Raw genomic sequence first — 1,153,433 nt, 5'->3', positions numbered from 1 at the left:
GAGGGGGGTGAGTTGGGTTACTTTATTTTTGTTAGGGGAAATATATTCATTTATTTTACATACTTAAACCTAGTAAACACGTTCATATTATTTTGTGTGGTGGTGGGTGGGGGTTGCTGTACGTTTGCTTCCTTCAAACTTACCAGTATGAATTATCTAAGCGTCCAAACATGTACAAAAGTGCCACTAACAGAGTTAGTGAATTCAATTGCCCTACTAGTACTTTACTAGTGCTGCTGTCAGTCTCTCCTCTCCTCCGAGTCCTAGCCCATTATTCTACCTCCCCAAAATGCTTATCTTACCTGTGATTCGTGTTTGAGAATAGGGCTAGGCACATGCCTGGCTGCAAGGCAAATGGCGATTAAGTTAGGGTTTTGACTTGAATCCTGGATTGTTGAAATATCATTGTTGTGCTGGTAGTAGTAGTGGTACACACTGGCAGTAGCAGCATATGAAAAAAAAGGAAATGAAACATTGAATGGCCTGAGCGTAGCATTGGAAACAGTACTATAGATAGCACGGTTAGAGAACAGTGCCATAAATTGTAGCCTAAGCAGTGCTAAAGTATTCAAAAGATAACTAAGTACTAGTTGCATGGAGTATGGAAACTATAAGAAATAGTATTAAGGCAAAGGACAAAGCAACGTAAGCATTAAGCATTTGATTCTTCACGTGGAGGAGGAGGATGTTGTTGATGATCAATCCACAATGGCGCACATGAAATTCTGATTAGAATGATTTTTCTGTTGCTTTGACCTTATCCTCCCCAGCAAGTGTGTGGAATTTATTGTTGTTATTTAGTCACACCTCTATGAAAAAACACACAGCCCGGGGGAAGAGGGTTAGGGTTTGAAAATTGGATGGGAATGGGGGTTTTGGGGAAAGTTTTGTGGAGAGAGGAAAAACAACAAATGAAGAAAAACAAATCTTTGGATTCGAAGATATCCATAAGTCTTTTAAGGGACATAAAGGAAGTGCACTACTGCATGCATGAAGTTGTTTGCTAAATGGATGGTTAGGTTACTGAAATGTAGTACTTACTACAACTTACTAGTAACTATGAAGAAAAAATTTGAAAGTACAGGGCTGCAGTAATAATTACAATTACGCAATTTCACTTGCCTCTCTGCCCTCAGAGAGAATAAACACTTATTAGTACATTAAATTAGTTTTAGAAATAGCAAAGACACTTATCAAATAGCTGGAGGGATGAATTTGAAGCAGAGAGCAAACAAACGCACAGTCACACTCGTAGAAGTTCAAGTTCACAACAATAACATTTAAAAGATAAGGAGAAGTTAAGAGGATACTGTAACTGTATGTTGTAGTTGTCCTGTTAAATTTATGAAGTTGCATGCATCCAGCCATTCCTCCTATTCACAGTACTACTCCATTCCATCTGATGCTCCGTCGATCAATCTTGGTGACCAGAAACACTGTCCACTGCCTGCTTGATGTAGAATTGCGGATCGCTAATGGTAAGACTGATTTAATCGTTTTTTCCATGGCACAGGGTAAAGCCGGCCTGTAATTGTTGATGAAAAAACAGGAAGTGACATTAAAACACCACGGAGAAAAAATATAAGGTACGCCGTGTAGTGCAAAAATAACACTTTCAGTTTCAGAGGTGACAGTATTACATATATTTATCATTTCGAAAGTGCGTACTCTGAGTCTCCTTTTCAAGGATAGTAATTCGTAACTATGGGCGATTTTTGCGGATCGTGCCAAAATGCTCTCTCCAACTAGGCCCAAAACCCCCACTTTTCCACCATGGATTTTCTTCAAACCACTTGCAATCAAAAATAGACCTTCCCAGCAGTGCTCCCTGACCCCTCAACCCACCCCAAAAATCTAGAACACCCCCAAACAGCCCCCAAAAACATGCAATACTGCTAAAAAAAAACTTTTTCCACCATGGATTTTCTTCAAACCACTTGCAATCCAAATTTGACCTTCCCAGCAGTGCCCCCAGACCCCTCAACCCACCACCAAAGATCTAGAACCCCCCCCAAGCAGCCCCCCAAAAATATGCAATATTCTAGGCCTGAGTTTCAATTGTGCCAAAATGCTCTCTGCAACTAGGCCCAAACCCCCCATTTATACCATGGATTTTCTTCAAACCACTTGCAATCAAAATTAAATCGTCCCAGCTGTGCCCCCAGACCCCTCAACCTACCCCCAAAGATCTAGAACCCCCCCCCCAAGCAGCCCCCCAAATACATGCAATACTGCTAGGCCTAAGTTTAAATTGTGCCAATGCGCTCTCTGTAACTAGGCCCAAACTCCCCTTTTCCACCATGGATTTTCTTCACACCACTTGCAATCAAAATTATACCTTCCCAGCAGTGCTCCCAGACCCCTCAACCCACCCCCAAAAATGTAGAACACCCCCAAACAGCCCCCCAAAAACATGCAATACTGCTAAAAAAAAAACTTTTCCACCATGGATTTTTCTCAAACCCCTTGCAATCAAAATTAGACCTTCCCAGCAGTGCCCCAGACCCCTCAACCACCCCAAAGATCTAGACCCCCCCAAGCAGCCCCCCAAAAACATGCAATACTGCTAGGCCTAAGTTTCAATTGTGCCAAAATGCGATCTGCAACTAGGCCCAAACCCCCTTTTCCACCATGGATTTTCTTTAAACCACTTGCAATCAAAATTAGACTATCCCAGCAGTGCCCGCAGAACCCTCAATCCACCCCCAAAAATCTAGAACCCCCCCAAGTAGCCCCCCAAATACATGCAATACTGCTATCCCCAAAACATGGCAAATCGCGCATTGACAAAATATTGCTGTTTTCAGCACTTCCACTACTTCGATCCTCTTGAAACTTACCAGGACACTTTTTCCAGTGATTCCCAAGAATCTCAATTAGGCAGAACAAAATCGATCCACTGGAAGGTGTACGACTAGTTCACCCAACCACACGAGCCCGCAAAACACCAAAAAAGGCTAAAACTCGGCCAATTTTGAAAAAAACTAAAACCTTGCCAACATCATTTTGAACGAGCCTGCATCGGGCCCTGAGCCCTAGACTCCGGGAACCCTACCTAATTATTAATTAAACCCAAAAACCCTAGTAAACCGCACTGAACCCTAAACCCTAGATATGCTTTGTCTGTCTGTGTCAAAGAGCCTAGGTATGCTACACCAGGTTGCCTCACTCAGTGGTGCCTGGTTGACCGTATGCATGGCCCTGCTGCAAGCATGGGCCAAAAATCTGTTCCGCTCGCGAAATTTGCTGTTTTCGGCGGCAAATGCGCAATCCGCGAATCTCGCGAAATTGCTGAAATTTCGCAAATTCTTGAGCGGAGCAGATTTTTGGCCCATGCTTGCGGCAGGGCCATGCAGACGGTCAAGGCAAGCACCACTGATTGAAGCAACCTGATGTAGCATATCTAGGCTCTTTGACACCGACAGACAAAGCATATCTAATTTTATGGAGCAAGCCACATAGCCCCAATTTTACATAAGCTGCTGTACTCTGTACTCTGCCTGGCATAACAACACTACAGTGCCTCGACCACTCCATACCACGACCAGACAGACATGTAGTTCTGATGTAGTAGTTGTTGTAGACTGGTTTACCTGTTTGCCACTCACAAAGTGGCCATAGTTCTTCCGTAAACTGACGCTGATGATCCATAATCCCAGTGAGTGACTGTAAAGAAAAAAGATATATTATTTAATCAATCATCATGGTATATTGGCAAACAGTAAGTCCAAGAACATTTTGCATATTGGAAAATGCAACGTAGTGGCCCCTGCAGTTGAAGTACAATTTGAATTAAACAAGGTAAAAAAAGCAGGGTAGACTTGATTTACATTTAGTCTGTAAAAGATTAAATAATAAATGAAGACATATGATTCATTTCATGCGCAACAAACAGCAATTGTTTTCATCAGAGCCAGCCAGACAGCCATTGCTGTCCACTGCATTCCATCTTCTTTTCATTATTCATTACCTGTTCCACTTTTTGTCTGCATCTTATTCTGAAAGTGAGAGACCACAGGGCAACCTCACCTGTCAATTCAGAAGTAACTGTCAGCAATCAGCAAGCATGTAGTCAGTAATTCCAGTCCCACTTGAGGGGACTCGTCTACGAAGACAAAGTTTCTTTATTCTGCGTAATCCAGCCATCTGCCTTGAGGGAAATGGAAAGGGGGAGTCTGGAGGAGGAGGATAGAGGAGCATGATTGAGTTGTGAACTTGTGAACCTCAGGAATGCAGACTGCGGCACCTTCAAATCAATAAGGAAATAAGATGAAGACAGTGCTGCTGATGGACTTGTTGTGATTAGGTGATTAGAGTTTTGTTGTGATGAAAGTTGCAAAACAAAGAAAGACACACAGGAATAAAAGTAAATAAGGACGAAAAAAAAGGAAGTCTTTTTCAGGCCTCGTTGTCAGGGAAGTATAGCTCGTCCTCAAACTCTATGAATTGAGACGGGAGTAGGTCTGCTAACATAAAAGAACTTCTGTCACCTAAGTCGGTGTCCTCTTCTTCCTGCATGCATTCACAAATGTTGTAGTCTGGTGGTATGAAGTGCTGATTCATCTTGATCAGTGTTAACCTCTCCACATTTTTGGGTGAAAGGCGTGCCCTTTTTGAAGGTACAATGGCAACAGCAGCACTGAAAACACGTTCAGAAGACACGCTTGCGAGTGGGCATGAAAAATAATTTAGAGCCAGGTTGGTGACCAGTGGCCATAGAGGCCTTTTCCTATACCAATACAGCAATGGGTTCTGATTAACGAAGACCTCTGTTGTGTCATCCAGATAGGCCTGCACTATCAACTGAAGGTTCTCCACGGTTGCTCCACTTTCCGTACCATTGGTGGCCTTTGCATCACTGGAACGTGCAAACCCTTGATGAGTTAGCCAATCCGCTTCCGACAATATTATGGCTGGGCCTGGTGCAGGTGAGGATGATGATACGGTTGCTGGTGTCGTTAACGGCTGTGAGGGAAAGTGACTCCCTTGAGGCCACAGATTCAGAAGTGGAACTTGAGGCCGGATGGCCTGCTGATTCAGTTGTACTTCTGCCGGATCCTTTAATTTTCTGCCACTCTTTTTCGAACCGAGTAGCTGACACAGCTAGCCAATGCTTGTACTTTGAAACATCTGCTTCATCAAAAGGACTGAATGCTTTTCTGGCCACGGCCTTTTTGTACTGTGGATCCAGAATAGTGGCACAAATGTAATCTTGTTCTGTATGTATTTTTTTAAGCTTTTCATTGTCAACTAGGCGGCTCAATAACCTCTCTGCCAAACTGATATGTGTCTTGCTTTTCAGCATCATCTCGATACGTTGAAGACACCGCCTTCAGTTGGTGCTCTAGCATACTCAACAATGGGATAGCTTTGCCCAAAGAACAGTCCTCCCTGCTGACTTCACTAGTGAAGACCTCAAAAGAACGAAGCATGTCTGTCAGGCTTGCAACTAGCTTCAATTCCTCCAACTCTAGCCTCATGTCTTTCATAGTAGAATTCAGTTTATAGACATACTCATTGATTACCCCCCTGCCTGCTCAGACAGATGCTCAAGCATGTAAAAGGTTGAGTTCCAACGTGTTGCACCTCCTGGATGAGTCCTTTGACTGGCAGTCTATGTTCATGTTGAATGCTCCTCAGCTTCTTCAGGGCCTTAAAAGAATGGCTGAAATGTGTGCAGATTCTTCTGTGGTGGTCAGTAAATGTTGACTGTGGTTTATTTTTTCAAGAAATATTGCACAACAATGTTAATACTGTGCGCCAAACACAACACTCTGAAATAGTCACCTAGCTGCATGGCCTTAACTATATTACTGCCATTATCCGTGGAAACATAACCAATCATGCGATTTCTTGGATGCAGCCAATTATAGACCTTCCTATCAAACTCATACAAAAGGTTAGGTGTAGTATGAGATTTCTCCATGGCAAACATGGCTACTGTTGCATGTTTCCGAGTAGCTTTAAAAACTGTGTCTGTGTCAACACCTTCTTTTAACTTGTCTTTAACCCCTGCAAAAGAGTCCCAGTGTGCAGTGATGCACATGTAATCAAGGGCTTGGCAACTGGTCCACATGTCTGTTGTCAGGTGGATAGTGTGAACAGCACTCTTCTGAATAGCTGCGCCAATCACCTCCAGCACATCTTAATGTAGTGCTGGAACAGCAACTCTGTCAAAATAGGACCGGCTAGGAACCTTCCGTTTAGGGTAGACTGTTGCCACAAATTCTAGAAAACCCACCCCTTCCATGAAAGAAAAAGGGAGAAGGTTCAGCGCTAGCATTTTAGCCAGCTTTGGTTGAGTTTAAATGGTGCATCCGACCAAAACATTCAACTAATGGTGGTCTGGACCGTTTTACGTGATGATGATGATGCAGACTTCTTCAAACCAGTTAGGCTCATTGAAGTACTTTTTCGCATTGGTGTCTCTCCCAGACTCTTAGTGTGCCTCATACATGTTGCAGGGATAGAGGGTGTGGGCGCTACCACTGCAGTGCTACTGCCAGGGGTACTGGGTGTACCAGAAAAAATGTCTGTCGCTTCTTCACTTCCCCCCCTTGCATGATAAGCCCCTCGCCATCATCATCAGATGCAATATCAATGGATACATTTGGATTTGTTGAACTTTTGGCTCCCTGGATCATCTTTAGGTGCTCATCTCCGGTGCCATAGTTTGTACCAAGCTCACCCCGACAAACTACTTGTCTACAAATCGAACAACTGACCATGTTTTCCGCCTTTTGGCTAACACTAAAGAAGTCCCAAACTGGAGATGTCTGCTGGTGGTGGAGGTGCTACTTTCAGTTTCAATGCTAGATGAAGTGGAGGATGGGCTTGGCTGAATTCAACTCTGTTGTTCACATACAAGAACCACTACTTGAGGTAATGGAGGTTGAGCTGGATGGAGGTCCCTGCCGGCCCTTCGGACGAGAGAATATGGAAGCTGTAGGTCGTGTTGGTGTTGTAGTTAACTGCGTTGGTGGTGGTACCAATGCCACGCCGCCCACATCCCGCTCAGCAGCCATTTGGGAATAGGGTCAAAATGTCTGTCTGCTGCATGCCCGCTGGAGTGACGACTGTGATGACTGGGTTGTCGTCAGACTGTTTACCAGCAGCAGAATACACCACTTGTCATTCATCGTCATCACCCATAACTGAAAGCCTTGCGGGAACCTTCCTTTTAGGCTTAGCTACCTTTGTAAGGCCCATGGAGTGCCTCACTCTCAGACTGCATTGGTGGGTTCCAATCAATATCAAGATCATCAGAAGGAAGGGGGCATGACCTTTTTCTTGCTGGGGATCTGGAAGACAATGGATCATCCTCAGGAGTAGTGGCTTCCTCGGATGATACCTCCGCTTGAATCTTGATTTCCTGATGTGCCCCTACTTCTGGAGGAACAAGCATTGTGGGCAGTTGTGCCGCTCCATTTGCCTCTAGTTGCGCCTCTCCATGCGCCTCCCCTTGCGCCTCTCCTTGCGCCTCTACTTGTGCCTCTACTTGCACATGTACTTGCGCCTCTCCTTGCGCATGTACTGGCGCCTCTCCTTGCGCATGTACTTCCACCTTTCCTTGCCCATGTACTTGCGCTTGTACTAGTTGCACCTGTGGTTGTCGTTGCGGCTGTGGTTGTTGAACACTCGTCAGCTGAGTTACACCCTGCGTTGATTGTATGCTACTTTCTTGCAATGAGCAAACATCACTGGTCGATGGTGATTGAACAATTAAAGTGGCTGCCTCTGCAGCACTCATGACCTAGGACCTAACTTGGTGTGGTGGCACTGAGCCCAAAGAAGCGGAGGTGCTGCTCCCAGCTTGGTCCCCGGCGGACACCCCTGCTGCAGGCATTGTTTTTTTCCACGAAAAAAGTGTCTGTGGGCACACCAGTCTCCTTGGTAAGTGGCACAACTTGCTTCTTCAGCTCCTTCTTATTGGCAGTGGCACTGGTAACTTTCTTTATAGAGTAGCTACGGCCACCTTTCTTTGGGCACATCTTCTTCAGATGTCAGAACAGCAGGCCACAATTGCACGAGTTGCAGAGTTGTCCGTGGCCACACGTGACGTCACGTGACATTGTGTTGCACACACCGCTGCAGGACTTCTTCCTGGCACTGGTGGTTCTCTTGTGCACCTAAAAGCAAAGGAAGCCAGAGGAACATCAGTTAAACACCCCAAAAAGTCGAAAAACACACAAAAATCACAACAATCCAATGCCATCCATCAATCCAATGCCATCCATGCCCTCAATGATGTTTAAATTCAAGAGGCCCCACACAAAGCCTTGGTCCATTCACCACTCACTACCCCTGGACATAATGGGTGAAAGCAGGGCAGGCTTTGTGCAGGCCTATGGCTCAAAGCACACTGTCTGGCTTCAAAATGTCCCCTTGTCCCCCAGCCACATGGCCAAGCCCTGCCTGGACCAGGCCTCAAAGTGGCCCCCACCCACATGGCCAGGCCCCAACAACATCCCAAAAAGTTGAAAAACACACAAAAATCACCACAATCCAATGCCATCCATGCCCTCAATGATGTTTAAATTCAAGAGGCCCCACACAAAGCCTTGGTCCATGGACCACTCACTACCCCTGAGCATAATGGGTGAAAGCAGGGCAGGCTGGTTGCAGGCCTATGGCTCAAAGCACACTGCCTGGCTTCAAAATGATGGCCCCTTTGACTCCCAGCCACATGGCCAGGCCTTGCCTGGACCAGGCCTCGAAATTGCCCCACCCACATGGCCAGGCCCCAACAACACCCCAAAAAGTCAAAAAACACACAAAAATCACCAAAATCCAATGCCATCCATGCCCTCAATGATGTTTAAATTCAAGAGGCCCCACACAAAACCTTGGTCCATGCACCACTCACTACCAATGGGCCTAATGGCTAGTGAGGCTTTACAGGCACCCCACAATTTAAAAAAAATTCCACATTTAACAGTGAGCTAAAATTCCATGAAATAAATGAGATTTACGTTTAAAAAAACTAATAGAAACAGTTGTATCATGCAGCCATGACTAACCCTGGGCCTACTGGTTACTGTGGCTACCCACAATATATTTTTTTTAAAGTTGTGAAAAAGTTTTTCAATTTTAGTTGCAGCAACTGCAATGATCCAAACTCCAAAGTCCAAAAAGTCCTCAAATACCAATATCCAGCAGCAGCCACAAACAGTAATCCTTCCAGCTCCAGATCTAAATCAAAAGTGACCAGGACATGGACAAAGCACTTGGAGGAGCCTGCTGGACAGGAACAGGAAGTTGGAGACTCTGGGGCACTTCCTTCCTCCCACCCCCCCCCAGAAAATGGACTCCTTGCACAAAAAAGTGCAGCCAAATGTCAGTCTGAGGAGTTATTCTGATCAAAATCATGATTTTCAGAAGGTGTATGCTGCCTGCAGTGGATTTCGTGTGCAGAATTGCAATTTTTGCAAGTTCGGGAATGCGGGCAGTTCAAATCTCCCACTGGAAGTCAACTGCGCGCCGCATCTATGGCGATGCGTGATCGCGGGCCCTTATGACGTACTCGCATTGTCTAACTGTCGCTGTGCAAGATGGCGGGCCGCGATAACGTAATCGCGGTTGAAAAACTCTTGCGTGATCACGTAGCAAGATCCAAAATGGCGCAGCACACGCAAACCGGGAGAAAAACAACTTGGCGAACACAGAATCACGGTAAGTCAACGCCGCATGTGCTATATTGTATTTTTCAGGTGCGACCAAGCAAAAAAATCCGCCAGCGTGCGAATGTGCAGATTCTGGGGCAAATTTGTGCGATTCGTGGACCGCAAATTTGCCACAAATGCGCTTATTCAGCGAACAGAATAGATTTTGCGCCCACGCTTAGTTTCCAGGGCTTGAGGGGCGTTGTTGAGACCCACACACTTCTAATTTTGTAGGGGGGGCCTTGGAAGCGAAAGTGGTACAAGGGGGTTGCAAATCTGATACACAGTCTTTTGTTTTACTTTGCTTTCCTTTTTGGTCTTGTAGAAGATCCAGGGTTAATATAACGGTTTTTGTACAGCCAGTACCTTTCAACTCTACCTCCAAACGCCCTTCTGCCTGTTACCATAGTAACAGCTCATGGAACACTTAAATGAGCACAGAGGTTAGAAGTTCACCACACTATGTTGGTAAAAGAAAAAAGTTACTGTGCTGGAGTTTTTTAACTTTTCCATAGGAACCATTAGTCGTAGGTATAGACTCTGGTAAAGATCTGGTAAAGAGTTGCCTCAGAATTATACTTCAAATTATAAATATCATTTCTATTGGGGACCCCTTACTCCCCCCCCAAAAAAAGACGTATACACTGTTTTTTTTATTAACTTTCATTAAAACAATAGAGAACTGGAAACATAACTTAAAGATAACAATACAATAAATAACTAGAAACATAACTTTAACAAAACAATATAATAAAGAAAATGTGATTTGGAGTCCAGTTGATAATCTGCAAAACAAAAAAGAAAATTAGAGTTTAAAATAAGTTTGGTGTGACTAAATGAGGTCAAACATTACAAGTCAAATTAACAGTTGAAGATATTTCCTTCTTTTAATGTGTGCAGTGTGCCTGATACATATCACTTGTCTTATAGGCTTGCGTTCAAGCGGTGTCTGTATGGAAGAGCCTACTGCGTCAGATTTACATTACCGATCAACAGGTCTTTAAAATGATTCAGAGCTGAGACAGAATTAGATGAGAGATCAAGTGATTATGCAGGACAATAATCTTTAGGGCTTATTTACAAGACTTTGCGCCAGTTTTGTGTTACTTTTCCCATGTTGAAAGTGACGTAAAAGTGGCGCAAGGGGCTTGTAAATAAGGTCTTTCATTTCTAATGCATTTAATCGGAGGCATTGCATATCTTGGTCGCTCTTCTTACCTTGTGTAAACACTGTGGCCAACAGAATTCACGAATTGAACTCAGCCTTGGTTGGTCGTGGCAGAGTGGACAGCAGCATCCATAACTTTAAAAGAGAAAGAGAAATTAGGTGAGAGGGAGAGAGAGAAAGAGAAAGAGAAAGAGAGAGAAAATGACATTAAAACTGTGTGAGAGTGAAACAGTGGAGAAAATACCTCACCTTTTGCCTTGGTTGTGTGTCCAAGTATTTGCTGGTTCCTAGTGCACCCTCCAGTTTAGTGATCTGAAATATAGTATATAGAGTAGTCCTAGCATAATACATACACAGAGTGGCGTGAGGGGCTTGTAGATTTGCCTCTCAGATGGTTGTAATCTATCTATTGTCATTGCTCAGAGGTAATTGTACATTCCTACGCAGTGAAGCTGCTGCACACTACCCACTCTCTCCTTTCACAGATGACATGTCGTTGTTTCGGAAAGAAGCTTTTTTGCTCACCTTGTGCCATTGGTGTGATTCAAAGAGGGTGCACCACGTGTCGTAGCAGCTTTCTCAAACGTTGTTACGATGGCCATGCATCATCGCAGAATCCTCAAACGTTGAGTTTTAGAGGTGTTGTGGGGGGACACCAATTTGTGAAACACAATCTGTAAGATAAAAAGGAAGTTAACATTGTGTGTAATTTTTTTTATCAAAGTAGAGAGGAAGTGAGAAAGTGACTGCAAAGAATATTCGCAGCTCAACTTTCTGTCACCAGTGTGTTTTTTCACCACGTGCTGGGACATAATGCACCCTGAAGCTCTACATCTAAAAGATAGTTAAAGAAAGATGTTATGTTTGGTAATTTTTACTATCTTAATGTGGAGTTGAATAACATCGGCCTTTCACACACGTTCCCTCTCACATTTAAAATAACTATTTTTATAGTTTATATTCCGGACGCTTGAGCAATTATAAAAACGTCCCTACTATTGGAAAAAAAATGTACATATAATTTGATACACTATATAGGACTGCGTTTGTCTAAATCGCTGCGTCACTTTTTTGTATCTAGTCTGATACAGCCCTTCGACTCCCTTCGATGCGCACCCAGGCCACAGTGCTCACCTTTTCATGGACAAGACACCTTCTGCATAATGTAGTCCCGATCTGCCACTAAGAAGTCTCATATATGGTGCTGAGTCTTTGATATCGGTATGGCTAACGACATACTTGTACTCCCATCTTCATTGCAGGTTCCTCACCCCCTCAGTGCTTCTGATACTACTAACTCAGTGAACAAAGAGGCCACACACGTAGTGGTGGGCCCCCCTACTCGGTGGTTCAGGCCTACATAGGCGTTTGAATCACTAGGACAGGCCATCACAGCATTTGGGATGTGAGCAACTCTAAAATGGCATAGAGCACTTGCGCTCCATCTTTTTTATTGGTACGCTCACGTGTGTAGTAACGGATGCTCTAGATGGATGTGGTGTAGGTGTTTACCAGCCATGAGGGAGTGTGTGTGTGCCATTCTGAAAACTCGACCTGAAACTAAGAAACCACTACAATTAAATCTGGGCAATGTTTTGTTGTTGTATTTTCCTGGAAGCGTAAGTGGAGTGGGCTGGCCTGACGTATGCCAGTGCTGCACGAGGCTCTGAACCATGATTCCGTCATGAGCTATAATAGAAATCAAGTGATTCGGGTGTCCGTTTTGTAGTGCTGATGTTACCTGTGTCTTAAATAGAAATATGTCAATATATCTGTAATGTCCCACACCTTGGTCAACATGGAAGGTACAGGGTGTTACTGACTCTATTTTCGTTCATAGTTGCAAAGATAAAAGATGGTGGACATGACGCATTTCTGCGATTATGAATGTTTGTTGTACATTCAGCGGAGTGTTGTAGCTGTAGTAATACAGGGCTGTGAAAGGTTTAAGTTGCAGTTTTTGGCACAAGAAGGGCAGCTAATATATGTATATACGTATGTGGTTATTCAGGAACACTGTAGAACTTGGTGCTAGAAATCAGTGTTCGAGCCTCGGAGTTGCGTCCACATCCTGTTATTGTAGAGTAATGACGTAATGTATGCGTGCCTGAAAATCTATTCGTTTTGGGTTGATGTTGCGCTATATAAATATGCAACAAAAAAAAAGGAGGAATAGCCCACACTTACTGTCACAGGTAAGATGGTGGCATATGCTATTTATAGCACAATATAGTGTGGTAGGGCAGAGGAGCAGCATTTTACAAACACAATAAATACACAGACACAGATCGATAGTTGAAGTGGGTATGGGCACGTGTGCTCGACTCCATTTTATTACGTTGTTGGTAAGAAGCAGAATAGTAATCATGATATCATATACAGATATTTAATCATAAACAGTTTATGACTTCTGCTGTACAAAGGTAGGAGCATTGTATGTCAAATCAAATAATACACAGAAGATTCTTTCATGAAGAGTTCATGAGTTGCGGTTGACTAAGGTAGGGTCGGTTTGTGTGGAGCCTGCTATGATGCGTGGTCCAGGCAGACCGCACTGGTAAAAATGTGTTTTGACTATTGAATTTTGCCTTAACAAGGGCATGTGGCGATTATTTACGCTGTACTGAGTTAGTGGTACATCTGGTGTTTATCGTGTGCTCACCCTGCGATGATGTGTGGTCTGAATGGGCTGCACTGAAATCATTCACTTTTGCATACTGTGAAAACTAGGTGTACTGATTGCTCCTCATAACAAATAAAACAATTCCTCTTCAAGCAGTGCATTGTAACTTTCACAAATTGGGGACTAATGTCTGGTGGCGATGTTGAAGGTGATACGCCAGAGGTACCTGGTATTCCTGGTGGTGGAGGTACATTTTGGTACAATCTTGTACATTGTTTGTTATCATAGTTCACATGTTGCAGCTATTGAAGGTGCTTGTACATACTAGCAGTGCAACAGCACTATTTTTTCTCTGCTTTAAATGAATGGAGGCTTTAATTAATGCTGTCTGTAGTGTAGATATAAAGGTAAATTCAAGTTGAGAACCCTACTGTACACAGTGTACATAGAAGCTAGTAGTCAGTACAGTTATAGAACAGTTTTTTCTCTCACTTATTTTAACAAAATTTGAATGCATACAGTATAATTGTCTCTGCATTAAATAAATCAAGGTTGAATTTCCTACTGTCTATAGTATAGATGCAAAGGTGAATTCAAGTTGTATACCCTGCTGTCCACAGTCTAGATCTTAGGGTGGAGTGCATAATCTGCAATAATGATTGAAGTGGAAGATATATGCAGCGTGCATTTTAATATTCAACTGAATGTATAAGTGATATAAAATAAGTTTTTCAAGGAAGCATAATAAAGGGACACTGTGTAGGGTTTGATAGGTGTTATACTTATTTTGGTTTCTACTGAGTTAGTGGTATCTAAAACAAGAAGGTTCTGTGTAGCCTGCGATGATGCATGGTCCGAGCAGGCTGTACTGATAGTTATGTTCCACGGTGGAAATTCCGATTCCAACGGACCTGCACTGAGGCTGCCGCTCTCGCCGAGATTCACTCTCATCGCTCCGATCACTGACTGGATCAGTAACAAGGATTTCTTTACTTCCCAGACCCCCCTTGAAAGATGTAATTCCTTCCTGTCCTGATGCCCTAATCTTCACGGATCCCACCCCCCCTCATCAGCGGCTCTTACACGGCCCTACCCGAACGAGAGCCACTTGTGACACATGCCTTGACGCCATTCGACTACCGAGTCGATCCGATCGCCCCCTCCTCAGCACTGCCCTCGACCCAGTCCTGATGAAGATCCTGAATTAACCGGATCGAAACACTGTCGACCATCCAGCGCAATCACAGTCGCAACACACAAAGCGGCTTACGACATTGAACCTACTAAATATGAACTTTTAAAGCCACCTGGAACCGCCGTGAATCAAATGTTTCACTGTATATTTATGCACCAGTCACCTTACGCCGACCACGCTGCTCACATTGTCACATGCGTCGCTACCTTGGTTTTCACTGACACACCTAGAGCACCATGTACAATTTGGGTTGTTCTCCATTTTTGTTAGTTGTATACTGCAGTGCTGCAATAACTGCAAATTACTTCCTATATTTTGCTTTTTCCCTTGAACATTCATATAAATGGTCCCTTGAGCACATGCCATAATCATACAGTCTCCTTGCTTCCTTTTAGATAATGTTGCACTCATATCCCTGCTTACTGCCTTTAAATAATACCAGTTGGGATACCATATGTCTTTCTCTTAAATAAAGCAAGGCTGGATTCAAAGGGGGGGGGGGGGTGAACACAGCTACATGACCGAAATATTCCCCTTTGTCTGAGATAATATGGTTACATCCACTATTCAGTACACCACACGTATCAATGGTATATCTACATACTGAAAAGATTTTGATTTCTATAGTGAATTGTGTATAGGATTTTACCGATAGTCTTAGCATTGTGTACATTATTGTTGATGTTTGAGTTCTTTTCCTTATACATACTTGGTTGCCACCTCTCTTTAGATTAAGCTAGTGTGCTGTTGAAGGGACATATTATTTTGGAAAGGTTCGCTGTCCTGTTTTGCGCTGCCTTTGAGGTAGTAGGAAGGAGAGGTCCGTAAAGGTGGTTGTAGTGGTAGTGGCGTTGAGTATTGTGATTTTGTTGGGTGTCATAAGTGTATAATTACAATCTCTAACACATATTGCTCTTTAAACATGGGTGTGAGTTGGACGTAATTCACGAAGTACATGTTCAATGTTCTTACAGTAGTTAAATGTTGATGTTAATTTGTTAGTGGTAAGTGGAACTATTGCCTGATTTTTTACGTAGCATTGCAGATTTGTTTTCTGGTTAAAAATATGGGGAAGTGGACAACATAATAAGTAGAAATTGTCATTTAGAAAACCTTTGAAATTCACTGAAAAAACCATAGGTTTCAAGCAAGTTATAGTTAGGAATTATCATTTAAAAAAACCTTTGAAATTCACTGAAAAAACCATAGGTTTCAGGCAGGTTATAGTTAGGAATTAGCATTTAAAAAACCTTAGAAATTCACTGAAAAAAACATTGAAATTCCTCCGTTATAGTTAGTTCTACTAACTGTAACTCTCGCACCCGCAAACCACTGGTGATGATGCCACATATTACATCATTCATGACATGGGCAGTGACCTCACTGATGACATCACTGATGACATCTCAAATTACATCACTGATGACATCATCCATGTGGCAATCAGATACACCTCATCATACACTAGAATAATCTTTCATCACTCACTGCAAAATATAGAGTACCATATTTGAATCCATTGACACACCAATACAAGTATCAAAAACCCCACTCAGTCAGTCTTAGATCTACACAAACAAGTAATCAATTCTCTATAGATTTACTCATACATGCTGTCAATGATCGATAGAACACTGTGAAATATACTTATACACCTATTTTAACATTACACATCAGCACACATCCTATTTACTTATGCTGTCATCCTGCTCACTTATGCAAACAATGGATCATACTTATATTTACTGAGCTACACACTGATACAAACACCACTTCATTTTATCATGTCATCAGTTATGTAATTTGAGATGCCATCAGTGATGTCATCAGTGATGTCACTGACCATGTCATGAATGATGCAATATATGACATCATCAGCAGTGCATTGTGGGTGCGCGAGTTATAGTTAGCAGAACTAACTATAACACAGGAATATCTATGGTTTTGTACAAGTGAAATGGCCAGCTAACTATAATACCCCTGAAACCTATGATTTTTCTTTGAATTTCTAGGGTTTTTTAAATGCTAATTTGTAACTATAACGTCTCTGAAACGTATGGTTTTTTCAGTGAATTACAAAGCGTTTTTAAATGCTAATTTCTAACTATAACGTCTCTGAAACCAATGGTTTTTTTCAGTGAATTTCAAAGGTTTATTAAATGCTCATTTTTAAGTGTGATAGTAGTTATACCTTTTTTTGTACTGATTTTCTACAGTTTTTTTAACTGTTTGCTTATAAAAGTCAAAGCGTATACATCATGGTTGGTGCACGAATTCTAGCCGCCATTTTAGAAAAGTCGTGAAGAATCCACGTATGGTGGGCGACGGCTGTGTGCTTTTGAGTTGCATCATATACATTCAATATTATGTGATGTGCGTGATTGGTATGTGACCAGTCCGCGACTCCGGCTCCCGCGTATTTGCGACACATGCGCATTAAAGTACGAGACGCTTGCTTGATGGAGGGTCCCGCGTGACATCATATACGTGCTGGGGTGCGCTAGGTACGTAACTCCTGCAAAAAAACATGTATGTTCCAAAATGATATGTATGTGTCTTTAATATACATTTAGGGCAAGAGATTATCTAAGATATTCATAAAAATATTACATTTGTACTCATAATAAACTTAGATTATTTTCAAACATAATCTTGCGAAGTCGGTTGCATGCTTTGTGAGCGCAGAAAACTAGGTCAGCAGAGCTGTTGTAGAGCCAGAGAAACCAGGACAGCAGAGCGATTGTAGAGACAGGGAACCAGGGCAGCAGAGCTGCTCTATAGCCTAAAAAGCAGGTCAGCAGAGCTGCTCTAGAACTAGAGACCCAGGTCAGCAGAGCTGTAGAGCCAGAGAAACCAGGTCAGTAGAGCTGCTTTAGAGGGGGAGAACCAGGTCAGTAGAACTGCTTTAGAGCCAGAGAACCAGGTCAGCAGAGCTGCTCCAGAGTTAGAGAATCAGGTCAGCAGAGCTGCTTTAGAGCCATAGAACCAGGTTAGCAGAGTTCTTTAGAGCCAGAGAACCAGGTCAGCAGAGCTGCTCTAGAGCCAGAGAACCAGGTCAGCAGAGCTGCTATAGACCCAGAGAACCAGTTCAGCAGAGCTGCTTTAGAGCCATAGCACCAGGTCAGCAGAGCTGCTCTAGAGGCAGAGAACCAGGTCAGCAGAGCTGATTTAGAGGAAGAGAACCAGGTCGGCAGAGCTGCTTTAGAGCCAGAGAACCAGGTCAGCAGAACTGCTCTAGAGCCTGAGAACAAGGTCAGGAGATCAGCATTAGAGGGAGAGAACCAGGTCAGCAGAGCTGCTTTAGAGCCAGAGAACCAGGTCAGCAGAGCTGCTCTAGAGTCAGAGAAATCAGGTCAGTAGAGCTGCTTTAGAGGGAGAGAACCAGGTCTGCAGAGCTGCTTTGTAGCCAGGGAACCAGGTCAGCAGAGCTGCTCTCGAGCCAGAGAATCAGATCAGCAGATCAGCTTTAGAGCCATCGAACCAGGTCAGCAGAGCTGCTTTAGAGTCAGAGAACTGGGTCAGCAGAGCTGTAGAGACTAAGAACCATGTCAGAGGAGCCACTTTAGAGCCAGAGAACCGGGTGAGCAGAGCTGCTGTAGAGTCAGAGAAGCAAGGTCAATAGAGCTGCTTTAGAGCAAGAGAACCAAGTCAGTAGAGCCACTTTAGAGGTAGAGAACCAGGTCAGAAGAGCTGCTTTAGAGCCAAGGGACCAGGTCATCAGAGCTGCTCTAGAGCTAGAGAATCAGGTCAGTTGAACTGCTTTAGAGTCATAGAACCTGGTCAGCAGAGGTGCTTTAGAGCCAGAGTACCAGGTCAGCAGAGCTGTTGTAGAGCCAGAGAACCAGGTCTGCAGAGCTGCTCTAGAACATAAGTACCAGGTCAGCAGAGCAGCTCTAGAGCCAGAGAACCAGGCAAGCAGAGCTGCTGTTGAGCCAGAGAAACCAGGTCAGTAGAGCTACTTAGAGCGAGAGAACCAGGTCAGCAGAGTTCTTTAGAGCCAGAGAACCAGGTCAGCAGAGCTGCTCTGGAGCCAGAGAACCAGGTCGGCAGAGCTGCTATAGAGCCAGAGAACCAGGTCAGCAGAGCTGCTCTCGAGCCAGAGAATCAGATCAGCAGATCAGCTTTAGAGCCATCGAACCAGGTCAGCAGAGCTGCTTTAGAGTCAGAGAACTGGGTCAGCAGAGCTGTAGAGACTAAGAACCATGTCAGAGGAGCCACTTTAGAGCCAGAGAACCGGGTGAGCAGAGCTGCTGTAGAGTCAGAGAAGCAAGGTCAATAGAGCTGCTTTAGAGCAAGAGAACCAAGTCAGTAGAGCCACTTTAGAGGTAGAGAACCAGGTCAGAAGAGCTGCTTTAGAGCCAAGGGACCAGGTCATCAGAGCTGCTCTAGAGCTAGAGAATCAGGTCAGTTGAACTGCTTTAGAGTCATAGAACCTGGTCAGCAGAGGTGCTTTAGAGCCAGAGTACCAGGTCAGCAGAGCTGTTGTAGAGCCAGAGAACCAGGTCAGCAGAGCTGCTCTAGAACATAAGAACCAGGTCAGCAGAGCAGCTCTAGAGCCAGAGAACCAGGCAAGCAGAGCTGCTGTTGAGCCAGAGAAACCAGGTCAGTAGAGCTACTTAGAGCGAGAGAACCAGGTCAGCAGAGTTCTTTAGAGCCAGAGAACCAGGTCAGCAGAGCTGCTCTGGAGCCAGAGAACCAGGTCAGCAGAGCTGCTATAGAGCCAGAGAACCAGGTCAGCAGAGTTGCTCTAGAGCCAGAGAACAAGGTCAGCAGATTGGCATTAGAGGTAGAGAACCAGGTCAGCAGAGCTGCTTCAGAGCCAGATAACCAGGTCAGCAGAGCTGCTCTAGAGTCAGAAAAACCCGGTCAGTAGAGCTGCTCTAAAACCAGAGAACAAGGTCAGCAGATCGGCATTAGAGGGAGAGAACCAGGTCAGCAGAGCTGCTTTAGAGCCAGAGAACCAGGCAAGCAGAGCTGCTGTTGAGCTAGAGAAACCAGGTCAATAGAGCTACTTTAGAGCCAGAGAACCAGGTCAGCAGAGCTGCTCTGGAGCCAGAGAATCAGGTCAGCAGAGCTGCTATAGAGCCAGAGAACCAGGTCAGCAGAGCTGCTCTAGAGCCAGAGAACAAGGTCAGCAGATTGGCATTAGAGGGAAAGAACCAGGTCAGCAGAGCTGCTTCAGAGCCAGATATTAGTGCCTCATTTTAGTGCCTCTATTGAAGAAACCTGGTGCGGACCCTGCCAATCTCACCAACTATCGTCCTATAGCCCTCCTCCCCTACTTGTCCAAGCTTCTCGAGGCCCACGTCACTCGGTGCCTCTCAAACTTTGTCGATAGCTCCTGCTATCTTGAGCCTAATCTGGCCGGCTTTAGGCCGGCCCACTCCACCGAGGCCGTCATCTTGGCAGTATTGGATGCCCTGAGGGGGAACGCTGACGTAGGGACCCCCAGGCCCTCGTGCTCCTGGATCTGTCAGCCGCGTTCGACATGGTGGACCATGACATCCTTCTCCACCGTGTCGGACAGGCCGGCATCCAGGGCCCTGCCCTCAAGTGGATTGAGTCCTTCCTCGTCGGCAGAACACAAGCGTCTGGGCCCTTTTACGGCTGCCAAGACTCCCACGACTTGTGGAGTCCCTCAGGGCTCATCCCTCTCTCCCCTCTTGTTCAACTTATACCTTCAGCCACTGATTCATTTGCTCAAGAGGTGGGATATCACAGTGTTTAATTACGCCGATGATTTGCAGATCATCTTCCCTCTTGACTCTCCTGATGCTGTCAACAGCTTCCATTCAGTCATGATCCACATCCAGCAGTGGATGAACCACAATCAACTGAAATTAAATCCTGGAAAAACTGAGCTTCTCCTCCCGGGGAATAGTTTAGTACACTGGGGTCCCCAGTTCTGGCCCATCGAGTTGGGCACCCCTCCCGCCCCTGTCAGCTCGGTGAAGAGTCTAGGGGTGGTCATTGACGCTGAGCTTTCTCTTAAGGCTCAAGTAGGGGCTGTGATTTCTGCATGCATGTTCCAGCTTCATAAAATTCGTAAAATAGCCCATCTACTGCCGCATACGGCACTGGTCCAGGTTGTCATCTCCCTGGTACTATCTCGCCTCGACTTTTCAAACTCTTTATACCATGGACTCCCACAATCATTGCTCCGCCGTCTTCAAGCCGTGCAGAACCAGGTGGCCAGACTTATTCACAAAATGCCAAAGTGGCAGTCTGCGAAACCCCTGCAGCGCAAATTTCATTGGCTGCCAGTTGAACAAAGGGCGGCCTTCAAGATTGGCTGCCTGACTTTCAAGTCTTTTCAATGTACCAGCCCTGTTTTCCTGAAAACACTGATTAAGCAGCACCGACCAGCGCGCAATCTCCGGTCGGCTCACCTCCACCTGCTGGTCGCCCCCAAAATCAAAACAAACAAGTTTGGCGGCCGCAGATTTGTCCACCTGGCCTCCAAACTATGGAATCCTCTTCCCCTGTCCACTAAGTCTAGCTGTTCTCTACTTAATATTAGGAAGCTCCTTAAAACCCGTCTCTTCGCCCAAACCGGTTAGTCTGCCTCTTCACACTCCACGCACTCTGTACTCTAGAGCCAGAAAACTTAAGGTGTCAGTGCGCTCTATAAATGTCACTTAAGATAAGATAAGATAAGATAAGATAAGATAAGGTAACCAGGTCAGCAGAGCTGCTCTAGAGCCAGAGAACCAGGTCGGCAGAGCTGCTGTAGAGTCAGACAAGCCAGGTCAGTAGAGCTGCTTTAGAGAGAGACAACCAAGTTAGCAGAGCTGCTCTAGAGCCAGAGAAGAAGGTCAGCAAATAGGCTTTAGAGCCATACAACCATATCAGCAGAGCTGCTTTAGAGCCAGAGAGCCAGGTCAGCAGATCTGTAAAACCTAAGAACCAGATCAGCGGACCCACTTTAGAGTCAGAGAACCGGGTGAGCAGAGCTGCTGTAGAGTCAGAGAAGCCAGGTCAATAGAGCAGCTTTAGAGAGAGAGAACCAAGTCAGTAGAGACGCTTTAGAGGTAGAGAACCAGGTCAGCAGAGCTGCTTTAGAGTCAAGGGACCAGGCCAGCAGAGCTGCTCGAGAGCTAGTGAACCAGGTCAGCAGAACTGCTTTAGAGCCTTAGAACCGGGTCAGCAGAGGTGCTTGGGAGCCAGAGTACCAGGTCAGCAGAGCTGTTGCAGAGCCAGAGAACCAGGTCAGCAGAGCTGCTCTAGAACATGAGAACCAGGTCAGAAGAGAAGCTCTAGAGCCAGAGAACCAGGCAAGCAGAGCATCTGTTGAGCCAGAGAAACCAGGTCATTAGAGCTGCTCTAGAGGCAGAGAACCAGTTCAGCAATGCTGCTATTGAGCCAGAGAACCAGGTCAGCGGAGCTGCTTTAGAGCGATAGCACCGGGTCAGCAGAGCTGATTTAGAGGGAGAGAACCAGGTCAGCAGAGCTGATTTAGAGCCAGAGAACCAGGTCAGCAGAGCTGCTCTAGAGCCTGAGAACCAGGTCAGCAGAGCTGCTTTAGAACCAAGGGACCAGGTCAGCAGAGCTGCTCTAGAGCCAGAGAACCAGGTCAGCAGATCTAATTTAGAGCCATAGAACCGGGTCAGCAGAGCTGCTCTAGAACCAGAGAAACCAGGTCAGTAGAGCTGTTTTAGAGGGAGAGAACCAGGTCCGCAGAGCTGCTTTATTGCCCGAAAGCCAGGCCAGCAGAGCTGCTTCAGAGCCAGAGATCCATGTCAGCAGCGCTGCTTTAGAGCCAGAGTACTAGGTCAGCAGAGCAGCTCTAGAGCATGAGAACCAAGTCAGCAGAGCTGCTTTAAAGCCAGAGAACCAGGTCAGCAGAGCTGCTCTAGATCATAAGAACCAGGTCAGCAGAGCTGCTTTAGAGCCAGAGAACCAGGTCAGCAGAGCTGCTGTAGAGTCGGAGAATCCAGGTCAGTTGGGCTGCTTTAGAGGGCGAGAACCAGGTCAGCAGAGCTGCTCTAGAGGGAGAGAACCAGGTCAGCAGAGCTGCTCTAGAGCCAGAGAACTATGTCAGCAGAACTGCTTTAGAGTCAAAGACCTGGGTCAGCAGAGCTGCTTTAGAGCCAGAGATCCAGGTCAGCAGAGCTGCTGTAGAGCCAGAGAAACCAGGTCAGCAGAGCTGCTTTAGAGGGAGAGAACCAGGTCAGCAGAGGTGCTTTAGAGCCAGAGAACCCGGTCAGCAGAGCTGATCTAGCTGAATCTGACTGACTGACACTGACTGACTGAAACTGACTGATTGACACTGACTGACTGACACTGACACTGACTGAGACTGACACTGATTGACTAACACTGACTGACTGACCCTGACTGACACTGATTGACTGACACTGACTGACTGACTGACACTGACTGACACTGATTGACTGACACTGACTGACTGACACTGTTTGACTGACACAGACTGACACTGATTGACTGACACTGACTGACTGACACTGACTGACTGACACTGAAACTGACTGACTGACACTGACTGACACTGACTGGCGCTGACTGACTACTCTCTACTACTCTACTACTCACTCTCTACTACTCTCTCTCTGCTACTCAATCTCTACTAACCACTCTCTACTACTCTACTACTCTCTACTACTCTACTCACTCACTAATGCTCTCTACTACTCACTCTCTACTTCTCTCTCTACTACTCACTCTCTGCTTCTCATCTCTACTACTCTCTACTACTCAGTCTCTACTACTCTCTGTCTACTACTCTACTACTCTATATTACTCACTCTACTACTCACTCTACTACTTACTCTATACTACTCGCTATCTACTACTCTCTACTACTCACTCTACTGCTCACTCACTACTACTCTCTACTACTCTTGCTCTGCTACTCACTCTTTACTACTCACTCTCTACTACTCTACTACTCACTACTACTCTCTCTACTACTCACTCTACTACTCACTCTCTACTACTCTCTACTACTCTCCCTCTGCTATTAACTCTCTATTACTCACTCTCTACTACTCACTCTCTACTACTCCCTCTCTACTACTCACTGTGAGAAGTTGGCCTGATATATGATGTTTCCAATTCTGGAACCACCTTGTAGCAGTCCAAACAACCCTTATGATGATTGGTTGTAAGTCAACCTTATAGACCAGTTATCCTAGTGGTAACGTGGACAAAGCAGTCTTAGGCTAAACTCTGAAAGGCATGTGAAGCCAGCTGTATTACCATACACAACCCCCTTGAATACCAAATAAAAGAACACCACACAGATATATATTGAAAATATATATAGATTTATTAACTACAAATATCCCCTGTACTCTTTATGAGCACAGAAGCACAAGCGTTAAACACAAGACAGTTTAAAATACACAAAAGTTGCACAATATGGATGAGCCCTAGGGGCCACCTAAACCATATACTAAGAAAGTGGTATAAGAGATACCAATCTGAAAGGAAACAGGCCTAGGGCCTTGGGAATCGCTGGAGCTGTTCGGGACTAGCAGTGACTAAGTCGGGAAAGGCCCGCGGGACTCGGGTGCAGTGTTTAAAGTGCACGCACTCACCAATGTAAAGTCTATGTTGCGTAAAAAGTACAAAGTTAGTTAGTTCGGAACCTTCCGAGTGACCTAGAAAGCTGAAACTTGAGACACAGGCCCTAGAGATGTGTACCAGTGTAGGAACACCAGAGGAGCTGAGTTACCTCACCCACAGGAAGCGGGTCCATAGGGTCGAAGTAGTGTCGGGTTTCGTCACGCTGGTCGATGGTGCTTGGAGCTGAAGATGCTGCAGGCGGCTCGATGTGAAGAGTTCCGGTGGATCCAAGGGTGGATCTGAAGATGTGAAGACCTGAAAGCAGAGGGGACAATGTTCAAAGTCACTAGCCAGTGACTACCGTGGAGCCAGATTGGAACCAGGCGATGTCGGGTGCAACAGGCGTTGAGAGTAGCTTCTCTCTGCAGCCACGTGGACACCGGGGGTTGAGGACGTCCAGGAGTCAGTCAAAAGCTGTCCCACGCAGGCTTCTCGCTGTTGGCGGTGTCGGCAACTTGATTAAAACAAACAGGCCTTGGCTAATGCAAGTCACGCCGGAATCAAAAAAGGCTTGTTACTCGGACCAGCAAGGTCAGAGCGGGTGCTCCTTATCACAGAAGCTTGGGCAAGTCTAGAGCAACCAGACCCCCAGTGTAGTTTGTCGGTTTTGTTGCCAAGATGGCCGCTGACCACGTGGCTAGTGGCCGGGATGGCGCGTCAAGTGGCACAATGCAAAAGGGCCCCACACAGATCGTGGAGATGCTGGGGGGCTGATCTTCGGTGCAAGGGCTGCTCGGTGGTGGCGGTTCTCAGTCCCCAAAGCACAACATCGAGGATGCCTCTGATGCTGTGCAGTCAGCTCTTCAGGGGTCTTCCAAGATGTCCAGTCCCATGTCTCTCAGTGCCTCCACGGGTCCCATCTTTGCAGGGACTGTGGATCGGGCCGTGAGAAGTCTGGGAGTCTGGGTCTTGTCAGGCTCTCGGCTCGGGCTCCGGCGAGAGGCGGCGGCAAAGCAGACATCGATTCGCTGGTTGGTACCTGCTCTCACAGGGTGGCCACTCCTAGGCCACAAGGGAGATTCTCTTCAGTCTTCTGTGCAGCAGAATGTTGAAGTCCAGTCTTCTTCTTTGTTTAAAGTTGATTTCAGGATGATCTGCTGTGCAATGGCACTGCTCCCACTCTTATTCCCAATCTGAGGGGTGGATCACCTACTAGGTCCCTCCTCTGGGTGGAACCAGGAAGGGGGGCGGTTACACCCACTTTCCTTTGTCCAGCTCCTCGCCAGGCCTGGGCCTGGAAAGTCCCAGGACTGGTTTGGACTGGCTTATGCATGGGGACACCTTGTGTGCCCCGGGTATGTCTCAATCTATTCAGCCCTGTCCTACCCAATACACAAAACCCTGTCTGGGGTGGTGCTCGCACCTCCCAAGGCAGGAAACCCTTTGTCCAAGCCTCCCTCGCTGGAAGTACTCCCAGAAGCAGGAGGTCAGACTTGTGTCTGTGGTGGCAGCATCCATTTTGTGATGCTGAGGCTCTGGTTAACTTTAACCGGGGTTAAGGCTACACACATGTCGTGTCCCTCTAGAAGGGTGGAATGCTATCCCCGTTCAACAGAACTGTCGAGGGGATAGTATTCCAATTCGTATGACACCTTACTCGACATGTTTTGATAAAGCCAAACCAAAGATAGCAAATAACCGCGAGGATTATAATGCACTTAAGAGTATATGGTATGGCAATATCCCGGAACAGCTAAGGGAGTGGTTCCCGACAGCTGCAGACAGGCTCAGCTCATGCTAGAGCATCATCTCACATATTTCCAAGCACTCTGCCTCCAGGCTTGATGAGGCCTTCCATAGGAGTGGCTGATAGGAAGATGTGTGTCCAGTTTAAGGTTAGATATAGGGATACTATATCTAAGTAAGAGGTGATTACACCAACTTACCCCAGCTGAGTGATCAGCCAGTTGTGTCAAATATGGAGGCCAGGCCAGGGGTGGCACAATACATGCTGCAGCCCCTGGTAGGCCTTGGAAACACCTATGCCCTGGGTACCTAGGGTACACTGTTACAGGGGCCAATAAGGTGAACCAGTTCCAATTTGTAATGCACCTAGGGTGCATTGGCTGTAATTTAGAGAGAGAACAGCAGGCTGTGGGTCTGATTAGCAGGCCCACAGCCACATTAAGTCATAAACCAGTGAAGCAAAAAGCAAAAAAATTGGGGTGACCATAGGATAGCAGACCCTACTCTCCTACATATATATATAACCTACTGGCGGTCGCCAGTAGGTATATATAGTTAGGATTTTTTCTCTATGGGATTTTTGAAAATTCTATGTCTAATAACTTTGGCGTTTGTGGACGGAATTGGCTGAAATTTTCAGGAAAATGGAACATTTTGTTTCTGAGCAGCTCCTGACAATTTGGGGGGGTTTCATCAAGGGGGGGCCGAGAAAAAAGGGGGGTCCCAAAACACGTTTTTCCCATGTTAATTTCCATTAGGCGGTTGGCCTCACTTTTAGCTCGAACGACTGAATGGATTTGCACGAAACTTGACAAAATTGTAGGGACTGTTAGCCCGATGTGCCTTTGCTAGGTCTCAATATATGTGCTCCAGTGGATTTTGAGTAATTTAGGTTCAAAAAAAGATATGTATCTGGGCGGAGCCTAACCACACATCTGATCTGATTGGCTGTCAGCACTTCATCCAAGAAGTGTTGGCAGCCATCTTGGGACCAATATACATGATAGCACCTCATTAAAAAGCATTGTAGTTAATAGAGGGTTTTAGGACTTTAGTTACATTATAAATCATTTGTGGATGGTACCATACTCGTTTTAGGAATTGTGGTGGGTTCTAAGGTGATTTTACCATGTGAAAAAACCTTCTGCTGTGATATCATGAATATTGTTTGAAAGAAAACTAATATCTGATGATTTTCCCACAGTGGTTTGGAAGGGGATCTATAAGCTAAACTGAAAGCATATTTTCTGTAAATTCACATTATCTTTCTCAGTCATGTGAAAATGAAGTCTGACATTCTCAGTAAAACATGTACATCCAACAAGGACAGAGACTGTCAGTTGATTCCTTTGTGTTCTACTGCAGCCTCCTAGAGTGTTCTAAAGAACAACTAGAGCGCTAACAGTCCTACTTATTACAAAGGTATGGCACACCTGAAGCCATCTTGATTGGAATAAAGTGGTAACTCTTAAAACATTTAATTTAAAAAGAAACAACATGAGGGGGTATATTTTGCCATAGAAAGTATGATTAGTGCTGCAGAATGAAAAATTAGGGCACATTTTGAGTGACTTCTCAAATCCTTTTCTATTTCATTAAAACATTCTGACATGCAGTCTCCCAAAATGGCCACCAGAGACAAAAGAGCCCAAATGTAGCCCAAATATCACCCAGATGTAGCCCAAGTATAGCCCAATGACAGAATGTCCCAGAGTGTTCTAAAGAACAACTAGAGCGCTAACAGTCCTACTTATTACAAAGGTATGGCACACCTGAAGCCATCTTGATTGGAATAAAGTGGTAACTCTTAAAACATTTAATTTAAAAAGAAACAACATGAGGGGGTATATTTTGCCATAGAAAGTATGATTAGTGCTGCAGAATGAAAAATTAGGGCACATTTTGAGTGACTTCTCAAATCCTTCTCTGTTTCATTAAAACATTCTGACATGCAGTCTCCCAAAATGGCCACCAGAGACAAAAGAGCCCAAATGTAGCCCAAATATCACCCAGATGTAGCCCAAGTATAGCCCAATGACAGAATGTCCCAGAGTGTTCTAAAGAACAACTAGAGCGCTAACAGTCCTACTTATTACAAAGGTATAGCACACCTGGAGCCATCGTGATGGGAATAAAGTGGTAACTCTTAAAACATTTAATTTAAAAAGGAACAAAATGAGGGGGTATATTATGCAATAGAAGGTATTATTAGTGCTGCAGAAAGAAAAATTAGGGCACATTTTGAGTGACTTTTCAAATCCTCTTCTATTTCATTAAAAAATTCTGACATGCAGTCTCCCAAAATGGCCACCAGAGACAAAAGAGCCCAAATGTAGCCCAAATATCACCCAGATGTAGCCCAAGTATAGCCCAATGACAGAATGTCCCAGAGTGTTCTAAAGAACAACTAGAGCGCTAACAGTCCTACTTATTACAAAGGTATGGCACACCTGAAGCCATCTTGATTGGAATAAAGTGGTAACTTTTAAAACATTTAATTTAAAAAGGAACAAAATGAGGGGGTATATTTTGCCATATGAATTATGATTAGTGCTGCAGAAAGAAAAATTAGGGCACATTTTGAGTGACTTCTCAAACCCTCTTCAATTTCATTAAAAAATTCTGACATACAGTCTCCCAAGATGGCCACCAGAGACAAAAGAGCCTAAATGTAGCCCAAATATCACCCAGATGTACCCCAAGTATAGCCCAATGACAGAATGTCCCAGAGTGTTCTAAAGAACAACTAGAGCGCTAACAGTCTTACTTATGACAAAAGTATGGCACACCAGAAGCCATCTTGATTGGAATGAAGTGGTAAGTCTGAAAACACTCAATTTAAAAAGGAACAACATGAGGGGGTTAATTTTGCCATAGAAAGTATGATTAGTGCTTCAGAAAGAAAAATTAGGGATCATTTTGAGTGACTTCTCAAATCCTCTTCTATTTCATTAAAAAAATTCTGACATGCAGACTGAAACATGCACTTTGAATACCAGCAGCAGACGTCCCTGGTGAGCAGTAGCTTTACTACAGTGATCTAATGTGCAACTAGAGTGCTAACATTCAGAATTTATGGCAAATGTGTGACACATCTGAATGCCTTCTTGATGGAACCAAAGTAAACAAGCATTGAAAATGCAATAGATCTCGCCCTCGTTTAAGTTAAAGCCATTCTGTTTGTAATGAGGTGGCTTTTTAGCTTTGCTTTTATTAGTGTTTTTTCAACTTTCATGTAAATAACATGCATCTGTATGCATATAAGTATATGTATGCATGCATTTATGTTTGTATTTATATAGATATACAGATGATATATGTTTATATATGTATGTATATATATATATTCACTGAAAAAACCATAGGTTATAGACCATATATAGTTAGGAATTAGCATTTACAAAACCTTGAAAATTCACTGAAAAAACCATAGGTTATAGACCATATATAGTTAGGAATTAGCATTTACAAAACCTTGAAAATTCACTGAAAAAACCATAGGTTATAGACCATATATAGTTAGGAATTCGCATTTACAAAACCTTATTTTACTCACACAAAACCATTGAAATTCCATATATAGTTAGTTGCACTAACTATATATCGCGCACCCGCAATCCACTGCTGATGATGTCACATATTACATCATTCATGACATGGTCAGTGACATCACTGATGACATCACTGATGACATCTCAAATGACATCACTGATGACATCACTGATGACAACATCCAGTGACTGTATGTTTCTGTAAAGTTAAAATATGTCTTACATATTGAAGAATGAGTGGATGTATAAGTGTCTGGATGAAAGATTTAGTAGGTGCATGACTGACTGTATGAGTGAGTGATTAAATGTGTCTCACTGAGTGCATGGGTTAGTGACTAAACTGTCTTAATTTGTGCATCATTGTGTCTGTTGTTCTGTAAACTGTTGCATGTGTTGATAAGTAGCTATATGAGTAACTATATGGGTTATTGATTTGTTGCCCAAGTATTTGTATGGGAGACTGAGTGTGTGTGTGGGTGGCTGGTTTCAAAAGTGCATGTGGAAGCAGCTGTATGGGCGGTTGACTGTGTGCATGAGTGTATTGGTGAGTGAATGGATATCTCAGTGCTACATGTCAAAGTAAGTACATATGTAAAACACAGTACATGTGAGAGTTGACATATATAAATAACTGTGCATAAGAGCCAGTGAATGTGTGAGTGGCTGTATGGATCATTGTGAACTTGTATCAGGGATTGTATAAGAGAGTAAATATGTGTTAGTATATGTTTGAATAAGTAAAGTTTGTATAACTGTATAGTTGAGGAAATGGAGGTGTGATTGATTCTTTGCATGACTGACTAGGTGTGTGAGTAACTCCATGGATGAGTGACAGTCTGTGAGTGTCTGTTTACACTGATTGTATCTAAGGTTATATTAGAGTCTGAAGAGGTTCATCGTATTATCACATGAATGATATCATCAGTGATGTGATCAGTAATGTCAAATGAGATGTCATCAGTGATGTCATCAGTGATGTCATTTGAGATGTCATCAGTGATGTCATTTGAGATGTCATCAGTGATGTCATCAGTGATGTCACTGACCATGTCATGAATGATGTAATATGTGACATCATCAGCAGTGGATTGCGGGTGCGCGATATATAGTTAGTGCAACTAACTATATATGGAATTTCAATGGTTTTGTGTGAGTAAAATAAGGTTTTGTAAATGCGAATTCCTAACTATATATGGTCTATAACCTATGGTTTTTTTCAGTGAATTTTCAAGGTTTTGTAAATGCTAATTCCTAACTATATATGGTCTATAACCTATGGTTTTTTCAGTGAATTATATGTATATATACATATATATATGCATATGCATTTATATATGTATGTGTATTACCTACTGGTGATATCCAGTAGGTATATATAGTTAGGACCTAGCTACCATAGGAAATCTGCAGCATTCTATTCGGAATACCTTTGGCGCCGGTTGAGGAATTTGCGTGTAATTTTCCAAAATGTAGGCCAGCTCCGCTCCGCTCCGCTCCTTCCCTGGAAGTTTCGAGGGGATTCGTCAAGCGGGGGCCGAGAAAAAAGGGGGGTCCCAAAACGTGTTTTCCCCATGTTAATTTCCATAGGACGAATAGACAAGGCTACAGCCCGAACCGCTGTACGGAATTACACCAAACTTTGTAAAATTGTAGGGACTGGTACGCAGAAGTGCCTTTTCTATATTTGGTGGAAATTGCTCCAGTGGTTTTTACGAAAATTAGGTTAAAAAACACATATATATTTATATGCGCGCTTCGAGCACTTACAGGTACGCGAACCGGGGCGCACACCTTTTACTCAACTGTTTACAGGAGATATCCCAGGACTGAATCTAGGATCCAGTCCTGTGGTTAGGAAAGTAATCCAAAAAGTAACTTATTGCATTTAACTAGAAATTCACATTGACCTCAATGTTGTCTTGGGTCTGAAATTGCGTTGCGCATTACAACAACTGTAACTACTGTACTTAAAAGTCTATTGCCTATTTGCAAAGTATTTAAACTAAAGTAATTCATTTTGAGTATATTTTGTAATGTAATGTGTAATGTAATTATAAAGTAATCTAAAAAATAAAATATCTAAAAATAATTTGTTTAAAAAAATATAGAAAAGCAGTATAAAAAAATATAAATAACAATTAATACATTTAAAAATTGTCATTTACAAAACCTTTGAAAATTCTTTTGTTTTTTTAAAACTTTTTTATTAAGCAGTTTATGTTTTTATACAGGCAAGTATAGGAAGCAGAGCAGTACATTATACCCTAGTATATGACAAAAAGAACAGAGAAATATAAACAAGTGGAATATTGTCGAAAAAGTACTGCATACAGTTTATAATTTACAGTATCCAGATGCTGCAAACAGCCTCAAGAGAAAGCAAATATATTTTTAACCTTTAATCTAAGTCTTCAACGGTTTTCATATAAGGCCCATGTCCTTCTTTTTCCTCCCCTTAGTCTTATATGTAGCCATCTCAAGATTGTATTTAGCAAATAATCCCGCCCACCAGGTCTCAAAGGAAGGGGGGGTGCTGCTAATCCATTCTCGAGTAATGCAGGACCGAGCAACCGTCATACAAATAAATAGAAATTGTTTTCTTTCTATAGGCATAACATCAGATGTTACCCAGATCAAAACTAATTCCCCCGTAATGAAAACTGCCGACTGCAGCACTATAGTCAGAAATTTTTCAATAGAAATAAACAAATCCCTCAGTTTTGGGCATAAGAAAAACATATGTATTTCGTCTGCAGAAAACTCCCTGCATCTGCTACAAAATGTTCCCACTACAGTCTGCCATTTCGCGATTTTGCTGGGAGTATAATAAAGATCGAATATTGCCATTTAATGTTTTGATCTAGAGTGTCCTGTAATTAAAATGTCATTGGCTAATTTAATTGATACCTCTAAATTAACTCATTCTACTTCCAACTTAGCTGCCCATTTTCTTTGAGTCAGCTCCAGATCATCAGGACAAGCTTCCAGCAGCAATTTATAGTACAGACCAATTGGCGTTATTTTATACAAACAGTCAATAATAGGGATTCTATCTAAAGATGATTTCAATTTATTGATATGGCTATGAATTTGCAAATACTTAAAGTAATCAGAGTCGGACAGCTTGAATTTATCCTGTAAATCCTTAAAAGGCAAAAGAGAACCATGGGAGATTATATCGCCAAACCAGCAAATACCCTTCATCCGCCATCTAAACATCACGTTGTCTTGCCATATTACTGGTAAGATCTGTGAGGCATCAAAAGGTGTATATAATGTGACATTCGGGATTCCGATTTGAAGTTTAATTAATCTCCATACCGTGTATGCTCTTTTTAGAACCTTGAATCTCGTCTTTTTAAAATAGCTAGGTTCAATTATTTTTGTTAGACAGGCTCTACATTCCTTTCCCATGGCAAATTCATAGATAGAAGGAGAGTGGCACAGAGCTAGTCTTGCTTTATCACCAATCACTAATGGCCCCATAAACTGTAAGACAGCAGCAAAATAATAATACAAAAAATAGGGAATACACCACCCTCCTCTTTCTTTCTGTAAGATCATTTTTTTATATGCTCGTCTGTGTCGTTTAAAGCTCCATAAGAACCCAGCAGACAATTTATCTAGCTCTTTAAAACAACTAGTAGGAAATTCTAAAGGTATGGCTCGGAACTTATATAAAAACATGGGGAGGACCACCATTTTTAATATATTAGCCTGGCCAGTTATTGAAAAATTAAGGTGGTCTATTCTTTCCAGCATTGAGTTGTTTTTTTTTAGAACTGAGTTAAAATTTGTGCACGGAATAGCAGACAATGGAGTACCAATCTTAATTCCTAAATATGTAGACTTCGTCACCGTTTTAAATTGTGTAGGAGGCAATATGTCTTCTGCTAGATATAATATTTGGGTTTTAGAAATGTTCGATTTATAACCAGAAAAAAACCTTTGAAAATTCACTGAAAAAACCATAGGTATCAGACATGTTGTAGTTAAGAATTAGCATTTCAAACCAAAAGTCCTTTATTCTGTATTTCAAATTTAGGAAAACCATAAAAGTACATTTTCTTTAAAAAATTTGCCTTAAAAAAACAGTAGCTAAAAATAAAAATAATATCCCCTAGGGATATCAATAGCTAAAACATTGGCAACTAATCCAGGGAATAAAATGCAACAATACAAGCTAAATATTTAAAAAGCATAAAAGTACATTTTCTTTAAAAAAATTGCCTTAAAAAAACAGTAGTTAAAAATAAAAATAATATCCCCTAGGGATATCAATAGCTAAAACATTGGCAACTAATCCAGAGAATAAAATGCAACAATACAAGCTGAATATTTAAAAAGCATTCTATGGATAATTATGAGCACGAGAGGATAGCGAATATCCTAATTCTTGTTAATTCTGTACAATTCATATACTACCCTAGGTTTGGCCTAAGTTTAACACAAAACTTCAAGAATTGAGCAATGTTTTTTGCAAAGAGTGGAACCTCCATAAATTGTAAAAACAAGATAAGCTGGACGGCATCTCCTTAAACCCAGATGTTTTAGTAACGGAATCAACCAACGGGTTCTGGGCTCTTTATAAAATTTGCAAAATAGGACCACGTACATCGTGGTTCGGTTGAGATTTTGTCACAGGGGCAGCTTGTTAGGTTAATGGGCCAATCATTTATTTTTGGGAAGGACATCAGGCGATGGAAAATATTCCACCTAAACGAATCAGCAAAAATCTTTCATAACCACTTAGGTCAAAGGTTAAATATGGTTGTATGGCCAAAGTGATTTGTTTTGTTAACATATGTTGAACGGAAGATTTGCTTGCCTCGGTTGCTCTAGATGGATCAAACATGTTTTTTTTAAATCCCTTTCTTAATATTTCGGAAATTGTTTTGGGGGAATGGTAATACTTTGCCAATCCTAGATCGTACAAGAAATTTTTAATATACCTAAGGCAACCAATCTTATGCCCGTTTTCGAGCGAAAGACAGTCCTCTAAAAGCCCTTAGCTAAAAGTAGCATTAGTGGATGACCAAAGGCAGTGCCATAAAAGAATAGGATAAAGCTTGACTATGTCAGTAATATACGAAAGGCCAAGTTCCAAATTGCAGTTATAAGTGGAAGAGATTCGAGGCACAGCAAGTAGGAATCTCAAAAAACTGTTCTCTACTTTTTATTAGGCTTCAACTTTTCCATAACTCCACACCCCCGCGTCATAGGTTGCTACACTTATACACTTTGCCCGGTAAATTTATATCAATTCAGCCAGTGGCCTTTTTCCTAGTCTTTGTACGAAACTAACCAATGCAGCTGTAGCCCGCATAAAAAGCAATTTCCTTGCCTCGATTGCCTGTCTCCGTGAACATTTATCGTCCATTAGAATACCTAGGTAAGGATAGGTCTTTGTATTCTCAACTTTAATATTTTCAATGGAAATATCCTTAGTTTTCTTACACCTATTTCCAATGGACATTATAAATGTTTCTTTGATGTTTATTCTAAGGTCAAGGTCGGCCATATAGCTATGATATCTCTTCAGTGCGCGTTGAAGTTCTAGGGAGGTTCGGGCTAGTATCACGGCGGCGTCTGCATAGAGTAGGGCCGGTATTGGACGTTTTTCAATGAGGGGTAGGTACTGGCATCCCTCTAACATGCACGTTCCAACCCATGTGTATAAAGGGTGAAAAGAAAGGGTAAAACACACAAGATGATGGATGGAATGTTGCACAATGGCAAAACATTCACCCCCAGTCACAGATCTGGGTTTAATCCATCGTTATTTCGGTCACCAAGCCACCCCAGCTCAGACATGGCCATATGCAAATCAGTCTTGACCCTGTGCCGCATGGGAACAGTCCAGACCGAATTGCCAAGCCAAGTCTTCCCTGGACTGGAATCAAGCATCCTAGGACAGGTTTCTGAAAAGAAATGGTGCCAGGACACACCCCTGCCTGACCCCCCTCTCCACACTGAAAGAGGCCGTGAGTTACCCCTTATTTCCAAACTTCACCCTAGCCAAGGCGTTAGAATACAGTTCCCGTAGGAAATTTACCAACGGGAGCTCTACACCCATGTCCAATAAAATGGACCATAATTTGGAATGACTTACGCAATCAAAAGCTGCAGTTAAATCAACGTTCGCCATATAGAGGTTCTTGCCTTTTGCGCTAACATATTTGCCAATAAGGATGGTCAAATTGAGCTCTTGCACCGTGGTGCCCAGTCCTTCTCTGAACCCAAATTGAAGATCCAAGACTTTATTATTGTCTTCTTCCCATAACTGAAGACGATTAAGGATAATATGTCCCGCTACTTTCCCTAAAGAATCTAACAGGGATATGGGACTATAGCAAGATGGGCAGTGACGATCCCCCTTTTTAAAAATCGGGACCAAGATTGAATCTGACCATAAATCTATGAGGCACACAGCACAAGATGCCTCGAGGACTCTGGTCAGTCTTGGGGTCCACAGTTCCAAGTTGAACTTAGAAAGGTCTACTGGGACCCCATTTGGAGTAGGCGCCTTTCCGCTTATACTGGCTAGCAGGGCGTGCTCTACTTCCAAATGGGTTATTTCTAGAGCGATAGGAAAAACAGATTTTGTGGGAGATAGGCTTATCTTTTCCTTATTTATTTGAGCAGAATGTTCCAGAGATAAAAGGTCAAAAATCCCCATGAAATGCTGAACCCACGCTGCTTCATCAATAGCTATATCTATATTGTCAGTATTGCAAGCTTCCAAAAGGAAAGGGGACTTGATAGTTTTCCAAAAAGCAATATTATCTTTCATGGTACAGCTCCTGTGTAATTGAACCCATATGACAAGCGTGGAGAATCACGACGCGTGCACTTAGGACCCGGCCTCTCCGGACCCCGCCCGCTCCTAGTCTCTGGTGGTTGGTTGGGCGGACGGCCCAATCGTCGTCCGGCTGACCCATTTCCGCTCCGGCGATATCGCGTGACCCGAGGGTCAGGGGGTGGAGACTCTGGGCCTATTTAGATTCAACTCCCTGTGACTGGGGTCTCTGTTCCCGCTATCGCTCCTGGATACCTGACTGTTCACGCCGGCACCTGGCCATTCTCGTGATCCGTGCCGGCTTTCCAAAACTCTAGAAGCAGAAGGATCGAGCATCATTCGTGTAGCCAGGTAAGGGGTCGAGTACCTCGGGGGGCCTCATTGGCAGCCGTGACTCACAGTGGGTGCTGGGAAGGGATTGGAGTGTTGCTGCCTTAAGGGGCTTACGGCTGTGTGCGAGGGTCCTCAGGGTGCCACCGAAGGCCGCTTGTTCGCCATTAAAGAAGAAGGCCAAGATGCAGCCTAGAAGGAAAGGGGAGAGGGGTAGGCCTAGCCCTGCCAGGGGGAAACAGGACGAGGGATCAGTAGGTCCGGTCCCCACTCCCCCGTTAGATGCAGAGCGGGTTGTCCCTTTGGCTCCCATTCCAGATGTGTCCACACCAGTAGACCCAGTGGGTTCAGTTTTGTCTGAGATTAGGGAGGCGCTGAAGGCGTTGGCCCCGGAAGGCACGGTACCATTAGTCACGGTCCCTCCGGCCCCACTCCCACCGCAGCCGGTGGCCGAAGTGGCAGCCGTGGGCGATCCGTTGGATAGCTTGCTGGCGTCAGTTTCCACACTAGTGGGCCAATTATCAGCCCCGGAAAAAGTAGTAGAGAGAGTGAGCGCTGGGGCGGCGGCATCGTGGGTGCCCCCGCAGGCCACAGAACAGGGCGCGTTGCAGGATATTCGGAGGCAGTTGGCGCTCTTAGTCGAGTCGCTCAAAGCGTTGCCCAGTGTAGCGATTGGAGCTCAGCCCTCCGCGACAGTGATAGCGGTGCCACCTACAGGAGGTAAGCCTGGTGACGCTACACTGAGGAACAGCGGGGTGGGAACTAGTCAAGGGAACGTGTTGTCTCAGTCAGGGATGTTAGCTACGCATGTGAGTATGGAAATGCGAGAGAAGATTTGGAAAGGGGCCTACGTAGATATATTCTCCCTTATCAGGCCGAAGAGACGAGAGGAGGATTACAAGGACAGGGATGGGAAAGAACACTCCTTCCGAGATCGGAGACCTAGGATAGAGGAGACAATAACCAATTGGTTGTTCGGCTTCCACGTCTATGTCACAGTGTTGTTGGAAAAAAGGCCAGAGTTGGCGGTTCCGCTGGTGTTTTATACTAATAAGATTGTAAAGGCTCACGCCACTCATGGCGGTTCAGCTTGGCTGACATACGATAGGGAGTTTCGCTGGACGAAGGAAGAAAAGCCCTTCATTAGTTGGGATCAGGTTGAGGTCAATGCCTGGTTGGAGAGCGTGAGCACTAGGGAGCACCCGGCTAGGCAGCCCTTTCGGACTTCCCAGGGAGGGCCAGGCGAGAAGAAAGGTACATGCTGGGCATTCAATGGTAAAGGATGCACATGGACCCCCGGGCAGTTCAAGTTCAAGCACGCATGCGCCTACTGCGGTCACCAGTCCCATCCTGAATCAAAGTGCAATAAGAAAACCAAAGAACGGGGGGTAATGCCCCTAAGGATATCAAGCCTCCCCAAGTCTAATCTGCCTACTCCTGTTGACATTGAGAAACTGATCTTTTGGTTGGACAGGTATCCAGATAGGGTAGCGGCTAGGATGTTGTTTGAAGGTTTTTCCAGTGGTTTCCGTATCCCAGCATCGCATGTACCCCCTATTACTCAGTGTAGGAACCAAGTTTCAGCAAGAACCCATCTCTCAGTAGTGGCCACGAAAGTGGAGAAAGAGCGGGCCTTAGTCCGAGTAGCAGGCCCGTTCCCGGCTCCTCCCTGGGAGAACTTTGTTTGCTCCCCTTTGTGAGTGGTGCCCAAGAAGGAGCCGGGACAGTTCAGAATGATCCATAACTTATCCGCACCGAAGGGTGCATCGGTAAACGATGCCATCGACCCGGCAGTGTGCTCAGTGACGTACTCGCCCTTTGATGCCGCGGTTCAGAAAGTGAGGGAGCTAGGCCGAGGGGCGTTGCTAGCAAAAACCGACATTGAGTCAGCATTCCGCTTGTTACCAGTACACCCCGAGGATTACCATTTGTTAGGCTTTCAGGTCCAACAACAATTTTATTACGACAGATGTATGCCTATGGGTTGTGCGGTCTCCTGCAAGTATTTTGAGACCTTTAGCTCCATGCTGCAATGGGTGTTTTCGCAAAAGTCAGGATGTACGGATGTGGTGCATTACTTAGATGATTTCATGGTGATGGGCCCCACATCGTCGGATGCCTGCGCGTTGGCCCTAAGCCAGCTGGTGGCGATGCTGAAGGAATTTGGGGTGCCGCTGGCACCGAGCAAGACAGTCGGCCCTGACACGTGCATATCCTTCCTGGGCATTGAAATTGACACAGTAGCGGGGGAATGTAGATTGCCAATGGCTAAAGTAAAGGCCTTTTCCCTAGCCATTGAAGTAGCGTTGGCGTGTCCAAAGGTGACATTGCATCAGTTACAAGTGCTCATGGGGCAGCTAAAATTTGCTTTATGTATCATTCCCATGGGACGCCCTTTCTCGAGGTCTATAGCCAGAGCGATGATGGGTCTTACCCAGAAACATCACCGGGTGAGGTTAAAAGCAGGGGTGAAGGAGGACCTCAAGGTGTGGCGTGACTTCCTGGCAGATTTCAACAGGCGGGTAGTGTGGCCCGCGCCGCTGGTATCCAGTGAGGATCTAGGATTATACACCGATTCAGCTGGTAGTGTTGGTTTTGGGGCAATCTTGGGTCCTGCCTGGTGTGGGGCGGTCTGGCCAGTGGAGTGGCACTTAGCAGGTTTGACTAAGAATTTAGCCTTTCTAGAGCTCTTTCCCATCTGGGTTGCAGTTACGGTTTGGGCGGAGCGCTTCAGGGACATGGTCGTGACCTTCTGGTCGGATAACATGGCAGTGGTTCAGGTTATCAATCGGCAAGGGGCGACTTGCCATGTGCTGAGGTTGCTGAAATTGTTGGTGTTGGCATGCTTGAAATTGAATTTGACCTTTAAAGCTGCGCATATACCTGGAGTTGATAACCATGCTGCTGACGCTTTGCCTCGTTCCAAGTTGCAGGACTTCCGGAGGTTCCACCTGAGGTTCCGTGATGATTTGAACCCGTGTTTTCAACATTGTCGTAAATACATAATTTTGGTATCAGCGAACCGCAAATGATCCATTTAGCATATCCTGGTGTTTTCGCTATGCTACGAGCAAGAGTACTCCTGTTACAAACACATTTCCGATCTACCCATGGCATCCATCTTAGATCATGGCAGCCATTTTGTGTTTCTTGCCCTCACATACGCAATGATCTCTGATTACTTCATTTCGATTAAGGACACGTAGGCTTAGCCGGAGATTCACCTCTCTAGTGACACGTGCACCTTAGATCAGAACATGCCGTGGCTGCATGACTCGACAAAGGCTGCCTCCTCTGCCTGAGGCCAGTCCTGCTATACTGGTTCTTGTGTTCGTTGGCCTGACCGTGATTAGGCGGCCGAAGCTGGTAGCCTTGCCCATTTACGACCCACAAACATCTCTTATCCTGTTTTTCTATCTTCTGCACCTGGCTCTGCTCCTTTCCTTCTGGGCCTTTATTAGGGGGAGGTAACGAAATTTACGATGAGGCGGTCCGGGTCTTGAATGAAAAGTTGACATGAAATTATGATGGAAAAGTGGGAACCCCTCGTTCGTAATGTTTTGACATCAGATATTGTCGACGATTCCTGTGCAACGCCAAATATTTATTGTTTAGGACACAAAGGTTTGGGAATGTACTAACATGTAAAGAATTTGCCTCAAGCCCAATTTTTAGTATATAAGGAGCAACCCTTTTTGTACAAATCGAACAGGCTCCTAGATTCTGCCCGTGTGTAGTTTCTGTGACTTCTGTGTCCCTGCAGTAATAAACCTTTGGTCTTTGACGCCACCATCGAGAAGCCCGTGTTTCTGTTTATTTGTGCACCGAGACAGGTGAAACTCCGGGGTCTTCGGGTGTTATCCCTGACACCTCTGGACGGAACCAAAAAGTCCAGAACTCCAATTGGCGCCCATCGTGGGGCGACGTCATTCGGTACCGGTCCAAAAGCCTGAAGAGTTCGAGAAGCTTCGTGTGAAGATTCCTGAGGGAGGCGCCCCACTTCATCGATCCCGGCATATCGCAAAAGTGGCCCGACGTTCTCTTCCACGAGGGTTCCCGTTCAGGACGGCTGCAGTGGTCCGTTGCCTTGACCGTCGCCCTGTCTTGGACCCGAGGTGCAGTCCTTAGTACGGCGAAACGTGACGGGTTTCTCCTTGGTGACGTCTTCAGTGCCTCAGTTAAGTATTTAGTGGTTGCTAGTTGGTTACTTCGTGAGGGTTGTTAAAATCCTTTTAGTTCTTGGTTTGGTTTGGTTTCGTAAGATTATCACTGGTTGTTCTGGTTACGATAATCTATTGGTTTAGTTTGGGTATCGATACATTTGTTCGCTTTTGGTAGGCCTAAGTTCTTGGTTCGAGTGCACATTTCTGTTTGTGTTTTTGTTCGTTCTGTGTTCCGGATTATAAAATGGTAAGTCGGAAAAATTGTATGTTGTCGTGCTTTGGTTGCAACAGTGATTCCCGGTTGGAGGACTCATGTCTGGTTCCTCCGATCGGAACTCCCTTATATGACCTTTATTGTAAGTTTGGAGTGGGTCCTATATCTTATAATGAGGTGTGGGTCCGATACACTGAAAAAGACGGTGTCCTTAGTTGGCCACTGCATGGTAGTTTTGAACCTGAAGTTCTAGATAATTTGGAAGTAAAATTGTTTAAGAAGAAAGCCCGGCCGGCAATGTTTGATTCTTTCCGTTACTGGCGAAAAGAATCTAAACAGAGAGAAATTAAAAGGTTGAAGAAAGAACAGAAAGAGCAAGAGTTGACTTTAGAACAGGCGGCTAAACAGCTGCAAGTCAACGAGTCTGAGAAGGCAATAGAGATAGCTGCTAGGGAGCGTAACTTAGCGATAGATAAGTGCTATCCTGCCTTGCCATTGAGTACAACTAAGATAGTAGAGGACCCTGAAAACGATCCTCTGTTGTCTTATTTGTTACGGTCACCCCCACCGTATGCACAGGGTGCTACGGCTCCGCCTGTACCGAATGTTCAATTGCCGGTTGCTGGACAACCTGGTATTCCTGCTCTTGCCCCTCAGAATCAAGCTCCTGTACCTCCTGTGGTGAATGTGAATGTTCCTTCGGCACCCCCTCTTCCTGGGTTGCCGACTTCTTTGCCTATACCTGTATTGCTTACACCTACTGTTTCACAAGCTACCTTGCCTGATACTCCTACTGTTTCTGGTCTATCTGTTCCAACTGCTACTGTGTTCTCTACATCTGCTAGTATTATGACTCCGCTTTCCGTTCGTCGAAGAATCACTGATTCTGTCTCTAACATTCTGTCTCCTTTCTATAAATCTTTAATTAAGACTCCTACTTTTGAGTCTGTGCAGAGACGTAGTCAGCTCCCAAGTACTGAGGAACGGGGAGTATTAGATTCCACGGCTCTCCGATGGATTTCGAAGAGTAGGAGATATAGTATGAAAGATGTACTAGATACATTTATGCAGTGGAATGAACCTACACAAAGATATGTATTCGACGAGATGTGCTCTATTTTACGTGAGGAACTAGAAGAAGATGACTCTGACTCGAATTTAGAAGAATTGATTAAGGTACAAAAAGAGTTTGCTGCAGGTACAATAGTAGGTCAAAATATAAAAGAAGCGATGGAACTGATTTTAAGTTATAGGAATGATCCATCACTTTGTTCACCAAGGGACTTAGAGAAAAGTAGTACGAAGCAGAATCGCCAATATCCAATGAGAGAGGTTCCTCCAATTTGGCGCGAAGCTGTACAGGCTGATGCTATCAATGGTATTGCAGCCGCTCCGGCGCAATTCCAGAGAGTGTGGATACACATTCCGTGGAAGCGAGCTGAAGTGTTAGCAGTGAAACAGGCCTTGCCAGATCCGCGTAAGAATCCTGCCGGATATTATAAGGAGTTAGCGCAAACAGTTGAGGCTTGTGTAATGAATCTAGCGGACATTGACATGTTATTTGGGAATGTAGTTCCGCAACCAATTTGGGCTAAAATTCGTAAAGAGAATCATCCAGTTGCCCTAGGTGGTGATTGGGCAGCTATCATTGCAGCAGATGGTCAGCAAATAGGTGGTTCCAAACCCGAACCTCTAATTGCTAATCTTCCAGGTAGGATAATTGACTTAATGAAGACTCTGATGCCAGCATTGCGTGTTAACCAAGTTGTCCGCATGCAGGCAAAAGAAAGACGAAAGTGTCTCCGACTTTTTCACGAGGTTCGAAGAGACTTTTGTAGACCACAGTGGTCAAGATATGAGTACAGAAGGAGGACAGAGACTATTCGTTGATAAATTTGTACACAATCTGCTACCAGAGCTCTGCAATAAGTTGAAAGATTCAGAGAGTGCGTGGGCTGTCTCTACAACTGCGCAAATACTTGCAACTGCACAGTATTATGAAAACAGGGATAAAGAGGAGAAAGAGAAATCAGATAAGAAAATGAAAGATTTAAAGACTAAAGTTCTTTTGCAACAGGCATATCCGCCTCGTATGAATCAGACAAATACACAGCAAGGGTCGTATCAAAGGACAGATTATGGTTCTCAGAGACCGCAATACCAGTGGAATCAGTGTGCGTATTGTAAGAAAGAGGGTCATTATAAGAATGAGTGTCCAGTCTTAGCGCAGAATAACGCTGCATCAGCTCAGAGAGGTCGTGGTGGTTTTGTACAAAATTCTAGAGGTCGAGGACGAGGTGCTATGCCTCCACAAACAAACGATCGCCCCTCCAATCACTTTGATCAGCGAAATGGACAGTCTGCTCAACAGAATAGGTCGCAACAGTATCATGTTGAAGACTATTGTGAAAACGATGAGGGATTTCAACAAAATGAGTACTAGGACAGCCATGGACAGAGAGAGGGAGTAGTATCAGTTCCAGTGGATCAGAGTGGGCCTTATGTCGCAGTAGCAACATCAGGTGTAGTCGAACCGTTTCTGTTGGATACTGGTGCCGCAAAAAGTTCTATCATTCATGCGAAACTCCCTGGCGCACCTTTGTCCGGCTTAACAAATGTTTCTGTAGGTTTTTCAGGCGCCCCTGTTTATAATCCTGTATCTGGTCCTTTGTCTATTTCTGTTGGACCGTGTCAATTGAAAGCACCCCTGATTTTGACGACAGGTTGTAATGAAAATCTGCTTGGTTTAGACTTGTTAAAACGCCTATATGCGACATTATACTGCTCTCCGGAAGGAGTACAGCTTACGTTGGGTAAACAAATCACCTCTCCGATGTACTTGTCAACGGATGCACTTCTGCCAGAGCTGCGTTCACTCCCTGATACTCTTTGGGCGACTGGTCCTAACGATGTAGGCCTTTTAGAAATACCACCATATGTAGTCACTTTGAAAGCAAATGTCAAATGTCCACGAACCCCTCAATACAGAATATCTAGTGAAGGCGAACGTGCACTTTTATTGATTGTGCAAGATTTGATTAAGAAAGGGGTGGTTGAAGAAACTAGAGGAAATGTCTGTAATAGTCCTGTATTGCCAATTTTGAAACGTACTGATCCTTCAAAGCCTCCAATATATAGATTTGTTATCGATCTCAGAGAGGTTAATAAAATTGTGGTTCCACAGTTTCCTGTAGTTCCAGACATTACTGCATTGTTAACATTGATTCCTGCAACAGCTACATGGTTTTCAGTCATCGACTTGAAGAATGCCTTTTTCAGCATTCCGATAGCCGAGGAAAGCAGAGATATTTTCGGCTTCTGTCTAGGAGGTCGAAGCTTCAGGTTTAAACGCGCTCCACAAGGCTATTGTGAGAGCCCATCCATTTACAGTCAGGCATTAAAAAGTCAGTTAGATTCTTTTGTACTTCCTCCAGGTTCTGCTCTAGTGCAGTATGTAGATGACCTTCTAGTGGCTGCCGATGACAAGGAAACTTGCAAAGCAGCTACGATGTCGTTATTGCATCATTTGTCCCGTTTGAATCACAAGGTGTCACCTTCGAAAATGCAATACTGCTGCCAAGAAGTGACCTACCTAAGTCATCTCTTGTCAAAGGAGGGGAGGAAGTTGACCCCAGAGAGAATAAAAGCAATTACGCAGATGAGTGTTCCTCGCACACAGAGAGAAGTACGTGCCTTTCTAGGTATTACCTCTTACTGTAGGCAGTGGATCCCAAATTTTTCTCTTTTAGCGAAACCATTGGTAGCTTTGACTGGGAAAAATGTTCCGAGTCCGGTGCCATGGTCTGCTGAATGTCAAGAGAGTTTTTCTGAGTTACGAAATGCACTATGTTCAGCTCCTGTATTGGGTACACCCGATTACAGTAAACCATTTACACTCTATGTTCACGAGAGAGAAGGTTGCGCGTTAAGTGTTCTGACACAGAGATTTGGTGATAAACAACGCCCTTGTGCGTACTTTTCATCAACATTAGATCCGGTAGCTAGAGCGTTGCCTAGTTGTTTGAGAGCTACAGCGGCAGCTGCGGCTTCCATTCGACAATCTGCTGGTTTGGTGATGAATAACATGCTAGTGGTCATGGTTCCTCATGCTGTGGATACACTCATGAACAGAACCAAGACGCAACACCTTACTAGTGCTAGATTATCAGGCTATGAGCTGACATTGCTAGCGAGTCATATTCAGATCAAAAGATGCAATGTATTGAATCCAGCAACACTGTTGCCGGCTAACCAAGAGTCGAGTGATTCCGAACCCCATGATTGCTGTTTCAGAACCGAAGAGGAGACAAAAGGACGAATTGATTTAAAAGACACTCCGTTGTCAGATCCAGATGGCACGTTGTATGTTGATGGGTCATGTTTTAAATTGGAGAATGGTGATGTGACTGCTGCCTATGCAGTAACGACTTTGAGAACAATTGTGGAGACTGCAAGAGTGAGTCAGAATTCTGCCCAAGCTGCAGAATTAATCGCTCTAACGAGAGCGTGTGTTTTAGCAAAGGGAAAGAGAGTGAATGTTTTCACAGATAGTCAGTACGCGTTCGGAGTGGCCCATAATTTTGGCCGTTTGTGGATTGAAAGAGGTTTCATTACGTCCCATGGGACTAAGATTCAACATGGTCAGCTAGTTAACGACTTGTTGGAATCTCTAACCTTGCCGACTGAAGTTGCGATTGTGAAATGCAGTGCGCATAAAGCAATCACGGATGATGTTGGTCGTGGGAATGCTTTTGCTGACGAGACCGCTAAACAGACAGCTCGAAATATGATGAGTGGAATGTATGTGGCTATGTCTGCAAGATGGATTTCTGAGTCTGGAATGTGTGAAGACACAGTGGAAAGTGTGAAAGAGATTCAGAAAGAGGCGACTGAGGAGGAAAGCGTGCATGGAAAGAGAGTACGGGTAAATTGGACTCGAGTGGGTGTTGGATTGATTTGTCGGAACAACAGCGTTGGATGTTGCCTGATGCGTATGTGCTTGCAGTGGTGACAATGGCACATGGAGTAGCGCATATTAGTTCTAAAGGAATCTGTAAGATGTTGGCTCCAGTCTGGAAGAATGATGGGATTAGTAAATGTGCAGAGAGAGTGGTGAAAAATTGTATGGTATGCCTGATGCATAATCCTGGCAAGGGAATCCCCACACCTGCAGGTCACTTCGCTCCTCCTTCTTGCCCCTTTGAAGTGATTCAGTTAGACTTCATTCACATGGATCGCTGCAACAACCTAAAGTACGTCCTGGTGGTAGTTTGTGCTTTCTCCAGATGGATCGAAGCATATCCACTAAAGGACAACACTGCCCTATCAACTGCCAAAATTCTTCTCAAGGAATATTTCCCTAGGTACGGGATGCCACGGATTGTATGGTCAGATAACGGAAGTGAGTTTGTAGGGAAAGTTATGCAGAGTGTGTGTGCCGGTTTAGGAATAAAGCAAAAGTTTCACAGTGCAAATCATCCCCAGTCTGCTGGTTTAGTTGAGGGTTACAATGGCACCCTCAAACTAAAACTTGCTAAAATACAGGCATCCACGGGTTTATCTTGGCCAGACGCACTACCCTTGGCTTTATTATCCACGAGAGCGACTGTACATTCTAGAGTAGGGCTTAGTCCGTATGAGATTGTCTTTGGCCGTCCCGCTAATATTTGGGGAGTGCCAAGGCCGAAGGAATTTTGTTCTCTGGAATATCCAATGTTGATTGATTACCTTTACGACTTGACTGCTAAATTGAGTCTTATTCACCAACAGGTTTTCGATGCATTGCCAAAGCCACCGGAAAGTCCAGGTCATCAGCTGAAACCAGGTGACCACGTTGTGGTGCGCAACTTTGCGAGGACGAAGAACCTTCAACCCAGATTTGTTGGCCCCTATCAAGTACTGCTAGCAACGAGAACTGCTATTCGTGTGGCCGGACGCAAACACTGGATACATACGACGCACGTCAAATGTGTGCCCCTGCCACTTCCTTATGACAACTGGATTAAGAAGGGAATTGGTGCCTCTGAGTTCGAGCGAGCACCCAAGTTTGTCCCTTTCAGCGATGCCGAACTGATAACTGACACTTTGAACTCTGACTCTCCTCCCGAAACTACTTCTTTGACTCCTGAACACTTGCCCTCTGCATCAGAAGAAACTTTGCCATCTGCGAACTTGAACATTGCAACCTCTGTTGATAACACACTGTTTCCAGATCAAACAGTTCCTGCAAAACTGAGATACAATTTACGATCTCGCAATATGGACAAATAAAGCAGGAAACTGCCTATTTTACACATTTGAAATTTTAACACTTTGCCTCCAGCCAGGAAGTTTGCTATTGTTTTATTGTTTTTAAAATTGCCTTGCCGTCTGGGTAGCCGTAGGGTCGTGGCTGTGTACCTAGTTGAATCTGCGGGGGTCAGACACAAGGTCGATCTTTTTGTTGGTCCTGGGAACTCCCAGGGCTGATAGAGGCATTTTCATCTACGTACACATCATCAGTGGTCGCGAGCGGATTGTAGAAGATGGAGCTTCCTGCGCTGCAACAAGAAAATGTGATTTGTGTTCGCAGAAACAAACTTTACAGAATTCTTCATAGCAAATGTTTTCTGATGCAATGTGCTATTACATTTTTAATTATTTTGATAACGTTGGTGGGTGGAATCGTTTTTGGTATAAATTTAATTTTTATGCCAGTAACTACAGTACCTCCCCTTGATCCTGCTATCTCTACTGTTTCTTCTATGCACTCTTTTCACTCGTTTCCTGAACATGAGCAAGCTCGACGCTCAGAGTTTATCAATAACACTTTCGTACAGCTCTTGCACCAACACCAACTGGTAGTCAACACTACAGACTGCTGGGTGTGTGGCTTGATACCCCACACTATGGATAAAGGCATTCCCTATCTGGTTTTGCCTTTTAGCTATAATGCATCATTTCAGGCCTTTCAGACCATTTTTGCCTATGCCCTTGAAACCTATCCTCCGCGTCCACCACGTTCCACTAAATATAACTCTGTCAACAAAGCTTTAGTCCAGGGAATTATTGACATGATCAAGGACGTCAATAATACTCCATCTTACCCTAGAGACGAATTACGAGTATATTTGAGTTGGAACTCTACAGAGTATCGCCTTAGTTTGGGAGAAAGCAAGCGTAAAAGCTCAACTCCAGTCTGGGTCGTGCCTCACTGAGGTCAAGTATGTTTGCAAGGAAATGGGAGAAATCCGAGAGCTCAGCTAGGGAAGAGCAAGTGCGTTGAGACTTACGTGTTTCTGTCTAACTCTTCCCCTGCCTTCCTTACTGCTAGGGGTACCTACTTCATCTGTCAAGACAGAGCGTATACATGGTTGCCTGCTGACTTTTCAGGTTCATGTTATATTGCTCGATAGTTGCCTCCAACATACACTGCTTCTTCAGACTATCACAAGACCAGAGTAGCAAGAGGTGTTTTCAGCAAGGAAGATACCGCTGGTCAGGAAGCTGGAGACTTCTTCAAAGGTTTCCTTCCGTTCTGGGGGCCTATGGCCAATAGTAGAAACATACGTCAGCTAACACGGGTAGTTGAATCTACTATTACCGAAACTGCTGGTGCCCTTAGCAACTTGACAGCTGAGCTTCAGGCGGATAGACTCATGACGTTGCAGAACCGTATGGTTCTAGACGTAAAACTTGCAGATCGAGGTGGGGTATGCAGAATGATCCAATCGAGCTGCTGTGTCTTTATTCCCAATAACGCTCCAACAGTCTACGAGGCGATCTCTAAGCTACACAAGATTTCCGACTCTATACACGTAGACCAGGGAAACTGGTCCGTTATGGAATGGTTTTGGACTCTGATATCAGCGTGGGGATGGAAGGTTCTGATGGTCATTGGTGTCATCTTAGTATTCCTATTCTCATGCTGCCTGATTATCCAGTGTGGTCCCGCTTTGTGTAGTCTCTGTGCTGCAACCTGTTTCAGAAAACCACCTGCGTTTGGAGAAAAGGCACGAGAAAGGATGATGATACAACAGCATGTCACTGACCTGATGAGCATAGAATTAGACTCTGACATAGACTGAGTAATTGCCTATGTAAGGGCAAAAGGAGGGTCTGAGGTTCCGTGACGATTTGAACCCGTGTTTTCAACATTGTCGTAAATACATAATTTTGGTATCAGCGAACCGCAAATGATCCATTTAGCATATCCTGGTGTTTTCGCTATGCTACGAGCAAGAGTACTCCTGCTACAAACACATTTCCGATCTACCCATGGCATCCATCTTAGATCATGGCAGCCATTTTGTGTTTCTTGCCCTCACATACGCAATGATCTCTGATTACTTCATTTCGATTAAGGACACGTAGGCTTAGCCGGAGATTCACCTCTCTAGTGACACGTGCACCTTAGATCAGAACATGCCGTGGCTGCATGACTCGACAAAGGCTGCCTCCTCTGCCTGAGGCCAGTCCTGCTATACTGGTTCTTGTGTTCGTTGGCCTGACCGTGATTAGGCGGCCGAAGCTGGTAGCCTTGCCCATTTACGACCCACAAACATCTCTTATCCTGTTTTTCTATCTTCTGCACCTGGCTCTGCTCCTTTCCTTCTGGGCCTTTATTAGGGGGAGGTAACGAAATTTACGATGAGGCGGTCCGGGTCTTGAATGAAAAGTTGACATGAAATTATGATGGAAAAGTGGGAACCCCTCGTTCGTAATGTTTTGACATCAGATATTGTCGACGATTCCTGTGCAACGCCAAATATTTATTGTTTAGGACACAAAGGTTTGGGAATGTACTAACATGTAAAGAATTTGCCTCAAGCCCAATTTTTAGTATATAAGGAGCAACCCTTTTTGTACAAATCGAACAGGCTCCTAGATTCTGCCCGTGTGTAGTTTCTGTGACTTCTGTGTCCCTGCAGTAATAAACCTTTGGTCTTTGACGCCACCATCGAGAAGCCCGTGTTTCTGTTTATTTGTGCACCGAGACAGGTGGAACTCCGGGGTCTTCGGGTGTTATCCCTGACACCTCTGGACGGAACCAAAAAGTCCAGAACTCCACACCCGCAGGCGGAAGAGCGCATGACGACGTTCCCTACGTCACTGTGGAAAATTGGAGCCCCGCTTTAGCGGGGCTGGTAGGTGCCGCTCTGTGTGACCGGACCAAACGTGCTTATCAGTCACAGTTTAATGTTTACAGATCATTTGTGGAACAAGCCGGAGGGGTTAGGATCTTCTCACCTGAAACAATGTATGCCTTCTTACAGGTTCTGCGGGATCAGGGCAAATCAGTGTCTTATGCTAGGGCCGCCTTGGCAGCGATAGGCTTCTTCGCTAAACTGGCAGGGGAGCGGGACCCTGGGGCTTCATTCTTGATCAGGAAGGCCTTAGCGGGTTGGGCCCGATTGGACGGGCCACGGCGGGACTGTCGTAGGCCTATGGATCTCCCGACCTTGATCGATATTCTGGGGGTACTGCCTGTCATTTGCCAGTCACCGTTCGAGGGAATCATGCTGGGGGCGGCATTTTGCCAAGCTTTTTACGGGGCCTTTCGCCTGGGTGAGATAGTTGGAGCTTCCAAGGTAGACCTTGGGGGAGGGTTGCAGTTCAAAGATATCTCCCTGTCCTCGGGGGGCTTAGTACTGCGGTTGGGACGTTCCAAGACAGACCAGACAGGAAAGGGGGTCACCATCTGTTTGCTGCCAGCTCCTGGGATAGCAGCCTGCCCCGTATTCCGTATGCAGGCGTACTTGGCCCGACTCCCAGCAGGAGGGGAGTCGGCTCTCTTCGTCCATGAAAACGGGGATTGCCTGTCTCAGTATCAATTTAAAGCAGTATTTGGGTTGGCCTTGGGGAACCTGGGTCTGGGAGCAGCGGGCTATTCATCTCATTCCTTTAGGATTGGCGCTGCTACTCTGGCGGCAGGGGCCGGTCTCGCCCCCAACGTGGTAAAAGGTGTGGGTCGATGGACCTCGGACTGCTATAAGCGATATGTGAGGCCTGAATTATTGTGAAAACATGTGTGTGCACTGTCTAACGGCCTCATCTCTCTCCTTTCTGATTAGTATGCCCGATTCCGTGGTATGGGTACTCGGGCACTCTTTTGTGCGTCGCGCGGCTGTGCACTTGCAGCGAAGAGAGGTGGTGAAACCAGCCGCATTGGGCGAGACCGAATTCGTATGGCACGGCGTTGGAGGAATGCGTATCCGACACTTGAGGCGGATCGTTGAGGAACTCAAGGCACGAGAGCACAAATCGCCGGATTGGATTATTTTACATTTGGGTGGCAACGACATGGTCGACAGAGGGCGCTTGGCTGTCAAGGAAGCCCTACTAGCAGAGTTTGCCTGGCTGGGGCATGAGTTCCCCTCGACAAAAATAGTCTGGTCTGGCATGATATCACGCAGGGCATGGGGCCCAGGAGTGCGTCCTAGATCTTTGAACGTCTCGGTGAGGTTTTGAACGGCGAACTAGCAAGGTTGTGCTCAGTGAAGGGCCGCTTGCGCTACCTTCAGCACCAGATGATTTCCGGAGAAGCAATGTACCACCAGGATGGGGTGCATTTGTCGGACTATGGAACTGATACTTTTATCCGAGAACTTTGGTCATTTATTCTGAACGCAGGTGGGGAGGGTGGCAGACCTGTGGGCCTTAGCCACCCTTGTGGTGGAGAAGAGACCTGCGATCAGTAAATAGTGGCTAAACAAGATGGATGGGAGCCTGCTTGCCGGGCTCCATAGGCCAGCTCTGAGGGGGGATATGGCAAGCTCTCCACTGGGAGGAAGTGACCACCGGCTGGGGAGGCTAGGGCGACAGATTTCGAGCCTCCCGGGCGACCCGGGGCAGCCTGGTGGTCGAGAGGTGGGCCCCGGTAATGGCGGACAAGGATAGAAGGGCGGGACCCACCCCTCTAAGGGGCAGGTGCACGGCACTTGGCGCAGGAGACCCAGTTGCGAGATGCGAACCAGATGGTGTTCCTCCCTTAGGGTTGGGAAGGTGATGGAGCTGATATGCTCATAAATGTAGTTATGTTATAACTTGTGAATTTAGATATGCATGTTATTGCTTGTCATGTTTATACAATGTGGTGAATAAACATGGCCTTTTTAACCCCACCTGAATCTCTGGTGATTTCAAATGTGGGGATCTTGCATGTCAAGGGTAGCTGGGCGGCGGGGGCATATCTGGAGGGTACGGGTCCTATGACAAGCGTGGAGAATCACGACGCGCGCACTTAGGACCCGGCATCTCCGGACCCCGCCCGCTCCTGATCTCTGGTGGTTGGTCGGGCGGACGGCCCAATCGGCGTCCGGCCGACCCATTTCCGCTCCGGCGATATCGCGTGACCCGAGGGTCAGGGGGTGGAGACTCTGGGCCTATTTAGGGTCAACTCCCTGTGACTGGGGTCTCTTTTCCCGCTATCACTCCTGGATACCTGACTGCTCACGCCGGCACCTGGCCATTCTCGTGATCCGTGCCGGCTTTCCGAAACTCCCACCCATCCGTCCCTTAGATTAATGGTTTGGGGGGCGTTCTGCGGAGAAGAGACCTGCGATCAGTAAATAGTGGCTAAACAAGATGGATGGGAGCCCACTTGCCGGGCTCAATAGGCCAGCTCTGAGGGGGGATATGGCAAGCTCTCCACTGGGAGGAAGTGACCACCGGCTGGGGAGGCTAGGGCGACAGATTTCGAGCCTCCCGGGCGACCCGGGGCAGCCTGGTGGTCGAGAGGTGGGCCCCGGTAATGGCGGACAAGGATAGAAGGGCGGGACCCACCCCTCTAAGGGGCAGATGCACAGCACTTGGCGTAGGAGACCCAGTTGCGAAATGCGAACCAGATGGTGTTCCTCCCTTAGGGTTGGGAAGGTGATGGAGCTGATATGCTCATAAATGTAGTTATGTTATAACTTGTGAATTTTGATATGCATGTTATTGCTCGTCATGTTTATACAATGTGGTGAATAAACATGGCCTTTTTAACCCCACCTGAATCTCTGGATATTTCAAATGTGGGGATCTTGCATGTCTAGGGTAGCTGGGCGGCAGGGGCATATCTGGAGGGTACGGGTCCTAAGTCATCTTTCAATTTGGCTTTCCTTACTTTAATAGCCTTATTATACTTCCTTCTACAATGGGCAATTTCTTGTTTGACTCTTTGTGTTTTATGAAGGGCAGCTTTTAGGTTGGAATATGCTTTTGTGCAACTTTTGTTAAACCAGCCCTTGGTTTTACCTTTTCTGTCCATTAATTTTCTATGCAGGCTGCCTTTACTGCTCTTGTTATATTAGAGAAACTATTCAGGATCTCTTCATTAGAGGTATTAAAATCTAAGCATTTGTTAACCGATTCTAATGAATTTTTACCTACTTCTGTAGTAATTACAATCGGATCGATCTTTTCCCACTTAAGCGAGTACCCATTTAATCTATTCAATGATAGGATTCCTTGCCCACATATTCTCGCATAATTTTGCTTATCTAATTTATTAGGATACGATACTGTAATGCTACTTGGGAAATGTTCACTGGTAGAGTTGTGCTTGGTTTTAAAATTTACAATGCGGGACGCTGCATTGATTGAAACGAAAATAAAACATGATGCTGAATACTCCTTCCGTTAAAAGTTTTAGTGAGCGGGACCGAGGGGACCACTAGTTCGTTTGCCAACCCTAATTCTAGAACATATAGCCATAGATGCATCAAGGTAAAATCTGCTCGCAAAGGGGCAGATTCTCAGAATCTTCCCCTTTGCGACCGGTATTTTTGCAATGCAAAAATCGCAAATTAAGAAATCGCAAAATTGCGATTACTTACATTTAAGGAATCTCAAATTGAGATTCCTTAAATGCAATGCATTAAAGTTTAAAAAATAGTGATTTCGCTAATAGGGCTCGCAAATTACCATGAAGTTGAACTTCATGGTAATTTGCAAAAGGGCATGTGTGTGTGCAACATATGTGCACAGATCAATTTCAGGGGTGCAACAGGGTGTCCTTCGTGATTCGCAAATTGAGAATGTCTTCCCATTCATTCCTATGGGCCTCTAGGCCCTTAAGGATTAATGGGGAGGTATTCCTTAATTGCGACTCGCAATTTGCGAGTCGCAATTAAGGAATTTTAAGAAATCGCTATTTTTTTAGTGATTTCTTCATGCATTGTATTTTGCTATTGCTTAATAGCAAATCGTTATGTTTCGCTATTAAGGAATAGCAAAATAGGTTCTTTATGCAGCTGGGGGATAGTTCTTCGTCCATATACTCTCCACTTGTTGTGTGGGAAAAGAGGATTAGGGTATGTTTTTTTCTCATCCTGAAGGCCACAATTATGATTATTATTTTTGGCACATAAAATAAGATTAAAGTCGCCACCCTAAATAATTATGACATTTTTATTGGAGTTATTTTTTAAATCCTGTAGGTTGAAGGAAATATTTCTTAGGGTCACTATCAAGTCAGCCTGGTGTCGCTTGTTATAAAAATTCACCAGGACATAGATGTCGTATTTATTGATGTCTAAGATTATTATTTGAAAGTTTGGTTCTGCTTTAAGTAGAACTATTTTCTTAATCACTAAGAGATTGGAGATACATATTATCAAACCCCCTTTGGCTCTTCCAGAGGTAGAGAGAATAACTGTAGAGAAATATGTTCTATAGCCCGCAAGATGTAAAGCTTAGGTGACCCATGCCTCCTGAAGGCAAAGCACGTTAAAATGTCCCTCGAAGCGAAGCCAAATATCATTGGCTATTTTGGAGCGCAGGCCAGCTACGTTCCAAAAGGCTATTATAAGGCCGGACTCATTCGGGGGTTCGGGGGAATCAGGGCCTTGATTGGTGGGCCCTCCATTTAAATCTGGATTCTCTATGGTTCTGGTCCCTATTTGATTTGTGCTATTATTCCCAGATGGAACTGGGCCTGTATTCTCCACTATAGGCAGATAAGTTAAGGTCTGTATGTTAAGTTTGCTGCTATTAACCTCACTGTGGGTGGAGCAGATGGAAGTGGGGGAACTGTTTATTTGATTTTTAGGCATCTCATTCAAGGCTTCCCATGACCTAAGGTAGGAAGAATTATGATTGGCCAGTCAATCAATTCCTTCCAAACCAGATAACAAGCTAAATCTGTTGAAGGTTGGAACACCAGAGTAATTGCTTGGAGTGTGGGGCGATATATCTACTCTTAAAATCGCCTAGACCCATCCTCCTACCTAGCCAATGAAGGGCTTTATTTCTGAGTGATTCACAGGATTCTACTTCTCTGGAACCCTTTTTTTGTGCATTTGCCAAAACGATTACATAGTGGGTTGCACACGGAGGAAGGTCGAGAACTTGGTCTGTCCCTGAAATTTCCCAATTTTGGCCTACGGGGGTAGATGGTAGATGTTGGCGAGTCTGTAAAGAGCATGGGGAGGGAGCAAAACCTGTGGGCTTTAGTTGGCCTGTTAAACCCCCAAGCCTTTCATCTGCAGTTGAGGTGTATGGAGGGTTGTTTTTCTTAATCTGGGAGAGGGGGACCCCTATTGAATAAAATGAAATGAAAATGAAATTAAAATGAGATTTGTAAAGCGCTACAGCTGCCCTCAGGTGTCCAGGCGCTACGACTAAAAGAGGTGCTCTCAGACAGAAACAAGGGGTTCTAAATTACTGAAACAGAAAAGTTTTAAGCTGTTTACGGAAGCTAAATAGATTGGAATTGATTCTCAAATGCAAATGGAGGGTGTTCCAAAGCTTTGATACATTATAAGAAAAGGAACGGCCTCCTGCTCTGGCTCTATAAATTCTGGGAATCTTGGCCAGAGATGCAGACCTGTTTAAAAAACATCCATTTACACACTTATTTAACCATTTATTCTTCCATCGACCTTTACAAATATATATATAAAACAAATTTATTTTTCAGAAAGACACACATTCACTGGATGGTGTCATCAGTGATGTCATGAGTGATGTCACTGACCATGTCATGAGTGATGTAATATGTGACATCATCAGTAGTGCATTGCAGGCGCGCAAGTTATAGTGAGTCCAACTAACTATAACGTGGGAATTTCAATGGTTTTATGTCAGTAAAATTTCCAGGTAACTATAACTGGTGTGAAACCTATGTTTTTTTCAGTGAATTTAATAGGTTTTTTAAATGCTAATTCCTAACTATACCTGGTGTGAAACCTATGGTTTTTTCAGTGAATTTCATAAGTTTTTTAAATGCTAATTCCTTTCTATATTGAGTTTGTAACCTACAAATTTTTTTTTAATTTGCTAATTTGTGTGAGTATTAATTAGTATTATTTTTTTTGATAATAATATTTAAAACAAATTTTCTTTTCATCATTTGTTTTGGGGTCGCTCTGGGTCCGCACACCGGTAAGCTCTCCGGAAAGCACACCCAGAGCGCTACTTGCGTTTGTGTAAAAAAATATGCATGAAAAGTAAATAATAACGCAAGACATTTAGTACCATACATATAAAAGCCGTTTTTTTGAATAAGGAAATGAAAATAATTTTGCATTTCCGTGAAACTATCAAAACGTCACTTCGGCACGCCGCGTAAGCGCCCCCGGAAGCGCCTAAGTTCGCGCCGCGTATGCGCCTCGGAAGCGTCTACGTTCACGCCCCGGAAGCGCCTACGTTCGCGCCGCGTATGTGCCCCAGAAGCGCCTACGTTCATGCCGCGTATGCGCCTGCGTTCGCTCCGCGTATGCGCCCCCGGAAGCACTCCGGTGCGCGCAGCGTTAGCGCGTCAAGTCAAGTGACCTTAAAATAACACTTTTCATTGGTTGCTAACAGTTTTTTTTACAAAGAATGAAATCCCCACCCATTTCCTTCACTTCTTCTTTTACTTTTGTGACTCAAAGACCTGCTTTTGTGCTCTTGCATCTTTCTTGGTTAATCATGGCTGCCAGACCATACAGCAGTGAAGATGAGCCTGAATTCATCGATGAAGAGCGTCCTCAGCCAAAGGTGAAAGAGCATTTCATCTGGAAAAAAATTTCCATACCAGAAGGACTGAAAAAGGTGAATGCTCCAAAAGTGGAGTGCAGGATCTGCAAAAAAGTCCTGTCACGGGGTGACCCCAAAAAGGAATATTCTTTTGGGAACTTCACAATGATACGCCATGTGGAGAGGAGGCACCCCCAGAATTTTGCCCGGGAAAGTGTCAGGGCTCTGGCACAAGAGGTTCCCAGTGATGGGGTCTCAACATCCACCGGAGGAGCAACTACTTCTGTGAGGGGGCGATCGCAGGAGCTGGTTCCAAATATTCAACCTGCATTCAACAAAGGTGTCCTGAAATGCAGATACTGCGATCAACTCCTTACCTTTGGGGAGCAAAGTGTCTTGCTCATGGTTCGAGCATTGGAGAACCATCGCTGCCGTTCCCAGCCCTAATTTTTTTTTGTTTTTTTTGCTCCTGTTGAGCAGTTTCCATTCCCTGTTTTTGTTTCTGTTCTTAAAAAAGAAAAAATTATTTTCAGAACCACCTCCAATTCTCATCAAAGAGCTATATTCTTTAAAAAAATGAAAAAGAGTAAGTGAAGTGGAGTGCATTGATAATGGAAAGGAAAATGAGTAAGAAAGAACAGAAAGGTATGAGAGGAGAAAGGAAGTGAAGTAGGGGGACTGAAAGAAGGTGAGTGTTGGGAAGGAAAGTAAGGAGAAGGAGAGTGAATATGGGGAATATGGATATTCAAAGAAAATGTTGAAAAGGAACGGGGTGTGGAAGGGTAAGAAAATATGCATTGCTGGAGTTGCATCATTTTTGTGACACACTCCAGCAATGCATCACTTTTGCGCTTACAGATACATCTGAAATACTGACGTATCTGTAAGTACTTCCGACATAATGTGTCATATATTTAATATGACAAATGAGTAGAAGACTGAAGGCCTCATTTATGAGGCCATGCGTCACTTTAACGCCACAGATGCATCACTTTTTGTGACGCACCAATGCTTACAAAAGTGACGCATCTAGGTAGAAGCGTCACTTTGTAACCCCCTGCGCCACATTATACCTACGTCAGGTGTAATGTATGCAAAAGGGACATATTGACACAAGAAAGGGTTGTAGAGGTGACACAGTGAATAAACTGGGTTTTCCCCATGGTACGCTGCCCGGTCCGCTCCCTGGAGCGCGTACCGGGCGCTCCCCACGCGCAAATCGATTTTATTTTTTTTATTTTTTTCCTTGCGGGACACTAATATAGCCCCCACATCAAACCTAGGGGATCAGGGGGGGATCTACCCTGCCCCCTTATGGTCATTTCCCCCTTTTTTTTGCCACCTCTTGTGTCTCGATCCTACCGAGACACAAGATGGCGGCCACTCCGGACTGTTTCGAATGTTTACAGACACCCGTGAGCCAATCAGCTTTCCGCGCGCAAGTCGCGTAGCACGCCCGGTGCGCTCCCCGGTGCGCGTACCGGGGCACGCCTATAGATATATATATTTGTTTTAACCTAAATTACTCAAAATCCACTGCAGCACATATCTCGAGACATAGCAAAAGCACATCGGGCTACAAGTCCCTACAATTTTGCCAAGTTTGGTGGAAAACCATTCAGCCGTTTGGTCTAAAAGTGAGTTTGACTGCCCTATGGAAATTAACATGGGGAAAACACGTTTTGGGTCTTCAAGCAAGCCGGGCTGAAGACGGCTGTAATGCCAGAAACCGGTCCCCGGAAGCTTGTTTCCTTTCCAGTAAAAGAATTGGCTTGGTAGTTTGGTCTGCCCTGTTCCCATGATGCACTGGGCCAGGGACAGACTAATTTGCATGTAGCCAGGTTCTGAGCTAGGATGGTGCAGTGAGCTAAAAAACGGTGATGGATCATGCCCTGATCTGTTGACTGGGTACGAGTGTTCTGCGTAATTCAGATACTCTGTCCATCACCACCCCCTTTTCTGAATCGTTTTGTCCACCATAAGCGTGGAAGGGTATGCTCAGACATGAGTCCCTTCCTCACTGAACCATCAGGATTCAAGCAAGCCGGGCCGAAGACGGCTGTAATGCCAGAAACCGTTCTCCGGAAGCTTGTTTCCTTTCCAGTAAAAGAATTGGCTTGGTAGTTTGGTCTGCCCTGTTCCCATGATGCACTGGGCCAGGGACAGACTAATTTGCATGTAGCCAGGTTCTGAGCTGGGATGGTGCAGTGAGCTAAAAAACGGTGATGGATCAAGCCCTGATCTGTTGACTGGGTACGAGTGTTCTGCTTAGTTCAGATACTCTGTCCATCCCCACCCCCTTTTCTGAATCATTTTGTCCACCACAAGCGTGGAAGGGTATGCTCAGACATGAGTCCCTTGCTCACTGCACCATCAGGATTCAAGCAAGCCGGGCCTAAGACGGCTGTAATGCCAAAAACCGGTCCCGGAAGCTTGTTTCCTTTCCAGTAAAAGAATTGGCCTGGTATTTTGGTCTGCCCTGTTCCCATGATGCACTGGGCCAGGGACAGACTAATTTGCATGTAGCCAGGTTCTGAGCTGGGATGGTGCAGTGAGCTAAAAAACGGTGATGGATCAAGCCCTGATCTGTTGACTGGGTATGAGTGTTCTGCTTAATTCAGATACTCTGTCCATCACCACCCCCTTTTCTGAATCGTTTTGTCCACCACAAGCGTGGAAGGGTATGCTCAGACATGAGTCCCTTGCCCACTGCACCATCAGGTTTCAAGCAAGCCGGGCCAAAGACGGCTGTAATGCCAGAAACCGGTCCCCGGAAGCTTGTTTCCTTTCCAGTAAAAGAATAGGCTTGGTAGTTTGGTCTGCCCTGTTCCCATGATGCACTGGGTCAGGGACAGACTAATTTGCATGTAGCCAGGTTCTGAGCTGGGATGGTGCAGTGAGCTAAAAAACAGTGATGGATCAAGCCCTGATCTGTTGACTGGATACGAGTGTTCTGCTTAATTCAGATACTCTGTCCATCACCACCCCCTTTTCTGAATCGTTTTGTCCACCACAAGCGTGGAAGGGTATGCTAAGACATGAGTCCCTTGCTCACTGCACCATCAGGATTCAAGCAAGCCGGTCCGAATACGGCTGTAATGCCAGAAACCGGTCCCCTGAAGCTTGTTTCCTTTCCAGTAAAAGAATTGGCTTGGTAGTTTGGTCTGCCCTGTTCCCATGATGCACTGGGCCAGGGACAGACTAATTTGCATGTAGCAAGGTTCTGAGCTGGGATGGTGCAGTGAGCTAAAAAACGGTGATGGATCAAGCCCTGATCTGTTGACTGGGTACTAGTGTTCTGCTTAATTCAGATACTCTGTCCATCACCACCCCCTTTTCTGAATTGTTTTGTCCACCACAAGCGTGTAAGGGTATGCTCAGACATGAGTCCCTTGCTCACTGCACCATCAGGATTCAAGCAAGCCGGGCCAAAGACGGCTGTAATGCCAGAAACCGGTCCCCGGAAGCTTGTTTCCTTTCCAGTAAAAGAATTGGCTTGGTAGTTTGGTCTGCCCTGTTCCCATGATGCACTGGGCCAGGGACAGACTAATTTGCATGTAGCCAGGTTCTGAGCTGGGATGGTGCAGTGAGCTAAAAAACGGTGATGGATCAAGCCCTGATCTGTTGACTGGGTACGAGTGTTCTGCTTGATTCAGATACTCTGTCCATCACCACCCCCTTTTCTGAATCGTGAAATATAAACAAGCATTGTTATGAGCAAAAGCCAACAAAGAATTTAGGCATCACTAGGGTGCAGGAATTTGTTTCTTGTTTTTTTTTTATTATTTATTATCGTTACAGACCAGACTCCCAAATCCAGCTTTAAATTACAACAATTCAGGTATGTCAAGTTGATGACACAAGTTTGAAGTTATTACTAATAATACTAATTTTAGTGATAAGTATATCATTCAAAGGAATTGTATTTCATGAATACTTGTTCTTATTTAAGGCTTTTCAAGAAGGAAGAGTTTAGTGATTGTTATAGAAGTGTAAGCCAGGGCTGAAAAATCAAAAGGTATGTTGCAATAGATAATAACAAATAATTGATAAAAGTTCATTGACAAACAATTGTATTGATATTGTGTAACACTTGCACAGCAGTAAACGTTTAGAAGGCCCGGCACACTTATCTGAGAAACATCATCGGATATGAAGAGCTCCTGTGTTTAATTTTTGTTTCTCATTCCACTTCCCCTTTTCCCTTGCGGATAAATTAGAGTGTTCAAGAGTTATCATCCTTGACACTTTGGTTTGTTCAAAAGGGAGTTGGGGGTTTGCGGCAAAGAAAAATAAACAAAACCAGTAGTGTTGTGGTGTAAGCTCAACAATAACAAGTTAACCACCAACTGAATCAATTTGTAAACTCCCACAATATCCTGCATCCATCCCAATCCAGTTTTAGAACAGGTTTTTCTACCGAGTCGACACTCTTGGGAGTTACGGAAACCATCCATCAGCGACTGGACAAGGGTGACACAGTGGCACTCATCTTGTTAGATTTGAGTGCTGCTTTTGACACCGTATCATGAGACCCTTATTCAAACTTTACATTCCAAGGGAATTGGTGGCACTGCTCTGAAATGGCTTGCAAGCTTTCTAACTAATTGTTTTATTTATTTTCATCAGCGGCTAACTCCAGATCTAACGTCTCACGTTTCTATGGAGTTCCCCAGAGCTCCAGTTGGATCCCTCTACTTTTCAACATTTATATCAGCCCTCTGGCATCCTTAGCAGAAGAAGCTGGGCTCACGATTTATTCTCATGCAGATGACACTCAGCTTATCTTTTCCTTATCTAGAAATGACACATCTAAGGTGTCCTCTCTCCAACCAGGCTTGCAAAACATTGCTGGATGGATGCACTCTAATAAATCGAAACTGAATGGAGCAAAAACGGGACTCCTTATTCTTGGTGGTAATAAAGATCTCTGGGTCCCACAACATTGGCTGCACCAAATGGGTCCCTTTCCCCAACCTTCACAATCTGTTCTCAACCTGGGCATTATTACAGACGACCAACTGTCTATGCGACAAAAAGCGATCAAGGGTGCCTCAATGTGCTTTATTGTTTTGAAATGGTTAAAAAAGATCCTATGGTTGCTGCCTCCTATGGCGCAAAAGACTGTGGTCCAAGCCCTGATTGTGTCAAGATTGGATTACGGAAATGTCCTATATCTAGGGGCCAACAAGGATGTCATCCACAGGCTGCAAGTGGTTCAAAACTCAGCAGCCAGACTCCTATATCAGCTTCCTCGAATGGCCTCCATCACAAAGACAATTCGGGACTTACACTGGCTAAAGATTGAAAATCAATCCAAATTTAAAGCACTCTGCTATATGCACTGAATTAATGCTGGGACGGCTCCTCGTTATCTTAGCACCTTAGTTCACCAATATATTCCCACTCGTCTTCTCCGATCTTCCAAGCAGGCTATATTTGTAACCCCTAGGTTCAAACTGGCTCATATGGGTGGTCAATCTTTTGCCCAATTGGCCCCTGTTCTATGGAACTCATTGCCACTCTCACTTCGTCTTGAGCATAACTATGTCAAATTTCAAAAAGGCATCAAAATATTGTTATTTAATTACTAAGTTCTACTTGCTGCTCTTTTCTCTTAACCTGTGTCTGTAGTCGCCGGGAAACCTCTGGGTAGCTGTTGCGCCATACACATTTAAATGTAATAATAATAATAAAAATAATAATGGGGCCTCAGCACTCTGCACCCGGTCACCATAGTGCCACTGAGGGTGTGCTGAGAGTTCATCCTTAACCCTGGGGGACCCTGGTTCTAAGCCCAGAATACCAACTCCCACAGATAAGTACTAACCTGCAAACGGTTAACTTAATTTCCTTCCATAGGATTGCATTGACTGCTTTTTCTTGAAAATTCTTCTAAGTGTGGAGCTGGTTAGTACAAAACATTGAAAAACTGCAAATGTACTAAAAGTGAATTACTCACTTTATGGCTAAGAAATGTCTCTATGCGATATCTAGGTACATCACACTGATTAGTAAAAGTAATCTAAAAATGAATCTAAAAAGTAATGCGCACAGTAATCTGTAAAGTAACTAATAGGTAATTTCAAACTGTTGACTTTCCTTTAATTCAATCAAATGTATTTGAACCTGCATTCAACGGTAAATCACTGCATACGTTTTTGCATAGTATTATTTCACTGACCTGCATCAGGCTTGGTTTGGTTTTTGAAAAAATATTAACTAAATATTAGTTTTGAAACAAACAAGCTGGTCTGAGTTCAGTCTTTGAGTGTGTGACATCATTTCGTGCCTGATTGTGTAGAACAAATGGTTAACACTACCCTATGACAAAGACTTACTTCTCTCCCACACTACCACAAACAGAGAGTAATGTCCTATCTACATTTGCCTCTGCCTACCTTTGGGGTCCCACTGGACTCTGTGCACATGATACCTCATTTTGGTATAGTATATACTGAGCCAGCTGCCTACAAAGAAGCCATAACTAGTCAACTCCTGATGTATTTGCTAAAGTGGGGTGTTCAACAGTCAACAACCTTGCACTGAGTTTACTACTAATTGTCAATAAGCAAGCACTGTGACTTACCACTGCCTATCCCTGCCGCCGCTGGGACTCCCCTTCATTGACGGCTGTCATGTCACCTCTGTTGGAGCTCTCACTCCCCTACTATGTTCTTAAAGCAAAATACAAACACAAAACAACACTAAAGTTTGGTTACAGTGTCAAAATATCACGTCAGGCATTTTGTTGGTTGGCAATGTTTGAAAAGCAAGATAGTAAAGCCAGCCAAAATGTTTTGTAATGGAGGGGAAGAGCTTTGATGATTCTGAGTTATTGAAGGGCAACAAAGGGGGTAATAATTGATCAATGAAGGAAATATGGTCTTGGTTGGCAAATGCAACAAGGCAGTCCTCCTCACACTTCCAGCCATGCTGCACTGGTATCATCTGTTGGTATACTATGATAATAATAATAATACATACACAAAATTGGGGAGTCCACAAAAACCATGGGCACTCTCTCGTTTTATTGTTCAAGCAAGTGAAAGAAAACCTTTACACCAAACATTCATAGAATACCTTACTAGGGCATGCAATCTTCACAGTAGAGTACTTGACCTGGAATGTCTTATCTGAGTCCTAGAGTACCACCTGTCCACAAGATATATAAAAGGGGGATGGAAAGCCTAATGACAAAGCAGAAGAAAGGAAGCCATATACAGACTAGTACGGACAGTTTGAAGTACAGAAAACTTGAAATTATAAAATTAATAGATTTCATAATACAGGGATGAAGAGAATTTGGTAAACAGATAGAATGAAGTGGAGTTGGAACAGAAACAGGAGACAGGAACAGTAAAAGGAAAAATATTTCTAAAAATGGAGCGGTAAAAGCTAGGGAAATAATTATAATATTGACATCCGGAGGACTTATTGGGGCCATCAGAGTTATCTACAGATGCACTTGTGAATTGCACCTCCAGCTCCCTCACCTGCCTCAGTGGTATCCCTCATGCCCCTGCATAGTAATGTAAGAAATAAACAAAATAAAATTGAAAAAGATTAGTGGTACAGTTAATAATATCTCCAAAAATATTTTGAAAGGGAAAGGCAAATACTGTAACATGGAACTTTTCTAAATCAGATCTCCTAGTTTTGTGTACCTATTTCTAATTTCCTAAACCTAACCCAATTCCAAATTTCCTAAACTACATTTTGTAACTACTAATAAATTGTAGTGAATGATCTTTGTTTCTCATCTTCCATTCATAATTTCTCAGTCTCAACCTCCTTTCAAGGGCCAACTCTGTCTGGATTTTTTAACGCATAGATGCTGTACGAGCTACAAAAAAGAAAGGCACAAAGAAGTGAGAGAATGCTAAATCAATCACACTAATAACTGCCACTATATTAGTAACGGGAAAGTGGAGTCTCTGCGTCACTTCTTAAATAATCGGCCAAAGTGAGTGCAAATGAGTACGACTAGGTAGCACCGCCAAGCACCTGATCACATAATATTTTTAACTTACCTTAGTGTAAGCACACAGCATGCTTGCTATCTGTGAAAAAATATTAGCATAGACCACAACAAATAAATAATTATTAATCACGAGCCCCTCAACCCAGCAGTTCGAGCAGGACCTGGTCCCTATTAAAGATTCTATCCTACAGGTGCTTAGACTGCTGTAGGGTGTGCCAGAACCCAGAGCAACGGCGCACAGCCTGCCGCACCCTCTCCCTGTCAGGCGCTAAGCCTAGGGGTCTATGAGAACTAATCAGAGACATGGACTACATCTCCCAGAATCCCCGTTCTTGGAAGGGGCGGGGCCTAAGTGTTATCTCCCCACATCGCGAGCACGGCGGAGTGCGTCATTCTAGTTGGTTGTTGGAGTTGTGTGAATACGCGTCTCCATGGGAACAGTCCAGTCTGAACTGCAAGGGCAGTTCCTCTCCGAAATGAAACCCAAGCAAACCTCGGACTGGTTTAACAACAGTTAGGGCTCTTCAGCCAGATATAGCTTGGATCAGTGGCACAATGAACACAGGACCCATGTCTGGGCATACCTGGTGCACTTAGGGTGTCAAATGCAAAAAAACAACAAGGTGAAGGATGGAATGCTAGAATTAAGTACAGCCATTGGCAATCACTTAGACTGCATCCCAATTCATCATTGTTTGCCCACCATGCCACCTCCTTTAGGACCCAGCCACATGAAAATCAGCCTTGAACCTATTCCTCATGTGAACAGTCCATCCTGAATTGTGAGGCCATGTCCTCCCGCACCAAAACACAAGCAACCTAGGACTGGTTTCACTCTAGTTAGGGCTATTTAGCCACCTATAGCTTGGTTCAGTGGCAAAGTGAGCCCGGAAAACATGTCTGTGTATACCCAGTGCACGTAAGGTTTCAAATGCAAAACAGCAAGGTGATAGATGGAATGCTTGAATCAATAACAGCCAGTGACAAGTACTTAGGCCACATCCCAATCTATCATTTTATGTCCACAATCTCACCTCAATTTGGACCCATACTTATGCAAATCACACTCGACTCTGATCCTCATGGTAACAGTCCAGCCTGAACTGCAAGGCCAGATCATCCCTGAACCAAATCACAAGCAAACCTAGGACCGGTTTCACCATAGTTAGGGCGCTTCAGCCAGCTATATAGCTTGGTTCAATGGCACAGTGAACCCTGTACTCATATCTGGGCATACCCAGTGCAATAAGGGCATCAAATGCAAAGACAACAAGGAGATGGATGGAATGCTTGACGCAATCACAGCCACTGGCAATCGTATGGGCTGCATCCCAATCCATCATATTTTGTCCACAACGCCCCCTCAGTTTGGACCCAGCCATATTCAAATCAGCCTTGACCCTGCTCCTCATGAGAAGAGTTTAGCCTGAAGTAAGAGGTCAGGTCCTCCCTGAAAAGAAACACAAGCAACCTAGAACTGGTGTCACCCTAGTCAGGGCTCTTCCACCAGGTATAGCTCGAATCAGTGGAACAGTGAGTCCTGAACCTACGTCTTCTGGGCATACATGGTGCACTTAAGGCATCAAATGTAAAAACAGGATGTACCATGTTACAACGCATACCATTACAACTACCTACCATTACAACGCGACCATTACAACGCATACCATTACAACGCATAGCGCTTTGAGGTGCTGGATAGTGGTAAGTATAATTTACTATTCTAACTCCAGTCCCCGTGGACCCTAGGGAAAGTGTTGGATAGTAAATTATACTTATTCCCTATCCTAGAGCGCCCCCCAGCGCAATGCGTTGTAATGGTATGCGTTGTAAAAGTCGCGTTGTAATGGTAGTGCGGAGTAACGAATGCGTTGTAACAGGTGTATACCGTAAAAACAGCAAGGTGATGGAAAGAATGCCTGATTTAATGATAGCCACTAGCAATTGTTTGGGCCGCATCCCAATCCATCGTATTTTGCTAACCATGCCCCCTCAGTTTTGACTCAGCCATATGAAAATCAGCATTGACCCAGCTCGAATGTGAGCCCAGGTCCTCCCTGAACCAAAACACAACCTAGAACTGGTTTCACCCTAAGTAGGGTTTTTCAGCCAGGATTAGCTTGGTTCAGTAGAACAGTGAGCCAAGGATCCAAGTCTGGATATACCCAAAACACTTAGGGGGTCAAATGTAAAAACAGCAGAATGATGTATGAATAGGCATTCGCTTGGGCTGCCTCCCAAACCATTGTTTTTTTGCCCAACGTGCCACCTCAGTTTGGACTCAGCCATATGCAAATTAGCTTTGATCCTGCTTCTCATTGGAACAGTATTCTCTGAAAAAAAACAAGCAACCTAGGACCAGTTTTGCCCTAGTCAGGCTCTCAAGCCAGCTATACCTTGTTTCAGTAGCACAATGAGCCTGGCACCCATGACTGGGTACACCTGGCGCACTGTTGGTGTCAAATGCAAAAACAGCAAGGTCATGGATGGAATACTTGAATTTATCCCATCTGCAATGGGTCACACTGAAATGGTTCTAAAGTTGATGCATTCATTCTGAAAGCGAAGCACTGGTTCTCTTCGCAGCTGAGGAAACATTGGTTCCACTGGAGCAAAACCTTGAACCCACTTTCAAGAGTCCAGGACTGGGGGTATCACAACTTGTCTTTTATGTCCATGAGACTTCCCATCAGGAGGCTACCCGGTTTGCCCTTGCAGTCACAGTAAGGCAGGAGTCTAGCAATAAAGCAGTCCAGCAGAGTGGCAGCCTCTCAGCAACAAAGCACATCTTCTTCCTGAGAGAGTCTTCAGAAGTCCAGAAGTGTCTTGAAGTGGTAGTGTCTGAAATTCGGTACTTACACCCAGTTGTGCCTTTGAAGTGGAGGAGATCTCAAAGACCAGTATTTGAAGTGCAAAGAGGTCCTCCTTTTCTATCCTGGCTTCAGACTCACTTCTGGGGGGTATACAGCCCTTTTTCCGGGGACAGGACAGGAGTCAGCCTATTCAGCTGTATGTGAAGCTCAGTCCAGCTCTTCCTCATATCCTGCCAGGATGACCTTTCAAGTCACACCTATGTTCCCTTTGTCTTTGGCGGTCTCGGGGGAATAAACAAAGCCAATCTGTTACTATCCCCAGACATGTATCAGAGACAAACTGCAAGCTCCAAAAGTCTATGGTAAGAAAATGCCAACTTTCTAAAAGTGGCAATTTGAGAACTGCAATTTAAAAACCAACTTGACCACGAGTTGTGATTTTAAATTGTGATTCTAGAGGCACCAACCTCTAAACGTCCATCTTTTCACAATTGTGATTTACACTTAAATCATGTGATAAGGTAATCCCAATGTTTGTCTACATAAGAGATGGGTCTTGTAGTAATGAAAAATGAATTCGAGAGTTTTTCACTACCAGGAAATGTAATCTTAAAAGTACTGACCTGCCTCTTAAATACATTGCAACCTGCTGTGTGGGTTGTCCAGGGCCTACTTTAGGGGTGACTTATATGCACATGAAATTGAAGGTTTGGACCTGGCAAGAGGTTTATCATCCCATGTCGAAAAGTGTGTGTACACTGCACACACAGGCTCTGCAGTGACAGGCCTGTGCTATGTTCAGAGGACTACTTAAGTGGGTAGCACAATAAGTGCTGCAGGTCCACTAGTAGTACTTAATGTACAGGGCCTGGGCACATGTAGTACACTTTAATAGGGTATTATAAGTAAATTAAATGTGCGAATTGGGAATGAGTCAATGTTACCATGCTTAGGAGAGAGTCAGAAAAGTGGAGGAAGTAGGCATAAAGTTGGGGGGAAGTCCACCCTAATCCTGCCAGGTCAAACAATCCATCTTTCCCATCTTCCTTTTACAGCTAAAGATTTTTTCATTTCCTGCAAAGTGGTATTATATTGCACTATTTTCAAATTCAGCCTACTGAATTGCTGATCACTTCAGGATCATGATGTTTTACATTAATTACACTATTTATAGCAAATATTAAAAACTAACTTATTAAGCAAAAACAGTATACCTTTTCTACTTTTTTTAATACCAGTTTGAAAGAAGAGGGCCAATCTTTTCACCCCGTGTTTATGCTGAGCGTGTTTGGGGTGAACTGAAACATTTAAACATATGCTGTTTTCTTGCCCAAAGCTATTTTAATGATTGAAAAATAGGGGTGATAATTGCGAACACGTTAAATATTAATGTAACTTTAACCTAGCCCACTGTTATTGCAGGCATGGGCTCCACTATTCAGTCAACAAATATTCAAAACACATCTGTAAACTATTTGATATAAAGGTTATGGCTGCTCAACTAAACATCACTCATATCGCAGAATGATAAAGATATTCTGTGTTAAGTGTAATGTATCTATTTGTGTATTAGTCACAGATTAGAGCAGGTTGCAATTAACTGCCCTTGATATAGAGTCAGATATGAACAGATTGAGTGCATCTTATCATAAAACTTATATTTATGAAATACCGAGGAGTGACTTTGAAAACGAATCTGTGAATTGTTCTTTTTAATGTTTTCTAAATAAGTTGAGTCTAATGAATTATTTATTTATGGATTTATGCATTTCATTACCAAATGACAGCTGAAATATGCCAAAGCTCTGCTTTTGCTGCCCATAGTGTGAATTGTACCATATGCTTTAAGACTCCTGTATTTCTATGCTTTGCAGGTTGTGCTTCTCTTCAGGTCTGGCCAGAAGTAGATTTAGTCCATACCTCAGCTCACGTATTTGCAACATAAGATATACAAGAAGCTGAAAACAGAGAGGAAATATGGCTTTGCCTTTTATTGATATTCCTTTCGCGCATTTGATTGGGGAACTGTTGAATCATTAGTTCAATTGCTCATAGCGGAAAGAGATATTTTTAATAAGGACAGCTACTCAGACAAGTACAGATGTTGGGGTTTACATTATAAACATTGACATAAATGATAGCGAGGGGCTTTACACTGTTTGACCCTGTAAACCCATCTTACACAAATCTCAAGGCCATGGAGGAGCTACAGAGGTTTGGCTTAAGTCTTGAACTGCTCTTCCTCTTTACTCAAGTGCTGAAGCAGTGTACATGATACTCAGTTCTTTGATGACAGCGGTGTCTGTGTGTGTGCAGGAGGTGTGTTTTAATGCTGAACTGTTCTGGTTTAATCAGAGTGTGAGAGTAACACTCTTTGGTTCATTTGCATGTAATTTCTCCTGCAAAAGTGCAGTATAGTGATCCTGTCTGGCAAGGATCCAACTTCTGCTGTCACACTAACTGTAATATCCAATTGGCCTGCAAATATGTCAGATGCTGTGATCCTAAATGGGGCCTGCTGCTTCTAAGAGATTGCTGTGAATCCAACTCTAGTTTTTAACTGGAGACAGTTCAGTTTTAGAAAAGCAAAATGGGTACTCCAGGCACATAAAAACAAAAATAAGAACAGAATTAAAAAGGCCCTGATAGCAGGGCAAGCAGGATATGAGGATGAGTAGAAAATAACTGATCAGATTGGTTTAGAGTGAGCAACAACGTTATACTGTTGCTCCAGTGTTAGAAATGGGGTTTCTGGTTGGCTTGGGTGTATACCTAAGCCGGGCAGAACTCACCACTCCAGTCAGAGAAAGGGAGTTAAACACCCAAGACAACCCCTGCTCACCCCCTTGGTAGCTTGGCAGAGCAGTCAGGCTTATCCCAGAGGCATTGTGTAAAGTGTTTTTGCAACACACACACCGGTGGCAAACTAGGCACACCACAAAAGAGACTCCACACAAGGTTATATAAAAACTATCCAAACTGCATATCAACACGTAGATCATGAATAATTTGGCCAATTAGGCCTTTTCCATAATACTAGCAGTGCACTGAAGTCAATACTCATAATCTGCCCATGTCATACGTCACCATGTATTGCACATGAACACATACTTGTTACAAATGTTACCATGACTTCCCTCATAACCTTAGTGCATGTAAATGCAGCAGTTTGATTAGGGAGTGAAACACAGATCACCAGACTTGACTATAATTCATTGTCAAACCCAACTGCCCATGTGCCATTATCAACTTCCAGCCACAGTGCCTCGGCACACCTAATACAGTCAATACTATGCCTGGGCAGAGTTCCCGGAGTTACGCTATGAGGAACTCCGTGAAGTGGCACATCCAGAGCTCTCCTGTGCTCATCTAGGTATTCCCGCCCCACTCGCTCTGTACCTTGATGTTCTGGTTTCCCCACCACACATCAGATTTCAGGTCTGCCCCCACCATGCTGCCCTTTTTCCTGCTGCCTCCTCGAGACCCTCCCACCCTCACCAGTACCTACTCAATGGAGGTCGCAGCACGGCTGTGAAGTGGACGCCTGCATTGGTCTTACTGCTGGTGTGCTAAAGGCGCACCCAAGGCCAGCCCATCTTCGACCGTCCATGCCTGGAATGTGCCCAATGCCGGGAACTCTGGTCCCTCTACCAGTAAACTGCTGATAAGCGTGGTCCCTCATCCCTGGGAGAGACTCCAATTGTTGCAGCGTCTCACAAAGAACCACAGAAGTATCTTTCACCTGCCAGCACTGTCAATTCACTTGCAACTTCAAGACACCCATTCACAGGTCAATGCTCCACTGCATGATGTTTTACCTATGGTCCCTCTGCAAGAATGCCACTGGAATCAGGAACACCATCAACACCCTCATCCTCAATACGACTTTCATCACAGAAACATGGATCACCTGCTCATTGGTGCCTGGCATTGCCACTGCAATGCCCACCAGCTACAAGATGCTTCACAGCAACCAGGCCACCCAGGCAAATGCGGAGAGGCATCGGCATCATCCTAAAGACCACCATCGAGGATCATAGAATGCCGATCATGGAGCACCTCAAATTTAAGATCAGAATAGAAGCTAAAACAACTATCAGAGGAACCCTCACCTACAGATCCCTGGGCCCCTGTCTAAGTTTCTGCAATAGTATCCAGGACTTCATCACCCCACTAGGTGATCGACTCCAAACACTGCATCTTCCTGGGAGACCTGATCTTCTACATCAAAGACCCATACAACATCCTAGAGAATATGAGCAACATCGGCCTCTCGCAGCTGGTCATGACCCACACACACATCCTGGGACACACGCTGGACCCGCTCTTCTCCCCCTGTGACAGGATCATGGCCTCCCATGCAACTGAGCTAACCTGGAACTACTTCACCATTGCAGGCTCTCCATAATCTCTGCCCAAACCACCTGCCCAGCCTCACCAGAACTGGAGCAGAGTCATGGAACCCATCTGGAGCTCCGACCTCAAAGAAACCAAGCTGATCCTCGCCAACACCCTCAAACACAATGTTCATCATATATAGGTGATACATGGTATTGTATGGGAAGGTGAGAGGATATGTATGATTTAATGCTTCATATATTTGTGACAAACTGTATGGCTGGTATGTTTTAGAAGACGTATAAAGCATATTATGAATATAAAGTGATAAAAAATATATATATTTTTTGGGGGGGATATAATAAATGAACTATATTTGAATATATTTTAGGTCATTGGCCATTGGCTAGGATGCCCGAGAATAACAGAGTAACATGTAACCATTGTTGAATTTATAGTTGTCTAAGAATGTTTTGTACAAATAATACTTTAAACTGCCATTATATCCTATTAGCTGCAGTTTTTATGCTAGGGAAAAGCAGTTCTTAATAATGGCGATAGCATACCTGGATAAAAGTATAACAGATGCAAATTACTTTGGAAAGCTCTACTACATCATGGAACTCATGCTATTGCTTCTAGGAGCACCTAGGAGACCCCCACCATGACAGAGACAGTGCAGGAGAAGGAAGCGGAGATACCACCAGCGGATTACCCTCACTGACCTTGGGGAGAAGGAGGTCATTGGCCATTGAAGGCTCAAGAGGGAGTCTATTGTCCGCCTTCTGCACCAGATTGCACCATGGCTACTGGCAACATCCCAATGCTGCACCAACAAATCTCCGCAGGCCAAATTACTTGCTGGCCAGGGCAATGCTAGTGTCAGGAAGTTTCCAACCCACCATAGCCAGAGTGGCAGGTTTATCCCAGCCATCCTTCTCCAGGTTTCTCCCCACTGTCCTGGATGCCATTATAAGCCTAAGGCCCTAGTACCTCTACATCCCCAACATAGCAGAGCAACAACCGGACAACAAGCAAGGCTTTTATGCCATTTCTAGATTCCAACATGTCTTGGAGGCAATGGACTGCACACATGTCCAACTTTTGCCTCCTGTGGATACATCACACTGTCGTAATTTGACAATGGCCGGGTTAGCGCTTAGCTTTGCTACACGTTATTTCCCTTAACTTGGCCTTATTCGAAAACGCCATTTTGTATGCTATGGCGGCCATTTTAGGGAATGAGCGGCCTTGTGGTCAGCATGCCCTTTAGTCCTTTGTCCGTGCGGCTGACCACTCGAGTTTGCCCAGCAACAGGCTATTTTTAGTAACGGTCAAGCCTGTACATGCACAGTTCCAACTGACCAGTCACCCCTCAGGAATGTTCCGCCAAAACTGACCGGTGGAGTTGTAACCCCTCCTACGAGTTGGCCGTGCACCAAAAATGACCATATATGTACCTAAACTCTGTAACCTTGTACCGCCTACCTTTTTATTACCTGTAAATTGTATAAAAGAAGGACTCACACCAACGTTCGGTGTGATACTTCTTGCATTGCCGAAGGGTGCTGTAGGAATGTACCACCACCCCATGGGGTCTTAATAAACTTGTCTTTTGTACTTTTCAGTTTCCGTGCCAACAGTTCTTTTGGTATAAGTGGGTATTTCTGCAGAGCATGTTGGCCTTGGGAACCCAACACCACAAATTGGCGACCACGAAGGGACTCATCGGCGACTCGGATGCCCGAAGGAGAGGTCGTGACGAAGGATTGGAAACTCGCCATGGACGCGTACGCTGCCACTGAGTGACCCAAGTCTTGGCACCCACGGTGTTTTCTTCCCTTCCTTTTGATCTGACCTTCCAGGTGGCGCCGGTCCCCGACTGAGATCCTGATCGTCTGCGTTGCTGTGCAGTGCCCGTTTGGCTGATTCGATTAAAGACCTTGGCAGTTGGAATCTGGATATTTGAGATTGGGTAAGATTTGTGATCGGTAAGGTAGTCTACGGACGCTTACTGAAGTTCTATGATTGTGACTATGATTTGAGTTAGCTAACATTTTGACTTTGTGAACTTTGAATATATATGTGTAGTGTACTCCACATAGGCAGGCATGTAGAGATGTTTCTCTAATTTTGTTTGTACTCTGAGCGGCACATTTGTGTGAAGTACTGTAAGTGCCATTTTTATGGTATCACGCTTTCGTGGTACTTTTTGAACATGCCTGTTTTAAGCACACTCCGAGGGATGTGCTGTCTTGGAAATGGTACCACAATTAGGTTAGCGGAATCCCAGCCGGCTCCCTCAGAGGGAACACCTAATCGTGAGATGTATGTGAAATTTGGCCTTCCCCCTATACTGTACAGTAAATTATGGCATAAATACACTAGAACCGATCCTGAGTTGCAATGGCCACTACATGGGTCGTTTGATTTGCGAAAGGTTCAGTTTGTGGAGCAATGTTTGTTTCAGCGCAGGTCTAGACAGGACATGTTCGATTGTGTGCGAATGTGGGAGAAAGCGGTGCGTGAACGAATGAAACGTGAAGTTGCCTTGGCGGACAAAGAGCAGCGCAAGGCTGCTCGAGAAAAAGCTTTACAGCTTGAGGAAAAGGAGGCGCAGGAAAAGAAAGAGAGGGAGGCACGGGAACGTAATCTGCAAACGACCGGTCAATTTCCTATTCGACGACCGCTTTATCCTGTCCTTAATAATGAAATTGATGATTTTTCGTTATTAGATCGATCTCCGCCTCCGTACGTTCCTCCTACGGCTCCGACTGAAGATTCTGGTGACGAAGAACGGGATAAGTCGGATGGGAAGGATAAATCAAGTGTCAGGTTATCTGCGGAGAGAGCCGCGGATTTGCGTAGTTATGCTAGAAAATTTAATTTGAATCATATAACTGTGTCAGATGTTGTAACCGAAAGGAGTAAATGGACAGAACGAGAATTGATGTGTTTTTTGAATACTTTTGCAGATGAAGTTGTTACTCGATTTCGTAAATATTCAGAGACGTTAGAACCTAAGGTAGTGTCAGTCCATCGTGAGAATTTGGAGAAAGGTTTATTTGTCCTTGCAGATGTCGATGCCCTTTTCAAACAACTGCTCCAGCTACGGGATGAGGCATCCAGGTTGCAGGAAGAAGGGAAAAAAGATAAGGAGTCCGTGCCGGGGTCGACGGAGCAGTCCAAACAGTGTTCTATCCTGGGTTCAGATAAGAATTCTAAAGTGCATGTTATGCCTATGCGTGAAGCTGCACCTTTGTATGTTCCGCCTAAAGGGGCCGGTACGGATGAAGATAAAACATCGGCAAATGCAAATGGGTATTTTATATATAATTGGGTGTATACGCCCTGGAATAGAGCAGATGTTATGGCACTAAAAAACGCTTTACCTGATCTTCGTAAAAATCCAGCCGCATTCTATGAAGGGGTGGAAGGGGCCCTTTCCTCTTGTGTTATGACTCTTGTTGATATAGATCTCTTCTTTGGGTTAATTCTTCCGCCTGATATGTGGAGGTCGATTCGTAAAACTAATGATCAAACGACGTTTGGGGCAACTTGGAAGGAGATAAGCCAGGCTGACTTAGACAGGGAACCTGCATGCAAACCGTGTGATTTAATTTTAGACCTCCCAGCAGCTATTTTGAACAAACTAAAAACGCTTGTTCCTCCTAAAAAGATCGATTGGACTATGTTAGCTTCGTGCAAACAAAAACCAGATGAATCGGTATCAGATTTCTTTACACGTTTCGAGGAAGCGTTTCATGATTACAGTGGTCAAGATGATACGGGTAGGCATCTGTTTGTTGATAAGTATGTGGCCAATCTCTTACCGGAGATTGCGAAGCGGTTAAAAACGAGTGAAAGTTCCTGGACCACGGCGACCCCTGCGTCTTTGTTAACAATGGCTCAGTATTACGAGCGGCAGGAGTTAGAGGCTAAAGAAAGTGTAGATAAGAAAACGAAGGAATTGAAAACGAAGGTGATGTTGGCGCAGGTTCGCGGTGCGCAATCTAGAGGAAATGACAGAGGCAGGCGAGGAGGGGGTAATGCGTCGTACGGTCGTACTGACATTGCTGAGGACCAATGTGCATATTGTAAAGAGTTTGGGCATTGGGCTGAAGATTGTCCGGTACTTCGTGAGCAACGTAGTCAGCGTGGTCGAGGAGGTGGAAGGTTGAGGAATAATTATTCAGGAGCGAGAGGTGGCGGAAGTGATCGTGGTATGTTTGAAACGAGGGGCCGTGGTCAGGATGAACGAAATACTTTTGATAGACGAAATCAATATCAGATATCGGAGGGTGAGAATGTGGAGCATCAGGATTATGTGCATGCATAGGACTGCGTAGGATGGGGTACGGAATCAGTTGAAGTGCCAGTAGATCAAAGAGGTCCATATGTATCAGCGGGCATTTTGGGTTCTACTGATCAGTTTTTAGTTGACACAGGAGCTACTCGTAGTGCTTTGTCCAAAAACTTGGTTCCAAGGGCTCCCCTGTCTGGCGAAACGATAACATGTATAGGGTTTGATGGCACACCCTCTCCTAGCCCATTATCACAACCTCTTGCACTTTGCATTGACACATTTTTCAGCTTTTGTCCATTTTTGTTGTCACCTCACACTCCAGATAACATTATGGGCATTGATTTGCTCAAATACTTTCGAGCAACGATACGCTGCGCTCCTGAACGAGTGCGGGTTATTTTGAATGACAATTACCCAGATTCAGACAAATTTTGTACAATGCAGGAAATTGAAGCATTAGCCTCTCTCCCGCACACGTTGTGGGCGACCTCAGATACGGATGTGGGACAGATGCTTATTCCACCTATTAGAATTACTGTCAAGGAGGGAGTACTTTTGCCACGTGTACCACAGTATAAGATCTCTAGGGAAGGTGAAATTGCCCTGACGCACATTGTTCAGGATTTGATCGTTGCAGGAGTAGTGGAGGAAGTTCCTTACAATGTCTGTAATAGCCCTATTCTTCTGATCCTTAAGAAAGACACTGACGACAAAGTCTATCGATTTATTATTGATTTGAGAGAAATTAACAAAATTGTCATCCCTCAATACCCGGTGGTGTCTGATATCACGACATTGCTTACATTGGTCCCTCCAACAGCGACGACCTTTTCTGTCATTGATCTTAAAAACGCATTCTTTTCCATTCCCATCCATCCCGACAGCAGATACTTATTTGGCTTCACGTTAAATAATAAATCGTATAGATTTTGTCGTGTTCCCCAAGGTTACACTGAAAGTCCTAGCATCTATAGCCAGGCTTTGAAAAGACAGCTTGACTCTTTTGAATTGCAATCCGGAGTAGCCCTTATACAGTATGTTGATGACCTCCTGTTGGCTGCAGACACTTATGCACAATGTGAGGAGAGTACGCTTGCTTTGCTTTCCTTTTTGGCTCAGAACAATCATAAAGTCTCTAAAAAAAAGCTACAATATTGTAGACCCAAGGTGACGTACCTCGGTTATCTTTTGTCTAAGGAGGGGCGTGCATTAACATCAGATCGAATTCAGGCGATTTTAGACACACCAGTCCCCCGCACTCAGAGAGATGTACGCGCCTTCATAGGACTAACGTCCTTTTGTAGACAGTGGATTATGGGTTTTTTGCACATTATCAAACCTTTGTTAGCGTTACTGTCCAAAACTACACCAATGCCCCTTGAATGGACAGATGAATGTCAGAATGCTTTTGAACAATTGAGACAGGCCCTTTGCTCTGCACCCGTGTTAGGTACACCAGATTACACAAAGATTTTCACATTGTACGTGCATGAGAAAGATGGGTGTGCGTTATCAGTGTTAGTGCAGGCACACGGGGACAAGCAGAGGCCATGCGCGTACTTCTCAGCCATTCTTGATCCTGTAGCACGAGGGTTACCTGAGTGCTTCCGAGCAGTTGCAGCAACAGCAGTAGCTATACGGCAGAGTGAGGGAATAGTTTTATCGCACAAATTGTTGGTGCTAGTTCCCCATGCAGTAGATGCCCTGTTAAATCAAACAAAAATACAGCATCTCACGAGCGCACGTTTAACAGGATATGAGCTCACACTTCTGGCGCCACATATTACACTGAAAAGATGCGCTACCCTGAACCCTGACACTTTATTGCCTTATCCGGTCGAAGAGGGCCAGGAGGAAAAACATCATGATTGTGTCTTCCTGACTGAGGAACAAACAAAGGGTCGTGTCGACTTACAGGATATGCCACTTCCAGATGTGGATGGGGAACTGTGGGTTGATGGATCATGTTTGAGGCTGCCAGATGGCACGACTTCTGCAGCATATGCGATCACGACACTTAAGACGGTGGTAGAAACAGCACGAATACCTCAGAAATCGGCTCAAGCAGCGGAGCTGATAGCCTTGACAAGAGCCTGCGAACTGAGTGCTGGCCTATGTGTGAACATCTACACAGACAGCCGGTACGCCTTCGGAGTAGCGCATGATTTCGGCTTACTCTGGAGAGAGCGTGGGTTTTTGACCTCTCATGGAGTACACATTATGAACGGAGAACTAGTGCGTGATATCCTAAACGCGTTGCTTTGCCCAAAGAAAGTAGCGATAATTAAATGCAGTGCACATAAAAAGGTCACTGACAAAGTGGGACAAGGCAATGCCTTTGCAGACAGTTTAGCAAGACAAACAGCTATGTCTCGAAATGACTCCCCCATGTATGTAGCGAAGTCGCAGGCCAAGCGATGGCATGATGCTAGAGCAGAGATACTAGACATCCAAAAATCAGCGACTGAAGCGGAACTTGCAGCATGGGCAGCAGAAGGGGTACTGGATGACGAGGGTTGTTGGAGGAGTAAGGACATGGAGAGATGGAAATTGCCTGCAGCTTACTTGCAAGCGATGGTCCAGATGACACATGGGTTGGCGCATGTTGGAGCTCTTGCAATCACTCGATTGTTAACACGAGTTTGGGAGCATCCTGAGATTGCCAATACTGCTAAGAGAGTAGTGCAGACTTGTTTGATATGTTTACAGCACAATCCTGCAAAAGGGATGCATACTCCGAAAGGAGGGTTCGTTCCACCTTCTGCACCATTCGAGGTACTTCAAATGGATTACATCCAGCTCGAGCGTTGCAATAACCTTAAGTATGTCTTAGTGGTGGTGTGTGCTTTTAGCAAATGGGTTGAGGCCTTCCCCACGAAAGATAATACAGCTTTGACAACAGCTAAGGTTCTGCTCAAAGAGTACTTCCCTCGATTTGGAGTTTGCAAATTTTTGTGGAGCGATAATGGTCCTCATTTTGTTGGGAAAATTGTGGAGTATGTGCTAAAGGGACTCGGGATCCAGCAGAAGTTTCATGCTGTGTTCCACCCTCAGTCAGCAGGTCTTGTCGAGCGGTACAATGCCACGTTGAAATTGAAACTGGCCAAGATTGTGGCGTCCACGTCATTGAAGTGGCCGGATGCCTTGCCGCTAGCATTACTCTCTCTTAGATCAGTGCCCCACTCTCGAACTGGCCTCACACCGTATGAAGTGGTGTTTGGAAGGCCTATGAACATATGGGGAGTTCCTAAGCTGCGATTGTTACATGATGTGCCTTGTATAATGATGAACGATTATTTGGCACGATTAACAAATGATTTGCTTTCTATTCACCAACAGGTTCGAGAAGCGCTGCCTGGCAATTCTATTGGAGAGGCTCATAATCTCCGTCCTGGAGATTACGTGATGATAAAGTCGTTTGAGAGAGCGAACAGCTTGGAACCGAGGTGGCGTGGCCCCGAGCAAGTCCTCTTGGCGACTCGAACGGCTGTGCGAGTGACCAACAGAAAGCGGTGGGTGCATACAACTCACTGCCGTCGCGTCTCTCCGGACCTGGTGAATCCTACTGTGTTGTCCAACTACAAAGAGATCTTGGACAAAGAAAAGAGCCTGGCTGTAACGTCGGCCGAATCTGAGGGAGCCTTCCCGGACCACACTGTTTCTGGACGACAGCGCTACGACCTGCGGCCAAGATAGGAAGAAGATTTTTTTTTTTGTGCGAGACTGGTTGGTTACCGCTCTGGGGTTTGTTAAACGGAAGCCGGGAATCTCAAGGGGGGGGATCAGTTCTGCCAAGAGTAGCGACACCCGTCTTGACCCCGGAGAAGAAAACAACGGCTACCTCGGAGCTCAGCACTAACGTTTTTATTTTTTGTAGTTGTGTATTTGAGACATTGTGAACTTTTGAACTATGGCGTCTTCTGCATCACGAGACAAGAGAATTCTTGGTGCCATCTTGTTCGTACTGACAATTGTGGTGATAGCAGTGATAGCCTGGGTAGTAGAACTTGTGGTGCCTGTACGAGAACATTTGCTGCCGACTACCCCGGCTCCATCTGAACATTTTCACTTCACCTTACCCTATCATGAAGAACGACACCGACAGACTTACTTGAACAATAGCTTCATTCAAATCTTGCATCATACTCACAATATGACGAACACTTCTAACTGTTGGGTGTGTGGGATGTTGCCTGGGCATCAGAAAAAAGGGGGCACACCGCTCATCCCACTCCCGTTTTCCCATAATGGTTCCTGCAATGCTTGGTATACTCTTTTATTCACTCTACGATGGCCAACAAAAGGGGGGGTGCTTTTCCGTTTAAACAAGATATGTTATCATGATCGGGACGGCTATCCACAAGCTGGGGGTACTCGATTTGAATGGGAAGAGTACCGCCCTGACAACGTGTCTGCACCCCGAATTTACAGTAATCAACGAAATATTAATATGTCCAGCTCCCATGTCATTAATGTTATAGATACTAAGGCTGATCTCTGTATACGTAATAAAGGTACAATCCCGGTTGGAAAAAGTGAATGTAACACCACACTTACATTTGACAGTCCGAATGGCATATCATTTGTGGCATCACGGAATAGATACTTCATTTGTGGTAATAAAGGCTATCATCAGCTCCCGTTAGGATGGCTAGGTACATGCTATATCTCTTTTGTATTGCCCCCTGTATTCATTGCCCCACCAATGTACCATAATGATTATGTCTTATACCATGATTTTGTGTTAAATAGAGTTAGACGTGCTGTGGTCTTGGATGATATTGACCAGACCGATACTGCCTTACAACAATATGTAGATTTTAATTTGGGATTGTTTTCCTTTGTGGGGGCTGCTTTGAATAGTTGGAAAATACGACGACTGACCCGTGTTGTTGAGGCTGTAGCTAATGACACTGCTTTCGCATTGGGGAATATAACGGAAGAACTTCAAATATCCAGAATTGTTACGCTTCAGAACCGAATGGTTCTTGATGTGGTTCTAGCCGATCGAGGGGGGGCATGTAGAATTATCGGAAGTAGTTGTTGTGTTTACGTGCCTGATAACTCGCCATCTGTATATGATGCCATTTCCAAACTCCACAAAATCGCTGCTGAAATACACCCGGACAATGGTACATGGACCCTTTCAGGGTGGTTCTGGTCAATGCTTAGTACTTGGGACTGGAAGCTACTGACGATTTTATGTATCATAGTTGGGATACTTTTCTTTGTGTGTTTATGTATACAATGTGGCCCTGCCTTATGTTCTATGTGTCTATCAGCGTGTATTCCATCTAGACGAGCTCTTGCCCAAAAGGAATTGATGCTTCATAAAGAAGTAGCTCAAATAATGTCAATTGATATCGAAGATGAGTATCCCGACTACGTCCACTATGAGGTAGCTTCAGCTAAACGCTAAAAGGGTCGTCTGTCGTAATTTGACAATGGCCGGGTTAGCGCTTAGCTTTGCTACACGTTATTTCCCTTAACTTGGCCTTATTCGAAAACGCCATTTTGTATGCTATGGCGGCCATTTTAGGGAATGAGCGGCCTCGTGGTCAGCATGCCCTTTAGTCCTTTGTCCGTGCGGCTGACCACTCGAGTTTGCCCAGCAACAGGCTATTTTTAGTAACTGTCAAGCCTGTACATGCGCAGTTCCAACTGACCAGTCACCCCTCAGGAATGTTCCGCCAAAACTGACCAGTGGAGTTGTAACCCCTCCTACGAGTTGGCCGTGCTCCAAAAATGACCATATATGTACCTAAACTCTGTAACCTTGTACCGCCTACCTTTTTATTACCTGTAAATTGTATAAAAGAAGGACTCACACCAACGTTCGGTGTGATACTTCTTGCATTGCCGAAGGGTGCTGTAGGAATGTACCACCACCCCATGGGGTCTTAATAAACTTGTCTTTTGTACTTTTCAGTTTCCGTGCCAACAGTTCTTTTGGTGTAAGTGGGTATTTCTGCGGAGCATGTAGGCCTTGGGAACCCAACACCACAACACATTTGCCGCAACAGGAAGCACACCTATTTAAGGAATGTGCAGGCAATGATGGACAATCTGGGAATTTTCTATCAATGTCCTTGCCAAGTATACAGGCAGTGGACATCACTCATTAATCTTCCAGCAAACTTTCATCAATCATCATTTGCAGAAAGGGACCTATGGGAATGGCATGCTTGTTGGTAAGTACATCACAACCACACGACAGACCTCTAAGCACTCAATCATGTAGGAACCCATTGACACATTAGTTTTGGGTTCAATTAGACTGTACATATGTTGTTGGTGTAACCCCATATACTTTTCCCATACTATATGGCAATTTTGCAAAATATAATCTACACTTCACATATGTCGACTCTGACTATGCCAGTGCAACATGTACAAGTATAATAGGTGGAGGGAATATAATCTATCTTGATGCTATGGTGGAGAACACACCCAAATCATGTCAATTTGGCAATAGGAAATATTTCTGCATTACTTTGTAAGGCCTCCTAGGTATGCAGTATGGCAGGCCACAACAAAGTTCACCTCTAATTCATCCAATTTTAAGATTGTATACCATGGACAACTTTGTAGACTTTCCCATCCAAAACCAATGTAGATCACATAATTCTAACACACATCCTACTTACAGGGACCCTGTGACAGTGTGCAAGTGGTGTGCCACCCATGTGGAGCAGAAAAGAGGATACATAAGCACAGATCTAAATCTAATTTCCAATCTAAATGTGTCCAGCATTCTGCATTACACATTGAAAGAGGGAATTGCACTGATAGTATGACATTGGTTCTGGAAGCTGTTCCTTAAACATAATGTAATGTCAGGGCTACAAGCTGACACGTGCACCATGGTGCGGGGGGGGGGGGGGGGGTTCCATTACACAGCATTATGTGATTAGATGAACGTAGAAAAACAATGGATGTCTTATATGTGTGTGGTATGTAAAAAGAAATGTTTATTCCACCACTTCACTGTGGATGTTGGTTAGATCAGCCTTTTCCACAGTTTTCAATGTCCAGTGGTAGAAGAACAACATAAGACCCAATGTCCCCATCCAATTATGGCAAAGCCTCTCAAATAAGAAGAAATATTTATAAAGAGGCACCAATAAACACTGCTGAAGCTAGCAAATCACTGCGTGAAGTCAATCCCATGGGCAAGAGGAAAGAAGATACGTTACACATCTGTGAGACTGAGAAACCTGCCCATACATAAACACCACACTGGTTGCTCTCAAGAAAGCATCATCACAGCCAATATGCACAACATACAAAAAGGTGTGTTGGAAAAATCAAAACAGCTGTCATCGAAGATCCCAGACTGAGCAGCAAGGTACCCTCTCATGCACAAATGATATCCTCCATGACAGCTAACAACAACATTTCCAGAGAAATATCATGCATGTCATGGAGTAAAACTGCACAGCTTCTGCCTGCGCTGACACACAACTAATGGATACTGATTCATGTGAAAGCTATGGCCTACACTGTCCCCAAGATGTGTTGCACTGTAGTGTACACAATCTACTAGTTCAACTGTACTATTCAAGATTACAACTGATCTACTAACTTCTGTATACGGTCACCACAGTGCACTCTGTGCACTACCATGTGCAGACTAACATGTCACATATTCACATACATCCACTATCCTTTCCATGCCTAACACATAGAAAAATATAGATTTAACCAATAAGTACAAAATATGTGTGTCTGAAATAAAACACTTTAACAACTACTGCCAATTGCCATCCAATCAGAAAGTTAATGGGTTAGGAATTGACATGGTACCCATACATTTGCAAAATCAATGCCTGTGAGATATTTGCCTACTCAGAGTCCGATTCCGATTTGGGAAACAAATCCGTACGACGATTCGTATTCGGAGCTGTTTCCGTACGAATTGTACAAATCCGTCTGAATCGCGTAGCACGATCCGTAGGATAGAAATACATCCGAATCAGTGCGAACCATACAAAAAACAAGGCTAAATCCGTACAAATTAGACTCTCATAGTGAGCTGTATGATTCGTAAACATGCCGTACGACCCGCCAAGTATGATCCGGACCGGGTAATGAATACGTGATTCGTACAGAACACGTCGCATATAGGCAGATCGTACGGAGAGCCACACATTCACATACGCACCGTACCCCTAAACGCAAGGGGTATATGCACGGGGTGTACGCACTGTACACCTACGGCCTTGGGGGGCACAAACCGCACCCCTACGCGCCGTATGCCAATATTCATGGTGTGCATGCATGGGGACATATGCACCGTACCCCTGAAATCCAGGGGTGTATGCACCGTACTGCGACGCACCATACCCCTGCTATCATGGGGTATACACACCGTACCCGGGGGGTTCGTTTCGTACACATTTCGAGGCGAAATCTGCATTTACAGATGTTTTAAGCTCCCATAGAAAAAGAGTCGTACAGAGTGTTGTCAATACGATTCGTACTTGCTGGGTCGGAAAATACAGCTTCGATCCGTACGGACATCGCGTACTGCGCGTTCCGAATGTGATTCGTGATGATCAGTGAGTAGTACGGTCTTCGGTACGATTCATACGGAGAACTGCTTTGGGTACACATCGTACTAGGTCGTACGTACGGATACGGTTCTCCATACGAATTGTACGGGAAAAAAGCTCCGTACGGCTATTCGGAGGGCATTTTCCCAAATCGGAATCAGCCCCTAAATGTCAAATAACGTATCCTCATTGGTTACTAATCATCACCTGCAAGGCATTGCCACTCAGCTGTCAGAGCTCACAGAGGTCAGCATACTTGTTTGTGTTGCTCAGTGTCTTCCATTACCAATACTAAATTTTTTTGTAAGCCACACATTGTCATTTCATGTAAATGACGGTTTGCATGGTGAATGTATAAAGCTGGACACAGGCCACAATGGAGATAAATGTTGGATTCACCCTCATCATGAGTTTTGACTAGTATAACATCTTCTTTCGTTGTAGCTGACCAAGGGTATGCACAGAAGCCTTGGGTCATGACACCAGTGAAGATCCTGCAAAACCAAGCCCAGGTGACATATAAACAAGCCCTATACCACACCAGGTCAATTGCTGAGTGGACGTTTGAAGTCCTTGCCTTGATGCATCTGGGTGTATATTACTCTACTCCCCACCCATGGTCCGTAAGATCATTTTGGTATGCTGTATCTTGCACAACATAAGCATCAGGATTATTGTGCCGAGGCCAGAGGACAATGTGGAACAGGAAATGCCGGATGATGGAGAAGAAGGAGATGAGGAGCCTCTACAACCTGCTGCATCAGTAGCAGCATCAACGCAGAGGTACAATATTTTTAACCATTTATTCACAGAATAATCATTGACATGATTCAACATAAAAATATTGTAAAGTAACACTGTACACATCTGTCTATGAATAAGCATTCAGAGCACAAACATTTTGCAAGCTTTTGTATTCTATATTCACATTACACTACTGACATACTACATTTGTTCCACTGATTTTTGTCACCCAGACTAGTGATCTAGCAGAGTCTATGAAACACTCTAGAACATCATCTGGTACAAGTGAAATATTGTGCATGCCAACTACCTGTAGCAGATGGTTCACCATTGCTAGCCACTAGGATCTTTGTGTGGTAACTTAGATGGTTGCTAACAACTGTGTGTGCGTCTCTCCTGATGCTAGCCATGTGTTAAGCCTCCTACTTGTGGTTAACATTAGAGGCCCCCTTTTAGATGAGTTCTTTGCAGTATTCCACATAGGATGTGCATGGAAACACACTCTCACCACTACAGTCCACATATGCCATAAATGAAAACATACCGACATGTCACATTCAGAAAATGTCCTCCATTAACACAGACTAAACTACATATCACATGTTGCCAGTGCCACTGTGTTTCATCTATACACCCACTGCAATGCACAAGCTACATTATCTTGTTGCATACTGTTGATATGAAGTGCTGTACATAGATGTACTCTCAGCAAAATGTTGGAGAACACACCAAGGCATGCATGTTGATCTACCATACCACATTCGCCATGAATATTGGTCATGGTGGTCACAAATGTCGAGTTGTCTAAGGTGCTCAAGGGTGGGCCACCAGGTAATGTTACCAAAGGGAGGAGCAAGGCAGTTCCAGAGTCTAAACAAGCCCTGCTCTCCCGTCTGCCTGTAAGCCACGGCTGATTACTAGGGACGGCCGCCCCGCTCTGTTGCCAATTGCTATCACAGGGGTCCGGGTGCCTATTCATACCCATGATGGGTTAAGTAACTTCAGAGATGAAAGGCTGCTGATACTGGGGCGTTTTGTTAGAATTACTTCAAAAAGGTTCTAAGGAATCTAGCTTGTTGGTTACTAACACCAGGTTGTTTGAGTGATTAGATCTGGGGCCTGTAGTTAAATTACTTTTATGTCCTTGTTTCGCAGCCAGCAGTGACTTTTTCTTAGATGCCATTTGTCTGCGCACTGAACACCGTGATGAACTAATCGCATTGATCACTAACTCTGGGGGTGAAGAAGTACCATTAGTTGTGTTTTTCAGGTGTTTAGTTGAAAGCTGTGAGTCGTTGTCCAGATCACTAATGGATATATGATCCGAGAAATTTGCAGCACAGCCATTGGTGATAACACAAGCCCCTAAATTATTTATGTTACTTAAATTATTTGTAGTAATATTAGGGATACCTAACTCCTCAATACCCGAAAGGGGGGCTGGAGTCAAGCTAGATCTGTCTGTGTTTATGGCTTCCTCTAATGATGTAATCTGTTGGTCTACAGCCCTCATGTCCCCAGTAAGATACATTAAAAGAGAGTGATTCCCCCCTTTTTTAACAGGTTTTTAGGGCCACATGTGGTTTTCCTTTTACCCATTAAAAGTTAGGACTACAAATACCAAATAACAATGAAACTAGCAGGGTCAAGGAGGCAGACAAAATTATAAAAGAGGGACGACGCTACAATATAACGGGCTCACCAAGAACATATGAGTAGTATAGGCAGAAGAGTCCAAATACGAGAAATTAGCACACCTTCCTTGAAGCGGCATAGGGTCATGGCCCAGCCTGGTCTCTATTGGCCTAAGATGGGCCCGCCCTTGGCCCGGGCTTGGCCTGTGCACGAACCGCGCATGTGCCGTGCAGCAGGGGTCGAGGCAGCACTTTGTAGCGAGTTCACCACGCCTCCCCCAGCGGCAGCTGCAACCAATGCGGGCGAAGTGAGGCACCCAGGGACAGCGAGTCCCACCAGGGCATGGCATCCGTGTCCTTAGGGCAGCAGGAGTGTTTGCAGTGGCCCGGCACCCAGAAGAAGCAAGTAAGTGGTGGCAGTGTAGAAAAAAGGAGGCTAGAGTCCTCAGAACAGTAGTCAAAATGTAGGTGGACCTAGCTCTGGGACAGGGCAAGCATTAAGATACACCATGTCACTTCAAGCTATTTCAGCCTGCTTGAGAGTCAACAATTGCATTAGTGTAGTTAATAGGATAGGCAAGTTAGAGTAGTATTAGTATAGTGTTATGTTAGTATCATAGTTATGACAGTATAAACAGGGGTTTCTTAAGTGTGGGTTTGATTGTTGTTGTATAGAATTTCTTTGGGTTGGTCAAGGCATGGAGGGTTGCTTGACTGAAATTGAAGAAAATGTTTTAAGAAAGGGTCTGTCTTTTGTCGCACTTAAGGTTCAAGATCCAGTAGAGACCAAAGTAGAAATCTTACAATTCTTACGGAAAGTTAGATTAAAGGCATTATTTAATAAAAACAAAGAAGAAGAGTCCTCTGAAACTAATAACAGTGGCTGAAAGTGTAAATCCACATTTTGTCCTGCGAAAGAGAATTTGCCAGCAGAAGTACAAATCTTTGAGGATAGTGTACGTAGAGAAATAGATAACATCCATAACCCCAAAAATATATTACATTCAGAATTGTCGGAGAAATTAGACTAGAGACGTTAAAATTCTGTCTGAAAACCCCAACATTGTATTTAAGCCTGCAGATAAGGGTGGCGGAAAAGTGATTATGAATACTGCGAAGTATGATCAAGAAGGCCTGAGACAACTTAGCAACCCCACTTATTACCCCCGCCTGCAAGAAGATCCAACTGTTGCATTATCCAAGAACATTAAGGGGAATTGACTACATAGTCAGTGAGGGAAAGTTGGATCTGTTAAAAAGAATTCAAATTCCTAAACAAGGTCAAAAGCAAGATCCCCTCCATATATATTCTGCCTAAAATTCTTAAAGACCCCACTAATCCACCCGTTTGACTGATCATCTCGGCCTGTGGGTCTATATTATAGCCATTAGCCCAAAGACTTGAGCCTATGTAAGAGATACAATGGACATCACTAATAAGGTAGAAAGAGCATGGTTCGATGAAATTACAGATGTCTTTGTAACATTTGACATTGAGGCAATTTTTTCTCGAAGTTTTATATTGCACAAACTTGACCCGAAATCAGGTATCAGAGCGGTTTACATGACCACCAGTTGCGTGACACGAGGACCCATTCATTTTTGTTAGGCACGGAGAGATTAAGTGAGTTGCCCAAAATCACGGGATGTTGAGCGTTGTTGCTGAGACTCAAACCCGGTTCTCCAGATTTGAAGTCCACCACCCTAACCATTATATACTAACATCCCTCAGGATGAGGCATTAGAGGTGATTAGAAACATCTTAGATACTAGACCACAGCCGCTCACAGTTCCAACTGAATTCTTGGTCTCTCTGGTGTCTCTTAGTCTTAAAAACAACTTTTTTCAATTTAAGGATGAGCTGTTCCTGCAGGTCAAGGGCATGTCCATGGGTTGTAGCTTCGCCCCAGAAACTGCCAATCTGGTGATGTCCTACTTCGAAGACAAATGGATATACAGTATCAATACCCAGTACCGGTCTCACATAGTGCAATGGTATGGTTACATTGATGAGATCTTTGCACTGTTAGATGGATACCTTCATAATCTGGAGTAATTTCATGAGTGACTCACCAATAGAACACCAGATCTAAGGTTTACTATGACTATGAAAAGAAATAAGATACATTTTCTTGATCTTTGGATTCATAACAACTCTGGGAGCATACATGTGAGTTTATTTGTTAAGCCGACTGAATGTAACACTTTATACATTTCACCATTGGACACCCTAGGGATCTGAAGGAGAATCTGTCATATGGGCAGTTCCTCTGGATCTGGAGAAATTGTTGTAATAAAGATGATTATTTTACTAATGCAGATATCCTGGTAAACAAGCTTAAGATCCATGTTTACCCTAAAACATTGGTGAAAGCTGCAGCCAAGAGAGCTTGGTTTACTTGGTGAGAAACCCTTTTGACACCTGAAAGAAAGCCTGATTACAATCCCTTGATGTGTGTTATGACATTCAACCCTAAATCCAACAAAATAAGACATATAATTCTAAAGAATTGGAAGATTTAGCCCCACTTGCTATCCCCAAACCTCTGTTTTCATTCAGGAAAGACAACATTCTTCCAAACTACCTAGTTAGATCTAAACGTCCAGCAATAGATATGAAAGAGCTTCGGGAGATGCTTAATCTACCACACACGGTTGGGCACTATGTGTGCCACAACTGTATTGCAATTAACTATACATAAGACACTAAGATAGTTGTGTTAAATGGCAAAATGTAAAAACAACTACGGTTTTCCAACTGCAACAGTAAGAATACAGTGTACTGTATAACATGTCCCTGTAATTTGGCTTATTTTGGACAGAAAACGCAAACTGTAAAAAACAGAGTTATACAGCATATATCATGCATCAGATGTAATGTAAGGTGAGCCCCCTTGGTTGACCACTACAGAGATCAAAATCATACAGCAGAGGAACTGCAATGGTCTGTGTTATATGTAGTACCCAGGACACAAGGTTGGAAAACTATGACCTTTAAAGAATAGATGCAAAAACAAGGAAAAACAAGGATTCAAGCTAACATGGCTGATGATGGCTGATTAGCCAGAAGCCGGTCCCAGTATGCTTGCTTCCGGTCAAAGGAAGACATGGCTTGGCAGTTTGGGCTGGACTATTCCCATGAGGCACAGGGTCAGACTGATTTGCATAAGGTCATGTCTGAACTGGGGTGGCGGAGTTAGCTAAAGAATGATGATGGATGAAACCCAGATCAGTTGACTGGGGGTGAGTGTTTGATTTGCTCAAACACTCAGTCCATCATACCCTTTGGTATTGCTTTGTTCGCCCTAAGTTGGCAGGGCTTGCCCAGACGTGGGTCCCTTGCTCACTTTGCCACTGGATTCAATCTTGCCTGACTGATGACGGCTGATTAGCCAGAAACCGGTCTCAGTATGCTTGTTTCCGGTCCAGGGAAGACATGGCTTGGCAGTTCAGGCTGGACTGTTCCCATGAGGTACAGGGTCAGACTGATTTGCATATGGCCATGTCTGAACTGTGGTGCTCGCAGGACACTCCAGCGCCGCACGACCACCAGCTGTGCCGGTGCCCTCCCCCTTCGCTGCTGCTCAGCCTCGCTCAGACCTCTGCCCAGCTGACCCGCCTCCCCCTGCGGCGTGCTCTGCTGCAAGGCAACGCTCGCACTCTGTGAGCGCTCTCCCCCTCTATCTCGGCTCCGCCGGATCAGGTAGCACCCTGCTGCCCGGTTTCTCTTTCAGCGCTATTGTCTAGTTTAGTATCTGTTTATTGTGACTAGTGACTGCTGCTTTTTTGCACGTTTCTCTTGTGCTTGTTCCCCCTGTGCCCTCCCCGCTTCCCAACGCCCTTCTCGCGGCCATGCCCTCTTGCCTTCTGTGCCCTCCCCGCTCCCGCCTCCCAGCTGCCCCTCCCTCGCTCCGCCCCCCCCACTCTCCACTTATGGCAGAGAGGATAACGCGCAGCGGTCACGCGCAGCGGGCGTGCCGATTGTGCGCCGAAGGCGTGCAAAAGGTAAGCCCGTCTGCGCCCGTCCACGCCTGGACCGCGCCCAGTGCCAGGACCCCTGGCCCTCGCAGACCCCAGCCCACCCGCCGGACGTACGACACCACCACCCTCAACGCACTCAACGCCGGCAGACTCCCGGGCTGCTACCGAGCCACCCCGAGACGCACCCACGGACCCTTCTGCTGCAAATCCTGCAAGTTCACCTGCATCCGGACCTGCACTACTCCAGCATCAGCCAAGACCAAGACGAGCAACAGCAGCAGCCATCTGAAATGCATCCTGCTCAACACCCGCTCCGTCCACAGGCACGCCATCGAGCTCTGGAACCGGCTCGACACCACAGCCCCAGACGTCGCCTTCCTCGCGGAAACCTGGATGAACGCCTCTTCAGCACCCGACATCGCCATCGCCATCCCAGACGACTACAAGATCATCCGAAGGGACCGCATCAACCACACCGGAGGAGGCATCTCCATCATCCACAGGAACACCATCCGCATCACGACCAACACCGACGACAACCTCGCACCCGCCGAGCACCTGCCCTTCCAGGTCCACATCAACCCCAAGACCACCCTCAGAGGCACCCTCATCTACAGACCCCCGTGACCACGCACACAATTCAGCGAAGACATCGCCGACTTCATCAGCCCGCACGCCCTCTGCTCCGCTGACTACATCCTCCTCGAGTATCTCAACTTCCACCTGGAGAACAACAACGACCGCAACACCACCACCCTGCTGGACAACCTCGCCAACCTCGGTCTCCAGCAGCTGGTGACCACCCCCACCCACTAGGCCGGACACACACTCGACCCCGTCTTCTCATCCAGCAAGGACATCGCCTTCAGCCACGCCACCGGACTCCACTGGACGGACCACAGCTGCGTCCACTTCAGCTTCAGAAGGACCACGATCCACCACCACCAGCAACAGGTTGCACGCAGAAGCTGGAACAAGATCACAGCCGACCAGCTCGCGTCCTCCCTGAGCATGAACCCCCCCCACCAGCACAACGGACCCAAGCCAGGCAGCCACCAACCTCACGAAGTGGATCAGCGACTGCGCAGACGACCTCGCCCCCCTGAGGACCCCGCCTAGCAGACCCGGCAGCAAGAAGTCCCCATGGTTCACCGACGAACTCAAGTCCTCCAAGAAGAACTGCCGAGCCCTCGAGAGAACCTGGCGCAGAGACCCAACTCCAGACAACATGGCTGCCCTCAAGCTCGCCACCCGAAAGCACCACCAACTCATCCACGCCACCAAGAAAACCACATTCAAGGAACGACTGGACAACAACGCACACAACAGCAAGGAACTCTTCAACATCGTCAAAGAGCTCTCCAATCCCAACGCCGGAAACAACGACATCACCCCTTCGCTAGACCTCTGCAACGCCCTCGCCTCCTACTTCCACAACAAGATCGCAGACATACACAACAGCTTCAGCACCCAACCGACGCACGCCACGACCAAACCACCGCCCCCCACCACAACCCTCCGCGCCTGGACCCCGATCAGCACCGAAGACACCATCTGCACGATGAACTCCATCCACTCCGGATCTCCGACTGACCCCTGCGCTCACCACGTCTTCAACAAGGCCGACGCTGTCTTCGCACCCCACCTGCGTGACATCATCAACACCTCCTTCGACACCGCTACCTTCCCGGAGAGCTGGAAGCACGCCGAACTCAGCGCCCTACTCAAGAAGCCATCAGCCGACCCCACTGACCTCAAGAACTAATGCCCCATCTCGCTGCTCCCGTTTCCTGCAAAAGTCATTGAGAAGACCGCCAACAAGGAGCTGGCCACCTTCCTCGAGACGAACGGATCCCTCGACCTGTCGCAGTCTGGCTTCTGGGCCAACCACAGCACCAAGACCACCCTGATCACAGCCACCGATGACATCCCAGCGCTGCTCGACAACGGAGAAACTGCGTCCCTCATCCTCCTAGACCTCTCCGCGGCCTTAGACACTGTCTGCCACCGTACCCTAGTACAGCGCCTCAGCAACGTCGGAGTCCAGGAGAAGGCACTGGAGTGGATCATCTCCTTCCTTGCCGGAAGGACACAGAGAGTACGCCTCCCTCCGTTCAGATCTGAAGCCACCGAAGTCATCTGCGGCGTTCCTCAAGGCTCCTCGCTCAGCCCAACCCTCTTCAACGTCTACATGAGCCCCCTCGCAGACATCGCACGCCAGCACAACCTCAACATCATCTCCTACGCCGACGACACCCAGCTGACCCTCTCCCTCACCAACGACCCCGCCACCGCCAGAGCCAACCTTCACGAAGGGATGAAAGGATTCAAGCTAGCCTGGCTGATGATGGCTGATTAGCCAGAAACCGGTCCCAGGATGCTTGCTTCCGGTCAAAGGAAGACATGGCTTGGCAGTTTGGGCTGGACTATTCCCATGAGGCACAGGGTCAGACTGATTTGCATATGGGCATGTCTGAACTGGGGTGGTGGAGTGAGCTAAAGAATGATGATGGATGAAACCCAGATCAGTTGACTCGGGGTGAGTGTTTGATTTGTTCAAACGCTCAGTCCATCATACCCTTTGGTATTGCTTTGTTCGCCCTAAGTTGGCAGGGCTTGCCCAGACGTGGGTTTCCTTGCTCACTTTGCCACTGGATTCAATCTTGCCAGACTGATGACAGCGTTCCTCAAGCTTCCTCGCTCAGCCCAGCCCTCTTCAACGTCTACATGAGCCCCCTCGCAGACATCGCACGCCAGCACAACCTCAACATCATCTACTACGCCGACGACACCCAGCTGACCCTCTCCCTCACCAACGACCCTGCCACCGCCAGAGCCAACCTTCATGAAGGGATGAAAGGATTCAAGCTAGCCTGGCTGATGATGAAAGAGGTAGCCGAATGGATGAAGAACAGCTGCCTGAAACTGAACTCGGACAAGACGGAAGTCCTCATCCTGGGATCCTCACCCTCCGCCTGGGATGACTTCTGGTGGCCCCCCGCCCTAGGCAGCGCACCCAAACCAACAGACCACGCACGCAACCTGGGCTTCATCCTGGACTCCTCCCTCACCATGACCAGACAAGTCAACGCCGTCTCCTCGTCGTGCTTCAACATCCTGCGCATGCTACGTAAGATCTTCCTGTGGATCCCCACCGAGACCAGGAAGACGGTCACCCAGGCCATCGTCACCAGCCGTCTGGACTACGGCAACTCCCTCTACGCCGGTACCACCGCCAAACTCCAGAAGAGACTCCAGCGGATCCAGAACACCTCAGCACGACTCATCCTGGACATCCCCCGTCACAGCCACATCTCCGGACACCTGAGAGACCTGCATTGGCTCCCGGTCAACAACAGAATCACCTTCCGACTCCTCACCCACGCACACAAAGCCCTACACACCCAAGGCCCAGGATACCTCAACAGCCGCCTCAACTTCTAGGCTCCCAAACGCCAGCTTCGATCGACCGGCCACGCCCTTGCCGCCGTCCCCCGCATCCGAAGAGCCACCACAGGGGGACGGTCCTTCTCCCACCTCGTCGCCAAGACATGGAACTCCCTCCCGACCCACCTCCGCCTGACCCAGGACCACGTCGCCTTCAGGAAGCAACTCAAGACCTGGCTGTTCGAGCAGTAGCAGACCCCCCTCCCCTAGCGCCTTGAGACCCTCCGGGTGAGTAGCGAGCTATATAAATGCTTTGATTGATTGATTGGTTGATTGGTGGAGTGAGCTAAAGAATGATGATGGATTAAACCCAGATCAGTTGACTGGGGGTGAGTGTTTGATTTGTTCAAACGCTCCGTCCATCATCCGCTTTGGTATCGCTTTGCTCGCCCTAAGTTGGCAGGGTGGTATGCCCAGACGTTGGTCCCTTGCTCACTTTGCCACTGGATTCAAGCTAGCCTGGCTGATAACAGCTGGTTAGCCAGAAACCGGTCCCAGGATGCTTGGTTCCAGTCCAGGGAAGACATGGCATGGCAGTTCAGGCTGGAATGTTCCCATGAGGCACAGGGTCAGACTGATTTGCATATGGTCATGTCTGAACTGGGGTGGTGGAGTGAGCTAAATAATGATGATGGATTAAACCCAGATCAGTTGACTGGGGGTGAGTGTTTGAAGTGCTCAAACCCGCCGCCCATCATCCCCTTTGGTATCGCATTGTTCGCCCTACGTTGGCAGGGTATGCCCAGACATGGGTTCCTTGCTCACTTTGCCACTGGATTCAAGCTAGCCTGGCTGATGACGGCTGATTAGCCAGAAACTGGTCCTAGGATGCTTCTTTCCAGTCCAGGGTAGACATGGCTGGCCGTTCGGGCTGGACTGTTTCCATGAGGCACAGGGTCAGACTGATTTGCATATGGCCATGTCTGAACTGGGGTGGTGGAATGAGCTAAAGAATGATGATGGATTAAACCCAGTCAGTTGACTGGGGGTGAGTGTTTGATTTGCTCAAACGCTCCACCCATCATCCCGTTTGGTATCGCTTTGTTTGCCCTAAGTTGGCAGGGTATACCCAGACGTGGGTCCCTTGCTCACGTTGCCACTGGATTCAAGCTAGCCTGGCTGATGATGGCTGATTAGCCAGAAACCAGTTCCAGGACGCTTGTTTCTGGTCCAGGGAAGATATGGTTTGGCAGTTCGGGCTGGACTGTTCCGATGAGGCACAGGGTCAGACTGATTTGCATATGGCCATGTCTGAACTGGGGTGGTTGAGTGAACTAAAGAAGGATGATGGATTAAATCCAGATCAGTTGACTGGGGGTGAGTGTTTGATTTGCTCAAATGCTCCATCCATCATCCCCTTTGGTATCGCTTTGTTCGCCCTAAGTTGGCAGGGCATGCCCAGACTTGGGTCCCTTGCTCACTTTGCCACTGGATTCAACTAGCCTGGCTGATGATGGTATAATTAGCCAGAAGCCGGTCCCAGGATGCTTGTTTCCGGTCCAGGGAAGATATGGCTTGTTAGTTTGGGCTGGACTGTTCCCATGAGGCACAGGGTCAGACTGATTTGCATATGGCCATGTCTGAACTGGGGTGGTGGAATGACTTGAAGAATGATGGTGGATTAAACCCAGATCAGTTGACTGGGGGTGAGTGTTTGATTTGCTCAAACGCTCCATCCATCATCCCCTTTGGTATCTGTTTGTTTGCCCTAAGTTGGCAGGGTATGCCCAGACGTGGGTCCCTTGCTCACGTTGCCACTGGATTCAAGCTAGCCTGGCTGATGATGACTGATTAGCCAGAAACCAGTTCCAGGATGCTTGTTTCTGGTCCAGGGAAGATATGGCTTGGCAGTTCGGGCTGGACTTTTCCGATGAGGCACAGGGTCAGACTGATTTGCATATGGCCATGTCTGAACTGGGGTGGTGGAGAGAGCTAAAGAAGGATGATGGATTAAACCCAGATCAGTTGACTGGGGGTGAGTGTTTGATTTGCTCAAATGCTCCATCCATCATCCCCTTTGGTATCGCTTTGTTCGCCCTAAGTTGGCAGGGTATGCCCAGACTTGGGTCCCTTGCTCACTTTGCCACTGGATTCAACTAGCCTGGCTGATGATGGTATAATTAGCCAGAAACCGGTCCCACGATGCTTGTTTCCGGTCCAGGGAAGATATGGCTTGTCAGTTTGGGCTGGACTGTTCACATGAGGCACAGGGTCAGACTGATTTGCGTATGGCCATGTCTGAACTGGGGTGGTGGAGTGAGCTAAAGAATGTTGATGGATCAAACCCAGATCAGTTGACTGGGGGTGAGTGTTTGATTTGCTCAAACACTCCGTCCATCATCCCCTTTGGTATTGCTTTGAAAAGAATAGAGGCACAGCAAATTGAACGCTTTGGAACTGCTAGAACAGGTCTAAATGACCTAGATGAAATGTGGGCCTTGATAGATTAAGACACGCCGGAGGGTGGTATTTTGCCTTTTTGAATGTGGACATCTCTGATAATAATTTATATGCTGGTGACTGGTGGTTCGTATAACTTTGTTTCTGCATAAAATCGTGTAATGTGAAAATTATTTTGCCAGTTCACTCTTCTCCTTTCAATTGCACAAGCTGCTTCTGTGTCTGTAAAATATGATGCAGTGTGAAATGGTATTTTAACTGTTCTCCATTTTCCATTCAACTGTATGAGTGTTTTCAAAGATTAATTGACTTGGGAGATGTTGTGACTTTTGCGATATGTCCTGCCAATTGCATCTGTCTTATGCAGATATCTTCCAGGTCCTATATATTTTTTTGTCTATACTATTAAAGTCTTCATATTACTCACAGGACAGTGCGCTTAGGTTATCTCTATCTTTGATTATCGAGGTGCTTGACTCGACATACTGCGGAGTAGTATCATAATTTGCATGTTGGCTCTTATGAACCATGTTAAGATGGCAATCATGATTTTATTTGTGCTCCCTGGGGAAGAACTGACCCGGGCTCTTTTTCCTTCTGAGCCACTGTAGGATGGCGATATGTTTTTCTAGGCTAACCCCGCCTTCTTAACCCGGAACCTTTTAATGCAACCTTAGCACCGTAGACTCGACTTTGCCATGGCGTGAGCAGCAAGAAAACGCAAAGGCGATCCCCTGCCCCTCCCCCGCTGTTGTGGACCTCAATGCCCCCAGCATTTCTAAAGAGAGAAGCAAGAGATTGTTTTAGAGGCATGCCCGCGCTCCACCTTTGACAGCAGTCCCAGGAACCCGGTTCACCAGTAAGCCACATACTTCCTGCCCCTAGGTTTCCCCTTGTGTAACAGGTGCGTTCTACCCACATTGAGTTAACCAGCATTTGGTTCCCCCCTTATGTAGAGGGAGAGAGTTGCATGATTGATCGATATGCGGCTTTGGTGTAATTAATGAAGCTATAATTATGTTGCAGGTACTGAGTGTTTCTTTGCTATTCCACCTGGCTCTAATAGAGGTTGAGGATTCCCCCATTTTTCGGTTGGTCTGACTTGAATTTGAGAATTTTTTGTAACTGAATAATTTCCGTTTTTTAGCAGCCCTGAGTTTTGGCGATAAACGAAATACATCTTTGGGTGCACTAGATTCAGATGCATTAGTAATACCACTTCTTTTAGGTTGATGTGTATCCCTGCAAGGAGCCTTATATCTTCATTTATTTGTCTCTCATATTTTCTGGCTACCCGTTCCTGCATAGTATTAACTTTGTAAAAACATCTACTTAAGAGCACTGGTTGGATTTGGTTAAGTAACCTTGATACATTGAGTTGGTCACTTGGCAGTGTGGTGTGACACACGAGAGAGCTTTGTTCTTTATATGTGCCCAAGTGTGGTTCATTCTGTAAATTATGTACATATCCTTGTATATATTTTTCTGTATAGGTGCTCCTTCTTTCATTATATCCTGAAGAGGCCTGCAAGCCATATGCAGGAACGCGTCAACACTTTATTCATGAATTCTCTGGAAGGCTTGGGTTACAGAATGTATTAAATACACCGTGTGTTTCTTCAAGATTTGTTTAAAAACAATGCTGTTTATAGACACATGGGCCCCAAGATTATCGCCTGGAAAGATTGTGCAGCAATCTGATGCACAGCCTCCTACTAGTAGATATGTGGAAGATATGAGAACTTTTTAAAGGGACCGAATTTAGCCTTGTATGATTTCTTGTAATGTTTTGTACTATATTGTTTTGTTGAATTATTGTATATAGTAGAATTTGAACGTTTTATGTCCTACAATTTATTGTAACCATGCTTGAATTTTGATAAAATGTGAATACTTGGAGAGATCCAATAAAAGAAAGATCTCGTAATATTCAAGTTGTATCTGTGATTAATTAATGTAATTATTAGAGCTAATAATAGTTGTATTGTTGTCTGCTTCTCAGTTTTTCTTTTCTCAGGACATGTTTAGTCTGTGCATGCATGGCATGACAGCTGTGTGCCATCTAGTTTGCTCCAAGTGAGTTTGAAAGTGACAATGTCCATATCCCTATGTGTAGGTACTAGCCATGGCCCATCGATCCTCCATCCCTTGGGTGTGTAGTTGATCCTGTGATATACTATTTGCATGCTACATATGGTCAGCCTTGATTGATATGCATTAGCCCAGATGTGATGGAGGGCCATCATTCATAGACATGTGTTGCAGCACAATACAGCACAAGATAGCATTTTGATGACCCAACTTTGTGAATATGGATGTGCTGTGTGTAGGATAGTACAACTCATCCTTGTGCTTTCCTTTCTACTGGTGCACAATCAGCTGTGTTGGACTTATGCAGGTGCCTATTGACCTATGGTGCAGGGATTCCTGCATTGGTGTACGTCTGCTTTATGTGCCCCGGATCACTGACACAATATCGATGTCAAATTTATCGATATACAAAAATATCGAGTTAAAAATACAGAATGCCAAAATATCGACTTACTATTTATCAAACAGGTAAGTACAAAAATATCGAATCAAAAATATCGTTGTAAAAAATATAGATAGTCAAAATATCGACTTTTTTAAATACTTAAAAGTAATTTAAAATTAATAAAATAATAAATATAACTAACTTAAAAATACTTAAAACACTTAAATAACATTAAAACGAATACATATTTAATATATTTAAAAACATATATATAATAAATACATATATATAAACATAGTATTAATATTAAAACATACAATATATTTACCATAGGATAGCAAGAGGGTTACATTTACTATTACCACTCCAGTGAGTGCAACAGTAGAAAAAACATTGGATAGCGTAGCAGTAAATATTACTATTCCCACTCCAGTGAGTGCAACAGTAGGGAAAGCGTTGGATAGCGGGAGGGTAAGAATTACAATTCCCACTCCAGAGAGTGCAACAGTAGGGAAAGCGTTGGATAGCGTAGGGGTAAAAATTACTATTCCCACTCCAGACTGTGCAACAGTATGGAAAGCATTGGACAGCGTCGGGGTAAATATTACTATTCCCACTCCAGAGAGTGCAACAGTAGGGAAAGCGTTGGATAGCGGAAGGGTAAAAATTAATATTCCCACTCCAGTGAGTGCAACAGTAGGGAAAGCGTTGGATAGCGTAGAGGTTAAAATTACTATTCCCACTCCAGAGAGTGCAACAGTAGGGAAAGGGTTGGATAGCGTAGGGATAAAAATTACTATTCCCACTCCAGAGAGTGCAACAGTAGGGAAAGCACTGGATAGTGTAGGGATAACAATTACTATTCCCACTCCACAGAGTGCAACAGTAGGGAAAACGTTGGATATCGGGAGGGTAAAAATTACTATTCCCACTCCAGAGAGTGCAACAGTAGGGAAAGCATTGGATAGCGGGAGGGTAAAAATTACTATTCCAACTCCAGTGAGCGCAACAGTAGGGAAAGCGTTGGATAGCGTAGAAGTTAAAATTACTATTCCCACTCCAGAGAGTGCAACAGTAGGGAAAGGGTTGGATAGCGTAGGGGTAAAAATTACTATTCCCACTCCAGTGAGTGCAACAGTAGGGAAAGCGCTGGATAGCGTAGGGGTTAAAATTACTATTCCCACTCCAGAGAGTGCAACAGTAGGGAAAGCATTGGATAGCTTAGGGGTAAAAATTATTATTCCCACTCCAATGAGTTTAACAGTAGAGAAAAACGTAGGGGTAAAAATTACTATTCCCACTCCTGAGAATGCAACAGTAGGGAACATAAATACTTCATAAATGAATGAAAATGTATTAAATATGAATACCAATTAAAAAAATTAAAATAATTATTAGGTATTTATAATAAACTAATTTGTTTTAACAAAAATAAGCAATAAATAAATTAAAAATGTAATTATTTATAATTAAATTACTTCCCACCCTATTCCCCTAAAAACCCACAACCCACTACTGAAAAGAAATTAATACAATTATCATGATTAACATGTATTCAATTCATTAAAATTAATTACCAATTATTTTTTAATTACTTACCAATTATTAATTAATTAACAATGAATTACCAATTACATTTTAAATAATTACAAATTAATAATTATTTAAAAATTAAATCAAAATAAATACCAATAAATAAATTAACATATTTAATAATTTTATTTAAATTACTTCCCACCCTATTCCCTTATAAACTCACAACCCGCAACAGAAAATAAATTAATATAATTAACATAATTATCAATTAACTAATTAAATAAAATTAATTACCAATTTAATTTTTATTATTTACCAATTATTAATTAATCAACAATTAATTAAAAACTAATACCAATAAATTTAACATATTTAATTAATTATAATTAAATTACTTCCCACCCTATTCCCCTATAAACCCACAACCCGCTACAGAAAATAAATTAATATAATTAACATATTTATCATTTAATTAATTAATTGAAATATATTACCAATTAAATGTTAATTAATGACCAATTAATAAATAGGTAACAATTAATTCAAAATAAATACCAATAAATAAATTAACTTGTTTAATAATTATAATTAAATTACTTCCCAACCTATTCCCCTATAAACCCACAACCCGCTATGGATTAATATTACACAAAAATAAAATACCATAAAATTAATTATTTAAAATAAATTATAAATTAAATATACACTTTTCACACATATAGTAACATAAAAAACACTTAAAAAAATTAATATTAACTTACTTACCTCTAATTCGATATTTTTGTTGTCTATATTCTGTCCATTCGATATTTTGTCCATTCTATATTTTGGAATCAATATTATTGCTATTCTAGTCGTTATTTTTGTAGTCTATATTCTGTCCAGTCGATATTGTGTCCATTCTATATTTTTGAATCGATATTAATGTAAATCAATATAAAAAACTCGATATTTTGACTGTACACCGTGTTAGGATAGCCCAGTTGTGACACTTGCCAGGCTGCCCCTTACAAAAATTTGATCAAAACGCATATGAGACTTCAATTAATGTAAATGTAAGCATAGAGTAGCAAGGTGGCTACCGTTTGACCTGCTGACAGTGCAGCAGAGCACTGAGGCATAGGTGCATGAATTGCACAACATTACGTATTTCCCCCATTGAACCTTGTTCGGTACTTACCATGTTGCTGATGTAGCACTGTCCTGTTCCACCCCTCCAATCACTGACTCCTCACAGATAACTGTGGACACCTGTTACTTCAAGGGATCAAGCTCCTCCTGTGTAGCTGGACTACCACCTCAGGTCTGCAATGCTGCCTGTAGATTGGTTGCCAGTTTCTGTTGAATTTTGCGCTTGACATCATGCGAGCACTTCTTGCAGTCCATCACTGTCCTTTTGACTTCAGCTATGCACTTCTTGATCATTGGAGACCTAAACATACACTTCAACGACACATCCTGCCCCACCAGCACCAATCTTTTGCTGGACCTGGCAGCGTTGCATATCACCCTACACAACTCAGACCCAACCCATAAGGCAGGGAACCTACTGGATTCTATCTTCTCTAATTTAGATACTATAACATGTAGGCCTCCCCTACCCATCCCCTGGTCTGACCATTATATGGTAGATTTTTCCATTACAATCGATCGATCCTCTAAAACCCCAGCAATCCCCACTGAACCAAGGGTAACCAGAAACTGGAAGAATCTGGATTCCAATCAATTTAACTCCTCTCTCGATAACACTAGGCCCCTCACCAAGGTTACCCGTATCGAGGAGGAGGCTGTCATCCACAGCTGGCTCGCCTCTGCCGTTAACATGTGTCTACCTCAGCGTAAGCATAAGTACAATCTGCACCACCCTCCTGCCCTTGGTTTAGAGACCTGTTGAAAAGGGAAAAAACCATCTGTAAAAACCTTGAGCGTAAGTGGCGCATCCACTATGACCTATGCTCCAAGCAGCTGTAAAAAACGGCCTTAGCCAAGTATCACTCTGCAATACAGCAAAAGCAGAAAATGTCAACCTGACCATACTAAATGCACTAAATCGCCCTAAGGCGCTTGTCAAGGTTGTACAGGAACTTTTAGGTGCCTCCTGCCAGCCCAAAGCCCCATGTCTTGATGCAATACAATGCAATACTTTGGCAGAATTTTTCATCTCCAAAATTGACACTATCTATTTCGACTTTGGAGTCCCAACCCCCATCCACCCATCTTCTGTGCAGCCTACGCCAGCCATCTCTTGCAAACCTGTGGCTCCTGAGCATATACACCCCTCTCCCTCACAGCGGATCTGTGCCTGGGACCCTCTCAACATCACTACACTCCTTGATATCATCGGCAATATTAAATCTGGCTCTCCAATGGACCCTATCCCTCCACAAATACTACAAACCCTAGATTCTCCTTCCCTTAATCTAATTCTGGAACTGCCTAACACCTCCCTCAGAGAAGCCAAGGTCCCCAATGAATGGAAACACGCCATGATAGTGCCCCTACTGAAAAAGGCTAATGCTGTCCCCAACAACCCATCCAATATCTGTCCCATCTCACTCCTTCCAGTTTGCTCTAAGATTCTGGAAAAACACATCAATACTCAACTGACCAAACATGTTGAATCTAGGAATATTTTACATCAATCCTAATCGGTCTTTAGGTCAGGTTTTTCGACAGAATCAACACTACTGGGGGTTTCTGAGACCATTCGTTGCCGGGTGGACAATGGGGAAACCGTGGCACTTATATTGCTTGATTTAAGTGTCGCATTCAATACGGTTTCCCATTCCATCCTTCTTGACGCTCTTAAGTCATCCGGCATCACTGGCTCAGCCCTCAAGTGGCTCGCCAGCTTCCTCTCTGATCGTACCTTCCAAGTTTTTTCCTATTCATCTTCCTCCAAAATCTATAAATCTGCATACGTCGTACCCCAGGGCTCCATCCTGAGCCTCATACTTTTTAATCTATATGTTAGACCGCTAGCCACCATCACTGAGCAAGCTGGCTCACCATTTACTCATATGCTGATGACACTCAGATCATCTACTCACTTTCCATGGGCCATTACTCCACTCCATCATCCCTTTGCGCAGGACTTAACAACATTGCCACCTGGATGCATGTCAATAAACTAAAACTGAACGGGGGAAAAACAGAACTCCTTCTGTTTGGCCACAATACCACCTTATGGGGGCCCCATCCCTGGCCGCTACAAATGGGTACCCTCCCTGTCCCCTCCAAAACAGCACGCAACCTTGGCGTCATCTTTGATGACCAGTTGTCCATGAAGCAACATGTGGTCAAAATCTCCTCCAGTTGTATCACTATCATTAAGTGGCTTAGAAAGATCATCTGGATGCTACCTCAGGAAACACAGAAAACCGTGGTCCAAGCTTTAATTACATCTGGACTGGACTATGGCAACGTTCTTTTCATGGGGGCTTGCAAGGAGGTTACTCGGAAACTACAGACTGTGCAGAACATGGCGGTCCGCCTACTCTGCAAATTGCCTAATGAGTCCTCCACATCCACTTCTCTACAAAGCCTTAATTGGTTCCATATTGAAAGTCGTACTAAGTTCAAGGCCCTCTGCTTTATGCATAGAATCAGCGCAGGTAGGGCCCCACATTATCTTAGAACCTTAGTTCATCAATACTGCCCCTCTCGCATCCTCCGATCGTCCAACCAGCACAGGTTTCAGGTCCCTAGGATCTAGAGAGCCAGAATGGGTGGCCGCTTTTTTGCTTTTTTGGCCCTCTCCCTTTGGAATTCTCTTCCTCTTTCCCTGCGCACTGAACCTAGTTAACTTAAGTTCCGCAGAGATGAGAAAAAATGAATATTTATATAGGAAGTCGAGAGGTACCCCTTGAGGAGACCAAGGGAAATGGGGTTATACATCAAAAAAAAGGGAATCTTCCTTTTTTTAACATGGTTATTTAACCAATAGGCATCCCTTATCCTGAGTTACTATTCTGCTGGTAAATTCCCCTCTTCCGGTTCCTAGCGCCGGGAAACCTCCGGGTAGCTGTGCGCTCTATAAACTTAAATATAATAATAATAATAATAATAATGCAGTTCACCTTGTTCACTATGGACTGCTATATGGTCTTTTTGGTCCCCTATGAAACTTTCAAGCTGACGAAGAGCTAGCATTGATGCTCCATCACCTCCATAATCAGGATCTCATTTTCCTGACTGAACCCGCATTTCCTCTTACTCTTCTCCATGGACTCTGTCTAGTCATCTTGGCTATTAGTGGGATTGTTGTCCTGTGCTGTGCTGATTCCTGGCTGCTCCAGTCTGCATCAAATAACAAACAGTGAAAAAGGGGCCTGAGGGGAGTACTGTTTAAAGACCTGTTGGTATCTTGTCCCCCAACTTAGCAATGAATAACACGAGAGATACCAGAAGTCTGTATACAGGAACCTAAATAGTGTTCAATCTGTAAGACAAAACCACAAGGTTAATGTACAGAATATGACAAACCTAGATGATACGGATGTAAAGAAGCGGAGAAGAAATATTTGCAAAGACACCCTACTCAGTGCTCTGAAAAATACCCATCAGCCCGCTCATTAGCGGAACATCGTCATCTGGGTGGTTGGTTGAAAATTGTGGTATCCAGTATGCCCTTCCTCAGGAGCACCTGAGGCTAGCAGAACTTGGACCACTATGTTGACCCTCAACCAATAGAGATAACCCAGTGCAGGTTGAAAAAGAGGGGTATTAAGTTGCAGTGCTCAGAACATTGTGTTAGAAATGAGAAAAAGGATGAAATGTAATCCAAGTGTGCTAAAAATACCTAACTTGATGTCATATAGAGAACTTTATTGGGTCTGACCATCAAGGTGGTATGATTAAAATGCAGTGTGAGAAAATAGCATGCAAGGAATTGCTATTTACCATGATAGTGAACTGGTCGACATGTTTCAGCCTATATAGGCTTTCTTCAGGACCTATGATACTCTACTGCAACATTGTACTCACTGTGAAAAATACAGAACCACTCCACTTCCTGTTAGTAAGGAAGATGGTATTTCTTCTCCTGTATGTGAAAAAAATGATACAAATGAAAAAAACTCACAACCCTTGTTGTAAGTTACTGGGACTCTCGCATACTTCTGATGCTTTGATTAGTCCTGTATTATTCAACTCACCCAAATTGTTGGGAGGAACAACCTCACCTCACCTGGCACTGGCTCAGAGTGAAGGAGGCCACGCACTAAAAAAGAAAAAGTAAGCAAAACATGCGTTTCAGAATCGTTAATACACCTACAACCACACAAGATATAGCAATTCAGGAGGCTACAGATTCTATATGGCAAAAAACACTGGTGTGTAGAATGTAATATATCAATTCCAAAGACCTGACCCTTATATTAGGATCAGCGTCATGAGTTAGTTTTGTATGTCCCAGAACAAATGAGGAAGGAACCCCATTGCTAAAGCCCCACCAAGTGAAATCTAAAGGGGGGCATTAGCGCTTATGCTCCAGTCAATGTTCTGAAGTATAGCAAGATCGCATTGGTAGAGAAAAGGCTGTCTCATTATCAGACAGTAGGTATAAAAGCGAAATTGCTCGTCTCAAGTCCTCTTCAGCTTCCATAATTCCTAGGAAAAAAGCACCCATAGAAAAGGAACACGAGAGAATGTGCGCTCTCACCTCTCCGTCGTTGCCTCGCTCCTTATCGTGAGCCGAGGGGGAGGTGAAGCTGCTTAGTCTGCCGTCGTAAGATAAATGGCGGCCGCGGACCTCATAGAGAGCAACCACCTCGCTCGATGGTGATACGTTCTGTTTAGCAACCATTCGTGTCGCTGCATTTTAAGGAAAAACGGTGTCGATTATGCATACTTCCACTTTGCGCAAAACGGGCCCTGATTGGCCAACAAGTATGTTTCGAAGATCATGATTGGTCCGAGATTAACCAATGGATATCGGACTCAGCTTTGTTTACCTTGCTGCGTGCGGTAGGACACACTCACTGTGTAGTATATAAATGGCCTCTGCACATATTGTCTAAAAACGGTCAGTATCTATGAGACCGGGAAATTATGCTCGCTAATATGTGTGTTACGTTCTGTTTAGCAACCATTCGTGTCGCTGCATTTTAAGGAAAAACGGTGTCGATCATGCATACTGCCACTTTGCGCAAAACGGGCCCTGATTGGCCAAAAAGTGTGTTTCGAAGATCATGATTGGTCCGATATTAACCAATGGATAACGGACTCAGCTTTGTTTACCTTGCTGCGTGCGGTAGGACACACTCACTATGTAATATATAAATGGCCTCTGCACATATTGTCTAAATACAAAACGGTCAGTATCTATGAGACCGGGCAATTTTGCTCGCTTATATGTGTGTCTCTGTTATGCAGATTGCCCGCGATCTCAAAGGAGAAGACGAGCCTTAGTTTAAAGTGTAACCACCCCAGTACAGGAGACCGTGATTGGTCCGGTGTAGACCAATAAACTACGGACCCAGCTATTGTTTACCTACTGTGTGATGGTACAAATACACTTTGTGGCATATAGATGGCACGATTACACCATCTCCGCACATATTGTCTACATATAGAAACGGTCAGTTTCCAGAGATACGCATATATGTGTTTCTCCGTTCTAAAGCTTTCCCGCGATCTCGAAAAAAGGGGGGATGTCGAGCCTTAGTTCAAAATGTAACCCCCCAGTGCCAGGAGCGGAAAAACCGGTCTAACAGTGCCTTACGGAGTACATGCCTGCTGAAGTGAACATATGTCACCTAAATGTAAAAGGGAAACTAGAGTTTACTCATTATCCTGATAGACCCTGTGATTGTCATGCTTAGTCATCACAAGATATCGCAAAAGCGCTATATCGCTTGAAAATCGTCCCACAATATATAGTCAAGGGGAAAGAAAGTGAATGTTGTAAAGACAAAGAATCGTCTTTTAAACATAAGTGTGGCCGCTGAGGCTAGCTGAGAAAGTTGGTCCGACAATATCAAAACAACACCAAATACCTTGCTGCACCTTGCCGGATGTATGTACTTGAAAAGGTGTTATATAACTCCGTGTGCATCTACTCTATCACCTTCTCTTGTCTGAAGGAAAAGGATATCGGAGTATGCTAGCACTCTGGTCAATTATAGCTGAGATCCCTAGAATCTATATGAGGGTATGACTGGAGAGGTGTTCATTAAAGGTGAAGCCATGGGATTTCATCATTCAAGCCCTCTGTGTCACATTTCAGTTTATACACCCATTTTTGTTCTTTTCTCAATAGAAAAAGGGATATGTCTGTGACATGCTTGGGTATGTATGGTTGTTCTAAAATGACCCACTTCATGTCTTCTGCCTGGTGTTTCTCCTCAAGGAAATGAGACGTGAGCCGAGTAGCTTGTTTACTGCGTCGGATCGTACTCTTGTGTTCTTGGATGCGCAGTTTTATTTTCCTTGTTGTCATCCCTATGTATCTTAAACCACAAGGGCATGTGATTAGATACACAACTTTATCACTGTTGCAGTTTGTGTGGCGTTTGAGTAGCCAGGGTCGAGTTGTGCCTATGTCCACCGATAGGGTTTTTTTGGTTTGAGGACACACTGAGCAGTTCCCGCAAGGGTAATGGCCCTGTACAGGAGGTAGGTTCCACAAAGTGGATGTGGAGCCTTCTAGAGTCTCTCGAGGTCTGGTGTGGACTAACTCATCTTTCAGATTCGTTCCTCTTTTAAATGAAAAAAGTGGAAGAGGGATCTTATCACCAGAACAGTTCAAGATCTTCCATTTTTGTCTGATAATCTTTTGAAGTTTAGACAAGGAAGTATTGAACGTAGTGACACATACCAGTTTGTTCAATGGTGGTTTTTCAACCGGTACCTCTAAAAGAGCCTCCCGATGGTTATTTGATGCTCGTCTCAAAGACTTTTTTATAAGATGCCCAGGGTAGCAGCGCATCTTAAGTTTCTTAGAAAGATCTTGGGCCTGTACACGGAAATCTGATATGTCTGAGCAGTTCCTTCTTACCCGTAAAAACTGTCCGAAGGGGAGATTTTCCCTTAACGAACGCGGGTGGTAGCTATCGAATCTCAACAGTTAATTACGCGCCATCGGTTTTCTGTACAGGGAACTAGCTAGATGACCAGCGTCTGGGAAGATCTCCAAATCCAAAAAAGGCAGTTTGTCTTTGCTATGTTCTAAGGTGAACCTTAGGAACCGATTTTGGTCATTGAGCCAGATGTGAAAGGCCAGCAAAGATTGTTCGTCCCCACGCCACACCACCAAGATGTCATCTATGTACCTCTTCCACACCTTCAAATGTTGAAGGTGTGGATTGGTGGTGTTGAGTATATGTTGGGATTCAAAACTGTGAACATACAAATTCACCAGACTCGGCGCGAATTTACTGCCCATTGAGGTCCCAGATATGTGCAGATATAGGGAATCCTCAAACGAAAAAAAGTTTTCCGTCATTGCAATCCTTGCAAGTTCTGTGATAAAGTGGACGGGCGTTATACTGTCTGGAGGAGACTCTTCCAGAAGTTCTTGGATCGTTTGTAATGTCTCCCTCTGCGGTATACAAGTATATAATGATTCAACATCAAAGCTAGCTAGGATGTCATAGTCTGTATTGAACTCAACTTCGGGAAGTAAGCAAAGGACATCTTTAGTATCTTGAAGAAATGATGGCATCTTTTTGACCAGTGGGTTCAGAAAGGCATCTACAAAAGATGATAAAGGTTCTAAAAGAGAACCAATCCCAGAAATGATGGGCCGACCCGGCGGTGGTCTAGTCGGTTTATGAACTTTAGGTAGTGTATAGAAGTAGGGGATGGTTGGAAATTTAGCCACCAAATAGGTAGCCTCTTGTGGTGTGATCCATCCTTCCGTACTAGCTTCTTCTACCAGGTTCTTAATTTCATTTGTGAGTCTCACTGTGGGATCCTCCTCGAGCAGAATGTAGAATTGATTATTCCCTAGTTGTCTAAGGCATTCTGCGCGATAAGCCGTGGAATCTTGTATTACAATAGCCCCACCCTTATCTGCTGATTTAATTGTGATTTTAGTGTCTCCTGATAGGGTCTCAAGTGCAGTTCTCTCTTTTTTCGACATGTTTTGATAACCGTCATGGCTAGAGAAATCCAAAGATTTCATGTCGTGTAGAACTGCGGCTTCAAAGGTACTGACTTTGGAAGGTACCTGTTGGAGCAGAGGCATGAAAGTGGATTTCCCTCTTAGTCCTGTGTTGGAGTCTGTGGGGGTTTCATGTACCTTATCTTTGAAAAAGTAGTGTAATCTCACAGTCCTAAAAAACCGTTCCATTTCTTGACGGATTTGGAATGGTTCCCCAGTGTTTGTGGGAACAAAACCTAGCCCTTTGTTTAGTACTGCTTTCTCCAAAGGGGTTAACACCCGTGTGCTCAGGTTGACTACAAAATTTTCAGTAGAACCAGACATAATGTTAGTATGTTCCATGTCCGGTGGGTCAGTCGGAGTTATAGGTTCTCTGCCCTTGTACGTGGCCTTGACTTTGGCCTCTCCGCCTCCCTCGATTCCCTCCCCGGCCTTGGCCTAAAAAAGGCTGGTTGTAAGGGTGATGTGGTTGCATAGGGTAGTTGGACATTGGCATTGGGAACTGGGGATAACCCCATGGGGCTGGTGGCCACCAAGGTCCCGGCTGGTACATATTGCCACGTGTATTAAATCTCCGATTGGGGCGACCACCTCGACCTTTGCCTCTGACCTGACCTGTACCACTATTATCTGAATCAGAGGAATCTGCATCTGAAGAAGTGGCATATGTGGAACCATAAGTCTGTTTCTGTTTATTCACGTCAGAGGGAGTGTAGTTGTCGCTGGTATAAGGGTACACTTTTTCGTGTGAAAACTTTGCCAAATCCTTTTTAAATTTTTCTATCTTTGCAAAGAAAATGGGGTCTTTGTACTCCTTATTAGCTTTATTCGAATCTTACTGTTGTTTTTCGAATTTTTTGGTAGTTAGTGTTGTCTTGATCTGTCCTTCAAGGACCTGAATCTCAACTAGGATAGCATCTGCAATCTTTTTTGCAGTGGCGATAATCAGGATCAACCAGTCCCTAGTACAGCGCCAGGCTATTAGAGACCAATCTTTTATGAAAGTTTTATCCGTCAAAAAAAAGTCTTGGGGCATTGGTGACTATGAGGCCCGTGGGTGCACATTTCCCATGTAAGTATTCAGCCATTATCTGACCATGTATTGTGGTCCGAGAGTGGCTTTTCTTCAGGTTGAGTACTGTATCCCAATCTCCAACAGTTGGTGGAGTGGGAGTGGGAATTTGGTCTAGCATACTGGGATTGTCAGTTAGAATTGATGCCAGAGTGTCATCATCGAACCCGAGACCTCCAAAATCAGCCATAGTGTGGTTGCAGAAGTGAAAAGAATACGCATGAATTGAAAAAGTTCTTTTTGTGCTCACAAGAAAGGCCCGCAGCCTAAGCTGCACAGTAGCATCAAATAACAAACCGTGAAAAAGGGGCCTGAGGGGAGTACTGTTTAAAGACCTGTTGGTATCTTGTCCCCCAACTTAGCAATGAATAACACGAGAGATACCAGAAGTCTGTATACAGGAACCTAAATAGTGTTCAATCTGTAAGACAAAACCACAAGGTTAATGTACAGAATATGACAAACCTAGATGATACGGATGTAAAGAAGCGGAGAAGAAATATTTGCAAAGACACCCTACTCAGTGCTCAGAAAAATACCCATCAGCCCGCTCATTAGCGGAACATCGTCATCTGGGTGGTTGGTTGAAAATTGTGGTATCCAGTATGCCCTTCCTCAGGAGCACCTGAGGCTAGCAGAACTTGGACCACTATGTTGACCCTCAACCAATAGAGATAACCCAGTGCAGGTTGAAAAAGAGGGGTATTAAGTTGCAGTGCTCAGAACATTGTGTTAGAAATGAGAAAAAGGATGAAATGTAATCCAAGTGTGCTAAAAATACCTAACTTGATGTCATATAGAGAACTTTATTGGGTCTGACCATCAAGGTGGTATGATTAAAATGCAGTGTGAGAAAATAGCATGCAAGGAATTGCTATTTGCCATGATAGTGAACTGGTCGACATGTTTCAGCCTATATAGGCTTTCTTCAGGACCTATGATACTCTACTGCAACATTGTACTCACTGTGAAAAATACAGAACCACTCCACTTCCTGTTAGTAAGGAAGATGGTATTTCTTCTCCTGTATGTGAAAAAAATGATACAAATGAAAAAAACTCACAACCCTTGTTGTAAGTTACAGGGACTCTCGCATACTTCTGATGCTTTGATTAGTCCTGTATTATTCAACTCACCCAAATTGTTGGGAGGAACAACCTCACCTCACCTGGCACTGGCTCAGAGTGAAGGAGGCCACGCACTAAAAAAGAAAAAGTAAGCAAAACATGCGTTTCAGAATCGTTAATACACCTACAACCACACAAGATATAGCAATTCAGGAGGCTACAGATTCTAGATGGCAAAAAACACTGGTGTGTAGAATGTAATATATCAATTCCAAAGACCTGACCCTTATATTAGGATCAGCGTCATGAGTTAGTTTTGTATGTCCCAGAACAAATGAGGAAGGAACCCCATTGCTAAAGCCCCACCAAGTGATATCTAAAGGGGGGCATTAGCGCTTATGCTCCAGTCAATGTTCTGAAGTATAGCAAGATCGCATTGGTAGAGAAAAGGCTGTCTCATTATCAGACAGTAGGTATAAAAGCGAAATTGCTCGTCTCAAGTCCTCTTCAGCTTCCATAATTCCTAGGAAAAAAGCACCCATAGAAAAGGAACACGAGAGAATGTGCGCTCTCACCTCTCCGTCGTTGCCTCGCTCCTTATCGTGAGCCGAGGGGGAGGTGAAGCTGCTTAGTCTGCCGTCGTAAGATAAATGGCGGCCGCGGACCTCATAGAGAGCAACCACCTCGCTCGATGGTGATACGTTCTGTTTAGCAACCATTCGTGTCGCTGCATTTTAAGGAAAAACGGTGTCGATTATGCATACTTCCACTTTGCGCAAAACGGGCCCTGATTGGCCAACAAGTATGTTTCGAAGATCATGATTGGTCCGAGATTAACCAATGGATATCGGACTCAGCTTTGTTTACCTTGCTGCGTGCGGTAGGACACACTCACTGTGTAGTATATAAATGGCCTCTGCACATATTGTCTAAAAACGGTCAGTATCTATGAGACCGGGAAATTATGCTCGCTAATATGTGTGTTACGTTCTGTTTAGCAACCATTCGTGTCGCTGCATTTTAAGGAAAAACGGTGTCGATCATGCATACTGCCACTTTGCGCAAAACGGGCCCTGATTGGCCAAAAAGTGTGTTTCGAAGATCATGATTGGTCCGATATTAACCAATGGATAACGGACTCAGCTTTGTTTACCTTGCTGCGTGCGGTAGGACACACTCACTATGTAGTATATAAATGGCCTCTGCACATATTGTCTAAATACAAAACGGTCAGTATCTATGAGACCGGGCAATTTTGCTCGCTTATATGTGTGTCTCTGTTATGCAGATTGCCCGCGATCTCAAAGGAGAAGACGAGCCTTAGTTTAAAGTGTAACCACCCCAGTACAGGAGACCGTGATTGGTCCGGTGTAGACCAATAAACTACGGACCCAGCTATTGTTTACCTACTGTGTGATGGTACAAATACACTTTGTGGCATATAGATGGCACGATTACACCATCTCCGCACATATTGTCTACATATAGAAACGGTCAGTTTCCAGAGATACGCATATATGTGTTTCTCCGTTCTAAAGCTTTCCCGCGATCTCGAAAAAAGGGGGGATGTCGAGCCTTAGTTCAAAATGTAACCCCCCAGTGCCAGGAGCGGAAAAACCGGTCTAACAGTGCCTTACGGAGTACATGCCTGCTGAAGTGAACGTATGTCACCTAAATGTAAAAGGGAAACTAGAGTTTACTCATTATCCTGATAGACCCTGTGATTGTCATGCTTAGTCATCACAAGATATCGCAAAAGTGCTATATCGCTTGAAAATCGTCCCACAATATATAGTCAAGGGGAAAGAAAGTGAATGTTGTAAAGACAAAGAATCGTCTTTTAAACATATGTGTGGCCGCTGAGGCTAGCTGAGAAAGTTGGTCCGACAATATCAAAACAACACCAAATACCTTGCTGCACCTTGCCGGATGTATGTACTTGAAAAGGTGTTATATAACTCCGTGTGCATCTACTCTATCACCTTCTCTTGTCTGAAGGAAAAGGATATCGGAGTATGCTAGTACTCTGGTCAATTATAGCTGAGATCCCTAGAATCTATATGAGGGTATGACTGGAGAGGTGTTCATTAAAGGTGAAGCCATGGGATTTCATCATTCAAGCCCTCTGTGTCACATTTCAGTTTATACACCCATTTTTGTTCTTTTCTCAATAGAAAAAGGGATATGTCTGTGACATGCTTGGGTATGTATGGTTGTTCTAAAATGACCCACTTCATGTCTTCTGCCTGGTGTTTCTCCTCAAGGAAATGAGACGTGAGCCGAGTAGCTTGTTTACTGCGTCGGATCGTACTCTTGTGTTCTTGGATGCGCAGTTTTATTTTCCTTGTTGTCATCCCTATGTATCTTAAACCACAAGGGCATGTGATTAGATACACAACTTTATCACTGTTGCAGTTTGTGTGGCGTTTGAGTAGCCAGGGTCGAGTTGTGCCTATGTCCACCGATAGGGGTTTTTTGGTTTGAGGACACACTGAGCAGTTCCCGCAAGGGTAATGGCCCTGTACAGGAGGTAGGTTCCACAAAGTGGATGTGGAGCCTTCTAGAGTCTCTCGAGGTCTGGTGTGGACTAACTCATTTTTCTGATTCGTTCCTCTTTTAAATGAAAAAAGTGGAAGAGGGATCTTATCACCAGAACTGTTCAAGATCTTCCATTTTTGTCTGATAATCTTTTGAAGTTTAGACGAGGAAGTATTGAACGTAGTGACACATACCAGTTTGTTCAATGGTGGTTTTTCAACCGGTACCTCTAAAAGAGCCTCCTGATGGTTATTTGATGCTCGTCTCAAAGACTTTTTTATAAGATGCCCAGGGTAGCAGCGCATCTTAAGTTTCTTAGAAAGATCTTGGGCCTGTACACGGAAATCTGATATGTCTGAGCAGTTCCTTCTTACCCGTAAAAACTGTCCGAAGGGGAGATTTTCCCTTAACGAACGCGGGTGGTAGCTATCGAATCTCAACAGTGAGTTACGCGCCATCGGTTTTCTGTACAGGGAACTAGCTAGATGACCAGCGTCTGGGAAGATCTCCAAATCCAAAAAAGGCAGTTTGTCTTTGCTATGTTCTAAGGTGAACCTTAGGAACCGATTTTGGTCATTGAGCCAGATGTGAAAGGCCAGCAAAGATTGTTCGTCCCCACGCCACACCACCAAGATGTCATCTATGTACCTCTTCCACACCTTCAAATGTTGAAGGTGTGGATTGGTGGTGTTGAGTATATGTTGGGATTCAAAACTGTGAACATACAAATTCGCCAGACTCGGCGCGAATTTACTGCCCATTGAGGTCCCAGATATCTGCAGATATAGGGAATCCTCAAACGAAAAAAAGTTTTCCGTCATTGCAATCCTTGCAAGTTCTGTGATAAAGTGGACGGGCGTTATTCTGTCTGGAGGAGACTCTTCCAGAAGTTCTTGGATCGTTTGTAATGTCTCCCTCTGCGGTATACAAGTATATAATGATTCAACATCAAAGCTAGCTAGGATGTCATAGTCTGTATTGAACTCAACTTCGGGAAGTAAGCGAAGGACATCTTTAGTATCTTGAAGAAATGATGGCATCTTTTTGACCAGTGGGTTCAGAAAGGCATCTACAAAAGATGATAAAGGTTCTAAAAGAGAACCAATCCCAGAAATGATGGGCCGACCCGGCGGTGGTCTAGTCGGTTTATGAACTTTAGGTAGTGTATAGAAGTAGGGGATGGTTGGAAATTTAGCCACCAAATAGGTAGCCTCTTGTGGTGTGATCCATCCTTCCGTACTAGCTTCTTCTACCAGGTTCTTAATTTCATTTGTGAGTCTCACTGTGGGATCCTCCTCGAGCAGAATGTAGAATTGATTATTCCCTAGTTGTCTAAGGCATTCTGCGCGTTAAGCCGTGGAATCTTGTATTACAATAGCCCCACCCTTATCTGCTGATTTAATTGTGATTTTAGTGTCTCCTGATAGGGTCTCAAGTGCAGTTCTCTCTTTTTTCGACATGTTTTGATAACCGTCATGGCTAGAGAAATCCAAATATTTCATGTCGTGTAGAACTGCGGCTTCAAAGGTACTGACTTTGGAAGGTACCTGTTGGAGCAGAGGCATGAAAGTGGATTTCCCTCTTAGTCCTGTTTTGGAGTCTGTGGGGGTTTCATGTACCTTATCTTTGAAAAAGTAGTGTAATCTCACAGTCCTAAAAATCCGTTCCATTTCTTCCGTATCATCTAGGTTTGTCATATTCTGTACATTAACCTTGTGGTTTTGTCTTACAGATTGAACACTATTTAGGTTCCTGTATACAGACTTCTGGTATCTCTCGTGTTATTCATTGCTCCAGTCTGCATTCAGGATTTTCTTTTTCCTTAGTGGCGTTTTTGTGTATGATGTGTGATGCTCGGCCACTAATTATTCGAGAGTCACTTTTTTCATGATAGCATGCAGTTTTTAACAACTTGACACTCGAGTTAGAATCATTTTTTTCAGCTGATAGATTTTCCTAATGCCATGTAGCACTCAATTGTAAATATGGCGCTATCATGGCATTAGGAATTGGCATATGGCAGAGGTAAAAAATGTGACGCTCCACTGTATGAACACAGCAGAGCACCATTTCGTGTAAATATACCCCTGTGTGTGCAATGAAAATATTAGCGAATAATAAATCTACTATTAAGTATATGTACAGAACTCAATGGTTGTCATTCAAGATGAAATCCCTTCCCTTTTAACCAATATACTTGAGGATAGCAAAGTTAACATATTAATATAATTATAAAAATTATGCAATTATACCAAAACATGCTATGCTTGTGTATATTAAAACCAATAAAGCGCTGATGTTAAAACAGTCCAATAATCTTATAACCATTGTATCAGCCCTTTTGTGAGATATTATGGATCATACCATAAATCACTGCCCCAAAGGTACACCCTGTAACTATTAGGTCCACAGAGTGCCCATTTCCCATGATGCATTTCACTGCCTCTTAAAGTTGTTAAACTCATAAATGCCTCTGGTACAATTGAGGGAGATTCATTGTGCCACCACCCGGTTTGTGTGCTTGACTTGGGAAGGCAATTTGTTTAAGTAACTGGCCTCACTCTGAAATATCTCCAGTGAATCAAGTCCGTTGGTACAGTTGGGTAGACATAATACTTTGACAGTTTACTAGTTATTTGGCACTATAATCATAATGAATTCATTAGTGTATGCCCTCAATCACATTCATTAGTGTATGCCCTCCAATCCCACCATAGGTCCTCACAAATGTGCAACGTGCATGACCCCTACCCCCCTAATATCTCTACTCACCAGACCCTAGCAGCACTTATTAATGTGCGCTCTGTCCCCAAACATAAAATTCAAATCTCAGAATTCATAGATTCACATAACCTAGATTTACTATTCATCACTGAAACCTGGGGTGATGACTCCTCTGGCCCAGATTTCAAAGTAGCAACTCCGCCTAACTACTGCGTTTGCAGACTGGACAGAATAAAGAGAAAGGGAGGAGGGTTAGCCATCATATATAAGGACCATCTCAAAGTCAGTCAAGAATTCTTTATTCGATAAAATTAATATCATAAAAGAGATGGTACAATCATATTTATATAACACATTTCAATTTGATTTAACAGGATAAAATGCAATACATTCATTATCATTATTAAAAATTACTCTACATATTTAAAAGAATTTCTAGCATATAAAAAATGTGTGCCTTTTAAAAACTGTTAGTACTGCAGCATTACTACGTTAGTATAATACTTTTCTTTTTACAGAAAAGCATTACTCAAAACAACTTTGGATCCGCGGTAAGCTGTTAATATTTTTTCTTATACGGATGGCTGCCGTCAGAAAACTAGCCACACAAAACATAATATAAGGGCTACCCAGTTGCATTAAGTAAATTAGGGCGGGCCTAACCTGAATAAAGCCCGCCTTCTTCAGGAGTGGTAACAGATATTTCCGTCTACATGGGTCATAATGAGTGCAAAACATGACAAAATGAAGCGTATCCTGTAGTGAAAAACAATCACAAGAACAAGGATCCACCTTGTCAGGTGCGCTCCAAGTATGGAAGACTCCCAAAGAATAGTGGATCAAATTTAGGCGGAATCTTGTCAGGAGGAATCTATGATGTCGGTTATTCACCACTGTTAGGTATGGTTCCGGGCCTGTGCAACTGACCAGCTCATAGTTTATTCTTACAAGAGGCTTTCTCAGCTCCGTCTCCTCCCGATCCAATGTAAAACGGCCCATTAGGGCCTTTTTTGTTGGGAGAATATCCTTTTTTGTTATTAATTCGGTAGAGTGAAACATGGATAAGCGACCTATTTTTTGCAGACCCTTTTTAATATAGTTCAGCCATTCAATTTTATCGGCCCTCTCTAAATGCAAGCAGTCCTTAATAATAGAGTGGTTTAAAGTTATTTCTTTGTTGAGCCAGATTTTTAGCCAATACAGGAGGGGTGCTATTTGGATATGGTGTGAAATATAGCCAATCCCCACTTCAGTGTGTGTTGTAAAAGTGGGGGTAGACTGAGGAACTGAAAGGAGACCCCTCAGGAATTTGTTTTCTACCAATTGGATTTTTTTAGGTGTGGTATAACCCCATATCTGGCATCCATAAGAGGCCACTGCCAAACATTTTGCTTTGTAGACCTTAATGATAGCTTCAACCGGTCTACCTCCCAGTTTTTTGGCAAAGCCCATGAGGCCCGAAACACTTCTACTAAAAACCACGCTACGACTTGTGTGTTGTGGACCCCAGGTACCCTTTTCATCAAACAGAACCCCTAAATAGGGAAAGGAGGGGACCCTACATACCACTTCATTATTGCAATAAAAGCTTTTTTGTATCCCCTTATTTCTGCCCTTCCCTGCTATTAGAACCTGGGATTTTTTGGCATTGACCTTGAGATCAAGGTTACTCATAAAAGTGCCAAAGGCATTCAGCAGTTTTTGAAGACTCACCCCGGTACGAGCCATAAGTACGGCATCATCCGCGTATAGGAGAACAGGTATTACCTGTTCCCCTATACGCGGAATGTCCTGTGAGACCTCCCCCAGCTCAGTCTCAAAGTCAAAATTATGGACTCCAAATACAGTGACTGTGAGGCTTCTCCTTTACCATCAGCCTCTCTGGTAATCAATCAGTTACAGGCATGCTACTCTATCGCCCCCCCAGGTCCAGATTGAAATTCCTTAACAACCTTAACAATCTAATCGAGGTATCCGCAGGAACGCCATATTTCACCATACTAGGAGACTTCAATTTCCATCTTGAAGCTACTCACGATCCCGATACCTCGGCGCTTACAAACGACCTAGCAGCTGACGGTCTCCAGCAAATTGTCAAACAGCCTAACCACAAAGCGGGATACACATTAGATGAGATATTTACCAGCAATCCTCACATCTCGGTTACGACTGTAATCCCTCTTATCTGGACTGATCACTCAGCCGTTTGTTTCTCAATAAATCGTAACCCCCTTCCACTCTCCTCCACATTATCCTCTCCTATCTCCTTCAGAGACTGGAAAAATATCAATCCCCCTCAATTAGCAGCTAAGCTGCTCGACAGCTTGACCACTACCGAAAGGATCCTTCTTTATCGTCCACTAACTACCTCAACTGCTTAAACAGAGCGTGTCACAACTTAGCTCCCCTTAAAATCTCCCATCGTACCAGAAAACTTCCCGCGGCCCCGTGGTTCACAGAATCCTTACGACTGCAGAGACAACACTGCAGGAATTTGGAGAGGCACTGGCGCCGCTACTACAATCCCACAGACAAAATCGCTTATAAAAGTGCCCTCTCTAAGTATAAAACGCTCATCACCTTGGAAAAGACACGTTACTACACCGCCCAAATCAATCAGGCAAAGAATTCCGCAAGAGAACTGTTTCAGGTGGTTACCCATCTTTCTAACCCTCCCATCCCTCGCTCTGACGGATCACAGGACCTCTGCAACTCTCTTGCCAAGTTCTTTGAAGACAAAGTTACCACTATTTTCTCAGCCTTCACCCACTCTCACTCTGCTGCCACCACTATTTCACCGCCTCTTAATAATGCACCTAGTTTTTCAGCCTTTGAAATTGCCACGGAGGAACAAGTCCAACGACTTGTCTCCAGCACAAAATCAGGATCACCTTTAGACCCCTGTCTTCCCGCCATCCTTAACCTCATCCCAGAAGCTATTTCCCCTGCTCTCACTACCATCTGTAATGCTATGTTCACAACGGGCATATACCCATCAGTTTGGAAGGAAGCTATCATTAAACCCCTTCTAAAAAAACCTACTCTCGATCCCCTTCTCCCGCCAGTTATCGACCCATTGCATTTCTTCCGTTTCCAGCAAAAATTTTCAAAAAAATAATGAACATACAGCTATCTAAATTTATAGACAATAACAACCTACTGGATGACACCCAATTTGGGTTCAGACAGGGTCACGGGACAGAGACTGCGTTACTAAAAGCAGCGGACGAAATAAGGATGACATTGGACAAGGGAGGAGCGGCAGTATTAATACTGCTAGATCTCTCTGCAGCTTACGACACGGTTGATCATGTCACCTTGATCGACCGTGTCTCATCAATAGGAATCCAGAATAAGGCTAAAGAACTTCTCGCTTTATTCCTGGCTGACCGCCCACAGACAGTAAAAATGGATCAGTACACCTCCCACACCTTTACCCTTCCCTGCGGAGTTCCACAGGGCTCCTCGCTAAGTCCGACGTTGTTTAACATTTATGTTTCGGACTTAGCGAGGCTAATAAAATCTTAAGGAATTGCCCTTACAACATACGCTGATGACACTCAACTGGTGTTATCTGTACACAACAATGGTACATCAGTTGCGGCAAATTTCCAAGAGGGAATGCGGGCAATCAGTTCCTGGATGTCATCAAACTGTCTCAAATTAAACTCTGACAAAACAGAGGTGATGACATTCGGGAAACTGGAACCTATCTGGTCCCCCCTATGGCGGCCACCCGAGATGGGAGCCCCACCTCAACCTCTCGCCAAGTTTCGTAACCTTGGAGTCATATTTGACAATAAAATGACTTTCCAACAACATGTCAATTCCGTGGTTCCCTCATCCTTCTACATCTTGAGAAAAATAAAGAAACTGATGCCATACCTCCCCTCGTCGGCCGGCAAAACCCTAATCAGCACTTTGGTTTTCTCAAAAACAGATTACTGCAATGCCCTTCTTCTGAGTGCCCAGGAAAAAGTCCTCAACAGATTGCAGCTAGTCCAGAATGCCTCAGCCAGAATCTTACTGAGCATTCCTAAGTTCACCTCCATCTCCCCTTACATTCGACAGCTGCACTGGCTCCCAATCAGGAGCCGGACAAAATTTAAGGCATTGTGCATTGCATATAAAGCCATTAACAACTCAGGCCCACAGTTTTTTAAAAATGCACTCTGCCCGCTTGAACATTCAAGAACACTACGCTCATCTTCAGCTCATCTGCTGAAGGTCCCGCGTACTAAAAGGGCCACTTGGGGTGACTATTTCCACAGCCAAACTTTGGAACTCTTTACCCCTACACATCAAAACTGCCCCCACCCTCATCAGCTTCAGAAAAAAAACTAAAAACTTGTTTTTTTTCAGTATAATTTTCTGCCACAGGGATGGATCTGTATTCTGAGCGCCGAGACACCCCCGGGTAGTTGCGCGTTATAAAAATCGCATAAACATAAACATAAACATAAACATTTGGTAGCCATGAACTGTTTATGGGTTACTTTTATCCCATTGTCACTGTACCAAACTGTACCTTACATAAAAATACACTAATATTTCCCAAAGAAGGCATTGAATGTTTAACAGAGCTCCCCTTAAAGAATCAACTGTATAAAGTGAGTGACTTGTTAGTTGAAATGCAATAGGACATGTGATCCAATGACTTTAATGGTAAATGACAACCTCCAGCTCAGATACTGCCCAGACTTAAGACCCACATAAACCCCACCTGGAAAGCTTCTTCCATCAATCTCCCGAACAAGAACACCTCCTTTCTTTCTATGCCCAGATTTACAGAGGAAACACAAACAAAGATGTATACTCGGTTACAAATGACTTTAATTCGTAATTGATTGCAGCCTTGGCAGCTTCCACTTCGTTTTGTAGGAACATTACATTTTTCCAAAGTGATCCTCCACTGCCACATAATTCCATTCCAATTCCAATTTGAGGCATAATTTTCAAGGGTTTTGTGTCACCCTTGTGCTATGCATGGGGGCTCTGGGTGACATTAAACCTATAATGGAGATTTGCAAGGTCACCATGTGTTGCTTGGTAAATCTGGATTAATGCAAGGCTGCGCAAGTCACTGCCTTTCATTAGTGTGCCCCGGGAAAGCAAGCCATGGAGGAGCGTCGGTATCCCCATACATCCGTCCATGGATTTTGAAGCATTCCCAGATTTACAAATGCTGATAGACCTGGGATTGTGTCTACTTCCAAGAGGAGTTGCAAAAAGAAGAAATATCTTTATTTCTCCTTGCAGTTTCCATTTTCTATGTGGGCTGCATTCTGCAGCACGCATAGAAAGAGGCAAAAGCCTCATAGGTTTGTTTCACAATTAAAAACAATTTACACAAATAAAATAATGCATTTATAAAAAACAACAACACCCAAGTGGATAATTGAGATTCCTCATTTATCCACTTGGGTGCTGTTGTTTTTTATAAATGCATTATTTTATTTGTGTAAATTGTTTTTAATTGTGATATATATGTTGAAATCCCATGTATTAGCTCTTGCATTGATTGATTATGTATATGCTTTTTGTAAAACTTTTTTAAAATCAATATAAATCCCTTGATGATATCGGTTAAATAAATTAGATATATATGACATTGTTTTATCATTTGTTTTGTCATGTACACTGCCCCACTGCACAACAAATTTGTGTTTCTATTATCAATGTGTATATGTACCTGATAACCTAGCAGGACCCCTAAGTTGCCTAGGTATTACTATTTTGATGAATATTGTGCCCTGACCTAGGAACTTGTTACTAGTCGCAGGGGGTCCCTTTCTTATTTGTTTACCCGGCTGGACTGTTCCCATTGGGCACAGGATCAAGACTGATGTGCATATGGCTGGGTTCAAACTGGCATGGCATGGAGAACAAATAAAATGATGGATTTAGGCCCAGATCTTTACTGGGGTGAATGTATGACATTGTTTTGCATTCTGTCTATTAATTGTTGTTTTTACACTTCACAGAAGGCAACCATGGAGCAGGGAGATGAGACCAGCAGCTAGAAAAAAAACTGCAGCACCAGCCAGGACATCCAGATAGATTCCCTGGGAAGGGGAAGTGCAACTTCAGTGAGTAGGAGAATGAGATCCTGATCGCTGAGGTGACATACCCACAACAATAGCTATTTGTCACCCCAAAATTGCCATTCGGAATGAAAAAGGCCATTTGGCAGTCCATATTGGCTAAGGTCAATAGCGTGGGACAAATTTAGAGGACAGTAACCAACTTGAAGTCCCTCTTCTAACAGATCAACCAATGGAGATAGTTCTACCTCCAATGAAACTATGGGTAGAGCGAGACCAAGTAAAATCTACCCTACCAAAGACACTCACAAACACACGGAAACTGACACGACTCCAACAACCAACACATCTTCCAACCAGCCTTTTTTAGAGGTAGGCCAACAGCCCAACGTAGACCCAGGAGGGGTAAATGCTAAGTCAAAGGATCTCCCAGTGGTGAAGTCAACCAGGAGCCATTGTTGATTATTAACATTTCCAGCACCAACTTGTCTAAACATCAAATAAACACACTTCAAAAGAGGTCATCATTTATACCTACCTATCACTCCAATGAACTGGAAACTGAAGTTGCGGTATTTAAGTTTATGAGAACTTTATGCCTTAAACACTATTTACCTTTGTCGTTCCTTACAAACCCGCATCCACCCAGGATACCACCACGGGTTTGAAGCAACATAGCACGTTTCCTGGCTCCCACCAGCCATAAAATTATTGATTCATATGAAACAATAGTTCTGAAGGAACTCAAAAATTAGCATTTGAAACCTAACCAAAGAACATCTAATTTAACCATCAAAGAAAGACAAACCATAACAACATTAGCTAACAATCCAGACATAATGTTTTGTAAAGCGGATAAAGGGGGAGCCCTTGTCGTCTTGGACACGTCTTTCTATTACCAGATGGTCACTGAACATGTATCAGACAAGTCTATATACATGAAACTACCACAGGAGGATCCTACCTGTGCTTTCCAAGAAGTTCTCACAGTCATTGTCGGAAAAGCAAGAGATCAAGGAATCATCACTGTCAAAGATTCTAAATACCTCTTGGTACAATATCCCAGTAGCCCAATACTGTATATGCTATCCAAAGTGCATAAAGACTTAAAAAATCCTCCTTTCAGACAAGCACTTACAACCTCTTGTCCAAAGTATGACCATTGGCAGCATGGGTTTGTGCCAGGCCGTGGCACCACGGATCATATAAGGCGAGCAATAGCATTGTTCGATGCCCATGCTGCCACGGGAGGAGACATGGCCATGATCCTCCTCGACGCGGAGAAAGCTTTCGACCGTGTGACTTGGGACTGTTTGTGGGGAATCTTGGCTGGAAGAGGTTTTGGGAATAAGAGTATAAGGGCAATTAAGGCGATGTATAGTGATCCGGTGGCTAGGGTAATGGTTATGGGCCAAAGCTCAGAAAAAATAATAATTAAAAGAGGGACGCGTCAAGGATGCCCCTGCTCCCCGATTCTTTTTTCGCTGTATATTGATCCCCTTATCCAAAATTTTTTATTGTCTGAACAGATTACTCCAGTGACACTGAATGGCTACACGACTAAAATTCTGGCTTACGCTGACGACCTGGCAATTATAACAACGGCCCCTCAACAAGCTATGGTTGAGATATGCCAGCTGGCTAAAGATTTTGGTATACGGTCAGGGTATCGTCTGAATGAGGAAAAGACACAAATCATATGTACAAGTAATATTAATAAGCTAGATCAAAGATATGTGGAATCAGCGGTGTATCTGGGGGTAAGAGTGAATGCCAATGTAAATATGATAATTGCGGATAACTACATCCCACTGATAGATTCAATCACAAAGGAGCTTAAGAGGATAGATATTTTGCACCTCTCACTGATTGGCAGGGTAAATGTAATAAAAATGACCATGTTCCCTAAACTCCTGTATTTATTCCGGGCCATCCCTTTGCTGTTGGAAGAATTGATGATCAGGAAAATTGAAGCAATGTTTATCCGTTTTATATGGCAATATGGGAAAATTAGGAGATCAACTGCTCACATGTCCCTACCAATTGAGAGGGGTGGTTTGGAAAAGCCTAATATCAGGTTGTATCATTGGACATGTCTTTTGGTTCAAATGAATGTATTGTTTCAATATGATCTGGAAACAGTTGAATCCCAGTCAGGGAACCTGGTGCTTCCCTCCATCTTCGAGCTCTTAGTGGGTAGCAAAGCAACAGGGTTATTGTTCTGTGAAATTGACAGGAAGTATTATAAGAGGGCCAAATACAAGATACTAATGGGGGCATGGGGAACTTGGAAATCGGTAAGAAAATTTTTGAAAATCCCAAAAATTCATGTTAACATCGATCTCTGGAAATCAAGTATCTTTGCCCACCTAGGCCAAAATAGAAATAGCCGTCTTTGGTGGGAGTTGGGAGTTAGGTCTCTAGGGGATGTTATGCTAGGCAGTGAGATTCTTAGCTTTAATGTTCTCCAGCAAACATTTGGGCTCCCAGCTAGCCAGTGGTTTCTATATGGGCAGATTATACAAACTATCCGCTCATTTAGGCCGAGGGTATCCCTTATGCCGAGCAACCCAATAGTAGAATATTTGAAAAGGGGAGGGAGTAAAATCGGAAGCGGGTATAAAAATCTCCAACAAGAGCTGGAGGATGATATGGAAAAAACAGAAACTACCCTAGCTCAGAAACTTGGTGATCCAGATGTGGATTTAGACCTAGCCCTAGTTTTGAATAGGAAGATCTTTAGGTCCTCAAATTTGAGGGCCCAGCATTATAAGACCCTTTTTAATCTATATCATACACCAGCAAAATTATTGGCCTGGGGGGTTAGAGATAATGATATGTGCCCCAGATGTAATATGGGTCCAGCTGATCTCCTCCATATGTTTTTTAAATGTCCGAATCTAACACCGATTATTAGTGAGATACAGCTATTTTTGGAGGGGCTGCTAGAACAAAACATCGTTCTATCCCCTACTGTTGTTTTAATAGGTATGGATGGCAAAATGAGAGCAGAAGCCGGAGTCGAAGCCTTGGTTTTTATTTCAGTGGCTATATTGCGTCTATTAATCTCCGCTGGATGGAAAGATCCTATAGCACCTACATTTCAGCAGTGGTTAACTAGGCTATTAGGAATGCACAATATCGAGGAATGCCTGTATGATTTTAAGGGTAAGAAAACAAGAGAACTGGGCAGAAATATATGGGCTCCTGTTAAGAAATGGAGGGTGTCCAGACAATGAAAAATATAAGGCGTAATAGGAACTGCCTATGGTTTATGATTAGCCTATCTATGCCTACTGTAGTATGTTTCTCTGTAACCTTGTTTATATAATTTATGGTATTTATCATCTATTGCTGTATTTGTATTTATTGTATGTATTTATATTGTCCATTGTATTTATTCTGATTGTGTAATGAAATGATATCTGTAATGTTTTTTTATACCTCTTTTTATCCGAAACATCTCAATAATAAAAAATTAAAATAAAAAAAACAAAGTATGACCATTTACATATATGACAACACTGATTTTCTCAAAAAAATCAGCACTGTAGAACTGGAAGAAAATGATTCAATCACGTTATGCATCATTGACGTGTGTGGAGTGTACACCTCCATCCCACATCTTGAAGGAATAGAGGACATTGAGTCTTTCTTGATTAACCAGCTGATTCAGATAACCTAAAGGTGTTTTTACTTGAACCACTGCAGTTCACCTTACATCATAGTTACTTCCGATGGAACAACAAATCTTTTCAACAACTATCGGGTACTTCAATGGGTAATTGTGCAGCACCTCTTTATGCTAATCTCTATATGCACAGACTTTGAATGCGACCATATTCTATCCAATTCTGACTGGTGTAGCTACATCATTCAATACTGGAGATATATAGATGATATCTTTTTGATATGGCGGGAGGAACAGCGAATCTTTTATGATCCCTCAAGTTTCTGAATACCATCAATGACAGAATTCAGTTTACACACAACATCAACTCTCACCAGTTATTATTTTTGGATGTACTCATTACTAAACAAGGAAACATGTTGATAATAAGCGTGGGTATAAAATCCGTATCGCGGACGATTTCGTGATCCGCAAATCGCGCAAATGTACCCAATATTCCGCAAATTCGCAAGCTCCGAATTATTTTGCTTGGTTGCGCTTGAAAAGGTAGAATATCTCGCACGCGGAGTTGTCTTACCGTGATTCTGAGTCCGCCGAGTTTTTCTTCAGGTTTTGCATGTGCTGCGCCATATTTGATCTTGCTGCGTGATCGCGCGAGAGTTTTTCAAACGCAATTACGTTATCGCGGCTTGCCATCTTGCACGGCGAGAGTTTGACAACGCGAGTAAGTCATAAAAGCCCGCGACGGCGCGCAGCTGACTTCCGGCGGGAGATTTGAACAGCTCAGCGGGAGATTTGAACAGCTTGTGTTCCAGAAATTGCAATTCTGCACAAGAAATCCACTGCAGGAAGCATACATCTTGTGATGATGATTTTGATCAGAATAACTCCTCAGATTGACATTTGACTGCACTTTTTGGTGCAGGAGTCCATTTTGTGGGATGGGGTGGGAGGAAGGAAGTGCCTCAGAGTCTCCAACTTTCTGTTCCTGTCCAGCAGGCTCCTCCCAGTGCTTTGTGCATGTACTGGTCACTTTTCATTTGGCTCTTGAGCTGGAAGGATTACTTTCTGTGACTGCTGCTGGATTTGTATTTGAGGACTTTTTGGACTTTGGGGTTTGGATCACTTTTGGACTTGAGATTTTACAAGTAAGTTCTTGTTGTTTGTTTGGGGCATTGCAGTCGAGGCAACTACAGTTTCACAACTTTAACAAAATATATATTGTGGTGGGTAGCCACAGTATCCAGAAGGCCCAGGGTTAGTCATGGGTCCATGATACAACTGTTTCTGTGATTTGTTTTTTTCCTTAATTCTCATTTATGTCATGGAATGTTAGCTCACTGTTATATGTTGATTTTTTTAAATTTTGGGGTGCCTGTAAAGCCTCACTAGCCAGTAGGCCCAGGTGTAGTGAGTGGTGCATGGGCCTAGTCTTTCTGTGGGGTGTCTTGAATTTAAACATCATTGAGGGCATGGATGGCATTGGATTGTGTTGATTTTTGAGTGTTTTTTTCGAATTTTGGGGTGATGTTGGGGACTGGCCATGTGGGTGGAGGCCATTTTGAGGCCTGGTACAGTCAGGGCCTGGCCATGTGGTGGGTGTCAAGGGGCCATTTTTAAGCAGGGCAGTGTCCTCAGGCCTGCACCCAGTTTGCCTTGCTTTCAACCATTATGCCCAAGGGGTACTCAGTGGTGCATGGGCCTAGTCTTTCTCTGGGGTGTCTTGAATTTAAACATCATTGAGGGCATGGATGGCATGGGATTGTGGTGATTTTTGTGTGTTTTTCGACTTTTTGGGGTGGTGTTGGGGCCTGGCCATGTAGATGGAGGCCATCTTGAGGCCTGGTATAGGCTGGGCCTGGCCATGTGGTGGGGGTCAAGGGGCCATTTTTAAGCGAGGCAGTGTGCTCAGGCCTGCACCCAGTTTGCCTTGCTTTCAACCATTATGCCCAGGGGTACTCAGTGGTGCATGGGCCTAGTCTTTCTGTGGGGTGTCTTGAAATTAAACATCATTGAGGGCATTGATGGCATGGGATTGTGGTGATTTTTGAGTGTTTTTCGACTTTTTGGGTGGTGTTGGGGCCTGGCCAGGTGGGTGGGGGCCATCTTGAGGCCTGGCACAGGCAGGGCCTGGCCATGTGGTGGGGGTCAAGGGGCCATTTTTAAGCCTGGCAGTGTGCTCAGGCCTGCACCCAGTTTGCCTTGCTTTCAACCATTATGCCCAGGGGTACTCAGTGGTACATGGGCCTAGTCTTTCTGTGGGGTGTCTTGAATTTAAACATCATTGAGGGCATGGATGACATGGGAGTGTGGTGATTTTTGAGTGTTTTTAGACTTTTTGGTGTGGTGTTGGGCCCTGGCCATGTGGGTGGGGGCCATTTTGAGGCCTGGTACAGGCAGGGCCTGGTCATGTGGTGGGGTTAAGGGGCCATTTTTAAGCCAGGCACTGTGCTCAGACCTGCACCCAGTTTGCCTTGCTTTCAACCATTATGCCCAGGGGTAGTCAGTGGTGTATGGGCCTAGTCTTTCTCTGGGGTGTCTTGAATTTAAACATCATTGATGGCATGGATGGCATGGGATTGTGGTGATTTTTGAGTGGGGCATAGCTTGGAAGGTCTAATATCAGAATCAAGTGTTTTGGACCAAATCCTTGGTGAAAACGTTTTTGCGATTTTGCTCACTTGCCTGTCTTTGGGGTGCTGTTTGGGGGGCTTCCAGGTTTTTGTGGGTGGGTTTTGGGGTCTGTGAGCACTGCTGGCACAGTCTAATGTTGATTGCATTTGTTTTTTAGGAAATCCATGGTGGAAAAGGGGAGTTAGGGCCTAGCTGCACAGCCCATTTGGACAGAATTGAAGGTAGGCCCATTTTTGCTTTTTGCCTGTTTGGGGGTGTTCTGCTTTTTTGCAGGTGGCTGCAGGGGTCTGGGGGAATAGCTCGGTAGGTCTAATATCAGAATCAAGTGTTTTGGACCAAATCCATGGTGAAAAAGTTTTTGCGTTTTTGCTCACTTGCCTGTCTTTAGGGTGCTGTTTGGGGGGCTTCCAGGTTTTTGTTGGTGGGATTTGGGGTCTGTGAGCACTGCTGGCACAGTCTAATGTTGATTGCATTTGTTTTTCAGGAAATCCATGGTGGAAAAGGGGAGTTAGGGCCTAGCTGCCCAGCGCATTTGGACAGAATTCCAAGTAGGCCCGAAATTTGCTAAGTCTCACTTTTTGCGTTTTTGCTTTTTGCCTCTTTGGCGGCGTTAAACGTGTTTCCACCTGGGTTGATGGGCCTAGGGGCATTGCTGTGTAGGTCTAATATCGAATAAAAAAGTGGTTTGGAGAAAATCGGAGGTAAAAACGTTTTCCCATTTGTAGGCATTTTGCTCACTTTAGTGTTTTTGGGGGGCTGTTTGGGGGGGTTCCTGGTGTTTGTGGGTGGGTTTTGGGGTCTTGGAGCAACGTTGGTTATGGATACTTTTGATTGCAAGAGGTTTGACGGAAATCCATGGTTGCAAAGGGGAGTTAGGGCCTAGCTGCAGAGCGCGCACGGAGTGATTTTGGAACTAGTCCCCGTCTTTGTATTTTTGCTTTTTGCCTGTTTGGGGGTGTTACACTTGTTTCTGCCTGAGTTGACGGGTCTGGGGGCATTGCTGTGAAGGTCTAATACCGGATAAAAGTGGTTTGGAGAAAATCGGAGGTGAAAACGTTTTTCCATTTTCAGGAATTTCGCTCACTTTAGCGCTTTCTGGGGGCTGTTTGGGGGGGTTCCTGGTGTTTGTAGGTAGGTTTCGGGGTCTTGGAGCAACGCTGGGTATGGATACTTTTGATTGCAAGAGGTTTGACGGAAATCCATGGTGGCAAAGGGGAGTTAGGGTCTAGTTGAAGAAAGCGTTTGACACTATTTTTAATTTAGGGCTCGTTAGGGTTAACAGTATTGCATGTGTTTGGGGGTGTTCGAGATTTTGGCGACTGGGTTCTGGGGTCTACTCTTGGAGCACTTGTCGAGAAATGTCTAATTTTGGTTGCAAGTGGTTTGAAGAAAATCCATGATGGGAAAAGGAGGATTTGGGCTTTTTGTGGTCTGATTGGGGGGATTCTACATTTTAGCGTCTGTGTTTAAGGGTCTGGGAGCACTGCTGGGAAGGTTTATTTTGTTCTAAAATCGTAGTTTACACTACACCTAGCTTGAGGGAAAAGATCCGCAAAGTTCGCCCATACATATTTATCCTTCAAAAACTATTGTACTGTCGATTCTGAAACTGAAAGTGTGACTTTTTGCTCTACACAGCGTATGTACCTAAAAGAAATTCTCAGTGGTGTTTTAATATCACTTCCTGTTTTTGCATCAACATTTACAGGGCAGCTTTCACCCTGTGCAATGGAAAAAAGGATGAAGTCAGGCTTTACATTAGCGACCCGCAATTCAGCGCAGCCCCCTGGTATGTTTGCGCTGGGTACGCTACTCGTAGCAGCGCTGGATGCGCGACTCACAGCAAAAAAAATTAAGATTTTTTTATTATACATCTAGGTTATATGTTTGGATCTAAAAAGAGCCCTTGTGTTTATTGGGAGATTTTGGTATCTACATGTAAGTGCCTATGCAGAGTCTAAAGTTGTCGAGAAAGACTCTGTTTCCCTCATCTGTGAAATGTACACCATCTCTCCTGTAGATGCCATCCATATTAAAACGCAGACTGTTGTTGTATATGGACCCCATACTATAATTTCTGAGATAAGCAGAAACAGATGTATTGACATGTTTCCTATCTTTCTCAATCTGTGGACAAAACTGATTGGGCCAGTTCAATTTCTGTCTTTGTCATATGTTAGAGTAGACAAAGGCAGTGTGGGGGAAAAGTAACATCAATTCTGCAAAGGTGTCCTTCATTAGCATTTCCAGACCTACCCCAGTCAATATGCCTAGGTCATTGCCATCACAGTGCACAATTATGAGGTCAGGGTGTTGGAGATGCAAAAAGGATTTAAGCAATGGCATCAATTGGTGCCATTTCAATCCTCTCTGTGCAAACCATTTAATGCCCTCATTTTGTAAACCTAAGTCTAAGTCAATACTTCTCACACTCACCCAGCACTATCAACATATCCTACCACTCCACAATACCTAAGCAATTATAAATTCAACATATACTTTCTTTGCAGCACTGAAATTATTGTACTTACTAGTCATGCACCTAAGAAATGGCCTAGCCAGTAAAACTAGTACAACTACAATATTCTGTGCACTATGCATACAGACCGCTAATCAGCTACATAACACTGATACAGTCTTTTAAATAGTTAGTACCTATGGTGTCTAGGAATCCTTCTGTCTGTCCCATGCACTTCTCCATTCAACCATCCAGCACTATCTATGTATCCTATCACCCTGCCAATACCTAAGCACTAATACATTTAGCATGCACTCTCTTTGCAGCACTGCCATTACTCCAGTTATTAGTCATATACTTAAGGAATGGCCTAGCCACTAACACAAGTGCAGGTACAATGTTTTGTACACTATGCATGTCGACCTCTAACTAGCTACATACTATTAATACACTCTTCTAAATACCCATTTAGTACCTATGCAGTCTAGGAATCATTCTGTCTGTTCCATGCACTTCTCCATTTACCCATCCAGCACTATCTACTTGTCCTATTACTCCACCAATAACTAAGCACTTATAAATTCTCTATACACTCTGTTTGTAATACTGTAATTATTCTAGTTACTAGTCATGAACTTAAGAAATGGCCTAGCTACTAACACACGTGCAGCTACAATATTGTGTGCACTATTCAAGCAGACCTCTAACTAGCTACATATTATTGATACACTCTTCTAAATACCCAGTTAGTACTCATGCAGTGTAGGAATCGTCCATCTGTCCCATGCACTTCTTTAATCACTTATCTACTGCTCTCTACTTATCCTATTACTCCACCAATACGTAAGCACTTATAAATTAAGTGTTCACTCTGTTTGCAGCTCTGTCATCATTCCAGTTACTAGTAGTATTCTTATAAAATGACCTAAGCACCAACACAAGTGCACATACAATATTCTGTGCATAATTCCTACAAATCTCTATGCAGGTACAAACTATTGGTCCACTCCATTAAATACTGAAGTAGTACTCATGTAGCGTAGGATAACTCCTGTCAGTCTCATGCAATTCTTCAATCACCCACCCGGCACTAGCTTCTTATTGTATCAGTCTGCCAATACCTAAGCACTTATGGGGCAGATATACAAGCACCCTGCACCACCATTATGTCACTTTTTGTAACGTGGTGATGGTGCCAGGCAGTCCTTCATATTTACAAGGAGAGAAAAAGCCACCCTGCATGGCTTTTCCTCTCCTTGTAAATACGACCCCTTCATACACACCACTTTGCAGTGAAGGTGTGTTCCATAGGTGTTACTGTGAGTGTTTCCATGCAACACCTATAGAACAAGACAGATCTCCTGATTCATGAGAAATCGTAAATCTGGAGATGTGTGTGAATGCTGCACCATTCCCAGAGTTGGTGTGGAAAGGCGCAACAAGGAGAATTGTTTTCATTTCTACTCATTTTTTCCTCTTTCAATGCATGCTGCATTTCACAGCATACATTGAAAGAGGAAAACAATCTCCCCACAACACAGACATCCTTGCACCATGGTGCAAGGGTGCTTATTTCACTGCGTGGCTGCAGTTTTTTCAACAGTGCAGAGAGAAGCACAGAGTTGCATTATATTCATGTACATATGTCACATCCCTGTGCTTCGAAAGTGCCATAGCGCAGTGCAGCTAACGAGCTTGCAGTGTCACCTTGCAGTGCTTCCTCATAAATCTATAGCTATAATTTCACCATACACTACTAACGCATTCTTTCAGTCAATCATGCTCTATACATATATTAAACCAAACTTTCACACATTACCATGCAATTATAGTTCTTTCTTTAACCAGATATGGTAGTTCTGTTAAGAACTTTTTTTTTCTTTGTTTCTTTTGTATTTTTTTATTATTGTTTTGACCAATTTTGTAATTTTTTGGTGTTTTTTAAAAAAATGAACAAAAAAATGAACGAATAAAACTTTCGGAATGACATCATTCAAAAAACAAAAAAAATAAAAAATTAACAATGATTGTTGCGTTGCGCAGCACTAACTGCATCCACCGAAGCATATTAGTAAGTATGGGCGGAAAATTCGTTCCGCACGCAAATTTGCGAATCGCGCTAAATTGCGGCAAAATCTGCAAATTCGCGAGCGGGATGAATTTTGCTCACAAAGCACTTACAGGGTTACAGCAGGTGCCCAAGTTGAAGCTAATTTCTTTGTAACCATTTACAAAATGGTTACAAAGAAATTAACTTCAACTTGGGGACCTGCTGTAACCCTGTAAGTGCTTCCTGAGCGGCGCCTCCTTGCCTACTTGCAACTATTCTCTGACCCTGTTCTGACCCTCGAAGCAGGGTCAGAGAATAGTTACAAGTAGACAATGAGGCTCCTGCAGAAAGCACTTACAGATATAGATAAAGCAGGTGCCTGAATGAAGGTCAAATTCAGTAACTCTTTAATCAGCCCCAAAAAAAATTGCGTTTTGTCGAGGCTGGGCAGGTGTGTGTTTTCCCCATATCTTATCTACCGTCGAAAATTAGCTATGATGCTTGATGGAAGCCTTTGCATCCTTGACTTTCATGAGCTCTATCCCCGTACAGTTCCTGTGACCACGAGCTTCTTTTTCCCCATCTGCTGCTCTGATCGGTGCCTGTCCTTTTATACACACAAGAGGCATGTGAACTCGCATAGAAGCACCCCCCCGTCCCCCCCCCCACACACTAGCTGTGTGCACCGTCTTCCCGCCCTTTAGCCACTATGATGGACAGCTAACTCGAGGGACCCCGGCGCCCTTCAGCGCGATGGAAAAGTTAACCAGCCCCCAAAAAATGTGCGCTTTGTCGAGGGTGGGCAGGTGTGTGTTCTTCGCATATCTACCATCGAAAATTAGCTATGATGCTTGATGGAGGCCTTTGCATCCTTGACTTTCACGAGCTCTATCCCCGTGCAGTTCCTGTGTCCACAAGCTTATTTCTCCCCATCTGCTGCTCTGATCGGGGCCTGTCCTTTTATACACAGAAGAGGCATGTGAACTCGCATAGAAACCCGCCTGTTTTCCCCCCCCACACACACTAGTGGTGTGCACCGTCTTCCCGCCCTTTAGCCACTATGGAGCACAGCTCACTCGAGGGACCCCGGCGCCCTTCAGCGTGATGGCAAAGTTAATCAGCCCCAAAAAAATGTGCGCTTTGTCGAGGCTGGGCAGGTGTGTGTTCTTCCCATATCTACCGTCGAAATTTAGCTATGATGCTTGATGCAGGCCTTTGCATCCTTGACTTTCACAAGCTATATCCCTGTGCAGTTCCTATGACCACAAGTTTCTTTCTCCCCATCTGCTGCTCTGATCGGTGCCTGTCCTTTTATACACAGAAGAGGCATGTGAACTCGCATAGAAACCCGCCCGTTTGCCCCCCCCACACACACTAGTGGTGTGCACCGTCTTCCCGCCCTTTAGCCACTATGATGGACAGCTCACTCGAGGGACCCCGGCGCCCTTCAGCGCGATGGCAATGTTAATCAGCCCAAAAACAATGTGCGCTTTGTCGAGGCTGGGCAGGTGGGTGTTCTCCCCATATCTACCGTCGAAAATTGGCTATGATGCTTGATGGAGGCCTTTGCATCCTTGACTTTCACAAGCTCTATCCCCGTTCAGTTCCTGTGACCACAAGCTTCTTTCTCCTCATCTGCTGCTCTGATCGGTGCCTGTCCTTTTATACACAGAGGAGGCATGTGAACTCGCATAGAAGCCCCCCCGTTGCCCCCCACACACTAGCGGCGTGTACCGTCTTCCTGCCCTTTAGCCACTATGATGGACAGTTCACTCGAGGGACCCCGGCGCCCTTCAGCACGATGGCAAAGTTAATCAGCCCCCAAAAAATGTGCGCTTTATCGAGGCTAGGCAGGTGTGTGTTCTCCCCATATCTACAGTCGAAAATTAGCTATGATGCTTGATGGAGGCCTTTGCATCCTTGACTTTCACGAGCTCTTTCCCCGTGCAGTTCCTGTGGCCACAAGCTTCTTTCTCCTCATCTGCTGCTCTGATCGGTGCGTGTCCTTTTATACACACAAGAGGCACGTGAACTCGCATTGAAGCTCCTCCGTTTGCCCCCCCGACACAGACTACGGTGGTGCAAAATCACAAAAAAATCCACGATTTTGCTGGGAAATCCGTGAATTCGCAGATTTTTTTGAGAATTCGCGAACCGCTGATTCGCAAAATTCACCCATACTTACATATTAGTTTCTTGCACTTCACGCAGTGCTGTTTATGAAAGGCGGATTCCGGCCTACTGTCCGATGCAAGTGTTTGTGAGGATGTTCCAGATGTACTTGCCACGGCAGGTGAGGGGTTCAAAGCAGCTCTCCTCCATTCCTCCTAAGCAAGATTGAGAGGATGTATGGTCAGGAGATGTTTGTACATAGAAGCAGGGCCACAAGAGTATTTTTTTCACCGCCTCTTGACAGGACTTCGTCACGAATTTTGCACGTCACCTCTTTCATGTTTGCTTTCTTCTCTCCAAGTGGAAAAGTTAAGAATTTCCACACAACAGATTCCGGCTTCTGTGGACACGGTGCCTTTTGCAAAAATTCTTCTTCAGAAGATACTTCCTCCTGCTGTTGCTGCTGTCCAGAAGCCATTTTTAGGTTTCGGCCTGGCCGTAGCACTGCGAAGCAGTGCTCCGCACAGGGCGAAATCTAATGTTAGAGACAGTATGCGGCTTCGTCCCGCCTCTGTCTTCCATTGGCTAGCTCCATAAATGGAGGCTAGCCATTAGAAGAGAGTGGCTGTCAATCATTCTTTCCCCGTCGGAACGTGATTCGGGGGAGTTTCCGTGTCTTTTTTTAAGTCCCACCCTCTCCTCTTCCCATTGGCTGGAATTTTACCTTCCAGCTAGTGGGAAGGGGAGAGCACGCAAACACGCCCACGAATCTCAAAATGACATTGTTTCTGTCATTCTTTCTTGCTCCTTCCCTCCCACTTCATTTCGCTCCTCCCCGTCTAGTCTATCTCACCCACTGTATATGTAGCGAACAACAGAGACATGTGGACTGCTAGAACGAAACTTTCTCATTGCGGGTCAACAATGCAGTATGAAAAGGGATGACCGGACACGCGTCACCGAGGAAGAGGAGGAAAGCGAGCGGAGGTGACACAGGGGACCTAACAGTGGAACTCTTTCCTGTGGCAACCGACTGACTGTTGTGTGGTGGCGGGGCCTTCTCTGTGTAACTGTGCACATTCCACAGTGAGGCTGGGCCAATGTAGTCACCAATACAGACGCACGGATGTGAGCGGGGTGTAGTGAGGGCGTCTGCAGTATCTAGATGTTGAAGCACGGAGGCTGCACTCTTGAAAGTGAAACTACCCGAGTCAGCGCCGGGACTACAGCTGTGAGCTCGGGTGTCAGGAAGGCGGGACCCGCTGAGTGTGCGTGGCGCGCATTTGTTGTTGTGCGGTGTGTGCATTGGGGGTAGGTTAATTTGTTTTCACAGGAAGCCAGACTTATTATTATGTACACCCCGGACTGGGGCAATAAGGACCGCAAATTCAGGGTGGCTGTTGGTGGGACAGCCCACCCTCTGCCTCCTTCCACGGCACTCGTGTCATCATAACCCCCATCAGCAAGACGTGCTCTGTGACTGCTCCTTCTTTTAACAAAGGCCGTTTCATTGCCGCGAGGGCATCAGCCTTGAGACTGCATCCGCGACGGCCAATCAATGGTATCACATACAGTATTGATCTGCTCCCGGCCGCTGCTGGTGCCTGTTCCACAGTTTGGGGGTCCGGCACTCGTGCGCGCCCGTGTACACGCCCTTGCACATTGAAGGCCACAATATCGGTTGTGTGTGTGTGTGTCTGTGACGTCAGGGATCTGCACACAATCTTTGTGATCGAATGTCATCGCAGTTGCTCTGAGTGTATTAATTGCAGAGCGTACTTCTCGACAGACCTTGCATTTAGCTGCAGGCGTAGTACAGGTGCGCATGTGTGGTTGTGTGCATGTGTATCTGTATGTGTGTGTGTGTGTGTGTGAGAGAGAGATAGAGAGATAGATTTCAGTGTCTTGCCATCGTCTGCGTGTATAGGTTTATTGTGTTATGGACCTGTATATAGTTTGTGTGTATGTTTGTGGGTTCGGCTGTAGTGTACCACTTTCAGCATTATCTCCGATACATACATTGTGCATCTAACTATAGAGTTCTACCCCTACAAAGATGCCGTCTGATATGGTATATATATTTCACGCATTTCATATACGTCCGGTACATTTGTCGAAGTCTGCATTTTGTGTTTTCGTAACTGTAAAAGTTCTTAAACTGCACGCGTTATTTTAAGCAGCTCTAAAAATTGTGTTTAACCTCCGACCTCTCTGTTACCCATTGTGTGTGTATGTCTACGTGAGTTCCACACTTTTCTGGTGATTTTAAAAATAGCTATACTGTGCTTGAGCGCGCTCTCATGTGTAGTTTCAGGAAACTTTAACATGCAATTGCAGAAAGGATGCAAGGTCAAAGGTCAGTAAATTGCTGCGCGTGTCTGTTATCTCATCTGCTAAAGGTCTGAACTATCTTCAGTTTCTCAAACATTTGTGTGCCTTCTGTGTGGTGTGATAGAGTGAAAGACGACAGCCAGACGAGATTACGGTGTATCCTACTTTTGAATACCTTTGAAGACCGAACGCCACAGAAATCTCGGACGGAGGGGGAGCGAAGACTACAGCTCTCATCGTTGTGTCTCATTCGCCGACCTACAGGAGAAGCGGAGGTTTCACCATGATCGGCTGCGTCCTTTAGCAGAGGTTTGAGCATTTCCTGCATGAGAAGAACATCGTGACGTCCCTGCTGAAAAAGATGGAGAAGCTGTGTCATAGAGCAAAGTGTCCTGATTGTTCATTGTCCCGGGCCATAGATTCCTGGCATTCCATCCCGGGCTGCGTAGACGCACCAAGACCGGAAGTGAACAGCACCTTGTGACAGGACTCCCTTTCCTTCTGTTTATTGTGGGGCAGCAGCCTTATTCGCTAAAGGCAATTTAGGCGTGCAGGTCACAAGTTCCACTGGTACGTTGTAAAATGTTGTCACTTTAGCTGCGGTGTTACTGACCCTGATTTGTGCGTGTTTGTAAGCCGCACACACGCCGGCCTGTTGTGATCTGGTTTTCCTGTGTGTGATCCTGTTTTTGTGTGTGCCTCTGTTGCCTGCTTGTGACCCCCTCCCCCCCTCATTGTTTGTTCGTGGGTGCGTTCCTCACCCCCCTTCCCTCCTCGTTGCATGTGCGTGCGTGGCAGTGTGGTAAAGCATTCAGCCCCTTACACATAGGTAGTGTGCAGAGGATTGCTCTAGTCTAGTCTATACCCACAAGACCTTGTGCTGAAACAGAACTATCCAGATTGATATGACTTATCGGTATTGAGAGCTAACCGGGACCTGGTCGCAGTATGTGATATCAGTCGTGCTTCATCTGAAATCCTAGCTCACACAACTGCGATCCTGACTCACTGGCCTAACCAAAATAATGATGATTATTATTCAGACAGGCATGTTTGAGAGTGGAGTCTAAATTTATCCAGATGCAATATATGTATTTGTCCGGGCTGCTTTTATTGAGACTCTGCTAGAATGATTCTTCCCAGAGTGATTGACAAGTCAGTCTATTTCAAGAATCAGCATATAAGGAAGGGTGCCAGTTAAACAAGGCTACGCGTTTTAACGACTGAGTGATTCATATTTAAAAGGCACGCACGGTTTTAGCAGTCATAGGAGTAATTTGTATCGTATAGTTACATTTGTGCAGTCTAAATCATATAGATGTTATTTTTTACCTCTTGTCCCTTGGACTTCTAAATAGAAGTGTTGGCTTGCACCCGGCTTGCTTTAATGATATTGCCTGTATTATTTATAAATGCTCTGTCCTCCTAAATTTATTTATTCATTTTGCATTTTAAAGGTGTATGAGGAATCGATATTGTATTCTGCCAAACCAGTCTTCCTAAGAAGTGGCTTTTATGATCTGAAACCTAAACATCTTTCACACTCTAAGCCTAAGGCGAATATCTTTTTAATGAATGTAAAATGTAGACCTTTAATGTTCTGATATAAATCTTTCTTTAGAATATGGTGCAAAGGTAGGTCTGGTCTTAACACTCCTGGAATTCATTAATGCCATATTCAATAGGGTCCACAATTCATCAGAAATGTTGTTTCCGGCGACCATTACTTCCGTGGCAAATGTCTGCCCTGAATATGTATGTAAATCAGCAGTGGATGTTCACCATTATCATCACACTGCCTAATCATTTCCAAAAAGCTTTGTGTAAAAATCAATCCTTCCAGTTTAGTGGGTTAAGACCAGCTATATTTGTGAATGCGCCGCTGTTGCAAAGTCACCGTGTGTTAACCTCTCCAGAGCTGCTCCAATTGTACACATTTAGAACACCACCTTCAGAGGACCTGCAGTGGTAAAATGTCTTGGCGTGATATTCCATGCCATGAGCCAAAATGCGTGCGTGAGCTCCTCACCCCCTTCCCCCCCCCATGTTGGTGTGTGAGCTCCTCAACCCCCTCCCCCCTCGTTGCTTGTTGTTATCTTTCCTACTCCTGCCTGGTGTTACTCTTTCATAACAATGCATTTACAGCTCTGTGCGCGGAAAATATTGTGTCCTCTTAGATTTTCTTGAAAGAACTCTCATGGGAAAGAAATAACTACTTGTGATTGCTAAACACAGTGTTAATGTTTACATTTTGGGGTTTGACTAGGAATCCAATTACTTGGCTCGCTCTTTCATTAGTATTTGGCAGGGAAATGCAGCTGTCAATGTGTTCGCCCTACCAAGGCTTTTAGTGTTTTTTTAAAGTACTTATTTCTTCGTTTTTTTCTCACATCACCTCAATATTTAAGTACACTTTATCCTATGGTATTCCCCTATTCTCATTCCAGAGCTGTTTGGGCATAAACTACAATACCCCTACCAGGATAAAAATCTGGTGCTGGGCATGCCCGGCTGTGCTCTCTCTCTGCTTCATGTGTTACGCGCTGGCTTTGCTCGCTTAGTCGCTGAGACTCCGACTCATGTGTTTGGTTCTTCCTCTGCTCTCACAGTAGTACCCTTAATGCATGGACCCTCTCTTGTGTCTCCCTTCCGCGGTCTTGAACCAGCGGACCTGGCCGCTCCTGGATTCCGGTTTGAAACTTTCGAGTTTGTATATTCCTCCTGTAAGGTACCTTTTGCTACCTCGTGTATTTTGTTTGCTCACAATTGTCACTTTTGCCTCATGTAACTTAACGTCTGCTTTTGTAATTTGTTCACTCGTAATCTTCTCATGTATCATTTCTGTTTCTATTGTGAAGCGCTGGATTTAGCAGTGTCACTGTTGTGTTATAGAACTTGTCTGCAAGTAATTGCTGTCTCCTGAGCTCGTCCAGTAGGGTACAATAGGTCTCACATTTGCGAGAGATTAAGCTATTGCCAATGTAAATGACAATGCCATTTATTTATCTGTTTTCAAAACCAACACATAAATAAAAATGTTGTAATTTACAATGCCAATAGCTCTAACTTTTGCAAAGGCGAAACCGTTGCATTGTAAATGCTTGTTTTGATATTTTTTGAAAAACACCAAAAAAAACAAGCAAAAAGGGATCTTGTAGGAAAAGAGGTCTCTCTTACACATCTCCCAAAAAAAGAAAATGATATGAATATATTAAAATACAAAAAGGAAAATATTAAAAAAATATATATATCTATTTAAAAATGATTTTCATTTTTTGTGCAATTTTCCCAAAAAATATATAACGTTGTTTAATACATAAAATATTTGTAAATAAATAGTTAAAATAATATAGAAATTCAGAACCAAAACTAGGTATAACTACTGTTACACTTAAAAATTAGCATTTAAAAAACCTTTGAAATTCACTTAAAAAAACCATAAGTTTCAGAGACGTTATAGTTAGAAATTAACACTTAAAAAACCTTTGAAATTCACTTAAAAAAAACCTAGGTTGCAGAGACGTTATAGTTAGGAATTAGCATGTACAAAATCTTACAAATTCACTGAAAAAACCATAGGTTTCAGGGGTGTTATACTTAGTTGGACATTTCACTCGAGCAAAATCATAAAAATTCCTCTGTTATAGTTCTGCTAACTATAACGCGCGCATCCGCAATGCACTGCTGATAATGTCACATATTACATCATTCATGACATGGTCACTGATGAAATCACTGATGACATCTCAAATGACATCACTGATGACATCATCCTCGTGACAATCTGATACTCCCCATCATACATTAGTATAACCTTTCATCACTCACTGTAAAATACAGAGTTCCATATTTGAAACCATTGATACACCAATACCAGTTACTACATACCCACTCACTGATTCCTAAGTCTACACACACAACTACCCATTCACCCACAGAGTCACTTATACATTATACATGCAGTCACTGCTCAATACAACACTATCAAATGCACTTATGCACCTACATAGACATTGACACATCAGTAGTCATCCTGGCCGGTTCTGCAGTCATCCTACTCACTCTTGAAAAAAATCAATCACACTTACATTTACTTACCTATGCAGTTATACACACATCACCTCATTTATTCATACACATAGTAACTCATAGTTTCTATGTTAAAAAATCCCCATTACAATTATACACTCTTTCATACAGTTAATCTAACAATCAATGATTCTTAAATATACTGATTTATATACACCAACTATCAAATACCATGCCTTTTATCTTTGTACTTTGTTGGAGATGTACAACTAAAACATATATTCGCTCACCAACACACAAATAAACTGATTCCACATGTACTCTTTAACCCATACAACTAGTCAATCAACCACTCACACATCTCACACACCCTCAACCCAACCATACACACACTCAGTCTCCCATACAAATACTCAGCCAACTAATGAATAACTAATATAGACACTCATGAAGTTAGTGACCAACTGACGCAGGAAGTTATACAACAACAGAGACAGTGATGCACATAGTTTAGTTACTAACCCATGTATTTAGTGAGATACCTGTAATTACTCACTTGAACAGACAGTTAGACAGCTACTAAATCCTCCATCCAGACAGTTCTATATCTACTCAAACTTCAATATATATTGGTATATGTATAATACATATTTAAATTTCAAACTAAACCACATTCACTGGATGATGTCATCAGTGATGTAATTTGAGATGTCATCAGTGACGTCACTGACCATGTCATGAATGATATACACACATCACCTCATTTATTCATACACATAGTAACTCATAGTTACTATGTAAAAAAATCACCATTACAATTATACACTCTTTCATACAGTTACTCTAACAATCACTGACTCTTAAACATACTGATTTATATACCCCAACTATCAAATAACATGCCTTTAATTTTTGTACTTTGTTGGAGATGTACAACTAAAACATATATTCGCTCACCAACACACAAATAAAGACACTCAGTCACCCAACAACTGATTCCACATGTACTCTTAAACCCATACAACTAGTCCATCAACCACTCACACATCTCACACACCCTCAACCCAACCATACACACACTCAGTCTCCCATACAAATACTCAGCCAACTAATGAATAACTAACATAGACACTCATGTAGTTAGTGACCAACTGACGCAGGAGGTTATACAACAACAGAGACAGTGATGCACACAGTCACATAGTTCAGTTACTAACCCATGTATTTAGTGAGATACCTTTAATTACTCACTTGAACAGACAGTGAGACAGCTACTAAATCCTACAACCAGACAGTTCTCTATCTACTCAAACTTCAATATAGATATGTATATGTATAATACATATTTAAATTTCAAACTAAACCACATTCACTGGATGATGTCATCAGTGATGTAATTTGAGATGTCATCAGTGGTGTCATCACTGACGTCACTGGCCATGTCATGAATGATGTAATATGTGACATCATTAGCAGTGCATTTTGGGCGTGTGAGTTATAGTTACCAGAACTAACTATATCGGAGGAAATTCTATGGTTTTGTATGAGTGAAATGTCCAGCTAAGTATAACACCCATGAAACCTATAGTTTTTTTCAGTGAATTTCAGTTTTTTTAACTGATAATTCCTAACTATAACGTCTCCGCAACCTATATTTTTTTAGTGAATATATATATATATATATCTGCAGTTCTCCCTCTGACTATGAACATTGCCTTAAAGAGTTGTTGGCGCGTTTAAAAGTCAGGGGTTATTCAGATATTATTTTGAACAGGGCAGTTGAAAAATCCAAACTTAGATCCAGACAAAGCCTTTTTCCTGAACCTCAATTAGAACCAGATCAGGGAAAAATCTCTGGAATCCAAAAAGACGGTCCACGTATGATCACTGCCTTTAGTAGTGAGGACAGAAAACAAAAAAGCCATACTAAAAAAGAATTGGCCTATTGTTCTAAGTGATCACATTTTGAACACTAGGCTGCCGGCCAACCCTACTATCACCTTTAGACGGGCCAGAAGTATGGGCTCTGCTTTGGACAAAGCAGCCCCCGAATTAAAATCTAAAACTCCCTGGTTGAAACCCTCTAAAGGTTTTTATAAATGTTCCAGCTGCCGTGCGTGCAGGTTCGGTATCAACACTCTACATTATTCAACTCCATTTGATACAGAACCCAAAACCATCACCGGCAATTTCAATTGCAAGATTGACTTTGCTGTGTATGTCCTGACGTGTACCTGTGGGTTAGGATATGTTGGTAGTACCAAGCTCCAGGTACACGTCAGGATTTTACAGCATTTACGCGCTATACTTCATAATGACCCGGCTTATCCCGTAGCTCGTCACTTCAAAAAAATCCACAATAATGATCTTTCTTGTTTAAAATATTTCGTGATTGGAGCCATACCCCCTCTCAAAAGACGAGCGGACCGGGAGTCATTATTAAGGCAGTTGGAAACCAAAATGATTTTAGAATTAGATACCCGTTGGCCCAATGGATTGAATACTATTGATGAAATGCATAATTTTTTGTGATGCCTCTTTCTTACTCAGCAATCCTTTCTTCAGTATTATTCTAGTGCCCGGCAGACTATATTCACTCCCTCTTAGTTAGGTACCCTATTTTGAGGTTGAGGCCGGGCCCAGTTTCTGTCCTACACTTAATTGTCTTTCTCAATATATCTGAGACCAGTAGTATTTGTTGATTGATTTTTTGACTTGTTGGTGTGCAATATATTTATTCTAGCTTGTATGGTGTGTGATCTGCTTGTAAATTAGTCCTTGATGTATATGTATTTGTATATAGATATTTATATTTATTATATATTTATCTATATATACTTCTATTTATTTTTCTATTTTTCTATTTTTCTACTTTGACTGGGCCTGGTTTGATAGCATGAAATATTATATTGGTCATAGATTTTATTCTTACTTGTATATATGCGTGTATATATTATATATATCCAAGAAATCCACGCTTAATCTCCGCAGGTTGAGGCGTCTCCCCACTCCTCAGAAAGACGCAGACACGGTCCAAGTATGTGCAAATCAGTTTATTTCGTGCAAGCACATCGCATGACGTTTCGGCTCCGAGGAGCCTTGTTCACATGACAGTGTCAAACATCATGAGCCGTTCTTTTAAAGAGACAGCCACTTGTTGAAAAAAAGTTATTGGTCACATGCTTGGTTTAAAAATAGACATGGAAGAAACAATTTCCGCTTCGACTTGCTTTCAGAGATATCACAATTATATTTTGGATGGCAAATCAAAAGCACAATTGATTTATGTTGTATACAAAAATAAAATACTCTTTAGTTTACAATGGGTAGATATTTTTGAGCTTAGTCAATATGGGTCAAATACAAAAATATATATCACTCTATAATAGAAAATTGCCTTATGACAATTTGTATACAAAAATAGAATAAATACTGCTATTATACATTCGTATATTTACATATTTACATTATTTACATTAAAGTGCTTTTGCTGCAGTGTTTGAATGCCTGATTGAAATTTTTGCAGTAATGCACAAATAACACCCCTGTGATAACCATCTATTGATTAATTATAACATTGGTTGTGCAAATTAAAGCAAGTTTGTAATGTAAATGTAAACATATTTCTATCCTGAGACAATTCATTCACTGTGCTCTTCTCAACCCACATGAAAATCTTTTTGGGCTATATAGTCCTTATTCTGCTGTTCTACATTTATTTACTTCCATGTCCATAATAAAGTGATAATAGTGCAAAAACATATCAAAAAACAAGTTAATATGGATCAAATCAGCTTCTCAGGAATAAGGACCTGTTAGCTGGACCATTAACATTCATATAAATATAATAAGTATTTTATTTATCTATTTCCTTATTTGCTTTTTTTGTACTTGTTTTTTTGTTTTTTTGTTTTCTTTGTTAACTCAAATTTATAGCAGCTACAGTTTAATTCTACAGTCCCATGAATGGTCGGTAAGGGAAGCCAGTTGTTGTCCTATAGATACAAATATGGTTGACCTCCGTCCCAGCCCAGATTTTCCCATGTTGCTACAGGAGATTAGTGTAGTACTCCAGGTCTCTATATTCTTAATCATTTACAGTAAACATGTATACATGTATTATATATATGTATATATATTATTGGATAAGGATTTAGGTGTATTTATTGGGTTTTAACACAATTTTTTGATACTGTTTTATACTATTTATTGCAAAGTGATAAATCATGCTCATGAACTTCGTATAGTCAAATGTTTCCAGGGACCTGAGAAACTTTTTTATGTCATGATATTTTTGTCCCTTGTATAATGAATGGTATTGCACTTATCTTTCTCTCCTTTCTCGCTCTCTGTTTTGCACTTTATTTTCACTCTCACATAGCACTTTATTGTCTGCCACTGTTTTACAATCATATAGGTACACTATATACTATACTGTATATGTTTATAATAGTACGTCCTATGAGAACTCTGTATTTATACAGTTAGATTTTGTTCCACTGTTTGACGTATAAATGTGGTTAGTTTATTTATTTACTTACTGCAGTATACACACATTAATCCTGGATTTATCCGGTAATCTTAGTTTGTGCTTATTCAATGTTAAGGAACTACTAGTGGCAGTATGTTTTCACTTTTCATTTGTCACATGACACATTACGTCACTGTGAGGGGGTGTTCCCTTCAAACACTGCATTTAAAAGTAGCATTCTGTCTTCTATGCATGTTGCAGCGTGATCAAGGGCATAATTTGCCAGAAACGCGTAGCTGCTCTCTGTGCATCGAATAAAAACTTGCTGATGCTGATTCATCGTGGTCCGTCTCCCTTTGTTTGCTGGCGTGCGAGGCTGTGCTGTGTCTGAGACACCGAGAGATTCGAGGAGGAGTCACGTGGTATATATATATATATATATATATATATATATATATATATATATATATATATATATATATATGAGGCTCAAAACTCTGCTCTGCAAGCAAGTGAAGAGACCGCAATCATTTTGAAGTGGAAATACAGTATTTATTTCTGCATACAGGCAAATAGGACGCGTTTCGGCTTTGCGCCTTTTTCATACTGTGTAACATCCATGGAGGAAATCACCATTTTTAAATTAATTTAACAAGGAAGTGTTTCCGGGTAGAATTATGTCATTGCTGACAAACATAGAAATAAACAAAGGAATCAATATGAAACAGAACGAGGGGCACATATCGGAGTTCATAGTGGCCATCTTCAATTGATTGCATAAAATATGTGAGTCCTTAGTTGGCATCGTCATTTTACGCTTACGTTTTACATCACATTAGCATTTCATGTAATAACTCCATTAACAATCATTTCAAATTTTCATCCTTGTCACTGTTTATTAGAACACTTTCTACTGCCACTAAGCCCGAATTATGGGGAATTGAAGTATATAGTGATCTGACCTCGATGGTGCTCATGATCATGTCCACGGTAAACAGTGATTTGTGTTCCTCCAGAATGTTCAAAAAGTGGGTGGTATCTTTAATACACGTTGGTATGTTCTGAACCAAGAGTTGGAGGTGTCTGTCAATGAATTTGCCAATGGGTTTATGGTGGAAACTATTGGTCGAAACGGTGCTATGGGGGCATGCTTTTGGATTTTGGGGATCATGTAGATATAGGGAATGGCTGCGTTTGTTTTGATCAGAAATTCTTTTTCTTTTGTGCTTATGATTCCTGTGTTTATGGCAGTGTCAATGATTTTGGTTAGGATGTTAACAAATTCTTTGGTAGGGTCACTGTCCATTTTCATGTAGATTTCAGTGTCGTTTACATGTTCATTAACATTCTTCTCCTAGGATTCTGTGTCCATAATTATTAGGGCGGCGCCCTTGTCTGCTTGACGTATGGTGAGATAATAATGGCAATAAACTGAGAAAAATCCTAACTGTAAGACTTTCAGAAGGCATTTAGGAGTCCTAAAGTTAGGACTCCTAACTTCTGTGAATAACAAAATGAGTAAGTGCCTGCTGTGAATACCAAAATGAGTAAGTGCCTTCTGTGAATACCAAAATGCTAGTAAGTTTAGGATTTTGTCTTAAGTTAGTTCTGTGAATCGGGCCCATAGTAATCAGAGAGGCTGATAAGGGTGGAAACGTGGTGGCCATGAATCGATTAGATAACGTGAATGAGATTGACCGCCAGTTGAACAACGGATCATGTTATAGATTGATTTAGGGAAACTTCATCAAGGATCTGACCACACTGAATAATATCAAATTGAGTGATTGGAGAGACATATGCCTATAAACAAAGGATGAATTTCGCTATCTATGGGTGGGACATCCTAAATTCCATTGCATATACATTCTGTTGAAAATCCATAAGGGTGGGATGTTTCAAACAGGCTGACCAATCATTTCAGGGGTAGATTCACCCACAGAAAGGATGTCCGAATTTGTGGAATTAAGGCTTCAGAAACATGTCCAAAATCTACCTTCCGATATTAAAGATAGTAAGGACATACGGGTGAAGTTTAAGGACCTTAGTAGGTCTGAGGATTTTTGCTTTCTGACGTTTGACGTGGAAATTATATATACCTGCATCCACAAATATTTTTGGCTTGTGGCGGCCCAGTCTTATCAGGATAAGGAGGAGGCAGACTGCTATGAGCACAATGACATGATAAAGAGATGATGGACGTCATCCTGACTAACAACTTATTTCTCCACAATGACCAGTTATTCCCGCAAACACAGGGGGCCGCTATGGGTTAAATCACAAATGATCTCTGAGGACAGAGATCAGGAGCCTAGCTGTTGTCTATATCCCTATTCACAACACTCACTGGGGTTTGAATAGTGTCTATAGTGACAGAAAAAGAGAAATACTATTTTTCTTGGTGTCCCCTCACTCACCAGGGTCGCCCCACGGTGACATGCTTCATCATAGGGGCCATCCCAGTGCTCTACGGCCTGGGGCGTGCTGCGACTTGCAAATTACGTAGGAGCACTAACAAAAGACTATGTGTGGTGCGAGAGTTGTGATGTGATGGAGTGGGGTGTATGTGAATTGTTAAAAATACCTGCCTAGTGAGTTTTAAATACTTTATTCTTGCTCACAGCTGCTAGAATTACAACCGGGGTTAGAGATGGTAGGGTGCCTAAATGACAATGAGTTTAGGTGTACCTAACAACTTCTGTCTGTCAACATGTTTCGTACGTCCACCAAGCACTTCCTCAGGACTACACAGGGACCAGCCCTGTGTTCGCCACTCCTAACAAAAGCCCAAATAAGCTAATAAATGGAAAAATATTCCAAAATGCTGCAAAATATTAAAGCATGCATCCGGTACCTACGTAACCAAAATTAATCACGTGGTTCATGTGATCAGGCCTAACTGTGCCCCATGGACTCGGAGGGGTTCAGTATCCAGGCAAAAATTGCTGGTTGGATACCTCACTCAGTTTCACCGATGCTTCTCCCTCTAGTCCGAATGTTCACCGCTATGGGTTCCCAGTTTGCTCAGTCTTATGCCTGCCATTTTATGGGGTGGTAAGAGAGGGAGCATGCATGGAGCAGACTACCGCCCCCTGGACAGAATTAATCATTTTTGGGAGAGGAACATAGTTGATGTCATCTGCCTCTGGTCATGCCCAGATGATACACTACACCAATACTTTGCCTTCACAGATGATAATCAATACAATGTCAAATTTACAATGACATACCACAAAAAGAGAAAAAACTTTTTAGATCTACATTTCTATGTAAAGAATGGGGAAGTGCAGAGAACCCTATATCGAAATAAAACAGCTTGCAATGGGGTGTTACATGCTTGCAGTGCCTACTCACAAGCAGTAATCAGCAATATCTCCTATGGAGAAATGATCCGCTTCGGAAGAAATTGTAGTGAGGAGGAGACATATTGAGTTAATATTCTAGAGCCTAAAAGAAGATTTCTCAAAAGGGGGTATGGAATTTGAGTACTAAATAAAGCCCACCCTAAGATACGGCAGACAGATAGGGAGACTATGTTAATGGATAGACAAAACAAGACATATGGTGTGTCCCAGAAATGTAGATTGAGATTTGTGACCCAATACACCGCCCACAGTATTAACATTTTTAATGCTCTGAAAACAAACTGGAATCTACTTGCTGATGTTCTTGGTCTTAAGGATTCTCAAACTAGTACTCTGGCAATAACCTACAGAAGAGGCGTATCCTTGAGGAACACTCTCTGCCCCAGCTACATTGTATCTCCCCAGAGGAAATGAACATGGCTCCCTCCAAAACCAGCCCGGTTTCTTCACATGCAATATGTGTAATGTTTGTCCATATGGTAAAAATAAGATCAAAACATTCATGTTTAATACAACCAGGCAATTTAAAATCAGCACTTTATTAATTGTAACAGCACTTATGCTGTGTATATATTTGGCTGTAAATGTGGACTGATTTACGTGGGTAGCACTATACTGTGTCTCAAATATCGAATACAAAAACATCGTAGGGCAATACTGAGTAGTGATGCTAGATATCCCATGGCGTAACATTACAGAAGTTTACACCCAGATGAATCGGAATTCTGTTTTCATGGTATTGATCATGCCACTGCTGGAAAAAGGGGTGGAGACAGGGAATTGGTATTAAGACATGTGGAAGCAAAATGGATTTTCCATTTGATAACTGCTATAGAGGGCCATAATACGGATAAGGAGCTTCACTACTGTTTGAAAAAAAATGATTTCCGTTCTATGTCATCAGAGAATTTACTGGGACCAGTAACATTCACCATTTATGATTGACTGAGGTCTCCAGGTCTGCAGATATAATGATGTAAGACTTATTTCCTGTGGGGTTTTGTGCCTATGAGCCCTTTTGTACCTATCTTGTTGAGCTGAGCTTAAAGGTTCTACGTGTTTGAGTCTCTCTTGTGTAACTTGATTTCCTCTGCACGATTAGGTTACGTTTATTCACTATGGACCTCTTCAGGTCAAAATAAACGTTTTTTCTTTTTAACTTGTTTTTGTTTTCTACTTTGCTGTTACTCATTACACAAACAGGTGTCATCGCTAAGGATGTACTAAAAATCGAGCTTGCGATCCAGCAGTGGTTGAAATATGTGTTGTACTTTTCTATAGTGTGGCCTTATCGGGTCCACTTATTTTCCATATCTTAACACTATTGAGTCTATAACACTCATGCTCCTGCTTAGACCACGTCTGTCTCTCATCGCCATCAATTTGAAAATTCAGCCCACATTGGTCTGACTTTTATATCCCTGGGTTGAATTGCAGCCTGATGAGGAATGCATTTGTCATTCTTCTGGGTACACATTGGGTTTTATTAACGTCTATGTTAATCAAGAGCGTATTAAACTTAATTGGTTACTTCTTTAACCTAGAATAGCTGTGCCCTCCCCATATTTGTCTTGTCTTGACTACTAGGATGAGGTATGAATCAGAGCGTCTCAACAATTGTATACCTTCAGTTTTGAATATGAGTGGTTCGAGTCCCATTTCTCTATTTGTACTTTGAATACATATATTGAAACATGTCAATCTATGTAACAATATGAATGTCCTGTGTTGATGCTATACTTTTATGACATGGAATGATAGAGGTTTGGATTCCCGTCATAAATTAGTACGTTTAACACACATATAGTGGAATACATTTACTTATTTACTTATACGTGTATTTTTTGGGAGAGACCTATTACACTTGTGGTCCCTCTCATGGATTGAATTACCTAGGGCGGAATGAGGGGTCATACTTCAATATGGCAGCTTGAGAATCCTGGCAGCCGCTTTTTGCCACAGTGCTTGCTATTTGATAGCCGTTATGAGATACACTGTTTATAACGCAAACCAGGTTTCCATACAATTTGCTGTAATATATATTTCTCCTTGTTTGATAAATAAGGATGTATATGTAACAGTATACGATACAGATATTTGATTGTGCATTTTCGTATTGTATACAATATGAATTTGGAGTACGACTGCCACTCTGACATGGCGTTCTTGTTTGTGTTCCTTATTACATGACTGTCATCACATGTCTGGTTCACATAGGAGTACAATACCACGTCCGCTTGGTATTTAAAACAGGTGATTATGGCGTGTCTTTTTGAACACAGACTGCAGGCTGCACTTGGCTGTTTATAGGACTTGGGTAAGCTTGCATGCAATGGAAGTTTATTGGTGTAATGGGGGTTTATTAGAAGGTGTCAAGACTGTATGGACATCGGGCCGTTTTGGCACATTACATGTGATATTATGACCTATATCTACAGGTCTCGGCGTAATTAAGGACAAATATTTGGATATGTAATTACATGCTGGTTCGATGTCTTCATTTTATTTTATTTTTATTTATTTTATTTTTTTAAGTTTTCTATAGCGCGAACCAGACACAAGGTAGGGTAACAGAGCTCTTTGCATGGTGAGCAAGGTATGAATAGCACTTTTGGTACCAGAGCATACAAAACAATTCATACAAGTAACAACAAAACATAATGGAGTTCGGGGGATAAAGGCTGAGTAGAGAACTGGTCTGATCAAAAGGAGTCAATTCGAGATTGTGCAAGTCTCAGCTTCGAAATATCAAAGGACGAAGAGTATAGATGAGTTTGAAGTTGAAGCTGGCGTGGTGTTTGTGGGGATTTTAAGGGAGGAATTTGCTCATCAAGAATGATTTTGCTTCCTTTTTGAAGAGGGGCGTCGAGTTGATTTTTCTGATGAATGGCGAAAGCGAGTTCCAAATTCTTGGTGCCGCTCCAAAAAATGCTCTGTTGGAGGTTTTACTCTTGTTGAACCATGAGAGTTTCAGGAGTAGATTATCTACACTCCTAGAATGTCTGTTTCCTCCAGATAGTGTACGTTTTTGGGCTAGGAACTGCGGGGTGTTGTGGTGTAGCGCCTTGTGAGTAATGCAAGCAATCTTTAGGTGAATACGAGCTTCATAGGGTGGCCAGTCCGTATCATGGAACATGGCGAGCCGGGAACCACAGGAGGAGGGATACTAAATACAAAGGGGCAGATTTATGAGTTCTGGCGCATCTCTGCAAATCAGCAGGGATGCGCCAGAACTGATGCGTCACGCAATTCCCTCCTTGCGGCACCACAGATGCGCCGCATTTACAATGCGGCGCACCATGGTGCAAGGAAGAGCAGATGCGTGGCGCATCTTGTGGTGTACGGGTGGCGCATTGCTGGAGTAGCGTCGCAAGTGCGCCGCAACTCCTGCAATGTACAGAGGCCACCCATACATAACGTGGTGCGTCACTCCTTACGCCTGCTTCAAGCAGGCTTTATAGATTTGACGCAGCAGCGTCGTAAAACTGACTCAGTGAAATCTTGTAGATTTCACTACGTCAGTTTTATGGGGCTTTCCTACGAGGGAACGCCCACCCTGCAACAGAACGCCCACATGAAACCTGACGCAGGTTCCTGTTGGCGCAGGGCTTTACAACGTGACGCATCTGCCTAGATGCGTCACGTTGTAAATAGGTCGCAGGGATGCGCCACGTTTCCGCGCCGTTGCGTGACACAACGGCGGCGTAAACGTGGCGCATGCCCGACATAAATCTGCCCCAAAATACTTTTGGAGAATCGCGCCACACACGCGTTAAACAGTCTTGAAGATTTAATCCCCTCCCGGCTACAGCCTCCACTGAATACTCCTAAAGCACCACATCGCTTGCTCTGAGAGAACCCATATCCAAGAATCTGACACTTGGATCGAGAACATGTTTTCTGGAACCTTACAGTACGAGTCAACATACTGGACGCAACTAACCGGATCTTTTGCTAACAAGAGCTTCCTTTTACCACAACACGTACCCGGATGGGACGTATAGGATCACCTGTGAAAAGTTGACCGTGAACTTTCTCAATATCCAGACCTATAGACTATTAGGTCATCAAAACAGCCCTGAGGAGTCGCAGGGATTTTGTTCCCACGCGATGAAACACGTGTCGGCTGGTTGTGGAACCAATAAACCTACAACGATTTCTGTTACACCTTTATTGAATCCGATTGTCTTACTTACTGGCTCTTTCCACAAACTGTTTTGACTACTGAAAATACTGTCTAATTACTGTATGTGTTGTGTGCAAAGGCATTGCTGTTATCAGGGTAACCAGTTGATTGCCTTCAGGTGTGGCGACATGTGGACAAATTTCCCCTATCCTGTTATGAGTCTTGCTGCAGCATTAAGACAAGATTTTAGAGGTGCGGTAGAGATTTTGGGAAGCCCTGAAAGGGTGGAGCATCTGTACTCCAGTCTTGAAATGACTAAGGACTGAACTGCAATTTTGAGGTCAGGGATCTCGATAAATGACTTCATTTTTCTGAGATAGCTGAGGTGAAAGCGGGCATTTTCAGCCATCGAGTTATTGTGGGCTTGCATGTTAAGGTTCTTATCCATTGTGCTTCCAAGTGATATTGTGGAGTCCATCAACGTTGGCGTGCAATTCAGAGCAGTGATCATTTTGGTCAATCCTTTATTTCCTGTGAGTTATTAAAAGAAATTCAGTTTTGTGCGCGTTTAGCTTGAGGAAGTTGATCGTTAACCATTGGACTTTTTTTTCGATAGCTAGATTCTTTAACTTTATCTCTTCAATGGAGGTGATTTTAATGTAAAGTTGGGTGTCATCCGCGCACATGTGATAGTAGATGTTCGCCTGCTTTAGTAGATCAGTGAGTGGTTTGACATATATGTTGAATAGTGTGGGCGATAGGGTAGAGCCTTGTGGTACTCCTAGTAAGTTAGGTGAGGATAGAGAAAGAATCTTGTCAGTCATGAATGATTGCGTTCTATTTTCCAGAAAGGATTTGAACCATAGAAGGACTGTGCCAGAAAAGCCCTTCCTGTCTTCTAGTCTTCTTAGAAGTTTGTCGTGGTTGACCGTATCGAAGGCTGATGAAAGGTCGAGCAGGACTATCAGGCATGTTTCATTGCGGTCAAGAGCTAAGAGGGCATTGTCTACTATATCTAGGATGGCTGTTTCTGTGCTATGGCCAGGTCTGAAACCTGATTGGTGGATGTCCAATAGATTGAAGTTTGTGATGTGTAGATTCAGTTGTTGCTCAACACATTTTTCCAAGAACTTTGCTAGCAAGGGAATGTTGGTTATTGGTCGGAATTTGTTGGGGTCAGAGGTGCTAGCTGTCGTTTTTTTAGGATAGGGGTGACTTGACAGGTTTTTAGGCAGTCCGGGTGTGACCTTGTGATAGCGAGGCATTAATAATTTTGGACCAGAGAGGGGAGATGATATGATAGATGTGGGGTAGGCACTTTGCTGGGACGTGGTTATTGAAGTGGTTGTTGAGTTTGGTAGTTGATACGTAACGTTTGAGGTAGACCATTGAGAGTTATTTTTGGGCAGAGTTCACTTATGTTGTACCAGGTTAGTGGCTTGACTGATCTTTGGGGTGGCTAAGTTGATTGCTGTCATACTGGGTTCAAGTTGGAGGGCATTTGTTTTTGCTGTGAAGAATGTGGAAAATTCATCACTACTTAGCTGTGAGGTTGATGTTAAGAGTGAAGATTCGGCCAATTTGTTTGATTATTGATTCAGAATTTAAAAGAGTTCTTTTGGTCTATTTTTGGAATTCTCTAGTTCTGATTTGAAGAAGTCTTTTTTTAATTTTGGAATACTTTTATTGTATGATTTTCTGGCTTTCCAGAGTGGTTTCAGCTGGAGGGGGGAGGGATGTTGCCTCCATTTCCATTCAGTTGATCTGAGTTTGTGTCTCTCATCATTCAGGGCTTTGCTGAACCATGGGTTTTTATCCTTGTCCGAAATTCTTTTGAGTTTTAGCGGAGCAGCTTGGTTGAATATTTTGGTCATCGTGGAGTTATAGTGAGCAGTGAGGGCAGTGACGTCTGCTATGTTATTGGCGGGGTAAGAGCCTTCTCACATTGGGAGGAAAGATGTTTCCAGTTGATGTTATTTGTGTCTCTTATCCATTGTTTAGGTTTAAATAGTTGTGGGAGGATTTTCTTGTTACAGGATGGGATTTGCAAGTTGATAATGTGATGGTTTGACCAGTCAGAGGGGGTAATCGAGATTGATTCAATAGTATTTTGTTTAGAAATTAGCCAGTCGAGAGTAGCACCCTTTGTGTGAGTAGGCTTTGAGACAGCTTGGATTAGGGAGTGGTCAGCAAGCAAGGTTTTTAGGGCGTTGACCTGCTTGTCCAGTGTGTTCTCCCAATGGAGATTGAAATTGCCAAGGAATATTTCATTAGAGTGAGTGGAAGAGTTAGCAGTGATTATTTCCAAAGGCTGTTCTGTGAAAATTGTGTGTTGAACTGGAGGATGGTAGAATATATGTAGTTTGAGGGAGTGGTTGCTTGATGAATTCACAGAGATCCCAAGGTATTCACAGGAGTCCAGGCGTTCCGAGTGAAATTTTGAGATTTCTGATGTCAGATCGATGTATGCAGGCTAAGCCTCCGCCTATTTTGTGTGGTCTTTCTAATCTAATGATGTTGTAGTCTCGATGGACCAAAAGGTCTAGGCATGGTGAAGATAATCCCTTGAGCCATGTTTCAGTGAGGATGATTATATCCATGTTTATGCTAAGGACGAGGTTGGCAATGTCAGAGAAGTGTTTAGGGGCTGAGCTGCAGTTTAGTAGAAGGCAAGAGATCTGTTTTGAGGAATTCTTTAGAATAGGCCTCTGGATATCTTGGTTTGGGGTTATAGAGTGAAGATTATTCTGGTTTATCCCTCTATGGAGTGGATGAGATGTTTTGCATGGGTTGATGGAGACTAGGCGGATAGCGTATTCTTATTTGTCCATGACATGGTCGGATGGAGTTTTGTATAGCAGTAGCAGTGTTTGTATTTCCTGGTCCGTAATGCAGTTGGAGAGTTTGCGCATGCGCAAGTGTCGATTGTTTAGAGGCAGGGGGATAGTTTTTGTCACGTTGTCGACTGTCTTTAGAGAGTGTTGAAGATGCTTAAGTTTAGTAAGAGATTTTTCAGCAAGTTGTAAAATGGTTCTGATTTCTAGGATAACGTTTTGTAGGTTCCTAGAGGTGAGGTATGAGGTCTTGAGTAAGTCTTGTTCAATCTGCTGATGTGGCAGGGCAGACAGGATATTGGGTGTTGAGGGATTTACATTGAAGTTGGTTCTCATGGTAGTTCTAGTTGAAGGTGATAGTGCAAAGTGTGCTAAGGAAGATCGCAAGATCGCTGACATCCACTACAGCTTCAACACCACGACCGCCCCGACTACACCAGACTCCACCTCCCCTGTGAACACCACCAGCGCCAACCGCCTGACCTCCTGGTCCAACGTCAACGACGACGAGACACGCAAGGTCTTGAACTCCATCCACTCAGGCTCTCCGTCTGACCCATGCCGTCACCACGTATTCAACAAAGCAGACGCAGCCATGACGGGGGGAAACATGGCGGCAGTAGGCTGACTGCCGTAGTGCTCCGCTCCAACCCTGCCTGAGTGCCGTAGTGCTCACCTCGTCCTGTTTCGCTCAGGAAACAAGCATGTCGCTTAGATTGCAGTGCTTACTTTTGTGACATCTTCTTGAATGGTTCATGGATTACTCTCAGCAGGGATTTCAGACTGTTCACCCGTCCGGCGTGCTTCATAGAAATGCGGCTCGGGTTTCGGCTCCACCCCGATGTGTTTCGGTCTCAGCGAGAGAGTGGAGGCGGAGGACACCGAGACCAAGGTCCGGAAACGCCCAGCGAGCAGCAAACCCAGCGCCCAGCGAGCCCAGCGAGCCCAGCGAGAACGAGAGTGGGAGAGCAGCGGGAGCCATTGCTGCTTCACTGGGGTCAGGCCGCCCTGGAGCTCCGCAGGGCCAGACACGTACGGAGTCTCCGTAGGGACTCCCACACAGGTGCATTCAGCAAGAAGGAGCCTGTTTCCAGTACCAGCGTTGGCTCTGCATCGGGTCCCTTGGATACGGGGGCAGATGCAGAATATCCCACAAGCGGGCAGCTGGGGGAAGAAACGTTCGAGTCAGAGGTAAAGGGGAAGCATGGTGAGAAGAAAGGTGGGTGCAAACAGAAATCTTTTGAGGTCTCCTTTAAATTAATGAAAGCTGTCAGTGCTTCCAAGGGAAGGTCAAGCCAGGGCAAGGATTTAACTAAAGGACCGGGGAAGGCAAAGTGTCCTCGTAAGAATAAAGGCAAGAGAGCGGAGGCACCTTCACCGGAGAAGCTATCAAGCAGAGCATTAATAGCATTAGATTCTTCAGAGGTACTGAGTTCTGTTTCTGGGGGGGCCTCCCAAGTTTCTACTCGTTTACCCACTAGCTTGAATCCAGAAAAAGCTTCTTCGTACCTCTCAGTCGAGGTAAAGCCTAAGAGGGGGAGAAAGTGTAATAAGGCAGTCAAACCACCTCCTGTCTCTTCATCAAAAATTACCCCCTCCCTACGTTCATACTTTAAGGTGGTCCCTCAGGTGCTGGAAATAGGTCAAGAGCGTTCACTGAAGGAAATTTGTTCCACAGAACCACAGATTGTGAATAGCGTAATGGCGTCAACGGAGCAAGGCCAAGAGCTAGATCGGGTGCAGGAAATTCCCAATGGATCAGTGGGGGGGTCACATGATCCGGATTCTGACGCTCTTCTACACCTAAATGTGGGGGCTGTAGAGAGACAAATAGCTTTACCAGTCCTAGGACTAGTCCACGAAATTAATGCTATGGCTGTTACATCGGCTCAACTTTCAGCTCTATCCCTTCCATCCCCATCTACATTTTCTCTAGGTGAAATTTTGGGTGAAGATCACTTAACAATAACAACTGATACAGACAATATCAGTAGGAAGAACAATGCGGTAGCAGATAGGGCTTTACATCCCAGGTCTCTTTTAGCCCTCAGTTCAACTGATGACGGAATGTTTCTAAACCCCGAGGAAAGCGGGGCCTCAGATCCCAGCTCCACTCCTATCTCTGTAGCTGCTATACAGCTCATGTTTGCAGCACTATCAGCTGAGATTAAGCGAGGATTCGAGGAGTCCGCTTCTAATCATAGAGATATAAGATCCTTTTGTGAGTCCCTGGATGAAAAGATTGTTGGCCTCTCTGTAAGAACACAGGGGCATATTATCAAGGGGGTTTATCTTCGCTTTTTTGGCTTTAAAAGCCAAGAAAGCGGAGATAAAATTATCTCCCTATTACCTAGCTGCCGCTAACACCAGTTAGCGACAGCTAGTAGGAGATAGCGACCATCTTGGGCCCCACTTTGCATGTCAGTGATATTTATCACTAATGAGATGCAAAGTGGGCGTGCCAAGATGTTAGAGACTGAAAACAGTCGCTAACATCGCTATCTCCTATTACCAACTTTTGGAGATATTCGCGCTAAGCGGGAATATCTCCAAAAGCTAACACCTGCCCTGAGCAGTTCTTAGCCATGTTATCCAATGGGAGGTAGATAACATGGCTAAGAGCATTAGCTCGCTAATGCATGAATATCGCTGACTTTTCAGCGATATTCATGCTTTGCGGCGATTTTTACCGCATTTGCGTTAAACCTTGGTAATACCAAGGTTTATTTGCGGTAAAAATTGCCGCAGCGCTGCGGTAAATTTTTGTCTCTAACCAAGCAATAGCGATAATTATCGCTATTGCTTGGTAATATGCCCCACAATCCCTAGAAGAGACGGTGGGGCAGATATCTATGCGCGCCGAGAGCGTCCAGGACGATATATTGGAATTGAGAAGAGAGGATACCGCACTATCAGAGAGATTGGAGATTGTGGAAAACAATGCCAGACGTTGTAATATCCGAATCTTAAATGTACCGGAGGGAAGTGAAGGAACAGATATCAAAGGCTACACCATTTCATTGTTAAAAGAGTCTCTCAACCTTCAGCTTTCAAACGAGGATCTTGCTATGGATATACAGCGTATCCATAGGGTCCCATTTCGGCGCAACCCGCAGAGGACTAAGCCAAGGAAAATCCTGGTGAATTTTCATACATATACCTTGAAAGAACAAATCTTGAACCTAGCATTAAAACAAAAATCAATACCAGGCAAAGGGTTCAACTACCAGATACGCTCTGATCTGTCCAGATTCACTCTTGACAAACAATGGGAACCGGGTAAATGAATGGATGCTTTTCGCGGGCTGGGTGCCACAGTGCAGATGGGCTTTCCTGCCTCCCTTAAAATAATGCATGATAATAGAATGTATAACATACGATCAGTTCAGGCTGCAGACGAGCTGCTATTGTCCCTGGGAAGCAGAAAGTAGAAGCAGTAGGGTTAATAGGGTACTATAAGGACCTATAAGCTCCCTCTCTTATGTCTTCTACTACAACAGGGGAGATGAAAGGAAAAAAAAATAATTCTAAAATAGATTAACCTCCAATTATGTTCTGGTATAGTACAAAATTTCTGAGGTTGAAACAGTGCTTATATACACAAAAAACATTTTAAAAAAAAGGAAAAAATATAAAAAAAAAAAAGGGTACAGAGCAGGAATATCGTCGTAAAAATATCGACTAACCTAAATATCGCTGCAAAAATATCTACAGGAAGAAATATCGATGACAAAAATATCGTCTGACCAGAATATCGACAGACAGGTAAGTAATATCGTTAACATTAATATAGTTGTAATAAATATCGTTTACAAAAACATAGTTTACAATAATATCGTTTTTTAAATAATTATAAGTAATGTAGTGTTTTTAATGAATATTTGTAGTCAAAGTAGTATTTTTAGTAGTATATTATTATTTAATAATGTATTTTCAGTTGAATTTAGTATTAATAGTTCCGTAGCGGGTTGTGGGTTTATAGGGGAGTAGGGTGGGAAGTAATTTAAATATAATGAAATAATACATTAATTGAAGTTTTAAATGAATATAAATAGTGTAATAAATAATAGTTAATTAATTTCAATTAGTTAATTGAATAATAATTATGTAATTAATTATGTTAATTTTTTAATTAATTTTAGGTGTGTGTACAGGATTTTTTTAGTGAAAATGTTTTTGGGTAAAGGGGTATTTTTAGGGTTCAGGGTCAGTTTTCAGTTTTTGGGTAAAGGGGTATTTTTAGGGTTCAGGGTCAGTTTTCAGTTTTTGGGTAAAGGGGTATTTTTAGGGTTCAGGGTCAGTTTTTAGTTTTTGGGTAAAGGGGTATTTTTAGGGTTCAGGGTCAGTTTTCAGTTTTTGGGTAAAGGGGTATTTTTAGGGTTCAGGGTCAGTTTTCAGTTTTTGGGTAAAGGGGTATTTTTAGGGTTCAGGGTCAGTTTTCAGTTTTTGGGTAAAGGGGTATTTTTAGGGTTCAGGGTCAGTTTTGGGTTTTTGGGTAAAGGGGTATTTTAATTATATGTATGTATTATTGTTGTTATATAAAGTAATGTGTAAAATCAATTTATATGTCCACATTTATTAAGTTTCTAATTAAAAAGTGTAGTAAATTTTTTTGAAATAGTTAAAAAATAAAAGTAATGTAATGTATTTTGTTAATAGTACATATATATATTATTTAATGTAATTTTAATTATTTTAAAAAGTCGATATTTTTTACATCTATATTAATTACAACGATATTTTGGAGTCGATATTTATGTACTTACCTGTTTAAGTATAGGGTGTCGATATTTTTGTAAACGATATTTTTACAACGATATTTATGTCAGCTATATTTTTGTAATCGATATTTTAACACCCTACCAAAAAAAAGAGGGGTTGTAAGAAAAAACAGATAACAAAAAGAGAGCGAAAAAGGAACACAATAAAATAAAATTTGAGGCACTCACAGGGGGTTTGGGAGGAGTTGGGGCACTTACTTCCGGTATTCCGGATAGTGAGTACAAGGGTTTCCCATGGGAGGGAGGGTGGTTTGGGGGGGCACAGAGGGGTCGAAGGGTGGGGTGAGAAAGCAAAAATATATTTATTCTTAATAGAGCTCCAATCATCACTATTTACTAGGAAATCCAATTCCAAGCAGCAGATAAACAGGGGTCTGTATAATTTGGCGGTATCTTCAATGATCACCTATTCCCAGGATTATGATGAGGCTTAACATTTTTTCTTGGAATGTTAATGGTCTCCGTACCAAACTGCGTGCAAATAAAATTCTTCAGTATTTGCCGGATGTCGATGCGGGCATTATTATATTGCAGGAGACACACTTAGTGGAGGGAGAAATACTTGAGCTTGTTAAGAAGAATAGATGGTTGGACACTTCTGTTTCTACCTCCCAATCGCTGAACATAAGGGGGGTGTCTATCTTGTTCAAAAAATCCATGAGTATAAAAATTATCCAGCAAAAGGTTGATACTGGAGGAAGATGGGTCATTGTGGCGGTCGAGATAGGAGGTGCAGTGCTAACACTAGTTGGATACTATGGGCCGAATCGAGATGACCCTTCGGCGTTAAAATCTTTATTTTTTCCATCTTTTGCTATTCCCTGAGCCAGTCATAATTACCGGCGACTTTAATATTGTTCTGAATCCCAAACTGGATAAGTCTCCAACAAGTAGACAATAGCCCCTCTCAAAATCTAGAAACTGTTTACTTGGGTGCATGAATCAATATGGCTATGTTGATATCGGGAGGGTAAGAGAGGGACAGAGGCAGGAATTTTCTTTCAGGAATCTTAAATACAGACATCGGTCGAGGATAGACTTCATTCTAATTAGCCGAGAGTTGGCTAACTCAGTCAAAAACGTACACTATCTTCCGTCGCATCTCTCCGACCATTCAGCCATGAAGTTGGTACTTGAGTGGGGAGACGAACCCCCTACAAGGACGTGGTCTTTTGATCGATCTCTCCTTACTTCATTGGAAGATATAGAGCATATACAATTAGAAGCACTGGCTTTTTTTTAAATTAACTCATGCTCAGCATCTTTGGGTGTTATTTGGGATGCCTTTAAGTGTACATTAAGAGGGATCATTAAGAATAAAACCGTATACCGAAGAAGGCAGTATTTGGAAGAGGTGTCTTCTATCGAAGAGAATATTACAGCTACCCAGGCAGACATCGAAAACCGTAGCGATGACAGCAATCATGATTTATCCCAGAAATACACTAAAATGGTGGAATTAAAGAATGCATTGACATCAGTATTAGATCATGCAGAGATGGGAGGCGAGCAAACTAGCTCATTTCCAATACGGGGAGGGGGCTGGTAGGCTCCTGGCCTGGAAAGTAAAATTGGATCGAGTGCGAAATCATATTGATTCAGTGACAACTGACTGTGGCACCTTTACAAAAGATGCTGACATTAGGGAAGTCTTTAAAGATTTCCTCCAAGCAATATATCAGGAAGACCTAAATGTCACCTCTGAAGATGCTGTTAATTGGTTAAAGGATCTCTCTTTACCATCTTTGACGGATGAACAGAGTACATTGTTAGACAAGGAAATAACTAAAGATGAGGTAGAGCAGGCTATACAGGGTGCCAAGGGAGGTAAGGCTGCAGGAACAGACAACTTACCATCAGAAATCTATAAAAACCTGCTATTGGAGGTGTCTCCTATTCTGGTCGAATTGTTCAATAAGATCTTGAGGGAGGGAGAGGTCCCCCCGGCATCTTGGGACAACGCCTCTATAACACTAATTCTGAAGCCAGGAAAGCCCCCATCTGACTGTGGTTCGTATCGGCCAATATCAATCTTAAATGCCGATTACAAGATCTTTGCGGCAATATTGGCTAAAAGGCTCAGTCAGGTAGCTCCTGAAATACTGACTCCTAATCAAAAAGGTTTCGTAAAGGAGAGGCTGCTGTTTGAGCTCACATATGAACTGGTGGGAGCTATAGATTTGGCGACTAAGGAGACTCTGCTCCTCTCGGTCCTCACCTTGGACGCCACCAAGGCCTTCGACAGGGTAAATTGGCAATACCTGTCGGAGGCCTTGTTGAGGTTCAATGTGGGAGACAAATTCCGCAGAGTAATAAAACTGCTGTATGGAAGCCCTTCGTCCTCTATCCTGATCAATGGTGGTTTGTCTGAGTCATTCAAGGTAACGAGGGGCACGAGACAGGGTTGTCCCCTGTCCCCCCTAATATTCGATTTATATATAGAGCCGTTCGCACAGAAACTGAGAGAAAACCCACAAATCAAATCATTTGTTTACTGTGATTGGATCAAAAAAGTTGCCCTTTACGCAGATGATATCATGATTTTTACACCAAATAGCGTTTCCAGTGGTTATAGATCTCGCCCTGGAGTTTGGAAAGGTGTCAGGATATGAGGTGAATGCCTTAAAAACAGAATCGATGTCATGGAACGTTAACCTAACTACACATAGTGCGACATCGAGGGTTAACTTGAGATATCTGGGCATAGTCATAGACAAAAATATAAATACGATAGCCTCTCTAAACTTGCAAAAGTTGCAGCCCAGTGCCGAAAACTGATGAGAGCATGGGCACATCTCCCTCTCACCATCTTGGGGAAGGTAAATCTAGTTAAAATGTCCATACTGCCAAAGATTTCATTTTTATTTAATTCAATACCGCTGTTTTTTGACCCAAAATTAATTATAAAACTGCAGAGCGAGATATCCTCTTTCATCTGGAATAATAAGAATCCAAGAATTGCTTGGAAAAAGATAAGGCGTCGGAGGGAGAAGGGCGGGCTGGCGGGCCCAGACCTTCAGGCTTATGCATGGGCATTCCAGCTAACGCATGCACGCACGCTCTTTAAAACACCAACTGATACAGGCCTAGGCCCTATGTTTTCCACTTTGCTGAGATGTGAGGGTGTTGGGCAGGCCAGTTTCCTATTTAAGTTTGGTGATCCCAAATTTAAAAAAAAAATAAAGCTGAAGATACTACAGGGGATGGCCAATACATGGTATAAAGTGAGATACTCGATTAATCTAGGATATTTTTCAAGCAGAGCTCCAATATGGGATTTACCTGCGCCCCCTGCCTGGGCGGAAGACGCATTAGCCCTACCACTTAAAGAGGCAGGAATTACATCATGGGGAGACTTATTTTTTGATGGATCTCTGCTTCCATGAAACTACTTGACTAACAAAGTCGGGCCGAGATTTTCAAGATTTAAATATCTACAAATTTCAAGTTGGACTCAGGCACAAAATACACAGCCTTCACGTAACAGCAGGTTTCCTATAGGAGGAGTGAGTGAACTAGAGGCGTGCCTGCTTGACAAACCCCCTATAAAAAAAGAGATCTCGCTTTGGTACAACATGATCATAGAGGAATCAGATGGTAAATTCTGTCTTCCAACGCAATTGTGGGAGGAGTCTATGCCAGGAGAAGATGTGGAAGAACTTTGGTTAACCTCATGCAGAGTATTGTGGGATTTGGTTAAGCCTGCTTGGCTACAAAGGAACCACGTATTCACTATACATAGAGCTTACTACTCCCCTCAGAGACTGTCAAAATTTTCCCAGACAGGGCCTGTCTCTTGCCCAAGATGTGGCTTGGTGGCAGCGTCTGACATCCACATGTTTTTTGAATGCCCACAAATTATCCCATTTTGGGCTTCCATAAGTAGCGAATTATCTTTGATTCTGGATTCTCAGGTTACCATCGATTTGAGCCTAGTTATTTTTGGCCTGAGTGGAAAAACTCGTAACGCTGCCTCCAACCTAGTGTTCTATTCCATTCTGGCGGCTCGCAGGGAAATTTGTAGACACTGGAAAGACGCTTTGCCACCCACCTTTTATGAATGGCGTTCTTCAATCTTTCAGATCTCAAAACTTGACTTGGCAAGGGGAGGAAATCAGGTGAAAAGAGCCTTTTGGAAGCAGCTGGAGAGGTCATGTTGACGCCTGGGTTTTTTTTTCTTCTTTTTTTTCCCCCAGGTCCGATGATTAATGCTGACATGGCTCACCTTCTCGCTCCGCCACAGTAGTGGCATTGCTTAAAGGGCCCTGGTATCCCGGGCATAATTGTCCAACAGAACAGCCCACATGCTAGAGTCTCACGGCCTGCCAGCTGATACTGAAGGGATTTTGTTAACTATCCCTCCTACGCTATCCCTGCCAGCTGATGCTGAGTCAGTACAGAGGCACTGCCTGATTTTCTGCTCTGCGGTAGTTTTCTGTCTTGACAGATTGGAGCCAAGTACGCAAATGAGGATAAAAAAAAAGAAAAAAGAAAAGCAGACACAGCCATCGCACCCCAACTACAGAAGGTCATCAACATCTCCTTTGAGACAGTGACATTCGCGGAAATCTGGAAGCATGCCAAAATCAACGTCCTCCTCAAGAAATCCAAAGCGGACCCCAAGGACCTCAAGAATCTCAAGAACTTCTGGCCCATCTTCCTGCTCCCGTTCCCAGAAAAGGTCATTGAGAAAATCGTCAACATGCAACTGGCCTGCCACCTGGAAGACAACAACATATTGGACCCGTCCCAGTCCGGATTCAGACAAAACCACAACACCGAGACACCCCTCAGCCCCGCCACAGGCGACATCAGGCGCCAACTAGACAATGGCGAAACATCAGCCCTCATCCTCCTGGAACTGTCAGCCACCTTAGACACGGTCTGCCATTGCACTCTAAAGACACGCCTCCTAGAAGCCGGAATCCAAGAGAAGGCTCTTGACTGGACCACGTCCTTCATCCCACCCTTCTGATCCGAAGACACTGAGATCATCTCTGGCATCACCAGGGCTTATCCTTCAGCCCAACGCTGTTCAATTTCTACATGGCCCCCCTTGAACAAGTGGCCCACCATCACAACCTCAACATCATCTCCTATGCCGACGACACCCAGCTCATCCTCTCCTTCACCAAGGACCCACACACCACCAAAACCAACCTCCACGAGGGAATGAAGGACATCGCCGACTGGATGAGGAGCAGCCATCTGAAGCTGAACTCGGACAAGATGGAGGTCCTCATCCTCGGACCCACTCCATCAGCCTGGGATGACTCCTGGTGGCCGCCCACACTGGGAACAGCACCAACACCCACCGACTATGCATGCAATCTAGGATTCATCCTCGACTCCTCCCTCTCCATGTCTAAGCAGGTCAACGCCGTCTCCTCCTCCTGCTACAACACCCTCCGCATGCTCCGCAGGATCTACAATTGGATCCTGACAAAGCAGCAGACTGGACTACGGCAACACTCTCTACGCAGGAATCCCAGCCAAACACCTACGATGACTACAACGCATCCAAGACGCCTCCGCAGACTGATCATCAACGTCTCCCCCGCAGCCACATCACCCCCCACCTGAGAGACCTATACTGGCTCCCTCTCGACAAGAGGATCACCTTCAAGCTCCTCACCCACGCACACAAAGCACTCCACAATGCCGGACCAGCCTACCTGAACAGCAGACTCAGCTTCGACACCCCCACCCGCCAGCTCTGCTCCGCCAGCCTCGCCCTCGCTGCTGTCCCCCGCATCCAAAGAACGACCTCCGGTGGCAGATCCTTCTCCTACCTCGCCGCCAATACCTGGAACACCCCCCCTACACACATACGGCAGACCCAAGACCACTCGCCTTTAGAAGACTCCTCAAGACCTGGCTCTTCTAGCAGTAGCAGCACCCCCCTCCCCTCAGCACCTTGGGACCACGTCCTTCCTCCCACCCTTCTGATCCGAAGACACTGAGATCATCTGTGGCGTCACCAGGGCTCATCCTTCAGCCCAACGCTGTTCAATTTCTACATGGCCCCCTTGAACAAGTGGCCCACCATCACAACCTCAACATCATCTCCTATGCCGACGACACCCAGCTCATCCTCTCCTTCACCAAGGACCCACACACCACCAAAACCAACCTCCACGAGGGAATGAAGGCCATCGCCAACTGGATGAGGAGCAGCCATCTGAAGCTGAACTCGGACAAGATGGAGGTCCTCATCCTCGGACCCACCCCATCAGCCTGGGATGACTCCTGGTGGCCGCCCACACTGGGAACAGCACCAACACCCACCGACTATGCACGCAATCTAGGATTCATCCTCGACTCCTCCCTCTCCATGTCTAAGCAGGTCAACGCCGTCTCCTCCTCCTGCTACAACACCCTCCGCATGCTCCGCAGGATCTACAATTGGATCCCAACCAAAGCAGCAGACTGGACTACGGCAACACACTCTATGCAGGAATCCCAGCCAAACACCTACGACGACTACAACGCATCCAAGACGCCTCCGCAGACTGATCATCAACGTCTCCCCCGCAGCCACATCACCCCCCACCTGAGAGACCTATACTGGCTCCCTCTCTACAAGAGGATCACCTTCAAGCTCCTCACCCACGCACACAAAGCACTCCACAATGCCGGACCAGCCTACCTGAACAGCAGACTCAGCTTCCACACCCCCAACCGCCAGCTCCGCTCCGCCAGCCTCGCCCTCGCTGCTGTCCCCCGCATCCAACGAACGACCTCTGGTGGCAGATCCTTCTCCTACCTCGCCGCCAATACCTGGAACACCCCCCCTACACACATACGGCAGACCCAAGACCTACTCGCCTTTAGAAGACTCCTCAAGACCTGGCTCTTCTAGCAGTAGAAGCACCCCCCCTCCCCTCAGCGCCTTGGGACCACGTCCTTCCTCCCACCCTTCTGATCCGAAGACACTGAGATCATCTGTGGCGTCACCAGGGCTCATCCTTCAGCCCAACGCTTTTCAATTTCTACATGGCCCCCCTTGAACAAGTGGCCCACCATCACAACCTCAACATCATCTCCTATGCCGACGACACCCAGATCATCCTCTCCTTCACCAAGGACCCACACACCACCAAAACCAACCTCCACGAGGGAATGAAGGCCATCGCCGACTGGATGAGGAGCAGCCATCTGAAGCTGATCTCGGACAAGATGGAGGTCCTCATCCTCGGACCCACCCCATCAGCCCACCGACTATGCACGCAATCTAGGATTCATCCTCGACTCCTCCCTCTCCATGTCTAAGTAGGTCAACGCCGTCTCCTCCTCCTGCTACAACACCCTCCGCATGCTCCGCAGGATCTACAATTGGATCCCGACCGAAGCAGCAGACTGGACTACGGCAACACACTCTACACAGGAATCCCAGCCAAACACCTACGACGACTACAACGCATCCAAGACGCCTCCGCAGACTGATCATCAACGTCTCCCCCGCAGCCACATCACCCCCCACCTGAGAGACCTATACTGGCTCTCTCTCGACAAGAGGAGCGGTTTACAAGTACTCTGATTGATTGATTGATTGATTGATTGATTGATTGATTGATTGATTGATTGAAGGAAGGAGAGTTGTTGATATTTCTTTCATAGGGTCTGGGTGCGCGAGGGGGTCGATTTGATGTAGATAAGTGTATTGTTGGGTCCATTCATGTCTGTTTTACTATTTATCGGACTCGGATAATGCAAAATATGATGGAAGCCTGATAGGGGAAGGGAGAACGTATTAAGACACGCCAATGTGATATGTACATTGGGCCGTTATTGCCGTATTCCAATATACATCGGGATTTCTATTTACTATTTGTGGTGTGGCACTTGTGGATTCCCATTACATATTGGATTGATGAACCTTTATTATGCAGAATATACTCACTGTTTTAGCAGGCAATGCCTGTTCAACTGTTTGGTCACTTTTGAGTAACCTCATTTTTAAGGAGTTATCCCTGGTTTTTTTTGGGATACAAGTTTGATAATATTGGTAGAATGCCAATGAGCTCAATACCTTATTCGACAACACCCGCGTGGTAGGTTGGCCAGTTTGGTTGACCAATAATTTAGGTCATCCACGATAGCGGTGTTGCGTGCTTATCTAGGATCCTGATCGATACTGTGACCTTATGCCCCTATTCGGCTATAAATCCATTTTGTTCCCTATATTGGCATAACCGTTCAAGTGCAATATTCAGAAACTCATCTCTGGCCTCACACGAACAGAGCCACATTCCAGACTAGCTTTCTCTGCCACTTCCTTTGCAACCAATTAGTGCAATGACAGAGCAGAAGTCACTATCTGAGATTCCTAGATTAACACTCCGAGTTCTTCAACAAGATAAAAACTCAGCAAACCTGGAAATCCCCGCTTGCTGTGTTTTGATTAGTAATAGAACTCTAATGAGCACTGATAGACGATCACTTCCTAAGTGACATTTTTATTGACGTCTTATGTCCAGCAAACTTACGTCAAACATGGCACCTTTCAGGTATAAATACTACCAACGTGGCCTTAAGCAAGTCCCCTGTTGCCCGTCGCCTGAAGCTGCTGTTATGCTGAAGATATCATAGCTGCTATCGCTAATGCTATCGCTGCTAACTAGCGAACGATGGTGTGGTGAACCTAGGAGCTGAACAGCCGTCCCCCTGCAAGAGCCCAGCAGATGCAAGCTGCCCGCGGACGCTGTCCCCCCTCCTCCTCCTCCTCGACGCGCTGAAGAAGAGACGCTGCCTTTCTCCTGCCGAGAAATCCAGCTCCAGCGTTTCTGGTCTACCCTTGCGGGTGACTGGGATATCGAGCCCTGAGGGAGATACCAGACCTCCATCATTCTATTCCAGAGGTATGGTGTTGACTAAACCCTTGAGAGAGAATTCTTGAAGCAAACCTTGGCAAAACCAACTTAACTTAAAGCTACTTACTTACTCCCCTCCCACGTATTAGGCTTAGGTCAGGTACACTGGGGTAGGCGTAGTTAGAAGCACCAGTTGAGTATTTTAGCCTAATGTATATATGAATGTATATATGTTCTATTACTTTTAAACCATTGTATGGCTAAGAAACCATATCAATGCTTTTACAGTATTATTTCGCAATACTTATCTTACTGTACGTACTTTTTATAATAACAAGTCTTGCAAGTGTGGCAATTCATTTCTCTTGTACGAGAAGAAAGACTGTTCAATAAATGTTAACCTTTTATTGACAAACGCCCGTCTCTCTATTCTCTACATATTGTGAAAGTAAACTGCACCAACCTGACTGAGTAAAATAACTGTCTATTGTTTCACACGACCCTAGAGATCGACTCTTGATCTGAGGAGCAAAGTTGTCATTTTGCACGGTTGTTGGAAAACTGAATCCCTTCTTGTCTGTGCCAGGGAAGCTGATCACTTCCTATTCAGTCAAGAAAGTTTCCAGTGACCTCTGAGCTAGTTGATAACAAACCCAATTAAGTTTAGCATAGTCAGTAGAGGCCTGGAAGATCCGCACTTCTACGTCGATACTACTGTTTATGTTATTCCAATGCGCAGGGCCTATTGGGAAAATAGGAACTACACTACATGGCGCCCAAACGTTTGGTAAGGCGATAAACTAACGCAAGACGTTAGAGTAACTCAGTCGTGCATATTTCACAGACCCCTTTCTCCCGTAAATACTCCAATAGACGTCAGGAGTGGGTGAAAGGTTAAAATCCGCCCGAACTCAGTAGGAAGAGATTCCTATGTAAAGCTCTGGTTTATTCAACGTTGAAGGATACAGTGTTCTAAAATATTGTGCACCTAATCTTTGTCTCCTTGGAGACCTACTCTGCAAACCTTGCATTTATACAATGCCAGGAGAAAACGGAACCACTGGGGCCGCAGCAGATGCGACTCAGCAGGGTCCCGACGACACGGTACCAGGTGCAATATTCATCCCGGCACATTTAAGAAAGTCTATAACTTTAAAACTTATAGAAAACGGACTGACACCACAAGGTGGTACAGTAATTTTCGTGATAGAGGCACACGAATATCGGCAGACAGAGGTATTCTATTCATGGATAAATTTTCCAGCGGCAAACGCTAGAACAAAAGAGTTTCACTATTACAAAATAGAGAAACCTCCGGATGAGTACGCTCCTTTCGAGGAGACTGAAATCCCACTAAAATTCCAAGAGCACCTGCTCTGGTTTAATGGCGCCCTAAAACATTGAGGAAATATAAATTTTATGGTCAAGATTGTGTTCCCTAGCGTGTACCCCACCGACTCCATGTACCAGCTTAAAGTGCATGTAACTTCCCTCCTGTGCCAGCTACGAAGACGCAAATACATTTGCGTCCAACGTTAACATGTCCTCTTTCAGACCCACCCGGAATGGGTTGAATAGCCCGTTCCTAAGTATGCTATGCCAACGTCTTTTTGTAGTGTACCTTACACGTTTTTCAGCTCTGGCAAAGTAGGCCCTGAATTTCTGCCATCGAGCCATTTTCCTGGCTTCTGATTCTGAAAACCTCAGCCCAGGCTGCCTCTGTACCCGTGAACTCTGACTTACTTCCAGCGCGGCCCACCGTGCTCAGCTCAGCCTGCTGCCTGCCAAGACTGACTATAACCTTCGAGTTATCTGTTCCGCTCCTCGAAAATACATTCCTGCCTACTAGCTTCAGTAAACATGCCCCTCATCTGCAGAGCAAAGGGCCAACCTGTCTCCGTGCAAGTAATTCATAGCCTCTGTTACCATGCTCCCATGGAAGACCCATGCCCCCACGCTTCTCATGCAGACACTCAGGCGCTTATACACGCACTCACAGTCAGTATAGAATAGCTTCTGCCCTAGAGACCTTTCCCTCCAGATAGTATGGTTCCCAAACATCAGATATCAGATATGATAGAAGTACAAGTTGATCTGACATGCCAGACTTCTGTCTCTTTCCGTCAGTGTAAATGTCAAGTCCCCTGCACCCTCCAGTTTCACGTCAAATCACACGTCATGCAGCTGCGCGCGCATCCAAGCTTCCGATTTTCTGCTGACATTACAACATTTCTGTTAGTGCCACCCCTTCTGTGACACCTACCTGGTGACGTTTCTAGCACACACCTCTAATTCACGCCTAGTTCACGCCTTCTGATTACGTATTGCTAACACGTGGATGCTGTTATCTTGTTTTCTCTCAGCTGTTACGCCTACCATATGTTTTTCATGACAATGAATTAAGTATATAAGCTATGTACTGTCAATAAAATGTGGTGCGCACTCTTCTATCCCTTCCTGAACCCTGTGTGGTTGCGGGAACATGATAGCCAAGTCATGACCATTCCTTTTTAAGGAATAAAACCCCTAAGAACTCTAACACCACGGACTCTGCCTCCTTCTTTCCGATTGAGTTATTATTGATTAAGTACTTACCTGCATAGAAATTATGATAGTAAATTAAATATTTACGACATTTTGGCGCCCGAACAGGGACCCCTCCCCCACCTCACGCGCCGGTTGGTGCATTGCAAGCTCTGTACCCTGCCATCAGCTAGACGGAAACTACGCGTACCGGCAGGATTTCCTGCATCTCCCTCTGGCCCACGGAGGTGATGAAGACTGCGATCAGTACCCAGACGAGGCGGTGAGGAGTGCGGAGGATCCCGACCAGAGCCTAGCCGAAGGAAGCAAGGTCCGAGGTGTCAAGAGGCCCACCAGTTTTCCGAAGTTTTCCGAAATTTCCGAAGTTTTCCGAAGTTTTCCGAAGTTGAGCTGAGTCCAGTCCAGTCGAGTTTTCCGAGGCCTTCCGATTTCCGTGCTTCCCGGTGAGTACCATTGCTGGGTCGTATCAAGACGGGTTTGGGTACACAAGTCCGGTCTGCACTGTTTTTAGACAGTGTATCTGTGCTGTTTAGCAGTACATCCGTTATTTCAAGTTTCTGCACTGTTTTTAGACAGTGTATCTGTGCTGTTTAGCAGTACATCAGTATAAAGGGGTAGTGATATATGTTTTAAATGTTTTTTCATGTGATTAATGTCGTGGTATGAGTGTGACTGTTTTTTTATGTGCATTATTGTGCGTTCTTGTATAAAGAGCTGAATTCAGTATTAAGTAGGTAAAATCGAGCTTTCAGTACTAAGTAGAAACAAGATGCCGTTTTTCAACAAGTTAAAGCAGATAGGAACTAGGAAAGGGATACTGGAGGAAGAAATCCCTATTCCCCCTAGGGACACTCCAGGAAATTTCATGTACCACAAGCATGGCTTAGATGCCATATTGTATCTAGATTTATGGGCCGATTATACAAAACATCTAGACGAGAGACACAGATGGCCAGTTACTGGAACATGGGATGCTGAGTGCATCATGAAGGTAGAGGAAGCGCTATGGAAGAAGAAAGCCAGACAATCTCAGAAAGACGCCATAGAGTTTTGGCGTAAGGAATCACATAAGCGGGCTGAAAAAGCACTACGTAGAGAAGACAGACTTAGAGAATCAGATAAAGCCCAAGAAAACGAATTAGTTACTGAAGGGATCCGAGTAAAAACAGAGCAAGTAGACCGTGCACGAAATAACCTCGTAAACGGTATGTATCTCGCGGCCGAGGGTTCGCCTGAGGCCATTTCAGAAATACCAAAAAATCTGCCGCCACCATTAGTACCAACTAAAGTAAATCACAGGACCACTAAAGACATATTCCTGAATTCCTATCTAGAGGATGTAGCACCCGCTTACACCAATCTGCCTATCCGCACCCTGCCTAACGACAGGGATGGGGGTGGTAACCCGCCCCAAGATCATATTCCGCCAGTACCACAACAGATTCCTCCACCTCCACCACTTCCCGCAGTTAAAATAGATCTACCGAAACCACGTCTACCTGACGCTACCAATGGACAAATTCAAGTTCAGATACAGACTCCTCAGAGAGATAATGCCCAAGCTTCCGTTTCAGGAGGTGCGACGGGGGGTTTTCACACCCCACCATTGACACACAGAGTAAACCTTAGGGATATGCAGAGTCCTCTCACGTTCAAGTCACCCCGTCTTGACATACTCAAAGAAAAACTTTCAGTTTGCAGATATGATCCAGTACCCGGCAAAAACGACAGAATGATGATGGCCTCACTACGGTTAAGATCTGCTACTGATTTCCTGCTGTTATTTGCAGGGATGAAGGAACGCCTAGATAGAATATATCAGTTCATTCAGACTGGTAAAGACCCTGACAGTGTTAAGGATGCCATGGAGCATCAGAAAGTTGACATTCAAGCACAGATACTACGTTTTTTCATAAATTGCCTAATAAGAGAACGAGACAGGCCTGGGACAGATCAGAGCGAGTTAGATGCACTAAACAAGTGGGGACAAAATATATCTGAAGGAAAACATGATAAGGGGGCTTGCATAGCCAGTATGTACAAGAAAATAGGAAAAGCAGTGATAGAAATGCACAAAAAAGAGAATGAAAGGGCCTCCTCCGAGGAGGAGGAAGAACTCGAAGAATCAGAAAAGACTACAGATACTATAGCATATGTAGGTAAGGGAACTTACCTTAGGAAAGGTATCCGTCCGGAAAACAAGAAAGTTTTTCTCTCTGCCTTAACCAACCCGAATTCTTCTGAACACCAGTTCCAGGAGACTGATAAAAGACTCCGAGACCGAGTGGGGTACCACATACTGAATTCAATGGATGAACAGGAATTAGCCCGGTCAGCTATATTATGGGCTGAAAATGCGGATATGTATAATGATGACACCGTAGCACAGACATTCCTGAACCTCTCCCCAGACGAGCAGAAATTAGCAGGTGTATACATGATGCAGCACCTCCTCACGAAATACAGAAATAAACATTCCGATCCAGGTCCCTTACACGAAACTCTAGAAGCACTACTCATGGATAGATGGAGAGGTCTAAGTACCAAGTTAATACAGATAATTCTAGAACAACGACATAGATATGACACTTTTGTAAGCTCTGAATATGGTCCCGCTCCACCCCCAGAAAGAAAAATGTATCGTATGGAATGCCTGGGTGGCATTGAAAGTCAGAACCCCTTACGAGAAGTACACCCAGTTATGGGTGCGGATCATCTCTTGAAACGCGTGTATGTACACACGCCACTGACTAAGTTAGAACTGTTAGAAATGAAGAAACTAGTACCGAGCCATGATAAAGACCCTGCAGGTTTCCACAGAGAGCTTAAAGACATGTTACTGATGGGGGATTACACATATGAAGATATCATGAAAACGTTAAAGGTACTGCTGCCTACGGGCATATACGAGAAACTCAAGGAAAAGGAATGGGAGGTGGGAGACAAAAAGATTGTATGGGCAGAAATAGAAGACGAAGAGAGCAAACGTGTCCCAGGGGTAGGCCTCGGGGACAAAACTAAAGCATTACCAGGTTTAATAGTACAGGTTCTGCCAAGATTACTAGCAACTAGAAAAGAAGACTGGGATGCCATCTCAGCATGTAAACAGAAACCCGATGAAGATACTAGTGATTTTTATTCAAGATTCGAGAAATGTTTTATTATTAATAGTGGTCTTAAACCAAGTAGCGAATCGTACCCGCATCTTTTTGTATCAAAGCTAGTCGAGAATTCCCTGTTAGCAGTTAAAAACCGTGTATACAAAGTCGAGAGTACATGGCAAGCAAATACGCCATCACAGATGTTACAAATGTTACAATACCATCAGAATAGAATTAGAGAAGAACAAGATCAGGAACAGAAACGTATGAAAGACACAAAAATGAAAATGTTAGTAGCCCAGTCGGTACATACCGACGGAAATAGGAAAGGTACGAATCAGACAAATCACGCCGCAGGTCCTGTTAAAGGGACGTGCAATTATTGCAAGCAGCCAGGTCACTACGTACATGAATGCCCAGTTCTGAAACACAATATAGCAACAGGTAAAACTAAAGAGAGACCGCATCCACCAAGACAAGATCAGGTCCAGCAACAGACTCCACAGAATGTACAGAGCTCACAGAACACACAGCCTATGCATGCTTCATCCCATACAGCACAGACAGTAGCGGTATCTCAGCCACAGCCTCTTGCCGCGACTCAGCAAGTTTCCCAACAAATGTACCAGTATGCCCAATCTGCTTACCCCGATTACCAGCGATACACATGAAACAGCCTAGAGAGGGAATTGGGCTTGCCTCTTATTGAAATTCCTGTAGATCAAGAAGGTCCTTATGTGCACAGTCAAGTATTGGGAAAAGATAGAAAGTTTTTAATTGACACAGGGGCAAGCCGTACCACAATCAGCCATGACGAAGTCCCAGGGGCACCCCTCTCAGGCTCACAGAATGTTTCCCTTGGTTTTTCAGGACAGCCCATTATAAATGAAGTATCAGAACCAGTTCCCCTGGCTGTGAGTCCATTATCACGTGTTACAGACTTGTTACTTACGAAATCATGTCCAGAAAATCTGTTAGGAATTAAAACATTGAAGGCTCTAGGAGCTATAATATGCTGTTCCCCGGAGGGAGTTAGACTTTTTCTGCGGGATTTCAAGGGTCATTATGTTTTGCGAGAATTCGATGTCAGATTGAAAAATGTACCAGATCACTTGTGGGCAACAGGCCCAACTGATGTAGGTTGTATGCATATCACACCATACCGTGTTACACTCAAGACAGGAGTAGTTCTACCACGAATCAGACAATACAAGTTACCACCCGATGCTGTAGTGGCTTTACTGAAAATCATTGAAGAGCTCATTGCCCAAGGAGTGGTCGTAGAGACCGACTCCAATATCTGTAATTCACCCATCATTCCAATTCTTAAACGTACTGATCCCAATGCACCGCCAGTATATCGGCTGGTGATTGATCTTCGAGAACTGAATAAATGTATTATACCACAGTACCCTGTGGTCCCCGATATCTCTTCTCTATTGACTGTTTTGATTCAGAGGCAACGTTCTTTACTGTAATTGACCTCAAGAACGCCTTCTTTAGTGTACCTATAGATCCAGAGAGCCAATATCTCTTCGGATTCAGTTTAAATGGACGAAGTTTCAAATTTTCCCGCGCACCTCAAGGATTCACAGAAAGCCCCAGCATCTATAGTCAAGCACTGAAAAGACAACTAGATTGTATTCAAATGCCAGTTAACACTGCTTTACTGCAATACGTCGATGATCTGCTGATCACCGCACGAAGTGAGCCCGAATGTGAACAAGCATCACTGACAGTTTTACATTTCCTGGCAGACAAGGGACACAAGGTGTCTCCTTCGAAGCTGCAATTCTGTGGTCAGCAAGTTGTGTACTTGGGTCACTTGCTGTCCAAAGTGGGGAGACAGCTCACTCCCGATCGCATTCAGTTAATTGTAAATATGCCACGACCCCAGACACAAAAGGAAGTGCGGGCCTTCATAGGCCTCACCTCGTACTGCAGACAATGGATTCCTCAATACGCATTTCTAGCTAAACCACTCATCCAGTTAACAACACAGGAGGCAGCGACTTCGATTGTCCTCCCTTGGACTCAGGAACATACACAAGCCTTTGAGGAACTAAAGAAAGCATTATGTCAAGCACCAGTTTTAGCAACACCATGTTACAGCAAGCCGTTTACACTTTTTGTTACAGAACGTGATGGTACAGCATTGTCTGTCCTCACCCAAGATCAAGCAGGTTCATATAAGCCTTGCGCTTATTTTTCAAGTACATTGGATTCAGTAGCCCAGGCACTCCCTGCGTGCTTAAAGTCTGTAGCAGCAACAGCATTAGCAATCAGACAGAGTGATTCAATTGTCCTAGGGCATCAGTTAACAGTACAAGTTCCACATTCTGTAGAGGTTCTTTTAAACAGAACCCAGACTCAACACTTGACTATAGCACGACTGACAGGTTATGAATTGACGCTATTCCAGCCTCACATAGAAATCAGACGTTGCAGCATTCTGAACCCCGCAACACTGTTACCTACAATTATGACAGATCCAGCCCCGCATGATTGTATAGAAATCATTAATGCAGTAACAAAGCCCCGACGAGACTTAGCAGATGTTCCACTGACAAATCCAGACCTGACACTTTATGTGGATGGTTCATGTATGAGAACAAGTACAGGAGAATTAGTGGCCGCCTATGCAGTGACCACTGAAACCGAAGTAAAAGAAACACATCGTATTGACACATTGTCCGCTCAAGCAGCAGAGCTTATTGCTCTGACCCGAGCCTGTATTCTAGCCAAAAACAGAAATGTTAACATATACACTGATTCCCGTTATGCGTTCGGAGTTGTACACGACTTCGGCATGTTATGGCAAGAACGAGGTTTTCTGACCTCTCATGGTGCCAAGATCCAACATGGTCCCCTCATTCAAGCGCTGTTAGAAGCAATACATCTGCCTTCAGGTATATCCGTCATGAAGTGTAAAGCACATACTAAAGTTACAGATTCTGTTTCCCAGGGTAACGACCTGGCAGACCAGACAGCAAAACATACAGCATTGACTCACACTCAGACAACTGACATGACAAAGACAATAGGACCGACAAATTGTATGACAGTCAGGGATCCCACACTAGATGTAATAGATATTCAGGCACATGCTACTCCAGATGAAATAAAGAAATGGACCGAACTAGGAGGGATTCAAACAGAACAAGGTTGGATGACGAAGGGAAAATCTACATGGTTTCTCCCTGACTCTATGGTTCAAGTCATGGTTAATACAGCACATAGTCCAGCACACCTAGGAGAAAAAGCAATGCTAGACAGTTTACAAAATCTTTGGAGCAATAAACACTTACGAGCAGCAGCAAAACAGAAAGTGCGTACTTGCATGATCTGTTGTCAGTTCAATCCAGGTAAAAGCGTCCCTGTAGAGCAAGGTGGATTTCATCCTCCCGATCACCCTTTTGAAGTCCTCCAGATGGATTATATCCAGATGGACCGTTGTCGAGGATTCAAATATGTCCTCGTAATTGTTTGTGCACTGTCCCGTTGGACCGAAGCATACCCAGTCCCAGATTATACTGCTCCGACCACTGCCAGGCAGCTGGTTCGTGAATTCTTCCCACGGTACGGCTTGCCTCGTGTCGTGTACTCAGATAACGGTCAGCCATTCTCATCTGAATTAATGAAGCAGGTTTCCCTATTGCTAGGATACCAGTGGAGATTCCATTGTGTCCGACATCCCGAAGCCGCAGGCCTTGTAGAGAGGCATAACCAGACATTAAAGACACGCCTTGCAAAAATATGTAAAGAGAAATGGGTCGACTGGATAGTCGCCCTGCCCGTGGCACTGTTCTACATGAGGATGGTTGCCCATTCGAGATCAGGACTATCCCCGTACGAAGTGGTCTTTGGTAGACCACCGAATATGTGGGGGACGCCCATTCCGAAGAAGATCACTGATGTTGATTGTAATATGTTGACAGATTACCTTGCCTCCTTGATGTCTGCACTCCAATCATGTCGTTCACAGGTTGCCGCAGCTTTCCCCGACAACACTGATGTAAAGCCGCATGATGTCCGTCCTGGTGATACAGTTTTAGTACGGAACTTCGACAGAAAGAGTCCGCTGGAGCCCCGCTGGAAGGAGCCAAAGACCGTCCTTCTTACAACGAGGACCGCAGTGAAATTGGAAGGCAGAAAGGGGTGGGTCCACACGAGCCATATCAAAAAATATAATGAACTGAAACCAGATCCAGGCTCGTCCACCCCCACCAAAGACTGTATCAAAACTAGTGACTTTAATACATCCGAACGAGAGAAAACTCCCCAAGAGGAGTACAGACTTAAGCTCCGATCTAGCAAGTCAGACAGTTTAATTGTTTAAGTCCTCCCCTAGGTGAATCGGTTAAATAGTTTCTGACATGTATCCCCCAGATCGAGATAGAGAGAGAGAATTAAAGAAACGTACATATTGTAAATCACTACGTAGTCACTGTATGGTGACATTATTAATTATGTTTTTTCTAAGTGTTCTGATAATCATTGCGAGCATACTGCTCCCCATCTATTACCCTATTTTCAAGCGTGAACAATCTGCTTATAATGTTTCTTTTAGTAAGCTACCTCCACATGAACTTTCTTACAGACTTGCGCTGCGCAACAACACATTCATTAGTATGTTACATCATTCCCATCAGACTAACAATGCTACAAACTGCTGGATATGTGGCCGACTCCCTCCCTACCAGAAATACAAGGGAGCTCTGCCCCTCTTTCCGTACCCGTTCACTCACAATGGCTCCTGCGGAGCCTGGTTTAGAATAATAAATTCCGTAGATCCTGATATTGCTGTTTTCAAAGGGAGCTGGGTTTGGGGAAACTTGAACTTAGTTCTGCTTAATGCCTGTCATCCTGACAAGAAGGGACTCCCCATTAGAATAGGAACTGATCTAGAAAACGAAGTTTATGGATTAGGTAATTACACAATTAACCTTATGATCCTTACAGTTGAATCCGAAGCTGCTCCAGTTCTGCCCGCTATGTCAGTACTACCAGTCACTGGTGAATTATGTGTCAGCAAGAAAGGTTCAGTACACTTAGGCCATAGTAAATGTACTATTGTGGTCGAATTCAGTGATCAAGGCAAGTCTTCTTTAAGAGCTACCCGTCATTCCTATTTTGTTTGTGGTCATACCACATACATACGCTTACCTCCAGATTGGGATGGTACCTGTTACATTGCATTCCTTCTGCCACCTGTTTTTCTAGCTCCTCCTGACTATCACAGAAATACAAATCTAGCAAAGAATAGACTCAGAAGAGATATCTCACTTGTCGACTATACAGAAACAGCATGGGAACAATACACCGATTTTAATAAAGGATTCTTTTTCTTTTTAGGTCCCGTCCAAAATAGTAAACTAATCCGCAGATTAACTAGAACCCTTGAAGCAGTAGTGAATGAAACTGCCTCCGCCTTGGGTAACTTAACAGAAGAGCAGTCCGCCATGCGGGTTGTTGTTCTTCAGAATCGTCTTGTTATTGACGTCATCTTGGCAGATAGAGGTGGAGCCTGTAAGGTCATCGGGTCAAGTTGCTGTATTTTCATTCCCCAAAACGCACCATCTGTATATCAAGCTATTACACGTCTTCATAAAATTGCAAATCTGATACATCAGAATCCAGGCACCTGGACTTGGTCCGGTTGGTTCTGGACAACGTTAACCGCTTGGGGATGGAAGATCCTGTCCTTCCTAGGCATTGGCCTAGTCCTAGTATTCAGTTGCTGCCTGTGCCTACAGTGTGGGCCAGCGATTTGTGGACTGTGTGCCACATCATGCATTGAACATTCCAGTTTACTCTCAAAACGTGAAAGAAAGAAAGAAGAGCAAATGATGTTACAAGAACAAACTGATCGATTCATGAGGATCGATATATCATGAAGGGTCCGTAGGGAACAAGGAGGGAATGAGGAAATATAAATTTTATGGTCAAGATTGTGTTCCCTAGCGTGTACCCCACCGACTCCATGTACCAGCTTAAAGTGCATGTAACTTCCCTCCTGTGCCAGCTACGAAGACGCAAATACATTTGCGTCCAACGTTAACATGTCCTCTTTCAGACCCACCCGGAATGGGTTGAATAGCCCGTTCCTAAGTATGCTATGCCAACGTCTTTTTGTAGTGTACCTTACACGTTTTTCAGCTCTGGCAAAGTAGGCCCTGAATTTCTGCCATCGAGCCATTTTCCTGGCTTCTGATTCTGAAAACCTCAGCCCAGGCTGCCTCTGTACCCGTGAACTCTGACTTACTTCCAGCGCGGCCCACCGTGCTCAGCTCAGCCTGCTGCCTGCCAAGACTGACTATAACCTTCGAGTTATCTGTTCCGCTCCTCGAAAATACATTCCTGCCTACTAGCTTCAGTAAACATGCCCCTCATCTGCAGAGCAAAGGGCCAACCTGTCTCCGTGCAAGTAATTCATAGCCTCTGTTACCATGCTCCCATGGAAGACCCATGCCCCCACGCTTCTCATGCAGACACTCAGGCGCTTATACACGCACTCACAGTCAGTATAGAATAGCTTCTGCCCTAGAGACCTTTCCCTCCAGATAGTATGGTTCCCAAACATCAGATATCAGATATGATAGAAGTACAAGTTGATCTGACATGCCAGACTTCTGTCTCTTTCCGTCAGTGTAAATGTCAAGTCCCCTGCACCCTCCAGTTTCACGTCAAATCACACGTCATGCAGCTGCGCGCGCATCCAAGCTTCCGATTTTCTGCTGACATTACAACATTTCTGTTAGTGCCACCCCTTCTGTGACACCTACCTGGTGACGTTTCTAGCACACACCTCTAATTCACGCCTAGTTCACGCCTTCTGATTACGTATTGCTAACACGTGGATGCTGTTATCTTGTTTTCTCTCAGCTGTTACGCCTACCATATGTTTTTCATGACAATGAATTAAGTATATAAGCTATGTACTGTCAATAAAATGTGGTGCGCACTCTTCTATCCCTTCCTGAACCCTGTGTGGTTGCGGGAACATGATAGCCAAGTCATGACCATTCCTTTTTAAGGAATAAAACCCCTAAGAACTCTAACACCACGGACTCTGCCTCCTTCTTTCCGATTGAGTTATTATTGATTAAGTACTTACCTGCATAGAAATTATGATAGTAAATTAAATATTTACGACAACATAATGATCATATTACCAGGCTCGGTCCACTAGGTAGACCAGGAGCAAGGTGGCCGGTTCTATCCAGCTACACACCACATCCGGACATTGCAAAAAATGTCTAAAGAAGAGCTGTTAGTACAGCTAAAAACACTTATAAAAATACATAGGCAATTAGTCCAATATGTAATGCGGACTGCAACAGTCCAACCAGCTGTTAATGTACCACTGCTGACCCCTCATCAGGGGAACACTAATAAAATTACACCACAGAACAAACAGTCATGTCTTGGTAAAACACCCATAAAACGGGAACAAATTCCTTTCTGGTTAGCACAGAAAATCACTCAAATAGAGGCAGTATTTCCTGATACTACCCCTATAGAGAAACACAGAATCTTGACCATCTGCCTTCCTATGGGAATCGCACCACACGTGGAGGACTGTGACACTTGGGGTACAGTCTTTGCTTCCATTTACACAAAAACACACGGTGTTCCGTCTATGGCGGTAATACCAGAAGTGCTAAAACAGATTCAGAATGAATACGGTCCAGAGCCCGCTTTAAATCTTGGTATGAAATTACTGAAAGACTTCAAGCAGGTCTCAGCTATATTATTAGCCAACATAAAGGGAGAAGCAGCATCTGTGGCGATCCGCCAGAAGTTGAAGGAATCAGATATCACAGATCAGCCAGTTGAGTTTGCCAGAATCATAGAAAAATGCTATGAAGAATTAGGTAGAGACAGCTTGGGTGGGAAACCAGTAAAGCCCCAACTGCTCGAAAATCCTGAAAAATTATTTATTAAAAATAATTCAAACACTCCTAAAAAGAGCTGGGATGGAAATAAACAATCCACTCCCAAGGAAAAAGTTTTCCAGTCCAGAGGAAGGTCTCCTCGACGGAGGGAAAGAACTCCGACTCGAGAACACCAGTCTCCCCAGAGGGAGCCCTCTGAGAAAAGATACAACCTTATAAATAGGGATAATTTGAAAAAACCTGATAGATATCAAAGTATTGATACACGTCCCTCTCAATCTTTTTCGCAGAAATCGGAAATATGAGGACGGTCAGACCCAGGAGAGCACACCAAGTCCAAAGACAAGGAACCTGCTCAGATTAAAAAATCTCAATTTCCAAAAAAGAAGGTAGCCAGTATTAGAGTAATCAACCATGCCGAGAATACTGAGGACACAGTTGAAAAACGGGGAGTGGGCATTGACAATGTTTGACAGTGCAGCAGAAATCAGTATAGCCCGCAAGCTCCTGATGAGTCATCTGGAGACAGTGGACACAAATGAATTCATTCAGGTTGAAACTGCCGACACCAGACTTAGCGAGCCCCATAAAATATACGAAATAACATTGCGTATAGAGGGTGATAAGACTAGGAAAATAAGAGGTCTATTTTGGGATAAACTCTCAAAAGGCTATGATATTCTGTTAGCTGAAAAAGATTGGCCCCCAGAGTTTGTCAGGGAGTGCCCTCGTGGCGAAGAAGTGATTATGCCTACCTTCTCGAATCACATTAGGATTCACAAAAAATATACTTATGCAAGGAAATGGGCAGTAGCCCAGGCACCGGCATTATATAAAAATCATGTAGGATGGGATGAGGACTCTCCTCCTCACAAAATCCAGTTAAAAAGTGAACCAACTGCCCAACGGCAGCATCCCATTAAGCAAGAAGCTAAAAAACAAGTCAGGGAGATCTTAGATCAACTTGAATACCAGGGGGTGACTGAAACATGCACCTCTCAAATGAACAATCCTTTGTTTCCTGTCTCCAAGCCAGACAATTCATATCGTCTAGTTTTGGATTACGGACATCTTAATGCATGTTGCAAAACTTTTGCAGTACAAAACTCGCATAGTGCAGCCCTAATGAATAACATAGTTAGGAAAAAATATAAAACGACATTAGACATATCTAATGGTTTCTTTTGTCAAAACATTGCACCAGAAAGCAGATACTTGACCGCTTTCTCAGCATTTGGGTCGCAGAAAAAATTCTGTCGACTCCCACAGGGGTTCAAGAACAGCCCAGGACTATTCTCAGCTAGAGTAACAGAGTTACTACAGATATATGATGATGAGGCATTATCTTACGTAGATGATATCTATCTCACAGATGACGACTTGGATACTCACTTGAAAAGAGTGAACACCATTATACTTGGGTTCGCAGCAGAGGGTTGCAAATTCTACTTTAAAAAGTCTCGAATTGCCCATCTGACAGTACTATTCTTAGGGTACGAGTTATCAAGTGAAGGAAAAAGCCTAGCGGACAACTTTTTAGAAAAGTGCGCTGTACTCCAAGCTCCAAAAACGCTGAAGAATTTACAATCTATACTAGGTTTTCTGAATTTCGGAAGAACATACATTCTAAATTACGCAGAAAGGATTAAACCTCTCTACGAACTAATTAAACCTGATTTTAAACAAATTAATTGGACTCAAAAACACACAGAAATTTTGAGATCACTGCAAACAGACATGTTAGGTAAAACAAAATTAGATACACGTGACAACACACGCGATCTTGTAATCCGAGTCATCCCAGGAAGATGCGGATTCACGTACCTGACCTCTAATGAGGGAGAAAAGGTACCAATTTCAATGAAATCTCACTTGTACACACAAGCAGAAAAAACATTCAGTCTCACAGAAAGAACTGTGAAAGCAGTGCAAATTGCATTAGCAAATGAACGAGAACTAGCACACGGCAAACGGATTAATATCCTCACAGCGGAATCCGCCTTCGAGGCGCTATTCAGCCCAGTAAACCTGCCTACAGTGTCACTGGATCCGAAATGGATACAGCGTGTAGATTCTCTAGGAGCGGAAGATGTGAAATACTATTTCGCCCCGCAATTCGAAGAACTGAATGATTTAGAATATGACGAAGAATATCCTCTGCCAATCGAACTTCTGCCTCTCCCACAATACGCCTGTATAATCTATACAGATAGATTTGTACAGCATTTCAACGTAGAGAGCAAATCCTATGATGCAGCCTGTGCGATTGTTAAAGGTCGTTGGCTGTGCGGTAAATTCAGACCGAAAGTAACAAAAACTGAATCATTGAGAAACTGTTCGGCTCGGAGAGCTGAAATCAGATCTTTAAAGATGGCGCTCAAAAATGCAGAACGTGAATTCCCGACACTTATCGTGTGCGATTCTCATTTTTGCGTCAACTCTTACAAAAATAAACTGCAGAGGTGGATTGAAAACGATTACAAAGATGACACAGGTGCCACAATAAAGCATACATTGCTCTGGAAACAGGTAGCTCTTTTACAGAAAGAACTACAAAAGACTCACATGATACACGCACAGAGTCTTTAACGTGATGGCGTTCACGTTGCAGGGAATTCATTGGCTAATACAGCCACAACGGAAGCAACTAAACCGGCTTCCATAGCCACAAAAAAGCGTACAGAAAAATACATAGTCGGGGAAACCATGCTGGCAGTAAAAACGACCGTAAAAGGCGACTGTGCAGCACTGCCCGTGAACTATCCACTCAATTATGCATACGTAATTGATGCAAACTCCGTTCTTTTTGCTCGAATCCCTGGAGTGGGGGATAGTGTAATTCCAAACACGAACAGGAGAATATTTTTAATAGCAGACGCACACATGGGTGAAGGTCCAAGGCACATTCAGATGAGGGAATCTCTGACTGAATTGCAATCAGTATACTGGTGGCCGGGGATGAGCGTGCAACATCAGATATATGTAAAGAACTGTCCGGACTGTGATAGGGATCGCAGTAATGAACCGGTCCTGCCTGTTGCACAGTTACCATTTATAGAAAGGGTAATGCTGTCTACACCCCATCCTGCGTCCTATTAATTATTAAGGCTAAAATCACTTAAAAAATGTGGCCCCCAGCGCTCGGCTGACGCTAGAACGGTTATAAAAGATCTGCGAGTCTTTATCGGCACATACGCAATTACCACGTTCCATTCTGACCAGGGTCCTGCTTTTAGCTCTCGAGCTTATGAGGAGGCCATGGCCAGCATGGGAATTGGGTTGCGGTATTCTTGTCCGTCGCACCCCGAAGGGAATAGTGTGGTAGAAAGAAAAAACCGGGACATAAAGCGATCTATAACAGGGAAGGTATTAGGTTCAGGCGCTGGGTGGGTCAAACATTTAATAAGCGTCCAGACCAGTCTTAACAATTTGCCAAGAAAATCTCTAAAAGGTTTCAGCCCATACGAACTATTGTTCGGAATTAGAATGAGAATTCAGGACTTAGATAGTCAGGTGTCAGTGGTACTAGATAAGAAAACAGACTTTGACATCAAAGATCGTTTGGCTGTTTTACAGGAACTGAATGAAACAAGAAAATCCTTAAGCAACATAAAGTTAAAGCAACAGCCAGATACCACTGACGAGGCACCACAAGCAACAGCCCCAGCAAGGCCTGTCTGGATTCTAAAGATTGAGGATCTAGTCAGAGAAAAAATCGCGGTGAAGAAGGAATTTGGGCCTTCTTACAGAAAAGCAGTACCTGTCTTGGCAGTCACCGGAACAAGATCAGTAGTACTACCGCCCCTTGCTGGTAAAAAGGAGAACAGAGTCGTGTCTATCGACCTGGTAAAACCAGAAGCATGTGGCCTATAATCAACAGTAGGCCCAGTGGACTCCCAAGAAACAACAGAATACCCAAACTTGCAACAATCCAAGAGGTTCAAACTGAAAGACTAATCACATTCGATCAGCCTGCAGTGCACAGAGAAGGACTATGCAATAATGCCATGGAACTCGTGCCTCTTGAGACACAGATTGAAACAGTTCGTCAAGAAACACCAGTCTACAATAATGTGGCATCAGAAAATGCTACCGATAGACAGATTGAAAGAACAATCCCAACAATTGACAGAACTGCCTCTGGTTATTTCATCAACTTTGACAACTTCTCTTAAGATCAAAACGACTCCGAAGTGATGCCAGAAACAAAAAAGTATTCTAAAGAAAATACAACAGGACTCCTTCAACAAATCAAAGAATTATATCTGGATTCACCGTTGATTGAGCATTAGATTATTTCAGGGGTATTCATACTCCTACTATGCCTAATTTTGATTTTAATTTTAGGAAAGTTTATTACAATTGAATGGACACAGCAAGTCAGAACATCAACCTAGTCCTCAAACCACACAGATCATTCCACGTGAAGAAAAGAGAACTGTCAACAGTAAATGTCACAGCAATTCCAATACCTGGTGGGGTAGTATGGGAGAAAACTGACTATGAGATCTATGGTCCGGTCGAGATCCTGAAGTATCCTCATCAACTGAAGGTTTCCTTAAGTGACTTTGTAAAACCTAATACATTCTCTGATGATTGGGACTCTAACAGTAATAATGACATGATGTCTGATTTAGTAATGTCAGCTAGATTCACATAACATGATTATTTACAAGGTTCATCTAGTTATGAGCAATTATTCTGCTACACACAATATGGCGATCATTACTTGCATAAATCTGCACAGCCTAGAAATGTTTTTAAGTATAATCAATGGGAACATTGTGCTACACCACCTAAAAGCTGTTCTAAAACATTCTTTGAGAAATTCAAGTACTTCTCAGGGTTTAACACCAGTGATGCAGAAACTTTTTATTACAAACTGTTAGATAAAACAGGAATGAAAACAATGCTGACAAATTCTAAATTAATATATTCAAAAGCATTTTATGACAAAATGATGACATTTGGTTTTGATTATTGGAAAAATAACATTGAAACAAAAACCATTTGGGGTACAAAAGATTGGCAGGTACAAGGCCTAGAAGCACTATTCAGAACCTGCATGATACCTGAACAAATGATGTTTTTAAATGACACAATTCACCAAACATCCTGTCTTGGCCTAGCTAAGATCAAAGACCTTAACAAACCGTCTATTCCAAAGCCAATACCTGACAATACAACTACAGATATTGAGTTAGACGTATCTAAAATTTTACATTTTAACAGAACACATCCTGATTGGAAAAAGTAGTTAATCTGGTCTACTGACACAAACAACTGTCAAGATAGATTCCTGAACAAAACACAGGGGTTAAAAATGACCAGACAAGACCCTAGATACTCCCAGAGACAACATCCAGGGATAGTAACAACATACAGTGTAGGGAAACTCTGCCTTGAATGGCTAGGATCATCCACACTGGCTGAAATTAAACAACACTTGTCTTTACTAAAAGATGGTGCTGATTTGCGTGATTTTATTATGGGACCACGCAAACAGCGTCAAAAGCGTTTCATAGTGACCAGTATCTATGCTGCGTACAACGAGGCTTGGAAAGTCACACAAATTGAAACAGCAGAAAAAATACGAGAAATTGATCGTATTAATTTGGAGAAATCACTTTCTGTAGTGGACAATGGGTTAATGACTCTGACTCCAGAATATATTTGTTGGACAATATTGTATCTTCTGCCTTTGACATAATAGACAGAGACTTGCTAATGTTACAGCATGGCCAATCTCAATTACGTTCTATTGTACAATTGGGCTGGACGCAGCAAAATCTTCGTTCAGGCTATGTGCCTTGGCGTTTAATCAACACAACGTCATTATTTTCCATTTTTAACCTTACTGATAAACAAATCAGTTTGGCACAGAAAGGAGCAGACTATACAATCCTGAGCATCGAAAAACTTGAGAGATTACCATTGACAATGTCAGAGAGTCCTGTCATTGAATGGATAATACACGGAATTATCACTATTCCGATAACAACTTTCCAATTTAAAAAGTGCCTTGAATATATACCTACTGGCCAGTATGAACGATTGGGTAAAGGATATGTAAAATCAAAAGGGAAATTACCATACACACATTCATGCTATAGTGACAGCGACAAAAATTTATTTCTTAGTGGTGAAAATTGTAAACATTCACTAAGCGGTATACTTTTGTGCCAGGGTATTAATTTACACGGAGCCTGTGAAGGTAATTCTAACAACCTTTCATGCCACCAGCTAGTCACACCTGCAACTCAGATAGAGCCCTTCTTTATGCAACTTGCTAACGGGAGTTACATTCTTAGAACGGATCACAGATGTTGTGGCCTTGTTCCAGGGAAAAGTTATCTAGTAAGCGCAACATCCATGGTCAAATGCTGTATGCAGGCATTGTTCCCTAGCGGGCCTGCAGATACAGAGACTCCCATCTGGCCTCGTCTGAATCTCTATTCTATACGAATTGATACTTTAAGCAAAATGAAGTCTGTGCTTTTGCAGACAACAGTGCCTATAACGTCATCAAAAGAGACGTATGATCTTCTAGTTGCAAGGACAGCTACGGAGGTTCATGACCTTTTATCAACAAATTGCCCCGTGCATTTCGTAGAAATGTTGAGCCAACTCCTTAACATGTCTAGTGCCACAGGCATCCCAGGCATATTTAAGACGATTTTTACGGGACTGCTAACACCATTTCAAGCAATTCTGGGAATCGTTCCTAATTTTGTCCACTCTGTTTTTGGCGGCATACCCTTATTTTTGGGACTTGTAGCAGGGATTTTATTTTTGACCCTCCTGCTTCGTTATGGCAAGCCACAGCTCAGACATAGCTCCTATGGGAATGGAAGAGACAATCCTAGCAATCCGCTACCGGGACAGAATAACTAGAATCCTTGGATTGGCCAGGCTGAGAGATCTAAACATGACCTGGTTCCTTTCATTTAGACCTATATGGCAGAACTGTATCTTACTGGTACTTCGATGTATGCTATGCGGAGATGAGTGCGTGTTGGACATCTGTCTTTCACTTCCATCAGCAGTACAAATGGACGTCGATACTTTGCTAAGTCCGATAACGGCTCACGCATTGTGTTGTCCCCAGCGGCTACCAATCCTGATGACGGCATTTGTTGAGACTCCTGTGCTACGACTAGGTGGTAACAGTGGAGCGAGTGACAAAAGCAACATCACCCAGGTACGACCTTCTGTGAGCATTGCTGATTCCGACTATAATGACAGCAATCATTCTCACACCTGCCAAGTTACAGCACTATCGAATTTGGTTGAACTGTCACCTGATTTTGTAAACCAATTCTTTGAGAGCCTGTCTGATATGATGTTCTCACCCGAACAGAAACAATAACTTTGGAGAAGCTTTCCGACACACAGCGTTCCCATGAACTCTGAATTGGGCCTTCAGTTTTGAGCAACAAAAACTGCTAAAAGCGTTGGAACTCTATTTCCCCGTTCAAGCAATATTTCTTTTGAATTGAACACTTTTTAATATTCACCCCTTTTTGGCACGAAAAATTCTTTGCTTAAAGTAAAAACTATTCATAGAGAACAGAAGCTTCAAACTTCTATTTCTAAATACATCTAGAGACATAATAACTTTACACCAGCCTCTAGCACATTTTATTGCAATGCATTTATATGTGATGATTTATCTCAACCTTCTTCTTTTTCAGAGATATTTCATGTGTAATTCTTTTTGCATAATCGTTCATGGATTTAATATGCTATAATTTTTTAATGATTTCTATGCTTCATAAAACGTACAGTACCTATAATTTTAACGTATTACAAATACGCCTATTTCAAATGCATATATGTATTTTGGGGTGGGCAATGTTACACATGCATCTTATTGCTCTAGTTTTAGTAATTTGATGGACATGAATTCGTGGAGTGGGTGTTGCGTGCTTATCTAGGATCCTAATCGATACTGTGAACTTATGCCCCTATTCGGCTATAAATCCATTTTGTTCCCTATATTGGCATAACCGTTCAAGTGCAATATTCAGAAACTCATCTCTGGCCTCACACGAACAGAGCCACATTCCAGAATAGCTTTCTCTGCCACTTCCTTTGCAACCAATTAGTGCAATGACAGAGCAGAAGCCACTATCTGAGATTCCTAGATTAACACTCCGAGTTCTTCAACAAGATAAAAACTCAGCAAACCTGGAAATCCCCGCTTGCTGTGTTTTGATTAGTAATAGAACTCTAATGAGCACTGATAGACGATCACTTCCTAAGTGACATCTTTATTGACGTCTTATGTCCAGCAAACTTACGTCAAACATGGCACCTTTCAGGTATAAATACTACCAACGTGGCCTTAAGCAAGTCCCCTGTTGCCCGTCGCCTGAAGCTGCTGTTATGCTGAAGATATCATAGCTGCTATCGCTACTGCTATCGCTGCTAATTAGCGAACGATGGTGTGGTGAACCTAGGAGCTGAACAGCCGTCCCCCTGCAAGAGCCCAGCAGATGCAAGCTGCCCGCGGACGCTGTCCCCCCTCCTCCTCCTCCTCGACGCGCTGAAGAAGAGACGCTGCCTTTCTCCTGCCGAGAAATCCAGCTCCAGTGTTTCTGGTCTACCCTTGCGGGTGACTGGGATATCGAGCCCTGAGGGAGATACCAGACCTCCATCATTCTATTCCAGAGGTATGGTGTTGACTAAACCCTTGAGAGAGAATTCTTGAAGCAAACCTTGGCAAAACCAACTTAACTTAAAGCTACTTACTTACTCCCCTCCCACGTATTAGGCTTAGGTCAGGTACACTGGGGTAGGCGTAGTTAGAAGCACCAGTTGAGTATTTTAGCCTAATGTATATATGAATGTATATATGTTTTATTACTTTTAAACCATTGTATGGCTAAGAAACCATATCAATGCTTTTACAGTATTATTTCGCAATACTTATCTTACTGTACGTACTTTTTATAATAACAAGTCTTGCAATTGTGGCAATTCATTTCTCTTGTACGAGAAGAAAGACTGTTCAATAAATGTTAACCTTTTATTGACAAACGCCCATCTCTCTATTCTCTACATATTGTGAAAGTAAACTGCACCAACCTGACTGAGTAAAATAACTGTCTATTGTTTCACACGACCCTAGAGATCGACTCTTGATCTGAGGAGCAAAGTTGTCATGTTGCACGGTTGTTGGAAAACTGAATCCCTTCTTGTCTGTGCCAGGGAAGCTGATCACTTCCTATTCAGCCAAGAAAGTTTCCAGTGACCTCTGAGCTAGTTGGTAACAAACCCAATTAAGTTTAGCATAGTCAGTAGAGGCCTGGAAGATCCGCACTTCTACGTCGATACTACTGTTTATGTTATTCCAATGCGCAGGGCCTATTGGGAAAATAGGAACTACACTACAGCGGTGACATGATAGAGGATAGAGAGTACACAAGTCTTTGCATGATTTGCTTAAAGGTGTTTCTCCAATATGGGTCTAGAGCTGGAAAAAGTTCTGGTCCCTGTTTACCATTAATGGATGGGATGAATTTAACTCTGTGATATGATGATTGCCCTAGGATGGTACATCATCCAATATTCTAAAGTATTGTGAATACAACGTACTATACTTTAAGGTGAACTCCGTCAGCAAATATCAACACATTTGAGAGATAGAGTGCTTGAAATGTTATGCTAGTAGTCGAGCATTGTTCTCATATGGACAATACGTATTGCATAATTGTCTTTACAATACATGCACACAGTTCAATCAGTTTTCCTTTGTGTTCCCCCTTTTTTTTTAATATGCTGCTGACCCATTTAAATTCAAGTTCCTAATACACATTCATGTGAGGTGGGATAGGATGATGTATATATTTTTATTTGTAATCAATATTTATACATCGGTGGGTGTATTAGGTATGAGCTTTTATACTGTTGGGGTCTATATGAAATTCATGATGACTTTAAATGTATGTACATTTGGGTTGTTTAGTGGTATACTACTTTGAGTTTGTCTTTTTTGTGGTGTGTTATGTGCCTAAGACCTGTATTTTACGTTGTGATCGTTATGCAATGTTTATTCATTTTCGATTTCCAGACATGTGTATTAACTAAAGAAATATTGCACAATGGGTTTGCTTTTGGTGATTGCCTGCAGCTGTGTTTTAGATGTCTCCGCCATCGGCATCCTCGTCTTCCTCCTCCTCCTCCTCCTCTGTCCGGGCCTGCAGTTATAGCTCCCTGTCCCAGCGGATATTAGAACGCAGTCAAATATCACCAAGATGATTTTGCAGACCACTGGGGGGATGTAGTCCACTCTACTAAATGGCCAGGCAGTGGAACCGGCCTTGAGCAGTCCAAAGGTTTTCCCAACAATGTGGATAGTCTTGATGAGAGCCTGGTTGTAGGCCCTCTCTGGCTTTGTATGTGGGTGTGCACAGGCTGTCATGACCCATTGCTGGATCCCATATCCCAAGTCAGCTGAAAGTGAAGAGAAATAATCAGTGTCAATACTTTTGAAAACTGTTACTGATACAATGCAGGCCATGTGTGTTATGTGTAATTACATTATCATACAGCTTTCTAACATTGTTTTCACAATATGTGTTAGTCATACCATTTTGATATGTTGACACTTTTCTCTTCCATTACTCTGTGTCATAGCAAATGCGGAGCATATGCTGCTACATTGTACACCTCTACATCCTGACTGTCATGTAGATCCTGCAGCATTCTCTGATGTCAATTTGGAGACAATCATGACCACTAAATGGGGAGTATTTACAATACCCCGGTGGCTCTTTCATGCCACTGAAGTGTCGCTAATGTGACTCCCAGAAGGCAGAGTGCGCTGGCCCAAATTTACAAGGCCAGCCAAAGCCAACCTTTGTGACTTTTCATGGCCTTGTAACTATGGAGTAAGGCAATGCTTACTCTGTGTGGAAGGGGCATCCATGGTGGTTGGTTAAGGTGTTTTTACAGAATCCCCAACGTTTTTGATACTGCCCCAGAAATACAATATAGCGTAAATCTGGGGCAGCACCAAAACTAACGCCTTCCCAAAGCAGGCGAAACGAGGAGAAATGTTACATTTCTCTTAATTGTTTCCTCTTTCCACATGTGATGCATTTTGCCGCACACATAGAATGAGGAAAACACCTCCTTCCTGATCAACCACAGGAGTGGCATGTAGACACTTCCACAACCCCCATTTAACCCCTCTCCTGCACACATTGATGCTACATAGCATTTGACTCAGCAATACATTGCTCTGTACTCTTCCACCATTAAACAGAAGCCGTAGTTGCTTAGCATGTCTTGACATTAGTAACTTGTGGGTTTGCATGACCCATGTACCATGATGCATGGTGCATGTATGAGCCATATCCTGCTTCCTTATATTCCAGTCTGCATCAATAGACACAGTTATAGGTATTATGTCATCCATTTCTAACTCTTCGTAGATGTGTTAGGTATTCGAGTTTCTTCTTACTTACAAGTAGGCCATTCCCATATTGTCCATTCTGGGAAGTGGTCATTAATGATAGAGTGCCAGAATATGTATGCATCATGCACACTGTCAGAGTATTTAGCCAGCACGTTTTTGAAGGGGCCCGATGGTCCAAGACAGCCTGGATATTTATGTAATGTGCGTGCTTCCAGTTCCTGTACAGATGGGATGTGGCTGTACCAGTTGTGCATGCTTACAGTCCATGGCACCAAGCACATATGGGAATCCAATGATGGCATAGAATCCAGTTGCTCTTCCTTCTTGTTGCGGAAGAGAAGGTAGTGGTTTTGCCAGACAGATATTGCCATCCAGGACAGAGGGAAGAAATGAGGGGAAAGATGCCTGGGAGATTCTGTGCACTTTGGCAGCTGTTATCTGGAAGGACCACAATGCCATAATTTGTAGTATAACCATGAGCTTAACCTGTGGAGGGATGTTGGTAGATCTGTCAGCTGTTGGCTGTAGCTTTGGGCCAAACAGGTGCAGCAGCACTACAATGGACTCCCTCCTCAGCTGGCACTAGGTGATTACCTCATCCTCCCTGAGTCCTATTCGAGTGGTCCACTGGCAATAAACAAGCTCACTTCTTTTATTTTGCCTTTGTGGTGGTGAGGGGGGCCGGGTGGGTGGTGGATGGTGGTGGTTGTCTCCTCGTGACATTCATCTGCAAAATTTCTACCTCCATGGTGTAGTTTTGGCTGCAAAACTGTTCTGTCCTGCTTCTCTTTATACAGTAAAGCGAATGCGTAATTTCCTATGTGTGGTTTCACAGGCGCAGAATTTTTGTCATTACCAGACCTCTATGCCACTAAAGACGTCTCGATGTCGCTTTTCTAAAATGTTGTAAATATCCAATGCATCCATTTTATTTTGGAAATTACAACATAATGCCTACCTTGCATATATTAGTACTTACATTACGCAGGTGGTTCAGAAGCAGGTTACTTTTGGCGCAGGATTCCAAAAAGTGACGCATCATAAAAAATACATTGCGTTGTAAATATGGATTAGTGGCTGTGCCGTGAATGCATCAAAAAGTTTGATGCATTAGCAGTGCAGGCTCGTTGTAAATAAGACCAATGCTCCTTTTTTGTGTAATGTGCTAATTTGTCAACGGGAGACATTCCTAAAATCTCCACATATTGCTTTTTTTGTCTTTTGGCAAATCAATGACCCATCAACTTTTCTATCTCAGCCATCTTCAGAAGAGCTTGTCTACTTGTTTTAGGACTTGCGTAGCATACACAGTGCTAAAACAGCTTAATTATGGAATTCATACATATCAATGTAAACTCGATCGTAAAGAAACAAAGAGAGGTGAAACAAATTGCAAGATCAGCTAAAACTACAATTAACTTGCGATTCCGAGAGAGACTTGTGTGTGGGTTCGTGCGTGTGTGTGAGTGTGAGTGGGGGTGGGGTTTCGCAAGCGGAGATATATTTTAGACTGAGAATCTGCGTAAAAAAAACATTTTCCATAGGTTAAAGTACATATTTTACATAAAAACATATTAGCACCTACATTGAAATAAGGGAACAATAATTATCGTGTTTGATACCTAAGATTGCACACCACTATAAACCAGGGTCATACATAACTATGGAGCATTTTATCAACAAAGTGGCGAAGAGAGGTGTTAGCCACCTTGGCTTAACGCCTCTGTTCGTCACTTTGGAAACGCTAGGCTGCACCATATTACCAAGGATATGGTGCAGCCTAGCATTTCCCCCTGCGATGGCGATAAGTTTTACAACTTAACGCCAGCGCAGGCAGGGGAGGTTTGTTTATGTACAGGAAGGTGTTCCTTCCTGCACATAAACAAAGCTTAAATGCCATTTTGTAACTTACATGTGTGCTGCTTCATATAGCAAACATGTAAGTTACAAATTGGCATTTTTAAAAAGAGGTTTGTTTATGTACAGGAAGGGACACCTTCCTGTACATAAACAAACCTTGGCATTTTGCTTTTTCCATGTGTGCTGCACAAGGCAGCACATATGGAAAAGCAAAAACGAGGAGAAATGAAGCATTTCTACTCTTTTCGCCACCTTAAGAACTGGTCTTTCTTGTTCTTAAATTCGGCACAGCCACCTATTATCGCCTCACTTGATAATAGGTGGCATCGTCGAAGTGAATGGGTGTTGCGGTGGAACGCCCACTGCAGCACCTACTGCACGTCCCCTTTCACAATGAGTTTATCGTGAAAGGGTCCCTATTACAAGGCAGCGTTAAGTCAATTAACGTGGCTTTAAGCCACGTTAATTGATTTAACGCTGCCTTAATAATAGGGCGATGCAAATATCGCCGCATTATCGGCAGAAAAGTGCAGATGACGCGGCGATAAGGGGCTTGATAATATGCCCCCATATTTCTATCTAAGCGACCTTATTCCCTGTTATTTTCTCGAAAGTACTTCAAAGTTAAAGGAAACACTGAATTGTCTCTCCGGTGCATTTTTATCTTTCGCACATGCATATTTAGTTTTTTTTATTTGGGGTGAACGTAATATAAACCATACGTGCTTTCCATCACTAGAATTAGTTTTCTGGGATTAGCATAATGGGATTCAGTGAATGCTCCTTCTGTTTTACTCTTTCTGTGTTGTTGTTTGTTTACAGTAAAAGCAATCAATCAGTCGGGTTCATTAAAGTAATGCTTAAACAGCAATGCTCTTGAATAATTTTCAGTCACCGGTTTTAAAAGTGGGTGTTGAAATGCGGAGGCGCTGTCAGTTACTATTCTGTTGAACGTTCCCGGGGGAGGGGTCGAAAAGACCCCCAGATCCGCACTAGTGCTGAGTAGTCCAAGTTGACGTGATGACGACAATAAGCGAGTTTTAGAAGTCAAACACGATTCTGAAAAAAGTATAGGGGTTGCACAAAGGAGAAATGTACAAACAAAGTAGAAATTATTTTTAGTTCGTATCAGGGTCTAGCGAAACAGAAACTAAGCATTGGTTAAAATATGACATTTCAGAAAATATTGTAGGGTAATTTATCATAATCGACCCTGTGCTTACAGATGGTAACGCGAGTATTCATGACTTCAAAAGCATGATGTGCTCTGACTAATTGGGACTAATTGAAATGAGCAAGACCTTGTTATAAATATGGATTACTGCGCATTCCTAAATTGTCTGCTGTGCTCCACGGTAGTACGGGTCTTGGACTCATCTCAGCTTAAACCCGTGGCACTTGGAAGCTCTTTCAATCATATTCCATTTTGCTTAAACCCGAGTTTACTCAAATATATCAAAGTGTGTGGGCACGTCTTTATTTGCTGTATTAGAGCCAGATGACCAGATAACTTGCTGACCCACAGCATCCTGTTGAGCAAGATGTGATGAAATTCTAAATCATATTTATGAGCGACATCTGGGACTCACCAGGAGCCAAAGAGGACATTGGACAGGAATCACTGAAGCCATTTGCTTTTAAGTGTCCTTTAATGCACCCTATTAAAATCAAGGCATCGCTGACACAACCTTTGATGAAAATGCTATCGCCAGATGGGCTCTGCGTGAGGTTTCTCATAGTTTAGTAGCTGTTAATTACTTTTATTGCCACTGAAAGATTCTATATGTATGGCACCATTACAGCATCCCGCATTCTCTGCCATATCCTTATGTTCAGTTCCCTGGACAGCCAGGCAATGTACTGGACAAAGGTGCATTTTGAGAACAAACTGACTGAGCGAGAATCAAATTAATTGTTTTTCATCTAACGGATGGGGCTCAAGCAGGAATAACTTCAAAAACAATAAAATAAACATCAACAACTTCTAAACAGTTTTCAGGATGCATATTTTTTAGGAGGGGAAGTGTAATGTGGAATATTATGTAACAAAATTTGTTAGAGATTAAGCGCCAGATGTACAACCATTCACTTTAGCAAGTCGACAATTGCGTCGAATTGCGACTCACAATTTGCGACTCCCTAAAGTGAATGTACAGCCAGCCACGGCCTGTGTAGGGCGTGCCACTGGGTGGTGACGTGGGGCGGGGGAGGCGCAGGATGAGGGGGGGGGTTGTAAAATGCAGGAAACAGACGACAGCACCGGGACACTGTTCGGAGTAGCCGTGCACTATAGAAGCACCCCTATAACATAACATAACATAAGGACCGAAAAAAAGTAAATAAAACACATTTTGTTGCGCACGCTGCATCGGCAAATGTGATGCAGCGCGTGCAACAAAATTAGTTATTTTTTTCGGTACTTACCTGAAATCGTCCGTTTCCAGCATTTTAAAACCCCCCACCCTGACCCTCCCCCGTCCCACGTCACCGCCCGGTGGCATCCCCTACACAGGCCGTGGCTGTGTACAGCAGTGTCTCAGACACTGTATGCGATTTCCAATGAGGTCTCAAATTGCATGCCTTATCAATATTCATGAGGCAAGCACAATTTGTGACCCCATTAGGAATGGCTAGCACCCACAGGTATGGTGGCCTGCTGGAGTCAGCAGACCACCATGTCTGTGACTGCTTTTTAAATATTTTTTTAAAATGCAGTCCGTTTTCCTTAATGGAAAACAGGATGCATTTAAAAAAGGAAAAATTAACTTTTCAGTTTCATTTTTTAAGGGCAGGCAGTGGTCCCTGGGACCACTGTCTGCTCTTAAAAAATATTTTCTCACACACTCACAAAGGAGAAGCGGTCCCCTAGGCGCCCCTTCCCGTTTGCGAGTGGTTTACCAGCTACTTGAAGTAGGTGGTAAACTGTGAGTTTTTTTGCGACCGTAAACGGTCGCAAAACAATAGTAAATGACATTAAGACTCGCTGTTAGGAAGGGACGCCCCTTCCTAATAGTGAGAGTCAGTAATGCTATTTTGCGAGTCAGTGACTCGCAAAATAGCGTTTGTACATGCCTAGACCTTTTTTTGTGGTCGCAAATGGGCCGATCTCCCGGTGGTGACCCCAAAAAAGGGTTGTACATCTGGCCCCAAGTATTGGTGTATTCAAAAGTCCTTAGAAAATAGATAGTATGTGTACCCCATGAGTTCCACTTCTAATCCTCCTCCCTGGAACATTTTTAGGAGAAACCTGATCTTTCAATATTTTAATTTCACCTGCATTATTTACTGTTCATTTCAATATGTACATGTATTTAATGTTTTTTTGGATATCTTACATCAGTTGATCCTTGATAGATATTAATATTTAGTTAGGCTTTTTACATGTTTTCTTTTTTTCATACAATGATTATATAAAGAAAAAACCAAAAAGTTACTACGCATCTCCGAGGCAAAAGATTGAGAGGATTCACTGTTGTGTGCATTTGCATTTGTTTATTTCTTTTTAGGGTTTTGTCAAACAAATATATGGTCCTAAATGAACATAATGGCACTCTGCATGAGGATACCAAAGGTTTATATTGGCAGTTTATAATGACGGTTTAAAACTGCACTGAAGGCTGCAGTGGCATTGAGAGTGCTGCATAGCAAAGGTAATGGGTACAAAGGTGAGACGTAGACGATTTGACAATGCTTGATTCATACTTGAAGCCACTCTTAAGCACTTTATTAAGAGCGTGGAAACCTTAGATTAGTCAAGGCACATTTGGCAGTAGCTACAAATGTGATTAACAATGTTTTAAGAACGTGGAGATCTATACTGAAATTATCCAACTGTACCTATTGTATCTCGCTCTCTAAAAAAGTACACTTCTTTGCTCACCAAAGGACAAACATGCATTTTTCAACAATCTCTGGTCTCAATCACAATAAGACATGTTCACTAGGTAACTAGTATTGAATTTACAAAAGAAATAAACGGTACACCAGACGGAATTTTACAGAAGCGTTAATTTAATGTATCTTTCTCTTTAGGTGAGTGAACATCCCTGTCCAAAAGATTGATTTGAGATCAGTTTTCCATCTTGTCATTCTTTAAATAAAACTTGATGCCACATAGAACACCATTTAGCCAGTCCTGGAATTTTGTTTAGCAAACTAACACAGTTTAGGAGTATTGGTTCCCTTTAATTGAAGCAACTGTTTTTATGTGCAACTGGACTAAACCTTGAATGCAATACAATGTGTAAGGAAAACTCTTTGATTAATACTTGTAGCCTAGATTACAAAGCTAAGTGCTCACACATGATTTGCTTAGGTTAACTTTTGGGTATACAATAACCAAATATTCAATGGGCAATCAGAGGAGATGCTTCCACACTGACACAAGACTCTGAAGGCCCTGCATGCAGAAACTCCAGCACACAGTGGTCTGACATCTCTTGCAGGGTAAATGTAAATGTAAATGTAAATGTATAGGCATTTATATAGCGCACTACTCACCCGTAGGGTCCCAAGGCGCTTCGACCGCTGCGAAACCCTTCCTGGCTTCCCTGAGAGATGGTCCCTTGATGGGTATCTCCAGGGTGAGACCAGGCATCCCCGGCGGTCTGGTGGGGCCGTTAGTGAAGATGAGGCAAGCTAATGCCCAGAGTTGCCCAGTGTGATCGCTGATCAGAGTGGGCACCGAGGCGAGAGAATTATCGAGTCCGCTGACCCTGGTCCGGAAACCTGCCGCGCCGGGAATCGAACCCTGGTCCCGGGCCGTCCTCTGCTCTCGGGTCTGCCGCCTCTAACCAGTGAGCCACACTACTTCCAAGATGGGGTCTTTCGTTCTCACCCTCCCCTTTCCTGAATAACCGCCCTGCAAAACCCAACCACCGCACCCGCCCACCCCAGCCCAGGACCCAAACAGGCATCCCAGCTCAATCAGACATCCTTAATGACCACAAAACCGAACACAACCACAACATCGCCGTAAAACAACTCCCCCCCCCCCCCGCAGGAGGTCCCTCTCGACCGCCTCACCCGCGTCGAAAACCAAATAAACACTATAATTCACGGTATGAACCTTATCCTCACCAACCTCGCAACTACCCGCAACCCCCACCCTATGCCCCAACCAGCCCCTCCAGTCACGCACAACCGCAGCCTATTCCCCTCCCCCCTTGCAAACCCCATCACACCCATCCCACGCCAGGCACAACAGCCCAGCATGATGCTCAACCAACCCTCACCACCCCCCGTGCATCCCTTACCCCTCCCAAAGGCCCAAAAGAACACAGACACAGTCCTGTCTAACAGCACAACCCACTCTCCACTCTCCACTAAGTCCCATCCAGCCCCCCCAGTCACACACAACCCCGCAGGAACAATGAACTCTACAGCCCACTCCAACACAATCCCCCTCCCTCCGGCCCAGGCCTGGAGACCTAGCAGAACGGCGAAAGCCATGACCTGGAGAGAGGCGCTAGAACTGGCCGCCGCTTACACAACACCCTCCACCCCCCCACCCAGTCCGCTATACAGGTGGTCACCAGTCTCAGAAACGAACATCACATACGCAAACCTCCTAGACCCCCGATCGCCCTCATCACCATTCCCACCGAACCCACGAAAAAAGAAGCTCCCCGGACCAACTGCTTGCTCATAAATTGTAGATCCGCCACTAAACACTCGACTGAACTAGCTGAGACCATCCTCAACCACAGCATAGACCTAGCATTCATCACTGAGACCTGGCTAGACGACTCCTCCCCACCTATCCTAGATATGCTGGTCCCTCCAGGCTATTCCATCATCAACAAAGATAGGAAGGACCAAAAAAAAGGTGGAGGTGTGGCAATTATCCACAACAACAACCTTTCAGTCATCGAATGCAACGCCTTCAACTACAACGCCTTCGAATGCCTTACAGCCAACATCAGAACCACGGACAACAACCTACTGCAATGCCACCTAATATACCATCCCCCAGGCAACAACACTATATTCACAGAACAACTCTCAAACCTAATCGCCAACTGCTCCCTCAAAGAGTCCAACACCATCATTTTAGGGGATCTTAATCTGCATTGGAACAACGAGAACAATGCCATTATAAAATCACTAAACAAACTTCTACACGCAAACAACCTCTCCCAACACTGCTCAAAAGAGACCCACAACAAAGGGGCAACACTGGACGCCATCATCGCCAGGAACGATACAATCTCTATTGAACACATCCTCCCGGTAGACTGGTCTGACCACCACCTAATCCTATTCCACCTCAATCAACCGGTCCAGTCCCACCCCACAAGCACAGCCCCCAGCACATGGTCCAGGAGTCTTTCACAAATCAACCCAAAAGAACTAGAAGAAAAAATAGCCGCCTCCCTGCTGAGCCACACAGAAGGTCTCTCAACTACCGAACTCATCTCTCACTACAACTCCACCACTACCGCCATCCTAGACCAACTGGCACCTCTAAAACAAAAAAGACCCAGGAACATTCCATTGAGAACCTGGTTCAACAAAGACATCAACGAGGAAAGGAGACTTTTCAGAGCCACAGAACGACAGTGGAGAAAATACCCGTCCTGCAGCCGGCGCGAGGAACTCAGAGCAGTAAGAAGAAGGTACAAAAACCACATCAACAATGAAAAAACAAACTTCTTCTGCAACGCGCTAGAAAAGGCAAAAAATAGACCTAGAGAACTCTTTGAGATCATCAAAAAACAAACCTCCAAGCCATCCACCGTCCATGCTCAACCCTCTAAAACGCTATGTGACAACTTCGTCTCCTTCTTCAATGAAAAAATCGCCAAGATCGAACTATCCCTAGACATCAGCCCTACCCCGACCATCAACATCAACCTAACTACAACATCCACCACCGCTGGAGACACAACCTCTACTGCCTGGTCCTCTTTCGACCTCGTCCAAGAAGCAGAGATCCTCAACCTAATCTCATCCTCCAAACCCTCCTCCCATAACTCTGATCCCATCCCCGCCCAAATGGCCAAAGACCTCAAACTCACCCTTGCCCCTCTCTGGTGTAAAATCATCAACAGCTCCCTAAAATCTGGCACCATCCCGGACTGCCTTAAAGTTGGCCAGGTCACTCCCCTCCTGAAGAAACCAGGCCTGGATTCCAACGACCTCAACAATTTCAGACCAGTCTCAAATCTACCCTTCCTAGCCAAAATCCTAGAAAAATGCGTACTACGCCAACTCAACAACCAGCTCGACAGCATCAACTTGCTTGATCAAAACCAATCTGGCTTCAGAAAAGGCTACAGCACCGAAACCGCAATCCTGAACATAGTAGATGACATCCGCAACTCCCTTGACTCGGATCAATGCTGCCTACTCATCCTTCTTGACCTGTCAGCGGCGTTTGACACGGTTGACCACAAGCTCCTCATCAAAGCCCTCAAAGAACGAGTAGGTGCGGAGGACATGGTCCTGAAATGGTTCGACTCCTTCTTTAAGAACCGCTTTCAAAGAGTAAAAATAAAATCCTTCACATCAGACCCTCTACCCGTGACCAGAGGGGTCCCCCAAGGATCCGTCCTTTCCCCTCAACTGTTCAACATATACATGGTTCCCCTCACCATCATACTGAAGAAAGCTAATATCCCTTTCCATCTATACGCGGACGACACTCAGATCTACATAGAAGCCACTTCCTATAACGACATTCTAAGACTCAACAACACTCTAAATGAAATCCAAGAATGGCTAGGGACGAATCACCTCAAATTAAACCAAGGGAAAACCGAGATCCTCCTCATCTCCAACAAAGATGACAACCCCAAATTGACTGAATGGGTGAAAGCCATTGACGCTCTCAAAGGAAATCTCACCCCGACCAACACAGTAAAATCACTGGGAATCACCCTGGATAACAAACTAACTATGTCAAACCACATCAAGAACTCCGCGAAAAGCGCCTTCCTCAATCTGAAGCTCTTCAATAAAATCAAACCACACATCCCACAAAAAGATCTCCAACAAGCCACCCAAGCATTGGTCCTATCCAGACTGGACTATGGGATCGCAACACTATCCGGCACAGCCATATCCCACCTAGCGCCACTGAAAACCACCCTTAATGCAGCAGCCAGAATGGTCTCAGGTGCAAGGAAATTTGACCACATATCCCCCGCACTCAAAGATCTTAAATGGCTTCCAGTGGAAATGCGCGCAAACTTCAGAACGGCTTGCCTCACACACAAAGCCCTACACACAGGAAAACCGGAATATCTAGCCTCCAAGCTCAAGAAAGCGGGTCAATCCAGAAACCTCAGAAGTACAAACTCTCTACTACTCATCCCCCTGAAAACCCGGAAACAAAAAACCGCCAGCCGCTCCTTTGCCGGCAACGCACCAAAAATCTGGAACTGCATCCCAGTGGACATCAGAACCACTCCTTCCTTTCCCGAATTCAAGAGACAACTAAAAATCCTCTACCTCAACCGCGCATTCCCAAACTCTACCTCAATAGCGCATCCTGGAACTCGGACTACCTCAACAACTCTACCTCAAAACCGCCACCCAGGCGGAAGACCACTGAGCTAATTTCTGACCTTGTATGTACCCTGTTTACAGTATGCTGCACTATTTTTCGCACCTGTTTCTTCCTGACTGAATGTAAAGCGCTCCGATACCCTGGGGTCTGGCCAGCGCTATAGAAAACTCCAAAAATAAATAAAATAAAATAAAACAAAATGGGGTTGGCTCTTTCCTAGGGGGTTCCTAGCTTTACACCAACATACTTTCTAGGTACACTTAGGTACATTTAGATAGGGTTTATATCGTAGGAGTAAGCTTGATTTCGGCCATGTATCAATATGCCTGCATTTTGTACTGTGGTAGAATCCTAACTTTTATTTACTCTATTGGTGCTTGTAATGTTATATATCTGTTTCTGTCTAATGATTGTCGCAACAAACATGTTTTATTCTAGAATGACGCTGGTCAATAAACACGTATGGAAAATGTCCCCATTGTTTATTCTGTATATATCTCTGAAACAAAATGAGCATGATTTACTGAGCGAGAGGTACTGCACTGTTTCCAAGATCTCTGAAGAATCAAGTGATGTCATGTTCAATAGTTGCCAGAAACTCTTCTCTCCTTGGTAAGGTTAAGGGGCTTATAGTGGCACTGTGAGCTAGCTGGTCTAAAGGCTAACATATCCTGTGGGGGTGTCTGGAATAACTCTGGACACCAATTCCTTAGTTTATGTTGTCTAAACCTGCAGATCCTATTTATTAATAGGAACTACACAACATATTGAAAGCTTTTCCACTGTATACTCTCCTGCATACATTCACAGGTTTAATGCTATCAGAATCAGTCGAAAATCTCCATCTAAAATTATAATTAGGTGAAAACACCCTCAATATTCCCTGTATGATGAAATCCTTATAATATGTAGTGTATATGCTCTGCACCCCATTGGTCAGTGCTTCGTATATAGTATGATACAGTTAGGGGGAGATCTCCCTAGAGGCCTGTCAGTGATTGGGGGTGACTGTAATCATGTCATGGACACACAAATGGAAAGATGGTGCACACAGGGCGGGGTGCAGGATTCCAATAGAACCAAGCTGGCCACCATGATGGCCACCTTGGGGTTGGCGGATGTGTGATGATCTCTTTATCCAACGGATTCTGGATATACTTATTTTTCCATGACACATAAGTCCTTCTCTAGACTGGATTACTTTTATATTTCTACAGCCATACATAGAGTGTCAGAAGTAAACATTTTAGCTAAAGGACTATCAGTTAATTTCTCCGATAGAGGCTCTGATTAGGACCAGAAAGACCGCCTCTCTGCTGCAGACTATTGCAGTGAAATCTACAACTTCCCACATATAGATTGCACATTACATGATTTATCAAGGAATCCAGTGCTCTCAATATAAGCTCAATGATGCTTTGAGAGTCCTTTAAGCCTGCACTCCATGCTGTTGACATTAGCTACTGTGCTGGGCAATGCTGCCATGAAATGCAAGAGTTAGTGACCTTGAGACACATATACAAGTCATAGAGAAAAGTGGGCATTGTGTGGGTGGAGAGGCGGCACAAAAACAACAAATTCTGACGTAGCAGTAGTACAGTTAATTATTGGATGAGGCCAAACTTACCTGGCGGTCGTCTATATCAATGGGGTGACAAATCATGTTATATCCTTCATAGACTTCATAGACTGTACCGGGCCGCATGCTGGCAGATTGCCCTTTCACTTATTCGAGAGAGACAAGGTACACCCCGCGAGAGATAGCCCACAGTTTTCAGGTGTACTTTAGAACCATATACACCCGGCAGGACACACTGCCACTCATGCAGGTGGTCTTCTTTGTAGACGCCTTGTCCTTTAGAACCTTATCAGATGCAGCACATGCTCAACTCAATGAGGCAGTCTCGGAATCTGAGATTACGTTTCCATTATCAGGGCTCCGACCGGACAAAGTCCCTGACCCTATTGGGCTCCAAGCCAAGTTTTTGCAAGTATTCATGTCTCAACTAGGGAACTAGACCGCATTTGGCAAACGGCATCTCCACCGACGGAGTTCCTGGCTGGCACAAGAGGTGCATCAGCGGATCCTGAGATCACGCCAAAGTGCACTTTTGTCTCGGATCCCCGCCAGAGACTCATGGAGTTTGTCCCTTTAACCTAGGAAGTACAAACTTAGAGGAAACCCTCCTCTTACAGCTACAGCACCTTAGTGAGTGCTTTACATAGGACGCTTATATATTTAAGTTCCTTGTTTAACGCCTCACACGTAGGTCCTGAAGAAAGACAGTTTTTAATCCAAGGCCTGACTGAAACTAGTTGACCACACCGAACGTGGGGGACCATAAGACCGGAAAAGCACAGAGTCCGAGCAACCTGTCATCAGAGCCATGTCCAAAAGCCTTGTTTTTAACTCTGCCTAGGGCCCATCAATAAAGTAATTCACTGGGACCCTTAGGACAGTATTTAAACTTCAGCCTGACTTCTCTTGTGGCAGTGGGCTCTGCCCACAACCAGGCATAGACCGGGCCTGATTTCCGGCGACCTTTCTTTAGCAGCAGGCCTTGCCCTGAAGGACGTCAGTGACAACCAGATGGATGAAACCCGTGGGACTCTCCACTTCTTCATGGGAGCCCCGTCCATGGTCAAGCGTCCTGCGCCTGACTTCCGGTTTGCGTCATGGCTTCTCTCGCCACATTTAAAGTAGGATCTCACTTCTCATGCCTCAGTCAATGGAAAAAAGGTGCCCACACACCCTCCTGGTGGGCAGTCACAGCGTGGAAGGGCGCAGTGCAGCAGAAGCACTCCACATGCTTGACTGCATGGTGAGAACACACCGTGTTCCCAGGCCAGTAACTTCAGCATGCCCCGAGCCCAATTCCAGGGTCAAGGACCCAGTAGAAATAAAAAGCCCTGGGAGACGCGCAAGCGCGTAATCCAACATGGCCACCGCCCTCTGAGCTCTGTCGCGTATACAGCCCCTTTTTTCATTAAAACGACGATTTTTGTGTCAGCATTTCGGCGCAAATTAGGCCGCTTCTATATTAAAGAGGACACCTACATTGTGAGGAGTGTTGGAGGTCCGCTGGAAGCCAGAAGTGCAGTTTCAAGCCTCCTTGCTCCTGCTCCCAGACTTACAGCAAGGTACTGCCTGATCTGTCTGTCAGGGGGGCAGAGTTTTCATCAGGAAAGGGCCTGGCTTGGGCCTACCCAAACCCACAGTCTTGTTTAGCTGCTGCACCAGTACTTTTGAGGATTGCTTAACTTTTCTTTTATTTTCTCTGATATTGCTCATTTCCCTTAAAATTCAGTTAATTTTAGATTTTTTTTCCTTAAAAATGGAAAATAAAAATCCTGTTAACAATAAAAGGAGACAGCAAGTTTCGCCTCCTCCAATAAAATCAAAAGTGGTGGAGCCATCCGAACCTTCACTTTCTTTAATTTTAGAAGAAATTCAAGCACTTCGTGCTAATACAGAGACTATTGCGACAGAAGTTAAAAATGTGCGAAAAGATATGGCATGTTTGTCGATGAAAATCTCTGATAATTCCATCAAGATTCAAGACATTAAAGCTAAAGTGGATGCTTTTACCCCATTAGTGGCGAAAATACCTCTTATGTGTTCACATCTTTTGGATATGGAAAATTTTAATAGGCAGTACAACCTTTGCATATTTAATTTGCCAGAAGAAGTTGAGGGATCTAATTGTCGATTATATTTGGAAAATCTGGTTCCTGGTCTTTCAAATATCAAATTTCCAGAAAAATTTGAAGTAGACAAAGCTCTTAGAATCCCTTCTCATCGCAACCCTCAACATACCAAACTTAGACAAATGATATTTAACGTTTTTCGTCATCATCATTTGGTTCTGATTAGAAAAGCAGCAAGAGAAATTCCCTTACTGATGGCCAATGGCAATTAAATCTTCATTCATCAAGATTTTGCTAAAGAAACTGTGGCAATACGTAAGGAATTTACTGACCTTCACTCACAGTTAAGAAGTCTTGAATTCAAATACGGCCTTTTTGATCCATCAACAATGCGCATATGGAAAGTTAACTTCTCCAAATCCTTTCACCGACCAGAAGATTTGAGAAATTTTCTTGATCAACAAGTGCAACATTCAATGGACACTCATGACTCTACTACTTGACTCTTCTCCAGTATGATTTTTGCTGGCAAATTTATAAGTATTTAATCAATTTTTGGGCTCCAACGGTTCCGGCCATGCTTGTAGAACGTGTGTGCATTTCACGGTTCTTATTTATGTATTTTGATTGTCTTTTTTTCTATGTTTTACTTTCCCCTCTGCCTTTTATATGTTCTGGAGCTACTCACTTCTTATCATATGTGCTTATTCTTGCTATCCTTGTCTTACCTTTTTCCCTCTTCTTCTTCCATTATGGCTAATATTAAAGTAATTTCATTATATGTAAAACGTTTGCGCCATCCAGTTAAGTAAAATTTTTAGATTATTTAGGTAGTTCCGAAGCCGATTTTAGTTTTTTGCAAGAAACTCGTGTTGATGTTAAAATCTTAGATTATATGAAAAGAAAATGGGTTGACAATATTGTTTCTTCTCCTGCTAATGGTAAGATAAATGTTGTAGCTATACTATTTGCAAAGAAATATCATTGTCAAATTTTGAGTAAATTTACTGATACAGATGGGAGATTTTTATTGTGGAAGTTAAAGTTTATGACTCAATTATATTTTTATTAAATGTTTATGGGCCCACTGCAGATGATCTTGTTTTTTGGAATAATCTTGCAACAGAGGTGTTAAACATTGGGAAGGTCCCATTAATTGTTGCTGGTGATTTTAATGTTATCTCTGATCCTCTATTAGATAGATTATCAAGTATGAAATTCCATCCCCCTAAGGTTTATTTTGCTTTTAAAAAATTTCTTCAAACAACTAAGTTAGCCAATATTTGGCATCTCCATTACCCTACAGAATTTTTTTAACTTTCTTTTCAAATCCACACAATTTACATTCTAGAATTGATTACGTCCTCGCTCTCCGACCAATGGCGTAGGTGCAAGAAAGTGGAACGCACCTGGCGTCGGCATTATGAGGCAGCGGATAAAACTGCATATAGGGAAGCCATCAAACTCTACCATACTAACATCATGCTAGAGAAAAAAAGCCTATTATGCCAGAAGAATCGAGGCCGCCATAGATACTAGTAAAGAAATGTTTCTTATAGTCAAAGAGTTCACTTCACCTAGCTCTGTTCTGCCTACACACTCTCACTCTGAATCATGGGTGTCGCATCTCGCTAATTTCTTTATCACTAAAATCAAAACTATTCAAGACTCTTTTCCCTCCACTAACCTGATTTCTCCCCCAGACACTAATCTTTCTCACTACACGTCTTTTTCCGGCGAGGGTCCCTCCCTGTCGGAATTTCCCTCCTTATCTCTCTCTTCTTCCTTGGAGCTTCTTTCTAGACTCAAATCTGGATCACCTCATGACCCTTGCCCTGCAAAATATCTTGGGAAAATGGCCTCATCGATCAATCCTTTGATCAACCTGTTGCTCAATCTCTCCTTGAGCACGGGCGAGGTCCCTCAGGCCTGGAAGCACGCCCTGATTCTGCCGCTGTTAAAAAAGCCTAATCTCGATCCTCTGGCCTATGCCAATTACAGGCCTATCTCCCTTCTCCCGTCACTGGCTAAAGTGGTGGAGAAGCATGTCCACATCTCTCTCTCCACCTTCTTGGAATGTAGCAACATCCTTCATGACCCTCAGTCTGGTTTCCGTGCCAACATGAGTACGGAGACCGCTCTCCTTGAAGTCACGATGCCATCCGTGAGGTGTTAGATGAAGGTGGAAAGGCCATGCTGGTGATGCTGGACTTGTCAGCGGCCTTTGACAATGTTCCCCATAGCGGTCTTCTTTCAAGACTCTGGGAAGTCGGGCTACGGGGAGCGGTGTTCAGCTGGTTTAAGTCCTTTCTAGCAGGCCGCCGCCAAACGGTCTGGGGCCCTCCTTTCTCTGCTGAAATGCCGCCATTGGAGGTCGGGGTGCCTCAGGGCTCTGTCTTGAGCCCCACCCTCTTTAATATCTATTTGGCACCCTTGGCAGCCTTGGCGGAGTCCTTCGGTGCCCAGATCGTTTCTTACACTGATGACACCCAGCTTCTCTTCACCTGCAAAAAGGGCTCGGTTTTCGACAGCGGGCAGATCAGAGGCTGCCTGGGGGCAGTGTTTGAGTGGTTTGAACATCATAGCCTCAAATGCAACTCCGATAAATCGGAGTTGCTGTTTTTCGGCTGTCCCGCTGATCCCAGATAGCAGTCTTGGTGGCCTCCGGCCATGTTTCCTCCATCGACTGTCTCCACCAGGGCTAAGAATCTGGGAGTGCAGATCGATGACGGTCTCACTCTGAAACCTCAGATCCTAGTTCTTGTTGGAAAGTGTTTCGGCATTTTGAAAATGCTTAGGAAATTTCTTCCTATGCTTTCTCTGGCGCATCAAAATGTCACTGTACAGGCCTTGATAGGCTCCCTCCTGGACTATTCCAACGTCCTCTACCTGGGCATGCCTGACTACCTGCTATCACGCATACAGGTAGTGCAGAATTCGGCTGCTAGAGCCATCTACGGCCTCCATCGTAGAACCAATGCAAAAGAGTTCTTGGAAAAATTGCATTGGCTCCCTATTAAGAAACGGGTTGCTTTCAAGGCACTTACACTCGCTTTCAAGGCACTGCACGACTCTGGAGCAAAATATATTAGAAAGCGATTGGCCTTCTTCAAGCCGGCCAGAACGCTGAGGTCAGCCTCTCTGGCCTTTGCATCTGTTCCATCTATATGTCGGGCCTGGATCGGGGGTCGTTTCTTCCACTGTCTGGCACCCAGGCTATGGAACTCCTTGCCAGCTCACTTGAGAAATGCCTCGAATTTGCTGACTTTTAGGAAAGAGTTAAAGTCCTGGCTCTTTGTTCAATAGTTTCCTGTCCCTCCTCTGCTTCCAACAGCTGCATCTGTTTTTTTAAAAAGCGCTGGGACACTCCTCGGAGTAGCTGAAGCGCTATATAAATCCATTAATAACATAACATAACATTATACATTAGTCACAAGACAATTTATTAATTCTATCAAAACACCTATGATTGGAAATATTGATGTCTCTGATCACACTATGATTTCTTGTATTTTAAACCAAAGTTCAACCTTTACTAAACAATCTTGATGGAGAATGAGTTCCGGCATAGCTCCGCTATTAATGATTATTTCCAACTGAATCCTGAAGGTTCTACTTATATGGTTAATAGATGGGATGCTTTCAAAGCATATATTAGAGCAGCTACTATTTCTATTATGGCCCAGGAAAATAAGACTTTTAATGCAAAGATTAAACGCTTCGAAAATCAAATGGCGAAATATGAACAACTCTTTATTACATATGATGATCCACAATACATGGATAAGTTACAAAAGTTCTGTTATGAATTTCATACAATTTTTAGTAAAAGAGTTGGCATTCAGATTCCTAAGGGTAACGCTAAATTTAGTTTCTATGCAAACAAATCTGGGAAACTCTTAGCAAATTATCTCTGTATTAAAAAAGATAAAACTTAAGTCACTTTCATTCATGGCCCCAATGGCAAAACTGCTTTATCTCATACGGATATTGTTAATGAATTTTTGGATTTTTACTCTAAATTATATAATAAACCTGATGTTAATGATGAGTCTTTGGTAGATTCTTTCCTATCTTCTTGTAATCTACCTAAGATTTCTCAATCAGACAAACTTGGACTAGAATTACCCCTTACTAAGGATGAAAGTTTGTCTGCTATAAAATCTCTCAAACTAAATACATCTATGGGTCCAGATGGTTTACCTGCGGAGTTTTATAAAGAATTTCAATCCCAACTTTCATCTTTATTACTTCAACTTTTTACATTGTTTGGCTCATCAGGAACTAAGTCTGGTTCTTTTACTGAAGCTTTAATTATTGTTCTTCCTAAACCAGAAAAAAGACCCCACTCTTATTTCTAATTATCGCCCTATTTTTTTAATAAATCAAGATTGTAAATTATATGCTAAAATATTGGCCACACGTTTATCCCCTGTATTAGTTCTATCATACATCCAGATCAATCTGGGTTTATGAAAAATAGATATTCAGCTAATAGTACCAGAACTTTGTTACATGTCATTGAAAAAGGTCATACGTTGATTAGTCCTTCACGTGTTATGGCTTTGGATGCTGAAAAAGCCTTTGAAAAACTTAATTGGCAATTTGTATTTCATACTTTGTCGTCTTTTAATTTTGGTGATACTTTTATCCACATGATTCCAGCTTTATATTTTGCTCCTACTGCTCTTTTTTTTATTAATGGCCAAGTTTCAAATCAATTCTCCCTTTTTAGAGGTACACGTCAGGGGTTTCCCCTGTCCCCACTATTGTTTTTAATTGGTATTGAGCCCTTTCTTGCCTCTATAAGAAAATGTGATACTATTAAAGGAATCAATGTTAAGGATGTTAGTATTAAAACCTTAGTTTATGCCGATGATGTACTTTTATTCATCAGTGACCCATTATCCTCATTTCCTTAATTAATAGAAATAATAACAAAATATTCCATGATGTCTGGATACAAATTAAATACTAACAAAAGTGAATTTTTTCCTTTAAATGTCTACTGTACTTTTGATATGATTCCCATTAATGAAATATTTGGCAAAATAATAAATTAAAACATCTGGGTATTCTATTCTCTTCTTCTATAAAATCAACATTAACTTTAAACTGTAATTTTATTTTAAATTATATTAAAGATAAAACGTCTAAATGGTCTTCATTGCATCTTTCATGGTGGGGTAGAATGGAATCTATTAAAATGAATGTTGCTCCTAAAATCTGTTACACCCTTGACATGATTCCCATTCAATTTCCATTAACATTTTTAAAAGATGTTGATAAACTTATTTCCAAATTTCTTTTGAATAACAAAGCATACCGCATTGGTTATAATAAATTAATAATGTCTAAATGTAATGCTGGTTTTGGTATCCCAGATTTTCTTCTTTACCATACAGCATTCATTTTAAAACAAAGTGCCAGATGGTTTAATCAATCCTTTTTACATAATCCACCTACTTGGCTCGAAATTGAAAAATCCATTGTGAAACCTTTTCCACTACCCACTCTGTTAACAATGTCTAACAAATCTTAATTTTTCCATAAATCTATTATCCTCAAATCTACTAAAATGATCTTCAATGATATAGATTCAATTTTTCAATCTCCCATGTGTAGTACTGATGGATTATCTTTATGGTATAGCAATGTTATTAAATTGAATAGAAATATTAGTTTTTCGTTTTCATGGATTAAAGCTGGTATTTTTTATCTTAAAGATGTTTATTCTAATAACAATTTTATACCATTTCAGAATTTACAAACAAATTTTGGTTTAGTTAATTCTGAATATGAATATTTAAGTAATTCGATTTTAGATTTTTTTTCACAAGCTATTCCATCTCATATTCAAGCTGATTTATCCATTTATATCCAAACTATATCAACGAGTGCTCATGGTATTTCAATTTTATATAAAAAATTATCCAATACTTTAGGTAGTAACATAAATATGATTTCAACGTTCTGGAATAATGAATAATTGCTTTCCTTGTATATGTGAAAATATATGGCTTAGTAATATATCTGGATGGCTACCTGTTTCACTTTTTCAAACTTATTCTTATATTTTACTTAACTGTTTATGGACTCCAAAATGTTTATTTCAAGTTAAACTTCTTCTGATACATGTTGGCATTGTAATTTACACCCTGGCTCACTACAACATCTTTACTTGTCCTTTATTCTACAAATTTTGGACAGAAGTTTGGGATATTATTAAAAAGATTCTAAATATTCATGAAGCCATATCATATAAAATGTTAATATGCAAATCTGCTACTTTATCAAAGGATTTAAATGATCTTGAATGTAAACTATTTAATTTCTTAATCTCAGCTGCAATAAAATCCATTCCCTTCTGTTGGAAAGATGTTTCAAAGGTATCCGTTCATGCCTGGTGGTCATGGGTTATTTTTACAAGAAGAGGTGCGCAGTTATCTTTGTCTGGGGTTTCTCATCAAATGAATGGTATATTTATTGCTTGCTCCCCTTGTACTGTTCTTTTATTGTATTAATTTATAATGCATAGTAGCTCTGTTTATAAATTAATACTACTTTGCTATTGAATGGTTCCCTCCCCTTCCTCCACCCTTTTTTAGTTCATCTTTGAATTTGTCTAACCTCATAGGTACTGAATTGAATAAGAAAATATTGTGTTATACATATTGTTCTAGATTTTTCGAATTATTATTCTTTTTTTTTTGTATGTCTTTGCGTATTGTTTATTATGAAAATGTGTCAATAAAATATTTTGAACTAAAAATAAAAGCCCTCAGTGCTGGGAACACACCAGCAGGGCGCAACCAGGCAGGCCAGTACAAGGGGGGCATCACAAACAGGGGCAGGCCTTCCCTCAGCCCCCACTGGAGTAATCCAGTCCTAGGTGGTTCCTCCTGGCAGTCCAGCAGCCTGCCTGGCACGAGTTCCAAGTAAGCACCAGTCCAACAGACATGGGGTCACAGCCCCAATATTTATACTAACAAGTGTCATTGTTCTTCCCCCTGGCACAGGGCTCTGTGCTCAGTCAAAACCAGTCCTGGGGGGCACTTACAAACATCTTTTGACATGCACAACCACCTCTGTTGTCATTGTAGACCCTGGCCCCAGACACACCACAGGGGAGGCTGAGCCATTATTGTGGAAGGCAGGCATAGCCCTATTCAGGTTTAGGTGCTACCCCTCCCACTACTCCAAATGGCGATCAGGCCTATTTAACCTGGCGCTGACTCACCCAGACACTCTGGAGCCACTGCACCTCCCCAGCCCTTGTCCAAGGCCAGACAGTCAATACACAACAGGCAGGCACAAAGACACATAGCACACAGAAATGCCTACTTCCAAAAGTATTGTGTTTTCTCCTTTTTTCCTTTTCATTTTAGGATTGAAAGACCACAGTGAAAAGTTCATTTTATTCATTCATTGATGATTAAGTAATGTAAAGGACCACCTTGTTTTCTTTACCTATTGTTACCCAGGTCAATTGACTTTTGTTGGGTTACCCCATTGATTAAATACTTTCAAAAGTGGCATTTCTAAAATAGGGATACTAAATCTGCAAACCTCAGTACGCAGCATTATTGGTACTATTCCAAACATACCAAACTTGATCATGCTACCCTTCTCATGTCAGGAATTTCCACTGAAGCACATATAAGGGAATCCCCAATACATCCCTATGAGAGGGCAGCCTCACAGCAGTGAGAAACCAAATGGGATGTTCTTCACCACCGGGACATGCCACAGAGTTAAGGCACATTTCCTACCTTTTGCCTACACCACACCCTGCCCATAGGGCTAGCTAGGGCCTACCTTAAAGGTGACTGATATGTAGTAAAAGGGGAGTCACAGACTTAGCAACCACTTTATGTGCCACGTCACAGCGGCAGTACTCTGTGCACACTGGCCCTGCTATTGCAGAGGCCTGAGATAGGTTTGAAAGGCTACTTTGGTGGGTGGTGCAAGCAGTACCCACCAGTAGCATTTAATTTACTGGCCCTGGGTATATGAGATACCACTGTAAAAAGGGACTGATAGGTAAATTGAATACACCAAACAGGTGGGTTATCTCAGGACTTTTTGCCTTCCTCTGGTATTTTTTCTGACCTGTTGTTGGTGGTTTTAGGACTCTGGGCACTTTACCACCAACAACAGGTCAGGAAAAATACCAGAGGAAGGCAAAAAGTCCTGAGATAACCCTGCAGAAAGGGTCAAGTCCAACACATCGAAGCCAATTTCATTGTGACTTCCAGTTTCGATACATCATTTGACCCTACATCAAAATTCAATCTACAAGAGGGCATATTTCTTTTAGTTGATCTTTGGTCTCATAAGATCACCAAGATGTATCACGCCTTGGTCTCGCGCAGCACATACACAGTCTCTGCCCTTAAAAGTTCATCGGAAGTGTACTTCAACACTCTAGATGACAATGACTGGTCAAATGCTCTGCGGGCACCTGTTAGGCAGCCATTATGGCTCGTCTGCATTTTAACTGACTTGGATACCTTCATTGGGCTTATTACCTGAGATTCCGCCTATGGCACATGGGGCTGATAGGCCCTCCCTCATGTCTCCGCTGTCACATGGAAGATGGCACATTCTTCCTATCAGTCTGGGGCTGTATAGTCTTGACACTTTTGGCGGGTGTGACCTCCTGTCTTGGAGAGGTTCTCTTTTGGACCATTTCACTGGACCCAAGACCGATTCTGTTACACAATACAGATGGACTCAGTGGTAACAGATACAAACACACACTTCTATTCCTGGGATTAACATTAGCAAAGAGGGATATAGCCAAATCATGGAAGGCAGAACACAGCTTTTGGCTAACAGTGTGAAAGCAGGGTTTAGATTATTGCATGAGGCTTGAGGTAGCGGTTTACTAGGCAAGGGAATGCCCCTCAAAACACACAAAAATGTGGCAGAGGTGGGCTGACAATAGTGGTATCAACTGGAGACTTTTCTTTCCCATAACTCGAATATTGAAGCACCTATGGGAATGTTGGAAGTAGGCAAAGGGGAGAAAATTTGAACTCATGGACAACTCTGGATTTGGCTTGTGGGAGGTGGGGTGGGTAATGTGGAACTTTCTGTGCAAGTTTTATGGTATTGTTTATGATCAGTTTGCCATCTTTATTCTTCTTATGTACATCGGCCCATGAGCAGGGATATTTCGACAAAACCTAATACAATTTGTTATAAAAAAAAGCAGCCTTAATATAAGTGTTGGCCTAGGAATACATTTCATAATGTTTTGAGGGGTGTGGAACAATGTGTCTCCCAAAGTATTAGCCAAATGTTGCTGCAAATGAGGCATTGTTAAGAGCATGAACCAAGAGACATTGGCTAAAACTGGGCATGATGTTAAAAAATTCATTGTCATGAGTGAGTTTAATGTTTTGTTAAAATTATGCATTTTTATAAGCATTTGATCAGTAGCATTGGCAACAGCTTGTTATACTTTTGAGTACACATTTTTAAGCATACTATGCTAGTATGATTGATCACAAGTTGACATGATTTAAAAAGCCATGAAAGAATGCTTTGGATTTTAGTAAGAGATCGTTTAGAAATGCAGTTGCAAGCAGGCTTTTTTAAGAACTTGAGTTCAGTTGCACTGGTCATAATTTGATATGGTTAAAAAAAATCTTTTCAGGTTGGGGGCGGTTATTTTCATGTCAAAGTAGACTGCATTCATATACTTTTGTTGTAGTGAGAGTTGTCAACATCTAGATGTGCTTCCGTCCATCATACCTTCACAGCAAGCTGGCAATAGCATCTATCCAGAAAACTACAATGTGTATTGACAGATTTTCACCAATATAGAAATCATTCATTACAGATATGGCTTCTAGCCAGATCACTCTTATTAAAAGTTTACTGTTTCCTAATGACACTGTATGAGGCAGTAACTGTGCTGCAGAAGCCGACTGTTGGATACCCTGTTGAAACTGCTGCTGCAGCCCCAGCGCTGTGCCTAGATTTTAACAATTGAAGAAAACGCTCGCACTGCTTGCACTTTAAAAAAACTGCTAATTGTTATTTGTCACCTGCACTGATCCTGTGAGGACAACAGTGAGTCAGGCTGTTCCTCGTCATTTTGTAAACTGTCTAATTTGCACTGCAAGGGCGGCAGCGAGTTAGGCTGCTCCTCGTTATTTTGAATATTTCTATTCCGCTTTGTGAGGACAACAGCGAGTTAGGCTGCTCCTTGTTATTTTTAAAATTGTTTATTGCACTGTGAGGACAACAGCGAGTCAGGCTGCTCCTCTCACCCCAGCATTTTCGGCTGCCAAATCCCGGGCTCCGTTCCACCACGGCTGAGTGCCGATTACGTGGAGAGCCTAAGGGGAGGTAGGCAGACCAATCGGGGGCCATCCACCGCGAGCCAGAGGGCGGAGCCACGAGCCCGCGCTTCCCCCTATTTAACTTACTGTTCTGACAGTCGCGCAGCATACCCTGTTCAAACTGCTGCTGCAGCCCCAGCGCTGTGCCTAGATTTTAACAATTGAAGAAAATGCTTGCACTGCTTGCACTTTAAAAAAACTGCTAATTGTTATTTGTCACCTGCACTGATCCTGTGAGGACAACAGCGAGTCAGGCTGTTCCTCGTCATTTTATAAACTGCCTATTTTGCTCTGCGAGTGCGGCAGCGAGTTAGGCTGCTCCTGGTTATTTTTAATATTTCTATTTCGCATTGTGAGGACAACAGCGAGTTAGGCTGCTCCTCGTTATTTTTAAAATTGTTAATTGCACTGTGAGGACAACAGCGAGTCAGGCTGCTCCTCTCACCCCAGCATTTTTGGCTGCCAATCCCGAGCTCCGTTCCACCACGGCCGAGTGCCGATTGCGTGGAGAGCCTAAGGGGCGGTAGGCAGACCAATCGGGGGCCATCCACCGCGAGCCAGAGGGCGGAGCCACGAGCCCGCGCTTCCCCTATTTAACTTACTGTTCTGAGGGCGGCAGCAAGTTATGCTGCTCCTCGTTATTTTTTATATTTCTATTCCGCATTGTGAGGACAACAGCGAGTTAGGCTGCTCCTTGTTATTTTAAAAATTGTTTATTGCACTGTGAGGACAACAGCGAGTCAGGCAGCTACTCTCACCCCAGCATTTTGGCTGCCAAATCCCGGGCTCAGTTCCACCACGGCTGAGTGGCGATTGCGTGGAGAGCCTAAGGGGAGGTAGGCAACCAATCGGGGCCATCCACCGCGAGCCAGAGGGCGGAGCCACGAGCCCGTGCTTCGCCCTCCCCATTTACCTCCATGTGTTGGCCGAGGCGCAGCGGATGGGCGCAGCGGGCGCGACAATGGCGTGCCGAAGGTGTGCCTAAGGTAAGCCCGTCTGCGCCCGTCCGTGACCAACCGGGTCCAGGGACCATACCCCCTGCTGGTTTTATTCGAAACCTGCCCACGCCCATCCGCTACTCCCGTAGCGAGTTGCTAGCCTATGGTGATAAAAAGGGCAAAAATGAAAGGCTATGTATTCAAACGAGCCCAGGCTGATCTTATGGACCTATTTCCTGCCTCACTTGTCGTTGGTCTAGCATGGGTCAATCTCCATCAGGCCATCACACAATCCATGTTAACAATTACATGAACCTTAACTGTTTATACTTCAACGCCAGATCCCTACCTCGACATGCTCTGGATATTTGGGACTTACTTACGTCCAAAACCCCGGACCTGGTTTTCATTACTGAAACTTGTTTATCTGATACTAATGCCCCGGATCTAGCAAACGCCCTCCCCTTTAACTATAAAATTATTACGCAAGATAGATCTGGTAAAAGAGGAGGGGGGTCGCTGTGATATTCAGGGAACATTTAGCATGCCTTGTGGACCAATAACTGCCCACAACGAACATCAGACCTTACCTTTCAGAGTACTTCATGAGGGTCTTACCATCTTAGCTGGAGCAGTAATATACAACCCCCCTGGACAACAAGCCAATCTTGGCGCCAAATTAGTCCATCAACTCCTGCCACTCTATTTAAAACACAAAAATTACCTAATTTTTGGTGATAGTAATATTCACTATGAGAAAATGGATGCGCTGGGATCTTCCCAACTGGAATATGACATGGAGATCCTTAACCTTAAGCAGTGGGTAGTGGGCCCCACTCACATAGCTGGCCACACGCTGGACTTACTTTTTACCAACATTGAATCCACCAACATACGTGAGGTCCAGCCCCTATCCTGGTCGGACCATTCCCTTATATCTTTCTCACTCGACCTTCCCTGCAAGCCTCTGAAATCCAAAGCAGTTCCCCAGATCTCCAAACAAGCCTGGAGGTCAGTTAATGATTTTGATTTTGATAAATATTTTCAAGAGGCCAATCCCAAATTCCTGGATGATTCCTCTGTCTGTACAGGTGTCACCTTACTAGACGCTGGAATACTGCAAATATTAGACAAATTAGCCCTGATGCGGCAATCTAGGAAAAAAGCTATAACGGAAAAATGGTACACCCCCCATTTAAAAAGTCTTAAAAGGGAATGTCAAAAACTTGAACATCTTTGGAGACAGTCCAAGGACAGTGTAGCCAGACTAAATTATGTCCTTAATCGGAAACAGTATACCGCTGCTATAAAAAAAGCAAAGAAAGATTATTTTACCCAGCGCATCCAAGAAAACAGTAACTCAGCTAAGGAACTGTTCAAAATAGTGAAGGAGCTTAGCAAACCATCTAGCATCTCTCAAACACTCACCCCCTTGATTGAGGTCTGTGACCGTATTAGCACCTTCTTTGCCGAGAAAATTAAGAAAATGTATTCTACCTTTACCCCCCAGTATGCTTACAGTAACACAGATAAACCCCCCAATACTGTGACCACAACAGAAGCATCAACAGTCCCGCCAGACTCGGGAATTACACCCCTTTTAACTGGCTTTGAACCACTCTCAGTGGACGAGGTCTTAGCAACTATGAACACAGTCAAATCCGGTTCCCCCTCGGACCCTTGCCCCCATTTTGTGTTCTCAAAGATTGCGTCCACGCTTTGCCCCTTAATCACACAACTTTTTAATAAATCACTAAGAACCGCCACTTTCCCTGATGCTTGGAAGCATGCTTCGGTGATCCCCCTCTTGAAGAAAGCTGGATCTGACATTCTCAACCCAGAGAACTATAGACCTATCTCCCAGCTTCCCTATCTCTCCAAAGTCTTGGAGAAATTGGTCAATGTACAATTGACAAGGTACCTGGAAACCAACCTCCTCCTGGATCCCTCCCAGACAGGCTTCAGAGCTAACAACAGCACTGAGGCAACGTTGCTGGAAGTGTCGGACAGTATCAGATCCTCCACCGATCAAGGTGGGGCAGTGGCACTGATACTGCTTGACTTGTCAGCGGCGTTTGACACAGTATCCCACAATTGCCTGCTGAATATACTTCGGAGCAAAGGAGTTCAATCCACTGCATTGAGCTGGCTGCACTCTTTTTTGAGCAGCCGCACTCAGGCAGTACATATGGGTCAGTTCCATTCCAGGCCCAACTCCATGGGCTGCGGGGTCCCCCGGGGTGCCTCGCTGAGCCCCACTCTTTTCAATGTCTATATGTCTTATCTTGCCGACATTGGAAGTAAGTGGGGCATTGGCATCTGCTCTTATGCGGATGACACGCAGCTGATGGTGACCTTGGATGAGAAGCCTGATATCACTAAAACCAAATTACACGACTGCCTCTCAGAAATGGCCCAGTGGATGCATTCACACTGCCTAAAGTTGAATGCAGGAAAATCTGAAATTCTTCTGTTTGGTGGTGCCAAACGTGTGTGGGATGCATCGTGGTGGCCAAACTCATTAGGGTTGGCCCCCACTCCAAAACAACATGCCATGAACCTGGGAATTATCATGGATGACGCCTTGTCCATGAAGGATTATGTGCGATCCCTCTGTGGCAAGGGTTTCGCCATCCTAAAACTTCTTGTTAGGCTATTTCCCTGGATACCCCTGGACTGTAGACGTTCCGTCACACAAGCCCTATTGGTCAGTCGTTTAGACTATGGCAATGTGCTGTTTGTAGGGATGAATGAACATCTGTTCTCTCGCCTACAGGTACTGCAGAACTCGGCAGCCAAACTTATTTGCAATAAAGGCAAGTTAGACTCGGCATCGGATTGTTTGAAAAAACGTCATTGGCTCCTGATGTGCCAGAAGGCTGCCTTTAAACTGCTTTGCCATGCCCATAGGGCTCTGCATAAGACTGGTCCCACTATTCTTCAAGGAAGATCGAATTTTATGTCCCTACTAGGAACCTACAATCACTCCAATCAGCATTGGTTAGGACTAAACGGATTTATAAAGTTAGAACAGGTGGCCGTTCCTTTTCCTATTTGGAAGCTAAGAGGTGGAATGAGCTTCCCTTCGACTTAAGACACACCACAAATTATCTCTTGTTCCGAAAAAAGCTGAAAACCCACCTCTTCCCCAATCTCTAAATTCTCTTTAGTATGAGTCATCTGTAGTTTCTACTTGGTATAAGCGCCGTGATATCCCTCGGGATGAGTGTTGCGCTCTACAAAAACCACAAATAGATAATAATAAATAAATAAATGTTTGCTTGGGAGCAACAGCGGTCGCTTTTGAGTTTACATTTATAGTGCGTTGCGTCATTGCTGCAGCAGGGAGGTCTGCGGCGGAATGCCTATATGTGAAGGCGGCCACGGTGTTCCAGACCACTAAGGCAAGTCTGCGGTCAAACAGCAGGATACTCCAGGTGCCATCTTGAAAGCACTCAAGAGACGACTTAGTCCTGTATCATGGGCCAAAAGGATGTAACTACAGTAAGAAAAGAAAAGGGGCGAGCCATAACTGTGCTAGGCAACTGCGGTTCACGGAGATAGTCCTGCAGAAAGTTGCTCGGTGGGACAGGTCAAAACAAACTTAATAAAACTCATACTAGTCAAAGACAGCCAATAAATAAAGGGCATTGTCTTATATAAAAGGCTGCCATTTTGGAATGGGGCTAGTGAAGCCACCACATAGATGGTATGAGGACTATGAAGGGGCTAATGAAGGACAAGCCTTATCACAGAGGGGCTACCTAAAACGTGGAGTATGTCACATAGGATTAGGTGGTATTTGGCCACAAAAATGAGGGGCTGAAAGTAATAGCCTATCCAGGTGCATAGGGAAATGGCTAAAATAAATAAATAAAAAATTAACATCAATTCACTGCAGTGTAGGGTGTCAAACAAGGAAAATAGAGCATCTAGTATTTGTACTCTGGTACGGGGCCCTAAAGAGTAAGGGCAGAGTGGATATGATGGTGCCATGGTAAAAGAACATGTAGGTAACTAATTCAGTAGGCCAGGGCACCACGAGACAGCAGTGAGGGTGGAGTGGGTTAGTTGTCCATTTCACTCAATGGAATGTCATTATTCAAACCATCAATGTGAGTAGACAGGCGGAATATCCAGTGCTGTTCTCTTCTGAATAAACTGTTTTTGTTCATATGTTGCTGTGCCCCAAGCACCGTCCAACATATATAATTTAGTGAATGACCTGCAGTCAAGTAATATGTGCTCATTTTTGTGCTAGTTTGTTTGCTACGTACGCTGCTATGGTGTTTAATAATTCTCACTTTTACTGGTCAGGTGGTCATACCTATGTATCTTTTGTTGCAAGGGCATGCAACCAGTTTTTGGAATTGCAGTTAGTGTGTGTTTCTGTAGCCAGGATTTTGTGGTGTCCAGTCTAATCTCTTTAATTGTGTCAGTAAAGGCACAGACTGCACTCGAACCACATAGGAAATGACCTCCCACGTGAGTAAGTCCCAAAGCAGCCCTTGTGCTGACCACATGAGTTTAACTGGTCTTGTGTGTACACACATGTCTTTCTGATTGGTAGTATGTTTAAAGGCAAACCAAGGTAGTTGGAATGAAAGGTTGTCTGTCTGTAAGATAGCCCCATGTTTCCTGGCTATTTTCAGTAGTGTGTTGGAGTCAGGTGTGAAGGTAGTGACACATGTCAATAAATCAATGTTGGGTCTGGTGCATGGTTCTTATACGGCTGCCCTGTTGTTGTTCCTGATATGTTTGCATTCTGTTCTCACCTAGTGTAGTGGGTATTGCTGTACCCCTAAATTAGCTGTCAGTTGATGTGTATTTGTTTCAAACTCTTGTGTTGTGCTGATGTTGCGGCACAACCATAAAACTGCCCATATCAGAGTTTATCCTTGGGTGATTTTGGGTGTTGGCTACCATACAGTAAAAGTCTGTTACTATCTTTAGGTTTCTTGTAGGTGGTTTTGTGTAGTTTGCCATCAGTGTGGTGGATCATTAAATCCAAAAAAGGAAGGCCTTATCTGAAAGGTTTTGGTGAATCATAAGTATGGATTCAGGGTATTCACCCAGTCACAAAAGACATTACAAGTCATCTTTTCTCCTTTACAAAAAAATAAGAATATCATCGTTATATCGGTACCAAAGGAGGTTGTTGGTGCTATAATTGTTTGAGGAGCAGAAAATCTCTACCTTTTAAAAATGTGCCCTACATAGGCATTCTAAGCTCGTGGGCAAAGGTACTGCCCATGGAGGTCCCCTTGGGTCTGACGATGTAGTTGGCTGCCCTATTGAAAAGAGGTCTCTGAAAGGGCTAGGGATGTGCACACCATGATGAAACTGACTACGGTAGTTGATGGCAACTCTTCCAACAGTAGGGTCCTCTCTATCACCTCCAGGGTGGCATCCCGAGGGTCTCCTGGCATCCAGTGGGGCTCTCATCAAGCAGGATCAGACCCTGCTGTCTGATTCCTCAGTTCATAACTGTACCTATTTTCCCAAACGACATTTTTTCTTAAAAAAAAGAACTGCATACCCTTGTTGTGACATCTTGTATTGTTAGGGGCACATATTATGGACCTGTAAGCGCTCCTGGTGCCCTCTTTTTGGATATAGTTTCAAACAGCAGTGCTTATGTCCATATTCACCTGCTAGAACTGCTTCTAATTCTGCCTGTTCTTCTGTCTCCATACTGGGTATGCGGGGCTACCCAAATCCACTTGTTACTGAGATGAGCTGGACAATCTGGCCTCCTTACCTGAAATCATACTGCAACTCTGTTGTAGGTGAACACCCTTTCGATACTGGACCCCCCGGTGGGTTTGTCCCCACACTATTTGTTGCTGTCCTTGTTCTCTGGCTACTGGTGGGAAGCCTGGTAGATGATGAATTGGGTTCTGGCGAGAATTCAAACTACAGTGCACCAGCCATTGAATGAAGCTACCAATCTATGTACCTGAATCACTCCTATGCAGGTTGCTAGAGAAATATAAACAAACTATAAATCTTACTTTTTGTTGCATTTAAATTTACTTGCCCACCAAGATTTGGGCGTGAGTGCCTACCAGCAAAAATTAAACTTGCACTGTTGTGTTTTACCTAGACACCACCTGAGATATGGATGACTTGTAACACTCCAAAAGTTAAATCCTGCCAGACAATATTCATACTCCTTCCTAAGAGTGTGGCCAGTTTTGTGAACATCGAGACCCAAAATACTAGAGTATCTTTTTGGGCCAAAACGTGTGTAACATTGTTCTGGAAACTATACTTAATACCTACTTTGAACACCACTGTCCTGCTGGCATGTTGTTTCACCATTTTCAAAAGTAAAAGACTCATTTAATTTGTAGCAAGTATGCTTATTTTTGGTTTTCTCTGCACTGAACTGGAGTTTGATATGCAGCATGTGTGACTCCAGCTCTCAGATACTCTGTAGAGCATCCACTTCAGTTCCAGGGAAGCTGTGAAGCGTCTCTAATGAACACATTCTTCTATTTGTTGTGTCCCAATTATGGTGTAGGTCCGGCTACTACATTGAATGCTAAAATACCAAGGGAAGTCACCAACGTCACAGCCATTTCTTCTGGCCTGATAACTGATGAGCTAAACATTCGAAATAATATGCTCATGTAAAATAGTATAGCCCGTGATGTCATCCACTGTCAAAGGAGGGGTTTGTGCCACAGTGGGTCTGAAAGTACTACATACACATGTAACACCTCTCTTGGCATCCATGGACAAATAGATCACATCAACAGTAGTGTTCAGGAACTATACAACATGAAAAGTGGAAATGAAGATGTTTAAAATGATACTAGCAATTTTCCTCATCATGTTAACCACATATGTTTTGCTTAACCCGTTCTATGCTCATGACGGAGCCGCTCCGTCATGAGCCTCGATTGAGCTGTGCTCATGACGGAGCGGTTCCGTCATGGCCCGCTCGGCGCGCTTGCGCAGCGCGAATTTCGCGCCTGCGCTGGACGTTCCATTGAGCGGGGCGGGCCATGACGGAACCGCTCCGTCACGAGCACAGCTCAACCGCGGCTAGTGACGGAGCGGCTCCGTCACGAGCATGCGAGCGCCGCTCTTCCGACCCGCCCCCTTAGCGCTGCGGCGAAATTCCCGCCGCAGTGAAGGGGTTAAATTAAGCTTATCCATCATTCAAACTTGCTCGCAGAAATGATATTACTCCTGCTTATCTGCTTGATATTTCTCATGATGCTAATAGTTAAGTCGAAAGAAGAAAATGAAATGATGGTGAATTTCAAGCGGAAATTGTCGAATTAAACGCTTAACAAAGAGGAGGAAATGAAAAATCATTTGTGTGCATTCCTAAAGCACCACCAACGCGTTTGCAGTATTGCATGTTGACACTGATTTTAAATGCACTGCCGTCTTATACGGTGTTACACAATGTGCATTTAGCCGAACTACTTGAGTAAGTGAAGCCTCATTTTGAAGTTGACCAAAAAAGAGAGGAACTGCAGATTTGGTGAAGTCAGCTATCTTCAGTACACTGGTCATTAATGGTTACCTTGGGTGTCGGTTTAGGCCATATGTTCTATTCTCCACATGCTGCACTATAGAATGTGTATAGAAGAAGGTCATACAGTGTGATTCCTTGTAGGTTGCCATTGGAAATTGTAATATGGTATGTTTCTTATAACTGTTGACTATGCTTGATTAATTTATTGGTCTTGCTATTTGATATGTGAACTGACATATAAACTATTTACTTTACCAATTTTTCCTGTTCTAATGAAAATGTATTTAATAAAAAGAAGTACATACATGAAGTGAATATAGCATTGTGTGTACCAACAGCTTAGATGGTGAAGCACTGCTCCTTTATAGTTGCAAATTCTTAGAATTTCTGATGCTTGCCATATTTTTGCATTACACATGTATTAAACTTCAGTGGGATTTTGTGATTGTTTATTTTCTTCCACAATTGTAACATAAAAAGTAATTTTAGAATTCGGACAAACACCTATGAGCCGAAGTAGTGACAAAAGCTTTCTGTTACACATATGCTGCAGTGGGCACTGGTGCCTCACATGACTTTATGCTCGCTCACTCATGCGGAAAGCAGCCATCATAAGCAACAACTTACAAACTTCCAGTCCTCAAGCACAACAAGTAACTGCCAGCGAAGTGCTTCTGAACTGAACCCTAAAAGCACATCAGAAATTAAACAATACCAGCCAGCAAACATTTGCTTGTATTCTAGTACGAACTTTTAGCTGAAAAGCGCTTCGGAGTAATATAAAATGGTAACAATGTGCAATCCTTGTATTCTGCATCAAAAGCCATAGCAATATTTTATTTTGAAGTTATAACTTTATTTTAGTTTGAAGTTATAACTTTAAACATACATTCTCAAGACTAACTTGCAGTGTTACATTAAGAAAATGATGTGACCTACTCCCAGTTGAACAAGCGTGAACTAAGAAGGAAACGTACAGTCATACAAATAACAGGTAGTGTCATTGACACCTGTTCTGGACTGCAGTGAATAGAATACAGTTTTGATTGCGAATACCTAGCACCATTGATGGGGCATCGACACAAGATCAACGCATTAACCTGTCTTAATAGGGCATGATTTCCTGTTATTCCAAGTCCCCGAAGTAAGGTCGGAATGGGAAATGAAATATGACTGGGCACTAGCATAAAATTGTCTCCCATTACTGAATAAGAAAACAAAAAAAGTGGCCATTTTCTCAAAAGTGGGGCAGTTTCGAACTGGCTGTGTAAAGGTTTGAATAGTGATGGACGACAGCATGGATTTGACTTTGCTGCATGCAAAGTTTGTTTTAATATTGGGGAAATGAACAGTAATAACCAGTCCAGCAGACCATAAAACAGGCCCGCAAAGGGCAAGAAACGGGCCCACACACTGACCTCTCAGATCAGCCCATCATCCACCGTGTGATGCCAGACCGACCCGTCGTGCAGAGACACCGTGTGAAGAAATGAACTGAGTGTGTGAATCAGCAATGAGAGAATTATATATGATAAACATACTGCTGGTTGTTTTGTTTCATCTGCATCATATTTTTTACTAGTATTTATTTGTTTGTGTTTCATTAGAGGAGGAAAGAGAAAGCGTGATTTAAAGTGGTTTCTGTGAAGCAAGGCTGGCTGGGGCATTACCATGGATCGAAATTTAAGAAAAACATACTTTGTTGACACAATTTCAGTGATATTTACGTTGAGACAAATGACTATCATGGGATTATAATATATCATTATTCATTTGCAACAAGTAAATCAATTACGCCTTTGAAACCATCAGTCACAACTGAATTGCCTCTTGGGGTTCTGAGTACAGCACAGTGTAACATAATTCAAATACCCCAACCCTACAATTTGCCAAATCTCCTTTCAAGCTTTACATCCCAGTAGGAGAGAAACACTTTGAAGGAGAACGTGTTGAAAATGTAAGGTCGGAACTTCTCTTCTGGACATTTTACAAAAAGTCCCCAAAGTAATAAGGAGGCGGGCATAGAAAAACAGTCCCCTAGAGGTCGTGGATACCACCTATTCCTTGATGGAGCTTCTCTTCAGTGTTATTTTCCATTACTTCATTTCACAACAACCCAACTACGGTGCACGTGGCTTTATTTGTACATCCACAAGAGAAAACACCAGGCTGTCCTCTCCTAGTTCCAGGGGAGTATTCGCTCCTCCCGTGTAGTCTGTGGGTTGCATAGCTCTAAACTCACTCTCCTGCTGGGGTTATCTCTTCCCCTTGATCTCAACATCACTCTAAACCAGCAAAATGCCTACAGTAGATGTCTGAGGGAACACCTGCCCTGTAAACTGTTCTCACAGTCATACCCCAATATTTTTCACCTCAATCAATTTCAATGGGCTAAATCTCCATGGAACTTAAAAAGTTGATAGGTATTGTGTGGTCACTCGCTGCTGCGTGCACTAGGGAATTTCTGAAGGCTCCAATTTTAACCTGGGATAAAGCCAATTTAGCTTTTCATCCTTCTTAGAGAGATACAATAAAATGTGCAGGTAATGGCAACACCTGTCATTTTCAGCAGTTTGAAGCTGCAAAATTACACACTGTGGACTATTTAAAAAGTGATAGTTATTTAAGCCCGCCTGCTCCTCTCCCTCTAACCGCAGTTGTGGGTTTTGAGGCAGAAAAAGACATTTGTGACATCCTGGTTTTGTCTCTACTAAGAGAAGTAACTCTCTTTTTTTTTTAAGATTTGAACCTGAAAAAACAATCAAGTGTAGGTGTGCAAAAATACAATGATCACAATGTGCTTCCAACTAGCATTTGGGGAGTAAAATACAGCTATAATCAAGATTCAGAAAACGGAATCAGAATACTGTCCTTCAGCTTATGTTTAACACATTCATACTTCCATGCAGAAGTCATAGTAAAAGGGAAGTGAGACCTCGAAAAAATTGGACATTTTGACAAAAGTGTAATAGGGACACTCCCACAGCACCTTGGGATCGCATTAGGTCAGCAGTTGTGGAATCACAGTGGCACAGTCGCTGGTTGTGCAGCCCACCATTTTTGTTAACATTGCACAAAAGCAAAGCTATTATCCACGAAATACCAACTGAGCATAACATTTAGGTCTCGCCTAATCAGCGCGCATGCGCTACATAGGAAAAAGACCTTTAGCCATTGCTACACTTTTGCAGGCAAAAACGTGCACGCGTTGCATTGCTTCCAATGGCAACGCATGCACGTTTGGTGATTCCCTTGAGGGAGCGAGCAGCTGCACCATATGTTAGCAAGTATCATGCCTTGCTGCTCTCTCCCGCAAGGGAATCTTGCGCAGGCCCTCTCCTCTCTCCCCTCCCTGTGCTGCCGCGCGAGGCACGTGTGCACTTGTTTACTTTCATTGAACTTGTTAATATTTTCAGCTGGCACACACACACCACTTTGGGGGTGCTGCTTTATCAGAGGCGGACGTGCTTCCTTTTTGTTCTTAGCACCCACTCACCACTCATTTTTCATGGCATTGTTTTATTTATCTTTCAATAACTCTTTGCCTCACAAGCTTATCGCCTACAAGGACGGATGGCACACAGAGCAGACCCCAGTCGTGTCAACTGACATTTCCACGTGTACAAAGGAACTCAGTCTCCATCGCCCCTGTAAACCTCTGTCCCCGCGCTCACAGTTAACAATGGCTGAAGTCACCTTACTGTGCTCCAGATATGCTGCCGTCTTCCATAGCCGCTTTTTAGTATTGCTTTAGGAAACAGCTGGATGTGTGCTCCCATGGAACATCAGCAGGCTCTGTGGCAAAGGGCAAGAACATAAACCACACTGATCAGCGAGGCACGTCAAGCATAGCCTTGCCCAGTGATCCATGGACCGAATGCAGTGGCCTGCAGAGGGGCGAGCGTCCTGGTCTCTGAGCTGCAGCGGAGTATATTCTGTGGCCAGCGGGCCGTTCTGGTGCTTAGAGCAAGTGTAGTTTATGAGTGTACAGCAAAAAAAAACAACAGTGCAGCTAGCCGACTATGTGGTGCTTGGAGCACACTCAGTGCATGCTAGTGAAACCAACCCCCTCCCCTAGCACCATTGTGTGCTTCAAGCACCCCAGGCAGGGTTGCCTCAACATATGCTGCACCTATGAAAGTTGAGCCACTAGTGATGACTCCTGAGAAGTAGGGTAGAAGGCAACTGGTGATTATACATGATGCCTCGTCTGGAGTAGTGAGCGCTATCTAAAAATAAATTCACATACCAGTACCTCTATGTATGTAGCAATAACTGGGTCTGAGGTTTGGGTGAGACAAGACTGCACAGAAACCAGTCAAACGCACGCGACTTCCTATTTCCTGTCCCACTCCTCCTCGTCTGTGATTGCAGCTCCAGTCGCACTCTGCCTGACTTCTCAGCAGTGTGCTCCCACCACAACGTGTGTCTGCTCAACACACTGGATCTTTGTTGTTTCTCTGCTACCATGGGGGATAATTTTGTGCAGAAATCTTTTTTTTTTTACATTTTAAGATGGAGTTTGACTAGTTCCTGAGCCGGTAAGAAGAGTGATTTTTTTTAGTCTTTCTTCTGTTTCATGAGTACAATTATATTCTGCTTGTAACATAACTGTCTATTCATTGTGTCAAGTTACTATTAAAGGGTCATGTGGATCTTGTCTACTAACAAAGAAATAGATAAAAATAGAGATTAATAGCTGGAAGTATTTGGGTACTTTCAATTTTATCACCATATTTCAAACGAAGGAAACCACATGTACAAATACCCATCAGAAATTTAAATGCACTGTAGTACTTGTTTAATAGGGTTGTTCAGTTCTACATAACATCTTCTTGATTATATATAAATTAACAAAAATGCTTACAATGCTTTTTTATTATAACTTTTCAGCATGCTGCACAGCATCCACACTGCTCTACACTGCAGTATAAAGACATTGGCAAAGCTAATAACTCTAGCTAAAACCATATAAGGTCTCAAAGGCGAGACCTATTGGATATGCCAATGTTTGTTTTTCTTAGGATTACAGCACTAGGCAAGCGAGGAAATTCTTTCTAAATTTGTGCATTTCTCAAATGATTGAATCATGAGCTTCAAAAGGCCCCAGATAATGCACTAAATGTGGCACCATTTTATGTCACCCACCTGATTGTCTTTCGAAACACTTTCTCACAAGGTGGTGCACTAATACACTGCACTCCCAGGGAGGCGTCACTGACCCCTTCTAAAGGTAGGCTACAGGTGGTACTATAAAGTATCCGAGGGTGTGATGGCGGTGTAATGCATCTGTGTAGAAGAACCCTACATCATTGTCCCTTGTGTGCATCGTAATAAACCATAGTCATGGGGAAATACCTCCTTGAAGGTACATCAAAATGTTGCAGTCCCAAAGGGGTAGGAATTGATGTATTTATGATTTTATCTTAGGGAGGTACAGTGATGATCCTAGGGCCCATTAATTTACAACAAAATTACAGTGATTCTTACTCCATACCCTCTCCTCCTAAGCGGAAGCGGATTCCTATCTTCTTTAAATGACAGAGTAGCCATGTTATGTTATGTTATGTTATGATACGTTATGTTATGTTATGCTATGGTATGTCAATTTGCATCCATCACCCGTGAGGGTATCCAGGCTAAGCATAACTCAGAATGTGAATTAGGAGCTGTTGGCATCCTTGCCCCTGAGAGGGCACTGATAATCAAACAAGAGAAAGTTCTGTTCATTGCTGTGACCTGATTATCAGCCCAAGATTCTTACTAGAAAAGACTTTCTCCAATCACCCCTATGGTATAATCGTCTTATCACTCTCAAAAATAGGCCCCTCTATTGGAAGACTTGGAGACTCAAGGCCATAATATGGGTTAAAGATTTGTTCGATGGTAAGATTCCCTGTTCTTTTCCTCAATTTCAGGCTACTTTCTGTTGTCATCGTTCCGTTTGGTATAAATGGTCAATTATTCTGGAGGTAATTCTAGATGTTTTTATTTGCTTCTGATATCTGATGATACCCCTCCGGATGATGATCTTTTTAGGATTCTTTCACTTTTCCCAAAAGCTGCTCTGATTTACAATTTTTGAACAGCCCCAAATTTTGAATGCAATAAAACCAAACTGAAACTTACTTGGGAGACTGACTTGGGATGAGCTTGGAGCATTGATAAATGGGACAAAATTTGGGCTAAGACATTGAAAATCTCCAGATCTGCATCCACTACTCAAACTATGTTTTTTGTATATCATAGATTATATCACACTCTGGTTTCTATTGCTTCATTTTCTCATTCAAATCACTCGTTGTGCTGGTCTTGTGGTCACCCTTTTGCAGATTTATTACATCTTCATTTGGTCTCGTAGTTTACTTAATTTGAATTTACATTCTCCCTTTTTCTTGGAAGTCTTTCTGACACTTTGGGTTTACCTTCTTGCCAACATGGTTCATTTTACCTTATGTTAGCTTTGGCCTTTCAACAGATTATATTAAATTGGAAATCCTCCTCAAAACATTCAATTGCAGCATGGTGGAATAATGTTTATCATCATAGGTTAGATTTTGCATTTGCCTCTTCTAGTATACCGCACATAATCAGAGACTTATTTTGGTTACCACTAACTTCATATTTGAAAAAGGTTGCAAAGCAACAAATATTTCACAATTGTTCTGAACTTTTAAGCCTCCATGAAATGTCTCTCTGTTCTTTTTCCAGTACCCTTAACCACTATATTCACCTATTAATTATCTTAATTAAATAGGTAACTCTATATTATTGCACAATATTACTCGACCCTCAGTTGTACGACATATATTTTACTTTATTCCTTCTCTTTCCCTTCCTTCCCCTTCCTTCCCATAGTGTTAGTTTAAAAATTGTAAACAGCTTTCCCTTCTGCTGTAATGTTATTTGTCTCACTAATTGTTATTTCACAGCTAATGATTGTATTTATTCTTTGCAATCTTGTTTCTAATAAATCTTACTGAACACAAACAACATAAAAGTAAGTTCTTCCCTTGACTATATCCACCATGTCAGGAGCCTTAAGGGTCATCAACACAGAGCTGATGGACAATTGCTTTAACAAGTTTCGTGGGGCACTTTTTGCAGCAGTTGTGCCAATTTCCTGACTTTAAAATGCACCAGAAGTAATGTTTCTATTTCCTAATGATATACAAAGCCACCACAGGTACATGCAGTATATAGGAGCAACTTGAAGCTGTGTAGTACTTTGTTGATCTTGGCTGCAGTAGACAGTTGACATAGATAATTATTTGTTGTGGGAGCCCTGAGACTAGTAATGAAGCTGTAGGCAGAACGCAAAGTTTGTTTGTGTTTGTTTGTTTATTTCATTTATAAAGTGCACTTGGGTGCCAGGACTTAACCAAGTTTTCGTTGAACCTGGTATCCATGTGCAGCAGTCACCAGTGCAAACAGTTAGAATTTTATACAAATGCACATTTGGTTCTGCAACAATATCCATAGCTGAGGGCCGGTGTAGGTATGTGATTAGCCTGTGTACAGTTATGTGATCTATGAAATGACAAGCATGCTAGGGAGTAGCCAATTTCAAGAAGAATGGCAAACCTGAAGCTCGAAGTACTGTGTTGCCCAGGTAGTTGGCATAATACACAAAATGGCAGCTTCTGTATTTGTTCCATTAACTAAAATATATACATAATGATCAGGTAATTTAACAGAGTAAAAGTGGTTTTAATGCAAAATCCTGGGATTGGGGCGACCTTCAAGGAGCAGAAATTAATAAAAAAAATTAAAATCCTTGTATCTCTGAAATGCAGGCATTTTTTCTTTCAAAAAATTATTCCAAATATCTTGAAAACAGATCATGTCGAAATGTTTATTTTACGTAATACATACTCGATCTGTTTAATCAAACCTCTGACAGTGTCTTTAGTTCTCCATGTCGTAAAGAGATGTGACTTAATAAAAGGATTATTTATATACCTTAATTAAAAGTTAATCTATTTTCCCAAAGAAAATAAATATTACTCGAGGAAGAAACTCAATATAAAATGTCCCATAAATTCCCTCAATGTCGATATGTTTTTCTTTAAAACGTGGCTAAATGCAGTCCACCTTTTCCATGAAATGCGACCCCTATTTCAGTTTTTATGCTGTAAACTCGTTCCTGCTTAAGAATTCATGATGCATTGTCTGTGAAACTAAAAAGAGTAACTGGGACTAGCAAAGCCTCTTTCCTCCGTATATTGATTTTAAGCACAGATCAAATGAGTAACAGGCTTCTAAAATCTTTATTGCTGACTATAATTTGCCAGCACAATAAACCATAAATACTGCAATCATGGAAAAATACTGAACATGAGTTAAGGTCTATTGAGCGCAAAAGGGGATAAAGTGCAACAGCCAGTGCATATATAATTGAAAAGAGCCCCGCCTTCACAATGAAGCTAAAGCGTCATGCGTGAGAGCTGAGTCTTACTAGGCGATGTCACTGATCTTCCAAAATAAACAATAATGGTGCTTTTCATGTCATTAAATTCCGTTTGGGCTCATCTCATTGTGTGATATATGGAGCAGAAAATGAATGCCATTAAAATGCATCTTATCACCTTCGTCTTTTGCAAAGTAAATGATTTTATGATTATAGAAACAGATGAAGAGTTTCTATTTTTTGTTGGCTTATTCTTTTTGAAAGTAAAGGTATTTGTCAAAACATGAAGTGCTGTTTTTAACAGAAAGTCCTTCAGGCCAGATATTTTGTTAGTACGTTTTGAAATAAGTAAGACTTAATATTATGGATCAGCCTTAAAATAATATGGTTGTTATTTATAGTTGGGGGGGGAGGCCCCTCCGTGTTTTTTCAGAGGGACCCCCCACCCTTAAGTTTTGTTACCCACTGAGAGAGCAGAGTTGCAGTGTGCAGTAAGATGACCTTGTGAACTGGCCTCAAAGGACAGTGAATGTTATTGCATAGTGGTATGTTGATGCTGGTTAAAACTGGGGGCATATTAGCAAGCACCTCGTTAAAATTATTGCCGTTTTAGCAGCAGGAAACTGCTGCTAAAAAGGTGATAATGGGCTTGCTAATATGCGTTATAGAATTCCAATAGAAGCCCGGGTTAGATGTGCAGGACATACAATATCAATATAAAATGTATTACAGCTTAGTAGAAATATCGAGTATCAGTTCTGTAAAGAGATTGGAAAATACAGTGCCCCAACGGGTATATGATACATGTCGTGTGCCCAAGACACGATAGTGACCATAACTCTTTGGAATTGACTTATTTGCTTCCTGGTAGTAAGGACACTTCGCAGGGATTCGGGATTGATAAGTCGGGTCTCCTACTTGAAACTAACCGTAGGAAAGTGAAGTGGGAGAAGCTGGCTAGCAGCACAGACAAACTACCCCGCCTCTATGAAAGATTAATTCCCTTACTAGAGAGTGCATTCGACCTGGGCACTAAGAACCCGGACGATGACACCAGAAAGGAACTAGCAATAATTCACCAAAACATCACAGATTCCCTTGAACAAGACCTGTTCACTACTTCTATGAAAAGGAGTGGCAATAAGCCAAAGATATCCTGGTATAATGCCTCATGTAGGAAGGCTAAAGCCCTCTTGATATCGGCTATAAAGGGACGCCTCAGTAGGGAGGTAATTCGTGAAAGAAGAACCAAGTATAAGGCCCTCCTGGTGAATGCTAGGATAGAATGGGACTACGATTATTGGGAGAACCTCGTGAAGGCATTATCCTCCAGAGACTCACGTAAATTTTGGCGTGTAGTGGCGAATGGCACGGGTGAGTTATCATCAGCAATAGAACCCAACATAGCCGCCACGGTATGGCAGGCTCACTTTGAAGCACTATATGCTGAGAGAGGGCAGGATTCTTGTATCGGGAGCAATCTGCCCGCACCCAGCCCTTCGGGGGCTGCATTTACTGAAAAAGAAGTAAGGGAGGCGATTAAAGGCTTAGCTGCTGGAAAAGCCCCGGGGTTGGACGGGGTCCCGGGGGACCTGTTCAAACAGGAACCAGGGATCTGGGCTCCATACCTCACGCTAATATTTAATGCCATACTGGAGGGAATGACTGTGCCCGATACTTGGACGGGAGCAGAGGTAGTCCCAATTTATAAAAAGGGATCTCCCCTGCTCCCGTCCAACTATCGACCTATCAGTCTGATAGATATTTCTCAAAAACTCTTTGGCAGACTGATTTTAAATCGTTTGCAAGCATGGATCCAAGAAATGGATATCCTATCCCCATATCAGGCAGGATTCCGGGAGGGTGTTTCTACCACAGACCAAATATTTAGGTTACAATTGCTCTACTGGAGAACAGCAACAATCGAAGGCGGCAGTCTCTATACCATCTTTGTAGACCTACGTGCCGCCTTCGATTTGGTGCCCAGAGCGAGGCTGTGGAATGTTATGAAAGATCTTGGGGTCCCCGCAGATATCCTGGCAATTCTGGTAAGACTCCACACTAACAACTATGCCCGCGTTAGATGTGGCAAAGGTGGTAAACTAACTGAGCGGTTCCCCGTTCGCAGAGGTGTAAGACAGGGTTGTGTACTTGCACCTACCCTGTTTTGCATCTTTGTGAACGGGGTAATTGCCCACCTCAACGGGATTGTCAACACGGACGCCCCCAAGTTGACAGGCAACAGGGTGCCCGCAATTATGTTTGCAGACGACACCCTGTTGCTGTCTAAATCCCCTATGGGGATTCAGCGCATTTTGGACGCCTTCCTTAACTTCTGCTCTGATCGGGGACTGGAAGTCAATCCCCAAAAAACAAAATTTATGATTTTAAATCCTACCTCCCGAAATAGAAACCCCCCCAAGCTCGGCACGGTTCAATTAGAACGGGTGCATAATATTGAATACCTGGGAATCACTATAAATGAACGTCTAACTTGGTCAACTCACCAGGCCAAAGTGACCATCAAACTAGCACAGTTGGCGGGTGGCACTTTGCGTCTGGCAAATAAATCTAGTTATCGACCATTCACCCCAGTCATTCACATATACAAAACACAAGCTAGGGCAGGGGTCACCTACGGGGGAGAGTTGTGGGGACACATGCCGAACTCCAAGTTACAGACTACGGAGAATAAGTTCTTGAGACAGGTGGCTGCCCTCCCCCAGAGTACCCCTTTACTACCATTAAGGTTGGATTTGGGAATTAGACCCATTACAGAGGAGTTAGGACTAAAACCCCTAAAATTCTGGAGGCGTTTGTGGACCAGTCCTGACCTCGTAAGCTATAGAGAAGAATTACAAGAATTCCTGGAACTACGGAGCACCAAGAAGATTCCCTGGTTGACTTACGTCAGAGGAACGTGCGAGGAATTGGGATTTCCGGAATTATGGATTGATCCGCTCAATTCTTGCACTAAGATCTCAAAAAAGGCACTCGCGAACACTTACTATGCCATGATGCTCACTAGAGCCTCAAATGACACTCGCGAGGGGTCCTTGACAAACCTTTTCTTGAATATAAAAGATACCTATTTTCTTGAAAAAACCCTAGATGAGATCTCTCCTGCATTAACCAGGAAACTGTTTTTACAATGGCGCTATGGATGCCTTCCTTTAGCTGCATTTACAGCATCCTGGTCACTTTGCTCCACTACATCAATCTGCCCAATGTGTGCACATCCGAAGGAGGACGACATGCATGCGGTCCTCTTTTGCAAGGGTTACGAGCGGAGCAGGAAATATTGGCTTGTTCCGATGCTCAGGAACCTGGGGTTCAGATCTCATCAAACTGCTTACAGAGTTCTAAAATCTGATCTCTCCCCTCCTACCGTTTTTGCATTGGCAAAATTTTTAACTTCACTGTGGTTTACCCGTAGCCGAATGATGAGAAGTCTGGTATAAAGGGACATGTCCAGGGCGCTCCGCAAATGTTTTATCCTTATCTTAATCAATTGGATCACTTCTTGTTTAATAACTTTTTAAATGTATGTATTGTTCCTTATCTTTTATGATCTGTGATCGAAATAAAGATTAAATGATGATGATAACATATGAAGTTAACTTCAAGATAAATATTACTGCCTGGCTAATTGTCTTCGCTTGTTTTAGATAGCAGTGCTCCTCCTGTACAATTATGTTGATGTGTGCAACCAGGCAGTGCAATGATATCCAAATTTACTAACCCCCTCCACCAGGCTTGCATAGATTAAACCTACACAGTCATTACATTGAATATTTGTGAGCTACATAAAGGTATTGTTTCATAGTTTTGGGGGGAATTACAGGGCACAAAAATGCCTTGCACTTTGACGTGTTGGGCATTTTTAATGCATTGTAGATGGACTTCTGTAAAATCCATAAATAGTTCTTGCAAAATGAACTACTATCATAAATCTTAGGAACTCAAAATAATGCACATGTTTGTGCACAGATAAATAAAACAAGCTCAGAGTAGGCACCAAAATGAGAGCTAAGATTACCAGTATATAATTGAGCATAATACAACTCTCCACAAATTGGACATTAACTATGGAGATTGTTATCCTTGGACACGGTCCTTAATTTCATCAACTTGCCAGAAAAAGAAGACAAGGGAAACTATTTTCAGGAAGAGGGTCACTGTAGGAAATTGGGTTTTTGGTTTAGGGGAGTGAAACCCTACTCAAGCAGCAACCACAATCCATGTCAGGGTGTCACAAGTAAAAGTCAAATTACCTGTGCTTAACCCTGTCACGTGGTCGCTAGGGGCATTGTCGGCAGTGTTGAGTTAGCATGAGCCCGGTAGCCATGATGCTGCTTTTGAGCACTACATGTCTTTATTTTTGCAAGATCCTGTTTATGCCTTACACATGAGAACTCTCTGCTGTGCTCATTATCTGCCTGTTCCTGGACTTCAGTCTGAACATTGTGAGCAAGGTTGATAAACACTGCTTCTTGTTATTCTATTCTGGTCAGGTCCTAGCACCTAGAAAACACATACCAATGCAGCTGTTTTTGCTGGAGACTCTTATTTTGATATTATGGGGATGCATGCTTAGTAAACACGCTTGGAGAGGGACCTTTCCAGGGAGAAGAGCAACACGCACATGTGATGTAGAAATACGATCTATTGCCTGAGGTATGGGGTCTGCTGGCAAAGCCCAGAGATCTTTTATTATATAATAATACTTATTCTTACCAAGGGGAGGGAGCATAGGCACTGTAGTCCTTTCTCCATAGTCTTTGTATAATGACATCTCCCTTTATGATATATGGCCTTACTGCAATGCTGACAATAATGGTGTTATTCATTTTTATGCTTGTTGTGGCACGTATACTGAATTTTATGTCTTCAAATATTTTTATTAATTTAGATGCAAAGCTTAACATTATCCGCCACCCACATCCTTTGGCCAGTGGGGATCGTTACGTGAAAATCGCTCAACATAGGTAACAAGCGGAAAGAAAGAAATAAGGGAGAAAAATAGGAAATAGAGAAAATGGCAGCTAGAGTGGGCAGCTGGAAAGTCCCTGTCTTCCTAGGGGCCACAGAAGGGATAAGGACTTTAGCTGGGGTTGGTCACCAGTCTGGGTCTGTGTTGGTAGAGAGGCGGAGGACTCGCAGATATCTTGGGCAGGTAAGTTCCACAAATTAGGAGAAGAGGAAGTCTATAGTGGTGCCCCACATTTTATCGAACCTGGTGAGAATGCGGGACAAGCCAGCCGTAATCTTTTTCATGCTCACTATCTCCCATACCCAATACAGCCAATCTAATTTAGTCAGGAACTTGTCAATTCCCCACCTAGTCAGTAACACCTGTATGGTGGATCACAGGGTTAAAGTGATAGCTCTTCCTCTGCATGACTTAAGAGGATAGTTCAGTGGGTTAGGCAATCCCAGGAGGGTGTAACTGGGGAATCTGGATATATCGGTGTGATGTATGCAATCTACCTCCTGAAGGATTGTGTTCCAGAAGGGCTATATTTTCAGGCATTGCCAGAGGATGTGAGTTAACATACCTGGCTGATCACAGTTGCACCAGCATAAATCACTGGCAGCAGGTTTCCATTTAGCAAGTCTAACTGGGGTGTAAAACCAATGGTGGGCTATCTATAAAAACTTCCCTTTCTCTGCCAAACTACAAGAGGAAGCTCTGGCCCTATAGATTATCTCTTGCCATTCTTTGGGGGAGAATTCCCACTCCAACTATGCTTCCCATTTAAGCTGTGCTGAGGTTTTTCCACCGTGTTTAGGTTTATTGAGGAAGGAGTAGATGTCAGAGAGCAGGCGCTTGTCTGAAGTGGGTGCGATGTACCATAGTTCAAATTTTGTAGGAGGACAGCTGGCATGAGGTTGAACCCGAAAGCCCCGTCCACCTACGTGAGAAAGGATTGATGTTGCGCCATACGGGCTCCTTGCCCCTCCCAAATAAAATTCTCTATTAGGTAATGTAGTTGCGCCAGCACTTGGGGTGGTGGGCTTAGAGGCAGCGTCTGCATCACATAAAGGATGTGGGCAGGAGGTAATTTTAACGGGTGCCATCCTTCCCAGCCAGGACATGGCTTTTTTCCTCCCACTCAGGAGCTCACACAGGATTTCGTCCAACAAGGTGGAGTAGTTGGCCTTGGCTGTGCTTTCAGTCATGGGGAAAATGTGCAACCCCAAGTAGGGGATGCCCCCTTTGGACCATACAAAAGGGAATTCCTGCCTCAGCTGTTCCTGCCTCGTGCATGGGAGGGTAAGGCTAAGAGCTTGTGTTTTTTTCAAGATTAATTTTAAACCCCAAGATGCCATTAAATGCTGTGTACTCCTCCAGCAGATGGGGAGTAACAAAATGGGATGTGTGAGGAACAACATCATGTCATCCACATAAAGGAATATTTTGTGCTCCCTGTCCCCCATGCGAATACCTGTAACCTTTTGGAATTGACGGACCCTCTCAGTGATTGGTTCCATATGCAGCGCAAAAAGCAAGGGGGACAGAGGGCCCTTTACGAGTTCCTCGCCCTATTCGCACCAGCCTGGAGGTTATCCCATTCATTTTAACATGCGCTTCCAGTGCCCGATATATGCACTGCACCTGTCTTTGAAAGCGAACCTCTACCCCAAATATGTCCAAGACTCGTCTCAGGTATGGCCAGTGTACTCAGTCAAATGCCTTTTTGGTTTCAAGCGATAAAAGAACCGTAGGTTGTTGTGTGCGCTGGGTTTTGTCCAGTAAGTGGCAGAGGCGCCTCATTCAGTCACTCCAGCTGCGCTCATGGATGAAGTCTGATTGATCTGGGTCAACCAGACCTTGCATATGCGGATCCAGCTGTGCCCGCCAAAATGCTAGTGAATATCTTTAGATCCACATTCAATAAAGAAATTGGATGGTATGAGGCGCACTTCGCAGGGTCTTTAGCAGACTTCAGTTTCACAACCACCTCTGCCATAGTCATTGTAGAAGTTATTAAGCCCATGTCACTGAAGCCATTAAAAAGTTGGACCAAGATGGGGATAAGCTCCGGGAAAAAGCCATGTAAAAATCTACCAGGAATCCATCTACCCCTATCGCCTTGCCTGCCGGGAGTCTCTGTATAGCACGCATGACCTCCTCAGGACGAATGTCCAAGTCCATTTCCTCAGCATCCGTCTGGGGAAGGGTTGTCACCGGCGCCTATTGGACATAATCTATGGCTGCATTCTCATCCAAGTGTTCCACCATATATAATGAGGTGTAAAAGGTCTCAAATTCGGCTGCAATGTCTGCATCCCCCTGGAGAAGCTCTCCCCATGGGTCCTTTATGCCGGCAATGCAACATGCATTTGTTTGCGATTGCAAGAGGTGTGCAAGTAACCTCCCAGCCATGTTTCCTCCTTCATAATATCACTGCTTAGTACATAGGAGTGCATACTCCGCCCAATCGTAATCCAGTGCCTTTGATTGCTTCCGCCAAGTATTAAGTTGCCTTCTTGCCTAAATGTCTCCTGTGTGGCGGTGAACCTCTTCCAACTCCCTGACCTGCACCTCAGGTAGCTCTCTCTTATGTCTCCTTTCCTTGTTGAGCCCTGCAGGAATAGACAAGAACCGACCTCTAGTTACCACTTAAGGGCATCCCAGACCTGGGGAAGCGGGACCAACCTGCCATCGTTAGTTGCAATATAATCTCGGACCGCAATCCATGTGTCAGCAATTTTAGAGTCGTATGTGAGAAATTTATGATTGAGCCTCCACAAGCGTTGTCTGAGTTTACCCCCCAAAAGGCACATGATCAGACCGTTCCCCATTGTCACATCCTGGATGTAGCCCAATACTCGTAGGGAGAACCAAAATAAGTCAATCCTCTCATAGATTTGGTGCGACACCGAGAAAAAGGTATAATCACGGCAGTGGGATTGCCAGGTTGCCAGGCATTCATCAGCCCCATCTTCCCAAGTCTCTGGAGCATAGACTCCGAGAGAGATCCCGAATGTCCCACCCGTGACACAGATCTGTCCAGCGGTGAGTCTGGCACAATGTTAAAATCCACCCAGTACCAAGTCCTCATCTGGCGAGTCCACAACTATGTTTAATGTGTCCCGAAAGAAAGATTCCTGCTGAACGTTAGGGCTGTGGATGGGGGCCATAATGTATGTGTGGGAGGCCACCAGTATACGCAGTGCTAACATCCTGCTGAAATTTCTACGAGAATCTCCCTAACCGTGCCAGGGAAGCAGGAAACTACTAGTAAGGCCACCTCGCCTTCTTACCATCAGTTGAGTAAAAATATTGTCTGTCAACCCATTAGGGATGGAAGGCTTCCAGTCTGCACGCATTACATGGGTCTCTTGCAATAAACAAATGTCGCACCACTCCTCTTTAAGCAATGCAAGTAAAGCACGCCGCTTAACCGGGGCATTGAGTCCCCAAACATTAAAGCTCGTTATCTTAACCCTAATGATAGACATATTAGTCTCCTGGCCAGCATGCAGGGATCCATGTCAGAGGTTATGCCAAAGTAAGGGCCTCATCCCACTCTTCCAAAGCCACCCATAACCTTCTGTGGCACCTTGATTCATGGGCAGAAGTGACCCATCCCATCTCCCACCAGACCCCACCATTCTAAGATAGTTGTGCTTCAAGCTGAGTGTCCCCCCATGCCCCACCCATTGTATCACGTAAGTTGTAGAACCCCAAATGCAGGCTTAGAACACCACAAGAGATGGGAGCAGCCCCCGGATCTGAAGCCGACCCCCCTCCAGTGTGCGAACCATGAATCTCCCCTCGAATCGGTGTGACCCAAGAACATTCCCTCATTGCCCCACCCCCTCCATGACTGCAGTGTAGCAAAGGAAAGAGAAGTAGAGAAAAAAGGTATAGAGAAAACAAGAATGTAAGTAGAAATTGAGAGAGTGCCAAAAACCTAGCATGAATTGCATCGTTGGGCAAGGGTCCATGTGTCTAAATGGTGGTCATCACGTCGCTGGACATGTGCTCCCTCAACAAAAACTGGGTTTCTTCATCTCTGGGTTTAACACAGCATTTCTGTGACACAGAGGTACAAGCAAGTCTCAGGACACACAATCAGACACTCAGGTTGTCCCCGGTTTCATCTCGCCTCTGAATTTGGCAGATCAGCGCCTCGCGTTCCTTCTGGCTCTCCGTAGCTGTGGGTTTGGTGGGTTTCTCATGCCTGCCCCTCCTTGGACCAGTATTTTTCAGCTCGCGTGCAGCACTGTCTCATGCAGACCATCCAGTGGAATCCCCTTCCTACAAATTGAGCCCAAGCACCTCCTTCGCCTCCTTCAGTTCCCGCACAGAGTGTAAATTTTTATCCCACACAAAGGAGAGACAAAATAGATGGCCCCACTGGTACCTGACTCCCTTATCATACAGGTAGGCTGTGGCTGGATTTAGAGTGTTGTGTCATTGGAGAGTCAGGGTGATAAGTCCTGATAAATGCCTACCTGGTGCCCCTCAAACTCCAGTGGCGCCTTGTCCCTGGTGGCGGCCATGATGATCTCTTTTTGTTCGAATGAGTGAAGGCATGTGAGAATATCCAGTTGTTTCGGATCCGTCACCGGGCGGGCCGCACAGTTAGTGCAGTCTTGAATGATGTCCTTGTCGCCAACTGCAGGAGCCACATGGCGGAAGAAGCAGTTCACCCATTCTTCCAATTTCCCCCATCAGCCAGGGGAGGTACACCTTTGATGTGTATGTTGGACCTCCAAGAGCAATTCTCCAGGTCTTCGAGGCAGAGGTATAGATCCTTATTTCGGTCCCTGAACTCCTGCAACTCTCGAATCTGTGGGTAATCTCCTCTTCACTCCGGTCACCACTTCTTTCCAGAGAGACAACTCATTGCTGATTTTCTGCTCTTCTGCTGTAATCTGTTTGATATCCGAGGCAAAGTCCTGTCTCAGGCTTGCAAAATCCTCTCTCAGGGAGCTGAATAGCTGCTCCAGGAATCTCCGAGTGATAGGTTCCTCTTGGCGCTCACCTGGAGAGTCTACCTCCTTTCCCTGTTGTTGGCAATCAACTGCTCCCCCTTCTTACAGCCTGGATTCTGCATGAAGTCCTTAATTGTGGGATCTTTTTTTGTACGATGCGTGGACATCTCTGCATTGCCCAGACAGAGGCTCGCAATCAGTCTGGCTTCCGGAGTCAAGTCGGGCTAGATCTCAAGTCTATTCAGGGGTCCCTGTGGGAAGTGAGGTGATAGGGCCACTCCGTCCTCACCCGGTCTCCCGCTTACTGTTGTGCGCAGAACTGATGCTGCAGGATTTGGGCTCTGCCAGCCACTCTCCAGGGGGTCCAAAAAGCATAGGGTCTATTTAAACCTCGAGGCCAACGGTAGGGTCCAGTCAGTGGAGGTGATGCTGCAGTAGGCCTGTCAGGTGTCTTCTTGCACGGCCTCAAGTTCACAAGGTTGTATTAAGGCCCTGGCTTGTGGTGTCAAGACTCCTGGTCGCTGCATTCTGTGACTCTCACCTCGGTCACTGGATTTTCCTGGGGTCTAACCCACTTTCATCCCTCCCCAGGTGTATCTGTAAAGGTATGGCAGGGCCTTGATGCCTAGGGGGGAAAGGCCCACTCCTGAAACGCGGACCAGGGCAGATCTGGCCTTTTTTTCTCCTGACTCTACAGCTTTGTCGTGCACCAGCGCTCCAGTGGACACCAATAATGGGGTTCACCCCGGGGCCCACTACTCACCACTGCCTAAACCAGCCACAGGGGGAGGTAGGACCGCTACTCCTAGGGTGGCGTCTGATTTTTAGCTGGGCCCAGCAACATGTGATCCCATCTGTGCGGGCCCCATGTGTTCAGGCCTCCTCTGCCAGACCGGCCCCAGTGAGTGATTTATTTGTGCAGCAGGCATTCTCTCAGCAGCTTCAGCTACTGTCTACGTGCTTCTTTCAGCCCCCGGCATCTGGCCCCGCAATCTTCTCGCCTTTTATCATAAGCACCATGCAGGGGCTCATCAGCTCCAGGGTCGGATCTGAAACAGCCGGGGGCCCCCCAGGCTTCTCCAGTGCACCTAGGCCACATGGCAAGAGGGCATCAGCAGGGCTTATCCCCGCTGTAACTTCAGTTGTCTCCCTCGAGTATGGGGGACGCCCAGAGGCAGCTCCACATCTGAGGCCAGGCACTCGGTTAGCATCCTGTGTAGGCCCCACCGCACACCATGCTACTTCAACTGGGGCACTGACGGCCGCACCACTGCCCCAGGCACCGAATGGCCCGGTCCTGTATATAATCCCCTGTAAAATTATGATCTGGTGCCAGTTGACATAGTGTACATGTGTGATTATGATTCTAATGTGTTTGCGATAATATAATGGCTATTGTTATATATAACCTTGTGCAGAGTTTTTTTTGTGGTGTGCCTAGTGTGTTGCTGCTGAGTGTGTGTTGCAAAAACACTTTACACATTGCCTCTGGGATAAGCCTGACTGGTCGTGCCAAGCTACCAAGGGGTTGAGCAGGGGTTATCTTCAGCATCTAACTCCCTTGCCCTGACTAGAGTGGTGGTTTCTGCCTGGCTTTGGAGAAAGCCCTAGCCAACCAGTAACCCATTTCTAAAAGTAGACAAGCGAGATCACGCAACAATGTTATCCGCCATGCCAGATTGACATAAAAGCCAAACCGGAGGGACAACTGCTGTATCGTGCCCTGTTTCAAAAGATATATGTTGCACCTTGAACATCGCTCAGCCATAAAAACTAAAAAATCTGCATGCCCCAGTTAAGCACTTTATAGATAAAGGACACAGTGCTGATGACTTTAAATGGAGAATCCTAGAAAAAATCCATGTCCCGGATTCCAAAGGAGGTATGGCCATTCGGAAAAAGAGAGAAGTCTTCTGGATTTTTGTTTTTAACACTTTCCGCCAAGGCTTAAACAGCGAAATTCCGTGGGAACATGCAATCTGCTAAAAGACTAAATTTACCACAAATGAAATATTAATAATTCCAACATTAATTAGACTTTGATCCCCGAATTTTATGTATCTCACTGTAGTCTTCTATAGATGAGTATGATCTCCATAAACAATCGGGTTTAAACTGAAAATTGGCAAATTAAAGTAGTAAATTATGGTCTGAACCACCAAAAAAAGGAAACATCCCTTTCCCTATTCTTTCCTTCATTTATTTATTATTTATTTATTATTTATTCTTTACCTTTGGTTCACTCATCATTTATACAATATACACTAGTAATTTATTTTGCTTCCCAATGTTGTGATACAATAGACAGGAAGTCTTTCTTCTGTCCCATAAAAAAGCATCTTTCGTATAGGGTATTTAATTTTTAATTTTTTCTGATCTATTATTTATAACATATATACGAGTAATCGTCCTTTCTCTTAGTTTTCTGAAGTGACGGACGTAAAGTCTTTCTTCTGCTATTAACAGGAATCTAACAAATATGAGAGCTCCAACCATGAGATCTACGCTAAGATCCGTGAGCCTTAAGTCACCAATCGTGGAATACCTTGTTAGTTTCTATACACCCTGAAACCACAACTGTCAGAACGGATTCCACGAATCCCCAATCACCGAAACGTACACTAAACTCCGCATCAGTCAACCGCCAATCACTGAAGCTTATAGAAAACTACGCATATACCAACTGCCAATCATTGAAAGCCAATGCGTAAACAGGCTACTACGCACGGTAAATGAGGCAAGCAAGAAACAATAGACAGGTGCTAATGATGTATTCCAATTAACCTCAGTACAAATACAAACCTAGCGACACAGCCAACTAGCTATCATTCTCCCGCGTTAGCTGCTGCCGTTAGACGTACCTACCCGCCGCCGGACATTGGGAGCCCTGCCGTATATCCTCGGGTAAGAGTCCCTGCTAGAATCGGCAAGATTAGACTATTTGGGATAATATACAACATCCCCTTCTGCTTACATACTCTTTTTTATTAACAGGCAGGGAGATCTTTTAATCCTGCGCAAGAATCAAGTAACCCTGCTACCCTTGTGACCTGGGAAGTACGATAAGTACGATAATCAAATCCCCTTGGTAAGACAGATCACGTAGCTATGTCGACCCATAAAGGATTTAGAGATTCAAACATCAGACAATAATAAATAAATAAGCAAACTTACTCCAATTTTTTACATATTTTTTAGGCAAATAGGGGGCTATCGAAACCTATAATCCATCAATAGAACGCCGTCTAAAAATAAAGGCTACATCCCAAGATTTGAAAAAAGACTGACAAACCTTTTAGGTAAGACAAATGCCAGTCACTGATATATTGTAAATAACTTCAATTAGCGAACTAACCGTAATCATTCCTGACAATATGCTCCTTTAATATCAGAAACCGAAAATACTTGTGGAAGAACCTATCATGAAGTCTATTCCAAACATATTCATGTAAAGGGATCCGGTTGGCGGGCAGCAATTATTTGACTACCAAGTTAATCAGGTAAATACAACGTAACATGCCAACCTTTTATAAACGATGCTAATCTGACTATCTTTAAATATTATTAGTCTGCTTATATTCGCTTTTATCCCCTTTTTAAGTTTTATCCTCATTGGATGTTGAAAGAACTTTAATAAGAAACTGAACATTTATCCTGAACTACTGGTTAGAAAATACCTTTCTACCAAGTGAGTATCCCACTCCAACAAAAAAACTAGAATAAATGAATTTCTTCATGTTAGATTACTCTGAATTAAATACATGAAACTCTTCATACTATAACTAACTACTAACTGGTTGACGTATCACCCACGCAACCTTGGAACGCTCACAAAAGTCTAAGAATGCGTCCCGTGTACAATCATCCTTGAGCCAAAAGACGGTGCCATAAGTTCCCCATGCCCTTACCCATCCATGGTAAACTCCCCCCTTGATTTCATTTAAATTCCTTTGTTGCTTGGACAGAATACCGCAAAGAAATGACAACTGCAAATAAATGTAAACTAAATTGCTTTTATAGAACTATAGCTGCTAAAAATTAGATCTTTTGCACTGTTAGAACATGTTTTTATTACTATGTAACCGTGAAACGATATAATTTTGTATTTTATATGTACTTTAATCTATAGATATTACGTGGCTACTCCAGGAAGAAGGCGCTGGCCGCCGAAACGCGCGTAGAGACCCATTTTTTAGGCCACTCACCCTCCTTTATTGTGTATTAACTTTTATGTTTTGATGTCCATGTCATATATGTGTTATGAATTTTTAATCTTGACTCTGTGTTATATGAATGATCTTTTTTATTGTGTCAATTGATAAATAAAATTATGTTTTTTTAGCAAGCTGTAGTCAACCCCTTATTAAATTTTTGCCATCACGGTATTTTAATCCTTAAATTGCCTAGGTTGTTATTTTTCAAATGTACTGTTTTCCCTGACCTAGGAATTTCTTGATTCATTTATTCAGGGGGTCCTTAATAAATACACATATTGTTTCCCACAGCTTGTCTGTGCAGGGCTGTTCTCTAGATAGAGTTCGTTGTATCAAATTCTCCTTGTCATTTCCTTGCAATCTTCTATCACCAACAACTGTCTATATATCCCGAAGTGTAATCCAGTACTATAATGGCCCTCCAATAAACTTTTGGCTTCACAGACGAAGAATTTGAAACACTTGTAGGAACATCATCCACTTTTGGCGCCACCAGCTCAAGTTCCAACTTACACAACGATGACACTAAAAAATTACTAGAACTTAAAAAGAAATTAAAAAGAATTGAGGCACATGGGGAATTCATGTTGGCCTACTTAAGGCTAGGCATTATCCCCATGGGTCTCCGAGTGAGAAACATCCCCGGGCTCTTTGTTCACTACAAAGCCTTTCTGGACAAATGGAGCAGAATCGCTAGTAGGTGTTCAAGGGACCTGATGATGCTCATTGTCGAGACCGCTAAAGAATTAGCTGCAGAAGTTAGGTCAGAAGTGGAAGAATTAGAAAGTAAAATTAAGAAAATGGGTAATATAGAAGAAGCTATAAAGAAAATAGAGGAATGCAATAAAGAACTAGAATCATTTACCAGCTATTTAGAAAAAAGAAAAAATTACAAATTATTGAAAGACAAAAGATTTGCCACCATCGAAAATACTTACCCTTATTTGAGACCAGATTTCTATCAACAGAATCACTACACTACCGAAACTAGGGAACAACATCAACAAAAACAACGTGTAAATACCTTTTCAGAAACCTCTGATTCCGATAATGAAATCAATGAAGGCTACTATGATTCAGATCTAATCTATAACCAAACACCTAATAGGGGAAACCGTAGACAGCCTTTTTTAGGGAATCGCGGAGGGGGACGGGGACGCCCCAGAGTCCATTTCCAGGGTCAACCGAGAGGGAACTACCAACCACAGCACCATCACCAACAGGAAGAGCCGCAATTTGTGCGAGAAACCAGAAGCAGACAGTACTGGAAACAGGGCATATAATTCCAATCTTCAACTTGACTAATCTAGAGCTAGATAAACATAGTATTAACCTACTGTCTAAAGGACTATCATATGTCCCACATTCCAACGTTAACTTATTCGAGCTATACTGCGATATTATCTCTTTTTTTCGCAAAATTCGTCTAAAAAAGTTTTTTGCAACAAATACCATCATAGATGAAGAACTCCCCACTATAAAACCTCTTGGTCTCCCATCAACTTTCTACCCGGGTCTTGAACAATTAGGACCCGAGGTAGATATCTTTGAACTAGTAGTCCTCAAAAAACTGGACCAAACTCTAAGATACATCCCCAAACCTATTTACAATCTAGAAAAGGAAGAACACCAGGCCTTAATATCACTCTCTAGAAATAAAGACCTCACCTTTAAAGGGTGCGATAAAGGAGGTGGTATAGTGATCATTGATACATCGGATTATGAAACCAATATGCTCAATATGTTAAATGACCCGACCTTTTATGTCCCATTAAGATCTCACTCTTTGATAAACTTGTCTAAAAATATTATGTCCTTAACCAAATCTGCCCTAGATGATGGTTTTATCAACATCAAAGAATTTGACTTTCTAAACCACCACCAAGGAAAAATTGCATGTATTTATGGTCTACCCAAAATCCATAAACATACTAGTAATCCCCCATACAGACCAATAGTCTCTACAATAGGGACAGCAACTGAACCACTTTCAAAATACGTAGATAATTATTTGCGTCCTTTTATCCCCAAAATAGAGTCTTACATACGCGACACAGGCCATATGATACAAAGGATTGAAGGAATTTCCTTCAACTCAAATAATGAACTACTAGTTACAATGGACGTCGAGTCCTTATACAGTAATATTCCTTTGACCGATGCAATGCAAACCACTAGTTGGTTCATCGATTTACACCAGATTCCTTGCCCCAAAGAATTTCTATTGGCCTGCCTAGAAATTGTATTGACTGATAATGTGTTCGAATTTGGCACCCATATATACCGCCAGATCAAAGGTGTCAGTATGGGGGCATCGGTAGCTCCCTCCATAGCTAACATCTTCATGGCAGCATTTGAGAAGGAATTTATCCACAACGAAGTAGCCCCTTTTTATGAGTCGATCTCCCATTGGTCCAGATATATTGATGACATCTTCTTTATCTGGACTGATGGGAGAGAAACTCTACATGAATTCATCCAATGGATAAATGGAGCAAACCCCAACCTACATTTCACTTCTCACGTTAGCAATGAGAAAGTGGAATTTCTAGACATTGAGATCATAAATAATGCAGGAAATTTAAAAGTAGACCTCCATACAAAGCCTACTGCAAGGAATACGCTACTCCACTACCGCAGTTTCCACCCGCGAACCCAAAAAAATAGCATTCCCTTTTCACAATTCCTACGCGTCAGACGCAATTGTACAAATCTAAATGACTTTGATAAGCAGGCTGCAATAATGAGAACCAAATTCATTGACAGGGGTTACCCCCACCGTTTAGTAAGAGATTCTTACAAACGCGCCCGGTATTATGACCGAGATTGTCTTTTAAAAACAAAAACTCCTAAGCCCAACGATCAAATAGTATGTATAACAAGGCACTCAACTATAAATGAAAAAATAAAACACGTCATGAATTCGAATTGGCACATTTTAAATAGCAACTGTACCCTTGACCAAAAACTGATGAAGCCAATTTTTGCACACAAAAGAAATAAAAATATAAAAGAATTCATTGTTCACTCTCGTTTTAATAAAAATACCAACGAAGAAGTCTTAAGTCAATGATCAATTCTAACCAATAATCCACTGAAAGGAACCTTCCCTTGTTCATCATGTAAGTCCTGTGGAAATATTCTAGCAGGCGATGAATTTGAACATAACGGGCATAAAACAAAAGCCAGGGAAATGTGGAACTGCAAATCGAATAATGTGATCTACTTTATACAGTGTCCTTGTCCCCAAGGATACATAGGAGAAACATCAAGAATGATTCAGACACGCCTAAATGAACATCGCTCAGCCATAAAAACTAAAAAATCTGCATGTCCCACGGTTAAGCACTTTATAGATAAAGGACACAGTGCTGATGACTTTAAATGGAGAATCCTAGAAAAAATCCATGTCCCGGATTCCAAAGGAGGTATGGCCATTCGGAAAAAGAGAGAAGTCTTCTGAATTTTTGTTTTTAACACTTTCCGCCAAGGCTTAAACAGCGAAATTCCGTGGGAATATGCAATCTGCTAAAAGACTAAATTTACCACAAATGAAATAATAATAATTCCAACATTAATTAGACTTTGATCCCCTAATTTTATGTATCTCACTATAGTCTTCTATAGATGAGTATGATCTCCATAAACAATCGGGTTTAAACTGAAAATTGGCAAATTAAAGTAGTAAATTATGGTCTGAACCACCAAAAAAAAGGAAACATCCCTTTCCCTATTCTTTCCTTCATTTATTTATTATTTATTTATTATTTATTCTTTACCTTTGGTTCACTCATCATTTATACAATATACACTAGTAATTTATTTTGCTTCCCAATGTTGTGATACAATAGACAGGAAGTCTTTCTTCTGTCCCATAAAAAAGCATCTTTCGTATAGGGTATTTAATTTTTAATTTTTTCTGATCTATTATTTATAACATATATACGAGTAATCGTCCTTTCTCTTAGTTTTCTGAAGTGACGGACGTAAAGTCTTTCTTCTGCTATTAACAGGAATCTAACAAATATGAGAGCTCCAACCATGAGATCTACGCTAAGATCCGTGAGCCTTAAGTCACCAATCGTGGAAGACCTTGTTAGTTTCTATACACCCTGAAACCACAACTGTCAGAACGGATTCCACGAATCCCCAATCACCGAAACGTACACTAAACTCAGCATCAGTCAACCGTCAATCACTGAAGCTTATAGAAAACTACGCATATACCAACTGCCAATCATTGAAAGCCAACGCGTAAACAGGCTACTACGCACGGTAAATGAGGCAAGCAAGAAACAATAGACAGGTGCTAATGATGTATTCCAATTAACCTCAGTACAAATACAAACCTAGCGACACAGCCAACTAGCTATCATTCTCCCGCGTTAGCTGCTGCCGTTAGACGTACCTACCCGCCGCCGGACATTGGGAGCCCTGCTGTATATCCTCGGGTAAGAGTCCCTGCTAGAATCGGCAAGATTAGACTATTTGGGATAATATACAACATCCCCTTCTGTTTACATACTCTTTTTTATTAACAGGCAGGGAGATCTTTTAATCCTGTGCAAGAATCAAGTAACCCTGCTACCCTTGTGACCTGGGAAGTACGATAAGTACGATAATCAAATCCCCTTGGTAAGACAGATCACGTAGCTATGTCGACCCATAAAGGATTTAGAGATTCAAACATCAGACAATAATAAATAAATAAGCAAACTTACTCCAATTTTTTACATATTTTTTAGGCAAATAGGGGGCTATCGAAACCTATAATCCATCAATAGAACACCGTCTAAAAATAAAGGCTACATCCCAAGATTTGAAAAAAGATTGACAAACCTTTTAGGTAAGACAAATGCCAGTCACTGATATATTGTAAATAACTTCAATTAGCGAACTAACCGTAATCATTCCTGACAATATGCTCCTTTAGTATCAGAAGCCGAAAATACTTGTGGAAGAACCTATCATGAAGTCTATTCCAAACATATTCATGTAAAGGGATCCGGTTGGCGGGCAGCAATTATTTGACTACCAAGTTAATCAGGTAAATACAACGTAACATGCCAACCTTTTATAAACGATGCTAATCTGACTATCTTTAAATATTATTAGTCTGCTTATATTCGCTTTTATCCCCTTTTAAGTTTTATCCTCATTGGATGTTGAAAGAACTTTAATAAGAAACTGAAAATTTATCCTGAACTACTGGTTAGAAAATACCTTTCTACCAAGTGAGTATCCCACTCCAACAAAAAAACTAGAATAAATGAATTTCTTCATGTTAGATTACTCTGAATTAAATACATGAAACTCTTCATACTATAACTAACTACTAACTGGTTGACGTATCACCCACGCAACCTTGGAACGCTCACAAAAGTCTAAGAATGCGTCCCGTGTACAATCATCCTTGAGCCAAAAGACGGTGCCATAAGTTCCCCATGCCCTTACCCATCCATGGTAAACTCCCCCCTTGATTTCATTTAAATTCCTTTGTTGCTTGGACAGAATACCGCAAAGAAATGACAACTACAAATAAATGTAAACTAAATTGCTTTTATAGAACTATAGCTGCTAAAAATTAGATCTTTTGCACTGTTAGAACATGTTTTTATTACTATGTAACCGTGAAACGATATAATTTTGTATTTTATATGTACTTTTATTCTATAGATATTACGTGGCTACTCCAGGAAGAAGGCGCTGGCCGCCGAAACGCGCGTAGAGACCCATTTTTTAGGCCACTCACCCTCCTTTATTGTGTATTAACTTTTATGTTTTGATGTCCATGTCATATATGTGTTATGAATTTTTAATCTTGACTCTGTGTTATATGAATGATCTTTTTTATTGTGTCAATTGATAAATAAAATTATGTTTTTTTAGCAAGCTGTAGTCAACCCCTTATTAAATTTTTGCCATCACGGTATTTTAATCCTTAAATTGCCTAGGTTGTTATTTTTCAAATGTATATGTTGCACCTTTGACAGCGAAGTATGCCTCTAACGGTGAGAACACTGCTCCTCTATTGGAGATGGGCTGTGCCACTTATAGGCAGCGTGGCGGAAGTTACCATAGTATTGGAGGTACTCTGTCCTTGTCTCGAGGTGAAAGCAACTGACACATTAATTACTGTGGAAACAACTGATGAAAGAGTTGCACCCCTGATAGACTATATGAGATAGTCCTCCGAATTGAAGTTGATATACAACGTACAATTAAAGATTATCTTTTTGGATAATCTTACCTCATCATACAAAATTTTGGTGGAAGAGGTCGATTGGCCACCTCCATTTGTTTTGGACTCTTCCCGAGGGGAGGATGTTATACTTCTGAGTTTTTGCATTACGCCTCTAAAGAGGCTAAACAGGCTTATGCATTGGAATGGGCTTTAGCTCTTGCGCCAGCAATGTACTGTAATCAACTGGTTTGGGATAGATATTCCCCGGTACATGAGATCTCCTTCCAATCAATGCCACAGGCACACTATCCAATCAAATGGGAGGTGAAAGCATCCGTTAATGACATTTTAACACAGTTGATGTAATTAAACCCTGTGTTTCATCCATGAATAATCCTCCTTTTCCCATATCGAAACCGGACGGTTCGTATCGCATTGTTTGGATTACAGAAATTTGAACAGTCATGTCCGTTCATTTTCTGTACAGAACACCCACAGCTCTGCGTTAATAAATAAAATAGTCTGAAAAAAGTATAAAACCACTTAGGATTTTTCCAATGGATTTTACAGTCACAATTTGGCTCCTGAGAGCCGTGACTGGAATGCATTTACTGCGGTCAGCAATCATAAAAGATTTCCATGGTTGTCCATGGGCTATAAGAACACCCCTGGTGCGTTTACTGTGCATGTTCGGTCACTTTTACAGGACATAGATCCTGATGCTTTATCTTACGTCAATGACATTTATTTGACGGATGGTGGGCTTGCAGCCCTGATTGCGCCACCCACCAAAGTAGTCTTGCAAACCTGCCTCAGGCCTCTGCCATTGCATAGCCTGTGTGCACAGTGTTACTGCTGCTGTGGTGTGGCACCTAAAGTGTGTGCCATGTCTGTGACCCCCTTTTTACTACATGTCAGTCACCCCTAATTAGGCCCCAGCTAGCCCTATGGGCAGAGGGCATTGTAGGTAAATGATAGGACATGTAACTTAAGTGTGTGACATGTTCTGGTAGTGACAAACAGCCATTTTGGTTTCACAATACTGTGAGGCTGCCCTCCCATAGGAATGCATTGGGAATTCCCTGATAAGTTTTTCAGTGGTAATCCCTGATATGAGAGGAGCAGCGTGGTCAAGTTTGGTATGTTTGAAATAGTAATAATAAATGCTATGAACATTGCTGGTGCCTGAATCCGTGTCGGTGCTCCCTGGGGGCCTCGTACTGCCAGTGCTTGTTTTGTTCCCTCAGCCGCGCTGCGGTAGCTGGCATCTGCAACATGGGGCACAGTTATTTATAGAGCCCCAGAGTGGGGCTCACCAGGCCCAGTAGTGCCACGGCCATTTTCCGTTGGGGGCCATTAATGTTGAGGTCATTATTGTACCAGTAGTTACTGGTTTCTTTACATTTTGCTACTTGTGCTTTTCTAATGGTTCTGACCGTGGCCCGATTGCCTGGTCCTGTATATAATCCCTTGTAAAATTATGACCTGGTGCCAGTTGGCACTGGGTAGATGTGTGATAATGATTCTAATGTGTTTACGATAACCCTGGGCGGAGAACTCCGCTCCGCTCGCGGAGTTTGCGAAATTTCTGCAACTTCGCACTTCGCGGCGAGCGCGAAGCTGTCGACTACTTCGCAATCTACAGTGTAGCATAGTAGTTTTTCTTCCTCGCGTGCTCAATAGCTTTCTCGCGTGCGCGGTAATGACTTACTGTGGTTCTGCGTTTGCTTTCTCGCTTTTCTCTCCCGGTTGCGTTCGCTACGATGTTTGGAATCCGGCCGCACAATCCCACGCGACTGTGAGAATGCAATAACGTCATTCGGAGGCGCGAACACTTCATTAGGACGCGCGATCTTCCTTGCAGCGCCATGCAGGTAAGATCGCATTTCCGAACATGCAGAAACTGCAATCTGGCACAGAATATCTCTCAAGCATGTTAAAACCTTCTAAGAAATGATCAGGAAAACCCCTCATATTCTGATTTGGCTGTATTTTTTGGGCAAGGAGTCCTCTTTTTGTTTCTACTTTTTTTTTCAAGAGAAAGGAATTGCCCCTGAGTCTCCAACTTCCTCTTCCTGTCCACCAGGCTCCTCCCAGTGCTTTGTCCATGTGGTGTTCACTTTCATTTGGATTTGGAGCTGGAAGGATCACTCTTTGTGTATGTCTGCTGCATCATAGCATTTCATTGGATTTATTGAGGAATTTTGGATTTGAACTAAGCCTGGGCGTAGTGGGCGTAGTGGGGCTTCGCGAAGCTACGTGAAGTGGGCAAAACACTACGCCCACCCACGCACTTCCCGTAGCCCCACTACGCGCCACCCGCCTCCCTCCCGCCCTCCCTAAATACTTACATTAATATATATAAGATTTATAAAAACCACTTACCTTGTCCTGCCGCATCCCCGGGGCTCCCGCTCGTCATTGTGCCGCAGGCACGCGTGTCTTGGAAGGTAATGCGCATGCACGGCCGCCCGCGCATGCGCATTTCTCATGAGAAATGCGCATGCGTGGGCGTAGCGAAGTTGCCCGCCCACCCTTAATTTGAACTTTTCTTTTACAAGTAAGTTTGAGAATTGGTGTACTGTAAATGTTTGTTTGATTTGGGGTTTTTTTTAACTACAGTTTTCTGTGCTTCTCAATCTTTCTTAAAAATTATTATTGAGGGAGGCCTGTACTTTCATGAGGGGCCAAGTTGTATGTTTTTGAAATTTCATCCAGTAGGCCTAGAGGTACCCCCGGGTCCAACCATGTTTCTGTGGTGTCTGTAAAACATCATGGATGGCATTGGATTCAATTGCAAACTCTGTCGTAGTGGAATTTCATTTTTTTTTTGTAAAATTAGGTAACCCTAGTAGTTCATGTAGTTAGTGTAGGCCTGCTTGAGTTCATTTACTTTCTGTGGGTGGCTTGGCCAGGTGGTGGCGGCCATTTTGTGTTTTAAGCCACTGTGTTTTTGCCATAGGCCTCCAAGCTTGCAAGGGTACTACTAGAGTCATCATCTTGGATGCATGAAAGTTGTTCAACTGTTATTGTGGTGTTTAAGTTGTAAATGTAACATCATGTAGGTCATGGATGGCTTTGGATTGATTAGCAAAATGTGTGTTTGGTGTTGAATTGCAGGTTAGGGTGTGTGTTGAATAATATGGCTTTAACTGCGCACTAGGTAACCCTAGAATTCAGCTCGCGTAGTTTTGGTAACTTTGCACAGTGTGACAAAGCGACAAACAGTTTTTGTCTTCTTCGCGCGCTCAATGTGCGTGCTCCTGCACGCGATAACGACGTTTTGTACAATTCGCGCTGCCGAACACGCCGATTTGCAATATGTCTCGAGTTGCATAAAACCTTCTCGAAAATGTTGATGCTGTTCATTTTGCTAAAGAAACTCCTCAGGTTGTCATTTGGTTGTAGTTTTTGGAGCATGGACCACTTACTGTTTCTGTCCTCTATGTACTTTGTTGTTTGAGGGTGGCCTGACCATGTGGGTGGCGGGGTGGCCATTTTGTGAAGCCAAGCATTGTCCTTTTGCCGTAGGCATGTATTGTCTGTCTTCCCTTTCTTTTCATGTTGTTGGGGATGGCCAGGCCATGTGGGGGCGGTCATTTTGTGTGACCTTCCATCGTGCTTTAGTTTTGTCACAGGCCTACAAACTTGTGATTTCTTCTGCCAGTAGGCCTAGAGTCCCAGAGGTAGTCAGCGCAGTGGGGTGCTTGATGTAGTGGTTTCCATTTTGTCTGTTGAATTTAACATCATTTAGGGCGTGAATGGCAATACATTGAATTCCCAAATGTGGTGTTTGGTTAACTGTTTGGGTATTTGTAAAAAACTGTAAATGCCTTTGTTGTTTGTGTTGTTGTTGTGTAACTTTCAAACCTTTTAGCCATGGGTATTTTCTTTTTTGTGCATTAAGATGTGATGTGTAACAGGCATCCTCCTTTTTCTGGCCATATAGGGATAGACCTGCTTGAGTTTATTTAAATGTTATGTACTTTCTTGTTGGTGGGCTGACAATGGGGCTGGTGCCCATTTCCATTTGATGTAGCCATGCATTTTGCTTTCCCCATAGGCCTGCTTTGTCTGTTTCATATTCCTCCCTTATTTTTTTGATTCCTTTTCTTTTTGTGACCGCCTGTCCATGTCCTGGTGGTCATTTTCTGGTGCAAGTAGCCACTGTGTTTTTTCTATAGGCCTCCAAGCTTGTGGCCTACTCTGCCAGTAGGCCCAAGGGTACTACTAGAGTCATCATCATGGGTGCATGAAAGTTGTTCAACTGTTATTGTGGTGTTTAAGTTGTGAGTGTAACATCATGTAGGTCATGGATGGCTTTGGATTTATTAGCAAAATGTGTGTTTGGTGTTGAATTGCAGGTTTTGGGCGTGTGTTGAATAATATGGCTTTTTCTGCGCACTAGGTATCCCTAGAAGTCAGCTCGCGTAGTTTTGGTAACTTTGCACAGTGTGACAACGCGACCGAACAGTTTTTGTCTTCTTCGCGCGCTCAATGTGCGTGCTCGGGCATGCGATAACGACGTTTTGTACAATTCGCGCTGCCAAACATGCCGATTTTGCAATCTCGCGAGCAATATGTCTCGGGTTGCATAAAACGTTCTCAAAAATGTTGATGTTGTTCATTTTGCTAAAGAAACTCCTCAGGTTGTCATTTGGTTGTAGTTTTTGGAGCATGGACCACTTACTGTTTCTGTCCTCTATGTACTTTGTTGTTTGAGGGTGGCCTGAACATGTGGGTGGCGGGGCAGCCATTTTGTGAAGCCAAGCATAGTCCTTTTGCCGTAGGCCTACAAACTTGTGATTTCTTCTGCCAGTAGGCCTAGAGTCCCAGAGGTAGTCAGTGCAGCAGGGGTGCTTGATGTAGTGGTTTCCATTTTGTCCGTTGAATTTAACATCATTTAGGGCGTGGATGGCAATTCATTGAATTCCCAAATGTGGTGTTTGGGGTGTAGTTAACTGTTTGGGTATGTGTAAAAAACTGTAAATGCCTTTGTTGTTTGTGTTGTTGTTGTGTAACTTTCAAACCTTTTAGCCATGGGGATTTTCTTTTTTGTGCATTAAGCTGTGATGTGTAACAGGCCACCTCCTTTTTCTGGCCATATAGGTATATAGGCCTGCTTGAGTTTATTGTTTTCTGGCCTTTTTCCAGGTACCTGTGATATGTGCCCATGTGGCTGGGAGCTGTGGTGGCAGTGTGCTGTTTTGTTTTTGACAAATTGGCCTCTGTCTTGCCATTGTTCCTGTTGGCTTACTACTGTTCACATCCCCATTGCTATCTGCTGCAGGTCACTGATCCTAAATGATGCACAAAATAAGGATAAACAAGTTCCACTTCCACTACATTTGCTTTTTAGTTATTTGCTATTCTTACTCTTACTGAGTGTACTAATACTTCTAGTAGTAATTAAAATTAAAGCTAAAAAAATTCCACATTCGACTGATGTAATTCTGCCTTCTTTGCTTGTAGGTGCACAAAAGACTGGAGACTGAGAGGAGGTGTCCGTCATCATTCATCGCCTGTTCTACTGCCAGACGGACGTCCTTCTGTACTACGTCACGTGTGGTGTGACTCACCTGACCAGACATCATTCTCAGCAACTTGTGCAACTGAGTGCTGCTGCTGACATCTGAAGAAGATGGGCCCAAAGAAAGCAGGTACCAGGTCCTCCAAGACCAAGAAAGTTGCTGAGAAGAAGGAAGAACTGAAGAAGGAAGTGACATTTAAGTCTGGTGTTGACCCGAAAACCTTTTTTGAGCCAGAGGGGCCCAAGAATTATATTCAGTCACAGTATCCATGGAAGGGAGGACAAAAATGAATGACGAGATACAACTACACATTTGGACCTGGATAATACATTAACTTTAGTATCATTTCCGTAAATTTTTTTGCTACCTTTTTACTCTTCATTTATTTTACGCTTGTGTTTGGTATTTGATTGTTCACTTAAACTATTTCTTAATTTTCTTTGCTAGCTTTCAGCCCGCTACAGCAGGTATTACGGTTTTTTCAGAGGGCATACAGCCTAGGCAAAATTCATATTCATATCATATTCATATTTCATGTATAAGAAATGCTTCCTTTGAATTGTGTAGTAGTAGTTAAGTACCACTCAATAAATATTATTAACCATCAAGTTATAACTTATATTCATCATGCATGCATTTCGTTTTTCTTACTTTACTTTAGATTTGTTGGGTAGTAGTGGATCATCAATCATTGCCTTCATTGTTTTTCTTTTGTTGTCTCCGTGCGTAATGTATTTCTTTGTCAAACCTTTTCCCAAACCCCTGTTCCCATCCATTCATCAAACCCTAACCCTCTTCCCACGGGCTGTATGGTTTTATATTGAGGTGTGATGTTACTACATTAAATCTACATCAACAATTGATCACACGCTTACTGGGGCAGATGTGGTGAAAGCAACACTAATGAAATCAAATGTCAACGAGGCAGGGCGAGGGTGTTCTTCTGCTTGCCCACCCAAGCTCACTGTATGTACTAGTGTTCAAGGCAATTAATTTCCCAAAGTGACCCAACGAATAAATCTAAATAATTGGTGGCATTGTTTGAATTTAATTTTACAGCATTTAAGTTTACGAATTGGATTGTGTTTTACTGACTCCTTCACCACGACTACAGTTATCTTCTTGTACTTGGCAGTCCCCCACACCATTGATTTATTTGAGTTTAGCAGTTGCAATATTGTTTTTATTTATTTGTCAATCTTATGTACTGTATTTTTCTACTTCTCCCACATTCTCTCTCGGGCAAATGACTGTCTCTTTGTTTTTGTTTGCCAATGCTACTGCCAGTGTCTAGTCTGCTACTACCATCACACAACCACAGCATATTCTCCATTTTCTTGGGAAACCATGCAGCCCTTGCGGTGCCAAACTTAATCATCATCAATCACAGGTAAGAAGAGAAGTTTGCTGGGAGGTATAATGGAGGAGAGACTGGTAGTACTAATAGGACAAATATAACTCAGTGAGGGGTACCGCATCTATCTATTTGCATGTTACACATATGGTCAATTAATAAATTATTTAAATCAAACACTGGCCGCTGCCCTGCATCTAGACTAAACCTTGTGACGTACAACAGTAACCCCACCACAAAACAACATCATATGTGTACATTGAAAATAAATAACATTTATTCATGTACATAAAAAAATATCCTCCTAGTCCTTTCCCACCCCTATCCCCACCCTAACCCCAACCAATGTCCAAGTCCAAAGAATGTCCCACAAAAATAACTCCAACACCCAATTCCCACCCACCAACAAAAGTATTAAAAAAGGGGCAAATGAACAGGGTCCATTATAATCGGCGGGCTTTGAGGTGTTTGTCCACTATTATTTTGACGCGCTCCTCTAATTGGTCCTCCAGCTTTGCCACCCGGAGGAGAAGTTGTTGCCGAAATGCACGGCACCTACATTTGCATCCATGATGTGGGGGGGCGGCAGATGTTGTGAAATGCCGGCGGTGAGCGGCTGCCTGACCACAGCGCCGTACTTATGCAGGTGGGGCCTGGCTGGGGCCTGGGGCATTGGAAGAGGCAGCAGCTGCTGCCGCCGCCTCTTCCTCCTCGGCCTCAGCCACCAGCCGGCGGTACTCATCTACAATGGCCTGCAGTTTCCTTTTGCCGGGCCCTGGCTGCCAACTCCTTCCGTGATGGTTTTTGGGAAGGAGTATGAGTAGCTATAAAAAAAGAAACAGAAATGTAACTGAAACTCTTCAAAATTAATTCAACACATAATGGCATAGTAGCACTACCAAGTGCAGTACATACAATTGGTGGCAACTTTTAGTATCTATCTAATCTATCCTCCTACTTCCCCTGCCTGTAACATTTGTTGAGGTTTTTTCCGGCATTATACTTGCCCTAGTACTATGGGTGGACTTCAGTACACAGAAGAACACCAGTCTTTTTTGTATCTCCTTTTATATTTTCAAAGTAAGACTCTGCTTCCAGTGACAGTCTCCACCTATGATCAATACAATACATCCAGGGGGCATCCATCCATTAAAAGTAAATGTCTATCATTCTTTATTATCGCCTTAGCTGGTTTCACTTTCACCATCAACCACCCATGCGTCCACTCCTTCCTTGCCTTGGGTTTCATTGACACAAACTCCGCTCATGATTCTTGCTAACCACTATATCCATGCACCCATATTGTTTTGCCCAATCAGGAATGCATCTTCTTTCACCTTCCAGTTCTACCCATCCTTCAACAACCCATGCATCGGATTAATATCAGCCACGTGCATGAACCTTTCAAAGTATCCTTCTATGGTAGTCTTATTACATCTCTTTCGTCCTTCCTCCTTCCACCCTAGTTCACTTTTTTACCTCAAGTCAAGTCAAGTCAAAAAGTACTTTATTCGGTTAAAAATTAATAACCATAAAAGTTCACAACATGATTTACAATTTACAGAGGGAAATTTTAAAAATACCATTCCATTACATTTCATTATAACCTATTGTTTTCCGCAGTTTAAAAACAAGTTTAAAAAAGTCTAAAACTACAGCAACAGTTAAAACAGTGTCCATTCTCTGAAGTTCTAAAAATACATGGCGGCACCTATTTAAATTCATTTCTTTGAGAATCGGGATAAGGAATTTTCTACGAGGTAAAAAATGAAATTTACAGAAAAATAAAATATGGATATCAGATTGGGACGACACACTCAAACCTACCCACATTTGCCAAATTTAACATATCCAGGAGCATAGCCCGATTCATAACACACTCATTCGTTGTCCACGCCCTATGCCACAGAAGGATGGGTTGTGTTCTAATTATGTCTGATATATAAGGTTGTCCTAGCTCAGTGTGGCAAATATAAGTCGCCACACTTTGTGGTACTGCTAGCACATCCCTCAGAAACTTGTTTTCGGCTATTTGAATTGAGTTTATGTTCGAATATCCCTATAGACCCGAGCCATACAAAGCTACCGATCTGCACGTGGCATTTTACCCAGCTGTTTTATAAAATTCTTTAAGGCAATTATTGTTTTTAGGAATAAAAGAGTTCTGGCCTTGACTGCACTTGTCCATCCCCCCGATTCATGGAACAGTATGCCAAGATAAGGGAAAGAAGAGGTGTTTTCCAAGGGAACATTATTTATGTACATTCTTCATATTTGCTTTCCAGATCTTTTGCCACAGTTCATAGAGAAGGTTTTACTACAGTTAATTTTCAGATCCAAACTCATCAACACATCCCTCAAGGTCATCTGATCTGACTTTTAGTCTTCTCCATAACTTTCACAGCTGAGTTGGAGTCTGATAGAAGAGGCCTTGTTTACTCAACTCACACTGGTAATGCTGCAAAGGGTGTCTACTTCAACCATTGTATATTGTCCAGTACAACTTCAAATTCATACTTTCTTGATAAGTCTCATAGCACAGTGAGGGAAATGTTCCCCTTCCACCTAGTAATGCAAATAAGTAATGAATATAACTTCCCACCGCTGAAGTTTCCTCCCCCACTGGTGCTCCTGAAGGTCCCGGAGCCACTGTCCCCTCCTGGATGACATTAGCATCGCCGCTGGCCCAGTCGGCACTGGTGGTTGGTAGTGATTGTTCACCTATAAAAGCAAGTACACCTTTTTAGATGCCTGGACACCTCCCCCTATTTTACTAGTAGTACTTTTTTCACCCGGAAGGAAGATTGAAAAAACTGTTACGTACAACATTAATCGCTGTAACTAGTCCAAATTGCATACTACTGTACAGCAGTCATAAGACAGAGTTTAGTTTTAATGTATTAGATGGTCCCTAGGGTCATCTAATCTCTACTCCTACTCTAGTCTTTGGAAAATTAGCCTGAGCCATGTATTTTGTATTTGTATTTGTATTGTGTATTTGTAAAGCGCAACTATCGCTCCGGAAGGAGCATCCTGGCGCTGGTTAGATAGTATGCATACATTTACAGAAGCAGAATTAGATGGCGGCCATGACATATTCGTCTGGGAGATTGAAAATCCATGTTTTTAGTTGTTTCCTAAACTGGGTTTCTTGAGTTTGGGACCTGAGATTTTTGGGCATGGAATTCCAGGCTCTAGAGGACAGATAGGTCAGGGTTTTACCACCTTTGGTTTTGAGGTTGAATTTAGCTAGTTTTATCAGGTTGTCATTAGAGGATCGTAGCGTCCTGGAAGGGTTGTAATGGGGGTAACGCCTGGTAAGATACTTAGGGCCTGTGCAATTGAATGCCCGGAAGGCGATTATTAGAATCTTAAAGAGTATCCTTTTATGCAGTGGTAGCCAATGAAGAGTTTTCAAGGCAGCTGATACTGAGGATTACCTGGGTAGTTTTAGTACTAATCTGGCTACTGAGTGTTGAACACTTTGAAGTTTTTTCAGTGTAGATTTTTTCACTCCTGCCATCAGACCATTGCAATAGTCTAGGCGGGCAAGGATTAGAGCCACTGCTACCGCCTTTCTTGAGTCAGTGGATAAGAAGTCATAGAACTTTTTAAGAGATTTTATGATACCAAAGCAGCTTCCTGCCACATTCCTGACATGTCTGTCAAAGGATAACTCGGTGTCAAACAGGACTCCGAGATTTCTTGCTGTCGTTACGGTCTGGGGGGGAGCGGTGGAGTCCTCTGGCCACCATAGGCTGGGACAGAAATTTAAATGTTTTCCCATTGGGAGGATTTCTGTCTTGCTGGCGTTACATTTAAGGTGTTTTTTTTCCATCCAGTGGAAAACGTCCTTCAAGCAGTTTTTAAGATTTTGTGCAGCATTAGTGGAATTTTCATCTAGTGGCACAATGAGTTGAGTGTCATCGGCATACGATGTCATGAGTATGCCGAATGATTCAATCAGGGAGATAAGTGGTATCAGGTAAACATTAAAAAGTAGAGGGCTCACAATGGAACCCTGAGGGACTCCAGACCGAACCTTTTTTTCTCTTTAGAGAGGAAAGGGCCTAGTGCGATGGTTTTGGATCTATCTGTTAGAAAGGATGTTATCCACGCTCGAACAACGTCTGAGATACCAATATCTTTTAATCTGCCCAACAGTATAGAGTGCGAGATGGTATCGAACGCCGCTGTGAGGTCCAATAGGATCAGCACGGCGTTCTTCCTTTGATCCTGCAGCAGCTTTATGGAGTCTGTCAGTTCAATCAATGCTGTTTCCGTAGAATGATGAGGACGGAACCCTGACTGTTGGGGATGGAGGACGTTGTATGTTTCTATATGGTTTTTTAGTTCTTTGTAGACCATCTGTTCAGTGATTTTTCCCAAGACTGGAAGGAGTGAGATTGGGCGTAGATTAGTGAGGTCTGGGGAGGATTTATTAAGCTTTTTCATCAAGGGTTTTACAATTCCCTGTTTCCATTCCCGTGGGACTATACCTGTGTTGAGGGAGGAATTTACAATCTTATTTATGATGGGATTCACCACATCAATTAGCTGATGGAGAATTCTTGGGGGGCAGGAGTCAGAGGGTGCTCCTGATTTACAGGCTAGGATTACTTCACGTGTTTGGGATAGACTGACCGGTGTAAACATTTTAAGACTTCCAATTGCGTTTTCTCCCTGATCAGAGAGGGTAGAAGTCTGAGAGACTTGGTGTATAGGAAAGTCTTTCGGTAATAAATCAATTTTCTCCTCGAAGAAGTCAGCTATTTGATTGCAGAATTCTTGGGATGGAGGTATTTCGGGATGTAGCGCTCTGGGGTGAGTAAAAGTCTTAACTATCGAAAACAGAGTTTTTTGTTTTTGTTTAGCTTCCTTGATGGCATTGATATAACATTCTTTCTTGGCAATTTTTATACTGGAATTATATACCTTCCTCAGCTGGATATATGAGTTTCTGTCTGCAGGGTCGTAAGTTTTACGTCAATTGCGTTCGCCTTTTTTACATAGTAGATGGGCTTTGGCTAAATCTGTGGTGAACCAGGGGGCATTTGTCTTGCCTCTTTTCTCCGTTCTTCGGGAACGTTTGGGTGGGGCACGTTTTAATCTCATGCTGCATCCAGCTATGGAAGCATTTTGAATCATGTTCTACGTCACCAGTCAGACTAGGGATCTGTGTCTGAATGATGGGCTTGAGCTTGAAACTTTCCTCCAGCTAACGTAGTTCTATGAATGTAAACTGGATTTAATTAAATTCTTGGGACGTGGGGTTTTAATGCAAAAAGGGATCAGACTGTGATCTGTCCAGATTTGTGGGACAGGCGATTGGGTTTCTAGAAGGGTAAAGTTCGTACAGACCCCATCTAATATGTGTCCAGCTTGATGTGTGGGCTGCTTGACCCTTTGTTGAAGGTTAAAAATTTCCAAGGTCTGATGAAAGTTAAGTGCCTGTAAGTCAGCTTTAGATTCGTGGTGCAAATTAAAATCACCCAGGAGAGTAAAGTGCGGGTATCGGATGAGGAGCTGACCTAGAGAGTCACTAAGAGATTCTAAGAATCTAATTGCACTGCCCGGGGGGCGGTAGATTAGTCCTCCTGAGAAGGAGAAGGTCTCGTTTAATTTGATGGAAAAACCGAGGCCTTCTATTCCTTTGAGGGGGTCTAAATTGAATGTGTGGCATTTGAAGTGGTTTCTTAACACCAAGGCTACTCCTCCACCTCTCCGCTTCAGTCTGTCCTGCCTAAAGATGGTATAGCCTTGTGGGAGGGCGATGGCTAGGTCTGGGTTACTATTATCAGTGAGCCAGGTTTCGGTTATGAAGAGGCAATCCAGGTCTAACTCAAGGATGAGATCTTTTATATCTTGGCTATGGTTACACATGGAGCGAGCGTTAATCATCCCTCCTTTAAAGTATGAAATATTATCGACCAAGTCGATTAGAGGAGCTTTTGTCTTGGACGGGGACCAGGAGGAGGTCCACCTGCAAAGCTTACAGCTATACGACCCTTTGATGTTATTCATCTCAATCTTACAAGTACAACTGTTTCCTATGTGTAAACTCGGAAGAAAGTTGGCCTGGTACCTTACGATGGAGGGTTCCTGTCCAGGGTTTCCTGCGCCTGTCGTGTTCTTGGCGCGGACGGGCGCAGACGGGCTTGCCTTAGGCGCACCTTCGGCGCGCAAACGGCGCTCCCGCTGCGCTCGTCCGCTGCGCTTCCGGTGAATGCACATTTTAGTATGCTGGCAAAAAGGGAGGGCAGAAGGGCGTGGCCTGTCTCTTTGCCGGGAATGGCGTTTGTCTTTGGCGGCGCATCAGCGCTAGGATCCGCTGTACGTGCCTTAGACTAGAGAAGAAGTGCTCTCACTAGCTGGTGAGTAAGGTTAAAAAACACAATAATAATTCGTGACAATCACAAGTATTTTAAAAAGAGTGATGCGCGAGTGCGCCTTCCGGCTTCCTCCTCATAAGGATGTTTGCAGTCTATCTGGGTTAGTCGCTTGTATTCAGCGGCTTTTAAGGCGACAGTGGGTGTAGCCTAAAAGGGGCGTGGCCTGTCTCTTTGCCGGGAATGGCGTGTGTCTTTGGCGGCGCGTCAGCGCTAGGATCCGCTGTGCGTGCCTTAGACTAGAGAAGAAGTGCTCTCACTAGCTGGTGAGTAAGGTTAAAAAACACAATAATAATTTGTGACAATCACAAGTACTTTAAAAAGAGTGATGCGCGAGTGCGCCTTCCGGCTTCCGCCTCAGAAGGATGTTTGCAGTCTATCTGGGTTAGTTGCTTGTATTCAGTGGCTTTTAAGGCGACAGTGGGCGTGGCCTAAAAGGGGCGTGGCCTGGCTCTTTGCTGGGAATGGCGTGTGTCTTTGGCGGCGCGTCAGCGCTAGGATCCGCTATGCGTGCCTTAGACTGGAGAAGAAGTGCTCTCACTAGCTGGTGAGTAAGGTTAAAAAACACAATAATAATTTGTGACAATCACAAGTATTTTAAAAAGAGTGATGCGCGAGTGCGCCTTCCGGCTTCCACCTCAGAAGGATGTTTGCAGTCTATCTGGGTTAGTCGCTTGTATTCAGCGGCTTTTAAGGTGACAGTGGGCGTGGCCTAAAAGGGGCGTGGCCTGTCTCTTTGCCGGGAATGGCGTGTGTCTTTGACGGCGCGTCAGCGCTAGGATCCGCTGTGCGTGCCTTAGACTAGAGAAGAAGTGCTCTGACTAGCTGGTGAGTAAGGTTAAAAAACACAATAATACTTTGTGACAATCACAAGTATTTTAAAAAGAGTGATGCGCGAGTGCGCCTTCCCGCTTCCGCCTCAGAAGGATGTTTGCAGTCTATCGGGGTTAGTCGCTTGTATTCAGCGGCTTTTAAGGCGACAGTGGGCGTGGCCTAAAAGGGACGTGGCCTGTCTCTTTGCCGGGAATGCCGTGTGTCTTTGGCAGCGTGTCAGCGCTAGGATCCGCTGTGCGTGCCTTAGACTAGAGAAGAAGTGCTCTCACCAGCTGGTGAGTAAGGTTAAAAAACACAATAATAATTCGTGACAATCACAAGTATTTTAAAAAGAGTGATGCGCGAGTGCGCCTTCCGGCTTCCGCCTCAGAAGGATGTTTGCAGTCTATCTATCTGTAACTATTTTAGATCCGGGTCTTCTGTTTTGCCCATGTTACCTTGCAGCTTGTTGCACAGTAAGAAAGACACCTTTGAGGCCACATGAGTGTTGCATACAACTAAAGAGGTTGACAAATAAGTATTGTTAGTCCCTTTTGCTTATCCATAATGTTACACTTTTTGGCATGACTGCTAAAAACTTGCATAGTTGTATTCACTGTCTAACGTGCAACATTTTTCTTATAGACAGATGAGAAGATTGCCTTCTACGAACCAAAGATTTGTAGAGCTTTCGAAAGATGCATGTGTAACCAGTATACGTTCAACGGTGATGGGTCTCCCACAATTCCCACAGTTCTCTATTGTGCACTAGTTGTACACAATGTATAGTATTTAATCTTCTTTATTTTGCATGGAGGAGCTGGATGTTCTTCATGGAACAACTTACAAGTTACAACAATACAAAGCTTGTTATTAAAAAAACAAAGTTTTTGAACTTGAACATAGACTCTGTGGTATATTTTGAGTGTCTGGGGTGTTGTGGACTTAAACGAGTGAGTGAGCGAAAGGGTGTTCTTCTGTTCTTGGTTGTGTAATAAAATCATTGGGTATATCTAACTATCTTTGTGTGGGGGGTCGGGAGTGGGACAAATGACTATGACTGAGACACTTAGGTACGTAGACGGTCAGTGAATTGTGGGTTCTTCTGACTGAGTTCTGTGACTAGGGTGTAAGTAAGGTCCAACCTCCCTATCACTAACATCCTATTTTCTTGTGCATAGTTCTGTATGTGGCTGTGCAGAGAATAACCACAACAGTAGTAGTAGTATACTAACCTAAAAATAATTAGTAGGCAAACATCTGGTTGCGCATTTTTTTGGTGGGAATTGACAAAGACTAGAGATTACAGAGGACAACGCAAAAGACAGGAGTGGACCCAGTGGCTACAGCTATTCTATCACAGTTTGATTCAAAAGAATACCTTAACTAAAGAGTGGCCAACAGGGCAAGCTTAGCTACAGACAGTCTAATAGTAGTAGCACAGAGAGTCATAGGGCAGAGGCAGTTTGAAGGAACTGAAAGTCAGGGATGGCATTGGATACCCAAAATTTGGAAAACAAATTGAAGACCAAAGAAGGTTTTGCTAACATTGAATTAGGAAGGAGGCTTAATAGTTTGGAAAAAATAAGGTGCGTTAAAAAGTTAGGGAAATATGATTGTTAATAAAATAAGCACTGTAGGACTTACTGGGGCCAGCAGCAGGATCCTCGGTAGAGGAGCGCTCCTCTGGTGGTTGTCCCGCCGACTCGGACCCGGTCTTCTTGCCCCTGGGTGGTGCTGATCAGGTAAGAAATAATAAAGAAAAACATTGAGTGCTGTGAAACAAATACATCATTCAAAAATCCTCTCAAACATTTTAGGAAACAACAATTCCAATAAAATTGACTTCGAAGTCTAAATGACTACTGGCTTGCTGGATTCACAGACCGTCTACTTATAAAACACTAATCAAATCTTCCATAAACAATCTGATCGCAGAATATACTAACGAAGCCAGTACCACCTGACCTACACCACCTATTCCAGAATCTAGACGGGCCAATTGTTCAGTAAGTCGGCATTTCCATTTTATTTTTGCCCACAAACATGCATAGATGAGATGGAGGACACATGCATAAATTTGTGCATACACGGAATTGTTGGTTGCTTGCGTCATTTGAACTGCTACTGACTGACGTGACAATGCTATTGCTGCTAAGCCTACCACTCAGTAAACAAACTTCAAATCGGTTCTATGGAGGGGTGGGATAAATAAGAACTAACTAAGCATTCAGTGACAAAGGAGGCGTCACACAAAATATGAACTAATACTATCCATCCACCACTATTTCACTAAAGGACAATGTGACTAGACTCTAGCAATAGCATTACCTAACTTCAGTTCTCTAAAGTAAACTCTAACATCAATAATCACCAGCCCAAGCTAGCGCAAAGTTACAAACCAGTAAGAGAACTGGCACCTGTGTCGTACAATAACAGAAGATTTTGAGACGGAATTGATCTGCAATGTAACTAAGCGCACCAGTAATCGTGTTTCTTATTCGTCCAAGAATTATACACAATACTTATACTACTATATATATTAATATTACTAGCTACTCACCAAGCCCCATGACCTTGACACCTAGCAGGTCCAACAGGTCCTGTTCCCTGTCCAGAACGTCTTCCCACCGGTGGGCCAGCTGCTGGTGGGTGCGCCGGATACACGAGCGGCTGAAGACTGCCCGGCGCACCTTCGCCCACCGGCGGTGGCGCTCCTCTGGAAGGTAACCGGAGCCTGGCCTGCCGCCTGCTGCCAAGGTCAAGGGGAGGTGGCGCTGAATGAAAAAAAGCAGGGCGGCCACCTCCCCGAAAAGGTTCCGGGCCTGCACCCCTGCAGGTCGCATTCTGCCGCAAGGCAGCCGGCTCTTGGGCGCAGGCACCTTGCCCTTCGAGCCGGTTCGCTGCTGCCCTTTGCCATGGTTCTGGTGTGGAGGTGGAGGTGGAAAAGAAAAGTTAGAACAAAAGGAAAAAAGTTAGGGGGAAGAAGTAGGAGCTTAAATAAAGAAGTAAAATAAAACAGTAGAAAACTAAAAAAAATGGTGGAAAAGTAGAAATAAAATGCAAAATATAAACTTAGGGACAGAGAGAGATAGATGATAAGTAAAAAAAGTCCGGAAAACTGTGAAAATAAGTAAAGATTGCAAAGATAAAAGGTGGATTGAAAACTAGGCCCAGAACCATAGCATAGAGTGTGAAAAACAAGATGGCCACGCCCATCGCGACCACTTGGGTATGTTCGCGCGCGATTTCACGCGAACACGCACTTTGACAGCGTGAACAAGTAGTTGTGTTCCCGAACATGACTTGCACAACGCGAACACGTTAAGCGCGACCCAGAAGAGGAAATAGTAAACGCGAACAGGCGGGACAATTGAAAAAACAAGATGGCCGCGCCCATAGCCCACCGCATGGGTAAGGTTGCACGCTACGATCCCCCCGAGCACACGGACAGCGCCCCGAAAATGCACAATGTGCTCCCGAGCAAGAAAAACGGCTCGCGAACGGGTCCAGCAAGCTACTACGCACGCCCGAGATGCTCGGGTAGTGCGAGAACGTCTTCGCGTAGCTTCGCGTAGTGCGACTACGCGTATTACGACCATCTCTCAAAGTATCCTGCTGAGCAGGCACAGAGAGATTGGTGTCAGAGGTCTGGCATTTTACTGCATTCAGAGTTACTTGTCAGATAGAACACAATGTGTTCAGCTGGACTCATATGTGTCACCTACAACTGCAGAGGACAAGGGGGTCCCACAGGGCTCTATATTGAGCCCCGCATTGTTCAATCTGTATGTCGCTCCCCTGGCCTCCATCATCAGACAGCATGGGTTTGAAACCATCTCATATGCCGATGACAAGCAGTTAATAGTACACATTTAGAAAAACCCTGCAGAAACCAAGGCCAAGTTTATCAATTGTATGATGACCATTGCTAAGTGGACGAGGGAACATTTTCTGCAGCTAAACTCCTCTAAAACGGAGATATTGCTGTTTGGCAAGGCAGATAAATTGTGGAGTGCAGATTTGTGGCCGATAGAATTAGGAGAAGCTCCGGTTCCTAGGGGCTAGGCTAAGAACCTAGGGGTCAAAATAGATAACAAACTTTCAATAGAAGATCAGATAAAAAATCTTGCAGGCACCTGCTATGGGACCATGCAGTCACTCAGAAAGATCTTCCCCTGGATTCCTTTGAGTGCTAGAAAGACCCTGATTCAGGCGCTCCTTATGAGTAACCTTGATTAGGGCAACTGTTTACTGGTAGGTACCAGGGAAGATTTGCTATCTAAGTTGCAGGTGGTGCAGAACACAGCAGCTCACCTGGCTCTTGATTAACCAGTACGAACCCCCTCACTCCCCCTCTTGCGCTTTCTACATTGTTTCCCCGTAAAGAAGCGTGCTATCTTTAAGTTGCTTTGCATGGTCTTTAAGTCTCTTCACAGGCTGGGTCCGGCATATCTGACTAATAAGATTGAGCATTACCAACCGGGGAGACAGCTTAGATCTAGTAATCACAACTTGCTATGTGGGAGGAGAATAAGGAAAGTTAAAATGGGAGGACGTGCCTTCTCTTATCTGGCCCCCACACATTTGAATGAGATTCCTGAAGCTATTCGTGCCAGCACTAACTTTGTACAATTTAAAAAGCTGCTTAAGACCTGGCTGTTCTAAAGAGTGAAGTCCTTACTCCTCTTCCAGTTGCTTCTCTACTCGGGCGCCGAGAGATCCCCTTGGGGGTGATTTTTGCATCTTATAAATGAGTTAATAATAATAATAATAATAATAATAATAGTAAACGTTTAAGTGACTCTGTTTTATCTGAAAAATTTGGTACAAATTTGGCATGATATTCAATGAGGCCCAAGAAGAACCTCAACCAATCTTTATCTACAGGTGAAGGTGCCAGCCTTATGGCATCCAACATATTTTCTATTAGCTTTAATCCTTCAACGGTGATGTTATACCCCAGATATTCCCCCTGATCTACCAGGAATTTGCACTAGTCACATATCAGGGATAACCTAGCTTCTTTTACCCTATGGAGTGCTTCCCTAAGTACCAAGTTATGTTGTTCAATAGTGTCACCAAATATCAAGATGTCTTCCTGAAAATATAAGATGTTTGCCATACCTCTGAACACCTCACTCATCATGTGCTAAAAAACATCCTTGCCGCCAAACACAATCCGAACGGCATCCTGGTAATTTGAAATGAACCTTCCATAGTAATAAATACTATAAGGTTTGAGTCATCATGTAGTCTGTAATCTGGTGATAAGCATTCCTCAAATCAAATTTGGACAAATATTTCCCGTCCCCCAGGGCCAGAATCAACTCATTCATATTTGGCAATGGAAAGGTATCCACCATCACATTCTGATTAAGGGATCTAAGTTCCATACAAAATCTATATTTCCAATCTGACCTCTCTGTAATTAACATTGGAGATATCAATCTAGATGTCACTATTGGTACGATAACCCCTGCTGAAATCATCTCCTCTAACATCCATTTCACTGCTGCCTCTAAGGGAACTCTACTTACTTTGTTCTGGATCAGAACTGCATCAGGTTTCATAATAATCAAATAAACATGAACTTTTAGAAGGACTTTCGGGCGCCCTCTGTGATAAATTGATGTTATTAACTACCATCACTTGGTTTGGCGCCTTTCAGTTCACCACAATGTTGAGATCGTACTGGTGCATCCAACCCAGAATCAGTGTTCTATCCTCCACTACATAAATCTTTACCTTAATCAGTATAAACCCACAAATTTGACAGTAGAGTCCATGTCCCCCATTAAATCAATACTGGCACCCTGACACCTCACTGGGTTAATGTCCTTATGTAGGAATTGTGCAACTGCCCACTGCTCCATGAACATAGCCTTAGGAGTAATGGTGAACATAGAGCCCTAATTTGTCATTAGGTATACTGCCTTTGCATTGATTACGAACACAGCTTTAGGTCTACAACTATTTCCTTGCATCGTATTCACCTCACCCATGCAGATAATACTTCCCTGTTGCTCAATCATAATATTGTCTTCATCTATGCTAGCCACTCTTTGTTTGTTGTCCTGCTTACCATCTGTCGTGAAATGCCCTCTGCGGCTACATTTCCTGCAATCCTTATTTAAGGCAAAACATTTGCAGTATTCGTCAGTACGAAAGCTACCCCCATCTATAACAAACCCTAGAGGGATGCCTAGTTTTGGAAATAACATAACCATATTAAAAGAAGGTGCCCACTTCAGGAACTTCCTTACTTTAATGATCGTAGAGAATGCAGAACTAGCACTGTCTTTCTTCTGCATCTCCCGCATGCACAGTTGGGATTGTTTTACCAACATGGCAATGCCTGGCAGCCTACAAACATTCCTGAGTTCCTTGCACTTACAATGCACAATTAAATGATTGTTGACCAACTCATCAGACATTGCACTAAATTAGCATTTTATAGAACGCTCCCCCAACTTTGTAACAAACTTGTCTATAGTCTCAGACTCTCCTTGAGGGTAGGTGTAATATTTGTATCTATTTATTACCAGATTAACTTCTTTCACAAATCTAATTCCCAGACATTTCTTCGTTTCTTCACAGACATCTTCAATAGAGTTATCATTGAGCTGCTGGCAATGGGCAAGTACTGAAAAATATGCTGACCTCCTTGCCTACATTGTTCAATAGTAGAACCTTTCTGTGCGATACACTGAATTTTGCCCCATCTAAGGCTTCAATATGGGTTTCAAAGGTGCTCAACCAATGCTCCCATTCATAGATAATGGACCTGAGACTGGTACAAATATTGGTGGTGAAACTGTAGAACTCTGAGGCTGCATATTGAGAAGATACAGTCCAATACTTAAATATTATCCAAAGGAACTCTCAAGTGTTAATGTGGTGTGCAAATCGCTGATAAGCCTGGCACCGTGTCACACACAAAACAACTTGCAATAAATAAATAGTGAAGCAGGATGATAATAATCCTGAGGTTCACAAGGATGTGCACATTACCAATACACTGCTGAGGTGTGTGCATCACCATGAAGCCCACAGTAGAACAATACAAAGAATCCAAGTAACGGTGTGTGAATCGCTGATTGGTTATGGCCTGATGAGTACAAGCAGTTATCTCTGCAGTAATTGAAGTGCGTTGGCAGCTTTGTGAAAGGCGACACACAATTGGAGCAAAGGATAATGGTGTGCATGTCACAGTATGCGTATGAGGCCTAGTACACATTTGAGGTAATATCACGCCATTGCTCGCGTGGGAGGCTGAACGCACCTCAAGCCTTAAGCAATGCTTGCGTCTCGTATTCCAGTATTTGTTAAGCCACACGCCTTGCTCTCATCATGGACACTTTCCTAAATTCTCCCCGCGCATATCCAAAGCATCCCCTGCCAACTGTTCAACACTCCATCTTTCTTCTCCTTTGGTTTTGCTTTGTTCGCCCTAAGTTGGCAGGGTATGCCCAGTCGTGGGTCCCTTGCTCACTTTGCCACTGGATTCAAGCTAGCCTGGCTGATGACGGCAGATTAGCCAGAAACCGGTCTGAGGATGCTTGTTTCCGGTTCAGGGAAGACATGGCTTGGCAGTTCAGGCTGCACTCTTCCAATGAGGCCCAGGGTCAGACTGATTTGCACATGTCTGGACAGGGGTGGCAGAGTGAGCTAAAGAATGATGATGGATTAAACCAGATCATTTGAAGGGGGGTGAGTGCTTGCATTGTTTAACACTCCGTCCATCATCCCCTTTGGTTTTGCTATGTTCGCCCTTTATTTTTCAGGGTATGCCCAGACAAGGGTCCCTTGCTCACTTTGCCACTGGATTCAAGCTAGCCTGGCTGATGACGGCTGATTAGCCAGAAACTGGTCCCAAGATGCTTGTTTCTGTTCCAGGGAAGACATGGCTTGGCAGTTCGGGCTGGACTGTTCCCATGAGGCACAGGGTCAGACTGATTTGCATATGGCCTGAACTGGGGTGGCAGAGTGAGCTAAAGAATGATGATGGATTAAAACCAGATCATTTGACTGGAGGTGAGTGCTTGCATTGTTCAACACTCCGTCCATCATCCCCTTTAGTTTTGCTTCATGCAGGACATAGTCCTATCTTTTCATAGCTTATTGATATGACTTAAAGCATGTATTGTAACATTTTTTTTGCAACCCAAATATGTTCCTGCTACTTCTGTTTCTGTCTCTTTCTTAGAGTAATCAGTTGGGTGTTTTGAAACAATGTGCTATGGTTGATGTATAAAAGAACACAAGTCTCTTGTCCAAGCGTGAATGATCATCACTAAAATATACAGGACACATTTCACATATTCAATTTAATATTTTTCCCAAATCAGAGAACATTTCCAAATATTACATTCTGGACAAAATATGGATAAAGATGCATTAATTGTCCTCACAAATGTTTCTTTCTTCTATATCAAGTTCTACTGGTTGTTCAGGAAATGACTCAGAATCTTCGATAAAGAGATATTCAGTGAACCGTATCTGCAGATGATTTTGCTGATATCTCTAGGGCTGCTTTGCAAAGATTTTAAAAAAGGATTTGTTTAAACTGCTAGATACACTTTACAAAAACTGGATTATTTCTAAAGCTTACCTTATCCATTATAACTTATTTTATTCGTAAATGTAATAGTGTTTGGACAGCTACAAATCTTGCACATGCTTAAAAACAAGCTGTCTGGGTTTGTGACACACATATGGCCTGATTCCGAGTCTGACTGTCGGAGGAGTGCTAGAATGTTGGTGGTTTCCCAACCGTCCAATTATGAATCAGGTGGTGGTACTGCCACCAGGGAACCGCTGATTCCTGGAGGTGGCTCAGCAGTCCAGAAGCCACAATATGCTTGACAGACCGTCGTAGTCCCACCAACAAAATTACAAGGGTCCGCTCCACCAGGGTTTTTAAGACTGGACAACATGTGCCCCCTTCTGTGAATGCACAACAGTTCCAGGAATTGTTTTTGTTGTTCCCAATGCAGTGGCTATTTTTAAAGGCGTTGCATCAGCGATGCGTCAAAATCACTTACAAATCGCTTTGTCAGTTTTGAACGCCATGGATGCTCCATATTTACGGTCTGGCACACCATGCCATAAGGATCAGGCAGCATAAAAAAATTACGCTGCCGCTCGCATCTTGGCACAGCGAAAACTGATGTATTGGGAGGAAAACTGACGTAAGGCTGTTTTGGTGCACGTAAATTGACACTGAACACCCGAGCACCACTTTTCATTGCGTGAAATAAAATGATGCTGTGTGAAAAAAAACATTCACAGACTTTACAAGAGGGAGTCATGCAGTGGGGAGAAAAGAGCGGCAACCAGGACAACAACCCTAACAAACCCAGCACCAATCAGGATATCCAGACAGACTCCCAACGCAACAGGAGGAGGAAGTCCAGCTTCAGTGAGGAGGAGAATGAAATCTTGATCACTGAGGTGACAAACCACCCACATCAGCTCGTTGTCACCTCAAAAATGCCATTAGGGAAGAAAGAGGCAATTCGGCAGTCAAAAGTGGACAAGATCAACAGCGTGGGGCAAGCCAGGAGGACAGCCACTGTCTGCAAAAAATGCTGGTATTGCTGTAAGCACAGGACGAAGGAGAAACTGTCCAAGAACCTGAAGGTAGCCATACCGACCGGAGGTGGTAGTCCACTGCCACTGGAGGAGCTAGATTCCTTGGAGGAGCGGGTGGCAGCTGTCATCCAAGAGGATCTGGAGGCAGGCATTCCATTACAAGACAGTGCAGTCCATAAGGAACAACAAGAACTACATGGTAAGTCGCTACAAGGGGCAATGTGGCCAAAAAGGACATGTTGTGCAGCACAGCAACCTAAGTATCACCACTCCACTGTTCTGTGTGCAGGCCAAAGGACTGCAATCTGTGTCACGCACCATTAAACATCACATAAGGGCAAGTCACACTTCCCAGTAATATGTGGCACAGTTCAGTCCAGCTCCCTCACATTTGTCCCTGCCATATGTGAAGTGCAACACCAGTCCAGGTTCGACTTTGTATCAAGGCACTTGTAGTGGTATGTATAACTTGAGTCTCCCGAACTACAAGTTCCAGAATACAAAGCAAAAAACATGGGGCCTCATTTACACATTTTTAACTTTGGGCCGTGCCACAAGGCTTCTTACTGCGCTGCCCTGTATCAAAATGAAAAGGTAGGAATGCGACAATTCAATTAAATACAGTGCAATACTGTCCTCTTTTTCCTCTGCCAGCACACAAATTGGCACCTAGCTCCAAGGCAGGCACCCTTGCACCATAGTGCAAGGGTATCTGCATTTCTGGTATGATTGTTTTTGAGCAGGAAGGGACACCTTCCGGCACAAATACAATTAATTGGGGCATTTTCCTCTTTCTATGTGTTATGCTGAGTGCATCACAAATAGAAAGAGAAAAAAGCAATGAGAAATAAAAATATTTATATTTCTTACATCTCCCCTGGGAAGGCACATAATTTTGTCACATTCCCAGTTTTCCTGATCCTTGTAAATCTGAGAATGTGTCAAAACCCATGGGTGTTGTGTGTTGCATTGGGCAGTCCTGCCTTACTCCATATTTATGTTGCCATGCAAAGCCATGCAGGGTTGCTTTGCTTTGCCTCATAGACATGATTGAGATGCCTGTTCCACCAGATCTTCATGAAAAGTGATGCTACCTTGGTGCAGGCCTTTTGTAAATGAGGGAAACTGTGTCTACTTGGCCCCAAGCACACAAGTCTGAAGAAATGGAATGAAATGGGCTTGTCAGAGGCAAAACTGCTCACCTGTGAGAGGTGTAAGGTGTGAGACATATGACAGATTAACACATAGGAAAATACCAAGAGTCATGTGTATAGTAATCTGCATGAAACTTTGTTGCACTCAGCTTGTCCTGACGTGCAGGGTGAGAGCACACACCTGTGTTAGATCCCAAGTTAGGGACCTGCCAATCTCCTGTCATGATCTAAATCAGACAAGTCAGTATTGTCACACAGTGGTTGTGTCAATAACGCAGAAAGGCAACTACACTGCAACAGATGTCCAATGCATCAATGTTTATCTGACAGTGAATTAGTAGGACACCTGAATGTCACATGATTACTCATGTCACCATCTAACAAAGATTAACAACATGTTTCTTTTTCAATGCAGAGGATGCAACAACAACTCATGAGAAGCTGCAGGTCCTAGATGACGATTTTGCTGGTGATGACAGCCTGCAAATCCTCAAAAAAATGATATCCTTGAAGAAATCCTGTAGTCCATTTGGACACCATCTCCAATGGCAAGAAGGGCTGACAGCATTGCAATGTCTTCAGAAGATCCGCATATCACCCATGAAATACCACCAGCCAGCCCACCCCAAGAGCTGGACTCCGAGGACCCCTGAGTTGAATTCCAATGTTGTGCAGTAGGAGTCCAACTGGAGCTTGTAGATGTGGTGCAGGAGGGGATGGGGACCGTGAGACCTAGAGGGAGTACTTACGTGCCTTTGCCCCAATAGGGACACATCGGGAGCCATAAGAGGCACCTACCCTCAGTCCAAGATTTCGAGCAGTCCCTGGCTGACATCTCTGGTGACATGAGGCAGAGGCAGAGGCAAGAACAACTGCCTTGCCAAAGTGGCACCAGTGAGATTGCCAACAAGCTGCAGGCAATCCAGATCATCCTGGAGTCAATGGAGCGGAAAAAGGACTCCTACATAAGAGCAGTGGGTGCCATACACCATGACATTGTTGCTGTGCTGGCAAATATGCAGATCCTTCTTCATACTGCCTTACTTGTTAGTGCAGAGAAATGCTGCTGGGGACAGGGGATACACATCTTCAGCTCCTGCAGTGTGTGTGCCCCGTCGCCTCCAGCACCAACAACACCCCCTCACTGGTGGCACCACACACATCAGAGGACAATTATGTGAGCTGCCCCTCTTTCTAAACAAAAACTGTCCGGTGTCTGGTAGCATTTCTCTTTGCCACATGGCCAGTTTCCCTATTTACCTGTGCCTATGGCCATCACAGTGTATATCTCAACTGCCACTGTCGTCCATTCACACTTATTGATCCCACCCATTTGTGGACTGTCAATGTAACCTTTCTTCCCTAATTTCAATTAGGGCCCCTCCTCACTGGAACACTCCTATACTCCACATGTCCCATGACATGTATTCCCCATGGGCTGTCTTGACATCCAATTGTTCAAAATATGTTGGGGTTGTTGCCCCAAGGACTGCCACTAGCTCCTTGATTCATATGCCACTAAATTCCCTAACCAGAAACAGCATGTTGTATGCCTGTTCATGATTTAACTATGGACCATGGTGGAAGTGCTGACCCTAAAGACACTACCTACTATCTAAAGTAAAATGTGTATGCTAAACCAAGGGGTGAAACTGCACCAGCCAGGCAAAATAGTATGTGTAATCCCTATGTGCATCTAATCTAGGAAGTAGTTACCCAATGTCACATGCATGCAGTGCTACAATAAGCAATCAGTCAATGTTTTGACTGAATGATGTTTCATCCCAGGTGGGGGATAACTCTATGCATACTGGTCAGAAGACAACAGTGATGGGACTACCAAATGGTGTTAGGAGAGCGTGTAAGTGGCTGCCATCAATTTGGCACATCAGTGTGACACACAACACATCACAGTTTAGTCACAATGGTTTGACTCATTCATCCATACAAAACATGTAGCATCACATAGACACATAATACAACATTGAGTTAACGCCTGTTTTGGTCTGTATGTCCATTCACTTACAGTGTTGAATATGGTTTGAGTATCCCTTAAGTAACTCCATTGCTAACTTTAAATGATGTACTCCTTAGGTGCTCCTTCTAGTAACACACACATATACACACACTGGCAGGAAATCCTATTGCATGTGTAGATGTCACAAATGCCACTCAGGAAATAAGTAAGCAATTGTGAAAGTGAAAAACAGATTTAATTTAACACAAGCTACTAATGTTAAAATCTAAAAAGCTAAAATCTACACTAAGTACTCCTATCGAAACTATGATTAAACTAACCTATTCTAACTTACCTACACTATCCTAAAAACTAACCTAACCTACCTAACCTAACGTATCCTACTCTACCCATATACCACAACAGAATGGTTAAATATCAACTCTTCAGACCCATAAAACACATTTGCAGATGAGACTAACATAAACACACCTATACCAAAGGACCTAAACATTAAAACCTAAACAAATACATATATATATATATTTTACATTGTTTTTTTATTTTTGGGATTTTTAAAATCTATTTATGAACATAATAAACATTAACCCACACCCATTTAACACTAAAACTAACCTAACCTATCACTATACTAAGACATATCCAAACCTATGCTAAAAGTCCAAACTATATGAACAAGAAGAACTGGGGAAGGCCAGAAAGTTGGAGGGAGGGCCTAGATTTGATTGTCTGTAGGGTCCGCAGTCTGCCATAAACTCTGCATTATTTACATGAGGGTTGAAAACTGCAATTAAAGTCCTGCCATCTTAACATTATTGTCTTGCTGTGCCTTCAGCAACTGTCACTAAGTATGGGTGGAAAATCCGTTCCGCTCGCGGATTTTGCGGATTTTCGGTAAATTCGCAATCCGCGAGATTCGCAAATTTCCCGCAAAATCCGCAAATCCGCGAGCAGCGGATTTTATGGCTTGCTCGCACTGTTCGCGTGAGTTCGCGGCTTCCCAGTTCAACTTCGCGCCCCGCGAATAAGCGCTAAATTGCAGAAATACGATCTTAGCAAAACTGAAACTACTTACCAGGTTCAAAAGTTCAAGCTCATCATTAGTAGCCATTTCCTGTAGTGCTTCCTGAGGGGCCCCTCCAGAGTTCAGTTGCCTACTTGCAACTATTATGTGACCCTGCTCTGACCCTCAGAATAGTTACACATATGCCACAAAGGTCCTGAATTACAGCTAAGGGAGACAAGCAGGAGCCAGGCTGGAAGTTCAAATCCAGTGACACATTAATCAGCCCCTAATTCATTATTGTCAGTTGGGGCAGGGCAGGTGTTGTAACTAATTTTGCAACAATGAAAGCACTTAGCAAGTGCAAAAGATCACTAATCAGGAAGCACTAAGGAAGCAGGTGCCAGCTAAAAAAATATTCTGTGACACATTAATCAGCCCCAAATTAATTCAGGTCACTTGAGGCAGGGAAGGTGTGCTTTGCTTTGCCACAATAATGTACACTGGACAACCAGAGGGTGCTGTGATGAAACAGAGGGTGGCATGGGTGAGCCAGAGGGTGGCATGGGAAAACCAGAGAGTGGCAGTGGTGACAGAGGGTGGCAGTGATGAAGAAGAGTGTCCCAAACAGGCTGGACACATAGAAACAACAAGTTCGCAAAACTTGCGACCCGACAGGTAAGTACGCGTTTGCGAAATTGTACAAAAACCCTCGCGACCTGGCAGAAACCCGCGCGAACACACAAAAAAAATCCGCAAATTTGCGAGAATTCGCGGATTTGGCGGATTGCGAGTTCGCAAATCCGCAAAATTCGCGAACGCGAGATTCGGAAAATTTGCCCATGCTTAACTGTCACTCAAACTTAGTTGGCTGCTTAGAGGTACTGATGGCTGGCATTGGTGCCACTGATGATGGGGCTGTCCCTGGTCCTGGAACTGGACCACAAACAACACCATGGGTATCTCCCACTTCTGGTCTAATGCTTGGCCTGTCCATTGCTATCTGTCCCTGGGGTGGTGTTGTCCAGGTCCCTGCTGCCCTTCGTCTTTCAGAGTCATGCCCCATGCTTCTAAATGCCTTGGAAATATGCTGTAGGCGTTGGTACCATTCCAGGCGGATCCAAAAGGCCATTTCCTGAGCAGGGGTTATGTTGTCTGTTGAAGAGGAAGAACACATGTTTCATAACAAGCTGAATTATCCACATTGTTACCAATTACACACATTAATTACTATTAGCAGCACAAGTGGCATGTCCTGCCAAAAATGACATCTATGCTACTGTCATGAGAAGAATGTACTTCCCCTGAAATTATAATTTTAGATGTCTCAGATCTTGGCATCATAGGTAAAGGGAATGGCAGTCTCTGGCCTTATAAACAAGTAACACTGTTCATGAGAAAACAGATTCAGAACAATGATATTGTGTACACAAGGAAGGGTACACATGGCCATTCTAGGTACTCCCTGGGGAATTTCATGCATTGCCCCAGAGGGTAAAATCATTGGGCAATAAACTATGTGAAATAAGTAATATGTAGTAAGTGCACATATTGTGCCTCACAAATGTTTCACTGTTATTTAATATATAAAAGGCCACACACATTGCAACATAAAGTGTCAGGTAGTAGAAATATAAACAGAGTGTGGCTAGCTACCTGTCCTCGAACAGACCTGATGGATACTTCTTTAAGAATTACACATGGACACACCTGCAACACTTTACCATAGTAAATCTCCCCCCCCCCCCCCGGGCCTTGAGACCCTCACGGGTGAATAGCGAGCTTCAAAAATCACTTAATGATCGATAGAGCACCTACTGAAAATAAGTCATGTGCTCCTTTACATACCCACTATTCTGCTGCTACTAGCAACCACACCAGCAGTTTTTGCATAACCACTTTGTGACACTAAAATGTTAGTCTAGTCTATTGTAATGTTTCCATCTGCGAACACCTTTGTATTTGCTTTGATATTTGAAAAACAGCCAGACTTGAGAATTTTAGTGTGGTTTTCCAATTCGTACTAGTGACGCCAGTGTCAGGCATCAAGTGTTGCTGGTTCCCTTAGGTGAATTAGTTGCAACTTTTATTAACTGCACAAGAACTTTTATTTTGGATACATTTGGCTCTTGCACTATCACATCTAAATGTCAATCTATTTCACTGCAAAGTATCTATTTGTGAATGTATTTTAAACTGATTGAGATTTTATTCTTTAAACAATTTGTGCCTCCTCTGTGCAACAGCTTTTAGTGTTATGAAACATGGTTGAAGAGCATTTTTATACATAACTACTTGCACAAGCACTTTGTTGCACCACAATGTTAGTCCAGTCTTTTATAATGTTACCATTCATGAAGATTCGCACATTAAATTTGAGAATAGACACACAGTGAGACTTTAAAACTTTTAATTGTTTCTCAAAATGTGTCAGTGACTTCAGTGTTAGGCAATTTGGGTGGATGGTTCTCTAAAGAGACTTTCATGTAGCCATATGCTATTGCACACATACTTTTACTCACATAAATTTGGCTCTCACACTGACCACACAGTGCCTGCCACATGGTGCTGGGAAATGTAGGGGTCCACTCCTCATAGGTGCCCCCAAATGCAAAACAAAAGTGCCCCTGCACAGGGGGACCCGCAATGGGCGCCCAAAGTCAATCCCCACCAGCCTTTCCATGGCGCAGGAACTGCCATGAAAAGGATGGCACTGATGCAGCATCCTAATGAGGCGGCCGGTGCCTGATCGGCACCGCCACCAACCTAGGGATTCGGGGGGTCGTAATGATTGCCTCTGTCGGACCCATGGCGGACGAGCTTTCCGTCTGTCAGGCACACCGCCTGCCATCCTGATCTGGCAGGTGGAAAAAGACCTTATGATGGAGGTGAACCCTCTACCGGCATCCTGATGGTGGCAGGGTCACCGCAATTGCAATCACCCCCTTTGGAACTTCTAAATGTCAGTCCAGTTAACTGTGACATATCTATTTGACAGCGCATTTTGAATTGATTTGAGATTTTGTCATTCACAAACCTTTGAAAGCAGTGTGTGTTCTTTGTGTGTGACTGCTCTTTAAGCGTAAGGCAGCATGTAGAGACGGTATTTTCAGACATAATTCTGGCTGCTATTATTCCCCTCAGCACAAGGACTTCATTGTAATTAATTAAAGTTTTGCACCTGTAAATTGTTATAATAATATGCTTGTTTTGGATACTCAACATGTTTATTAAAGAAAGTATTTTGTTTCAATTCGAGATTTTACATTTTTATATCTTTTAAACAATTGCAAAGCTTTTAACAAATTATATTTATTCAAATACATAAAATAAATAAATATAAAAATATACATATCAGATAGTCTGATCCTACATTTCTGTTCCGATTGTTACTTAGAGGCGCGTCAACTCGTACATACTCCTTGTGATGAGTGTGTGCATGCACACTGTAGATCTCAGATATTTGAGTATATTGAGCTGTATCTTTCAGGTAATTGCCCAACAACTATTCAATGATGAGAAATCCTGGAGATACAATATGGGTAATGACATTAGTTTATGGGACGTGGAAGTGCCTGTATATTGACAACACAGTGCATACATGCCTGAGGTAATTGAAACATTAGCCTTATTCCTCACAAAACACTGCAAAGGAATGGGAATTCGTCTATTATAGGGCACTGGGCATAAGAGGGGATGAGCCAGACATATGACAGCATTGACATGTGTGGAATGGTGACATGCCCTGATTTGAATCAGACCTATTCAGTCTGCACTAAGGTAGGAATCATTACGGCTTGTGCTGGCCAGCCACACAAAACGTAGCATATATTGCCATATGTCGCATACACTAGCAATGTGCATCAGTCAGCCAGATTGAAGTTCATACCTCCAAATCTATGTGCACATCCAGTTTAGTGACAACATCCTTTATCCCATCATACCATTTTGACAATTTTTCCTTGGACACCCTATCTAACATATCATCGAGATGCAGTACTCTAAGATATGCACGGGTACCTATGATGCTGGGTAATAGCTCCCACACATCATGAAAATGTGGGCCAAGGGGTGAACCCAAGTGAGTCATTCAACTGGATAATGGACTGACACACTTACTGCAACAATTGGGGATATGTCACTTGCCACTGCTTTTGTTAGCATAAATATTACATTTCAGCTATGGAACATTACAAATACATATGCAGTATTTACACTAGTTAGGCATCATTTTTTGGTATCTCAAGCCTACTCACATGGTCACCCAGGTCTATTTGAGTACAAACTTTGGCTAGACGCTGAATAGCAGCTACATGGATGGATCTCTTAACAAATTGTTGTTTGAGTGGCATTGATGTCTGACATGGCTGAAAACATTTATATGTTACAAGGGTGGGGAACGTTCTATGCAGGTCTGTGCATGGTATGATGTGAACACACAATAGGAGGCCAAATATATTTGAAAAGCTGTTTGACATGCACATGCCAATGTTAGATGTGCTGTTGACAATTGGTAGTATTGTTTTGGATATGTGTTACACCCCAACCACACCTGTGTCCTGTGCAAATTTGGATTGGGGAAAACATACTGGCCCCCATTTCAAAGAGGCATGCACCAACGGAGCTTCATTTGTTATGACGATGCAGTGGCACAGGCCTCTCAATCATATCTGTGAGGTGAAGGAAAGTGACCCTATGTGGCTTTGCACAGCCTCATGGACATGGAGTAAGGCAAGGTAGAATAAAGAGCTGTATTGTCTTGCTCTACGTCAAGGAGGAGTTATATGGGTGTTGTTGTGGGTGTTCCCACTCAACACCCAATGAAATTTATATACTGCCCCACCTTTACAACATCATGTAAACTTGAGCCAGGGCCAACAATTATGCCTTCCCAGAGCAGGCATAATGAGGGGAAATGTTTACATTTCTCCTTGCTTTTCCTCTTTCCAGGTGTTCTGCAGTCTGCGACAGACATAGAACAAAGAAAACACCTCTCGTGATTGTGTTTTCTGAAGGTAGATGTCCATTCCTGCACAAAAACAATGATACCAACAACACAGACACCCTTGCACCATGGGGCAAGGATGCCTGCGTGGGTTCTCGGCTGCTAATTGTGCGCAGGGCTAAAAGGACAGGAGTGCATCATGTCTACAGTCGTTTTTTGCCCTTTTGAATTGGCGTATTGGTGCCCTGCAAAATGATTTGCGTTTCTGCTCTACACCAATTCTTAGAAAATGAGGCACAATGTGTCCGGAAAATCACAGTCTATCCTACACAGCATCTGTGTCATATATTATGGGTACCATGTTGTCACTTTGTGCTCATATTACTTGTGAGAAATATACATGTGAGGTATTGATCATAATTTGTATTTTGGGCATTGGATGGGACATGTGCCATGAGAATCCAGTCCTTTGCCTGCCCTAACTTAGCAGAACAGATTCCGATGCATTCATCATGTGGCCCTGCATACTCTGGGATTCATTTCACATAACAATTTCACCCTGACATTTGCTTAGTCAATCCTAGCTTCCTACATAGTGCAAGTGTGCCAGGCTTTTAATTGCTAGGTGAACAGATTAATTTGATTGACCACACTCTGTATAGTATGACAATGCTGGGGCATTCTCAAGTAAATACATGTTCTTTGCACTGCTACACACATCAGGCAGTACCCATGCTTCTTTGTGTTCCTTACATGTGACTAGTACACTGTACATGAACAATGATCAGTCAAGCCCCATACAAGCTCATGAAGGAAACATCTCTGCTCAAGTAGTTTAAAGAGTTGGACACCTAGAGGACATTACAAGCCAAGACAGGTAACATTTTACCTCAAAGATCTAGAGTTCTCTAAGCATTGATTTATCTGGGGTTCAAAATGTCACCCCCTTTATGATCCGCATTGATTTTCCTGTAAACCCTGCAATGGCTGTATGCTGTGGTGATTTAGCAATGTATACTTTGTGCTTTGCCCTTAGACACTATTCATAATGTAATATTGAGAAATAGCTATTTTCATTCTAGAGTATGTGTCATTTCTATCTCTTTTACTTTATTTCTTGCCTTATATATTCCCATATGCATCTATTTTCGCAGATTGCCCTGATCAATTACAAACTCACTTCCACTTCGTGGCAAGACTCTCATCAAGATCAGACGTAGATTGTAAGTTTTTCTCCGTATTTGTCTCTGCCTTTTCCTCCTTGGTTATTAGTACTGTTCTCAGAAGGCTTCACGCCCTCAGGCATTACTGATAGTGTCACTAAATTAGCCTTCCTGTTTTTCTTTTCTTTGTTCTGGATTCCTACAGAGTCGTATTAGAGCATTCAGTCCATGCCCTCATCACTTATGAGTTAGCATTTTGGTGAAAGGAGCCGTATGGAACTTTTCCTTTGAGGATTTACTTGGAAGCATTCTTTTCCAATTTACATGGTACTTAATTTGATTTTTTGTGGCTTTTTCTTTCACTGTTTCCTTAGCTCCAGTTTTTCCTTTTTTCCATTTCTGTGGGTCTCAGACATCTAAGGTGGTATAGAAAGGAGACCTAAGTCCTCTCCCACGAGTTTTGTGTGTTTTCTCGGTCTTTGGTCCCTAATTCATCCCAATAAATTGAAAGTATAATCCGTGTGATTCACATTAGGACTTTACATGTGAACCTTAGTGTTGGAGATAATAGGTGACAGTGTGGACCATAAAGCCCCTCTGTTTTGCTGTCTGTTGAGCATTATTTTTACTTAATGTGTATTAGGCCTTCTTTGTCTATGCAAACCCTTTTTCCTTTGTTTGTATTGGTTGCTTCTTATATGTAGGCCTAATTTTAACGATGTCTAAGTAGTACACTTTTTTTGTTTAAGTATTCAGTATATGTATGTAATGTAAATTGTCTTCCGAGACATCTTTTAACAAAATCTCATTGTATATATGTTTATATTAACAGACCTGAAGAAGTCCCATTCGGACGAAACGCATCGGCTGTATGGTGTTAATTATTGAAAATAAAGAACTTTGAAAGACAAGAAAACATCATCTTTCGCGATTCATTATATTTATAATATTGTTGTTTGTAGAACTTTGTGGTGCACCTTTGCGGTTGTTCATTTGAATCTAGATCCCTACGGAATAGGCACAGTTACGTTGGTTGCCAGTCAGTGTGAACACAAACCTCAATTGTAATTTGAGGGGAAGACAAATATTTTGGGAGATAGGAGGTCAGGTGCTGCTAGCAAGAAGGGTTCATCGTTAGGCTTTAGTTTTTAAGCTCATGAAGGAATGTTTAACATTTTTGGTAACTTAGATGCGTGTATGACCATTTGGGAGGGAACCAAACCTCTGCCCATCCTGTGACCTGATGACATGTGAGTGCGCTCCCCTGCAACATACATGGAGGGTGGCTCCCACAGTTCTGAGTAAGTAATGACCTAGCAAGCCGGGTGACAATATTCCCTGCACAGTGACAGATGGGTCCCACATCACCTATGGGCCTCACTTACACTACATGGTATATTCTGGCTACTGTGGCATGTTCAGTGTATGTAGCAGAGTTATCCCCTATCATGCATAGTAACCTACATACCTATCTGGCCCTTCCAGAATGTAAACCATTTAAAGTGTTGTGTGAAAACCACTAGCTCATGGTATTTATGGTCTTATCGCTGTAGCCCCACCAACTTCGATCCCCAGGAGGTCCAGCAGAGATTTAGCTCCTGGCTGATGTGATCTGCCCATTGGTGCTTGAATTGGTGGGCAGTCCATTAAACTCCAAATACTTGACTCATTTGGAACCACACATTCTCCCACCGGTGCTGCCTTTCACGGGTTGGGCAGCCTCGGCTAACCCTTCCTACACATCTGATCATGTTGGGTAGGTACTTCAGTAACTGCCACAGCAGGCACCCAAACTCCTAAACTGTCAGGCTCTTGGCACTGCCCCTGCCCGACTTCTCACTACCCCCACTAACTACCCTAAACCCAAAAACAGATACACTATCCTTTCCCCCAATCCTACAACTATGAATCCCTTTTTAAACAAACACCCCCAATACAATACACAAAACAACAGAAAATACAATTAGAAGACAACAATGACAGTTTTGGGACACAACAGGGACAGCACAGATACCAACAAGACCATGAAACAGCACCAAACTCTCCAGCAACCAAAAAGCACATCCACCAGCCAGTGCAGACAAAAAGACTGCAAGTGAAAGGAACTTCACCATTCCTGGTTTTCAGCATGGCTGAGCCAGTGCATAATTTCCTGGGTGGACATGTCACGTTTCCGACGTATGCATCACGTTTTCTACTAAAGCGTCCTTTTGTTTCTGATGTTTCACTAGCGAAATAGCCAAGTTGTGTGTCACACAGTGGCCAATGCCTTATTTTTGACCATTTGGCATTGATGTGTGACTTCTGACTGATGCTGTTTCCACTAAATAGTCACGTTCTGTGCTACAACATCACCTTTCCTACTAAAGCGTCATGTTTTGGGCTACAGAGTCACCTTGCCAACTAAAGCATCAGTTTTACTACTAAAATGTCACCTATCCTGGAAAAGCGTCAGCTTTCCTACTAGCGTGTCACATTTCCTACTGCAGCGTGGTTTTCTACTTACACATCGCTAGGGAAATGGGCAAGGTGCAGGTTACACACAACACATAACATTGCACACTGCATTCTTCTTGACGCTTTGACGATGACTGCATCCTGACCTGTTTGTAAACTTTTTAGGGCTACTTCTAGTTGTCATGTTGGACCTTTATGACATGTATATAGAACATTTATGACATGTGTGTTAATGGTCAGTTCCCGAAAATGTGACTCAAGAAAAGAGTTGCACTATGTTGTCATTTTGAACATTTATGACATGTATGTTGAACCTTTATGACATGTTGGTTGATGATCCATTACTGAACACGTGGATCAAGTGCAGACCTGTTGCACTATGTGTGTGTGTCTGCGTTTGTCAGCAGTAGTGCTTTGGATGTCTTCAACATTGGTCTACTCTTCCATCAGGTCCTGAAGCTGATGGTCCCGATCCTAGGGGACATTAGTCTGCACACATATATTGTGCAGTATGGCAAACACTAGTATTATTTTGCAGACCATTGGGAGGGAGTAGGCCAATCTACCCCCTGAAATGCCCAGACAGCGGAACCTGGTCTTGAACAGGCCGAATGTCCACTCAACAATATTTCATGTTTTGCTGAGTGCTTGATTGTATGCCTTCTCCAGCTCAGTCTGGGGGTGTCTATATGGGGTCAGCTGAAAGTGAAAAGAAAGGACAACTGTCAATACTTTTGCTAACTGTTACGGATATGTGCCAGGCCAAGTGTGTTATGTGTAGTTACATTGTAATACAAATTTCTAATGTTGCTTTCACAATATGTGTTAGTCACACAGTTGTTCATAGATTAACTCATATCTCCGCCATTACTCTGGGTAATAGCAAATGCTGTGCATGGTCTGATAAATTGTACACTGTCTTTTTCTGTGATATCTGTTTGGAGATGTTCTTGACCACTGTATGCCATATGCTCCCACTGCATGTGTGATATGGCTGATTTGGGATCAATCATTTGGGTAGTCATTTCTCCCTAGGTAAGTAGTAGCATTGCAGACATGCCATACACTGAAACATGCATATGTTCATGGTAAACCACAGTAGTCCATGGTGGGATACATGACATGCCTGATGAACCATGGGAGTGGCATGTAAACCCCATGGAACACCTCTCTTGTACACAGTGACGGTACACACCATTAGGCACAGCAACAGTTTGCTCTGTACCATTCCACTATTCAATGATATCCATAGTGGCTTTGTGTGTCTTTGACATGTGTAACTTGGGGGTGTGCATAACACATGTAACATTATGCAAGGGTGCATATGTGATGGCAACGTGTGGGACATATTGGGGAAAAACATGGCGGCCGGCTAGGTAGCGGGTCGCGGGTGTCAGGGAAGTGGCGGTGTTGCTGATAGTGCTGGGCGTCTGAAGCTCTCACCTGGGTGCTACTGGGCGGCTTCTCTGATCCGTCCTGTCGGTTGAGGCTCGGCGGCGGCTGCGGCTGCAGCTGCGGCTCCGACATATTGTTTGTTTCGTCTGGTCTGCCGTATACTGCTCCTGCAGCGGGAAAGAGGAGCGGAACGGTGAGCTGCTTTTGGACATTGGGCTGACCGCGTCAGGATCGCGGACAGCCGCGTCGAGCGCCAAGCAGCAGTGATTTTCTCTGGGGCTGTGTTCTGGCTGAGTTCTGGCTCGGTTGCCGTGCTATCATGCTCGCTTGTTGGTTGCTGAGCGGAGGTCTCAAGGAGAGGAGAGGAGGTGCAATGAACGGCCGTGACGCGGTCCGACACTCTGCAGGCTGTGTGACTGGCGGATGGCGTCCGTGAGCTGGTAAAAAAAAACAGCCTTAGTAAATTTGCCTCTATAACGGGGGCTTGAAAAGATAGTAGAAGCTATTCGTAGTGGCTTGGTTATTTTCAGCAGAGGCGGAGGACTCGCTTGGTGGTATTAGAGGTACAGGAGGAGGTACAGGAGGCACTGGGAGGAGCTCATTGTTAGTCTGGTATAGGTCGTATTGTTTTCCCTTTTTTTTTTTTGTGTTATTGCCATTGTGAACCAGTACTTTAGTGGTTTAGACTCTCCTCCCAGTGTCGCATGGCGGAGGCTGAGGGATCTGTACATCTTTGGGAGGGGCTGAATGAAGATGAAAGCGTGCAGCGCCCTGTAATATCTACACGGACTGCCACTTGGAGAAGAGCAGCATTAGAGCTGAATAGAGGTCGCCGAGCTGTGGCCAGGTCTTCTCCGAGAGGAGTTGGTGGGAGAGGGAAAGGTGTGGAATCCTTGGAAGGACTGTCGCTTAAGATAGCTGACACTAGGGAGTTGGCAGGCAAGACGGCAGCGGCTGAGAAGGAGCTTGAGGTGGAACAGAAAGTAGGAAGAGGGAAGAATAAGGTAATAAACAGTGTAGAGCCTACCCGTTAAGAAGCATTAAGAAAGTAGAGTTGGGGGTTTCCTCAGATAAGCTGAAGAATTCGCAGAAGGTGGTTGACAGGGGAGAGGAGAGTTGGGTGGAACCAGTTAAAAAAAGGAGCTGGAAAAAGAGGCTTAATCATCAGTTAGTAACGACACCTTCCCTCACTACTTTCTTTAAACCTATTCCAAAAATGTTGCTTCTAAAACCGCAAGACATTCAAAATAATCAACTAAAGTCCCAACTAGATCCAGAAGAGGATTTTAGTATAGTAAATAATTTAGAGAATATCGCAGCTCAAGACTGGTCACAACACTCCCAATAGATTTCAGGTCTTCACTATGGCGGATGAAGGAGGGCTGGTGCAAGTAGACGGCACGGACAATCAAGATAAGTTGATACAGTCAAGCGCTGTTTTAGCAGCGGATAGAATTGATATCTCACCGCAGTTAAGTGTGGGATTAACTGTTGGAGTAAGCACACTGGGTGAGATAGCAGGAGGAGGTGGTGACTTAATTTACACAGATTCAGAGAAGAGGCATGCGGACACTGAACTTGATACCTCGGATCTCTCGGTAGTGGCGCTTCTTAGGAAGCTGGAGAAGGATATTCACGAGGGGTTTGAGGCGTCGAATAGAAGCTTTGAGGACTCAAAGAAAAATCAGGAGAGTATAAGAGCCTCTTGTAGCCAGCTTGAGACTAAGTTTGATATTCTGAGTGCCCGCACAGAAATCCTGGAGTCAGAAGTAAAAGTGATGCGGGAGAGGGTCTTTGATAATCACAAGGAGATTGTCACAATTAAGTCTAGAGAATGTGAGTTAGAAGAAAGGGTCGAAAGGCTAGAAAATATGCAGAGGAGAAATAATTTGAAAATCTTAAAATTACCCGAAGGAAAGGAGGGGACGGATATCAAGACATATATAGTACACCTGTTAAAAACAGAGTTAGAGCTGGAAGAGTCAGAAGAAATTCTACTTAAAGATATTCAGAGGATTCACCGAGATCCCTTCCGGTTGAACTCGAACCGCTCCAAACCTAGGAAGATCTTGGTTAATTTTTTGACCTACAATTTGAAGGAAAATATCCTAGCATTGGCTCTAAAAAAGAAAAGTATAACAATAGATGGACTCTCTGTAGATATTAGATCAGACCTTTCTCCTGCTACAGCAAATAGACAATGGGAGCTAGGAAAGCGTATGGAACCGCTCAGAGCAGTAGGGGCCACAGTTCAATTGAAGTTTCCAGCTTTTTTGAAAGTTATGTGGCAGAATAAAATGTTTACATTTCGGAGTACTGAGGAGGTTGTTGATTTTTTGGAACAGTGCCAAGGAGAATAGTAACCTCAGCACTAAGGTCATACTAAAATATAGTTGGTGATGATGCACCGCCACTCGAGGGCATCCAATGGGCCTATTGGCCACGGATGTCTTGGTTGGGTTTTTCCAGGGGAGGGGTTAGGCTTTGGTTGAGGGAGGGAGGGGGGGTTGGGGGTTGGGGTTTGGGGTTGGGAGGTGGGGGAGGAGGGGGGGAGAAAAACGAAAAAATATCCTCAGGAGCACTTTGGCCACCAGCTTAAGGAAAAGATGGGATAGCGGGGATGAATGGGGTTAAGCCTGTGGAGCTAAGGTTCCTTACATGGAACGTTAATGGTTTGCGAGTGAAGTCTAGGAGGCAGCTGATTTTGAAATATCTTGAAGATTCCCCAGCACATGTGATAATTTTACAGGAGACGCACCTATCTGCAAGTGAGAGTAAGGATATCTTTTCTTCTCAGCGGTGGATTGCCAATGCTTTCTATACCCCTCAAGAGATAGTGACAAAAGGTGTTGCAATATTGGTTAGAAAGGGGGTTAATATTTCTATGAAAGATAAGGTGGCGGATAAGAGTGGAAGATGGGCAATTGTGAAATTGAGGGTGGCCGGGGAACAGCTAGTAGTGGTTGGTTACTATGGGCCAAATGTAGATGATGAAACCCCCCTGGATGAGTTAGCTGCAGAACTGCTGGATTTCTCTGGTAAAGTAATTATGGCGGGAGACTTCAATGTTGTGTTAGATCATAAATTAGACAGGTCAAATAATAGCAGGGCAGTAGTAAATAGCAAGATGGCAGCTAGGATAAAACTCCTTCCTGCTCAGCAGGGTCTGTGTGATATTTGGAGAATAAAAGCAGGGCAGAAGGTAGGGTACACTTTCCACAACAAGAAATATAACCATAAGTCCCGTATAGACTATTTTTTGGTTGATGTAAGATTGAAGGATGAGGTTGCGGAAGTGGAGCATCTGGGGGCGCACCTCTCTGATCATTCAGCTGTGGCCTTGAAGTTAATACTAGGAGCGGAGGGTTCGACTTCAACTCGGAGGATGGATCGAACAGTCCTCTTAGATATGGAATATGTAGTTGTTTTGAGGAATGAGATACAAGCATTTCTTGAGATCAATGAAGGTTCGGCTAAAGCGGAAGTCATTTGGGACACCTGTAAGGCTTTTCTGAGAGGGAGGTTGGGAGCACAGGGCGCCAAGAAGAGAAGATTATATCTGAGGAAAGTTTGGGATTTGGAGATGGAAATTCGCACGTGGGAGGAGGCAAGTGTAGGTTCAGGGGGGGGACACTGGGTGAGGAGGAGGTAAAGAACATGTTGTATGAGTTAAAGTTGGAACTAACAACTATTTTGTCACAAAGAGTTAAGGAAAAATGGGAGGCGAGTCAGCTAGCGCATTTTTCTTATGGTGAAGGGTGCGGCAAACTGCTAGCCTGGAAAGCCAAAAAGGACTTGCTTCGGAATCAAATTAAGGGGGTTAAGACTTCAGTTACGGGGTCTCTGATAACTGAGAGTAAAGGGATAGTAGAAGCCTTCCACGCTTTTTTTGAAGATACATATAGGGAGGATTTACATCCAAGGCTAGAGGAGATAGAGGGATGGCTGATGGAGGTGGAGCCCCTCGCTGAGGATCTGAAAGTGGTGCTAAATAACGTCATAACGGTAGAAGAGGTGGTCAAGGTCATTAAGGAGAGTAAAAGGAGGAAGGCATCAGGACCAGATGGCCTCCCTTCTGAAGTCTATAAGACTCTAGTAGATGAATTGGCTCCGGTATTATGTAACGTATTTAATCAAATCTTTATGGGTGGAGCAGCTATACCGTGTACATGGAATGAGGCCATCATTACTTTGCTACTTAAACCTGGCAAATCCCCTAGATCGTTAGACTCGTATAGACCTATATCACTCCTTAACTGTGATTATAAGTTCTTCACAAAGATTCTCGCTGATAGGTTAAGCCTAGTGATTCCTAAGTTGATAGATCAAGATCAAAAAGGCTTCATTAGGGGTCGTTACTTAAAAGAACTAACTTTTGCTCTTATTGGTACTATAGACATGGCAGTCACAAACGATCTTCCCTTGGCGGTAATCGCTTTAGATGCCGCCAAGGCTTTTGATCGAGTTAATTTTGTTTTCTTAAAAACTCTTTTACAATATCTTAATTTGGGAAAGAGATTTACTGACTCTATTTTTTCTCTCTATGATTCTCCGACATCCAGGGTTCTGGTTTATTAACTCCACCTGTGCAAATTATGCGCGGTACGAGACAAGGGTGTCCTCTGTCACCACTGTTTAACTTATATATAGAACCACTGTCTTGTAGAATAAGGAGCTCAAACAGGATTCTGCCTTTTGGGGTGGCAAATTGGTCAAAAAAAATAGGCCTCTATGCAGATGACATTGTTATTTTCTCCACAAATTTGCAAGGCTCTTTGGATGCCCTGACAGATATTACTAAGGACTTTGGAGCTGTCTCTGGTTATAAGATCAACCAAGAAAAAACTGAGATTATGGCTTGGAATTTACCCACAGAGGGGTTAGTCACTAAGGCGGATATGAGATACCTGGGGGTAAGGGTTACTCATAATATTGCGGATTTGGCGAAAACAAATTTCTTTAGAGTTAAACAAGAAGTTTCTGCCATGCTTAAAGGATGGATGAATCTACCTTTGTCGTTATATGGCAGAACCAATTTAGTAAAGATGATGATCCTACCAAAGGTAACTTTTTTGTTTGAGGTTATCCCGCTTGGATTTCGAAAAGAGTGGCTAGCCAAGCTACAGAGCGAGATAGCTTCTTTTATTTGGGCATCAAAGGGGTCACGACTTTCGTGGAAAAAAATAAGAAGGAGGCTTTGTAAAGGAGGATTGGCTGCCCCGGACTTGCAAATTTATGCATGGGCTTTTGGGTTGAAAAATTGTAGGATGCTATTGGGTACCCGCTTTCAGTCACCAATAGGGGATCTATTTGGTGTGATGTTAAAGAATGGTGGTTACACAGATTTTGTTTTTTTGTATAAGTTCTCAGATCCTAAGTTTTTAAAAAAGATTAGGCTGAAAGTTCTATATGATTTGGCGGAGATGTGGTACAACATTAGGAAATTCTTAAAGATACCATATTTGAGTTGTATGGCTCCAATATGGGACTCACCAGGTTCTCCGCCTTGGACAAAAGACTTATTGGCAATTTCATTGAAGAGAGAGGGTTCAGTCCGGAGATGGAATGACTTGTTTCAGGAAGGCAATTTGTTGGCATGGAGTGAATGCCAACAAAGGTGGGGGCAAGTCCTCTCAAGGTATACATACCTACAGATTCAGAGCTGGGCGAAGGGCGCCGAAATTCGAATAGGGATACAAAATGATTTTGAAGCCAAACTGGCGATGGAGGGGTCTTTTAAGAAGGAGGTGGCCTTGTGGTATTGGTCTATGTGGAGATGGAAGATGGCCCTTTTCTACTTCCGGAGGTCCTGTGGAAGCAAAGCTTGCCAAAGATTGCAACAGAGAACCAATGGCAAGTATCTATGGCTATATTATACAGAGTGGTTAAACCTGCAAATTTAAGAAGAAACCTTCTGTTCACGATCCACAGGGCCTACTGGACTCCGCGCAGATTGACGAAACTTAAATCAAGTGGAGTGGTGGAGTGCGCAAAATGTAAGACCCCCAACGCCGATGACCTCCATATGTTTGTCTTCTGCTCGGAAATAAGAGGCTTTTGGCAAGATGTGAGTAACTGTCTATCGCAAGCTCTGAACCTTCAAATAGAGGTAATCCCCAAACTTATAATTACTGGGAGGAATGACCTAGAGGAAGATAGAATTAATGACAATGTGAAACTGATTTTTATGCTATATTACTGGCACGTAGAGAACTTTGTAAGTTGTGGGTCTCTCCCCTCTCTCCAAATGTTTTGGACTGGATAAAGTCAATGAGATATACAGCTAAATTAGATATGTTGAATCACACCAGCAAAAAACTAGCATTTTGGGTACCGTTTCTTCTACATTTTGGGTGATTGGTATGTGGTAAATTTTTGAATTGTTTAATGAACAAAGCAACTTCAATCCTATGATTAAGCCCCACGCCTATCTCGCTAGTATTTGGGTTGATACTCAGGCTCCAGGAATGAGGATCAGATGGGCTCACCGGACGGATCAAATGGTATTAAGGGCTTGAATAATATGCTGGCCGGACTCTGTGGAGGTGAGCCCGATGTCTCTTCCTCGATATACTAGCATATGAGATACAAAAACCCAGCAGGTGGAACAGTTAGTAAACTGGGTGGCGAGTTGGCAAATGAGGATTAAAAAAAAAAAAAAAAAAGGGTGCATATGTGAGGCACACCCCTCATGATTATGCCCATATCTGCGTCACAGCGATGGGTGTTATATCAATCGTATTCTAATTGTTAATGGTTGTGTTAGGTGTTTGAGTTCTGCTTACCTGCAAGTAGGCAATTCCCATATTTTCCATTCTGGAAGCGGCCATTAATGATGGAGTGCCTGAATATGTATACATCATGCATTCTGTCAGAGTATTTTGCCAGCATGTTGGTGAAGGGGCCCGGTTGTCCACGATGGCCTGGATATTTATGTAGTGTGTGTGATTCCAGTTCAGTCCATAGCACCCAGGATGTGTGGGAACACAGCAATGGCATAAAACACTTGTTTTGTCTCCAGCTGCAGTTCATGGGTGCAGGGGAAGAGGAGGTAGCCGGGTGTTAGAAGGATGATGGCACCCAAGACAGAGGAAAGGAATGAGGACAAAGATGTCTGGGAGATTCTGGACATTCTGGTGGCTGTTACCTGGAGGGAGCCTGATGTCAGCATGAGTAGTACTGCCATAGCTTCACCTGTGAAGGGATGTTGGTAGACCTGGTAGCTGTTACCTGGAGCCTTCACACAGTCAGTTGTAGCAGCTCCACAATGAACTCCCTCCTCAACTGGTTATAGATCATGACCTCATCCTCCTGGAGTCCAATTAGGGTAGTCTCTTGTGATAAACGTGCTCCCTTCTCCTGCTTTGCCTTTTTTGTGATGAGGAGGGTGGGGTTCTGTTGGTCAACTCCTAGCTGCAATATGAGCGTCTCCATGGTGTAGTTGTGGTTGCCACACTGTCATGTCTAGCTTCTCTTTATGTACCAATGTCAATGCATCGTTTTCTACATGTGGGTTTAACAGGCGCATGAGTTTTGAGGCTATCCGACCTGTGCACGATGTAAGCCAGAGATATGTCACTTTGGTGAAATCTCCTAAATATCGGTACTTCTGTTTTACCGTGGAATTTGCAATGAAACGCCTACCTTGCATATTTTAATACTTATGTGATGCACGTGATTTTGATGCAGGTTCCTTTTGAAGCAGTACTTCAAAAAGTGATGCATCCTCCAAGATACGTCAGCTTGTAAATATGGAGTACTGACTGCACTGTCAATGCAAAATTTTGGATGGATTGGCGGTGCAATCTCCTTGTAAATAAGCCTGTGAGTGATTATTTTTAATGCTATGGGTGGCACTTCCTATCTTAAGGAGTACAACCACCAGTTTTGTTTCAAGTTTTCAAAACTTAATCCGGGCCTTGATATGTGTGGTTATATATCTAGCCCTTCACATCCTATTTCAAAGGTGCATAACCCACAAACATTTGCATTTCCAATATAAAAAACAAATTTGTCCTAAAAATGATACCCTGACACTCTGATAAAGTTTTATGTATTCTATGGATAAGACAGGTATCTTATAATCATTACAGTGACTAGTGACAGAGCATGGACTGTACGTGGCAGTTCCTGTCAGTACTCAAAGTGTTTTATAATGTTATTGAGGATAAGGACCATACTGAAGATTCACCTGGAAAAAAACGTGGAAATATAAATGAAGTTTCTCAATTTGTTCAATGGGATTCAGAACTACATTTAATAGAAAAGAAAGAGGAGGTCTTGAAAGGCCCAACCACATCAGATATGTGGGGTGTTTCACCATCCCTTTTGCAGAAAAGAAACTGAATTCATGTTTTAGACCAGTAAATAGTTCTCGCAATAATTGAGATGAATCAAATCGGGGCTTCTTTTCTCTAGTATCAGCATCACGTGGAGGCACCTCATTAGTAAACATAATTAAACATGTAGAAGATATTTCTGAATACTGAAGAAGCTTCTTTATTCTGGTGCACTTCAAATCCTCACCTTCCTGCAATGGTATCACATTAAGCACTTTTTATTGATAAATCTATTGTTCCTCAATGCTAGGAGAGAGCCGCCATGTGCTTCATTGAATGCACTGAACTCATTTCCAGGAGGCAACAAAGTGAAGAAGTGAGCGCCATACTTCTTGATCTTCATTTGGAAAAGTGCAAACCCTAATTTGTTTTTTGGGAAGGTCAGTTTCTCGGCAGACACGTTAACAGGTTTGTTTGAGGGGGGCGTGGCATGAGGCGTCAAAATGGCAGTCGCACTTTTGAGAGTGCTCCGGACCCCCTCCGTCATCCGCCTTCCATTCTTAGCTGCAATCGGACCCTCACGGTGTCTGCGGGGGCTCCCCATCCTTGTGGCTGCCTTTTGACCGTGTTCTTACCCGAATCTGAGCTGTGCCGTCTCGAGTCGGCATTCCACCTCCCCGGGGCCGCGCTCTGCAACATGGCGGCGCCATCTCTAACCCTGGCCATGGCGATTCATCCCCCGAGTCCCCCTGCTAGCCATTTCGGGGGGCAGCTGAGCTTACCTGCCATCCAGTGCTGCCTGGGACCGAGACTCACCTTGGACTCAGGTGAGCAGCCGCGCTGTGTGCCTGCCTGCCTGGTCAGGGGAGACTGTTTGTGAAGTGTGAGGGAGGGCGCGCTCTGCGCTTGTTGGAGCTTCGGCATGCTGGTCAACACTCTGCCTGGTGTCCCCGGAGTGGTGCAGCAGGCCGCTGGGGTTGGCTGTGTGGTGTCCTGCACGGTGGGAGAGCCCTGTGCTTGCTGTGTATCATCCGGGGCCTTGCTGATCTGCCTGCCTGCCCGCCTTCCCTGGGATTGGATGCCTCTGTCGGGGGCGGCGGCGGGGTATGCCAGAATCATCCTGCCTCAGGAGACTCGGGCCCTCCCGGCCCTTACACGCGACAGAGCTGAGAACTTGGCTGGCCTCCCGGTACTCGGTTGCTGACGCCTCACCCCCCTCTGCCGCACCATTCGGCATCTGGGTCGGGCCACGGGGAGGTCGAGGTTGTGGTTGGGGAGGCTGCAGCCATGTGCGCGGCGGCGTGGGGAGGGCTGATTGAGCGGGTCCTGAGGTCCAGCCCCGCCCTGCTGCCTGGTGGGCCCCATTACACCTCCGTGTGCGTTCCCCGCTGGGCGCCCCCCCTTATGAACAGCTAGGACTGATGCACCTTCCACCGGCTGGGGTTGCAGATGGGTGGAAGCACTCGAGGGACCCGCAATAGTAACAGGGGGGGCTGCCAGACTCACTGTGAACTATCGCCTGGTGTGGAGGAGGCAGGTGGCTGCAGATGGCGGGACCTGCTGAGAGGTGGGTTCCCCCCCTTGCTCATCTGGATACTGTGGGAGTGGGTGCCTGACTCTGGGGGCCCGTTGAGTCCCCTGGCATGCTCTGAACTGTGGCCTGGGGGTCCCTCTCTCCCCCCAATTGGCTACGGGCTGTGAGTGATACTGAATCTTGGTGTGGGGCAGATCGGCTGCCGGTCGGGTGGCACAAGTGTGTGTCTGCCCCCCTCTTCCTGTCTGAGGGACCTGGATCTTGGGGCTGGGGTCTGTGGAGGGGCCCTGGGGTCTTGGGCCCATTAAGGTCGCCTCAGGGGCCGCCATTGACTTGTGTGGAGTGCTGCACTAATGAACGGCCACCTCCCTCCGCCGTGGGGATTGGGAGGGGGATCGGCCGCCATATCGGGTGGCGGGCGATGGCATAAGCACTGCAGCATGCCCCCTTTCCCCCCACCAGTCGAGCACCTTCACCTACCTCCTCGAACATGGGCAAGAACTGCGCTTATCAGGCTGCTGCCCCCTCAACTCAAATGAAAATTGACCAATTTTCTAAGCCTGATCGTGATCCAACGGCAGGATCGGTGGCGGCTCCGGGGGCAGCTGGAGGGGACCTCTCCACTATCCTGCAGGCAATCAGTGCGCCGCAGGCCTCGGTGAAAACCAAGATTGGCGAGGTGCGGGTTGATGTGGCACTGTTCCGTAATGCCACGGCCCGTATTACAGAGGCGGAGTCCCTTCTTTCCCTGGTGGAGGACGACGTGGGCACTCTTAAACCACAGATCACCCGCCTGCAGGCACAGACTGCGGAGTTACATCGTAGGGTGGAGGACGCGGAAAATGGGGCCCGAGGAAACAACCTATGCCTACTGGGTTTCCAGGAAGAAGTGGAGAAGGGACGCACTGCCACCTTCATCGAGGCATGGGTCCGGTCCTGGATCCCCAAGGACAAGCTCTCCCCCTGGTTTGCGGTGGAGTGCTCTCACCGCTCCCTTGCTCCTAAACCCCCTCCTGGAGCTCCTGCTCGCCCCATCATCCTTGGAGTCTTTAATTTCGGGTACCGGGACGTGATCCTGGAGGCTGCCAGGGTGCAAGGTCCAGTGCACTACCAAAATTTCAAGATCATGATCTTCCTAAACTACTCTAGGGCGGTGCAGACACAACGCCGGTCTTACGACGAGGTCAAGCAGAAACTCAGGGCTGGGCTTCTCTTCCCGGCCTGCCTTAAGGTGTTTTTTCAAGACAAACCTTTTTCTTTGACACTCCACAGGTGACATGGACCTGGCTTACGGAGGAGCGCCCCTTTTATCTGGCGCGGCCCCCCCTTCCACGAAAGCGACGGACCGAACCGGCACGGGGGTGCCCAGGGCACAGCATCGCCATACTGGGTCCAGGTGGCTCGGTAACCGCCGGGGAGTGGGCTTGCGGTCGCTGGCGTTGCAGTCCTGGTGCTCCAGAGGTTCAGGCCTTGGGCCTGAGGGCCTCCTCCCCCACCCTGGTGTCCTCCCTCATCAACATGGGTAGCGCCCCACGGTCAGACGTTGCCTAGCGGAGGGATATGTCGGACTCAGACCTGTCGGGCAGTCCCGTGATCCGTTGCTCTGGCAGGGATGAGAGGGTGTGATCCGGGTTACAAGTTGTGTGACTGCACTCTACCCTTCAGGACTTGAACTGATGCACCTATCTCTGGCCTCATGACAGGGGCTCTCCGTTGGCTCCGCTGAAAGATCCGGCCAAGGTTTACCTTCTTACTGCCATCCTGACTTCGAACCGTCTTGTGACTTTTGGGTTATCCACTCCATGATTATTCATTTTGGGCATGCATCCGCATATATGGAGGGGGGTCCTTAAGATGACTTACAACCTCGCTAGACCTATCCACCTCCTCTCATGGAACGTTAATGGCCTTTTGGACCGAATTAAGCGCACAGCTGTCCTCCGTGCTGCTCACTGCCACGGACATTCTCTTTGTCCAAGAGACGGTGCGTACAATGGGTACACAATGCAACTTCCTAGCTCGCTATGGCTTTGACAGGGTCTGGCACTCTGGTTTTACACAGGGGTCCTGAGGGGTGGCTACTCTACTTAGGAAAAGGCTTCCCTTTACCCTGGCAAAAGCCGAGACTGATGCGCAGGGCCGCTATGTGGCTGTCTCAGGAACCATCGAAGGGCGCCCCTTGAGCCTCCTATGTCTTTACATTCCCCCCACTCCTGCCTCCCCCACTTCGCCACCTAACACAAGTGATTTCCTCCCTCCCGCAGGGTCTTATGGTGGTAGGGGGAGACTTTAACGCCATTCTGGAGCCCTTGCGCGATATGACGGGTACCCCGTCCGGAGCCCGTGCCGCCTCGGCGAAGCTCCTTTCCAGCTGGTCCTCAGCCCTTGGTCTCTGTGACATCTTACTGGTTTGGAACCCCCCGTGGGGAACAATACACCCATACGTCGGCAGCCCATCATACATTCCCGATTCAACCTTCTCCTGATGCTGGCCACCAAATGCCATCTAGTTTCTGGGGGCTGTGATACTACCCAGGGGGATCTCGGACCACTCTCCCCTCTCCCTCCATCTTGGATTCCCTCCGTCGGGCCCCTGAGCGACTTGGCAGCTGAATGCCTGGTTCTTACAGGATTCTGCGATGGTGGAGTCACTTGGTCAGGAGCTGCGTTCCTTTTTCTCCACCAATGCAGGCTAGGTTCCCTTGCCGAGGACGCTGTGGGAGGTGAGCAAGGCCGCCATCCGGGGGGTGGCCAAGGGACTGGTCCATGCGAAATGGTCAGAGCAGTCGGCCCAGCTTGTTCAGCCGGAATGCCGGGTGGCACAGCTCGAAGCAGCTCAACTCACTAGCGACGCGAGGGATTCCTCCCGCCAACTAGCGGTGGTAGGCAAGGAGATCCGTCGGACCTCGTTGGAATCTGCTAAGATGCTTTGGCGTACCTATGTTGCCCGTATTTATGGGTGGGGTGACAAGAATGGCAAGCTCCTCCACAACCTGGTGTCTTACCCCAAAGTTAACCGTATTATTCCGGAGGTCCGCTCGAACATTGGGACCCTCCAAGTGACGTCCTCAGCCATCGCACAAACCTTTGCTGCCTACTACGCTACCCTCTACACCGCTCATTCCCGGGAGCTTCGCTGGCTGACTGGCTGTACGGGACTGGTACCCAACTGCTGTGTCTCTCTCTGGAGACTACGGAGGCCTTGGACCGCCCCTTCACTCTGGAGGAAGTCCAGGATGCCATTGCGCTCTTACACCCTGGTAAAACGCCAGGTCCCGATGGGTACCCCCAGGAGTACTACACAGATTTTGGCCCCCCATTTGGTGGATCTTTTCCGCCATGTAGCAGAGACAGGATCATTCCCGCCCGAGTCGGATGTCGCCATGATTGTGGTTATTCTGAGGACGCAGCCGCCCTCCCTGAACTGTGCGGATTACCACTTGATTTCGCTGATCAACACAGAGATCAAGATCTTCGCCACAGTCTTGGCTCAGAGACTTCGGCCCCTCCTGCAGGACCTTGTCCACCCTGAACAATGTGGGTTCATGCCTGCCAGGGGCACTCGCCACTGTATTCATCGTCTCCACTTGGCGCTGGCCCACCGGGGCGCCTAACCCCGTACTTGGCATTGCTATTCTTTGACTTTGAGAAGGCTTTTGATACAGTGAATTGGGAGTATTTGCAGGATGTGCTGGACAGGATGGGTGTCGGTCCCTCATTCCGCCATCTGATCAGAATTTTATACAATAACCTCAGAGGCCGAGTACTCATTAATGGGGAACTCTCTGAAGCATTCCCGATCCGGCGAGGTACGCATCAGGGGTGTTCACTCTTGCCACTCTTTTTTGTGCTGGGGATGGAACCCCCGGCGGCCCTTATCCGACAAGATCACTTATTCGAGGCTGGGCCAGGGACTCGAGCCAGGTAGATAAGATAGCCTTCTATGCAGACGATGTTCTGCTTTACTTAGCAGACCCGGATAGCTCTGTCCCAGATGCCTGGCGGTGCTGGCCACTTTTGAGCGGGTCTCCGGACTCCGCCTTAATCCGGCGAAGTCAACTTTGATCTCCCTACATCCCTCCAGAGACTGCTATGACTGGCAGTCGACCTCCCCCTCAGAAGACACTCTGTCAAATACCTTGGCGTCTGGATAGCTCTCCTACCGGAACTTGAATGGGCTTTAAATCTCACGCTTTTGGTCATCCGGATGAAGGTGTATCTTAAGAGGTGGCAAAACCTTCCCCTTAACCCCCTGGGCAGGAGTTCCCTCTTCAAAATGATGACCCTCCCGTTTTTTTTTATGTACTGCAAAACACTACTATCCACCTCCCTGGTAGTTGGTTCCACGAGCTGGACGGTGTCCTCACCCAGTTTCTCGGGGGGGGGGGGCGAAACCATGTCTATCCTTGGTGCACTGTCGTATTCCCCCCTTGATGAAGGTCACCAATCTCCACCTCTGTTACCTGGCCACGAAACTCATTGTCATTCAGGATTGGTATGCGGGCAGCAGATCAAGGTGTTTCTGTATGGCAGCCCAGTGCCACAGGCCCTGCGCTCGGTCACCAGGATGGTGTTTCTGGCCTGGCGTACGACTCTCCGCCATGTGTGGTGGGACTGGAAACTCACTCTGCAGACGCCACTTTGTCACGGGTCCTGGATACAAGAGGCTTCGTCTCTGCAGGGGTTCTGAAGATTGGACCTCATTGGAGTTTCAGTGCTCGGAGATGTCTGGGTGGGGGATCACATTCGCTCCTTTGCGGACCTGCAGCAGCGCCATGCTCTTCCACACTCCCAACACTATAAATACCTACAACTTAGACATGCCCTTCTTACACATGTCTCGCCACCTATTTCCCCCCCAGAGTTCAGCCCACTGGAGGCCTAGGTGATGATGGGAAATTTACCTCCATGCAGCATATCTTACCCCGACTCATCTATTCCCGGCCCGGTTGAAATCCTCTTCGGCATGTACACGTTGTGCCTCCACCCCAGCCGATTTTCACCACATGGTATGGTGCTGTCCAGCACTGGTGCCGTTTTGGGGGGGTGGAGTGTGAGCTCATGCAGGCCCTAGGATGGGAGAGCCCCCATGATCTGCTGCGTATGTTGCTGGGGGTGTTTGATGGCTTGGATGGTTCTAGGGCGGACAAGCGCCTGTTGGGGACAGCTGTGGCGGTGGCCAAGAGAGATATAGCGGCGCACTGGTCCCAGGCTACAGCGCCTTCCGTAAAAGGTTGGAGGAGAGGAGTGGACTGAAGTGGGATCCTATTTGAGGCCCGGGGGTGCCCAGACCTATTCAGTAAAGTGTGGGGTAAATGGTTCAATATGCTTTCACCCTGATGATATGCCTTTTCATTGGTTTATTTCATGTACAACTGTACCCACTGTATGGTCTGCCGGATGTGCTCTGTTGGATCGCCTTCTCTTTGTCAACTGTATGTACTGTCATGTTTATCCTGATTATTGAACTACAACCAATGAATTTATATGTTGTGAGGAAAAATGTCAATAAAATTGATTATAAAAAAAAATTACGTTTGTTTGAAATAGTTTGAGCTGGAAATTTCAATGCAATTTTACAAAGACAATACTGAAAATAAAAGACAAGAAAAGGAAGGCAAGAAAATAATTTAAAGAAACAAAACAACGCTGTTTTAGCATTGAATTCGCAATTTGATAAGAAATACAAGTGTTCTTAACTCTCCCAAATGTGGGTTCCAAAATTAGGTATCATGCCAATATTTGAAATGTGCTTATCTCTGAAGATACAGATTGGGTTTGCTCTCTTGGCTAGGAGTAGTCACTTGCCTTTTCTTAATGACTCTTTTATTAACTGGAAGCCCTCTTCCTGTGTTCAATCATCAATGTTCCTAGTGTCTAGTATTTCCATGTTGGTCGGCTGCCTTGTTCTATTTTGGACCTTATCTGGGCGTGAACATTTTTATAAGAAGGGTTGAGCTAACTAGGGTGACTCTTTATTCTTTAGTGCTTCTTTAGGTGATCATGAGGTAATTTGTGGGACATTAGAGATGACACATATGTTGTTGTCTATTGTTAAGGCTGTGGGTTCCCCTTTCTGTTTTCTGGCATTCTGTCTTCCTAATTAGAGTGCTTCTCTTTCCTTTTCCCTACCTAAGCCCCTGCATGCAGAACCATTAAATGTTATAAAACATATCACCAGCTCTGCTCCCCTCTTTGCTGTGGATGAATGGTGTATAGATGCGTGTACTACTGCTGCACAAAATCACCAGAGATAATAACAAAACCTGTAGTTAGGCCCAACGCTAATAACATCCTTTTTTAATGACAACTGGAACATTTGATAAATGTGATAAAGTTTAGTGGAAGATAGTAGACACATAGCATGCTGTAAACCTGAGCGTAAAATCACTGTCATAAAATCAAAGAAACGTTAGAGAAAACTCTCCTTTCATCTTGCCACTCTTACCTCCTCACTGGCAGCTACCCCACTACCTACTTATATCTAGTGGATTTCATATTACAGATACTAGAACCAGTGTTGCACGTTTATCTTAGTATTGTATACAGATGGTGAGTTATGTGCTCCTTCTAATAAAACTTATGGAAATATGGCTTACATCTAAAAGCATAACATATAATTTCTTTCTAACAGTGTTCTTCATTTACTCTACAAGAATATCAACGTTTTACATGTTTATGAAATAAAACAAAATTATATTGTTTATATAAATCAATCGTAAATATGCTGTAAATATTTATTTTATTTAAAAAGATTATACGGTTCCATAAACAAATATATATGATTGTATTTGGCCTCACATTACACATTTGGACCCTTAAAGATAATTTTATTGTATATTTTTAAAACATAATCTTTGGGGTGGAGGCAATAGTTTCATTGGCGTTTTAAGCGCATCTAAGTTTACTATTTCTGTTGCTTGTTGTTAATTTTATCTAGAAGTGAACTCCTCTTGTGGACTTAAAAAATAGCATTAGTTCCAGTCAAAATTGTATACCATTTTTAAATACGCCATTAATGTAGTTCTACTTCGCTACAAAGTTTTCGCATCACCCAAAAGTAAGATTGCTCTTTTCATACTTTCTAATACTGAGGAAATTTGCAAAGAGTTGTACCATTTCTGTTTCTAACGTTTCTCTGTCCTTTAATATGTTAATATGTGAAGAGTGAATTAAACTTGAGTTCCTCTGACTTTCTTTGACATAAGTATTCTCAAAATCGTTGCTTAGAAGTTTTACGAAGCATTATTCTTGAAACAAACCAATATTTAAAAGTTTTTCCTGCATACAATTTACCTCAGAGATGCATCTTTCTGAAAAATGAAATGCCATTGTCATTTATGCTTTTCCAATGAAAGAAAATTGTGATAATATCCATAATCATTTTGCCAGGTGTAAACTAGTTTGGTGCAGAGGTAGTAAAGTGTGGGTTAACATTGATGTGGAACATGGAAATGTTTTAGAAAAATATTTCTTCGCGACGACTAATATTGATTAATAGTGACAAGAACCGACAACATTTGTCAAAAAAGAGATATGATCATTGCATGGTCCCAAGTTTTCTATATAACTATTTAATTTAAGCAGTTCTGTGAGATATAAACCCCAAAATGGAATATGGAGAAATTAATGTTACGGCTGCAATGCCTTTAATCCTTATAGAAAATATATTATTCTGAGTTAAATATGAAAAATGTTTTATCAGGGTGCATGCAAGAATTAGTTGAAACTCTATACAGTAATTTAGAAATGTGTTTATCTTAAATATGTAATTCCAAATGAGATCCCTGCAAATCATTGATTTGATGTAATGTTGATACATCTAATTTCTATCGCTTCCTACATTTCAGGGCTTGTCACTAAGATATTGGTGACATCTAATAGTTTAAAAAATGTATTGTTATGATGGAATGAAAATAATTTTTATAATCCATTTGGCTAAATGTCGTACAATGAATGGTCTTTGGGTCCCAATATCACATCTAGAGTTGTGAATTTCTTATTGGGATGTTGCCTGTCTCCTACATGAAATCAAAGGAAGAAGAGTGTGAGATTACACATTTTAAAATCTGTTTGGGAGGTCTGCAGAACAGATTTATGCACTGAGGTTGCAACATATTCCAATCAATGTGTTCAAAATTAACAGTTATTCAAAGAAAATGATAAAAATAACACAAAATAGTCGGCATGCCATCCAAAAGAGAAAACAAAGATTATTATAACCGATAATTATATGATCAAATTATAATTCACAATACATAATGACACCCCTGTCACACATGCATGGGCCAGAATCTTAAATAAAAGTTACCACAGTTTGCCCAGTCTCCCTTTGAAAGCATAGTTTAGGCCAATTAAAGAAACCAATTTTTTCACTGCCTCAAAATCAACAAGGGTCTGAAAAACTTTGCCATTTAGTAAAGCACATTTATTAAACCATAACTCACAGTCATGTTTGTACAGCAGGTTTTCAAACAGTATAAATAACACAACTAAAATGTACCATTATTTATAAACATCAAAGGCTCTAGGGTACGTGCACTTTCTGGTGCTGACACAATGAAGCCAGCCTTACCGCCACCAGCATTGCAGTTGCACAACCCACAGAGACAAGTAGAAGAGGAAACACAAAGGGAAATGAAATTGCATGGGCACAGAAGTGGCACCCATGAATGACGACAAACAGGGAAGCATGCTGCAAAATGAAGGCAATCTGTGGAAGGTGATAAGATGTCATTTCTGGGTCAAGCCCCACTCCCAATTCAGCGATGTCACCATGCCACATTTCCACAGAAAACCTCTGGAAACCTGAGGGAGGATTATAAGGTAGCACATACCACCAAGACTAATAATATGCCTTTCATCGTAAAGATAACACCATACCTGGCTTTTCAGATAAATGTGTGCTACCCGGTATGTAGATTAATTTAATCTAACTATGACACTTACAAAGCGAACAATGTATGTCATCGTGTTAATAATACTACAGCGGAACGTAAGCACCGGTAACTACGGTGAATATCGTCACTAAAATGTATACTTTTCATTAGATCTTCAATCACCACGAAGGTCTTTATTTAAACTTACTGGTTAAGGCACCTGAATTTAGAGGACAATTAAAACCTCAGCAAAAGTCACAATGAAACACAGAAAGTCCATAGCATTTGGATATGGCGTGCTAATGTTGCTTTTAATGTAAATGCAAAACACCCTCAAGATCCCCCGCATCCACTTTTAGCTTTGAACATCACCATGGCAACGATAGACCTGACGTCTTCTGATGCTGTCATATCCAATCAGGAGATGAGCATGCAGCAGGGTTAATTATATGTAACAATGTTTTTGTTCATTAATGAAGAAGAAACATATCAGATGACACACATAATCCCTTGCCTTATTTTACTTTGGGGATCACAAAGTTATGTGATTATTTGACTCGTGGCACAATCAGTGTACATCTTTTAAGATTTAGAAAATTCAACAGCACTCGTAGGTTGACGACCAAAGAAACGATGATGAGGCGTTTTCTCTGTTGATTTTTTTTTTCAGATTGATGTTATAGGGGGTACACCTAGACACATTGTATGTATTGATCCCAACCCCTTAGGTCCTAACCCGGATCACTCGCCAATAAGATAAACACACTTCACAGAAAGCCAGTAGGAGGATATTTCACAGTACAACAGCATGTTGAAAGCACCGCTGGAATTACCACTGGGAACAGTCCTATAACGTTACTGCAGTTAGTTAGAAGGTGGAAACATCCCTTAATGTGAGTATTACAACACAAAGATAGAAGACAAATAGAAAAACAAAAAGGTGATGAGTGAAATGCTTGGATTACCATCAGTCACTAGCAATTATACTAGGTTGCATTCCAGTCCATCACTTGTTTCTCACTGTGTGACTCCGAACAAGGACATACTTTCTCACATCAGACTTAATGTTGGCACACTAGGTAAAGTCTACTTCAGGTTGCCAGGCCACATCCACTCTGAAAGGGAGCACAACCAATATTGGACCAAGCCGTGTTCCAATTAATCATAGAGGTCCAGTTTGAGTCATGTAGCACAGTGGACACAGAATTCATATCTGGGAATACCCTTTGGTCTTCAGGTGTTTTACTGCGGGAATCTAAATAGAGATGGGCAGAATGCTTGAATTGTTGGAAGTCACTAGTAAGTTTCTGGCCTATTCTGGTCAATTAAATGTAAGGCTATTCAAGTTGTGGAGATTATTTCAATCTTCCTACCCATACATTTTCAATGTAGCCGCTAGTTAATAGTTTTAAGGGACTTATAACTGATAGAATACAACACATGTATAGAGAAAGGTGCCAAAGAAAATATCATCCTAACAGCTTTTGAGGGGAAAGACAGCAGAAGGATATACATTCCTGAAAACACCACCGCTGCTGAAGCTTCTCACAATTCTAGTGCAGCTAGAACGAGAAATAGGACAACAGCAGGGCTGAGCGAAGGGGAAGAAGTACAAGATCCAGGGAAGATATGAAGGACAGGAAAGAAACTAAAAAGGGACACCTTCGATGAGCAAGAAAAGGAGGTGCTGAAACCGGAAGACGAAGGAGAGATGGGAGACAAGTGAGAATATGGACAGGAGAGAGAAGCAGGGGCGCCAAGGGTCAAATCAATTGCGGAAGGCCTACAATCCTGGCAAAAGAAGAAGATGACCTACAAGAAGACGAAAAAGAACTTAAAGTGTGGTCCGAGAAGTGGTGGACTTCAATAGCAGCAACCAATATTCAACAGCCCACCACAGTTGGGGATGATTGTGGCATCACAAGGTCCTAGGGCAAGAGGGAAGTGGAATTTATAAAGAGCCCCAGGGTTAACTGTAGCAACCAACTGCCTTTCAGTAGTAAAAATGGGAAATTTGAAAATGAGTTTGGATTCCTAGCACTAACATCCATAGTTACCTCCCTCCCGACAGTGTTACTAATTGTAGAAGGCCAAACAATGAAGGTAGTAGTCCCCTCCAGTGCCATTTAACCTTCCACCCTCAACATCCCATATTCACAATAAAGATGAAAGAGATAGCTGTTTTTACAAAAAAGGTCATCCTGTTTTATCCCACTGTTGGGATATAAATATAAATGTTTTTTTCTAATATTGAATGGAGGGGTATTCTCCTGTCTAAACTCCTTGAAGGGGGTAGTTAGCCCTAAAACACAGACATAACCAACAAACATACATAAGAAGTACAACTAGAAGAAAATATTATTTTATGAAAACGTCTGTTTTTCCCACCATTTACCTGATGCCTTGTTCTGTTCCTTTACAGCGGCGCCGGTAAGGAGAACAAGTTTGCTGTTGTGACCTGGAAAACTATATACAAAACGTCATCAGTGAAGTCTGATAACTTAGTTGTTGTAGTGTCAAAGACCATGAATGTGGAATACAAATATATTTCGCTAATATGCTGAGTCATCCCAAGACACATAAGAACGTTGTGTAATTTGTCAAAAACCTCCCTTCCACAGTGCAAGAAAGGATCAGAGTAGTGATCCAGTTCATCAAACTAATGTCCCGAGAGATCAGGTGAACCTATTCAATCATGACAGTAATGGTCATTATTTTTGTAAATAATGCCTGAGTTGGTAGGAGGTTACCAGATGGAGAAATACTAATTTGGGTCTCAAAAGATACAGTATGTGCAAAGCTAAGACTATGTAATTGTATACCATAATTGAGAAAAAATATATAAACATTTAGGACTCACCGCATATAAGAATGAACTTCATAAGAAACAACTGGTGGATAGAAGACCACACATTTTCAGATCAAAGAAGGGGGCATCTGTAGTGTCCACACTAAAAAATAATATAATTTGGGAACAAATATTCAAGCAGCAGAAAATGATGGTCTATCGCAGACCTCCATAAAAGATAGAACCTATTAAAAGGGAAATTTACAAGACAATAAACCTTGTCCTATCCTAAAATGCTGCAAATATGAAATGTGTACCCTTCCCTCAAGTGCAAGTTCACTAAAAGACACCGCTTGACAGGTGATTATACATAATCCTGCAAACACTCATTTCCTAACATGGAACTTTATCACTCATAGGTGTGTGTGATTACTAATTACTGAAGCATTAAACCTATGTGTTAGAAGGAGCTAATTATCGCTTGATGTCTCATGCAACCTTGTTAAAGATGTATCATGCTATTCAAGGAAATTTGTTAATTTATATTTGAGGTCTCTGTATGTCAATGATAGATCATAAGTTTCTGTGAATGATGTAATACATTAGAGACTTGAATTTAGGCACCAAAACGTGTAGTAATATGATATGTGTGTAATGCGAGAAACAATGGGCACTATTCAGAAAGGTAAGCATGCATGTGTATATCTACTTATTATGAGTATGGCAGTGCAGGAGTGGGACCGCCCCGTGCCCGCACTATCAAACCCATGTTTGAACCGCCCACCAGATCAGGAGTTTTCTCATATCTGGTGGGCTATTTTTGGCACTCCCACTGCAGTGCCTATAAAATAGGGAGCACAATGGGAATGTCAAAATCAGTACCTGCACGGAAAGGAATGCGGCAGTCCATGCTGTGCACATACTTGTGTGCATGCGCACAGGGGGAACATGTTGTGCGTCCCTGTGTGCATCCACATGGTGTGAGGAACCAAGGGGTTTGTTTCTTCACTGCTACACTTTTTCATGGCTGTCACACTGCCATAAAAAGTGTGACGGTGAGAAAACTCGTAATATGCTTGGCGGGGCTGCAGCAGTCCTGCCTAGCATATTGCAGCCTCTGGACCACCACTTAACCACCAGGGAATGCAGGTTCCCTGGTGACTGCGGCATTTGCAGTGATCCCATGGCGGCTGACTGCCCTAGTCATAGTAGGGCGGTCAGGACAAAGCCACCGTGAGTCTGGCAGTCGGTTGACTGCCAAACTTATAACAAGCCCCTAAGTCACTATTAGTTATTTTCCACCTGTGTGTGGCGATCTCTTACAGTGGAATGGAGAGCACCCTGTAGAAAGTAATAAGGATTTTTAAGAAAATTAACATTAAACAAATAAAGAATATTTTTATAAAAGTTAATTAAAACACATTTCCCTAACTCCTATTCATCTAGGACAACCACAGAAGTGAGATACAACATATTTGAAATAAAACTTAAAATAATACATTTTAAAGTATTTCAAATTGTTAATGATTCTTTAAATATTTTTTTTAACAAATAATATTAAGTAAATTGTTAATTTTCAAACAACTACCCTTGGGGTATAATTTGTGTTGAATGAGTTAACTAAATTTTGTTTCATTTAAAACAAATTCTTAATTGCAATAAATTGGAATAAAATGTTTTTAGGTGTATACAAAGATTAACCTTCAAAACATTTGAATTTAAAAATATGTAATCCCAAAATCAATTAATTAATTTAAAATGTTATTTATTTTAATTTATTTTATATGCATCCCGTAGTAGATATACATTTTTCTTTTATTAATTGTGATTTTAATGTGGCTCTGTATTTTAAATTAGCATGTCCCTCCTAAATTCCTCCTTGAATTTTTCTGAACCCCACCTATTTTGCAGTAGATGTGTCCCATTTTTCCACGACTCCCATTGCCCCTCCAACATTTACTACAAAATCGATGACAATCCCTCCCACTGGGCAGTAGAACTCCATGCAGAAAAGAGAAGAGAATTTGAGATTGTTAAATGTAATGTAGTACAACTTTAGGTGCGCAAAAAGGGCTTATGTGAATAAGGCCCAATGTTTTTAGTTGTTTTTTCACACTTGAGTCATTGTTATCTTTACACTGGAATTGATATTGTTGTGCCTTGATAATCCATTTCGGCAATAAAAGTATTAATAATACTATCTAATATCTATTAAATGTTTTACTACGTGCATAGATAAAGCCTGCAACATTTGTACAGAGACAATAGAACGCGAGCAGCTGTATGAGTTCATTGTTATTTACACTGCTTATGTGCAAAATGCATCCTTGTGTAAAGAAATTGACGCCAGAATGCATTTTGTTCAAAGATTTTACATGTCACCAAATGATGGATTCACATTTCAAATAGTTATGAGCAATTTTGCTTAATTTTTCCAAAATATCACATAATTACGTGAAAGGAAATTTTGCACACCTGAAGTTATTGGAATGATGAGCACAATGAAGCAGATACCACCATAGTGTTCCTTCTCCCTGACGTATATATGTCGATACAAGCAAACCAGTAATTCGCAAGCTTTAACAATGATGTTTTTACTACGCAAATAACATTACAACGCAGGTTTTTAGTTTGCAAACAGTTCGTTCACAACTGTATATAAATATATTTAATATGCTTTTACAATGGTATCAAATACATTGCATACTTTTATTACGTATTTTTAAATGCAATAAACATCTACATTTTTAAAAAAGTAACCTAACCCCTGTTATGGGATCCTGTGAAAATAGGGGTTTTGAGTGGGCGAGTAGCGATACCTCTACTAATTTTTATAATATACTTTTTAAACGCCTTACCTGTACAACACTCTTCCATGCTTCTTCTCCTTTGCGCAATTTACCCCAATGAATATATGTCGATACAATGCAAAACACATTTATTTCATGCTATTTCAACGCCCTCATCATGCTTTCAAACTGGCTTTACTTTACATTTCTCTTTAATAAATACTTTCCTTTTATATTCCACACAAATACATCATACCACCCTCCTCAGGGGCGTAACACAGGCCCATGCAGCCCCCACTGTGCGGGGGGCCCTCACCCTCCAGGGGGTCCTGTCAGCACCGCACTTCTGCTGGGGAGCTCTAGATTGAGTCCAGAGGGGGCCCCTTCACGTACCCTGCAGGGGTGACCCAAGGTTTGTTACACCACTGACCCTCCTCTCACTTTACATTTACCCGTACCTCAATTAACTTTTAAAATAAACTTTTTTAATCTCTTACTTTTACAATGCTTTTCTGTGCTTCTTCTCCCTCGCGCAATGATCCTCCTTATGACGTTTTTACATATGTGCATTTACATACTGCATTTTCCCAACAAGAGAAAAAGGACAATTCCCTACAAAGCAAGCTATGAAAAACCGTGAGTATATTTTTTTTATTATACACATTTTTTATGTTTGGCTAAATATTCATCCCTGCAGTCGTGAAGGGTGTGCTTGGATCAGGCTCAATCTCCTTCTTAATCACTTTCATTTTCATTCATTGTTCCGCTTCATAGGACTTCCCACTTGCCTGCTACATGTTACCATAAATTGTTTTAAAATATGACCAGATGACCTCAAACAAATTATTTCCTTTTACATTACATTCTTTGTGTGGTTGTCCTTTTTCCTAAAAAAACTGTGTGCAGACAAAACGATCATCCTTTTGACAAAACATTCATTCTTTCGCATGAGAGTTCAATGAGACATTCCGAAAAGAGCCAGGTGGAATTCTTAAAAAGTGATTGTAATCAGAATGATCAGCCTGAGAGTTCAATTGTGGCGTACTTACCCGATAATTGCGAAGTAGCAGTAATTCTGTTGTATCAGCATGCGTAAAAAAGTTCGTTGTAACGGCAATTGTAGTAATATTCGCGTAGTAATTGTAGTTTACCTCTCTGACAGACAGGGGTGTTGGCAGTGCCAACTTTATGCCATGGTGCGCATGAGATGGAACATATTGACCCACTTGTGGATTCTTTAGCTTTGTATCAATGATTTGCTAAGATACTTAAATATGTGATCCAACCAGAAATCGTTTGCCCTGAAGATTGCTTCAGGAGCCTATTTAGGCCATGTAGACTGGAAGAACATGTTCTCCTCAATTTACCGGTAGAATAATTCCCTTTCTTTTAAATCCTGCTCACTGGAGACACCAACAAAATTAGCTCAGTCTTCCAGTAAAAAGCTTTAGGTGGTTTTTCCTGTCTGCATTCCACAAAGGGTTTATCCCCGCATTAGAAGACTCAAGCCCCTCTAAATCACAAATCACTCAGTTGCTGATATTTCTGCACCGAGACCTCCCTTGTTCTCCAGGATTATATGCTACATTATCAGAATTTCACTGCCAGTGTGAGAAGGGGCCAAATGATGAGCCATGCCACCCCCTGGTTGGATGAGGGCTTTTGTCATTTAAACATAGGATGCCACTATCATATATGGTATTTGTATGAAGTTTCTCCGCCATTTGTTTAGACCCAGTGTACTTCTTGTTTTTCTCAAGTATATTTTTGAGAAGGTATACCCAAATCCTTATTTAGCCCCCCTCTCTCCCTAGGTCATAGAAAACATGTCTTTGTGACAGTTTTTTACCAGTAATATGACTGAGAAATAAGGGGGTGTGAATATCATTAGGAAGGTAGCTGCACGCCGATGGTGTGGGCCAGTCAAATAAAAATGTGCTAAGATCACCAAAGATATCAGAGCAGCATTTCAGTTTTAGATGCACTAAGAGAGCACTTTTCTGGGGCACCTCTTTTTGACACATGACTTGTATTCTGGGTCACTCTTTGTCATTCCTGTATGTCTATCCCCACCCTCACTGGAACTGGTGACTTGCTGACATTTGCTATCTATGCAGTCATCAGCTCTGCTCTATCACTTGGCCTTGAAAAGTCAGACAGAAAAGCCCTTTGGCTCTGCTTAACCAGTAACTCATCACACTTACTGCCCTACTGCGCCTAAACCACTATGACTGAGCTGAGCTACAGCGTGAGAGCCAGTCCAGTAGTGATCCTGTAATGATCACTGATTGGGTTTCATAGGCATTAAAAGCAATCAATTGTCAAAAAACAAATGCCTGTAGAGAGAACCGTCAACAACCAGTAAAAAGTAACCATTGCCTTTTCTGTCACCTCAAGCGAAGAGAACTCGCAGAAATGCCTTTGCTGAAGATCGCCTATGTGTTTGGATTTCATTACTGGTGGGCAACTTAAAATGTGTAACACTAGGAATCCCCACTAGCTATGGCTTCAAAGTACCTAAAACAAATATCTGGCACCAATGGCGGAACTTTAGTTTATGTTCTTGTGTGATTTGCTTTACTTTCCTTGCTTATCACTTCTTCCTTATACTGTGGCTTAGAGCTTCATTACCATGTGACTATCCATGCTGTATCATGAATAATGCTGTTGTACTATGAATTCTTATTGGTAAGTCCTTAACCCCTTCGATGCGGATGACAAAGCCAGCTCGTCATGGGCGTTACCTGCGCTGCGCGCATGACGAGCTGGCTTTGTCACGTAACCCGCGAATTTCGAATCTTCAGCGCGCAGCGAGAAAAAACCGCTAGCGCGCATGCGGTTAAGCTATAAATATTTTATTTAAAGTTTCTTGTTTTGTTTCATTTTATATACTGACAAGGAGCATGTCAGCAGCACAACCCTCAACCAGCAAGAACAATCATTGATAATCAACCTGTCAAAAATTGAACTCTCAGAAGATCATATTAAGGTCCTTAACAGAGGTTTAGGATATGTACCAACTCCACCACTTGATACTTTTAAACTCAAGTGTGAATTAGCTGAATTCTGCAGAGCACTAAAATTGAAGGCCTTCTTCACCAATACCACCACTTCACCACAAGAAGGAGATACTTCTTGCAGAAGAAAGTCGACGTTTAACCCCCCAACAGGCAGTGTCCCTCCAGAACTACAAAATTTTGAACAAGCACTCTTAAACGGAGTAGATACCATGGAAACCAATGAGAAAAAAACCTTTCAAAACCTAAATAAAAAAGAACGCCTGGCATTAGAAGACCTACAATCAAATGACAAAATAGTAATCAAACCAGCGGACAAGGGGGGGGATTGTAATTCTAAGCAAGGAAGGTTACAATCAACAATGTCTCGCCCTCTTGTCAGATACAACATTTTATGAGAAGATCACAACAGATCCCACAGAGAGACTTCTGAACACCATAGCCATAATGGTCTATGAAGCGGAAACAAATATGTGGATTTCAAAAAAAGAAGCAGATTTCTTACAAGCAAGAGAACCTAAGATCCCTTATTTTTACTCACTTCTGAAAACCCACAAAAACAGGTCCCCCCGCCTGGACGACCAATAGTTTCAGGCATCGGGTCGATTTTAGAACCCCTGTCCAAATTTTCAGACGAATACCTTAAACCTCTGGTACAAAAGACACCAACGTATCTTAAAGATACACGTGATCTATTGACACAGATCTCAAACAAGAATTTTGACCCTACCTCTATGCTCCTTGTTGGCTTAGACGTAGAATCGCTGCATACCAGCCTACCCCAAGACGAAACTATTCAGATGCTTGAAGACGTTCTATACATGGAGGACTGGCAATACAATACCCCAAGACATTTCATCCTTGAGTGCTGTAAATTAGCACTCAAAGAAAATTTCTTTGAATACAATGGAGACCTGTACCTTCAAATCCATGGTACTTCCATGGGGAGTGCATTCGCACCGTCGGTAGCAGGTCTATATGTAAGTCAATTTGAAAGCCAGCACGTCCTGAACGATACAAATCCTTTCTCTTCCAGTATTTTATACTGGAAGAGATACATTGACGATATTCTTTTAATTTGCAATACAGAACAAGATCTTTCAATCTTTATGAACTGGCTCAATAGACTGAACCCTTGGCTAAAATTTACCTATACTGCCAACAACACACAACTGGATTTTCTGGATCTCACAATCTTCTCAGAAAATAACACCTTGCAAACCAAAACTTACACTAAGCCCACTGCTAAAAATAGCCTATTATCCTATACGAGCTACCACCCTAAACCATTAAGAGATAACCTCCCATACAGCCAATTTTTACGGTTGAAAAGAAACTGCAGTAAGAATGAGGATTATAAAATACAGGCCCAGGAACTGAGTGAAAAACTGAGAAACAGAGATTACACTCAGAAAACCATCTCTAAATGGAAAAAAAGAGCAAACAACCAACCGAGAGATTGCTTACTACAGATCCACCCAAAAGAACAAACACCAAACCTAACCACCTGTGTGACTACATTTTGCCCTTCGACCTATGGAGTGCAAAAATTGGTAAATAAAAATTGGCATATACTCAATACTGGGAGATTTGACTGGCCTAAACCAAGGTTTGCCAATAGGAGAACAAAAAATCTAAAAGATGTGTTGGTACATACACGGCCTACAAAAAAGAAACCATCAGCAGAAACAAGAGATGTATTTATGACACCCATAACAGGACATTATCCTTGTGGAAACTGTGTAGCATGTAAAACAACAAGAGCTTCTAAAACATTACAACTAACAGAAACCCTACTATGGACACAAAGACAGCATAACAATTGTAATTCAACCCATGTTATTTACATGGTAAGCTGTCCGTGCATGTAGAAGTGCATAGGGATGACTTGTCGAAAAGTCAAAACAAGAATTGGGGAACACAGAAGCAACATAAGATTGAAAAAGAACACCACGAAATTATGTGCTCACTTCATTGAAATGAACCATTCCTGTGACGATCTAAACTGGACAGTGATAGAAATGTTAACTGATAAATCACAGAACTCTGAGAAAATACTCTATGAGAAGGAACAGAGGTGGGTGAATCGACTCAAAACCTACCAACAAGGCCTCAATGATAATGTCCCTTGGCATCAATTCGCTAAATAAATACCTCACTAACAACGGTTTAAACAGGTTCAACTGTATAAAAAGTCACAGAAAAGGACAACATCTATGGCACCGTATATAGGAACAACCGACGATCCATAACCCCATGCCTACATTGAGCAACAATCTCGGATTCCATATGAGACTTGTGTCCCCCAAAAAACCGATTCCATGAGACTTAAAGGTGGATCGACCAACAGTGTACCTCAACCTTTTTTTCCCTATGCCAATATTGATTATGAAAGGAACAATTTCGTATTCTTTATAAACCGGCTCCATAAGACATAAAGCTGGATCGTAAAACTATAGACTTCAAATTTTCTCTTAATAGAAATCCGATAATTTTCTGTCTATTACAGATTAACAATGCAGAAGTTTTATAACATCACATAAGTCCATTGTGCACATGAGTCAAAACTACGACAAATAAAGTTTTTTGAAATACACTCGTAACGTTACAGCTCCTTTAAATAGAAGTTCAACACAGAAGCTTCTACTTCCGGGGGCAGAGTCAGCACAAGTCGGCGGAGGACGCACCACACGGGTAATGGCGGGCTCAATCTCTTCTCTCTAAATCGGTAAGAAACGATAGAAATATTTCTAACAACCCACCCCTTCCCTCCAGCTCTGTGCTCTAAGAAGCGATATCCCCCGCTGGAGACCGATACTCCGACAACACAGGTAAGATTTAATACCTTTATCTTACCATCGTATTACATGTACTCCAAGCAGCATTTAGCCCTCTATAAACAATTGACTATGAGGCAGTCCGTTTTCTGATAGACAACAACCCCCCTCCGCAAGGCGAAATCAGAATATAAATATAACGATAAGAATTGGGATCTACCGATTGTCACGTCGTTCTCCCACAGAGAATTAATGTGTTAAGACCTTATGTAAAATGAAACTGACAAACACGAGACTGCATTAAGAGGGCTAGCACTATATAGCCAACCAAAATAGCCATAGCTAATATAATGGCATAATACAATCTGTAACGACATTCAGTGTGGTATTACCTACTTAGAACCACACAAGAATCTATAACATACTGTTGAAATCAGAGGGCCAATGATAAATAATAATTTACATAGCATTAATAATCACCCATGAGAAGATACCTTTTACACAAACTCAACCCACAAGTTTATCCCATGCCTAATCATTTCCCTTTTCCTTTAAAAAATTAACACACCAGCACTAAACCGTAGCTGTAGTTGTGAGAAGAGGTTATTTTACCTCCTTGACAATATCCCGCACCAGAAACACTACATAAGTTGAATAATTCTTTGTATTGTTGTGTGCCTCTCTCAATTATTTTTCAGATTGTGGAGAGCGATTTTCCATTACTTAGGACCAAAGAAAAAAAAGGTACACTCAAAGTTGACTGCACGAATTGTGTAAGTGAAATACCTATATGTATGTAAGTCCTGACGAAAGCTCTATAGACCCTGTAGGGCCGAAAAGAGCTGAAACCGACAAATCCATTAAAATACTAGAAAGATCCAGTAACTCGATATTGCCAGTAGTATCAACTCATTTTAAGCCAATTGAATCTCACCTCACAATAAAACACAAGGGTGACCTTCTCTTTTTTAATATTTTTTCATGAACTCTTGTAACGTTTTTTCATCATTTGGTATGGGTAACCCATATGTCTCTGGGAACTGCACTCTATACCAGAGGGCCTCTGGATGAGGCTGGCACCAAGCACGTATTGGAACGCCAATGATAACTGCCACAACATCAATGTGGGGCGGATGAAACATATATACCGCTTTTTCCAATTAAACATTGAGTTTTTGAGGACGTTTCAATTTCTAACCACTGGTTTAGAACTGTTATAAGTGTCCTTTTTTCTTTTGATTAATTTGATACTTATCGTGGGGAAATAAATTGGACACAATCACTTTCCTCCTCCCTACCAGTTGATTAATTATCATTTTATATATATGCAGTATCTGAGACACCATGGTCCAAATTCAGACAGTGCATTTTGTGGTACATAGAATAGTACAACAGTAGTACTGCTTGCTTACCACAAAATGCAAGTCACAAACCTACAAGTGTAAATCTCTAGCTCCACCTCTTCTATTTTTTCTCTGGGGGAACACTCACACAAGTACGTCTACTACTAAGGGGCCAATTCCGATTTCGTCCGGAAGGGCTCTGAACCATGTTCGGAGCCCTTCTGACCGAAATCGGTCAGTCCCGGCCTGATTCCTTCCCGACCGAGCCATTCCGATGGGCTCGTCGGGAAGGAATCCGACTCGGATTTCCGGGCGGGGAAGATAAGCTCAGAGAGATCATCCGCCGTCCGGAAATCCTCCAGTACTCCCCCGATGGCAGCTTTTCACTGCCTTTTTGTGCCGGTCTGTCCGGCAAGGAAAGGCAGTCAGAAGCTATCTCAGGGGGCCCCCAGCATGGCCCCCATGGGTGTAAGGCCACCGGATGGCAGCATGCGGGGCACCTATTGGTGCCCCTCCGTGGATCCCCGCACCCGGTGGCAGGCACCTTGGGGTACCGGCCACAGGGTGCAGGGATTAACTGCACCCCTACTTTCAGCAATGCAACCATGCTTTCGGGTCAGAAAGCATGCTTGCTTGTATGGTATATGAATGCGACCAAACGCTGTTCGGTCGCATGGTACTACCAGGGCTGTAACCAACGACAGCAGGTCGGTCGGTTACAGATCCTGCCCAATGTCGGACGGACTTAGGTCCGTCCGACATCGGAATAGGCCCCTTATTAGTAAGTGAGGGAGGGACAATCGCTGTGAAATAGAGGAATACTCACTACTAACTTTTACAAAGAGCTATGCAGGGGAGAGAAAACCACATAAAAGACAGTTAAGGCCATATTATCATGAACAGTGATAACATTATTGCCATTTTAGTGGCAGGAAACTGCTGCTAAAACGGCGATAATGGGCTTGATACTATGCCCTTGTGAATTTCCATAGAAGCCAGGTTCACACCAGAAGCTGGGCTTCTATAGGAATTCTCAAGGGCATATTATCAAGCACATTATAGCTGCTTTAGCGGCAGTTTCCTGACGCTAAAACGGCGATAATGTAATTGCCTTTCTTGATAATGTGGCCCTAAGTCCATTGATATTCACATATTTTGCTTCTAAAGTTATTACAGCTATAATGTACCCAAAATAATAGCATATGAACTTCAACTAAAAAATAAATGCATCAAAAATAAATATTATTTTATGGCAAGATATATTTACTTTTTACATTTAAAAATAAATTTAACTTTGTTTTTAATAATGAGATTTTTAAAATTGTATACATATAATTTTGTAATTTTAATACATAATAAATAAACATTTTACTTCAGGTAGGATTTTTGAAAGGTAATGTTTAAAAATAATCTTTTATTTAATTTACAATGTGCTAAATATGGCATAAACAAAGGGCCACAATAAGTATGATCTATATAAATATGTACCTAGAGAATAATATTATAAGATTTATTTTTCATGAAAAACTCTGTTTTATGTGTTAGACAGAAGGTAGATGTAAAATATGAAACATGATTTTATTGAAAAGTAACATGTCACAAACATTGTACTGCATTTTCTATTTCAATAGTATCTGCCCTGGGTAAAAAATGCCACAAGACACTTTTTTGTTTATAGCAAGCCGCTGCCACCTCTAAACAAAAAATTTCTAACACAGTTTAGATTGTTTGCTGTGCATGCAGAGAACTGTTAAAAGCAAATACAGCACAGTAATCTTGCCTTTCAAACAAGACATCTACTCCCCTAATGATCACCATGAGTTTTCAAGGGACATGTCTGGTATTTCCAGCCAGCCCTCTACCTATCTGTATTGGTAAGACCTATTCCAAACTAAGGGGTCGATTAGGATGGCGGACGGAAGGATGACCACCGGCCTGGAGTAGGCGGAAAATGCCTTTATTCAGTCCGCCAGCCGCGGCCAGTCTGTTTGCCATATTAGGATGGGAAGCACTGTCAAATTTCCGTACGCCGCAGAAGAACAAGCACCGCCACGTAAATACACCCGACCCCGCGGCGGACTCAACTAACCAGAGACACTGCCGTACGGAATGACGTCTCCGACCGTCCACGTAATCACGATGGCGGAAAAGACACAGCAAATCGCAGCGGAAAAACCACCAATCTGAACACGGCGGATTCACCACAGCGGAGAGGCAAAACATTGCAGAGAGATTCCCACCATAGGCAGATCGCCGTCATGGACCCACCTCTGCACGCATTTCTGCTCCTCTTCGTGCTCCACCACCAGCAAGTCATGGACCGTCACCGACGACGACGCAGGTACGCAAACACACCAATTGCTGTCGGAAGGGAAGTACCTGCCGGGGCTGTGACGTCGGGAGGGGGAGGGGCATGTTGTGGACACAGCATTTACGATAGCATCAATATATCAACAATGCAAGGAGACAACCAGGAATGACACAGCAAAACCAGTACACAGGAATAACTTTATGCAGATAATAGGGGTTCACTCCCAGAGTAGCCAGGAGCATGGGCACTGGATAGAACAGAACAGGTACATCTGAAGCAGCACATGAGAGGGGCAACGAGCATCAACAGGCCATGGTACAGAACAGAGCAAGTACATCTGAGGCAGCACATGAGAGGGCACAACGCAGCATCCTAACAGCAAAAGGGCAGTGTTCACAACAGAGCAGCTACATCTGAGGCAGCACATGAGAGGGGCACAGAGCATCAACAGGCTGTGGTACAGAACAGAGCAGGTACATCTGAGGCAGAACATGAGAGGGGCACAGAGCATCAACAGGCCATGGCAAAGAACAGATACATCTGAGGCAGCACATGAGAGGGCACAGAGCATCAACAGACCATGGTACAGAACAGAGCAGGTACATCTGAGGCAGCACATGGGAGGGCACAATGCAGCATCCTAACAGCAACAGTGCAGTGTTCACAACAGAGCAGGTACATCTGAGGCAGCACATGAGAGGGGCACAGAGCATCAACAGGCCATGGCAAAGAACAGGTCCATCTGAGGCAGCACATGAGAGGGGATAAGTGCATCAACAGTTCATGGCAAAGAACAGTTCCATCTGAGGCAGCACATGAGAGGGGATAAGTGCATCAACAGTCCATGGCAAGTGTGGTTCTGAAAATTCTGGGCCCTGCTATAATGTGGTACCGAAGCCCAGCACCTGTGTCAGAAAATATCATCAAACCATGACGAATTTGGTATCGGCAGACCGGTAATGACTAGGACATTACACCTATGCATTTGCGTTGTGATCGAGCAATGCAATCACCTTAAAACAGTAGTTTCCGTCTCGAACCCTCAGGTTCCATTTTGTGAGCGGCATCCATCTTGTGGTTGCCCTTACATAGTCATTGATCAAAGCCGAATTCGATCTAAAAAGGACACGTTCACCTTAGCTGACTTCCCCATGACCTGGCCGAGCTGCCTCCACTGCCTCCAGCCAAACCTGTTCGGGCGGTTCCTTGGCCAGTGGCTGAGTAAGATAGCATCAATGCACAACATGTCATAAACCATTTACCGCATACAAACCACGCTTTATCACACACACACCTGTCCCTGTTTCTGGTTTATGGCTAGTTTTACAAGGAGGAGGTGCCCGATTTTATTGGGGTTTCATCGATATCTGATGGAAGTTCTGGGCCTGGCTGGGTAATCCATCACAAACTGGACATACAAAAATGTGGGTTTGCCATCATGACTTTGCTTTTTCATTATTGTGGAAATATGTATATGACCGTACTGTAAACTAAAGAATTCTTGCCAGAGGGTGATATTTCTGTATAAAAGGAGAAGGCTGGCTCTGTAAAAACGAACAGTCTCCTGAGAATATACACACCGTGCTGTTGTACTTCTAGGACGCTTGTTACTTGGTTGCAGCCAATAAAACTCGATCTTTGACATCACCTAGAAGACTCTGTGTTTCTGTGGTACAGAACAGGAAGAACTCAAGAGGTCTCTGGGTGTTCCCCCTGGCACCGCCGGGTCCCTAAAAACCCAGTACCTCAGTTGGCGCCCAACTCGGGCGGTATCACGCGGTGTCGGTCCAAGCCAGATGTTCGTGAGGAGCTTCGTGTGAAATTTCCAGAGGACGGCCAGCCACTTCAGCGACCCCTGTATGTCGACGTGGTTCCGAAGGTCTTTGCTGCGAGGTTCCCTGCGTCTACGGCTACGAAGGACTGCTGCCCTGACTATCGCCCTCTTTTGGACCCATCGATACTTGGTAGAGCGAAACGATACACGAGTCTTCTAGTGACGTCATCGATCATCGATACTTCAGTTAAGTATAAGTGGAGCGTCTCCCAGTCCTTAGTTTGATTCTTAGTTTTGGTATCCTTGAGATACGTTTTGTTTGGAACTTGCAAGCGCCAAAACCAAGGGACTCATGTATTCACGAGAATATCGTATTCGATAATCCTTTGAAGTTTGAAGCTAGACTAGTGAGCGAAGATGCCTGGTCTTAGCAGACTTGGAAACTTGTTTTGTCTTGGTTGTAGTAAGGACTCCCGATTAGAGGATTCGTGTCCGGTTCCTCCGATTGGAACTCCAACATATGAGCTCTATGTGAAGCACGGAGTAGGCCCCATCACATATAATGAAGTGTGGATAAAATACACCAGAAAAGATGGTGTTTTAAAATGGCCCCAATATGGTAGCTTTGATACAGAAGTCCTAGATAACCTCGAGATTAAACTCTTCAAGAAGAAAGCCCGGCCGGCGATGTTTGACTCTTTTCGCCTATGGCGCAAGGAAGCCAAACAGAAAGAAATAAAAATAGCGAAGAAAAATAAAAGAGGTATGTCAATGGTACAAGCTGCCGTTGCATACAGGGATAATGAGGAAGAGCAAGAGAGCGAACAAATGCTTAGAAGCAAGAAATTAGCAGTAGATAAATGCTACCCAGTGTTGCCACGTGGAGGACAAGGATCAAAAGAGACACCTGAGAAGGACCCTTTAATGTCCCATTTACTGAGTTCTCCACCTCCCTATGCACAAAATGCTACTGCACCCCCGCAGCGCTTTGTTATACCGCGCCCCGCCGCGCAAACTCCAGTTCTTCAACAAGCACCAGCTCCTCTTCAGCTGGTTTCTACTCCTCCGGCGCAGCCCTCTCAAGGGCCGCCGCCTTTGCTACATACTCCATCTGCTTTTTTCTACGACTTCGCCTACTGCTCCAACTATCTATTCTAATACTCCTTCTGCTACTGCCTCGACTTCCACTTTACATCAGCCTATCTTTTCCGGTGATTCTGCCTTTCCACCAGCTTCTCCTTCTGTTCGACAGAGGGTGGCAAATACTGTCACTGGTCTTTTCTCGCCTTTCTTTGGGTCGCCTAATACGACCCCTAATACAGAACGTAGACAGCTGCAGAGTCAACTGCCTGACTATCAGGAAAGGGAAGTGCTGAATGAGTTAGCATGTAAATGGATTACAGATACTGTAAGGTATGATGTTCAGTCCGTTATGGAAGTCTTCTGTCAGTGGGAAGCATCTACACAGAGATACGTTTTTGAACAAATGTGTGTATTTCTTTCTGAGGATTTGAAGGGAAATGATCCAGAACGCAATATGCAAGAATTATTCCGTGTGCGATTCAAGTACTCAGAAGGCATGATTGTAGGTGCCAATGTTGAACAAGCAATTGATATGTTATTGTCATATAGAAGTAAGGGAAGCAATTCCAGATCACTCTATGAGCATGACATGCCAGGTAGGAAAAAGGCGCGACAGTATCCCATGAGAGATGTTCCTCCGGTTTGGAGGGAAGGTGATGCAAATGCAAATCCACCAATTCCGCCGCATTTCCAGCGTGTATGGGTACATATTCCCTGAAAAAGATCTGAAGTTTTGGCTCTAAAACAGACATTGCCTGATCCTCGCAAAAATCCTTATAAAGAGTTATCACAGACTGCCAACTCATGTATAATGAATCTAGCAGATGTAGACATGTTGTTCCACAGCCTTTATGGGGAAAGATTCGTCATGCAGATCATGACCAAGAGTTAGGTAATTCATGGGTTAATATTGTTGCTGCTGATGCTAGACAAGTTGGTGGCTCTAAGCCCGAGCCTTTAGTAGCAGAACTCCCTGGTAGAATTATCACGTATATGAAGACTTTAATGCCTGAATTGCGTGTAAATTGGGACAAGTTGTCTGCGTGCAAGCAGAAGAAAGATGAAAATGTGTCTGACTTTTTCACGAGGTTTGAAGAGACTTTCGTCGATCATAGTGGTCAGGATATGGCTACTGAGGGTGGCCAAAGATTGTTTGTAGACAAGTTTGTGCATAATCTGCTTCCTGAATTATGTAATAAGTTGAAAGATTCAGAGAGTGCTTGGGCTGTTTCCACTTCAGCGCAGATTTTAGCCACAGCCCAGTACTATGAGAATAGACGCAAAGACGAGCTAGAGAAGGCAGACAAAAAGACTAAAGAATTGAAAACTAAAGTCCTTCTACAGCAAGCCTATCCACCTCGTACTGCTAGTCAGCCCGATTATCAGCAGCCTCAGCAGTATTCGAGAAAGTCGCAAAGAAACGAGTCTTCTCAACAGCGTTTACCATATGGTCTGAATCAGTGTGCGTATTGCAAGGAAGATGGTAATTTCAAGAATAGTTGTCCGGCTTTATTGCGACGTTTGAATGGTGTTTCTGGTGCAAGAGGTAGAGGTGTTCAACAGGCTCCTAGAGGTAGGGGCCGTGGAAATTTCCCCCAGAATGCTACTTCTTTTCCGCCACCGAAATCCATGAACAGCTTTGATCAACAGAATAATGCGTTCTCTAGGACAGCTCAGTACTATGCTGATGACTACTATGCAGAAAACGAGAATGAGGGTAATGATTGCTAGGAAAGCCATGGACAAAGAGAGGGAGTTGTTTCAGTTCCAGTAGATCAGAATGGACCTTATGTTGAGGTGATTACATCAGGTGTGTCAGAACCTTTTCTGCTGGATACTGGTGCTACAAAGAGTTCTATTATGCACTCAAAACTTCCTGGCGCACCTTTGTCTGGCAAAATGAATGTTTCAGTAGGTTTTTCTGGCGCCCCTGTTAAAAACCCGATCTCTAGTCCTATGTCCCTTTCTGTTGGACCATGTGAATTAGAAGCACCCCTCATTCTTACAACAGGTTGTGGTGAAAACTTGTTGGGATTAGATCTGTTAAAGAGATTATATGCGACTTTGTACTGTTCTCCCTCGGGAGTGCAACTTACACTAGGTAAGAAAGTGGTTTCCCCAATATATTTGTCAAGAGAGAAACTTCCAACAGAATTGTCATCTCTTCCACATATACTTTGGGCTACTGGCTCTAATGATGTGGGTCTTTTGGAAATAGCGCCATATGTTATAACATTGAAAGCCAATGTTAGGTTGCCACGTATTCCCCAATACAAGATCTCTAGCGAAGGTGAAAAAGCGTTGTTAGCAATCATTTACGATCTGATTGAGAAAGATGTCATTGAAGAGACAACAGGCAACATTTGTAACAGTCCTGTTCTTCCAGTTTTAAAGCGTACTGATCCTTCCCAACCCCCTGTGTACAGATTCGTGATTGATCTTAGAGAGGTGAACAAGATTGTTGTGCCACAGTTTCCAGTTGTTCCCGACATAACTGCCTTATTGACTATGGTTCCAGCTTCAGCCACTTGGTTCTCGGTGATTGACTTGAAGAATGCTTTCTTCAGCATCCCGATTGCTGAGGAGAGCAGAGATATCTTTGGCTTCAATTTAGGAGGACGAAGCTTCCGCTTCAAATGCGCTCCTCAGGGCTACTGTGAAAGTCCATCTATATTCAGTCAGGCTCTGAAAGCACAACTTGACACGATTGTTTTACCTGATGGTGCGACTCTTATTCAGTACGTAGATGACTTACTGGTCGCTGCGGATACTGAAGAGATTTGCAAGCAAGCCACATTGTCATTGTTGCGTCATTTATGTGAAATGAAGCACAAAGTCTCTCTTTCGAAATTGCAATTTTGTCGACAAGAAGTGACCTACTTAGGTCACATCTTATCGAAGGAGGGAAGGAAGCTGACCCCAGAGAGAATACAGGCAATTGCAAAATTGGGTGTCCCAAGGACACAGAGAGAAGTGCGTGCTTTCTTGGGCATTACATCATATTGCAGACAATGGATACCACATTTCTCATTAATGGCTAAACCTTTGGTGGCATTAACTTGCAAGGATACACAGAAACCCATTCCGTGGTCTGAAGATTGTCAGAAAAGCTTTCACGAATTGCGTGATGCGTTGTGTTCGGCTCCTGTGTTGGGTAACCCCGACTACAGTAAGCCTTTTACATTATTATATCCACGAGAAGGAAGGTTGTGGATTATCAGTCCTGACACAGTCCTTTGGGGACAAACAGCATCCATGCGCGTACTTTTCAGCAACTCTAGATCCCGTAGCTAAGGCATTGCCAAGTTGCTTGAGGGCCACTGCGGCAGCAGCTGTCTGTATTCAACAGTCTGCTGGGTTAGTAATGAATAACACTCTAATAGTTATGGTCTCACTTGCAGTAGACATTTTGTTAAACAGAACAAGGACACAGCACTTAACTAGTGCTCGACTGTCAAGTTATGAGCTGACACTGTTAGCGAGTCACATACACATAAAGAGGTGTGATACATTGAACCCAGTGACGTTATTGCCCGTTCCAGTAGACAGATGAGGTCGAAAAACATGACTGCTGCTTTAGGACAGAAGAAGAGACAAAAGGGAGAGTAGACTGGCAGGACACTCCTCTTCCTGAATGTAATGATACCTTATGGGTTGATGGTTCGTGTTTCAAGTTGCCGAATGGTGATACGACTGCAGCATATGCTGTGACAATGTTGCATACGATTGTTGAAACTGCACGTATCCCACACAATTCTGCACAAGCAGCTGAGTTAATTGCACTTACAAGAGCGTGTGTGTTGGCAAAAGGAAAACAAGTGAACGTGTATACAGATAGCCAGTAGGCCTTTGGCGTAGCTCACAGTTTTGGACGATTGTGGCGTGAACGTGGGTTCTTGACATCGCATGGTACGAAAATCCAACATGGTCAGCTAGTAAATGAGCTTCTCGAGTCACTGACCTTGCCACTACAAGTTGCGATTGTGAAATGCAGTGCACACAAAAAGAATCAAGATGATGTTGGTCTTGGGAATGCATTTGCAGATGAAGTTGCAAAAGAGACTGCAAGGAACGTGATGAGTCGAATGTATGTTGCAGGTCCCGCAAGATGGATTGGTGATGTGGGTATGTGTGAAGACACGATTGAGAGTGTGAAGTCTATACAATCCGAAGCCACTGAGAAAGAGGTGAATGAATGGAGAGAAAGCAAGGGTAAATTGGATGCGAATGGTTGTTGGGTCGAATTGTCAGAGCATCAGAGATGGTTGTTACCCGATGCGTATGTGCCTGCAGTGGTGACAATGGCTCATGGAATGGCTCACATCAGTGTGAAAGGAATCTGTAAGTTGCTAGCCCCAGTATGGCAGAATAGTGGAATCCCCAAATGTGCAGAGAATGTGGTCAAGAACTGTATGGTGTGTCTGAAGTACAATCCTGGTAGGGGAACCCCAACTCCAGCTGGTCATTTTGTGCCTCCAACGTACCCGTTCGAGGTTTTGCAGCTAGACTTCATCCACATGGAAAGGTGCAACAATCTGAAATACGTACTCGTTGTTGTTTGTGCCTTTTCCAGATGGGTGGAAGCGTATCCCCTTAAGGACAATACTGCCTTGTCCACAGCCAAAGCCCTTGTCAAAGAATTCTTTCCCAGGTTTGGAATGCCTCGAATGATATGGAGTGATAACGGGAGTGAATTTGTGGGACGAGTGATGAAGAGAGTGTGCGAGAGTCTAGGCATACACCAAAAGTTCCACGCTGCAAATCACCCCCAATCAGCTGGATTAGTAGAATGCTACAACGGCACCCTAAAGTTAAAGCTAGCCAAGATTCAAGCGAGCACAGACCTTAAATGGCCTGATGCGCTGCCTTTGGCACTCCTATCTACCAGAATGACTGTCCATTCTAGAGTGGGGCTTAGTCCCCACGAAATAGTGTTCGGTCGCCCAGCAAACATATGGGGAGTGCCAAGGCCCAAAAAGCTCAGTGAGATTGAGCACCCTGTACTGCTTGACTACTTGCACGAATTGACAACTAAATTGCGTGTTTTACACCAACAGGTCCACAGTTCCTCTCCGCCAGCGTCTGATGATCCAGGGCACGCAATCGATCCTGGATCCTGGGTGTTGGTGAAAAACTTTCAACGGACAAAGAACGAACAGCCCAGATGGACCGGCCCACACCTCGTCCTTCTTTCCACGAGATCAGCCGTTCGTGTGGAAGGAAAGAAGAACTGGGTGCACGGCGCCCATTGCAAATGGGTCCCACTGCCCCTTCCATATGACCGGTGGGTCCAGGAGGCAATTGCTGACTCTGAGACCGAGACTGTGCCTCGCTTCTTACCCTTCAGTGATGCACGTTTGAAAGGGACTGCTACAGAAAAAGAGAGCGATAACGTTCTGCAAGGATTTGTGCCACCGTCAATGCAGTTGGACACTACAGAACCTGAAATTTTGTTTCAAGACCATACCATACCGGAAAAACAACGGTATAATCTGAGGCCAAGAAAAACGAACTAATAAAAATGAACTAATAAAGATTTTTCTCCCCCCCCCCCCAGAACTATTTTTGATTGTGCAGCTCTCTCATCCAGGAAACTTGCTCATTTTTGATTTTCGAACCGCCATCCGGTTCTGCTGCTAGGGTCGCGGTTGCCACAGTCTTTGGAGTGCAGCTGGAGACGGTTAGGTCGACAGTTCTGGTTGGTCTAAGGGAGTTACCCTGGACTGAACAGAAGCACTCCTTAGCAGAATCAATCTCCGACCGCGGGCAGCAACTTAGAGGATGGAGTTTCCAAGGGTGGAGGGACCTGCCAGATCCACAAACTTTGAAAAGAAAATATGCACTGTGATGGCAAGAAAACAATTTTTAATAATATGCATTTTAATGTTGTGCAGTATAGTGATGTTTTTTGTGGGCTATGCTCTGTTCACTTTTTGAGTTACATTCATACACAACACTCAGCCCACACCTCCTCCTACTGTTTCCCCTCATTCTTTTCACTCTCTACCTGAACACGAGTCTGCCAGAAGATTAGAATTTGTAAATAACTCATTTGTTCAGCTCCTACACCAGCACCAGTCTGTAGTGAACACCACGAATTGTTGGGTATGTGGACTTATGCCACACATGACAGATAAGGGTATCCCATACTTTGTCCTGCCATTTAGTTACCATGGTTCTCTGTGGGCTTTCCAGACAATGTTCCTGTTTGCTATAGAACCGTATCCCCCGCGTCCCACAGGAAGAAATTCAAGCAACAAGGCACTAGTGGCAGGAATCAGAAATATGAGCAGGGATATTGGCACATACAGAACAATTCCCAAAGATGAGTTTACCCCATACAGTAGATGGAACATCACTAAGTATGGAATTTCCTTGAGTTTGAGTCAGCAAGCAAAGAAATCCTCCCCAATCTGGATAGTGCCCCATCAAGGTCACCTATGTCTGCAAGGAAATGGCAACAACCCTAGAGCTCAGTTAGGGAAGAGTGTCTGTACTGAGACTTACGTTTTCTCGTCTCAGACCTCTCCTTCATTCCTAGCGGCTAAGGGTACCTACTTCATCTGCCACGACAGAGCGTATACATGGTTGCCCCCTGACTTCTCGGGCACATGTTTTATCTCGTTTCTGCTGCCACGCACCTACACGGCCAAGGCAGATTACCATCGGACAAGGACAGTTAGGGGTGTCGTGAGTAAAGACGACACCGCGGAACAGGAGTTTGGAGATTTCGCAAAAGGTTTTCTGCCGTTTTGGGGGCCTATGGTGAACAGCAGGAACATTCGCCAAGTGACGAGGGTAGTTGAATCCGCTGTGATTCAAACGGCTCGTGCCCTTAGTAACTTGACTGCAGAGCTCCAGTCAGACCGCCTTATGACTCTTCAGAACAGGGTTGCCCTAGATGTCATACTTGCAGACCGTGGTGGGGTATGTAAAGTGATCCAATCCAGTTGCTGCATTTTCATCCCAGATAATGCTCCGACAGTATACCAGGCCATCTCCAAACTGCACAAAATCTCTGATTCCATTCAAGTGTATAAAGGGGACTGGTCCTTGCTGGGGTGGTTCTGGGAACTGATAACTGCCTGGGGATGGAAAATGTTGATATTCATTGGAATGATCTTAGCCATTCTGTTCCTGTTCTGCCTGTGTGTACAGTGCGCTCCTGCAATATGTGGCCTCTGTGCTACATCATGTGTAAGGAAGCCTGTGTCAAGGGACGAACTAAGTAACAGGATGATGCTACAGCAGCATCTCAATGACTTCATGAACACAGATTTGGACTCAGATTAGCATGAGTTATTGCCTATACAAGGGCAAAAGGAGGGTCTGTGGTTCTGAAAATTCTGGGCCCTGCTATAATGTGGTACCGAAGCCCAGCATCCGTGTCAGAAAATATCATCAAACCATGACGAATTTGGTATCAGCAGACCGGTAATGACTAGGACATTACACCTGTGCATTTGCGTCGTGATCGAGCAATGCAATCACCTTAAAACAGTAGTTTCCGTCTCGAACCCTCGGGTTCCATTTTGTGAGCGGCATCCATCTTGTGGTTGCCCTCACACAGTCAATTGATCAAAGCCGAATTCGATCTAAAAAAGACACGTTCACCTTAGCTGACTTCCCCATGACCTGGCCGAGCTGCCTCCACTGCCTCCAGCCAAACCTGTTCGGGCGGTTCCTCGCCCAGTGGCTGAGTAAGATAGCATCAAGGCACAACATGTCATAAACCATTTACCGCATACAAACCATGCTTTATCACACACACACACCTGTCCCTGTTTCTGGTTTATGGCTAGTTTTACAAGGAGGAGGTGCCCGATTTTATTGGGGTTTCATCGATATCTGATGGAAGTTCTGGGCCTGGCTGGGTAATCCATCACAAACTGGACATACGAAAATGTGGGTTTGCCATCATGACTTTGCTTTTTCATTATTGTGGAAATATGTATATGACCGTATTGTAAACTAAAGAATTCTTGCCAGAGGGCGATATTTCTGTATAAAAGGAGAAGGCTGGCTCTGTAAAAACGAACAGTCTCCTCAGAATATACACACTGTGCTGTTGTACTTCTAGGACGCTTGTTACTTGGTTGCAGCCAATAAAACTCGATCTTTGACATCACCTAGAAGACTCTGTGTTTCTGTGGTCCAGAACAGGAAGAACTCAAGAGGTCTCTGGGTGTTCCCCCTGGCACCGCCGGGTCCCTAAAAACCCGGTACCTCATAAAGAGCAGGTCCATCTGAGGCAGCACATGAGATGGGCACAGAGCATCAACAGTCCATGGCAAAGAACAGGTCCATCTGAGGCAGCACATGAGAGGGGATAAGTGCATCAAAAGTCCATGGCAAAGAACAGGTCCATCTGAGGCAGCACACGAAAGGGGATAAGTGCATCAACAGTCCATGGCAAGGAGCAGGTACATCTGAGGCAGCACATGGGAGGGGCACAGAGCATCAACAGGCCATGGCAAAGAACAGCTACATCTGAGGCAGCACATGAGAGGGGCACAGAGCATCAACAGGCCATGCCAAAGAACAGCTACATCTGAGGCAGCACATGAGAGGGGCACAGAGCATCAACAGGCCATGGCAAAGAACAGGTCCATCTGAGGCAGCACATGAGAGGGGATAAGTGCATCAACAGTCCATGGCAAAGAACAGGTCCATCTGAGGCAGCACATGAGAGGGGATACGTGCATCAACAGTCCATGGCAAAGAGCAGGTCCATCTGAGGCAGCACATGAGAGGTGCACATAGCATCAGCAGTCCATGGCAAAGAACAGGTCCATCTGAGGCAGTACATGAGAGGGGATAAGTGCATCAACAGGACATGGCAAAGAACAGGTCCATCTGAGGCAGCACATGAGAGGGGATAAGTGCATCAACAGTCCATGGCAAAGAGCAGGTACATGTGAGGCAGCACATGAGAAGGGGATAAGTGCATCAACAGTCCATGGCAAGGAGCAGGTCCATCTGAAGTCGGCACATGAGAGGGGATAAGTGCATCAACAGTCCATGGCAAAGAGCAGGTACATCTGAGGCAGCACATGAGAGGGACACAGAGCATCAACAGGACATGGCAAAGAACAGCTACATCTGAGGCAGCACATGAGAGGGGCACAGAGCATCAACAGGCCATGCCAAAGATCAGCTACATCTGAGGCAGCACATGAGAGGGGCACAGAGCATCAACAGGCCATGGTACAGAACAGAGCAGGTACATCTGAGGCAGCACATGAGAGGGACACAGAGCATCAACAGGACATGGCAAAGAACCAGTGACTGACACATGAACCATAGACCCAGACACACTGCCAGCACCAGAAACAGGAGTGTGAGACACAGCCACAGCTCTAGTGACTGACACATGAGCCAGAGACCCAGACACACTGACAGCACCAGAAACAGGAGTGTGAGACACAGCCACAGCTCTAGTGACTGACACATGAGCCATAGACCCAGACACACTGGCAGCACCAGATACAGGAGTGTGAGACACAGCCACAGATCTACTGACTGACACATGAGCCATAGACCCAGACACACTGCCAGCACCAGATACAGGAGTGTGAGACACAGCCACAGATCTACTGACTGACACATGAGCTATAGACCCAGAAACACTGCCAGCACCAGATACAGGAGTGTGAGACACAGCCACAGGTCTACTGACTGACACATGAGCCATAGACCCAGACACACTGCCAGTACCAGATACAGGAGTGTGAGACACAGCCACAGATCTACTGACTGACATATGAGCCATAGACCCAGACACACTGCCAGGACATGTCCCTGACAGTGATCAACAATTACCATGCCAGCATCCGAGACATGAGAGTGGCGGACACATACAGTAGCAGTACCTGAAACAGGAGAGGGCACAACTGACACATTGCTACTACATGAGGCATGACAGTGAACAACAGACACAGTGCCACTATCTGACACATGAGAGTGAACTGCATCTGACCCACTAGGAGCAATGGAATGATGAGCCACAGGGCTGTATGGGCCAGGAAGCAGGGTGGCTCTGGGAGCTGGGGACAGCTGTACTGGAGCGACATTGGGGTGGTCAGGTGTCACTGGTGTGTGTCTCCGTTTCTTTGGGATATGGAAGGGCACCCTGGACATCACTGGACTGGTAAGTGGCGCGGGCTCATCTGAAACATCACCCATCAAAGGTGGTTCATGTGCTGGTGGTGGTCTGCTCTCTGGGAACGTGCTGGACCCTGCTTGACACTTGCTATGGCCCTGCCTTCTGCCCTCTGAATCATGTGTAATGGGGGATGCAACAACAGTGTACTCCCTCCTCTGCTTCACCGGGGTGTGGATGGGAGTAGAGGTATGGGGGGACTCCACCTCTGACCCCTGTGGTGTACGTTCCTTCAACAACACCAGCTTCAGGGGCGCAGGGATGATGTATGCCTGTCCTTGGTGGATGTCCTGTGAATGGGAGAAACCTTGGCCCTGTGCCTTATCCGTGGGCGGTGGGCGGTGCTCTGGCCCTGGAAGTTGCCCTGTCCTTTGTAGTGTCCTTGTCCTTGGGAGTGTCCCTGGCCTTGGGAGTTTCCCTGTCCTTTGTAGTGTCCTTGTCCTTGGGAGTGTCCCTGGCCTTGGGAGGTGCCCTGTCCTTTGTAGTGTCCTTGTCCTTGGGAGTGTCCCTGGCCTTGGGAGGGGCCCTGTCCTTTGTAGGGTCCTTGTCCTTGGGAGTGTCCCTGGCCTTGGGATGTGCCCTGTCCTTCATAGTGTCCTTGTCCTTGGAAGTGTCCCTGGCCTTGGGTGGTGCCCTTGCCTTGGGAGTACCTTTTGAGGGAGATGCCTGTGTCACATGTGAATCCCTGTCCCCTAACAACCCTTAAGGATCCTGTGTGTCAACTCCAGGGTAGCTGATGTCGTGTTCTGTGAAAGATTTCCCTGTCCTAGGGGATGGTGTCTCTGGGCTCCGTGCCCTGCCTTTCTGCCTGTGGCTGCTTCTAGTGCAATACCCCGAAAATGAGGCCTGGTCTGATATATCACTCTCCCCTGAGACCTCAAGTGGTGTGGATGGGGGAACTGAAGTGGAACCTTGTCCATGCGACAGTTGAATGGCTGCAGACACTGTGTTGGATAATGACTGAACTGTTCTGTGGAGACCCACAACATCGCCATGCATCCCCTCCATGAATGCTACCACCTGCCCCAACTTCCTATCGTGGTCTTGGAATGTATTGATCATGTTGGTCTGCCCTACACACAGCTATCGCAGCAGATCAACTGCCTCAGCACAAAGGGCAGTTTGTGTCACAGGGGCAGGGGCAGCGGTGCCTGCACCGAATGCCACTCTGCTCCCCCTACTCTGGCGAGCACGAGCAGTACTTGTTGCAGTTGGTGGCAGTGTGGGCACAGTGTGCTGTGTACCGACTGAAGGTGAAGATTGCCCACTCCCTGTGTCTACCAACAGTGCTGACTCACCAACACTGTCTGAAGATGAGGACGATGGAGTCTCCACAAGTGAGTCCTCAGGGACAGTTCTGTCCCCCTCTCCGGGTCTGCTCTCTTCAGTCTCATTCTGCGTGTGTGTGATCTCTGATCCGGATGCATTTCCACCACTAAGCTCCGTTGTTCGTGGGTCAGTGCCCTCGGCCAAAGCTGAAAGAGAGTGAAAAGAGGTATACCTAAGTGCCACACTCACGTACTGCAAATTAAAAAATCAAAACTTCCTTGACTGCTGACCAACATGTAGCACCCATCCTGCACACGAACCACCCCTACCAGACATCCTCATGTCATTAAACCGGGGGTGTCTGTGAAACATGTACATCACACGAACAGGGCAAGCGCATGCTGACCACCACACATGTGATGCCATGGGACCACAGACCTCAACGGCATGTCCTGGGACCCTGCACTATAATGCAACTGGTATGTCCACCTGGCTGACATGGATGCAAATGCTCACTCTCCTAATTACACCAACATGCAATTGCAGCACAACATACACACCACGGATGTCACTACAGTGTCTGAGCAGCAATACATGCATGCACTCACAAGTCACAAACCCTTTCAGTCTGCTTACCGCCAGTTTCCTGCTGCTCCCCTCTCAACCGGGCGGACAGGTCAGGATGTGTCACAGCATTAGAGGGGTGATGGTACGTCGTGCAAGCCGGCCTGATCTTGGAATCATCCCCAGTGTCATCTCTGCCTCATTCTTGCTGAGCCTGGAGATGTCGTCCCACCGCTTGTAGCAGTGTGTGTGTCGCCTACTGCACACCCCCACTGCCCGTACATCACGTGCTATGGTCCTCCACACGGCCTTGCAGAGGTGCAGCTTGACCTACCATGATGGGAGACAAGAGGGGCAAGCCAGTGGACAGTTGGCCATTCCCACAGATAGGAGCAACACGTATCTTTCAGCAGCCATGCACAGTACAACACATGGGAAGGTCACACAGCACACCGCCAAGATTGCAGAAGCCAGGAGTCACTGACCACCTCATGCACACCAACATGTCCCCCACTGCACTTACCACTTGTCAGGGGGCACCGTAGAGCCGTTCATAGTGGCGGAGCACACCGTCCACAAGGCCATCCAGCTCCGCTGCGGTGAAGGGACGAGACCGGATCTCTCGAACTCTTGGCATGGCAAGGTCCCAGACTGTGGCACAACAGCAGCAGTTGGTGGATTGCTCAGCAGGTAGAGGTGATGGGTGCAGGCAGCAGTTGGTGGATTGCTCAGCAGCAGCAGGTAGAGATGATGGGTGCAGGCAGCAGTTGGTGGATTGCTCAGCAGCAGCAGGTAGAGGTGATGGATGCAGGCAGCAGTTGCTGGAAGCAGTGGATGTGTGCTGCTGAAATTCACACATTTATAGGGCCTTGGGCTCATATCAGTGGCACACGTCTGATGCAATGGGTTTTCCCGGGCTGCCTCATTCAAAATGAGCCAATGACTGGCCCTGCTGTGGCGGTGCACGGCTTCCGCTATTTTCAAAATCGCTTACGCGTCCCGCATTACCTCTTTCCATTGGCTATATGTGCAAGGACCTTCACGGCCACATTCCGCCAACCGCATGTGAGCGCTTCCGTGGTGGTGCATATTTTGAAAATCATCACTCACTGGCATTGCAATGGCGGAGCATGCATTCTGCGGGGTGGGGCAGGCTAACACATACACTTGAATGTGCAAGTGGAAATGGCAGTTGGTATCCCCCCTTTGAGTCACATAGCACCACCCACCGCAGAATGCCTAGTGCAGGCGGTTGCCCACCAACTGGTGCGGGGGGTTGCCCACTGCCTGGTGTGGGAGGTCACCCACTGCCAGGTGCGGGCGGTCGCACACCGCCGGGTGCGGGCGGTGGGTGACGGCCCTGTGTATTGATGTTACCCTGGCATGGATGGCCATGGCCGGTCACCCACCGCCGGGTGCGGCCGGTGGATGACCGCCCTGTGTATTGATGTTACCCTGGCATGGATGGACATGGCCGGTCACCCACCGCCGGGTGCGGCCGGTGGGTGACTGCCCTGTGTATTGATGTTACCCTGGCATGGATGGCCATGGCCGGTCACCCACCACCGGGTGCAGGCGGTCACACACCGCCAGGTGTGGGCGGTGGGTGACCGCCCTGTGTATTGATGTTACCCTGGCATGGCTGGCCATGACCACTCACCCACTGCCAGGTGCGGCCGGTGGGTGACCGCCCTGTGTATTGATGTTACCCTGGCATGGATACCATTGCCGGTCACCCACCACTGGGTGCGGGCAGTCACACACCGCCGGGTGCAGGCGATTACCCACCGGCCACACCCGGCGGTGGGTGACGGGCCATGGCCATCCATGACAGGGTAACATCAATACACAGGGCGGTCACCCACCGCCCACACCCGGCGGTGTGCAACTGCCCGCACCTGGCGGTGAGCGACCGCCCGCACCCGACGGTCTGCGATGGGTGCTGCTATGTGACTGAAAGGGGGGATACCAACTGCCATTTCCACTTGCACATTCAAGTGTATGTGTTGGCCTGCCCCGCCCCCGCGGAATGCGTGCTCTGCCATTGCAATGCCAGTGAGTGATGATTTTCAAAAGATGCACCACTGCGGTAGCGCGCACATGCGGTTGGCGGGGTGTGACCGTCATGGTCCTTGACCATGAAACAATTGTTACGCACAATTGCAGTATCAAGGATCATCTTCTGTGTTGGCGGAAGGCGTACCCGGATGCCGTGTGTACACACACTGCCTGTCTCCGCACACATGTGATGTTTGTAGGTGTACATGTGTGTCAGGCCATGTCCGGAATGCGTCAAGAATCATTATGTCATGGCAATGGCCCGTGTCCACGTGTATCATTTATGTACGTTGGTTGCATGTGTAGTCATACTATTTACCTTGCCAGTGGTTAACAAAGGCCACTGATGTGAGCCCAAGTTGCGTCATATGTGCATGGCTATGTGGTGACGTCTTGGTTTTGAGGTCACACGTTTCTAATTGTACACATATACACAGTCCATTGAGACTGTGTACCCACATTGTGAAGCAGTCGTGAGTGTGTGGTTTGTGTGTGCAAGTAGCAATGATGGGGGTATACATGCATTCTGTGTATGCGTCTGTGTGTCGCCTGTTGTATGTCCATGCCTGTCATGTGAGGATGCACAGCATTGTAGGTGGGGTCATGGGTGCATGAAGACAAGGAGGGTGTGTTCCATGTTCGTGTTGTGTGCGCACGTCCATGTGTGTCTGTGGGGATGCTTGTCCACACATGGTCCCTCAGTCATGTGATGTTGGCTTTTCTTATAACAAGTGTGCACGTACCATTGGACATGTTTGCACACAGGATGTTGTTTGTCGGTGAACATTGTGTGTGTAGTTGGCTGTAGTGCCTTATATTTCTGTCACGTCACACATTCAATCAGTGTCTGCAACATGTATTATTTGTATTGTGTTGGTCAAGATGTGATAGTGTGTCACAGCTGTGCGGTGTTGGTCTATTGACATCTGCTCCCATCTACTCCCACACAGGAGGGCTCCAAATGTGCATCGATCATATACTGTGCTGGAGGACATGGTTGAAGAGGAGGTCATCCGCAAATTCCGGCTTGACCGAACGACATTGCAGGACCTTGTAGCCCAATTGGCACCTCATCTGCAGCCACGCAGGCCATATCCAGGAGCAATTACACCCACAGCAAAGGTGATGGCGGCACTTCACTTCTTCATGACTGGCACTTTCCAGTACACAGTTGGTCATGCCGGGGGATGTTACAATCCATGTTCAGCATGGTACTGCGGGATGTGCTGCAAGCCATGATGCATTACAAGGATGATTACATCCATTTCCCACGTCCGGCGGAGCTGGCTGCAGTGAAAGGTGACTTCTTTGCCCTGGGCCAGATTCCACACGTAGTGGGTTCCATTGATGGCACACATGTTGGTCTGGTTCCACCACAGGCACGTGAACCCAGCTATCGCAATCTGAAGCACTACCATTATATCAATGTGCAAGTGGTGTGCCTGACTGACAACATCATCTCCCATGTGTGTGCCAAATTACCCGGGTCCGCACATGACTCCCACATCCTGCGGAGCAGCATTGTTCCACAACTGATGGCTAATCTGCATCAAGAAAGTGCGTGGCTTGTAGGTGAGTGTGCTGTGATGACTACTGTGTTGTATGTGTGCCATGCTACTCACACCAATCCTGGCAATGATGTATGTGTCTGTCATCCCCCCACCTAGGCGACTCTGCGTACCCATACCACCCGTGGCTTCTAAGCCCCCTACCGAATCAAACTACCCCAGGTGAACTGCGCTATAATGAGGCACATGGGAAGACACGTCGGGTGGTGGAATGTACATTTGGACTGCTGAAGTCTAGCTATCGCTGCCAGGATAAAACCGGAGGGGCCCTGCAATACTCACCCGGGAAAGTATGCAAAATAGTGATTGCCTGCTGCATGCTACACAACCTGGCCTTACGCAAGAACATTGAACTGATCATGGACTCTGCAGACCAGCAGGTTGCTCTGCCTCCCATACCACCCATGTCCACTGATGAGGATAGTGGGGAGGAAGAAGGTGTGGACCAGAGGCGTCAGCTCATTGATCGTTACTTTCCTTGAATTTGAGTAACTACCTCTTGTGCTGCTGTTCAATGCGTGACATATGTCTGCTGGTGATGGGTGGATGTGGTGTGTGAATGCTGCCTGTTATGTTCTGTTTGCACATGTGTGTGGGACATGGTGTACAAGCAATGCTCCCTGATGTGTGTCCTGTGATCCGCTTACTTTGAGATGATTGTGGGATGTGGGATGTTGCAGTACGTTGTTGTGTGATGGGTGTGATTCCATTTCCTGACCTGTGCTTGTTGTTCTCTGATTGTCCATAGGTCACTCACACAGAGCCATGATTAAGAACAATATCAATCCTGCACCTGGTGATGACAACAACTGTGACAAACCTGTGTTTCAACATGGAGATCACACAGCCTTCAGTGTTTCCGTGATTTTTATTTACAGGGTGTGGATTACTGTTAGTACATATTTACAAATAGGTGTTGGGGGGAAGTGTGAGTTGAAGGTCATGTCAGATGGCAACACCCTGGGGACACCACATTGTGTGATGTACACCTAGCCCAACAGAGGTGTGTCAATGCTTGGCATTGTGAGGCAAGATAGTTCGCAGAGTGAATGCCAGGCTCAAAGAAGGGTGAAGTCAGTGGCCGCCCCTCTTCGAGGGGGTGGATGGTGCATTGCCACTTCTCTGTGCTGGATCCAGCCTTGGACGGCCCCTCCGTCTTGGATCCAGAGCTGAGCCAGCTGTGGGGGCAGGTTGTCTGGGCCCACCTCCCTGTCAGTGGCCTCAGGTGATGGTGGCGGTGGTGTTGGTGTCCTGTCCCGGTGGCCACTTAAGGGAGGGGGAGGTGGTGTTGGTGCCCTGTCCTGCTGGCCACTTGGGGAGGGAAAGGTGGTGATGCGCGGGATAACCCTCCCTCCAGAGAGCTGTTTGCTGCCCCATGAGGTCAACAATTTGTCCCATTCGGGTGTCCATCGACCGCAACAGCGGGCAGGTCTGTAGCGAGTCTTGGTGTGCCCGATCTGCCTGTGCTTGCGACCGCTCATAGGAGGCTTCCACTCTGGCAATGGCATCCAGGGTCTCGGTCCCAGGATGGGCTGGGTGTTGTTCGCGACCTCGCCTTGCACCTGCACTTCTGTTTGTGAGCTGTGGCCTCACCTGTGTCCTCCCCCGTCCACTCTCTCTGCTAGCCTGAGATGTTGATGGACCATCATCGGACGATGGGTCAGGCAAGGTGGCACTGGCAGGAGTGGGGGTGGTGGTAGCTGCGAAGCTCACAATGGCAGGTGTTGGTGTTGTGACACTGGCCAAGGTGGTGGAGGCAGGGATGTCCTGGAAGCCTGATGACCCTGGGAGTGTGCTTGGGCCAGCATTGTCCTCTGCACCCGAGGTGTCCATGGACTCTTCACCGGAGAGTCCAGGCTGTGAGGGGGGACTCTGGTGCTGGCGGTTGCTGGTTTCGCCTGTCAAGTTGCGATCACCTGAGGGACAAGATTTTAATGATCAATGCTGTGGACATGACAGGTTTCTTGTTGTTACATTACAAATTTATAGGGAATCAGGACATGGTTGTTGGTGTCATCATGTTATTGTGGTAGACAGTACTTTGCATTATGGTGGTGTGGAGGTGGGGAGACTATACTTGTTTTTGTGTGTTCCGGTCCTGCTATTGGATGGTGCCCCTGTGAAGATGGCTAAATACCTGTGAGTTTGACAGTTATGATGCACTGGTCAGCAATTGGTGGACGGACTCCATCTTGGTCTGTGATGGGACATGAGGGCCTGTTGGGAGTTGTAGTCACTCTCTGTGAACTTGGGGTTTTTCTTGGGTGCCATGGTGTGTGATGTGCAAGGTGTTGGTGGGGTGTGGTGGGGTATGCAGGTGTGTAGTATGTAAGAATGGTGTTGTGGGGGTTTGTGTGGTGGGTGTGTTGGTGTGCAGGTTGTATGTGTGTTTGTGTATGTCTGCTGTTTGTGGTATTCTGCCTTTTTCTTCCAGCTGTGCTGTGATGCAAAGGATTGTGGTAATGGGAGGGATTAATTTTATACTCTGTGGTGGTTGTGTCCCAATGGTTGTTGCCAGTCAGGTGTTCTGTGGGTGTGGTGACTTGGGTGCTCTTGTTTGTGGTGGGGGTGTGTAATTGCGGCGTGTAGTTGTTGGGGTGGGTGTTTCAGGTGTGTGTATGTCCTGTTTTTGTGTTTTGTATTTGCTTCCTTCCGCCATTTTTTAAACGGTTTGACGGCAGGGGTGATGTTCATTTGGTCCTTTCGCAGTCAAGCTCCGTTTGTCGGAGCTTATTTTCCGCGGCGGTCGGGGAAAGTGGTGTGTTCCGTTGGGATGGCGGGGTTATCCTAATCGTGCGGCCGGAACCTCCGCAGGTCTGGCGGCGGTTGGGCCTGTTTCGGCAGTCAATGCGTCCGCAGCGGACGGTGTTTCTGTGGTAGCGTCCGCTTGCAGCGGTCTTTGATGTGATCCGTCCGCCGCGGTCGGTGTGTGATTATCCGCGGTGCGGTCGGGAGTATTTTTGCCATGACCATGGCGGACGGGACCCATTCCGTCCGCCATCCTAATGAGCCTCTAAGCCTCAGTAGACAACGTGTGTTTTATACAATCATCTCCTGGGCCATTACATGCTAAGGTGTACTGGCTCATAGCTTAGAAGAGCACCATTTCTTTCTTTGTATCTGAGGTATCTAAAGTTCACAAATATAATTTGTCATTTATGGACTCTGGACAGAAGTCAGAAATTGTGAGAAGGTATTGCATCTAGCTGTTACTGACTTGTTCTGTCTAAAGTTCATTCATTAACTCAGTGAAACTCATAATTATATGGACCCTGGTTGGCTTTCTTCTATGTATGATGACTCTGTGATCATGAGATCTGTGTTTGGTCTGATTCTCTTTAGCTGCACTGACACTAGTACCTTCATGTGACCAAGAATTAAAACATTCCGTGGGTTTATGGCATTGTCAGATACTTTGTGATGAGATGAACATTGGAGATCAGGAAGAGTACACAGATGTGTACCATTGCAAGCTGAACAATCAGTCCACCACCAGCTTCAAGCCATCTGCAAGGAATCATTACCATACTCTTCTACATCGTACTGCCAGTAACACATTAGGAGGACCACCTTCTATGGCTTCCAGGTATAACAAACACTGACACTATCAAAACTGAACCATGTAAACACACATAGAGAGTGATGCAAGAGTGTATGTGATATGTCAGAAGTAAGGTGAAGCTGAATGTAGCATTTCAGCGGTAATGCAAGATTGTATATATTGTCAGGTATGAGCACACATTTAATGGACTCCCTTTCTGGGGTAACCCATGTTTGAGACTTAGAGTGAGGCAGTGCAAGAGTTCCAAGTCTCAGATGCTAATTGGAATACAAATGCTTATAAACCACACCTTTGTGACGAAACCCTGCTAGGCAATCTTGCCTCAACATAAGATGGTCGTTCTACCAAGCGGTCCGCCAATCTCAAGGCGTCATGGAGCATCTCAACTTACCTCGTATTCCTCCTCTTAATTCCTGATCATAACATTCTTTTCTCGATTTGACATGACCATAATGGTGGACTACTCCCATCCTTCGTGGACCTGCAAAAGAAAGTAAAAGAAGAGTCAGCTAAGCACAACGTAGTATATGCATGCACGTGCAAATGATGACAGGAAATTATTACTATCCACAAAACCTTGTAGTGAATCTACACTAGAGAGAACAGCTCCTTGGTGGTTTGTCATCCAACATTTAAATCATTCATAATATTGATTGTGATTACAAAGAATACTAAATCATGCAACTTAAGGATTGTGATAACTTAGCATAATAATCATAGTGAATTTTATAAAGACTGTGCACTGGAGAGTGAGAAGCAGAACATTCACAAATTTGGCACTCAAGTGAGCTATGACGCAGAACTTTGGACTAAGAATGATGAAGAGAGCAATGTTAGTTTAAATCAGTGTCCAAATCAATAGGGTCTGTGAACCTATCACGAGCCCCAAGAGAAAAGAGTGCTAAACCTTTACCATATTTTTGGGGTGAGCCCAAAACTCAGATATAATAACTCTGCAATCCAGTTAAACAACCATATCATACATGTGAATATTTGGATATATGTGAGTAGGGAGTATCAATGTCTTGCATGGCAGTGTGTGAGTGGCAGCAAGTACATTATTGCATTGCTCATACCTTGTCCATAATTCCTTACAGACACCAACAAGTACCACTTGACTAACTCCTTACATGAGATGCTCCTAGAGATGCACCCAGGTAGGACACCAAAAGGAGATCCATGCAGACCACAAAGAATCAGTAGGCTGTCTTTTATTATTTTATCCACCACCCCTTTTCCTTGAATGTGCTCATTGATGAACATTGTACTCTGTTCTCCTAGAAGAACACTACAGGGAGTAGTCAGATGTTCTTCTCACCATCATTGGGCCAGGACATATTAGGTTAGTGTTTGGTTGTGTATGCAGGTTTCTAACATCAAGGCTATTGTGGCCTTTTCTGTTGCTGATGCTCTCATCAGGAGGCCAGCCAACTTGTCTTTGGAGTCAGTCTGTTGGTCAAGGGTTCCAGATGCAGTTCCAGTACTTCCCATTCAGGCATCAGGTTTGCAGGGTAGAAGAGTGACAGTCCTTCGGAGTCTTCTACACATCCAGATGTGTACTGAAGAGTTTGGTCTGAGGGTCCACTATTTATACCTGGTGCCCATTTTGAAGTGGGAGAAACTTCTAGAGTCCTCCCGGTACAGAGGAGTATAGCATTTTCTTTCTCCCTGCCCTGATCTTATCTTGTCTGAGGTATCAAGAGACTAGTGTTAAATCTTTTATGAGTGTGCTGAGGCAGGGTCTTTGTGATGTGCAAGTGTGGTTGATGGCAGCTCTGCCACCCCCCCCCCCCATCAAGTCAGAGATGGTCCATCCTGCCAACTACTATTTCTTCTTTGTCTCACAGTCTGGGAGTAATACACAAAGACCAACTGTCAGCTACATCTTGTCATGTAAACCAGATTACAGGATGCAGGCACCAATTGGTTGGGACAAAAAAATGGCAACTTTCTAGAAGAAACCTTTTCAGACTTGTGATTAAAAATCCAACCCTACTTTTAAAGAGGGCTTATTATTACAATTCTTTAGACACTAAACATGACATTCCGACCTCCTCCCATTCAAAGGTTATCACATATTAGATGTAATGTAATATAGCCGAATATTTCTCCGAAAAGGTGGAAAAAATCTATTCCACCTTCCCGGAAGCGGCAAGGGGCGGTGAGATGGGGCTGGAAGATGGAGAACCTGTGGTGGAGAGAGGGGGGTTGAAGGAATTCTCGATACCCCCCCCCCCCCCGGAACAACTGATTAAAATCTGTAACAGTATTAAGTCTGGATCCCTTAGCGATCCAGCTCCTCCAATAAGGTTAAAAGGGAGTTTGGAATGCCTAGAGCCTTTTATAAGGCACCTGGTGATGACTTCCTTTGATACTTGAAGCTGTAGTCCTGCCACTCCCGAAGAAACCGCACCTTGGGTTAGAGCATCTGGACATCCTACGCCCTATCTCCCTTTTGCCATACTTCGCTAAGGTGGGTGAAAAAGTGGTGAATGTACAACTAACGGCCCACATTGAGGAACATGATCTTCTCCACCTGAGCCAGTCCGGTTTTTGAGCCAGATATTCAACCGAATCGGCTCTGCTTTTTGCCACTGAGTACATCCGACAATTTGTGGACGCTGGTCAAACGGCGGCCTTAATTCTACTAGACCTAAGTGCCGCCTTTGACACTGTAGCCCACCATACCCTGGTGAAATGCTTGCAGAAATATGGGATGTCTGGTAGTGCCTTGGGCTGGTTAAAATCCTTCTTGTCGGGGCGGTGTTTCCAGGTGAGACATGGCGAACACTACTCCCGGGTCATCAAGCTGAGTTAAGGAGTGCCGCAGGGATCGACCCTGAGCCCCACCCTGTTTAATATCTATGTTGCTCCCGTGGCGGAGATTGTGGAGGGGTTTGGGATCAGGGTCGTATCCTATGCCGATGACACACAGCTGGTGGTCTCCCTAACCCAGGCGCCGGAGTTGCCCGACCCCAGCTTCAGGGCATGCATGCAAGAATTGGCTGCATGGATGGCTGATAACTGCCTGAGGCGGAGGTGCTGGTGGTGGTTCGGGCCCCGACTGTGTGGTCGTCGGCATGGTGGCCCCAGGACCATGTGCACAGGCAAAAAACCTGGGAGTCTGGCTAGATCCTAGCCTTTCTTTCAACTACCAAACAAGGCGGGTGGTAGGTAGGTGCTTTGGAATCCTGAAGGTCCTGCAAAAAACCTTGGACCTACTACCCATGGCGGCTAGGAAGATGCTAGTCCATGTGCCTGTGACTTCAAGCCTAGACTATGGCAACATTCTGTATCTAGGCGCACCAGCCAGATGCTTGTTGCGCCTGCAAGGAGTGTAGAACGCGGCCGCCCGCCTCATTTTGAGGCGCCCAAGAAGGTCATCTGCCAGGGCAGCTCGGGCAGCGCTTCACTGGCTCCAGATTAAAGAAAGAATCGCCTTTAAAGCACTCTGCGTCTGCCACCGGATTCTGCAGAGAAAGGCCCCTGGGTACCTAGCAGAACTTGTGTCCCCGCACATTCCTTCGCGTCAGCTGAAGTCGGGTGGGGTTGGTTTGGTACGTATGTTTTCCGGCAATAAAAAAAGCCAGGATGAGTGGCCGGTCCTTCCGACGACTGGCGGCAAAACAATGGAATGCCCTCCCAATGGAGCTCTGGTTGGAGCCCCAAGAGAGATGTTTTAGGAAAAAACTAAAACATTTCTCTTTCCTCAAGGATAAGTCAGGTTTGGCTTGGGCTTTTTTTTCTGGCTGACTTTACCGTAGCGCGGGGACACACTGGCATTAGTGTAACCATGGCACTTTACAAATAGACTTATTATTATTATCTTATTATAAAATAACCCAATGTTATCCTATGGGAGTCGTAGACCTTGCAGTAGTGAAAAACCGAATGTAAGATTTTATTCACTCCCAGGACTTATAAAGGATAACTGTACATGGCCACTAAAGTGCAGAGTCCTAAGGTCAACAAAAAGAAATTCTGCAAAAAGCGGAGGGGTGAAAGCTGTAGTGTAGTTCCTATATTCCCAGTAGGCTCTGCGAATTGGAATAACAAATACTATACTTTAGACGTAGGATTGAGGTCGACTAGGTCTCTATTGAATATATTAAATTTAATTGTGAGTGCCAGCTAGCTTAGAGGTCACTAGAAACTTTCTTGAATTCACAAGAAGGGATTAGTTTCTGACAACCGCATAAGCATGACAACTTTGTTAACTAAGAATAAGAAATCAATCTCTAGAGTCGCGGAAACAATAGATAGCTATTTTACTCAGTCAATCGTGCATGCTTCGTTTCACCAGAGGTGCTGAGAAAATAGAGAGACAGGCGTTTTCAATAAAAGGTATTTATTGAATAGTCTTCTTTCTCAAGCATAAGAAATTTGCTGCTACAATCGTAATACTGGTTATAAGTACAGGGCATATAATATGAAAAGTATTATAAAGTAGTACTGTAAAAGCATGATATGGTTTCTAAGCCATAAGTTGCCTAAGACGTATAAAATACATACAGTAATAAAAAAATGACGAAAAGTACTCAACTGGTGCTTCTAAAATACGCCTACCCAGGTGTACCTAACCTAAGTCTAGTACAAGGGAAGAAGTAGGTGAGGAGTAGCTTAAGTTTAGTATTTCTCTGCCAAGAATCTATCCAAGAATTCTCTAAGGGTCTAATCAGCTCCGTACCTTTGTTTTGAATGAAGGAGGTCTTGTATCTCTTTCTTAGGACTCGATCTCCCAGCAACCCGCAAGGGTAGCCTGGAAACCCTGGAGCTGGATTTCTCGGCAAGAGAAAAGACTGCGTCTCTCAGTGCGCAGCTGGAGGGTCCGCTTCCTTCGGCATTTGCTGCTGCAGGGAGTCGGGCAAGTAGTTAGTCAATCTGCTCCAAACCACTGTGTGTTTGTCTGGGCAAATGTAGGCATATTTATACTTCGAAGGTGCCGAGTTTGACGTATGATTGGACTTAATAACGTCACTCAAAGACTCAGTTCTTTGAAAACTCCATGATTTCCTGGATAAATTAGTATTCATGCGAGGGGAAGTCCCTAGCTGCTGAAGGCGGATTTTTCTAAGAAATCGTTGTTGATTCTCGGAACTTAGTGGAAGTAGCTATGCCGTATTTGCGCTGTATAGGCTCAGTCCAAATATGGTAATGATTTCTATGCCTATATAAGGATCGGGTAATTTATACCTATATAAGGGCATGAATCGGGAAAATTACACTAGGGTCCTAGATTCATTCACAACAAAGCTAAAACATTTGGGGCTGACAAAACAGACCAAGTGCCATACTCCAAATATGCAGACATAGCTGGGCAATCTGTTTGTTTGGGACACCCTAGGTGATAAACTTGGGAGTGTTTGCAATACATCTTTCAACATGCTCCGTAATGGTGGCATCTTAGCGAGGAAACACGTTATGGAATTTCTCTAAAAGGTGAGTGTTTGGTGCGTGAACATTATAGTTGGCACGTGGTTTGGTGATCTTTATGACACCATGATACTGCAGCTCATTCCCGAGAACAGTGTATGTCTTTTTTGTCTTGCACATCAATGTTTCCCATGTATTTATTATACAGATATGTTTTGCTTCACAGATGTGGTCTGAGGAGCAATTTAGGCATCCATAATTAGAGTGAGTAAAGAGACTGTTGGCTAAGTAAGTCTCCATGATATTTTGATCTTGAGAGGGAACAATTAGGTTTGTGTGGTTATCAATGTGAACATTTCTCTGTACTGTCAAATAATAATAATATTAAGGAAGAAAGCCCTTACCCGCTCTTATGTGGCATGATGCATTATCAGGTCCCTCCTCACACCAGGATTGGTATCTAGTTTGTGGACTACAACTCTCTCAAGGGAGGAGATCTTGAGGTGTTTTCAAGTAATGTGGGCCCAAATGAGAGTGGTGGTCTGGATGAGAAGTGCAGAGTGTTAAGCATGGGTGAAGTGAATTAAAAATACCTCTTGGTAGGCTGAAATGAAAACCTTTTTCTGGTGTCTCCAAGGTTAAGGTAAAAATAGAACAAGGAGGAGCGACAATTCACCCCAATGCAAAGTTGGTCAACATGTTCCTGCCTTAAAATGACCTTGCTCTGAAGTTTTTGTTGGAATTCTCCAGGACCAATAATGGATGTCACTGTGCAGAAAGCTATAAGTAAAATGTCATAAAGAACACTGTAATCAATGATTGATATAAACTGTGACTAGCGAGTATTGTCTATGGGATCCACTGCTGTTATGTTATGTTAGGGATTTGTAGAGTGCATGGATATCCAGCAGGCCTTTCAGTGCTGAAAGTCAAGTCCATCACATAGTGGTAAGACCAAAGCAGGTCATTCAAAGAGGTGTGTTTTAAGAAATGTTCTGAATTTGAATTCTTCTTTTTCAGTTTCAATGAATGGAGTAGAGAATTCCAATGCTTTGGGACTGGGTATGCAAAAGAGCGGTCTCCATTTCTTTCTCGCTCGATCTTTGGTACCATACAAAGTCTTTGATAAGTTGATTAAACGGGAGCTTTTAATATGTGTCACCTAATGGGCCAGACAGAGTTTTCAATGTGATTCTTTTAAGGACTGGCAGTGTGTGTGTTCCTGCTAAGTATGCAGAGACTGACTGAGACCTTGAAATGTTTAAGAAAGTACAAGCTACTGCATTTTGAGAGATTTGTAAATGCCTTATTACATACAAAGGTAAACCGATTTACCATAATCAGCTGGGATAGCGCTAAGACTTGAACTACTGTTCTTCGTGTGGTCTGAGGCAACCAACTCAGGGCCTTCCTTAATGTCCTAAGAAGGCCAAAGCAGGTAGCTAATAGTTTCTGGGCTTGTATCTCTGTGGTTAGGTTGCAATTGCTCCAGAAACCTAGAGTTTAGATTTTGGCTTTAGGGAGAGGTCTGTCATCAGGTAAATAGGCCACTGTAGTTACGACCACCAGGACCTAGGCTTTGTCATTATTAAGTTTCAGGTTTTTACTGGGCATCCAGTCAGTGGCATCTCTGAGCAGGCACTAAGCTTGCTGGAGAGAACTGCTGTGTCTGGGGTTAGAGAGATAGTTATTTGGGTATAATTGACATATGATACCAGTAAACGTCTATACCACAGTACGAAGTCTGCTAGAGGTTGCACTTAAATGTTAAATAGGGTAGGGCTTAGTGATCAAGCATGAGGCCAGCATGTTTGAAGAGGAGTATTCCTCCCAGACCGGAAATGTTCTGTTTTTAAGAATACATTTAACTATTTCAGAGCATTGCCAGCAATCCCATTATCTACTAGTCTTTTGACCAGTGTCAATTGAGACACCATGTCCAAAGTGGACCATAAATTCAGGAATATTACTTCCACTAAACTATTTGAGTTGATTTAAGTTCCTCAGTCATGGCTAACAGAGTAGTTTCTGTGCTGTTCCCTGCCCTAAAGCCCCTCAGGGTATGGTGGAGAAGACCCACATCCTCCAGAAATGTGGATAGGATTTGCTGACACATTTTTCTGAGATTTTGCTGGTAATTGACAACATTGAAATTCATTGTTAACTTTCGGTGTTAGAAGGGTTAAGTGAGGCTTTTTCTAAAAGTGGTTTCAGTATGGAATGTTTCCATGCCGGAGTTACTATGCCACTTTCTGAGGACTGATTTGTTATATTTGGTAGGACTGGGTGTGAGAAGTTGGCCTTGTATATGCTGTCACTAGCTTTAGTGGGCACTTTGCACCAGTCCAAACAACCCCTTAGAGTGATAGCTTAAAGACAACCTTATTTTAAAGCTATCCTAGTGGTAGCTATGGAGAGCAGCCTTCATGTATATATATAAAATATATGTATTTATTCTAAACACACCCTACTAGTCTCTTTGGGCCCGATTCACAGAACTAACTTAAGACAAAATACTAAACTTACTACTTTTGGTATTCACAGAATGCACTTACTACTTTTGGTATTCACAGAATGCACTTACTACTTTTAGTATTCAAGGAATGGATTTACGACTACTAACTTTACGTCCGCACTCGGGCCGGAAATTCCGGCCTGGAGGCGGAGCTTTGGGCTTGGAGGTGGAGCTTCCTGCCTGAAGGCGGAGCTTCCGGCCTAGAGAAGGAGATTTCAGCCATGGCTAAATCCCCACCTCCGAGCCGAAAGCTCTGCCTCCGGGCCGGAAGCTCCGCCTCCGGGCCAGAATTTCTGGCCCGAGTGCGGACATAAAGTTAGTAGTCGTACATCCATTCTGTGACTACCAAAAGCAGTAAGTGCATTCTGTGAATACCAAAAGTAGTAAGTTTAGGATTTTGTCTTAAGTTAATTCTGTGAATCTGGCCCACTATGAGGCTAAAGGTCAAAGCACATACGTTTCACTTAATGTAGCACAGTAAATTAGCTCAATATACGTTGAGCCCTAGGGGCGTACCAAACCATTTATTAAGAAAGTGGTATAAGAACCATGACTTTACTAGACACAAGGCCTAGAACCTGTACAATCGCTGGGACCAAGGTAGTGACACAGGGGACCCACAAGGGATGCGTGCAGTGTGAGAACACAACCGCAAATCACTGTTAGCTTCTATGGCGAAATCGCTGTTGAAAATTTAAAGATTAAGGACACTTAGGAGAGGACTTTGAGCAAACCCCTTTTAGACTTAAGGGGTTCTAGGGCCAATATCCACGGGAGCACCAGAGTACTTGCGTTACCTCACCAAGGGAAGCCGGGTGCATAGTTGTGTTTTGGTGTCGGGAATTGTCTTTGATTTCAATGGCGATCTGCTGTAAAGTGCTGCTGCTGTCGAAGTGTAAAGTGTCGGGGTGATCCAAGCCTGAATTAAATATGAGAAGAACCTGAAAGCAGAGGGTAAAGAGCCTGGGTCACTTGTCAGTGACCAGGGGCTTGATAGATGAATGCTCACCGATATCCGGTGTTTTCAGGTTGAAAACCAAGAGCTGGATTGGAGCTGTCCAACAAAGGATGTCGAGTGCTGCGGCGTCGGTGACCGGATTGGACCCAACAAGCCTTGGCAACAGCAACCCATGCAGCAACCCACGCAGGAAGTGAAGAAGTGCTTTTGGTGCGGACCAGCAAGGTCCGAGGGACTCACCAAGTAGTGAAGAGTCAGGGCACGTCTTGAGCAACCAGAGAAACCCAATGAAAGTCAAAGTTTCCTTCTCAGGGACGCACCAGTTGACGGATCAGGGATCGCAAAGGTTCCTCGAGCACAAACGCAAAGGGCCAGCTCACGGAACACTCGTGGAGTGCAGGCCAGTAATCTTCAGTGGAAAAGGTGCGCGGGTCTGGGCTACAAGTAATCCAATGCACAGCCTCAAGGGATGTCGAGAAGCTAATGCACTTGCAAATGTGTCCGATGTCCAGGGGTTCTGATTCCACATTACCCACAAAAGCTACAGGTTTAAGCTTTGCTAGGGACTTGGGTCGGCCTCGGGGAAGTCTGGAAATCTACCTCCTGTGTTGCAAATACTTCGGAGTCTCGTGGTGGCTTCGGAGTTGCAAACCAGTCAAATGCGTCTTTGGTGCCTGCCAAGCAGGGGAGTAACTCCTTTACTCCAAGAGAGATTCTTCAATCATCCAGCATTGTGCATATCGTCGAAGTTCCAGGATTCAGTATCAGAGTTTCGTCCAGGTGTAATCTAAAGTCCTGTAGCCTGGGGTTCCTTTCTTATACCCAAGGAAGGTGTTGGACATACTCTGGGGACCCACCTATGGGACTGTTTGTGTGCCCCCAGCACTGTCTGAAAAGCATTCATTGAATGCACCCACCCAGCCCCAATACACTAAAACCTGTCTGGGAGGTGGCTACACCTCTCTTTGACAGGAAACCTACTCTCCAGGCCTCCCCTGCCAGAGTTTCATCCAGCAACAGGAGGCCAGACTTGTGTCTGTCGCTGCAGCATCCATTTTGTGATGCCAGAGCTCTTTTAAACTGGTACTGCGTGGACTGATGTGGACATGTCGCTCCCTCTTGAAGGGTGGAATCATACCCCCGCCGCCAGGACTGGTGGGGGGGTTTGATTCCAAAGTGTTTGACACCAAACACAACATGTTTCCGTGCAGCCATTTCAAAGTTAGCATTTACAGTGACGTTATAATGCACTTAAGAGTATATGATCTGGCTTTATCACAGAACGAACAGCCCCACAGAATAGGTCCCGAAGGCTGTAGAGGGGCCCTGCTCATGCATGGGCACCCTCTCACACAAAACCCAGCACCCTGCCTTCAGGAATGATAACGCCTGCCGTAGGGGTGACTGATAGGTTTATATGTGTAGTGATTTAAGGTAGTTATAGGTAACCTATATCTAAGTGAGGGGTGCATGCACCACCTTACCAAGGCTGCAGTAGCAGTCCTGTGGTGTCCTTTTGGAAGGCATCCCAGTGGTGCCATAATCCATGCTGCAGCCCTGGTAGGCCTCTGGGGTACCTATGCCCCAGGAACCTAAGGTACCATATAGTAGAGACTCATAAGGGTACCCCAATAACCAAACTAGAGTGTACCTAAAGTACTTGGAATCAAATTAGAGAGGAAGTAGCTAGGCTGGGGTCCTGGACAGCAGGGCCCCAGCCAGACTAAAATCGAAAAACAGTGAAACATCAGCAAAAAGTGGGGGCAACCATAAGAGCAGATCCTACTCTCCTACACTGGGCAGATGGATTTCCTGCCTTCAGGAGAATATGTTCTCACCTGCAACAGTACAGAAGCCTATTTTATAGACAACACTGTGGGAACGCCAAAGATTTGCCTGAAATTGACTAAAAAAGTAATTGTTCGGGGGTGGTTCTCACGCAGGTTTGGTGGTGCAGCAGCAGGGTGGTCTCACTACCGCACCATCAAACTCGTAATCGGGCCTTTGGTGTTGAGTATGATCTACTAGGAGTTAGGTGATATTGGATGGTGGATGACAGGCACAATGACTGACCAGTTTTTTCTCTTTTTCAATACATGTGCTTTACTCAGAAGCCAATGTCCTGATGAGACTGGGAAAGGGGTGAAAAAGTTGACAACCCCATTCTGTTAGTTGATTAGCTCTTTCATATCCCTAGGAGATATTGTATATATGCAGACACTATATCTGTTCTGAAAAGTTCTAAATTGTTGGGCAACCTTAGGGTAATATACAGTTTCTTGTTGTATGTTTTTTTAATATAAGTTCACTATTTGAGCACTGTGTGATCAGCACTATTATCACATTGTATATATTGCACTTTGTTCTTAAAAAGGCAAGGTAACAAATTGTGAAAAAAAGAGAAAGAGTGTCCTTCACTCATCTCTATTTTTCTTCAACACTATTCAATATGCATTGAATGATCTAATTAAGTTGTATACTTCTGTAGCATACATGGTGTTGTTTACCAAATGAGTCTCACAAAACAATTATTGTAATACAATATGATTATACTGGTCCTTTTGGGGAGATGGGGTTGCCCTTGTTGTGTTTATATAGTGATTAGTGTTCTAGTTTTAAGCTGTGAGGTGGAGATGGAGTATCATGAACTGACACCGGTGGGCATCTGGGAATCCAGGAAGAATTAAAAAGATTATTTTTCAGCAGAGGAAGGATACAGCACATCCAACCAAAACACCTCCAACAAGAATACTGAGAGAATGGAATGGTCCTATGTGGGGAAAACAAAATAATAGAGAAGACTTGATCAAGAGCATACAATTGTGATAGACAACAAACACTTTCAGTCATGAGTAAGGGCTGACCCAGAGCCAACTCTAAGTATATGTTATGTTTTGGAAACTATAGGTCTGCTAACAGACATCTTAAGATTTCTGCAGCCAAGACCAAAACAGAGAGTAAGGTCTGAATGGAAAAGGTTTCAACAGAATGAACAACAAATAAGAAAAATAGGCAAAAGCAAGATGAAAGGAATAAAGGGAAGAGGAAAAAATTATGAAGAGGTGTGGTGCAGCGGCCAGGACAGCTGACTTCGGAGCACAGGGCTCACGGTTTGATCCCCGGTTTTCGCAGCAGCTCAGCCCAGCACCATGTGACTCTGGGCAATAGCTCACTTAATTTCCACAATGGTCCCCAGCGCCTTGAGACCTGTTAGGGGAAGTAGTTTGTGTTTTACAAATACAGATTTATATTTAATGAAGGCAAAAGGAATGAAAGGAGAAAAGAAAAAGGGTTCTAAAGAAAGGATGAAGAGAGAATACATTGAATGAATGAAGAGAAGAAGGAAATATGGTCAGGATGATGGCAGGAAAATGATGAAAAGGAAATATGAATAGACAGAAGGGAAGCAAGATAAAAAAAGTGAAAAAGACATTTGTACAGATGGAAATAATTGAAGAAGATCGGGAAGAGATGGGAAGATTAATGAAAGAAGGTAAGAAAGAAAGATACAATGGGGATATGGAAAGAGATGGAAAAACAGATGAAAACAAGTGACCAACAAACGATTGATTGACTGAAATGCAAAGAATGAAAGAAGGATAGAAATATGGAAAAGACATAGAGGTACAATTTAGGAAAAGGGAAACAAAATGTGGGAAGTAAGGAAGAAAATATAGAACCTATGATGAAAAGATAAGTTGATATAAAACTGATGTAAATAGATGAAAGGAATAGTTAGAGAAGGAAACCTAAATACGAGAACATAGAAAAATAAAGGGATGGAACAGGAAAGGGTGCATTCACGACTGAAAATGTGGGCTACTTGAGATGAGACGGGGAAAGTAATACATAGGGAGAAGGAAAGAGAAATAATGAGGGGATTCGGATGTTGAAACCAATGAGAGAGAAGGAAAATAAGTAAATTTGATGGAAGTAAAGAATATTAAAGATAAAATAGCAAGAAAAAAAGAAAGATAGACAAAGAAAGAAATAGCACGACCTAGGTAGAAGTTCAGAAGAGATGGAATGGCAAATAACGTAAACCAAAATGAAATTAAAGAAAGTTTGAAATGGATAAAAGGAAGTAAAAGAAAAAACAGGATATTACGGAAAATGGAGAAAGAAAGATTGGGAAAAGGAAGGGTGAAAAGAAAGATGGGATGAGGTTCAAGGAAGAATCTAAGATGCAGACAAGAAAGGAGAGCAGGAATAGGGCAAAGAGTGAGGAGGTGTGTAAGAATGGAAATAGTAAAAAAAAAATAGCGACAAAGACTGATAAATGAGAGCAATACAATGAAAGTCATACTAATGAGGTGGACAAGTAGGCCACAAATGTGGTTTTTGGGTGATAAAAGAAAGAAAGTCAATGAGAAAGCTGTGAAAATAAATGGAGATGAAAGACACTGAGAATGGAGGTAATTAAATTAGGTGGGTAGCAATCAGAGGGGTCCTATGGGCTTGAGGTGACAGTGACTGGAAGACAATGAGGTGAGAGGCGCAGGCATTTTGTTAACCTTGTAAAAAAGCGACCCTCATGACATAATGAAGGCAGACGATGACCCTCCTGGGCATTTACAGATTGAGTTCCATTAATTATGATGGCACTGATCCTTTGTGGCATATTCCATTCTAATTATTATTGATCCCCTAATATAAGGTAAATATTTGTTGAAAACTGTCGACCTTCATTATATTAGAGTGACCCTAGCAATAGGTGGATGTGAGTCAGCTTCTGTCCTTTTGTGTCAGAATTCCACATACATACCTCTGTGTAGGATCATATATATCTGGCTCACTCTAAATATATTCAAATATTTCTTGAAATTGACAATCATATTGAAAATGGGCAATTTGTCCCAAACGTTAAATAATATTCATGGAGTGATAGCCAACATTTTCATGGGGTAAATTACCTCCCTACCCCCAAGAGGAGGGATCAGCCTAAGTAACCCCTCCTTAATTGTTTACTCCAATTTTGCTGTTTTCCAAACGATGTCTCTGAAACCGTGGACCTTTTTGGACAAATTTGGCCAGAGGTTTTGAAACATTCAGAGGCCTGGGTAAATCCAATACTTTAACCAGGGAGACATTTCTAATGTACTGTCCAATCAAAATTGTCTGCCAAGGTAAAATACTAGGGGGCATATCATCAAGTGGAAGCGATAAAATTATCACCGCTTTAGCGTCAGTTTTCGGGTGAAAATTAGCGATCATTTTATCAACTATCAGCAAGAACACGCTAGCGCGTGTTTCTATGACTCTGCGCCCATTTCCCTAACACCCAGCTTTGTAAGTCCAATGATATGCAAAGTGGGTGTAACCTACAAAAATAACGTGGATAATGTCGCAAAACAAACATATCTCCTATTTATCAATCCGGTCGCTAACGTGCGTAGCGACGAGAAAAGAAGCGCTAACTGCGCTTATCGCAGGTTTTATTACGCCTGCTTTTATTCTTACTCAGCCATATTGTCCTATGGGAGGTGGATTGTGAGCATAAGCTCACCCTGCCCTATTTACAAGGATTCTTTTATCGCTGTGCGATTATCGCTGGATTTCCATAGATAATCGCACATTTTGCAGCTATCGCTGGATTATGTATCGCATTGGAGATAAGCGTTGCTAATAGCGTGCTATCTCGGCGATGTAATAGAGCGATAATTATCCTCGCGCTTAGCGCGCTTATTGATAACTATTGCTGGCTGTTGCTGGTATGCCCCTAAGTAAACTATACAAAAGGCTTCCTAAAAAGGGTCAGCCTTCACCAGCTCACTCAGTGACATGCAGAAATGTCTGATAGTGAGGATTTTTTTCTGGCTGCTCAATTGGTGGGTAAGCTAGAGACAAACGGAGGAGAAAGACAGATTTATGGGATCATTTCGTAATTTGGCCGATTCTCAAATCCAAAATATTGGTTTAATTTAATTTCTACCAACACTATCTAAACTTAAAAATCCAACAATACAAAACTCTCAGCTTTGAAAAGAAATGAATAGTTGAAAATGTAATATTTCTTTTAACGAACCCTGCTCTGTGGACACGATTTGTTGCCACTTCAGTCATCTTGGGGAACCTTTGCCGATAATTCTAGCTGTCCAGACACAAAACGTCTGCAAGTCAGTGCAGATACTTAAGATGGTCCTCATTGGATTTTGTCAACTTTTCAAAGTTATTCCGTTTTCTAAGATTTATTTTCATCCGCCCTTTTATGTTTGCTTATACGCATACCCGCACACACGCAAGCATAGAATACATTGCATGCGTTAACTTCTGAATTGGGCTTAACTTGTTATGTTCAAAGTACTCTCTACAACAAAAGATCATTTTCAATTGTTTAGTTTTGATAGGGTTTTTTAAAGATATTAGGAGGAGAGAAGTATTTCTTCAGAGACTCCTCTTCAGAGACTGTGGCAGTTAAATTACTTGTTCTGATTCAGAAAGACAACATGTTCTTCTTTATTGTGCGTGTATATTTACAGTTTTGAATTACCTCCGATTTGACAATAAACATTCGAAACCTCAAAAGAAATGTGACATATTTGAAATGTGCGTGGGTTGAGAGTGGCAGAATTTATAAAACATGTCAAGGTTTCTTTTGAAAAAAGCAAGCAAAGCTACTCAACACCTGAAATATTGTGTGTCATTGTCATTAAAAAGAAAAAGCCTGTTTGCGATGTCTTGACTTGACCAGAGAAATTCTTTCTTTATGAATAACAAGGTTATTTCTACAGAACTCACTGTGACAGCAGTGTGCCTTCATTTCACTAATTGTGTGTTCTACTTTTAGAACCGTACACATGGAATGGGTAACCTCACAAGGAATCGCCGGACCAAAGGAACCTACATACCTTTACACCACGTGAATGACAGAAGTAAACCACAACGAAAAAAGTAGAAGATCAATTTAGAAAGGAAAACTGGACTTCACCATTTTTAACGCACATTAGGCCTGAGTGTAGGCTTGGGGCTCGTTTTAGTGAGCTTATTAGTGTGTGTAGGGGAAAAAGTCAGATCATATGCCTCTCAAAAAATGTAGTTTGGGATTTTCGTCCAGAGTTGTACTGTAAAGCAGACAAGGCGACCCTGTGTGAATGTGTAGTGTTGGACCGCTACAAAATAATGACGTTCTAATCTTCTGGTGTAAATACAGGCTTGCATTTATATGAGTTGGATTTAGCAAGCAAGGTGAGCCCATCAACTGGCATCTGCCCAGTACAGTTTCAACTGTCAACTGGACCCCAGCCAAGTTTTTTTCCCTTCTTAAAAATGAACAAAAGTAATGTGGAGAAAAAAAAGCAAATTACCAAGACATATAAATATAACTATAAATAAATGTCACATTGCGCTAGTATCCATTTTTGGGGGATATACAACCATACACCTAGTAGCGACAATCTCATTACTCTTTTTAATATTATCATAAATGAACTGATGATGAACTGATGATGATTAACAGATATATCCTCGTGATCCGGCTCAGAACATGCTGTTGCATCAGAAGAACTTAAAGAAGGGTAAGGGCCACTCATTTCTTGTTGAGATACGTTTGTACCTGACTTACCCTGTAACTCTTAATGTTGAGCAATATCAAAAGAAAATAACCGAAAATCTGATAGACACAATTTCTTCATCATAATAGTTTTTGATAATCATCACATGGAACACATTTTGGGACATATATACAAGCCCCTATCGCCACTACAACGTCACTTTCAGTGATGTTGTGATGGCGATAGGGGCCTCTCCTTATTCACAAGGCATGGTTAAGCTACTTAATGTGGCTTAACGCTGCCTTGTAAATAAGGCACCCTTTCATGCTATATTTAGCGTGAAAGGGGAGGGCAATGGGTGTTGCAGTGGGCAGTCCACCGCAAAACACATTGATTTTGACGCTACCCCCTATTTACAAGGGCAGCAAAAATAGGAGGCAGTGCCAAAATCAAGACCAGGGACAACCAGGTCTTAAGTAGGCTAAACGAGGCAAAATACTTCATTTCCACTCGTTTTTGCTGTTTCCATTTGTGCAGCCTTGTGCAGCACACATAGAAACAGCAAATAGCCTATGAATGTTTGGTACAGGAAGGTCACCCTTCATGCACATAAAAAATCATTAAAAAAATGCAGTTTTGCAACTTCTATGGGTGCTGCACTAAGTAGCACACATAGAAGTTACAAAGCAGCATTTAAACATTGTTTATGTGCAGGAAGGGGAAACTTCCTGCACATAAACAATTTTCTCCCCAACATAGACACCCTTGTACTGTGGTGCAAGGGTATCTGTGTCAGCGCTAGGCAGCTGAACTCAGCGCCAGCGCTAGGAGAAACAGAGGGGTGCGCCGCATTCTGGTAATTACGGCACATCCCTGCATTTTCAGAATGGAGCACCGTGGCATTAGGAATGTTTGCTTAAAGCTGCGCTTCTCCATTCTGCTGTAAATATGCCCCTTCGTTTGGCTCACCAAAGCTGCCAATTTTACTGTTGTACGAGCAGTTTTGATAACTTTAAATGGCCCTCTGAAATAAAATTTAACTTTAGATTTTCTGGATCCCCTTTTTTTATTATTATCAATTCTCTTGTCACCCACTGAATGAACTTGATAATACAATCTTTTCATTTTATTCTGTGAATTCTCTACTTTAAATCTGAGTTTCTCCATATCCACTTGCTCATGCACATCCCTGAGAGAGGATTTACTATCGAACCAAGCCTGTACGAGATCCTCTAACCCTCAACAGTGAAAACGGTGATACACCCGTAACACTGTGGAGAGGATTATGATAGGTCCACACTTTGTGTCTTACCAAATCTTCAACATTCTTTCCACAGGTTATACCTGTTTAAATTCCATCTTTAAGTAATCTATTGACCTCTTTCGCAGCTCAGTTAGAATTTTGACTATACAGGGCAACCATGTTTTGTCTTGTACATTTGTTCTTTAGGAAGATTTGCATCTTTTAGGATATTATTTGGACACCGTTTTCTGTCACCAGTTCTAAAAGGTATCCCTCCCGAGCACAAATCTTACTTAAAAACTCAATGGCTACTTGTGTACCTATTTTATTTACTAATTCTTCATATGCCCAATTGGTAAAACAGTCATTAAGTACTATCATATACTTTAAACCCTTCCACACTCATGACGAGCTGGGCTCGTCATGGCGTAGCCTCCTCGCACGCTGATGCCGAGCCCAGCTCGTCATGTATAGTGTGATTTCCAAAATCCCAGCATGCGAGCAAAATAACGCTAGCGCGCATGAGGTTAATCTATCTGGCAGCATTGTAATGAGACCAGAAAAATCTGATGCTGCTGTACTCCATGGGCAATCTGGTAATGGAGTAGGCACTAAAGGTTTTTTCTTCAGTTTCAAATGTTTGTTAGATAGTAAACATTCTTTGCATTTGTTAACATCCTCTTCCACATGTGTGTTCATGTAGGGCAACCACAAATGATGCTTTAACACAATCCTAGTGGTAAATACCTAGATAACCTGCATGTGCTAAGTTAATAACTTTAGACCTCAGATTCCTTGGTGGAACAAATGTTCCAGATCGTAACAAAATAACTAGCTCAATAGTGAGTTGAAATGATGTAATTCTCCTGAAACTGTTTAAGTTGTGGCTATCCCTTTGTGACAAAATCTATAACTTTAGATATATTCACATCTTCTGCATATGCCTTGTTCCACTCTTCCTCCCTGGCAGTTCCTTGACATACATCCACCACAACCACACAAGCTACCATACATTCTGTATACCAATCGCTCCCATTCTCAGTTGTTCTCTTTCTACCAGAGGTAATCTTGACAGACAATCTGCCCCAACATTTTCACTCACAGGAATATACCTGATCTCCAAATTGTACTCCTGCAATTTCAAGAGCATATACATCATCATAGAGGTAGCTGCAGACCATCCTTTATCACTCTTTAGGTACATCAGGGGCTTATGGTCAGTCCATAGCATAAGATTCAGACCACAAACATATGTTTTGTTCTTTTCTATTTCACATGCTAATGCCGCTTCTTGAGGCAAAAGTATGCTTTTCTACACCCACTCTTTGACAAAATAATGCACCCAGTCCCACTGCACATGCATCTATAGATATAATGCACACACACCCATTGATATATGTTTTCAAAGCAGGTACACCACTAAGTATATTCTTGATGTGTGCAAATACTTTTCGTTGGTTTTCATCCCAAATAAACTTTTCTTTTTTTTCCCAAAAGGTTTTCAAGTGGTTCCATGAAAATTGCATATCTGTTTACAAATCTTGCATAATAGTCACTTAAACCTATAAACGATTTAAGCTCCTCCTTGTTCTTTGGACACCTTACATTTCTCAAAGCCTTGATAAGATCTTCTTTCATCTTAATGCCTTTTGCTGCAATGCAATGGCCCAAATATTCTACAGTGTTAGTCAAGAACTTGCATTTGTCGTGAGACATAGTCATTCCTTGTTCATTGAAAATGGATAACACTTCATCTAAACTACAGTTATGCTCACTGATTGAATAGGCAAACATTAAAATGTTGGCCAGAAAACTAGCACCTCAGGAAAATCTTTAAATAAATAAAACATTTATAGGCCCCAAAAGGATTAATGAATGTGGTAAGTAGCTTAGGCTACTTTTTAGGTCGAGCCCTGAGCCAGAGTGTAAGTGCTGCTCTGTGGTTGATCTTGGGTATACTTAAGTACCGGAGAGAAGCCCAGCCCACTCTCCCGCCCATCTTTTTCATTGGCTTGTGTCTTTGTCCTTTACTAAATGCTGCCTTCTATTGGTTTATAGGCCTGTTAATCCCTCCTTATGATGGCCATGTCATCATTTGTATCCTTACATAGCTACTGGCCCCTATTTTCTCCCCGTGACATCTCCCCCCGCAGTCCGTGCCTTCTCCCCCACCCCAGCACTTCTGTTGTTCGTGCCTCCATGACCCCTGCCCCCGCCCGCCCGTCCGTCTGCAATGCAATATGCCTTGTGTAAATACGAGTCCTATTGCATTGCAAAGGCTTGTTCAAAGGCACCTGATGGTATGCAGCTTTAAGAACTATGGGCCATATCATCAAGAGGCGGCGACAATTATCAGTAAGCGCACTTAGCGCTAGGATAATTATCGCCACCCAACTCTGAATTTTATCGTGGAGATAGCGTGCTATCAGCAACGCTTATCTCCACAGCAATAAAATTCAGAGCGCAAGCTGCCTAACTGTGTGATTATCGCTGGCAATCCAGCGATAATCGCATAACTTTAGGTGATAGCTTGCTGATAGGGCCACATATACTTAGCCATGATATCCACCTTCCATAGGATATCATGGCTAAGTCAGTGTCAAAGCAGGCGTACGGAAAGTAGTGATAAAAGAGGTTATCGTTACTTCTCCTGTCGCTATGCTGCTTTGAGTGATGCTTGATAATCGGAGAAATGTCGCTCAGCAACATTTCTCCCGTTATCCTGGGGAGGAACACCCACTTTGTATCTCATTAGAGATGCAAAGCTGGGCGTTGAGGGAAAGTGTGTATAAGCATAGATTCACACATTATCGTGTGTTTGCTAATAGGGCGTTAAAAGAATTGCTGCATTTCGGCCGAAAACGGCCGCAAAAGCGGTGATAATTTTTTAACGCTGCCTTGTTGATATGTCCCTATATTACTAAAACAATCTCGATCTCCCCAAGGTTGCCAAAACTTTGTGAATCTTTGGTAGGGGGTGACACTCAACAACTGTATTCTTGTTTAATGAGCACAAATCAGCACACAAATGTATTTCACCATTTTTATCTTTGGAATTATCACAGCACTTACTCACTCTGCAACATTCACAGGCTCAATGTTGTTATATACACACAATTGATCTAAATGCTTTCTCAATTGATCTCTTATGCAAAAAAGGAACATTGCCCACTCTGTGCCCCATAGGAGTAACACCACGCTCCAAAATGATTTCATGTTAAAAAACATTTTACAATTCCTGTTTTGTTTTCAAGAACCTGGGGATATTTCTTTAAGATATCATCCACACTGTCAAACCTTTGCTCCACTAACATAATAGGAACCTCCATGCCAGACATCAGGATAATGCCTAAACTGCCCAGATATATCCATCCCATAATGTCGTTGCCATTTATGGCTGTATAGATTTTTAGTGACTATCATTCTGTTGAAGAAGTGCATATCATCCTCAAAAAAACCTAATGCTCTTATATCAGTTTTCTAAAAGTTACATACCTTTCCACTGAGTTTCAAATGTTTTTTCCCCGATAACTTAGTAACAGCCTGAGTCTGCAGTAATCTTTAGACCAACTTCACTAATCTTTACCATAAAAAACTGTCTTTTTTTTTTTAAACCTCACTAGCGTCATGATTAACATCCAGCGGAAGAATTGTAGTTAATGAAAAATTGCTTACTTCCTGTAGATCAACATCAGACACACAACTAGCTTTGACATCACTCTTTGCATTCTTACATATTCCCACAAGATATCCATTTATTGAATTTTGTGCACTTTTCCCTTGCACTGGACAATTTAACTACTGCCCATATGGTTATATGAATCACAAATAAAACAAGCACCCCTATGATGTATTATTTCTCCAGCCATCCTGATTTTTGCTACCGCACTCACTTTCACATGTCTGAACACCCATTAATATTTTCACTGACTGAACAGAATTTTTTATCGTAGTTGAATTTGTTCAGCATAATAAATGCTTCTGAAATTTTTAATACAACAATTCAATACAATCTGATTCCTAATGTATTGACCAACTGCATTGTCAAATTTACATATGCTAGACAGTACCCTTAGTGCACTTACATATTGATCAAACATTTCTCCAGCATCTTGTTTGCATGAATACAATTAAAACGTTCCAATACAATGCTGGGTCCCTCAGAAAAGTGCTGTGATAATCTTTTCTCCGCTCCAAAGAAGAGATTAAAATTTCGTGAATTACCGGAATCATCCCTGAGTGGTTGTATTTCCAGCAGATGAATAAATATCTTCGAGCCCTCACTGCCTAAAAAATTAGGGCCTCATTTATGAGGCTGTGCGTCACTTTTACGCCAACGGTGCGTCACTTTTTGTGACGCCCCAGTGGCATAAAAAATGCACCTTGTTGCGCCATGTTTACAAAGTGACGTATCTAGGTAGATGCGTCACTTTGTAAACCCCTGCGCCACATTATACCTGCGCCAGGTATAATGTATGCAAGGGGGGCGTATTGATGCAAGAAAGGGTCATGGAAGGGACGCAGTGAAATCTATGAGATTTCACTGCGCCACTTCTAGGACTCAAATGCGTCAAAATCTTATGCCTGCCTCACAGCAGGCGTAAGACTGACGCAAGCCCTTTCACATGGTGCTTGCCCCATGTGAAAGGACACATTGCTGGAGTTGCGTCACTTTTGTGACACACTCCAGCAATGCGTCACTTTTGCGCCTACAGATACGTCAGAAATACTGACGTATCTGTAACTCCTTCCGACATGATGCGTCATACTGTAAATATGACACATCATTGGTGTTGCGAGGAGGGCGCAATGAAAAGTGATGCATCGCTGTTTTCAGCAATGCATCACTTTTCATAAATGAGGCCCTTAGAATGTAAGGCTAACTTCCAAGCTGATGCATAGCTCCCAGCATCTATGGCCACGAAGTAGTTAACGAACAGGACGACCAGGATTCACTAGAAAGTGAAGCGTTTGTTGCACATGTTCACCACGGTCATACTAATATATTAATTGTTTAATATTGAGTATAATTATTTACAATGACAACAATTCACTCAGAAATGTGATATAAACCTGAACCAGTGTTTGTAAATGAATGTTTCGCATACCATGTGATTCCTAACACTCCACGATGAATGCAGCCATTAAAATTGTCAAGTGTATAATAATTAAGGCTTATAACCTTACCCCCATTGCTGGTCTAAAGCGAAAAAATTGAGAAAAGAAAAAAAAATTACTTGCTGATGTCGGCGAGTTTCTCTATCAAACTGCTCATGCCGATGCTCCCACTGTCTTATGGACGGGATGCCCGTCACCCCCTCCCAACACAATCCCCAAGGATGGGAAGTCAGACGCAGTTCTGAACTTTTGGAAGGCGGGAGGGAGTCACCCTCCCGGCCGTATTTATTAAAATATGAAACAAAATTTAAAACATTAAATAAAAGTTTCATAATCATGTACAATTTTCATTTATACATTTCGATGAAGACATGTTCTTTGGCTAACCTTAACAAAACTCTAATACAAAGGTTTCCTAGTCGAGTCTAACATCCTGCATATGCATACATTCTAAATTAAAATTGTACATCCTAGCATTAAGGGCCAACTGCAAGGTCTTAACCAGTGTCAGATCCCTACTACCAAAAACTCTCGCCCTCACGGTGTGAGTGGCGGCCGCGCAGAGGACTGTACCCTCCTTGCCAACTCTAATTTCCCTTGTCTTGTTGGGGGCCCCCCTTTCCGCTCGACGCCATCTTAAAGGTCGTCCGAGCTCCCGTGTGAGGTATCTGTAGGAAGGACAGCGTGGACTCCCCCCCCCATCCCCACACTCTCTATCATAACCGCCGTCGCGGATAACCGGGCCCCGGGAAATTCGTAGGAGGGGCATATAGCCGCCTCCTCCCCTGGAAGGGGCCTATGGCAGTCTCCCCTTAGGCGACCCATCCTTAGTGGGTGCCGCCTCCCAGTGGGAGGGGCCAATGGCCGCCTCCCCCGGGCGCTCCCATCCATAGTGGGTGGCGCCCCCCTCTAGGGACCTTGAAATTACTGCTCACCCATCATGACCTTACCGCCCGACCAAAATAAATACGACATTTGTTCACCTACTAAGGAAGAAAATATCAGCATGTCTAATTGTATCAACAACGGTTTACTCCTAAAAAGAAAAACAGTATCATACAGACAGAAGTCACATCCTCAATCTAGACATTCATTTACTTCTATACGGAGGAAAAAAGGGGCCTATCAGAGCAAAAAACTTTATTGCAAAACCAAACATTGCTATAAGGGGCTGGTGGGTGGGTCAAAATTGCTCCTTGTTCCGTCGCCGGCTCACGAGCAACGAGTGGGTGCAGCCTTCCAAGCACAGGAACAAGAGGACGCTTCTTCGGATTCCCGCTCCATTTATTCTTCTTCGGGAGGGCGTGTACCCTCCTCCGGTACGCCTACTGGGCGTGGCCATCGGTGTAGGTGTCTAGGACAACCCCTTCTGGGCGGGAAAAGGCGCGCCCCGGCTACGCCGCTTCGGGCATACCAGCCGAGACACGCCCCCTGCCCAAAATGGTTTCCCGGGAAGATCGGGGCAAGCAACCATACGTTCGAGGGGACCGAGTGGTCGCCCCTTTCCAGAACTGAAGAATTGAGACAATAATACAAAATTTATATAAATAAATGTTGCATTCCTGTCAGCGCATCACTCCGTGAAGCAGACAAGAAGCAGTGTTGCATCAATATGGCCGCACTTGCGTTGTGTGTGCCTGAACATTTTGCACGTCTTGCTGCACTCCAAGGCATTCTGTCTGCAAGTGTACTCGCACGATACCTGGAGGCCGAGGCATCATCTCGATGGTTGATGAAGGGCATTCAATAGTTGGCTGGAAGCCTCCGCGCGTTCCACCCTTCCTGCCAACACTGCTTTACTACGGGACTTCACCGATTGTGAACTCTGCCTCCCTAGTACCTCCAGCATGCAATGTTCAAGGCTCTGCTCTCTCAACACATTCCACTGCGCTCAATATGTTGTTGGGCCACCTAGGCTTGAATCCTCCTCATTGCTCGCCGGCAAATATGTAGTGCTGGACCATAACATGATAATGACGCTCCAGTTTTCTGGTATAAATACTGGTTTGTATTAATAGTAGTTGAATTTAGCAAGCAAGGTGAGCCCACAGACTGGCATTTGCTGCCTCCAGTTTCAACTGCCAACTGCCCCCCTAGTCAAGTTCTAGAACTGGAATTAGTGCATACAGCAAACCAGAAGAACAGTCCCCACATAACATTCTACATTACATATCATACTGTTAAGGAAATTCATACTAGATAAGGTAATGTACAATGGAAAAGGAAGTATAAGGATACTAAAGGCTGCTTGTGCTTTGAAGTAGTTCTAAAATCAGTGGTAACTTGTTACACATCTTGTTTGCCAGATGATTATTGCTGGTGTATAACTGTATTTCATAAAGGACTCATAAATGCAACAGGGTAGTTATTAGTGTGGAAAAACAGTTATCTCAAAATCCATTAATGGTATCAAGCCCAAAAGTCCTCCCCATTAGAGTGCAATATTTATTCATGCTAGTGTGACATTGGATATCATTATAGTAACAATAGACATTTTTGGTATATCAATAAATGTGAAGTCCTAATAGGGATCACACAATGCGGGGACAGGCAGTGCGATCAGGCGCTGAGACAGAAAGAGACAGTTCCCATTCCCAACAATCGTGCCTACTGTTTTACCATCTCTCGGAACTCCCGCTTGTCAGAAACATTTTGAGATTTACTAATGGTGATCTTTTGCGACCCCACTCTGAAATTCATTTGTGATCACTTGACACTTCCTTACTCATAATACTATTGCGCTCGTATTTTATTCAGCCCTGATTATGATTGTGTAATTGTTTTCAATAGGTTGAAAGATCATTGATACCTTAATCAGAACAGGGGTAGGCAATGAATCAAATGATATACAGTGCAGCGTAAGTTCTTTCTTTCTGATTTTTTCCCCCTCCAGTGTGGGGTCCCCCAGGGCTCTTCATTGAGCCCTACACTATTTAACACCTACATGGCCCCCCCGGATGAAGTGGTCTCCCCATTTGAGATAAAAACCATCACATACGCTGATGACACCCAAATGGTGGTCTCTTTTTCGCTAGAGAGTGCTCAAATCAAAAACCTTCATGACTGCCTTGAAGGGATCTATCAGTGGATGTGTGATTCAAGACTGAAACTGAACGGCTCTAAAACCGAGCTCATGCTACTGGGACCACAAATATCACCCCTCCCCAAGGCAATGTGGCCATCTTGCCTAGGGACCCTTCCCCAACCCAAGCCGGAGCTCAAAAGTCTGGGTTTCTGGTTAGAACAGGACCTTTCTCTTAAAACCCAGGCAAAAAAAAAACGCAGGTACCTGCGTAGGCCTACTTCGCTCAGCCAGGAAAATTCTCCCCCTGCTCCCTGCCCCCTCTCAAAAGCTCCTAATACAAGGGCTGATATCATCGAGGCTAGATTATGGCAATGCCCTTTTCCTGGCAGCCCCTGAAACAACCTTGATCATCTTGCAGAGAACTCAAAATGCCGCTGCTAGGCTCCTGACAGGCACCTCTCGCAGAACATCAGCTAAACCTGCATTGAAGACCCTTCACTGGCTCCCAATCCGTGAAAGGGTCAAATTCAAGGCACTATGTATAACGCACAAAGCTCTACAAGATCAGGGTCCCCCGTTGCATAAAACTAGGCTCTTCCCATATAAACCCAACAGATCTCTGCGTTCCTCCCATGGTAACTTGGCCACAGTACATAAAATTAAGAAAGCCCGTACTGGAGGACGTCGTTTTTCAGTTGCAGCAGCAATACTGTGGAACGCCCTACCTATCCATCTTCGAGCAGAAACGAATCACAACAAATTTCACAAGCTTCTCAAAACCCACCTGTTCCCACAATAATCTGCCTATTCCCTTCCCGTTTTTGCTTCCCCCCTCAGTGGCTAGTGCAATCCCAGCGCAGGGACGCCCCTGGGCAGCCATGCGCTCTAGAAATCCCGTTTTCATTTCACTTTCATTTCATTTCATTTTTGTCTTGTGGCTCCACAATTGATCAGCCTTTTTTTTCTAAACCAATTTTTATTATTTCCCCATGGGATAGTAATACATCTAGGCCTAGATGTAGGTAATTTTATTTTACCACTTCTTAAATACCGAATTTTACCGATTCGGTATTTAAGAAGTGGTAAAATAGAGGGGGAGAATGTAGGTATTACAGAATCGGTAAATACCGAATCGTTAAGATTCGGTCTTTTCCGATTCTGTAAATACCGATTCGGTAATGCCCATTGATTCCTATGGGCATTGAAGCCCATAGGAATCAATGGGAATTACCGAATCAGTATATACCGATTCGGTAAATACCGATTCCAGCAAGGGTGCAGTGGGTTTCACTTTGACACCCTCTAGAACCCCAAATGCAGGCATGTGTGCCATGTGGCACACAGACATGCCCTAAGGGCATGTCTGTGTGTCACATAGCACAGGTGTGCATGCACAGATGTGCATGCACACCTGAATTCGGTATTTTACCACACAATAGGATTGTGTGGTAAAAAACCGACTCTTAAGGGCCTGTGGCACTCTCAGGAGTGTCACCTACATATGGATTTACCGATTCGGTAAATATACTGATTCGGTATTTTACAGAATCGGTATATTTACCGAATCGGTAAAATTACCGATTCTTGAAATACCATGCCCCTACATCTGAAAACCCTAATACCGGTCGGAAACGGACGAAATAGGCCCTTTCCGACTGCTATCAGGGCTCCTACATCTGGCCCCAAGAGGTGATGTTTGATCACGGCCCCTTACTTGTTATTCACTCCCACCCGTGCTCATCGCAACTACATGCAACATATTCCTATCTTATCGCTTTGCCTCACTATAAAGATCCTCTAAGTTGACCAGAGTCAATTACGGCTGGCTTATGAGTTTCCAGGGTCCTGGCGCTGCATTGGCCAGTACATATTAAGTACCCTCTGAGAGCGTGGACATGTCAGATTGGATACATTGATTTGCGGGTATTGCATCAAGGTTTGCCACAAAAATAAACATTTGTCACATCTCTTAAAACAGGGGTCTCCAAACCGGTCCTGGAGGGCCGGATACATGCTAGATTTCTGGGATATCCCCATTGAGATACATGTAGTTATTTTAAAAATCTGGCATGGATCCGGCCCTCCAGGACCGGTTTGGAGACCCCTGTCTTAGAATATAAGAGAGAATTTCCATAGTAATGACAATCCAAGTTCACAGGATCATGCCTGTATGTCAGGGATTTTCAGATTCTTCCAGAGTAAAGCTATCCCTTGTTTCACTACCAAAAACTAGTGTGTTATAATAGTCCACTCGCCTCTTTCCGGATAATTCCATCCTGTATGCTGTGTTTCCTATACTGTTGGGCGCAAGACATTGGTGGGTCGTAAGCCGATTTTTGTGGGTCACAAATGTACAAGAAGTAAATAAAGATCTGATTAAATTCTGTATTTATCTTGTTACTTTTGCTGTGCTTCAAGGACAGAGGTCAACTTTCAGGATATACCTTCTGACAAACTGCTGCTTTATTGTTTTTTACAAACTGCTCTCTCTTTACAGTCAGAGAAAGAAAAGTAAAGTGAATTATGTGACAATCTTTTTTCGTATCACACAACACAATATAAATACCTGTAAATGAACTGTACACATTCAGCAGTTAGGAAAGCAAAAACTGACACACATGTTTATGTATTTCTGAAATGAGATGGAAACAAAGATTGTATTTGGATCAAAACAAATCAAGACACTATACTTGTTAGTGCACAAATGAGAAATGTTTACCAAAACACAATTTACACACATTGTCATTTGTGTGCAATGTAGTTACATCAGTAAAATTATATATGTCTGTACAAATTACAGGGCCCATTTATGACAATGTCATTCAGCGCAGCAATTCACCTTGCTGAACTGCACTATGTGACAGGGAAAGGGCAGAAATGTGTCGTATTTTAGGCAATACTGCACATTCCTGCCCTTTCCCCTTCCCTGGTGCCCTTTTGGCAGCCGAGCGCCAATGCAGGGACTTTTTCACCATTTTGCAAGAGTGCCTGCATTGCATGCAGGTTAATTTTTGTGAAGGAAGGGGCATAAAAGACCTAGGGGCAGATGTATCAAACGATTTTTTTGTCGCAAACACTGCAAATCGCAAAATAGCAGTGTTTGCGACAAAAAAATCGTGAAATGCGATGTATCTTTGAAATTTCCTCGTAAAGTTAAGGAATCGCAAAATTTGAGATTCCTTAACTTTGCGTCAGCATTTAAGGAATCATAAATTGCACTTCCATAAATGCTATGGATCAAGCATTTCAATTTAGCGATTTTCCCTTAAGAAATCGCAAATTACCACCAACTTGTAGTTGGTGGTAATTTGCGAATTCTTTTACAAATGCACTTTTTGGCATTTGTAAAGGTGCCATGTGGCGCTCATGCATGCCCTTAGGGCATGTATGTGGCCATATGCGCACACATGAAAATTTCAGGGGTGCAGCAGGGTGTCCTTAAGACACCTTTGCACCCTTGAAATTATTCTCAATTTGCGATTTGCAAATTGCGAATCGCAAATTGAGAATAACTTCCCATTCCTTTCTATGGGCCTCCTGGCCCACAGAAATTAATGGGAAATTATTCCTTAATTGCAATTCGCAATTTGCTAATCGTAATTAAGGAATTTTAAGAAAAAATAGTGATTTTCTAGATCCATTCCATTTTGCTGTTCTCAAGTAGCGATTCGCAAAAAATCGCTATATGAGAATCGCAAATGGGTATCTTGATACATCTGCCCCCAGTCCTCTTTTTAAGTGTGCTGCATGCAGCACACATAGGAAGTGGAAGTAATGAAGAGAGATAAAGATAGTCTCCTCGTTACACATCAGACATATCTTTTTAGTGCACTCCAAGGTGTACCAGTAATGGTAAATATGGGAATGCATCAAACACCTTGGGAGTTGCATGAGAACACCTAAACAACACCCCTGCAACACCTTCCCAGGGCAAAGTGAGGTAACGCAGTGATTTGCGCTGCGTTGCTTCACTTCAGATTTATGGAGCCACTCAGGGCCTCAGAAAGTGTCCTTGCATGGCTTCATAACCCTTACTCTTGACCATTTCAATGGAAAATATGCAGTCTGTAAGGGACAGTGCATTGTAGCAGGGCTTCTGCTCATACACAGAACTGTACATAAAGACTTGGAACCCCAGTGAATTAGGGTGCACCAAAAATCACCTTAGTAGCCAAAATCCCCTACCAGACTAGCAATCAGTGTCTCATTGGTACTTCCATAACCCCAATGATTAAACAACCCAGAACATGGAACTTGGAATAGCCTCAGGCAATGTGGAACACATTAAAACTCTTTCGTTATACTCTCATACCAGTCCAAAACAGGGAGTAAAAGGAGACACAAGCAAGTTTGAAATATTTATTTCTAATGCTGTGTTCTCATGCGCAGTATCTTAGTTAATACAAGCAAACATATTATAAGCAACAAGATTATCAGCATAGTTACTATTCCATAAAATACAAAGGTTAGAAAGCATGTTACAATGCTAAATGGAAACAGGTTAGAATACACCTATATCTCACCCTCCCTTGCTAGTTGGTTATTTTATATCTACAGAAGGTCACTTGGAATTACAAGGGCGGCCCCCTACCTCTGGTCCTAGCAGAAATGGAGCACATCAGTTTCTGCACCAGCTCTCTGCATGCAAATGTTCTCCAAGTGTCTGTGACCATGCCTACTTAGTGCATTATTAAATGCGCAAAAATCAGAGGTGGTCGCAGCTGCATATATGTTATGACTAGAACGTGCATCTTCCGATTTCACTTGTTTTCTTATTACTCAAAGTGATCGTAGTAGTACTGCGCCCTTCTGGTTGCACCATGTTTCCCAGAGGTTTCTGTTTAGGTTCATCAGTACCTATTACATTTCTCTGGTGGTCCCCTAGGAGTTTTCCTATATTAATTTCAGTCTTATCCAGCCTTATACTTAGGAAATTGCTAGATTTCAACATAGATACTTCAAGGTCTTTTATAGCTAGAAGTACCTCTGTTGCCTCGTTTGGGGCTAAGGTTGCTGTTTTTCCCCCATTTAGGGTAACTAAATCCCTCTGTGTTTTGTTTCTACCCTCCTGTGTTTTCGCATACAGCCTTTTACTATGAAGCTTGGTGGATATGGGGGTATTAGCTGGTGCTGGATGTATTAAAACTATGTCCCCAGGATTGTTATTCGTTGCAGCTCCTTTAGACGGATTACACACAGTTTTCCTTAAAATTAGCTCATTTGAATCTGCCGCATCGACTAAGATATCATCACCAATTTCCTGAAAACACCCATTATGAAATTTGACACAGCTATCTAAAGCCAATAGCTCATTCCTCTCTGTTTCTACAGGACTTGTTTCACATATCACTTTAGTGGCCATATCCTGTTGTTGCTGGGACGAGATGGCAGCATCATTAAATATTTTTTCCTCCACAGAAATGATTTGTCTCTCGATATCTCCCACGGCCCCTGTTTGGTAATTCAGTAAAGACATATTAACTTTCCTATGTTTGCTCGGAGCTTTGGATATATGGCTCTTAGCTTGCTTTCTTTTCCCCATTTTTAAGCTACCCCAGGAGATATACCTCTCACAGGCACAGCTCAACACTTATACAACCCCTTCGGTCCTGTTAACTCGATATGTCCCAGATGAGAAAAGACTGCTTAAAACCTAGAAGTACGGGGTCCCTTGATAAATAGGCAATAATTTATAAATACATTTTTTTATGAAGTAGATCAATTGGCAAAAACTAAAAATGAACTAGTCGCTCGCAAAATGCAAAGTGTAAGTTATAATTTCCAATTTGGTTAGCAGCCTTAAGTCTCTTGAGAGCAAAAATATGCTTACATTAGACGCTTCAGTGCATGAACATGAAGTAACAGGAGTCCAAATGTCAGAAATGCCCAAGCCACGAAAATAATACAGTACCTTGCTAATTTATTGCGGGGTTGCCCTATGTCTTGGAAGTTAGGAGGATGGCCCAGCCCAGCCTCTTGCGGCCTGTGACGGGTGCGGACGGGCCCACCCTTTGCCTGGTCTTTGCCCGGGCATGCCCGTGCGGGTCCCGCGCTGCGGGAGGGCCAGGCCAGTTTTGAGGGCCTCTTGCGCCCTCCAACCGCGTCACTGTCTCTGCGCCACATGAGGCCCTCTGGGAGTTGGAGTTTGGGCCCCGCGGATGTCTTGACGGCTCCGCTCCCCTTTACCACGGTAAAATAATGGTGGCAACAGTAATGGCAGGTGTGGCTGGCTCCGGCTAGAGCCTCGAAGGTAGGTGCTGATGGCTGTTCCCCTCACGGCTGAGTCAAGCAGAGCAGCGTAGGACATTTAATATTTTGAAAATGATAAATTGGGTAAGGCATCAAACCAGGGTGGTGGATTCTGTCATCATTCAAGGGAAATCAGGGATAGTCAATGATACTTATGGTGAAGAGAGGTAACAGAGTTTCAACACAAATTGTATTATTAAATGTGGTAGACTTTCCAAAAAAACCTTTATATTTGCAAGAATGTACTGTTTATTTTGTAATGCATCTATGTTTTTTTATTTTTGGGAAAGGAAATTGTGTTGTATCTTATATTGTCAAAGAGCACCTGCTTGTGGCACCCGATGTTTGTTCTGCTAGACGCTTGCCCTAGCGGGTGCCTTGTTCTTTATTGTATCTTTCAAAAGTTCAGTGCATCCTGCTGATGGCATTCCACATTCCGTCATTCTCACTACTGATTCGGTTTTTTCCAACCCCATTTAGTAAAAGTTCCACAGAGATGGAGGTTGAATTCACCTATTGGATTTGTTGTCTTGCAATAAACAACTTAGAAACCTACCGCCATCTTGTGGATTTCTTCATTCCTAACAACAACATGTCATTCTGTCATGTGCTTATCTAGGTTCCTGATCGATACTGTGACCTTATGCCCCTATTCGGCTATAAATCCATTTGTTCCCTATATTGGCATAACCGTTCAAGTGCGATTTTCTGTAAAGTCATCTCTGGCCTCACACGAGCAGAGCCACAGAGCCACATTCCAGCATGACTCTCTGCTACTTCCTTTGCGACCAATTAGTGCAATGACAGAGCAGCAGTCACTATCTGATATTCCTAGATAACACTCCGAGTTCTTCAACAAGATAAAAACTTAGCAAACCTGGAAATCCCCGCTTGCTATGTTTTGATTAGTAATAGAACTCTAATGAGCAACTGATAGCTGCCACTTCCTAGTGACATCTTTAATTGACGTCTTATGTCCAGCAAACTTGCGTCAAACCCGGCACCTGTCAGGTATAAATATTACCAACGTTGCCTTAAGCAATGAGCGAACATGTTGCTGATGCCAGCTGCCTGCATGACCCCGTGTTGGTAAAAACTAGCACTCTGTCGCTGCAGCCTGCTATCCTGTGGTGGTGAAGCTACTGATTACCATTATCGCCGCTACAGCGCGACCTATGGTGCAGTACGCTTGAGGAGCCGTGCAGCCGTCCTCTGCGAAGACATCCAGCCCAGCTGCCCGCGGACGCTGTCACCCCTCCTTCCTCCAGACGCGCTGAGAGAAGCCGCTGCCTTTCTCGTGCAGAGAAATCCAGTCCCGGCGCTTCCGGTTTACCCTCGCGGGTGACTGGGATATCGAGAGAGACCCCTGAAGGAGATACCAATCCTCCATCATTCTATTCAGAGGTATGGTGTTGACTAAACCCTTAGAAGAGAATTCTTGAAACAAACCTTGGCAAAACCAACTTAACTTTAAGCTACTTACTTACTCCCCCTTCTCACGTGTTAGGCCTAGGTCAGGCACACTGGGGTAGGCTTAGTTAGAAGCACCAGTTGAGTATGTTAGCCTAATGTATATATATGACTGTATATATGTTTTATTACTTTTAAACCATTGTATGGCTAAGAAACCATATCAATGCTTTTACAGTTCTATTTCGCTATTCTTATCTTACTGTACGTACTTTTTATAATAACAGTTATTGCAATTGTGGCAATACATCTCTCTTGTATGAGAAGAAAGACTGTTCAATAAATGTTAACCCTTTATTGATACACGCCCGTCTCTCTATTCTCTACATACTGTGAAAGTAAACTGCACTAGACTGACTGAGTGAAATCTATGTCTATTGTTTCACACGACCCTAGAGATCGACTCTTGATCTGAGGAGCAAAGTTGTCATGTTGCACGGTTGTTGGAAAGCTGAATCCCTTCTTGTCTGTGCCAAGGAAGCTGATCACTTCCTATGCAGAGAAGAAAGTTTCCAGTGACCTCTGAGCTAGTTGGTAACACAACCCAATTAAGTTTAGCATAGTCAGTGGAGGCCTGGAATATAGCCAGTTCCACGTCGATACTACTGTTTATGTTATTCCAATGCGCAGGGCCTAGTGGGAAACTAGGAACTACACTACATGGCGCCCTAACGTTTGGTAAGGCGATAAACTAACGTAAGACTTATAGAGTAACTCAGTCGTGCATATTTCACACCCCTTTCTCCCGTAAATACTCCAATAGACGTCTGGAGTGGGTGAAAGGTTAAAATCCGCCCGACCTTAGTAGGAAGAGATTCCTATGTAAAGCTCTGGTTTATTCAACGTTGAAGGATACAGTGTTCCAAAATATTGTGCATCTAATCTTTGTCTCCTTGGAGACCTACTCTGCAAACCTGCATTTTTTGAAATGTCAGTAGAAAACAACGGCACCACTGGGGCCGCAGTAGATGCGACTCAGCAAGGTCCCGAATACACAGACCCGGGGGCTATTATCATCCCGGTCCAGTTAAGAAGATCTATAACTTTAAAACTTATAGAAAACGGACTGCCACCTCAAGGTGGTACAGTAATTTTCGTGATAGAGGCTCACGAGTATCGGCAGACAGAGGTATTCTATTCATGGATAAACTTTCCAGCGGTAAACGCTATAACACAAGAGTTTCACTATTACAAAATAGAGGAACCTCCGGATGAGTACGCCCCTTTCGAGGAGGTTGAAATTCCACTTAAATTTCAAGAGCACCTGCTCTGGTTTAATGGCGCCCTAAAACACAATGATCACATAACTAGGCTCGGTCCACTAGGTAGACCAGGAGCCACGTGGCCGGTTCTAGCCAGCTACACACCACATCCTGACATTATAAAAATGTCTAGAGAAGAGCTGTTAGCACAGCTAAACACATTAATAAAAATACATAGGCAATTAGTCCAATATGTAATACGGACTGCAACAGTCCAGCCAGCTGTTAATTCACACCAGCTGACCCCTCATCAGGGGAACACAAATAAAATTACACCACAGAACATACAGTCATGTCTTGGTAAAACACCCGTAAAACGGGAACAAATTCCTTTCTGGTTAGCCCAGAAAATCACTCAAATAGAGGCAGTATTTCCTGATACTACCCCTATTGAGAAACACAGAATATTGACCATCTGCCTTCCTATGGGAATCGCACCACACGTGGAGGACTGCGACACTTGGGGTACAGTCTTTGCTTCCATTTACACAAAAACACACGGTGTTCCGTCTATGGCGGTAATACCAGACGTGCTAAAACAAATTCAAAATGAATTCGGTCCAGAACCAGCTTTAAATCTAGGTATGAAATTACTGAAAGATTTCAAGCAGGTCACGGCTATATTATTAGCCAATGTAAAGGGAGAAGCAGCATCTGTGGCGATTCGCCAGAAGTTGAGGGAAACAGATATAAAAGATCCTGTTGAGCTTGCAAAAATCATAGAAAAATGCTATGAGGAATTAGGTAGAGACAGCTTGGGTGGGAAACCGGTAAAGCCCCAACTGCTCGAAAATCCTGAAAAATTATTTATTAAAAATAATTTAGACACTCCTAAAAAGAGCTGGGATGGAAATAAACAATCCACTCCCAAGGAAAAAGTTTTCCAGTCCAGAGGAAGGTCTCCTCGACGGAGGGAAAGAACTCCGACTCGAGAACGCCAGTCTCCCCAACGGGAGCCCTCTGAGAAAAGATATAACCTTAGAAATAGGGATAATATAAAAAAACCTGATAGATATCAAAGTATTGATACACGTCCCTCTCGATCTTTTCCACAGAATTCGGAAAGAAGAGGACGGTCAGACCCAGGAGAGCACACCAAGTCCAAAGACAAGGAACCTGCTCAAAATAAGAAATCTCAATTTCAGAAAAAGAAGGTAGCCAGTATTAGAGTAATCAACCATGCCGAGAATACTGAGGACACAGTTGAAAAACGGGGAGTGGGCATTGACAATGTTGGACAGTGCAGCAGAAATCAGTATAGCGCGCAAGAACTTGATGAGTCATCTGGAGACAGTGGACACGAATGAATACATTCAGGTTGAAACTGCCGATGCCAGGCTTAGCGAGCCCCATAAAATATACGAAATAACATTGCGTATAGAGGGTGATAAGACTAGGAAAATTAAGGGTCTATTTTGGGATAAGCTCTCAAAAGGCTATGATATTCTGTTAGCTGAAAAAGATTGGCCCCCGGAGTTTGTCAGGGAGTGCCCTCGTGGCGAAGAAGTGATTATGCCTGCCTTCTCGAATCACATACCGATTCACAAAAAATATACATATGCAAGGAAATGGGCAGTAGCCCAGGCACCTGCATTGTATAAAAATCATGTAGGATGGGATGAGGATTCAACGCCTCACAAAATCCAACTAAAAAGTGAACCAACTGCCCAACGGCAGTATCCCATAAAGCAAGAAGCTAAAAAACAGGTCAGGGAGATCTTAGATCAACTTGAGTACCAGGGGGTGATTGAAACATGCACCTCTCAAATGAACAATCCTTTGTTTCCTGTCTCCAAGCCAGACAATTCATATCGTCTAGTTTTGGACTACAGACATCTTAATACGTGTTGCAAAACTTTTGCAGTACAAAACTCGCATAGTGCAGCCCTAATGAATAACATAGTTAGGAAAAAATACAAAACGACATTAGACATTTCTAATGGTTTCTTTTGTCAAAACATTGCACCAGAAAGCAGATACTTGACCGCTTTCTCCGCATTTGGGTCGCAGAAAAAATTCTGTCGTCTCCCACAGGGGTTCAAGAACAGCCCAGGACTATTCTCAGCTAGGGTAACAGAGTTACTACAAATCTATGATGATGAAGCATTATCTTACGTAGATGATATTTATCTCACAGACGACGACTTGGATACTCACTTGAAAAGAGTGAACACCATTATACTTGGGTTCGCAGCAGAGGGTTACAAATTCAACTTTAAAAAGTCTCGAATTGCCCATCTGACAGTACTGTTTTTAGGGTACGAATTATCAAGTGAAGGGAAAAGCCTAGCGGACAACTTCTTAGAGAAGTGCGCTGTACTCCAAGCTCCAAAAACGCTGAAGAATTTACAATCAATACTAGGTTTTCTGAATTTCGGAAGAACTTATATTCTAAATTACGCAGAGAGGGTTAAACCTCTCTACGAACTAATAAAACCTGATTTAAAACAAATCAATTGGACTCAAAAACACACAGAAATTTTGAGATCACTGCAAACAGACATGTTAGCAAAAACTAAATTAGATACACGTGACAACACGATCGATCTTGTAATCCGAGTCATCCCAGGAAGATGCGGATTCACGTACCTAACCTCTAATGAGGGAGAAAAGGTACCAATTTCAATTAAGTCTCACTTGTACACACAAGCAGAAAAAACATTCAGTCGCACAGAAAGAACTGTGAACGCAGTGCAAATCGCATTAGCAAATGAAAGAGAACTAGCACACGGCAAACGGATTAATATCCTTACAGCGGAATCCGCCTTCGAGGCGCTATTCAGCCCAGTAAACCTGCCTACAGTGTCACTGGATCCGAAATGGATACAGTGCATAGATTCTCTAGGAGCGGAAGACGTGAAATACTATTTCGCCCCGCAATACAAAGAACTGAATGATTTAGAATATGAAGAAGAATATCCTCTGCCAATCGAAATCCTGCCTCTCCCACAATACGCATGTATAATCTATACAGATAGCTTTGTACAGCATTTCAATGTAGAGAGTAAATCCTACAATGCAGCATGTGCGATCATTAAAGGTCGTTGGCTGTGCGGTAAATTCAGACCGAAAGTAACAAAAACTGAATCTGTAAGAAACTGTTCGGTTCAGAGAACTGAAATCAGATCTTTAAAGATGGCGCTCGAAAATGCAGAACGCGAATTCCCCACACTTATCGTGTGCGATTCTCATTTTTGCGTCAATTCTTACAACAACAAACTGCAGAGTTGGATCGAAAACAACTACAAAGATGACACAGGTGCCACAATAAAGCATAAATTGCTTTGGGAACAGGTAGCTCTTTTTCATAAAGAACTACAAAAGACTCACGTGATTCACGCACAGAGTCTTCAACGTGATGGCGTTCACGTTGCAGGGAATTCATTGGCTAATACAGCCACCGCGGAAGCAACTAACCCGGCTTCCGTAGCCACAAAAAAGCGTACAGATAAGTATATAGACGGGGTCACTATGCTAGCAGTAAAAACGACCGTAAAAGGCGACTGTGCAGCACTACCCGTAAACTATCCACTCAATTATGCATACATAATCGATGCAAACTCCGTTCCTTTTGCTCGAATCCCTGGAGTGGGGGATAGAGTAATTCCAAACAGGAGCAGGAGGGGCTTCCTCCTACTGGAAGCACACATGGGGTTGGGTCTGAAACACCAAACAATCAAAGCCTCTCTGAAAGAATTGCAATCAGAGTACTGGTGGCCAGGAATGAGTATAGATATTCAATGTTTTGCTCAAAATTGTGAAGACTGCAATAGAGATCGCAGTAATGAACAGGCCAGAGTAGTTTCAGGATCCCTACTAGACAGCATAAGGCGGTCTATCTGCGCAATCAAAGAAGAGAAGCGCGTCCCAGTGTACACAGTTTAGACGAAATGCACTTAAAAAATGAAGCCACCAGCACTCGGCTGACGCCTAGAACGGTTATAAAAGATTTGCGAGTCTTTATCGGCACATACGCAATTACCACGTTCCATTCTGACCAGGGTCCTGCTTTCAGCTCTCGAGCTTATAGGGAGGCCATGGCCAGCATGGGAATTGGGTTGCGGTATTCTTGTCCGTCGCATCCCGGAAGGGAATAGTGTGGTAGAAAGAAAAAACCGTGACATAAAGCAATCTATAACAGCGAAGGTATTAGGTTCAGGCGCTGGGTGGGTCAAACATTTAATAAGTGTCCAGACTAGTCTTAACAACATGCCAAGAAATTCTCTAAAAGGTTTCAGCCCATACGAACTATTGTTCGGAATAAGAATGCGCGTTCAGGACCTCGATAGTCAGATGTCAGTGGTACAAGAAGAAACAAAGCAGTTTGAAGTAAAAGACCGTTTGGCTGTTTTACAGGAACTGAATGAAACAAGAAAATCATTAAGCAACATAAAGTTAAAGCAACAGCCAAATACCACTGACGAGGCACCACCCGCAACAGCCCCAGCAAGGCCTGTCTGGATTCCAAAGATTGGGGATCTAGTCAGAGAAAAGATCGCGGTGAAGAAGGAATTTGGGCCTTCTTACAGAAAAGCAGTACCTGTCTTAGCAGTCACCGGAACAAGATCAGTTGTGCTACCGCCCCTTGCTGGTAAAAAGGAGAACAGAGTCGTGTCTATCGATCTGGTAAAACCACAAGCATGTGGCCTATAATCAACAGTAGGCCCAGTGGACTCCCAAGAAACAACAGAATACCCAAACTTGCAACAATCCAAGAGGTTCAAACTGAAAGACTAATCACATTCGATCAGCCTGCAGTGCACAATGAAGGACTATGCAATACAGCCATGGAACTCGTGCCTCTTGAAACACAGATTGAAACAGTTCGTCAAGAAACAACACCAGTCTACAATGATGTGGCATCAGAAAGTGCTACCGAGAGACAGATTGAAAGAACAATCCCATCAATTGACAGAACTGCCTCTGGTTATTTCATCAACTTCGACAACTTCTCTGAAGATTTTAACGACCCCGAAGTGATGCCAGAAACAAAAAAGTCTTTTAAAGAAAAAGCAACGGAACTCTTTCATCAACTGAAGGAAATCTACCTTATTTCCCCTTGGTTAGAGTTCTGGTTCGGTCTAGGTGTATTTTTCCTCCTGCTTTGGCTCATCATGATACTGTGTTTGGGAAAATTCATTGAAGGAAAATATATTACAATGGACACAGCAAGTCAGAACATCAACCTAGTCCTGAAACCACACAGATCATCCCACGTGAAGAAAAGAGAACTGTCAACAGTAAATGTCACAGCAATTCCAATACCTGGTGGGGTAGTATGGGAGAAAACAGACTATGAGATCTATGGTCCGGTCGAAATCCTGAAGTATCCTCATCAACTAAAGGTTTCCTTAAGTGACTTTGTGACACCAAGTACATTCTCTGATGATTGGGACTTTAACAGTATTAATGACATGATGTCTGATTTAGTAATGTCAGCTAGATTCGCAGATCATGATTATTTACAAGGTTCATCTAGTTATGAGCAGTTATTCTGTTACACCCACTATGGGGATCATTACTTGCATAAATCTGCACAGCCTAGAAATGTTTTTATGTATAATCAATGGGAACATTGTGCTACACCACCTAAAAGCAGTTCTAAAGCATTTTTTGAGAAATTCAAATATTTTTCAGGGTTTAACACCAGTGATGCAGAAACGTTTTATTATAAACTATTAGATAAAACAGGAATGAAAACAATGCTGACAAATTCTAAATTGATATATTCAGAAGCATTTTATGACAAAATGATGACATTCGGTTTTGATTATTGGAAAAATAATATTGAAACAAAAACAATTTGGGGTACAAGAGATTGGCAGGTGCAAGGCATAGAAGCACTGTTTAGAACCTGCATGATACCAGAACAAATGTTATTTTTAAATGACACTGTACACCAAACATCTTGTCTTGGCCTAGCTAAGAACAAAGAAATGAAAACACCGTCTATACCAAAACCAATAGCTGAGAATACAACTGCAGATAATGAGTTAGACGTGTCACACATTTTACATTTCAACAGAACACATCCTGATTGGAAAAAGTGGTTAATCTGGCCTACAGACACAAATAGCTGTCAAGATAGGTTCCTGAATAAAACACAGGGTTTAAAAATGACCAGATTAGACTCAAGATATTCCCAGAGACAACATCCAGGAATTATAACCACATACAGTGTAGGCAAACTCTGCCTAGAATGGCTAACTACATCCACACTGGCTGAAATTAAGCAACACTTGTCTTTATTAAAAGATGGTGCTGATTTGCGCGATTTCATTCTTGGACCACGCAAACAGCGTCAAAAGCGTTTCATAGCGACCAGCATCTATGCTGCTTACAACGAGGCTTGGAAAGTAAAGCAAATTGAAACTGCTGAAAAGATACGAGAAATTGATCGTATTAATTTGGAAAAATCACTTTCTGTAGTAGACAATGGGTTAATGACTCTGTCTTCCAGAATATATTCTTTGGACAATATTGTATCCTCTGCCTTTGATGTGATAGACAGAGATTTGCTAATGTTACAACATGGCCAGTCTCAATTACGCTCTATTATAGAATTAGGCTGGACGCTGCAAAATCTTCGTTCAGGCTATGTGCCTTGGCGTCTGATAAACACAACGTCATTATTTTCCATTTTTAACCTTACTGATAAACAGATCAGTTTGGCACAGAAAGGAGCAGACTATACAATCTTGAGCATCGAGAAACTCGAGAGATTACCATTGACAATGTCAGAGAGTCCTGTCATTGAATGGATAATACACGGAATTATCACAATTCCGATAACAACTTTCCGATTTCATGAATGCCTTGAGTACATACCTGCTGGCCAGTATGAACAATTGGGTAAGGGATATGTTAAATCCGAATGGAAATTACCATACACTCATTCTTGCTATAGTGACAGCGACAAAAATGTATTTCTTAGTGGTGAAAATTGTAAACACTCACTAAGCGGTATACTTTTGTGTCAGGGTATTAATTTACACGGAGCATGTGATGGAAATTCAAACAACCTTTCATGCCACCAGCTAGTCACACCTGCAACTCAGATAGAGCCCTTCTTTATGCAACTCGCAAACGGGAGTTACATTCTAAGAACGGATCACAGGTGCTGTGGCCTCGCGCCCGGACTAAGTTATCTAGTAGAAGTTACGTCCATGGTCAAATGTTGCATGCAAGCATTGTTCCCGAGCGGGCCTCCAGACACAGTGACTCCCCTCTGGCCTCGTCTGAATCTCTATTCTATACGAATTGATACATTAAGCAAAATGAAATCTGTGCTTTTACAGACAACAGTGCCTATAACGTCATCTAAAGAGACGTATGATCTTCTAGTCGCAAGGACGGCTACTGAGGTCCATGACCTTTTATCAACAAATTGCCCCGTGCATTTCGTACAAATGCTCGACCAACTCCTTAACATGTCTAGTGCTACAAGCATCCCAGGCATATTTAAGACAGTCTTTACAGGACTGCTAACACCCTTCCAGGCAATTTTGGGAATCTTTCCTAATTTTGTGCACTCCATCTTTGGTGGTATTCCACTATTTTTTGGACTCATCGCAGGGATTCTATTTTTGACCCTCCTGCTACGTTATGGCAAACCTCGGCTCAGACATAGCTCCCATGGGAATGGAAGAAACAATCCTAGCAATGCGCTACAGGGACAGGATAACTAACGTCCTCGGATTGGCCAGGCTGAGAGATCTAAACATGACCTGGTTCCTTTCATTCAGACCAATATGGCAAAATTGCATTTTACCTGTGCTACGGTGTATGCTTTGCGGCGAGGAATGCGTGTTGGACATCTGTCTTTCACTTCCATCAGCAGTACCAATGGACGTCGATACTTTGCTAAGTCCAATAACGGCTCACGCATTGTGTTGTCCCCAACGGCTACCCATCCTGATGACGGCATTCGTGGAGACTCCTGTACTACAGCCAAGTGGTAACAGTGGAGCGAGTGACAAAAGCAACATCATCCAGGTACAACGTTCTGTGAGCATTGCTGATCCTGCGTTCGATGACAGCAATCATTCTCACACCTGCCAAGTTACAGCGCTATCTAATTTGGTTGAACTATCACCTGATTTTGTAGACCAATTCTTTGCGAGCCTGTCTGATACGATGTTCTCACCCACAGAGAAACAATAACTTTTGAGAAGCTTTCCGACACACAGCGTTCCCATGAACTCTGAATTCGGCCTTCAGTTTTGATCAACATAAAACTGCCAGGAGCTTTGGAAAACTGATTTTTCTTTGAATTGGACAATTTTTTTTTTGAAAAATATTGACCCTTTCCTTTTGGCACGAAACAATTCTTTGCTTAACGTAAAAACTATTCTTAGAGAACAGAAGCTTCACACTTCTATTTCTAAAAACATCTAGAGACATAACAACATAACACCAGCCTCTAGCACACATATTATTACAATGCATTTTTATGTGATGATTTATCTCGCATTTCTTCTGTCAGAGATACTTCATGTGTAATTCTTTATGCATAATCGTTCATTGATTTCTTATGCAATAGTTTTTTGAATGATTACTATGCTTTTTAAAAAAAAAACGTACAGTACCTAAATTCCATGTATTACAAGTACGCCTATTTCGAATGCATTTATGTATTTTGGGGTGGGCTATGTTACACAATGTTACACATGCATCTAATTGCTTAGTTTTAGTAATTTTGATGGACATGAATTCGTGGAGTGGGTGTCATGTGCTTATCTAGGTTCCTGATCGATACTGTGACCTTATGCCCCTATTCGGCTATAAATCCATTTGTTCCCTATATTGGCATAACCGTTCAAGTGCGATTTTCTGTAAAGTCATCTCTGGCCTCACACGAGCAGAGCCACAGAGCCACATTCCAGCATGACTCTCTGCTACTTCCTTTGCGACCAATTAGTGCAATGACAGAGCAGCAGTCACTATCTGATATTCCTAGATAACACTCCGAGTTCTTCAACAAGATAAAAACTTAGCAAACCTGGAAATCCCCGCTTGCTATGTTTTGATTAGTAATAGAACTCTAATGAGCAACTGATAGCTGCCACTTCCTAGTGACATCTTTAATTGACGTCTTATGTCCAGCAAACTTGCGTCAAACCCGGCACCTGTCAGGTATAAATATTACCAACGTTGCCTTAAGCAATGAGCGAACATGTTGCTGATGCCAGCTGCCTGCATGACCCCGTGTTGGTAAAAACTAGCACTCTGTCGCTGCAGCCTGCTATCCTGTGGTGGTGAAGCTACTGATTACCATTATCGCCGCTACAGCGCGACCTATGGTGCAGTACGCTTGAGGAGCCGTGCAGCCGTCCTCTGCGAAGACATCCAGCCCAGCTGCCCGCGGACGCTGTCACCCCTCCTTCCTCCAGACGCGCTGAGAGAAGCCGCTGCCTTTCTCGTGCAGAGAAATCCAGTCCCGGCGCTTCCGGTTTACCCTCGCGGGTGACTGGGATATCGAGAGAGACCCCTGAAGGAGATACCAATCCTCCATCATTCTATTCAGAGGTATGGTGTTGACTAAACCCTTAGAAGAGAATTCTTGAAACAAACCTTGGCAAAACCAACTTAACTTTAAGCTACTTACTTACTCCCCCTTCTCACGTGTTAGGCCTAGGTCAGGCACACTGGGGTAGGCTTAGTTAGAAGCACCAGTTGAGTATGTTAGCCTAATGTATATATATGACTGTATATATGTTTTATTACTTTTAAACCATTGTATGGCTAAGAAACCATATCAATGCTTTTACAGTTCTATTTCGCTATTCTTATCTTACTGTACGTACTTTTTATAATAACAGTTATTGCAATTGTGGCAATACATCTCTCTTGTATGAGAAGAAAGACTGTTCAATAAATGTTAACCCTTTATTGATACACGCCCGTCTCTCTATTCTCTACATACTGTGAAAGTAAACTGCACTAGACTGACTGAGTGAAATCTATGTCTATTGTTTCACACGACCCTAGAGATCGACTCTTGATCTGAGGAGCAAAGTTGTCATGTTGCACGGTTGTTGGAAAGCTGAATCCCTTCTTGTCTGTGCCAAGGAAGCTGATCACTTCCTATGCAGAGAAGAAAGTTTCCAGTGACCTCTGAGCTAGTTGGTAACACAACCCAATTAAGTTTAGCATAGTCAGTGGAGGCCTGGAATATAGCCAGTTCCACGTCGATACTACTGTTTATGTTATTCCAATGCGCAGGGCCTAGTGGGAAACTAGGAACTACACTACAATTCATACATTTATTGAGTCATCAGCATGTAGGACCACGTGTTGTGGGGAATTCTTTGACAGATGGAGAGGCAACATCCACAGCTTTGACTGCAACAGTTGCTGCAATTACTCATTCTCATACAGGGTAGATAGTGATATACTGGCTGCTTTAAATTCTACACGTGACGACACCCGTTTGCCTTCCATCTGAGTATAAATACCTTTTAAGCAAACAAAATGTTCTCTTTGTTACCATTCCAGGGGTTGGGGATTATATGATTCACAACCAAGATTGCAGGCTAGCTTTAGTGATAGCTGAGCAAGAAGGTGTTTGTGTCGAAGCCGCCATTTCATTACTACAGCAACGTTATTAGTGGAATGGCTAATATAAGCAGGCCAAGTAATATGTCCTTCGTTGGGATATCCGTCAACAAATTCCACTGTGGCTAGCCCATCGTAGACACGTCTGTTGATTTCCAACAAATCTTTCAACTGCATTTATTTGGACCATTGTGGTCCTCTTAATATAGATGGAGCATCTAAATGTCATCCATGCAGATGATTCTTGCTCAAGGTTCCTCTTGGTGTGGCCAGAGCAATTGGCTGATGCCCGCACTGTTATTAAAGATTTGAAAGTCTTTTTCAGAGCACATGCATGCACTTTATTCTAGTCGGACCAGGGCCCTGCTTTTGCCTCTAAGGCTTATAGATATACTATGGCTTCTCTAGGTGTAGAGGTGCATTACTCTCCCTCCTATCATCCTGGGGCACATTTAGTAGTGGAGAGGATGAACCATGACTTAAAGCAATCCTTAACAGCTAGAGTATTAGGTAGGGGACATTGCTGTATCCATCACCTGTATAGGGTACAGAGAGCACTTAATAATTTCCATAAATGATCTCGGGGTGGCCAAACCCTATACAAGGTCCTTTTTGGCATCAAAATGTCATCATCATCATTATTCTTTATTTGGATATGCATTATCTATAAAAGTACAAACATACACATAATCACATACATAGTCCATCATCATTAAAAATAAAATTCAACGTTAAAAATATTTAATTAAAATATTAATAGATCATCGGTATCTTTGATATCGTCAACGATGTTAAAGTGACAATGTGCAAAGTGCAATGTTTCACAATGGAACAGCTAGGAATGATTGGGTCGTTAAATCTCAGATAGGTTACAATTAGCAGCATCAAAAAAAGTGCAAACGTGCATAGTGTAAGGTATAAATGTAAGCAATACAAAAAACAAATAAATACATACGGTACAACTTAGTTCAACAATCATCAATTCATAGAAGAACGTGAATGGATGGCCATTTTCAGAAAGGTGCACACTATATATATTATATCATCATCTTTGAGCTGGAGAATAATTTTGTATGCATCCTTAAAATCTGTTATGCCCTTTGCCCTAAAAAACTGTATTAATAACTGCATACTGTAAATTTGATCAAAAGAACAAAAAATGTAACATAGACTGTTTCCCTAGGTCACCACATGGGAAGGCCAAATTCTCAAAATTAGGTTGATGACTTATAGGGAAACATCCAAACTACATACATTAAAGGGGACCCACGGGCAATTTAATGACCTGCTCTGAATACATGCCCACCAAACATTAATCACAAAAAAGTACCAGAGGGTCAAGAGTAAGACAGGCTAATTATCGAAGACAGTGAAGGTGTAACGCTCCCACTTGCCATATGACTGAAAGAGAAGTGATGTAGAACATGCCAGATCAAGATCAGTGTCTGGTCTCTGGCTCCCATCAGTCACCACTCGGAACCGCCCTTCATCATTTGGGGCTCCGAGGACCAACACTATACTAGATCTTGGGTGTCTAGCAGAAAGAAATTAACCTTCCTGTTAGTTAGTATGTGTTGGTATTATGGTCAAGACCATGTGTGTTGGTCAGCTCATGCCATGCCCTTTTTTATTTCAGTCCACCGCTGACTATGTGAGAAGATCTGGAACAGACACACCTAGAGGTTCAGGTGACTTTTCAGTGTCGTTCCTACACTATATTTCACTTATTTGTAATACTTTTGTCACATTGGGTTTTTCTGTTTGCAGTAGCTGTACATTTAAGGTCCTGAAAAAAGCAAGGCTATTGGCCGGTTTTGCTGAAACATGTCGACCACGTTACACCACTAGACAGGCCATAGATTTTACCCTGTCTTGGCTATTTTTAATATTGGTGCTAGGAGCTATACCCCATTAAATTATTCTCTTGCTCCTTAAAACCAATTTTACTTACCCTCTTTATTATTTGTCTTGGTATTCCTTTGCACTGCACACCACCCTCTTTTTAACCCTGTCAGTTACTTCACCAACACACATGGTCTTGACCATAATACCAACACATACTAACTAACAGGAAGGTTAATTTCTTTCTGCTAGAGAACCAAGATCTAGTATAGTGTTGGTCCTCGGAGCCCCAAATGATGAAGGGCGGTTCCGAGTGGTGACTGATGGGAGCCAGAGACCAGACACTGATCTTGATCTGGCATGTTCTACATCACTTCTCTTTCAGTCATATGGCAAGTGGGAGCGTTACACCTTCACTGTCTTCGATAATTAGCCTTTATAGGGAAACACAACAAATACTTTATTGATCCTGATCTAAGACGGAAAAGAAGGCTTCGCTCCCAGCATGTAATATCTTTTAAAAGGTAACTAATGGGTGAGCACGAAGGAGGTCCGCCCTCGCCTGTCATTAAAATATATTGTTTCACGGATACTTTTGCTGATTCCTGAGCATATCTTGCATCCCCATAGTGTTTATATAAAATTTTGCGGATGGTCTTTCCAGCAATTCCATCTAATTGATCAGGATTATTGAAGAAATGGTCAAGAATAACCGCAATCAAATTCACCCATACTTAGGCCTGCCAGGGGATATCACCGCCCTTATCACATTTTAGGTAATCAGCCAAAACTTCCCTGGTTAGAGTGGGTGCTGGATTTTTCCAAACCTTTAGCCAAAACAGGACAGGGCGAGACCTAATATGGTCCTCCAAGTAAGGCATTCTTAGGTCATTATGGGATACAAAGGTGGACGACGAAATTGGAAGACCCAAAAGCCTTCTACAAAATCTATTTTCTTCGACCTGAACACTTTTCAAGTTTATATGGCCCCAGATTTCCGCCCCATAGGTCATGATTGGTACGCATTGTGTCCTATAGATTTTAAATAGGGACAGTACCACCTCAATTCTTTTTGGTTGGGGGAACATTTAATACTGAGTTTATGGCTCTTAAGAATTTATTCTGTCCATTAGCCAAATGTGGTGTCCAGGACCTGCACCCAGATACTGACTCGTAAATCCGGCCAAAAAGTAACATAAGAAGGGTTTGCTCCCCCTCGACCTGGAAGCACAAAACACCCAAACAGTACAAGGGTTTCAGATTCCAGCAAAGCACGATCCCGTGCAACCAAAGGAAAAACGCCGTTTGCTAACACCACAAACGCTCGTTAATGAAGCTCCACAAAAGTACTCCGAGGACGGTGCCAAAGGCACCCTTACCAGCCGCCGACAACTCCGGTTCCAAAACTCCAGCCTCCAGTGCACACAATAATCGGCAGCGTCCTGCCCAGTCTCTGTGCTGTTATGCGCTGTGACCACGTGACCCGGAAGCAATCCGATCACGTTGCGCTTGGCGCTACAGCCGCTGGGAATTGTAGTTTGTGACGGCTGTGCCCTCGTAAGCTCAGTGCCCCCTAACACCTTGTCGTTCCAGTTGCACATTATGAGGGGGATTTTCAAAGATGCTGACCTGTCGATTTGCCTCATTGTGTTCCCTACAAAGTGGTGTGGCCTTGGTAGTTAGGGATTCCAGGCGATCTAGTCCCTTCCATAACTTATCAAAACTTATATCCACAAGCCCTTTAACACGATCATACAATGTGTCAACAATGATATCTATAGCAGTGTCCCCAAATGTAAAGTTAGAAAAAGCAGTTTGCGTATATTTCGTCTGTGTGGAATTACTTTGGGTGACCACATCAACTAAGTCAATTGGTTCGCTACTGGGAATTGGGTCTGCAGGGATTGTAGCATCCTTAATCCACGTGTTTAATGTTGTACGCTGTGAGTTCGAACATGGGGGCTGCCTCCATTTGGGTTTGGGGCAGGCTGGTTTCAGGACCTTCCTCTTCTTTCTCGTCCCACATACTTCTGGGTAAGTGGATAAGTCCGGATTGGCTGTGATCAAAGATTCAATTGGGTTTCAAGATCAGCAGTTAGTCCTATAGAGCCATGGCCTTCCATGCCCAGGATATCCTCTCCAGTAAAAGTTTGTGGCGAATGTTCAATTGCTCTGTGTCTCGCTACCTGTGCCTCACTTATATCTGTAGTATCAGTATGATCTGCACATTGAGATTTTAAGGGGCCCAGGGACAGTATTCTCTCAGTTAGCTCAATCTCGCTGCTAACCAAGTTCATTGCCTGTTCCAGAATAGTGTTTATGGATGTGATTTTGCGCACTGGGGTGGTGGCGCTGCGTTTGCCCATAATGTCACAACCCACCTGATTTCACAAAAAGTGCCAAAAGTAAAGTACGCGACTCACCGCTCCAGAGTCCAATTCAGAATTAAGCTCAGGTTGTTATGGGACTGACCCAGCCCAGCCCCGAACTGTCCCGGACAGCCACAGATGGCCCGCCCTATTCCCGGGCTTAGCCCAGCACCGCCACACGCGTCCCGCGACGGGGGAGCTCTGACTGACTTTTGTGCGCCGCAGGGCGCGTAATGGGCATTTGTGACGTCTGGCTTCAAGGACTCCTGGGGGATGTAGTCTCCCCCCTCGGCGGCCGCACACTAGGATCACGAAAGGCAGCGGCAGCGGGGGAGACCAGCGTTGAGCGTCCCCACGTCCCAACAGCAACACCAGCGAGGGCCCACAGAAACAAGCAGCCCAGGTAAGGTTGTCCGCCCGCACTGCTCAGTTCACCCAAATGTATGTTTTAGACCTAGACAGTCCAGACATCATGAAGGTAGCCACACCCTTTGACATAAATGAACATTGTGATGTCTTATAGTGTTTACAAAACTTCATCAATGGCCCTCCAATGCACAGTTGGAGAAGTCTGCCTTTACCAGAACCAAAGAGCAGCCAGCACCTTGTAGCTCAATTCTACAAATTAGGGGATCCTAATTAAGAAAAGGTTGCAGTAAAGAAATATTTTCACCCATCATACAGTGCACCAGTGCCAGTCTTTTGCATTCAAGGTACATGGAATACAATACTGCCACTGATTGCTAGTTTTAAAGATAGTCCCTTTTCTCTATTGATCATATCAAGTTACATCATGTGGTTGATTGTAAACAGTAGGCCACAAAGAGTCCCCTACTCTCTTCGCTACCATACTGGAAATATCTCCACAGCTTGTGAGTAAAACTGTAACTGTTTCTCCCCAGCTGGGGGTTAGTGAATGAACTTTAGTTACTTCCCAATACTGCTATAAATGCCAACCATTCAATTGAAACGAGTAGTGTACTTACTACTTCTGCTCCGGCAGATGAGGTTGTTTATACTGATCCACCCATCATGGAATCTACCAGTTCTCTTTTTGTACCTGTGGCTCCTGATTTTCATCAAACTGCTGCTGGGTATTTTGTGAAAATAGAGGACTTTTCATGCAACTCTTTTGACAGTTCCACTGCTCTAGACACTATGCCTATAGTTGCCTGTGGTTTCTTTTTATGGCTGAAATGCGCTTATCTGGTCCGTACTAGGATATATGTTTGGATACCACTTTCCTTGGGATTTCTGTTTCTTTGAATTGGATTTGTGACAGCTTTCATTTTGCCAATAAATGGGCATTACCCTACAGAACGCTCTGTCACAGAACTGGTTGACAATGTCTTAACGCTTTACTCATCTTCACATAAACTGAAAAGAGATCTGCCGCTTGTGAACTTTTCAGCTGTCCCAGTAACTGAAGGAATTTGTGGGGAAAACGCCCCTTATGATATCTTTGGCCCGACAGAAATACTGCAGATTCCTTCTGTTTTTAAGATGTCTTTCGGTGATGTTATTGTACCTGGGTTACATTTAGATGATTTGGATATTGACACTGTAAACTCCATGCTTTCAGAGTTGGAATATTATACTCTTTTTGAAAGGGATGATTTGTATTTTAATTCTGCTAATTATGTTGAAATGTTCTGCTATTAATAGTATGGATTTCATTATTTACTAAGGCTTGTGTTAATGCATAATTTTCTATCACAAACAATGAAAACATTGTACAGCTCCCCCACAAAGGAGCTCAAAATATATAGGGATAAATTCACATATTGTTCAGGCCATAATTCTTTAGATTCAAAATCCTTTTTATTTTAGGCTTATTCCTTGACCAGCAAAGAGTTATATGCTGACACAAACCAAGCTAATATATACAGATTTGTTTGTCGAACAGTTATCCTTACAAGGCCATGAGTATTGGAAGGGTACAATTGATATGAAGTCAATTTGTGCACTAAACACAGTCAGGTTCAGGGATTAGGCACCTTATTTATTTCCAACATAAATATTTTTTCTAGATCACACAGTTCAACAGACAACTTGTCCAGGATTTGCTAAACGTTACCCATTATTTCTTCCATTGCCCTTTTGATAAGTGGCAACATTTACCAAATCATACTGAAGAACAGCTCAGTATGGTGCAGAATGGTACATTTAGCTCCACACTTTCAAGTCCAAATAGATGGTTATTGTGGCCAGTGAACACAAATGGTTGCCATGCTCGTTATTTGAATTCCACAGTGGGGTTTAAGGCAAGCAGACCCGACCCTTGTCATTCCCATCTTCAACACTCAGGGATAGTCACCAACTATTCGGTAGGACAATTTTGTCAACAATCGCTGGAACATTCCACACTGTCTGCAGCAAACCAACATCTCTACCTCCTGTCCGAAGACATGGACCTATCTGATTTCTTGTTGGGTTCTAAGTCTCCACGTTCTAAAAGATTAATTTATGCAACTTTCCATGAAATTTGAAAATTGATACAAATGGAAGTAGCTGCACATTTAATGCAAATTGAACAAGAAAATCTGGATAAAGTACTTGCTGTTGTTGATAAGTTCATTAATACGCTGGATTAGAACATTTACACTTCAAATAGCATTGTGGCATCTGTTATTGATATCATGCAAAATTGCATCTTTATTATACCAAGGACAAAGTCAGCTTAGAACTTGTATGCAGTTTAGTTGGACACTTTAGGTCTTGGAAAAGTGACCATGTGACATGCTGTTACCTAAATTCTAAGCAACTAATCTTGTCTTTCAGCCTGACATGCAAACAGTGACTCATGACCAAAAAGGATCCTACTTACACAATGTTACATATTAAGAAGTTGGAACAATTGCCCTTTACTATAGCTAAAATACCCTCCTTGGTATGGTTGATACATAGAATAATTTATTTGCCAATTTCCACATTCAAGTTCACATTGTGCATGGTAGATAGATATGAAGCCCTGGGAGGGAGCTTTATCATGAGTTGTGGTCACTTCCTTTTAATTAAAATTGTGAAGGGGCAGACAGAACGGTATTCCTTACTGGAAATGAATGCGACTCATCTGTCAGCTACTCACTTGTTTGTAAACACGTTACCATTCACGGAGCATGTAATACTTCAATAGCAAATTTGGCCTGTTTTCTACAAGGAATGCCAGCCCCTTCAATTCTCCCCCTTATTACTGTCTGGTTCAATGGAAGTTATTTATTGGTAACCATCTAAGATTTTTGTGGAATGAAGGCCGGAATTCCATATGTCCTTTCTGTTTCCCAGATAGTGACCGTCTGCAATAATGTGTTTTTCCATCCAACGCATGCATTTTTTGATAGTTTGTTATGTCCTTCCAATCCAACTTTGAAGGCAGATTTTAAAACACTAAGCCAACTCAAAGCCTTATTGTTTCAAAGAGATGTGAAAATAGTATCTGCCCAAGAAACCTTTGAACTGCAGGTCACAAGGACTTCCAGTGAAATACAGTCACTTTTAAGCACAAATCACCCTCTGCATTTCATTTGAGCTTGTCCATCAAGTTTTTACGCTTCCTATACCAACAGTATAGAGCCCTTCTTTAACTTCGGGACTGGCTTAGTCAGAACCTTCCAGGAAATCTTAGGAGTGATACTGACCTCTGTACATTCCGTGTTTTCAAGTGCTTTTGAAGGCATACCCTTGGTGTTATTCCTCATTTGCAGTATGTTGGTTCTATTTTTGCTACTCCACAATACATGTTCCATTTCGAAGCCCACTGGTAATGGAACTACCACCGATCCTCTGTGCCATGAGTGCATGATACAATTCTTTGGAGTCCCTCTGCTCCAGGAACTGAACACTGACTGGTCATTGTCATTCCGACCCACCTAGTTCACCTGCATACAAGTCGTGTTTCATTGCTGAAGGTGTCCGCTTGAGTGGGCACTTGCCGTTTGCCTTGCACAGCATTTGCCTGTTCCTATGGGCATGAAGTTGTTGATGAGTCTAATAACAACTAATGACCCATTTTCAGAGTTATCCCATGAACCTGCCACTGCTTCAAGATCAAGATGCATGGTAGGAGCTGCTTGCTACTAGGGAGATAGGTGTCAGCACCAGGATTTCTAAACTTCGGCTCTAATAACATGGATGCAGGACAACAGACTACTTCCTCAGCATCACCTGATAATGAGGATCATGCCTGTTCTTTGGAACTTTTGAGTGGGGCTCTTCAGGAATCATCGTCCACAGAGAATGGACTGATTCTGGATTCTCTAAACATTGATATTGTGGAAAAAATATTGAGTGTCCTCAGCTCACCCTAATTCAGCCACCTTTTCATAACTTTCAGTTTAAGTTTTTACCTATGCCTATATCTTTCAATATTATGCCTATTAGCTTCACATTTAATTTGCTTAGCTTGTGACATTTAATATTTTGTTAATTGCTAAGTTACTTTCCAGACCAAGAAGGGGGTGTAGTTATGTCCCTTCTGGTTCGACTTTTGTTCTCCCTTAGTTTAACACATTATGGGCCAGATGTAGGAGCCAAAATACCGGCCGGTAACGGCTGATTTCGGCCGTTTTCGACCGGTATTCAGTATTTGGCATGTAGGGGCCCTATTTTACCGATTTGATAAATTTACCGAATCGGAAAATTTACCGAATCGGTAAAATACCGAATAGGTATTTTTACCAATTCGGTAATTTTGGGATGTAGGTGGGACTCTTCTGAGTCCCACAGGCCTCACTGAATTGGTATTTTACCACCCAATCCAATTGGGTGGTAAAATACTGATTCAAGGTGTGCATGCACACCTATGGTATGTGACAGACAGACATGCCCTTGTCACACATAAGTATGGGCGAATTTTGCAAATCTCGCGTTCGCGAATTTTGCGGATTTGCGAACTTGCAATCCGCAAAATCCGCGAATTCTTGCGAATTTGCGGATTATAATTTTTTGTGTTCGCAAGGATTTTTGCCAGTTCGCGAGGGTTTCGTACCAGTTCGCAATTGCGAACTTACATTTCGGCGCGCAACGGTCGCGATTATGTTGTTTCTACGTCTGGTTCATCATCACAGGTTCCCAGCACCCTCTGTTTCACCACTGCAACCCTCTGTTACATCAATGCCACCCTCTGGTTCATCATTACTGTAGATTATGGGGGGGAAAAGCAAGCACACCAGCCCTGCTTCAACTGAGATGAATTAATTTGGGGTTAGTTTATTAATGTGTCACTGTTTTAAAATTCCAGTCTGGCACCTGCTTCCTTATCTGTAATTTTGCTTTCTGTTGCAGTGCATTTTTTTTTCCCCAGGACCTTTGTGGCCTACTTGTAGCTATTCTATGAGCCTGCTGTGAGGGTCAGAGCAGGGTCATACAATTGTTGCAACTAGCAACTGAATTCTGGAGGGGCCCCAGTCAGGAAGCACTACAGGGAATTGTTACTAATGATGAGTTTGAACTCTTGCCCCTGCCGAGTGCTTTCAGTTTTGAAAAACTCGTTTTTCTGCAATTTCGCGGGGTTCACGGGGCGCGAACACGCGCGAGATCGGATTCGGAAGCCGCAAATTCGTGCGAATATGCAATTTGTTTTTTTTGCAGCGTGTTAGTTGGCAAGGTTTTGTGCGTTTTTGCGAGCCGCTCGTAGCGCAAGGCACGAAGTTACCCTCGCGGTCGTTCAAGGGCGCAGCCATTTTGTTTGCCTGACGTATTTCCGGGCGCGAAGTGTAATCTCGCAAAGTCTGCGGCTTGCCAGTACAGTTTCGCGCGTGTTCGCAAGGAAAATCTCGCGCAAACTTACCCGCGCGGTCGTGAACGGACGCGGCCATCTTGTTTCTCATTCATTGCTATGGCTCTGGGCATGGTATTTGTATCCTCTGTCAATCTCTGCCATCCTTTGCTTGTTTGAAGTTTTTTTTAATCTATTTTACTTATTATCTATCCTTCTATTTTTCTAGCCCTATATTTTTGTGTTTACTGCTACTTTTGGTTAATTTTAAACTACTTTTGTAAACTCTTTTCTTTTCTTCTCTTCCCTATTCTATTTTCTTTATTCCTTTCCGCCCAGACCATGGTGAAGGGAGCCGGGAAGCATCCCGAGAAGGGGAAGGGTCCCGCACCCCGTGTCCGGCTCCCGTGCGGGCGTTTGAGGGGGGAGCTAGTGATGCCACGGGAGATCTTTACCCTGGAGGAGGTGGGCCAACTCGTTTTTTATGTTCAGCGCCGCCTCCCCAGGACCATCATGGGAGGCGGCAAGATCAGTGCCGGGTACGGGGCCCGGGAGCGCCGGAAGCGGTGGGAGAAGGTGTGCCAGGCCACTTACCACCACTCTCGGGTCTGGCGCACCTACAACCAGGCCACCCACCGCTGGACGGATGTCCTGACCCGTGAGCGAGATCTGCTCGACCTCCTTGGCCTTGAGATCCCCGGGCTTGGTGAGTAGTAGTAGCTATGTCTTTACTACTATGTTTTCTCCTGCTGTGTTATTATATTGCAAATTTTTGTTTTTTACCAAGAGCAATAATGCTGCTCATTACATTGTAGGTAAATTATATTTCAAAATCTTCTGTGCATTTCAGGTACACTGCTCTCCTTCTCAGTAATGTTGCTACTATGCTTATTTGTTTTAGATTTTGTGTTCATTTCATTGGCCTGTGAAATTATGTATGAGTGTAGTTTAAAGAACTGCGTAATGCTACACACTAAAGTTCAGATTCTTAATTACCGGCGCATCCCTGCAAAGTAGCAGGGATGCGCCAGTAATTGTGCGTCACGCCACCATCACCCATGGTGCGCCGTATTTACAATGCGGCGCACCATGGGCCCAAAACGTCACCAAAGCGTTACGCATCTGTGCCGTAAAGGCGGTGCATTGCTGGAGTTGCGTCGCAACGATGGTGCAGCTCCATCAATGCTCTGGGGTGCCCTATCTCCCCAATGCTGCGTCAAGCCGTACGTGTGCTTCAAGCAGGCGCAGGGTTTGAGTCACGCATCATTGTCCTCAAAGTGTCTGATTGAAATCTTGTAGATTTCCCTCAGCCACTTTTAGGATGCGTTCCTGCGCAGGAACGCCCTCCCTTGCGCCGGAACGCCCCCTATTGGCGCAGGGCTTTACAACGTGATGAATCTCCCATATGCGTCACGTTGTTAATATACGCCGCACCATTGCGCCTCTTTTGTGCTGTCGCTGCGTCACAAAAGTCAGGCAACAATGGAGCAAAAGAGCCGCAAGGGCCTTCTAAATCAGCCCCTACAGACTCAAGACCAGTCCTTCCTTTGTACACATGGCGATAAGAAGAAATAGTGGTGGTGGATTAATAGTTTGAGTATTTTAATGACTGGTTAATGTAGTAGGAAACTTTAGTGTTGTCGCTGATCTTCAATCACGATGGACTTTGGCTGTCACTTTGCCTGCTGCGGACTGCTGCCTGCCAATCCTAGGCAAACCTTTTTAGTACTTTGTTTAGTGAGTTACATAGGGTAGTTTCCAATTCGACGGTCCGCAAATCAAGCAATACTAAAGTAATGACGTAGTCGACCACATGAGATTGGTCAATAATATATCCCGTGGAGTCGTTCCCTATTTGCTATTTCGCAAAAATATTTTGTTACTTTGTTAGTTCTTTTGAAATGTTTGATTTGGTTGAGAAATATCATCCATGTTTTCTGTTTTTCTTTCTTTCATGTTGTACATCAGCTTCCCCCAGGGGCAAGAGGAGGACACAGGAGGAGGAGGAGGAGGGTGCTGTTGACGATGCAGGCCAGGACCGGGCAGGCGAGGGCTCCTTTGCTGGCCCCAGTAAGTTTTAATTTTAATATAGAGTACTTATTTTTTCTTAGCGTTCGTCATTCGATTTTTTCTAAATCGTCTTTGATCTTCTTGTAGACAGGATTTAAATTCTTATCCTGCCTCGACTATGACTCCGTGTGGTATTACTATATTATTCTTATTAGTCTGTCTGTGTAGCTAACTAAGATTGCACATTTGGCATTTCCATTGGACTCCCATTCTAGTCAGCAATAGCTCTATGCACTGAGTGCAGTCCTCTGGGATTGTCCATAATGTCTTTTCAAGTATTCTAAATGTTTATGCTTTGACCATTGCCAACAATAAAAAGGTGAATGACCACCAAGAAAGAATAAGATACTACTTTACTTTTGGTTTGGATAGGAGGACAATCCATTCTACTACTGTTGCAGGGACAAATCTGCACAAACAGAACTATGGACACTAAATAATGCATCGCTTCTTAGCTTATCAATTATAATAGGTGCTGTAACGGTTAGAATTTCCACATACCTCAGTGATAACAGACTTTGTAGTTGAACCCCCAATCTCCTTACTGACTAGATAGTGTGGCAGAGTCATTTAGCTCCCAAAGTCACCGATGACAGAGGCACGGACTCATGCTTGCAAAAATTTGAAAACCTTTAGCTCATCCACTCTAGTCTGGAGGAACAAAAACCACAGAGTCTATTTAAGTTTAAAAGCTTTATTAAAAGTAAACACATTTATTAAATTCAAGTTTGTCATAAAAGTAAACGTGTAACTGAAAATGGAAAAGTGCTTAGTGCTGATGATTAATTGGACACATTTCTTGTGGTCGAGCCGAGCTCTCACCTGGTTTGAACTTGATCCTGCTCGTGTTCTTAGAAGTCAAGCTTCTGTCTGTTAGGAGAAAAAGTGGTGCGTGTTAAAAAGTAAAAAGCAAACATTCATCAGTTGTGCCAAAAAGTGCAGCAAGACAGCAGCCTTCCCTGGAAAAAGGGACATTTTTACTCTAGAGTACACAGTCATAAATTATTAAATTGTATACTGTTTTTTTCACATTTCTTTCTTCCTCCTAGACCAAATATTATATAGTAGTGAGTGGTGTATTCTAACATTATTAAATGTACTTTGTAGGTGGAACATCTGGAGACGGGGCCAGCGCGGAGGTGGTGGTGGCATTGGACGAGGAGGACAACTCTGGGGAGGAGGCGGTGCAAGTGCCGGACAAGGACATGCCTGTGAGGGTTCACACGGTGGTGGCGGGCAGAGGTAAGCTATACATTCCTTAGTCATTGAGATTGAAGACTGCAGAGTGTGCTTTCTGCACATGTGTATTATAAAAAAGCAGGTAGTAGCCTCCTCTAAATGTACTTCGACTTAGCTGTGAAGTTTTTGGCGAGAAGAATCCCAATCAGATCTGAGGTGAACTTGATGGATGGGATGAACGAAAAGCGAAAGAAAGGTGTAAGTAAGTGTGGAAGCACGAGAAATGTAATGATGACTGGCAAAGAAGAATGATATGTGTTTGCTTGGTCCCCGAGGTGGCTGGGAAGGTAAGAAAATGGTATGGTGCATGGCTGGGTGAATGATGAAGCAAGGATGGGTGGAAGGAGAACAGCCTGGGTGGGTGAGACAGAAACTGTATGTGTGCATATACTTTGAATGGATGGATGCCTGGATCATTCATGGTACTATCTGACTCTTAGATAGCATATGTGTATCTAGAGAGCGTAGACGGTCACTGGATGAACTAAGTGTTACTTTGAAGAGCATGTAACACCGCACCCGCACGTCCGTTCCAGTGTAGGAAAGGCAAGGAAAAGAAGTTGTAACGTTGTCCAAATACTACCATGAATAGTAGCAGTAGTTTGTATTGCAACTGCAAGCACAGCATATATCCGGTTATTACGGTGGACACTCCCTACCTCTCTTAATAACTTTAGTTTAGTAGTAGTACGTCATTCATGTGTGGGGGTATCACTGTTCACTCAATAATAAGCAAGGCACCTAAAGTCATCCCATATGTCATCAAATACATCCCATGTGAAATGATAGATAATCAGATAATTTAGCTTCTTCATTTTCCTTTTCTAATACTCATTTGCACTGTAGGGTGAAAGCTAAATTAATTAAGCAGTAGCCCTTTTAACAGAGTATTCTCAGTGCCACCCGTAATAGAAAAGTAAGAGCTTCACCACCTGCATGTACTGGACCAGTACAGTAACGCAAGTCTGTCTCACTCACCATGGTGTGCGTCTGTTTTTCTCGGGTGCAAGTTCACTGCGCTGGCATTATGCCGGCTTGCATAAGATAACGTACCAATTTTCCTAAACAAGAGAGAAGAAGAAGAATAAGAGTGGTGTACTGTCATAGTCGACTGTAATGGAAGTCCATAGTGCTCGTAGAATTTGTTCCTGAAACTCCCACTAATGTTAGAGCAAGGATGAAGAAGTCGGAGGTTACATAGATACTGTCCTCAATAGTTATGTACTGTGCTTTCAATTTGCTACTTGTACTGTGACAACTTTCTGCTCAATCATTTTGTGTTAATCTTAAGGAGCATTGGTTACAGACTATGTACTTCTTTTTTCATGTAGTTGCTCCTTCCAAATCCAAGACACCATCAAGGAGGAAGGAGCTGGCTCGAATGGCCCGGCAACGGAGGCTGGATGCCACTGTCGCTGAATTTCGGCGGCTGGTGGCCCTGGAGGAGGAGGAGACGCTGTCTGGTACAACAACAACGTCCACTGGGACAGCTGCATCCTCCTCCGTGCGGGCTGCCAGCCAGCACAGTGCTCCAGCGGTACGGAGCCGGGCTACCAAAGCCAAACGCCACCGCCGAGCAGCAAAGAAAGCAGCTGCCCCTCACAGGATTTGCAAGGCACACCGGCGCCGCTTATCCCTCAGACTGTCCTACCTGGAGCAGGAGGTCCATAACTATAAGAACGTGGTGGAGGGCCTCCGCTTCGAACTTGCCACCCTCCGCAAGGAGCATGATGCCCTGGCTGCTAATTCCAACAGCACCCTGCCATAGTGTCCCTTGCCCCTTTTTTAGAGACTTTTGGGGGGTGGGAATTGGGAGTTGGGATTTTTGGGGACTTTTGAAGGACAATCGTTGGGGTTAGGGAGGGTCTTGCGGGAGGTTCTTTTGTTAGGGCTATAAAAATATACTTTTTGAAACTTTATCTGACAATACCTGTTTTTTACTGCTTTTGAGTCTGGTGGGTGGGGGTTTAACAGTAAGTTTGTTTTCCTGAATAGTCCTAGGACTTTAGTAGTACTACCGTCAATCCAATCTCTCGTCTCTCCTAATACTCCATTATACTACCTCCAACCAAACGCCTATCTTACCTGTAATTTCTGTTTGCAAGTAGGGCTAGGCCCAGGGCTGGCTCCACGGGAAACAGCGAATAAGGTTGGCAATCCTGGGAGGATAAAATTTCCTCATAGCTGGGGTACTAGTGGTGTGACACAGTGGCAGTTGCATGCCTATGAAAAAAAAGAAAATGAAATCTGGTTTGTCCTCCTGAGCAATACAACGGTACAATAGGGAATATAGCAGGTGACAGGAGTACACTAGAACAGTGCCACATTGTAGCCTAACAAATGTTAAAGTATAACTAATTCGGTTGAAGTTCTTTGACATTAGCCATGGGTCTTTGTCAATCAGAGTAAGAATATATCCTCGGATTTCTTCACCAGCCTGTTGCTATCACCTTATCCTCCCCAGCAAGTGTGTGGATTTATTGCTGTAATTTAGTCACACATCAATGAAAACCACACAGCCCGGGGGAAGAGGGTTAGGGTTTGAAAAATGGATGGGTACGGGGGTTTTTGGGAAAGGTTTTGGGAGACAAGAACAAATAGCACAGCATGGACAAACAATTGTGAACATAAAGAAATCTTTGGGTACAAACCTATCCATCAATCTTTGAAAGTGCATGCACTACTGGATGCATGTCAGTGAAAAGTAAGTAGTACTTTCGACAACTGTGGAAGAAAGAATGCGACAGTACAGGGCGTGTGTGGAATTATTGATAACTATATTCAACATAAGGTCTCTGTTGCCAGATACCTGAGAGCCTTGCTGGTCACTATAAATCCATTCACAACACTCAATGGGGTTGGTCTGGAAGGTATAGTAGATAGAAAAGGAGAAATTGGCTCTTTTTCTAGGTGTCCCCTCACTCACCAGGGTTGCCCCTTGGTGACATGCTTCATCACTGGGGCCATTCCAGTCCTCTACGGGCTGGGGCGTGCTGCGACTTGCGAATTACGTAGGAGCACTTACAAATGACTATGTGTGGTGCAGATGTGATAGTGGAGTGGATTAAGTGATGTGTTAAGGGATCAATTTAGAAGCAGAGAGAGATCCAAGAAATGCAGTAACAGTCAGAGAAAAAGACAAAGGATACTGTATCTGTATGTTGTTGTAGTTGTCCTGTTGAATTTGGTAAGTAAGTTGCCTGCAGAAAAAAAATCCTCTTATTAGCGGCACTCCTCCATTGCAGCCGACGTTTCGTCCATCGATGTTGGTCACCACCAGAAGACATCCTGTAAAAAAAGCACAGCATGGACAAACAATTAAACATAAACAATCTTTGGGTACAAACCTATCCATCAATCATTGAAAGTGCATGCACTACTGGATGCATGTCAGTGAAAAGTAAGTAGTACTTTCGACAACTGTGGAAGAAAGAATGCGACAGTACAGGGCGTGTGTGGAATTATTGATAACTATATTCAACATAAGGTCTCTGTTGCCAGATACCTGAGAGCCTTGCTGGTCACTATAAATCCATTCACAACACTCAATGGGGTTGGTCTGGAAGGTATAGTAGATAGAAAAGGAGAAATTGCTCTTTTTCTAGGTGTCCCCTCACTCACCAGGGTTGCCCCTTGGTGACATGCTTCATCATTGGGGCCATCCCAGTCCTCTACGGGCTGGGGCGTGCTGCGACTTGCGAATTACGTAGGAGCACTTACAAATGACTATGTGTGGTGCAGATGTGATAGTGGAGTGGACTAAGTGATGTGTTAAGGGATCAATTTAGAAGCAGAGAGAGATCCAAGAAATGCAGTCACAGTCAGAGAAAAAGACAAAGGATACTGTATCTGTATGTTGTTGTAGTTGTCCTGTTGAATTTGGTAAGTAAGTTGCCTGCAGAAAAAAAATTATCTTATTAGCGGCACTCCTCCATTGCAGCTGACGCTTCGTCCATCGATGTTGGTGACCAGAAGACACCCTGTCCACTGCCTGCCTGATGCTGAATTGTGGCTCGCTAATGTGAAGCCTGACTCCATCCTTTTTTCCCCATTGCACAGACTGAAACCCGGCCTGTAATTATTCAACGAAAAACAGGAAGTGATATAATATTACAACACCACTGATAAATAAATATAAGGTATGTAGGCTGTGGAGTGCAAAAAGTCACACTTTGATTTTCCTAGTAGACAGTACAATATTTTTGAAAGTGCGTACTCTGTCAGAGTCACCTTTTGAAGGATAAATAAGTATGGGCAAATTAATGTAGCGGATCTTTCCCCTCAAGCTAGGTGTCCTGTAAACTGTGTTTTAGAACAAAATTAGATCTTCCCAGCAGTGCTCCCACCCAGACCCTTACTAAAGCCAGTCGCAAAAATGTAGAAGACCCCCAATCAAATCTCAAAAAACTAGGCCTAGCAGAAAACTGGTGACAAAACGTACTTTGAAAGTAAAAGTAGGCCCAAGTACCCCCTTACCCACCGTGGATTGCATTCAAACCACTTGCAAGCAACCAAGCAAAAGTATCCATAGCCAGCATCGCTCCAAGACTCGAAAACCCCCCCAACCAAACACATGCAATAGAAATACTGCTAACCCTAACGAACCCTAAGTTAAGAATAGTGGCAAAGGCTTTCTTTAACTATGCCAAATCCCCCCTTTCCCACCATGGATTTTCTTCAAATGACTTGCAACCAAAATTACACATTCTCACGAGTGCTCTAAGACCCCAGAACTCAGTTGCAAAAATCTAGAACACCCCGAAACACATGCAATCCTGCTGCTAGGGCTTACCCTAACGAACCCTAAGTTACAAAAAGTGCCAAAAGGCTTTTCCGCAAGGATTTTGTCCCAACCACTTCTACCCGGTATTAGACCTTCCCAGGAATGCCCCAAGACCCGCCAACCCACCCGCCAAGAAGCATAACACCCCCAAACAGGCCAAAAGCAAAATCTCATACTTGCAATATTTCTCGGCCTTCGGTCCGAACGCGCTGCGTAGCTAGACCATAAGTCGGGGTTGCCACCACGGATTTCCTGAAAAGCAAATGCAATCAAGATTAGAGTGTCCCAGCAGTGCTCCCAGACCCCGAAACTCACCCACAAACACCAGGAAGCCCCACAAACAGGCCCCCGAAAACGCTACATTGAGCAAAATGTCAGAAATAGCAACAACAAAAAATCGACGTGGATTTTGTCCCAACCACTTTTATCCGGTATTAGAGCTTCCCAGCAATGGCCCCAGAGCCGTCAACCCAGGAGAAAATGAGTAGAAGACCCCCAAACAGCCAAAGAGCAAAAGTACAAAAATGGGGACTTTGTCATTTTTTTCCAAATTTCCCAAATCACTCCGCGCGCGCTCTGCAGCTAGGCCCTAACTCCCCTCTGCCACCATGGATTTGCTTCAAATCTCTTGCAAAGTAAAGTATATATAGCCAGCAGTGCGCCCAGACCCCGAAACCCACCCACAAACACCAGGAAGCCCCCAAACAGGCCCCCGAAAACGCTACATTGAGCAAAATGTCAGAAATAGCAAAAAAGAAATCGGCCTGGATTTTGTCCCAACCACTTCTACCCGGTATTAGACCTTCCCAGGAATGCCCCAAGACCCGCCAACCCACCCGCCAAGAAGCATAACACCCCCAAACAGGCCAAAAGCAAAATCTCATACTTGCAATATTTCTCGGCCTTCGGTCCAAACGCGCTGCGTAGCTAGGCCATAAGTCGGGGTTGCCACCACGGATTTCCTGAAAAGCAAATGCAATCAAGATTAGAGTGTCCCAGCAGTGCTCCCAGACCCCGAAACTCACCCACAAACACCAGGAAGCCCCCCAAACAGGCCCCCGAAAATGCTACATTGAGCAAAATGTCAGAAATAGCAAAAAAAAATTGGCCTGGATTTTGTCCCAACCACTTCTACCCGGTATTAGACCTTCCCAGGAATGCCCCAAGACCCGCCAACCCACCCGCCAAGAAGCATAACACCCCCAAACAGGCCAAAAGCAAAATCTCATAATTGCAATATTTCTCGGCCTTCGGTCCAAACGCGCTGCGTAGCTAGGCCATAAGTCGGGGTTGCCACCACGGATTTCCTGAAAAGCAAATGCAATCAAGATTAGAGTGTCCCAGCAGTGCTCCCAGACCCCGAAACTCACCCACAAACACCAGGAAGCCCCCCAAACAGGCCCCCGAAAACGCTACATTGAGCAAAATGTCAGAAATAGCAAAAAAAAAAATCGGCCTGGATTTTGTCCCAACCACTTCTACCCGGTATTAGACCTTCCCAGGAATGCCCCAAGACCCGCCAACCCACCCGCCAAGAAGCATAACACCCCCAAACAGGCCAAAAGCAAAATCTCATACTTGCAATATTTCTCGGCCTTCGGTCCAAACGCGCTGCGTAGCTAGGCCATAAGTCGGGGTTGCCACCACGGATTTCCTGAAAAGCAAATGCAATCAAGATTAGAGTGTCCCAGCAGTGCTCCCAGACCCCGAAACTCACCCACAAACACCAGGAAGCCCCCCAAACAGGCCCCCAAAAACGCTACATTGAGCAAAATGTCAGAAATAGCAACAAAAAAAATCGGCCTGGATTTTGTCCCAACCACTTCTACCCGGTATTAGACCTTCCCAGGAATGCCCCAAGACCCGCCAACCCACCCGCCAAGAAGCATAACACCCCCAAACAGGCCAAAAGCAAAATCTCATACTTGCAATATTTCTCGGCCTTCGGTCCAAACGCGCTGCGTAGCTAGGCCATAAGTCGGGGTTGCCACCACGGATTTCCTGAAAAGCAAATGCAATCAAGATTAGAGTGTCCCAGCAGTGCTCCCAGACCCCGAAACTCACCCACAAACACCAGGAAGCCCCCCAAACAGGCCCCCGAAAATGCTACATTGAGCAAAATGTCAGAAATAGCAAAAAAAAAATTGGCCTGGATTTTGTCCCAACCACTTCTACCCGGTATTAGACCTTCCCAGGAATGCCCCAAGACCCGCCAACCCACCCGCCAAGAAGCATAACACCCCCAAACAGGCCAAAAGCAAAATCTCATACTTGCAATATTTCTCGGCCTTCGGTCCAAACGCGCTGCGTAGCTAGGCCATAAGTCGGGGTTGCCACCACGGATTTCCTGAAAAGCAAATGCAATCAAGATTAGAGTGTCCCAGCAGTGCTCCCAGACCCCGAAACTCACCCACAAACAGACGGAACCCCCCCTAAGAGCACCTCAAAGGCAAGCAAGTCAGCAAAAACACTAAAAAATGTGCGCCTCGGATTTGGTCCAAACCACTTTTATCCGGTATTAGAGCTTCCCAACAATGGTCCCAGAGCTGTCAACTCACCTGCAAAGAGGTAGAACAACACCCCCACAAGTGCTGAGTCTTTCTTCATTGGGCGTAAACCAGCCCTCTGGTTTGATAGAAATAGGAGTCTGAAGGAGGAGGATAGAGGAGCATGTTCTTCTGAACTTGTGAACCTGAGGAATGCAGACTGCGGCAACTTCAAATCAATTAGCAAACCAGTGAAGACAGTTCTGCTGATGGGCTTGTTTTTGTGATTATCTGATTAAAGTTTGAAATATATTAACTGTGCACAACAAAGAAAGACAGACACACAGGAATAAAAGTGAATAAGGACGAAAAAGAAAGTTATTGATACGTTGTCTCATTTTCAGGGCTCGGTATCACGGTCCAGGAATGAGAATAAGGCTTTGTCATCATACTCTGCGAATTCAGGCAGGGTGAGCTCAGTGTCACCTGACAGAGTAGAAATTCCCTCATCTATGTTGCTGGCCACCTCGTCTTCATCCGGCGCGCTTTCTCGTACTCTGAAATCTGGTGGTATGAGGTGCTGATTCATCTTGATCATTGTTAACCTCTCCACATTTTTGGGCGAGAGGCGGCTCCGTTTGGGAGTTACAATGCCACCAGCAGCACTGAAAACACGTTCAGAAGACACGCTTGCGAGTGGGCAAGACAAGTAGTTTAAAGCCAGGTTGGTGAGCTGTGGCTACAATTCTTTTTTCCCATGCCAATACGCCAATGGGTCAGAATTAACATAGACCTCTGTTGAGTCATTCAGATAGTCCTTCACCATCGACTCAAGGTCCTCATCCAAGGTTCCTCCACTTTGCTTAGCTCTTGCTGTGCCTCTGACCTTTTGAGAACCAAACCCACGCAGAGCTAGCCAATCCTCTTCAGCCTCCAATGTTTCTGTTGTGTCTGGTGCAGATGATCCGGTTGCCGGTGTCTTTAACGGCTGAGAGGTCACTTGTGCCACAGCCACAGGTGCAGAAGTGGATTGTTTTGACTGGGGATGGCCTGCTGATGTACTGCCATTTCCTTCAATTTTTAGCCATTCTCTTTCAAACCTCTTGGCTGACAAGGCTAGCCAATGTTTGTACTTTGGAACATGTTCATCATCAAAAGGAAAGAATGCTTGGCCTGCCAGCGCCTTTTTGTAGCGTGGATCCAGAATAGTAGCACAAATGTAATGCTCTTCTGAGTGGATCGTTTTAAGACGTTCATCACCTTGTAGGAGCTCTAATAATTTCTCAGCCAGAACAAAAGAGTCTTGGTTTTTTACATCTTTTTCAAACACAGAACACACCTCCTTCAGTTGGTCCTCCAGCATGTACAACAATGGGATAGCTATTCCCAAATTACAGTCCTCCTTGCTGACTGCACGCATGAAGAACTCAAAAGGACGAAGCATGCGTGTCAGACTTTGAACTATGTTCCATTGCGCCGCACCCATCCTCAGGTCCTCTGTACCCTCTGTAAAGAAATATTGATCAAGTACCGTATACTGCTCATACAGACGCTCAAGCATGTAGAAGGTTGAGTTCCAACGTGTTACCACCTCCTGGATGAGTGCTTTCACTGGCATTTTACGTTGATATAGCAGGCTCCTCAGCTGCTTCCGCGCCTTAAAAGAATGGCTGAAATGGTTGCACATTTTTCGGCAGGTGTCCAATACTCTGTACGCTGCACTGCCTTTATTACCCAAGAATTTTTGGACAACCAGGTTTATACAGTGCGCCAAACACGGCACTCTGAAATAGTTACTCTGCCTCATGGCCTTAACTATATTGGCGCCATTGTCCGTGGAAACATAATCAACCTGGCGTTTTAGTGGGGACAGCCAGTTAAGGACCTTTGTGTTAAAGACATCCAAAATGTTTTCTGCTGTGTGACGTTTCTCCAAACCAAACATGGCTAGTGTTGCATGTTTCCGAGCAGCTTTAAAAACAATGTCCGTGTCAACACCTACGTTTAGCTTTGCTTTAGCCCCTGAAAAAGAGACCCAGTGTGCAGTCATGCACATGTAATCAGCGCCTGCACCACTGGTCCACATGTCTGTTGTCAGATGTATAGTGTGAACAGCACTCTTCTGCAAAGCTGCCCCAATCACCTTCAGAACATCTTCATGTAGTGCTGGAACCGCAACTCGGGCAAAATAGAACCGGCTAGGAACCTTCCATTTAGGGCAGAGCGCTGCCACTAATTCTAGAAAACCAACCCCTTCTACAAAAGAAAAAGGGAGAAGGTCCAGAGCTTGCATTTTAGCCAGCTTAGTGTTATACAGACGCGTCAGTGGGTGGTTGCGTTCATATTGCGCTTCTGTAAACAACATCTTTTTAATGTTGCCCTGGACCAAGGATTTACGGGATGATGATGATATCTTCGACCCAGTTACGCTCGCTGATGAACTTTTCCGCATTGATGTCTCACTCTCTCCCACACTCTTAGTGTGCCTCACATGGGGTGTGCTGCTGACAGGGGTACTGGGTGTAAGTGAAGTGTTTGAATCGTCTTCTTCCTCCTCGTCATCATCAGATGAAAAATCAACGTTTTCATTACGTGCAATTCGGGCTTCCTTGACCGCCTCTAGGTGCGGAAACCATTGGACAGGGTGCGCTCTCCTAAGATGACCTCTCTGGCCTCCGGTACCATAGTTGGTACCAAACTTACCACGACTAACTTGAAGCTTACAAATGCTACAAATGGCTACGTTTTCCATTCTTGGGCAAACACTAAAGAAGTCCCAAACTGGAGACTTGAAATGTCTTTGGGGGCCGGAGGAGGCGGCGATACTGGTGGTGGTGGTCCTGCTGCTAATGCCAGATGAAGTGTAGGATGTGGATTGCCGAACTTCAGTACGTTTTGCACTTTCACCACCACGAATTGAGGTTGAGGTGGATGGAGGTCCCTTCTTGCGAGGAAGAAATATGGAAGCGGTAGGTGTTGGTGTACTAGTTAACTCCAAATCTAATGATTGTTGTGTTACCATTTCAATTGCCTCCTCGTCGACATCATCATCACGCTCAGCAGCTTCTCGGGATAGGGTCAAAATGTCTCTTTGCTGCATGCCCGCTGGGGCTGCAGTGACCTTTATGATGACTGGATCGTCGTCGTGAAGGGCTTCATCAGCAGCAGTATGCGTCGCTTCTTGTTGAGCCTCATCACACTCCATAGGTATGAGTTTTTCGACGACCTTCCTTTTACGCTTAGGTATCTTTGTCAGATCATGGTGTGCCTCACTCTCAGGCTGCCGTGGTGGTACCCATTCGTCATCCAGATCATCAGAAAGCGGTGGGCTTGAAGAAGATGTAGACACCAACCTTGATCTTTTCCTTGCTAGGGATGTGGAAGACAATGAATAATCATCAGGAGGTGTGGCTTCCAATGATACCTCGGCTTGATTGTCGATTTCCTGATGTGCCCCTACTTCGGGAGGGTCAACTATTGTGGGAACTTGTTGTGACCCTCCATGCACCTCTGCTTGTGCATCTCCTTGCACTGCCTCTCCTTCCACATGTACTTGGGCTTGTACTACTTGCACATGTTGTTGTTGCGGCTGTGGTTGTTCAACACTTGTCAGATGAGTTACAACAACCTGTGTTGATTCAGGGACATTGCTGCTACTTTCTTGCGATGAGCCAACATCACTGGTCGATGGTGATTGGAGAAGTACACTGACTGCCTCTGAAGCACTCAAGGGCTTTGACTTAAGTTGGCGTGGTGGTGGAGGCACTGAACCCAATGGAGCGGGGGTGCTGCTCCCAGCTTGGTCCCCAGCAGATCCTGCTGCTGCAGGCGTACTTTTGTTTTTGCTCCCAAAAAACGTGGCGGTTGGCACACCAGCCTCCTTGGTAACTTGCTTCTTCTGCTCCTTACTAGCAACTTTCTTGCTAGAGGAGCTACGGACACCTTTTTTTGGGGCCATCTTCTTCAGAGCAGGTCAATTAGCAGGCCGCAGTTGCACGAATTGTAGAGTTGTCTGAGGCCAGACGTGACGTCGCGTGACGTTATGCTGCACACACACACCGCTGCAGGACTTCTTCCTGGCACTGGTGGTTCTCTTGAGTCTTGTGCACCTAAAAACAATGGAAGACAGAGGAACATCAGTTCAGTTATACACCCCAAAAAAATCGAAAACAACCCCAGAAAAATCAGCACAATCCCATTCCATCCATGCCCTCCATGATGTTTAAGTTCAAGACACCCCACAGAAAGACTAGGCCCATGCAAGACTCAATACCCCTGGTGAAAAGGCCACAAGTACAGCCCCAAAAAGAGAAAATCACTGAAAAATCAGCACAATCCCATTCCATCCATGCCCTCCATGATGTTTAAATTCAAGACAACCCACAGAAAGACTAGGCCCATGCAAGAATCACTACCCCTTGGCATAAAGGTTGAAAAGTAGGCAAAATGGTTGCAGGCCTAACAACAATGCCTGCATTCAAAATGACCACTTGCCTCCCAGCACATGTCCAGGGCCTGTAGCAGCACTCAAAATGGCCCTCAGCCACATAGCGTGTCCCTCCCCATGAACACCCCCAAAAATAAAAAAACACCGCAAAATCAGCACAATCCCATTCCATCCATGCCCTCCATGACGTTTAAGTTCAAGACACCCCACAGAAAGACTAGGCCCATGCTAGACTCAAATACCCCTGTGTTACAATTGGAGCGGGTTGCGGCGCAGGAGAGATAGGTAATAGACGTGCTCTTGGTAACTTAGGCTTTATTGTGGCAAACAGTTGATCCGTACAGCTTTTACGGGCAGGGTATTTCCTTGGTGACCGGCTTCTACTCCTGCGTCTGTGGACGGTCTTTTCCTTCTTCCGTGTCCCTTCCGGTCTTCGGACAGGCGGTTCCTCCTCCTCCGAGTCCGTCCCGACTGTCGGAGTGGCTCTCCAGCGATCACCCAGTCCGAGGGAAGGAAAGAGAGAGAGACAGTGTCAGGGGCTGTACAACTTCGCACACGGTGTAGGGTAGGGGAAGTGAGGGGACTCCCAGTGCTCAGTTTAACGCGTGAACGGCAGTGAAGGGTGATTGACGAATCCCCTTTAAACTATACGTCCCTCGGGGTTGTACCTAACGTACGCTGCCCTCCTACCCAGCCCCTGAAACGATCACGTACCTGGAGGAGCCACGCACCTCCCCTGGGTGAGTGGCTGGGCGGCTCGTGGAAACGGTGGCCTCCTGGCTTTCCTCCGTCCTGGGCAGGCGCCGACTCTGCTCGCTTTTCGTCTCCAGTCGTCTGACTCTCCACCTCTTCTCCTGCTTCTCGAGTCTCAAGGTTTTCCGAGCCGTCTCGCGTTATCTCCTTCTGATCGTCGATCTTCCTCCGTTCTGATCCTTCCTCCTCCGGAATCTTCGTCGTCCTCCTTCCTCTTTCGCCTTCCGTCCTCCAGGTGAACAAGCACTCCTGAGAGGCTTCGGGTTCTCCTTTTGATGGGCAGGGCTGAAATGCTGACTCCTCCCACTCGGTGTTGTCCTCGCAGTTAAAGGGCCAGTCCATAGCGTTCGGCTCAGACCAGGTTGTCGCTGGTTCCTGTGGTTGAGACAGAGAGAGAGGAGGGGAGGGGGTAAAAGTTAAGTCGGACCTCCCCTGGTTTGTTCCCGGGTCGATGGGTAGACCCGCACCGATATCCTGTTGGCCCCGACTGTACACCCCGTTACACACCTCCCCCCTAGGACGCTCCCGATCGGGGAGCGGATGGTGAGACAGGAAGTCCGCATTAATGTTTTCAGTCCCCTTTTTATGGTGCACAGTAAACGAAAACGGCTGGAGCGCCAGGAACCAGCGCATGACCCTGGCATTGTTGGACTTGTTCCTAGACATCCATAAGAGGGGAGCGTGGTCAGTGTACAGGTGGAACGGTCGGCCCTCGAGGTAGTAGGCCAGTTTCTCAATAGCCCATCGGACAGCTAAACACTCCTTTTCAATTGTAGCATATTTCAATTCTCTGGGGAAGAGTTTTCGGCTGACATAAACTACAGGGTGCTCCAGCCCGTCCTTGCCTATCTGTGACAGAACGGCACCTATGCCGTATTCCGAGGCATCGGTATGGAGGAGAAATGGGACAGAAAAATCTGGGGAGGCCAGGACAGGGGTCGTGGTAATGATGCATTTCAGGTGGGAGAAGGCATCGGTCATGCCCTCAGTGGGCTTTATGGGAGTGTTGGATTTCCCTGTATGGCGTAGGGCGTCTGTAAGGGGGGCGGCAATGTCTGCAAAGAGAGGGATGAACCTTCTGTAATACCCCACCAATCCTAGGAAGGCCCTCATCTCTTTCCTGGTGGAGGGGAAAGGGGTATCTGCTATAGCCCTGACTTTCTCAATCTGGGGCTCAATCATGCCATGTCCCAATACATATTGGAGGTACTTCACCTTCTGGTAGGCCAGTCTCGATTTCTTGGAGTTTACTCTTAGTCCGGCTTTCTCTAGTTCTTGAAACACCAGATGGATGTGTAGCAAATGTTCCTCCCAGGTCTTGCTGTGGATGCCTATATCGTCTAAGTAGGCTGATGCCATGGAAGCTACAGGGGCGAGAACGGTGTTCATCAGTCTCTGAAAGGTGGCGGGAGCCCCGTGTAGCCCGAACGGGAGGACGGTAAATTCATAATGCCCTTCGTGGGTGCTGAAGGCGGTCTTTTTCTTGTCCTCCTCCCGTAATGGCACCTGCCAATATCCTTTTGTAAGGTCAAGTGTAGTGATATACCGGGCTTCACCAAGGCGTTCTATGAGTTCATCCACTCGTGGAATCGGGTAGGCGTCAAATTCCGAAATCTCATTGAGGGCTCGGAAGTCCATACAAAAACGCCGACTACCGTCCGGCTTTGGAATCATGACGATCGGACTAGACCACTGGCTGGTGGACGGTCTTATAACCCCTAGTCCCAACATGTCCTGTACCTCTTTCTTTATGGCATGTCTTCGGGCTTCGGGAACTCTGTAAGGTTTGATGTTAATGACTTTTCCGGGAGGAGTGTTTATTCGATGTTCGGCCAGGTGGGTCAGTCCGGGCTGGTCTGAGAACAGTCCCTCATGCCGGTGGAGGACGGTTTGAATATCCTTCCTTTGTGCTTGTGTTAACTCATCATTGATGTTCAGTTGGTCTTGAGTGGAAGGGGACGTATTACTGCCAGTCAGGACTCGTACGTCGGATGCGGGCGGTGCTCCCAACCATTTTTTTAGGGAGTTGATGTGGTAGGTTTGCGTTTTTCGGGGTCCGATTTGTAGCTCATAGGTTGTTTTTCCAATGGTACGTACGACTTGAAAAGGTCCTGTCCAACTGGCACGGAACTTCTGAGTGGAGGAGGGCAATAATACGAGAGCCCATTCCCCTATCTTCAACTGTCTCCACTTCTTGCCTTTATCGTAGCACAGTTTTTGTTTCTGCTGACTGTTCCCCATGTTTGCATAGGCCAGGTCTCGGAGTTTTCCTAGTTTGGATTTAAGGCTCCGGGCGTAGTCCAGGGTGGCTGCGGTTTCTTCCGGAACCTCGTTCTCCCACGCTTCCCTTGTCATCTCCATCAGGGAGCGGGGTTGTCGACCATACAAAAGCTCAAACGATGATACGCCGAGACTGCTTTGGCGTTGCCCTCTTATCACATATAGAGCCAAGGGAAGTATCTGGTCCCATTCACTCCCATTCACTTCCATCATTTTCCGCAATGTTGTCTTCAAGGTGCGGTTATAGCGCTCTACGAGGCCATCCGTCTGCGGATGGTAGGCGGAGGTCCTGATCTGGTGCACGTCCAGACACTTGCACACTTCTTTCATCAGCCGTGATACGAACGGGGTCCCCTGATCCGTTAGTAATTCCTTTGGGAATCCCACACGGCTAAATAGTTCGATCATTCTGTCCGCGACTTGTTTCGTCGTGGTAGCCGTGAGGGGGAAAGCCTCGGGGAACCTCGTGGCATAATCCACCAGAACTAGTACATACTGGTGTCCTTTTCGTGTTTTTGGTAAGGGTCCGATGATGTCCATACCGACTCGCTCAAACGGTTTCCCGATAATGGGGAGAGGTTGGAGAGGCACTGCCGGTGGTCTTGTCATGTTCATGGTTTGGCATATGGTGCACTCCTGGCAATAGCGTTGAGCGTCCTTATATATACCGGGCCAGTAAAAAAACCGTAAGATCAGCTGCGTGGTCTTTTCGCTCCCGGTGTGCCCAGCTACTAGATGGGTGTGGGCGAAAAAGAGAATTTGTTCTCGGTAAGATACCGGCACCAAAAGTTGCTCGGGTTCATCCTCCTTAGCCTGCCGGTATAGTAGCTCTTTGGAGATGAGAAAACGGGGGTATCTGGGGTGAGGGTCGTCCATCTCACGGTGGGCCTGCTCCCAGGCATTAAGGAGGGTGGTGTCATTGATTTGTGCGAATTTGAAACTCCGGTCCATTACCCAGGGTTCCGGTGTCAAAAGGGCCGGCTTCACTGACTGCCTGCTGGGTTCCCCAGTTCCCAGACTCTGCCTGAACCAGTGAAGAAAACGTGGATTGTCAGTACCTATGATCAACGGCTCAGGGAGGGTATCGAGAACACCTACTCTCACTCGCTGTTGGGGCCCTCCTTTGGGGACTATGGGAATTAGGGCAAGGGGGTATGTCCTAACATCCCCATGTACACATCTTATTGCCACGTTTTGGTTCTCGAGGTATTGAGACCTTAGCACATGAGGGGCCTGAATAACAGACTGCCTGCACCCTGAGTCTAAGAGAGCCTGAATGACCGCTCCGTTCACCTGCACACTCACCCTATAAGTGCTCCCCATCTCCGCGGAGTAAAGCACGGTCCGTGGCAGGTATCCCACCTCCATCGGTTCCTCTTGGGTTTTCTTCGAGGGGCAGAACCGGGCGATGTGGCCCCAGTTCCCACAATCAAAGCATTGGGGTCCAGAGCTAGATGGACCCTCCGGTTTCCAGCTACGGGGCTTCGGAGGGTCGACGGGTCTCTGGACGGGGCGTCTCTCGGGTTTCATGGGCGGCTTTGGGTGGCGCTCACTTTCCCACCCTGTGGAGCGGGGTTGGGCTCTGGAAAAGGTAGTGGCCATCTCCACGGCTTCCGCAGTCGTCAGATTGTGGTGTTGGCGCAGCCACCGCTGCGTCGCATAGGGAAGGGCTTCCAGGAATTGTTCAAGATATATACGGTCCATAATCTCGGTCTTGGTGCTAGTGTTAGGGGTCAGCCATTTATCGGCGGCCATTTTCAGTCTCACGAATAGGGTTTTCGGGGTCTCTCCTGGGGTGCCCCGTTCTTTCCGAAATCGTATCCGGTAGGCCTCAGTGTCCAAACCTAGGTGATCGAGAATTATCTTTTTTTATCTCTTGGTAGGTCGTATCCCCGTTAGGATTAGCGACCTGGTAGGCGGCTTGGGCCTCCCCTGAAAGGAGGGGTGCCAAGAAGAAGGGCCATTTGCTGATGGGCCAGCCACAGGCCCTTGCGGCTCTTTCAAAGTTTAGCAAGAAAGCATCTGGGTCGTCTCCAGTATGATATTTCTGTAGAGCCACTGCAGAGGAGCCATGTGGGATGGTTCCTTCACCTCTAGTTCCCCCGGTGGCGACGGGATCTACCCAGGGCTGTTGAGACTCCTCTCGGGCGGCTAGGGCCTTCTTTAGGATCTCCCGGTCAGCCTGGGCTGAAGTCAGTTGCTGTTCCGCCACCCAGCCGAGCTTCTCCTGTCCTTTCACGAGTTCTTGTAGTATGGTTTCCATCTCTGTGTCGAGATTCAGACTACCGGCATTCTCCACCACTGTTACAATTGGAGCGGGTTGCGGCGCAGGAGAGATAGGTAATAGACGTGCTCTTGGTAACTTAGGCTTTATTGTGGCAAACAGTTGATCCGTACAGCTTTTACGGGCAGGGTATTTCCTTGGTGACCGGCTTCTACTCCTGCGTCTGTGGACGGTCTTTTCCTTCTTCCGTGTCCCTTCCGGTCTTCGGACAGGCGGTTCCTCCTCCTCCGAGTCCGTCCCGACTGTCGGAGTGGCTCTCCAGCGATCACCCAGTCCGAGGGAAGGAAAGAGAGAGAGACAGTGTCAGGGGCTGTACAACTTCGCACACGGTGTAGGGTAGGGGAAGTGAGGGGACTCCCAGTGCTCAGTTTAACGCGTGAACGGCAGTGAAGGGTGATTGACGAATCCCCTTTAAACTATACGTCCCTCGGGGTTGTACCTAACGTACGCTGCCCTCCTACCCAGCCCCTGAAACGATCACGTACCTGGAGGAGCCACGCACCTCCCCTGGGTGAGTGGCTGGGCGGCTCGTGGAAACGGTGGCCTCCTGGCTTTCCTCCGTCCTGGGCAGGCGCCGACTCTGCTCGCTTTTCGTCTCCAGTCGTCCGACTCTCCACCTCTTCTCCTGCTTCTCGAGTCTCAAGGTTTTCCGAGCCGTCTCGCGTTATCTCCTTCTGATCGTCGATCTTCCTCCGTTCTGATCCTTCCTCCTCCGGAATCTTCGTCGTCCTCCTTCCTCTTTCGCCTTCCGTCCTCCAGGTGAACAAGCACACCTGAGAGGCTTCGGGTTCTCCTTTTGATGGGCAGGGCTGAAATGCTGACTCCTCCCACTCGGTGTTGTCCTCGCAGTTAAAGGGCCAGTCCATAGCGTTCGGCTCAGACCAGGTTGTCGCTGGTTCCTGTGGTTGAGACAGAGAGAGAGGAGGGGAGGGGGTAAAAGTTAAGTCGGACCTCCCCTGGTTTGTTCCCGGGTCGATGGGTAGACCCGCACCGATATCCTGTTGGCCCCGACTGTACACCCCGTTACACCCTGGTGAAAAGGCCACAAGTACAGCCCCAAAAAACGAAAATCACTGAAAAATCAGCACAATCCCATTCCATCCATGCCCTCCATGATGTTTAAGTTCAAGACACCCCACAGAAAGACTAGGCCCATGCTAGACTCAAATACCCCTGGTGAAAAGGCCACAAGTACAGCCCCAAAAAACGAAAATCACTGAAAAATCAGCACAATCCCATTCCATCCATGCCCTCCATGATGTTTAAATTCAAGACAACCAACAGAAAGACTAGGCCCATGCAAGACTCACTACCCCTGGGCATGAAGGTTGAAAAGTAGGCAAAATGGTTGCAGGCCTAACAACAATGCCTGCATTCAAAATGGCCACTTGCCTCCCAGCACATGGCCAGGGCCTGTAGCAGCACTCAAAATGGCCCCCAGCCACATGGCCTGCCCCTCCCCATGAACACCCCCAAAAATCGAAAAACACTGCAAAATCAGCAAAATCCCATTCCATCCATGCCCTCCATGATGTTTAAGTTCAAGACACCCCACAGAAAGACTAGGCCCATGCTAGACTCAAATACCCCTAGTGAAAAGGCCACAAGTACAGCCCCAAAAAACGAAAATCACTGAAAAATCAGCACAATCCCATTCCATCCATGCCCTCCATGATGTTTAAGTTCAAGACACCCCACAGAAAGACTAGGCCCATGCTAGACTCAAATACCCCTGGTGAAAAGGCCACAAGTACAGCCCCAAAAAACGAAAATCACTGAAAAATCAGCACAATCCCATTCCATCCATGCCCTCCATGATGTTTAAATTCAAGACAACCCACAGAAAGACTAGGCCCATGCAAGACTCACTACCCCTGGGCATAAAGGTTGAAAAGTAGGCAAAATGGTTGCAGGCCTAACAACAATGCCTGCATTCAAAATGGCCACTTGCCTCCCAGCACATGGCCAGGGCCTGTAGCAGCACTCAAAATGGCCCCCAGCCACATGGCCTGTCCCTCCCCATGAACACCCCCAAAAATCGAAAAACACTGCAAAATCAGCACAATCCCATTCCATCCATGCCCTCCATGATGTTTAAGTTTAAGACACCCCACAGAAAGACTAGGCCCATGCTAGACTCAAATACCCCTGGTGAAAAGGCCACAAGTACAGCCCCAAAAAAACGAAAATCACTGAAAAATCAGCACAATCCCATTCCATCCATGCCCTCCATTATGTTTAAGTTCAAGACACCCCACAGAAAGACTAGGCCCATGCTAGACTCAAATACCCCTGGTGAAAAGGCCACAAGTACAGCCCCAAAAAACGAAAATCACTGAAAAATCAGCACAATCCCATTCCATCCATGCCCTCCATGATGTTTAAATTCAAGACAACCCACAGAAAGACTAGGCCCATGCAAGACTCACTACCCCTGGGCATAAAGGTTGAAAAGTAGGCAAAATGGTTGCAGGCCTAACAACAATGCCTGCATTCAAAATGGCCACTTGCCTCCCAGCACATGGCCAGGGCCTGTAGCAGCACTCAAAATGGCCCCCAGCCACATGGCCTGTCCCTCCCCATGAACACCCCCAAAAATCGAAAAACACTGCAAAATCAGCACAATCCCATTCCATCCATGCCCTCCATGATGTTTAAGTTCAAGACACCCCACAGAAAGACTAGGCCCATGCTAGACTCAAATACCCCTGGTGAAAAGGCCACAAGTACAGCCCCAAAAAACGAAAACCACTGAAAAATCAGCACAATCCCATTCCATCCATGCCCTCCATGATGTTTAAGTTCAAGACACCCCACAGAAAGACTAGGCCCATGCTAGACTCAAATACCCCTGGTGAAAAGGCCGCAAGTACAGCCCCAAAAAACGAAAATCACTGAAAAATCAGCACAATCCCATTCCATCCATGCCCTCCATGATGTTTAAGTTCAAGACACCCCACAGAAAGACTAGGCCCATGCTAGACTCAAATACCCCTGGTGAAAAGGCCACAAGTACAGCCCCAAAAAACGAAAATCACTGAAAAATCAGCACAATCCCAATCCATCCATGCCCTCCATGATGTTTAAGTTGAAGACAACCCACAGAAAGACTCAGTCCACCCACCACTGAGTACCCCTGGGCAAAAGGCCCCAAAACAGCACAAAAATCGAAAATTCCCAAATTTTAGTTGCAGCAACTGTAATGCCCCAAACAAACTTACTTGTAAAATTTCTAATCCAACAGTGATCCAAAGAAAGTCAAAAAGGCCTCAAATCGAAATATCCAGCAGCATCCACAAAAAGTAATCCTTCCAGCTCCAGATCCAAATGAAAAGTGACCAGGAGATGGACAAAGCACTGGGAGGAGCCTGCTGGACAGGAACAGGAAGTTGAAGACTGTGGGACACTTCCTTCCTCCCACCCCCCTCAAAACCCCCTTCCCAAAATGGACTCCTCGCTAAAAAAGTCCAGGCAAATGTCAACCTAAGGAGTTATTCAGATAAAAATCATCATTTCAAGAAGGTTTATGCTGCTTGATGGTGGATTTCTTGTGCAGAATTGCAAATTTTATATTTTCGCTTGTGCGAGATTGTTGCTGCTCGCCGCATCTCAAATCTCGCAATTGCGCAGTACCGCGAGACGTGATCTCGCCGTACTCGCGTTGACAAACTCTCGCTGTGCAAGTTGGCAAGCCGCGATGACGTAATCGTGCTCGCCAAATTCCCGCGGGATCACACAGCAAGATCCAAAATGGCGCAGCACTTGCAAAATATCGAGAAAAGCATCTCGGCAAACGATGATAAACGCCGCGCGCCGCAAAAATTGTATCACCAACGCCGCGCGCCGCAAAAAAAATCCGCTGCGTGCGAATTTGCGGATTTTGCGGGAAATTCGCAAATCTCGCGGATTGCGAATTTACCGAAAATCCGCAAAAACCGCGAGCGTAACGGATTTTCCGCCCATACTTAGTCACACATGCCTGAAATCAGGGTGCTAGAGGGTGTCAAAGTGACACCCCCTGCACCCTTGCAACATTCGGTATTTACTGAATCGGTAAATACCGATTCGGTAATGCCCATTGATTCCTATGGGCTTCAATGCCCATAGGAATCAATGGGCATTCCCGAATCGGTATTTACCGATTCGGTAAATACCGATTCTTACAGAATCGGTAATTCAATTACTGATTCTACCTACATCCCCCCCTTCTATTTTACCGATTCATAAATACCGAATGGGTAAAATTCGGTATTTATGAATCGGTAAAATATACTTACCTACATCTGGCCCTATATGTTTTAGGCTGCATTTGCTTTGCACAGCCACACATAACACACTTTTTTAATGTAATGTAATAAATAACTGTCACTTGCTTGATTGATTGTCATGTGGTATGTCCTGTGCAAATGGCAAGGTTTGTGTCGAATTATACTACTGTCACTTTCCTCATTGACATATATTATGTCTGTGACAATGGATAATGTCCATACGCTGTCAATATTGGTGGGAAACATCCATTTCTACTCGGACATTTCTACGCGTATAATTACTATGCATGCATTAGTACGCATGCGATGTAACAACGTGTCCCCTTTAGTAAGCGTGCTGTTGCATCGCAATCGTACTAACAACACATGTGTAGGGGGCGGGCGCCGCTTTTGGAGCTCACAGGGTCTGCTGCTGCTGCTGAGGAGGAAGCTGGTGCTGCTGAGGAGGAAGCTGGAGCAAGCAGGAAGGGGGAGAAGATTGGAATCACGTGTGGAAAGAGGTAAGTGGGGCTGTGAAGGTTCGTGTGGGGGCTGTGTAGGGTTGTGTAGGGTTGTGTACTTGTGTAGGGTAGGGTTTGGGAGTAGGGACAGTTGTGAAGGTGTAGTGTAGAGCAGTGTATTTGTGTGTAGGGAAGTGTAGGGGGTCGTGAAGGGTAGTGTTTGGGAGTAGGGAACGGACAGGGGGTAGGGGCAGGGTCGTGCTGGGGGTAGTGTTTTAGGGTTAAGGGTAGTGTTGTGGGGTTAGTGTAGTGTAGGGAAGTTTTTAGGGTTTAAGGTAGTGTTGGGATGTCGTGCAGGGTAGTGTTTCAGTGTAGAGACAGGACTGGGTGTAGGAGCAGGGTCATGCTGGGGGTAATATTTTAGTGTTTAGGGTAGTGCTGTTGGGTTAGTGTAGTGTAGGGTGGTGTTTTAGGGTTTAAGGTAGTGTCAGGGGTTGCGCAGAGTAGTGTAGTGTAGGGGGACATGAAGGGTAGTGTTAGAGAGTAGAGACAGGACGGGGGGAGGGGCAGGGTCGTGCCAGGGGTAGTGTTTTAGGGTTTAGGGTAGTGTTGAGGGTTAGTGTAGTGTAGGGTTTTAGGGTTTAGGGTAGTGTTGGGTTAGTGTAGTGTAGGGTTTTAGGGTTAAGGGTAGTGTTGTGTTGTGGGGTTAGTGTAGTGTAGGGTTTTAGGGTTTAGGGTAGTGTTGTGGGGTTAGTGTAGTGTAGGGTTTATGGTAGTGCCAGGGTTTGTGCAGGGTAGTGTTTGGGGGTAGGGACAGGCCTGGGGTTAGGGGCAGGGTCGTTCTGGGGGTAGTGTTTTAGGGTTTAGGGTAGTGTTGTAGTCTTAGTGTAGTGTAGTTTACTGTTTTAGTGTTTAGTGTAGTGTCGGGGTTGTGATGGGTAGCGAATGAGTGTAGGGAGTGGAGTAGGGGAATGTGTATGTTAGTGTAGGGGGTAGTGATTTAGGGTTTAGGGTAGTGTAGTGGTGTTTCAGTAGTGTAGGGTAGTGTAGTGTTTTAGTGTTTTAGATGTGTAGGGTAGTGTATTTTTTATGACATGTTATTCCGCATACTATTTTTATTACTAGGCAAGTTTTTACTTAGCATACATTAGCATTTTCAAAGTAATGTTATGCGAAGTGAAAACTTGAGTAGTAACGGTTATTGCTAAGTAATAACCCCGTAGTAATGGCATGCGAAGTAATGGCATGCGAAATAAAGTCATATTCAGTTCAGTTCAGTTTATAACTTTATTCGAGTGTTTTAAAAACATCATAAAAGTATACAGGTAAAACATTACATATACATAATACACAAAATGATGAACAGGGATAGCCTTGTCACATGGTGTGGGAGTTGCTGCACATAAATCTACGGGAAAACCATACTAAGTCTAGCTCTAATAGATTTCAGAATAAAAGTAGCGGTAAAAAAACATATATCAGGGCTTGAAAGTGAGAAAAGAAACCTCATGGCGTTACCTGTGGTATACATAGAGTATTTAAGGAACATAGGCTTGAGGTAACAAATACGCTGCGCTTTATACAAAGGACAGAGTAATAAAAAGTGCGGTGTGCTTTGTTTGGTAAAACCGTCACATGGACAAGGAGTAACTGGGTGAGATTTCATTGTTGGGTAGGCAACCAGGTTATGTACTATACCTAATCTCAATCTTGAGAGGACAAACTGATGAGACTGTCTGTGGATAACATTAAGGTACATAGGAATACCACGACTATCATCATTCAGTGAAAAGTGAAAAGTATGTGAGGAATATTCTCTGGTAACATAACTTCGCACATCCGATTTCGCCCTAATATAGACGTTTTTTAGTTCCTGTTTGCTTAGAGAATTCAAACAGGTGGGGTCGTTACATATGTCCATGTCAAACAAGTCCTTAACAGTTGAAATTACATATTTTAACCATGGGATACTTAAAACTGTATCCAAGAGTAAGCAGTCCTTGATGATGTCTTTGGTAAAGGCAGTTTCCGTCTTGGTAAAAATGGATTTCCATACCAGCAATGGCCTTAGTCCCGTAAGATCTGACAGGTAATCCATATCTAGTTCCGAATGAGTTAAAACAGTAGATGCCGAGGAGGGAAGACAAAGCAGCCGTTTGATGAACTTGTTTTCTTCAATTTGCAGGGCCCTGGCATTGCAGTGTCCCCACACCCCCGAACCATACAATGCTATCGAGGTACATCTGTGTTTGTATATGGTCAGCATGTCAACAATACGGCGGCTTCCAACTGTAGAGGCAAAGCGGAAGACGCCTGAGGATGCTTTCCCCATTCTAGCTTTGACATTAATCTCCTCTGCAGCCCATGATCCTCTGTCATTAAAAGTAACACCCAAATAACAAAAAATGGTAACAGTTTCAATATGGTTTTCCTTAAAACAGAAGGGTTTAAAACGTTTCAGCTTTTTCCCACACACCATGACAAACGTTTTGGAATTATTGATTTTAAGTTTCCTTCTCTGTATAAAATCATAGAACCCGTCCATCAATTTTTGGAGGCCTATAGGGGTCCTAGAAAGTAGGACCGTATCGTCGGCATAGAGTAATACCGGTATGGGGGTGCCTCCTACTTGGGGGGCATCAGCATGGATTTGCTTTAATTCTTGCTCAACCGAATTAATGAAGAGCGAGAAAAGCAACGGGGCCAATACACATCCCTGTCGGATGCCAGATCTTACTCTAATCTTTCGTGTGCACTCCCCCTCTGGACCATAGCGGATTTGGGCAGATAAGTTTGAGTAAAGTGTGGCTAAAAAATGAATAATATCAGGGGGGGCTCCCATACCCAGTAAAGTTGTCCATAACAAGGCATGGTCAACCAGATCAAATGCACTAGAAAGATCCCCGAAACACAAAAATAGTGATCCCGGCTTGGCCTTGGTATACTTCCCTATTAAAAGGTTCAAGTTGATACATTGTTCAATCGTACCAAGGCCCTTTCTAAAGCCATATTGGGATGGGGCAAGAATATGGTTATCTAAGGCCCAATCTTCCAAACGTGCTAACAGGACCCTACTCAAGATTTTTAGTGAGGAATCCAGAAGGGAGATAGGGCGGTAGGTCTTAGCCTCTCCTCTATCCCCCTTCTTATAGATTGGGATAATAATGGATTCACCCCAGGTAGAGGGAGTCCTGTTATCCATAGCAGCGTTAAAGGCTATGGTCAATAATGGACTCCAGAGAGCTGGGTCGAATTTGTATAGGTCGATTGGTACCCCATCTGGGCCCGGAGCCTTTCCCCCTTTGCTATTCATTATTGCCATATCCACCTCATGGATCGTGATTCTCGGAGTTTCAACTGGGGTAATGCAGCTAGAATTAAAATTATCATTTGGTTCTCCAGTTGGATCAAAGATCCCTGAGAAGTGGGACACCCAGCCATCTTCACTAACTTGGGCAGTCAGAACAGGGAATTCCTCTTTTTGCAGGAATGGGCTATTGATGGTACTCCAGAACAGTTTACTGTCCCGGAGAGCTGCAGCTTTGCTCAGATCTTCCCAGGCTATTTCTCTTAGTTCTTGTTTCCTGAGTTTGAGCTCATTTTTGTAATTGGCCCTCAGGGATGTGACCACTTCCCTGTCTCTCGGGGTTATGGAGAGGGCAAGTTTAAGGGCTTTTAGTGCCCTTGTACATGCTTGATTAAACCAACCCTGTGTATCCCGTTTATTATTAGCCTTCTTCGTGGTGAGGGTTTGCTTAATTATGGCACCCAATTTCTCAAAGTTATTTACAGATTGTTCTGGGGGGGCTTCCGTATCAAGGCAACTAAGTATCGTATTTAGGCCAGCTTTCACCACCCTACAATGTAAATTCTCTGATTTTTCCCCACACCACTTGATGCGAGTCCCATTTGGTCTGTATGGGATAATATCATCGACAACCCTACCGGAGAATGCATTCCTATGGAGCTCGCAGTATATGATCATAGTAAGAGCATTGTGGTCACTCAGACCAAGGTCTAAGATCTGTGGGACCGAACAATGGGGAGCTACCCGGTTGGAAATGAGCAGAAAATCAATGATTGAGGTAGTATTTCTCCCCGTGTAGGTGGGCGCCAGGTTACCCTCATAATCAGGGGCATGTTGGTGAATGGATACATCAGATTTTAACATCAGGTTGTTAAGGGAAGTGCCGTATGGAGAGTGTAAAAAGTGTAGTAGATTCTCCCCATTTTCTCCATCGTATCCACATGTAGTTGAATATGAGAGTGGGCAAGTTCTGATGTTAAAATCTCCCCCCAAACAATATCATAGGATACAGTCGATTTGCAGAGAATGGAGTCCAAAACAGATTCGAGTTCGTCTACTACAGTGGTACTGGAAGGGTCAAAGATGTTATTGTAGTGGTTAATCAACAATAAATTTCTGTCCCTGCCTACTAATATTTCCAAAATTTGCGAATGGGACCCCACTATGTGACTTTTCTTTACCTGTATAGGGAGGTGTACAGATAATAAAATCAGTAATCCCCCTTTGGCCCTCCCCTTTGCAGATTCGACCGCATTACAGTTGTATGAGACAAAACCATCAAAGAAAATATCTTCCACTGACCACGTTTCTTGCAGACATAAAATGTCAAAGTCCACAATGTGTTCCCTCCAACCCGGGGCTGAAGCTTTTTGCCGCCACCCAGCAATGTTCCAGCTCGCCAATAAATATCCCTTTAGCCTTGGGTTCTGTACTGTATTGGTGTGGGTAGTTGGGGTAGAAGGTGTAGTATGGGTCATATCGGGAGGAATCAGGTCCGGTTCAGTGGGGGTAGCTGGGGTAGGAATGGTGGGAATGGTTTCCGAGCATTGTGTAACAGGGATCATAACGGGTGGAATCTGGGCCGGTTTGGTGGGGGTAGCTGGGATAGGAAGGGTTTCCAAACATTGAGTTGGTAAATAGACCGTAGGTAAGGCATCAGAGTTAGCTGGGGCATAGATCGGCTCCAAGGAGGAAGAGACGGGGTGTAGTCAGTCAACTCCCTCTAGGCCGTCTAAGCAACCAAAGCGGTTATGATCCGTGAAGGGGTGGAATTGGGGTGCGTATTGGGGTTGTCTAGGTGGTCTGGCATCGTACGCTCGTTGCCTGCCCCTCTGTTCCACAACGGTCCAGTCCCCTCTTCTCGGCTGGTAGCGAGTGTTAGTTGGTGGAAAGAAATAAGAAACGGGAAGGGTCTGGATGGTTGAATCAAAGGATCTATTGAAGCCTGCACATATGTGAGATACTGTACGGGGGTCTCTGAAACTAACGGTTAGGCAGTCCCCATTGATGTTTTTAGGGGTCTTGCCTATCCAAGGAACCCTCCTGACCATGATAATTTCGTTGTGTAAGTGGCCCGGGAGGGGTCTGTTCCAGTTGAGCCATTTAATTACCTTGTTTTTCAGGGAGCTAAAGGTTTCTGATTCCCCTGTTTCTAGTGGTGGTACTCCGGCTAAGATGACAGTAAACCGGTTAGCCTCCGGTGGTAGATCAGGCCGTCTAGGTCTAGGGGTATTGTGTACCTCATTCGGTGCTCCCTGGTTACCCTCAACCGTATGGGCTGGTGGATTAGATTGACTTGGTTGTTGACTCGCCACATTATTGGCGGTTGGATTACTGGGCAGAGAGGGGGATGGTATGCAGGTATTCAGTGGGGGGATATTTAGTTGATTCGGATGCGGGTTGGGAGGAGCAGGGATCAAAGGGGTTATAGTAGTCGGAGGGATATATTGACTCTGGAGGTTACCAAGGGAGGCTAAATTGGAGGCAGATGTTTTCTCTACATTGGATATTCTGGAGCATAGCCTATCCAGTTTAGCCTCTAATGGGGATATGATTGATTTAAGTAAGGCCACGGCCCATTCCATGGATATTTCTCTACTCGGGAGGGAGACATCAGGGAGGTTAGTGGTGGTCTGGGGTGGCACCTCCCGCACCTTGGCAGATTTTACAGCCCTTCCCGTTTTAGTTTCTTTCTTGTTATACACTCTTTTCCGTTTCCTAACTGCACCCTCTCTTTCCCCTTGGCTCTTATTCTCAATAATGCTCACATCAAGGTGGGATGAGAGGGAGACATTATTACTTACGGGGACACAGTTAATGTCGGCCACAATGTCAGTTGTGGTAGCCAGGGTAGACAGGGTGCCGGGATCTTCTCTAGGCGGGGCTATTATCTCCATAGTAGCAGACTGATCGCTGTTTCTATTGGGCGTTTTAGCGTTGGTAAGGGGTCCTATGGATGAGCGTTTAAGAGAGATGAGTTCAGTTGACAAACGCTTTTCCAATATGACTATCTCCTTGTCTACAATGTTATTAGCCCTTATGAGGAATTTCTCCATACCTCCGGCGGTTGACAGGCTACCTGTTAAGGAGGATTTGATCCTATTGTCTCTGCCAGCCATAGTCTTAAATAAAAAAGAGACTCACACAGGTTAGAGGGGTGGCCCAGTCCGGTCACTCCGGGTCACGAACGGCCACAAACGGTCCCGCCCTTGTCCCGGGCTTCTCCCGGCGCCCTCCCGCGCCCTCCCGCGCCGCGGGAGAACTGGCCGCAAAATATAGTAATCGCTGGGTAAGAGAGGGAGTGGTCGGGGAGAGCAGCCCAGGTGATCTCAATCTGGGCAGGCGGGTGCTCCTGGGAATCAGAGTCCCAGCACCCGCGCTCGCAGCCCCGCCTCACACAGTCCTCAGCAGTGGCCCCCAGCGATGATCCAACTCCCCTCACGAAGCGGGACCCGCGGAGCGGGTACCGCGAGCAGTAGGAGTAAGAGTTCTGAGGTAAGAGGCAGCAGAAATCCTCAGTGCAGCGTCCGTTCTGCAAGGCGTCCCCTGCAAGTCATATTCATATTGGTACATATACAGGATTCAAAATGACTTTTTAAGGATGACTTTAAATATATATGTGTTCACATTTCTCTATGAAATTTTTGTAAATTACTAATTGGCATTAATACCCTTTCCCATTCTACAAATATGATATAGAATGTTATCCCTCTATTATGTGGCACGTACCTTCTCATTGACCTGGCTACTATGTCTTTCTATTTTATTACCAAGATTTTTATGTTGTTTTTAAAATGTACATAAGTTATAAACTTGCATCCTTTATTGTGATTGAGGCTAAGCAAATAACCCTCTCTGTCACAGTGTCAATCTCACTAATATAATGGCGATATACTATATATTAGGCCCCGATATGGATGTGTATTACTCTCTGCACTGTGGACTAATTGCACAATGTATGTTTTCATCTGCACAATTTATCATTGCACCTCTAGCTCATTTGTTTCACATATACTTGATTGTTTTACCCTCTTGATGCTTTCATACGATAGTTTGCTCCGATGCCATTATTAATCGGGTTTCTTTATACTATACAAACATGGCGCCTTCGATGGCTTAGCTTTTTGTAATAATTGTCCTGCACTAGTCCTATTTTTATATATATTTTTTTAATTTGTGGAATTTAGGGGCATATTACCAAGCAATAGCGATAATTATCGCTATTGCTTGGTTAGAGACAAAAATTTACCGCTGAGCTGTGGCGATTTTTACCGCAAATAAACCTTGGTATTACCAAGGTTTATCGCAAATGCGATAAAAATCGCCGCAAAGCATGAATATCGCTGAAAAGTCAGCGATATTCATGCATTACCGAGCTAATGCTCTTAGCCATGTTATCCACCTCCCATTGGATAACATGGCTGAGAACTGTTCAGGGTAGGTGTTAGCTTTTGGAGATATTCGCGCTTAGCGCGAATATCTCCAAAAGTTGGTAATAGGAGATAGCGATGTTAGCGACTGTTTTCAGTCGCTAACATCTTGGCACGCCCACTTTGCATGTGATTAGTAATAAATATCACTGACATGCAAAGTGGGGCCCAAGTTGGTCGCTATCTCCTACTAGCTGTCGCTAACTGGTGTTAGAGACAGCTAGGTAATAGGGAGATAATTTTATCTCCGCTTTCTTGGCTTTTAAAGCCAAAAAAGCGGAGATAAACCCCCTTGATAATATGCCCCACAGTTCCCTCTTGATGCTTTCATGCTATATCTTGCTCAGAGGCCATGATGAATCGTGCTTGTTTACATCATACAAACATGGCGCTTTCATTGGCCTAGCTCTTTGCAACAACTGTCCTGCGCTAGTCCTGTTTACATTTGTAATAATCCGTGGACGTACATGTGTAACCTGCTTAAGTGCGGCGCCTCTCGAGGCGCGTTGTTGTGAAATATCGATACCCCGGCATTGTACTATCCACACCAGAACCGATGTTAAGAGGTGCGTTAGTACTGCTCACATTCCTGTTACTAATAGTTGTTCTATACATAATTTTATGTCTGCTAGTCTTAATTGATAGTGTGTAATCTTTTTTATTTTAAGGCTTCTCAAGGCCTAAGGGGTCTACCACTAACTTCGTGGTTATTCGTTTGCTATTCGCCGTCCGCCCATTTGGGCTTTTCCATTTCTTACATCGGAGTGGACTCATATAGTTTCCTTATTGATTCGGCTGACGTGCAGGTACTGGGATGATCTGACATTGGATTTCTACTCCTAGTTAACCAATAACTGGTAGATATCCTCTTTCCAACTTACTTTGTTGATTTTAATACCTTGCTTGTTCTGAGTCTGTTGTCTATCATAGCTTTTTTTCTATATAAACGGAGCGCACATTGGGTGTTTATTGCCAAGGTTTTTCGTTTGGGAAGCACATTTTGTGCCGATATAATTTCTATGTTACAACACTGGCCAATGTAATTATGATGTGGACTTTAACGTTCTGAATAATAATAGCATGCGAATTAGATATTTCTCTGTATTAATATACTATCTCTGCTGGCATATTTTAACAGCATTCAGTTTTTCCGTATGCTATCTGCTTTATGAATCCAGTCTTTTGTGGTCAGTCTAATGCGATGTGTACTTAAATATAGTATTTTATCATGTTGAGTATGGATTGTTTATTGTTTTCCTTTATATATATTTGTTTCAGTTACATCTTTTTCCGCATGCAAGTACGTTTGACGTTGGGTCAGACTTTATTGGGTACAGTTTTTCTGACCAACTACGATTTAAATGCTCAGTACCATCTTACTGTTGCTGCTTGGTAAGTATGTTGTAGGTCCTGGATGGGTGATCAGCAGTATGCATGTTTTAATTCTACTGGTGAAACGGTTTGTGGCACATTTAACACTGTTCGCACGATTAACTAGTCATCACATTTTTACATATTAACTTATTTTCATGGTGTTAATAACAATTGGGTTTTGCCCCTAATTCTTGACGTGTGGGGATAATTACTCAGTGATGGGATTATTTACTAACTCTTTCTTTGGGTGCCTAGCTCTGTCTATTATACACCTCTACTGTTTTTTCTATAAACAAATAGGGTTGCCTTGGACACATACTTTATGTGTCTTGGAATGTCTTTATACATATAATAAATGATTCCGCTGTAGCTATGTGCTTACATATATGTATTCATTGTTTGCAGTGTTGGAAAAATATGTCAGTGAAGAAAATACATTCCGGAGTATATTTGCCTATAAATTCTTGTGCTATGAGTCAGCATTACCATATGGACTACTGACGTGTGATCAGATACTCTTTTGTGTGATTACGCATAACACATTTGTTTTTGTACCATGATTTTAAGAATACACTGTACATGTTGTTATTCAGTGATTCTTCTCGGGTGTCAGTCTGCATGTGTTGTACAAGGTTGCCTGGCATACACAACAACAGAATATACTGTTTTCTTTTGCCCGATCAGTAACAGATCCTAACATTTTATAAATAACACGGTAGCACTGCTGCAGCCTTCCAACACAGTAGTTTTGTGATATCAACTGCGTCTTGTCCCCTTGTTAGCCGAGAGGAGAATTTTGGGAGAGGGACCGGTCCTGGAATAAATGCCCGCAGAATCTGATATGCAGTTTTGCATAAACCAAGTTTACACCTCCGATGCGGACCTCGTACCCCAGGTATGGGGTCCATTGCTAATCCCAGAGATCCCTAATATATCCCTTTGCTTACACAGTAAAGAAGGAATAGACAGATAGATAATGTGTCATTGTGGAATGTTTATTGTATACAGACTGCTAGTAATGCTCGCAGGCTGGGACACTGTGCAGATTGCTTTTCGTTGCCATTACCTTACCCAACGGAGCAGCGGAATCGGGGATAAAGCATCTTGAGCGCCAGGAGGAGGAGAGCAGGGACTCGAGACTGCAAGGTCCAGCGGGCCTTGCTCTTGGATTATTGGCCGCAGCTCGGGCCTCTTCCCGAGCCCACCCCTGACCGCAGATAACGCCTCGCGGCCCCCGCTTCGCGCGAGACGCTCGCAGGCTGGGACACTGTGCAGATTGCTTTTCGTTGCCATTTCTTTACCCAACGGAGCAGCGGAATAGGGGATAAAGCATCTCGAGCGCCAGGAGGAGGAGAGCAGGGACTCGGGACTGCGAGGTCCAGCGGGCCTTGCGCTTGGATAATTGGCCGCAGCTGGGGCCTCTTCCCGAGCCCACCCCTGACAGCAGATAACGCCTCGCGCCCCCCGCTTCGCGGGAGCCGCTCGCAGGCTGGGACACTGTGCAGATTGCTTTTCGTTGCCATTTCCTTACCCAATGGAGCAGCGGAATCGGGGATAAAGCATCTCGAGTGCCAGGAGGAGGAGAGCAGGGACTCGAGACTGCAAGGTCCAGCGGGCCTTGCGCTTGAATAATTGGCCGCAGCTGGGGCCTCTTCCCAAGGCCACCCCTGACAGCAGATAACGCCTCGCGACCCCCGCTTCGCGGGAGCCGCTCGCAGGCTGGGACACTGTGCAGATTGCTTTTCGTTGCCATTTCCTTACCCAATGGAGCAGCGGAATCGGGGATAAAGCATCTCGAGTGCCAGGAGGAGGAGAGCAGGGACTCGAGACTGCAAGGTCCAGCGGGCCTTGCGCTTGAATAATTGGCCGCAGCTGGGGCCTCTTCCCAAGCCCACCCCTGACAGCAGATAACACCTCGCGGGCCCCGCTTCGCGGGAGCCGCTCGCAGGCTGGGACACTGTGCAGATTGCTTTTCGTTGCCATTTCCTTACCCAATGGATCAGCGGAATCGGGGATAAAGCATCTTGAGCACCAGGAGGAGGAGAGCAGGGACTCAAGACTGCCAGGTCCAGTGGGCCTTGCGCTTGGATTATTGGCCGCAGCTGGGGCCTCTTCCCGAGCCCTCCCACCAACTATTTTAAGACACCCCCATTGACGCGCCAGCGGGACGCACGCGGGACGAAGACCGGGGCGATGCCCGGGCCAAGGGCGGGCCCGTTTTAGTGCGTTAGAGTCCGTGTAAGACCGAACCGGCCCCACCTCTAACTCCTTTTGCCCACTACCTGATGTAAAACTGTATGTAATTTGTATTTTATGTTAAATATTTTTATTCTTGCTGAAAGCAATTGCCATCCGTTCTAGGTATTAGGCCCGGGTATATAAAACTGCTCGGGGGCCTCTCACAATGACAACAAAACAGCGGCAGGAGAGGCCCAGCTCATAGGCCTTCTAGATAGGTTTATTGTTAGGGCTAACTCCTTCATAAATCAAGGCATTTCCCTTATGGAACGAAGAGTGTCTCAAGATCTAGCCCACGCAAAAAGATCTTATTTAGAACTCCTAGCGACTGCTAAGACACCCGAGCAGCCCAGGGTGCCGGGTGTATTAAAAGTCTGTGCTGACATCCATAGCTTACCAAATGCAGTCGATTTATCGGCCTCACAACTCCCCTCCGACTTAGATCTAAGTTTGGATTTGGAAAAGACCCCTGAACTAGTTATCCAAACCACTCCGGAGGAAACAAGACAGCTGAGAGCCAGGAGGGAGGGAGCAGTACGGAAAAAGAAAGATAAACAAGAAAGATCTAAGACCGATCAGACAAGTGAGCCACCAAAAAAGCACACCATGCGGAGAGGGAGACAAGACAGGCATTCGGTCCAGTTAAATCAAACCCAATAAGAGATCTCAGGACCGATCAGTCTAGTCCCAATGGCAAATCTGCCGGGGGGAAGAGATGTAAACGAAGATAATCAACTCCTAAAAAAAATCGGGGAGTTACTCCAACTCTGCTTCACCCCGGTAGAAATCAGACTGTAAAAAATAGAAAAACAGTTAACTGAATTGACATCTCTCACAAAAAATCTCCCAAAACTGGATGCCCAAAAAACTGGGGAAAAAAAGGAGACTGCTAACAAACCAAAAGCCCAACAAGCCAAAAAGTCATCTACTCCAGACACCGCAGTAAAACCGACGCCGCCCACAGCAATAGAAAATAAAACTGTAGAGAAGTCGGCTCCACCAAAACCACAGATTAGCCAGGAACGCACCAATATGACTCTCAAGTCTCCGACCATGATCCCAAGTGAGGACTGGGATAGGGGACCCTCTGACGGCAGATTTGCCATCAATCTCCCGCCTGAGGCTAGCCTCCACGTGGTCGTGATGACCGGTGTACCAGAACTGGCTGATTCAGCTGCAGAACCTAGTTGGTCATTAAAAAACAAGGTCCTGCACTGGCTCAGCATGAACCGACCATTACCACCTTTTGGGTCGAGTAAGATCCTTATGGTGCGTAGGGCCACGTGGGTGGGGCACGGAAAGAAATCCATCCAGGAAGACTGTGTCCTTATTAATTTTGAAGATCCCCGAACAGTTGACTACATTTGCTCATGGGGTCAGGCTGGTGCAAATGAAGGAATAGATACAAAACCCCTCTCCTTTTTCTATCCGCCCAGAAATTGAAATGGTTTCCAATATGAGGGAAGCTGGCACATAATGGGCCCCCGCCACTGGGGTAGTGACAGGGAGGAGTGGGGAGGTAATCCTGTTAGGAGTCATATAAGAGAGGTACCCTACAGGGATGGATGGAGAGGTATCCCGACAGTGAATAGATATAGTTGTCTAGAGATGGTTGATTGACCACCATCAGATGATGACTCCCTAGGGGGTCATGGGGAAAATTCAGACCCCACTCCTCCATTAAGTGGCATTTTAACAAAGGATTCTCAAGACCTAAGTGTCATCTTTTGAAATATTGCGGGCCTCCGCCCTAAGGTCGAAGATGGTACTGCCCTGAGTTTCCTGGAAAAGTATAATATCATTTGCCTCCAGGAGACATGGTCCACGAATGAACTCCATCTCCTAGGTTACAGAACCTATATTTTCCCAGCTTTAGTGGGAGTTATGGGCAGGCCCAAGGGAGGACTGACCATTTTCATAATAAATGCAATACAAGACATAAAAGTAACTGTTGTAGAATTAGACCTTAACTTTCAGCTCCTCCGCCTCTGTTTTAATAACAAAGAGACCATCTTCTTGCTTAATCTGTCTAACAATCTAGAGGAAGGACAGGTCTTGAGGGTCGTGTCCAACCTTTACGATAAGCTCACCCAGCTCAGTCAGAATCACGAAGAAAAGGGAACCGTGAACATCATATGGGGGGGGGGACTTCAATCTGCACCCTTGCCCACGTAGCAGCAATAACATCTGCAGGCTAGTGGATGAATATGATACCCCCTCATCCATTTTAACCATACTAAGCAGAGACCCCCAGGCAATTAGTGGGCTTAGGAAAGAGTACTATAATGCGCGGAAAAAGAGAAAGGGAGAATTAAAACAAGCCCTGTGGGAGCAACTACATAAAAGTGCCCTAGAGAAAAATAGTGAGGCCTTCGGGAGAGTGGTGAAATCCCCATATCTATCAGATGGTAACTCCCCTAAAATTGATGTTGCAATTGAGGAATAAGTGTGGGTGTCCAATTTTACGAAATTTTTTCGGAAGAACTCTTCTCTAATAGGCACATAAACTCTCTCCCCGGCAGTTTTATACCCTATTCCCCTTGAATTTGACATATCTGAGGTGCTTCTAGCCCTAAAATGCTAGTAAGAATGGGAAAGCCCCGGGTCCCGATGGTGTCCCCGCGGATCTTTTTAAGCACAATACTGACCTCTGGGCCCCAATACTGACTAGGGTGTGTAATGCAGTTACAGAGAAAGGGCTGTTGGACTCCTGGACCAAATCCATTATGGTTCCAATTTTCAAAAAAGGAGACCGGCAAGAGGTATTCTGTTATCGCCCTTGTAGCGTTCTAATCTAGGATCCTGATCGATACTGTGACCTTATGCCCCTATTCGGCTATAAATCCATTTATTCCCTATATTGGCATAACCGTTCTAGTGCAATATTCAGAAACTCGTCTCTGGCCTCACACGAAGAGACCCACATTCCAGAATAGCTTTCTCTGCCACTTCCTTTGCAACCAATTAGTGCAATGACAGAGCGGAAGTTACTATCTGAGATTCCTAGATTAACACTCCGAGTTCTTCAACAAGATAAAAACTCATCAAACCTGGAAATCCCCGCTTGCTGTGTTTTGATTAGTAATAGAACTCTAATGAGCACTGATAGACGATCACTTCCTAGTGACATCTTTATTGACGTCTTATGTCCAAAAACTTACGTCAAACAAGGCACCTTTCAGGTATAAATATTACCAACGTTGCCTTAAGCAAACGCTGTCTGCTGTTCGCTGATGTTGCTGCTGTCTCACTGCTAGCTGCCTCAATGCCATCGCAGCTATCTCGCTGCTGCTGAAGAAGCTGTCATGCTGATGATACCATAGCTGCTATCGCTACTGCTATCGCTGCTAACTAGCGAACGATGGTGTGGTGAACTTAGGAGCTGAACAGCTGTCCCCAGCAAGAGCCAAGCAGATGCAAGCTGCCCGCGGACGCTGCCCCTCCTCCTCCTCGACGCGCTGAAGAAGAGACGCTGCCTTTCTCCTGCCTAGAAATCCAGCTCCGGCGTTTCTAGTCTACCCTTGCGGGTGACTGGGATATTGAGTCCTGAGGGAGATACCAGACCTCCATCATTCTATTCCAGAGGTATGGTGTTGACTAAACCCTTGAGAGAGAATTCTTGAAGCAAACCTTGGCAAAACCAACTTAACTTAAAGCTACTTACTTACTCCCCTCCCAAGTATTAGGCTTAGGTCAGGTACACTGGGGTAGGCGTAGTTAGAAGCACCAGTTGAGTATTTTAGCCTAATGTATATATGAATGTATATATGTTTTATTACTTTTAAACCATTGTATGGCTAAGAAACCATATCAATGCTTTTACAGTATTATTTCGCAATACTTATCTTACTGTACATACTTTTTATAATAACAAGTCTTGCAATTGTGGCAATTCATTTCTCTTGTACGAGAAGAAAGACTGTTCAATAAATGATACCTTTTATTGACAAACGCCCATCTCTCTATTCTCTACATATTGTGAAAGTAAACTGCACCAACCTGACTGAGTAAAATAACTGTCTATTGTTTCACACGACCCTCGAGATTGACTCTTGATCTGAGGAGCAAAGTTGTCATGTTGCACGGTTGTTGGAAAACTGAATCCCTTCTTGCCTGTGCCAGGGAAGCTGATCACTTCCTATTCAGTCAAGAAAGTTTCCACTGACCTCTGAGCTAGTTGGTAACAAACCCAATTAAGTTTAGCATAGTCAGTAGAGGCCTGGAAGATCCGCACTTCTACGTCGATACTACTGTTTATGTTATTCTGATGCGCAGGGCCTATTGGGAAAATAGGAACTACGCTACATGGCGCCCAACGTTTGGTAAGGCGATAAACTAACGCAAGACGATAGAGTAACTCAGTCGTGCATATTTCACACAGACCCCTTTCTCCCGTAAATACTCCAATAGACGTCAGGAGTGGATGAAAGGTTAAAATCCGCCCGAACTCAGTAGGAAGAGATTCCTATGTAAAGCTCTGGTTTATTCAACGTTGAAGGATACAGTGTTCCAAAATATTGTGCACCTAATCTTTGTCTCCTTGGAGACCTACTCTGCAAAGCCTGCATTAATAAAATGTCAGACAGTGAAGAAGAAAGGGAAGCAGTTAGACTGGCAACCCTACTAATAGAGGAAGACACGAGTCTCCTACAGATTGACCCGGATGCAATTATCATCCCGGTACATTTAAGAAAGTCTATAATGTTAAAACTTATAGAAAACGGACTGACACCACAAGGTGGTACAGTAACTTTCGTGATAGAGGCACACGAATATCGGCAGACAGAGGTATTCTATTCATGGATAAACTTTCCAGCGGCAAACGGTAGAACAAAAGAGTTTCACTATTACAAAATAGAGAAACCACCGGATGAGTACGCTCCTTTCGAGGAGACTGAAATCCCACTAAAATTCCAAGAGCACCTGCTCTGGTTTAATGGCGCCCTAAAACATAATGATCATATTACCAGGCTCGGTCCACTAGGTAGACCAGGAGCAACGTGGCCGGTTCTAGCCAGCTACACACCACATCCGGACATTGCAAAAATGTCTAGAGAAGAGCTGTTAGTACAGCTAAAAACATTAATAAAAATACATAGGCAATTAGTCCAATATGTAATGCGGACTGCAACAGTCCAACCAGCTGTTATTGTACCACAGCTGACCCCTCATCAGGGGAACACTAATAAAATTACACCACAGAACATACAATCATGTCTTGGTAAAACGGGAACAAATTCCTTTCTGGTTAGCACAGAAAATCACTCAAATAGAGGCAGTATTTCCGGATACTACCCCTATCGAGAAACACAGAATCTTGACCATCTGCCTTCCTATGGGAATCGCACCACACGTGGAGGACTGTGACACTTGGGGTACAGTCTTTGCTTCCATTTACACAAAAACACATGGTGTTCCGTCTATGGCAGTAATACCAGAAGTGCTAAAACAGATTCAAAATGAATACGGTCCAGAACCTGCCTTAACTCTTGGTATGAAATTACTGAAAGACTTCAAGCAGGTCTCGGCTATATTATTAGCCAACATAAAGGGAGAAGCAGCATCTGTGGCGATCCGCCAGAAGTTGAAGGAAACAGATATAACAGATCAGCCAGTTGAGCTTGCCAGAATCATAGAGAAATGCTATGAAGAATTAGGTGGAGACAGCTTGGGTGGGAAACCAGTAAAGCCCCAACTGCTCGAAAATCCTGAAAAATTATTTATTAAAAATAATTTAAAAACTCCTAAAAATAGCTGGAATGGAAATAAACAATCCACTCCCAAGGAAAAAGTTTTCCAGTCCAGAGGAAGGTCTCCTCGACGGAGGGAAAGAACTCCGACTCGAGAACACCAGTCTCCCCAGAGGGAGCCCTCTGAAAAAAGATATAACCTTAGAAATAGGGATAATCTGAAAAAACCTGATAGATATCAAAGTATTGATACACGTCCCTCTCGATCTTTTTCGCAGAAATCGGAAAGAAGAGGACGGTCAGACCCAGGAGAGCACACCAAGTCCAAAGACAAGGAACCTGCTCAGAGTAAAAAATCTCAATTTCCAAAAAAGAAGGTAGCCAGTATTAGAGTAATCAACCATGCCGAGAATACTGAGGACACAGTTGAAAAACGGGGAGTGGGCATTGACAATGTTGGACAGTACAGCAGAAATCAGTATAGCCCGCAAGATCTTGATGAGTCATCTGGAGACAGTGGACACGAATGAATACATTCAGGTTGAAACTGCCGACACCAGACTTAGCGAGCCCCATAAAATATACGAAATAACATTGCGTATAGAGGGTGATAAGACTAGGAAAATAAGGGGTCTATTTTGGGATAAACTCTCAAAAGGCTATGATATTCTGTTAGCTGAAAAAGATTGGCCCCCAGAGTTTGTCAGGGAGTGCCCTCGTGGCGAAGAAATTATTATGCCTGCCTTCTCGAATCACATTCCGATTCACAAAAAATATACATATGCAAGGAAATGGGCAGTAGCCCAGGCACCAGCATTATATAAAAATCATGTAGGATGGGATGAGGACTCACCTCCTCACAAAATCCAATTAAAAAGTGAACCAACTGCCCAACGGCAGTATCCCATTAAGCAAGAAGCTAAAAAACAAGTCAGGGAGATCTTAGATCAACTTGAACACCAGGGGGTGATTGAAACATGCACCTCTCAAATGAACAATCCTTTGTTTCCTGTCTCCAAGCCAGACAATTCATATCGTCTAGTTTTGGACTACAGACACCTTAATGCATGTTGCAAAACATTTGCAGTACAAAACTCGCATAGTGCAGCCCTAATGAATAACATAATTAGGAAAAAATATAAAACGACATTAGACATATCTAATGGTTTCTTTTGTCAAAACATTGCACCAGAAAGCAGATACTTGACCGCTTTCTCAGCATTTGGGTCGCAGAAAAAATTCTGTCGACTCCCACAGGGGTTCAAGAACAGCCCAGGGCTATTCTCAGCTAGGGTAACAGAGTTACTACAAATATATGATGATGAGGCATTATCTTACGTAGATGATATTTATCTCACAGACGACGACTTGGATACTCACTTGAAAAGAGTGAACACCATTATACTTGGGTTCGCAGCAGAGGGTTACAAATTCAACTTTAAAAAGTCTCGAATTGCCCATCTGACAGTACTATTCTTAGGATACGAATTATCAAGTGAAGGAAAAAGCCTAGCGGACAACTTCCTAGAGAAGTGCGCTGTACTCCAAGCTCCAAAAACGCGGAAGAATTTACAATCCATACTAGGTTTTCTGAATTTCGGAAGAACTTACATTCTAAATTACGTAGAGAGGGTTAAACCTCTCTATGAACTAATTAAACCTGATTTTAAACAAATCAATTGGACTCAAAAACACACAGAAATTTTGAGATCACTGCAAACAGACATGTTAGCTAAAACAAAATTAGATACACGTGACAACACACGCGATCTTGTAATCCGAGTCATCCCAGGAGGATGCGGATTCACGTACCTGACCTCTAATGAGGGAGAAAAGGTACCAATTTCAATTAAATCTCACTTGTACACACAAGTAGAAAAAACATTCAGTCACACAGAAAGAACTGTGAAAGCAGTGCAAATTGCATTAGCAAATGAACGAGAACTAGCACACGGCAAAAGGATTAATATTCTCACAGCGGAATCCGCCTTTGAGGGGCTATTCAGCCCAGTAAACCTGCCTACAGTGTCACTGGATCCAAAATGGATACAGTATGTAGATTCTCTAGGAGCGGAAGATGTGAAATACTATTTCGCCCCGCAATTCAAAGAACTGAATGATTTAGAATATGAAGAAGAATATCCTCTGCCAATCGAACTTCTGCCTCTCCCACAATACGCCTGTATAATCTATACAGATAGGTTTGTACAGCATTTCAACGTAGAGAGTAAATCCTACGATGCAGCCTGTGCGATTGTTAAAGGTCGTTGGCTGTGCGGTAAATTCAGACCGAAAGTAACAAAAACTGAATCAGTAAGAAACTGTTTGGCTCAGAGAACTGAAATCAGATCTTTAAAGATGGCGCTTGAAAATGCAGAACGTGAATTCCCGACACTTATCGTGTGCGATTCTCATTTATGCGTCAACTCTTACAATAATAAACTGCAGAGTTGGATTGAAAACGATTACAAAGATGACACAGGTGCCACAATAAAGCATAAATTGCTCTGGAAACAGGTAGCTCTTTTATGGAAAGAACTACAAAAGACTCACATGATACACGCACAGAGTCTTCAACGTGATGGCGTTCACGTTGCAGGCAATTAATTGGCTAATACAGCCACAGCGGAAGCAACTAAACCGGCCTCCGTAGCCACAAAAAAGCATACAGAAAAATACATAGACGGGGAAACCATGCTGGCAGTAAAAACGACCGTAAAAGGCGACTGTGCAGCACTACCCGTGAACTATCCACTCAATTATGCATACGTAATCGATGCAAACTCCGTTCCTTTTGCTCAAATCCCTGGAGTGGGGGATAGGGTAATTCCAAACAGGGACCCGAGGGGCTTCCTATTACAGGAAGCACACATGGGATTGGGTTTGAGACACCAAACAATCAGGGACTCTCTGAGAGAATTAGAATCAGAGTACTGGTGGCCGGAAATGAGTGAAGGCAATCATGAGTTTGCAAAAAACTGTGAAGACTGCAATAGAGATTGCAGTGGAGATTGCAGTGGAGAACCGGCCAGTGTAGTGTCAGAAGCCATGATAGAAAGCATCAGGCAATCTATCCGCGCTATCAAAAAAGAGAAACGCGTCCCATTGTACATCCTTAAGGCTGAACACACTTAAAGGATGTGACCCCAGCGCTCGGCTGACGCTAGAACGGTTATAAAAGATCTGCGAGTCTTTATCGGCACATACGCAATTACCACGTTCCATTCTGACCAGGGTCCTGCTTTCAGCTCTCGAGCTTATAGGGAGGCCATGGCTAGCATGGGAATTGGGTTGCGGTATTCTTGTCCGTCGCACCCCGAAGGGAATAGTGTGGTAGAAAGAAAAAACCGGGACATAAAGCGATCTATAACAGCGAAGGTATTAGGTTCAGGCGCTGGGTGGGTCAAACATCTAATAAGTGTATAGACCAGTCTTAACAATTTGCCAAGAAAATCTCTAAAAGGTTTCAGCCCATACGAACTATTGTTCGGAATTAGAATGAGAATTCAGGACTTAGATAGTCAGGTATCAGTGGTACAAGATAAGAAAACAGACTTTGACATCAAAGATCGTTTGGCTGTTTTACAGGAACTGAATGAAACAAGAAAATCCTTAAGCAACATAAAGTTAAAACAACAGCCAGATACCACTGACGAGGCACCACAAGCAACAGCCCCAGCAAGGCCTGTCTGGATTCCAAAGATTGGGGATCTAGTCAGAGAAAAAATCGCGGTGAAGAAGGAATTTGGGCCTTCTTACAGGAAAGCAGTACCTGTCTTGGCAGTCACCGGAACAAGATCAGTAGTACTACCGCCCCTTGCTGGTAAAAAGGAGAACAGAGTCGTATCTATCGACCTGGTAAAACCACAACCATGTGGCCTATAATCAACAGTAGGCCCAGTGGACTCCCAAGAAACAACAGAATAACCAAACTTGCAACAATCCAAGAGGTTCAAACTGAAAGACTAATCACATTCGATCAGCCTACAGTGCACAGAGAAGGACTATGCAATAATGCCATGGAACTCGTGCCTCTTGAGACACAGATTGAAACAGTTTGTCAAGAAACACCAGTCTACAATAATGTGGCATCAGAAAGTGCTACCGAGAGACAGATTGAAAGAACAATCCCAACAATTGACAGAACTGCCTCTGGTTATTTCATCGACTTCGACAACTTTTCCGAGGATCAAAGTAACCCCGAAGTGATGCCAGAAACAAAAATGACTTTTAAAGAAAATACAACAGGACTCCTTTAACAAATCAAAGAATTATAGCTGGATACACCGTTGATTGAGCATTGGATTATTTCAGGGGTACTCATACTCCTACTATGCCTAATTTTAGTTTTAATTTTAGGAAAGTTTATTACAATTGAATGGACACAGCAAGTCAGAACATCAACCTAGTCCTCAAACCATACAGATCATCCCACGTGAAGAAGAGAGAACTGTCAACAGTAAATGTCACAGCCATTCCAATACCTGGTGGGGTAGTATGGGAGAAAACTGACTATGAGATCTATGGTCCGGTCGAGATCCTGAAGTATCCTCATCAACTGAAGGTTTCCTTAAGTGACTTTGTAAAACCTAGTACATTCTCTGATGATTGGGGCTTTAACAGTATTAATGACATGATGTCTGATTTAGTAATGTCAGCTAGATTCACAGAACATGATTATTTACAAGGTTCATCTAGTTATGAGCAGTTATTCTGTTTTACACATTATGGCGAACATTATTTGCATAAATCTGCACAGCCTAGAAATGTTTTAAAGTATAATTAATGGGAACATTGTGCTACACCACCTAAAAGCAGTTCTAAGACATTCTTTGAGAAATTCAAGTACTTCTCAGGGTTTAACACCAGTGATGAAGAAACGTTTTATTACAAACTGTTAGATAAAACAGGAATGAAAACAATGCTGACAAACACTAAATTAATATTCAGAAGCATTTTATGAAAAAATGATGACATTTGGTTTTGATTATTGGAAAAATAACATTGAAACAAAAACGATTTGGGGTACGAAAGATTGGCAGGTACAAGGCCTAGAAGCACTATTCAGAACCTGCATGATACCAGAACAAATGATGTTTTTAAACGACACAATTCACCAAACATCCTGTCTTGGCCTAGCTAAGATCAAAGACCTAAACAAACCGTCTATTCCGAAGCCAATACAACAACAGATATTGAGATAGACGTAACTAAAATTTTACATTTTAATAGAACACATCCTTATTGGAAAAAGTGGTTAATCTGGCCTAATGACACAAACAACTGTCAAGATAGATTCCTGAATAAAACACAGGGGTTAAAAATGACCAGACAAGACCCTAGATACTCCCAGAGACAACATCCAGGGATAGTAACAACATACAGTGTAGGGAAACTCTGCCTCGAATGGCTAGGAACATCCACACTGGCTGAAATTAAGCAACACTTGTCTTTACTAAAAGATGGTGCTGATTTGCGCGATTTCATTCTTGGACCACGCAAACAGCGTCAAAAACGTTTCATAGCGGCCAGCATCTATGCTGCGTACAACGAGGCTTGGAAAGTCACACAAATTGAAACAGCAGAAAAAATACGAGAAATTGATCGTATTAATTTGGAAAAATCACTTTCTGTAGTGGACAATGGGTTAAGGACTCTGTCCTCCAGAATATATTCGTTGGACAATATTGTATCTTCTGCCTTTGACATAATAGACAGAGACTTGCTAATGTTACAGCATGGCCAATCTCAATTACGTTCTATTGTACAATTAGGCTGGACGCTGCAAAATCTTCGTTCAGGCTATGTGCCTTGGCGTTTAATCAACACAACGTCATTATTTTCCATTTTTAACCTTACTGATAAACAAATCAGTTTGGCACAGAAAGGAGCAGACTATACAATCCTGAGCATCGAAAAACTTGAGAGATTACCATTGACAATGTCAGAGAGTCCTGTCATTGACTCCCATCTGGCCTCGTCTGCATTTCTCTTCTATACGAATTGATACTTTAAGCAAAATGAAATCTGTGCTTTTACAGACAACAGTGCCCATAACGTCATCAAAAGAGACGTATGATCTTCTAGTTGCAAGAACAGCTACGGAGGTTCATGACCTTTTATTAACAAATTGCCCCGTGCATTTCGTAGAAATGTTGAGCCAACTCCTTAACATGTCTAGTGCCACAGGCATCCCAGGCCTATTTAAGACGATTTTTACGGGACTGCTAACACCATTTCAAGCAATTCTGGGAATCCTTCCAAATTTTGTCCACTCTGTTTTTGGCGGCATACCCCTATTTTTGGGACTTGTAGCAGGAATTTTATTTTTAACCCTCCTGCTTCGTTATGGCAAGCCACAGCTCAGACAAGACTCCTATGGGAATGGAAGAGACAATCCTAGCAATTCGCTACCGGGACAGAATAACTAGAGTCCTTGGATTGGCCAGGCTGAGAGATCTAAACATGACCTGGTTCCTTTCATTCAGACCGATATGGCAATCCTGCATCTTACCTGTACTACGATGTATGCTATGCGGAGATGAGTGCGTGTTGGATATCTGTCTTTCACTTCCATCAGCAGTACCAATGGATATCGATACTTTGCTCAGTCTGATAACGGCTCACGCATTGTGTTGTCCCCAGCGGCTACCAATCCTGATGACGGCATTCGTTGAGACTCCTGTGCTACGACTAGGTGGTAACAGTGGAGCGAGTGACAAAAGCAACATCACCCAGGTACGACCTTCTGTGAGCATTGCTGATCCAGCCTTTGATGACAGCAATCATTCTCACACCTGCCAAGTTACAGCACTATCAAATTTGGTCGAACTGTCACCTGATTTTGTAGACCAATTCTTTGAGAGCCTGTCTGATATGATGTTCTCACCCGAACAGAAACAATAACTTTAGAGAAGCATTCCGACACACAGCGTTCCCATGAACTCTGGATTCGGCCTTCAGTTTTGAACAACAAAAACTGCTAAAAGTGTTGGAACTCTATTTTTCCCGTTCAAGCAATAATTCTTTTGAATTGAACACTTTTTAATATTCACCCTTTTAGGCACGAAAAATTCTTTGCTTAAAGTAAAAACTATTCATAGAGAACAGAAGCTTCTACTTCTATTTCTACATACATCTAGAGACATAATAACTTTACACCAGCCTCTAGCACATTTTATTGCAATGCATTTATATGTGATGAAATTATCTCGCCCTTCTTCTGTTTCGGAGATATTTCATGTGTGATTCTTTTTGCATAATCGTTCATTGATTTCATATACTATAATTTTTGAATGATTTCTATGCTTCAAAAACGTACAGTACCTAAAATTTCACGTATTACAATATACGCCTATTTCAAATGCATATATGTATTTTGGGGTGGGCAATGTTACACATGCATCTTATTGCTCTAGTTTTAGTAATTTGATGGACATGAATTTGTGGAGTGGGTGTAGCGTTCTAATCTAGGATCCTGATCGATACTGTGACCTTATGCCCCTATTCGGCTATAAATCCATTTATTCCCTATATTGGCATAACCGTTCTAGTGCAATATTCAGAAACTCGTCTCTGGCCTCACACGAACAGAGCCACATTCCAGAATAGCTTTCTCTGCCACTTCCTTTGCAACCAATTAGTGCAATGACAGAGCAGGAGTTACTATCTGAGATTCCTAGATTAACACTCCGAGTTCTTCAACAAGATAAAAACTCAGCAAACCTGGAAATCCCCGCTTTCTGTCTTTTGATTAGTAATAGAACTCTAATGAGCACTGATAGACGATCACTTCCTAGTGACATCTTTATTGACGTCTTATGTCCAAAAACTTCGTCAAACAAGGCACCTTTCAGGTATAAATATTACCAACGTTGCCTTAAGCAAACGCTGTCTGCTGTTCGCTGATGTTGCTGCTGTCTCATTGCTAGCTGCCTCAATGCCATCGCAGCTATCTCGCTGCTGCTGAAGAAGCTGTCATGCTGATGATACCATAGCTGCTATCGCTACTGCTATCGCTGCTAACTAGCGAACAATGGTGTGGTGAACTTAGGAGCTGAACAGCCGTCCCCTGCAAGAGCCCAGCAGATGCAAGCTGCCTGCGGACGCTGCCCCTCCTCCTCCGCGACGCGCTGAAGAAGAGACGCTGCCTTTCTCCTGCTTAGAAATCCAGCTCCGGAGTTTCTAGTCTACCCTTGCGGGTGACAGGGATATCGAGTCCTGAGGGAGATACCAGACCTCCATCATTCTATTCCAGAGGTATGGTGTTGACTAAACCCTTGAGAGAGAATTCTTGAAGCAAACCTTGGCAAAACCAACTTAACTTAAAGCTACTTACTTACTCCCCATCCAAGTATTAGGCTTAGGTCAGGTACACTGGGGTAGGCGTAGTTAGAAGCACCAGTTGAGTATTTTAGCCTAATGTATATATGAATGTATATATGTTTTATTACTTTTAAACCATTGTATGGCTAAGAAACCATATCAATGCTTTTACAGTATTATTTCGCAATACTTATCTTACTGTACGTACTTTTTATAATAAGAAGTCTTGCAATTGTGGCAATTCATTTCTCTTGTACGAGAAGAAAGACTGTTCAATAAATTATACCTTTTATTGACGAACGCCCGTCTCTCTATTCTCTACATATTGTGAAAGTAAACTGCACCAACCTGACTGAGTAAAATAACTGTCTATTGTTTCACACGACCCTAGAGATTGACTCTTGATCTGAGGAGCAAAGTTGTCATGCTGCACGGTTGTTGGAAAACTGAATCCCTTCTTGGCTGTGCCAGGGAAGCTGATCACTTCCTATTCAGTCAAGAAAGTTTCCAGTGACCTCTGAGCTAGTTGGTAACAAACCCAATTAAGTTTAGCGTAGTCAGTAGAGGACTGGAAGATCCTCACTTCTACGTTGATACTACTGTTTATGTTATTCCAATGCGCAGGGCCTATTGGGAAAATAGGAACTACGCTACACCCTATCTCATTGCTGGATTCGCTGGGCAAGGTAGTGGGTAGAGTTGTGCTCGAGCATCTCCAGTCGTGGGCTGAGGACAGGCGGGTCCTTTCCGACCTCCAATTCGGTTTCAGGGAGGGTTTTGGCACAACAGAACAGGCCTTAAACCTTTCCATGATGCTGGGGAAATATGTTCAGGCAAAACAGGGCAAGCTATATATGGTCTACGTAGTCTTGTCCGCCGCATTTGACTGTGTCTCTCATGCAAGGCTCTGGACCGTTCAGAGACAAATAGGAGTAGACGCCTCCCTCGTAGATTTTCTGAGGGAGCTGTACTCCAAGGCCTCCGCGAGGGTACGTTTCGGCACAAAGGGGGAATTATCGGTGTCGTTTGGAGTGGAGCTCGGCGTTCGTCAAGGTTGTGTCTTGGCCCCCTTCCTGTTCTCCCACTACACAAATGGCCTGGAGGTGGAGATGCTGAGGGGGGCCCAGGACCTACCTCATGTACGAAAGCGACTGCTCCCCACTCTGCTCTACACAAACGACGCCGTGATACTGGCTCGTACCCCACATGAACTGCAGAAGGCCTTGGATAGGTATGAACTCTTCATGGGGAGCCTTGATTTACATATAAATACAAAAAACATATGTCATGACAGCAGGAACAGGGAAAAAACGGGTTAAAGATATTTTCCTTCGCAATCAAAAAATTGCATCAACGGACCATTATCCCTACTTGGGCATTATACTAGATCAGAAATTAAACTGGAAAGCTGCGGTTGAGGCTAGAAAACATCTTTTTCTGAGAGCTATCACCGCCCTCATAAGCTTTTCACAAAGGCTGGGAAAAAGGCCCCCCGCTGAACTGTCAAAAATCTATTCTGTTAATTGCCAGTCAATAGCCCTGTACGGGGCAGGAGTGTGGGGGCATGCTAACATTGGTTCCCTGCAGGTGGCAGAAAACACCTTTCTAAGGTTTCTTTTAGCGGCACCCAAACAAATTTCCACATTAGCTTGTCATTTGGAATTGGGGTTACCATATTTAGGGGACTTGGTAAAAATCCAACCACTTTTACTTTGGCGACGAATATGGACTTCTGAAAAGAACTTAATACAAAGAAAATTCTGGCTGATTGCATGGAATTAGACTACTCACTGAAAATTAGTTGGCTCCTCTATGTGAAAAACGTTTTTACTGACTTAGGGCTTGAGTGTCATTATATAACACCCGAGAAGATCCATGAAATCTCGAAGAAGGACCTGAAAGCAAAGGCACTGAGCCACCTAGAAGCCTTAAGGCTCGCAAGCAAAGCATCGAAACCTTCTGCCCAACATGTAATTGCTGTTCAGATCACCCTGTTAATTCAGCCCTATTTAACATATGAGAGTAAAGTATTTGAGCAACTTCTCTTGACGAGATTTAGATTAAATCTCTTTCATCGTTTAGTAGCATTTCCAATGAGAAATAGCTAGGACCTGACTCTCATGCCTTGCCCCTGCAATGATACATCAGAGCAGACGACTATCCACACTGTTCTGTTCTGTAAATGTTATCATGTTCATAGGAGACTATGGCTGTTACCTCTGTTAAAACAGTGGGATTTTAGGCAATGTCGCCCAGCTATGTTGCTTCTACAGTTTTTAGAGTCTGAATGCACCTGTTATCACGTCGTCAATTTTTTAAAATGTATTTTTAAACATAGAGCAAACCTGTAGTGCCCTCTTACGATTCGTGAACTGGATAATTTTCTACCTTTGCCCAAATAATGATTTTTAATGCTAGTGTGGGAAGTCTATTCTCAAAACTGTAATGAATGTGTATTAATTGTTAATAAGTGTTTTTTATCTGATTGTAACACTGCTTTTATGGTTTTCTATTTTGTAAAACCGAATAAAGAAATATATAGTAATGCTGATTACATTGCTCAGTTGAACTTACCTTCTTATCGCAGCACATTTGCTTAATAACAGACTATGCTACTTTCAAGAAATGTATTGTAAACTGTCACTGTGTCTTTCCTTTGTTTACTAATGAATAATTGAGAGACAAAGGGTGATTATCAGTTTCCAAGGTTCCCTTGGGGACTAGAGGGCCTTGTTCATCTGCTACTCAGGGAAGGGTGGGAGTTCAGATGAGGCTCTGTAAGCTAACCAGGATTTGGGCTGACAGAGACTGATGTTGTAGAGAGACTCAGTCCTTACATTCTGACATGCTGTCATTCAAAGGCACAGTTCTGCTTCATCAGTAGAATCTCTGCAACACAACTGTGCTGCTAGATAATAATGTTCGAAGTTAGGGGCCCCAAGGACTCCACTCTTCACTGGCAGCTGAATCTTGTATGGCGCTATTTCATGCCTGTACTTATTGCAAAAGAAGCCACCGAACATGGCATGCAGTGTGCAGAAAGTGCTCTGAAGTAGGTTCAAGGGAAGGTTATGAAAATATGTTATCAGACGAGAGAGTATCACCATCTTTGGTAGTAATACCCTGTCTTGCACTGAGAGAGGGAACACAAACTGGGGACAAAGGGAGGCTCTTGCTCTCATCAGGTTTCCATCTTTGAGATCTTGGGAGATGTGGTATATGTTAATTGCCCAAGTACCTGAAGGTATGCAGCTCCCAACGTAGTGGGTGTGTGGCCACTACAAATTGCTCCTCCTGTCATTCTGGGTGTAGCAGGAGCAGGCAAGTCTTTGACCTGTTCACCCCAAGCCTGAGGAAACCCGCAACTCTGATAAGAGGTATGTTATCTCGGTTATCCCTCCCATATGTCACGGACCTATAGCACAACATCGTCCACGTAGAGAGAGAGACAACTTGCCAGCACTAGCACTCTGTGGAGCCTTTGTATATTAAGGGTGGTAGACCTGTTGGAATAAAACCATTGTGATCTGGATGGATCTTGTGAGGGAGGTGCTCCAGCACCAGGACTGCACGGTTTTTACTATGTATTTTGATCCATCCCAAGCATAGACAGAGGGTTATACAATGCCATCTCTAGTGGGTTCCTACCTGTTTTTGGGAGGGAGACCAGTAAAGCCTCACAAAGCTACGGCAAAAGCTGTCCCTTCAGCAGAGCAGCTCTGTACAATTCTAACAATTTAGGGGCCAGGATGCTTGTATACACTTTATAAAATTTGACAGGCAGCCCGTCCAAGCCCGGGGTCTTACTTGTGGTCACCCCCTAAATTTTCCATTGATCTCCTGCTCTGTAATGGAGGCGTTTAACTCCTCTCTACCTGGCAGCTCAAGTACAGGCAATGTAACCTTAATAAGGAAGTCCAAGATCTGGGTCTGAGGGCCCACTGGGTTAGTTGTAAAAGGCAAAATAGTGTGCAGTGAATGACTCATGGATGTACACCCGGTTGGTGGCTAAGCGGGTTGGTACATTCTTATCCTTATCATAGTGATGGGGACTGTCAGCACCGCACTTTTCAGCAGCCAAGTCAACAGCCAGACAGATTTGTCACCTTCATCGTGCATCTCAGCCTGATATGCTCTTAAGTTCAGACATCACAGTTGTTCAAGCAGATGAGCATGATACTGCTTTTCTGTGCTAGCGCCAGAACCCCAGTCGGAGCATCCTGTGCTGCCACCTCCATGGCCCCAAAGTAGCCTCCACCTGAAGTAGGTCCTAGTGCATATTAGCCATCACTCAAACCACTACCTGCATGCAATGGCCCCGGAGGACCACCTTCATTGCCTCCTATTTTGTCAGTCGTTAGCTATCAGCACTCCAGTTTTCCATCAGAAAATTACCAAGAGCTGTATTCATTTTGTCTTTAAACACCCAATCCTCTAGCATGGCAGGCTGCAAGCATCACGGAGGGACCAGTGGACCCGCCGCTCCCCACATCAAGTGCAGTTGGAGTTGGTTATGGTCTGACAGCATCTTTCCCAGTTACTCAGCACTCACAGACTGCCCCTGAGTGGCATAATAACAAAGAATATGATCATGTTGGGGTGAGTAATTAGAGTATTGTCTGGCATCTGGATTTAGGATGCACCAGCTATCTAGCAGGGACCAATGTGTGAGCCATTTGGACAGGCATGCGGGCAGCAGCCACCACAGGAGAGATCAGCAGAGGAGGGTGCGCGCAATCCAGCTGCAGGTGTAAGACTCAATTAAAGTCCCTGCCAATAATCAAAGGAATATGTGCCAATCTCATCAGAATAACAGAGAGATGTGCCAGGAAGGAATTCTGTGCCACCTTGGGTGCATATATGCTCCCCAGAAAGAGGGGTAAACCATACAGTTGTCACTCTACTAGGACATAACACCCTTTGGGGTCAATCTCTGTCACCACACAGCAAAAAGGCACAGGTTGCCCAACCCATACTTAGGGCCTCTCTAGGAAAAACATAACATTGACTTCTCCAGGGCTTCATTAGGTATGCATCTTTCCTGTTATATATGTGGGTTTCTTGAAGAAACGCAATCCGGGAATCTCATCTCTTAATGTGTTTCTGTAATGTTCAGCTCTTCTGCGCTATCCCAATGCCCAGACCATTTCATGTTATGAAGCACAAACTAGTCATGATGCACTTGCTCAGATCAAAAATGCAAGTGATAGGCAGCAGGTGGGGTATGCTGAAGTCAAGTACCATGGCTGTGTGAATACAAAAAAACTGGTCTCCCAACCCAGAAAACAGAGAAACCTCCAGCTGCCCAATCAACTTATTATCCCATTGGTGGAGACCCCCAGGTGTATATCTGTATACAGAATATCCCTCAAGGAGAGCACATGGGGCCCACTGACTCAGGGCCAACAAACATCAGGCTACCAACTAGAGGGGCCTATAGTTTGCAACGTGGCCTCTAACTCGGTCAGCAAGCTAGTACTTCTCAAGGTGCTGGAGCCTACTTCTGAGAGCGTGTCATCTAGTGTCTGAGTAAATGGGAACTGCCTCTCTGCCTATAAATTGGTAGCCATCAACACTCCCTGCATCTGTTTCTCTCAGGCCTGAACTAGGGTAGGGGCCACACTGTCTCCCACATCACCTTTTCCTGTTCCCCCAGTGCCTATGACCTTGTCAGGCTAAGCCTATCTGCACTGTTGGTGTGTTCAGTGTTGAGGATTTATACTGCCGTTGTTCCACCTAGTCCCACACGTCCACAACCAGCCTGGGGGTCACCCCTGGTGGTGGCTGTTTCGTCGACGCTTGGTGAGCTTTTTCCTCTAAGTAATGTAGTGACAGTTCAGCAGGCATCACGGCATGAGCCTGCCATGCTTTGAAGAACACCACCGAGTCTGAGCCCTCAGCACTAGACCTTGACATAAAACTCCACTCCGCTCACAGAGTTTGCAGAATTTAGCAACTCTGTGGAAAACGCAGAGATACCAATAAACTCCTCAATTCTCAACGGAGTGTAGATTTTCTTTGTGTGCATGCTCAAAATGTCCTTTTGTACATGAGGGAGCGACTTGCCGGGTACCTGTGATCACCCACAATATTTCTTAACCATTCAGGAGCACCACAATATTTGCTAGCCACCCGCAAAATCCCACAAAATTTTGTGTTCGCTAACCAGTCATTCGGCCACGCCAGCGACTTCTGGCAGATGTTTTGTGGCATAAGCTGCAGATCTGGGGAAAATTCTTTCCTCGAGAAGCATCACAATCTTCCTGAAATGACAATTTGGAGTAAAGAACCTCCTCAAATGGACTGTTGGCCTTTTTTTTCAACAGGAAAGAAGTGCCCTAGAGTCTCCAACTTGCTTTTCCTGTCCAGCAGGCTCCTCCCAGTGCAGTGTTCATCTCATGGTCTCTTTTCATTTGGATTTGGAGCTGGAAGGATCTATCTTTGTGTCTGCTGAATATATACCATTGGATTTAAAGACTTTTTATTTGAGATTTCACAAGTAACGTAAACAATTGCCGTATAAGGGATTTGTTTGTTTGGTAGAGGGCATGTGCCAGGATTAATTTATTTTTTAATTAGATTGTTCACTTTATTGTGGTGGGGGTGGCCAGCAGTTTAAGTAGGGGCCTAGTTATTTATGCATGTAATTTTTCTTATTTTGTAAAGGATTGTCTCCATGTTTTCTAAAAAATATTGCAATAATCGTTGAATTCACTATGTGGCCTTGTCTGCCAATGGGCCTTCTAGCCAGTAGGCCCAGTACTAGTCATGGGCGCATGAAACAACTCTTGCTGCAGTGTCTGTTGAACTCAAACATTATTTAGGCCATGGATGTCATTGGATTTAAATGTAAAATATATTTTTTGTGGTATTTCAAATTTTTATCCTGCAGTTTATAGGTGCCATTTGAGAATGGGAATTGTAAATTTTTTTGCCCAGCTAATTCTTGTTTTTGGTGTTGCTAAATTAATGCTGTGTTCTGTGCGTTACCATGCCTACTTTATCGGTCCAGTGTGTGTGTGTGTGTGTGTTTGCCATAGTTCACCATTTACCTTTGTTCGCCATGCCATTTGGCCAGGGGCCATTTTGTGTAGTCAGTGTCAATAGGCCTGCAATTGTTCTTTGTTTTCCAAGCCTCCTACTTCCTGTTGTGACCGTGTGGCTGGCAGTAATTTTGTGTAGCAAGCCAATGTGAGTTAGCCATATGCCTGTATGGGTTGTTCTTCTACCGTTATGTTGTGACCATTCCTCCTTGCTTGCGGTTTCACCATGTGGTCGATGACCAATTTGTGTAGGCACCATGTGCTTTTGCCATAGGCCTGCATTTCTACTCTTTGTTCCCAATGCCATATTGCTGTTGTTGTTGATGTACATAATATTTTTGTATTTTAGTTTTTTTTACTTTACATTTTTCAATTTAGTTTGTTTAATTGTAATTTTTTTAAAGGTTCTTTAATTAATGTTTTACATTTTTGCAATTACATTTTTTTAGTTTTATGTTTTTTCTTTTTTTAATTATAATTTTAAAACGTGCATTATTTAAATGAAATTATTTTTGTTTATTTTTGATTTTTTACACATTTCATAACATCTGGCATCAATCAACCCTATGTCTGATATAGGTGCACAACATTATTCATTGTCTGAGGATTACTCCATTGTCATTTGTCAACTGCACCACCCTGACTGCCACATTCCACATTATGCACATAAAGCAAATAGGGCCATATGTATCAATGCCAAATGGGTTCGCAAACGCTAAAATTCGCAGAATTTCGGCGTTTGCGAACCCATTTTTGCAAAATGGGATGTATGAAAGAATTTGGGTGCAAAATAAGGAATCGCAAAATTTGCCATTCCTTATTTTGCAATTGCATTTAAGGAATCGCAAATTTTGTGATTCCTTAAATGCAATGTATGAATAAAAAAAAAATCCAAAATGCCCTTAAGGAATCGCAAATTACCACCAACTTGTAGTTGGTGGCATTTTGCGATTTTTTTTACAAATGCACTTTATGCAATTTGTAAAGGTGCCATGTGACACTCATACATGCCCTTAGGGCATGTATGTGCACCATATGTGCACACATGTAATTTTCAGGGGTGCAGCAGGGTGTTCTTGAGACACCCCTGCACCCTAAAAATTATTCTGGATTTGCGATTAGCAAATTGCGAATCACAAATTGAGATCATTGCACATTCATTCCTATGGGCCTCCTGCCCCATAGAAATGAATGGGAAATTATTCCTTAATTGCGATTAGCAATTTGCTAATCGCAATTATGGAATTTTAAGAAATCGCAAAAAAAAGCGATTTTCTACATATATACCATTTTGCGATTTCTAAATAGCGATTCCCTAAAAATCGCTATTTAGGAATCACAAAAGGGAATGTTGATACATCTGGCCCATAGTTACATCTGTATGTTGTTGTTTTTGCACTTTCTTTTCCTTCCTGAGTGTACACGTGTTATGAGCCCCAATGTACCCCAATATAGGCCTAGGTAGATGCACGACCTTTAACCTACATTTGTCCTACCTTGCTTTACATAACAGCTCTGGGGCTGCCATTTTACCTAGTTATGTGCAGAATAAATGTTGTGTGGTTTTCTTTGAAACTACCCTCATTTACTATGCATAAGGATTCTTAGCATCACACAGCAGAAATTCCATCTTCTGCATAATAACTCAGTACAAGGGTCACCGCTATCGTCAGTCTTAAACGTTAAGCCCACAGTACCATTACACATCTAGGTTGACCCCCTCAGGTATATAAGCACCACATCTTTGCTGGGCAAACTAGAGGATAAGCTGCCATGCTGACACAAGCTGTTGGAGTCCCTTCATGCAGAAACTCCAGCACACAGTGGTCTGACATCTCTTGCGGGGTATCCACCTTGACACCAAGATGGGGTCCTTCATTCTTTCCCATTAGGTAATAGGGTTAGCTCTTTCCTAGGGGGATTCTTGGCTTCACACCTACATACATCCTAGGTACACTTAGGTACACTTAGCTAGGGTTCGAATCATAGGAGTACACTTGAATATTGCTATGTATCTATATGCCTGCAGGTATTCACTGTTTTAGCACCATGGTAGAATTCTACCTTTTATTTACTCTGTCGCTACTTGCAATCATATATATGTCTGTTTTTGTCTAATGGTTGTCACTGCACACGTATTTTACAATAGAATGACACTGGTTCAATAAATAGTTATTGATAACGTCCCCATCGTTTATTCTGTGTGTGAACAAAAAGTACTGTACTATTTCCACCATCCCTGAAGTATCAAGGTTTGTCATGTTCGATAGTTGCCAGAAACTATTCGACGCTTGGTAATGTTAAGGAGCTTACAGTGGCACTGTGATCTAGCTGGTCTAAATGCTAACATATCATTTGTGGGTGTCTGGAATAAGTCTGGACTCCAATCCCTTGGTTCTTGTTTTCTAAACACACAGATCCTATGTATTATTAGGAACTACATGTCATACTTTGAAAGTTTATGTTGGTTTCCCTTTAAGAATGGATACACGGTATTGTTAATTATTTATAATAATGTAAGAAACCCGTGACCACACTAAAATATATTGTTTGTTTGTACAACTAATTGAACTGCAACAATGCCATGGTTCACTGATGTTCTTCTTGTTTGTTTGCTTTAAGGTGCACAAGAGACAACATCACCCACAGTACAGCCAGACAGAGGGCCTGTTAATCACGTGACGCATGAACACACATCCCCGACATCTCTTCAGCTTGTGAAGCTAACTGCAATTGCCAACGGACAGCTTCAAAAAGACGTCAAGGAAAGATGCTTTCAAGAAAGTGACCAGTGGTAAGAAGGAGCTTAACTCCACTGGTATGTTGTACCATACCTTTTTCGGGCAAAAACAAAATGCCCCTGCTGCACCAGCCTCCAAGGAGCAAGCTGAAAGCACCACCCCGCATTAGTGGACCCACCCCAAACTAGGCCCAGACCCATGTCTGTCACAGAGGCAGCCAGTGTAATCACGGGAACTCCGATGAGTAGTGATGTTGAAATTGACTTATCTATTTGACCTAGTAGTACCCAATTGTTGCAGGAAACTCAAATAAGTGGACTAAAACAGCCACAGCAGCAAAAGTAGTTCCTCCTGAAGTAGGAGCAGCTCATGAGATTGAGCTTCATGCTGAGGAAGTAGAAGAAGCCAGTATTTCAGAAGATCCATTGGCTTAAAGATCTCCAGCAAGAAAAAGGAGGGTAGTCCATCATCTTTTTCTCCAAGCCTCCCTTCTGATGATCAAGACTTCACTTTGTCGTAATTTGACGATGGCCGGGTTAGCGCTTAGCTGTTGCTACACGTTTTCCCGCTTAACTTAGCTATATTTGGAAGCGCCATCTTGTGTGTTACGGCGGCCATCTTAGATCATGAGCGGCCTCGTGGCTAGCGTGCCCTTTAGTCCGTTGTCCGTGCCACTGACCACTTGAGTTTGCCCAGCAACAGGCTATTTTTAGTAACGGTCAAGCCTGTGCATGCGCAGTCCCCACTGACCAGTCGTCCTTCAGGAATGTGCCGCCAAACTGACCAGCGGGGTCGTAACCCCTCCAATGAGCTGGCTGTGTTCCACAAAATGACCATATATGTACATAACGCTCTGTAACTCTGTACCGCCTATCTTTTTATTACCTGCAAATTGTATAAAAGAACGGGTCACACCGATGTTCGGTGTGATACTTCTTGCATTACCGAAGGGTGTTGTAGGAATGTACCACCACCCCATGGGGTCTTAATAAACTTGTTCTTTGAATTTTTCAGCTTCCGTGCCAACAGTTCTTTCAATGTAAGTGGGTTATCTTTGGAGCATGTAGGCCTTGGGAACCCGATACTACAAATTGGCGACCACGAAGGGACTCATCGGCGACTCGGATGCCCGAAGGAGAGGTCGTGACGAAGGCTTGGAAACTCGCCATGGACGCGTACGCTGCCACTGAGTGACCCGAGTCTTGGCACCCGCGGTGTTTCTTCCTTTCCTTCCAATCTGACCTTCCAGGTGGCGCCGGTCTCCGACTGAGTTCTTGATCGTCTGCGTTGCTGGATAAAGTGCCGTTTGGCTGATTCGATTCAAAGACCTTGGCAGTTGGAATCTGGACCTTTGAGACTTTGGGTAAGATTTGTGTTCGGTAAGGTAGTCTGCGGACGCTTACTGAAGTTCTATGATTTGTGATCGGTAAGGTAGTCCTCGGACGCTTGCCGAAGTTCTATGACCTATGATTTTGATTTGAGTTAGCTAACATTTGTGAATTTGTGAACTTTGAATCTATATGTGTAGTGCACTTCACATAGGCAGGCATGTAGAGATGTTTCTCTAATTTTGTTTTTTTTTCCTCTGAGCGGCACATTTGTGTGAAGTACTGTAAGTGCCATTTTTACGGTATCACGCTTTCGTGATACTTTTTGAACATGCCTGTTTTAAGCACACTCCGAGGGATGTGCTGTCTTGGGAATGGTACCACGATTAGGTTAGCGGAATCACAGCCGGCTCCCCCAGAAGGAACACCAAACCGCGAGATGTATATTAAATTTGGCCTTCCCCCTATAATGTATAGTAAACTATGGCATAAAAATACTAAATCGGATCCTGAATTGCAATGGCCACTACATGGGTCATTCGATTTGCGTAAGGTTCAGTTTGTGGAGCAATGTTTGTTTCAACGAAGGTCTAGACAAAATATGTTTGATTGTGTGCGAATGTGGGAGAAAGCGGTGCGTGAACGTATGAAGCGTGAAGTTGCCTTGGCGGACAAAGAGCAGCGTAAGGCTGCTCGTGATAAGGCTTTACAGCTTGAGGAAAAGGAGGCTCAGGAAAAGAAAGAGAGGGAGGAACGGGAGCGTAAATTGCAAATGACTGGTCAATTCCCTATTCGTCGACCACTTTATCCTGTCCTTAATAATGAAATTGATGATTTTTCATTGCTAGATCGATCACCGCCTCCGTATGTCTCGCCTACGGCTCCAACTGCAGACTCGGATGACGAAGGACAGGATAAGCCAGGAAAAAGGGATATCTCCGGTGTCAGGTTTTCTGCGGAGAAATCCGCAAATTTGCGTAGTTGGGCTCGTAAAGTGAATACAAATTTTGTTACTCAGGCTGAAGTTGTTGTTGAAAGGGGTAAATGGACAGACCAAGAATTACTGTATTTTTTGGCTACTTTGGCAGATGAAGTTGTTACTGCATACCGTCAATATTCGGATACGTTAGAACCTAAGGCTGTGTCAGTTCATCGTGAGAATTTGGAAAAAGGTGTATTTGATCTTTCAGATGTCGATGCCCTTTACAAGCAACTGATCCAGCTGCGGGATGAGACTTCCAGATTGCGGGATGAGCGGAAAAGGAATAAGGAGTCCGGGCCGGAGTCTACTGGGCTATCTAAGGAGTGTTCTCTCCGGGGTTCAGATAAGAGTTCTACAATGCATGTTATGCCTATGCGTGAAGCCGCACCTTTGTATGTTCCGCCAAAAGGGGAAGGTACAGATGATGATAAAATGTCAAAGGATGCGAAGGGGTATTTTATATATAACTGGGTGTATACGCCTTGGAATAGAGCAGATGTTATGGCGTTGAAAAATTCTTTACCTGACCTTCGTAAAAATCCGGCAGCATTTTATGAAGGGGTGGAGGGGGCTATTTCGTCCTGTGTGATGACTCTTGTCGACATAGATTTGTTTTTTGGGTTAATTCTTCCACCTGATATGTGGAGATTAATTCGTAAAAATAATGATGAAACAATACTTGGGGGAACATGGAAAGAGATAAACACAGCTGATTTAGATAGGGAACCGGCATGTAAGCAGTGCCAGTTGATTTTAGACCTCCCGGCGGCTATTTTGATTAAATTAAAAACGCTCGTCCCTTCTAAAAAAATCGATTGGACTATGTTAGCTTCGTGCAAGCAAAAGCCAGATGAAACGGTTTCGGATTTCTTTACACGCTTCGAAGAAGCGTTTCACGATTACAGTGGTCAATTGTTAACAGAGGATACGGGTAGGCATTTGTTTGTAGATAAGTATGTAGCTAATCTCCTACCGGAGATTGCAAAACGATTGAAGTCGAGTGAAAGTTCCTGGGCCACGGCGACCCCTGCGTCTTTGTTAACTATGGCTCAGTATTATGAGTGGCAGGAATTGGAGGCTAAAGAAAGTGTTGATAAAAAAGCGAAAGAATTGAAAATGAAGGTGATGTTGGCACAGGTTCGTGGAACACAAAATAGAGGGAATGATAGAGGTAGACGAGGTGGAGGCAATACATCGTATGGCCGTACGGATATAGCGGAGGATCAATGTGCGTATTGTAAAGAGTTTGGGCATTGGGCTGACGATTGTCCGGTACTTCGTGAACAACGTAGCCAGCGTGGTCGAGGAGGTGGTAGGTCGAGGGGCAGTTATACGGGAGCGAGAGGCGGTGGAGGTGATCGTGGAAGGGCTGAAGAGAGGGGCCGTGGCCAGGATGAACGAAATGCTTTTGATAGACGAAATCAATATCAGATATCGGAAGGTGAGAATGTGGAACATCAAGATTATGTGCACGCATAGGACTGCGTAGGATGGGGTACGGAATCAATTGAAGTGCCAGTAGATCAGAAAGGGCCATATGTAACAGCGGGCATTTTGGGTTCCACTGATCAATTCCTAGTCGACACAGGAGCTACTCGTAGCGCTTTGTCAAAAAACTTGGTTCCGAGGGCTCCCCTGTCTGGCGAAATGATAACATGTGTAGGGTTTGATGGCACACCCTCCCCTAGCCCATTGTCAAAACCCCTTGCACTTTGTCTTGACAAATTTTTCAGTTTTGGTCAATTTTTGTTATCGCCCCATACACCAGATAATATTCTGGGCATTGATTTGCTTAAATATTTTCGAGCAACGATACGGTGCGCTCCTGAGGGAGTGCGGGTTATCCTGAATGACAATTACCCTGAATCAGATAGGTTTTGCACTATATTAGACACTCCAGCTTTGGCCTCTCTCCCGCACACATTATGGGCGACCTCGGACACGGATGTGGGAGAGATGCGTATTCCACCTATTCAAATTACTGTAAAGGAGGGAGCCTCTCTGCCACGGGTGCCACAGTATAAGATTTCCAGGGAAGGTGAAATTGCTCTGACACATATTGTCCAGGATTTGATAACTGCAGGGGTGGTGGAGGAGGTTCCTTATAATGTTTGTAACAGCCCTATTCTTCCGATCCTTAAGTGAGATACTGACGACAAAGTCTATCGGTTTATTATTGACTTGAGAGAAATTAACCAAATTGTCATTCCCCAATATCCGGTGGTGTCCGACATTACGACTTTGCTGACACTGGTGCCACCGACGGCAACGACCTTTAGTGTTATTGACTTGAAAAATGCGTTCTTTTCTATCCCTGTCCATCCTGATAGCAGATATTTGTTTGGCTCCACGTTAAATAATAAATCGTATAGATTTTGTCGTGTTCCTCAAGGTTACACTGAGAGCCAGAGTATCTACAGCCAGGCTCTGAAAAGACAGCTTGATTCCTTTGAGTCGCAGTCTGGGGTTGTCCTTATCCAGTATGTGGATGACCTTTTACTTGCTGCAGACTCTTATGCACAATGTGAGGAAAGTACGATTGCGTTGCTTTCTTTTCTGGCACAGAACAATCACAAGGTTTCTAAGAAAAAGCTCCAATACTGTAGACCCAAGGTGACCTACCTCGGTCATCTTTTGTCTAAGGAGGGGCGTGCATTAACATCAAATCGAATTCAGGTGATTTTAGATACACCAGTCCCCCGCACGCAGAGAGATGTACCTGCCTTCATAGGTTTAACGTCTTTTTGTAGACAGTGGATTATGGGGTTTTCGCACATTATAAAACCCTTGTTAGCGTTACTGTCCAAAGCTACACCAATGCCCCTTGAATGGACAGATGAATGTCAAAATGCTTTTGAACAATTGAGACAAGCCCTCTGTTCTGCACCCGTGTTAGGTACACCAGATTACACGAAGATTTTCACGTTGTATGTCCACGAGAAAGATGGGTGCGCGTTATCAGTATTAGTGCAAGCACACGGGGATAAACAGAGGCCATGTGCATACTTCTCGGCGGTTCTTGATCCTGTAGCACGAGGGTTACCTGGGTGTTTTCGAGCAGTGGCAGCAACAGCAGTAGCTATACGGCAAAGTGAGGGAATAGTGTTATCGCATAAATTGTTGGTGTTAGTTCCCCACGCAGTAGATGCCCTGTTAAATCAAACAAAGACCCAATATCTCACGAGTGCACGGTTAACAGGATATGAGCTTACACTTTTGGCGCCACATATCACACTGAAAAGATGCGCTACCCTGAACCCTGCCACTTTATTGCCCTATCCGGTCGAGGAGGGTCAGGAAGAAAAACATCATGACTGTGTTTTTCTGACCGAGGAACAGACAAAGGGTCGTGTCGACTTACAGGATATGCCACTTTCAGATGTGGATGGGGAACTGTGGGTTGATGGATCGTGTTTGAGGCTGCCAGATGGTACGACTTCCGCAGCCTATGCGATCACGACACTTAAGACAGTGGTAGAAACAGCTAGAATACCACAGAAATCGGCTCAGGCAGCAGAGCTGATAGCCTTGACAAGAGCCTGCGAATTGAGTGCTGGCCTATGTGTGAATATATACACAGACAGCCGGTACGCCTTCGGAGTAGCACATGACTTCGGGCTGCTCTGGAGAGAACGTGGGTTTCTGACTTACCATGGAGTACACATTATGCATGGAGAACTAGTGCGTGATCTCCTAAACGCGTTGCTTTGTCCAAAGAAAGTAGCGATAATAAAATGTAGTGCCCATAAAAAGATCACTGATAAAGTGGGTCAGGGAAATGCCTTTGCGGACAGCATAGCGAGACAAACGGCTATGTCTCGAACTGACTCCCCCATGTACGTGACACAATCACAGGCTGAGCGATGGTATGATGCTAGAGCAGAGATACTAGATATTCAGAAATCAGCTACTGAATCAGAACTTGCGGCATGGGCAGCAGATGTGGTGCTAAATGATGAAGGTTGTTGGAGAAGCAAGGACATGGAAAGATGGAAATTACCTGCAGCTTACTTGCAAGCGATGGTCCAGATGACACATGGGTTGGCGCACGTGGGGGCTCTTGCAATCACTCGACTGTTAACACGAGTTTGGGAGCATCCCGAGATTGGAAATACTGCCAAGAGAGTAGTGCAGACCTGCCTGATATGTTTGCAGCACAATCCTGCAAAGGGGACCCATACTCCGAAAGGAGGGTTCGTTCCACCTTCTGCACCATTCGAGGTACTCCAAATGGATTATATCCAGCTTGAGCGTTGCAACAACCTGAAGTATGTCTTAGTGGTGGTATGTGCTTTTAGCAAATGGGTTGAGGCTTTCCCCACGAAAGACAATACAGCTCTGACAACAGCTAAGGTTTTGCTTAAGGAGTTCTTCCCTCGATTTGGAGTTTGCAAATTTCTGTGGAGCGATAATGGGCCTCATTTCATTGGGAAAATTGTGGAGTATGTGTTGAAGAGTTTGGGAATTCAGCAGAAGTTTCATGCTGTCTTCCACCCTCAGTCGGCAGGTCTTGTTGAGCGGTACAATGCCACGTTGAAACTCAAACTGGCTAAAATTGTGGCGTCCACGACATTGAAGTGGCCGGATGCCCTACTGCTAGCATTGCTCTCTCTCAGATCAGTGCCCCACTCGAGAACTGGCCTCACACCGTATGAGGTGGTGTTTGGACGGCCTATGAATATTTGGGGAGTGCCCAAGCCGCGATTGATACATGATGTGCCTTGTATATTGATGAACGATTATTTGGCACGATTAACAAATGATTTGCTTTCTATTCATCAACAGGTTCGAGAAGCGCTCCCTGACAACTCTACTGGAGAGGCCCACAATCTTCATCCTGGCGACTTTGTGATGATAAAGTCGTTTGAGAGGGCGAACAGCTTGGAACCGAGGTGGCGTGGCCCCGAGCAGGTCCTCCTGGCGACTCGAACAGCTGTACGAGTGACCAATAGAAAGCGGTGGGTGCACTCAACCCACTGCCGTCGTGTCTCTCCTGATCTGGTGAATCCTGCTGTGTTGACCGAATACAAGGAGATTTTGGAGAAAGAAAAGAGCCCAGCTGTGACATCGGCCGAAGTTGAGGGAGCCTTCCCGGACCACACTGATTCTGGACGAGAGCGCTATAATCTGCGGCCACGATAAGAAGATTTTTTTTGGTTTTCGGGACTGGTTGGTTACCGCTCTGGGGTTTGTGAAACGGAAACCGGGAATCTCAAGGGGGGGGGCGATCAGTTCTGCCAAGAGTAGCGACACCCGTCTTGACCCCGGAGAAGAAAACAAGGGCTACCTCGGAGCTCAGCACCGTATTTTTCTTTTTTAGGTATATATATATGTACATTTGAGACTTTGTGAACTTTTGAACTATTTGAGACATTAAGAACTTTTGAACTATGGCGTCTTCTGCATCACGAGACAAAAGAATACTTGGTGCCATCCTTTTCGTTCTGACAATTGTGGTAATAGCAGTGATAGCTTGGGTAGTTGAACTCGTGGTGCCTGCACGTGAACATTTGCTGCCGACTACCCCCGCTCCATCTGAACATTTTCACTTCACCCTGCCCTACCATGAGGAACGGCACCGACAGACTTATTTGAACAATAGCTTTATTCAGATCCTGCATCATACGCATAACATGACAAATACGTCTAATTGTTGGGTGTGTGGGATATTACCTGGGCACCAGAAGAAAGGGGGCACTCCACTCATTCCACTCCCGTTTTCACATAATGGATCCTGCAATGCCTGGTACACTCTTCTTTTCACTTTGAGATGGCCAACAAAAGGGGGGGTGCTTTTCCGTTTGAATAAAATTTGCTACAATGACCGGGATGGGTATCCACGAGCTGAGGGTACTCGATTTGAATGGGAGGAGTACCGCCCCGATAATGCATCTGCCCCACGTGTTTACAGCAATCAGAGGAATATCAATGTATCCAGCTCACATGTTATTAATGTTATTGCCACTAAAGCTGATTTGTGTATACGCAATAAAGGTACAATTCCGGTGGGGAAAAGTGAATGTAACACTACACTCACATTTGACAGCCCAAATGGCATATCGTTTGTAGCATCTCGCAATACTTATTTTATTTGTGGAACGAAGGGTTATCATCAGCTCCCGTTGGGATGGTTAGGCACTTGTTATGTATCTTTTGTATTGCCCCCTGTATTCATCGCCCCGCCAATGTATCATAATGATTATGTCCTTTATCACGATTTCGTGCTGAATCGTGTTAAGCGTACTGTCGTTTTGGATGATATAGATAAGACTGATACTGCTTTACAACAATATGTGGACTTCAATTTGGGACTGTTTTCCTTTGTGGGGGCTGCTTTGAATAGTCGGAAAATACGACTACTGACCCGTGTTGTTGAAGCTGTAGCCAATGATACTGCTGTTGCACTAGGAAATATTACCGAAGAACTTCAGATTTCTAGGATTGTTACGCTCCAGAACAGAATGGTTCTAGATGTGGTTCTAGCTGACCGTGGGGGGGCATGTAGAATCATCGGAAGTAGCTGCTGTGTATACTTACCAGACAATTCACCATCTGTTTATGATGCTATTTCGAAATTGCATAAGATAGCTGCCGAAATACACCCGGACAATGGAACTTGGACTCTTTCAGGGTGGTTCTGGTCAATGCTTACCACTTGGGGTTGGAAACTGCTAACGATCCTATGTATCATTGTTGGGATACTGTTTTCTGTATGTCTATGTATACAATGTGGCCCAGCTTTATGTTCCATGTGCTTATCGGCTTGCATACCATCAAGACGAGCTCTTGCTCACGATAAAATGATGCTTCATAAAGAAGTAGCTCAAATAATGCAAATTGATATTGAAGATGAACACCCTGATTATGTTCACTATGAGGTAGCTTCAGCTAAACGCTAAAAGGGTCGTCTGTCGTAATTTGACGATGGCCGGGTTAGCGCTTAGCTGTTGCTACACGTTTTCCCGCTTAACTTAGCTATATTTGGAAGCGCCATCTTGTGTGTTACGGCGGCCATCTTAGATCATGAGCGGCCTCGTGGCTAGCGTGCCCTTTAGTCCGTTGTCCGTGCCACTGACCACTTGAGTTTGCCCAGCAACAGGCTATTTTTAGTAACGGTCAAGCCTGTGCATGCGCAGTCCCCACTGACCAGTCGTCCTTCAGGAATGTGCCGCCAAACTGACCAGCGGGGTCGTAACCCCTCCAATGAGCTGGCTGTGTTCCACAAAATGACCATATATGTACATAACGCTCTGTAACTCTGTACCGCCTATCTTTTTATTACCTGCAAATTGTATAAAAGAACGGGTCACACCGATGTTCGGTGTGATACTTCTTGCATTACCGAAGGGTGTTGTAGGAATGTACCACCACCCCATGGGGTCTTAATAAACTTGTTCTTTGAATTTTTCAGCTTCCGTGCCAACAGTTCTTTCAATGTAAGTGGGTTATCTTTGGAGCATGTAGGCCTTGGGAACCCGATACTACAAATTGAATCTGTCTTCAGTCTGAGAGTGAGACATGCCAGGAGAGGCTAGGGAAAGGGAAGATTCCTGAAAGTCTTAGACGTATGTAGAAGAGGAGGACGATGATGAACCAATCATCATGGACGTTAGCCCAGCCCCAGTGGAGACTGACGTTAGCCCATCTCAACCTGCTCTGAGGGATGTGTATAGATACCACTACCACCAGCTGCCATATTTGCTAAGCCCTGGCAACAACCACCTCAGTAGAGGTAGGTTCTGCAGAGTGGCAAACAGCAAATCACTCACCTACCACCAGCTCATCTGACATTGTTAGTGCCACTAGCATCAGAAAGAGGACCTCCCCAGTTTGGGACTTCTTTACGGTTATTAGGAAGGATCGGAACCTAGCTATATGCTTCATTTGCTAGTCGGTGTAAGCTCAGTACAAAATACACCACACAATCCAGTGGGAGGAGCTCCTTAGCAGCCAAAAAATCAACTAGTGATGTAGAAGAAGGGGGTGGAAGTCTGAGAAGAGAATCCAATCCGATCATGGTGGAAGGCAAAGAAGATGAAGACATTTTTGCTACTCAAATCAGCCCTGTCCCCAGCAGTGCAGTAGTCCCACCCACCTCAGCAACATTGACTCAGGTCGAGGCAGTAAGGCAAGAGCAGCATACCTTGACTGCCCCGTTGAGACGCACATTGATCCTACCACAGACTGCACTCATGAAATCACCTGCATCAGTGGCACCAGAAAAGAAAAAAATCCAGGCTATTATTCCTGGCATGTTTAGGCCAGAGGGAAAGTACAAACACAACCACCTAACGGAACATTTTTACAATGCAAAGCTGGCTAAAATGTTAGTGCTGGACCTCCTCCCTTTTTCTTTTGTGAAATGCAGTGCCCCAAGAAAATAAGAAAATCCATGCTATTCTTGCAGGCATGTTGAGGCAAGAGGGGCCCTTTGAGTAAAACTACCCAACACACGTTTGTACTATAGGAAGCTGGCAAAATTGTTAGCGCTGGACCTCCTCCCTTTTTCTTTGGTGGAAGAGGTGGGATTCTTAAAAGTTGTGCAGCCATCTTCCCAAAATGGAAGGTACTAAGTAAGGCCTATTTTACCAGAGTTGCTGTTCAAGTGATATATCACGATGTGCTGCAATTGATTGGACAAGCTTTGCAGCAGTGTACTGTTCCCTCTATCAACCTGATGACAGACATGTGGACCAGTTGCCAAGCGAAGGATTACATATGTATCACTGCACACTGGTTCTCTTTTGTGGGGTTAGAGAAATTATATCTGCAGGTGTTGACACTGCTGAAATTTTTAAAGGCACTCAGAAGCATGAAACAGTAGCCATGTTCGCTATGGAGATTTCCCATACTGCTGCAAACATTTTAAAAGGCTTTAACAACAAGTTCTTTGAAAGGCTGCGACCAAGAGGGTTTAACATTGGATTTCTTTCCTCAAACAATGGCAGTATTATTGTTAAGGCCATGGCTGATGATGGGTATTTCTGGTCCTGTGTTTGGAGAACTGCATCAATATCATTGTACAGGACTTTCTCAAAAAAGAAGACAGAGCCAGCAACTTACTGTCAATCTGCAGAAGAATCTGCACTCATTTCAGCTATTTTTAAAACCCCGGAAGCAGCCAAGGATCATTCAGCATGATAATAGAATGACAGTTAAAGCACTCATACAGGAGGTACCAACACGTTGGAACTCAACTTATTACACTGTGACCATCCTCACTCCTGCAGAGGAGGTCGCTCCCCACGCTCCCTTATATCGTAGCGCAGGACTGCTACATAGCCTGATTTTAAATTGTGCCAGATTGGTATCGTAGCGCAGCGCTGGACTGTTACATTGCCTTCATTGTCAATTGTGCCACATTGGTATCGTAGCGCTATATCTCATTGCCTGAGTGTTTGCTTTGCCTTGTTTCGCTTTTGTTTCTGCTGCCATTTTGTTGTTTGTTTGCCTCCCAGCCCGTCCCTCCACCCTGCTCACACCTCCCAGCTGCTCCTCCCTCCCACAGATAGCAAAGGAATCGTCCTGCCTACCCTAGCGCTGTGACCATCCTGACTCTTGCAGAGGAGGTCGCTCCCCACGCTCCCTGATATCGTAGCGCAGGACTGCTACATAGCCTGATTTTAAATTGTGCCAGATTGGTATCGTAGCGCAGCACTGGACTGTTACATTGCCTTCATTGTCAATTGTGCCACATTGGTATCGTAGCGCTATATCTCATTGCCTGAGTGTTTGCTTTGCCTTGTTTTGCTTTTGTTTCTGCTGCCATTTTGTTGTTTGTTTGCCTCCCAGCCCGTCCCTCCACCCTGCTCACGCCTCCCAGTTGCTCCTCCCTCCCACAGATAGCAAAGGAATCGTCCTGCCTACCCTAGCGCTGTGACCATCCTGACTCCTGCAGAGGAGGTCGCTCCCCACGCTCCCTGATATCGTAGCGCTGGACTGCTACATAGCCTGATTTTAAATTGTGCCAGATTGGTATCGTAGAGCAGCCCTGGACTGTTACATTGCCTGCATTGTCAATTGTGCCACATTGGTATCGTAGCGCTATATCTCATTGCTTGAGTGTTTGCTTCGCCTTGTTTCACTTTTGTTTCTGCTGCCATTTTGTTGTTTGTTTGCCTCCCTGCCCATCCCTCCACCCCGCTCCCGCCTCCCAGCTGCTCCTCCCTCGCCCCACCCCCCTCCACTATCCAATTATGACAGATGCTTTTGCACGCAGCGTTCACGCGCAGCGGTCGCGCCTTATGCACGCCGAAGGTGCGCCAAAGGTGAGCCCGTCTATGCCCGTCCGTGCCTGGACCGCGCCCAGCGCCAGACCCCCTGGCCCCCGCAAACTCCTCTCCACCCGCATAACGTACGACTCCGCTACCCTCTCAGCACTCAACTCCGGCCGTCTCCCAGACTGCTATCAAGCCACCCCAGGACACACCCATGGACCCTTCACCTGCCACTCCTGCAAGTTCGACTGCATCAGGACCCACATCAAATCCACAGACTCCAAACAAAGCTCCGACACTAACCACCTGAAGTGCATCCTACTCAACACCCGCTCGGTCCACAGACACGCCATTGAACTTTGGAACCTACTCGACACCACATCGTCGGACGTTGCCTTTCCTACAGAAACCTGGATGAACGCCTCATCAGCGCCCGACATCGCCATAGCCATCCCGGATGGCTACAAGATCATCCGAAAGGACTGTATCAACCAAACAGGAGGAGGAATCGCCATCGTTCATAGGAATACCACCCGCATCACGACCAGTTCCGATGACAAACTCACAACTGCCAAACACCTTCACTTCCAGATTCACACTGACCCTAAGACCACACTCAGAGGCACCCTCATCTATAGACCACCCGTACCCCGCACACAATTCAGCGAAGACATCACTGACTTCATCAGCCCTCACGCCCTCCCCTCCGAGGACTACATCCTACTGGGAGACCTCAAATTCCACCTGGAAAAGAACAACGACAGCAACACCACCACCCTTTTGGACAACCTCGCCAATCTCGGACTCAAACAACTTGTTGACACCCCCACCCACTTTGCCGGGCACACGCTCGACCCAATCTTCACCTCCAGCAAGCACATCTCCTTTAATCACACCACAGCTCTCCATTGGATGGACCACAGCTGCGTTCACTTCAACTACAAAAAGACCACGACCCACAACCACCCACAACCAATTCCCCGGAGAAACTGGAATAAAATTACCACCGACCAGCTCTTCACATCGCTTCACCAAAACCCTCCTGCAAAATCATCAGATCCAAACCAAGCAGCCACCAACCTCACACAATGAATCACCCACAGCGCTGACGAATTAGCACCCTTGAAAAACCATCAAATCATACAAGGCAGCAAAAAAGTCCCCTGGTTTAATGATGACCTTAAGAAATCCAAGAAGATCTGTCGCACCCTCGAGAAAGCCTGGCGAAAAAACCCAACCAGTGACAACCTGACCACCTTCAAGAACGCCACCCGCAAACACCACCAACTGATCCGAAACACCAAGAAATCAGCATTCAAGGATCGACTCAACAACAACGCCCACAACAGCAAAGAACTATTCAACATTGTCAAAGAGTTTACCAACCCCACCACCGGCACCAACGACATCACTCCATCCCAAGACCTCTGCGACTCTCTAGCCTCTTTCTTCCACAACAAAATCGCTGACATACATAACAGCTTTGGAGACCAGCGCACCCCACCTACCTCTGAACTAAAAACCCCCTCCAACAACCTTTACGCCTGGAACCCAATCAGCACTGAAGATACCATCCACCTGATGAACACCATTCACTCAGGATCGCCAACCGACCCATGTCCCCACCACATTTTCAACAAAGCAGACTCCATTATCGCACCCCATCTCCGAGACGTCATCAACTGCTCCCTCAACTCCGCCACCTTCCCGGAAAGCTGGAAACACGCCGAACTCAGCGCCCTCTTGAAGAAACCTACAGCAGACCCCACTGAACTTAAGAACTACCGCCCCATTTCGCTCCTCCCATTCCCTGCCAAAGTCATTGAGAAAGCCGTCAACAGTCAACTCGCCGCCTTCCTCGAATCCAACAAATCCCTCGACCCTTCACAGTCCGGCTTCCGAGCCAAACACAGCACCGAGACCGCACTCATTGCAGCAACAGACGACATTCGAACTCTACTGGGCAACGGAGAAACTGCTGCCCTCATCCTACTCGACCTCTCCGCAGCCTTCGACACAGTCTGTCATAACACCCTCATACAACGCCTCAGCAACGTCGGAATACAAGGAAAAGCATTGGACTGGATGATCTTGTTCCTCGCCGGAAGAACCCATCGAGTCCGCCTCCCCCCTTTTAGATCAGAGGCCACCGAAGTCATCTACGGCATACCCCAAGGATCCTCACTCAGTCCCACCCTCTTCAACGTATACATGAGTCCCCTCGCATCCATTGCGCGCCAACACAACCTCAACATTATCTCCTACGCAGATGACACTCAGCTGATCCTATCCCTCACCAAAGACCCAAACACCGCCAAAACCAACCTACACGAAGGGATGAAAGAAGTAGCCGAGTGAATGAAGAACAGCCGTCTAAAACTAAACTCAGACAAAACGGAAGTCCTCATCTTAGGATCATCCCCCTCCGCCTGGGACGACTCATGGTAGCCACCGGCCCTGGGAACCGCACCCATACCAACGGACCACGCATGTAACCTGGGCTTCATCCTGGACTCCTCCCTCTCGATGACCAGACAAGTCAACGCCATCCCATCATCATGCTTCAACATCCTACGTATGCTCAACAAAATCTTCCGTTGGATCCCCACCGAAAGAAAGGCGGTCACCCATGCACTGGTCACAAGCCGATGGAAACACCCTTTACGCCGGAACCACAGCCAAACTACAGAAAAAACTCCAACGCATCCAAAATGCCTCAGCCAGACTCATCATAGACATCCCCCGCCAAGCTCATATTTCCGGTCACCTGAAAGACCTCCACTGGCTCCCCGTCAACAAGAGAATAATGCTCTGCCTCCTCACACACGCACACAAAGCCCTCTACGACCTAGGACTCGAATACCTCAACAATCGCCTGTCCTTCTACACCCCCACCCGCCAACTTCGATCGTCCAATCAAGCCCTCGCCGCAATGCCACGCATCCAAAGATCCACCATGGGAGGAAGATCCTTCTACTACTTAGCGGCCAAGACCTGGAATTCCCTACCCACCCATCTCCGCCTCCCACAGAACCACCTCTCCTTCAGAAAACAACTAAAAACTTGGATATTTGATAAGTAAAGCTCCCCCCTCCCTCAAGCGCCTTGAGACCCTCTGGGTGAGTAGTGCGCTATACAAATTTAAACTTGTCTTGACTTGACTTTGAGCAGTACAGACTGTTCAATGAATATGTCATGCAAAGAGGGGATGCAATTGTTAAAGGTATTATCATTGAGATGGTCCAATGGGGCCTAGTCAAATGCCATACAGAGATGCTGCTTCCTTTTGAGGTTTTCACATGGGAAGTCAGCAAGAAGGACAGTGCCATGGGCCAAACTATCCCACTGTTGCATATGCTACATGAACAGCTAAAGGAAATGTCTAAAATGAACGCAAGTGTGGAGGAAAAAGAGATGCGCATTAGTTGGTGCAAAGCTTAAATCTTCACCTGTTTGTTAATATAAGGCTGGAAAGAGATATTGTGTCATCCAAACATTATACCTGTGCTACAATTCTTGATCCATGGTGCAAACAAGTACTGGCCATTTTCATTCCATTTTCCGACGGGATGTTTCAAACTACGAAACGTGAATTGCTGAGCAAGTCAGTGACCTAGAAAAAGAAAAGCTGGTAATTAGAGGTCCACTCTTCCAGGGCACAAGTTCTGCTGTGCAGCTATCAATTTCAGAACGTGAGGGCAGTGCTCTTAGCTCACAGCAGCCAAAACCAACTAAAACCCCAGCAATAACATGAACCAGAGTATCAGCCCAATAATCTGCATATGACTGGTTTCTACAGGTAGGGATTTAGTCCAGTGCAGAGACAATGGCAATAGAGGTTGGGCAAGATGGAGCACCAGTGACTATTGAGAGGATGGTCTAAGCCTATCTGGATGACTCAACAGAGGTCTATTAAGATCATAACCCATTGGTGTATTGATATGGGAAGAGGCGCCAATGGCCTGTGCTCAGCAGCTGACAATAACCTGTCTGGCTTGCCTCGGTAACCAGTGTGTCCACTGAGCATGATTTCAGTGCTGCTGGTGCAGTTGCCATAGTGAGAAGGACAGTCTCTTGCTCCAAAACATGGAGAGATTAACCATGATCAAAATGAATCAGCACTTTATACCACTGAATGCCTCTTTACCTGAAGTACAACAGGGGGAGCACGAGGGTGATTAGTCAGACTCTGGTCATGGTAGTAGTGTTTTAGCTGACCTACTTCTGGGTGAACCACCTGAGTTTGAGGATGAACTCTACCTCCCGGACTACTATACCTGGGTCACCACCATAGAACTTTCACTCTCTATCGACAAAATGCTTTGACGACAAAAACAAAAAAGTTATAGCTAGGGGAACATCATATTATAGTGTTTGTTTGTGTCTGCCAGACTAATGAAGCCCCACAGTTTTAGACACATTTATTTGCAGGGATCCCCTCAAGAGATTGGACATACACATTTATGCCTGCCTATATCTCATGCCTATCTATCATTTCTCAGTTTATTCCCCCAGCTGGACTGCCCCAAATTCTTTGATTTACAAGACTGGCCAAAGTCTGTTCCATGAAACAATAGATTAGGAACCACCATTACCCGCTCTCTAAAAATTTAAAGCAAATGAAAAATGCTCTGTCTGAAAGGAATTACAGCAGAATAATAAACACAGTAGCACAACAGTTTTTAAAAAAACGTAAATTTTTTTTGAAGGATTTCCTTGTCATGTGCTTCCTGCTTAGATGGTTTGGGGTTTCACAAAAGGCCCATTTACTAATGAATGGTCAAGTTTTAGCTGCAATAATGTTATTGGTATGATCAGACTACTTGATTTTTGTTTTTAGCATCTCTAGTCTGACATTTTCATTTGCATCGTTTTCACAGGAGATCAGTCCACTACGAACTGTCCAAAGATCTTTCTCTTTGCAAAGCTTGTGAACCCTGTTGGATTCTGGGTCTTGGTATTTTGAGTTTCTCTAAAATATCTGGTCATACAAGTTGTCAAGAGGGATTGCCACACAGGAATCCCTGTGTTGCTATGTGCATGTTAATTTTGTTATCACTTCAGGCCTTTTTTAACCTTTAATTTCCTCAGCTATACCCTACATCCTTTTGATTAAAATGCCCTGCAGGATGTTGAATTGCTATGTCTAGGCATTATTATTTTCCAAAGTTGTCTACAACAGAGTGCCCGTGTTCTACATATGTGATGCTCATGTATTGTGTACTTGCTTGTTAACTAAAATTGTAACAAAACAACAGACAATTCGTGTGGAAACTGAAAATTAAAAACAAATTACCTCTCAGTAGTGAAAAAGGCATTATGCACTGTGGTGTATTCTCTCTCTTGCTGTGCTAATTTAATTCATGGTGGTATTCTTCAGCTGGCACCCTAGTTGAGCCCATAGTCTCTGCAGACTTCATCTGGGGGAGCTGTAATAAACAAATATCTAATTTTAATGACCCTGCTCTTCTCTAATTCCTTTCAATTTTACCCTGACTACAAGGCAGATTAATAACATAAATGATACAGATTACGTATAAAATAAATCAATCATGCAGACATCCTATCTGCAACAAGTAGACGGTAGGAAAAGCTATGTATGGCAGTTCAGTTAGTGAAACGATTAAGGACCAGAATATAGCTCTGGCACGTTCTTCACAGACTATCCCTTCCACAGAAGTCAAGCTAATTACATTATCCAGTCAGCATTGCATTGGTCTTCCAGTATTCTTAATCTTCACCCTTCGCTCTATTTTGCACCATTTAAGCTGTACATTTTCTCATCCATTCTTTAGATAACTAGTTCTTATTCTCCAATCAATCGATCCATCCAAATATAGCTCTGATCAAAACTTTCACCAACATCCATTTATCCACCCTTGCATCCTTACTTTCACCCATTCCATTCACCTATCCTGCTTTGCCTGCCTTAACCCAACCAAGCATTCTTTTCAACCAGCCACCCAGCTAGGCATCCTTCCAGCTTCACCCATATATACCCTTTCAACCATCCTTTGCCCAGCCATGGAGATTGATTCCTATCATCCTAACCCACCTATAGGCATCCTTTCACCCATGTATCCTTTCACTCATATTTTATATACATATAACCCTTTCTCCTTCCATCCTGTTTTGCCTTTGCCATCAACTTGTCATTCTTAAAGTTCATTTATGAACCTTGTCTCCTGAGTTGCAGATAGATGAGGACATAACCACTCAACTCCCATTGTATCTGCGAAAGTGGGAAGTTCGTGAGTCAGTCAACGCCCTTGCAGTGAGTATATTTCTATTTGCCAATAAGTAAACAATGTCACTTTCCACTGCCCACCCCAGCTGCAGTTGGGATATCCCCCTCAGTGGTGACCACTGCAGCCACGTCCCCATCGCTGGTTTCAGCCTCGGCACTGGTGGTCTGAGAGGCTAGAAAATACATTACACATTTATAATTTTAGATGGCAGATACGCCTTCCCCTATTTATTTTTAAGCAAAATACAACCACAAACGAAAAGAATCACTCGAGTCCAGTAGTTATACAAAATTCAAAACATCACTTTGGGCATTTTGTTTGTTGGCAAACATTGATAAGGCAGGCAGTCAAGCCAAACATAAACTGTTTGTAATGGAGGGGTAGAGATATAACATATCTGAGTTCTGGAAGCGCAATGATGTACTGCAGTATTTGGTCAGTGAAGGATATATGGTCTTAGGGTCCATTAGGATGTCGGGCGGTGGCTTCACTGTGGTGCTGGCGGGTGGAAAAACGCCTTTTTCCACCCGCGAGCAGAGTGAATCATGTCCGCCATATTAGTTAAGCACAATATAGGTCATTTTCTGTCCGCCGCGAAGCGACCTGAACTGCCATCAAAGTGCACCCGCCACCGCAGTGGTGTGAGCCAATGGATTGACGTCCGACCCGCTCAACAAATTAGAATGGCCCAAACAAGCAGACGCATCGCAGTGGAGACACCGCCCAATCTGAAACGGGGGAAACTCAACAGCGGAGCGTGATAGCAGAGACCCGGTCCTCTCCACCCGGTCATGAACGCCATGGACGCAGCCCTACATGTGTTTTCGGTGCTGTACCTGCTACAGCACTATCATCAAATGGGCCGCCGCGGACGCCGCCGCAGGTACGCAACTACACAAACACATCACCCAACACACGGCCTGACACAGGGTACAATTCCACCACAGACACCCTGCTGGGGGTCACAACACATCCACAAGGGCACCCACACATGACCCACCTGCCAACAAGTCCCCCCCCCCTGCATCCAGGACACACATCGACCGACCCAGTAAAGTCACCGCAGAGGTCAACACATGCCCACAATGCAGAAGGCAGGGTCACTCCAAAGGCATGGGCAGGGCACAAAGACCACATTGACACACCACCCCCAACCACACATCAACACATCCCATCAAGTCACAGGCCAGGTGCCCATCCTGTGCCCCCCCTGCACAGCAACAAGCACTGCAACAAGCAAGCACAATACTGACCCTGCATCACACAACACACAACCAGGGAACAGCCACTGCCGGAGTGGCTGACAAGGAACACACAACACCAGTGCCACACACACTGAAGGCTGAAAATACTTGCCAGCACAAACACACACAAAACAAACACACACCCTGGGTGTAGCCACAACCAGAAAACACACTAAAGGGAAGCCTGAACAGATACCTGCACAACAACAACCCACAAACACACACAGAAACAGACATACTCCGACATCCAAACTGTGGAAAGGCAATGGGACTACAAACAGAACATGAGTGCACAACCTCATCACTCAGATACAAAACACACAACACAACACAAATCGCACAAAAAGTGCACCAGCACAGAACTACACTGCCACATCAAACCAACCACAGATGCACATGGAATTGAAATCAACAAACACCACAGGACATTAGGGGGTGCACATCAGGCAATGCCAAGCCCACATACACACAGCACTGTATGCACAACAAGCAGTGTGTGCACATCAAGCATAACAGCCACACACAGACATGACTGACACAGCCTCAACACACACACCACAAATCAGCACAGCACAAATACAACAGCACACCCAGGAAGTGAAGTAATACCACAGCCAACACACATACATCCAACACGACAACAACAGATTCACCACCCTGGGATACAAGAGCACAACCATACTCACCAGAGCACTGGGCAGCACACAAAGCTGAAGTGCACATGACCAATCCTGAATGACTAATAGCACAAGAACAGCACACATAAACCATTGGGGCAATGTCCAGAGTGGGACATCACTATTGGCCCAAGAACTGCACCAGAATACACAGTGTCACATATGAAGTGATGGGGAGGCACACACACATGGAAACCAAGGGGAGAGCTGACATCAAAGTGAACTGACTTGCATGTAAGTAATAGACATGTAAAGGGTGTACCATATACAAATAGAGGGAGTGCAGAACCACAATGCGTAGGCATAAGTGGCACACATAGGGGATGGCATTACACCATACCATACAGGAGGAGGAAAGGCACCATGTGGCTGCAATGCATGAGAAATACAACCACAATGCCAGTGTGGAGCAGCAGGGCCACACAGTCTACACAAACACTCCCAAGACAAATTGATGTTCAAACAAACACAACACTGATGTGTAACTCACACGCCTTGCACACTTCTAAGTGACCAAAACAACAAGGATGAGTCAGACAGAACTGCATGGACACACCAACACACTGCACAGTGCACAACAGACAACTCACACATGTACATACAATCACATACACCGGGCATGGCAATCCAAACTACAGGCACACAACTCCTGGTGACACATGTGTGGCTATCACAATCCAGACTGCAAACACCGACACAATTGTGTCACGTGCAGGAATGCACTGTTCAATTTTGCTCAGGTGCAACCCTTATGTATAACTCTTATTCATAGGTAATCAAACCTGGTAAATTATTAAACATTTCAATTCTTATCTTCCAAACAACATTTTCTACCAGTGTCGTTAATATAAACGAAACCACAACTTAAATATCTTCACTCCTTATTCTTTACTTCAGTTGATAAAAGCATGTCAATACTTTACAAAACACATATTTCAAACTGTTTAGCAATAGGTTATCACTGCTGATACAATTTCCATGTGGCGAATATCGAATTAATACAAAGAAAAACCCTTTTCATCTGTACTTGTGTCGGTTCCCAATGCATTTCGATGCACTCGCATCTTCGTCAGGGGAAATCACTGCGTAAATAAATAAAAAAAAAATTGTAACCATATTAACAATTTTTCATCTTCTATTCGCATACTACCATTTTTAATCATGAGACAACATAGTACTTGTTTCTTGAACATGGTATTTGATCAAAACACAACCAGCTATCCAAGCAATGTTCATTTCACTGTGGTATTCCCTATACATGCTATTGAGTTTAACCAAGTATAATCAACGTGTGTAATATGAGTACTTAACTACCTGCCTTATAAAAAATAAAATGAAAAAAGGGGAGAAACATACCCTGAAATCAAGCACAAATACTTTCTTCAACTGCTGTGACTTGAGCCAAAAGTCCTACAAACCGAAATCAAGAGTTCACGTAAATGCACACTCTCTCTAACTGCTTTTCATTACAACGTCACAATAGTATGTCACTTACTTCTAAATATTCTGGTGTATGTCTTGAGCCTCTTAAATACACTGCGCTGAATGCTGGAAGCACAAAAAAGGAGCCCACTGTCAGAAACAATCTTTCATTCTCCACGACCTTAAAGTAAAACGTACTCAATGTACTACGCGTTCTAACGCTTACCGTCTGCCTTCCTTCCAATGCGTACGCCCTGTTCACCTCGCTCACTCCAACAGCACTGACACTGCCATGTGGCCACGTGTCTAACCCGGGTCTATTTAAACCCGTCATCAAAACGGGACAGGCGTCCCCACCCCCTGAAGGTTACTAGTGTTTTTCTAAATACCCGTAATTAAACTGCTCATTTGCAAACAAAAGTTCCAAAATATGTAACCACAAACGCTAATGTACACCAGTGAACGTTGTTTTAAAGTGATGTAAAATAATATGAATTATGTACAACTCCCATCCATGGTTATGGAAAGAGGACTGATCTAACAACCTCTCATCCACTTCAACTTGTGCTACTCTTCTGCCTGCTTCTACATTGTATTATAAACAACAATGTTTGTATCTCCTAATCGCTACTACAAAAATAGGCTAGGGGGGTGAATTAAAAAATTCTAATTGTGAATTCACTACGTACTCAATCGTTGATGATACTTCAGTGTAAGCTCAATCCTGTATTGACAACTCAACATATTACCACAATTTTGGAAAAAATTATGTTAATCAAACCAATTATTACAAAAAACACGCAAATTAAATTTTGTCATTTAGCCCACCCGGTTTTACGGTATTCAGATGTCTCATCCAAAATGTTTCTCTCTGAGCTATTCTAATGTTAGGATCCACGTGGGGTTCAACTAACACCTGCTCCAGTACAGTAAATCTTAGCTGGGGAATAGTGTGTTGCCTCTCCTTCCAGTGTTGTGCCAAACTAGACTTCTCCTGATTTAACCTTATGTTAGACTTGTGTTCTGTAATCCTTATCTTGATCTTTCTAGTAGTGCGGCCTACATAAACTAAGCCGCACGGACATATGATGGCATAAATTACAGAACTGGTATTACAATCAGAGGTGTGTCTCACTTTTATTTGCTTCCCTGTATGTGGATGTGCAATAGTGTCTCCCACTTGTACGTTTCCACAATGTCCACAGTTAAAACATTTTCGCATGCCTTTGGTGTTTTCTCTCAAAATATCCTTGTCTTTCAGTTTCAGTAACTCCTTGAGATTTTTAGATCTTGACAATGCAAACATTGGTTTGTCCACGAATACTGTTCTGAAATCCTCCTCCTATTCGATGAGTTCCCACCTCCTCAAGATACATTTCTTTATTTTTGATGTAAGTGTTGATTGTTTCAACACACAAACTTCTCTCCTACTAGGAGTTCTCTTAACCTTCTGAAGTAAAACTTCTCTTGTTTTCTGAGTGACCTTCTGTTTTGCTTCAATCAGTACCTGTTCTGGATATCCTCTTCTGCTATATTGTTGAGACATTTCTTCTATGTCCTCCAAGGCCTGTGTTTCATCACTACCGATCCTTTTAATTCTAGTAAACTGTGAGAATGGCAAGTGGTTTTTCAGACTGATTGAGTGAAAACTCGAATAATGTAATGCATTGTTCCGATCAGTTGATTTCTTGAAAAACTTTCGTTGTCATTCGATCTCCTAACTTAGTTATTGTTATATCCAAGAAATTGATGGTGTTCTGATCAATATTATTAGTGAATTTTATCATACGATGACAACTATTCAAAACCGCAATTGCCTCTTCCAACTGTTTCTTCGTTCCCTGCCAGACTATTAGAATATCATCTATGTACCGGGCATACAGTTTTAGGTGTTCTGTCCAATTCAAATTTTCAAGAATGTGTTCATATTCAAACTTTGCCATGAAAATGTTCGCGTACGCCGGCGCCCCCGTGAATCCCATTGATGTTCAGGGTATGTTTCTCCCCTTTTTTCATTTTATTTGTTATAAGGCAGGTAGTTAAGTACTCATATTACACACGTTGATTATACTTGGTTAAACTCAATAGCATGTATAGGGAATACCACAGTGAAATGAACATTGCTTGGATAGCTGGTTGTGTTTTGATCAAATAACATGTTCAAGAAACAAGTACTATGTTGTCTCATGATTAAAAATGGTAGTATGCGAATAGAAGATGAAAAATTGTTAATATGGTTACAATTTTTTTTTTATTTATTTACGCAGTGATTTCCCCTGACGAAGATGCGAGTGCATCGAAATGCATTGGGAACCGACACAAGTACAGATGAACAGGGTTTTTCTTTGTATTAATTTGATATTCGCCACATGGAAATTGTATCAGCAGTGATAACCTATTGCTAAACAGTTTGAAATATGTGTTTTGTAAAGTATTGACATGCTTTTATCAACTGAAGTAAAGAATAAGGAGTGAAGATATTTAAGTTGTGGTTTTGTTTATATTAACGACACTGGTAGAAAATGTTGTTTGGAAGATAAGCATTGAAATGTTTAATAATTTACCAGGTTTGATTACCTATGAATAAGAGTTATACATAAGGGATGCACCTGAGCAAAATTGAACAGTGCATTCCTGCACGTGACACAATTGTGTCGGTGTTTGCAGTTCGTTTAAAAAAACCTGACAGGGGTTAGTCAGGGTAAGCAGGTTTGCACCAATTAGTTTAAGATTAAATTAAACTATGGTTTAGAAAATTATATGGTGTGCAGGCTACATATGCAGCTGTAGTTTATCACAATCCAGAGGCACACACACACACATCCACACCCACTTCAAAGTCACACCCTCCACACTGCACACCTCTTGACCACCCAACACTACACATCTCATGTAGCCCATGGGACCAGGACTAAGGGCCAACACAAGATGACCATGCACATACAAAGCAGGGCACACATAAAGGAATAATACACATACATCATGACATTGCCCAGCCTGCATGCAAACCTGTGCACAGCATCACACCCTGTGCTGGCAGTGTCCCCCAACTTGACATGGCAACAATGTACCCAGCAATAGCAAACCACTAAAAAGAGAACTGTATGACAGGAACAATAGCCATCATAGATGACACTAGTATCAGTGTCTGAATGGACTGAAGACCCTGTCACCCCTGTTTAAAAATGTGAGATCTTGGCAATGTTGAAGTGACACATAGAGCATGGTGCTCAGGCAACCAAATGCACACACCAAAATAACTTTAATCAGAAAGGACACTGACAAAACACAGAACAGGAGTAACTGACTTTATTCACATATTGCACAAATGTGACAGTAGAACATCAGTAGACAAGATAAAGTCACAAAATACTGATCATATGCAACAGAATCTGCACAGGCAAACTACAAACAGGAAGGCCAGTGTTCATGGCAGGTGGCACAGCAAGTACATGAGAGGCTGCACAGGTGAGAGTACAACACAGCAGAGCAAAAGGGCCAGTGTCCATCACACAGGCGAGAGTAGAACACAGCAAATCAACAGGGCCAGTGTCCAGTTCAGGGTGCACATCAAGTACATAAGAGGCTGCACAGGGGAGAGTCCAACACAGCAGAGCAACAGGACCACTGTCCATGGAACAGGTGAGAGTACAATACAGCAGAGCAACAGGGCCAGTGTCCATGGCATAGGTGAGAGTACAACACAGCAGAGCAACAGGGCCATTGTCCATGGCACAGGTAAGAGTACAACACAGCAGAGAAACAGGGCCAGTGTCCACGACATAGGGAAGAGTACAACACAGCAGAGCAACCGGGCCAGTGTCCAGTTCAGGGTGCACATCAAGTACATGAGAGGCTGCATAGGGGAGAGCCCAACACAGCAGAGAAACAGGGCCAGTGTCCAGTTCAGGGTGCACATCAAGTACATGAGAGGCTGCACAGGGGAGAGCCAAACACAGCAGAGCAACAGGGCCAATGTCCAGTTCAGGGCGCACATCAAGTACATGAGAGGCTGCAAAGGCCAGGGGAGAGCAGCAGTGAACGACAAGGCCAGTGGCCGGGGAGAAGTGCAGAGTCAGGGCATGAGAAGGTGGACAGGCAAGGGCAGAACAGCAGTGAACGACAAGGCCAGTGGTCAGCGAGAAGTGCAGAGTCAAGACATGAGAAGCTGCACAGGCCAGGGGACAGCAGCAGGCAACGACAAGGCCAGTGGCCAGGGAGAAGTGCAGAGTCAGGACATGAGAAGCTGCACAGCGAGTGAGTATGACTGTACCCTTCCATGGCCAGCAACACACCCAGGTGGCATACAATGGTCAGGACTAGCACACCTGTATGAGAGACAGGTGTATGAGGGGGACTGCCACTCACATTTGGCTGTCAGGTGGATTGGGAGCTGGCTATGTGTGGGGGACAGCAGGCCCACTTGACTGTGGAGACAGAGGCCCAGGTGATGTAGGGCTATCAGTGACTTGGCAAGCTGGAGGGCTGTTTGGGCCAGGTGGTGTAGTGGCACATGGAGGTGGAGTTGTGCAGACCTGTAACACAGTGTGTGTGGAAGAGGTTTGAGGGGTGCCCTTCCACTTTTTGGGAATTTGAAATGGCTTCCATGTCTTGCGGTTAATGGGAACTGGTGATGACACACAAGGCACACACACCAACTGTCCGGCATTAGTTGCAAACACTGGCACTCCCTCTGATGACGTGCTGGCTACGCCTCTGGACCTCCTGCCCCTGCATGCCAGGTGTCCCCCCTACAGTGCCCTCATTTGCCTGTTTGCCAGGGGTAGCCAATACAGTGCCCTCCTTTGCCTGTTTGCCAGGGGTAGCCCCTACAGTGCCCTCCTACACCTGCTTCTCTGGGCTCGAAATCAGAGTTGATGTGGCGGTGGAATGTGGCCCTCTGCCTTTCCTAAGTGTACCCTTGCCTTACAACACCTCCTCAGTGGGCATAGACACTGCACACCTAGCTCTGCGTGCCGTTTTAGGGACAGTAGAGTCCTTCGCTGGTGATGCCGTTGAGGCATGGGAGCCTGATGTCTCCCTCATTGCTTTTTCGGTCTTGCTCTTCCCTGACGGGCTCTTGTCTTTGCATTCTGGGGTGGCTCTGATCTTCTGTGGGGATGGTGTCTGTGAGTGGGACCGCTTGCGTTGTGTCTGCTGTGTGCTCCTTGTACTGTATCGTGTTTGTGACGCATGCGAACTGTGGTCACTGTCATCTGATGTGGCCAATGTCTGGGGCGTGGAAAAAGGCACCTGAGCAGGAATGTGAGTATGTGCCTGTTGAAGGGCAGACGTCACTGTGGATGACAAAGCCTGGACTGTACGGTGTAGTCCACCTACGTCAGAGTGTATTCCCTCTATGTATGCAACCACCTGGCCTAATTGTTTGTCATGGTCCGCCCAGCGCGGCCTGGCCCACACAAAGCTGGCGAAGGAGCTCTACAGACTCAGCACTGAATGCAGCAGGGGGGACAGGTGCATGCTTAGCGGTGCCAGCTGTGAATTTAACACGTCCCCTCTTACTGACACAGACACGGGCAGCACCAGAGGAAGTGGATAAGAGGGTGGCCACTGGCCGCTGTGTGGTGGATGATGATGCAGACTCACCATCCCCTTCGCCTGCCAACATGGATGCATCCCCGCTGGCATCAGATGATGTAGTTCTCTGTGTCTCAGGCACGGATTCCTCCTGCATACTCCGGTCCCCCTCAGATACGCTTGTGAGCTCTGTGTCATTGGTCTCCGGTGCAGCTGTGGTGCTACTCTCGCCACCACTGGTTTCTGGCTCCAATTCCTCCGTGTCCACTGGTGATTCTGCATGAGAGACAGATACAGGGTTGTGTTAGTGTCATCATCAGGACAAAGCAATCCAATCAATGCAGTACAGGAGATGCCCCAATCAACATGGTGACCAACACATCCTGCAATTACATTGCAGCAACATACTGCATAGACCGCACCAGTGCCTGTAACACTCAATATCTGCCATGACTGAGCCATGTTGAGGCCACAAAGTGTACCAGACACACAACTTGCCAAGCTCAAACCTAGGGACATGATGTTTGGACAACACTCACTACCACTGACAGATCGTCTGGGAACAGGAGGGGACAACACACACACCAATTAGGACAAGACAGTCCACAATGCCAAGTAGGCCATACCAAGCACCTTGTGGTACTCTGGGGCACCTTGTTGTCAGATGTGTGGGCCTCACCGATCATGGTGCATGCAAAGTAGGCATACATGAAGTTACACTCAGATAGTGGACACTGCTGTTCACCCCCAAATAGATTCCCCACACCATCCCAATGCAGAATAACCATGTGGATCCTAACACATCTGGCTCTGAGAAAGCACTGCAGGGAGGATCACCTTTGTAAGGCCAGTTTGGCCCAATGCATGACACTGGCACCCATCCCAGTAGCCATTCACATGACATAGCACAGCACCACCACACGAACATCACATGGCCCACCGCTTCCACAAGCCCTGTACACATGCATCCGCTCCCAGCCACACTTACCCTCCCCAAATACTCTTCCCTGCCTTCCTGGCGATGCTCCTTCAGATGTGCGTCAAGCTCAGGATGAGTCACTGCCAATATGCTGCCCATCAGTGGTGTCATGTTGCGCTGTGCCAAACACCCAGTGCGCGGTAGCAGGCCCAATGTCATCTCTGCTACTGTTTTGGCCAGCCAGCTGATGTCATCCCACCTCTTGTGGCAGTGGGTGCATCGTCAGTTGGATACCTCCAGGGCTCGCACCTTTCCTGCAATGGCCCTTATCCAGGCCTTATGCTGGTAGCTGGTATACCTTGAGCTGCAGGTATGGGAGAAAAGAAGGGGAAATGATCAGTGACTCAGTGTCATGTACCAACACCTATCAGTACAGTAGCAAGACACAGACTCATGACCAATTGTAATCTCTCTCCATCACAAACTGGGGGACACCTTACAAGGGCACTGTGCATGGGCCAAAAATATGTGATTGCATGCATTCATAAGGGCGTACAGGGTCCCTGATGATCTCACACACATGCAGAATGACTGCACTGAACTCCCTCAGTGGCTTGAACACTTCTCCTGTCCCATGCTTGTCTGGCCACTACATACATCACATATCTATCTGTGTGTGTGTAGAATCACTGTGTGCATGATTGGGCAGCATTCAATGAGCATGTCCTGTGAACATATGTGTATGTTCTAGGTGTGGCATCGGGGCACATGGACTCACCAACAAAATATACATCTACACAAGTGTGGTTGTGTGCAAATATGCAGGGCTGAGATGCTGCATATCTTCATTTCAGTGTGAATGAACAGGAGTAAGGACCGAGTAAGTTCAGCAATGTGATCTCATTTGGGTGGGTGGGCACTCGGCATAGACTCAGGATTCACACTGAGTTGGACAACAGGGGCACACAGAGACAATCACCCGAGTATTTTCTGTCCTGGCACCTGCATGTCCGACATCCTGAGGCTCTGTATGGTTGAGAATGTAACACACTCCACTCACACATACAACTGCATACAGGAAAACAGTGACATAGGGTCACCCACACTCCCTCGCCCTGGAGACAGCTTGTTTGTCAGTGTGTGACGCAACCCCACGCCCTCAGGCATATACTGCAGCAGCACAACTACATGTCTGGCACCCCCTGCCCTACACCTCCCTTCATTATGACTTACCACAACATTGGGTCCACCATACAGCCTTGGGTACTGTGCAAGAACCTCGTCCACATGGACCTCCAGCTCCTCGCTTGTGAATGGACTGTCACGGATCTCCTCTGTCCTTGCCATCACTGTGGACATGGGAAACCTGTGGTGGAAGTGAGTGTGAGGGGTCCCAGGTAGCAGGCACTTGAGGCAGCAGCAGGAGAGGCTCCGAGGCAGCAGGCACTTTAGGCAGCAGCAGGAGCGGGTTCCAGGCAGCAGGCACTTGAGGTCAAGTCAAGTCAAGTCAAGTCAAGAGATTTATATAGCGTGCTACATACCCATAGGGTCTCAAGGCGCTTGAAGAAAGGTGGGGAATTACTTGTCGAATATCCAAGTTTTTAAGTTGCTTTCTGAATGCTAGGTGGTTCTGAGTAAGGCGAAGGTGAGTGGGAAGTGAGTTCCAAGTTTTAGCTGCCAGGTAGGAGAAGGATCTACCTCCCATGGTGGTTTTGTTGATACGAGGAACAGTGGGCTTGGTTGGAGGATCGTAGCTGGCGGGAGGGGGTGTAGAAGGACAGTCGTGTGTTGAGGCATTCGGGTCCAAGTTCGTAAAGTGCTTTGTGTGCGTGGGTTAGGAGGCGGAAAGTAATCCTCCTATTTACGGGGAGCCAGTGGAGGTTTTTCAGGTGACCAGAGATGTGTTCTTTACGCGGGATGTCTAGTATGAGTCTGGCTGAAGCGTTCTGGATGCGTTGGAGTTTTTTCTGGAGTTTAGCGGTGGTACCGGCATATAGTGTGTTTCCGTAGTCCAGGCGGCTCGTGACCAGTGCGTGGGTGACCGTTTTTCTAGTTTCGGTGGGGATCCAGTGAAATGTTTTTTTGAGCATGCGAAGAATGTTGAAGCAAGATGATGAAACGGCGTTGACTTGTCTGGTCATCGAGAGTGAGGAGTCCAGGATGACGCCCAGGTTCCGTGCGTGGTCCGTCAGGATGGGTGCTTTTCCAAGGGCCTCTGGCCACCAAGAGTCATCCCAGGCGGAGGGGGAGGTGCCTAAGATGAGGACTTCTGTTTTGTCTGAGTTCAGTTTCAGACGGCTGTGCTTCATCCACTCGGCTACTTCTTTCATTCCTTCGTGTAAGTTGGTTTTGGCGGTGTTAGGGTCTTTGGTGAGTGAGAGGATCAGTTGAGTGTCATCAGCGTAGGAGATGATGTTGAGGTTGTGTTGGCGAGCGATGGCCGCAAGGGGGCTCATGTATACGTTGAAGAGGGTGGGGCTGAGTGACGATCCTTGTGGCACGCCGCAGATGACTTCAGTGGCCTCTGACTTGAATGGTGGGAGGCGGACTCTCTGGGTTCTTCCGGTGAGGAACGAGGTGATCCATTCCAGTGCTTTTCCTTGGATTCCGACGTTTCTGAGGCGCTGTAAAAGGGTGCTATGGCAGACTGTGTCGAAGGCTGCGGAGAGGTCGAGGAGGATGAGGGCGACTGTGTCTCCATTGTCCAGTAGAGTTCGAATGTCGTCTGTTGCTGCGATGAGGGCGGTTTCAGTGCTGTGTTTGGCCCGGAAGCCGGACTGTGAGGAGTCGAGGGATTTGTTGGTTTCGAGGAAGGTGGTGAGCTGGTTGTTGACAGCTTTCTCGATGACTTTTGCCGGGAATGGAAGAAGCGAGATGGGGCGGTAGTTTTTGAGTTCGGTGGGGTCAGCTCTGGGTTTTTTCAGAAGGGCGCTGAGTTCTGTGTGTTTCCAGCTTTCCGGGAAGGTGGCGGAGTTGAGGGAGCAGTTGATGACATCTCGGAGGTGTGGTGCTATGATAGAGTCTGCTTTGTTGAAGATGTGGTGAGGGCATGGGTCAGTTGGGGATCCTGAGTGAATGGAGTTCATGAGGCGGATGGTGTCCTCAGTGGAGATTGGGTTCCAGTCATTAAGGATGTTCAAGGGGGGTGAAGGTCCTGCGGAAGGTTGGGTGGGTTGGTCTCCGGGTCGGTTGTCGAAGCTGTTGTGGATGTCTGCAATTTTGTTGTGGAAGAATGAAGCTAGGGAGTCGCAGAGGGCTTGAGAGGGGGTGATGTCGTTGGAGTTGGCTGATGGGTTGGTAAATTCTTTGACGATGTTGAATAATTCCTTGCTGTTGTGGGCGTTGTTATCTAGTCGGTCTTTGAATGCGGCTTTCTTGGCAGATCGGATTAGTTGGTTGTGTATGCGGGTGGCGTTTTTGAAGGCGTCCCTGGTGCTGGTGTTCGGGTCTTTTTTCCAGGCCTTCTCGAGGGAGCGACAGAGTTTCTTGGATTTCTTAAGATCATCGTTGAACCAGGAGGCGTTTTTGCTGCCTAGTTTGATTTGACGGTGCCAGGATGTCGGCGCTGTTGGATAGCCATTAGGTGAGGTTAATGGCTGCTTGGTCGGGGGTTTGAGGAGTGGGCGGGGGGGTTTAGAAGAAGCGATGAGGAGATCTGATTGATGGTGATTTTGTTCCAGTTTCTTCGCAGAGTGGGTTGAGGATGGTTGTGGATTGTGGTCTTATTGTAGAAAAAGTGAACGCAGCTGTGGTCCGTCCAATGAAGAGCTGTGGTGTGACTGAATGAGACATGTTTGCTGGAGGCGAAGATAGGGTCGAGTGTGTGACCTGCAATGTGGGTGGGGGTAGTGACAAGTTGTTTGAGTCCGAGGTTGGCGAGATTGTCCAGAAGGGTGGTGGCGCTGCTGTCATTGCTCTTTTCCAGGTGAAAGTTGAGGTCTCCCAATAGGATGTATTCCTCAGAGGGGAGGGCGTGTGGGGTGATAAAGTCAGTGATGTCGTCACTGAATTGTGCACGGGGTCCTGGAGGCCGGTAGAGGAGGGTGCCTCTGAGTGTGGATTTGGGGTCTATGTGGATCTGGAAGTGAAGGTGTTCGGCGCTGGCAAGGTTGACGTCTGAGCTGGTAGAGATGCGGATGGAGTTCTTATGGACGATAGCGATGCCTCCTCCTGTTTGGTCGGTGCGGTCCTTATGGATGATCTTGTAGCCTTCCGGGATGGCAATGGTGATGTCTGGGGCAGAAGAGGCGTTCATCCATGTTTCTGTTAGGAAGGCGACGTCCGGGGAGATGGTGTCTAGTAGATTCCAGAGGTCGATGGCGTGCCTGTGGACCGAGCGGGTGTTGAGCAGGATGCGTTTTAGGTGGTTGGTGTCAGGTCTCTGTTTGGTGTTGGTGGATGAGGAGTTGGTTTTGGTGCCGTCGAACTTGCAGGAGTTGCAGGAGAAGGGTCCATGGGTGTGTCCAGGAGCGGCTCGGACGCAGTTGGGGGAACGGCCGGGGTTAAGGGCTAGGAGGGTGGTGGCATCGTAGGTGATGCGAGTAGGCTGGGTATTGCGGGAACCAAGGGGTATGGCGCTGGGCGCGGTCCAGGCGCGGACGGGCGTAAACGGGCTTACCTTTGGCGCACCTTCGGCGCAACTGGGGCGCGAACGCTGCGCGTGGACGCTGCGTGTTGGGTCATTGGTCATAAATGGATAGTGGAGGGGGCGGAGCGTGGGAGGGGCAGCAGGGAGGCGGGAGCGAGGTCGAGGGAGGGCTCGGGTCAACCTGGAAAATGGCCGCAACAACAACAACAAGGAGCAATGGGGCGCTATGAGGGCCAAATGATGTTACCGCTACTATCGTGGTGGGAGCGGGTTCGTGCGCGGAGACACAGCAAATAGTGACACAGTCTAAATTTCAACACAGCCAATGCAATACAGACAGTGCGCAGCCAATATTATCACAGGTACTGCACAGCGAATAAAATAACAGTTCACAGTCAGCCAAAACGCTATGACAATATTTAAGCAAAAGTGCGCGCTAGCGGAAAGGCAGATGCAGATGCAGATTTCAACGCTACGATACCACAGGTGAGGGAGGAAGCGAGGGGAGCGACCACTCGCGTTGGAGGGTCCCAGGCAGCAGGCACTTGAGGCAGCAGCAGGAGAGGGTTCCGGTGATCCGGCTCCTTTAACAGGGTTTGCGTTTTTCAAACACTCACTAACACTGGTATAAAAGAAAGCAATCTCCACGAACAAACTATTTTATTGATGCCAAAAATAAGTTATCTCAAATAACAAACTGTCAGCACAAAGAAGTTATCCTCAAGAAGAGACACCCTAGAAAGTGTATACAACATATAACAGCGTTCCATCTGAATATTCACTTTCGGGATGGCTAGTTTCCCACAATCTGACAGATCCGTGACACCATAGGTATACAATCTAAGACAGAAAACCTAGAAAACGCAACTATTAATAAAGTGTGGCTATTTGAAGACCCCTAATATAGCCTCCAAAGCAATACACGGCCACCTGAGGAAGGCTATTGGCCGAAACGCGTGTCGTGATCCATCTTGCCGTATTGCTAACATCTTTTGTCTTATGATTCACCTTGTCGTATTGCTAACACCTTTGTTTCTCTTTATTCACTGTTTGTTTAAAACTTTTTTAAAAAATGAGTGTACATGATCTATCAATGATATAATTAATTGTCATACAAAAACAAGAATAAATAAGTATTTTTATCAATAACAAAAACACCACCAAAAAAAGATATATATATATATTTCTGAAACTAATTTCAATAATAAATAAATGAAATAATCTGTTTCTAAAGTGGTTTTGTTGGGTGACTTTTTCACTTAAACACTGGAAATTTACCATAAGAAATATCATACTGAATTTATGAAATTTGAAGACTTGGCTATAGACCTTTTTCAACCTGAGCAGCAGGAGAGGGTCCCAGGCAGCAGGTACTTGGGGCAGCAGCAGGAGAGCGTCCCCGGCAGCAGGCTCTGTGAGCAGTGGAAATGTGAGGCTCACTTCCACATATTTATAGCCCCCTGGGTTAGTTTGTAAGGTGCAAAGCTGCAACAATTGGTTGTCCAGGTCAGCCTCATTCAAAAGCATCCAATGTCCCCCTCCGCGGTGGTGGAGCACGCCTTCGGCGATTTTCAAAACTGCAATCATCACTCCCATCAACTGTAGGCAATGCTCCATGGCCGGGGTCAGGCGGTAGCTTCTGCGATTAGGGCAGCGGAGCATGCCTTCTGCCATATGCGCATGTCTCCATGCCAATGACTACATCAACTGTGAAGGGGTGTTTCTGGTGTCACAGCGCCGGGGCCAGGCGGTAACTACCGCGATTTGGGCAGCGGAGCATGCCCACCGCCATCTATACATGTCTCCATGCCAATGGCTACCGCACTTGTGAAGGGGGTGGTGCTGGTGTTACACTGCTGGGGCCAGGCTTTAGCTACCTCGATTTGGGCAGTGAAGCGTGCCCACCGCCATCTACACATGTCTCCATGCCAATGGCTATTGCACTTGTGAAGGGGGTGGTGCTGGTGTCAGACCCCCGGGGCCAGGCGGTAGTTACCGCGATTTGGGCAGTGGAGCACGCCCACCGCCATCTACACATGTCTCCATGCCAATGGCTAACGCACTTGTGAAGGGGGTGGTGCTGGTGTTACACCGCCGGGGCCAATCGGTTGCTACCGCGATTTGGGCCACATGCAATGGCAATGTCCATCGCGAACACTGCATCAGTACACAACAGCAACATGGTTAAGGGCACATCATTGTGCACGCAATTCCATTATTCCATATAACCCACAGGTGGACACGCATTGTGTGATGCACATTGGTCTCTGGTCCCTGCCATATCACTTATGCATTTGATGGTTGATGATGCTTGAGAGTGTGAAGCTGGTGTCAATGATATGTACGCAAAAAATTTGTTGTGGGTCAGTGCTGAACTTGGCAAGGCTTGTCTCACTGTATGGTGTTGCTATTCACTTATGCTTCCATATCAGCTCATGCACACAACTGACAGTATTCCAGCTAGTGTCATCATTGGTTTATGGATGTGTGCCAAGTTTACATGATGCATTGAGGTGTCACAGATACAGCAGATGGGCATCATGGTCATTTCACACACATTGGAGATGTTACAATACAAGGCGTCCACATGTGAACTGTGGGGTTCAGTATGTGTGCATTCACATTGTCCTAGGTGTTGTTTGTGGCACTTGTGTATTGTAAATGTAGAGGTGTGTAAGACATGCCTTTCTCAGGGCAGTCTTTGTTTTTCAGTGACATCCTTAACGATATGTGCTGTGGCCATCTCATGATGGTTGTCATTGACATGTGTACATTTTCAACTCAACTAGGAGGAGTCCTAATCTCATACGTCACCTGATACTGTTAGAGGACATGGAGGATGTTGCGATCATTTGCAAATTCCGCCTCGACAGACCGACACTGAAGACCCTTTGTGATCTGTTGAGTCCCACCTGCAGCCTCGTCGCCACTACCCAACAGCATTCACACCCACATACAAAGTGATGGCAGCCCTCCACTTTTTTGCAACTGGTTCCTTCCAGGAGACCATGGCCAGCGCTGCAGGGATTTTACAGCCCATGTTCAGCCTGGTGCTGAGGGATGTTCTTGCAGTCATGATGATATATAAGGATCAATACATACATTTACCCAGGGGAGCAGAATTGGCTGTTGTTAAGGGTGACTTCTATCCCCTTGGGCACATCCCCCATGTCGTTGGTGCCATTGATGGCACCCAGGTCGGTCTGCTGCCACCACAAGCGAGTGAGCCCATTTTTAGGAATCGTAAACATTATCATTCGATGAACGTGCAGGAGATGTGCCTTGTGGACATGACCATATCACATATGTGTGCAAGATTCCCCGGCTCAGCCCATGACTCATACATCCTGAGGAACAGCATGCTGCCCCGGATGATGGCAAATCTTCTTCCTGAGCGTGCTTGGATTGTGGGTGAGTATGTTTAGTGATATGGCATGCTGTGTGTGTGACCTGCTCCCCTCTGCCTGTGCAACGTTGCAATATGTGTTTGTCATTCCTAGGTGACTCTGCATATCCCAGCCGTACATGGCTGCTGAGTCCACTACCGAATCCCAGGACCCCGCATGACATCAGGTACAATGAGTCGAAAAGTAAAACAAGGGAACCCTACTCACAACGGAACCAGGGTGATTAAGTATTCTAAGAAAACAATGGTTCCTGTGGCGAAAGATACTTAATTTGAATTGATATTATAAGAGCAAAAATGTGCATGTATAGACAGTGTTTAGGTGGGATGTCAGATAGAAAGGGAATCAAAACACTGTTCAGTTTGTATAATAACTGTATTGAAAAACACAAAAATTTGTGAAACAATTTTACAACAAGTCTTTACAATTGTAGATTGTGTCCCAAGTGAAACAATAATAATAATAATAATAATAGGGAAGCTTGTAGAGCGCATGGTTACGCATATCGGTGTGTCCCCGCGCTATAGTGAATGGAAAACAGCATTGCCGCAGCAGTCTACGTAGCCAGTCTACTGCACAAATAGATGGGTTTTAAGTTTACCCCTAAACTTCGACTCTAGCGGTTCGAGACGCAGTTCCATCGGGAGCTTATTCCAGCTTCTGGCTGCCAGAAATCGGAAAGACCTGCCCCCCATGCGCGCCCTTTTTACTTTGGGAACTACCAGAAGACCGGAGCCAGAAGATGTTAGGGCCCGAGTGGGCTTATACAGAGTAACAAGGCTCTTTATAATATGTGCAGGTTTCACATAAAGTTTGTTATCTACAAAAGTAACCCGTTTCTATTTTTGGAATACATAACATCTATAGGATGATAGAATGTCAGTTTATATAGGTTCGCTTTTTCTCAATTGTCGACGGCGTTTCGACCCTAGCATGGGTATAGGGTCTCTTAAGGACTCATGATGAAGGGGACATCTGATGTTGGAATTGCTCAAGGAAGAAGAAGTGTGTGAATCCCGTGTACAGGTGAAAATAAAAATTAAAAATTGAAAATTACTCACTAGGAAACCCAGCCGGGTTCCCTTGCAAGTGCGTGATTCAAACAACTCCGTGGGGTGCACAATGGCTGTCCTTTAGGTTTCAGGGCTTCCTTTTTAATGCGAAAATAAAATCTTGGTGTTTTAGCGGGCGTTGGATCGCATTCACTGCAGTATAGGTCGAGTCTTTGTGTAAGTAAGGAAGGCTCTATGGCGAGGAACTGCCTTCGTCCGGACGGACGAAGGAAGTTCCATGGTACAGGAAGGCACGTCATGGTACAGGAATCCCACCCCCAAACAGGCCTCCCAGGCAAGATGGCTACCCACCTGTTAGGTGAGGGTGAACCATATAATGGCTGTATACTGCTTCAGGGTTGGTGTGGAGGGCTACATCCTGTTTAGGGGTAGGACAGGGGGCATGGTGGGAGTACAAATGCAGGCCTCCCACCCCCAAACAGGCCTCCACGGCAAGATGGCTACCTACCTGTAAGTTTTTTGGGTGAACAGTGCAATGGCTTGAATGTGCTCCTGGGTGGGGGAGCGGTCCATCCTGTTTAGCGGTGGGACAGGGGGCATGGTGGGAGTCATGGTACTGGCCTTCGACCCCCAAACAGGCCTCCCAAGCAAGATGGCTACCTACCTATTAGATGAGGGTAAACAATGCAATGGGTGAACCATGCTTCTGGCTGGTGTTGGCAGAGGGGTCCATCTTGGTAGGCTGTGGGACAGGGGGCATGGTGGGAGTCATGGTACAGGCCTCCTACCCCCAAGCAGGCCTCCCTGGCAAGATGGCTGCCTACCTGTTAGATGAGGGTGAACAATGCAATGGCTGACACATGCTTCAGGCTGGTGTTGAGGGAGGGGTCCATCTTGGTAGGCTGTGGGACAGAGGGCATGGTGGGAGTTGTGGCACAGGCCTCCCAGCCCCAAACAGGACTCCCAAGCAAGATGGCTACCTACCTGTCAGGTGAGGAAAAACAATGCAATGGCTGCCACATGCTTCTGGCTGGTGTTGGGAGAGGGGTCCATCTTGGTAGGCTGCGGGACAGAGGGCATGGTGGGAGTCGTGGTACAGGCTTCCCACCCCCACGCTGGCCTCCCAGGCAAGATGGCTACTTACCTGTTAGGTGAGAGTGTACAATACAATGGGGTTTTGGTTTTACAGAAAGTACATTTTAGTCTGTTGGTTAACATTTCTTTGTACTTACCAGCCTCCACTCCCCCAATACTCCTGTGAGACTCCCAGGATGCAGTATGGCAAGCACCTTCTCCTCCCATGGTATGAATGTTTTTGGTGGAATGGGAGGGCCACTGCCAGTCCTCTCAGCCAGCTCCTAGTTCTTGCTTCTCCTCTCTTTGACACCCTCTTGAGATCATACCACCGCTTTATGATCTCCTTCTTGGATCGCGGGGTGGTCCTACAGCATTGACCCTTTGTACTATCCTTTCCCACATTTGAGTCCTTCTGGCTAATGGTGTCTGTTGGACCAGCTACCAAACAGTTGTGGTTCCACTCTCACTATCTCATTGACCATGACTGTCAACTAACTCTCTGAGAATTTTGGCATTTTCTGAGATGCCATGGTGTATGGTGTTTGCAGTGTTTGTGGGTGCAGGAGTGGGTGTGGTATTGGTGTGTGAGGTATGTTATGTGGTGCGGGATTGTTGGCGCTGGTGTGATGTGGTAGTGGTGGTGTTGGTGGTGCTGTGTTGTCTTGCCTCTCCTCTCAGGTATGGTGTGTGGCCTTCTCTTCTGGAGTGTTGCAAAGGATTGTGATCGGTCAAGGGGCTGGTTTTATGCTATGTGGGTGTGCCCACATGGAATTCTGCTGTCAGGTGTGATGTGGGAGTTGTCCGGGGAATTTTATAATTTTTTTGGGGCATTTATTTTTCCATTGGTATGTGTTTTTTGTGTTTGGGGGCATTGCTACTTTGATTGGTGCAATATTTGGCATTGCTGCGGTGTTTTAACATCGTCCGCCATGTTTGTGATGTTGCGTCCGCTGCGGTGGCTATGCTGCAGCTCTTCTGCTGTCTCTCACATTCACACCTGTGTGCGACCGCGGCGGTCGGAAACAGCGGATCGTACCGCGGGACCATCGGGGATATACTACTTTCCCGTGCCGTGTTGCTTTTCCGCTGCGTTTCGGACCGCCGCTTTTTGGACATCAACGCCCGGGTAGGTCGGTTTTTTGTTGGGCCGCTAATGCAGCGGTCGATCTTTTTTTGCAGTTGTTCCTAATTTGACCGCCGGTTTATCTGCGGACTCGGCGGGCGGTTGTTTCCCGCCTTCATGGCGGTCGGGGTGGTTTTCCGCCACCATCCTAGTTTTAAATGCATCCACTACAGATTTCAGTTAGCTGGTCCTGAGTCTCTGAGAAAACCCAAACTTCCCTTTCCCAAAAAACACACAGCCTCTAGCTTCTTTCGAGTTTTGCATGGCACTGATTGATGCTCAGTCCCTCGCCAAACACGCATTTGAGGCTGCAGAGTTTATTCAGAGTCACCACTGAGATGTTCTTTTCATCAAAGAAACATGGGCAACTAACCACTCCAACCCTGATTTACTTATGGCAGTCCCCCTAGGGTATGCATTAACAAGGGTGGACAGAGTGGGAAAAAAGGCGGTGGCCTAGAAATAATTTATAAAAGCAATATTAAGTGTAAAATTGAGTCTTTACCCAGCTCAGACTGTACATTTCTTAATTTCAGTCTTGAACTGACTAACAAATATGCCTTCAAATGCTTGCTTATCTACCGGCCACCAGGCCCAAAAAGTGATTTTTTTACATTCCATCTCGATTTTGGTCAAAGGAGGGGCTTGCAACAGTCACAGTACTCGGGGATTTTAACTTTTATCTAGACTTCGTTGAGGACGACACCGAAAATGTTATGAATATAAAGAAGTCCTTCAATTTCTCCCAACTTCTACTTCGTCTGACCCATAGGGCTGGGGACACATTAGATGCAATTTTCTTGAATAATGATCTAATCTCAGTAAAAGAATTTCTTCCTCTTACTCGGTCCGATCATAAAGCTGTCACTTTTAATGTAACTATTCCCTCTCCTGCATTACATAGGAAGACATATTACAACCCTACACCACACTATCTCTGGTCCAAAACCAATGTTGATATTCTGCAGCAACATCTTCCTCAGCAATATCACACTGAAATTACCGATCCTAACCTGGCTACTGAGAACTACACACTCAGATTAAATGTAGCCATTTCTAAAGCCGTGCCCATAAGTAATAGGGGCCCTCATAAAATTTAAAAATCTGCACCATGGTTCACTGAAACTCTTCGTTTAGAAAAACAGAAATGTAGAAGACAGGAAAGAAAATGGATGGCAACCTATAATCCCTCAGATAGAGCTATCTACAAACAGTCTCTGGCTAAATATTAGGCCATATATATTAAGGAAATATTGGTGTATTTTACACAACAGATAGAGACATCCAAGAAAATCCAGCTAACTATTGTCCTATCTCTAGACTGCTTTTTCCAGCAAAGGTAGTGGAACGACTCATCAATCTACAACTGACTCAGTTTGTGCAAGACAATCAGTTATTAGACCCCGTCCAATTCGTTTTAAGGCTGAACATAGCCCAGAAACGGCCTTAATAAAACTACGGACTGACTCAGAACCCATCTCGATAGAGGAGGTCTGCAGCTCTTGTCCTCCTTGACATGTCGGCGGTGTTTGACACAGTCGATCATGCCACTCTTGTTGATCGTCTAAAAAAATGGGCATTACTGGCAAAGCGCTTCACCTACTTAGTACCTTTTTATCCGACAGTTGGTTATGATGGACAATGCTACATCTAAATGTTTCTCCCTCCTCTGTGGGGTTCCTCATGGATCTTCCGTGAGCCCCCTACTTTTTAATATCTATGTGGTTAACCTCTCTGCTTTGCTTAGGTCTTTCACGGTCTTTCCCACTTCATATGCCGACGACACACAGATTGTTGTGTCGGTTTCAAACAACCAGGATACTACCATCTCTTAATTTCCTGAGTGTATGAGAGCAGTCACTAAATAGATGGGCAAACATTGTCTTAAAATTAACAAAAAACAAGGTCATTCTTTTTGGCAATAAACCTCATTTTTGGAACCCAGCTTGCTGGCCTAATAAGTTGGGAACTGTTCCCACCCAGTCCAAAAAGCATAAAATCAGGGCGTAATCATAGATGACAAACTGGAGTTTAACAAGCATATTTGCTCCATGGTTTCATCCAGTTACAACATGTTGTGCATCAATAAGAAGATTCTCCCTTTCATTGCTTTTACCTCCAGAAAAACAGTTCTTTCAAAACTTGCCTACTGTAATGGACTGTATGTCAAGCTCCAGATGCAGTACAAAAGGAAATTACAGAGCGTCCAAAATGCTGCAGCTAGACTTGTCCTTGACCTGCCCAAATGTCATCCTATTTCAATATTCTTAAAAAAAGTCCATTGGCTTTCGGTAGATTCTTGCATTAAGTTTAAGGCACTTTGTATTGCGTAAAAGACCTTACACAACTCAGGACCCACCTACCTTAGACATTCCTTCTCCTGGTACATTCCTCATCGAGATCTACGATCACAAAAATACATTGATGATCACTCGACCTAAATTCCAGAGACTTAAATGGGATGGCAGCAATTTTTCCTCTGAAACCACGGCACTTTGAAGCACTGGGCCCTTACATATCAATGGTTAATGGTGCTGGTCCAAGGGTCCTGGTATTGCCTGCTAAGGTGCTGGATGGTGTCCGGAGACGAGACTAAAGTAGAAAAAACAAGAAGGAAGGAGGGAAAATGAAAGAAAGTAAAGTGTAAAATAAAAAAGTACAAAAGCCACATAAAAACATTAGAAAAAATGTAAAATACAAATACACTAAGATACAGCATAAGTTATAGATACAAAATTAGGGGTAGATAGGTTTCAGAAGGGGTAGGATTAAAGAGACTAGGCATGGATTGAAAAGTAGGCCTAACACCATAAACAGAGCAATAACCAAGATGGCCGGGTCCATGCGAAGCACGTGGTGCTGTTTGTGCGCGATTTCCGGCGCTACAACGCACTTCGATTTACCTATGATGGAAAATGTCACTTTAACAGATGCAGCAAGCAACTCAGCCCATGCGCAGAACTCCACGTAGCACAGCAGAGTTTTTTTGCACTCTGTGGAATTCTAGGTAGTGCAGCTATGTGAACCATGCCGAGACCTACTCGAAAAGGAGCCCACACAGACAATTATTTCCATTGTATGGTTAAGGAGCAGAATATTTAATGAGGCATGCCAACCTTGGTCTAGATATCCATGCAAGGTTAAGTATAATCAGCTGTCTCATTGAAACTCATCATTAATTAATTATGAGAAAGTGGATCATTAGTTGGATGGATTGTATTTTTTGTATTTATATTTATTGATTTTTTTATAGCGCTGGCTAGATCCAGAGGTAGTAGAGCACTTTACATAAGAAACCAACATGGCGAGATTACAAGGTACAATATTTTAAACATTTTTCACAGCAATTACAAAGAAATGACAAGTAATAGGAGGCAGAGAGGAAAAGGGGGGCAAGAATAGGAGTCTGGGAATAGCTGAGAGGGGAGAAAGGCACCTGAGGGGGGATGGGGTAAGGGCGTCCTGCAAAAAAGAGAAAAATGTTGGAGGGTCATCAGAAGGAGTCAGGAGGGAGGAAGGAAGCGGAGGACAGGGGTCATACAAGATGGCAGGTCCGGATCATGGGAATCAATGGAGACCATCTCCACAAAGAAATGGAGGGATGTACATGAGTCACAAGAGTCAGGGTATCAGAGCGTTTTAAATGAGAAGAACAAGAAGCGGGTTATGGGTATGATAAATTAAACAATTAGATGCACAATCATTACAGAGTGAGTGGAAAAATTGTGGGGGAAAAGGTGAGATGGTAGAGGGGGACAAGAGTAGTGTTGTGAGAGAGGGTGAGGAGAGAGGAGGGAAACAGAGGGGGGATGGGGTAAAGGCAGACAAGAAAGAAGGAGAAAAACTATAGAGGATCATCAGGGGGAGACCGGAGGTAAGGGGGAAAGGACTGGGGTCAGGCAAGATGGTGGGTCAGAGTTGTGGTTATCAACGGAGTCCAACAACAAAATGGCGGGATGTTCAAAACTCAAAATTCAATAAGGAAGAACCAGAGTGCAGGATTTAAGTGAGAAGAGTCAGAGGGGGCACGCAGCCATGAAACCAAAGTTGGACGGCAGGCTGAAAAAAAGGAGTGCAGAGGTTCTGGACCATGGGGGCATCGATGTTGAAGAGTCCGCAGGACGTTGCTCCCGCACCGCCCTCCTTGGAAGTCACACACCCAAGCAGAAGGCCAGAATGGTGCAAGTAGCGACAGCGAGGCCCCAGCGGGGGCTGGTAGAGTGAACCATTCTTAGATTGGTAGAATTGCAGGTGGGAAATTCGGGTACCCCGGACCAATAGTGCTTTTGCACTCACCCTCGATTACAGTTCATCGCTGCAGGTGGTCCGGCGTCGGGGCAGACAGCTACTCCCGGCTCGGACGTCAGGGGGATGTTCAGGAAGAGAGGAATCATCTTTCCGATCAATCCGCCACCATCCAGGGTTTTCCGATAAAAACAGAGCTGCGCCAAGGTAGGTAAAATATTCAGCAATCTGCAGTGAGTCATTCCGAAGGAGGCAGTAGAGGTAGGAAACAGCAGCAGCAAGATGAGGAATGCCATGCCCCGAGTCCAGCTGGGTAGGAGATGGCCGCAGGAGAAACCCGGGTCAGATTCCTCTATGACCAAACCAAGCGGCTCCACCGGGCCTCAGCACATGTCGTCTGTATGTCCGCAGTCAAGATACAAGCAGAATTACAGGGAAAAACGGATATTTCAGACAAAACAGCAATCCCTGACCAGGAGCTCCCGGCTGCAGCATCTCACTAGGCGGCTATCTTGCCATCATGTCTACTACAAGTAATACAGTCTCAGTCTTATTAGGACCAGTGAAATGTTTTAGTAACTTAACCCAGAGATAAACCACTAGTAGCTATGGCACAGAGCGGACAGGCTTAACTTAAGAACATTTGTAAAGCATTTAGGAGTGAAAATACCAGTAAAAGTTTGATATCACAACAAAAAATGACCACTGAAGTTTAAAAAATTAGGAAAAAAGAAAAATTTCTGTAAGCAAACTCACACTGAAATGAAAAAAATCAGATGAAGGGAACTTGAGTAATGGGTTTTTAAAGATCAATTGAAAATAGGACCAAAAAGCATACTATACCAATTGTAGTCAATTGTCGAGTAGAAGGTGAGACCAGGGTAGGATTTGAGGCTGACAGCAAAGAAGCGCAGCAATACATCCATTAGTTTGCCCCAAAAGGGCTTGGAAGCAGTGACGTTCCAAAAAGCTTATGAGTTCTAATGTAAAAAAGGGACTTTGCCATTTTTCTGAGGAAAAACTCTTCTACATGTGGGAAAAAACCTAAATTGGATCAAATGTCATGGACCTGCCAGTCGGATACTTTTTACGGTTGGTCTCCTTGAAGCTCTGGAGCAAAATGTTTTGAAAAACCTCACTAACTTCCTTTGGCGCTCAAACAACCAAAGGAACACACTTCAGAGGCACCAGGACACATGGGGAAGTTCTTAAAGATACCAGGGTGTCAGGCATATGGCAACAGAAAAATCCAGTTTAGGTCCAGTTGGCATTGGTCAGCTAGGTCCTTCACAGGAATTAACTCTTCAGCTTCTTCATGTCACTGTGGCCACCTAGGGGATCAACCTTAGGATCTTTGGATATCTTTCTGTCCTTGGATTTCAAGAGGAAGGGGGTCCAAGCCATCCTGGTCCTTCTCATAGGCCACAGATGCCAAATACAGTAGGTTGAATCTGCCTGGTTTCCTTTTGCAAGTCCAGCAGTGTTCTGAGGTAGGCTAGGTTAGGGTCCAGCTTTGTAGGCTTCACCAGCTTGTAGATGGGGACACCATAGGATACTCCCAATTCTTCTCTAACCAATGAACCAGTTCATGTCTGCTTTACTGTAAACATGTCCAAAATTCCACATGCCAGGGCTTTATTAAGATGGTAAAAGTCTTTAGGCACACTAAACTTGGGCTCTGTGAGCTAGGAGTATGTGAAAGGGGTATACCGTGATAATCCTAGCGTCCTCCTACATTTAACACTAACATCCACATGACTGGGTTCTGGAATTCTCAACACGTGCAGGACATAATACATCTCCTTCTTCCCAAAAAAGCCAAAAAATTAATTATAGTGATAAAAAACCATAAGTAAAAAAGCATACTTCAAACAAAACAATAAGGCCAAGATTTCCTAAATAAAATGTAAAATATAACATTTGACATATTAATAATTATACTAAGGTTAATCCTTCTACTTTAATACGTCCGCACTTCTTATCAAATGTAGCTTTAGACAAAAGAGTATGACCTTGGTAACAATGGCATCATAAAATTACAATTTGTGTTATGAAAGTCATCATCAGTTTGTTCCAACACTGACATTCTCCAGTTTTACTGGACAGCCATCTGTATTTATTTCACCACATTCTGCCAGTGACCTAACTTCTTATACCCTTTCATAATTAGACTCTTGGGTAGTTTGAGAGGTACAAGATGTTCAACAACCCATTGCCTGACCTTAGTACTTTTAGAGATATCATATCTGTCCTTTCTTTATGTATGACGGCTCATGATGTTGTTTATGGCTCAAGGATTTGAATGCATTCTTCTTCTGATAAATTACTCACTCCTCCCTTAACCTAGTTCAACCACTTAAAAAACAGCATATTACAAATATGACATCTTCTTAAGGCCATAAACGGTGTTACAACATTTCTCTCAAATAATCTTCCATACATGATACTGAAGTTACAGCAGGATCAAATAAAAACTCCCATCTCACAAGAGATTAATTGCACCCCGATGTTTGAGACAATTTTGTGATGGGAAATATTCTCATGAAAATTCTCATGAAAAGATGCAGAAAAGATTCAGAATTGGGATGCCTATTAGACATCCAAGAAGTACACAATGGGGTGATGTGAGGCTGTGTGCAATAAGTCTAACCTCTGGTAATAACTCGGGCAGTACTTCAACCCATCATTATTTTGCTCCCCATACCACCTTAATTTGGATTCACCCATGTGCAAATAAGTCTTGATCTTGTTCCTCGTGGGAAGAGTCCAGCCTGAACTGCCAAGCCAGCTCCTCCTTGAACGTGAACACAAGCAACCCTAGAAAGTGTTGCCCAAATTATGGCTCATCAACCGGGTACAGCTTGGTTCTAGTGACACAGTGAACATGAGACCCACGTCTGGGCATACCCACATCACTTAGCGCAATATATAAAACACACAAAAGAGTGATGGGAGGACGCTTGCAATAAGTCTAACCACTGGCAATAGCTTGGGGTAGCATTCCAATCCATTCTTCTTTTGCTCACCATGTCACTAAAGTTTGAACCCAGCCATATATAAATAAGTCAAGCCAGGTCCTCTCTGAAATAGAACACACGCAAACCAGGACCGGTTTTACCCTAGTTATGGTCTCCTCTGCTGGGTACAGATTAATACAAGCATTCCATCCATAACATTTTTGTACACTTCAGTATTAGACATCCAAGACACATTTGCGACAAGACATTCAGTGTCTTCTGCATTCTGCAAAAAAGAAAAAAGAAAACTCAGATTCTTCACTAACAGGCAGACAAGAGAAAAATCAGCTTTCTTGTTTTTCTTGCAGCCAGGTAAGTGTTTCACTTCAAAATGATATTCCGAAAAATTTGGAGCTCAATCGTTCCAGACTTGCCGTGTCTTTAGACAAATTAACATTGCTGCGATTCAGAATTGGGATGATGGTTTATGGTCGTCTGCAGAAGAAATCTGGTTCCCCAGATGTATGTTCTATACTTGTCAATTCCCCATGTACTAGTAAGCATTTCACTTTCTATTACTGAATACTGTTGTTTATGGGGGTTCCTTTTTTCTTTTTTATATCTTTTTTTTTCTTTTGCAAAATATACATAGAGTTTGACATAGTAGTGTCCCCCTCCCCCCACACTTTCTTATACAAAACAGAAATAAAGTTTACAACGAAACAGGAACATTAAAAATTGTATATGAAGGAACACCTAAGAGAGTGTAAAGCTAAGAAGAGAAAGAGAAAGAGACTAATAAAACAAAAGGGAAACAAAAAATAGAAGCAAAGGAGGAGATAGGGAGAGAAATAAATGCGAAATAGAGGAGTTAGATAGAAGAATTAATCAGAGCGCTCAAGCCAGGTGGTGATAGGTCCCCATATGTCCAGACCCTTTTTCTTCCCCTTACGGCCTTTTTTGGCACATAAAGCTTTCTCAAGATGATACGTCGCCATTAGCCTGGCTAGTCACTGAGAGAATGGTGCTGGGTCTTTCTCTTTCCACCCTGAAGCTACACATATCCTCCATACTGTCATAGCTACAAACACCAGTGCCCCTCCTTTGGTCGGGCTAAGTGTTTCACATATCCCTAGCATAATTGTTGTGGGGGTTAGTATATAATCCTGAGAGACAAATTTTCCCAGGAATTCCTGTATTCTAAAAAGGACAGAGGACAATTTTTGGCAGGTGGCAAACATGTGAATAGAATCGGCACCGAACTCAGAGCACCGTGGACAGGTTGTTCCCTTGTCTGTGCTCCACTTGGCAATTTTGCTAGGAGTTAAGTACAGGAAAAAAATGGTTTTGAAGTGTTGCACCTGTAATTTAGCTGACGGTAAGTCACTCTGAGAGAATTCTAGTGATTTAAAAAACAGGCTATGTGGCACCTCCAGATTTGTTAACCACTTGTCAGCTATTCTAGGGAGATCGTCCGGTGTGTTAGTGTTTAAAGATGCGTATATAGATCCTATTCGTGGCGCTACAGGGGTTCGTAGCATGCTAATAAATTTGACCTCTGAGAACCCAGCCAATCCCCCCACCTTCTGTGAAAGAAAATTATAAATTGCTAAGAACTTAAAGGCGTCTTGTTGTTTTAAGCCATATTTGCTTTGTAGTGCCGCAAAAGTGCTCACTCTCCCATTTGCGATTAAGTCCCCTAGTTTTAAGATACCAGCTTTGTACCACTCTGCTAAATAACTTCAATCAAAAATGCCAGGCAGGTCACAGTTTAGGCTGAGGAGGGTGTAGTGATTAAACCTTCCAAGACCATATATCCTACGTATTCTACAAAACACCTTAAAACAGTTCATCAGTGTCTTATACCGGACCCGCTTGTAGTATCCGTAGGATGCCTGTCTAAAGAGACCGCCGCGTACCTCTTCTCCCAATAGTAGCAGGAATGGAGATGGCAGACTGGTTGTAAAAGTGTGAGGGCATATCACGATTAAGTCGGTACTATATTGCAAAACTGATGCCCAGTAGTAAAGTACTATATTTGGCAAAGCCCATCCCCCCGCTCTTTAGGAAGCGTCAGTTGTCTCAGGGCTTGACTAGGCTCAGCATAAGCCTAAATGAACTGTGTAAAAATTTGCTGGAATCTTGATAACTGTGCCCTGTTAAATTCTAATGGAATAGAGTGAAAGTAATAAAGCAGTTTTGGAAAGTACGTCATCTTGATCACGTTGCATCTTCCCACAAGTGTCAAGTGTAAATTGTCAATTGCTTTAGGGTTTTTTTTGTTTCAGAGGCCAAAGAGACTAAGTTCTCTGTTACTATGTCATTCAAGTTTGCCGTCATTGTCACCCCCAGGTATTTTGCTTTTGTCACTACCCTGCTGTTGTTCCAATGGACTTCACTGTTGTTTATTATCTGTGTTTTGGAGCTGTTTAATGTGTATCTTGAAACCTTTCCGAACATCTGGGCTTTTGACTCTAGTGCTAGCATAGCGTTTTCAGGGTCAAGGGTAGTGATGGCCAGGGTCGTCTGCATATGCCAAGATCTTGGTGTTTGGTCCCTGTGTTCTCATAGCTAGAATTTCTCTATTTTCTGAATTAGGGGGTCTATGTAGAGAGCAAAGAGTAAAGGGGAGCAGGGGCAACCTTGCCTGGTACCTCGTGATATACTAAAGTTCTTGGAGAGCCTCCCATTTATTACTACACAGGCCGTCGGATGGTGATACAGAGCTTGGACTGCCTGCGTAAAATTCGGACCAAAGCCCATCCTCTCCATGATGCCCCACAGGAACCGCCAGCAGACCCGATCAAAGGCCTTTTTTATCGGCATCTAATAAAATCAGGGACATCGGATCTCCCGACAACTGTGCGGCATCAAATAGAGTGATAGCCCTCCGTATATGCTCAGTAGTGCCCTTCTTTGGAATGAATCCATGTTGCCACTCTGAGACCAGGGATTCTATCACCGCAGACAGTCTGATTGCCAGTACTTTTGAATAAATCTTGGAGTCGCAATTTATTAAGGTGATAGGCCTATAAGAACCCATTTCTAAGGTTGATTTATCTTTTTTTGGAAATATGGACATTTTTGCATTAGACCAGGACGCGGGGGTGCCCCACCATTAAATATAGCGGTGACCATATCAAGAAAGATGTGTTTCATTTGGGGCGCAAAGACCTTATAAAATTCCACAGGGATACCGTCTAAACCAGCCGCTTTACAGTCAGACAGACTAGTTCGGGCCACTAGGATGTCATCCCACGATGCAGTAATCTCCAACTGTGCAGAGTTGCCTGTATTAAGCTACCTGTGTTCTATGTCTTGCAAGTAGCTAGTATTTTCTAGCTCTACCAGGTCAGCAGACTGATTATTTCCTTCCAATTAAAGAGTTGCATAAAAGTCTTGAAAGCCCTCTTGAATCTTGTTGGAGTCACTAGTTTCTATCCCTGAGGGTAGGCGAATTGTACATATTTCACTGTTTACTGTTTTTTGCCTGGTTTTGACAGCGAGATGGTGGCCAATACTGTCGCTACACTCATATAGTGTTTCGCCGCCCATTTAGCTGCTGTTCTTTCCGCAAGTACTGCTCCCATTTCAGCCTTGATCAGTACTACTTCTGTTTGGATATTCTCCGTCTCCGCTCCACTTTGGACCCTTTGTATTAATGCGGTTTCTGCTTCTGTTAGATTCGTTTGTAAATCAATTATTTGCTGTTTTTCTTTTTTGTTTTTCCTGATTGAAAATCTTAATGTTTCCCCCTGAATACCAGCTTTTAGTGTGTCCCATACTACCGTGTTAGAGTCTGACCCCATGTTTATTTCAAGAGATTCCTGAATCCAGGCTTGCATAAAGATCCCATAGTTAGCATCCTGCAGAAGTGCTTTCTCGAAACTCCACCTAGGGAGATCTTTCCAATTCTCAAGCACCCCAATAGTCAGGATAAGTGGGTTATGGTCTGACATGAAGTGTGGAGATAAGCCTATTGCGCATTTATCTAATAAGGAAGACGAGATCAAGAAGTAATCTAGCCTGGCGAATGTTTTATGCAGAAATGAAAAGTATGTATATGCAGGTTGTGAGGGGTTAAGTTTAGACCAGGCGTCACTAAGCCCATGTGTCTGTGCTAAGTTGATTAATGCGTTATAAACTAGATGTTTTCTGCCTTTATAGTTCCATTTGCTCCCTAATTCTCGTTTGTGCGGCAAGTTGATGTTAAGATCTCCGCGCAAGATTATTGGGGTGGGCCAATGGACTAGCTCCCCCGATATCTGATTAATAATGTTTGGGTCATCAGTGTTTCTACCGTAGATTGAGCATGTAGTGAAGGGGAGCCTGTAGGCATATGGCATTCCGCTATCACTCATCTACTGAGTGTATCAGATTTAACCTTTGGGTTTTTAATGGGCAATCTTCTTTCAGCCAGGATCCCCACCCCCTTTGTTTTTTCTCCATGCTTGGTGGCTCCTATGATTTTGTACCCTAATGTATTCAAGAGCTACTTTTGAGATCCCTCCAAGTGGGTTTCTTGGAGACATATAATGTGCCCCCTAGAGACCTTAATCCTTGTGCAACTCTCCGTCTTTTCCCGCCGTCGTTCAGCCTACAGACGTTAACCGAGATAAACCTGAGGACTCCTTTGTTAGCCATTACGATATTTTAGGAGATGAAGTGCCAGGTAGTCTCTGAGGCTGAGTTGCTCTCCCCTTCCCTTTTCCTTCTTTTTTCTTTTAAAGAAAATCTCAACATTGTCTTTTGTGCATGTGTGTGAGTAAGTAAATAACTGTACGAAATAGAATGTCCCTGATACCTGCTGTTTCCCTTCAAGTGCCCCCCTCCTGCGACCCCCCTTGATTCTCGAGCAATCAGGTATTACCTGAGTGATGGTTGCAATAAGTGAAGTTCAGCCGCCCGCCACACCTTTATGAACATAAGATCTAAAACGGCTAGGTGACCCCATGTGTCACTGAGGTTACAGTGTACTCAACTAACCTAAAGAGGGGGCCCCAAAAACATATAATTTACAAATGAGAGACAAGTGCAATGCAGTGAATATTACATTGATACCACAATAGTATAGTTTTAGAAAAGCAGAAGGTTTTCGTGTCAATGTCTATACTTATATGCTTCTTTTTAGGACTCTTTGTCTAAGCTTATATCTATGTCCCTTTTTGGATTTGATCTCCTCTAAGTACTCCCCAGCTTTAATTTCTGACAGAAAAATCTTGGAGCTCCCGTTAAAAATAACTTTGAACCTGGCAGGGTTCATGAGATAGGCTTCAGCTCCCAGCTGCTGAAATGGAGAGATCAACTGCCTTAAGCGCCCTCTTTGCTCAACTGTCTGATGACAAAAGTCTGGTTTTGCAAAGAAGCTAATACCGTTAGCCCCTTTTTTAGAGTTAGGACGGGGTTTATCATAAATGAGCTTGGGATACCTCACCAACCTTTCCTCCTAGATGGTTTCTTAAGTTTCACAACACCAGCAAGCTCTAGCAATGCTGGGAGAGCGAAAGGGGGACTTAGTATACTGTTTTCTTTAGACTTAGTAGGGACTTTCAATCAGTTGGTCTCAGGCTCTCCAAATATCTTGGCAATAGAATGGACATTTTCCCCAGGGTGTATTATACTCGTAATCAACTTTTTTAATGCCTGGGGAGGACAAACCGAAACTGACCATGTGGATCATTTGGAGAACTTTATTAACAACTACAGTCAAAATACACATATTCCTTTTGAAATTCTTTTAATGGGTGATTTTAATAGCCATAAATGTAATCTACCGTACCACCCAGGCGACGCAGAGGCTTCAAACGGAGCTGGCATCCCTCATTTCGAACATACCAAAACTGGGGAGGCACTTGAATTACTGCTTGCTAGTTTTAATATGTATGAACCATATAAAACTGCAATAAATGAGATGGTACCCACTTTTAAAGGTTCAATCAATGGGTCGATAATTGACTACATATTCATTTCCGTAGGCCTCACTTCAAAGGTGAGAGATTATAAAGCATCTACCTCACCCCATAGTGATCATAACCCTCTGTCGATTGAGATACACTGGAGTGACTATCCCGGGTTTACACCATGGCGGTGCCCAGTGATCAGGGCAGACGGCTTAAATGGGGCAAGGTTGTGGAGGAAAGGTTTATGGACACTTTATTGCCCAAAATTGAGGGACCACTAGAAATTTGTATGGATCAAACTACTTCAAATCTCCAAATTATTACAGCTTTTAACTTTATCTGTGCACAAACCGCCAGGGAACTCACAAAACCGTTATCACAGTACCCGATAAAGCCTCATAAATGGTTTGATACCAAATGCTCACGGTCCCATAGAGATTTGAAACAGGCCCTTAAGGCTAAGGATAGAGACAAAGAACTAATTTCAAACTTGAGGCGGGCCTATAAAGCAAACCTTAAGGCAAGGAAAAACGAGATTAAAAATAATGCTTGGAATGATCTTCTTAATATAGATGTCCTTAAAAACAGCAAACAATTCTGGGACATTATTAATCATTCTTTCTTCTCGGGGGACGATAATATGGTTACAGATTGTGTAATTCCTGACGAGAAATGGGTACAGCATTTTAGTAATATATATGGTGGCGATCGAAATGAAACCAGAGACATAAGAGAGATGGACCATTGTTTAGCCACAGTAGAGTTTACTGAAGAGGAGGTTTATAAAGCCATAATAGAATCTACAAAAAACAAGGCACCAGGCCCGGATGGAGTGCCGGTGGATTTTTTTAGATATTGCCCGACACTCCCGAGCAAAGTATTGGCTAGAGTGTTCAGAGTTCTTGAAACGTACCCATTTTCAAGAAGGGAAACCGGGAGGACCCAGGGTGCTACCGCCCGATTTCCCTTATTGACTCTACCTTCAAAATCTTAGGTAGAGTCTTATTGGTCAAATTGAGGGATAATTTAGAACAGTGCGGGGGGCTCTCAAATATCCAATATGGTTTCCGTGAAAATAGAGGGACGCTTGAACAATGCTCCAATCTTCACCTCTTGGTCTCCAAGTATACGGTGGCCGGGGAGGGGGTCAGTATACCTGGCTTTTATGGACCTTTCCTCGGCTTTCGACTTGGTGAATAGGAGTAAGCTATGGACCCTCCTTCTTGAGATAGGTATTGAAGAACACCTGGTAGCTTTTATTGCTAGGTTACATCAGGACCTTAATGCCAAAATAAGGGTCACTAGGGATGGAAGGTGTTCAGACAGTTTTAAATCTGAGAAGGGAGTGCGCCAGGGCTGTATCCTGGCCCCCCTTCTCTTTACCATCTACATAAATGGGCTGGGGAAACACCTAGAAGCAGGAATGGCTGATGTACCGCGTATAGGAGGGGAACAGATACCAGCCCTCCTATACGCGGATGACGCCGTTTTAATTGCACGAACCGGTATCGGTTTACAGGCCCTCCTGGACCGTTTTGGCTCCTTCATGGAGAACTTAGATTTGAAAATTAATGTAACTAAGTCCCATACCATGATCATAGGACGTAAGTTAATATGTTGCACAAAAAATCCTTTACTTGCAAGGGCGAGACTCTTTCTAGGGTACCAGTTTTTCCATATCTGGGGGTCCTTTCTGATCAAAGAGGGTCCTGGGTTCCCCAGATTAAAGCAAAGAGTCTTAGTCTAGCACGTTCATCATCAGCCCTGCTGGCCTTCACAAAAAGACTAGGAGCAAAACCGATGGAGGCAGTGATTAAAATATATAACAGCAAGTGTGTCCCTATTGCTATGTATGGGTCTGCTATGTGGGGATATGCAAATCTGGTAAAAATACAGAGGGTGGAAAATGGTATCATTAGGAAAATTCTATCTGTTCCAAATTCCACACCCACCTTGTCTATTCATGAAGAAATGGGCTTACCCTACATTGTTGATAAATTAAAACTAGCCCCACTTATTTTCTGGTCTAAAACATGGCTGGACTCTGAGTTAACGTTAAACCACGCTATCCTTAAAGATGTTATCTCGAGGGACAATGCCATGAGAATACCCTGGCTGAAATATATTAGATCCACTTTTGCTACGCTGGGGAGACCGGAACTTTTTAATGACCCAATTAACATCAGAAGGGAAGATATTGGATGGGTCGAGAAGGCATTCCTGGAGAGGGCTCGTATGGCAAGAGAGGAGTCGGAACTGAGGAAACCCTCGGTAAGGGCGCACATAGTTTTAACGACCACTCCCTCCTTGGAACCGTACTTAAAAATTGTGACCAACCCACTCCATAGACTCCTACTTACAAAATTCAGGCTGAATCTAATTCATTATTCATTAGGAAATTTTCCTGTGTGGTCAAAACCTGAAGATGGACCACCCTGTGATTGTGATCAGTTCTCAGTACAAGACACCCTCCATTTTACATTCTTCTGTGGTTTCTACACTAGGGAGAGGGTAAAATATTTACTTCCTGTTCTAAGGGCTGCTGGCTTCATTCAAATAAGGCCAGCTTTAATTTTTCTTCAAATGTTACCAGATACCCATATTATGTTCAGTTTTGCCTGTTATTTAACAGCTGCATTCAGATCAAGGAAGAAAAGATTACCTATGAAAGCCTTATTTTAATCCAAACTTGGTTTTAAATTGAGATTTTTAACTATTGTAATAACTTTTAACTTTTGTAATTTTTTGGAAAAATGAAGTTAACATGTTATTATTCAGTAACTAGATCAATTGATGTTTTAAACTGTATTTGTATGTTGTCCTTTTATGATTTTAACAAAAATCGAATAATGAGTATTTTGGCTTATGACTTATGACATAAATGAGCTGTCTCAAAAGAAAGTTTCCAAAGTAGACTAGGAACACCCTTGGGTGCCTGCTTTCTGTGCCCTTGTTGCTGTCGTGTTGTCTCCTCAGATTGAAGCGAAAGTGGTGGGCCCGTTGTACCTCTCGGTCCCAGTCCCAAGTTGAATGTTCAGGGAAAGAATCCTGCAAGAGCTTCACAATGAACCTTCTGGGGTCCTCCCCCTCTTTGCCCTCCGGAATACCAAGCAGGCGCAGGTTGTTCCTACGCTGGCGATTTTCTTGCTCCTCCATCTTTGCCATTATGTCTTCCAGGCAAGCGGTATTAGCTTAACTCTGTTTTTTTACCGCTGTAGCTTTGGTTTCTAGATATTCCATGCGCCCCTCGATCATGGAGACACTTATGTTTGTGCATGTTTTATTTAGTCATCTGATGCCACTTTGCACCTTTTTAGCTGCACCCTTTGCTGCCCGGTTATCCGCCCGTACGTCCGCTTGAAACTCTTTAATAGAGGCTAGTATTAATGCTAGTGAGGGCTCAGAGGGCTCGGTGGTGTCCGGCAAGCCCTTCATCTTGTCCCAGTCAGCTAGCTGTGTATCCTCATCTTTATCCAGTGGATAGGACATCTGTGAGTCTGAATAATCCCACTTGAGTTGGCTCCTTCTTTTCCCTTTGTTTTTTGCCTTCTTAGTGCGCTGCACCGTACCAGTGTCTTTAACCATTTCCTCACTGTCGCCTTCGCTTGAGTCAAAGCCCCCTTCATCCGAAGATGTCCCGGTGCCATCAAAGACAGAATATAAGTTCTCAGGCCCTGTGTCTGGGGTCCAGGGTGCTTGCAAGCCAGCAACTTCTTCCAAGCCCTGGATGTAGTTAATAATGCCGGATTCAGGCGTATTTGATGGAACCCCAGGATTCGCTGACCTCTGTTCGAGAAAAACAACTGTTGTTGTATGTTAAAATTGGGCCTAGCTGGTTTGCCTGGTCAGTGTAGGCTGGGAGGGATGGAGGGATGGAGGGATGGAGTCTTCCACTCTGACTACCGCCTCTGATATAACCATGGCGTTACTTTCTGGTGAGGCCTCCAGAACTACACCGCCAGGGCCAGTCTCATGCTTTCGGGCTAGTGTGAAAAGCCCACTTGATTGTGTGGAGTCATCATTTAATGTTTTTTGTTACAATTCCATGGTACACAACCCTGACACCTATTCTGTACATTGTTTCAGACCCACTGTTCCCAGACCCCGTCCTGAAGAGAACCTCCAATAGCCCCGTTCGAAACGCGTCAACACTTCCACCCTGTGGTTACTCAAAAGGGTGCATCTAGGAAAAGAAATTGTCCACCATTTGGGATCCTAGTTGTGCAACCCAATACAAATATTGAACCACAGCTCCGTCAGGCAGGCAGGCGTCCCATTCCATCTGCTTCCGCCTGTCCCTTGGTTTCACATTTACAAGGACTGGTTTTGCCCCAGCTTTTTGCACGAATTTTTTCACTGTATATATCATGCAATTGATTTGTGAATATTGAATTATTTCACTGTTCTTGGGGTGTCAGTTTCATTTGTTCCTATTCGTTGTGCTTTATTCATTTTGTAAATACTGTACATTTGTATTTTTGTACATGTGTAGATATTGTGCCCATGAATTCACTGTCGTGACAGTCTTTGGTTTGCCCTTGTGTTCTTGAAATTTTTGAAAAACCAGATAAAAAGAAAATAAATTTGTTTTGGTACATAAGACTGTGGCTACGTAGTACATATTGACTGCGTTGCTGTCACTAATGATATGAATTTTCCCTACCCAGTCATCTTGTTCTGTTTACTTCGGGCTAGTGTGGGCACAGGGGTTTGAGTCAGGGTTAAATCCAAGTCCAGAGGGGCATTCTGGGGGGACAGTTGGAGGGAGTTTGCTACTTGTGCTAGTATTCCGGTTCTGTCCTTTAGCCTGCCCTTTACCCCTTGGAAAATGTTGGTGTGTGTAGGGACATAGTTCGTGTTTGTACAGTCTTTAGTAGCCACTGCCCCTGCCCCTCCGGCTTTTCCTAGCTGTTTTCTAGTGCCACTAACCTCTTGTTGGGTTCGGCTTCTGCTTATGCTACCCTCAGATGGAGCCTTGTCCTTGGGCTCAGTGGCGTTCATCAATTTGCTCCCTCTCTTGGCGCCCCTGCCGCTCATTTCCATGTGAATGTTGAGGCACCTACAGAATTCTCCCGCTCTGCTCTCCAGGCTGCAAGGATGTCTCGAGCCAGGCACCAGAGTTTCCATGATAGTGAGGGCGGCCATGGAAAAGACCGCTAACATCCAGGTAGGCACTTTGGAAAAGGAGGCTCTGTCCTTCAAAGCCAGAAAATCGCGGAAATCACGGGGTAAAGCGCAGGATCTCCAGAGATCTGCTTGTGCTAAGGTTCCTGCTCTGTTCCTCAGTGGTGCGTCTCTCCTCGCTGCCTGCCAGTGCTTCCATTCGCGCATCGCAGGTCACCTAGCCGATCGTACGCAACTGGCGTGAGGCGTGAAGCTGATCGACCGCTCTTCACTCTAGCACCATCATTGCTCTGTTTATGGTGTTTCAACGTGTGAGAAGCAAAGGCAATAGTGTGGTCCTCACAGTCTCAACCTTGTGACAAAGCTGCCCCCACTCCCACACAACTAGCATCAACAGTAACACATAGTTTTTTGCCAAGTAACATAAGATCTCAAAAGTGGGGCATTGTCTTAAAGTGACTTAATTGAATTAAAAGCTTGTTGCTGCTCCTTGCCTCACACAAATTGGACATTTCGTTTGAGTGACTTGCACATGGGTTCAGCAATGATTGCACAATTCTGAATTAATTTTGAATTAGATTTACACATTCCAATAAAAGCTAACAGTCGCTCATGATCTTAGGAGTAGGGATATATTTTCAAATGTCTCCAAAAGTCCCGTTTTTGATTCAGTCCCATTCACAGTAAGTACATGACCAAGATACTCAATAGCACCAACTTTAAAAAACACACTTCTACTTCCTGAGTTTAATACCTTTCTCCTGCATAGCATTCAACACACATCCCAACCTCTCTATGTGCTCTTCCTTGGTTACTCCATAAATCAGAACATCATATTGAAATGCCCCTTGAATTCTGGTAAAATCTAACCTAGCAATCTCTGGAAAATAGCCGCCCCTGAAGCAAGAACAAACGGCACCCTAAAAACTGGAAAACACCATCAGGAGTAAGAAAATGAGTCAAATGGTGAGATTCCTCTGTAAGTACCACTTGATAATAGGCATATGCAAATCCAGTATAAAAAAAAACGTTGGCTCTAACCAAAGTAGTGACCTTATCAACAATTTTAAGCAAGGGATGACCATCAACCTAAATTGCTATGTTGGGGCAACGTAAGTTTGTGTTTGACTTTTTCATAATCTTCCTTCACCTTGATAAGATGTTCAAAGCTATTTATTTCCCCCAACTCCTCTTGAAAAACCTCAGAAAATTATGATAAAAGCTCGGAAATTGAACATTCTTATTTCCCCCCAACCACAAAACTTGTTGGAATAGTGAGGTTTCAAAATGATCCCTAAACCCCATTGGTGATGCCACCCAAGAATAACAGGTCCACCCACAGATACATACATATACTTTCTCTAGCACTATCCTGTTCCTGTACTCAATAGACCTTCAGAAAAAGCCTCAAGATCAATCTTGGAACCATTTCACCCTCCAGAATTTATATCAGCAGAAATAGGATCACGTTGTAATCCTTTCTGATCAATGGTGACACTTGAAATAATAATGATCTTAGACCTGGAGTCTGTCATTAAAGGAGCCATAGGTCCCCAAACACAGACATTTCCAAGCGAAGTGTTGGCCAAGAGTACATCTGTCTCATGTACATTCACACACAGCACTAAACTGCTCCTTTCATCAACCCTTCTGGCAAACCAGCTACTGTGTTAACTTTAATAGAGGTTTTAGAGGAATGGAAAACGCTGGCGAAATGACCAATGGTACCACATTTTATACACATTTTCCTTTTTGATGGACACAATTTAAAAGAGACAATGTGATTCTTTGAACCAAATCTAAAACACATACTCTCAGAACAACTGTTTGTAGTTTTTTAACATAGTATCCTTATCACAAGTAGGTTTTGTATTTTTTACCACACACAGACTCCTACACACAGACGCTGTGTCTTCTGGAGAACTATTTAAAACATTTGTAAATTCTTTTGAATCTTGAATACTTGTGACAATATGTAATGCTTCATCCAAAGAATGGTCTTTACATGTCAGAAGTCTTTCTTGTATCTTCTTGTTAAAGCATCTGGTGACTAACTGGTCTCTAATCAGTTTGTCACATGGTTCTTACTAATTAAGGAAGACTGTGCGTCTGGACAACATATGCATTAAAATATGGGGACTGAGTCCATGCATATAATCAGAAAATGTTGATCCAATTCCTGGCTTACTCACAGGGCACCTTCAGGACCCCTAAACCTGACTGGGTACTGGATGATGTCTCCAACCTCAGAACATGACCACACTCATTCCCTCAAGGGAATCGTGGAAATAAATCTACCCTTTCATTGTTACCTTAGGCATGCCCAAAGGGAGATACAAGAAATACACACATTGGCATTTCAAACTTTTATTGAGGCAATTGGATTCTTATGTAAAATACATGAGCTGCAATCCATACTAATATAATAAAGAGAGAGCCCAAACCTTTGAGGCGGGTAATCTCAGAAACCACAGCACCAATCACAACACCCAATACAGCCTTGGAAACGGCAGTTGCAGCAGAAGGACATAGGCTATGCAGACGCCCACCATATACATTTAAAAGGTAAAAGAACCGTGCCAGCAAAGTAGTCCCTTGTGGGCGTGTCTGCATTGTGCTGTGGGCGTGTGCTGGGGGCGTGACAAACGGTGGGGGCTTGTGGTACGTTCCGCCCTTCATGCCATGTCTCATATGGTGTGCCTGTCCCACCCTGCTCCCTTTAAATACCGCTGCACCCCATAATCATAACCCACCCTTACTCCTTAAAATACCCCAACAGCCTTAAACACTAACCCATCTTAACCCTATAACTATATCCTGTACCCCAAAACCCAAACCTATCCCTAAACCCTAAAAATACCCCTGTACCCCAAAACCCAAACCTAGCCCTGAACCCTATAAATACCCCTGTACCTTAAAATCCAAACCTACCCCTGAACCCTAAAAATACCCATGTACCCCAAAACCCAAACCTAGCCATGAACCCTTAAAATACCCCGGTACCCCAAAAGCCAAACCTACCCCTGAACCCTAAAAATACCCCTGTACCCCAAAACCCAAACCTAGCCTTGAACCCTAAAAATAACCCTGTACCCCAAAACAGAAATCTACCCATGAACCCTAAAATACCTCTGTACCCCAAAACCCAAACCTAGCCCTGAACCCTTAAAATACCCATGTACCCCAAAACCCAAACCTACCCCTGAACTCTAAAAATACCCCTATACCCCAAAACCCAAACCTAGCCCTGAACCCTAAAAATAACCCTGTACCCCAAAACACAAATCTAAACATGAACCTTAAAATACCCCTGTGCCCCAAAACCCAAACCTAGCCCTGAACCCTTAAAATACCCATGTACCCCAAAACCCAAACCTACCCCTGAACTCTAAAAATACCCCTATACCCCAAAACTCAAACCTAGCCCTGAACCCTAAAAATACCCCTGTACCCCAAAACCCATACCTTTCCCTAAACCCTAAAACTACCCCTGTACCCCATAACCCAAAACTATATCTGAACCCTTAAAATACCCAAACTCCCCAAAACATATACCTCAGTACCCCAAAACATATAACCTTATACCCATACTTACCTTATCCAAACATTAAAAAAACACATGCTTTTACCATTCATGCATTTACAACGAATTTTGTTGTAAATGTATGCGTGGTAAAAGCATATAAAATGTAATGCATGCTTTATAATGGCATTGCGGAGTCATGGTACTTTCGTCATGAAAGTATGCAGAGTGTTGGTATGCGGAAAGAAAGTTGCGCAATAATGAGTGTTTACCCTCCCCCGGTAAGTACATTGTTGGCACTGCGGCCCACATCTCCAGCAACATACTCATATTTTTTCACCACCCATTTGAAAAATGCACAGGTCTCTGTCATTGATGGCCAGCACCGACATACACTTTTAGACACACCTCCCGCCACACGTTCTAGAATTGCGAACTTTAGAGCTGGGGAGCTACGTTCGAATCTCGGCATCAGCTCAACATCCTGTGATTCCAGGCAAATCGCTTTGTCTCCCTGTGCCTACCACAAATGAATGTGTTCTTCTGTAATGTAAATTGTGCTCATGCCATGTTGTCGAGTTTGCGCTATATAATATTGCAAGGAAAAATAAAGTAGGGAAATTCGAGTTCACACACTACTGAACGCGCACTCTTAAGTGCATCAGCAGTGCACTTTTGAATCGGAGAATTTCACAGGTCTGTCACAGATAAGAAATGCTATCTAAACGAAATCCTACAAAACAAAATACTACTGGCCGGCAGCAATTCATACCCGGACAACGTCGGGACGGGCTGCTAGTTAGTTGTAAAAGGAAACAAACCATTCCTATCAGCATTACAAGAATGGTGAAGAATATGAATAATTCAACCATTATATTTATTGCTGTGAGTAAATGAAAAATATATATATATATATATATCTTAATTATACCCCCACCTATAACTACTATAGCTCAAAATATTTCTGAGTCAATGCATGAAGTTTAGAAATCATAAACAACATTTTCCACCTGTACTACCTTCATTTTATGCAGTAATTCTGAAAAATTGCCAGTTATAGGTATGAACTTTAGACACCGCAAAAGCACAAAAAGGAGATTAGCTCTGCACTAAGCCACTGCAGCTGATAATGGAATGGGCCCAGGTCAAGAGTCTGAATCTCTTGAAGGCTGGCTTAGTCACCCCTGCTTTCAAACGTTGCTCAATATAGTTTCATTAAGAGGAGTAGCAGTAACAGATTGTATTCATAGCACCTAGAAAATACAAAATTGCTTTATGAAAAGTAGTTAGTATTATCAATGTTATGTATAGCTCTCACTGAGATTCAAAATCAGGTTATTCACTGCTAGGACATAGCATCAGCGGGTAACAAAGGATGCATCCTGCTTTTGCTACATCATAAGGACTTCCAGACTGTTCTGAAGGGAATCTCTGAGATCCTTTCAGCAAATAACTCGCTCTAGCATAACCTTGGGAGGGGAGGGAATGGGAGAGCACAAAGGGTGCTGGAGGTATGTGGAAGGTAGTCAGGTGTGCTTTTACATTCGGGATGGTGGAGAGGCCACTTTGTGTTATGTATTGCTCACCAAAACTCCTTTGCTCTTGCACAGCAGTTGAACGCAGGGCAGATGATTTAGGGTTGTAAATGACAAGATAGACAACTTGCACTTTCGTCGTGTTGTTTATTTGATCTCACTCTGGATCCCTCAGTGAAAATATCTCAATTGTTCACTGGTACTCATCTACAGTTCTATGCATAATACTTGGGAACCTGAAATCCCCGTAGAAAGTCCTGTGTCTAATTTCATATTTATAGTTGAACTGTGAGATCTCTAGTCACCTGTATTAATGAATTGACATAGCTGCCCAACTGTAATGCGTTATTACAATTGACTTCTGACGTCACAATGGATGCTGCCAGAACCAGCAGCCTGGTCAAAAGGCAGCTCACAGAGCATAAAAGCAGCGGCAGTGCAAACATGTAAAATGAGAATTGTCTTTTTCATCTTCTGATATGTTCTATTAAAGAGAAAATTAATTGTGATCAGCTGAAAGGAGATTCTAATGGCAACATTTTTATTTTTTCATGGTTTTAGATCCTTACAGAAACAACCCAATTTCTGTATTTTTCTACACAATCTGAGCCACAGATTTTTTGACTTTGACTTCGATTATTAACCTAATTCTCATATCTTTCACAAACTTTGCGAACTGATTTTTGGTGTGTCTAATTACTCAGTACAGATTATCATTTTATTCATATCTGCAATGTACATGAAAGAGAGAAGCACAAATGATTTAATCTGTTTTTGGGAAAGGTGAGGGTCTGACCATATACTATGCAGAACAAAATGCCTTCTGCCAGACATTTAAAGGATATTGCAAGTCATTGCAAAGTTCTATGAACTTTTAAAGGAACTTGGCTTTCGACCTGATTTTGCTATGTTGTCACTCAACTCTTTGGTGGCTTACAACAGCATTGTAATATACAGAAGGCATACGGTACCCCATATATTATTAATGTCTAAAGGTTTCACAACATATATCAGCCATGCTTTTTCTAATGGGTGATTTTGGAAGTGCTTAAAAGCACTTTCCAATACACCATGAGGCACATGCATCAACGATAATTGCATTCGCAAACGGTGCGAATCACAATTTTCGGCCGTTTGCGAATGTAATTATCAAAATTGGAATGCATCATGTATTTTGCAATTTTAGGAATCGCAATCATGTTGCGATTTCTAAAACTGCGATTGCATTTAAGAAATCGCAATTTCAGATTTTTTAAATGTAATGCATGATTATTTTTAAATTGCGAATTATCAATTTGGAAGCGGTAAATTAGCATGAGGTTGGACCTCATGCTAATTTACCGAAAACCTTCAAACCTGCACAAAAATGCATTTTTGAAAGTTGCATTTTTCACACACTTATGCCCTTGGGACATGTGTGTGTGTAAGTTGCACTTAAGTTTAATTTCACGGGTGCAGGGAGGGGTTCTTTGGACCCCCCCCCCTGCACCCTTGAAATTGCATTTTCAATTTGCGTTTCGCAAATTGAAAATCGCAAATTGTAAATGCCTTCCCATTGATTCCTATGGGCCTCTTGGCCCATAGGAATCAATGGGAAGGGTTTTCCTTAATTGCGTTTCGCAAATTGTGAATCGCAATTAAGGAAAAATTACTGGATTGCAAAAAGAAGTGCAATTTTTTCATGCATTGCCGTTTGCGATTTCTAAATTGCGATTCCTTAATTTTCGCAATTTAGGAATCGCAAACGGAACCGTTGATGCATGTGGCCGCATATCTTAGGAATACTAATACAAATGTGCCTATCCGCATCCAACTGTAATCTCTTCTGAATCTTCTAAGCGGCCCTCATATTTACGCCATTAGAGTACTTGTCTGTCACTCGCTGCAGTTCAAAAATAACCTTGTTATTTCCTTCATGTGTTATTTTTATTTTGAATAATACATAAACACCGGAGCATGCATATTTCAAGACATTTCTCTCACGTTTTATTAAAATCAATGTTGAACTTGTACAACACCATTATGCATCTGAGTAATTGTTGCACACAATTCAACCGATGTGTTCATTACAAGTGAGGGGATTTGAAAAATGTTAAATCTGCTTTTAGGTTTGCATTGCTTAGCAAGAAGCCTTTGATCAGTGCAGCTAGCAGGTTTTGTGACTGCCTGGTGTTGCAATTTATTATAATTTACAGTAATACGAGGATTAGGTTGATAGTTTCAACAACCCATTCTACACTACCAGCCACGAGGATTATAACAAAGACAACATACATAGGGCTTTTCGTCCTTATTAGGACTTTGAAGTGTCATCTAAACTGCTTACGGTGTACATTTTTATGATAACCCATTTACAATTGGTTCTTTTATTTTATTTAGTTGAGAAGGCTGCAAGCCGGAATTAATGTTTCTTATGTATGAGCACATATCTTGTTGTTTGGCCTTTTACCTACACGAACAGCATCTTAGATGGAATTTTGATTATATTAGCTATCAAAGCAGGAAGCATTTCCTGAACGCCAACCGAATGAATGTAACAATTTTGAATGATAAGCAAGAATAATGGTAATTTCAATTTATCAACAAAGATAACACAGTGTAGTGCAGAACAATGCAGCCCCTAGATCCTGCTGAAGTATAAGTGCACATTGTTAGCAAAATGTAAACTTATTTTTCAATGTTATGTTAGACTTCTACAATCTAGCTCATGATGTGCATTAGGGGCCGTGAACACCAAGGTATTTTTTACGATAGTATCTTTAGCACTGCTTTGTGTCAACAAATGAACAGATAGGTTTTGCTCTTTCTTTTTATGTGCAGAGACTCGCCACTCATAGGGAAACTACTAGTAAAATACTTTTGTGATCAGTAAATAATTGTAAAGCTTCACAAAAGTGTAAGTTTACCTTTGTGAATCAGACCCATTTGTGTAGCGAGGAAAGCTTATTTCAGACTGTAACAAAGTCCATAACTCATGGTGAGAGGTGTTTTATTTCCAGTTCCACAACCAGAATCATGTTTCTTGGTGGGAATGGCCCACAAGAATTAAAAGGACATAAAATCAGTCACATGGAAAGAAGGAAAGGGGAGGTGAGAGAGTGAGAGAAAGTCCTGCCCATAAGTTAATTTAGGTGTTGGTACATTATTATCGAATATTAAAGGACGCAATACATTTCTTTTAAAAACATTTCTATTAATGCACAGTTGGTCTAAAGCATTAGTGAAATCTACATGGAATTTAAAAGAGGTGATAGGAATCTCTGGAAATTTTCATGCAAATATACTTTAGAGTATCATAGGGCAGAAACATTAGTGAAAACGATTAATATATATTTGATAAATTACCCACTGCTGTACATTATAATGATATTGCAAGTCGCTCTGTAATTCTGCAGACGTATACTGGAACAAGGCTGCAGACTGAATTCCCAGATAAGGTCATGGAATTCCTTAGTGACTTGCAATATCCTTTTAACATATGCTAGAGGAAATTGTATTGTTTATACTACATGGTTACAACATCACCCTTTTCACAAACCACACAAGGCCTTAGTGTCTGGCTCTTTCCTATGAGAAGGATATGGTTGCAGACATGAAAACTAACTGCAGAAACACATTTTTTAACTTGTTACTAAAAGATATTATCAGTGTAAGGTAATTCAGAATATAAAATGTTATAGCTCAAAATGTTTAAAACAAGCAGAGAGATTCAGTATTTCCTATGATGACGTGTAGTGTACTAAAATTGAATATGCTGCCATAATTATAAACTTTTTGCTGAACAGGTCAGAAAAAATAAAGTCAGTTCTCATTTTCATTGTTTAAACTACAACGTATGTATGCTTTGAAATTAGCCTTTCTCTTGACTGCTGACACCTGCAGCAGGCATTTTATAGCTGACACCTGCAGCAGGCATTTTATAGCTTTATAGCTTTTTACGGGTGAGGAACTACGACGTTCCAGTATGACAGCTGACTAGAGATGTCAGAAGTCAACTTTAATTAGGCAATGAGACATGCCTTCATACAGAGATTGCAGGCTTTAGGGCATTTCCAATATTTAAATAACATTTTACAAGGGCTGTCTCTAGTGCCGCAAATTGAAACAATCCACTCTTTGGTTTCGCAATGACCAAAGATTGGGTGCATGGGACGAGGATTGGGGAATGTGGGGTGTTGAGTAGGGCAGGTATAACCTCTTGATTTCAACCAGCTGGAAATGTATATCAGAAACCAAACATGATATTATAATTGCACTTTTCTTTTGGCATACCCTACCTTCAAAAGTATACGATCAACAACACTTTTTAGCAGACTTTCTATCCTTGTCATGGACCCTGGTAACATTTCCCAGCAGGGCTGCTATGCATTTCCTTGATAGAACCACTTCAATTCAACTGGACTCCCAAATTCATGTAGAGTAGTAAGAAATACCAACAAATCTTAAACTATGTTTTTATTGGGAGGGTACCAGGACTCCTCAAGAGGGTCTCTATATATTTGTTTGACAGTAGTAAAGCTCCTGAGATGGACTGCTTTTCTTTTCTTTGGGTACTTCACAGGACTTCTATACTTTAATTGATAGTACAAGTACATTTAGGTGAGGTCTTATACATGTATTCACCAAAATGCCAGGTGTCAGAAGTGACTCAAAACACACTTTGGCTACCCTGATGACCCGTTGTCCAACTCTTGGAATATTACAGACCCGTGATCCAGGGCCAATACCAATAATTGATTGGGGATCGATACTCATCCTTATCTTAAGTGTGAATGACACTTAACCTTAGCGCACTGTTGCTCAAGCGCTGAACGCGCTACAAATTAAATATACACTCTTAAATGCTTTTTCAGATTTGGTTTTAGTGCTTTTTCCAAAAAATGGTTTCAAAACATTACAAATAAACACAGCGTATTTTCATTTTGTATCAAACACAACATATGATTATTAACACAATATTCAAAAAAAACTTCAATATCAGTTTCTTTATCAATTGTAACATTTCATCTGTATGTCCATTTCATCTGTATGCCCAATGCATTTCGAGCTGAAAGCAGCTCTTCGTCGGGGGCTACAATCGCGCTCCTCAAGGTTGTCTATGTTTTGGCACGTGATAGGGCAGGCGTGCTACCTTAGCTGCACGCTTTGAGGTGAACTAAGCATAAATAGTAACCAAATTCAATCAAGAAACATAAATAAAGTGAGTGCTCCTCTAATCACACGAAGATCGATACTCATCAACATAATGTAATGGCCCATACACCTTCACCCAGTATCCCTGAGGAGCCGGTGTCAATTTGTTTCCTTTACATCAAATGTTATTTTACTGATCCTTTTGGGACATCTGTCTTATCTCTAATCTTGACAACATCACTTCCTCTATTTGGTCGATGGACCAATTAGTTGAGTAGTTGATGGTAAAGATAATACTAATTTACCAATCATTTACTCAAATTTATTAACAGACTCTCTATAAGGTTAATAGATTAATTGTATCTCGAATATTCAAGACACAGTAGGTTCATCTAAAATAAAACATCAATAATTTGTTGATGGAGTGGATAGGTGGAGAGACAAAAGATTCAGAAATAAAACGTTACACTGATAATCTGGTATCGACCTTAGTAAATACAAACCTAACACTCTAAAGGAAGAACTACACCTGGACCCAGGTGATGACAAGGGTTTCCCGAGGTATACAGGAACGCAAGATCTCTAACGGGAACAGGAGAAGATAGGAAACAGCTAGGCCACTCAACAAACCGACGGACAGCGATGCAACTCCCCTCCTATATCCTGTCAGGCTAAGCTTAAACCACATCCCTAAAGGTACCATAATTATGGTCTAAAAACCTATATATCCGTCCAATATTAGTGGCTAATGTCATGAATCTTGACAGGAGATTGGTTGGTTTTGGGGGGTGGGATGTCATCCCAATGTGACTTTCAGAATTCTTTGACTATTCCATTGTTCCTCTTCCTTTCCCATAGTCTGACTCTCAGTTCTTTCACATACATTTTACAAATGTTACAAATAAACATTCTTTAGTCAAATCATACAGTATCCTTTGAAGTTGTTGCCTTTCACATGGTCAATCACGGCCCTTGGCAGGCATTCAGTATCATGGCCTTCAACTTTTAGGCATCGTCTGTTGTGCTCAGCACTTCTGGCTGCTTTGTCATGACCATCTAGCTCCTATTCAGGGCCCTCCCTTTACAATAGCCAATCCTAGAGAAATGGTTCTCCATCCACTCCACTAAAACGAATGAAATATAGACAATCATTAATTATATGACAATGTATCCCTCACAGTTTACCACCCACCTGTGTATGATTCCCTATTAATGTTACTTAGCATAAGCATAAGCAGCATTATTTATTATTTCAAAGCGAGTTGCAACATGCAACTACTGGTGCACATGCAGCCTATTCATGCAGTATCTCTCAATTCTTTTAAAGCACACTGCAAATACAGGTTTAGTTCTTTCATACATTATTTCACATTAGTGAAGACATGTGCAAAGCAGATTCCCTCGTGTGTCAGTCAGTCAGTCAAAAATTTACTTTATTTGGTTTATCACAACCATAAAGCATACATGTACAAAAATTCAATTTAAAATAGCAGCAAGTAAGAGTTCATTTAGTTAAAATATCTTTTCGCTTTCTTTGATTAAAAACTTTATCCCAGACCTTATCTGTGGTCTGTTTCTAGTTTTTGAAGCTGAGTCTCTACAAAGTTCATGAATTTTACCCCGCAGCATATTAGGATGTTTGAACCTGCTCCCATCCAGCTGGTCACAGCTTGTCTGCAGGTGCGAATCTGTAGCATATTAAAAATTGATTTCAGTAAGTATTTCCTCTTTTCTTTGGAGGACTCACATGTGCACAGGAGGTGGCACAAGGTCTCACTGTGGTAATCACATAGTCTACATCTTGGCCCCTGGTTTGTGTCCTTCCATGACGGAATCAAGTCTTTGGAGGAATGGTCACCCATTCTGTGGGCCATAAATTTTGTTTTTAAGGATAGCCGGGAATGCGCCATAAGGTAGGGTTGAGGTTTTAATCGTTTGTACGAGGTTATAATGGTCCATGCATGACGCCGCTTGGCCAAAGTCTTTTTATCTTCTACCAAAGATAGGGCTTTTGCATTCAGCTTGCAAATCTTTTTGAAGGATGAATCTTCTGGTGGTTTATTCCAGATCTCCTCTATTTTGAGGGTTTCTAATGATACTCGCAGATCATTGCCCCATGAATTGGATTCCTGTCGGTCATATTGTTTTTTAATTTCTTGCCAACATAAGTTGTTTAGAGATCCAGCTTCCGCCAATCTCAGTTTCCAGCACCATTTCACTAGGGCTGCTTTCCTTTGGTATATTTGATTTTGCAAACCAAATTCCAGCCTTATTTGGGCCGGGGCTGATCCTTTGTATAGGTGAAACACGGATTTGTATATTTTTGTTTGGAGGGTGTTTAAATTGTTGCTTCTTTCCCATGCCATATTTCCAGTCCCTATGAGAGGGACGGTAAGACTTGGGCTGCCATTACTTTTAGCAGGTGGTCGTATGATGGACATTGCAGTTTCTTTTGGAGAACTTTATACGCAAAGCTCAGTGATTGTGCTTTTGCAGCGATAATTCTTTTTTGGTCTAAAAGGGACATGTTTTTACTTATTATGACCCCCAGATAGTTGTAAGCAGTTGTTTCCTCGATGTGTTTGCCTTTTGTGTGCCACTTGAAAGATCTTCTGCTAGTGCCCGCCAATCTCACCACTTTTGTTTTTTTGGTGTTTAAATCCAGGCCTTCTCTCTCGAAATAGTCTGTTAACTCAGATATTGTTCTTTGGAGGCCTATTGGTGTTTGGCTTAAGACTACAATATCATCCGCGTATTGAAGGAACTGGATGCTTTCATTAGCCAATTTTGGCTGGTGTCCATTCACATTCTTGAGTTGGTCTTTCAAATCGGCCAGATATATATTGAAAAGGCTTGGGGAGAGCACGCAACCCTGTTTAAGGCCATTATTTATTTTTAATTCTGCGGATATTCTTCTTCCGTCTCCCAGTTTTACTATTGCCCATGTTCCGCTATATAGTGCCATTATTGTTTCCATTAATGCCGGCGGAAGACCCCAAAGCTCCAGTTTTTTCCATAGGCGTTTTCTGGGAACTCGGTCGAAGGCGGATTTCAGGTCTATGTAGCAGGCTATTAAACCGGTCTTTCTTTTCCCTGCTCCTTCGATTAATAAAGACAGAGCTGACAGATTGGTTAAGCAGCCCATGCCTTCCCTGAATCCGGTTTGGAATTTGGGTATTATTTTGTTTTCCTCTATCCATTGTTGTAGTAGCGACAATATACAAGATGAAAAAAGCTTTGCCTCCACGTCGATTAAAGCTATTAATCTATAATTCCCGGGTTCCATTCTGCATCCACTTTTGTGTATTGGGTGGAAGATGTTTCCTTACCAGGACGGTGGGATCTTTTTTTCTTTATGAATGTGATTGAATAGTGGAGTCAGGTATTTTGCCCAGAAGTCGGTGTCATATTCCCTCGTGTGTATGTGTTGTGCATATTAGTGTGCTATTCTTACTTATAGTTAGTATGTATTATAGGGGTACTCAATTCGAGCAGGTTTACATTTTTTTTGGGTGGGGGGGCAAAACTCTGCTCCATCAATTCCCCCCTCTGGTGGCTTTTAGGAGCCATCATAAAACACCTTCCATACCAAGTGCCATCTTTTATCCAATTTAAAACTCTGTACTCTTTTCTCTTTTTATGGCACCCTCATCTAAATCTTTCATTATCTCATAGTATTCTCCTTTCATTTCTTCTAACTCTACTTCTTCTCTTTTCCTTGTTCTTGCCCTTCTTTTATTCTTTAATTCCGGTATTTCTTTCTTTTCGTCCTTCCATTTACAACAATTATATACTATTAATATTACTAAAGCTAATATTGCTATAGAAAATATTGGCATTACGATTTTACCTAATAGACTACTCCCAAAGGTGGATAACCAATTGCCTATCGAGGAGAAACGCTTACAAGTCTCTCCCAAACATGTCAAGCTTCAGTTGGGTCAAATCTTTATGTTATTTTGTAATATTCTTTATATATCCCTCAATTCCTTTACTCTTATCAGAGATAAAATTACAGCAATTTTGGACGTTCAACATTCCACAGACTTCACCCTACTTTGCCAATAAGATACCAAGGGCAAGTCAATTTAGCAAAACCATCAATCTTATTGCAACCATTTCTGTGTTAAACATTGAAAATCCACCAGCAATATCTGTAGATAATCGATCAACCACTGTGGACAATTTCCAAATTTTGTGTGAATTTAGAACGACTTCAACTGAGGGTATTAGTGCACCAAAAATATCACCTACTACTAGAAACTTGCTCTTTGGTTACGTGTTAGTCTTTGCTTTATTTTGTTTAGTTTATGATTGCTCTGGTCCATATGGTACACTTTGGGGGAAACTATGGCAAAATGAGAACTTCCATACCAATGGGCAGGCAATCTATAATACGCTTTCTTGCCACACACATAATATATTCCTGGAAAGACAGAATCAGTTCCAAGCTTCAATCTCCATCCTCCAGTAATTTGAAAGGTATGTTCACATTCACTAGAGCCAATAAAACTATTATTATAGTTAGTTTTATTTCTAAAAAGAAAAATCTTCCCTTTCTGTGACCAGCCCAGAGACATTGCAGCGTATTTTTTGCCTTTCTAATAATTTCCTTCTCTAAAGTCCCATGGTGATATTCAGGACTTTTGTTCAGCAGCTTTCTTTTGGGAACTTTGTCTTCTATTTTCTACCATCTCTACAAAGATCTCCTCTTCTATTCTTGAACTACATGTTAAATTATTCTTGTAAGCATATTCTATATCTAAAGTCTGTGTAATATGGAAAGATTCTCCCATGTACTGTGCATTCTTGCCACATAACACTTGTTCATTTCTCTTATAGCAGGAATTTCAGAAAATGCTAGGTATATATTGGAGTAATGATACTTAGGTTTCCCCATTATATAGAATATGCTGATAAGTATACTACAAGACACACCATAGGTTAATGGAAGGTGGTGATAAGTCACCCCGTCAGAAACAGATGAAGGTAATTGCATGCAAACATAACAGGCACTTACAGTCATAGTTTCCGCATATTCATAAAGTACCTTGGTAAAGACATTTCATGAGAAATCTCTAATTGATTTATCATGATGGAGAATGTTTCCATCAAGAGGTACTCATTTAGTTATTGGTATTTCATTAATGACATCATTCATTCTTTCACTTGTTATATCATTAGTATTATTTCTTTTGTCAGTTACCATTAGAATAAGTATGAGAACAAATAATAATATCCACATACATGTCAATAACAAAATGCTACAAAAGCATGCTTTAATACACCTGCGTTTTAGACTAGGTTTTGGAATTTCAGTCACTTCTGTATCAGCCGTTGTCTCTCTATATATAAAATAAAAATCTATCTATAATTTCAAAATTCTAAAAAATACGTTAAAATAGTAGTGTGATCCTACACTTCAAGGCTTTCTTCTTTATACCCCTTCTTTTTCTTTTTCTTTGCTTTGCTCGAATTCTCAATTTATTTTCTTTGAATCACCAAGGTTGCCATTTAAAGTTTCACTTAATTGGCTTTTATCAACTTGCTCAGTGTCAGAATTTTATTTTTATTCACTTGGATCTGAGCTTTCAATTTCTTCCAGTATCATGGACGTCCACTCAGGTCTCTGTATTTTCCTACATTGAATTTCTACTCTTTGTGTTTTCCACAACAGTTCTGTCCCTGACTCTTTTTGATCTGTTTGACTTGAGACCTCATTACTTTGTTCTGCTCTTTTCCTTAACCTTCTTTTCACAAGTATGTATTTTAGTCTTTTCACTGCACTTGGCCAATTATCACCTTTCCTTGGTTTGTTTGTCTTGACCTTGCTTTCACCTTCTACATCTGGTTCACAAGTGCTTTCCCTTTTTTTCTGGCTGACTTTCTTCTTGATTTTCAGTTTCTTCAGGTTCGTCCGTTTCTACAATAACTTCTCTTTCAACTGTGAACTCACTTTCTTCTGGTTTGAACATAGTTTCACCTGTTTCTGGTTCAGTTGGAAGTTCACTTTCTTCTGGATTGTCAGTGAACTCACTTCATTCTGGTTTATCAACAGTCTCTGGAACTCTATAGTTTATTGTCCATTCTGCTCGACTTGTGCTTGGCTATTCACCATCTGTTGGCTCGTCAGAATCTGTCACTCTAGATTCATCAGCTTCACACACTTCAGCCAGTGACCTTTGTTTTTGGTTCACCAGTGGTGGCTCTTTCGGTCTTTCAAATGGACCTAGGGTTCGTTTGGTGTGGCTTGCATGTATCCAATTGGGTAAGCCAGCACACTTTACTGCCGTTGTCGTCACCAGGATGATTTGATGAGATCCAAGCCACTTGGGGTCTAAACATGTTTTTCTTACATGTTTCTTGATGTAGAGGCACTTGCCAGGACTCAGAGCATGAGCTCGATTTTAATGGATTGTTGTGGCGTCTTCTCCAACCTGATGAGACCCAGAACATACCAGTTCAGCCAATCCTCTTCAATATTGAAGCACCAGGTCATCAGATATATTTATCAGTTTGTTCGATGGTACATATGCCTGTCTCATTGCTCTTCCCATGAGGATTTCATGTGGACTCAATCCAGTCTTTTTATCAGGTATGCTACTCAAATTCATCAGCGCAAGGGGTAACGCATAAGGCCATTTCAGTGATGTGGATGCACACACCTTTCCTTACCTGGATTTCATAGTGCCATTGATTTGCTCAACTACTCCAGATGCTTCAGGTCGGTAGGCACAATGCAGCTTCTGTTCAATGTTAAATGCTGCACAAATCAGCCGAATTACCCCATTATTGTTCCTCTATCTGTCTCCAAAGTGACAGGAATTCCAAATCTTGGGATCAGTTCTCTCAAAAGTAATTTAGCTACTGTGAGGCAGTAATTTCTTCTCGTGTGTTAGGCTTCTACCCAGCGAGAGAATAAGGAAACAATGCCTAAAACATATTTCAGACCATTGCAATGGAGAAGCCTGATAAAATCAAGCTGGTGTGGGGTAAATGGGCCTCCTGCTCTCCCAATTCGCCCCCCAACTTACAACTGTCTTTCTTCCTGGATTTTTCTGCTGACATATAAAGCACCTCTGGCAAAGGCTCTTTACAGTGACCCTGAACTTAGGATTATACCATGTCTGCCTGAAGAGTTTCATCAAGGCATCTCTTCCAACAATTGCATGTTCATGGTAAACCCTGGCCATGTGAGAAAGTAAAGAGTCTGGTAAAACTGCTGTCTCATCCTGATAAACCCATTGTTTGCCAATCTGCTCCTTTTCTACAGCCTGTAAGTTTCCAAATGTCCTTTACCTCATCACTTGCCTCCTCCTGCATCTGTCTCACTTCATCCAAAGTTTCAAATGTTGTAGTGGTTATAAACATAGAATGGCAATCAGTATTTCCTCTTTCAATTGATCAGTTCAAAGCCATTATGTTTCGTGAATATAACATGCAATTTGGTCTGCATATCTGTTACCTTTTGTTATAAAATGTCTCCTGGTTGATGTGCCGTACATTTGACCAATGCAATTCTTTTGGGCAATTGTACAGCCTCCAATAGCTCTTTAAGATTTTACCATTTCGAATTGGGGAACCTGAGGAAGTCAGAAATCCCCTTTGCATCCATAGTTGGCCAAAATCGTGTACAAACCCAAACCCATATTGTCTGTTTGTGAATATTGTTACTTTTGGACTTTTGGCAACTTTACATGCTCTGGTCAGAGCTATCAACTCAGCTACCTGAGCAGAATGTATTCTTTTTAGACAGGATGCTTCAAAAATTCTTTTTAAGGTGCAAACAGCATAAGCAGTGCTTAAATCACCCAGGTCCTTCCTAAAATATGACCCATCAACAAACATTTCACAATCAGATTCTTCCAGAGGACAGTCCTCAATGTCCTGCCTAAACTTTGTGCATAACTCTGTTACATCCAGGCAATTATGATCTGCCTCCTCTCTCACTTCCTCGCAGTGAGAATTTGGCAATAGAGTTGCAGGATTTACTGTGGTGCATCTGACCACATTTACATTTTCAGCACCCAGTATCACTTTTTCATACTCAGTCAGCCGACTGTAAGATGCTGAGATCTAGTCCTAGTCAAGAGAATTTCAATAGAATGTGAAACATACACCTTGACAGGATAAACCATCACAATCTGTTCACTCTGTTCCAGACTCGTACAAGTAGTTGCCACTGCTTTTAAACATCCTGGTAAGGCTGCGGCCACTGTATCCAAGGTAGCAGAAAAATATTCTACTGGATGTCGTGCCATTCCATGTTTCTGAGTTAGAACTGAGAGTGCACATCCATCTCTCTCACAACAGTACAATGCAAATTCTTTTGTATAGTCTGGCATTCATAAAGCAGGTGCTCTACAGGGACTGCTTCTCAATCTTCTGAAAGCATTCATACTTTCATCATCCAAAACAATTGGATCTTTCACATCTTTCCGTATCAACCTCTGTAGAGTTTTTGCAATTAGTGAAAAAACACATATCCATAGATGACGGTATCCAACCATTCCCAGAAACATTTGCACCTCCTTCTGAGTCCTGGGTGGATTTATTTGTCTGATCACACTGATTCTTTCTGGCGTTTCTTTTCTAACTCCCTTTTCTAACTTGTGTCCAAGATACTGTACTTCCTATTACCTTATGTATTTTTTCCACTAAATGGTTCAATAGGGTGATTGTGTCTGTCACGCATGCATCTCGTGTTTTTGATGCCACCAGTAGGTCATCAATGTATTGAACCAAAACCGAATTTCATCGCATGATTAAAATCTATAGGCATTTTTTCAAGATTTGATTAAAGATTCAGGGAGTCTCTGTGTTCTCTTGCGTTACTCGGCACCATGCCTTAACCCGGTTTCCGAACCAGAAGGGAAATAAGTATTGGCTTTCCGGATGCTAAGGAACTGAAAAGAATGTTTGGCACAGGTCAATCACCATGCACCACTCACATCACAGGGAATTTGATCAAGAATCACTGCTGGCTTTGGCACTATTGTACAACAAGGTACTACAATTTTATTAATTTTACGTAAATCCTGCACTGTCCGGTATTTCCCACTTGGCTTTTTGATAACTATGATAAGCAAATTACATGGACTGCTCATTATTTCTTTTAGAATTCTTTGTTCAATCATTTGCTCAATAACTGGAGCCACTCCCGCAATCACTACTGGATTCATTTTGTATTGTGGTGTGTTTGGATATACAGCACCATTCTTCACTATTACCTGAATTACCACTTCCATTGCATTGCATCCAATACTGCTGACTCACACCTTGATTCTTACCAAGCCGGTCTCCTCCAAGATATCCAGTGTTCACATTGCACCTCTGTACCTGAGCATTCACATTCGTTGATATGGAGGCTTGTGGCACCTGTAACTGTTGGGTAACTATGTACTGCTGCTGCTGTTGATTGACAACCACCTCATTCTGCATCTGTGGAATTAAATGTGTTATTCCTTTCAGCAGATCTACACTCATTCCTCCAATATTCATACTTTCCGAAGGCATGACAAGGAAATTTCTTCATAGCTTCTTCCTTACTCATCCTCCCTGTCTCTTTACCTCCACTGTAATTCTGCCCATTCTGACTTTGTCCACTCATCTGACTACTTGTTTTATTACTACTACTTTCCTGTTGCTCTGCCTCCTTCACTTGTGCCCACATCATTTTCTCTTTCAACTTTTTATGTTTGTTATAAATTATATCACTACAATATGTTTCATATTGTAGGATTACTTTGCCAACAAATAAAATGTTGCTGTATCATGGTGCTAATCTCAGGACTCAATTCAAATACAAAAACAATACACAGAGGGGGATATTTTCAAGATCGTGTGATAATTATCAAAAAATTAGCTTAACGCAACTCTTCACATCGCAGTCAATCGCATGAAAATAAAGCTATGCTAATGGTGTATTCTCAACATGGCGGTCCCATTCGATAGTCTCCCAATAATGCGTCAAATGACCACATTAAAATCAACGCAACACCTAAAAATGTGAAACACGAACGCGAACAAAGTGGCGATGTCCCTACCCGCGATACAAAAATCTGCGATATCCCGCAAGAGGCCTGCAATTCCCATGCCTCATGCACGAAAAGGCACCATAAAAGCAGAGAAAGAAACCTCTGAAATGACAATGTTGGAGTACAACCTCACATCCGTGATGTAGTACAAATGTCTATTGTCCCGAATTAAATAGGCATCCCCTCACAAACAGTCACAATGTTCATTTTCATGCAGTCTGTTTAAATTTCATCAATGCGTAAACACACATGGAACACACTGTGAAACCGCATCTCCCCTTTACATTGCAGATTGACAATCAAAACCTCATGCAGAGAAGACCCTACATCACGTCAGTGATGATGGAGACAGTTAGACCTGGTATCATTGGCGTGAGTCTCCCTTCCATTTTTTACTGATTGCCTCCTCTGTTTTTGATCTGTTTTGCTGGTTGGATGCTTTGGGCACTGTGCCACAGAAGCAGCTTGTAAAGTGTGTCTCAGGCCTGCCATTGCAGAACCTGTGTGCAGTCTAGTACTGCCATGTTGACTTGGCAAGTGCACCCACTTGCCAGTCCCTAAACCTTGCCTTTTCTTCATAGCAGACACCCCTAAGGTAGGCCCAAGGGCAGGATGCATTGTAAGTATAAGGTAGTACATGCCCTGGTGTGTGTGACATGTCCTAATTGTGAATTACAGCATTTTCAGTTTTCACTATTGCAAGGCTATCTGTTCCTCATAGGCCAGAATGGGCAGTTTGATTATAACATCTTCTAATCCTAACTGACTCAGGGAAGTAGGTAGAAATTCGAGTTTAGTATGCCTGAACCCAGAATGATAAAATACATCTTTTAGTGAAGTTGGATATAACATTTTGTGTTTTAAAATACCACTTTTAGAAAGTAGGTATTTTCTTGCCTAACTACCCAAGCCTGCCTCTGCTAGGTTGTGTATCCCTTGTCTGGAGTTTGAGTGACAGGGGCTGGGGGATTCCAGGAGACAGGGTGAGTCAGCACAGGGCTTCATAGAGAGATCTACATGTAGATGGGTGGGGGAGTTGCACTTGGAACCTGAATAGGGTTCCACAATGCTGGGCCCACCTCCTCTGGTGTGTCTGATGTCCCTAGCCTACACTGTGAAAGGAAAGAAGGAGTATTGTCAACAAAGTGCTCCAGGACTAACTTGAACTGGTTTGGACTAGACAAAGGCCCTTCTGCCTTTAGAGGACAAATGAATTTGCAGTATAAATTTGGGGACCCAGACCCCAAGACTTTAAATCACTTCTGGAACAATACATTCCTTTGCCAGAAGAAGAATGAAGGAAGTTGCCGGAGCTTGGACTGCCCTTCTGCCAGTCTGCTGTGTTGCTGGGTTGGCCTGCAGTGGTTTCTTTATTGCCAAGGAAAGGAGCAGGAACATATAAAGAAATGTGATCATCTTGAGGAATATTACTCCAAGGGCTTGAACTTGTGCCAGGCGTGCACACATCGTCTTTACTTCATCGCATCAAGGGCGCCATCTTATTGCATCGCACTGGATTGTCACATTGCATCGAGGCGCCATCTTGCTGCATCGTAACCGTGCCGCAGTACGAGAAGTTACGCATCACCTCCTCTCCTGTGAGGACCAAGACGTATCCCCTACTCTGCGCAAGCATTGAGGCACGACGCATTGTCTCCCCCGAAGCAAGGAACCGACCCATCTCCAACCCTGCGTGCCTTTTGTTTGTTTTGCGTTATGCATCCAGGTACTTTTGTGAAAACGTTGTCACATTCATTATCAATTTGAATTAAGTAACTTCTACCATCTTTAAGTCTATTTTGAGTACAGTATTGTGGATTTTTTGTCATTTGTGGTCTATGTATGTATAAAATATACTTTTTTTTATAAAACCTATGTTGTGTCCATTTGTAGTGCTTTCACTGTAATACTGTATGTGTTCACAAATGTTTAATACAATGCGTCTGGGGTAAGCCTGTCTGCTTGTCCCAAGCTACCAAGGGAGTGAGCAGGGGTTATCCAGTAGTGTAATCCCTTTCCCTGACTTAGAAGCAAGGGTCGCTATTTGGTCAAAGGCGTATACCATTGTCAACTAGAGACCCCCCAGCTCTAACATTGGTTGTCAGCGTTGAGGATTTGGACCTGCATTTGTGACTCATATCCAGTAATTGGTGTACACTACTTGTGAGTGCAGACCAAACGCGACCACATACTTTTTTTGGAAGAATTTTCTTTTCCTTGTACTGTTATTTTTCCTGAGAACTGCCAATTCTTTCTGCCATGAGTAAACCAGCATCTGTTGCACCTATGCATCTAGATCTTGAGGAAGAGAGATTGGAAACCTGCACTTTAAAACTTTAAAACAGCTCAAGCATCTCTGCAAGAAATCAAAAGTTGCTACACCAGGCATTTCTAAAAAGGATGACAACCAAAAGGTGCTGAGGGCCTGGGTAGAAGCAAGAAATGCACCTGACTTGGTGGTGGAGCCAGCTAGGAATGCAGATGAGCAACTGGATAGGCCATGTTTCCAGCTAGGGAAGGGGTATCGTCCCCACCTGGCAATAGTGTCCCTTCCAAAGGCCTGTCCCCCAGAGAGCTGGAAGACAGGAATCAAAACCGGGTGCACAAGCTGGAGATGGCTAAGCCTAAGATGGAGGGTCAGAGGGAAATATAGAATAACAGGTTGTCCTTGGGAAGGGAGACAATGAAACAGGAGCGTGAAAGGATGTTGAGGGAGTTAGAGGTCAAGGCAAAGGGCTTAGAGATCAATCCCCCTGTTGGCAGCGCACCATCTGTGCCTTCAGAAGGCAGGGTATATATCCCCAAGGATGTCATCAAAGATTTTCATAAGCATGAAGATATTGGGCAATGGTTTGCAGCGTATGAGATAGCAATGTTGGCCCATCAGGTACCTGAGAAGGATTGGAGTGGAGTGAGTGAAGGGAGGGATACTTTGTTAGACCTATCCAGTGAACATAGGATCTTTTATGCCCACATGAAGGAAGCCCTGATGACAAGATATGGTTTGACCCCAAAACTCTAAAGACAGATATTCATGAATTGTAAGAAGCTGGAGGGAACCACTTGGGTAGAATATGTATCTTTCTTTTGCAGAGGTATGGATGGTTGGGTGAGTGGTAGCAGAGTGGATACTTTTGAAGCGCTCTATGGTATGTTTGCATGGGAGCACATGTCTGCTATTTGTTTTCCAGAGCTGCGCCAGCTCATTATTGATAGCAAGTTAACTAACCCTGGGAAGCTTGCTTAGGAGGCGGACCGTAGGGTCAGTACCAGGGTCCACAAGGGTCATGTGGGAGACTCCATCAAAGGTGAGCAAGTCCCCAGCAGAAGAGTGGTGGGGACAAGGGTAAATAGAGGGAGTTCCAGAAAGGGCCCCAAAGTAATTACCAAGGGAACCAAGGGAAAGGTTCCCAGCCTCCCCCTGAGAAAAAGTCAGAGTCCTAACAGGTAAACCTGTTCATAGGTGGCCCGCTACATGCTTTCAGTGTAAGCAAGTGGGACACCGTTGGTATGATCCCTGGTGTCCCCAGAAGGGGTCAGTATTTGCCACTCCATGTACCATCCCATCAGATGGCCAGTGTAGCCCTGGGTGTGGAGGAGATGGGTGCCCAAGGTGGGTGGGGTCCTGCATAAGTGTTCCTTGACTCATTAGGAGACTTGAGATGGTCCCTAAAACTCAGCTGCCTGATAACACTTCAAAGTACAGGCAGTGGGTGACCATCAATGGCCATAGAGTGGAGACTCTGAAGGACACCGGGGCTAGTGTGACAGCTGTCAGCTGCCGGTTGGTGTCCAATGAGCAGGATATCCCACATGCATTCTACCCTGTAGTTGCAGCAGACAACTCACAGAGCCAGTGTGAGGTGGCTCAAGTTCCCTTTGAGTGGGGGGTCTCTGGTACTCTACCAGTAGCTGTGGGGCTAGCCATGCCTGTGTATTGTCTGTTGGGCAATGATTCAGAGAGCTCCCCTTGGGCTAAGGTGGTGAAAAAGGCTCATTTGGAGATGTTGGGTCTGCCTGAGTGGGCGTGTGTGACCACTCGGTCTATGGCAGCCAGTAAAGGTGTGCAAGAAATCCTGGAGCCTGAAAGTATGGCCCAAGAACCAACCTTAAAGAGTAGAGGTAGGGGGCGTGGGAAAACAGCCCCCATTGTTCCCATGTCCAGAAGGAGGCAGACCTTGAGGGGGATGCCTTGGAACCTACAGGGGAACAAATTGTGGAACTGTGCCTGAGCTGAGCCATTTGCAGCATGAAGGAGTACCCTCCAGAGAGAATTTTGTGCAGAGCCGAAGAATTGCCCTTCTCTTGTGGGTTTGCGGTACCAGGCCAGTGAGACTTGAAAATGTTAGTAGTATTGTTGTTGCCATACTGAATTTTGATCAGAATAAATAATGATATTTGAGAAGAATCCCATGTATTGTTCAATATATGCTCACGTGCTGTGACTATTTATAAATACAAGTCCGAAACATCCCAGTTATCTTTGTCAAGGATGAAGACTACAAAGTAGGGTTTAGCTTTGCCTCTAACAAATGCTCTAGAACCTGGATGGTTCTGAGCATAGAAACGGCCTTACGACACATTGACAAACTAAAAATAGAAATCACAGAATTAGAGAAACAGATTCGCGAAGATCCTGTAGCTATAGATACTTATGATTTTCTAAAAAAACTAGACACCATCATTACTGATTTCCAGAGAAACAATATTCTAAAGAAAACAGAGAAATTACAGAAAGATTTAAAGAATTATAGTAAGGAAAGCACATACCTCTATCTAAAAAAAGATTTCTTTCAACAAACCTCAAATCAGTCGAATTGGGTTCCTAAACACACTACTTTCTCAGACACAGGGTCTTCAAGCTCAGACAACATTTTAAGTAGGGCAGGAGGTTCCAACTTCAGGGGAGGTAGAGGTCCCAATTCACCTCTTTTTTATCGAGGGGCCAGCAACAACAGAGGGGTCGCTCTCGCAACACTCGGAGGGGTTGGTACCGCAACCAATACACGCTGGGTTACCGACAGACCCGCAACATTTATTACGAGTGGTAACTAGTAACTCCCTAACCCTGACTAATACTAATCCGAACATGGAGACTGTTCCCATATTTAATTTATCATTGCACATATTAAGTCAAAATGAGATGGATGTTTTAAGTCATGGTCTATCTTTTGTCCCTACAAATAGGAATGATGTGTTCTTGACTCATGTGGAAATTCAAAAAAAATTCAGAATTTTACGCCTGAAACAATTTTTTGCTAATTACCCCATGATACAGACAGTCAATGTTAGTGGTCTAAAGTGTCCTTCTACCTTTTTTCCATCAACAAACACCATGTCAAAAGATCTTATAACCTTTGAAAACGTAGTACTAAACGAAATTCAACAACTTTTTGTCAATAGGAAATATGTCAAATTCAATTTTTCAAAGGAGGATAATGCCACTCTAAAATCGTTATCCAGCCGGGATGACCTTATTGTGAAACCGGCGGATAAAGGCGGAGGTATAATTTTGCAGGACAAATTAGACTATGACCGTGAGGCCCTCAGACAGCTTAATAATCCAGTTCATTACACCAAACTAAGAGGTGATCCAACATCAAGAATAAGAAAAGAAATACTATCATTAACTACTCTGGGACTAAATGGGTTGTGGCTAAGCAAAAAGGAGATTGATTACATGAATAAGAAGGAGTATACGATTCCAGCGTTTTATACGCTACCAAAAATCCACAAACATAGCCAAAAACTACCAGGGAGACCTATTGTGGCGGGCTGCCACTCGATATTACAACCGTTGGCAGAATATGTTGAGTTGTTTCTGAAACCTTTTGTTCCTTTAAGTGAAGACTACACACGGGACAGTAAAGATGTGATTGTAAAACTAGAAGGGCAACCATATGAACCTCTCTCGAATATCCTGGTCACAATGGATATTGAGAGTTTATATTCAAGTATTCCTCAAAATGAGGCTCTTATTGTGATCAAAAATACATTAGAGAAACGCATACGCCCCCATCAGGTACCTACAGAATTCATTGTCCAATGTGCCAAAATTGCCTAGGTGGTACACCGCAGATGACTTCGGTGGCCTCTGATTTGAATAGGGGTAGTCGGACTCTCTGAGTTCCCCCAGCTAGGAACGAGATGATCCAGTCCAAGGCATTTCCTTTTATGCCGATGTTGCTGAGGCGTTGTATGAGGGTGCTGTGACAGACAGTGTCGAAAGCAGCGGAGAGGTCGAGTAGAATGAGGGCCACTGTTTCTCCGTTGTCCAGTAGTGTTCGGATGTCGTCTGTTGCTGCAATGAGGATGGTTTTGGTGCTGTGTTTGGCTCGAAAGCCGGACTGTGAGGAATCGAGGGAGTTGTTGGATTCAAGGAAGGCGGCGAGTTGGCTATTGACAGCTTTCTCAGTGACTTTGGCAGGGAATGGGAGGAGGGATATGGGGCGGTAGTTTTTAAGTTCAGAGGGGTCTGCTGTGGGTTTCTTCAGGAGGGCGCTGACTTCGGCGTGTTTCCAGCTTTCTGAGAAGGTAGCAGAGTTGAAGGAGCAGTTGATGACATCACGGAGATGGGGTGCGATGATGGAGTCTGCTTTGTTGAAGATGTGGTGGGGACATGGGTCGGTTGGCGAGCCAGAATGTATGGAATTCATTAGGCGGATGGTGTCTTCAGTGATGATTGGGTTCCAGGCGCTGAGGTTGTTAGAGGGTGGTTTAGGTTCTGAGGGGGGTGGAGAGGATTGTTCGTTGGAACTGTTTTCGAAGCTGTTATGTATGTCGGCAATTTTGTTGTAAAAGAAGGAGGATAACGAATCTCAGAGGTCTTGGGAGGGAGTGATGTCGTTTGAGGCTGCGGTGGGGTTCGTGAATTCTTTGACGATGTTGAATAGTTCCTTGCTGTTATGGGCGTTGTTGTCGAGTCGATTCTTGAATACTGATTTCTTGGTGGATCGAATCAGCTGGTGGTGTTTGCGGGTGGCTGCCTTGAAGGTGGTCATGTTGTCGATGGTTGGGTTTTTTCTCCATGTTTTCTCGAGAGTACGGCATAGCTTCTTGGATTTCTTAAGGTCATCGTTGAACCAGGGGGCCTTTTTGCTGTCTTGTTTGGTGTGATGGTTTTTCAAGGGTGCTAATTTGTCAGCGCTGTGAGTGATCCATTGTTTGAATTTGATGGCAGCTTGGTTTGGGTCCGATGAGAGGGCGGGTGGGTTATGGTTGAGCGATGTGAGGAGTTGGTCGGTGGTGATTTTGTTCCAATTTCTTCGGGGAATAGGTTGTGGGTGGAGGTGGTTTTGTAGCTGAAGTGAACACAACTGTGGTCTGTCCAATGGAGAGCTGTGGTGCGATTGAAGGAAATGTGCTTACTGGAGGTGAAGATTGGGTTGAGCGTATGTCCGGCTACATGGGTGGGGGTGTCAACAGGTTGTTTGAGGCCGAGATTGCCCAGGTTGTCAAGGAGGGTGGTGGTGTTGTTGTTGTTTTTATTTTCCAGGTGGAAGTTGAGGTCTCCTAGTAGAATGTAGTTCTCGGAGGCGAGGGCATGTGGACTGATGAAGTCACTGATGTCTTTGCTGAATTGTTTATGGGTTCCTGGAGGCCTGTAGATGAGGGTGCCTCTAAGTGTGGTCCTAGGTTCGGTGTGGATCTGGAAGTGGAGGTGTTCGGCGGTTGCAAGGTTATCGTCGAAGCTGGTCGTGATTTTGATGGTGTTCTTATGGACGATGGCGATGCCTCCTCCTGTTTGATTGGAGCAGTCTTTCCAGGTGATCTTGTAAGTGTCCGGGATGGCAATGGCGATGTCGGGTGTTGATGATGTGTTCATCCAGGTTTCTGTAAGGAAAGCGACGTCCGGTGAAGCAGTGTCAAGTAGGTCCCAGAGTTCGGAGGCGTGTCTGTGGACTGAGCGGGTGTTCAGCAGGATGCACTTCAGGTGGTTAGAGTCAGAGCTTGGTTTGGGGTTAGTGGATATGGTATGGATCTGGATGCTGGTAAATTTGCAGGAGTGGCAGGCGAAGGGACCGTGGGTACGTCCCAGGGCAGCTTCGTAGCATTGTGGTGTGTGTCCGGGGTTAAGGGCTAGGAGGGTGGCGGCGTCATACGTTATGCGGGAGGAGTGCGGTTTGCGGGGGCCAGGGGGTCTGGCGCTGGGTGCAGTCCAGGCGCGGACGGGCGTAGACGGGCTTACCTTTGGCGCACCTTCGGCGTGCATGGGGCGCGCCCGCTGCGCGCAAATGCATCTTTCATAAATGGATAGTGGAGGGGGAGGGGCGAGGGAGGGTCAGCTGGGAGGCGGGTGCGAGGTGTAGGAGACGGTCTCCGAGGCACAATAACAACAAGATGGCCGTATCAACAAAAACGAAACTACAGAGAGGCTGGGGCACAAAGCCAAAATGAATCAGCTTCTACGATCTTTCAAACAGGCTTTACAAATAATTAAGGCACAATACAAGCAATGCACATGTGAATTAGGGCAACACAGCGAGCGCTGAAAGTATAATTAACACTACAATATTGCACGCTTATCGCAAAATAGCGCGATTCTACGCAATAGCCAGCAGATGAAACACTTCTCTGATCAGGGCAAAGAGCGCAGCTCAGACGTAACCAGCAGAAGAGCAGGGAGCCCAAACGAAGTCAGGAATGGAGCAGGGAGCTTGGGGAGCGACCGCAGCTGAGAGCGTTCTGAACCAGCAGAATGTATATTTACAATTCACTTTGGAGAGTAACAACCAAAAGATTGATTTTTTGGATCTGACTATTTTTAATGACAACAATGTCTTGGCCATGAGTTTGTACACGAAACCCACTGCGAGAAATACGTTACTCAAATACAACAGCTCTCATCCTCGCAATCTCAAGGATAACCTCCCTTTTGGACAGTTTTTACCCATTCGACGTAACTGTACCAAAAGGGAGGATTACTTTTGTGAGGCCAAAATATTACAAACTAAACTAACGATCAGATCATATCCCTACAGACTAGTTAAGCAAGCCATGAAACGAGCTTGGTGCTACAACTGCAAGGCTTTACTGGTTAAAAAAGAAATGTGTAATTCAAACACAACACATTCTCAACCTATCACGTGCGTGATGACATTTGGATCTGAATCCAATCAAATTAAAAAGATCATTAGGCATAATTGGCATCTGATCAACAAAATGGAACCCTTCTTGGCTCAACCACGTTTTGCGTTCAAGAGGGGTAGAAACTTGAGAGATCACTTAGTCAAAGCCTACAAAGAACCTCCATCTAACTCAATTCAGACACAATGGGGTCTGGTCCCTGTCACGGGTCATTATCCTTGTGGGAGATGTGCTGCATGTACAACTACCAAGGTTACAAAGGACTGTGTTATTAATGGTAAAAAAATCAAATTGTATCATCACTCAAAGTGTCACACAAAGAATGTCATCTACTGTCTTCAATGTCCATGTGGGCTAAATTACATCGGAAAGACCACACAGGAGGTTAAAAAACGAATTTTACAGCACCAATGTCGTATAAGATGCAATGTGATCACTGCTCCACTAGTAGAGCATTACCAACAAAAGGCACACTTGCCGTCAGATATGGAATGGTTTGTCTTGGATGTGGTCAAAAGTACTAAACGACATCACAATGTTGACCGTCTGCTCACCTTAAAGGAGAATAGGTGGACTTTGTCCTGTGACACTGTCGCTAAGGGGTTAAACTCGCTTATCGAATGGCATACTTTGGCAACTTTATAATTTTTACATAAGAGTGTTTGTACCTATCTTGTTATATCATTTGGATAGTGGTACACCAGATTCAATTTGCTCTTTGGTTACACCCTAGATTCTCCAACGTCTGTTGGTTATCGCTCCAAGATGTTATAGTATGCCACCATTGAGAGTGAGCTTATATGTATTTTGACTCAGCCATATAAAGATGGTCCAACAACTGTTGATTATTGTTCTAAGACGGTGTTATAGTATGCTACCATCGCGAGTGATCTGAATTGGATTTTGACTCGTATTTTTCATCTGGGCCAATATAGATATGGATGTTACATTAATATCTTAACCAGCGACACCATATGAGTCACTGTATAAAATACTAAGTGATATTTAAATACTCGACATTAGGTCTATTGACACCATTCTAAGATGGCCACGACATTAGAACGTTCTGTGACGTCATCACGCCTTGCCATTTGTTTGTATAGGTGGCGCTTTTCCGATCCGATTCAGACGAAGAATATCGGTCGGACTGTGGCGGCAGCGTCTACCTCTTCTAGTAAGTCTTTGTCCTTTATGTTTCCATCCGTAATGGAAAGATTCTATTTCTGAGTCTAAGAAGCTAATATCCTTCTTATTGTCTATAGGTGTACAACTTAGGATACAAAGACGTGGATAGTAAGTGATTTGTTCTTACTTTACTTCACCACATTGTTGGTGGCTGCTTTAGGCTTTAACTACGGGTGTAGAACACGCCATATTAATTGTGTATCATTCCATTTGATTTGCAGATTGAAAATTCCGAACTGAGTTTGTAAGTTCCTCTTTTGGGTTCCTTCGATTGTTTTCCTTATAGGAAGTCATTTATGAGTAGACGTTAAGTGTTGGTTTGGGGTTTCTTTCTATTTTTATAATAAAAGGGTGACGATTGGGAACACCAGCTCTGTAAATGAGTGAGTAGAATACTGAGTTGTTTGAGTCAGACCTGTTTTAAGTATATGGGAAAGCTGTTTTGTAATCAGTAGGTGGCTTTTTCAGTATTTTTAGATGCTTGGACTTTGAGGTCCACTTGGCGTATTGAAACTTCCGGCTGGGAGTATTAGGTATGTTGTCTATGTACACTTTTTTAGTAATTATTTGGGTTCCTGGTCTTTATATGTTATTAGTTAAACTTTGGGTGAGCCATCTTTGATTACACATTTGAATATGTGTAGACACAGTGTTGCAGGATTCATTCCTTCATCTTTTGGTGTCTTTTCGGGTGAGCAGACAATACTTTTTACAGGGATACGAAGTGGGTTTTTCATTGATCATGTTTACTTTGCCTTGTAATTAGGGTTGTGCAACGTTTACGTCCTGACGATGGTCCTGGAGAATTCTTTAACCAATATTGGACCGAAACGTCGACGCTTAAACAACGATTTGCTCACAAATGCACTTTTGTGTTTTTTGAAACGTTTAAATGTCCTTTTGAAAAATCTGTGATGTATGGTATTTTATTTGTCCATGCAAATGAAGCAAAAGATGTTTTATACTACTTACAATGAGACTTGAAAATGTTAGTAGTATTGTTGTTGCCATACTGAATTTTGATCAGAATAAATAATGATATTTGAGAAGAATCCCATGTATTGTTCAATATATGCTCACGTGCTGTGACTATTTATAAATAAGAAATAATTGAGAAATAATTCCTTAGGGGACACTTATGTAAATTTGTCAAGGCCACAAACCAGGCAGCAGGTGATTAGTCTGGATTACATTGGATCTACTGGGACAAAAAGCTCCTGTAAAGTGAGCCTAAGGTTGCTGAGCCTTGGTCAGCCTTGTGCTGGTAGTACCCCAGCACTTCGGAGCCTTCCTACTGGGGTTGGCTCATGATCTGCCTTTATCTGGACATCTGGGGTAGGACAAGACCTTTGAAAGGCTTGTCACCCACCTTTATTGGCCCCAGATGCGGAAGCGTTCACATACTCATTGTAGGACTTGTCAAACTTGCCAGATAAGTGGGAAAAGTGGAAGGAAGCACAAGGCTCCTATCCAAACTTTCCCTGTAGTCAGTACCCCCTTTGAACGGATGGGCATTGATATTGTGGGGCCACAGGACCCCAAGACAGCCATGGCCAACAGGTTTATCCTGGTCTAGTTGGACCATGCTACGTTGTACCCAGAAGCCATCGCACTTAGGACAGTGACGGCACCCGTGGTGATATGTGCACTGATGGCGATTTTCTCCCCTGTGGGGTGGGGTTCCCCAGAGAGTTGATGTCTGACCAAGGTACCAACTTCCTTTACAGTTATATAAAGTCCATGTGGAAGGAGTGTGGTTTTACATACAAGTTCACCACTCGTTACCACCCCCAAGGTAATAGGCTGGTTGAGAGATTCAACTAGACCCTTAAAGGCATGATTATAAGTCTTAAGGAACCTATGAGTAAGTAGGACGTCTTCTTGCCATGCCTTCTTTTTGCTTACCGTGAGGTGCCACAAAAGTCCCTAATGTTCAGCCCCTTTGAACTGTTGAATGGACACCCGGTAAGAGGACCTTTGTAGCAATCTTCCAGGAAACCTCCCCAGGATATACACAGTTGCATGCTGGCCTTCAGGAACCAGACCTTGCGATTCAGACCGCTCGCTCAGGCGAATCTGGAAGCCCGCCAGAAGAACATGAAGTGATAGTACGATCAGAATGCCACTCTGTTTCAACCTGGACAGAAACTTTGGGTCATGGCCCCTGTTGAGCCTTGTGCTCTTCAGGACAGGTGGACCGAACCATTTGAGGTGGCGGAGAGCAAGGGTGATGTCACCTATTTGGTGAACTTGTGGTCTCATATGAACACTTTGCGGATCCTGCATGTTAACTGCCTGAAGCCCCACTCAAAAAGGTTCAAAGTGAGCATGCTCCTAGCGACAGATGATGGAATGAAGGAGGAGACAGAGCCTCTTCCTGACCTCCTGTCTGCAACAGAGCAAGATGGGTCAGTGGATGGTGTCAGCCTCTCTGCCACACTGACCCCTGATAAGCAGCAAGATTGTCGCCAACTGTTGGGACAATTCTCTGATTTGTTTTCCTTGATTCCTTGTGTCACTGAGTGGTGCGCCCATGATGTGGACAGAGGGGTCCTGCTGTGAAGCACAAGGCTTACAGAGTGACTGACAAGGTCAGAGCTTACATCAAGGAGGAAGTCTCCAAGATGTTTGCCTTAGGAGTGATTGAGTCCTCCAACAGTCCTTGGGACAGCCCAGTGGTCTAGGTCCCAAAGGCTGCCGTGTCTGGTGCTACACCCGAACTCCGGTTCTATGTGGACTACTGAGGACTCAATTCAGTCACCAGGACTGCCCCACACCCCATCCCCAGAGCTGATGAGCTCATTGATCGGTTAGGGGTTACACAGTACCTCAGCACATTTGCTTTGATGTCTGGTTACCGGCAGATTGCGTTAACTGATGGGGCCAAAGAGAGGTCAGCATTCTCCACACCAGATGCGCACTACCAATTCCGGGTTAAGTCCTTTGGGATGAAGAATGCCCTTGCCACCTTTCAGAGGTTGGTAAACCAGGTGATGGCTGGACTGGAAGATGTCAGTGCTGCCTACCTGGATGACATTGCAGTGTTCAGCACCAGTTGGGAAGAACATCTGCGCTACCTCTGGGAAGTGTTGATAAAACAGCGCAAGGCAGGCCTCACGATCAAGGTGAGTAAAGTGCCAGATCAGGAAGGGTTCCATGGTGTACTAGGGGCACCAGGTAGTGAGTGGCAAGGTGGCACCCTTAAAACGCAAGATTGATTCCATCCTGGAATGGGAACCCCCAAAGACTCAGACACAGGTGAGAGCCTTTTTAGGACTCACTGGTTACAAGAGGAGGTTTGTCAAGGGGTATGTTAACATTGTTGCACCCTTGACTGAGCTGACTTCAAGGAAGCAGCCCAAGAAATTGAACTGGACTCACACCTGTCAGAAGGCTTTTGACGCCCTGAAGACTGCCATGTGCACAGCACCCGTGCTTCAGGCACCCAACTTTTTAAAGGAATTAAGTGTTCAAACAGATGCTTCAGAGTATGGTGTGGGGGGTGCTCTATCACAGATTAATGAAGAGGGCATTGACCAACCTGTAGCCTTCATCAGTATGAGGATACTTCCATGGGAACAGAGAAGGAGTGCAATTGAGCGTGAGGAATTTGCTGTGGTCTGGGAACTGAAGAAATTGATACTATATTTGTTTCGACTCACTTCCTGGTTCAGCCCGACCTCAGGCCCCTCAGATGGTTGATGCAGATGAGGGGTGAGAGCCCAAAGTTGTTGAGATGGTCAATTTCCCTACAGGGGGTGGACTTTACGGTGGAACACCGCCCTGGTACAGAACACGCCAATGATGACGGTCTTTCTAGATTTTTCCGTCTTAGTGAAGAATACTCCCAAGGGGAAGAGTAGTTCTCCATACATTTCAGCTGGATGGGAGACTTGTTAGACCTGGCACTATTGACATGGGTCCCCCTGCGATCTTTTACTGAATGCCTCCTCGGTTTTTTATGTGTTTTGCTGGTTAGATGCTTTGGGCACTGTGCCACTGCTATTCAGTACCAAAGTGCAAGTGCTCCTTACGTTAAATTGATGTATTTGTTAGTGACTCCATGATTTGGTTATTTGATTTACTTGTCAGACTCTAGTACAGTGCAACATATGTGCCCTGGGCTTGTAAATCAAATGCTGCCGGTGGGCCTGCAGCACTGGTTGTGTCACCCATAGAAGCAACTTGTAAAGTGTGTCTCAGGTCTGCCATTGTGGAGCCAGTGTGCAGTCTAGTACTGCCAGGTTGACTTGGCAAGTGCACCCACTTACCAGTGCCTAAACCTTCCCTTTTCTTCATATCAGACAACCCTAAGGTAGGCCCAATGGCCAGGTGTATGGTAAGTATAAGGTAGCGCATGCCCTGGTGTGTGTGGCGTGTCCTAATAGTGAATTACAGCCATTTGTGTGTTTCACTATTGCACGGCTATCTGTTCCCCATAGGCCAGAATAGGCAGTTTGATTATAACATCTTGTAATCCTAACTGCTTCAGGGAACTACGTAGAAATTTGAGTTTAGTATGCCTGAATTCAGAATGATAAGATAAATCTTTTTGTGAAGTTGGTTTTCACATTCTATGTTTGGAAATACTACTTTTAGAAAGTAGTTATTATCTTGTCTAACTAGCCAATCCTGCCTCTGCTAGGTTGTGTATTCCTTGTCTTAAATTTGAGTGACAGGGGCTGGGGGATTCCAGGAGACAGGGGGAGTCAGCACAGGGCTCAATAGAGAGATCTGCATGTAGATGGGAGGGAGGAGTTGCACCTGGAACCTGAATAGAGCTGTGCCTTCCCTCCACATTGCTGGCTCCACCTCCTGTGGTGTGTCTGATGTCCCTAGCCTGCACTGTGAAAGTAAAGGAGTCTCATCAACAAAGGGCTCCATGACTGACCAGAACTGGTTTGGACTAGGCAAAGGCCCCTCTGCCTTCAGAGGACAAATATTTTTGCAGTATAAATATTGGGACCCAGACCCCACGACTTTAGATCTCTTCAAGAACAACAAGACAAACCTTTGCCAAGGAGACGAACCAAGGAAGTTGAAGGAGTTTGGACTACCCCCTGCCAGTGCGCTGTGTTGCTGGTTTGGGCTGCAGTGGTTTCTTGATTGCCAAGGAAAGAAGAAGGAACTTTTAAAGAAATGTCATCATCTTGCAGAATATTACTCCACGGGCTTGAACTTGTGCTTGCCTCCTGCTGAAGTCTCAGGGACAAACGACTTCACCACCAGCAACCCCTCTGAATTTCCTTGCTGGTAATTCTGTCTGCAGAAGCCTGCTTGTCACTGAGGGCTAGAAGCACAACGCATCGAAAAGAAGCATGTCGCAGCTGTTACCGTCGCATGGCCAGAGAAGCATTTTGCCACCGCAGAGGTTGCAGCCGCATCACCAGAGAAGCGTGCCTTCGTCAAAGCTGTTACCCGACGCATCACCGGAGAAGCGTATCACCACAGCAAGGTCACTGTCACATCGCCGGAGAAGTTTGTCGCAGGGCCTGTCGTGACTCCAAAGCTACAGATTTTCGGCACTGCTGCCGGGCGTGCACTTATCATCTTCAAGTCATCACACCAAGGGCACCATCTTATCACATAGCACCAGATCGTCTCATCGCATCGAGGCGCCATCTTGTCGCATCACAACCGGAATGCATCACGATAATCTAAGCATCACCTCCTCTCCGGTAAGGATCAAGACGCATCCCCTACTCTGGGCAAGCATTGAGGTGCGACGCATTGTCTCTCCCGGAGCAAGGAACCAACGCATCTCCAACCCTGCAAGCCTTTTGTTTGTTTTACGTTACGCATCCAGGTATTTTTGTGAGAACTTTGTTGCATCCATCATCAACTTGAATTAGTAACTTCTACCATCTTTAAATCTATTTTAGGTACAGTATTGTGGATGTTTTGTCGTTTGTGGTCTTGTGTTAGGTCTATAAAGAATACTTATTTTTATAAAACCTGTGTTGTGTCCATCTGTAGTCGTTTCACTGTATTCCTGTATGTGTTCACAAATGCCTAACACACTGTCTCCGAGATAAGCCTGTCTGCTCGTGCCAAGCTTCCAAGGGGGTGAGCAGGCATTACCCAGTAGTGTAATCCTCTTTCCCTGACTTAGAAACAAGGGTCCCTATTTGGTCAAAGGTGTATACCATTGCCAACTGGAGACCCCCAGTTCAAACAGAGATGACCCCCAGGGCAAAGACTAAGACGAACTCCAACGGTTCATGGACAACCTCCGCACCCCACCTCTAGTAGCAGGGCAGACCAGCACAATTGAGGTGAGCCCACCCCCTGCACAGACCACACAGCAGGAAGCACACACCACCACGTCTGGCTCCCAGCACCTCACAGAATGTCATGATCGCTCTCGCAGCCACAACGAGAGGACTTAAGAAAGGACAAAATGCGCGTTCACTCCTTCTGCACTACAAGTCCCAGAATGCCAAGCGGACCGGGAAAACAGGAAGGAAGTTCTTTTCTATATAGCTCCGCCTTAGATGAGGCTCGGTGCTTGACAATTGTTATCGTGGATTCGTGAAGGGCGGATGGTGTTCCCCGCCGGATTTAACTCAGAGAAGATTGCCAGCGCCGATCAAGTGCCCGCGCGGTCAGAGGAGATTGCCAGCGCCGATCAAGTGCCCACGCGGTCAGAGGAGATTGCCAGCGCCGATCACGAGCCTGCGCGGTCAGAAAAGCATCAAGCCAAGTTCCTAGTAGGAATCAGTGCGGTCAGAGGAGTGGAGCAACTTCCAGAGAACCGCAAGTATCACCACGGAAGAACGGGATCGTTCTTTCCTTTCAGACCTGAGAGATTGCTATTGTTTTACGGAAGTTTCCAGTTATTCTTGCTTTAGTTCTCACAAAGCTAGTACTAACTCAAGCCCAGGGTTCTATTATATTTGCTGTATACTCAAGCGTTATTGAGGATACAATTGAACGGAGAATAATACTAAAGGCACCAGATACCGAAAATCCTTCCAAGGAGTACGGCGCTGAACGTGAAAGTGACTTTCAACTTATCACTTCTGCCCTTCGGAATAAGAGGAACAGATCGGTTCCATTTAAAGCGCGAGTGACATTAACTTCGCATATCCTTCCAAGGAGGTTTCCCCGGACCTAGACTCAGAGGACCTCATCCTGCACTCCGTTCTTTTCTGCACATTACCCTTCCGGCTTCCTGCGATACCCATTCAGAAGGTGATCTCTAAGACGCCCCTGGGTGCGGTGTTTAGGCAAGTTGAAAGGACATTCGTCCCATCGTCCCTGCTGACCGGATTGCTCAGGTTAGTGGTGCGCGAAGGTATTGGCGCCGCTTGCAATCGCGACAGATTGTCAAGCCCACGAATACTCTTCAGCCCGGACAATGGACGCCGATGCTACTTTTACTTCCCTGATGGAAAGCTTCTCGGAGCTTCGTCAGGAGGTCCTTACCTCTCGTGCCGAGAATCAGGCATTATACCAGGAAGTTACGTTAATGCGTAAAGAGATGTCAGACTTATCACTAAAGGAACCAGTGGCTCGACCTATACTTAAACCAGCCACTTTGCCTCCACCTTCGTCTTCCCGAACCGGGGGTTACTTCTTGCCATTATCGACTCCCGCAGCAGTCCCGGATGCGTTACCGACGGTTCAGGTGATCCAGAACCAAGGGATTCCTTTGGCCCCTCCGGAGAGGTTTTATGGGGATCCCCGCAAGTTCGAGACTTTCCTGAATCAGTGCCGTCTTCATTTCTTATGTAAACCTGTGGTCTTCCAGGAGGAAGCTGTTAAAACGGCATTCGTGATGTCCTACATGGGAGGGAATGCGTCAAGTTGGACCATTCCCTTATTAGAACGTAACGACCCGGTATTACATAATTTTTCAGATTTTTGTCTCGAATTGCGCAAGCTATTCGACAGGAAATCCCATATGCTAACCCTTGACAGGGAAATCATGACCCTGAGACAGGGGTCTCAAGATTTATTGTCATATATCACTACATTTAATCGCCTGCTCGTGGAAACGGATTGGCCGGTGGAGAAACGGATTTCCCTCTTTTATCAGGGGTTGAGAGGAGAATTAAAATATGTGTTGGCCCAGGTGGTGCAACTCCCCACCACGGTATCAGAATTTATAGATCTCACCGTACAGTTAGACCATCGATTACTTGAACGTAAAGGAGAAAGGCCCAGAGGGGACAATCGTTTCTACTATCCCCCTTCTCGTCCCAAATTTGGAGGAGAGGAAAAGATGAAAGGGGTCGATGAACCTGAACCCATGCAGATTGGAGGGGTCAGAGGGCCTCTTACTTCCGAAGAAAAAGACAAAAGGCGACGTCTGAAACTTTGCCTTTATTGTGGTAAAGGAGGACATTTTATTAAGGAATGTAGAGCCCGTAATTACGGTCCCGGACGCTCTACCCTTCCCCGGGTTCAAGCTACTCATAAGGACAGCGAACCGGCGGAAAACTTCAGATCTTAAGTCAGACGGAGGTCTCTGACTTAAGATACCAGCATCCTATGATCTCCCCCGTATTGGCAAACACCCTTCATCCAGCGGTGGCCCACATGAACGTACGTGTATCTCTCTGGATTGCCTCGCACAACAAACTACAGATAGATGCCCTTCTTGACTCTGGGGCCACCGGAAACTATATTGACCAGGACTATGCGTTAAGGATGGGCATCCCTTGCGAGAAGAAGCTGCGTCCCGAGACAGTGAAGGCAGTGGACGGAACTATCCTGTCGTCTGGTCCGGTGGTTTATAACACCTTGTCACTTTTGATGGAATTCGGTGAGAACCACCAAGAAAACATCCAATTTGATCTGATAGATGCCCCGCAGTTCCGGCTCATCTTGGGTATGCCGTGGCTTACGTTGCACGATCCCTTCGTCAGTTGGTCATCCCGAACGGTCAGTATGACCTCTCCTTATTGTAAGGAACATTGCAGGAATCATGAGATTCGTCCTTCTGTTCCGGTGCCCTCGCCGGCGGCCTGTTTGGCGAGCGCCTGTGGCCTGGAACTGTTCTGTTGTGCCACGGTGCTTCCCGTTGAATATCTGGAGTATAAGGCTTTGTTTGACAAACAAAAGGCTGCGCAGTTACCCCCCCATAGGGTTTATGACTGTCGAGTGGACCTCATACCGGGGGCAGATATCCCTTGTAGCAGGGTTTATGCCTTGACGGAGAAGGAGACCCAATATTTGAAAACTTATATTGACGACAATCTCGCTTCCGGATTCATTAGGCACTCCACCTCCCCTGCGTCTTCACCGATGTTTTTCATTGCAAAAAAGGACTGTGACGAGTTAAGACCCTGCATAGACTACCGTGCAATCAACAAGGTGACGATAAAAAACCGCTATCCTCTTCCCCTCATTCCGGTCTTGATGGACCAATTGAAGGGGGCGAAATATTTCACGAAACTTGATCTTCGTGGGGCCTACCACCTTGTTCGAGTGCAGAAGGGAGACGAGTGGAAGACAGCGTTCAGAACCAAATTCGGATTATTTGAATATAGGGTGATGCCCTTTGGACTCTGCAACGCCCCTGCTGCCTTCCAATTCTTCATGGATGAGGTGCTCAGGGGGTGCTTGGAAACATACTGCGTGGTCTACATAGACGATATTCTGATATACTCAACAACAATGACAAAACATGTTGTCCATGTGAAAACTGTGTTGCAGAAGCTTCTGCAAAACTCATTATATGCCAAATTGGAGAAATGTCTCTTCCATGTACAGGAAGTCGCCTTCTTGGGGTACATCATCGACGCTCAAGGGTTCCGAATGGACACACGAAAAGTCGAAGTGATCCTGAACTGGAAAACCCCACAGAATGTTAAGGCGGTGCAGAGTTTTCTTGGCTTTGCCAACTATTACAGGCGCTTTATTCAGGACTTTTCGAAGGCCATACATCCCATCACATCCCTCCTGAGAAAGAACGCCCCTTTTGTATGGGGACCTGAAGCAGCACAGGCCTTTCAAGTTCTCAAGGACAGGTTCACCCAGGCTCCTATTCTGAGACATCCAGATCCTCAATTGCCTTATGTCCTCGAGACTGATGCATCCCAATACGCTCTCGGAGGAATCCTGTCCCAAAGACATCCGAAAACGGGTCAGTTGCACCCCGTGGCATACTACTCCAAGAAACTTACACCGTGTGAGATAAATTACTCTATCACCGATAAGGAACTCCTCGCTATTAAACGGGCCTGTGAAGAATGGCGGCATTATCTTCTAGGAGCGTTGCACACCGTGGAGATCATCACGGATCACCGCAACCTTTTGTTCCTCAAAACAGCTAAGGCTCTGACCCCAAGGCAGCTTCGATGGACATTGTTTTTTTCCGATTTTGATTTTGTAATCAAGTATCGACCTGGATCCCGTAATGGGAAGGCAGACGCCTTATCCCGACTAGGTACAGAAGAGACAGTGGAACCAGCAGAGCCTCCATATATCCTTCAAGGCACAGACTGTTCTGAGGTATCGCTTGCCCTGGTATCCTCCGAAGACTTTCTGGATGATTTGAAAGTGGCAATAGCTGATCAGGACATAGATTCTTGGATACAGGAAGAGCCAGGAAATCGACGTATGGAAAACAAACTGGCCTACCATTACCAAGCGTTGTATGTCCCACAGATACAGTTACAACAACAGGTGCTCAAATGGGCGCATGACTCAGTATTGAGTGGACACATGGGCATATATAAGACCACCGCTAATGTGGAGCGTTCCTTTTGGTCGAAGGAGGTTTGCAAGGACGTTAAAGAATACGTAAAGACATGTGCTGTTTGTGCCCAGGGCAAATCTGTACATACAAAACCATCGGGTCTCCTACGCCCATTGCCCATTCCTCCTAAACCTTGGCACACCTTATCCATGGATTTCATAGTGGAGATGCCTCCCTGCGGCGATCAAACTGTGGTTCTGGTGGTAGTAGACCATCTGACAAAAATGGGCCACGTCATTGCTTTACCAGGACTGCCTACGTCGATAGAGTTGGCTAAAGTGTTCCTTCAACACATTGTACGGGCGCATGGAGTGCCCAGTGCACTTATAACTGATCGAGGCACGCAATTTACATCTCATTTTTGGAAAGCACTTTGTGCCATCTTGCAAATTGATGCCAAGTTATCGACTAGCTACCATCCTCAGACCGACGGTAAAACCGAGAGGCTTAACCAAACGCTGGAGCAATACCTTCGCTGCTTCACCATGCAGAGTGCCATGGAGTGGACCACCCTCCTGTGGCTGGCGGAATTTGCTTATAACAATGCTGTTCACTCCACCTTGGGGTGTTCCCCCTTTTTCTGCCTTTACGGTTTCCATCCGAATATGCTTCCCTTCGACTGGCCAGCGGAATCTTTGGTTCCTTCAATACATGAACATCATGCGCATTTGAGAGCCATTCTTATCGATGCGCGACATTGTTTACAGTCGGCACAGGCTGCACACAAACTGTTTGCTGACCGAAGGAGGTCGGAAGAGCCCGAGTATAAGGTGGGGGACAAGGTGTGGCTTTCCACACGTAATATCCACTTGAAGGGTGTCAATAAGTTTAAGCCTAAATTCATTGGACCCTACAGTATCAGTGAGGTTGTGAACCCTGTAGCGATGAAACTGTCCCTGCCTGTGGCGTGGTCCATTCATCCGGTGTTCCATGTGTCTCTCCTCCGGCCTTGTCCATTGAGTATGCGCTTGCCGGAGCGACCCCCTGCTTTGGAGGTGGAGGGCCAGGAAGAATACGAAGTGCAGCGGATACTGGACTCCCGTTTGGTTCGTGGCAAGGTTCAGTATTTGGTCGACTGGCAGGGATATGGGCCCGAAGACAGAACCTGGGAACCAGAGGACCATTTGCATTGCCCGGATCTCGTTGCGGAGTTCCATGAACGATTCCCTGGTAAGCCGGGTCGACCGCCGAGTCGGCAGTCCTCGAGAGGGGGTTCTGTCATGATCGCTCTCGCAGCCACAACGAGAGGACTTAAGAAAGGACAAAATGCGCATTCACTCCTTCTGCACTACAAGTCCCAGAATGCCAAGCGGACCGGGAAAACAGGAAGGAAGGTCTTTTCTATATAGCTCCGCCTTAGATGAGGCTCGGTGCTTGACAATTGTTATCGTGGATTCGTGAAGGGCGGATGGTGTTCCCCGCCGGATTTAACTCAGAGAAGATTGCCAGCGCCGATCAAGTGCCCGCGCGGTCAGAGGAGATTGCCAGCGCCGATCAAGTGCCCGCGCGGTCAGAGGAGATTGCCAGCGCCGATCACGAGCCTGCGCGGTCAGAAAAGCATCAAGCCAAGTTCCTAGTAGGAATCAGTGCGGTCAGAGGAGTGGAGCAACTTCCAGAGAACCGCAAGTATCACCACGGAAGAACGGGATCGTTCTTTCCTTTCAGACCTGAGAGATTGCTATTGTTTTACGGAAGTTTCCAGTTATTCTTGCTTTAGTTCTCACAAAGCTAGTACTAACTCAAGCCCAGGGTTCTATTATATTTGCTGTATACTCAAGCGTTATTGAGGATACAATTGAACGGAGAATAATACTAAAGGCACCAGATACCGAAAATCCTTCCAAGGAGTACGGCGCTAACGTGAAAGTGACTTTCAACTTATCACTTCTGCCCTTCGGAATAAGAGGAACAGATCGGTTCCATTTAAAGCGCGAGTGACATTAACTTCGCACATCCTTCCAAGGAGGTTTCCCCGGACCTAGACTCAGAGGGCCTCATCCTGCACTCCGTTCTTTTCTGCACATTACCCTTCCGGCTTCCTGCGATACCCATTCAGAAGGTGATCTCTAAGACGCCCCTGGGTGCGGTGTTTAGGCAAGTTGAAAGGACATTCGTCCCATCGTCCCTGCTGACCGGATTGCTCAGGTTAGTGGTGCGCGAAGGTATTGGCGCCGCTTGCAATCGCGACACAGAAGAACACATAGCATTCCAATGCCGTGAGTTAGATCGTCAGAAGAAGCTGGCTGAACAAGTGCGGATGGGGTTCGACCTCATGGCAGCCAAACTAGATGCCATACCTGGGTGTCTAAGTCCCATCAGGGACCACTTACACTCCCTAACAGATACCCACAGCCCGCCCCATGCCCTCCAAAAATCCATGGCTGGCGTCGCTGGAGTCATGACTTGGAGACAACAACAACAGTCTAGTCAGAGTGGCTACAGCGATGTCAACAGAGGGTCATGAAGAACATGGAGCAGATGCAGGCGCAAAGAATGGCTACCACGACTGCACATGAGAAAGCTGCAGATGGGATCTTCCATGCCCTGTAGATCCTCTTCATGGGAGTGATGCCACAACACATTGCGCAGATGAATGCTGCTGCTACTGCTACATCCACATTTCTGGCCCCTGATGTGTCAGTGTCCACAGTGCTGCAGACCAAACACCACCATCCACTTGTGAGGCACATGAAACGTCAGTCGAAGATGAGTATGAATTTACCTTAGTGGTAAGAAGGAAGCAGTAGCACTCCTCTCCACTAAATGGGTTTTTTCTGCTTGGTTCTGCCCTCTGCATCAAGCCCTGGAATAACACCTTCCACCGTCCCCCAATACCCTCTGCAAAACTGACCTTGCACCTCGACATGGACTGCCGTATTTTGTTTGCTAAACAATGACACAGCAATCAGCCTGCGGACTGGACTCCTCCCCTGCCGAGTGACTTGTCAATACCTAAAGGACTCTGGTTGGCCCTCCACGGGTAACATGGTAAAGTGTTGTCTGCATGGCCCAGTACTAAGACAGCTTCAACACTTCACTGAACTTGAATAATACATACTAGTACACACAGATGTGTTATGTCTATGATCAATCAAGTATGAAAGCGTGGTCAAATGTAGGCCAGTGACTCCCCCTTACATCTATGTTGCTCATGTTGTGAGACTGGAGTCACAGGGTACATCCCTGCATCATTGTGGTTCATATTTGACCCCAAAAAAGCCCTGTTTTCACTTGTAGGTCACAAATGACAGCTTAAATGTAATGATTTGGGACACATGTGAAACACTGATGAGTGGGATCCATACTATCTGTGAGACACAGAAATAGCATTTGAAGTACATTACACCCTAAACAGCCTCTCTGTGCAGAGGTGACATACCCACAATCTATTTTCAAATTATGAGATTGTTAGCACTACATGTTGCACTGACACTTGTCAAAGTGATGTGTTTGTACAGAGGAGTGACATGCACTCCGGAAATGTGTGTTGTAATGAATTTATTTGCACATGCTGTGCCTGTGGTCAATTTGTACTGTCCCATGATTGCCAAGGACTGTGTCAATGTGACATGCTCATGTGAAGAAATTGTCAATGATGGTGTTGCTATGAGTTATTCCTTCTGTGGCTACAGTTGGGTGTGTTCCACCTGCCTTATCTTCTTCATCATCGTCCGGTGCATCGGGCACTTGTATCCATGGGGCATTGGTGCGTACATATATGTTGTGCAACACACAGCATGCAACGATCATCTTGCACACGGTGTCTGGACTGTACAGGAGGCTTCCACCTGTGACGTCCAGGCACCTGAAACGTGACTTCAACATGCCAAATGTGCGTTCCATGATGCCCCTGGTGCGTTTGTGGGCCGCATTGTACTGCTTCTGGGCCTGTGTGTTCGGGGTTCAAAGGGTTGCCATCATTCAAAGGCAGACTGCATATCCTTGATCAAATGTGACAGTGCAGAGTCAATAGTTGGTTCTGCATGATGTGTTGGCAGGCTCATTGGTTCATTGGTGTATGACATGTGTGACTTAGTGATTCCTGTTTGACATGTACTGCTAGTAGCAAAGGAGCGGCCTCAATGTGTATTACGTAGCCTCACTGCTGCTCTTCCCTCCCCCGAGCCGATTCACCAGTGTGCATATCGCGGTTGCATCACTTGCACTCCTACGGCACACCATTGTCATGCCTGTCTGCGCATATCCGCAAGCCTGCCAATGAAACTGTGATGCTGTGCATTGAAGGTGGGTGGCCACGTGTGTGTAGGCCTATATTAAGGATAGGACGGACACAGATTTAGAGTACATGGCTGGCTGAACTTGTGATGCGATTGATAGTAGACCTTTGGCTTATGCTGCGGTATTAGTGACACACACAACAGTTGGCATGTATGATCCCGGACCCCGAGCAGGCTTGCGCTCCTTCATTTACCCCTTCAGCTGAGCCCGCACTCCGGGGGCATGCTACATTGCAACATTGTCCATTGTGGCATGGGTGGCGCTGACATTACAACAGAGGCATATGCATTTGTTACTTCCTTGGCAAGGCCAAAACTTAACCATGCCCAGAGCCCTGAGTTGATGAACCACACCCCTACGCTGAACTGCCGTACTCCAGTTCACTCCACTTACGCTTACAGGGGAGTACAACACCAACACAGCTACTTGTCCCAGGTCTACTCCACTGCCTGAGGTGAAAAGGTTGCGCCCGCAGTACACAGCACAATGTTATGTGGTAGTGCCCAGAGCCCTCATGCATACATAATGACCATAAGGGCACTCTTAGATAGTTTGTGGAACATGCTATGAGCAGGTTTGCTCGGACCTTTTTATTACCAGGGTCACATGTCCTGTGACGCCTGTGCTGGATGGGTGTGGGGTGAGTGTAAGCTACCCCTCAGGTGCTGGTTGGTGCTGGCAACAACTACAACAGTGATCAGACAATCAGAAATTCAAAGTTCAAACAGCAAGGGTCTATGACTTGAGCTGCACAGAGTTAGTGGCCCCAAATACACTGCGGTACAAAAGGGGGTGGTGATGGACGGAGCATATGAATCAATCAAACACTCACACCCAGTCAAAAGATCTGGGTTTAATCCATCACCGTTCTTCAACCCACTCTGCCACCCCACTTCACACATGGCTATATGCAAATCAGTCTGACCCTGTGCCTCATGGGAACAGTCCAGCCCGAACTGCCAAGCCATGTCTTCCCTGGACCGGAAACAAGCTTCCGAGGACTGGTTACTGGCATTCCTGCCGTCTTCAGCCTGGCTTGCTTGAATCCAGTGGCAAAGTGAGCAAGGGACTCACGTCTGAGCATACCCTGCCACACTTATGGCGGCCAAAAGCGGTACAAAAAGGGGTGGTGATGGACGGAGCATCTGAATCAATCAAACACTCACACCCAGTCAAAAGATCTGGGTTTAATCCATCACCGTTCTTTAGCCAACTCTGCCACCCCAGTTCAGACATGGCTATATGCAAATCAGTCCGACCCTGTGCCTCATGGGAACAGTCCGGCCCGAACTGCCAAGCCATGTCTTCCCTGGACCAGAAACAAGCTTCTGAGGACCTGTTTCTGGCATTCCAGCCGTCTTCAGCCCGGCTTGCTTGAATCCAGTGGAAAAGTGAGCAAGGCACACACGTCTGAGCATACCCTGCCACACTTATGGCGGCCAAAAGCGGTACAAAAGGGGGTGGTGATGGACGGAGTATCTGAATCAACTGGATACACTGCAGCCGGCACAGGCAAACCGCCACACGACGGTGAATTGCGGTGCACTGAGGTAGGGCCATGAGAGCTGAGCAGGTCCTCGTTGATGTCCAAGGGGAATGTTGCAGAGTGTTTCGGGGGACAGTGGAAGGTGTTCTTCCAGAGCATGATGGAGAGGACAGAAACAGGCAATATGGATGTGATGAATGCTACAGACTCATTTGTACCACCAAGTCAGTATCAACTACATGATGATGAAGACAACCCACAGGCCATAGACTCAGATGCCACCAAAGTTCAACCAGAGAATGTCCATGAATTTCGGGGCACAGAGGTAGTGGCACCAGTGCTGAAAAGGGATGCAGTCTGCAATGAGGTCTGTACAATGATATAAACTCTGCCATAAATAAATCAAGACTCAGTTCCAAATGTGTGACTTACTTGACCGCAATGTAGGCCTAAGGCAGTAGTTAGCAAGGGACCACCGACAAATGTTGGTGGAATGCTATCCACAGAGTTTGTGGCACTGCATCGAGGGAGTACAGTGATATAAAACTCGCCCATCATGATATCAAGACTCAGTTCTACATGTGTGGCCTACTTGACTAAGTATGAGCGGAAAATCCGTTCCGCTTGCGGATTTTGCGAATTTTCGGTAAATTCGCGATCCGCGAACTCCCGCAAATTTACCGAGAATTCGCAAATCCGCGACCGGCGGATTTTTCCGGGGGCAAAAGTTGAAGCCTGGCCTGTTGTAACTATTTTACGATGGCGCCGGCAAGCTGCCAGCGCCATCCTAAAATAGTAACTAAGTTAGCTTCAACAGGAAGCTCTAATAGATAAAATAAAGCAGGTGCTCGATTTTATCTATTAGAGCTTCCTGTTGAAGCTAATTTAGTAAGTATTTTAGGATGGCGCTGGCAGCTTGCCGGCGCCATCCTAAAATATTTACCATGCCCTTCCTGTGACTCATTCATCAGCCCAAAAACAATCATGAGCGTCGTCGAGGCAGGTGTGCCTTCTTCACAAATCTACCGTGGAAAATCAGCTGTGATGCTGGATAGAGGCTTTTGCATCCATGACTTTCACAAGCGCAATACCTGTGCTGTTTCTGTGACCAGGAGCTTATTTCTCTTCATCTGCTGAACTGATCTTTCTCTGACCTTTTATACACACTAGAAGCATGTGTGAACTCGCATGATAGCCCTGCCCGTTTGGCCCCGCCCACACACTCGCGGTTTGCACCGTCTTCCCGCCATTCACCCACTATGATGGACAGCTCACTCAAGGGACCCCTGCGCCCTTCGGGGCGATTGCATAGTAACACACACATGGTGAAGGAGGGTGCTTCATTGCCTCAATTGCCTCAGTATAGAATTTCTCTAGAAGGTGAAGAGGCACTCATACGTATTGTTCATGATCTGATTGAAGTGGGGGTTGTGGAAGAAGTCCCTTACAGTATTTGTAATAGCCCTATCCTTCCCATTCTGAAGAAAGACACTGATACTAAAATCTACAGGTCTATCAATGATTTGCAAGAGCTTAACAAATGCTCTGTCCGGGAATGGTATGCTTCATGTTTCTTGGGTTTTGTTATATGAATAGGACTGGTAAAGAAGGGAAATCGTAAGAGGGCCATGGAGTATTGTAATGCAAATGAAAATATGTCTGCATGCTGGTTAACATTTGGGTGCCTTGAATGTAACTGAGGACTCCACAATGATTGGAATGGAAAGATGAATGTGTAGTTATTATGCATCATAATTCTTTGTTCAAAAAGCTCTGTGAGAGTAATGAGATTAAAAAATGATTTGCCCATGTCTACTCACAGGTGCAGGTTTTTTCCTGCTGCCTTATTTTAGCCGTTTGGCATTATTTTATCTTCTTTTTGTTTTTTCAACCACTGCAGGTCCAGTATAACTGAGGTGAACACATGTCCCTGTGCCCTGATGAAATTGCCTCAAAACTGAAAGGCAATGAAACATATTGGGCTCGCAACTTAAAAAGGTCTAATCATGCCATGGTTTTAAATGGGTGTGAACACTAGACAAAGATTGAATACATATAATAGGTGTTTACAACCTATTTTAATGGGGACTTCAGGTGACTCTTTGGTACACATTACAGGACGTAATCGTAGTTAGCACCATTATATAGGTTTCACACTTTTCTCAATATTTACATTTAGTTGAGTTAGGTCACTACTTTTGGTCGTGAAAGTGTTGATGATGATAAAAGGAGCACACTGGTGAGTACCTAATTGCAGCTCTATGGTGGTTGCTTGCGTGAGGCATTTTCTGACCCACCTCACATTTTTTCTATATTGCATGACTAAAGTGCCAGTATTATCTGCAATGTCTTCAGGAATACTTTGGCATGGCTATGGTTGATTGTTTTATATATTGTTTTGAATAATCATACACATAAGACTGAAACAGTTTAAGCATATCCTTCCTTGGAGGTACAGTTGATACCCATGGATTTAGGAATAGAATAAGTTTCCGTGTATGCGTCATAACCAGGCCTGTGTGGTGAATAACTGCATGAGTGGAGGGTGGCCTAGTTTTGTAACCCTCTTATCCTCCTTCTCTAATGAAATAGCATTACTCTATCGTCTGCTGTTAGATAGCCTTGATTTCTGTCATAAGGTCTGCTCATTTCTTAAAGCCGTAGTGAGGAGCAGAAAATCAATGGAAGGTTAAGTCCTTGTAAGCCATCCTGTAGGCGGTTTTTATGTTGATCTTCCCTTCCGAGCTTGAATTGACAAAATTGAGGATCCCTATATGCATTGTTATCTTGGTACATTGTTTAAGAGCTCTATGCCTTTAGAGTACTGAATTAAAGGCCTCCTTTGTTACATGTTTTCAAGCTATCTGGGCCACACATGGACCCCCTATTGATACAGCTCTTGGATTGTAAAGAGATGGCAATGTTCATGTATGTTGTCTCATTGTATGCATTTAATCTCTCATTGGACTTTAGATCATCTCACAATGCTGCTATTTAGGATGTGTTCATTCTGTTGTAGAATGTGCATTATGTATTTTTTAAGGCCCTTTTTTGTGCATAATAAAGTTTCGAATGATTGCTTGCGTCCCTGCCATGCACTGATTATGATCTCACATATGACATCAATCATGACTTGTTCTATGACAAAATTATTGACATCACTGATAGAACATCATCCAAGCTTCTTTTCTACACATTGCTCTGTAAATGGGTATACATTAGATCTATGAAAGTAAGTGCAATAAATCTCAGAATAATATGAAGCATCTTTCCTGCTATCATGCATGTACCCCCCCATAGGTGGCCTAAGGCCAGGCCATGTGGCCAGTCCCATAAAGGCAGCCAATACCACACTGCGCAGAGCCTTCGGTCATGCAATGGCAGGGGGTTGGTCTCAGAACCTGGCCTGAAGCCAGACCCTGTGGCCAACCCCCACATGCAGCCAACCCTAAGCTGTGCATGGTGTTCAGCCAAGCTTGGTGAAGGTGTGGCTACAAAGCGTGGCTGGCATCCAAGCCCTGTGACCAACTCCCCAAAGGCAGCCAACACCACACTGAACACAGCCTTCAGCTGTGCACGCCTGGGCACCCCATCACAAGGGCCTTTTTGTATAGGTGAGGGAATCCACATGGCCCTCCTCCTGGGCCTCTTTGGGCCTTTGTGATCCCATCTGCTTGGGTCATATATGCATGTTAAAAGGGGAGGAGGGCCTGGTGGGAGCAATATTTTGATCTGCTTCCCTGCCCGATTCATTGTGGGCTGGGAAACAGATCAAAAGTCCATTCTAAGCAGATAGGAGCATTTTATAAGCTTCTGCCCGCTGGGAACTGACTAAGTGTTTGTTCCCGCTTGTGCCAACCAGGTGCAGGTTTAGACACTCCTACATCTTGGAGGCGGGCTCCCGGGACATAACTTGCGAGCTAGCCCCAGGGGATGGTTACCTGGGCCATTTATGGCTCCGGGAAGGGGATCCATTGACCTCCTCTCTTAAAGTAATTGGCCCTAGGGGTGACCTCCTTGGGGCCCTTTGAGTCATAGGTAGGAAACCATGAAGCCCCTTCCCCATTTTGTAAGTTTTGGCCTGGAGTGGGCTCCCCAGGGACTCTGGAGGCTTGGAGAGGAGGGCCACATGGCCCCCATATTCACACCCCACATAAAACACATTTTGGCCCCAGTGTTGGGCTTATTGGGCCTCTGGAAGTTTGGGGATGGATCACATGCCCCTCTCCCCATATACACTATTTGTGGCTTGGAGTGGGCTTCCCAAGGCCATTGCTGGCTTAGTGAGTGAGGACACGCAGCCCCCTCCACTATATGAACACTGTTCCGAGAGTAGGCTCCCGGGTCAAAAGGTTATTAAAAGGAGCTTGGGCGTCATTTTAGCATTTTTTCCAGAAATGTTTGTGAATATATGTCAAACATCTCCAAAGTTATTAGCTAAAAGGTTGCCAGTAGGCAGTGTTTGTCAAGACCTAGTTTTCATACAAAGAGTATTCTTTTTTTGCTCCGCAGTGTCCGCCTGCCCATGGACAGGTCAGTGCTCTAGATGCTGCTCCTCCCTCAGCCTTCACTTCACTTCCTATTTAAAACCAGATGCTGCGTTCGCGCAGCGGGCGTGGCAAAGGCGCGCCACAGGCAAGCCTGTCTGCACCCGTGCGATCCCCGGCGACGACCAGCGCCAGCCATGCTGCCAGTTTGTTGTTGAAGGAGGTGGGAGGCAGAAGGTCTTTTAGTAGATTGGAACTGCTGGCTCTAGACAAGGCAAGGTTCGGTGGTGGGGAGAAATGGGGTGTACTACAATGTTTACACTGGACCTGTCCCATATGTGAGTTTTGTTTTCATGCCAGGATGCCTGCTATTGTCCTAGGCAGCGAGAATGATAACAGAGTTAGGACAGCTCTTATTAATGCTCGCTCTATGGCTAAACATGCTTCCGACATATTACAAAAACACAACGTAGCCCCTGCACTATATATGGTCAATATTTTCTTGGTAAATTTGGTCTTGGTTAAGCTAGTTAACTGCGCACATCAAGACTTTCATGGTAGGAGAACATTAGTGCAAATATAAAAGTTCAAAAGACGTAAAGTTCTTGGTGTTGTCCACCAGTTTAATGTTCCTCTGTACAGGCCAACACGTGTTTCATCGCAGGGAACAGACTGTGAATCTTCAGGGCTGGATATAGATACAAAAGGTACATTTGTGAGGCTGTTCTATTCATTAACATATTACGGTAGTGACCTAATTGTGTATACCAGGGTGAGACACAGCATGCCATTAAGTGACTTTGTGTCATTGTGACTCAAAAACACTGTACAAGTGACTTTAGTGAAATGTGATGTTAACTCAGTGTTTGTACCATCAGATTTTATTGGTGTTTTTTAAATGTGTACATGACGAAAACTATATACACTCACCGACCGGAGCAAAATTAATTAAGGTGACGAAGTGAAGAAAGTGTGTGTGTGTTTAACGAGTAATACAACACAGAAGACTTCCAAATTTGTTTCTATGGTATTGAAACGGTGCCCGTCGATGTGAGAGGCGGCAACCGTGAGCTGGCATTAAGACGGAAAGAAGCTACCTGGATTATGCGTCTTCGCAGTATTGAATTCGGGCTCAATTATGACCCAGAGATGCAATTTTTCCTTGGAAACTAAACCGAGACTGTCGTTCTAGCCTTGTTTTTCCTATTCAGTCACATTGTTCTATGAGGACCAAAAGACATTACACCCTTACGTAATGAAACAATGTAACTTTCATTTTAGAATATACTGCCATATCGTTTCTGTACTGTATTTTTTCTCGTCTGTATTTTTCTGCTAAACAACACCAATATGTTTTTGACTAAAAATCACACACATTATGACCACATCGTTCTATTTCCAGAGACAAAAAATAGATTGGGATGAAGGAACTCTTATTCACTTTATACTAATCATATACCAAAATAATGTCCCTATGCTGGAGTGCAGTCACATCGAAAATGTGCTCCTTTTGAAAACCGACTCGCTTGACTTATCAAACTCATTTGTTTCCCTAAAATCCCCCCTCCCTCACTAATCTTTTCTTTTCCCCCCCGCCTTCTTGACGTTTGACCTTCCACGTTTAGATAATTTACCTTACTCTAATATTCTACCTCACGTTAAAAAGACACTACCCCCACAACGAGTAAGTCTAACTTGTATAGGGCTCCTTTTCAAGCCTTTCCGTCCAACATACAACGAGGAATATCAATACTATATCAGGAATAAGAATAACCTCGTAATAGCCCTCGCTGTATACAAACCAGTGGTAGTGTTTAGTATTTCTTCGCTGTACAGCCATGCATTGTACTAACAAGAAGAGAAACGACGTTCTAGTTCGTTTTGAATGCAGAGGCGGAACGATAGCATAAAGTCAGTTCCGACTTCCTGTCAGGTGACCGTCTTCGTCAAACGGTGCCGGGAACTATAGGAGGGGGAATGCAAACAAATAGGTAAGCGATCTCGCGTTTGGGTTAGAAGCTCTGATCCAACAACCATTTTTATTGAAAAGCGGAACAGCCCGTACCCACTATACCCATGTCCTTTTCTTTCTATCCAGGTGTACCCGCTTGTTAAACATTTGAGTGCTACTGCCTCAAACAAATCTCGACTACCACTTTTCATCTCTTCTCCTCCCGGTTAAAGCTTCAATTGAATATAAAAAAGGTAGGATTCTGTATGGAAGTTCGAATCCACTGCCTTTAACATGTACTAAACTATAAGTATAATTTCTTACTACGCGCATTATATATCTTTTAGATACAACCCACTACGCAAGCAACTTTCACGCATTGTATACTTCACCCGAACCGGGTGTTTCAGACCACTAAATTTTGCCCATATTCTATGAGGGTGAGTGTTTGGAATAACAATGTGCTGTAACCTTTGTTTCAATTTTCTTTTTCTTTTACTTTTTGTGTCCAAACGCCACTAGAACACTTGCCTATCCATTGACCCCAGTCCGTTTTTTATATACTGATTTTTTTATATACTGATTTTTATTATATTTAGTTAGTGTTCCCGGTATACCTGTTCACTTAATCACCTAATTCTAGTCTTCCTCCCGTGTCCGTTTTTTTAGGTTCCTTAATCATACAACTTCTCTGTATACACATTACAGAGTCCTCTCACTGACGGGCTCCCTTTCCCCAAATTCTCTCGAATGAATACCGCAGACCGCCCAATTTTCCATTGAAGTAGTTTCAAACCAAGGCACTTAGAACCCCATAGGTCCACATTCAACTATGGCGCAAGCTCTTCATGGATATAATGAGGAAATATAAATTTTATGGTCAAGTAATGTTCCCTAACGTGTACCCCACCGTCTCCATGTACCAGCTTAAAGTGCATGTAACTTCCCTCCTGTGCCAGCTATGAAGACGCAAATACATTTGCGTCCAACGTTAATATGTCCTCTTTCAGACCCACCCTGAATGGGTTGAATATTCCGTTCCTAAGTATGCTATGCCAACGTCTTTTTGTGGTGTACTCTACACGTTTTTCAGCTCTGGCGAAGTAGGCCCTGAATTCTGCCATCAAGCCTTTTTTCCTGCCTTCTGACTCTGAAAGCCTCAGCCCAGGCTGCCTCTGTACCCGTGACCTCTGCCTTACTCCCTGTGCGGCTTACGCCGCTTAGCTCAGCCTGCTGCCTGCCAAGACTGTATTCAACCTTCGAATTATCTGTTCCGCTCCTCGAAAATGCATTCCTGCCTACTAGTTTAAGTAAACATCCCCCCAGCTGCAGAGCAAAGGGCCCGGCCTCACTGTCTCCGTGCAAGTAATTCATAGCCTCTGTTACCATGGTAGGCCCATGCCCCCTCTCATCTCATGCAGACACTTAGACGCTTATACACGCACTCACAGTCAGTATAGAATAGCTTCTGCCCCAGAGACCTTTTCCTTTTAGATAATATGGTTCCTAAACATCAGATACCAGATATGATAGAGTACGAGTTGATCTGACATGCCAGACTTCTGTCTCTTTCCGCCAGTGTAAATGTCAAGTCCCCTGCACCCTCCGGTTTCACGTCAATCATACGTCATGCAGCTGCGCGCGCATCCAGGCCTCAGATTTCTGCTGACATTACAAGTTTCTGCTTTGTTGCCACCCACTTGTGACACCTACCTGTGACGTTTCTAGCACACACCTCTATGTTCACGCCTAGTTCACGCCTTCTAATTACGTATCATTACCACGTGTGTGTTTTATCTTGTTTCTCTTAGCTGTTACGCCTACTGTATTGGTTTCTATAATGTGACTTAAGTATATAAGCTATGTATGGTCAATAAAATATTGCTCTATCCCTTCCTGCACCCCAGTGGTGGCAGGAACAAGATATCCGGTCATGACCATTCCTTTTTAAGGAATAAAACCCCTAAGAACTCTAACACCACGGACTCTGCCTTTTTCTTTCCGATTGAGTTATTATTGATTAAGTACTTACCTGCATAGAAATTAGGACGGTAAATCAAATATTTACCACATTATTCTGGCGCCCGAACAGGGACCCCTCCCCCACCCCACGCGCCGGTTGGTGCGTTGCAAGCTCTGTCCCCTGCTATCAGTTAGACGGAACTACGCGTACTGGCAGGATTTCCTGTATCTCCCTCTGGCCCACGGAGGTGACGAAGACTGCGATCAGCACCCAGACGAGGCGGTGAGGAGTGCGGAGGATCCCGACCAGAGCCTAGCCGAAAGAAGCAAGGTCCGAGGTGTCAAGAGGCCCACCAGTTTCTGAAGTATCCACGTGTCGAGTCGAGTCGAGTCCGGTCCAGTCCAGTCGAGTTTTCCGAGGCCTTCTGTTTCCGTGCTTCCCGGTGAGTACCATTGCTGGGACGTATCTAGACGGGTGCATTATTATGTATCCGGTAAAGACGGGTTTGGGTACACAAATTCGGTCTGCACTGTTTTAGACAGTGTATCTGTACTGTTTAGCAGTACATCAGTTATTTCAGTTCTTGCACTGTTTTAGACAGTGTATCTGTGCTGTTTAGCAGTACATCCAGTATAGGGGGGTAGTCATATATGTTTCAAATGTTTTTCATGTGATTAATGTCGTGGTATGAGTGACTGTTTTTAATGTGCATTATTGTGTTTTTGTGTAACTAGTTGTGTTCAGAATTAAATAGCAAGGATTGAGCATTCAGTACTAAGTAAACAAGATGCCGTTTTTCAATAAGTTAAAGCAGATAGGAACTAGGAAAGGGATACTAGAGGAAGAAATTCCTATCCCCCCTAGGGACACGCCTGGAAATTTCATGTACCATAAACATGGCATAGACGCCATATTGTATCTAGATTTATGGGCCGATTATACTAAGCACTTAGAAGAAAGACACAGATGGCCCGTTACAGGAACATGGGATGCTGAGTGCATCCTGAAAGTAGAAGAAGCTCTATGGAGAAAGAAAGCCAGACAATCACAGAACGATGCTATAGAACTGTGGCGTAAAGAATCACATAAACGTGCCGAAAAAGAACTCCGTAGAGAAGACAGACTTAGAGAAGCGCCGGATAAAGTCCGAGAAAATGAATTAGTTATTGAAGGGATTCGAGTAAAATCAGAACAAGTAGACCGCGCATGAAACAATCTCGTAAATGGCATGTACTTAGTAGCCGAGGGTTCGCCTGAAGCCACTTCAGAAATACCGAAAGACCTGCCGCCACCATTGGTCCCAACTAAAGTAACTCACAGGACTACTAAAGACATATTTCTGAATTCCTATCTAGATGATGTAGCACCCGCTTACTCCAATTCACGCGCCCCGCCTACCGACGGTGACGGGGACGGAGATGGCAACCCGCCTCCAGACCATATCCCGCCATTACCGCAACAAAGTTCCCCAGTCCGACAGCCTGTCGTTCCTCCTCCAGCCCCACCACTTCTCACACCTAAGGTTAAGATACCAAATCCGTTTTTACCTGATCCTACTAAGAGACAAGTTCAAGTACATATACAGACTCCACAGAGGGATAATGCCCAAGCCTCTGCCTCAGGAGGTGCGACCGGGGGTTACCAAACCCCGCCAGCAACACACAGATTACACCTTAGGGACATGCAGAACCACCCTACGCTCCAATCACCCCGTCTTGACATACTCAAAGCACCGCTTTCAGCTTGCAGATATGATCCAGTACCAGGCAAAGACGATAGAATGTTATTAGCATCACTACGCTTACGACAAGCTAGAGATTACCTAACGTTATTCTCAGGGATGACTGATCATCTAGATAAAATATATCATTTTGTCCAGACTGGGGAAAATCCTGAAAGTATTAAGGAGGCCCTGGAACATCAGAAAGTTGACACTAAAGCATATATATTACGTTTTTTCATAAATTGTCTAATAAGAGAACGAGACAGGCCAGAAACAGAATATGATGAAATGGAAGCACTAAACAAGTGGGGTCAAAATATAGCAGAAGGAAAACATGATAAAGTGAATTGTATATCTAGTATGTACAAGAAAATAAGAAAAGCAGTAATAGAAATACACAAAAAAGAAAAAGAAAATGCCTCTTCCGAGGAGGAGGAAGCACCTGAAGAACCAGAAAAGACTACTGACACGATAGCGTATGTAGGTAGGGGAACTTACCTTAGGAAAGGCATTCGTCCAGAAAGCAAGAGAGTTTTTCTCTCTGGCATATCAAAACCGAATTCTCCTGAACACCAGTTCCAAGACACTGATAAAATGCTTCGAGAACGAATGGGGTACCATGCACTGAATTCTATGGATGAACAAGAACTAGCCCGGTCAGCAGTACTATGGGCTGACAACCCTAATATATATAATGATGACACAGTAGCGCAGACATTTCTGAACCTATCTCCAGACGAGCAAATATTAGCAGGTACATATATGATTCAGAACCTCCTCAAGTTATACAGAAATCAACATTCTGATCCAGGTCCCTTACACGATACATTAGAAGCACTACTCATGGACAGATGGAGAGGCCTAAGTACCAAGTTAATACAAATAATTCTAGAACAACGGCACAGATATAACACTTTCTTAAGCTCACAATATGCTTCCGCCCCGCCCCCAGAAAGAAAAATGTATCATATGGAGCGTCTTGAAAGACAGAACCCTTTACGAGAAGTACATCCAGTTATGGGTACCGATAATACCTTGAAACGTGTGTATGTACACACGCCTCTGACCAAGTTAGAACTATTGGAAATGAAGAAACTAGTACCCTGTCACGACAAAGACCCTGCAGGTTTTCACAGAGAACTTAAAGACATGTTACTGATGGGAGATTACACATATGCAGATATCATGAAAATGTTAAAGGTATTGTTGCCCACAGGCATCTACGAGAAACTTAAGGAACGAGAATGGGAGGTGGGAGACAAAAAGATTGTATGGGCAGAAATAGAAGACGAGGAGAAACTTCGTACCCCAGGGCTAGGCCTTGGGGAGAAAGCTAAAGCATTACCAGGTTTGATAGTACAGGTTCTGCCAAGATTACTGACCACTAAAAAGGAAGACTGAGACGCGATCTCAGCCTGTAAACAGAAACACGATGAAGATACCAGTGACTTCTATTCAAGGTTCGAGAAATGTTTCATTATTAATAGTGGCCTGAAACCAGGTAGCGAGTCGTACCCACATCTTTTTGTATCAAAGTTAGTCGAGAATTCCCTGACATCAGTCAAGAACCGTGTATATAAAGTTGAAAGTACATGGCAAGCAAATACGCCATCCCAGATGTTACAAATGTTACAATACCATCAGAATAGAATCAGAGAAGAACAGGATCATGAACAGAAACGTATGAAAGACACGAAAATGAAAATGTTAGTGGCTCAGTCGGTTCCAGCCGACGGCCAGAGAAAGGGTACGACCCAGACAGGTAATGCAGCAGCTCCCGTTAAAGGGACATGCAACTATTGCAAGCAGCCAGGTCACTACGTACATGAATGTCCAGTCCTGAAACACAATATAGCAACAGGTAAAACTAAAGAAAGACCGCATCCGCCTAGACACGACCAGGGTCAGCAACAGACTTCACAGAATTCACAATCTATGCATGCTTCATCACATACAGGACAGAACGCTGCGGTATCACAGTCGCAGTCACAGCCACAGCCCATTGCCGCGACGCAGCAAGTTTCACGGCAGATGTGCCAGTATGCCCAATCTGATTATCCCGATTATCAGCGTTACACATGAAACAGCCTAGAGAGGGAGTTTGGCTTGCCTCTTATTGAGATTCCTGTAGATCAAGAGGGTCCTTATGTACACAGTCAAGTATTGGGAAAAGACAGAAAGTTCTTAATTGACACAGGGGCAAGCCGCACAACAATCAGTCATAATGAAGTCCCAGGGGCACCCCTCTCAGGCTCACAGAATGTTTCCCTTGGTTTTTCAGGACAGCCTATTGTAAACGAGGTATCAGAACCAGTCCCCCTGGCTGTGGGTCCATTATCACGTGTTACAGACTTGTTACTTACGAAATCATGTCCAGAAAATCTGTTAGGAATAAAGACATTGAAGGCTCTAGGAGCAGTGATATGTTGTTCTTCGGAAGGAGTTAGACTTTTCTTGCGTGACTTTAAGGGTCACTATATATTACGAGAGTTTGATGTCAGATTGAAAAATGTACCAGAACACCTGTGGGCACAAGGCCCAACCGATGTAGGCTGCATGCACATTACACCATACCGTGTTACACTAAAGCCAGGTGTTGTTTTACCCCGAATCAGACAATACAAGTTACCACCCGATGCTGTAGTGGCTTTACTGGAAATCATTGAAGAGCTCATTGCCCAAGGAGTGGTCGTAGAGACCGACTCCAATATCTGTAATTCCCCTATCATTCCGATTCTTAAACGTACTGATCCCAATGCACCGCCAGTATATCGGCTGGTGATTGATTTACGAGAACTAAATAAATGCATTGTACCACAGTACCCTGTGGTTCCCGACATCTCATCCCTATTGACTGCCATTGATTCTGAAGCAACGTTCTTTACTGTAATTGACCTCAAGAACGCCTTCTTCAGTGTGCCTATTGACCCAGAGAGCCAATACCTCTTCGGATTCAGTTTAAATGGACGAAGTTTCAAATTTTCACGCGCACCTCAAGGATTCACAGAAAGCCCCAGCATCTATAGTCAAGCACTGAAAAGACAACTTGATTGTATTCAAATGCCAGTTAACACCGCCTTACTGCAATACGTCGATGATCTGTTGATCACCGCACGAAGTGAACTCGAATGTGAACAAGCATCACTGACAGTTTTACATTTTCTGGCCGACAAGGGACACAAGGTGTCTCCTTCGAAGCTACAATTCTGTGTTCAGCAAGTTGTGTACCTGGGTCACTTGCTGTCCCAAGTGGGAAGACAGCTCACTCCTGACCGTATCCAGTTAATTGTAAATATGCCGCAACCCCAGACACAACAGGAAGTGCGGGCCTTTATAGGCCTCACCTCGTACTGCAGACAATGGATCCCTCAGTATGCATTTCTAGCTAAACCACTCATTCAGTTGACAACACAGGAGGCAGCGACTTCGACTGTCCTTCCTTGGACTCAGGAACATACACAGGCCTTTGAAGAATTAAAGAAAGCTTTATGCCAAGCACCAGTTTTAGCAACACCATGTTACAGCAAACCTTTTACACTTTTTGTTACAGAACGTGATGGTACAGCGTTGTCTGTCCTCACTCAAGACCAAGCAGGTTCACATAAGCCTTGCGCTTATTTTTCAAGTACATTGGATTCAGTAGCCCAGGCACTCCCTGCGTGCTTAAAGTCAGTAGCAGCAACAGCCCTAGCAATCAGACAGAGTGACTCAATTGTTTTAGGACATCCATTAACAGTACAAGTTCCACATTCTGTAGAGGTTCTTTTAAACAGAACTCAGACTCAACACTTGACTATAGCACGACTGACAGGTTATGAATTGACGCTATTCCAGCCACACATAGAAATCAGACGCTGCAGCATTCTAAACCCCGCAACATTGTTACCTTCGATTATGACAGATCCAGCCCCGCATGACTGTATAGAGATCATTAATGCAGTAACAAAGCCCCGACGAGACTTAACAGATGTTCCATTGACAAATCCAGACCTGACACTTTATGTGGATGGTTCATGTATGAGAACAAGTACAGGAGAATTAGTGGCCGCGTATGCAGTGACCACTGAAACTGAAGTAAAAGAAACATATCGTATTGACACACTGTCTGCTCAAGCAGCAGAGCTCATCGCTCTGACCCGAGCCTGTATACTAGCCAAGAACAGAAATGTTAACATATACACTGATTCCCGTTATGCGTTCGGAGTCGTACACGACTTCGGAATGTTATGGCAAGAACGAGGTTTCTTGACCTCTCACGGTGCCAAGATCCAACACGGTTCCCTCATTCAAGCACTGTTAGAAGCAATACATCTGCCTTCAGGCATATCCGTCATGAAGGGTAAAGCACATACTAAAGCTACGGATTCTGTTTCCCAGGGTAACGACCTGGCAGACCAGACAGCAAAACATACAGCGTTGACTCACACCCAGACAACTGACGTGACAAAGACAATAGTACCGACACATTGTATGACAGTTAGGGATCCCACACTCGATGTAATAGATATTCAGACACATGCTACTGCAGATGAAATAAAGAAATGGACTGAACTAGGAGGGATCCAGACAGATCAAGGTTGGATGACGAAGGGAAAATCTACATGGTTTCTCCCCGACTCTATGGTTCAAGTCATAATAAATACAGCACATAGTCCAGCACATCTAGGAGAGAAAGCGATGTTAGACAGTTTACAGAATCTCTGGTACAACAAACACTTACGAGCAGCAGCAAAACAGAAAGTGCGTACTTGCATGATCTGTTGTCAGTTCAATCCAGGTAAAAGTGTCCCTGTAGAGCAAGGTGGATTTCATCCTCCCGATCACCCTTTTGAAGTCCTCCAGATGGATTATATCCAGTTGGACCGTTGTCGAGGATTCAAATATGTCCTCGTAATTGTTTGTGCACTTTCCCGTTGGACCGAAGCATATCCAGTCCCAGATTACACTGCTCCGACCACTGCCAGGCAGCTGGTTCGAGAATTCTTCCCACGATACGGCTTGCCTCGTGTCGTGTACTCAGATAACAGACAGCCATTCTCATCCGAACTCATGAAACAGGTTTCCCTGCTACTGGGATATCAGTGGAGATTCCATTGTGTCCGACATCCCGAAGCCGCTGGCCTTGTAGAAAGGCATAACCAGACACTAAAAACCCGCCTTGCTAAAGTTTGTAAAGAGAAAGGGGTCGACTGGATAGTCGCCCTGCCAGTTGCATTGTTCTATATGAGAATGGTCGCCCATTCGAGAACAGGACTATCCCCGTATGAAGTGGTCTTTGGGAGACCACCGAATATGTGGGGGACGCCCATCCCTAAGAAAATTACAGATGCTGATTGTAATATGCTGACCGATTACCTTGCCTCCTTGATGTCTGCACTCCAATCATGTCGTTCACAGGTTGCCGCAGCCTTCCCTGACAACACTGATGTAAAGCCACATGATGTCCGTCCCGGTGACACAGTGCTAATTAGGAACTTCGACAGGAAAAGTCCGCTGGAGCCCCGCTGGAAAGAGCCGAAGACCGTCCTTCTTACAACGCGGACCGCTATCAAGGTGGAAGGCCGAAAGGGGTGGATCCATACGAGTCATATTAAAAAATGCAATGAACTGGTGCCAGAAACAGACTCGTCCACCCCATCAAAGGACTGCCTCGATACTAAAGACTTTAAAGTTACCAAACAAGAGAAAACTCCCCAAGAGGACTACCGAATGAAACTTCGATCTAGCAAGTCAGACAGTTTAATTGTTTAAGTCCTCCCCTAGGTGAATCGGTTAAATAGTTTCTGACATGTATCCCCTAGATCGAGATAGAGAGAGAGAGAGACAACTCAAGAAACGTACATATTGTAAATCACTCCGCAGTCACTGTATAGTGACGTTATTGATTATGTTTTTCCTAAGTATTCTGATTATTGTTGCTAGTATATTGCTTCCCATATATTATCCTATTTTCAAGCGTGAACAATCTGCTTACAATGTCACTGTCGAACATTCTTTTAGTGAACTACCTCCCCACGAACTTTCTTACAGACTCGCGCTGCGCAACAACACATTCATTAGTATGTTACATCACTCCCATCAGACTAACAACGCTACAAACTGCTGGATATGTGGCCGACTCCCTCCCTATCAGAAATACAAGGGAGTTCTGCCTCTCTTTCCGTACCCGTTCACTCACAACGGCTCCTGTGGTGCATGGTTTGGAATAATTAATTCTTTAGATCCTGATGTCGCTGTTTTCAAAGGGAATTGGGTTTGGGGAAACTTGAACTTAGTTCTGCTTAATGCCTGTTACCCTGACAAGAAGGGACTTCCCACTAGAATAGGAACTGATCTAGAAAATGAAGTATATAGATTAGGTAATTATACAGTTAGCCTTATGATTCTTACTGTCGAATCCGAAGCTGCACCAGTTCTCCCTGCTATGTCAGTATTACCAGTCACTGGTGATTTATGTGTCAGAAAGAAGGGTTCAGTACACTTAGGTCATAGTAAATGTACTACTGTGGTCGAATTCAGTGATCAAGGCAAATCTTCCTTTAGAGCTACCCGTCATTCCTACTTTGTTTGTGGCCATACCGCATACATACACTTGCCTCCAGATTGGGATGGTACCTGTTACATTGCATTCCTTCTACCACCTGTTTTCCTAGCCCCTCCTGATTATCACAGAAATACAAACCTAGTAAAGAATAGACTCCGAAGAGATCTCCCGATTGTCGACTACACTGAAACGGCATGGGAGCAATACACAGATTTCAATAAAGGATTCTTTTTCTTCACAGGTCCCGTCCAAAACAGTAAACTAATACGCAGATTAACTAGAACACTCGAAGCAGTAGTGAATGAAACGGCCTCCGCTCTAGGTAACTTAACAGAGGAGCAGTCCGCCATGCGGGTTGTTGTCCTTCAGAATCGTCTTGTTATTGACGTCATCTTGGCAGATAGAGGCGGAGCTTGTAAGGTCATCGGGTCAAGCTGCTGTGTTTTCATTCCAGAAAACGCGCCAACGGTATACCAAGCTATTACACGTCTTCATAAAATTGCAAGTTTGATACATCAGAATCCAGGCACCTGGACTTGGTCCGGTTGGTTCTGGACAACGTTGACCGCTTGGGGATGGAAGATCCTATCCTTCCTAGGTATTGCCCTTGTCATAGTATTCAGTTGCTGCCTGTGCCTACAGTGTGGGCCAGCGATTTGTGGACTGTGTGCCACATCGTGCATTGAACATTCCAGTTTTCTCTCAAAACGTGAAAGGAAGAAAGAAGAACAAATGATGTTACAAGAACAGACTGATCGATTCATGAGGATCGATATATCATGAAGGGTCCGTAGGGAACAAGGAGGGAATGAGGAAATATAAATTTTATGGTCAAGTAATGTTCCCTAACGTGTACCCCACCGTCTCCATGTACCAGCTTAAAGTGCATGTAACTTCCCTCCTGTGCCAGCTATGAAGACGCAAATACATTTGCGTCCAACGTTAATATGTCCTCTTTCAGACCCACCCTGAATGGGTTGAATATTCCGTTCCTAAGTATGCTATGCCAACGTCTTTTTGTGGTGTACTCTACACGTTTTTCAGCTCTGGCGAAGTAGGCCCTGAATTCTGCCATCGAGCCTTTTTTCCTGCCTTCTGACTCTGAAAGCCTCAGCCCAGGCTGCCTCTGTACCCGTGACCTCTGCCTTACTCCCTGTGCGGCTTACGGCGCTTAGCTCAGCCTGCTGCCTGCCAAGACTGTATTCAACCTTCGAATTATCTGTTCCGCTCCTCGAAAAAGCATTCCTGCCTACTAGTTTAAGTAAACATCCCCCCAGCTGCAGAGCAAAGGGCCCGGCCTCACTGTCTCCGTGCAAGTAATTCATAGCCTCTGTTACCATGGTAGGCCCATGCCCCCTCTCATCTCATGCAGACACTTAGACGCTTATACACGCACTCACAGTCAGTATAGAATAGCTTCTGCCCCAGAGACCTTTTCCTTTTAGATAATATGGTTCCTAAACATCAGATAACAGATATGATAGAGTACGAGTTGATCTGACATGCCAGACTTCTGTCTCTTTCCGCCAGTGTAAATGTCAAGTCCCCTGCACCCTCCGGTTTCACGTCAATCATACGTCATGCAGCTGCGCGCGCATCCAGGCCTCAGATTTCTGCTGACATTACAAGTTTCTGCTTTGTTGCCACCCACTTGTGACACCTACCTGTGACGTTTCTAGCACACACCTCTATGTTCACGCCTAGTTCACGCCTTCTAATTACGTATCATTACCACGTGTGTGTTTTATCTTGTTTCTCTCAGCTGTTACGCCTACTGTATTGGTTTCTATAATGTGACTTCAGTATATAAGCTATGTATTGTCAATAAAATATTGCTCTATCCCTTCCTGCACCCCAGTGGTGACAGGAACAAGATATCCGGTCATGACCATTCCTTTTTAAGGAATAAAACCCCTAAGAACTCTAACACCACGGACTCTGCCTTTTTCTTTCCGATTGAGTTATTATTGATTAAGTACTTACCTGCATAGAAATTAGGACGGTAAATCAAATATTTACCACAATAAAACGAGGTTCTAAATGTACAACAGTCACCAAATTTTAATCCAATAAACAAGTAATGTTTATTTCACATGAAACGTAAATAACCATGTATAAATGCACAGTCAATTTAGACATCTAGGTATTCACTGAAAGTCACAGGGGTTACCGTACTCGTTAAACACACACACACTTTCTTCACTTCGTCACCTTAATTAATTTTGCTCCGGTCGGTGAGTGTATGTAGTTTTCGTCATGTACACATTTCAAAAACACCAATAAAATCTGATGTTACAAACACTGAGTTAACATCACATTTTACTAAAGTCACTTGTACAGTGTTTTTGAGTCACAATGACACAAAGTCACCTAATGGCATGCTGTCTCACCCTGGTATACACGATTAGGTCACTACCGTAATATGTTAATGAATAGAACAGCCTCACAAATGTACCTTTTGTATCTATATCCAGCCCTGAAGATTCGCAGTCTGTTCCCTGCGATGAAACACGTGTTGGCCTGTACAGAGGAACATTAAACTGGTGGACAACACCAAGAACTTTACGTCTTTTGAACTTTTATATTTGCACTAATGTTCTCCTACCATGAAAGTCTTGATGTGCGCAGTTAACTAGCTTAACCAAGACCAAATTTACCAAGAAAATATTGACCATATATAGTGCAGGGGCTACGTTGTGTTTTTGTAATTTGTGTGGATCTCCTTGGTCCAACCTTGAGCGGTTGTGAGGGATTACCGCCCGCCCTTTTGCCTATACTGTTTACTTTATGTTACTTTACACTTTGCGGTTACTCAGGTGTGCGCCTAGTCCTTCTGGAACACCCTAAAAACCCTCTTAGCTGTATAACTATGCTTCTGACATATGTGAAATCCTTTTAGATGGTCACTTAGATCTGTTATTCATTACCAAAACCTGGCTTCAGGAATCTTGTGCCCATTTCACACTGGGCGGGACACTGCTTTACCAGCCCCCTGGCCCACTGGGTGCTTTTCTAAGGGCTTTGGATGATGTCATCATTCCTTGTAACCTTCGCATTTCAAAATTCCTTTTTTTGGGTGACTTTAATATCCATTTAGACTGCCCAGTGTAGTGTAGTTCCTATATTCCCAATAGGCTCTGCGCATTGGAATAACATAAATGGCAGTTTAGACGTAGGACTAAGGTTGACTAGGTCTCTACTGAATATGGTAGACTTAATTAGGTATGACAGCTAGCTTAGAGGTCACTAGAAACTCTCTTGAATGAACAGGAAGGGGTTAACTTTCCTGATTAGACAAGAAGGGATTCGTTTCTGACAACCGCATAAACATGACAACTTTGCTCCCTCCAGAATAAGAAGTATATCTCCAGAGTAGTGTGAAAACAATAGATAGCTATTTCACTCAGTCAATCGTGCATGCTTAGTTTCACCAGAATGCAGAGAAATAGAGAGACAGGCGTTTTCAATAAAAGGTGTTATTTATTGAGCAGGCTTCTTTCTCATGCAAGAGAAGTGAATTGTCACAATTGCAATACTTGTCATAAAGTAAAGTGCGTACAGTAAAAGGAGTATTATGAAGTAATACCGTAAAAGCATTTATATGGTTTCTGAGCTATATTTATTTATTTATTGACATTTGTAGAGCGCGGCGAATACCCGTGGGCGTCTCGGCGCTAATTAAGGGATGGATCAGCAACTGGGGTAAAGAAGATATACATGGCTATTGGTCAAATAACCACGTCTTTAGCTGTTTGCGGAATGTGAACAGGGAGGGACTTGCTCGGATATGTGCAGGAAGGGTGTTCCAGAGTCTAGGGGCGGCAACCAGGAAACGCCTGTCGCCCCAGGTGACTGTTCTAGTGCGAGGCACAGCCAAGAAGTTCTGAATAGAGGAACAAAGAGATCGGGTTGGGACATGATGGAAAAGATTCTGTTTGAGAAAGTGGGGACCTTGATTATTGAGTGACTTGTAAACAATACACAGCGATTTGAATTTGATACGGCTGCGTATCGGGAGCCAATGGAGATCCCTAATGATGTTTGTAACTGGTGCGAACTTGGGGATCCCAGCCAGCATTCGTGCGGCTGCATTTTGGATTGACTGCATCTTATTTGTCACTCGGACTTGGGCATTTAAGAATAGAGCGTTACAATAGTCCAAGGAGAACAGGACTAGTGAGGTGACCAGTGTTTTTCCGGCCGTGTTCGGTAGGAAAGGTAGTATTTTCCTAATCATTCTCAATTTCATATGAGCTGAAGCCGCAGTTTTATTCGCATGTGCCATAAAATTGAGGCCAGTATCGAAGATGACGCCTAGATTTCTCACTTTGCTAGCTGGACTCGGCGGGGACCAGGATAAAATATATACAATTAAATACAATGATAAAAGTTGACTAAACGTACTCAACTGGTGCTTCTCTAAATACACCTACCCCGGTGTACCTAACCTAAGCCTAGCACGTGGGAAGGAGTAAGTGAGTTGCAGTTTAAGTTAAGTTAGTTTTGCCAAGAATCTGAATCAAGAATTCTCTAAGGATCTAATCAGCTCCGTACCTTGGTTTTAGAATGAAGGAGGTCTTGTATCTCGTTCTCAGGACTTGATCTCCCAGCATCCCGCGAGGGTGACTGGAAACACTGGAGCTGGATTTCTCGGCAGGAGAAAAGACAGCATCTCTCTCAGTGCGTCAAATGGGAGGGTCGGCTTCCTTCGGCACTCGCATCAGCTGGGCTTTGGGTAAGTAGATAGCCGCTTTTCTCCAAACCACCGTGTGTTGCTTAAGGCAAGTGCTGGTATATTTATACCTGGAAGGTGCCATGTTTGACGTAAGGTTGGACATAAGACATCACTAAGAACTGGCAGTTCTTTCAGGACTATCAGGAGTTCTAGGACAAATCAAAACAAAAGCAGGAGAATTCCTGGGCTGCTGGAGGTTTAGTTTGTTTAAAGAACGCGTTGTACTTTCTAGGAGTCTAGGGATGTAGCCTTGCTGTATTTGGACTGCATTGGCTATGACTAAATATGGATATGATTCTTATGCCTTTATAAGGATATGATTTGTTATAACCACATAAGGGCATAAATCGGGAACATTTAATTAGGGTCCTAGATACGTTCACAACACCAGAATCTGTGGGCGCTAGGGACCTAATGGATTTGTTTGATTTGGCCCACCTTACTCAGTGGGTTGTGTTACCTTCCCATCAAGGGGGACATATTAATGACCTGGTGTTTTCTAACTTTGCCTTGTCGGTGGGCGACCCCCTACAGGTGACTTGGTCAGATCACCATTTGGTACAATTTTCCTGGTCAATAGGGAAGCAGCCTCCCTCTATTACTCCGGGGCATAATAATCTGGGTCGGAAGATTGATATTCCGGCCCTTTCCAGGGTCCTTGCGGAGACCTGCCCAGCGCATACATTGGATCTTGAGGAAGCGGTGGATAGCTTTTTCTCTTGGATTAGTCAAGGAGTCGTTAAGGTGCAAAAACCCCCTTCCGCTAGGCGACCAAGACCAACACCTGCCATGCCATGGTATTCAGGCACCCTCAGAGACCCTAAACTGGCTTGCAAATCCCTGGAATGCTGCTGTGGGCAGCAATATTGCCCTCTGGCTTAAAAGGCTCTCTGCTTAGCGCAGAGAGAATACTATGCAGCGATTAGAGAGGCAAAAAGGGATTTTATGCTGATCGGATAGCAAAAGCCAATAACAATAGCAAGGAGATTTTTGCTATTGTGAGTAGCTTTTTGGCACCAGCCGCACAACAAATGGCCCTGCCTGTTTCCGATCAATGGTGTGAGAAGTTGTCTACTATTTTTGTTGAGAAGGTGCAGCTCATTCAAAACAGTTTGGGGCCGGGGTATGCAGCAGCGAGGGTTTATCTCCCCCTTCCCTCCCTGCACCTTTGCTATAGGCCCCTCTGCTTAAGAACTTTGAGCCCATAACTGGATCAGAGATCTTGACCATCCTTAAATCCCTCAAATCAGGGTCTCCGACTGACCCCTGCCCTGCCAGAGTGCTGGCTGGGGACGCTGAAGTGGTATATCCAGAGGTCAATAGGATTATTAATCTATCTTTACAGACTGCCGTAGTTCCAGGGAGCTGGAAGCAGGCTAAGCTTCTACTTCTTCTGGCCCCATATCTCCTATTTATTTATTTATTGACATTTGTAGAGCGCGGCGAATACCCGTGGGCGTCTCGGCGCTAATTAAGGGATGGATCAGCAACTGGGGTAAAGAAGATATACATGGCTATTGGTCAAATAACCACGTCTTTAGCTGTTTGCGGAATGTGAACAGGGAGGGACTTGCTTGGATATGTGCAGGAAGGGTGTTCCAGAGTCTAGGGGCGGCAACCAGGAAACGCCTGTCGCCCCAGGTGACTGTTCTAGTGCGAGGCACAGCCAAGAAGTTCTGAATAGAGGAACGAAGAGATCGGGTTGGGACATGATGGAGAAGATTCTGTTTGAGAAAGTGGGGACCTTGACTATTGAATGACTTGTAAACAATACACAGCGATTTGAATTTGATACGACTGCGTATCGGGAGCCAATGGAGATCCCTAATGATGTTTGTAACTGGTGCGAACTTGGGGATCCCAGCCAGCATTCGTGCGGCTGCATTTTGGATTGACTGCATCTTATTTGTCACTCGGACTTGGGCATTTAAGAATAGAGCGTTACAATAGTCCAAGGAGGACAGGACTAGTGAGCTGACCAGTGTTTTCCCGGCCGTGTTCGGTAGGAAAGGTAGTATTTTCCTAATCATTCTCAATTTCATATGAGCTGAAGCCGCAGTTTTATTCGCATGTGCCATAAAATTGAGGCCAGCATCGAAGATGACGCCTAGATTTGTCACTTTGCTAGCTGGACTCGGAGGGGGACCGAAAGATGGTGGCCACCAGACAGGTGACCAGCCCGGAGAGAGGTGACCGAAGATGACCACTTCAGTTTTTTCTGAATTGAGTTTCAGACAATTCGTAGCCATCCAGTCACCTATTGCCATCATTCCTCTTGTGAATCGATTGGCCACTTCCTCCCCGTCCCCTTTGATAGCCAGTACCAGTTGGGTGTCATCGGCGTAGGAGGTCAGGCTCATCCCAAATGCTTTGATGACATTTGCAAGGTCCGACACGTAGATATTAAATAGTGTCGGACTCAGGGATGAGCCTTGAGGGACCCCACATGGCAGAGACACCTTCGATGATTGGTAGGGTCCTAGAGATACTGCTTGGGATCTATTGGCCAGAAACGATACAAGCAGGTCCAGAGCAGTTTTTTGGACCCCCAGTCGTTCGACACGGTCGGCTAAGATCTTGTGGTCGACCGTGTCGAAGGCCGCCGAAAGATCCAGCAGTACCAGGAGTGCTGTCCCCCCCTGGTCTCGTATGGCTCTGATGTCATCCGCAGCCTTTAGAAGGGCAGTTTCCGTGCTATGACATTTGCGGAATCCGAACTGGGTGTTGTCGAGCAACTGGTGCTGCTCCACAAATTCTGACAGTTGCTGATTCATGGCTTTTTCTATTACCTTAGCCAGGAAAGACTGGCTATCGGACGATAGTTTTTCAGGTCATCTTTATTCAAATTAGCTTTCTTAAAGAGGGGTTTGACCAACGTATGTTTCAGAGAAGCTAAACATAGTGTTGCAAACATGAGTTATAACCGGTATCAACGTGTCCATAACTGGCATAAGAACTTTGAGCGGACACGGGTCTAATACAGAACCTGATTTGATTCTTGAAATAATACTCCTTGTCTGATCCATAGTGAGCTCGACAAAGCGGGTCAGTGTGTTATCCCGTGAGGTGGAGGACAAGGATAGTGGTGTAGAGTCCGTGTTTAGAGAAAAAGCCTGATAGATGTCGTTAACTTTTTTGAAGAAAAAATCAGATAAGGCGTCGCAAAGATGTTGTGAGGGAGGTGGTGTGAGGTCGTGCGTGCCACCCGACAAGCGTTTAGTGATGTCGAATAACTCTTTGCACGAGTTTTTGGCAGTCTCAATTTGTGCGGCATAATATCTTATGGTCTTTCGTCAGCTTGATGCCTATGTGGAGTCTTCTGGCCTCCTTCATCCGGCGCAGTCTGGTTTCCGGGCAACCAATAGTACTGAGGCTGCACTAGTAAAGGTGGCGGAGGAGATAAGGGAGTGCCTGGATGCGGGCGGAAGAGCGGCTATGATTCTACTTGACCTCCCTGCCGCCTTCGATACGGTGCCCCACCATCTACTCCTTGCTCGCTTTTCCAATATAGGCATTGTGGGCGCTGCCTAGGACTGTATTAAATCCTTTCTGGAAGATCATTTCCAACAGGTGTGGATCCCCCCCTGTTCCTCTTCGGCCACTAAAAATGTACACAGGGGTCCCTCAGGGCTCTACTTTGAGCCCTTTGCTTTTTAATATCTACCTGACCCCTTTGATTGTTCTAGCTGAGGAAATCAGTGCAAAAATATTTGCATTTGCAGATGATACCCTGCTTCTTTTTACGTTGGTGAACTCTGACCTATCCACAGACCTGGCTTGCAGTTGTCTTTCTGCTGTATTCAGCTTGTTGGAGCATGTACAACTTAAGTGCACTGAGGACAAGTCCAAGATCCTTTTATTAGGCCAGTTTCCGTCCGCCTTCAGGGAGACTTTATGGCCCTCTGATTACCCCCATCCTAACGCTGTGGGCGCCCCAGCTAAAAATCTTGGGGCCTGGTTTGAGGAGGATCTGCGTTTCGGGGTGCAAATCAAGAAACTCACTGGAGTCTGTTTGAGCACCCTTAAAGCACTGAGAAGGTTATTTCCGATGCTTCCAAGGACGGCCAAGGAGATGGTTCTGCAGGCGCTTGTTCTCTCCCGCATTGACTAAGCCAATGCTCTGTATGTGGGTATCCCTGGGTACCTACTTAATAAGCTTTAGATCATACAGAATGCCGCGGCTAAACTCCTGTTTAACATCTCTGGAAGGTCTAGCATAAAACAGCATCTACGTGAGCTGCATTGGCTGCCCGTGGCCCAGAGAGTGCAATTTAAGGCTCTCGTTCTGGTTCACAGAGCTTTGCACGATATTGGACCATTGTATATTAGGAAGCGCTTCTCCTTCGATATACCTACCAGACCACTGCACTCTGCCTCTATGAAACGGATGGCGATCCCACGCTTGAGTAGAATGCTTTTGGGGAGCCAGTCTTTGTCTGTTAAGGCAGCCACTCTCTGGAATTCTCTTCCTTTGCCACTGCGGAATACCCACAGACTCTTACTTTTTAAAAAGCAACAGTTATGTTAACCAGCTCTATTCCATTAGGTATCTGTTATACGCCGCACCAGGACACTCTGGAGTATTATTGGGCGCTAAAAATTAATTATAACATAACATAACTTAAAATAATATAACATAATAAAACTTGTTTACCCCATGCAGTTTCTCATAGGGATTTTACACATGACTACAGGCCGAACCATTGAATGGAAATATACCAAATTTAGCAGAAAGCTAGATTTATATCCAGAAGGAGTGCTTTTGTAATTTGATTTAAATCAGTTAAGTAGTTTGTAAGTAATTAAAAAAAGTTTCTTAATATTCAGGGATGCGGGGACCTCAGATCTGACGGAGTTCATTAGGAGATCTGATTGGTTGCCACCACTTCAACCAGAAAGTAGAGGCAGCTATTTTGGGCCTCGTGCTGAGTAAAGATTTTTTTTAAACACACAGGGTTAGGGTAGGAAACTTTTTTTGGGGATGTGAATCTGTAGCAAAATGTAAAAAAATAAAAAGTAAGCATAATCTCCTGCACCAATTTTATTTTGCACCCTGGTGGGCCACGTCCCGGGGGAGTAATTTATAATATTAATATGAGGAAGGGTGGTGCAAGCGGCCTAGCTAGGCAGATTTTACTCTGGGAACGCCATCTTCTGGGGCCCACTCCTATTAAAAGTGGCAGATGGCATGCCTCTGGGGCCTGGACAAAGTTGGATTAATGTATGTTAATATTAATTATTTTATGTTTAAAAAAAATTGAACTACAATGAAAAAAACCGAAGGTTACATGGTCGGTATAGTTAAGAAATAGCATAGAAAAACAATATAGATTCACTGAAAAAAATAAAGGTTACAGGGACTTTATTGTTAGAAAATAGAATTAAAAGAACTTTCAAAATTCACTAGAAAGCCAAAGGTTACAGGAATGTTATAGTTAGGTTCAGATTTTACACACTCAAATCCATAAAAATTATGCAGTTATAGTTAAAGTTGACTCAAGAAACTATAATTTGTGACCTAAGGTAACTATAACTGGTTCCTTCACCATGCACTGCTAATTTCCCCACATATTACATCACTCTTGACATCTTCTATGACATCTTTGATAGTATCAGTGCAATATTTGCTATAAAATTATTGATGAGAAAACTGGGCATGGCTGGGCCTCGAGTTATGGTTACCTTAGGGCATGAGTGATAGTTACTTGGGATAACTCTAACTGTAGCTGCTGGATTTTGATTGTTTTTTGCGTGTAAAATCTAAAGCACCCTATAACCATTGTTTTTGTAGTGAATATATATATATATATATATATATATACATATATATATATATATATATATATATATATATATATATATATATATATATATATATATATATATATATATATATATATATATATATATATATATATATAGCCATTAAAACATCTTAAAACACAGACCCTGGAGTGCGAGTCTCTTTGTGTGGTTGCGGCGTGGATGCAAGCTGTCAGCCCTTTCGAACATATATATATATATATATATATATATATATATATATATATATATTTATATTTATAGTTCCACTTCACCACTTTCTCTGATCTGCCCTCTCAGGAATGCTGTGTTGTATCTGGTTCACTGAGGGAGGGCGATAACTAGTAGCCCAACCAGATCTGCCCCTTCTGCCTCAGCAACCAACGCAAGCAGAGCCCCACATTCGCGAGGAACTACCTCGCGAACCTTAGGGGAGATTAACTTTGGACTCCCTCCTTTGACTATAACCTACACAACCTGACGTTGGGACAAACGCTCCTGCGTCTCTCCTGACCTTATCTTCCCCCTCTCCCTTCCCCCAACTCTCTCCCCTCTCCGCTCCTACTCTTTACAGATTCTATCCTCTGCCTTCACCTGCCTCTGCCCCCTGTCACCACCCTGTTTCTCAGTGAACCTCTTCCCTTGACACTTGAGATCGAACTATTTTGTCTGACGCCCGATGGAGCTACCTGGTTTAGCTATAAGGGAGATGGGCCATGGATTCCCTTCTTGGTCGTCACCTACCCTGTCTGTATTTAGACAGACTTCCTTTCGTCTCTACGGTTGTCTCTTCCCTTATCCTCACTTTCTCACCTCTCCTACCCCCCACTCCCTCCTTTCTCTCCTCTCCTAATGTATTGCTGATTGTTTGATGTAATGTGTGCTTGGCAATCTATTTCTGTTATATTGTTGAACCACATTGTTGCACTTCCCTTCGTCTCTCCTGTCGTCTCCTCCTGCATCCTCCCTCTAGTTATGTTTCTCCTTCTATCCTCTCTCAATGTATTGAGACTGAACTATTTTGTCTGATGCCCGATGGAGCTACATGGTTTAGCTATAGGGGAGATGGGCCGTGGATTCCCTCCTTGGTCGTCACCTACCCAGTCGGTCTTTAGACAGACTTTTTTTCGTCTCTCCTTATTGTCTCTTCCCTTATCCTCACTTTCTCACTTCCCCTCCCCCCACTACTTTTCTCTCTCCCTTCTCTCCTCTCTTAATGTACTGCTGAGTGTTTGATGTAATTGTGCAATTGTTGATCTCTTTCTGTTATATTGTTGAACCACATTGGTCCACTTCCTTTCGTCTGTCCTGTCCTCTCCTCCCGCATCCTCCCTCTATTTTATGTCTCTCCTTCTCTCCTCTCTCAATTACAGAGACTGAACAATTTTGTCAGATGCGTGATGGAGCTACTTGGTTTAGCTATAGGGGAGAAGGGCCATGGATTGCCTCCTTGGTCGTCAACTACCCAGTCGGTCTTTTGACAGACTTCTTTTCGTCTCTCCTTATTGTCTCTTCCCTTATCCTCCCTCTCTCACCTCCCCTGCCCCCTCCACTACTTCTCTCTCCTTTCCCTCCCCTCCTAATTGAATTGCCTATTTTTTTATGTATTGCGTAAGTGTTGAATTTGTTCTGTTACATTTTTGATTCTCATGTAAAGAGCTCTGATACCTTTGGGTCAAGCCAGCGCTATATAACCCTCTTTAAAATAAAAAAAAATAATAAAAATTTAAAAAAAACACCAGAAGAAGCCTATTTAACACACATGAGTGAGCAGATGCAAAAAGAATTTAAGGTTTGGATCCTGCTTTCATTTTTTAACATTTTATCTGTGTGTTAATATACTAATCCTGCACCTTGTGCTGCATTATCTTTTATAAACTGTACTTACTACATTCACTTCATATCGTCTTCCCGTTCCGCCATGGCTTGGCCTTTGTGCAGAGGGAGTTTATTTAGTAACACACGTCCTCACTTCCTGTCTGCCATTCCCTAACACCATTTTGAGGATGGTCAGCAGGTTAGGCTCTCTTTATCGACCTGAAGAAGCCTATTTCACAGACATGAGTGCACGATGCACAGGGAATTCATGGACTACGTCCTGCTCGCCGCCTTTAAACGTTTTAGTTGTGTAAAACTTTGTGTATAAATTGCTAATCCTGTACAGTGTGCAGCATTATCTTCTAAAAACTGTACTTCATTCTGGTAATCTCATCCCCCCAGTCTGCCACAGCTTGCCGTTTGTGTGGAGGGAGGAAGTTTATTTAGTAACACATCTCCTCACTTCAGTGAGTGCACAGAAGCGCCTTTGGTGCCTCTTTTGTGTGTATTTCGATCGCCAAAGGCAAGCCCGTCCGTAACGATCAGCACCCGGAATGCACAAGGCGCCATTACCACAGGACGTTTTATCGCAGAAATGGCTTCTCAAGTATGCTACATGCAAGAACAGATTGAAAGGCTAAAAAACAGCAGTAAGAAATTTCCCTGCCATACTCCCTGCAATTTTAATGAACTTATCATAATAATGGCGCCATCTGTTTAGCATATGGGTTCAGGACTGGCACCCCTACTCCCCATTGTAGTATTTCCTATAATATTGAGAATACAAGAAAAGCGACCATCCTCAGAAGGAAATGTACCCAGCAGAGGAGCGTAATAGAGGATTTCTTTTAAACACCAGAACCCCAATTAAAAGTGCATAAGAATTTGTTGAATTTCTTAGCACACTTTATCTGGTCTGAGTATTTGTAAAAGAAACTTGAGCAAATGACACCTCCGCTTCCAATCTGGTTGACGCTATCCCCCCTAGGTTGCTCGATCCTCAGTCTGGATAGAACAAACAGACTAGGAGGTGGCCTAGCAATTGTCCATTTGTCAATATTTTACTGCATAATTGAACCCATTCAGAACACTAGCCCTAGTTAGCCACTGTATTTTTCTATAAAAATACACCCAACAAAATCCTTTGCAGGCATCTCAATATATAGCCCACCTTGACCAAGAATAGCCATCAAGGCAAAACTAGCTCATATGTTCAAACCACTGCTTGGTAAAGATAATCTTACCGTCCTGGGAGATTTTAACTTCTATTTGGAGGATGAGAAGCGTAAGAATACTAGGGACATTATGGTGTGTTTTTGTTTCCCACAGATGATCAATGTTCATACACATAGCTCAGGGCACACCTTGAAAGATATATTTTGCAATGATTTTCGCATGAAGCTTAGTGAAACACTGCCACTCATTTGGTCAGACCACTATGCAGTGGGTTTCTCACTTTCTCGGTCAGCCAGACAAGAGACTTAAACAATGACAACAATATGGCATGTAGAAGTTGGAAGAGATTATCAGAATAAACTCTTTTGACTGCACTTATAACCAGGAACAGGACTGACTATGAGGATGTGGAACTGGTTTTAGTGGAGTTCTTATCTTGCCTCTGCTCTGCATTGGATGTGGTTGCCCCTCTCAAGAAAACCCAGATGCATAGGAAAGGGCCATCAGCTCCCTGATTTAATAAATGGCTCAGCTTACTTAGACAATCTTGCTGGCAACAAGAACATGCATGGCAAAAGAAATATGAGAGCAAGGAAAAGACAAAAACAAGACTCCTATTATGGACTATAAAGCTTGAATCAGGGATGAGAAGGCAAACTTCTGCACTACTAAGATTATTTCAACCAAATCTACAAAGGAACTTTTCAAGGCCATAAACTTTCCATTTGCCCCAACATATGCCACTAATGCAGAGGGATCCCCGGATTCTGCAAAAAAATGGGATATTATTTTCAATCCAAAAATCTCACAATTTACAGGGAATTTCCTGTCCCTTCTGATAAATTACAGATATACTCACAGTTGGTTCCACAAACTGAGCTTAATGCATCAGTGCTCAGAGGTGAAACAAAGGCATATACAGATGATTTAACACCCTTTATACACATGTGATTGGAAAAAATGGAGCATTATCTCCATGGTATGAAATCAGGGTTTACATTTGAACCATACCCTTGGAATGTAGTGCTTCTAGTAGCTAATACAATCACTCCCACCTTGACTTCCATTATGAATAAAACTGTGAGCAAAGGATGCTATCCACATACGTGAAACAAAATAAAAGTCAGCCATTTACTGAAAAAGCTGAATCTGGATATCAGCCAACCTCTCTGCTCCTTTAACAGCAGAAATCCTGAATAAATATCTAAATGTACAGCTTGTGTGCCACATTGAACAACACAATAGGTTAGATGATTCTCAGTTTGGGTTTAGGAGCAACCATGGCACGGAAACAGCATTGATCACAGTGGTAGACAGTATTAGATTAGTAGTTGATATGGTTCAGGCTGCTATTAATCCTACTGGACTTGTCTGCGGCCTTTAATACCATCTTCCACTCCATTTTGATAGGATGACATCAGGATCTAGGGATCAAAGATTCCACATTAGTCCTATTAAGATCCTTTCTCACAGTAAGATCACAGATGGTGACAATCAAGGGGAACATCGTTTACAATGCGGTTTTTACACCGCAGTGCCTTTACCCCGCAGCTATTACAACGCAAGTCGTTACTACGACTTGCGCTGGATGGCACTGTGGGATAAGGAATCTTGCAATTTTATATTCCAACATCTTTCCTACTGTTACGGGGACTGGTGTTGGAATATAAAATTATAAGATTCGTAAATCCACTCCCTCCAACGCAAGTCGTTGTAACGACTTGCGTTGTAAGACTTGCGTGGTAAAGGCATGCATTGTTAAAACATGCTTTGTAACAACGTACATACGACAATCAAGCAATTCAAGTCAGACTCTTTCACCCTGCCATGTGGGCTTTCTCAGGGATATTCCCTATGCATTTAATCTTGCTTTTGTGCGACCTTGGCTCCATGGCGACCCCAACCCGGATGTAATCAATGAAGTGGAGTGACAAACGGTGCCAGGGAACATTGGTTGTTTCCCGTTGCATAAGTTGAATTTGCTGCTTATAAGTAAGTGTTTGCATGTGGTACTGTGTTCACTGTCTTTAAATGAAGGCTGGGTGTAGAACTTCCCTTAGTGTTGGCATTTATTTTTCACTTACAGTGGCGTCAAAAAATTGAGAGAAGGGTGGTTGAGGCTCAACTTAAAAAGTTGCCCAAGTCATTTATTTTGGATACAAGAGGTAAAGATGTAGAGGATGGTGAATAAGATGTATGGTGCGAGTTACTTAGATGATGGGTGTTAATATATATTTGTGTTTTATTTTTTTTTAGTTCGTCGTTGTTCCAAGACCTGAGGAGAACCCGAAAAAACATACGAGGGTTCGAAACTCGACGACTGTTGATTGTCACAAAAAAGTGTTGTGTTGTGCTGTAGATTTGTACCTATATGGCTCATAAGAAGGGAATGAAGTCAACATGTGTGATAACAGGAAGTGAGCCCAATTGGAACACTGTTTGAATTTTGCTCATGCTTTTAGAGTAATCAAGCAGGGCATTGTACCACTAAGCAAAAAGGTGGTTGTGTTTGTCTAATTTGTTGTTTATGTTTTTCTTATTGTCTTGACATCAGTTGTTGTATTTCATGATGAGCGCCTTGGAGAACGAGACAAGGCGCTCGTCATGAGATACAACGATTGATATTCACAGTCGTTGTGAATGTAGAGACTCACTTCTGGAGCACTCTTTTACCCTCTTGGAACCCCTGGCAGCTGGTATTAGTAAAGCAGGCTGCTTAAGTTTGACATAGAACAAGTGTCCAATAGTGGTGTGGCAGCAAATTGTGCGGCCCTGATGAATCTGCCAAAATCCTTACGGCAGTGAAACATGTCGGCAATAGGTAATGGTGTGCATGAATAGCTACCAGCCTTTTTCCTTCAACAGTGCACACCCATTTTCTACAAATAAATTTATGGAGAGGTGTGCCTGCTGATTTTAAGCACTTTTTGATTGTCACAAGCAGATTTTTTTCTGCTTCCACTGTTTCATGCACTTTTCTGTTTGTTGTTTTGGACACATTTTCTGTTGAACCGGATGACGACCAATGATGAGACAGGGACCCTGTCTGGAGATTATATACCAGTTGCCCCGATGGTGGTGTTTCCGTGAGGTGTCATTCGGTTTCTTCACACATTTTTTCCTGAGTAGAATTCTGCCTACTCCTAACCTTGTGTGGTGGATACCTGATACTGATTAAGGTGTCAGACAGTTGTCTGTTTTTGTTCTGTGTGACTGTCAAAGAACTGTCGGCCAATAGTTTTTCTTTTAGTTTTAAAGATTATGGACGTAGTGCAGTGAAACGCCCCCTCATCATAATAAAATATATAGGGGAGGATAACAGTTTTCAGTACTAATTGACTGTTCAGTTATAAAATTAACTGACATAATTCACGTCCTCAAGACAGGGTTTTTGTTGTTATAAAAATACAGGACCAGAGCAATTTCAAAATTTATTTTTTTCTCATATGGGTCTTTGTATTCTTAAGAGCTGTGATCGCTTTAGAGAAAATATTGTAATGTATATGTTAGTGTTTCAACGATGTACAATGTTGAGAAGAAAAAGAATGTCTTAACTAATGAGAATCACTAGTTTTTATAATATTTGATAATTTTGAAAGAAAACAAGTTTTAAAAATACAATACCAAATATCCCAAAAATAATAAATGTGGTCATATCAAATGAGTGGTGTGAATATGAAGTAAGAGTATGATCACATATCATTATTGGCATGTGTGTTGTTCTTGGATGTTTATTAGGCCTATCCTAACTGATTATTGGCAAAACTCCCTCTAGTTGCTCAACTTTCTAAAAGTGGCATTTTCAGACTTACAATTTAAAATCAGACTGCACCATGCATTTTAATTCCAAATTGTGAGTCCAGAAACTCCAAGCTCCTAATATTTATCTTTTCCCAATTGGAAATTAAACTTAAAAGAGGTTATAAGGCAATCCCAATTTGGATCCATTGATAAGTCATGGTTACCATGTTCAGAGTACAGAACATATGCACTTTAGCACTGGTTAGCAGGGGTACAGTGCCCAGAATTTTTCAGCAAGCAAAACAAATTCTACAAAAAGGGGAGGACAAAGGCAAAATGTCTGGGGGAGCTCCTGCAGAAAGGGCCATTTCCAACACCACAATATTATATTTTGTTGCACAGTGCAAGTCAATTCAAAACAATATCTTTACTGAGGTGAGAGTTTCAACTTAGCACAATGTTCTTCATTGTTGTGGAGTGCAGGACATTTCCAATAGTGTCTTTAGCAGAAGGATTCTCTACATTCTAGGCCTTGTGAATGAAACAGTGTCCAACAAATCTGTACCTCTGCGTGCATTGAGAAACTCATTGTAAGTGCTCTTTCAGTGTGTCCAGGTGAGGTACTACATTTAAGTACATGACATGTGAGAGGGAAATGTGCACATTACTGACATACTGCTTCTCTCTGCTTGCAGACACATCCTCTTGTGAAATGGATAATCACGTAGATACTGCTATATCGAGACACTGTGCGAATATAGGATAGCAGGGTATGCTTTTAATAGTCATAAATTACTTCCATCACTCCCACAAGCAATGCCAAACCCTCTGAGCGGTGACATACATAACACACTGCAAGGATGCAGTTGCTATACATGAGAGCATCCTAATCCCACGGGCATCACACCACAGTAATATATTCTGTCTGGCATTCTAGACATAATATGCAAATTACATATTGTCATGTTAGCAGCATCATGCATTGTGCATAAACTTTGAAAGCAAGAAAGAGGGCTCTCACAGCAGAGACTTCAATATACGAATTCCTTTGAAAATTCAGCAAGCAGCTGACTGTGTTAAAAGTTTTAGCCTGCATATGACTCCTTGTGGAAAGGGTTAGACTGACATTCTTAAATGCAAACTGTAAACCGCCATGATACTGGTTGACTAGTACTGGTAATCCCTGCACTCTGGGATTACAATTGTGTCATTCAGAATATAAGATACAAAATATACAAAACAACATCTTCACATTCAAAGGCTTCACAAGTCCCCCAAGATTCACAAAAAGTAAATACCACAACATAAAACAAACACACAATTACTACTTCATTTGTTTTAGGAATAAAAATGTGATCTATATAAAATATATTTTATAAAAATAGCTTACGGTAGCCAAGACAAGATGCACTGCAGATGAGCTTGGAATGGCACTGAACTCTCGCTCTTTTCCCCCGAGGACAATAAGCCAAAAAGCTGAAGCCACGATTAGCTTAAGTGGCTCATAGAACTGGGTGTGGGTTGAAGTGCCCCAAATGGCTTCTTCCATATTACTGAATACAAGATGGAAATGTCATTTGGAGTCTGAATGCATGCATCTCCATCCTGGCATATCAGCTTCCAGGGACAGAATCAAGACACTATGCCCATGACAAACAACTGCAAATGATGAGGTACATGTGCCCCAGGACAAACATGCTCAGACTTACGAAGACAAGGCAGAAATTAAACTCGTGTCAACACTTTGCTTCCCTCATTAAAGGCTCATGACATTTGCTCAAGAGTGACAGATGGACTAAGTGTTAAGCATCGAAAGGAGACAGCATGAGCTAGCTCTATTGGCTCGGTGATTGCAATGGTGAGGACCATGCAAGCTTTGGACTTCAGAGCGAGGGTGACGTGAATCAACCTAGTGCTGGAGGGGGATTTGGTTTATTGAAGTAGTTCGGTTTTCCATCATTCGACTGAATCCCTGCTTTCTCACCAGGTCCAAATGGATTTTTGCCATTGTTTTAGAGAAGATCATGAGCTATACATCATATACATTATAATCACTAATTGAAATGTTAAGAGAGGTAACCAACTCTGGGAGCACACACTAATATAAACAATACATTCTGAAGCTTTGAAACATGTTTCTACTTCCTTCTCCAGACAGCCATTCAGCGTTAAATGCTTTCATTGGAAAGGAATCCCTCCTCATCTTTTCACGGGAATACAATAATCCACAGACAGCAATGTTAGGTTTACAACTAAATTGCAATGATTTTAAGTTAATGTGAGTCAGCTTCCCATTCACGTTCAGTTTCACAAATTTAACAACATTTCTAACCTTCAAATATATCAGGTTTCTAACAATGGTCTATGTAAAAATCGAAACACAACTAAAAGATTAAGAAAAATACTTAGCAAAAAAAATAAATTCCTTAAAATATGCTGCATCTTCATATATGAACTCTTCACTACCCAGTTAAAAGACTAAGGACCAGATGTAGGTAAATCTTATTTACCGACTCTAAAATACCGAATTTTACCGATTCGGTATTTTAGATTCGGTAAATAAGATGTAGGTAATTATTCGGTAATTTTTACAGAATCGGAATGATTCGGGATTCAGTAATTGCCATTGATTCCTATGGGCCTTGAGGCCCATAGGAACCTATGGCAATCACCGAATCGGTAAATACCGATTCGGTAAAATTACCGAATTGACAAGGGGGACAGAGTGTGACTTTGACACGCTGTTGCACCCCTGATTCAGGCTTCAGTGCCATGTGACACACATACATGCCCTTAGGGCATGTCTGTGTGCCACATGGCACAGGTGTACATGCACAGGAATTCGTTATTTACCATGCAATAGTATTACATGGTAAATAACGAATTCTTAGGGGTCTGTGGCACTGTTTGCAGTGCCACCTACATATAGATTTACCGATTTGGTAAAGTTACTGAATCAGTATTTTACAGAATCGGTAAATTTACCAATTCGGTAAATTTACCGCTTCTGTAAAATTTAGGCCCCCTACATCTCAATCACTAAATACCGGTCGGTAACGGCCGAAATCGGCCGTTACCGACTGGTATTTGGTGACCTACATCTGGCCCTGTATGTATGTATGTATGTATGTGTGTTCTTATATAGCGCTCGACTTACCCTAGGGCATCTCGGCGCTTGCCTTGGGAACCCGTCCTGGCGTTGTACCCTGTGAGATAACCCGTACTGGGCATCCCCAAGGTGAAAGCCAGGCATCCCGCCGCAGGGGGGCCGTTGTGGAGATTAAGCAAGCTAATGCCCAGGGATGCAGAGTGTGAACCCGTGATTAGAGTGGGCACCAAAGCGAGAATTATCGAGTTTGTGGACAATTGGGCTCAAGACCCTGCCGCGTCGGGAATTTAACCCTGGTCCCGGGTCTGACCTTTGCTCAGGGTATGCCTCCTCTAACCAGTGAGCAACTTATTACGATGTTGGGCAGTCTGACCGCCGAAATCCCTTTGGTCCAACCGCCATATTATGATAATGGCAGTCGGACCCACAGCTATCGGACAACAGACCACCACCTCCACCAGGATCAGGGATCCCTACTGAGCGGCAGTCAGAACATCGTCTCACCATGGTAGCGGTGGCGGTGCCGAGTCAGGCACCACTGTCTGGATTACAATATCCCTTTCTGACAGCCTTTTCATGGCGGGAACACCACCATGAAAAGGTTGTCGGATAGGGATTTGGATGCCCCAAGCTGTCTGTTATGGGCCACTTTTGAACACATGTAGTGCCCCAACTCACCTCGGTGCACCATTCACCACATGGTGCATGGCACACGGTCCAAGAACGTGCAGAGAGTCCTGCAAGGTGGAGGCATGTGCTGCGGCCCGTTCCCATGGATGCAGCATGCCCCCACCATGGTTCCGATGAGTTTCCGACCACCAGCCCAATGGTCGCTTTGCAATGCGTTGGTCAGAAAGCATGCATGCTTGCCGGTGAGCTCCTGACCTCTGCAATTCCAGCTTGCAGTCTGCCCGCCGGCCATCATGATGAGGGCCGAAATTCGAATCATTTGCTAATAGTGATCATGGTGTACATAGAAACATTCTGCAAAAATATATGAAAATATTAATGCAGCTATTATTTTTTATGAAAACGTGTTCATGGGAAGTTCAAGAATTTAACATTTCATGCATAGTAAGAGTTTTTGTGAAGTGAGCTTTTCAGGCAATATTGCTGTAGCCATTTGAGGTCTAGTACAGGTAAATGACAGTGTCTACTACTCTTATTACATTTTAAGAACATTATTTTCATTAAAGGTTGCATAGTAATTCTACACTTTATAATAAACTGTGTATATGTTTAAATAGTATTAAAAAGTATATCCCAATAGCAATCCATGAGAAAAAGCCTGTGCAGATGCGTGCATGGCTACTTATGTTTTCCAAGGAGCGTGTTCACATCTTACAAATCGGAGCAACTCAGAGTTCCTTAAGCATACTGTAAGCAGGCACAAAAGAGACAATGTTTTACTTTCACAAAAGTCCAGAACAGGAAAAGGGAGCAGTGCCTTTGTTCTCAACTTAATAGATAATCAGCAAATGTTCTTTAAGCTCTGATTTGTTCAGATCAAATAAAGTGATGTTAAATTGTGGCCTCATTTTTGTGGCTGGTATCCTGACATAAGGTTTATCTTCAGCAGAAACAATGAAAGGCAAAGGCAGGTGCAACACTGCCTGCCTCCTACTCAGCTACAGTTGAATACCTGAATGATACCTAAGAACACAGGTTAGAACAGTGAATTCATTTATTATATTAATCTTAAGCCTTTATTCAGTTGACCTCACTAAAACTCGTAATTATGAGACCAAGGAAACAGTGATAGAGGGATTCCTCCTCTCATGTAGAATAAATGATGTTCTAATTACTGGTCACAAAATCTGGTTGCGATTTGCATCGAATAGTTTTGCGAACAGTAGAGAATATAGCAAAATGACATATGTATTAATAGGTCTGTTCACTAAATTTGAAATAGTAATCGGTCATAGTCTGACATACAAACGCCGATACGTGGCCATCACAGGGATGGTGGCATGCTAAGGTCAGAAAAACACCACAATTGTGATCGAATTTAAATAAAGTAACCATTTATTTTTAATTAAACCCATTTAAAAATAACAGTTTTCTTTTGGTTTTTAATTTGATAGTCGCCAGTAGTCCTTTGGGCCACAGCCTATTCCATAAAATGTTTTAACATTGATTAAGGGGAAGGGGTTCCAAGATCCTGGTAATACGACATATGACCTATTGCATATTTGTATATGGATGTCTAATTTTTCTCTGTAAAGTTTCTTAATGCCACCACTATAAAAAACTGTTAAATATATACATAATAAATGAATAAATAAGAGATAGAAGGAGAGAAAAGATGCCAATGTCCGTACACCAATTGTTCTCCATAAATTAAAGTTATCATACGAAACGACACCTCAGCAACTAAAGAAAGTATTTACTCTTATGCTATCAAAGTGAAGACAACAACATAGCTATGGTGAAATGAGACTTGACTAAATCAGTAGCGGCCCTCAACAAGTCATAGTGGTTAAAGTGGAATTGAGAAGCTTGAAACAGCACATGCTGAATGGTGCATTGATATATCAAACTGGCAATGAGAGCAATCAAAGCAGAAAAGCAACAAATGTTCATCATAGACGTGTTGGAGAGGGTGAAAACTGATAACAAATGAACAATTTGTAATTGCAGTAGTACTGACATAGCAAAACTGACTTAAAGGATTAGGTCCAGACAGTTTTTAAAAAAAGTCCTAAAAATTACAGATGGCCTTAAAAAAGTTCCAAAACAGATTTCAATGGGTTTTCTCACCTTATGAAGCCAAGCAAGGCCTTGTCATACACATCTTTGCAAGAATTCCAATTTGCACAATAAAAGAGAAATTCTTAGTAGCAATAAGGAATTAAATAGAAGTTAACTGCAGAAGGGACTTGTTTCTATTTTTAAGGAGGTTTCACACATGTAACAGAAGAAAAGAAAGGTTTCTGAAAATGTCATGACTTACATCATCAAATAAAAAAAGTCTGTGCTGATGAGGTTTCTCCATTAAGGGTTCCTCTTTGTTTAGTTGTTACTAAGCGACATTCAAGGAAGCAAAAAAGGCTTTAGTGGGAGAGAGGAGGAGGCCGAGCCTGCTGCATTCCCAGACTGCACTTGGCAACAACTGCCTGTGGCACCACAAGCAGATACTCTGAAGAGCACACTTTAGAGACAAATAAAATCAAATGGTTGTCTACTCCATCTTAGGTGTCAGGGGTGGATTACGGGCTTGGTGCTTACCATGGAATATGCATTAATAGTTGCCTACTACACCACAGGTCTTTTATTTTTGACTATGTTTGTTCTTTCCCAACACCATGCAGCCTTTCTATTGTGTAGTAGGATGGTAGGTACTTGGCAGTTTACCCCGATATCATGACCAGGATCATTTATCAGCCCACAAAAGTAATGTTATCCCCAGGCTTCTGTTTGGATGTTATGACCTCCCTGTTTGTGGGTCTTTGTCAAACTTCAGAAATGCTGCAATCTATCTGGCTGAATAAACCCTAAGGTATTGAAAGCACTGAAGAAGGGTGTGGACTTGACTATTAGACTTTAGGGATTACTATAAGATAGCTATACTGCGCCTTCGGAGTGAATTTACTTAAAGACAATTAAGTAAACATCTGGCTCATATGGATCAAGCCCTGATATGATGATCAATATGGACATGATGTGACACTCTAATTGGTATATGTGCCGGAGTTTCTACTAGAGTCGGCTAACATATTCTTTACTTTTTTGGCACTCTATGGTGACAAGAACATCTCAAACGTCTCCCCACCCAACCACCAAATTCCTTTTTCATTTTAACTATCCACAGTCACCCTCCTCAAACATGTATGAACTAAATCATTAGGGAACTGTGAAAAATGTATTGGGAGACAGAGTTAAAACATGTCCACTGGTAATATGTTTGACACTAGGAAACAATAGTGGGAGATACTTAAAAGTCTCTGGATGGATGATAGTGATACCCTTCAAGTAGTTTGGCACAAATATAATATTATGTGGAAGGTGAATTTGTGGACGTAACACGTCCCAACAGATGGAGAGCCTTGCCTCTGTGGGCCAAGACCATGAGGCCTGTCTTTACTGTCAGTGCATGAATTATGACAGCAGACTCATTTTGTTCATTTTTATACAATTTCTCATTTGGGTTAGATGGTCATTTGTGGCATGGTGAAGTTCGAAGTGTATCCGCTTGTTTTTTTACCCTCCTAAAGTTTAGCATAATAAAGTTTTAAACAGGATATGTAAAGGGCTCGCCTACCAACATGATAACTTCAAAACATTGAGAGATTTAGAATATTTTATTGATATGATGATGATGCTTTGTACCCATTATAACCGGTGATTTGCTGTTACTTTCTTTTAATGCAATCTGAAATTCTGTCATATTTTTTCATGTAAGAAGTTTTTGATATCACCTGCACTACTATGGAAAAAAGTATACATTTGTTTTGTAAAATAGAAAAGACAGTTTTACACAGCTGTATCAATGATATGTCATTGGGCTCAATTAATAATATACCTAAACACTGATTGTGCTCAACGAGAAAAATGAATAAAGGTTAATATAAAAACAGATCCCTGGTGTCATTGCTAAAATATGAATGTCATTTTTTAGATTTACAACGGTGCTGACAAAATGACTTTTGTTTACATTTAATCATCAGTGCATACTCATGAACATAATTTGTAAGCATTGATAAGAGTTTCTCTAGGTGGATAAGTCTGTGAGCCTGAAAATTGAAGAAGATGGCTTTGCTATGAAGTTCCCACATCAAAGCTGAGAACCAGGGTGTAGCCCCAAGATATGATAAAACCATCTTGTGTCATTTATATGTGAAGTGATTGAATACCTGTAAATCAATGTAAAACCATAAGACCATAAGGCACTCATTTCCAAAGTGAAAAGCAATGGTCTGCGGAAAAACAAATAATAGCCCATCAAGGAAGGGTGCTGGTGCGCAAAATCACCCACGTGCCAGTCATAGGAATAAATGTTCTTCTGTTCAACCAGAACAGTTATGCTTTCTGTGTCACTAATAGAACACTCTAAACATTTTGTCACCTTGTGCATCAGTCAAATGTATTCACATAGAATAAACTCGCCGCCATCACGTTATCTGGTGGACATGAAGAATTTCTGTTCCAGTTGCCCCAAAATGTGTAAAGTCTGGAATACAATGATTCAAGAACCAGTTAAGAATGGTGTGTAAATATATATATATAGGGACATACAGTCTCGCATTTGACTGCCCCCACACATGATATTTCCTGAAGGGACGGGCTGCTGCGGTCATGGGAGACTCAGGGAGGCTACTGGTGTTCCAGTAATCTACGATCAACCCAAATCACCTGGAGCTGGCTCTAACCTACAGTTATCCCCACTCCCCCACGCCACCTACCTTGCAGCGCCAGAACAGTGCCTGCTGGGACTTGGAGTTCATTGGACAAGGCATGAGCTCCTATTGGTGTGATGATGTCATTAGGAGGAGGGGACACAGTGACCAGCAAGTACTTTACACGGGATGAGAACTATGGGGTTGCAATCTTTACAGCACAGGGCACTGAAGAAGGCGATTGTGCCGAAATGCATCTGCCACTGCTGAGAGGTCTGAAATAAAGGGTTCCTGCACTGTTTCTCCCTGGTGGCCTCTGATCTTTTCTTCTTGAAGGGATGTTTACCGGATATGTAATTGCGCTTGCCAGAGGCGCAATCCAGATGGCCCCGCAGCGATAAGAGACACGGAGTAAACGCTGGCATCTTGCTGCTTGCAGCTTTTTGGGACTGAGGAATCAGTATACTCCGTTGACCGCCAAGAACGACAGGATGTCGGATGTGGAGTGAGGTATTTTATCTCGAAGGGGCATGCAGTCTCGCATTTGACTGCCCCCACACACGATATTTCCCGAAGGGACGGGCTGCTGCGGTCATGTGAGACTCAGGGAGGCTCATGGTGTTCTAGTAATCTACGATCAACCCGAATCACCTGGAGCTGGCTCTAACCTACAGTTATCCCCACTCCCCCACGCCACCTACCTTGCAGCGCCGGAACAGTGCCTGCTGGGACTTGGAGTTCATTGGACAAGGCATGAGCTCCTATTGGTGTGATGACGTCATTAGGAGGAGGGGACACAGTGACCAGCGAGTACTTTACACGGGGTGAGAACTATGGGGTTGCAATCTTTACAGCACAGGGCACTGAAGAAGGCGATTGTGCCGAAATGCATCTGTCGCTGCTGAGAGGTCTGAAATAAAGGGTTCCTGCACTGTTTCTCCCTGGTGGCCTCTGATCTTTTCTTCTTGAAGGGATGTTTACCGGATATGTAATTGCGCTTGCCAGAGGCGCAATCCAGATCGCCCCGCAGCGATAAAAGACACGGAGTAAACTCTGGCATCTTACTGCTTGCAGCTTTTTGGGACTGAGGAATCAGTATACTCCGATGACCGCCAAGAACGACAGGATGTCGGATGTGGAGTGAGGTATTTTATCTCGGAGGGGCATGCAGTCTCACATTTGACTGCCCCCACACACGATATTTCCTGAAGGGACGGGCTGCTGCGGTCATGGGAGACACAGGGAGGCTCCTAGTGTTCCAGTAATCTACGATCAACCCGACTCACCTGGAGCTGGCTCTAACCTACAGTTATCCCCACTCCCCCACGCCACCTACCTTGCAGCGCCGGAACAGTGCCTGCTGGGACTTGGAGTTCATTGGACAAGGCATGAGCTCCTATTGGTGTGATGACGTCATTAGGAGGAGGGGACACAGTGACCAGCGAGTACTTTACACAGGATGAGAAGTATGGGGTTGCAATCTTTACAGCACAGGGCACTGAAGAAGGTGATTGTGCTGAAATGCATCTGCCGCTGCTGAGAGGTCTGAAATAAAGAGTTCCTGCATTGTTTCTCCCTGGTGGCCTTTGATCTTTCCGTTATAATTAGAAATTAGCATTTAAAAAACCTTAGAAATTCACTGAAAAAACCATCGGTTTTAGGAAAAGTTGTAGTTCATTGAAATTCCCCCGTTACAGTTAGTTCAGCTAACTATAACTTGTGCCCCTGCAATGCACAGCTGATGACGTCACATATTACATCACTCATGACACGCGCCATGTTTTTCACTCAGCGCCACGACGCCTCAGGGCAGCAATGCGCTTTACAAGACCACATACATTACATACATTACATTACATTACATTACATGACATGGTCAGTGACATCACTGATGACATCCCAAATGACATCACTGATGACATCATCCAGTGACTGTGTGTTTCTGTAAAGTTTAAATATTTTTAATATATATAGGTAAAGGTGTATTGAAGAATAAGTGGGTGTATAAGTGTCAGAATGGATGATTTAGTAGGCGTGTGACTGACTTTATAAGTGAGTGATTAAAGTTATCTTACTGAACGCATGAGTTAGTGAGTAAACTGTGTAAATGTCTGTATCTGTCTGTCTGTTGGTGTGTAAGCGGCTGCATGGGTTTGCAAATAGCTGCAAGAGTTTTTATATGGGTTATTGATTGGTTGTCTGAGTATCTGTATGGGTGCCTGAGTGTTTGTGTGGGTGGGGCGTGTGAGACTCTGGACATAGATGTGTAAGTGGGTAATTCACTGGGTGCATTGTTTCAAGAGTGCATCTGTGATGGACTGTATGGGTAGATGAGTGTGTGTATGGGTGTGTTAGTGAGTGAATGTATATCTCAGTTGTATATGTGTGAGTAACTACATATGTGAAAGGCAGTATATATGTGTGTTGGAGTATATAAATGACTATAAGTCAGAGTGTGTGATTGTGAGAGTGGCTGTATGGATGAATCTATGCTTGTATCAGTGATTGTATAAGAGTGTAAGTATGTGCTAGTATTTGTATGAGTAAGTGAGCTCATGTATGTATAACTGTATAGGTGAGTAAATGGCAGCGTGATTATTTATATGCATGACTGACTAGGTGTGTGAGTAACTCTATGGATGAGTGACAGTGTGTGAGTTTCTATATAGGTGTATGAGTGCATATGATGGTCCTGTGGCCATAAGTATGAGTGACTGTATGGGTGAGTGAGTGGATGTGTGTGTAAACCTAAGAATCAGTGAGTGGGTCTGTAGTTATTAGTGATGGAGGGCCCGATTCACAGAATGAACTTAAGACTCAATTCTAAACTTACTACTATTTTGGTATTCACAGAATGAACTTACTACTTTTGGTATTCACAGAAGTTAGGATTTTGTCTTAAGTTTGTCTTAAGACAAACTTAAGACAGACTTAAGACAGACTTAAGACAGACTTAAGACAGACTTAAGACAGACTTAAGACTAAATCCTATCTTAAGTCTGTCTTAAGTCTGTCTTAAGTCCGTCTTAAGTTTGTCTTAAGACAAACTTAAGACAAAATCCTAACTTTTGTGAATACCAAAAGTAGTAAGTGCATTCTGTGAATACCAAAATAGTAGTAAGTTTAGGATTGAGTCTTAAGTTCATTCTGTGAATGCCAAAAGTAGTAAGTGCATTCTGTGAATACCCAAATAGTAGTAAGTTTAGGATTGAGTCTTAAGTTCATTCTGTGAATCGGGCCCGGAGTGTCTATGGTTTTGAGAATGGCTGTCTGTAATTTAGAGTGGATCTATGAAAGGTTATATTAGGGTGTGAGAAGATCCATCAATTTATCACATGGATGATGTCATCAGTGATGTCATTTGAGATGTCATCAGTGATGTCCTCAGTGATGTCACTGACCATGTCATGAGTGATGTAATATGTGACGTCCTCAGCAGTGCATTGCTGGCACTAGTTATAGTTAGCTGAACTAACTGTAACGGGGGATTCCAATGGTTTTGTACACGTGAAAAGTCCAAATAACTACAACTTTCCCTAAAACCAATGGTTTTTTCAGTGAATTTCTAAGGTTTTTTAAATGCTAATTTCTAACTGAAACGTGCCTGAAACCTATGTTTTTTTCAGTGAATTTCAAAGGTTTTTTCAATGCTAATTTCTAACTATAACGTGCCTTAAACCTATGGTTTTTTAAGTTAATTTCAAAGGTTTTTTAAATGTTAGTTTCTAACAATGCCTACAGAGGTAGGACATGTGAAGAAAGAAGAAAAAACACACAGAATGAAGCAGACGAAATGCAGAAAGAGGCAACAGAAGTCCATAAAGACGAAGAAAAGTGGAGGAAGAAGCAAGACATGCGCAGAAAGAGCCAACAGAGGAGTAGAAAAAGGCCACGTTGCAAAATCACGCTGTACCCACAACTTTTTCAGCGAGATACTCGTGGTAACTGACTTTGACTAACCAGGCCTAGAGCTAGTGCTATGCTAAAGGACACTTCGAAAACAGTGAAAAACACCTACATATACTAGGGAACACTATGTGTTGGGGTACCCCTGTGATTAGCATGACCTCCTCTGTAAGGCCCTAGTACATAAAAGGGCAGGGGATTAAAACTACCTCTTAAAATGCCCCACAGGGCGCGTTTGCACAGTGGTGAAGGAAGGGGGGCCTGAGGTGCCATGTGTGCATACACGCCCGGTGGCCGTTTTAAGTTGGGAGATTAAGTCCGCTTGCATTCTGAGGGTCCCTGGGGTCCAACTAGCACATTAAGTACCTCCAGTAAGCGCCACAGTGCTGGGTTGCAGTGAGGTAGTCCGAGGCCATGCTCCATTTTACAGCTCTCTGCAATGCAACTCTGGGGCACTTACTGGACGTACCAGGTGGTTCAGTTGACCCCGAGGGACCCTCAGGATTCAAAAGGACTTAATTCCGAAAGTTAAAACGCGCCACAGGGCTTGTTTGCACACTTGTAACATCAGGCCAGGTCCCCTCCCTGCACCACTGCACATACGCACCCCATGGTGCGTTGTAAATTGGGGGATTGAGTCCTCTTGAGTCCTGAGGGTACTAACCTTGCGACTACTGAGGAGGAGCCCTGCTGCCCGTGACCCCGTGGTGGTGGATTGAGAAGACAGATTCCAAGCCTTGCCGCACCCGCTGCGCGGGTGCCGCTTCGTTGTTTGGAGTGGTACAGATCGTCGTGGGAGAGCTGCTGTGTGGTAGGGTGAGAAGGGCTGCGAGCGGGCTGCTTTGAACGCCGCAGGGACTCAAACTACCAGGAGTCCCTGAGTGACCTCCAACACCTGGTCCGCGTTCGCCACTCAGCCCCGCCCCCTACTCACCACACAGTGAAAACTGCCCTGCGCTCCCCTCTTCGTGGGAAACTAACCTTGCGACTACTGAGGAGGAGCCCTGCTGCCCGAGACCCCGTGGTGGTGGGTTGAGAAGACAGATTCCACGCCTTGCCGCACCCGCTGTGCAGGTGCCGCTTCATTGTTTGGAGTGGTACAGATCGTCGTGGGTGAGCTGCTGTGTGGTAGGGTGAGAAGGGCTGCGAGCGGGCTGCTTTGAACGCCGCAGGGACTCAAACTACCAGGAGTCCCTGCGTGACCTCCAACACCTGGTCCGCGTTCGCCACTCAGCCCCGCCCCCTACTCACCGCACAGTGAAAACTGCCCTGCGCTCCCCTCTTCATGGGAAACTAACCTTGTGACTACTGAGGAGGAGCCCTGCGGGAAACATCACTTACAACGCATTTATTACAACGCACTACCATTACAACGCAACCATTACAACGCAAACCATTACAACGCATTGCGCTGGGGGCGCTCTAGGATAGGGAATATATTTAATTTACTATCCAACACCTTCCCTACTATCCACGGGGACTGGAGTTGGAATAGTAAATTAAATAAATCACTATCCAGCGCTTAAAAGCACTATGCGTTGTAGTGGTATGCGATGTAAAAACCGCGTTGTAACAGCAGGCGTTGTAATAGCCTGCGTTGTAACAACACCAATCCAGCCCTGCTGCCCGTGACCCCGTGGTGGTGAATTGAGAAGACAGATTCCACGCCTTACCGCACCCGCTGCGCGGGTGCCGCTTCGTTGTTTGGAGTGGTACAGATCGTCGTGGGAGAGCTGCTGTGTGGTAGGGTAAGAAGGGCTGCGAGCAGGCTGCTTTGAATGCCGTAGGGACTCAAACCACCAGGAGTCCCTGCGTGACCTCCAACACCTGGTCCGCGTTCGCCGCTCAGCCCCGCCCCCTACTCACCGCGTGCTCTTCATAACTGACAACGCTCCCCGCGCTGCGGGAGCGCCCGGGTGGAAGCCCGGGCAAAGGGCGGGCCCTCTACGGCCCTCATCGGCCAGAAGAGACTGGACTGGGCCAGGAACCCTGGACTAAAATTGTCGAGGTACACATATTATCCACTTTGTTATCCATAAGTTATTGAGCGGGTAGTGTGTATAGATCTTGTTGACTTCACTGTATTCACTGAGCAGGGTTTTCTGTCTTACAAAGGCGCCCGCATCTACAGAGACGGCCACTCTGAAAGACTCATTATAAATAGTATGGAGATGCGTGAAACAAGAAGTAGGGCAGCGGCGGGGGGAGAAGAAATTAACAGGCACCCTAGATGACTTCATCGTAAGAACAAATACATTGATAGACGAGGGGATTTCTTTAATGGAAAGAAGGGTATCGCAGGATTTGGCTGCCGCAAAACGGTTCTCTATGGGCCATTTTGCTAATGTACGGAGCCCCAATACATGAGAGAGTAATATATTATCCTTGGATGTGACTAGCACAGCTGTTTCTCAACCCCTTAACCCTACTCAGACTCCCCTAGTCCATACCTTACCATCCCCCCAGGCATCAACTAGTGCCTTGATACATATAGCAACCTCACCTAAAGATAAAAATGTTGTGTTACAGGGGATAAAGGAAAGGGCAATTCCTAAAAAAAGAGCAAATCAAAATAAGCCTATTAAACCTCATGGTAAAGAACTATCTAAAGATATAAGCAATGCAATTAATGCCATTAATACTGATTTACAGGGAGATGACACCCTGCCCCCTAACATATTGCCCCTAGCTATTATAGATGACACTATCTTGGATGACTCAATGGCTGATTTAATCTCCAATAGCACTAGAGATAGCTCCCCAGAGGGAAGTGTTAATACTAGCAGGGGAAAAGAGAGTACAATGTTATATATGCTGGAGACCTTAATGAAAACTCTATTATCCCCACTGACAGAATTTCTCAAGGAGATTGAAAAACAAATCCAAGATCTGAAGAGAGACACCCATACGCAGTTTGAGAATCTGGACAAATGGATAGCCGACTTAAGCGCGCCCAAGGCAAAACCTATAGCAACGACATCTAATAATTCTGGCCCCATATTGGCAAAGGGTGTCCCAAATAGCACTCCATCTAGTACAATTAATCCCGAAAAAGGAAAACTCCCTAGTAAACAGCTATTAAAAACTCAATCAGCACCTAAAAGCTCAACCACACATGTTAAGGAAGTATCAGCCCCGCAAACTCCTGTCCAACTACCTGATAAAGGCCAGCCAGCTAAAACCGACGTGCGTAGAAGTATAAATTTACCCCCAAGAGCATCACCATATGTCGTGGTTTTAACTGGGGTCCCGGAACTGGGTGCACAATCCACTGAAACCAATGGGGCACTCGTAAATAAGGCTATCCATTGGCTCAACGACAACTACCCTCTCCCACCAGCTATTAAAAGCAATATCTTAATGGTAGAAAGGGTACCATGGGTTGGGTATAACAGAAAAAGGGCACAGGGTGACTGTGTGGTGATTACTTTGGAAAATCCGCGCACTGCGGAGTACATCACAACGAGGGCCCCGAGAAACAATGGCCTGTCCATTGTGGCCAGGGCAGTACCCTACTTCTACTCTCACGGGGAACATCCGGATAACAGATGGAGCTGGACTAGGGACAGCCGTTATCCAAGGGGCGGAAATGGTGCAGGATATGACAGGAATTAGCATAATACTCAATGGGGAGGGGCGAATGAAGATGGGTGGACTGTGGTGAAACGTAGGGAAAGGATTCCCCATTTCTTCCCGCAAAGGCTCGATCCTGAATGGTTTGGTCATCAGCAATTTCCTCCACCACCTATTTCATACTACAATCGTTTTGATTGTCTCAATATGGTGGATTGACTCCCAGAGGCTGTAGACGTTTCTAAGTCACCTATTTCTGTAAGCCTGGGGAGATTAACTCATCAGGGCATGATGTCTCACACGAAACTCGAGTGGAGCCAATGATAACACAAGGGATGCTGGGTGGCCAAGCAGGGGTTGCTGTAGAGGTGATGCCTACTAAAGAACTCTGTCTATTGGAATGTGGCAGGCATTAAACAAAAAATCTGCAATCCTTCCTGGGATGATGTAATTACTGGCGTAGCCATTTTAGCCCTACAAGAAACTTGGGCAATTGCACCAATACACTTTAATGGCTACAAAACCTATTTTACCCCTGCGGTGGGTGGTAGTACGTGATAGGATTTCGTTTTCACCTGGATCCATTTACTATCAGAAAATAGTGATAGATACAAGGAAGGGTCTAAGGATTGTCTTTTTAAATTTCTATAATAACCTACCAAGTAGCATGATAAGTACTTGTTATGATCAGTGAAGACATACAATCTGAAATTGATAAAAAAAAGGGGTGAAGTAATGATATTATGGGGGGGTGATTTTAATTGCTCATTGTGCAGAAAGGGTCAAAAGGGTATATGTGGCCTGATGTTGGAACAGGATGTTAATTTAACGCATCTTGAACATACCCTATTCGGAGATCTAGTCAATGAGATGATTTTTAATTATGATCTTGGGTTTACGAATGAAATAGCCCACCTCCCCACGCCATTTGCTCCAACTTTCGTGGGACGGGGGGCCTCGACTAATATTGATTTTAGCCTTTGTACAAATAGCTCTGCTGGAAGACTGACCACTTCTAGCCTAATGGACGTGGCACTGAGTGATCACTTCCCACAGGTAGTAGAAATGGAGAACTTATTTGTCTCATCCCAAAATGTACCAAGCTCCACGTATATGGCACCGGATGTGCAGCTAGGTGCCCAAAATGGCTATACTCTTAAATGGAGTAAAGTGGTACTGGACGACTTTCTGTCCAAAGTGGTGAATAAGTGTATGAATAGCTTTTTGATCTGCCTGGATGAACATGCTGAGAGTATTGACATTTTAGCTCATTTTAAAATTATTGCTGCTACAATTAAGAAGGTTTTGTGGATTACACATAAACATTGTCTAAAAACTAATAAGAAATGGTTTGATAAGAAGTGTACTAATGCCTTAACAAATCTTAAACATGCGATTCATCAGAGACCTCGGGACGTAACTCTAATCAGAGAATTAAGGAAGAATTACAACACTGTACTGAAAGTTAGGAAGGATGTGATAAAAAGGGAGGCCTGGGACGAACTTTGCTCGGATTCACAATCAAAGGATCAGGCTGCTTTCTGGAGGGTTATAAATACTCCGCTCCTTTATGATAACAAAGCACACATGGAAATTGCCATTACAGAAGATGAGTGGGTGGCCCATTTTTCCACCCTCTACATGACTGCTGAACTGGCGCTCGATACAGGACCTGATCCAATGTTTGAAAATATGAATCTATCAAAAGATCTGGTTGTGACCCTCCCTGAAGTCCTGGTGAGTCTGAAAGGGGGGCAAGGCGGCTGGACCTGATGGCATACCGGCTGACCTTTATAAGGCTAATACTGATTTATGGGGGCCAATGTTGGTCCAGGTTTTTAATGTTGCTCTGTCAAAAGGCCTAATCCCTACCTGGTTTACATCAATCATTGTTCCGATTTTTAAGAAAGGAGACAGGCAGAATTGCACATGTTATAGGCCAATTTCTTTATTAGATTCCTCCATAAAAAATTTTGGGAGAGTAGTTTTAGCTAAGTTGCAATGCTGGTCAGAAGAAAATGGGGTGATAAGTGATTTTCAATACGGATTTCAGAGGGGTCTGGGGACCGTAGAGCAAGGGTTAAACCTATTTATTTTGCAACAGAAGTATATAAGGGTTAAAAAACAACGCCTATACCTCACTTTTGTCGACTTATCGTCGGCCTTTGATTGTGTGTCCCATAATAAGCTGTGGGAAATAATGGCTGAACTGGGGGTAGATAAAGCTATTATATGCTTTTTGAGAGATTTATATTCCGGGGCCACTGCAACGGTACTGTACGGTAAAGAAGGTGAATGTAGCAGACATTAGGCCATGGTGTACGCCAAGGTTGCGTTTTAGCGCCCTTTTTATTCTTAGTTTACATAAATGGCCTGGAGCATCGCCTTGTGCAGGAAGTCAGGGACATGCCTATGGTGGGAAGGAGACCTGTCCCTGCACTACTGTATGCGGACGACGCAGTACTGATGGCACGCACCCCAATGGCACTTCAAACTCTGGTTAAATCTTTTAATGGCTTCATGCTTAGCTTGGACTTGAAAATCAACTGCTCCAAGACATTTTCTATATATTGTGGGACAAGAACACGCAGGCATTTGAAGCCTATTTCTATAAATTCCAAACCTCTAGAGCAGACCCCTACTTTCCCGTATTTGGGCATCTTGTTTCATGAAAGTGGTTCATGGACTAGTGCTATTAATGCCAGAACCCTGTTGTTTTCTAAAACTGTTATGGCTTTACAGTGTTTTCTAAAAAAGTTGGGGAAAAAACCCATAAGGGAAATTTTAACCATTTACAATGCCACCTGTATAGCGGTAGCTACATACGGTTCTGGATTATGGGGTTATTCAAATGTCAGTACGATTGAAACCGTGGAAAATAAGTTTTTAAGGCATATTTTGTCCATCCCAGAAAGTACTGCAACTTTTATATGTCACGCTGAATTAGGTTTGGTGTATATTACTGACACAATTAAGATCCAGCCGATTCTTCCCTGGCACAGGGTTTGGACAAGCGATGACTGTGTGGTCAACCGGGCTATTTTAAAGGACGTACTAGCACTCGATAATATTAATAATTTTAAATGGATATGTTATGTTAGAAATTTTCTTGAAGAACTGAGCTGTACTCAATACTTTGAGGATCCATTATCTATGGTACACATTTCAAGAAGTGGATTAAAAAATTTGTGTATTGATCATCTCAAGGAACAAAGACGACTAGAGGAGGTGAAAAAAAAGGCTGTCCTTGCCCACCAGTCGATCATAACTGGAGAGAAATTACAGCCATACTTATCTTTATGCATGTCCAACCATGAACGTTTCCTTTTAACCCGGTTCAGACTTAACATTGTTTTCAGGTTACTATCTTTCCCGGAGATGAATTGTTGGCTGAAAGACTTGTGTCCTTGCCCATGCGATGATGTGTCCCCGCAATCCGATATTCATATTCTATTCTTTTGTAAATTTTATATTTATTATCGTAGGAAACTTATCATCCCAATTCTTAAAGATCTAAATGTACATAGATGCCGCCTAGCGTTTTTAGAGTTTCAAAAAATGGAAACTGTTTTTATGGTAGCGTCACTATCCGAATTTCTTAAATTGGCTTTTAACTGTCGTAAAACCCTTCGTATGAACTAATCCTTATGCTGTATTTATGTTTTTAATATGTCTTTTTTGTTGTGATTTTAAATAATGGTCATCTGATACATTGTAAACTGTATTTTTCATGCTACTTTAATGGTTATTCTCTGTTTTTAACCGAATAAAGTACTTTTGAACCTTGAGTCCTGAGGGTCCCTGGGGGCCAACTAGCCCACTACTTCCCTCCTGTAAGCGCTACAGAGCTGGTCTAAAAAGGGGCATGGCCCAGGCCACCTCTCTGCAACACAGCGCCGTGGCGCTTACTGGAGGTAAGTGGTGGGTTTGCTGGCCCCCAGGGACCCCCAGGATTGAAGAGGAATTAATTCCCCAACTTAAAACGCGTCACAGGGTGTATTTGCACGCATGTCACCTCAGTTCCGCCCCCTCCCTTCACCACCTTTCAAATGCACCCCGTGGCACATTATGAGTTGGGGATAAAGTCCCCTTAAATCCTGAGGGTACCTGGGGTCCAACCAGCCCACCGGGTACCTCCAGTAAGCACCACAGAGCAGCGTTGCAGAGAGGTGTAAAAAGGGGCATGGCCTGGACCACCTCTCTGGTTTAAAAAACCTTTGAAATTCACTGAAAAAAACACAGGTTTCAGGTATTTTGTAGTTAGAAATTTGCAGTGATGTCACTGACCATGTCATGAGTGATGTAATATGTGACCTCATCAGCAGTGCATTGCAGGGGCGTGAGTTATAGTTAGCTAAACTAATTATAACAGGGAATTTCTATGGTTTTGTACGAGTGAAATATCCAACTAACTATAACGCTCCTGAAACCTATGGTTTTTCCTGTGAATTTCCAAGGTTTTTTAAATGCTAATTTCTAACTATACCTTGCCTAAAACCTATGGTTTTTTCAGTAAATGTCAAAGGTTTTTTTAAATGCTGATTTCTAACTATAACATGCCTGAAGTCTATGGTTGTTTCAGTGAAAAAAAATATATATATATATATATATATATATATTTCACCATCCTGACAGCGTACGCAAAACAGGCACCGACTCTGTGATTCTTTATGGCACAGGTAGCTTTTTATTCCATTTAGCAAGGTCAGACACGTTTCGGTGGTACAACCGCCTTGTTCACTGCATTCCGAGCACTACTACATTACTTCAACATGTATACAAGTGAATTCTCCCTTGGTTGCCAAAGCAACCGAAAGTCATCTATAGAAATAGAAAAATGATGTGTGGCTGTACTCAATGACACTGCAGTTTCTAATTTGATCAAACCAAAATGAAAGTAAAGCACAAAATATAATTATACGATTGAGAAATTGTAGTTTAAATAAAAACGAAACATTTGTTTTTCCCCAATTAATGTGCTTCCAAAGTTGAAACACTAATACACTAGGCAATCGTTCCTATTGTATTCTGTTCTCTCAATTGTATTCAAAGGCCCCCTCTAACTATGATAAGGTGATCAATCTGTAGACTACTACCCAGTCACTGCGTTTGTGAAAGTGCTAGTGTCCCTGCTCTCAGTTAGATAATCCTATGGTGGATGATAGCAGACTTAAGCCTATTAACGCATAGGTGGAGCGACACACAACAACAATGTGTAATATCTGAAGGGGTAATTAGTTGCAATGACACTTCCTCAACTGAATTGCAAAGAGGCAGTGAATAGACGTAAGGATCTACTTAGGGGTCTTGTGTAACGTACTGAAAGGGTACTATGGATGACAGAAATTTAGCTCATGTGGGTACAGAATGACTGGACCGTGAATATATATACATAATGTGTGGGATATATTACGGTCATAATACCTAGTGGATAACATGGTACTGTAAGAGGGGGAAACAAAGGTGATTGTGGATAAATGATAACAAAATAAAATAAAATTCAGAAGAAACTCGAATGCTTAGAAGACTGGATGGGTGCTTCTAAGGAAACTCTGTGAAATGTATTTACAAATGGACATAAAGGGCTTCGTCGGCATTCATCCCTTGTGGGATCTTAGAGTTGAGCAAAATAATGTATCTCAACTCCAGCCTTCTCAGGGCCAATTGTATATATATATATATATATATATATATATATATATATATATATATATATATATATATATATATATATATATATACAGTTACCACATTGTGAAATACAAATATAGTACAGTGTGAAAATTACGGGGCCCTAATTTTAGCGTAGTGATGTTTGAAAGTAACAGTGTGGCAATGGAGGCTGTAATAGGCCAACAAATAAAGTCAAGGTTAGGATTACAACAGCACTTTTTATCTCAGAAAACAAATGTAATTGCATGTTACAGTGGCAGCAGCAAAATACAGAACCCGCCTTACCTCAAGCATAGAGTTCGCCTCCAAACACAGTGAGGAGCGCACGCCAAATCCCTCAAAAATAACATTGTGGCAATACAGGGCGTGATACACCTATAAATAAAATCATGCTTAAATGACAACAGCCCATTGTATATTTGAAAACAAATGTCATTAAGTGTCATGGTATCAGCAGCAAAATTCAGAAGCCCTCTTACCTCTAGCACAGAGTTCACCTCCAAACACAGGAAACAGTGCACTGTGAGTCCAGTGTGTTATGAAACAGCCACGGCGTGTCGTAAGGCATCGACATAAAAGTAGGACTACTGCAAACCTCATTGAACAGTAAATCGGGCGCCATGTCAGTCAGGCAAACCGATAACGGTGATATACATATCTAGTGCAGCATATCATTAGTTTTGTAATTCTGTGCATTCTGTTATTTATTTATTTATTTATGTTCTTGTAGCGCGCCTGAATCAGCCCCGAAGGGGTATCTCCGCGCGTAGCTTCTGAATGAGTCGAAAGAACTAATTGAGGGGAATGGCAGGGTAAGAGGCAGAGGAAAATTAGTCTTGGGTAAATAGGTATGTTTTTAGTTTTTCCTGAAGGAAAATAGATTAGAGATGTGTCTCAGTTGTGGTGGGAGGGAGTTCCATAGCAAGGGGCCTTTGAGAGAGGGAGCTCGGCCACCCTGTCTCGCTCTGGTGACTTTGGGTACATGCATCAACATGGTGTTGCTGGAGCGCAGAGCACGTCCAGGAGAGTAGGGGACAAAAATGTCTTTTAAATACTTGGGGCCGGACCCATAAATGCATTTATGCATTATGCAGCAAAGTTTAAAATTGACCCGTTGTTGCACTGGAAGCCAGTGAAGGTGGGAAAGGAGAGGGCGTGACGGGGTACGGGGGGGGGCATTCAAGATGAGTCTTGCTGCGGTGTTCTGCACCACCTGCAGTCTGCATAGTTGTTCTTGGTTGGCGGAGATGAGTAGGCCATTGCAATAGTCTACCCGCCCGAGTACTAGTGCCTGTACCAGCGTTTTCCTGTGGATGTCTGGCAGGAAGGGGAAAATGCGCCGTAGGAGACCAATTATTCGGAAGCATGTTCCCGTGACTTGACTGACATGATCTTTTAAAATCAGTGTTTGGTCCAGGCGTACTCCGAGGTTTTTGATGGTCTGTTTGGGCGCAGGAACAGGCCCTAGCTCAAGTGGCCACCAATCCGGAGACCAGAGCAGGGTGGCCCCTCCAAACAACATGACTTCGGTTTTAGTCACGTTGCATTGGAGGAAGTTCTGGGCCATCCAACCTGCCACAGCTCTCATGCCGTTTTGAAAGGATTGCATGACTGCAGGTGTGATAGTTTGGAAGGGAAACAACAGCTGGGTGTTGTCAGCGTAGGAGATTGGGGAGAACCCGTAAGATCTTATAATGTCCGCTAAGGGGGCCACATATACGTTAAATAACGTGGGGCTCAGGCATGAGCCCTGTGGCACACCCTTAGTGAGCTGCCTACAGATAGATTTATGGGAGCCTAGTTTGACACCCTGTTGTCTATCTGCAAGAAAGCTTTCAAGCCACGCAAGGGCGGTCCCTTTTACTCCTACTCCCTTCAAGCGGTCGAGAAGGATTTTGTGCGACACCGTGTCGAAAGCAGCGGACAAATCCAATAGCACCAGAATCACTGAGCTCCCCCTGTCAAGTGACATTCTGATGTTATCTGTCACTGACAAGAGGGCTGATTCGGTGCTATGGTTGGGCCTAAAACCAGATTGTGAATGGTTTAGGCTGCCCGCTGCCTCGATGTAATTAGACAGGTGTGCGTTGACATGTTTCTCGGCCAGCTTGCTGAGATACGGTGGGAGGGAGATGGGCCGGAGGTTGGAGAGCTCCGTCCAGGGAAGAGCCGCGTTCTTACGGATGGGGTTCACCACCGCTCTTTTCCATTCAATTGGAACATGTCCCTTCTTCAAAGACTGATTAATTACATCTTGGATGTGTGGACCTAACAGGGTACTGAGGGAGGTTAGGGTTGTTTTGAAAGTCACAGTCTTGTCTTTTGCAAATCGACAGACAGCCCACAGCCCACATTTATGGAAACCTTTGGGGGGGGGTGTAAGGCAACCAAGTTCTGTGGATGGAATGTGTCAGGTAACTGGGGCACAGTGACTCCTGAGTGTTCTCCCTCTGCATTTGTAAGACTCGGTTTGGCAGATATCGCTCCTCTTACATTGTTGTGCATTGATAAAAAGTAAAAGATGCACAAATGATGGATGGAATGCAGAGCAAATCAAACATTCACCCCAGTCAATAGATCTGGGTTAAATCCATCGTTATATTGCTCACCATGCCACCCCAGTTTAGACCCAGCCATATGCAAATCAGTCTTGACCCTGTGCCTCATGGGAACAGTTCAGACTGAACTGCTAAGCCAGGTCCTCCCAGGACCGGAAACAAGTAACTTGGGACTAATTTCAGGGCATCACCCCTCATCAGCCAGGCTAGCTTGAATCCAGTGGCACTGTGAGCTCGGGACCCACATCTGGGCATACCCGGCGCACTTAGGGCGAGAAAGCAAAAAACACACAGATGATGGATGGAATGAATAGCAAATCAAACATTCACCCCCAGTCAATAGATCTGGGCTACATCCATTGTTCCTTTGCTCACCGTGCCACCCCAGGTTAGACCCAGCCATATGCAAATCAGTCTTGACCCTGTGCCTTTTGCTTTCTCGCCCTAAGTGCGCTGTGCATGCCCAGATATGGGTTCAGGGCTTAATGTGCCACTGGATTCAGGCTATCCTGGCTGATGAGGGGTGAAATCCCAAAACTGATCCTAGGATGCTTGTTTCAGGTCCAGGGAGGACCTAGCATGGCAGTTCAGGCTGGACTGTTCGCTCGAGGCACAGGGCCAAGACAGATTTGCATCTGGCCAGGTCCAAACTGGGCGGCATGATGAGAAAAAGAATGATGGATTTAACCCAGATCTCTTGACTGGGGGTGAATGTTTTGATTTGTTCTGCATTCCGTCCATCAATTGTGTATCTTTTGCATTGATAAAAAGTGCCAGAGTCCATTAAGGATTTATGATTTTGCATATCTCTGAGCTCAGTGTATTATATGGAGTGATAAATGAGAGCCTCTTGTGTCTCTTGTTCTTTCTAGTTTTCGAGTTAATGAGCAAGTCATACCACTTAGTCTTTATGGTCTTGCTCCTGGCTGCACTCAGAGTCTCATTTGGATATCCCCTGGTCTTAAACCTAGTCTCTATCCTCTGAAGTTCTAATTGAAACCAGGATTCATTGCTGCAATGTCATCTGATACTGACCATCTCACCACATGGTATCGCTTTTATCTGTGATGGCGGGTGTGAGCTTGCTGCATGTAACACAGCACTGCATGCAGTTAGTTTCCTGAATAGCTCAGAACCTATGTGCTGGCCCTCCAAATACAGGGTGACATCAAGGTAGTCAATTATGTGTGTACTATATTGGTAAGTGAACATAATGTTGTAGGTGTTGGTATTCTAGTGTTGTAAGAAAATATTTAGTGCATCCTTATCACCTGCCCAACACATAAGAACATCATCCATGTACCTCACCCAAAATATAATGTGTTCCATGAGTTTGGTGGGATATGCAGTCCAGATATGCAGTTTCTCAAATAATCCCATTGTCAAGTTTGCAAAAGAAGAAGGCTTGACCCCCACTGCTACACCCTGTATTTGCAAATATCACTCTCCATTATGTACAATCACATTGTTCTCTGAAACAACCTTAATGAAAACCAACAGCATTTCAGTGTGCTCAAACAGGGTGAATCTCGGGAGTCCAGAAATTGTTGGTCAGTTGAAATGCCTTGATCATTAGGAATGCTTGTGTACACTGAGCAAACATCTATTGCGATGAGCATAGTCCCTTCTGTCCAGTCAAAGTCTGATACTTTACTGAGAAGGTCCTTAATGTCTCTGATGTAAGAAGTAAAAATGCATACAAATGGTTGTAAATAGAGATATATTCGGATAGTCTCTCAGTTGGTGATCCAATCCCTAATATGATAGGCCTACCCTGTGGGAGGTCCTCCTGCTTGTATATTTTATTATTATTATTATTATTATTATTTATTTTTGTAAAGCGCGATAGTCACCCAGAGGTATCCCAGCGCTGAAGAACCCTGAATTCACCAGATCATCGGAGCAAGAAACTGAGAAGGACAAGGGAGGAAAGGGGGAAACTGGAGCAGAAAGGAGGGGGGGGGGGGTGTGCAGGATTTAGGGAAAAAGATGAGTTTTTAACAGTTTCCTGAAGCGCAGGTATTGAGGTTCAAGACGTAAGTTACGGGGAAGTGCGTTCCAAAGGCGGGAGGCTTGAACCGAGAAACGTCTTCCTCCTGCTCGTGTTTTTCTGAATCTAGGAATGGTAGTAAAGTTTTCTGCATTGGAGCGGAGGGGCCTAGAGTTCCTATAGGGAGTGACCAGTTTGCTGAGAACAGGAGGGCCTTGGTTCTGCAGCGTTTTGTGAACGAGACATAGGGCTTTAAATTTGACTCTCTCCCTTATGGGGAGCCAATGGAGAAGTTTGAGAGCGGGCTTGGCAGATGATCTGGCCGGGGTGTTAGTGATGATCCGGGCGGCCGCGTTCTGAATTGTCTGTAGTTTAGTAAGGGTCGCTTCGGGGGCACCCAGATAAATCACGTTACTATAGTCCAGTCTCGATATTATGAGACCTTGGACTAAAAGTTTTTGGGATTTAGGGGGGAGAAGGGGCAGGACTTTCCTCAGAGATTTTAAGAGGCCGAAACAAGTCCCTGCCACCTTCTTAGCTTGTGAGGTGAAGGAGAGATCGGAATCGATCCACACCCCCAAACTTTTCACCTCTTCCTTAGGGTCAGGGGGCGGACCCAAACAGGCTGGCCAGCTGTCCAGGGGAAGTGAGGCTCCTTTTGGGCCAAGTATAAGGACCTCGGTTTTTGTCCCGTTGAGTTTTAGGGCTGATCTGTTCATCCAGTGGTGAACCTGCGTAAGACAGTTGAACAGATCAGCTTTCTGCTGCTTGGGATGGGACAGAGACACCACTAGTTGAGTGTCGTCGGCGTAGCTGACGACGCTCACTCCGAAAGGGATGATAACCTCCTCCAATGTGGACATATAGATATTAAATAAAGTGGGGCTCAGGGAGGAGCCCTGAGGGACACCACATTGGAGGGGCATTTCGGAGGAGCGGGCGTTCTTTTCCCAGATTTGGTAGGAGCGTTGGGCCAGGAAAGATGAAAGCCAAGATAAGGCTGTTCCTTTCACTCCCATCCTAGTCAGTCTTTCGATAAGTAGTTGGTGGTCGACTGTATCGAACGCTGCACTAAGGTCGAGGAGGATCACTGCCACTGATCCTCCCCCATCCAATAGTGCTCTTGCCTCCTCTACAGCAGCTAGAAGGGCGATATCCGTGCCCTGTCCAGGTCGAAAACCTGTCTGGGAGCTTTTTAATTTATTATTGGTTTCTAGGAACTGAGAGAGTCTCCTATTGACCAATTTTTCTGCGACCTTGCTTACTCCAGGCAGTAGGGAGATGGGTCGGTAGTTAGCCATATTCTCGGGGTCCAATGTAGGTTTCTTCAGCAGGGCTTTTACCACCGCCTTCTTCCAGCTTGGGGGTACAGCTCCTTGTTGGAGAGAGGTATTAATCAAGCGGGTAAGGGAAGGGATGATAGTAGGGGTTACCTCTTTAAGGATATGGAGAGGAGCAGGATCACTGGGGGAGCCGCTCTTCATAGAGTTGAGCACATTTCTCACCTCGTCCACCGTGACCTGGCCCCACGTGGACAGGCAGGTGGTAGTGTGTGGGCAGGCAATATTTTCCTCAGGGCTGGAGGGGGGGATAGATTCCAGAATTAGTCTGATTTTATCGTGGAAGAAATTGGCCAGTTTCTGGCATTTCTCCAGATCGGCTTCAGGATCGGCAATGGGTCTTGTTCCTTGTCTTTGGGGTTTAGACAGCTCTTTAAGGATGACGTATGCTTCCTTACTGGAGCAGCCTGCGTTCTCTATTCTCTCCTGAAAAAACGTGCTTTTGGTTTTATGGATAGCAGTTTTATACGTCAGGAGAGAAGTAGAGTAGATGGTCTTGTTAGTTGCTGTTTTATCGCGCCTCCATGAGCGTTCGGTTCTTTTGCACTCTTGCCGCAGAGTTTTAAGCTCAGGAGTGTACCATAAAGCAGGTGGTATTCTTTTAGGTTGTTTCAGGGTGGTAGTTATCGGGAGTAACGTATCCAGTGAGGAAGTGATCCAATCGCTGAATTGTTTGTCAGCTATATTGGGATCAGACGAGAGCGCAGGAGTGGACTCTGCAAGAGAGGCGGCCCAGATCTCCGGTGATAGTTTGCGCCATTGTCGGTCGGTGACTTGGGTTTTTGGAATCGAATAAGCGAGAGTGGGGATTTCCCAAGAAAAGGGTACCAAAAAGTGGTCCGTCCATGGTAAGGTCACCGGTGGATCAGTGGTCATTGTTGCTATGTTGGTGATGATAGGATCTAATAAATGGCCTTTATCGTGGGTAGGCTCTTTATTCACTAGACGGATGTCTAGAGATGTTAGATCGTTCCTGATGTCCGATGCTGCTCGATCCGTGGGGTCCAGGAAATGGACGTTCAGGTCACCTAGTAGAAGGAAATTGGGGGCGGAAGAAGCTAGTTGTGAACTAAATTCGACAACAGCGTTGGTGAAATTACCCGGGGCCCCTGGTGGGCGATAGATTAGCAGTCCTGCCAGGGTAAGGGCTGGGGCGACTTGGATGGAGAATTGGCCGCTCTCACAGTCCTCAATACCAGCGTTGGTCATGCGGCAGGTAAATTGTTCCCTGTGGATTATGGCTATCCCGCCTCCTCTCCCTCTTGGTCTGTTAAGAGCTTGACAAATGTACCCGGTGGGAAGGGCCGTGACAACATCTGAGTCGGTATTGTCAGAGAGCCATGTTTCCGTTATGAACAGAAGGTCGAGCTCCTGGTGCTGAATCAGGAGGTTCATTTCGGTGGCATGTTTGGGGAGGGAGCGGCAATTAAGAAGTCCTAGTTTCAGAGCAGAGATGGGTGGGTTCGAGGAGGGAGTCAGATTACATTGTGAACAGGTCGAGAATGCCTTACCTGCAGTAAGCGAGTGGTGGCAGGCTAGGGCATTCTTAGGTCGTAAGTTGTATAAGATGTCCGCTGTATACGTTATTCGATCCTGAGGGGTACCAGGCATAGTGACGGGGCCTAGGGCCTTCTGGGCCCGGACGGGCCCAGACGGGCTTGCCTTTGGCGCGCCTTCGGCGCGCTGACGGCGCGCCCGCTGCGCCCGTCCGCTGCGCGTCCGGTAGTTGCACATCCTAAATGTACAAGGAAAAGGGCGGGTGGGCGTGGCCTAAAGTGGGCGTGGCCTCTCTCCCTCGCCGAGAATGGCGGCAGGGAAGTTTGTTGGGTGTTTGAGCGTTGCAGCGAAGGAGTCGCTGTTTGGGTGACTCAGAGCCCGCTTCAGGAGGAGAACGGGTGAGTGAAGGTTATTTTAAAAATACAGTATTTCGGCGAGTAAGTGACACAACAACAAATTTGGGTACGCTGTATATGCAAGGTGCCTTTGGTGTAGGGTTGTAAATGTAGGGGTACTCTACTTCTGAAATCAGACATAGTTTCTTCCCATGTTTGAGTCTGTGTTCGATGATCGTGTTTGTGTCACTCAGTGGGTTATGTGGAAGTTTCTGATATGCTGTGACATCTGACAATTGTTGGTCTATTTCCTTATTGTAGTCAACTTGTTCATAACTATGACATTCTCACCTTTATCGGCTTCCTTGATAACAATATTAGATGTCATAGAGAGAGAGTGCATAGCTTATTTCTCTTCCCTGGTAATGTTGTGTTGATTGTGTTTATGACTTTGGCCCATATGTACGAACCATTTATGTTTTCACAAACGGGCCGATTCACAGAATCAGGCCATTTGCAAATGTGAAAAGACATTTTACTATTTACAAAACACTTTTTTGCTATTCTGCAACCTATTACTGAATCGTAAAATGGCTTTGGGTTAATAGGAAGGGGTGTTCCTTCCTAATAGTGGCTCGCTAAGGCATGTATGACCGGTTGCAAAACAGTTGCATTTTACCACCATATCCATTTTCATAGAAATCCATTCGCAAACTGGAATGGTCCCCAAGGAACTCTTTCACCTCTGTGAACGGTGGCAAAAATATTTTGAGCTGGCAGTTGTGTTGCGGAACACTGTCTTCCCTTACAAAAGTAAAAGAAAACTCCCCAGGCAAGCCACCATATCTGTGTTATTGTCCATTCCCAATGAGTCACAAATATTGACTTCACTCATGAATATTGATGAGTCAGGTCATTTGCAACGCCATTGGGAATCGCTAATGTTTGTCAGACACATTAGTACTTTTTATTTTGCGACTCCCAAATTGCAAGTCAATAAAAATTGCAATTTGAAATTATCGTACATGTGGCCCTTTGTGTGTACGTATAATCCTGCTTGTATGATTCCTGTGTGACTTCCTAATAGAAGATATCTATCACATTGTCCGGTGCAAAGCATGGTGTGAAGTTGGCTTTGTCTTAAGACCACTGTCAATATCCAAATTGGGACTGATACTCAAATCTTCCATGATTTGTGAATCTGAAGAAATGGTGTCCTGTGTTTGGTCCAAGGACAGTAGTACCTGGATATCCCATATGTTTTTGATTGAAATGTTACAATCTGTCGTGTTCATGAGTGAAATTGGCTGGTGTGTATCCTTACTGTGTAAGAACTCTAAGTCTGCAAGCCTACACTATTAAAGTTTTTCCACCCCAAAGCCAATTTTGATAACTTCTATTAATACACATCTCTGGAACAAAATTGGCAATTGTAATTCATTCCTTTATTCATGCTTGTATGCGTGGAGAATGGGGTATAAGTACATAATCATACATATGCAGTTGTAACTGTAACTTTTATAACACATTGGCACCCTGTGTTTAGTATTCTGTTACACTACATTCATGTACACATTAATATATCTTTGAAACTTTTTAGACCAAAAAAATGTGGACAATTTGAATTTCATCTTTTAATTTTAACTTTTTGTAACTGCAGTTTATTCTATTTGTACTATATTTGACACACAAAATCCATGTTTTTAAGTACCATATATTTTGAAACAGAAAAATAGGAAACATGCCCTACTAGGTTGTAAATCATATTCCTCTAATTTCTATATTACATGTTTTCTATTATTATTTAGAATACTGAATATTTCTCAGCTCCATAGGAATAAGAGTAATTGATTGGCCACACATTTAAAAACAGCAGGGTTGGTGTGAAATACCATACATACCCTACTGCACTATAAAAATACAAATAACTCTCAGATGTTGGATGGCTTTTAGATGTTATAAGGCTCTATGATCCTGATGATACTGAGAATTTTACATCAGAGTAACAGCCATTTGTGCAATCGATGACATGCAAAGCAGGGATCACGCACAGTCTGGCCTGAAGCTGAAGAGCTAGTACTGTTTTCTCTTGATTCAAAAGGCACCAGATGCAGCACCCATCGTCATTGATGAAAAGGGGACCAATTCACAAAGGCATTCATAAGTACATCAATGAGTACTCAAGTAGTACACTCTCCTAAATACATTTGTGGTGATGGCCTTAATCATCTAAAAGGGAATATTCAGGGCATATGTGTGTACAGTTAGCACACACAGGTAGTGTGTGGTTCTCTGTTATTAGTTTACTTCTTATTTAAGTTGATTCATGAAGTTATAGACTGTTTGAGAAGGAGTGGAATGTTTGTATTTGAGGTGGCAGCGGAGGTTTATGCTGAAGGTGGCTTGCATTAGGGGCCTAAATAAAGGGTGCTCACAACCAGCCGCGGCCCTTGCAGGTAAGAGTGGTGGGGCTGAGTGGGGGGGGGGGTATTTCGACAGAAGACAACAAGGGAAAGTTAAATAAATAAATAATTTACCCATGTCGTCTGTCAAAATCCCCTCACCCGGCCTCCACGATCTTTATGCACGGGCAGCGGTTTTTCACAACACAGCTTTTCTGTGTTTTTTGGTGTACTTCCACACCACAATTAGGCGCTGAGCTACATAGGAAGGAAATGCACCTAAACATGCATCAGGGGTGCACTAATTGCGGATCAAGCTAAAAGCAAATTGATAGCCTCAAAGGTTGAAACAGAACACTGAAACTAAGACTCATCTGGTGAAGGAAAGGTGTAAACAATCTTCACAGATTGGACCATGCCAAAAATGTTGCACATATAAACGAATTATGGACACAACAGAACAACACCTTACTAAATACAGTGTATCACAAACATAGGAAAGACAGATCAAAAGATGAAAGCTCAAGAAAGAAAGGAATACTGTGGGAGAGCTTTAAGACATCCACCAGTATCTTCAATTCAGCTGATACACCAGGACCTAGTGATAGAAATAAATAGATTAGTTTGAGGAGACAGATGAGATGAAGGATGACAGGTACAAGACATGTAGTTGCTTCAAATATAACACTTCAATTGAACAGCTAGTATTAAGTACATTTCAAGAAACAGCCTATAATTCTGGAAAGGTAAACTATTGGCAAAGGAGCATCCAGTTAATATTCAATAATAAAGGTCAAACTGTGAACGAGGGCATTGGTGGCAAAGTCACTGTGTGTCACTTGATGGCAGCTATACAGCACAGTTGCATTATTGGGGAAACTCCTTTCTTTTGCTGAACAGGAGCCTTCCATTGGAGCAGGGGCAGACCAAAGAAGTGTGTGGACCACAAAACATTTAGAGTATTCCACAACTGAGGGCCATATTATCAAGAAAGGGTGATACATTATCGCCGCTTTTATCGGCAGGAAACTGCAGCTAAAGCGGCGATAATGGGCTTGATAATATGCCCTTGTGAATTCCCATGGAAGCCCTGGTGTTAACTTGGGCTTCTATTGGAATTCACAAGGGCCTATTATCAAGCCCATTATCGCCGCTTTAGCAGCAGTTTCCTGCCGATAAAAGCAGCGATAATGTATCGCCCTTTCTTGATAAGATGGCCCTGAATTCCTACCAACTCAATAAATGGCGAAAGACAGGTTGGCTGTATTTTACGAGATCCCAGAGGGTTGCAAGAACCTAATGCTGCATCGGCTAACAAAGGGAACTTCACAGCTCAACGCGAAGCCATAAAAAAAGGGGGATAATGACAATTGTGGCATCAAAAAACTTAAAAAATAGGATCTCTGGCTCAAGTTTCTCCCCACTAATCAAGGTAATCCAGGCGAAATGCATATCATCTATAACCTATGAAAGTGAAGCCATGAGAGGGAGAGATGCTGAAAAATTGGACGGCACCACAGCAAGAGCATTGCAAATACACATCCACTGCACAATTGAGATAAGAGGGTGGGATACAAATACAGGAGCTGGCCCGTAAAGGAGCATATATCAAAAGCAGGTACGAAATCAGAAAGGGGAAGCCAGAAACATTAAACGCCTACCTATGGAAAGAACTACAAGATAAAGTGGCATGTCCAGCCAGACGTTATCTGGAAAGCTCACTCGACCAACTAGGCATACAACATCTCTGGGAGATATCAGGGACCTACGCACGTTTAAAAAAAATAACTAACAACACTGTTAAAAAGAATCCCTGATACAAGACAAAGCTACGTTTCAAAGCAAGCACACAGCTGGTTCACCATACAGTCATACAGCAAAACCTCACCCCAAACATACCTCTACACCGGCTTCTCTAAAACCAACAAAGAGAAGTTCCTGAGACTCCCCTTAGGTATATTACCATCTGCGTGCCACCTGCCGCCGTGGCTATGCCCACGAAGTCTGCAACCTGTCGTCTCTGCAGGAGTAGAGGATATTCCGCACCTCCTAACCCTCTGTAATGAACTACTATGGGAGTGCCGGACCCTACTAAGACCGCTCTTCAATAAGAAAAACATACAAACTGCAGACAAGCAGTGCTAGTAAGCTTCTCTGGTGAGGACGTCCTATTGAGCTGCCGCTTGGTAAAATGTCTAAGGCTGTGGACACAAGCATTTAAAGACAAACTAGTCAACAAATGGTTGCTTAAACGACATGATCAAGCAATCCTAAAAGTGATCTCGCACGGAAGGGGCAATCATAAAAAATGCAATAGATGAGCTTTATCAGCAACTGTCATTCTCTAGCTTCACTAGAAGGCCCCTGGAAGCCCAAACGCGGCACCAACAATAGAACCATGCCCACCTAAAATTCTCAGAATTGAATGACCTCAAAAGCGATCTTGGGTGGACGAGGTCACTATTAACATTGCAACCAATGATCTACAGGTTTTAAATACACTGGAAATTCCTCTATCTGCGATTTTTGCTCACAGACCTTGCACTTTATTATATGTGGAACATTGAACAAGTACTTTACCTTCCCCCAGCCAGAAATTTGGACCCGATCAAACCATAAACCAAAAAAAACCTACTTCATTCTCTGGGTCCCAATTGTGCTGGAAATCCTTCCATCTGCGATCCTGGAACACATAACTTGCACTTTATTCCCATCCGGATCCACTACTGTGCACACAGAACTGGCATCTGATCTCCCTCCAGTCAGGGACTTTTGCCCAGATGCATCAACCTTTTTAGGAAGTGCAAACGGTGCGATTCGCAAAAATCGGCCTTTTGCACTTCCTAAATTGGTTTCTGGGATGCATCAAGCATTTTTGGAGAATCGCTATTTTTTGCGAGTTCCAAAAATGCGATTGCTTTTAAGGAATCGCAAATTTGCGATTCCTTAAATGCAATGCATCATCCTCAAAACATTTGGGATTTTACAAATTGCAAATGCAAATTACCACGAAGTTGAACTTCGTGGTAATTTGCAAAAATGTTTAAAAACACATAAAAATGCATTTTTTAAACTTCTAAGTTACAGACACACATGTCCTTAGGACATGTATGTATGTAACTCACATGTAAAAGTGCATTTCATGGGTGCAGGGGGGGTCCTTTGGACCCCCCTCTCTACCCTTGAAAGGCTTTGTTGCATTCCGATTTCAAATTGCGAATTCGCAATTCCCATTCATTCCTATGGGCATTTCAGCCCATAGGAATGAATGGGAATTGCAAATTCGCTATTTGGAACTCGCAATTTTATTGGGATTCGGTAAAAATTGCGATTTTTACCGAATCTCAATAAAATAGCGAAATTAATGATGCATTGCCATTTGTGATTCCTTATTTGCGATTCCTTATTTTTCGCAAATAAGGAATCGCAAATGACAACGTTGATGCATCTAGGGGTTTGAACCATTATATACTAGTGATGTTAGTCTGAAAATTTTAGTCAATCTCTATATGAAATGATATGTGAAATCGGATAACCTGATTTTTTTACCTATGTTTTTTTTAATGTAAATTGTTGCAATGATTTTAACTAATCACGCAAATAAAGGATTATCTTACTCTGCATCAATTATAAGGGTATATAGGTACATGGGACATAACACAAAAGAATATCTAGAAAATCAACACCTCAACCCATGATGTGGTGAACTCTCTGAACAGGACTGTATTTGCCTCATGTTGTGTGAAAAAAAAGATCTCCGGTTGTGTGACTCTTCAGCGGGCTCTTGACATTCGGGTAGACATCTTTTTAATAATATCACCTCAATTCCTCAAACAGGAGATCAGAATATCTAATATACCATGTGTTAGCAGGTGATAAAAAAGATGGTTATTAGATGCCATTATGTGCTACAGGTTCTGTGAAATGTCTGATAAGTAGAGATCTACTGCAGTTCGGGCCTTGAATCACAACAATTGATTGTACCATGGAGAAGAAGTGTAATGAGGGAAAGGGACATGCTGAATTAGTAAATTTGGTACAAAAGGGGGTGGTGATGGACGGAGCTTCGGAACCAATCAAACACTCACACCCAGTAATCAGATCTGGGTTTAATCCATCACCGTTCTTTAGACCACTCTGCCACCCCATTTCAGACATGGCCTTATGCAAATCAGTATGATCCTGTGCCTCATGGGAACAGTCCAGCCCGAACTGCCAAGCCATGCCTTCCCTGGACCGGAAACAAGCTTCCTAGGACCGGTTTCTGGCCTGGCATTACAGCCATCTTCAGCCAGGCTTGCTTGAATCCTGTGGCAAAGTGAGCAAGGGACTCACGTCTGAGCATACCCTGCCAACTTATGTCGAACAAAGCGGTACAAAAGGGGGTGGTGATCGACGGAGAATCTGAACCAATCAAACACTCACACCCAGTCAACAGATCTGGGTTTAATCCATCACCATTCTTTGGCCCACTCTGCCACCCCAGTTCAGACATGGCCATATGCAAGTCAGTCTGACCCTGTGCCTCATGGGAACAGTCCAGCCCGAACTGCCAAGTCATGCCTTCCCTGAACCGGAAACAAGCTTCCAGGACCGGTTTCTGGCATTACAGCCGTCTTCAGCCAGGCTTGCTTGAATCCAGTGACAAAGTGAACAGGGACTCACGTCTGAGCATACCCTGCCAACTTATGACAAACAAAGTGGTACAAAAGGGGGTGGTGATGGACAGAGCATCTGAACCAATCAAACACTCACACACAGCCAACAGATCTGGGTTTAATCCATCACCGTTCTTTAGCCCACTCTGCCACCCCAGTTCAGACATGGCCATATGCAAATCAGTCTGACCCTGTGCCTCATGGGAACAGTCCAGCCCGAACTGCCATGTCATGCCTTCCCTGGACCGGAAACAAGCTTCCTAGGACCGGGTTCTGGCATTACAGCCGTTTTCAACCAGGCTTGCTTGAATCCAGTGGCAAAGTGAGCAAGGGACTCACGTCTGAGCATACCCTGCCAACTTATGGCGAACAAAGCGGTACCACCCCCTTTTGTACCGAATTAGTAAATGTGTTCAGGGATAAGCTCTTTGGTACAATGGAAAAGGTTGCCATAAAAATATGTAACCCACACAAGGGAGATTCCTCTCTCATTATACAAGTATAAAATGTCTTAGATCAAACTAAAATGCTATGGTGGAAAGATGTATAGAACGTTGAAGTCCCCAATCTCACAACTGTATGTATGGAGCATCCTAAAAACTGTTTTTCTTCATTGTACATGTTTTTACACTGATATGGTACATCTATTCAATTAGGCTACTCAGGTCTAGAAAAAGAAATATCAAGGTGCATACAACTCTAATGAAGACTCGCTTTAAGATGGCATACAGAAAGAGGAGTCCATAATTATATATAAATTAAAATAGAAAGATCCTGTATCATTGATTTTCTCTGCTCATTGTGGCAGCTACGTCACAGATTATTTTATGGTTTACAAATTTACCATGTGCATTATTTAGTCATTACATTTAAACGGGGTTGCCATGAATTTACCACCGAGAAGACACCTGAACAATGAACTTCTCTCACTCTAAAACTATGCATAAAGAGGAGTGCACCAATGCGTACCTGGAGAAGTATCTCAGTGGCTCTGCTGAATTGAGTGCACGAAGCTAAGTGAGAGCAGGATTGTTGAGAAGAAGAGAAATAAGGAGGATTACAGGGAAACCATATCATCTCCATATCGTAAAATGCTATTCAAAAAGGATAACGTACTCACATCAGTCAAGAACAATGTGAGATGTCCCAATACAGTTAGTTCTGTGACCCTGCTTAGAAAAAAATATAAAGGGAACCTCACTCGTGTTTTTTTTTTTAGAGGCATGCTTTCTCATCCAAACCCTCACCCAGAGTGATGGTGTGACTGGGTGGGCTCAACCTGGTGTAGGTGGCGCTCAATATTATGGGGATCGTGATTATAGACCTATGGGGCATATTACCAACAACTAGCGATAATTTTTGTCTCTAACTTGTTTAGAGACAAAAATTATCGCCGCACATCGGCGATTTTTATCGCAAATAAACCTTGCTATTAACAAGGTTTATCGCAAATGCGATAAAAAACGGCCGAAATGCATGAATATCGCTGAAAAGTCAGCGATATTCATGCATTATCGAGCAAATGCTCTTAGCCATGTTATCCACCTCCCATTGGATAACATGGCTAAGAACTGCTCAGGGCAGGTGTTAGCTTTTGGAGATATTCCCGCTTAGCGCGAATATCTCCAAAGGTTGGTAATAGGAGATAGCGATGTTAGCGACTGTTTTTAGTCTCTAACATCTTGGCACGCCCACTTTGCATCTCATTAGTGATAAATATCACTGACATGCAAAGTGGGGCCCAAGATGGTCGCTATCTCCTACTAGCTGTCGCTAACTGGTGTTAGCGACAGCTTGGTAATAGGGAGATAATTTTATCTCCGCTTTCTTGGCTTTTAAAGCCAAAAAAGCGGAGATAAACCCCCTTGATAATATGCCCCTATGTTTCCCTGATAAGATTACAAATACAGCAGTAATGATTAAAGAGCCCAGTTTACCGTTTTTATTGATTTTTACAGGTAAAGACAGAGAGAAAACAATCTATTGTCCTGTCTGTATTTATTTTGTTAAATTAAAAAAATAGAAATAATAGGTTTTCTTCTGGACGATTCTCACTACAGTCAACCTTATGTGCTAGGTCAATATCTGTGCAGACTGACAGGTAGGGGAGGTTAAAAGGAAAATAGATTTCCTAATGAAATTTAGGTAACTGTAGGAGTTCAGCTACTTAAGCTGTTCTACAATGCAAATGATTTCATATGATTGTATTATACTGTAAACGGACAAAAGATATTTGACATTCAAATATGAGTAAGCATTTGCTAGTAAAATAAACACGAAAATGTACCCACTGCAGCATTTTTTTACAGTACGCACACAATAAATATGGATAAATACAGGCAGAATAACCAAAAAATATATGTGAATGAATACAGAAAGAAATGTAAAAAAATACCATAAAACCCGGACTTCTAGTAGTGATTTGTATCTTGATGGATGTTAGGAGCAATTTATGTCCCTTGTGACACTAGCCTGGTGAGAGCAGAACAAGGACACATGAAGGTCTGAGGAACCGGTTCATCTGGTCACCATGGAGGGATGACCACCAGTGGCAGACATGGGTCGCATGATTCGCGGGTGGGAGGGTGGATGGGGGGTCGTGCGGAGAGGGATTGAAAAAATAAAATGAAGACTTACCTTACCGGGTCCTGTGCCACCTCTGCTCCTGGCCGGGTCCTGCGCCCCTGTTTTCCTGCTGCTTTCCTGCTCTCCTGCCTCCGACAGGAACAGGCATCCTCCCTCACCTCCCCAAAATCTTTCACAACACTGCTATGGCAGCGTTGTGATTGGTTCGGATAGCACTCAGCCGGGCGCCTGTAGGGAGGCCATTTTCTCTATGTAGGCTGCATGCAGCCTTCAAAGAGAATATGCAGAGTGCGCATGACTGGTTTGGTCGGCCCCAGTGGGCAGAACAAACAGTCAGGTCCCACAACATTGGGCAAGCCTTTATTTATATATATATCTTTGGTACCACTGCAAAGGTAAGTCTCCATCGATCATAGGAGATAAATAGATCGTTGAGCTGTCCTGTTATAAAGACGCTGAATCCTGATTGATAAAGTTCAATGTTCTTTTAATAATCCATTTATGGAAACCAGCCAACGCGTTTCGTCTGTCACCAGAACTTCTTCAGGGCGCAATCAATGTTTTCAAGCGTATGGTATTTTCAAAACAAATTTCTCGTCCGATATATTTTTTTTTGACTATCGGATAAGATACCGCGTTTGGATATCGAGACGCCACTTTGGGGAATACGGGACCGACCCCCACAGGCAACTGCCATAAGGTGACTTTGACCTGGGTCTTGAAAAAGAATAAGAGGTGGGACCGTTTGACTGCCCTGAACGAATGCTTCATATACACAAGGTGAATACCTGGTTCTACACCAAATAAGTAAGCTAGATTCTTACTTGGATACTTGAAAATATCTAAATGTATGGGCTCACCGAAGCAGGATAATTCAACATAAAAAACGAAAAAAAATATGGGACGAGGAATTTGTTTTGAAAATACCATACGCTTGAAAAAATTGATTGCGCCCTGAAAAAGTTCTGGTGACAGAACGAAACGCATTGGCTGGTTTTCATAAACATACATACCTATCACCTATTTACCGATCGGCAACGGCTGAAAATACCGATTTTCGGCTGTTACCGACCGACCTACATCTGGCCCTAGATTGGTAGTGTACTGGTTTCTCCTTTGCCATCTAGGTTGTTGGGTTATTATGCCGCATAATCACTAACTTTTTTTAATGCGGTTATTTTGATGTTCTAGGATTCCCTAGGTACCTCTCCTTACCCCCTTCTTTATTTGCTTTTATGAAATGTGTTGTGAACTGTCATTACTCGATACTTTGTTGCCACAATTTATTTTGTTTGCGATTCTGCTAATACATATGCAAGCTTTAATAAAAAAGAAAAAGAAAATGCTGGAGTAAACATGGTTGCAAAAAACATTAATATATGAACTGAAGGGAGAGAGAAGGGGAAAGTAGGGGACAATGATACAATGGCTATTGCAAGAAAATTAAGTGAATTTTAAATATAACGTAAACTGGGTCTACCTTAGGAAGCATTGCAGAGTTATGGTTTCAACAGCAATATCATCAAGTCTATCCAGACCCTATATAAGTCGCCTGTTGCTAAGATTCTGATGAATGGTGAGCTCACTTCATCCTTCCAGATAACCAGCAGTACCATGCAAGGGTGTCCACTTTGACTGATAGTTTTTGACTTATATATTGAGCCTTTTGCTCAGATGATCTAGCTCGATAAGTCTATGCCCCTATTTGAAGCTCTGGGCCAACCAACAAAGATAGCTTTATACACAGGTGACCGAATTTTGTATATTCCGGACCCAGAATGTTCTATTCCTAGCATTTCAAATAATTTGGGAGAGTATCTGGCTATGCAATTAATATGGATTAAGCAGAGATTATGATGTAGGCTAGTGAAAATTTGACATATCGAGACACAAAGCAAATTAGATATTTAGGGGTTCTGATAACACATAATTTGGAACACATTCCTGGAATTATCCTACTCCATGTTTGCAAAGATATAGAAGAAGATGGGAGAACTTGCCATTAGTATCAATAGGAAGGTAAACGTCATCAAGGTGCCAGTTCTTCCCAAAGTGACCATACCACTGATATTTCCCCAAAAACTCATTCAAAAATTGCAACTGAGAGTTCACAGTGTTATCTGGGCATTCAAGGGGGCCAACATTTCCTGGAGAAAGCAAAGGGGAAAGGAGAAGTTAAAACATAAAGATCTGGCCCTTCCTGAATTTGAAATATACTGTTATGCTTTTCAGTTTTAGAGTTTTCGGTTCCTAACAGGGAAAGCAGACGAGTCCTATATGGGATAATTATAAATGGCTATTCATGCTCATATGGGGTCTGAAAAGTTGCTGGTTAAGTTCGGAATCCAAACTTTTTCAAACAAGTGAGTTTGAAGGTACTTTTTGAGCATGTGGGTGTATTTGTGGGAAAACCCAGAGAAAGATTATTATGCAGATTTGTACCCTTTTTGGACTCTCTGAGGACTCCACAGTTGCTCAAAGACAAGCTTAGTTATCCTCTTCAGAAAAGGGATTGTACCACCTGGGGCTATATAAGGTATGGGGCAGCTTCTATTACCTGGCAGGAGTTTTTAGCCTTTCAAATGGGGGGTCCTCAAAATTCAAATACCTGCAACTATGTTCCTGGTGGGCAACCCAAACGCTTTCAGAGGTGAGCTACAGGGCTCAGGGGTACCTTCTTGATCTGCTGGGGATACATGGCAACCCAAATAAAAGTCTTTCTGTGTGATTGGAAGATGGGGGATCCGCATCTGCTGTTGGAAAATGATCTCCTGGAGATGGCAAATGAACAACTATGATGAGTATCTCTGAATTTATTATATTCAACAGTAAAATTGCACCATTAAAAAGAATCATCTTTCCACTCTACAAAGAGCCTAATGGACTCCCTCAACACTGGGCCAATTTACTCAAGAGACTCCAAGATTTAGGAGGTGTGGCAGGCCAGGAGCTAGTGATAAGTGTATGTTTGTAGATTGCCCGGAACTAATATATTTTTGGAGTGATGTTAGTAATTCTGAAAGGAATTCATTGGTCTTGAAGTTAAGGTAATCCAGTGCTTTATTGTATTTGGGACTGACCCACTATTACAGCATGATGAGTTGAGCATGAAGTATGACTCGCAGATATTTTACCTGACACTGATTGCAAGAAGGGGAATTTGTAAGAGATGGATCACTCCGAGCCACCATTAGTGTCAGAGTGGCTCAAATCTGTGGTATTTGTCAGTAAATTAGATCTGTAACATGAGATCACTAAAATTGAGAAAACATGGAACCCTTTGTTGGCCTGGAAAGAAAATGTAAGCTGGGGTAATCAGGGGTCACAGCTCTGACCTCTAGCTTGCTCCCTGCTACTCCTGTGACTTCCTTTGGGACCTCAGGCCTCAGAGGGGTCTCCCTCTCTGAGGCCAGTGGTCGCACATGAAGTGCCAGGAGTAGCAGGGAGCAAGATGGAGGTCACATTTGCATTCCAGACTTCCCCAAATGATGTCCATTCCTATGATTACTTCTTAGCAAAGCCCAAAACAGGCTTGGGTGCCATATGGCAGGCATACATGCCCCAAGGGCAGGTCTGCCTGTCACAGAAGAATGGCTCAAGGAGAATGTTGGTTGCATCCCACAGCATAACCATGCATACAATGTACCGCGAGCACTCTCAAAGGGTTTCTTCTACCGCTCAGGTACAGAAAATTGCTCAGCATCTAGAGGGGGGAGCTGGTTCTCTAAGACCTTTAACAGGTGGAAAGGAGAATGTACCAGCGGAAGAAGAAGGTTTATCTGCGAGACCATCTCTGAAAGCTGACATCTCATCTAACATTTTTATTGGCATTCTTAGCTTTGCTGAAATATGTGTCGATCCCGAGAAAACACAAAATATTCAGCAAGTTTGTGCATCAGGTACACCGGTTCGGAGTGCATAAGCTCAACTCTTATGTTGGGTGTAAATTAAAAAAGCAGGTACCAAGAAAAAAATGGGGTCCCAAAAGTGTGATTTGCCAGTTTAATTTCCTTAGGAAACTTTGCCCTCTGATACAGAAAAAATGAGTGAGCAGAATCACACCATATTTGGCAGAACATCTGAACTTAACTTGTAAATGTGGTGTTAACCTGTTCAGCTGTTTTGCAGAAATTGGTATTTAAACAGGGGCTTGGTTTTGGCCACAGAGAGGTTAGACCTTAGAAAACATTTTGAGATATCTGGGCAGTTAGGGGCATATTATCAAGGGGGTTTATCTCCGCTTTTTTGGCTTTAAAAGCCAAGAAAGCAGAGATAAAATTATCTCCCTATTACCTAGCTGCCGCTAACACCAGTTAGCGACAGCTAGTAGGAGATAGCGACCATCTTGGGCCCCACTTTGCATGTCAGTGATATTTATCACTAATGAGATGCAAAGTGGGCGTGCCAAGATGTTAGAGACTGAAAACAGTTTGCGGTAAAAATCGCCGCAGCGCTGCGGTAAATTTTTGTCTCTAACCAAGCAATAGCGATAATTATCGCTATTGCTTGGTAATATGCCTCTTAGTCCCTTAGTACTATCACAGTACTGCGATAAAGTACTACAATATTCCTATGGTACCCAAAATTCTAACAAATATTCAAACCTGATTTGCCAAGGAATCTTTTTCTGCTCTGGTACTGAAATTATCAGATTTATTGTCCACAACACTGAAGAAAATGTTGTCGTCTTTATTGCAGCACTTGGTGACTGAATACGAAAAAAATGTACTGCAATATTATGTGTCAGGGTGGGACACCCTGATCCCTAGGCCCATGTGAAGGCATCCATAGGGACCGATCCAGTAATCAAGATTAAAAAGATGATTTTGTAGCTGATGCCCCAGTAGATAACTTGCAGTCCCCTGCGTGGTATCACAGAAGTTGTTTTATTAGATCAAAAAAATCCTTGATTCAGTCCGGCTTCATCATGAAAAAACTGAAAACAGGCCATTTTTTCAATTAGGATTTCTTGAAAAAAAAGAGTTTTATCTCCTCTTGTGACTTTAAAACACGGCTAATCCCTGAGGATTGTGAAGCAGGTACATGGCAGGAAAACACTCTGATCAGATCCCTGGAAGAACAAATGTACAAACACAGACTTTATTTAGATTCCTCAAATTTTAAGGCTAGGATCCAGACATACGAAACGCTGGTCACAAAATACTGGTTGCAATTTCTGACAAGTATTTTTGCCACCAGTGTAGTATTTTGCGAATCGACTTATGTACTAATAGGCCAAAATACTGATTTTTAGTGGGTTGCAATTTCACCTAACTTATGAATATTGCATAAATACGTCACAATTTGTGGCACACTAGGATCACAACCATCACAGGGACTGTGAACTGCAGTGGTAATCAAATCACCATCTCTGTCATTGCTTTTAAATAGGTATTTTTTTAATGCAGCCCATTTCCCTTAAAGGAAAACGAAAGGGGTTTTAAGAAAAATAAATGTTACTTACCTTTTTGAGAAGTAGGTAGTGGTCCATGTGACCACTGTCTACTCTTAAAACATATTTTTTTCAACATTCACAAAGGGGAAGTGGTCCCTTGGCGACACCTTTCAGTTTACAATTGCTTTACCATTACCTTTCAGTAGTCTGTAAAGTATTAATGTTTTCAACTGAATTTCGGTCGCAAAACATTATTACATGCCAATTCTATTTGGTATTTGTAAGGGTACCTTCTAAAAAGGCCCCTTCAAGATACCAAATCCTTATTTTATCAGTAACCCAAGCTGCATTGCAAATAGCCAAATCTGCAAAGCGGGCTGTTCGCAAAAGCAAAAAGGCATCATACATCTGGCCCTAAATTCTTCGCATGACTCTGCCCCAGACTGAGCACTTATGTCTTTCTACAATCCACATTTCTAGTGGTTCCAATCCTATTATCGTGGTTGGGTCATAGAGTCTTGGTTCACTTGTATGAAAGACAGGATTTAAGGGTGTGTTCAGAAGGACAGGGAATTATCACTTCATAAACACTTTTCCTTTAAAAAAAAATGCTGTGGTCATGCTGTTCCCATTTGACACAACCAACAAACCTCGCTCTGTCTTCTGTCAACACTGCCAGGTTACCCTTCACTTTTGGGGGACTCCCTGCCACCCCGAAGCAAAGTATCTAAAAAGTTGCATCTGAGAGGAAGGCACCTCGCAGTGGCCATCTGTAAACAGTGTTATTTCTATCCAGGCAATGGACATAAATGGAACCGTTTCCTTAAGAAGGGCTCACAGCCTATTTGCACATCCACTTGAGTGCGAACTGACTTTCTTTAAAGAATTACGGGGCACATTATCAAAGGGGTTTATCTCCACTTTTTTGGCTTTAAAAGCCAAGAAAGCGGAGATAAAATTATCTCCCTATTACCTAGCTGCCGCTAACACCAGTTAGCGACAGCTAGTAGGAGATAGCGACCATCTTGGGCCCCACTTTGCATGTCAGTGATATTTATCACTAATGAGATGCAAAGTGGGCATGCCAAGATGTTAGAGACTGAAAACAGTCGCTAACATCGCTATCTCCTATTACCAACTTTTGGAGATATTCGCGCTAAGCGGGAATATCTCCAAAAGCTAACACCTGCCCTGAGCAGTTCTTAGCCATGTTATCCAATGGGAGGTGGATAACATGGCTAAGAGCATTAGCTCGCTAATGCATGAATATCGCTGATTTTTCAGCGATATTCATGCTTTGCGGCGATTTTTACCGCATTTGCGTTAAACCTTGGTAATACCAAGGTTTATTTGCGGTAAAAATCGCCGCAGCGCTGCGGTAAATCTTTGTCTCTAACCAAGCAATAGCGATAATTATCGCTATTGCTTGGTAATATGCCCCTACCTTTTCAGAATTACCAGTGGCAATGAAGAAGGTCCCTATATTTTGGGTTACAACATATTAGTCCTGAATCTTCAGGTCAGGGAATAGCTAAGGATTTAACAAACTTAGCTTCCTCTAACAAGTTGCAGGTTTTAAGCATTCAGGATTGGTGGCCTCCTTGTCTGGGTCCTTTACCTACCCCCGGCAAGGAAGCCAAGAACCTAGGGGTCTGGGTTGATCCCAAACTCTCCTTTGACAGCCATGTCCACAAAGTAGTAGGGAAGTGCTTTGGGGTGCTAAAAACCTTAAATCGAACTCTGGACCTCCTTCCTTTAGAGGCCAGACGCACCCTGACCCAAGCACTAGTCATCTCCCGTATTGAATACGGTAATGTGCTACTCCTAAGGACAACAGAAAAGAATATGAAAAAGCTACAAGTCCTCCAAAATACGGCAGCACGGTTAGTCCTTAGGCTACCTAAAAGAGCTCCATCTAAGCCCACCTTGGATGCTCTCCATTGGCTTCTTATAAAAAAGAGGATCCTTTTCAAAGCACTCCTCATATGCTACAGGATTACCTCTATGAAAGCCCCTGAATACCTCAAGGATCTAGCCATTCCCTATGAGCCCAACAGAGCACTTCGCTCTATGGGAACTGGTCTCCTCAAAATTCCTCGTATAAGGAAGGCCAGAATGGGAGGACGATCTTTTCGTGTGTTGGCAGCCAAAAACTGGAACTCCCTCCCTATGAACATTAGACTAGCTGGAACAGAAACAATTTTCAGGAAACTTTTAAAAACCTACTTGTATACCCTTTAATTTTGCCCTCTCTCTTGCTACTCTCTCCACAGCGCGGGTATACGCCGGGATGGCGTCACCAGGCGCTTTATAAACTCTTTTATTATTATTATTATTATTATTATTATTATTATTATTATTATTATTATTATTATTATTATTATCATCTTGTTCTAAATCAACAGGTTTTAGTAAATTACAGTTCCATAAACAAAACTCTATGTATGAAGTTGAAAATGCAAAAACAAGAAGATTGGAGTGGGCACGAGATACAGTCTGCAAGAAAAGACTGGTGAATTCCACTTTATCTTGATATCTCGGCCTAACGGTGTATGCCCTCAATTTCAAATATTAATAGAAAAAGGAGCATATTGCTGATGTTAGTCATATGTTGAAAAAATGAATATTTGCTGTGCCTGCTAAAAATAAGAACAGGATGTACTATTTAGTTATTAAAACATCTATGCTTAAGCCCTAATTTGAAAAGGACAGGGCGCAGTATAAAGGCCAATCTAATTAGGACTGGGATAGTGAAGCGCAAGCAGCGGGATTAAGAGCAATGGCTCACAACTCTGAGGAAATCGTACAATATGAACGCAGAATAATCGAGCAGGACTGCTTAGGGACTACTATGATTAGTGGGATCTTGTACGAATTAACTGAGACAGCAAGGTAGGACCTGACGGAGATTTGGAGGGGGCGGGGTTGAAGAAAGCATTTTACATTTTAAGGTTTGGAGAGATAAAAACACAGAACTCCGAATCATATTTCAGTAATTTAAAGCAATCACATTCATGCCTCATGTTATATGCATCTAGAGGCTAATGCCAATACTTATGACAGCATATGTAATGCAGAGTTTTTTTTCCAAAATCCTTGATTATAGTATATTGTTTCTAATTTAAAATATTATCTGAATTACAATGTTTGCTTTCTAATTAAGTAGCATTGATAACGTAATGATCTTATAGTTCTCTGACTAAGAAGTGGCATACAATTAGAAAAATGCGTTTAAAAAATATGTGGCCTCATTTATGAGGTTTTGGCAATGAGCAGCACCGCAAGGAATCTTGCTGCACTGCCCTAAGTCAAAACAAAAGGGCAGGAATGCTCCATATCTATCCTTTTCCTCAGTGCCAGCACACAATGGCTGCTATGCACCAACACAGGCACCCTTGCACAATGGCATTTTGTGCAGAAAGGGACACCTTCCTGCAAAAAAAATCAATCAATTCTGGCAATTTCCTCTTTCTGTGTGCGCTGCAGAATGCAGCACACACAGAAGAAGGCAAAAATGACAAGAAATGAAAGCATTTCTCTGCGTTACACCTCCCTAATGCCTGTGGGTGTTGTGTGGGAACAGCCACAGCAACACCCATGGAACGTCCCTGTCACACAGTGTTCTGCATGAAAGGGGCACATATTTACAAGGCCATGAAAAGCTACGTAAAGTGGCACTCAATACGATATTAGTTATTTATTAACTCTCATAAGGTATTTTCTCTCACAAGTGCTTCGAGACAGCATTTATACCTGTAATAAGAAAATTATGTTTTAGTAGTTTACTTCAAGTGACAAGTAGCATTATCCACCTTAAAGCAGGCCATGGAAGAGAGTTCTAGAACAAAATGGACCAATAGCAGGTGCTAAGCTGCAACCTAAACATTTCAGCTGGCTTTCAGTGTAAATGGGATACAATTGCAAGCACAAAAAATTAACAAGGATCACCACCATGACTGTACTTATGAGCGCAGATAACACTCACTAAAAATGTACCTAGTATTGATTTTGGGAGAGAGACTTTACACAAACATGTTCAAAGTGTATATATATATCTATATATATATATCTATATATTTACTGAAAAAAACATAGGTTTGAGACATGTCATTGTTAGGAATTAGCATTTAAAAAACCTTAGAAATTCACTGAAAAAAACAAAGGTTTCATAGCTGTTATGGTTAGCTGGACATTTCACTCATACAAAACCATTGAGATCCCTCCTTTATAGTTAATTCTGCTAACTATAACTCAGGCGCTCAAAATCCACTGCTGATGATGTCACATATTACATCATTCATGACATCGTAAGGGCGTGGACATTTGACAGAAAGTTATTACTAGAAGAGTCGTATGTAGCGCATATGACGAACTGCCTATCGGAATTTATAGATATTAACAGCTGCGGTCCGTGGCGAAACGAAGAGCTTTTCGGTTTTTCGGCAGAGGACAATTAAAGATCAAACTAATAGACGCATTGAGGAGCTGCGGGTCGCAGAGATCCAAATAATATGCGCCATCAAGGAGGGCCAGGACACAGCTCAAAGTCAGTTATTGGTCGTCAGAATCAGGGCCTCCCTGCTGGAGTACTTTGGCCAAGACCTTGCTGCAAAGTTTTTACAGTTTCGCACTGTGATGTTTGAGTTTGGTGAAAAAATCTGGCAGGGTCCTGGCCAAGCGACTTCAGCAGAGGGGTTTAGCTAATCGTATTACTAGGATTGCGGATTCTCAAGGCCATATTCAAGATACACCGGAGGGGGTAATGGCGGTTTCCCAGCAATTGTATCGCTCACTATATACAGAGAAAGCCAATGGTCTGAACGTAGAATCCGAGGTCGGACTCTTCCTACAGGATCTCAATACCCTTCAAGCCACGGCTCAACAGAACGAAGTCTTTTCTGCCCCCATAGAATGGGAAGTTGAATTAGCAATCAATTCACTAGCTAATGGCAAAGCTGCAGGCCCCGATGCCATTCCCCTGGAGTTTTACAGTGTGTTTCGATCATTGGTTCGGGTGGAGTTTCTTGCAATTCTCAGAGGGGCACAGCTTGGTTGCATACCAGATTCATGGCGCCAAACTACAATCATTCTTTTTAAAAAAGAAATATAAGTCGGAGGTAGACCCTGCATCGTATTGCCTGGTATCTTTAAACAATACAGATAGCAAAATATACTCCAAAATTCTATCTACTAGATTGGCTGTGGTGATTTCTCCACTAGTTTCATTACGCCAGCATGGATTTATTCCAGGTATGGGTACGGCTGACCACGTCCGCCGCGTTATTGCTCTTCTGGACTGGGCGCATGTCACTAAATCTCCCCTCAGAGCGATCCTGTAGGACGTCGAAAAGGTGTTCGACAGGGTCGCTTGGAGGTTCTCATGAGCAGTCCTTTGGTGGAAGGGGTTTAGCACTGGGTTCATTCAGGTGGTGCAATCACTTTACAGTGCCAAAGTGGCTACTCTTAGGGTCTCTGGTCTAGCATCAGGGTCTTTTGGCATTAGCAGGGGCACTAGGCAGGGCTGTCCCTGCTGGCCCCTGCTATTTGCCCTCTATATTGACCCTTTCTCAAGTAAAATCGGGGGTGTACCAAATATTTTGTCGGCTAGGGTCAATTGTTCAGGGTATAAGGTGTTGGCTTACGCCGACAATATCTTATTTTTGACTAGTGATGTAGCATCAGCCTTTTCAGCAAATAAGAACCTAGCAGAGAAATTCGGCCAGTTTTCTGGCTATAAACTCAAGTCACCGAAACAAAATTGTTGTCCAGTCAGCCGCAATGGGCCCTTCTGGAGCACCAGTGGTTCAAATTGCGACATACTTAGGAGTCAAAATCACAGCTTTAGTTGACAGTATTCCAAATCTAAACATCTTGCCTATCATCGATTCAGTTAATTCTACTCTAGTCAGATAAGACAATCTACACCTTTCTCTGTATGGTAGGGACAACGTCCTTAAAATGCTGGTTTTACCAAAACTCATATATCTATTCAGAACCATTCCACTAGAATTTACGCAATCAAGCCTCGCTCGAGCTGAAAGGAGTTGCAGCAGATTCCTCTGGGGGTATCATCACCCTCGAAGGGCAGCTAAGTGGATGTACCTCCTGAGGGATCAGGGGGCTGGGCAGTGCCGAACCTGGTGCTTTACTGTTGGACAGCATTTCTGCAACACTTTGCTTTACCATTGTTTGGAGGCAGGTCAGATTTGCCACTGTTCTGTGGTCCCTCAATTTTTAAAATAGGGCTAGGAGAGAAGGCAAAGGGTATTCTATCCAGGTCCGGGAACCCAGCTATTATAAATAAAACAAGTTTAAGGTCATTGCATCAATATTTTCAGTATGGCGCAAGATCTGACGCAAATGGTCGATATCTAATATTAACTATTATACACCTTTTACGGCAGCCAGATTCCTAACTTCCATCTTTCAAGACCGGACCACATTTGGTTGGATGTCACAGGGGTTGGGATCTCTGGGGGTTCTAGGGTATGAAGGGAAAATGCCCTCCTTCTCTTTCTTAAAGGATAAGTTCCACCTTAAAACGCATGAGTTTTTTAAATACTTACAGATACATAGTTATCTAGATACAATGGAGGAGCAAGAGGGTATTTTAGAAAGGAACACGCTTATGGAATTAATTTTGAGGAGGTCAAGAATTGGGGTAGTATACAAGCACTTGCTTTCTGGTCTTCCAGATGATATCTCTCTCCAGAACGCTAAATGGGAGGCTAAGTTGGGTACGAAAGGGCTGGATATTTCCCAGACTCTTGAATTAGCAAGCAGTGTTCTGGTATCAGGCAGTTTGCGCTCCCAGAACTATATGGCCCTTTTTGACCTTTACTATACCCCGGCTTAAATCTCTAAATGGGGGGGGGGGGGGAGAGGTGGCCAATGTTGTCCGAGATGCGGCTTTGCAGCTGCTAATGATAAACATATGTTTTTTGCGATGTTTCTTCATGACGTTGAGCTATTTATCAATTCAAGGCTTAATATTCCAGTAACTCTATAACCAGAGGTCGTTTTATTGGGTTATGAGAGTAATGGCTTGTCGGAGCGATGAAGACCTGCTTCCGCTCTCCTGCTTATTGCTATGTCCCTAGTGCTGCTCTGCATTACCTCAGAATGGATTAGTCCAGATGCCCCAACTTTTGTTAACTGGAGAGAGAGGCTCCTGGCCCTCCACAACCTAGAGTTAGCTGTTTTTTTAGGTGGGGAAGAAGGAGGCGGGAGTTATGTCAGAAGATCTGGGCTCCTGTTGTGGAGTGGCTTAGGGACTAGATTGGTAGTGTACTGGTTTCTCCTAGGTTGTTGGGTTATTATGTTGCATAATCACTAACTTTTTTAATGCGGTTATTTTGATGTTTTAGGATTCCCTATGCACCTCTCCTTACCCCCTTCTTTTTTTGCTTTTATGAAATGGGTTGTGAACTGTCATTACTCGATACTTTGTTGCCACAATTTAATTTGTTTGCTATTCTGCTAATACATATGCAAGCTTTAATGAAAAAGAAAATGCTGGAGTAAAAATGGTTGCATTAAACGTTAATATATGAACTGAAGGGAGAGAGAAGAGGAAAGTAGGGGACAATGATACAATGGCTATTGCAAGAAAATTAAGTGAATTTTAAATATAACATTGTATGCAGGTAAATATCTATAAAGATAAGGGTATGGGTGAGTACAAGTAGAAGCTTAACAACAACATTGAAAATTATGAAAAGAAAAGACAACAAGGTATAATCATGGCGGTTTACGAACTTCATTTGATGTATTTGCATGAAGAACAGTAGATGCATTTGGAGAAGGAAGTGCCGATAAGTATGTTGTAAGAGGAATCCATTGTAAATCTCTTTTAATTCTAGGAAGATAGGAGTGACATAATTGGTGTCAAGTCTATGATGGAAACATATGGCATTCCACCAGGCTGTATAAGTAACTTTGGTCGCTTCTTTCCAATTGGAGGTTATTAAATGTAAGGCTATAGCTAGTAGTATATCCAGTAATCTAAAATGTGAAGGGTTTGAGGCCAAGATGGAGATATGGAACCCAGGAAAATATAGGGAAAAGGAAACAATAGTTTATAAAAATGGCATTTATATGAGACCAAATTGATTGCCAGAAGGTATAGATATTAGGGCAAACAAATAACAGATGTTTTAAATCAGCATTTGGGTGAGATGCAAGACCAACATTTAGACAAAGTATCTGGGGAAAAACACACTAATCTTGGTGAGGAGTGTAGTAAACGATGGTAAATGAATCAAAGGGTTTGGGTAGTGTTAGCTGCTCTTGAGGTTTTATGAATCTTTAACCATAACTTATCCCATAAGGAAATAGACCAGGATAGCAAGAGATCCTGTTCCCAAGCCAACTCAGTCTTTGTCTTAAGCCTCTCTGAAGGAGACAATAAACACTTGTAGGTACAAGATGGAGAAGGGGATGTATTCATTAGAGGAAAAATTGTAGAACAAGTTGTAGGAAGAGCAGGGGAGGATGGGAGTCATTTAAGATATTCTTGAAGGGCGGGGAGCAGGAGATCATATTGTTTCTTAAAAGAGTTAAGAAGAAGGAATTTAGATTAAAGATCAGGAAAGGACAAAGACCTATTGTCAAGCAGAAGTTGAAAAATCCATAATAAACCTTTGGATCTCCATGATCGCCAATACAAAGTACGTTTTTTGATGCCCATTAATTTGTTATGCCAGATAGGTTGCTGAGATAGTGAAGTAAGGGAGGGATATGAGGAAGGTAAAAAGGGAGTTAAAAGTTTACGAGTTTGAGCAATAACAGAAGGGTATAAAAACAGAAGTGTTAGCAGTAAATGCAAGAGTTTCTGGGAAATCAAAGGGCGAAATGCTTTAAAGTCCCATTTCTCTTGTAAACACAGATTATAACATTTTCGCAAAAATACTTGCTCTGCGCATTGACCCCATTTTACCTGAACTCATTGGACCAGAACAATCCGGTTTCGTCAAAGGACGTTTATCCTTTGACAACTCCAGAGTTTTATTTAATGTTCTTAGTAAAGCTTTTTGCTTAGATTACCCATTTGCCGCTATAACTCTAGACGCTGAAAAGGCATGTGAAAGGATTGGTTGGGATTTTATGTTCCATGCTCTTAAATAGATAGGATTTCCCCCCAAATTAATCTCTTTCATTTCTTTATTATATTCTGGTGCCAAAGCTTCTATCTTTGCTAATGGTAAAGTCTTAGATCACTTTTCACTTTCTAGAGGAGTTTGTCAAGGATGTCCCTTGTCCCCTTTGTTGTTTATAGTAGCATTAGAGCCCTTTTTACCGAACATAAAGCAGGACACTCAAATCACGGGTTTTCACCTCGGCCCCAACCAAGTTAAAATGTCAGTTTACGCTGATGACATCCTTTTATATTGTTGTAATCCAGATACTTTGACACCTTTTCGCAAATCTCAGGTTATCGCCTTAATCGAGATAAATGTGAAGTCTTACCCCTTAATGTTTTATGTCTTAGACACTATTTCAATCAAATGGGCTTTACCTGGCAACCGACTAAAATGAAATACTTAGGGTTATGGTTCTCCTCAAATATTTCAGACACCTTAAATTTAATTTTGATTATGTTACCAAAAAGTTAAATGGCTCAATTGCCAGATGGCATCCTCTCTTTCTCTCGTGTTGTGGCAGGCTGGATTCAATTAAAATGATGCTTGCTCCTCTAATCCTATATTCTCTTTCTATGATACCAGTGCACATCCCAGGTTAATATTTGAGAAAGGATAGATTCAATCTTATTAAAGTTTTTCTGGAAAAATAAACCCCCTCGGATAGCCTTATCTTGTCTTAAGAAAGACAATGGGAAATGTTATGAACCAATCAAACCTTTTTTTTTCCAGATCACATGGGATCCTATGACAGAGGGAATCCAACACTTCATAGGTATTAACTGCGTATTTTGAATAGTGTATTAATACTATTAAATATCAGAAACACTTTGTATTTTCCTTTAACCCCCTCCATGCTCATGACGAGCTCAGCTCTTCATGCAGTACACTGCTTGTGTGCTCATGACGAGCTGAGCTCGTCATGAACCATGGGAGTCAAAAACTCTCAGCACCGAGGGAGAATTGCTGTAGCATTGATGGGGTTAATCAGTTCTCAATTTTTCATAAATACAATGCAACAAGGAACAAAATATTTGTTCACGATTCTTCATAACTTTCTGTTGCAAACTTTCTAGAAAAAAAACAATATTGACCACCTCATTAACATAGCAGTTGATACCTGAAGTATTTTCTAACTGATACCCAACAATCTCTTCAATACTGTCCTTTTTCTTTTGCTTGCAATCTCAACATTATCTTGATTTTTTCCTTCTCTATAACTTCACTACAGATATTCTCATATCTTCTTTTTCAATCCAGTACACGCTTTTCAAATACATGATATTCACCTAAATTGGGAGCATAAGCTCTTCTTAACCTCTTATACTCTTTTACACAGTTTGCATCGGCACTAATCTTTCTCTCATCAAAATCAATCAAATACAATCCAGATAAAGATCTGATTCAGGACAAAGCAACATATGTCATACCATCTTTAAACACGGTACTTCCAATGTTCACCAAAGCACTGTCTACACTTAAACCTTGAGATTTATGAATAGTCACTGCATATGCCATAGAAAGTGGAAACTGTTTTCTGCACGACATATACATCTTTAACAAGCAAAAAATGAACTGAAACACAACCAATTTGTTTTACTTCTTCAATGTGATCAAATTTGATTTTTAAAAATTAAATTCCATCTCTATTTTGATAATTAACAAAATCAACAACTTTACCCATTGCTTCATTTACTAAACATTTTGCCAAATCCAAATTACGCCGTAAAATTACCTGACAGTTTACGTATACATATTGATTCTTTTCTAAATCAGCAGTTTTAGACATATATTTTTCTAAAGAATCCAATTTTGTTTTTAATTTTTCCATCAAATTAATAGTGATTCCTTCATGTTCTATTTCATCAATGGCTTCCATTTTTATTATTTCTTCATTTTCTGGCTTCAAAAGTTGTTCATTGAATATAGAACAATTGTGCTTTGTTGGCAGTAAGCAGAATATAGATTAGTTTTCTGTAATTTTCATGTATATTTTTTCAGGAACCACTTTAATTTGGAAACAAATTTGTAAGTAGTCGACTTTGCAAAGCTTGTTTGCCATGTTCTGTCAGTACTCCAATTCTTATATCTTGAAGAATAGTTCCATAATCAACACCATTTGCCTGTTGCATATTTATAATGAGTTCTTTGTCTTCAAAATATGACCAAATATTAACGTTTCCAACACTTCTCAAAGACTTTCTGGTGTCTTCATGCACAAGTGCTTTAAATACTGGTTGTCCTTTTATGGGAGTAAGTTGCAGAAGATCTCCAAAAACTATCACATGTTTTCCTGCAAATAAGACATCTTACTGTGTTTTAAGAATCTGCTGCATTCTTAAATGCACAAAAGCAAGCATTACGTTTGACACCATGCTTACCTCATCAATAATCAGAAGTTTCATTTTGTTTAGCACTCTTGAAACTTCATAGCAAGCTTCTCCAGATAGTTTATTATATTTCAGTTTGTTTTCATGTTCTACAGGTAGCATTAGTATACGATGTAATGTCATTCCTTCAATGTTGTGTGCTGACAACCCAGTTGGAGCAGTTACAACACAAGACAAATGTGAATCAGTTGTTTTCTGTAGAAAACTGGTCAATACTTTAATTAAGAAACTTTTTTAATGTTCAAGCTTGACCACTGACATACATTCGGATATGTTGAAATAATGTGCATGTGCATTCTTTCTTTTCATGAAGAAATCCATGGTCAATCTGTTGTCTCACTTGCTGATATATTTCTTTCTGTTCAACATTTAGTTGTTCTTCCAAGTTTCCTAAGTCCATAATATCTTCTTGATCTTGATGCATTTCTGTTTCCACTTCATTCATGGCGATTGCTGCTTTATTTCCAAGAATTGGTTGTCCTAGTGTATCTTGACTCAGTGGAGCATAACTCTGACTGTCTTGAGAACTGTTTCTAGCAATCTCAGCTGCAATAGTAGCTTCTTGATCAATTTCATCATTCAACATTTTGAGATCATTTTGAAAAACTGTACATTCTATGGTATATTTATAAGCATTGAAGGAATCTTCATAGCTCTGAAACTCTAAAAGTAATTCCAATTCTGTATGCCACGGTTGAAGAGTTGCAAAGTGATAAATTGTGAAATTCCCTTTTATCAGAAGTATCAGAACTCAGTTTTCTGTGATTAATCAAATTTCCTTTCCTTTGCTTCACCGAACATCCTTCAGAACCAATGACTGCATATCTGTTTTCTGTAGTATTCCTTTTAAAAGTGTAGTATTGCAGTAGTTTATAAAGACATATGTTCTGAAGATGATGACTTCTATTGGGATAATATGTGTCCAACATGTTTGTTTTGACAATATCTGTACTTTCCGGATCTTTTTCTGCTAAATATTCAATTTCTTGAACAGATTTAAGTTCTCGATTTGGCGTTGCAGCAAGACCTAAACTCAACCAAATGATTTTTCTATATTTTGAGTATAAATTTGCAGGTGATAACCGATCAGAGCATTCATACGTCCCAATTTCTCAATGGGATAATGTGATATCTTTTAAGTCTCTCTCTCTACTTCTCTATGGTATTGTGGGACTCCCTTACACTCTTTATGGTTTGTACTATGTATATTCTAGAGTTTGGTACTTAAGAATGTTTAGACTTCAGATGACTTTTGAATGTTAAACTGTTTGGATGGGATTCTTATGTGAAGATTAAACTGCAACCTGAATTCCATCTTATTTGCCTAAGGATACTTCTTTCAAATATTACACTGGCGTAGTCGGCACTTCTTCACATAATCTCAACACAGGAAGAGCTACATGTTAAAGAACATTTTTTTTTACTTTGAGAAGACTTCGTTCTACACTTCTCCTATTGTGGTTTTCATGGACTAATTGGCATGTTCGGCACATGCTCATCAAAGTGTGTAAGAGCTTCATCTTATATAGTTTATTTTGTTTATTCTTGTCACTGTTGATTGGGAGCTTTCCGTGTGCGCTGTTCAATCTGGCTGTTGAATGAGTACATATTTTCGTATGGCACACAGGAGTGTGTTGAAAGTGGTTTATTAAAAGTGTACTTTAACCTAACATATGGCTGTATCTTTGGATTTGACTTTGCTGTCCATTTTTTTTAAATATCTCATGTTGTGACTGTTTTATGATTTAATATGCTTGACATTGGGATTTGAGAGCAAAAGAAGGTCAGCGCTAACTATGTACTGTTGGATTTCGGCATCATTTAACATTTTTACTGTCTTGTGCTCGAGCTGGGTTTCACGAGGCAAAGGACAATGTAGCATCATTTGAAACTCTTACCGGCTTATGCTCGAGCTGTATTTCACAAGGCAGAAGACTATCTCTGATCTACCTCAGCCTTTATGAACGTCACAGTCCTGTGTGAACGCAGACAGCGTCTTTGAGTTTACAACGCGCTACGTGCATCTGGCTAAACGATAGACAACGTCATTGCACGTATGACGTGTGACGTGCATCGTAGGCACGCAACGTGGGAGCCATTTTGTTTGAGTTGTCAAGGTTACAACACAGCTTAGTGGAAAGATTTAACAGAGTAGTGAAGGAAGTTATAAGTTTAGCAAGATCATATAATTTGTAATGGAAAGTGAGATTATTAATCAAACAAATGGTAGTGAAAGTAGTGTGCATAAGGTGGGTGTAAAAAGTGGTGTTTTGGACTTTTATAAAAGCCAAGGCTTTAAGTGCAAGAGTCAAGATGTAAAGGGTAGAATTCACACGAAAGACCATAATTGGAAGGACAAGATGGGTGGAAGCACCACATCACTAAAATGTTTAGGTGTGATGAGGTTGGCCATTTGGCAAATGACAAGAGATGTCCCGCTCTTGGCAATACCTGTAGTAAATGTAAGAAAAAGGGGAATTTCTCTACAGCTTGTAAGAGCAGATTAGCTCCTAGGGTTAAAAGAATTGCAATGTATGAGGATGATGGGAATTCTGAAGGTCAGGAAGAGTATGAATGTGGACAAATTGTGTCCTCGGTATGCAATGTATCTATGTCTAATCTAAATCATGCCCTTATGATGTCATCATTGTGGATGGTTGCAACACGAAAGTTTTATTTGATTCGGGGGCTAAAATTACCAATATTTCTAATGATTTTTATGTGAACAATTTAATGGGTAAGATAAAAATGTACAAGCCTGACATCATTCCATTGGCATACGGTGGGAAGCCCGTAAAATTGCATGGCTATTTTCAGGGTATGATTGAGTATAAAGATAGGATGATTTCTGGAAAGATTTATATATCTAAAAAGGGTGACAGCATTTTAAGCTGGATTCATCAAGGAGAGATGGGCATTTATCTGGATCCGAATGCAAATCCTTAAATATTGTTGAGACCTAGGAATGCAAATTTGCTTTCTGGCGCTCTTGAATCAAGGGAGAATAGTCAAGTGGTGGAGAAAGTTTTGAGTGTTGGATTAAGTTATTGTTTAAAAAAAGAGTCTCCCATGGTTTTTAGGCATGATCTTGGATGTCTTAAAGGTTATAAGCATGAAATCAAAATCAAGGATAACTCCATTCCTGTTGCTTGCAAAGTTTGGAGTGTTCATGTTGCTGTTAAGGAAGACATGGGTAAAGAGATTATTAAGTAGAAAGAGAGTGGAATTATAGAGGAGGTGGAAGGTACAGAGTGACTTGCTCCGGTGGTCGCCGCGCGCAAGCCCAATGCGATCTTCGTTTGTGTATAAATTTACGCCAGTTGAACAAATGTGTGATAGTTGACAGGTATCCACTACCTAACATTAAGAGATGTTGATGCTATTGGGTGGTGCAAAGGTGTTTAGCATATTGGATTTAACTTCAGTGTATCATCAGGTGGAGTTGGAGGAATCTTGCAGGGATCTCACGGCGTTTATAACTCTGTTTGGGACGTTCAGATTTAAAAGGATGCCTTTTGGTCTTATTTCTTCGTCCTCTGTGTTCCAGCGGTTAATGGAAAGGGTGCTAAAGGACTTTGAAGGTGTTTGCATCTATCAGGATGACGTGCTAGTATATGGGGATGATGCATCGCAACACAATGAGCGCATGAGATTAGTGTTGGGTAGGTTGAATGATTGTAACTTGACGATTAAATTAGAAAAGTGTAAATTTGGTTTAGATTCTTTGAATTACTTGGGTCACAACATTTCGGCATGTGGGATCAGACCGAAAGAGGAGATGATTGATGTTATTAAAAATTTAGCAGCTCCAACAAGTAAGGAGGAATTGATGAGTTTTCTAGGCATGGTTGAATACTATGCTAAATTTGTAAAAGGTTTTGCATTTTTGACTTCTAATTTGAGGTCATTGTTAAAGAAAGGGAAACGTTTTGAATGGTCATTGGAGTGTAAGGAGGAGTTCTGTAGTATCAAGAACAAGCTGGATTGTGCGCCGTTTCTGGAGAGTTTTGACTCTAGGTGCAAGTCCATTTTGAGCACTGACGCAAGTGAGAAGGGTTTAGGAGCGGTATTACAGCAAGTTGGACCTGGAGATGAGAGTACAATGTTGTTTTTATCAAGTTGTTTGAAGGATGCAGAGAGTCGTTATTCTGTGGTGGAACGTGAGGCTCTTGCTATTTTTTGGGCTGTTAGGAAGTTGAGGAAGTTCTTATGGGGGTTTGAGTTCAACGTTAGGTCGGATCATAAGCCTCTTGTCTTGTTGAAATTTTTGGAAAAAAGGGGCTGGATTTTATCTCGGGTCATATTTTGAGGTGGATCATTGGATTACAAGAGTTTTTGTTCAAGGTAAAATATGTTCCTGGTGTTAATAATAAGATAGCGGATATGGAGAAGGTCAAGGAAAAAGAAGAATTTAGGAAGCAGTATTTTGACAAAAGAAATGCTGTAAAATCCACAAAAGTGTCTGTTGGTGATTTGGTTGCCATTAGATGTCCTGGATTTGTTAAATGTGGTGATTCAAAATGTATGGATCCCATGGTGGTAATCAAAGTTTTCTCGAATGCAGTCAAGACTCATGATCATAGTGTCTGGAACCTTAACAGAGTTTTTATTGTTAAAAGGAAGTGTAACAAAGGGTCGGGTTGTGATCAAGAAAATAAGAATACGTCTTATTCGGATGTTCTAAGAAAGTCTACTAGAATAACCAAAAGCCCCTGTTATTTGAAAGATTTTGTTTAATGTATATGTTGTTATTTTTTTGTTTTTATGAGGAAGGGTGATGTGTGATATCTTTAAGTCTCTCTTTCTACTCTATGGTATTGTGGGACTCCCTTACACTCTCTATGGTTTGTACTATGTGTATTCTAGAGTTTGGTTCTTTTGAATGTTAACCTGTTTGTATGGGATTCCTATGTGAAGATTAAACGGCAACTTGAATTCCATCTTATTTGCCTGAGGATACTTCTTTCAAATATTACAGATAAGATCTTCAAACTGAAACTGTACAATTTTTTACTAAGACTTTTCTCGTGAGAAATTTCTTCCCACATTTCTTTTAACTCCGTCTTTTCTGATTTTGATATGTAAGATGTCACATATCGGGCAACAGCAATGGAATTATCCGCAACATACCTAATATCCATATCAGCATTCCACATTGAAAGAATAACTGGATTATAATCATTGATATATTTTGGTTCTTCACTTCTTCTCAAATTGTGTGTTTTTTTTTAGATTTTCTAATGATGGTATGTCCCACAGTTTGATATAACAGGACGTGGAAATCCAAAACGACATTTGGTATAAAACTTTTCCTTAGACTTGTACTTTCGTCTACAGTATTTTCCACATCAATGACTTTGGAATTGTAAGACTTGTTGCCTTAAGGTGTTTTCTTCTGTTGTTTTTGGTATAACACATGTGGCATATTCTTCAATAAAAGACAAAACAGTGTCATCCGAATCAGTTCCGAATTTGGGTGCATCCTTGATCCATATCACCATATGTTTATGAGGAGCACCTCTAGCTCTATACTCCTTTCTCCAAAAGAAATCCACTACTTCTCCAAGAGGAGGATTCTATTTATTGCAGATGAAAAAAACATCATAGCTTCAAACCTATGATTGAAATATCTGCATACATTAACAGGATCCAAAGAGCACAATTCTTCAGGTATTTTGAATTCAATATTTTTTACATTTAAATTTTACTCTCAAAGAAATTCAAGTAAATCATCCCAAGCGTATTCCGCACAGCTTAGTGTAAGAAACCACGTAGGAGTTCCTAAGTTCCTTAGCATATATTTAGGTTCTTCATGACGACGGTACCAATACTCATTCGGCAACAATGCTCATCAGTACCATGCTGACATGCCATCAAATTAATCAGCTGATATTCTAAATGATCGTCTCTCTGATGTACTTTATCCATAAATTCCTTTGCAGAAATATTTTGAAGATGTACTCCTGTTTGTAATATGTGGTTGACTGCATATGCAAGTCCAGACAAGTCACTCTCAAATAAAAGATGAAATATATACGGGATACATTGTCAAAATCTTGGTCCTTCTGCATACAATCTTGTTGTCAGATATTCAGATGCAGGAATCTGCACTGATTGTTCATCATATCGTCCACCTTATCCAGTTGGAAACAGCTGCGGAAAGCAACGAGCTTCCAAACTTTTCTCCCATACACTCATGGGAGTACCCTTTGATTTTTTAATTTGAAGTAATTCAATAGTATTCCCAATGACTTATTTTGAATGAAGTGGATGCACACTATAATGTTCATAGATTCCTTTGTTTTGGGCATGTCCACTTTTTCAATTTGACCACTTGAAATTTCAATATCATCTCCTAAAAGTATTTTTTCTTCTTCCACATGCACGTTTTCACAGTACTCATTGTTTTTTATGAGATATAATGTTGCCTTTTGCACTTTCCTAACATCCACTAACTCTTGCCAGATTTTCTTGCTCCTAGTAGGAACACCATTAACTAGAATAACTAGTGGTTCACTTTCTACATTCTCTACACCAATAGTTTCAATATTTTTCTTCAAATCTAGAGGTAAATATACAACTCTTCCTTTTAGTCCACTCTGTAAATCTTTAATAGGCAATTTACCTTTTTTAGGCTCCATATGAACAATAGCTTGAAATGGGTGCACACATTGAATCAGAATAGACTCATACGTATTTAAATCTATCAGCTCTGGAGGAATAGTTACAAACTCTAGATTATTAGGGACAGCTCTAGTGGGTTTTTTCTTCTCGTTTAATTTGTTATAACAATATTTACAAATATGCTAATCGAAACCTAAATCAAAACAATTCTCTACCAACAAATATGTTTCAAATTCCTTCCACTTATTATTTTCTCTCTCACTTTTTAAATACAGATCAACAGTCCTAGTCTGATTTTTATAGTTTGTTCGCTGGCAAAAAATACAAGAATAATTTGGCCTTTCACCTGAAATCACCTTAAACTTTGTAATTTGTTCTTCAACATTTTTGTAGTAGCATGTTGCACATTCTCTTCAACATTTTCTTCTATTCATGTGTCAGTTTCTGCACTCTCGTGTTCAGGACCAAAGTAACAAATCTCAATTTCATCACAAACCTTCTTCACATCTGATACTGACCCATGCAAAAGAGAATTGTTCAACTCATTTAACACTAGTACTGGACTTTTTGCATAATACAATCCTCTGACTAACTTCCGCATTTGAGAATGTTGTTCTGCTAACATTCTGAAAAGATGAAAAACACTTTGGCATACTTTCCTAGAAAGACAAGCTAGAGAATGACCTTGCTAACCAGTTTTTTTCTCCCTCTATAAGGATCTAGTCCTTCCAATATATTAATCTTTTGTTTAATACTTCTTTTACTATACCATCGTAAAAAACAGGCGTATAACATCAATAGATTCTTGTTGTATACTACAAATACTACTGTAATCCCAAGTATACACTCGGGCTTTAGGACGTCTCGCTAGAACTTCATCTGCTATCACTTCATCTACATTTCTGGGATCATCTTCTCTTTCTCAATTAGACAACCATTTCTAACCTCATAAGCTCGACCACTGGTATCAACTGCATGCAATAAATTATTGGTCTGAAAATAACTCTCCGTTAAAGAAAGGCTCTGAACTTGAACTGTGTCTCCATTCACCCAAAACATATCACAAAAGTTAGTTATGTTAATTACTCTTTTCTTCTTACTCTTGGCCTTCATAAAAAGAATTGGTTTATCTAGTGATCGAATTCTGTTTAAAACTAAAATGAATAATTTCCTTTTTAATTCAAAAGCCTTGTCCACAATAATTACTATTTCCTTCTTCTTTTTATACAATAGTGTTTTTTTGTATTTCTTCACATTTTTCAACAAATTAAACACAATTCTATGATAAAACATTCTTTTCTTATTTCCTCATACTGACTCTGCCGCCTTTTACCACACATTGTGTCTTTTGAATGAAATTCCTTTCATGTACATTTCTTTTCTTACTATTCTTTTTTGTTCTTGGGGCATTCTGTGTACTTTCCTTAATGTGCACACTGTTTGTAGGCTTTGAAAGTTTTTTAATACATTCTTTTGTTCTCTTACCGGAAGACTTATTCTTTTTCCCCACATGTTGTTGGTCATCCAATACTTGTTGTTGATTTTTCTTCAAATAATAGTAATTTTGCTGTCCTTTTCTCTTTGCTGATTTTTAGGCATGATAACTTTATTTTAATGATAATAAACAATATCTGTAAAAAACTAAATATATATATACATTTATTTTAATAAATCTATGAAATACACTTTCCTATTACTAAACAAACACATTGTATATAAAACCATTTAAGCACTTTCCTTTGTAATCACTAATTGAAATCGTGATTGAAGGTGTGAAAGACAAGTGTGTAGATGGTTAGAGGACAGCACGTGTAGTGGACAGGAGTTTGTAGCAGTGCATGTGTTAAGGCCTGGGTCACTGCATGAGTACTTGGGTACTGACTGAATGATTAGAGTAGTGCAATGAGAGTGCCTGGGGAAATTTATATGTGTTTGAGTTTTGGCGCAGTGTTTGGATTAGTACACGGTGCTGGATGGCTGACTGGAGAAGTGCATGGGGAGTGAACGGGTGTTTGCTGGAGTGTATGGATAGTGCTTGCGGAATTGAAGGTGTGAAAGAAAAGTATGAAGGTGGTTAGAGGACTGCATGCATAGATTACAGGGGCTTGTAGCAGTACGTGTGTTAAGGCCTGGGTCACTGCATGACTACTTGGGTACTGACTGAATGATTAGAGAACTGCAAGGAGAGTACCTCAGTGAATTTATAAATGTTTGGGTTTTGGCGCAGTGTTTGTATTAGTACATAGAGCTGAATGAGTCACTGTAGGAGTGCAAGGAGAGTGACAGGATGTTTGCTGGAGTGTATGGATACTGCCTGGGGAATTAAAGGTGTAAAAGACAAGTGTGTAGGTGGTTGGAGGACTGTATGCGTAGTGGACAGGGGTTTACAGCAGTGCATGTGTTAAGTCATGGGTCATTATTTGAGTACTTGGACAGTGAGTGAATGATTAGAATACTTCAAGGAGAGTGCCTGTGTGAACTTATAAGTGGTTGAGTTTGGTGCAGTGAATGAATTAGTACATGCTGCTTAATGGGTCACTAGAGAAGTGCAAGGGGAGTGAAAGGGTGTTTGCTGGAGTGTTTAGGAACTACCTGAGTATTTGAAGGTGTGAAAGAAAAGTGTGAAGGTGGTTAGAGGACTGCATGCGTAGACTACAGGGATTTGTAGGAGTGCATGTGTTAAGGCCTGGGTCACTGCATTTAAGCATGGGCGAATTTTGCGAATTCGCGATCTGCAAATTTGAGGATTTGTGAATTCGCGATCCGCAAAATTTGCGAATTTGTGCGAATTTGCGGATTTTTGGATGATAGATAGATAGAAAGGGAGAGAAAGAGAGGGAAAGAGAGAGGGAGAGAGAGAACGAGAGATAGAAAGAGAGGCCGGATCTCTGAAGGGCCAGATTTCTGAGTTGCCCCTACAGAACATACAGCTTTTTATTTTTAGCAAAATGCATATGAAAATTGTGCTGTAAAGGTCTCTTTTAGTTTAACCCCTCCTGACAACTCAAAATGGGTGTATTTGCCATCCTCTCCCTTCTTCCTGTTTTTTATATCTGTAAGTGCTTCCTGATGAGGCTTAATTCCTTGGACAGGTGCCTCGTTGCTTACTTGTAACTATTCTCTGACCCCGCTTCAAGGGTCAGAGCAGGGTCAGAGAATAGTTGCAAGTAGGCAACGAGGCGCCAGGAAGCAATTAGCAGCAGGTGTCCAAGTTGAAGTTAATTTGTTTGTAACCCTTTTGTAAAAGGTTACAAAGAAATTAGGTTCAACTTTTGCACCTGCTGCTGTAACCCTTGCTTGGCTGAAAATTCGTCCCCGCTGATTCGCGGATTTTACCGCGATTTCGTGAGATTCGCGGATCGCGAAATCGCTGAAAATCCGCAAATTCGCCCGCGAAACGGATTTTACGCCCACCCTTAACTGCATTTCTACTTGGGTACTGTCTGAATGATTAGAGAACTGCAAGGAGAGTGCCTGGGTGAATGTATAGGTGTTTGGGTTTTGGCCCAGCATTTGGATTAGTACATGGTGCTGGATGGCTGATTAGAGAAATGCATGGGGAGCGATAGGGTGTTTGCTGGAGTGTATGGTTACTACCTGAGTAATTGAAGGTGTGAAAAACAAGTGAGTGGGTGGTCAAAGGACTGCATGCGTATTGGAGAGGGGTTTGTAGCAGTCCATGTATTAAGGCCTGGGTCACAGCATGAGTACTTGGGTACTGACTGCCGATCGCTAAGCAAACATAAAAGAGACATTTATGACCACTTGTCTGATGAAACGCTAGATGCATTGTTTCTCACGGAAACCTGGTTAAACGACAGTGCTGGCCCAGATATAGCGGAAGCCTTACCAATTAACTACACCATAGTTAGAAGAGACAGACCGAATTGAATTGGAGGTGGCATTGCAGTAATTTTTAAGAAATCATTGCAATACAATCTTGAACCAGTCTCTTTGAATGACTGTGAATTAGCCCTTTTCAAACTTTCTTTGCTTCCTAATTTTACGTTTACTGGTTTGCTAGTCTACCGTCCACCTGGCTCTATTCAATCCTGGCCGACGGATTTTTTCGGATTTAGGGCTAGATCTTATTTACCAATTCATAAATACCGAATTTTACAAATTCAGTATTTATGAATCGGTAAATAAGATGTAGGTAAAAATTCGGTAATTTTTACCGAATCAGTAGGATTCGGTATTTACCGATTCGGTAATTACCGAATCGGTATTTGCCATTGATTCCTATGGGCCTTGAAGCCCATAAGAATCAATAGCAAATACTGATTCGGTAATTACCGAATCGGTAAAAATACCGAATTGCCAAGGGGGACAGGGTGTCACTTTGAAACCCTGTTACACCCCTGTTTCTTGTTTGCGTGCCATGTGACCCACATACATGCCCTTAGGGCATGTATGTGTGCCACATGGGACAGGTGTACATGCACAGATGTGCATGTACACAGGAATTTGTTATTTACCACCCAATGGTATTAGGTGGTAAATAACAAATTCTAAAGGCCCTGTAGCACTGTTTAAAGTGCTAGCTACATAAGAAATTACAGATTCGGTAATTTTACCGATCGGTAATTTTACCGAATCTGTAAAATTACCAATTCGGTAAAATTACCGTGTCTGTATGATTTTGCAACCCCTACATGACAATGTTCAAATACCGGTCAGAAACGGCCGAAAATCGGTATTTTCGGCCGTTTCCGACCGGTATTTGGACACCTACATCTGGCCCTTAGTTGCTTCTTTTTGGGTAAATTCTAGCAATCTTTCTATCATAGGGGATCTAAATATTCATTTTGAGAATCCACAGAATAATACAGGCACTAATCTGATTGATGACTTGGCAGCTATGGACCTCATTTTGTGCAACTCGGGGGCCACACATAGAGGTGGGCATCTACTGGACCCAATTTTTTTCAGCCTCCCTCGGCTTCAATGTTCACCTGCTCTGTTCCTACACTGGTTAGACCATTTTCTTATTAAGTTCAGCCTTTCGGCTCCTATGACTTTTGTTCCTTCCAATCCAATAGTCCAGCATGGTAAAAGAAATTGGAAGAAACTTGATATAAATCTTTTTAAATCCACATTAGACTCTGCGCCACCAGTGATGGTAGTCGATTCCGATGATATAGAACCAGTGGCTACTAAAATAGATGAATGGCTTAGGAATGCCATTGACATCTGCCTACCGGCTGTACATAAGAAAATAAAGGCCCATAACACTTCTGCGCTATTGTTAAATGACTCACTGAAAGTGACCAAATCCAAATGTAAACGTCTCGAGCGCCTCTGGAGAAAGGATTATTTACCAGAGGCAGGCCAGTTTTACAGGAGGTAACTTAAGAGTTATCATAAAGACTGTATCGCAGCCAGAGCCGGTTTTCTGGCGAAGACCATTTCTGAAGCCACAAATAAATCCAAAACTTTATTCAACTTAGTTAAAGAACTAGCAGGCTCGCAAACTACTGCCGACGGCCCCCCCCCCCCCTTGAGCGATATCCAATGTGAATATTTGGCTTCCTTCTTTTCAAGCAAGATTGAAACCATCTACTCAGATATTTCCAATCAAAAGCTAGGACTTGTTGGGAGGAATTCTGACACTAGTTCTGTGGATGTGGACTTGGCCTTTCAGTCCGATCTGCTTTATGAGCCACTTACTTCCTGGCCTGAGATGAACGTTCAAGGTCTGCAAGAGATAATAGGGAAACTGAAATCTGGATCTCCAGCTGACCCTATTCCTACTTCAGTACTCAAACTCCTTGACATTCAGCAACTCTCCGTGATTTGTAAGGTGCTTAATAAGTCCTTATTTACGGCCACGGTCCCCTCTATGTGGAAGCATGCCATGGTTTCACCTTTGTTGAAGAAACCAACGGCCGACCCAAGAATTTTGGCTAACTTCCGTCCCATCGCTCTCCTGCCTGCTTTCTCCAAGGTTCTGGAGAAGCATGTTCATAATCACCTCGCATATTATACAGAAGCCAATGACATATTCCATCCCACGCAGTCAGGTTTCCGTCCTGGTTTTTCGACAGAGATAACACTTCCGGGGGTGTCGGAATATTTGCGCCATCTAGTAGATAAAGGGGATTCAGCTGCGCTGATTCTTCTTGACCTCAGCGCAGCATTTGACACCATTTCCCATAACATCCTGTTAAAATCTCTCCCTGCCATTGGTGTTATGGGCAAGGCCTTGGATTGGATTGCTTCATTTTTGTCTCAAAGAACATTCCAAATCACCTCAAATTCTGGATCGTCTGACATCCACCAGTCTCCTTATGGAGTTCCCCAGGGCTCAGTCCTTAGTCCCCTGCTCTTTAACCTGTATGTAGCTCCACTCACGCGGATTGCCGAAGCAGAAGGTTTGACCATGTTTACTTATGCGGATGATTCGCAAATTATTTTCTCTCTTTCTAACACAGAGCAGGATTCTTTGTCCCCTTTGCAGGTAGGTTTAAGAAAAATTGCACTATGGATGAGGGAAAAACTATTGAAGCTCAATGTCGATAAAACAGAGGTTTTAATTTTTGGCCCAAATCCGGACCTTTGGAGCTCAAGGCACTGGCCTCTAGAAATGGGCTGTCTTCCCATTCCGTCAGACCAAGTGCAAAATTTAGGTATTATCATTTATAATGGCCTAACCATGCCACCTCAAGTCAAGAAGTTAGCAGCCATGTGCTTCACTATTTTAAGGTGGCTCAGAAAAATCATATGGATGCTGCCCGAAGACACGCAAAGGTCTGTAGTCAATGCCTTGATCACCTTGCGGCTTGACTACGGAAATGTTCTTTATTTGGGGTCTTCACAAGCTGTTATGAGACGTCTCCAGCTTGTGCAAAATGCCGCAGCTAGACTGTTGTGCACGTGTCACAGGAGAGAACGCATGTAAGGGCATCTTAGGGCATTGCACTGGCTCAGAGTCGAGAACAGAGTAAAGTTTAAGACTCTGAGTTTTATGCATAGAATTAAATTTGGCTCTGCCCCTAGATATCTCCAATCTCTGGTACACACTTACCATCCGGCTCGATGCCTGAGATCGGCATCTCAGGGCTTGTTCAGCGTGCCCAAAGTCAGCCGACCCAGGATGGGTGGCAGGTCCTTCTCATTCTTGGGACCTAAGTTGTGGAATTCACTCCCCTTTAACCTACGTACAGAAACACATTATGTTCAGTTTCGCAGAGCCCTATAGACTTGGCTGTTTAATCAGTAATATAACCCTGCCTTGCATCCGAGTACTATGACCTGCTCAGCGGATATATTTTTCTTCAGCGCCGGGAAACCCTTTTTGGGTAGCTGTTGTGCTTTAAAAACTAAATAAATAAATAAATAAATAAATACTGAATGAATGATTAGAGTACTGCCAGGAAGGTGCCTGGGTGAATTTATAAGTGAAACACTTACCCTATGCACACACAATAGAGAGTAGAATCAGTAGTCATATCATTGGATAAGTAAAAAGTCACAAAAGGTAAGGTGGCATAGAGACGACAGAATCTTATGTGGACTGAAATCTTCAGTTCTTTATTTCCGTGACAGAAAAACAGCAGCCAGCCGACACGTGTTCATCGCTTTTTCGAAATTGATTGTCAACGGCCCTACATCAAGATTATAGTTTAGAATTGCTACTGGCGTGGCTGTAAAGGTAGCTATTCAACTTCTGGACTTAAAGACTTACGGGTTGATGCAAAGTGCTCACATAATTCCTCTGCTGCCTTACCTCGGTCCATAATGGGACAGGCAAATATGTCCAGTGAATACCCGGACAAGAGTTGGATAAATAATGCGCTGGGCGGCTACCATGTACTGACTTGACAGAAGCTAATGCAAGAAAACGTTTTGATGTCAGTAAAAAACGGGCGCACAGCTAGAAATCAAAAGCGCATGAGTATGTAAACAACAGATTGGTGGTGCAACTAGGTGAATGGAAAACCTTTGAAACCACTTTGTGGTCAGACCAGCAAGCCGGTGAGACCCAAACTAACTGAAACAATTACCCTGTGCACACACAATAGAGAGTAGAATCAGTAGTCATTTCATTGGATAAGTAAAAAGTCACAAAAGGTAAGGTGGCATAGAGACGACAGAATCTTATGTGGACTGAAATCTTCAGTTCTTTATTTCCATGACAGAAAAACAGCAGCCAGCCGACATGTGTTTCATCGCTCGCCCGAATCTTGAAAAAGAGAGTGGTACAGGCAAAGTGAGTGCCACCTCAGACCTGTGATATTATCTGACACATACCTCAAACGCTACTGTATATGCAAAGGAGGTCTAAGGGTACAGAATCACAGAGTTGGGAAAAGGAAGAAGGACAAAGGGAGCGGAAATAATGTAATTTTGACGTTTTTGTTATCCATTAATGTACATCTATATTTTAAAATGAACAAATAATGATACTTATTAACTAGGCACCATGTATAAAAACTATCCATTGATGTATTCTAAGGTCAGATGGGCACTATAAAATTCTGGGTAATATTCCATATAGGAATACAGAGAATGTAATGTTTTATGGTCACTTTTAATAGAAATATAAGCAATTCAATGCTATCACTATATCTGTTTGCACCTGCATGACCTCTCTTACACACGAAGTCAGAGCATGATTACTCCACTTTCACTACTTGTTTTTCTGTTGTGAATGGTGCAAGACTACTAATATATTTCACCGTGGTCGGAGCTTCAAAAATATCAACGCAAGATTTTCAGATGAATGATTCCGAGTCGGCACCTTAGCCATTAGAGACCTTGCCCAACATCTTACACCAGCAGTGTGTAATTTGCTAGCTAGTTGGCTGTCTCTCAGATACTTTATTTTTATTCATTCATTATTTAATTTAACCTTACGATATTCATCAACGATGCGCTTGTAATGTGAACACCACGTTAAGATCATATATTTCATCCAGGAAAAGATCACGACATATAGTGTTTCTTCTTTTTGCACAATTATGTGGCCGATAATACTCGAGTCAGCAGTCTAGCGGAACGAGATTCAGTTGCCGAGCAACCTGTGACTACTACTTAACCCACGTCACTTCCGGGTCACGTGTCCGATACCAGGAACACTGTGACCTGGGAGTTTTGAACTTAGTCGCGCACTTCGCGTCAACCCGTAAGTCTTTAAGTCCAGAAGTTGAATAGCTACCTTTATGGCCACGCCGGTAGCAATTCTAACCTATAATCTAGACGTAGGGACGTTGACAATCAGATTAAGTTGGTGCGTCTCATTTTTGATACGCTCCCCTCCTCATTTTTTCCAGTTGTACTGCGTCTTCTACACGAAAATTGGGGATTCTCCTATATAAAGAAAGAAGACGGACCGACATGATTCACAATAATTGAATGAGTAACTGAAGGATGGCAAGGGGAGTGACAGGATGTTTGCTGGAGTGTATGGATACTGACTGGGGAATCAAAGGTGTGAAAGACAAGTGTGTAGGTGGTTAGAGGACTGCATGCATTGTGGTTAGGGGTTTGAAGCAGTCTATGGGCTAAGGCCTGGGTCATTGAACGAATACTTGGGTACTGACTGAATGATTAGAGTACTGCATGGAGAGTGCCTGGATGAATTTATACGTGGTTGGGTTTTAGCACAGTGAATGAATTAGGACATAGTGCTGGATCGTTGACTAGACAAAAGCATGGGGACTGACAGGGTGTTTGCTGGAGTTTATGGGTACTACCTGAGTAATTGAAGATGTGAAAGACAAGTGTGTAGGTGGTTAGAGGACTGCATGCATAGTGGACAGGGGTTTGTAGCAGTGCATCTGTTAAGGCCTGGATCACTGCTTAACTACTTGGGTACTGAGTCAATGATTAAAGTACTGCAAGGAGAGTGCCTGGGTAAAATTATAGGTGTTTGGGTTTTGGCGCAGTGTTTGGATTAGTACATGGTGCTGGGTGGCTGACTAGAGGAATGTATGGGGAGTGAAAGGGTGTTTGCTGGAGTGTATGGGTACTACCTGAGTAATTGAAGGTGTGAAAGACAAGTGTGTAGGTGGTTAAAGGACTACATGCATATTGAAGATGGGTTTGTAGCAGTCCATGTGTTTCAGGCTGGGTCACTGAATGAGTACTTGGGTACTGCAAGAATGTTTACAGTACTACAAGGAGACTACCTGGGTAAATGTATATGTGTTTGGGTTTTGGCACAGTGTTTGGATTACTACATGGTGCTGAATAGATCACTGGAGAAGTGCATGGGTAGTGACAGGGTGTTTGCCGGAGTGTATGGATACTGCCTAGGGAATTGAAGGTGTGATAGACAAGTATGTAGGTGTTTAGAGGACTGCATGCATAGTAGATAGGGGTTTGTAGCAGTTTACGTGCTAAGACCTGGGTCATTGTATGAGTACTTGGGTACTGACTAAATGATTGGAGTACTGCAAGGAGAGTGCATAGGTGAATTTATAAGTGTTTGGATTTTGGCACAGTGTTTAAATTAGTGCAAGCTGCTGGATGGCTGACTGGAGGAGAGCATGGGAAGTGACAGGATGATTGCTGGAGTGTATAGCTACTGCCTGGGTAATTGAACGTGTGAAAGACAAGTTTGTAGGTGGTTAAAAGACTGCATGAATAGTGGACAGGAGTATGCAGCAGTGCATGTGGTAAGGCATGGGTTATTGCGTCAGTGGAAGTCATGGGTCGCACTCCAACTCCACCCCCACAGCGGGTGAACCCCAGGAGCATCACGGTAGATGCAGTTTTATAGCGAGTGCGCTATTTTCGAAAGTTCGTGTGTTCAAGCAAGTTTGCAGCACCAACTCTGGACACCGGTGTTTCGGAATTGTTGTTCCTCGTCAGCAGAGTGTAGGTCGGTCAGGGGTTTGCTGTGCAGGCTGCCAAGTGTTCTCAGGTTGATACCTCTCAAGGCGCTTGGGTGCGGGATCCGAGCTCGTCAGCTCTTAGCTCGAGGGAGCCATTTAACTGGAAGTCATGGGTCGCACTCCAACTCCACCCCCACAGCGGGTGAACCCCAGGAGCATCACGGTAGATGCAGTTTTATAGCGAGTGCGCTATTTTCGAAAGTTCGTGTGTTCAAGCAAGTTTGCAGCACCAACTCTGGACACCGGTGTTTCGGAATTGTTGTTCCTCGTCAGCAGAGTGTAGGTCGGTCAGGGGTTTGCTGTGCAGGCTGCCAAGTGTTCTCAGGTTGATACCTCTCAAGGCGCTTGGGTGCGGGATCCGAGCTCGTCAGCTCTTAGCTCGAGGGAGCCATTTAACTGGAAGTCATGGGTCGCACTCCAACTCCACCCCCACAGCGGGTGAACCCCAGGAGCATCACGGTAGATGCAGTTTTATAGCGAGTGTGCTATTTTCGAAAGTTCGTGTGTTCAAGCAAGTTTGCAGCACCAACTCTGGACACCGGTGTTTCGGAATTGTTGTTCCTCGTCAGCAGAGTGTAGGTCGGTCAGGGGTTTGCTGTGCAGGCTGCCAAGTGTTCTCAGGTTGATACCTCTCAAGGCGCTTGGATGCGGGATCCGAGCTCGTCAGCTCTTAGCTCGAGGGAGCCATTTAACTGGAAGTCATGGGTCGCACTCCAACTCCACCCCCACAGCGGGTGAACCCCAGGAGCATCACAGTAGATGCAGTTTTATAGCGAGTGCGCTATTTTCGAAAGTTCGTGTGTTCAAGCAAGTTTGCAGCACCAACTCTGGACACCGGTGTTTCGGAATTGTTGTTCCTCGTCAGCAGAGTGTAGGTCGGTCAGGGGTTTGCTGTGCAGGCTGCCAAGTGTTCTCAGGTTGATACCTCTCAAGGCGCTTGGGTGCGGGATCCGAGCTCGTCAGCTCTTAGCTCGAGGGAGCCATTTAACTGGAAGTCATGGGTCGCACTCCAACTCCACCCCCACAGCGGGTGAACCCCAGGAGCATCACGGTAGATGCAGTTTTATAGCGAGTGCGCTATTTTCGAAAGTTCGTGTGTTCAAGCAAGTTTGCAGCACCAACTCTGGACACCGGTGTTTCGGAATTGTTGTTCCTCGTCAGCAGAGTGTAGGTCGGTCAGGGGTTTGCTGTGCAGGCTGCCAAGTGTTCTCAGGTTGATACCTCTCAAGGCGCTTGGGTGCGGGATCCGAGCTCGTCAGCTCTTAGCTCGAGGGAGCCATTTAACTGGAAGTCATGGGTCGCACTCCAACTCCACCCCCACAGCGGGTGAACCCCAGGAGCATCACGGTAGATGCAGTTTTATAGCGAGTGCGCTATTTTCGAAAGTTCGTGTGTTCAAGCAAGTTTGCAGCACCAACTCTGGACACCGGTGTTTCGGAATTGTTGTTCCTCGTCAGCAGAGTGTAGGTCGGTCAGGGGTTTGCTGTGCAGGCTGCCAAGAGCTGACGAGCTCGGATCCCGCACCCAAGCGCCTTGAGAGGTATCAACCTGAGAACACTTGGCAGCCTGCACAGCAAACCCCTGACCGACCTACACTCTGCTGACGAGGAACAACAATTCCGAAACACCGGTGTCCAGAGTTGGTGCTGCAAACTTGCTTGAACACACGAACTTTCGAAAATAGCGCACTCGCTATAAAACTGCATCTACCGTGATGCTCCTGGGGTTCACCCGCTGTGGAGGTGGAGTTGGAGTGCGACCCATGACTTCCAGTTAAATGGCTCCCTCGAGCTAAGAGCTGACGAGCTCGGATCCCGCACCCAAGCGCCTTGAGAGGTATCAACCTGAGAACACTCAGCAGCCTGCACAGCAAACCCCTGACCGACCTACACTCTGCTGACGAGGAACAACAATTCCGATACACCGGTGTCCAGAGTTGGTGCTGCAAACTTGCTTGAACACACGAACTTTCGAAAATAGCGCACTCGCTATAAAACTGCATCTACCGTGATGCTCCTGGGGTTCACCCGCTGTGGGGGTGGAGTTGGAGTGCGACCCATGACTTCCAGTTAAATGGCTCCCTCGAGCTAAGAGCTGACGAGCTCGGATCCCGCACCCAAGCGCCTTGAGAGGTATCAACCTGAGAACACTTGGCAGCCTGCACAGCAAACCCCTGACCGACCTACACTCTGCTAACGAGGAACAACAATTCCGAAACACCGGTGTCCAGAGTTGGTGCTGCAAACTTGCTTGAACACACGAACTTTCGAAAATAGCGCACTCGCTATAAAACTGCATCTACCGTGATGCTCCTGGGGTTCACCCGCTGTGGGGGTGGAGTTGGAGTGCGACCCATGACTTCCAGTTAAATGGCTCCCTCGAGCTAAGAGCTGACGAGCTCGGATCCCGCACCCAAGCGCCTTGAGAGGTATCAACCTGAGAACACTTGGCAGCCTGCACAGCAAACCCCTGACCGGCCTACACTCTGCTGACGAGGAACAACAATTCCGAAACACCGGTGTCCAGAGTTGGTGCTGCAAACTTGCTTGAACACACGAACTTTCGAAAATAGCGCACTCGCTATAAAACTGCATCTACCGTGATGCTCCTGGGGTTCACCCGCTGTGGGGGTGGAGTTGGAGTGCGACCCATGACTTCCAGTTAAATGGCTCCCTCGAGCTAAGAGCTGACGAGCTCGGATCCCGCATCCAAGCGCCTTGAGAGGTATCAACCTGAGAACACTTGGCAGCCTGCACAGCAAACCCCTGACCGACCTACACTCTGCTGACGAGGAACAACAATTCCGAAACACCGGTGTCCAGAGTTGGTGCTGCAAACTTGCTTGAACACACGAACTTTCGAAAATAGCGCACTCGCTATAAAACTGCATCTACCGTGATGCTCCTGGGGTTCACCCGCTGTGGGGGTGGAGTTGGAGTGCGACCCATGACTTCCAGTTAAATGGCTCCCTCGAGCTAAGAGCTGACGAGCTCGGATCCCGCACCCAAGCGCCTTGAGAGGTATCAACCTGAGAACACTTGGCAGCCTGCACAGCAAACCCCTGACCGACCTACACTCTGCTGACGAGGAACAACAATTCCGAAACACCGGTGTCCAGAGTTGGTGCTGCAAACTTGCTTGAACACACGAACTTTCGAAAATAGCGCACTCGCTATAAAACTGCATCTACCGTGATGCTCCTGGGGTTCACCCGCTGTGGGGGTGGAGTTGGAGTGCGACCCATGACTTCCAGTTAAATGGCTCCCTCGAGCTAAGAGCTGACGAGCTCGGATCCCGCACCCAAGCGCCTTGAGATGTATCAACCTGAGAACACTCAGCAGCCTGCACAGCAAACCCCTGACCGACCTACACTCTGCTGACGAGGAACAACAATTCCGAAACACCGGTGTCCAGAGTTGGTGCTGCAAACTTGCTTGAACACACGAACTTTCGAAAATAGCGCACTCGCTATAAAACTGCATCTACCGTGATGCTCCTGGGGTTCACCCGCTGTGGGGGTGGAGTTGGAGTGCGACCCATGACTTCCAGTTAAATGGCTCCCTCGAGCTAAGAGCTGACGAGCTCGGATCCCGCACCCAAGCGCCTTGATAGGTATCAACCTGAGAACACTTGGCAGCCTGCACAGCAAACCCCTGACCGACCTACACTCTGCTGACGAGGAACAACAATTCCGAAACACCGGTGTCCAGAGTTGGTGCTGCAAACTTGCTTGAACACACGAACTTTCGAAAATAGCGCACTCGCTATAAAACTGCATCTACCGTGATGCTCCTGGGGTTCACCCGCTGTGGGGGTGGAGTTGGAGTGCGACCCATGACTTCCAGTTAAATGGCTCCCTCGAGCTAAGAGCTGACGAGCTCGGATCCCGCACCCAAGCGCCTTGAGAGGTATCAACCTGAGAACACTTGGCAGCCTGCACAGCAAACCCCTGACCGGCCTACACTCTGCTGACGAGGAACAACAATTCCGAAACACCGGTGTCCAGAGTTGGTGCTGCAAACTTGCTTGAACACACGAACTTTCGAAAATAGCGCACTCGCTATAAAACTGCATCTACCGTGATGCTCCTGGGGTTCACCCGCTGTGGGGGTGGAGTTGGAGTGCGACCCATGACTTCCAGTTAAATGGCTCCCTCGAGCTAAGAGCTGACGAGCTCGGATCCCGCACCCAAGCGCCTTGAGAGGTATCAACCTGAGAACACTTGGCAGCCTGCACAGCAAACCCCTGACCGACCTACACTCTGCTGACGAGGAACAACAATTCCGAAACACCGGTGTCCAGAGTTGGTGCTGCAAACTTGCTTGAACACACGAACTTTCGAAAATAGCGCACTCGCTATAAAACTGCATCTACCGTGATGCTCCTGGGGTTCACCCGCTGTGGGGGTGGAGTTGGAGTGCGACCCATGACTTCCAGTTAAGTGGCTCCCTCGAGCTAAGAGCTGACGAGCTCGGATCCCGCACCCAAGCGCCTTGAGAGGTATCAACCTGAGAACACTTGGCAGCCTGCACAGCAAACCCCTGACCGACCTACACTCTGCTGACGAGGAACAACAATTCCGAAACACCGGTGTCCAGAGTTGGTGCTGCAAACTTGCTTGAACACACGAACTTTCGAAAATAGCGCACTCGCTATAAAACTGCATCTACCGTGATGCTCCTGGGGTTCACCCGCTGTGGGGGTGGAGTTGGAGTGCGACCCATGACTTCCAGTTAAATGGCTCCCTCGAGCTAAGAGCTGACGAGCTCGGATCCCGCACCCAAGCGCCTTGAGAGGTATCAACCTGAGAACACTTGGCAGCCTGCACAGCAAACCCCTGACCGAACTACACTCTGCTGACGAGGAACAACAATTCCGAAACACCGGTGTCCAGAGTTGGTGCTGCAAACTTGCTTGAACACACGAACTTTCGAAAATAGCGCACTCGCTATAAAACTGCATCTACCGTGATGCTCCTGGGGTTCACCCGCTGTGGGGGTGGAGTTGGAGTGCGACCCATGTCTTCCAGTTAAATGGCTCCCTCGAGCTAAGAGCTGACGAGCTCGGATCCCGCACCCAAGCGCCTTGAGAGGTATCAACCTGAGAACACTTGGCAGCCTGCACAGCAAACCCCTGACCGACCTACACTCTGCTGACGAGGAACAACAATTCCGAAACACCGGTGTCCAGAGTTGGTGCTGCAAACTTGCTTGAACACACGAACTTTCGAAAATAGCGCACTCGCTATAAAACTGCATCTACCGTGATGCTCCTGGGGTTCACCCGCTGTGGGGGTGGAGTTGGAGTGCGACCCATGACTTCCAGTTAAATGGCTCCCTCGAGCTAAGAGCTGACGAGCTCGGATCCCGCACCCAAGCGCCTTGAGAGGTATCAACCTGAGAACACTTGGCAGCCTGCACAGCAAACCCCTGACCGACCTACACTCTGCTGACGAGGAACAACAATTCCGAAACACCGGTGTCCAGAGTTGGTGCTGCAAACTTGCTTGAACACACGAACTTTCGAAAATAGCGCACTCGCTATAAAACTGCATCTACCGTGATGCTCCTGGGGTTCACCCGCTGTGGGGGTGGAGTTGGAGTGCGACCCATGACTTCCAGTTAAATGGCTCCCTCGAGCTAAGAGCTGACGAGCTCGGATCCCGCACCCAAGCGCCTTGAGAGGTATCAACCTGAGAACACTTGGCAGCCTGCACAGCAAACCCCTGACCGACCTACACTCTGCTGACGAGGAACAACAATTCCGAAACACCGGTGTCCAGAGTTGGTGCTGCAAACTTGCTTGAACACACGAACTTTCGAAAATAGCGCACTCGCTATAAAACTGCATCTACCGTGATGCTCCTGGGGTTCACCCGCTGTGGGGGTGGAGTTGGAGTGCGACCCATGACTTCCAGTTAAATGGCTCCCTCGAGCTAAGAGCTGACGAGCTCGGATCCCGCACCCAAGCGCCTTGAGAGGTATCAACCTGAGAACACTTGGCAGCCTGCACAGCAAACCCCTGACCGACCTACACTCTGCTGACGAGGAACAACAATTCCGAAACACCGGTGTCCAGAGTTGGTGCTGCAAACTTGCTTGAACACACGAACTTTCGAAAATAGCGCACTCGCTATAAAACTGCATCTAACGTGATGCTCCTGGGGTTCACCCGCTGTGGGGGTGGAGTTGGAGTGCGACCCATGACTTCCAGTTATTGCGTGAGTACTTGGGTAGTAACTAAATTATTAGCGTACTGCAAGCAAAGTGCCTGGGTTAATTTATAAGTGTTTTGGTGTTGACGCAGTGATTGGATTAGTACATGGTGTTGGATGGCTGGTTGGATGAGTGCATGATGAGTGACAGGGTGATTACTGGAGTGTATAGGTACTACCTGAGTAATTGAAGGTATGAAAGACAATTATGTAAGTGGTTAGAGGACTGCATGCATATTGAAGAGCGGTTTGTAGCAGTCCATGTGTTAAGGCCTGGGTTCACAGTATGAGTACTTGGATACTGACTGTGTGATTAGAGTACTGCATGGAGAGTGCCTAGATACATTTATACGTGGTTGGGTTTTGGTGCAGTGAATGGATTAGTACATGGTGCTGGTTCATTGACTAGAAGAAAGCATGGGAAGTGACAGGGTGTTTGCTGGAGTGTTTGGGTACTACCGGAGTAATTGAAGTTGTGAAAGACAAGTGTTTTAGTGGTTAGAGACTGCATGCATAGTGGACAGGGGTTTGTAGCAGTGCATGTGTTAACGCCTGGGTCAATGCATGACTGCTTGGGGACTCAATGATTAGAGTACTGCAAGGAGAGTGCCTTGGTGAATGTATTAGTGTTTGGGTTTTGATGCAGTGAATGGATTAGTACATGGAGCTGGATGGCTGGTTGCAGAAGTGCAATTACACATTTCACTACAGCACTGCTAATATGAATGCCTGAATCATTCTGTGAATCCATAAGCAGTGACTGAGTTCTAATACTACTAAAACTTGACAACAGGATAGATTTTTAAGCAGTTATGTCTCAGCAAAGACATGAAGTAACCACATGCGTCTGTCACAATGGTGGCACAAGTGGACACAGACTCACAGTGTGATTCTAGACAAGCAAGACTATTCCCTGGACTTTAGCAGAAGAGACTCACTAGTCTGGAAGTGGTTAGGTGACTGCATACATTCTACACATTTCACTAGAGCACTGCTAGTGTGAATGCCTGACTCATTCTGCGAATGCATAAGCAATGACTGGCTTCTAATACTACTGAAACTTGACAACAGAATAGGTTTTTAAGCAGTTATGTGTCAGCAAAGACAAGAAGTAGCCACATGCTTTTGTCACAATGGTTGCACAAGTGGACACAGACACAGACTCACAGTATGATTCTAGACAAGGAAGACTGGATTTATTAGCGGCTCTCCAGGTCGCGAAATAAGGCCCACCACCGTAGCAGATCCGTTTTGACACCACGCTGGTGTTTGAACTTTTGGAGGAAGAGGGCTGATGCTTTGCAGGGATTTGTCAGCCCATGCTCAAACTCGGCATCCACAAAGCAGAAGCAATTTCTCCCCGGGACTTCACGTCAACCCACTGGGGTTTAATTCTGTTTTATTGCACAAGATATGGAAGCGCACCCATTTGGGATTATGACAAGGCACTACATACCCCAGAAGGCCACGGTGAAGGCCACGCCCATCCGGGCAGGTGTGTGGTTTAAAAGTGAGCCGTTTGAACAGTGCTTTCACATCTTGGGATGAACTCACGCCGCTGATGAAAGGAGTGTATTTCCTGAATGTCCACGCCCCCAGATGGGCAGTTCCTATGACTCAGTGGGGCTTTGTGGGAGATGTGGTTTTTCTTCGCACTTCATTCTGTCCCAAAAGTTTTAAAGCCCACAGATGGGCCTCATGCGGCAGTGTCCATTCTAAATCCTTCGCCGATACGCCACCAATTGGCTCCGTATATGCGGAACCCGTGGCCCCCCTATTTTCTCGGGGTGGTGCGTCCTCGGCGGCTGGGTCCGCCGCCTATATACAAAGCTCCAAGTTGCCCACGCAGTGAGTCGCATGCAGAATCAGCGATAAACCAGAGTCTTTATTCAGGTAAAAACATCGCCTGCAGCATGATATGGTTTAACAGCCTTCCCATCCCTGAATGCCTGACGCGTTTCAAAGGGTAAACCTTCTTCCTCAGAGGCTGGATGGATCCGGTTTGTGCCTGCCACACCTCCTTTCATTAAAGCCAATGCCCACGCCCCCAGATGGGCAGTTCCTATGACTCAGTGGGGCTTTGTGGGAGATGTGGTTTTTCTTCGCACTTCATTGTGTCCCAAAAGTTTTAAAGCCCACAGATGGGCCTCATGCAGCAGTGTCCGTTCTAAATCCTTCGCTGATACGCCACCAATTGGCTCCGTATATGCGGAACCCGTGGCCCCCCCTATTTTCTCGGGGTGGTGCGTCCTCGGTGGCTGGGTCCGCCGCCTATATACAAAGCTCCAAGTTGCCCACGCAGTGAGTCGCACGGAGAATCAGCGATAAACCAGAGTCTTTATTCAGGTAAAAACATCGCCTGCAGCATGATCTGGTTTAACAGCCTTCCCATCCCTGAATGCCTGACGCGTTTCAAAGGGTAAACCTTCTTCCTCAGAGGCTGGATGGATCCGGTTTGTGCCTGCCACACCTCCTTTCATTAAAGCCAATGTCCACGCCCCCAGATGGGCAGTTCCTATGACTCAGTGGGGCTTTGTGAAAGATGTGGTTTTTCTTCGCACTTCATTCTGTCCCAAAAGTTTTAAAGCCCACAGATGGGCCTCATGCGGCAGTGTCCGTTCTAAATCCTTCGCCGATACGCCACCAATTGGCTCCGTATATGCGGAACCCGTGGCCCCCCTATTTTCTCGGGGTGGTGCGTCCTCGGCGGCTGGGTCCGCCGCCTATATACAAAGCTCCAAGTTGCCCACGCAGTGAGTCACACGCAGAATCAGCGATAAACCAGAATCTTTATTCAGGTAAAAACATCGCCTGCAGCATGATCCGGTTTAACAGCCTTCCCATCCCTGAATGCCTGACGCGTTTCAAAGGGTAAACCTTCTTCCTCAGAGGCTGGATGGATCCGGTTTGTGCCTGCCACACCTCCTTTCATTAAAGCCAATGTCCACGCCCCCAGATGGGCAGTTCCTATGACTCAGTGGGACTTTGTGGGAGATGTGGTTTTTCTTCGCACTTCATTCTGTCCCAAAAGTTTTAAAGCCCACAGATGGGCCTCATGCGGCAGTGTCCGTTCTAAATCCTTCGCCGATACACCACCAATTGGCTCCGTATATGCGGAACCCGTAGCCCCCCTATTTTCTCGGGGTGGTGCGTCCTCGGCGGCTGGGTCCGCCGCCTATATACAAAGCTCCAAGTTGCCCACGCCGTGAGTCGCACGCAGAATCAGCGGTAAACCAGAGTCTTTATTCAGGTAAAAACATCGCCTGCAGCATGATCCAGTTTAACAGCCTTCCCATCCCTGAATGCCTGACGCGTTTCAAAGGGTAAACCTTCTTCCTCAGAGGCTGGATGGATCTGGTTTGTGCCTGCCACATCTCCTTTCATTAAAGCCAATGTCCACGCCCCCAGATGGGCAGTTCCTATGACTCAGTGGGGCTTTGTGGGAGATGTGGTTTTTCTTCGCACTTCATTCTTTCCCAAAAGTTTTAAAGCCCACAGATGGGCCTCATGCGGCAGTGTCCGTTCTAAATCCTTCGCCGATCCGCCACCAATTGGCTCCGTATATGCGGAACCCGTGGCCCCCCTATTTTCTCGGGGTGGTGCGTCCTCGGCGGCTGGGTCCGCCGCCTATATACAAAGCTCCAAGTTGCCCACGCAGTGAGTCGCACGCAGAATCAGCGATAAACCAGAGTCTTTATTCAGGTAAAAACATCGCCTGCAGCATGATCCGGTTTAACAGCCTTCCCATCCCTGAATGCCTGACGCGTTTAAAAGGGTAAACCTTCTTCCTCAGAGGCTGGATGGATCCGGTTTGTGCCTGCCACACCTCCTTTCATTAATATATATATATATATATATATATATATATATATATATATATATATATATATATATATATATATATATATATATTACCTACTGGCGGTCGCCAGTAGGTATATATAGTTAGGATTTTTTCTCTATGGGATTTTTGAAAATTCTATGTCTAATAACTTTGGCGTTTGTGGACGGAATTGGCTGAAATTTTCAGGAAAATTGAACATTTTGTTTCTGAGCAGCCTATGACAATTTGGGGGGGTTTCATCAAGGGGGGGGGCGAGAAAAAAGGGGGGTCCCAAAACGCATTTTTCTCATGTTAATTTCCATAGGGCGGTTGGCCTCACTTTTAGCTCGAACGGCTGAATGGATTTGCACGAAACTTGGCAAAATTGTAGGGACTGTTAGCCCGATGTGCCTTTGCTAGGTCTCAATATATGTGCTCCAGTGGATTTTGAGTAATTTAGGTTCAAAAAAAGATATATATATCTGGGCGGAGCCTAACCACACATCTGATCTGATTGGCTGTCAGCACTTCATCCAAGAAGTGTTGGCAGCCATCTTGGGACCAATATACATGATAGCACCTCATTAAAAAGCATTGTAGTTAATAGAGGGTTTTAGGACTTTAGTTACATTATAAATCATTTGTTGATGGTACCATACTCGTTTTAGGAATTGTGGTGGGTTCGAAGGTGATTTTACCATGTGAAAAAACCTTCTGCTGTGATATCATGAATATTGTTTGAAAGAAAACTAATATCTCATGATTTTCCCACAGTGATTTGGAAGGGGATCTATAAGCTAAACTGAAAGCATATTTTCTGTAAATTCACATTATCTTTCTCAGTCATGTGAAAATGAAGTCTGACATTCTCAGTAAAACATGTACATCCAACAAGGACAGAGACTGTCAGTTGATTCCTTTGTGTTCTACTGCAGCCTCCTAGAGTGTTCTAAAGAACAACTAGAGCGCTAACAGTCCTACTTATTACAAAGGTATGGCACACCTGAAGCCATCTTGATTGGAATAAAGTGGTAACTCTTAAAACATTTAATTTAAAAAGAAACAACATGAGGGGGTATATTTTGCCATAGAAAGTATGATTAGTGCTGCAGAATGAAAAATTAGGGCACATTTTGAGTGACTTCTCAAATCCTTTTCTATTTCATTAAAACATTCTGACATGCAGTCTCCCAAAATGGCCACCAGAGACAAAAGAGCCCAAATGTAGCCCAAATATCACCCAGATGTAGCCCAAGTATAGCCCAATGACAGAATGTCCCAGAGTGTTCTAAAGAACAACTACAGTGCTAACAGTCCTACTTATTACAAAGGTATGGCACACCTGAAGCCATCTTGATTGGAATAAAGTGGTAACTCTTAAAACATTTAATTTAAAAAGGAACAAAATGAGGGGGTATATTATGCAATAGAAGGTATTAGTAGTGCTGCAGAAAGAAAAATTAGGGCACATTTTGAGTGACTTTTCAAATCCTCTTCTATTTCATTAAAAAAATTCTGACATGCAGTCTCCCAAAATGGCCACCAGAGACAAAAGAGCCCAAATGTAGCCCAAATATCACCCAGATGTAGCCCAAGTATAGCCCAATGACAGAATGTCCCAGAGTGTTCTAACGAACAACTAGAGCGCTAACAGTCCTACTTATTACAAAGGTATATTTTACAGAACAGAGGACCCTAGTAATTTAGGGATCAACGGAATGATAGACATATACTAGATAGTATATATGACTACTGTCCAGCCGGACAGAGTTTTTTTATTTTTCAATTCTTCGGTTTAAGAGTGTAAATATAATATTTATACAAAAGTGGGCACAGCCTGTGACCCACAGAGGACAAGACAAAACATATGACAAAACAATTATGTAAAAGCGCACAAAAGCGGTCCGTACTGTTAATCTGTTTTACAGACTAAGATTAAATCGTAGCAACCCATTGTTTTACACAGTATGTGAATTCCAACAAACATATGGTGCAATAAGGTCGACGGCGTTTCGATGCAATTATCAAATACATGCATCATCATCAGGACAAAAACTGGTATGTCAAGTTTGTCTTGAGAGTTTTTTTAACACAATATCATTACCCCTTGTATAAGCATAATAGCAATCCTGGGGGTACTGTCATGGCGGTAAAAAGCTGTGGAGAGCCCGGGGCTGTCTGTCAGTTTATGCACAGGTGTGAGAGATTTTGGTAATGTCTGCTCACATCGACTTCGCCGGTAATTTTATTAAGAATTGGAGGAATGGAGCGGTGCTCGTATTCTCGGCGAGTCTTTAATCCATGATAGGATTTAGTTCAGGCTATGCTTGATTGCGGGACAGGTGGATTCTGGCGGGGATCTCTTCCGGCTGGACAGTAGTCATATATACTATCTAGTATATGTCTATCATTCCGTTGATCCCTAAATTACTAGGGTCCTCTGTTCTGTAAAATATACTACTGCCCAAGGACCCTAGTGTTATTCCTTTTGGGTTTTCCCTTGTTCTGTGAAAATATATATTACAAAGGTATGGCACACCTGAAGCCATCTTGATTGGAATAAAGTGGTAACTCTTAAAACATTTAATTTAAAAAGGAACAAAATGAGGGGGTATATTTTGCCATATGAATTATGATTAGTGCTGCAGAAAGAAAAATTAGGGCACATTTTGAGTGACTTCTCAAACCCTCTTCAATTTCATTAAAAAATTCTGACATACAGTCTCCCAAGATGGCCACCAGAGACAAAAGAGCCTAAATGGTAAGTCTGAAAACACTCAATTTAAAAAGGAACAACATGAGGGGGTTAATTTTGCCATAGAAAGTATGATTAGTGCTTCAGAAAGAAAAATTAGGGATCATTTTGAGTGACTTCTCAAATCCTCTTCTATTTCATTAAAAAAATTCCGGCATGCAGACTGAAACATGCACTTTGAATAGCAGCAGCAGACGTCCCTGGTGAGCAGTAGCTTTACTACAGTGATCTAATGTGCAACTAGAGTGCTAACATTCAGAATTTATGGCAAATGTGTGACACATCTGAATGCCTTCTTGATGGAACCAAAGTAAACAAGCATTGAAAATGCAATAGATCTCGCCCTCGTTTAAGTTAAAGCCATTCTGTTTGTAATGAGGTGGCTTTATTAGTGTTTTTTCAACTTTCATGTAAATAACATGCATCTGTATGTAAGTATATGTATGCATGCATTTATGTTTGTATTTATATAGATATACAGATGATATATGTTTATATATGTATGTATATATATATATTCACTGAAAAAACCATAGGTTATAGACCATATATAGTTAGGAATTAGCATTTACAAAACCTTGAAAATTCACTGAAAAAACCATAGGTTATAGACCATATATAGTTAGGAATTAGCATTTACAAAACCTTGAAAATTCACTGAAAAAACCATAGGTTATAGACCATATATAGGAATTCGCATTTACAAAACCTTATTTTACTCACACAAAACCATTGAAATTCCATATATAGTTAGTTGCACTAACTATATATCGCGCACCCGCAATCCACTGCTGATGATGTCACATATTACATCATTCATGACATGGTCAGTGACATCACTGATGACATCACTGATGACATCTCAAATGACATCACTGATGACATCTCAAATGACATCACTGATGACTGTATATTTTATATACATATATTTTATATATATATTTATATATATATATATATATATATATATATATATATATATATATATATATATATATATATATATATATATATATATATATATATATATATATATATATATATATATATATATATATATATATATATATATATATATATATATAGATTGATTACCAGTCCAACTCCACACCAATTACGGAAGGCACTGACACCGTGAATCTTCAACTCAAGAAAAAATGTTTATTCCATGAAACTGCAAAAAGACGCGTTTAGGCGGAAGCCTCCGCCTTGCTCACTTCATCTGCACAAGGTAATGCTAACATGTTTTATGCATTCCAACACATCTGAACAAACCTATGGTGTGACTGGTTGTTCATCACCATAGTAACCATGAGTCACTCCACTAAACATAATGGACATGGAAGAGTTTAAAAGCACTTCTACCTGTGCATATCATCTTCATGGTTCTGGCAGTGTAAAATACTCTTTACATTTTTCACAATTATCTCGAGGGTAATATTATTGTTACACTGTATCAGTAGCCTAACCAAAATTAAACAGGCCGATTTGTACAATTCCAATACATTGCAGAGGCCACATTCAAGCGCTTGTGTATAAACGTGAGTGAAATAATATCGAACTCATTAATCAAACTTAATTATAAGAAATCTAGCACAGAGTTAAATTATTCATTGCAATTGGTGACATTCTATTGATAGACTATGGCTTTTAGGGCTATTTCTAAATAATAGCTGCTTCTATGTAGAGAGCACTCATACACAAAGTTAAATGTGCCAAAGTAAATATATAGCACTGTCAAAAATTAAGTGTAGCTAAATTAATCGTATCCATTGAGCCCAAATATGAAACGGTCCTCATCTCCAAGTGGAGTAAGGGAATTAACTTGTGTAAAGACAATATCAGCATAAATGCCTCGCTGACAACCCATTTACATGTCTATTTGTATCAATAGCTGGTCTTAAATGTATCTTTCTGTGCTTCTAGATGGTATAATCTGTGCTGTCGCTTAAATGATTATGTGTTAGATAACGTGTGCATAAAGGAAATTTTTAAGCTAAAACATAATATTTACATAAATGAAGTTGCAGATGTATTTAAAGAGTGGGTTTGAGTTAAGGAAAAGGACTGTGCTGGATTTTAGATGTACTGTTAACGCTTCATCTGAATTTAGTCCATTCGGGATCTTGGAATCTAACAAGATAATGTACCTAGATTCCAGGCGTCTCAGGGCTAACCTGCGGTTTCCTCCTCTAGGGTTCTTAGGGACACTGTCAATTACAAAATAGGAGAGATGTTTTATGTTGCCTTCATGTACCTTGTTTATATGTCTGGCCACTGGGTACGTTTGATCATCATTGTTTATGGCTCGCAAGTGCTGTAGGATTCTGACATGTGCCTGATGGATGGTGCTCCCTACATAGCGCTTTCCACAGCTGCAAACAAGTACATAGACAGCATACTCTGTCTTACAAGAGTAGCCGCCTCTGATCGTGTAAGGTCTATTTCTAAAGGGTACTATCACCTCTTTAGTATTGATCCCTTGTTTGCACGCTTTACATTTAGCGCATTTTTTGAAACCTTTCTGGGTTGGGGGCCATGTAACATTTTTGACCACCGTAGGTGCATTGCAGACCAATTGGTTTCGCATCGACTTTGCCTTTCTGAATGTTATTGAAGGTGTGTTACCATTCAATTGGCCTATTATGGGGTCATTACGTATAAGTGGCCAGTGCTTTTGCAAAATTCTCCTAACATGGTTGTGATATGTGTTGTATCCCGTTATCATTCTAGGAAGGTTACCAGTGGACTTAGATTGACTATCTTTATTTGCCTCTTTAGTTGCAAATAAAAGATCTTTTCTGTTCTTATCTTTGCATTTCTGTTCTGCTTTAGCCAAAGTAGATGTTGTGTATCCTCTTTTGCCAAGTCTCTCAAAAAGATTGGCTTTTGCCAGGTCCGTACCTGCTACTGTACTGCAGTTACGGGTCATACGCAGACATTCCGCGTAGGGGATCAATTCCTTGAGTTTGACCGGGTGGAAACTTTGTGCATGAAGCACCGCATTTCCTGCCGTAGGTTTTCTGTATGTTCTGGTTTGTATCCTGTTCTGCTCTACATACAGTTCGAAAACAAGGAATCGGATGGTCTCTCTACTCGTGGAACATGTAAACTTCAAATTCAGTGCATTGTCATTTATTTCTGTGGCGAATGCTACAACACTCTCAACAGACCCCTTCCAAAGGATGAAAATATCATCTATATATCGTTTATAGAGTATCACGTGTTCTCTCATGTTGGTTTCCTGCGTGGTTGCCAGTACTTGCTCCTCCCACCAGCCCATATGCAGATTAGCATAACTGGGGGAGAAGCAAGTACCCATAGCTGAACCTTGAGCTGTTTATAATGCAGTTTGTCAAAAAGGAAAGTATTGTTATTCAAACACCACTCCACCATGTGTAATAGCATTAAAGAGTGTTGATACAATGCAATCGGTCTCTTGTCGAGGTAATGTTGTAAAGCTCTCAAGCCATCAGCATGGCGAATACTTGTGTATAAAGACTGCACATCCAAAGTTATGAATACATATTCCTCATTCCAATCAAAATCATACACTTTTCTAAGGAAATCGCCACTATCCTGTACATAGGCCGGTAAGTCTTTGACATAAGGTTGTAGGAAATGGTCCACATAAGTACTAGTATTTTCAAATAATCCGCCAATGGCCGAGATTATTGGTCTCCCAGGAGGTCGTGTAGGGTTTTTATGCACCTTAGGTATTAAATATAATTGGGGCATGGTAGGATAGTCATTTTTCAAAAAATCAAATTCTTGCTTATTGATTAGCCCCATGCCTTTCCACCTATATAGTTCTGCATGGTACTTTTCTATATATATAACCACATTGCAGAATCAACTGCACGGCACGCTGTCCTTCCAGAAAGTAAAATAGAATCTCCAATTATAATTCCAGAGTATATGTATTGTTGGCCAAACTAGCCCAACGCGTTTCGGTGTCTACTCACCTTGATCACGGGTAAAAAACTGAGATATTGGCCAGGCTTAAGTGCAAGTGCTTTATGTGAACATAAAAGATGGACTCTCTTTGCACATTTTGTCATTGGCAACATCTAATACTGTGATGAAATCAGTACCTAATGCCCTAACAACTCATGATATGGATACATTACTGACAGAGCTCAACTTGGACGACTCTGACCATGTACCTGGTGATGTTTCCACACTAGGCTTTGCCACTATTGAGAGCTGTTTGAATGAGTTGAAACCTAAATCTACGTTTAATCCTTCACTTTCCCCAGTGCTATCGATACATTTGAGGCCCTGACTGTCAAGGACCTGAAATGTTCATCTAAAAAAACATGTTGGAAGAATGATATCCTGATGGAAAAAGAAAGGCTTGCTGTAAAACATCTACAGGAGAATCACAACATAGTGATTTGTGAGTCAGATAAGGGAGGGAATGTGGTGATTCAGGATATTGAGGATTACATAAATGAAGGTTGATGCATGTTGAAAAATTCTAATTGCTATGTAACGGTATCCAAAGACATGATTGAGAGCTGAAATTTAAAATATTACGATATGTTGTCAAGATGGGAAAAAAGGGTCTCCTGGAATGGGATGAGTATGCCTTCCTCCTTATCAGATTTCTGAAAATTGAGCTGCTGTGCCTATTTTCCAAATTCCACAAAGATGCCTTTAAGCCTCCAGGGACACATATTGTCTCCCGTATATGGTCCTTGCTAGAACATACCTCCGAGTATGTTGACTATTTTTATGTCCATGAGTGCAAATATCTCCTTCATGCATACAGGATAGCAAGGACATCTACATAAAATCTGAAATGTTGGATGGGTTAAGGGCTTCTTAATAATGACTTTGGACTTGTGTGGTCTATATACCTCCATTAGACATTCAGATGGATTAAAAGCTTGCAGACACTATTTGAAATTTCAATCGATCTCATATCTCCAACATACTGAGATGCTGTTGTCTGTGATAGAGTTCTGTCTCGACAATTTATTTTTATATTTTCAATGATCAATTTTTCAGACAAACACAAGGCACATAATTTGGCACCTGCTTTGCTCCTAGTTATTCCAACCTAATGATGGGATGGTGGGAGCAACAAGTGCCTAACAACTACCTACAATATAGCGACCATGTGAAGACGTGGATTCACTACATAGACAACCCCTTTATCATTTGGTAAGGTAGTGAAAAACAAGCTAATGATTTCATTGCTAGTCTGACTGCAAATTATTGAAATGTAAGATTTGAAGGCAAGATTGATAATACTCAAATGTAATTTTTGGATATTCAGATCCAAGTCTGGAATAACAAATTAACATCCAAGTTGTTCCGGAAGAAAACAGCAAGAAATATTCTTACATGCTGATAGTCATCATCCCAGAAATCTGATAAAGAGCATTCATTATGGCAAATTTCTATGGGCACGCACATGGAAATTGCAGCTCTGAGACAGATTTCTAAGAAGAATGTATGTCATCTAGATTTCTTGAGCGTGGGTATAAAAGATCTGATATTGCAGTTGCCTTTAACAAAATATCCAATGTGAGTCAGGAAGCTGCACTTGCCCGCTAGTTGTTAAATGAAAAGATTGACGACAAACACATCTGGTTTATCACCACATATAATGCCTGTTCACAATATATTAAGAAAAGTCTTATCAAACATTGGTATGTGTTATATACAGAGCCGACTTTGGAAGATGCCCTAGGATTATATCCTATTATAACATAGAGGAAGGATAACTGCCTCATTGACAAACTCTATGGGAGTGAAATAACCCAGGTCAAACCTAAGGTTTACCCAATGTATTTTATGTATTTATTTTTTGAGTTTTATATAGCGCTGGCTAGACCCAGAGGTATCAGAGCGCTTTACATGAGGAAGAAACACTGTTTCAGAACATGGTTACAAAGTTACATCAGTTACTGGAGCGTAGTAACAGGAATTATATGAGTACAAAAGCATAGCATAAACATTCGGAAAAAATAGGCAAAGGAGAGAAGATTAGGGGAGAGGAGGAAGGAATAGGGTAGGTAGATGGAGAATAATGGAGGGAAGAGGATATATGGCTTTTATATATGCATGACATGTAAGGCTTGTAAATACTGCTCCAATGTAAAGGAAGTTTACTTTCCTGTTACAAATTCCTCCAGAGTGATTGACAAACATCTAACATGTCTTACTCAATTCTGTGCTTAAGTGCTGTCCTGCCCATGGCAAAAATCATTGGTATGGAGCACTATGTTTCTAGCCAAGAAACTCATTTTGTAGCATATGAGCGCTATCCAAAATAAGGATAAACAACATCCGGAAGCGCAACTTTTTGAGGAGTTTCATAAACGCAACATGAATTTGCTCCTCTTCTATGTAATAGATTGCTTCCCTCAGACACTAAGAGGGGAGACAGAATTTGTAAACTACAGCAGCAGGAGTGTAAATATATACTCAAACTTGACACATAGTACCAAAGAGTTTGAACTCTGATGAAGAGTTTGCTTGCTTCCTAGAAGAATTAATTTATAGAAACACTTATTCAAAGTCTGTTATTTATTCTAAAAGTTTTTTTTCATATATTTTAACAAATTAATTAATAGCTGTATTTGCTTCTGTATGGTTTTATCTTTGCAGTTGTTTTGTCTAGCACTACACGTTTCTCTCTGTGCTTCATTTGTCTTATACAGGTTGAGCTGTGACACACTCCGCAAGAGTTCCTTGTCAGTAAGCCTTGGAACCAGTGGCTTGTCATTATAGACTGGGACAGATGGTTTCAATGTATCTGTAATATAATTAGATGTACTTAGCCCTTGGTAAACATTCGAGTTGCAAATCCAGATTTTCAATAATTGGCCTAGTATATTGAATGACCACTCAGTAAATTTGACTGGATTGATATGGAGGATGTAGGCGGTTCTTGATATTCCAGTATTGATATTGTTGGCCAGTGACAGATACATGCCTACTTAGGTAGAATTGTAAAGTTTTTTTGAATTTGATTTAAGTTCATTTTAATTTGAAATTAACATCTTTATATGTCTCCAGAGGCTTTTGAAATGACAATATTGATTGACATTGCAATATTTCCAAACAGGGGCAATTAGTTTATACTAGGATAACATTGGACGTCAATGATTATTATCCAGTATTAGACTTGGGGAACTACACCACATGTGTGTGCATATATATATATATATACTATAGCAGTAAGTGATTATTTTTTTTGTTTCTTTTTAGTGAAATATAAAAACAAGCAAGGCATGAAACATGTTGTACATAGTGCCAGTAAAATTAAGGGAGGAAGAAATACAATGAGCAGCAATCGATATAAAGAAAGGGGAGGGGGGACAGGGGTCAGATGTAATAAAAATACAATAGAATGGTCAAAATGCATGGGACAGGGGGAAGGTGGAACATCAATGTTATCAACTGCAGGCGGTATACATATGTTTCCACGATAACTAATCCAAGGTCCCCATACTCTACACCACTTCCGGAGACGGCCCCAGGCTAGGTACACAGTCTTTTCCCTGAACATACACCAATCCATGTTTTCCTTCCATAAGCCTACTGTAGGAGGCCTCTGGGACCCCCACAACTGAGCAATATCTCGCTTTGCGCTCATGGCCCCAAGGGATGCCCACTGAGTCTGGGCTACATTATAGTCCGTAGGTTCCCAAACGTTCAACAAGCAGCGTCTGTCCTCCGGCAAGAGAGCAACACCAGCCACTTCCTTCATGACCTCATGGACCCCACTTTAAAAAGCAGAAATCTTGTGACATTCCCAAATAATATGAAGAAAAGTAGCCACCTGCCCACATCCTCGGTTGCATAATCCCTCCTCAGAAAAGCCCATTCGGGCCAAATGGGGGCCCGTGACGTAATTCCTGTGGAGGATCTTAAGTTGTAAGAGTCGGTGTTGAGCTGGAATCGCGACCTCCTTGGGAGAGTAGATCACAGATTGCCAGTCCTCGTCATCCAATTCAAGGCCGTCACGGGTCCACAAATCCCAGAGATGTAGCAGGAGATAAGGCCTATTATTAATTAATTTCTTGTAAACAAGGGAGATGGTGCTGTTGGGTACATGGCCATCCAACAGCCTATCCTCAAGTGGGGACGATTCCGGAATCACCTCACCCAAAGGATAGACCGACAATAAGGCATGGTGAACCTGGACGTGGCAAAAGTACTCTGTGTCACCCAATTCAAACTCCGTCTTTAACATCTCAAATAATTTCACTTGGCCCTTAACCCAGAGGTCGCCCACCTTACTAATACCGATAAGGTCCCATCTATCAAACCCCTTGGTTTTCCACAACTTCCCAAGCCTGTCCGAACCGAAGTGCGGGGTCGCTAAAGTCAAGCGATCTTTCCACCCCAGGGAAGTATTAGCATCCTGCTACGTACGCACCGCCGTCTTTGTAGGCCCCGACAGAGTCTTAACCACCAATTTTGAGTAGAGCGCCCTATAATAATTACCCCCGGGCAGCAGCCATCTATCCACAGCGAAAGCAGGATTCAATGCAGGACCATACATACCATGGTTGATGGCACCCAATTGAGCAGCCCAGTAATAGCTTTTGATGTCATGGAGAGCAATTCCCCCGTCATACCAGGGGAGCATCAATTTGGCAAGAGCAATGCGAGGTCTACCGTCCCATATCAACTTCCTCTGAAGGTCTTCGACAGCACGAAAAAAACTAGCTGGGACAATATCAAGAGTGTTCTGGAGAGCATACAAAAAACAAGGCAGAGACATCATTTTAAGTAGGGCCACACGACCGAGCGGCGAAAGCGGATGTTCACGCCAACCCGCAACGTCCTGTTTCAATCTAGCCAGAGGTGGTAGAAGGTTCTGTTCATAACGGGCCATCGGATCCAACGAGATAAAGATACCGAGGTACTTAAATCCCGTCAGAGCCACCTGAATAGAGAAGGTACGTGGGAGAAGAGGGACATCACCAGAGAGAACGTATAATTAGGATTTTGCCCATTTGATAATCAAACCAGAGTTCCTACCAAAGGAGGCCAAGACAATGCACAGAACCATCAATGACTTCCGGGCTGAGGTCAAATACAGTAAGATATCATCTGCGTAGAGCGAGATGCGATCCTCGAATTCAGGAGACCATTGAATACCCTTCATCGAGGGTTCCCATCGGATCCACGCAGCAAGGGGTTCTTGGGTTAGGGCAAAAAATAACGGAGACAAGGGACAGCCCTGACGAGTGCCTCTTCCAAGACTAAACTGAGTAGAAACATGACCATTCATGACAATTTGCGCAAGGGGGTCCTCATAGAGAACCCGCTCCCAGCCAATATAACCAGGTCCAAACCTGAACTTAGCCAACACGGCCCATAAGTATGGCCATTCCACGGTATCAAAAGCCATCGTGGCATCTGACAACGCCAAGACGGCCGGCTCACGCAACGTCGCAGCTCTCGTGAGAATGCTGTGCAGACGCCTGAGATTCAGGGCAGTATTTCTATGCGGAATGAAACCGGATTGATCCGGATGTATCAATTCACTGATAACGGTGATCAAGCGGTTAGCCTGCAGTTTTTCAAGGATCTTAGGTTCGGCGTTCAAAAGAGAAATTGGCCTGTACGATGTGCACCTGTCCCTCGGTTTTTCATCCTTATGGATCACCACAATGGTCGCGAAACCTTGATCGCTGGGTAGAGAACCGCACTCATGAGACTCCAAAAACATATGTCTTACATAGGGCGCTATCTTGTCAGGCCGCAATTTGTAAAGTTCAATAGGCAAGCCGTTAGGACCCATAGCCTTTCCCGAACGCAAGGAGCGAATCACGAGAGCCACCACGTCGGCAGTTATTGGAGAATTCATTTGTTCAGATCCAAATCAGAAAGACGCGGTAGAGCAATATCATGCAACAATAGATGTGAATCTTCCTCCGGCCTATCCGACACAGAAGCATACACTGACTGAAAGTGATCTGCAAAACACTGAACGATCTCCTCAGGGTCAGTAACCCGACAACCGCTCGCGTCTCGATCACGGGCACCACACGACTAGCCCTATCCTTCTTATCCAGCCACGCTATCAATTTGCCAGCTTTATCTCCTACGTCGTAAAGCCGTCCCTGCTGTTCTCTACTCATAGACTTAGCCGCGTCAGTAACCAACGCCCTATATTCCAACTGCTTGAGTCGCAAAACATGCGTCCTAGCACGCGTAACTTCCCACTCCAGGCCGAGCTCAAGGTCCGCTTTCTCCGCTTCAATCTTAACCACCTCCTCGTCTCTCTGTTTCTTAACACCTGCGATCAACGACAGGGCCTGGCCCCTAAGAACAGTCTTGAAAGCCTCCCAAAGGGACACCGCCGACAAAACCGAACCCTCATTCTCAAGAAAATAGTGATCAAGAGATTTCACCAGATCTGCACGAGTTTTAGGGTTCCGAAGGTACCATGGGTTGATTGGGGCTACCCGACCCTTCGTCCCAGGACTGGACCCCATACAAAGCCATAATGGAGAATGATCAGAGACCCCCGAGCAAGATCCTTAACCTCAGTAACAGAAAGCGCCTGTGCAGCCAGGAACAAAACATAATCAATTCTAGAAAGACCACCGTGCGCGTCCGAGTGTAAGGTGTACTGCCGCTGAACGGGATGCAACAACCTCCAACAATCTACCAAGCCGTGAGTATCAATGAAATCATGAAGCCAGTTCTGCGCCCCTTAAGATCTCTAGGTGGGTGCCGATCAGCCATACCAGAAGCCACAGCGTTAAAATCACCACCCAATAGCAATGACCCCTCGGGGAGAGCGAGGACCACCGGTCCCAAGTCCGCGAAAGTAGTTGACTGTAAGCCAGGGGGGACATAAACAGAAACCAGAGTTCGACCCTCCCACCTCCCCTTTAGAGCGACATAGCGCCCCCTGTCATCTAGGACCGTTGCATCGATCTCCAAAGGGAGTGAAGCCTTAATCAGAATACCAACCCCCCTTGAGCCTGAGGAAAACCCGGCATGGGCGACCAGATGATACCCCTTCCTATTCATGGCATGACAAGTATTACATATCAAGTGAGTCTTCTGAAGAAGGACTACATCTGGGGAAAGACGTTTCAACAATTGCAGCACTACCCCACGTTTAATCCTATCCCCCAACCCATTCACATTCCAACTCATTAGTTTCAGCCCCCTACCCCCATTCGAAAGTAAAAGTTCCAACCCCAACGAGAATCCAGCACTTCGATCAGAAAGTCTGACAATACATTGCCTGGTAGGAAAACAAACACACACCCCAACAAAAACCCCCTACTGCCCCCACCAACATCCCGTTACGAACCCCCCCACCCTGCACCCCTGCGTAAGACTAAAAAGCCACCCCAACTTGCAGTGTGCCTGTCGCCCCCACATCAACTAAGCTACAAAAAGTAAGTCAGAGGAGGAAAGAGACCCACCAATAGCCCCAAACCCCTCCCCCGGATGTCACAACCATTCACATAGCAGGATTAGCGTACCACATTTCGAGGCCAACTGGGGACCCCAGAAACCAGGCAAAGGTGTCTATTCCTGCTCCATTGGTCCGCCTTCTGCCCCTCTGGATTGTTCCTCTGGCGCAGGATGGTTTGGTAGAGTGTAAAGCCATTCGGCCACCACATCAGGCCGATCAAAAAATAAGTGTGCTCAGCGTATTCGATCCTCAACTTGGCCGGAAAAGGCACAGCGTACTTCAGGCCCATATCACGCAGTCTCCTCTTTACCCCCAGGAAACCAAGTCTCTGCCTTTAAACAGATTGGGTAAAGTCTGGGTAGAAGTTGATAGTAGCGTTCTCTAACTTAATTGGTCCACTCATCCGCGAAGCCTGCAGGATAGCGTCTCTGTCACGAAAATTGAAAATCCTTGCGATCATAGGCCGCAGTGGGGCCCCCACCTTTGGCTTACCACCTGGAACTCTATGGGCCCGCTCGACCATGAAAAATGTACTTAGTCCCTTGGGTGCAAGATGGTTACCAACCAAGTTTTCGACAAAGAGGTCAGCTGCAGAATCTTCCGCCTTCTCTGGGACACCAATAATGCGAACGTTTTTCCGCCGAGCCCTCCCTTCAAAATCCTCCAGATGACGGACGAAGAGATCATTGGAGGCCCTCAAATTGTGGACCTCCGTCTGCAGGTCAGCAACATCGCTCGTCAAACTGGAGGTCTTAATGTCCAACAACTTGACTCTTTCGTTAGTTTTTGTCAGGTCCGTACGGATCAGATTAACATTGATCGCCACAGTGTCAAGTTTATGGGCGAGGGTCTCCACTTGTTGCCCAAGGGAGGACTTGATCCCATCTATGGCGGCCATAACGTCTTATAGGGTCGGTTCGGTTACCGAAGTCGGAACATCTCTAGTGTCCTCCAGTGATCGGCCCAGTCCGCTAGAAGATCCCCTAGTTTGGGCGTAAAGGTCCATATTGTTAGTCTGGGTATAGCCACCCTGCTGCGTTGTCTTGAGCTTCTGCTTTTCACCCTCTGGTTTCCCCGCCATTGCCGAGTACAGACCGACGTGAGGCAGATAGACTAGGTAGGAAGATGGCGGTTCCAGGACCTCAGGGCCGTGGCCCAGCCTCACTCAGGAGGACACACGCCAGGTATCCTATCAAGATTCTCAAAGCGGTGAGGAGGTACACTCGGATGTGGCGTAGAATAGCTGACCTCGGCACTAAGGGGCCTCTTGCCGTCGAATCTCCCTCGGGAAAAGACCAAATCAAAAGTGAAAGTCAACCAGACCGGTCGACCCCACCACCTCAGGCCGATGTTGTTCAACTACAGCTCGGGTACTGTGCCAACTCCACAGCCGGGCATCACGGAGGCGTAGGCTGCAATCTTCAGAGCACTACAACTCCGGTCTCCGGGGACCTATTCGTAATCTGAAAGCAGATCTCGCCTCACCGGTGGTTCATCTTCACGAATATGTCAATGAAGGACAGGATAAACGACAGGATAGATGTGGGAGGCTGCGAGGGTCTCGGGAGCCCTGTGCTTATGCAGCCATCTTGGTCACGCGCGAAGCTCCTCCTCCGGAGTAAGTGATTATGGATTAGTGTTGTAAGAAATATTTCAGTTATAGTAATTGTGGAGTTTGTGTCCTTGTAAAAAAACCTTTGGAGTCACTTACAATGGAATATCCTATGACATTACCGCAATTTAAGTGCCTGTCATTTTAAAAACAGTGAGATAATGGATTTGATAATAATTATAATTTTTCTTTATTGATATCTCGTACTGATGAAATTGATCAATACGCAATGTTCATTGTTTTGTTTGGGTTAATGGGGTATTGTTAAATTGACATTAAAATGTGTTTACAATTTTCAAAAGCACAGTATTAGATGACTGCCAATGACAAAATGTGCAAAGAGAGTCCATTTTTTATGTTCACAGGTAGTTAAGTCAACCACAGGAAATGAGTGCACTCACAGGAAAGTATTTAGCAAAATGCTTTAAGGTACAGGCCCCAAAAAGCACCTGCAGGTGCGTTTGGGCACAGTGCCTTTTTCAATGTCAGTTAAAATCTAAATACAAAGCAAATATAAAGCAAAAAATGTATGACATAAATTCAGCAAAACTTAGCTAGGCAATAATGTGATCCTGTTATCCAGGTTTTTGCATCGGCCATCTTAGAACATGTATGAAATTTAGTACATGTGTTTATGTAAACATCAAGAAAGGGGACAAATAGAGAAACAATCAAAAGCGGGGGTTCTTAAAAGGATACCATTTCTTAATTCATGTTGAGCTAATAAGCACCCCAACAGTTCATTATAATACTATTCGCATTATAAATGTCCCACTTATCCTAAAATCATAACCCTGAAAGGGCAATCAATCATAACACATGTAATGACAAGGGAAAGGAATAAATGTATGCAGTAATGTACCCTTCTCACGTGGCCAAACCTATCTGACAAGTTTATCATCACTCATGTTTCAAACGTCCCCGCAAAGGTCCAATCATAATGCCCTGAAGGGCATTATGGGCAGTCAAGCCTCTAAAGTTTTCCTGAAGGGAACATCATCTATACAGAGCAAAAGAAAAGCAAGGAAAGGAAAGGAAAAGAGAGCTAGTGGAATACGAAAGGAGAGCTATTTCCAATGTCATTGGTCGGACCCTGACAATCATAAAGTTTTTCTTGGTGGACCCTTTGTTAAGGCCTAAGGGGATCTTGGACTCCAACACTCTCAATCTCCTAATCTTTTCTCCCCCTCTTTCATCTTTCGAGATCTGATCTATGCAGAAAAATCTGAGGAGGACACCGTTCTTGTTATGGATAGTTTCAAAATGACGAGCCACCGGGGAGCTAGGATCCTTCTTAGTAATGGCCCTCATATTCTCTAAGATTCTCTTTTTGGCCAGATGGATCATGCTCCCGATGTAGCGCTTATGACAAGGGGACTTCAAGCAATATACAGTGAACTCTGAATTACAGTTCAACAGTTTGTTTATTCTCTTTATTTGAGCCACGTCTTTCTACATTAAAGTTAGTAACTTTACAACTCTATTTACAATCTTTGCACTTCATGCAGGGAAAAAAAAACAGTAATACTTACTCTCAACCCTCTGAGGAGTGGTTCAAAGATGACTATGTACTAGGTGATCTTGAAACAACATACTCCTTCTGTATGTTATCAACAGTTGAGCAGTAATAGCCCTTCCTAATATATTATCCGTTCAAATGATGTGCCAATTCTTCTTAGAAATATGAGCAACTAGCCCACTTGTTACCTCCAGTAAGCCCCACACAGTGTGAATACTGAGAGGTGGTCGCAGGCCATGCCCCTTTCTCCCCCACTCCGCAAATGCACCTCATGGCACACTACTGGTTGGGGGATGTAGTCTCCTTGCCTCTTGAGAGTTCCCGGAGGCCAACTAGCCCTTCTGTTACCTCCAGTAAGCCAAACACAGCTGAAATGCTGACAGGAGGTCAGAGGCGACGCCCCCTTTCCCACCACACAGCAAACGCATCTCCTGGTGCACTGCTGCTTGGGGGATAAAGTCCACTTTAGTCCTGAGGCCCACCGGACACGAGGGGAACTCTTCACCCTACCAGCAGAGGACCAAGAGGCGCGCTTGCAGAGTGGTGTAAAAAGGGGCATGGGGGTGCGGCCCCCCTCCCAAGGCTGATCTCTGCCCCGGTGATGGGTATTTGTTTATATTTTTATTTTAAAGGGGAGGGGAGTCGGAGCCGTGCGGTCCCCTCCCCAGGCTGATTCAGCCACATGGACCCCATCCCCTTGGGCCTGGCCATTTTCTTTACTTTTTTTGTTTTTTTAATGGGAGGGAGTCAAGCGGCTCCCTCCCAGGCCCTTTTCAGCCACGGGACCCAGGGACCCCATCCCCCATGGACAGGCATTTATTTTAAATAAAAAAAATGAGGGGCATGGCCAGCTCCTTTGGGAGCACGGGCGAACCTGAGGGCCGCCGCGATACAGGCCGGATCCCGCCTACTGTGGCAACCGTCATTGCTTTTTACCCGTCAGGATGCAGCACCCTGGGGGTAAAAAGCAAACTGCTCCACTTTGTACAAACAAGGGTAAAATGATCTTGCTTGTTCAAAGTGGAGCCCTTGTTTGCACATGTTTGCTCCCGCCATCCCATAGCAACTGCAATTTCCCAGGTTTGGGCTCCCCAGGACATTGCTGGAGCCGCCCCTGGGGGTGGTGGTGCCAAAGACCATTTATGGCTCTAGGAGGGGGTCCTCCTCCCTTTGAGAAATAGCTCCAGGATAGTGGTTTCCCCGGGGCTGTGAGGGGGGTCTAGAGCCCCAACTCATTATTTTTAAATCCAGCCTGGTAAGTGGCAAGGGGGTCTAGAGACCCACCTGTATCATTGTAAACATTGTCTGGGGAGGTGGTGGTCCCGGGTCTGCGGGGGCCACATGGCCCCCCCATTTTACATGCTTAGCCCTGGAGGGGGTGGGGGAGGGTCCCCAGGGCTGTGGGATCCCCCGACTTGGCCCTCCCATAGGTCTAAAGTAAACAACACGTGGGAGCTTGCACTTTTCTTTTCATGTTCTGCCAAATCCACCAGGAAACCATGTGAAATAAAAAAACTATGCTTTTTATGGCCCTGGCAGTCCCTGTGGGACTCCCTGAACTTGCCTAGAGGGTCAGGGTGTTTCTACCCTGCCCCTTGTCTTGTTTTTTTAGCCTTTTTGCTTGTGACATGGTTCAACCAAGTCACAAGATGGCTGCCAGAACTTCCTGGATTGAAGTATTGGCAGCCAATCAAATCTCAGGCACTAGATCGGGAGGTTTTGCGGATCCACTGCAGCCACAGTTGTATTTATTTATTTATTTATTTTCGAGATTTATATTGCGCAGCAAATAACCGAAGGTGTCTCGGCGCATTTAATACCTGAGAAATCTTAAAATTTCTCACAAAATGCTGAATGGATTCACACCATTTAACAAAAAGAATGCTCCCTGAACCAAGAGCTACCTTTTTGCCAAATTTTCGTTTAATTCTGTTCAGCAGTTTGGTTTGTAGCCGTCTCTAAAGTTTCCTATAGGAATTAAAACGGAGAAAAAGTGTTTTGGGACCCCCCCTTTTTTCTCCAACCCCGCTTCACAGACCACCCCAAAACGTTCAGCCTGATAGCTGAAGTGAGTGCCCCATTAATTTTGAAAACGGTGCCAACGTTATTGAGGAATTAAAAAAAGCTTTCCTATGGAAACTAGGTCTTAACTATAACTACCTTCTGGCGACTGCCAGTAGGTAATACGTCCCTGTAACCTTCGTTTTTTTCAGTGAATTTATATATCTAAATATATATATATATTCACTGAAAAAGCCAAAGGTTAGAGAGATGTTATAGTTAGGGTGACATTTCACTTTTACAAAACCAGATACATTCAACAGTTATAGTTAACTGAGCTAACTCAAACACACAACATCAGTGATAATGGCTCTAGTGCCACTGCTGAAGGAGACAGTGACAGGTCAGTTGGAGGGGGAGAAGCAGCAGCTGGGATGGGCACTGGTAAGTCACATAGGGCCAGATATATCAATGGGTTTTATCCATTCTGTGTCTATGGGAAAATGTGTTCGTACATAAGGCCCATAATTTCTTGCAATTACTATGCTCACTAGGTATTGCCATGGTGTCGCCCGCCATCATAAAAAATGCACGTGTGGTGACCCCCCAGCTTTACCAGCCACAGCGGTGGTTGAGTTATTATTATTGCCTCTTCTATCTTCAATTTAACAAAATCTTACATAATGAGCTTTGACGGCTTGTGGAAGACATGAAAGAATAGAAGGTAACTTAAAAAGAAAGGACATGGTATATGAGTGAAAGGGTGGGTGGGTAAAAAGGGTGCACAGTGGATGGACAAAAGGATGGTTTGAAGAAAGGGTTGCTATGGTTTGAATGGGTGGATAATGTATTGGACATTTTAGTGAAAGATTGGATGGGAGAAAGTAAAGCTTAACCCTGGTGGCTATGGGTAAATTAGAATGAAAGGATGAAGGAATATTTGGATTGTTTGGATGAATAAGCAAGGGTGCTCTTCTTCTAATGAGGAGCGTGCTGCTCACCTACTCTGCTTGCTTGGTTTATATAGGGTTATCATTATCATTCAAAGCTATGGTTCTTCTAAGTGAGGGTTATTTATTTATTTGTATTCTTTGTTCTACTCGCTATATTTGTTAAGTGAGCCAGATCTATCCTACCCATCATTCATCATCCCTCCTCCCCCGTCCATGGCATTTTTGATAACTATGACCGAAGTGCAGTATTGGGCAATTAGTTTGTGAATGCAGTGTTGGCTGTGTAATGTGCAACTGCTCCAGATAATGCAGCATTTGCAACGTTTTCAATGCATTGAAAACCGAACACATAAGGTGTGTTGCCCCTTCCCCTACTCATTGACCTCTTAGTGCTTCACTCCTTTATTTATCCTAAGTTTTTCCATCTCAGCTTACCAAATTGAAAAATCCATTCTTGGCATGTGCCACATTAAATAATGTGATACCGATGTTAACATATTTAATTTACATTTGTTCAGACTTTTCCCATTTGAATTGAACTGTGACTGGATAAGCCAAAGATGATGAATCGATGATCAGTTTAGTGGCCCCTCAATTATGTATATTAAAAAAGTTCTACCCTACATGCCTACTCCCTCTACCCTACCCCCTGCAGTAGAAAATAAAATAAGTTTCCTTTCCTTCTGCCAGCAAATGAATTTGTTGGAAATAAGTGGTGGTTGGATAAGCCACAGAATAATGTGGGAGTAAGTGCATGATTTGATGTCAAGTTTGGCATATGGGATACACAGTGATGAATGTGCCCAATAAAATCTATATAGTCTGTTGCTTTACCTTTAGTTCAGTCCATTAGATTAATTTTCCTCAACGTCTACTTATAGCAGACAGGTTAACATATTAATATCTACATTTTGTACATGAGGTGTATGACTGACTTATTTATTATTCACCTACTGCTTTGGAGATGAGGTAGAAAGAGAAAGAAGGGCATTGGAATTAAAATAGATAATTGTCAACCACAGCTGCAGACTGTAGCAAAATAGCAGAGGCACTGGCTAGCAATGAGAATGGCTTCATTATTTTACACCACACACAACTTGTATTCCATATAGTGCATAATGCGGAACTCCTCAATGAGAAGTCATTTGTTTTTCAACTCTAAGTGTCTGACTCTGTTTATAGTGATTTGAAATCCTTTGGAAGAAAGAAAATATTCAAATCACAGTTTTTTTAAAAATTCTGTGATGTTATTCTCTGCCTGTTAATACTTTTCTGCCGCACAGTCAGGGCTTTTTTGAATGTCTGACATAATATCGACAGACAGAATATCGAAATACAGAAATATTGGCACAAAAATATCGACATCAAAAATATCGGAGTCATATCTTCATAAAGGTAAGTACAAAAATATCAAAAAAATAATATTGTAGTACAAAAATATCGAAATTAAAAATATCGTTTTTTTAAATGTATTAATAATAATGTAAAAATAATTTTAAAATACATATAACTTTACAAATATTAAATAAACATATTAAAACAAAATTAAAACTAATACATATACATTTAAAATAAATAAAACACTTAATAATTTAATGTAATTTTTTTTTAATTTCATTTAATTGATTTAATGTAAAAAAAAATTTTTACCCTGTACGCCTGTACCCCAAAACCCCAAAACTGATCCTGAACCCTAAAAATACCCCTTTACCCAAAAACTGAAAACTGACCCTGAACCCTAAAAATACCCCTTTACCCAAAAACTGAAAACTGACGCCGAACCCTAAAAATACCCCTTTACCTAAAAACTGAAAACTGACCCTGAACCCTAAAAATACCCCTTTACCCAAGAACTGAAAACTGACCCTGAACCCTAAAAATACCCCTTTACCCAAAAACTGAAAACCGACCCTAAACCCTAAAAATACCCCTTTACCCAAGAACTGAAAACTGACCCTGAACACTAAAAATACCCCTTTACCCAAAAACTGAAAACTGACCCTGAACCCTAAAAATACTCCTTTACCCAAAATTAATTAATATTATTTAATTACCAATTAATTATTAATTAACAATAACAATAAAGTAAATATATTAGCACATTAGCTGTAATTAATTTAATTTAATAATTAATATTATTTTTCCCAATTAATAACTTCAGAATAACAAAAAATTATATATAAAAAAATTACTCTAATTAATATAATTAACTAATTAATATTAATTAATTACCAACTAATTAATAATTAAAAATATGTACAAAATTATATTAATTAATTAACTAATTAATATAAATTAATTACCAATTAATTATTAATTAAAATATTTACAAACATATAATAATTAAATAATTATTATTAAATTACTTCCCACCCTATTCCCCTATAAACCCATAACCCGCTACAGAACATATTTATCAATTAATCAATTAATTAAAATTAATTAAAAATTAATTCTCAATTAATTAATTAATAATTCCTACTAATTAATAATTAATTTAACATAATTAAATTACTTCCCACCCTATTCCCCTATAAACCCACAACCCGCTACAGTAGTAATAGACAATATTTAATTAAATTACATTAAAAATAAATAATAAAACATAATAAATACAATATAATATACACTAAATTTATTTAAAAATTGATATTAGTAACATCGAAGTTATTTATTTCGATATTATTGACATCGATATTTAAAACTTCGATATTACTGATATCATAGTAATATCGATATTAAGACTGTTGATATTACTTACCTTCGATATTTTGTCCCATCAATATTTAAACTTTTATATAATTGTATATCGAAATTTAAAACTCAATATTTTGTCTGTGTACCGGCTTGTGTATGTTTGGAAACATAGGTGGGTAAAACATAAAATTGACCATATGATTCTCATAATCAAAATCTCATCAAATACATTTCAATGGCCCTAGGGGACCAGCAATGTACTGCTACTCTGCCACCCAGTTATTTAAAACAATTTTTGCACAGAACAGTACTTACTATATGTCTTTCTTGCTTTTCTCAATATAGCTGTTCCTGCTTGACCACCCACCAGGCAGGAGATAGCTGCCCATTTAATGCATCAGAGGCTGGGGAGTATCCAGCAGGAATACTGGCGGCTGGTGGTCCTGGAAGAGGAGGAGGAGGCAGTATATGCACAACAGCCGGGCCCCTGTGCAGCTGGTCTCCCTCAGCCTCCAGCCTCCCGGCCATCCCATTGCAGGAACTGCCACCAGCCAACTGCTTCCACCCCCACAATGGCAACAAGTCATTGCTGTGACGCATCCTGCAGGGGTTGCCTTGTAAATAAATAAAGTGGGAAAATATTTTTCTTTTCTAAATGTATGCCTGAAGTAGGTTCTTTTACCTGTACTGTGCACTGCTACCTTTAAGAAGTTTTACACAGCCTGTTTAAGTGAGCGACCTTTGACCCTGTCCTCAGGTAGTTTGTTCCCCAGCTGCCACACAGTCCTCCTGTGGCACTGCCCCCGCTGTCGCCTTGCCCCTGCCGCTGCCTGGTGCTGCGTGAGTCTTCTCTGTTGTTTGCTCTCTGTTTTGTTAACCCCCATTTTTATGTCTGCTCCCGTATTTTGTCTTATGTGCCCCCTTTTTCCCCCGTATTGCCTCTGTGTCTTCTCCCTGCTTTCCCCCGGTTTCTCTCTGTGTCACCTTTACCGCTGCTGCGTCCCTGCGGCCCCCCCGCTGTTCCCATTCGCCGCCCCACTTCTGCCTCCCAGATGCTCCTCCCTCCCACAGCCCCTCATATGGAGGCCGCGCGCCGGTCAAGAGAGCGACCTTTGACCCTGTCCTCAGGTAGGTCACCCCCAGCCACCACACGGTCCTCCTGTGACACTGGCCCCGCTGTTGCCTTGCCTCTGCCTCTGTCTGGTGCTGTGTGAGTCTCCTCTGTTGTTTGCTCTCTGTTTTGTTAACCCCCATTTTTACCTCTGCTCCTGTTTTTTGCCTTCTGTGCCCCCTTTTTCCCCATTTTCCCTCTGTGTCCTCTCCCTGCTTTTCCCCAGTTTCCCTCTGTGCCACCTTTCCCGCAGCTGCTTCCCAGCAGCCCCGCCCCCAGCAGTTCCCATTCGCTGGCCCAATCCTGCCTCCCAGCTGCTCCTTCCTCCCACAGCCCCTCATATGGAAGCCGCGCAGCGGCTGCGCACAGCTGCTGCACAGCGCCCGTCTGCGCCCATCCACGCCTGCACAGCAGCCAGTGCCAGAACCCCTGGACCCCGAAGCTGCCACAACACCAGACTGCACTACGACTCCAGCACCCTCCACGCACTCAATCCCAGACGAGATCACCCCTGCTACCGGCCCACCCCGAAGCGCACCCAAGGGCCATTCACCTGCCGGAACTGCAGCATCTCCAGCATCCAGCCCGCCAAACCATCAATCAGAGAACCCAACCGACTCCGATACATCCTCCTCAACACCTGCTCCGTTCGCAAGCACGCCATCGAACTCTGGGACCTCCTACACTCAACCAACCCGACGTCGCCTTCTAGACAGAGACCTGGCTGAACACCACCTCGGCACCAGACATCTCCATAGCCATCCCAGAAGGCTACAAGACCTCCCGAAGAGACCGCACCAACGGAGTGGGAGGGGGAATCGCCATCATCCACAAGGACACCCTCAGAGTCTCGACCAGCACCGAGGACACCCTCACCACCGCTGAGCACATGCACTTCCAGATCCACACCGACTTCAACACCACCCTCAGAGGAACACTCGTCTACAGACCCCCGGCCACAGTTCAGCGACTCCATCGCCGACCTCATCAGCACCCATGCCCCCGCCTCCACGGACTACATCCTCCTCGAGGACCTGAACTTCCACCTTGAGAACAATAACAACGCCAACTCCACCGCCCTGATTGACAACCTCGCCAACCTTGGACTCAAACAGCTCGTGATGACACCCACCCACGCCGCTGGACACACACTGGACCCCATCTTCTCCGCAAGTCCCTACGACTCCTTCAATCACACCCCCAAACCCCACTGGACAGACCACAGATGCATCCACTTCACCTTCAGAAACCCACCCCACACCACCGCACCCAACAGATGCCATGCCGCTGCTGGTACAAGGTCACCGAGGACCAACTGTTCCCCGCCCTCGCCCTGGGACCACCAGCCGACCTCAACCCACCCCGACACCATCAACCTCAAACAGTGACTCAATGACTGCGCCAACACCCTCGCCCCACTCAAGACCAACGCCATCAATCACACCAACAAGAAAGCCGTCTGGTTCACCGAAGACCTCTGGACCTCCAAGCGCACCTGTCAGAAGCTGGAGAAGAGCTGGCTCCGCGACCGAACACCAGACAGCCACAGAGCCCACACACAGACACGACCAACTCATCAGGACCGCCAAGAGGACTGCCTTCAAGGACCGCCTAGACAACAACGCACACAACAGCAAAGAGCTCTTCAACATTGTGAAAGAACTCTCCAACCCCAGCACCAGCACCAATGACATTCCACCATCACAAGACCTGTGTGACTCACTGGCCACCTTCTTTCGCCGCAAGATCACCGACATCCACAACAGCTTCAACAACATCCACTACAGCTTCAACACCACCACCCCCACCTCCACCGCAGAGACCACCACCCCTACAACCACCACGCGCACCAGCCGCCTGACCACCTGGTCCAACGTCAGCAACGATGACACCGTCAAGACCATGAACTCCATCCACTCTGGGTCCCCATCTGACCCATGCCCTCACCACGTTTTCAACAAAGCCAGCACTGCCATCGCCCCCACCTCCAGAAAACAATCAACATCTCCTTCGAGACAGCCACCTTCCTGGAGAGCTGGAAGCACGACGAGATCAACGCCATACTGAAGAAACCCAAGGAAGACCCCAACGACCTCAAGAACTTCTGGCCCATATCCCTGCTCCCTTTCCCGGCGAAAGTCACAGAGAAGATCGTCAACAGGCAGCTGACCCGCTACCTCGAAGACAACAATATCCTGGACCCATCCCAGTCCGGCTTCCGCAGCAACCACAGCACCGAGACCACCCTCATCGCCGCCACTGACGACATCAGGATCCTTATGGACAAAGGAGAAACAGCCGCCCTCATCCTTCTAGACCTATCAGCAGCCTTCAAAACGGTCTGCCACCGCACCCTAACAGCACGCCTCCATGACGCTGGAATCCAAGAGTAGGCCCTGGACTGGATCACATCCTTCTTCTCTGGCAGAACCCAGAGCATCCGCCTCCCACCCTTCCGCTCCAAGACCACTGAGATAATCTGCGGTGTTCCTCAGGGATCATCCCTCAGCCCGACGCTGTTCAATATCTACATGGCACCACTCGCCCATGTTGCACGACAACATAGCCTCAACATCATCTACTACATTGACGACACTCAGCTGATCATCTCCCTCACCGAAGACCCCCACACCACCAAAGCCAACCTCCACAGAGGAATGAAGGCGGTCGCCGAATGGATGAAGGACAGCAGGCTGAAGCTGAATTTAGACAAGATGGAGGTCCTCATCCTCGGCTCAACCCCCTCAGCCTGGGATGACTTCTGGTGGCTAACATTGCTAGGAACAGCCCCAGAACCCACCAACCACGCACGCAACCTAGGGGTCATCCTCGACTCCTCCCTCACCATGACCAAGCAGGTCAACACTGTATGTCAACACTGTCTCCGCCTCCTGCTTCAACACCCTCTGAATGCCCTGCAGGATCTTTAAATGGATCCCCTCCGACACAAGAAGAACCATCACCCAGGCTCTCGTCACCAGCAGACTGGACTACGGGAATGCCCCTACGCAGGAACAACAACCAAGCTCCTAAGATGGCTGCAACGCATCCAGAACGCCTCAGCACGACTGATCCTCGACGTCCCCGAAGCATCCACACCATACCCCACCTGAGAGGCCTGCACTGGCTCCCCGTCAACAAGAGGATCACGTTCAAATTCCTCATCCACGCACACAAAGCCCTGCACAATGCCGGACCAGCATACCTCAATGACCGACTCAGCTTCTACACCCCCACCCGCAGCCTCCGCTCTGCCACCCTCGCTCTCTCCACAGTTCCACGCATCCGGAAAATCATTGCCGGTGGCAGATCCTTCTCCAACCTCGCAGCCAAGACTTGGATCACTCTCCTTACCGGCCTATGACAGACCCAGGATCTGCTGGCCTTCAGAAGACTTCTCAAGACCTGGCTCTTCGATCAGTAACAGCCCCCACCCCAGTGCCTTGAGACCCTCACTGGTGTGTAGCGCACTTTACAAATGTAATGCTTGATTGATTGATTAACTTGAGAGAGATGTAGCACTTAGATAGTGAGTCTAGGCTGCCGTAATTACCTATATTGTGACTAGATCCTGGACTATTTAGAAAAAAAACTGTAGCAATTAATTTATTTTTTACTAAATTAAATTGCATCCCTACTAGTTGTCTTACCTAAATATACAAGCAGCAATAACAGGGGAGGCATCACAACTTCACAAGCAAGGTCCCACTTCCAGTTCCGCCCAGGTAAGCTCTAACTGTAGAATTGATCTGATGGATTGATTATCCATCGTAGGCAACTAAATGGAAGTAGAAAGACTGAGTAAGTGGGTTATATATTTATCAAAGATTTACAAATAATTGACACCACCTGAGTACCGCATGATAACACAACGAGAATTCCTGATTGTGCTAAAAAAGAAAAAATAGACTCAAAGTCTGGAGTCAACAAGCTTAGGTTAGGCATTTCCAGTTAGTCAGCACAAAGCCTAAATGATGACGCAGACGGCTAATGTTATTCATTCTATAACTAGAAAAATTGATCATTTTTTATGCACAGCTTGGTAATGGGCTGGTGTGGGCTAAGGGCTAATGCTTAGAAAATTCTACAGTAAGTTGGTGTTGCTTTTCCCACATCTTCCCCACTAAGTATGTGATTCATTGATGGTGTAATTTAAGCCACACCTCAATACATTCCACAGCTTAGGGGAAGATTAGGGGTTTGTTGAATGGATGGGTAATGGGATTTTAGGAAAGGTTTGACAAAGATAAACACTTCAACATTCATCTGGCAAATAAGCAGCAGCACATCAATCGCCATCAATCTGTTGTTGGAAGAAAACAAAGGAATGAGTATGATAGAGTACAGATACATGCATTGCAAACAGTCATTTTGCCCCTGAGAACCGATTTCCCATAAATGTAAATGTTTTGTTTTCTAGATTGGGGAGTGAACCCACCCACCCACTTCTCTTAGTTAATATGATTTTTATAAGAAAAATGATACTGTATTGCAAAATTAGTTGGTGGGCCTGCATTCTCCTTGGAAATGCCTACTCTTTGGGGCCTGTCTGCACTAGTCTGTAGGTAAACAGGAGTGTTGTTGAGCTCAGCTATCTTTCGCCTTTCCTTCGTGAAGGAGAAGAAGGCATGCAGTTTGTAAAAGAGAAACTGTATTTTAGAGTCAAGGAGAAGGACAGAAGAAAGGTAAGCTTCATGAGAAGTGTATCAAGATAAGAAGACTAAGAGGCAGAGCTAAAGAAAAACAAGAGGGGGACTCAGGGTTTCACTTTTGCTACAAGTCCAACATACACACACAGAAAGCAGCATTTCACAAATGCAACTCTCTCTGTTCCATACAGCTGAGTATTAGCCTCAGGCTCTTGGTTTACCTTTGAACTTAAGTTGATAGTGTACTTGATAAATTCTTGCTTCTAGCTATCGACGAGGTAGTCCTGCAGCTCCCATCCTGAGTTCTTCCATTACACTTCTCCATTCCTGACACTGAGTAATGCAGTCCCACACCAGTGTTCATCAGCATAATGAATCACAATGACCCAAGCAAGATAGCCTTGGAGTAGTAGACTGTGCACTGCAGTTGAAGAACAAGTGGAGAATGAAACAGAATTGCAGTATTTTGCATAGGTTTTTGTTTGTTAATTAATGTGACTGTTCTGGTCTTTGCAGAACCAGAGAACCTGCCATTAATTAAATCTGGCTAAGTGTGAAACGGCTAATCATCACCTACAGGGAAAGAAAAAAAGTGCCCATCACTCAAGCCCCAAACAATGCAATTCAATAATCATCTCAAGATATTCTTCATATCTTCAACACTCTTCAACACACACCCCCCTACCACCACATGAATCATCAATAACTTCACCCATCACTCATGCAATCGGTCACTCAAAGTTGCAATAGTTAAAGTTACCTCATCTAATCCAAGCACGGGTAGTTAAGATAGGCATTCAATCATTTTTGATGCAGGTAACACATTGGAATTTGGTCTTGGCAGGCAGTCTTGTAGGTAACAAATAATTATATGGAGCAGCCCTTCTAGTGCTAAGTGATGCAAAAAGGAATAGGCATTATGCAATAGGCATGCAAGGGGGGAAGGCATTGTCCCAAATGTCATGAAGGATTTGTGGATGCTTCCTAAATGCACACTGGTCCAAAAAGGTGGAGTATCTGATACAAAAATATTAATGTTCATCTAGTATTTTTTCTTGTTTTTTTGTAAAGAAAGAACTAAGTTCTACGAGGAAAATGTACAATTTTTATTGGGGCACTGGCATACTTGGACCAGGAAGTAGAGTTTTTCCTCAAACTCAGGTGGTTCACCCATAAATTGGTCACCTAACACATTTGATTTAATTTCGGACCAATCACCCTCTTCCTCCTCCTGTGTTACTGTTTCAGGAACGGAGTAATTGTGTGGTAAAAATGTTGGTTAATTTTGATCATAGTCAATCGCTTTATATTTTGAGGCAAGAGACTGGTCATTCTTGCTATGACGATGGTGACAGCTGCACTGAAAACACGTACAGCAGAGACACAGGCGACAGGACAAGCCAGATACTTTATTGCCAGCCTGCAGAGCTCTGATCATTGGTGCATCTTCCAATACCAATATATCAATACATTTTGATCACATAGACTTCTTTTGCATCATCCAGATACTCCTGGAACATCCTGTGGATGGAAATTTGTGAAGCCATTTGCCCTACCTGTTTTGTCTTCACCTCTGCACTCCCTATCAGTTGAAACCAATACAATGTTGAGGTTGGGTCTGGTTCTTCTTTTGCTGTTGTTGCTGGTTTTCTTGTTGATGGTATTCTTGGCTAATGTGAGACAAGACTGCCCTCTTTGAAAGTTAAAGGCGGCACCCCAGAACTGCTGGGTGGGACTCAAAGTTCCTACCATTCTTCTTTCAAGTCTCCAGCTTCCTTCTGCAATTCACCTCTGTATTTTAAAACATCCCCTTCAGAAAAATGGATGAAAGTGTTCAGAATTGTTTGGTACCATGGATCAAGTAGAGTGGCACATAAATACTCTTTGGACTTGATGATTTCATGTTTCAACCTTATATAAGGAGCCAAGCGCAGGACTACGGTCAAGGCATGTGCTTTTGTTTTTTCATTCATACCTGCAGGAGTAAACCTTTCAGACGCTTTCCTTATCTGGTCTAGTAGGAGATGCAACAACAGGATAGCTTGGCCCATCGTACTATACTCCTTGCTAACTTCCCATGTGAAAAGCTCAAAAGGGAGTAGCATTTGTGTCAGGCATTTGACTAGGCCCCATTTGTCTGCAACCATGGTCATAGCTTTCCCAACCGCATCTCCTCCTCTTTGAATGATATAGTCATAGATCTGTTTGTACTGAGTTCCAATGTGTTGGTACCCCCTGTGTCAGGGCTCCAACTGGTGCTCTATTATTAAGCTGAATAATCCACAGATGCTTTGGGGCTTTAAAAGAATGGCTGAAATGGGTTCAGATTCTTATGTAGCGGGCAGTATGTTGCTGACTATGTCTCCCTTTTGGAGGAAGTCTTGCACTAACCAGGTTGATGCAATTGGCCAAACAGAGGATCATGACATAGCCTCCGTCTGTCATGGCCTTGAATATGTTGCTGCCATTGTCTGTGGCAATAAATCCAATTCTAAGGCCTCTGTGTTGCAGCCATTCGTACACCTTGGTGTTAAATTCCTCCAAGATGTTTACAGCTTTATGTGATTTATCCATTTTGAGCCTGTCCACTGTGCTGTTAATGTAGGAGTGCTGCTCTCATCTTGTTTGACGGAGGGTTGTGCGGCAGGCATAACTTTCTTGAAAAAGTTTGCGGCACAACAGTGGTGTAATCTGCTTCTTCTGCTCCTCTCTAGCCACTTTCTTGGCAGCACCTTTCCTTCGTGCCCATCTTGAAGCTGTCAGTTGGCAGTGGCACTTAGCTTCACAACAAGCTGAATAGATGACAGTGTTGCGTAGTCAGTCCTGCATCACGTCATCCATAGGCCTTCTGTCTAGCAGTATTGTGGGTGATGTCTCTTATGTTGTGTACCTAAAAGCAAACAAGAAAAACATCTGTGAAATGTGGCATTGTTGCAGTTCAAATAATAATACAAACAAACAATATCATTTAGTGTGGTTACTTAAGGTATTATAAATAATTAACAATACAATTCGCTCTACGAATTGATGGCAGTCAAAGGAAATCTGCAACCCTGTTACTTATCATGTAATGGTAAACATGACATGTAAAATGCATGCTAGAGAATTAACTGTGTGAGAACATGCTATTGAAAATCCTTTTGCATTTGTTTATATTGACAGTGTGAGAACCCAAACATGTTTCTTCTCCCAATCGCAGGCTCACAGGCAAAAGACACACAATTGTGGCATTTAAGTAGTGTTTTTCAGATGTTTTTAGATACTCATCATCACAAATATTAACTTTGGTCCTAGGAATGTTGTAGTTGTTTGCTGTTTTTTGGCAAATTGGATGTTTGTGCTTTTTTTTCTTTGAAAAGGGAAAACTATTCTCTTTTCTACAGTTAGCTTAGTAAATATTGTGTCCTTGTGTAATGCAACTGGTGCTATGTAAAGCGCTCTGCTACCCGATTTGGTTCAAGTTCGCGCTATATAAAAAACTGTAAAAAAAAAACAGTGTTTCCATCCGCAAAATGGAAAACTACTCCAAGGTAAACTTTCATGGAAGGATAAAAGAGCAACAGAACATACAGATGTAACTGTTTGCTGTATTTACATCACATGGGATGTGGCTCTCAGGAAGGTGCAGCCGATAAATGATAATAGAATAATCCTTACACAATGAATGCAGTGGTGCACCTACAGCAGACATGGGGTTGATTAATTGATGCCAGATGTCACGAAAATGGTTTAACCTAAACATAAAAAAATAAGATAAAAAAGAATTAAGAAAAAAAGAAATAAAAATAAAAATATTAAAAAGAATAAAAAAATTAAAGAATTACCAACTAAAATGAATATATATATATATATATATATATATATAACAATTATAAATAAGTGACATTATCCTCAATCATATCATTTTAATTTGTTAAACTGCTACATCATTGCTCAATCATCCATGCAAGCATATGGCAAATTGCCACAATGGTTGGACACACAAAATGGCTCCCTGTCATTGTCACATGGTCATCAACAACAACACAGAGCAAAAAGGATTTGGGAACAAACAGGAGACATGCAGGCCTATGGCAAAAGCACACTGGCTACATACACAAAATTACCACCGACTGACCCCAGGCTGAAACACCAAGCAAGGAGCCATGTCCACAACATAATGATAGAAGAACAACACCTGCAGGCATCTGGCAAAATCACTTTGGCTGGCTACACAAAATGGCGACCAGCCACATTGTCCGAACAACAACAACCAGCAAGGAGTCATGGTCACTGACAAACAGAGAATACATGCAGGCCTATGAGAAAAGCACGCTGACTGGCTACACGAAATGGTCACCAGCCACCTGGTCACAACAAAAACTACCAGCAAGGAGGCATGGCCACAAACAGAGAAGACATGCAGGCCTGTTGGAAAAGCATACTCGATGGCTGCATAAAATGGCTACCAGCACATGGTCATAACAACAACAACAACAACAACCAGCAATGAGGCATGGCCACAAACAAAGAGGACATGAAGGCCTATGGGGAAAGCACACTGGCTGGCCAAATGGTTAGAACAACAACAACCAGAAAGGAGGCATGCAGGACTTGGGAGGACACTGACTGTACAAAATGGACCCTGCCACATGGCTTAATGAGCAACAAAGGCAATTGGTTGCCTATGCTAAACACACATACACACACACAATGGCCAGGCAAAAGAGGCATGGTAACAAAGAGAACACAGCATTAATTCAGCAATGCCAAAAATCAACTGGGCTAAAAATGTTCCAACACACATCCTCCAAAGGCATTACCCCACTTAAATACTGTCTGCAGGGACAAAAATTTGAAATACCACCAAAGCACATTATAATCCAACGCCGTTCATGGCCTAAATGACCACAAAACCAGAAGTTTAATGCACCCATGAACAATACAGGGCCTACTGGATAAAAGGCCCATTGGCAGACTAAGCCACTTAGTGAATTCAATCCATCAATATTGCAAACTTATTAAAAAACTTGGAAAAGCAAATTTACTGAACTGTGCAACAATTTTCCTTTACAAAAGAAGATAAATTTCATGCAAAAAATAACTAGGGCCCTACTAAAACTGCAGGCCACCCACCACAATACATTTTTAAAATTGAATCAACGTACAAATGAATTACAGGTACACACCCTCAGTCAAACTAACAACACCCATATACACCAGTTTTTCAACGTACGTGTATAATATCTCAAAAACAAAGTCCTTAATTCAAATAGCATATATGCAGCAGACAAGTAGAGAGTGATTCTCCTAGCTCCAAATCCAAAGGAAAAGTGACCAGGAGAGGGACAACACCCTGGGAGGAGCCTGTGGACATGGACAGGAAGATGGAGTCTCTGGGGCACTTCCTTCAAGTTTGACATTTTTTATAAAAAAAATGGCTTATCACACAAACAATACAACTCCAACAGTCAGTTTGAGAAGAAAATCCACTCCAAATGTCTCTCAGCTGCTCCATTTGCAATTGTGTTCCACACTAAGAATGCTAGATTGGTGCCGTCGTGTCAGGAAGCCGCGCGAGCGAGCATGAAGTCTTGTTGAAGCTTGCTAGGGGTGTGAGAAATCTCACGCGTGCTTGCAAGAGGCCTGTGAGTCTTGACACTCAAGGTTGTGTGGCTAAAGAAAACTCAAGTGTGTGAATGGAAAACAAACTCAGCTTTTCCCCCGAATGGCAGAATTCAGGGATTTCACATTCCTCCGCGGAGCTCGGAGTTCCCAAATTCCTCAAAATCTGCAAGGCGAGTGTAGTTCACTTAGAGACTAGGGGGTCCATTAGGATGACGGGCAGACTTTGCCCGCCCGTCATCCTATCGTAAATCGGGACCGCCCGCCATAAGGGTGGGGGTCCCGGGGGTGCCATTAGGATGTGCCCGCCACAGTGGCGGGCACATCCTGTATTTTCAGCATTGTGGCGGGCGGTGCTCTCTGCACCGCCCGCCACAATGCTGAAAATGCACTTTCACATTTTCATTTGCAAAGCGGCAGGCACCGCGCGGTGCCTGCCGCTTTGCAAATGAAAATGAAGGGGGGTACCACAGGTACCCCCCATGTGCACTCCCCCACCTGTACTTCACTCTGGGGGCCCGCAGGGGGCCCCCAGAGTGAAGACCGCATGCCTTTCCGTGGCGGCAGCGCCGCCGCGGAACGGCATCTGACTATGCCCATGGTAATCTTGCGGGCGGTGTCTGACAGACACCGCCTGCATGTTACTCATTTTCCGCCCCGGCCGCAAGGCGACCGGGGCGGAAAAGTGGCGGGCGGTGTTTGCCACCGCTGCGGTCCCCCCCCCCGCCATTGTAATGTGGCGGGGGGGAAAAGGGTGGCGGGCGGACATTTCTGTCGGGCGGATCGCCAGGGCCACCATGGCGGAGGCGATCCGCCCGACATCATAATGGGCCCCTAAGTTGTGTGGATGTTTGTATGAGTCTATCAGTTGGTGTCTAAGTGGTTGTATGGGTTGGTGAGTGGGTCTGTGAGTAGCTGTATGGGTTATTGATTGGTTTTCTGAGTACCTGTGTGGTAGGGTGAGGGTGTGTGTGACTGCCTGCATGGATGAGTGAGTGGGTGAGTCAATGGCTGTTTGGGTTAGTGAGTGCATCTGTGAGGGGAAGTATGGGTGACTGAGTGTGTGTATGGCTGTGCCAGTGAGTGAATGAATGTGTCTGTGATATATGGGTGAGTAACTGCATATGTGAGAGACAGTATAGGTGCGTGTTGGAGTATGTGAGTTACTGTATGTGTGCGTGATTGATTGTGAAAGTGGCTGTATGGGTGAGTGTGTGCTTGTGTCAGTGACTGGATAGGTGAGTATGTGTTAGTATCTGTATGAATAAGTGAGTGTGTGCATAGCTTTATGGGTAAGTGGCTGTCAGATTGACTCAATGGGTGAGTGGTTAGGTGTTTGAGAAGCTCTATGGGCATCTGACAGTGTATAAGTGGCTGTATGGGTGTATGAGTGGATATATCAGTGGCTGTATCTGTGAATGAGTTGGTGTATGAGTGGCTATATGGGTGACTGAGTAGATGTGTGTGTAGACCTATGAATCAGTGAGTGGGTGTGTAAATACTGGTATGGGTATATCAATGGTTTTGAGAATGTTAGTATGGAAGTTGGAGTAAGTATATAAAATGTTGTATCGGGGTGTGAGTGTGTGTCAGAGATTTTATGGATGATGTCATCAGTGATGCCATTAGTGATGTAATTTGAGATATCATCAGTGATGTCATCAATGATGTCACTGACCATATCGTGAGTGATGTAATATGTGAGGTCATAAGCAGTGCATTTCGGGGGGAGGGTTATAGTTAGCTGAGCTTACAATAACTACTGAATTTCTCTGGTTTTGTACAAGTGAAACCTGAGCCTAAGTATAACGTCTGTGTAACCTTTGTTTTTTCAGTAAATTTCTGAGGTTTTTTAAATGTCACTTCCTAACTATGATTTCTCTGTAAACTTTGTTTTTTTCAGTGAATTTCTATGTTTTTTTAACTAGAAGTCTCGTTTGCAGCGGAGTGGACAAATGGGTCCGGGCCTCCGGCCATCTCCTAGGAATCCCACTTTGTAGAATGTGCAGAAGGTACCAAGAGGGTTTCTTTGCCCCCAAGGTCCCTCAGAAGTAAATTGGACTTCATCCCCCAACAAGTACTCCCCCACGAGTCACGTTTGCAGAGTGGTGGAGAAAGGGGGCATGACCTTGGAAGACCTCTTAGCAATCCCGCTGTGTGACTTATTGGAGAAAACAGGAGGGGTAGTTGGCCACCAAGGATCTCCTCGGGGGGGGGTCTACCCCTCCGATTACCTCCACTAAGTCCCACACAGCATGATTGCTGATTCCAGGTAGGAGGCCACACTCTGCAAACGCTCCTTCTGGAGCACTACTAGTAGAGGGATGAAGTCGCTTGGCTAGTGAGGGTCCTTAGGGGCCAACTACCCCTCCTGTTACCTCAAGCAAATCCCAAACAGTGGGTTTGATAAGAGTTTTTCAGTTACCATGCTCCCTTTTTCCACCACTCTGCAAAAGTGTCTCCTGGCGCACTACTTGTTGGGGATACATTCCCCTTGGCTCTTGAGGGTCCTTGGGCTCCAACTAGCCCTCCTATTACATCCAGTAAGACCCACACAGGTAGAATACAGAGAGGTTGTCAGAGCCCATGCCCCCTTCCTTCACCATTCTGCAAATATGCCTCCTGGTGCACTACAGGTTGGGGGAAGAAGTCCACTTAAGTACTGAGGCCCTCAAGAGTCAAGGGGACCTCATACTCCCACCAGCAGTATGCGGAGAAGTACGTTTACAGAGTGGTGGAGAAAGGGGGTGTTGCCTCCAACCAACCCAACAGCAATCCAACCATGAGGGGCTTACTGAAGGTAACAGGAGTTCTTGTTGGCCCCTAAAGACCCTCAGCAGCCAAGGGACTTCATCCCCCAAACAGCATGGCACCAGGAGGTGCCACATTTGTAGAGTGGTGGAGAAAGGGGGTAGAGCCTCCAGCAAGTTGCCAGACTTTTTTATTTTAGAAAGGTGGTCCGCTTAGCCCCCCTTTCCTGGACCATTTTGGTCCTTTGGGACCCCATCCCCTGGGGTGTCACCATTTGTAATGTTTTTAATCTAAAAAAGGGAGGCGAGGCCGCGACTTTGGCCCCTGGGACCCCAGTCATCAACCTTTATTTTTTATAATTGAAAGGAGGGCACCAAGCTGCCCCCTCCCGGGCCATTTTTGGCCCTAGAGACCCCATCCCCCAGGGCCTGCTCTTTCTTTGATTTTTTTTTAAAGTGAAGGGGGCCACACGGCCCCCTCTTCCCAAGACTGATGTCGGCCCCGGGGACCCCATCCTTGGGGCCTGGGTTCTTCATTAGGGACCGCTGAGTGAGCCTGAAGGCCCCTGCGGTCCCTGCAGGGTCCCCACCTCCTGCCGGTGTTGCTTTTAGACCCAGGGAGCTGCTAACATGCAGTTCCCTGGATCTCAAAGACATGTCTGTTTCCCTGCTCACTTGATAGTTGGCAGGGAAAAAGACATGCTTTTCTTTCAGCAAGCAAGAAAATGTTCTGCTCTTGCTTGTGGAAAGCTGGGCAGGTTTGCTATGGGTTGGCAGGAGTGTTGGTCCCACAAAGCCATACCCAACTGCAATGTCCCTAGGGTGGGCACCCTATGACATTGCTGGAGCTGGCCCTGGGGGTGGCGGTCCCCACGGCCATCTAGGACTCCATGAGGGATGCTGCGCAGCCCACCTCCCTTGCTAATTAGGTCCTGAGGATGCTGTGTGGAGGGGCCAGACCCCCCACAAAATAATATTTTATTATAGTCCTGGGGATTTTGCAGTCCTACAAATCTGCGGGGGCTACGTGGCCCTCTGCATTTCTGTAATATTTAACCTCCGGGAGATGGCAATCCCTACGGCAGTGGGGGAGGTCATAGGGCCTCCTTCACAATATTTAGTATTTACTTCTGTTCCCAAGGAGGTGGCAGTCCCCAGGGCAGCATGGGAGGGCCAGAGCTCCCCAAGCATTACTATTTCATTGTATCCCCGGGGAGGTGGCTGTCCTGAGGGCTGCGCGGGAGGCTGCAGGGCCTCCTCCTCATTATTTAATATTGACTTCTGTGCCCTGGGAGGAGGCTGTCCCCAGGGTGGCGAGGGTTGCTGTAGGGTCTCCCCTGCAGTATTTAGTATTTACTTTTGTGCCCTGTGGAGGTGGTAGTCCCTGAGGAAGTCGGGGAACTGTTATGCTCCCCCACATATAATTATGTCACTGCCCCAGGGAGATGGCATATCCCGGAGCTTTGTATTTTTGGGAGGAGGTGGGCCCCATGCCCCCTCTACTATATTTATCAGATACCCCCAGGACCTGGCCCACCTGTTCTTTTTTTTATTTCGCCATATGCAGATTCACCCATGAGTCGGTGGAAATTTTTTGTGATGCTTTTTTACCCGTGGCAGGGTACCTGAGGGACCCACCCACCATATCTGGGAGGTCAGGGTATTCCTACCTTGCCCCCAATTCTTTATTTTTTACTTTTTTTGGGGGGGGGCTCAGCTTCAAGTCAAGTCTCAAGATGGGTGCCAACACGTCCTGGTTGATGTGTTGGCCTACAATCACATTTTTGTGGGATCTTCAAGTCCACTGCAAGGATGCGTGTTCCCAGATATCCGTATTTTTTAAGTAAAATATCTAAAAAACGACTGAATATATATACACCAAATTACAAAAAGCACACTTACTCGACCAACATCTAGTTTTCTGCAAAATTTGGTGTAATTATGTTCTGCAGTTCGGGCTATGGTCATGTTGAAAAAATAACAAATCCCAATTGACTTAAGCTGGTGAAAACGTACATTGGGACCCCCTTTTTTCTCGCCTCAGCTTGACAGATCATCCAAAAACTTTCAACGTAGCAGGGGATGTTTAATAAAAATTCCTTCGAGATTCATCAAGCTGCACAAAAGTTGCCAAAATGCCTTTCCTGCATTAATTTTCTTCAATAGGAAAATTGAACGCAATGTCACAAAAACTGTTCTATTACAAAAAATATTGGCAGAAAGCTATATGTTTATCCAGAAAGTGTGATTTCTGTAATTTGGTGTAATTCCATACAGTCGTTTTTGAGAAACTGAGGATCAAAACACAGATTACACACAGCTAAGGATCCTTGGAGCAAACAGACCTTATTGTAAGGTCTGTTTGCCTACTTCAACATCAACAAAGACATGTTGGTAGACATTTTAGCACTATATTAAAATTGGGAGATAGGCATGCAGCCCCACTCCTGGGCCTTTCTAAGGCTCTAGGGACCCTGAACCATAGGGCTGATTTTAATATTGGGGGGGGGGGTCACTCTGCACCCCTCCCTGAGTCCCAAGAGGCCCTGGGGCAGATAAACATATTTGGAGGACGGGGCGCTCATCGCCCCTCCCACGCCTTTACTAGGCCCCGGGGACATGGTCTCCCAGGTCTGACTCAGTTACAGTGTCCTGAGGGCCCCATGCCCACGGCCCACCATAGTTTCCCTGCCCAAGGAGCTTGGGGAGTGAAGTCTTCCATGTTCCCTCCCACCTGGTGGGAAGAGAAAGGTTTTTTCCCGGTGGGAGCACAAAAGCTTTCTCCTGTTCAAAATATAGAATTGCTCCTGCCCGGCTTGAGCAACGCTTGCTTCAGCCGTACCCGGGATGGGTGCTGGGCGGGGGATAAGGCAACAGCATCAACATATTGGCAAAACGTGTCACCGGCTTCTATGCTTGCGGTCCCATGGAAGGAGGCCACTTGCAGGGAGCCAGAAAGGTCGCAGGGGCCCTCGGGCTTCTCCCGCAGTCCCACCATAAAACTATTTTGTGGGGTGCCAAGGGTGGCACCAGGACCAGATTAAAAAATGTTTTTTAAATGTTGCTGGCTCCTGCGCAGTCTTGTGAAATTATCCACCAGCTGAGAACTGGCTGAACTGTGGTGGGCACTTGCATCCCTTTCTGCCCCCAACCAAAAATTAAATTAGTGGCTGTCTCAGGTGGGACCAGCACACCCACAAACAATGTATTTGAGTTCATTGGCACAAGAGTGCCTGCATTGCCATCTGGGGCACTTTCCTGCACAACAAAATATCTTTACAGGAATAATCCACTTTCTATGTGTGCTGCAGAACTAATGGAAAAAGGAACTAACAAGCAGAAATAAAGATATTTCTCCTTGTTAGGACTCTCTTGGGTAGGTGCACCATTTTGGCACAAAGCCAGATTTACTGACTTCAGTAAATCTAGGTTTGTGTCATAAATAATCCATCAATGGATGCATGGGAACACACGTACACCACCCATGACACGCCTTCCTAATACAAAGTACTGCAAGACCGCACTATGCAGTGACTGGTATTCATTATTTTGTTTCCTAATCCACACAAATCAGGCTTTGCATGATTTAGTAAATTGAGAAATACATTATGCTTTGGGACTGCGTTAGTAAATCTGGACCCATGTGTGTATGCGCAAATAGCTTAAAAATCAGCATACAGAATTATACCCCATACACTTTGCAGTCTCCCAAGTCAGCTATTTTGTACAGCTTTTAACTCAAACATGAAACAACCTTTATATCAATAATTAAATATGTTAAGCTGACTGACATTTTACCAACAATTTAAAGAGGAAAGTATATCCAATTATAAAGTCATGCTTTCTGTAAGCAGCATTGTTTTGTGTGCTATGCATCCCAAGCAAGCTTACTATTTTAAGTTACAAGCACAACCTACACAAAAAGATGTAGATGTTTTTCACTTTTAACTGATCTTTATATGTTAAGAATTTATTTCCAGTAACTTGTCTATCTTTTTAATCATTCTTCTCTGATAACATTTATTTGGATAGAAATAACTATATTCTCCTGTAAAAAATGAGCTCACATAAAATGGACTGAGACTAATGGCAATGCCTAATGCACCACCAGATTTACAGAGACATTATATTTTGAAGTGGAAGTCAGTGAATATATAGCTTTGCAAATTCTTTGTGAAGTAAGAGGTTTTATTGTCTGTATGAATATTTGGAAGTATTTACTTGACGTATTCATGCTGCCCGCTTTCCAGACAAATCTTGTCCTATTTTTGGTCTGGTAGTTTCAGAACACGTTATGGTTTTATGATGCTCGGATTGAATTTAGCAATGAAATTGACAGAGCAGGACAGCTTTTTAATGTGCACTGAAAAATTGTTGTTTATACCCATTGGTATCCCTAAATACGGTAAAATAACCTACATCCTATGAGCTATAAAACATCAACAACAGTCTAGTCAGTTCGACGGTACTAATCATGCCAATATGATTTACTTTTGAATAGCCCGTGCACACACAGGCATATAACACTGATCCATGCACCAAGAGTAGACAACATCCATACAACCACTCAGCGACAACAAACACGAGCAGGTATATAGATGAGCGAAATTCAAACACATAATCACCTGCATAGCTAAAGCACAGCGAAAAGTTCTCCATGACTGTTTGAGCCAGGCTTGTTTATAAGGCATAAGTATTGCACATGCTTGGAATTTTTTTTTTTGTTTGGCTGGGAGAGCTTTTCTTCTTTTGCAGGGCCTATACAATTCACACAAGGAGATAGCATGGCAAAAGGTCTGTTATCCTTGCCTACTTACTGTTTACAGTCTATTCCAATATTGATGAACCGACCGATATAAACAATTGGTTGACTGCAATGATTCATCATGATGTCTGAAACATTTTATCTATATCAACATTTGGTCACATCATTGGAACAGTGGTTGCCTCTCATTGGATGAACACATAATTCTGAACCTGTTGGTCTTTCCTGTGATTTTCCATATGCAGTACTCCGCTGGAATACCCTGTCATGAGTCTACCAAGAAAAATGTGTGCGTTTTGTAGCTAGATGGATCACTTCCATAGAATTAAACCGAATAGCCAATATTTGAGATGCATCAATGACCCCAAACTAGGTGATGTTTCCTGTCATTTTGTGCACAGTGGCCAGGTGGCGAAGGCTCCAGGAAAACACTGTCATGGGTCTACCTAGGAAAGTGTGTCATATTATTTTGTGTGTTTTGTAGCTAGATGAACCACTTCTATCGAGTTTAGGATATGAGACAGGTTTTTTCCATTGCTACCTTTAACTCTATAACAGTCTTCTTATTTACTTTATGCTTAGAAGTTTTACTGACTTTCTTTGCTTTAAAACTGAGCAGTCCTTACAGCAGTTTGCTCACTGAGTTATTATTTACCTTGTGTTAGGCTCTAAGGTGCCGATTCTGATGTGGTCGAAACGTCTGCGACCACCGTTTCCACCACTTCAAAATCAGCTGTTCGGATTCATATCCAACGACCCATTTTAATGGGGTCGGTCGGAAAGGGATTTCCGAATGGCTTGCAACTTGCTCGTAGAGCCCGGCTGCCATTTGGAAATCCTCCATCAATCCCTTGGGTAGCTCTTTCGGCCCGAGGAATTACGATGGAGGATTCCCACAGCCTGTCTGTGCCAGCCTTTCTGACACAGAAAGGCTGTGAGAATACCACTGTGGGGGCCCCAGCGGAGCCCCAATGGGTGCAAGGCTGTTGGATGGCAGCCTAGTGGGCACCTATGGTGCCCCTCGTTGATCCCTGAACACAGTGGCAGGCATTTTGAGGTGCCTTCCATGGGGTGCATGGATACACTGCACCTCCGCTCTTTGCACTGAGAGCATGCATTCCGGTCGAATACATGCTTCCAGTGTAAAGAATAGGAATGCGACTGAACACTGCTTGGTCGCATCCTAATTCCTGGGCTGGAACCAATGACAGGAGGTTGGCCGGTATGTCCAACATTGTAATCGGCCCCTAAGTAGTTCTAGCAATATTTCCAACCTTTTGCTAATTTTTAATATTAGTTTTTTGAGCATTTATTGGATGGCTTGATTTGAGTTGACTTTCTACATTTTAAATAAACATTCATGGTTTGTACTTGAATATTGTCCCATGTGAATTTTTCAATGTGGATTTCTTGTGTGGATTTTCTTTTGTGTCTTTCCTTGAAATGTAATGCATTTGGGACTCACATACAGCCCGATCCGTCTTATCAGTGCTTTAATGGCAAAAAGCACTAATAGATTTGGTAGCAAAGGATGGATTCAGGAAAATACGATGGTTAGCGTCAAATCAGATGGATACTGGCCACTTAAATGGAGAATATTTCAAAGTGATTCTAAAACCTGCATTGCCACTTTCCTAAAAATTGTTAAAGACTGGATCATTTAACCTCAATTCTTTGAATTGCGTGGATTATCCTGATGTGTCCCTCCAGTGGAAGTAGTGTAGAGGTGCATAATGTGAGTTTAATAGGGCTTTGTAACGTAAATTGTCTTGCCTGTTTGATGTTTTGTTATGCAAATTGAGGCAGCCTATTTGAGTTGTCTTGCAGAGTAGTGCATGATTTGAATTGAGTAATTATTTTGTGAAAATGTATTTTATTTATTTTATTTGCGGGTTTGTATCCCGCTTGAATCGACTCCCGGAGGAGTATCTCTGCGCCCTAGGAACCACAGTAAGGCACAGTCAGAGGGGAAACCAGACGAAAATAAATTAGTTTTGAAACAGAAAGGTTTTGAGTTGCTTTCTGAACAGCAGATGTTCTGAACACTGTCTGAGAGCTATAGGGAGCTTGTTCCAGAGTGATGGACCAATCACAGAAAGAGCTCTGCCTCTGTGCCTGGCCTTCTTTGCACGGGGCACACATAATAGGAATTGATTGCATGACCTAAGGGAACGTACAAGGGTGTAGGGTATACATTTATTTTTCAGGTATGCAGGGCCTAGTCCGTTTAAGCTTTTGTGGATTAGACAACATGTCTTAAACTTCATCCTCTGTTGGACTGACAGCCGATGTATTTTGTCCAAAAGAGGTTTGGACGCAGTTCGGGGGGGGGGGGGGGGAGCGTTTAAGACCAGGCGGGCCGCAGTGTTCTGGATCACTTGGAGTTTGGCTAATACTCCCTCGTTTACAGATAGTATTAAGCCGTTACAATAATCAATACGGCTAAGGACCAGGGCCTGTACCAAGGTTTTCCTGATGGAGTCTTGGAGTATAGGGAAGATTTTGCGTAACAGGCTAATTACGTGGAAGCACGAGCCCACAATATAATTGCTATGTTGTTTCAGTGAAAGCTCCAGATCTAGGCATACTCCTAAGTTCTTTACGATATAACTTCGGTCTTGTTCACATTGCACTGTAGACAGTTTTATGACATCCATTGAGCCACAGCTCTCATGCCCTGAGAAAAGGAGTTCTTAACCTCGGTGGTGAGAGATTTAAAGGGAAAAAGGAGCTGTGTGTCATCCGCGTAAGACACAGGGATGAAACCATATGCTCGCATAATTTCAGCCAGGGGTGCCACATAGATGTTAAAGAGGGTGGGGTTCAGACAAGAGCCCTGTGGCACCCCTTTATAAATCTCTACCTCCACTGAGCGATAGGCACCCATGGTGACGCATTGGGTGCGGTTGGATAAGAAGCTCCTTAGCCAGGTCAAAGCCATGTTCTCTAGACCGATGTTTTCCAGTCGACTTGTCAAGATGTTGTGTGACACCGCGTCGAAAGCCGCCGACAAGTCTAGTAGTACCAGGATGACAGAGTGGCCCCTATCCTGATACATATGTAGGTCGTCTGTGACTGACATCAGGGTTGACTCTGTGCTATGTTTAGGCCTAAAGCCGGATTGTGAGTAATCCAGCCCTCCTGCCTGTTCAATACACATGGATAGATGGCGGTTCACATGTTTTTCCGTGAGTTTTCCTAGGAATGGTAGCAGGGATATTGGTCTAAGATTGGACAGGTCTGTCCATGGAATTGAGTTTTTTTTTCTAATGGGTCTGACCAGAGCCTTTTCCACCCTCAGGGGACCTCACCTGTGCTCAGGGAAAGATTTACCAACCTCTGAACCCCAGGACCTAGTTCTGTACCAAGCATAGGCATAATTCTTGCTGGGATAGTGTCATCTGGACACCCGCTCTTGATTTGCGAAGTTAAAGATACAACCTCCTCTAATGAGATAGGAGGAAATATGCCTAAGGTGTGCGTGGTAGGGTTAGGGTCTTCCTTGATTTGTGGTTGAGAAATATCTCCACAAAAGGACAGGTTGGAGCTAATGATTTTCTTATATATCTTATCTATTTTTTGGGTGAAAAACAGTGAGATATCATCACACAGTTGCTGGGATGCAAACTCTGAGCTCTCGCAGGCCACCGGTTTAACGAAAGACTGCAGGATTTGATATAATACCCTAGGAGAGCTTCCAGTAGCTTCGAGTTGGGACGCAATGTGGTTTTTGTGTGCCATACGACTGGCTTTATGGTATGTGGAGAGGGATTCCCAGTAGCGGCTCTTTTCATCAGCCAAATGGGACGATCTCCATTTCTTTTCAAGTTTTCTGGCCGTTTTTCTAGGGGACCTTAAATGCTCAGAATACCAGACTTCTTGTTTATGTGCCGGGCGTGGTTTAAACAGTTTCAGGGGAGCAATATCATTCACTGCTGTCACCAGCGCTCCTTCAAATTTAGTCAGGGCCCCCTCAATGTCTTCAGTGAGCGCAAGGGAAGGTCTACAAACCTCTCTTTAAAGGAATTTTGGGTTATTTTGTGCCAGTGCCTACGTTTACTCGGCAAGGCTATTGGGCCTGAGGGAGGAGTGCTAATGCGGGGGGTGTAAAATTCTATGATAAAATAATCGGTCCATTTTACTTTAATTGCATGGGTGACTTGACTGAACTCATCTCAATGCTCCAACACTGAATGTGAATAACAGGCTATTGTAGCTTTGCAGAAACCCACCCAGTATATAGATACTGTGGTGACAATGCTTTTGGGTTACTAACTCCTAAGCCCGGATGGTGAACAACGCTCTATTCGCAGAGTATTCTGCACTCTGTGGAGCCCACACAGAGATCTGAAAAACTCTGTTCTGCAAAGTGTAGCTGCGATTTTTTCCATCAAGTTGGCGAGTGCAAAAGAGAAAAGTCCACCTCCCAGCGAGATTTTTCCTCGTTCACACTCTCCAACTTCAAGTTGGTGAGCGCGAGCAATATAAATTCACCTCCCGGCGAGATTTCTCAACTCGGGCGGTCAGATTTCTCAATGCGGGCGGTCATAGGTAGTCACGATTGCTTGTACTGAAAAACCTGTTTGCGTTGAGAAAGTTGCTGCTTGAGAAGAAAATCTACTCAAGCTGCAGAAAAGAAGCAGTGCCCTCTTGCTCTGCGCATGGTGCCATTCGCCATGATTTTCAAGTAAAGGCCCTGTGCTGAAAATCAAGGCTAACAGACATGACCAAACACACTCCGCCACTTGTCGAACTCTGCGTAGTGTGGCGGAGTTTTTGGGTCACTTTGCGGAGTTCTGCATGACAGAACTCTGCAAATTCTGCCCAGGCTTACTAACAGAGAGCAGTGGTAATCAAAATTATCTTTCATGAATGACTTACACACACAAGATCACTAGAAACAGGATATGCATTTCAACATATTTAATTTAAAATAGTTATTTTAAAATGTCGGGATGTAGTGCTGATAATATTTGAAATATCAATGAAGATAATAAAAAGCAGTGACATTTTACAATAACAGTGAAAACAGGGTAAAATTGTAACATCTCAATTTATAGCCATTACACCCTCACTGTGCTATGCTGGTTCTAGCAGATGTATAAATAATAAACTTGAGGTTCGGAGGTAGTGCGCATAGCTAGACAATAGGGATTGCAGTCCGTTTTGAATAGCTTAGTGAGCTATGTTAAGCACAAAGGCAAAAAGGTATGATATTGACTCTATGAGAGAAAACAATCCTGGCACGAGTTCATGAAGGCAGAATGGAATGCTTTGCAGAGCCTCACAAGTCTTGCTGGAGGCTTCTTCAGTTGAGATGGAATCTGGTACCCTGCGGGATAGTCTAAATAAAATGCCGACTATAGTCAAAATGGAACTAGTCCTCGATGTGTTTAAGAACCTAACACTTAAAGAAAGAAGCCTAAAAGCAAGTTATTAAAATTGATAAAATCATAGAATTATGGAAGGAAACTGTCAGAAGATGTATAACATTCCAGGGGAGTCATGCCGCCCGAGTCATTCTGTAAAGTCTGGGCTCTGAGTCTCAGTTGTGGGAGACAGTGCAGATCGCTGGCAATCCACAGGTGCCTCTCAATTCTGTCAGTCAGGCCCAGGAATTCACTCTGACCACTTCTTCAACTCTTAGCCCCAGCACATGAAATGTGCAGTCTCTGGGGCCTCCCACGTAGGCATCAGGCCAAGTTGGAGGCGTCATGGGCCCAGGGCAGTTCCGGTGCAACATGCGGCCCTCCCATGCACAGGAGTCTTTGGCAGCAGCTTAAACGATGACCACCCCACATCTTCATATTGTTTTTTCCATAAAACAATGAATCAGACATTTTAGAGAATGGCTGAATAGCATATGGATGTTCTTTTCTTTGGCCAACCATTGATATGTAGTCAGAAACTACAATCAAAATGCCATCTTTCCTTAGTTCAATAAAATCTACTCATTAGACAAGCATCAACAGAAGTTATCAAACACTCTTTTTCATCATGCACATCAACCTCACTATCATCAAACACAGGCATGGGAGAATTTGATAATGTTTTTCCTACCAGATATATTTTCTACTTTAAATTACACTGAAGCAATTTAGAAAAAAATCTGTTAATTCTCGGTTTATGATCCTCAATAACATTTACTCTAAGAATATATACAGTAGTCCTGTGATCGATCAACAATTGAAATTATTTTTCCCATAAAAAATAATTACATCTCTCAACCACTGAGCAAAATGCAATATTCTCTCGCTCTATCACAGAAAGGTTTTTTTCACTGGGATGGAGAGCTCTGGAGACAAATTCCATAGTATGCGCTTAACCCTGACTGATTTGAGTGATCATCCCTTCAAACCCATTCAAACTCGCATCAACAAATATAATGAATTCTTTTGTAGGATCATATGGAGAAACTACTTTCCAAAACAATAAGTCTTCTTTGAGTCATTGAAATTGGCTTTAACATAACTCATTCCATTCATCTTACTTTTCTTAAGTAAAGAGCTCAAATTTTCAGTGTTTGCAGCAAAATTTGGTACAAATTTAGAAATAAATTCCCCACCGCCCCCAAAAATGATGATACTTGCTCCTTGTTGACTGGACTGGGTGCTTAAATAATTGTTTTCAACCAATCCTGGACATGGTTTAACTCCATCCAGATAAATCACATATCCCAAATATTCAATGGCACTCTTTACAAACACATATTTCTGCTTGTTAGCTACAATGTCTGCATTCTCCAACATAGGTAAGACTACCTTCAGCATTTCAAACCCCTAATTCCTGTATGGCTTCTAATCAGGACAAGGGCTGGGTGAATCCTGGTGCATGACATTTGGGAAAGTCAATTTCTTGCAGCTTAGCACAGCTTGTCAGTGATTTGGAAAGTAAGATACCAATCTTATAGACTTTGAAACTTAGCTCAATTAGGGATTTCTGGTGGCAGGCACAAGGCAGGGTACTCCTCTTGACTCACTGCAAGAAATTGACTTTCCCAAATTTCATCCACCAGAACTCACCCAGCCCTTGTCCTGAGGAGAACCCGTAAAAGGAATTAGGGGTTTGAAATGTCTAGACCATTAAACACGGGGGATCTTAGCACAACTGAAATCAATATGGAGGACTTTAATTAAGTTGAAGGAAAAATAAAATAAAATTTGAAGCCCATATTAGATTTGCCTGGACCCTCTCATTGTATTCCAAGGGCATGGACTGGTAAACTTTGAATAGTTCAATGTTTTTGGTTTATCCTCTGTATGTTGTATCAAGTATATATGTTTTTTTTCTTCACATTGAGCACAGTAGTGTTGAATAAGTGTACACATTTAGGGTCTGAATGCAGGCAATCTCTCTCTTTCTTGTAATGATGTTTCAGTTTTGATTTGTGTCCTAATCATATGTACAAAAGAGAACAAGAGGCCATGTTTATTCAGTAAAATGTCCCTCATGTATGAGTAAAAACGTTGCTAGGCTACTAGCAATTCATGACAATATCACTGCTATATAGAGAGAATAGGTCATCAGGACCATACATCATTAATAATGAGAAATCAAAAGACACTCTTTTGTGGATTGTGTAATTGTCTATGTATTTTCTGTCTCTATTGTATAAAATGTTGTCAAAGTGAATGTTGATACGAATGAAGTATGCCTTTGGACAGTTTTTATTATTCATATTTATTGCACCACTTTAAGAAAATTAACTTTTGTATATGTTTATAAAATTATGTATTTGTCCCTTCATGTTTCTGCATGAGCCACTGTCGCATTGTTTGAATGTATTTGTGTTACCCTAGGATTTTGTAATTTTCTATAACTATGCCATGGTCAGAACATGGTGTTGATAAGATCTACAATGAACTTTCTTTTTTGCCAGTACAACAGAAGGGAAGCAGCCTTAAATTTGACCGACGAGCAAGAAGCTGGTTTCCAGCCAGTGCCAGTCCAATTGTGGACCCAGTGACAAGGAATCTTCTGCCGCTCTGTAGGAAAAACCAGAGACGATCAACAAATACTACAAAAAATAGAACAAACAACAAACAATAAAACAGAGAACAAGAAATCCCCCCCAAAAAAACAATAAACAACAAGCATCAAAGGGCCAAAATCAAACATCAAAGGGCTGAAATAAGGAAACAGGATCCTTAGTCAAATATTAAGAGACTCAATAGTCTTAAGAATTTCAAGAACCTTAAGAAGCTAAGGAACCACAGGAGCATTCGAACAACAGGTGCATAAGGGCTTTGATGAGATGAGATCAGGCAGGGAAAGATGAACTGTTACATCCATACTCAATAAAAGGAAAAGAAAGAACAAAGGCATAACTGACATATCAAGCAAGGAGAACTCAATGATGGAAGAAACTCCCAATGCCCATCAACGGGATCAACCTGCAGTCAGGAGAACATGGTCAATATAGAGCGGGCAAAGGGTCCCTTAAAGGATTCTCAACAAAACATGACCAGCCAAGGACTCAAATGCCAGATTATCAGCGCTGCCCAAAAAAATGCTGATCACATAAGTGAGTATCCTGGTTTCCACAATATATTAGAGTTTAATATGGGCCCCAAACTTAGCCATGACCACTACCTGGAGGAATCATCTCCAATAAAGCTTGAATCAGAAGCTTCAGAAAAGCTTCATGCGACAGGAAAAGATTATCCAAAACATAGCCGAAAGCCGAGGAGAAAAGGAAAAAAGAAGAAAAAGACCATATTGGATTACATCCATACAGGTAGTGTAAGACCTGGAACAAAAAGTCTAGCAGCCAGCAAAACAGTGGAAGTATTGTCCCAAGAAGGGGATAAAAATTGAGCCACCTGATCACTACAATATTAGTGGATTCAGATACCAAACTAGATAAGAACAGGGACAAAGTAACAGGGCCATCTATAACAGCATCAGATGGAAGCGCAAAGAATACAAGCACCAGAGTTTCAGCATTTTCCACTGTGAAGATACCGGTAGAGGGAGCTATTCCTAGGACAATAGTAGGAGACAACAAACCAAGCCTTTTGACTACTCTAACACCAGGGGATCCGGGGCCAGATGTGGGTATCCAAATACCAGTCGGTAACGGCCGAAAATACCGATTTTCGGCCGTTACCGACCAGGATTTGGACACTGGGATGAAGGGCATCTTAAAATACAGACTCAGTAATTTTACCGAATCAGTAATTTTACCGAATCGGTAAATTTATTGATTCAGTAAAATTACCAAATCTGTATTTTGAGATGTAGGTGGCACTGTAAACAGTGCCACAGGGCGTTAAGGATTCGTTATTTACCACCAACTGTTAGTTGGTGGTAAATAATGAATACCTGTGTATATACAAATCTATGTATGTACACCTGTGCCATGTGGCACACAAGCCCTAATCAGGGGTGCAACAGGGTGTCGAAGCGACACCCTGCCACCCTTGAATTATTCGGTACTTACCTACCGATTCGGTAATTGACATTCATTCCTATGGGCCTCCAGGCCCATACGAATGAACGGCAATTACTGAATTAGTAAATACCGATTTGGTAATTACCTGAACTTACTGATTCGGTAAAAAATACCGAATATTTACCTACATCAGATTTACCGATTCTAAAATACCGAATCAGTAAAATTCGGTATTTTAGAATCAGTAAAAAGGATTTACCTACATCTGGCCCTATCCAAATACCGGTCGGCAAAGGGCGAAAATACTGATTTTCTGCCGTTACCAACCGGTATTTGGATGCTGAGAAGTAGGGCATCTTAAAATACAGATTCAGTAATTTTACCGAATCGGTAACTTTACCGAATCTGTAAATTTACAGATTCTGTAAAATTACCGAATCTGTATTTTGAGATGTAGGTGGCACTGTAAACAGTGCCACAGGGCTTTAAGGATTCGTTATTTACCACCAACTATTTGTTGGTGGTAAATAACGAATACCTGTGTATATGCAAATCTGTGCATGTACACCTGTGCCATGAGGCACACATACATGCCCTAAGGGCATGTATGTGTGCCACATGGCACACAAGCCCTAATCAGGGGTGCAACAGGGTGTCATGATGTCACACCCTGCCACCCTTGAATTATTCGGTATTTACCGAATCGGTAAACACCGATTCGGTAATTACCGAATCTTACCGATTCGGTAAAAATACTAACTATTTACCTACATCAGATTTACCGATTCGAAAATACCGAATCTGTAAAATTCGGTATGTTAGAATCGGTAAAAATGATTTACCTACATCTAGCCCTTAGACACTTAACAGGTTAAGACAGCAGATAAATTAACAGAGCCATCGATAAAGAAATCACTTGAAAGCAGAAAGTATGAATGCATCAGAGTTCCAGCACACTTTTGCAAGAATAGACCTGGAGAGGAATCTATGTCAAGGAAAACAACTACCATTGCCAAGGAAGACTGTAGATTCCTAGTGGATTTTTCCAACCCTCAAGTTGAAGAAGACCTAGCTATCCAGGCAAACCTGCCAACTGTCAACCAACTACAACTTAAAAACAACTCAATTCTGTTTATCCCTGAATATAAGTCCAGAGGTTGTTGGGATATTCTCAACAGTGGGAACATTTTACATTTAATTCAAGCAACTTGAAACTTGTCGGATGTGCTAGCATGATCTTGAAAGAGTAGCATTTAAAAACCTTAAAGAAATTTCGGACAGAGAAATAACAAAGACAACCTGTTCCTCAGAGGAAACAGTGAGGAGGATTCTGGACAAAGAACCCCAATTAAAAGCATGGGGAATAAAAATTCTACTGTATCAAAGGCCTGGTTTTCTGGATCCACTACTTTTAAACAAAATAGAGTAAGGAAATTCAGCCAACACACTAGGGGCTTGCAGCAACAATCTGTGCTGAAAGGCGCGTGTAGTACGAACGCACGACCACCAGAAAAGAAAGATCAGTACCGAGTAACTAGATCGGAAGACTGAACTTGGCTAGCGAGGACAGTAAACCAACAAGATGAGAGTACTTGACACAGGATAAAACAAACACCTACAGGTGATCATTACCTAAGAATTTGTTCCTGGAATATAAACGTTCTGGGTAATAAAACATTGGACAAAGACCTTCAGGACTACTTCTGAGCCTTCGATCTCATCCCGTTACAAGAAACATGGTCAGAAGAACCCTTCCATTTATTTGGCTTCAAAACCCATCACACTCCAGCAGTGAAAGGCTCTAAATTTTGATATTCAATGGGTGGTCTAACAATTTATTCATCAATAAAAACAATAACAGCAACCGAAGATGCTGTCACCTTTACATCTCCCACTAATGCAATTAAATAACTCAGAGTGAGTATATGGGATGGAAACACCAAACAACAAATACTACTCCTAAACATCTATATACACCTTCAAGACAAAATTAAAGGTGTCAAAATGGTGGAGGCGGAAATAATGAGGCTACTCTCAGAAGAACCAACGTCCAATTTACTGCTGACAGGTGACTTTAACATGTATTCAATGGGGCCACAGATGAGGGACGAGCTACTTGAGGAACAACATACCACCTGGAATATTCCTTTTCAGGATCATAAGTACCAGGAAGCAACAATCAGTACTCGCTAGGAACTTCATCAAGGATCTGGAACACCCAAGCTGTGTGGCACTAAATGGGCACTTTCCGGGAAACAAGCCCCCAGCAGTAACATTCCACAGCGCAATTTCAAGTACACTAAAAGATTAAACCTTTGTATCTCTTTCATTCTTCAGTATGATTACAGGTTCCCGGGTAGGGACTCAAGACCAAAGTGACCGTCTGCCACAGGAAATCTCCACAAGAATAAATGGCTCACCACTAGTTCAGATTGTAGAGGACCCTGAGTCTATATATACACACAAATTCAGGAATATCCTATTTAAAACCAATCAACCAGAAGAGCTACTGGCCTCAGCAACATCATTATGGGAACAAAGGGAAGAGACCAACATAAATGAGATAACGCACTGGGAACATTTCATTAAAACAATAGAAGCAAAGCACATGACAAGCGCTCCTCCAGCTTCAGCGATATACTGGCTTTTAGACAGTCAGGAAAAACTCTTTTGCACTGCAAAAATTCCAAATCTCCGCAATCTTAACCCCTTGCATGCTGATGACAGAACGGTTCCGTCATCAGCGTCGGTTGAGCTGTGCTGATGACGGAGCGGTTCCGTCATGACTCCGCCCGCGCAAGGCGGAGTCAGCACAGGCGGGGAATACGCCCCGCACGCAAGGGGTTAAAAAAGCAATAAAGAAAACATTACACAGGCTTAGGCCGACAGGGCAGGATCCTATGATTCAAAGGGAGAAAGAGCAATTAAAAGTGAAAAAGAAAAAAGCAATCTGGCAGGCAAAAAGGGAATAGGATGAAAACCTGTGGGCTAGACTACTACACGACTCAAAGTCAAACAATAGCGCAAGATTCTTGCGCACAATAAACAGCCTGGCCAATGCAAATGGTCAAGGAATCAATTCACATTTGACAGTGGAAGCTTGGGCCTCTCACTTGCTTCATCATTTTAATTCTGAAAAAAAGAAGAACTCTTACTATATTCCTGAGGTAATCTCTTCCAATCAAAATTTTACACCAGGAAGTACGCATCTTTCGTTCACAAATCACCAGATAAAGAACAGGATAACTAAAGGCAAGCGGAAGGGCGCCCCTGGCCCCAACAGGATTCCACTGAGCCTATTTAAAAAATACCCGAAATACTGGCCTTTTCATATTCCTATTGCACAAATCACAGAAGGAGACATTATCCCAGACTCCTGGAGGGGGTCAATCAAATCCCCAATATACACGAAAGGGGACCAAACTCAGCAATTAGCTACAGGCTTGAGGCTTTAATTGATATCAAAGGGAAATATTGTGTTGGTCTACTCCAGGAAGACCTAATTGCCTGGTCAGATGAGAAATCAATCGTACCCATCAATCAAACAGACTTTTGCAAGGGCATCGGAACAACTGCAAACATACTTGCCCTGTCCCTACTGGTAGATGAAGCCAAATTAGCAAAACACCCTCTATTTATGTGTTTTATTGACTATTTGTCAGCTTTTGATAAAATTGACAGGAAAAACTCTGGCACAAACTTAAGGACAATAAAACATCACCTGCTCTCCTCAATCAGTCAATACTTTTTCACACAAATACGTGGGTTCAAGTTAAGCTAGGAAATGGAAAATTCCTGTCATGGAAAATCCCAACAACTATGGGGCTCAAACAGGGGTGCCTCCTGGCACCAACACTTTTCAACTTGTAAATGTAGGATCTATCAACTGAATTGGACATCTGCAATTCGCATGTGCCAAACATAGGAAGGTGCTACTCTCCAACCTCCTGTATGCAGACAACCTTGTTGTTGGGTCGAACCCCCATTGGCCTCTTACACTTATTAGACATAACCAGTCGATATTCAGCAACTAACGGTTTAACCATCAACCATGACAAAATGAAGGTAATGAGGATTCATCCAAGAAAGGAAACCTCAAATTTCTGCTGGCACTTGGCTAACTCAACAAAAAAGGTAGTTGATTAATATCTCACGACCAGCACCGACAACACCCTGACCACCGCCGAACACCTGCATTTCCAGATCCACACCGACCCGAACACCACCCTCAGAGGCACCCTGATCTACAGACCCCCGGGACCACGCACACAATTCAGCGAGGACATCGCCGACTTCGTCAGCCCGCATGCCCTCCCCTCCGCCGACTACATCCTCCTGGGGGACCTCAACTTCCACCTGGAGAACAACAACGACCGCAACACCAGCACCCTGCTCGACAACCTCGCCAATCTTGGACTCAAGCAACTGGTGTCCACCCCCACCCACCTCGCCGGACACACACTCGACGCAGTCTTCTCTTCCAGCACAGACATCCACTTCAGCCACGCCACAGAGCTTCAATGGACGGACCACAGCTGTGTCCACTTCACCTTCAAGAGAACGGCGACCCACCACCACCAGCAACAGGCCGCCCGCAGAAGCTGGAACAAGATCACAGCAGACCAGCTCGCCACCTCCCTGAGCCAGCACCCTCCTGCCAGCTTAGCGAACCCCAGCCAGGCCGCCGACAACCTCACGAAGTGGATCAGCAACTGCGCAGACGAACTCGCCCCGCTGAGGACCCCGCCCAGCAGACCCGGCAGCAAGAAAGCCCCGTGGTTCACCGACGAACTCAAGAGCTCCAAGAAGAACTGTCGAGCCCTCGAGAAAGTCTGGAGAAGGGAACCTACACCGGACAGCAGGACCATCTTCAAGCTGGCCACCCGGAAGCACCACCAGCTGATCCGCGCCGCCAAGAAAACTGCATTCAAAGACCGGCTGGACAACAACACACACAACTGCAAGGAACTCTTCAACATCGTGAAAGAGCTATCCAACCCCAGCGCAGGAAACAACGACATCACCCCATCGCAAGACCTCTGCAACTCCCTCGCTTCATACTTCCACAACAAGATCGCGGACATACACAACAGCTTCAACAACCAACCAATGCACACCAAGACCGAACAACCACCCCCCACCACCACCCTCCACGCCTGGACCCCGATCAGCACCGAAGACACCATCCGCACGATGAACTCCATCCACTCCGGATCACCGACCGACCCCTGCCCTCACCACGTCTTCAACAAGGCTGACGCTGTCATCGCACCCCACCTGTGAGACATCATCAACACATCCTTCGACACCGCCACCTTCCCTGAGAGCTGGAAGCACGCCGAACTCAGCGCTCTACTCAAGAAACCCACAGCGGTCCCCACCGAACTCAAGAATTACCGCCCCATCTCGCTCCTCCCGTTTCCAGCCAAAGTCATCGAGAAGACCGTCAACAAGCAGATGGCCGCCTTCCTCAAGTCGAACGGATCCCTCGACCCCTCACAGTCCGGCTTCCGAGCCAATCACAGCACCGAGACCGCCCTCATCGCCGCCACCGACGACATCCGAGCCCTGATGGACAACGGAGAAACAGCGGCCCTCATCCTCCTAGACCTCTCCGCGGCATTCGACACGGTCTGCCACCGCACCCTAGTACAGCGCCTCAGCAACGTCGGAATCCAGGACAAGGCGCTGGAATGGGTCATCTCCTTCCTCGACGGAAGAACACAGAGAGTCCGCCTACCACCGTACAAGTCAGAAGCCACCGAAGTCATCTGCGGCGTCCCTCAAGGATCCTCTCTGAGCCCCACCCTCTTCAACGTCTACATGAGCCCCCTCGCGGCCATCGCACGCCAACACAACCTCAACATAATCTCCTACGCCGACGACACCCAGCTGATCCTCTCCCTGACCAACGACCCCGCCGCCGCCAGAGCCAACCTGCACGAAAGGATGAAAGAGGTAGCCGAGTGGATGACGACCAGCCGCCTGAAACTGAACTCGGACAAGACGGAGGTCCTCATCCTGGGCTCCTCACCCTCCGCCTGGGACGACTCCTGGTGGCCTCCCGCCCTGGGCACCGCACCCAAACCAACAGACCATGCACACAACCTGGGCTTCATCCTGGACTCCTCCCTCTCCATGACCAGGCAAGTCAACAACGTTTCCTCGGCATGCTTCAACATCCTACGCATGCTACGGAAGATCTTCTGGTGGATCCCCACTGAGACCAGGAAGACCGTCACCCAGGCCCTCGTCACTAGCCGACTGGACTACGGCAACGCCCTCTACGCCGGTACCACAGCCAAGCTCCAGAAGAGACTCCAGCGTATCCAGAACGCCTCAGCCAGACTCATCCTCGACATCCCACAAACCAGCCACATCTCCGGACATCTGAGAGACCTTCACTGGCTCCCCGTCAACAAAAGAATCACCTTCCGCCTCCTCACCCACGCACACAAAGCCCTACACGACCAAGGACCGAGCTACCTCAACAGCCGAATCAACTTCTACGCTCCCAAACGCCACCTCCGATCAGCCAACCACGCCCTCGCCGCCGTCCCCCGCATCCGAAGAGCGACTAAAGGAGGAAGGTCCTTCTCCTACCTGGCCGCCAAGACCTGGAACTCCCTCCCGACCGACCTGCGCCTGACCCAAGACCACCTCTCCTTCAGGAAGAAGCTGAAGACCTGGCTGTTCGAGCAGTAGCGGCACCCCCCCCCCCCCAGTGCCTTGAGACCCTACGGGTATGTAGTGCGCTTTATAAATGTCACTGATTAATATAAATACTTAGGAATAATAATAGACAATAGAGGCACATTTAACTCACAAAAGGATGCCATCAAAAGAAGAAGCAACTCTATTGCAGTAGCAATTAAATCTATGAAACATAAAACTACCGGCCCAAATCTTATACCACTTCTAGAAGTCTGGCATGCAAAGCTCATTCCGGCAATCCCCTATGGAAGCGAGTGCCTGAGGGGAAGAGACGCAGCCATCTTAGATAGCACTGTCTCAAGATCGGCCAGAGTGATTTTTAATCTACCTAAATATTGTTTAGCCAGTCCAAATAAGATTAGAATTTGGCCTACAATGCTAATAAGTAGCCAACAAAGGATCTTATGTCAAAGGTTGTTACAGGATCAAAAGAGCAGATCAAGGAACATTGAACTCCTATCTATGGAACAAAAATCACCAAAAGAGGGACTGCGCAGCTATGAGCTATCTGACAGCATCAAAAGAGTATCTGGGCTTGGAGGAACACTGGGCAGCCTCAGGAACTTATCATTGCTTCAAACAAATTGTAAATAAGACAGGGAAAAAACGATTCCTAGTAGAAGACAAGGCGGCACTCACAGAACGAGCCCACGGTTAGTTTGTTGTGCATAGCTAGGTCAAGCCCTCTCCGCAACCTTACCTAGGTGTAGGTTTCAACAGGAGGAATAAAGAAAAATACCTTCATTTTAAAATGGGCATTTTACCATCATTGCCACATCATCCCCCTTGGAAACGATTGCCGGGTCAGACAAAATGTCGTTTATGTGAGGAAGCCAATGAAAGTGTATAACACCTTTTGTGCATCTGTGGAGAACTACAAGTTGAATGGTGACAATTACTGAAGCCATTTTTTTTGTAAGCAAGGGGATAAGAACTTGTAGACACGCTGTGAAGGCATGCCGTGGAGCTGGATATGTTCAACTAGTGTGTCACTTTGTTCATTTTATGGAAGCAGGAGGGGCAAAAATCCGGTTGTCAAACAACCGGCATGCTGTATCACTGAAATAAAAAGACTTTTAAAGCATCACTTTACAGCAAATATCATATATTCAGGTTGCCCCTTACCAGGATGCCACATGCCCCAGCATAACAGTCAACAGCAACCTATTATTGCTGCTGGTTATAAATCAACTGATCATTGTAAAATTACCCTCCCACAGAGACCTGAGCATTTGTTTTATTAAATGTTAAGTCTTCCTGAATTTTACTTCCCTTTTAAAAGTCTCCAGGAACCCAAAAAGGACAGTATTAGTAATTCACTTGGCAAACTGTCTGTACACTGGAAGATTGGACGCCTTTACCAATGTATGGTTAAAACAACAATTACTGAAAACTGCATCCTTGATGTTAGCACAATGTACGAATGTCTTATGATATTTTGTTTTTACAATTTGTTTTAAATCAAGAACTTTGCTGCTATATCCTTTTTATGCTAAATTGTAAAGGTTTTAAGTAACCAAACAATAAACTATTAGTTACTTACTACAATGAATTGAGGTTATCATTGCAGTTAATGGCACTAAGGAGTCCCACAACACTCAGAGGTCAGCTTTGCTCCTACCTCTGAGTGCTGACCAGAAACTCTGTGCCAGCACCAAAATGGCACACTTCCTGTTAAATCACCTATCAATTTCCATGTTGAATAGGCATCCACACATCCATGTCACTTCAGTAATTATTCAATGCTAGGCACACAGAGATCACTCGTTGGCAAGGCTGTGGTACAACTCGTTGCCAAATTTGTAATTGTTTATCACTCCAAATACAGGAGTAAGTGTAGTGAGCCCCCTGGCTCCAATTCGCACTAGGTGCCTCACAAGTCCCATGGGCTGGTTGCAGTAGGAGGGAATAAATAAATAATGCATGACCGTTTGAGGTCGAGGTGCAGATGTCAGCTCTGTCTGTGGACTGCAGCCTGGTGGCAGGATGCGCCTAGACATGGCAGCCTGGGAGATCTTACGCTGGCGGCGAGGTGAGTGAAACCTGTTGAGTTAGCAGTGCACCTTGCCGGCTGCTACTTACCCTGATCGGGGCCCAGGTATCTTTGAAGCTAATGTGAATCAGGACTGATATACATTTCAATGCTGATGGAGGTGCAGGAGTGATCTGGTCTCACTAGTATTAAGCAGAGAAGGTTCATCAGCATGTGAAGGTAGTGCACCAGCAGTTCTTTCCTCATGAGGCTTGTGTAAACTGTTCTGCAGGCCTGACATATGGGCCCACTACACAGGAGAAGAGGTGCGGGGTGAGGGAGACAACAGAAGCACGTCATTGTGCTCTCCCACATATGCATAGACCATTGGTCTGGGAAAACAAAACTGAAACTCCAGTGTGCTTGTTTCCTTGTAAAACCAAATATGAAACTGGAACTGAAAAATCTGAGCAAGAAAAAAAAAGAGAAGCAGAAGCAACAATATGAAGACAGGCACAGTGGGCAGCACACCAGCACAAAACAGTTGGAAAGGCAGAGTGAAAGAGACTTGCTGACCCAAAGACATCCTGGCCAGCATCGGATCAGGGTGGTACGACAGAGAAACCATAATTGCCAGCATAAAACTGGAGCATGCAGGCACCAATGGCAGTGCTATAATCTTTCAGCCAACTAGAGAAACAAATGAGGTGGTGTCAAAGGGTTCAAAGACTCAACCAGATCTTCAGGGCCACACATGAGACAGACAGAGCCATGAAACACTTGCTCATGATCCACCTGGGTGGTGATAAACTGTATGGCCTATTTGTGAACTTACCCAAAACTGGAGATGACAACACTTTTGATCAGCGATGGCTCGTGGAGGGAGTTACGGTGGGGCAGGAGGGTGGGGAGGGGGAGGGGCAGGGTGGAGGTTGCTAAAAACCGGCATATGGATAATTGCAGGTAAGTAAACAATTTAATTAATAAAACGAATTTCGTAGCTCGCACTGCATTGCATTTTGCGATGCAAGGCGCACTACGAAATTCGTTTTTATTAATTAAATTGTTTACTTACCTGCAATTATCCATATGCCGGTTTTTAGCAACCTCCACCCTGCCCCTCCCCCTCCCCACCCTCCTGCCCCACCGTAACTCCCTCCACGAGCCTTCGCTGCTTTTGATGCAGCTTTGAATGTGCTTAATAGACACTTTGACCCGCAATTCAATCTGATTACAAATGATTCAAACTGCGACAAGTGCTTCAACTGGAAGGTGAATGAGTTGACATATTCTTTGGTCGATTTGCAAACGAGCAAATTTGTGCTCAGGAATCGATAAACAGGATGAAATTAGGCTGAAACTAATTTGAGTGTGTAAATCCTCCAACCTGCGTAAGCTGATACAACACCAACCAGGTAAAATGTTGGATAAAATACTCATACTAGCCAGATATCACAATCTAGTGGACAGCTGGGCCGGTGCAATGGAGTTGGCATTGGTTCACAGTTCAACATCAGTAATGGCCAGAGCGGATATGGTTAAGGAAGAACAAGTGGAGACTATAAGGTGGCGCCCTGCAAAATCAAGAGGAAACTTGATCCCCCAAAAAATGAAGGATCATTTGGAAGTTGCAGGATGGTCCGCCATCCAACTCGTGAGTGCCAGATGCAGGGAAAGCTGTGTCTGAAATGTGGTGAATCCTACAATTTTGAAAAAGTATGTCACACTCCCAATACCTGAGCTGGTGTGAGCACCAGAGGGAGGAAGGCGCTAGAGGACTCGGAAGAAGATACAGTCTCTCATCAAAAAGTCAAAGGGGGCAAACTAGAGGATGATGAGGATGAAGAAGTATTCATCATATTGTTCACTGGGCGCAACAATCAGAGGAGAAGGCCACCGATATGCCAAGTCAATGAAATAGTGTGGCGGTATTATTGCTCATCAATACAGGAGCCTCAGTCAATGTGATTGGCTCCAAGCAGTTCCAGAAGCTGAGCCCAAAACCTGCAATTTTCCAGGAAAAGGCCAGGATATATGCGTATGGAGGCACACACCCCATTCCACTGCAAGGGGTCATTTAAGTGAAAGTGTCCAGTGGTAACTTCAGACAGCACCAGAACCCTGCTAGGGTGTCGTACAGCCAAGGATATGTGGTTAGTGTTTTTCACCAAGCAAGTCCATCAATATCATATGGACAGAATACTCACTGACTTCCCACAAATGTTTCAAAGGCTGGGGTGCCTAAAAGGGGTGAAAGTTAAACTTCACATCAATGACACCATAAGGCCAGTAGACCTGTGTCACCGATTAGTGTTGTTTCATCTGAGACCACAAGTAGAGAGAGAATTGGACTGGCTGGAAAGGAAGGGTGTGATTGGGAAGGTAACAGACCTGACACCCTGGGTATCTACCGTGGTTTTTGCCCCAAAACACAAACAGCCATGGGCAATAAGACTTTACATTAATATAAGACTACTAATGAAGCCATTTGCCATAAATGACACATAACATCGATGAGATTGTCTCTGATCTAAAAGGTGCAAAATAGATCTCTAAATTGAATTAAATCTCTGAATATCATCAACTTTCACTGGAGGAGTTTTGCCAGTACATAACTACTTTCTCCACACATGTGGGGCTTTGCTGATTCGAGCGACTCAGCTTCAGAGCATTCTCAGCTGCTCAGGATTTTCAGGACACAGTTAGAAAAACACTGTCCGGTTTAGAAGGTGTGATCAATGGCAGTGACGACATTCTCATTTTCTCCAGCACCCTAGAAGATCATCACATTTGGCTCAGTGACACTTTGCATTGTCTGGCAGAGTGTGGATTGGCCCTGCACAGGTGCTAATGCCTGTTCTACACTAATGACATTGAATTCTTCAGCTATAGGTTCTCGGCAGAAAGACTCCAATTAAAAAATTGTGCCCATCAAGACCGCTGCTGTCCCATGCATTCCTTCATAAGTGAGCAGTTTTCTGGGGATGGGCAATTATTGGGGTCACTTCATTCTCTATCTTGCTACATCCACTGGTCCATTGAGCACACTCATAAAAAAGGATGTCCAATGGGAATGGAATAGCAAAGCTGCAAATGCCTTTGGTGATGTCAAGGCAGCCCTTCTACATGACACCACCATAGTGTATTTTGATCCATCAAGAACAAGGGAGCTGGTTGTGGACGTGAGCCCCGCAAGTGTAGGAGCTTTACTACTACAGATAGAAAAGGAAAACAATTAGGTCTCCATAGCCTATGCAAGCAGGGCCCTGACGGATGTGGAAACTCACTATGAGCAAATTGAGAGAGAAGCTATAGCCATTTGATGGGTCTGCAAACATTTACACCTGTACCTTTCCTGGCAAAAGTTTCAAGTAGTGACTGATCCCAAGTCCCTAGTGCTCCTCTTTGCGGGAACAGCCCGCAATAGCCCTCCTAGAAAAGAAGATCTGCAGTCCAATTACAGAAGTACTCCTTCGAGGTAACATTCTGCCCTGGAGTCAACAACCTGGCGGATTACCTGCAGAGTTATCTAGTAATGGAAAAGACAGAATCTGACTAAGAGGATGACCTGGGGACTGAGGATTTCATGAGTATGGTCGCGGTGTGGGAGAGACGGAAAGGTTGAGGGCCTGAGATTTCCCAACATTGATTTGAAACCCGGAAACTGCACCAAAACCCCCAGCTCCCTTAAAAAGACCGGGAAATAATTGGCCGGGTTCTCCTGGGTAGCCTGCACATTGTCCATATATGAAGTGGCTGTCACCACCAATCAGCTCTTCTGTGATGTCCAGGTGGTCCCAAACACTCTGGATCATAGGTTCCAGGTAGAGTGCGAGGAGCAAGGGAGACAAGGGGCAGCCCTGCCTGATGCCTCTGTGGAGCGGGAAGGGGGTGGATGTGTACCCGTTGAGGTGAACTGCTTCCATTGGGGCTTGATAGCAGTTAAGAATACATGTCCTGAATTTGTCCCCAAACCCGAAGTGTTTAAGAATTTGTTCCAGATATGGCCAGTGGACACGGTCGAAGGACTTTTTTGCATCGACCACCATTAACATATATTCCCCTGCTAGCCCTGTCAATATTATGGAGGATGCATTTAGTGTTGTTGCTAGTTTGTCTACAGGGAATTAAGCCTGCCTGGTCTGGGTCCACTAGAGAGGGGAGATATGCATTGAGACTATGAGCAATGATGCTCATAAATAATTTTAAGTCTATGTTCAGTGAAGAAATGGGTCTATAGGAGCTGCAGCGTGTTTTATCTTTACACGGTTTGGGCAAGACTATTGTAGATGCTGTGAGCATCGGGGCTAGAATCGCCCCCTGTTCTGAGAAAGAGTTAAAAAGTCGTGTCAGGATTGGCACCAATATTGGACAGAAGGTCGTATAAAAAGAGTACCCATCTGGCCCTGGTGACTTAGTGAGTTTAAGGCATGCAATGGTAGATATGACCTCCTCTGTGCAGATGTCTCCATCAAGAGACTCCCTCTAATCAGTAGTGAGCGAAAGCAGTGAGAGCTCCCTGAGGTACTGAGCTCCAGCCCCTGGTTCCAGAGGTTGATATGGGAACAAGTGTGCATAGCACTCCTTGAAGGAGTTCGCTATGTCCGGGCCCTCAGAGGCCTGTTCTCCCTGTGGGGTGTAAATCAATTGGATGCCTTGCTCTTATCTCGTTGCCCAAAGAGCATAAGCTAAGCGGTAAACACAATTGTCCCCTCCACATAGTATGAGTGGCGCAAGCGGAGAGCAGCGTACTCTGCCCTGTCTGTGTCCATCGCTGCCAGTTGAGTGCATGTGTTGGTAAGCTGACTCCAAACCCTGCGGGCACCCATGCTTTGGTGTATGCTTCAAGCTCTAAGGTTCATTTGGTAAGGTCCTCCCTCTTTTCCCTGCAGATAATGTGCACTGTAACCAAAAATGCTAGAAATAACACAGGTGTCCATGCATTTAAGTTAATACTGTAACTATTCATAGATCAGTCCTCAATAGATTAATCATTATTGCGGACATCATATAGACTTAAATACTACGGTTATTATATAACCCCACATAGGTTGCATTGATGAACAACTGTTTTGAAACTCTCTGACGCTGCGGGTAGAATTGAAGGCATCCAGTGGTGCTGTCACAAGGGACATAATATCCCATTCCTCGGGTGAGTAGAATCTAATAAATAATTAATGGCCTCAACCATTGGCTTGAAACTCACCGATGTCATGAATAGATATGTTAATTGAGGGGTGCTAAACCTCCCATAATGGAACCAGGGCTGATCCAAATCTCAGGCGGGCGCCCTCCAGTCTTGTAAATAAATAAAATAAGACTTTTTTGCCTTTTTCAGTTTAAAACATATCAAGTTTACTCTAGCAGACAAACAGAAGGTGCAATATATGCTTAGTTCTTGCTCGAAAAATAAGACCTTTTCCCTCATTTCATTCCACAGTGTTCTTTACACACAACACGGTGGCCCCCCTCCAGCATCCTCACCAACACGAAGCTCCTGATATAATAAGGTAAACAGGCCAAATATCCTGAAGGGGTCTAACTAAAGACGAAGACCTTTCTTGTTTAGAATTGGTATCAACAAGAGGTGTGATCAAAAAAAAATTCTATTAAGGGACTACTATCTGGAATTTAATACACCAGAAGCTCCACATATCTGATTGAGTTTGATCCAAAAATCTCCTCCAAATTGAAAAAGTGAGGACTTTGAAAGAGTACTACACAGGTATGCTTTACGATTTTCACCTTAGAAGCTACCTAGATGGTGACTTTAGGTCACCAGTTTGTAAGACCCGTGTGTATAGCCACATATATTTTTAATGCCTTAATAAATGTACCGACTAGAATCCCTCTGTGATGATTAGAGAAAAACACTTTTTTGTGCGTATTACTAATGTGCCCAACAAACTGCAATAAATGATGTCTAGATAGGAAAATAAAAAATGCTATCTTTCATGCATAATGGGATGCATCTAATTGTGATGTTTTTTATAGAATTGTTTGTCCTGAAGAAGTTGGTATCGCTTACTCACCGAAACGCTGTGTCGACAACTACAACAACTGTGATTCCTTGACTTATTGTTTTACTTAAATTGTGATTTTTAATGGTTTTTACATTAAATGTGTTTGGGTACTATTATTACGCTGTATAACAAATTGTTTTAATTGATCTGTAATAAATTGTATATTTTTTTAACAAACTCACTACTTAGGGTTCTTGTTTTGGTTATCATTTGTTTTTAACTGATCATTATGGTACATATCTTGAGTTGAATCTGGCATTTTGAAATATATGGGAAATACACCAAGGGTTCTTATTAGTTGAGTGATATTGGGACTTTCCTTGTTCTTTTTTCTTCCTGTGACTACATTTCGGATTGGGACCCTTTCCCTTGAGAACTATTTTGGGGGCCTTAAGATTATTTCCTATTTTTATCTCCACCTGTTTCTTCTGGTGGTAACCATGGCTACCCTTTTTAGAGTCCCCCAGATACCTTCTTAGACAATCCGGTGCTGACTCACATGTCTGCCTTAACCACAAGCTTCCTGGTTCATTCACCTTGCTATCAACCAGGTGTTGGCTCAGCTCTGTAAAACAGGTAATGAGCATGTGAGAAATTCAGCTATTGGTTGACCAGGGTGTGAGCCCTGGTCAAGCAACAGCCACAATGCTTTGCAGTGTGAACCACAAAAATACACTAAATTACCCTGTGCTTAACCCTGAATAACTTGGCACAGAAAGCAGTCAGGCTGAACTTAGAGGCAATGTGTAAAGAATTTAAGCAGCACAGAAACAGTAATGATGTGAAAACACAATACAAGAAAATCCCAAACCAATGTATGCATATAGAGTAGATTGCAATCAATTATTTGACACCACAATGACAAATGTTTTAAAAGAAATATAGAACCTAAAAGATCAAAGCTCCAACTGTGGACATCTAGTCATGCAATATCGGGTCAAAGTTAAATGTTAAGATTGCCCACGAATGAGCGCGATTGGATACAAGAAGTGGATTGGTCCCAGTCAGCATTTACCTTCAAACTTAAAAATATTCTTGACAACTATGTCTGAGAAGGTAAAATTCAGTGGGGAAAGTCTGCAAGTGATGTCCAAGGAGGAAGTGCCATTGTCGGATGGCCTTAGGTCAAAGCTGTGGTGAATATTTCTACCTTCTGATTTAGTCACGAAAATGGAAGTAAAAAACCTCCAGCTGGATGAAGCAGAGGGCAGCACTGGAAGACAATTCCACAAGGTGACATACAGACACACAGAATACTGAAATTAATTTGCTGCTGCAGGCAAGAACATTGCAGTAGAAGCTGTGAAGTCTATCCGACTTGGGAAGCACCTCAGGCGGATAGGGGAGAAGCGTGGCTCAATGGTTAGAGCGGGTGGAGAAGTGTGTCTCAATGGTTAGAGCGGGTGGAGAAGCGTGGCTCAAGGATTAGAGCATTTAAAGGAAAATTTGCCGGCAAGGGATTTGTTTGGTGCTTTGAGTTTCACAGTATCATGAAATCTATATTACTTAAATCAATGAGCAGAATAAAGCAGCAACTGTGCAATGTTTTGTAGATGTTTGAGAGAGATCAATAGAAACTACCACACTAGCTCTACGATCTGTGTAAGGACTTAAACTAATTGGTGATCCCTTTTGTAATTATATACAACACAAGGTGTGTTAAATGGAAGAACAAAATGTTAATGTTAATGTTAGTTGGGATTTGTTAAGCGCTCGTACGCCCGGAGGCTTCATGGCGCTGTAGAAGGAGCCAAACAAGACAGTCAAAGGATAAGCAGTGCTATCAGTAGTAAGCTTGAGAAAACAACCAGGTCTTCAGAGATTGCCTAAAGCTAAGGATGTTATCATTCTGCTTTATATGGAGAAGAAGAGAATTCCAGAGTACAGCAGCTTGATGGTCGAAGCAGCTGCCTCCGTGGCGTTTCCTTTTGAATGGAGGAACAATCAAAAGTGATTTGTAGGTGGATCGAAGGTGACGGGAGGGGCAATATTTTTTTAAAAGATCTCTGATAAAAGAAGGGCCAGAGTCGTTCAGAGAACGGAACAGAATACACCCAGCCTTAAAGGCCACACGTTGCTCATCTGGCAACCAGTGTAGTTGCTTAAGGCCAGGTCTGATGGATTGCCTCCTGGATATATTCAGCAGTAGCCTGGCAGCTTGGTTCTGAACAAGCTGGAGGCGTTTAAGCTCACCAATTTGGATGCCGAGGTAAAGACTGTTAGAGAAATCCAGCCTGGACAGAACCAAGGAGAGGACAATCTGTGTCAACAACAAACAGAGGACTTGGATTGATGTGTCGACGTTTCGGTCTCAGTGGTGTAATCCAGAGACCATCATCAGGACAAGAGGATAAGGCAATGAAGATGACCCTTATAATGTATTGTATTAAAGACCCAACTATTAATGAACTCAGGTGAAAAATCAAGGTTCATAACCTTAAGGGAAATGCAATTTATACCCCTTGGTTGTATCCATAAATCCAGGTTGGGCCAAAATTGAATCCTTAATGGTAAGGTGAGAACGTGACATCAATGTCAGGAACCACGAAAGTTCACCAAAGGTAGCAAACGTCTCCTCTGTTGCGAGTCAAGGGTCACCCTTGACTCACAACAGAGGAGACGTTTGCTACCTTTTGTGAGTCAAGGGTCACCCTTGACTCACAACTGAGGAGACGTTTGCTACCTTTGGTGAACTTACGTGGTTCCTGACATTGATGTCACGTTCTCACCTTACCATTAAGGATTCAATTTTGGCCCAACCTGGATTTATGGATACAACCAAGGGGTATAAATCGCATTTCCCTTAAGGTTATGAACCTTGATTTTTCACCTGAGTTCATTAATAGTTGGGTCTTTAATACAATACATTATAAGGGTCATCTTCATTGCCTTATCCTCTTGTCCTGATGATGGTCTCTGGATTACACCACTGAGACCGAAACGTCAACACATCAATCCAAGTCCTCTGTTTGTTGTTGACTTTCTATTTATGATCTTTTAAAAGAAGTCACTTTTATCTATGTTGCTTTAGACTGGGTTGTTTTCTTTTGTATTAATGGATTGTTTTTTCAGTTCCATTTACTTAAGATATATATGCAATCGCTACTAATTGTGTACCCTTCATTTGTTGATAACTCATTTCTATACAAATATAAACACAAACCTTTTTCAAGAACAAACCTTCCCGTGTTGCCTTACTTTTGTTCTTCCATTTAACACACCTTGTGTTGTATATAATTACAAAAGGGATCACCAATTAGTTTAAGTCCTTACACAGATCGTAGAGCTAGTGTGGTAGTTTCTATTGATCTCTCTCAAACATCTACAAAACATTGCACAGATGCTGCTTTATTCAGCAAGTTGATTTAAGTAATATAGATTTCATGATACTGTGAAACTCAAAGCACCAAACAAATCCCTTGCCGGCAAATTTTCCTTTAAATACTTTGACTGCCCAAGCCCGCAAGGGTATATTGGGTTACCCACCCCTATCAGAAACAAGGATTAGAGCGGCAGACCCTGATGCAGAGTTCTGGCCCGGGACCAGGGTTCAATTCCCGCCTCGACGGCTCTTGGACTCAATTTCCCGGACCTGATAATTCTCGCCTCGGTGCCTAGTCTAATCATGGGTCCCACTCTGTGACTCTGGGCAATAGCTTGCTTAATCTCCACAACGGCCCCAGCAGCGCTGTGGATGCCTGGCTTCACCTTGGGGGTGCCCAGGAGTGGACATTTCACAGGAAAGTCAGGATGGGTTCCACAGCGTTATGAATACAGCGCTACGAGACCTCCGGGTAGAAGGCCGCTTTATAAATACTCTACATTTACATTTACATAGGCGAGCAGGTTGGTTCTGGTCTCCTCTTTGTCAGAGCACTTTTAGGCCAAAGCCTTCATTTTTGGAAATCGGCCATCTGTGCACCTTTAGCACCACAATGAAGTATGGTTGATGGAGTGTGTTGTGTGGATCTCTTGCATGGATCTCAACATTCCTACCACCCAATATTGCACACTTCTCCTAATATAAATGCTGCTCCATTTGTATGGCAAGAATCACATGTTATCCAAAGAATGCTGAGTGGTAGGAATGGTGTGAATCCACAGAGATTCTAGAAATGTGAAGAAAATGTGTGATGCCAGACACACTTTGAGGTTTGCAGTGCATTGCAGGAAAGAAAGCATTGTGAGAGCCATGCAGACCACCCTGCAATTCCCCTGGGTATCTGTTTTTCAGAAATATTTAGGCTTCGTATCTTTCCAGGGATAGCCTCCAAGCTGGGGCCTGAATAGTGCAGCCATACAACATGATCTATAGGTCAAAACTACACCCAAAAAGAATCAAAATGTTCTCTTGCTTGCCTTGTGGACAGGGATGTTTTGCATCCTAGGTGAGCAGAAAATCTGTTCGGGCTTTAGGGAGGATAGGGCTATGCCACTGTGACCCACAACACCCTATTCATTTATTTAAAACAAAACATTATCCCTGGTGTCTAGTGAGCTTATTGCCCTTCCCTAATGACTGAATTGTGATATACCCCAAAATTGCTTGCGTGGGGGCAGGAAGACGGTTGGGCCCAATATTGCATAGGGGCTAAGCTTGGGTGGGCTGCTTCAACCTTTTTTCAGATAATTTTTCCTTACTAGATAATTGACTTTCTGTACAGCAAGTGGGCACACCAATCTTACCTGGGGGTATCTGATCTCTTTTGGGGGCACTTTCCAATTCCTGGGTGGGCCACCCCATCTGTTTTGTTTTATGGACGCACTTTGCATTGGTATCTAATGGGCTTTGTGCACACCAGGGGACAAATTGGGGTATACTCTCCAAATTTGCCCAATGAAGCAATAAGGCTGTTTGGGCCATTCTTATGTGGCAGTACATACAAATGCATTTGCAAGCCACCTCCACCCATACTTCTTGGGGCCTTTTTGCGAGGTGTGTGTTGTGCCTTTTTCCCCGAGGAGGGTAAATTCAGGTTACACACTTCTTGTAATGGGTATGGGGTGGAGCAAATACATTTCCCACCAAATGGTAAACCAAAAATATTCCCTGGTGATCTAACGGGCGTTCTGACTCCCAGAAGGGTAGTGGGGGTAAACATGCCCAGAGGTGGGTGGGGGCACAGGCACACACCAAGGCTGGCTTCCTGTCCCAAAAATAGCACATTTAAAATAGTCCCTGGTTGTCTAGTGGGCTTTCTGCCTATGGAAGGAGAAAGAGTTAGGTAAACAACCCCATCTACCTTCAGCGGAAAGACTCTTGTGATAAGGAATGGGGGAGCACAGGGAGATGCCTGGTTTGCCACTCCCACTAAACAGTAAAGAACGTTACTCCCAGGATGTTCTGCTGCACCTAGGGGCTGATTGTCGGTAAACAACCTCTATTTGCCACCACTATTAGTACAGGGACAAAAGACTCTCATGCCTTATGGAATGTGGAGCACAAGCCCCTCACCTTCGGGTTTGTTCTTCCAAACAGTAAATCAACGGCCTTGGTGCTATGTTCTAGAGAGTCCCTCTGCAGTTCAATGCCCTTACAATGAAAAGTGCATTCTGGTCAGACTGCCTTCTGAACGTATTACAGTCAGAGATAAAAGCAGCAGCCTGGGGTCTTCTTACCAAGCAATGCTGCTTTGGAAAAAACACATGACCTCACTGGAACTGAAGTTTTTAGTGCTTCCAATGAGAACTAAGAATAACTAACCCAGCAATACTGGCCATTTGTAAGTTACAAAATTCAGGAGTCTCCTGTTAAAGTGAGTGTTGCTAACAGCCCTGCCAAGAACCATGTATCAGGGTTAGACTACCACATTTTAGTGTGGTTGTCTGCATCACCACACAAAAATGCATAAATCATGCTTACAGCACCTCCTGACAAACCACTAGCATTTCCAGGCACACACAAGCCGAGAGGTAAGTGCCATACTACATTAATCAACATAAGCTGTGCAAGGTCTGGCAGAGTCAAGTGCACACTGCACACTGCAGCAAGTGGGGCCTAATTTTTGTACAAGAACTCACAAAATAATTGGCACTGACTAAGCTGCTGCCTAGGGCCTCAGCTTCCAAGGCAGAATTCATCAATCTACCAAAAGACTCATTCAGACCGGGCCTGTCGTAGCAGCCTCTCATGATGCGACGTCACATTAAAAGGTTCGCCCGGTGCAAACAAGGAAAATGTGCTGTATTTGAATGAATGCGCTGCCCCAGGGCAGCAGAAAACATGTGCTGCCCTGGGGGCAGCATATTCATTTGATAAGTGGAGTGGCTTCTTTGAAGCTGCTCTGTGTTTCACAGTGCAGGCGGCAACACACCTGCACTTTTAAGGAGGATTAGAAATCTGCTTGCAGGTATGTGCAGAGAGGGACTTCACCTGCCTGCAAGGTGATGTCTTGGGGGTCCATGAGACCCCATTGTTCCTCCACCAGAGGGCTGCCATCAGGGAGCACATTGACAGTGTGTCACCTTTTAGGTGGCGCACTGTCAGCTTGCCTCCAGACAGCTTTTTTGCCTCTGCGCCTGCGTCAGTAATATGCTGTGGGCGCAGAGGCAAAGTGAATCCCTCATTTGCATGGGGCCATGCCCCCATCCCGATGAATGAACACCCTCTGATAATAGCGTTGCTGCTTTTTGTGCACCCAGTGGTATAGGTATTACAGAAGGCGACGTACAAGCATCTGCTGCCCCTTCTGTAATACCAACGTATGTCGAGACACGCAAAGTGGGAGCAAACACCCACTGCACCCCCAGGCCTCAGGAGTCATCATCTCTGCCAGTGATGAGTTCCCACCACTACTCTGCTACGAAACACAATGTCTGTATGCTACATATAAAAATCAGATGGATTCATGTGCTGCCTGTGTTCTGAGCTCACCGGATTTCTATGTGTGAGCAATAGCTCTACTGTCTCATGCCCATTGTGTATCTTAAGGGATTGCTTTGATGTAGCGGAAATTGTATCTTAATTGTAGGGGTGCATTATAATCACATGTGTAGAGTGCACCCGCATATAATATTTTGTCGTATTAACATGAGGTATTAGATTTGTGAAATGTGTTAACTTGAAACGTGATGTGCTAGGAGCTTTGAAAAATAACATGGAGAATTAATTCAGACAGTGATTGTAACTAGTAGAAAACATTAAAATGAAGAACTCGCGTTGTGTAACTGATAATTATTCATGCACTAAATTCATTTATAATTTGTGTCATTTTAAATGTATGTAAATTAACTAATTGAATGTGCCTTATATTCCTATGAAATTTCGTAAAGCTCGTTTACTGGTTTCCCATATTAGCTGAATCTTGTAGGCCTTAAATTAATTTTCCTGAAAACATTTGCTTTAGAATTAATAGCTGAATTTTTGTATTCTCACATTTTGTGTTGCCTGTGAAAGAAGGGTTCTTGTTAGCTAGAGTAATGCATTTGTTTTACTAGCCAGGCAAGGAGAGAAGAAGTTACAATTGTATAGCCTGAGTCGAAAAAGAGAGGTTATTATGCTTCTTGGAGGAAAAGATCTAGGAACCATAGACAAACTGTAGCAAGAAGAAAAACACCCTTATACCATGAAAAACTACTTTTAGATTGCACTCAGAGCAGATGGTGTGACCCGCAAAGACTATTGGGAAAGGTACCTGAAATAATGTGATGTTGGGATAGGGAAAGTGCCCACTTCAACTTCTGCCTTCGAAGAGAAAGCCTCTTAGAACAAGATGTCTCCATAGCGTAATCCTACATGACCCATTGACTGTGGGGATACTTCTTAGGATGACTTCACACACTTACATCTATTATTCCTGCTTTCTGAAGATGCTTAAGTCGGGATGTAATTTTACTCATCAACCCTCGATGCAGGGAAACTTGGACTCATGCTTTCTGATCCTCTGTATAATACTTCTTGAATTCATTATTTTAGATGTACTACTATGCCTTAATTACATACATATTTTTGGTTTTATGCTGATTCTAATGTATTTCTACACACTCATCTTGAGATCTCTTTATGTTCAGCTATTGTTGGCATTGTAATAAATTAATTAACCTTACGTGGTTGTCTGTGATTACTATGTATCCAAATGATTTCTAGTTGATTTGATTGGCAATAATAACTAATTTACTCCCCTCTATGCTTCTATGCTGCTTAAATACAACCATCGGATCATGATTTTATAAAAGGTCTAGAACTTATCGGCCTGGCCCTTTCAGTTTCTAGGGATTCTAAATTTAAATGATAACCCCACATGCCAAGGCAGTGTGTTCATAACGGCTGAGCATTGAAGGTCCAAGGATTCCAGAACTATATCTGTTTTCACAGAGGTTTTTACGAAGACGGGGGAAACGAAGGTCACTATATGAATATCAAATAGTTTTGAACCTTTTTCTTAAGACCACTTGTATTTATATGGATTGCCTTGTACATGTTACTATGTGGTGTGATCGAATTTGAATGGAATTGTGATTATATTTATTATAATATTTACAGCCCTCACAAAGTCATTTGGTCACCAGACCAAGACGAAACACGTGTTGGCAGCGGCTATTGTATATTCTCTTGGTGAAGACTGGATTTACTTAAGAATGGAAAATAAATGAAGATGAAACAAAGATACTCTGATTCTTTGGATTTAATAATTGGACTTTGATACTGATGAATTTCTAGCTCAGGATATATTATTTGTTTTTTGCTCCGTATCCTTCCTTCCGACTCGAGAACGCCCGACCGGTCTTCAGTGATACCTTCATATTCCCTGGTCCTGCCTTCCTGCTCTGCCATTGGTCCCCGCCTTACTGTTTCCCCATTGGCTCCCGCTCCGGCCTGACGTGCCGTCTTCCTGTGAGGACGAGGCAGTGGCATAGATTAACCCCTGCTCTCCCTGCCATTGACAGTCGCTACAGTCCAGTTTTGGATGCAATGGGCATGACGGGAGGAGGGGGAACGTGACGTTGTATGCCGCCTCCTCACACTCATCAATGAGAAAGTGCCTTCTGTTATTACCAAAATGATTAAGTGCCTTCTGTGAATACCAAAATGGTAGTAAGTTTAGGATTTTGTCTTACGTTAGTTCTGTGAATCGTGCCCATTATTTTCCACTATCGCTGCAGTGTTAATACTTCTCATACTGTCATGTGAGCATCCGTGTGCTTTTAGAAACATGATAACTGGAGATAGAGTTACTCAAGGGTGGTATCTGGTAATGGAGACTCTGCCATGAGTAAGGGAAGGTGAAAACCTGGGAGACCCACAGGGAAGGAGTCTGACCTGTGCTTAATTTGAGCCAGTGGTTTCCGGGGCTCAGAACTGGCACTTAATCATCAACACTGGTGCTCTTCATGAGCACCAGTTAAGGACACATTCATTTGTGGCAGGCATGGAGAGATTAAGTGATTTTTACATTTGTGGCTTGGTTTTATGTCACATTGTCTGGTTCTTGGTGGGTGACCAGGACCTTATCCTTGGAGCTAAACAGATATTGTGTTACATTACTAGTATTTCTTCCCAGCGCAATTAACTCTCATTCACCTGTTCTCTCTGTTCTAAGGTTACGGAGTAACCCTGAGGACCAGACGGAGGACGAGAGCAGCAAAGAGAGCAGAGAAAAGTAGAACCCAGAGACGAGCCTCGACGATGTATTCGAGCTGGTGGAGGAAGCAGAGCTCTGGACCGAAGAGTGGTGGATGCTGATGAGCCGCCGCAATCCAGGAGGATTGCGGCTGATGTGGTATGTGACCCTGGTGGAAGGGACGAGTACGGGAGGAGCGGGGAATTGAGGGTAGTTACATAAAACGGGGCACTGTATATAATTGCCTGCACTTGCACTGTATATATTGCCAGCACAACTGTTTTCTTTTCACGGGCACTTCTTGACTGACAGTATAACTGGTCTTTCTGTCACGTGACACCTTACGAGCCTCCCCTACACCCATGAGCATAGCAGCAATCCCTTATCATAGATTGAGTATTCCTCACGTTTCTAGCGTCTCCTCCCTTTTGATTCCCTGTTACCATTACCTTTCCCATTTTGTTTACCATCCCTCAGAGCCAGACTCAACTAACTCACCAACCAAACCCCGAAACTCCACAGGGGTGCATTCAGACTTGGTGAAGGGTTTTCTTAAAACTAAGACCAGTTGACTTGCCGCCACTTCTCCTTGTATTCTTCTTTCCTGAGACCGCCGGGGTGCATGATCGCATCAAAGCCACCGGTTAAGCAGGAACCATCTGGGAAAACATTTCAAGGACCCTTCCAAGAAGATTCTAGGAGTTTCCATTGTACCCATCAAGACATTCAGAAGCAGTCAAGAGACCATATTTGTTCTATATAAATAAAAGCCTGACACCATTGATCCACAAATTCGGCCTCCTCGCTTCTTCTTTCGCCCTTCCCTCTCACAATGAATAACAGGCACATGCATCAAAGGAAAAAACGGTGACAAGCGGGTAGATTATCAGAATCTGCCCATGTGCAACCAGTATTTTTGCATTTGTAATGCATCATCCCAAATGCAAAAATCGCAAATTAAGGAATCTCTAAATTGCGATTCCTTAAATTGCGATTGCATTTAAGGAATCCCATATTGAGATTCCTTAAATGCAATGCATTAAAGTAAAAAAAAATAGCGATTTCACTAATAGGAGCTGCAAATTTCCATGAAGTTGAACTGCATGGTAATTTGCTAAAACTTTGAAAAATGCACTTTTGTGCATTTTTCAAAGTTTCATGTTGCGCACACACATGCCCTAAGTGTGTGCAACATATGTGCCCAGATCAATTTCAGGGGTGCAACAGGGTGTCATTTTTACACCCTTGCACTCTTGAAAATGCATGAGCAATTTGCTAGTACCAACCGGCACTCGCAAATTGCTCTTGCAATCTCCAGGAATGAATGGGACAGCATTCCTTAATTGCGACTAGCAATTTGCGAGTCACAATTAAGGAATGTGTAGGAATCGCTATTTTTATAGCTATTCCTACATGCATAGGCTTTTGCGATTCCTTTATTACGATTCCTTAATAATGGCAATTAAGGAATCGCAAAAGCCTACGTTGATGCATGTGCCACTAAGTGCCTTCTGTGAATACCAAAATGAGTAAGTGCCTTCTGTGAATAACAAAATGGTAGTAAGTTTAGGATTTTGTACAAAGTTAGTTTTGTCAATCAGGTCCAGTGTTCATGAGAGAAACAAGCACTGCGTAGTAAGCGAGGTATAGGGAAGTCTCCCCCTGGCCACAGAGCACTCTAGCAGGCCCAGACTCCAGTGCTACATTGTTAAGTTCCGTGTTAGGCCACTTGTTATATCAAAATACTTAATGGAATGATCACCCTGCGCTGTAGGTCGAAGAAGGCATGGAAGCCATCGCCAAATGGATGAAAAACAGCTGCCTTCAACTAAACACCAACAAAACAGAAGTACTCATCATGGGCCCAAACCCCGACGCCTGGAGCGACACCTGGTGGCCCACCGCCCTCGGAAACCCGCCAACCCCCACAGACCACGCACGCAACCTGGGAATCATCCTGGACTCCGAGCTCAAAATGGACCGCCAGATCAACTCTGTCTCATCTTCCTGCTTCCACACCCTCCGCCTCCTTCGTAAGACCTTCAAATGGATCCCCCTCGAACACCGAAAGACAGTCACTCACGCCCTGGTCACCAGCAGACTTGACTACGGCAACGCACTCTACGCCGGAATAAACAAAAACCTCATCCGCAAGCTACAGAACATCCAGAACGCCGCCGCAAGACTGGTCCTCAACCTGCCAAAACACTGCCATATCTCCCAGCACCTGCGCACACTCCACTGGCTCCCCGTCGAGGCGAGAATAACCTTTAAGATGCTCACCCACGCACACAAGGCCCTCCACCGCACCGGACCAGCATACCTGAACAGCCGACTCAAATTCCACGCACCCCAAAGGACCCTACAATCAGCCCAGCTTTCCTACGCCGTGGTCCCCCGCACCAGAAAGACCAGATCGGGAGGCCGCTCCTTCTCCTTCCTCGCGGCCAAAGCATGGAACGCCCTTCCGCTCCACCTCAGACAGACAACATCGCTCCCCATCTTTGCAAGAAACCTCAAAACCTGGCTCTTCGACAGACCCCCTCCTTGATGGAATGGAACCTGCACCCCCCCACACCCCCCACCCCTAGCGCCTTGAGACCCTTACGGGTGAGTAGTCGCACTTTAACAAACTCCTGATTGATAGGTCAGTAGTTCACTTGCACAGAGGGTTTTCATGGTAATAAAGACCCATTTTCCACAAGACTACAGCTTCTGAACACAGCAGACATGATGTTATGCTGAATAGCTGCCAGTCACCATCTATTGGCAAGACGTGTAGGCAAAGAGTACAGTCTTGAGCGTTTATTAGCCTTCAGCCTCAGTGGAAGTTTTTAAATTCCATTCTCCTCCATTCAGTAGATTGTAACAGCATTATTGAACATTTCAAAGGGCATTATTGCTGAGTAATTGCCCTTCACCTACCTTATATGGGGGCATATTTATATTGAGGCACACAAGTGTGACACACAAGTGGTGCACAAATGTCTTACGAGAATGCGCTCTAAAATGGGTATTAATGTTAAGTTATTCAATATGATTTAAAATGTTTTGTCCCATGCTGTTTTGCATGGTGTATTATGTAACGGTATCAGTGGTGTATGAGACAGGCATTATTATGATAGGTGGCCTCCTTTTGGACCTTCAGAGCTCACACAAATCTGTGCCCGACTAGTACTGGCACATGGCAGATCGTACTAATGCTACATGGCACAGAACATGGTGACATGTCTGTAGCTCCAGCCACTCCATATCTGGGTGGCAGCTGCAGCTTCTGTGAATCTCTGAATTGTTCCTCTGGTAAAGATGTCTCCAACATACCAAGTTACTGCAGTTATATAACCTGTGAAGTTTGTTCCCGTACACAATGCGAAAGTGTGTGGTCACACTGCATCTGATTACGCTAAATTATACTCCTAGTCTTCCCTACTAAATTCAAATCCGATAGTCTTTTTATAGTCACTAAAAGTGTTTGAGGGGAGCAAAACAATGCAAGGTTATACTTTTAATTTAGTCATGCGTTAAAGGACCACAGACTCCGAACATTAGGTTTGTGGATTTATTATAAGGCCAAAAATAAGTGAATATAAACACACCTCAATATCAGAGTATACAGATATATATAAATCAATACTGAGCCGAATCTATGCAAATAATTAATTCGGCACAAAAGGCATAATATGATGAACTCCAACATCAAAATGCAACAAAGGATAGAAGCTGGGTCCAATTCTCTTTTCATTAGAGAAGGAAAGAAAAGTATCTTTCCCTACACTGCTCTACATAGAAATCCTACCTATTTCCCCAAGTCTATCCCAAAGGTGTCAGCCCGTGTTGACTTCATAGGAAGGACTCACGTCAAATGTGTCTGATAGCTTAAAGCTATGGAGCTTGTTCTAGGAAGCTCCTTCTCTTCTGAGAATGAGCAAAAGTCTCTCAAATCTGTCCCTGCGCATCATACAAAAAGGCAATTTTCAACCCACAATGATAGGATATAGGATAACATTTTTCATTGCAACATTTTAGTAGGTTTCCACAGGAGCTCTAATTGAATGTTGTTCTATGTTCAATGTCCTTGGGTTTCAGATAGGTCTTACACGAAAGGCATCCTCCCTCTTTTGCCTTCCAGCCTTCTTCAGAGACATTCCGGGTATCTCCTTAAATATAAGAATAACGAGGTGAAATTCCTGCACCTGTAGTAGGATGAGAACAATCTTTCTTCGAACACAAAAAGGATTCTTTTAATTATAATTCTTGAGCAATCCAAGGAGAAACGAAACTCAAAACCTCCAACAGGTTGGGCCTACAATTCAGGCAACTTAAACTAGACACAAATTACATTGCATGAAAAATATCTCATCCTACAATTATATATACTGGAATTATAGGTTTATCTAATACATACAAAGCCCTACTTAAATGTGCACACTACATTTTGTGGTAATATAATTTTGAATGAATGCATCTTAATAATTGTGAGACACTACAAACGATAAAAATACATGTGAGTGAGTTTAAACCATGATTATAGTTCACCCATACAATTTAGAGTGCTCTATCACATCTAATAGTTTATAGACACACACCATGTTATAGTGCAAGGTCACATTCTCTGTGAGTTTGTAAGTTTGTGGTTACACATCGTATGAAAAATTGTAGTTGCACACCCTGTGGAAGTTTGGAGTCACACACATTGTACTTTGCAGGCTGGGACTTGTAGTTTTTCTTTTTCCTATCATACAGAATGAACATGATACAAATCAAAACATGCAAATTACACCTGGATTAAAAAACACATAACAGAACTTTGTGATCATGTGGGCTGCTTCCTCATTGCACTGCAGGAGTTTGATGAGCTCTAGGGCACTTGTAATCTTCCATCTCAGGTGTGTTGCAGTAATTTTGTTGCTCAAAATGATGTACTTTATGATATTTACCTCTTTTCATGGACTTCATTGATCATGAGAAAGAGTCACTCCAAGTGTCACACATTTGGCTGTTGAGTGCCACTCATAAGTACAAGAAAACCATAGAGATGTCACACATAAGCAATCTGAAAACGTAGTAGCTGTGTGCTAAGCATGAGACCACACCTTGAAATACTAATGACAAGATGCTGCAGAGTACTATGAGGTACGATGAAGTATGCAAGGTTCTGATTTAACTGCATTCCACATTGACGTAAATCTTTCAACAGTTTTTATCATGCACGTTGCTTACAATATATTTTCATGGTATTAAGTATCACCTAAGAAATAGGAGTACTTAAGCTGTACCATGCTTTCAAATGCTAAGTTAAATTGCTATTTATCACAACCTTTTGTATCAGAGTTAGGACGCTTTCCCAATGTAAGTCACTTCTTATATTTTTTAACAGTCCATCGTATTTTCTCAAAGGCAGAAGTTAGGAATTCCTAATCAGGCCAAGCTGTAATGCACTAAGTGCTTCCGATGGTCCTATTCAATGACACGATGGGGTTTCTCTAAATTAATCTGGGACAGAAGTCCTTAATGTTCATGAAGCACCTGTGAAAATGATCATCATTACAGAATGTGTCAAAAATAAAAGGAGAAAAGTACAAAAGCATAGCTTTCATGCATATCTGCTTTCTGCAGCGTTTGCCAGAAGAGTTCTGTAAAGATGTACTCTTTAAGATAAATCTTCAAAATAGACATTTCGCTTCTTGATTTGTTGCAACATCAATTACTTATTCTGATGCCATATGAAAGAAATTCAAGGTCAATGTGTTATTAGAACATTACATTCTTCATACTTTGTTTGCTGTTTTATTAGTCACGCAACAATTTGAACTCCTTAGTAGCTAGTAACATGTATGTACCTTAAGTTAGTCCATTCATGTGGATGAATTTCCTTTTCTTTCCATTTTAAATTCTGTGAGCAAATCGCAAAACCTTGAGCATTTTACTGAAAGGATGACACAGGAAGAAAATAATGATTGCTATTAGTGACTAGGAGTAGTTTTAATAACAATGTTAGTAAGGCTGGTTTGAATGACTTTCTGAAAGCTGCTAAAGTCAATTAGCTGATTGTTGGTTTTGGGATCTATCTGGTGCTCGCTGGCAGGAGAGCTTCCATCCGTCCCAGCCCCTGCCTCATGGCCGGGGACATATTTAAGGGATTAGCAAGGTGAACATATGTTCAGGGACCCACTAATTTTGTGTCCCTTTTTTATCGGTGCCACCATTGTTCTATAAACAGTCCTTTACTCTCAAATGTTAATTAACCTAAATGTTTTTTTAGTGCCACATTCCTTTGTTTAAATAGGGCATGGGATTACCAGTGGGAATGCACTTCCGAGTTCCTCATATTAAGTTGCACGTTCTGTGGTAACAGTAATATCGCATACAATTTTACCATTATAGTGCAGCAATGAAGCACCACTACAGTGCAGTTAATAGTAATACCCCATGGTGAACAGAGAGGTCAAGTTACTGGGTAAATGCGCAGTTGCAAGGGTATACGGAGAGGGGCAAGGACCAGGTATGACACTTGCGAACCTCATGAAAGGGTGCCGAGCTGCTTCCCAGCCCATAAAGCTGACAGCTAATGAGGGGGAAAACCTTGAGGACCCTGACGGCGTTGCAGAGCAATTCCGGCAGTTTTATGCCGACCTATACAAAGCTAGGCGTCACTCTGCACCCTCAGACATGCAAGGATACCAAGAGTACATCAAACTGCCCTGGGTGTTAGACTCCCACAGGGAATATTTGATGCATGGGAGATACATTTGGCCCTGTCTACTATGCGCTCTGGCAGTGCAACGGGGCAGGATGGGCTCACAAAGGGATTCTATAATGAATTCAAGGAACATCTAACCCCACATTTACTAACTTTATTTGAGGAGATGGCCGAGGGTGGCTCTATACCACCCTCGATGGGAGAGGCACTCTTGGTTGTTCTCCTGAAGCCCACAACACTGCTCCTCTTATCGACCACTTTCATTATTGAACATGGACATGAACATTTTCGCTAAAGTACTGGTGAATAGACTTAGCTCCCTGATGCCGTTTCTTGAGGGGGCGGAACAGTCCGTTTTCATACCAGGACGTACACTCACACACAATCTACGCACAGTCTTTGGAACAATTCAACATACCAAACCAGACACTAGGACCTCTGCAGTTTTTTGGGATGCTGAAAAAGCATTTGACTGCGTGGAGTGGAACTTTATGCTATTGACCTTGGAGCGAATGGGGTTGGGAGGAGTCTTCCTATGCCTGATCAGCACATTATATATGGACCCGGTGGCCCGGGTGCGGGTGGGAGATACTGTCAGTGCCCCCCTAAGCATACCCAGAAGCACTAGACAGGGCTTCCTGCTCTCCCCGCTACTATATGCACCGGTAGCTGAACCACTGGCCTTCTCATTGTGGGAAAATCGTAGCCACAGGGGGATCCAGTTTCCCGGGTACAATCTTATTTTTTCGGCATACGCGGACGATACCCTACTATATATCTTTGATCCAATCCAAAATGTGTCCCCTGTCATTTGTATGATGGTGACATTTGGCAAATTTTCAGGGTTGAAAATTAACTAGGATAAATCGGTCATATTCCACCTTGCCCATGTGATGCTCCCTGAGGAATTAGACTTTCCCCTACAGTGGTCCACAGACCCAGTACGTTACTTGGGAATTCAGATCCACACAGACCCAGAACTAGTGTGCAGAGAAAACTATGGCTATGCTATCACTAAACTTGAGAACGATATTGTGAGGTGGATCCAACGTCCCCTTTCCCTATTAGGCAGAATATCCCTCACAAAAAGGGTGGTCCCCCCAGATTTTTGTTTCTGTTTCTCAATATCACGATGGTATTGTTGGCACACTTCTTCAAATCTCTACGAACGTTGCTGATTAAGTTGGTCTGGGCCGACAAACAGCTGCAGGTGAGCTGGAAGATCCTAGTCTTACCATACTCTTTGGGGGACTTGGTGCTCCCAACCTCGACCTATACTACCGGGCTGCCCAGGCTTCACATGCATATTACTGGTCACATCAGCAGTATTCTCCTCTGCACCTGCAGTTAGAGCAACTGTCACAGGCCTCTGCTCATTTGGCCAAGTGTTGTTCCAAGCACCACTCCGCACCACTGGGGTCCTGGACTCGATTAACACCACCACACATGCTTGGAGAAACCTTCTTAATCAGCAAGCACTCTCCATATTATATTCTCCCATCACCCCCATCGCTTGGTGTGAGTTGCTCCCGACCCTCCCTGCTCCAGAAATTATAGCAATAAGAGAAAGGAGGGGTTTGGCCCTGTGGGAAAGAGGGTAGGTTGGGCCTATTAAAGTACAAAGGGGGGAATTTTACCGATGCCTCTATTAGCAATTATAGAAAAACAATTAATGCTGAACAAAGGGAAAACCACTATTAATTAGTTCACCCAGACATTTGATTTATGTCATTTACTTTTTTTGAATTGTGTATTTAAACATTTGAAGACAGAGAGGGTAAAATATAAACTTCACATTGAGCCAACCATCATTGTTTTGAAAGAAAAAAACAATATATACAGTTAATGTGTAGAGAAATAAACATACAAAACAAATGTGCATTTAAAAATTATCCACTTGTCATTAAACAGTTGCCAGAAAAACAGTACACAAAAAAACTGTAATTGGCCCATACATTGAATTTCAGGGGGTAAACCTTATTAAATACCACCCAACATTCCTGTGACAATGTTACTAATGTTCATATTATTTGACATCAGGAATGGAATAAATGCCGATGGCAAGATTTGCACAAGTAAAATAACTTGATGCCGACGCGTTTCGAATCCCAATGTCTTAATCATAGGATTCTCATCAGGGCGGGAAGTTTATCCGCGGGAACTGTTTAAAGAGAAGAAGGGGAATTATTTAGGGAGAGTCCACCTCTCATTAAGAAAGAAAACTTTTTCAAAAGAAACGCATCTGAAGATGCAGCATACCTTGTGTGACCAGAGGTTTTTTGGTCTTCAAAAATCTTTTTTGGAATGTCATCAAAAAACCGTGGGTGTCAACCTGCAGGAGAGTGAGATTGTTGTTTACACTTATTGAATCACGAGTAGAGACTGCCCCAACTGCGTGGGCGGAGTGCAAATATGTTGGATTTACCTTCAACTTCGGTACATCCTCGTGGAACTCGAGAAACAAAAGAAATGAGGTTCCAATGTCATGTCCTCTTTATAAATCTATGGGAATTTTTTTTTGATTGAATAGTCTTAAAACTGAGACTGCCTTAAACAAATAGAAGCCATAGTGAACAAGAAACGGATAATGGCTTATTTGTTTGCTGACTTGAGTTAAACGAGAGATGATTATTTCTCTCAAGTGTCCTGTGAAAGAAAAAACGAGGAAAACAATGATTTCCCGGTATTTTGAACATAAGTGTACTAACGGAGACAAGTGTATACTGTCGGGGAACCGCTAGGCGTCTTACCGGCAGTTGTGACACTTGATGCAGTGTATTCTTTCTATACTTGTTTTGACATGAGTTAGGAAGAAAAAAATAGCAAACCAATTGATAATATTAGTGCCCTTGTTGCAACCTCATTTTACATATTCATTACATTGACATTAATGATTCGCTCAGACAGCAACGTATGCAAAATATATGATTATTTTATTTTTCTTATTGTTTGTTTCGTTTTTATATCTTTTTTTCCATTTCGGACAACAACGTTTTGTGTTTCTATTTTTTAAAAATTTAATTTCACTTACTTCATAGAGTAACCATTATAGTTCATACCAGTGACAATAAATAACATACAATACCTATTATGAACAAAAACATACAACAATATACAGTTAAATACAAAATAAGTGCTGTACGATATGTTCGGTCGGTGGAAAATTATATGAAGGCAAAATGCGGTAGAATAGAACACAACGCGTTTCGGCCTGAGGCCTTCATCAGGTGCCCGTCATTTTGTTTTTTACACACAGACAGGTGTACAACAAGTTCTTTACTTAGTTATCCTGTGGAGTAGGTTCCAGTTATTTCTTAGAACGGAGGTTCTGATGTTTTTAATAATGAAGAGGTTTCAGCAGGAAATATATAGCACTGATATTTGTTGATTCCACTTCTTATTTTTAATCAGGATTACTCTTAGGATATATTATTTTGGTTGAGTAGAGATTCGCAGGCACAACATATTTCACTCCAAATTCGTTCCACAGTTATGCTCTTAACAATGATTGTGTAGAAGGAAGGATATTTTTCTAATGGTTATGCCATCGTTCTTTATATTTTCACACACACCATTCCTTATTGTGACTTGTAGAGAGGATTGGTTTCACTAGGTAGCCTCTTCCAGATTTTACTATTTGGTAACTGTGCGCGTTTCTCCGTAGTCAGGGGGGTCTGCTGGTGTGCCTTCCAGATGTTCCTTCTACACAATCATTGTTAAGAGCATAACTGTGGAACGAATTTGGAGTGAAATATGTTGTGCGAACAGTGCGAGCAAGCCATAAAATCCGCTGCTCGCGGATTTGCAGATTTTGCGGGAGATTCGCAAATCTCGCGGATTGCGAATTTACCGAAAATCCGCAAAATCCGCGAGCGAAACGGATTTTCCGCCCATGCTTACCTACATTGAGACTCAAACTCAAGAGTCACCTCCCCACCTACCACCATAGAAGGGTCATGATAGCCGTGATAGCACCTACTGGTATTGGAACACCTGAGGAAGGCCTATGAATCAAACAGGGTGTAACGCTGCCTCCACAACAAAGTGTCTCTCCTTCTCTTATTTGATCAAAGTTATTTGATATTGTTATGTGCACAGCCTCCTGATTTTAATTAACTGTCTGCTAATATTTGATTATGTTTAAGTTCGGATTATAATTTTGTAGGGAAAGCGTTGGATAACGTAGAAGTAAAATTTACTATTCCCACTCCAGTGGGTGCAACAGTAGGGAAAGTGTTAGATAGCGTAGAGTTAACATTTACTATTCCCACTCCAGTGGGTGCAACAGTAGGGAAAGCGTTGGATAGCGTAGGGGTAAAAAATACTATTCCCACTCCAGTGAGTGCAACAGTAGGGAAAGCGTTGGATAGCGTAGAGGTAAAAATTACTATTCCCACTCCAGTGGGTGCAACAGTAGGGAAACCGTTGGATAGCGTAAGGGTGAAAATTACTATTCCCACTCCAAAGAGTGCATCAGTAGGGAAAGCGTTGGATAGCGTAGGGGTTAAAATTATTATTCCCACTCCAGTGGGTGCAACAGTAGGGAAAGCGTTGGATAGCGTAGAGGTAAAATTTACTACTCCCACTCCAGTGGGTGCAACAGTAGGGAAAGCGTTGGATAGCGTAGAGGTTAAATTTACTATTCCCACTCCAGTGGGTGCAACAGTAGGGAAAGCGTTGGCTAGCAAAGGGGTATAAATGACTATTCCCACTCCAGTAAGTGCAACAGTAGGAAAAGCGTTGGATAGCGTAGGGGTACAAATTACTATTTCCACTCCAAATAGTGCAACAGTAGGGAAAGCGTTGGATAGAGTAGAGGTAAAAATGACTATTCCCACTCCGAAGAGTGCAACAGTAGGGAAAGCGTTGGATAGCGTAGTGGTCAAAATTACTATTCCCACTCCAAAGAGTGCAACAGTAGGGAAAGCTTTGGAAAGCGTAAGGGTTAAAATTACTATTCCGACTACAGAGAATACAACATTAGGAAAAGTAAATACTTCATATATTATTTAAAAAATTATAAATTAATATCTATAAAAAATTATTTAAAAGTAATTACCAATTTAATATAATAATTAATTTAAATTACTAATTAACAATAATTATTACAATTAGTTACCAATAATACTAATTAATTACAAATTAACAATTAATTATTTAATAATTAAAAATGTAATTAACAATGATTTCGAATTTATTCCAATTAAATACATTTAATCATAAATAAATTACTTCCCACCCTATTCCCCTATAAACCCACAACCCGCTACAGAAAATAAATTATTAAAATTAACATAATTAGCAATTATTCAATTCAATTAAATTAATTGGCAATTAAAATTTTATTAATTACCCATAAAAACTTAATTAATAATTAATTCAAAATAAATACCAATAAATAATTTTACATATTTAATTAATTATAATTAAATTACTTCCCACTCAATTCCCCTATAAACCCACAACCCGCTACAGAAAATAAATTAGTAAAAGTTTCATAATTACCAATCAATCAATTAATTAAAATTAATTACCAATTTAAATTTAATTATTTAACAAATATAAATTAATTAACAATTAATTAAAAATTAATACCAATAAATACATTTACATATTTAATTAATTATAATTAAATTACTTCCCACCCTATTCCCCTATAAACCCACAACCCGCTACAGAATTAAATTACGCAAAAATTATAAAAACAAAATTCATTAATCAAAATTAATTATAACATAAATAAACACTTTTCACACATATTATAACATAAAAAACACTATAAAAAATAGATATTATTAAAAAATCAATATTTTTAACAATCTATATTATATACTTCGATATTTTAACTTTCTATATTTTTAACAATCGATATTACATCACTTACCTTAAAAACGATATTTTTGATATCTATATTCTGTCCTGTCGATATTTTGTCCAACGGATATTTAAAACTCGATATTATGTCCAATCGATATTTAAAACTCGATATTATGTCTGTGCACCACATAAATACATTTAAAAAATAGTAATACCCCATGTAATGGAGAACCACTATGTGGCACTGATTTTTCCAGTCGTAAAAACTACACACAATTCACCATACCACTGGATTTTAAATTATACATTTCTCACCTCCATTGAAAAGGTGGCAAATATATGCGCAGCCCTGTGATGGGTACCGTAGGGTAGAGGACATTATTTTTTGTCAAAGGGCGCAATAGCCCTTCCACAACAGAGAAAAACAATGAAATGAGATTTGACTGCTATAACCAAAGTCTCAAATGATGTTCTGGCTGGTTTTAATAGGCTCTGACAGATTCTCCCACACACGGGAAAAAAACTGTGTGTAAAAACCTAACCACTTGGAATCAGGCAGCGCTAAATTCCAATAAGTAATTTTGCGCTACCTGACTCATATTCAGAGCAGGATATTTGCAGCAAAACACTTTCTTATAGTGTATATGACATAAAGCAATATGTGCAAATGTGTACTCTGAAGGGCAGGGTCTGTGAAGGAAACATTGGGAAAGCCATACCCAGAATATGGAAAAGGGCTGCAATGCCTTACTAGTGTGCGGTATACAGACCCTAATATCAATAACAAATATTTTGATGCGTACCAACAAAGAGGGTAATAAAAATAGCTATAATCTATGAAATAAAGAATTGTGAAAACAGTGGAATGTAATGCTATACAGACAATGATACAGGTGATCAATGACTTTATCAGTCCTTACCGACGCATACAATGCCCTTCACAACACCGGACCCACATACCTGAACAACCGCCTCACCTTCCACACACCAAAAAGACACATCCGATCAGCCAATTTCTCTCTTGCCACCATCCCACGCATCTACAAGACCAGAACGAGAGGTAAGTTGTTCTCCTACTTCGCAGCCAAGGCCTGGAACAACCTTCTCTACCACCTCTGGCAAGCTTCCACACTGCCCCAGTTCAGGAAGGACTTCAAGACCTGGCTTTTCAGATGATCCCAGCACTCAATGCAGCTGCCCCCTCACCTTCAAGTGCCTTGAGACCCTCACAGGTGAGTACTTACACTTTACCAACCCTGATTAATTGATTGAATAGTTCTATCCCCCTGTAAAAAATCCTGGTGTATTGGCCCTCAACTGTAAAAGCTGGGGTCTTTTTTCCACAGCTGTACTTGGGCCCCTGAACTGCAGACCTCCAAATCAGAAATCAAATTTCCACTTTTATCAGTTGAGTCTCAGGATCAAGGCAGATAAATTTCCAATTCTCACTCAGTTGAGGCACTGTTGGCAAAAAGCTCAGAACAAAAAAAATGCAGCAAACAGCACTTAATACATTTGCTGTCCAGCCAGTGACTTTTCTTTAAAAAAAGAAAAGTGTTTAATTGCACATCCTTGTAAATACTGTGCACAAATTAACCAATATTTAGAACATGACAGATGACAATGTCAATGGAGAAACCCAACAGGTGGTGCACACTAATGAAAAGGTCACTCAGTTCCAGTAACCATATTCATTTAGCCTGGACAACCTGTGTGTGCAGGGGACACCTTTAAAGATTTGCTCAGCAGGAAGACATAATCCATGCAACCACAGGAAACCCCTATAGTCAGCATTACAAGTTGGCCTTTAATCTCCAGTGAGAAGTATGCCTTCTTGACCTCCACCCAACTACCTCTTTAGTGAGGAGGAAATCAAAGGGCCAGCCTCCATACTCGGAAAGTTGATCTTTATTTTCACATGTGGAAGCATTTCCTTTTCTGAAGTCAAGGCTGGGATGCAACGAAAGAACTTTTGTTGCATTCCCAGTGTATTGTTTGTTTGGTTAACACATACATTATGCAGCTGTCACAGCAAAACAAAGTGAAAGCAGACCATATTAATAGAAGAGTTACACCCCCCACATGAGCACTGATCCACCTGGATGAAGCAACATTGAAAAGGGAACAATGTCCCCTTTTCAGGGCTGTCTTTCCCAAGTTGTCTATGCTTTAAGATCATACCCAAGTAGTGATTCACAATACTAGTGAATAGGGAGGATTTTTCAGGGGTCAGCCTGCCTGGACTGTTACATTTCATATTGGTACCCTGATATAGTTCCAGGGAACATCCTACACGTTCCCTACATCATCTCCCCGTCATTTCATATGAACAAACCTTATAAGGACATAACTCTAAATAAGGACAGTCTGTCTTGTATGGACATAACGCTTTATAAGGACTATAGCCTTTTATGGACTAAACCCTTCACCTGGTTCCATGCTGAGGGTCAGTTTTTCCAAATCGATATTGCTAAGATGTAATCCTTAGCGCATATGAATAATTTATGAGTACACTCTCCAGGAAGTCCACTTCACCTCTCCCATCGACGCACAAGGTATAATCCCCAACATCATCCTCATACTGAACAGTGGAGAACATGCGCAAATAGACTGTATAAATACAGCACCTCTTGCTATCAGTAGGCAGGAGGGAACCTAGGGGCATATTATCAAGGGGGTTTATCTCAGCTTTTTTAGCTTTAAAAGCCATGAAAGTGGAGATAAAATTATCTCCCTATTACCTAGCTGTCGCTAACACCAGTTAGCGACAGCTAGTAGGAGATAGCGACCATCTTGGGCCCCGCTTTGCATGTCAGTGATATTTATCACTAATGACATGCAAAGTGGGCGTGCCAAGATGTTAGCGACTGGAAACAGTTGCTAACATCGCTATCTCCTATTACCAACTTTTGGAGATATTTGCGCTAAGCGCGAATATCTCCAAAAGCTAACACCTGCCCCTGAGCAGTTCTTAGCCATGTTATCCTATGGTAGGTGGATAGCATGGCTGAGAGCATTAGCTCGGTAATGCATGAATATCGCTGACTTTTCAGCGATATTCATGCATTTCCGCCGATTTTTATCGCTTAGGAGATAAACCTTGATAATAGCAAGGTTCCTAAGCGATAAAAATTGCCGCAGCTCGGCGATAAAAATATCGCAGCTAAACCAACATAGCGATAATTATCGCTAGTTGTTGGTAATATGCCCCCAAGACTTCAAGGTTGACACACTGACCTGAGATGCTGCGGCTCCGGCATGCCATCGCTCCAGCTGACAGTGGTCTGACGTTCCCTTGCGGGGTGTCCACCTCAAGTCCAGGACGAAGTCCCACACTCTCACTATTCAGGTATGCAGGTTCGACTAAATCCTAGTGGGATTCTTGGCTCTTAGTCTTAGGCTCTTAGACTTAGGCTCTTAGGCTTAGGCTCTTTCGCACAGACTCACATGCTAGGTACACTTAGGCATCCTAGGAGTACACACTTTATTTTATTAATGCATTTTATATTCATGTATGTGTTCATGACTATTGCAAAATAGTAGAACAATACTGTTTTTTTTAATTCACTGTACTGCTTGTTCTATATCTCTGCTACTGTGTTACTGTGTTAGCAACACACTTATTTTACATGAGAAGAACAACGGTACAATAAATTCTTATTGTAAACATGCTCAACTGGTTTTTCTGTGTATCTCTCTTTAAGAGCAAAAGAAGCAAGCATGAGTGACTGAGTGACAATAGTATATTGTTTCCAGGCGTCTGAGGTTCTTATGTTCTGAGGTTGCCAAAAACTAATCTCTCTGATAACAAGAGAGTCTAATGGCACTGCGAGCTAGCTAATGCGAAAACATAGGCTGTCATATTCGGTGGGGCTGTACAGAGTCAGTGTGCCACCAAGCCCACAGTATATGTTATCCGTTAACAGCGTAGGTCCTGCATGACAGGCTACTATAGGAACTAAACTACAGAACATGTGCATGTACTGTGCCCACCTCAAGGCACATCCGCATTGGCGGCACGCAGTGGGAGTACTCGGGCGGTGGGGCGGAGGGAGGGGCCGGGGGTGTAGTGGAGTAAGACATAAGACAGCCAGAAGGAAGGCAAGTAAATGAATAAATAAAGTTATTTACCTTGCACTTGCTACATGACCGCGTTGGTGATGCAGTGAGCGCAAGGTAAATAGATGTATTTTTTTATTTGCTTACTTTACTCCTGGCAGTCACATGTCCGACTCCACTACCCCCTCACTTTGCCCCTTCCCCGCACCTTGCCCACCACCCCTTACCACCACACATCATTCCCACTTCAAGCCACCACTGCGCATCCATTTCCTGCTAATCAGGGGGCAGACAAAGGTTGTTTACTAATGTCATATCTGTATACAAAAACTCAAACCTCCACCTTGCCTCTTGCTGTAAATCTGTCGGAAGGCAATCTGGACAGAATGTTATTGTTAAGGTCTGCAGTGGTCTGCAGAGATACACTGTAGAGAACAGCACAACAGAAAGGTCACCAAGACAGGTAAAGAACAGAACCTAGTGGTATGGTGAGTGTGCGAGTCCTGGAGTGTGTTACACCCGCAAAAGGCTACCAGAGAATATTTTCAATTTACTTTTGAGAGAAAAACACTGGAGCATAAGCTTGTGTTTCCCCATCCCCGGGTGCAAGGGTGTCTGTGCCTTCCTGTGAGGTAAATAGGGTATTTTACACCCAATCTGCATCTAGGTGGGGCAGAAAGCCCCATAGACCACCAAGGAAAACCTTTATATAATGTTCTGGAGGTAGTGTGCGCGTCAAAACCCCAGAGAGTGTTACACCTAAAAAAGGTGGGTCAGTTCAGAGGTTTTATTGTTCAAAAGGGAAATGTTAAATGTGAGGATGCTATAATCAACAACAAGGCTGAACGTTTTTTTCCATGGTAACTGATGTGATATCTTAAAAATAGCATGACTACAGATCTGCTGGATGTGGTGTGCATCCAGAGTCTGCAGAAAAGGAAGTTTTGGAGCTTGGAATGGTGTTGTTTAAATTAGTAGGCCATAGTGCCAAGCCAACACAGTGAAGATTCAGATTGCAAGATGAAAGCAGTCAAACGGGAAGTGTGGGAATCACCGTAAAGGTACTATAGAAGTGTATGCTCAAAGAAGAGAAAGGCTTCCATCAGCAAATCACAAAAAAAAATAGTTGCTACTTGAACACATTGCAATCCTCAGATTACTTTTGTGAATCGGGCCCCTTGAGTTTACAGTTGCTGAACCTACATTCTAGAGGATAACGCGATGTATGAGGTCTTGGAATGCATATGGAGGAAGTATCAAGTGACCATGTGTCTGGACCAGCAGACGGACGAGGAAGGAAACAGAAGCAACTGTTTTTATTTCATTATAAGAGGAATCTTGTTGGTGTCACTGAGCAAGCCAATGGGAATTCATAAGCAAACATTAATCCAATATTGAAAATCTTCAATTCAGTTTCAGGAGGAGCCACATGAACTGTTTTTGGTGGTTATGAATGCTAATTGGCAAATATGAGTGTGTGATTGCTTCACAGTTTCAACAGATAGTTTTAAGTCTACGTTCTATGTTATGTTATGTTATTCATATTTATATAGCGCGCAGCTGCCCCAGCAAAGGGGCGTCCTGGCGCTGCCAGCATCAGAATAACAAACCAGTCACCAAGACAGAAAATGCTGAAAAGAGTGGAGGTGACCAGAGCCTAGCAAGACGGGAAGAGGAAGGTTTTAATGGCTTTCCTAAATTCCAACAAGCTTTCCATACAGCAAATCTGAACAAGTAGGGAGTTCCGCAGTCTGGCCACCAAATAGCAGAGGGACCGGCCACCAGCGCAGAGACGTTTTACTCGGGGGACAGTGACCAGATGCTTCCCCCGAGAATGCAGCTGGCGGGTGGGAGCATAAGGAGTGAGAAGATTAGCTAATAAGCTGGGCGTGGCAAGCTTCCGAATCCTAAAAGAAAGACACAATGTCATGGGGAGCCAATGGAGCCAATGGAGTCAGCCATGGGGAGCCATGGGGAGCAGCCATGGGGAGCCAATGGAGTTTCCGGATGGCACCAGCAGAGGGGCAGGTCCTTGGTTGCCCCAGCAAGGCCCTGGCGGCAGCGTTTTAAACATGTTGCATCTGAGTTATTTCAGCCTAATTAGCCCATAAAGAATTGAGCTGGCATGGTCCAGTCGGGATAGAATAGCTGACTGGACAGTCAGCTGGCGTGTTGGAGGATGAAAAAACATGAGAATGGGCTTAAGGCCACGCAAGAGGCCAAAGCAAGTGCCGGCAACTTTTTTAGTGTGGTCTTGGAAGCTGAGGGAGGAATCCATCCAAACCCCCAGATTTTTAACCACTGCCTTAGGTTTAGGGACAGTGCCCAGGACACTTGGCCACCATTGCTCAGTCCAGGCGCTCGAGTTCTTCCCTACTAACAGGACCTCGGTTTTGCTAGCATTCAGCTGCAGGAAGTTAGTGGCTAACCATTCCGCAATGGCAGCCAGTCCATCTCTGAACCTAGAGACATTCAGAGTGGAACCTTCCATCAGGACCACCACCATCTGTGTGACCATAGTAGACTATGGTCAGGTCCCATTGCATAGCAACTGCAGTAAGAGGCTGAACGTATATATTGAATAGTGAAGGACTCAGCGCAGAGCACTGGGGCACTCCCTGATTGATGGAATAAGCCTGGGACAGGAATGGAGGGGTTGACACACAAAAAGATCTGTTGGTCAGGAATGATCTGAACCATTGAAAGGCCCGGCCGGCCACACCAACTTCCTCCAGACGCTGTAACAAGATACCATGCCATACCGCATCAAAGGTGGCAATCAGATTGAGCAAGATCAGTGCCGCCGTCTGACCTGAATCAAGAATGGTCCGCAGATGTTCAGTCACAGCCAAAAGAGCTGTCTCCGTGCTGTGGCCCGGGCGAAAACCATTTTGGGTTGGATACAGGATGTTATTAGAGCTCAGAAAGTTTGTGAGTGTGGTATTCACATGTGCCTCCACGATCTTAGCCACCCAGGGGAGGAGGGATATGGGCCGGAAATTTTCGAGGCTAGTCGGGTCAAGCGAAGGTTTCTTGAGAATGGGGGAAACCCTTGCCTGTTTCCAGGGCACCGGGACCACTGCTGTGGAGAGGGAAGAATTAACCAATTGACATAATGGGGCTAGAAAAAGAGAGAGTGACTCCCTAAACTGAGCGGGTTTTATAGGATTGGCTGGAGAGCCAGATTTAACTTTCCTGCTCAGCCGAATGAATTCGTCCTGGGAGATACTAGGGATAGCTAAAAGAGAGGGCAGAGGCAGAAATCTATGAAGAGCTATAGGAGGGAGAGAGGGCCCTTGTGGGAAGGCCCTATAGATGGTGCAAAATTTCTCAACAAAGAAAGTGGCTAAATCCCCAAGGTCTTTAAGGATCTTAAAAAAGCATTTGGTCAGGTTAAGGCTCAGCTTGATATTGTTGGCATAATAAGCTGCACAAACTGTACATATGGTTTTATGATAGCGCTTGACCTCCTTCAGATAGCAAACTTTTTTCATAGGATCATAGTTTTTCCCCCACTCGTGCTCTAGTCTCTTACAGGCCTTCCATAAAGTGGACAATGAATCATTGTAGCAGGGACTCGCATCGGCTGTGCAGCCCTTACACCATTTAGCAGAGACTATATTTTCTTTTACTTTATGTTCCATCTATTGTTTCTTGGTGTCTGAGGATTCAGATATGAATTTGGGAACAAAGGCCTAGATGCATCATTATAACATTTTGCGATTTCCTAATTGCGAAAATTAAGGAATCGCAATTAAGAAATCGCAAAATGCTATGCATCAAAAATCGCAAATTTTATAGCGATTCGGTATTTTTCCTTAATTACCATTTACAATTTGCGAATCGCAATTAAGTAAAACCCTTCCCATTGATTCCTTTGGGCCAAAAGGCCCATAGGAATGAATGGGAAGGCATTCACATTTTGCGAATTTCAAATTGCGATTCGCAAAATGTGAATGCAATTTCAAGGGTGCAGGGAGGGGTTCAAAGAACCCCTCCCTGCACCCCTGAAATTGAACTGTAAGTGCAATTTACACACACACGACCCAAGGACATGTGTGTGTGTAAATGAAAACTTTCAAATATGCAACTAGTGCATGTTTGAAAGTTTTCGGTAAATTAGCATGAAGTTCAACTTCATGCTAATTTACCCCTTCCAAATTGCGAATTCGCAATTCCAAAGTAATCATGCATTGCATTTAAGAAATCGCAAAATGCTTCATGCATCCCAAAAAAGGGATTTGCATTCGCAAACGGCCGAAATTTGCGATTCGCACCGTTTGCGAATGCAAAAACCCTTGATGCATCTAGCCCAAAGGCCTTACGTCCTATCCACTATGCCAATTGAAAACAAAATATCTACATTAATGTATGAGTGAAGGCTTATATTTTTTTTTAAGGGCCAACAAATAACATAACTAATAAGTAGCAATATTCATACTCTCCTCATGACAAGCATTCATAAAGGTCATGTTTAATCAGACAACATTAAGAAGAAGGTTCTGATTATCAAAAAGAAGCACAGTTACAAAAATGGAATTTGGGGAATAGCAGGTCTGTGGTCAAGCACTCGGAATTAGAAACTACCAGAATATTTAAGGAATGTTGACATTAGCATTTTCTGCACTGAAACTAGCGGTGACATGCATCAACAAAACGGGATTGGTGTCACTACAACGCATGCTTTTACATCGCATGCCTTTACAACGCGTTTTTTACCACGCAGTCCATTACAACGCATAATGCTTTTAGGCGCTGGATAGTGAATTATTTAATTTACTATTCCAACTCCAGTCCCCGTGGATAGCAGGGAAGGTGTTGGATAGTAAATTAAATATATTCCCTATCCTAGAGCGCCCCCCAGCGCAATGCGTTGTAATGGTATGCGTTGTAATGGTTGCGATGTAATGGTAGTGCGTTGTAAAAAATGCGTTGTAAGTGATGTTCCCCACAAAACGCTTTGCGATTTCTTATTAGCGATTTTTAAGGAATCGCAAATAAGGAATCGCAAAACGGGATGGATGATTGAAAGTGCATAAAATTTGTGAATCGGTAAAAATCACAATTTTTACCGAATCGCAAATATTATGCGAATTCCAATTTGCGATTTTGCAATTCCCATTGATTCCTATGGGCCAAAAGGCCCATAGGAATCAATAGGATTTGCGAATTCGCAAATTCGAAATCGCAAAATGTTGATGCATTCCATGGGTGCAGGGGGGGTCCAAAGGACCCACCCCTGCACCCCTGAAATGTAATTTTAAGTGCATGTTTTAAACACACATGTCCTAAGGACATGTGTGTCTGTAACATGACAGTGTTTTGAAATGCAAAATAGAGCATTTTAACACATTTTCGCAAATTACCACGAGGTTCAACCTCGTGGTAATTTGCACCCCCTAACTGCGAATTCGCAATTTTAAAATTAATCATGCATTGCTTTTAAGGAATCGCAAATTTGCGATTCCTTGAAAGCAATCGCATTTTTGGAATTCACTAAAAATAGCGATTTTACCAAAAATGCTTGATGCATCCCAAAAACCTATTTAGGAATCGCAAACGGCCGAATTTTGCGATTCGCACAGTTTGCACTTCCTAAATAGGTTGATGCATGTCCCTGTTAATGTCTGATGCTGTTCATAATAATACCTGAGCTCCGTCTATGCAGCCCATTACATGTGTACATGAGCTATTCTGTTACCCTAGAATCATACAATTAATGTGGTTTGCATGGCAAAGAAATGTACACGTGAATTCTGAGCATGGGAGTGTCAAGGAAATGTCTAAAAAAACGAGCAAGTCTCTTTGAGAAATTCTCCTTGCTACAGCTAGAACGCTCTGATGGCTCCCCGAGGCCAGCAAATGTGTACTGAGCACAGAATTAGGATTTGAGCAGCTATTGCTTACCTCTGCTGCGTTTTTCTAACAAAAAACGGCTTTTATTTAATCTACTAAATCCAATAAAGCCTGCCTGCTCCTATACCAATGCCCTCCTCCGACTTCTGAAAAAAGTGTTACACACTGCCAAAATACCTTCTTCTTTTCCATCCATCTCATCGTTTGGGTTACAAAAATATGCATCCTCCTTACCAGCATGAACACGGCTACCATTGTGCAAAAATAAAATGAGTTCTGGGTCCACTTTCATAGTAAGTGATTACGTTTTAATTGTTTCTGGGTATTTAAAACGATAACATTGCAATAAGAAAAATTAAAACAGCTAAAGCAGAAAAAATAGATAAAATTACAACTTACCTGTTCAAACCGTACAATTGTCTATTCAGTGCATCATGAACAGAATTCGTCATTCCACTCCTTCTAAATTCATGAAATCATAAATTCATGGACCTCTACAAAGAATAAAGCACAAAGCCATATGTACAAAACTTCCGTTTTGCATTTTCTAAATAGCAAATCTTCAGAAATCACTATTTAGGAAATGCAAAATAGAATGTACTAAAATTGCGATTTCCTAATAGCAATTCCTACAGGTTCGAAATGACTATTAGAAAATCGCTTTTTAGGAAATGCAAACGCAATCATACCTATGGATGTAGGGCTTCCCTGACATCTTAAAATAAGCTTTGGCATAGGCAATAGGTCTCGCCTTTGGGACCTTATGTGTTTAGCCAGAACTTTTGGCTATGTTGTAGAGCAGTGTGGCTGCTGTGCATTATGTTGAAAAGTTAATAATAAAAAGTATTAGGCATTTAGGACAACATTGTATACACCTGAAAAACCTGATTATAAAAAGATTTTAACATAAAAAATGTCTTCTAGTTTTTTTGTACTTCCACTGCTGGCGACTTCATCCTGCCTGTTCTCATGCTTGTTTGTTATAAAAAATGTGTTATGGGGATGCGGGACATAAATAACGGGGAAGTAGAGGTTGAAAAATAGTAATTTAATTAGCACACGAGCAGCAGAGGGACACTAGGGGAGAATCAACGGATGCCAGATTCCAAGGGCAGACGGACGTAATGCTAAGGTGGTGTGCTGATGCAAAATGGTGGTGGTGAATGATGTTTGGTGCTCAGGTGATGACACTATATGGTGTGGATTGTAGGTATGATGTGGATTGTGGAATTCTGGAGTTGAAATATGTTTTTTGGTGTGTAATTATGCGGTGTGTATTAGAAATGTGTGGAGTTTGATTGTGTGGCCTGGAACTGCAGTGTTGAGTAAAATTATGCTTAGTGAAATTGTGTCTTGGTGAGTAGTGCATTTATGTAATTGGTGGTATGTGGTATAGAGTGCATTTATGTGGAGGGTATTTATGTTGCATTGAGTAGAGATGGATGGATGGATGGATCCTTTGTAGAGACCATGCACCTGCTTCACTCTTCTACATGACTCTGGACCTCTCCTGTCTTGTCCCTTCTTGGCCCCAGAATGCACGTGTTCAGTGGAAGTAACACACGAAAGGAAATCATTACAACAGTATTAATTGCAACACATTTTGGGAAAATAAAACGACTTGGCCTGCTGGAGTAATAGCCCACCAAACCTTGCATCGGGGTGAATGGGATATATCCAGCAAGAGAAAGTGTGTGTGCTTGTTGGCGGAGGGGGCCCAACCCATGGCCTTCTGTTATCTCCACCTTTGCTCGTGGCCTGCTGACGGGCGCAAGCATAGGCCGGGCCTCTGAGGGGAGACTGCTGAGTGCCGTCCTGGCTGCAGGGACTCGCGCTCCGTTCCCAGAGGTGGGAGCTACAGACACAGGGCTCGAGTTGGGGTATCACATGGGTGGACGGCGTTCCCCCACTTATTTTACCAGGTGGACGCTGTACCCCCTGCCAAACAGCTGGACTTCACTCTTTGACCTCTCTGGGACGAGATCGGAGCTCACAGCATGCTGCTCACACGCTGGCTTCTCAGATGCAATCGCATCTAAGGGGTGAGCGAGGGGAGGCAATGAGCCAGATGTTGCAAGCCACCTTTTGTGATGTCACTTCCTGTTGTGCTGTCACTTAGGATGACACCATCCCCCACTTCTTTTTTTAGGACTTGTGCCCTGTGCAGACAGAACCTGTCATCGAAAGGGTGCCTTTCCTTGCTGCGCCCTCCATTCCCTCTTGATACCTTTAGACCGCTGCCCGTGCCTCTCTGTGGTTCCCTCCCTGAATCATTGCATCAGCTCTAACATTTCTGTGTGTCACGAAGCGCCAAGATGGTGTCAGCTGATAAGTTTGGAGCTAAACACATTGGATGAATAACATATGTGCCTTTTAATTCTAGACCACCGCATCAAATGCACGCACGCTCTCCCCTTCCATAACGATGATGACACACCTGGGTCACTGAGACACAAAAACGGTCATGAGTGTGATAAATGTGATATCTACTGTTTCACTACTTTAGGAGTTATTTATCATAATCAATGCAGGCAGAGTAATGCTGAGAGGGAGGGTGGTGCCCCGCGTTCAAGGTTGTGACGCCGGAAAAGATATCTATGCTATATTACACTAAAAGCACTATTTTCTTAGGCATGTAATAACACCAAAGCGTTCATAAAGCGCTTGCTCAAGAGGTCAGTGCTGTGACTAAACAGCAAAGAAGAAGAAGCCTTGTTACATTTCATCAAAATTTCTCCTTGTTCGGAATCAGTGAAAGATGAAAGGCTGAGTTTGCTTTGGTGTGGTCAGAGTGTGCGGCGGGCAGTTTCAATAGCAGGTGGAGGGTTACAAGTGTAGCATTCTAGCTAATAATTTACTTTCACCGAACACAATCTCCTCACGTCAAATTTGTGGGACTAGTTTATGTAACAGAAAGGTTTGCCAATTTCAACTTTGTCACATCTCCCAACAAATCTTTTGGTTACATTTTTAATTCAAATCTGCACATATAAGGATTACATGTTCTTATTTCTACAAAACAGTCTGGGATTGTGAAACGGAGCATCTCTCCAGCTTTTTAATTATTGCATTATATTTATTAAATGAAGCAGATGCCAGCAGAATGGTCCTTGGAGCTACAGACACAGGGCGATAAAGAGGGGGGTTGTTGTGTCCTCTTTGGAGCTATAGAGCTGTCCCCTGTAAATGTGAGGAGCTCCCTGTGTCCTTCTTTTCCTTCCATTTTGGCCACATATTTCCTGCATTCAAGAAAAAAATACAAGTATCTGAATGTAAGAAATTTAACTGGGCTGGGTGAGATGATGCCATCTGATTTTGTACTTAATCGGGCGCGTTTATTGTGCGTATATTTTATGTAGCCTAAAGCAAACCGTGCAAATGAAGTGAGGCGCTAAGTGGTCTCTGTAAATTCATCTATCAAAATCTGACCTCACTTTCTCAATCCGCTCATCTGCAAACAGTGCCCTCCTGAATAACTGTGGTGGTTTAGTGCAGTTTGCCAAAGCCCTAAAGTGGTGCTCCAATGCCCTTGAAGCACTATAAGATTCTGAAGCTGCTGTATCTCTGTTTTCCAAAAGAGAAAGCGAAGCATCTCTGTGATGATTACTTCAGCTAGGCTTGGCCAGGGATTGGAGGCTGAAGCAGCCGGTTAACCATGACACGTGTTAAAGTGACGTATCGGAAGACGCATTAAAAATGTGTATGTGTGCGTGGTAAACAGATGACCAGATGACTGTACAAACGACACACACATATTCCTTCAACCAGAGGAGCTCGGTTCACCACAGCTATGGAGCAAATGCCTAAGCCGTCCATTATGGAACCGGTTCTAGTTCAAACTTTCGCACTTGCCCAACGTGTGTGATCCTGGACAACTCACTTTATCCCAAAGGTCCCAAATCCCTTATCTACAAACATTGAGAAAGCAGGAAAACAGGCATGACTGGAGACAGCCAATCTGACTGCATCAAGCACAATATATAGTCATCTAGAAATCTCACTCGACATTTGGCACCTTTCTTTTTCTGAAAATGTTTGTCTGGTCTCTGAGAAAACACATATTGGACACAGCTGTAACAGGCCATACGGAAATAATAACATAAAAGAAATAAACACAAGACATAGTAAAACAAGCATAAGCGCCTTGTGCTGAAATGAGGCAGCAGTGGGAGGGGAGAAAGGAGGGGGCCGGCGCCTCTTTCCCTTGCGGGAGCAAGCAGGAACCATCTATTAAGTGCTAACAGATGGTTTTGAAAGCTCGCTCCCACAAGGGGCATGCGTTGCCATTGAAAGCAAAGCAACGCGTGCAGGTTTTATCCTGCAAAAGTGAAGGGGTGGCTAAAGGTCTTTTTTCTAGCCAGCGAATGCGCACTGCGAAGGCGAGACCTACAAAATGGAAGTAGAGCGCATGTAGAGAGCTCTAATGCCCTCAGGGCCAGTGCATGCATATGACACTGCAAAAACTGCATTTTGGGTGCCTTTTTCCATTTTGCACATGGTTACCGTTGAAATGGATTTGATGGTACTACCATTGCTAAAAAGCCCATCTCTCATTTAGGATATGCTCTGTACATGTGCTTAGGAAATCCCAAATAGGAAATCCCTAATTGTGATCTCCTATTTTGGTAATCACAAAATGTGATTTCAACGGAGTAGAAATAGCAATTTGCAACCACAATTCTGCCTTTGTACATATGGAAAGCCAATTTATCATATTTTTAAAAAATATATATAATCATGACATCCTTTCCAATGAATAACAAACTCACAAAATGTAACACACTTTCAGTAGGATAGAGCACTGTTCTACAGCTCATCACCTTCACAACGCCTAGTACGAGAGGATAACATGAATTATAATTCATATACTTGCAAAATTTGTTGGAGTTGCTGCTTCAACAAGTAAAGGGGATTTGTCATATGACACCATAAAACCATTGGTACATTGATTTAGGCAATGCATCGACAATCACCATTTATAGGACCTTTGGCACTAAAGTCTTAAATGATCAAACAACAAACCATTAGACTATGATGGACTGTATGTTCAGTGGCATACACATTTTTCCAACCAAATTTATAAAGTGAATTTTACAATGTAAGGGGGCCTACAAGCCCTGACACACACTAGTCCTGATCAAAAGTTGTGAGGTGTGAAACTTATGTAAGTCTATCCACCGAAATGGCAAAGCAAGGTTGTAGACCAGTTAATAATCATAATCATTTTAACTTTATTTTGGTCGTTGACCATACAAGTGCTAGTGAAAAATACAGTATAAAGAGAATATTAACACCAGACCTGTACATAGGGACCTGTAGGAAGGTGGCTACCTGACTATGGTTACCCCAGATTTTTTGCCTTGTGTTTAGCTGGTTTTCGACTTAGTTGGCCTGGTTGCCTGCTAATCAGGGCCCCAGGCTATCTGCTCTCTCTGTAAAATGGATTCCATGTACCCTAGGTGCATAACTAAATTGGCTTGCGTCACCTTATCAGCCCCTGTACAGAGCACTATAGGTGCCCAGGGCATAGGTGCATCCAAGGCCTACCAGGGGCTGCAGCATATCTTTTGCCACCCCTGGCTGGCTATCCAAAATTGACACAACTGGCTGATCACTCAGCTGGGGCAAGGTGGTGTAATCACCCCTTGCTTAGATATAGTATGCCTATATCTAAACCTAACTGGACAGATATAAACATATAAGCCACTCCTATGGCAGGCCTTAACAATCCTGGAGGCAGAGTGCTTGGTTTTATGTGAGATGGTGCTCTAGCATGAGCTGAGCCTGTCTGCAGCTGTCGGGACCAATTCCCTAAGCTGTTCCGGGATAATGCCATACCATATACTATTAAGTGCATTATAATCCTCGCGGTTATATGTTAACTTTGGTTTGGCTTTATCAAAACATGTCGTGTAAGGTGTCATATGATTTGGAATACTACCCCCTCTAGAGGGAGACGACATGTTACTTTGCTAAAACACGGTTGATTTTAAAAGGGCCTCAGATCCACAAATTGGATGCTTCTGCCACAGACACGAGTCTGACCTCCTGCAGCTGACCGAAACTCAGCCAAGGAGGCCTGGTCAAAGGATTTCCTGTCACAGGGAAGTGTTACCTCACCCCAGACAGGAGATAGTGAATTGTAGCAGGGAGGTTTGAAAGAAACCAGACACTGCCTGGGAAGCACAAGGCTTTCCATTGCATAATCCGGTCAAACCGGTTCTGGGGCACACCAGCCCCAGTCCCAGCACGGCCTGGACAAAAGGAAAGGGGTGTATCCACCCCCTTCCTGGGTCCCACCCATAGGAGGGAACCTAGCAGGTAATCCAGCCCCCTAGATTGGTATAAGAATGGGAGCAGTGCCAACGCACTCAGATTATCCTGATGAAACATTTGAAACAAAACTCCGGACCCTTCGACATCCTACTCGACGTAGAAGACTGAAGAATCTCCCTTGTGGTCATGGAGTGATCACCCTGTACAAACAGGCACCATCCAGCACCTCAACGTCTGCTTTGTTGCAGTTCCCACCGGAACTCGAGCAACAGAGATCAACAAGATCAAGCTTGCCTGCCTTTTACCAGCCCGATCCACAGCCCCTGCAGAGCTGAGACCCGTGGAGGCGACTGGAAGCGTGGGGCCCGCCATCTTGAAAAGACCACGAGACGCTGACCGTGCAGCCCACGAGTGACCCTCGAAGCTGTACAACGAGGTTTCAGAAGCCCCAGCCTTGAGCCACTTTTGCACCGAAGCTCATCCCTCTACACTCAACGAGTGCTGCTTGGGGCCCTTCTGCTTCTTTTGGCTCAACGCGTTGGCCCGGTCACTTTCCCGCTGGCTTGTGGCCCCTGTGCCAACGAAACTTGAAACCCGACTTGTGATTCTGGTTGCTCCAGACTGACACCCGCTCCTCTGAAAAGGATTACCCGCTCTGACCCTCCTGGTCCGAGTGAGACGCAATCTTCTAGTCCTGCGTGGATTGCTCTTGCCAAGTGTTGTTTGCTCCAATCTTGAAGCCGACAGTGCCCACGGTGAGAGCCTTTGTGGGACAGCTCGTGACCCTCTCCTGGACGTCGCAGATGCCCCAGAGCCCACGTGGCAGTGGAGAGAAGCTCCTCGACAACCACCTGATTGCACCCGACATTGCCTGGCTTTGTCCTGGTTCCACCCTGGTCACTGTTGAGTGACCCAGACTCTGTCCCCTCTGCTTTCAGGTACTTTACGACTCTGATCTACCCTTGGATCACACCGGACACTTCTACTTCACATCGCCTGCAGCATCTTCAGCTTCAAGCACCAACAACCTGCGTGACGAAACCCGACGCCACTTCGACCCTATGCACCTGCTTCCTGTGGGTGAGGTAACTCAGCAACGCCGGTGTTCCCACACTGGTACACACCTCTAGGTATCCTTAAACTCTAACTTTGTAACTTTTACGCACCATTGACTTTGCATTGGTGTATGCGTGTGCTTTAAGCGCTGCACCCGAATCCCGCTGGCTTTTCCCGACTTCAGCATTTCTTGTCCCGACTGCTCCCAGCGATTCCCTAGGCCCTAGGCCTAACCACTGTTCGATTGGTATCTCTTATACCACTTTCTTAATATATGGTTTGAGTGGCCACCCGCCCTCATCCATAATTGTGCAACTTTCATATGTTATATTGTTCTTTTGTTTAAACACTTGTGCCCCTTTGCTCATAAAGAGTACTGGGGATTATTCTAGTAATAAATACATATATTTTTATAATATATACTTGTGTGGTGTCCTTTCATTTGATATTACAGGATTCTGATTGGTAAAACAGCTCGCTTAACACGACCGCTTGAGTTTAGCCTTTCAGGCTGCTTAGTCCATGCTACCCCTAGGATAGCTTGTCTATAAGGCTGACTTACAACCAGACACCATAAGGGATTGTTTGGACTGATACAAGGTGGTTCCAGAATTGGAAACATCATATATCAGGCCAACTTCTCACATTGGTGTGCAGCGGTGCAGATTTGAGTTGCTGTGGTTTTACCATTGCAATCTTTTTATCAAACTGAAAGATCACATCAAGTACCTTAGGTACATATAAACAAAAGCTTAGCATATTTAAGTTCTACTGAACTTAGTAGTTGTAGATTAAAGGGATTAGCACACCCTGACTACAACTCACTAGCAAGGTACAGTAGGAAAACACTTAGTATAGGTAAGTGCATCACTTGCACCTCACTAGCAGTCATGCCTGACACAGACAGGTGTAGCCTCTGGCTCTCAGCCTATGACAGTTGACCAGACCAAGGCAACTTCCAGTTATGACACCCTCAGCCACAGAGACCTGAGTACCTTGTGTACTGTAAGGGGGCTGAAAAAGGGTCACAGCCCTACCATTCCTATCCTGATAGCCATCCTGGAGAAGGATGACATTGAGCAAGCTAGCATAGCTCCCTTAAGATCAGGAGATAGAGTGAACCCCCAAGAGAATGAGAATAGCACCCCAGAGAATGAGATGGACCCTGAACCAGATAAAGATGAAGATTCAGATCAAGATCAAGGGGATATCCAGGTACATGTTGGGAGGCTTAGCCAAAACAACTTTTTCTTTTGTGGCCATTACAAATTGTATACCCGTCATTATCTAATGCCTATTTTCCGCAAACATAACCTAAGGGATTTTAATCTGGCATTGAGATTCCTACAAATTTTGTCAACAGACGAGATTATATATACTGTAAGTTGTTTCATAAAAGTCTGTGTGAGATCAAGGGCAAGTATGGAACATGCATAACGGATAATAGCATTATGCTATTGAACGCACTTTGCACTTTAACTTTTTGATATAATTTGCATATAGAATCAATTATATGTGTGTTTGGATCTGTAGGATCATTCTGGGAGTGGATAAATTGAAACCCATGGTAAAGAATATGATAATGGACTAATGTTCCTCTTTATTATGTATTATGCACTTTATGATATATATGCTGCTCTAACCCAATTGGAAATTTTGTTTTTAACTTTTATACATGTTTTTATGTGTTTTTAATGTGTTTAATTCTGTATGTACTTTTATGGATGTACCAAATTCCGAATAAAGATCATTTGAATTGAATTGAATTGAACTCTGAAAGGGGAATGACTTCCCCCCAGAGAAGAGAACATAAGGCCAGGATGAGAGCTGTAGAACTCCAGATAGAGAGTGAAGAATTAGCCCTGGCCCAAGCTAAACTTGCTTTAGCAAGGGAACAGAAAATGTGTGGCTTAGATGCCACTGGTGGCAGCAACAATATCCCTAGAGAGAAAGACAGGCCCTATAATACTAGAAACCTGACAAATATTGTGCCCCCCTACACAGAAGGGGATGACATCCACAAGTGGATAACTGCTCTTGAGAGAGCCTGCATGGTACAGCAGGTTCCTGAGGAACAGTGGGCAGAAATCTTATGGTACTCCTTTTCAGAGAAAGGGAGAGATAAGCTCCTCACTGTCAGACATGAGGATGCTAAAAACTACAAAGTCCTGAAGAGTGCTCTAATTGATGGGTTTGGCTTAACCACTGAACAGTACAGGTTGAAGTTCAGAGACACCCAGCATACACAGACACAGGACTGGACTGATTTTGTAGATTGTGCTACTAAGGCTCTGGAGGGTTGGCTACATGGCAGCAAAGTACATGACTTCACAGGATTGTATAATTTAATTATGAGGGAGCAGATCCTAGGTAATTGTCAGAACCAGCTCTTACACCAGCACCTGGACACCTGGTGGACTCAGATTTGACCTCTCGCCAAGAATTGGGAAAGAGGGCAGATAAATGGGTCAGAACCAGGATTAGGCCTAAGAATCAGGACAATAACCAGAAGAAGGAGTCTACCAAGCATCATGATAAGGGTGGGGATAAAAGTAAAGAAAAGAATTCCCCAGGGCCCCAAAACTCCAAGGGTGGGGGTGGGTCCCAAGACACTTCATCTACCCAGAAAAAGCCATACTGTCATGTCCGTAAACAGACTGGCCATTGGAAATCAGACAGCTGTTGTCCAAAGAATGGTAATAAAGAAAATATACCTCCAAAGCCAGCTCCAACACCTCCTGTTACTGTCAGCAGTAATCCCCCAGGAAGTGGGAGCACACCCAGGAATCTGGGTGGGTTTACTTTTGGAGCACAGGTGGACCCTGGCCTATCCAAGTCCCCATCCCCAAATGATCTTGTTTATGAGACTGGCATGGGGTTTGCCAACTTCTCTGATTGCCCAAATACCTTGAGCAAATATAGACAAGAACCCATCATCAATGGTTTGAAAGTTGGAGCCTTTAGAGACACAGGGGCAAGCATCACCATGGTGGCTGACTGTATAGTCCCCTCTAAGCAACTTTTACCTGGTGCCACATATCAGGTGACAAACATTGATGGATACAAACAAATCATCCCATGGCAGTAGTAAGTCTCAGCTGGGGAGGTGTCACTGGCCCAAAGAGAGTGGCAGTGTCACCAAACTTGCCTGTAGACTGCCTACTAGGAAATGATTTGGACATCTCAGCCTGGGCTGAGGTTGAACAGGAAACCCATTCTAAAATGGTAAATGCCACTGGAAAGGTTAGTGGGGCTGTAATGGCCAGAGCCCCAATTCAGGATGTCCTTCCTGAAAAGGTTGGAAGGGCTGTGCAAGACTCAGCCCCATCTTTTGCAGAAGCTCTTCCTAAACAGACTAGCAAAGCTGTTATGATAACAGCAGATACCCAAACTGAGTCTCCTCCTGAAAAGGTTGGTGGGGCTGTGATGGCCACAGCCCAAACTCAAACAGATATGTGTGTTGTGAAGCCTGAAATGATGGATCACTCCACCCAAACTGAGAGCATGGAGGGGGAAGATAAATATTCCACTCCCCAGACATTAGGACAGGATCAGCCTCCCAGGGAACTGATCTAACCCCAGATGAAGGAACTGCCCCAGAGGTTGTTAGGCCTGGCCTGACAGAGCCTCTGATTGCAGTGGACCCTTCTCAGGTGGGACCCAGTCTGGAGCAGGTAACCTGCCCCTCTCTACCTTGCCTTAGTTAGCCCAGGGCTGCAGAGGACAAGAAGGACAATGAGACCCAGAGGGCCCCCTGTCAAATAAAGCACCCCCATCAACGGATAAGGGACACCGAAACTAGTAGCCCTAGTAAGGTGAAAACTTTAAAAACTCCTGAGGGAGCCCCCTTAAAAGTAGTTAAGGACCTCCCACAGATGGTTTCTGTTGGGCACACAAACCTGGGACCCAAAGGGCCCAAACCTGAACTTTCCCTCCAGTAAGCCAAAACAAGGGACCCAGCCTCCAGCTTTAGGTAGCCTGAGGTTGACCCTGAGAGCACAGTGCAACTCAGTTGAAGGGAGAAAGGTACACATGGTGGAAGATAATTGGAGGAAGCTGAGCCCTAAATTATTAGAGCCTCACTTCAATACTCCATATCAAAACCAGCCTTTTTCCTTGCATAAACACACCCAAGGTAGTGATTCCCTATGGTGGAGACCCTCTAATACCCCAAGGGTAATGGACTGCTTAGTGGACCATGAGATAGGGGGTACCCTTGCTAGTGCAGGTACTTCCTTATATGGCCACTCAGGCAATATAGGCTTACCTGGACAAGGATAGCCTTATCTCCTTTCATTTGGGGGGGGGGTTGTGTAGGAAGGTGGCTACCTGACTATGGTTACCCCAGATTTTTTGCCTTGTGTTTAGCTGGTTTTCGACTTAGGTGGCCTGGTTCCCTGCTAATCAGGGCTCCAGGCTATCTGCTCTCTCTGTAAAATGGATTCCATGTACCCTAGGTGCATAACTAAATTGGCTTGGGTCACCTTATCAGCCCCTGTACAAAACACTATAGGTGCCCAGGGCATAGGTGCATCCAAGGCCTACCAGGGGCTGCAGCATATCTTTTGCCACCCCTGGCTGGCTATCCAAAATTGACACAACTGGCTGATCACTCAGCTGGGGCAAGGTGGTGTAATCACCCCTTGCTTAGATATAGTATGCCTATATCTAAACCTAACTGGACACATATAGACCTATAAGCCACTCCTATGGCAGGCCTTAACAATCCTGGAGGCAGAGTGCTTGGTTTTATGTGAGATGGTGCTCTAGCATGAGCTGAGCCTGTCTGCAGCTGTCGGGACCAATTCCCTAAGCTGTTCCGGGATAATGACATACCATATACTATTAAGTGCATTATAATCCTCGCGGTTATGTGTTAACTTTGGTTTGGCTTTATCAAAACATGTTGTGTAAGGTGTCATACGATTTGGAATACTACCCCCTCACCAGAGCTGGCGACGGGGTAGCATTCCACCCCTCTAGAGGGAGACGACATGTTACTTTGCTAAAACGCGGTTGATTTTAAAAGGGCCTCAGATCCACAAAATGGATGCTTCTGCCACAGACACGAGTCTGACCTCCTGCAGCTGACCGAAACTCAGCCAAGGAGGCCTGGTCAAAGGATTCCCTTGCACAGGGAGGTGTCACACCACCCCAGACAGGAGATAGTGGATTGTAGCAGGGAGGTTTGAAAGAAACCAGACACTGCCTGGGGAGCACAAGGCTTCCCCTTGCATAATCCGGTCAAACCGGTTCTGGGGCACACCAGCCCCAGTCCCAGCGACAAAAGGAAAGGGGTGTATCCACCCCCTTCCTGGGTCCCACCCATAGGAGGGAACCTAGAAGGTAATCCAGCCCCCTAGATTGGTATAAGAATGGGAGCAGTGCCAACGCACTCAGATTATCCTGATGAAACATTTGAAACAAAACTCTGGACCCTTCGACATCCTACTCAACGTAGAAGACTGAAGAATCTCCCTTGTGGTCATGGAGTGACCACCCTGTGCAAACAGGCACCATCCAGCACCTCAACGTCTGCTTTGTTGCAGTTCCCACCGGAACTCGAGCGACAGAGATTAACAAGATCAAGCTTGCCTGCCTTCTACCTGCCCGATCCACAGTCCCTGCAGAGCTGAGACCCGTGGAGGCGACTGGAAGCGTGGGGCCCGCCATCTTGAAAAGACCACGAGATGCTGACTGTGCAGCCCACGAGTGACCCTCATAGCTGTACAACAAGGTTTAAGAAGCCCCTGCCCCGAGCCACTTTTGCATTGAAGCTCACCCCGCTACAATCAACGAGTGCTGCTTGGGGCCCTTCTGCTTCTTTTGGCTCAACGCGTTGGCCTGGTCACTTTCCCGCTGGCTTGTGGCCCCTGTGCCAACGAAACTTGAAATCCGACTGGTGATTCTGGTTTCTCCAGACTGACACCCGCTCCTCTGAAAAGGAGCACCCGCTCTGACCCTCCTGGTCCGAGTGAGAAGCAATCTTCCTGTCCTGCGTGGATTGCTCTTTCCAAGTGTTGTTTGCTCCAATCTTGAAGCCGACAGTGCCGACGGTGAGAGCCTTTGTGGGACAGCTCGTGACCCTCTACTGGACATCGCAGATGCCCCAGAGCCCACGTGGCAGAGGAGAGAAGCTCCTCGAAAACCACCTGATTGCACCCGACATTGCCTGGTTCCGTCCTGGTTCCACCCTGGTCACTGTTGAGTGACCCAGACTCTGTCCCCTCTGCTTTCAGGTACTTTACAACTCTGATCTACCCTTGGATCACACCGGACACTTCTCCTTCACATCGCCTGCAGCATCTTCAGCTTCAAGCACCAACAACCTGCGAGACGAAACCTGACGCCACTTCGACCCTATGCACCCGCTTCCTGTGGGTGAGGTAACTCAGCAACGCCCATGTTCCCACACTGGTACACACCTCTAGGGTTTGTGTCTAAAGTTTTATCCTTCTAGGTTGAGCGGAAGTATCCTTAAACTCTAACTTTGCAACTTTTACGCACCATTGACTTTGCATTGGTGCATGCGTGTGCTTTAAGCGCTGCACCCGAATCCCGCGGGCTTTTCCCGACTTCAGCATTGCTTGTCCCGACTGCTCCCAGCAATTCCCTAGGCCCTAGGCCTAACCACTGTTCGACTGGTATCTCTTATACCACTTTCTTAATATATGGTTTGAGTGGCCACCCGCCCTCATCCATAATTGTGCAACTTTCATATGTTATATTGTGCTTTTGTTTAAACGCTTGTGCCCCTTTGCTCATAAAGAGTACTGGGGATTATTCTAGTAATAAATACATATATTTTTATAATATATATTTGTGTGGTGTCCTTTCATTTGATATTACAGGATTGTGATTGGTAAAACAGCTCGCTTAACAGATGCACCAACAGATTGTCTGCATGCCCCGAAGGGCCATTTTCCTGCATCTCATGTGGGTTTCAAGCCACCCACTCCCACATTATAGTCGGGTGCCCCAGTGATAATTTAGATACTCCAAAAGGCTGGAAAAGCTTTTTTTTAAATGTAAGATCCCTCCCAAAACATCACATACAACTCTGGGACTTGATACTTAGCATCAAACCAGAGATTTGTTTCATAACTGAAACCTGGCTTAAACCCCACACTATCCCCACTATCCCCTTAGGAATACCTATGGGCTACAAAATTCTGCGCCAGGACCGACTTGAGAAAGTAGGAGGCGGGATCGCCATTATATATAAAGACACTCTGAATATCAGGGTATTAGAACAAGTAATGCTACCTACTATGGAAGTAGTGATCTTTCACCTAAAAGCTAGCCCTAAGGTACACTGGAAAGGGGCACTAGTATACCGCCCACCCGGACCTAATGCTGGATTTTCCCTAGCCTTGACTGAACTCTTAGCTCCTTACATTAAAACCAACAAAAATGTTATCTTACTCGGAGATTTTAATTTTCATATTGATGCTGCAGACCATCCTGATACAAAAGCACTTCTGACAGATCTTGCCTTGTTGGGCCTTCACCTTCGTAACATTGGCCCTACCCATATAGGTGGCCACACCTTGGATTTAATCTTTACTTCCCTCCCTAACGTTTATTGTCATCCTCCTAAATACATTTACTGGTCTGATCACAAAATGCTAGACTTTTATTTACTGCATCTACCTGAGTCAACTAATCACCTTATTACGCAGCCCGTCAAACGTAGACCATGGCACAAAGTCACTCCTGCCAGATTTGCACAAGTCTGAAAGCAGCCAATATTTTTAAACTCGGATGACGTTGAGACATCCCTCTCTAAATTCAACTCTACACTGATGACAGCCATTAACACACTGGCTCCTCAGAAAACTGTTAAACAGCCAACCACAGCTAAGAGGGAAACATGGTACACTGAGGCCCTCAAAGTAGAAAAGCAGGGGTGTAGGAAATTGGAGAAGCATTGGAGACGGACACGTAAGGGAGAAGATAAGGATAGATACTTGGTAGCCATGACCACTTATTATGAAAACATTAAAAAAGTGAGGAAAATCAGTCTCACCTCCCAAATAACAGAGGCAGGCAACTCTACTCGAGAGCTATTTAAAATTATACAGGCCTTCACTAACCCAGTAATGTGTGAGAGCCCGGATATTTTTACCCAAGATCTTTGTAATAAAATCTCTCAGTTTTTCGAGGACAAAATTGAGGGGATATATAAAAAAATCTTGAAAGTCTCAGGTCCTTTAGAGACTGGGACCTCTGAAATTTCCCCAATGGTGACCCATGGGAATACCCTTCATTTAATCCCACAAATAACTCTACAAGATCTGACTACACTCATTAACAAAATGAAGACCGGCTCCCCCACTGATTTGATTCCTGCTAAAATGATTTCCCCCCTGACGGAATCTTTAGGCCCCACTATTCAAAAACTAATGAATCTCTCCTTTGCCGAAGGACAACTCCCACAACCCTGGAAAGAAGCGGTAGTGAACCCTATACGCAAAAATACCACTCTACCTTGGTCAGAACTCTCCAACCTCCGCCCTATTTCCCTCCTCCCTTTTATTGGCAAACTGGCTGAGAAACACGTCAATACCATCATTTCCAGCTTTATCGAGGCGACAGGGGGCCTGGACCAATCACAATCTGGGTTCAGGCCCAACCACAGCACTAAATCGGCCCTCCTCTCGGTGACTGATAGGATCAAAATGTCACAGGATAGAGGGAGATCCATGATTCTAGTGCTGTTGGACCTGTCTGCGGCCTTTGATACCGTGTCTCATAACATCCTTCCCAGCCGTTTGCAGGGAGTGGGGATTGGAGGCTTAGCACTATCCTGGCTGGAGAGTTTTCTTTCCGGGAGGTCTCAATCTATCAGCCTAGGCCCCTACCGCTCCATCTCGATGGAACTCACGAAGGGGGTGCCACAGGGCTCATGCCTTAGCCCTACATTGTTTAATGTATACGTGGCCCCCCTTGCTGAGATTGTGCGGAAGTATGGGTTCACACCGGTTTCCTACGCTGATGACACCCAGCTTCTCTACCCAGCTCCCTTGGCCCTAGAGTCATGGAAAACTTTGCTGAGGGTATGAGAGCAGTGTCTCATTGGATGGCCGCAAATTGCCTCCAATGTAACGTTGCAAAAACAGAGGTTATGCTCTTCGGCAAAGCAAGTCTCCTGTGGTCTCCAGATTGGTGGCCGCTGGATTTGGGCTCAATACAGAACACCCTGGGTCTTCTACAAAAGAGTGAGAGAGGAGTGAGTTAACCAAATGAAGCAAACACTAGGGTACCAGTCTTCCTAGTGGGAGCGAAACGTCCTTCTACCAAGACCCATCAATCACCCAATGTGATGTCTCATCATCTGGGTTTAGGTATCATCCCATCAAGGAAAACCGATCTAGGGATTGATCGGAAAAAACCTTGACTAAGAGGAAGACTATGGGTTAGCTGGTCACCCTACATAGTACTTACTCACATCCAGAGACTCACTTAGGGAGGTGAGAGGATCAGGAAAGTATAGGTAAAGGGTGTGAAATGTGCAGCGCAAATTAAAGTGAAAAGGTGGTGTTCTAAAAATGACTAAGGAGTGCTTATAACAATTTTATTCAGCAAGCCCCCTTGCCATTATTAAAAAGCAGAGTGCTGACGCTTGTAGTTTACAAGACGTCAAACAGTGTAAAAGGTCGACATGTTTCTGCCCTCACTAAGATCTAACTGTATCGGGGCATTCTTCAGGACCAAGCTATAAACAAGTACAGCTGCTGCTACAAAAAGTGAAAATTATAATAGTGTGAAATTAATATACAGATACTCCACGGGCAATGTCCAAATAGAATGATTAGGGACACATTAACCGGAACCCATGACACTTGGGTGTCGCCCTCACCTCAACCTGGTACACTACTCAGGGAAGGGGGCCCCGCTCTGTCCGTCGGTACCCCGGGCCGTAAGGAGTAATGACCGGTCCAATTCCAACATCAAAGCCACAAAACTTAGGGGTAAAAATTGATCAAAAACTGACCCTTAAGGAACATACCAACTATATCGCAGGACTGTGCTTCCCCACTATTGGCCTTCTAAGACGAGTCTTCCCGTATCTTCCGGACCCCTATAGGAAGACACTAGTACAGGCTCTGATTACTAGCTGCCTGGACTACTGCAACGGCCTGCTGACATTAGCAAATGCAGATGCAGTAGGCCGTTTGCAGGTAGTTCAGAATACTGCAGCCAGATTGGTCATGAGTGCACCGGCTAGGACTCCCTCTAAGCCCTTGTTGGATGAGCTGCATTGGCTCCCTATACGGCAGCGCATCAGCTTCAAGATATGCTGTACGGTCCACAAGTGCTTATATGGGGATAGTCCTAAGTACCTTTCACAATCACTGGAGCTGTATCAACCCAGCCGGTCACTCCGCTCAAGCAACCAAGCTCTTCTGAAACCCCCTGCAACAAAAAAATCCAGACAGGGAGACCGAGCATTCTCCTCAGTTGGCCCTGCCTTATGGAATAAACTTCCAACAGACCTGAGAATGACCATCAACCATCTGTCCTTTAGAAAGGCATTAAAAACTCTCCTCTTTCAGGAAGCATCTCAGACCCTTAATCAGACCCTTTAATCATCTCCTTTTGACTCTGTTAATGTTCTGGCCGGCAAAGCGCGGAGATACCCTTACGGGATTGAGTCCAGCGCGATATAAGAAATTAAAATAAAATAAATAAAATAAATGACCGCTTGAGTTTAGCCTTTCAGGCTGCTTATCCATGCTACCCCTAGGATAGCTTGTCTATAAGGTTGACTTACAACCAGACACCATAAGGGATTGTTTTGACTGATACAAGGTGGTTCCATAATTGGAGACATCATATATCAGGCCAACTTCTCACAGGACCCAAAAGAACTGGTATACAACATGAGGTAGAGTAAAATGAGCATTAAAACGTTGATAACCAATTGGGAATTTAACAAAAACACAGAAGGTTTAAAAACAGAGCTAAAAGTATCCACAGGATACCGACGACATGGTGTGTATATCAGAGAACTTGTCTTCCCTAGACTGATTTGCATATGGCCAAGTCTGAACTGGAGTGGCTGAGTGAGCTAAAGAATGGTGATGGATTAAACCCAGATCAGTTGACTGTGGGTGAGTGTTTGATTTGCTCAAACGCTCCGTCCATCATCCCCTTTTGTATCGCTTTGTTCACCCTAAGTTGGCAGGGTATGCTCAGACGTGAGTCCCTTGCTCACTTGGCCACTGGATTCAAGATAGCCTGGCTGATAAGGATTATGAATCCGAAACCGGTCCCAGGATGCTTGTTTCCGGTCCAGGGTAGACATGGCTTGGCAGTTCGGGCTGGACTGTTCCCATGAGGCACAGGGCTAGACTGATTTGCTTATGGCCATGTCTGAACTGGGGTGGCTGAGTGAGCTAAAGAATGGTGATGGATTAAACCCAGATCAGTTGACTGGGGGTGAGTGTTTGATTTGCTCAAATGCTCCGTCCATCATCCCCTTTTGTATCACTCTCCTTGATGCGGCATGCTTCCCGGTGATGCAGCGGCATCTGCTGTGACGTCGATCCTCTTCTCCGGCAATACAAGATACTTTACAAGTTGCGAGCCGCGACTGGCCCTGTGACAAGCTTCCCAGCGATGCGGCGGTGTCTGCGGCGACGTCGATCCTCTCTACTGGCGATGCGAGTTGCCTACACAATAATGCGAGTCGCGACAGGCCCTGCAACACTCCTCCCAGTGATGCGGCGGCATCTGCGGCGACGTCGATCCTCTTGTCTGGCGATAAACTGCGACAGGCCCTGCGACACGCTTCTTGGAGATGTGGCAGTGTCTGATGCGACGTTGATCCTTCTCTCCTGCGACACGCTTCCCGGTGATGCGTCGGCGTCTGCTGCGATATCAATTCTCTTCTCCGGTGATGTGGGGCGCTTCATGTTGTGAAGCGGCAGTGGCAATTCGGCGACACGCTTCTCGATCTTGAGTTGCGCTTCCAGCTCCTTGCGCCACGCAAATCCCCCACAAAGTCCAGCACAACTGCAGGCACTTCAGGAAGACTTTTGGGGAGCTGGTGGGTGAGATCCTTCACAAGTTGAAAGTAAAGCACACAAAGTTCTTTCTCCTTTCTTTGGCAGTTAGGCAACCACTGCAGACCAATCCTCCAAGCATCACTTCAGCTTAGGGATAGTCTCTCCTCAGTTTCTTCAGGTTCCTCTCCTCAGCAAAAGTTTCTTCTTGCAGTCCAAAGTGATCTAATTTCTTGGGAACAGGGTCCCAAAATGTATAACCCAAAATCATTTGTCATCTGAGGGCAGAGGGGCCTTTGCCCAGTCCAAACCAGTTCTGGAGCACTCTGTTTACTAGACTCCTTCTTTCCTTTCACAGTGCAGGGCAGAAACATCAGACACCCCACAGGAGATGGAGCCAGCATTGTGGAAGGCAAGCACAGCCCTGGATCACTTTGTTGACAGGATTCCTTCTCCTCTTTCAGTGTGCAGGGCAGGGACATAAGACACACCACAGGAGGTGGAGCCAGCATTGTAGAGGGAAGGCCCAGCCCTATTCAGGTCCCAGGTGCAACTCCCCCCTCCCATCTAGATCTTTCACCACTGGGCTGCCCCAGCCTGTCTCCTGGAATCCCCCAGCCCTGTCACTCACAAACTCCAGACAAAGGAATACACAACCTAGCAGAGCAGGCTTGAAAGGTTAGGCAATAAAATACCTACTTTCTAAAAGTGGTATTTTAAAACACAGAATATTAAAACCAACTTTAATAATAGATGTATTTTATTATTCTGAGTTCACACATACTAAACTCAAATTTTTACCATGTTCTCTGAGTCAGTTAGGATGATAAAATGTAACAATTCTAACAACCCATTCTGGCCTATGGAGAACAGGTACCCTTGCAATAGTGAAAAACGAAAATGGCTGTAATTCACTATTAGGACATGCCGCACACACCAGGGCATGTCCTACCTTATACTTACAATGCACCCTGACCTTGGGCCTACTGTAGAAGTGACTGATATGAAGAAAAGGGAAGGTTTAGGGACTGGCAATCAGGTGCACTTGCCCAGTCAGTATGACAGTACCAGACTGCATACAGGCTCTGAAATGGCAGGCCTTAGACATACTTTTACAGGCTGCTTCTGTGGGTGGCACAACCAGTGCTGCAAACCCACTAGCAGCATTTGGATTACAAGCCCTGGGCACCCCTGGTGCACTGTACTAGGGTCTGCATTTAAACCAAACAGTCAATCATGGAATCACCAATTATTACATTCATTTACAATAGGGAGCACTTGCACTGTGGCACTGTACATCACTGGCACAGTGCCCAAAGCATCCAACACCAGCAAAAACAAATTATGCAACAGCAAAAATGGGAGGGAGACCCACACCAATGGTGCCAGGTCTAACACTTGCAATACGAGCTAACAAAACACCCTGTACACGCTGTTACTCCCACTGGCACACCATCCATCTCTATCAGTCGCAAAGAAAGCAGGTGAATTGACTGTCTTACAGGAGGCCGGGGTCAAAACCATGGCTGATGCTTTACCTGCAGGTTCTTTTCTCACAGTCACCGAATTTGGGAGGGGGAAGCCAAGCACTGTATTACAGGGTTTTGTATATTATAGTCTAGGGGGAGCCATGAAAGCACTATTCCCAAGCTTTCCCCAAGAACCGCCCACATTGATCTCGCTGCAATCTTTGCTTGCTTGCGCTGATGGGAAAAAAGCTATGACCAAACTCTACAGTGCTTCGCAGTGCGAGAATAGTGGGACCATAGATAAAGCAAGGAGAGATGGGAGGTGGCGTTGGGGGGCCCAATGGCACAAACAGACTGGGAGTTTGTTGTGCTCTGTTAGATAGGCTTACATCAAACTGTAATCTCAAGATAATACACTTTAAACATTTACAGCAGGCCTACCACTCTCCCATACAGCTTCACAAATTTGGGTTGCGCACAGAGGACACATGCGTTAGATGCGGCGCAGTAGAGGCAGACTATCTGCATCTGGTATGTGAGTGTGGACCGGTGTATTGATATTGGGGGAGGAAATGGTAGAGCTGCACATAGAGTGTACCCCTTCAATCTACCTACCTGGCCTCATTAGAGCACTCCCACCACCGTCCCGCAAATGAATAGCAAAAGCCCTGCTAATGGCAAATGTAGAGTGTCATTAGGCTGGGGATGGAGGAATGCACCATGTCACTCGGACTGGGTTCGGGATCTAGCCTATTGTAAAGCTCAATTGGACACGTATGCTGAAGAGCTGCTTCAGGCTTCCAGACTCAGAGACTTTTGGGCCCCGTATATAGCTTACATGTTGTCTAAGAGCTCAAACTGAGTCACTGTATTTAAAAAAGAGAACCAAGATGCGCTGGGGGCTGGCCTGGATGGCTGGGAGGATTACAATAGTGTGTACCATCTATTCATGGGGCTGGAGCTGGGCTGGGATGATGTGCTAGAGTTTCTGTTCTGTGTTTATTTCTCACTTTGGTTTGTTTATATGGGAAAACTACAACTGTATTCTGTACTAAAGTATCCATTGAATACAAACTAATAGTCCATTCTGGTTTAGGTGAACACGGGTATGGAGTAGGAACCATGACAACTAAAGAGTTTGCCCTAAACCACTCAGGCAACAATGCCCTCTATGCTGGCAGGTTTCTATGCTTTTTACACGCTAAGAGTCAATAAAAGGCTGCACAATAGACCCAAACCAATATATCACGAGCATAGTTTAAAATGTTATGGAATGATGGATAAAAAGTTAATAATCTCTGCAGAGGTTTCACACTTTTGACAGAAAACTTCCTAATGTCCACATGTGGCACAGGAACCTGGCAACAGCACAAACAATTGTCGGGCTAAAATCTGATCTTAACCCCTTCGATGCTGATGACAAGCTCAGCTCATCATCAGCCACGGGGGGCGTGTGCGGATGACGAGCTGAGCTCGTCATCTAACGCGGCTTTTTGAAAAAAGCCGCGTAGCGCAAAAATATGCGCCGCAGCGATGAGGTTAAGATATGAAGCGCCTCAACATGATGGCGTGTACCCAGCTGTTTGTAGATTGTTTTCAGCCATTACGTCTTGGGAAAGAGTACCTGGGACAAACGAAAAACATATGGGCAATGGACTCTATAGCAGATGACCACCTGGGGCAATGCTATAAGGAAGTGGATGTCTGCCTCAAGTGCTAGTATCAGAATTTAGAGGAAGTGATCCAAAGTGGAATTGCCTATAGAGCTTCCTGTCGAGGGGAATGGTGATGATTTCAAAATATTGCTCATTAAACCCAGTGATTTTAAAATTCATAAAATCCCAAGTTAGGCGTCCCCACGAGAAGCAGGTGGCTGAGCCCTGGGCTACCCATTACCAATAGCAATTCTCAAGGGCATCTTTGCTAAGGGGCAGTAAATGGTCCTTATTGTTCCAGAGGTCTTCTAGAACTAACGCTCTTAGAGAGCAATTTTATTGAGCAGCGAAAACCAGGCAACAACTGCTCTTGTGCTAATGTTAAGTGGGCAAAAATAGTCTGTCACTTTACCTGCCCCAAACCCAAATGTTGTGAGTAGGGAGAGATCTATACCTTTATCTGCCAATATAGCACAGCAAGAATATGGACCAGTTGATACAGTGCAGTATGCAATTTCATTACATATGTATAGGAAAAGGGGCACTCTAGTAACCCTGGGACCGGGGTAATCACGTAATAAAGCAAAACAGTGGTTCCTCAAGAGGGAGGTGTGAACCTCTACTTCCCAGGAGAGAACAACTTTAATCATCAAGAGATTGCAACCCTGCAACAGCACCTGGACTCTGCTATCTGTAAGTCCTGTCCTTCCAAGTGGTGACAATCCAGTCCAGGACCCTTGAAAGGTGATTTCTTCTGTTCTGATACATCAAAATAAACACATCAAAACCAATGCATCGTCCATTGACAACGACATGGCTGCCTCTCGACAACATGCCTTTGACAGACTGTGCTGCTCAATCATGATGGACTACATTGCTCGATGATGGTGCATCGCCTGTATCACCAAGGGCTCATCGATGAAGCCTTTATTGAAGGTGTTGATCAGCAACGACCCACCACCTCCATCCATAGGATAGATGATGACGTATTGCCTTCTCAGCTCCTCGCATCGAGTCTTTGACTTTGACTTTTCCTCCATTCAAGGTGCTTTTTCAGCAGAGCCTGCATGAGTCATGTAGCCAGCCTGCCCTCCTTCAAGGTCAGCCTGTACTTTGGATTTTTCCTGGTTTAGCACCAACAAATGTCCCCAGTTGGCACGTTATGACTCTAAGCACTAACATTCTATTTAAACGTTAAAAATTCCTAACTCTATTCTACTCTTCGGATTTTTGTTTGCTTTGGTCTTGCTTTACTTATAAAAATATAATCAATGTTTTCAACCCTGTATGGAGCATATTTGTGATGTTGCATGTGAGACTATTTACAGATATTTAACTCTCGCCTAGGTCCTTGTATATAGGCGCATGATAGCTCTCAAGAGGGTTTCCGGACTCCCCAATTTTGAAGCTTCAGCCAGAGTCTCAGTCGATCAACTTGATTGAATGCAGTGGTAAATTCAATGAAAGCTGCATACAGTTTAAGGGCATCTTTAATGGAAGCCACTTGGATGAAGGAGGAGATAATGACAAGATTATCCTCAGTACCATGGCCATGTATGAACATTGTTTGCGTGATGGGTATTAAAGCCTTCAAGGTGGCCTATTCGTCTAACTCTTTATTCAAGATTTTGGCAAAACGTTTGTCATCAATATTAAGGAAGGCAATTACCTTGAAATTAGCTGGTTAGTTGGTTGCACTTTTTAATAAATGATAGTTGATATTGAACCTCTCCAACTCTCTGGAAAATGGTTCAATATGATGCAGATCTTGAAAAGGGGGCTTAATAAAGAGACCCATTCCTCAATTGCAGATTTAAATTTTTTCGGAAGGAAGAACATTTGGCCCCGATGCACCCGGTGATTGAAATGAAGCAATAAATATTTTGATTTTGTCTCTGCTGGCCATGGCCTTACCCCACTGATCAACATTTTTGTGGAGATGTCCAGTTTTGTTAACCGACAATGGGTCTGGGCCAAACCCATCATCTACTGTGTTGCATAGATTAGAAATGCATTCTGTCCACTTAGATGCTAGAATGAATAGAGCAACATTTTAATTATTTCCATTTAATAATTTCTGGACCAATCTCCAAAATGTGGCAGCATTTTTTGTTTTCGAGGCCTAATGGAGTTCAATCCATTGCTTATCTTTGTTTTGTCTGGCAATTTCCCATAGCTTGGAGTTATACGTCTTCCTTGCAATCTGAAGCTCTTCCACTCTTAAGGAGGTGATGCTGTTACTGTGGGCTTTTCTCAAGCGCCTGTTCTGTTTGTGCTTAAGAATTCTCAATTCTGGGATACTGTTGCTTGTTTTCTTACTTTTGGCAAACAATTTGAGTAGCTGTTCCATGAAGGAGAACCAGTACAGTGAAATTGATTGCTCACTTGCCCTTGTTTATAGGTCATTGTTCAATTCCTCTTTTTTAAGACTGTTGGCATTGGAGACCAGTTTATTCTTTGCAAGCCACAAATGCCCTCCTGGTAGCCAATTGTTTGAATTTGTGGTAGTCTGGTAGCTATCATACAGAGTGAACAAGTTGACCTGGCGTGGTTACTTATCCAGTTGTGTGGCACTTGAAAATTGCTAACTTGGAAGTAATTCTGCATGGATACATATATGTCATCAATTCGGGAGGAGCTAAAACTTGTAATATACATATAGGATGGAGGTTGATTCAAGGCACTTCTGCCATTAAGGGTTCTACCATCCAACACATAGAGAGTGGTGGCAATTGTTTTCCTAGCCTTGTCCTGAGGGTTCACCTTTTCTCAGTAGGCACATATTGAAATCTCCTGCCATTACCCACATGGCTACATGAAAATATTGCCTTAAGAATTTAATAATTTTAAGGATTTCACCTGTAGCAGTTCTTTTCTTGAGTTGCTTTGGATTTATGTAAATACTTCCGATAACAATTGGACACAAGTTCCACTGTGCACTTTATTTGCAAAAATATAAACCCCCAGGCCACTTGAAATCTCTTTAACCTCAAGGTCCAGGATTTTGTGTATCAGAATAAAAACCCCTCCATAGGAATGACCCCCTTTGACAGATGGTTGGACTGCTGTGAGGAATTCAATGTAATCCTCCCATGTTGAAGCCACCAACTGCCATATCTCTTTTAAACATATGCCTTTCTGATAATTTCCTCCATCACATCAGTTTCTGTCATGAGGTTGTTTAGACCTCAAATATTCTTTGAGCAGAATTGCAGTCTGAGTGGGTGGTAGGAGGAGATGTCTTATGGGGGGAAGCATTATCTTGACCCGCATGATGGTTTGTCGCCATTCAGTGCGAGCTACATGTTAGCCTGCACATTCTTTTATTGGCAGATCCTACTTGATCTTAATTGGCTCCATTCCAGACCTTGGATTTAATGGGCCCTTCGAAGAGCAAATGACAGATTCCCACTGCTGATTCTGGTGGTTAATTTTTGCCAGGATCCATGAGTATTTTGGTTTTGTCACTTTACTGATATTGATACCTTATTCTGCCAATTAGTTAGGGTACCATTCCACATGTCTTGTTATCCTAACTCTCAAAAGAACACTTTGGTCGCCTCCATGAGGCAATCCTTTGTCTCTCAAATAAATGCAATATAGTGAAGATCTTTTGATTTAAGGGTATCGAGGCCTGGAAGGGCCAATAGGAGTTTGAGTAAATTATGTCTATTCAAAATATTATTGTGCCAGCAGGAGGTATATTCAGGGTGAACTAGAAGAGCTGCCTTGAGATTCTCTACTTCCTGATACAATCTTGCTTTGAGGGGATGGGTACATTGTCCAAATTTGCCTTTCTGCAATATGTTCCTTCTGGCACACTGGTGACATTGTGGTCAAGGATTCCCTCAAGACCTGCATCGAGGCCAGAGTGTTGTTGGACATTTGCAGGCAAAGGGTTTGATCCCAGTCTCTCCATCTAACCACATCTGACACTGGAATCTGAAATGTTGGAGGTATGATATAAAAGTGTGGTTATCAGAGGATATTGAGTGACCTTTGTTTGCAGAGTGCTTTTTATACAAGCAAACTGTGATGAGTTCAAGTCCAGCCACTTATCTTTGGTAGTCTGAATGCTATGGGGCAACTAGAACACACATTCATTTCTATAAAGTTCTGCAGGTTAGGTTTCCCCTCTTCATTTCTGTGATTGGCTGTTGTCGTATATCTAGGATTGGTCTCAGCTCCAGAGGTTAGAGAGCTTAGGCCATGGTTGGTTTCCTTTGTCTGTGCCACAGCAGTCGTCATCATTTTTGGAGCACTCCCTTGATGGCATTTTACCTAATCTGTCCGGACCATATTCTCTGTGAGATTGATCATTCCACTGCTAGGGACATTTTTTTTAAGTCCTCAAGAGAAGGCTGTAGCTCGCTTGGTATAAAGCTGCCATTGCCCAACAGTTTCTCCTCAGTTGGAATTATACTTGTTGTCTTGTTTGCCCTGAGGTGGATTTTTTAATATGGGGTAAAATTTTGATTTTGTTTTGTCTGATATTTTAGTTTTTTGTTTAGCTTCCGCAGGCATTTTCTGTTCTTCTTCAAGAGCTTGTTCATAGGTACTACCCCACTTTACGAACTTAACGAGTCATGAGCAGAGGAATTGAGTTCACCCTCTTTAGATGAATGGTTAAGAGGATTTGATGTTTCTGAGGATTTTTCAATAGGGGCTGGGTCAGATGAGAGGTTAGTATATGGACTCGGTAACACCCCGAATTCAGTGTCCTGTGGTTTAATATTGGCTCTTGGCCTGGAGTTGTTATTTTTTGTTCTGCGCACTCTTACTAAATCTGACATTATCCATGGCAAGGCTGAAATTTTATCTTAAAGAAGTGAGCAGTTGCGTTGGTCAGAAGGCTTGCTAGCAAGTTGTTTGACTTCACAATCAAAGAGTTTAAGTTGTCTAATCGAGTGTTGACATTTTTTATGTAATTTGCCAGTGACTCCAAAATCAATATTTGGTTTTCTAATTTATCAGTATGAATTATAGCTGCCTGGCCCAAGTATTGTCTACGGCGGCCCACCTGACCGATGCATTTTTCCCTGCATCCTTTCTGTTGTTGCGGTGGAGATCATAGATGTCCATCTCCGAATGGAGTATCTTACTTGACCAGAGGTTATCAGACGTCATCACACTCTTGGCGAAGGGAGGGCTATCGCTTGATGCCCACCTTTAGCCAGTGACTCATATGGACATCCAATTGGGTCAGACAAAGATTGGTTTTAAAGTGGGGTATGAAGCAGTGTTATCATTCCCAGCACCATTTTCTGTTCAGATGCCATTTTGAATGATGATTGAAACTAATCCTTTGCAATTTCCAAGAAAAAGCCCCTGTTAAGTTTCGTTTCTGAAATGTTGAAGTTTTGCCTCAGTAATGAATAGACTGCACATATTAACGCATACCTTTCTCACCAGATAGAGGCCCTTCCGACTCATTTGGTATGGAAGGCTGCGAGGTGGTCCGAGGTGACCAGGGTGGCCCCAAGCTGGTCACTTCCTTTAGTTGGTGCCCGAACAGAGACTCTTTCGGGTGATTGATTCATCCCCTTTCCGCAGATGGGGGGTGGACGAGGATATTGTCGGGTTGGACTGACGGCTCAGAGATCCCTGCACAAAGGGTTTCTCTAACTCGCAGCTACTCCTTCTGTCAAGCTGGACGGTGCCTCACTCAGTGGTAATCCCGACTAGAGTCCTGAACGGCAAAACCCTTGATCTCGCTGTTTGGTCTGAGGAGTCGACAATGGGGAACTGCTTCGTTTGTACCACTGATTTCCGAGTGAGTTTGTTTTGGTTCTATGTGGATATGGTACCATTGTGGTTTGAGTTTGTTATGGTTTAAGAACTGTTTTGATGAAAATTGTTTGCAAATACTCTGCCAGGTAACAATAACACATTTTTTTTCTCTCAATGCCTGGACTAGGTAAACTTTGGAGTTTTTGTTGTCGTTGTTGTTCTGCAGAGGCTCGTTTGGAAGAAGCTCAGCCTGCACCTCCAGAAGGCAGCCCTAATTTTGATATGTATGTGAAACATGGTCTTGTCCCTAATATGTTTTGTACATTTTGACACAAATATACAAGGTGCAATGGCTAGTAGCTGTGGCCTTTGTCAGGCATTTTTGATGAACACAAGATTGGCTTTTTACAGGAACAGTTGTTTCAGAGGCGAAGTAGACAGTCAATGTTTGACTCTCTTCAAACTTGGCAGAACAAGGCTAAGCAAAGCCGAATAAATATGGGGGAAGATGCACGGAAAGGGAGGATGCAGAACTCTTACACAGAAAGCTGTAGCGGATGACGCAGATAAGCAGTAGACAGGAATAGAATGTGAGTATCGGAGATTTCGGTTGCATATTGACAAGTCCTATGTAGCCAAAGAGGGCGATGATACCTCTGTAGAGAAGTTGTTAGATACTTGACCCCCACCTCGTTATGCCCCGCAGAGAGACATTCCCGGAAAGCTGGAAGCACGCCAAAATCAACGCCCTCCTCAAAAAGCCCAAGGCGGACCCCAAGGACCTCAAGAACTTCAGGCCCATCTCCATGCTCCCGTTCCCGGCGAAGGTCAACGAGAAAATCGTCAACATGCAACTGACCCGCCACCTCGAAGACAACAACATCCTAGACCCGTCCCAATCCGGTTTCAGATGAAACTACAGTACCAAGACAGCCCTCATCGCCGCCACAGACGACATCAGGTGCCAATTAGACAATGGCGAAACATCTGCCCTCATCCTCCTGGACCTCTCGGCCGCCTTTGACACGGTCTGCCATCGCACTCTAAAAACACGCCTCCAAGATGCCGGTATCCAAGAGAAGGCCCTCGACTGGACCACATCCTTCCTCTCCAACAGATCCCAGAGCGTCCGCCTCCCACCTTTCCGAGCCTAAGCCACCGACATCATCTGCGGCGTCCCCTGGGGCTCCTCCCTCAGCCCGACGCTGTTCAACATCTACATGGCCACCCTCGCACAAGTGGCCCACCACCACAACCTCAACATCATCTCCTACGCTGACGACACTCAGCTCATCCTCTCCCTCACCAAGGAGCCATGCACCGCCAAAACCAACATCCACGACGGAATGAAGGCCATCGCCGACTGGATGAGGATCAGATGTCTGAAACTGAACTCAGACAAGACCGAGGCCTCATCCTCAGAACCAACCCCTCAGCCTGGGACGATTTTAGCTGGCCAACTACTCTGGGGACAGCACGGACACCCACCGACCATGCACGCAATCTTGGATTCTTCCTCGACTCCTCCCTCTCCATGTCCAAACAGATCAACGCCGTCTCTTCCTCCTGCTACAACACCCTCCGCATGCTCCGCAGGATCTACAAGTGGATCCCGACCGAAACAAGAAGAACGGTGACACAGGCCCTCGTCAGCAGCAGGCTGGACTATGGCAACGCACTCTACGCCGGAATCCCAGCCAAACACCTATGACGACTACAGCGCATCCAAAATGCCCCCACCCGACTGATCATCAACGTCCCCCACCGCAGCCACATCACCCCCACCTGAGAAACCTACACTGGCTCCCCGTGGACAAGAGGATCACCTTCAAACTTCTCACCCACGCACACAAAGCACTCCACAACGACGGACCAGCCTATCTGTACAGCAGACTCAGCTTCCACACCCCTAGCCGCCAGCTCCGCTCTGCCAGCCTCGCCCTCGCCGCCGTCCCCCACATCCAACGAACAACCTCAGGCAGCAGATCCTTCTCCTACCTCGCCGGCAAGGCCTGGAACACCCTTCCTACCCACCTACGGTAGACCGAAGACCTACTCATCTTCAGAAGACCTGGCTCTTCGAACAGTAGCGACGCTTCCACCCCCCCCCTTCTCAGTGCCTTGAGACCATCACGGGTAAATAGCGCACTCTACAAATAGAATGATTAATTGATTGATTGATTGATTGTTGTTCCTTTGCAGATACAGCAGCCTGTCTTGTCCGCTGAAGCTGCCCCTATATCTACGACTGTTATATCCACAGCTCCCGTTACCGAGCCCCCTATTCTTTCTCTCCCCTCGCCATCCTTGATGACTGTGACCCATAATACTTCTGCTGCCTCTACTCTTGTGCCCTCTGTTCATTCTCCTCTGGTGCAACCATTGACTAAAGTTCTACCTACTATTCCTATTACCCCTCCTCCTGGGGTTATTCATCCTCCGATGTTTTTGGATTCTGATACCCCTGTGTGTGGTTTTGAAGACGGGGATTTGGCAAGATTTAGAGAACAAACAGGTCAATTCATGCGATACGGAGTAGGGCAGGATGAGAAGAGGACAATAGCGAATCAGGCAATGAAGTGGGCTCCTAATGCAGTTTATAGTGTGGAAGAATTTTGGTGAGTTATATGTGACTTTGAGCCATTTTTCAGCAGCATGCTCTTCAACATATGTCTGCTTAACTGATTGATCTTTGGCATACACACATTGAGTCGTAGGCTCCCTAAATATTATTTGATATTAGAGACCTCGTTTCTGTTACTGATTTATCACTGGAACAGGTGTTTGGTAATATTCTACCATAGTTTCTTAGAGAGGTCAGATGTATGATAAGAGCCCTACTCAAATAACTCAATTCCCTATGTGTAAAGTCCACCCAATTTATCATCCAGAAATACCTGAATTGATGGATCAGCATGGTGTGACCACTAGACCCGCCTTGACTGCCCGTTTCCAGGAGCAATGGGTTTATACTCCATGGAAAAGAAGTGAGGTTTTAGCCCTGAAGGCTATTGTGCCCCATCCTAGGAAAAACCCTACAGCCTATTATAAGGAATTAGCAGAAGCTCCCTCTTCTACCTTGCTGATATTGAAATGTTTTTGGTCTTCTTGTTCCGGTTAAAATGTGGTGGCAGGTGCATACTCAAGATCATGTTGCTGAGTTGGGTGGTACATGGGATGTGATTAAGGGATGGGATCAAGAAAGGAAGCCAGGAGATAAGACACGTGAGGAGATATTCGCTTTGCCTGGTCGTATTATTACATATATGCACACACTTATTCCACCTCAGAAAGTAAGTTGGGGCAGATTGACAGCCTGTCGACAGAAGAAGGATGAGAGGGTATCTGATTTCTTTACTAGGTTTGAAGATATGTTTTTGGATTACAGTGGGCAGAATATGTCCATGGAGGGAGGAGTTTGTTTGTTTGTTGACTGGTTTGTTACTAATCTTCCTCCTGAAATAATGACTTGTTTGCAAGCGTCTGAAAGTACCTGGACTACATATTCTCCCTCAGGTATTTGGAAGATGGCTCAATATTGAGAGCAGAGAGATCAGGAGGAAAAGGATAAAACTGATAAAAAACACAAGGATTTAAAGATGAAAGTGTTATTGCTGTAGGCATTTTGGGAAAATAACATGGTACGTGAGCGACCAGTTCAGATACATGTAGATCAGCGTAGTCCTTATGTCACAACAGATTTGCAAGGCTTGACTAAGGAATTTCTGGTGGTTACAGGTGAGCCAAAAGTTCTATTTCTATTTCTCGAACTGTGGTCTCTGGGGTGACCCTGTCTGGCCAAAATCACGTTTTTTAGGGTTTTCCAGTGTACCGGTCGTCAGCCCCATTTCAGGCCTCCTTGCTCTTACTATTGGTCCTTTCACTGTGGAGTCTCCATTCTTGTTAATATCTAATTGTGGAGAAAGGTTGATAGGTTGGACTTGTTGCAGAACTTGCATGCTACTATCTATTGTTCTCCTGATGGTGTTTATATTACCATGGGTCCGGATGTGACCACCAGACAGTGTTTATCTCACGATGCGCCCCTTCCAGATGAGTTTGCTTAGGTACCCCCACACTATGGGCCACAGTTGATACAGACGTGGCTCTGTTGCATATACCACCAGTTTCTAAACAAGTTAAGGATAATGCTATTCTGACCATATTCCTCAATATAAAATACCGCAAGCAGGGGAACTGGCCCTTCCTAAGATTATTCAGGATTTGATACGAAAGGAAGTAGTTGAAGAAATGTCTGCCAACATTTGTAATAGTCCTATTCTTCCGGTCCTTAAGAGGACACCCTCGGATTCCTCTGATGCTATTGATGATGTATATCACTTTGTGATTGATTTGCGACAGGTTACCAATATTCTAGTTCTGCAATTTCCAGTGGTTCCTGACATCACTACGTTACGATGATCCCATCTACTGCTAGGCTCTCTTCTGTTATTGATTTAAAAAATGCATTCTTCAGTATTCCTATACACCCGGCCAGTAGGTATTTGTTTGGATGTACACTGGCCATCATAAGCTTTAGATACTATTGTGCTCCTCAAGGCTATAAGGAGACTCCTAGTATTTATAGTCAAGCATTTAAGAGTCAGCTCGATTCACTATCGCTTTCATCAGATAATGTATTGGTGCAGTATGTTGATGACCTGTTAATTGCTTCTGATACAGAACAAGGTTGCAGGGACAGTACAGTGAAATTGTTGTTGCATTTGGATTATGGACATGAGGTCTCTCTTTTGAAATTTCAGTATTGTCGACCGGAGGTTACCTTTTTAGGTCACCTAATGTTGAAGGAGGGTAGGAGGTTGACACTTGAGCACATCAGTACCATTATTAGAATGCCCATTCCGCAAACCAAAAAATATGTACGTTCTTTTTTAGGCATTTCTAATCCAAAATTATTCTTTAATTATTTAACCTTTTTTTGCATTAACAACAAAAGCAGTGCATGAGCCTTTGCCTTGGATGCCAGAATGTCATCTATGAGTAATTAAAAACTGCGCTTTGCTCGGCTCCAGTGCTTTGCACACCTGACTATAGGAAACCATTTGTGCTTAATGTTCATGAGATGGCTGGTTGCACACGTTCTCTCTTAACACAGAAATGTGGGGATAAACTGAGGCCTTGTGCTTAATTTCCTGCTGTGCTTGACCCTGTCGCTAAGACCTTTCTGAGCTGTCTGAGAGCGGTCGCTGCTGTTACCACTTCAATCAGTCAACCGTCTGGACTCATACTTGATACAAGACTCACAGCTATGGTTTCCCATGCCGTGGATACACTTTTGAATAAGACACAGCACCTCATCAGTGCACATTATTGGGTTATGAAGTGACATTGTTTGCTATACATATTACGATCAAAAGATGTGCCACTCTGAACCTAGCCACATTACTCTCCCTCCCTTCTGAGAACGATGCAGTTGACAAACATTACTGCATTTTCCGGACGGTAAAAGTGATGAAAGGACAGGTAGGCCTGACTGATGTTCCCCTATCTGACCCCCAAGGAGAACTACATATCGATGGCTCCTGTTTTAAATTACCAGATGGTACTTCCACTGCAGCTATGCTATTACTACATTGCTGACGGTGGTCGTGACATCACAGGTCCCCTATCAGTCGGCTCAAGCAGCTGAGCTTGCTGCCCTTATTCAAGCTTGTGATTTGAGTGAAGGGCTGGTTGTCAATATCTATACAGACAGCCAGTAAGCATTTGGGGTCACTCAATCAATCAATCAATCAATCAGAGCATTTATATAGCGCGCTACTCACCCGGAGGGTCTCAAGGCGCTTGGGGGAGGGGGGTCCTCTACTGCTCGAACAGCCAGGTCTTGAGTTGCTTCCTGAAGGAGAGGTGGTCTTGGGTCATGCGGAAGTGGATAGGGAGGGAGTTCCACGTCTTGGCAGCCAGGTAGGAGAAGGATCTTCCTCCCGTTGTGGCTCGTCGGATGCGGGGAACGGCGGCGAGGGCCTGGCTGGTCGATCGAAGTTGGCGGGAGGGAGTGTAGAAGGTCAGGCAATCATTGAGGTATCTGGGGCCTTGGTTGTGGAGAGCTTTGTGTGCATGGGTGAGGAGTCGGAACGTGATTCTCTTGTTGACGGGGAGCCAGTGCTGGTCTCCCAGGTGTCCGGAGATGTGGCTTTGTCGGGGGATGTCCATGATGAGTCGTGCTGAGGCGTTCTGAATGCACTGGAGTCTTTTCTGGAGGTTGGCTGTGGGTTCGGCGTAAAGGGTGTTCCCATAGTCCAGTCAGCTGGTGACGAGGGCCTGGGTGACCGTCTTCCTAGTTTCGGTGGGGATTCACCGGAAGATCTTCCGGAGCATGCGTAGGATGTTGAAGCATGACGAGAAGACGGCGTTGACTTGTCTGGTCATCGAGAGGGAGGAGTCCAAGATGAAGCCCAGGTTTCGTGCGTGGTCCGTTGGTTTGGGTGCACTGCCGAGGGCAGGGGGCCACCAGGAGTCGTCCCAGGCAGAGGGTGATGATCCCAGGATGAGGACTTCCGTCTTATCTGAGTTCAGTTTCAGGCGGCTGTTCGTCATCCACTCTGCTACGTCTTTCATCCCTTCATGTAGGTTGGTTCTGGCGGTGTCGGGATCGTTGGTGAGGGAGAGGATCAGCTGGGTGTCATCAGCGTAGGAGATGATGTTGAGGTTGTGCTGGTGTGCGATGGCCGCGAGGGGGCTCATGTAGATGTTGAACAGCGTGGGGCTGAGTGATGATCCTTGTGGTACGCCGCAGATGACTTCGGTGGCCTCGGATCTGAACGGGGGAGGCGGACTGTCTGGGTTCTTCCGGCGAGGAAGGAGATGATCCACTCCACTGGCTTCTCCTGGATTCCGATGTTGTGCAGGTGCTGTTCTAAGGTGCAGTGGCAGACTGTGTCGAACGCCGCGGAGAGGTCCAGGAGGATAACGGCCGCCTATTCCTCGTTGTCGAGCAAGGCTCGGATGTCGTCGATGGCTGCGATGAAGGTGGTCTTGGTGCTGCAGTTGGCCCGGAAGCCAGACTGTGAGTGGTCGAGGGATCCATTCGTCTCGAGGAAGGTGGCCAGCTGGCTGTTGACTGTCTTCTCGACGACTTTGGCAGGAAAAGGAAGGAGCGAGATGGGGCGGCAGTTCTTGAGGTCGGTGGGGTCCGCTGATGGCTTCTTCAGTAGGGCTCTGAGTTCGGTGTGCTTCCAACTCTCTGGGAAGGTGGCGGTGTTGAACGAGGCATTGATGATGTCCCGGAGATGGGGTGCGATGATGGAGTTGGCCTTGTTGAAGACGTGGTGAGGGCAGGGGTTGGTTGGTGATCCGGTTGGATGGAGTTCCTCATGCGGATGATGTCTTCGGTGTTGACCGGTGTCCAGGCGCGGAGGGTGGTGGTGGGGGGCGTTGGTGCGTTCGTGGGGTGCGTCGGCTGTGTGCTGAAACTGTTGTGGATGTCTGCGATCTTGCTGTGGAAGAACGAGGCGAGCGAGTTGCAGAGTTCTTGCGATAGGGTTATGTTGTTGTTGCCGGCGCTAGGGTTCGAGAGCTCTTTGACGATGTTGAAGAGTTCTTTGCTGTTGTGGGCGTTGTACTGTGAGTGGAGAGAGGAATACCAAAATCCAACATGGGCACCTTATATTGCAGCTTTTGTCTGCTTTAATGCCACCCCGAGAGATTAGCAATAATTAGGTGCAGCACTAATAGGAAGGTTACTGGTGATGTGGCTAGAGGAAATGCATTTTTAGATCAGGTAGCCAAGGAGACGGCCCAAAGTAAAAATGAAATGCATGTTTGTTACAGGTCCATCTAGGTGGGTCCCTTGAAAGTGTAAAAGAGATACAAAGCGAAGCCATGATAGAGAAATTAGCAAAATGATAGGAGAGTACAGCACATTTAAATGAGCATTTAAATGTGGAAGGATGTTGGATTGATAAATCTGAAGAACAGAAATGGATGTTCCCCCGATGCATATGTACTTCCTGTGATTACTATGGCCCATTGTCCAGCCCATATTAGTGCAAAAGGCATTTATAAATAGTTAGCCCCTGTTTGGCATAATGATACCATCTCTAGGACAGCTGTGCATTTGGTAAAACATTGCATGATTTTTATGAAACATAATCTGGGGAAGGGTACCCCTACACCGCCTGGTAATTTTGCACCATCCACTATCCTGTTTGAAGTCCTCCAAATAAATTTCATTGAATTGGAATGATGCAATAATCTTAAGTATGTTTTGGTGATCATATGTGCATTACAACTGAGAAAGTCCTTCTTAAAAAATACTTTTCTCGATTTGGTTTCCCCAGAATTATCTGGAGTGACAACGGGTCTCATTTTAATGTGAAGGTTTACACATTAAACAGAAACAGAAATGTAATATTGCAAATCATCCACAGTCAGTGGGTTTGGTTGAGAAGTACAATGGTACTCTCAAATTGAAATTGGCAAAAATACAGGAGACGACAGGGTTGAAATGGCCAGATGCTCTTTTGTGAACAAGAACTACAGCTCATTCTAGAACAGGCTTGTCCCTTTACGAGGTGGTGTTTGGATGCCAGGAAAGTGTCTTTGGTGTCCTGCGTCATCGTAAATACTCTGATATTGAATATCCTGTGTTCCTTGAATATCTTGGATAATTGACAGAAAGTTTACATTCTATTCACCAACAGGTACGGGAATCCCTACCTCCTGTACAAGAGGGGCTTGGCCACAACATTCAATTTGTTGATTAAGTCCTGGTGAGAAATTTTCAGATGAAGAAAAGTCTGTATCGCCGCTGGAAAGTCCCTGAGCAAGTTCTGTTGGAGAAACAGACGGTTATAAAGGTTGCTGGTCAAAAGAACTGGGTGCATGCCATCCACTGTCGGACAATTCCTTTACCCTTGCCATATGACCAGTGGGTCAAGGAGGGTATTGGCTACTCTGAATGTGAGCAAGTTCCCTGATTTGTCCCATTCAGTAATGCTAAACTGACCTGGACACAAACAGACAAGAAGAACGATGATGTTTTGAATGAGGCTGTCCCACCAGACAAACAAGCTATTCAGGATCCTTTATTCATTGATCACAAAGAGCCTGGGGCTGCCAGGTACAACTTGCATCCTCTCCTGCAGGGCTGAACAACAGTATCAATGAATAATTGAGATGAGTGAAAATATTCTGTGTTTGTTTTGCTTTTGTTGTCTGAACATTAGCCAGAAAAAAAAGAAGTATACTTTGAAGGAATACCACCTTTATCGAAGTGGGATAGATTAGGAGAAGAGCTAAGGACAGAGCAAGCTCCACCGCCGGTGAACAAGAGCGCCAACTTATTGATGGACAATAGGAGCCTGTGCCAGTGAGGCTCAAACGGACACTTTGACTTTTATATTTTCCTGCATTTTCCTTCTTTTGAATTTACTATGCATCCTTTTGGTAGACAGGTTGCTGAGGAGGAGCAGCCAATGGTTACTACACAGCATAATCATATGTGGTCAAGGAAAAGTAAAATAGTATGCATTGTTTTTTTGGTTCGGATGATAATAATATTGGGCCCGATTCACAGAATGAACTTACTACTTTTGGCATTCACAGAATGCACTTACTACTTTTGGTATTCACAGAATGAACTTACTCATTTCGGTATTCACAGAAGTTAGGACTACTAACTTTAGGACTCCTAAATGCCTTCTGTGAATACCGAAAGTCTTAAAATTAGGAATTTTCTCAATTTAGTAGTAGTAAAGTTAGGACTCCTAACTTTAGGACTCCTAAATAGCTTCTGTGAATACCGAAAGTCCTAAAATTAAGATTTTTCTCAATTTAGTAGTAGTAAAGTTAGGACTACTAACTTTAGGACTCCTAAATGCCTTCTGTGAATACCAAAAGTCTTAAAATTACGATTTTTCCCAATTTAGTAGTAGTAAAGTTAGGAGTTTTAACTTTACTACTACTAAATTGAGAAAAATCCTAATTTTAAGACTTTCCCTATATGAGTTACCATTCGCTGCACCATTTTATGTTCAGACGCCATTTTGAGTGATGATTGAAACTAATCCTTTGCCATTTCTAGGAAAAAAGCCTCTGCCCATATTGACACATACCTTTCTCACCAGATAGAGACCCTCTCCCACTTGTCTGGTGATGGGCGCAGGGTGAAACAACATTCAATTGTGTTAGGTTGTCTGAGATGCGTGAACCGAAACCTATTTTCTTTGTATTTCATTGTCCAGATGCATCTGCATGGAAAATTCCACTATTGGCATGTTTTTGCCCAGCTATGAAATATACATTATGTATCTCTATGCTTTTTGATTTCAGTTCCCTCTGTACCACTCTTCGAGACTGTGCAGATGGGGCTCCATTCTTAGCGTATCAGAATAAAACAAATATTGGTATATTCGCCACTGTTCTTTCAACTCTTCATTTGGTATGGAAGGTCGAGAGGTGGTCCAAGGTGACCCGGGTGGCCCCAAGCGGGTCACTTCCTTCAGAGGGTCTATTGTATTCAGGATCTCTTCGTCCCCAATGTAGGGTCCTTCTAGATTCACATGATGCTCTCTATTTATATTTATAGAGGAGGTAGGCATATGTATAGTCATGTTGCTGAGCACCTCTGACTATTTGGCTTTAAATAGCTCACCATTACTCGTGCTAAGGAAGCTAATGATATTGGCATCTCAATCAATCAGGTCTAACTCACTATTGACACTGTGAGGGTTCGCGCAGTCAGCAGTTTCGTGAGAGAATTCTACCTTTACCACAGAAATTCTTTGTAAGGACTTCAGAGTTCAGTCAGACAGTATTTTGATTTCTGGAGATAGGGGCCATGGAGGTTTTATTTGCTGACATACAAACAAAGAGTTTGTGACTTGGTGATTGGACATACTGCCTATATAGCTCAGGTCTACTCTTAGGGTGACTGTTTTTTCAGGTTGCCTCCTATGATGAATTCTTTCTACGCCTTTTGAGCGCTGACCTGAGGTGTGGGGAAACTTGAACTCCCTCCTCTAGCCATATGTTTTGAAGATACTATCAGCAGTTTTACCAGCTTTATCCTCTTGAATATGACACCAGTTATTTGAAGAAGAAATATTTTTCTGTGGTGGTACTGTTGCTGATTGACCGACTTAAGTAGCGCTCAACAACATGACCCAGGTCAGCCATTGCAGACTGAATGCAGTATCACACCGCCATGTTGACTTGGCATTTAAAATTCCTTGCCAAGCTTTAAACTCCCCTTTTATGATATAGAAGTCACAACTAAACTAGGTCCTAGTTAGCCCATAGAGCAGGGTGCTGTGTAATTAAAAGATTGAGCATGTATTTTTAAGTTTTACATGTCCTGTTAGTGAAAAGCTCCATACTTCCTTTTTCACTACTATGAGGCCTACCCCTCCAATAGGCAGTCATTTGGGGATTCCTTATTGCCTATTATAAGCTGCAATTCCTAGTTTAGAAGAGGCAGATATATCATGTTTGGTTCCTATGGAATTGTAATGATAAACTCTCCTACACAACAATGTCAGATTTTTCATTACAATTTAGAAAATTGTACTTTTAGAAAGTTGGCATTTTTCTGCCCTTAGCCCTTTGTGCCTAAATCCTGTCTTGGATCACTTGACTGGGTACAGCTGGCAGTTGGACTTTGTGAATTTGTCACAGACAGTCACACATTAGTGGGACTAGGGGTGTCTTAATGGGCCATAAACTGGCATGATGGAGGGTGATTCTGAGCACAGCCGCACTTACGTCTGAATAGGCTGTGTTATGTCCCCTCATATTGGACTAACAACCCTGTATTAACACTGTATCCAGCTGCAGACAGCTTAGAACCAAGGCAGAGGAGTCAGAAAATTACAAGAACTTTGAAAAATATTTCTAAAAACGTCTCCCACCTTCCAGGAGAAGAGCATCAGGGTATAAAAATAGGACCCACTCTTCAGTTTACTACTGGACCTGCGGAAGGACTCTCTAAGGACTGATTGCTACTTTAACCTGCTGTGCACTCTGCCAGACTGCTGCTGTACCTGGAAGGACTGCTTTGCTGCCTGGAGCCTTCCTTGAGCCATCAGCGGCCAGCCCTGCTTTAGAACCCTGCTTCTACATCTGCACCCAGGACTACTAGAAGTGAATACAAGGTCTAGTTTTCTGGCCTCCTCTTCAGAGTCACAGGTACATAACAAGCTCCCACCATCTTGAACCTCAACCTGGATCCAACCTGAGTGAGTCCTGAACCCCAAGAGGTCACCATCCTCTCCTGGACTCTTGGTTGTGGTGCTAAATGTGCCCAGATTGCAATTTTTCTAAACTGAGGAATTAGACAACATTTGACTGAAAAGTAGTCTGAGAAACAAGAGAAGATTGGAACCAACCTACCCGCCAATCCGCCCATGGTGCATCGCCAGTCAGATTGACTTCAGGGCTTCTACCGCTACATTCCTCCCTGCAGCAGTAAATTAGTTTTGAGCGGTCCTTTTCCAAAGAAGAATTCAAGCTCGTGGAACTATCTTTGGCTACAGCCCTCTGCTTCGTCCTGTTGGAGATGTACAACTTCCATTTTAGCAACATGTAGTTGACGGTGCCACCCTCCAAAATATGATGAGACTATTGTGTAAGGCAGTCAGAAACATCAGTTTTCTATTGATGCTTGTTGTTCTGCAGCCCAGAAAAGGCCACCAGCACAAGCAGCAATAGAAAAACAGATGTTTTTAAACATCCTTGCATCGTGTGCCAGACACCATGTGGTGCCTGGCACACGGTGCATGGATGTTTGGTAGCCAAATAGCAGAGGCCCCCAGTGTCTAGCTGAGGGCCCCCACAGTGCCCTTCCGACAGCCTTTCTATTGCAGTGGGACTGCCATGAAAAGCCTGTGTGAAATGGACCTCGGCATCCCTACGGTGGTGCCTGCGCAAGCACTGCCCCCATTGTAGGAATTACAGTCATCCCACTGCCCTGATGGACTTCTTGCGCTTGTCAGAGGCGGCAGTCTCTCCCTCCAACAAATGTATCCAACCGGCTACATCGAAATGCAGCTCTCTGAGCGCTATCCTGGATGTCGGTGGGACCGCCACCGATGGCCTGTCAGTGGTGGTCCCATTAAAATCACAATAAGGCCCTAAGTCTGAAGTTAAAAATCTTTCCAATGGCTTCACTCCAAAGCCATCTGATGATGACGCTACCCAGGGTTTAGCACAGGTTAATTTAGTGACTTTTTGTGGTTGATCCTGCAAGAAATTGTGGCTGTAGCTTGACCAGGACTCACACCCCAGCCAACCAACAACCTGATTTCTCACAGCCAATGGTTCCTAATTAGAACAACAAACCAGTTTTTAGAGCAACACACTTTGGCCATCCACCTAGCTATAATTGACATGAGGTGGGGGATTTCTTTTAATGTAACTTAGAGATAGAGCACTGAAATTCAAAAACAGTACATTTTCCATTGATATGGCAGATAAATTTGCACAGATTTACAGTTTTACCCTTAGAACTATAGTGCCCACAAATGATAATGTGCGCAAATCGACTTTCAGTTAATAATTATCATTTGTGAGCCACCAAGTAAACTATCTTGATGTGCTTGATCCAATAAAAATCTTTATTTACATAAAACCTCAGAATTACAAATAAAATGGTCTTCATTTTTGTTTTCCTAACTGATGAATGTGTGCAGTTCATTTGCAGGTTTTTACATTTTGTTGTGTTTTACAAAAAAATGGCATCCTACAGTCTGTACTTTCAAACACCTGTACCACAGCCAGATTGTCACAAAATACAGTTTACTTTTCTTTCTGTGGCTGAAAAGTAAAATGAGTTTGTAAACAACAACCCTCATGCTAACAAAACAGCAATTTGTCAAAAGACATAGCCTGATATTTAACTTTTGTCTTTGAAGCACAGGAAATGTGACAAGATAAATGCAGAATGTAAAGGCATTGTTATCTATTGCTTGAACTTTGACGATCCACAACAAATCAGCTCACGATCTGCCAGTGGGTCACGACCCACAGTTTGGGAAACACTGTGATCGGCAGATCTCTGTTCTATGTGATAAATTATAAGAAGTATTTTATCACCCATTGTGTAAAATTGGGTTAGTTGTGGGCCTGCACAAGTAATAGGTCCAGAATTTCTCCCTACTGGAAACCAAGCACCCCATTGTACCGCTTGACTCTCTCTTGGTAGCGAAGCAGAGCAGCCCAAGGCATACTATGGGGAGATGGTGTGGGCTAGTAATTAATGTTTTTTGGCATACAATAATAACACTCAATAAATGATTGTCCAGCCAGTGTTTTTTTTAGAAGGAAAAGTACATTTATCAGACACACACACACACAAAAGCACACACACACTACTAAATAATATGCACTAATTAACAAATACATACACTGGCAGATACATAATGCCATAGATGACATTGCATGATCACCTTTACCCCACTGAAGGGTCATACAAACATCTAAGGTAAGTCTATTGGCTTTGTCAAAGCTTCGAAATCAGCAAACCACATGTTAAAGATATCATTTTGTATGGAAAGGCAATCATCAATAATAATCATGCGTAAATGCACTTACTGATGTTAATAAAACATATTCATTTCAATCAGTAGCCACTGTCAACATAATTATATCAATAAAGCATTTCAAAATGAGTACAATATGTCTGGGAACTTTTCACATACTTTCAGCCCATGAAAATGCAATCATTAAAACAGACTCTAGCAGGCATTACTTTCTGATTACATAACATGCTACCATAGATTCACCCATCAGAGAGTGATTTGTTTCATGTATCTTTCTTATACGCCTTCAGGCACCATTAGATATAGCCATAGAATAAGCCATTAGAAAATGCTGCACTCCCAACAATAGAGGAAAAGCTCCAGACTGGGGAGTGCCTCAAAACGTATGTGAAAAATCACAGAGAGTCAAAGGTACCTTTGTCGTGTAGTTCCTACAAACATATACAGGATTTGCACGTTTGGACAACATAGACTGTGGGATTGGTGCCCAGACTGATTCCAGACACCCCTACTGGGTATGTTTGCTGGTGTACCAGCTAGCTCACAGTGCCACTGTAAACTCCTCCTACCAAGGAAAGAACAGTTCTTGGCAACTATTAAACAGGACAACTCTTTGCCATCAGGGATCGTGGAAACAGTACAGTACTTTTTGCTCAGTCACTTGTGCTCACTTTGTCTCAGAGAGATACACAGAAATAAACAGTGGGGACGTTTCCAATAAGTGTTTAATGAACCAGCATCTTACTAGTGTACTGAAACAACCATAAGACAGAAACATATGTAAACGATTGTAAGCACCACCAAAGTAAATTGATGGCAGATTTCTACCATAGTGCTAAAACAATGGATATGTGCAGGCATATAAATACATGACAGTAATAATACATATTTCTACAATGCAACCCTAACTAGATGTACCTAGCCTGTATGTAGGTGTAGAGCCTGAAGTCAACCCCATTACCTGAAGTGGAAGACTGTGGGACCCTGTCTTGGTCTCAACACGGACACTACGTAAGGGATGTCAGACCACAGCGGGCTAAAGTGTCTGCGGGCAGGAACCTCAGCGTTTTTCATGAGCATGGAAGTCTTTCTCCTCTGCCTGTATTGGCAGTTATGTTGGGTGTATGTTATGGTGTATATATACCCAAAAGGTACCCTCACCTTACGGTGTCATGTCAGCCGAGGATGAAGGAAGGAATGACCCTTATACATAGTTATCATGCAGAAGATGGTAATGCTGGTGTGATTCTGAGAATCTTATTCCATAAGTAATGAGGTTAGTTTTCGGGGAAAACCACACAACATGTCATACAGTGCTGAACAAGGCAAAAGGTCTATACCAAAACCTGTTATGTAGAGTAATGGTACGGTAAATGTAGGTGAACGGTCAGGAGACGACTCAGGTCTATATTGGGGTACCCTATGAAACATAACACCCACTCCTCATCTGACAGATGACATACTAAAAAGGGAATGGCCTTCCAGTCAAGCATCAAACAGTGTTAAAAGACCATTAAAAAGCTTCTAAAAATTCATAAAATCTCTAAAAAAACAAAACTCCAAAAAGTCTTTTAAAATATGTTCAATATATATTCTCTGAGCCACTGAGTACGTCTGAAAGCCATGTAGCTTAGTAATAGCGTAGGTTGAAAAAGGTTTTGTTTAAAAGTCCAATTTTCAGTTGTTTTGGTAAAAGGCTAAACTCTTCCTAGCACACAGAGAGCCAAATGTTTATGGGTCCTGTGTGGGAGATGCAACATAACTGCTGCTTACCTTCGTAGACGACAGTCCCTGTAACACCTCACAGATCAGGTCAATTGAGCAAAGATGATCTTCCTTAGTTCCCACAGCCGATGCTGGGGAAACATTTGCACAATCCAAAGCCTGTGTGCCTGTAGCAGAGCTGGTCTCCAATCCAACAGGAGCTGAAGCGTCCCGTGGTGACTTTAAGAGTGCCGACATCAACATTGGAATATATTGGGAACACTGCAGTACAGGGGCCGTTAGTGAGTCTAGCAGTGCAGCCACATCTGGCGGCACAACAGATGGAAGTGTTAGATAGAGTTCCAACATGCATTCATCACTGCAGAACAAACAGCATAGAACAGGCAAAACACAATCAATGCAGAATGGTTGAAATGATAGGAACCAAGACTCGCTTATCTCCCGAAGTCGAGGTGTGCCAAGAGAGAGTACCATGCGATAACGGTAACATCGCTTTGTGACTGGTATGTCCATTGCGTAGCAGAAAAATTTAAATCAGGATACCCAATATCTGTAGCAGGATTAGCGGGAGACCTGCAAAAACGCTTCCGAATACAAGTGTCTAAAGGCTGGAATTACTCAGAAGACTATCTGAAAGGTTTTTACCAATCCAGACCCTACAGTCTTAAATAGGTGTACTATACCCTTTGTATCAGACATGTTAAAGATACGCTGTACCATTTCTCTGAAATGGAAATGGCAGTTAGTTTGTATTAGTGCATTTATCTCAGCTGAATACCATGAAACCTGGAGATCAAAAGTCTCTCGGGCTGAAGTCAATGGCACATGTGCCAGGTGCATATACCAATATGAAGACTCACAAATCTTTTATAACAGTTCAAGCATCTGCCAAGCGCTGGGGCCAAACCCACAGGAATCTAGAACATGTATACACAGCCACCTATATGTAATTTTAAGCCCCATCAGATTGTAAGGGGCTGCAGTGGTCCAAATAGACACAAGCAATAGGTCTGTCTGATATCAGTAATGGTGTTTGTGGTGGTCGTGCTGCGATCAAATCCTTCATTTGCTGACAGATGTCGCACTTTAGAACAAACTCTTTTGTCTGTTTAGTTAAACCTGGCCACCAATAGCCTTGTTTCAGTAAATAAACAGTTGCAGTAATCCCTGCATGTGCAGAGCCCAGACCCAGGTGTGCAGCTAGAATTAAACCTAATCTGCGATCCATGTTTGGTATTACTCTATCCCCCACTCAGCTATGGCAGCCATTCGTACTGCCTCTTTTGCTGCTTCATCAGCCAATGAATTTCCATCAACATGAATTCCATAACGTTGATGACTCAGTGTGTGTATCCCAGGAGATCTGGGCAAGTCATTTTTTCAACTCTGCTACTTGTTCCCAAACCATGTTTTGCTTCATTGTGCAATCTGTTGAGTCTTTAAAACCATTCTGAACCCAATAGTGAAGATATTCATTGTAAGACCGGAAACAGTAAAATGAATAACACACTATGAGTGTGGGGAATTCTTGATCAGTGTGTATTAGTGCAGGAAATAATGCTTTTAATTCTGCCACCTGTGCCGTACAGTCTCCTAGAGACTGTGCCCACGTACTGCTAGAAAAGAAATTGCTGCCCTGCAAACAACCTTTTAGAATCACACAAGCTGCAATGTATTACTGTTTACTTTCTATGGCAGGCTGGGCAGAACCGTCAGTGTAAATAATGTATTCATACTGATCTAGAGGCAATATTTCATGTGGGAGAGGATATTCCTGCCCGTATTATAGAAATGCTTGCGATTTTAGTGTAGAATCAAATTTGTAGTCTACATCTGTTGCAGTGAGAGAATTAGCTCCTTGTATCCATCGCGGATGTAGCGCTTTATCATTCAAAATGCTAGTGTTCGTAACAGCCTCTAAGGCCGGAACCGGAGTAATGACAATTATTAGTTTTCCCTGAGCCAGTGCTTTTTCTCCCACTACAGCAGTCTGTTCTGCTGTCAGAATTTTTTCTGTTGAAGCAAAACTTATTTCAGCGTTTGTATACAAGTGTGATATGTATGCTCTGGGAAATGTTTCACCTTCATTGTGTCATAAACCCCTGCTGTAAACCCCTGAAATAAGCATCTGCAGCACGCTTTAGTACTAACTAAGGGTTCTCTTAGTGTAAAAACCCACATTTTTCCCGTGCACCAGCACTTCCAGTAAATCAGTGTGATTGGTCTAAAACGTTCTAATTAAGGAAATATTAAAAGGTGTTCAATTGTAATTCAGACAGTAATGTATTGATTCATTGCATAATTGTATTCCCTTTGATTTAAGGAAGTGATTTAGTTTTCGAATTTGTTTGGGCTTTCAGACTGTTTTTACATTTCTCTTGTGAAAGAACAATGAAGCGCTATTGTGGCAGGCAGAGTCGGTCATGGAGTGCTATTGTGGCAGACTCTGAACTTTCTGGTTCCGTCTTTTACCGGAGATGTGTATTGGTTCTGTTTACAGCGTAGCACGGGCCTAACGCGGCTGTGCGTATGTTCATCTTTGGGTGTGGTCGGGTGCGGTGCCTATTTAAACCGCACCCGATGTTCTAGAAGGTGCTTTGCCTTCTTCCTCAAGACAAGAGAGGTCACGCTTGAAGTACCTCGATTCTAAAGAAGGAAACTTACCGGATTGACTGGATGGAAATCCTCTTCATGCTGTCTTCTTTGGAGCACAAATTTTCTGGTAAACCTCTTTCTCTAGCTGGATCTGCAACATTTGTTTGAATCTGCAAAACAAAAGAAGAAGAAGATAAGTACCTTTTAACTTAAGGCGCCCTACGAAAGAAAGGCTCTTTGAACAAGTTTTGGAACTTTTCATGGAAGTTAAATCTATTACGAAAGGACAATTGTTTTTTGTTAAAAACTGAAAATCGTGTAAAACAGTTATTCTGTGGTAATTTTCAGAACATGATTTTGATGTTAAGGTGAAGTGGTTGAAGTGGTTAGTTTAGGTATGCGTTGTAAAGCAATGTGAAAAGGAGGATGTGTTCTTTTGAGTTTTGACTTTCATACAGAACAATCAAACATCTAGGAAAGACACAGAACAACCAAGACCATTTTTTAAGTAAGTGTGGAAGAGTGCAGAGAGTAGACAGTGTACATAAAACCTGAAGTATTAGAAAGAATATGACAATTTATTTTCCTTTATAGCTAAATCTCCACACAAAGAACCAAAGAACCACTACAAAAGGCAGCCTGACTACTTCCAGTTCATCACATACCTGACCATCTCTCACCTGACAAGACATATCAGACGTTAGAAAAACAATTGCTGCTCGCAGGTAGGCAAAACACAGCGACTTTAGTATATTAGTGGTAATGTTTGTTAAAATTGATTAAAACTAAAGGAAGAGATTTAGGTTTGACCCCACGGTTCTTGTTGCTTCGCAGGTCAACAGCAATGATCCTCATCACGTCCAGTACCCGGCCCTCCTCCCAAATCTCTAGTTTTGATCTTGTAGATTGTAAACACAAGCTTAAGGTTAGTTGTTCAGGAAGTTGGTTCCTTGCGTCCCTGCGAAATCTACTATGTCATCTAAGAAGTCAAGGTTAGAGATGACATAGAGTATCTTGACACATTGAAGGTTAGGTAAGTGGACCCTGATTGACCCGCTATTACACGGATCACCAAATTTGTGGCATTTAAACATGTGTGTAGGTGCTTTGAAGCTATCATGTCAGCTTGTAAGGAACAACGTATATATTTGTGTTTCTGTGTGCAATGTCTAATTGAAAAATCAGGTCTGATTAAATTGTAGAAAGATTTGACTTTTCTTATAAATCAAAATGTATGTTCAGACAAAATGTAAGAATCCCAATATGGATTGTAGTTTTATCAGGGTTTTTGGAGGGTGGATCAGTGCACACTTTTCTAAAAAGGTAGCTGCTAGGATTTTCTCTTTACTTGATAACTCATATCCCAAAAATAGGACATTGAGGTGGGCTATTTTTGATTTTTTAAAGGTGAATTTGTAGCCCTCAGAGGCGAACCCCAAAATGATGTTTTACACCCTGGTCAAATGATCATTTAAATCATCATCCTTCAGGAAAATATCTACACAGGACAATGCCTCCTCATCCAAATTTTGAAGTAACTCTGTTACCCTAGCTAAGAACAACCCGGGGCTACTCTTATACCCCTGGGGCAATCTACAGTATTGATGCTGGGAACCAAGCGCTGAGAATGCTGTTATGTATCTGCTTTCAGGTGCTACATTTTGGCAGAAATATCATTTTGAGATATCCAGGGTTGTTTTGTGTTTTTTTCTGCACAATGTTATTCATTAATGGGGCACTGTGTGCATTCTGTACTGCAAATGTCTTTGTGCATGTGTTCAGATGTCTGTAGTCTAAAAGTGGACTATATGAATTATCAGGTTTCATTTCAGGAAACAAAGGATTATTCATTGAAGAGGTGCAAGTTTCTATTACATCTCGGGATTCAAGTTAATCTAATATCTCCCTGAACTGTTTGTTCACTTCTTGTTTAATAGGGTATTGTCTCTGTGGAGTTGGAGTCGTTTTTACCGGGATTACATGGTGAGGTGACTCAGTATCTCACCCTACATGGTTGGGATATATTGCTGGAGCAAGTGCTACCTCCTGCACATATGTATGTTTTAAGTATACTGGAAGGAGGTCGTCGAAAGCCGTTGGGCACTCGATAACGATTTCAGGTGGCCAATCTTTTTCAGCCAAAAGGATGTCATAGCCATAAGTCAGGTTCTCCCTAAAGAGACCTTTCATTTTTCTCGGTTCGTCCCCATTTTAGTTGTAGATCTCTGAGTTTGTACTGCTGGTGTAGCCCTTGTTGGCTGAGGTGTGAGTTTTCTCATAAAGAACTGTTCTGTTAAGTTTTAATATTTTTCTGTGTAGCGGATATAAGTCTGATACCAGCATTGTGTCAATGTCTGGGTGTGTTGTAGAAGCTGCTAGGACTGGCAAAGTCGCTCCGTCGCTGTCAAGCGGACCACGTCTTACTTTATCTATTATGTGTTGGAGGGCGCCTTTAAACATGTTTATGTGTTCCTGGTAGGTGAGCGGAACTTCAATGTCCTCATATGGACAGTATCCCTCTGGTGTGTTATCTTCAGTGTGAGAATTAAATGTATTTCTGCATGCATCTGCTGGTGGGAATTTGACCCAACAATAGAATACCTCTATCCTGTATGACTTGTGTGCCTCAATCACAAATGTTACTTTACCACCCCTAGCTGTGACTCCACAGTCTGCTAGTTTTAAGTTAAGGGTAGTTCTGACATTTCTGTGAAAAACAGGAGAGAGTTTTCCCGAATAAACCCAGAAAGGACTGGGAAATAGTGACAACAAAAAAGGGGGAGTTTCCTTTCTGTGGTTATTTCATTATCATTACGTACTCATTCAGACCAATAGAGTAAGACCCCAGTTATGAGACAAGTTTTCAAGTATCCTCAGTAGTACATATGATGCTATATGTACTACTGAGGATACTTGAAAACTTGTCTCATCACAGGGGTCTTACTCTATTGGTCTGAATGAGTACGTAATGATAATGAAATAACCACAGAAAGGAAACTCCCCCTTTTTTGTTCTGACATTTCTGACATTTTTATGAAATGTTTATGTTTCCTTCCTCTACTGGCGCAACAAGGTCTTCATCAGCAATTGTTAAAAACATGTCAAGAAAACTGAGATAAAGTTTTATCCACAATAGAAACTGCTTGTCCTTCAAGCTTGAATGAACCTACAGCCAATACGTAGGATATGCCTACTCAGCTGTGGCGGAGGTTTTCGCTCCCTCTCCAGACGTCTGGAATATTGTGGGTAGGGATCTCTGAGAAAAGCATGACTGACCTACTCATATTTGACAGTTAAATATGAACCAAAAACAATGTTGATGGTGCCATGTCCTCTAGTTCCTATGAATCTATATAGGATCTGTGCATTTAGACAACATGTACTGTGGGATTGGTGCCTGGACTAATTCCAGACCCCCCCACAGGGTTTGTTTGCCTGTATACCAGCTAGCTCACAGTGCCACTGCAACCTCCTCTTACCAAGGAGAGCATAGTTCTTGTCAATTATCAAACATGACAACTCTGTCCCATCATGGATCGTGGAAACAGTACAGTACTTTTCGCTCAGTCACTCATGCTCACTTTGTCTCTGAGAGACACAGGGAACTGAACCAGCATAAATCTAGTGTAAAATATGTATTCTAAAACAACCAATGGACAGAAACGAATATAAACCGTACTAAGCACCAACAGAATACATATATGGTAGATTTCTACCATAGTGCTAAAACAATGGATATAAGCAAGTAACTAAATACATGTCAGTAATAATGGTTACTCCTATGAGGCAACCCTAACTAAATGTACCTAAGTGTACCTTTCATGTATGTAGGTGTAGAGGCAAGAATCCCTCTAGGCTGAAGCCAACCCGATTGGTGAGAGACCGTGTGAGCTTGTCCTGGTCTCAAGATGGACACCGTGCAAGGGATACCAGACCACTGCGAGCTGGAGTGTCTGCGGGCAGGAACCTCAGCATCTCACAATCAATCAATTAGGGGTTTATAAAGTGCGCTACTCACCCGTGAGGGTCTCAAGGCGCTAAGGGGGTGCAGCTCTGGTCAATCAAAGAGCCAGGTCTTGAGGTTCTTCCTGAAAGTGTGCAGGGTCATGGAGCCTCTGATGTTCACTGGGAGCTCGTTCCTAGTATTGGCTGTGATGTAGGAGAAGGCTCTTCCACCTGTTCTGCGGATGGGGGTTCTCTGCCAGGGCGAGGTCTGCCGAGCAGAGGTTCCTTTTGGGTATGCAGAAGGAGACTCTCTCGTAGAGGTATTTGGGTCCGATGTTGTGGAGGGATTTGGAGGCGTGGGTGAGAAGTTTGAAGGTCCCACTCTTCATCACGGGGAGCCAGTGCAGGTCTTGTAGGTGCTGGGTCATGTGTTTGTGCTGTGGAGTCCTGAGGACGAGTCTGGCTCCGGTGTTCTGGATGGTTTGGAGCTAGTGTAGAAGAGATCTGTTGATTCCTGTGAAGAGGGCGTTGCTGTAGTCCAGTATGCTTGTTATGAGTGTGTGGGTGATGGTCCTTCTGCACTCAGGGGGTATCCATTTGAAGGTCTTGCGGAGGATGCGAAGGCAGTTGAAACTGGCGGAGGTGACGGAGTTGATCTGGCATGGCATGGTGTGGGAGGTGGAGGGTCCGCGGATAGGGACCTCAGTCACTCTGAGTTGAGCCTCAGGCAGCTATCCTTCAACCAGGCTACGATGTCCTTCATTCCTTCTCGGAAACAGAGTCTAGTGTCTTTGGGGTTCTTCTCGAGGGAGAGAATGAGCTGGGTGTTGTCGGCATAAGATGCTATGCTAAGCCCATGCTGTGTGACGATGGCAGCGAGGGGGGCTATGTAGGTGTTGAATAGCGTGGGACTGAGCGATGATCCCTGGGGTGCTCCGCAGTTGATCTCTGTGGGTTCGGAGAGGAAGGGAGGGAGTTTGATCCTCTGGGTTCTGCCTGAGAGAAAGGATTGGATACAGTTGAGGGCGGTTCCTTGTATCCCTGCTTCATGAAGTCTGGTTGTGAGAGTGCGATGTGAGACAGTGTTGAAGGCTGCGGAGAGGTCTAGTTGGATGAGGGTCACAGTGTGTCCCTGGTTGAGTAGCATGTGGATGTCATCAGTGATGGTAAGGAGGGCGGTCTTGGTGCTGTGGTTGCTGCGGAATCTGGACTCGGTGTAGTCTCGTATAGAGTTCTCTTCGATGAAGGCGGTCAGCTGAGCGTTTACGAGTCTCTCAGTGACTTTGGCAGCGAAGGGGAGGAGAGAGATGGGCCGGTAGTTTTTCAGGTCTGTAGGGTCGACCGAGGGTTTCTCGCAACAGTGTGTCAGCAAGTCTTTCTCCTTTGCCTGTCTTGGCAAATATATGGTGTATATATACCCAAAAGGTACTCAGGGGATTCTACCTTGCTGTGTCATGTTGTCCGAGTATTGACGGAAGGGATGACCCTTATATATAGTCATTATGCAGAAGATGGTAATCCTGCTGTGATTCTGAGAATCTTCATGCATAAGTAATGAGGCTAATTTTCAGGGAAAGCGACACTACATTTCATGAACTGCTTAACTAGGCAAAAGGTCAATACTAAAACTGTTGTAGTGTAATGGTACAGTAAATGTAGGTGAAGGGTCAAGAGACTACTTAGGCCTATATTGGGGTACCCTATGAAATATACCACCTTGACCACCCACAATTGTAGGATAAGTTTTCTTAACATTTCTTCCGGGCATCTGTGAGGAGAACTGCGGCTCTTTTACTGCTCCTCTGTAAGTGTGGGCTGAAAATCCGTTCTGCTCGTGGATTTTATGAATTTTTGGCAATTTCGCGTTCTGCGAATCACGCAAACTTGTCAAAAAATTTGCAATTCGCAAGCTGGCAGATTTTTTGCTTGGTCGCGCTTCAAAAATACAATCTTGCGCGCGCGGCGCTGACTTACCGTGATTCTGAGTTTGGCAAGTTGTTTTTCCTCCCGGTTTGCAAGCGCTGGACCATTTTGGATCAGGCTGCGTGATCGCGCAAGACTTTTTGACCGAAAGTACATCATAGCGGCCCGCCATCTTACACTGCAACAGTTGCTGAACGCAAATACTTCATAAGGGCACGCGATCACGCACGGCGTGAGTAAACTATTGCGAACACGTAGATGCGCCGCGCAGCTGACATCCGGCGGGAGATTTGAACAGCTCGCTTTCCTGAACTTGCAAAAATTGCAATTCTGCATAAGAAATCTACCGCAGGCAGCATAAAACTTCAGAAAATGATGATTTGGATCAGAATAACTCCTCAGATTGACATTTGGCTGCACTTTATTGTGCAAGGAGTCCATTTTTGGGGGGGTGGGAGGAAGGAAGTGCCCAAGAGTCTCCAACTTCCTGTTCCTGTCCAGCAGGCTGCTCCCAGTGCTTTGTCCATGTCCTGGTCACTTCTCATTTGGATCTGGAGCTGGAAGGATTACTTTTTGTGGCTGCTGCTGGATATTTGTATTTGAGGACTTTTTGTTTGGATCACTTTTGGATTACCTTCGGATTTTACATTTTACAAGTAAGTTGGCGTTGTTTGTTTGGAGAATTGTAGTTGCTGCAACTACAATGTTTTTAAACTTTTTCACAACTTTAAATAAAATATTGTGGGTAGGCACAGTATCCAGCAGGACCAGGGTTAGTCATGGGTGCATGATTCAACTGTTTCTGTGAGTTTTGTTGAACTTAAATATAATTTATGTCATGGAATTGAATAGCTGACTGTTATATGTGGAATTTTCTTTTAAATTTGGGGTGTGTGTAAAGCCACACTAGCCAGTAGGCCCAGGGGTACTCAGTGGTGCATGGACCAAGGCTTCCTGTGGGTTCTCTTGAATTTAAACATCATTTAGAGCATGGATGGCATTGGATTGGGGTGATTTTTGTGTGTATTTTGATTTTTTGGGTGTTGTTGGGCCCTGGTCCAGGGCCTGGCTATGTGGGTGGGGGCCATTTTGAGGCCTAGTCCAGGGCCTGGCCATGTGGGTGGGTGTCTAGGGGCCATTTGTAAGCCAGGCAGTGTGCTTTGTGCCATAGGCCTGCACCCAGTCTGCCTTGCTTTCATCCATTATGCCCAGGGGTACTCAGTGGTGCATGGACAAAGTCTTTCTTTGGGATCTCTTGAATTTAAACATCATTTAGGGCATGGATGACATTAGATTGAGGTGATTTTTGTGTGCATTACGATTTTTTGGGTGTTGTTGGGGCCTGGTCCAGGGCCTGGTCATGTTGGTGGGGGCCATGTTGAGGCCTGGTCCAGGGCCTGGGCCATGTGGGTTGGGGTCTAGGGGCCATTTTGAAGCCAGGCAGTGTGCTGTGTGCCATAGGCCTGCACACAGTCTGCCCTGCTTTCTTTTGTCCATTATGCCCAGGGGTACTCAGTGGTGCATGGACAAAGTCTTTCTGTGGGGTCTCTTGAATTTAAACAAAATTTAGGGCATAGATGGCATTGCATTGGGGTGATTTTTGTGTGTATTCCGATTTTCTTAGGTGTTGTTGGGGCCTGATCCAGGGCCTGGCCATGTGGATGAGGGCCATTTTGAGGCCTGGTCCAGGGCCTGGCCATGTGGGTGGGGGCCATTTTAAGGCCTTTTCCAGGGCCTGGCATGTGGGTGGGAGTCAAGGGGCCATTTTGAAGCCAGGCAGTGTGCTTTTTGCCATAGGCCTGCAGCCAATCTGCCCTGCTTTCATTCACTATGCCCAGGGGTACTCAGTGGTGCATGGACCAAAGCTTTCTGTGGGAGGTCTCTTGAATATTTTAAACATCATTTAGGGCATGGATGGCATTGGATAGTGGTGTTTTTTGTGTTTTTTCGATTTTTGGGGGTGGTGTTGGGGCCTGGCCATGTGGGTGGGGGCCATTTTGAGGCCTGGTCCAGGCAGGGCCATGTGGGTGGGGGTCAAGGGGACATTTTGAAGCTAGGCAGTGTGTTTTGTGCCATAGGCCTGCACCCAGTCTGCCCTGCTTTCTTTCATCCATTATGCCCCAGGGTACTCAGTGGTGCATGGACAAAGTCTTTCTGTGGGGTCTCTTGAATTTAAAGTAACATCATTTAGGGAATGGATGGCATTGGATTGGGGTGATTTTTGTGTGTATTTCAATTTGTTAGGTGTTGTTTGGGCCAGGTCCAGGGCCTGGCCATGTGTGTTGGGGCCATTTTGAGGCCTGGTCCAGGGCCTGGCCATGTGAGTGGGGGTCCAGGGGCCATTTGAAGTCAGGCAGTGTGCTTTGTGCCATAGGCCTGCACCCAGTCTGCCTTGCTTTCATCCATTATGCCCTGGGGTACTCAGTGGTGCATGGAAAAAGTCTTTCTGTGGGGTCTCTTGAATTTAAGCTTCATTTAGGGCATGGATGGCATTGGATTGAGGTGATTTTTGTGGGTATTTTGATTTTTTGGGTGTTGTTGAGGCCTGGTCCAGGGCCTGGCCATGTGGGTGGGGGGGCATTTTGAGGCCTGGTCCAGGGCCTGACCATGTGGGTGGGGGTCAAGGGGCCATTTTGAAGCAAAGCAGTGTGCTTTGTGCCATAGGCCTGCACCCAGTCTGCCTCCTTTCATCCATTGTGCCAAGAGGTACTCAGTGGTGCATGAAACAATTCTCTCTGTGTGGTCTTTCTTCTATTAATGTAAACATCCATTTTTGATTAGAAATAATTGCAATTTTTATTTTTGGTCTTTCCGTTTTTGGGTGTGTTGTAATAATAATAAATGCCTGGTTGCCAATATTAATTGAAGCACGACATATGCAACATTTATTTAAGTGATCTTCCTCTGGCTTCCTTGCTTTTAGGTGCTCAAAGATTACTGTGAATCATCCTCATCATTCATCATCAGTGCCAGGAAGAAGTCCTGCTGCGGTGTGTGCAGCACAACGTCACGTGATGTCACGTGTGGCCACAGACAACTCCACAACTCGTGCAACTGCGGCCTGCTGTTCTTCTGACATCTTAAGATCTTTTGACTGGGTGTGAGTGTTTGATTGATTCAGATGCTCCGTCCATCACCACCCCCTTGTGTACCGCTTTTGGCCGTCATAAGTGTGGCAGGGTATGCTCAGACGTGAGTCCCTTGCTCACTTTGCCACTGGATTCAAACAAGCCGGGCTGAAGACGGCTGGAATGCCAGAAACCGGTCCTCGGAAGCTTGTTTCCGGTCCAGGGAAGACATGGCTTGGCAGTTCAGGCTGGACTGTTCCCATGAGGCACAGGGTCAGACTGATTTGCATATAGCCATGTCTGAACTGGGGTGGCAGAGTGGGCTAAAGAACGGTGATGGATTAAACCCAGATCTGTGGACTGGGTGTGAGTGTTTGATTGATTCAGATGCTCCGTCCATCACATCCCCTTTTGTACATCTTAAGAAGATGGGCCCTAAGAAAGGTGGCCGTAGCTCCTCTACCAAGAAACTTGCCAGTGCCACTGCTAGTAAGAAGGAGCAGAAGAAGCAAGTGGCGCCACTTACCAAGGAGAATGGTGTGCCCACAGACACGTTTTTTGGGAAAGAAAAAACTACGCCTGCAGCAGCGTTGTCCACCGGGTACCAAGCTGGGAGCAGCACCTCAGCTTCATTGGTCTCAGTGCCACCACCACGCCAAGTTAGGCCCAAGGCCCTGAGTGCAGCAGAGGCTGCCACTTTAATTGCTCAATAACCATCGACCAGTGATGTTGGCGTTGACTCATCGCAAGAAAGTAGCATGCAATCAACACAGGGTGTAACTCATCTGACGAGTGTTCAACCACAGCCACAACGACAACCACAGGTGCAACAAGGAGAGGCGCAAGGAGAGGTGCAAGGAGAGGTGCAAGTAGAGGCTCAAGTAGAGTCTCAATTAGTGGCGCAAGTAGAGGTGCAAGTGGAGGTGCATGGAAAGGCGCATGGAGAGGCATATGGAGAGGCACAACTTCCCACGATGCTTGTTTCTCCAGAAGAAGGGGCACATCAGGAAATCGAGATTCAAGTGGAGGTATCATCCAAGCAAGCCACTCCTCCTGATGATCCATTGTCTTCCAGATCTCCAGCAAGAAAAAGGTCAAAGAGGGCTAGTACAAGTTCTTCTTCAAGCCCCCTTCCTTCTGATGATCTTGATCTTGATTGGAACCCACCAATGCAGTCTGAGAGGGAGGCACGCTATGAGCCGACAAAGGTAGCTAAGCCTAAAAGGAAGGTTCCCGCAAGGCTTTCACTTATGGGTGATGGGGACGAACAAGAAGTAGAAGTGGTGTATTCTGCTGCTGATGAACAGTCTGACGATGATGACCCAGTCATCACAGTTGTCACTCCAGCCCCAGCGGGCATGCAGCAGGCAGACATTTTTACCCTATCCCGAATTGCTGCTGAGCGGGATGTGGGTGGCGTGGCACTGGTACCACCACCAACAAAGGTAACTACTACACCAACATGACCTACAGCTGCCATATTTTCTCTTCAGTAGGGCCGGCAGGGACCTCCATCCAGATCGACCTCCATTACCTCAAGTAGTGGTGCTGTAACTGTAAGTGCACAACAGAGTCCAAAGCGGCCACGCCCATCCTCCACTTCTTCTGGCATTGAAAGTAGCACCTCCACCACCACCACCATATATCTCAAATCCCCAGTTTGGGACTTCTTTAGTGTTAGCAAAAAAGTGGAAAACCTAGTTATTTGCTCGATTTGTAAAACTGTAGTTGGTCGGGGTAAGCTTGCTACCAACTATGGTACCGGAAGCCAGAGAGGTAATCTCCAAAAACACCACACTATCCAGTGGGAGGCGCACCTAAGTAAGATCCGGGAAGCCAAAAGTACAAATCCAAATGTAGACATTGATATTGCATCTGATGACGAGGAGGAGAGGGGTATTGAACAACGAGAGACATTTTTTCTGGAACACACAGAACCCCTGGCAGCAGCACTCCTCTACCCCAACAACATCAAGGAGGCACAGTTGTCTGGTAGAGACACCAATGTGAAAAAGTACATCAATGAGCCTAACTGGGTTGAAGAGGTCTGTATCCTCATCACAAATGAAAATGGTCCAGACCACCATTAAAAGCATGTTTTGGTTGGAGGCACCATTAGAACGCAACCACCCAATGGTACGTCTTTATAATGCAATGTTGGCTAAAATGTTAGCGCTGGACCTTCTCCCTTTTTCTTTTGTGGAAGGGGTGGGTTTTTGACAATTTGTTGCAACAGTCTGCCCTAAATGGAAGGTTCCTAGCCGGTCCTATTTTGCCAAAGTTGCGGTTCCAGCACTACGTCAAGATGTGCTGGAGGTGATTGGGGCAGATTTGCAGAAGAGTGCTGTTCTCACTATCCACCTGACAACAGGCATGTGGACCAGTTGCCAAGCCCTTGATTAGATGTGCATCACTGCACACTGGGTCTCTTTTGCAGGGGTTACAGAAAAGATGTCTGCAGATGTTGTTGACACTGCCACAATTTTTCAAGCTAGTCGGCAACATGCAACAGTAGCCATGTTTGCCATGGAGAAATCTCATACTGCATTAAACATTTTGGAGGAGTTTAACAGTAAGGTCTTTGAATGGCTGCATCCAAGAAAGCACATGATTGGTTATATTTCCACAGAATATGGCAGTAATATAGTTAGGGCCATGAATGATGGTGGCTATTTCAGAGTGCCGTGTTTGGCGTACAGTAATGACATTGTTGTTCAAGATTTCTTGAAAAAAGAAAACACAGTCAGAAAGTTACTGACCACCTGCCGAAGAATCTGCACACATTTCAGCCATTCTTTTAAGGCCCGGAAGCAGCTGAGGAAACTTCAACATGAACGTAGAGTGCCAGTCAGAGGACTCATCCAGTTGGTGGTAACACGTTGGAACTCAACCTTGTACATGCTTGAGCATCTGTCTGAGCAGTGCTTGGTAATCAATGAGTATGTCTTTGCAGTGGGTTCTTCTATGAAAGACATGAGGCTAGAGTTGGTTGTATGGGACCTAGTTAAAACCATGACAGACATGCTTCGTCCTTTTAAGGTCTTCCCGCGTGAAGTCAGCAGGGAGGACTGTACTTTGGGCAAGGCTATCCGATTGTTGCACATGCTAGAGCACCAACTGAAGGCGGTATCTTCAACGTTCAAAGATGATACTGACATGGAAGACGCATATCCGTTGGCAGAGAGCTTATTAACCCACCTAGTTGACAATGAAAGGCTTAAAAAAATACATACAGAACAACGTTACATTTGTGCCACTAATCTGGATCCACGGTACAAAAAGGCACTGGCCAGCAAAGTATTCATTCCTTTTACTGAACCAGATGTTACAAAGTACAAACATTGGCTAGCTCTGTCTGCCACTCGGTTCGAAAAAGAGTGGCAGGAAATTGAAGGAACCGGCAGAAGTACTACTGAATCAGCAGGCCATCCGGCGTCAAGGTCCACTTTTGTGGCCGAAGGCAGTCACTTTCCCTCACAGCCGTTACCTACACCAGCAACCGTATCATAATCCTCACCTGCTCCAGGCCTAGCCATAATATTGTCGGAAGCGGATTGGATAACTCGTCAAGAGTTTGCTCGTTCCAGTGCTGATGCAAAAGTCACAGATGGTAAGCAAAGTGGAGCAGCCCTGGATGACCTTGAGTGGATGGTGCAGGCCTATCTGGATGACCCAACAGAGGTCTACATTGATTCCAACCCATTGCTGTATTGGGTTGGGAAAAGTGGTCAATGGCCACTGATCATCAAGCTGGCTCTAAATTATTTGTCTTGCCCACTCGCAAGTGTGTCTTTTGAATGTGTTTGGAGTGCTGCTGGTGCCATTGTAACTTCAAAAAGGACCCACCTCTCACCCAAAAATGCGGAGAGGTTAATAATGATCAAGATGAATCAGCGCTTCATACCACCAGATTAAGAAAATACGTGAATCCACGCAGGGAGAAGAGGACACCGACTTAGGTGACGGAAGTTCTTCTATGTTAGCTGACCTACTCCTGTCTCAATTCACGGAGCTTGAGGATGAGCTCTACTTCCCTGACACCTAGGCTTGAAACTGACTTCCTTTTTTTTCTGTCCTGACTCCTTATTCACTTTTACTCCTGTGTGTATTTCTTTGTTTTGCAAACCACAACAAAACTCTAATCACAACAAATCCATCAGCAGCACTGTCTTCTTCACTCCTTTGTGTAGTTACTCCTGAGGCGGAAGCCGGGAGTCTGAGGGATTATTATCGCTTTTTAAACAAACTTCGCACGTTTTTTAGCCTGATATAAATTTATGTATGTTGTGTCTGTTTTAAAACTTACTGACTCTCCAGTGCATTTGTACTTGTACCTTCATCGCTTTTTAAACAAACTTTGCATGTTTTTAGCCTGATATAAATTTATATATGTTGTGTCTGTTTTAAAACTTACTAACTCTCCAGCGCATTTGTAACTTGTACCTTCACTGCTGCGGTGCTTTTCGTCTTGCCACACTTCAGCTTGTCCTCAGATCCGAGCGCGGCCGATCAGGTGCTGACGCTGGATTGGACAGTGGTAAGCCGCCATCTTGGGGGGTCATTGAGAACTGCGGTCTAGTTGGTTTACTTTCAGACAAGCCCGTCAGCGCCCGTCCGTGCCCGTACGCCACCTCCAGCCAGAGATACTGGACCATATTTACCAGGTAATATAGTCTATTCTAAAGAGGAACTGCTAGGTTTGCGTCCAGCCAAGGTTACAGGATGCTTGGGTCCACTCGACTTGTTGAGTGGTCTGGTCCTTGTTCTTAATTTACTCTTTTAGCTCCTACTACGACAGGTACCTGTGTTAACTCTTCCACCCAGCAATGGCTGAAAATACTACAGCTGAACGCTAGATCATTACCGAAGCGGTATGCTGAAGTGTATGACCTTTTAGTTGACGAAGCCCTGGATATTCTTTTTTTGACCGAAACTTGGATGAGGGATGTTCTTACAACCATTCCTAATTTAGCGCTACCCCCCAAATATTCAATTAGGCTGGTGAACAGAATTACTATAGGGGTAGCATTGCCGTAATCACTAGATCTGGCTACTCCTGCACTTTTGAGAAAATCGATCTGAAAGGGGGTGAAGGTGCTTACTTCAGCATTTCTGTTAATACCCATTTTACTTTTACTGGACTTCTAATATATAGGCCCCCTGGACCCATGCAGAGTTTTAATACTTCTCTTTTGGAAGTGGTGGAAGCTTATGCTGTGGGGTCAGCTAATTTTAATATATTGGGTGACCTTAACTTTCATTTTGATTCTGACCAAGATCTGAGTGTGCGCACTTCAATCTCCGACTTGGCGGCCTTCCAGCTTCTCCAACTCGTTAAAAGCCCTACCCATATAGGATGCCATGTGCTGGATCCCATTTTTACTAACATAGAACTTTTTAGAACTGCCACTCCTAAGCCGTTAGTGTGGACAGACCATTTTTTAGTGGAGCTGTCCGTATGTGCCGTTACCACTACTGCATACAAAAGTCAAAGGGCTATGCGCAAAAGACCTTGGCGCAAATTCCGGCTGGAGGAGTTTCAAGCTCTGCTGGATCTTGACCCCTTAGACTCTTTTTCAGACATGGAGACAGGCTATGATTCCTTTTGTACCTGGCTTAATCGGGCGCTGGATAATCTTATTCCAGCAAGATGGGTCAAGGGACGTACAAAAGATACCAATCCCTGGTATAATGATACTTTGGCTGCCCAAAAGACTCATTGTAAAAGACATGAGCTGGACTGGAGAAAGCATTATTCCTCACAGAAAAAGATTAGCTATATGAAGGAGCTAAAAGCCTACCATAAAGCTATCTGCAGGATCCGAGCAGAATTCTATGCCTCTGAAATAAAAGCCAGCACTAATCCCGCTAAAGTTATTTTTAAAATTCTTAATGAGTTAAATATGAAAAAAATCGGATAATGCTGCTCCGACCTCGGCTGTCCTATGTGAAGAATTGGCTACCTTTTTTGTAGACAAAATTCGGGGCATTTATCAAGCATTTGCCCCGGTGACACAAGATAACTCTGTTTCTGGTCTCCCACCGGGTCTAATTTCTAAGATGTCAACTATTCCTGAACTATCTAGAGAAGAGTTTGATAAGCTTACTAGACAAAATAAATCTGGCTCCCCAGCTGACCCTTTAAAACCAGAGCAATTTTGAGAGCTTTCCCTTCATTGTCTGCCTCCCTTGCTGAATCTTGTTAATAATTGATTTGCTACGGCCACTGTCCCAGCCAGGTGGAAGCAGGCCTGGGTGTCACCCATTCTGAAAATAAACACTTTAGACCCACAAAAACCAGAACATTTCAGGCCCATATCTTTGTTACCCTGGGCGGCGAAGATTGCGGAGTCTCATGTGAACTCAGTTCTTACCAGCATTCTGAGTGCAGGTGACGTTTTGGATGACACCCAACATGGGGTTCGGTCCGGTCACAGCACAGAGACGGTGCTCCTGGCTGTGACTGAGCATCTTCGATGGACAATGGTCAAATGGCGGCGCTGGTCCTGTTGGATCTCAGTGCCGCCTTTGACACTGTCTCCCATCAGATCCTTCCCCGCCATCTTGAAGAGGTTGGGATCATGGATAGGGCTCTTGCTTGGTTCCGCTTTTTTCTGACCAGTAGAACATTCCGTGTCTCCACTCCTCCCTTCCTTTCTGGGGCACGTTTGATTGAGCAGGCTTTGAGCCCCACCCTGTTCAATCTCTATGTACAACCACTGGCTGCGGTCGCTAAAACATGGGGTCTTAACATCGTTTCCTATGCTGACGATATGCAGCTAGTGGTGCCCTAACAGAGAGCTCTACTATGGACCACAATAGATTTAAAACAGGACTGGCAGCAGTTGCTAATTGTATGACAGCTAATTGTCTCCAATTGACTGCTGCTAAAACAGAAGTTCTGTTGGTCGGTAGGAATGTGGGCCTGTGGGGCGACCATTGGGGCCATCTGCCTTGGGGACAGCCCCGATACCGAAGAATGAAGTGAAGAATTTGGGAGTCTGGTTATATTCAGAGCTCAGTTTCTCTGTCCATACGAAAAAGGTTGCTGCCACGTGTTTTGGCATTTTACGCAGCCTTAAGCCAGTTCTGAAATTCTTCGACCCCGCCACCAGACAACTAATTGTTCAGTCGACGGTACTCTCAAGGCTGGATTACGCAAGCTCGCTGCTTATTGGCGCTAACAAGGCAGAAATTACCCGCCTTCAATGGATCCAAAATTCTGCTGCTAGAGCATTAATAGATTTGCCACGTTTTAGTCCAACATCGGCCACTATCCGGAAACTTCATTGGCTTCCTGTGGCTCAGCGGATACAGTTCAAAATCTTGTGTATCGCTTTTAAAATCATTAGATTACACACTCCTAAATTGCTGAGCCCACTGCTTAATATGTATATGCCCACACGGTCTCTGCGGTCGGCAGGACAACATTTGTTGGTTGTACCCCAGTTTAAGCATAGTAGAGCAGGAGGTTGTTCCGTTCGGCTCCTGGCGGCTAAGCTTTGGAACTCACTTCCTGTTCAAATTCGAGAGATAAGGGATGTTCTGCAATTTAGAAAAGCCATTAAAACGTATCTGTTTCCGGAGAAATAGTGTTCTTCGTTTTTTCTCTCCTCAGCTATGTTTCTTCACTTGGGATTAGCGCCGGGACGCCCCTTTGCTGGGGCAGCTGTGCGCTTAATAAATTGTATAGCATAACATAACATAACATTTCCTTTCCTTATTGAAGGTGCCACTGTCTGCAATCCTGAAGTTCACAAGTTCACAACTCAGTCATGCTCCTCTATCCTCCTCCTTCAGACTCCCCCTATCCATTTCCCTCAAGGCAGAAGCTGGATTACGCAGATTGAAGAAACTGTTGCTTCATAGATGAGTCCCCTCAAAAGAAGTGGGACTGGAATTACTGACTATATGCTGATTGCTGACAGTTACTTCTGAAATCGACACAAGAGGCTGCCCTGTGGGCATTCCCTTAAGCACAAGATGCGGACAAAAAGTGGAACAGGTAATAAATAATGAGATGCCATGCAATGGACAGCACTGGCTGTCTGGCTCTGATGAAAGCAATTGCTGTTTGTTTGTTGTGCATGAAATTAATCATCATATGTCTTCTGTTCCTAATTAATCTTTTACACACTAAATGTAAGTCAAGTCTACTCTGTTTTTTTTACCTTGTTTAATTCAAATTGTACTTCTACAGCAGGGGCCACTACGTTGCATTTTTTAATATGCGAAATGTCCTTGGACTCACTGTGTGTGTAGAATGCGACTGCATGAACAACATTGAGTTTGCCAATATACCATGATGATGATGAGCCTTGATGATCAAAGTTACATAATATCTTTTTTCTTTACAATCACTCACTGGGATGGATGGATCATCATTGTAGGTTTATGGAAGAACTATGGCCATTTTGTGAGTGGCAAACAGGTAAACCAGTCAACAGCAACTACAGCAGAACTACATGTCTAATGAGTCGTGGTATGGAGTGGTCGAACCAGTGTAGTGTTATGCCAGAGTTCAGACAGCAGTCACGTAAAATTGTGGCTATGTGGCTTGCTGCATACAATTAGATATTCTTTGTCTGTCTGTGTCAAAGAGGTATGCTACATCAGGTTGCTTCACTCAGTGGTGACTGCCTTGTCCGTCTGCATAGCCCTGGCTTGCTGTGTGCTAATTACTATCCTTGAAAAGGAGACTCAGAGTATGCACTTGATGCTTGTATTTAATACTGTCGCCTCTGAAACTGAAATTGTTATTTTTGCACTACACACCTTACCTTATATTTTTTTTTCTGTGGTGTTTTAATATCACTTCCTGTTTTTCCATCAACAATTACAGGCCGGCTTTTACCGTGTGCATTGGGAAAAACGATTAACTCAGGCTTACCATTAGCGATCCGCAATTCCGCATCCGCCAGGCAGGCAGTGGACAGTGTGTCTGGTTACTAAGATTGATCGACGGAGCGTCAGATGGAATGGAGGAGTACCCCGAATAAGAGGAATGGCTGGATGCTTGCAACTTCCCAAATTGAACAGGACAACTTCAACATGAACATACAGTTACAGTATCCTCTTCACTTCTCCTTATCTTTTAAATAATGTTATTGTTGTGAACTTCTATGAGTGTGACTCTGTGCGTTTGTTTGCTCTCTGCTTCAAATTCTTCCCTCCAGCTATTTGATAAGTTTCTTTGCTATTTTTAAAACTAATTTAATGTACTTATAATTGTTTATTCTCTCTGAGGGCTGATAGGCAAGTGAAATTGCGTAATTACTGCAGCCCTGTACTGTCAAATTGTTTCTGTCAGTAAGTTGTAGTAAGTACTTCTTTTCAGTAACCTAACCATCCATTTACCAAACAACTTCATGCATGCAGTAGTGCACTTCCTTTATGTCCCTTAAAACATTTATGGATATCTTCGTATCCAAAGATTTGTTTTTCTTCATTTGTTGTTTGTCCATGCTGTGTGTTTTTTTCCTCTCTCCACAAAACTTTCTCAAAAACCCCCATTCCCATCCAATTTTTAAACCCTAACCCTCTTCCCCCGGACTGTGTGGTTTTTATTGAGGTGTGACTAAATGAGAACAATAATTCCTCACACTTGCTGGGGAGGATAAGGTCATAGCAACGGAAAATCAATTTCAAGGCTGGTGAAGGAATTCGAGGATATATTCTTACTGTGTACTGTACTATCTATTGTACTGTTCTAATGCTACGCTTAGGCCGCTCATTGTTTCATTTCCTTTTTTTGTATTTGCTGCTACTGCCAGTGTGTACCACTACTACTACCACCACAACGATGACATTTCATCTGTCCAGGATTCCATAGCCAACCTTAATCACCATTTGCCATGCACCCAGCACTGTGCCTAGCCTTATTCTCAAACACGAATCACACGTAAGATAAGCATTTTAGGGGAGGAAGAAAAATGGAGTAGGAGGAGAGGAGAGACTGACGGTAGTACTAGTAAAGTAGTAGGACGATTGAATTCACTAACTCTGTCAGTGGCACTTTTGTAAAAATTTGGGCAGTTAGACAATTTGAATCAACCAACCAGTTAAGTTTCAGGAAAAGAAACGTACAGTTATGCCCTCCCCCCCGCCTGCCCCACAAAACAGTAAAAAAACCACATATGCTATGTTTAAGTAGAAATAAATAATTATTCGAGCCCTAACAAAAATAAACTATCCCACAAGAAGACCAGACCCACCCCCGACCTTACCCCAATGAAAGTCCATGAAATCAAAGTCCCCAAAGTCCAAAAACCCCAACGCCCAATTCCCACCCCCCGAAAAGTCTTTAAAAAAGGGGCAAGGGACAGTCTCTCCTCTACTTCCACTGGCGGTGTCCTTTGGCCAGGTGGTCACGATGCTCTCTGCGGAGGTCCTTAAGCAGGGTTATCAGCCTCGCCACCTCCTGGCCAAGGTTGGACACTCTGAGGGTCAAGCGGTGCAGACGAGCCTTCAACCTGCTGTGGGGGCAGCTGATTTTTTTGCTGCTTGGCAGTGGCGGGCGGCTGCGGGACCACGGCTCCGTACCGCTGAAGGCTTGCGCTGACTGGATGACCCAGGGTGGGCGGAGGAGGATGCAGCTGTTGTGGATGTTGATGTCGACTGCGACTGTGTGTCATCCTCCTCCTGGGCCACCAGCCGCCGATATTCGGCGACAATCGTCTCCAGCTTCCGTTGCTGGGCCCGTCTAGCCAACTCCTTCCTTGTTAGTTTGGAAGGAGCATTTATATGAAGAAAAAAAAATACTGTAACCAATGCTCTTTAAGATTAAGACAAAATAATTCAGCAGAAAGTTGTGTCACAGTAGCACTAACAACTTGCAAGCACAGTACATAACATTTGTGGCACGTAGCTATCTAACCTCCCACTTCGTCGCCCTCTGCTCTAACATTAATGGGAGTTTCAGGAATTCTACTAGCACTATATGGACTCACTACATTAGACTCAGACAGTACAATAGTCTTCTTCTTCTCTCTTGTTTAGTGAAATTGGTACGTAAACTTGTGGAAGCCGGCATAATGCCAGCGCAGTCAACTTGCACCCGAGAAAAACAGATGCAAGCCATGATGACACATACTTGCGTTACTGTACCAGTCCAGTACATGCAGGTGGTGAAGCTCTTACTTTTCTATTACGGGTGGCACTGGCCATACTCTTTTGAAAGGGCTACTGCTTAATTAAATTAACTTTCACCCTGGACTGCCCCTGACTACTACAAAAGGAAAATGAAGAAGATAAATAATATGATCATCTATCCCTTCAAATGGATATTTGCTTAAATATGGGATGACTTTAGGTACTTTGTTTTTTAGTGAGTGAACACCGATAGGCCACACATGAATGACAGAGTTGTAATAAAATTATTAACAGAGGTAGTGAGTGGTCCCCGTAATCGCCGGATATATGCTGTTCTTGCAAACTACTGTTAATAGTCATGGTAGCATTCTGAAAAATTACAATTTCTTTTCCTCGGCTTTGCTACTCTGGTACATACGTACGGTGATACATGCTCTTCAAAGTAACACTTCATCCAGTGACCGTCTACTCTGTCTACATACACCTATGCTATCTATGAGGAAGATAGTACCATGATCCAGGCATCCATCCATTCAAAGTAAATGTCAATCATTCTTCTTAATTTCTCAACTGGACAAACCTTACTTTTTCTCACGGAAAAAAGACCTTTTTATTTTATTTTGCAAATCGGCAGCCATGCATCCGTGCTTGACTTACATTTGAATTTGAACCAAAGGATATATTGCGCACACATACAGTTTCTGTTTCACCCACCCAGGCAGTCCTCTTTCCTTTCTCCTTCCACCCATCCTTACTTCAGCCTTCAACCGTCGATGCATCATATTCCCAGCCACCTCGGGCAGCATTCAAAAACACGTATCATTCTTTGCCAGTCATTACTTTTATTTCGCTTGTCCTTCCTTATACCCTTCTTTCCCTTTTCGTTCATTCAATCCATCATGTTCATCTCTGATCTGGCTTCTCGATAAAACTTTCACAGCTGAATTGAAGTCAAATTTAGAGGAGGCCATTGGTTACTCATCAACTCCCACCGCTAATGCTATTGCTAATGAGAAGTCAAGGGTGAATGTCTTCTACCTGGTTGACAAAAACGTAGTTCTAAATTTGTAAGTCTTCTTAACTATAAAGTGTACTTGTACTGTACAACATATACACCGCTGCAGAGAGCCCACTCTGCAGTCTGCAATCTCAATAAGTAAGGAATATAATAGTTTACCACTGCCCGCCACTACTGTGGCCTCCCCCACAGCAGTTCCTGTTGGCTGTGGCACTGCATCCGCCCCTGGAGTGCCCACCTCCGCGCTGGCCCCGGCACTGGTTATTGGCTGTGCCAATGGTGTTACGCCTAGAAAATACATTTAATATTTTTAGATGCCATATACACCACTCCCTATTTTGCCTAGGAATGAATTTTTTTTACTAGTACCACATAAACAAATTTAATAATTTGTGACTCTCTAGTCTAAACTACAAATCGCCCGTCCTTCAGGGAAGGGTGTTTTTTTTAATTTATGCTTAACCATAACATGTGATGCTACACTTTTTGGCACAACTGATGAATGCTTGCTTTTCAACACACACCATTTTTCTCATAGCAGACAGAAGCTTCCCTTCTGCGAACAAGAGCAAGATCATCATCATATCATCTTGGTCAGACTCGTCAACGATTCATCCCCACCAAGACTTTAACCAGGTGAGGGCTCTCCCACAATTAATGTGAGAAATCAGCTACTTTTCAGTCGTTCACCGTTTGTTATATGACATTGATTTTAATAAATGTTTTTATATAATGCACAACGGAAATGTAATATACAGAGTACACACGAAGCTAGTTGTTTTACTTTTAATAAAGCTTTAAAACTTACATAGACTCTGTGGTTTTTGGTCATGAGTGAGTGAGCGAGGAAAAGGGTTTGCAATTTGCAAGCATGAGTCTGTTGCTCTGATAGGTCGTGACTCTGACTCCGTAGTCTTATGTTCTGGGTTGTATAATAATTGGGAATCATTGTGAGTTAAATAATGACTCTGACACACTAGCTAGTCAGTAAGGATATTGGGGGTTCAACTTCTGTTATGACTGAGGTATGTGGAAAGTCTAACTGCGCCTATTATAATTTATAACAAAATGACTGCTTCAGATGCTCTGTCCATCACCTCCCCCTTTTGTACCGCTTTGTTCGCCATAAGTTGGCAGGGTATGCGAGCACCTGCAATCACAGAAGATTTTAAAACATAATTTACCTGCAATGTAATCGGGAGCATTCTTGCTCTTCAGAAAAAACAAATTGCAATATCATAACACAGAGCAGGAGAACAAAGTAGTGAATAAATATTAGCTACTATTACTCACCAAGGCCCGGGATGTCGACTCCAAGCAGATCGAGCAGGTCTTGCTCCCGGTCCAGGATGTCGGACCACTGGTGAGTCACCAGGTTGTAGGTGAGCCAGACCCCAGACTCCCGATACATGGCCCGGCACACCTTCCTCCATAGCTGGCGACGCTCCGGGAGCCCGTACCCATCACCGGGCCTGCCGCCTGCCGCGACTGTCTTGGGGAGGTGGCGCTGGACAAAGAAAACCAGTGGGGCCACTTCTACTGCGCTGAAGATCTCCCTGGCTACTACTGCCTCCACCCTTAAGCTTCCGCAAGGAAGCCGGGTACGGGGTGCAGGACCCTTCCCCTTGATGTTCTTCCCGGCTCCCTTTGCCATGGTCCTGGACAAAAAAAAAAAGAAAGAAAGAATAGGGAAAAAGTAAGTAAAAGAAAAGAGTTCAAAAAGTAGTTTAAAGTAACCAAAAGTAGAAAAAAACATAAAATATAGAAAAATAAAGAGATAGTTAATGAGTAAAAAAAATTAAAACAAAGTTGAAAGAAACAAAGGATTGCAAAGATCAAGGGAGGATTGAAAAAGCATGCCCAGAACCATAGCAATGAATGAAAAACAAGATGGCCACGCCCATTTCGACCGCGTGGGTAAGCTCGCGCGATATTTCCCTGGTGAGCATGCAAAAACAGACGCGAACACGGACTCGTGGCCCGCACGTAGGAAATGCACAACGCGAGCATGCAACTGGCGCCTGGAAACAGAAATACGCAACGCGAACACTGAAAACAAGATGGGCGCGCGCATGTTTGACCGCATAGGTAACTATGCGGGCGCCGCGCTGAAAAAAAACTTGCGAACACGCAAAGCGCCCCGCGAACACGCAAAAACGAAAAAATCCGCAAATTCGCACAAATTTGCGGACCGCGAATTTACAAATTTCACCCATACTTACTCCTCCGCACACTTTTCACTTGTGGTGGTTGCCCCATAAGCTGCATACATTGCTTTGTTAGGTACAAGCATTCTGGGGGTTATCCTCCTGTAAGCAGTGGATATTGAAGTATCGGCTCTCTTGCAACTTTCAGGAAAACCTTACTGCTTGTAAGCAACCTCACACTGTGGCTTTCTATTTCTGGGGAGGTGCTTATTCCAACCTGGATACTCCAAAGGTGACTGAGGTGGTTGTGGACTGTCAGGGAAACACCAATGTCCATGCAGCCCTGGCCTGCTCCCTTACACTCGGCCTCCTCCTTCATCCAGTGTGGGAGCCAGCCTGTTCTCCTTCTTCCACCCATGCTCCATGATGGTGGGAGGCTATCTGCTTGGTGGTTCTCTGCTCCACCCAGTAAGGGGCACAAGGGACGGAGTAGGGCGAGATTGGCCCTGTCCTTTGCTGGGGACCCAGATCAGTTTTGTATCAGCAACCAGGGGCTAAGTTGAAAATGAGGAGGGGGCCCCACATGTGCTCCCTCACAAGGATGATTAAATATTTCAATCCAGCATTACCCTGGGGTCTTGGGTCACCCCAGGGTTATTTTTAGGAAATGCAGCATAGTCCCTCATGCTTCATTTTTTGTAAAAGGTTGCCAATTTTAAATATGCCATAGCATGGGACCCTTTGGGCTAATTCGAACAATCTTGGGTGTGTTTTACTCATAGCAGCAACTCTAGCCAACAGGAGTAGTTTCAGCAGAACTCCTAAACTCCAAAGTGGTATACTTTACAGGGAGCTGGTTCTCCTGGCTTCCTGTGCCAGATCTCCTGCTGTTATTTGTCTCTGATTGCAGGGCTTCCCCCCAACTGGTCCTCAGGAAGTGTAAGGGTGTCAATCTCACTGGCATTTGGGGACACCTACTGGTCCTGGGGTCAACTCAAGCAGAATCTGTAGTCTTTTTACTTTTCCATGGCAGTCACAGCGTGCAGCAGCAAAATGCACAAAAACACCAACCAAGAGAGAGCTTCCACAAGAATTTTTATAGGGGGTGGGATGTTTTAGATATCAGGCACCCTTGGTGAAATCTAAGGTGCCTCTTCACCCCTGTGCCAAACCTCCTGCACAGCATGCTTGGGGTTCAAGATGGCATTTTCCAGGAGTCTCTAATCTCATCTCCTCTGGGAGACTCAGCTCGTTCCCTCACTGTCAAAACTGCCAGGGTCTTTTCCACCAAATCCTCAGTGAGGAGCCCCTTCCTGAGTTGGCACCCAAAATCTGGGCTTATTCTCTGTATTATTTATTTATTTGTTTATTTTATGCGATTTTTAGAGCGCGCAAATACCCAGATGGGTGTCTCGGCCCTATCGTAACAGAACTCTCACAGAGGAAGGAAAAAAATAAATTATGCTGAGAACAACCAGGTCTTGAGTTTTTTTCTGAAATTGATGAGTGTGGGAGCAGTTTTAATGTGGAGGGGTAACGTATTCCAGAGTTTGGCTGTCGAAGTGGAGAAACATCTGTCTCCCCAATTGGCCCTTCTTGTACGTGGAACCCTCAGCAGATGGGCTGATGATGAGCGTAAAGTTCTTGGATGCTCAAGCGGGCAGAAGGCTTTTTTTGAGAAATAGTAGGCCTTGGTTGTGGATGACTTTGTAGGCTATGCATAAAGCCTTGAATTTAATTCGACTCCTCACAGGAAGCCAATGCAGCTGTCGGATGTAGGGAGAAATGGATGTGAATTTGGGGATAGTTAGTAGAGTCCTGGCCGACGCATTTTGCACCGTCTGAAGTCTGTTGAGGACCTTTTCTTGGGCGTTTAATAAAAGGGCATTACAATACCCTGTTTTCGAGAAAACCAAGGTACTGATTAGAGTTTTGCCCGCAGACGGAGGTAGGTATGGAATTAATTTTTTGATCCTTTTTAAAATGTAAAAGGATGAGGAAACCACAGAGTTGGCGTGTTGTTGGAAAGTCATTTTGTTGTCAAATATGATTCCTAGGTTGTGTACCTTGGTAACTGGTTGGGGGGGCGTTCTCATCTGAGGTGGCCACCATTGGGGGGACCAGCTAGGTTGCAATCTCCCGAATGTCATCACCTCTGTCTTGAGTGGGCTGAGCTGTCCCATCCCTAGTACAGTGTGACAGCTGACTAACTGATGCTGATCCTCCATCCCCACCCCTCTTCTCCTCAGCAGCTGGTTGCAGCACTATTAATTGCTCACTTTGTGTGTGGAAACCTTTGTTCCTCCTGCTGGAGAGAAATGGTATTAACTTGTATGAATAGAGTGACAAAATACCTGAGCTCTGATCCTGAGCTGAGACAGAGAAATATGACAATTCTGGAAGAGTCATAAGTTGTACAAATATTGTCTCGGAACTTGCATATCTGATTTTCTTGCATAGGTTGCATCCCGTTTTGACATGACACTGGACTTTGTAGGCCAAAGGGAAGCAAAACTTCACTCTAAGACTGCTTTTCCCCATGTGAATAATCAAGTGTCACTACAGACAAAACAGTAAATCACACTGACTTTCCCTTTTAGTGTACACTAACATTATAAGGTCAACCCAGGTCAATATCTAATGCTGAAGAGTACCCTCTGCACCAGGTTACCTGTGTGCTGTTACTGGGCTGCAAACAACAGTCTCACAAATGCGCAAGTATGTGGGTACACGTATATGCACACATGTTCATGTGTAATCAGCCGAGTGCCTTACTGTTGCTGTGTCACAGTGGCCTTATCTGAAAATATGGACAGTGGTGTAAACACACAACTTCAATTTGCCATGTGATTACCATTGAGGAATAACAATTAGATTTCCTGTGCAAAAGGGGTATTGGACCTATGTAATGTTAGCATGATGTATCTTTATGTATACTTTCTGCTTGCTATATATGTCTTTTTTTGCTAGGAAGAAACCCTCTTTTCCTTCTCTGTAAATCTGCTGCCAGAAGAGAAGGCCAAGAACCATACAGATGTCATTTTCAGCACATGTGCTCTAGCACGGGATACGATCACGGGCTGATCACGTGCTGTTTTCAAGCTCCCTGTTCAACTGAGTTACTGGTAGCAGCTGAAGGTAGCCTTTTTACTTTACTGTTTTAGACTCAAAGTCACATCTGGCTTTGGGAGTGATTAGAGCATTCCTGAAGGCGCTGCCTCTTCTTTCCCAAGCACAAGACGAAAGGGAGTCACCCCTTATGCCCTCTCCAGTAACAGATAGCTATGCCTTTGTTTCTATCCAAGATGTGCCATATATGGTGCCTTCCTGGAGCTAGGGGGCCAACTGTTGTTTTTCCTTTTACTGGGATGGTATGGGGTGGGAGAAAGTGTACGTAACTCAATGTTCGAATATGAACCAGCAGTCTTCACTGCGCACCTGATGGGTGAGGGTCAGAGAGGCTCCTCTATAGAGTATTTTGCTTAATAAATGATTGAGCCTTCTTCACTGCCAACTGACTGATTATTCGGTAATGGGATTGAGGCTATTGATAGGTATAGCCCTATCTGTTATTTTTGTAGTACTTCACCATGGGTGAGATATGTAGTGAGGCCCACAGTGAAATGTCCAAAACCAGGTGATCTAATAAGCAAAAAATACAGGTGTACTGATAGGGCGGACCCTAACTGCAAAACCCATAAATTATGCTCTGACCCTGGTTTTAGGTAGCACAAAAGGGGGTGGTGATGGACAGAGCATCTGAATCAATCAAACACTCACACCCAGTCAAAAGATCTGGGTTTAATCCATCACCGTTCTTTAGCCCACTCTGCCACCCCAGTTCAGACATGGCTATATGCAAATCAGTCTGGCCCTGTGCCTCATGGAAACAGTCCAGCCCGAACTGCCAAGCCATGTCTTCCCTGGACCGGAAACAAGCTTCCGAGGACCGGTTTCTGGCATTCCAGCCCGGCTTGCTTGAATCCAGTGGCAAAGTGAGCAAGGGACTCACGTCTGAGCATACCCTGCCACACTTATGGCGGCCAAAAGCGGTACAAAAGGGGGTAGTGATGGACAGAGTATCTGAATCAATCAAACACTGGCACCCAGTCAAAAGATCTGGGTTTTAATCCATCACCGTTCTTTAGCCAACTCTGCCACCCCAGTTCAGACATGGCTATATGCAAATCAGTCTGACCCTGTGCCTCATGGGAACAGTCCAGCCCGAACTGCCAAGCCATGTCTTCCCTGGACGGGAAACAAGCTTCCGAGGACCGGTTTCTGGCTTTCCAGCCCGGCTTGCTTGAATCCAGTGGCAAAGTGAGCAAGGGACTCACGTCTGAGCATACCCTGCCACACTTATGGCGGCCAAAAGCGGTACAAAATGGGGTGGTGATGGACGGAGCATCTGAATCAATCAAACACTCACACCCAGTCAAAAGATCTGGGTTTAATCCATCACCGTTCTTTAGCCCACTCTGCCACCCTAGTTCAGACATGGCTATATGCAAATCAGTCTGACCCTGTGCCTCATGGGAACAGTCCGGCCCATACTGCCAAGCCATGTCTTCCCTGGACTGGAAACTAGCTTCTGAGGACCGGTTTCTGGCATTCCAGCCGTCTTCAGCCCGGCTTGCTTGAATCCAGTGGCAAAGTGAGCAAGGGACTCACGTCTGAGGATACCCTACCACACTTATGGCGGCCAAAAGTGGTACAAAAGGGGGTGGTGATGGACGGAGCATCTGAATCAATCAAACACTCACACCCACTCAAAAGATCTGGGTTTAATCCATCACCCTTCTTTAGCCCACTCTGCCACCCCAGTTCAGACATGGCTATATGCAAATCAGTCTGACCCTGTGCCTCATGGGAACAGTCGAGCCCGAACTGCCAAGCCATGTCTTCCCTGGACCGGAAACAAGCTTCCGAGGACCGGTTTCTGGCATTCCAGTCGTCTTCAGCCCGGCTTGTTTGAATCCAGTGGCCAAGTGAGCAAGGGACTCACGTCTGAGGCACAGGGTCAGACTGATTTGCATATAGCCATGTCTGAGCTGAGTGGCAGAGTGGGCTAAAGAACGGTGATGGATTAAACCCAGATCTTTTGACTGGGTGTGAGTGTTTGATTAATTCAGATGATCCGTCCATCACCACCCTCTTTTGTACCTGGTTTTAGGTAAGCCTATATTTTGTAGTAAATATATGCAGTCATAAATGGTGATTTTTTTTGTAGTTAATTTACTACAAGGTGAAAGAGTAAATGTACATTTATTTATGCACTAATGTGTAAGTTTACCTTTGTGAATAGCCCCCAAAGTGTCTGAGATAGTATTTTGCTCCAGGTAGAAGGAAAGTTTCATCATTCTCACTTTCTAAGTAGACTTGGCTGGAAATGGTAGTAAAGAAATAGGATGAAGTTATTTAAAATCAAGGGATCCGCATTATATTGCTGTAGCTAAGTAAAGACCACTTTATCATAAAAATGGAAGTGGAAATAGGCATGTTCAGCTACCAGTAAGAGTGAAAGATGCCTATTCCTAAACTTATCTGCTACTTCTCAAAGAGTAAGGCTCATTAGGGAGGTCTGCTTTAATAAGTCAGCAATTGATTGGCTTGAATATTCACAGCTCATCTCAAATTATCTTATTGTCTTTAAACAATTATCTGAAGTTTGTGATTTTAGTATGATCTATGTCGAAAAAATCCGTGATGTCTCAGGGACAGAGAGGTGCACTTGGCAGGTTTCTGCAGCTTAACACTGCATATATGAGGCTTGTGTGGTGAAGAGGTGTTTGCAGGATAGGGCAGGCTATATTACGTTGTATATAGACTAACAATATTTTTGTGCATGGTTCTGTTTTATTGTTACATTGCGATTATGAAAGCTAATGCAAGAATGTTTGCTTTCGAAAATTTGATGTGAGTCAGAAATTCAGTGCTCGGTTACCTTGTTTGATAATGTACACAATTATTTTTCTATAGAATTTTTTGAATATGTTTTACTGCCAAAAGGGCTGAAAACAATGTACTGGTACTTTTTAAAATGTCTCTATTCAAATACAGTATTACCTTAAGCTAGTAAGTGTTAACCCCAGGAATTTGCAGACCTAGTAATGATGCGACACATGAGAATTCACAAACTTAGATAAACATCTTAAACACAACCCTTAAACTGTCACTGAAAGTACATAGATCATAAAGTGATAGTCACTGTGCTCTGGGCTCTTGCTTTTATCCTTTGCTTTGGCTAAAAAATCAGTGATTTGGGTTTAAGGTACCTGTGTTCAGTTCATAATTTGTGAATAATAAATAAAAAAGAAGAACTTAATAAGTACAATGGTGGAATGCTTACTTTGAAGCCCACCACCAGTGCTGTGAAATGCTATCGCTGCTGAGATCCAAGGCTGCCTATTTTTGATTTTCGACGTCATTTTCATTCCTGGCAAAATCTTGCACTTAAAATAATGCACATGCCTTTAGGAGGCTTCTTCAGCTAGTCTACAATGTGTACATTTTTAACAGTGTTACAGAAAACAAATGATGGACGGAATGCTGGCAATGCAAACATTCTCCCCCAGTCAAAAGATCTGGGTTAAATCCATCGTTGTTTTGCTCACTCGCCACCCCAGTCTGGACCCAGCCATATGCAAATCAGTCTCGATGCTGTGCCCCACGGGAACAGTCCAGATCGAACTGCCAGACCAGGTCCTCCCTGGACCGGAAACAAGTATGCTGGGACCGGTTTCAGGGTATGTAACCCTTCTTCAGCCAGGCTAGCTTGAATCCAGTGGCACAGTGAGCAAAGGACCCACATCTGGGCTTACCCATCCCACTTAGCCACTTAGGGCGAGAAGTGTTACAGCAAACAAATGATGGACGGAATACTGACAATGCAAACATTCTCCCGCAGTCAAATGTTCTGGGTTAAATCCATTGTTCTTTTGCCCACTATGCCACCCCAGTTTGGACCAAGCCATATGCAAATCATTAAGGGTGGGCATAGTTCGGGAAGTAGTGCCAGACGTGGGGCTGGAGTGTAATCGTCTAGATGCCAGTGGCTGGGATCACGCCGGTTTGACCTATACACCGTAGCGTCTTCAATACCGCGGGCGACTCTGGAATGAACTTACAGCGCCTTGCTATTTGGGAACGACCGCTACTAATTCCCCTTCCCCAGACACTTCGTTTGAAGAATTTCTGCCCAGCGTTCCCGGGCCATTATTCCGCTCCAGCCACTGGCATCTAGACGATTCATTGACAGCGGAATCCACTCTACAGATGAGCACCGATTAATTGAGGTTGCTAGCCCCCCCCCACCAGTCCTGATGAAGACCCCGCCGCAAGGTTTCTAGTAAATCCTGCCATCCAGTGGGTCGAAACGTCGACAACCCTCCATTACACTCCAGCCCCACGTCTGAGACTATGCCAATTATGCAATACATGGGGCATGTGTTTGTTTAAACGGACTATCTGGATTTATCATTGTCCTTATAATACAATTTACTGATAATTATTTGAGACTGTTGCTTGCTTTTACTTTCACTATCCCCACCTTCACTATCCTCACCATATCACTCCTCCCGTACTCCCCAGGGGCACTGTTCAACCTTTATAAAATGAATAATGTTGGAAACTATATCCCTGCTTTTTCTACTTTGTGATTAAAACATCGTACACTCACTATGTGTATCATCTCTAATTAATTTTTGTCAATATGTATGTTTCCTTGCTGGGACCCCTTCCCTCTCAATAACTTTGAATTGAAGCAAGAAACCTATTTAACCTAAAATGCATCACCTACAAAACTCTCCAAAAAAGCACTCCAATCGATCCAGCCCAGAAAAAGAAATATCTGTTGGTCAACACCCTTCCAGAAGCTCAGCCACTCTACTACTTCAAACCCCACCATTCAAGAAAATATGAAACAATCATTCTCAAGAAGCATACCTAAGATCTGGAACTTATTTCTACCCTCAATCATAACTCTTATCTCATTCGAAACTTAAAAATTAATAGAAGACCTATAAATCCCAACACTTCTTCTCCTCAATAAGGGATCGCGTTTCCTAGCATTTTAATGAACATTCACTAACTGCATTTACTGCACTGTTGTAAATATGATAACTCTATTTCTGCCTACCTTTGTACTGACAAGAATGTACCTTTTTCTTCCAAGAGATTCATGCAATCATTCTTTGAAGTACTTTTCCTATGTAACCACTGATGTATTAACCAACATATATTGCTCTGACACCACATTATGGGGCTGATTAGGATGGAGGATTTTCCGCATCCTCCGGGCCGGCGGAAGCCACCGCCGGCCTGGAGGATGTGGAAAATCCTCTGCGGACCCACCAAGACCCACCGCCACATTAGGATGGCTGGTGGGTCCTGGTTTCCGTCCGCAGATTTTCCGCCGCGGCTGGCTTACAACCGCGGCGGAAAAGCACTAATATGGTGACGGTGTCTCTCAGACACCGTCAGCCAGATTAGGATGTGCTCGGAAACATGCTTTTCCGCGGCAGCTTTTCCGCCGTGGAAAAGCATGTGTAACTTCACTGCGGGGGCCCGTTGCGGGCCCCCTAGGTGAAGGGGGGTTTGGGGGTGCACATGGGGGTACCTATGGTACCCCCCAGCATTTGTATGCAGAAAGCGGCAGGCAACCGCGGTGACTGCCACTTTCTACATACAAATGCAGTGCGTGCATTTTTAACATTGCTGCGGGTGCAGCTTGAAGCCGCACCCGCCGCAATGTTAAAAATAGAGGATGTGACCGCCAGGGTGGCGGTCACATCCTAATCTGCACAGAGGGAACGCCGCAGCCCATGCGGAGGTTCCCTCCTACTCAGGGGTCGCGGACGGACGCAAGTCCGTCCACAATCGTAATGACCCCCTTTCTACCTAGAATTTATAGATAAATAAACAAAATAAATAGAAGCTTGACCTGCACATTATAAACGTCCAGTTATTATAACGTTATTAGTAATAAAGTAAAGAAAACAACCCCATGTACCAGATGTCTGTATTTCTCCATGTAAAAAATGCCTGGATAAACTGCTAGGAGGCGAAAAGATGCTTCCTTTCAGTGTCCTAAACGAATGCACTGCTGCCCTAAAGTGGTTGCTTTGAGAAAGGCAGTCATTAATTAAACAAAAAAAGATGACTTTGCAATTACAGGTAATTTCTGGTTTGTTACTTATTGTAAACGTAACTTTTTTTTCCCTAACTGAGTTTGGACATATAGTGGCCAATTACGATCTCTGTCAGAAAGCCACCGACCTTACGTCAGAGGCTTTGTGACTGAGGTCGTCGGTTTCACTCCCGACCGCCTAATTACAATTTAGAGGGTCTGAAGTGAAACCGGCCAGTCATTTCAGCTGGATTCCAACAGGCTCAAGTAGACCTTCGGCCAGTCAGAGACCACCCGTAATCCATATGAACTGCGTTGTCTGCCGTCCAGACTACGATGTTTGGTTTTTGGCAGGCTTCCAAGCTTGTCAGAAAGTGAGTTTGGGTGCCCCTAGCAGGGCCCCCTTCTGTTTGCGGCCTCTGGTTGGGGGCAGAAGGGGCCCCCTTGTTGACCTCTGCACCATGTGACAGGCACCCTGAGGTGCCTGACACGGATCACTGACATAATATCAAGGGACATAATATCGAGTACCAAAAATATCGGCGACAAAATATCGACAGACAGAATATCGACTTTGTATCTACAAACAGGTAAGTACAAAAATATCGAGTACAAAATATCGTTTACAAAAATATAGTCTGTAAAAATATCGACTTTATTAAAAACAATGTTAAATTAAATTAATATTAAAAATTAACGCTCTCTTCCTCAACACTCAAGAACACGTCTTAAATAAACTACAGTCAGTCCAAAACACTGCCGCTAGAATTCTGCTCGGCATCCCCAGACACTGCCCCACCTCCTCGCCCATACGTCACCTGCATTGGCTAAGGGTTAAGAGTCGGATAAAGTTCAAGGCACTTTGCATTGCCTATAAAGCCATCCATGACTTAGGACCCAGGTTTCTAAGGGATGCTTTTCGGATCTACGCTCCAAAAAGATCACTTCGCTCATCCTCCACCCATCTCCTCTCTGTCCCACGTACCAGAACCACTACTTGGGGAGATAGACGTTTCTTAGTAGCAACACCTAGGCTATGGAACTCTCTCCCACTGTTCATCATAACCAGCCCCACTCTTTTCAGCTTCCATAAACTCCTGAAAACCTGGTTATTTAATCAATAATTAGTTGGCTGCTTTCCGGCCCAGGAAGTCCGAAATGCGCTGAGACACCCTCGGGTAGTTGTGCGCAATAAAAATTCCAAAAACATAAACATAAACATAGTAACATAATATAATTAAAATATATCCAATATTATTACCGTTGGATAGCGGAAGTATAATATTGCTATTCACACTCCAAAGAGTGCAACAGTAGGGAAAGCGTTGGATAGCGTAGGGGTAAAAATTACTATTCCCATTCCAGAGAGTGCAACAGTAGGGAAAGGGTTGGATAGCGTAGGGGTAAAACTTACTATTCCCACTCCAGAGAGTTATACAGTAGGGAAAGCGTTGGATAGCGTAGGGGTAAAAATTACTATTCCCACTCCAGAGAGTGCAACAGTAGGGAAAGCGTTGGATAGCGTAGGCGTAAAAATTACTATTCCCACTCCAGAGAGTGCAACAGTAGGGAAAGCGTTGGATAGCGTAGGGGTAAAAATGACTATTCTCACTCCAGAGAGTGCAACAGTAGGGAAAGGGTTGGATAGCGTAGGGGTAAAAATTACTATTCCCACTCCAGAGAGTGCAACAGTAGGGAAAGGGTTGGATAGCGTGGGGGTAACATTTACTATTCCCACTCCAGAGAGTGCAACAGTAGGGAAAGCGCTGGATAGCGTAGGGGTAAAAATTACTATTCCCACTCCAGAGAGTGCAACAGTAGGGAAAGCCTTGGATGGCGGAGGGGTAAAAATTACTATTCCCACTCCAGAGAGTGCAACAGTAGGGGAAGCGTTGGATAGCGTAGGGGTAAAACTTACTATTCCCACTCCAGAGAGTGCAACAGTAGGGAAAGGGTTGGATTGCATAGGTGTAAAACTTACTATTCCCACTCCAGAGAGTGCAACAGTAGGGAAAGCATTGGATAGGGTAGGGATAAAAATTACTATTCCCACTCCAGAGAGTGCAACAGTAAGGAAAGCGTTGGATAGCGTAGGGGTAAAACTTACTACTCCCACTCCAGAGAGTGCAACAGTAGGGAAAACGTTGGATAGCGTAGGGGTACAAATTACTATTCCCACTCCAAAGAGTGCAACAGTAGGAAAAGCGTTGGATAGCGTAGGGGTTAAAACTACTATTCCCACTCCAGAAAGTGCAACAGTAAGGAAAGCGTTGGATAGCGTACAGGTAAAAATTACTATTCCCACTCCAGTGAGTGCAACAGTAGAGAAAGTAGATACTTCATATATTATTTAAAAAGATATATATATTAATATCTATAAAAAATGTAATTAAAAGTAATCACCACTTTATATAATATAATAATTAATTAATTACAAATACTAATTTAATTTAATCATTACAATTAATTATCTATTAACACTAATTAATTACAAATTAACAATTAATTAATTAGTAATTAAACAGTTACTTAACATATGAAATCTAATAAATACACAAAAAATTAACATATGTAATTAGTTATAATTAAATTACTTCCCACCCTATTCCCCTATAAACCCACAACCTGCTACAGAATTAAATTACGCAAAATTTAAATAACATTAAATTCATTAATTAAATTACATTATAACATAAATGAACACTTTCAACATATAAAATACACTATAAAAAATTCGATAATATTAAAAGTTCGATATTTTTCTTAACCTATATTATGTACTTCGATATTTTGACTGTCTATATTTTAAAATTCGATATTACATTACTTACCTTCAAAACGATATTTTTGATGTCTATATTCTGTCCATTCGATATTCTGTCCAGCCTATATTTTGTACTCGATATTATGTCCATTCGATATTTTGTAGTCAATATTTTGTCTGTTTACCGCCTGACACGCGGTGCAAGGATACACACAACTTCCACTTTCCCAATGGGAGCTTGTGCTATGGCCGGTTTATGGCCGTAGAACATGCTCCCACAGTGAAATGTGAGTATGAGACTGCACCATGTGAAGTCGCACCAAAATTAGGCAGTTGGGACAGCTGATCGGAGGTTAGTCATACTTGTATCAGTGAAATGTCGGGCAGACACAAGTACGCCTAACTTTGTGATAAGCCCCATTAAATTCCTTAATAATTAAATAGATTGTTGTCTTAGATAGGCACTGTACAACTTCCTCATTGTCTCTGATGAAGGCCAAAATATTAAAGTTGAGGCAGGGATTTCTTACAGACACCAGTTCATCTTTGAATGGTTAGATTGTTTATTGTTGTGGAAGTACAGGCAGAGATCACATCAACACCTGAACTCTGTCTTCTATGTTATGTTATGTTATGTTATGTTATGTTATGTTAAAATTACTTGTAAAGCTCACTTACACCAAGCGGTTTCATGACGCTGAAAGAGGGGTAACGGTAGTAACAGTATGACGGAAGCTTTACTCATATGCTTGTGTGAACAGAAGTGTTTTAAGATGTGTTCTGAATTGGGTGTAGCTGGTTACAGATCTAAGTTCAGTCGTAAGGGAGTTCCAAAAATGGGGGGCCAGGAACGAGAAACTGAGGCCACCATGTTTTTACGTTTAAATGTGTGGATCGTAAGCAAATTGAGGTGAGAGGAGCGGAGTTCACGTACCGGGGCATAGCGATGGATCAGAGAAGAAATTAAAGCTGGGCACTGGCCAGCAAGGGCTCTTCAGATGGTACAACCCAATTTGAATACACAATGTTTGGCCACCGGAAGCCAGTGGAGGCTCTTCATCAGAGGGCTGACATGTTGATGCTTAGGTTGATGTGCTGGCTGCTTGGTTTTGTACCAGCTGTGAACGGCGAAGTTGGTATGTTGGAATGCCAACATAGAGTGAGTTTGCATAATCAATGCGAGAGATGACCAGAGCCAGAATGTCAAGAGTGAGGTCCTCGGTGGACAAAAATCTGCAAATCTTCTGGATTCTACGAAGGTGAATGAAATAGGAGGATATCACTGCATTGATTTGGGGTTTCATGGACAGGTCATTGCAGATTATGACCCCAAGGCTTTTTACAGTATCTAATGGGGGTTGCCCAGGAGTGGGGGCTAGAAGCTGGAATGTCAGGATCAGCTCCGTTTTATCAGGATTAAGTTTTAATTTATTGGTGTACATCCATTCACTAATGGAGGTCATGGTAGACTGGAAGTTGGTGATTGATGTGTTGGAGGAGTCAATGTCGAACACCAACTGGAGGTCGTCGGCGTAATTGAAGGTTATGGCTGGGCTGTTGCGTAAGGACACAATCAAGGGTTGCATGTATAAATTAAACAAAAGTGGCGATAAGGAGGAACCCCGGGGACCCCACAGGTCAACCTGTTTTTTTTGGCTGAAAAGTTAGCCAGGCGAACTGCCTGGAATCGCTTATGTAAAAAGGAGGAAATCCATCTGAGGGCCAGACCCTGGATGCCAGCGTTGCTGACACGGTCGCTCTGGTGATCACGATCGACCGTGTCAAACGCAGCTGACAGATCTTAAAGCACCAGGGCCTGGGTGGTGTTTTTGTCAGCTCCTCTCCTGAGCTCGTCCATAACTGCCAGGATGACAGACTCCGTGGAGTGAGCTGGTCTAAATCCCGCCTGCCTAGGGTCGTGAAACTGAGAATGATCAATAAATGAGCTGAGGCAGTTCGTAACGTGGGCCTCTGGTATCTTACTAAGGTAGGGGAGCAGGGAGATTGGGCGGAAGTTACTCAGTACCACCGGATCAGCGTTTGGTTTCTTCAGGATTGGGACAATCACAGCATGTTTAAAGGTATCTGGAACCATACCTAGTTTGAGGGAGTTGTTAAGGAGTGAAAGGTGCGGGTCGGGGCAGGTAAGGAAGGCCTCTTGCAGAATATGAGGAGGACAACAGTCATTGGGGGAGCCAGATTCCAACCTTTTTGGGAGAGCCAGAGACTCCTCTCTGGATATCGGGGGAATTTGGTCCAAAGTGAGGTTTTTTTTACATGTGATAGGAAGGGTGGTAGGGGATGTGGGGGTGGGAATGTTGTTTTTAATGGAGGTGATGTTGTCAATAAAGAACAAATTCAGGGAGTCACATAGTGTTTGTGAGGGGGCAGATTTAGCGATCACTCTGTCGGGCTGCACAAGCTCATTGACTATTGCGAACATGTCTTTAGTTTTGGTGGCTGAGTTTGTAATTTTCGAAGAAAAATAGGTTGTCTTGGTCTGGAGGATAGAGTCTTTATACTTTTTTTGCAAGGCTACATAGGTAGTTCCTTCCCCAGTTGCATACGCTCGCCTCCATCGGTGATCTGCTTGTCTAAGTGCCAGTTTCTTCCTTTTCAGGTAATCGGAGTACCAGCGTTGGGCATCATGGGGACGTTTAATATTGGTTTTATTGAAAGGGGCAATCTTATTACTGGCTGATTCAAGCCATTGATCGAGGTTTAATGTCAGATGACCGAGGAAGCCTTGGTCGGCAAGGGAGGTGGCTGTTAAAAGCGCGCAAAAGTCATCAATATTGGCCAACTTCCAATTTCAGGCCAGCAAGTTACCCACCAGGGGAGGTTTAGTAGGAGAGATGAAGGCCATACTGAATGTGTTAAAATGGTGGTCCGACCATGCGCACGGGGAGACTAATAGGGTTGTTATTTCAAGGTTGGAGATTGAGACTTGGTCCAAGATGTGCCTTTTGTCGTGGGTGGCCTTCTGAACATGTTGGATAGAGTTCATGCCTGATAAAAGGTCTGTGTACTCGACGGAACTGGCACTCTTGTGTGTTTCAGAGGGCCAGTAATTGAAGTCTCCGAGAATAATTATCCGAGCATGGTTGATAACTAACTGGGAGATTAATTCGCCTAGTAGTTGGGGGAATGAGGGCATGTGGTCAGGAGGTCGGTAGAAGAGTGCACAGATAAAGGGAGACTTGGGGGATTCCAATTTTGGGATGAGGCTGTCGACTCGAGGTATACCACTAATCTCAAGAGCAGTGAATTTATGCTTCCGTTGAATAATGGCTGCCACCCCGCCCCCTGACTTGCCTGATAACCTATTGGCCTAGAGTATGTAGTAGCCTGTAGGTACTGCTTTGAGAATGTTGGGGTTGGATTCGGCCGTGAGCCAGGTTTCTGACAGGAGACGGATGTCAGGTCTGTCAGGATCAAGCAGTTGAAATATTTAAAGTTGGTGCCTCACCATAGAACGGGCATTTAGATAGGTGATGACGAGGGATCCCGCTGCCGGGGGGTCAGGGTTAATAGGTTCCGGGGGCCTTGTTGGTAGAAGGAGTGCCCTGCCCGGTGGGCCTGGAGGGGAGTTCAGAGAAGGAGTCTCTGGAGGATAGGATGCCTAATTTCCTAACAGATGGCCTGGCACTTGGACTAATGGGCCAGTCGCCCTGTAGGTTTTACAGCTCAAGTGCTGTATAGGTGAGCACATGAAGCGATATTAAGCATCAACAACTAGCGCTGTGGTAGCGTTAAAACAGTTCAGCAGCACCACCACCTTCCAACGCGTCCGCTGCGCGCTCCGCGCTCCGCTTTGTGGTGACATTTATGGAAAGACCGACGTGATCACTAGACCGCCAATCGACTGGAACTGCCTGTTTTCCCTCCACTCAATCGGGATTTAGAGCCCTCGGTGGACCGAGGAATGAGGCCGGGGCTAGGCAGAGGAGAACGGCAATGCTGTGAGTAGTTCCCGTTTTTTTTTTAAAACAAGCAACAGTAAAGAGCAAAGTATATTCAAAATATGTACATTAAAATGGCATAAGAAATAACACATGAAGCGATATTAAGTGTCAACAACTAGCGCTGTGGTAGTGTTAAAACAATTCAGCAGCACCACTACCTTCCAACACGTCCCTAGCTTAATAATCTAATTAGCAACTGTCACCTTAACCTTCAAACACTGTCTAGATCCCTAATGCTGATTTTTTTTGTCATGGGCAAACTCAGATCATATGTGTGCTGCATGACATAGGGCTGTCGCAAAGATTGCAGTCTTATTGGACCAGGAGGAGCTCCCAAAGTGCTACTCTCATGGCTATAGAAGGTTACTGCATTCACCATGAGTTAAGCAGCACAAGTGTGGTGGAAGTGGTGGCAGCAAACTGTGTAACGATCAGTAGGAATGAGAGGGTTCTTTTAACCTGTGTCACTGGAGTGAGGACTATAAGCTTAATCACTTTTTAAAGTTCTGCTACTGTGTGCTTAACTCACCCCTTGGCCTGCATTGGCTGGATTGAAGTGTTGTGCAGCTTAGGAGTGGTGACTTTGCACTGGATGTACCTGTACCTTGCAAGGGTAATATACAGGTATAGGGCAGTGCTGCGCAGTATGTGCACAATACAGAAAGGTTACAGGGCAGTGCAGCACACACAAAGGGATGTGTACGCTGAGTGTATGTGTGCCTGTGGTGTCACAATACATGGAGATAACAGTGCTGTACAGTTTTTGTACTGTGTCTGTGAGTACAATACATGGAGAGCTGTGGTTTCAAATTTCTGTGGTTTCCCATTTGGAAGACACAGGTCTGCATGATAAAGACAAGAGGAGGGAGAGGAGGTAGAGGAATCTCACCGGACTGATTTTTGTATTGCTGCATTCCTGTGAGCTGGGTGGAAAACACTGGGGAGGGGAAATCAAGACTCCCCTTGTAAACTTCAATGGGTGCTGTTTAATTCAGTAAGAAATCACAAGGAAGGATAAGAATAAGGATCAGTGGAACATAACTGGGGCCTCATTTATGACTTTTTGCCGTAGGGAAGCGCAGCAGGCCTTCCTGCTGCGCTTCCCTACGGCAAAAGAAAAGGGCAGAAATGCGCCGTATCTATAAAATACGGCACATTCCTGTCCTTTGCCCCTGCGCCGGCGGACAATGGGCTGCCTGCGCCAGAGCAGGCATCCTTGCACAATGGTGCAAGGGTGCCTGCGTTGCGGGGAAGAATATTTTTGTACAGGAAGGGAAACCTTTCTGTACAAAAATAATCACAAGAGGCTTTTCCTCTTTCTATGTGTGCTGTAGAATGCAGCACACATAGAAAAAGGAAATACGAGGAGAAATAAAGATTTCTCCCTGTTGCGCCTCCCTTACGCCTCCTCTGGGGAGGCGTAAGCTTTTGGCACTGCTTCAGAGTTACGATTTCTCGTAAATCTGGGGCAGTGTCAAAAGGCCATTGATTTTGCTGGGAACGCCCCCAGCAACACCCATTGCACGTCCCTTTAACGCAGAACACTGCGTTAAAGGGACTGATATTTATCAGGCAGCAGTACGCCACAAAAACTGGCGTGCTGCTGCCTGATAAATACCACGCAGGCTTCTGCGCCACGGAACTTCATGAAAAGTGAAGTTCCGAGGGCGCAAGGGGCCTCATAAATGAGGCCCCTGGTGTTTATGCAGCTATAAGAAGTAGAGCCTGACCCACGAGATATGCGAGTGTCCCCGCTTAAAGCATTTATAGTGTCATTGGTTGCAACATTGTTTCCAACCTTGGCATAATGCAGTGCAAAGGATCCCTTGGCGGACAAATTGATTACTATCAATCAACTCACACAAATAGCCCATGTATTAGAACTCTACTGCATGGAAAATAAAAACTTTTCTACAAAACAATAATACTATAAACCATTTGTATAAACCACATCATTTATTAAAAAAAGAAATTACATAACCTCCTGCTTACAAGAAGATTTGCAATTTGTCATACAGTTACACATCCGGGTTCACACTAATCTGGCTAATCCTTATACCGATTAATTCGTAATTGTTGAGGATGAGCTGATTTCTCACGATTGTGTTTACAAAGCGTCGACGCGTTTCAATGGTTTTAAAGAAAATAGTCCATCTTTTTCAAGACATTCATTTTGTGTCTCTCTCAATTTGTAAGGCACTGGTTTGTTGCCACTGTGCTTTATTCCTGTAAGTAAAACGTTTTTATAATATAACATTTCAAAACAAACATTTGACTTATTTACTTACTGGAATAAAGCCAGAATAGTGTGAACCCGGATGTGTAACTGTATGACAAATTGTGGTGTCTGTTTTATGTCTCTCTTATTGTTTTTTTGTTTATCTTGGATAGGAATGCAGTGCATATTGAAAGTTTTAATTAGTAATATTTGCTATTTTAAGAGCAGTGTGTCTCTCGAGTGACCCCAGCTCATACAATGATTGTTGGTGCGGTTTTAATTAAATGAATTTTAATAATCAATTGCAAATCTGCTTGTAAGCAGGAGGTTATGTAATTTCTTTTTTAAATAAATGATAGGGTTTATACAAATGGTTTATAGTATTATTGTTTTGTAGAAATGTTTTTAATTTTCCATGCAGTAGAGTTCTAATACATGGGCTATTTGTGTGAATTGATTGATAATAATCAATTTGTCCGCCAATGGATCCTTTGCCTTTACTATTGAACAGTACTACAATCCCCTGGTTGGTTAAAGGGGTCACTTTTGTTTTGCTACACAACATAATGCAGTGCAACACAGCCATCGACACGTGTACGTGGTGTGGATGTGCAGTAATCAGTCAGATGTGTGAAATTTCTCAGAGAAGCTTTTAAGCTATGGAACTCATTCCCGAAAGCAATTAAAATGGAGAATTTTCTAAACCCTCCATTCTTTCTTTGAAGTCTCCCCATTTAAGGCAAATAGGTGAGGCCGTGATGGGCCTGTCTGTGGTGGTAAACATTGAGTCAATGGGGTAACCAAACAAAAGTCAAAGGACCTGGGTATCAATTAATAAAGAAAACAAGGTGGTCCTTCACATTTACTTAATCTTCAATAAATGAAAGAATAATACTTATCGCAGTGTTTTTCAATCCTTAAAGAAGGAAAGAAAGAAGACAACACAACACTCAAGAAGCCAGATACATAAACCAATTCGTTTTCTTATATTTCTAGGTTTGGTGAAGCGCAGCAGCGACCCCAGCTATGGGGCGTCCCGGCGCTATGAGACAAGCACGCACCAGTAAGACAGAAAAAGAAAGGGGGAGAGGGGGAAGGGGGGCCTAGAGAGCAGGGAAGAGGTAGGTCTTGATAGCTTTACGGAAGGCTGAGAGGCAATCTAAGGAATGAATACTGAGGGGGAGATCGTTCCATAGTTTGGGACCAAGGACGCTAAAGGAGCGGCCTCCAGTTCGGCAAAGCCTAATCCTGGGGACGGTCAGAAGAAGTTGATTGGAAGAACGGAGTGCACGACCTTGGACATAAGGTCGGGCCAGATTCCGCAACAGAGGGGGATTTCCTTGTTTAACGATCTTAAAGATCGTGGTAAGAGCCTTAAATTTGACTCGGTGTTCCACGGGCAGCCAGTGGAGCTTACGGATGGTAGCTCTGGCAGAGCATCTACGTGGTAGGCCAACCAACGTTCTGGCCGCCGCATTCTGGATACGTTGGAACCTAGCTGTTTCCGCTTTGTTTGCTCCCAGAAGGAGGACGTTACCGTAATCCAGGCGTGATAAGATGGTAGCCTGGATAATTAGCTGGCGAGCTTTAGAGTCGAAGAGCCCAAGTATAGGCCTGAGATTCCTTAGGAGACCTATGCAGGTGGCTGCCACCTTTTTAGTGTGGGACTGGAAGCTGAGGTTGGCATCCATCCAAACTCCCAGATTTTTAACACAATTTTTAGGGAGTGGAGTGGCGCCCAGGGATGACGGCCACCAGTGCTCGTTCCATAGGTTAAGGTTTAGACCAATTATTATGAAAAATCAATTTTCAAATTTCAAATACAAACAATTTATTTACAGCACAACATTAATTTACAAATTTTTACAATTAGGCACAAATTGAGAAAGAACTGCTAGATGCAGTAAGAAGGTGAAAAGGTATGTGCTTAAGTGAATGAAAAGGGAATGAGAAAGGAAGAGTACTAACAATGTTTTGATAAAACTCAAATTCAATTTATCCTAAATAAACAATAGGGAACCTGCCCACAATACAATTCAGAACAGGAGGGCGGGACAGGGACACAAGGGAGCAGGCCCCTAACGCACAGTCAAAATGGGGGTGGTCGTCGACGTTTCGACCCTGGCGCAATGGAGGGAAGATTAACACCTCTGCTACGGGACTTCTTCAGGACAGGAAGGGGGTGGGACGGGGAATGGAGGTACCACGATTTCAAAAGCAATACAGATAAGTCACCGATGATAATTCAAGGCAACCGATTAATGGTGTGCCCAATGGTTCCAAATGCTGCCTTCAGGTTAGGCTTATGGATTTAATTAAGACATGCCACAAAATGATTTGTTCAATCCATTTTCAATTCACTATTAAGGTGAAGGCAGGAAGGGGTTAAGGATCCCCAGGAGCTAATGTCGCAGCATCCTTCTCGGGAGTACCCAATGGGGGATAGGCGTCCTGAATCATGGAGGAAGAAAAATAGCAAATAATGCTAATTGTGAAGTCTGCTCTTTCCTTCCCACCATTATGTTTGATGCATAAGGAGTGCGTACTTTACTACCAAATAGAATGTTCCTACAGAAAGGTATACTACCTTTGTCACATTGCTCTATTGGTATGATGCCAATATATACCAATGGGAGATATGTCACTGTTCAGGCAGTCCTTGTATCCCCCTTAAGGGGTCACCATTACCCTACCTTTTTATGATGGACATTTCTTCTTTGAGTCAGCAAAAAGGTCTCAAATACTAAAAGTTCAATATTTGTTTGAAGTCTTAGGGGGATATTCACAAGGACTTATCTCCCCGATTTATCCGCCACCTTATTGCATCAGAAGTGGAAATAGAATTAACACCCCATTCACAAGCTCGCCATCGCCAGTATCCCCGTGATAACTGCCTAACTGCCCCAAAATGTATCTCTACGGTGGACACCACCAACTAACCCTAATGAGATGCAGAGTAGGCGTTCCCGTGCAAAAACACACGAAAAAACCACAACACCACTTTCACAATGAACTGCCAGATCCGTGATGCGAAACAAAAACAGCAGAGAAGCCGTGGTAGCAGCAGGGAATTAACACCTGCCTTTTGGTGGTGTTAAGCAGGACGACTACCTGCAGCATAAAAGGGAGCCCAGCCAAGAGCCACACCTGAAGACTCACAGATGCCATGGAGACAATGATCATGCACCGCGGATACCAATGAGGGCCACAACACCCACTGCAACCCTCCCATGACCCCCATTACCCCCAGGACCTGTCCCACCCCCCGGAACACCACAGAGGGAGTGCACACAAGTGTGAGGTCTTGTGGGAGGGAAGAGCAGCTGTGTGGCATCATAACACACAGTGAGGCTGCTCATGTGCCAGGTGCTGGGCATATCATCCATGATTCCCAGGGTCTCTGTCCACCTTCTGTATGAATGCAGATGGTGAAGTTACTGTAGGGATGAAAGGTCCTTTGTATGAACTATCAGGAGGTAGCACATCTGCAGCTCCGAGCAGGAACCTGCATGTGGTCAGCACCCACTGACCGATACAATAGCATTTGCTCGTGACTCCAACACTACGACTGCCCGATGTGGGACCAACATGTACACATCCCACACACAGAAGTCCTTGGTTGTAGTTTGCATGCGTGAAATTGCCTTCACACGTACTCTCACCCTAGGCCTGCACCCGTTGCACACAGACACGGCTCATTGCACCAAGCTGTGCCATTTCATCCACAGGACTGGTGCAGGGCAAGCCAGTGCCGCTTCAAGTGAGCCACTGACGCAATGGCAGAGCATCCAGGACACATGCTCGAATCCAGTCACTTGGACCTGTACCATGCACGTCTGCTGCATGTACTGGGACCACTGCCATTGGCCGTCTTGCGGATTAGTTACCGGCTGAGCTTCTGCCTTGCATACGTCACCTGTGTTGAGCCTGTGTTGCATTGTTGCTCATGCATATTTGAGTTATCCATGGATATCTGCCTCTCTAACGTAATGGTAGCTGACCTGGATTAGGACGTGTGTGTGTGCCCCTGTTGGCCCATGTCCTGGAGTGTCACTGTGATGCCCGTTTATGGCATGTATGGATGTTTGGCATGCAGGCTGGAAACTGGACCTGGTAGATTGAACGAGTCCTCGTATGCAGAGAGCACATTGAGCCACTACCCGATTGGGCTTTGGTGCACATTGGGTCCAGTGGTTGGAGTCAGCACATCTGTCCAGGTCAGCTGATGGATTATGTCGACGACATGTCAGATGTGGTGGATGACGATCGCTCTTTGGAGATGTTGGCCTGCGCAGCTGTACTCGCGTTTATGGACAAGTGACAAGGTACCTGCAGCCACAACTGGATGTGACCCATTGCACGTGTCCCGACGCCTGGTTGCGTGTTGTGAATCGGGTCACATGTCCCAAGACGACAGTGGACATGGCTGCATTGGACTAGACTCATGATCCATGCAGGGACAACCAACGAGGGTTGGCACTGATTTGTGTTGGTGATGGACTCCCCCAATGTGGACATGGGCCATTTCCTGCGTTCCTCATTCAGACATGCTGCTGCATTGGTCTGCATATTGTGGCACTTTTCTTGGCCGTACTGACACGCACTGTTTGATACATTTTCTGCACTTTCTTTTGTCTCCAATTGTTTTGTGTCTTGATTTTCATGCCAATGTGTGTGTCACAGACTCTCTATCTCCCTGCCATACATGCATTGCTACCCCATCAGGCCTGTGCGTTTGTACTTGTGCATTGTCATGTCTCTGTTTCATGCTTAGCCATATATGTATGGCCATTTATGTTCAACAGGCGTATGCACTTGTGCCCTGTGTTCAGTTGTGCAAATGTTGGTGTTTGTACCACATTGTGTTAGATGTTGGGGTGCTCTGCTTCCTATGTGTGTGTGCTGCGTTGTGTTTGAGATTTCCCTTCAGCTCTGATTTGGCTCACCCTTCTCCCTTTCAGGCAGTGTGGTTTTCACATCTGTGCTTGTTCAGTGGTGTGACATTGCCTGGTTGTGTGACTGGTGCTCTTGGTTGGTGGTGTTACTCTTGGGCATGGTTTGTGCAGGTGTTGTGCTGTGCTTAATTGTGCATGTTTGCCATTCTGCCCATCTCCCTGTCCCCCCAGTCCTGGCTGGTTTCTCTCCCTGTTGCTGTTGTGTCTGTTGTTTTGGGCAGTTTCCGGGCCCCGAGTCCTTCCACCGTCTCCAGACTGATGTGGTTGACACCATTTCCTCAATGTCATCCAGCTACTGGTATGGCGCTGGCCTCCTACCGCCAGAAAGTATTGCTGCCTTCTTGTTGTCGGCGTGTTTCTGATTGTTTGTGCATTTTGCATCATTCCGAATGTTCTGGTTTTCTTCCATTGTCCTTCTTCGCTCTCAGGCTGCATTCACCTTGTCCAAGATAGCATGCCATGTACAATGTTTTGTTGTCAATGTGGCTTGTGGGGTTGTATACTGGCTCGGGTTGCCTCCATTGTGCTTGGCTGTTATTTTCTGTTTGGTATGTCTTTTTTTTACAGGCTTTTGTTGTGCTTATTCCCACCTGCAGTGTGTGTCGCAGGTCTGGTGGTGCTTATCCCTGGTTCCTCATTGCAAATGGGCTCTTCGCAAGTTTTTTTGTGTTGTGGTTTGTGTTTTTATCTCAGTCGAGGTGGTTGTATCACAGACATTGGCTGCGGTTTCGGCAGACTATCGCATGGTACGGCCTTGTAGTGAATTCCACATTGACACAGGGTTTTTTACCCGCGATAGGCTGCGATGTGTAAAGTTGCGTTAGCATTTTCTTTCTTAGAATGTGTGGTAAACATCACACACAAGAATGTGTGTGATGTTTAGCACACATTCTTGTGCATATACCCCTAAATGTATTTATCGGAATTACGCTAGTGCAGAACATGAAATAAGGTCATTTTCTCGGAATCCACAATTTCACAGAATGACTGTAATATTCTGCACGTGACACCTATGCAACTTGCTATATTCTCTGACATTGCATTCTGTGCAAGGAGAGTGCAATGTCAGAGGGCAAGTGTGCATGGTACACCTCGGATTTTACTAAGTGATTCCTGCTCTGGAAGGTGCAATGCATGTTGGAGTAACGTGTCCTCTGCTGTGCTGCAAGTTCATGCTCACAAATACATATTGAAGAAAAATACACTAATCTAGATTATATTTCAATCCCACATTAAGAGGATGGGACTTCTAAGTACTGTGCATTAAAAAGTGTTTTGTGACCCAAGAAATGAAAAAGGTGTAGATCAGATAAAACATTCACCAGCTGTCAAGCACACACACCCATCTGCGATCAGCAAAAGGTGCATGTCAGTGATTAGCTGATTTTTGCTATCCGCGTCTAACTTTTTTTACAGCTTCAAAACAGCACTAAAAGCAACAGCAGAGTTAAAAATGTGTTTACTGGTTGGATAGGGTATTCACCTAAGGCCAGCAGAACCAACCACTCTTGTCAGGGTAAGGGAGTTACACACACAAGCTAACCCCTGCTCACCCCCTTGGTAGCTTGGCAGAGCATTTAGGCTTATCCCAGAGGCAATGTTTAAAGCGTTTGTGCAACACAGACAAACACACCAGTGACACACTAGGCACACCACAAAAGCGACTCCACACAATGTTATATAAAGACATACTTTGTATTGTACATAAAACACACTAGATCACAATCACATAAATCCATTTGCCAACCAGGCGATTATCATGACATCACTTAGAACATAAATCACTTTGCCAACCAGGTAATTGCCATAACACTACAAGTAAGTGCAATCCAGTAAATACTTATAAGTTGCACACATTATAAAAAATAACACCATCACTGCGCATATAACGTACACTCTGAAATGAACCTTGTTATTCTGTCATTGTAAGGCATAAACAACGTAACTCATCACATCAGGGAATGATATGCAGTAGGTTGGTCCTTATCTCCTGAGGCGGAAAGCCGGGAGAAGTAGCTTTTGTTTTTTATTCTGTGTTCTGAACCTTGCTTTTAATCTTTGCATCTTGCACTGTAGGGCGCCGTGCAGCGGAGCTAGCGCTGTCACGTGACCCACCTTTCAATCGGCTCCTATCGCCGTCGCACAGGCCGCTGGCTACGCCCACTTTTAGGCCACGCCCCCCTCCCGCCCTTTCTGCTCTCATAAGCGCTGACTGCGAGCGCTCTGCTTGGTCCTTATCTCCTGAGGCGGAAAGCCGGGAGAAGTAGCTTTTGTATTTTATTCTGTGTTCTGAACCTTGCTTTTAATCTTTGCATCTTGCACTGTAGGGCGCCGTGCAGCGGAGCTAGCGCTGTCACGTGACCCACCTTTCAATCGGCTCCTATCGCCGTCGCATAGGCCGCTGGCCACGCCCACTTTTAGGTCACGCCCCCTCCCGCCCTTTCTGCTCTCATAAGCGCTGACTGCGAGCGCTCTGCTTGGTCCTTATCTCCTGAGGCGGAAAGCCGGGAGAATTAGCTTTTGTATTTTATTCTGTGTTCTGAACCTTGCTTTTAATCTTTGCATCTTGCACTGTAGGGCGCCGTGCAGCGGAGCTAGCGCTGTCACGTGACCCACCTTTCAATCGGCTCCTATCGCCATCGCACAGGCCGCTGGCCACGCCCACTTTAAGGCCACGCCCCCTCCCGCCCCTACGGATTCTTACTTCAATGAGTAACTTCAGAACGCGCAGCGGGCACGCCGTTTGCGCGCCGAAGGCGCGCCTAAGGCAAGTCCGTCTGCGCCCGCTAGGGGCACGTCCTCATGCCAAATTTATACCGTACTCTGCTGAGGAGCTTACTACTCTACAGGGCCACTGGCCGCTATCGGAGTCAGTCCGTAGCCACATCGCCACACTATGGCTCGCCCCCCCATCTTTGTCAACATCGGCTTCCCCGCCGGCATCGTCGCCGCTGCCCCCTTCTTTGCCTGATTCCCCCCTCCCACTCCTTCATTATCTATCATTCTGCTCAACACCAGGTCAGCGGTTAAACACCATCATGAGCTGTTTGTCCTGCTTGATTCTGAGAAGCCCGACTTACTGCTCCTGACCGAAACCTGGTTTTGTGACTCTTCCTTACCCGCACTTTTGGCTGCTCTTCCCCCTTCCTACGTTGCTCTACGCGCCGATCGCCCAGCGGGTAGGATAGGTGGTGGTGTGGCTTTAATTGCTCGGCCCGAATATAATTTTCAACTTCTTCCCTCCCCTCCCATTTCTCCCACTGAATTCCTTGTAGTTCGTTCTCTTTCCTTTTCTCCTCCAATTACTTGTCTTTTGATGTATCGCCCACCCCAGCCTTTGCCTTTGTTCTTGCCAGCATTTCAAGACCTATTGGCCACCCTGGCGGTCAACTACGCCTCTGTCTTGGCGCTAGGCGATTTTAATTACTGGCCCACGGACCCTTTAGAGTGCACTTCATCTAAACAATTCACTGAATCTCTCCAATCCTTGAACTTTGTCCCTCACATATCTGTCCCTACACATTCTCATGGTCATATACTAGACCAGGTTCGGTCTCTTAACCTTTCTGTTTCCCCTGTGTCTGTCTCCCTGTTCCTGGTCTGAACATGCCCTCATCTCCTTTTCCATCCTTCTCAACTCTGTCACTAAGGTTCCGCATGCCAAAAACATCTGGGCGCGGAATTGGAATCGAGTTGATCTTCCTTCACTGACCTCCCTGCTTCTGAACTCCTCTCCGAACCTCACTGGTCTATCATCTAATTCACAAGCCACCGCTATCAATACCTGGCTTGCTGGAGGCTGCGACTCGGTCGCCCCATTACGTCGTATCTCTACTGGACGACCCAAGGACTCTAATAGGTGGTTCAATGACGACCTAAAGGAACTAAAACTGGCCGTACGGCAAGCTGAGAGGGAGTGGAGAAAAAATTACTGCCCCTTATTAAAAAATCATTATTCCTCATTATTAACTGAGTACAAAAAAGCCATTCTAGCTGCCAAAACCATTTATTTTTCCACAAAAATTCTGACAGCAGAAAAGAAATCTAGGGAGATTTTTGGTATAGTCAACGATCTAGCCTATTCTGATAGAGCTTCACCCCAACTCCCCCCTACCCAGCCCCTGTGTGACCAATTAAACTCTTACTTTCTGGATAAGATTGCAACTATCAAGGCTAATATCCCCCCTCTTCTATTTTTGTTGATCCTTCCCCCCTACTGTCCAGTGCCATCTTACCTCAATTCCCCCCTTACTGAGGAAGTATTCTTAGAGATACTTCCTAAGGTCAAATCTGGTTCTCCGGCAGACATCTGTCCGGCACGAATCCTACAACAGATTTACTCTGCTTGCCCCCAGCCCCCAATTACTTTCCTTAATAGTTCCCTTAACCAGGGAGTTGTGATCCCCGCCCTTAAATCAGCCACAATAGTGCCCATTTTGAAGAAGTCCGGCGCTGACCCGTCCACCCCAGCCAACTATCGCCCCATTTCCCTACTGCCCTACTTGGGCAAGGTGCTTGAGCGCCATGTCACCTCGGTACTCAGCGCCCACGTAGAAGCAAATGGTGGCTTGGCGTCTCGTCAGGCCGGCTTCCGCCCCAGGCACTCCACCGAATCCGTCGTGGTGTCGGTCCTGGACAACCTCAGGGAGGGCATGGACCACAACAAACATCAGGCTCTGGTGCTCCTCGACCTCTCCGCCGCTTTTGACCATACCATCTTGCTTTCACGTATCAGAGCGGTGGGAATCGAGGGCTCAGCCCTGATCTGGCTATCGCCCTTCCTGAGGGACCGCACCCAGGCGGTCCGGTTGGGGGATTTCACGACTACCCCACTTCAAGTCACTTGTGGTGTTCCCCAGGGCTCCTCACTTTCTCCCTTACTGTTCAATCTTTACATCTTTCCTTTAATCTTTGCACTTCAGCAGCTGGAGGTCACCGTATATAATTATGCGGACGACCTCCAGCTCATCTTCAGCCTCTCCTCTTCTCCCCTCTCTGTCTCTAATTTCCAGTCTACTATGATTTTCATCAGGGACTGGATGAACCACAACCATCTCAAGTTGAACCCGGACAAAACCGAGTTGGTTCTCACAGGTGGTTCTTCCAGTCCCTGGAACTCTCTTTTCTGGCCCTCTTCTTTTGGTCCTTCCCCCACTCCTTCCTCCACAGTTAAAACCCTGGGCGTCAAAATGAACAACCAACTAACTTTACACTCACAAATCGGTTCTGTTGTTTCTTCCTGCTTCCTCACTCTCCGTACCATTCGCACTGTTTCCCGTTTTTTTTCCCCCCTGGCACTCAAACTGATCATGTCCGCTCTGGTGATTTCGCGACTGGATTACGCCAATGCCCTGTACAACGGCATCCCTGCGTACAGCCTGCGGAAGCTCCAGATGGTGCAGAACCAAGCGGCACGATTGGTGTACGGTCTCCCGCGCTTTCATCATTCAACACCCCTCCTTAAGGAGCTTCATTGGCTTCCTATCAAGGAACGTTCCCTTTTCAAAACCGGCTGCATGGTTTTTCAGGCTCGTCAGGGTTCTGCCCCCGCTTTCATTTCTTCCTTGATTAACGAATATGTTCCTGCCAGAGAGCTTCGTTCATCGTCCAAATCCCTTCTGCAAATCCCACGCTTCAAACGTAAAAAGTGGGGAGGGGCCAACTTTTCAACTCTGGCTCCTACCTTTTGGAACTCCCTCCCCGACCACTTACGATTTGCTTCACATTATTCCTCCTTCCGCAAAGACCTTAAAACCTTTTTGTTTAAACAGGCCTTTTCCTTGTAATTTGTCCCTGTTATCTCTCTGCGCTAGTCTTCCACGGCCCTGATTTGCTGGACCTGTCTCCATAGCGCCAAGAAACCGTAGGGTGAACGCTGCGCTTTACAAATGTTATAAATTCAAATTCAAATTCAAATTCAAATTCAGGTAAAGAAAGCATAGTAGTTGCCACACATCACCCAGCATAACAAGTGGGACATGAACCACAGGAAATCACCATAATTGTGTAGTCCTCTTCTAGACGTAGCACACTTGCGCCTCCCTTACAGATTGTATGGTAATTCCTGTTCCTAATATGGGTGCAGGGACTCCGGCCCTGCTGTTAGGGGAGCTATGGTAATATGGGGACTTAGCACTGGGGACCTCTTCGAGGTTCCACCCCATTCTCTACAAGAAGATACCATGCCCCCATGTATGCGATCCCCACAGGCAGATGCCCGGGGTCGTGTGGAGCAGCCATTGAAACCAATACAGCTTTCTTGCCAACAACAAACAAATCATGTGTGGCCCTCCTCTGGTTTCCCCCATTTATGGAGCCAATTCAATTCAATTCATAAACTTTTATTCGATTATAAAAATGTGCATAATCATAAAAAGTACAATTTATAAAAATCATCAGTTTTGTACAGAAATTCACATGTTTGTAGATTTATAAAACAATGCCCTGACGGGTTTTCATTACTTTTTTTAAAAACATCGATATCATTTTGGCTTCGTGCGGGTTTACCGGTGACTGGAGATAAACAAGAGCTGGGTATGTGTTTCTAAGACCGCTTGAACGAAGAAGGGGAACAATCCATTTTTTCCTGGCTGCGCTGTAGTATTTGCAGAACAGTGTGACATGGACCGTTGATTGCTTGGATACACCGTCACACGGACAACAGCACAAATTCCGAGACCAGTTGTTCTGTTCCGGAAATGAAACCAAGCGGAAGAAGAGATCGAACCGGAGCCTTGTCAATAGAAACTTTTCGTAGTTTGAAAGAAAGAACATCAGGTAGGGCTGTATCAATTTCACTGGTTGCAATAGGCAGATTTTTCCATTTTGCGTTTTTACAATCTCAGCCTGATTGCGGAGTTCTCTTAAGTGGCCCATACATAGTTCTTTGAGCTGTTTCTTTGAAATGTCTTCTATTGAAGGTGGATCAAGAAAATATTGCTCCCGGTCTAGATCTTGAAAAAATTTAAAAATGTAGTTGAGCCAGGGAATTTTCCTCCAGTGAGATAGACTAAGGCAGTCGGCGATGAGGGAGCGTGTTATATGGCTTTCTGAGTTGCACCATATGCGATGCCATAGATTGAGGGGCTGGCAGCGTATAGTGTCTGTCACAAATTCCATCCCTAGCTCTCGATGTGATGCTAGAATCGGAGAGCTTTGGGGAAGGGCCAGGACATACTTAATAAAGGCATTCTCCGTTACCTGTAGTTGGTTAATGCTTCCGTATCCCCAGATGCCAGCTCCGTAACTAGCCACGCTGTGACACTTTGCATAGTATAGCGTTAACAGTTCGGAAGGAGCTGGTTTGCCGAGTTTCCTGGAAAAGGCACAGAGTGCTGATGTTGCTCGACGGAAGTTGAGGTTTCTGGCTTCAATGGCTTTACGCCAGGTCATTGAGTCGTCCACGAGTATACCCAGGTAGGGGTATACTGTTGTTTTGTCCAGCTTGGTGTTATTTATGTGTATGGATCTTGAAGTTCCGTGTTTGGGTCCTATGATCATTGTAAGTGTTTTCTTTGCATTTACTTTTAGACCCAAAGAGTCCATAAACGTCACATATTTATTCAACTGTCGTTGAAGTTGATTTGCTGTTCGGGCCAGGATGACCGAGTCGTCGGCATAGAGGAGGATGGGTATAGGGCGGCGTGCTATCTGTGGGAGGTCCTGACTCCCTGCCAACATAGCTTCTTCAATCCCGTTGGTGTATAGATTGAATAAGAAGGGAGCCAGTACACACCCTTGCCTTACTCCTCGTGTGATTTTAAAGGGGCGTGACAGTTCGCCGCCGATGCCATACCGCACTCGGCCTTCTGCGTTGGTATATAGACCCCTAAGGAAAGCCAATATCGGTGGGTCTACTCCAAGATTGGACATAATTTCCCACAGCTTTGCGTGCTGAACGCAGTCAAAAGCCGCGCTCAGGTCTACATAGACCAGGTAGATTTTTCCTTCTTTTGCGTGAGCGTATTTTCCGGCCAGGAGGGTCAGGTTTAAGGCCTGCTCCACCGTTCCGAGCCCCTTCTGGAAGCCATATTGCAGGTCTGTGAAGATGTTGTTTGCCTGGGCCCAGGATTGTAATCGGTCCAGGAGTAGTCGGCCTGCAATTTTGCCCGTGGAATCCAGAAGGGAGATCGGCCGGTAGCACGCGGGATCGTTGCGGTCCCCTTTCTTAAATATTGGCAGGAGGGTGGATGATGACCATGATGGGAGGAGACCGATTTCAGCGACTGCAGTCATTACCCGGGTTATTATTAGCGACCAATAGTCACTGGTGTGTAAGAACAGGTCCATAGGTACCCCGTCTGGGCCGGGAGCCTTGCCAGTTTTTGACGCTTTGATTGCCTTTCTGACCTCGGTGACAGTGAAACTCAGCTCAATGGGACGAAAATTTTTCTCTGCTTCATCCTCGCGTTCTGTTTGAGGTATGTCAGATGGCGAGCCAAAGATTTTGGAAAAGTGGTGAACCCAGTCATTCTCGGTTACTGCTACGTCGAGATGGTATGGATCGGTGTTATTATCTAGAAAAGGTGATCTGATGGTCTGCCAGAATGTGATACTGTCCTTTTTTAATGCACTTTCGTGTAATTGGCACCAAAGATCTCTCTTTATCTGCAGCCTTCGGTTTTTCCTAGCTTCGTTATACGTTTTCCTCCGGAGAGAAATTAATTGGGCATCTCTTGGTTTCTGCCGAAGGGCTTCTTTTAAGGACGTGAGGGCCTTTCTGCAGTCTGAGTTAAACCATCTTTTTGTTTGGGGTTTAGGTTTGTTTACCATGTGTTTGAGTAACTCGTCTCTTATTGCCCCTTGAATGTTATGGAAAGAGGTGATGATTAGTTCAGGGGAGGCCTGTGCAGACAAACAGTCCCTTAACCAGGGGTGCGCTTTTTCAAGTATCCTTTGCGAGGTCACTTCAGGGTCGACTTTCGTCCATTTGATGGCGTACCCGTTCTTCTTTTTTATTGTTATTGATTGTTGGTCAAGAGAACTGGTTTTAGTTGCAGAGCGGCCCGCTTTCTCCATTATGAGCTCCACGCTGAGGGGATAGTGATCACTGATTAGACTGGACCCTACTTTGTAATTTTTTAGCGAACTTTTACACGTGTTAGAGGCTAAGATAAAATCAATGGTGGACATGTAGCCTCGCCCATGGAAGGTGGGTAGAAATTCCTGGGCTGGGTCCACTAGTTCATTTACAAAGTCTAGGTCCAGAGTGAACAAGATTTCATTTAGCTTATTTCCGCTTTCAGTGTGGGCGAAGTGAGGGATTGGGTTTCCGGAATCAGATTGCAGGCCACAAATTCCGATTTTATGGTTAGGGCATAATGGGTGGTTAAAGTCGCCTCCCCAGATGTATTTTATTGTCGCGCTTAAGTTCGCGCTTTGTAGTGTGGATATGTGAGCCATCATTTCATCTAGATTTGTGCAGCAGTCCAAGGTACCTGCGTTGTTATAATAATTTATGAGTATATATATGTTCCTCGATGCGGTAGTATGGTGGGTAATTTGGATGATTTGAAAAGTAGGTGTTTCTTTCGTTAGTTTTACCGTGACTGCTATGGTGTTGGAGAAATAGATCATGAGTCCACCTTTTGGTCTTCCCATTGTGCTAGGCGTTGCTTTGGTGAAGAATGTTTTGTATCCCGTTAGGTGGAGGGGGGATGTACGCCAGGTCTCTTGTAGGCACAAGATTTGGTGGCTTCCTGCTATTTCCAGCCATTGAGGGCATGTTATTTTCCCGGTTAGTCCTGCAACGTTCCAGAAAGCTATACCTATATTCATGGCCTCATTGTCTGTCAAGGTGGCGGGTAGTATTTTGTGGTTGGTAGGGATTTCAGCGGCTGAAACTTGGTCAGTGAATAATCTTTCGCCCATGTCTAGTTTTTTGGGGGAGGTGTGGGTCAAAGGGTTGTTAAGTTGGATCGTTGGTGCTTCTGGAGTGTCAGGCAATTGTGGTGAGGCTGTCGGGTGCTTATCAGAGACTGGGTGGTATGAGGCGGCAACTGTGTGTTGGCTAAGATCGACCGAAAATGGTCAATCGACCATATCGAGACACTCGTATCGGTTTTGGGTCGGGAATCCCTGCCAGCCTTCGTGTGCTGGGTAGGGTCGATCATGCCAATATGGAAATTGGCCATCAGCATACCTTTCTCTTGGCCCCCCCCTGTTTGGGTACTCACGTGGGTAATCCCTCCGACTCCATGGTGTTTGGCGCCATGGGTCCTGGTTTTGTGGATCTTTGGGGTGGTGGTGCCATTCCCAGGGTGGTAGGTTGTGGTGTTGTTTTACTGGGGGGTAAAAAAGAGAAAGGTGGCGGGCGTCTATTCCCCCTTTTTTCTCGAGTTGTGGCCAGGCACAGATGTATTCTACCGTTGCGGGATCTCTGCATGTTACAATAATGCAGTCACCGCGTATTGATTTCTTGGTTTTGCCTATCCAGGCTACCCTACGTGCTGACGTAATCCCTCCTGATAGGTGTGATTCCAGAGGTCTATTTATACTGAGCCACTGCATGGCCTTGTTTTTAAGTGACCATGCAGTTTCTGGGGTGTCTTCTGCTAGCTCGGGTACTCCTGTTAAGACTATTGTGTAGGGAGTAGCTTCAGGGGGCAGATGGGCTGGACGTCTAACTGTGGGGAGTTTTTTCGGGGTGGTTTCCGATGCGTTTTTGGATGTTTTTTGGGATGGTAGTGGGTTCGTAGGCTGGGAATCGGGTTTCTCTATGGGGATTCTACTGGAATCTGGGTTTTGTGCTGGGCATGGGGTGTGTGTCGTGGTCTTGCCTTTAGTAGTTTCTTGCTGGACTTTTTGTTGTGGTGGTTTCTCCTGTTGGGGATGAGGCTTATTTGCTATTGGTTTGGGTGTGGTGGACGGTGGATTTGGGTTCTTCTGTGCTGCAGATGTTGCGTTTGAAGGATTGACTGTTTTCTGTATGTGTTTTTGATTTTGCTTTCTTGGTGGGTGTGAGGTGTTACGCTGGCCATTTACGTCTATCCTAGTATTTGAATCTAGGAGAGTGGCCGATATTATTGTCAGTTGAGCTTCGAGATTTCTGATGCTCAGCTGGATAGGCTTTAGGTATTGGTAGAGTAAATCTTTGGTAGTGGTAAGCACTTGTGATGTAATTCTGCAGGTCTTACATTGCTCGGACGTGTTATTATTGGAAATTGCCTTGTGTGGAAGAGTGGAATCAGGAATGTGCAGTATGCTGTTGGAGCATGGGGAGTTTGGATGGGTCATGGGTGAGCTTTGAGTTTTTCCACTGAGTGATGGTCGAGTCTCCGATGTTGCCCTTTCCCTCTCGCCATGCTGGGGCGGGTTGTCGGTGGTTTGGATATCTCCTTGGGTTTGACATCCAGCTAGGTCGGGGGTTGCTTCCAAGTCTTCTGATGTTATTGAAAGGTCCGACTCGGAATGCGTGACTGACAGGTCGACTACTGAGGGGACGGTGTTAAGTTCTGAGATTGGGAGAGGCACTGGAAGTGAACTCTTTTGGGAGGTCGGATTAATTGGGGATGCAGCGTTCGCTGTAGCACCGAGTGATGAGCGCTTGGCGTTTGCGGTCATAAGGTCCATTGAGACTCTCTTTTCCATTAAGGCTATGCTTTGATTTATTGTTTCGTTGACCCGTGATATAAAAAGCTCAATAGGGCCAGTTACTTGTGCTACCTCCTGTGCATGTTTAGATTTGGGTTTGGAGGCACTTCTAGTTTTTGGCGGCATGCTTATTTGTTGCTGGGTCGTCTGTGGAAGAGGGAGGGCCCGGTCCGGTCTCTATCGGGCACTAACGGGCAACAACGGGCCCGCCCTTGGCCCGGGCTTCGCCTGTGCTTCGCCCGCGCGCGTCCCGCGATGCGCGTGGGAGGCCCTGTTTAAGTAGGTGAGGTGTAGGGAAGGGGCGGGGCACTGGGAGGGGGCGCGGCTCACGCGGGAAGAGGGAACAGCTGATGTTACTGACGCTGTCCCTCGCAGTCCCCGGGCCGCGCCTCTCACCTCCGCTGCGGCCTCGCGTCTCCTCTCTCAGGGTCTTCAGCTGGGCTGGTTCAGGAAAGCTGCTCCTGCAGCGACGGCAGTTTAGGATAGGAAAATGCGTTGGCGAGTCCTCACAGCAGCAAAGTCTCTCTAGTAGGCGTCACCCGAGGAGCGGGGGCCGCGAGAGCTTTTAAAACAACCTGCAGGGGGCGGGGCACTGGGAGGGGGCGCGGCTCATGCGGGAAGAGGGAACAGCTGATGTTACTGACGCTGTCCCTCGCGGTCCCCGGGCCGCGCCTCTCACCTCCGCTGCGGCCTCGCGTCTCCTCTCTCAGGGTCTTCAGCTGGGCTGGCTCAGGAAAGCTGCTCCTGCAGCGACGGCAGTTTAGGATAGGAAAATGCGTTGGCGAGTCCTCACAGCAGCAAAGTCTCTCTAGTAGGCGTCATTTATGGAGCCAAATAGTGCCCCAAAGGGTATCCCAAGTGAGTGGGGAGGCCTAACCTAGTCCTCCCTATGTGCTGTACTGGGATGCAACCTTGCAGCCTGCAACTGTACTGATGGGATGCTGCTGTGGTTGCAGCGGTCCCCGCTGGCAAAGAGACCTCACCAGTTCTCCCACTGCCCTGCCCAGACAGTGCGACTCCAGCCAGGATGTGACGGTCCCTCCTTGCACTCACCACTCTCTGGCCGGTCCCTCCAGTTTTGCTTGAATTTGAATTTAAAATTATTTATAAAGCGCCCGTTCACCAGCGGTTTCATGGCGCTACAACTAACAGATATCTGGGCGGGGAAAGCCGAAGCTGAGTTAAAAGGAAACAGAACTGCTAATGAACTAATTAAAGGATTTAGTAAACAGATGAGCTTTGAGCTGTTTCCGGAATTGTGGATAGAGAGTTAAGGTTCTAAGCTCAAGAGGCAGGGAGTTCCAGAAGAGTGGAGCAAGGGTCGCACATTTCGATCCTCCCCTTTTCTTCCTCCGGAACCGCAGGACTGTGAGAAGGGATTGAGTGGATGAACGCAGTTCCCTGGAGGGAACGTAGGGGATGATCTCAGATGAGATAAAAGCCGGTGCCGTGCCCAGTCGTGCTTGGAAGGTGATGGAGGCAAGCTTAAACTGGACACGCGCGCGGACAGGGAGCCAATGTAGGGACTTGAGGAGGGGAGTGACGTGGTGAGAGTTTGGCAGTTTAAACACCAGGCGCGCCGCCTGGTTTTGGATCTGCTGCAAACGCCTCAAGCTATATGCAGGTATACTTGCATATAAGGCGTTGCCGTAATCCAGGCGGGAGATGACCATTGCCAGGGTGATCAATTTCAGAGCGTCAAAAGAAAAAAAACGGGACACCTTGCGTATAGTGCGCAGTGAAAGAAAGGAAGAAGAGACCACAGAACTAACCTGGGAGTGAAAGGTGAGTTGGGAATTGAGATTAATGCCTAATGTTTTTACTGAGGTAGAGGGGACAGGTGGAGAGCCTAGGGAAGGGGGCCAAAACAAGGAAGACCAGGGGCTGGATGAACCACCCGTCAACACCAGCTCAGTCTTGTCTGGGTTGAGTTTCAGATGGTTGTGGTTCATCCAGTCCCGGATGTGAATCATGATAGATTGGAAATTAAGAACAGAGGCAGGGGAAGAAGACAGATTAAAGACAAGTTGGAGGTCATCCGCATAATTAAATACGGTGACCTCCATTTGTTGCAGTGAGAAAATAAGAGGGGCGATGTAAAGATTAAACAAAAGAGGTGAGAGGGAGGAGCCTTGGGAGACCCCGCACTGAGCTTTCCGAAAGTCCGCAGAAAAATCACCCAGGCGAACTGCCTGGGTGCGGTCCCTCAGGAAGGAGGATAACCATACCAGCGCGGTGCCCCCGATCCCCGCCGCCCTGACATGGGAAAGCAAGATGGTGTGATCAACCGTGTCAAAGGCGGCTGAGAGATCGAGGAGAACTAAGGCCTGGGTCTGGTTAGTGTCCATTCCCTCCCTGAGGTTGTCGAGGACCGAAAGGACTACGGACTCCGTAGAGTGTGCGGGGCGGAACCCGGCCTGGCGGTGGGCAAGAACCCCGTACTTCTCCACAAAAGAGCTCAGAGAGCAGGTGACATGGCGCTCGAGCACTTTCGCCAAGAAAGGCAGGAGAGAGATGGGGCGAAAATTGGCGGGGACTACGGGGTCTGCGCCCGGCTTCTTCAGGATGGGAACAATGATTGCTGTTTTGAGTGGATTGGGTACCACGCCCTGAGAGAGAGAGCTATTGAGGAGGTGAAGGGGGGGTCTGGACAAGTAGTAAAGATGTGACGGAGAATGTGGGCAGGGCAGGGGTCTAAAGGGGAGCCATATTTGACAAGGGGAATTATGGAAGTCAGGGATTCCTTGGTCAAGGAAGGGAGGGTAGTGAGTTGTCCCTTGGGGGGAAGACACTGGGGATCCACAAAAGTAGGAGAGGGGAGAGGGATATTGGCTTTAATGATGGCTATTTTCTGAATGAAGAAATTGTTTAGGGAGTGACAGAGTTCCTGAGAAGGGGTGGGCTTCAGAGTGGTTCTGTCGGAGAATGCCAGGTTGTGCACAATCAAGAAGATTTCCCTCGATTGGTTCTCAGCTGCGAGGATTTTTGAAGAAAAATAGGTTGTTTTAGCCGCCAAGATAGCCTTTTTATATTGAGTCAGGATGTTAATGAACTCCAGTCGCAGTAAGGGGCAGTAGTTTCTCCACCAGGCCCGCTCCGCTCGACGTACCGCTAGTTTGGTGGCCTTGAGGTCTTCATTAAACCACAGGTTGGCATCCTTCTCCCGCTTTGAGGTGACCCGTTTCAGAGGGGCAATAGAGTCGCAGCCTGAGGAGAGCCACTGTTCAATGGCCGTGACCTGGGAAAGGGTGGATAGACCTTGTAGGGAGGGGTGGGAGGTGGTGAGTAGGGTGGATAAATTTTCAGGGTCTACTCACCCCCAAGCGCGGACCCAGATGTTCTTAGGAAGTGGGGGCTTGACCGGAGGGTATGTGGGAAGGGCGAATGAAATCAAATGATGGTCTGACCACGTACAGGGTGAGATGGACAGGGACTCTACGGGACAGTTCAAGGACCAAATCTGGTCTAGGATATGACCCTTGACATAGGTAGGAGAGTGAATATGAGATATAAAGTTAAGAGATTGAAGGGTGTCTGTAAATTTTTTTGAGGATGGGCATTCTGCGGGGTCTGAAGGCCAAAAATTAAAATCACCCAAGAGCAAAATGGAGGAGTTATTAAATGTGATCGTGGCCAAAACTTCCAGAAAATCGGGGAGAAACAATAAAGGGGATTGAGGGGGACGATAGGTAAGTATGCAAGTGAGAGGGGGCGTAATCGAAGTGGTACGGATAGCCAGGTACTCCGTAGTGGCAATATCTGGCAAGGATAGATTTTGAAAGGGGAGATCAGTTCGGGCGATGACCGCAACGCCGCCCCCAGCTCTACCATTATGGCGATCCGCGCGTAAAGCGTAATATGGGGCTGGGAGAGTGGCCAATAGAACGGGGAGGGAGTCATCACAAAACCATGTTTTCTGTTAAAAAAAGAAGATCTGGTGCATGAAGGTCCAGCAGCACCGATAGTTCATGCGAGTGGGCTACTGCAGACCGGGTGTTTAAATAGTATACCGAGAGAGTTTTAGGGGTTCCAGGGTTAACATCATCCCCGGAGGGGTGAGGGGGAATGTGTTGAAGGGGAGGGATGCTCACCATCTGTTGTATGCTGTTACAACGCATACTTTTACAACGCATGCCTTTACAACGCATTTTTTACATCGCAACATCCTTTACAACGCATTTCATTACACCGCATGACACGACATCGCATTTTAAGAAACTACCTTTACAACGCATTCCATTACATCGTATACTACCTTTACAACGCATACCATTACAACACATACCATTACATTGCATTTATGGTAAGTATTGGATAGTATATGGGGAAAAATTACAATTCTAACTCCAGGGGGTGCAACAGTAGGGTAAGTGCTGGATAGTGTAAGGGTACTATGCGTTGTAATGGTATGTGTTGTAATGTTATGCATTGTAATGACTGCATTGTAATGACATGCGTTGTAATGGTATGCGTTGTAGTGACATGCGATGTAATGGTTGCTTTGTAATGGCATGCGATGTGAAGGATGTTACGATGTAATGACTGCGTTGTAATGGTAGTGCGATGTAAAAGTTGCGTTGTAAAGGTTGTTTCCCCTCACCATCATGGTCTTAAGGGGCTGTTGTGGAGAGAGGGTCCTTGCCGGCTCTCTGCAGATCAAAATCAGAACTTCTCATGGTTTCCTCTCCTGTCAGACAGGGCCCACTGAGGAAGGGGTGGTCTTTGCTGTGTAGCCAGTACTTCTGTTGTTGTGGCTCCTGCATTGCTACGGCAACCTGTAGGGCCCGTATTCAGGTTTCCTTCCTCACACACAGTCCACATCCCCTCACAGAGGCTCTCATCATGATACCAGAACTCACCACGCGTTTCCGGCAGGCATAAAGCACTCCACACACCAATAAAGAGAACACAGCAGGGAGCTCACCACATGCTTTCAGGGGCCAGTTGAGGGGTGAGAAATGAAGCACTCCTAACATACAAGGAGAGAACCACACTCTCACCCTGTGCTCTACTGCAAGGACAAGGTGCATAAACTGTGATCCTCGGAGATCACTGGGACACACAGGCTGGAAGAAACCAACAGGCTAGCACACAGGGTCTTGCAGGAAAAAAAGAGGCAGTCCTTCCAGCAGGTCACCACAGCAAAGCGAAGCCCAAGTGGCAGTTTCTCCTGACAGCATAAAATCTTTTACCATGCTGCAGTCTGTAGAGCCAGCAGCATCTGGTTACAAGTCCCACACAGTATCTAAAAAGATAGGGTCACATCCCTTTTACTAATTGCCAAAAAGTCTTTGTTTTGGGGTACCACAAATAATTTTCGTACATGCACAAATCCGGCATTCAAACCCAAACCCTGGCTCCAGATACACTACAGGGGACGGAGACAGCTTTGTGGAAAGCAGGCACAGCACTATTAAGGTGCAGCTGTAACTCATCCCACCACTCTACATGCAGGCCAGGCATATTCATGTGCAAGGGAAATTCCTCCCACCACTCTAAATGCAGCCAAGGTCTATTCAGCCAAGCACTGAGTCACCCAGGAAAGGTAGTACACACATTCACCCCCCTTGTGACTGTCTACAGTGAATGCACATTCCCTTCTTCAGTCAATCTAAATCAGAAGGTGAATACACAACCAGGCGGGCCACAAGGAGTCATAAGCACATAGAAATGCTCACGTCTAAAAGTGGCAGTTCTAAAATGGTATCAACGAATCCACTTTCATCAATAAACATAATTTATTACCACTATTTCAAACATACCCAATATGGAACGCTTAACCTTTCATAATATAAATTACCACTGAAGCACATACCAGGGAATTCCCAATACAAACCTAAGAGAGGGCAACCACCCAGCAGCGGGAAACCAAATAAGCTGTTTGTCACTTCCAGGACATGCCACACAGCTAAGGCACATCTCGTATCTTTCCCTACACAGCACTCTGCCCATAAGGCTGCCTAGGGCCTACCTTAGGGTTGACTTATATATACTGTGGGACATGTGCTACTAAATGTATATTTTACTTCAGTAAGGATGGCATAGCTAACTTTGCACTTTATACTGCAAATGTGCACATGTGCTACTAGACCAATGCACTAATAAGCACTTTAAGACTGTCAGACATGTGCTGCTAAATGTATATTGTACTTCAGTAAGGATGGCATTTGGTAAACCAATACTGATATAAATGTATGATGTATTATAATTTTATTTTGCTTGTTGCCATATGGTTGTATTCATACATACCGAATAAAGCATTTTGAAATTGAATTGAATTGACTTATATGTAGTGAAAGAGGAGCTTCAGATGCGGCAAATGCTTTAAGTGCTATTTCACTGCAGCAGTAAACTGCACAGGCAGGTTCTGCAGTGGCAGTGACTTGGGACAGGTTTGAAAGGCTATTTTGGTGGGTTGTGCAAGCAGCGCTTCAGGCCCACTAGTAGCATTTAATTTACAGGCCCAGGGAATTTCCAATGCAAACCTATGAGATGGAAACCGCACAGCAGCAGGAAACCAAATAAGCTATTTGTCACTACCAGGACATGCCACACAGCTAAGGCACATCTCCTATCCTTTCCTACATAGCACCCTGCCCATAAGGCTGCCTAGGGCCTAATTTAGGGGTGACGTATATGTAGTGAAAGGGGAGCTTTAGACGTGGCAAATGCTTTAAGTGCTACGTCACTGCAGCAGTAAACTGCTCAGGCAGGCCTAGCAGTGGCAGAGCCCTCAGACAGGTCTGAAAGGCTACTTTGGTGGGTGGCACAAGCAGCGCTGCAGGCCTACTAGTAGCATTTAATTTACAGGCCCTGGGTATATGAGATACCACTGTACAAGGGACTTATAGTTAAAATAAGTATGCCAAACAGGTGTGGATCAATCTTACCAAGTCTACAAGAGAGAGCACATGCACGTTAGCACTGATTAGCAGTGGTAAAGTGCCCAAAGTCCTAAAACCAACAAAAACAGGTAACAAAATACAGGAGGAAGGCAAAAGGTTTTGGGATAACCCGGCAAAAATGGCCAGTTCCAACAAGCAGAAATGGAGCAAAATAGTACATCCTCACAAACTGTACCATGGTGCCGTGTTGCACTCTATTGCAAAGGAAGCCCACTTGAGAAATTTGGGTAATATGATTTGTACTTTACCACTTTGCTTGATTGTTAAATAGCACACAGAGAACAATCTTTAATGATCAGAGCATAAAACATTATTCTCAAGCACTGCTTTAACTTTAATTTTTATTATTATTATTATTATTATTATTTATTATTTCTCTGCTGTGCAGCTCTTTGAGCCATTGCTTAGACTAAGCAGTGTTCCTAATAGCTGCAGAAAAAAGTAACAAGACTTCTTACCTTCCATGGTAATAGGCATTTACATCATTGACCATACTTTGTTCCCTCTGTGGCATAGGCATTTACTTGGAGAGAATACATGATACAAAATGAACAGAATTGTACTTTGTAATGCCTATAATAGGGTGTAATACAATGAAACACAATTCTAGTGTACCTTTTGTACACTCTTCATAATATTTATGGATTCAGTAATATATATTTTACCTTTATGGGTCAATTTACCAAACAGGTGACTACAACTGCACAATGGAATGGGAAGACTGTATAACATTATTACCTTGCATGTGTGTGAGTATTACCACCATGATAAATACCACATTATTTGCAATGAAATCATATCACCTGCAAAAGATCCTGCAATATTTTTTTTGTTTATTACTGCAGTCGGTTGAGAGTAGATCATTGGAAAAACTACTTATATAGAGTTTCACAGAAAAAACTCTGTTTATGCATACAGGTCAAATGCTGTGATATATAAACAGTATAATATAGCAGATAATTCTATAACGAGTCTCAATGGAATTCACTTTTGCGACTGTGGCTTTCATTTAGAGTGTGGCAAAGTGGGTGTCCTGTTGTAAATAAATTGGATTTTTACTCTGGCAAAGCCACAGTTCATCTTCCTCATTTATAGTGGTGGAGGAAACTGCTGTTTTTAGACAGTGAGGCCTGATATGACTCTGCCATCAGAAACATTTGACTGGTCAGCCGATTTGTGACAGGTCTGCAGGGTTTGTCCATGGGAATGCCTACCACTTTCTGGGTGAGTCTTTACAATGTTTTTTTTTTCCCTATAGAACCACCAGGTGAGGCATGGCGGTCCCAGGAGAAAATAATTAACCAAACTGGCGTGTGCATTGGAAAAATGACCTCTGGAATATCAGCCAATACTGTGCATCCCTTTACTAAGCCTGACTATACTTGCGGGCATTACAATGCATTGACCTTTGCTATACATAGTAATATCATGAAGGAGGTTTAAACACAATTGAAGTGGTAAGGACCATTTGTTTTATCTGGTGGTACCACAGAGGCCCTTCCATTTGTGTTTTTAAAAGTTACTTTTCTATATATACACATATATTTTTTATTCTCTCTCTGCATCCCTTTTACATTTACTCCTTAGTGATTGCAGGGAAACACCTCTTTTTGCACAGGATTTTTTGTGGACTGATTCTGCAGGCATTTCGATTAAGCTCACTGGCGTTCTGCTTACAAGTCCCATTGCATGTGCTTCCACCCCTAAAACGTATATACATTGGTTATACTCCTAATGGGCATATTTAAAATACCTATACGTCTCTAGTATATGGTACACATTGTACCCAGGCCCTGTAGTTTAAATGTCTCAAGTGGCATATAGCACCATCTGTGCTGCCCACTACAGTGACAGTGCATGATGATTTCAGGTCTTACATTGCAGGTAGTCTGTGCAGCTTTATTACTGCAAAATCCCCTTTTGACAGGCCTAACTCCCTGCCCTGCTAAATATAAATTAGCCAACCCTAAGTAGTCCTTATTATTCATAAGGCATAGTGCATGGAATTTAAAATTAGGACATGTAAAATTTAATTTTAATCATGTCCTTACAGTGAAAAGACCCTAAAGCTTTTTAGCACTGTTTCAGGGTTAGCTGTTCTTTAGATAATCATTGGGATACAATATTACATGTAAAAATGTTATCTCCACCTAAAAAATAGCTAGAAATGTCATTATTAAACTTTAAAAATATTTCCTACAAGCCCAATTCACTGGTGAAGTTGTAATTATAATAAATATTTGGCATATGTAGTTTTACGCCTAAAACCACTGGAAGCCAATTTGCATCAGTTGCCAATTGTCACCCAGGAACTCAATAAACTGCTTAATGAGGTATGAAAATGCTCTCAGTGATGAGGCAGTGGCTTTGGGTGTGGGGAGGTGTTTTGTTCCTCTGGCCCTGCAATGTAATAAACTTTAGAGAGACCTACCCTATTAAAGGGAAATGTTAGCTGACATTGGGGTAGGGCATTCTCGTCAGGGAGGCATCAGTCCCAAAAGAAGAGGAGCTGACTCCAAAACTAGTTTGATATACTCACAGAGGAGAGGCTGCTTGTTTCCCTGGCCAAACCTCTGAGGTTGGCACAGGGAAAGAAAGGTTCTGGGATCCAGATGTTAGGTAGAGAGGGGGGTACTCTGTAATTGTTTGCAGTAGGGCACAGAGGAACTGCTGCACAGGTGAGTAGAGTTACCCCTGAGAACATTTTCATTATGGGTTAGGAAGGGCCAGGCATCATGTCAACCCACAGGCTAGTGCCAGGCATGCAAGTGGCACCCTTGCACACCCTCTGCAGAATACTACTGGATCTTTGAAAGACAGAGAAGTACTGCAGGTTGAGACAGATGTGGAGATCTTAAAAGCTGTACATTTTGCCACTTATTTCCAGAACAAAGAAGTGTACTCGAAGGGCTAGTTGGCTAACCTGCTGTTAAGGTACAGGGACACAACAAACTGCAAGAGGTCCTTTTCCCAAAGAGCCCAGCAAACCAGTTCCAAGAGGACCATACTGGTGGATTTTGCAGGAGTGATTGTTGACCCTCCCCCCTCCAAGTGCTATTTCTGAGGTCCTAGGTAAGCATGGGCTGAAAATTAGTTATGCTCGCGGAATTTGCGGATTTTCCGTGATTTCGGGATCCGCGAATCTCACGAAATCACAGTAAAATCGGCGAATCAGCGGGGACGAATTTTCAACCAAGCACTTACCGGGTTACAGCAGCAGGTGCAAAAGTTGAAGCTAATTTTATGTAATCTTTTACAAAAGGGTTGCAAAGAAATTAACTTCAACTTGTGCACCTGCTGCTGTAAGCCTGTAAGTGCTTCCTGGCGCCTCGTTGCCTACTTGCAACTATTCTCTGACCCTGCTCTGACCCTTAAAGCAGGGTCAGAGAATAGTTACAAGAAGGCAATGAGGCGCCTGTCACGAAAATTAAACCTCAACAGAAAGCACTGACAGATATAAAAACAAGCATTTGCAATGCAATAGGTCTCGCATTAGGAAAGTTTGAGCTATTGGTCTTGAAAATGACAATTTTTTTTATTTGTGTGTTGGTTTTGAAAATAGCTAAATCAATAGCTTTGTCATTTACAATGCCAATAGTTATAACTTTCGCAAATGTGACACCTATAGCAATTGTAATGCAACATGTTTTGTATTTACGTGACTTAGCTGTATTGATATAAAAAATTACAATGGCTTTTCATTTTTTTAAATTATTAACACTTAAATAAAAGGGATTTTAATTTATAATGGCAATAGCTTAAACTTTTGTAAATAACTTTTGTGAAGATTATGTTCAGTGTATTTTATTGTGACGAAAATCCAAGAACAGAGGTGAAATATTAACATCTTTTTGTGACATTTGTAATAAGGTTTGAAACATTGAGAGAACATATTTGAACCAGTTGTTGTTAAATGGTTGTGCAGATTGATGCTGGGGTGGCGCTGAGTGGTGCTGTGATGGTGCTGAGTGGTGCTGTGGTGATGCTAAGTGGTGCTGTGGTAGTGCTGAGTGATACTGGGATGGTGCTGAGTGATGCTGGGGTGGTTCTGAGTGGTGCTGTGGTGGTGCTGAGTGATGCTGTGGTGGTGCTGAGTGGTGCTGTGGTGGTGCTGAGTGATAATGTGGTTGTGCTGAGTGATGCTGTGGTGGTGCTGAGTGGTGCTGTGTGTGGTGGTGCTGATTGGTGCTGTGGTGGTGCTGAGTGATTCTGTGTTGGTGCTGAGTGATGCTGTGGTGATGCTGAGTGGTGCTGTGGTGGTGATGAGTGATGAGGTGGTGATGCAGAGGGCAGAAAGGCACAAAAAGCAGTCTAACAAAGGGCAGAATAGCAGAAAAACAAGGGAAAAACGAGTCTAACAGAGGGCAGAAGGGCACAAAAAACAAGTCTAACAGCGGTCAGAAGGGCAGGAAAAACAAGGGAAAAACGAGTCTAACAGAGGGCAGAAGGGCAGAAGGGCACAAAAATCGAGTCTAACAGGGGGCAGAATGAATCCCGCCCTGCGTGTTTGTCCACGAAGATGCCTCCTTTTTGTGCAATACCTCTACTCAACTGGAGTACTTTCTATTGTCTAATCAGTAAGTGCTCCCTCGTTGCCTAAATTTGTAGGGGCAGATTTACAATAACTGGTGCATCCCCAGGGATGGGCCAGTTATTGTGCGCCGTAGCTCCGCCCCCCATGGTGCGCCGCATTTACAATATGGCAAAAATGGCACAGATGCGTCACACATCTGTGCCGTTAAAGCAGCGCATTGCTGGAGCTGCGTTGCGCTTGCAACGCAGCTTCAGCAATGCTCTGGGAGGCCCTATCTCCCCAATGCTGCATTAAGCCTTGCGTCTGCTTCAAGCAGGCGCAGGGTTTTGATGCAGCATTGGCCTAAAAGTGACTGAGTGAAATCTTGTAGATTTCACTCAGCCACTTTTTGGAGGCGTTCCTGTGCAGGAACGCCCTCCCCTGCACCGGAACGCCTCCTGATGGCGCAGGGCTTTACAACGTGATGCATCTCTCAGAATCGTCACATTGTTAATACGCAGCACCATGGTGCATCTTTTGTGCTGCCGCTGCGTCACAAAAGGTCTCGGTAGAGGGTGGCAGTGGTGAACCAAAAAGTGGCAGTGATGAACCAGAGGGTGACAGTGATGAACCAGAGGGTGACAGGGGTGAACCAGAGGGTGATAGTGCTGAACCAGAGGGTGGCAGTGCTGAACCAGAGGGTGGCAGGGGTGAACCAGAGGGTGGCAGTGGTGAACCAGAGGGTGGCATGGGTGAACCAGGCGGTGGCAGTGGTGAACCCGAGAGTGACAGTGGTGAACCAGAGGGTGGCAGTGCTGAACCAGAGGGTGACAGTGGTTAACCAGAGGGTGGCAGTGGTGAACCAGAGGTGCTGTGATGAACCAGAGGGTGGCAGTCATGAACCAGAGGGCGGCAGTGGTGAACCAGAGGGTGACGGTGCTGAACCAGAGGGTGGCAGGGGTGAACCAGAGGGTGCTGTGAAGAACCAGAGGGTGGCAGAGGTGAAGCAGAGGGTGTCAGTGGTGAACCAGAGGGTGGTAGTGCTGAACCAGAGGGTGACAGTGGTTAACCAGATGGTGGCAGTGGTGAACCAGAGGTGCTGTGATGATCCAGAGGATGGCAGTGGTGAACCAGAGGGTGGCAGTGGTGAACCAGAGGGTGACAGTGCTAAACCAGAGGGTTGCAGGGGTGAACCAGAGAGTGGCAGTGCTGAACCAGAGGGTGGCAGTGGTGAACCAGAGGGTGGCAGGCGTGAACCAGAGGGTGGCAGGGGGGGAACCAGAGGGTGGCAGTGGTGAACCAGAGGGTGGCAGTGATGAACCAGAGGTTGGCAGTGGTTAACCAGAGGGTGCTGTGCCCATATACGACCACATGGGTAACTTCACCATGCAAGTGGCCCGCGAACACGCAAAAAGCCCCACGAACACGCAAAAACCCAGCAAACACACAAAAAACCCTGCAAACACACAAAAAACAAAAATCCGCAAATTTGCACTAATTTGCGGATTTTGCGGATTGCGAATTCTTTTTCGCGCGAATTCGCGTAACGCAAATTCGCAAATTTTGCCCATACTTAGTCCTAGGACCCTTGGTTGTGTCACAGCATACTCCTGCTAACATCCTGAAAACATGGAACGTCAAAGCTTTTTGTATCCCAAGACCTGAGGTGCCCTGGGACTAACCTACCAAGTCAATCCAACGAAGGTACATTGCCTCTGAGTCAAAGATTCAGGTTGCTCCCACTTTGAGCTTTTCAGCAGCATCAAATCTGTTTTAGGTAACAATGGGTGGTGAACTCCACTCTGCTGGCAGAGGTTACGGAGTTTTGGCACTCCGGGCTCCTCTTATAGTGCAGAGTTCTTCAGAAAACTCCACAGACTGCGTGTGGAGCAGAGTTCACCAGTGCCCACTGCCAGGCCAGCATTAATTAGGCATAGTTTTTTTATAGTTTGCTCTCGCTGTCAACCTCATATGTGGGCACAGCTTGTTTTGGGCCTCTTTCCGGTCAGTGTAGTTCACAAACACGGTCACTGAGCCCAGGGAAGGATCCACCATGCCCAGCAAGAATCTGTGCATCTGTGTCTGATTACGCATCCTGTAAACCAAAGCATATCGGAATGGGTGGAATGAACTCTGGCTAAAGTATTCACCAGCTAGGTCAGGGGAGACCCCAACAAGCTGGCACTGGGAATAGGAAGAAGTGCAGAGAGAGCCACGAGTCCTGGAGCGAGCCCTGCTGCAGATGTGAGTAAGTAGTAAGTACTAATACTAATACTAGCTGAGTCTTGGAGCAGCCCAGGGATCCGCCACAAAGCTGGAGCTGCGCCCCTTGCAGGCTGCGGCCAATTAGGTGGCAGGACCAGAGGAACCCCATTCCTCCACCCAGGCCCAGACCCAGCAGTGAGAAAGGGCCTACATAATGCCCAAAATATTTGGTGTAGTGCGGCTGCTGCATATTTAACCAGAGGAGCTGCCAGCCAACACAGCTTGAACACCTTCCTCTTCATGCACAGCCACTGAAGCATTTTCTCCAAGGGCTGAACCGACAAGAGCAGGAGGATCCTTCCTGGACCGGCCAGTAGTGGTAAGTTCCAAGCAGATTATGAGATACAAGTATACATTTTTTTTAGGTAGACTAGTTTTACCAAGACAGCTCTGATTTACATACAGGCGGGCACAGTCCAATGTATGTATTACTGATGAGTCATGATGACCAATATGTTACTCTTCAAATGTTGTCTGTTCTAAATGCAGTTATACCTATTTGTATTATTCTCCTGCCACCTAGTGGATAATATAGTTATTCAAACTCATTAAGAAAACTCTTGTCTATGTTCTGCGACACAGAGCTTACTAAGCAGAATTTTGAGGTGTTTTTTCACAACTCCGTGGAATTCCGTAGAGTGGAACTGCATGAGCTCCACCCACCTTAAGTGTTAGGAAGATGTTGCAGAGAGGGTACCTGAACTCATGGAGCCCTGTTAAGCTACAGCTTACAACCTAGCCCTGTTGGAAGCACCGGAGCGCCACAGAAGTCACTAAGTCTGAATGCAGACATTTTCATTGGGTGAAGGCACCAAAAGTATCCAGCCTGTGGGAGATTTATGTAGGGTGTTAATTATTAATTTCTCCAACTTGGAGCTTTCCTGTTAATAGTAAGTGTCTTAACCAGATTGCTGTTTGCTCGCCCTTGTGGTGCTAGGGGCTGGCCGTGGATAAAGGGTCCGGCAGTCTTTGATGGCCCTCGGTAGTTCAAAAGCAGAACTTTCCCACCCTCTCTCTTGGCTTCTTCTCCTGGCAGGTGGGGTCCCACTGAGGGGGAGTCTCTGCCTAGCAGCTGGAGCTGCTGTTGCAGTTCCTGTATTGCTATGCCAACCTGTAGGGGCCAAGTTCAGGTTTCCTTCCTTGCCTGCCGGTTCTACGATCCCTCACAGATTCTCTGATCAGGATATCAGAAATGCTCTCCATGAGTTTCGTGTATGCATAAACCCCTTCACACACCAATCATGAGGAGACAGCACGGAGCTCACCACGTGCTCTCAGGGGCCAGTTGAGGGACAAGAAATAAAGCACTCCTCACACACAAGATGGGAACCATGCACTCACCCTGCGCTCTACTGGCAAGGACAAGGGGCATAAACAGCCCTCCTGGTAGATCTCTGGAGTACACAGGCAGGAAACAAGCAATAGGCCAGCATACAGGGCCTTGCAGGAAACAAAGAGGCAGTCCTTCCAGCAGGTCAGCACAGCAAAGAAAAGCTCAAGTGGCAGTTACTCCTGAAAGCACAAAAGGTTCTCCCTTTGTGCAGGCTGTAGTGCCAACAGCATCTGGTTACAATTCCTACATATCCTGGGGGCACTTCAAACAACTTTCAGAAGTGCACAACACCCACATTCAATACCAAGCTCTGGCTCCAGACACAATACAGGGGACAAAGACAACTTTGTGGAAGGCATGCAGAGCCCTATTAAGGTGGAGGTGCAACTCATCTTACTCCTCTAAATGCAGACCAGGCCTATTTTGGTGGAAGGAAACCCTTCCCACCACTCTAAGTGCAGCCAGGTTCCATTCAGCCCAGTGCTGGTTCACCCGGAAAGGCAGGACACACCTAAACCCCCCTTCTCCTGTCAGTCTAATCCAGATAGTGAATACCCAACCAGGCAGGGCAGAAATGCTCACTTCTAAAACTGGCGTTTTTATAATTTCTAATAACAAATCTACTTTCACCAATAAGCAGGATATATGACCACTATTACAAGCATACCAAACATGGCCACACTACCCTTTGGTTAAGAAACTACCACAGAAGCACATATCAGTAAATTGCCAATGCAAACATATGAGAAGGCAGCCTCACAGCAGTGAAAAACTAAATAGGCTGTTTGTCACTACCAGGACATGCCACACAGCTAAGGCACATGTCCTACCTTTAACCTACAGAGCATCCTGCCCCTAGGGCTGCCTAGGGTCTTCCTTAGGGGTGACTTATATGTAGTAAAAGGGGAGTTTCAGATGTGAAAACACTTTAAGTGCCATGTCACTCTGGCAGTAAACTGCTCAGGCAGGCCTAGCAGCGGCAGAGCAGCGGCGGAGGCCTCAGAGAGGTCTGAAAGGCTACGTTGGTGGGTGGCGCAAGCAGCACTACTGGCCCACTAGTAGCATTTAATTTATAGCCCCTGGCTATATGAGACTGTACTTTACAAGGGGCCTACAGGTAAATGAAATATGCCAAAAAGCTGTGGACCAACCATACAAAGTTTAAAATAAAGAGCACATGTACTTTAGCACTGATTAGCATGGGTAAAGTGCCAGAGTCATTAAACCAACAAAAACAGGTCAGAAGACCTACAGCAGGAAGGCAAAAAATCTGGTTTTAACCTGCAAAATGGAGCAAAATAGTGCATCCTCACAAAATGTAACATTGTGCCATATATTGCACTCTAGTGCAAAGGAAGCAAACTTGAGAAATGTTGATAATACGATTTGTACTTGAGCCCATGGTGCCTACGTGTTAAATAACACACAGAGAACAGTCCCTAATAATCAGACAATAAAACATTATTCTAAAGCACTATTTTTATATTGATTTCTATTATTTCTCTGCTGTAGAGCTCTTCAAGCCATGTATACTATGGAGTGCTCCTAATAGCTGCAAAAAAGGCACAAAACTTCTTACCTTACATGGTAACAGGCATTTACATCATTGAGAATACCTTGTTTCCTCTGTGGCATAGGCATTTACTTGGAAAGAATACATCATACAAAAAATTAAGCTGTGATGAACAGCATTTCACTTTGTAATGCCTATAATCAGGTGTAATACAATGAGACACAATTCCACTGTACCTTTTGTACGCACTGCGTAGTATTTATGGATACAGTAATGCATATTTTACCTTTATGGGTGAATTTAACAAACAGGTGACTACAGCTGCACAATGGAATGGGATGACTGTATAACATTATCAGCTTGCATGTGAGTATTAAAACCGTGATAAATTTTGCACTCTTTGCAATGAAAACAAATCACCTGCGAAAGAAACTGCAATATTTTTTTGTTCATTAATGCAGTCGGTTGAGAGTAGATCATTGAAAAAAACGACTTATACAGTATGTCGCAGAACTAAACTCTGTGTTTATGTATAGCTCTCAAATGCTGTGATATATAAGCACTATAATAACACATAATCCTATAACAAGTCTCACTGCAATTCACTTGTGTGACTGTGGCTTTCATTTAGATTATGGCAAAGTGGGATCCCTGCTGTAAATCAATTGGGTTTCTACTCCGCCAAAGCCACGGTTCCTCTTCCTCATTTCAATTGGTGGAGAAAACTGCTGGTTTTTGACAGTGAAACCTCAGACAGCACTGCCATCAGACACATTTGACTGCCCATCTTTGCCAGGTCTGCAGGGTTTGTCAATTGGAATGTCCATCATTTTTTGGGTGAGTCTTTACAATGCATTGGACCACCAGGTGAGGCATGGCGGACCCAGGAAAAAAGAATGAACAATATTGGCATGTGAATTGGAAAAAAGACCTTTGGAATATCAGTCGATACCGTGGATCCCTTTACTAAGCATGCCTACACTTGCGGACATTATAACACATTGACCTTTGCAATACATAGTAATATGATGAAGGAGGTTTACACACAACTGAAGTGGTAAGGACAATTATTTATATCTTGAGGTCCCCCCAGAGTCCCCTCATTTTTTTAAGTTACTTTCTATACATACAAATATAGTTTTTTCACTCCCTCTCTCTGTATCCCTTTTACATTTACTGTTTAGTAATTGTATAAAAACGCCTCTTTTTCACATGATCTCCCCTTTTTTGTGGTCTGATGCTACGGGTGTTTGACTATGCTCACTGGTGCTCTGCTAACAAGTTACATTGCCTGTGCTTTCACCCCTAACACTTAGACTATACCCCTAATGGGCATATTTAACTTACCTATACATCTCTAGCATATGATACACAGTGTACCCAGGGCATGTAGTTTAAGTGTCTCAAGTGGACTGTAGCACCAACTGTGTTGCCCACTACAATGACAGTGCAAACATGATTACAGGTCTTCCAGTACAGGTGGGTTGAGCAGCTTTAGTACTGCAAATTCCCCTTTTGGCATGCCTAATGCCAGCCAGCCCTAAGTAGATTTAAAGGACCATACGGCATGGTATTCAGGACATGTAAAAGCTTCATGTTAAACATGCCCCTGCAGTGACAAGACCCTAAAAGCTATTTAGCTCTGTAGCAGGATTAGCTGTTACATAGGTAGGCATTGGGATAAAATATTACAAATAATAATGTTATCTCAACCTAGGAAACAGCTAGGAATGTCATTATTAAACTTTTAAAATATTTATTGCAAGCCCAAGTCACTGGTGAAGTTTTATTTAATATATATATTTTAGCACATGTAGTTTTAGAAAGGAATCTCTTTGCCACCTAAAGCCACTAGAAGCCAATTTGTATGAGTTGTCAATTGTAACCCAGGAGCTCAATAAACTGCTTGACGAAGTATGAAATTGTTCCCAGTGACGAGGCAAAGGCTTTGGTTTTGGGGAGGTGTTCTGTTCCTTTGGTGGGATGATCATCTGGGCTGGTCCCAGGAACTTGATAAACCTCAGAGAAGAGTACACTGTTAAAGTCAAATATTAGCTGACACTGGGACAGGGCCCTCCATTGTCATTCTAGTTAGTCAGGTGGAAAAAGAGCTGTCCCCATAACTAGTTTGAAGTAACCACAGAGGAGATGTTGCTCATTTCCCTGGCCACTCCTCTGAGGAGGGCGCAGGGAAAGAACAGTTCTGGGATCTTGGTTTTAGGTAGAGAAGGGTACTCTGTAATGTTTTGCCGTAGGGCACACTGGAACTGTTACAAAGGTGAGTAGGGTTACCCCTGTGTTCTTTTTCCCAATGGGTTAGGGGGCAGGAATCATGTTACCCATAGGCTAGTGCCAGGCATGTAAGTGGCACCCTTGCACACCCTCTTCAGAACACTGCTGGACCTTTGAACAACAAAGAAGTACAGCACCTGCTGTTGAGACAGATGTGGAGACCTAAAAGGCTGGATCTTTTGCCATTTATATCTAGGACAAAGAAGTGTACTCTAAGGGCTAGTTGGCTGACCTGCTGTTAAGCTTAAGGGACAAAACAAACTGCAAGAGCAGTTCAAAAGAGCAAACAGAGGTGCGAAAAGAGGCAAGTGAGATGCAGAAGGAAGCAAGAGAACTACAGAAAGAGGCAAGAGAGTTTCAGAACCAGGCAAAAGGTGTGCAGAAAGAGGGAACAGGTGGGCGGACTGAGGCAATAGGGGTACAGAAAGAGGCACGAGTATTGCAGAAAATGACAAGAGAGTACAGAAAGAAGGAACATAGGTGTAAATAGAAGGATGCAGAAAGAGGCACAAGGGGTGCAGAAAGAAGCAATAAATGTGCTGAAAGAAACAAAAGAAGTGCAGAAAAAGGAACAGAGGTGCAGAAAGAGACAACTAGGGTGCAGAAAGAGTCAACAGGAGTGCAGAAAGGGGGTAGCAGGGTGGAGAAAGATGCAAGGGGGTGTAGAAAGAAGCAAGAGAGATGTAGACATAAACAAAAGAAGTACAAACAGAAGGAACAGAGGTGCATAGAGAGGCAAGAAATGTGCAGAAAGAGGGAAAAGGTGTTCAGATAGAGGCACAAAGGGTACAGAACAGGGCAAGAGAGGTGCAGAAAGAATGAAGAGGGATGCAAAAAGGGGTAAGAGACTTGCAGAAAGAAGCAAAAGAGGTGCAGAAAGAGGGAAAAGGAAATAGAAAGAGGCAAGAGGGATGCGGAGAGAAGCAAGAAAGTTGCAGAAAGAAACAATAGAAGTGCAGCAAGAAGGAACAGAGGTGCAGATGGGGAACAGAAAGAAGGAAGAAGGGTGCAGGAGAGGCACAAGGGTTTCAGAAAGAAGGCACAGAGTTGCCGAAAGAAGCAAGAGAAGTGCAGAAAGAAGCAAGAGAGGTGCAGAAAGAGGGATGATGGGTGAAGAAAATGAGGGGTGCAGAAAGAAGCAAGAGAGGTTCAGAAAGAAACAAAAAAAGCAGAAAGAAGAAACAGGGGTGCAGAAAGAAGGCAGAGGGGTAGAGAAAGACAGAATAGGGGTGCAGAAAGATGCACAAGTGGTACAGTAAGAAGCAAGAGAGGTACAGAAAGAAGCAAAAGAGGTGCACAAATATGCAATAGGGGTGAAGAAAGAGGCATGGGGGTGCAAAACAGGGATGAGGGGAGCAGAAAGAGGCATGAGGGTACACTAAGAAGAAGAGAGGTGCAGAAAGAAACAACAGAGGTGCAAAAAGAGGGAAGAGGGGTGGAGAAAGAGACAAGAGAGGTCCAGAAAGAAGCAACAGAAGTGCAGGAAGAGGGAAGAGGGATGGAGAAAGAGGTAAAGGGGTAGAGAAAGAGGCAAGACGGGTACAGAAAGTAACTAAATAAGTGCAGAAAGAAGGAAATGAGTTGCAAAAAGAAGCATGATAAGTGAAGAAAGGAGCAACAGAGATGCAGAAAGATGGAAGAGGGGTAGAGAAGTAGGTAAACGAAATGCAGAAAAAAGCCCATACATGCAGAAAGAGGGAAGAGTGGCAGAGTAAGAAGCAAGAGGGGTGCAGAAAGAAGCAAGAGAGGCACTGAAAGAAACAAAAGAAGTGCAGAAAGAAGGAACAGAGGTGCAGAAAGAGGCAGGAGGGGTGCAAAAAGAAGCAACAGAAATGCAGAAAGAGGCAAGAGAGGCGCAGAAAGAAGCAAGAGTGGCTTGCGTACCATTAGTACCAAGTTAACACCGACATTTAGCAATAAGTAACAAGTGACCTTTTTAAGTTTACAAAGGACTTTCCACCATGATGAAACACTTGTCACTGCATTTATGGTAACATTTGAGCCGTGTGAGCTACAAACAAGGCTTTTTCTGCTCAAATCTGCAGATTGGGCAGCACATGATGGATTTTGTGGCTAATGCGGAAAATGTATAATTGTGCGAAAGTTGGTGCAGCCAAACAGTCACATAATTCCAGTGGCCCTGCTCATACCTCTGACTATTTCCAAAAGTGCTCCTCAGTGATTCCTTCTTTTTTTGTCCCAATGAGTTCATAGTTTAGCTTCTATGGAAATGAGGAAGAGTAAACCAGAGGCTACCACTCCACAACAAATACTACCATACCACATAATAGCTCTCCCTAACACACAATCCCACTCTTCATGATTCCTATACACTAAATACTACATACTTCCTATCCACATAAATTCACTACACAACATACCACATAATTCCACTACACATTACGTACATCCACGCCACTCAGAAAAAGTATTATTAAAAAACTTTTACATTTACAACACCAATAGCTCTAACTCTTGCAAATGTGAGACCTAATAAATTACAAAAGCTTCTTTAACTGGTAGTCACATTTGCAGAGTGGTGGAGAAAGGAGGCTGGGCCTCCAACCAGTGCTCAGGAATTCTGCTATGAAGGACTTACAGGAGGTACCAGGAGGGCGTCTTGGCCCCCAAAGTCCCTCAGTAGTAAGGTGGACTTCATCCCCCTTCCAGTACTGTGCCAAGAGGCACGTTTACAGAGTGGTTGAGAAAGGGGGGTGGCCTCTGAAGAACTCTTAGCAATCCCACTGTGTTGGACTTAGTGAATGTAGGAGGGGTAGTTGGCCTCCAAGGACAACCTTAGGGCCAACTACCCCTCCTATTACCTCCAGTAAGTCCCACACAGCAGCATTGCTAAATTCTCTTAGCAGGCCACGCCCTTTTCCACACTGCTTAGCAAACACGCTCCCTGGCACGCTCTTGGATGGGGATTAAAGTCCCCTTCACTGCTGGAGGTCCTTAGTGTCCAACTAGCCTACCTGTTACCTCCAGAAAGCCCCACACAGTGGGATTGCTCAGAGGCTCCTTTGCAACCAAGAAGATCATTGTGAGCCCTGCTGATTCGATCGCGGCTCGAGAGACTACTCTGGTCTGGCTGGACCCAAGATCATCCCGTATCCCCCAGCTCGAGGTTTGAGAGCTGTGCGCCGGATACCTTGAACTTTGAGACTGTCCCGCTACCCTATCCCTCCCAAGACTCCTCGAGCCCCGGCTCTGCGGATCATAAAGATCCATTTTATTTGAAGAGATAAAGAATACGTTCTCTTAAAATCGCCAGTGTGGTGTCTCTCTGTTGAAGTGGTGCTAGCGCAGCGTGTACGATTCTAGATTCGAGATCCTCAGCCTGAGGGTCTCCCGCCAGTGCTCGGCTGTATTCCTACGAGAGGTGGGTCCCAGGGTGGTCAGGTGCAAAATCTGTCCTCTCCTGAGATCGGCCCTCTAACAGTCCCCTTGACACCTTAGGGTCCCCAGGGGCCAACTAGCCCACCAGGAACCTCCAGTAAGCCCCACACAGCTGGATTGCTCAGAGTGGTCGGAGGACACGCCCACTTTTTACACTACTCTGCAAACTCACCTATTGGTGCACTGCTGCTCGGGGGATGAAGTCCACTTTAGTCCTGAGGTCCTCAGGACACAAGAGGACCTCAGCGTTCCACCAGCATTGCACCAGGAGGCGCATTTGCACAGTGGTGTAAAAAGGGGAGTGGCCTCGGACCACCTCTCAGTAATCTCACTGTGTGGAGCTTACTGGAGGTACCTGGTGGCCTAGTAATGGCAAACTGCAATGTCCCGGGATATTGTTGTAGCCAGTCCTGGCTGTCCCCAGGGGCAAGGATGACTTCAGGAGGGGCCCCCTCCCTTTTTGTGTAAAGCGCTGGGAAGGTGGTTGTCCCCAGGGCCGGTGTCTGCAATGGACCATCACCCTTAATTTAAAATTACCCTGGGGAGGTGGTAGTACCCGGGTCAGTGTGGGGAGGGCCAAGAGCCCCCCCACACTTTGCTATTTAAATGTAAGCTCTGTGGAGGTGGCGGCCCCGGGGCTTTTGGGGGACCACCACCGCAATACAATACATATTTAAACTTTATAGAAAAAGACATTCACTGGATGATGTCATCAGTGATGTCGTCAGTGATGTCATTTGAGATGTCATCAATGATGTCATTTGAGATGTCATCAGTAATGTCATCAGTGATGTCATTGACCATCTCATGAATTATGTAATATTTGATGTCATTAGCAGTGCATTGCGCGGGCGCGAGTTATAGTTAGCTGAACTACCTACAACAGGGGAATTCCTATGTTTTTGTACGAGTGAAATGTCCAACTAACTGAGTTTCTAAGGTTTTTAAATGCTAAATTCTAACTATAACATGACTAAAACCTATGTTTTATTCAGTGAATTTCTAAGATTTTCTAAATGTTATTTTCTAACTATAATGTGCCTGAACCGTATGTTTTTTTCAGCGAATTTCAAAGGTTTTTTAAATGCTTATTTTTATCCATACTCCCTACTACTACCAAGGCAGTGCAGAACAGGACAGCGAACCCTCCAAAAACTACATGGTCCCTTAGCCGTATAATAGCTCAATGTTGGGAAGTGTGGCAATTGTTGTTTCAGTTCATTTGAATTCTTTTTTAAAATACTAATTTCTAACTTTAATGTTCATGAGACCTATTTTTTATGAATTTCAAAAGTTATTTAAATGCTAATTTCTAATTATAAAGTTTTAAAAAACTATGCTTTTCTCAGTAATTTTGAAAAATACAATGTTGTATTTTGTTACTGTAATATCCTAAAAATTGTTGTTGTGTAATTTTTTTTATTTATGATTTAAGCTATATAATGTCCTCTTGTTTTTAAAATATTAAACAACTACATACAATATGGAAAGGAGCCCAGCCCAGAGCCACATCTGAATACCAACACATGTCATAGACCTACTGATCAAGCAGCTCCAACACCCAAGAACGCCACAACACCCACCACTACCCCCAGGACCCCTCCTCTACCACCAAGGCAGAGCAGAACAAGACAGCAAACTTTCCAAAAACAGCATAGCCCCTCAGCCACACAATAGTTGAATATTGGGACAGGTGTGAACAAACTATATGTAAAGAAGCAATTCACCCATGAATAACAATGCACACAATGCAAAGTGTAGCGGTGATGTGCTGGCCACATCTCAGTATGCAGAACACACACCTCTCCATGTGCACAAATACTACTGGTGCTTGTAATGTTGTGGACAGTGGACCCAACCATGTTACCTCAAACACTAGGGAAGATCTAAGTCATGTAGCTGTGTCCCCCCTTAAAGCATAAGCGTCACCGGAGTTGGGTGGTCCAAAGTACGCCACTTCAACGTAGGAGTCGGCGCCAAAGTTATTGGGAATAGAATGTTGTGGATTTCCTATGCATAATAGGTCCTAACTATAACTACCTACTGGCGACCATCAGTAGGTAATATATATATATCACCCCAACGATCACGCCATCAATTGAACCAGAGGACACAGCGGGGAGCAGGAAATCCATTTATTGAACACCTCCGGCATTATGCATTTCAGCACATTTGCCTTCCTCAGATGCCGCTGATGACATTAGGGTAACCCCCAAACCACCTTTGAAACTCTTACGGCTCTCCCATTGGTGGGATTGCAGCAGTCCCCAATTTGATGATAAAAGTCTCTTCTGTAATCTTGAGTCTGGACTACAGCTCCCAGCATGCCACTGGCCCGGTGAGTACTTTCTGTGGGGACCAATGTTCTTAAATAAACGCTGTAATTCCGTCCCGGGGAGTGCTTTATTTTTAAGTAGTGAACCTGGGTCAGGGGGTGTCCTGGAACTACTTGGGTTCCCTACATCCAGCCCCAATTGCGAGTGTCAGCTGGGCCCCGGAATGCTAATGCAATGACTGCATTACTCCCTTGTCCGTCTTCCTCGCCACAGTATTCACTCATGAGCAGTAGCGGTCGGCAGTAGGTGTTTCTATAGGGCGGTGACGTGGGCAGGAGGAGGGGCAGGGTGGGGGGAAATAATGTATGGATTACGGAGTTTTACAGGTAAGTAAACATTTAAATACATAAAACGAATTTCGTTGCCCACACTGCATCACATTTGGTGATGCAGTGTGCGCAACGAAATTCGTTTTATGTATTTAAATGTTTACTTACCTGTAAAACTCCGTAATCCATACATTATTTCCCCCCACCCTGCCCCTCCTCCTGCCCACGTCACCGCCCTATAGAAACACCTACTGCCGACCGCTACTGCTCATGAGCCTCCGGCTCCACACAGAACTCCAAGTATAAAACAAAAAAACGCTCTAGTCTCCCTCTCCCTCCTCCAAGATGGCCCCCAGTGGCTCCAGCCAAACCCATAAAGGGATACAGATACACCTAATTGACCTGTTCTTTTTTTCTGCACTACTCCGAGTGCTGTGTTCCCTGCTGGTCAGGTGAGTGGGGCTAGGGTGTTGCTTGAGCAACCCCTTGTGGCCTTGGATATTTAGTTGTGGGGAAGTTAGATGTTGTGTTGTACTTCGTTTTTTATTGTTAATTTGTATTTCTTCCCGCCTCCTTTTGCCAGGTGCCTTGTTCTGCTTTAGCTGACTTGTGGTGCTTTCTGATGCGGGTTCGCTCGGTGTTCCCACTCCGTGAGGGCCGCGCCTGCGCTTCCTGCTTAGCGGGGAGTGGTTGCTGGTGTGCGCCCCTTGCCGTCCGCGCATCCTGATTTATGGACTATGCGCAGTCGGGTGTTTTATTTCTTGCCGGTTTGCAGACGCTTACCTTGAGGCCGTTCTGTGTGTTGGCGGCAGCGGGGAGCGTCCTTGTTTCCCGCTTTTGTCTTCATGCTTCTCTCGGTCTGGGGCCTCATAAACGGTTGCGTGCATTTCTTCCTCCTTTTTTATGCTTCCTTCAGGGGCGTGTCAATGGGTGTTTGCTATGGTTGCTTGGCGACCTTCAGGCTATTTTACACGCTCAGGTGTTTCTGGCCCTTGCTAGTGTTGTTTCACTCGTGACTGGTGACATGGAGGGTGGTTCTTCAAGTTTGTCTGCTCCTGACTCCTTGGAGTCTTCTGGTTCTGGAATGTCAGTTCCTTCTATGTAATTATTGCAGAAAATTATAAATTCTGCGGTGGCAGCTGCTTTTCAAGCTAGAGTTCCTGTTCCTCCTGACAAGAAGGCGCAGGTTGATGGCATTCTGGCTGTTGACTCTGACGCTGAGGAAGATGTTGATGTCAAGGGTCGTTTTGTGCAGGGTGCCGACCTTAAGGAGGTACTATGTCACGTACGCAAAAACGTGGTTTTCCCTGACTCTGTTGTGCCTCTGGAGGATGATTTCTTTTTTCAGTATCAGCGTCCTGAACCTGATTCATTGCCCCTTCATTCTTCGGTGTTGAAGGTGTTGGAAACTGAATGGAAAGATGTGGACAAGGGCTCTTTTCCTCGTTTCCTGAATAAGTGCTATCCTCTGCAGGATTTTGCGGTGAAATGTCCTTCCTCGGTCAAGGTGGATTCCTTGATGTCCAGTATGACGTCTCATGGGACTGTGGTCTCTGAAGATTCTTCTCCTGCTGACCCTGTAGATCAGAAGGTGGATGGTGCTGTGAAGCGCACTTTTGCGGCTGCTAACTTTTCCATTCGGGCAGCGGCCTATTCCTCTTACACGATCCAGTCCTTGCTTAAGGATTTTCAATCTCTGTCGGAATTGTTAGACCAGGGGGAGGATGTATCTTCTACCCTGGCGATGATGGAGCAGCAGGTTCACCTGCTTTCAGGTTTCTCTTTTGATTCTTTAGGGGCGGCGGCTTCTGCGGCTGGGTCTTCTGTGGCTGCGAGTCGTCAGCTGTGGCTTCGCTCCTGGAAGGCTGATGCTGCGCAGAATGGTTTTCTGATGAAGATCCCTTTTACTGGGGTTAAGCTTTTTGGTTCCCCTTTGGATGAGATGGTGAAGAAGACGGCGGAGGACCCTAAACTCCTCGCTCCTAAAAAGGGCTGGTCGCTTCCGTGCCTTTGGTTCTCAGAGGGCTTTTGGTCCTTCTAGGAGGGGTCGGGCTGGTCAGCCCTTTCGTGGAAGGGGGCGTGGCCGGGGTGCTCCTTCCTTTGATCAATCCCGGTTCTCCGGGGCTTCTGCCTCCTCCTCTCCTGCTTCAAAATCGTGACTGCATAGCTCCTGGTATGGGTCCTGTTGGGGGTCGCCTCACTTGCTTCATGGACTCTTGATGAGCGACTGTGTCAGACCAGTGGGTTCTTCAAGTGGTTTCAAAGGGTGTTCATCTTGGGTTTACCCAGACTCCCCTAGACTGTTTCAGATCCACGCCTTGTCCCAGAGACCCTCTAAGACGGTTGGCGCTTTTGGAAGGCATTGATTCCCTGGTGGTCAAAAATGCAGTGATTCCTGTGCCCAGCGATCAGTTGAGGTTGGGTGTGTATTCCATCCTGTTTCTGGTATCCAAACGCACCGGAGATCTTCAGCCTGTGATGGACCTGAAGTGGGTCAATACTTTCATCCCTCGCCAGTAATTCAAAATGGTTTCGCTACAATTGATCCTTCCTCTGGTGTCTCAGGGTGATTTCCTAGCATCCATAGGCTTGAGAGATGCTTATCGGCATGTGCCTGTTCATCCCGACTCTCAGCGGTTTCTCCGGTTTTGCGTCCTGGGTCGTCATTACCAGTTTCAGGTATTACCTTTTGTACTCTGCTCTTCTCCCAGGATCTTTAGTAAGATTCTGGCTCCTCTTATTGGACATTTGCATGTGGAGGGCATTAGTGTTTTTCCTTATCTGAACGACATTTTAATTTCTGCTTCTTCTCTTTCTAAGGTGGAGTTGCATGTCCAGAGAGTGTGCCATGTCCGGAGCATTACGGTTTCCTCGTGAATGTGCTGAAGTCCTTCCTGGTTCCTGCACAGGAATTGACTTTCATTGGGGCTCTGTTCAAGACTCGTTTGGGGATGGTGTTCCTGCCCCCTCCCTGGATTCTGTGCCTGATTTCTGCTGTTCATTCCCTGTTGTTGGGGCATTCTCATCCTGTGAGCCTGTGGTTGAAGGTTCAGGGTCTGATGTCGGCGTCTTTGTTGACGGTGCCATGGGCTCGCCTCCACATGTACCCGGTGGTTTCCCACATTTTGTCGCATTGGGACCCCTGTTCCCTCGATATGAGTGTTTTGGTTCCTATGTCGGAGGCTGTTCGGGTGGTGCTGGGTTGGTGGTTGGACGAGGGTCATCTGTCCATGGGCTGCCCCTTTATAATCGTCCCCACCCGAGTTCTCACTACAGATGCCAGCCTGCTGGGGTGGGGTGCTACTCTGGGGGATTCGAGGACTCAAGGGGTTTGGCCTTGGTCGGTATTGTCTTGTTCTTCCAACTATAAAGAGCTGAAGGCTGTCCTTTTTGGTCTGCTGGATTTCTCAGATCTTCTTCAGGGTCACCATGTGCAAGTCCGGACGGAAAATAAGGTGGTTATGTCTTATGTGAACCATCAAGGGGGGTACAGGGTTCGTTCCCTCAGTTGCCTCAGCCATCGTATTTGTTGTTGGATGGAGGTGAACCTGGCGTCCCTATCTGCCATTTACCTGCCGAGTCCGGAGAACACTGTGGCGGATTGTCTGAGCAGGGTGTTTCCTTCAATGGGGTCTTTGTCCCTCACACATTTGATGTTCGGGAGATTGAGGAGGAGGTTTGGCTCTCCGATTGTGGACCTGTTCGCCTCCCAGTACAATGCCAAGATCCGCTGCTTTTGCACGATTATGCCTTGCCGGGATGCCTGGAGAGGGGACGCTCTGTCGTTCCTTTGGCCAGAGGGTCTGTTGTATGCCTCTTCCCCTGTTCCCCTAATTCCGGCGGCCTTGCAAAAGATCAAGAGGGAGGGATCCTTTGTACTTCTGATTGCTCCGGGTTGGAAACGGTGACCTTGGTATCCCCTGCTGTTGGAATTGGCTGTGTCTCTGGGGTAGGCTTTACCATTTGTGCCTTACCCTCTGATGCATCCTCTTCTTCCTCTGCCTGTGTTCCGTTCCCTGGGTTTGCGGGCCTGGCTCTTGAGAGGGATTCTCTGATGCGTGAAGGTTGTTCTATGACTGTGGCTCGGGTCATTCAGCAGTCCTGGAGGCCTTCTACACTGAAGTCCTACGCGAAACATTGGGATAATTTTGCTTCTTGGTGTGTCGGTCGCGGGCTGTCAGTGGCTTCTTGGGACCCGGGTCGCATTCTGGATTTTTTAAATGATGGATTTGTGTTGGGCTTGGCCATTTCGACTCTTCGGGCTCAGTGGGCCACCATTCGGGCATTTCAGGTCCTCCCTTTGGTTTCTATTTCCCCTTTGGTGACACATCTTTTTAAATCTCTGTCATTCCAGCGTCCCCATCCTATCCTGTGTCCTCCTCCTTGGGACCTTCCGTTGGTGTTGCGTTCTTTGCAGTTGGCTCCTTTCGAACCATTGGAATCAGTGGACTTGAAGTTTTTGACGCTCAAGGTCGTGTTTCTTGTGGCTATTGCTTCTGCCAGGCGTATTGGGGAATTGGGTGCGTTCCTGCGGTCTGCCCCATTTTTGGTCATTCTGTCGGATCGTGTGGTCTTGCGCCCTCATCCTACATTTGTGCCTAAGGTGGAATCTCATTTTCAACGGTCTGCGGAGGTGGTTCTTCCGGTTCTTTGCCCTGATCGTTCCTCGGATGAGGATTGACTTTTGCACCTCTTGGATGTTCATCGTGCCTTATTGATTTATTTGTCACGCACGGCTTCCTTTTGTAAGGTGGACAATTTATTTGTCAATTTTGGTCTATCGCGCCAGGGCCTGAAACCCTCGCTCTCCTTGGTCAGTCGTTGGATCAAAGAGGTCATTATGTTGGCTTATGACTCTGTTGTTGAGGTTCCCTCTCTTCCGGTTCAAGGTCGGTCCACCAGGTCTGTTGCTGTGTTGTGGGCTGCTTTCACAGGGGTGTCCATGAAGGATGTTTTCAGGGCTGCTAGGTGGTCATCCCCTCATACCTTCATGTCCCATTACTGCCTTCAGATTGGGGGTGGGGGTTCTGTTTCATTTGCCTCTTCTGTTCTATCTGCGGGGGTTCCTTGAGAGGTTGTCCTTTTTGGTTGTTATGCTCTTGTTACTAAACTGTGTTTTTGCTGCATTGATGGTGTGGCCTGTTTTCCTTGCATGAAGCTGATTTTACTTTGGTATCAGCTCATGAGTGAATATTGTGGCGAGGAAGACAGACGAGGAGGTAATGCCCCGGTTACTTACAGGTAATCTTCATTACTCCAAGTCCTTGTCTTCATCGCCACAGTATAGTTTCCCTTCACTCCCGGCCCTGGTGGTGGCTTCATGTCTGCGGCTAGGTTTTTCATGTCGATTAAGTGTATCTGTATCCCTTTATGGGATTGGCTGGAGCCACTGGGGGCCATCTTGGAGGAGGGAGAGGGAGACTAGAGCGTTTTTTTTGTTTTATACTAGGATTTCTGTGTGGAGCCGGAGGCTCATGAGTGAATACTGTGGCGAGGAAGACAAGAGTAATGAAGATTACCGGTAAGTAACCGGGGCATTCCTATGTGAAGTCACAGATTGCTCCTGGCAGAGGCCACTTGCTTGACCCGATCTCAAGGCGGTCCTCGGCTGCTCAATCCATTGAGAAAAATTGCCACGTTGCCAGAAAAACCCCAGGACACTTCAGGACGGGTCCTCTAAATGCGCTCCTACATATACGTAAACTCGTTTTTCAATCCCGGAGGAGATTGGCTACTAACGAGGATTCTAGATACATATAAATATATGTATATATATATATATATATATATATCATTAGCAGTCTCGCTCAAAGTTCAATTCTCCTTTTTCACTGACGGTGATTAACTTTCTTTCTCCCCAGATGTCAGCATTATAATGAAAACAAAATGCGTCCAAAAAAAATTACGGCATTAAATATTGAAAGTGCTAGGGGACTATATTGGCAACAGTGTGCGCATTTGAATTTCTTATCAGCTTTCCAACACTTTCACTTAAGAAGCATTTATTGAAGCCGAACTGCTTTTATCTACCTGATCAGAGGTCTTTAAATAGCATAGATGATTCAACTGTCTTTTCAGGCTTAAAAAATAAATAACTTTGATGTATGCTTCACAAGTGTAGTCCAATAATTTTCACGCTCACATTTGCTAAGATTTAGTGCGCACATTAGAGAGCAGAAGGGCTCTTTGGTGGCAGTGCTCAGGCATACCGAATATCCCAAAGCACAATCTACTACAAATCAAAGATTAGGGCACTGCCACAAAAATCCCACTCCATTGCAGCTTTTCTCGGGAAGTCCTATATCAGATGTGACTATCTTTTCGATCAAATGTCTCAGGAGAGGTGAATACTTTTTCTTTCCTCGCGGAAGGAATTGAAGTGAAAGATAAAAAGTGGCATTTTATGTGTTTAGTCCAAGAGTGTGTTGGTTTTAGAAACACCTAATCTGCGCATGACCCCTACACGAGGGTTTTGGCGTGTCGCTTGTCAAGTATTGATCACTTAAGACTTTGCTGTTTGCCTGTTGCAATGTAGCAAATAATCTCTTCCAGTTGAGCTTCGTAGCTTTGAATGCTTATCGTGGCCTTACCGTTTTCACTGGGATTTATAAAAACGTGCCTTTTTCCCCCTGTATGTGGCAAGCTATTGAAACAGAGAGCGCAGACGCCCTTTTTCGCAGGCAGCCTTTGCTTTCCACCAGATCGGGGTTTGCATGCAGATGGGGTGGCTTTCAGAGCAGTGGTTACCATTAATTGTCGTGACTTTCCGATGCGAGGCGTTTCTCCTTCAGAGGAAGACTGCGGGGGATGACTGAGCAAATAATCGAATCGAACACATTTCCTCACACGGCTCTTAAGTACAACACCAGTACAGACTTCCCACGGGTGCAATATATATGCTCTCTGAAAGTTGGTTTCTTCTGCCATGCAATAAGATGTTGCGTACAAAAATGGATTTAGACAATGGCGTCTATATTCCTACTTATATGGATTTTAGCAAGCACGAACATTTGCACAGATATATTTATTTCTTTGTAGTCTGTGGTTTCTTGCTGAGTTTAAAGAAATCAGTATTTCGAATGCAGTATAATTTACTGATTACTGTCATGTAAATCTCATTAGCAGGCTAGTTTAAAAGACTGTTGAAGGCCATGACCCCTGCCACTTTCCGTAGGAGTAGCTGAGACAACCCCATGCTAAAATGATCCACTCCACAAGCACGCTCAAGCTCCCTGACTCGCAAAAAATAATTAAATAATGCGTTTCTGTTTTTTCTTTTTTAGGAACTGCGTCATATCTCTGAGCTAACGAATTGAGCTGCAATATCCAGGAAATCAATGGCCCCTTGCGGATAATGGGCCGTTTGGTAATAGCCTGAGGCACAGCCACCGGCAGTTAACACTCGGACAAATTAGTCGTTTAGCTGTGCTAAATGACTGTTTTTAACATAATTATTACTGCTGTAAACCAAAATCAATCCTAGTTTAAAACTGTGCATTGAAAAAGTTTGCAGACAATTTATGTTTTGTTTCAGCTCTACCATTCCTTGTCAGTATTCTCAGGAGAAAAGCTGACATCAGTGAAACTACACAGGAGCCCGCTTCAGACATGCATGCAAGTACAACATGTAGTGCAGACTCGATTATTTGCAATGATTAAAGCTCTTCGGGAACCTTAAATATGAGGCATTTTATAATAACAAATGATCGAAGCGGTTCCAATGTAAGATCTAGGGTATAAAATCTTCAATTTGCGGGAACTAGCAAAAAAACATATGAACAATTGCAGCCTCTTCACATGTTCTCATTGCAAAGGTGCTAGGATGATCAACATGCTGCTATGTTATCAAATGCAAATGTCGATATTGTTTTCATTGAACTTATAACCAATTTACGATTTGGATGCTAGATTCTTTTTTAGTATCTGTGCTTTACAGCACATGTTTTAAAAACATGAACAATCTTGCAGGTTAATAGCTGTAATAGAATTTGATAGTTGCAGAGTTATAACTCCATATAATACTTTCAAGTAATAAAGTATCCTTTTATCCACTGTAAACACATTTGCATTGACTAAAATCCCTTTTAAAACTCTAAAAATATTTTAAAAATACCGAAATTCCCTATGGGTGAACACTTACCACTTCATTTGCCTTCCTTTTAAAAACTGAACATGCCACCTCAATTTACAACAATGGCAAAATTATCTACCAGCCTCTGGCACCAACCTCAAACTCTTCACTCTCACACTGACATGCTCCTAAAAAATATATCCATACTATTATAATAAAGAGAGAGCCCAAACCTTCGAGGCGGGTAATCTCAGGAACTACAGCACCAATCACAACACCCAATAGAGCGTTGGAAAGAGCAGTTGCAGCAGAAAGACATAGGCTATGCAGATGCCCACCATATTTATTTAAAAGGTAAAAGAACCGTGCCAACAAAGTAGACCCTTGTGGGCATGTCTGTGTTGTGCTGTGTGCGTGTGCTGGGGGCGTGACAAACGCTAGGGGCGTGTGGTACGTTCCGCCCTTCCTGCCATGTCTCATATCGTGTGCTAATCCCACCCTGCTCCCTTTAAATACCCCTGCACCCCATAATCATAACCCACCCTTACTTCTTAAAATACCCCAACACCCTTAAACACTAAACCATCTTAACCCTATAAATATACCCTGTACCCCAAAACCCAAGCCTAAAAATACCCCTGTAACCCAAAACCCAAACCTAGCCCTGAACCCTAAAAATACCCCTGTACCCCAAAACCCAAACCTAGCCCTGACCCCTTAAAACACCCCTATACCCCAAAACCCAAACCTACCCCTGAACCCTAAAAATACCCCTATCCCCCAAAACCCAAACCTAGCCCTGAACCCTTAAAATACCCCTGTACCCCAAAACCCATACCTATCCCTAAACCCTAAAACTACCCCTGTACCCCATAACCCAAAACTATATCTGAACCCTTAAAATACCCAAACACCCCAAAACATATACCTCAGTACCCCAAAACATATACCCCTATACCCATACTTACCTTATCCAAACATTTTTTTTAAAAACATGCTTTTACCATTCAAGCATTTACAACGAATTTCGTTGTAAATGTATGCGTGGTAAAAGCATATAAAATGTAATGCCATGCGTTATAATGGCATTGCGGAGTCATGGTACTTTCGTAATGAAAGTATGCAGAGTGATGGTATGCGGAAAGAAAGTTGCGGAATAATGGGTGTTTACCCTTCCCCGGTAAATACATTGGTGGCACGGCGGCCCACATCTCCAGCAACATACTCATATTTTTTCACAACCCATTTGAAAAATGCACAGGTCTCTCTCATTGATGGCCAGCACTGACACACCCCCCGCCACAAGTTCTAGAATTGCGAACTGTAGAGCTGGGGAGTGACGCTCGAATCTAGGCATCAGCTCAACATCCTGTGATTCAAGGCAAATCGCCTTGTCTCCCCGTGCCTACCACAAATGAATGGGTTCTTCTGTAATGTAAATTGTGCTTATGCCATGTTTTCGAGTTCGCGCTATATAATATTGCAAGAAAAAATAAAGTAGGGAAACTCGAGTTTACACACTACTGAACGTGCACTCTTAAGTGCATCAGCAGTGCACTGTGAATCGGAGCGTTTCACAGGCCTGTCACAGATAAGAAATGCTATCAAAACGAAACCCTACAAAACAATATACTACTGGCCGTCAGCAATTCATACCCAGACAACGTTGGGACGGGCTGCTAGTATATATATAAAAAGCTGATGTTAGAGTCTTCTTCAGTCTCAAATGGACCCCGAATGCACAAGAACAGTTATTATTATTATTATTATTATTATTATTATTATTATTATTATTGTTAAATTGAATTTGTAGGGTGCACAGCTACTCCAAGAGGTTTCCTGGCGCCAACCCGGTAGGAAAGAGAAAGGACTAAAAGGAAATTAATGATTGAACAACCAAGTCTTCATACTTCTGCGGAATCTACCATACACGGTTTCCTCACATAGAGAGATAGGTAGAGAATTCCATAGGGTAGGTCCTAAGTAGGAAAAAGGACAAACAGGCATGCAAGAGAGTTTGATTTTAGGGATAGTAAACCTAGTCTGCAGAGCAGAGCGTAGAGGGTGTGAGGGTTGGTAGCTTTGAACTAGGTTTTGCAAATATTTCGGGGACACTCCAGTTTTAATTTTGAACATGTAGCACAAGGCTTTGAATTTGACTGGGTTCTCCACCTTCAGCCAATGAAGGTCGCAAAGGAAGCCAGAGACTGAGGCAGTCTTAGGCATATGACACAGAAGTCTGGCAGCAGCATTTTGCACCACCTGAAGTCTTCGGATCGTAGCTTTGTTGGAGCCCAGGTAGAGAACATTTCCGTAGTCCTGCCTAGACGTAACTTGGGCATGAACAACAGTTCTTTGACCGGAGAGGGATATCATCCATAACATTTTCTTCAGCCACTTTAGAATAGTAAAAACACGTGCCAGCCACCTTGGTGACTTGTTGTTTCACGGAAAGATGTTCTTTAATGATGAAGCCTAAATTGCAAAACTGATGTACTGGCAAGGATAAGGCACCTATTTCATAGGGCCAGTGTTGAGGTCCCCAGAGGTCATGTTTTTTTACCTAAAATCCTGATGTCAGTCTTGTCACCTATTTAATTTAAGCATGTTGTTTTGCATGCAATACACGATTTTACTCAGATCTGACTGAAGCGCAGAGGATTCAGAGCCCTTTGATGAGGAAAGGGAAAAAATGATATGAGTGTCATCAGCGTAAGAAAAAAGGGACAACCCATCCTATTCTGCAACATCTGCCGTAGGAGTGACATAGACATTAAATAGCAAAGGGCACAGCACAGAGCCTTGGGGAACTCCATAAGGGGACAAATAAGAATTAGAGCTGGCCGCTGTAGAAAAGACCTGAAAGGTACGGTCTGTTAAAAAAGAGCCGAACCAATGCAAGGCTGACCACTCCAGGCACAAGGACAGCACGACTCTCAATAAGACAACGTGAGACACCATGTCAAATGCGGCGCTAAGGTCCAGTAAGATAAGAGCCGCCATATCACCCTCATCTAATTGGTGTCTCAGCATTTTGGTGACTCCAAGTAGATTTGATTCAGTAGAGAAACTAGCTCTTGGCGGAGATTATTAGATCTTATGGGTTCTCCCCTATCTCCTACGCTGATGACACCCAGCTGTTGTTTCCCTTCCAAACTATCACACCTGCAGTCATGCAATCCTTCCAAAATGGCATGAGAGCTGTGGCAGGTTGGATGGCCCAGAACATAACATAAAGTGCATTTATGGGTCCGGTCCCAAATATTTAAAAGACATTTTTGTCCCCTACTCTCCTGGACGTGCTCTGCGCTCCAGCAACGCCATGCAGATGCATGTACCCAAAGTCACCAGAGCGAGACAGGGTGGCCGAGCACCCTCTCTCAAAGGCCCCTTGCTATGGAATTCCCTCCCTCCACAGTTGAGACAAGTATCCAATCTTTTTTCTTTTAGGAAAAAATTAAAAACATACCTATTCACCCAAGACTAACTTTCCTCTGCTCCTTATTGCCATCCCCTCAATAAGTTCTTTCGACCCACTTAGAAGCTACGCGCGGAGATACCCCTTCGGGGCTGATTCATGCGCGATATAAGAACATAAATAAATAAATAAATAAATAAATAAATAAACCCAGATTGAGAGGTATTGTTGGAAATTGCCCTTTGTGCAGGGTTCTCTACCAACTTTTTGCTTCTTCCTCCTATTTTTTACTGACTTGTGGTTGTTGCTTATAGGACTCTGGGCACTTTCCCACTGCTGATCAGTGCTAAAGTGCATATGCCCTCAATGTAAATTGTGATGGTAATTGGTTAGTCATGATTGGCATATTTGCTTTACCAGTAGGTCCCTAGTAAAGTGCACTTTATGTGCCAGGGCTGGTAACTCAAATGCTACTAGTGGGCTTGCAGCACTGATTGTGCCACCCATATAAGTAGCCCTGAGAAGATGTCTCAGGCCTGCCACTGCAGTGCCTGTGTGCAGTTTTTTAACTGCCATGTCAACCTGGCCTAGTGCACCCACTTGCCAGGCCTTACCCTTCGTGTTTTCTCCACATAGGATACCCCTATAGTAGGCCCAAAGTACCCCCCTGTGCAGGGTGCAGTATATGTGAAAGGTAGGACATGTACTAGTTTGGGTAACATGTCCTGATAGTGAAATACTGCCAATTTCACTTTTTCAATATTAGAAAGCTATCTTGCCCATAGATCAGAATGGGGAATGCTGTGCAACATGTTTACCTGCATATCTTCCCAAAGGAGCAAGATAGAAATTTGGAATCTGGTATCCCTGAACTCAGAATTTAATAAGTGACTATTTTCTTGTTCAACCTTTCTGTGTGCCTCTGCCTGTTTGTGGATTTTGAGTCTGGTTTGAGAGTGACAGGGGCTGGGGTGATTCCAGGAGTCTGGGTGAGTCAGCAATAGGCTGAATAGACCTATCTGCATTTGGAGTAGTGAGAGGAGTAGCATCTGGGCCGAAATAGGGTTGTGTCTGCCTTCCACAATGCTGGCTCCACCTCCTGTGGTGCTTCTGATGACCCTGGCCCACAGTAACAAAGGAAAAAGTTGTGCACTGGCAGAGTGCACCCAGAACTGGTTTGGACTGTGTCCAGGACCCCTCACACATAGAGAACAAAGACTTTTGCGGTATAAATATGAGAGATAAAACCCCTGAAATTTAGACTACTTCCTGATCAAGAGGAATCCCTGCCAAAGAAGATTTGCTGAAGAGACTGAGGAGAAGATCTGCCCCAGCTGTGTGTCTGGGATTGACCTGCAGTTTGCTAATTCTACTGAGGAGAGAACTACAGGAATTTGCTGTATGCTGTGTCCCCTGCTTGAAGAAGGAACTTGCTGTGTGCTGTGTCCCTCTGAAGAAATGTCTCCAAGGGCCTGAGAAGAGCTGACCTCCTGTTTCTGAAGTCCCATGCACAAAAGGACTTCATCCTCATCCCTGAACTTCCTTGCTGGGATTTCCAAACTGCCAGGAGGTGCTGTAACTGGCTGTGAGGCTTTTTTGCTTAAGGAAACTGGAAGCATGACGAGACAAGTATGACGTAGCCACAGCAGCCTCTGTTTGCCGTCGCATCACCAGAGAAGCTTGCCACCACACGTAGAGTGCTTTCGCATCACTGGGGAAGCGTGTTGCAGGGCCATCGCATCGCTGAGGAAGCACGCTGCTGCTGATCACTGCTGCAACACCAGAGAAGCGTGTCGCAGTCTCCGAGGGTGTTGTGGCATCACTGGGGAAGCGTGTAGCAGGGCCTGTCGCAGCTCAATAAACCACGAGTTCGCCGCACAGCCGTCGGGCGTGCATGCATCTCCTCTACGTTGTGGCATCACAGTAACGATGCAATTTTCTCGAATTGCACCGGATCATCGCAACGCATCGAGGCACCATCTTGTCGCATTGGAACTAGAGCGCAGGAAGAATGGACGCATCGCCTTCTTTGCAACCCTTTTGTTTGTTTTGAGTTACGCATCCAAGGTACTTTGCGAGTAAAGTGTCGCACTTTATCCTCTACAAGTTTATATTTGCAACAACCTTTCTAAAGATCTTCTAGTGAGTTTTTGTATGTTGGATTTTTGTCATTTTGGTCTTGTTTAGTTTAGATAAAGATATTTTATTTTTCTAAACTGGTGTGGTGTCCATTTGTCGTGTTTTCACTGTGTTACTGTGAGTGTTGGTACAAATACTTTACACATTGCCTTTGGTTTAAGCCTGTCTGCTCGTGGAAAGCTACCAAGGGGGTGTGCAGGGGTTATCTAAAGTGTGTATCCCCCTTACCCTGTCTATAAGCAAGGGTCCCTATTTGGATAAAGTTACCTACCTCTGCCAACTAGAGACCCCCATTTCTAACAGGTATGAAGAAAATTCTGAGACTCAACAAAGGACGTCAGCTGAGCGTTTACATGCTTTTCTAAAATTTTAGGAAAAATTAGGAGCAGCCGGATGAAACAGAAGTTAGAGGGCTTAGGTGGGTCAGTGTTGGCTTTCTGTAAAAGAAGGAGAATCATAGCAAGTTTCCATTCTGAAGAAACTAGGCTCTCCTGCAAGAAGGCGATGAGGCGTTCCATAATTATAGAAAATATCGAACCATCTAGCTGTTTCATCACAAAAGTAGGAAGTAGGTCACAGTGGCAACCAGATTTAATCTTTGCCAAAAGATGGTTAAACAAGCTAAATTACAAGAGAGACCAAGATCAGTTACACAATTTCTCTTCTACGTCACCCTTCTACACTGACCCCTCAACTTACAAATCTGCCAATGTCACACTTCTGCCATTATGTCCCACTCAGCTGTACGTTTTGCTCCCTCCACCAACCTCACCTCTTACCCTAATCACAAGAAGCTCCTCCACTCTCACTCAGACACTAAAGATTTTCAGACACTCCCAAGATTTCCCATGATGTTGACAAGTTACTCAACCACCTCATTTAATTTTCTCCTGTCCTACATTCAGTGGGCCTGTTGGAAATGGCCCTTTTTGCAGGTTTATCCCCAAACTTTTTGTTTCTTCCCCTATATTTTTCCTGACCTGTAGTTGTTGGCAATAGGACTCTGGGCACTTTACCACTGCTGACCAGTGCTAAAGTGCATATGCTCTCTGTGTAAATTGTTATTGTAATTGGTTATCCATGATTGGCATATTTGTATCACCAAGAAGTCCCTAGTAAAGTACACTGAGGGTGCCAGGGCTGGTGATACAAATGCTACTAGCGGGCCTGCGGTACAAAAGGGGGTGGTGATGGACGGAGCATCTGAACCAATCAAACACTCACACCCAGTCAACAGATCTGGGTTTAATCCATCACCGTTCTTTAGCCCACTCTGCCACCCTAGTTCAGACATGGACATAAGCAAATCAGTCTGACCCTGTGCCTCATGGGAACAATCCTGCCTGAACTACCAAGCCATGCCTTCCCCGGACCGGAAACAAGCTTCCTAGGACCGGTTTCTGCCATTACAGCCGTCTTCAGCCAGGCTTGCTTGAATCCAGTGCCAAAGTTAGCAAGGGATCACGTCTGAGCATACCCTGCCAACTTATGGCGAACAAAGCGGTACAAAAGGGGGTGGTGATGGACAGAGCATCTGAACCAATCAAATACTCACACCCAGTCCACAGATCTGGGTTTAATCCATCACCGTTCTTTAGCCCACTCTGCCACCCCAGTTCAGACATGGCCATATGCAAATCAGTCTGACCCTGTGCCTCATGGGAACAGTCCAGCCCGAACTGCCAAGCCATGCCTTCCCTGGACCGGAAACAAGCTTCCTAGTACCGGTTTCTGGCATTACAGCCGTCTTCAGCCAGGCTTGCTTGAATCCAGTGGCAAAGTGATGGATTAAACTCAGATCTGTTGACTGGGTGTGAGTGTTTGATTGATTCAGATGCTCCGTCTATCACCACCCCCTTTTGTATCACTAGTGGGCCTGCAGCACTGTTTGTGCCATCCACATGAATAGCGCTAAAATGGTGTCTCAGGCCTGCCACCACAGTGCCTGTGTGCAGTCTGTGAACTGCCATGTCTTCCTGGTCAGTGTCCCCACTGACTAGGCCTAACCCTTCCCTTTCTGTGCACAAGTGTCACCCCTATGAAAGGCCCAAGGTACCCCCTTGGGCAGGGTGCAGTGTATGGGAAAGGTAGAGCAGGTACTAGTGCAGGTGACATGCTCTGGCAGTGAATGGCAGCCTTTTTTGTTTTTCACTATTGTAAGGCTACCTTGCCCATAGGCTATCATGGGGAATGCTGGCTACAGTGGCTATCAGCATATCATCCCATAGGAGCAAGGTAGTACATAAAAGTCTGGTATCCCTGAATCTTAGAATTTAATAAGACATCTTTTAGGAAAGGTGTTTTTTTTAAATCCTGTGTTTGAGAACAGCACTTAAAGAAAGTGGTTGTTCTCTTGTCTGACCTTTCTGTGTGCCTTGCCGAGTTTATGAATTGACTGTCTGGTTTGTGAGTGACAGGGCTGGGGGATTCCAGGAGACAGAATGAGTACATCCAGTGGTGAATAGATAGATCTGCAACAAGATGGGAGGGAGGAGTTGTACCTTGTACTTTCAATAGGACTGTGCCTGCCCCCCACAGTGCTGGCTCCACTCCCTGTGGTGCATCTGATGTCTCTGCCCTGCACTGTGAAAGGAGAGAAGGAATCTTGTCAACAAAGTGCTCCAGGGCTGTGCTTTCCCTCCACAATGCTGGCTCCACCTCCTGTGGGGCATCTGATGTTTCTGGTCTGCACTGTGAAAGGAAAGAAGGAGTCATGTAAACAGAGTCTCCAGAACTGTTTTGGACCGGGCTCAGAGCCCTCCTGCACAAAGGGAACAAATACTTTTTGGGGTATAAGTACAGGAGCCCTGACCACTGAACTTTAGATCATCCTGGACTCAAGAAGGAACCTCTGTCAAGGAATAAGCTGGAAGACTGAAGAAGGAAGACTGTCCTGCTGGTGCTTTGCTGGACTGACCTGCAGTTGCTTTGCTGCCACAGAGAGGGGGATGATTTTGTTGTTGCTTTGTCCCCTTGCTTGAAGAGATCTCCAAGGGCCTGATGTGAGTAGTAAGTATGGGCGAAATTTGCGAATTCGTGGTACACAAATTTGTGCGAAAGTAAATGTGCGGACCGCAAAATCTGCAAATTTGCCGATTTTTTTATTTTTGCGTGTTCGCGGGGCGCTTTGCGTGTCCGCAGGTTTTTTTCAGCGCACCGACCGCAAAGTTACCAATGCAGTTGTATGTGGGCATGGCCATCTTGTTTTCAGTGTTCGCTTTGCGTATTATCATTTCCGGGCGCTCGTTGAATGCTCGCGTTGGGAATTTCCTACGTGCGGGGCATAATTACGTGTTTGCGTGCGTTTTTGCGTGCTCGGGGGGGAAATATCGCAAACTTACCCACATGGTCGCAATGGGCTCGGCCATCTTGTTTTTCATTGCTATGGTTCTGGGCATGCTTTTTCAATCCTCCCCTAATCTTTGCAATCCTTTGTTTCTTTGAACTGTTTTTTGATCTTTTTTACTCATTATCTATTCCTCTATTTTTCTACATCTATATTTTGTGTTTTTTCAACTTTTCGTTACTTTAAAAACTACTTTTTTTACCTCTTTAATTTTATTTACTTTTTCCCTATTCTTTCCTATTTTTTATTTAACTTTCCTGTCCAGGACCATGTCAAAGGAAGCCGGGAAGATCCAGAAGGGGAAGGGTCCCGCACCCCATACCCGGCTCCCATGCAGGCGCTTAAGGGGGGAGGCAGTAATAGCCCAGGAGATTTTCAGCGCGCGGTGGAGGTGGTCGCACTAGTTTTCTTTGTGCAGCGCCACCTCCCCAAGACCGTCACGGCAGGCCGCAGGCTCGGTGACGGGTACGGGGTCCCGGAGCATCGCAAGCTATGGGGGAAGGTGTGCCTGGCCATGTATCGGGTGTCTGGGGTCTGGCGCACCTACAACAAGGCGACGCACCGGAGGTCCAACATCCTGGACCGGGAACACGACCTGCTTGACCTGCTTGGCGTGGAGATCCCGGGCCTTGGTGAGTAGTAGTAGCTATTTAATCACTACCTTGTTTTCTCCTGCTCTGTGTTTTTTATGATATTGCAAATATTAGTTTTTTCTGAAGAGCAAGAATGCTGCCGATTACATTGCAGGTAAATTATGTTTCAAAAGCTTCTGTGATTGTAGGTGCTCGCCTGCTCACTGGCAGTGCTACTATGCTTACTTGTTTTCAATTTTGTGCTCATTTGGCCTGGGTGATGATTATGTATCAGTGTACTTTACAGAACTGCGTAACGCTAGAAATTAGAGACTCAAGTCCAGTCCTTCCTTTGTACTCCTGCCACTAAGAAGAGATAGTGGTGGTGATCATGACAAACTGTGTCTGTCACTTAGCGTGCTGCATAGTGCTGTCTGCCAGTACCAGTAGAACCTTTTTGTAGTTGGTTTAGTGAGTTAAATAACTTTCCAAGTAGACGGTCCGCAAATCCAGCAATACTATATCCTAGTAGACCACATCAGACATGGGTCAATACATTTAGTGCAATTGGTGTCTATTTCCCCGAAATAATTTGTTATTGTTTTTTTGAAATGTTTGATTTGGTTGACAACAATCATCCATTTTTGTGTCTTTCTTTCATGTTGTACATCAGCTTCCCCCAGGGGCAAGAGGACACAGGAGGAGGTAGCGGTGCCGGCGGAGCAGGAACAACACCAGAAAGGCCAGGATAGGTCCGCCGAGGGCTCCTATGCTGGCCCCAGTAAGTTTTCCTGTTAATATTAATAATTATACTTTCCTATCTTTTACAGCACCTATTTTTTCCAAACGTTCCTCATTCTATTTTTTTCTAAATCATCTTCTTGTAGGCTGTTGCTAAATTCTTATCCTGCCTCTACTATGACTCTCTGTGCTACTACTAGATTATTATTATTAGTCTGTCTGTGTAGCTAGCTAAGCTTTCACAGTTGGCAAAAGGTGTTAAACAAAACTCCTATTCAGCAATAGCTCTAGGCACTGAGTGCAGTTGTCTGTGTTGTCCATAATGTCTATTGAAGTCTTCTTAATGTTTATGCTTTGGCAATTCCCAACAATAAAATGTCAATGGCCACCAAGAATAAGATACTGGTTTACTTTTTGATTTGATAGGAGGAAAATCCATACTACTACTGTTGCAGGGACTATTCTGCACAAACAGAACTATGGACAAGAAATAAGACATTGGTTATAAATTATAATAGGTGCAGTTAGACTTTCCACATACCTCAGTCATAACAGAAGTTGAACCCCCAATCTCCTCACTGACGAGCTAGTGTGTCAGATTCATTTAGCTCCCGAATGCAGCTATGATCCCCAATGATTATGCCACCCAGAACATAAGACTACGGAGTCAGAGTTCTGACCTCCCAGAGCCACGGACTCATGCTTGCAAATTGCAAACCCTGTCGCTCACTCACTCATGACCAAAACCACAGAGCCTATGTAAGTTTTAAAGCTTTATTAAAAGTAAAACAACTAGCTCTGTGTGTACTCTTTATATTACATTTCCGTTGTGCATTATATAAAAACATTTATTAAAATCAATGTCACATAACAAAAGGTAAATGAAAGAAAAGTGGCTGATTTCACACATAAATTGTGGGAGAGCCCTCACCTGGTTAAAGTCTTGGTAGGGATGAATCGTTGATGACTCCGACCAAGATGAAATGATGATTATCTTGCTTTTGTTCCTAGAAGGGAAGCTTCTGTCTGTTATGAGAAAAATGGTGTGTGTTAAAAAGCAAGCATTCATCAGTTGTGCCAAAAAGTGTAACATCACATGCTATGGCTAAGCATAAATAAAAAAACACCCTTCCCTGAAAGACGGGAAATTTGTAGTTTAGAGTAGACTAGAGTCACACATTAGTAAATTTGTTTATGTAGTACTATTAACATTTTTTCATTCCTAGACAAAATAGTGAGTGGGGTATATGGCATGTAAAAATATGAAATGTATTTTCTAGGCATAATATCGGCACAGCCAAGCACCAGTGCCGGGGTCCGCACGAAGGTGGGCACTCCAGGGTCGGATGCGGTGCAAGGGCCATCAGGAACTGCTGTGGAGGATGCCACGGTAGTGGCAGGCAGTGGTAAGCAAAGCTATTATATTCCGTTACCTATTGAAATTGCACACTGCAGAGCTGGCCCTCTGCAGGGGTGTATATGTTGTACAGTACAAGTACACTTTACTGTTAAGAAGACTTACAAATTTAGAACTAGGGGGCATATTATCAAGGACCAGTGTTAAAATTATTGCCGTTTTATCGGCAGGAAACTGCAGATAAAACGGGGATAATGGGCTTGATAATACACCCTTGTTAATTCCCATAGAAGCCCATGTTAACACAAGAACATGGGCTTCTATGGGAATTAACAAGGGCGTATTATCAAGCCCATTATCGCCATTTTATCGGCAGTTTCCTGCCGATAAAACAGCGATAATTTTAATACCGGTCCTTGATATTATGCCCCTTAGTTTTTGTCAACCAGGTAGAAGACATTCACCTTTGATTTCTCATTAGCAATAGCATTAGCAGCGGGAGTTGACGAGTAACCAATGGCCTCTTCTAAATTTGACTTCAACTCAGTTGTGAAAGTTTTATCGAGAAGCCAAGTCAGATCAGTGATGAACTTGATGGATGGGATGAACAAAAAGGGAAAGAAGGGTGTAAGGAAGGACGAGCGAGTTAAAAGTAATGACTGGTAAGAATGATACTTGTTTTTGAATGCTGCCCGAGGTGGCTGGGAATATGATGCATGGCCGGTTGAAGGCTGAAGGAAGGATCGGTGGAAGGAGAAAGGAAAGAGGACTGCCTGGGTGGGTAAAACATAAACTGTTTGTGTGCACAATATATCCTTTGGTTCAAATTCAAATGCGAGTCAAGCATGGATGCATGGCTGGCGGTTTCCAAAATAAATAAAAAGTTTGTTTTTCCGTGAGAAAAGTAAGGTTTGTCCAGTTGAGACATTAAGAAGAATGAGACATTTACTTTGAATGGATGGATGCCTGGATCATGGACTAGTACTCGGGTGCAAGTTGACTGCGCTGGCATTATGCCGGCTTCCACAGGTTTATGTACCAATTTCGCTAAACAAGAGAGAAGAAGAAGATATGTGTACTGTCTGAGTCTAATGTAGTGAGTCCACATAGTGCTAGTAGAATTCCTGAAACTCCGACTAATGTTAGAACAGAGGCCGATGAAGTGGGAGGTTAAATAGATACAGGCCACAAATGTTATGTACTTTGTAAGTTGCTAGTGCTACCGTGACACAACTTTCTGCTGAATTATTTTGTGTTAATCTTAAAGAGCATTGGTTACAATATGTTTTTCTTTCTTCATATAGATGCTCCTTCCAAACTAACATGGAAGGAGCTGGCTAGCTGGGCACGGCAACAGAAGCTGGGGGCGATTGTCGCCGAATATCGGCCGCTGGTGTCCCAGGAGGAGGACACACAGTCTCAGTCGACATCTACATCATCCGCGACAGCTGCATCCTCCTCCACTCACCCTGGGTTATCCATCCAGTCAGTGCAAGCCTTCAGCGGTACAAAGCTGTGGTACCGCAGCCACCCGCCACCGCCAAGCAGCAAAAAAAATCAGCTGCCCCCCACAGCAGGTGCAAGGCTCGTCTGCACCTCTTGACCCTCATGGTGTCCAACCTTGAGCAGGAGGTGGAGAGACTGAAAACCCTGCTCAAGGACCTCCGCAGGGAGCATCAGGACCACCTGGCCAAAGGACACCGCCGGCAGCAGTAGAGGAGGAGAGACTGTCCCTTGCCCCTTTTTTAAATTCTTTTGCGGGGAATTTGGCGTTGGGGTTTTGGAACTTTTCTTCAGGACTTTTCATTGACATTGGTTGGGGTTAGGGGGGTATCGGGTCTTGTGGGTTAGTTTATTTTTGTTAGGGTGTAAATAATTATTTATTTTCAACGTAAACATAGCATACGTGTTTTTACTGTTTTGTGGGGGAGGCAGGGGGGGTTAACTCAACTGTACATTTGTTTTCCTGAAACTTAACTGGCTGGTTGATTCAAATTGTCTAATCGCCCAAATTTTTTGAAAAGTGCCACTGACAGAGTTAGTGAATTCACTTGTCCTACTACTTTACTAGTACTACCGTCAGTCTCTCCTCTCCTCCTACTCCAATATTCGTCCTCCCCAAAATGCTTATCTTACCTGTGATTCATGTTTGAGAATAGGGCAAGGCACAGGGCTGGGTGCATGGCAAATGGCTATTAAGGTTGAATCCTGGACAGATTAAATGTCATCATTGTGGTGGTGGTAGTAGTAGTGGTACACTACACACTGGCACTACACACTGGCAGTAGCAGCATATGAAAAAAAAGGAAATGAAACATTGAGTGGCCCGAGTGTAGCATTAGAACAGTACAATAGATAGTACAGTACACAGTAAGAACATATCCTCAGATTCCTTCATCATCCTTGAAATTTATTTACTGTTGCTTTGTCCTTATCCTCCCCAGCAAGTGTGTGGAAATATTGTTGTCATTTAGTCACACCTCAATGAAAACCACACAGCCCGGGGGAAGAGGGTTAGGGTTTGAAAATTGGATGGGAATGGGGGTTTTCGGGAAAGTTTTGTGGAGAGAGGAAAAGAAAAACAGCATGGATGAACAAACAACAAGTGAAGAAAAAAGAAATCTTTGGATACGAATATATCCATAAATCTTTTAATGGACAAAAAGGAAGTGCATGCACTACTGCATACATGAAGTTGTTTGCTAAATGGTTGGTTTGATTACTGAAAAGTAGTACTAGAACTTACTAACTAGGAAGAAACAATGTGACAGTACAGGGCTTTAGTAATTATGCAATTTCACTTGCCTATCCGCCCTCAGAGAGAATAAACATTTAAAGGTACATTAAATTAGTTTCAAAAATAGCAAAGAAAAACTTATCACATAGCTGGAGGGATGAATGTGAAGCAGAGAGCAAACAAATGCACACTCATAGAAGTTCACAACAATAACATTATTTAAAAGATAAGGAGAAGTGAAGAGGATACTGTTGCTGTATGTTGTAGTTGTCCTGTTCAATTTGGGAAGTTGCATGCATCCAGCCATTGCTCTTCTTCGCGGTACTCATGCATTCCATCTGACGCTCCGTCGATCAATCTTGGTGACCAGACACACTGTCCACTGCCTGCCTGGCAGATGCGGAATTGCGGATCGCTAATGGTAAGCCTGAGTTAATTGTTTATCCCATCGCACAGGGTAAAAGCCAGCCTCTATTTGTTGATGGAAAAACAGAAGTGAAATTAAAACACCACTGGATAAAAAAAATATAAGGTACAGTGTGCTGTAGTGCAAAAATAACACTTTCAGTTTCAGAGGTGACAGTATTACATACAAGCATCATCATTTCTAAAGTGCGTACTCTGAGTCTCCTAGTTTTCAAGGATAGTAATTAGCACACAGCAGGCCAGGGCCATGCAGACGGTCAAGGCAGCACCACTGAGTGAATCAACCTGATGTAGCCTACCTCTTTGACACAGACAGACAAAGAATATCTAATTGTATGCAGCAGGCCACATAGCCACAATTTTACATGAACTGCTGTCTGGACTCTGGCATAACAACACTGCACTGGCTCGACCACTCCATACCACAACTAGACAGACAAGTAGTTCTGCTGTAGTTGTTGGTGACTGGTTTACCTGTTTGCCACTCACTAAAAGGCCATAGATCTTCCGTAAACCAACAATGATGATCCATCCATCAATCCTAGTGAGTGACTGTGAAGAAAAAAGATATTATGTAACTTTGATCATCAAGACTCATCATCATCATGGTATATTTGCAAACTCAATGTTGTTCATGCAGTCGCAGTCTGTCCACACAGTGAGTCCAAGGACATTTTGCATATTAAAAAATGCAACGTAGTGGCCCATGCAGTAGAAGAGTTTGAATTAAACAAGGTACAAAAACACAGAGTAGACTTGAGTTACATTTAGTGTGTAAAAGATTAAATAATAACAGAAGACATATGATGATTCATTTCATGCACAACAAACAAACAGCAATTGCATTTATCAGAGCCAGACAGCCAGTGCCTCTGTCCACTGCAATGCATGCCATCTCATTATTCATTACCTGTTCCACTTTTTGTCCGCATCTTGTTGTTCTTAAAGTGGAGGCCCACAGGGCAGCCTCTCGTGTGTGTCAATCAATTTCAAAAGTAACTGTCAGCAATCAGCATATAGTCAGTAATTCCAGTCCCACTTCTTTTGAGGGGACTCTTCTACAAAGCAACACTTTCTTCATTCTGCGTAATCTAGCCATCTGCCTTGAGGGAAATGGATAGGGGGAGTCTGGAGGAGGAGGATAGAGGAGCATGACTGAGTTGTGAACTTGTGAACTTCAGGATTGCAGACAGCGGCACCTTCAATAAGGAAATAAGACAAAGACAGTGCTGCTGATGGATTTGTTGTGATTAGAGTTTTGTTGTGGTAAAAGTTGCAAAACAAGGAAAGACACACAGGAGTAAAAGTAAATAAGGACGGAGTCAGGACGAAAAAAAAAGGAAGTCATTTTCAGACCTCCGTGTCAGGGAAGTTGAGCTCATCCTCAAACTCTGTGAATTGAGACGAGAGTAGGTCAGCTAACAGAGAAGAACTTCTGTCACCTAAGTCGGTGTCCTCTTCTTCCTGCGTGCATTCACGTATTTTGTAATCTGGTGGTATGAAGTGCTGATTCATCTTGATCATTGTTAACCTCTCCACATGTTTCACTTTGTGTACCATCTGTGGCCTTTGCATCACTATAACAAGCGAACCCTTGATGAGTTCGCAAATCTGTTTCAGACAATATTATGTCTAGTCCTGCTGCAGGTGAGGAGGATGATGATACGGTTGCTGGTGTCGTTAATGGCTGTGAGGGAAAGTGAATGCCTTTGGCCACAGAAGTGGAGCTTGACGCCGGATGGCCTGCTGATTCAGTAGTCCTTCTGCCGGATCCTTCAATTTTCTGCTGCTCTTTTTCTAACCGAGCTAGCAAATGTTTGTACTTTGAAACATCTGATTCATTAAAAGGAATGAATGCTTTGCTGGGCACTGCCTTTTTGTACCTTGGATCCAGGATAGTGGCACAAATGTAATGTTGTTCTGTATGTATTTCTTTAAGCCTTTCATTGTCAACTAGGCAGCTTAATAATCTCTCCGCCAACTGATTTGCGTCTTGCTTTTCAGAATCATCTTGGAATGTTGAAGACACTGCCTTCAGTTGGTGCTCTAGCATACGCATCAATGGGATAGCTTTGCCCAAAGTACAGTCCTCCCTGCTGACTTCATGTGTGAAGACCTCAAAAGCATGAAGCATGTCTGTCAGGCTTTTAACCAGCTTCCAATCCTCCAACTCTAGCCTCATGTCTTTCATAGTAGAACCCAGTACAAAGACATACTCATTGATTATTATTATTATGTTTCTTATATAGCGCCAGAATCGACCCCCGAAGGGGTATCTCCGCGCTTGCCTTGGGAACCTGTCCTGGTTTTTCCCTGTGAGATAGCCCCTACAGGGCATCCCCAAGGTGAAAGCCATGCAACCCGCCGCGGGGGGGGGGGCCGTTGTGGAGATTAAGCAAGCTTAATGCCCAGAGTTGCAGAGTGTGAACCCATGATTAGGTCAGGCACCGAAGCGAGAATTATCGAGTCCATGGACATTTGAGCTCAAGACCCTGCTGCATCGGGAATTGAACCCTGGTCCCGGGTCTGACCTCTGCTTCAGGGTCTGCCTGCTCTAACCAGTGAGCCATCCACTGCTCAGACAGACGCTCAAGCATGTAGAAGGTTGAGTTCCAACGTGTTACCACCTCCTGGATGAGTCCTCTGACTGACAGTCTACGTTCACGTTGCATGTTCCTCAGCTTCTTCCGGGCCTTAAAAGAATGGCTGAAATGTGTGCAGATTCTTCAGCAGGTGGTCAGTAACTTGCTGACTGTGTTTTCTTTTTTTCAAGAAATCTTGCACAACAATGTTAATACTGTGCGCCAAACACAGCACTTTGAAATAGCCACCCTCATGCATGGACTTAACTATATTACTGCCATTATCCTTGGAAACATAACCAATCATGCGCTTTCTTGGATGCAGCCATTCATAGACCTTACTCTGAAACTCATCCAAAAGGTTTATTGCAGTATGAGATTTCTCCATGGCAAACATGGCTACTGTTGCATGTTTCCAAGTAGCTTGAAAAACTGTGTCCGTGTTAACACCTGCTTGTAACTTGTCTCTAACCCTTGCAAAAGAGACCCAGTGTGCAGTGATGCACATGTAATCAAGGGCTTGGCAACTGGTCCACATGTCTGTTGTCAGGTGGATAGTGTGAACAGCACTCTTCTGCAAAGCTGCCCCAATCATCCTCCAGCACATCTTGATGTAGTGCTGGAACCGCAACTCTGGCAAAATAAGAGCAGCTAGGAACCTTCCATTTAGGGCAGACAGTTGCCACAAATTCTAGAAAACCCACCCCTTCCACGAAAGAAAAAGGGAGAAGGCCCAGCGCTAACATTTTAGCCAGCATTGCATTATAAAGACGTGCAGTAGGGTGGTTGCGTTCAAATGGCTCATCCGACCAAAACATGCTTTTAATGGTGGTCTGGACCGTTTTCATACGTGATGATGATGATGCTGACTTCTTCAACCCAGTTAGGCTCATTGATGTACTTTTTCGCATTGGTGTGTCTCCCAGACTCTTAGTGTGCCTCATTCATGTTGCAGGGGTAGAGGGTGTGGGCGCTACCACTGCAGTGCTGCTGCCAGGGGTACTGGGTGTGCCAGAAATATGCCTGTCGCTTCTTCACTCCCCCCCTGCACAAACAGCCCCTCGTCATAATCAGATACAATATGAATGGGTACATTTGGATTTGTTGTACTTTTGGCTTCCTGGATCTTCCTTAGGTGCGTCTCCCAAATGATAGTGTGGTGTTTTTGGAGATGACCTCTCTGGCCTCCGGTACCGAAGTTGGTACCAAGCTTACCCCGACTAACTACACTTTTACAAATCGAACAAACACTAAAGAAGTCCCAAACTGGGGACTGGAGATGTCTGCTGGTGGTGGAGGTGCTACTTTCAGTTTCACTGCCAGATGAAGTGGAGGGTGGGCGTGGCTGAATTTGACTCTGTTGTGCACTTACAGCACCACTACTTGAGGTAATGGAGGTCGAGCTAGATGGAGGTCCCTGCCACCCCTTCTGATGAGAAAATATAGAAGCTGTAGGTCGTGTTGGTGTAGTAGTTAACTGCGTTGGTGGTGGTACCAGTGCCACGCCACCCACATCCCCCTCGGTATCAAATCGGGATAGGGTCAAAATGTCTGTCTGCTGCATGCACGCTGGGGCTGGAGTGACGACTGTGATGACTGGGTAGTCATCAGACTGTTCATCAGCAGCAGAATACACCACTTATTGTTTGCCGTCATCACCCATAAGTGAAAACCTTGAGGGAACATTCCTTTTAGGCTTAGCTACCTTTTGTGGCTCATGGCGTGCCTCACTCTCAGACTGCATTGGTGGGTTCCAATCAATATCAAGATCATCAGAAGGAAGGGGGCTTGAAGAAGAACTTGTAGTCGCCCTCCTTGACCTTTTTCTTGCTGGGGAGCTGGAAGACAATGGATCAGGAGGAGTGGCTTCGTCGGATGATACCTACGCTTAAATCTCGATTTCCTGATGTGCCCCTACTTCTGGAGGAACAAGCATTGTGGGCAGTTGTGCCGCTCCATGCGCCTCTAGTTGCGCCTCTAGTTGCGCCTCTCCATGCATCTCTTCATGAGCCTCTCCTTGCGCCTCTCCTTGCGTCTAATGATGAACGATGACTGATGTGGTTCTCTTGTGCACCTAAAAGCAAAGGAAGCTGGAGGAACATTAGTTAAATAAATGTTGCATATGTCATGCTTCAATTAATATTTACAACTAGGCATTTATTACTATTACAACACACCCAAAGACCCAAAATAAAAATTGCAATTCTAATCAAAAATGGATGTTTACATTAATAGATGAGAGACCACACAGAGAAAGTTGTTTCATGCACCACTGAGTACCTGCTGGGAATAATGGATGAAAGCAAGTCAAACTGGGTGCAGCTCTTAGCACACTGCCTGGCTTCAAAATGGCCCCTTGACACCCAGCCACAGGCCTCAACATGGCCCCCACCCACATGGACAGGCCTCAACAACACCCCAAAAGTAAAACAACACACAAAAATCACCACAAGCCAATGCCATCCATGCCGCCAATGATGTTTAAATTCAAAACACCCCACAAAAAGACTTGGTCCATGCACCACTCACTACCCCTGGGCATAATGGATGAAAGTAAGTCAAAATGGGAGCAGGTCTGAGCACACTGCCTGGCTTCAAAATGGCCCCTTGACCCCCAGCCACAAGGCCAGGACCTGCCTGGACCAGGCCCCAACAACACCCCAAAAAGTAAAAAAACACACAACATTACCACAATCCAATGCCATCCATGCCTTAAATGATGTTTAGATTCAAGATACCCCACAAAAAGACTTGGTCCATGCACCAGTCACTACCCCTGGGCTTACTGGCTAGTGTGGCTTTATAGGCACCCCAAAATGAAAAAAAAATCACATATAGTGAGCTAGAATTCCATGACATAAATGAGATTTAAGTTCAACAAAACTCACAGAAACAGTTGTATCATGCACCCATGACTAACCCTGGGCCTACTGGATACTGTGGCTACCCACAATATATATTTTTTAAAGTTCTAAAAGTTTTAAAATGGTAGTTGCAGCAACTACAATGCCCCAAACAAACAACACCAACTTACTTGTGAAATCTCAAATCCAAAAGTGATCCAAAGTCCAAAAAGTCCTCAAATACAAATATCCAGCAGCAGCCACAAAAAGTAATCCTTCCAGCTCCATATCCAAATGAAAAGTGATCAGGACATGGACAAAGCACTGGGAGGAGCCTGCTGGACAGGAACAGGAAGTTGGAGACTCTAGGGCACTTCCTTCTTCCCACCCCCCCAAAAATGGACTCCTTGCACAAAAAGTGCCACCAATGGTCAATCTGAGGAGTTATTCTGATCAAAATCATCATTTTCAGAAGGTTTATACTGCCTGCGGTGGATTTCTTGTGCAGAATTGCAATTTTTGCAAGTTTGGGAAATCTACCGCCAGAAGTCATCTGCGTGCCGCATCTACGTGTTCGCAATTGTTTACTCCCGCAATGCGTGATCACGGGCCTTTATGACGTACTCGCGTTGTCAAACTCTCGCTGCGCAAGATGGCGGGCCGCTGTGACGTACTCGCGTTCGAAAAACTCTCGCACGATCACGCAGTAAGATCCAAAATGGCGCAGCACATGCAAACCGGGAGGAAAAACAACTCGGCAAACTCAGAATCACGGTAAGTCGAAAGCCGCGCGTGCGAGATTCTATTTTTCAAGCGCGACCAAGCAAAAAAATCCACCAGGTTGCGAATTGCGGATTTTTGGGCAAATTCACGCGATTTACGGACCGCAAATTTGCCAACAATCCGCAAATTCCACGAACGGAACGGATTTTCAGCCCATAATTAGTTGTGAGCTGGCCTCCTGTTAAGAAGACCCAGGAACAAAAGGACTTCACCCCCAGCTTTCCCTGAACTCGGCTGAGTGAGTTCTGCCCTTCCTGAGTGCTGAATCCGATTGAAGGGCAACTGGAAGTTGTGGCCTGCTGTTTGGAAAGCTGGATAACAAGAAACTAAGACAATCTGCAAATTTTCATGCATCCCTTGCTTGTGGAGCGCATCCCCGTCAGTTCGAGGTAATTCCCACCGCCGCGAAGATCCAGATCATCGCAGCGCCTTTTGCCGCTGCAAGAACCGACGCATCCTTTGCTGGTGGAACGCATCGCTCTGGTGCGGGAAAAGTACTATCGCTGCGTGTATCGTCGCAGAGCCTGTCATCGGTGGGTGAGATCGCCGCACCGCTTGCCTGCGGACCGCATCACGTCGCTGCGAGTATCGTCGCAGAGCCATTGCATCGAGGGGCCGCGAGAAGAGAAGATGGAAGCTGCGCCACGCATCGTCACCACACCTGAGATCATCGCTGTCCCGAACATCGTTGCATCGTGCCTTTGCGAGACGCTCCCTATGGAACCTGCGCACGCGAATCCATACAAGGTATTGCCTTAATCCCATAAAGACCAGATTCATTGCAACATGCCCGCTGCATCCAGTGGGGCTGTTGCATCGCTTGTTTTTCACTGCACCAGCTTCTGTTTTTGAACTTTGTCCCATCTAAAGGTACTGTTGGCTAAACGTGATGCAACCGTGAAGTATTTATTTTCATGCAACTGTGGATTATTTTAAAGAAACCTTAAGAATTCATTTGAAACCATATGTTTAAACTGTGTATGTTGGATATTTGTCGTTTCGGCCTTGTTTATTTTAGATTAAATTCTTCTATTTTTAGGTCTCGGCTAGAAGCGAGCGAAGCTCGCTCTTGCTAGAGACCTATAGTTATCGGCTAAGCTTCCGAGGAGGACAGCACCTGGCCGTGCGCATTTCTGCCGAAGGAGGCGATTTGCACCGGCCACGCGTGCACGAACGCGCTCGCAGTGGCCGGGTGCTGTCCTCCTGGCAAGCAGCCTCCCACAACTCAGAACGCTGCTCGTGCTCACGCCTGCTCCCAGGGCACGCACTCTCTCATCTGTGCGACTTGGTAGAGCAGCTTGTAGTGTTCCTCCCTCTTCTCAAAAGTACACAGGTCGCAGTCTTCTCTTTATGCAGGATGGGCGGATTGCCCGACAAACGCTGGTTCTTTTATTTCACCCACGCTTGCCTGCCTCCCGTTGGTATTAAAGCATTTCTGGTGCATCGAAGCATCGAGGGAGGGAAAGTGCTTAAGTTTATTTTCTCTTCCTACAAGTACACCACATGTGATAAGCATGGGTCATTGTAGCATCACCCAAACATAGATAGTACATGCTGCTTCTGCAACGAAAGGCATGACTCAGTTAACCTGCTGCTGCATTCAGTGGTAAGAAGAGAGGAGTTGGCCTAACGGCTAGGGCGCTCGACCTCGGACCTGGGGAACATGGTTCGAGTCTCGGGAATATCGTGAAAAGCTCCCGTGATTCTGGGCAAATCCCTGTGCCTCACAAAATGAATGTGTGTCCTTGTGTAACGTAATTGGTGCTAAGTAAAGCGCTCTGAACAAATTAAAAATCTATTTACATGTGAAAATAATGTGCTTTCTTTTGATACTCCACTGTAGTAACCCCACTGATCTTTTTCTCACTTTTGGGGCTACACAAGATAGTGCGTCCACTTCTCCTTGAGGATTCCTCCTTTTTGCATTTCAGCGGAACATAAGTTCATTTTATCTCGGAGACAGACTTGGGTGGTGCCTGTCTTCCGCATGTGCATGTTCTCGTCGATCAGGTCTGTGTGGTTAATGTTGTGCAAGCCACTCATATTATGTGTACCTGCGTGGGTGTTCTGTGAGGCTGGTTTTATTTTACCACTTCAAAGCACGGGCTGTTTCCACCATTAGGCCAGACTAGGCGGTCGTCTAGGGCGGCAGAAGGGAGAGGGTGGCAAAAACAAGAGTTTGGGAATTCTGCTCATTTGCACTCGCTCACTGTGACAGTATCAAAGCGGTGCCAGGACTCTGCGTCCCAAACCTCGGCTCCCAGACGGGGACAGGAAATCTGCAGCTGCAGCGCACAACATGCCCTTGAGAGGGACTGGGTGCTGAGGGCAGACCTGGACACAGGACGTTTATTTTATTTATTTATTTTATTTTATATTCTTGTAAAGCGCCAGACTAGACCCCCGGAGGGGTATCTCCGCGCTATTGCTGCAACAGGGAGAGTTCTGAATAAATTGTGTGTCCCACCTAAAAGGAAACTACAGGGCATTATTTGTAGGGTACAGGTAGGTTTTTAAAGTTTTCCGGAAGGTCAGGTGGCTGGAGAAAGATCTTAATTCCGGGGGCAGAGAGTTCCAGAGTATTGGTCCGGCATAAGCTAATGCACGGCCACCTTGTCTGGTCTTTTTTACTCTGGGTACTTGCAGTAGCTGCTGGTGACTGGAGCGCAGAAGGCGCCCAGGAACGTAGGGCTGAAAAATCGTGGTCATGTATTTTGGACCCTCCCCTATCATACTCTTATGGATAGTGCACAGTGTTTTAAACTGGACTCGTTTCCTCACTGGAAGCCAGTGGAGTCTCATCAGCAGGGGGTGTGAGGGTGTCCTTGGGGGGGCGTTCAGGATAATCCTTGCAGCTGTATTTTGGATTACCTGCAGTTTACTGAGTTGTTCTTCGTTTGCTCCGAGGAGCAAACCATTACAGTAATCAACCCTGCTGATGACAAGAGCCTGTACGTTCGGTGAGCGGGGCATACTGGAGGGCCACCCTGTGCAGGAGGAGACAGGCGGTGGTGCTCTGTTCTCAGCTTGGGACCCCAGGCCCACAGCCCCGCCCCAACCTCCGGGCCGCCATGGCGGAGGCACCGCTGTGCCTCACCTGGGTGCTTCTGGTGCAGGCCGTGTCCTGCGTGTCCATCAGCCTGGCGTCCAACAATGAATGCCACAACACCTTTGATTAAAACGGCTGGAATACCAGGGTGAGGTATAGTGCCTGAAACTCAACTTTTGGCCTGGGAGCCTTTCACGTGATTGGAAATGAAAGCCTGTGTCAGACTCGTCAAGGGCCTTGAGTGCACAATTCCAGGAAGCAGCGTTGGCTGGGCTGATGAGAGTTGTACACACCATGCCGACATCACTCCCACCCCGTACCTGCGCATGGCATATTACAGGCACACAGTCGACCTTTCTTCTCTTGCTGTGTGTACTCGACCTTCCGATCCAGACTGGAAGGAACAGCTAGAAGTCCCGGGGTTAGTGGCATTTAAGCGCTGCACCTAGCACCTAGCACCTAGAGGTAGTGTAGCGGCTAGGCCTAGCATGCCTGGGTGTTCTTCGCATTTCTTCCATTAGCAGCACACTCTTCAGCGCCGAGGGAACCGGTTGTTGTGGACACATGGTTCGCCTCTAGATAGCAGGCCAGGGCGGCAAAGGGATCAACTGCTCAGGTACAGCCACCCGTGGAAAAAAGCTGCATGGGTTGGCGAGTCACGCCCTGTTTACTTCAACCACCAGGGCACATCGGCACAACCTTTCCCTGTGTACCATGTTGGAGAACTGCCCATAGCCCATCCGTCATTCTCCGCTTGTTTGTTTATTTTCCCTTCTTCTTACTGTGCAGCTGCAGACACCCCTCCCCAGTCTGCGATCCAGTAAGTCACATGCCTCTTTCCCCAATCCATCTGGTTCCTTGTTCTATAAACGTTTCATTTTCACACTTTCTCAGAGTGCTCCTGACGTCCTTTAGCAGCTCCTCTGCCGGTTGCGCACACTTCGAATCTACCTCTCTGATCAGGGCATCGAGGGATGAAATTTCCTGAAGTCGTTTAATTGTATTTGCTTTTTATGTCCTGGTGATTTTTTCTGAATCTCTTCCAGTCTCGCGAGAGTGGCGTCTTCCTCTTCTTGCAGAAGCTGGCGCAGTTGTTGAAATTCCACCAGAGTTTTCGTCTTCTTCGCATCCACACCCTTTGTGTTGTACACACTATAGCCATGCATAAGTCACACTACACAAGGCACAACCTACACCAGTGATAATGGGCATAGTCTTTAAACCTGCCCTACCTGCAGTAAATGAAGTGCAGCCGGTATTGGCCTATACCATCTGCGTTACCTGGAAGGTGAAGTCAGAGCTGCTATAATATTGTGACCTGCTAGGGTTCAGAACAGGTTTGCAATTTAAAAGACTTTCACTTCAGAAAATCAGTGTGGGGCACATTATGCACAACTGTCCTTATGTGTCGATCGTGCTAACTGGAGGCACATCTTTGCTATTCTCATAGGGATTATTATTCAGCAGGCCTACAAGGAGGTTAAGCCTGAACTCAGAGTTACTTGAGCTAATGGAAGACAAAATCAATAGTCTCGTCCACAAAAATCCTCCAGTACCCCACTTCATGGTACGGGAGCATTTCAACGCTCAGGTTTTTGTGTTGCTCCCCTGCCCCCTCGTTGGTTGTGCTTGCTGTCTTGCCCCCCCCTCGTTGGTTGTGCTTGCTGTCCTGCCACCCCCCCCTCGTGTGCTTACTTGTGATCCGGTTTTTGTGCCTCTGTTCCCTGCTTGCGCCTCTGTTCCCTGCTTGTGATCCGTTTTTTGTGTTGCTCCCCTGCCCCCTCGTTGGTTGTGCTTGCTGTGTTGCTCCCCTGCCCCCTCGTTGGTTGCGCTTGCTGTGTTGCTCCCCTACCCCCTTGTCGGTTGTGCTTGCTGTCCTGCCCCCCCCCCCCTCGTTGGTTGTGCTTGCTGTCCTGCCCCCCCCTTCGTTGGTTGCTCTTGCTTGTGATCCGGTTTTTGTGCCTTTGTGCCTCTGTGCCCTGCTTGTTATCCGGTTTTTCGTTCCTCTGTTCCCTAGGGCGTTACTGGGCAGAGAGTTGTGTGTGGCTCTATGTGTGTCTGACTCTGTGTGTGTGTGGGTGGGTGCGTGTGGGTGGCTCTGTGTGTGTGTGGGTGACTGTGTGGGTCACTCTGTATGTCTGTGGGTGGCTTTGTGTGTGTATGGCTCTATGTGTGTGCAAATGCAATAGGTCTTGCATTTGCGAGAGATTAAGCTATTGGCATTGTAAATGACAAAGCCATTCATTTATGTTTTAAAAACAAAAACATAAATAATGTCATGAGCAATGCTAATAGCCCTAACTTTAACAATGCCGAGACCATTGCATTGTAAATGCTTGTTCTAAACTGTTGTGGAGTCCATTTGTAGTGTTATCACTGTGTTACTGTGAGTGTTGGTACAACTACTTTACACATTGCCTTTGATAAGCCTAACTGCTCGTGCCAAGCTACCAAGGGGGTAAGCAGGGGTTATCTAAAGAGTGGTTCCTCCTTACCCTGACTGGAAGCAAGGGTCCCTATTTGGACAGTGCTATCTAACTCTGCCAACTTGAGACACCCAGTTCTAACAGGGTCCAACCAGACACACTCATCCTCTCATAGCATTTTTCTCAAGAATTTTTCTAAATCTTAAGGTAAGCGCTGACCAGGCCCTATCCACTTCTCGTATCTGAACCATGCTCCGTCCTGCTACTAATGTAAAATTCATGTAAAATTTTTATATGATGCGTGTCACTCCTTTTAACCAAATTCTATTTTAAAGTTTTCAGTTTTGTCCCTTCATTTCATTTGATGTGCACATACATATGATTTTGTTTATTTATTCTGTGTATAATTAATTCTATGGAGCTATACATTTTTTGTAGTTGAGACCATCACTGATTGATTCTAAACTTGAATAATTCTGGTTCATAAAATTAAATCTGCTATCTGTGTTTCCACTCCTGCAAGACATGTGTAAAAAGTTTTTTATTTTTCTTTAACTCCCTCTGACCCTTATCTTTTACACACTAAGTAGCCATGAGTTCAGGTCATTTTTTCCTTTCCTCAGTTATCAGTCTAGTCCAATGACATACCTAAACTCAGTTAGACTGGACAATATTGAATGTGCATAATACGTGGCCTCCGCACATACGTATTGAAGTTAGTTGCAATATTGCTTACTAGCAACATTGCCTTGACTCACCACTGGTGTCGCTTGGGGTGTTCCCAGCGCAATTGTGGTTAAGGGATTCCTTCCTTTTAAGCATGCTTCCCTCAGTACTGTGCACAGCCAGTACTCCTGTAAATCCAAGCACATTTACAGCCACGCTGGATGCACTGCATTTGGCGGCTCACCCCAGTTGGCAACGTGCCTCTAGTTCCTGTACAGATGTCAATGACCTGCTCCTCATTTAGCCACACATACATATCCCTCAGATTGGCCACCTTGATTAATCCTGGTCTTACTTCACTAACACCTGCAAAATCACAGGACCAATTTTAATAATGGCTGGCGTTTTTCACCGTGTTAAGACTCGCCTCTTTCCGCAGGTTAATATAAATGGTATCTCTCTGGTGGATTAATAAGCATTTTGTTATTTAATTGCTTAATGACTTTAGTGAACCACTTTTTTTTGGTAAAGCACTTTTAGAAAGTGGCAATTTTCTTGCCCTTAGCCATTTGATGGCTGCAGCCCCTTCTGGGTCACATGACTGGATGTAACTGACAGTCTTTGCGAATTTCTTTCAGACAGTCACATAATAGAAGGTTTAGGTGTCTGAATCTTTCTTCTGCTGGCAGGATTGGGGGAAGGAGCTGAGCACAACCCCACTTGCAACTGAATAGGCTGTTCTCTGATTTCACAAAACAGGTTTATCAAGTCCACATTGTCAATGCAGCCAGCTTGGAGTCAGGAGAGTCATGAACGTCTGTGCACTTCAAAGTAGAACCCTATAGAAACCTCTCCCAACTTCAAAGGCAGAATTGGGTATAACAATAAGGTCCAGTGAAAAGACTCTCAGAGGACTGCTTGCTGTGCAATCTGCAAGACTTCTTTTCGGTACCTGGAAGGACTGCTTTGCTGCCTGGAGCCGGCAGTTAACCCTCAAAAGCAAGCCCTCTTGTTTGAGCTCTGCATTTTTACCTGAACCAATTGCTAGCAGTGTAACTCCAAATGGCCAGTTTGCTGGCCTCCTGTTCAGGACCACAGGGCATAAAGGCTCTCACTATCTTAAACCCACACCTGGACCCAGCCACAGTAAAGTGTTGCTCAGCCCGGGATCCTTGGTTGTGGTGCTAAAGGTGCTGATAGCCAAAATCCAAAACTGAAGACATAGAAGATTTTTGGCTAAAAACTGTTCTGAGAACCTGAAGATTTAGGTGGGAGGAGTGAGAGGCTGGGAGGCAGTGGGCTGGGCTAATTGGGAGGCAGTAAGCAGCAGCAATCGGGAAAGGAGTTTGGTGGGGAGGTGGGAAAATTGGGCAGAAGACTCAGAGAGAAGAACAAGAATTAAAGAATAGCCAAGTTTCCAAGTTTAAATACTTTATTCGACAACATTGTCATAAAAGTTTTCATCCCTATCTAAACATAATAAATACTAATCTATAATAAAAAACATATTAAATAACATGCATTGGTGCATTGCTGGCGAATAAGAATCTTAAAAATTACACATTAAAAAAATATCATCACAGACCAAAGGAAGTTCATGTAGTTCATGGGGGTTTTAAAGTGCGCATGCGTATTATCCAAGCCCATTAAAGAATAGCATAAACAGAGACAGGCAGAAGAATGAAAGAACAGTAGAAGCAGAGCAAAGCACAAGAATAAAAGAACAGCAAAAACAGGGAGCAGAAAAAGAATGAAGAATGAAGTACTAGAATGGAGGCTAGCAGCAAAAACGAAAGCTGGGTCTGGCAGCTAAGCTAGCAGGAAGATTGCTGTTCCTATAGTATTCTAGGCCTGATGGGGTGGCATAGCCTTCTCTTTTGCCACTGATAAACTGTATAAATCTTTACCCCTTCACCTTAAGTTGATGAGTTGTTCAGAAGAAGTCCTAAAATCCAGCTCTTCATGTTCTAGTTTCTTCAAGTCCTTAGGATGCTTTCTTCTTCTCTGTGTCTGAGATTTTAGGTGCAGCACCTTAATGTCTTAAGGTATATGTGTGATTTATTTCAATTCATAACGGTAATCAAATTACAGCCTGAAAACCTGGATTAAATATTTAAGAAAATTAGACAACAGCTGTCTCATATCTGAACTGCAGCTTGATATATCATGGCTCCAACATGTCCTCAGATGTCAACAATGTTATCAATCACCATGCCAAACCAATGTTTAACATAGCAGACACCCAGGTTCCAAAACAACTAAAAAGACAAGTAATGCCAAGCCCTTGCTTCTTAAAGTAACTCAATGGAGAAAGGGAAGTCCTCAGATACAATGAATGAAGTTCGAAACACAAACCTTCAACTAGAACCCAGCTCTCATTTCAATCAAGAGGAAACAAATAATAACAACAGAGTTAATCAGCAAATAACTAGATCAAAGTGGAAATTATACTAGGAAAGTATTTGTGATCATAAAGAATTATCAATTGACCAACCATTACCCTTTATCCACTTGCCTCTAAAGTTAAATTTAAAGATTTCTCTATTTTCTTAGCAGAAAACATCAGAAAGATTGAATTCTCCCTAATTTGTCATCATACAGCATAAGCCTAACAAACCCACAAAGTAAGTCAGTGAACCACCTCAATACCTCCTCTGAAATTTATATTTATCATCTGATTGACATCATTTCTATAACAAGTTTGCACATTACTATTACACCTTTCCCTCTACGACTCTTCTTGTAGGATTGAACTGGCATGGGATTTCTGCATCTACAACTAAATTCAGTGACAAGGGTACACTTTAATTTCTAACAAACAGTTGCATAAACATATACTTAATGAGCCTTTTTAAGCATGTAATATATTAAAGTGAAATTCTAAGGTTTATACTTGTATACCCTTATATGATACACACACACACAGAAGCACACATATATAAAGAGAAAGAGAGAAAAGAATAAGAGAATAAGAATAATATATATATAACCACTGAAATCTCTAATAACTATAAATCATGCCCTACGGTAACTATGACTCAGGCCCTGCTATGCACAGTCTTGTCATCAAGATGTCATTTTAAATTAAATGTTGCATGATGTGATAGTACATGTCATGATTGATTTAATATTTGAGCTATAGTTACCTTACGGCATGAGTCACTGACATTTTCACCTAACTTAAGTGTTCTCTTCAGATTTGTTTTTTCAGTGAACTTCTCTTTATTTTTTAAACATAATGGAATATTTTATTACCATACATAAAGCTAACCCTCCATTTAGGGCCTGCGGCCAGGCCTTATGGCCAACCCCGAGATCCCCAGTGTGTGTTTTTGTTGGCCGCAGGGTATGGCCTTCAAGCATCCAACCCTACGCAACACATGGTCTATGGTCATGTGTAGCATGCAGTTGGACTCCCAGGACGTTGACGCATTCAGGCAGACTTACTTTGTCAAAGCATCACAACAGCAACATTTAAAAAGTGAGCCTATTGGCTTTATCAAGGGGTCAGAAAATCCAAATATATAAAGCAGACCTATAATCTTACTCTAAAAACCACCGATATTTTTATTCAATATACACTTCAACAATTCAAACAATGTAATGTTTATTAGTATTGATTATCACAAAAAAAATTACAACAAAAAGTCTGTGACTCCTTTACATAGTTTTTATTATTACATTTTGCGAGTGAAAATGTCAAAATGATTAGTCAAAGACATTCTTTTAAAAAAACTTAAACCAAGACTTTCATATACATTTGCCAGCCCAGAAAGTCATAAAAACAACCCCAAGAAGCCTTTGCACTCCAGCTGAAGAGAATAGAGTTCAAGCTAGTAGGGCTTTGATAAAATATGGTAAGTTCTCCAGGGTTCATGGATTTAATGAGCCAGATAACTTTTTCTTTTAATTCTGCTGGAAAGGTGCTGGACTCCTTGCAGTCCCTTACCACATAAAATAGGCTTGCTGGCATCCCTCTGTCTTCTAGGGCCACCACCACCAAGCTAAACACAAATGTAAAAATGTCAACCCTTGTAGGGCAGGATGGGGCACTCCTTAAAAAGATTAATGAATAATAAATGAGTGGCTCCTGCTGTTAATTTATTATACACTTAAAACAAATGTATTGTGGATGTCCCTGTGCCCACTTGGGACACCAATATATGATTTTATTATAAGGGGGTCATGTGCCCCCCTCCTTGAGCCTTTGCAGGCCCAGGGAACCCCATTCCCCGGAGCAGTATTAGTTCAATAAGGGAAGGAGGCATGCAACCATTTCCTGAGCAGCCACTAAGGGCCCCAGAGACCAGAACATCCACAAAGTACTATGTTGGGGGCTGTGGGGGAGCCCCAGGGCTCCCACTGTCCAGCCAGCTCTCCAGCTAGCACCAGACTAGGTGCTGCTATGAATCCGCATCTTTTCCCTGCTACAAGAGTAGCATTTTGCAACTATGCCCAGTGGGTGAAAGCAAAGTGGAAGTCCCTGCCTTGGAGAATGTGGGCAGGATATGCCCTCACTCTCCTGGGCTAAGGAAACCACTGTCTCCTTGGAGTGGGCTCTCTTGAACGCCCTGCAGTACCATGTTTTACGGGATTAGGGACCCTGGAGGTGATACCACCACAGGGTGTAGGGCACATGGCCCCCTTCCCTTTTTCATCAAATTTGCACTAGGCTATGGGGTCACCATGGCATATTAGTGGCTCTGGGAGGGGGCCACTATGCCCCCTCTCCTTTATTGCACATTTTATCCTTGGGTCCTTGTTGCCTATGTGGAGATCGAGGAGGGGGGCTGTATGACCCCACCACTTCAAATCATATTCATATTTACTTTTTGGTTTTAGACTCAGAACAGTAGACTAAGACAAAGAGTCCTATATTGGCTCCCAGCAAATGTTTTCTTCATGAGGCAGGTAGCAAATTAGAGCACTCGATATCACAGAAGCATGTCTCCTGTGAGAGCAAATTGGCCTAAGGAGAAAAAAGTCCCCTGGCCCAATCAGAATGCTTTATTTTTTAAATTGTGTTTAATATTTCAAAAACTCTCCTGTTACCCCCAGTAAGTGCCACAGAGCAGGATTGCTGAGCAGTTGTCAGAGGCACAGCCTCTTTCTCCACCACTCTGCAAACATGCCTCCTGGAAGACTACTAGTTGGGGGATGAAGTCCCCTTGGCTCCAGAGGGACATTGGGGGCTAAGAAGCCCTTATGGTACCTCCTGTAAGTCCTACACAGCAGAATTCCTGTGAGCTGGTCAGAGGCTCCACCCCTTTCTCCACTACTCTGCAAATGTGACTACGACTTTAAAAACGATAGAAATTCAATGAAAAACACGAAGGTTACAGGGATGTTAGATGTCATTGTAACCTTTGTTTTTTTCAGTAAACTTCTAAGGTTCTTTTAATGTTAATTCCTAACTATTCGATATCAAAGAGGGAGGGAAGAGGATACGGAGTCCATTCGGTTCCCCTGTATGAGTAACTGGCAATAAAAAAGATAATGGACGCTAGTTTCTGCAAAAAACCAAATCGTTTTTATCGAGAACCCTCATAGACTTCCTGGAATTGTATTGTAGCGGTATATCTTTTTTCCGCCCCCTCAGGAGTCATGGCATAGTCATAGGGTTAACGATTAACGTGCAGGATGCCTGCCTCACCAGAGGCTACTTCTGGTATTTACAGAAGTGTCCAGAAATAAGAAGTGGGTGGAATTTTTTTTTTAAAAATAATGACTAGATCAAAAATAGACTTTATTTACAAAAACAGAAGACTAATCACTATACTTAAAATCGTTGTGATATATTAGTAGTCGAGTTATTGAACTGCCATATCGTTTTCAAAAAAAGTGTCGACATGTTTTAGCTCTCGGGGCCCTACAGGGTCAGGGGAGCTTTCGTCAGGACAAGGACAAATAACAAACATACATGAAAGCACACACACTTGTTGTGTGGTTCGAATATTTGATGAAATGGAATTTCCAAGCTGTATTCAACAAAAGGGAGAAAAAACCAACAATCAAATTGTAAGTCCTTTTTTAGTGTCTGCGACCAGTATATAAGCGCAGAGAGTTCAGACCCACCCTGAACCAGGGGCAGAGTCAGCACTAGGCACGAAATCCGGGCCGCATGGGTAAGAATGGCGTTTCCTGACATTTCCTGCAGCAATCAGGTAAGAACGCCTCTGCTACTAACCATAGACCCTCTGTTGTCTCCCACTCAGTAAAACTCCAGGAGCGACTCCCAGTCCCTGTTGACGCCAAATAACTCAACTAAAAAGGTAAAACATTAATGAATGCATGGGTATCCTTTGGATACGTTATACACGGCAGTTGTAAACAGTCACTGATCGCCTGAGGTATGGTGTGTTTACAGAATAGAGATTTGGAGCATGATCACCACCCAACGTTCGGCTCCCAACTCGGTCACCACATAAAGACTTCTGCATGACATCCGTCTATAAGACATTGATCACCCAACGGCCATTTGGCTGGTTCCCACTCCCCTCATTTTAGACCTGTCGTTTCTCCTTTTTTCCTCTCCTCGAGATTACTTCTAGAATAAGAGTAGTCTTATATAGCGTTAATCATGCTTTGTACATAATGTGTGCTCTAGAATGCCGTACCTCACATACAAACCAACTTACAATTTGATTGTTGGTTTTTTCTCCCTTTTGTTGAATACAGCTTGGAAATTCCATTTCATCAAATATTCGAACCACACAACAAGTGTGTGTGCTTTCATGTATGTTTGTTATTTGTCCTTGTCCTGACGAAAGCTCCCCTGACCCTGTAGGGCCCCGAGAGCTGAAACATGTCGACACTTTTTTTGAAAACGATATGGCAGTTCAATAACTCGACTACTAATATATCACAACGATTTTAAGTATAGTGATTAGCCTTCTGTTTTTGTAAATAAAGTCTATTTTTGATCTAGTCATTATTTTAAAAAAAAATTCCACCCACTTTTTATTTCTGGACACTTCTGTAAATACCAGAAGTAGCCTCTGGTGAGGCAGGCATCCTGCACGTTAATCGTTAACCCTATGACTATGCCATGACTCCTGAGGGGGCAGAAAAAAGATATACCGCTACGATACAATTCCAGGAAGTCTATGAGGGTTCTCGATAAAAAAACTATTTGGTTTTTTGCAGAAACTAGCGTCCATTATCTTTTTTATTGCCAGTTACTCATACAGGGGAACCGAATGGACTCCGTATCCTCTTCCCTCCCTCTTTGATATCGAATAGTTAGGAATTAACATTAAAAGAACCTTAGAAGTTTACTGAAAAAAACAAAGGTTACAATGACATCATAGTTAAGAAATGGATTTAGAAAAATCTTAGAAATTCACTGAAAAAAATAAAGGTTACAGGGATGTTAAAGCTAGGCTGCCATTTCCCTCATACAAAACCAGAGAAATGCAGCATTTATAGATAGCTGAGCTAACTATTACTTGTGCCCCCACATTCCACTGCTTATGACCTTACATATGACAACACTCAGGACATGGTCAGTGACATCACTCATGATATCACTGATGACATCATCCACATAATCACTGATGCAACCACTCACACCCCAATATAACTTTTCATACACCCACTCCAGCTTCCACACTACAGTTCTCTAAACCATTTATACAACCATACCAGTACATACACACCCACTCACTGATTCATACGTCTGCACACACATTCCCTCAGTCACTCATACAGCCCTCTATACACCAACTCAATAACTAATACAACCCCTGATATATTCACTCATATACCCATATAGCCACTCCTACACTGTTAGTCACCCATAGAGCTAGTCACACTCTTACTCACTCACCCATAGTCAATCACACAGCCACGTACTCACCTATATAGTTATATACACACCAACTCATTTATTCGTACAGATACTAAGACATACTCACTCACCTATACACTCACTGACTCAAGCACACACTCACCCATACAGCCACTCTCACAATCACTCAGACATAAAGTCACTTATATACTCCAACACTCACCTATACTGCCTCTTTCATGTGCAGTTAATCACCCACACACTACTGACACATCCATTCAATCACTGACACAGCCATACGAACACTCACTCACCCATTCAACCCCTCACAGATGCACTCATGAACCCATACAGCCACTAAATCACACATTCATTAAAAATCATAATGAAAATGGACAAATGAACTATGGTCTCATAGAGATTAACATGTTCCAATATGGTGCTTGTGAAACATGTTTTAGATTATGTATCAATCTTTGGTTCTATATTGTTGTTCATGAATCAATGACGTTACAGTAAGCCGTGACTGATTATATGATTTAAATACACAGTAGTACTGTTTGAATACTGAATATTGAGAAAGGTGCAAGCCGAAACATGTCCTTGATTAAATCGAGTTATCCTCCTCTCTCGCGAGGGCCGTCTCTTATTTGGAAGAGTAAGCAGGATATTGCCTGTGGTACCACTGCCATGCGATCAGGCTGACACCCACTCCAGAGTGCTAAGTGCTGACTGGTGGATTTGAGATGTAATATATATATATATATATATATATATATATATATATATATATATATATATATATATATATATATATTTATGTGAAAAACCCGTCCCAGATAAGCGACCACATGCATCATTGCACCTGTTTACGATTCCTAAATTGCGAAAATTAAGGAATCGCAATTTATAAATCGCAAACTGCAATGCATGAACAATTCGCCTTTATTTTTGTGATTCGGTATTTTTCCTTAATTGCGATTCACAATTTGCAAATCGCAATTAAGGAAAACCCTTCCCATTGATTTCTATGGGCCAAAAGGCCCATAGGAATGAATGGGAAGGCATTCACATTTTGCGAATTTCAAATTGCGATTCGCAAAATGTGAATGCAATTTCAAGGGTGCAGGGGGGTCCAAAGAACCCCTCCCTGCACCCCTGAAATGTAACTTTAAATACAATTTACACACACACATGCCCCAAGGGCATGTGTGTGTTAAATTAAAACTTTCAAAAATTCAATTTGTGCATATTTGAAAGTTTTCGGTAAATTAGCATGAAGTTCAACTTCATGCTAATTTACCACTTCCAAATTGCGAATTCGCAATGAAAAAATGATCATGCATTGCATTTAAGAAATCAGAAATTGGGATTTCTTAAATGCAATTGCAATTTTAGAAAGCGCAACATGGTTTCGATTCATAAAATTGCGAAATGCATGATGCATTCCAAATTAGTCAATTGCATTCGCAAACAGCGCTTAGAGACCCCTGTGGTTATAACGCGCCATATAAATTAAATAAATAAATAAATAAATAAATATAGGCCAAAAATTGCGATTCGCTCAGTTTGCGAATGTAATTGACTTTGATGCATGTGGGCATACGTGCGCTGCATGCACTACAAGGACCACTAAAATGCCAAACTCTTCACGGGTGCCTCAATTTCATGACAGTGCACTTCACTTAAATATTTCCAAACAAAACAAATCAATGGAGCACTATGCAAGTTCAAATAATCCAGTTTATTGCACCACAGACGCGCTTCAGCAACTTGCCTTTCTCAATGTGATTGCGCAAAAACAAGATGATAGTCACATGACCAGTTTAAAATAAGTCTCATTGCACTCTCACTCTGAGATGTCATCAGTGATATCATCAGTCATGTCACTGACCATGTCATGAGTGATGTAATATGAGACATCATCAGCAGTGCATTGCAGGGGCGCAAGTCATAGTAAGCTCTAATAACTATAACAGACACATTGAAATGTCCAAGTAAATATAACATCACTGAAACCTGTGTTTTTTCAGTGAATTTCTAAGGTTTTTTTAAATGCTAATTTCTAACTATAATGTTTCTGAAACCTATGTTTTTTTCAGTGAATTTCAAAGGTTTTTAAATGCTAACATCTAACTATAATCGGCAAGAAAAGTATTTTTGTTTTTAATATTTTTATCAAATGTATATTTTTTCTTTTGTAATATTAAAATAAACATTTTAAAAAATGAAATAAATAAAAAATTCACACACCCATCATGCACCTGTCTCGATTTCTGTGCAAATTCAAGTAATTCACTGCCATATTGGTTAAGTTGTGCACGTTCCGCGTATTGTTAGCGACGAGTGTTCTGTGCCGGCCCTGTGTTAAGTCACATATGTGAGTTTCGATGTTGTGCCGGGTGCGCTAATAAATCATACAGTTTTAACGTTTAAAAGTATGTATATATAACTTTATTATAATGCCCATTGGGCAGCAACCGTGCTGTACAAATATCAATACAATACAATACAATATATATTACACCAAGACATGATTTAAGAAAATTATAAATGTTATGTATTTGTCACTGGAATAAAGATATATTAGTTTTAACTGTATTTTTGCGGAACCGCGTCTGTGCGCACACGTTCTGCGCTGCGGCGCGTGCCCTTCGCGATTACCACGTGACTTTATAAGAGAGGTTTTGATTGGTTTACAGGCTTTTTATTCTAGAAGGTGAAGGACCCCTCCCATTTTTCTTTCATTCTTGCAGGACCATCTATAGAGACAGACCTGTTCTCTCATAGGTGTGTTTTTACATCTTTTTGGTGTTTATTTACCTTTTTCTCGAAATGGCTGCTGCACCACCATCACAGCAATTTCCACCTGAGAAAGAGGAAGAGCTGGAAGAACCCCGTAAGAAGAGGTATGAAAGTGTTGTGTGAGCGTTTTTCATCATACCTGCTGGTGAAAAAAAGGTTTTGCAAGGAAGGTCACTTGCACAATTAGTGATCAAGTACTTTCAAGTGAATCGGAGAACAAATTGTCTTGTGGCACCTCATCGATGTCAAGCATCTCGAAACAATCCACCCAAGATGGATTGCCCAAGAGCAACCAAGGCGGTAACAAGAAAAAGAAGCGAAGGATGGGCCCAGTACTTCTTCCACTGGCACAATATCTACCACAATCACCATTCTGCATGATTTGGCTCGAGTAGAGCAGGTCTGCATTAAATGCAGAATGGAAAGGGGCGACCATTCGGTCCCCCCGAACGTATGGCAGAGTACCACGATCCCCCCGGGAAGCCATCTTGGGCGGGAGGCGAGTCTCGGCTGGTATGCCCGAAGCGGCGTAGCCGGGGCGCGCCTTTTCCCGCCCTAGAGTGGGTTGGCCTAGACACGGACGCGGCTGGCCACGCCCTTGGGCAGGCAGGGGCGGGTTTACGCCCGCCCTGAAGACGGATAAAAGGAGAAGTAAGACCAGAAGGCATCCTCTTGTTCCTGTGCTCTGAAGCTGCACCTCCTCGCTGCACGTGAGCTCGAGACGGAACGAAGAGCCAATTTTGAGCGTTGTAATCGTTCTTGTTTGTTTTTCAGATACTCTGTCGGAGAATGCCGAAGAAGGCGGGAAAGCGAATGACTACCGACCAGATGCTGCGTGTTCTCATGAAAGAGGTGACCGACCTAAAGAGGCGAATGGATAAAGACGATGAAGGGGGGCCGAAACGTCCTTTGGCGGGAGCAGCCCCGGGAGGAAAAGGCAAGAGGCCCAGGAGGGGAGCAGCTGGGGGAGACATCCCGGGTCCCAGTACCCCGCTCGAAGCACCCACTCCCGTGCCGGAAGAAGGGAACCCGATTCCCGTAGTGGTCACTCCCGTGTCCGGGGAAGATATGCCGCCCGAACTGGCAGCACAATTAGCAGCGTGGTTGGGTAAAGGTAGCGAGGGCGCCACGGCTGTCGACGCGCAGGTCTTGATGAAGCAACTGCGTGTAACTCGGGAAGCACCGAAGGTATCCACGCCGGCTGCGGCAGTAGAGAAGTCACAGGGGACTGGTTCAGTTGCAGAGACAGCGTCCGGTTCAGGTAAGCGGCCATTGCTGATTGCGAGGGATGAGTCAGCACCCTCTCGAAGGGAAAAGTTGGGTCAGCATGTCCCTGTAGCTATTAAAGAAAAGATATGGGCAGGGGAGTATGTAAACATCTTCTCGTTGCTTACTGATCATTATGAGATGGAGCATATTAAGGGCCAGAAAGACCTCATGCATCCGAGTGTTTGGCGCGCAAAGATGGCCGCCTTTAAGGTAAATGAAAACATTGGCAATTGGGGCAAAGCGTGGGGGATATTTACATCGATATTGGGGGAACGAAGGCCCGAATTGCTACCCGAATTGCCGATTTATCAGTCACGGATCATGGGGTACTCTGTATCACACGAGGGTAATCATTGGTTCTGCTATGATAATTTGTTCAGAAAGGCAAAGGAACACGATAAGAATTTAACTTGGGATTGTTATGATTCTGTGTCCTGGTCCAAGATGGAGGATACTGGTATGTTGAAATTGCCATTGGTAGGGAGTAGCGTTGGCGAACCCTCCCGCCAATATGCGGGGACGCCCTTTCGATCAGGTACGGGTACCGACAGTCACTCGAGGCCTACCGGCAATACAGGTAAAAGGGGGGTCTGTTGGAACTTTAACAGGGGTAAATGTACTAGGCCCCAGGGGTCGTGCAAATTTAGACACGAATGTAGTGGGTGTGGGCAATCATCCCATCCTGAGTCCACGTGCAGAGCCAAAACGGGTGATAACGGGGGTAGAGGAAGCGCCAAACAGGTCTAACATAGTCCGAGGGGCGCCTTTACCTACTCCGATTGATACCTTGGCAATGATTCCCTGGCTCAGCGAATACCCGGATCGTACTTCCGCTGGGGTGTTACGAAACGGTTTTTCATATGGTTTCCGCATCCCAGTGGGGGACTTTCAAGGAATAGAGAAATGTAAAAATCAGATATCGGTCTTGCAGCATACGACCGTGGTACAGGAAAAGATCCGGAAGGAGGTTACTCGAGGTCGAGTCGCCGGTCCGTTTAGTGTACCCCCGGTGGCTAACTTTGTTTGTTCTCCTTTAGGGGTGGTCCCCAAGAAGGACCCGGGGGAGTTTCGGCTGATACATAATTTATCAGCCCCACGTGGTGCTTCCGTAAACGAAGCGATAGACCCGGAAGTGTGTTCGGTGCGGTACGCATCCTTCGATGAGGCCGTAGCCATTTTGAATCGCCTGGGGCCCGGTGCGCTGATGGCAAAATCTGATATCGAGTCAGCGTTCCGGTTGCTCCCGGTACACCCAGACGATCAGCGTCTCCTAGGTTTCATGTTTCAGGGTCATTATTACATGGATAGGTGTATGCCGATGGGGTGCTCTATATCTTGTGCCTATTTCGAGAAATTCAGTAGTTTCCTACAATGGGTCTTCACAAAGAAGACGGGTTTCCAACGTGTGATGCATTATCTTGATGATTTTTTGTTCCTGGGGGCAGCCGGGGATCCGGAATGTGGGCAGGCTTTGGCTGCATTTTGTGTCTTAATGAATCAGTTTGGCGTGCCATTGGCACCAGGTAAGACTGTTGGTCCTTCGACTTGCCTCGAGTTTCTGGGGATCGAGTTGGACTCCGGAGAAGGTTGTTTCCGTTTACCAGGTGACAAAGTGTTAAAGTTCAGGTCATCCCTGCAAATGTGTATAAGTGAATCTAAGGTTAAGCTGCATCAATTACAGCAGTTAGTGGGACAGTTGAATTTTGCCCTGAGAGTTATACCAATGGCCCGCCCCTTTTCCCGCTCGATCGCTCAAGCCATGGTCGGCCTGAAGGAGGGCCATCATCGCACAAGGCTCTCGGCAGAGGTCCGCCAGGACATGCGCATTTGGTTGGCATTTCTGGCGGATTTCAATGGTCGAGTCGTCTGGAGCAAACCGGCCGTGTCCTCTGAGGAGCTGGGGATGTGGACAGATTCGGCAGGGAGCATAGGTTTTGGTGCCATTTTTGGCACTCGATGGTCTGCACAAAAGTGGCCGGCATGGTGGCATGACAGTGGACTGACAAGTAACATTGCTTTCCTGGAACTTTTCCCCATTTTGGTGGCCCTGAGAACATGGCCCGAAGGGCTCAGAGATCACTCTGTGGTATTCTGGTCTGACAATATGACCGTGGTTGAGTGTATCAATAGCCAGGCAGCACGATGCAAATGGATTTTGAGGCTGCTCAAGGAAATCGTATTACTGTGTATGCAATTGAATGTGCTATTCAAGGCAAGACATGTCCCTGGGGTAATGAACCAGGCGGCTGATGCCCTTTCTCGTTTTCGTATGCAGGCCTTCTGGGGTTTTCTTCCCACAGCGGACCCGGAGCCGGCACCCTTTCCCGAAGCTCTCTGGTCTCTCGGTGCCCCGAACTTCGTAACCTCGTGGGAGAGAGTTTAGCACCCAGGACAGGGAAGGCATATGAAGGGGCGTTCCGGTCCTATTTTGCCTTCTTGGGGACTGCTAGAGAGGAGCTTTGGGGTCAGGAGGAATGGGTAGTGAACTTTCTGATGTCTCTACATCTGGCTGGGAAATCGGTGGCCACGGCCCAGAGGCATCGGGCTGCCATTTCCTTTGTTGCTAGGGCTCATGGGATCCAGGACCCGACAGCGTCTTTCGTTGTACAAAAAGCGCTACGTGGGTGGCAACGCCTTGAGGGTCGCGGAGTAGATGAAAGGCGCCCAATAGGTTTGGATAGGTTGGCCCAGTTATTATCCAGACTCCCTGCAACTTGTTCATCTCAGTTTGAGACAGTGTTATTCCGAGCCGCTTTTACGCTGGCATTTCATGGGGCTATGCGGGTAAGCGAATTAGTGGCAAGGAACAAGCAGGATGTGACGGGAGGGCTGTGCGCAGAGCACGTACAGATCAGAGGGGAGACAATGACTGTCTCGTTTGTGAGGTCCAAGACCGATCAGAGTGGGATGGGTGACTGCACAATCATACGCAGGATTCCCGGGTCCTCCATGTGCCCGGTGAAGTGTTTAGAGGATTATTTAACACAAAGGGTGGCATCATGGGGGGGGACCTTGTTGAGACACGCTGACGCCACCCCACTGACAAGGTTTCAGTTTCAGCGGGTGCTTGCGATGTCGATTACAGCTGCGGGCTTGAACCCGGGCGAGTTTGGGACCCATTCCTTTCGGATAGGGGCTGCTACAGAGGCTACAGCCAGGGGTCTGAATGTGGAACAAGTTAAACGGGTGGGGCGTTGGTCCTCCAATTGTTATAAGAGGTATGTGCGTTTGCACATGTTGTGAAGCTGTAATGATGTACTCACGCTTCTTGTTTGTTTGGTTTTCAGTTACGCAAGCCTACGAGGCGGGGCGGACTATGCAGTCGACCCAACACCGGGCCAGCGGTCAGACATCACCAGCTGTGAAAAGGGAGGTGTGGGTCGTGGGCCACTCATACGTGAGGCGTGCCGCGGACGTATTCAAGACAGGTGACATGATTCACGTGTCTTGGGAATACGGGTACAGTGTGTCCTTCTACGGAAGGGGCGGTCTCTGTATTGACCTTTTTCAATCGTTTTTCGAGGGTTTGCTAGGGCGGATGAGGTCACCGCCGTCTGTAGTCATAGTACATCTTGGGGGCAATGATTTGGTTACCACTGGTAGACGACTTCTCCTTGAGGCAATGCTTTCCACTGTAAGTTGGTTAGCAAGGAGAGTTCCAGGGTGCACGATTGCGTGGTCCCATATGATCCCACGACAAGTGTGGCGGGGGGCCTTTTCTGTTTCAGCTTTGAATCATTCTGTAAGGAAAATTAATAACAAAGTGAGTAGGTTGTTCCGTTCCAGTACACTGCATTCTATTTCGCATGGTTGTATTAACGGGGACAGTATGTATTTGAGAGATGGTGTGCATTTGTCTCGGGTGGGGAATGAGTTACTCATAGGAGACTTCATAGCTTGGCTAAGGACGTTAAAACATGACCTTTAGGTAGAAGTGTTGTGGGGGGTCCGGATAGCCGGTCAACTATCCGGTCCTGTGGCGGTAAGGTCATGATCGGTGAGCACTAATTGGAAGATCCCTATGAGTGGGCGTCACCCATTACGGATGGGAGCGCGCGGGGGAGGTGGCCATTGGCCCCTCAACGGGGAGGCGGTCCCTTCTAAGGATGGGTCGCCGAAAGGAAAGGAAAGGCGGTCAAGACCCCTTCCTGGGTAGGAGGGGTTACAGCCCCCTCCTGGGGAATTTCCCGGGGCCAGGACGTCTGCGACGGCAGATGTGGTAAGTTGTGTGGGGTTTGGGGGGGGTCTACGCTACCTTCTAGATACCTCACACGAGTCCTCGTACGACCTTTAAGTGGCGTCGAGTTTTATTGGGGCCCCCGTCAAGTCAAGGGAAATTGGTAAGTTGCACTTGAGGTACGCCTCTGTGCCGCCCCTCACAAGTGAGGGGGATATTTCTGGGTTAGGGATCTTGACACCGGTTACGACCTTGCCGTTGGCCCTTAAACGTTAGATGTACAATTTCAAAAATTTCAAGTAAATGTTTTGTAGGATGTTAGTTCGGCTAGGAGGACCTTTGTATTAGAGAATATGTTAAGGTTAGCCAAACATCGCAATGTGGTTATGAAATTGTACATAATATGAAACTGTTAATTTTGTTTTAATTTTGTTTCATATTTTAATAAATACGGCCGGGAGGGTCACTCCCTCCCGTCTTCCAAAAACTTCAGAATTGTTTCCGGTTTCCCATCCTTGGGGATTTGTGTTGAGAGGGGGTGGCGGGTATCTCAGCCATATGGAAAGGGGCGACCATTCGGTCCCCCCGAACGTATGGCAGAGTACCACGATCCCCCCGGGAAGCCATCTTGGGCGGGAGGCGAGTCTCGGCTGGTATGCCCGAAGCGGCGTAGCCGGGGCGCGCCTTTTCCCGCCCTAGAGTGGGTTGGCCTAGACACGGACGCGGCTGGCCACGCCCTTGGGCAGGCAGGGGCGGGTTTACGCCCGCCCTGAAGACGGATAAAAGGAGAAGTAAGACCAGAAGGCATCCTCTTGTTCCTGTGCTCTGAAGCTGCACCTCCTCGCTGCACGTGAGCTCGAGACGGAACGAAGAGCCAATTTTGACCCACCCACCAGCCCCTGAAGACAGCGATTGGTTTTGAATAAAGTTTGATGTTAATTCGTATTTTTCGTTTGCAGGTTGTCGTGTTATCGTGATGACTTAGAGTATGCAATAAAGAATGGTCGATTGGTGTTATGTTTCGCAAATAAAGTAATTCTGCTTTAGTGTCCCTGAGTAAGCATGCATTTAATAAAGTTGTTGTTGCTACTGTCTTTTAGAATTAGTCATTTGTAATTTAGTTAGCATTGTTGTATTTATTTTGGTCGGGCGGTAAGGTCATGATCGGTGAGCACTAATTGGAAGATCCCTATGAGTGGGCGTCACCCATTACGGATGGGAGCGCGCGGGGGAGGTGGCCATTGGCCCCTCAACGGGGAGGCGGTCCCTTCTAAGGATGGGTCGCCGAAAGGAAAGGAAAGGCGGTCAAGACCCCTTCCTGGGTAGGAGGGGTTACAGCCCCCTCCTGGGGAATTTCCCGGGGCCAGGACGTCTGCGACGGCAGATGTGGTAAGTTGTGTGGGGTTTGGGGGGGGTCTACGCTACCTTCTAGATACCTCACACGAGTCCTCGTACGACCTTTAAGTGGCGTCGAGTTTTATTGGGGCCCCCGATCAAATCAAGGGAAATTGGTAAGTTGCACTTGAGGTACGCCTCTGTGCCGCCCCTCACAAGTGAGGGGGATATTTCTGGGTTAGGGATCTTGACACCGGTTACGACCTTGCCGTTGGCCCTTAAACGTTAGGATGTACAATTTCAAAAATTTCAAGTAAATGTTTGGAGGATGTTAGTTCGGCTAGGAGGACCTTTGTATTAGAGAATATGTTAAGGTTAGCCAAACATCGCAATGTGGTTATGAAATTGTACATAATATGAAACTGTTAATTTTGTTTTAATTTTGTTTCATATTTTAATAAATACGGCCGGGAGGGTCACTCCCTCCCGTCTTCCAAAAACTTCAGAATTGTTTCCGGTTTCCCATCCTTGGGGATTTGTGTTGAGAGGGGGTGGCGGGTATCTCAGCCATAAGACTCTTTGCGGTTGGGAGCAGTCGATGGATGCAATCCAGACTGCAATCCAGAGTCACAAGTGTTAATTCTTTTGTTTTTGTTCCTTGGAAAAAAATTCTCAACTCCCAAATTACGACCTTCATTTCCTCGGCAGACTTGTAGGATTCCTTCATACGGGTTCCGACTAGGGCATGGCACAGATACTGCCCTGATCATGGCATCAGAGGAGATACGGGCAATACTAGACACAAGTGCCAAGGCCAGCTTGATCCTGTTGGATCTATCGGCGGCATTTGACACCGTCAACCACAATATTCTAATCAAAAGACTCTAAGAGGTAGGAATCAGGAACTTTACTCTAAAGCTGATCAAATCTTTTCTGAACAACAGGTATCAATATGTTCAGATATGTGACTCCTGCTCAGAGCAGTTCACTCTGCCATGTGAGGTGCCGCAGGGCTCCTCATTAAGCTCCACTTTGTTCATCTCTTATGTGACCCCTTTTGCCAATATCAACAGGCAGTTTGGCTTCACGCTTATCTCTTACGCAGACAACACCCAAATTGTGGTGTCCATATCAAGCAGCCGGAGGAAACAGCTGATCACTTTTGCCAATGCATGTCCCACATAAATCAATGGATGGGGACACATTGTCTAAAACTTAATGGAACTAAAACTAAGATTCTCCTACTAGGCAGGATACCTCCTCTTGGTCACAGAACTGGTGGCCTCCCAGTATGGGAGATTGCCCCACCCCAGTCCATAAAGTGAGGAAACTGGGCATCATTTTTGATGACAAACTGACTTTCCAAAACCAGATCAATAAGGTCATCTCCCAGGTCTTTCTATCATTAAAATCAATTCGTAAAGTACATGCTTTCTACCCCCCCACCCCCCTCAAGCAGTAAAAACACTAGTGACTGTCCTGGCCATGGCTATACTGGACTATGGAAATGCCTTATACCTAGGCCTTTAAAGAAAAACATATGCTTAAACTGCAGCAAGTGCAGAACGCAGCCACCAGAATGCTGCTGGACCACCCCAAATTCCAGTCCATCTCAGAGGCTTAAAAAAACTCCTCTTGCTTCCCGTGAAGAAAAGGATTGAGTTGAAATCCCTATGTCTGGCGTACAAAGCATTGTATGGAAATGGACCAGCGTTCTTTAAAAAACATCTTACATGGTACCATCCACTCAGACACCTAGGTTCAGCTCAGAACTAACTCCTTCAGACATCAATATTTATGGGGAGGAAGAAGCTTTGTCCTGGGTACAGTGAATCTTTGAGACTTGATCCTGATATATAATATAAGTTGCCCAACGTTGCTCAGATTCAGAAAGCTAATAAAGACATGGCTATTCTCAAACTAAGCCACACCATCTCCATCTGAATCCCTGGTATAGCCCTCTGAATAGCCCCTAAATGCCCTCTAGCATTTGTGAGCTATATAAATCCCATAATCAAACCAAATCAAATCTTCATGCTATGATGTTAAATTGCATATTTTTGTAATGTTTCTGTTGTTAGCTCTGGTTTCTTTTCATTTTTCCAATAAAATAAACACCCAAAAATGTAAAAAATAGTTAAAAAAATAAAAAAAACAGGAAAACAACAAAAGAAGAAAAAAATGGTTCTGTTCAGAACCGCCTATTTGGTTTAAGGGAAAAAATATTCTGAGTGATGTATGAATTGTTGCCTGACTGATTGAAGGACTATATGGATAGAATCTGAGTGATTTTGTAACTGCTTCATTAATGTGTGGGTGATTGTATAAGTGCAAGGATAGTACCTGGGTGATTGAAGGACTGTGTGGGTAGTGCCTACATGATTGGAAGAGTAAAATCATAGTGTATGGGTAGGTATTGGTGGAGTGATTGAATAAGTACATGGTACTGGCTGGGTGATCGGAGGAGTGAATGGGTAGTAACAGGGTGAATGCTGAACTGCATGGGTACTACCTGGGTAGTTGAAGGAGTGAATGTGTGGTGTCTAGGTGGGCAGAGGAAAGCATGGCAAGTGCACAGGATATTGTAGCAGTGCATATGTTAGTGCCTGGTTCATTGCATGAGTACATGAGTACTGACGGATAGTTAGACTACTGCAAGGAGAGTGCATAGTGAATGTATAAGTGATTGGAGAAGTAATGGTACTGGCTGGGTGATTGAAGGAGTGCATGGGCAGTCACAGGGTGATGGCTGGAGTGCATGGGTCCTCCCTGGGTAATTGAAGGAGTAAATGAGTAGTGTCTAGCTTATTTGAGTTTTACATGGGTAGTCCACGGATGATTGTAGCAATGCATGGGTAGTGCTTGGGTAACTTAATCTTACCTTTTTTGAAGTAGATATGAAACTCATTGAAACAATTTTTCACTTGTTTTATCATTTATATTTTTTACATTTTCAAACTTTAGAATTACTGTCTGTAAAATAGAAGAAACATACTGTTATTACATATAATCATATAGTTTTCAGAACACAAACTAAATTTACAATTACATAACATATTCAGTTTGCCTTTGTTGCTGTTTTCAGATTCTATAGAATATTGCCATACACTGTGATTTAAATGTTGATCATCATGTGACAGCGGGCAAAAAAATGCAATCAATAAGTTTGTTAAAAAAACAAATCTGTGTTCGAAATACTTACTACAAACTCAACTATCTGTTTACATTTTCAAAACTAAACATTGCATATAATACAAACATCAAAGATATGAAGTGCTTCTTTCAAAAACAATTTTCTAAGTAAAATATCAAAAAACAGAAACGATAATTGAAACAGTAATTCTTGATATCTTCCCTATAGGACGAATGATGTTTACGAAATCATTTGAATTGAAAATATGCAACATAAACTTCATAATTCATATCAACATCTTTCCAATAGGCTGAATGTTTTTCTGAAATCATTTGTATTGGAAATATAAAAAATGAACTCATTAATTCATGTTGACATCTTCCAAATAGGCCAAATGATGTTCTCAGAACTTTGGCATAAAAAAATTTAGATATGAATTTGGTAATTCATAGGGCGACCACCATTTGAATTCTAAAAAGGCATCATTACAATGTGTCCATCCTTTATTGCACTTTAAATACACAGTATAGTGTCCAGATGTTGTTGAAGGTCCATCGTGGAAAATAATTGCTACTGCTTTGTAAGTTCTTCCTAAAATTGACAAAGGACTTGCCACAAAATCTTTAATTTCAGTTTCCAATTTTCTTTATTTACTCTACAATGTTGTAGCATTAAAATGACATATTGTACAAATATTTCTATAAATAATGTTGATAACATTTCAGATTTGCAGTGAGTACATTTCATAGTTTGATTAGAAGATTTTACTAATTTGTTAAAAGACACCGTTTTGCAATCTGGTATTGTCAAAGATATGAATCTTTAGCTGTCTCTTCCAGTGGTAGAAGAAAATTAACGAACTTCACATTTATGATCTCATCTGTAACAATGTCCAAACAGATTTTCAATTTGTATTCAAATTCTTGAGCATCTTGCTGTACATTAAGTGTAAATTGTGAAGAACCAGAACATATATCCAGTGAGATGCTTAATAACAGAAGCACTTTAGATTTTAGTTTTATCGGTTGTCCAGTTTTCAAAAATAGAATGCAAAAAAAGAACAAAACCTCTTTTTCTCGATTTCCATAATTTGTTGTTTAAGATTTTCTAGAACAAATATGATGTTCACAACTACATTAGCATAGCAGTTGATACATGAACTATTTTATAACTGATATCCCACAATATCTTCAACAGTGCTAATTTTTTTTTGTTTGGAACCTCAACATTGTCATGATTTTTTTCTTATTTCCAACCTCACAACAGAGTTTCTTATATGTTCATTTTGGACATACTACATGCTTTTCATACACAGGATATACACCTAATTTGAGAGCATACCGTCTTCTTAACCGATTTACTCTCTTACACACATTGCACCTGCACTAATCTTTCCCCCATCAAAATCTATCAAATACAATCCAGATAAAGTTCTGACTCTGGACAATGCAACATGTGCATACCCTCTTTAAACACCGTACTTCCAAGGTTTTCCAAAGCACTGTCTACACTTAAATTTTCAGATTTAAGAATCATTACCTCATAGGCTAAAGACAGAGGAAACTGTTTTCTACGAACAATCAAAAAACAAACAGCACAAGGTCTAACCTATTTTACCTCTTCTATCTCATCAAATGTAATCTTCAAAAATGAAATTCCCTCTCTATTAGGATAGTTAACAAAATCAACAACTTTTCCCATTGTTCCATTTACTAAACCATTTTTCAACACAAATTACGCCGTAAAATTACCCAACAGTTTCCATATACATATACATTATTTTCTTAACCAGCAGTCTTAGATATACATTTTTCCAAAGAATCCAATTTTGATTTTAATTTTTCAGACACAATAATAGTAATTCATGTGTGTTCTATTTTATCAATGACTTCCGTTTTAATTATCTTCTGATTTTCCAACTTCAAAAGTACTTGATTGAATGTAGATCACTCTCGCAGTGTTGGCATTAGGCAAATTATAGATTTATTTTCTCCAATTTTTTTTAATGATATTTCCGGGGCAGCATTTTCATTTGGAACAAGTTTGTAAGTAGCCGACTTTGCAAAACTTCTTTACCATATTCTGTCAATACACTAATTTTTGTATCTTGAAGAATGCTTCCACAATCTTCATCACTTGCCTGTCGCATATTTTTAATAAGTTGTTTGTATTCAAAATATGACCAAATGTTGAAATTTCCAATACTTCCCAAAGATGTCCTGGATGCTGCATGCATAAGTGTTTTAAAAACTGGCTCCCTTTTACAGGAGTAAGTTGCAGTAGATCACAGAAAACAATCACATGTTTTTCTCCAAATAGCGCACCATAATCTGTTTTTAAAATCTTCTGCATTCTTAAATGTACAAAGGCAAGCATTACGTTTGAGACCAAGCTCACCTCATAAATTATCAGAAGTTTCATTTTCTTTAGTATTCTTGAATCTTCATAACAAGCTTCTCCAGATAGCTTGTGACATTCCAACTTGTTTTCATGTTAAACAGGTAGCATCAGTAAACAATGTAATGTGATCACTTTAATATTGTGTGCTGCTAACCCAGTTGGAGCAGTTACAACACAAGATAAATGTGATTCAGTCGTTTTCTGTAGATAACTGGTCAAAACCTTAATTAGTAAACGTTTTCTTGTACCAACTTGACCACAGATATACATTCAAGTAGGTTTAAATGATGCGCAGTTGCATTCTTTCTTTTCATGAAGCAAACCATGGTCTATCTGTTGTGTAACTTGCTGATATATTTATTTCTGTTCAATATTTAGTTGTTCTTCCAAGTTTCCCATATTATCCTGTTGAACTTGTTGCATTGCTGTTTCTTCTTTGCTCATGGCGATTGCTGCTTCATTTTCAAAAATTGGTTCTCCTAGTGGCTCTTGATTCAGTGGAGCAGAACTTTGACTGTCTTGAGAAAAGTCTTTAGCAATTTCAGCTGCAATAGTAGCTTCTTGTTGAATCTCTTTATTCAACATTTGTAGATAATTTGGAAAAACTGTGCATTCAATGCCATATTTACAAGCAGTAAAAGAATCTTCATAGAACTGAAAATCTCCAAGTAATTCCTTTTCAGTACGCCAAGGCTTGAAGAGTTGCAGACTAAATAGTCAGTCTCCTGTGATGAATGAGATTTCCTTTACAATGTTTCACCAAACATCCATCAGAACCAATCACTGCATCTTTCTCTTCATTTATATTTTCTCTAATATTTCTCTTAAAGCTATAATATTTCAGTGCTTCATAGAGACATGTGTTTTCAAGGTGTGGACTTCTTTTAGGATAGTACATGTCCAACATGTTTGTTTGAATACTATTTGTGCTTTCCGGATCAATTAATGCTAAATATTCAATTTTTTTGTACAGATTTCAATTCTTGATATTGTGTTGCAGCAAGACCTAGACTAACCAAATGATTCCTCTTGACTTTGAATATAAACTTGCAGAGGTCAACCCATCTGACTATTCGTAGGATCCAATCTCTCGATGGAACAGCATCTTCAAACTAAAGATGTACAATTTGTTACTAAGAGTCTTCTCTTGTGAAGTTTCTTCCCATATTTCCTTCAACTCAATCTTGTCTGATTTTGCTAAGTATGACGTAACATAACAAGCAACAGCAATGGAATTATCTGCAATGTATTGGATATCCATATTTACATTCCACATTGACAAAATTGCTGGTTATCCTTAATATACTTTGAATGTTCACTCCTTTTTAAATTGTAAGTATTTTTTGGAGATTTTCGAGTTATAGTATGCCTCACGGCTGACATGAAACTGTCTTCCTTTGGAAATTTCTGGATGTGGAAATTCAAAACAACATTTTATATAAGACTTTTCTTTTGACTTGTATTTTCATCAACAGTATTTGCCACATTGATGAGTTTGAGATCTTAAGGTATTTTCCTCTCCTGTTTTTGGAAAACCCCATGTAACATAGTCTTCAATGAAAGATGAAACATTCTCATCTGAATCAGTTCCAATTTTAGGTGCATCCTTGATCCATAAAAGCATATGTATGTGAGGACCACCTCTAGCTTGATAATCCTTTCTCCAAAAGAAATCAATAACTTCTCCAAGAGGTGGGTTGTTTTTATTGAAGATAAAAGACATCCTAGCTTGAAACCTATGTTTAAAATATCTGCACACATTTACAGGATCCAAGGAACATAGTTCTCCAGCTATCTTGAATTGAATGTTTTTAATATTTAAATTTGCTTCACAAAGAAATTTGAGTAAATCGTCCCATGCGTATTCAGCACAGCTTAGTGTATTAAACCATGTAGGGGTTCCTAAGTTCTTTAACATACATTTAAGTTCTCCATGATGATCATACCAATACTCATTAGTATAACATAGCCTTTTGCACTTTGCTGACATCTACTAAGTCTTGCCATATTTTCCGACTCATCATAGGAACACCATTAACTAGAATAACTACAGGTTCAGTTTCTTCTTTCTCTACACCAATAGTTTCAATATTTTTCTTTAAATCTAAACGTAAATACACAACTGTTCCTTTTAAGCCTCTTTGTAAATCTGATGAAGGCAGCTGACCTGTTTTAGGCTCTATACGAACAATAGCTAGAAATGGGTGCACATATTGGATCAGAATGAACTCATACATATTTAAATCTACCAGCTCTGGAGGTATAGATATCAACTTTAGGTTATTATGTACATCTCTAGCTGTCATTTTGTTCTCCTATAATTTGGTATAACAATATTTACAAATACGTTGATCACTACCCAACTGAATGGAGTCTTCCGCCAACAAATAGGCTCCAAATTCCTTCCACCTATCATTAGTTTCTTTTTCACTTTTTAAATACAGATCAACATTCCTAGTTTGATTTCTATAGTGAGTACATCAATAACAAATACAAACATAGTTTAATTTTCACAACAAATTACTTTAAATTACATAATTTCTTCTTCAAACATCTCCGTACTACTATCTTCCGCCTCTTCTTCAACACCTACACTTATCAAATTCTCACTTTCTCTAGACACCTGTTCAGGATCAAAGAAACAAAACTCTATTGTATCACAAACTTTTTTTACTTCTGATACTGATCCATGCAAAAGAGCAGTGTTTAAGTCACTTAAAATTATTGCAATACTTTTTAAATAGTACAATCTTCTTACTAACTTCCGCATTGCAGAGTGATGTACTGCTAACATTCTCAAATGATGTAAAACACTTTGACATACTTTTCTAGAAAGACAAGACAGAGAATGACCTTGCAAACCAGTATGTTTTCTTACTTTGCAAGGATCTTGTCCTTGCAAAATCTTAATTTTTTGTCTAATACTTTTTTTATTATAAATTTGTAAGAAATGTCGTAAAATTTCAATAGACTCCTGTCGTACACTACAAATACTGCTACAATCCCATGAATACATGGGAGCTTGTGTACGTCTCCCTTGACTTTCTTCAGCTATCACTTCATCCACATTTCTAAGAACCATCTTTTCTTTGTCAATTGCACAACCGTTCTTTACTTCATAAGCACAACCACTGGAATCAACTGTGTGAAATATTGTAGTGGTTGAGCTGCTCAACCCCCCCCCCCCCCGAACGCCCACTGTAATCCTCACTTAGAAGGGGATTTTTCCCTCGACCTGAAAACATGCTTTTCTCCTTCCTATTCTGAATAAAGTCAATGCTGACCCTGCAGTCACTGGTAATTATAGGCCAATTTTCCTGTTGCCTGCCCCTGCTAAAGTACTAGAGAATATAGCTCACCAGCAGCTGGCAGCTTTCATTGCATTCAACAGCGTACTGCAAACATCCCAGTCGGGCTTCCGCCCGGGCTTCAGTACAGAAACAGCGCTGATTGAGATGGCAGATGCCATTTGATGGGCGGTGGATGGTGGCTCTGCGGTCATGCTGGTGCTTCTGGACCTGTCAGCAGCATTTGATATGGTGTCCCATTCCATCTTACTGGATCACACCTCAAGCGGATTGGCATCCAGGGGACAGCACTTGACTGGATCACGTATTACCTACATGGCTGATAACAACAGGTCTCGATCCGTCCTTACACCTACCTACAAAACCATTAAAGTCAGGGGTACCACAGGGATCAGCCTTGAGCCCGTTACTTTTCAACATCTATCCGACTCCGCTTGCGGAGCTCATTGCCAACACTGGGATCAAGGTGATATCTTAGGCTGACAACACTCAACTTATGTTTACTTTCATTGGAGTGTCGGGATCTTCTTTTGACTCTCTGAAAGTGTGCCTAATAAGCATCTCTACCTGGATGAGCACTAATTTCCTAAAACTTATTGCTGACAGGACGGAGGTCCTGTTTTTTAATCAAGCGGTAGTACCCTCTTCAGCATTATGGTGGCCAGCTGATTTAGGATCCCACCTACACCTAAGGATTCTGTTAAGAATTTTGAAGTCAGGTGGGACAAAGATCTGTCCTTTGCTACCCATGTCTAACAGGTATCCGCGGCCTGCTTTGGTAAGATGAAAATCATCAGAAAATGTATTGACTTCTTGCCTGAGTCAGCACGCAAAACCGTTGTTCATGCTCTTATCACTTACCATCTTGATTATGCTAATGGTTTCCATTTGGACTGATCTGGAGGATCCAGGTAGTGCAGAAATCAGCAGCCAGACTGGTCCGCAAGGTTCCTCTTCGCAAAAGTATCTCTCCTTACCTGAGACTGCTGCATTGGCTACCTGTTGCCAAATGCATCGAATTTAAGGCCCTCACGTTTGCTTTTCGGGCACTTCAAGGTAGGGGTCCTAAGTACTTGAGGAAGAGACTTTCCCTCACCAGTAGAACTGATCCCTTATGTCTTACCACAAACAATTCCATAGGACCCCCCCGGTTCACAAAGGTCAGAATGGGGGAATGATTTTCGAGGTGGGGACCTCTAAATGCTGGTTTAGGATCCACCCTACACCTAAGGATTCAGATAAGAATCTTGAAGTCAGGTGGGACAAAGATCTGTCCCTTGCTACCCATGTCCAACATGTCTCTGTGGCCCACTTTGGCAAGATAAAAATCAACAGAAAATGTATTGATTTCTTGCCTGAGTCAGCACGCAAAACTGTTGTTCATGCTCTTATCACTTACCATCTTGATTATGCTAATGGTCTTCACATGGGTCTGCCAATTGGACTGATCTGGAGTATCCAGATAGTGCAGAATTCAGCACCCAGACTGGTCTGCAAAGGCTCCTCTTCCCAAACGTATCTCTCCTTACTTGAGACTGCTGCATTGGCTACCTGTGGTCAAACGCATCGAATTTAAGGCCCTTACGTTTGCTTTTCGGGCACTTCAAGGTATGGGGTCTAACTACTTGAGGAAGAGACTTCTCCCTTCCCAGCAAAACAGATCCCTTAGGTCTTACCAAAACATTTCCTTCCACCCACCGGTTCACAAAGGTCAGAATGGGGGGAACGACTTTCGAGGTGGGGACCTCTAAATGCTGGAACCTTCCTCCTCAATTGCGCGCATCGCAATCTGAACAGGAATTTAGGTAGGCCTTGAAAACCTGGCTCTTTAGTGGCAATGACTAAATGTATACTGTCCACTATCTCTACCTCAGTCCGTACTAGCGCCGGGACACCTGATTTGGAGTAGCTGTGCGCTATACAAATATCTTTATTAGTGTTTTGAAAATAGCTCTCTTCATTAAAAAAAGATTCTGAACTAGAAGTATGCTTCCATTCACCCACCTTTTTTTACAAAAGTTAGTTCTGTTGATTAGTCTTTTACATTTTGTTTTGTTCGTCATAGAATGCATTGGTTTATTTAATGTTCGCATTCTCTTTAAAACTAAAATGAAGAATTTTCTTTTTAATTCAAAAGCCTTTTCAACTATACATTCCACTTTTTTTTTTACTTTTTATAAAATACAGATTTTTTTATATTTCTTGGCATGTTTCAACTCAACCCATTTTGTATTACTCTACTTTTATACATACATTTCCTAATTTCATAAAATTGTTTTTCTTCTTTCAACATAAATTTTGTTCTCATTTCCTGAATTTCTATTAAACTGTCTTTTTTTCATTTCATTCTTTTTCATTCTACAAGTATTCTTTCTATTTTCATAATTTCCAAACCCTTTCCTCTCCTTGAAATGTATTTAATAAATTCTTTTGTTCTCTTACCACAAGACTTTTTCTTTTTTGCCACATGTTGTAGTTTCTCTAATTTGTGCGTTTCTTTCTCCTTTAAATAGTACTGTTTTCTTTGTTGTTTCTTCCTTTACACTTTTTTGTCATGGTTATTCTTTCTTAATATTAATACACAATATCTGGAAAAAAAAGAATTTTAAAATTAATTTAGTATTATTAAAATATTTATATACATATATACTTATCTATTACTTAAGAAACACTTTCTATTTTAAAATCTACAAAGATATGCATATATGGTTTTATCAATATGGTAACAACTACACCTGAGCTGCACAATAAGTGAAAAGAGGTGCAGAAAAAAATACAACAGTAATATCTCAATGATTACAACATTACATATCTAGTGCATGGATCATTGCAAGTCTGCATGGCGACTACCTTGGTGTTTATAACTGTATGAGTGGCGAGCAGAAATTTGCAAGAGAAGTCATAGAAAGAAGAAACAGTATTTCAAAAGAATCAATAGACGTGCAAAAAGAGGCAAATAAGGTACAGAAAGAGGAAACAGGTGAGCAGAGTAAGGCAAAAGGTGCAGAAAGAGGGTAGATGAGTCCCAAAAAAATGACAGAGAAATAAAGAAATTTGAAACAGAAGTGCTGGAAGAAGGCAGATCAGTGCAGAAAGAACCACCAGAGGTGCAGAAAGAGGGAAGAGAGTTGCAGAAGCAGGCACAAGACATACAGAAAGGAGAAACAGGTGGACAAAGTGAGGCAAGAGAGGTGCAGAAAGAGGGAAAACAAGTGCAAAAAAAGGAAAAAGAACTTAAGAAATTTGAAACAGAGGTGCAGGAACAAGATAAAGCAGTACAGAAAGAACCAACATAGATGCACAAACAGGCAAGAGTGATACAGAAAAAGGCAACTGAAGAGCAGAATTAAGCAAAAGAGGTGCAGAAAGAAGTATCAGAGGTTGAAAATAGGTAAGAGCACTACAGATAGGGGTAGGAGAGGTACCAAAAAGGCAACACAGTTACAGAACCAGGCAAGTTAAGTGAAAAAAGATGCAATAGTCCTACAGAAACAGACAATAAAGGTGGAAAAAAGACAAGTAAGGTACTGCATTGTGAGTATTTGGGTGTTTTTATAACTGCATGAGAGTTGAGCCTAGTCAAAAAGTGAGCAGCACACTATTACATAATTCAACTAGAAGTGTCTCCAAATTGTTAAAAGCACGTATACATATCTCTCTATGGTATCAAACCATGATAATATTTAAAATAAATATGTATAAAATATTTTTGAAACATGTTGAAACCTAGAAACTAAGACACATAATAGACCTCACTAAGTAACTCCAACACTCAATGGTTAGTCCTTGTGTAATTGTATGACTGCAAGGGTACTCTCTGGGTAAGTACAGGACAACATGAAAAGTAACTAGCTAATTTTATGAGTGAAAACATACACATTCAGTGCATGGATACGTGTATCAATAGCAGTTAAAGGGATTCATCAGTCATTTAGTACTCACTAGGTGAATACATCAATGTAAGTTATGTAACGGAAAGGCATGGGTGATTTACCAACTGCAAGGGTAGTGTGTAGGTAATGAGATAACTTCACAGCAACAGCCTGCATCATTGTATATCTGTGGGGATAGTACATGACTAGACCCAGAGTGATTCCTAGCCTGCAACTGTAATATCTGGAGGGTTACTGAAGTAGATAGCAAGTGAGTGGGTGATTTTATAAGTTCTTCAGAACCGCCTGGGTGATTACCAAACTAGTAACACACTGCCTGAGTGATTACTGGTGTGGAAAGGTAGTGACTGGATGAATTTAAAAGTACATGACTAGTGGCTGAGTGACTACATAAGTACAAGAAACTTGCGTAGGTTATTGAAATAGTTCCAGGTGAATTAAAGGACTTCAAAGGTAACACATCAGCGATTGCATGACTGCAAGGATAATGTCTGGGAATATACACGACTACATAGGAAGTGACTGAGCGATTTTATAAGTGCATGTGTACTTCTTGGGTGATTGCAGGATGACTGATGTAGAGTGTGAATGAACACAGACTGAAAAAGTAGTGGTGGGCCTATTTCCTAACAGCAAGACTACTGGGTGAGTGATTACAAGAGTACAAAAGTGCTGCCTTTGTGAATCAAGGAGTGTAACATTAGTGCCTGGGTGATTATATAACTACATGACTTATACCTTAGTGATTGCATAAGTGTATATATAGTGACTAAATGATTGCATCAGTTCTGAAGTAATGCCTGACTGATTACAGCACTGCATATGTAGCACCTGCTTCATTGTAACAATGCATAGTGAGTATTTGGGTATTTGTATAAGTGCATGACATTTCGGCCTGCTCAAAAAACAAACACCACACTGTAACATAAGTCAACTATAAGTCAATGGTTAAGTACATGACAACTAGAAAAGTGACTGGCTAAATTCATGAGTGCAAACATACAAATTCAGTGCATGGATAACTGTATCAATAGCAGTTGAAGGGATTTGTCAGTCATTGAGTTCTGCCTGGGTGAATACATGAATACATGAAGGAAGAAACTTACAATTTCAACCAAACATCTAAAGATATCAAGCATCTTTCAACTATACCTTTCAACAGACTAAAAAAAAGAAGCCTAGTTCATAACACTTTATATGAGCATCTTTGAAACCACACTTTTATACTGCATCTTCACCTTTCTTTCTAAAACTATGCGGCATCATTCAACTACACTTTTGTACAAACTACAAATAATAAGCCTAATTAATAATGCCTTATGTGGACAGCCTTCAAAGAACAGTTGAGTGCTGCATCTATACTATTCTACTAATACTCACACTCTTGAACCTACCACAAAAAAAGCAACAACAGCTCTTTCTTATACATCATGCACCATTTAGTGTAAAACACATATGAAAATACATATACAAGTAGAAACATACATGAGACACAACTCCATGCACACCTTAATATTTGTCACAGTCCACCTCCAAAATTAAAGGAACAGCAAAAATGATGTGGTATAGTAAAAATATACCTATCCACACACTAAAACATACTACCATAATCAGTAATCCATATGTCAATATACACATAATACTATACAAAATCTATTTCATTTAACTACTTTACAACAAACTATAAGAAACATCTCTTCAATTAATAATATATTTCAAACATCAAAGTTCATGAATATTTTTTTACCTTTAAAAATATTAGTAACACATAATACACCTTACAAAATTTATAACTCACCTTCCAAATTCATTTGTAGAATATGAAATATCGGAAACTCATAATGGATTTTCTTATGCACACAATCAATGTAATGCACTGCTCTCAGCAAGGCAAACCCAGTAATGGCAACGTTTCCCTCTCTTTCTCCACACATATACATGTAAGTAACAAATCACATTGCTTCCCAGATTATTTAAAATTCTAAAACACATTTCTATTGGTTAGACATATCAACCATTACCAACTGACTTCTAAAAGCAACCAAACTGTTTGTTTTGGAGTCGCAAATCCACCGTGCAGCAAAGCGATGGAACTGTGAATCTATATGGGACTTCAAAAATGTATCAAACATAAATGTACCACTATTTTTTAATCATACACCACTTTTAAAGATAGCACTGACTTGGGAAATGTCACTGTGATAACAAATTACTTTTCTATAAACTAAAAAATCACATTTAATGCCACAGTTAACTTTTAACCCTACCTCCATTCTGCTTAATGCCAGTTTCCATAGTAACAGTTGATGGAACACTCTACTCAACTGACAGTTCAGAAGTTCACCATGTTTTCAAGTACACCACACAATGTTGCAAATGCAAACAGCAGGTGAGGTTGACATTCCCAAAATATGAGCGTATCCTTTCTACTGTACCTTTCCAACAATTTTTAGTAACCAATAAAAAATATGCTTAAAAAAAATGACCCTACTTTGAATGTACCATGTTCCTAAACACCCAGTCTATTCTCTACTTTTTTTTAAACAGCATCTTGTCCACCATTTTAGATTCCTCTCATTCTACCAACAGACTACCTCAGCTACAAACATCTTTTCATTACTTCCAGACATCCCTTCAAGATGCTGACATTGTGGATTGTTGGGCACAGCTATGTTTTCTTGTACAAAAGGTATACTGAATGCAGAGGTATTGACAAAGACCTAACTATGCAAAATTTGGACATTAAATCGATTGCACAAGGAGGATTAAACTGGTACCAATTTATGCCTTTGGTTAAAACCTCTTCGCTTCTCCAACCCCCTGACCACATGATTGTGCACTGTGGTAACAATGACCTAGACACATTGACCGGGGTAGGTCTGGAAATGCTAATGAAGGACGCCATTGCACAATTGATGTTGCTCTTGCCTGAAACTGTCTTTGTATACTCTAACATATGCCAAAGACACAGATTGAGAAAGCTGAACAAAAATATCAAGAAAGCAGTTTCTGCTTAACCTAGAGACCATAGAATGGAATCCATATATAACAACAATCTGCATTTTCATATCGAAGGCATCTACAGGAGTGACGGAGTACACTTTACAGATGACAGAAACAGAGTCTTTCTCAACAACCTAAAGCTCGGCATCCGCACCTACTTGTAGCTACAAGAAACTCATATTAAATACAAGGGCTCTTTTTAGAGCTACCCTATAACCCAACAGTCAATCTTACGTATCAAATACATACATATTCTCTTTTATATAACTTTTCTTGGAGTCACGAACTCTGCCTGTTTACATTGGAGGGCCGCTCTGGACGAGATGGATTCGCGACTCCAAGCTCGTGAAATAAAAAAAAATTCCCTCTATTTTATAAAGTTTAATTCTGCCTCGGGGACACCATCCCCCGAGGCATACCTTTGGGTAATGTGGAGGGAGGCTCAAAGCCCCCACAGTCACAGTTGGCTCCCCGCCTCCTGTGGGAGCTGGAATTGCTTTTTGGAAGGGGAGCTGCATGCTCTCCTTGCCCAAAACCAAGCAGTGTTTGCAATGACAGGTCAGGAGCCACATGGCTCCCGCCCTGTCATTGCAAACATTAATGTCCCTGGGATGGGCAACACAGGACATTACAGGAGCTGGCCCTGGGGGGTGGTGGTCCCCAGGGCAATTGGTGGCTCCATGAGGGGGGCCAGGCTGCCCTCCTCACTTTTTTTGCATTGCCCCATGGAGGTGGTGGTCCCCGGGGCTTAGGGGGGTGTACGTCCCCCCTCATTGTTTAATAAAGCCACGGCGAGGTGGTTGTCCCAGGAGCTTGGGGGCAGCAAACCCCCTCCCTTCAATCACAATGGCCCCAGGGAGATGGCAGTCCCCGGGGCTGTGGGGGACCCCAGTGGACCCCCGCAAATTAAAATCTGATTACCTTCCATACCTGGTACACCCAGGGGCTTATAGAGAATGAATTGCCTCGATTTTTTAATTTTTTTATTTCTCGTTTGGATTTGCGAACGCAGCACAATTACACTGGGGGCCGTGCTGTATGTAATTTAATCGCAACTCTAAGCACGCAAAATTTAAAAAAATGCCCTCTATTTTATAAAGTTTAACTCTGCCTGGGGACCCCATCTTCCGGGCATACCTTTGGGTACCCTTGGGGGAGGCCTAATGCCCCCACAGTCCCAGCCGGCTCCCCGCCTCCTGTGGGACCCGGCATCGCTATTTGGAAAGGGAGCTGCATGCTCTCCTTGCCCAAAACCAAGCAGTGTTTGCAATGACAGGGGGGGAGCCACTTGGCTCCCGCCATTTCATTACAAACATTAATGTCCCGGGGATGGGCACCCCGGAACTTTACAGGATCCGGCCCTGGGGGTTGGCAGTCCCCAGGGCCATCGACGGCTCCACGAGGGGGCCACTTGGCCCCCCCTTACCTAATTTACATACCCCGAGGGAGTTGGTGGTCCTTGAGGCTTGGGGGCCTGTGAGGACCCCCAGTATTATTTAATAAGGCCCTGGGGAGGTGGTGGTCCCCGGGGCTTGGGGGTGTCCAGCGAGCCCTCCTTTTCAATTACAATTGCCCTGTGGAGGTGGCAGTCCCCTGGCTGCTGGGGTCCCCAGTAGACACCGACAAATTATAATCTGATTACCTCCAGGACCTAGCCCACCAAGGACCCTTCTAGAAAATGAAGCACCTCATTTTATTTTGTTTATTTCTCATTTCGATTCACGAACTCAGCGCGACTTCTGCCCTTTAAAAAAAAGCAAGTCCAGGGGGTCACAGTGTTTCTATCCTGGCCCCTTTTCTTCTTCTTTAATGTTTTTTTTCACTGCTTTCTTGTCACACGGTTAAAGAGTCACAAGATGGCTGCCAACATATTCTAGTTTGGAGTGTTGGCAGCCAATGGGTGTGACGCTTGTGCCTGGGAGGGTTCGCAAATCATTCTCAGTGCCCAGATATCAACAATTTTTCTTTTTTAAATTTCTCATGAACTCCTGAATGGATCTACACCATTAAAAAATGGATGTACGTTGTTACAACGCATGCTTTTACCACACATGCCTTTACAATGCAGGTTTTTCAAAGCAAGTCGTTACAACGACTTGCGTTGGGGGGTGCTGGATAGTGAATAGTTTAATTTACTATTCCAACTCCAGTCCCCGTGGATAGTAGGGAAGGTGTTGGATAGTAAATTAAACTATTACCTATCCTACAATGCCCCCCAGCGCAATTCGTTGTAAGGACTTGCGTTGAAAAACCTGCGTTGTAAAGGCACTGCGTGGTAAAAGTTGCGTTGTAAAGGATGTTTCCCTTAAAAAATAGTCGCTTTCTGAACCATGGACTACTTTTTTGCCAAATTTGATGTAATTCCGTTCAGCAGTTCAGGCTGTAGCCTGTTCCAATTTTTGCTATGGAAAATAACATGGGGAACACGCATTTTGGGACCCCCTTTTTTCTCGGCCCCCGCTTCATTAATCACACAGAAACATTCAAGGCAGGAGATGGCCGAGCAGAACAACATTTTGGAACTTTTAGCAAAGATCCATCAACCGGCGCCAAAGATATTGACAAAAAAAACACTTTTCCTATGAAAATTAGGTCCTAACTATCGATAGTAGGTAATATATACCTATATATATGAAAAATCACCCAGATCTTTCGTCCACACGCAGCGACAGTCCACACAGCTCAGCTACAAAGGAGTCACGAACCATCGAAACTACAGGCAAAGCAAAATTGTATTCATGTTTCCTGGTTACGTGTTTCGGGCACCACTTGCCCTTGTTAACACAATCAGAAAGTTAGAAACACATTTTTTTATGTGCAATGCTAACACCACGTGATTGGACAACATGAAAAGAAATAGAAAAAATATATATATATGTGAGTATACATCTAAAAGAACACCCATTCTCTCTTATTATCAAGCATCTTCACTTTCTTTTTTCTTTTCATGTTATTTTCATATTCTTTTCAAGCTATTGTTTTTTTTTCTTTTTTTGGTTGCTGCTGTGTCCATTTTTAGATTAGTGCTGTGGTCCTCATGAATTTCGTAATCCATATTTCGGCGATAGATCCCAGATAAAATCCCATCTTTCCGTATGAATACATCAGTGATTTAATTTTCTTATAAAGTGCCAGAAGGTCTAAAGTCAAAATAAATACATAAATAAATAAATATATAAATATCTTAAAATATCATATTTAGTTCATTATAACATGTGCAAAATATTGCTATAGCACTATTGATTCAGACCTTCCACTTGCTAAAGAATTCCTGCTTAACAATATCTGCTGCACCTGGTGGGGGTTGGTTGGAGACAAGACATTTGGAAAGAATTTAATGATGTGGCACCAAATACCCCTTCTGGCCCTGTCTATACCAAAAACCTTCATGTGCACTGGATATGGAGATTTATGTATGAGAATGGAGGTGTTGAGGCACAATCTAGAGCATAACATTGACAAAATACGTATAAGGTCAATGACCCATACAACCACTCACACACCCACTCTATGACCTATACAGCCAGTCACATAACTACTCTCAAAGGTTATAGTTTACAGTTAGGAAATACAATTAAAGACAACTGTAGAACTGCATTGAAGAACCAAAGGTTATAAGGAGGCTGTAGTTTGGAAATAGAATTAAAGAAATCTTAGAAATGCTCTGAAAAAAACAAAGGTTACAGGGACATTATAGTTAGGCTCAGATTTCATTTGTACAAAACCATAGAAACTCAGCAGCTATAGTTGCCTGAGCTAACTATAAGCTATGCCCCCACAATGCACTGCTTATTACCTCACAAATCACATCAATCATGACATGAGCAGTGACATTACAAATGCCATCACTGATAACATAATCTACAGAATATCTAATACCCCCACTCTTGCCCCAACCAACCTCTCATAAACACACTCACACATCCACTCATGTTGTCATATACAGACCCGTACAACCACTCACTCACCATTACAGCCACTAACACCCCCCACATTCACCATTATAGCCATTCACACTTTCACTCGCTGGCTGATACAGCTACTCACATACCCACTTCTTACCCATACAGCCACTTAGACACCCACTAACACATACAGCCACTGACACAGCCACTCACTCATCTATACAACCACTCACGTATCCATGAACACCCATAGAACCACTTACATACCCATTCACACATGCATACAACAGCTCACACACCCATTCACTTACTCTTACAGTCAATCACACATTTTCACTTACCCATACAGCCTCTCACACACACTCACTTACCTGGCCACACAATTAAAAACCTACTCACTCACCCAAACATCCTGTTTTTACACCTACTCCCCACAATACAGTCACACCCAGCTATTCAGTTACCCATACAGCCGCTCAGTTACCTGTACAGCAACTCACATGCCCATGCTGCCACCTCAGGTAACTATAACTGCTTAATTTCTATGGTTATATGCAAGTGAAATGTGAGCCTAACTATAACATCCTAGTAACCTTTGTGTTTTTACTGATTTTATATATATATATATATATATATATATATTCAAGGTCCTGCAGCATATGGCCACACAGCCCCCTCCCTTTTAAAGTCAATTAGTGTCCCCAGGGAGGGGTGGTCCCTGGGGCCCCTTAGGACAATGGAGGGGGTATGCACGGCTCCCTCCTCCAATGTAGTAATGAAACCCTTGGGAGTTGGTGGTCTGGAGGAGGCCACGTGGGCTCCTTCCACTAATTTTGGAACTTTTCTAGACCCGGGGAGTTGGCGATCCCCAGAGCCAATATCAGCCATGTGGAGGAGGGCTGTGTGTGCCCCCTCAAATTATATTATAAATTAGGTCCCTGGGACCTGGCCCTCCCGGCGGCATTAATAAAAAACAAGCTCACAAAAAAAACTTGTTTTTTTAAATTGTTTGCTGTGAATCAGCGAATGCTCACATTTTTGTGGCATTTTTTTTTATAAAAAGCTTTCTTGTCCTGGCGGGGTCCGTAGATGGGTCATGGTATTCCTATCCTGCCCCCTATTCTTTAAGTTTTTCATTTCATTTTTGGGCTTGGTTCCTAGTTGAAATGGCAGCCGATCAGATCTCTGCACAAGAACATCAATATTCGTTGAGGCTTCGTGCCTCTAGATATCCAAATTTGGATTTTCTTTAATATCTCAAAAATTACTGGACAGATTAGCACCAAATCACAATAAGGGTACTTTCTGGACCAAGATTTAGCTTTCTGCCAAATTAGGCGTAATTCTCTTAAGGGGTTCGGGCTGTAGTCACATCTTAAATTTCTTTAGGAATTAACATGGGAAACACACTTTTTTCGACCCCCCTTTTTCTCAGCCCCTGCTTTTTTAAAGATTCATTATATTGTGCCAAATTTAACAAAGCTTCTATTATAGAAACTAGGTCTTATTTTTAACTACCTACTGGTGACCACCAGTAGGTAATATATATACATATATATGTAAATATAAAATGAATATACATAACCTAGAGATCTGCTGAGTTTTACAGATTTGTATCTTGTGAATAAAACCTTTTGTATTTTCTGAAAGTCAATAAAGGCTTATATAGTTAGTATCCAACTCGCTTTAATCTTTAAGAAGCCTTTTAAACAGTTCTGTCAGTATTTTAGTCTTTCTCTTGCCTAATAATTAATGCTTATTAGAATTTTATAAAGAAATGCTTTAGCTAGCTCAAACATTTTTTTATTTACACAAATTGGGTTACTGACTTGTATTGGGAATGAGCCTATTCATAGACCTAGAATGCAATAACAAGAGTGTACAGTGCACCTCCAGGAAATTTCTGCAAAAACTACAGACTGTATGCGACAAGGACGTAAGGTAAAATGATTACACATCTAAAGGAGGAATGATTTCTGATGTGCCTATTAGCTCATATAGGATGGAGACTAAAATTAAGGATTACTGAAGAAATATTCCTTGAGAAACCAGTGCATTGAAGAGACACTATTAACAAGACAAAGAGTCAGGTGAAGTGCACAGCACAATCCTTGCTCAAGCACAGCAGCCATTCACTGTGAGGGCCAAGATCTGAACTGCTGACAACAGATCCTTTGAATGGCTGCCACTATCTAGTAATTCTTAACTCTGTGATTGCTGAGATATTTGCTGAGATATTTGCATAGTAACACTGGGATAATCCAGAGGTAAGGTGGTTGCAGTTACTAGTGTGGGTATAATATCATTATGAGCAATATTGCACCTTTACAACCACTTCTTAGGGTACAGAATAAGCCAATTCTTGATAGTAATTCCCCACAAGAAAGCTCTCTCCAACTTTGGTTTGTTAGAATACATTTTGTGGAATTCTTTTAGTAATTTTGGGCATGAACATTTGTAGATGGTTCCTGAGATATCTCCTCAGAGAAAAAATCATTCCATTCTATAAAACAAAAACATTATCTACAATTTTGGAGTCAAACATATGTGCTGAATTCAAATTCTTCATCTGAAACATTTTTTTTATGTCCCAAAGATAAGAGCATACAATCAAATTAATAATGATGACATAAACATACCTTTGAGAATAAAGATATTGTCTTATCCTCAAGTTCCATGCATGCTTTCATGATACAAAATAGATATAAATATGAATGTAAAAATGGTCAGCATGAGCATAGAAAATAGCCCCGTATTTCATGTATAGTACTGCAGCTACAAATGTATAGGATATAACATGGAAAGGAGCTGAACTAATTACTTAATTAATTGAGCATATAAATATGTTAGAGTTATTAAAAACCAGAGGTGAGCCAGTCTCTATAATCGAGGTCCCCAGTCAACTAAATTAGACATAGGGGGGCGGATGTTTTTGTCCCCACTAGCTATCATGTCTTCCTTTGCAGTTATATGAAGTTCTTTCATGGTTATATATGGCCATTATTCAACCGAGGCACTTATGAAACATTGGGTGTTCTGGATCTTTCCATCTTGTTTCAATTACCAGCCTGGCAACTGCAACAAAATAAAACTAACATTTATTTGAGGCGTGTCTAATCTACTGTTGTTATCAAACCAGAGTAACATCATAAGTGGACTGAGACAAATCTTTCTCATTAATAATTACTCCCAGAATATCTCTAAACCAATTTTTAAGGGTAGCAGCTTGCCACAACTGTAATACAAGTGAACCACCACAGCAGGACCAACGCCACACCTGGGACACTCATCATCGTCCTTTTTTCTCCACGAGAAGAGCGTAGCCAGGGCAAAGTATAAGTAAAATCTTGTCTTATAGTGTTGAGCCTTCAGGTCAGCTGAGAGGGAGATGTTTGAAGCTTGACCAAGTCAGTCTCTCCCTCCCCTAGTTTCCTAGCCCAGTTTGTTTCAGTTTTCGATAGATCATCTGGGATGCTATCCAATATTAAATTATACATTTGTCTTATCTTACAGTCTATGTGATCAATTGCCTCTAGAACGCATATTTTATCTAAAAAATGGTATGTTCTGAGTGGGTTAAAAATACCTTTGCTTGTAAAAAATTAAAGTATGAGGTGATGATTATGTCAAAGTCCTGTTGTGGGTGTAACAATTAGCACAATTGCCCTGATAAAAATAGATCTCCAATCCTAGTGAGACTAAGTAGCTCCCATTGCCTTCCAACTACATCATAAAAGAGAGGAGGAAAGAGTGGCACAATGGTGTGTATTTGTTAAAATTTGGAATCTTCATTAATTTTCAAATCTTACTCCAAATTTTCCATTCATTAACTACACTCTTAAATTGTACTTTTTTAAGTAAATCGTTCCAGTTGCCAAAGTATCGTGCCACACTCCACTCTCCTAACTGCAAGCTCATAGATAGTTGGAGAACCATGAAGCACCCCTGATCTTCCCTGTTCTTACTTTTTGGCTGCAAGCAATATACACATCTGTTGTAAAAGAGACGAACAGTAATAGAACAAGAGGCTAGGGCCTGTGGGAGAGTAAACACTTTCAGAGAGCACCTAATCTTTCCATATTGCCATATAAAATATATAAAGATGGAATCCAGTATCCTAGGTATGGATCCTTAAATCTCTAAGGGGACAGATCTAAACAAGCAAAGCATATTTGGAAGCATTACCATTTTAGGAATGTTGCTCCTACAGATTATTGACAAGTGTAGCCCATTCTTGCTCCTTTACTAGGTAGATATTTTACTATCCGAGGGGTTAAAATTAATCTGTCTGATTGTATCTGCTTTAAAATTGATCCTAATCCCAAGATATATAGCAGTGTCCATTCCCCGAGTATCAGAGTAGTCAATATTCTTTGTACAAATGATCTGTGTCTTCTCTCTATTCAATAAATATCATATTCCCCAGCCATAGCTTCAACCTCCTTCATTGCACTCTCAGGGTCAATGGTAACTATGGTGATATCGTCTGCGTATACCAGCACATTTGTTTCATAGCCATTCGTAGTAACTGGCTTTATTGCATGATTGTGTAAAATTTGTTAAATGAATCGATTAATGTAGAGGGCAATTGAAGTTGGAGAGCAGGGAAAGCCCTGAATTGTCCCTCTAGTCACCTCTATTCTTCTAAATTCTTCATCTATTAACTGAAGTCCGGCATAAGGATCAACGTACATTGCCTTGAGAGCTGTAATCCTTCGGGCTCTGGATCCTTTAACTCTAAAACACCCCATAGATATTTTCACACCACCCTATCAAATGATTTTTCAGCATCAAGGAGGATCAAAGCCATCTGGTACCCAGTAATTGCAGCAATATCAAATAAAGATAAAGCAGGCCTTATCTGATCAGTTGTTCCCCTTCCAGGTTTAAAACCATGTTGCAATGGGGAGACTAAAAAAGCTATGATCCTTACTAAGCGTACTGCTGAGATCTTAGAATACAGTTTGGCATCCATATTTATAAGGGATATTGGTCAGTATGAAGTGGGGCTATCCAAGAGCTTCCCCTTTTTAGGAAAAAGGACAATGTGTGGGAGGAATTTACATCAAGTTCAAACAACAGGAGAGTCAGGGTATAAATATTCACTCTTTTACCCCTAGTATCAATGTTAATAAACAACAAAAGAGTGAAAAAAGTATGACGCCTCAAATGAAAACTCCTATGAGGGAAAACGTGAAACCTGGTGAAAAAACACATAGAAGTTAATTGTAAAAAGATCCCTCACTCACCATCCTAGTGGTGACATGCTTCATCATTGGATTCCCACTGGAAGGACCTAATGTTCTTCCAGTGTGCTTCAACGCCTGTTTACAGCAGAGCTGGTTCTTTTGTGTGTTGATGTGGTGAAAAAACTAAATAGTGCTAAGTGAGTGCAAAATGCGTAGTTGTGACTGTCAACTACTTTAATAATAGTAGCATTGGTTAAAAGCAGGTGATATTTGGACTTATAGATAGGTTTCGTTATTTGGAAACCCTTAGTCCTGTGTAAATTTGATTGGGCAACATGTTTCAGCTATCAGAGCCAATCGCTCAGCATTCGTCAGGACCATAAGTGTGATCCTCCGGCGGTGTGCACGCACTAAGGCGCACCCAACCATGAGGATATTAGTGTTAAAAATTAAAAATGTAATAAGTTACTCACGGCTTTAACCGTATAGGCACACTCAGTAATTTACTGGGGCCAAGTACCTGTGAAAAGAAAACGAAGGTGAAATAACAGAGGTAATTTTTTCATATGGTTCTGTGTAGACCTTTGAAGATTCACAGTACAGTATTTCCAGACTTGTTACCTTCACTAAGTAACACCCATTTCTGTGATATGATACTTTCATGCAAGCAAAAATCGTGCTCTGAATGGCATAATTTGACTGAGATTATTCGTCACTTAATGGCGATATTTTATTTAGAAACGTGACTGGTTTTTACAGAATCAATTACTGTGTTCCACAGGAATATTATTGTCAAGAGAACTACATGATGTTCGGATTAATCATTAGGACCGTACTGTGCCTAAATGGCAGGAAATTGGAAATGAAAAGCATATGCACGTTGTTTAAAAAGCCCATAAATTGGCCTTAACGGAACCCCAACAGACTCCGTTATGTATTAAAACATGGAAGATAAATAAACCTCTCACAGAACTCACAACTAGCGCTTAATTTCCGCGCAGCATGGGCAGACACGGCAGGGGTTTTCTTCACGCCGTATAGTCTAAAATCAATTGGAAAAGCAAAGTCAGTATCTCCCCAGCGTTTATAGTAATGTTATCTTCATCTTTCCAATCGTAATTCCCTTCGAGTAAATAACCCTTCAATTCTCCATTTACTGTCTAGCAGGCGACTCCCCTCTGGCGACATAGCCTTTCAATGCTGTGGCCCGAATGAAGGCCGAGCTCAGGCGCGGTAGTTTGAAAGAGCGTCGTTCGCGGTGCACGTGACAAAAGACACGTGACTCGCTACTCATGACGTTTTCTTCAGATAGTTTAAAGGGGCCTGGAATGTTTTACGCTAGGACAAATCACAAAGCTTTATTGTACCGTCCTAAAGCTAGCACAGACAACAGACAGGGCATATTCAATGCACGTAGAAGGTTGTCAAGTCACTCAAGTTAAAGTGATGAGTATTCTCATTCGTGTGGGTTCCTAATAAAGCTCATGTACTAATATGGCGTGCAAACATGATTATATGCAAAATTCCCGTGGGCCACAACATCCAATACCAAGGAGTTATGATCTGACATAAGCTTCAGCAGTTTCATGATCCCTCGTTTATCTAACTTTCTACCAGAACCTAAGAAATAATCCAACCTCACGTATTATTTGTGCAGACAAGAAAAATACATGTAGCCTGGGTAAAAAGAGTTTTTAACGGTCTACACATCCGCCAAATCATGAGTGAACTCAATGCCATGTGAACTTGCAGTTTTTTTCCCTTATGATTACTTGTTTTAAGCCTATCCACTATCCAATGTATATTCAAGTCCCCACAAATTATCAGAGAATCTGACCAAATTAACAGAGAATCTGACCAAGATGCTAATTCAACCTTTAAGTCTTCAACCATCATCCTGATTTGAGCCATAAATAGTGCAAACTATTATTCCAAAAACCTATTCCACCAATGCCCATCTACCACATTTTTCCACCAATTTAAGCCTTACTGGCCCCATTTCATTCTTAGCTAGAATAGCCACCTCCTAAAATTGGAGCAAGCCAATAAAGTATACCCTTTATTAATAGCATTTCCCTCCTACTCCATGGTTTATGTGTCTCCTGTTGACATATTATATCATAGGCTACTGATCTTAGAATCTCAGCGACCTATAACCATTTGGCCTTATCATTTAGCCCTCCCACACTGACCAAACATACAGTTATTCTACCCATTTCCTACCTTCCTTCACCTCCCTACTATACCCATGCCACCATCTTCCATTCCACCCCATCCTTACCCAACCCCAAGCACCCCCCTTTCTACCCTTGTCCCCTCCCCTCAGCCCTGAGAAGTGTACACAATGCTCATTGGTCTGTGTGTGAGATAAAGACAGCCTCTCCGATCAATTGTCCACCACTAAAAATAACTAACAACCATTCATCACTTACCCATTACCCAATACGTACATTCGCTCCCTTATACAAGATATTACAAGCATCAATTCCCTTATCAGTTCTTTTGTGTGAAAACATAGAATGAAAAAGACAAAAAGAAAAGAAAAATACAATAACATGGAGAGTTCAAAGACAGAATAGGAGCACCACCACTAGCAGCCAAATAAATCCCATCCTTATACTCTTGTTTCCATTAATAAATCCTTTGCTTCAATTTCTAAGGTAAAAAAACTGTGTCTGCTCCCTCCAGATCACATTCAGACATGCAGGATTATCTAGATATGCCTCTGCACCCTTGTATTGAAAGGACTTGATTAATTGCAACAAGCGCCACTGACTTTTAACTGTTCTGTGACAAAAGTCAGGTCTGATAAAGAACAAAGCATCGCTACTCATCTGCTTAGCTTTTGGCCTGGCCTTCTCAAAGATTGACTGCCTCAGGAGAAATATACTAGGATGGTTCGCAGCTTTGAGCCTCCTCTGACCAGTTGTTTAAGACAAACAGCACCCTATGGACTCGTTGCACCACTTGGGACCAATTCCAACCTTCTAGTTCTGGAAATGCAGTATGTAGCAGTTTGACCATATATTCATGAATATCTGTTCCCTCCTTGCCTTCCAGCACTCCCAGCACCTGCTGACAGTTGCGTGGTTGATGATTCTCCTGATCCTCAAGCTTCCACTGGATATCAATATCCTGTGATTTATTTGTTTCTGTCTGTACACGAGTACCTGCCAGATCTGTTTCAATATCAGTGGTTCTTGTTTCGGACAGCACCCTGCACTTTTCTTTTTGCAGTGTTGTGTTTCTATTTAGGACCCTAATTCGATATTCCTGATTCATGCCCTCATGTGGTTATAATCAATAATATCCTGATAAAGGCATAAGAATCATACCATATTCAGTAATAGCCCATGCTGTCCAAAGCACAGCACGGCTACCATCCCCTGATTTTGTTTTGATTTGAACAAGAACTCCTGGAGTCCAGAAAGAACTGTTAGTTCTTAGTGACGTCTTATGTCCAACCTTACGTCAAACTCGGCACCTTTCAGGTATAAATTTTCCAACAGTTGCCTTAAGCAAACACACAGTGGTTTGGAGCAGAGCGGCTATCTACTTGCCCTAGAGCCCAGCTGATGCGAGAGCCGACGGAAGCCGCCCCTCCCGTTTTGACGCACTGAGAGAGATGCTGTCCTTTTCTCCAGCCGAGAAAATCCAGCTCCGGTGTACCCTTGCGGGTTGCTGGGAGATCAAGTCCTGAGGAAAGAGATACCAGACCTCCCACATTCTATTACCAAGGTACAGAGCTGTCTAAACCCTTAAGAGAATTCTTGATGCAGATTCTTGGCAAAACAATCTTTACCAACTTAACTTAAACTTCTTACTTACTCATTGAACTTCCTTTGTTTGCTGGAGCTGCAACAGTCTTAACTACCGAATATTAAGAACCACATTAAAATTAACTTTTGATAGTTACGCAACTCAGTTTACGATGACTAATCAAAATGTCCTTTTGTTTCCTTCAGCAAACATTGTTGAGAAGCAACCATGGCCTATCGAGCAACAGCAATGGAATTCTCTGCAACTTATTGAATATACTTTGACGTACAGAAGCAGAGTTCAAGTCGAATGGTTAACTCCGGTGGCCACACTCTTTATACAAGGTAAGCACAGCAGCCTAGATCTACAAAGCCTTTATAGCAATGCATTAGAAATAAGCCGCCATAACTGCCGTCAGTAACGCAGTAGGCACTTCCAAATAGACCACACTTGAACACGGCACTATAATAACTGAAATATACCAGGTACACTGCACTCATAAAACTGTAGTTGTAGCTGTTTTTGTGAAACAAGAGAGGGCCATATTATCACGCCTGGTTGACTAAATTATCGCCACTTTATCGGCAGGAAAGTGCCGCTAATGTGGCGATAATGGGTTTGATAATATGCTCTATGGAATTCCAATTGAAGCTCATGTTAAATGTGAAGGACATCGGACACCAGCTTTGATTGGAATTCCATAGAGCATATTATCAAACCCATTATCGCCTATTTAGGGACACTTTCATGCCGATAAAGTGGCGATAATTTTATCGCCCAGGCTTCATATTATGCCCAGAGTGCGTACTGTACAGCCGCATCTCTGCAAAATCTATAATTACCTCCGAGCAGACAACAGATAGCTTATAACAGTCTGACAAACAGATCCACAAACCTATTAAGCCACTTTTGAGACACTTTTAACATGGGTAAAGTGATGCAAGGAGCTAGTAAATCTACATCTTACTTTTCAATAAAAAATCTCAACTCCAGACTCTGTGAACAGTTTTAATGTTGTTTTCTCTCTCTCACTCTCTGTGACATCATTTCTCTTTCTCTCTTAAACTTAGACACTGCTGTCTGCTTGGACGTGTAGAGGAATTGTTGAAATGAAGTTTTCAATCCAACTGCCTGAAGTCTTTGGCTGCAAGGTTTATACAACGGTAAGCACAGAGGCCTAGATCAACAAATCCTTCATAGGAATGCATTAGAAATAATTCGGCATAATGGGCGTTAGTAACGCATTATGCACTTCCATATATACACCACTTGAATGCAGCACTATAACAAGTAAAATGTACCAGGTACACTACTTTCCTAAAACTGTAGTGTAACTTACATTCAGGAAAGGGGAGAGGGCCATATTATCAAACCTTGGCAACAAAATTATCGCAACTTTATCGGCAGCAAACGGCCGCTAAAGTGGCCATAATAGGTTTGATAATATGCTCTATTGAAATCCAATTGAAACTGATGTTAGATGTGAAGGACATATAACATGAGCTTCGATTGGAATTCCGTAGAGCATATTATCAAACCCATTATTGCAACTTTAGCGACACTTTCCTGCCTATAAAGTGGCATTAATTTTGTCGCCCAGGCTTCATATTGTGGCCCAGAGTGCGTACTGTACAGCAGCTTCTCTGCAAAATCTATAATTACCTCCAAGCAGTGACAACAGATAGCTTACAATAATCGGACAAACAGATCCACAACATTATTACGCCACTTTTGAGTCACTTTTAACATGGGTAAAGTAATGCAAGGATCTAGTAAATCTATGTTTGACTTTTCAATAAAAAATCTCAACTCCAGACTCTGCGACACAGTTTTAATGTTGTTTTCTCTCTCTTTCTCTCTATCACTCTCTGTGACATCATTTTTCTTTCTCTCTTAAACGTAGACACTACTGTCTGCTTGGATGTGTAGAAGAACTGTTGAAGTGAAGTTGTGAAGTCTACTTCCATATGTGTTTGGCCGCAAGGTTTATACAACGGTAAGCACAGAGGCCTAGATCTAAAAATCCTTCATAGGAATGCATTAGAAATAATTTGGCACAACGGGCGTTAGTAAAGCAGTTGGCACTTCCATATAGACACCACTTGAACGTGGCACTATAACAAGTAAAATGTACCAGGTACACTGCACTCGTAAAACTGTAGTATTGGCTTTATTTGTGAAATGAGAGAGGGCCATATTATCAAGCCTTGGCGACAAAATTATCGCCACTTTATAGACAGCAAACTGCAGCTAAAGAGGCTATAATAGATTTGATAATATGCTCTATTCAATTCCAATCGAATCTCATGTTAGATGTGAAGGACATCTAACATGAGCTTCGATTGGAATTCCATTGAGCATATTATGAAACCCATTATCACTACTTTAGCTACACTTTCCTGCCGATAAAGTGGCGATAATTTTGTCGCCCAGGCTTGATATCATGACCCAGAGTGCGAAGTGTACAGCACCTTCTCTATAAAATCTATAATTACCTCCGAGCAATGACAACGGATAGGTAACAACAGTCACACAAACAGATCCACAACCTTACTACGCCACTTTTGAGTCACTTTTAACATGGGTAAAGTGATGCAAGGAGCTAGTAAATCTACATCTCACTTTTCAAGAAAAAAACTCAACTCCAGGCTCTGCTACACAGTTTTAATGTTGTTTTCTCTCTCTTTCTCTCTCTCACTCTCTGTGACATCATTTCTCTTTCTCTCTTAAACTTAGACACTGCTGTCTTGGACGTGTAGAATAATTGTTCAGTTTAAGTTGTGACACCAACTGTTTGAAATGTTTACCCGCAAAGTTTATACAACAGTAAGCACGGAGGCCTAGATGTGCAAAGCCTTCACTGGAATGCATTAGAAATGAGTCGCCATAACGGGCGTCAGTAACGCAGTAGGCACTTCCATATAGACACCACTTGAACGCGGCACTATAACATAACTGGAATGTTCGAGTCACACTGCATACGTAAAACAGTACAGTTACCAAAACTTGTAGGGACATAGTATCAAGAACGGCAATAAAATAATCGCCGTTTCAGCAGCAGGAAACTGCCGCTAAAGCGGCGATAAAAGGCTTGATAATATGCCCTTCTGAATTCCCATAGTAGCCAAGGTTAACACCAGAACCTGGACTTATATGGGAATTCACAACAGCATATTATCAAGCCCATTATCGCCGCTTTAGCTGCAGTTTCCTGCCGCTGAAACAGCGATAATTTTATCGCCGTTCTTGATAATATGCCCCGTAATGCTTCCGCTCATTTACTCACATCTACATAATTCCAAACTCTAATTTTCTTTTTTCTTTTGCAGATCCAATCGGCCCTTATGGAATCCATTTCACAATTTGTTTATAACATTGTTTAAGTTTTTTTTCCAGTTCTAATATAGTTATAATTGAGTTTCGTTTATATTTAAAAAAACCTACATACTTCTTTTCTTTTGTGGGGGAGGGGTATGACGGCCCACAATAAAAATAATGTTGAAATACTATAGTAAGATATTCAAGACTAGGATTGAAAACTACTGAGTTCTAACAGATATAATAAAAACAACGGTGAGAAACTTCGAAAATAGCGATGGACGGAGTACGTAATAAACATTAGGCGCGTCGGCACTATCTTTCAAATAAATATATAAAAAATATGACTATTAATACTGTACAAAAGTACAGCAGCGGATGCCACACACAAACCAGGAAAAGAAAGCGACAGATTTACTAACTGATACAAAGAAAGGTTTGCTTGTTGAACTTGAAAAAGAAAACATGGGCTTCGAAACGACACAGAGCATGCGAAGAGAGTACAACTGCTACACCAATAAAAAAGGAAAGCTTTACATACTATCATAGAAATGAAGGAGCATGTAATCAACAAAAGGCGATACATTATCGCCCCTTTTATCGACAGGAAACTGCAGATAAAGTGGCGATAATGTGCTTGATAACAGGCCCTTGTAACTTCCCTTAGCAGCCCAAGTTCTGATGTTAACCTGGGCTGCTATGGTTATTCACAAGGGCATATTATCAAGCCCATTATCGCTGCTTTATCGGCAGTTTCCTGACGATTAAAATGACGATAATGTATTGCCTTTTGTGGATAATATGACTCATTGCTCTTTTTTTGACCAGTAAAATTAGGTGCATATTATCAAAGACCGGTGTTACAATTATCACCATTTTATTGGCAAGAAACTGACGATAAAACGGTGATAATGACCATGATAATACGGCCTTGTTATTTCCCATAGAAGCCCATGTTAACACCAGAACATAGGCTTATATGGCAATTAACAAGGATTTAATATCAAACCCACACTCCCAACATTAATAAAAAACCATAGGCCCTTGTAAATTCCCATAGCAGCCCAAGTTCTGATGTTAACCTGGGCTGCTATGGTTATTCACAAGTGCATATTATCAAGCCCATTATCGCCGCTTTATCAGCAGTTTCCTGCCAATAAAAGCGACAATAATGTATCGCCTTTTGTTGTTAATATGGCCCATTGCTCTTTTTTTTGACCAGTAAACTTAGGTGTATATTATCAAGGACCGGTGTTAAAATTATCGTTGTTTTATTGGCAGGAAACTGCCGATAAAATGTTGATAATGAGCTTCATAATATGGCCTTGTTATTTTCCATAGAAGCCCATGTTAACACCAGAACATAGGCTTCTATGAGAATTTACAACGCCGTATTATCAAGCCCACCCTCACATCTTTAATAAAAAACTCCAGACAATGCAGGTACCCGGAGCTGGATGGTCATTTTACATATCACTGCCCCAGAAATGTGGCGTTCCCTGCGACGTGTACGGGGAGAGAGAGAGAGAGAGAGAGAGAGCTCAAAACATATATATTTTTTTTAAAAGACCTGAGGGGAGTAGGACCGTAACCCCCACCCCGCATACCTCAAAATAAAACCAGAGGAGTGCCGTTCTCTAGTGCTCTTTTTTTTGACCAGTAAACTTAGGTGCATATTATCAAGGACCGGTGTTAAAATTATCGCTGTTTTATTGGCAGGAAACTGCCGATAAAATGTCGATAATGAGCTTCATAATATGGCCTTGTTATTTTCCATAGAAGCCCATGTTAACACCAGAATATAGGCTTCTATGAGAATTTACAACGCCGTATTATCAAGCCCACCCTCACAACTTTAATAAAAAACTCCAGACAATGCAGGTACCCGGAGCTGGATGGTCATTTTACATATCACTGCCCCAGAAATGTGGCGTTCCCTGCGACGTGTACGGGGAGAGAGAGAGAGAGAGCTCAAAACATATATATATTTTTGAAAAGACCTGAGGGGAGTAGGACCGTAACCCCCACCCCGCATACCTCAAAATATAACCAGAGGAGTGCCGTTCTCTAGTGCTCGGGGCACCTTACAAGCCCCGATTATGCAGAAAAATTGCCCCAGTAATTTGCCCCCCCGGGACCTAATGAATAAAACAGACTTCTACTTTTTTTTCACCTTTTCCACCACGTACAAGTGCTGCATGAGTACCCCGCCATTTTTTATTTAAAAAAAATAAAAATTGAGCCTAAAGATCAATGTACCACCCCCTGACCAAGACTATAGGCTCACAATGTTTCTACCCTGCCCTGTTTCCTCATTTCTCAACTTTGTTTTACTGTTTTCTTGTGACTCTGCTCTCCCGACAAACAACATGGCAGCCAACACTTCCTGGTTTGGAGTATTGACAGCCAATCAGCATGCAGCTCCTGCTCGTAATTGTACGTATTTCCATACACGTACGCCACGATTTTCCTTTAAAAAATAAAAATTAAATATGGAGCCTAAACATCCATGTACGACCTCCTGAGCAAGCCTAGAGGGTCATAATGTCTCTACGCTAACCCCTTTCCTAATTACTCAACTTTGTTTTACTGTTTTCTTGTGACTCGGTTCTAGCTAGGCACAAGATGGCAGCCAACACTTCCTTTTTTCGAGTGTTGACAGACAGTTCACAGCCAATCAGCATGCAGCTCGCGCTCGTAATTTAACAGATTTCAGTACGCGTACTGAACTGCGTCTCTAGATATCGCTAAGATTTTACTTGCAATTTTCTCATAAACTACTGAACGGATTTACACCATTTAACATAAAGCGCAATCTGCAAACAGAACTCTACCTTTCTGGCAAATTTCGTGTAATTCCGTTCTGCCGTTTGGGCTGTAGCCCTGACTAAAGGTCCCTATGGAAAAATGCATATGGAAAACACATTTTGGGACCCCCGCTTAATGAATCACCCCTAAACTTTCAGGGAAGGAGCGGAACCAAGCAGGCCAATTTCTTGGAGAAATTCACAAAGATTCGTCCACCGGCGCCAAAGTTATTCCAAATAGAATGTTGTGGATTTCCTATGGAAAGTAGGTCCCAACTATAACTACCTACAGGCGAATATATATATATATATATATATATATATACATATATATATATATATATATATATATATATATATATATTACCTACTGGCGGTCGCCAGTAGGTATATATAGTTAGGATTTTTTCCCTATGGGATTTCTGAAAATTCTATGTCTAATAACTTTGGCGTTTGTGGACGGAATTGGCTGAAATTTTCAGGAAAATGGCACATTTTGTTTCTGAGCAGCCCCTGAAAATTTGGGGGGTGTTCGTCAAGGGGGGGATGAGAAAAAAGGGGGTCCCAAAACGCGTTTTTCCCATGTTAATTTCCATAGGGCGGTTGGCCTCACTTTTAGCCCGAACGGCTGAATGGATTTGCACGAAACTTGGCAAAATTGTAGGGACTGTTAGCCCGATGTGCCTTTGCTAGGTCTCAATATATGTGCTCCAGTGGATTTTGAGAAATTAACGTTCAAAATAAGATATATATCTGTAACAGCGCTCCGGGTAGCGATCCGGTTCGCGTACTTTTCGCATAACGGAACTTTGCGATGCGAAGCTGATTGGCTTTCCGGTGTCTTTCAACATTCTAAACAGTCCGGAGCGGCCGCCATCTTGTCTCTCGGTAGGATCGAGAGACAAGAGGAGGCCAAAACAAAGGGGGAAATTACCATAAGGGGGCATAGTAGATCCTCGTTGACCCCCTAGGTTTTATGTGGAGGTTTTAAAAGGTCCCAGCAGGGCAAAAAAATTTTTTTTTTTTTTTGCGTGGTGAGCGCCTAGTACGCGAACCGGAAAGCGTTCTGGGCAGCGTACTATAAGGATAAAAGATTGATAGACTTTTCTAATACTGTATGTTAATTGTTTGTTGTTTTTGTTGATTTTTTTTGTTTTCTTTATTTTTAAAGTATTTTTTTTTATTTTGATTGTGTTTCATAATTCATTAAACTTTCTAACATTTCATTGTCAGAAATTGTCATTGAATATATTTTGTATTCTATGAGGGTGTAACATGTCCTCATTTTTAAGCAGGTTATCCACTGCTTCAACACATTGTAGTAGTTCCTGGTCTCTACTTTGATCCATAAATTCATCAATGTTTCCTTGGCTGCTCTCCTCCAGTACAATTTTAAATTGAACTTGCTGCTCGCCTTCCATTTTGCCTGAAATTTGGATTAAAAAAATATATATTAGTAGAGATAGGGCACTGTTGGGATTAATTTTAGATAGGCAGTTTTTATCAGTGAATTTATCTTTTGGCAGTGTATAGTATTAGAGTGGAAGTAGGACTATAAAAAAGTGTATGTGATTTAACCAAGACAAGCCTAACTCCATTCATAACTATAACAGAGAAGTCTATCTAAATCCATACCTACTACAGAGGGATAGTATATATCTATCAGAAAAAGTCTACCATATTAAGTTATAGTGCACAATATACTTCAGTTTTAAAAATAACAACTTACCTTCACAAACAAGTTGAAGTGTTTAGTAGCTATCCAAATGTAATGTACAACAAGAAGTAGCAGTCAAAATGGCTGTGTTTTCTTCTCTTCCTTTATATATATTCAGGTATATAACCAATCAAATGTCAGGTAATATAAGTAGAAAATGAAAGTAACATTTTCATTGGTTGTCAATTCCAACACTTCAGATGTGTTTTGTGAAGTAATTTACCGCACAGTATTTAGAGAGGTCTACAGGCTTAATGGCTAAATGGAATTTCAATCAAATTTGTGAAAATGAAAGGGATTGTTATGTAGTATGAGCTAATCTATATTTGGTGAGAGTGTCTCCAGTCGTTTTTCTGTGAATTACTTTCCCACCTTTTTTTTTGGACCGCTTCCCGGGAAGCGGTCCGGTTCGCGAACTAGGAGCGTAACGGGAGTCCACCATTTTGTGTTTCGGTCGAATTAAGATATAAAATGGATGGCAAATAATGTTCAGAATGGGTAGAAGGGGGCACGGTACAAGTATTTTTACCCCCTAGGTTTTCTGAGGGTGGCTCAGGAGGACCATATGTGCGGGGAAAAAACATTTTTTTTTAAATTTTGCGCGGTTAGCTTCCAGTTCGCGTACCGGGTAGCGCTCTTTGAGCATAGTTTGTTGAAAATTACAGAAAAATGTTAGAGAAAAATAATAATTGTGAGTGATCAGATGTAGGGTAGCTCTGAGAAGAGCTTTTGGGTTTATTGTACATTTTGGTACTTATAAGTAGGTACCAATGCACAGTCTTAAATTCAAAATGAAAATTCTGTTGCCCTCATCTGAGAAGTGAACTCCATCTCCTCTGTATATATCTTGCATGTAGTAACGCAAGTTATTGTTGTACAAGGAGCCCATTCCATGGTCTCTCATGTAAGCTGAAACAGATTTGTTTACATGCTTCCTCGCTTTCTCAATTTGTGGACAAAATTGGTTGGACCACCTCCATTTCTGTCTTTGGCATATATTGGAATATACCAAGGCAGTTTGAGGAAAAAGTGCCATTAATTGCTCAAAGGTGTCCTTTAAAAGCATTTCCAGACCTACCCCGGTCAAAGTGCCCAAATCATTACCTCCACAGTGCACAATTAACAGGTCAGGTTTTGGCAAATGCATAAAGGTTTTCACCAATGGTATCAATTGGTGACATTTTAATCCTCTTTGGCCCAACCACTTAATTTCCACATCTTGTAAATTGAGGTTAGGTAAATTTCTGTTCTCAGCATACCTTTGAGCCCAGTAGATGTAACTATGTCCAACAATCCAGACATTAAACATGGTGAGAGAAGGTTGGGCTGCAGTCAGATGAAGTGTGGTAATGAAAGGGCAGTTGAAACAGTAGGAGTTTGTAAAGAAAAAAAACTGTGGATTTCCAGTCCTAATGATTCATTAGCAGTGATTGGTGTATTTTCATTTCTGAAAACAGAAAGTTAGGGTGCATGGATGTGTTCTTTGAAAGATGTAATTTGAATGGTCAAGGAAGAACCATTTAATGAAAGATTGCACTGGATACGCAGGTGCACTGAGAGTTCAGAGTTCAATTGAAACATTGTTGTGTGAATTTGCAAACATGAGAGGTCTTTCAGGAGGTGGTTGCTAAGCAAAAAAGGCAGAGAGGGCAGAGGGGGGAAGGGTTTTGATTTGAAAAAAGTGAGGGAAGAGTTATGATTGGCTAATATGAGAGATATGTGTAATGAATATCTGTATTTCTGTGCTTTCAATAGCTGCAGCCTCTGGAGTGCATCCCCTTTGTTCTGCTGAAGACAATTTGGAGTATTTCTGAGACTGTTTTGAAACTCAAAAAGTATTTGCTAAGGTGAGAAAAGATTTATTTAATTTAGATAGAGAATAGTATGATTTAAGGAGAAAATGATGAAGAAAGCTGTGTTTTTAAAATGTGGCTTTGTCTCAAGTGATATACAAATAGATTTTGTTTTTTTGGAGAAATTGTAATTGCATATTCGGTGTAGCATTCTGGCATGCAGTAACACAAGTTATTGTTGTACATGGAGCCTATTCCATGGTCTCTTATGTAAGCTGAAACAGATATGTTGTTTTTAAAAACGATTTTTGAAAACAATTACATTTCTGGATATGTACTGCTAGAGCTTCATAGGTTGTTTGGGTCATATTTATAAGGCATTTGATTGTCTATGATGTTATTTTTCCCTTTTTAAATGGAAAGCGTTCCTCATGGGGCAAGTTTCTTGTAAATACGCTCCCACATGTGGTTGGCAAATTTAGATTTTGATTATGGGAGTTAAATAGCCATGTTAATAATGTCCCAAAAATGGTGCAAGGGCATTCAAAAAAACGCTTTCATGTGTTTCAAGGACATTTTTAGTCATTTTCTCTTGAATGTAGGTATACAATTGATTTATATGCTGTGTTTAAAAACGGGTTTTTGAAATCAATTACATTTCTGGATATGTACTGCTAGAGGTTAATAGGTTGTTTTGGGTCATATTTATAAGGCATTTGAGTGTCTATGATGTTATTTTTCCCTTTTTAAATGGAAAGCGTTCTTCATGGGGCAAGTTTCTTGTAAATACGCTCCCACCTGTGCTTGGCAAATTTAGATTTTGATTATGGGAGTTACATAGTCATGTTAAAAATGTCCCAAAAATGGTGCAAGGGCATTCAAAAAAACGCTTTCATGTGTCTCAAGGACATTTACAGTCATTTCCAACTGAATGTAGGCATACAATTGATTTATATGTTGTGTTTAAAAACGATTTTTGAAATCAATTACATTTCTGGATATGTACTGCTAGAGCTTCATAGGTTGTTTGGGCCATATTTATAAGGCATTTGAGTGTCTATGATGTTATTTTTCCCTTTTTAAATGGAAAGCGTTCTTCATGGGGCAAGTTTCTTGTAAATACGCTCCCACCTGTGCTTGGCAAATTTAGATTTTGATTATGGGAGTAACATAGCCATGTTCAAAATGACCCAAAAATGGTGCAAGGGCAATCTAAAAAACGCTTTCATGTGCATTAAGGACATTTTAAGTCAATGAGGAAACACAGGTGATGTAATTCTGAAATGAGGAAAAGAAACTTCACATTTTTCAATTACATCACTAGTGTTTCCTAAGTTTATGAATGACATTGTGCAGATGAAGTTTAGGTGTGACCACAGATTCAAAAGAGGTCTGCCCTTTGTTCAAGAGTGAAGTGGACATGACTTATTTCATTGCTAGGCCTTCACATGTAGTATCTCCTTTGTTTTCTTCAACAAGTGAAAATCTCATCTGCAACCATGTGTTGGCCTCACCTCAAACAAACAAAACAGGTGATGGACCGAATGTGGATCAATGACACACATTCACCCCAGTCCAAAGATCTGGGCCCAAACAAACCTCTAGATAGGCCACACCTTATCGTCAACCTGAATCAATCATTTAAAATGTTAGGGAGAGATTTATGATAGGTGTATGCCTGTTTTGTACCACTGTGTGTCATTTTTGTGACGCAGTGCTGGTGCAAAAGATTTGCTATGTTAAATAATAAGTAGGGTGTTAAGTTTTTGATGACTGTTATTCATTTACTGTTTGGTAATAGTGGTTAATAACATTTTTTATTATATTTTTCCACAGATTCAACTGCAGATCATTACAAAATTTGAAAAATGCCAACTAAGAATCGAATTAGAAAGGCTAGAAAACGTCAAAGACAGCAAGATCATCTATTATTGCAGCAGTCCTCTCCCCAAAATACTTGTGAAATCATCAAGAAAGCTCCGGGTAAGAGCACGAAATCATTCTTAAGAAATATTTGTAGTAAAAAAAGTATTTCTCCAAAAAATGTTTCAGTCCAGAAAAAGAAAAGCAATTTAAATGGAAAGGAAAGACCAATCAAAAATGTTACTGGTAGAGCAAGAGATAACTCTGTGCATGATAGTAGAAGGAAACAACAGTTTAGGGACATTCGCAAACGAATGTTCCGCAACAGGATAATAGTTAATTTATTAAAAAATATTAAGAAAGGCCAACAGAAAGTGGCATTTTATAAGAAGAAGAAAAATGTACAGAAAATTATTGATCATGCTTTTGAAATTAAGCGAAAGTTGTTTATTTTGGTAATCAATAGAATTAGGAAACTAAACAAGGTAATTTCTGATTTCAAATCAAATAATAGATGGAAGAGAGTAGTAAATTGTAGTAACTTTTGTGAAGTTTTTTTCCAGAGAATGGATGCATAGTTCAAGTTGTGAGGCATTTTTTAATGAGGAGAGTTATTTTCAGGATAATGATTTGGTGTTTGCAGTTGACACCAGTGGTCGAGCTTATGAAGTGAAGGATGGTTGTCCAGTTGAAAAAGAAAAACTTGTGACAACAGAGACAGACGAGGTGTTAGGTAATGAGGTTTTAGGAAGACGTCCTAAGGGTCCTGTGTACATTTGGAAGTGTAGTTCTATTTGCAGTGTGCGACAGGATTCCATCAATTTGCTTTGTGATTTTGTACGGACATTTAATAAGAAAAGTTTGAAGCAGAAAATGAAGTTGTTGCAAGAATTAGATCCTTGCAGAGTGAGACAAATGACAGGTTTGCGTGGTCATTCACTGGCTTGTCTTTCCAGGAGAGTATGCCCGAGTGTTTTTCATCATTTCAGGATGCTAGCAGTGCATCATAATAAAGTGAGAAAATTAGTGAGAATGTTGTATTATGCTAAGAGTCCAGCAATTATGCTTAAACAATTATGTGCTGCTCTTTTGCATGGTTCTGAAATAGATGTCAAGAATATTTGTTAAGAAATTGAGTTTTGTTACTTTGGAAGTAAAGATGAGAATGTTCAAATTGATCCAGAAGTAGAGGGTAATGTTGAAGATAATGTACAGGTTTCTAGTACAGATACATTTCAGAAGGAAATTGCCACGTTTCAGATGAAATCAAGTGAGAGGCCTAATTTCACTTGTGTGTGTTGTCGACGCACTTATTATAAGAATCAGACTAAGTTATTGGATTTATATGCAAAAAGTGAAAGGGAAAATAATAGTGAATGGAAGGATTTTGCCACATTCTTGATGGTAGAAAATTATTTTGATTTGGGATCGGATTAACGTGTATGTACTTATTGTTGTAACAAATTAAACCAAAACCAGATGCCTGCTAGGGCGGTTCATAATAATCTGGTATACAGATGCTAAACATCTCGGCAAGTGACTTTATGCATAAAGTCAATGTCCAAGACAGTATTTTGGATTCTCACCTAATAAATCTCATGGCGTGTCAGCGTGGTACTAATGAGTACTGGTACCGTCGTCATGGTGATTTAAAATGTATGCTGAGGAACTTAGGAACTCCAACATGGTTCCTTACTCTGAGCTGTGCTGAGTATGGCTGGGAAGACTTACTTGAATTTCTACGAGAGGCAAATGGAAATATTGAAAACATTGAATTCAAGACACCTGGAGAACTGTGTTCTTTGGATTCAGTGAATGTATGCAGGTACTTCAATCATAGATTTGAAGCTATGATGTCTTTCATCAAAAATAAGAAGAATCCACCTCTTGGAGAGGTGTTGGATTTCTTCTGGAGAAAGGAGTACCAAGCAAGAGGTGCTCCTCATATACATATGTTGTTGTGGATCAAGGATGCACCTAAATTTGGAACAGATCCGGATGACTTAGTGATGAATTTCATAGAACAGTATTCTACGTGTGCTGTTCCAAACGCAACGGAGAAGAAAAGCCTAAGAGAACAAGTTCTACATTTCCAAAGCCATCGTTGTGGAAAGTACTGTCGTCGTAAATTCAGAAACAAGGACAAGTTCTACACCAAATGTCGTTTCAACTTTCCACGACCGGTGATTTCTAAAGGAAGAGTGAACAGTTTGATGTCTTCGCTGCGACATAATGTGACGAGGAAATCACCCAAAAATACATACAATTTGAAAAGGAATGAAGAGTCTAAGTACATCAACGACTACAACCCAGTGATTTTGTCCATGTGGAATGCTAACATGGATATACAGTTTGTGGCTGACAACTGTATGGCTGTGGCTCGGTATGTGACATCTTACATCACCAAAAAAGAAAAGACAGAATTGAAGGATATGTGGGAGGACATTTCCCATGAAAAGAGCCTCAGCAAGAAGTTGTACAGTTTCAGTCTGAAGATGTTGTTGCATCGAGAAATCGGAGCTTACTAATGTTCTGACCGGTTGTCTTCAGCAAGTCTCTATGCCAAATCCAGGAGTATCGTTTGGGCGAGTCTTGGTCTTGCTGCAACGCGAAATCGAGTTCTAAAACCTGTCCGGGAAATTGAGTATTTGGCAGAAAAGGAACCAAACAGTACCGACATTTTGAAGACCAACATGTTGGATACATATTATCCAAATCGAAGCAGTCACCTTGAGAATGTTTGTCTATATGAGGTTCTACAAAATTATATATTCAAGAGGAACATCAAAGAAGATATTGAGAAAGGAGTGTATGCTGTAATTGGAAGTGAGGGATGTCTGGTCAAGCAAAGAAAATGCCAATTAGTAAACCATCGAAAATTGAGTGGCGAATCTCCTGAAAAAAAGGAGTTTTTCTATTTAGCACTTTTGCAACTTTTTAAGCCGTGGCGTGCAGAAGAGGAACTGCTTGGAGATTTCCTCTGTTACGAAGACTCTTTCACTGCTGCTAAGGAGACCATAGAATGTCCTGCTTTTCCCAAATATCAAGAAATGTTGACTTTGGAAATTGAGCAGGAAGCAACGATTGCAGCCGAGATTGCCAGAGACAGTTCTCAGGACAGTCAGAGTTCTGTTTCATTGAGTCAGGATCCACTAGGAGGACCTATTATCGAAAATGAAGCTGCCACTGCTATGAATGAAGTGGAAAGAGCCATGGCACATGCTCAGGAGGATGCAGTTAACTTAGAAGACTTGGAAAAACAACTCAACGTTGAGCAGAGGAAAATATATGATGAAGTTACCAAGCAAATTGAGCATGGATTAAGTCATGAGAAGAAAGAGTGCTCATGTACATCGTTGAAGCCTGTCCGACTGTACGTGAGTGGAGAAGCGGGAACTGGAAATTATAATGTCAATTTAAAAATCCAACTATATAAACCTGATGCAAGCAAGTCTGCTTCATAGTAAGCAGTAAGCATGTGGTAGGCCGGAAACGAAGAAATATCAGTAATAGTAGGGAGGTTGTAGCAAAAAGCCCAAAAGTCGATGAACCGAAAATTGTAAGCAGAAAGAAAGTGGATTCTGTTGAAGATGTTGTCGGTTTTCAATTTGAAAACAGTTCTGGTGTCAACTGCTATGCAAATGTAGTGGTTAATGTTCTCTTTTCACTAGAGACTTTAAAAGAACAGATTGTGTTCAATTCGGAACAAAGTTTATGCTGTTTGTTGAATTCTGTGTTAGAGAAATGTAGCACTGATCGAACAAAAGTAGAAAGTGTGTCTGAAGTTCGTTATCTGTTAGATGAATGTTCAGGTCAAACAGACTTCTCTGAAAATAATCAGCAGGATTGTCAGGAGTTTTTAATGTATATGCTTGATGTATTGCAAGATGAGGGTGTAGATGTAGATCACCTGTTTGGGCTTTCTTATCAATGGCAGCATGACTGCGAGAACTGTATGGTATCAAGTACTACTAGTGTAGACTCAGAAAGATTTATATATTTAACTTTGCCATACAGTAAATCAGTCTCCTTTAATAAGCTAGTAAATGCAGCTGATCACAACATGGAGTGTAGCCATTGTAAATCTGAAATGATGTCAACATTATTTATACGAAGATATGGCCAGTATGTCATTTTAATGATCCAACGATGTAGGCCTGAAGGTTCAAAATTGTCAACTTTAATAAAAAAAATTGTTGCTTCTCAGCTGTCAATATCAGGAAGGACTTTTGTGACTGTAGCAATTATCTATCACGATGGTCCTTCAACAACATCAGGACATTACACAGCTTATTTAAAGTCTCGAAACGGCTGGTCATTCTGCAACGGTTCTGTTGTAACTTTCAAAAAAAAATTGCCGTTTGACCTTAAAAATTCTTACCTGGTGTTTTTAAAACCAAAATTTTAAGGAAAGAATCTCGGGATTTCCTCTGAGGAATTGCAAAAGGTTCATGAAGTAGAGGGAATGTAAGTCTGCAATGCTGTCTAGATTATTGGAGAGGACACACCTTATCGTCATCCTGAATCAATCATTTAATCTATCACATTTAACATCTATTAGTTCTACTGCTTCATTTTTTTAATCCTTACTTTCCTGCGTTTGCTACTTCCCTCATTCCTTTCTCTATTACTTAATTATTCTACTCCTTCCAGTATTTTTCTCACTCCCTCTCTTCCCATACTTCTTCATTCTTATTCACTCATTCTGTCTCTATTAATGTTACTGTTTCTGAATGATCTCAAAAAAAATTTTAAAACAAGAACAGTAAGTATAAGGGTAGGAAACAGACAGTTATGTTACAAGAAAGACAGCTATAGGAAGTAAACAAAAGATACTGTTACTCGCAATCCACTGCTGATGATGTCACTGACCATATCAAGAATGATGTAATATGAGACATGATCAGAAGTGGATTGCGGGTAACAGTATCTTTTCTTTACTCCCTATAGCTGTCTTTCTTGTAACATAACTGTCTGTTTCCTTCCCTTATACTTACTGTTCTTTTTTTTTAAAAAAAAATTTGGTTCGCTCCTGGTTCGCGTACCGGAGTGCGAACTGGGAGCGAACTAAAAGAAATAGAGGTTGGCAGAGTTTCAAAAATTCTACCAATTTTTTATAATGGGGAGGTAGTTCTGAAAAGAACTTTTTTTTTGGTTTTTGTTGTTTTAATTTTTTTTTATTATTTATCTGAACATTTTTTATATTTTTTTTGTATTTTCTGAACATTTTGTAATTTTTTTGTTTTTTGGGGGGGAGGGGGGAAACAAAAATGATTCATTGAAAAGGGCTCAACAGGAGCAATGAAAAAAAGAAGAATTTATTTTTTGGGGCGTTTTGGGCAAACATGATTATTGATAGCTTTCACTATTAGAGTAATGCTACTTTCTCTGTAGCAAATTATCTGGTTACACCCCACGCACACTTGCTTTACTTCCCCAAAGTTCATTTGAATGTTCGGGACCACCTCCCTCGCCTCTGGTCCCGATACTTCTTGGACAACAGATCTTCTTGCCATCGCCGGGGGATTTTGCTGTTCATCAGGAAGCTGGGCAGCACTATAATTGTTTGGGTGCCACCTACTCATATGCCTGTGCATCGTGTAATTTCCGAAGCTGTATTTCTTGTCAGTCCCCCTTGAAAGTCTATCCTTGCAAATACGGCAAAACACATATCTGGCATTGACTTGTTTTTGCCCTTCAGGGAATTAAAAAAATTGCCAGATGTAGTTTTCTTTTCTATTGTACCTCCTGGGCTCCTCTGGCAAAAACTCAGGCTCTTCCTCCTCCTCCTCCTCTTCTTGATCTTCCTCTTCTTCTATGATTGCTTGAGCAGGTGGTCCTCTCTTCCCATGAGGAGGTGGAGGTGGTGGTGGGGGTACACTAGCTGAAGCAACTACTGAAGCCATTGCTCAACAATCTCCCCAAGATGAAAGTCAGAGTGAGGAAAGAAGGAGGGGTTTTCATCATTTGGGAAAAGCAAAAATTCTAAACCAATGAAAAGTGTTAATTTTAGATCACATGACCTAGTATTACATCATTAGGAAACCAAAAGTGAAATGAACCAATGAAAAGTGTTATTACCGAGTCACATGACCTGCTGTGTTTACGTTTCTCGCTTTCCTCCACTTTCCGGTCCGCTTCCGGGTCCGCTAACTTGGCGCGTCCAATGACGTATTACGCGACAACGCAAAACGTCATGCTAACGTAACAGTTACGCTAAAGGAATGTTTACCGGTTCGCGGACCGAGCCGCGGCTTTAAATTGAGCTAACGGGAAGCTGACCGGTTCGCGGACTGGGAGCGAAACCAAAAAATTTTTTTAAAAAAAATTGTCTAAAAAACATGTAAAATATATTTTAAGATTTAAAGAAGAATACATTTTACAGCTACAGATATTAGCTTTTAAAAAACCATTGAAATTCAATGAAAAAACCATAGGTTATAGACCATATATAGTTAGGAATTTGCATTTACAAAACCTTGAAAATTCACTGAAAAAACCATAGGTTATAGACCATATATAGTTAGGAATTCGCATTTACAAGACCTTATTTTACTCACACAAAACCATTGAAATTCCATATATAGTTAGTTGCACTAACTATATATCGCGCACCCGCAATCCACTGCTGATGATGTCACATATTACATCATTCATGACATGGTCAGTGACATCACTGATGACATCACTGATGACATCTCAAATGACATCACTGATGACATCAGAGATGATTACATCCAGTGACTGTATGTTTCTGTAAAGTTAAAATATGTCTTACATATTGAAGAATGAGTGGATGTATAAGTGTCTGGATGAAGGATTTAGTAGGTGCATGACTGACTGTATGAGTGAGTGATTAAATGTGTCTCACTGAGTGCATGGGTTAGTGACTAAACTGTCTTAATTTGTGCATCATTATGTCTGTTGTTCTGTAAACTGTTGCATGTGTTGATAAGTAGCTATATGAGTAACTATATGGGTTATTGATTGGTTGCCCAAGTATTTGTATGGGAGACTGAGTGTGTGTGTGGGTGGCTGGGAGGTGTATGACTCTGTGCATAGATGTGTGAGCAGTTGATTCACTAGATGTATGGTTTCAAAAGTGCATGTGGAAACAGCTGTATGGGCGGTTGACTGTGTGCATGAGTGTATTGGTGAGTGAATGGATATCTCAGTGCTACATGTCAAAGTAAGTACATATGTAAAACACAGTACATGTGAGAGTTGACATATATAAATAACTGTGCATAAGAGCCAGTGAATGTGTGAGTGGCTGTATGGATCATTGTGAACTTGTATCAGGGATTGTATAAGAGAGTAAATATGTGTTAGTATATGTTTGAATAAGTAAAGTTTGTATAACTGTATAGTTGAGGAAATGGAGGTGTGATTGATTCTTTGCATGACTGACTAGGTGTGTGAGTAACTCCATGGATGAGTGACAGTCTGTGAGTGTCTGTTTACACTGATTGTATCTAAGGTTATATTAGAGTCTGAAGAGGTTCATCGTATTATCACATGAATGATATCATCAGTGATGTGATCAGTAATGTCAAAGGAGATGTCATCAGTGATGTCATCAGTGATGTCATTTGAGATGTCATCAGTGATGTCATTTGAGATGTCATCAGTGATGTCACTGACCATGTCATGAATGATGTAATATGTGACATCATCAGCAGTGGATTGCGGGTGCGCGATATATAGTTAGTGCAACTAACTATATATGGAATTTCAATGGTTTTGTGTGAGTAAAATAAGGTTTTGTAAATGCGAATTCCTAACTATATATGGTCTATAACTTATGGTTTTTTCAGTGAATATATATATATATATATATATATATATATATATATATATATATATATATTCACTTAAAAAAACATAGGTTTCAGGCCTTATATAGTTAGGAATTAGCATTTAAAAAACCATTGAAATTGCTCCTATATAGTTAGTTGTACTAGTGATGTCAAATGAGATGTCATCAGTGATGTCATGAATGATGTAATATGTGACATCATCAGCCGTGGATTGCGAGTGCGCGAAGTATAGTTAGTACAACTAACTATATAGGAGCAATTTCAATGGTTTTTTAAATGCTAATTCCTAACTATATAAGGCCTGAAACCTATGGTTTTTTAAGTGAATTTGCAAGGTTTTTAAAAAGCGAATTCCTAACTATATAAGGCTTGAAACCTATGGTTTATTAAGTGAATTTGCAAGGTTTTTTAAATGCTAATTCCTAACTATATAAGGCCTGAAACCTATGGCTTTTTAAGGGAATTTGCAAGGTTTTTTAAATGCTAATTCCTAACTATAATTGGCTTGAAACCTATGGTTTTTTCAGTGAATTGGCAAGGTTTTTAAATGCTAATTCCGAACTATATCAGGCTTGAAACCTATATTTTTTTTCAATAAATTTCAAAGGTTTTGTAAATGCTAATTCTATTAGCGGATAACGTTTATATATGTTATTATCCTTCTGGGACCACCTGAGCAACCATCTTGTTTCTTCAGAGAGAGCACAAAACAAGAGTGGAAAACGCGAAAATGGGGCAGGGTTGAGACCCTCTGACCCCCTAACCCTTCTCAGGGGGTCCCAGAAGGAAAAATAAAATGTGTTTTTTTAATTTGCGGGGTATGCGTTCGGTGCGCGTACCCCGCAATTTTTTTGATTTTTTTTTTTGCCCTTGGGGGTCCTTTTGTGACCCCCTGAGAAGGGCTAGAGGGTTGGGGGGTCTCTACCCTGCTCCCTTTTCATGTTTTCCACTCTTGTTTTGGGCTCTCTTGTGCCTCAGTTCTCCTGAAAAACAAGATGGTGGCCAACACTTCCTGGTTTGGACAGTTTGAAATGTTGACAGTCGACTGCCAGCCAATCAGAAACTCGCTCGCGCACGTTAGAGTACGCGCACGTAAGCCTACGGTACGCATACGGTACGCATACGGTGCACGTACGGTGAGCGCATATAGATATATAATTTGCTCAAATTCAATTTCTCAACAACTACTGGAGGGATGTTCACCAAATATAGAAAAGGCACTACTGCATACCTGTCTCTACCATTTTGCCAAGTTTGGTGTAATTCCGTTCAGCCATTCGGGCTGTAACGTGTCTTAAGGTCCCATAGAAAATGCCATTTGAAAAATTTCAAATTCAATTTTCTCAAGAACAACTAGAGGGATTTTCACCAAAACATACAAAAGGCACTGCTGCATACCAGTCCCTACCATTTTGCCAAATCTAGTGTAATTCCGTTCAGCCGTTCGAGCTGTAGCCTTGTAAGAATGTCCCTATGGAAATTGACATGGGGAAAACACATTTTGGGACCCCCTTTTTTTCTCGGCCCCCGCTTGACGAATTCCGCCAAAACTTTCAGGGAAGGAGCGGAGCGCAGAGAGGCAAATTTAAGGAAAATTACAGGCAGATCCCTCAATCGACGTCAAAAAATTATTCCCAATAGAATGTTCGGAATTTCCTATTTTAACTAGGTCCTAACTATATATACCTACTGGCTATCGCCACTAGGTAATATATATCACCTACTGGCGGTCGCCAGTAGGTAGTTATAGTTAGGACCTACTTTCCATAGGAAATCCAGAACATTCTATTTGGAATAACTTTGGCGCCGGTGGATGAATCTTTGTGAATTTCCTCCAGTAGGTAATATATATATATATTACCTACTGGCGGTCTCCAGTAGGTAGTTATAGTTAGGATTATTTTCTATTTATATGAAAATTTTAGTTTCTATTTTTGAATATGTGTTTCAAGGGTTACATTACACTGAAAGGAGGTCTGTTACTCTGTCCCAAGGATGGTGTCATCAGTGATGTCATGAGTGATGTCACTGACCATGTCATGAGTGATGTAATATGTGACGTCATCAGCAGTGCATTGCAGGCGCGCAAGTTATAGTGAGTCCAACTAACTTTAACGTGGAATTTCAATGGTTTTATGTCAGTAAAATTTCCAGCTAACTATAACTGGTGTGAAACCTATGGTTTTTTCAGTGAATTTAATACGTTTTTTAAATAATAATTCCTAACTCTAACTGGTGTGAAACCTATGGTTTTTTCAGTGAATATATATATATATATCAGTAGGTAGTTACAGTTAGGACCTACTTTCCATAGGAAATCCACAACATTCTATTTGGAATAACTTTGGTGCCGGTGGACGAATCTTAGTGAATTTCTCCAAGAAAATGGCCTTATATATACCTACTGGCGGTCGCCAGTAGGTAGTTATAGTTAGAATCTACTTTCCATAGGAAATCCACAACATTCTATTTGGAATAACTTTGGCGCCGGTGGACGAATCTTCGCGAATTTCTTCAAGAAAATGGCCTGCTCAGTTCCGCTCCTTCCCTAAAAGTTTGAGGGTGATTCATCAAGTGGGGGCCGAGAAAAAAGGGGGTCCCAAAACGTGTTTTCCCCATGCAATTTTCCATAGGGACCTTCAGCCAGGGCTACAGCCCGAATGACTGAACAGAATTACAGAGGTAGAGTTTGGTTCGCAGATTGTGCTTTTTGTTAAATGGTGTAAACCTGTTCAGTAGTTTCTGAGAAAATTACAAGTAAATTCATAGCAATATCTAGAGGCAGAGTTCTACACGCATACGGAGATCTGTTCAATTACGAGCGCGAGCTGCATGTTGATTGGCTGTCAACTGTCTGTCAACACTTGTAACAAGGAAGTGTTGGAGGCCATCTTGTGCATCGGTAGAACCAAATCACAAAAAAACAGTAAAACAAAGTTCAGAAATAAGGGAAGGAGGCAGGCTAGAAACATTCTGACCCTCTAGCATTGCTCAGGGGGTCGTGCATGGATGTTTAGGCTCTTTTTTTTTTTTAAAAGAGAAATCGCGGTGTACGCGTACTGAAATTCGTACAATTACGAGCACTAGCTGCATGCTTATTGGTTGTCAACACTTCAAACTAGGAAGTGTTGGCAGCCATCTTGTTTGTCGCGAGAACCGAGTCACAAGAAACAGTAAAACAAAGTTGAGAAATTAGGAAAGGGGGCAGGGTAGAAACATTATGACCCTATAGGCTTGCTCAGTGGGTGGTACATGGCTGTTGGTATGGTAGGGCGGTACGGTCGCCGCTCCCACTTTACCACAGTAAACCGTTTTTCTATTTGAAAGAGGGAGCAAGTTTATCTGATCTCTGTTTCAAGTAGGAAAGGAGATTGGTAGGACGTGGGGAGCCGTCTGGGATCGTGGGGGCATTGAGGCTAAAAGAAAAGAAAAAAAGGGCTATATTATCAAGCAAGGGTGATACATTATTGCCGCTTTTATTGGCATGAAACTGCCGCTAAAGCGCCGATAATGGGCTTGATAAAATGGCCTTGTTAATTCCCATAAAAGCTTGTGTTCTGGTGTTAACATGGGCTTCTATGGGAAATAACAAGGCCGTATTATTAAGCTCATTATCGCCGTTTTATCAGCAGTTTCCTGGCGATGATTTTAACACCGGTCCTTGTTAATATGTACCTAAGTTTACTGGTCGGAAAAAGAGGTATATTTCTATGACAGTATGTAAAACTTTCCGTTTGTTTTTTTATGCAGCAGTTGTACTCTCTACGCATGCGCAGCCTTGTTTCGAAGCCCACATTTTTTTTTTCTTCAAGTTCAACAAGCAAACCTTTCTTTATTTCAGGTATTACATTTGCCGCTTTCTTTTTCCGCGCCGTGTTTGTCATCCGCTGCTGTGCTTTTGTAATATATTAATAATCATACTTTATCTATATTTATTTGAAAAGTAGTGCTGAGGCGCCAACGTTGATTACGTACTCCGTCTACCGCCATTTTATTACTTTTTCACCGTTATTTTTATTATATCTGTTACTTTCATTTTACCGTCCTCCTATTTTCTCTGTGATCGATGAGATTTCCTGCCACAGACAGCACAGTGTTTGTCCTTGCCCTCTGATGTTATACTCCGTCCACCGCCATTTTAGTCGTTTTCCTTTTTTCTTTTTATTATATCTGTTACTTTCATTTTACTGTGCTCCTATTTTCTCTGTGATCGATGAGATTTGCTGTCAGAGACACCATGTAAGCCTCAGCCATTACAATGCGTGTCCGTCAACACAAAGACATTATTAAGATTGTGTGTTTATCATGTGTGGTAAATGCATAGTAATTTTAAAGCATGAGTGGTAAAGGCATGCGTGGTAAAGCTATATGCGTGCTAATGGCTTCGTGGTGACGATCACGCATGCTTATGACCGCATTGTAATGGCTGTTTCCCCTAGGGACACTGCAGCAACCGGGTCGGGGCATCGTGGACTCCAGGGCACTAGGTGGAGGGCCACGCAGCTCCTCATACAATATAGAAATCTTTGTGGGGTGATTGTTTCCGTGGTTTGAGGGGCGTGATTTAGTTCCACACATTTAATTTTGTAGTGGGGCAAGTTTTGCACGGCAAAATGTGGTATTAAGTTTTTTAAATGTGGTACACATTGTTAAGTAATAATTTAATTTCTTTTCTAAATTATCCAGAGGAAATATAACTCAGTAGTTTTCAATCCTAGTATTGAACATCTTACTATAGTATTTCAACATTATTTTTATTGAGGACCGTCATAGCCCCCCCACAAAATAAAAGAAGTATGTCATTTTTTTTATTAACTTTTATTTAAAACAATAACTGTAAACAAAACTTAATTATAACTATATTAGAAACAACTAGAAAAATAACTTTAAAAAAAATATTATAAACAAAATGAGAAATGGAGTCCAAAAGATGTCCGATTGGTAATATGCAATACAAAAAAGAATATTAGAGTTTAGAAATATGTAGATGTGAGTAAATGAGCTGAAGCATTACAAGTGAAGGTAACTCCACGGTGTTACGTGTGCAGTGTGCCTCGTACAATTCACTTCTGTTATAATGCCGCCTTTAAGTGGTGTCTATATGGAAGTGCCTAATGCGTTAGTGACAGAAAAGTGGCACAACGGGATTGTAAAGATGCAGACCTATTTCTAATGCATTGCAAGGAAGGCTTTGTAGATCTAGGCCTCTGTGCTTACCGTTGTATAATCATTGCAGCCAAACACTTCAGACAGTGGAATTCCAAACTTCTTTTCAACAATTCTTCTAAACGTCCAAGCAGGCAGCAGTGTCTATAAGTTTAAGAGAGAAGGAGAAATGATGTCACAGAGAGTGAGAGAGAGAAATAGAGAGAAAAGAACATTAAAACTGTCTCACAGAGTCCGGAGTTCAGATTTTTTCTTGAAAAGTCAGACGTATATTTACAAGCTCCTTGCATCTTCTGCACCACTGTTTCATCAGAAAAGTGAAGTAACGGTGGTTTAAAAGAGGCACAAGGGTGTTGTAAATAACACTGCTTCATCAGAAAAGTGATGCAACGGTGGTGTAAAAGAGGCACAAGGGTGGTGTAAATCTGCCCCTAACAAACACTTACAAATTCACCCAGGCAGTTTCAGTAGCAGTGCATTCTTTTTGAATTTATTTTTGTTATTGTTTTACATTCAAAACATGAAATGTAACTTTAAAAATAAAATAAATATAAGTATTTATAATAAATATGTAGGGAATTACTATAAAAGAAAGAAATATAATAATTAATACATTTTAAAATTATTATTTATAAAACCTTTGAAATTCACTGAAAAAACCATAGGTTTCAGGCATGTTATAGTTAGGAATTAGCATTTTAAAAACCTTAGACATTCACTGAAAAAAACATAGGTTTCAGCCACGTTATAGTTGGGAATAAGCATTTAAAAAACCTTAGACATTCACAGAAAAAAACATAGGTTTAAGCGACATTATAGTTAGGAATTAGCATTTCAAAAACCTTAGAAATTCACTGAAAAAGCCATAGGTTTCACCCATGTTATATTTAGCTAGACATCTCTCTCATACAAAACCATTGAAATTCCTGCGTTATAGTTAGTTTAGCTAACTATAACTCGCGCGCCCGCAATGCACTGCTGATTACGTCACATATTACATCACTCATGACATGGTCAGTGACATCGCTCATGACATCACGATGGAAGCGAGCCCATGATGGAACCGTGTGTTTTCGTCAGTACATTGGGAGGTGCGGTGCAGCTGACGGTTTGTGAGGTGCTGCGGTGACATCGACCCACCATGGTTTTATATTTTTAATATTGACTTGGTGCAAACTCCCATCACTGGAGGTTACAGTTCCTGCACTACCATAACCAGAATGCCAGGAGATTGGCTCCGCCCACTGGGGCAGGGTTTTGGGAACTTAACACGTGCAGGAAATCGTGTTTGCAACTAAGAAGACTTCGCCATTGATAAAGGGAATGCTGTTCCCGAAACACGTCTGGCACGTTTTTTGAATGTTATCTCCAGCATCGTTACCTGCAAGTTGCTGCCAGCAATAAAAGAATTCCTTATGTCACGCACTGTGTGGCGTATCTCATTGGAGTTAACTCAGAGATTGGATGTTGAGCGGCTGAGCCCAGCCACGAGAGACACCCACAGTGATGGAAGCAAGCCCATCATGGAACCGTGTGTTTTTGTCAGTACATTGGGAGGTGCAGTGCAGCTGACGGCTAAGAGAGATGGCTTGTGAGGTGCTGCGGTGACATCGACCCACAGTGGTGTTATATTTTTAATATTGACTTGGTGCAAACTCCCCTCACTGGAGGTTACAGCTCCAGCTCTACCATAACCAGAATGCCAGGAGATTGGCTCCACCCACTGGGTTTTTGGAACTTAAAGCATGCAGGAAATCGTGTTTGCAACTAAGAAGACTTCGCCATTGATAAAGGGAAAGCTGTTCCCGAAACGCGTCTGGCACGATTTTTTAATGTTATCTCCAGCATCCTTACCTGCAAGTTGCTGCCAGGAATAAAAGAATGCCTTATGTCATGCACCGTGTGGCTTCTCTCATTGGGGTTCACTCAGAGATTGGATATATATATATATATATATATATATATATATATATATATATATATATATATATATATATATATATATATATATATATATATATATATATATATATATATATATATATATATATATATATATATATATATATATATATATATATATATATATATATATATATATATATATATATATATTCACTGAAAAAACCATAGGTTATAGACCATATATAGTTAGGGATTAGCATTTACAAAACCTTAATTTACTCACACAAAACCATTGAAATTCGCATATATAGTTAGTTGCACTAACTATATATCGCGCACCCGCAATCCGCTGCTGATGATGTCACATATTACATCATTCATGACATGGTCAGTGACATCACTGATGACATCACTGATGACAACTCAAATGACATCACTGACAACATCAACTTTTGACTGACTGTATGAGAGAGTGATTAAATGTGTCTCACTGAGTGCATGGGTTAGTGACTAAACTGTCTTAATTTGTGCATCATTATATCTGTTGTTCTGTAAACTGCTGCATGTGTTGATCAGTAGTTATATGAGTAACTATATGGGTTATTGATTGGTTGCCCAAGAATTTGTATGGGAGACTGAGTGTGTGTGTGGGTGGCTGGGAGGTGTATGACTCTGTGCATAGATGTGTGAACAGTTGATTCACTAGATGTATGGGTTCAAAAGTGCATGTGGAAACAGCTGTATGGGCGGTTGACTGTGTGCATGGGTGTGTTGGTGAGTGAATGGATATCTCAGTGCTACATTTCAAAATAAGTACATATGTAAAACACAGTACATGTGAGAGTTGACATATATAAATAACTGTGCATAAGAGACAGTGAATGTGTGAGTGGCTGTATGGATCATTGTGAACTTGTATCAGGGATTGTATTAGAGAGTAAATATGTGTTAGTGTATGTTTGAATAAGTAAGGTGTGTATAACTGTATAGTTGAGGAAATGGAGGTGTGATTGATTCTTTGCATGACTGACTAGGTGTGTGAGTAACTCCATGGATGAGTGACAGTCTGTGAGTGTCTGTTTACACTGATTGTATCTAAGGTTATATTAGAGTCTGAAGAGGTTCATCGTATTATCACATGAATGATGTCATCAGTGATGTTGTCAGTGATGTCATTTGAGTTGTCATCAGTGATGTCATCAGTGATGCCACTGACCATGTTATGAATGATGTAATATGTGACATCATCAGCAGTGGATTGCGGGTGCGCGATATATAGTTAGTGCAACTAACTATATATGCGAATTTCAATGGTTTTGTGTGAGTAAAATAAGGTTTTGTAAATGCTAATCCCTAACTATATATGGTCTATAACCTATGGTTTTTTCAGTGAATTTTCAAGGTTTTGTAAATGCTAATTCCTAACTATATATGGTCTATAACCTATGCTTTTTTCAGTGAATTTCAATGGTTTTTTAATAGCAAATATCAAAAGCTGTAAAATGTATTCTTCTTTTAAAGGAAAAATATATTTTATATCTTTTTAATATAATTTTTTTATGCATATGCCAAACCCTGACCTCTTAATAGTGCACTGTGGTGGAAATGATTTTGGGACTATGACTGGGGTTGGTCTGGAAATGCTTTTAAAGGACACCTTTCATCAATTGATGACACTTTTTCCCCAAAATGCCTTGGTATATTCCAATATATGCCAAAGACAGAAATTGAACTGGTCCTACCAATTTTGTCCACAATTTGAAAAAGCACGGAAACATGTGAATAAATCTGTTTCTGCTTACATGAGAGACTTTAGAATGGGTTTAATATACAACAATAACTTGCGTTACAACATGCAAGACATCTACAGAGGAGATGGTGTGCACTTCTCCGATGAGGGGAATAGAATAATCCTCCTGAATTTAAAACTGTGCATTGGAACCTACTTGTAGGTATCTAAATTAGCCACAGAACCCAATAGCTTTTTTCAGAGCTACCCTACCTTTGATCATTCAAAACGTTTATCTTTTTCTAACTTTTTTCACTATTTTTCACCAAAGTACGCTCCCCGGTTCGCTTACCGGTGCGCGTACCGGGCGCTCCCCACGCACTTTATTATTATTTTTATTTTGCCTATATGAACGTCCTAAGCCCCCCTCAAGAAAACCTAGAGGGTTAGGAAGTGTCTACCGTGCCCCCTTCTACCCATTCCGAACATTGTTTCCCCTCCATCTTGTGTCTCAATTCTACCGATACACAAAATGGAGGACTCCCGTAACGCTGCCGGTACGCGTACCGGGGCGCGCACCGGTGAGCGCTCGCTAAAAAAAGGTGGGAAAGTAATTTACAGAAAAACCACTGGAGACACTTTCATCGAATATAGAATAGGCCCTACTACATAGCAGTCCCTACCATTTACCCAAATTTGATGGAATTCCATTGAGAAAATTATGCTGTAGGCCTGACTAAATATCCTGAGGTAAATTACATGACAAAAACACATATGAAGTGTTAGAATTGACAACCAATTAAAATGTTACTTTCATTTTCTACTATTTTTTCAAGACATTTGATTGGTTATGTACCTGAATATATATAAAGAAAGAGAGAGAGACAAACACAGCCATTTTGACTACTACTTCTTGAAGTACATTTCAAGAGCATATTCACTGACAACTTTAACTTCTTTTTCAAAGGTAAGATATAATTTTAAAAATATGAAAGGAGAACTATGTTATGCACTTTAAATTAATTTAGGAAAACGTTTTCAGATAGTTACATACTGTCCCTCGATAAGAGTTAGTCATTGAGAAAGACTTAATTATTTAAATTATTGATTGAGTTAGGCTTCTGTGGTATAATTATGAATTTACTTAGGCTTCATCACAGGCACTTTTTAATAGTTCTACTTCCTGCCTGAAACCATGCACTGCCCAAAGATAACTTCACTGTTAAAAACTCACAAGTACCTGTTTGAACTTAAACCCAACAGTGCCCTATCTCCACTGATATATTTATTTTTTATGCAATTTACAGCAAGAAAATGGAAGCACAGCAAAAAGAAAATACAATTTCATTTCAAATTAAGATTAAAAACAATCCTAACGAAGAAAAAGAAGAAGTTGACTTTATGGATAAATCAGTAGACCAAGAATTAATAAAATGTGCTGAAGAATGTGATTCTTGGAATGAAAAGGAGGACATACCTGAGGATTTAATGTTACAAATTCTCTTAGATTTTGAAAAATCTGAACAATAGATTTAAATTTTAAAAGTTAAAATTGTTTGATACATTATTCTTTTTAATATGAAAATTATGAAATAGTACTCAAAAAGATAAAATATAAAGTGAGACTTAAAATATACTGTGCAACTTTTTTGTGTTACATAGTAAGTTTGCTCATAGTTACTTCCTTTCTCCAACTATATTATCTCCAATGTGTATTTAACATCTCTTTATCATCTCCTGCCTCCATGTTCTTTCTGCTTTCCTGACAGACTATGTTATGAATTCCATATACCACAATAACTTCTGAAACAACATGCAAGATATCTACAAAGGAGACAGTGTTTATTTATTTTTAGACTCTGCATTGGTACCTACATGTTGGTTTCTTAAATAAAAAAAATAATAAAAAAAATACAACGAAAAGAACAATCAATAAACAAACAATATTTGAAAATTCTTTCATTCTTTTTTCCCTATATTACGCTTCCCGGACCGCTTCCCGGTGCGCGAACCGGGCGCTCCCCCCGCAAAAAAAACGATAATAAAAATAAATTTTTTTTTGCCCCGCGGGGCCCTTTTAAAGCCCCCTCATCAAACCTAGGGGGTCAGGGAGGATGTACTCTGCCCCCTTATGCTCATTTCTCCCTTTGTTTTTGCCACCTCTTGTGTCTCGATCCTACCGAGACACAAGATGGCGGCTGCTCCGGACTGTTTAGAATGTTCACAGTCACCGGGGAGCCAATCCGCTTCTCCTCGCGAAGTTCCGTTACGCGTCAGGTACGCGAACCGGGGCGCTAACCGGGATGCTGTCACAGATATATATATTTTTTTGAACGTTAATTTCTCAAAATCCACTGGAGCACATATCTTGAGGCCTAGCAAAGGCACATCGGGCAAACAGTCTCTACAATTTTGCCAAGTTTCATAGAAATCCATTCAGCCGTTCGAGCTAAAAGTGAGTCCAACCGCCCTATGGAAAACTCAATGTTAAAAACACGTTTTAGGACCCCCCTTTTTTCTCAACCCTCGCTTGACGAAACCCCCCCAATCTTTCATGGGACGCTCAGAAACAAAACGTGCCATTTTCCTGAAAATTTCAGCCAATTCCGTCCATCAACGCCAAAGTTATTCAACATAGAATTTTCAGAAATCCCTATTCAAAAAAATCCCAACTATATATACCTACTGGCGACCGCCAGTAGGTAATATATATATATATATATATATATATATTACCTACTGGCGGTCGCCAGTAGGTATATATAGTTAGGATTTTTTCTCTATGGAACTTTTGAAAATTCTATGTCTAATAACTTTGGCGTTTGTGAACGGAATCGGCTGAAATTTCCAGGAAAATGGCACATTTTGTTTCTGATCAGCCCCTGAAAATTTGGGGGGGTTCCGTTAAGGGGGGGGCGAGAAAAAAGGGGGTCCCAAAACGCGTTTTTCCCATTCATTTTTCCATAGGGCGTTTGGCCTCACTTTTAGCTTGAACGGCTGAATGGATTTGCACGAAACTTGGCAAAATTGTAGGGACTGTTAGCCCGATGTGCCTTTGCTGGGTCTAAATATATGTGCTCCAGTGGATTTTGAGAAATTAACATTTTAAAAAAACAGATATATCTGTGACAGCGTCCTGGATAGCGCACTAGTTCGCGTACTATTCGCGTAACGGAGCTTTGCGAAGCGAAGCTGATTGGCTCTCCGGTGTTTGTCAACATTCTAAACAGTCTGTAGCGGCCGCCATCTTGTCTCTCGGTAGGATCGAGAGACAAGAGGAGGCCAGAACGAAGGGGCAAATGCCCATAAGAGGGCATAGTAGATCCTCCTTGACCCCCTAGGTTTGATGTGGAGGCTTTAAAAGGGCCCCGCTGTGAAAAAAAAAAAAAAATGTTTTTTTTCGTGGGGTGCGCCCGGTACGCGTACCCGAAAGCGGTCTGGGGAGCGTACTATAAGGAAACAAGAATGATTGACTTTTAACTTATTGTATGTTTATCAATTGTTTGGTTTGTTGTTTTTTTTTGTTTTTTTTTATTTACGTAGCTACATGTAGGTACCAATGCAGAGTCTATAAATTAATAAACGCTGTCTCCTTTGTAGATATCTTGCTTGTTGTTAAAGAAGTTATTGTGGTATATGGAATTCATACCATAGTCTGTGTGGAAAGCCGAAACAACATGGTGGCAGGAGATGATAAAGAGATGTTAAATACACATTGGGGATTATATAGTGGGAGAAAGGAAGTAACTATGAACAAAGTTAGTATGTAACACCAAAAAGTTGCACAGTATATTTAAAGTCTGGCTTCACGTTATAATCAATTTGCTACTAGTTTTCAATATACATATAAAAATAAAAAATGTGTCAAACAATTTTTGAATTAAGAAATACAAATTTATTTTTCAGATTGTTTTTCAAAATTTAAAAGAAAATCTAAAAAATCGTGATCATTTTTTTCTTCATTTTTCAGTAGAAAATCTACTGAATCTACACATTGCACAAGTTTATTGTTTATTGTATCGTCGTAGAAATCCTTGTCAACTTCTGTCTCCATTTGTTTTTCTGTTTCAGTTTTCAAGTTGTTTTCTTGTCTTTCCATTTTGAATTCTGAAAAATGAATTTTTAAAAAATATATCAGTACAGATAGGGCACTGTTGGGTTTCAGTACAGACAGGTATTTTGGTTATTTAAACAGTGTTTTTTTCTTTGGGCAGTGTATGGTATCAAATTGGAAGTAGAAATATGAAGAAAATTATCAAATAAACTCTTAGTCAATTCTGAATTATACTAGAGAAGTCTAACTCTATCCTTAATTCAGGGCCGGCGCTAGGCATGGGCAGCGTGGGTTGCCGTTCAGGACCTCGCACTTAGCCCACCAGCATGGTGCCACGCACTGGTGATATGTCATTTTGTTTTCCTGGAGATCTATCACAAAGAAAGGTGTCGCCTGCAATTAAGGTCTATTGCAGGGGGCCCCCTCCTTGGGCCTCTCATGGATGGTGTCAGGAGGTATAGGGGAGGGAGAAGGAGACGCTCTTTGAATTGCAAGGAGACCATTCACAGACACTGTGGGGGGGCCATTGTCCAGCATTTTGGCGCACCCTCAGTTTTAACTTTTAGACCACAATCAATTCTCACACCTATGTAGGTGTGAGAAATGCGTGTGGATTAAAAGTTAAAACTGTGGGGGCGTCAAAATGCTGGACAAAGGGGCCCCCACAGTGTCTGTCTCCTTCTAAGTGGTCACTTACGTAATTTGGAGGGGGCCTTGCGCACGTTCCCTTTTAGCCCAGGGCCTCGCAAATCCTTGGACTGGCCCTGCCATAACTAAAACAGAGAAGTCTATTTTATTCTATAAGTATTACAGAGTGATAGAATATAACTGTCTGAAAATGTTTTTCTAATTAGCTTTCAGTACAGAACATACTTCAGTTTTATAAATAATATCTTACCTTTTAAATATAATTTGAAGTTATCAGTTGATTTTTTGTTGTTCTGCACTTCACGAAGTAGTAGTCAAAATGGCTGTGTTTCTCTCTCTTTGTTTATATATATTCAGGTACATAACCAATCAAATGTCATGATATAATAGTAGAAATTGAAAGTAATATTTTAATTGGTTGTCATTTCCAACACTTCCGATATGTTTTGTGAAGTAATCTACCTCAGGGATTTTAGAGAGTTCTACATGCTAAATGGCTAAATGGTATTCCAACGAAATTTGTGAAAATGGTAGGGATTGGTATGTAGTATGAGCTACTGTTTAATTGGTGAAAGTGTCTCCAGTGGTTTTTCTGTAAATTACTTTCCCACCTTTTTTGAGCGAGTGCTTGTCAGTGCGTTTCCCGGTACGCGAACTTGCAGCGTTACGGGAGTCCTCCATTTTGTGTTTCGGTAGAATTGAGATATAAGATGGAGGGTAAATAATGTTCAGAATGGGTAGATTGGGGTACTTTAGACGTATCCTGTTTCCCTAAGTTTTCTGAGGGTGGCTGAGGAGGCTCATATATGTCGAGAAAAAAAATGGATTTTTTCGCGTGGTTAGCTGCCGGTACGCGAACTGGGTAGCGTACCGGGAAGCGAATATAGGTCATAATAAGTGAAAAAAGGTACATTCGAAATTTCAAAAGAGTACACTAAGTTAAGGTAGCTCTGAAAAGAGCTTTTGGGTTCTGTGTATGTTCTAGAAACTTATAAGTAGGAACCAATACACATTCTTAAATTTAGTATGAAAACTCTGTTCCCCTCATCTGAGAAATGCACGCCATCTCCTCTGTAGATATCTTGCATGTAGTAACGCAAGTTATTGTTGTAGATGCAGCCCATTCCTTGGCCCCTCATGTAAGCTGAAACAGACTTATTTACATGCTTCCTCGATTTCTCAATTTGTGGACAAAATTGATTGGACCACCTCCATTTTTGTCTTTGGCATATATTGGAATATACCAAGGCAGTTTGAGGAAAAAGTGTCATCAATTGCTCAAAGGTGTCCTTTAAAAGCATTTCCAGACCTACCCCAGTCAAAGTGCCCAAATCGTTTCCGCCACAGTGCACTATTATGAGGTCAGGGGTTGGCAAATGTAAAAAGGTTTTCACCAATGGTATCAATTGGTGACATTTCAATCCTCTTCGACCAATCCATTTGATTTCCACATTTTTTAAATTGAGGTTGTGTAAATTTCTGTTATCAGCATACCTGTGAGCCCAGTGGATGTAGCTATGTCCAAGAATCCAGACTAAAAACATAGCTAGAGGAGTTTTTGCTGCAGTCAGATGAAGTGTGGGAATGAAATGGCCGTTGAAATAGTGATGTTTGTAATGAGTTTAAGTGCAAATGATTCATTAGCAGTGATTGGTGTATTTCCATTGCTGAAAACAGAAAGTTAGGGTGCATGGATGTGTTCTTTGAAAGATGTATTTTGAATGGTTATTTAAAAATGTAGTTATGAAATATTGCAGTGGATTAGCAGGTGTACTGAGAGTTCAGAGTTCATTTGAAACATTGTTGTGTGAACTTGTGGCCATGACAGGTCTGGCAGGCGGTAGTTGCTATGGAAAAGAGGTAGAAAGGGCAGAGGGGGGAAGGGTGTTGATTTGAAAAAAGTGAGGGAAGAGATTTTATTGGCTGACATGAGAGATATGTGTGTTGAATATCAGCGTTTCGGTGCCTTTGTTGGTTCCAGCCTCTGGAGTGCATACCTTTAATTCTGGTAAAGAATAATTGGTGTGTTTCTGAGACTGTTTTGAATTTCAAAAATAATTTGTAAAGGTGAGTTATCGTTTATATATTTTAGATAAAGAGTAGTATGCTTTTTTGCGTAAATAAGAAAGTCAGCTGTGTATTTTAAATGATGTTTTGCGTCAAGTGTTTCCATTCTGCTTTCAAGGGCGATTTTGCATTCTTCATTTACAGAGTCGGAAAACTTATTGGTTCGGTAAAATACCGAATCGGTAATTTTACAGATTCTGTAAATTTGCTATGTAGGGGGGACTCTTCTGAGTCCCAAAGGCCTTAACGAATCAGTATTTTAGCATGAAATCAAACTTCATGGTAAAATACCGATTCCGGTGTGCATGCACACCTATGTCATGTGAAAGGCGGACCTGCCTTTAGGTCAGGTGTGCCTGCCACATGGCACCTGTGCCCTGTTTGAGGGTGCCAGAGGGTGTCAAAGTGATACCCCCTGCACCCTTGTGAATTCTTTAATTACCGATTCGGTAAATACCGAATCGGTAATGCCTAATCATTCCTATGGGCTTCAAAGCCCATAGGAATGATTAATTGTTTGAGTTACATAGCCATGTTAAAAGAAAATGATGCATAAGTGTTGCACGGGCATTGTAAATACCCTCCTATGTGTGCTTAGCAATTTCAAGTCACTTTCCCTGGGTTCAAGGGCCTTGTAAATACGTCCCCATGTGTGTCTGGTCATTTGAAGTCACTTTCCTCGTAGTGCAAGGCCCTTGTAAATACGCCCCCATGTGTGCCTGGCAAATTTTCATTTTGATTGTTTGAGTTACATAGCCATGTTAAAAGTTATTGAAAACGTTTTCATGTGTATTATGGTATTTTAAGTCTGTTCCCCATGAATGTAGGTGTATTATTGTTTTACATAAAAGGTTTAAAAACTTTTTTTGAAATCAAATGCATGCACACTTAGGGCCCGATGTAGGTGGTTGTTTCAGGCCATTTACCGACTGGTTACGGCCGATTTCGGCCGTTTCCGACCGGTAAATGGCCAATCGGTATGTAGGGGCCTAAATCCAAGGTCACATGTAGGTAGGTAAATGTACATTTACAGAATCAGAAAAATTATTGGTTCGGTAAAATACCGAATCGGTAATTTTACTGATTCTGTAAATTTGCTATGTAGGGGGGACTCTTCTGAGTCCCAAAGGCCTTAACGAATCGGTATTTTAGCATGAAATCAAACTTCATGGTAAAATACCGATTTCGGTGTGCATGCACATGTGTGTATGCACACCTATGTTATGTGAAAGGCACACCTGCCCTTAGGGCAGGTGTGCCTGCCACATGGCACCTGTGCCTGTTTTGAGGATGCCAGAGGGTGTCAAAGTGATACCCCCTGCACCCTTGTGAATTCTTTAATTACTGATTCGGTAAATACCGAATCGGTAATGCCTAATCATTCCTATGGGCTTCAAAGCCCATAGGAATGAATATTTGTTTGAGTTACATAGCCATGTTAAAAGAGAATGATGCATAAGTGTTGCACGGGCATTGTAAATACCCTCCTATGTGTGCTTAGCAATTTCAAGTCACTTTCCCTGGGTTCAAGGGCCTTGTAAATACGTCCCCATGTGTGTCTGGTCATTTGAAGTCACTTTTCATAGTGCAAGGCCCTTGTAAATACGCCCCCATGTGTGTCTGGCAAATTTTCATTTTGATTGTTTGAGTTACATAGCCATGTTAAAAGTTATTGAAAAAAAGGTGCAAGTTCCTTAAAAAAACGTTTTCATGTGTATTAGGGCATTTTAAGTCTGTTCCCCATGAATGTAGGTGTATTATTGTTTTACATAAAATGTTTAAAAACTTTGTTTGAAATCAAATGCATGCACAGTTAGGGCCCGATGTAGGTGGTCGTTTCAGGCCATTTACCGACCGGTTACGGCCGATTTCGGCCGTTTACGACCGGTAAATGGCCAATCGGTATGTAGGGGCCTAAATCCAAGGCCACATGTAGGTAAATCTACATTTACAGAATCGGAAAAATTATTGGTTCGGTAAAATACCGAATCGGTAATTTTACCGATTCTGTAAATTTGCTATGTAGGGGGGACTCTTCTGAGTCCCAAAGGCCTTAACGAATCGGTATTTTAGCATGAAATCAAACTTCATGGTAAAATATTGATTCCGGTGTGCATGCACATGTGTGCTTGCACACCTATGTCATGTGAAAGGCAGACCTGCCCTTAGGGCTGGTTTGCCTGCCACATGGCACCTGTGCCTGTTTTGAGGGTGCCAGAGGGTGTCAAAGTGATACCCCCTGCACCCTTGTGAATTCTTTTATTTTATTTATTTTCATAGCATTGTTGAATCTAATTCTTACTGTTATTGATTTACTGTTTGGTAATAGTGGTTAATAACATTTTTTATTATATTTCACCACAGATTCAACTGCAGATTATTTGGAAATTAGACAATGCCGTCTAAGGATAGAATTCGAAAGGCTACGAAACGTCAAAGACAGCAGATGACTAACATTTTGCAGCAGTCCTCTACATTAGAATTACCTCAACGGACGAAGAGAACACCGGGTAAGAGAACGAAATCATTCCTTAGAAACATTTGTAGAAACAAAAGTATAACTACAGAACAAGTTTTAGTCCAGAAAAAGAGAGCCAATTTAAATGGAAAGGAAAGGCCCGTCAAAAAAGTTTGTGCTAGAGCAGAGATAACTCTGTGCATGGCAGTAGAAGGGCAAATATATTCAGGGACATTCGTAAGCGAATGTTCCGCAACAGGGTAATTGTCAATTTGCTAAAACAATTTAAAAAAGGTCAACAGAAAGTGCCATTTTATAAGAAAAAGAAAAATGTAGAGAAAATTATTGATCAGGCTTTCGAAATTAAGCGAAAGTTATTTATTTTGGTAATTAATAGAATTAGGAAACTAAACAAGGTAATCTATGTTTTCAAATCTAATAGTAGATGGAAGAGAGAAGTTAATCAAAGTAATTTTTGTGAAGTTTTCTTAGGAGAATGGATGCATAGTTCAAATAGTGAGGCATTTTTGAATGAGGAGAGTTATTTTCAGGACAATGTTTTGGTGCATGCAGTTGACAGCAGCGGTCGAGCATATGAGGTAAAAGATGGTCATCCGGTTGAAAAAGAAATACTTGTGTCTGCAGATGCAGAAGAGGCGCTAAGTAATGAGGTTTTAGGGAGACGTCCTAAGGGACCAGTGTACACCTGGAAGTGTAGTTCTATTTGCAGTGTGCGACAGGATTCCATCAATTTGCTTTGTGATTTTATACGGACATTTCATAAGAAAAGTGTAAAGCAAAAAATAAAGTTGTTGCAAGAATTGGATCCTTGCAGAGTGAGACAAGTGACAGGTTTGCGTGGTCATTCACTGGCTTGTCTTTCTAGGAGAGTATGCCAGAGTGTATTTCATCATTTCAGGATGCTAGCAGTGCATCATAATAAAGTGAGAAAATTAGTTAGAATGTTGTATTATGCTAAGAGTCCAGCAATTATGCTTAAAAAATTAAGCAGAGCTCTTTTGCATGGTTCTGAAGTAGATGTGAAGAATATTTGTCAAGAAATTGAGTTCTGTTACTTTGCTGGTAAAGAGAACAATGTTGATATTGAACCACTAGAAGAAGGTAATGTGGAAGACAGTGAACAGATTTTCAGTACAGATAAGTTTCATAAGGAAATTTCCACGTTTATGGTGAAATCAAGTGAGAGGCCTAATTTCACTTGTGTGTGTTGTCGACGGACTTATTACAAGAATCAGACTAAGTTAGTGGATATATATGCAAAGAGTGATATGGAAAACAATAGTGAATGGAAGGATTTTGCCACATACTTGATGGTAGAAAATTGTTTTGATTTGGGAGCGGACCAACTTATGTGTACTTATTGCTATAACAAATTAAACCAAAACCAGATGCCTGCTAGAGCTGTTTATAATAATCTGGAATTAGATGACATTCCTTATGAATTGAAGGATTTAAATACTTATGAATCTATTTTGATTCAAAGTGTCCATCCCTTCCAGGCTATTGTACGAATGGAGCCAAAGACAGGGAAGTTGCCTCCATCAGATTTACAGAGAGGATTAAAGGGAAGGGTTGTTTATTTGCCTTTGGATTTGAAGAAAAACATTAATACAATTGGAGTAGAGAAAGTGGAAGAGGAACCTTTGGTTATCATAGTTAATGGTGTTCCGACAAAGAATAAGAAAATCTGGCAAGATTTAGTGGATGTTAGGAAAGTCAAAAAGGCAACATTGTATTTGATAAAAAATAATAAGTACTACAAGAATGTATGTGTTGCAGAAGAGAAAGTAAGTGAAGAAGAGGACAGCGATTTGTGTCCTGGTCAAATTGAGAAAGTAGAAGCCTCTAAAAAGGAAGAAATATATGAACATAATAGTGTTCATCCTTTGCATTCCAAGGAAGTCATGGGGAATGCTATTGAGTTGTTTCAAATGAAACAAGCCAAAGGGAGTCCCATTAGTGTTTGGGAGGAAAGTTTGGAAGCTCGGTGTTTCCCACAGTTATTTCCCACAGGTCGAGGAGGACGATATGATGAGCGACCTGTTCAAATTCCTGCTTCAGAATACCGGACTTTACGATTGTATACAGAAGATCCTAGGTTTCGACAATGCATTCCCTATTTATTTCATCTATTGTTTGAAAGTGATCTCTCTGGATTGTCTTATGCAGTGAACCACATCTTGAAAAGTGGTGTACAACTGCGAAATATCTCGGCAAGGGACTTTATGGATAAAGTCAATGTGCAAAACAGTATTTTGGATTCTCACCTGATTAATCTCATGGCTTGTCAGCGTGGTACTAATGAGTATTGGTACCGCCATCATGGTGACTTAAAATGTATGCTGAGGAACTTAGGAACTCCCACATGGTTCCTCACTCTCAGCTGTGCTGAGTATGGCTGGGAAGACTTACTTGAATTTCTACGAGAGGTAAATGGAAACATTGAAAATATTGAATTTAAGACACCCGGAGAACTGTGCTCTTTGGATCCTGTGAATGTATGCAGGTATTTCAAACATAGATTTGAAGCTATGATGTCTTTCATCACGAACAAGAAAAATCCACCTCTTGGAGAGGTGTTGGATTTCTTCTGGTGAAAGGAGTATCAAGCAAGAGGTGCTCCTCATATACATATGCTGCTATGGATCAAAGATGCACCCAAATTTGGAACAGATCCGGATGACTTAGTGATGAGTTTCATAGAACAGTATGCTACATGTGCTGTTCCAAAGACAAACGAAGACAAAAGTCTAAGAGAACAAGTTTTACGGTTTCAAAGCCATCGTTGTGGAAAGTACTGCCGTCGTAAATTCAGAAACAAGGACAAATACTACACCAAATGTCGTTTTGCATTTCCACGGTCGGTGTTATCAAAAGAAAGAGTTAACAATTTGATGTCATCGCTGCGACATAATGTGACAATGAAATCACCCAAAAACACATACAATTTGAAAAGAAATGAAGAGTCCAAGTACATCAACGACTACAACCCAGTGATTTTGTCCATGTGGAATGCTAACATGGATATACAGTTTGTGGCTGACAACTGTATGGCTGTGGCTCGGTATGTGACGTCTTACATCACCAAAAAAGAAAAGACAGAACTGAAGGATATGTGGGAGGAATTTTCCCATGAAAAGAGCCTCAGTAAGAAGTTGTACAGTTTCAGTCTGAAGATGTTGTCGCATCGAGAAATCGGAGCTTACGAATGTTCTGACCGGTTATCTTCAGCAAGTCTCTATGCCAAATCTAGGAGTATCATTTGGGCGAGTCTTGCTTTTGCTGCAACGCGTAATCGAGTTCTGAAACCTGTACGGGAAATTGAGTATTTGGCGGAGAAGGAGCCAAACAGTACAGCTATTTTGAAGAGCAACATGTTGGATACATATTATACAAATAGAAGCAGTCACCTGGAGAATGCTTGACTATATGATGTTCTTCAAAATTACGTTTTCAAGAGGAACATCAAAGAAGATATTGATAAAGGAGTGTATGCTGTAATTGGAAGTGAGGGATGTCTGGTCAAGCAAAAAAAATGTAAATTGATAAATCATCAAAAATTGGATTGCGAATCTCCCGAAAGAAAAGAGTTTTTCTATTTAGCTCTTTTGCAACTTTTCAAGCCTTGGCGTGCAGAAGAGGAACTGCTTGGGGATTTCCTCTGTTATGAAGACTCTTTCAATGCAGCCAAGGAGTCCATAGAATGTCCTGTTTTTTCAAAATATCTACAAATGTTGAATGCAGAAATTGAGCAGGAAGCAACAATTGCAGCCGAGCTTGCTAGAGACAGTTCTCAGGACAGTCAGAGTTCTGTTTCATTGAGTCAGGATCCACTAGGAGAACCAGTTATTGAAAATGAAGCTGCCACTGCCATGATTGAAGTGGAAAGAGCCATGGCACATGCTCAGAAGGATGCGGTTAACTTAGAAGAATTGAAAAGACAACTTAACGTTGAGCAGAGGAAAATATATGTTGAAGTTACCAACCAAATTGAGCATGGATTAAGTCATGAGAAGGAAGAGTGCTCATGTACGTCGTTGAAGCCTGTCCGACTGTACGTGAGTGGAGAAGCAGGAACTGGAAAAAGTTTCCTTATTAAAGCAATTTCATGTAATCTGCAGAAAAGGACTGATTCATCGCTGTCTTGTGTTGTGACCGCTCCAACTGGACTGGCAGCTCATAACATTAAAGGGATTACTTTGCATCGGTTACTGATGCTGCCAGTGGAGCATGATAACAAATTACAATACCACAAGTTATCTGGAGATGCTTTTTGTGAAGTATCTAGAGTTTTGAAGAAGATGAAACTTCTTATCATTGACGAAGTAAGCATGGTTTCCAATGTCATGCTTGCTTTTGTGTATTTAAGAATGCAGGAAGTTCTTAAAACAGAGTATGATATGTTATTCGGTGGCAAACACATCATTGTTTTTGGTGATCTTCTGCAGCTGACACCAGTGAAAGGACAACCAGTGTTTAAACTGCTTACACATGAAGATACCAAGAAGTGCCTAGGGAGCATTGGCAACGTTAACATATGGTTAATCTTCAGTTATGCTGAGCTGCGTGAAAATATGCGTCAGGCGAAGGACGAAGATTACAAGAATATTCTACTAGATATTAGAATCGGGAAAGTGACTGAGCGTGGTAAAGAAGCTTTACATGCACGCTTACTGTCAAATTTATATCCAGAAGAAGACGTTTTGCAAGAGGATATTTTTCAGAAAATTACTGTGAAGAAATCTGGAATATGTTTGATGCCAACTCTTGTAGAATGTTCCATCTTCAACAACAAAATGTTGAATTTAGAAAAACAAGAGATTGTGAAACTGGAAGCTATTGACAAAATAGAGCATATGGGAGCAACAATTATTTTGTCAGAGAATTTGAAATCTAAATTGGATTCATTAGAGAAGACTATATCTAAAACTGCGGGTTTTGAAAAGACTTTGAATGTGTGCTTAAATTGCCGAATCATTTTGAGAAGGAATTTACATGTTGAAAGAGGTCTGGTAAATGGATCAATGGGTAATGTTGTTGATTTTGAGAAATACAGAAATAGAGATGTAATTGAATTTTTAAAAATTAAATTTGATGGCATTGAGGAAGTACAGCTAATTGGTCGTTGCTCTGCTAGGTTTTTGCTTGTTAAAGACTTATATGTTCGCCGTAAGCAGTTTCAAGTTCGCTTGGCATATGCGGTGACAATTCATAAATCGCAAGGTTTAAGTGTAGACACTGCTTTAGTGAATATTGGCAGTTCTGTATTCAAAGAGGGTATGGCTTATGTAGCATTGCCACGAGTCAGAACTTTATCGGGTTTGTACTTGATTGGCTGTGATGTCACAAACATTTGTGCGGTTCTAGATTGTGTTAAGGATTACAATAGGTTAAGAAGAGAGTATGCACCACATTTGCCTCAATATCCTTTGATTGAGAAATGTGTGGTAGGCCGGAAACGAAGAAATATCAGTAATAGTAGGGATGTTGCAGCAAAAAGACCAAAAGTCGATGAACCCAAAATTGTAAGCAGGAATAAAATGAATTCTGTTGAAAATGTTGTTGGTTTTAAATTTGAAAATAGTTCTGGTGTCAACTGCTATGCTAATGTAGTTGTTAATGTTCTCTTTTCACTAGAGACTTTCAAAGAACAGATTGTGATCAATTCGGAACAAAGTTTATGCTGTTTGTTGAATTCTGTGTTACAGAAATGTAGTGCTGATAGAACGAGAGTAGAAAGTATGTCTGAAATTCGTTTTCTGTTAGACGAATGTTCAGGTCAAACAGAATTTTCTGAAAATATTCAGCAGGATTGTCAGGAGATATTAATGTATATGCTTGATGTATTGCGAGATGAGGGTGTAGATGTAGATTATCTATTTGGCGTTTCTTATCAATGGCAGCATGACTGCGAGAACTGTAGGCTATCAAGTACTACTAGTGTAGACTCAGAAAGATTTATATATTTAACTTTGCCTGACAGTAAATCAGTATCCTTCAATAAGCTAGTAAAGGCAGCCAATCAAAATATGGAGTGCAGCCAATGTAAGTCTGGAATGCTGTCCACATTAATTTTACGAAGTTATGGCCAGTATGTCATTTTAATGTTCCAACGATGTAGGCCTGATGGAACTAAATTGACAACTTTAATTAATAATTTTGTGGCTTCCCAGTTGTCAATATCAGGAAGGACCTTTATAACTACTGCAATTATATATCATAACGGTCCTTCAACTAATTCAGGACATTATACAGCTTATTTGAAATCTGGAAACGGTTGGTCATTCTGCAATGATTCTGTTTTAACTTTCAAAAAAAGATTGCCTTTCCACCTTCAAAATTCTTACCTGGTGTTCTTACAACCAAGATTTTAGGAAAGGAAGCTTGGGATTTGTTTAGAGGAATTTACAGAGGTTCTAATGGCTCCTACTCTATATGGCCTTGTGGATAATTGTAGTACAGAGCGAAAACTGTTTGTTTTTATAAGCAAAGTCAAGCAGCAGATCAAAATAAGGAGTAGAGGAAATGTAAGTCTGCAATGCTGTCCACATTATTTATGGAAACTTATGGATGAAATGTCATTTTACAATTTCAACTACATAAACTGGAAGAAAATAAGTTGTCCAGTCTAATTAAAAATGTTTTGGCTACACAGTCATCGATTTCAGGAAGAACATTTGCAACTGCAGCTATTATATAATATGCTGGTCCTTTGACAACATCTGGATATTACACAGCTTATTTAAAATTTAAAAAATGGCTAGTCTTTCAGCAAACATTACTAATTGAGTATGAAGCAATGTTGCCTTTTGACTTGATTTTTGAAGTCAGAATTTAGGGTAGGTAATTGGACTATAATGATTCTAGGTGTTGCTGTAACTTAGTGTGCTGTTTCAAATCGCTTTGTATGTCTCAGTTTTCTTAAAACAGTTGAGTTTATCTTTCAGAAAGTGGCGGGCAGAAAATAGTAACAGCACAACAGAGTATAAGCTGTTCATAGTATATCCTTTGACTTCATAGAAAGTAAGTTACTTTGGAGAAGTTCCTATTTCTGCTTATTTATATTATTTGGGTTTTTTAAACACAATCATTTTGATTGTGTTTTTTTTTCCCCGCTGTTATATGATGAATACCTTCAACTCACTGTTTTCAGTGAAATTTGATATTTTCTGATAACAGCAAAAATAAACCATTAAATATGTTTAATTAATTTTCTACTTTGAATTGTGATTTCTAATATGTTTATGGATTGGTGTGGCTCACTGGTTAGAGGCGGCAGACCCAGAAGCAGAGGTTGGCCCGGGACCAGGGTTCGATTCCTGACGCGGCAGGATCTTGGGCCATGGTCAGAGGACTCGATAATTCTTGCCTCGGTGCCTACTCCAACCATGGGTCCCACTCAGCAACTCTGGGCAATAGCTTGCCTAATCTCTACTAACGGCCCCATCAGCGCCGGGGATGCCTGGCTTCACCTTGGGGATGCCCAGGAGGGACCATCTCACAGGGAAAGCCAGGATGGGTTCCCCAGCGGTATACAGCGCCGGGACTCCTCTTTGCTGGGGCAGCTGTGCGCTTTACTAGTATACCACATTAAACATTTAACATTCATTTTGTCTCATGCTCACTCTTTTTTTATCACCTTGTATTAATTTAAATTTTTTTGTTCTTTCTTACACAGATTAAAAGTATAAAAATGATAATACAGTACGGTAATGACAATTATAAGGTAAGCGTTTAGTACTCTATGTTACATGTCTATCAGATTTACCTTTTATTAGTTCCTCTGCTTCTTTTTTATAACCCTTAGTTTCCTGTCTTTGCTACTTCCTTCATTTCTTTTTCTATTACTTATTTATACTACTCTTTTCACTTCTTTTATCAGTCCCTCTTTCAACAGTAACTGTGTGTTACTACCTCTATTTGTCTTTCTTTTCACATTACTCTCTGTTTATTAACTCGTCTTTTTTTGAAAAATATTTTTTTTAGTTCGCTCCCGGTTCGTGTACCCGAACGCTAACCGGGAAGCGTACCAAAAGAAATAGAGGATGCTAGAGTGCTAAACATTCTAGCAATTTTTTTTAAAAGGGAAGGTAGTTCTGAAAAGAACTTTTTTTTTATTATTTTTGATGTTTTATATTTTTTGTGTGTTTTTTTTGAGGGAGGGGGAAACAAAAACTGATTTGCTTCAAAGGGCTCAACAGGAGCAACAAAAAAAAAATTACTTTCTAGGACGTTTTGGACATTGATGATTTTGATATGATCTATTTATTAAAGTAATACTCATCTCTCCGCAAGAAATTAATTTTCCACATGCTACACAAGTCAATGTCTTCTGCCCAAAGTTCTTTTGCAGATTTGGGACCGTTTCCCTTGCCTCTGACTCACTTATTGCTAAGTCATTGGTGGATGTTTTTGCCGGTCGGGGGTTATCCACCAAATCTCGAAGTTGTGCTTTAGAATAATTAAGAGGGTGCCAACTCTCCATGTGCCGATGCATGGTATGATTACCATAGCTATTTTTTTTTTTCGGACCCTCTCGAGAGTTTTTTTTTGCAGATGAGGCAGGTAACGTACCTGGCATTAACTTTCTTTTCATGAGAAGGAAAAGAAAAAAATTGCCAGATAAAATTCACTTTCACATGGGACGTTCTTGGCATTTCTTTCAGAAAGCCACTTGTCCCTTGCTCCTGTTCCTCGTCTTCCTCTTCTTCTTATTCCTGGTCGAAGATGACCTGGCTAGTCGGTCCTCTCTTCTTTGGTGGTGGTGGAGGTGGTGGAGATTCACCAGCTGCAGCTAATACAAATGCCATGTCTTAGCAAACAAAAACAGGTCTTTCTCTCATAAAAATGAAAGTCGGAGTGAGGAAAAAAGGTGGGACTTTCATCATTTGAGAAAAGAAAATGTTCTAAATCCATGAAAAGTATTTATTTTACGTCATATGATCAAGCGTTCCATCATTAGGAAACTAAAAGTAAAATGAACCAATGAAAAGTTTTAAGAACTAGTCACATGACCTGTTATGCCTACGTTCCGCGTTCCGCGCCACGCCTCGGATCGATTCACGGGGCTTTACGTTTCGCGCCTTGGTTCGCGTTCCTGAACGCTTCCGGGTGCGCTAACGCAGCATGTCATAAGGGGCATTACATAGTAACGCGATATGTTGCGTTTACGGGATGCGTCATGATGTGCCTTTCTGACGCGGTATTTGCACTAACGGAACGTTTACCAATTCGCGGACCGGCAGCGAAACAAGAAAAAATAATTTAAACTATAATATAAATTAAATTAAAAAAAAATAATACAAATATATATAAAATATATTTGTGAATTAGAATAAGAATATATGTTACAGCTATAGATATTAGCTTTTAAAAAACCAATGAAATTCACTGAAAAAACCATAGGTTACAGACCATATATAGTTAGGGATTAGCATTTACAAAACCAAGAAAATTTACTGAAAAAACCATAGGTCATAGACCATATATAGTTAGGGATTAGCATTTACAAAACCATAATTTACTCGCACAACACCATAGAAATTCACGTATATAGTTAGTTGCAATAACTATATATCGCGCACCCGCAATCCACTGCTGATGATGTCACATATGGTCAGTGACATCACTGATGACTTCACTGATGACATCATCCAGTGACTGTATGTTTCTGTAAAGTTAAATTATGTCTTACATATTGAAGAATGAGTGGATGTATAAGTGTCTGGATGAAGGATTTAGTAGGTGCATGACTGACTGTATGAGAGAATGATTAAATGTGTCTCACTGAGTGCATAGGTTAGTGACTAAACTGTCTTAATTTGTGCATTATTATGTCTGTTGTTATGTAAACTGCTGCATGTGTTGATCAGTAGCTATATGAGTAACTATATGGGTTATTGATTGGTTGCCCAGGTATTTGTATGGGAGACTGAGTGTGTGTGTGGGTGGCTGGGAGGTGTATGACTCTGTGCATAGATGTGTGAGCAGTTGATTCACTAGATGTATGGGTTCAAAAGTGAAGGTGGAAACAGCTGTATGGGCAGTTGACTGTGTGCATGAGTGTATTGGTGAATGATTGGATATCTCAGTGCTACATGTCAAAGTAAGTACATATGTAAAACAAAGTCCATGTGAGAGTTGACATATATAAATAACTGTGCATAAGAGCCAGTGAATGTGTGAGTGGCTGTATGGATCATTGTGAACTTGTATCAGGGATTGTATAAGAGAGTAAATATGTGTTAGTGTATGTTTTAATAAGTAAGGTATGTATAACTGTATAGTTGAGGGAATGGAGGTGTGATTGATTCATTGCATGACTGACTAGGTGTGTGAGTAACTCCATGGATGAGTGACAGTCTGTGAGTGTCTGTTTACACTGATTGTATCTAAGGTTATATTAGAGTCTGAAGAGGTTCATCGTATTATCACATGAATTATATCATCAGTGATGTGATCAGTAATGTCAAATGAGATGTTATCAGTGATGTCATCAGTGATGTCATTTGAGATGTCATCAGTGATGTCATCAGTGATGTCATTTGAGATGTCATCAGTGATGTCATTTGAGATGTCATCAGTGATGTCATCAGTGATGTCATTTGAGATGTCATCAGTGATGTCATTTGAGATGTCATCAGTGATGTCATCAGTGATGTCATTTAAGATGTCATCAGTGAAGTCATCAGTGATGTCACTGACCATGTCATAAATGATGTAATATGTGACATCATCAGCAGTGGATTGCGGGTGCGCGATATATAGTTATTGCAACTAACTATATATGCAAATTTCTATGGTTTTGTGCGAGTAAATTATGGTTTTGTAAATGCTAATCCCTAACTATATATGGTCTATAACCAATGGTTTTTTCAGTGAATATATATATATATTTTTTTAACCTACTGGCTGTCACCAGTAGGTAGTTATAGTTAGGACCTATTTTCCATCAGAAAAGCCTTTTTTGTTTTTCCAATAACTTTAGCGCCGGTTGACAAATCTTCACGAATTTTTTTAAAACTTGTGATCAGCTCAGGTTAGCTCCTGTCTCAAAAGTTTTGGTGTGATTTGCAAAGCGGGAGCTGAGAAAAAAGGGGGTCCCAAAATGTGTTTTCCCCTTGCTATTTTCCATAGAAAACTTTACCCATGGCTTCAGCCCGAACTGCTGCACGGAATTACACCAAATTTGGCAAAAAGGTAGCCGTTGATTCAAAAAGAGTGCTTTTTGTTGAATAGTGTAAATCCATTCAGAAGTTGCTGGGAAATTCAAAAAAAAAAGTCTAAAGATCAATTTTTCATAAGAAACTGCTGAATGGAATTACACTAAATTTTGCAAAAAAGTAGTGCTTGGTTCAGAAAGCGACTTTGTTTTTAAATGATAAAAATCTGTGCAGTTTGCTGAAAATTAAAAAAATAAAAGTTTCATTATCTAGGGACGCTGTGGGTTCGCGAACCCTCCCGACCACGTGCTTAACTGTGATTGACTGCCAACACTCCATACCAGGAAGTTGGCAGACATCTTGTGCCTCGGTAGAGCTGAGTCAGAAGAAAAATAGTAAAACAAAGTTAAAAGTGAAGAAAAGGGACCATGACATGAATGATGTAATATGTGACATCATCAGCAGTGCATTGTAGGGGCGCAAGTTATAGTTAGCTCTACTAACTATAATGACCGAATTCCTCTGGTTTTGTACGAGTGAAATATCTAACTAACTATAACATGCCTGAAACCTATGTGTTTTTTCAGCGAATATATATATATATATATATATATATAAAATTCACTGAAAAAACCATAGGTTATAGACCATATATAGTTAGGAATTAGCATTTACAAAACCTTATTTTACTCACACAAAACTATTGAAATTCGCATATATAGTTAGTTGCACTAACTATATATCGCGCACCCGCAATCCACTGCTGATGATGTCACATATTACCTCATTCATGACATGGTCAGTGACATCACTGATGACATCACTGATGAAAACTCAAATGACATCACTGATGACATCATCCACTGACTGTATGTTTCTGTAAAGTTAAAATATGTCTTACATATTGAAGAATGAGTGGATGTATAAGTGTCTGGATGAAGGATTTAGTGGGTGCATGACTGACTGTTTGAGAGAGTGATTAAATGTGTCTCACTGAGTGCATGGGTTAGTGTTTAAACTGTCTTCATTTGTGCATCATTATATCTGTTGCTTTGTAAACTGCTGCATGTGTTGATCAGTAGCTATATGAGTAACTATATGGGTTATTGATTGGTTGCCCAAGTATTTGTATAGGAGAGTGAGTGTGTGTGTGTGGGTGTCTGGGAGGTGTGTGACTCTGTGCATAGATGTGTGAACAGTTGATTCACTAGATGTATGGGTTCAAAACTGCATGTGGAAACAGCTGTATGGGTGGTTGACTGTGTGCATGAGTGTATTGGTGAGTGAATGGACATCTCAGTGCTACATGTCAAAGTAAGTACATATGTAAAACACAGTACATGTGAGAGTTGACATATATAAATTACTGTGTATATGGAAAGGGGCGACCACTCGGTCCCCCCGAACGTATGGTCGGGGGCCCGGATCCTCCCGGGAAACCATTATGGGCGGGTGGCGTCTCACGGCTGGTATGCCAGAAGCGGCGTAGCCGGGGCGCGCCTTTTTCCCGCCCAAGAGGGGTTGTCCTAGACACCTACACCAATGGCCACGCCCAGTAGGCGTACCAGCGGAGGGTTCACGCCCTCCCGAAGAGGAATAAAGAGAGCGGGAATCCGAAGAAGCATCCTCTTGTTCCTGTGCTTGGAAGCTGCACCCACTCGTTGCACGTGAGCCCTCGACGGAACAAGGAGCAATTTTGAGAACTTGTAATTCTTGTGTTTCTCTTTCAGCGACTTTGAGGCTAAGGATCCAGGACCGTGTTGATCAACTTGGATCGAATATTCGATAACAATGCCTGGCAAGAAGGCGGGAAAGAAGTCCGGGACTGACCAGATGCTTCGCATGCTGATAAGAGATATGGCGAGCATGAAGAAGCAGATGGCTGCGATGAACAATACGGGTAAACCGAAGAAGGTAATAGGCCCGGCATTGCCGGGAGTTGTCCCCGCGGGTAGGGGTAAACGGGTCAGGAATAGGGCGGCAGGGGAGGAGGTCCCGATTTCCGAGGTACTCCCGGCAAGCCCGGCCGGTCCAGTCGAGGCCCCGGTACCAATCCCGGACACGGGTCAACCGATTCCGGTTGTTGTTACGCCCGCCAACGAGGAGGACATGCCTCCAGAATTAGCCGCCCAGTTGGCCGCATGGCTCGGCAGGAAAACAGGGGGTGCTGAAGACACGGCCGAAGAGGCCAAGTTACTAATGCAGCAGTTGCGGCAGTCGCGAGATGCCGCAAAGGCGAATCTCCCTCTTGCCCCCCCACAGGTGACCTTGGAAGGACCGGCAGCTGGCGTCGGAAGAACAGCGGGAACAACAATGGAGCCGGGTAAGCAGGCATTGCCAATGGCGAGGGAGGGGTCTTTGCACTCAAGACAGGAGAGGGTGGTCCAACATATACCGTTGGCCACGAAAGAATTGATATGGGCTGATAAGTATGTGAATATGTTTTCTCTGCTGACTGACCATCGCGAGATGGAGTATGCTAAGATGCAGAAGGATTTGTGGCACCCGAGTGTATGGCGAGCAAAAATGGCGGGATTCAGGGTTGATGAGACAATCACAAATTGGGCCAAGGCCTTTGCGATGTTTACTGCAATTATTGGGGAACGTAAGCCCGAGGTTTTGCCCGAATTGTCCTGCTATCAGGCACGAATAATGGATTTTTATGAAACGTATGAGGGCAATGAGTGGATGGGTTATGATATGAAGTTCCGTAAGGCCAAGGAGTACGATTCATCTCTGACGTGGGATTGTCTCGACTCGATTTCTTGGCAGAAGCAGCTCCTGCCGGGCGCGACGAAGTCGTCCTCGCTAGGCGGAAATGGGTCGGGGCCTTCCCGCCAACAGCCCGCGGTGCCCTTTTGAGCGGGCCCCGGTGGCGACCACCAAGCAAGGAATGGTGGGAATGGGGGTAAGAGAGGGGTCTGTTGGAATTTTAACAGGGGCAATTGCACCAGGCCACAAGGGACATGCAAGTTCAGACATGCGTGTGCAGGTTGCGGGAATTCCTCGCACCCCGAGAGTTCGTGCAGATCCAGGAATAGTGGGACGGGGGGTAGAGGAGGGGCCAAGCAAGACTGAGGGGGACCATTGTGTACTGCTACCTACCCCCGTTGATATCATGGCAATGATCCCCTGGCTAAACGAATACCCTGATCATGTCTCCGCTGGGGTATTGAGGAATGGCTTCTTATATGGTTTCCACATCCCGGCGGGGGATTTTCGTGGGGAGCCACTTTGTAGAAACCAACTGTCGGCTCAGCATAATCCAGCGGTGGTGGAGAGGAAGATTGCAAAAGAGGTTGCCCTTGGCCGGGTTGCTGGCCCATATAGGCACCCGCCAGTAACTAATTTCATCTGTTCCCCGTTAGGAGTGGTTCCCAAGAAGGACCCGGGGGAATTTAGGCTGATCCATAACTTGTCAGCTCCGAGGGGTCTCTCGGTGAACGATGCGATTGACCCGGGAGTTTGTTCGGTGTGGTACGCATCCTTCGATGATGCCGTCACCATGTTGAATCGCCTGGGGCCCAGAGCGCTGATGGCGAAGTCAGATATCGAGTCGGCGTTCCGGTTGCTCCCGGTACACCCACGGGATCAGCGTCTGTTAGGCTTTGTGTTCCAGGGACGTTACTACATGGATAGATGTATGCCAATGGGTTGCTCCATCTCTTGTGCTTATTTTGAGAACTTCAGCTGTTTTTTGGAATGGGCATTCACCAAAGCCACTGGCCATAGCCATGTTATGCATTACTTGGATGATTTTTTGTTCTTGGGGGCAGCCGGCGACACAAAATGTGCGCAGGCGTTACAGGAATTTTGTACCCTCATGAAGGGATTTGGAGTGCCATTGGCACCAGGTAAGATGGTTGGACCATCTACTTCACTCGAGTTTCTGGGAATTGAGCTCGATTCTGTGGAGGGTTGTTTCCGTTTGCCAGTGGGGAAAATAGCGAAATTCAGGGCTTCCCTGGAGCTGTGCCTTAGCAAGGAGAAAGTTTCCCTCCATCAGTTACAACAAGCAGTGGGTCAGCTTAACTTTGCCCTGAGAGTGATACCGATGGCCCGCCCCTTTTCCCGCTCTATCGCACAAGCTATGGTTGGTCTCACGGAAGGACACCACCGCACGAGACTGTCTGCAGTGGTTCGCCAGGACATGCCCATATGGTTGGCATTTCTGGCGGATTTCAACGGTCGAGTGGTGTGGAACAAGCCGCCAGTGTCTTCGGACGAGCTGGGTTTGTGGACCGACTCGGCGGGGAGCGTGGGATTTGGCGCAATCTTTGGTAATCGATGGTCGGCGCAAACATGGCCGACGTGGTGGCACACCAGCAGTCTCACAGGTAACATTGGGTTCCTCGAGTTGTTCCCCATTTTTGTGGCTCTAATGGCATGGCCGGATGAGTTCAGAGATTGCTCTGTGATGTTTTGGTCCGACAATATGACTGTTGTTGAATGTATAAATAATCAGGCAGCACGCTGCAAGTGGATATTGAGATTACTGAAGGAAATTGTACTACTTTGCATGAGACTGAACGTGCAATTCAGGGCGAAACATGTGCCGGGTGTACTGAATCAGGCTGCTGATGCACTCTCTCGTTCACACATGCAGGCTTTCAGGGGTTATCTACCTTCCGCGGACCTAGCGGCGGCACCATTTCCCGAAGCACTCTGGCTACTCGGTGCCCCGGATTACAAGACCTCGTGGCAGCAAGCTTAGCCCCCAGGACAAGGAAGGCATACGAAGGAGCGTTTCGTTCCTATTGTGCATTTTTGGGTCCGGCAGGGGAGGACAAATGGGGTCAGGAGGATTGCTTCCCAAAGTTTCTGGTAGCATTGCACAAGGAAGGCCGATCAGTAGCAACGGCCAATAGGCACCGGGCCGCCGTTTCATTCATGGCGCAGGCGCATGGCATCAAGGACCCGACATCGTCCTTTTTGGTAAAGAAAGCCCTTTGTGGTTGGCAACGCCTGGAAGGTCGTACAGTAGACGAGAGGCGCCCGATTGGGTTAGAAAGGTTGTCCCTGCTTATGTCGATACTTCCCACAACATGTTCCTCCCATTTCGAAGCAGTTCTGTTCCGGGCCGATTTCGCATTAGCGTTCCATGGGGCTATGCGGGTGAGCGAACTGGTCGCAAAGAATAAGAAAGATGTGGAGGGAGGTCTGTGTCGGGATCGCATCCTGATTAGGAGTGATTCAATGGTAGTCACAATAGCCAAGTCCAAAACTGACCAGAGAGCTATGGGAGACAGTATTGTTGCCCAGCGCATGCGAGGGTCCCCCATGTGCCCTGTAAAGTGCGTTGAGGAATATTTGGCGCGAAGGGTGGATACATGGGGGGGAAGCCTGCTGAGACAGTGTAATGCTCTAGCCAATTTTTTCCGGGAAAAGATAGATAAAATCGATGCCATTTTTAATTCCACTCCTGTCACCTCTACTCACGTCGCTCAAAATCCCGACAACCCTCCCCTGGATACCCCTCTCTGTTCCCTGCCTACCACTTCCCAACTGCTTTCTTGGGATCCCATTTCCCCTGCACTTCTAAAAAAGTACCTCCAGAACATCAAATCCGGCTCTCCCCTTGACCCTCTCCCCCCTCAAGTTCTGTGCTCCCTCGACCCAGTTCCACTCCACATTATTTTGGATGTCCTCAACGCCTCCTTGGTAGAAGCGACTGTCCCTAATGAATGGAAGCACGCTATGGTGGTTCCATTATTAAAGAAGGCCAACGCTGACCCCAACAATCCTTCCAACTTTCGCCCTATTTCATTGCTTTCTTGCTTCTCCAAGATTTTGGAGAAACATGTTAATTCTTTACTTAGTTCTTTTGTTGAATCCACCAATTTTCTCCATTGTTCTCAATCCGGGTTCAGGGCTGGTTTCTCCACGGAAACTACTCTCCTTGGCGTGTCAGAAACCATCAGACGCCAAGTGGACAATGGCGAGACGGTGGCACTCATCTTGCTTGACTTGAGTGCCGCTTTTGACACCGTCTCCCATTCCATCTTATTATCGACCCTGGAGGCAGTAGGTGTCGGGGTACCGCCCTGGCCTGGATTGCTAACTTTTTGTCTGATCGCACGTTTCAGGTTTTTTCCTCTTCTTCTGCTTCATCCACCCTCCCTTCCTCTCACGGTGTTCCCCAGGGTTCCATCCTTAGTCCCCTTTTTTTCAACCTGTACGTAAGGCCTCTTGCGTTCCTGGCTGAACAGGCTGGCCTCACAATTTATTCCTACGCTGATGACACTCAAGTCATCTATTCCCTATCTACTAATAAAAACCTCCCTTCCTCCTCTCTCCAAATTGGACTGAAGCATATATCGGACTGGATGTTGAAGCACAAACTGAAGCTTAACGGGGATAAAACAGAGCTGCTCCTGTTTGGCCCCGACACCTCTCTCTGGGGCCCACACCATTGGCCTCCGGAGATGGGTCCTCTACCCACTCCATCAGTGTCTGCTCGCAATCTCGGTGTGATCTTCGACAACCAACTTACTTTCAAACATCATGTTGTGAAAGTTGCAGCCACCTGTACTACCATCATCAGGTGGCTGAGAAAGATCACATGGATGCTGCCTACAGAGACCTTGAGGACCGTCGTCCAGGCCCTTGTCATCTCACGCCTGGACTATGGGAACATCCTGCTCTTAGGTGCTGCCAAAGAGGTAACCAGAAAATACCAGGTGGTTCAGAATATGGCAGTCCGCCTGATTTGTCACCTTCCTGCCAGATCCTCGGTCACCCACCACAGGCGGAACCTGCACTGGTTGCGCATTGAAAGCAGAGTGCACTTTAAAGCACTCTGCTACATGTATAAAATCATGACTGATAGAGCCCCGCGCTATCTTGCTGCTCTAGTTCAGCAATATGTTCCCCCCCGCACACTTAGGTCCTCATCACATAACAAATTTAAAATTCCGCGCATCAACAGAGCCAAAATGGGTGGCCGCTCGTTTGCTCTGTTGGCCCCATCCTTATGGAATTCTCTTCCTCAATCCTTGCGCACGGAATCGTGCTTTCTGAAATTCCGTAAGGGAATAAAAACCTGGCTTTTTAACAACTAATGTTCCTCCCTCCTTTCACCGATCAGTTTGCTCTAGCGCTGGGAAACCTCTGGGTAGCTGCGCGCTTAATAAATGTAATAATAAATAAATGCCATCCCACTGACGAGGTTTCAGTTTCAGAGGGTGCTAACAATGGCAATCGCAGCGGCGGGCTTGGACCCGTGCGATTTTGGGACCCATTCCTTTAGGATAGGGGCTGCTACTGAGGCTACAGCCAGGGGTCAGAGTGTTGAAGAGGTGAAACAACTGGGACGATGGTCCTCGAATTGTTTTAAAAGGTATGTGCGATTGCACATGTTGTGAGGTCAAGTTACATGCACTCACGCTTCTTGTCTTCTGTTTGATTTACAGTTTCGCGAGCATGTTATGCGGGGCGGAATTTGCAGTCGACCCGGCACCAGGGGACCAGCAGTCAGAGATCACCGGCTGAGGAGAGAGTGGTGTGGGTCGTGGGCCACTCATACGTGAGGCGGGCCGGGGACGTATTCAAAGCAGGTGACGTGACTCACGCAGCTGGGGAATACGGGTACAGAGTGACCTTCCACGGAAGGGGCGGGCTCTGTATTGACCAGTTTGAATCTTTTGTCGAGGAACTCTTAGGGCGGCAGAGGTCACCCCCATCTGTAATCATAGTACACCTGGGGGGCAATGACATGGTGACACTCGGTCGGCGAGTACTACTCGAGCGAGTTTTATCTACTGTTAGCTGGCTGGCGAGAAGGATCCCGGGGTGCACGATAGCATGGTCCCACATGATTCCCAGGAAGGTGTGGCGGGGGGGCCTCTCGGTGTCAGCACTGAACCATTCAGTGAAAGAGGTCAACAACAAACTTGGTAGGTTGTTTCGCTCTGCGCAGTTGCACAGTATTCCGCATGGATGTATTCGGGGGGATCACATGTATCTCGATGATGGGGTCCATTTGTCCCGGGAGGGGAATGTCTTACTCATAGGTGACTTCATAGCATGGCTAAGGGGTTTGTGAAAGCATGACCTTTAGGAGGAGTGTGTGGGGGGCCCGGATAGCCGGTCAACTATCCGGCCTGTGGCGGTAAGGTCATGATCGGTGAGCAGTAATTTCAAGGTCCCTAGAGGGGGGCGCCACCCACTATGGATGGGAGCGCCCGGGGGGAGGCGGCCATTGGCCCCTCCCACGGGGAGGCGGCACCCACTAAGTATGGGTCGCCTCGGGGAAGACGGCCATAGGCCCCTTCCAGGGGAGGAGGCGGCTAGATGCCCCTCCTACGAATTTCCCGGGGCCCGGATATCCGCGACGGCGGATGTGATAGACAGTGTTGGGTGGGAGGGGGAGTCCACGCTGCCTTCTTACAGACACCTCACACGGGTCCTCGGACGACCTTTAAGATGGCGTCGAGTTAAAATGGGGGGCCCCCACAAGACAAGGGAAATTAGAGTTGGCACAGAGGGTACAGTCCTCTGCGCGGCCGCCACTCACACCGTGAGGGCGAGAGTTTTGGTAGTAGGCATCTGACACCGGTTGCGACCTTGCCGTTGGCCCGTAATGCTAGGATGTACAATTTTAATTTAGAAAGTATGCATTTGCAGGATGTTAGACTCGGCTAGGAAAACCTTTGTACTAGAGATTTGTTAAGGTTAGCCAATGAACATGTCTTCATCGAAATGTAATAAATGAAAATTGTACATGATATGAAACTGTTATTTTAATGTTTTAATTTTGTTTCATATTTTATTAAATACGTCCAGGAGGGTAACTCCCTCCCGCCTTCCAAAAGTTCAGAACTGCGTCCGTCTTCCCATCCTTGGGGATTGTGTTGGGAGGGGGTGACAGGCATCCCGGCCATAAGAGCTAGTGAATGTGTGAGTGGCTGCATGGATCATTGAAAAGTTGTATCAGTAATTGTATAAGAGAGTAAATATGTGTTATAATATGTTTGAATAAGTAAGGTGTGTATAACTGTATAGTTGAGGAAATGGAGGTGTGATTGATTCTTTGCATGACTGACTAGGTGTATGAGTAACTCCATGGATGAGTGACAATCTGTGAGTGTCTGTTTACACTGAGTGTATCTAAGGTTATATTAGAGTCTGAAGAGGTTCATCGTATTATCACATGAATGATGTCATCGGTGATGTTGTCAGTGATGTCATTTGAGTTGTCATCAGTGATGTGATCAGTGATGTCACTGACCATGTCATGAATGATGTAATATGTGACATCATCAGCAGTGGATTGCGGGTGCGCGATATATAGTTAGTGCAACTAACTATATATGCGAATTTCAATGGTTTTGTGTGAGTAAAATAAGGTTTTGTAAATTCTAATTCCTAACTGTATATGGTCTATAACCTATGGTTTTTTCAGTGAATTTTCAAGGTTTTGTAAATGCTAATTCCTAACTATATATGGTCTATAACCTATGTTTTTTTCGGTGAATATCAATGGTTTTTTAATTTCAAATATCAAAAGCTGTAAAATTAATTCTTCTATTAATGGAAAAATATATTTTATATGTTTTAACCCCTTCCATGCTCATGACGAGCTCAGCTCGTCATGAGGCACAGTGGAGCTGTGCTGATGACGAGCTGAGCTCGTCATGAACAATGGTAAATCTGAGAATCAAGCACCGGGGGGGAAAACCTCTAGCAGCCAAGGTGTTAATATATTTTTTTATGTATATATATTTTTTTATTCTTTTTTTTTGTTTCGCTACCGGTCCGCGCACCGGGTAGCTTTCCGTTAGCTCAATTTGGTTCCGCGACCCGGTCCGCGCACCGGGAAACGTTCCGATAGCGCAACTGCCACGTTCGAAAACAACATTGTGACGTGTCGCGTAAGGGCGACGTATCGCGTTGTCGCGTAATGCGTCTTATGACGCACCGCGTTAGCGCACTCGGAAGTGCTTCGGAGCGCGAACCTGAAGCGCTCCAGGTGCATAGCAGGACGCGTAACGTAAGCGCAACAGGTCATGTGACCTGAAAATAACACTTTTCATTGGTTTAGAACATTTTTTTTCCCAAATGATGAAAGCCCCCACCTTTTTTCTCACTCTGACTTTCAACTTTGTGAGAGGAAGACATGTTTTTCATTATTAAGAGATGGCTTCAGTAGTAGCTGCAGCTGGTGGACCCCCACCACCACCACAACCTCCTAGGAAGGAAGGACCTCCTACACAGTTCCTTCCCAACCCTGAGGAAGAGGAGGAAGAAGAGGAAGAGGAAGAACAGCAGAGACAATTCTTGCCTGAACAGCCCCGGCAATCCCACCACAAAGACAATTTTATTTGGCAATATTTTTCTTTCCCTCAAGGCCAAAAAAAGGTCAATGCCCGACATGTGACATGCCTCATTTGTAAAGGAGTTCTGTCCCGAGGCACAGATAAAAAATATAGTTACGGAAACTATACTATGCATTGCCACATGCAGAGGTGGCATCCAATTAATTACAGTGTGGCTGAGGTGCGTCACCTCCGTGAAAACCCACCAACTCCTGTGGCCAGCACCTCGACACAGGAAAGTTTTTCGGGACCAGAGGCGAGGGAGACGGTCCCCAGTATCCAGACCAATTTTTCACACATAAAGCTAGTGTGTATTTATTGTGGGGGACTACTTTGTTATGGGGAGATGAGTGTGAATTTAATGAACAGAGCATACGAAAACCACAAGTGCTCAAAACGCCCCAAAAAGAAAAACATTTTTTTGCTCCTGTTGAGCCCTTTCTAATGCCTGTTTTTCGTTGTTCCCCCTCAAAAAAAACATTTTTTTTTTAAATTGTTCAAAAAATACAAAAAAAAATGTTCAGAAAAATAATAAAAAAATATAAAATAACAAAAACAATAAAAAAAAAGTTATTTTCAGAGCTACCTCCCATTTATAAAAAATCGCTAAAATGTTTAGCACTCTGGCAATCTCTTTTTTTTGATTCGCTTCCTGGTTCGCGCCGGTACGCGAACCGGAAGCGAACCAAAAAAAAAATGAAAAAAAATATAAGGGAAGAAGACAGAGAGAATAATGTTAAAAGAAAGACAGCTAGAGGGAGTAACACAGAGATACTGTATAATAGATAATTATACAAACAAAAGATGTTAAAGGGTAAAATTGAGAAAAAGAAAATAGAAAAGGAAGTGAAAGAAAAAAAGAGTGTAGAAGAATAATAAACAAGAGTTACTTGGAGAATGTGAATGAATCTTCAAATTAAAAAGAAAGAGAGTAAAGGATGTGGAGTAAGAGGTAGGGATAGAACCGGAATAAAACAACAACCCTGAGGGAAGGTGTTAAAAAAAACAGTGAGTGAAAGTAAATAGGATTAAAACAAGGTGTATGATAGTGAATAAGGTTAAAACATGTGGAATGACAGAGAGAAAAAACAGAAAGAAGAAAAGAAGAAGTGATTGAAAAAGAATAATTGAAGCAGCAAAAAAATGTAAATAAGAGAGTGTGCTTGAACTACAGAGAGAAAGCATAATGAACAACTAGTAAAAGAGTGAAGAGACAGAGACAGTGAGAGTAAGAGAGACGGACTGAGTGAAAAGGAGTGAGGAACTGTAAGAACAGAGGGACTGACAAAATGAGTGGAAGGAGTGGAGTAAGTAAGTAATTGAAAAGGAATGAGGGAAAAAGCAAAGGAAAGAAACTGAGGGTTAAGGAAATAAAGCAGTGGAAGTAATAGAAGTTGAATGTGCTAGATATGTAAGGTAAAAAGTACTAAATACTTACTTTATCGTTGTTGTTAACTCCATCACTTATAATTTTTTTACTTTCAATCTGCGAAAGAAAGAACAAAAATTTGAAAAATATTAAAACATGTATTTAAAAAATAGAAAAGACAAGGCATAAGGTTGAAAATCATACAATTTTACAAAGAAATAAAGTTAGAGATAAACATCCAGAAAGGAAAATAAAGTAACGGTGAAAGACAGACAGAGTCAAAAAGAAATAGAAATAGAGTAAATTACTAAGTGAATAAAAAGGAGGATAGATTCAGTGACAGAAAAGAAGGATAGAAGAGAAAAATAAACTGAAGATGTGTAAGATACTAAAAGAATGTGAGTAAGGTAAACTAAATAAGGAAAGGGTGAATAAGGAAAAGAGAGTGAGGGAGAGAGGGGACAGAGAAAGTGAAGGAAAGAGTGTCAGATACAGACTGAGTGAAGCAACAAAGAAAGATAAATGAGTGAAGGTGAGTTATACTAACTGATTGCAACAAAAAAGGAGAACCCAAAATTATTTAATTTCGAAAACAAAAGGGAGAAAAGATGGAAAAGAGAAGCGAAGCAGAGGGTCTAAAAGCTAGAAAATGGTGCATGAGAGAAAAGAAAAGTTGCAATAAGGAAACAAAGGTTGAAAGATAAGTGGAGTTAGAGAACAAGGGTGAAAGAGAATAAAACAAAAGGCAATGTGAGTATGTAAAGAGAATTGATATAAGGTAGTAAAAGACAAGTGAGCATGAGACAAGATGAGTACAAATTAAAAATCACAATACAAAATATAGAATTAATTATACATGTTAAATGGTTTATTTTTGCTGTTCTCAGAATATATCAAATTTCACTAAAAACAGTGAGTTGAAGGTATTCATCATATAACAGCGGGGAAAAAAAACACAATCAACATGATTGTGTTTAAAAAACCCATATAATATAACAAATCAGAAATCAGAACTCATCAAAAGTACACTTACTTTCCATGACCTCGAATGATATGCTATGAACAGCTTATACTCTGTTGTGCTCTAAAAAATCCGTGCCCGCCACTTTCTGAAAGAAAAGCTCTTTCTTTTTGATTATTATGTTAGAAACAATAAATGACTTTTTACTCTCTACCACACTTCTCCTCAAGGCCAAATCGTGTAAGAGCCAAATTAAACTCTTCGAATTCCTCAAAGCAAATCCCGTCATTTTCTTTTTCCCCGACTTTCAGAAAGAAAACGTCCAAAATCACTTTCACAATCTTGTACTAATAATATCTCCCCTTCTAGTTTACTCATGTTTCACATTTCCTATAACATTGATACCACTTACTATGAGGCACACTTACACTACCTCTATGACTTTTCCAATTTTTTCATTCTCTTGATCTCAGTTACTAACAAAGCAATTTAAAACAACAGAGTAAATCATATCAAATCTTTGAATCATTATAGGCCAGTTATGTATTGCCATGACTACTTTACATTTTTTATTAATATGATCACTCTAATTCACAAGGCAATTTAAAACAGCAGACTAAATTTTATCAACTCCTCCAATCTTCATAGGCCACTTTCCTTCCCTAAAATTTTGGTTGTAAAAACACCAGGTAAGAATTTTTTAAGTCAAACGGTAAACGTTTTTTGAAAGTTAAAAGAGAATCATTGCAGAATGACCAGCCGTTTCCAGATTTTAAATAAGCTGTGTAATGTCATGAAGTTGTTGAAGGACCGTCATGATATATATTTGCTGCAGTTACAAAAGTCCTTGCTGATATTGACAACTGCGAAGCCACAACATTTTTAATTAAAGTTGTCAATTTAGTTCCATCAGACCTACATCGTTGGAACATTAAAATGACATACTGGCCATAACTTCGTATAAATAATGTGGCAGCATTGCAGACTTACATTGGCTACACTCCATGTGTTGATCGGCTGCTTTTACTAGCTTATTAAAGGTTACTGATTTACTGTCAGGCAAAGTTAAATATATAAATCTTTCTGAGTCTACACTAGTTGTACTTGATAGCCTACAGTTCTCGCAGTCATGCTGCCATTGATAAGAAAGGCCAAACAGATAATCTACATCTACACCTTCATCTTGCAAAACATCAAGCATATACATTAAAAACTCCTGACAATCCTGCTGAATATTTTGAGAGAATTGCGTTTGACCTGAACATTTGTCTAAGAGATTTCGAATTTCAGATACACTTTCTATTTTTCTTCTATCAGTGCTACATTTCTCTAACACAGAATTTAACAAACAGCAAAATCTTTGATCCGAATGGACCACAATCTGTTCTTTTAATGTTTCTAGAGAAAAGACAACATGAACCACTACATTAGCATAGCAGTTGACACCAGAACTATTTTCAAATTGAAAACCAACAACATCTTGAACAGCATCCATTTTCTTTCTGCTTACAATTTCGGGTTCATCGACTTTTCGTGTTTTTGCTACAACCTCCCTACTATTGGTTACATTTCTTCGTTTCCGGCCTACCACTCGTTTTTCAAACAAAGGATATTGAGGCAAATGTGGTGCATACTCTCTTCTTAACCTATTGTACTCCTTAACACAATATAGATCTGCACAAATGTTTGTCTCATCACACTCAATCAAGTACAATCCAGATAAAGTTCTGACTCGTGATAATGCCACATAAGCCATACCCTCCTTGAACACAGAACTGCCAATATTCACCAAAGCACTGTCTACACTTAAACCTTGCGATTTATGGATTGTCACCGCATATGCCAAGCAAACAGGAAACTGCTTACGGCAAACATATAAGTCTTTAACAAGCAAAAACCTAGCAGAGCAACGACCAATTTGCTGTACATCCTCAATGCCATCAAATTTATTTTTTATAAATTCAATTCCATCTCTATTTCTGTATTTCTCAAAATCAACAACATTACCCATTGATCCATTTACCAGACCTCTTTCAACATTTAAATTCCTTCTCAAAATGATACGGCAATTTAAGCACACATTCAGAGTCTTTTCAAAACCCGCAGTATTAGATATAGTCTTCTCTAATGAATCCAATTTAGATTTCAAATTTTCAGACAAAATAATTGTTGCTCCCATATGCTCAATTCTGTCAATAGCTTCCAGTGTCACTATGTCTTGGTTTTCTAAATTCAACATTTTGTTGTTGAAGATGGAACATTCTTGCAGAGTTGGCATCAAACATATCCCAGATTTCTTCTCTCTTTTTTTTTTTTTAAAGTTTTATTATTTTATTGCAAGGAAATACAGCAATACATAACAATTCCATAAGCTGATAAACAAAAAAACAAATACAATCTTCGTCAAGTACATAGCATCTTATAACAGAGAAATGAAAATAGATCAGGCAAACGAGTAGCTTAAATCCATTCGGCAATTGGTGCCCAAATTTTCTCCCCCAGAGCTCTTTTTTTAACCCCCTTCAACTTATATATGGCGGATTCAATATTATACATAAATAATAACTTCTCGCGCCACATAAAGAAAGACGGCGGATCTACACTAATCCATTCTTTGGTAATGCAGGACCTGGCTGCAGCCATACAAATGAATAGAAAATATGAAGTTTGTCTTGGCCTAATAACTACGTGATCAATACCTAATAAAAGCAGCTCTGCTGTAATCTTAACCTCATGTTTAAGAATAAGAAATAAAAAAATGTCAATGTGTAAGAACAGATTAGAAAGTTTAGGACACAAAAAAAACATATGTAAAGCATCTGCTGAAAATAGACCACATCGGCTGCAGTTCGTAATTGAAGAAATTCAAAGAAATCTTTTCTTCCCAACGCAAATGTGTTCATAAGCTCCTGAAATGACAACATTTGATCATTGTTAAATAAGTCTCCCAAATAGCATATTCCTCTCTGTTGCCATCTATACATAGTTAAATCACAGAAAATTTCTGGTAGCAGACCTTTCGATATGAGGGGGGTATAAAAGTTCAATTTACATAATTTCAAATGTTTTCGCACTTTTTGCCAAACTCCAAAGGCAGCCTTCACTATCTTAAATTTTGTTTTTTTATGATAACTGGGTTCTACAATCTTCAGAAAGCTACCCTTAACTTTTTCACCTAGAATCATTTCATAGACTGACGGAACTTGATGTCTCTCCATCTCCACTCTATCTCCCAAAATCAAGGGGCTTATATATTGCAGTACGGCAGATAAATAATACAGAAGAAAATAAGGAACATTCCATCCACCACATTCATTGCTCAGTATCATTTTCTTCGAAGATTTCCTATGGCGTTTATACCCCCATAAAAACCGAAAGGTAATTCTTTCTAGATTTTTAAAACTAAGCGGTTGAAATTCTAGTGGTATTGTACGGTACAAATATAGGATTTTTGGTAGGACCAACATTTTTAAGATATCAAGTCTTCCGTAAAGTGATAAATGTAAATGGTCTAGATGCTGTAATGAAGCATTAATCTGTGTAAATATGGGATTTATATTGCGTTCTGGTATCTTCTCTATGGGGAGGGATATCTTAATTCCTAAATAAGTAACCTCTGAGGAAGTGGAAATATTAGATGGTGGTTTATCTCCGGAGCAAAGAATTTGAGTCTTGTCAAGATTGAGCTTGTACCCCGAGAAAGATCCAAATTGACTGGCGATATCATCAATCACCGGTAGAGCTGATTGTACGTCAGTGGTAGTTATCACTTTATCATCAGCACAAGCTAAAACTCTGTAATTTACATTAGCCAGGACAATAGGTTTAATTTTCGGCTGCAAAAGAAAACGTCGGGTGCCTCTAGTGATCGTAAAAGGCGTGGAGATCTTCCTGTTAATTCGAATATGCGCTTTAGGAGCTGCATCAACGTTTTTAGAGCTTTTATTATACCGGAGCCAAATCCTTCCTAGATAAAACATTCCACAGATAGTCCCAAGCAACCCGGTCAAAAGCTTTTTCAGCATCTAAAAATACAAGTCCTACGTTAGACCGATTTGCTTGAGACCAGTCCAAGAATGAGATCACTCTACGAATATGATCAGCAGTTTCTCTAGTGGGGATAAAGCCATGTTGGTAAATAGAGACTAAAGGAGAAATAATATTAGACAGTCTTATGGCTAGGGTTTTAGAAAAATTTTTACTATCTGCATTTATAAGCGATATTGGGTGAAAAGATGAAGGTAATAGTGGAGGTTTGCCTTTTTTAAGAAACACAGTGATTGTGGAATCATGCCATGATTTAGGTGCATATCCCTGTTGAGCTCTTAAACACAGGTCCATTAACTCTGTTTTAAGGATAGATCTAAACTGTTTGAAAAACTCTAGAGGGATAGCGTCTGGACCCGCTGCTTTTCCTGATGCTAGGGACATTAGAGAGAGTTCAATTTCTTACCAAGTAAGTGGTGAATCTAATTTCTCCTTTTCCTCACTAGATAGCTTAGTGTCCAGAGCTGAATCAGCAAACGAAGTGATCTGATCTGAACAGAATACCCTAACATCTTCTGTATACAATTTAGAATAAAAATCCTTAAATACTTCAAGAATGTCTTCTGTTTTATTAACTGTTGTTCCTGTCCGGTTATTTATTTTATCAATATTGGCAAACGTCGCTTTCTGTTTGGCTCTCTTAGCCAGGTGTTTACCGGTATTTTCTCCCACTTCATAAACCTCTGCCCTAAAGGCATTGATTTGTTGAGCGAATTTTGTGGCAAATCCTTGATGAATCTTAACTTTGAGGATCGTTAACTCCTTTAAAATGATTTCAGCAGCTAATCCTTTGTTGTACGCCTGCATAAGTTGGATCTCTAATGCTCTTAAATTTTTCATTTCTGCAGCTTCTCGCCTTATAACCTCTTTTTGTTTTCTTATTGTATAACTCAATGTTTCTCCCCGAACCCCACATTTAAAAGCATCCCACACTATTTCTGCAGACGCAGTGCCTCTATTGTGTAAGAAAAATTCCGGGATCCAATTGCTCATATATTCAACATAAGATAAGTCATATAGTAATTTGCGATCAAAGGACCATGATCGAGGAGTGATAGGGGTATTTAATTCAAACTTGAGAATAATAGGATTATGGTCTGAAATGATTTTCGGTGACAGCTCATGTTCCACTTGGGTAAGCTTGTTATATAAGCATTTGGAGATAAAAAAATAGTCTAATCTAAAAAACTTCTGATGCGGGGCAGAGAATAAGGTATGGCCAGACTTCGCATCCCTTTTCACAAACCCTACATCTAGCATTCTGAAGTCCTGAATCATCTCTTTAAGTGCACCAAACACTTTCCTCTTCCTACCATTATATGGAATACTGCCATTGATATCATAGGTTTCATCTAGGTGTAGATTAAAATCTCCACATAGTATGATATTAGATGACCATTGAGCTAACTCCACGTTTAGAAGATCAACGATGGTAGGGTCGTCCAATACCGATGCATAAATTGAGCAAATAGTAGTAATTAATTCTACCAATTTTGATTTCAACAATGACCCATCGTCCTAGTAAGTCTTCTTTAATTTTCTTAATTTCCCCCAATCCAAATCGCTTTAGAATTGCCACTCCTCTTATAGTAGAGCTTTGGCGAGAACAACCTACCACTTCCAATCCAAGATCCCTTAGCCACTTTCTGTTAGACCAGGCAATATGGGTCTCCTGTACACAAACAATATCCAACCACATAGTTTTAAGTATCTGAGCCATTATACCCCTTTTTCTTTTATCATTTAGACCACACACATAGCAAGATGGCGGCTGCCACTGTAGCCGTGTGAGGAGCTGCGGTGTTTCGGCCTGAGGACCCGACCGACCTGGCGTTGTACGGCGTTTGTTCCCAGCCGTCTTCAGCTTGCTGCACGTGGTGGATGCTCCTGGCGGCTTTTTGGATTGAATCTGTTTCGTCAGGCGTGGAGCACTGCTGTGTTCCCCCGTGGCGAGTCGGAGTCGGGAGCCGTGGTTCCATCGGGGCAGGGCGTTGACCTGGACCGGCAGCAGCAGTGACGCAATCAGCAGAGTCTCGCTGGAAAGGCGGAAGGCGGAAGGCGCTGATGGGACCGAGGAGAGGCTGAGAGCTGCGCAGAAGGATCGGGGATTGCATAGGAGAGCTGGGCTGAGTTGGAAAGCCTGAGAGACTGTGAGGCGTGAGCTTTCCTGCCCGTCTTTGTATTTGCCTTCACTGCAGCAACATTGTATCAGCAGCAGCAGCGGCAGGGGTAACACTAGCGGTAAGGTCTGCCAACTATTGAATTACATGTCTGGAACTCAAGAGTTTGTGAGTTTTCTCTAGTGCTTGTCCCGAGTGACTTTTAACTCTTGGAAAAAAAGAGAAAAACGGTGAAAGACAGACAGAGTCAAAAAGAAATAGAAATAGAGTAAATTACTAAGTGAATAAAAAGGAGGATAGATTCAGTGACAGAAAAGAAGGATAGAAGAGAAAAATAAACTGAAGATGTGTAAGATACTAAAAGAATGTGAGTAAGGTAAACTAAATAAGGAAAGGGTGAATAAGGAAAAGAGAGTGAGGGAGAGAGGGGACAGAGAAAGTGAAGGAAAGAGTGTCAGATACAGACTGAGTGAAGCAACAAAGAAAGATAAATGAGTGAAGGTGAGTTATACTAACTGATTGCAACAAAAAAGGAGAACCCAAAATTATTTAATTTCGAAAACAAAAGGGAGAAAAGATGGAAAAGAGAAGCGAAGCAGAGGGTCTAAAAGCTAGAAAATGGTGCATGAGAGAAAAGAAAAGTTGCAATAAGGAAACAAAGGTTGAAAGATAAGTGGAGTTAGAGAACAAGGGTGAAAGAGAATAAAACAAAAGGCAATGTGAGTATGTAAAGAGAATTGATATAAGGTAGTAAAAGACAAGTGAGCATGAGACAAGATGAGTACAAATTAAAAATCACAATACAAAATATAGAATTAATTATACATGTTAAATGGTTTATTTTTGCTGTTCTCAGAATATATCAAATTTCACTAAAAACAGTGAGTTGAAGGTATTCATCATATAACAGCGGGGAAAAAAAACACAATCAACATGATTGTGTTTAAAAAACCCATATAATATAACAAATCAGAAATCAGAACTCATCAAAAGTACACTTACTTTCCATGACCTCGAATGATATGCTATGAACAGCTTATACTCTGTTGTGCTCTAAAAAATCCGTGCCCGCCACTTTCTGAAAGAAAAGCTCTTTCTTTTTGATTATTATGTTAGAAACAATAAATGACTTTTTACTCTCTACCACACTTCTCCTCAAGGCCAAATCGTGTAAGAGCCAAATTAAACTCTTCGAATTCCTCAAAGCAAATCCCGTCATTTTCTTTTTCCCCGTCTTTCAGAAAGAAAACGTCCAAAATCACTTTCACAATCTTGTACTAATAATATCTCCCCTTCTAGTTTACTCATGTTTCACATTTCCTATAACATTGATACCACTTACTATGAGGCACACTTACACTACCTCTATGACTTTTCCAATTTTTTCATTCTCTTGATCTCAGTTACTAACAAAGCAATTTAAAACAACAGAGTAAATCATATCAAATCTTTGAATCATTATAGGCCAGTTATGTATTGCCATGACTACTTTACATTTTTTATTAATATGATCACTCTAATTCACAAGGCAATTTAAAACAGCAGACTAAATTTTATCAACTCCTCCAATCTTCATAGGCCACTTTCCTTCCCTAAAATTTTGGTTGTAAAAACACCAGGTAAGAATTTTTTAAGTCAAACGGTAAACGTTTTTTGAAAGTTAAAAGAGAATCATTGCAGAATGACCAGCCGTTTCCAGATTTTAAATAAGCTGTGTAATGTCATGAAGTTGTTGAAGGACCGTCATGATATATATTTGCTGCAGTTACAAAAGTCCTTGCTGATATTGACAACTGCGAAGCCACAACATTTTTAATTAAAGTTGTCAATTTAGTTCCATCAGACCTACATCGTTGGAACATTAAAATGACATACTGGCCATAACTTCGTATAAATAATGTGGCAGCATTGCAGACTTACATTGGCTACACTCCATGTGTTGATCGGCTGCTTTTACTAGCTTATTAAAGGTTACTGATTTACTGTCAGGCAAAGTTAAATATATAAATCTTTCTGAGTCTACACTAGTTGTACTTGATAGCCTACAGTTCTCGCAGTCATGCTGCCATTGATAAGAAAGGCCAAACAGATAATCTACATCTACACCTTCATCTTGCAAAACATCAAGCATATACATTAAAAACTCCTGACAATCCTGCTGAATATTTTGAGGGAATTGCGTTTGACCTGAACATTTGTCTAAGAGATTTCGAATTTCAGATACACTTTCTATTTTTCTTCTATCAGTGCTACATTTCTCTAACACAGAATTTAACAAACAGCAAAATCTTTGATCCGAATGGACCACAATCTGTTCTTTTAATGTTTCTAGAGAAAAGACAACATGAACCACTACATTAGCATAGCAGTTGACACCAGAACTATTTTCAAATTGAAAACCAACAACATCTTGAACAGCATCCATTTTCTTTCTGCTTACAATTTCGGGTTCATCGACTTTTCGTGTTTTTGCTACAACCTCCCTACTATTGGTTACATTTCTTCGTTTCCGGCCTACCACTCGTTTTTCAAACAAAGGATATTGAGGCAAATGTGGTGCATACTCTCTTCTTAACCTATTGTACTCCTTAACACAATATAGATCTGCACAAATGTTTGTCTCATCACACTCAATCAAGTACAATCCAGATAAAGTTCTGACTCGTGATAATGCCACATAAGCCATACCCTCCTTGAACACAGAACTGCCAATATTCACCAAAGCACTGTCTACACTTAAACCTTGCGATTTATGGATTGTCACCGCATATGCCAAGCAAACAGGAAACTGCTTACGGCAAACATATAAGTCTTTAACAAGCAAAAACCTAGCAGAGCAACGACCAATTTGCTGTACATCCTCAATGCCATCAAATTTATTTTTTATAAATTCAATTCCATCTCTATTTCTGTATTTCTCAAAATCAACAACATTACCCATTGATCCATTTACCAGACCTCTTTCAACATTTAAATTCCTTCTCAAAATGATACGGCAATTTAAGCACACATTCAGAGTCTTTTCAAAACCCGCAGTATTAGATATAGTCTTCTCTAATGAATCCAATTTAGATTTCAAATTTTCAGACAAAATAATTGTTGCTCCCATATGCTCAATTCTGTCAATAGCTTCCAGTGTCACTATGTCTTGGTTTTCTAAATTCAACATTTTGTTGTTGAAGATGGAACATTCTTGCAGAGTTGGCATCAAACATATCCCAGATTTCTTCTCTCTTTTTTTTTTTTTAAAGTTTTATTATTTTATTGCAAGGAAATACAGCAATACATAACAATTCCATAAGCTGATAAACAAAAAAACAAATACAATCTTCGTCAAGTACATAGCATCTTATAACAGAGAAATGAAAATAGATCAGGCAAACGAGTAGCTTAAATCCATTCGGCAATTGGTGCCCAAATTTTCTCCCCCAGAGCTCTTTTTTTAACCCCCTTCAACTTATATATGGCGGATTCAATATTATACATAAATAATAACTTCTCGCGCCACATAAAGAAAGACGGCGGATCTACACTAATCCATTCTTTGGTAATGCAGGACCTGGCTGCAGCCATACAAATGAATAGAAAATATGAAGTTTGTCTTGGCCTAATAACTACGTGATCAATACCTAATAAAAGCAGCTCTGCTGTAATCTTAACCTCATGTTTAAGAATAAGAAATAAAAAAATGTCAATGTGTAAGAACAGATTAGAAAGTTTAGGACACAAAAAAAACATATGTAAAGCATCTGCTGAAAATAGACCACATCGGCTGCAGTTCGTAATTGAAGAAATTCAAAGAAATCTTTTCTTCCCAACGCAAATGTGTTCATAAGCTCCTGAAATGACAACATTTGATCATTGTTAAATAAGTCTCCCAAATAGCATATTCCTCTCTGTTGCCATCTATACATAGTTAAATCACAGAAAATTTCTGGTAGCAGACCTTTCGATATGAGGGGGGTATAAAAGTTCAATTTACATAATTTCAAATGTTTTCGCACTTTTTGCCAAACTCCAAAGGCAGCCTTCACTATCTTAAATTTTGTTTTTTTATGATAACTGGGTTCTACAATCTTCAGAAAGCTACCCTTAACTTTTTCACCTAGAATCATTTCATAGACTGACGGAACTTGATGTCTCTCCATCTCCACTCTATCTCCCAAAATCAAGGGGCTTATATATTGCAGTACGGCAGATAAATAATACAGAAGAAAATAAGGAACATTCCATCCACCACATTCATTGCTCAGTATCATTTTCTTCGAAGATTTCCTATGGCGTTTATACCCCCATAAAAACCGAAAGGTAATTCTTTCTAGATTTTTAAAACTAAGCGGTTGAAATTCTAGTGGTATTGTACGGTACAAATATAGGATTTTTGGTAGGACCAACATTTTTAAGATATCAAGTCTTCCGTAAAGTGATAAATGTAAATGGTCTAGATGCTGTAATGAAGCATTAATCTGTGTAAATATGGGATTTATATTGCGTTCTGGTATCTTCTCTATGGGGAGGGATATCTTAATTCCTAAATAAGTAACCTCTGAGGAAGTGGAAATATTAGATGGTGGTTTATCTCCGGAGCAAAGAATTTGAGTCTTGTCAAGATTGAGCTTGTACCCCGAGAAAGATCCAAATTGACTGGCGATATCATCAATCACCGGTAGAGCTGATTGTACGTCAGTGGTAGTTATCACTTTATCATCAGCACAAGCTAAAACTCTGTAATTTACATTAGCCAGGACAATAGGTTTAATTTTCGGCTGCAAAAGAAAACGTCGGGTGCCTCTAGTGATCGTAAAAGGCGTGGAGATCTTCCTGTTAATTCGAATATGCGCTTTAGGAGCTGCATACAACGTTTTTAGAGCTCTTATTATACCGGAGCCAAATCCTTCCTAGATAAAACATTCCACAGATAGTCCCAAGCAACCCGGTCAAAAGCTTTTTCAGCATCTAAAAATACAAGTCCTACGTTAGACCGATTTGCTTGAGACCAGTCCAAGAATGAGATCACTCTACGAATATGATCAGCAGTTTCTCTAGTGGGGATAAAGCCATGTTGGTAAATAGAGACTAAAGGAGAAATAATATTAGACAGTCTTATGGCTAGGGTTTTAGAAAAATTTTTACTATCTGCATTTATAAGCGATATTGGGTGAAAAGATGAAGGTAATAGTGGAGGTTTGCCTTTTTTAAGAAACACAGTGATTGTGGAATCATGCCATGATTTAGGTGCATATCCCTGTTGAGCTCTTAAACACAGGTCCATTAACTCTGTTTTAAGGATAGATCTAAACTGTTTGAAAAACTCTAGAGGGATAGCGTCTGGACCCGCTGCTTTTCCTGATGCTAGGGACATTAGAGAGAGTTCAATTTCTTACCAAGTAAGTGGTGAATCTAATTTCTCCTTTTCCTCACTAGATAGCTTAGTGTCCAGAGCTGAATCAGCAAACGAAGTGATCTGATCTGAACAGAATACCCTAACATCTTCTGTATACAATTTAGAATAAAAATCCTTAAATACTTCAAGAATGTCTTCTGTTTTATTAACTGTTGTTCCTGTCCGGTTATTTATTTTATCAATATTGGCAAACGTCGCTTTCTGTTTGGCTCTCTTAGCCAGGTGTTTACCGGTATTTTCTCCCACTTCATAAACCTCTGCCCTAAAGGCATTGATTTGTTGAGCGAATTTTGTGGCAAATCCTTGATGAATCTTAACTTTGAGGATCGTTAACTCCTTTAAAATGATTTCAGCAGCTAATCCTTTGTTGTACGCCTGCATAAGTTGGATCTCTAATGCTCTTAAATTTTTCATTTCTGCAGCTTCTCGCCTTATAACCTCTTTTTGTTTTCTTATTGTATAACTCAATGTTTCTCCCCGAACCCCACATTTAAAAGCATCCCACACTATTTCTGCAGACGCAGTGCCTCTATTGTGTAAGAAAAATTCCGGGATCCAATTGCTCATATATTCAACATAAGATAAGTCATATAGTAATTTGCGATCAAAGGACCATGATCGAGGAGTGATAGGGGTATTTAATTCAAACTTGAGAATAATAGGATTATGGTCTGAAATGATTTTCGGTGACAGCTCATGTTCCACTTGGGTAAGCTTGTTATATAAGCATTTGGAGATAAAAAAATAGTCTAATCTAAAAAACTTCTGATGCGGGGCAGAGAATAAGGTATGGCCAGACTTCGCATCCCTTTTCACAAACCCTACATCTAGCATTCTGAAGTCCTGAATCATCTCTTTAAGTGCACCAAACACTTTCCTCTTCCTACCATTATATGGAATACTGCCATTGATATCATAGGTTTCATCTAGGTGTAGATTAAAATCTCCACATAGTATGATATTAGATGACCATTGAGCTAACTCCACGTTTAGAAGATCAACGATGGTAGGGTCGTCCAATACCGATGCATAAATTGAGCAAATAGTAGTAATTAATTCTACCAATTTTGATTTCAACAATGACCCATCGTCCTAGTAAGTCTTCTTTAATTTTCTTAATTTCCCCCAATCCAAATCGCTTTAGAATTGCCACTCCTCTTATAGTAGAGCTTTGGCGAGAACAACCTACCACTTCCAATCCAAGATCCCTTAGCCACTTTCTGTTAGACCAGGCAATATGGGTCTCCTGTACACAAACAATATCCAACCACATAGTTTTAAGTATCTGAGCCATTATACCCCTTTTTCTTTTATCATTTAGACCACACACATAGCAAGATGGCGGCTGCCACTGTAGCCGTGTGAGGAGCTGCGGTGTTTCCGCCTGAGGACCCGACCGACCTGGCGTTGTACGGCGTTTGTTCCCAGCCGTCTTCAGCTTGCTGCACGTGGTGGATGCTCCTGGCGGCTTTTTGGATTGAATCTGTTTCGTCAGGCGTGGAGCACTGCTGTGTTCCCCCGTGGCGAGTCGGAGTCGGGAGCCGTGGTTCCATCGGGGCAGGGCGTTGACCTGGACCGGCAGCAGCAGTGACGCAATCAGCAGAGTCTCGCTGGAAAGGCGGAAGGCGGAAGGCGCTGATGGGACCGAGGAGAGGCTGAGAGCTGCGCAGAAGGATCGGGGATTGCATAGGAGAGCTGGGCTGAGTTGGAAAGCCTGAGAGACTGTGAGGCGTGAGCTTTCCTGCCCGTCTTTGTATTTGCCTTCACTGCAGCAACATTGTATCAGCAGCAGCAGCGGCAGGGGTAACACTAGCGGTAAGGTCTGCCAACTATTGAATTACATGTCTGGAACTCAAGAGTTTGTGAGTTTTCTCTAGTGCTTGTCCCGAGTGACTTTTAACTCTTGGAAAAAAAGAGAAAAAAAAGGGGGGAAAAAAACTTAAACTGGGACAAAGAGAGAAAGCGAGTTTAACAGACTTTTGCAAGTTACCCATAATTAAAAACGAATACAAACTACTACTGAAAAACTCTCTAAGGGGCATTACTTGCTGTGTTAAAGGCACTTATCAACAAAACTGCAGTAATTGAAGGCTCAGTCATGCCCCCTAAGGGACGAGGTGCTAAAAAAAATACCACCACCTTAATTAATTCCAACTCTACTATGGAGAAGGCAGCTTCAGCGACAGCGATTGCAAATGGAAGCACTAAAGAGCCTGTAATACCGGAGCTATTTAAAAAAAAGAACACGGCCAACTCTTCTAAAAATAGCAATAGTGAACAGACTCCTTCTAAAGTTTCATCCGGTGCCACTTCCAAAAAATCAATCCTAACTCAGCCAGCTGACCCCCCTTTAACCTCTGTAAATGCAGCAGTGATAGTTGAAGAGACAGGGGAAGGAGGTGGGGCAGGATCAGGAGCGGCGGATGATGCATTATCCGAAGTATGTCAAGCCGTCGAAGGAGTCAGAGTCTCACCTAGACCTAATGAACCAAACGAACAACACGATGCAAACTCGATTGAATCTGGGGGTCAATTCTTCTCAATGTCTGATGTTTCAATCTCATCGGAAAGGGACCTGGGTGATGAACTGCCTACTGAGGGCGGACTTCCTGTTGAGAATTGGGCTGATGACTGCAATCTAGTCTCTGAAGAAGACGTACTTGGATCAGACTTTTTATTGAATGAAGGAGCTCCAAGCACTGTCAGCAGGGTCATAGAAGCTAAATCGGCTGGAAATTTTGGACCCATTACCCAACCGCAATGGGAAAGAGCAGATTCGAATGCTGGAAATTATTCTGATTTCCCTGAGTTATTGGAGGGTGATGACGAGGTAACTTTGAAATCAATATATCAGTTACAGACTTCCATGTATAGAATGATTGTGACTCATAGAGAGGAAACCAAGGCAGAGGGACTTCGCACTCAAGGAGCGGTGCGTAAGCTTCAAAATGCTGTTCGCCGGCTGGCTAAGTCCAGTACTGACATAAATTTGAGAGTACAAGAGACTGAGACCCGTATTTCTGTGGTTGAGGACGAGTTAGCCACACAAAAAACTTCAATCAAAGAACTTGATGGCACTAGAAAAGATATTGACTGGAAACTAACTGATTTGGAAAATCGCGCTCGGCGCAATAACCTCCGTATACTGGGAGTGGCAGAAAAGGCAGAGGGAAAAGACACTCGACGATTTGTAGTAGAGATGCTCTCAGATGCCTTTCCGGACCTTACTGGATGGGATTGGGACAAAGAAATTATAAGAGCTCATCGCTTTCCTTTCAACCCAAAACAAGATCAGGAGTCAGGAAATAAAAATCCAAGAGCTATTCTTATAAACTTACAGAACTATTTACTTTGTGAGATTCTATATGATCTGGCAAGACCATCTAAGACTAGAAAGGCTTTGGGGCATGAACTCTTTGTTCGACCAGACTTCTGCGCTGCAACAGTGCAACAACGCTGGAGACTCAAACAGCTAATGACTCCAATACAATCTAAAGGGGGACAAGCTTTCCTCTTAAATCCTGCTAAGCTTAAGGTTGTATATAAGGGGAGAACGATTTTTTTTGTTTCTGAAATTAAGGCACAACAGTTTTTAGAAACTATGCAATAACGACTCATAGGATCAATGACGAAGACCAGTACTACACGTAGATTGATCGGATGTCCTTATAATTGTGCCTTATCCTGATGTTTTGGTTTTTTTTTTCTCTCTTTTTTTTCTTTTTGGTAGAGATTTGTTATTTCTCAGGTCGGGCTGGCTCAGGCAGAAATCACAGCCCATACTCACTTTCCATCGATGAGGGCAATAGCCCTTACGCTTCTGGTGGGTGGGATTGGTGGTGTGGGTGGGTTTGGGGGGGGGTGTGCTGGGGGGGTTGGGGGAGGGTAAAAACATTTTTTTGTTTTGGGGTGCAAGGTCATACAACTGGAAGATGTTGTCAATGCAAACTTATGATCTATATAGGGCAAGTGCCGAATTTTTGAATATTTTGCTATTTTTGCTATTATTTCTCCAATGTGTTTAATGTGTCTGATGTTTCTAAATCACTAAAATCAAATAATGGTTAAACTGAACATATGTTCCATCCCAGATTTCTTCTCAGTAATTTTCTGAAAAATATTCTCTGGCAGAATGTCTTCATCTGGATACAAATTTGACAATAATCGTGCATGTAAAGCTTCCTTCCCATGCTCGGTCACTTTTCCGATTCTAACATCTTGTAGAATATTCTTATAATCTTCATCCTTCACCTGACGCATATTTTCACGCAGTTCAGCATAATTGAAGTTTAACCATATATTAACGTTGCCAATGCTCCCTAGGCACTTCCTGGTACCTTCATGCGTAAGTAGTTTAAACACTGGTTGTCATTTCACTGGTGTCAGCTGCAGAAGATCACCGAAAACAATGATGTGTTTGCCACCAAATAACACATCATACTCTGTTTTAAGAACTTCTTGCATTCTCAAATGTACAAAGGCAAGCATGACATTGGAAACCATGCTTACTTTGTCAATGATAAGAAGTTTCATCTTCTTTAGGACTCTTGGAACTTCACAACAAGCATCTCCAGATAACTTGTGGTATTGTAATTTGTTATCATGCTCCACTGGCAGCATCAGTAGACAATGCAAAGTAATACCTTTAATGTTATGTGCTGCCAGTCCAGTTGGAGCGGTGACAACACAAGACAGCGATGACTCAGTCTTTTTCTGCAAATAACATGAAATTGCTTTAATGAGGAAACTTTTTCCAGTTCCTGCTTCTCCACTCACGTACAGTCGGACAGGCTTCAACGACGTGCATGAGCACTCTTTCTTCTCATGACTTAATCCATGATCAATTTGATTGGTAACTTCGTCATATATTTTCCTCTGCTCAACGTTGAGTTGTCTTTCCAAATCTTCTAAGTTAACCGCATCCTCCTGAGCATGTGCCATGGCTCTTTCCACTTCAATCATGGCAGTGGAAGCTTCATTTTCGATAACTGGCCCTCCTAGTGGATCCTGACTCAATGAAGTGGAACTCTGACTGTCCTGAGAACTGTCTCTAGCAATCTCGGCTGCAATTGTTGCTTCCTGCTCGATTTCTGCATTCAACATTTCTAGATATTTTGGAAAAACAGGACATTCTATGGACTCCTTGGCTGCATTGAAAGAATCTTCATAACAGAGGAAATCTCCAAGCAGTTCCTCTTATGCACGCCAAGGCTTGAAAAGTTGCAAAAGAGCTAAATAGAAAAACTCTTTTCTTTCAGGAGATTGGCAACTCAATTTTCGATGATTTACCAATTGGCATTTTCTTTGCTTGACCAGACATCCCTCACTTCCAATTACAGCATACACTCCTTTATCAATATCTTCTTTGATGTTCCTCTTGAATATGTAATTTTGTAGAACCTCATACAGACAAACATTCTCGAGGTGACTGCTTCTATTTGGATAATATGTATCCAACATGTTGGTCTTCAAAATATCTGTACTGTTTGGCTCCTTCTCCGCCAAATACTCAATTTCCCATACAGGTTTCAGAACTCGATTACGCGTTGCAGCAAAAGCAAGACTCGCCCAAATGATACTCCTAGATTTGGCATAGAGACTTGCTGAAGATAACCGGTCAGAACATTCGTATGCTCCGATTTCTCGATGCGACAACATCTTTAGACTGAAACTGTACAACTTCCTACTGAGGCTCTTTTCATGTGAAATGTCATCCCACATATCCTTCAGTTCTGTCTTTTCTTTTTTTGCGATATAAGACGTCACATAATTACCGAGCCATAGCCATACAGTTGTCAGCCACAAACTGTATATCCATGTTAGCATTCCACATGGACAAAATCACTGGGTTGTAGTCGTTGATGTACTTGGACTCTTCGTTTCTTTTTAAATTGTATGTATTTTTGGGTGATTTCCTCGTCACATTCTGTCGTAGCGAAGACATCAAATTGTTCACTCTTCCTTTAGATATCACTGATCGTGGAAACCCAAAACGACATTTTGTATAGAACTTGTTCTTGTTTCTGAATTTACGACGACAGTACTTCCCACAACGATGATTTTGAAAGCGTAAAACTTGTTCTCTTAAACTTTTGTCTTCCTTTGTCTTTGGAAGAGCACATGTAGAATACTGTTCTATGAAACTCATCCCTAAGTGATCCGGATCTGTTCCAAATTTGGGTGCATCTTTGATCCATAGCGATTCAGAAAAGACTGTGGTCCATAGCAGCATATGTATATGAGGAGCACCTCTTGCTTGATACTCCTTTCTCCAGAAGAAATCCAACACCTCTCCAAGAGGTGGATTTTTCTTGCTCGTAATGAAAGACATCATAGCTTCAAATCTATGATTGAAGTACCTGCATACATTGACTGGATCCAAAGAGCACAGTTCTCCGGGTGTCTTGAATTCGATATTTTCAATGTTTCCATTTGCCTCTCGTAGAAATTCAAGTAAGTCTTCCCAGCCATACTCGGCACAGCTGAGAGTGAGGAACCATGTGGGAGTTTCTAAGTTCCTCAGCATACATTTTAAGTCACCATGACGATGGTACCAATACTCAATAGTACCACGCTGACATGCCATGAGATTAATCAGGTGAGAATCCAAAATACTGTCTTGCACATTGACTTTATCCATAAACTCCCTTGCCAAGATATTTTGCAGCTGTACACCACTTTTCAGGATGTGGTTCACTGCATAAGACAGTCCAGACAGATCACTTTCATACAGTAGATGAAACAAATAGGGAATGCATTGACAAAACCTAGGATCTTCTGCATACAATCGTAAATGCCGGTATTCAGAAGCAGGAATTTTATCAGGTCGCTCATCATATCTTCCCCCTCGACCTGTTGGAAATAACTGTGGGAAACACAGAGCTTCCAAACTTTCCTCCCAAACACTAATGGGACTCCCTTTGGCTTGATCATTTGAAACAACTCAATAGCATTCCCCATGACTTCTTTAGAATGCAAAGGATGAACACTATAATGTTCATATATTTCTTCATTTTTTGAGGCATCTACTTTCTCTATTTGTCCAGCACACAAACCGCTGTTCTCTTCTTCACTTAGTTCGTCTTCTGCAACACATACATTCTTGTAGTACTCATTGTTTTTCATCAAATACAACGTTGCCTTTTTGACTTTCCAAACATCCACTAAATCTTGCCAGATTTTCTTACTCTTTGTCGGAACCCCATTAACTAGGATAACCAGAGGTTCCTCTTTCACTTTGTCTACACCAATTGTATCAATATTTTTCTTCAAATCCAGAGGCAAATAAACAACTCTTCCCTTTAATCCTCTCTGTAAATGAAGGAGGCAATTTCCCTGTCTTAGGCTCCATTCAAACAATAGCCTGAAAAGGATGGACACTTTGAATCAAAATAGATTCATAAGTATTTAAATCCTTCAGTTCAGAAGGAATGTCAACCAATTCCAGATTATTATGAACCGCTCTAGCAGGCATCCGGTTTTGATTTAATTTGTTAAAACAATAAGTACACATACGTTGATCTGATCCCAAATCAAAACAATTTTCTACCATCAAGTATGTTGCAAAATCTTTCCATTCACTATTGTTTATCATTTCACTTTTTGAATATAAATCCACTAACTTAGTCTGATTCTTATAATAAGTCCGTCGACAACACACACAAGTGAAATTAGGCCTCTCACTTGATTTCACCATAAACTTGGAAATTTCCTTGTGAAACTTATCTGTACTGGAAATCTGTACACTCTCTTCCATATTACCTTCTTCTACTGGGTCAATTTCAACATTGTTCTCTTTACTAGCAAAGTAACAAAACTCAATTTATTCCCAAATAGTCTTCACATCTACTTCAGAACCATGCAAAAGAGCAGTGCTTAATTGTTTAAGCATAATTGCTGGACTCTTAGCATAATACAACATTCTAACTAATTTCCTCACTTTATTATGATGCACTGCTAGCATCCTGAAATGATGAAAAACACTCTGGCATACTCTCCTGGAAAGACAAGCCAGTGAATGGCCATGCAAACCTGTCACTTCTCTCACTCTGCAAGGATCTAATTCTTGCAACAACTTCATTTTCTGTTTTAAACTTTTCTTATTAAATGTCCGTACAAAATCACAAAGCAAATTGATGGAATCCTGTCACACACTGCATATACTACTACACTTCCAGGTGTACACTGGTCCCTTAGGACGTCTTCCTAAAACTTCATTACCTAACACCTCTTCTGCCTCTGTTGACACAAGTTTTTCTTTTTCAACCGGACAACTGTCTTTCACCTCATATGCTTGACCACTGGTGTCAACTGCATGCACCAAATCATTGTCCTGGAAATAACTCTCCTCATTAAAAAAATGCCTCACAACTTGATCTATGCATCCATTCTCCTGAAAAAACTCCACAAAAATTACTACGATTAACTGTTCTCAGTGATGCAATATGTGACGTCATCAGCAGTGCATTGCAGGGCGCACGTTAAAGTTAGCAGAACTAACTATAACAGAGGAATTTCTATTGTTTTGTATGCTTGATATGTCCAGCTAACTATAACACCCCTGAAACCTACAATTTTTTCAGTGAATTTCTTAGGTTTTTTTTAATGCTAATTTCTAACTATAATGAGCCTGAAACCTATGTTTTTTTCAGTGAATTTCAAAGGTTTTTTAAATGCTAATTTCTAACTATAACATGCCTGAAACCTATGTTTTTTTTCTGTGAATTTCAAAGGTTTTTCAAATGCTAGTTTCTAGCAATGCCTACAGAGGTAGGACATGTGAAGAAAGAAGAAGAAATGCACAAAAAGTAGCAAAAGAAGTGAAGAAAGAAGCAACAGAAGTCCACAAAGATGTATAAAAGTAAAAGAATAAGCAAGACATGTGAAGAAAGAACCAACAGAGGAGCAGAAAGAGGGCTTGTTAAAAAATCATCCTGTGCCCATAACTTTTTCAGAAGGGTACTGGTGGTAACTGACTCTTATTTCCAGGCCTAGAGCCAGTGGTATGCTAAAATACACTTAGAATACAGTGAAAACACCTACATACCTTAGGGAACACTATGCGTTGGGGTATCCATGTGATTAGCATGACCTCCTCTGTAAGGCCCTAGTACACAATAGAGCAGGGAGATTAAAACTATCTCTTAAAACGCGCTACAGGGTGTGTCTGCACAGTGGTGAAGGGAGGGGGGGCCTGAGGTGACATGTGTGCAAACATGCCCTGTGACCATTATTTTGTTGGAGGATTAAGTCCCCTTGAATCTTCACGGTCCCTGGGGTCCAATTAGCCCACCAGGTAACACCAGTAAGCACCACATAGCTGCGTTGCAGAAAGGTGGTCCGAGGCCACGCCCCTTTTTACACCTGCCTTACAGTTTAAGTGGCGAGCGATTCAACTGTGTTACTGCTTAGCATGTTCTGAATAATTTCTACATTTGCACAAACTGCCTGCAGAAATATCTGTGACAAACCTTTGAAAAAGGACTGTGGCATTTTCAGAGGTCTGAATGGGGGGCTAAATTATATGACATAGCTCTAGTGAAATACTATTCCCCAGTCTACAGGCACGGAAACAAACTATGCTAAAAGTGAAACTGTGAAACTGCAAACAGACATGTTTGTAAAGGAGGATACGAAACGAGGCACTGTATAAAATACTCATCATGTAGGGGATCTTGCTGGGGTAGTGTTTTAGGGTTTAGGGTAACACAGGGGTGTTTGGGTAGTGTAGGGGGTCGTGCTGGGGTAGTGTTTTAGGGTTTAGGGTAGCACAGTGGTATTAGAGTAGTGTAGGGGGTCATGCTGGGGGTAGTGTTTTAGGGTTTAGGGTAGTGCAGTGGTGTTTGTGTAGTGTAGGGGGTAGTATTTTAGGGTTTAGGGTAGTACAGTGGTGTTTGGGTAGTGTTGGGGGTCGTACTGGGGTAGATTTAAGATTTAGAGCGGTGCAATGGTGTTTGTGTAGTGTAGGGGGTCGTGCTGGGGTAGGGTTTTATGGTTTAAGGTAGTGCAGTGGGGTTTGTGTAGTATAGGGGTAGTGTTTTATGGTTTAGGGTAGTGCAGTGGTGTTTATGTTTTGTAGAGGGTTGTGTTGGGGGTAGTGTTTTAGCGTTTAGAGTAGTACAGCGGTGTTTGGGTAGTGTAGGGTCTCGTGCTGGGGGTAGTGTTTTAGGGTTTAGGGTAGTGTAGTGGTGTTTGTGTAATGTAGGGGTCATGCTGGCGGTATTGTTTTAGGGTTTAGGGTAGTGCTGTGGTTTTTGTGTAGTATAGGGGTTGTGCTTGGGTAGATTTAGAGTTTTGGGTAGTGCAGTGGTGTTTGTGTAGAGTGGGGGATTGTTTTGGTGGTAGATTTAGGGTTTAGGGTAGTGCAGTGGTGTTTGTGTAGAGTGGGGGATTGTGTTGGTGGTAGATTTAGGGTTTAGGGTAGTGCAATTGTGTTTGTGGAGTGTAGGAGGTTGTGCTGGGGTAGTGTTTTAGGGTTTAGGGTACTGCAGCGGTCTTTGGGTAGTATAGGGGGCCGTGCTGGGGTAGTGTTTTAGAGTTTAGGGTAGCACATTGGTGTTTGGGTAGTGTGGGGGGTCATGCCCGAGGTAGTGTTTTAGGATTTAGGGTAGCGCTGTGGTGTTTGGGTTGTGTAGGGGGTCGTACAGGGTTAGTGTTTTAGGGTTTAGGGTAGCGCAGTGGTGTTTAGGTAGTGTAGGGGGTTGTGCCAGGGGTAGTGTTTTAGGGTTTAAGGTAGCACAGTGGTGTTTGTGTAGTGCAGGGGGTATTGCTGGTGGTAGTGTTTTAGGGTTCAGAAAAGCGCAGTGGTGTTTGGGTAGTGTAGGGTTTAGTGCTGGGGTAGTGTTTTAGGGTTTAGGGTAGCGCAGTGGTGTTTGTGTAGTGTAGAGGGTCTTGCTGGTGGTGGTGTTTTAGGGTTTAGAGTGGCACAGTGGTGTTTGGGTAGTGTAGGGGGTCGTGCTGGGGGTAGTTTATTACGAATTAGGGTAGGGCAGTGGTGTTTAGGTAATGTAGGGGGTCATGCTGGGAGTAGATTTAAGGTTTAGGGTAGTGCAATGGTGTTTGTGTAGTGTAGGGGTAGTGCTGGAGTTAGTGGTTTAGGGTATAGGGTAGTGCAGTGGTGTTTGTGTAGTTTAGGGCTTCGTGCTGGGTGTAGTTTTTTAGGGTTTAGGGTAGCGCAGTGGTGTTTGGGTAGTGTAGGGGGTTGTGCTGAGGGTAGTATTTTAGGGTTTAGGGTAGTGCAGTGGTGTTTGTGTAGTTTAGGGGGACTTGCTGGTGGTAGTGTTTTAGGGTTTAGGGTAGCGCAGTGGTATTTGAGTAGTGTAGGGGGTCGTGCTGGGGGTAGTTTTTTAGAAATCAGGGTAGGGCAGTGGTGTTTAGGTAGTGTAGGGGGTCATCCCAAAGTAGTGTTTTAGGATTTAGGGTAGCGCCGTGGCGTTTGGGTAGTATAGGGGGTTGTACGGGGTTAGTGTTTTAGGGTTTAGGGTAGCGCAGTGGTGTTTGGGTAGTGTAGGGGGTCATGCCGGGGGTAGTGTTTTGGAGTTTAGGGTAGTGCAGAGGTGTTTAGCTAGTGTAGGGGGTTGTGCCGGGGGTAGTGTTTTAGGCTTTAAGGGAGCACCGTGGTGTTTGTGTAGTTTAGGGGGTATTGCTGGTGGTAGTGTTTTAGGGTTTACTAAAGTGGAGTGGTGTTTGGGTAGCGTAGGGGTTTGTGCTGGGGGTAGTGTTTTAGGGTTTAGGGTAGTGCAGTGGTTTTTGTGTAGTGTAGAGGGTCTTGCTGGTGGTAGTGTTTGGGTAGTGTAGGGGTCGGGCCGGGCTGGGGGTAGTTTATTAAGATTTATGGTAGGGCAGTCGTCTTTAGGTAATGTAGGGGGTCATGCTGGGAGTAGATTTAAGGTTTAGGGTAGGGAAATGGTGTTTGTGTAGTGTTGGGGTAGTGCTGGAGTTAGTGGTTTAGGGTTTAGGGTAGTGCAGTGGTGTTTGTGTAGTGTAGGACTTCGTGCTGGGTGTAGTGTTTTAGGGTTTAGGGTAGTGCAGTGGTGTTTGTGAAGTTTAGGGGGTCTTGCGTGGTAGTGTTTTAGGGTTTAGGGAAGCGCAGTGGCATTTGAGTAGTGTAGGGGGTCGTGCTCGGGTTAGTTTTTTAGGAATTAGGGTAGGGCAGTGGTGTTTAGGTAGTGTAGGGGGTCATGCTGGGGGTATATTTTAGGTTTAGGGTAGTGCAATGGTGTTTGTGTAGTCTAGGGTTGGTGCTGGGGTAGTGTTTTTGTGTTTAGGGTAGTGCAGTGGTGTTTGTATAGTGTATGACATTGTGCTGGGTGTAGTGTTTTAGGGTTTAGGGCAGTGGTGTTTGTGTAGTGTAGGGGGCAGTGTTTTAGGGTTTAGGGTAGTGCAGTGGTGTTTATGTAGTGTAGGGGGTCATGCTGGCGTAGATTTAGAGTTTAGGGTAGTGCATTGGTGTTTGTGTAGTGTAGGTGGTCATGCTGGGGTAGTGTTTTTGGGTAGTGCAGTGGTGTTTGGGTAGTGTTGGGCGTTGTGCTGTTGTAGATTTAAGGTTTAGGGTAGTGCAATGGTGTTTGGGTAGAGAAGGCAGTCGTGCTGGGGTAGTGTTTTAGGGTTTAGGGTAGTGCAGTGGTGAATGGGTAGTGTAGGTGGTCATGTTAGGGGTAGATTTAGGGTTTAGGGTAGTGCAGTGGTGTTTGTATAGTGTAGGGGGTCGTGCTGGGGTAGTGTTTTAGGGATTAGGGTAGTGATGTGGTGTTTGGGTAGTGTAGGGGTCATGCTGGGGTAGTGTTTTAGGGTTTAGGGTAGTGTAGGGGGTTTTGCTGGGGGTATATATACCCCCACTGCAGTAGTGTTTGGGTAGTGTAGGGAGTTGTTCTGGGTGTAGGGTCTTAGGGTTTAGGGTGGCGCAGTGGTGTTAGGGTAGTATAGGGGTCGTGCTGGGGGTAGGGTTTTAGGGTTTAGACTAGCGCAGTGGTATTTGGGTAGTGTAGGGGGTTGTGCTGGGGGTAGTGCTTTAGTGTTTAGTGTAGCGCAGTAGTGTTTGGGTAGTGTAGGGGGTCGTGCGGAGGGTAGTGCTTTAGAGTTCAGGAAAGCGCAGTGCTGTTAGTGTAGTGTAGAGGGTGGTGCCTGGGGTACTTTTTTAGGGTTTAGGGAAGCACAGTGGCATTTGTGCAGTGTAGGGAGTCGTGCCTGGAATAGTGTGTTAGGGTATAGGGTAATGCAGTGGTTTTTGGTTAGTGTAAGGGGTTGTGCCAGGTGCAGGGGTGGACTGACTACCAGCGCCTGGACCCCCATCAGCACAGAAGACACCAACAAAGTCATGAACTCCATCCACTCTGGCTCCCCCTCGGACCCATGCCCCCATCATATCTTCAACAAAGGCAACACCATCATCGCACCCCACCTCCGGAACGTCATAAACATCTAGTTCACGTCAGCCGCCTTCCCCGAGAGCTGGAAGCACGCAGAGATCAATACACTTCTGAAGAAACCCACAGCGGAACCCCAAAGACCTCAAGAACTTCCGCCCCATCTCTCTTTTTCCCTTCCGGGCCAAAGCCATCGAGAAGACCATCAATAAACAGCTGACTGCTTTCCTTGAGGCAAACAACTCGCTCGACCCATCCCAGTCTGGATTTCGAGCCAACCACAGCACCGAGACCGCCCTCATCGCAACCACCGACGACATCAGGACCCTGATGGACAACGGAGAAATAACCGCCCTCATCCTCCTGGACCTCTCGGCAGCCTCCGATACCGTATGCCATCACACCCTAATAACCCGCCTCTTCAATACTGGGATCCAAGGAAAGGCCCTAGACTGGATCACCTTGTTCCTCTCCGACAGAACCCAGAGAGTCCGCCTCCCTCCCTTCTGCTCAGAAACCACCAAAATCATCTGCAGCGTACCCCAAGGCTTCTCGCTCAGCCCAACCCTCTTCAATATCTACATGAGCCCCCTCACCACCATCGCACGCAAACACAACATCAACATCATCTCCTACGCCGATGACACCCAGCTGATTCTCTCCCTCACCAAAGACCCAGCCACAGCCACACCCAACCTATAGGAAGGAATGAAAGACGTTGCAGAATGGATGAAGCTCAGCCGCCTGAAGCTGAACTCAGACAAGACGGAGGTCCTCATCCTCGGACAATTCCCATCCGTCTGTGATGACTCCTGGTGGCCATCAGCACTGGGCTCCGCACCGACACCCTCGGACCACGCACGCAACCTGGGATTCATCCTGGACTCCTCGCTCACGATGACCAAGCAAGTCAACGCTGTCTCGTCATCATGTTTCAACACCCTGCTCATGCTCCGAAAGATCTTCCGGTGGATCCCCACCGAAACCAGAAAGACAGTCACCCAGGCCCTCGTCACTAGCCGACTGGACTACGGAAACGCCCTATACACCGGAACCACCGCCAACACATACAGAACACTTCCGCACAACTCATCCTCGACATCCCTCGCCACAGCCACATATCCGCCCACCTGAGAAACCTGCACTGGCTAACCATCAACAAGAGGATCACATTCAGGCTCTTCACCCATGCACACAAAGCGCTCCACGACATGGGCCCCGAATACCTCAACAACTACCTCTCATTCTACACTCCCACCCGCCATCTCTGCTCCGCCAGCCTCGCCATCGCCACCGTCCCACAGATTCGCAGAACCACCGCCGGAGGAAGATCGTTCTCCTACCTTGCAGCCTAAACATGGAACTCCCTCCCGCACACCTACGAATGACCCAGGACCATCTCACCTTCAGGAAACACCTCAAGACCTGGCTTTTCAAGCAGTAGAAGCACCCCCCCTTTTCAGCGCCTTAAGACCCTCATGGGTGATTAGCGTGCTCTATAAATGTTTTGTTTGATTGATTGATTGATTGAAGCATTTTGGAATGCTGCAGAGTTGGAGGCTGATTTCACTGCGGTGGGGGCTCATTTCGTTCATTGAGACCTGCGTGTGCTTTAAAATATTTAAAGCAAAACTAATTTTGTTTAGTACACGCAGTCTCCATCAACGAAATCAGCCCCCGGCTCAGCAGCATTCCAAAACGCCCGTTAGCCAGTCCTGCCCTGGCCGGGGGTAGAGTTTTAGGGTTTAGGTAAGCGCTGTGGTGTTTGGGTAATGTAGGAGGTCATTCCGGAGGTAGTGTTTTAGGGTTTAGGTTAGCACAGTGGTGTTTGGGTAGTGTAGGAGGTCATGCCTGGGGTAGTTTTTTTAGGAATTAGGGTAGGGCAGAGGTCTTTAGGTAGTGAAGGGGGTCGTGCTGGGGGTAGATTTAAGGTTTAGGGTAGTGCAATGGTGTTGTGCCGCCATCTTGAATACTAATGCGCATGCGCGGACGCCCGCGCATTCGCATTTCTCGTTAGAAATGCGCATGCGCGGGCAGCCGCGCATGCCCAATAGTATCCAAGTACTACGCCCACGGTTAGTTTTAGGGTTTAGGGCAGTGCAGTGGTGTGTATGTATTGTAGAGGCCATCTGTGAGGTAGTGTTTTATGATTTAGGGAAGTGCAGTGGTGTTTGTTTAATGTAGGGGTGATGCTGGGGATTGTGTTTTAGGGTTTAGGGTATTGCAATGTTGTTTGTTTATTGTAGGGGCTCTTTCTGGGGGTAGATGTAGGGTTTAGGGTAGTGCAGTGGAGTTTGTGTAGTGTAGGGGGTCGTGCTGGGGTAGTGTTTTTGGGTAGTGTAGTGGTGTTTGGGTAGTGTAGGGGGTCATGCTGGGATAGATTTAAGTTTTATGCTGGGGGTTGTGTTTTAGGGTTTTATGGTAATGCAATGGTGTTTATGTAGTGTAGGGGGTCATGCTGGGGGTAGATTTAGTGTTTAGGGTAGTGCAGTGGTTTTTATGTAGTGTAGGGGGTCGAGCTGGGGGTAGATTTAGAGTTTAGGTTAGTGTGGTTGTGCTTGTGTAGTGTAGGGGGTCATGCTACTTCAAACAGTACTTGACTACTTGACTACTTCAAACAGTTGTCGGCTTGAGTTTTTCGACTTTTCAATTTGCTGCTCAAAATATTTCTTTTTTAACTCCTGAATCATGTTTTTGTAAGTGGCTAATTCGTTTTTATACTTGGCTTTACTCATGTTATCATAAGTTTTTCGCCATATTCTTTCCTCATGTCTACAGATCTGTTTTTGCTTTCTGAGGGTCTCTGAATACCACGGTGCAGAAGGCACTTGTCTATTTTTCGAGATAGTTTTTAATGGAGCATGCTTTTCCACCGCGTTGCCTACCCAGTTGAGAAACTGACCTACTGCTTCAGTAGGATTAGGCTGAATTTCCGGGCGAGTATTGGTCAGAGACGTCCTTGGGAAAAGCAGGACATTCTATGGTCTCCTTAGCAGCAGTGAAAGAGTCTTTGTAACAGAGGAAATCTCCAAGCAGTTCCTCTTCTGCACGCCAAGGCTTGAAAAGTTGCAAAAGTGCTAAATAGAAAAACTCCTTTTTTTCTGGAGATTCGCCACTCAATTTTCGATGGTTTACTAATTGGCATTTTCTTTGCTTGACTAGACATCCCTCACTTCCAATTACAGCATACACTCCTTTCTCAATATCTTCTTTGATGTTCCTCTTGAATATATAATTTTGTAGAACCTCATATAGACAAACATTCTCAAGGTGACTGCTTTGATTTGGATAATATGTATCCAACATGTTGGTCTTCAAAATGTCGGTACTGTTTTGTTCCTTTTCTGCCAAATACTCAATTTCCCGGACAGGTTTTAGAACTCGATTTCGCGTTGCAGCAAGACCAAGACTCGCCCAAACGATACTCCTGGATTTGGCATAGAGACTTGCTGAGGACAACCGGTCAGAACATTCGTAAGCTCCGATTTCTCGATGCGACAACATCTTCAGACTGAAACTGTACAACTTCTTGCTGAGGCTCTTTTCATGGGAAATGTCCTCCCACATATCCTTCAATTCTGTCTTTTCTTTTTTGGTGATGTAAGATGTCACATACCGAGCCACAGCCATACAGTTGTCAGCCACAAACTGTATATCCATGTTAGCATTCCACATGGACAAAATCACTGGGTTGTAGTCGTTGATGTACTTGGACTCTTCGTTCCTTTTCAAATTGTATGTATTTTTGGGTGATTTCCTTGTCACATTATGTCGCAGCGAAGACATAAAACTGTTCACTCTTCCTTTAGAAATCACCGGTCGTGGAAAGTTGAAACGACATTTGGTGTAGAACTTGTCCTTGTTTCTGAATTTACGACGACAGTACTTTCCACAACGATGGCTTTGGAAACGTAGAACTTGTTCTCTTAGGCTTTTCTTCTCCGTTGCGTTTGGAACAGCACACGTAGAATACTGTTCTATGAAATTCATCACTAAGTCATCCGGATCTGTTCCAAATTTAGGTGCATCCTTGATCCACAACAACAGATGTATATGAGGAGCACCTCTTGCTTGGTACTCCTTTCTCCAGAAGAAATCCAACATCTCTCCACGAAGTGGATTCTTCTTATTTGTGATGAAAGACATCATAGCTTCAAATCTATGATTGAAGTACCTGCATACATTCACTGGATCCAAAGAACACAGTTCTCCAGGTGTCTTGAATTCAATGTTTTCAATATTTCCATTTGCCTCTCGTAGAAATTCAAGTAAGTCTTCCCAGCCATACTCGGCACAGCTCAGAGTGAGGAACCATGTTACCATGTTGGAGTTCCTAAGTTCCTCAGCATACATTTTAAATCACCATTACGACAGTACCAGTACTCATTAGTACCACGCTGACACGCCATGAGATTAATTAGGTGAGAATCCAAAATACTCTCTTGGACATTGACTTTATGCATAAAGTCACTTGCCGAGATGTTTCGCATCTGTATACCACTTTTTAAGATGTGGTTCACTGCATATGACAGTCCAGACAGATCGCTTTCAAACAGGAGAATGAACAAATAGGGAATGTATTGACGAAACCTAGGATCTTCTGCATACAATCGTAAAGTCCGGTATTCAGACGCAGGAATTTGATGAGGTCGCTCATCATATCTTCCTCCTTGACCTGTTGGAAATAGCTGTGGGAAACACCGAGCTTCCAAACTTTCCTCCCAAACACTAATGGGACTCCCTTTGGCTTGTTTCATTTGAAACAACTCAATAGCATTCCCCATGACTTCCTTGGAATGCAAAGGATGAACACTATAATGTTCATATATTTCTTCACTTTTAGAGGCCTCTACTTTCTCAATTTGGCCAGCACACAAATCGCTATCCTCTTCATCACTTACTTCCTCTTCTGCAACATATACATTCTTATAGTACTTATTATTTTTCTTCAAATACATGTTGCCTTTTTGACTTTCCTAACATCCACTAAATCTTGCCATATTTTCTTATTCTTTGTCGGAACTCCATTAACCAAGATAACCAGAGGTTCCTCTTCCACTTTTTCTACTCCAATTGTGTTAATATTTTTGTTCAAATCTAGAGGCAAATAAACAACTCTTCCCTTTAATCCTCTCTGTAAATCTGATGGAGGCAACTTTCCTGTCTTTGGCTCCATTCTTACAATAGCCTGAAAGGGATGGATACTTTGAATCAAAATAGATTCATAAGTATTTAAATCCTTCAATTCAGAAGGAATCTCAACCAATTCCAGATTATTATGAACCGCCATAGCAGGCATCTGGTTTTGGTTTAATTTGTTACAACAATATGTACACACACGTTGATCCGATCCCAAATCAAAACAATTTTCTACCATCAAATATGTGGCAAAATCCTTCCATTCACTAATATTTTCCCTTTCACTTTTTGCATATAAATCCACTAACTTAATCTGATTCTTATAATAAGTGGTCGACAACACACACAAGTGAAATTAGGCCTCTCACTTGATTTCATCTGAAACGTGGCAATTTCCTTCTGAAATTTATCTGTACTGGAAACCTGTACATTATCTTCAACATTACCCTCTACTTCTGGGTCAATTTGAACATTCTCATCTTTATTTCCAAAGTAACAAAACTCAATTTCTTCACAAATATTCTTGACATCTATTTCAGAACCATGCAAAAGAGCAGCACATAATTGTTTAAGCATAATTGCTGGACTCTTAGCATGATACAACATTCTCACTATTTTCCTGACTTTATTATGATGCACTGCTAGCATCCTGAAATGATGAAAAACACTCTGGCATACTCTCCTGGAAAGACAAGCCAGTGAATGACCACGCAAACCTGTCATTTGTCTCACTCTGCAAGGATCTAATTCTTGCAACAACTTCATTTTCTGCTTCAAACTTTTCTTATTAAATGTCCGTACAAAATCACAAAGCAAATTGATGGAATCCTGTCGCACACTGCAAATAGAACTACACTTCCAAATGTACACAGGACCCTTAGGACGTCTTCCTAAAACCTCATTACCTAACACCTCGTCTGTCTCTGTTGTCACAAGTTTTTCTTTTTCAACTGGACAACCATCCTTCACTTCATAAGCTTGACCACTGGTGTCAACTGCAAACACCAAATCATTATCCTGAAAATAACTCTCCTCATTAAAAAATGCCTCACAACTTGAACTATGCATCCATTCTCCGGAAAAAACTTCACAAAAGTTACTACGATTTACTACTCTCTTCCATCTACTATTAGATTTGAAATCAGAAATTACCCTGTTTAGTTTCCTAATTCTATTAATTACCAAAATAAATAACTTTCGCTTAATTTCAAAAGCATGATCAATAATTTTCTCTACATTTTTCTTCTTCTTATAAAATGCCACTTTCTGTTGGCCTTTCTTAATATTTTTTAATAAATTAACTATTATCCTGTTCCTTCTACTATCATGCAAAAAGTTATCTCTTGCTCTACCAGTAACATTTTTGATTGGTCTTTCCTTTCCATTTAAATTGCTTCTCTTTTTCTGGACTGAAACATTTTTTGTAGAAATACTTTTTTTACTACAAATATTTCTTATGAATGATTTTGTGCTCTTACCCGGAGCTTTCTTGGTGATTTCACAAGTTTTCTGGGGAGAGGACTGCTGCATTAATAGATGATCCTGCTGTCTTTGACGTTTTCTAGCCATTCTAATTCGATTCTTAGTTGGCATTTTTCTAATTTTTAAATGATCTGCAGTTGAATCTGTGGAAAAATATAATAAAAAATGTTATTAACCACAATTACTAAACAGTAAATGAATAACAGTCATCTAAAACTTAACACCCTACTTATTATTTAACATTGCAAATCTTTTGCACCACCACTGCGTCACAAAAGTGACGCACAGTGGTACAAAACAGGCATACACCTATCATAAATCTCTCCCTAACATTTTAAATGATTGATTCAGGATGACGATAAGGGGCCTCATTTATGAGGCCTTGCGTCAGTTTTGCGCTGCGGATGTAGCACTTTTTGTGACGCATCTGCGGCGTAAAACATGCGCCTTGTTGCGCCATATTTAAAATTGATTGCGTCACTTTTTAAACCCCTGCGCCACATTATACCTGCATCAGATATAATGTATGCAGAGGGGGCGTTCCCCCGCAAAAAGCCTCGTAATAGTGTTGCAGTGAAATCTATGAGATTTCACTGCGTCACTTTTAGAATGCTGTTGCGTCAAAATCTTGCGCCTGCCTCACAACAGGCATAAGGCTGACGCAAGCCCTTTCACATGGAGCTTTCCCCATGTGAAAGGACGCATTGCTGGAGATGCGTCACTTTTGTGACACACTCCAGCAATGCGTCACTTTTGCGCTTACAGATGCGTCAGAAATACTGACGTATCTGTAAGTCCTTGCGACATGATGCGTCATACATTAAATATGACGCATAATTGGTGTCGCAAGGAGTGTGCAGTGAAAAGTGACGCATCGCTGTTTTCACGCAGCGATGCGTCACTTTTCATAAATGAGGCTCAAGCTGTGACCTATCTAGAGGTTTGTTTGGGCCCAGATCTTTGGACTGGGGTGAATGTGTGGAAAGGGGCGACCACTCGGTCCCCCCGCACGTATGGCAGAGTACCACGATCCCCCCGGGAAGCCATCTTGGGCGGGAGGCGTGTCTCGGCTGGTATGCCCGAAGCGGCGTAGCCGGGGCGCGCTTTTTCCCGCCCTAGAGTGGGCTGGCCTAGACACTGACGCGGCTGGCCACGCCCTCGGGGCAGGCAGGGGCGGGTTTACGCCCGCCCTGAAGACGGATAAAAGGGGACGCAAGACCAGAAGGCATCCTCTTGTTCCTGTGCTCTGAAGCTGCACCTCCTCGCTGCACGTGAGCTCGAGACGGAACGAAGAGCCAATTTTGAGCGTTTTAATCTTTCTTTTGTCTTACAGATACTCTGTCGGAGAAATGCCCAAGAAAGGCGGAAAGAGAATGACGACCGAACAGATGCTTCGGGTCCTCATGAAGGAGATGACCGAGCTGAAGAAGCGGGTGGCGGAGAGAGAGGGGGAAGGGGGGCCGGAACGTCCTTCGGCTGGAGCGGCCCCAGGAGGGAGAGCCAAGAGGCCAAGGAGGGGACCAGCTGGGGGAGACGTCCCGGTTCCCCGTACCCCGCTCGAAGCGCCAGCCCCAGTACCCATGGAGGGGAATCCGATTCCCGTGGTGGTCACCCCGGTGTCCAATGAAGATATGCCGCCCGAGCTGGCAGCACAACTTACAGCGTGGTTGGGCGAAAGTAGCGAGGGCGCCACGGCTGTCGACGCGCAGGCGCTGATGAAGCAATTGCGCGAGAAACGGGATGCAGCCAAGGTGTCCGCGCCGGCTGCAGTAGGTGACAAGCCACAAGGGACGATTACGACCGCAGAGGCAGCGTCCGGTGCAGGTAAGCGGCCATTGCCGATTGCGAGGGATGAGTCAGCACCCTCTCATAGAGAAAGGTTGGGTCAACATGTGCCTTTGGCAATTAAAGAGAAGATTTGGGCGGGGGAATATGTGAACATCTTCTCGTTGCTTGTTGATCATTATGAAGTGGAGCATGTTAAGGGCCAGAAAGACCTCATGCATCCGAGTGTTTGGCGCGCAAAAATGGCCGCCTTTAAAGTGAATGAGAATATTGGCAATTGGGGCAAAGCATGGGGGATTTTTACGTCGATCTTGGGGGAACGTAGGCCCGAGTTGCTTTCCGAGTTGCCGACCTATCAGTCGCGAATCATGGGGTACTCGACGTCACACCAGGGTAACCATTGGTTCTGCTACGATAATCTTTTTAGAAAGGCTAAAGAGCATAATAAAAGCTTAACCTGGGATTGTTACGATTCTTTGACATGGGATAAAATGAAGGAGACAGGTATGTTGAAAATGCCATTGGTAGGGAGTAATGTTGGCGAATCCTCCCGCCAATATGCGGGGACGCCCTTTCGATCAGGTACGGGTACCGACGATTACTCGAGACCTGCCAGCAATACAGGGAAAAGGGGGTTCTGCTGGAATTTCAACAGAGGTAAATGTACTAGGCCCCAGGGATCGTGTAAATTTAAACACGAATGTAGTGGGTGCGGGTCGTCCCATCCTGAGTCCACGTGCAGAGCCAAAACGGGTGATAACGGCCGTAGAGGAGGCGCCAAACAGGTCTAACATAGTCCGAGGGGTGCCTTTACCTACCCCGATTGATACCTTGGCGATGATTCCCTGGCTCAGTGAATACCCGGATCGTACTTCTGCTGGGGTGCTGCGGAACGGGTTTTCGTATGGTTTCCGCATCCCAGTAGGGGACTTTCAGGGTGTGGAGAAGTGTAAAAATCAACTTTCGGTCCTGCAGCATACGACCGTGGTACAGGATAAGATCCGGAAAGAGGTTAGTCGAGGTCGGGTTGCCGGCCCGTTTAGTGTACCCCCGGTGCAGAATTTTGTTTGTTCTCCTTTAGGGGTGGTCCCCAAGAAGGACCCGGGTGAGTTCCGACTGATTCAGAATTTATCAGCTCCACGTGGTCTTTCTGTAAACGATGCAATAGACCCAGAAGTGTGTTCGGTGCGGTACGCATCCTTCGATGAGGCCGTAGCCATTTTGAATCGCCTGGGGCCCGGGGCGCTGATGGCGAAGTCAGATATCGAGTCAGCGTTCCGATTGCTCCCGGTACACCCAGACGACCAGCGTCTCCTAGGTTTCATGTTTCAGGGTCATTATTACATGGATAGGTGTATGCCGATGGGGTGCTCTATATCTTGTGCCTATTTCGAGAAATTCAGTAGTTTTCTACAATGGGTCTTCACAAAGAGGACGGGTTTCCAACATGTAATGCATTACCTTGATGATTTTCTGTTCCTTGGGGCAGCCGGGGATCTTGAGTGTGGCCAGGCCTTGGCCGAATTTTGTGTGTTAATGAAGCAGTTTGGTGTGCCATTGGCACCAGGTAAGACGGTGGGTCCTGCGACTTGCCTCGAGTTTCTGGGGATCGAGTTAGACTCCAGTGAGGGTTGTTTTCGTTTACCAGCTGACAAAGTGGGGAAGTTCAGGGCAGCCCTGCAAATGTGTATAAATGGATCTAAGGTTACGCTGCATCAATTACAGCAGTTGGTGGGACAGTTGAATTTTGCCCTGAGGGTTATACCGATGGCCCGCCCCTTTTCCCGTTCTATTGCCCAAGCTATGGTCGGCCTAAAGGAGGGTCATCATCGCACGAGACTATCGGCTGAGGTCCGCCAGGACATGCGCATTTGGTTAGCATTTCTGGCGGATTTTAATGGTCGAGTTGTCTGGAACAAACCGGCCGTGTCCTCTGAAGAGCTGGGGCTATGGACAGATTCGGCAGGTAGCATAGGTTTTGGCGCCATCTTCGGCACAAAATGGTCGGCACAAAGATGGCCGGCATGGTGGCATGACAATGGATTGACAAGTAATATTGCTTTCCTGGAACTTTTCCCCATTTTGGTGGCCCTGAGAACCTGGCCCGAAGGGTTCAAAGATCACTCTGTGGTATTTTGGTCTGACAATATGACCGTGGTCGAGTGCATCAATAGCCAGGCAGCACGATGTAAACTGATTTTACGATTGCTCAAAGAAATTGTTTTACTGTGTATGCAACTGAATGTGCTATTCAGAGCAAAACATGTCCCGGGGGTGATGAATCAGGCGGCTGATGCACTGTCTCGTTTTCATATGCAGGCTTTCTCGGGTTTCCTTCCCACAGCGGACCCAGAGCCGGCACCCTTTCCCGAAGCTCTCTGGTCTCTCGGTGCCCCGAACTTCGTCACCTCGTGGGAGAGAGCCTAGCACCAAGGACAAGGAAGGCATATGAAGGGGCGTTTCGGTCCTATTTAGCCTTTTTGGGGACTGATAGAGAGGGGCTTTGGGGCCACGAGGAATGGGTAGTGAATTTTCTGATGTCCTTACGTAGGGCTGGGAAATCGGTGGCTACGGCCAGAGGCATCGTGCTGCCATTTCCTTTGTTGCCAGGGCTCATGGTATCCAGGACCCGACAGCGTCTTTCGTTGTACAGAAAGCGCTGCGTGGGTGGCAACGCCTTGAGGGTCGCAGAGTAGATGAGAGGCGCCCGATAGGTTTGGATAGGTTGGCCCAGTTGTTGGCCACACTCCCTGCCACATGTTCATCTCAGTTTGAGACGGTGTTGTTCCGAGCCGCTTTTACGCTGGCATTTCATGGAGCGATGCGGGTAAGCGAACTGGTGGCAAGGAACAAACGGGATGTGACAGGGGGTTTGTGCCAGGAACACGTTCAGATCAGAGGAGGGACAATGACTGTCTCCTTTGTCAGGTCCAAGACCGATCAAGATGGGATGGGTGACTGCGTACTCATACGCAGGATTCCCGGGTCCTCCATGTGTCCGGTAAAGTGTTTAGAAGACTACCTAGCACGAAGGGTGGCATCATGGGGGGGACCTTGTTGAGACACGCGGACGCCACCCCACTGACGAAATTTCAGTTTCAGCGGGTGCTTGCGATGTCAATTACCGCTGCGGGCTTGAACCCGGGCGAGTTTGGGACCCATTCCTTTCGGATAGGGGCTGCTACGGAAGCTACAGCTAGGGGTCTTAATGTTGAACAAGTGAAACGAGTGGGGCGTTGGTCCTCCAAGTGTTATAAGAGGTATGTGCGGTTGCACATGTTGTGAAGCTGTAATGATGTACTCACGCTTCTTCTCTTTGTTTGGTTTTCAGTTGCGCAAGCCTACGAGGCGGGGCGGACTATGCAGTCGACCCAACACCGGGCCAGCGGTCAGACATCACCGGCTGTGAAAAAGGAGGTGTGGGTCGTGGGCCACTCATACGTGAGGCGTGCCGTGGACGTATTCAAAGCAGGTGACATGATTCACGTAGCTGGGGAATACGGGTACAGTGTGTCCTTCTACGGAAGAGGCGGTCTCTGTATTGACCAGTTTCAAGCATTTTTCGAGGGTTTGTTAGGGCGGACGAGGTCACCGCCGTCTATAGTCATAGTACATCTAGGGGGCAATGATTTGGTCACCACCGGTAGACGACTTCTCCTGGAGGCAATGCTTTCCACTGTAAGTTGGTTGGCGAGGAGAGTTCCGGGGTGCACAATTGCGTGGTCCCATATGATCCCACGAAAGGTGTGGCGAGGGGCTATTTCTGTTCCTGCTTTGAATCACTCTGTGAGAAAGCTTAATAACAAAGTGAGTAGGTTGTTCCGTTCCAGGACATTGCATTCTATTTCGCATGGCTGTATTAATGATGACAGTATGTATTTGGGGGATGGTGTGCATTTGTCTCGGGTGGGGAATGAGTTACTCATAGGAGACTTCTTAGCATGGTTAAAAACGTTAAAACATGACCTTTAGGTAGGAGCTTTGTGGGGGGTCCGGATAGCCGGTCAACTATCCGGCCTGTGGCGGTAAGGTCATGATCGGTGAGCACTAATTGGAAGATCCCTATGAGTGGGCGTCACCCAACACGGATGGGAGCGCTCGGGAGAGGTGGCCATTGGCCCCTCAACGGGGAGGCGGTCCCTTCTAAGGATGGGTCGCCGAAAGAAAAGGAAAGGCGGTCAAGGCCCCTTCCTGTGTAGGAGGGGTTACAGCCCCCTCCTGGGGAATTTCCCGGGGCCAGTGACGTCTGCGACGGCAGATGTGGTAAGTTGTGCGGGGTTGGGGGGGGTCTACGCTACCTTCTAGATACCTCACACGAGTCCTCGAACGACCTTTAAGTGGCGTCGAGTTTTATTGGTGCCCCCGTCAAGTCAAAGGGAAATTGGTAGTTGCACTTGAGGTACGCCTCAGTGCTGTCGCCCCTCACAAGTGGGGGGGGTATTTCTGGTTAGGGATCTTGACACCGGTTACGACCTTGCCGTTGGCCCTTAAACGTTAGGATGTACAATTTCATAATTTCAAGTAAATGTTTGTAGGATGTTAGTTCGGCTAGGAGAACCTCTGTATTAGAGAATCTGTTAAGGTTAGCCAAACATCGCAATGTGGTAATGAAATTGTACATTAATATGAAACTGTTAATGTTTTAATTTTGTTTTAATAAATACTGCCGGGAGGGTCACTCCCTCCCTCTTCCAAAAAACTTCAAGAACTGTTTCCGGTTTCCCTCCTTTGGAGATTGTGTTGAGAGGGGGTGGCGGGTATCTCAGCCATATGGAAAGGGGCGACCACTCGGTCCCCCCGCACGTATGGCAGAGTACCACGATCCCCCCGGGAAGCCATCTTGGGCGGGAGGCGTGTCTCGGCTGGTATGCCCGAAGCGGCGTAGCCGGGGCGCGCTTTTTCCCGCCCTAGAGTGGGCTGGCCTAGACACTGACGCGGCTGGCCACGCCCTCGGGGCAGGCAGGGGCGGGTTTACGCCCGCCCTGAAGACGGATAAAAGGGGACGCAAGACCAGAAGGCATCCTCTTGTTCCTGTGCTCTGAAGCTGCACCTCCTCGCTGCACGTGAGCTCGAGACGGAACGAAGAGCCAATTTTGACCCACCCACCAGCCCCTGATGACAGCCAGTTGTTTTGAATAAAAGTTGATGGATAACTCTAAATTCGTTTACAGGTTGTGGTGTTATCGTGTTGATTTTGAGTGTGTAATAAAGAATGGTTTATTTCATTTATGTCTTATGATTAAGGAAATTCGGCTTTAGTGTTCATTTATGAGCATGCTTTTAATACGGTCGTAGTAACCAATGTATTTTTAGTTTAATAGGTTAGTTAGCATTGTCGTATTTATTTTGGTCGGGCGGTAAGGTCATGATCGGTGAGCACTAATTGGAAGATCCCTATGAGTGGGCGTCACCCAACACGGATGGGAGCGCTCGGGAGAGGTGGCCATTGGCCCCTCAACGGGGAGGCGGTCCCTTCTAAGGATGGGTCGCCGAAAGAAAAGGAAAGGCGGTCAAGGCCCCTTCCTGTGTAGGAGGGGTTACAGCCCCCTCCTGGGGAATTTCCCGGGGCCAGTGACGTCTGCGACGGCAGATGTGGTAAGTTGTGCGGGGTTTGGGGGGGGTCTACGCTACCTTCTAGATACCTCACACGAGTCCTCGAACGACCTTTAAGTGGCGTCGAGTTTTATTGGTGCCCCCGTCAAGTCAAAGGGAAATTGGTAGTTGCACTTGAGGTACGCCTCAGTGCTGTCGCCCCTCACAAGTGGGGGGGGTATTTCTGGTTAGGGATCTTGACACCGGTTACGACCTTGCCGTTGGCCCTTAAACGTTAGGATGTACAATTTCATAATTTCAAGTAAATGTTTGTAGGATGTTAGTTCGGCTAGGAGAACCTCTGTATTAGAGAATCTGTTAAGGCTAGCCAAACATCGCAATGTGGTAATGAAATTGTACATTAATATGAAACTGTTAATGTTTTAATTTTGTTTTAATAAATACGGCCGGGAGGGTCACTCCCTCCCTCTTCCAAAAAACTTCAAGAACTGTTTCCGGTTTCCCTCCTTTGGGGATTGTGTTGAGAGGGGGTGGCGGGTATCTCAGCCATATGTCATTGATCCACATTCAGTCCATCACCTGTTTTGTTTGTTCGAGGTGAGGCCAACACACGGTTGCAGATCAGATTTTCGCTTGTTGAAGAAAACAAAGGAGATAGTACATGTGAAGGCCTACCAATGAAGTAAGTCATGTCCACTTCACTCTTGAACAAAGGGCAGACCTCTTTTAAATCTGTGTTCACACCTAAACTTCATCTACACAATGTCATTCATAAACTTAGGAAACACTAGTAATGTAATTGAAAAATGTGGAGTTTCTTTTCCTCATTTTATAATTACATCACCTATGTTTCCTCATTGACTTAAAATGTCCTTAATACACATGAAAGCGTATTTTTGATTGCTCTTGCACCATTTTTGGGTTATTTTTAACCTGGCTATGTAACTCCCATAATCAGAATCTAAATTTGCCAAGCACAGGTGGGAGCGTATTTACAAGAAACAAGCCTCATGAAGAAAGCTCTTCAATTAAAATGGGAACAATAACATCAGAGACACTCAAATGCCTTATAAATATGGCCCAAACAACCAATGAAGCTCTAGCAGTACATATCCAGAAATATTATTGATTTCATAAAAGTTTTAGAACACAACATATAAATCAATTGTATACCTACATTCAAGATGAAATGACTGAAAATGTCCTTGAGACACATGAAAGCATTTTTTTGAATGCCCTTGCACCATTTTTGGGACATTTTTAACATGGCTATGTAACTCCCATAATCAAAATCTAAATTTGCCAAGCACAGGTGGAGCGTATTTACAAGAAACTTGCCCCATGAAGAACGCTTTCCATTTAAAAAGGGTAAAAATAACATCATAGACACTCGAATGCCTTATAAATATGGCCCAAACAACCTATGAAGCTCTAGCAGTACATATCCAGAAATGTAATTGATTTCAAAAAATCGCTTTTAAACACAACATATAAATCAATTGTATACCTACATTCAGTTGGAAATGACTAAAAATGTCCTTAAGACACATGAAAGCGTTTTTTGAATGCCCTTGTACCATTTTTGGGACATTTTTAACATGGCTAAGTAACTCCCATAATCAAAATCTAAATTTGCCAAGCACAGGTGGGAGCGTATTTACAAGAAACAAGCCCCATGAAGAAAGCTGTTCAATTAAAATGGGAACAATAACATCAGAGACACTCAAATGCCTTATAAATATGGCCCAAACAACCTATGAAGCTCTAGCAGAACATATCCAGAAATGTAATTGTTTTCAAAAATCGTTTTTAAACACAACATATCTGTTTCAGCTTACATGAGAGACTATGGAATGGGCTCCATGTACAACAATAACTTGTGTTACTGCATGCCAGATTGCTACACAAAATATGCAATTAAAATTTCTCAAAGAAACAAAATCTATTTGTATATCACTTGAGACAAAGCCACATTTTAAAAACACAGCTTTCTTCATCATTTTCTCCTTAAATCATACTATTCTCTATCTAAATTAAATAAATCTTTTCTCACCTTAGCAAATACTTTTTGAGTTTCAAAGCAGTCTCAGAAATACACCAAATTGTCTTCAGCAGAACAAAGAGGATGCACTCCAGAGGCTGCAGCTATTGAAAGCACAGAAATACAGATATTCATTACACATATCTCTCATAATAGCCAATCATAACTCTTCCCTCACTTTTTTCAAATCAAAACCCTTCCCCCCTCTGCCCTCTCTGCCTTTTTTGCTTAGCAACCACCTCCTGAAAGACCTCTCATGTTTGCAAATTCACACAACAATGTTTCAATTGAACTCTGAACTCTCAGTGCACCTGCGTATCCAGTGCAATCTTTCATTAAATGTTTTTTCCTTGACCATTCAAATTACATCTTTCAAAGAACACATCCATGCACCCTAACTTTCTGTTTTCAGAAATGGAAATCCACCAATCACTGCTAATGAATCATTAGCACTGAAACTCCACAGTTTTTTTTCTTTACACACTCCTACTGTTTCAACTGCCCTTTCATTACCACACTTCATCTGACTGCAGCACAACCTTCTCTCACCATGTTTAAAGTCTGGATTGTTGGACATAGTTACATCCACTGGGCTCAAAGGTATGCTGAGAACAGAAATTTACCTAACCTCAATTTACAAGATGTGGAAATTCAGTGGTTGGGCCAAAGAGGATTAAAATGTCACCAATTGATACCATTGGTGAAAACCTTTATGCATTTGCCAAAACCTGACCTGTTAATTGTGCACTGTGGAGGTAATGATTTGGGCACTTTGACTGGGGTAGGTCTGGAAATGCTTTTAAAGGACACCTTTGAGCAATTAATGGCACTTTTTCCTCAAACTGCCTTGGTATATTCCAATATATGCCAAAGACAGAAATGGAGGTGGTCCAACCAATTTTGTCCACAAATTGAGAAAGTGAGGAAGCATGTAAACAAATCTGTTTCAGCTTACATGAGAGACCATGGAATGGGCTCCTTGTACAACAATAACTTGCGTTACTACATGCAAGATATCAACAGAAGAGATGGAGTTCACTTCTCAGATGAGGGCAACAGAATTTTCATTCTGAATTTAAGACTGTGCATTGGTACCTACTTATAAGTACCTAAATGTACCATAAACCCAAAAGCTCTCCTCAGAGCTACCCTTCATCTGATCACTCACAATTATTATTTTTGTCTAACTTTTTCACTAATTTTCAACAAAATACGCTCCCCGGGGCGCTACCCGGTTCGCGAACCGAAAGCTAACCTCGCAGAATTTTTTTAAAAATTGTTTTTTTCCGCACATATAAGCCTCCTCAGCCACCCTCAGAAAACCTAGGGGGTCAAGATAAATCTACCATGCCCCCTTCTACCCATTCTGAACATTATTTGCCCTCCATCTTGTATCTTAATGCGACCAAAACACAAACTGGAGGACTCCCGTGACGCTTAAGGTTCGCGAACCGAGCCGCTTCCCGGGAAGCGGTCCAAAAAAAAGGTGGGAAAGTAATTTACAGAAAAACGACTAGAGACACTCTCACCAAATATAGATTAGCTCATACTACATAACAATCCCTTTCATTTTCACAAATTTGATTGAAATTCCATTTAGCCATTTAGCCTGTAGACCTCTCTAAATACCGTGAGGTAAATTACTTCACAAAACACATCTGAAGTGTTGGAATTGACAACCAATGAAAATGTTACTTTCATTTTCTACTTTTATTACCTGACATTTGATTGGTTATATACCTGAATATATATAAAGGAAGAGAAGGAAACACAGCCATTTTGACTACTACTTCTTGTTGTATATATCATTTGGAATATCACTAATCACTTCAACTTGTTTCTAAAGGTAAGTTGTTATTTTTAAAACTGAAGTATATTGTGCACTATAAGTAAATATGGTAAACTTTTTCAAATAGTTATATACTATCCCTCAGTACTAGTTATAGATTTAGATAGACTTCTCTGTTATAGTTATGGATGGACTTAGGCTTCTCTTGTATAATTATAAATTTACTTACGTTAAATCACATACACTTTTTTATATTCCTACTACCACTCTGATACTATACACTGCCCAAAGATAAATTCACTGATAAAAAATGCCTATCTAAAATTAATCCCAACAGTGCCCTATCTCTACTAATATATATTTTTTTAATCCAAATTTCAGGCAAAATGGAAGGCGAAAACCAAGTTTCTTTTGAAATGGACCTGCAAGAGAGCAGCCAAGAATTGATTGATACAATTGATCAAATTGACATTGAATTTATGGATGAAACTTGGGACAAAGAACTACTGCAATGTGTCCAAGCAGTAGATGACCTCCTTGAAAATGAGAACATTTTACAACCGCACAGATTGCAAACAATATTCCAAGAAAATAATGACATTTCAGACACTGAAATGTTAGAAAGTTTAATAAATTATGAAACACAATCAAAATTAAAAAAAAATGCTTTAAAAATAAAGAAAACAAAAAAAATCAACAAAAACAACAAACAATTAACATACAGTATTTGAAAAGTCTATCATTCTTCTTTCCTTATAGTACGCTGCCCAGAACGCTTCCCGGTTCGCGAACTTGGCGCTCACCACGCAAAAAAAAAAAACATTTTTTTTTTTTACCCTGCTGGGCCCTTTTAAAACCTCCACATAAAACCTAGGGGGTCAACGAGGATCTACTATGCCCCCTTATGGTAATTTCCCCCTTTGTTTTGGCCTCCTCTTGTCTCTCGATCCTACCGAGAGACAAGATGGCGGCCGCTCCGGACTGTTTAGAATGTAGACAGACACCGGAGAGCCAATCAGCTTCGCTTCGCAAAGTTCCGATACGCGAAAGGTTCGCGAACCGGAGCGCTACCCGGAGCACTGTTACAGATATATATCTTGTTTTAAACGTTAATTTCTCAAAATCCACTGAAGCACATATATTGAGACCTAGCAAAGGCACATCGGGCTAACAGTCCCTACAATTTTGCCAAGTTTCGTGGAAATGCATTCAGCCGTTCGGGCTAAAAGTGAGGCCAACCGCCCTATGGAAATTAACATGGGAAAAACGCGTTTTGGGACCCCCCTTTTTTCTCGGCCCCCCCTTGACGAACCCCCCCCAAATTTCCAGGAGCTGCTCAGAAACAAAATGTGCAATTTTCCTGAAAATTTCAGCCGATTCCGTCCACAAACGCCAAAGTTATTAGGCATAGAATTTTCAAAAATCCCATAGGGAAAAAATCCTATATATATATATATTCACAGAAAAAACCATAGGTTATAGTGGATATATAGTTAGGAATTTGCATTTAGAAAACCTTGAAAATTCAATGAAAAAACCATTGGTTTTAGGCCATATATAGTTAGGAATTAGCATTTACAAAACCTTATTTTACTCGCATAAAACCATTGAAATTCCATATATAGTTAGAAGCGCTAACTATATATCGCGCACCCGCAATCCACTGCTGATGATGTCACATATTACATCATTCATGACATGGTCAGTGACATCACTGATGACATCACTGATGACATCTCAAATGACATCACTGATGACATCACTGATGACAACATCCATTGACTGTATGTTTCTGTAAAGTTAAAATATGTCTTACATATTGAATAATGAGTGGATGTATAAGTGTCTGGATGAAGGATTTAGTAGGTGCATGACTGACTGTATGAGTGAGTGATTAAATGTGTCTCACTGAGTGCATGGGTTAGTGACTAAACTGTCTTAATTTGTGCATCAGTATGTTTGTTGTTGTGTAAGCTGCTGCATGTGTTGATCAGTAGCTATAAGAGTGGCCATATGGGTTATTGATTGGTTGCCCAAGTATTTGAATGGGAGGCTGAGTGTGTGTGTGGGTGGCTGGGAGGTGCGTGACTCTGTGCATAGATGTGTAAGCAGTTGATTCACTAGGAGTATGAGTTCAAGAGTGCATGTGGAAACAGCTATATGGGCGGTTGACTATGCATGGGTGTGTTGGTGAGTGAATGGATTTCTCATTGCTACATGTGCAAGTAAGTACGTATGTAAAACACAATACATGTGAGAGTTGAGATATATAAATAACTGAACATAAGAGCCAGTGAATGTGTGAGTGGCTGTATCGATCACTGTGAGCTTGTATCAGGGATTATATAATAGAATAAATATGTGTTATTATATGTTTGAATAAGTAAGATGTGTATAACTTTATAGTTGAGGAAATGGAGGTGTGATTGATTCTTTGCATGACTGACTAGGTGTGTGAGTAACTCCATGGATGAGTGACAGTCTGTGAGTGTCTGTTTATACTGAGTGTATGTAAGGTTATATTAGAGTCTGAAGAGGTTCATTGTATTATCACATAAGTGATGTGATCAGTGATGACAAATGAGATGTCATCAGTGATGTCATTTGAGTTGTCATCAGTGATGTCATCAGTGATGTCATTTGAGATGTCATCAGTGATGTCATTTGAGTTGTCATCAGTGATGTCATTTGAGATGTCATCAGTGATGTCACTGACCATGTCATGAATGATGTAATATGTGACATCATCAGCAGTGGATTGCGGGTGCGCGATATATAGTTAGCGCTTCTACCTATATATGGAATTTCAATGGTTTTATGCGAGTAAAATAAGGTTTTGTAAATGCTAATTCCTAACTATATATGGCCTAAAACCAATGGTTTTTTCATTGAATTTTCAAGGTTTTCTAAATGCAAATTCCTAACAGTGGGCCCGATTCACAGAATGAACTTACTACTTTTGGCATTCACAGAATGAACTTACTCATTTCGGTATTCACAAAAGTTAGGACTACTAACTTTAGGACTCCTAAATGCCTTCTGTGAATACCGAAAGTCTTAAAATTAGGATTTTTCTCAATTTAGTAGTAGTAAAGTTAGGACTCCTAACTTTAGGATGCCTAAATGCCTTCTGTGAATACCGAAAATCTTAAAATTAGGATTTTTCTCTATTTAGTAGTAGTAAAGTTAGGACTACTAACTTTACTACTACTAAATTGAGAAAAATCATAATTTTAAGACTTTCGGTATTCACAGAAGGCATTTAGACATCCTAAAGTTAGTAGTCCTAACTTTACTACTACTAAATTGAGAAAAATCGTAATTTTAAGACTTTCGGTATTCACAGAAGGCATTTAGGCATCCTAAAGTTAGTAGTGCTAACTTTACTACGACTAAATAGAGAAAAATCCTAATTTTAAGACTTTCGATAATCACAGAAGGCATTTAGGCATCCTAAAGTTAGGAGTCCTAACTTTACTACTACTAAATAGAGAAAAATCCAAATTTTAAGACTTTCGGTATTCACAGAAGGCATTTAGGCGTCCTAAAGTTAGTAGTCCTAACTTTACTACTACTAAATAGAGAAAAATCCTAATTTTAAGACTTTCGATATTCACAGAAGGCATTTAGGCATCCTAAAGTTAGGAGTCCTAACTTTACTACTACTAAATAGAGAAAAATCCTAATTTTAAGACTTTCGGTATTCACAGAAGGCATTTAGGAGTCCTAAAGTTAGTAGTCCTAACTTCTGTGAATACCGAAATGAGTAAGTTCATTCTGTGAATACCAAAAGTAGTAGGTGCATTCTGTGAATGCCAAAAGTAGTAAGTTCATTCTGTGAATCGGGCCCTATATATCCACTATAACCTATGGTTTTTTCTGTGAATTTCATTGGTTTTTTAATAGCAAATATGAAAAGCTTTAAAATGTCAAGTACGTGATAGATAAAAACATTTTCGTATTTATGCACGCTGATGTGCTTTGAACGCTGCACCCCCCCCCCCCTCCCCTCTTTTGTCTTAGTAGTACTCTCTCTTTGCAGATACTGAAGGGTAGTTAACGCAGGCCTTTACCACCGTTGTAATCCGTCGTGCCTCCTTGTCTCTCCATTTGATTGATTGTTGTCCAAGCATTTACTGTTTTAGAATTGGTTCTCTTTGGATCATTCTCTATTTACAAACAAGCACAAAGTCGCAATACTCTGTTTAGTCTTTGCAGATAGTGAAAAATCGTGTAAAAAAATAAAAGTAATCGAGCAAAATCAGTAGGCCACTAATTGGATCTCTTTTTGACCTCGCTAAAATAGAAATATTAGGAACAACCCTTCATGAGAAATACGAAAATAGTGAGATGAACTGAGCTCCACACCATGAGGGCTGCAAGACAGCTCGGCTCCATCACCCATCCTGCACAAAATAACGACAAACCCTATGCAAATATTAAAAATATAGACAACACACCAGCAAAGAAACAGGGTAAAACATTTTATTAAATAACTATTTACATAACGTTGGTTTATAAGATGATGTCAGTAGTGGACCGATGTGTGAATAGATCGAAAACAGCACAAGGCTCCAAGATCCGGATGGCAAGCTCCTGGATGTTGGGTGCCATAGTTTAGAGTTCTGAATTTCAGCCTTTTTCAATGCCTGTGCTTTGTTGAATCAAAATAGCGGCTTGACACAAAGCTGACTCAAGCGTTGCTACTGATGCTATGCAGACCAAAACTGGTTTTCAGTTTGTACATTTTTCTAGATTTTTCAATCCAAGTTTGGTTGACTTTGTAGAACGATGGCTTCAGATTTTCAACATACGGTGTGGTGGCGCTGACTGGGAGGGGGCGCTTCGCTCCTGCCCCCTCCCCAAGTAAGATTTTCATACGTGAAAGTACGTTAATGGTTTTGGTCCCTGAGATGCTTCGATGTCACTACCATTCTCAAATAGCATAAGTTCTGGATGTTGGGTGCCATAGTTAAGAGTTCTGAGCAGTGCTTGTAACACTGTCTGAAGCTTATTTCCACCTACTGCAGCTTCACTATTCTCAAAGTAAGTGAGTGTCGTTTGTGGACCTGACTGCATTAGAAAACAATGTGATATGTTACCTTCCTAAACAGCTTGACGGAGGCCCCTGAGGGGCGGTGTGATGGCCATGGACTCGGAGAAGACGCTTGGCTCCGACACCCTCCCCAAGTCTTATAGCACTGGTGTAGCCTGAGATCGCCCCCGACATAGGCGGCCGGCTCCCGGGGTCCGGCGGAACTTTTTGCCTTTTGATGACTCTTCAATTCTGGACCTTGTCCCACAATCCGTTTGACCTGAAGACAAGCTGTAGTGGGGCGCCCCTTTATCGTTTTAGTTGCCATTCCGCCCGCTTTTGCTACACTGTGCCTCTTCCGCCATTCAGCTGTTTACCGCCCGCTCTTGCGACTACAGCGTCTCGCTCACCATGTAGTTGAGATGCGCCCGCTCTTGCGCTGCAGCGATAGGCGGCTGCCACAGGACTCTCAAAATGGCGGCCGGCTCTTCGGTTTTGGGCCTGGTCCACTAAAATGGCCCTGGGACACCTTGGAACTCGGACGCTTGTCTGCTAGGGCTTGGGTCCCATTCTCGAAAAGCGTCCCCTCAGCCGTGAAGATTCTACAAAAGTCTTGGGGGCCTCCGACTCCCGCAGGCTTCTGGTGGGGAGCGGCTGCCATGATTGCTCGTGGAATGGCCACGACGGAGCTACGAGATGGTAGTGGTCTCATGCTGACGCCAGCTTTAGTCTGAAACATCCAGAAACACTATAGACTACCAATTCGATCAGTTCCGGTAGCGCCCCAACATGACCCGGAAGAGAAGAACTTGCCCTCCCCTCTTTGACGGATGGTTCTTGTTGCCTGTCCCCTCTGTTGTCATTTAACAGAACTTTTTGGACTGCTGAAAGGGGTTGTGTTCTGAACGCTGGTTGGTGGAGACATTTAGACTATATTCTTGACCTACGTTGTCGCGTAATGCGTTTTATGACACGCCGCGTTAGCGCACCCGGAAGTGATCCGAGGCGCGGCGCGCAGCGCGTAACGTAAGCATAACAGGTCATGTGACTTGTTAATAAAACTTTTCATTGCTTCATTTTACTTTTGTTAATTTAATGATGAAAAGCTTGGTCATATGACCTAAAAATTACGCTTTTTATTATTTTCGAACAATATTTTTTTTTCAAACATATGTTATAATATTCCAGGCTAATGTACTTTCCCGGAAAATTTACAACTGTCTTGCAAGTAAAATATATTCCTTTTTCGAGAAAAAGGGCGTTTCTTCCTTCCATGACGGAGCCGTTGAGTAAAAGAGATTCGGCCTGCTGTCTTAGTCGCCGATACGCCTGATTATCAGATTCTTATCGATCACTTTATGTTGCAGACATGAAAAACACAACTGCCCTTGACCATTTATCTTTACTGCGTTCCTACATATTATACCTTTTATCCGTCATGTAATTGGACTGCTTTATTTCACTTGCCTTTTACTGATTCGAAAACAGTCACTAAAAGTAAAAACTTTACAAATGTAAATACTACTACCGTGTTTTGTTTTAAAAACCTTTATTGTGAAAATGTCAGTATACAAATACGGGCCTATAACCACGTGGGCCGGCCACGGAGCAAACTGAAATCGTATATGATGAGGAGACATTTACATTGTAGAAGAACGTAACGAGCGGGCCATTAGGTGACAAGAACAAAGGTGTCTAACAGTTGCGGAATCGGTGGACGTACATTTTGTAATTAAAATACGACAGGGCCACTTACAATAACATTTTTTAGATATACATTTGCGGGCAAGGAGTTACGAGTCCCATTTATACCGGCGCCATTTTGGGCGAGGCCGGGCAGGTCCAAGATATAGTCAAAATGTCTCCACCAACCATCGGCCAGACCAGAACCCCTTTCGGCCCTTTATGCTACAAGATGGTGTCTTCCATTCAGAAAATATTGGTGGCAGCATTTTGAAAGGAAACAGAAACAGCCGTTCTCCTAGTGAGTTTCACATTGTTACATTTAGGAAGAATGTTGAAGAGTAGTATGTGGAAAATCTGAAGCCATTTTTCTACAAACTCTCAATCAGACTTGGATGGAAAAAAAAAACCTGAAGAATGTACAAACTGAAAACCAATTTTTGTCTGTATAGCACCAACAGTAACGCTTGAGTCAGCTTTGTGTCAAGCCGCCATTTTCATTCAATCAATAGCGTCCCCCTGCACACATTCAGGGACCTGGTCGTGTCTTCAGATGAAACGCATTGTAGGAAAAGAAGCAGAAAGGAAAAGGAAAAAAGTTCAGCCGGACCTAGTGAAGCTGCAGCAGGTGCAAATAAGCTTCAGACAGTCTTACAAGCACTGCTCAGAACTCTCAACTGAGGCACTCAACATCCAAGACTTGCCATTCGGATCTTGGTGCCTTGTGCTGGTTCCGACCTATTCACACATCGGTCCACTACTGACATCACCTCATAAGCCAACGGGGCACCCCACGCCGACTTTCGGCGCAGCATTGTAGGATGGCCACACCAGTGCGGCAACTTGCTGGACACAACATCGGGGCCATCCAGATCTCGGCGCGTTCGACTCACTGTACCGCAACAGTGACCGCAACTCAGCTGGACACGCCGTCTTTCGGCGCAGCATTGTAGGATGGCCACACCAGTGCGGCAATTTGCTGGACACCACCTCGGTGCCATCCGGATCTCGGCGCGTTCGAGTCACTGTACCGCAACAGTGACCGCAATTCAGCTGGACACGCCGTCTTTCGGCGCAGCATTGTAGGATGGCCACACCAGTGCGGCAATTTGCTGGACACCACCTCGGTGCCATCCGGATCTCGACGCGTTCGAGTCACTGTACCGCAACAGTGACCGCAATTCAGCTGGACACACCGTCTTTTGGCGCAGCATTGTAGGATGGCCACACCAGTGCGGCAATTTGCTGGACACCACCTCGGTGCCATCCGGATCTCGGCGCGTTCGAGTCACTGTACCGCAACAGTGACCGCAACTCAGCTGGACACGCCGTCTTTCGGCGCAGCATTGTAGGATGGCCACACCAGTGCGGCAATTTGCTGGACACCACCTCGGTACCATCCGGATCTCGGCCCGTTGTGCTGCCTTCGGCCTATTCGCACATTGGTCCGCTACTGACGCCGCCTCACGTGCCAACGGATTTTCTACGCTTTTTGTAGCCCTATGCCGCATAACAGGTCATGTGACTTGTTTATAAAACTTTTCATTGGTTCATTTTACTTTTGGTTTCCTAAAGATGGAAGGCTTGGTCATATGACCTAAAAATAACACTTTTCATTGGTTTAGAACATTTTTTTTTCCCAAACGATGAAAGCCCCACCTTGTTTCTGGATCATTCAGACTGAAGCTGGCGTCAGCATGAGAGCACCACCATCTCGTGGCTCCGTCGTGGTCATTCCGCGAGCAATCATGGCAGCCGCTCCCCACCGGAAGCCTGCGGGAGTCGGGGGCCCCCAAGACTTTTATACAATCTTCACGGCTGAGGGGACGCTTTTCGAGAATGGAGCCCAAGCCCTAGCAGGCAAGCGTCCGAGTTCCAAAGTGTCCCAGGACCATTTCAGTGGACCAGGCCTAAAACCGAGGAGCTGTCCGCCATTTTAAGAGCCATGTGGCAGCCGCCTATCGCTGCACTGCAAGAGTGGGAGCAACTCAACAACATGGTGAGCGAGACGCTGTGGCCGCAAGAGCGAGCGCAACTCAGCTAGATGGCCGCCACCTGGGGAGGCCCGTTCACGCCGGCTCCCCCACGCCCCCCCCCGGGCCGCCGCACGCCAATTTTCGGAGCAGCATTGTAGGATACCAAAACCAGTGCGGCAGTTTAATGGACATCACCTGGGTGCCTGTCGTACATGTTGTGTCAGCCATGTGACACTGGACACAGACCGCTACTGACGAGGCCTCCCCCCGCACCACCCGGGACGCCCCACGCTGTTTTTCTGTGCTGCATTGTAGGATCCCTAAACCAGTGCGGCACCCAGGCGACATCACCTGGGTGCCGTCCAGAACTCTGCACGTTGTGCTGCCTTGGGACTATTCGCACAACAGACCGCTACTGACGAGGCCTCCCCCCGCCCCACCCGGGACGCCCCACGCAAATTTTCGGAGCAGCATTGTAGGATCCCTAAACCAGTGCGGCACCCAGGCGACATCACCTGGGTGCCGTCCAGAACTCTGCACGTTGTGCTGCCTTGGGACTATTCGCACAAAAGACAGCTTCTAACCATTGTTGCTTTTTGTGTTGAGAAATGTTTAAATGTTTTTAGTTTTTGTTCCGTTCGTTAAAGTTAGTAGTTAATAAAGTTTTATAACCTTACTTTGTTGGAGTGTTATCTATTTTTTTTAAAACGGGTGAATGGGGCCTTGAATCGGGTTATTGTCATGTGTGGGCTTTGGAAGTGTGCTGCTGCAGGATCGGACATTTCAAACTCAAATGCACGTTCTTTTTCTTACCTTTCCGAAGCATGGAGCGCAATAGCAGGCAGAGAAAGGGTGATGCACGTGTTGAACACTACCTGACCTGGCAAGTTGCTGGCAGTGCCCCCCCGCCCGCTCCTGAAAGAGGACACACACACACCGCCGCCCCGAGTACTTCACAAATCTTTAAAAGACCATGCGCTTGTTCATGAGGCTTAAATGGTTTATCACCTCTTCTAGAACCCCTGCATCGACCCTCTGACGTTTCATGGAAAAATTACCATGTAACACAATACCAAGCCCTGTCAGCTGAAACCCCCAAGGAATCGTGGGGCATATTATCAAGGGGGTTTATCTCCGCTTTTTTGGCTTTAAAAGCCATGAAAGCGGAGATAAAATTATTTCCCTATTACCAAGCTGTCGCTAACACCAGTTAGTGACAGCTAAAAGGAGATAGCGACCATCTTGGGCCCCGCTTTGCATGTCAGTGATACTTATCACTAATGACATGCAAAGTGGCGTGCCAAGATGTTAGCGACTGGAAACAGTCCCTAACATCGCTACCTTCTATTACCAACTTTTGGAGATATTCGCGCTAAGCGCGAATATCTCCAAAATCTAACACCTGCCCTGAGCAGTTCTTAGCCATGTTATCCAATGGGAGGTGGATAACATGGCTAAGAGCATTAGATCGATAATACATGAATATCGCTGACTTTTCACCTGCCCTGAGCAGTTCTTAGCCATGTTATCCAATGGGAGGTGGATAACATGGCTAAGAGCATTAGATCGATAATACATGAATATCGCTGACTTTTCTGCGATAATAGCAAGGTTTATCTGCGATAAAAATCGCCGATGTGCGGCGATAATTTTTGTCTCTAAAGAAGTTAGAGACAAAAATTATCGCTAGTTGTTCGTAATATGCCCCCGGGTTTTTGCTTGCAGAAATCGGGAGGCGGGAGACTAGCACTGAAATCAGTACTCACACGCCTGAATCAGGAGGATTGGCATGTCTGAATTGTCTACAGCTGGGGCCATAAACTACATCCGCAGGGTTAGGTGATAGCCTGGGACCAGCCTGGCATCTAAAATGGCTGCTGTGCACGACAAAATTGTGGCATTCGAAAAAAGGCAAGATGGCGCAGCCGCTGGAAGAGATGTATCAACATATATCAGCCTCCTCAGCCACCCTCAGGAAATATAGGAGATTAGGATACGTCTCCCGCACCCCCTTATACCTAGTACTTTAATTAACGAAGCACAAAATGGCGAATTCCCGTTTCGCTACCAGTTTGCGGCCCAGTTCGCGGCCCGTGAAGCGCTTCTACCGTGAAAAATAATTTTTTTTTTATTTTGCCCACGGGACCCTTTAATAACCCCAACAACATTCCTAGGGGGTCAAGAGGGGGATACCTTGCCCCCTTTCATTAAATTCCCCCTTAGTTTTTCACCTTTTCTTCTCTCTCGATCCTACCGAGAGACAAGATGGCGGCCGCTCCGGACTGTCACGCAGCAAAAAAAAAAAAAGCTCACGCACAGCCGCTGGAAGAGATGTATCAACATATATCAGCCTCCTCAGCCACCCTCAGGAAACATAGGGGATTAGGATACGTCTCCCGCACCCACTTATAACTAGTAATTTAATTAACGAAGCACAAAATGGCGAATTCCCGTTTCGCTACCAGTTCGCGGCCGCGCTTCTACCGTGAAAAATCATTTTTTTTTTATTTTCCCCACGGGACCCTTTAATAACCCCAACAACATTCCTAGGGGGTCAAGAGGGGGATACCTTGCCCCCTTTCATTAAATTCCCCTTTCGTTTTCCACCTCTTCTTCTCTCTCGATCCTACCGAGAGACAAGATGGCGTCCGCTCCGGACTGTTTAGAATGTTGACAGACACCGGAGAGCCAATCAGCTTTCTGCGCGCAAAGTTCCGATAAGCGAAAAGTAAGCGGACCGGATCGCTGCCCAGAGCGCTGTTACAGATATATATCTTGGTTTGAACGTTAATTTCTCAAAAACTACTGGAGCACATATATTGAGACCTAGCAAAGGCACATCGGGCTAACAGTCCCTACAATTTTGCCAAGTTTCGTGCAAATCCATTCAGCCGTTCGAGCTAAAAGTGAGTCCAACCGCCCTATGGAAAAATGAATGGGAAAAACGCGTTTTGGGACCCCCATTTTTTCTCAGCCCCCCCTTGACGAAACCCCACCAAATTTTCAGGGGCTGCTCAGAAACAAAATGTGCCATTTTCCTGAAAATTTCAGCCGATTCCGTCCACAAACGCCAAAGTTATTAGACATAGAATTTTCAAAAGTCCCATAGAGAAAAAATTCTAACTATATATACCTACTGGCGATAGCCACTAGGTAATATATATATATATATATATATATATATATATATATATATATATATATATATATATACATATATATATATATATTCAACACACTCCAGGTATAAATTTCTTTTGGAAAAAACCAGAGTCGGAGCCCAAGTTCAGAACAGTGTTGTCAGAGTTTAATTGACAGACCAGAAACACCCAACGCGTTTCGAGATCAGCCGATCTCTTGCTCACGGGTGGAGCTTAGTTGGTACCACCGTTCATTTAAAGAAACATGCAGTAATTTTTGTCATGTGATCATAGACATAGAAGAATTTGTGTAAACAAATGTGGGCCACAAAATCAAAAAAGAATTCAAGTGAATAGCAAGTTAACGTACAATAGTGGAGCAATATTGTAATAAATTAAAGTTCCAATGCATGGCAATTAAATTAATGCAGCAAAACATTTGGCCAACCAATTTTGATGAATAGCCATTGGTCAAAATTATAAATCTCCACCAGGAGGTTCCCTTGGCAGATTAGGCTGTTTGTATCACAGCCTGAAATTGTATAACCAGTGTTTTAAGTGATTATGCAGCCCCAGTGGGCATATGCTGCAGAGTTCTGATACCGCCAATTGTAGTGACTTGTCCAATCAATTCACAATTGCATCCACATTCCTGCAAGGAAAGAAAAAAGGCCCATTGCTACATGTAACAAGTAATTTCCATATAGATCACTATTAAAATCAAGATTAAAATGTTACATCAAACTTAAGTTACCCAAAGCAGCAGCGTTCTCAAACCCAATTACATAACTCAACACTCAGGTTTGGAGGTGAATGGCTAGTTCCTCCCCCAAATTGTGCCCTATGGGTTGCATTGTGTTATACATGATGATGTACTTGGATTCTAATTTCCTCAACTCCAACCATCTGTTACCACCCCTCACATTGCTGTCAACGCTGTCAAGAACACAGAATTTCATTAAGTTAGGATTTCTGTTGTGTTCTTCGGCAAAATGCCTGGCCACAGGATATTGCTGGTTGACATTCCTAATAGCTCTTTGATGCTCCAGAATTCTGAGCTTTGCCTGCTTTGCCAGATTTGATCCCTTTACATTATTACTTCATAATGCAAATGCGCAGTACATTGTATACTGTTCCAAGTGGAGAATTCATCCCATATTTTAAACAGGCACACTATGGATTTTGTATTTCTTAATAGAGCTCATTCTATACAAAATTCATGATATCCCAAACTGATAATCCCCTTTCATCCGAAATGGGGTAAGGTTCCAAGTACAATGGTTGACATTCTCCTGTGATCTGTCAATAACTAAATGGCCTCACCACTATACATTTGTTCAAAAACGTTTGAGTAACACAATTTTTAAGCAGTAATATATAGTAATATATATAATATATATATATATATATATATATATATATATATATATATATATATATATATATATATATATATATATATATATATATGCATGGCTCGCAGATGTTGCAGAATTCTGACATGCACCTGTGGCCTAAGATATGTGGGCAGTACCGGCAAACAGGTGCATGTCAGAATTCTGCAACATCTGCGAGCCATCGTGAACAACGACAGCACATATCCTGTGGCCCGTCATTTTAAAGCCATCCATCAGAATAATCTTGAATGCTTAACATACTTTGTCATAGCCTCCGTACCCAAACCCATCAGGGGGGGAGACAGGGATCTCATGCTTAGGAGATTGGAATCTCAGTTCATCCTAGAATTGGACAGTCGTTTCCCTAATGGTCTTAATACAACTGAAGACCTTCATGTATTCCTGTAATGACCCTTTGTTGACCAGCTTATATTTACTTAAAGTGTCCCTGCCAGTACCTGCCTCTCTTGCTCTTTTCAAGGTCTCTTTTTTGAATTATATTCACTGAATCAATCTCTTCCATCATGGCACATATGTTTGATAGTGGTAAGGAGTTTTTCTCCCATCGATTATCTACATTGAAAGATAGAAAAAAAGAAAACAAAACTTTCTTTAATTTTTCCTTTCTTTTCCCTTTTTTGGGGGCACACACAATTCTAAAACCTATCAAGCACTTTTATTCGGACACAGACAAAGGGGGCATGATAATAGGCAGTCATCAAACTCTTTCGTACTGCACGATCCATTCCAGTGACCATTTAAAAATAAATCATAATGAATACACTGAGCATTTATGCTGACATCATATTGGATAAGTTTCTTATCTAATAGATCTGAGACAGTACATTGTTATATATTTGTATTAGGTTCTAGTTAATCAATATACATATCTTTTTGTACATAGTGTGCTGTTTATTTATTAGTGACTAATTATTATCACTACAAAATTGCGATATTTGCACATTGTCTCAGTTACATGTTTTTTATAAAAATGTATATATATTTTTATAAATTACAATATATTTATTTTTTAATTATAAAATAAATTGTATTATTATTGTGATTTTAACAACGCATTTATGCTGTTATCATAACTATGCAATTATTTTTTATGGCACTGGCTTAGAGGAAAGACTGCTTTAGCCTAAGTTATGTAGTGTGTCTTCTATGTTCATTTGACACGTGGTTATGAAAAAAATGCCCGGGAAAAACTTTTTGCATTTAAGCCATTGTGAGTTTACTGACAAATGATCTGTGAACAAGGGAGGACGCCCGAAACGCGTAAGATCTGGTGGCCTTGAACGCTAAATAAATTGTTTTTAGCCCATGACGAACGTTGGAGTGGCGTGGTTTCTCTTTCCAACATTGCTGTGGCGGCGGCTGCGATAATTTGGTGAAAGAGCCTCACTTGTGCATATATATATATATATATATATATATATATATATATATATATATATATATACATATATATATTTATATTTATTACCTACTGGCGATAGCCAGTAGGTATATATAGTTAGAATTTTTTCTCTATGGGACTTTTGAAAATTCTATGTCTAATAACTTTGGCGTTTGTGGACGGAATCGGCTGAAATTTTCAGGAAAATGGCACATTTTGATTCTGAGCAGCCCCTGAAAATTTAGGGGGGTGTCGTCAAGGGGGGGCTGAGAAAAAAGGGGGGTCCCAAAACGCGTTTTTTCCATTCATTTTTCCATAGGGCGGTTGGACTCACTTTTAGCTCGAACGGCTGAATGGATTTGCACGAAACTTGGCAAAATTGTAGGGACTGTTAGCCCGATGTGCCTTTGCTAGGTCTCAATATATGTGCTCCAGTAGTTTTTGAGAAATTAACGTTCAAACCAAGATATATATCTGTAACAGCGCTCTGGGCAGCGATCCGGTCCGCTTACTTTTCGCTTATCGGAACTTTGCGCGCAGAAAGCTGATTGGCTCTCCGGTGTCTGTCAACATTCTAAACAGTCCGGAGCGGACGCCATCTTGTCTCTTGGTAGGATCGAGAGAGAAGAAGAGGTGGAAAACGAAAGGGGAATTTAATGAAAGGGGGCAAGGTATCCCCCTCTTGACCCCCTAGGAATGTTGTTGGGGTTATTAAAGGGTCCCGTGGGGAAAATAAAAAAAAAATGATTTTTCACGGTAGAAGCGCGGCCGCGAACTGGTAGCGAAACGGGAATTCGCCATTTTGTGCTTCGTTAATTAAATTACTAGTTATAAGTGGGTGCGGGAGACGTATCCTAATCCCCTATGTTTCCTGAGGGTGGCTGAGGAGGCTGATATATGTTGATACATCTCTTCCAGTGGCTGTGCGTGAGCTTTTTTTTTTTTTTTGCTGCGTGACAGTCCGGAGCGGCCGCCATCTTGTCTCTCGGTAGGATCGAGAGAGAAGAAAAGGTGAAAAACGAAGGGGGAATTTAATGAAAGGGGGCAAGGTATCCCCCTCTTGACCCCCTAGGAATGTTGTTGGGGTTATTAAAGGGTCCCGTGGGGAAAATAAAAAAAAAATGATTTTTCACGGTAGAAGCGCTTCACGGGCCGCGAACTGGGCCGCAAACTGGTAGCGAAACGGGAATTCGCCATTTTGTGCTTCGTTAATTAAAGTACTAGGTATAAGGGGGTGCGGGAGACGTATCCTAATCCCCTATGTTTCCTGAGGGTGGCTGAGGAGGCTGATATATGTTGATACATCTCTTCCAGCGGCTGCGCCATCTTGCCTTTTTTCGAATGCCACAATTTTGTCGTGCACGGCAGCCATTTTAGATGCCAGGCTGGTCCCAGGCTATCACCTAACCCTGCAGATGTAGTTTATGGCCCCAGCTGTAGAGAATTCAGACATGCCAATCCTCCTGATTCAGGCGTGTGACTACTGATTTCAGTGCTAGTCTCCCGCCTCCCGATTTCTGCAAGCAAAAACCCGGGGGCATATTACGAACAACTAGCGATAATTTTTGTCTCTAACTTGTTTAGAGACAAAAATTATCGCCGCACATCGGCGATTTTTATCGCAGATAAACCTTGCTATTATCGCAGAAAAGTCAGCGATATTCATGTATTATCGATCTAATGCTCTTAGCCATGTTATCCACCTCCCATTGGATAACATGGCTAAGAACTGCTCAGGGCAGGTGTTAGATTTTGGAGATATTCGCGCTTAGCGCGAATATCTCCAAAAGTTGGTAATAGAAGGTAGCGATGTTAGGGACTGTTTCCAGTCGCTAACATCTTGGCACGCCACTTTGCATGTCATTAGTGATAAGTATCACTGACATGCAAAGCGGGGCCCAAGATGGTCGCTATCTCCTTTTAGCTGTCACTAACTGGTGTTAGCGACAGCTTGGTAATAGGGAAATAATTTTATCTCCGCTTTCATGGTTTTTAAAGCCAAAAAAGCGGAGATAAACCCCCTTGATAATATGCCCCACGATTCCTTGGGGGTTTCAGCTGACAGGGCTTGGTATTGTGTTACATGGTAATTTTTCCATGAAACGTCAGAGGGTCGATGCAGGGGTTCTAGAAGAGGTGATAAACCATTTAAGCCTCATGAACAAGCGCATGGTCTTTTAAAGATTTGTGAAGTACTCGGGGCGGCGGTGTGTGTGTGCCCTCTTTCAGGAGCGGGCGGGGGGCACTGCCAGCAACTTGCCAGGTCAGGTAGTGTTCAACACGTGCATCACCCTTTCTCTGCCTGCTATTGCGCTCCATGCTTCGGAAAGGTAAGAAAAAGAACGTGCATTTGAGTTTGAAATGTCCGATCCTGCAGCAGCACACTTCCAAAGCCCACACATGACAATAACCCGATTCAAGGCCCCATTCACCCGTTTTAAAAAAAATAGATAACACTCCAACAAAGTAAGGTTGTAAAACTTTATTAACTACTAACTTTAACGAACGGAACAAAAACTAAAAACATTTAAACATTTCTCAATACAAAAAGCAACAATGGTTAGAAGCTGTCTTTTGTGCGAATAGTCCCAAGGCAGCACAACGTGCAGAGTTCTGGACGGCACCCAGGTGATGTCGCCTGGGTGCCGCACTGGTTTAGGGATCCTACAATGCTGCTCCGAAAATTGGCGTGGGGCGTCCCGGGTGGGGCGGGGGGAGGCCTCGTCAGTAGCGGTCTGTTGTGCGAATAGTCCCAAGGCAGCACAACGTGCAGAGTTCTGGACGGCACCCAGGTGATGTCGCCTGGGTGCCGCACTGGTTTAGGGATCCTACAATGCAGCACAGAAAAACAGCGTGGGGCGTCCCGGGTGGTGCGGGGGGAGGCCTCGTCAGTAGCGGTCTGTGTCCAGTGTCACATGGCTGACACAACATGTACGACAGGCACCCAGGTGATGTCCAGTAAACTGCCGCACTGGTTTTGGTATCCTACAATGCTGCTCCGAAAATTGGCGTGCGGCGGCCCGGGGGGGGGGCGTGGGGGAGCCGGCGTGAACGGGCCTCCCCAGGTGGCGGCCATCTAGCTGAGTTGCGCTCGCTCTTGCGGCCACAGCGTCTCGCTCACCATGTTGTTGAGTTGCTCCCACTCTTGCAGTGCAGCGATAGGCGGCTGCCACATGTCTCTTAAAATGGCGGACAGCTCCTCGGTTTTAGGCCTGGTCCACTGAAATGGTCCTGGGACACTTTGGAACTCGGACGCTTGCCTGCTAGGGCTTGGGTTCCATTCTCGAAAAGCGTCCCCTCAGCCGTGAAGATTGTATAAAAGTCTTGGGGGCCCCCGACTCCCGCAGGCTTCCGGTGGGGAGCGGCTGCCATGATTGCTCGCGGAATGACCACGACGGAGCCACGAGATGGTGGTGCTCTCATGCTGACGCCAGCTTCAGTCTGAATGATCCAGAAACAAGGTGGGGCTTTCATTGTTTGGGAAAAAAAAATGTTCTAAACCAATGAAAAGTGTTATTTTTAGGTCATATGACCAAGCCTTCCATCTTTAGGAAACCAAAAGTAAAATGAACCAATGAAAAGTTTTATAAACAAGTCACATGACCTGTTATGCGGCATAGGGCTACAAAAAGCGTAGAAAATCCGTTGGCACGTGAGGCGGCGTCAGTAGCGGACCGATGTGCGAATAGGCCGAAGGCAGCACAACGGGCTGAGATCCGGATGGCACCGAGGTGGTGTTCAGCAAATTGCCGCACTGGTGTGGCCATCCTACAATGCTGCGCCGAAAGATGGCGTGTCCAGCTGAGTTGCGGTCACTGTTGCGGTACAGTGACTCGAACGCGCCGAGATTCGGATGGCACCGAGGTGGTGTCCAGCAAATTGCCGCACTGGTGTGGCCATCCTACAATGCTGCGCCGAAAGACGGCGTGTCCAGCTGAGTTGCGGTCACTGTTGCGGTACAGTGACTGGAACGCGCCGAGATCCGGATGGCACCGAGGTGGTGTCCAGCAAATTGCCGCACTGGTGTGGCCATCCTACAATGCTGCGCCAAAAGATGGCGTGTCCAGCTGAGTTCCGGTCACTCTTCCGGCACAGTGACTCGAACGCGCCGAGATCCGGATGGCACCGAGGTGGTGTCCAGCAAGTGGCCGCACTGGTGTGGCCATCCTACAATGCTGCGCCAAAAGTCGGCGTGGGGTGCCCCGTTGGCTTATGAGGTGATGTCAGTAGTGGACTGATGTGTGAATAGGTCGGAACCAGCACAAGGCGCCAAGATCCGAATGGCAAGTCCTGGATGTTGAGTGCCTCAGTTGAGAGTTCTGAGCAGTGCTTGTAAGACTGTCTGAAGCTTATTTGCACCTGCTGCAGCTTCACTATTGCCCTGGTGTGGCCAAAGGTGGCACATGACATAGGCGGCCGGCTCCCGAGGTGCGGCGGAACTTTTTTCCTTTTCCTTTCTGCTTCTTTTCCTACAATCCGTTTCATCTGAAGACACGACCAGGTCCCTGAATGTGTGCAGCGGGAGCTATTGATTGAATGAAAATGGCGGCTTGACACAAAGCTGACTCAAGCGTTACTGTTGATGCTATACAGACAAAAATTGGTTTTCAGTTTGTACATTCTTCAGGTTTTTTTTTCCCATCCAAGTCTGATTGAGAGTTTGTAGAAAAATGGCTTCAGATTTTCCACATACTACTCTTCAACATTCTTCCTAAATGTAACAATGTGAAACTCACTAGGAGAACGGCTGTTTCTGTTTCCTTTCAAAATGCTGCCAACAATATTTTCTGAATGGAAGACACCATCTTGTAGCATAAAGGGCCGAAAGGGGTTCTGGTCTGGCCGATGGTTGGTGGAGACATTTTGACTATATCTTGGACCTGCCCGGCCTCGCCCAAAATGGCACCGGTATAAATGGGACTCGTAACTCCTTGCCCGCAAATGTATACCTAGAAAATGTTATTGTAAGTGGCTGTGTCGTATTTTAATTACAAAATGTACGTCCACCGATTCCGCAACTGTTAGACACCTTTGTTCTTGCAACCTAATGGCCCGCTCGTTACGTTCTTCTACAGTGTAAATGTCTCCTCATCATATACGATTTCAGTTTGCTCCGTGGCCGGCCCATGTGGTTATAGGCCCGTATTTGTATACTGACATTTTCACAATAAAGGTTTTTAAAACAAAACACGGTAGTAGTATTTACATTGGTAAAGTTTTTACTTTTAGTCACTGTTTTCGAATCAGTAAAGGCAAGTGAAATAAAGCAATCCAATTACATGACGGATAAAAGGTATAATATGTAGGAACGCAGTAAAGATAAATGCTTAATAGCAGTTGTGTTTTTCATGTCTGCAATATAAAGTGATCGATAAGAATCTGATAATCAGGCGTATCGGCGACTAAGATAGCAGGCCGAATCTCTTTTACTCAACGGCTCCGTTATGGAAGGAAGAAACGCCCTTTTTCTCGAAAAAGGAATATATTTTACTTACAAGACAGTTGTAAATTTTCCGGGAAAGTACATTAGCCTGGAATATTATAACATATGTTTGAAAAAAAAATATTGTTCGAAAACAATAAAAAGCGTAATTTTTAGGTCATATGACCAAGCTTTTCATCATTAAATTAACAAAAGTAAAATGAACCAATGAAAAGTTTTATTAACAAGTCACATGTCCTGTTATGCTTACGTTGCGCGTTGCGCGCCGCGCCGCGGATCACTTCCGGGTGCGGTAACGCGGCGTGTCATATAACGCATTACGCGACAACGTAGGTCAAGAATATAGTCAAAATGTCTCCACCAACCAGCGTTCGGAACACAACTCCTTTCAGCAGTCCAAAAAGTTCTGTTAAATGACAACAGAGGGGACAGGCAACAAGAACCATCAGTCAAAGAGGGGAGGGCAAATTCTTCTCTTCCGGGTCATGTTGGGGCGCTACCGGAACTGATCGAATTGGTAGTCTACAGTGTTTCTGGATGTTTCAGACTAAAGCTGGCGTCAGCATGAGACCACTACCATCTCGTAGCTCCGTCGTGGCCATTCCACGAGCAATCATGGCAGCCGCTCCCCACCAGAAGCCTGCGGGAGTCGGAGGCCCCCAAGACTTTTGTAGAATCTTCACGGCTGAGGAGAGGCTTTTCGAGAATGGGACCCAAGCCCTATCAGGGAAGCGTCCGAGTTCAAAGGTGTCCCAGGGCCATTTTAGTGGACCAGGCCCAAAACCGAAGAGCCGGCCGCCATTTTGAGAGTCCTGTGGCAGTCGCCTATCGCTGCACCGCAAGAGTGGGCGCAATTCAGCTGGATGGTGGGCAAGACGCTGTAGCCGCAAGAGTGGGCGCAACTCAGCTGGATGGGACAAGGTTCAGAATTGAAGAGTCATCAAAAGGCAAAAAGTTCCGCCGGATCCCGGGAGCCGGCCGCCTATGTCGGGGGCGATCTCAGGCTACACCAGTGCTATAAGACTTGGGGAGGGTGTCGGAGCCAAGCGTCTTCTCCGAGTCCATGGCCATCACACCGCCCCTCAGGGGCCTTCGTCAAGCTGTTTAGGAAGGTAACATATCACATTGTTTTCTAATGCAGTCAGGTCCACAAACGACACTCACTTACTTTGAGAATAGTGAAGCTGCAGTAGGTGGAAATAAGCTTCAGACAGTGTTACAAGCGCTGCTCAGAACTCTTAACTATGGCACCCAACATCCAGAACTTATGCTATTTGAGAATGGCAGTGACATCGAAGCATCTCAGGGACCAAAACCATTAACGTACTTTCACGTATGAAAATCTTACTTGGGGAGGGGGCAGGAGCGAAGCGCCCCCTCCCAGTCAGCGCCACCACACCGTATGTTGAAAATTTGAAGCCATCGTTCTACAAAGTCAACCAAACTTGGATTAAAAATCTAGAAAAATGTACAAACTGAAAACCAGTTTTGGTCTGCATAGCATCAGTAGCAACGCTTGAGTTAGCTTTGTGTCAAGCCGCAAATTTGATTCAACAAAGCACAGACATTGAAAAAGGCTCAAATTCAGAACTCTAAACTATGGCACCCAACATCCAGGAGCTTGCCATCCGGATCTTGGAGCCTTGTGCTGCTTTCGATCTATTCACACATCGGTCCACTACTGACATCATCTTATAAACCAATGTTATGTGAATAGTTTTTTAATAAAATGTTTTACCCTGTTTCTTTGCTGGTGTGTTGTCTATATTTTTAATATTTGCATAGGGTTTGTCGATATTTTGTGCGGGGTGGATGATGGAGCCGAGCTGTCTTGCAGCCCTCATGGTGTGGAGCTCAGTTCATCTCACTATTTTCGTATTTCTCATGAAGGGTTGTTCCTAATATTTCTATTTTAGCGAGGTCAAAAAGAGATCCAATTAGTGGCCTACTGATTTTGCTCGATTACTTTTATTTTTTTACACGATTTTTCACTATCTGCAAAGACTAAACAGAGTATTGCGACTTTGTGCTTGTTTGTAAATAGAGAATGATTCAAAGAGAACCAATTCTAAAACAGTAAATGCTTGGACAACAATCAATCAAATGGAGAGACAAGGAGGCACGACGGATTACAACGGGGGTAAAGGCCTGCGTTAACTACCCTTCAGTATCTGCAAAGAGAGAGTACTACTAAGACAAAAGAGGGGAGGGGGGGGGTGCAGCGTTCAAAGCACATCAGCGTGCATAAATACGAAAATGTTTTTATCTATCACGTACTTGACATTTTAAAGCTTTTCATATTTGCTATTAAAAAACCAATGAAATTCACAGAAAAAACCATAGGTTATAGTGGATATATAGTTAGGAATTTGCATTTACAAAACCTTGAAAATTCAATGAAAAAACCATTGGTTTTAGGCCATATATAGTTAGGAATTAGCATTTACAAAACCTTATTTTACTCGCATAAAACCATTGAAATTCCATATATAGTTAGAAGCGCTAACTATATATCGCGCACCCGCAATCCACTGCTGATGATGTCACATATTACATCATTCATGACATGGTCAGTGACATCACTGATGACATCACTGATGACATCTCAAATGACATCACTGATGACAACTCAAATGACATCACTGATGACATCTCAAATGACATCACTGATGACATCACTGATGACAACTCAAATGACATCACTGATGACATCTCATTTGACATCACTGATCACATCACTCATGTGATAATACAATGAACCTCTTCAGACTCTAATATAACCTTACATACACTCAGTATAAACAGACACTCACAGACTGTCACTCATCCATGGAGTTACTCACACACCTAGTCAGTCATGCAAAGAATCAATCACACCTCCATTTCCTCAACTATAGAGTTATACACATCTTACTTATTCAAACATATAATAACACATATTTATTCTCTTATATAATCCCTGATACAAGCTCACAGTGATCGATACATCCACTCACACATTCACTGGCTCTTATGTTCAGTTATTTATATATCTCAACTCTCACATGTATTGTGTTTTACATACGTACTTACTTGCACATGTAGCAATGAGCAATCCATTCACTCACCAACACACCCATGCATAGTCAACCGCCCATATAGCTGTTTCCACATGCACTCTTGAACTCATACTCCTAGTGAATCAACTGCTTACACATCTATGCACAGAGTCACGCACCTCCCAGCCACCCACACACACACTCAGCCTCCCATTCAAATACTTGGGCAACCAATCAATAACCCATATGGCCACTCTTATAGCTACTGATCAACACATGCAGCAGCTTACACAACAACAAACATACTGATGCACAAATTAAGACAGTTTAGTCACTAACCCATGCACTCAGTGAGACACATTTAATCACTCACTCATACAGTCAGTCATGCACCTACTAAATTCTTCATCCAGACACTTATACATCCACTCATTCTTCAATATGTGAAACATATTTAAACTTTACAGACACATACAATCACTGGATGTTGTGATCAGTGATGTCATCAGTGATGTCATTTGAGATGTCATCAGTGATGTCATCAGTGATGTCACTGACCATGTCATGAATGATGTAATATGTGACATCATCAGCAGTGGATTGCGGGTGCGCGATATATAGTTAGCGCTTCTAACTATATATGGAATTTCAATGGTTTTATGCGAGTAAAATAAGGTTTTGTAAATGCTAATTCCTAACTATATATGGCCTAAAACCAATGGTTTTTTCATTGAATATATATATATATATATATATATATTACCTACTGGCGGTCGCCAGTAGGTATATATAGTTAGGATTTTTTCTCTATGGAACTTTTGAAAATTCTATGTCTAATAACTTTGATGTTTGTGGACGGAATCGGCTGAAATTTTCAGGAAAATGGCACATTTTGTTTCTGAGCAGCCCCTGAAAATTTGGGGGGGTTTCGTCAAGGGGGGGCCGAGAAAAAAGGGGGTCTCAAAACGTGTTTTTCCCATTCATTTTTCCAACGGCTGAACGGATTTACACAAAACTTGGCAAAATTGTAGGGACTGTTAGCCCGATGTGCCTTTGCTGGGTCTCAATATATGTGCTCCAGTGGATTTTGAGAAATGAACGTTTAAAAAAACAGATATATCTGTGACAGCGTCCTTTTCGCGTAACGGAGCTTTGCGAAGCGAAGCTGATTGGCTCTCTGGTGTCTGTCAACATTCTAAACAGTCCGGTGCAGCCGCCATCTTGTCTCTCGGTAGGATCGAGAGACAAGAGGAGGAGAAAAACGAAGGGGGAATTTAATGAAAGGGGGCAAGGTAGACTCCTCTTGACCCCCTAGGAATGATGTTGAGGTTATTAAAGGGCCCGTGGGGCAAATAAAAAAAATTTGATTTTTCGCGGTAGAAGCGCTTCTCGGTTCGCGAACCGGGTCGCAAACTGGTAGCGAAACGTGAATTCGCCATTTTGTGTTTCGATTTAATTAAATTACAAGATGGAGGAAAAGCAATGTGAGTATTGGGTATAAGGGGGTATAGGAGACGTATCCTGACCCCCTATGTTTTCTGAGGGTGGTTGAGGAGGCTCATATATGTTGATACTTGTCTTCCAGCGGTTGCGCGTGAGCGTTTTATTTTTTTTTGCCGCTTGACTTCTGTTAACGTTGGATTCGAAGGAAATCAGGAAGTGTTGACCGCCATTTTGACACGGCGAGTAAATATATTGATAAAAATAATTGTTATAAATTAATCCGTATTGATAAACATTGTCTGCGCCATCTTGCTTTTTTTCCAATGCCACACTTTTGTCGTGCACGGCAGCCATTTTAGATGCCTTGACCAGACCCACTCTCTGCACGCCGCCGATCCTCAGCATGGCTCCCCACCCTCGCAAGCATCTCCCCCACGCACTGGTCACCCCTGCTCTCTCTCTCATGCATGGGCCATAAACCTCCCCCCATCTGCGCTGCTCTTCCCTGAGTATCACACCCTGTGCCCGCCCGACACCTCCCTTTCATCCTATTCACTACCGCACCCTCTGACACTCCTCTTCCTTTGTGTCTGATTGTCCAGGCCGGTCCCAGGCTATCACCTAGCCCTGCAGATGTAGTTTATGGCCCCAACTGTAAAGAATTACCCCTGTTCAAAGGAGTTACAAGGCCCCCACCTCATGAGATCCGTCACACCACACGCGTTCCTACTATCTGATAACGATCCTGTATTGTGATTGGGGAGGGGATTCTCACTGTAAGGGTGTGTGGGACTGAGCCTGAAGCGGAAGTTTCCAGGGATGCCTTTTTGTACATCAAAGTCTTCACAATTATGTGTCACATTAAAAATATATAGTACTCCAACAAAGTAGTAGGATTATAACACTTTAATAACTTATAAATATATACAACGCTCCAACAAAGTAAACACGTTAAAAAAAAACTTTTTAAACAACTATTTACATGACATTGCTTTAACCAGGATAGACAAAGAAATGACACAGTGATGTAAAAGTTTCTGAAAGAAATGCCAAGAACGTCCCATGTGAAAGTGAATTTTATCTGGCAATTTTTTTCTTTTCCTTCTCATGAAAAGAAAGTTAATGCCAGGTTCGTTACCTGCCTCATCTGCAAAAAAAAAACTCTCGAGAGGGACCGAAAAAAATATAGCTATGGTAATCATACCATGCATCGGCACATGGAGAGGTAGCACCCTCTTAATTATTCTAAAGCACAACTTCGAGATTTGGTGGATAACCCCCGACCGGCAAAAACATCCACCAATGACTTAGCAATAAGTGAGTCAGAGGCAAGGGAAACGGTCCCAAATCTGCAAAAGAACTTTGGGCAGATGAGATTGACTTGTGTAGCATGTTGAAAATTAATTTCATGCGGAGAGATGAGTATTACTTTAATAAATAGATCATATGAAAATCATCAATGTCCAAAACGTCCTAGAAAGTAATTTTTGTCATTTTTGAGGAAGAGAGATAACCTACAGTGGTACGGGGTCGTTTTCGTTCGTACTAGGGGGGCCAGGTGACATTCCTTTGGCGTGGCTTAGGGGCATTTAAAACAACTTCCCTGATACAGGTAGCATATAAAGTAGAGGCTAAATACCAGGATCTTTATTGATTGCTTCATGCTGTACAAAAATGAAAAACACATACAACAAACCTGGACCATTCATATTTTCAATGTTTCTGCGTACTATACTTTTTAACCCTTAACTAATTGAGCTGCTTCATTTCACCTGCTTTTAAAAAAAAAAAAAAAAAAATCGGAAACAGTGGCCATTTTTTCGAAACTTACTAATCTACGCGTTACAACTACGTTTGCTTTTTCAAAAACCTTTAATAAAAATGTTGGTGCCCAAATACGGGCCTACAACCCCGTGGGCCAGCCACGGAGCAGGCTGGAACTGTAAATGGGGAGGGAGGAGGGTATTTATTTGTGGAAAACATAACAGAGAGTCAGTGGTCGTTGATTTCGTAGTAAAAAGTGCGACAAGTGCAACAAAATCATATCGATAATTCATTGTGAGCAAGTATCAAAAGTGTCGAAAATTCGAACCTTCAATAATAAATACAGTAATCAATGATGCATTAGAAAGTAATATCAATTCATTGTTCGAACGTGTAATCAGTACCTGTCCCATGTCAATTCATTGTTCGAACGTATAATCAATACCCATCCTGGATCAATTCATTTTCCGAACATATAATCAGTCTTATCCCATATCAATTCATGTGCTAAAAACTGCATACATATCTCATGATATCAAGGCTGAGCAATCGGGGCACAACAAGGAGTTGAGAGTTTCATTTGTACCGGCGCCATTTTGGGTGAGGTCAGGAAGGTCCAAGTATAGTCAAAATGTCTCCACCAACTCGTGGTTGGACCGGGACCTCTTTCGGCAGTCCAAAAGTTTTTGTTGAAGGGTAGAAGAGGGGACTGCCGACATGAACCATCAGTCAAAGTGGGGTGGGAGGCAACAATCTCTCCTACCGGGTCATACTGGTGTCCCACGGGAACTGATCAACTTGGTAGTCTTGCAGGATTTTGGTCATTTCAAGACTGAGGCCGGCGCCGGCATGAGCGCGCTGACGTCCCGCGGCTACGTCGTGGTCGTTCCGTGGGTGATCAAGGCAGTCATTCCCCATCGGGTGTCTGCGGGGGTTGGGGCCCCCGTGGCTCTTATAGAATCTTCAAAGTTGAGGAGAATGTTTCTGGACACAGGACTCATTTTCTAGTTGAACTCAGAAGCGCCGTTGCACCGCAACAGTGGACGAGACCCCCGCTGGGTGAGCGGAGCATCATTGCCTCGCAATAGTGGACGAGACCGTTTTCGGTTGGAGCGCCGCTGCATCGCAAGAGTGGAGGAACCCTTGTCAGGTGAGTGGAGCGTTGGGGGTGCAGCTAAGGGGCGGGAGAGGCTCGTTTGCGCCGCCTCTCCCTCCCAGCGCACCCCATGCTGACACCTGGCGTTGATATCCCTGATGTCCGGACCAGGCGATAAGAGGGGGGGGGTCGGTGGCATATGCAAGACATCCCCCCGTTGTCGCAGCCATTATTTTAGAAAGAAGAAGAATCCCGTCGGCCTCGGCTCCTCTCCTGGCCCACCTTAGGCGATGACCTCTCCGGCCGATGGCTGCCAGCAGGACCCGGCCTACACGTGCCGAAGGCCTCATCTTCAAATAATGGCTACGTTATAGTTAGATGGACTCACTATAACTTGCGCGTGCAATGCACTGCTGATGACGTCACATATTACATCACTCATGACATGGTCAGTGACATCACTCATGACATCACTGATGACACCATCCAGTGAATGTGTGTCTTTCTGAAAAATAAATATATTTTATATATGTATATGTAAAAGTTGATGGAAGAATAAATGTTTAAATAAGTGTCTAAATGGATGGTTTTTAAAAATTGATTGGTTAACTGGCTTATTAAGACATCATCAGCAGTGCATTGCACGCGCAAGTTATAGTGAGTCCATCTAACTATAACGTGGGAATTTCAATGGTTTTATATCAGTAAAATTTCCAGCTAACTATAACTGGTGTGAAACCTATGGTTTTTTCAGTGAATTTAATAGGTTTTTTAAATGCTAATTCCTAACTATAACTGGTGTGAAACCTATGGTTTTTTCAGTGAATTTCATAGGTTTTTTAAATGCTAATTCCTTTGTATATCGAGTTTCTAACCTTTTTTTTTTTTTTACAATTTGCTGTTTTTTTTAAAGTATTCATTTTTTTTTATATAATTTTTTTCTTTTGCGCTCTGGGTGCGCGCTCCGGGAAGCTTTCAGCTAAGCTCTCCGGTAAGCTTTTCCGTGAGCTCATCTGAAAGCGCACCCAGAGCGCAACTGTCGTTCGTGAAAAAAAATATGAATGAAAAGTTAATAATAATGCAAAACATTTCGTACCATACAAATAAAATTAGTTTTTTTTAATAAGGAAAATGATTATGCATTTCTGTAAAAGTTTGATGACGTCACTTCGGCGCGCAACGTAAGTGCCCTCGGAAGCGCCTACGTTCGCGGCGCATAAACGCACGCAAAAGCGCCTACGATCGCGCCACGTTTGCGCCCCGGAAGCGCCTACGATCGCGCTGCGTAAACGCACCGGAAGTGCTCCGGAGCGCGCAGCGTAAACGCGTCGGGTCATGTGACCCTAAAATAACACTTTTCATTGGTTGCTAACAGTTTTTTTTTACAATGAATGAAATCCCCACCCATTTCCTTCACTTCTTCTTTCACTTTTGTGACTGAAAGACCTGCCTTTTTGCTCTTGCATATTTCTTGGATAATCATGGCTGCCAGACCATCCAGCAGTGAAGATGAGCCTGAATTCATTGATGAAGAGCCTCCTCAGCCGAAGGTCAAAGAGCATTTCATCTGGAAATTTTTTAAGTTTCCAGCAGACCAGAAAAAGGTGAAAGCACCAAAAGTAGAGTGCAGGATCTGCAAACAGGTCCTGTCACGGGGTAACCCCCAAAAAAAGTACTCTTTTGGCAACTTTACCATGATTCGCCATGTGGAGAGGAGGCACCCCCAGAATTTTGCCCGGGAAAGTGTCAGGGCTCTGGCACAAGAGGTTCCCAGAGATGGGGCCTCTACATCAACCGGAGGAGCAACTTCTTCTGGGAGAGAGCAATCGCAGGAGCAGGTGGCAAACATACAACCTGCATTTAACCATGGGGTCGTCAAATGCAGATACTGCAATCAACTCCTCACCTATGGGGAGCAAAGTGTCCTGCTCATGGTTCGAGCATTGGAGAACCATCGCTGCCCTTCCCACCCCTAATTTTTTTGTTTTCTTTTTGCTCCTGTTGAGCAGTTTCCATTCCCTGTTTTTGTTCCTGTTCAGTTAAAAGAAGAAAACCAAAAGTTCTTTTCAGAACTACCTCCAATTCTCATCAAAGAGCTATATTCTTAAAAAAATGAAGAGTAAGTGAAATATAGTGCATTGATAATTGAAAGGAGAATGAGTAAGAAAGAACAGAAAGGTATGAGAGGTGAAAGGAAGTGAAGTAGGAGGAATGAAAGAAGGTGAGTGTTAGAAAAGAAAGTTATGACACAGTGAATAAACTGGAGGCCTCATTTTTGAAAAGTGACGCATCGCTACGTGAAAACAGCAATGCGTCACTTTTGTGGATGCACTCCTTATGACATTCCAGATATGTCATATTTAATATATGACTAATCAATTCGCAAGGAGTTACAGATATGTCAGTATTTCTGACGTATCTGTAAACACAAAAGTAACGCATTGCTGGAGTGCGTCACAAAAGTGACGCAACTCCAGTAATGTGTCCTTTCACATGGAAAAAGCACCATGTGAAAGGTTTGCTGTGAAGCAGGCGCAAGATTTTGGCGCAACAGCATCCTAAAAGTGACGCACTGCGTCATTATTACCAAGCTTTTTGCAGGGGAACACCCCCTCTGCATGCATTATACCTGACACTATTTTTAAAAAGTGACGCATCTAGGTACATGGGTCCCTTTTTAAAACTCTGCGCCACATTATATCTGCATCAGGTATAATGTATGCAGAGGGGGCATTCCCCCGCAAAAAGCTTGGTAATAACGACGTACTGAAATCTATGAGATTTCTCTGCGTCACTTTTAGGATGCTGTTGCGTCAAAATCTTGCGCCTGCCTCGCGTCACTTTCATGTTTACAGATATGTCAGAAATACTGACGTATCTGTAACTCCTTGCAACATGATTCGTCATACATTAAATATGACACATCTGGAATGTCATAAGGAGTGCGCACAGAAAAGTGACGCATCACACCAGCAGTGTAATAAAATGTGCCTCGTTGCACTATATTTAAAGGACGCAACAGCATCCTAAAAGTGACGCAGTGAAATCTCAAACATTTCACTGCGTCGCTATTACAAAGCTTTTTGCGGGGGAACACCCCCTCTGCATGCATTATACCTCACGCAGATATAATGTGGCGCTTGATTTTAAAAAGTGACCCATCTACCTAGATACGTCACTTTTTAAATATAACGCAACGAGGCACATTTTTTTACACCACTGGTGCGATGCGTCACTTTTCTGTGCGCACTCCTTATGACATTTCAAGTAACGCAATGCTGGAGTGCGTCACAAAAGTGACGCAACTCCAGTAATGTGTCCTTTCACATGGAAAAAGCACCATGTGAAAGGTCTTGCGTCAGTCTAACACCTGCTGTAAAGCAGGCGCAAGATTTTGACGCAACAGCATCCTAAAAGTGACGCAGTGAAATCTCAAAGATTTCACTGCGTCGCTATTACAAAGCTTTTTGCGGGAGAACACCCCCTCTGCATGCATTATACCTGACGCTATTTTTAAAAAGTGACGCATCTAGGTACATGGGTCACTTTTTAAAACTCTGCGCCACATTATATCTGCGTCAGGTATAATGTATGCAGAGGGGGCATTCCCCCGCAAAAAGCTTGGTAATAACGACGTACTGAAATCTGCTTCACTTTTAGGATGCTGTTGCGTCAAAATCTTGCACCTGCCTCGCGTCACTTTTATGTTTACAGATATGTCAGAAATACTGATGTATCTGTAACTCCTTGCAACATGATTCATCATACATTAAATATGACACATCTGGAATGTCATAAGGAGTGCGCACAGAAAAGTGACGCATCACACCAGCAGTGTAAAAAAATGTGCCTCGTTGCACTATATTTAAAAAGTGACGCATCTAGATAGATGCGTCACTTTTTAAATATTGCATAACAATGCGCATTTTTTTACACTGCTGGTGCGTCACAAAAATTGACGCACAGGAGGCGCAAAACTGGCAGCGCAAGGCCTTCATAAATATGGTCCTGGATTTTCCCCTTGCTTCGCCGGTGCGCGTACCATGCGCTTCCCCCGCGCAAAACGAAAAAAAAAAAAAAAAATGTAATGCCCCGCAGGACCCTATTTTAGCCCCTACATCAAACCTAGGGGGTCAGAGGGGGTCTACTCTTCCCCCTTATGGTCATTTGCCCCTTTTTTTTTCAAACCCCTTGTGTCTCGATTTTACCGAGACACAAGATGGCGGCCGCTTCAGACTGTTTAGAATGTTTACAGACACCCAAGAGCCAATCAGCTTCCTGCGCGCAAGTCGCGTGTCGCGCCTGGAGCGCACTCCGGTGCGCGCACCGGAGAGCGCCTATAGATATATATATTTTTTGGCACCTAAATTACTCAAAATCCACTGCAGCACATATCTTGAGACATAGCAAAGGCACATCGGGCTACCAGTCCCTTCAATTTTGCCAAGTTTGGTGGAAATCCATTCAGCCGTTCGGGCTAAAAGTAAAATCGACCGCCCTATGGAAATTTACATGGGGAAAACGCGTTTTGGGACCCCCCTTTTATCTCGGCCCCCGCTTGACGTATCCCCCCCAAACTTTCAAGGAAGGACCAGTTTCGTCAACCGGTGCCAAAGTTATTCCAAATAGAATTTTGAGATTTAACATTGAAAAAAATCCTAACTATAACTACCTACTGGCGACCGCCAGTAGGTAATATATACATATGTATATATATATATATATATATATATATATATATATATATATATATATATATATATATATATATATATATATATATATATATATATATATATATATATATATATATATATATATATATATATTTATTACCTGCTGGCGGTCACCAGTAGGTAGTTATAGTTAGGATTGGCTACCATAGGAAATCCGCAACATTCTATTGGGAATAGCTCTGGTGCTGGTTGAGGAATTTGTGTGTAATTTTCTAAAATTTTAGCTAGCTCTGCTGCGCTCCTTCCCTGAAAGTTTCGTGGGGATTCGTGAAGTGGGGCTGAGAAAAAAGGGGGGTCCCAGAACGTGTTTTCCCCATGTTAATTTCCATAGGACGGTCTGACAAGTCTACAGCCCGAACCGCTGAACGGAATTACGCCAAACTTGGCAAAATTGTACGGACTGGTACGCAGATGTGCCTTTGCTATGTTTGGTGAAAATTGCTTCAGTGGTTTATACGAAAATTAACATCAAAAACGCATATATATCTATAGGCGCTCTCCGGGCGCTCACAGGTGCGCGTTCCGGGGAGCGCACCCGGCGTGCTACGGGAGTGTGTGAGCGGAAAGCTAATTGGCTGTCGGGTGTCTGTCAACATTCTAAACAGTCCGGAGAGTCCGCCATCTTGTGTCTCGATAGAATCAAGACACAAGAGGTGAAAAAGAAAGGGGGAAATAATTAAAAGGGGGCAGAGTAGACACCCCCTGACGCCCTAGGTTTTCTGAGGGGGGCCAAGAAGGACCTTGAAAGGCAAAAAACTTTTTGGTTTTTTTTTAAATTTTCATGGGGTAATCGCTGGCGGCGCTCCGCGGTACGCGCACCATGGGAAAAAACAGTGTAAAAAAATAGAGTAAAAAAATAAAGTAGAGTGTTTAGAGGAAAGTGATGCATTGCTGGAGTGAGTCACAAAAATATGCAACTCCAGCAATGCATCTTTTCACATGGGGCTAGTCCCATGTGTGTGAAAGGGCCTGCGTCAGTCTTACTCCTGCTGTGAGGCAAGCGCAAGTTTAAGACGCAACAGCGTCGTAAAAGTGATGCAGTGAAATCTCATAGATTTCACTGCGTCACTTCTAAGACCCTTCCTTATGTTAATACGCCCTCTTTGCATACATTACAAATGGTGCAGGTATAATGTGGCGCAGGGGTTTACAAAGTGACGCATCTACCTAGATGGGTCACTTTGTAAATATGACTCAATAGGGTGCATTTTTTACACCACTGGTGCGTCACAAAAAGTGACGCACTGGCAGTATAAAAGAAACTCATTTCCTCATAAATGAGGCCTTTAGTCTTCTACTCATGCGTCATATTTAATGTATGACGCATTATGTCGCAAGGAGTTACAGATACGTCAGTAAAGTGATGCATTGCTGGAGTGTGTCACAACAGTGACGCAACTCGAGCAATGCATCCTTTCACATGGGGCCAGCCCCATGTGAAAGGGCCTGCGTCAGTCTTACGCCTGCTGTGAGGCAGGCGCAAGATTTTGACGCAACGGTGTTGTGAAAGTGACACAGTGAAATCTCATAGATTTCACTGTGTCACTTCTACGACCCTTTCTTGCGTCAATACGCCCCCTTTGCATACATTAGACCTGGCGCAGGTATAATGTGGCGCAGGGGTATACAAAGTGACGCATTTACCTAGATGCGTCACATTGTAAATATGGCTCAACAAGGTGTATTTTTTACACCACTGGTGTATCACAAAAAGTGACGCACCGGTGGCGTAAAAGTGACGCATGGCCTCATAAATGAGGCCTTCAGTCTTCTACTCTTACTTTTTCTTTCACTTTCTCTGTTTCTTCATTGCCTTACTCACCTTGTCTCACACTCACTTGTCTTTATCCAGCCTGTATCTCCACTCTTTCCTAAATATCACTGCTCTTTTCTTACCCTTCCACACCACTGTTCTTTTACTACATTTTCTCCACTTATCCACATTCCCCATGTTCACTCTCCTTCTCCTCACTCTCGTTCCGCACACTCACCTTCTTTCAGTCCCCCTACTTCACTTCCCTTCCCCTCTCGTCTCTTTCCTTACTTTCTCACTCATTTTCCTCTCTTCTCTCACTGCACTCCACTTCAGTTAATCTTTTCCATTTTTTTAAGAATACAGCTTTTTGATGAGAATTGGAGGTAGTTCTGAAAAGAACCTTTTTTTTCTTCTTTTTTCCTTTTTTTGAACAAAAACAAAAACAGGGAAAGGGAAACTGCTCAACAGGAGCAAAAAAAAAATAATCAAAATTAGGACTGGGGTTGGCAGCGGTGGTTGTCTAATGCTCGAACCATGAGCATAACACTTTGTTCCCCATAACAAAGTAGCGGATCACATTTTCTGCATTTAATTACGGCTTCATTAAAAGCAGGCTGAATATTAGGGATCGGCTCTTCTGGTCGCCCCCTCACCGATGTAGTTGGTGCTCAGGTTGAATTAGAGGCACCATCCCTGGGAGCCTCTTGTGCCAGAGCTCTGACACTCTCCCGGGGATAGTTCTGGGGGTGCCTCCTCTCGACGTGGCCTCTCGACGTGGCGAATCATGGTGGAGTTACCAAATTATTATTTTTTGGTGGGGTCACCCCGTGAGAGGACAGTGTGACAAATTCGGCACTCCACCTTTGGAGCATTTACTTTTTTTATCATCTGGAATGGAAAAAAACTTCCATATGAAGTGTACTTTTACCCGGGGCTGAGGAACATCTTCATCAATAAATCTCTCTGTGTCATCATCGCTGCTGGATGTTCTGGCAGCCATGGTAATCCGTAAAGTGAACAGTTTCCCTTGGGTGAGTAACTGAGAAAGTATGCCCAAATATTGGTCTTGGACATAAGGCTTAACTAAGCAAAAGCATAAACAGAAACAAGTTTATATATAAAAAATATAGAAATTCTTTTGAAACGCACAATTAAAACATATTAAAAAACATTCTTTTGTCATAAAAAACTCTTTGCATCAATTAAGAAAAACTCATTCACAGTTTATAGACGTAAACAGATACTTATACTGTAATCCAAAAAATTTAAAAAAAAAACACATTCTATATATCAAAAAAAGGACGAGTGGGGAGAGACACACAAAGACATCAGCGATTTATCATACGGGTATGCACATCGTAACCCTCATTTGAACTCGATCCAAGACGTGGCTTTTTTCCTTTGTTCTTGGGGTGAGTTGGGTAGTTGGATTGTGCAACAATGAGCGCCGACGCATTTCGATGGCCTTTTTTAGTAATATGCCATCTTTTTCAAGACTTAAAAAATTACTGTCTCTCCTATTGTGGCACTGGGTGGTTGCCTATACAGAGAAATCCTGTAGATAAATATATTCGAGTCACTATATGGCATCGGACCACGAATAATCACACTTAACATACTTCTTTTTAGCAAAAAGAGCAAAGTGTATTGTATAGTTTCAGCTGAGGCTTGTATTTAAGTTGACTCATACTTTTTTATATCACAGTTGTCATAATAACATGCATTGGTTTGCAGATTTACTTTTGCTGCTTCGCCATAGGTCATACCAATGTGTGGGCTACTGTTGGAAAAACCATGGTAATCCAACAATGATCCAAGAACAAAAAGACAGGTCTTGCAGTCACAAAAGTGAAAGAAGAAGTGAAGTAAATGGGTGGGGATTTCATTCTTTGTAAAAAAAACTGTTAGCAACCAATGAAAAGAGTTATTTTAAGGTCACATGACTTGACGCGCTCACGCTGCGTGCATCGGAGTGCTTCCGGGGGCGCTTACGCGGCACGCTTGAGTGTCGTTTTGATAGCTTTACGGAAATGTAAAATCATTTTCATTTGTAACTCAAAAATACTGCTTTAATAAGTATGGTACTAAATGTCTTGCAATATTATTTACATTTCATACATATTTTTTTTTACGAACACAGAAATAGCGCTCTCGGTGCGCTCTCGGGAGAGCTTGCCGGTGCGCGCACCCTGAGCGCACCAGGAAAAAATGTTAAAAAAAATATATATACATTGAACAAATAATTATTTTTGTTTATTACAAATATAATTAATTGTTGTAAAAAACAGCTAATAAAAAAAATACAGAGACCGCACGGGTGAGGAAATGCGATAGCCTGACTTACCCTTACCAACTTATCATGGTTGTAAATTCTACTTTTGATATAACACCGGTCTGCCTTTGAGTGTTCGTTTTCCTGAACCTGATATTAACAGACGTGCTCTTACCGATCGTATAACTGTATAGCTAGCTTACGAGCTGGGTCGTATTTGACCACTGTGATTGTTGCTACAGACCGGAAGACTTTACTTATCTCGCATTTTGCTCCACCTCTCACCCTGCTACATATATTTTGGCCTTGAAAAAGTCCTTGTGTAGGACGAAACACGTGTTGGTGATTTCTATTTTTGCTGGGAATATCTGTTTTATGGAATTGAAAGAATAAAGATTGAAGAAAACAAAATAAGTGGACTATATCTTGAAACCCTTTGTTTTGACAATTCCTACTGAATGCAACCTTGTCATTTGTTTCTTTTTGGAATACTCTATAATTAGTAGAGTTTGATATATTGAGGGTTTATAACTTATGCCCTAACTGTTAGAATTACTAGCCCACAGGAGTGCTGTCAAAAGTTTCTCAAATTTGCTTGAATAAAAAAATAATCGTAGGTTACAAAGTCGATATACAAAGAAATTAGCTTTTAAAAACACTATGAAATTCACTGAAAAAAACATAAGATTCACAAACGTTATAGTTAGGAATTCGCTTTTAAAAAACCTTTGAAATTCACAAAAAAACATAGGTTTCACAATCAGTATAGTTAGGAATAAGCATTTAAAAAACCTTTGAAATTCACTGAAAAACCCATAGGTTTCACACTCGTTATAGTAAGGAATTAGCATTTAAAAAACCTTTGAAATTCACTGAGAAAAACATAGGTTTCACACCAGTTATAGTTAGCTGAACATTTTACTCATACAAAACCATTGAAATTCCCACGTTATAGTTAGTTGGACTCACTATGTCATTTGAGATGTCATCAGTGATGTCATCAGTGATGTCACTGACCATGTCATGAATGATGTAATATGTGACATCATCAGCAGTGGATTGCAGGCGTGCGAGTTATAGTGAGTCCAACTAACTATAACGTGGGAATTTCAATGGTTTTGTATGAGTAAAATGTTCAGCTAACTATAACTGGTGTGAAACCTATGGTTTTTTCATTGAATATACACATATCACCAACTGGAAGTAGCCAGTAGGCAGCTATAGTTAGGACAAAATCTTCCATAGGAAAAGCATGTATTGCTTTGCCACTTGACAAATCTTTCAAAAAATGTCATAAAACTTCAATTTTTATTGTTCAGCTGCTGTGTTGGACGTTTTGGGGTGGTTTGTCAAGGTTGGTAAAAAAATGGGGGTCCAAAACGCGTTTTCCCCATGTTATGTGAATGGGCAGTTTTCATGTTTTGAACACGACTACAGCCCGAACCACTGTAAGGAATTATACGAAATTCGGCAGAAAGCTAGATGTTGGTTCAGAAAGTGTGCTTTTTGTGATTGGGTGTAAATACATTTGGTAGTTTTAGAGATATTTGGGCTTTAAAAATATAGACATCTGTGGTCCCAGAAGGACCACCAAGTGCAAAACATAATATTTTTTTTTTAAATCGGGGGTTACGCGATTTTTTTTTTTTTTTGCACTTGGGGGTCCTTTTGGGACCCCCTGAGAAGGGCTAGAGGGTTGGGGAGTCTCTACCCTGCCCCCTGTTTGAGTTTTTCCCTCTTGTTTTGGGCTCTCTTGTGCCTCAGTTCTCCTGAAAAACAAGATGGTGGCCAACACTTCCTGGTTTGGACAGTTTGGAGTGTTGACATTCGAATGCCAGCCAATCAAAAACTCGCTCGCACACGTAAGGGTACGCGCACATCCGGTACACGTACGGTGTGCGTATATAGATATATAAATTGCTCAAATTCAATGTTCTCAACAACTACTGGAGGGATGTTCACCAAATATAGAAAAGGCACTACTGCATACCTGTCCTTACCATTTTGCCAAGTTTGGTGTAATTCCGTTCAGCCGTTCGGGCTGTAACAGTGTCTAAATGTCCTTATGGAAATTAACATAGTCTAAAGGTCCCATAGAAAATGCCATTTTCAAAATTCTCAAATTCAATTTGCTCAAGAACTACTTGAGGGATTTTCACCAAACATAGCAAAGGCACATCTGCATACCAGGCCCTACCATGTTGCCAAATTTGGTGTAATTCCATTCAGCCGTTCGGGCTGTAACAGTATCTAAATGTCCTTATGGAAATTAACATAGGAAAAGCATGTTTTGGGACCCCCCTTTCGGCCCCCCCTTTCGGCCCCCGTTTGATGAATCCCCCCAAAACTTTCAGGGAAAGAGCGGAGCAGAGCGAAGCAATTGTAAGGAAAATTACACGCAGATTCCTCAATCGGCGCAAATGTTATTCCCATTAGAATGTGGGATTTCCTATGGTAACTAGGTCCTAACTATATATACCTACTGACGACCGCCAGTAGGTAATATATGCACTAACTATATATCGCGCACCCGCAATCCACTGCTGATGATGTCACATATTACATCATTCATGACATGGTTAGTGACATCACTGATGACATCACTGATGACATCTTAAATGACATCACTGATGACATCTCAAATGACATCACTGATGACATCACTGATGACATCTCAAATGACATCACTGATGACATCACTGATGACAACATCCAGTGACTGTATGTTTCTGTAAAGTTAAAATATGTCTTACATATTGAAGAATGAGTGGATGTATAAGTGTCTGGATGAAGGATTTAGTAGGTGCATGACTGACTGTATGAGAGAGTGATTAAATGTGTCTCACTGAGCGCATGGGTTGGTGACTAAACTGTCTTAATTTGTGCATCATTATGTCTGTAGTTCTGTAAACTGTTGCATGTGTTGATCAGTAGCTATATGAGTAACTATATGGGTTATTAATTGGTTGCCCAAGTATTTGTATGGGAGACTGAGTGTGTGTGTATGGGTGGCTGGGAGGTGTGTGACTCTGTACATAGATGTGTGAGTAGTTGATTCACTATATGTATGGGTTCAAAAGTGCATGTGGAAACAGCTGTATGGGCGGTTGACTGTGCATGAGTGTATTGGTGAGTGAATGGATATCTCAGTGCTACATGTCAAAGTAAGTATATATGTAAAACACAGTACATGTGAGAGTTGACATATATAAATAACTGTGCATAAGAGCCAGTGAATGTGTGAGTGGCTGTATGGATCATTGTGAACATGTATCAGGGATTGTATAAGAGAGTAAATATGTGTTAGTATATGTTTGAATAAGTAAGGTGTGTATAACTGTATAGTTGAGAAAATGGAGGTGTGATTGATTTTTTGCATAACTGACTAGGTGTGTGAGTAACTCCATGGATGAGTGACAGTCTGTGACTGTCTGTTTACACTGATTGTATCTAAGGTTATATTAGAGTCTGAAGAGGTTCATGGTATTATCACATGAATGATATCATCAGTGATGTCATCAGTGATGTCATCAGTGATGTCATTTGAGATGTCATCAGTGATGTCATCAGTGATGTCACTAACCATGTCATGAATGATGTAATATGTAACATCATCAGCAGTGGATTGCGGGTGCGCGATATATAGTTAGTGCAACTAACTATATATGAAATTTCAATGGTTTTGTGTGAGTAAAATAAGGTTTTGAAAAGGCTAATCCCTAACTATATATGGTCTATAACCAATGGTTTTTTCAGTGAATTTTCAAGGTTTTGTAAATGCAAATTCCTAACTATATATGGCCTAAAACCTATGTTTTTTTCTGTGAATTTCAATGGTTTTTAATAGCAAATATCAAAAGCTGTCAAATGTCAAGTACGTGATAGGTAAAAACTTTTTCGTGTTTATGCACGCTGATGTGCTTTGAACGCTGCCCCCCCCTCCCCTCTTTTCTCTTAGTAGTACTCTCTCTTTGCAGATAGTGAAGGGTAGTTAACGCAGGCCTTTTCCCCCATTGTAATCCGTCGTGCCTGCTTGTCTCTCCATTTGATTGATTGTTATCCAAGCATTTACTGTTTTACAATTGATTCTCTTTGGTTCATTTTCTATTTACAAACAAGCACAAAGTCGCAATACTCTGTTTAGTCTTTGCAGATAGTGAAAAATCGTGAAAAATCGTGTACAAAAATAAAAGTAATCGAGCAAAATCAGTAGGCCACTAATTGGATCTCTTTTTGACCTCGCTAAAATAGAAATATTAGGAACAACCCTTCATGAGAAATACGAAAATAGTGAGATGAACTGAGCTCCACACCATGAGGGCTGCAAGACAGCTCGGCTCCGTCACCCACCCCGCCCAAAATAACGACAAACCCTATGCAAATATTAAAAATATATACAACACACCAGCAAAGTAACAGGGTAAAACATTTTATTAAATAACTATTTACATAACTATTTTATACTTTTTGTTGCCCGATCCGGCTAGCTCAATCGATCGAGCATGAAACTCATGCACTCTGATAGCAAGCGTTGCTACTGATGCTATGCAGACCAAAACTGTTTTTCAGTTTGTACATTTTTCTAGATTTTTCCATCCGAGGTTGGTTGAGTTTGTAGAACGATGGCTTCAGATTTTCCACATACGGTGTGTGGCGCGGACTGGGAGGGGGCGCTTCGCTCCTGCCCCCTCCCCAAGTAAGATTTTCATATGTGAAAGTACGTTAATGGTTTTGGTCCCTGAGTTGCTTCGATGTCACTGCCATTCTCAAATGGCATAAGTTCTGGATGTTGGGTGCCATAGTTCAGAGTTCTGAGCAGCGCTTGTAACACTGTCTGAAGCTTATTTCCACCTACTGCAGCTTCACTATTCTCAAAGTAAGTGAGGGTCGTTTGTGGACCTGACTGCATTTGAAAACAATGTGATATGGTACCTCCCTAAACCGCTTGACGGAGGCCCCCGAGGGGCGATGTGATGGCACGGACTCGGAGAAGACGCTTGGCTCCGACCCCCTCCCCAAGTCTTATAGCACTGGTGTAGCCTGAGATCGCCCCCGACATAGGCGGCCGGCTCCCGGGGTCCGGCGGAACTTTTTGCTTTTTGATGACTCTTCTATTCTGGACCTTGTCCCACAATCCGTTTGACCTGAAGAAACGCTGTAGTGGGGCGCCCCTTTACCGTTTTAGTTGCCATTCCGCCCGCTTTTGCTACACTGTGCCTCTTCCGCCATTCAGCTGTTTACCGCCCGCTCTTGCGACTACAGCGTCTCGCTCACCATGTAGTTGAGTTGCTCCCGCTCTTGCGATGCAACGATAGGCGGCTGCCATTGGATTCTTAAAATGGCGGACGGCTCTTCGGATTTGGGCCTGGTCCACTAAAATGGCCCTGGGACACCTTGGAACTCGGACGCTTGCCTGCTAGGGCTTGGGCTCCATTCTCGAAAGCGTCCCCTCAGCCGTGAAGATTCTACAAAAGTCTTGGGGGCCCTCGACTCCTGCAGGCTTCCAGTGGGGAGCGGCTGCCATGATTGCTCGCGGAATGACCACGACGGAGCCATGAGATGGTGGTGCTCTCATGCTGACGCCAGCTTCAGTCTGAAACATCCAGAAACAAGGTGGGGCTTTCATCGTTTGGGAAAAAAAAATGTTCTAAACCAATGAAAAGTGTTATTTTTAGGTCATATGAGCAAGCCTTCCATCATTAGGAAACCAAAAGTAAAATGAACCAATGAAAAGTTTTATAAACAAGTCACATGACCTGTTATGCGGCATAGGGCTACAAAAAGCGTACAAAATCCGTTGGCACGTGAGGCGGCGTCAGTAGCGGACCGATGTGCGAATAGGCCGAAGGCAGCACAACGCGCCGAGATCCGGATGGCACCGAGTTGTTGTCCAGCAAGTTGCTGCACTGGTGTGGCTATCCTACAATGCTGCGCCGAAAGTCGGCGTGGGGCGCCCCGTTGGCCTGTAAGGTCGCGTCAGTCAGTGGGGGCTGTGCGTCTCCCCCAAGATGGAGGCTCCTCGGCTGCAGTGCGGCGCCCCTTATCTTTTCACTTGCCGTCCAACTGAGTTGCGTCCGCACTTGCGGCTACAGTAGGCCAAAGGCAGCACAGCGCGCCGAGACCCGGATGGCACCGAGGTGGTGTCCTGCAAGTTGCCGCACTGGTGTGGCCATCCTACAATGCTGCGCCGAAAGACATGTTGAAATTATAAGCATGCCAAGTCTTTCTTTTCTTTCAAAATTTTAATTTTTCACTGAAATGTAACAGAAACTACATATCCCATAATGCCTCATAAATGGCTAGCTATGGGCCAGTATAAATAGAAACACTGTAGAGGGACTAACCAACCGTGAGCAAGGCCGTGTGAGGCTGAAACGCGTTGGTGGGGTGAAAGTCTTGAAATAAATAAGGCTTAACAAAGATATCCTGATTGTGCCGCCTCCTTTGTTTTCCAAAAAATTTCCTGGGTCAGGATCCGACCCCTAGGCAGAGCACACACTGCTGAGCGCGTCCAGAGGGCTGAAGGATCACTTTGTGTACAGATATATATATATATATATATACATATTCACTGAAAAAACCACAGGTTTCAGGCATGTTATAGTTAGGACTTAGCAAAAAAAAAAACTTTGAAATTCACTGAAAAACCATAGGTTTCACCTATGTTATAGTTAGCTGGACATTTCTCTCATACAAAGCCATTGAAATTCCTCCATTATAGTTAGTTCAGCTAACTATAACTCGCGCGCCCACAATTTGAGATGTCATCAGTGATGTCATGAGTGATGTCATTGACCATGTCATGAGTGATGTGATATGTGACATCATCAGTAGTGCATTCAGGGCGCACGAGTTATAGTTAGCTGAACTAACTATAACGAAGGAATTTCAATGGTTTTGTGTGAGAGAAATGTCCAGCTAACTATAACATATTTGAAACCTATGGTTTTTTCAGTGAATTTCTAAGGTTTTTTAAATGCTAAATGTGCCATTTTCCTGAAAATTTCAGCCGATTCCGTCCACAAACGCCAAAGTTATTAGACATAGAATTTTCAAAAATCCCATAGGGAAAAAATCCTAACTATATATACCTACTGGCGACAGCCAGTAGGTAATATATATATATATATATATATATATATATATATATATATATATATATATATATATACATATTCACTGAAAAAACCACAGGTTTCAGGCATGTTATAGTTAGGACTTAGCATTTAAAAAACCTTTGAAATTCACTGAAAAACCATAGGTTTCACCTATGTTATAGTTAGCTGGACATTTCTCTCATACAAAGCCATTGAAATTCCTCCATTATAGTTAGTTCAGCTAACTATAACTCGCGCGCCCACAATTTGAGATGTCATCAGTGATGTCATGAGTGATGTCATTGACCATGTCATGAGTGATGTGATATGTGACATCATCAGTAGTGCATTCAGGGCACATGAGTTATAGTTAGCTGAACTAACTATAACGAAGGAATTTCAATGGTTTTGTGTGAGAGAAATGTCCAGCTAACTATATCATATTTGAAACCTATGGTTTTTTCAGTGAATTTCTAAGGTTTTTTAAATGCTAAATCCTAACTATAATGCGCCTGAAACATATGGTTTTTTCAGTGAATTTCTAAGGTTTTTTAAATGCTAATTCCTAAGGTTTTTTAAATGCTAATTCCTAACTATAACATGCCTGAAACCTAAGGTTTTTTCAGTGAATTTCTAAGGTTTTGTAAATGATAATTTTAAAATGTACTAATTATTATATTTCCTTCTTTTTATAGTAATTTCCTACATTTTTATTATAAATACTTATATATTTTTTTATTTTTAAAGTTACATTTCATATTTTTAATGTAAAATAATAACAAAAGTAAATTCAAAAAGAATACACTGCTAGTGAAACTGCCTGGGTGAATTTGTAAGTCTTTGTTAAAGGCAGATTCACAACAACCTTGTTCCTCTTTTACACCACCATTGCATCACTTTTCTGATGAAGCAGTGGTGCAAAAGATGTGCCATGGTATGTGGTATTTAGAATGTGACATATCTGGAAGGTGCATCACATTGTAAATCCCGGTACCAGAAAGAGACATTCCTACATAGGGGAGGGGGGCGTTCCAGCACAGGAACACCTCCTAAAAGTGGCTGACTGAAATCTACAAGATTTCACTTTGTCACTTATGGGCTCATGCTGTGTCAAAACCCTACACTACCTTGAAGCAGGTGTAAGGATTGACACAGAAGTCTGAGAACAGGGCCCCAAGAGCATTGCTGGAGATGCATTGCACTTGCAACATAACTCAAACAATGCACCACCTTTACAGCACAGATACATCACATGTATGTGCCATTTTGTCCCATGGCACACCACATTGTACAGACCCCCCAGGATATAGCGGCATGGATTAGCAAATTTAGCTGCACAAATATGGAAATTTAGCGGCACAAATATGGAAATTTAGCGGCTTTTTTGCGGCACTTAATTTTACTCATAATCATTCATTTTCAGTCTGAAATCAATGGAAAATGCTACAGCAGAATATTCCACTTTGCAATAGGCATGTTTAAAGTGTCAGCAGCTCTACGAAAGCACAGCTCCACTGCTTTCTCGCAGTGCGAGAAGCAGAAAATAAAATGGTATTTTAAATACCATTTTATTTTCTGCTTCTTGCGCTGCGAGAAAGCAGTCAGGGGTATGCCTGGTTGGGTTTCGGGCGGAAGCATGTGTCTTGTTGGGGTTGGGCGATTCGGTGGGTCGGAGATGAGTGGCTTTGCCTCCTTTTTGCACCATTTGAAGTTTTGTGGGACACGTAATTACAAGTTTTGGATTTTTGCAAGTATACACTGAGTGCTTTGCTGAAAGGGGCAGAGTTAAGACAAGGCGGAGATAAACAACACAGCAAGCTTAGAGATCAGAATGGAACGCTGACGCAAGGCTTTCCTTCCTAGATATCTGTGTTGTTCTGCAAGGGAACTACAAAGGGCTGCCAGGCCACTGCCTTGGGGAAATATGAGACTGAAGCAGATGCAAACAACTGTCGTGTGATTAGCGAATTAAGATTTTATTGGAATGTCCATAAAGCCACATGATGGCACACAGATGTGATATGCAATGACACAGCAGCACCTTCATCAAAATTGATATGCATGGCACATAGAATATACAATGTGACATAGCTTCATTGATGGATGCAAATGCATGGCACACATTACAATGGCGTGGAACACGTGATATAAAATGGCATGGCACATCCTTCATGATGGCATATCACATATAGTGTAAATGACTTGGTGTATGTGACATAACATTTTATGGAACAACCTTCAATCAGGATAAGGGGAAGCATGATAAATATTGACTTGGAACGGCCCCGGGTGGTGTAAAATTGCATGGCACAACCTTCAGCTACATAAAGAAATTAATGACAGACATGATAAACCATGACATGACTCAAGTGATATAATAGCGTTCATACTTTCTGCAAGAGATATATATATACGTATACCGCACACAATAAACAGTGACGTGGCAGGCGCGCACAGCCTTTGTCAAAGTATATAACACATATCACACACTATAACAGTGACGTGGCACAGCATGCACAACCTTCGTCAAGTTACATACACGCACATCATGCAGGATAAACAGTGACGTGGCACGGGTGCTGTAAAATGGCGTGGAACAACCTTCTCTAAGGCATGGAACAGCATGGCTCAGTTCCACTCACTGCTGTTGCCTCCAAGCCACGGGAGGATTCACCCGGGTAGTGTCAAAGCATAGCCACAGTGACTTAGAACCTCAACTTCTCAACCGGAATGCAGCACTTTTAGAAGAATATACTGGTACTTCTCAGATGCAGCAAGTACTCTGAGACAGTGAAAACCAGCACTTTGATATGTTCAGTTTACACACTGGGTACAGTGGGTGAAAATCTGCCCCATTCCTAGAGCTCTAAAATTACGACAACAGCTTCACACAGAGTTATGCAGAGGCAGCAGCTATTTTACGGCTGCACAGCGACACCTAGTGACGTGTGTGCCGCGTGCAATCAATAAGAAGCCTTCATTTTTTCCTTTTTTTGAGGGAGAACCTTTTTAGCGGCCAAATCAGCAAATATCAAGTCCATCGTGCTAATCTGCCGATTTCGGGATTGTTTCGTAAATCGCGTCAAAGTAATATCCAAAATCTCCTGAGTATGAGGCTGTTCACTTTCCAGAATTTTTCCTTTATGTTCTTGCTTCTTGTATAAAATTATAAACAATTAATTTGCACACTTTTCATAATATATAATACAAAACTACTGTTTTCACATATCTTGGCCTTCAAAAAATACTGTATAAATACTATTATCTAATAACATTCTATTAGTAGAATTTTCCCCTTTGAAAAATTATACAACTATAATTACATACCATTCATTAACCTAGGCCACTCAGTTTATTGTCTAATTTTTATGTTATTAATTTGCTTGTGTTCTTCTACTAATTTTTGTTTATGCAGTTGCTTGTTATCTATTCTCTCAATACTTCAATACTACTATTCCTAACTCAATGTGTTCTTTTCCATTAAGACCTTCCCTACACAAATTTTATCTTTTCTTCTTTTAAGTTAGAGAAAATACATCGACTAAGTACATTCAATATTGTCTATAATGTCAGGTAAGTTTACTTACTCACTAACTTGTCAAATAACGGTCTTTAACTCTCACAGAAATATTTCCAATTTCTCTTCAGGAATGTCTGAGGACCAATTGAAAATGGGTCTGAACTCTGGAACGTCTTAGGTAAAATGCGCACTGGTTAGTGAGCGCGCGCCTCACCAACGATTCCACACAACTCTGTGGTAAATGACTAGATCGCAACCGCATCTTTCAGCCGCAGCCGGTGCGGGGACTTGCGATGGGCAGGCAGGACGGACGTGGGAGGGGCAGGGTGAGGGGGTGATAAACAATGGAATCTGCATAATTGCAGGTAACTAAACAATTACATTAGTAAAACAAATTTCAGGCCATATTCTCAACAAAATGCGATATCAACAAAAGGCGACACATTATCCCCACTTTTATCAGCAGGAAAGAGCCGATAAAGCGGCGATAATCCATCTCGTTTTGTGGATGATATGACCCGAAATGCATGCTAATGACTTCGTGGTGACGATCACACGTGGTTAGGGGGTTGTACATGCATGATTAGGCTCTATTTTTTTAAAGAAAAATCGCAGCGTATGCGTACAGAAATATGTACAATTACGAGCAGAACCTGCATGCTGAGTGTCAATACTCCAAACCAGGAAGTTTTGCAAGCCATCTTATTTGTCACTGAAGCTGAGTCACAAGGAAACAGTAAAACAAAGTTGACAAATAAGGAAAGGGGGCATGATAGAAACATTCTGAACCTATAGTGTTGCTCAGGGGGTGGTACATTTATTGTACGCCTACCGACAACGTACAGCTGTAATGTTGAAAGTTGTCACATAAGTACCAAAGCAAGAAAACAAAAAATTATTTTAGATATTTTTGAAGTGTGTTGTTTTATATGTTGTGTGGCTCTAAAAAGAGCTGTTGTGTTTATTGCGAGATTTTAGCACCTACAAGTAAGTACCGATGCAGAGTCTTAAGTTCATGAGGAACACTCTGTTCCCCTCATCTGTAAAATGTACACCATCTCTCCTACAGATGCTATGCATATTGAAACGCAGAATATTGTTGTAAATAGACCCCATTCGGTAGTCTCATAGAAAGGCAGAAAAAGATTTATTCACATGTTTCCTAGCTTTTATAAACTGTGGACAATAGTGGTTGGACCGCTTCCATCTCTGCCTTTGGCATATATTAGAATATACAAAGACAGTTTTCGGGAACAGTGTCATCGATTGGGCGAAGGTGTCCTTTATGAGCATTTCCAGAGCTACCCCAGTCAAAGTGCCTGGGTCATTGCCACCACAGTGCACATTTATGAGGTCAGGGTGTTGGAGATGCATAAAGCGTTTCACCAATGGTATCAATTGGTACAACTTTAATCCTCTCTGTCCAATCCATTTAACGTCTACATTTGCTAAACCTAGGTCCTTATGAATTCTTTTCTGTTGTGCGTACCTTTGACTCCTGAAAATATAGCTGTGTCACACAATCCACACTGTAAGCATTTTGAAGAGAGGTCTGGATGCACTATGCTGGGGTATGTAAATGAAATGCTAGTTTCAAAAGTAAGATTTTTCTAAAATGGTGGACAACATGCAGTTTTCAAAGAAACAAAAGAAATCATTGGTCGTTTGACAACATTTTACCAAAACATTGGTTCCATGTTTCTGTTTTTTAAAAGCCTTATTTTTATTGGTTAAGAAAATGTGATACAAAAGAACATTACATAAGATAAGCTGGTATATTCTCCAGTCAAGCACACTTGCTGTTTTAATTTGCAACAATGTATGATGGGCTTTTCACCTGTGTGCTGAGTTAGGTGTCCCCTGAAGTGTTTCTATGGTAACTGGCAGATTCTGGAATGGGGGAAGGGTTGAAAGTTCTATTAGTTCGAAAGCTTTGGAATTTCAAACCAATAGAAATGTGTGTTTTCTTTTGAATTAATGTGAACAGGATTTTAATTGGCTATTTATAAGTATGTATGCGTAAAATGAGAGGGAAAATGTTCAATTTGACGGTTGTGCTACAAACACTGTACTCTAGAGATTTTGTAGAAGAATATCCACTGTGTGAGTGGTATTCTTGTTAATCTAGAATTCAATTTGAAAGTTGAGTTGGAAAGTTGTATGGCAGTGCGTCTGTGTGGTGTATCTTTGTACATTATCAAATTATGGGGTATATTATCAAGACTCAGTGATACAATTATCGCCACTTATCAGCAGAAAACTGTTGATAAAGTGTTGATAATGTTATCGCCTGTATTGATAATATGTTCCTATATTCATCCGTTGTTAAACGGTTTATAGTAGTAAATGTGTTTTGCTATAATGCATGCTGTTATGTTTATTTCTTTAATATCATTTTGTGCCTCTGTACACTAAGGGATTACGGGCCATATTATCAATAAAGGGCGATACATTATTGCCGCTTTTATTGACAGGAAACTGCCGGTAAACCAGTGATAATGCTCTCGATAATATATCCTTATGAATTCCCATAGAAACCCAGGTTATGGAGTTAACCTGGGCTTCTATAAAGAATTCACAAGGATATATCATCGAGACCATTATCGCCGCTTTAGTGGCGGTTTCCTGCCTGTAAAAGCGGCAATAACGTATCGCCCTTTACTGATAATAAGGCACTGACGGGCATATTATTAAGGACTAGTGTTAAAATTATTGACGTTTCATGGACAGGAAACTGCTGATAAAACAGTGAAAATCGGCTTAATAATAGCTTCTTGTAAATTGCTATAGAAGCCCAAGTTCTAGTGTTAACCTGGGCTGGTATGGGAATTCTCAAGTGCATATTATCAAGCTCATTATTGTCGCTTTATCTGCATTTTCCCGCCGATAAAAACGACAATAATCTATTGACTTTTGTTCATAATATGTCCCGAAATTCATTTTATTAAGTTAATTGTTCACTTACCTGCAATGATCCAAGGGGCATATTACCAAGGGGGGCGATAGTCAATTATCACCGATTTAGCATCCTTTTTCGGCCGCTAAGAGGCGATAATTCAATTGCCCTATTAGCAACCTGCCACTAACTGATGTTAGCAACAGCTTTTAGACGATAGCGAGCAGTTTGGGACCCGCTTTGCATGTCAGCGATGTTTATCGCTAATGACGTGCAAAGTGGGCATACCCAACCAGTTAGCGACTGAAAGAAGTCGCTAACGTCGCTATCTCCTATTAGCGAGGCAGGCGTAGCGTTGCAAATATTCACGCTAAGCGCAAATATCTCCAAATACTAACACCTGCCGAGACCTGTTCTTAGCCGTTTTATCCAATGGGACGTGACTAACATGGCTAGGACCATTTTGTCTCTAATGCGTGAATATTGCTGTATTCTCAACGATATTCACGCATTTTGCCGCTATCGATGGATATTTTAGCACAATAGAGAAAAACATTACTAATAGCATGTTCTCTACGCTAACATATCCAACCATAGGCATCAATAAAAAAATCGTTGCTGACCCTATTTAGCGATAAATATTGCTACTTTTTGGTAATAAGCCCCCAGATTCCATTCTTTATCACTCCCCACTCTGCCCCTCCTCCGCCCCACCTGCCTGCCCCATCGCAACTCCCTCCACGGGTCGCGGCTGTTTCTATAGTCTGTTATATTGTACTGTCAGTGTCTATTTATACTCTCATTTTTTATTCAATTTTCCTTGCTTCATACTCCTTGTTCTTTTGCTGTAAGTCCTCTTATTTTTATACTCCGAGGTTTGTCCTCATACTCCTCCCTCTGTTCTTATAAATAATATAATTTTTTTGTAATGTTATATATATTTTTTATTATAGGTAGTGTTTATCGATACTAAAAATACTCCATCATGCCAACAAAGGACCAAAAGAGAAAGCAACAAAAGAAAAGTGTGTATTTCAACAGAACTCACCAAGAAGATTTGCATGAAGAGAGATGTCTTAACAAACAGAAAGAAAACCCTGGTAAGAGTTGGAGCACTTTTTTGAGAAAAATACTAAAGACTAAGAGTAGTGTTCAGAAACAGAAAAATGTCTTTAGTGTGTCAGCAACGAAAACAAAACTACTAATAAAGAAAATTATAATGCAAAATCAAGTGCAGACAAAACTGTGTTTAGTACAAGGACAAAAAAAGCAATTCATAGAAATTAGGAAACAATGTTTTATAAAAGTTTGGTATCAAATTTAATGAAAGAAATTAAGGAATATAAGAAAAAAACAGTATTTTATAAGAAAAAGAAAGCTATAAAAAATGTAGTTGAGAAAGCTTTGGACTTAAAAATAAAACTCTTTATATTAGTAATCAATAGAGTTAGATCACTAGATAAGCGAATCCATTTAATGAAGTCCAAAAGAAAGTGGAGAAGACTAATTAACAGAAGTAATTTTTGTGAGTTTTTTTTAGGTGAATGGAAACGTAGTTCAAGTTCTGAGCCTTTTTTTAAAGAAGAAAGTTATCTTCAGAGTAATGATTTGTTGCATGCAGTTGACACCAGTTGTCGTAATTTGACGGTATCGGGTTAGCGTTAAGCTTTGCTACACAAATCTCCCCTTAACTTGACTATGGTGTTTGGAAGCCATTTTGAAAACATTGGCGTCCATCTTATATGAACCCGCTGCCTCATGGTCAGCATGCCCTTTGTCCTTCCTCTGTACCACTGACCACTTAAACCTGCCCAGCAACAGGCTATTTTTAGTATTGGTCAAGCTCGCACATGCGCAGTTAAACCCTCTGTACTAGTGGACAGTCATCGCTTAGGAATGTATTCCAAACTGACCAGTGGTGTTGTAACTCCTCCCATGAGTTGGCTGTGTTCCAAAAATGCCCTTATATGTACCTAAACTGAGCAAATGTGTTCCGCCTACTCTTTTTATTACTGTAAAACTGTATAAAAGGGGTCTCACATCGATTTTCGGTGTGATACTTCTTGCATTGCCGAAGGGTGCTGTAGGAAATGTACCACCACAACCCATGGGGTC

The sequence above is a fragment of the Lissotriton vulgaris genome, chromosome 8, assembly GCF_964263255.1.
Source record: "Lissotriton vulgaris chromosome 8, aLisVul1.2, whole genome shotgun sequence".
NCBI classification, from domain to species: domain Eukaryota; kingdom Metazoa; phylum Chordata; class Amphibia; order Caudata; family Salamandridae; genus Lissotriton; species Lissotriton vulgaris.
This window is presented reverse-complemented; position numbering follows the sequence as displayed.